Here is a 964,722-nt window from a genome sequence, read left to right as displayed (position 1 = left end):
CTTTATGGCAGGCAGCTCACCTTAGTTCCAGTCCTTGCTTCCTAGCAGAGCTAGTAATAAAAATAATGGCTCACATTTCCAGCACTAGAGAGGACAGAATGGATCTAATTCACATTATTTTATGAGTCTCAAGGTTCTTTAGTAAAGCAGTGCAAAAGAATTTTCCTCATCAGGTCTCTAAGTTTGTCCAGCCACAAGTCCCTCCCAGGATAAAAGACAATAAAAATGTCTTTGAGCGGGTTATAATTTTTTTCTGTGTGATTTCAAAGGAAGCTGCATAGAGCAGCATAAATCGATGCTGGCATGGCACACATGTGGCAGAAATGTGTGCTAATAGTGTGACGGTCTTAGGAGGATGGAGCAAAGCTTTTGAAGGCTGTTGAAGCTTGGTGGGCATTAACACGGTGCTGTCGTGGCATTGGTATGATGGGATGAGGTAGAGATGGCAGGGTAGTGCAGAGAGCATCCAGGGTCTTTGTCAATGGAGACCAATGTGTGCTAGCCTGGATTGCTTTTGAGTCCTTTACAGAAGAAACTTGTACAGCCATTTGGTTTTCTCTTACCATATTCCTCACTGTGAAGAGTGGTACTAAAGAGGCTACACTAACTTTCATGGTTGACACCCTGGGAATCCCAAATTCGGCAGACCCATCTCATACCTGTGTCACAATCATGCGCAGAGGGACGTCCTCCTGTCTTCCTTCCTCTAAAGGGGCTTCCTACTCCTTTTTCCTTTCAAGGTTGACATCAGAAGCAGAGATTTATTTTCCTTGCTTTTCTCCCATTTTAGAACCTCAGTTATAGGAAACAGTGACTATAATGTGTTATGGCTTATTTTAAAAGATAATATTTATCAACTTAAACCTAACAACTAAGATCTACCTATGCTCATTTTACGCTCCACTAGCAAAGGAGTTGAAAAGCACATAAGCATTTCATATGCCAGAAGCATAGTACTAGTGATAAAACTTTCACATTTCTGAGAAATAGGTATAGTTATTATTATTTGTTTGTTTAGTGTGTGTGTGTGTGTGTGTGTGTGTGTGTGTGTGTAAGTGCTTGTGTAGGCCAGGAGAGGGCATTGGATCCTCTGGGAATGGAGTTACAGGAAGTTTTGAGCCTCCCAGTGTAGGTGCTGGTCTACCATCTCAGATCCTCTGTGAGAGCAGTATGGGCTTTAAATGTTAAAAATTCTCTTAAACATAAGAGAAAAGTCATACACAGGCATTGTTATTACTTCTTTCCTAGTGTGGCATAAAAGAACGCTACAAACCTATATTTTGTTTCCAATGTACGTTTTCTCCTGGGTCTCTTTTAGTGGGTGAATGGTGTTACTCTGGTTGAGTGAAATGAGAGACAAAGTGGGGAGAGAGAAGAGATGTCTCTAGCTCAGGAGTGTCTTTCCTTGACACACAGAGGGCCACAGAGCGCTGGAGATCATTTCCTGAGCTGACCCGATAGCATCCCCGACATAGTGAGCCTGGGTTCATTGGATCAGGCAGAAGGTAGCAAAGGTTTAGGGAAGGGTTTACCAAGAGACTATTCTACCCCATGGATGATAAGTGGTGTGCAGTGTTTCCATGAGCTGACATGGTCTCTTCTTCCTTTAGCACTGTTCCCTGGATTAATCATGCTTCAAGTTTGGGGATTTCAGAGATTTGTTGCTCTCATTACAGGGCAGCTAAGGACATCTTGCCTGATTACACCTAAGGACATTTATATCATAAAATAGTACATATAATTGAGAGATAAGTCAAACTTTACAAATACCATGTACAGTTTTGAAGTTGCAGCCAGCCTTAATACATCCACACAGATACTTCTAAAAACACCTACGCTTAATAAAAGTTGGCAGTTTTACTCAAGAAAAGATTGAGATAGCGTATTAAAGCAACTGGAGTGAGAAAAGAAATCTGTCACTTCTATCTACCAAACTTCAAATAATTTAAATTCAGCCATGGACAGGTATCCTTCACTTTCTTTTACTTTGCTTTTAAGCATTACATTAGTATATTTGACAATTGATGTATTTAATCCATTTAAATAATTTCCATAGTTTCTCAATTTATTTAATTTCAAATGGTGATCTAGTAGCACTTGTGATTTATATTATTTGAGAGTTAAGGTAAAATTTAAGGCTATAATCATTATATAGAACTTTTTAAAAGATGGTTAGACTTCATTAAAATAACAAAATAAGCAGACTTATATAAGGTTATATATTGTAAAAAGAAAGAGTGAAGGTCCTTTTCAAAAGCTAGTTTGTCATTAAGCATGCCTTTTATGAACAAAAGAAATGTAACAGCAGCCATTTCAAAATCATCTCAAATGGTATCTTTAATTCTTCAGTATGCATTTGGATTCACAGGATCAAATGAATATCATGCCTATGTTTCAAATTTTATTAGTGATCATAATAGAATAGAGTGACCAACAAACAAATAGAGAATGTATTTTTAAAAAGGGATCTCATTGGCTTTGTTAATGTGACTCTGGATTATTCCATTGACCCCACCTCTTCAGAGAAGTATTCACAGAGCTGAGTAGTAAACAACGCATCCTCAAGAAGAGCTAGAGCGATGGCTCGCTGACTAACAGCACCTACTGTTCTTGAGGAGGAGGCCTGGGTTAGGCTCTCAGCACCCACAAAGTAGCTCACAGTCACCTGCAGCTCTGATTCAAGGAACCTGTTGCCTTCTTCTAACCTCTGCATGCACAAGGCACTGAGATATATGTGTAGGCAAGACACTCATATACATAAAATAAAAAATACAAATAATTTTTAAAAACACAAAGAGGGAAGGTTGTGAGAGACAGACTTGTGAATGACATACTCATGAAAGGGAAATGTTTTGGTCGTGATTAGCTGCTGCAAAGGAAAGCTATGACTGTATTAAGGATGTTGGAGTGATATTGCTTTATCTAGAGAGGCTTACAATTTCTCACAGCACAAGACAAGATAAATATATGACTTTCAATTAGTATGTCGAGTGCCAATAATAATGTTCACTTCTAGAGTAGAGAATAAGCAATTTTCAGCATGAGGAATATTGCCTTCTCTCTATTTCACCTCTATTCCTTTACAATAGAATTTTAGTTCCACTCCCTGAAGAATAGCTTCCCCACATCTTTTTGTCACCTGGCTGGTCTTAACTACTGTTAACCTACAAAGCATGTCAATAAAAAAAATAAATAAAATCCTTAAGCAAAACATGCTATTTACTAGTTCCTTCTAAATTGTACCTAATATTTTCATAGATAAGGCACTTCTAATCTAGTTTAAAAGAATATTTTTGTAGGTGGAGTTTTTCTGTGTCCTGGCAGCCCCTCAGAGTCTTATTATTAATTATAAATGCTTGGTTGATAGCTCAGGCTTATTATTAGCTAACTCTTACATTTTAAATGTACCTATATTTCTTATCTACCCTCTGCCCCGTGATGGTACCTGCTTTTAACACAGTCTGTTAGTATTGCTTCTTTCTCCCAAGACTCTGCCCTCCTTCTTCCCAGCTTCCTCTTGCTGTCTGGTTTATACCTCCTGCCTTTTTTTAAGACAAAGTTTCATTTTGTAGCTCAGGCTTGTTGGAGTACCCTGCGCTTAAGGTTGCACTTCACCATGTCTGGAGAGTTCTCTGAGTTCGGTGTACTATGAAGGACTCCTTTTGCCACAGCTTCCCTCTCTATCTTGTTTGGATGGTGTCTTGAGGCTGGATGTCTGACCTTATTAAGAGGATGGCATTGCACAAAAGTTCGCTGCAAACCCTGTCTGTTTCAGCACACCAGCCCCCTCCTTTTCCCTGCACTCTAGTATTTGAACTGGTCATTATTAACGCTCACCTGTCCTCAAGCAGGTTTGCCTATGTAAATTAGGTGCTTGACCTCCCTTGTTTGTTCATCATCCCTTTCCCCCTGCCTTGGATGATATAAATCAGGCTCAGGGCTTCAATACACTGAGCTGTCTCACCGAAGCTGCTTTTGAAGGTTCTGGCTGTTGTTTGTACTCACAGCTGTCTGAATACCGCTTGCTGTCTCTGCTTTCCCTTCCCTCTAGGACCAGTGGCCAAGGACCCCAGAGGAAGAAAGAGACCCGCAAGACTGACCTGGGGCTTAGAAGTCTCCCCGAGTCTCCTGAGAGCTGGAATTGAAGGTGCGCACTACAATGCCAGGCTTACCCTAAAATGTTATCGAGTTAAATGGATTTCTATCCATTACATGCTGATGTTTAGAAAAATTTTAACTCATAAGCAACAGAGTTTCTATTCAACTTCTGTAAACTTTTAAGAACAATGACAGCCTTTAGAAAGTCTCCTGGAACACAGCACGCAACCTGGAAAATCCATCGTCTAACTGCATTTTCTCAGGTAAAAAGCATCGTCTGCAGCAGCAATCAATAATAACGCTACGCGACTAAAGAGCAGGTCCAGACAGAGGACAATCTCGACTCATTCCAGGCGATTAGCACCACAATAACAGACTAAAAATAAAGTTACAAACTTTCCCATAATGGATGATATCTGTTTTGTTCAAAATAGCACTTCTAAAATATCAAAATATGTGTGTCCAAGCCTTTGTCCTTCAGGAAAGAAAGTAAAGTTGTGAAACACAGTAAGCCTTCCTAGATCAAAAGACTTTAGACTTAAATGTCTTCATCGTCTCCAGTTACGCTGTGTGTCTAAACAAATAGGCAAAAGAATTCGTGAAGGGCTGGATAATGAGCATTTGAAGCTTTGTTGGCCTTCCATTCCCTCTTACATTACCCTCTGCCGCTGGCTCTCAGAGTTAATATATAAGTTAATGGCTGTGTCTGGTATAATAAAGCTTTATCCAAACAAACAGCTGGTTCATAGATTTACCTGCTTCAGGTGTTGGCTTTCATTTCCCTACTTATTCTACTGTAGATTATGTCCAGCACACACATAAGCTATGGTGTGTGAGCCACAACGAGAGTGGCACTGAGTTACCAGGCCTTCAGAAACTCGGAAACCTATGCAGTCCAAAAGGTGTTTTATATTCTCAAGGTAAGCCATGGGTCCCTAAACGTATCATAGCGGAAGCCAAGGACAGCAGTGTGCTAAGTGAAGGGCATCCTAAAGTGGAGTTCTGAGTCTTCTGGAATTGGAGAACATTCTCAGTCCTCACTTTTCACATCTGCTCTGGGAATGTTCCCGGTCTTTCCTCTCTCTCCTCCTAACTCCACTCCCTGCTTCCCTCCCTCCCCTCCTCTTTTCTTCCCCTCTGTCTGCTCTTATAACACAGCGTCAAGGACTTTCTCCATCCTGTGTTTGGCCGGTGTCTATTCACCTGTTTGTGTGGCTGTGTGTGCCACTGTAAAGTAGGCTGGCATCAACCACCATGCTGTACCCGAAAGCTCTTGTGTATGTAGCTCATGCAATTGCTTTGTTCCCAACCATATTGTCTGCATTCGTTTTTGTTTTTGCTTTTATAATTTTTGGAATAAACAACTTTATACCGCAGGAAAGTACCAGATATCACAAAACCATTTTTTAATTGCTATTAATTATTGGAGAGATGGCTCAGTGGTTAAAAGAATTTGCTCTTAGGTTTTGCAAAGGACCAGAATTAAATCCTGACATCTAATGTCTGGCTGCTCACAACCAGTACTCTAGTTCCAAGCATGAGATGCCCTCCTCTGACTTTTGGGGCACCCACACTACAGTGTACATACTTAGAGACACACGGACAGACACAATTTAAAATTAGAACAAATAATAAAACATTTTTAACAGCTGGGTATGATGATGCAAGCCTTTAATTCTGGCATCTGGAGAAGCAGCCAGCTCTCTTGCTGCAGTGTTCAATAAGGGGCCAGCTTCCAGTGGATCTCTGCAAGTCTGAGGTCAGCCTGACCTACAGAAGACATTCTACGCCAGCTGGGACTACATTGTAAGACTCTAGGATAAAACAAACTTATAAATAGATAATATAAGTCTAGTGCTGGATCTCTGTTGTAGTTCCTCTTCAAAGAAGTTTACAGAAGCATAAATAATCCATTCTCTGGAGTTTCAGGCAATCAGGCTTTCCATTGGATGAGAAACAAATGGAACTGACCAGTTGCACTGTCAGGGTAAACAGCTCTAGACAAGTCTACTTAGTAAGCTAAACGCTGCTTTAGAATATTCACGAAACTAAATATGATAAAGATTCATTAAATAGATACACAATCAATATGGTCTTGTGGTTTTTTTTAAGGTGAGTATAATGAAAAAAATGAGCTTATAAATAACTCCAGAAAGCAAAATGAAATGTCTCAGAGTGATCTCCCAAGGTCATTCGACATCCTGACATGGATTCTTCTTTTCTTCTATCTAGGGACAAAACTAACTCAAGATCATAAAGCTGTTCATGCAGCAAGATCTCAACATGAACACTTAGAGTTTAGTGTATGACCTATATGTGTGTGTGTACCCACACACGCCTGCATGCGCGCGCGCGCGCGCACACACACACACACACACACACACAGCAGGGATACGGTGTGTTACAAATTCACTAAAACTCAGCCAGGGAACCAAAGAATCATCCAAATGATTAGTTCTTGCGGAACTAATAGAGGTTTCTTTGAGGAGTCTAATATTTGAAGAAAGGCTCCTAACACACAGAATTTATCTACCTCTGAGTGCTAGAATTTTCTCCATTTCTGAAGAACTTTTCTTCCTGAAATTTTTAGCCTTGGTTGCCACTAGGGATAAATGAATGCTTAGCTAATAATAACATCTCTGGAGACCAGTATTGAAAAGATCATAAATGCTAATAGATTGATGCTCACTACACCGTCTTCTCCCTGTCTAAAGATGAACAATAATTGTATGAGACAAATAAAACACTAGAGAAACCTGAAAACATTATTTCCAGATGATATGACCATCATTCATAATCATAAAAAGCACACATTTCTTTAAAAATAGAATATTTTCATAAGCGGTATTTATTCTAAGTACTTAAAATTGATAGTTTTAAGAATTTCTCCTCAATCATTTTCTACTGGGTTGTTATTGCAGACTGAATGGTTTTGCATACTTAACCCTCTGGTCTTTTGACTATAAAAGGTTTCTAAAATCCCTGTTGCCCAGTCTCGCCCAACCCTCAAGCCAAGGGAAGATGGGGAGAGAAAAGTGTGAAGGGGAGAATGGGGGGAGCTCGGAGGAATGGGGTGCTTGGGATATAGGAAGGGTGGATATGGGAGCAGGGAAGCATATATCTTAATTTAAGGAGCCACCTGAGGGTTGTCAAGAGACTTGACCCTAGAGGGGTTCCCAGGTTTCCAGGGAGACGCCCCCAGTTAGTTCCTTGGGCAGCTGAGGAGAGGGAGCCTGAAAAGGCCAGTTCCTATAGCCATACTGATGAATTTCTTGCATATCACCATAGAACCTCCACCTGACGATAGATGAAGAAAATGACTGAGCCCCACATTGGAGCACCGGACTGAGCACCCAAGGTCCTGATGAGGAGCAGAAGGAGAGAGAACATGAGAAAGAAAGTCAGGACCGTGAGGGAACCTCCATCTGGCGATAGATGGGGAAAATGACTGAGCCCCACATTGGAGCACTGGACTGAGCTCCCAAGGTCCTGATCAGGAGCAGAAGGAGAGAGAACATGAGGGAGAAAGTCAGGAACGTGAGGGGTGTGTTCACTCATGGAGACGGTGGGACAGAACTAAAGGGAGATCGCCAACTCCAGTTGGAATGGGACTGATGGATCATGCGACCAAACCCGTCTCTCTGAATGTGGCCAACAGTGGGGGCTGACTGAGAAGCAAAGAACAATGGCGATGGGCTCTGATTCTTCTGCATGGACGGGCTCTGTGGGAGCCTTCTCAGCTTGGTCGATCACCTTCCTGGACCTGGGGGGAGTTGGGAGGACCTTGGTCTTAGCATAGAGTAGGGAACCCTGATGGCTCCTTGGCCTTGAGAGGGAGGGAGGGGAGGTATGGGTGGAGGGGAGGGGAGGGAAGGGGGAGAAGGAGGGGAGGGAAGGGGGAGGAGGAGGGGAGGAAGGGGGGAGGAGGAGAGAAGGAGATGGAAATTTTTAAATATAAAAAAATAAACCATGAGAAAAAAAAAAGAAAAAAAAAGAAAATCCCTGTTGCGAGGTGAAGGCGTTCATTCAGATGTGTCAACAGAAACGAGCATGCTGCACTCACTGCTCACACATGGTAGATGGCTACACCACCACGGAGATTTCTCTCCATCTCTTATCTGTATTGTTCTTCTCATGAGTAGAGAACAACCCCGATCCCTACTTCGAAAGCATTCTTGATAAAATTTAAGCTGTATTCAAATTTAATAATTACCTAGGTAGGAACACATAAGTATAAATCAACATTGTTTTGTCAGTGTTTTATCAAAGGTCTGTACCAGGGATGTAATGTGCAATAACATGAGATGAAAGATGAGGCAGTTACCATCTGATAGTCTAGTTATACTGATGCTCAGTATTCTTTTCTTATCTGGAGTAATAGCCATTGCAAATATAAAAGGGAAAGACAGTAGCTGCACCATCATTATGAATGTTAAGGTAAAATGATCAGTATTTGTATATTATTTTTTACTTTGCCTATCGAATGAAAAATCTTTGAATATTAGCAATTCAAACACTACACATATGAATTTTGGGTTCTATGTTAACAATGAAAAATGCTGAGGTGATGTAAAAGAAAAAAGTCTATACTGAACAATATAAAATGTGAAATAAATAGTCTACAAGACAAAAATTTTTAATTCTATATAAGTCATTTAAAAATACTTAAGTGGAAAATGATACCTTTTTGTTAGAAAGAAATAAGTATTACTAATGTATCAATTTTTCCTTTCTTCCTCTATGCATTTAACACTATCATCTGTAAAATGACCAAAATCCTGAGACAATTGTGTCTTGACATTTCTATCACAAGTATTACATAAGAAATAAATGTAAGAAAATGTATAGGAAATATAAGAGAAAAGAGTAAAGATTAGACTACCAAATATTAAAACCAAATAATGCTATGGCTCATTTATAAACAAGGAAAGCTCATTTTTAGGGTGTTTCCTAGGCTGTCAGATGAGTCAAGAGGAAACTGAACATCTCCTTTCTGGACACCAACTGTCAGGAAATCATCCAAGTGGAAGATAAACAAAGCTTCATATGTTCTATGAGAAACACAAGGCCACAGAAGTAGCTGCTGATACTCTGTGGGTGAAGAGTAGGAAGGGTTGTATGGTCCAGTCAGTGGTGGGAATGAAAAATGAAATTTTCCCATAGAGAAGAGCATCTTTTATTATTATTATTATTATTATTATTATTGTTGTTATTACTATTATTAAAAATTTCAGCCTCCCTGCCTCCTCCCCACCTCCCATTTCCCTCCCTTTCCCTCCACTCACCTCCCCTCCCTCTCCAGTCCAAAGAGCAGTAAGGGTTCCCTGCCCTGTGGGAAGTATACGGTCGTCCCACCTCCATCCAGGTTTAGGAAGGTGAGCATTCAAACAGGCTAGGCCCCTCCAAAGCCAGTACATGCGGTAGGATCAAAACCCAGTGCCATTGTCCTTGGCTTCTCAGCAGCCCTCATTATCCGCATGTTCAGGGAGTCCGGTTTTATCCCATGCTTTTTCAGTCCCAGTCCAACTGGCCTTGGTGAGCTCCCTTTAGATCAGCCCCACCATCTCAGTGGGTGGGTGCACCCCTCGCAATCCTGACATCCTTGCTCATGTTCTCCCTCCTTCTGCTCCTCATTTGGACCTTGGGAGCTCAGTCCAGTGCTCCAATGTGGGGCTCTGTCTCTATCTCCATCCATCACTAGATGAAGGTTCTATGATGATATGCAAGATATTCATCAGTATGGCTATAATATCTGGCCATTTCTGGCTCCCTCTCATCAGCAGTCCAAGGAACTAGCTGGGGACATGTCCCTGGATACCTGGGAACCCCTCTAGAGTCAAGTCTTTTGCCAACCCTAAAATGGATCCCTTAATTAAGATATATATATTTCCCTGCTCACATATCCACCCTTCCTTTATACCAACCATCCCATTCCCCCAAGCTCTCCCCATCCTCCCCTTCACACTTTTCTCTCCCCATCTCCCCTTACCCCCATCCCATCCCACCCCCAAGTTCCCAATTTTTGCCCAGCAATCTTGTCTCCTTCCAATATCCAGGAGCATAACTATATGTTTTCCTTTGGATTCACCTTCTTATTTAGCTTCTCTAGGATCACGTCCTTTATTTATGGCTAGAAACCAATTATGAGTGAGTACATCCCATGTTCATCTTTTTGTGTCTGGGTTGTCTCACTCAGGATAGTGTTTTCTATTTCCATCCATTTGCATGCAAAATTCAAAATGTCATTGTTTTTTATTGCTGAGTAGTACTCTAATATGTATATATTCCTGATGTGGGACAGTGTTCTGTTTGTGTTGATTTCATTAGCTAATAAAGAAACTGCCTTGGCCAGCCCTTAGATGGGTGGAGTAGACAGAACAGGAAGAAGGAAGTGAGGTAGATGGCTCAGTCAGATGCCCCGCCTCTCCTAAGTTAGGCAGACTGCCGTGCCTCTCCTCAGAGAGAGAGACAGATGCGATGAAGCTAGCCACCAGGTCAGATGTGCTGAATCTTTTCCGGTAAGACACCATTTGTGGTGTTACACAGGTTATTAGATATGGGTTAGTCAAGATGTGAGAAAGAGGCTGGAATTAATGGGCCAGGCAGTGTTTAAAAGAATACAATTTGTGTGTTGTTATTTTGGGGCATAAGCTAGCCGATGGCCGGGAGCAGGGCGGCAGGAAACTGGCCCACAGCCTCCTCAGTACATATTCCACACTTTCTTCATCCATTCTTCCACTGAAGGGCATCTAGGTTGTTTCTAGGTTCTGGCTATTACAAATAATGCTGCTATAAACATAGTTGAACAAATGCTTTTGTAGTATGATAGGGCATCTCTTGGGTATATTCCCAAGAGTGGTATTGCTGGATCCTGAGGTAGGTTGATCCCGAATTTCCTAAGAAACTGCCACACTGCTTTCCAAGTGGTTGTACAAGTTTGCATTCCCACTAACAATGGATGAGTCTACCCCTTACTCCACAACCTCTCCAGCAAAGGCTATCATTAGTGTTTTTGATTTTAGCCATTCTGACAGGTGTAAGATGGTATCTCAAAGTTGTTTTGATTTGCATTTCCCTGATAGCTTAGGAGGTTGAACATGACCTTAAGTGTCTTTTGGCCATTTGAACTTCTGTTGAGAATTCTCTCTTCAGTTTAGCGCCCCATTTTTTAATTGAGTTAATTAGCATTTTAAAGTCTAGTTTCTTGAGTTTTTATATATTTTGGAGAATTCTACCAGAACTTCCAAGAAGACCTAATACCTATACTCCTTAATGTATTTCACAATATAGAAACAGAAAAGTCATTACCAAATGCCTTCTATGAAGCTACAGTTACCCTGACACCAAAACCACACAAAGACTCAAGAAAGAGAAAATTCAAGAAAGAGAATTACAGGCCAATCTTACTCATGAACATCAACGCAAAAAATCTCAATAAAATACTGGCAAACCGAATCCAAGAACACATTAGAAAAATTATCCATTACAATCAAGTAGGCTTCATCCCAGAGATGCAGAGCTGGTTCAACATACGAAAATCTATCAATGTAATCCATCATATAAATAAACTGAAAGAAAAAAAAACATATGATCGTTTCATTAGATGCTGAAAAAGCATTTAACAAAATTCAACACCCTTTTATGATAAAGGTCTTTGAGAGATTAGGGATACAAGGGTCATTCCTAAATGTAATAAAGGCTATTTACAGCAAGCTGACAGCTAACCTCAAATTAAACGGAGAGAAACTCAAAGCCATCCCACTAAATTCAGGAACACGACAATGCTGTCCACTCTCTCCATATCTCTTCAATATAGTGCTTGAAGTTCTAGCAATAACAATAAGACAACATAAGGGGATCAAGGGAATTTGAATTGGAAAGAAGTTAAACTTTCGTTATTTGCATATGATATGATAGTGTATATAAGCGACCCCAAAAACTCCACCAAAGAACTCCTACAGCTAATAAGCACCTTTAGTAACATGGAAGTATACAAGATCAACTCCAAAAAAATTAGTTGCCCTACTATACACAAAGGATAAGGAAGCAGAGAGGGAAATCAGAGAAGCATCACCTTTCACAGTAGTCACAAATAGCTAAAATATCTTGGGGTAACTCTAACCAAGGAAGTGAAAGATCTTTTTGACAAGAACTTTAAGTCTTTGAAGAAAGAATTTGAGGAGGATACCAGAAAATGGAAGGATCTCCCTTGCTCTTGGATTGGGAGGATCAACATAGTAAAAATGGCAATACTACCAAAGACAATCTATAGATTCAATGCAATCCCCATCAAGATCTCATCAAAATTCTTCACAGATCTTGGGACGACAATAATCAACTTTATATGAAAGAACAAGAAACCCAGGATAGCCAAAACAATCTTATACAATAAAGGAACTTCTGGAGGCATTACCATCTCTGACTTCAAACTCTATTAGAGAGCTACAGTATTGAAACCAGCTTGGTATTGGCATAAAAACAGAGAAGTCGACCAATGGAATCAAATAGAAGACCCGGATTTTAACCCACAAACCTATGAACACCTGATTTTTGATAAAGGAGCTAAAAGTACACAATGGAAGAAAGAGGGCATCTTCAACAAATGGTGCTGGCATAACTGGATGTCAACCTGTAGAAGAATGAAAATAGATCCATATCTATCACCATATACAAAACTCAAGTCCAAATGGATTAAAGACTTCAATATCAATCTGAACATACTGAACCTGATAGAAGAGAAAGTGGGAAGTACTCTACAACATATGGGCACAGGAGACTGCTTCCTACATATAACCCCAGCAGCACAGACATTAAGGGCAACGTTGAATAAATGGGACCTCCTGAAGCTGAGAAGCTTCTGTAAAGCAAAGGACACTGTCACTAAGACAAAAAGGCAATCTACTGACTGGGAGAAGATCTTCACCAATCCCACAACAGAGCAAGGCATATTGATGCATGGTAGAGTTGCTTGTTGTTGGGTAAGGGGTGCTCTTGCTGTAGACCAAGGAGAACTGGGGAGAGGAAGCGCAAGTCTGTTCAGGATGCACTGTGGATGCTAATCTGAATGTTTTCAACTTGGTTATTATTTTTAAAAAGTTGGCCAGTTATAATGGCACATGTTTTTAATCCCAGCACTCTAAAGACAGATGCAGTGGACCTTGTGAATCTGAGGACAGCGTGGTCTACAGAGTGAGTTTCAGGAAAGCCAGGCATACAAAGTGAAACTCTATTTTAAAAAAAAAAAAACAAGGATATTCCTGAACTTACAGATACATACTACTGCCTCAGAAGTTGGGGTTCAAAAGAGACTTCAGAATAGGAAAGATTTTCAGTCTCTCTAAAGAAGATGATATTCAACAATATGATGCCAGAAAGCCCTGAAACAAAGAAGATGAAAAGCCCAGGACCAAAGCTCTCAAGATTCTGCCTCTTGTTACTCCACTTGTCCTGCCATACAAATGTTTTCACAGATTACTCTGAAGAAACAGGTCACTGAGAAAAATAGTATACAGAATATGATAAACTTTTGGAGAAAAGAGTTAAGGACACCAAAGAAAACCACCAAGAGAAGATTGTCATGAGACATAGGCTGTTCTCTCAGGGAGCTTCTATATCTAAGCCTATTCAACACTAAGTCTTTAACTAATGAGAGAGAGAGAGAGAGAGAGAGAGAGAGAGAGAGAGAGAGAGAGAGCAGTTAACTAAAATTATATGAGAGAATATATTGCCTGAGAAGGACAGAATGTAGGAAAACTGTTAATAAAGCCTCTCTGACACCTTCCTCACTCTATAAACCAGAATTATATATGTGAATAATGGATAAAACTAAAATATGCTTAAGAATTACAAATTGTCAGTTGGGGATAATGGCACATGCCTTTAATCCCAGCACTCGGGAGGCAGAGGCAAGCCGATCTCTGTGAGTTCAAGGCCAGCCTGGTCTACAAGAGCTAGCTCCAGGACAGGCTCCAAAGCTACAGAGAAACCCCGTCTTGAAAAACTAACTAACTAACTAAATGAATGAATAAATAAAAATTACAATTGTCCTGTTCTTCACTTCTAACCTCCTTTTACCCATCGAATAGTTTGTGTATTTAGTGAGACGGTATCACTTAAGTCGCCTGTTAGTTATAAGAATTCATTAGAAGAATATAACTGCAGCCAGAGAGAAGAAGTACCAGATCTTGATATAGAAATACTCTACACATGTGTGGATAAAGCTCTGGCTGCTGTTTGCTGAGCAAAATGTATGTGAGCTGGTGAGAGTAGCTCTAGCTATGAATAAACTCACAAAAGTTAACAGGCGGGTGCTTATGACATTGTTTCCTCTTCGTGGGAAGATGAACACAGTAATTGTTCATCTTCCCAAATAAAATAATAAATAAACCTGAAAATATTGTTTCTAGAAAATGGAGTCATGATGATCATTTTTAGAGCAGCATCTCACTAGTATTTAATTTGTTTTGTCCATTTCCAGCATTCACATTTTGCCACAGTAATCATTACCTTTTCCATCTCTCACACAGTTCAAATAGAGAACAAAAATGGGTTTTCTTTTGGGAACTGCTGCCTACCCCCCCCCCAAAAAAAGTTGGTTTTGTATGAAACAATTTTACATGCATGGACTCCCCAGGGTGGGTCAGAGAAATTTATTTGCTTTCCCTTCTCCTCCCTTATTATTTTACTTTCATTTGGAAAGAAAAAAATAACACTCAAGGAACATGTGATTCACATCAGGTGAAGTAGCGGCTTGCTTTTCTTTCTTCCTTTTTTTCTTATTTTTCTTTCTCTCTTTTTTAAACAGAAACATGAAGAGATGGTGCAGGGCAAATTAATGATTCCAACCTTACTTGAGAAGGTTGTTATTAGCTTAGGGAGGAGAGCAACAAAATTCAATCCAGGATGTTCTATTCCGATGTGGAAAGATGCCACGCCATCTGTGGAGGAAGATCATTTCTGTGGTCATAACCCAATTAACTGATATTCAGAAAAAGCCAGATGAGTTTGAGAAATGTGTGTTCTTTCTGCTTAGTGTTTTAGTAATGTGTTGTTGTTGTTTAATTTTCCAGTTATTATCTTTGGTTTATTCTATATTCATGTTTTGATTTCTGATCCTTACCATACAGAGCGTGCTCCTAGGTTTGGAGATTGTTCTTCTCAGATTCAGCAATAGCTCTGCTTGTGAACACTCACTAAACAGGTATGGACAGCATTCATTTCCTATCTAAACCTGCCAATCCCGATTACCTTCCTTAAGTAAGGAAAATTGCCTCGGCATTGAATCACCCCACAGTCAAATGTGGGTGACAGAGGTATCCCTACATCTCATAGCTATGAAGGCAAATAGCTATTCAATACTAACCTGCCTCAGCCTTTTTTCCCTCCCCACTTATCATTTCCTGTAGAAACAAAAACACTGGGCTTTCATGCCTTCTTCATGCCTCATGCCTCCTGGTCACCCTGGACTTTCTCAGCTGGTTCTGCATGGTGCTATCTTTTAAGAACTGCAAGTGATAAACTCATCATTCAAAGCAGTTGTTTCCATGTCTTTTGCTTTGCTGTTCCTGAGTCAATGAATTTTAGGCACACTTGAGCATATGCATTGATTCCTTGATGTTTGATGTATGCTTTATGTAAGGATGCCAAAAGGGGGAGACTACTACTTGAATTCTCTCCATTGCCTTCCTTGACAGCTGCTCTGAAGCTGTAATTTCTTGGTTTGGGTTGTATATTTAAATGAAAACAGCAGGCAATGAACAATTACCTTCACTGAAACACACGGAAATCCATTTTGGAAAATATCACAAACCGTCGTCTCTGTCCCTGAATTTAGGACCTGTGCTTTCATTTCATTTGCTTTCTGTTAGTTAAAAATAATGGCATATCCCAGGGGAAATATTTAAGCCATAAAGTTCAGGACTATTTATTTTTGTCAAGAACATAGATTCTACCAGTCAGGGGCTCCATTTAATTATTATTAAATTCTAACAAGTTCAATTGATTGCTAGGAAATAATTCTTGCCAATTCATTATACATCCCTGCTATCTGACCTTTTAGATTGTTCTAATCCATAGCAAATCAATACAGTTTAGCTCTGCCATGCAATAATATTCACAATATTATGAGACTAAAAATAAAACCAGATGAATAATCTCCCAAATTTTAATTTTTTTATTCAATAAGGTTTAGTGTAAGACTCACATAGTTAAGGGTGTGTGTCTGTGAGTGTGTTTACATGCATATTTCCTTTATGGGGTTATTTCACCTCAAAACGGAAGAGTCATGTTTTGTTAATACAGATAAACAAATGTCAATAGAGCAACCAACCACTTTCTGATTGGATTTAAGTCTTGCTCCACAAGTTAAAATGTTGGAGGAGGCTGCTTGTTGGTTTCCGGCTGCCCAGCCCCAAAATAATCAGACAGAAACTGTATTAATTATACCACTGCTTGGCTCATTAGCTCTAGATTCTTATTGGCTAACCAATTTTAATATTAAATTAATTTAATTTAATATTAATTTAACTGATTTCTATTAATCTGTGTATCACCATGAGACTGTGGCTTACCTGGAAAAGTTCTGACCGGCTCTGGTGGGGATACATGGCTCTGCCTCCTTTCTCCCAGCATTCGGTTTAGTTTTCCCCGCCTACCTAAGTTCTGCCCTGCTATAGGTTCAAAGCAGTTTCTTTATTCATTAGTGGTAATCACAGCATACAGAGGGAAATTCCACATCAATAAAATCCATTACTGGCACTATTATTGGGCCAAGAACCTGTGGTTAGAGGGAAACCTACTATTACTCTCTTAAACAGCATGGCATTAAACCTACTCTTAATGGTTTATCCTTATACCCATAGACTAATGCATCCTTCAAGCCCATTTGAGCAGCTTCTATTTGCAGTAGATGGTGGTTAGTAGAGACTGGTTAGAGAGTAGAGGAAAGGGATTGTAGAAATCTCAGTCCCAAATAGAACATGTGTACTGTGCTGTCTCCTCCCATGGTCCGGAGATCATTGTAGAAGGAGCTGAAGGGGTCTAAGGGTTAGCCTATTGGATGACTACAGGGAAGTGCATCTTTTGGATGCAGCAGGGTTGCTGCATGTCAGGATTCAAGAGGGCTGTGATTGCATGCTTGAGACCTGTGCAGTCTCAAGCCAGCCAGAGTCTCAGCATAGATTCTCCAGAGAGGTGGGTAATGAAGTCTTCCCCATAACTGAGGAAGGAAGGGTGAATCTATTCCAGTTTTCTTCTTTTATACTTAAAACAATCTTATTTTTATACCAATACCAGTTCCCTCTTCCCCCTTCCTCCCATTCCCCCACCTTCTCCTCATCTACCCCACATCCACTCCTCAGAGAAGGTAAGGCTGCCCACAAGGAGTTATCAAAGTCTATCACATCACTTGAGGCAGGACCAAGAAACCCCCACCGCACCCCCGTATCTAGGCTGAGCAAAGCATCCCTCCAAAGGGAATGGACTCCAAAGAGTCAGTTCATGAACTAGGGATAAATACTGATTCCACTTGCTAGTGACCCCACAAACTGCCCAAACTACACAACCATCACCCACATTCTGAGGACCTAGTTCAGTCTTATTCAGGTTCCCCAGCTGTCAGTCCAGAGTCAGTGAACTTCCACTTGCTCAGGTCAGCTGTTTCAGTGGGTTACCCAATCATGTTCTTTGCCCTTTCGCTCATATTATCACTCATCCCTCTCTATGACTGGACTCCAGGAGCTTGGCCCAGTGCTTATCTGTGGATCTCTGCATCTGCTTCCATCAGTTACTGGATGAAGTTTCTATGATGACAATTAAGGCAATCATCAATCTGATTACAGGGTAAGGGCAGTTAAGGTACACTCTCCACTATTACTTAGAATCTTAGGATGGCTCAACCTTGTAGATTCCTGGGAATTTCCCTAGTGCCTGATTTCTTGCTAACCCCATTATGTCTGTCTTTCAATGCATCTCTTTTCTTGCTCTCCCTCACCCAGCTTGACCTTCCCCAGCCTTCATGTTCTCCTCCCTGCTCCCTTTCTGCCCTCCTCATTCCCCTTCCACCTTCACCCCTACCCCACACTGACAATTTACTAAGGAGATCTTGTCTATGTCCCCTTCCATGGGGGGTGGGGAACATATGTATGTGTTCTCTTAAGGGTATCCTTGTTTTCTGTCTTCTCTGGGGTTGTGAACTGTAGGCTAGTTTTTCTTTGCTTTATGTCTAATATTCACTTATGAGTGAGTACATACTGTTTTTGTCTTTCTGTGTCTGGGTTACCTCACTCAGTATGTTTTTTTCCTAATTCCATCCATTTGCTTGCAGATTTCAAGATGTTATTGTTTACCTCTTAGTAATACTGCATTGTGTAAATGTACCACATTTTCTTTATCCATTCTTTGGTTGAGGGGCATTTAGGCTGTTTCCAATAAGAATAATGTTTCTATGAACATAGTTGAACAAATGTCCTTGTAATATGAGTGTACATGCTTTGGGTATATTCCAAAGAGTGGTATTGCTGGGTCTTGAGGTAGATTGATTCATAATTTTCTGAGAAACTGCCATACTGATTTCTGAAGTTGCTGTACAAGTTTGTACTCCCACCAGCAGTGGAGGAGTGTTCACCTTACTCTACAACTTCTCCAACATAAGCTTTCATTGGTGTTTTTGATCTTAGTCATTCTGACAGGTGTAAGATGGTATCTCAGAGGTGATATGATTTGCATTACCCTGATGGTTAAGGATGTTGAGCAGTTCATTAAGTGCCTTTCTGTCATTTGAGATTCTTCTGTGGGAATTCCTGTTTAGGTCTGTACCCTTTTTGAAAATTGGATTATTTTGATATCTAGTTTCTTGACTTCTTTGTATATTTTGGAATCAGTCCAATATCAAATGTGGGATTGGTGAAGAATTTTTACCATTCAGTACGCTGTCATTTTGTCTTATTGACTGAGTCCTTTGCCTTATAAAATCTTCTCAGTTTCAGGAGGTCCCATTTATAAATTGTGGATCTCAGTGTCTGTGCTACTGGCCATATATTCAGAAAGTAGTCGCCTGTGAATTCAAAGCTACTTCCCACTTTCTCTTCTATGAGGTTCATTGTGGCTGGATTTATATTGAGATTTTTTTTGATCCATTTGGACTTGAGTTTTGTGCGTGTGGATAGATATGGATCTATTTGCATTCTTCTACATATTGACATCCAGTTATGCCAGTACGATTTGTTGAAGATGCTTTTTTTTCCATTGTAGAATTTCGCTTCTTTGTCAAAAATCAGGTATTCATAGGTATGTGAATTAATGTTAGGGTTTTTGGTTTGATCCAATTGGTCCACCTTTTTGTTTCTTGTGCCAATACCAAGCTGTTTTCATTGCTGTAGCTCTATAGTAGAGCTTGAAGTCAGGGATGGTGATGCCTCCGGAGTTCCTTTATTGCACAGGATTGTTTTGGCTATCCTGGGTGTTTTGTTTTTCCATATGAAGTTGAGTATTTTTCTTTCAAGGTCTGTAAAGAATTGTGCTGGGATTTTTTGGGGGGTGGGATTGCATTGAATCTGTAGATCGCTTTGGTAAGATTGCCACTTTTACAATGTTAATCCTACCTATCTGTGAACATGAGGGATCTTTCCATTGTCTGATATCTTCTTTAATTTCTCTTTTTAAAGACTTAAAGTTCTTGTCATATAGGTCTCCTACTTGTTTGGCTAGTGTATCTCCAAGATATTTTATGCTGTTTGTGACTCTTGAAAAGGGTAATGCTTCTCCAATTTCTTTCTCAGCCTATTTAATATCTATATATAAGAGGGTTACTGATTTTTTTTTTAGTTAACCTTGTATCCTGCCACATTATTGAATGTGTTTATCAGCTGTAGGAGTTTCCTAGTATAATTTTTTCGGTCACTTATGTAAACTATCATATCATCTGCAAAGAGCGAAAGTTTGACTTCTTCCTTTTCAATTTGTATCCTCTTGATCTTTTGTTGTCTTATTTCTCTAGCTAGAACTTTGAGTACTATATTAAAGATCTGAAAAGAGTGGGCAGCCTTCTTTCGTTGATGATTTTAGTGGAATCGCTTTGAGCTTCTTTCTGTTTGATTTGATGTTGGCTGCTGGCTTGCTGTTTATTGCCTTTATTATGTTTGGGAACTTTCCTTATATCCTTGATCTCTCCAAGACCTTTATCATGAAAGGATGTTAGATTTTGTCAAAGGCATTTTCTGCATCTAATGAGATAATCATGTGGACTTTTTCCTTTTCAGTTTGTTTATATGGTGGATTACACTGACAGATTTTTGTATGTTGAACCATCCCTGCATATAAGGGATGAAACCTACTTGATCATGGTAGATGATTTTTCTGATGTGTTCTTGGATCAGTTTGCCAGTATTTTATTCTTGCATCAATGTTCATGAGGGAGATTAGTCTGTAATTCTCTCTCTCTCTCTCTCTCTCTCTCTCTCTCTCTCTCTCTCTCTCTCTCTCTCTCTCTCTCTCTCTCTGTGTGTGTGTGTGTGTGTGTGTGTGTGTGGTTTTTTTGAACAGGGCTTCTCTGTAGCTTTAGAGCCTGTCCTGGAATTAGCTCTTGTAGATCAGGTTGGCCTCAAACTCACAGAGATTCGCCTGCCTCTGCCTCCTGAGTGCTGGGATTAAAGTTGTGTGCAGCCACCGCCCTGCTATAATTCTCTTAGTTGCAATTGTGTGGTTTGTTTACCAGGATAACTGTCACCTCGTGAAAAGAGTTTGACAATGTCCCTTCTCCTCATATTGTGTGAAACAATTTGATAAGTATTGGTATTAGCTCTTCTTTGAAATTCTGTTACAATTCTATGCTGAACCATCTAGCCCTGGGCTTTTTTGTTTGGAAGACTTTTGATGACTCCTTCTATTTCCTTATGGGTATTAATTCTTTTTAAATTGTCTCTCTGTTCTTGATTTAATTTTGGTTTGTAGTACCTTCCAGAAAAGTGTCCGTTTACTTTAATTTTCCTATTTTGTGGAGTATAGTTTTTTTAAGTATGATCTAATGGTTCTCTGGATTTCCTCAATGTCTGTTATGTCCCCTTTTTATTTCTGCTTTTATTAATTTGCATATTCTCTTTGCCTTTTGGTTAGTTTGGATAAAGGTTTGACTATTGTGTTGATTTTCTCAAAAAACTAACTCTTTATCTCATTGATTCTTTGTATTGCTTTCTTTGTTTCTATTTCATTAATTTCAGTCCACATTTGATTATTTCCTAGTGTCTACTCCTCCTGGATAAGTTTGCTTCTTTTTGTTCTAGAGTTTTCAGGTGTACTGTTAAGTCATTAGTGTGAGATTTCTTTACTTTCTTTATGTAGGCACTTAGTGCTATGAACTTTCCTCTTAGCACTGATTTCAAAGTGTTCTGTAAGCTTGGGTATGTTGTATATTCATTTTCATTTGGTTCTAAGAAGTCTTCAACTTCTTTCTTTATTTCATTCTTCACCCAGGAGTGATTTAGGTGAGCATTGTTCAATTTCTATTGGTTTGTGGGGTTTCTATTAATTAGTTTTTATTTATTAATTATGTTGAATTCTATCTTTAAGCTGTGGTGATCAAATAAGATACAATGGGGTATTCCAATTATATCTATTGAAGTTTGCTTTGTTACTGAGTTTTTGAGATGGTTCCATGAGGTGCTGAAAAGAAGGTGTATTTGGGTGGAGTGTTCTATAGATGTCTATTAAACCTATTTAAGTCATAATTTCTGTTAGTTCCTTTATTTCTCTCTTAAGTTTCTGTCTGGTGGTCCTCTCCAGTGGTGAGGGTAGGGTTTTGAAGTCTCTCACTATTAATGTATGGGATTTGATGTGTGATTTAAGCTTTAGTAATGTTTCTTTTACAAATGTGGGTACCCTTGTATTTGACTCATAGATGTTCAGAATTGAGACTTCATCTTGATGGATTTTTGCTGTGATGAATATGAACTGTTGTTCTTCATCTCTTTTGATTAATTTTAGTTTTAAGTCTCTTTTATTAGATTTAAAATAGATATACCAACTTGTTTCATAGGTCCATTTGATTGGAAAATCTTTCCCCAACCCTTTACTATGAGATAATGTCTTTGAAGTTATGATGTGTTTCTTGTATGCAGCAGAAGGATGGATTGTGTTTTCATATCCATTCTGTTTGCCTGTGTCTTTTTATAGGTGATTTGAGCTCATTGATATTAAGAGATATTAATTTGTATCTGAAGAACATATCCAGGACCTGTTGGCTTTCAGAGTTTCCCTTGAGAAGTCAGATGTAATTCTGAGAGGTATGCCTTTATATGTTAGTTGGTCTTTTCCCTACACAGCTCTTAATATTCTTTCTTTTTTCTGTATGTTTACTGTTTTGATTATTATGTGGTGAGGGGACTTTTTTGTCCATTCTATTTGATGTTCTCTAATCTTGTATTTTCATAGTCATTTCCTTCTTTAGTTTGAGAAAGTTCTCTTCTATGACTTTGTTGAATATATTTTCTGTGTCTTTGAGCTGGACTTCTTCTTTTATCTCTATTATTCTTAGACTTCATCTTTTCATGATGTCCCAGATTTCCTGGATATTTTGTGTTAAGAATTTGTTGGATTTAACATTTTCTTTAACCAATGAATCTATTTTCTCTATCTTTTTTTTTTTTTTTGGTTTGTCGAGACAGGGTTTCTCTGCAGCTTTTTTTTTTTAGAGCCTGTCCTGGACCTAGCTCTTGTAGACCAGGCTGGCCTCGAACTCACAGAGATCCGCCTGCCTCTGCCTCCCGAGTGCTGGGATTAAAGGCATGCGCCACCACCGCCCGGCTCTATTTTCTCTATCTTATCTTCATCACCTGATACTCTCTCTTCCATCTCTTGTGTTCTATTGGTTATGCTTGCTTCTGTAGTTCCTGATTATTTATCCAGATTCTCCATTTCCAGATTTCTCTTGGTTTGTGTTTTCTTTGTTACCTCTATTTCAGCTTTCAAGTGTTGAACCTTTTCCTTCAGCTGTTTGATTGTTTTTTCTTTGCTTTCTTTGTGGGATTTTTTGATTTCTTCCAACTTTTTCTTGTCTTTTTCTATATTTCTTTAAGGAAATTATTCATTTCCTCTATAAGGGCCTCTATCATCTTCATAAAGTTATTTTAGGGCAGTTTTCTTCTGCTTCATCTACGTTTGGATGCTCAGTTCTTGCTGATGTAGAACCACCAGTTTCTGATGGTGCCATATTGCTCTGTGTATCGTTGAATGTGTTCTTGCACTGCTGTGTTCTCATCTCTTCTTCCAGTGGGTGCAGATAGAACCTGTGCTTCAGGGGGTCCCTCTTTCTCCAATTGGTGAAGTGGAGCCTCTGCCTTCGGTTGTCACTCTTCCTCCAGGTATAGGTGATTCTGTGTTTCTGGTGGATGCTGATAAGTCTCTGAAGTTCCTCCAGGTGTAGGCAGAGCCAAGGTTCTGGTGGTCATCACAGATACTGTGGGGGATAGCTGGGAGTGTGGGGAGGCTGCTCCCAGGTCTCTGGCTTTGCTGGGTGAGGGTAGAGCATGGGATGGGCTTCTGGGAGCTAGGGCCTAAAGAGTAGAGTCCCCCCTTCAGTGACTCAGACATTCATCAGATGTTTTCAGGGCCAAGGCTCTGGTGGTCACAGATTTCATGGGGGATGGTCAGGGTGTGTGGAGGTTGCTCTTTGGTCTCTGGGGCTTTGCAGGGTGACAGTGCAGCACAGGATGTACACCTTGGGTCTAGGGTCTAGAGGGTAGGGCCCTCCAGTGGGGAACCCAGACACTCACCTCTCCATGTGTAGGTGAGGTCAAGACTCTGGTGGTCTCAGATGCTGTAGGGGCTGGTTGGGAGTGTGAGGAAGCTGCTATCAGGTATCTGGGACTTTGCTGGGTGGGGATGAGGTACAGAATGTTCTCCATGGGTTAGGGCCCAGAAAAATCTCTATTTTTGTTTTAATTTTTAAGGGTTTTAGATCTGAAATAGCCTGCTAACATATTCTGCTCACCTTGGTACTTGGTATCTGATTTTAAGTAATTCACTTAAAGGATCCTGAGAGAACTCTATAGGTCCTCTTTCTTGAATGGTTCAGGGTTGGAATTTTTCATTTCTAGAAAAACTGTTTGCTATACTAGCCAACAAAGTACAAGTCAAAGTTCTACTGGTTTAGTAAGGTTTGAATGGTTTAATAAGGTTTGAATTTTGTTATTGCTTCTCTCCCTTTTTAGACAGACAGGCAGACAGACAGACAGACAGACAGACAGACAGACAGACAGACAGACAGAGATATTTCTGGTCATCATTTCTTCTTTATTTTCACCTGATACCAAATATTATCTGCTTGAAGTATTTTTTATTCTTGTAGTGTAAGTCTGTTGTTGAATTTGTTTAATCTCCCTGTGTCTTCAAAGCTTTCCACTTCATTTTTGAAAAATAGTTTATCCTAACTAATAAATTTTAAACTGACAGCTTAATGTTGTATTTTATATTTCATCACTTTAAAGATATTCTACATGAAGATTTGTTCCCAATTTAAAAACATCATTCTTTTGTACACAGTGCATATTTTGAATATTTTTCCCTCAGGTTTTTTGTGACAGTCATGGCTAAATAAGCATTTTTAGATCTGTGAGTTAATAATTTTTTATAAATTTGGACCATTGTTCAAATAATTTGACTTTGTTTAGCCCATTTCAAATTGCAATTAAAATATATTTTGTTACCTGAAGTTTTCCCATACTTTGGAGATTGTGTGTGTGTGTGTGTGTGTGTGTGTGCCTTTTCTCTGTGCTTCATTGTCAGTACTAATGACTGTCTTCAACTCTATTAACCTTTTCTTCTGCATAGTCTAATTTATTTATACTTCCTTCTAATAGACTTTTGGCTTCAGAAATTATCATTTTTCATACATAGAATTTTCACTTGGACTTTTTAATGAAGTCCATCATCTTTACTGCTTTTCATGTAGTTTCTTGAAAATATAATAGCTACTTTAAATTTTTTTTGTCTGCTGCATTCATCATTTACATCATTTGGATCATCATATTGCTTAACTAATTTTTCTTCTTAGAAATTGTATCCTCCTGCTTGTTTTGAGTCCTGGGTAAGTTTTGATTGGATTTCAGATACTGTATATGTTCCCTGTGAGACACTGGGTGCTTTTATAGTCTCAAACAGGTTCTTCAGCTTTGTCTTGAGAATCTCTTGGTAACCACTTAATTCTTCTGTGTTTCGTCTCTAAGTCGCCTGGTCAGGATGTAAACTGGACTGCGTCTTCCCCACCACTAATAATCCTAAATTACTAGGCTGGCAGTCCCACCTGTGTGAACTTCAGGACTGATTTTCATAGTGCTCTGCTGTAGTGTTTTTTCTGGCCAGCTGGCTTCTTCACACAAACGTGCAGGTAATTTCTCAAATACTTATTCCACGAGCTCTCTGCACATCTCTGAGCATCTCCATGAGCAGTGTTCTCTCCTCCACTGCAGGGCCCCTGCACACTCTGGATTACTCAGCTTCTCTACCCTCTAGCTCTATCTCTTTAACACAGGGACAGCGTGGACTCCCTTGCTTCTGCTGTGGTTAGCAATCAAATCAGAAAAGGGAGATTATTTGATCCTCAACTCTCAGAGACTGCCACCTCCCAGCATCAGATAGTCAACACAAAAGGGATATGAGTCTATATATTTTCTCCTTCTTAGAGAATATGCTTTATACATATGTAACCCCTGCTCACTCTTTAGACCAAAGCAGGAACTTTCAGACTATTCACCTGGACCAATTTTCTTCAGTGCTATCAATGCCCTTGAAATTTCTAGGAACAGAAACCAGATTTGGGCTCTGTGTGTCCCAGTTCTTATACTCCTCTGGAAACTTAAAACAAGATGAGGAAGTACAAAGCAGAGAAATGGGATTCAATGGAAGAGGAAGTAAACATTGTCTCAAACCTAAGGGCAGGCTGGCCAAGATAGGAACAGCCCTGGGTGCTGCCATGAAATTCTCTACATTCCCTTTTGGGGGACCTCCACTGCGGTCTTCCCATCACTCATCATGAATGGTGTCACTGATGCCTTTGAGTTATGTAATGCTCTTTCCATTGGACAAGCACTTAAATGAAACCTATGGGAGATGAGTTACAAATTAATCTTCATTACAATGTTGAACAATACCTATAGTTTCCCAGAAGCCTTTGTATCTCCATTGCTTATCCACCTACTGCTTACTCTATTGTTGTATTCTGTGGTATTTGCAGTTCTGAAGATGTCCTTAAGTTAATATTTCATTACAAGGCTATTCGTATGGACTGGTACCTATTGTGTTTACAACTAATTGATCACAACCAGTTACAGATTTCTTGCCGGGCAGTGGTGGCGCATGCCTTTAATCCCAGCACTCGGGAGGCAGAGGCAGGCGGATATCTGAGTTCGAGGCCAGCCTGGTCTACAAGAGCTAGTTCCAGGACAGGCTCTAGAAACTACAGGGAAACCCTGTCTCGAAAAAAAAAATTCCACACCAGATGCTGCTCTGACATCCAATCCAGTGTTTGGGGGTCTGCATTTGTACACACACTATCCTTCTTAATTTTTTCTTTCTTAGTTTTAAACCTTTGGCCATATGCCACTGAGCCATTCTATTCTCTCTGACAGCAAAGCCAGTTTTCAAAAACTTCATCACTTCTTGATGCTGCTTGGGGACAGTTTTATATACACAGTCAAAGATCTTAAATCCATTGTCATTAAAACAAAACTGCCTAAATAATCAAATGTGTATTCAAGGTTTGGTTCCAATGTATGTGGTAAGCAGAGGTGGGCTTTGGGGAAGTGGTTTTATCTTGACTGTTCTGAATTTCTAAACAGATTAAACTATTGATGAACTTATAAATCCTGATGATATTATTGAGAAGTGATGGATGGGTTAGAAGATAGAAGCAGACTGGGAAAAAAGACGTGAACGAGACATGCCATTAAAGGCTAGGTATGTCCTGCCCACTGCTCTTTCACCCCCTTTTCCTTGCTATGCTTCTTGGCTGCCATGGGGTTTATACTCCCCCTGATGGAGGAGTGTCTATGTGTTACTTTCATTGATTAATAAAAAAACTGCCTTGGCCCTTTAAGAGGACAGAAAATTAGGTAGGCAGAGTAGACAGAACAGAATTGTAGGAGAAAGGAAGCAGAGTTGGGGAGACTCTTCAGGCAGTCGCCATAGTGAGTTGCCATGCCTCTCCTCTCCGAGATGGACGCAGGTTAAGATCTCTCCTGGTAAGCCACCCCTCGTGGTGCTATATAGATTACTAAATATGGGTTAGTCAAAATGTGAGAGTTAGCCAATAAGAGGCTGAAACTAATGGGTCCTACAGTATTTAAAAGAATACAGTTTCCGTGTAATTATTTTGGGTAAAGCTAGCTGGGTGGCGGGACGCAGCCCCGCTGTTCCTTCTACAGATCCCGCTGTTCCTTCTACACTCCCCCACCCCTGGTGCCTTTCCCCTGAGATGTCTTTGCCTCACCACAGCCCAGAAACCAACAAATAGACACTTCAGAAATCATAAGCCAAAACAGTTGTTTCTTCCTTATTTTTCTCAGGTATTTATCATAGCAATAAGAACATAGTTAATGCTGTCCCCTATCTAAAATGATTCTGATACATTTTCTAATGAAAGAAATAGATAAATATGATATATAATTTGAGGGGTAGTGATGTGGTTCAGTGACTAAAGACACTCACTGGAAAACCTGCTGCCCTGAGCTCAATCCACTGGACAACACACAGAGTGGAAAACTCATTCCCCAAAGGAGAACCAATTCTCAAAACTTGTCCTCTGATCTCCACACATGGTCTGTCTTACATGCATACATACACATGATGTATTAAAGAAACAAATGTAATAAAAAATACAGTTTTGGTGTAAATTTTTGATTCAGTTAATCCTGAAGTCTGGCCACTAGAATTACTTTCCCAAGGAGGGTGTTAAGCAGTTTGTTAAAGCTGCTGTTTAAAAGCAAATAAGCAAACAAAACCAAAAGCAATACAAAGCCAAGCCCATTAGATTCTTACCTAACATTTTCCCAGATTATAACTTCCTTACTTTCAGTGAAAATACCTTAAATCTTTCTTACAATAAAAGGGAAACAAGAGTATATTGTTCTAAGCAACTTAAAATTTTCATCAAAAATTCATGTGCAGCTTTAAAATAATGTTTCATGTGTTAACAATTTTAAAATTATTTAGAAAACTAGATTCATGCATGCTGGGAAGAAATAGCCAAAGGACTTTGTGATTCTTATTTGGATACTTTCCATTGTAGGAAACAATGGTACTTAATTTTACTGCTTTTGTCAAAAGTATTTTTGTATAAGTGCTATTAAAGAACTACTGATCATTTATAATAAAAGTAAAGAAATTAAATCACAGAACTATTTAGCATATGTAACATGATAAAAATTTTATATCACTCAGAATCCTCTAGAAAAATACTCATTAATTAAGAATTTCAGAGATAGTTTTCAAATATTTTTATTTATTTAGTGTGTGTGTGCATGCACATGTGTGTGTATATGTGTGCGTGTGTGTGCATGTGTGTGTGTATGTGTGTGTGTGTGTGTGTGTGTGCACCTGTGAGCACATTGCCCACAGATGGCAGAAGAGGGAGTCAGATCCCTGGAAGCTGGAGTAACAAGTTGTGAGTCACCCAATTGATGTAGAATTCCCTGTGAATATGTTTTATTACCATTGGTTAATAAAGAAGCTACTTTGGCCTATGGCTACACAGAATATAGCAAGGTGGAAATCCAAGCAGAGATAAAGGAGAAAAGAAGGTGGAGTCAGGCAGATGCCATGTAGCTGCTAAAGGAGAAAGATGCTGGTGGTAAGCCACAGCCTCTTGGCTAGAGAGTAGATTCATAGAAATTGGTTAAATTAAGATTCAAGCGTTAGTTAATAAGAAGCCTGAGCCAAAGCCTCAGAATGGTTATTTTATAAGTGGCTGCAGGAGCTAGTGAGTGGGACCAGGTGGGTGGAGAAAAAGTGGTCCAGGGAGACTAACAGAATGGAGACTGCTTGTAGCTACACTCAGGGGGACCAATAGAATGGAGACAGTTTGTGCTACAGTCAGAGGGACCAGTGGAATGGAGACTGCTTGTAGCTACACTCAGAGGGACCAGTGGAATGGAGACTGCTTGTAGCAACACTCAGAGGGACCAGTGGAATGGAGACTGCTTGTAGCTACACTTAGAGGGACCAGCAGAATGGACACTGTTTGTGCTACACAAAGTGTGGAAACTAGGAAACAAAGTGAAAACCTCTGGAAGAATGGAAATTGCTTTTATTATTATTATTATTAATTTTTTTATTAAAAATTTCCACCTCATCCCCACCTCCCATTTCCCTCCCTCCCACCAACTCCCTTCCTTCTCCCTCTCCAGTCTGAAGAGCAGTAAGGGTTCCCTGCCCTGTGGGAAGTCCAAGGTCCTCCCCCCTCATTCCAGGTCTAGGAAGGTGAGCATCCAAACAGGCTAGGCCCCACCCAAAGCCAGTACATGCAGTAGGATCAAAATCCAGTGCCATTATCCTTGGCTTCTCAGCAGCCCTCATTATCCGCCATGTTCAGGAAGTCTGGTTTTATCCCATTCTCTTTGAGTCCCAGTCCAGCTGGCCTTGGTGAGTTCCCATTAGATCAGCAAAACCTTTTCAGTGGGTGCATGCACCCCTCTCTGTCCTGACATCCTTGCTCATGTTCTCTCTCCTTCAGCTCTTCATTTGGACCTTGGGAGCTCAGTCCAGTGCTCCAATGTAGGGCTCTGTCTCTATCTCCATCCATCGCCAGATGAAGGTTCTATGGTGATATGCAAGATATTCATCAGTATGGCTATAGGATTGGGCCATTTCAGGCTCCCTCTCCTTAGCTGCCCAAGGAACTAGCTAGGGACATGTCCCTGGATACCTGGGAACCCCTCTAGAGTCAAGTCTCTTGCCAACCCTAAAATGGCTCCCTTAATTAAGATATATATTTCCCTGCTCACATATCCACCCTTCCTTTATACCAACCATCCCATTCCCCCAAGCTTTCCCCATCCTCCCCTTCACACTTTTCTCTCCCCATATCCCCTTACCCCCTTCCCACCCCACCCCCAAGTTCCCAATTTTTGCCCAGCAATCTTGTCTCCTTCCAATATCCAGGAGCATAACTATATGTTTTCCTTTGGGTTCACCTTCTTATTTAGCTTCTCTAGGATCACGTCCTTTATTTATGGCTAGAATCCACTTATGAGTGAGTACATCCCATGTTCATCTTTTTGGGTCTGGGTTGTCTCACTCAGGATAGTGTTTTCTATTTCCATTCATTTGCATGCAAGAATTCAAGATGTCATTGTTTTTTTTTTTATCGCTGAGTAGTACTCTAATATGTATATATTCCACACTTTCTTCATCCATTCTTCCACTGAAGGGCATCTAAGTTGTTTTCAGGTTCTGGCTATTACAAATAATGCTGCTATAAACATAGTTGAACAAATGCTTTTGTAATATGATAGGGCATCTCTTGGGTATATTCCCAAGAGTGGTATGGCTGGGTCTTGGGGTAGGTTGATCCCGAATTTCCTGAGAAACCACCACACTGCTTTCCAAAGTGGCTGCACAAGTTTGCATTCCCACCAGCAATGGATGAGTGTACCCCTTACTCCACAACCTCTCCAGCAATGACTATCTTTGGTATTTTGATTTTAGCCATTCTGACAGGTGTAAGATGGTATCTCAAAGTTGTTTTGATTTGCATTTCCCTGATAGCTAAGGATGTTGAGCATGCCCTTAAGTGTCTTTTGGCCATTCGAACTTCTTCTGTTGAGAATTCTCTGTTCAGTTCAGTGCCCCATTTTTAATTAGGTTAAATAGCATTTTAAAGTCTAGTTTCAAGAGTTCTTTATATATTTTGGAGATCAGACCTTTGTCTGTTGCGGGGTTCGTGAAGATCTTCTCCCAATCAGTAGGTTGCCTTTTTGCCTTAGTGACAGTGTCCTTTGCTTTACAAAATCTTCTCAGTTTCAGGAGGTCCCATTTATTCAATGTTGCCATCAAAGTCTGTGCTGCTGGGGTTATATGTAGGAAGCAGTCTCCTGTGCTCATATGTTGTAGAGTACTTCCCACTTTCTCTTCTATCAGGTTCAGTGTGTTCAGATTGATATTGAAGTCTTTAATCCATTTGGACTTGAGTTTTGTGCATGGTGATAGATATGGATCTATTTTCATTCTTCTACAGGTTGATATCCAGTTATGCCAGCAACATTTGTTGAAGATGCTTGAAGATGCTTTCTGTCTTCCATTGTGTACTTTTAGCTCCTTTATCGAAAATCAGGTGTTCATAGGTTTGTGGGTTAAAATCCGGGTCTTCTATTTGATTCCATTGGTCGACGTCTCTGTTTTTATGCCAATACCAAGCTATTTTCAATACTGTAGCTCTGTAATAGAGTTTAAAGTCAGAGATGGTAATGCCTCCAGAAGTTCCTTTATTGTATAAAATTGTTTTGGCTATCCTGGGTTGTTTTTACCATATAAAGTTGGTTATTGTCCTTTCAATATCTGTGAAGAATTTTGATGAGATCTTGATGGGGATTGCATTGAATCTATAGATTGCCTTTGGTAGAACTGCCATTTTTACTATGTTGATCCTCCCAATCCAAGAGCAAGGGAGATCCTTGCATTTTCTGGTATCCTATTCAATTTCTTTATTCAAAGACTTAAAGTTATTGTCAAATAGATCTTTCACTTCCTTGGTTAGAGTTACCCCAAGATATTTTATGCTATTTGTGGCTATTGTGAAAGGTGATGCTTCTCTGATTTCCCTCTCTGCTTCCTTATCCTTTGTGTATAGGAGGGCAACTGATTTTTTGGTGTTAATTTTGTATCCTGCCACATTACTAAAGGTATTTATAAGCTGTAGGAGTTCTTTGGTGGAGTTTTTGGGGTCGCATATGTACACTATCATACCATCTGCAAATAATTAAAGTTTAACTTCTTCCTTTTCAATTCAAATTCCCATGATCTCCGTATGTTGTCTTATTGCTATTGCTAGAACTTCAAGCACTATATTGAAGAGATTTGGAGAGAGTGGACAGCATTGTCGTGTTCCTGAATTTAGTGGGATGGCTTTGAGTTTTTCTCCATTTAATTTGATGTTAGCTGTCAGCTTGCTGTAAATAGCTTTTATATATTTAGGTATGACCCTTGTATCCCTAATCTCTCCAAGACCTTTATCATAAAAGGGTGTTGAATCTTGTCAAATGCTTTTTCAGCATCTAATGAGATGATCATATGGTTTTTTTCCTTCAGTTTATTTATATGATGGATTACATTGATAGATTTTCGTATGTTGAACCAGCCCTGCATCTCTGGGATGAAGTCTACTTGATCGTAATGGATAATTTTTCTAATGTGTTCTTGGATACGGTTTGCCAATATTTTATTGAGAATTTTTGCGTTGATGTTCATGAGTGAGACTGGCCTGTAATTCTCTTTCTTGGTTGAGTCTTTGTGTGGTTTAGGTATCAGGGTAACTGTGGCTTTATAAAAGGAATTTGGCAATGACTGTTCTGTTTCTATATTGTGAAATACATTAAGAAGTATAGGTATTAGGTCTTCTTGGAAGTTCTGGTAGAATTCTGCATTGAAACCATCTGGTCCTGGGCTTTTTTTGGTAGGGAGGTTTCTGATAACAGTTTCTAATTCTTTGCGAATAACAGGTCTATTTAGATTGTTCACCTGGTCCTGGTTTAACTTTGGTATATGGTACTTATCTAAAAAAATGTCCATTTCTTTTACATTTTCCAATTTTGTGGCATACAGGCTTTTGTAGTAAGATCTAATGATTCTCTGAATTTCCTTTGTGTCTGTGGTTATGTCCCCCTTTCCATTTCTGATCTTATTAATTTGCGTGTTCTCTCTCTGCCGTTTGATTAGTTTGGATAGGGGTTTGTCAATCTTGTTGATTTTCTCCAAGAACCAGCTTTTTGTTTCATTGACTCTTTGGATTGTTTTCTGTGATTCTATTTTGTTGATTTCTACCCTCAGTTTGATTATTTCCAGTATTCTACCCCTCCTAGATGATTCTGCTTCTTTTTTTTTCTAGAGCTTTCAGGTATGCTATTAAGTCTCCAATGTGTGCTTTCTTCGTTTTCTTTAAATGGGCACTTAGTGCTATGAACTTTCCTTTTAGCACTTCTTTCATAGTGTCCCAAAGGTTTGAGTATGTTGTGCCTTTATTTTCATTACATTCAAGGAAGACTTTAATTTCTTTTTTTTTTATTTCTTCCTTGACCCAGGTGTGGTTCAGTAGTTGACTGTTCAGTTTCCAAGAGTTTGTAGGCTTTCTGGGGGTAGCATTGTTGTTGAATTCTAACTTTAATCCATGGTGATCTGATAAGACACAGGTGGTTACTAATATTTTTTTGTAACTGTGGAAGTTTGCTTTGTTACTGAGTATGTGGTCAATTTTTGAGAAGGTTCCATGAGTTGCAGAGAAGAGGTATATTCTTTCCTATTTGGGTGGAATGTTCTATAGATGTCTGGTAAGTCCATTTGATTCATTACCTCCATTAATTCTCTTATTTCTCTGTTAGGTTTCTGTCTGATTGACCTGTCCATTTGGTGAGAGAGGAGTATTAAAGTCTCCTATTAGTGTGTCTGGTTTGATGTCTGTCTTGAGTTCTAGTAATGTTTCTTTTACATATGTGGGTGCTTTTATATTAGGGGTATAGATATTCAGGACTGAGACTTCATCCTGATGAATTGTTCCTGTTATGAGTATAAAATGTCCCTCTCCATTTCATCTGATTGATTTTAGTTTGAAGTCATCTTTGTTAGAAATCAGTATGGCCACACCCGCTTATTTCTTAGGTCCATTTGCTTGATAAACTTTTTCCCAACCCTTTAGTGTGAGTATATGTCTGTCTTTGTGGTTGAGGTGTGTTTCTTGTAAACAGTAGAATGTTGGATCCTGTTTTCGTATCTAATCTCTTAGCCTCTGCCTTTTTATAGGTGAGTTGAGTCCCTTGATATTAAGTGATATTAATTGCAAGTGGTTATTAACTCCGGTCATTTTTTTGGTAGTAGAGTTTGTGTGTTTCCTTTCTTCGAGTTGTGCTGGTGAAGGGTCGCTAGATGTCTGAGTTATTGTGGGTATTGTTGGACTCCTTGGTTTGTGATTTTCCTTCTATTACTTTCTGCAAGGCTGGATTTGTGGCTACGTATTGTTTAAATTTGTTTTTGTCCTGGAATATCTTGTTTTCTCCATCGATGGTGAATGCAAGCTTTGCTGGGTATAGTAGTCAGGGCTTGCATCCATGTTCTCTTAGTGTCTGTAGCACATCTATCCAAGACCTTCTGACTTTCATGGTTTCCAGTGAGAAGTCAGGTGTAATTCTGATAGGTTTCCCTTTTTATGTTACTTGACCTTTTTCCTTTGCAGCTCTTAATATCTGTTCTTTATTCTGTATGTTTTGTGTTTTGGTTATTATATGGTGCAAAGATGTTTTCTTTTGATCCAGTCTATTTGGTGTTCTGTAGGCTTCTTGTACCTTCATAGGGATATCCTTCTTTAGGTTGGGGAAGTTTTCTTCTATAATTTTGTCGAATATATTTTCTGGGCCTTTGAGCTATAATTCTTCTCCTTCTTCTACCCCAATTATTCTTAGGTTTAGTTTTTTCATGGTGTCCCAGATTTCCTGGATGTTTTGTGTTAAGAATTTGTTGGATTTGTTTTGTTCTTTAATCAGTGAGTTTATTTCCTGTATAGTATCTTCAGAATCTGAGATTCTTTGTTCTATCTCTTGTATTCTGTTGGTAATACTTGTCTCTGTAGTTTCCGTTCATTTACCCAGAATTTCCATTTCCAGCCTTCCCTCGGATTGTGTTTTCTTCATTACCTCCATTTTTCATTTTTCAGGTCTTGAACTGTTTCCCTTACCTGTTTGATTGCTTTTTCTTGTTTTTCTTCTTTTCCCTGTTTTTCTTGGGTATCTTTGAGAGATTTACTCATTTCGCCTACCTTTTTGTTTGTCATCTCCATTTCTTTATGGCAGTTTTTCACTTCCTGTTTAAGGTCCTCTATTATTTTCATAAAGTACTGTTTAAAGTCAATTTCTTTTATTTCTTCTGGAGTAGGGTTTTCAATTCTTGTTGTTTCGGGATCCCTGGATTCTGGTGATGTCATGTTGCCTTTCAGGTTGTTGGAGGAATTCTTGCATTGGCACCTGCCCATCTCTTCCTTCAAATGGAGCCAGGAGAGACTTGGTGTCTTGGTCCAATCTTTGCTGTGACTGACTCTGGGTGGATCTCCTCAGTGCAGGAACAGGAACTTTTTCTGACTGGATGGAACTCCTCAGAATTGAAACAGGGATGCCTGGTAGAACAAGGACACCACGGACAAAGAGGCAAAAGTGGGGGCAGAGCAGGGTCGAGTAGAACACAGCAGACCCTGCAGCACAACCTGAAGGTGCCTGCACTCCCTTGCAGGGATCTTCAGGCCTGCCTGGCAGGCAGCCTCTTACCCCTCTGGGTGCATGGCCTTGGAGCAGGAGCTGGAAACTGTTCCTGAGGTAAGGACCTTGCAGACACTACGGCAGGCTTGGGGGAGGCAGGGACATGTGTAACAGAGACACCACTGCAGCAGGAGCTGGGGGAGGGGAGCTGTGCTCTTCTGGACAGGCTGCCCCAGGATAGCACACACTCACCCTTCCAGATGGAACTCCTCACCACTGAATCAGGGATGCCTGGTAGGCCAAGGACACTGTGGACAAAAAAAGAAAAAATCAGCTGGAAATTGCTTTTAACTGCCTAACTCTAGACCCTGAGGGAATCTTTTAAAAATTGCTTGTATGGGTTGTCTTACACGTTTATCAGCCATTATTTCAACTACTGAACTGCAGAATGGTTTGACAGGTAACTTTGTCATTGAACACAATTTATTTACTACCTGTGGCTACACAAGAACAATATCAGATAACACAGCTGTTAGGTAAACTATCAGTCTCAGATCATCACAAACCCACTTGACTGTAGCAGGCAGCTGATTAATGATGCAGAAGAACTCAGATGAGCCTCTGGAAATGGTCCTTCTTAAAATGGTCACTTAGGAAAGAAGAACATCATGTGAAAATTAACACATTTCCAGCAAGCAACTGGAGGGACTCTTACTGGTTTGTAACCGGCGTTTCTGTCTTCCATTTGAGGCAGGTTAGACGACACAAGACAGTGAGCCTGACCACAGGTGCGGGCTCCCTGCCTGCCTCAGTTTCTACTCCTCACTCCAGTCCAGCCACCTGCCTTCCTTGTTAGCCAGGCTTTCCAAGGAGAGTTCCTTTCTGCTTTGGCGTTTCTTCTCCCAGACACCCTCCTATCACCTTCCTTTCCAGTTCTTAGGGTCTCAGTTCACAGACCAGCCTTTCACTTCACCCCAAGCCAGGGGCATCTGTCATTAGCAGTTTCATCATTCCCATCCCTCCCTGACCTGCTTCCCAGCATGCCTCCAGCAACACACTCACCTCACCATCCTGTTCATGAGCATCTCCCGGTCAGCACCCCTCTTTAATTACTCTATTCATTAGCATCCCTCCACACTCCCAAGTACCCTTTAGCCTGTACCTGATTTCTTCTTTTTGGGATTAACCATTAACATATGTCAAATTAGTTTATCTATTCATTGCTGTTTTCTCTCATTAGAATTCAAGCTTCAATGGAGCAAATATTTATCCTGTTTCCTGTTAAAACCCAGTGTTCTGATGCAGTCCTTGGCTCTCATTAGCCAATTATTCCATAATTTTTACACAAACATGCATAAATGATTTAATGGACAAATAAGTGAATGAATAATGATTTACAGCTTAATTTTTTGAAATCAGGTGTAGATTCCTCTTACTCATGATAAAAATTTTTTGAGCAAAAAAATCTTTTATTTTTCTATTTTTGAAGCATGGCTAATAATTCTTTAAAGTCTTACTATATAGGAAGCAAAAGTCCAATCAATTGCCACAAAAACAGCAAAATACACATTGACTCCTTATCTGCTTGCTCCAAAACCATGTTAAAGTGAAACATAGAAGGGAAATAGGCGAAGCTACAATGATGACCAACCATGAGCTAAACACACACTTATACTATTGACACTGGCACTGCTTAGGTTTCTCATAGAGATACTTTCATCTGGAGACGGTTTCAAGGTGTCATAGTGACTTCATGGTGCACATGAGTAAACTAATGTTCCTAAGAACGTATTCTCTAACTTTGAATCAATAGATGATGTCACCACACCCATGCATCACTTTTTCTCTGTCTTGTAAATTGATCCCTTCCTCTGAATCAGTTTTTGAGTCTTTCTCTCTTTTCTCTAATTTAAAAAGTGCTTGTCTGAATTCAGTACTCAGTTATGTTTTAGAGATTTGTTTTTAGTGTGTGTGTGTGTGTGTGTGTGTGTGTGTGTGCATGTGTGTGTGTATGTGTGTGTGTGTGTGTGTGTGTGTGTGTGTACATCAGTGCAGAAGCCACAAGAGGGCATCAGACCTCCTAGAGCTGGAGTCACAGGTAGTTTTGAGCCTCTGATGTAGATGCTGAACCACATTCTCCACTGAGTCAGCTCTCCAGATCTTTGTCTCATGGTTTAAATTTTTATCACTTTTCAAATGTAATAATTCTAAAACATAAGGATAAATTAGCTGATATTTCTTTAATAATTTCCTTATGATTTTGATAAAAAGGCCTAGCTGTATTTTCTGCCCATACTTGATATTAATAATAACTTTATGAACTAAATCTCACTATCCTATTTTATTGTGTATTGGCTAATGGTAACAGATATTTTGTTGAGTTTACTATATTAAAATAAACAATATGAGAAGCACGAGGTAAATAAACTAAAACAAACTATAAACCTTTGCAAACACATTTTAAAAGGAATTACACTATCCAAACAATTCCTTTTTGCATGAATTCTAACTTATTACTCTTATTTTTATGTCATTATTAAAACATAGTGTTCCAAAATGTTAATTAGATAAACATTTATTCTGCTAATGTCTTAATTACTATCATGATAAAAAATTGCAAAAAGAGTAGAGCAGGGTAATTAAGATAATTAACAGTATTATGACATTTGACAATGAAAAAAGTGAACACAGGTCCAGGGGGGGTCACGCAAAGATGGGGACAGATCACCAAAGTCTAATACAAGAATAAAATAAAAAATACACACAAAGCTTATCAGCCAGCTGAGACCACAGCCAGAGTTTTTTTTCAGGCTGTGGCAGTGGCCGGTTTCTGAACCCATCTTTTATAGTAGGGGCACCAAGCATTAGGTCTGAACAAAGGGATTTTTACAATCTCAAGGTAAAGCTCAGATACAGATTGCCTTACTTTACAATCTCCATTAACAGAGTTTTTCAGTTAAACTAGTGCTTGTAGTTAATCTAGTGTCTTTTTTGGTACTTTCACGTTGTGTTTTCTGAAGCCCTGTGATCTCATCTTTGATGCTGCCAGTTTCACATAGCAGGGAGAATGCATAACCCAGAGGTCACATATCTATTTCCTAAAAGTTGACTCAACTCATATCCATAGGCTAGCTCTCAGTTTGCAGAGAGATGTTTTGGCCTTGTAAATAGAGCTATGGGTTGTAAAGCAAAATAATCCACTGTTAATAGTTAATTCTTAAGCTACTGAGAAAGCTTCTGACAGTCTGTTCTCATTCTCCTAGACTTATAACTTTATTTATTTCTACATTCTTAGTTTTGGAATATACATTTTTATATTCTTATTCTCGGACCCTTCAAACACAGGTCACTGGGTAGCTTAAATGTTCCTATATTATTGTACCTCTTTGTACCTCTCTATGTCATCTTTATCAGGGTCCTTGAGTACCAGTCTCAGTACCCCCTCGGGGCTCAGAAAGGATGTCTATGCCAGGCAAAGATCTGAGGGTAAAAAAAATTAACTCAAGCACATTACCTCTGCATCTTCTTTATTTTTTATGCAAGGGGCAAAAGTGGTGTGAAAGGACACGGAGAAGAAGGGAAAGAAATAGAAGAAGAAGTAGCAGGCAGGAGGAGGAGGAGGAGAAGGAGAAGAAATGATCTCCATGAGGTTTTTAGCTTTTACAGACGTAGTTGGAAAATTCCATAGGTGAAGACAATGATAATATGCATATCAAAATCACAAAAAGGGCAGGTAGAACTTGACAAAGCAGTACTCTGGAACAGGTGACACCACCCAGGAAAGAACCAGCATTCAAGGGGAAATACCTGACATTCTAAACCATTAGATAAAATTGCTAAGCATCCCTGAATCCTGGATTCACCCATTCTTCTCATCTAATCTCTTTTGCAATAACCAGCAAAAGGAGGGCATGCTGCCTTCCTGCTCAGTGCCTGTCCAACGTATAGGAATAACGGGAGAGCCCCGAGCTCAGTTAGAATTGGGTTTTTATAGCAGTAAATGTGGGGGTGAGGGGTTTCTGAGGTTCATGACCCCTTATTGGCTGACATTTGTCTAGGGGTGTCTTGGTGAGTGAGTGCTAGCAGGTGGTCCTGTCTCCAGCAATTGGCATGCTAGGGTTTCCTGGGGCTAGGTAATCTCAGTGTGTGGTTCTTCCTGCAACCAGGTATTGCCTCAGCGTAAAAAACTGAGACTCAGGCCTCTCATTAACTTTACTGATGGCTGAGTTCTACTCTGGCAAGTGATAATGGTTGAAAGTAAAGAACTTTCTTTAGGTGACCTGCCCATACTTAGCTTTTCATGGCTGGCCCACACATGTACCAAGTGCCTCAAAACTGACCACATCTAATATCTAAGACAACACAAGGGCTCCATTTATCTGTTTTTAATTTAGAACTAGATTGTTCACTTACAGGGAAAAGAAAATCAGTAAGTGGCAAGACTGTATCAAAACACACGGGGGCTGGAGGGAGTATCAAAACACACGGGGCGGGGGGGGGGGGGGGGGGGCTGGAGGGAAGCAGCTTCAGAGTACCTGCTGCTCTTCCAGGGATCAGATTTGGTTCCCAGCATCCATGTCAGACCAATCACAGCCTCCCATATCTGCAGCTCCAGGACACCTGACAGGCTCTCCTGCAGTCCAGCACCATCCACAAACATACCCAGAGGCAGGCAGGCAGGCAGGCAGGCAGGCAGGCAGACAGACAGACAGACAGACAGACAGACAGACAGACAGACAAATATTTTAAAGAAAGCTAGGAAACAGAAAAATTTCAGATCTGGGGAGTCTAGAAGATCAAATGGGAACATGAAGGAAGAGTGGGCATATGTAAATCACTGAGGTTCACTTCAGAATGGATAAGCAGACATTAGTTAACTTGTGAAGCAAGAGGAAAAACAAACAGGGCTTTGAAGACACAAATTTAACTTGAAAGCAAGACAGAACTGGAAAGCCCACTTTGCACTCTGTTGATTAATCCCTGCCAAAACTTGTTCATCAAAGGAGCTTATCTCGGTTTGCTCAGTCACCTGAACCGGTTTCGGATGGTTTAGGAAGCTTATTGAGGACGATGACTTACGTTGTTAGATTAAACAAAAAAAAAATGTAAGTAACATGATTCTCAGATTTCTTTGTAAGTATGATTATTGGAATACAAGGAAAGAATAACAAATAACAAACTATTAGTCATTGCCAAAGGAACTAAAACAAAAATTTAAAACTGAGTTGTTGTTGATATATACCTCTATCTGCCACTAAAATATTTAGGACAAACAATAATCTTACCAACAAAAAGGCGCTTTTTAAAAATAATGTATTTATAAACTATTCAATTTCAGAAGAACTGCAGGTTAAATAGGAAGAAAATGATGTCTTGTTTTAGTACTTTATTCCAACTCCTTAGTTCTGCCCTTTAAAGGCAACTAAAGAAGCCTCCTGGCCTGTTATTTATTGTATCTATACACTGTGCATGTGCAATGAAGTAGACTGTCCCTTGAAGATATTTGTGTCATTCCCTTCAGAGATGTGGGTACCTCACTGAAGCAAGAAGAGGTCCTGTGAAGAAAAAAATGCATTCTGCATGCTTACTAATTTCTAGCTTTTACTCTTTTTTAAAAATGCAGGTGGTTAAAATTATTTTTCATGTTCTTATTATCCTATCTGTGGCAGGTTTATGCTGTGGATATTGGTGGGATAAAAGCACACAAAATATGGAAAAATTAAAAGACTTTAGCATTTACTTGATAATTGAATGATCCTGAGCAAATGGGAGGTGGGTAGAGGGGCACTGTAGAGCTCACACAGAGAAAGATTATTGGGAAAGAGAGGCAATGTATACATGGAACACTTGTCTCAGACAGGTGAGACACTTCTGCACTGTCTAATGGGAGACAGAAGAAAATGGGTACTGATGGTAATGATGAAACTCAGTCTAGCAAATGACGTAATAAATGAGGCACTATAGAAAACATTTTAAGAAATAAGTAGAAGAATCGATATAGAGGTATAAAGTGTCATAGAAGAATGTTTTGCTACAACAATGAAATGTTATAGAAAATGACATGCTAAAAACATAAAACAAGAGAATGATAGGTGGTGGCTGGTGTGGGTTTGGATAGGGACAGGTTCTGAGGAGACAAAGCATGGAAGAGGGAAACGAGAGGCGGGGAAAATCGAGGGCTCATTGGAGCTTAGGCCAAAGTTAAGCTCAATGCTGGATGCTATTATCTCTTCTCTGTGTGTGCATTTTTATACATATGGTAGGATGAATAGGATGCATGAATATTTTAATGACAAAGCAGAGGGAACTGAGCTTCAAGAAGCAGATTTTATTTTTAAATATAGAAAGAATGGGGAAATGTATTGAACAGGAAGATGTTGATCTTGCAACCTCATTCTAAGTTACACAGACAAGGAAGGAAAAAAAATGCAGCCTCTGCTTTAAAAGGATGCATTTCAAACACTGCGAGCCTAGTTAAGGCCAGAAGGCAGAGTGTATATCATAAGAGGAGTAATTTAGCAAGCGTTAAGAGTTTTCCAAGAATGAAGTAGGAATTTTGGAGGACCTGTTTAGAGAGAGAAGGGAAAGAGATTTTGTCACAAGAATAAGTCAAAAACTTGAGACTGTCACTGCCACCCACATCATGTTTTGCAGAAGGAGAATGCCTGTCTTAATTGCATCCAAGTAAAATGGCTTGGTTTTCTGCTATAGAGATCAGCAAACTGCAAACTAACTCTCCTAAAGATAAGTAGATCATTGGAGTGCGGGTTCACAAATGTTTAAATACATTCCCAGCATTGCATCTTTACCAGCAAATGAGTTTATTCTTCGCTTGTAACAAATCCTTTGCTATCGCTCTGGAAGGGCATCTAAAAAGAATCATGCCTGGCCTGAACAGTAGTCCAGGTGACCGTAATCATGCCTTGTGCTCCAGATGTTTTGATTAGAGTGCAGTAAGGCTGCTTTTAGCCAACAATAGACGTGAAGGGAGTCAAGGATAACCCAGTAGTAAAATTACTGAAAACATTTATGAGAATTCTGCATAATTCTTTGTAACTTGATTCTGCGTTTCTCAACATGAACTTTGTAGATGACAACACTCTGCTGCCCAGTACTATGCCGTTGACTACTTAAGAAACCTCATGGTCATGCTTGAAAGGGGGAAGTAACTTGCCTAAGAGCAATATGCAGAAAATGACGCAGTTTGAACCAAAAGGTTGTCTGATGCCACCTCTTGACATACATGGGTCCCTGATATGAATCTTGATTTTACAATTATTATAAAACTCAAAAGGTATAAATGGATTATTGGGCTTAGGTGGAAAACCAATAGGAATCAGTAATATTGGCCTATTACAAGTTATTGACTATGGAAAGTATATACAAGGATATACTAAACAAACCATGAAAATGACTTCTCTCTGGCTAAAGGGGAGGTTTTTTATTGTGTATAAGAGAGAGAAAATATTCAGAGTTATCAGGAATCATCTAGAAGAGAGAAAAAGAGTCAGAATGGACATGGCCCAAGCTAGGGAAGTAGAAAAATCATGTGTGTTTTATGGAGGATGAATAGCTCTGGGGAGCAGGCCTTGGAGTTTAGTGTAGAGGAGGAGATGAGAAGGGCCAGTATTTCAGGGACCTTGGGATGTAAAATGGAAACTGGGGGAGACTGGAGGCCAGCATGGGCTTTGATGTGGAACCAGGGGTATATGTCAATAGAGAGCCACATGTGCCTTCTTCCAGAAGCAAGGGAAATGCTTCCATTCCAAGGTCAATATCACTGATTCCTAGTTGTTTTCACCGAAGTCCAATAATCCATTTATACCTTTTGAGTTTTATCATAATTATACAACCAAGATCCATATCAGGGACACTTGTATGTCAAGAGGTGGCATCAGACTGCCTACCGTCAGGTCCAAGCTGTGTCATTTCCTGTATATTGATTTTAGGCAGGCTATTTCCCCTTGCTTCTGGAAGAAGAAACTCATTTTGCAAGTTTCTGAGGAATGCTGGCTTTTTTTCTAACACCAGAAATTCTTTTATCATACAGCCTAAAGTGGGACTAGACTCAGTTTTGGACTAAGCCAAGTGGGTCTGCTCTTTTGGGAGGAAATTGGGTACCCTTTGGAACTGATGGAGGGAGCCGATAGTAGCAATCAAACAGCATCCACATTACTGACTGCCTTGTCATTTAATGATATAATGTTTGTTGCATTATTTTTGAAACCTATTTGTGTACTAGGCTTATTAATTTCAAGTAGCTAATGAATAAATTGGTCTGAATTTTAACCTTACTGTGAGAACTACTGGAGTAATTCCTAATATCAAAGCAGTTGAATGACAGCAGTTCCTACTGTGAATACCTCCTATAAGAATGGGAGAAAGGTGCATGGGACTTCACATACTGCAGGCAAGTACACTAAAATCCTTTTCTCTCAGGGTCTGAAACACTAACATTTTTCATTTCAAATTTGGCACAATTTGAAATTTCCAAAAAAGAAGGGCTCAACAGTCCAACAAGCTCATTTCTTAGGGAGGAGGAACCCACTGGAGAGTTTCCATGGTAGAACAGTGTCATCTAGTGAGAACTCTAGGTGAGACCGTCTCTAAGCCAAATAAAAAATGCCTGAAGTGTTTCACTAGCAGAATTCAAATTCCAAAGCTTTTGAAACAAAAGCCGTCAGCATTAGCGCTCAGCGATGACAGGAGAGTAGATGTTGGGGGAGAATTCAGCAGAATCAGAGGACACAGGGCTCCTGCTGAGTTCAGACCCATCTCACTTACAACCGCGCAGCTGAAGACTGATTCCCTATACTTGGGGATTGCAGGACTCTGTATTGCTGTTATTACTGCTTTGCCACTAATTTTCTCTCTAAGATGCAAATGCTGACTCCAGGGGAAGAGAAATGATGAATCTGTTTTTAATTTCCTGTCACTTACTCCTTTAATTTGCACTATTGGGATGGACAATGTTCATTTAGTTGTGGGCAGATGTGTGGTCCATTTTGGAAGGGGCAGCAAACTCACAGATGGATTCTCCAAAAGCAATCATAACTTGGGCTTACCTTTCTAAGTAGATCTTGTACAAGGAGGCCACCTCCATCCCAGAAAGCACTTGTGACTTTAATTTTATAGTATTTTCTGAGATTCCTTTTCCCTGCCTCAAGAATGTTAATGTATTTTTCCCAAAATACCTTAAATTAAAATGAGTTAGAGAACTTCTTATAATTTTTAAATTGTTTATAAGGTAATTATTGTACAGCATCTGAGACATGCTAATGGCTTGTGCAGGCAAACGGCTCACAGGCACTAAGCAAGGATGCTCCCTAAAGGAACAGACAGCCTTCCTTTTGTGTAGGTATCATTTTTCTCCCATGAGCCAACCATCACATGACCTCCACTTTGTGTCCACTTCAAAAACTTACCCTGCAATGCACTCCTTTGAGATAGCTAACCTTTTTCATTGAGGTAAAGAGGCTTAGTTCACAATGTTAGTAATATTCATAGTGTAGGCTAGAATCCCAAACACTCCTGAAACAGGGCATGTTGTAACTAAATAAATGAGTCAAAGTTTTAAAATAAAACTTTTATTCTAAAAATTAGCATCAAAGCTCACAGTACTCAATCACTTAGTGAAGAATTCAGTTGCACTCATTAGTGAAGCCACTTAGTAGCCTGATGTTTTGACTTGACACTTGCCAGTTTTAAGTGGGTTTAGAAGTTTATATTAAAGATGTATTTATGTTTACTGGACTCCTGATTTAGCTAAAATTGAAGGTAGTAAATCTAAGTTCTTTGTTGAAATGCTGAACGTAGTTACAATTTCTAATGAAAATTGAACACTTCATTCTCCAATTTATAATTTATTAACAACATTGGTTATTGGTATTTGTATAGTTTGTATTTCGATGTAATAAAATTCTTTCCTAGCATTGACATTTTTCATTCGCCATAACAAGTTAGTTTTGTGTGGACATGGTGTATGTGCATGTACTGGTATGTACATGGTCACATGAGGAACCAGAGGTTGATGTCTGCCATGGTCCTCAGTTGCTCTCCACCCTATTGTTTGAGAGGGAGTCTCTCACTGAACTAATTTAGTTCATCTGACTGGCTCAGGATCATGGGGATTTTCCCCTCCCTCTCTCTCCAGCACTGGGATTACAGGGGCACACAACCATGTTCAATTTTTGAAGTGAATGCTGGGACTCTAAACTCAGGCTTCAGTGTTCACACAGCCAACACTTGATCTACTGTGCCAACTCCCCAAACCCCCAAGTTAATGTTTTACAGAAAAATGTTAAAATAGACTCCACACAGCAAGTATTATCATTAAAATTTCTACAGATACGAACACTATGCCGATTGTGTGTATCCAGCTCATGGCAAGTCCTGAGACCTGGACCCTCTTTGAAGTTCTGCACACTGCTCGTCATCCACCCCAGTCCCATTTCACAGCTCTGGTGTCTTTCACTATACATGCTAGAACTCGAGTTCTCCATCCGCATCCCTCTACTGCTTTTCTCTTGGCTTAGCATGTTTCTAGAAGTCAGCACACCATCAACCTGGAGGTGTGGTAGGTCTCTAGATTCACTTTTATGCTTTCATCCTGTTTTCCACTTCCTCCTGTAACTATTCTAGGCTCTGATACCCAAATCTTTGCTGCCATAATCCTTAAGGTTTTCCATCTCCACAAAATGATGCAGTGCATTTGTTTTTAAATTCTTCTCCCTCAATGTTCATTACCTTCTCACTAGCTCGGTCACCCTCACCTGTGTTCATGCATAAAGCATTACCAATAGTGCAATCTTTAAGTCATGTGCTCTCTATCCACCAAGCTTCCCTTATTTCTCCAAGTTAAACACTCTGTTACCCAAACTATTGCTATTACTCTAACTAAATGTCCAAGTCATGGATGCTACTAAAATAGTGTATCCCTGTATCCTCACATCTTCATCTTCTCTTATTATTGAAATACATACTGCTGGGTCATCCTGACTCCATCTTCAGATTAAATTACACGTTCAAATAAACTCATTCCTGTTTTCTGTAAAACTTGGGTTTGAGCATGTCTTGACCTTTTTTCTGGAATTTGACATATCCCACGCCCTATACTCTGACCTCCCTCTGATATGCTGCTTTGTCAAATAATTTGGAAATGTTCAGCCAAATTTCTATGTAACAACAAACCTCCAACTTTCAGAAACCTCTTAATCTTACAGTTTGTTGATATACATGCATATATATATATATATAGTGTGTGTGTGTGTGTGTGTGTGTGTATCCTGTGTCTTCTGCTACTTTCTCAAACCCTGCTTTAGAGACATAGTCCTGTCTAACAGAAAATAAAGCTTGCTTCCACTAACAGAATTTGGGTAATGGTCTTTACTCTCGTTTGGTGGAATTAACACTGCTACTAGCTGTAACACTGTACCACTTGATTTCAATCAAAGCATAGTACTCTAGGTATTTGTAACATTAACTTAGATTTCTAGCTTTTATTTGAATCCAAACTTCTTCCAGGGTTAAGCCTTGCAAGCATTGTTCCCGCACTTTATTACCAAATGAAAACTTCATTCATTTTCTTTCTGAGAAGCATCCAATATTAGGTCGTGATTCAGCTGTTTATCTTGCCCATTTCCCTCATAAAATTAATTAACTCAGTAGAGGACATCTGCAGGCTCTAAGCTCCAAACCTGAGCACACACTGCCTCTCCTTCCCTCTTTGTTCCGTATCCTAATAAAACCCAGTGCTCTTTTTATTCAAGATCATCAATTTAATAAGTTCCTGCCAAATCATTCTATTTGGCATAAAATTATTATGTAATACATCTACTGAAAACAAAAAACAAAGAAAGGAAACTACTCTGTTCAATCATTCTATTTTCTTGTTTCCTTTTTCTGAAAACTTCATAATGAGGTTGCCTGTGCTCACTTGTCAGTGTAAAACCCCTGTTAGCCTTCAAATCTCTCCTGGTTTCCATCAGTGCTTGCTAGCCAATGCAGCTTCTAATTGACTGTTTCAGGAAGGCACTCACCATTCTGACATATAATATCATATCAGATTGCCATTAATGAAGGATTATTGTTATGACTTTACTGTTGGTCTAATCAGCCCATGCATTTACTCTACAGGGTGTACTTTGATGTCTTATTCACTACTCATACAGAAAACACTATGAAATCTATTCGGTTAGATTACTCACTTTTGTTTTTTTTCTTCCAAATTCAAAATTTAAGTTCAAGCATCTTAGACCAACAGTAAAGTCATAATTAAAATCCTCCAGTAATTGCAATCTGATATGATATTACTATATATCGGAATGGTGAGCATCTTTCTGAAACAGTCCGTTAGAAGCTGCGCTGGCTAGCAACCACTGATGCTTCATTTGAGTCCACAGACTAAGCAGGATAAAAGCCCTACGTCTCTATGCTCCTGGCGTACCTGTCTGTCTTCTTTATTTTTGCCAAAGGAATAGAAGTTTAATTTGCTGTCATCAACCTATCCTCTTGAGTCACCTTGGGTTCAATAGACAGAGACTTAGAGAACAGAACTCAGCCTGCAACATACTTACGTGTGACAGCAAGGCAGCGGGCTACAGCAGAAATAATCACCTCCTGAGACCCAGGTGAAGAGGACAGCTATCAGGCCTTCTCGGGACCATTTTCCAGAACTAGAACTGAGACAATGAACAACTAGATCACATTTTGGCCAGAACTGTTAATTATGTTTACTCCTGATGCTTTACCCCATCCTGCCTCTATTTATCCCTAGATATCATGTCAGTACCCAGAAGACAAATTTGGATTCAATAAACAAAACCTTCTCTCTTATCATTATTTTTCTCTTAATTATAAGGGTGTCACTAAGACAAGTTTGGGAAGTTTCAAGAACCTAGACTTCTGGTTACATTATTACATATTTCTTGAATATTGGGTATGTATAATGTATAACATCCTTCAAACTATGCATAAAAGCATTTCCATCAATTTAACAAGTCATAAAAAATACAAATAAGCTCCAATAATGTAGAGCCCTTTAAGAGGGCACATACACATAAAACCTGTAAGACAGAAGGGTCTTCACACAAGCCATATCTCTTACCTCAAGTAGAATAAGAATGCCCATGATGCATGAACATGTATTTGGGCTGCTACATGCCACAACTAACATGTCCAATATGGAAGCAATTGTTTTATAGTTACAAAAGAAAGTCATATATGAAGGGATCTACCAAATATATTGGTAGAAACCAACAGGTAGGCAAGGTTATAGCACAGTGAGGGAAATTCTGCTAATAGTTTTCAGATGTCATCTCATGACATCCTTAGCATAGGGCTGGTGGAAGCTAGTCGTTGCTAAGAATACATTCTAAAACTTTTACCTGATAGTCAAGAAGATGCTGGGTTAGATATAGAAGGCTGGTATTAGCTAGCTGTTGAGGGAACTAAAAAGAATTCAGGATAATTTTGCTCTAGATCTGAATACAACATATCAGCTCCCCATAATCATGAAGTTCTCAGCCTTGTAGAATCTTTAGCACAGACATATCTTTTCATAGAAATTTCAGTTCACAAAGAGAATAGACATAAATGTGTCGTGTGGAAATAGAGTATATTCACTAGAAAAAAATGATTCAGAATGAAACATAAGACAGAAACATAAAGAAGAAATTGCAGTAGATTTGATCACTATGGAAGAGGAAAGGAAGTAGGGAGAGTTGGGAGGAGGTAGTGATGGGTAAGTGTGATCAAAATACATTGTATAAATATATGGTGCTTCCAAAGAATAAAAAATACTATTTTAAAAAATCATGAATCAAAAGATATAACTTTAACTTAACTGTGAACTAGGCTATCAGAGTTCTTCTTCTGTGGGGGTAAGGGGTCTGGGCCCTATGCCGCCTCTGTTCTCTGATGTAGATGCAGTTTTCCCTCAAATATGGGAGGAAAAAGAAAATGAGTTCTTAGTGGTAGCTCGTTTTCTGAAAGAGAAAAGAAAACAGGAAACAAGATCCCCACCCATTCTGAGCCCTGCAAAGAATCATGGAGTTGGCCTAGCCTACCTGTCTTGAGATACATGTGTCGTGGGTTTTTCAGGTCCATGGGTCCTGGGGCATGATGTGTCTTCCAGTTCCTGAGAGAGCAATGCACTCCTTCAGGCAGCGAAGTGGTCAGGCCACTTTGTGTTTCTCTGTATGTTCCCTTAGCAGTCAAAGAATCATGGAGGCTTGACAGGACAAATGGTCTCAGCCATTAATCTTGTGTGCCCTGTATAGCTTGTACACTTCATTGTATCCTGGCAAACACAGCTGCATCGATCCTGGCAATTGCCATTATATTCTAGTTCTGATAAAGTTACAACAATTCTGAATGCTCTCAATAACATTGTCACAGCCTCAGTTGTGCTGTGGCCCCTCCACCTTGCTTGATTGAATTCCTCAAGGCCATATCAGATGACCTTGGTCAAGTAAGTAAGGGCAGACATTTACAGAGTCTGGTAGATATTTTGTCTGTACATCCATCACTTTGGTAGGTAAGGACAGGAAACCTTTTATCTTTTTTCCTTCCATGTTTGGTAAAGAAAAGGCTTAAGTAGCTACCTGTATCAATGTATTTACTGAGTCTGTTGTCCATGCAAAACCAGCCTTATCACAAAGGGGATAAGAGCTAACTTATTTTGGACTCAAATATGACTGACGCTGGCCCAGGAACACAGGTTTAGGTGAAAATTCCATGTGCCAGCATGGTAACAAGTTCATGAAGTTCATATAATAACAGAAAAAAAAGCTATACATTAAATACTTTTAAAATACGTTGGTGGAATCTTCAGGCCCAGAGCAGCAAGAAAAACTCTTTCTTAGCTTTTGGTTAATGGAAGCTTGTGTTCTTTTCATGGATTCAAGAGGATTTACCTGGTAGTCACAAAGATCTTAGGCCCTACACAGAGACAGGCAATAAAAGGCTATTAAGGAGGCCTCAACGTGGCCAAGATAATTGGCTCTAGACGCCCAACATACCAACATCTCCCCAATGTTGAGGTTCCAATGAGTTAATCAGCCTTATATGAATAAAAACATAAGATGAAATTCTTTCCAAGAACTTTTGTTCACTGTGTGCCTGTGGGATGAGGGACATGTGTGCTATGGTGCACATGTGGAGGTCCGAAGGTCAACTGTTTTCATCTCCCCCTCACCTTAGGACTGCTGGGATTACTGATGCACATCACAGCGTCTGGCTTCTTATGTGGGTTTCAAGGATCTGGCAGGTCATCAGGCTTGTTTTCCACTCTCTGAGTCATCTTCCCAGCCATTACTTTTAATTCTTGCTTTGTATAGTCATCGTACACGGTGCAGTGGTTACATAGACTATTTTCACAAAAACATGTATTGTGTTAGGAATGTATGTTAGGAATGTATGTTCTCCCATAACTCTCTACTCTTCCCTTTCTTCCCGCTTCTCTTTCCCTGTAATCCACTGTTTCCTTAGAAAGTTCCACTTCTACTTAAATGTCACATGTACATATATGAATATATATATATATATATATATATATATATATTCCAGAAATGTGAAAAATCCATGTCTTTCTAAGGCTAGTTTAAGTTTCTTAACATGATTATATCCAGGAACATCCATCCATTTTCCTTCAAATGATAAAGGCTCACTCCTTTTTTTAGAGTGAAAAGAATCCATACATATTTAATATATATCGCATATATATATATAAAATAATAGATTTGTATATTTCTTTTGTTTATTCCTCTGCCAGACACAGGCTGGCTCTACCACTTGGTTATTATGAATAGAACAGCAACAAATACTGATACGCAAGTGTCTCTGTGATGTGTTGACTCGGAGTCTTTTGTTTAGGTTACCAGGGGTGACAGAGCTTGACTACAGGTAGAACTGTTTTGAGTTTTCTAAGAGGCTTCCATCTGACTTCCCCAGTAGAGAGAGTAGCTTGCATTCCCACCAGGAGTATACAGCATTAGCTGTTGTTTTCCTAATGACTGCCAATCTGGCCAGGGTGAAATGGAATCTAAATGTAGTTTTCATTTGCATTTTCCTATAGCTGGTGATGCTATAGTACTTTATCATCTTTCCTTTGGAATTCTGCTGCTTTTGAACTCCCGCATCCTTGACAAGCACATTTTTGCAAGCGAAAAAAAGACAGTGTGCTAACTGTGGGAAAGGATGCTAGCATCCTTCTTCAGCCCCTCGCCTCTCTGACAACTTCAACATAGAACTGGTTCAAATCAGGCAAATACTCCTCGTGGGATATTGTATCTGACTTGATCTTGGCGTCTACAACAAATGTCTACTTGGTCTAAATTATTTTGTTTAGCAGTCTGAGTGAAGAAAGAAAATTAGTACTTAAAATATATGATCCTATTCAAAGTACAAAAAGCAAATATTCCTGTAGAAAAACAGTGTAAATGGCACGAGAAAGCTTTCCATGAGAGACATCATCACTTCAAGTGAGGATAAACAGAAATCCAAGAACATAGGCACTCCTGCATGAACGAATGTTCTACACAGCCTGGTTAGAAATCCCCTGACAGTGGAGGATTGAAATGTTGCAGATCCAGGCCCCTAATTACAAAGAATTAATACCATGTCTAATATACTTAACTGAAAAAATTAAAACTTGAATCTAATAAATGTAACCACTAAAATTAAATTAGCATTAATTAGTGAAATAAATTAAAATATTTAATAACTAAAAGGGCTAGTGGCAATGTGAAACAATACTTTATTCATATTGGTAAAGACACGGATCTCAACTGGAGGGTGGACACCCACTGAGGTTTTCAGGTTCTTGTTCCCCAGGGCAAGAATTACATCAGGGACACATGGTTATTAAAAGTAGACATACTGATGGTTTATTAAGAAAGAAAAATGACTGTGGGATAGTGATCTGGAGAAAGCCCTACACTCCGAAGTACTGGGCATGGCCTTTTATAGGTCATTCACATAGAACCGCCTCTCTCCTGTGATCTCAGTGATTGTATTTATCTCAGACTTTTCTCTCACACGCTTTCTTCATTGCACATAGCCCAGGTGGGGATGGGGTTTCGCTCTTTATTGTCAACTGCCTTCTATATGTTAATCTTGAGAACACGCTTTAGTCTCTACTCTCCTGCCACAACATGGTTAGTGAAAATATACATTAACAGAAATAAGTTGGAAAAGAGTTTAGCCTTAACTATCAAAGTGAAGTTCTGTCTGTTTTTCAGTTTCATTTCTCACAAATATTCTGACAAAAAGCAACTTCAAGAACAAAGCTTTATTTGGCTCCTAATCCTAGGTTATAGTCTATTATTGTGAGGAAACCAAGGCAGGATCTCAAAGCATCACATCAACAGGCAAGACCATAAGGGAATAAACATAGGATCATTGCCTGCTTGTTGCTCACTGGTTTTCTCTATTATTACACAGTCAGGGCTCAGTTTGGAGAATGGTGCCACCCACAGCGGGCTGGGTTTTCCTACCACAACTAATAATCAAGACATCCCTCCACATACATGCTCACAGGCTAATCAGATCTAGGTAATTCCTAATTAAGATTCTCCTCTCAGGAGATTCTAGTTAAAATTTTGATAGTTAAAATTAGCACATAAAATTAAAAAGGTTCCACTTTATAAATTTATCAAAGTAAATTGAAACCATCTAAGCACATGAATCTATTAAAACCTTATCAGTAATACCAGGCCCGTCAAACATACCAGACCAAAGAAAGAGTGACCATGGTTGTCACCTAGACCCCACAAAGAGGTCACGATCTCACTAATATGTCACCTGACCACTAGACCTAGGATGAATAGACAGAGTACTTTCAACTATTCCAGGAGCTTTAGTTGGCAGGGTCCAATTGACTTACCATCCATCTGCTTATCTGCTCCTCTAGTCCTGACTCTTCACTTTGCATCTACAGCTCCCATATGCTACACCGCATTGAATCAGCTCAACTCCCCCCAGCTCAACTCTGGCCCTGGAAGTTGACTAGAGCTGCTGCGTTTAGCAAACTTCTAACTGTGTAGCTGTTTCCTTTGTATTTCTATTAGTCTATCTCTCAGAACGCCTTCAATTGAGCTGCAGCCTCTTTGACTACACCTAGCCATTTGCAGCATATATGTTCTGTTACACGTAAACACACGTGTTTACGTAACACGCAATATGTCATCTAAAAGTTGATGTTAGTAGTTAAGATTTTAGAATAAAAGAACCTGTGTTTTCCTCGGCTAACTATCAGTCAGTACTATATGGCAAATTTCTGCCTATGAAACTGACTGGGCTTATAAATTTACTGCTATCCAATAAATTACATATTGGAAACCGATGCAAACATTTCCCACTTCTGACACAGCACACATAATATCGTCCATATCTCCCATAAAACCCGTATGTGCCTTAACTAAACATTTTTGCCATACAGCCATGTCACTCATTTCATGTCAAAGGCTCCTTTTGCCCCACAGTGTAAGAGCTGCGTAGGTGAGGCAGAGACAATAAGGATCGCAATCTTGAAACAGTCTCTGTGCACCCCTTTATATAAAGTTTGTTGTTCTTGCTTTGTAAAAATATGTCCATTTGTACTCCAGAGGTGTGAACTAAAATGTTATAGGCAGCATGAATCTATAAACACAAACTTGGAAAAGTCTAACACAAGGATAAAATGAATATGCAGCTTATTTCTAGCACACACACATGCACTCACGTGTGCGCAGGCACACACGCAATAAAGACACTCACCTGCCTCTTCATCATGACTCAGAAACACCATAGATTTACAATCGGCTCCACTTATGGAAAGTTTAAAAACTGTCAATTATTCAGTACTATGTAGTCATTCAGGAAATCATATGCATAACAAGTAGCTTTGCAAGGACTGAGCAAGTTGTATTTATATATTTAATAATATATAAACATATGTGGCAACAATTAAAAAGAGGCTGGAAGCCATGACTCTGGAAGAGGTCAAGGAGGCACAGGTAAGAAAGACTGGAGAGATGAAAGGAAAAATGGGAAAATTCTGTAATTGTATTCTTTCTGAATACCCGTGTCATTGGTCTTTAAAGAGTATAGCTAATACACAATGGCAGACATTTCTTTCTTAAAGTCACAGCTAATAACCCCAGTAAAGGCAGAATGAGCACTACCCAGACAGGGAAGCACCTTAGAAACACACAGAAATACTTCCTCCTTATTGGTGACTTGTGGCACCCTTCACTGCTCTGGACCTACACACTCATGTTTCCAATTGGTGACATGGGCATCTTTCACCAGTCTGGGCATGTGCAGGCAATTCCTTTGCTAGTAGGCTTGCTTTAAGACTAAAGGGCTGGGAAGCAATCCATGCAAATTCCCATTTTGGGGCCATAGTCTGTGTTATAGATAATTATAACTAATTATATAATCCCTAGTCATAACTAATTTAGGGATAGTATAACTCTTTAATATATTTATAACATTATTTATTCATTTATTATTCTATAATATTCTATATTATGTCTGAATAAAATATAATTCAAATCTAATCACCAAAGTCCTTGATCAACAGTAATTCATTACTATTCTTTGCTTATTTAGATCTTAAGAGAGTTAGTTGGTTGTTAAAATCTTTTTAAAATAAATCTTTCTTTATAACCCGGAAAGACAGCTCATTTGGGCCCAAGCACTTACTGTTCTTTCAGGGGATAGTAGTTCAATTTCTAGCACCTACCACAGATGGCCTTTAATTCCAGCTCTCCAGGACCTGACACCTTGCTGTGACTTCCAAAGGTGCTGCATACACATGACATTATGAGGAGAGAGAAGATACAGGGACAAAGAGAGACAGAGACAGAGAGACAGACATATAGACATAGATATAGGTAGATCTAGGGTAGATACAGATAAATGTATGGAGAGGGGGGCTCAAAATAAGTTTGTCTTAGCTCACCTACTCTTCTAAGCATATTAAAATTGAGTTTATATTGACTATAGCTGGGGAAGCAAGCAGAATAATTGCACATCATCACTTCTCCCTCAGCTCCTCCAAAATCAATACTTGAGTTTTCTCCCCAGCTCTTCAGCAGACCGCCTGATGTGGCCTCCCCTTCCTCCCAGTCCCTCATTGCCACTGATTATACAGATCTTTGCCTCCAAACTTTCCTCCCCCTTCTCATTGCTTTATCCCCAGTCCCAAACCCAGCAGGAACTCCCTGGAAACCTCAGCCAGCTAAGCAGACAGACCTCCATTCCTCCAAGGACAATCTCCCCATCTTATCCTCAGCTCTGTATTAGACCTAAGCTTCAGTTTCTCCTCATTGCCTGCCCCTCTTCCCAGTTGACTGAGCAGATTCTTGTGGAAGACCCTGCTTTCCTAATTCCTGTGGATGCCTTCAGCCTACGCTTCCTAGCCCAACCTTGTTCCTAAATGTCAGCTCCCAATACCTAGCAACACATTTTACCTTGAACCTCTGGTGGTCACAACAACCAGGATCCAGGGAAAAATTCCCAACCCAGCCACACACAACCAGTGCTTTCCTAAGAACCAGAGGGGGCAATAGAAACAAAGGAACAAAACACTCCTACAACAAAGATAAGACCAGTCATTGATACCTAAAATTACAATCTTTTCAAACTCAGATGTCTTTATGGCAGTATTAAAACACAATAATTAACTTCCAGGACAATATGTCTTAACTAAAGACCAGCACCCATACCATAACAGACCCTGTGTATTGCAACATAGTTGAGGCACAAGAAAAAGACCTCAAAAGAGTCTTTCAGGATATGATAGACATCCTTAAAGACAAAAACAGAAGGAACATTGTCCAGTTCATTTTACAATGATTCAGTTACACAAACTACATAAAGACTCAGCCAAGAAAGAAAATTACAGAACAATTTCCCTTATGAACTTAGATGCAAAAATACTCAATAAAATACTTGTAAACCAAATCCTAGAACATATCAAAAAGATAATCCACCATGATCAAGAAAGCTTCCTCTAAGAGATGCAGGGGTGGTTCAACATACATAAACAGATAAATGTAATTCCCCATATAAACAAACTAAAGGACAAAGATCACATGATCATCCCTTTAGATACAGAAATACTTTGACAAAATCCAATACCCCTTCATTATAAAAGTCATGGAGAAACTGGGAATACAATGAATCATACCTCAACATAATAAAGGCAGCTTATAGCAAGCCTATAGCTAAATGGAGAGAAATTCAAAGCAGTTCTACCATAACCAGGAATAAGACAAGGTTGTCTAACCTCTCCATACCTATTCCATAAAGTAGTTAAAGGTCATAGCTGTAGCTATAAGATAATTAAAGGAGATCAAAGTATACAAATTAGAAAGAAAGAGGTCAAAGTACTTTTATTTGCAGATGATAGGCTGGTATGTATAACTATCCTTAAAAATTCTACCACGAAACTCCTCTAGGTTATAAACAGTTTCAGCAAAGTAGGTAGATACAAAATTAGCTCACAAAAATGAGTAGCCCTCATATATACAAATGACAAATTGAAAAAGAAATCAGGGAAACACCTTTTTACATTAGCCTCAAATAATGTAAAATGTCTCAGGGTAACTAACTCTAAGCAAGCAAGAGAAAGATTTGTATAATAAAAAATTAAGACATTGAATAAAGAAATTGAAGAAGATATCAGAAGATGGAAAGGTCTTCCCAAGTTCATGGATCAGTGGGAATATATAGTAAAAAATAACCATCCTACCAATAGCTATCTACAAATTCAATGCAATCCCCATCAAAATTCCAACAAAATTCTTCACAGATCTTGAAATAACAATTTTCAGCTTCATGTGGCAACACACACACACACACACACACACAGAGAGAGAGAGAGAGAGAGAGAGAGAGAGAGAGAGAGAGAGAGAGAGAAGCAGGATAGCTAAAACAAACTTGAATAATAAAAGAACTGCCAGAAGTATCACTGTCCCAGATTTCAAGTTGTACTGTAGAGTTATAATAATGAAAGCAACATGGAATTGGCACAAAAGCAGAAATATTAATCTGTGGAATCAAATTGAATAACTAGGCATAAATTCATACACCTTTGAACACCTGACTTTTGATAAATAAGCCAGAAATCACCAAACAATATCTTATATGACTTAAGGCCCACTATAATATACAACCAATATCCAACACTTCTTGGGTAACCAAGAACCTGAGACTAGACAGCTCCAGAACCTAGGGTAAAGCCAAATGCTACTATTCAAAAACAAAACAACAGCAACAGCAAAACAATAACAAAGGAATAATAACAACAAAAAAACCAGGTAGTAATAAAATGACTCCTAGTGGCATTCTGCTGTACTCCTAGATCAGTTCCTTGAGTAGACATCATCATAGAAGCTGATGGGAACAAATGCAGAGACTGACACCCAACATTATGCAAAGAGTGAGAAACCTTGAACCACTCAGTACTAAAAAGGATGTCTCCATCAAATCCCTCCCATCAGGGCTCAGGGAACCCCATAGAAGAAGAGGCAGAAAGAGTATAAGAGCCAGAGGAGATAGAGGACACCAAGAAAACAAGGCCCTATAAGTCAATATGGTCAACATACATAAAAACTCACAGAGACTGAGGCAGCAAGCACAGGGTCTGCATGGATCTGCACCATGTATGACATTGGAACTGGAAAGAGAAGTAGACACATGTTCCCATCCCTAACCCAGAAGCTATCTCTAATGGATAACCATTTGCAAATGAATATTTTGTTTCCTTCAAGAAAGTCTCACTAGTAAAATAAACTACTCTTATGGGTAGGCTGCATGCCCAACCATAGATGGCCAACAGAAAATGAATTCAACAGTATCGTTACAGGTTCCTTTTCTCACAGCATCCTGTCAGGGTTTTTCTTTTTCCTTCCTTCTTTCTTTTTTTAAATTTTATCATATTATTCTTTATTATTTTTATTTTAATTTATATTTTTCCTTCTCTTCTTTTTACCCTAAATATATTGTGATTTCCAGTTTAATGTTTTTATGGGATTCCTGAGTGTACAAATGAGTGGGTCTGTTTCTTGTGTCTTCTTTTGTGTTCTTTTCCACTTATTTGTTTTGTGCAATTCTGGTGTGTAGTAGGAGGCTGCTTGTTTGTTCCCAGCTGCCCAGACTCAAAATGACCACACAGAAACTGTATTAATTAAATCATGGCTTGGCCAATCACTTAGTGTATGGCTCACTAGCTCTTACATCTTAGTTTAACCTATTTTCTATTAATTTGTGCATTGCCACATGACTCTGGCTTGCCATCAAGGTCCTGTCCAGCATCTGTCTCTGGTAGGGCTACATGGCTTCTCTCTGACTCTTCCTTCTTTCTCCCAGCATTCAGTTTAGTTTTCCTTGCCTACCTATATTCTGCCCTAAACAGGCCCAAGACAATTTCTTTATTAACCAATGGTATTCACAACATACAGAGAGGAATCCCATATCAACGCCCCTTTTCTGTCTAAATAAAAAGGAGGGTTTTAACCTTAACATAGTAAAATTGCCTATAACAAAATAAGTATCAAGCAAGAATTACACTTACAATATTTTTATCTACTTTATCTTTCATCATAACTAAGGAAAACTATAATTAAACCATCAATTTTTCAACTCCATCAAAGATTCCAGAAGGATATAATATTACCTAAGTAAACAGGAAGTGGCTTCTAAGCAACTTCTAAAACTCTAGCATTGACAGAGACATCTCACTAACTGGACAGTCACCCAAAGTTCTTCTTTATCATTGGAGCATCCATCTTCAGTCTACAGGTCCATAGTATCTGGCAGACTTTTCCATGAAGCAGGAAATTTCAAAGACAGTTCCACATATATTGGCAGTTTGTCAGTCACTTTCTTCTGTGTCTTGCAAAATGTCTGGCAGACTCTTTCATGAAGCAGGAACTCCAAAGGATTGTCTCACCTTTAGGCAAGTTTAGCAGTCATTTCTCTGTGGGTCCTACATGTCCATTTCATACAGCATACCATCAAGCAGTCCAGGCCAGAGCAGTTTCTTATCCAAATGGCTAACAAATTCTATAGGGAGCCTCTTTGAAGTTATCATCATCCTCTTGAAGTTATGGTGCTGCCAGGAAAGTTATGTCTCATTGTCATGAAACGTCCTAAGTTCTTAAACATTTTAACTGCTATATTCTATGGTCTTTGAAAGGTTTGAAGAATAATTATCCATCTGAAATATATCTTTGTATGTCTAGAAAATCTTTCAGGACTATAAGCTTGACTACTATAGATGACTATTAACCTGTATTTCTTTAATTATACATTACATTTTCAGATGAGCTACACAAATACAATATCTTAATCAAGAGTAGAAATATACATATAACAAAATTGACCTTAAATTTGTATTAATAAACCAAGATCCATACCAAAGCAAATCTCTATAGTGTATCCCCCTTTAAATGTAAACAAACATTTATAAACAATATCTGGGAATTTGGGCATAGTTCTCTCCAAACTGATTCCTGTTTTTTGTTGGGCAAAGTAAATTTTGGGGGTGTTCACAGCAACCTTTCGGGGGATCTTGGTCCATCAAACCACATTAGTCTGAAAGGATTCCACAGGTTCTCATCTTCTGTGGAAACAAAAAGAGACCCTTTTTCCAAAGCAACAAATCTTTATACTTAAATTTTGAAGTCAAGATATCTTTAAAACATATATGCTGGTTTATTTTAGCAGGCTGTACAATGAAATGTCTCTCTGTGTTTAGCTCATTTACAGCCAAAAAAATCAAAGAAAACACAATAATATACATAATCCAGACTCTCTGTGTATTTTTCATCTTTATGTGTCTCAATTTTCTTACTTTATTACTTTTTCTACAAGTTTAATGTTTATTCTACTATCTTTACTCTAACCTATGTACTGTTTTATAACTGTCTATACTCTTCTCTCTCTCTCTCTGTCTTTCTAGCCTACATACATTTATCCAACACTGTGAAAGTTTTAGGAGGTCTTTTTCATCTGAATCTGTCTTTATTGTGTATCTGTAATCTTTTTCTGTACAAGAGTGCTTCTTTAAATGGTAAGCGATATTACTAGGGCTAAAGCTGCTTTGCCTTTTGGCTCCGTCCAGTCCAACATGGTGGAGAGGTCTGTTCACTGCCTCTGAGAGCCATTCTTTCTGCCCCAGATCCAGGGTCAGGTCGCAGCAGGTCTGTGTTGCCATTAAGCAAGTTGTAGCACTCTGTTCACAAACCCCTTTTTAAGCTTTTTCAGTTTTTACAAATTGGCATGCCAATTTGTAGTAGAAGGCCACTTATTTGTTCCCAGCTGCCCAGACTCAAAATAACTACACAGGAACTGTATTCATCAAATCACTGCTTGGTCAATCATTTAGGCATACTGCTATTTAGCTCTTACATCTAGACTTAACTCATTTTTATTATTTATATTTTACCACAAGGGTCATGGCCTACCAGCAAGATTCCAGCTGGTAGCTCATGTCTTTCCCCTCTGGTGGTTACAAAGCATCTCGTGACTCCACCTTCTTTCTCTTTATATATCTCTTTCAGCCTGGCTATATCATGTTAAGCCATTGGCCAAAGCCAGCTTCTTTATTAGCCAATAAAAGCAACACATATACACACATATACAGAGGGACTTCCTACACGGGTGCGTTAGATGTTTTGTTTCTGATATTATATATATATATATATATATTTCAATATTACACATATATATTGATATATTATATAACAAACCCTTAGAAGCCTGTCTGTTTTCCTTCTTGTTTTTTAATATTATTATTATTTTGCATCCTGACCCAGTTTTCCCTCCCTCTTCTCCTCCCAGTCCCTCGTCCTCCTCACCTTGCTTCTGCCCCACCCCCACCTTCACTCATCCTCCTTTCTGTTCAGCAAAGGGCAGGCCTCTGATGGATATTAACAAAACTTGGCATATCAAGGTGCAGTAAAAGTAGTCACCTCACTTTATATTGAGGGTGGAAAAGCAGCCCAGTATAAGGAAAAGGGTTCCAAAAACTAGAAAAAGAGTCAGAGTCATCCCTTGCTTCCACTGTTAGGAGTCCCACAAAAGCATCAATTTATACAACTCTCACATTTATGCAGAGGACCTAGGTCAGATCCACACAGGCTCCCTGATTATTGCTTCAGTCTCTGTGATCCCCTCCAAGGCCAGGTTAGTTGATTTCTTGTGGTGTCCTTGATGTTTTTATCTCCTACAATCCTTCCTCCTCCTCTTCTGCAGGACTCCCTGAGCTCTATGTAATATTTGACTGTGAGTCTGCATCTTACAGTCAATGACCATCTATGAGTAGGCAGACCACAATCTATGAGTATAGCAGAATATCATTAGGCATTGTTACATTGACTTTCTTTATTATTGCCAATTGTGTTTGGTTCTATTCTAGGTCTCCGGGCTATTCAGCCTCTAGGTCCTGGCCCTCTGGGCAGTGTCAGACATAAGCTCCATACCGAGCTATGGGCCCCAGACTGGACCCATCATTGTTGGCCACTCCCAAAGTTTCTGTCCTACCTTTATTCTAGCATGCCTGGTAGGCAGGATAAATTGCAGGTCAAAGGTTATGTGTCTGCTTAGCATCCCAATCCCTTCACTGGAAGTCTTGCCTAGTTACAGGAGATGGTCAGCTCAGGCTACTTGCCCATTTGTTTTCTAATAAGAACAGAAAGGGAGTAAATCTGGATGAAAAGGAGGTTGGAAGGGACTGGGAGGAATAGAGGGAGGGTAAATCATAATAATCAGTAATCACCCAAGCTCATACCAGACAAAATACTTGCCCTGAGCAGGGGAAGTGGACACAAAATCCCACCCCTAACCAAGAAGCTATTTGTAATTAAGAACTGCTAGGAAAGAGAAAGTCAGTTTTCATCAGTGAAGTGTCACAGGGTACAGCAACCACACTCCAACACATGCCCCATGCTCAGGAAAGAGCTGACCAACACAAAATGGGTCTACGAGGTTTGCTTTTAAACCCTTCGGGGAAGAATTTTAGGACAAACCAATAAGGTTTCAAATAGTTTCCTCCCAGAGACTCAGCCTGTCATCAATATGGTCTCCCGTCTCAGTCACCATTTTTTCACTGGCTCTCTCGCTACCGCAGAATGCACGCAGTCTGCTGTGTTAGCATCAGCTCTTCTACGTCTCACTCCTCCAATACCAAGAGGAAGTGACTGTACGTGTTATGCACCTGTCTTCCGTTGCTGCCTGGATTGGAAGCGTAGCTTGGGACAACTGTGAGGTCAGAAGGCTCTGTGTTCCCTGTCACTAGTTCTCTTACTTTTGATTCCACTTACTGGTGGTGGCTTTGCTTGAAAGCATTACCTTGAGAGTTTCCTGTGCAGGAGAGATGAAATAGACAAGCAATCACTAGTTTAGTTCTTTTGGTGAAACTAAAGACAGAAAGGGAAGGTTCGATTTTATATGACAGTGTGTCTTCCAGTAATCACCTTCAACTGTCTTGTTTTATTTTATAGCTTGCTGAGATCTCTGTGGTTCGTTTTGTGTGCCATAATTAACTTACAACCACATTAGTGGCCTTGCATCACACTGTGATGTGCAGAACCCTGGGGTTTTGTTAGATAAAGATCTGTGTTTTTTCCATTACTTTTCTATCACATGAAACAGTGCAATAAATACTCTTGTGACCATACTGTTTTCCCCTGTGAATGTGTAAAAAAGAAAATGCTAAATCAAAAGACGTAAGCTTAGTGAATTCTGAGGCACTGAAAAATTAGCAGACAGGGTTTACAATGTTCTCTTCCACAATCAACCCATAAGCACGCATGTTGTTCTCTATGCTTGCAAACAGTGTGCACTCTGCAATGGGCTGGTCTGTTTTGAGCTTAATTTTCAAATATTTAATAATGAAGATTGCTGAGCATCTTTTCCAGATATGTGAGTTTTCTGTGCTACAAGGCTGATTGTAATTCTACTTGTTTTCTTAGCTTCCTTTCTCTTTCTTACTCCCGTCTTCATTCTTTGTTTTCCTAAATCAATCTTAAGGGTCCTTTATTAAGAACGTGTGCTATGGGGGGGACAGGGCACGTTGCTGCTAGGGAAATGGCTCAGCCTGTAATCCTAGAATTTCTTAAGGAATGAAAGTGGATTTCCATAGTTCCTTGGCCAGCTGACCTTGCCTAATCAATTAACAAGAGATCCGGTCTTAAAGCAACACATGGCATTCTGATCTTGCCTCTTCCTGCCAAAGCTCACAGGATTATCTCATGGGAGTTTGGTAAGTGCATCACTTCTGACTCGATTTTTGTGTAGAGTTTATCAGTGCTTACTTTAACTAATATTGTCTGCTAATTTTCAAAAGCACAAGTTTGTATTTACCAGCACAGAACCGTTCTGTTTCATTTTTATTTGTGATTTTTTTTTCATTTAGAGATGCCCGGGTAGACACAATATGCTGCATACTTCAGTAAGAATATAATAATTTTATGTTTCATGGATATTTATCTGGGATGAGTGGTAGCAATGAAAATTTATTTTCTAAGTGGGATAAACTTTAAAACGCATAGTAAAGTAACGAGCAGTAAAAAATACATCACATTATTAGCCAAATATTTCCTGCAGAGCAGTACCCGGGTCTTTGAGATAATACTCAGTCTAGAATGAACAAAGAAAGATGTCTGGTAATGGACTCTTTTATTTTCTTCACCCACTTAATATGGCAATAAAATAGTACCATGTTTTTGAATGTCTGAGGTTAAGTTTTCTGATTTCAGATACATTTACATCCTAAAGATTTTTTAATAAAGACCTTGTTTTTTATTTTATGCGTGTGTGTTTGCTTGTGTGAATGTATATACACCATGTGTGTGTGGTGCTTATGGAGGCTGGAAGACAGAGTCAGATCTCCTGAAACTAGAGTGGTGGGTGTTTATGAGCTGCCACGTAAATGCTAGGAATGGAACCTAGGCCTCCTGCTAGAGCAACAAGTGCCCTTGACCACTGAGCCACTTCTCCAGCCACAACATTTACAACTAATGTGAAGAATAAGTCATTTAATCCCAGTCCCCACTCTAGAGGCTATCTGGTTACACTCAGATAATGCATGCGCACTTGGGTAAGAAGCTGGTCTGGCTGATCAGAAAACCATGGGACTCTGTTTGCCTTGCCAGCACTGGGACGGCCCGCATCTGCCACTGTGTCCAGATTTTTACATTGTTGCTGGGGACCCAAGCCCTGTTCCTGATGCTTGTATAGCAAGCATTTTACTGACTGAGCCATCTTCCCAGTCCCCATCTCACCTTTTAAAATTATTGTATAATATTCAATTGGATGATTTCTCATTTTATTGATCACACCCATGTTGTTAGACTTTTAGTTTATTTTGAAGTTTTACTGAATAAAAATGTGATAAAGTGTTGAATAGATTTCTTTTCCATTTAATTTTCCTGCATATGTTACATCCCAACTGCCATTTTCCCTTCTACCTCTTCTCCCAATCCCTCCCCCCACCTCCCCTCTACCCCAGATCTACTCCTCTTGTTTCCTTTCAAAAAAGAGCAGGCCTCCCAGAAATATCAAGTTGCAATAAGACTAGGCACCGCCCCTTGTAAAAGCTGGGCGAAGCACCCAGTAGGAAGAAAGGGGTCCCACAAGCAGAGTCAGAGCCCCCACTCCCACTGCTAGGAATCTCCAAGAACAAGATTCACAACCATACCATATAGGTAAAGGACCTAAGCCAGAGCCAGGCAGACTCCATGATTGTCCCTTCAGTCTCTGTGAGTTCCTATGAGTCTGGCTTAGTTGATTCTCTGGATTTTGACCCCCCTGGTTCCTACAATCCTTCCTCCCCTTCTTCTGCAGAATTCCTTGGGCTGTGCTGATCACACAAGAGTGTCTCCTCAGTGAAGGAGATACAAATAAAATACCTGCCTTCCATCCAGAGAGCTGAGAGTCGAGGTTCTTAACAAACCTGTGACCTCTTTGTTATCTGAAGGGACAGATAACCATTCTCCAAAATGAGTATTCCAGACTCCTCTGTAGTAGGAACAGCGGGCCACTTCCTGCTACCTGGCTCCCAGCCACCGGCTAGCTTTACCCAAAATAATTACACGGAAAATATATTCATTTAAACACTGCCTGGCCCATTAGTTTCAGCCTCTTATTGGCTAACTCTCACATCTTGATTAACCCATTTTTATTAATGTGTGTAGCACCACAAGGTGGTGGCTTACCCCAAAGGATCTTGGCCTGTGTCAATCTCGGAGAGGAGAGCTATGGCATCTGCCTGAGGCATCTGCCTGAGGCATCTGCCTGACTCTGCTTTCTTTCTCCCACAATTCTGTTCTGTCTACTCTGCCTACCTAATTTTCTGTCCTATTAAAGGGTCAAGGCAGTTTCTATATTAACCAATGAAAGTAACACATAGACAGATGACCCTCCTCCATCACTCTTCCCTCCCTAGACCATCACACATCCTTAGGGAAGAAGTCACCTGTACTTTCTGGCTTGCTGACCTCTGTGATGTCAGTTGGAGATCACAGTTCTAGACCCTTTAGATAGAGGACCCACCCTCATGGTCGCATATATGTTTTAGAAGAGTTTTTGTGTAGGCACATTTTAAACATTCCTGTATACTTGGAACTGGGCAGATGGGGTTGATTTTTGTCTGGAAACTTTTGCCCAAATTACAGTGTGTTTTAACTATGCTGAGAATACTGCCTGGTATTAGACTCCACAAAGTCTGATCCAGGTTAATGAAAACATTCTGCACCAGGTTTTCTTTTTTTTTTTTCTCATGGTTTATTTTTTTTTATATTTAAAAATTTCCATCTCCTTCCCTCCTCCTCCCCCCTCCCTCCGCTCCTCCTCCCCCTTCCCTCCCCTCCTTCTCCCCTTTCCCTCCCCTTCCCTCCACCCATACCTCCCCTCCCTCCCTCTCAAGGCCAAGGAGCCATCAGGGCTCCCCACTCCATGCTAAGTCCAAGGTCCTCCCAACTCCCCCCAGGTCCAGGAAGGTGATCGACCAAGCTGAGAAGGCTCCCACAGAGCCCGTCCATGCAGAAGAATCAGAGCCCAGCGCCATTGTCCTTTGCTTCTCAGTCAGCCCCCGCTGTTGGCCACATTCAGAGAGACGGGCTTGGTCGCATGATCCATCAGTCCCATTCCAACTGGAGTTGGCGATCTCCCTTTAGTTCTGTCCCACCGTCTCCATGAGTGAACGCACCCCTCACGTTCCTGACTTTCTCCCTCATGTTCTCACTCCTTCTGCTCCTCATCAGGACCCCGGGGAGCTCAGTCCAGTGCTCCAATGTGGGGCTCAGTCACCTTCCCCATCTGTCGCCAGCTGGAGGTTCCCTCACAGTCCTGACTTTCTTTCTCATGTTCTCTCTCCTTCTGCTCCTCATCAGGACCTTGGGAGCTCAGTCCGGTTCTGCACCAGGTTTTCTTTCTTACCTTGTCTCACTGCTTTGGTGTATGACACCTGAAGGGACCTCCTCAACAGCTACACAGATTTTCCAAGTGGTTTTACATAGTTGCACTCCCACCAGCAGTGGAGGAGTGATCCACTTGCCCACATCCTCTCCAGTATGAGCTGTCACTTGTGATTTTGATCTTAGCCATTCTGACAGGTGTAAGATGGAATCTCAGAGTCATTGTGATTTGCATTTCACTGATGGTTAAGGATGATGAGCATTTCTTTAAGTGTTTCTCTGCTGTTTGAGACTCTTTTGTTGAGAATTCCCTGGTTTTTTCTTTTTTAAAATTTATTAATTTTTAATTAAAAATTTCCACCTCCTCCCATTTCCTTCCCCCACCTCCATCCCCCTCTCCCTCTCTCTCCACTCCAAAGAGCAGTCAAGGTTCCCTGCCCTGTGGGAAGTCCAAGGTCCTCCCCCCTACATCCAGGTCTAAGAAGATGAACATCCAAACAGACTAGGCTCCCACAAAGCCAGTACATACAGTATGATCAAAACTCAGTGCCATTGTCCTTGGCTTCACAGTCAGCCCTCCTTGTCAGCCACGTTCAGAGAGTCTGGATTGATCACATGCTATATCAGTCCCAGTTTAGCTGGCCTTGGTGAGCTCTCAGTAGATCAGCCCCACCGTCTCAGTGGGTGGGCGCACCCCTCGCTGTCCTGACTTCCTTGCTCATGTTCTTCCTTCTTCTGCTCCTCATTTGGACCTTGGGAGCTCAGTCCAGTGCTCCCATGTGGGTCTCTGTCTCTAGCTTCATCCATCCCCAGATGAAGTTTCTATGGTGACATGCAAGATATTCATCAGTGTGGCTATAAGATAGGGCAGTATCAGGCTTCCTCTCCTCAGCTGCCCAAGTATCTAGCTGGGGACATCTCCATGGACACCTGGGAACACCTCTAGAGTCAAGACTCTTGCCAACCCTAAAATGGCTCCCTTAATTAAGATATATACTTCCATGTTCCCATATCCACCCTTCCTTCATACCAACTGTCCCATTTCCCCAAGCTCTCCCCATCCTCCTCTTCTCACCTTTCTTTCCCCATCTCCCCTTACCCCCATCCCACCCCACCCCCAAGTTTCCAATTTTTGCCTGGCAATCTTGTCTCCTTCCAATATCCAGGAGGAAAACTATATGTTTTCTTTGGGTTCACCTTCTTATTTAGCTTCTCTAGGGTCACGAATTATAGGCTCGATGTCCTTTATGGCTAGAATCCACTTATGAGTGAGTACATCCCATATTCATCTTTTTGGGTCTGGGTTGTCTCACTCAGGATAGTGTTTTCTATTTCCATCCATTTGCATGCAAAATTCAAGATATCATTGTTTTTTACTGCTGAGTAGTACTCTAATGCAAACTTGTGCAACCACTTTGGAAATCAGTGTGGCGGTTTCTCAGGAATTTCGGGATCAACCTACCCCAGGATCCAGCAATACCACTCTTGGGAATATACCCAAGAGATGCTCTATCATACTACAAAAGCATTTGTTTAACTATGTTCATAGCAGCATTATTTGTAATAGCCAGAACCTGGAAATAACCTAGATGCCCCTTAATGGAAGAATGGATAAAGAGAATTTCCTGTTTAGATCTGTTTTCCATTTTCTTAAATGGATTATTTGGTTTGTTGATATCTAATTTGTTGAGTTCTTTATATATTTTGGATACTAGCACTCTGTCAGATGTGGAGTTGGTAAAAATCTTTTCCCATTTTGTAGGTTGATGCTTTATTCTATTGACTGTGTCTTTTGCCTTACAGAAGCTTTCCAATTTCATGAGCTTCCATTTACTAACTTTATCTTAGTGCTTGTCCTATTGGTGCTCTTTTCAGGACATTGTCTCTTTATGCACACGTGATCAAGGCTATTCCCCCACCTTCTCTTCTATCAGGTTCAGCGTATCTGGTTTTATATTGAGATCTTTAATCCACTTGGACTTGAATCTTGTGCAGGGTGATAGATATGGATCTATTTGCATTCTCCTACATGCCAACATCCATCTAGAACAACACCATTTTTGAAGATGCTTTCTTTTATCCTTGTTATAGTTCTTGCTTCTTTATCAAATACCAGGATTCCATAGATGTGTGGATTTATGTCTGAGTCTTTGATTTGATCTTATTGATCAACATTCCTGTTCTATGCCAATACCATGCCATTTTTATTACTGTAGCTCTGTAGTACAGCTTGAAATCATGGATGGTGCTACCTCTGGAAGTCCCTTTTATTGTACAGGATTGCTTTTGCTATCCTGGGTTTTTTGTTTTTCCATTTGAAGGTGGCTATTGTCATTTCAATATCTGGAAAGGATTGTTCTAGAATTTTGATGGGGATTGCATGAATCTGTATAATGTGAGATGATAATTTTTACTATATTAATCCCACCAATATTTGAGCATGGGAGATCTTTCTATCTTCTGATACTTTTAAATATTTTCTTTCTTCAAAGACTTGAATTTACTGTTATACAAGTCTTTTACTCACTTAGTTAGAGTTACTCCCAGGATATTTTATATTATTTGTGCTTATTGTGAATGGTGTTATTTTCCTGTTTGTTTCTGCTCATTTGACATTTGTATATAGGAAGACTACTAATTTTTCTTTTTTTCTTTCTTTTTATTTCTTTTTGTTAAGCTGTCTGGCCACTTCACTGAAGGTGTTTATCAGCTGTAAGAGTTCCCTTGTAGGGGCTGGAGAGATGGCTCAGTGGTTAAGAGCACTGACTGCTCTTTCAGAGGACCTGAGTTCAGTTCCCAGAACCCACATGGCAGCTTACAACTGTCTGAAGATCCAGTTGCAGGGGATTTGACACCTTCACACCAATGCACATAAAATAAAAAAGTTAAATAAACCATAAAAATATTTTTAAAAAAGAGTTTCCTTGTAGTACTTTTTGGGTTGCTGACATATACTATCATATCATGTACAAAGAGGGATACTTTGGCTTCTTCCATTCTAATTCGAATCCCATTGATCTCCTTTCATTGTCATACTGCTCTAGCTAGGACTTCAAGTACTCTATTGAATAGATATGTAGAGAGTGGACAGCCTTGTCTTGTTCCTGAGTCTTATTCCTGTTTCTTTCATTTACATTTTGCCTCAGGGCTTTTTTCTTTTTCATTCTGTATACCTTACCTTCACTACTTCTTGTGGCTGCCTGCCCTGCTTCTAGTCCTGGGAGTGTTCCTCTCTTTCTCACTCATTCACTCCTCTCTCTTTTCCTTCTTCTCCTTTTTATTCCCTCTGCCCACCAGCCCCAATGTTCCTTTCTCTGTGGAGCTATTGGTTGTTCAGCTCTTTATTAAGACCAATCAGTTACCTTAGGCAGGCAAGGTGAAACAGCAACACATCTTTTCATAATTATACAAAAATAGCATAAAAATGTAACACATCTTTACATCATTAAAAAGGCAGCAGAAACAAATGTAATACATGTTCACATAATTAAAGAAATATTCCACAGCATAAACAAATGTAATACATCTTTGCCCAGTTAAAATAGAATTCCACAACAAAGGGATGTTAGAGTTTTGTCAAAGAATTTTTAAGCATCCAAGAAGATAATCATGGGTTTTTTATGTGGTGGATTGCATTGACTGTTTTTTATGTGTTGAACCATCTGTGCCTCTCTGGGATGAAGCCTACTGTGTCATAGGGATGATCTTTTTGATCTGTTCTTGAATTTCATTTGCAAGTATTTTATTGAGTATTTTTGCATCTATGTTCATGTTGGAAATTGGTCTTTAATTTTTTTTCTTGAATCTTGGTGTGGTTTGGTTTTATAAGACAGTGGTCTTATAAAATGAATTTGGCAATAGTCCTTCTGTTTCTATTTTGTGGAATAATTTGAGAAGCATTGGTATTGGGTCTTCTTTGAAAGTCTGGTAGAATTCTGCACTAAAACAGTCTGACCTTGGGCTTGCATTTATTTATTTATTTATTTATTTATTTGGTTGGGAGGCTTTTAATGAGTTCTTTTATTTCCTTGGGGGTTATAGGTATATTTAAATTGTTTTTCTGACAGTGGTTCAGTCTTAATAAGTAGTGTCTATCGAGAAAATTGTCCATTTCTATTGAATTTTCCAATTTTGTGGAGTACAGGCTTTTGAAGTATGACCTAATGGTACTTTGTATTCTTTTAGTTGTTATGTCTCCCCTTTTATTTCTGCTTTTGATAATTTGGATATTCTCTCTTTGTCTTTGTGTTAGTTCTGATAACAGTTTGTCTACTTTGTTTTCTCAAAGAACCAATTCTTGTTTCATTGATTTTTTTATTTTGTTCTCTTCATTTCTACTTTATCAATTTCAGTACTCAGTTTTATTATTTCCTACCATCTACCCCTCTTGGGTGGGTTTACTTATTTTTGTTCTTGAGATTTTGGGAGTGCTGTTAATTTTCTATTATATCCCTCCAGTTTCTTTATAAAGGCATTTAGTGCTATGAACTTTCCTCTTAGCACTGCTTCATTATGTCCCATAAGTATGGATATGTTGTGTAATCATTTTCTTTGAATTCTGTGAAGTCTTTAATTTCTTTCTTTATTTCTTCCTTGACCCAGTAGTCATTTAATAGAGAGTTATTCAGTTTTTATGAGTTTGCAGACTTTCCATTGTTTCTATTGTTGTTGAAATACATCTTTAACCCATGGAGATCTGATAGGATGCATGGAGTTATTTCAATTTTTGTATCTTCTAAGGCTTGCTTCATGACTGAGTATGTGGTCAGTTTTGAAGAAAGTTCAGGATCTGTAAGATGCTGAGAAGAAGGTATATTCTTTTGTGTATGGGTAAAATGTTCTGTCGATATCTCTTACATTCATTTGATTCATAACATCATTAGTTTCATTATTTCTCTGTTTTAGTTTTTGGTTAGATAATCCATTCATTACTGAGAGTTGGGTATTGAAGTTTCCTACTAATAATATGTGAGGTCCTGTGTGCGATTTAAGCTTTAGTAATTTTTTTACAAGTGTTGGTGACCTTGTGTTTGGGATAGATATTAATAATTGAGAAACCGTCTTGGTGGATTTTTACTTTGATGAGTATGAAATGTTCTTCACATCTCTTTTGCTTAATTTTGGTTGGAAGTCTATTTTTTAGCAATTAGCATGACTATACCAGCTTGTTTCTTGAGTCCATTAGCTTGGGAACCCTTTATCTTTTCCCAACCCTTTATTCTGAGGTAATATCTATATTTTGTATTGAGGTGTGTTTCTTGTATGCAGTAGAGGATGGATCCTGCTCTTTCATCCATTCTGTTAGCCTGTGTCTTTTTGTTGGCCAACTGAGTGAATTGTTATGGAGAGATATTCATGAACAGTGATTTTTAACTCCTGTTATTTTGGTGGTGGTAGTTGTGGTGGCTGTGATGCAGATAGACAAAGTGTTGTTAAAGCTGGGTGTCTGGCATTGGGGTGAGAGAGAATGATGGGTGAGTTGGTGAGAGGAGAGTTAGCTTTGGAAGAATTTGAGTGAGATAGTGTCAGATTGGTTATCAGAGGGGAAAGGACAGTAAAGGAGGAGATTATTTGTGTACTGAAGGAGGCAGGAGGAAAAGGGGGGAGGTAGGGCAGGTCTGTAGTGACTGCCAGGCTCAAAAGGTGAGGACAGTCTCTGAATCCCTGAGGAAGGACAGTCCAGGTCAGTTGTCTGAATTGTTATGTATCAGGATCCATCTATGTGAAGGCAGAAAGACCTCAGAAGTGTACATCCAAAAGAATGTTGTCACAGATAATGGAAGTGATACTCAAAGGGTTAGAGACATAAGGGTATACATGGACAAGAGTTAATGGAGCAGAGGTCCTGTATCACAACACAATTACAGCAGATGATAGCTGATATTTATAAGGCTGACCTACCAGAAAATTAACTAATCTGATGGAGGAAATGCATAGACAAGGCTTATGAAAATTTTGCCTATAAATACTGACTCCTCCTGTCTATAAATTCACATGTGCATATTTCCCCAATATTTACACTGTAATGTGTAATCTCATGTGATATGTATATGTAATCTCATGATTACATCTCAATCTTATGGCACATTTATCTGTGGGTGATGAGGAAGATGAATTCTCATTAATCTGTATAATTTTGATATATAGAAAATATAGTAGTATATGATTTGTAACCAGATCTATTATGTCAGGAGGGCTGTAAGACACATAGGCCCTGTTTTTTTTTATCACTATCTTAGACTGCCATAAATAAATGAACAGTTTCTTTGCAGTTCTAAGACAAGTCACATAAAATTAATTAATTCATAACCTTGAGAGAAAATTCAAACTAAACAGAATGTCTCTGTGAATGGATCATTGCTGTGGGACAATGGTTTGTACCCTGTCAATTGTATTTTAAATAAATGCTGATTGGCCAGTAGCAAGGCAGGAAGTATAGGCAGGAAGTAGAGGTGGGACAATGAAACTGCTGGGAAAAGTGAAGCACTTTCTAAGGTCATGACCCATCCACCAAAGAAGCAAGATGTGACCGCCTAGCCATATAAGGTACCGAGCCATGTGGTTAACATAGACAAGAATAATGGGCTAAAATAAGTTGTAAGAGTTAATAAGAAGTCTGAGTTACTAGGCCAATAAGTTTTTAAATGTAGACCTCTGTGTGTTTTCTTTGGGACTTAATGACTGCAGTAACTAGGCAGGAGAGAAACCTCAGACTACAGATCATAAGTTAAAAACTTTGCTGAGATGCACAAGGATAGAATTGCAGGCGTCTAACCAAGGTTGTTAGCACAAAGCAACCTACAACTGTTATGCCAGCTTCTCTAGCCAGGCCTGGCTGATCACAGAGACCAGTAGCCACTCCCTACTTATTTCATTAGCAATTAATATTCTGCAAAACTTCTAACCTCAATTTGTGATACAAAATTTAAGGCTCAGCTAATTAACCATTTATTTTTAAGTCCTAAAATTTGTATGGATGACAGGAATAATAATTAACCAGTTAACCAAGTCCAGAGAGAAGCAGCTTTAAGTAGAAAATGTTTTGCAGATAGACAGGGCTACAGAAGATGGTCTGGCCTCACAGCCTTGAATAATAAAGTTGCAAACTTCTCTCCTTGTACTCTGGGGCTACATCCAAGATAAGAAAATGTATCCTTAGGCGTGGAACACTTTTCAATGTGAGCCTCTGCCAAGGAATGCTGAAACACCCAGCACTCTTTGTCCCTGCCGCCTATGCATCGCCATAAAAAATGGCTCTGTTCCTTATCATTTCCTCATAGAAGGCATTACAGCCCTGAGAAACAATTGTGTACCTTTTTACCACCTAAAGTTTGTTATTAAATGTGTATATAAGATGTGTGACTGGAGAGTTAGGAAGAATAGAACTGGAATGCAAAAATTGGAACTAAAGACTAGAGAGAGTTAGAACAAGAGAATTGGAACTAGAGAATTTGAATTGGAAAAGGAGAGCAGGAAATAAAACGAGCATGACCCTCGGATTACATATGTCTTTTTCCTTTAGATAGATAAGAAAATTTCCCCAAGTCCTCGCTGATTTGAGGCATTTTTTTCACTGCCCTGAATGCAGCCTTGAGGGTTGGACTCACGGGCTGCAACCGTCCTAGCCTGTAAGGTTTCATTAGGTTTTGTTTTGTTTTTCGTTTGTTTGACTGTTAATATGGGAGTGCTGTGAGATGAGACGTGGGTTGATGCCTAGGCAGAGGCTAGTTAAGGGAAGGGAGTCTTGCGGTTGGCGCTGTAGAGAGAAGAGACTTTGAGTATGATAAGGAGGGGTCTATGATTTGTAGCAAGGGAATGGGAGGTGGTATCCCACACAATGATGTTAACTAAAGAATTGGGCAGAGGGACAAAGAAGTTTGTGGATATTGGGGAGTAGAAGAGTGTACAAGTGAAAGGCGAGGAAAGAAAGAGGAGGGATGCAGAAGTGTTCTGGGAGCTGTGGTTGGAGTGTGAACCTATAGGTGTATTTAAGGGTTATTTGGTCCTCAAACTCCTTAGAGATTTGCTGAGTGTGGCATTCAAAATGTTCAGCAAAAAACTTCCCACGATAAACATAGACCATCCCCTCAAAATAATTTAAGGTCTCCAAAGAAGACAGATGGAACACCACACTGAGGACCCCACCGGTACTGTGGTAATTCTAACCACTGGGCAAAATTTCCCCATGCCTCACCTGCCTCTAGAAACTTGCATAAGCTATGGCCACATTTGTATTGACTGATGTACTCTGTCCCATCAAAGTAAGGTCAATGTTTGGCTTAATATTGTAAATACACACAGGATATTAAATAAGGCTCATTTCTAAAAACCATAATTGCAGCAAATTTTTGCCAGAACAGAATATTACAGTTTGTTGTATGATTCAGTTTAAGCCATAGGCAACATCAGGACAGGAAAAGGTTAATAAGTTGGGAAAGTAGCCAGAGCCTTGGCTGAGGGAGTTGTGAGAGAAGGGCTATAAAGTAATTAAAAATGGAGCTGACACAGAGCAAGTGTGGCCTGGAGAATTTGGTTTTAGGAGGAGGGGAGCAATAGCCAGCTAAAAAAGGGAGACATTCTGAAAGACAGCAACAAACAAGGAGGAAGATTGTTGGAGATAGTTTAAGGAGGAGGGAAGGGAGAAAAAAATAAAATTTTGTTGAAGGGAAATTTTAGACGTGTAGGGCAGAGTTAAGATGGGGTCCTGTGCTTGTATAAGCTACAAAAGGAGTTTCAGGACAAGAAAGGGTTAAACTGAGAAAGTGGCAGGAGGGAGGTATGACTGGCCTTGACAGAGGAGACTGACTGACCTGGGAGTCATTGATCAGGAACTGTGTACGGGCTGGGCAGGGACAGTTGTAATCTTAGTGGCCAGTAAATCTGAGGGAGGAATTGTCAATCAAACCCTGGCACCACTGTGACAAAGTTTTTAATGGATTTCTTAATGGGTCATGGTCATCTTTAAATAGTGTGTACTGACAATATTGATAATTTCCCCCAAATCTTGTCAACTAGTTAAAGTTTATTTTCCCGACAGAAGAAAGAATATTTCTTATAATTAATTTAATTGGTGTTTCTATTTCTAGAGACACAAAACACATTTCCAAATTTCCCCTAGAAATGTGTATTTCCATGTCTAGTGACTTTTTGTGCACTGGGCATTCCTCTTCCATCTTATTTTGCCTTACTGGTCTGTTGTATTTTCCACATTAACATTTTCACGAAAAACCCTTTGTTGCAATACCATGAAAATGTGTTTTTCAGTTAATATCTTGAATTTAAAAGAAATTTAATACTATGTTTTCACCAAAAAGCATCTAGGTTATAACATGTTTCTGTTTAGATAACAGGAATTATTTCTATTTAAAAGCCAATTCTCCTCTTTTAACTGAGTTTTATGATTTTCCCTTTTATTAAACAGGTGTTAACTCCTGTGGAACGTGGAGAATGATGGGAGAAGAGTTCCAGTGTTGTGACCAGTGGACCCAGGACCGGTTGTTGTGTGATTATTTTTAATCTCTTTGTTGGTCAGCTCTGCCCGTTACATGTTTATCAAAAATTTGCAGAACTGAAGAGTCAAGCCAGATCCGTGGTTAAGAGCACTGACTGCTCCTTCAGGGAACTGTGATTCATTTTCAGGCCCCGGAACCCACATGGCTAATCCCAACCAGCAGCTCCAGTCCCAGAAGTTTCAGTGCCTTCTTCCGGCCTTCACAGGTACTGCATGCATGTGGTACGCACTCATACATGGAGGCAAAGACACATACACTTACAACAAATAAATAAGTCCCACTTTGCTTCTTTTCCATTTATCCCTGTTATAACTGATTGACAATACTAACAACTACTGCATTTTCCCTGTGCCAATAGCTAGTAATACAATTGTATCCACTTCTAGTTAAAAACAAAATGTACTGGGCATGTGGATGACTTGTACAGTAATTTCTGTTGTATTTCTTAAGATTATCTATGAGGTTATGAACTACATCATAAAAGAAAGTTCAAAAACAGGGAAAATGATGTCCTAAATCAAATAGAATTGAGCTCGCTACATGTGTCACTCTAAGATGGCTCTTGATTTTCTTATGAAGGATATAGACATTCGATCAATGTTTAGTCAGTTTGACACATTTAAAAATCTTAGCTGCTTGCCAAAATTGATTTTATTAGAATTGTACAATATGGCATAAATTTCTTACTCAGGATATCTATCATAAAATTTCCTGTAGAGCAGGGATAATTAATAAAGAAAACATAATGCAAGATATACATATAATTTAGAATTCACTAGAATTCAGATCTTTTAAATTTAGGGCAAAATGTACAATTGGCTTACATTTATATAACAGTAAACCAAAGTAAAACATTTACCAATATAGGTGGTAAATTTTTACTGATCCTAAGCTTTTAAAATCTACTGTGAAGTTCTTTGTATGCTTATATAATTTGTTTATGACAAGATATTCTCTGTGTAGCCCAGGTTGGCATCTAACTTGGTGCTGACAGACTCCAAGTACAAGAACTGCAGACATGAGCCATGCCCAACTCTTATGCTGAATTTTAAAAACCCATTGAGGTTTGAATTAATATTATCTTAAGTTCTCAATAGTCATGAGTATCTAGATTCTAATACATTGAAAAGACAAGGTGTGGAAGCTCAAAAATGTGAACCTATTTCCACCTTGACCAAAACTGTAGCCATAGAAGTATGTGTAGCACATTATTAGTATCTGATTGCTCATGATTATTTAGTTTTTGATAAATTCTCTTGACAAATTGTTGGCTCAAAGACACAGAGCTCAGAGGTGCTTTCTCTCTTAGCCCTTTGCTTACAAAGGTCAGCTCTCAGAGATGGGTATGATCCTTACCTTCTACCCCAGGTGCCTAAGACAAGGGCATGCATGATTGGAATGCGTGTACCGAAGATGGGTAAGTTTTGAAAATGGGAAAGTGTTCACCTAAGGCAGACACAATCATCTGTCCTGTTGTGGAAGCACAGGCTTTATTAAAATTAATAAAAAGGGAGGAATTGTGGAGGCCCAAAAATGTGAGCCTGTTTCTACCTTGACTACAATCTCTATTCCTTCAAGGTTATTGTCTGGTTTTACCTCAAGCAAAGGTCCCACTGAGATCAGAGAGTTCTGTTCTCTCAAGGTTATTGTCAACAGGTATGGCTAATACCCAGAGCTTGTACTTCAGGAATAGAGAAGTAGATATGTTTTTACCCCAAACAAAAGTTTAAGAATCCTACTAAGTTCCAGTTCCCTTAGGGAGATAACATTGAATTCCACCCAGGGAGTGGTTTACCTACAGAATGTTTTGGTCTAGGGTGTAAGTGTGACTTGTTTTGTTCTAGCAACAGAATGTTTAACTATGAATGTAGTCTGCAATCTTCAACTAGTCTGTTCATTTCCTTATATCACGTTAAAGTAGTCTTTTGTATTCTTCCCCCTGTTGTATTGGGGTATAAAAGCAATTAGAAATTAAATGTGGGCAACATCAGTATTCACTGGAGCTCCCTCCCAATATGATTCTATATTATGCTTTATTATTTTCACTCGCATCTTTGTTCTCTTTACTATTTTTTCTAAACCCCATAACCCTACCCTGAGTAAGTAGTATTTTTGTCAAAGCTGGCCTCCGACACAATTGTAGAATTTTAGCATAACATTCTTTATGCCACTTAACTAATATATAATCTGACCTGCTGATCAGAGTTTGCAGTCTACCATGGCCTGACAGATCTCTTCAAGTTCAGTAACATGAGGAACTCTCTCTCCAGTGAGACTTCCTGCTCTTTACCTGCCCATATCTGGAGAAGGTCTCTAGTCCTGAAGGACTGAACCTATATGAAAGCTGTCTCTAAACCCAGATGTCTGATTTGTCTCTAGAACGACTCTTGGCACAGTTCCCTGCTAGAAGCTTCCCACCTGTTGCCCATATGGTAACTAGACTTGTGCTAGGAGCTCTGCTATAGGGCCTACTGCCAAGTACTAAGCCTTATGATAGGAGTGTGCTGTTTAATGAATCTTAGAGTTTGTCCTTAAGCTCCCTAATCCTGTATAGTTATTCTACTTTAGAATAAAGTTGAGTTGTCATCTCCTGGAGGGCTCCATTGTATCCACAGTTGTTAGAATCCTGTTGCCCGCTTCAGCTCCCTCCCCTGTCATGAACCAACAATGCCTGAGGAAGAAGAACATTAATGAAATATTTATATTGCTGTCAAGTCTATCACACATAAGAATCACAATTACACTTGTCAGTTAATGGATATTTTTAAGATTGGCCAAATATGTCCAGTAATTCAATTGATTTAAGTGTGTATATTTTGACAATATATAATAATGTAAGTGATTCTAGAAATCATGAGTTAGTATCTGCTTTTTGTCTCAGTAGCCAGATCCTAGTGTAGATTTAAGGTGATCTGGATGTACATGAAATGGGTTCCAAAGGATTATCTCTAAGATCCTTCATTTAATTTCTGTTATTTCTGACATAGTCCAAATTCCTTTTACCAATTATTACTATGCTCAGATTTTCCTTACATCAGCATATTTCTTTAGGTATTTTCAAAATATTCTGTAAAATAAAACTGTCATGCATTATCACTTCATTTACTTTTTATTTATTTTATGCATCAGGAAGTGAAATGCGTACACTGGGTGCTGAGGGTAGAGCTCAGACTATCAAGCTCACAGGAAAAGGGTCTTTACCCACTGAACCATCTTACCAGATATTTGCATTTCAGATACTTGTTTTAGTTACAAAGAAAAAAATTATTGTCAAAGAACCTAAATGCTCATCAAAGTTTATTTGGATAAACAAACTGTCAAACATTTGTAGAATAAAATATCACATAGCAATTAATAAAAACATAAAATGCTGATGAGTTTAACAAACAAATAAAGAAATGTTACCATACAAAGACCAAGGAATTTAAGATAATAAGAATCAGTCAATTTCTCCAAAAGGGCTGAGTTTTCTTTCGTGGAAACATGAAAACCTGCTCTGGGATGATAAAAATATTCTGCATTGTAAGCAGTGTGTTGATTGTGAGGTTTCATTCAAAACTCTCTGAATCAAACCTTTCAAATATACATATTTTATTGTCAAAAAGTCATTAGTAAAATGTTCCTTGTTTGATAAACTATGCCACATAGACATACTTCACCTAGCATACTGTTTCTTATACGGTAGGAAGACCAAAGAAAAATCTAGTGCAGGCAACTAGAGAGATGGCTTGCGGATTAGTTTATATTGTTCTTATAGAGCAATGGTTCTCAGCTCGTCATTTGTGACCCTTTGGAGGGGTTGCATATCAGATATCCTGCTATTCAGACATTTACATTTCAATTCATGACAGTAGAAAAATTAGTTATAAAGTACCAACAAAATAACCAAGAGTCTCTCTCAATCTTGGCAGACTGGCTTTGTGTTGGAGCAAACCCTGTATGCCTATCCAGGTCGTTTTCAATTCGGTGTTTGCCTTCACTTTCTGTTCATGCTCACACCAGGCAGAGAAGCTTGAACCATCAGGATGTTTTTCTGAACTTGCACCATTCCCTGAGAATGCATGGGACATTATCTCTGTAGCATCTGGCAGAACTACCCCACCAAATGCTGCAAACCAGTAACTCACCCCTCACTTGTTTTCATTCTAAACCTCAGCCCATCTGCGCAGTTCTTTATCTCAATTGTTGCTTTTCCAAAATAATTTCCCATTTATATTTTATGACTTCTTTGCCTGCTTCCTGCTCCAATATCCTCCTTATCTCTTCATAGATAATGAAAATTGAAAATACTCATCATAAATTATTGTTTATTACATCTTTTTAATTCAGCCTTATCTGCTCTGGTTTCTCTTTCTCTTCCAGCTGCAGCACACCAAATATTTGCTTTATTTTCCTGTGAGTTTTTATGCTTTTTGCAGGTACAGTCACAACAGCAGGTTGTGTTTGAGGAGGACCAAGGAGAGCATAGAAGCAGATGTTCATATGTGCCCTGCTTGTTGAGCATGAGGTATGAATAGATAGGATCCTGGAACAGAGCCTAGAGCAGCACAGCCATTCCATTGTGCACGTCCCTTTGTTCTCAGGATGCAAGAGAACAGGTCCCTGCTCTGGACTAGGGAGGTTTGCTCAGGTTAATCTCTGCTATCCTCATGAATAATTTATGTGTCTTGGAACCAATGGATTGGCTAAGGGCATCCTTGGCACTATAAAAAAAAGGAAAAGAAAACACACACACACATATCCACACGGGGATACACACACTCCTTTTTGTACCCAGACCCCTTTTAGTAGGCTGATGTGCATGCGGTTGTTTCTGTTTTGTTCGGGAGTTCTTACTGAAACAGGGCTCTCTCCCATGATAAACATCTTTATTCTCAGGTCACAAAATTGTCCTTTAGTTTCTCAACTTGCCCTTTAACATCAGCTGGACTAGCAAGAATGGAGCAGTGCAATACTACATGTGATGTTTTCCCTCTTAGATACCTGCAGAACAGAAAAATAAGAGTACTAAATCACTCACTATTTGGGGATAAAAGCATGTAGGTTAGTAAATACAGCTTCAAGACAAGGAATTAACTGTCTCTGCTTCCTAGAACGTGACTCAAAAGAAACCCTGTGAAGCTGTTTGCTTCCTTGTCATTTAAGCTCCATGTCACACTTTCTTCTCCCCCAGCTTGTCCCTCACGACACAAGGTTGTCATTGCAGCTGTTGACCTCTAGCAACTCATTTCTCCGCTTCCCTCCATCCACCTTCCATCATGTATACGAGGTTGCCCTCTCCCTCTTTGGGGCCGTGACCTTCGTCTACTTCACTGCCAGTTCTCTCTATTGAAGGCTTAATGTTTCTAATTCAACTAATTTATGTTATGCATAACATAGCACTGCTGAGTTTTCAGACTTATTTAAGATAAAGAAATCTGAAGTGTTTATGGGATGGAGAGATGGCTCAGAGTTTAAAGAATGCTTGCTGCTCTTCTGGAGGACATGAGTTCAATTCCTAGATCCCTCAACATGTAGATTCTAACCAACTATAACTCTAGCTTCAAGAGTGCCCTCTTCTGGCCACTGTAGGCATCTGCACATTAGTGCTCATACACAGACCCCAGACCCCCTCGCCTCCTCTCTCTCTCTCTCTCCCTACACACACACACACACACACACACACACACACACACCACACACACACAAAGTGCATAAGTTAAATTCAAAATAAAGTAAAAATATTTTAAATTGAGAATTTTTTTATTTAATCACTATATTACCTGTGTATTGCAATACCACACCTCTATCCCATATGTGTGTATAAGTTTTAATCTGAAATGCTACAAATGTTTAAGTAAATGAACATGCTAACTGCCTTGAATTGATAATTATGCACATTGGACATGTATTGCATATGTATAAAATTATCACATAGCACCTCATTACGTTTGTATAATTAAACAAAAATTTAAAAACAAACAAGTATTCTATATAAGATAAAAAGTAATTTATAGTTTTCTAATGTTTCAGGAAACTCAAGGATGATTGTTATAAAAGGCATAAAGATTTAATATTACAATTGGGTGGAGAAGTTGAGGTGAAAATTTGGAAGCAAAATTGTTAATCAAAAACAAAATAAACTAAAAGTCTCAGTCCAGGTGCATAATATTGATATATGCATATACACATGATTGTATATTATGATTCTAAATTTGACTTGAATAATTCATATGCAATAAATCATTTTTTCTTTTCATACCTGCTATCAGCATACTATCAATAAATTGTCTTCAGTACAAAATGTGCCGTTTTCATAGTATGATGCCGCAAAACAGCTATTTAATTTCAGGACCATACACATTTAACTTGATAGTACATTCTAAATTAAACAGATCACAAATATTTTCTTCCTTGTTTTCAATATAAAAAGAGGCCAAAGGATTTGCATATGAAATATATTATCTGTCATGAAATACTTATCTTTGAAGCCAGTTTCAGCAGGCAACATTTATTCAATCATGCTGTCAGAATGTGAAAGGAAATTTAGGGACAATTTTATTTAAGAACATTGTCATCCTGGTTCTGGACAAACAATTCGGACACTATTTCTGCCAAGGAGACGGAGGAAGCCCAGAGTCAGTTAGCTACGCAGGTTCGTTCCAACAGCAGCCTGGACTCAGATGGACTCAGACGTCATTCAAGGACACACGTGTAATGACTTTCTTCTACTGTGACCATTTTTGTAATTGCGCATTTAAAAGAAAAAGTTATATTTTTCAACCCATTTAACACCAGGAAGAAGATAATGAGACTCTGGGTGGCTGTTTTGATGATAGCAGTAAAATTGTTAAAGATTTTGATGAAGAAATGCCATTTTCCCCATGGTGAGCGTTATTTTTCTGGTAGTTTCCTTTCTCATTCAATTGTCTTGGTTAGCGGTAATGATGTGCAATACTAGGAATATATTATGATTATGTGGCAGAAGTTCTGCAAGCTTTGGGTTTATAAACACCAAATAAATAATGTTAACTTAGTTCTTAGCTCTGTGGATAATAGATGCAGGATGTACATAGGGGGATGTAAAGATTTAAAGATGTTCTTCATCACTTTTAATAAAGCAGAAATACCTAAAAGCAGAAATATCCTAAAAGAACAATATTTTTGCCCTATTTTATCATTGCTTCAACAATACTTTGCTCCTTTTAATCTAACAAACCAAAATGAAAAGAAGTAAACAAACAATAAATTTACATTTTTACCCGGTTTTTATCCTAATTTCCATGAAAGGACTGTGTGTCCACGTGCACTCTGTCTAAGCCAGAAGCACACATGCTTGCTGCCCTAGTCTGTGAAAGGGTTTGAATCCTTTGTTTTGGATCCTTGTCTTGAATTGAGAGGTAGGACAACAGGAATGCCGGTCTTGTAAATACTTATAGAAGTAAAGTAAAATAAGTGAATTGGATAAACAAATTGTTACAGTTTCCAATGTCTGTTCTTTTGTCATCAATGTGATAAAAGTTATATATGAAACCATTTGTACAACTAAATTTCTAAGTGATATTTAAGAAACCTCATCCAGTTGTCTATTGGGTAGACTGCCCAGGATTTTCTTACAGAAAGCTCTTTGGTTGACAGAGGATGAATGTATCACTTAGAAAGGACGTAGACAACCATTGAATTATCTCCGACATAATCAGATGATATTCTGAAAGTCTTTAAAATTATCCTTACTAATTATTGTCTTAGATTGGGTTTTTGTTGCTGTGAAGAGACAGCATGACATGGCATCTCTTATAAAGAAAAACATTTACTTGAGGGTGCTTGCTTTCAATTTCAGAGGTTCAGTCCATTATCTTCATAATGAGGAGTATGGCAGCATGCAGGCAGACACGGTACTGGAGGAGCTGAAAGTCTCACATCTTTCAGGCAACAGGAAGTTGACTGACTGTCATACTGAGTGAAGCTTGAGGAATGAGACCTCAAAACCTGTCCCCACAGTGACACACTTCCTCTAATGAGGCCACACATCCTAAGAGTGACACTCCCTTTGGGGATCATTTTCTTTCAAATCACCACAATTACTGACTCTTCAGTATAAGGAGAAACCAGAACTGAGAGTCACAGGGTGGTGTAGACTTCCTGGCCACCCTACTCTAACTTGAACATTTTTGGAAACACCACAAAAGATTAACTATGAAACTCTGTTAAATAAAAAGAAGACAGTGGAAAGAGGTCTAACGTAGGTGTGGGAGGGAGAGAATGATGAAAAGGAAGGTACATGAAAATGGGTACCAAGTGAATAAACACTAGCAAAGCATATGGAAATGTCATGATGTAGCCTCCGTCAGGGCTCCGTGGAAGCTCTTTAGAGATATTATTTATCTGGCTTGAGTAAAGACCTAATATTCCAAACCACACAAACGTAAAAGAATTGAGGCCCACCAGCTAGCTAGGGGACCATTCCTTAGGCTGGTGGGCTCACTACAAGCCATGCTAAAGAGGGAAGAGGAACCACCCCAGCCATGAACTGTGAGTCTGCCTGTTTTCCCAAAATAGCCAAACAAACATAATTGCTTCTTTTCTATCCCTTTCATATGCATGCTTTCCCTAGCTCTTTAGACATTCCTACTAGATGACTTCCTCCCCAGCTTGAGGCTGCTTGTCGACCATGTGACTAACTACAGGTCATGCTGCCTTAACTGAGTGCACGTTTTTTTCTTCTCTCTGTCTCCATCTTCCTCTGCTGGAGAGTAGCGGAAGTTTCGGCCTTGCCTTCCCCAGAGTTTTTCTTCTAAATTCAGACAAAATTGTCCTGCATCCTTCTGGAGCCATTCTTAAATTCTTTTATTAATGAGACAAAGAGTCCCAGCAAGGAACCTTGACATCCCTGGTAACATGATAATTCTGACAGAACTTCCCAAAATTTCCTGAATCAATGACAAAAGTACATACATTATACTACTAATATATGTAAATCTATGCATCAAAAATAAAGTGTAATGCTAATGTTCCTTTCACTGACATGAATAAATATATTGATTGTTGGACATGAATACATGGTGGTGTCTTGTTTTGAGAAGCTGTCATTCTGTGGTTTTGCTTCCCTTGTATTTTCTGCTGCTTGTTTTTTAGCCTGAACCTTTCTTTGCACCCCTAGGTTGGCTAGCCTCAGATGTGTGGCTATCCTGCCTCCTCAGGGTTGACTGTTAGGAGCCTCCATGCCCAGCTTAGACTATATCACTTTTACTATATCCTGCTTTCTGGATAGAATATTTATATTTACTAATATTTAGTCAGATTTATGTAACTGTCATTTAGGTGCTAATCCTATATGTTTCATCAAATTAAAAATATGCTTAGCAAATTATTTAAAAATGTGATTCTATTTACTATTCTATTTACTATTTCTGGTTAAACTTAACATTTATTTCCTCACTGAATTTCTGACACTACAGAAGATTAATGGGCAATAGCCCTTATACATCATTTTAAACAGAAAGACGAGAGCCTATATTACTGATTTTAGGAACGTTTTCTAAATGTGTGTGTGTGGTGCACCTGCCCATGTGTGTATGTATGTGTTTACACACCTGAGCACATCTCTTCTGGGTAAGAGGAGAGTGTCAGGTGCCCTCCTCTATCCTTTCTTACCTTATCCTTTGAGGCAAAATCATCTCTCCCTAACCCTAACCCTGTAATTCATCTTTTTGTTTCTATGCTGGCTGCCAGCAATCCCAAATGCTCCCCCTGTCTCTGCCACCCACAGCCCTTGGATTACAGATGCATAAAGTCCATACCCAGTTTGCTACATGACTGTGAGAATCTGCACTCATGTCCTCATGGCTGCACAGCAAGTGCCCCTAACCAGAGAGTCATCTCTCCATCAAGACCATAGATGAACTGAGATTCACTTTTTAGTGCTTATAATCATGACCTTTTCAGCACTCACCGGAGGTGAATAATGCTGAACTGTAACAGGAAGTTTGGGACAACTTGCCATATTTTTTTCAATGATGCTCATATTCTCAAATTATTCATGTAAACTGTAACAAAATAGCAAATTAAATATAAATATATCCCTTTAATAAGGAATTTGAGAGTAAATCATAAAGCAGGTCTTGATCTCAAAATATGCATGGAAGTATACATTAGATATGATACCAACATCGGGACAATTACACTTCTTCAAGAAGCCAACAGCCTAAAATTAAACCTTAAAGACGTTATATGCATGTAACCACACACTGGATATGAGAAACAGAGGCCAAACATCACTGTTTCAAAATCCCATCAGCCTAAAGACAGAAAACAACCGGAAAGGAGCTAGGGACCAGAGAGATGACTGTGGTCAAGAGTACTCGCTGCTTTTCCAGAGGGTCTGAGTTTGGTTCCCAGCTCCCACACGAGGCCGCTCACTGCTGCCTGTCACTCCAACTGTAGGGGATTTGATACTTACATATGTGGCATATACTCACACCGATACACACACATACACATAAGTAAAGGCAAAAGTCATGTTTTTATCTCATTTGCAGATGTTGGCCTTGGTTCTTCAAATATGTGTTTCATTTGGAATATGCAGACGGAAATGAGGAAAGGACCATTGGGGCTAATCAGGACATAGGTCCAAGGGGAGAACTTACTCTGCTAAACCACCACAGTGTTAACCAGTGCCCAATGGCATCATCATACCATGGGTTAATGCATCTCTCTGCCCTCATTTTTCTCAGCTTCTTTCTTCAGGAGATGACAATCAGGGACTGGAGAGATGGCTCAGAGGCTCAGAAGTTAAGAGCAGAGGCTGTTGTTCCAGAAGACCCAGGTTCAATTCCCAGCACCCACATGGAGGCTCACAACTATCTGTAACTCCAGTTCCAGGGGATCTGGCACCTTCACACAGACATGCACGTGGGCAAAACACCAGTATACATAAAATAAAAATAAGTAACTTGAGTAAAAAAGAGAGATGATATCTGAAGCAGAGTCCCACAGCTGGACATGGGTCAGGGAGTAAGAGACCGTAGAATTCTCAGACTTAAAGGGGACACCTATGTCCCACCTCCTCCTCTTCACAGCTCAGGCAGGGATCATTGCAGAAGAGGGGGTGGAAGGATTGCAGGAGCCGCTGGAGGTAGAAGGCTGCAGGGCAACTGCTCTCGTGACACAGCAGGGCAGCTGCGCGTGTGAACTCATGAAACACAATGTGTGTGCAAATTCAAGGCAGACCAAATCCCAGCACAGAAACCTCACCCCTAAGGAAGGAGCCACTGGCAACCGGTTGCTGCTAGAGAGTGAGAGTAGGGTCTCTTTAACCATGTGGTCCCTGTAGGTCAACCACACTCCAGGGAATATTGAACTTCATTTTTCAAAAAAGAAGACCTAAAATTGAGTGGGTAAAGCAATGGCTCTAGTAGGAGTTGGGGGAGTGGATGTGACCAAAATACATTGGATAACACTCCCAAAGAACTAATAAAAAACTGTAAAAATACAAATGCCAAGAAAATTTATGGGATTAAAAGAAAGGAAAAGATGCTAAAAAAAATTTAAAAACCAGCAACCCTAGGTTTGGATACTATATTTGTGGGAAATTAAATGGAAGACTTCATGTATGTAAACATGAGTTTTAATGGTCGGGAGATCTGTGGGTGTGGGGGATGAGACAGACTGTTAATGAGAAAGCATTTTTTTCTTAATTCTTTTTTAAAGTAAACTATAATTAATTATGTCATGTTTCCCTCCCCCCTTTTTTTCCCTAACTCCAACCCTTTCCATGTATCCAACCCCAACCCGCTGCTTCCTCTCAAATTCATGATCTCAGGCTCTTTTCTAAAATGATATAGTCCTAAGTATATAGACTCAATCTGCTCAGTCCACCTACTGTTACTTGTATATACGTGATTTCATTTTAAAGGACTTTATACATTGGACCTAATGTTGTATCTAGCCTTGAAGAATGGGTTCGTTTTCATCTTGTAGAGATGATGAGGATGCTTAAAGCCTTGAAAATGGATAAGCATAAGCAGAGGAAAGGATCCTTCAGCACATGACAGAAAATATCTGAAAATGGGGGCAAACAGACACCTTGTGGACAGGTTAAAGAGCTTGAGTATAACAAGGGGACTTGACATCCTGTAAGCTGAGAAGAACCTATGTTCATTTTATGTTCATTTTAGTTGGGTGCTAAGGAAAATGGCATATGCTTTAGTAGCTTCCCCCTGGAGTTCAGCGACAGAACGGAGCAATGCATCGAGAGAACATGCACACTCCTGAAGCCCAGAAGCTGTTGTGGCATTTCGGGAACAAGGAAGGGTGCCTGAGCCCAGTGACATCAGTGCTCCAAGTGGAAGGCAGACACATTTCAACAGAGTAAGTACTAAGTTACTCGCCCACAGTGCCTGCATTTTCTCAATTTTCTTTAGAAGTTTACATTTATTCTTGCTAGCGAAAAGAAAGGAATACTAACTCCGGCCATATGGTAAGCCACTTTAACTATGTGTATAATCCTTTAAAGCTGTACTTAATCACAGGCGGTTTACAGCTGAAGGAGTGGAGGACCAGAGGTGTTGAGTCATCTCACTTGAGCTCAAGCTTCGCTTCTAGCAGAGAAGCCCACAGTTTCATAAACTGCTGTCAATTTCACCAAAGAAGACACTTTAATCCTGAGTGTTCAGGGTCACCTGGCCACAGACGTGTTTTGCAGAGAGTTCCCAGTTCATTACCTTCCAGTTTACAGGAGAAACAGTGTGGAATGGATCACTTAGAGGTATGCCTTCCTTTATATCCCCAAGAGATTCCCAGAAGCCACCGGGAACCACTACAAAGAAAGACTTCATTAGGAAGGTATCCGTTTGGTAAAGTATTTAATTAACAAGGAAAACAGTTCAGTATGCCATTTTTCAGGAGCAGACTTTGATCCATTGTTCCAAATACTCCCTAGAAACTGCTTTCTTGGGGCTCACATGCAGAATGCCAGAACTGATTCAAATATCACGACAATTAAGTTTTAGCAAGTTTGGGAAAGTGCCTAATTAACTAGAAGAAGTGGGAGAAACAGTGCAAATGCTATCTTTACAAAACCCACTCTAATTGATGTCTTTAGACATCGCCATGTGCCGCCTCTAAAGGGCCTGTATACACCACGCTAAGAAAACAGTGAAAAGCAAGATGAAAAAGGAATCCACTAGAGAGTTCAATATTCAGTGCGGTTTGTATCTCCGGGAAACAAAGGCAATGTACTAGTGGCTATGGCGGTGAGGAATATGACTTCTTCTCCAGTAACTATTAACTGTGTGCAGCTTCTGGGGCAGAGGAGGGGGGCCATGAGCCCCTCCCTCATCTTGAGGGAATGCTGATGGAGCATGTCCTGTGGAGGTCTGGGGCTAGGTACAGACATGCAACAGCGACTCCATGCCCAGAGGAAAGCCTTCCATAGCAGCACACACTTCCCAACATGTATACCCTGAGCTCAGCATCCTTGGTTGCCTGTAGTTCTGGGCTTGAGGCCTCGTAAGGCTTCTCCTTTCCGTATTAGTGTATCTGCTGGAGTTTCTGTGCCACAGGTCATGCTGGAGAGACTTCATGGGCAAAGCTTGTCTCACTCTTCAAGGAGACACAGTCTCACAGCGAACGTGCTCTTCTCCTGGCTCTTACAATCCTCCGACCTCTCTTCCACACTGATCTGAGCCTTAGGTGCAACAATTGCATTGTAGATTTAACAGCTGGGATTTGAATCCAAGTCCCCTTTGGGTGAATTATAGTTTTCTGTAATGGTCTTTGTCACCAAGAGAAGTTCCTTGATGAAGGGTGAAAACTACACTTATCTGTGGATATATGGATAAATAGTTAGAATATAGTTAAGGATTATGTTGGTTTAGTAAACCAGCAGTTGTATGTTCTCCTACAAGGTCCATGACTTAAGTAACCATGGGAGGAATGGGAAGAGGGGGAAAGATGTAATTATACTATAATCTCAAAAATAAAATCGTTAAAAAAATTCTAAACATGGTGGTACAGTTCTTCAATTCCAGGAGGCAGAGGCCAACTTGGTCTACATGTCAAGTTCCAGGACAGCCAAGATAGCAAAACCTTGTCTCAAAAACAAACAACAGCCTATGGATCCTGCAGAAGCTATATTCAGAGAACCTCAGGACACCTGCTTCCAAATGTGATTCTTCAGCGGGGCATTCTGGAGTGTTTTCACAAAGCAAGCCCTTGGCCAAGGCGGGAACTTGCTACATGTGCCCCATTCCATGGTGCTTTCTCAGGACTCATGAGCACTTCCATCAGCTTCTTGGGGGTTTTGTGTATGTAGCTTTTGGAAACCTGAAGCCTGGCAGGCTTCCCTGCATCTCCAGTGAATAGAACATGCCACCCTGGACATGGCCTCACAGTGCTTTCTGAGCAGTACCTGTAGGTCTGGAAGCTGAAGCAGAAAAGAAGCTCTCAGAAATAAGCATCAGAACCGTGTGTGTGTGTGTGTGTGTGTGTGTGTGTGTGTGTGTGTGTGTGTGTAATGCATGTAAGGCTCAGAGGCAACCTCAGGTGTCGCCGTCCTTGAAACAGAAAGGCTGTGTGCTGGCTTTGAGGAAACATTTCACCTCAATGACGCTGGTTTTTCTTAGTCACTGCCAATTTCTTAGCTCCAGCTAACCAGCATTTGTATCCCTGTAACACAAAGGTTTCACATCAGCGGTGCTGGTTTCTTGTTAATCATGGCTGACTCCTCAACCCCAACTGGCCAAAAAGAGGGAATCTTAATTCAAAATAGCAAATGGCCCTGAAACTCTACAGGCCAGGCCTCTATTGTCTCCATGGCCCTCAACGTTCTGGGTTACTATTGCTGTGATGAAATACCATGACCAAAAGCAAATTGGGGAGGAAAAAGTTTATTTGGCTTACAGGTCAAAGAAAGTCAGGACAGGAACACAAACAGGGCAGGGACCACCACCCCAGGGACAGCACCATCCACAATGGGCTGGGCCCTCCCCCATCAAATACTAATTAAGAAAATGTCTTAGAGGCTTGAATACAGCTTGACTTTATGTAGGAATTTTCGTAATTGATGTCCCTCTTCTCAGATGACCTTAGCTTAATGTCAAGTTGACATAAAACTTCCAGTACACCACTAAGTAGAAGATCCAAGTCTCTAGTTAAGTATATGTCTTTTCTTTTAAGCCAAGATGTGGGACCCAGACAAAACTCGGGTCTCTTTTGAAGACTTAAATTTATTATAACTGAACTTATACTGACACCTTGTGGCTATTCTGAACTTTACAACTAGACATTAATGGGACAAAGCATTGGCTTTTGTGACCACTTTTGACGTTTTTGTGGAAATGTGGACAATCTCAACTTGCAACATATTTCATTTCAGGTCAGAGGTCTAGAACAGACAGTCTCAGCCTCTCTCCCTCTGCCATCTAATCCTGGGATGAACAAGAGAGTGACTCCTGCCGTGACTGGTGACAATCTCTTGAGAATAGTCATTAAAACATCAGGTCACGGCCAGAACCACAGTCATCTTAATCCTAGCCAACAGAATAATTTTCAGAAGTATACTGTGCAGCTCCATCTAAAACTTAGACCAGCGACCTCTTCTGAAACTGCACCCAACATTAGAGCCCCTTCGCTTCCTCCTAGTGGAAATTTATGGCACGTGCCCCCCCAACCCAAGATTTCAAATTGCATTCTCCAAAATAGAGATTTTTAATCCCTAAATTAGTTTATTTGCATGCAAAATTGGAAAAGACTAGCTTTAGACCCAAACAAGGACAGGCTGCTGTTTGTTTGTTTGTTTGTTCACCCATTCATTTGCTTCCAACGGTTCTGAGAAACTCCTAAAGATGGCTAGGAAAAGACTGTTTCCTTCCAGGCAATAGCGAGACACGAGCAGAGATTTTCTGTTCATGCCCCTGAGCAGGTGTTTCATGTGACAGCCCCTAAACTGCCCCACTGCCATCAAGGACTTTCTAACAAACACCTGTCCAACCATAATAACCATTCTGACATAAGACTCTTTTCAGTACGAGGAACCCCAAATCGTATGCACTGCTTGGATGAATGTGGAATTGAGAGCCACCATTAAGGAACTCTCTGACACGGTCACCAACCCCACAGCACCCGCAGAGCAGGGTGAGACAGGACCTAACACTGCTGGCTGCAGCAGCCAGAGGAGGTCTCTTCTGAGACCCCTCCTCTGCGAAGCTGAGATCAGCACTGCAGAAAGAACTTCAGGGTCGGTGAGCTTGGAGCGAAGCTGGGCTTTACTAAGGTAAGCACAGCATTCGCAGCCCCATTTGGGGTCTTTAACCACAGTCATCCTTGGGATTTTTGTGTCTTTTGAAGTTGCATTCTTCAAAGGACTTAAAATATTAAGTTAAAATGTTTGAGTATACTGCTTATTTGAGGAGTTTCTCTTTGGCAAATGAGATGAGAAGATAGTATGTGAAGTACATTACACAGGTACACACACAAGGAAGGAGTGGCAGCAAAATAGAAGCCATGGATGCTGAGTGTCAAAGGGATCCTCACGACACATAGACAAAAGAAAATCCAGGCATGTGCTGCACTGTAAACACGGCTCAGAGTCTGCAGGGAGTCTTCTCAGGAAAGGTCTCAACACGAAAATGGAGCAAGGTCAAATTCAAAGGCCCTGCCAATTGTAACCTTAAACACAGACTGTTTCTATTTTAATATTCTTCTTTGAAATGTCTCTTAAAAACCAAAGGGTACTGTGTCTCTGTGGATGATTTTGACAGTGAGGTTTTTTTAAATTTGTTTTGTTTGCTTACGTCATCATTTTTGGCCTTCCGGCAGTGGAGAAACTCACATCAGATCCCAGAGGTGAAAGGTCTCCTTGCACTTCCTGTGTATCCTAAACTTTCTCTGCCTTTCCATCTGCCCTAGAGACATTTTTCCTAAGGAATCTGTTTATTGGAGCTGACCAGCCAGGCTACCCTGATGCTCCCAGCTTGTAGACAGGCTCGCTAGTGGAGAAGCTACAATATGTCTTAGTAACGTCAGCTGTGGGTGATGAAGAAACCACCGAATGGCACAAGAACTAATTCAAGTCCTTCATCAGGCGACCCCTGTGGTCTTTCCTAAAGTTTTTGAATAGAGACAGATTCTGAAAGGTACCCTAAATCCACACAATGCCATTTTTTGATTATTTTTAAAGGTCTAAAAATGCTTTTAAAGAATGGGCAGTACTGGAAGATAGTGCATTTTAAAATACCCCAAATGGCTCAGGTTTAGCTGCAAAAGTATGCCTTCCTTGCATTTAGGTAGGCTGCCTAAAATTCTTTCTGGAAGGCATTGATGCCTAAAAAGAAAACCCCACCTCACCTCATGAGAATTCTTGGTGACTCATTCAGGACACTGAATGACTAAATGAACTCTTCCTGAGAACACGTGATCTTTCCCCATAACCCCCGAATGTTCCTTCTCCTACCTTCTGCCTGTTTTAAAATTACGTCTCACAATCCTCTTCTCCAGAGACAGAACCCAAAATGTCACATCCTGTGACCACAGGGCCAGTATTTAAAAGACCTCAGGATGTCCACCCCTTGTTTGCTCCTTTGATAGAAAATGGACACGGGGCAGGAAAGGAACATTAGTTTCTCCAAGGTCATCCACTGCAAACAAGACTTCATGCCCCAGCTAGACAGTCTGTGAATATGACTTGGTCCAAAACCATGGCAACCACTTGGCAACTCTATCTCCAGGGTTAATATGTACTTTTAACACACACATGTACACACATACCACACACATGCACATGTGCATGCACACACACCATATACACACACCATACACACACACCACACCCATACACCAAACACATACACCACACGCACATATCACATACAACACACACACACCATACACACATGCACATATACATGCATACACCACACATACCACACATGCTACACATGCACACATATACATGCATACACCACACATACCACACATGCTACACATGCACACATATACACACATACACACCATACAAACACATACCACATGTGCACACATGCACACACACATACCACACATACATGCATGCACACATACACACCCCCACCACATACACACCACACACACTTTTTTGTTGAATATTTGGGGTTTTATTTGGGCACTGCCTTAGCTCCACACTGTCCACCTGCTCCTCAGCCTCCCTTAAAGAAAGAGGAGTTCTCAAATTTTTCCTTTAATTCCTTTCTCAGGCTTTTTCTCAGGTAAGCAGAGATGGGTAGTACCTGCGATGTGTCATGTACACTCTTTTCATGTCCTTATTCCATTCGTCTCTGACTCACTGACATGGACCCAGGGAAGAATGGGGATCAATAGTCATCCTCCAGCCCCCTTACACCCATCTCCGAGGTACATCAGTGTCCCGGTCTAGGGCAGCAGGATATCCATGTTATAATCAGAGGTGTGTGGCCTGCCCGTGCTTTCTTTCCATAGCTCTACATTTGTGAGAAACTCTCACTCCATCATGGTGGCAAAAGAACCAGGGCTGGGTGCTTGGCTTCACAACCCCTTTTGCCCCAGACCCAGGCTCTTCTCCAGTCTTCCCTTCTGTGAAGATGACAGAGACAGAGAGCCCCAGAGTGCACACACAGGTGTGCACACAGCTGGTTCCTGTCCTTTGTCGTTGACCTTCTGTGCAGCATAGGTGCTGTGGGATAGTCCTTCTCTATGCTGTGAATGTGTATTACTCTCAGTTAATAATAGAGCTGAACTGGCCTATATCTGTCAGAGACCTGCTCTGACAAGGTTACCACTTACCCGGGCAGGCGCATGGGGCTCAGAACAATAAGGAAAGAGAATGAAGACGCAAGTGAAAATGATAAGACAGAAACATAAAGTAGCACCGGGAGGGAGTTCCAGTGAATACTGAAATTGCCCATGTTTAATTTTCCATATACTTTCATACATCAACACAAAAGGGGGGAAAGGCAAAAGACTGCTTTAATAAGATAAAAGGGACAACTAGAACAGTTACTTACTTCAATATTTTGAGATATCAAGCCATAAACCCATGAGGAAGTCATTCTGTTGTTTAGGCAGTGAGCCCATCATAGACCAAGTATTTTGTAGGCAGTCATTCCCTAGGTCAAACCTCCTAATTCAAAAGAAAGAGCAGAAGTGTGCTTGAATTCTCTGATCTTCAGTCAGGGTGGAGAGGATCTACCTGTATGGTCCATCTTAATGTCCAAAACACCAAGTAACCTGTAACTCTCTAACCAGCAGGCAAGGTGGAAATAGGCTCACATTTTGGGGGCCTCCACAAGTCCTCCCTTTTTATTAATTTTAATAAAGCCCATGCTTCTGCAACAGGACAGATGGTAGCATCTGCTTTAAGTGAACACTTTCCGGTTTTTCCAGGCTTATCCACCTTCGGATCTTGTATTCTAACAAAACATGTCCATGTATTAGGGTCCTGGGAGGAAAAAAAGATCAAACCCATCTCTGACTACCAACATCTGTAAGCAAGGGGTTAAGGGAGAAAATATCTCTGGGCTCTGTGTCTCTGAGCCAATATTTCATCAAGAGAGTTCATCTGCAATTAGATAATGTTTTGTGAATAATCATGCTCCTAATGGCTACAGTCCTCTCAGGGTTGGGCATGCCCTTTTTAATTAGTCTAGAGTGTTTCTTCAAATTTTTTAGCTGTATAAAAATCTAAATTTCTTATCAAAGATGTCAAATCCAAGCACTCATAGGGAGTATCAAACTTTTCTTAACATCTTATGGTGAACTAAAGCAATTACAAACTTTAGCTGGTCAATTCCATAATTCTAGACTGAAAATTAACAATAAACCCACAATTTGTCACATCAAAATTCTCTTAAATACATTCTAATCAAACAGGAAAAGGTTTCTCTGATGGGTAAGAGTCCAACAACATTGCTGCTTTTAAGTAATTGTCCAGTCTCTGAGCAGCAACAAAAAACTCTTGGGTTAACCTCCTCATATTTGAAGAGGGGGTTCAGTCATTTTTCCCCTGAGGGGAAAATTGAGGTCTCAATTCTCAGGTCCAATATTTTAACAGCAGATTGAATACCATACTGGCAAAATGAGTTGTATATCCCAAAGACTAGAGCAGTCAAATGTTTAGTCTGTATTTTTTGGTCCAGCTCCAAGGTAAACAGGACTCACTAGTTCTAGAAGTCTGCATGGCAGTCCTTCAAGAGGCTGAGAATCACCAGTCATCACCACCATCTTCCTTCCCTTGTCCAATTGTAGCAAGTTGTTGTCAGTCAGGATCATTGGTTCAGGAACCTCTTTCTGCTTCTCCTATGAAGTCATCAGCAGCTGCAATGTCATCAGCGTTGGTACTCCTCTGCTGTAATGCCATCATCTCATCCAGCTTTATTTTCTTCCTCTGAAAAAAGCACAAACATATCCTTACCCCAAATTAATAGAGAGTTAGGTCTTTTCCATAATCTAGTGTAAAGGTTTTGTTTGTTTGTTTTGTTTTGTTTTTTTGTTTTGTTTTCTTTTTCTTTTTTTTAACCTTGTCTTAGTGCCATATTATGTCAAAATTTGTCTGTGGCAGATTGTTGATGGGCATAAAAGGTGTATGACTTCAGGCATTATGTAGCAATTTTTAAGTTTTTGTTTTTATTTTTTTAAGTTGTTTTTAAGGAGCCTTGGGCATACTCTACTTTTTTTTAACTATGAACAACATGTGTAGCTCTTCCAGTGGAAGAACCATTTGTAAAATTTAGCATCCTTTAAGGGATTTTTTTTGCTACAACTTTAGGAAAAATTAAGGAAAATAGTTGTGTGAATTGCAGCTCAGAAAAGATTATTAATCTGGCCTTTAAATTGAGCAATTTAAATGCAATTGCCCAAGAATCATTATTTTTAAATAACCAATCAATTTGTTGCTTAGTATAAGGAATGTTGATCATAGCTGGTTTTGTCGAAATATAGTTTAGATTTTATCCTTCTCTTTTGTGCTAAGCAAGCTACTGCTTTAAAATAAGGGTTTAATACCTTAACAGGCAAAACAAGAAGATGCAGCCATAAAAGCAGACCATTTTGGCTGTAGGAGTAAGTTTTGTAGGTAATTACATGCTGACCAGGCTGATCATAATTAATACAATGTACTTGCTGTTTCTGTTTAGCATATTCTACCTGGGTGAGTCCCTATCTGACAGCTTATGTCTGCTGGAATTTGGATCAATGCTCCCTTTACCAATTTTATTTAATGGCTCAAGGTCTCCCATAGGACATTTTAAATAAGGTTTCAGCTATTGGATGTCTTATTAAAAGTTTGTAAACTATCTTTTTAATAGAACTTGCAACTTAAACTGTCTGCTTAGCTAACAGGAAAATGGAAAAAAGAAATCATATTTAACAAATGCTGTTGGCATAACTGGATGTCAACATATAGAAGAAAATAGATCTATACCTATTGCCTTGCATAAAACTCAAGTCCAAATGGATCAAAGACCTCAAAATAAAACTAACCACATTGAACCTCATAGAAAAGAAAGTAGGAAGTACGCTTGAACACATTGGCACAGGAGACCACCTTCTAAATATAACTCCAGTAGCACAGACATTGAGAGAAACAATTGATAAATAGGATTTCCTGAAACTGAGAAACTTCTGAAGAGCAAAGAACATGATCAACAAGACAAAATGGAAGCCTACAGAATGGAGAAAAATCTTCACCAACCCTACATTAGACAGAGGGCTGATCTTCAAAATAAACAAAGAACTCAAGAAATTGGTCATCAAAAGAACAAATAATTCAATAAAAAATGGGTACAGACCTAAACAGAGAACTCTAAACAGAGGAATCTAAAGTGGCTGAAAAACATTCAAGGAAATGTTCAACATCCTTAGCCATCAGAGAAATGCAAATCAAAACAACTCTGAAATTCCATCTTACAACTGTAAGAATGGTCAAGATCAAAAACACTGATGACAGCTTATGTTGGAGAGGATGTGGGATAAAGGGAACACTCCTGCATTGCTGGTGGGAGTGCAAATTGGTACAGGCACTTTGGAAATCAGTATGACGATTCTCAGAAAATTAGGAAACAACCTATCTAAAGACCCAGCAATATACTTTGGGTATATAACCAAAGAATGCTCAATCATACTGCAAGGACATGTGCTCAACTGTTTATAGCAGCATTGTTTGTCATAGCCAGAACCTGGAAACAACTTAAATGGCCCCTCAGCTGAAAAATGGATAAGGAACATGTGGTACATTTACACACTGGAGTACTACACAGCAGAAAAAAAAAAATAATGGCCTCTTGAAGTTTACTGGCAAATGGACGGAGCTAGAAAATATCATATTGAGTGAGTTAACCCAGACCCAGAAAGACAAGCATAATATGTACTCACTCACAAGTGGCATTTAGGCATAAAGCAAAGAAAATCAGCCTACAGTTCACAGCCCCAGAAAACCTAGACAACAAAGAGGACCCCAAAAGAGACATACATGGATCTAATCTACATGGGAAAAAGAAAAAGGCAAGGTCTCCTGAGTAAATTGGGAGCATGGGGACCATACTAGAGGGCAGAAGGGGAGGGAGAAAAACAGGAGGGGAGCAGAGAAAAATATATAGCTCAATAAAAATAATAAAAAAGAAAAGTAAAAAAATAAAGTGTTAAAAAAAGAATTAAAGTTACAATATCCGATCCATTTGTATTTGGCAAATTAGAGAAAATACTCTATCTTATCTTGCTGTGCCTAAAGTTTTATATCTAAATTACCTTTTTATCATGACTAAGAAAAACTATATCTATCTAGTCTTCAACTCCATCAACTTTCTGAGAAGGAAATAATGCTATCTGAGTAAGTAATAATTACAGGCAAATGACTTCCAAACTTGTGAGAAATAACAGAAACAGCTGGCTGCCTGGTCAGTCACCCAAGGTTCCTTTGCAATATTGTGGCATCTGTTTTTGCTCTACAGGTCTAGCACATTTGATAGACATTTCTGTGAAGCAGGTAATTTGAAGGACTGTCCTACCTTGTCTTGGCAAAGGTCAGCAGTTACCTTTCTTGTGTTCTGTTGGTCCAGTTTGAACAGTAACTGTCGGCACTTGAGGCACGGGTAATTTCTTTGCCCACATTGATAACTTTACAATAAAGAAAACAAGCTCCTTATGAAGTTTTTTTTTTTATGCCCATCGTCTTTTCTGGAATACATTGGCACTGTCAGGAGTAGATGTGTCTCACTTTCATGAAAAGTCTAAGTTATTAAAACATTTTAAATGCCATATTCTGTAGGTTTTTGAAGTGCTTGAAGAAGATTATATATCTAACTGAAATGTACCTTTGTATACCTAGAAAATTTTAGTAACATGACTATAAGTTTGACTATTATAGATGACTAACTGTAGTTTTGAAATTTTGTGTTCTTTAATTATACCTTATATTTTAATTGAGCTGTATAAACAAAATACCTTAAACAAGAGTAAAAGTATACACTATATATACAGTATAGAAAAGTTAACCTTAAACTTATATCAATGAACTAAAACCCATAGCAGTGTAAATATTTTGAGATTAACAGCTATTTTTCCCTTTGGATTAAAGTGAATTCAATAATCTCCTTTCCCCCCACCATGTCTATATCATATTCTCCTTTCTTCTCTTAGAAAGAGGTTGACTATGACCAATAGCAATTTGTAACTAACCCCCCTTAAATGGAAACAAACATTTATAACCTTATATAGGAGGTCCTTCTATATTTGTGTTGCTTTCATTAGTTGAATAAAAAAAAAAACTGCCTTGGCCTTTTGATAGGGCAGAAACTTAGGTAGGTGGGGAAGACAGAACTGGATGCTGGGAAGAAGGGCAGAGTCAGAGAGAGCCACCCACCATGAAGCTGCCAGGTCAGACATGCTGAATCATTCCTGGTAAGCCATGACCTCGTGGTGACATATAGTTTATTAGAAATAGGTTGAATCAAGATGTGAGATTAGTCAAGAAGAGGCTAGATATAATGGGCCAGATAGTGTTTTAAATGAATACAGTTTTTGTGTAATTATTTCAGATGTAAGCTAGCTAGGCGTGACAGAACAAAGGGGCCCCACACTCTTCTACAATAATAACCAATATTTTGAGAATGTGGGTGTAGTTTTCTTGACTGTTTCCTGTTGATTGGTGTGCACTGGTGATCTTTGAGGGACCCTGAGGAAATCAGGATAATTGTTAAATCTTAACTGAAGTACTCTATGAGGCTGGATCATCTCAATCAGCAGCCTTGAGGCTTTTCTTGATGTAGAACTCAGAGGAAACTGTAACAGAGATGCTCTGAAATGTTGGATCATCTGGGACCTCCTTTCCCATTGGAAATATTTCAGAGGGTTTTCCTCAATCAAACCTGGTTTTCCTTTAGCCAGAATGAATCCAGAGCCTCTCATTTCTGGTAGAAAGAAAAACATAATGTCTCTTTCCCAAAGTAATATTTTAAAAAGATAAGGGCTTGTTTAATTCAGTAGGTTTCACAATCAAATGTCTTTCTGCAGTTAGCTCATTTAACAGTAAAAAAATCCAAAAAATACAATAATATACATAATTCAGACTCTGTGTATGTTCCATCTTTACATGCCTTATTATATATTTTATTACTCTATTTCCTTTTTAATGATTTTATTATTTTTCAATCATTTTTTAAATCTATTACTGTTTCTATCTTTCTCTTTTCTCTCTCAAACTTATGCATGTTATTTCAAACACACTGTAACCCATGTAGAGACTTTTTGTTCCTGAATCTGTCTCTATTATTATGTATCTCTAATGTTTTCTGTCTGTATAAACAAACCTCCTAAACTTGCCATGCAGCACATGGCTGTGCTCTCAAGCACCCAGGCAACAGCCAGCTGGGAGAAACCTCTTTGTTCCACAACAGATTCTGCCACTCTGTAACTCAACCCTGCCATGACCAGGGGAGATACTTCTGTACCATGACCTGCATGTGAGACATAAACTATGAAGCTACACTTAGCTTCATTTTTGTGTGTCTAGAACACCCCCCTTTTTAAAAAAACTTTTAGGCTTTATGTAGATATGTGTGTGCCATATTGGAGTGCCATATGTAAACAGAGGTAGAGCTTTTCTTTTGTCTTGACTGCCTGGTCCCAATGAACACATTGAAGCTTATATTAAGTACAGAATGTTCGGCCTATAGCTCAGGCTTACTGTTACCTAGCTCATACAACTTAAACTAACCCATTTTTATTCATCTACATTTTGCCATGTGACTTCATTGTCATGGACCAGCCTTGACAAAAATATCTCTGCCAGGGTAGTGGCATGGGAATTTAGAAATATTAGTAAAGAATATGAAGACATATGAAAAATAATAACAGAAACCATTGAAAACATCTGAGGGTATTTCAGTGAATAATAAAATCATCTGCATTTAATTTTTTAATTTTATATCTAATGTAAATGGAGGGGGTAACAAAAGACTTTATTAACATAATACATAGAACAACTTGGACAATCACTCTAACACTCTGAGACATAAAATCATTAGCATTCTGTTGTTTAAGTAGTGAGACTGCTCTAGGTTCTTCTTTTGATGACCAATTTCTTGAGTTCTTTGTATATTTTGGAGATTAATACTCTGTCCAATGTGGGATTGGTGAAGAGATTTTCCCATTCTTTAGGCTGCTGTTTTGTCGTGTTTTATAGCAAGATCATGTCATTTGCTTTACAGAAGCTTCTCAGTTTCAGGAGGTCCCATTTATTAATCGTTTCTTTCAGTGTCTATGCTACTGGGGTTATAGTTAGGAAGTGATCTCCTGTGCAAATGTGTTCAAGTGTACTTCCCACTTTCTCTTCTATGAGGTTAGGTGTGGTTAGCTTTATGTTGAGGTCTTTGATCCATTTGGACTTGAGTTTTATGCATGGTAATAGATATGGATCTATTTTCATTGTTCTACATGTTAATATCCAGTTATACCAGCACCATTTGTTTAATATGCTTTCTTTTTCCTTTTTTATTTTTTGCTTCTTTGTCAAAAATCAGGAGTGTGGATTGATATCCAGGTCTTCAATTTTGTTCCATTGGTCCTCCTGTCTGTTTTTATGCCAATACCAGGCTGTTTTCAGTGCTGTAGCTTTTTAGTAGAGTTTGAAGTCAGGGACGGTAAGGCTTCCAGAAGTTCCTTTATTATACAGGATTGTTTTGGCTATCCTAAGTTTTTTGCTTTTTTATAGGAAGTTGAATATTGTTCTCTCTAGGACTGTGAGGAATTTTGCTGGTATTTTGATGGACATTACACTAAATCTGTAGATTTTTTTGTAAGATTGCCATTTTTACTATGTAAATTTCTACCTACCCAAGAACATGGGAGATCTTTCCATTTTCTGGTGTCTTCTTCAATTTCTTTATTCAAAGATTTAAAGTTCTTGTTATACAGGTCTTCCACTTGTTCAGTTAGAGTTACTCCAAAATATTTTTTGTTATTTGTGAACATAATATTCACCCTATTGTGAAGGGTAATGTTTCTCTGATTTCTTTCTCAGCCCAATTATTCAGATGAATAAAGGAAGGCTACTGTTTTTTTTTTCTGATTAATCTTGTATCCTGCTACATTACTGAAGGTTTTGTGAGTGGTATAAAGTACTTGGTAGAATTTTTGGCATCACTTAGGTAAACTGTCATCGCAAATAGTGAGAGTTTTACTTCTTCTTTTCTGATTTGTATCCCCTTGATTTCCTTTTGTTGTCTTATTGCTCTAGCTAGGACTTTAAGAACTATATTGAATAGCTATGGAGAGAGTGGACAGCCTTGTCTTGTTCCTGATTTTAGTGGAATCACTGTGAGTTTCTCTCCATTTAGTTTGATGTTGGCTTTTGGCTTTCTGTATATTGTCTTTATTATATTTAGGTATGTGTCTTGTATCCCTACTCTCTCCAAGACTTTTATCATGAATGGATATTACCTTTTGTCTAAGGCTTTTCCAGTATCTAATGAGATGATCATGTGTTTTCTTTTCAATTTGTTTATATAGTGGATTAAGTTGACAGATTTTTGTATGTGAAACCATCCCTGCATCTCTGGGATGAAGCCTACTTGGTCATGATAGATGATTTTTTATATGTTCTTGGATTCAGTTTGCCAGCATTTTATTGAGTATTTTTGCATCAATGTTCATGAGTAAGATTGGTCTGTAATTCTCTTTCATTGGTTTGGGTATCAGGGTAATTGTAACATTATATATGCTTTTGTGTGTTTATTTGGGACCAGGCAGTTAGATCAAAAGAAAAGATCCTCCTCCCTTTAGACATAGATCTGAATTAAATTTTGAGTTTGCTGTATGGATGGAATCAAGGGCACAGAGCTACAACATAATGCAGGGGATGTGTCACTAGCACTGTTGCCTGATACCTCATTTCCTCCTGGGTTGTGTCCTGGAAGTTCAGACCCTCCCTCTGTACCTGGGCATGACAAAAAATGAAACCAAAGCCACCAGGTTCATCAAGACCCAGTGGTTGGCAACAGGACCCCATGGTGTGGTCTGGTAACGAATACCAGAAATTGTACTTCTCTGTTTTTTCCTTGTTCATCTCACCTTTTTCTAGACAGGAAAAGGCAAGGCTTGTGAGAGCCAGGACCACACATTCTCCAAAACAACAACAACAACACACACACACACACACACACACACAAAACAAATGAGAGAGTTTTCAATACATTAGCCACCAGTTACAAATGAGGAGGAAATTCTACAAGCTCTCAGGTTCTAGACTCTGGGAAGGTTCATAAACCAGGAGATCCCACAAATGTTCTGAACATGGCAGGCATCAATCCAGTCTTAGGCACTGATAGGTTACTGAAATGGACAGCAGGTAGCTGGCTGAGAAGGGATGTCTCCTCTTCAGGGACCCAGACGTGCTTGGGATTTTCAGGGCACCAAGCCCTGTCCATATTTTCTTTTCCAGGACACAGAGTATCTTAATTCAGTCTCTATTAACACCCCTCTTGGCTCTGTTCCCAAATACTAGAAACACCTATGGATGGAAACCCGAAAGGAAAAACATTGATTTTTTTTTTTCTTTCCAGTGTAGCCAATACTCATTACAGTCTACTTAGACAATGACTAAATAGACGAGTTCTGGACACTAGATGAAAATTTAAGCTTCCGTTCCATCCTCCAGCTAGATGCATTTTGTAGAAGACAAGAAAGAGGTCAGCATGTCCAGGCTATAGCAACTTTAAGAGAAAAGCTCAAACTGTATCAGGAATTTGCAGTCAGAAAGTATCTAACCTTACAGCCTGTGCGGGCAAAAGTTTCCCCCTCTGTAGCCAAAACTTGGCACCCAATACCAGAAGTGACCTTGAGGGATGGAGACCCAACATGGCCCCCGCCTTAACCACAAGTTCATCTCATTTTAATTGGGACTGCACTTCCACCACCTCCTCATCTCCAGCCTCCGTCCTTTACCGTTGGGTCCGGCAGGTGGCAGCAGAAGGACAGAGGACCCTGAGAATCTGTGTCTCCTTCGCAATGCGAGGTTTAAAGCTTCGTTAGAGGATTCTGGGGAATTCTTCTCCAGGGTATTGGATGAATTCTACAGAAATTCCAATATACCTTCAACCTATCTGGTGTCTGGAAGGATTTTCCGGCGCTCCTTTCTCTCTATTCAACAGCATAAGAAAAGCTCCTCACTTGGAGTGCCGCCCAACAGCGTTGACAAACTGCATGCAGTAAATGCAGCCTCCCACCAGAGGGCACTTGCAGTACCAACCGAGGGTATCCATGGGAACAATCAAGGAAGATGTGAGAGAACCTTGGACTTAACATAGTGAAGGGAACCCTGATGGCTCTTTGACCTGGAGAGGGAAGGAGTGGGGGTATGGGTGGAAGGGAGGGGAGGGAAGGGGGAGGAGGAGGGGAGGAGATGGAAATCTTTAATAAAAAAAATGAGAAAAAAATCATTAAAATTATCTACTAAGCAAAAAAAAAAAGAACTGCTATTACAGTGTTATAAAGTTTGATAGAAGGAACGAGATGTACGAACAAACTGGGAAATTGGGAAGAGTCAAAGAGATGACTCGGGGGCCTAATCAAGGCTTATCCCTCTTCAAAACGAGCCCATTGAGACCCTTAAAACATACCCAAATGGAAACCCCAGGATTGCTAAAGGGCAAGTTCGCTTCATCCCTCAGCTGGCTCCTGGTGTCCACATAGCTCTCGGCCCACAGGCACCGCCTAGTCAACTCATGGAGGTGCCCTTCTTTGTTAATCCCGTAGCCAGGCTGAAGAGGTGAGACAGAGACATGGTGGAACATGTCAGGCTTTTGGTCGCTGGAAAAACACACGACCTCAAAACATCCAGGAAGGCTTGCTTCCCGAAAGACAACTTGCTTGCCTTCTTTGCAAGGAAGGACGCTGGAGTAGGAAGGAATACTACCTACTCGAAGGTGGCTACTGCCCACAATGCCATTGCTATGTGGTGTTATGTGGATATGAGATGTTCTATTAATAAGTAAAGGGAGCATAACTGCTCCCAATTCCCCAAAAGGGAGCCAGGATCAATCACTAACAGGCACGTGCTGGCCATGCCTGACTGAAACTCTTGAGGGCATTCTACTGCCCCCTCATAAAAATTATCTACCCGGGAAGAGGGGACTGGGTGATGTGGAGAGATGCCATGTTCCTCCCAGGTCTGAAGCTTGAGCTCAGCTATAGCCTATTACCGCGGTAACGTCTCCAAATCTTGCATGGTTGTCAGGGTCAATGGAAAGTCTCAGCTGAAATGATTCACCTTGTACCTGTCTTGTATTTGAGGAAATCAGTTAATAACTTAGCAATTTCTAGTCATTCTGAAGTTCTTAACTGTTCTTTGAAAGAGGATTTCCTCAGACATTACCTCTGGAGGCCCCTGACCAGGTTGACTACTGCTATTCAATGTGCAAAAACAAAAGATTGCAATAAATATGCAAATATATGTAGACCAAAATTACAGAGACAGACCCAGCGTTTAAGGCAATTCAAAGTGTTTAAGGCAGTTCAAGTCCTTGGGGAGCAGAGATAATCAAATAAAACCAGTACAAATAGAGTTAACTCCAGGACATCTCACTACCATCACCAGAAAACTGAATCTAGACTAGAATGAAAGCCTGTAAGAGATACAGGATGTGTTAAGATATGGTCTAATTAAAGCTTTCCAGGCTTCTTCCAATATTGCTATTCCTTCTGTCAAAGTTACACTGAGAATAGTAGATAGTTCATCAGCTGAGTCAGTGTACTGTTGTGGTCAAAGCAAGGGTTTTGCTGTTTCAGACCTGTTTGTGTTTGAATGGATGGATTCAGTTTCTTGTATTACTCAGCAATACATCTGAACAGTCCTTCTACCAAGATTTAGAGGTAGCTCCTACCTGTAAAACTATGCTGTGATTAGGAACTTAGAGAGCTTCAAGTCAGTGAAGGTGCTCTATCTCACATGTAAATTATACTGCAATATGTAGACAGTCTCCTCAGAAAAAGCACTGTGCAGGTTCTCTGAGTTTAGGCAGATGGAGGGTGTTAGAGATCATCCAACAAGACTCAAATTACCTAGCTAAAAGCCCACTACCTGTAGTACATACTCATGCCAGGAAACAGCACTTCAGGAAGAAGAAAGGACACACTGAACACCTCTCCCTTCCGAATGAGCAGTGACCGCAAAGCCTGTATGCCAGACCTTGAAAGGAAACATTCAGGTACCCATAGGTCTAGAGCCACAGCACCGGGCCTTTACCAGATAAGAGATGGCTCTGCTACAGAGCAGCTTTGGAGCCATTTTTAGTATTTCTGTAGCTTGGTGGCCTGCTTCTATAAAATATCCGAGACTGTGGTTCAGAGACAAGCTAGACATCTCTGAGTTGTGGCAGCCATTGCACCCTTAGGTCAGAAAGCTAACAGTGTTCAGGTCAAACTCTAGAAGACCACACTCAAGTTCAGGCAGGTTAGGGGCAAAGGGATATCAGTGGAAGCCAGGAGAAGGATTCACCAGGTTTCAGGATTTACTGGGAGGGATACTGAGTAAGAAGGCTTAATGTACTGCCCTTTACTGCTGCTCAAGGAACCTCCCTTTCCGTTTGTGCACAAAAAATCCACAGGGCAGATATATCTTAATGGGCTTCATCTTCGAGATCAGCTCCAAACAACTCCATTCCCTTGTGGCTTACTAAAAGAAATGCTTTTATTGTAGATGGCAAAAGAAGAATAGACTGTGTCATCATTGGATTCAAGCAGGGTAATAGATGAGTACCACCTGGCAGTCCATCGCACATGACTGATAAGGGAAGAGCAACCATCATGTTACCATTGCTTTTCTAGTGCAACACGCTCATGCTTCAATCTGGAAGGAAAGAAGGCTTCTCACCACAAAAATACTGCTGAGTTGAATATGTCCACAAATAATCTATTCTACTCATAAGGGCTGGATCTTGTTCACCATTGATGACAATAAAAGAAAGAATCTTGTCTTGTTATAAACATATATTTGTGAACAAGGAGGCCAAGGCTGCATGCAGTCTTCCTGTCAGATCCTTAGGCATTGGCCCCATGGTCTTCAGAACTGTGATTGTTAATACTGAGTGTCAACTTGAAAAGGCTCTAGACGCTCATCCTCTGGGCATGTGTTAATCAAGGAGGGAAGAGTCACCTAAATATGGACAATGCTATTAAATGGGCTAGGATCTCAGACTGAATAAAAAGAAGAAAAACAGCTAACTAGCAGCATTCTCTTTGTGCCTTCTGGCTGTAGACAAAATCCAACCAGATGCCTCAAACTCTTGCCACCATGCCTTCCATCATGGGCTAGCCCCTCTGTGAGTCAAAATCAATCTCTGTAGGTAAATTCTAATTGATCTTTTTAATAAAAACCCCAAGTTGAAATATCAGAGAAGCAGAATAGCCAGCCACTAGTTCTATCTCTACCAAATCCTCACACTGAAGGCCCAGACTGAGCATGGTGAGTTCCTGTCTCCTCCCACCTTATTTTCCTCTCTCCACCCAGTCATACCCCTTCCTGTCTCCACCTTCTAGTACTGGGATTAAAGGTGTGAGCTATCACTGTATGGCTCTGTCTCTCTTTTAGACTGGATCAATCTCTTGTAGCCCAAGGTGACCTTGAACTCACAGAGATCCATCTGCTTCCGCCTCTGCCTCTGGAATTAAAGGTGCTGGGATTAAAGGTGTGTACCACCATTGCCTGTTCTCTATGGATACCTAGTGACTAGCTCTGTACTCTGATCTTCAGGCAAGCTTTATTTGTTAGATCATAAACAAAATATCACTACAAAACCCTCCCTGCTTAAGTCACATTTGTCAGGTACACTGTCATAAAAATAAAAAAGCAGTTTTCTATAAAATCCATATAAATGAGGCAGGAGGAGATACAGACTGCCCCAGTAAGATTAAGTCAAAATTAAGTCAAAAAAGGAAGAAGTGTTTATATTACCTCTGTCTATCCAGAGGAAGATCATTAGAGGGATTGGTGAGTCTTGCCAGCTAGGGAGAGATGCTATCAATTGTTATAAAGAATGCCCATGGGATGAGGAAGTTATAGAGATATAGAGAGTAATTCAGACTTGCTCACTTATCAGCATCAGAAGGGTACAAATCAGGGCATCTCTTCTGCTATTGTCAGTGTGACCGAGGTGAACACACCCAGAAGAGAACTGGTAAGCAGACCTTACCCACGGCCCTCCTTTTCAAGGATTCTAACATCTGCTAGTGTTAACTGACCTTTAAGGTATGGTTGGAGCCCTCCACACTATCATAGAAAAGGCCAGTAGCAGGCTAAAATCCTCTATCCTATAGAAGTTATTCTGAGAGTAAGGTTGACTTGAACTCTTATTACTCTATAACAGTAGGCTGGCCCTCATCTCTAAAGAAACACATTTGGTTCTCTGCACTGAGAATTGCCTACTATTTACACTCAGCCTAAAGGACACAACCATCAGGAAAAGTAGACGGACTGAATTAATTCTAAGGGAACCTCAGTTAAACTCTGCCAAGAGACCTCAGAACTATGGCTCACTTGTTACCAGTAGCTTTACTAAGGTATGGACAGTTGGGTAGTTCCTAACTCTGAGCTACAACTAAATTCTTATGAAATGATGTCTGGGAGGTCATTTACAATATATGCATGTATTTATTTTATGTATAAGATGGTTTTGTCTGCATGTGTATATGCACATGCTTGGTGCCTGCCAAGGGTGTAAGATCCCCTGGAACTGGAATTATAGATTGTTGTGAACCACCACATCAGTGATGGAACTCAGCACCCAGTCTCAATGAAAGAGCCATCAGTGCTCTTAGCTTCCAAGCCATCTCTCCAGCCTGGGTGACCATTTTTAAGCTCTAGTTTACCTGATTCTAAAACTCAGGCTCCAATGTGCCACACAATCTAAGACAAGGCCAACTAACCTTGAACAAGTCAATCAAGTCTCAAAACCAGAGTTATCATAACCCAGTCAAGTTAGGAAACCTGGTGGTCCAGAAGACCTACAGATAATCGAGAGACCAGAGTTATCATGACCCAGTCCAGTTAGGAAACCTGGTAGTCAAAAAAATCTGCAGACAACCAAGATGATCAATGTCGCATCATTTGGAAGCATGCTAGCTAGTTTTAACTGACAAGCTAGCACAACCTCCCCTTTGTTTCAGAAGAGGGTCTTAACTAGGAATTATCTGGACCAGTCTGACCTGAGGCATGTCTTGAGTTTTATTTGATATAGAAGACCCAGCCCACTGTGAGTGTCAGAATTATCTAGGCAGGCTGTCCTAAAGAGTGTAAGAGATGAGCAAGCTAGCTAAGACAAAGCAAGTGTGAATGCGCAGTCTCTTTGCTCTTGCGTGTGGCTGTGGTGGGACTCGCTGCTTGAGTGCCTGAGTAGACTTCCATGAAATGATGGACAGTAACCTGAAATCACAGGCCAAATAAAAGCTTATGTTGCTTTTTGTCATGGGTGTCTGCCATGTCAACAGAAATAAAAGTAGGACAAGAGGTGGCTTTATTAGGTTTTGATGAGCATTCCAATGGCACTCAAAGTTCAGAGAGTAGTATCTGGGTTTCCCTGTACTCAATAAAACCCTAGTTTCCACAAACAGCATAAGTGAGATCTAAGACAACCCCATTTGGAACTGTGCGCCAATCGAGAGCTTCTTGTGTCTCTTCAGAAGGGGTACCAAAGGCCAAACTTCAGCTAAGGAAATCTGAAGCCCCTCAAACTTTCACTGGTAGCTTTAGAATTGTCGCCCTGTAGAGGGAGTGCTCAGATGATGCTAATTCTGTCTTTCCCCTGTTAGCTGTCTCTCTTCCAAAAAGTCCTTTCCTGAATCCCCTGAGGTCTCTTTAAGATGTTCTTCTCACCTGCCAGGTCTCATCTGTCTGCTCTGAGGAAATGGGGATCTAATTCTATTAATACTGCTATATTGCTTTTGGGTCTGCCACTCTTTTTTTCCTCATTTTTTAATTAAAAATTTCCATCTCCTCCCCTCTTCCTTCCCCTTCCCTCCCCTCCCTTCCACGCATACCCCCACTCCCTTCCTCTCCAGGCCAAAGAGCCATCAGGGTTCCCTTCACTATGGTAAGTCCAAGGTCCTCCCAACTCCCCCCAGGTCCAGGAAGGTGAGCAACCAAACTGACAAGGCTCACACAGAGCCCATCCATGCAGAAGAATCAAAGCCCAAAGCCATTGTCCTTGGTTTCTCAGTCAGCTTCCACCGTCAGCCACATTCAGAGAGTCCGGTTTCGTCGCATGTTCCATCAGTCCCATTCCAACTGGACTTGGTGATCTCCTGTTAGTTCTGTCCCACCATCTCAGTGGGTGAACGCACCCCTCATGGTCCTGACTTTCTTTCTCATGTTCTCCCTCCTTCTGCTCCTCATCAGGACCTTGAGAGCTCAGTCCGGTGCTCCAATGTGGGGCTCTGTCTCTATCTCCATCCATCGCCAGGTGGAGGTTCTATGGTGATATGCAAGAAATTCATCAGTATGGCTATAGGAACTGGCCTTTTCCAGCTCCCTCTCCTCAGCTGCCCAAGGAACTAGCTGGGGGCATCTCCCTGGATACCTGGGAACCACTCTTATTCTTAGACTCAATCTACACAGTCTCTACTTCACACCAGTCTCCAAAGCATAGCCTTTAACTTCTGTGTATTATTTTGTAACTAACTGATCCCTATTTCTAGTGATGCCTTAAAAGTGACTCCTGTAGCCAGGCATATTGGCACATGCCTATAAAGCCAGCACCAAGAAGGTGTGGCACTAGGAATCATTCAAGTTTGACACCAGTCTGGTCTGTACAGTGAGTTCCAGACCAGCCAGAATAGTCTTAAGAGTCCCCAAACAAAGTAACTTCCAGCCTTTGTATTTCAGTGTTCTCATTCTGTAGTTCATGTATACCAAATCCAACTTATATTGAACTTTACTCCTCTGAAACTGTGTGTGTTTGTATGTGTATACATATGTATATGTATGTATATATGTATTATGTATATTGTGCATTTCTGTACATGTGTATATGTATGTGTGTATGCATGAATGTATATGTGCATGTATGCATGCATGTGTGTTTATGTATATGTCTGTATATATGTATTTATGTATATATGTGTATATGTGTACATGTGTATGGTATATGTATATTTGTGTTATTTATGTATGTATATATATATGTGTGTGTGTATGTGAATTTATGTGTGTCAGTGTGTTTGTATATGCATGTGTATATGTATATGTGTACATGTATGCACATGTGTGTTTATATATGTATATGTGTGTCTTGTACGTATGCGTGTGTATTTATGTGTGTGTGTGCATGTGTGTGTGTGTAGCCGGAGGTTAATATCTAGTATCTTCTTCTGTCGTGCTTTACATTGTTTTTTGAGTCAGGATCTCTCCCTGACTCTGGATCTCCCTGAATCATCAGGAATTGGAGTAGTTGATCAATGAGGTTGAAGCTTCAGTATTTAGAGATGAAAAATATGCAGAGATGACCTTGCTAATGAACTGCATAACAACGTGAATGCATTCAGTGCCAACGAACTCTATAACAAAAATGGATCAAACAGATGCAAGATGGCTGCAGAGTGTCAGAGTGTGAAGGACCTTGTCACAGTAACAACTGAGGGCGCTTTGGGCAGTGGCTGGCTACAGCTGAAAACTGCTGAGACAAGTGGCCACAGTTGTACTTGGATCTACCTAACTCGGGAGTGAGGCCCAAGCCACGAAGTTAGGAGAGAGGTCTGTTTGCCCCAGCCAATGTGACCTCTGAGAAGGATGTACAAGCAGCTTTGACTTCAGCAAAGGAAGTCTGGTCTTGTAGATGTGGCTGTCTACTGTGCAGGTATTTCAGCAGCCATTAAGGTGCACAGCTGAAATAAGAGCTGGTTCACACCTTGAATGACTTCTAGGGGGTTCTCAATGTAAAGTTCATAGGCACTTTCAATGTGATCTGTCTGGTGGCTGGTGAGATGGGCCAGGATGAACCAGACCAGGGGAGCCAACCTGGAGATATCATTAAGATTGCCAATGTGTTTACCTTTGATGGCCTCCCCATCCACTCCTCCTCTTCAGATACAGATGGTCCTCCCATGGATATCAGCCAGCCAATGTATATCAAGTTGAAGTGAGACTAGGCTCTTCCTCTTCTATTGAGGCTTCATGATGCAATCTGGTAAGAAGAAAGGGTCCCAGAAGCAGGCAACAGAATCAGAAATAGCTCCTGTTTTCACTGTTGGGAGTCCCACAAGACCAAGGTACAGCACGGTAACTTCTATGCTGAGCTCAGTCTTAGGCAGGCTTCCTGGCTGTAAGTTCAGTCTCTATGAGCCCCCGTGACCCCAGGTTAGTTACTCTGGATTTTCTCGTGGCTCCCACAATCCTTCATCCTCCTCTTCTTCCTCCTCCATAGGATTCTCCTAGCTTGGCCTAATGTTTGACTGTGGGTCTCTGTATCTGTTTCCATCAGTTGCTCAGTGAAGCCTCTCTGATGGACGTTGGGCTATGCAGCAATCTATGACAATAGGAGAATATCATTATGAATCATTTCATTGACTTTTTTTCTTTTTGTCAGTCATGTTTAAGAGACCCATTCTTGAATGGTGGGGTCAGCTGGTTGGTTGGGGTCATTGGCACATTGGCATGCAGCCTTAAAAGGCAAAAGTGGAAAAAAATCACCAGATATTCTTCATTTTGAAGGAAACCTAACAGCTATTTTGTGACTCTGCTCCAGTCACTCTCTGTGCCTGATAAAGTCTCAAAGAAAAAGAGTGGATACCATATCACTTTTGTTATGGACATTTTACCACCATTAGAAGTGCATATGAAGCATGGTTAAAGGTATAAAATTCACTCCAGGGCAAGAGACAGGCAGTAGGGGTAGAGAGATGGGGACTCTGTATTTAGAGAGCTGAAGTCCTCTGCATAAGAACAAGAAACCAAAGTCCTTCCCATGATTAGCTATTAGCATTATCAGTGCTTCTGCAACCTAAGGATGGCTCACTCACACTGATGCATGGTGCCATAATGAATCAGCACTGGGTGGCAGGAGGGTATTTGGGTCATGGTGGTTCCTCCTTGACCATGAGCCTGGCTAGGCGATCACAGGAGTGATTTGCCGTAAAGAGAGTTTGGTGCCCCCCCTCATCTTCATACACACCTCCTCTCCCACATGTACTACCCACCTTCTGATGTTCTGTCATGAGTTGGTGCAGGGCAAAGCTCACAACAGAAGAGGAGAAGGCGCTGGAACTCAATCATGAACTTCCCGACACCTATAGCTAAGAGTCGAGATAAATCCATTTTCATTCCTAAATTCCCAATCTCACCATTGCAACAGATAATGGACTAAGACATTGACATTTTTAAGTCTTAGTTTTCTCAACAACAACAACAATAAAGTCAGAAAGGACCGTATTTTTCTTCATATTTATGTCTTTCTTTACCCCTGAAATGATCACAATACTCGCCGTGATTTGGGGAGATAAAAATAGTGCTGTTACCTCAAGTAGGAAACCTCAGCCGTGTCTGGCTAGTTTCATACAACACACGCGCACACACACACACACACACACACACACACATACACAATACACATACAACACACACACACAATTAATGAATGCTATATGACAATACTCTTCTGTTTCTTTCTTTTATGCTTTCCTATCTACCCACCCACGAGTGCATACATCACACCAGACCACATGCACACTTTGTGAATTTGCTCTCCTCCCACACTAAGAGCCACCAGATTTATTTTATTGGCCAATTTTCTTCCTAGCATTTTTTTTTTGGAAGTTGTCTAAGGAGAAGGAAGTATGCATTTGTTGCCAGGCAACAAGCATCTCCAGAATGTGCATTGCTTTTCTTAGATGGGAGAAAGAGCATTTAATTATCGCAACTGAGATTTGATTTCAGCCTTTGAAAGGTCACCCAGATAATTCAGAGTAATGTCTTCTCTGTGTACACTATAAACCCAGGTTTTCCTTCCACCAGAATTATGACCAGGAACTTTTAGCCAAATTATTGACCTTCTGTCTACAAAGAGCAATATACCTAGTGGATTTTTACAGAAGACATAGACTTTAATATGTCTGAGATTCGGGGTAAGGAGATAGAATGAGATTATTTGCATAACATATGTATCGAGAAAATGTATGATACTAAATCAAAGCAAACATGTATGTTTGGTGGAGAGGAAGGGTTTTGAGGTGATTGCTTCAATAATCAGATGCAGTGATGTTGTCCCATGCTATCGATTTTACCTCATTTTATTTAGTCACAAGTCATAGAAGGTCACATTTAAACCAAGACGACCTTTATCATTTTTTTCTTTTAAAATTTTTTTCCAGTCAAAAATGGTGACCCAATCCCAGAGTTCAGGAGGCTAAGGCATAAGAATCATCATGGTTTGAGGCCAGCTTGGGCTATCTAGTGAGCTTGGGGCCTGCCTAATCTACAGTTGAGACCTGTCTTGAAACAAACAAACCAGAAGGAGAACAAAGATCCAATAAAAAATTGTTTTCTTCATCTAACTTTATAAAAGAGCTTGGTAGAAAGTTCAAGCCAATAAAGGAAGGTACCAGGCATGCATATGATACACATACATACTTGTGGGCAGAACACCTAGACATATGGAAAAAATATGTATTCTGGTCCTTTAAATAGTAAAATGTAGCTGTCATCTAGAGATGTTGCCTAGCAACACTTCTGTACACCTGGCTCTGTTGGCATTGGGATTTTTGCATTTTTCCGGAAACCCACTCTGCTAGTCTTTCTTTCTGCAAGGTTTTTGTCAGGTCGAGTAGAGTAATTGAATTCTCAGGAAGGAGAAAGAGCAAAGCCAGAGCCCCCACAGACCTCAAGGTCTGCATGCATACCCCAGAAACATCCAGACCCTTCTTCACCTGCCTTTGAGAGCTATTTTAAAGCAGTCAGCATCTCCTGGCAGCCTGCAAACCCGGTGCAAAAGGAAGGCGACTGAACCACAGTAATAGTGAAGTGTATGCCTTTTTTTATTTCTCTGTTTTTCTTTTTTATACTTCTCTTTCTATTGACTTAACATTACCACCCATAAGTAACAAAAGTTAATGGAAAGATTACATGAGAGACCACTAATAAAAGCCCCCTTTAGTCAAAGAATAAAAAAGCAAAATGGAGTAGCGCTGACTCAGGGCACACAGCCTCAAGAGACCACTGTTAATAAGACCTCACACACATCTTCAAATAAATTATTGGAGGAGGCCTGGATGCTTGTTGACCTTTGGACTAGACTGGACTCCAATTCACTTGTTATTGTTTAGGGTTCTTAGTCTTATGGACGAATAAATACACTCGCAGATCCTGGACCTTATCCCCTCCCTCCATCTCATGCAAACCACTCGACCCAACAGTAGATGTCAGCAGAGGTAGACAGAAAAAGTGTTTCATCTTAGCAAACCAGGGAAGAAATCCCCATGTACGTCACAGGTTATTTCTGTTAATCTCTTGACACTTTCGAGTGGCAATGAATCTTTTTTAACTCTTCATATAACTTTGGAACTTGTGACCTCTAACAGGACTTTAAAGGATGGTTTATGAAGTACCCCAGATGATTATTTTTTGAGAAAATGGTTTAAGACTAAGTATTTGGGTCCTGAAAATGTCTGTCTCGTGTTTCATCATGAATCATAATTATTCTTGCTTGTCTCTTTCCTTTAAATATATATATAATTATCCATTTATATAGCCTTTGAGTTACCACATAAAGGACCCAGCTACTTGATATGGTGAAGCACAGGCTTGTGAATCAAGAGGTAAGTTAAAAATATTCTACATGACTCACAACCTTTCATTTTCAGGGCTTCAGTTTTTATAAATGTAAAATTATGGAGGGAGATTATATCACAATACACTGGTCTTAGCATATTGTGTATCATTTGGTATGTGTATCTGTACCAGTATGGAGGGAGGCTTTATCACAATACATTGGTACGAGAGAGCTCAGGAACAGTTCATCACAGACATGCAATTTCTTCCAAGAAGATCAGGAATTTACTGAGACTAAACTAAAGGCCACGGTCAGATTCTACTGGCTTTTGTTTGTTTAAGTTTGGTTTTGTTTTGTTTTGCCTTTTGGAGGTTGAAGTCAAGAGTTCCTATAGGCTAAACAGGAAGCATGCTACCACTTAGCTACATGATCAGCCACTTTCTTTTGGTTTTCTTGATTCTGAGGCAGTTCTGCCTCTACATTACTTGACTGGCCTTGAATTCACAGACCCCAGACTGGCCCTGAACTAACTGATCTCCTGTCTCAGCTGAGATTACAGGGCTATGCCACTAAGATCAGCTTGTTTGAGTCTTGTGTCGAGAGCATTTGTTTTTTCAGTATAGGGCCATCAAAAGCTAAACACTATACCCTGATGTAAAACCAAGAGAGTCATATTTCCCTGCTATCTGTGACCCTGCTCTAAGAAGTATTCACCCAGGGTTATGTGGACAGGCAGATAAGGATAAAACAACCATAAAAAGATTGGCAAAAGCCAGACCTAGAGGTGCATATCTGTAATCCAGCACTTAAGAAGACAGCAGGGTGATAGAGTGGCCTTGGGTAAGTAATAAGTCTGAGGCCAGTATGGACTACATGAGACTGTCAGAAAACCACAATCAACCATTCACACACAGTTATCTTTGAACAAGCTACTAAGCAACAGGGATGCTTGACTGATAGCACAGCTTCTTACAGAAGAAAAATGAGCACTTCAAAATAACAAGTGCTCACTCTGTTAACTCCGTACTACTGTTTGCTTGCTTTCTTCTTCTTTTTTGTTTTATTTTTTGTTTTTTTCCAAGAAAAAAGAATGATGAGGTACACTGTAGCTTAATTCTTTTTTTTTTTTGTAGCTTGATTCTTTAGTGTAGGCATCAAAATGTAACTGCATTTCATTTTTCCAGATTCCTGCTAGAAAAACTCAAGATCTTTAAGCAATCCCTAGGAAGAAGGCAGAGTTAAGAGAAGTATGTGGTTGGATAGGCTTCATGCCCATCTGTGGAGGGACAACATGGACAGGGGCTCCAGGGCTACAGTAGCCTGCTCCGAATTCCTCCTGTCCAAGCTCCAGTGACTGCTGTGCATTCACCCTGTCCATTGCTGCAGTGACTCTGCTCTGCATTCACCTTGTCCAGTGCTGCAGTGACTCTGCTCTGCATTCACCCTGTCCAGTGATCCAGTGACTGTCATGCATTCACCCTGTCCACTGCTGCAGTGACTCTGCTCTGCATTCACCTTGTCCAGTGCTGCAGTGACTCTGCTCTGCATTCAGCCTATCCAGTGCTGCAGTGAGTCTGCTCTGCATTCATTCTGTTGCTCTCTCACTAAAAATGTGATCATGGATTGAAATAAAATGAGATGCTCTGGGGAACTCAGAATGGTGAGACTGCCCGGTGACATTTTAATAGCAGCCAGGTTTCTTATATGATTCTCTTATTTAAACACAGAAACCGTTCATTGTGGCAGGACTATGGAAACCGAGCCGCAAAGGCCAGTCCTTTGACTTGTTGACATGTAGAAAATTCCGCATATTTTTAGACCCTCTAATCTTTTGGGACTTCTCTCCAAACCCCAAGCACAGAAAAAGATTCTTTTTGGAACTCCCTTACGCACATAAAGACCAGACCCTTAAAAAAACCACAGTTGCCTTCTATCTCTTCCCTAAATTTTTAATACTTACAGCAGAGTACAGGATGGAGAACTACAACCACACCTGGTCAGACTTAGTTGCATAATGATGCTCATCCTTTTGGGCTCATTTAAATTCCCGAAAGAGTGAGCAAGCTAGTTTCTGTCATTGGAGAACTATTCATTCTCCATTTATGGTCCTGCAAACCTGTCTTCCTTCCCATTTTCATATTGGGCTGCTTGGTAAATTTTAAATGTTAAATCAACAGGAAGACTTGGTAACAAAATGTGGACATAAAATGAAATGTCTAGCAAGAGTCACATCAGAGACTTGGTTCAAGTCACTCACTGGACATTCGATTCTACTAATAGTGGAGTGGGGCCCTCGGTCACACTATAAAGCACTGGCTTGCTACACTCTCTAAAGGAAGACAGCCTGTCTCTTGTCTCTTCTCTGGAGTCTGAATCATTAACACAGTAAACCAGCTGATCCTAGGTCTCTGGTCCATATCGTCAAGGTGCAATGTGTGTTCTGCCTCCAGCCTCCACTGTAATGAAGATGCCTCCCATCTTCATGGAATACACTCCAGGTGGGAAGTTTGTGTGGATACTGGGAGGGCCAACTAAGTTGCAATGTCTTTACTAAAGTTGAATTGAGAATTTGGAGGTAAAGATAAGCATAAGATGGGTTATTATTTTGCTTCCTAATAAATATGGCTCTGTATTATTTCAATACTCACACTTCTTGAAAAATAAACCCTGGAGGAAAGTCACTGCTCTTCAGTAAGATTTATCTCTATCTTTATTTATCGTCTAAAGCTTTGGATCAATATTCCAACAGCTTTATTCAATATGTTTTTATTCTTTTCATTTAAAAAAATTTTAAGAGGAAGAGTGAGAAATCGGGGGTAGCTTATGGTTCTGGGATAATAAGAAAGGAAAAATCTATGCCAAGTCCACTTGAATGATATTCAAGAACACACTAATTTAGATGTCTGAGTGAAGCTCAGTGTTTAGAACTTCCCCCTCTCTTCTGTGGAATGTAGCCTCCATGTGTGCACATGCTTGGAATGCTGATGGTGTGAGCCATAGTCCTAATTTCTGTCTCTACTTTCAGTGACCTTCTAGGAGAGACAAACTCAAATGTGCTTGAGATTCTAGTCATGAACATCTTGAGGAGAACTCACAAATGGGATCCTAGGAGCAGAGATGATCTCTCGTAAGCAGTCCCTTGAATGCCTCCCTAATGATTCCCTAATTTATTATTCTAATTATGGAAGCATCATATGGTTTAATTACACACTGCCCTTTCCCTTCTGAGTCCCTTATAGAGACTCAATCCCATGGAACTTGGGATAACTAATATACTGTTAGTGCCAGGACCGAGAAAGATCACAGTTCTTGAAGGAAGAGGAGAATGTAGTGACAGAATAAAAACACATAGACAGACTTGGCGGAGGGGGGGGTTTCAGAACAATGCCCATGCTCTGCTTGTTGCTGTGGGTGGTGTGGTCATAGTGAGGGCCAAACGCAGGGCTTTGCACCTGCTGTGCAAGAGCTCTTCTGCATAGCGACACCCTCAGCTTCCTTAGCAACACCTTCCATTTCCTGAACTATATCATTGTGACCTAACACTGTGCCAGAGGACCCTGTGGTTCCTGGCAGGGGTACTTATTTGTATCCATCCATTTTGTAAGGCTCCCTAACTCAAATAGAGATGAAGCATTTGCTTTGATATTGACTACATGAAAGATGGAACAGAAATTCCAAGAAATATGTTTAAGTGAGAGATGCCTGGTGCAAGTAAATCAATGTTACAGCACGCCGAAACTGGGGCCTGGTGGCCCGGGATCCTGGGGCAATGGCAAGATCCACAGTCAGTGGTAGGAGCTGTCACGGTTATGTCCACATTCCCTGCAGCATCACCATACCTAGCGCAGCGAGTACAAACACAGACGAGATGCTGCAGCAGAAAGGCTTTGCTCAGAGGTCTAACAAGGCAGACATCAGAGCAGAGAATTACTATTACTCCTGCAGTACCTACAGAGCCCAACCCGTGCCCAGCACCACCCTAGTCATCTGTGATGTGAACTCTATATTTTCATTACTCCTTATGGTTGTTTAAGTGAGAATGCCCCCTCCCATAGGCTCATATGTTTGGATACTGCAATGGATGGAACTGTTTGCAAATGATTAGGGTAGGGTCTTGTTGACAAATATGTGTCATCTGGGGGTGGGTTTCAAAAGCCTGTGCCACTCCCAGTTAGGTTGTGCTAGCTCTCTCTCTCCTCTCTCTCTCTCTCTCTCTCTCTCTCTCTCTCTCTCTCTTTCTCTCACACACACACACACACACACACACACACATCAGGATGCAAGCTCTCAGCTATTATTCTAGCACCATGCCTGCCTATCTGACATGATGTTTCCAGCTGTGATGATCATGGACTCTAACCCTTTGGAACCATGAGTCCAATAATGTTTTCTAAGCTGCCTTGGTCATGGTGTCTCTTCACAGCAATAGAAAAATAACTAGGACAGACCTGTCTCCAAAAATGGGTAACAATTATAAAGGAATCTGACATTCTATGTCCAATCGCTGCCTTTCACATGGGTAAGGTCAGGCAAGGATATTGACTTTCACATGCACATGCGTGCACACACACATACACACACACACACACACAGAGAGAGAGAGAGAGAGAGAGAGAGAGAGAGAGAGAGAGAGAGAGAGAGAAACTATGTGCAGTGACTTTAAAATCTTATAAACTGGACCGTGGGAGGAGGCCAGTGGTCAAGTTCTTGTTTAGCCTGAGTGGGGCTTAGATACCATGCCCAGCACCAAAATGATGTAGGTGGGTCTTCTATCTATCTGTTGCTTTTATTGGTTAATTAATAAAGAAAACTGCTTGGCCTGATAGGTCAGAACATAGGTAGGCAGGGAAGACAGAACAGAATGCTGGGAGGAAGAAGGCCATGAAGCCAGCCACCAGGTCAGACATACTGAATCTTTCCCGGTAAGCCACCACCTTGTGGTGCTACACAGATTATTAGAAATGGGTTAAGCAAGATGTGAGAGTTAGCCAATAAGAGGCTAAAACTAATAAGCCAGGCAGTGTTTAAAAGAATACAGTATCTGTGTAATTATTTTGGATGTAAAGCTAGCTGTGTGGGATCTGGGCAGGATGAAAAGCAGGCCTGCTCATCTCATCACTACAGAATGGTGTTCACATGGATAACTGAATCCACAGAAAGCCTGACAAAGCTTGGGAAAGAATAAAGCATGGCTTCTTCAGGGCAGCAATTTCTCGGGTCTGCTCTGCTTGCTAGAGGTAAGCAAACACTCTCATTTAAGAGAGGCTTCCTGACTCAGCTTTAGCTGCAAAACCCTGCAGCTCTTTTAAGAGGTCCTGCCATGAAACACATAGTGTTGATTAAAAGCCGACAGCATGCTTTTCGGTTTTCAGCTGTATCAGGAAAAAAGTTGCACTGTTTTAAAATGTCAGCTTTCTGGGCTGTCCTGCCAGGGCAAACTCTGACTCTTTCAGGCAGGCAGTCCAACTGAGTGTGGTCTGTAAGCAGAATGCTGCAGCTTTCTTGCCAGCAAGGACCTTCAAAACACTGTAGAGTTGTGGTGATAAACATGGCTACAGCCAGTACCCCCTCCATGAGATGGGAATCGCAGAAAGCTAAGAAATGGGCTATATCCAGCTGCCAAAGCCACAGCTTTAGTCCTACCAATATTGCTTGGTAAATTAAAGACTCATGTGGTCAGAAAAAGAGAGATACAGTAAAGAGAGATTCAAAAACAAAGAAAACCTCTAAATGATTTACAGTGTGTTAAAAATATATGTAGGCTAAAGGTTAAAGTTCTTAAAGTTAAAAAAAGAAAGTAGTTGGGTGTGGTAGTACACACCTTTAATCCCAACACTTGGGAGGCAGAGGTAGATTGACCTCTGTGACTTCAAGGGGCAGAAGTAGATTGACCTCTGTGATCTCAAGGTGTGGCAATACACACCTTTAATCCCAATGCCTGGGAGGGAGAGACAGAGGGATCTCTGTGTTCAAGGACAGCCTGGTCTACTGAGTTATTCCAGGACAAAGATGTACAGAGAACCTGTCTCAAAAAGTAAAAGTAAAAGTAAAAAATAGAGGTTAAGTAAAGCAGCATAAAATGATAAATAAACAGAGAATCTTGATACTATATGTTATTATGCTCTCTTTAAATTGTTTGAATGCTGAGAAAGAAGCAACAGCTGATAAAAGATATTTGTTTATAAATGCTGCTAAACTAATCCAAGATATATATTTTAAAAATACCTTGACTTTAAAATTTGGATCTAAGATTATGTTACTTTGGAAAAGTTCTTCTTTTGTTTTCACAGAGGATGAGACCCTGTGGATTGCTTCTATCCCAATATGGTATGATAGACCACGCCCTCCTGAAGGTTGCTGTGAACACCCTCAATAAATTACTTCACTCAACTGCTGACTGAGATGAACCTAGCAGACAGGTTATACCATTAAAGACCTAAATAACAGCTCCCCCACTCAGCACGAAGCAGTTTGGAGAGAAAAGACTGTGTCCATATTCCCAAATACTGTTTATAAATGTTCTTTTACATTTAAAGGGGGAGATAATATAGATATAAATTGTTGGGGAAGCCAAACAATCCCTTGTCTGAGGGGCATGACCCCTCTGGGGCACAAAATACCTTTAAAAGATCCGTGTTTGTTGTTTTGGTCTCTTTGCTTTCCTGGGCTCCTCGCTGGAACCTTGGCTTTTGTAAGTTCCCTTTTTCTCTCCTTTATTAAAGCTGAATATTATATATTAAAGCTAGTCTGGTTAATCATAATTACCGATCGACCATGCCCCTACAATAAATAATTTGGATTGATATGAATCTTGGTTTACTGATACTAATTTAAGATCAATCTTGTATTTCTGATATTGATTAAGGTATTGTGATTGTGTAGTTCATTTAAAAATGTAATATATAATCAGGAAATATAGGTTGTTAATGGATAATCGTCGATAATAGTCAAGCTTTTAGTCATGTTAGTGAGATTTTCTAGATATATAGAGATATATTTCAGTTAGATAGGCATTCTTCATATCTTCCAAAGACTACAGAATATGGCATTTTAAATGTTCTAAAAACTTAGGGCTTTACATGACAATAAGACACGTCTGCTCCTGGCAGCACCATCTACTTCAAGAGGAAGATGGGCATCGAAGAGGCTCCTTATGGAGTTGGATAGCCATTTGGGCAAGAAACTGCTCTTGCCTGGACTGATGCATTAACTGGACACAAAGAACCCGCAGAGAGAGGACTGCTAAACTTGCCTAAACATGAGATGATCCTTTGGGGTTCCTGACTCATGAAAGAGTCTGTGAGACATTCTGCAGGACACAGCAGATAGTGATTGAACTGTCTTTGGAATTCTTGCTTCATGGAAATGTCTGCTGGATACAATGGGCCTGTAGGCCGAAGATGGATGACCCAACGGTACAGAGGAACTTTGGGTGACTATCCAGGTAGTGAGATGTCTCAGTCATTTCTAGAGTTTTAGAAGTTGCTTACTTCTTGTTCACCTAAGTAATATTGTGTTCTTCTGGAGTCTTTGATGGAGTTGAAAAATAAATAGATAGTTATAGTTTTCCTTAGTTATGATAAAAGATAAAGTAGATATAAATATTGTAACTGTAATTCTTGCTTGATAACTGTTTTGTTATATGTAATTGTACTATGTTAAAGTGAAAGCCTTTCTTTTTTGTTTAAACAGAAAACGGGGAAATGATGTAGGTGGGTCTTCTATCTATCTGTTGCTTTTATTGGTTAATTAATGAAGAAAACTGCTTGGCCTGATAGGTCAGAACATAGGTAGGCAGGGAAGACAGAACAGAATGCTGGGAGGAAGAAGGCAGTGAGTCAGTTGCCATGAAGCCAGCCACCAGGTCAGATATGCTGAATCTTTCCCGGTAAGCCACCATCTTCTGGTGCAACACAGATTATTAGAAATGGGTTAAGCAAGATGTGAGAGTTAGCCAATAAGAGGCTAAAATTAATGAGCCAGGCAGTGTTTAAAAGAATACAGTTTCTGTGTAATTATTTTGGGTGTAAAGCTAGTCATGTGGGATCCGGGCTGGATGTAAAGCAGGCCTGCTCGTCTCATCACTACACCAAAATAAACTAGAAATCGCAATTTAAGTACCAGCTACTCAGTAACTTAAGTTTGCAGTACCTATTAATGGCAGTTTTAATAGGAGCTCTCTTTTGTTCCCCTACTTTTATCCCAAAGACAGCTGCTTGTGAGTCTGACTGCAGAGGCCACAGAGATACTCCTCCCTCCCCCTTGTACTGTTGTCCAAAAGCAGTTCTGAACCAATCAGAACTGGGGGAGTCAGTTTACACACCCATGCATTTTACACTCCGCATTTGGGACAGGATTAGGTAATCTGTAAGGGTTAAGTATGTTAGCAATAGGTGTCACTAGAATGGCCAACTCTAAGAAGCCCCTTAGTCTTAGATAAGCTGAAATGGTTACATGCCCTATTCCAATTATCTTGACTTTTTAAAGCTAGATAGGCAATCTCCAGGTCTTGTGACAACTCCAGACAAGAGATTCAAGGACCTAATATTAAGGGAGGGCTTAGAAACAGGGGCACTACTCCATACCATCTTCCAGCAGAATTCGGAGTTTTAGGTCACTCAAAGTTTGAAGCGTATGTGGGTGATTCAGTTACAATGTGAATTGACTCAATCTATATAGATGGATCTCAAGATTTAGTGCCTCTGATCCACAGACCACATACACAGACACAAAACTGTAGTTCACGTGTGGTTCAGGGTCAAGCAGGGGTAACTGGAAGAGCCCTGAAAAATAGAAATAAATGTGATAGAAAGCCCAGTGTCCCTCAACACAGTATTGACTCAACAGATTTATTGTGGTAAGAGTTTTATGTGCTTGGTAGTGATTGCCTGTGCAGAATCACCAGAGCAGACCCGCAACAGCCCCATGCTGCCCACCTGAGCTCAGAAGAAACACAGGGGAGGTGAGCTCACTGACTGTGTTCCACAGAAGCAGCACAGCTCACTGACTGTGTTCCAAGATAAGTCAGCTCCAGAAGGGACATCAAATGCCATTCACATCAACCCAATATGATCATTTCTGGAAACCTGGCTCTTCAGCTATCACCCCTGTCTAGTTCTGAATTATAAATAAATGGAGATTTAAAATATAAATCCCTCTGGCCACCGCACCACCTACCAGAGAACAAATGGAAACACTTCCTGTTCCATAATTCATTAAGAACCAAGGCTCCAGGTTGTGTTCTCTGATTTTGGCTGAAATAGCCCCATTTTTTTTTCAAAACAACACCCCCACTGTGCTTAGTCATATTTCCTTGTTCAAAACCAAGTAATTCATGTGTTCTAGATAAAATTGTGCTCCTTTCTGACTTACTATTTTTCTCCCCACAGGAATCTTCATTACCATCTCACCTTGTGTCTATCTGACCAATAGACTAGTGTTCCTGGTCTAGAGCTGAGGTATTGACAATGTCTAAGAAGATTCAAGAAAGTTTCGCCATAGAAGTGACTACTTTCATTTCCAAACACCTCTAAGCTATACTGCCTATACGGCATATCATGAGATGTACATTTTAGGGATTGCATTATTTTATGTTTGTATATTATATTTCTACCTAGACTTAACACTAAGAGCAAGAATTAGAGTATATATGTGTGCATGTATATAATTGTATAGTGCGGTAACTGTTCATCCAAGATCATCATGGAAAAGTGTTATTGTTCTCTATTAAATTATGTAGTCCATGTACAGAGAGACTTAGAGAATATGTTCTCCAAGATTCTTGGCACTTCCTCTAGTGTAGCTATAATTCCAGTTGCCTGTAACATACCTCCATGTTCTTTACTGAATTTTGGATCATCCTTTAAGCCTTGTTTTGTTTCTCATCCACGCAGTGGTTTCCCAGCCATCAGAGTTCCCAATTTCTCACCTTTTCCGAGGCTCACTGTCTACATCACATCTGCAGGACCTGCAGGTCCATCTAACTCTCCCTTCACACTGCCACATCTTATGAGCATCACTAAGACCCATTGTGACATCCACAGTATGAAAGATACTGTGCACAGCTACCCCCAAAGTGCTCTTGGAGAGGAAATATCTGGCTGGTAATTTTGATACTAGATGTAATATTAGAGAGAAAGCAGGAGGTAATGATACTCTTGGTTCAACTAATCATTTTTTTGATTTTTATTTGATGAGAGCAGGTGTTTTACATGCATGTACGTCTGTGTACCACATAAAGTCCTGCTCCCCATGGAAGCCAGAGGAGGACATTTTATCCCCTGGAACAGGAATCACAGATGGTTGTAAGCTACCCTGTGGGAGCTGGCAGTTGAACCTAGGCCTTTTGGAAGAGAAGCCGGTTCTCTTAATGGCTGAGCCATCTCTCTATTCTCCCCACCCTGAAAAAAATCTTTTATTGTTATAAAGCTTAGTTCTTAAAACAAGGATGGAAAATGCAAGCTAGGTTCTTTTGACCAGTCAGGGAAGGGAAGACAGGGAGCAACACTGGCTACCCCAATCCTGCCACACTAGGCCTGCATCTCAGTTTGCCTGGGTCAGCTTCTCCACTTCTACATGGCAGCACACAGCATCTCAATTTATACCCAGGAGAAGAAGAATTTCCTCTCAGCAAATGATATTTTCAATTGTAAGAGAAAGGGATGCGGTTTACAGCTTTTCCTTAAATTAAGAGCACATTTTGGACAGAGAGCTGTTTTGAGGCTGGAGAGATGGTTCAGTCTGTAACATTCTTGATGTCTAAGTGTGAGGACCTGAACTCAGATCTGCAGCATCCATCTCAGAAACCTAGCATGGTTGTGCACACCTGCACGAAGCTGGAAGTGTTGACGGAAAGATGCTCAAGCCTACAGGCCAGCTAGGCCTGCCAAGTCCATGCTCTCCAGACTCAGCGAGACCCCTTGTCTCAAGAAATGAGATGAATAGCAATGGAGGAAAAAACCCAGTATCATCCACTGACCTCTAGCACATCGGCATGCATCCATGCACCCATGTGCACACACATATACATACGTAAAATAAAGAGACGCGGAGGGAGGGAGATAAACACAAAGATACAAAGAGACAAATGCACAGAGAGTGAGAGAGACAAAGAGGGACAGGGGAGATTGCAAGCTTTTACGTGGAGGTGAGAAAGCAGCTGGGTAAAGAGTCTTTTAATATTCTTTCAATGATCTCTGGCACTCTAGTAAAAAATGTTTTTGTTTATTTCCCAAAGTTTAAGTGCTGGATATACCTACTATATTTACTTTACTGAATAGAAAATCTATAAAAGTGCTGTGTGTCACCTCAACACCTCAGGGTTAAATGATGAAAATCTCTCTCTCTCTCTCTCTCTCTCTCTCTCTCTCTCTCTCTCTCTCTCTCTCTCCTTCTCTCTCTCTCCTCCTCCTCCTCCTCCTCCTCCTTCTTCTTCTTGCTAACTCATTTTAATGAAACTTTCTGCCATGTGGTAAAATTACCCATGACTTACTCACATGACAGTGACCTAAGGGAAGCCACCAGTCGAAGGAAGCATAGGAGGGAACTGAGATCCCCATTCTGATATCTTAAAAGGAAGTCAGTCCTGTCAAAGCACACACAAGTCTGGGAGTACATGCCCTGTGAAGCTGTCTGGGGCTGCAGTTATGCCATGGTTCCACAGGGTGTCTCAGACTCTACAAAACTGCTAACAGCAGAAGAGGGTGTAGGTGTGGGTGGGTGTAGGAGGGATGGGTGTAGGTGTGGATGGGTGTAAGTGGGGATGGGTGTAGGTGTGAGTGGGTGTAGGTGTATGTGGGTATAAGCGAGGGTGGGTGTAGGTGTGGGTGGGTGTAGGTGTGGGTGGGTGTAGGTGTGTGTGGGTGTGGGTACAGGTGGGTGTAGTTGGGGATGGGTGTAGGTATAGGTGAGTGAGGTGGAGATGGATGTAAGTGGGGATGGGTGTAGGTGGGGGTGTAGATGTGGGTGGGTATAGGCAGGGATGGGTGTAGGTTGGGATGGGTGTAGTTGGGGATGGGTGTAAGCGGGGATGGGTGTAAGCGGGGATGGGTGTAGGTGAGGATGGGTGTAAGTGTGGGTGGGTGTAGGCAGGTATGGCCATGACACAAACACGGAAGACAGATAACAACTTGTAGACTGGGGTTTCTCCTACCATGTGGGTCCCAGGGATCCAATCACACAGTCATGATTGGAGGCAAGTGCCTTAACTCAGTCACTGCTGGCCTCATCCGTATCATTTCCAATCTAAAGAAACTTAAGATTATACAAAATAAACCAGCTGGTAAATGTATATCAAAAAAATTGATAGATGAACAAAAAGAAGAAACTAGTACAGAGAGAGCTTATCCATTTACGTAGATGTCCCTCAGACCAGCCATCCTGCATCCTCTCAGCAATGCTTTCATCTGTGAGTCAGTCAGTCTTGTTCTTCCGCCCAGAAACATCCCGACTAGTATTTGGATCTACCCACACACTTTTCGCATATTTCTTGGAGGATTCAAATCTTCGTTAAGGCACACAGGCATTACACTTAAATCCTGATTAAAATGCATGTAGGCACAGTGAGCTGAGTTGAATATTCAAAATTCAAACCTAAGACAGGCTTCCAGTGCTAATGGATTGTGGTGAAGTAGCATGATATTGGAAGTGGATATCTGATAAACATAGACTTTTACAAATCAATCAATAGTACAAAATGGACATGATGATTTCCTATGTTTTAATTTTAAGTAATTATGTTTATTATAGAAAAAGGTAAACAAACAAAACCATAAAATAAATGTAGTCCTTAATTCATCTTACTATCTACTGAAAACCATGGTCAGTACACGGACCAGCATTTTCACAAGCATTATGATACAATTTATACCATTTAATACTCTCAATTTATTTAAAAGCTTTTTAAAGGATTGTTATGAACAAGGAACATTTAAGTCCTTTCCCAGCTTTTACTTCTCTCTTCTGCAAAAGTCCAAAGAAGTCGACCCCCTCTCCAAACCACCTCCCCCCCCCAACCCCGACTCTATCTGTCACTGGGGGATTGACACTAGGTCTTTCCTGTGATTAGCAAGTACTTTACCACTGAGATATAACTCCAATCCCCAAATACAAAAGGTTTATATTGATAGCTGGACAAGGATCAGTATTACAATAGTTTCATAGCCTTTCGGCCAATGTTGACTTAAAACATGTAACTTAGGCTCAAGGGTTAATAGAAACATCCTTCTCCAAAAAAATTTCTCCCTCCTTTCATTCTTCCACTCTCTGTCTACTGATTGAAGAATTAAGTCAGTTTGTAATAAGATGGTTACCAATGCATAAGGATTATAGCTGCTGTGTTAATTGTTCTTCATTTACCTTTCTAGTTCCTTTGTCCATTTGTCCCATTGTGGTGACATAATTTACCTCCTGCTTTTCTCTTAATTTTAAATTTTTGTGTTTAAATAGTTCATTTCTGTTATAGGAAATGTCCTAAATGTTTCTCTATATGATTATTACAGGGTTTATGAAGTCTGCTATGGTTTGCTTATTTGAATTAATAATTGATTGAAAGTTCATGTGAAGGTCCCTGTAACCCATACGAAATCTCCTGTGTCTTTGAACGACTGCTCGCTCCATACATATGTTGCATTTCACATCTTCTCTATGCAGTCCTGCCAGGGAGGGAGGGAAAGAAGGGATAATGGTGTCTGTATTTGTGTCAAATAAAACAGACTTCAAGAAAAAGGCTATATAATGAGATTAAGGTCATTATTTATTGGCAAAACTATCCATTTATAAAAAGGATACTGCATGTACATCTTGATCCCTAGCAGAAAAGCACTCTGTTATAATAACGCAAATATCCGAACTGAAAGAAGAAACAGATAGTGAAATTCAAAGCAGTAAGGGGCTTTAATATCCTAATTTCCATGATGGGCAAATAAATCATGAAGAGAAAAAACCAAAAACAAAGGAAAAAGTAGGCAGACAGAATACCATAGACCAAATGGACCTAACAGACACCTCCAGAAAAACCAGCACACACCTTTTTAAACACACATTCCCCAGAACAGGTCAATGCACAATGCAAGTCTTAACCAGTTTAAGCAGATTAAAATTTGTCAAGAGTGGTTTCTGATCACAGTGGTATAAAACTGTAAGTAAGAAGAGATGTGTGTCTGTGCGTGCACACACATGTGGTTTTAACAAAGGAGGTCTGGATAATTGCAGCAAAATGATAAACCTAAAGGACATTGTGCTAAGTGAAATAAGCCAGCCAGACACAGGACACATGATTTTGTTTATAGGTGGAATCTAAAAACTTCAAGGTCATAGAAACACAGAGTAGTGGTTTTCAGGTTTTAGGGGATGGAGGCATGTTGCTCAAACTATACAAAGATTTCAACAGATGGGTGAATAATTTCTACAAATCTTTTGTACTTTTTGTTAACTATAGTCCATAAATAGGTATTATATACTTGAAAAATGCCAGAAGAATAAATCATAAAGTTTCTCAACTCAAAAAAGCAATGAACATGAGATAAAAGATGCATTTATCATGTTGATTTAATAATTCACATTGTTTACATGCACTAACATCCATTACGCGGCATACCATGGGTGCCTATGATCTTTATTTGTTAGTTACATTCTAATGAAGCTGGAGACAGGGAGCAGAAACCTAATTTTCTACTCAAAGAATAACATAAAATATCATCTTTTCAAGTCTTCAGAGAACTTATCCATGAACGGATGTTGAGCTAGCCCTTGCCAAAGGCTTGACTAAGACAGCTGATATTTGAGAGAGGCAGTTAGCAGAGCTGGTAACCTCTCATTCCTAAATGCTTGCCTTTGCTTTGTTGTCAAGAGAGCGGTAATACTCCAGGCTACATTTGTTCAACACTTTGCCAAAATTTAAGATGTTTAAGCTTAATATTTTCACTTATTCTTGACCCTTTTCCTTATACAAGGCTACCTGGCACAGATATTCTAAAGAATCTAACTTTGTTTTCTTTGTCTTTAGAGCTCAATTTTTTCAAGACAATTAATCCTAGGCTTCAGCATGGCCTGAAATTGGAGCTGAGAATACTGACATTTAGCTCAGAGTCCATCATTGGTGGACAGTCTCTGTAGCTTCGTCTCTACATTCTATTTCAAAACCATTATCTGCAAATGAAATGGTTTCTCTTCAAAAGATGAAAACTGTAACTCATTGCAACTTAATATTTGTCATTCCTATCAGGGTGTGGGCTGAAATCCAGTGGATGTATTTAGAGTGTGATGTGTTTCTCAGCATGTTCAAGAACAATAGATTGGCATCTCTTGAAAAATCCAAGGCATCCATGCAGGGTGAATCCTCCACACTGCCTGGCAGCCACCTGTCTTCCTTCTGAATCCTCTCTTGCCTTGCTATGACATTAAATCACCCTGCTTAGTCTGCCTGCTTTGCCTTCACCTCCTGCTCACATCTTCACAGTATCAGCTCTCTAAAGCTTGTCCTGCCCTCTCCACTCATAACGTGATGTCTCTCCATTCCCTTATAATGACAACAGAAAAAGGACTCTTCTTGGTTTTGGCTATTCTATTACCAATATTGCTGAAAAAAAAATACATACTCTTTGGATATTTAGTAAATGCCAGCCTGTGCACACATTTTATTTTTTTTTTTATTTTAATTGATGCATATGTGTCTCTGTGTGAATTTGTGCTCATGTATACAAATGCTCACGAAATCCAGATGAGGGCATCAGATCCCCTAGGAAATGGAGTTCCAGGTGCTTATGAGCTGCCAGAGGTGGATGCTGGGAGCTGAACTCTGGTCCTCTGAGAAGCATCACATGTGCTTAACCACTGAGCAATCTTTCTAGCCACCTGAACACATTTTATGAGAACATTTTAGATTTGTTGATGCTCTGTCTATGACTCAAGTCCTGCACTGCATTTTTTCCTTCTTTCCACTCCTCTAAAAATGTTTTTCAATGTCCAATAAACCTCTGTCTTAAAAAAAAAAAATCAGTGGTTGTATCTTCAAACCTTGTTGCACTTGATTTTTAGGGCATTTGACTTTTCTATTCACTCAACTTGGCATTCTCTCCTTCCTTGTCTTCCATGCCCCAGCAGGAGCCAAGCACCTGCTAGGCATTCTGCTATTCCTCCAAGCCTCTCTCCATCCTCTCTTCCCACCTCTTGACCCCCAGTGGGCCATTGGCAATGTACCCTACTAACTGACATCCTTGGTCTATGGCTTCTTGAGCCAATGAGAATCCTGGAAAGGAACTAGAAAAAGAGAGGCAATTAAGATAATATTTATTTCAATTTGTTCTTTTAAAAGTTAAAATGAGAAGCTACATTTTCTTTGTTTAAATTTAAAAAAAAATTTCTTCTTGTTTCTAAGAACTTTTACTTCACAAACTTTAAAATCACATTCCTGTTTCTTGTCTTTAAAATGTGTGCAAATCTTTTTAGAAGCTAAGCAAGCCTCTTGCTTGCTGGCTTTAGGAGCCAGTAGTAAGTCTTTCACATGAATTTAGGACCTATTACCTTGGAATACAGCAAGCAGCAACAAACAAACAAACAAACAAACAAACAAATAAATAAATAAAACCCCTTCCTCCCAATTTCTATGGAAAAGAAGGAATCTAACTTCAGTAGGATTTTTCCCTTCAAGTTTCAAAAATAACTTTTCTCATAAAAATATGAGAACATTGCTATTCCTGTGGATAAAACCAATTAGCTAACACAGATGGTCACCTAAACTGCCAGGTGAATCTATAATTAACTACATATAAAAGGCAGTCCCCTCACAGGTGGCTGGTTATATGCTGATAGCTAACAAGACTGAAATGTACATATCCAGCCATGAAATACGTATTTCAGGACATTTCCACAGAGGCACAGGTGAGATGGATACAAGCATGTTCATGAGCTACATAATTTTCAAAAGAATTTTTAGATGAAAGAAAATCTCTAATTAATACAAACATGTAGCCAGTTCTTAAAGTGGTAGGTATTGTTAATATCACCTGCTACTTTATATATTCTGTATTATGCAATACAGATTTAGGTTATATATGTTACAGGCATCAAAGTCACAGTTCTACAGGGTATGACATCACATTTTATGGTACTTAATCCTCTTTGTGGCATCCTACCAGCTGAGAAGCTGAGTGCGTGAGCTTCAGATTCACCATCCAACACTGCTCTCTACTTCAGCACTATGAACTATTTATGTGGGTCTTCACTGCTCTGGGCCTCATGATTGCACAACCCAATTCTAACCAGGAGCAGATGGGGAAACTGGGGCTCAGAAGGAATAAGTTCCGAATCTAAAACTGAGGAGCTACTTTCACACATGTGCACACACTAAGGAAATAAATGTTTTAAGGAAGACTGTCAAAGAATGTGACTTAAATACTAGGTTGTCTGTCCAGGGTATGCAAGACCCTGGGTTTATTCCTCAGCATTAGTGAGAGAAATACAAATAATTAAATCAATCAAGCAATCAATCAAAAGAGACAAAATCAGAAAAATGTATCCAAGAAATAATAGCAAAATAGTTCCAGGTCTGGAGAAGAGAATCTAAATCTGCTCCGAGGACACTCAACAGACGCCCAGAAGGACACCAAGATGCACTGCGGGAAAGGTCCAGTAATAGAGAAAACAGAGATCTTTAACAGAAGAACAGCTTGTTACAGGCAAGGGAACCCTTATAAACTTATAAACTATAAGTGGAGATTTCCTTCACCAGACACTCTACAGGTAAAAACTAACCAGAGGAGCACGTTCAAAGAAAGAAGAACACTATAAAGAGCTACTCAGTAGTGTGAAAACTTATGTCCTCTCAGCCAAACACAAGCTGAGGGCATGTGCCAGCCCCAGACTTACCTTATCAGAAATGTCATTTCTGCAAACTGAAGGAAAAGCTCATTAAATTAAAAGCTCATTATATTTTCAATCTGAAAATGGAATAAAATATAAAACAATAGCAAAAGTAAGTTTATGATGAAATTGAGATCATGATATTGAAACAGTACTGTGAAATAAGTTCTATTTCTAGAAAGGAGGAAAGCACAAAACTTTCAACAACTGGTGCTACAGTGGATGGTTAAAAAATCTGATTTACTAAGATGTAAAGCGTGCCATCAAAAACAAGTTCAGTTTTGACAGTGTGGAGTTAATGCAAAGGATCAAAGCCAAGTTGCCATTAGCTTAACAAAGCCAGTAAATTAGTATGTCTTGGGGCATTTGATTGAATCACAAAACAAAATCAGTGGTAGACACAGTTGATAGATTTGAATAGATTCAAAGCATATCACATATTCAGAAACTTATCAAAACATAAAGATATCAATAAAGGAGAAAATTGATAGTGTTCATACTAACCAACAGTTATTAAAAAGCTAGTGTCAAGACCTGTAATAATAATTACCTTGGAGAAATGGATTATTCCCAAGGCAAAGGCATGAAATGGGCTTAGGAATATAGCTCCATGATAAAGTGCTCATAGCATGAACAAGAGCCTAGCATGAATTCCGGCATGATGAATAAAAAGACATCAAGTAGTGGAAAAGAATTTGAAAACAACTCAAATACAGTCCATGCTGCCTATGAAGAGACTAGCTTCACTTTTTTGTTTGTTTGTTTTTCAAGACGGGGTTTCCAGTGTTTCTTTGGTGCCTGTACTCAAACTCACAGAGATCTGCCTGTCTCTGCTTCCCAAGAGCTGGGATTATAGGTGTCTGTGACCACCACCCTACTGAGATTAGCTTCACATCTAATGATATATTTCAAATAAAGGGATGGGAATATATTGCTCATGTCATTGAACTAAAAGAGGGCGGGGGTGATTACTTTAAATCACCACATCACATAAAATAATGTTAAATGAAAGGCAGTGAAAGGGGCAAGGAAGGTTGTTATGTGATAAAGCTGCTAGTTCAACAAAAGTATATGACAATTATAAACGTATGTTCGTTCACCCAGTGTCACAGCCCCTAAACTCATAAAGCTGAGTACTCTTAAAACTATAAAAATGGAAAAATGACATTATAAAATGATACATGGGATAGGCCTATCAGGAAATCACAACAATTAAAAATATGTGATATCCACTATTGAAACACCTAAACACCAATTCAACCAAATGGCAAAAGTTCCGAAGTTAACAAATAATTTAGAAAACAATGTTATAGAGCTTCACACACTGTACATGGATCAGGTCATGTACATAGAAAGCCAATAAACAAGCTACATTTAGGCTACATTGGCTACCAGACACTATAGAAGGCATAACCGAACCAATAGCAACAGAGGGCAAATTCCACCAGGTGCGCTATTTGCTTTATGAGCTTAGGGGCTGTGACACTGGGTGAACGAACGTACATTTATAATTGTCATATAAGTTTTGTTGAACTAGCAGCTTTATCACATAACAACCTTCCTTGCCCCTTTCATTGCCTTTCATTTAACATTATTTTATGTGATGTAAGGATGGCTAACCTTGCTTCATTGTGGGCACCAGTAGAGTGGCTTCCTCCATTGCTTCACTTTCTCTGTCTGTAGAGGTGAAGTGAGAGTCACATAAGCAGCACACGGGGTCAGGCCATTCTATCTAGCCAGGCACAACATGCTATATAACAGAAGCATTGAATCCGTTTATTTTCAGGGTACTTAGGGAAGGTTGGACTACTGCTATCTTGTTTCCTGTTTTCAGCTTCTAATATGGCTGCCTCCTTTCTCTTCCTGTGCACAGTCTCCTCTGTGCTTAGATTTTCTTTAGCAGTCTATTTTACTCCTGCATTGTTTTAATATTCCCATTATAAACTTGGGCCCTTTTGTTACAGGAGGTTTTTTTTTTTTTAAACAAGGATTTTAGTAATGATTGACATTGGTTGTAAAGATTGCAACTGAAACCAAAAATAAAGTACTGACAGAAAAATCCTACACTTGTGATCCACCCCTCACCGCGTTTTCAATGTTTTTGAGATTATACTAGAATTGCATCATTTCTCCCTTCCCCCTTCCCTTTCTTCCCTCTAAACCCTCCTTCCCTCCTCGTTCTCATTCAAATGCCTGGCCTGTTTTACACACACACACACACACACACACACACACACACACACACGAACACACAAACACAACCTGTAACTAAATATGACCCATTCAATCTATATAATGTTACTTGTATGTACATTTTCAAGTTTGATCATTCAGCATTGGATAAACTATTGGTGTGCTCCTCTCTGGAGAAGACTTTTTTATTTTTTTTAATTTATTATGTATACAACATTCTGTCTGTGTATATGCCTGCAGGCCAGAAGAGGACACCAGACCTCATTACAGATCGTTGTGAGCCACCATGTGGTTGCTGGTAATTGAACTCAGGACCTTTGGAAGAGCAGGCAATGCTCTTAACCGCTGAGCCATCTCTCCAGCCCCCGAGAAGACTATTTTCCCCCTCTCAGCATTCCTTTCCTGCCTGTGTTTCAAAGTTCCTGTAGGTCTTTGTGCAGGGTTTAGACTTTCTGGGCTTTCCCTTTCCTCTTCTTGCCATGTCTGTTGATGCTGTCCTTGTTCAGATCTTGGTTAGGCAGTTATGTTGGTGTGATTTCCTGGGTGAAGCTTCTGACATTCCTACCATACAATCTCACAGCGAACTCCCCGATCCTCTGGCTCTTAAAACCTTTTGACCCCTTCTTCCATATGTTCCCTGAGTCATAGATGCGGGAGTGTTTTGTAGATATATTCACTGGGACCGGGCTCAAGGTAGCATTGCTGTTGGTTGTAGATTTCTGCAATGGTCTCTGTCTACCGCATTGAGAAGCTTCCATGATGAGGGGTAAATTCTTCAATTAAAATTGTTTTATGTTGTGTGTGGGGGGGTGCAGTGTTAGTGTGGATCAGAAGAGGTGCCAACCAGTGCACTTCAGTGCTGAACTGCATCTCCAGTGCCACATTTGGAATTTTTGAAGCCCTGCTTTACATCTCTCTACATTACCTATCTCTTAAGGTATTATTATACTCATTTTAGTGGTTTTGTTTTTAATCTTCATATACATTTACATATGTTTATAGCACACTGTGGTTAAAATATTAAAACATTCAAATCTGTATGTTCTTTCTGAGGAATGTAGGCCTCTGACAACTTTTTCTTATTCATTATTCTCTCTTATTTCAGTTTGAAGAATTTTACCAATTTTTTCTAAGATCCTTTGGTAGTTTCAAGTCTCATAGCTATTATGTGTCTGGAGTGCATTTATCTTCTTCATTCTGAAAGCAAAGCTTTAGTTGATAACTGTGTTTTTGCTTCAGAGTTTATTCTCCTCAGTTCTCTGACCTGCCAGGAAGACTTCTGTTGACAGCCGTACACAGAGAACTGAGACATATTTACGTGTATTTCTTCATTCCGTCTAAGATACTTCGCTTTAGCTATTTTTTTGAGTTTTATTATACTGTATATTGGAGTGAATTTAGTGTTTTGAATCACCTTTTTCCTCTTCTATAGTCATGAGCCTGTATTCAGGTTTTGCATAATTCTGCCTGGCCTTGGGACTCACCCTGGAAGGAAATTCTTCAGGATCTCATGCAAGGAGACACCTCCCTTTCCCCTAGGTAGACAGCAACTTTCTATATGTGCTGAGTCACTGGGGGCAAAGAAAGAATGGGATGGGCATGCTTATAATTACTACCATTGTGATGATGGGCCACTCCCAGAGCACACAGCCTGCTGAGGTTAGTGCAACAAAGGAGCAGGACCAAGGTGCACATTATCATGGGCTGCCAACTTGGGCTGCACACTCATGGACAGTTAAAGCTACAGTCAGCCACAATGATGCCATTTGAAATAGTATTATGATTGACAAAGACTTTGACTTGCCCCTGGACCAGCATGAGTCTGAAGAATTTGTTTCTGAGCTCTGTCCTGGGGGTGACTATTCAGACCTGTCCAGTGTTAGGCTTTAACTCATGAGTGAATGCTAAGTCACACCCTGTGCCTTTTTTTTTTCCCGCACTAATCCTCACTAGGAAGAATTTTATTTTTGATGTGATGCCAAGGGAAGGGACAATAGACTAAGTCTCTTGGCTATCCAGGGTGACAGTCATTCAGCTACATCATATCTGAGTTCCCTTGACCTGTATTCTTTCTTCTGACAAGGTTTCTATCCGTGAAACTGGGGATCACATATAACTCTACTTGGTTTTAGAATTCTCTGTTTTATATTTGCTGTCTGTCTTGGAGTAGATTTGATAGAGTTCAATTTTGTACCTGAATATGTTTTATCATTTCTATTTTTTTTTAAAGTTGTTAGCGCTATTTCTTTGGATACTATTCCTACCTCTTTGCACTCACAAGGATCTCTTGAACTCCAATTATCTGATTATTTGCTCTTGTAATCCCAGCCTCAAGTTCCTGGGAGCTTTCTTTACTCTCAGTTTACCTTCCTTCCTTCCTTCCTTCCTTCCTTCCTTCCTTCCTTCCTTCCTTCCTTCCTTCCCTCCCTCCCTCCTTCCCTCCCTCCCTCCTTTCTTTTCTCCCTCTCTCACCTTCTCTTCCTCCTTTCTTTCTTTCTCTCTTTCTTTCTTTCTCTTTCTTTCTTTCTTTCTTTCTTTCTTTCTTTCTTTCTTTCTTTCTTCTTCCTTCCTCTGGTTCATTGTAAATAACCTACCTTTGAGATCACTGATTCTTTGGAAATTTTATTGATGGTTTCTAGCAAATATTTTGTTTATTGTACTTTTCAGCTATAGTATTTTTGTTTGATTTTTAAAAACAATTTTTCTCATCATTAGTTTATCTGATTAGTTAATGAGTTATTTCTCTGTGTTTTCCTGAAATTCTTTGAGTGTCACTAAAAGCAACTACTTTGCATTATCTAACCAAGACAGCACACATAATCATTGATTTTGTGGTTGGTTTCTGGTACCTTATTTTGTCTGGTAAGTGATGTCATAATTCCTTGAAAATTCTTAATGTTTCTTGACATATGTGACACCTCAGGCCTAGAAGAATCCCCAGACTTGCGTAATAAAGATTTGGCCCTTTATCCTGTGTTGTTAGCAAGAGATGATTAAGTATTAAAAGTAGATTTAATAGTCTGTTGTAGTGACAGAGATGGATAACCACAGATATTTAGTACCAAGAAGTAGCACCTTGCTAGCTAAGGTTATGAGTTTCTTTCTGGCTCTACTGCAAGGCAGAAGACATGCCCCTTATACATTATTTCTGGGTAGGGACTCTAGGATATGCCCAACACTAACCTAATGCTGAATTCCAATTTGAAAGTAGTTCATTACTAACTCACCTAAGGCAGAGACCTCTTGCTTCAAGTGCTATTGATTGCTTACAGCTGAAGATGCACACCCTCAGAAAACAATTTGCAACATGCAACTTATTTTGATATTGATTTAAAGAAGCACTGGTGGAGAAGGAGACACAGAGACCAGGGCAGTATCACTAACCCTACAGAGGGTGCATTGTTGGAGGTCATCTGTTGACCTTGAGGCAAAAATCACTCTGAACAACAGCAAAAGAAGGTGCTGTGCAAGTCTTAGAATGTCCCCAAGTGAACAGAAAAATAATGCCGATGTGCATCCTATAGCTCATTTCATTCTCGGGTGTGGTTCTGCACCAGGAGCGTGCGTGTACATGCGCGTGTGTGTGTGTGTCTGCGTGCGCACGCACTACACCTAACCAGGCAAGAGAGTTCCAGGTTATTCACCAGGAAAGATAAGAATGCCCAGGACATTTGATGCCAGGAACATCAACACAACACTTATCCACTGCTGGTGGAAACAGAAACAAGTGCCACCACCACAGAAATGAGTATGCAGGGTCCTCAAAAGGCTAAAGAGAGTGATGTCACATGACCAGCTTTACCAGGTTTGAGCATATCCATAAAGAACTCTATATCTTACCACAGAGATATTTGCACATATTATTTATTAATTCTGTATTCACAATAGCAAGGAAATAGAATTAGGCTGGATGTCCATCAACAGAGGCACAGATAATGAAATGTGGCATATATACACAATGGAATTATACAAAGAAAATAGAATTATGAATCATTTGCAGAGAAATAAGTACAAATAGAAAGTATTGCATTAAGTGAGGTAATTCAGTCTCAGAAAGAGAAAAATTCCAAGCTCTCTTTCATAGGCAGATCCTAACTTTTAACGACTATATGTATTTAAATTAGGAGATGTAACGGTGGGTATAGATTATGAAATTATATAGGAGACTATGAGAAGGGGACAAGATGTTGAGAAGGGAGGAAAGGAGGGGAGAGATGCTCTGGTATCTGAAGATGGAAAGGAAGCTACTGAGTGTGGGAGGCACAAGGAAGGAGAGGAAGAGGGGAAAGAAGAGTGAAGAGAAGCAATAAAAGCAAATTTTGTTTAAGAAATGCCCTAGTTAAACTAATTTTCAGTATGCTAATATAAATTATCTATAAATACAGTGTAGGTATAGATTGCATTTACACCTTATAGAGATATAATATGTATATTGCATATTTAGGATACATAAATTTATATATTTAAAACAGACCATTCCATCTATGTTATATAAGAAGCATCAAGAATTGTAGACTAATGCCTTTACTATAATTTGAAAACACAAACGGAGCGAAGTAGCACTGACGTCACACCCATAGATATATGTCTGACATTGCCTGGTGCCTTTGGGTAGAGATGTAAATGGGAGTGAGTTTGGGAAGAAAAGATGAAAACTGGAAAAATAAGACTATCGTAGCTGGTAGTGGGAATAAAATACATCAGCGTCTCCTGCCTCTCTAGGTCCTGGATCTGTTTTGCCGGGACCCTCCCTATGCACTGACCTTCCATCAGAATAGTCTGATCTCAGGCTCGCAGCTGGCCGGAACAATGTGAAGGGCCAAGAGCCCTCACAATCTGAGGCAAGCCATGCACACTCTCAGAATAGGAAACCCAGGAGGCCGTGAACTACAGTTCCCAGAGAGCCTTGGGGGCAGGGCAGCTGGACAGCCAATGAGCCCTCCCTCTCTAGGCGTGGACAGACGCCACTGCTTCCTAGTGACAGGCCCGGTGTACCCCGTGAGCTGAGCTGCCCGCTGCCTGACCACCTGCAGAGCACTTTAGAAGTCTGGCATCACGTGTTTCATAGGAAAACCAGGAGGCCGAAGTCTACCCAGGCCCGAAAGGCAAGTTCTAAAGTTGTTGTAATTATTCACAGAGCATGGGTGGTACTCATATGGGTCGAGACCCCTTTGGGTCGCGTATCGGATATTTGCATGACGACTCATAATAGTAGCAAAATTACAGTTATGAAGTAGCATCGAAAATAATTTTACTGTTGGGGGTCACCACAGCATGAGGAACTTAGAGAGTTGGAGCATTACGAAGGGTGAGCACCGCTTGTACGAGGGATGCTTGGCTCAAATCATCTGGGTGACAGTCACCATCAGGATACATTCTATCAGTGAAAATTTAAGTAACTCTTTTAGATTGTCTAAAACTCTTATTTCCTAACAGTAAAATGAGGGTGCTTGCTTAAAAGGTTGATAGTCAGGGGTAAGTAGGTATCTTCACAGAGAGCTGTTACAATTGTATTTCCCTCAGGGGAACCAGTCCTCTGTCCCCAACAGGGAAAGTCCCAAAGGGCGCAGTTAAAGGTGCAGGGAGTGACTCAGTCTGCTGTAGCTCAGGAAAACTCTTCCAGTGGCCCAAATGTCCAGCCTCGTTAGGTTGTGCATCTGTGTTGTCCAGCGGAGTTCTAGCATGCTGGAAAGAACAGGGGAAAGGGCCTCCAGAAGCCATCAAGGACAAACTATCAACTTCATTTTCAGTCAGACTATGAAGCCAGCCCTGAACAGAGTCCAGAATTCTATAGTGGCAAGGAGTCTTCCACAGCACAGAGCCCCAAAAAGAAGGGGCCCGTGCCCTCTGCTCTGAACTGCTTCTGCCTCATGGGTCAGGTGACTACCAGAACAAGCCTTCTGGGTCTCTCCTGAGCTGCTGTTTTTTTTTCTAAGTTCCTCCCCACTCCACCCCCTATCAGTCCAAAGAACGACTCCACCCTGAATTCTGCCCGATCTCCGGTGCCTTCAGAGCTTGGGTTCCACCGCTTGATTGCTTAATGTCTGTGCCCGTCCTGGAGGCAGGGAGGCCGTCAGTTCTGAGTGGTTTCATGTGAGTTGGGCTGTATGCTTTCTAAGTATTTTGTGATTGCTTTGGGCAAGGAGTGTACTCGCCAGCTTCTTAACAGCTCCATCCCTCCCTGTTTCATTATAGCTAATCACTCTTTAACCTGGGCTGCAGCTTTTAATCAGGTAAGTTCTGTCCTGCGACTTTTGAGAAGCCACTGGAGTGCATGCTTCCAGTCGGAAGCCTTGGAGTCTCTGGACCATCTTCTTTAGTTAATCCAGTGTATTTCCTATGCATTTTTTGTCTTTTCTAGAACTGCCTGGGATCTAATGCTTCTGGCTTGATTTCTCCATTGCTATCGGCTCAAATGAGCTATTTCATTTGAATATTCCTACATTGATCTTTTGATAGTTCCAGTGTGACAGTACCAGACCAGATTTTTCTAGTTCTGGTCTTTTGTAGTCTTCAGGTATCATTTTTTATTTTGTTTGCTTGCTTGCTTGTTTGTTTTGATGTGGGTTTCACAGGTACCAGGTTGGCCTCGTACTCCCTGGCTCTGAACTTGTATTTCTCATCCTCTTACCTCTACTTTATGAGTGGAGGCATCACAGGCATAGACGACACCTCGTTTCTGCCATGCTGGGGATGCAACCAAGAGCTTCGTGCATTCTAGGCAAGCACACAACCAGCTGTGCTATACTGCTAGCCCATCATTTTTCTTTTATTTTCTGCAGATGGGTGTTTTTACTGCATGCATATTTGTGCACCATGTACATGCCTGGTACCTGCTAAGGCCAGAAGAGGGTATCAGATACCCTAGGACTGGAATTGGGGATGATTATGCATGGCTAAGTGGGTGCTGGGAACTGCACCTGGATCCTCTGGAGGCACAGTCAGTGTACTTTACCATTTAGCCACCTCTCCTGCCCCAATATTTTACCTCTCTGTTCCCTAAAAGACAACGAGGCTTGCCAGCAGGCACAGTGACCACCCCTTCACAACAGGCCTTTGCTGTGCTCCCTGCTATGGAGAGGAAGGACGTCAATGGGATTGTTTATAGTTACTGCTCTTCTCACTTCTGTAAGGTTTGAGATCTTTGCACACCTGTCCCCACCCCTTCACAAAGTCCTCACAGTGCAGTGTGTGAGGACAGTAGCTTCCCTCACTACGTTGGAGATGGAGTTTTCATTACTTCCCCTCCAAACACGCCTGAGGAACATTCTGGTGCCGGACAGAGAACTCCCTTCTTATGAAGTGCTCTCTGTCTTTGCTGTGGGCTCAGGCCGGTCTCTTTCCTTTTGCATTTCACGAATGCAATGGCAATGTGTTGCGGTACCACACGTTCCCAGAGTTGTGTCCTTCTTGTTTATCACAGCACAGCTTCTTCCCTTTTCTCTTCCATTCCCAACATGCCTGTGTTTCTCCTCACATACACTTTCTGCCCCACTTTCCCTTTCTCCTCCTCCGTGGTGTGAAGGGGCTTGTCTTCTCTCTTCTGCTTCTCTTCTGCTCTGGTACCAAGTTGTCTTTTATCGGCCTTCAGTGTGACTATAAAGCATCTCTTAGACATGAGATGCTATGGTCTTAAAGATGCATGTGCTAAATCTATGGTTCGAAGCCTGCTTTGCCCCTGGGAGATGGTAGAGCCTTGCAGGCAACTTCACAGTCAGTTTAGAAGTGTGGGACACACCCTTGAGCAAGATCTGAAACCTCCACCTTCCTCTTTCTCTGACTTCCTTCTTTAATAATGCTTGTTCCTCCAAACGCTGCTTTCAATGAAGTGTTGTCTCATGTCAGGCCCAAACACAGTGGGCATAAGGGACCATCGGCTCAAAACTAGGATTATAAATTAAAGCATCCTTCAGTTTTAATTGCTTACCTTAGGTATTTTGTTGCAGGAGATGAAACTGACTAAGAGCAAATGAATTTGAGGGTTGAGGATTCGCTGCCAGTACTGTTATCAGTGTGTTTCAGAGGCCTTGGGATTTGCCTCATGGGTTTCAGGGAGATAGGAGATGTCTTCTAGACAATGCCAAGAAATCACCACACAGATCTTAACATGTGACCATTGTGGTCTTAGAAGAGCCAAATACAAATGGAATGTGGGCAGTGATGTGCTCCCGGGGCTTGAGAGAGGAAGGAAGGATCTACTGGGAATTAAACTAGCCACCCATGTCACGCCATGTCAGATGATCCCCGAGACTGTGTGTCAGGGTGAGTTTGGAGCTGACAGGATTACTCACTAGATGGAAGAGATTGAAGGCAACCCAACAGGAAGTGGCAGAGATGTCATGAGTGATCGCAGCCAGACAGTGGGCCTGAGCTCAGTGAGAAGCAACTGCAAGGTGTGGAAAACTTGTAATTTGGCCATGACAGGTGCACATATATGAAGTTTTATGAATAAGAGGAACAGTCCTGGGGGGGTCTCATAAAAAGTTCACTGGGACAATAGGAAAGATACCTTGGAGGCATATATGGAAAGAGATAGATCACTAACCCTTCAATCTCAAAGTTGTAAGGATGAAAAATTGCCTCTAATATTTTCTAGGGCAGAATCTTTGATAAGAAAGAACGTCTCGGGAAGTCTTTCTGTCTTTGTGTTTCTCTGGAACCTTCTTAGATTACCTCATGATTTTTTTAAACTGCTGCCAATGAAAGCTCAGTCTCCCCATGGGTCTAATGGGCACCAGTGGCAGATCTTAGTGTCTTGCAGGAGATTCTGGTCTTTCACATCAAAACGTAAGAGTGTTGGCTAGCAAGATCACTGAGTGGGTGGCCTGGAGTGCCTGCCCCCAAGTCTAATGATCTAAGTTCCATGCCCAGAAACCATGTGGTATAAGGAAAGAACCAGTTCCCTCAGGTTGTCCTGACTTCCACAGGCTCACGTGCGCGCGCGCGCGCGCGCGCGCGCACACACACACACACACACACACACACACACACACACACACGTTTAAAAACAAAAGTAGCAGAGACACAGGCATAAAGATTTCGACTCAGATTTCCAAGGAAGTCCTGAGAGGTTGGCAGTGTGTGGAAGGGGAGGACCAGTGTAAGCAGAGCCTGGCAGACTTCCTCTTAGGTCTGCTGGAAGGAAGCTTGTCTGCACTGGGCACCCAGGAACTTAGAGAAGCTGCACTGTAAAATCCCCATGAGAGGAAGCTGCCGTCCGCAGCAGCGCTGCTGCTGAAGAAGCAGGCGTGGGCCAGAAGCTAAGATTGTGGGTGTGGGGTTCCTCAAGCCCGAGGAGCCCGCATGCTGGACATGGAGATGTGCTGGGAGGGAAAGTTAGCACTGCCTTAGGGCACTTTGTTTGAAATCGGCTCTACTCTGTAAAACTGTCTCGTTTTCCTATTCTCTGCACAATATTGTAACTTTGCAAAGAATGACTAAAATATTAATGGACAGAATCAACTATTCCAGTAAAAGGAGACCAGGAGGCAGGAAGACTGCTCTAGATGTCTTGACTAATCATATTTCTTTAGTTTTTTAAAACCTGTGGAAACATCTGGTCCTAATAACACCTGCGAATCGATGCTGCTCTAGATTTGGAAGAAGAATGTCTGACTTGCATGAAAATAATATTTGCCGGGCTGGAGAGATGGCTCAGAGGTTAAGAGCACTGCCTGCTCTTCCAAAGGTCCTGAGTTCAATTCCCAGCAACCACATGGTGGCTCACAACCATCTGTAATGAGGTCTGGTGCCCTCTTCTGGCCTGTAGGCATACACACAGACAGAATATTGTATACATAATAAATAAATAAATGTTTTTTTAAAAAAAGAAAATAATATTTGCCAAGAATATTACAGGAAAGATTATAGGTCAAGACCCAGGAGACGAGGGTCATCTGTAACCAAAGGGTTAGATCAGCTGAAGAAAAAAAATCCCCGAATAGCCAAAATGACCATCAAGTAGCTATGCATGACTATGTGGCTTTTCTGTTGAAATAACTTAGAAAATGAATCACATCAACTACTGCAGGGAAACTGGACAAGGGTGCAAACGCTGGTCACAGTACCTCAATCTGTGGTGTTTACTTAGTTTTCAAACCCTCTGGTGGGTCTTGTGGTCTTTGCATAGCATTGGTGGGGAAACCATTGTGCTCCCAGAATGTGCTCTTTCTGTCCTCTAATCAAAAGACAGCACACTGTTTAAGATTCAGGAAAGCAAATGCTTATCTAAAGGATAGCCTGTCTTAAAAACCAGATTTTCTGCCCAGGAGTCAGCTGTCGACACTTGTGATTGACGCTCACAGAGGGCTTACTCTCTGCTCTACGGGAATGTTCGTCTCCTTTGGTTTCATAGTTCCTTAGTATTGCCCTATATCCTTCCTTTGGAAAGAGAACACTAACTCCGGGTCATTGTTTATCAACATGTAACTCATTTAAGATTTCACAGTGGCTCCCAGCTCAGCAGCCTGGAGTCTCGGGAGAGAATTCTGACTTGGATACTGAGTGATACTGGACAGTTAAGCTTTAGGGGTCTTGGGCATGGAGTAGATAAATTTTGCATTTTAAGAGGAGCTGAGGGAAGAACACTGTGGTGTGAATAAGGACTGTGGGTGCATTGCTATGGTTTTATGGCAGCTCCTGCTCTGATTTGAAGGTCACAGACCTTTCAAGCCATGGAGGATACACTCTTGAGGATTATCAGAGGTTGCTCCTTTCCTGTCTCTCTCTTTGCTTCCCAGAGTGAACAAATTAAGCAACTTTGTGCACCACACGATCTTGCTATGTTGCATTTTGCCACCACAGATTCAAAGCAATAGGGCCATGGGTGAAGTCCAAACTGCTAAAGAAAGTTATCTCACCCTCTTGCTTAAGTATGCGTTCATTTGGCATGCATTCATGGTGTGCTTGCAGAGACCAGAGACTGACCTCAGATGTCTTCTTCAGCCACTATCGACCTCTGTTTTAGAGACAGGGTCTCTCACTAGACCTGGAGCTCGCTGATTAGTTAGGGTGACTGGCCAATGAACACCAGAAATCCATTTATCCCCAGGCTCTACCCCACCCTGCCCCATAAATGGGGTTACAGATCCATCCTCGGTTCTATGGATTTGCACTTGTGATGGAAGAGGGTCTCTTTCTATGTGTTGCTTTCATTGGTTAATTAATAAAGAAACTGCTTGGCCTGATAGGTCAGAACATAGTTGGGTGGAGTAGACAGAACAGAATGCTGGGAAGAAGGGAAGTGAGGCAGTCACCATGCTTCTCCGACCTGAGACGGATGTAGGCTAGAACCTTTCCTGGTAAGCCACCACCTTGTGGTGCTAAAAACAGATTATTAGAAATGGGTTAATCAAGATGTGAAAGTTAGCCAGTAAGAGGCTGAGACTAACGGGCCAGGCAGTGTTTAAAAGAATACAATTTGTGTGTTTCTATTTTGGGTGTAAAGCTAGCCAGGCAGGAGCCGGGCGGGAACGTAGCCCACAGCTCCTTCTACACACTCGGGTCCGTGCTTATGCTTCTGATGCCAGCACTTTACAGACTAAACCATCTCTTAGCCCCAAACATATTATTTTATTGGGTTATGTTTAACTTTTGGTTATTAAGATTCTGTACTGTCAAATACCTGTAAGGATGTTCTTTCTATTGTTCCATTTCTTCTTCTAATGGTTCCAATGCTTGTTTTTCTAGGTTTAAAACTTTCTTTGCATGTCTGTCTTGTCTTCCTCCCCCAATAGCAAAGTGTCTTTTCATCTGTTTGTCATTATGGTCATATATGTGTAATTCTGCTCTATGTGTACTTCTCAAGCCTGCTGAGGCTAGTGTGATATCTGACGGTTGCTAGGCTTGGACTCCTCAGTCTTGCCAGAGGAAGGGAAAGACAATCAAGTGGACAAGAGCCTTTTTTGTGGAGATTCTCTGTGTAAGTGGTTACTTTTATATTCTCTACCTCTATGAATATATTACTTTGTTTTCCTGCTCCAGTATTTCCAGAAATAATCATCTCCTGCAGGAAGGTCAGGTGCTGTGGCTGCTTGCTGGTGTTGGCGTATCCTTGCTGTCCCATGGCAACTGGGTATCTTGTTGGCCGGTAGATGACTCATGACTTCTCGACCTCACAACTTAGAGCCTGTCATGGTGCTCCCAGCTCCCGTAATAATCCTTTGGATGAATGCCCTTGTGTATATCATATGCCCACTTCACTATATTGCCCACTCCCTCTGTTCAAAATATTTAGGGATTTTTTTTTCAGAACTTGTGTTCCATATTAAACTATCATTTTGTTTTTAAGGAGAACTTTGTTGGGGCTGGAGAAATGGCTCAACAATTAATAACAGTATTCTTACAGAGACCCTGGGTTCAGTTCCCAGCACCCACATCAGGTGGCTCACAACCGGGAGATTTGGTGCCCTCTTTTTGTCTCTGTAGCTGCCTGTGGGCATGTGGGGCACATAAACTCAAGAAGGCACACACAGACACATAGAGGTAAAAAGGTAGTGTTTTTAAAAGAAAAACCATTATATATATATATATATATATATATATATATATATGTGTGTGTGTGTGTGTGTGTGTGTGTGTGTATGTATATATATATATATATATATATGAAGCTATTTTTAATTATTTCTACAGTTTTCACAAGAAGAAGAAACATCCTACCACGCCTGAGCTAAACCTGACAATCAGCCCCCATTAAGCTTACCAGGACAGGTGTGAAGAGCCTGATAACTCTCAGCAGGCTTCCCTTACTGTGTTCCTTCCACCCGCTTTTAGTCTTCTCACGTTAATGATGAAGTGGAAAGGAGGGAGTCGGCCGCTTCACAGAGATGCCGCAAGTCATCATGTGGATTCAGCCGTGTTTCCCTTATGAGTTTCTTGGCAACTAGTTTATAAGTGTTTTCAGCATTTCATTTTAAACCTCAGGTTCAATAATAGGTAATTGAAATACGCTTAGGCACAGGCTACCCAAAATATGGATTGATTACAAGATGTCACTAGTATCAAGGTCTCTAGCAAATTTCATTCTGATGGAGCTTCAATCAATACAGTTTGGTATTTTATCTTATTAATGTCATAGAAGATGTATGGGGAAAGAGGGGAGTGGGAAAGAAGGGATAGACAGGGATGGGTGATGCGAGAGATTTGAAATAACCAAAAAATAGTCCTTTTGGAATAAATCAGTTTTAATAAAAGGAGAAAGAGGGACACTTACAAAACCAAGGCTCCAGCGAAGCAGAGGTTGATGCGGCGGGGTGTGTGGGGGGGGAAGAACCACCCGGTTCTTTTATAAAGGTACCCCTCTGCCCTGGGGCAGCCGCGCCCCTGAACACAGGGATTGGGCCAGCTGCCCCAACATCTCCCCCTTTTGTCTAAATAAGGCAGATTCAGAAACCAAATATAACTATATACAATGGGAATAGATCATAAAATTACAAGAAGCAAACAATATTAGGCGAGGAACATATAACAAAAAAATTTTTACTAAACATTCTACTTCAGGAAGTCTAAATAATGTAGAAGGTAGCTACAATTATCTAATCTTCAACCCCATCAAAGATCTGAGAAGGGAAGTAATATTACTAAAGCAACCAGGAAGCACAAACGAGAAACTTCCAAAATGTGTAACAGAAGACAGAGACAATTGACTGCCTGGGCAACCACACGAAATCTTGTTAGCAATGTTGAGGCAACCAACTTTGGCTGAGGTCTGATATAACCTGACATACCATTATACAACGGCAAGGAACCTTTAGTAGAACTATCCTATCCTGTCTTGGCAAGATAAGACAATTCTGTTTTATCCACTTATGGATATTTTGTAGCTTAGTCAGTAGTGGAGGTATGGGCTTTTCTTTGCCCAAAGGCCAGTTCCGCCAAGAAGAAGACAAACTCCCAGTGGAGTGTCTTTGGTGCTCAACGTTCTCTCGTGAGTAGAGCATTGTTGCCAGGAGTAATTGTGTCTCATAAGTACAAAACTCTAGATTAGATTAAAGGCCATATTCTACAGCTCTTCAAAGAGGTCGAAGATTATGCTATCTAAACTAAATATAATCTCTATGTGTCTAAAAAAACCTGATTATCCTAAATATAAATATGACAAACATATAGTTCTCAACACTTATCTAACTGTATGACTAATAGAATAGACGACTGTGCAAATAAATGAAGACAATGATTTCCAAATGTAAACAGGGTCATTACATAAATAATATCCGAGGTAGAAATGTACATTGTAATATAGTAAACAATGTCATTACATAAATAATATCAGAGGCAGAGATGTACATTGCAATATGGTATACAATGTCAATATAACAATTGTTTCAAACAGAGATAGGATCATACTCTCATACAATGTATAATATATCAATATACAAAAATCAACACCCATATAGTTTTCAAAAAACAATAACTCACAAAAATCAATTATTCCTTCAGACCACCAGTTAATCCCCCCCCCTTTTACAAAGGGGGGAGATGTTGGGGCAGCTCAAAGAAAAGGAAAAAGAAAAACTGCCACGGACAACCCTGCTTTCCTCTGCGTTGGTGGCTACAGGGAAGCACGAAGCCGAGGGAAGGGGGGTTGCAGGTCCCTGGAGAAAGGGCGGGGGGGCCCACGTTGGAATGCCAAAATGATGCGAGAGATTTGAAATAACCAAAAATAGTCCTTTTGGAATAAATCAGTTTTAATAAAAGGAGAAAGAGGGACACTTACAAAACCAAGGCTCCAGCAAAGCAGAGGTTGATGCGGCGGGGTGGGGGGGGGTGGTGGGGTGGGGGAACCACCCGGTTCTTTTATAAAGGTACCCCTCTGCCCTGGGGCAGCCACGCCCCTGAACACAGGGATTGGGCCAGCTGCCCCAACAGATGGGGATGATGAAAGCCTTAAATATAAAGATCGCACTTATAAACAAATATATTTTCCTAGTAGAAAGCATGCTGGCTAACTACGCTTTCCCATTTGGTTCAACCTTCCTCTCTCTTCCTAACATACTTAGTGCAGATTCTGGGATAGGGGCCAGGGAGAGTTTAGGATGTTCTGACAAATACCACTTGTTCTTTCTAGGCCTGAATAATAGACTTTAGAGGTTGTCCAAATGCCAAAACGAGGGAGAGAAGGTGTGAACCTGAGAGTGTGGGAAGGGTAGCTGCATGGCAAAGGGAAATGCTATGACCACGTGACAGATAAAGGCTTCGGTGAGCACCACTGACCCAGGGACAGGCCCTGTGTACCGTGTCCTTCCCGAGGGCACTACTCTGCAAAGCGTTTCACTCAGGACCTGTGTTGTTCGCTGCTATTCAGAGTCTCATCAAAGTAAGGCTCTTGGGTAGCAGGTTCCCAACCCTTTCTGTACAGACTGATGGAAGTGGGTGAGTGAGGAGCTTGGGTAGCAGGTTCCCAACCCTTTCTGTACAGACTGATGGAAGTGGGTGAGTGAGGAGCTTGGGTAGCAGGTTCCCAACCCTTTCTGTACAGACTGATGGAAGTGGGTGAGTGAGGAGCTTGGGTAGCAGGTTCCCAACCCTTTCTGTACAGACTGATGGAAGTGGGTGAGTGAGGAGTCCGCGTCACCTGACAGCTGATAGCATTATCACTTACTTCTTCATTTCCCTTCCACGGTCTCTGTTGCTGTTGCTTTCCCCCATCATTTCAGTAGATTTTGCCCTGCTACAGAACATAAGTCTCTCACTAACATCTCACTGATGCATTTGATGCGCATGTCGTGAGTCAGACACTGGTACTTGAGTGTTATTGTTTTGAATTAGCACTACCGACTGCTAATTTTGGTTCAGAAAACTGATTTTGAGCGCATCCAGTATTGTCACGGTGTAACACTCCTCTAAGACTTCTGTCACTCATACTCTCTCATCTCATTTTCAACAGAGCTCACCGGGTCCCCACTAGCCATAAAGTCATTGATAAGAGCAAGAGCTCATCTCGGTACACTCTTCTCACGCATCTGCCACAGTCAACCTGGCTTTCTAGAACATTCACCGAAGACTCTCTATTCCTTCTGCTAGGAACCACCCTCTGCACACATATGCACAGTCTTTTTGCGTAGCACCCTTCACGTGTGAGTGAGGCTTGCTTTGTCCACATTATTTCAGAGCAAAGCTTTCCCTGTACCACTTTCTTATTTTAGTTATTCTGTGGACAGTTACCACATTGTTTTATAAAAGTAAATTTACTCAGCCTGGTGGTGGTGGTGCACTCCTTTAATCCCAGCACTCAGGATGCAGAGGCAGGCGGAACTCTGTGAGTTCGAGGCCAGCCTGGTCTACAAGAGCTAGTTCCAGGACAGGCTTGAAAACTACAGAGAAACCCTGTCTCAAAAAAAAAAAAAAACCAAAACAAAAAAAATTACTCAGTTCATTTTATGTATATTATTTTAATACCCACTAAAATGCAAAGTTTTAGAGGGCAAGGAAACAGTAGGTCAATAGTGGGCAGCTCAAGGGAGTATTCAGTAAATCATTTGTTGAATGAAGGAGTAAGTCGGTCCATCAGTGCAAATCTTTGAGTAGGTAGCTTTATGCATAACATTCTGTTAAATGGAGTGGTGGAGTGGATCACTCTGCATGGCCACTGTGTTTGTTCTCTGCTGCACAATTCTCCATTTTCATGAATGTCCTAGTCAGGCTTTTTATTGCTATGAAGAGACACCATGACCATAGCAACTCTTACAAAGAAAACGTTTCATTGAGATGGTATCTTACACTTCCAGAGGTTCAGTCCATTGTCATCATGATAGGGAGCATGGCAGCATGCAGGCAGATGTGGTGCTGGCTACATCTTGACCCAGAAGGCGGCAAGAAGTCAACTGACTGTTACACAGAAGGAAGCTAGGGAAATAGATCTCAAAGCCTGCCCCCACCGTGACGTACTTCCACCGACAAGGCCACACTTCTTGATATTGCCACTCCATGTGCGGGTAATTTTCTTTCAAACCACCACAGTGAATAACTGTTTAGAAGTTTATTTTACAGGGTGCCAGTGGCAATGTCTACCATACCACCAAGGAGACCACATCTAAGCTGTTAGTCTTTTGACTGCTCATTTAATCTGACTTTCTAACTTCAAAATCTTGAAAACACAATAAATAGCAAAGCTCTCCTTCAAGGGTCACTGGGACTATTTAATGACCTGCAGATAAAAGCCAGCCCCAGTAGAAACAATATGATCATTGAAGAGACATGTACCGGCATTGTTCATACATGCATATTAAGAGTACATTCTAGCTCCGGTTAGCTGACTCCAGGATCTCCCGGAACTGTTGTAATGTTTGTTTGGTTTCATGTTGTTTGCCCTAGGGGACCATGGACATCGCAGCATATTTTGAAAGGATTGGTTATAAGAACTCAGCTACTAAACTGGACTTGGACACTCTAACTGAAGTTCTTCAGCACCAGATGCGAACAGTTCCTTTTGAGAATCTTAACATGCATTGTGGAGAAGCCATGAATTTGGACCTAGAGACCACATTTGACCACATAGTGAGGAAGAAGCGGGGCGGGTGGTGTCTCCAGGTTAATCATCTCCTGTACTGGGCTCTGACTGAAATGGGCTTTGAAACTACAATGTTGGGAGGCTACGTTTACATAGTTCCAGTCAATAAATACAGCAGAGAAATGATTCACCTCCTAGTCCAGGTGACCATCAGTGACAGGAACTACATTGTTGATGCGGCCTTTGGAGGCTCCTGCCAGATGTGGGAGCCTCTGGAATTAGCATCAGGGAAGGATCAGCCTCAGGTGCCTGCCATCTTTCGTTTGACAGAAGAGAATGGAACCTGGTACATGGACCAAATCAGAAGAGAGCAGTGTGTCGCAAACCAAGAATTTGTTAACTCTGACCTCCTTGAGAAGAGCAAACATCGGAAAGTCTACTCTTTCACTCTGGAACCACGTACTATTGAGGACTTTGAACATGTAAATACCTACCTCCAGACGTCATCAACATCTGTATTTGTACACACTTCATTTTGTTGTTTGCAGACCCCAGAAGGTGTTTGTTGTTTAATAGGCTCTACCTTTGCAAGTAGGAAATTCAGCTATAAGGACAATGTGGATCTGGTGGAGTTTAAGAATGTAAATGAGGAAGAAATAGAAGGTGTACTCAAAGCTGCCTTTGGTGTTTCTTTGGAGAGAAAGCTTGTACCCAAAAATGGTGACCTGTCTTTTACTATTTAGGGTGAGAAGCAAAATTGGTTTTCATTACTATTTCATGTTCATCAACATTTGTAACGTATGCAGATGTATCCAAAACAGTCCTTATAAGATCATCACTGAACTTGATATTGACCAACTAATGATTTGTGTCTTTTATTTCCTACATTTTATAAAAAGAAATCCTAGCAGTCCTGTCATTTTACCATGAAAAATATAATGTTATAATTAAATAAAATTTTAATGAATATAATCACAATCCTTTTCAAGATTAATCGTACAAAAAATTCTTAATGAAGATGTGGTTATCTTGGGAGCCATATTCACTTGCAAGAGAAAACCTTGTTATTGTTGAACTCACATAAAACTTGTACTAGTAGTTCAGTATGAATAAACTGAACTGAAGCCATTAAATTCAGCGAGAATAAATCTGATGACCAAGGTTTACAAGGAGCCACCTTCACAACTTAAGATCAGAATAAAGCAAGCAAGAATGAGTCATCAGTTCAGTTCCAGGCAACTTCCTAGTCCCACGACAAAACTCAAGCCAATACGTGGGGCTCTGTGAGTGACTGCCAAGATAATGACATGGCTTGGAATTTCTCCCAAAGATAATTGTGTGGCACATGTCTGTTTTTATTTGATAGTTTTTTTTAAAGCTATGGGAACACTGATATTTGGAATTAGGTGATTTATAAAATATATGTTACTGGAAACATTGTTTATGAAGTATATTGATTACTAACTATATTAAAGTAGTGTTGGCTAAGATAATCTGAGTCAAAGGTTTCTTGGAAATACTGGGATATGATAATGGATATGCCATCTGTAGGGTGTGTATTCCTTTCATCCTTGTCTGATATCTCTACTCCATGCTCCACTTTAGCTCAAGAGAAGCAAGCAAACACACACGGCTCTTATAGTGGACCTCAGAGTTCAGTCCCTGAGCACATTCCTGAGTAGAACTGTGGATCTGATTCAAGAAATAAAACTGAGTTTGAGGCATATATATTCCGTCCCGGACCAAAAAGACACAGATGTGGGGCTAGGATTAGACTACCGGCCCAGTACACTAGCAGCCGAGAATTTGGTTTACAGCACTACCACACAAAGTTATTTTGCTCTGGGATTTGGCAATTACTTCTAAGTCTTTCCCTCTTTCTTTTCTTCACTCCCGTTAAAATTTTGTTCATATCGTGAGCTGCCTACGGCGTGCTTTATGAGAACAGACGCCAGAGACGTACAGGTATGGCTTGTGCCCCCGAATCTGAACCTTTAACTTCTCTGTACCATGCTTTCTGGCTGGATTCTCTAAGAGTGTCGTGTTGGAATCCAGCCTCTATCCAGGCCACAGCGCTTGCAGCAACCTTCACTCCATAGCGACGGGTACTGATTGACAGGTTCCTTACCCTCTGTGAGCCTGAGCTAACAGGCGGTCCCAGCGCCAGTTAACATCAATGGAAGCATTGGCTTTGGCACTACAGGTGTTACACATCCTCCTCCCCATACCCTTCCTAGACTCATGCTTGGGAATCAGAGATCCTGGCTGCAGGCTCTTGCTGAGAACTTCCCCCATCTTCTACCACATGGATTCTTGTTCTCTTCAGAGACCCCGCCATGCTGCCTGACTCTGGAGCTGAGGCCTGAACTCTCCTTGGAGCCCTACTGCTGCTCTTTGGTCTATATACCCATGATGCTAATAACTCTTCCAATAAACCCATTACTCCCTAGTAATCCAGCCCAGGCTACTCTTAAATACCCCTCTCCATGCGGATTCCACTGTCAGGGCTCTGGCTAACACGGGAGAGTCCAGTATGCTTCAGTCTTCAACTGGTCATATCATATTAAGGTTAACAGAGAAGCAGGGGCCAGGATATTACCAAATGTACAGGTTATATTGCCACAAGGATGGATTTGTTTTGTTTTGTTTTGTTTTGTCTTTGGTGAATGGCCCAAGCTGGCCTTGAACTTGTTACGTAACTCAGGACGGCCTTGAGTTTTTGATTGTCCTACCTTCTCTTCCCAAGTGCCAGGACTACAGGCAGCGGCCACAGCACAGCAATTTTTCTGTTGTTTTTGTTTTGGTTGGTTGCTTGTAGCAATATAATAGTTGGGAAGTGCTAGCGCGGGAATAAAACAAGCTGTTTGCTAACAAATGGTTGTCATCAACAAAGGAAAAAAGTCCTGCGGAAGCACACTGAGAGGCATTGCATGCCTCAGAGTGACCCGACTGAGCAGACAGAAAGTGGGGATATGGGTTCTGTAACTCACCCCTCCTCCTGAAGACCCACCCCCAGAAGCTTAAATTTAAGAATCTATCTGTTTACCCAGAATATATGAATAGTATGAGCCAAAGGGATAACACAGAGGATTGATTCTGAAGGGTCTTTAAAATACAGTGGACAGGGGAAACAGCTAAGAAGCAGCAAGCATTATCTGCCTTTATCGTTATAAATCAAAGACCGCTGAAATACAACCATACGACAGGTGTCCTGTGCTCAGCACAGGTACGGACACACGTCATACACATTCCAGAGTGCCTTTACGAGAGAAGTAGAGGAACCTGAACGTGAAAGGTGAAAGAAAAAAAAAGGAAACCATATCGACAGAAGGCTATTCCTTTTCTGGGAGTGTGAATGAGATGTGGCCATCGCTTCCTCCTCTTCGCCCTGGATCTGCTTTGCCTGCGCCCTTCTCAAGCTTTGACCTCCCACAGTCTCCGACTGAGCGTGAACTCTGCGAAATACAAAGACCCTTCACAAGATATCTGCATCCTTTACAAAGAAAGGACTTGAGAGTTTGCCAGAGGGAAGTGAGGCCCTACAACTACATTTCCCAGAGACCCTTGGGCTGGCTTTCGCCAGGCATAGGGGACGGATCAACTTGGACAGCCAATAAAAGCACTTCCTCTGCATACCTCTCAGCCTGCTTCCTGGTCTTCCTGGCCGCGGTCCTAGGAGCTGGGTAAGTAAGTAGGTTCTCCCAAATAGACCCGGAGATCGGGGTTCCCTCCTGTCCTAAGAGGAAGACCAGGAGATAACAGCATAACTCAGCCGTGAGTTTCCAATCCTCAGGTTGTTGAGAAAGTTTGGGTGGTACAGACTTGGAACCCATGCTATAAATACTTTGTAGCACACAGGTGATTCTAACAATGTTTTGTTCAAGTGGGTGACAGCCACAGCAAGTTCTATTAGAGAGACTTCAAGAGCCGTTTAGTACTATTTGCTTACTAGTCACGAACACACGAGTAGTGCTACTCAAAAAGTTTGTGAGAGATAAAGAGGTGTGTCAGCCGCTTAGGAACTCTTTACTTGAATCCCTTTGGATGCTTTGAACGATGCTGACCACTGCACGTCTAGGGGGTTTATGGAGGAATTTTTGTCATGCTTGAAGAAGGGTTCATCTGGAGGGTCTTTTAGGAGCTGTCAATAACGCCAGAAATTAACTACTTCCTGTGAACCCAGACTGAATTGTTACCTCTGAACAAGACTGTAAAATTACACAGCAGCGAGGCGCCAGCATATGCAAAGGTCCAGGAGCCAGCAGCCCATTGGCCTCTTGCTGTGAACTCTGTTCTGTACTCTGGCACAATGTCAACAACGTTGTTTGACTCTTTTCTGATAAGGGCTCTTCCCTCTCTCTAGCCCCTTCTTTGACTGCCTCAGACTCAGTCAACTGACTCCACCCTGTCTTTCAAAAAGACAGAAAAAAGAAAAAAATATGCCAACTATTTTTTTAAAAGCTACCCACCACAGACTAACTATGTGGTTATGCCATGTTCACCTCTGACCCTATTTCTCTTTCCCTTCAGTTTTGTTTTCCTGGAGGCTCTCCTACCTTTGCCTAGCTGCTGGTGTCCTTTACTGGAAGCCGTGGGTGCCATGTAGGTTTTCTATAACCTAAGGGCAGGTAGCTGGTGCTCTTTGCTTATGTGCAGGTCAACAAGTGTAGTCTCTTCCATCCATTTAATCACAGATTTTTTTTTCTTGTGGTTGTCAATAGAGTTGGATGTTGGATGTTGTGGACTTCGTAGCAGAAATGAAAGAGAAAAAGGATTTGGAGGGGGTGGCCTACACATCCAAAATTGCAATCAATTCATTAGTTTTCATCATAGCTCTTCATTGAGTATTGCTGGTAATCCATGCAGTGAGTATAGCGCCCCCTCAACAATGTCTCCTTCCAGCATGACAGTATGCCACTCACATCTTCTATGGATTAATCTCTAGCTTCTCATTGTTGGCCTCTTGCTCACAAGTCCATTGTGGGGAGAATAAGGAGTTCTCTTACTAAAACAATTGGAAATCACTCCTTTACAAGAAAGATGCAGAGCTAAAGCAACAAGAGTTCTGTACACCAACTTATTCTCTGGCAGGGGGTCGGGGGCAGGGTGTCTAAAAAGGACAACTTGTGAGTGGTGTGCTGTGTCATTTAGGGACAAATGACAGCAGCTGGGATAACAATCACATATGGATCCTTTGACTAAATAAATATCCCTGTGATCTGCAGTCCTGTGGCATGCAGACCCACTAGAAGTTCCTTACCGTGTGTATGCTAACCTTCTTATACATAGTTCCATGGAACAAACTTGAAGATGACCAAATGTAAATTCCCTCAAACCAGATGCTGGGGCCAAGTTACACATACGAGGGAACTAAGGAAATGCTGAGAATATTAGGAAAGCTTTCACCAGCCACAGCCCCTGGAACACTGAACTGGTTGAGGTCTGTGCTGTCTAACATAGGAGTTGTCAACTCACATTAGCTATTGCAAAATCAGATATTCCTAGGTTGACTTTGTAATGGTTCATCAGGTCTTCCTAGGTCTGGTCAGTTCTACATTGAGCTTAATGATTGACTTACATCTATTTCTCTATCAGACAAAGTGGCTTGATCGCGAACCGCAATGTGTTCCCTACACTTCCTTGTATGAAAGGAGCCGATGATTACAGCACCCCAGCTTGCTGCCCTCTCTGTTTCTTATTTCCTTTTCACTTACCCTCCACTGGCTGGGAAGGAGGAAGCACTTTACCAGGATAGTTCACAGTTGTTTCTCAAGTTCTTTCCCGTTTGAGATTGTCTTTGAATTCCTGGAGACTTTCTCATTCAGTGGAATGTGAAGAGAATACCAAGCACGACTTGCGTGCCCCTTCAGTATTTTGTAGACATGGTTCTATTATTTTACCTTTGTGTGCTTCTGTGGAACATTCTGTTGCCAAGCTGATGTCTTCCTGATGAGGAACTATTTATTTCTCTGACAGATGCTTGAATAGCTCTTCATAATTTTAGATTTAAAACATTTAAATAGATATAGTCACATGTCATGTACATAGAATTCAATTTTTCCTGGAATGGTATCTCACTTGTCTATCTGATATGATTTCTGCAGTATTTTCATACGCACACATCTTACGTCATATATTTTTTCTATTCTAATTTTGCACTTTCCATTTCAGAAACTTTGGTTGGTTTTTATATCTATGAACACTTAACTTTATTGTTCCATTAGTCTTGACCATCAAGCTATCTTTCTACATACTTGGTGTGTTACTATGTTCTATCTATAGAGGACTTTTTATCATAATTAATGTAATATCTTGCTTTATGTCTTTAATAAGTCTAAGTTTGAAGTGTTTCTTTGCATAAACCACATTGTTCGGTCACTGTATATCTGTCACCTCTGTGAAGAACGTCCAGTCCTTTTTCCCATTAGTTCTTTCTGATGTGCACGTCATATCTCTTCTGCTAGTGCCAGCCTCTTGGTATATTTTCATTTGTTGTTTCACTTATTTAATCATTCATGTGTAACTTTGCATTTGTAACTCTTAATTTCTTCCTTGAGTCCAGTTTGACTGGTGAAGTCTCTATCCAGAGTCAGGTTTGGACTTCATATCCGAAGAGGAGATTCCTTGGTGACATGTCTTCCACAAGGAAGCTGTCCCTCTGTAGCACGAATTCTAATTGGTCTTAATAATAAAAACCTGGAGTCAGATATCAGGGGGTGCAACCTGAAAGATCAGAGAAGCAGAGCAGCCAGCCGCTAGAGCTCTTACCTCTCCAAAATCCTCAGTATTAAAAGAGACAGAGCTCCCTTCTCCTCCGCCTTATATTCCTTTATATGCCCAGCCATATCACTTCCTGTCTGTCTGTACAGACCTCCAGAGCTCTATGGTTAACTAGTGGCTAGCTCCACCTTCTGATCTTCAGACAACTTTGTTGGTATACAAACAGGTTATCACCATATCCTTCTCCTTCTCCGATGGCAGCCACATTAAGACTGCCACTGTCTTTTCCTGCCCTTAGTCCCCTGCTGTAGCTGTCACCTCAAGGAAGGCCACTGTACAAAGTGTAATCAGGGACATCAAACATGCTTCATCTCTCTTTGCTGTTCCTATGCCAACTAATGATTGCAATGCTGGTTCTGAACCCTGAACTTAGGAGAACATCCAGGTACTTCTGGAAGTCCCAGGCTGAGAACCTATCATGGCACTACCATCTCTCGGCATCATACTTTCTACAGGTTTCCCTGTAGTGCAGAGGTTCATACTCTATGTTTGTAACATAATTTATGCTACAAACAACTACTTTCTTTAAGGAAAAGTAATACCAATTTAGCATTTACAATTACTTGGGGGTTGTATACCATGATGTATGGTGCTGAAAATTTGTGGGAGCTGGCTTTCTCTATCCATCTTCCAAGTTATAAGGATCAAATCCAGGTTTTCAAGCTTGGAGTCGGGTGCTCTTCTCTCCCTAAGCCGTCCTCCCAGCCCATGTTATATTTCATTTTTAAACTTTCCTTTCTAGAGTTTGTACCAGGAAGAAGAAACATTCTGATACTGTTTGAATTAAAGCCAACAGCCTACTTTGAACTGATACATATAAAAAAGCATTTTCTAAGAAATCTCAAAGGATCTAAGTATGTTCTCCAGCCTTATCTAAGTCCTCTCTACATTGATGATCAGGCTGAAGTGAGGGTCTGTCCTTCCACAGGGACCCTGCTAGCCTGCGTGTGAAACTAATCACATTTTTCACGCATCTCCTTCACTACCAACTCCTCTCCAGGAACTCACAAGATTTTAGCTTGTGCCCAGCTTCATCAATATACAATTGAATATATTTAGTCACAATATACCCAGGTATGATTTGTTTACAGCATATAGCTAGTATTGAGCTCCTAGCAAAAGTGGCTTAATTATAACGAACCTACAATTACTAAATCTGAATTCTAACTCAAAACTTAGTCTTCAAACAAAACACAAAATCTGGCTGTTGCTTATTCCACTGTTTCTGTTATTTCCCTGTGGTGCCTATAATGGTTTCCACGTGTTTGCTCCAGTCCCATCCTCTGTGCATTATCGTCTCACCCTTCTTCCCAAGCCCTGGGGAAGCAACAGTCAGCTGCCCAGTCATCAGCCACCACCCAGTCTGCTCGCTTCCCCCATAGATTCCATACAAATCCAAATCCTAGCAAGGAGGCAAACAGGTGCTGGGGACATCTAACTAAATTCTGTTTGTTCTTTCTGGGTGTTAGATGTTTAATGCTTACGTAAGTGGTGCCATGACAACTGTGCCATGGTGCACAGTTCTGATTCCATAGGCAACTCTTCAGAAGCCTATTTTAATGGATTCTGAGTGGAATCTTTTTGTTACTTACCCTCATCTGGCTCTTTTTACTTGGCGCCTGTACTGAGCATATACAGGAAAGGCTGTATATAGCCTTGGTATATGGTAAGAGCGCCCTACATCTAAGCACTTTATTGTCTGACTCAACACTTAACCTGTATTTCAAGGAAATGAGAAAACATTCATCCTGTGACATGGAGCATATTCAACGCTTGTGTAGGTGTTATGAACATTGATTGTATGTCAGTTCATATAATAGGAGCAAAATAAACAGATAGTTGTAAGCATTGTCTGTGTTTATAAAGTGAAAATGAGTTTTGACTGTACTTATTCCACTTTAGCAGTAATATTTGTTTTGGATTGTTTGCCTTGCCTTAGGGGACCATGGACATTAAAGAATACTTTGAACGAATTGGTTATCAGAACTCCAGAAACAAACTGGACTTGCAAACAGTAACTGAAATCCTTCAGCACCAGATACAAGCTGTTCCCTTTGAGAACTTGAACATCCATTGTGGAGAACCCATGGAGCTGGGCTTAGAGGCCATCTTTGATCAAATTGTGAGGAAGAAGAGGGGAGGGTGGTGTCTCCAGGTTAATCATCTCCTGTACTGGGCTCTGACTAAAATGGGCTTTGAAACCACTATGTTGGGAGGCTACGTCTTTAACGCTCCAGCTAATAAGTACAGCACTGGTATGATCCACCTTCTGGTCCAGGTGACCATCAGTGACAGGAACTACATTGTTGATGCTGGGTTTGGACGTTCCTACCAGATGTGGGAACCTCTGGAACTAGCATCAGGGAAGGATCAGCCTCAGGTGCCTGCCATCTTCCGTTTGACGGAAGAGAATGGAACCTGGTACTTGGACCAAATCAGAAGAGAGCAGTATGTCCCAAACCAAGAATTTGTTAACTCAGACCTCCTTGAGAAGAACGAATATCGGAAAATCTACTCTTTCACTCTGGAGCCGCGCACTATTGAGGACTTCGAGTCCATGAATACCTACCTCCAGACATCTCCAGCATCTGTGTTTACAAGCAAGTCATTTTGTTCCTTGCAGACCCCAGAGGGGGTTCACTGTTTGGTGGGCTCCACCCTCACCTATAGGAGATTCAGTTATAAGGACAACGTAGATCTTGTAGAATTTAAGAGTCTGAAGGAGGAAGAAATAGAAGACGTACTGAAAACTATATTTGGCGTTTCTTTAGAGAAAAAACTTGTGCCCAAGCATGGTGATAGATTTTTTACCATTTAGAATAAGCAGCAGTAAAAGTTTCTAGTGTCACTCTGTGTACTTGAACATTTTATGATACATTTTAAGCAGATATACAGTATATGTAGCCACTCGAGTCTTTCTGCATCCTTCCCCCAGCTTCTCAGTTATCGGTAACTAACAATCCGTTGTACCCTCTCTACTTCTGTGTTTTAATTAGCAACAATTGTGCCTTAGATAAACCTCATTGCCTGCCACTGTGCAAGGCTCTACTCCTATATCCCTAATGGAAGAAAACCCTAGACATGTTGTCCATAAAACATCAGCACTTCTGGCTGCATGACTTTTGAATGAAACACATCTAGAAATCAGCCATTCAAAGAGCACGTTACTGATGACGTGGACATACTGGTGACCATGCTGATGTGTGCTAGAGAATTCTCGACATTGCTTATTGCTAATTCACATGGAATTTGTGCTAATAGCTGAATAAAAGAATAGTGAGAAAAGCGTTGCCGCTAACTTCGAACAGCATGTATCCAATATCTAATTTTTATGAGATATTACCTTATAATTTTGGATTTGGATGCAGCAAAGAAGGATGGGTGCTAATGTTGGTTCCAGATATACTGAAGACTATATATACTTCCACCAACACCTAAAGAGATGTGATTGGGACCCAAGAGAACCAGTCACACAGCTAATGATTTCTTTCTGTGTTGTTTTTGTATCCAGTCCTTTTTATATGATTTTTCTTACTGTGGGAACAAACAATATTTAGAAACTTGAGCTTCTATATTTTTGAAATGTATGACCAAAATAATTAATATAAACGATGATATCTAAAACATTTGCAAAGAGATCTTTGAAAACACGTTACTAATGTGGTGTGAATGGAGGGCTCGTGTGGAGGAGCCGGGATACAATGGAGATTGGTGTCTTCTCCAGGGGAGTCTTCTCTTTACTCTCTTCCTCAACCATGCTGATATTCTTTACTGCTGGTTTGACTCGATTTGTGATCACATAGAGGAATTCTAGGCTCTCCTGTGAGTATTTTTAGAAACATGTAACTGAAGAGGAAAGACTCAGCTGATGAAGGATTGTGGGTGGCTCCATGCTCTTGTTTAGGTCCCTGACTGGATAAAATGGGAAAGAATTCTGAGAAAGTGAGCTGAGCAATGTTTATTCAATTGTTCTCTGACTATGGCACAGTGTGTCTAGCTATCCTGTGTTCTCACCTCTACAGCTATCGCTGAGCCTCAAACTATCAGCTCAAGTTTATATGGGTGGTATTCATTTTATCTGTGACATGTCAGCCACAGATTTACGCACATGGGGGGAGTTTTATACCTACAGTAAAGACTAAATTATTAATAATTATCTGTTATATGGATGCCTGATGCCTGACTAATATCTTCATTTTGATGGTAGAGAAACTTTCTTTTTTGGTTTTTCGAGACAGGGTTTCTCTGTAGCTTTGAAGACTGTCCTGGAACTAGCTCTTGTAGCCAAGACTGGCCTCGAACTCACAGAGATCCACCTGCCTCTGCCTCCTGAATGCTGGGATTAAAGGCATACGCCATCACTGCCCGGCAAAAGAACTTTTTAACACGATTCTTTTTTGATTCTTTGGGAATTTCACATCATGCACCCCAATCCTGATCTCCTAGTCCTTCCATATTGCCCCTCTCCCCTGCAGTATGTCACCTCAAAAGAATCCCCTCTCAAAAGTAATTCAAAACAAATCAGCATCAAAAAGCCCACCTCACTCCTCTGTCTCTCCAATACCTCTTCAAACATCCTAGTGGCATCGGGAGCTGTGGTGCATCAAGCAGTGTACCCTTTTGTCCAATCAGCTCCACCCACAAAATGCCCATTGCAATGATTCTGGTCTGGTTCAAGGCCTCTGGTACACCGTCATCACTGGACCCTCAGTGAAGCTCCTCTTGACCAGTCCCTTTACTCACTCAAGCAGGTCATAGATGGGCTAGATAGATGGGTAGGGTGGGTCAACCCAAGACGCATGCATGGTGTGGGTCTGGGTGGTAGTCAAGTTGATCAGTCCAACCTCTGGGGTGGCCCTGCTCAATTGAGGTACAGAGCCAGCTCTCCTAGGCCCATGCCTTTGGGGCCAGTTCTCTCATGCCTGTGGTGAGGGGTGGGACCCTCTCTCCTGAGTGCTGAGGCCCAATTCTCCCCATGGGGAGTGGGGACAGGTCTCTTGATGCAGGGTCCAGTAAGGGGTAGGACTGGCTATCCCAGAGCCAGTGAGAAGCAGGGCTGGCTCAACACAGCACTAGGATTTCAGCACACATGGTTCCTATAAAGCCCTGTGGTAACATGTGCCGTGGACTTCAAGCCAGATCCTAGCTGCTGCCGGGAACAGACCTGGACATGGTCCACAGCACAATATGGGTCCAGACAACACCATGACCATGTGGGGTAGTACAGGACACCCAGATCAGCAGTGGGCATGGCCCTTGAACACTAACATGGACACAGGATGTAACCTAGAACCCAGGTATCCATGTGGCCTTTGTTGGCACCACTGGCTGAGTGGAACCATGCACCCAGACATAGCCCCTGGCAACAGCCTGTTGCCCCAGGTGGCTACACGGTACACTCAGATCAGCATGGCCCTCCTGGCAGAGTGGCCCTCGGACACTAACATGGCCCCAGGTGGTGGTGCAGATCCCTGGCATCTGCCTGGCCGTCTATGTCTAACTTTTTTATTCTTTGTGTCTTTTACATCATGCACCTAGATCGCATTTATCTTCCTGTCCTTTTGTATCCACCCTATGCCCTTGCATCCTCTGCCCTCAATAAAATAAAATTTAAAGGTGTGTGTGTGTGTGAGAGAGAGAGAGAGAGAGAGAGAGAGAGAGAGAGAGAGAGAGAGAGAGAGAGAGAGAGAGAATCTTGCCATGGAAGCTGTAGTGTGACACAGCATACCCTTTAGTCCATATATCATTACCTGCAAGTGTTCATTGCAATGAGTCATTGGTCTGGCTTGAGGACTCTGGTATCTGCCACACCATTGATACTGGGCCCTCTTGGGGTCTCCTCTTGGATATCCTGTTGTTGCCCTGTGCCATGGAGATCCTGCAGCTTTGGACCTGCCTCTTCGTGTTCTCCAGCAGATCAAAGATGGGGTAGAACAATTCATAACCCTGGTTCTGGACCTGGGTAATTGCAGGGTCCATCAATCTCCAGGTCCTCCCCCATCCTCACCACCAGGGTGAGCTCTCCAGAGTTGCCCCAGCTACTTCACCTTATGGAACAAGAAGCAAGGGGTGGGACCAGTTCTGCTTTCACATCCTCTGGGCTGGCTTGCCCACACCTACACCATCAGGGCCAGCTCTGCTGTGTCTCCCACATGAGACACAGGGGCAGCTCTCCTGCTGTTATGACCTGAAGGCCAGCTCTCCCAAAGGCCACAGGTAACAAGGGGCAAGGGGGAGCTTCTCTCCCTCACCCCCACCACTATACGTGGGCCAGATCTCCTACACTCATTTTCTCCAGCCGTCTCACCCAAGCTCCCATCCACAGGATCAGCTCTACTCTGTTGCCAAGGCAAACAGCAGGGCCCACTCTTCCTAGTGCTGCAGCTGGTAGCGGGGAGAATCCCTTATATGCTGCAGGAGGCAAGAGGTGAAGGGCAAGGGACATCTCTCCATTGCCCATGCTGCTGCATGACAGATGAACAGCTAGCCCACACTCATGCCCTTGGGATCAGCTCTCCCATGCCTGTGCCATCTCTACTATGGTGCCCAGGCAAGGTATAGTGCCTGCTCTTTCAAGTAGTATAGTCGGTGAGGGGCAGGGCCAGTTTTCCCTAGAGTTGCAGCCAGGAAAGTGCGAGACCAACTCTGTGCATCCTCTCAGCCTCCAGTGGTATCAAGAACCATGGACCTCAACATAGATCATGTCGGCAACAGGTCATGGATCTAGACATGGGCCCTGGCAGCAGCCCAGGCCTGAACATCACCATGGCCCCAGGTAGCAAGCAAGCCACCTCAGCCTACTCGTCAACCCTTGCCTTCTTCAGATCCGCCTCTCTCCACAGGAATTGAACCGTTCTGTCTCTTCTTTCAAACTACACCACACATTTGCTCACCACAATAGTGCTCGACCATCCAGCGCCGCGAGGTGCCAGGCAGGTCCATATTTTCTACCCAGCGCCTGAGGCAGGCTGCCCTATTAACACCGCCATATTTCTTTATCACAGGCAATTTCCAACTCTCGGGACATATCAATGTGTCAGGACATGCTTGGGAATATTTTTTGAGACTTCTGTATTTTGAATTTCTTAAAATGTGTGTGCATATCTCTCTGTGTGTATGTGTGTGCATGTGTATATGTCTGTGTGTGTGTGTGTCTGTGTGTGTCTGTGTGTATGTCTCTGTGTGTGTATGTCTCTGTGTGTGTGTGTGTGTGTGTGTGTGTGTGTGTGTCTGTGTCTCTGTGTGTGTGTTTGGGGAGTTTATAATGAAGGTTCTTCCGTCTTGCTTTATTGTACTCTGCAAATGTCCCATCTTCTGTCCCACATGATTTCTCTCTAGTCTGAAATCTTGTCCCACTGTCACCCACGGCTTTATCCCTGGTGGAACATTAATATCAGATCCTGATACTGATGAGTGTGCCTAGCACCTCAAACTTGGAAAGTTGACTTTTCTATAGTTCACATTCCCTATTTTGTTTTCCAGTATCAGGGATAGAATGTAAAATCCATTCTTCTTCTGAGACTAGTTTTCTCTCTTCTACTATGATGATCAAGAAAATGTAAAGTCAGAGCAATATTAGCATAGAGGAAAATTCTTTAAGCGAGCAGGTTTCCACATGGATGTTTTATGTAGTGACAGAGACATACAGGAAGGACACATGTCCTAGGCAGAGGTTGACAAGAAGCCTGAGCTAAGTAAAAATGAATGATAAAATAATGCTTCAGTTAATGATGCTTTCCCGCCTCCCTTCCTTAGCTGTGTTTGCCTCCACTGTTCTCTTTGCCAGTGCCAAGCCTTTCTTGTTCTTCTGAACAGAAAAGAATTTCACACATTGGTCAAGACCATGCCACTAGCACAACACAGTGAGCCAATCAAAATGCGGCCATTGAGAACAATGAGGTTTTAGAACACTCTCAGTGAAGTTATTTAAACTCCCCAACCCCAGTCCAGTTGCTTTTCCTTAAAGCTTTCTACTATATGGGTAAAACAAAAACATATAAGAAGATACAAATAGCTATAATATTTAGCAATCAGGACTTGAGTGCAGGCTTCACAGTGTTAGTTTCTACCAAATAAAGTTTAAATAAAGAAAAAAAGGAGAATATCAACAAAATGTATAACCAGAGATTTTAAGATAGCCCTCCATTCTTCGTGGTTACCCAAACTGTTGTCTGTCCTTCTGCCAACACCATAGAGATTAGGATACGCTGTCTTCTGCCAAAGCTTCTGGACTAATAAGGTAGAAGAAGCCTGATCCCAGGGATATGTCTGGAACAGTTCGCAATAATGAATGTGTACATCAGTTCCTTCTGTCTTTAAGATAGAGCCAAGTGAAGCTCATGTCCTGCTCTACACTATGCAGGTAGAAGAACTGTGACAAACACCAGTGTCCCTTTAGTCCTCTTAAGGTTTCACCTTTTAATTCTGGAGAGGAAACCACAGGAAGAAGGTTACGGCATAGCTACACTTGCATTTTCAATGGTGTAGGACCACAGAGGATGAAAAGTCCTGGCACAGCCAAAGCAGCTCTATAAGTGATATTCATAGTAATGTGTCTACATTGAAAGAGAAGAAAATATCAACTAAATAATCTAACACTATATTCTCAGGTGCTGGAAAAGCAAGAGCTATCTAACTTCAATGTTATAGAAGGGGGATATAAAATGAGAGCAGACAATCAATACACAATAACAGAGCAATAGAAAAGATCAGCCACAGACTTTGGAAAAGTTAAATGTACCGAGAAACTTTTAACTAGACTACATAGGAATTAAGAAACTGCTAAAACCTGATGGAGGGTGGGCAGACCTTAAACTAATATCAACTACAAAGGTTTCGAAGAGATTATCATGAACAATGAATGAGTCAACAAATTAGATGACTAAGGAAAAGATGAGTTTGTAGAAACATATAATGTACCAAGACTGAACCAGAAAGAAATAGAATATTTGAATACACCAATAATAAGAAAGGACATTGAAACATTCATTAGACATCTCTAATTGAAGAAAAATCCAGAACCATATGGCTTGATAGCTAAATAATTTGAAGACTATTAACAGTCCTTCTCAATTTCTTCCTGCAAACTGAAGAAGGAAGGAGAAGGAAGGAGGCACATTTCTAACCCTGTGTCACCTGACCAAAGCAGTGATGTCCCCAGAAAGGAAACAGTAGTCCAGTATTTCTAGAGACACAGATATAAACCCTGAAGGATACTGTGTCCAATAACACAGCAAAGCCTCACTAACGTGTTATGTAGGGTTTATCTTCTAGGTGCAAGAATGGCTCAACACATACAAATCAGTTAATGTAATTTGCCATGCTAACAATATAAATGTTATATAATCACTTTAAGAGATGTTGAAAGAACTTTTGTCAAAATTCAACTTATTTTTTTTTTTATAAAACCTCTCAATGACTTGGCACAGAAAGAATGCTCCTCAAAAGAAGAAAAATCACACATGACAAACTCATAGCTAATATCATAACCTAAGGTAAAAAGTTTATAGTTTTCCTTTTCAGTCAGCAATGAGACAAGGATGCTCACTCCCAGCATTCTGCTCAGCCTAGTGTGGGGCATGCTAGTCCCAGGGGTCGGGGAGGGAGCTTCAAATGAGAATGCAAGAAGTGAAAGCCTTGTCTTTGCTAACCATGATCATACCCTACGGTCTCCACCAAAAAGACGTCTTTCTTCCCCTCCTCTCCCTCTCTCTCTCTCTCTCTCTCTCTCTCTCTCTCTCTCTCTCTCTCTCTCTCTCTCAACACACCACACCACACACACACACACACACACACACACACACACACACACACACACACCTGTTTTTTGTTTTGTTTTGAGAAAAGTTCTCACTGTAGCCCTGGCTGATCTGGGATTGATTTGTAGACCGGGCTGACTTTCAACTCAGAGATCTGTCTTCTGCCTCTGAAGAACTGGGATTAAAGCTGTGTGCCATCATGCTCAGCTAACAATCTTAGAAATTAACAAACTCAGTAAATTTGTGTGGTATTAGAGTGATCTTTAAAAATCAATGATCAATAGCATCTCCGGTGCTTATTCAGCCATCGTTACAGAATGTTCCCTCTGCAGCAGATGGAAGGAAATACAGAGATCCGCATTCAGACAACAGAGAGAGAGAGAGAGAGAGAGAGAGAGAGAGAGAGAGAGAGAGAGAGAGAGAGAGAGAGAGAGAGAGAGAGAGAGAGAGAGAGAGAGAGAGAGAGAGAGCTTGGAACATACAGCTCTAAATGTGGTATTGCCATTAAATCCCTCCCCTCAGAACTCAGGGAAACCCACAGAAGAGACAGACAGAGTGTAAGAGCCAGTGTTGGAGGGCTCTCTAAATCCACTAAGCAAAACTTATACAAACCCACAGAGATTGAAGCAACAAGCAGCAAGCACAGGGCCTGCACGGGTCTTGCACTAGGTCCTTGGTATACATATTGTAGTTTTCAGTCTAGTATTTTTATGGGACTCCTGAACGCATGAACGAGTGGTTTTCCTGTTCTTGTACCTTCTCTTGGGGCTCTTTTACATCTGTCAATTTGCCTTGTCTAAATTCGATGTGATGGTTTTTGTTTTAGCTTACTATATTTTGTTATGTTTTGTTATTACCTCCTAGGAGGCTGCTCTTTCCTAATGAGAGACAGATAGGGAGAAAGTAGATCTGGATGGAAGGGCAGGTGGAGAGGAACTGGGAGGAGTAGATGGAGAGGAAACTGTAATCAGAATACAATGTATGAGGAAAGAATCTATTTTTAATAAAATGTGAAAAAATAAATTCCAAAACATCACCCCAATTTTGCAGTTGGGTATATAAAATACCTATTAAGTGAGCCCCATTTAGAAATGACAGTGCTTACTGTAATCAGATTTGACACGTAACGTGACAGCGCTGTGACAAATGAGGAAAGGTGGCATCCAAATGTCTATAAATTTGAATATATTAGGCAATTCTTAAAAGAGAAAAAAATGATAAAACACTATTTTCTCTTTAGATTCAAGAAACTTAATAGTATCTCTATAAGCTAATGTTTGACTTTTGGAAACAAAAGTTAGAAAGCCGTCTCTTTTACAATAGCATCCAATCTAAATAAGTAGGCTGAGGAGGTGGCTCAGGGGGAAATCTTCACTTAGCATGCGTGAGCCCTTGGGTTTAGTCCCCAGAAGAACAAAACAAATAACAGAAAATCAAATCAGCTGTATATAAAGAAAGATTTACTATATTGCTTATAAATGTGTGTGTATATAAATTTAAACAAGGGAACAAAATATCTGTAGATAGAAAATGATAAATGCTTTATGGAAAAACTATTCATGCTTCTTAGAAATTGAAAGGAATAAAAAACTAACATATAGCCAAAAATACCCCCAGTCCACTCTTTTCTCCTAAAATAGAATACTTGATATTGATAGCTTATAAACCATTGTAGACTTATTTCTGAGAGTTCTGTAGGCTACAACTGAAGAGTTCAGGGTGGTCATTAGGATGAGGGTCTTCCCACTGCATGGCATTTGGCAGTGGGTATACCATGGGCTGGAAGTGGAAGTGTGCCAGATAGAGTATCTCTTCTTCATATAAAACCAATACTCCCATCATAAACTTCATCCTCATGACTATAACTAGTATTAATTACCTCCTGATAACTTTATCCCTAAACATGTTAGCGTATGAATTGAGGCATTAATCTCCAAACAAATTTTAAAGGATTTATTCAAACTATAGCTGAAATCATTTTAAGCAAGGGGACAAAATGAGTGGTATCATTACCGGATCTCAAAAAAGACTAGAGTTATGGTGATAAAAAATTAGCATGCTATTGGCATTAAAAGATGGCATCTGAACTAAAAGACCAGAACAGGCAGCCCAGAAATAAACCTTGTAATTTATGGTCAAGTTATTTACAAAAGCACCAGGAAAGTTACAATGAGAAAAGGAAAGTCTCTTCAGTGACTAGTGTTGAAAACATTGAATATCTATATGTAGAATTATGAAGACAGTTATCTTACCCCTTACCCCAAAATAGCCTCAATATGGACTGATGACTTGAACTATGAATGTACTGAATAAAATCATAACAGGAAAGCTTGATAACATTGATCTATGCATTGATAGCTTAGGTAGACCCCCAAATCACAAACATAAAACTAAATAGGAAAATAGACAATTGGGATTGCATGAAACCAAAAGGCTTCTTCACGGGGCAGAAAGTAACCAGCAAAGTAAAGGGACAACACATACAGTGGAATAAAGGATGTGCTAATCACATATCATATAATGGACTAGTACCCAACATATATTGTAGTAAAGAGGAACGGCAGGCTGTGTTCCGCCGCCTGGCTAGCTTAGCCCCGAAATAATTACACAAAAACCATATTAATTAAATTACTTCCTGGCCCATAATTTCTAGCCTCTTATTGGCTAACTCTCACATCTTGATTAATATATTTCTAATAATCTGTATGTCACCATGAGGTTGTGGCTTACCAGCATAAGTCTAACCAGTGTCAGTCTCGGGAAGGGGAATCATGGCATCTGCCACACTTCCCTCTTCCCAGCATTCTATTCTGTCTACTCCGCCCACCTAAAGGCTGCCCTATCAAAAGGCCAAGGCAGTTTTCTTTATTCAACTAATGAAAGCAACACATCCAACAATATATAAAGAAAACAAACTATTCAATAACAGGAACAACAATAACCTTATTAAAAATCAGCAAATGACTTGGGCAGACTCTAAGGAGCCATTGGAGAAATACAAATTAAAATGAAAATGAAAGGCCAATAGCCACTTGACAGGTTGATCATTATCCAAAAGATTTTTTAATAAGTTCACAGGCATATAAACATAAAAGAACTGTAGATGCCTATTGGCAATATGATAAAGTAGTATAAACACTTCAAAAAACAGCATTAAAGTAAGTCAAAAACCTGAGCATAGAATTATTCTAGGATTCAGTAATACTGTTTCTGCATGCACACCCAAAGGAATTGAAATTGGTGTGCTGTAAAGATGTCTACACTCTCATGTTCATTATAGTGTTATTCACAATAGTCAATAAATGAACAACCAAGTGCCCATTCATTGGCAAATAAACTTTTAGAATGTAGTATTCATACACAAATACTATCCAGTTTTTACAGAAAAGAAAATTCTATCACTTTCTACAATATGGATGAATCTTAAAGATACTAAGGGAAATAAGCCAGGAACAGAGAAACAACATTTATCATCTCACTTAACATGTAGAATCTAAGAAAGTCAAGGCTATCATAATGGCACACATTTGTATTCCTAGCACTCTGGATGTTGAGGCAGGAACATTGGAGGCCAGCCTGAGCTACATGGCAAGTTGGAGTTAACCTGAGCAATATAGTAAGATTCTATCTTCACAAACTGAAATTAAGTAAATATATAAAATAGTCAAATGCATAGAGATAGAATAGAATGACAATTATCAGATGTTAAGAGTCAGGGTAGATGTGGGAATGAACAACAGTGATCAAAGTTTCAGAAAGGTAAGAAAAATAGACTCTGATGATGGGGAACTCCTATAGAATATTTTTGTATACTGTGAATATGTATTGTTCCCATTGGTTAATAATAAAAGCTGTACGTGGAACAACCAAACTGAGAACTCAGATAAGGAGAGGCAGAGTGGAAGTAGACGTCAGCCACTCAGTGGAGGAGCAAGATGTAATGGAACACAGGTAAAGCCACAAGACGTGTGGCAAAATATAGATTCATAGGAATGGGTTAGTTTAAAGGTAAAAGCTAGTTAGTAATAAGCCTGAACTATTCAAGCAAGCATTTTATAATTAATATTAAGCTTCTGAGTGATTATTTAGAAGCAGCTACTGAATGGAGCAGAACAGAAGAACCTCCACTTATATATGGTGCTCAAATGTAGCACACATACATCCACATAAAGCCTGAGAAAGTCTAATAAAAGGGCTTCTAGACACACAAAAAAATGGAGTCAAATATGGTTTCATGGTAACTACATTTTCTGGGGCAGGCTCTGTTTGCTGGTGGTGAGCAGATGCACACACAACTCCTTTAAGTGAGAGCTTTCTGGCTTGGTGCTGAAAGTATGGGCGGTTCTTTTGGGAGGTCCTGCTATGGAACACTTGATTGGGGTTTGTGGGTGATAATCTGCATGCTACTTAGTGGCAGTATAGACCCACTGCCTCCCAGAGTTGAAGAAGTAAGTGTGACTCTCTCTGGTACCTCTGCCATGAGATTAGATGCTCAGAGAACTGAGGGAAAGAAGCCAATCACCATGCCTTACTGCCATTCACTAAGCTGAGTCTACAGACAGCAAACAGCAATTTTAAAATTCATCTCATACAATCAAAAACCAATGAGATAGATTAGAATAAAGACAGATTCAGACAAAAAACAAAAATCATAAAAACATAAAAGACCTCCAAACAGGTCACAGTTTGTTTCAAATGTTTGTTGTCTTGAGAGAGAAAGGATAGAGATTGTAACAGACTAAAAAAAAATAATTTAAAAATACTAAAGTCACTAAGGGAATAGAAATATTAATATATAATAAGCCACATTAAGATGGGAAATACACAGAGTCTGAATTATATATATTACTATATTTATTTTGGATTTTTTGATGGTTAATAAGCAAACAGCTAAGAGACATTTGAATATGGGAGCTACTAAGTTAATCTAGCCTATGTATTTTAAAAATATCTTGGCTTTGAAATTTAAGACTAAGGATATGTTGCTTTGTAAATGGGGTTCTACTTTTGTTTTCACAGAAGATGAGAAGTTGCAGATTCCTTCTAGGCTAATATGGTTTGATCAAGGAAGACCTCTGAGAGGGTTCTGATGGGAGTGATGGCACAGGTGACCCAACATTCAGAAAAGCTTCAATGCAGCCTCACAGACAGACCTCTACAGCCAAGATTTAACCATGACTCTGAATTTTCTCAGGATCCCTCAAAGATTACCAGCATCCACCAATCCACAGGAAGTAGTCTAGGGAACTATACCCAAATTCCCAAAATATTTTAATGAATGTTTGTTTTCATTTAAGGGGGTTGGTTACAAATTTTTATTTGTCATAGTCAATCTCTTCCTAAAGAATAAAGGGAGATATGATATAGAAATGAAGAAGAAAAAAGGGTAGATTATTGAATCAACTTTAATTCGAAGACCAGCCATTAATCTCAAATATTTTACATTGGCATGGATTTTAGTTTATTGACATAAATTTAAGGTTAATTTTATTATACTATGTATATGTATATATATATATTATTGTTTAAGGTATTGTGTTTATATAGCTCAATTAAAATGTAAAGTATAATTAAAATTAAAAACTTAAAATATGCAGTTAGTTATCTATAATAGTCAAACTTAAAGTCATGTTAGTAAGGTTTTTTAAATATACAGAAATATATTTCAGATAGATAGGTATCTTTGAACATTTCAAAGACCTATAGAATAATGCTTTTAAAATGTTTTAATAACTTAGACTTTTCACGGCAATGAGACTTATTTGTTCTTGGCAGCACACTGATGTACTCCAGAAAACAAAAAAACCCAAAAAACTCCATATGGAGTTTGTTTTCTTTAAGGCAAAAACTATCCATGTGATCCAAGAAACTGCCCTCCCTCCCTCAGTTGCTGACAGTTAGTGCCCAAACTCAACCAGCAGGATACAAGAAAGACAATCACTGAGCTTTGCCAAGACAAGTTAGGACTGTCCTTCAAAATTCCTTGCTTCACAGGAAAATCTGTCAAATGCGATGGCCTTTAGACCAAAGTTGGATGTGCCAATGTTGCAGAGGAATCTTGGGTGACTGTCCAGGTAGCCAGATATTTCTGTCATTTCTTATATTTTTGGAAGTCACTTGCTTGCACTTCCTGCTTACTCAGGTAATATTATTTCTTTCTCAGGTTTTGATGTAGGTGAAGACTAGATAATTATAGCTGTAGTTTTTAATTATGATAAAGGATAAATTGCATATAAAACTTTAAACTCACCAAGAAAGAATAAATAAGTAATTAATATTTTTTTCTAATTTTGTTGGATACAAACAGACTAGCTATTGTAACTGTAACTCTTACTTGATAACTCTTTTGTTCTATGTAATTTTATTATATTAAAGTAAAACCTTCATTTTTGATTAGACAGAAAGGGGGAAATGCTATGGGATGCTTCTGTACACTGTGAATATGTATTGTTCCCATTGGTTAATATTAAAAGCTGTTTGACCAATAGCCAGGCAGAATAGGGTTAGGTGGAACAATCAAACTGAGGATTCAAATGAGGAGGGGCAGAGTCAAGAGAGATATGAACAGCTGTCCAAGGAACAACATGCCAGCAGACCGGTAAATGTCACGGACATGTGGCAATACATAGCCGAATAGAAATGGGTTAATTGAAAGGGTTCTGGCAGATGGGAGATGGATCCCATACCCCAGAAACAGACAGGTGGGGAAGCCGACTGTTGATTGGCAGCACTTATCTGTAGTACATTTTGACCTGTGAGGTGGATCCAAGTCGATTTCCTGAGGCCTATGAGAACTCCCGACACTCCTTTTTCACTGGGAGAGAGGTACTTGACAACTGAATCACTGTAAAAGCAAGTTCTTTTAAATAAAGGAATAGCTAAAATGTTACTTTGAAACCTGTTTGGCAAGTCTAATTTTTTTTTAATTTGGAATCGTTTTTAGAGAGTAAAATCCTTAAGAAAGTGAAGTCTGTGGCCTGATTTTTACATAGGAAGAGAACTGCGAGAATATTGGGGCAATTCTTTTCATTATGGAAAGTTTAAATATGTTTAATGCCAGTAGGCTAGGTAAGAAATTAATTACATTATTACTTAGCATAACTATAAATACAGATCTAAACATATTAAAGAATTTGATGATTTACTAATCGTTAACTTGTATTTTTAAATTATCCGTAACAGCTTGCAGTCTGTTGGTAACTTCGGGGTTAAATGAGAATTGGAGAAGACAGGCAGCTCTTGGGGAGGGATGTACAGAAGTTACAGGAGGGAGCTAAGAGATGCGATGGAAGCAGAGAGGGTAAGTGTACTGGTAACAAGAATTTCAATTGGGCCCATCTTCAAACAGACTGAAAGACCCATGAGATGGAAATGTCCCCAAATCGCATAGGAGAGGCGCCAGTCTCCACGTGATGGGGGTCCTGGTAGGACTAAAGGAAGCTTCCAGACACACATGTGGTTTTTTAAACAGGGAACTCCATGATGGCTCTTAACCAGTGAGAGGGGAGAGACAAACACCCAGAGCAGGAACCAAAGGAAACAGCTAGAGAGGTGAATAAAGAGAATTAGCCTGAAGGCTGTGATTAACGTAAGGGTGGGGTAACTACCTTTTAGAACCTCCAGTTTGGTGTCAGAAGCTGGCATAGCACTCAGACCCTGTCAGAAAGGCTTATTTTGTTAGTTTCAGTTGAGCAGCCTTCAAGGTGTTTTCCACACCCATAAGTATTTGTAAGTAAACTCTTTCTTTTCTTTCCTTAATGATTCACCTTCCTGGTGGCCTGACTATGGCAGCAGCAAATCCCACAGTGATTGCATTCAGACATTGCAGGGGAGGCCAAGCAGGATTACAGTACTGTGCTGCAGCTTTCTTAGATCCTCAATAAGATAACAATGCAGAAGTTTCCTCATGAGGAGGGGGAGCAAAGGGCTTTGGAGCAAACGTGGGCTCCTTATCACCTGGCTAATGCCTGGCCAAGCACTCTCCAACTAGACAATGCTGTAGGAGGCGTGTCCTTTTTTCCATTCAATGTATCCTTTTTTAAAAAAATATCTCTCTCTGTTGTATTTTGCATCCATATTTCTGCATCTGAAATTCCCAAGTCTGGAAGCCAGAGGCTGACTGTTTGCATAAATTGTAGAAATTTCATAACCTGACTAGAGCTTTTTCTTTTCTTTTAAATCTCTTGTCTCTTTAAGGAAATGTTTGATAATGTCTCCAGATCCAGTCCTTTAATTCAGTTTGTTCTATTTTTCTTACTAGCTTCTCAAAAGTTCTTGGATTTTCTATTCATCCTTAGCTGGACTCACCCCCAGGAGATCTGCAGGTTCTTGCGGTAGAAGCTGTTTTTCTTTTTTTTTTCTTTCCTTTCTTTCTTCCACCCTCTCTCTTTCTCTCTCTCTCTTTCCTTCCTTCCTTCCTTCCTTCCTTCCTTCCTATCTTTCTTTCTCTCAGACTGCAAGCATCCAGTGATTTACTATTCTATCAGGCCTGTTCTGGGCGCCACCTGTTGGGGAGCCTAACTCCTTATTCCCAAGGGGTCCAATGACCTGGGACAGATGTGTGAAGTTCCTGTGACGATGAAACTCTGACCAGCTATTTCAAACAAGTGGCCCCAGAGAGCCTGAGCCATTTTTATTTGTACAGTTTCAATAGTTTACATGAACAGTTTTATAATCTAATTTGTTTCCTTAAGTTTCCAATAATAATAGAATAATTGCCAGTTTGCCATCCCCTTACCCCATTCTCCTTGTGTCCCCCAGGTTTTCCCACTGATAACCATTGCCTGCTTGGCTCATAGTTTAATGTTAAAAGCATAACAGTACTGCAAACAGCAAAGGAAACATTCTAACTAGGCACACCTAGTGGGCAGCATTTGCGGCCACAGCGTCTTGCAAAGTGAAGAAGAGTTTTGCCTTTAATGGTTAATGTTCACCTCTGGTGAAGTCTGAGTTCTCACAATCAGCTTATCAACCAAGACAGAATCAATTCATCCTTCATTCTACAGCACTCTACCACCAATGGGGATGTATCTGGTGTTTTCCTATCATCCTGTAAACTTCATAACCTAAAAGCTTACTCTCAATAGTTGGCACTATTTATTCCTCCTTCTCACATCCCCCTCCTCTCAGCTTCCTATAGCTATTGGAAATGAGGATACTGTGGCTTTCTGTGATTCTGCTTCATTGCCCATTCCTAGACTGTTACCATTAACTCCTGATATCATCTACTATTGGCATTTCTCCTAGACCCTTGTGCTTAAAATCATTCTCTCCAAATCAGTTATGCAGATTTGTAATGTCATAAATTACTGTGACTCCTTTGCACTGGTCACAAGGTGCACTGGAAAAGAACCAACCTGTTCTTGAGAAGCCTGAATTCATGGTCACACCTGAACCATCAAAGGCTTTAGGAGCTAAACCAGACCCACTGTATACTTTTAGTAATATCCCCTCTGGCTCACCCAGAGGCGAGTCATCAGAGGAAAGTTTTCCTAATGCAATAGCCATTTCATGCACAGCTCTAAGAGAGTGAAACCAGAGGCAGCCAGCAATACGACTGGCATAAGGAAAACAAGGGGAACATGAAGTAATTACACTCCTGGGGTCATGTCCAGAATTATACAGCGAACTACCCATCAACCTTGCCCAAATGGGTTAAATTCCCACAGGCTTTGCCAACAGGAGAACTTGCTCATGTTGTTCTCAGGCCTTGTCCCCTGAAGAAGTCACATGGCTCCTGGCAGCAGTTTGGACACCATTTTACACTAGCTTCAAAATCACAAGGTATCTTCCCTGCCACATTTTCATTGGGTTTACAGCCATAAACTTTTCAGATACAAGGACAGAGCTAGTCATCATTCTTAGTGCGTAAGTAAAAGGTTCTAGACTCTACAGTTTTCAGACCATCTTTGGGATAACCTGCCATGATCATCTATTCAGAAAATTTTTTTTACATTCCTTTAATATACAAAATACTTTTTGTTCGCTGTCCTCTGTCTGGCTGTCTCTCTCCCTCTCCGTTCCCCTTCCCGCCCCCCTTCTCCCTTTGCCCTACATAACCCCCTGAATAAATATTCAACATGTTGTAAAAAAATACTTTTTGTTCATTTCAAACTCTAAAATATCTCTCCTCTTGCATTATGGCTTGAGACTCAGGCTGGAAGGCCGAGGTCTTGTCACCATGTCCAAAGTTGAAGAAGACTTCTCTGATGTGGTAATGTAAGTCCAAACCTTAAGTACCATTGTTCTTGACCTCAGACCTTCTCACCTATCAACACAAATAACTTTCCCTCCAAACACCCAAAATACAATAATGGAACAGACATAAGACAGCCCACCATTCATGCAAGAGCTAACATAGGAGCAGCTGCTAGGCGCCAGCCCATAGTAGTTCTGAAGTCCAGTTGGGTACATGTGGCAATTCCTTGATTAGAACTGAACCTTAACATGGGAGCTGTTTCCATGGCTGGCTCTCCAATGCTCTGGGCTTCAGGAGTCACCGCATGCAACCTGTCACTTTCCTTTTTGTGGCAAAGTTAATGCAAGAACTATTTTCTGATTACAGGTTCCAATTTGATAGAAACTGATAGGGTGAGTGACTTGGCAAATGATACCCAGTAGGGTGAGGGCATTTCCACCCACAAACCAAGGAGGTACCAAGTCACAAAAATGGGGCTCATCACAAATAGGATGGCAAGAGGTTCTGCAAGGAAGCAGGCGTAGAGGCAGAGTAAGGCACTACAGCATGAAGCATTCCAAAGCCCAGACCTCTGACCCGCATGTAAAGTGGGGACATTGTGGGGACTTGACAGAAAGGCAAGGAAAGGAGATGTGGGGATGGAGGCAAGGACCACCCAAGGCACCCCCGGGTAAAGAAGCAGCCAAGTTTAGAAGCTCCATTCAGGCTTAGGGGGTTGGGAGTTTAACCTTTTGGTGTGTGTATGTGAGTGTGTGTGTTCAGATGGTTTTGGTGTGGTTTGTACTGGGTTTGAATGCAAATGAGGAGCCAGTGTGATGTAGGTGTGTCTTCTATCTATCTGATGATTTCATTGGTTAATAAAGAAACTGCTTGGCCTAATAGGTTAGAACATAGGTGGGTGGAGTAGACAGAACAGGAAGAAGGAAGTGAGGTAGATGGCTCAGGCAGACTGCCATGCCTCTCCTCAGGGAGACAGATGCAACGAAGTTCCAGCCCAAGATGGACATATGCTAGAATCTTTCCCAGTAAGACACCACTTTGTGGTGTTACACAGATTATTCGATATGGGTTAGTCAGGATGTGAGTAAGAGGCTGAAACTAATGGGCCAGACAGTGTTTAAAAAATACAATTTGTGTGTTGTTATTTCAGGTTTTAAGCTAGCTGTGGGGGAGCCAGGAGGCCGGGAGCAGGGCGGCGGGAATGCAGCCCGCCGCTCCTCATTACAGAATGGCGCCCAGACATGGATAAGTGAATCCACAGAAATCTTGAGCCTAGGAAAGAATAGAGTAAAGCATGTTTTCTTGATAGCAGCTATTTCTGGGGTCTGCTCTGCTTGCTAGAGGCCTAGCAAATGCTCTCATTTAAGAGAGGCTTCCTGACTCAGCTTTAGCTGCAAAACATTGCAGCTCTTTTAAGAGGTCCTGCCATGAAACACTTTAACGGTGTTGATGAAAAGCTTTCAGTTTTCAGCCATAGTAGGAAAAAAGCTGTACCGTTTTAAAATGCCAGCTTTCTGGGCCGTCCTGCCAGGGCAAACTCTGACTCTTTCAAGCAGGTGGTCCTGACTACAGAGCTTTTGAGTGTTGTTTAACACTGTTGCAGCTTGCTTGCTGGCAGGGACCTTGAAACACTGTAGAGTTGTGGCGATAAACTAGGCTCTGGCCGGTATCTCAGCCACAAGGCTGTAATCACAGAAAGCTAAGGAATGGGCTGGATCCAGCTGCTAAAGTCACGGCTTTAGTCCTATTGATACTGCTCAGTAAATTAAAGACTCATGTGTGATGGAGGAAAGTTATCTGTCTATGTTACTTTCATTGGATAACTAATAAAGAAACTGCCTTGGCCCTTTAAGAAAACAGAAAATTAGGGAGGCAGAGTAGACAGAACAAAATTGTGGAAAAAAGGAAGCAGAGTTGGGGAGACGCTTCAGGCAGTCGCCATAAGCAGTTGCCATGCTTCTCTCTGAGATGGACGCAGGTTAAGATATCTCCTGGTAAGTGATCCACCTCGTGGCGCTATATAAATTACTAAATATGGGTTAAAACAAGATATGAGAATCAACCAATAAAAAGCTACAGATAATGGGCCAGGGGCCAGGCAGTATTTAAAAGAATACAGTTTCTGTGTAATTATTTTGGGTAAAGCTAGCCAGGTGGCGGGACACAGCCCTGCTGCTCCTTCTACACATGTGGTCAGAAAAAGAGAGATATACAGTAAAAGAAAGATTCAAAGTCAAAGAAAACGTCTAAATGTTTTACAATGTGTTGAAAATATATGTAGGCTAAAGGTTAAAGTTCTTAAAAGTAAAAAAGAAAAAGAGTAATTTGGTAGTGATGGTACACACCTTTAATCCCAACACTTGGGAGGCAGAAGTAGATTGACCTCTATGACTTCAAGGTGTGGTAGCACACGCATTTAATCCCAATGCCTGGGAGGCAGAGACAGACAGATCTCTGTGAGTTCAAGGTGTTGTAGCACACACCTTTAATCCCTGCACTGGGGAGGCAGAGGCAGATGGATCTCTGAGAGTTCAAGGACAGCTTGGTCTACAGAGTTATTCTAGGTCAAAGATATACAGAGAACCTGTCTCAAAAAGCAAAAAGTTAAAAGTAAAAATAAACGAAATAGAGGTTAAAATAAAGTCATATAAGATGGAAAATACACAGAGAATCTTGATACTGTATGCTATTATGCTCTCTTTGAATTGTTTGAATGCTGAGGAAGAAGCAACAGCTGCTAAAAGATACTTGTTTATAAATGCTGCTGAACTAATCCAAGATAGATATCTTGAAAATACCTTGACTTCAGAATTTGGATCTAAGAATATGATACTTTGGAAAAGAGATTCTTCTTTTATTTTTACAGAAAATGAGGCCTGTTGGATTGCTTCTATCCCAATATGGTATGATAGACCACACCCTCCTGAAAGGTTGCCGTGAACACCTTCAGAAAATTACTTCACCCAACTGATGACTGAGATGAACCTAGCATACAGGTTACATCATGAAAGATCTGATTAACAGCATCCTCATTCAGCAGGAAGCAGTTTGGAGAGAAACAACTGCGCCCATGTTCCCAAATATTGTTTACAAATGTTATTTTACATTTAAAGGGGGAAATGATATAGATATGAATAATTTACATTGGTATAAATTTTACTCTATTGATATAAATTTAAGGTCAATTTTGTTATATGTATATGTATTTCTGATCTTGATTAAGGTATTGTGATTGTGTAGTTCTTTTAAGAATGTAATGTATAATTAAGAAATATAGGTTGTTAATGGATAATCATCAATAATAGTAAAGCTTATAGTCATGTTAGATTTTCTAGCTATATAGAGATATATTTCAGTTAGATAGGCATTCTTCATATCTTTCAAAGACTACAGAATATGGCAATTTAAATGTTTTAATAACTTAGAACTTTTCATGACTATGAGACACATCTGCTCCTGGCAGCACCAATCAACTTCAAAAGGAAGATGGGCATCGAAGAGGCTCCTTATGGAGTTTGATAACAATTTGGGCAAGAAACTGCTCTTGCCTGGACTGTTGCAGAAACTGGACACAAAGAACCCACAGACAGAGGACTGCTGAACTTGCCTAAATGTGAGATAATTCTTTGGGGTTCCTGACTCATGAAAGAGTCTGCGAGACATTCTGCAGGACACAGCAGATACTGACTGAACTGCCTTTGAAATTTCCTGCTTCATGGAAACGTCTGTTGGAAACTATGGGCCTGTAGGCCAAAGATGGATGCCCCAATGGTACAAAAGAACTTTAGGTGACTGTCCAGGCAGCGAGATGTCTCAGTCATTTCTAGAGTTTTGGAAATAGCTTACTTCTTGTTCACCTAGGTAATATTGTGTTCTTCTGGAGTCTTTGATGGAGTTGAAGAATAGATAGATAGTTATAGTTTTCCTTAGTTATGATAAAAGATAAAATAGATATAAATATTGTAACTGTAATTCTTACTTGATAACTATTTTGTTATATGTAATTTTACTATGTTGAAGTGAAAGCCTTTCTTTTTTGTTTAAACAGAAAAAGGGGAAATGATGTAGGTGTGTCTTCTATCTATCTGATGATTTCATTGGTTAATAAAGAAACTGCTTGGCCTAATAGGTTAGAACATAGGTGGGTGGAGTAGACAGAACAGGAAGAAGGAAGTGAGGTAGATGGCTCAGGCAGACTGCCATGCCTCTCCTCAGGGAGACAGATGCAACAAAGTTCTAGCCCAAGATGGACGTATGCTAGAATCTTTCCCGGTAAGACACCACTTTGTGGTGTTACACAGATTATTCGATATGGGTTAGTCAAGATGTGAGTAAGAGGCTGAAACTAATGGGCCAGACAGTGTTTAAAAGAATACGGTTTCCGTGTAATTATTTTGGGTAAAGCTAGCTGGGTGGCGGGACATAGCCCACAGCTCCTTCTACACCAGTGTACAAAGGACCAGCACAGCAAAAAGGTGGCTGCTTTCCCAATGCTGGAAACACGCTTTCTAACAGCAGCCTGGAAAATGTCTGTCTTTAATTCTTCAAGAAGCCAGAATCCACTCATTTTCTGGGAACCCGGTAACACCCAGGGGCTCTGCCTGTCCGTCACTCAGCTGCTGCACTCCTGGGTGTTTTCAGACTGGCTCATGGTTACAGTTGAGTCATTAGCATTCCATTGTCACTGTACTGCTGTCTAAATTATCTAGTGCTTTTCATGCTTTGAACTTGTCCTGAAAATAGTTTGCAAAAAAATCAACAGCCTAGAGCTACACTGTGGAGCGAATCCCTAAATGAGGCATTGAATTGGTCTCTTTATTCTTCCATAGGATCTAACTTTGTAGCTTAGTCTCGCTGTAACACTAATGGGACACTAGCCCAAACCTCTGAGCAACAGGGAAGATTCTGAATGACTATCTAAACTGCAAAAATTCATGGAGATGACAAAATGCCTCCATACAAGCTTTAAAACAAGGGGCATTGGAAGAGCAGGATTGCATTGCCTGCCGAGCATGTGCAATCTTCAAGGGACTTCATGAGTGTGTGAAGTTTGCTTATGACTGAAGTACAGGAAAGACTCCAAGCATGGGAAGAACTTTTCTTCTCGAGGGAGGCACCAACTAGGCTCACATCAAGCAGGGACTCTGCCTTATTCATCCTTGAGCTCACAGTTGTTAAACAAATATTTGTTAAATAAATGGATGACCACATCCAGTTCTGATGAGCAGAGCTTGACAAATAGCAGTGTTCAAGACACACTTGCTGAATGATGCATGAGAAAGAAATAATGCATGCTTTGCTGGTGGAAGGGAACCTGCACTTAACTGGACCAAGCTTTCCCCATTCCACATCCTCAGTGGGCTTTAACACTATGGTGTCTGGTGCTCTATGCATGTCTGAGGTCTCCATCTAGTCCAACAGATGGGGAGGGGAGTGCCCCATAGGGGTGGCTGGCAAGACCAAAGCTCTCCACTCTCAATAATAAGAAAAGGCAAAATATTGTTGCGTACACAGAAGTGTTTGTTGTTATTGCTGCTGTTGGGGGATCTTTGTTGTTTGTTTGTTTGTAGTGCTGGGGGTTGGCCCTAGGGTTTCATGAATACTAGGGAAGCCCTCTATGACAGAACCACATCTCCAGGTCCTTCCTTGTATTTATTTTTGTCTACCATGACAAAACAAGCAAACAAATCAACCAAAACCAGAAACAAACAAAGCTGAAAACCGAGAAATCGTCCCCAAGGCAGGGACAGGTTACATGGCAGAAGCAGTGATACTAAAACTAAGAAAATGACCGGGCAGGTGGCCAGTGTGGCTGCCTTGGTTTATGCTATAAGTTAGGGAAGGAGCAAATCTTTTAGGAAAAAATAAAACCTAGGGACTTAATAAATGCAGTCTGTTGATTAATAGTTTGGCCACAGATGCATGAATGAAATTTTAATTCTGAGCATATAAATTTTTCTTTGCAGTTCACTATGTGAGCAAGCTCTCAGCCTCCAGAATCTGTCATTCTGGTCAGATGTGAATTTCAATTGCCTCTTAGCTTATCGTCTGACACTTTCTGAGAGGAAAAGTATATCGTGAAGATGAAATAGGCACCAGGAGAAATGCGTCCCCTAGCCAATACCATTGTATTCCAATGCTCCAGTTTCCTTTACAAGTGAAGTCGACCCTCAGCATTCCTTTTGTACAAGGACTTTGAATATATTGACAAAAATCTCCTTTCTAAAAAAAAAAAATCAAGTTGTCATTTTGTCTCTCAGTCAGGCAGGATTTTGGACACACACAGATGTAGGTGCCCATTGCTACTGTTGTGACATTTGACTCTGCCAATCTGCTATCCTCGTGGAAGCATCTCAGCATGCAGCAAGGAAGCTGCTTGTGCAAGTGGGCATTCCAGTTTTTTAATTTCTTCCTTCTCAACAATGCATAGACATAGGGTTGTCATAGTCACCTTCCACTCCAAAGTGACCAGATGTATGTCTTTCCCATGTCCCCACTGACCAGAGAAGACAATCTGTATCCATTATCCTGAAGACAGAGCATGGCTGCTGGATCTCCAACCACCAGATTTGCAGTGAGTTTTAGAAGAGAAAGGACACAGTATGGAAAGAAAGAGATTCTAATGAACACAGTGGTTTTTATGTGGTCGGCAAAATAAAAATGAGATTTCCAGTATCAGCTAGTCACAAAGGAATTCAAAAAAGGGTCTAGAAAGAGGCTGTGGCAGTAAATATCCTGTAGGCTGAAGAAGGCGAGGGCAAAGAAGCAGGCAAAGATGCCCATGTTCTCAGTGCATCATTAGGCCATTACAGCACCCAAGGGAGCAGGGGATGGTTTGGCACAGAAAGGTAAGGAACACTTGCCAGGAAAGGGAGCTCTTTTCATTTTGGTCAAAGAGTGAAACAGATTACACAGGTACCATTGGTAGCATCGACTCGAGAGTAACTGAAGCTCAAGACATTTCCCAAATCATTAAAAGTCGACTTGCTTGCTGACCAATGTCAGGAGACTGTCCTGGCACACAGATTCCCAGACAGCTGGGAAAACAAAGCAATTCAGAAGATAAACCCTCTGAAAGGCCATTAGCACAATCAGCTGTCATCATTGCAACAGGTAGTTCTGAAATGTGTGCATCCATCACCGACCTGTCTGGCCACACCTTCGCCGTACCACAGCCTCAGCAATGTGCACCTCTACCCCTTGCACCGCATCCTGACTCGTGAGATGTGCATAATTAGGGAGAAATTAGCACGCGCATGGATAAGTTGGCAATGGAGGCACCACTTATAAAGCAGGGTCTTGCCTGAAACCAGCCTCTCAACCATCAAGAGCGTTTGTATCTGCAGACAGTGCTGCCCAGGAAGTTCGTGCTGATTAGTTCTTTATTGCTGCACCACAGTTTCTCCTTGTTGTATCATAGAATAGCAGCAAATGATAAAGAAGGATGTTTTCTAGGCATAAATGGTCCTTAACCCCAAGTTTGTAAATTAATAAACAAGACTTGTTCAGAGATGGCCAGGTTATTACTTTACCCCAATGGGGTTGGATGTTATCACTTTTCCTGCCCAGACCAGGGATAGGAAGAGGATTCTGTCCCTGAGCAGGTAGAGGATGAAATGAAACCTAGGCTGTGTCACCTTGATCACGCCACCATAAAGGACATGGCTGGCACACCCTCGGCTCCCCACCATGCTCCATATGATAGCCCTGATGGGAAGGGGAGACCTAAGCTGGGGGAGAAAAGTGAAGGACACTGGCTAGTGCTTCCTGGAGGAGGGCCTCCCTGGGCCATGTGGTAAACAACATCAACCTTTCCTGAGAGTTCTCACTGGAAGAAAAAGACTCCAGGTGCCTAACGGTGGTGAACTCCAAATATTGAAGTAAAGGACTTGGAAGACACTGTGTAACAGGCTTTTAGGCCAAAGACTGAAGATTATACTGTATACAAATATTGTAGAGGCAAGAATAGGGCAAAGAGACACTGAGTAGCTCTGCTTTTGCCTCTTGTCACAGAACCCAGACATGGAAGGAGAGCGCCAGATGGACAGCTAGGCTGTCACACAGTGGGAGAATACATAGCTGGCAAATCTAAGGAATGCACAGAGATTGCCTCTCTCAGTACAGTGTTCCTTCTTATCTGTCATTTCAACAACCCATGCTGGTAGCTTCCTGTGTTGGGTTCTGTGAGGGAACATGTCCAATTTCTCCAGAGAGAACACCAGCTCAGTTGCCTGACAGTTTGCTGCTTATTGTACATACACCTCGTTCCTTCTCAGGAAGGATTAATTCTCACTGGCACCAGAGAGCTTGCTCAACAGTAATGTGACATCTGAGCCCCAAGGATTACTATGGTCTGAGCTGTCTGACTGAAATCAACTCTGGCCCTGATCCACGTTTGTGTCCTGGTTTATAACCTCCCAGAATGCCACCTCCATACCGCAACCCCTCCATCCATCTCTACTCCTCCCAACTCACTTCTCAACCTAGATTCTAATGTGTTTCTCTAAGGTCACAGGGAAGATAAAACAGGCACAGAAAAACACAAACAAATTCAAAGTCTTTTTCCTATTTATACAAAAATGTAAATTTTCTGCGGAAACCCTTTCCAGGTCTCCCAGGCAGAAACAGCCCAAACCTAAAACCCTTCAATTCCCCTGCTAGGTAGCACCAAAACAGACTAGTTTTATAGGCCAATAATTGGAGAGCTTGCTGTAACTAACAAAGTGAAGACTCAAAAATGCCAGAAAGGGTCAAAACTTGGATCCCAACCAAGGCCACACGGCTTTTCCAGCCATATCAGCTTCTAGCACTTTCCCTCTGGAAAGCTGCTGGTAAGGTCTTCATCCACGTGAATCCTTGTTTGAACAGTGACTAAGCTCATTGCTCAGTTTCCAACCCTTGAATTTTGTCTTTCCTCAGAGAAAAGACTTTAAAATGATATGTTTTCATTAATCGGGGTTTAGAGCTGGGACTCATTTAAATCTTTTAAATTAGGCCATAAGGTATCAATAATGTAGTGAGCAGATGTCTGACAGCATCAATATCAAGGTGTTGGCATGTTTACTGATGGAAGGAACAGCTGCCATTTCTAAAGCAAACTCTGACTTTGTTCTTTCTTCTGTACCCAACTTCTCTGTATGTTGAGATTTCAGGATACAATGCTAATGGGCTGATATTATGAAAAGTTGGATATTAAACAGTATCTTAGGACCCATATGGTCATGTGAGGTCCAATATTCAGAATAAACTGTACATTATTCTGATAAATAAGATCTGGTGGCTATTTAAAATGGTAGCTTGCTATTATATGTGTGGGATGGTTTGAAAGAAAATGGCCCCCAAAGGGAGCGGCATTAATGGGAGGTGTGGCCTTGATGGTGTATGTGTGGTCTTGTTGGAAGAAATGTGTCACTGTGGAGGTGGACTTTGAGGTCTCATATACACTCAAGTCATGTCCGGTGTCTGAGGTCACTTCCTTTTGCCCAGGCAAGATGTAAAACTCTCAGCTACCTGTCCAGCACATTGTCTGCCTGCACAAAGCCATCTCCCACCACGATCACAATGGACTGAACCTCTGAACTGTAAGTAAGCCCCCTCAATGTAATGTCTTCCTTGTAAGTGTAGCCATGGTCATGATGTTTCTTCACAGCAATAGAAACTCTAACTAACTACGACAGAAGTTGGTACCAGGACCTGGGGTACTGTTGTGATAACCCTGACCATGTTTTTGTTTGAAAGAATATGGACCTTGGGATTGTGGATTAAGAGAGCAGTGGAATGCTTTAAATGCTGTTTAATGGGCCACACTAGTGGAAGCATGGAACACAGTGGTGAAAGTGTTATTTGAACTATGGGAGGCTTGCTCAAGATCTTTCAGAGAATAACGCCGGTCTGTTGCCTAGAGATTGTTCTTGTGTTATTTTGGTGAAGAATATGGCTGGTTTCTCTTTTTCTGAAAAGTTTGCCTGAGGTTAAAGTGACAAACTTGGGATTAATTCCATTGACAGGAAACCTCAAAGCATCCTAGTAAAGACTGTTGTATGGTTTAAAGTGGTAACTCTAATGAAGATTTATAATGAAAAGGAGCAAACTGAGCAAAGAAAAATATTTGAGGAAAAAAGGAGCACCAGAAAGTGGAATAGAGCTAAATCCTATGTTCAAGAAGATAAACAGATTAAGAAATGGAATTAAGGGAGTGGCAACCTCAGGGCAAGATCCCACCCAGCTATATTTCCAATTTGTGAAAAGGAATTAAAGACAAGCTTAAAGGAATTAAAGAAAATGCCTGTGGTAGTGCATACCTTTAATCCCAGCACCCTAGAAGCAGAGGCTGGTAATTCTCTGAGTTTGAGGTCAATCTTATCTACAGAGCAAGTTCTGGAGCAGCCAAGTTTGGGCAGTGAAAGAAACTATGGAACCCAGAAAGCTGGTGAAGATGCAATTGAGCAAAGAGGCCATGTTACAGACCCAGGAAGCAGCAGAACTTGGCAGCTTTAGCCATGTGGTTCTGGCTTTAGAGTCAAGAAGCAACTAAGGAAAGCCACTGAGGGCAGGCATGTGTCAAGGGTATCCCTAAATGGAGGCCTAAAGAGGACATTGCATGAAGCTGTGAAGTTGAACTCTGGATTACCTTGGAAACCCCAAGATGTTGGAGATACCAGAGTTGTGAAATACCTGGCAAGGAAAGCTGCTAACAGGGAGTAGAACCACCACCCCAAGAGACAGAAGTGTGTTTTAGTCAACAAAGCTGAAAGGAGTTAGAGATCTGAGGAGCACTTTGATATCAGACATGGAGATACAGAATTTGGAGTTTGCCCAGCTGCTTTTCAGTCTTGCTTTGGTCCAGTATTTCCTCACTATGCTCCCTTCCCTATATTTTGAAATAATAATATTTATGCTATGCTGTTATATTGTGGAAGTATGTGATCTGGTTTTTTTTTTTTTTATTTTGATCTTACAGGGGAATTACAGTTAAGAGATGGAATCTCATTAGAGATTTTGAACTTTAGACTTCTAAGTTTGAGACTATTATAGACTATGGGGACTTTTGAAGTTGGACTAAATGCATTTTTGCATTTTAATACAGCTACAAGTTATTGGGGACTAGGGGTAAAATGTGGTGGTTTGAAAGAAAAAAATGACCCCTAAAGTGAGTAGCATTAATGAGAGGTGTGGCCTTGTTGGAGTAGATGTGCTTTTGTTGGCAGAACTATGTCACTGTGGGAATGGGCTTTGAGGTTTCATGTGTGCTCAGGCCACACTCAGTGTCTCAGACCACTTTTTGTTGCCGGGGCAAGATGGAGAACTCTCAGCTACCTTTCCAGCACCGTGTCTGCCTCCACGTAACCATTGCCCACCATGAAGATAACTGAACTATAAGCAAGACACCCCAGTTAAATATTTTCCTTATAAGAGTTGCTGTGGTCTGTGGTCATGGTGTCTCTTTACAACAATAGAAACCCCAAGACAATGTGCTTGTATTTACTTTAGAGGGTTAAATAGTACACATACATTTGTCAGTTAAAATATTGACATTGTTCTAAATGATAGAAATCCAGATCTGGGCATTGGCAGGCTTGATCTCCTGAGTTTTCCTTCCTTGGCTTTTACTATGCTATACTTACTGCCCTCACATCATCCTGCCGGTCTAGATGTGCTCTACACCCCAATCCCTTCTTCTAAGGACACAAATGGCATTGGACTACAGTCCAGCATGTTGCCTTCTTCTGCCTTAGTTTTCTCTTTAAAGACCTAACTCAACGGACATCTGGTTCTGAGGTGGCTGGATTAGATTACACACATATATTTGAGCATGGTCATAACTACACACATAGTATTTTGCCCTCTGGTGCCCCCAAATTAATGACCTTCTTGTTTATAAAATCTATTTACCATATTCTAACATTCACAGAATTCTCAACACATGCCAAAATCAAAGCTAAGTCCAACATACCATGTGACTATCCTCTAAAATGTGGTAGCATTGAGGTATGATTCCACCTGACACCGAATTCCACGTCAGTTGTAAACCTGTGAAATCAGACAGATTGCCTGCTTGCTACGCAGAGGGGGAAAATGGAGACACTCCCATTTTTAAAAGGATCATCAGAAAGAACAAAGATGCCTTAAACAAATTCACTGAATTTTAGGCTTCAAAAATGATGTCTCTTTTTTTATCTATTCTCTGTCCTCTAGCATCAGTAATGGTCACACCACTAACCTGTAGGTCACCAAAACAATGGTCTCATTCTTGCCTCCAGAGGCAATCACTGGGACCACTGATGCTAAGAAAGTGGTGCTGAGACATTCGTTTGTATCTGTGAGTCATATCGTTTCTTTAAATCATGGTTGTCTGACTACATCCTTTGTGTTCTCTCCTGATCACACTTCCTCGTCATTTTCAGTGTGAATAGGTAAAGAATTTCCAAATCTTCCCATTCTGTTTCCTTTTCACCTCACAGTCACTTCTTCAAGTTATCTCTGTCCTCCCTGTGTTACTTAGCACAAAGGAGAAGAATTAACTTCATCCTCATCTTAGCTTCAGATATCCTCCAAGAATTTGCCAAGTTCACCACCCAGAGTTCTTCCTTCATGAGGTGTGTTCCCCATGTCACAGTGAGAAGAGACAAGTAAGCATGTCAAGAAGTCCTCTCCAGGCCCACGCAGGGGGAGCTAAGGTCAGTCATTATGTCTCCACTCAGTACAAAATTGTCTACAAATGCACAAGCATCTCAAGAAGGGTTGAGTAGTTTTGAGCCACATTTCTGTATGATGGTGTGCCATCATATTGTGCCAATGCCTCCCCACACACAGATCAAGATGGGTAGTGTCCCCTAGTTCTCTGCAACCAGCATGGCTCTTCTTGCTTTACCTCCCCCACTGTATTCCTAATCAAACACTCCCAGAGGCGTCAGTGCTTTGGCCATGTGGTTCCCCTCTGCTCCTTCCTGCACAGAGATTGGAAGTAACCCACAAGTGCTGTAGGGCAATCATCTTTTATCCTGTCCCTTGTATTATTTTTAATAAAACACTGATTGGCCAGTAGCCAGGAAGGAAGTAGAGATGGGGCAACGAGAATTCTGGGAAGAGGGAAGTTTTGGTCTGCAGTCGTGACCCAGATTCAGAGGAAGCAAGATGTGACTGACTCGCTGAATAAGGTACCAAACCACGAGGCTAACATAGATAAGAATAATGGGCTAATATAAGTTATGAGTTAATAAGAAGCCTGAGCTAATGGGCTAATCAATTTTATAATTAATTTAGACCTCTGTGTGTTTCTTTGAGACTGAATGACTGAAGGACCAGGTGGGACAGAAACCTCTGTCAACACCCAGGGGTATTTATCAGTAAGGCAGCCATTCCTTAATGGGGGAAAATAGTCGCTGGTGGGACATTTGACAGTGTATACAAATGCTTTTAGTTGGTATAGTGGAGGAGGAAAAGACAGTGTTACCGGCACTTGGAAGACAGGGGTTGGGGATAGTAAAAATTGGCCCTTGATTTACAAGTTAGCCTCTCACAACGTTTAATACAGCCTCAAAGGTCAATAATGTCAATATTTGGAAACTTCTGGAAAGGAGGGCATGCCCTGAGCTCTGAGTTGATTGTCAGAGAACAGGTGATGGGGAGGAGGAAGAGGGAAGGTGTCCTCGACTGCACATTTTTCTACTTCTCAGAGCTCTGCAGATGACCGTAGACATGTGTAAAGTCACGCCTGCCCAAGGGGAAGAGGCTGCTTTGTTTCTTTGTGTGCACTACTTTGCTTTTCTTCTAAGTTAGTAGTATTTTGGAAAAGGTCCATCAGAGATTTTACAGAATCCAAATTTCAGGGATTATATGGGATTTCCTTCTTTATGTGTAAGGGTAGAATGTTTGTTATCTCTGAAAATATCACTGGACACTGTAATTACTACTGTACCCATTGTCTTGAGAAACGGCATCTAACTTAGTAAAGTAAAAATGTAGAGTCTGCTGATGCTGATGCTCCAGATGCTATTATTCCTTTTAATATCATTGTAGACCAAGGAAAATAAATTTGTTCATTTTAATGTCCACAGCAGGACCAACAGATCTGTTGTGACCTCAGTTTCAGGCTGTTGGGTCAAGCACCCAGAAACCACATTAGATAGTTGTTTATGGAAATCCTTTTTCTCACCTCCTGACCTGGGATTGCACCAGGTCACTGTCTGCCACAAATAAAGGCTTAGGGTGAAGTAAACTCAAATGTATGTCCCAAGCATTAGTCTAACTCCTACCTTGTGACCTGTAACTTACAAACGTCAATCACACATACAAACATGAATATCCAGTCATATCATGTCTAAAAGCTAGCACTTCATCAGCTCGCCCAAGGTGGCTTCTCCTCTCCATGGCCCTGTCCCAAGGTCTGCATCTTCCCACAGTCACCCACAGGCAGACATGCCACAGGTGTCCTGAATCTCCTCCTCACCTCCTTTCCAAATCAGAGTCGGTGTCCTAACGATTCAACAAGTCAACAACAACCACTGTACCATGCTTCTGGTCTTCCTTGCCTCCTGCTGACCTTGATTCTGCTTTCTGTTCACCTGGGCAGTGCACTAAGTCACTGCCTCTCTGTCTCTTAGCTGCAATTTTCCCAGAAGGAAGAGTAGGGGAGGCAGGGGCTGACATTTGAACAAAGTAGAGGCAGTCACGGGGATCTTTTACCTGGGAAGCCATGTGTGTGTGACAAGACCACGTCTGCTTGTTGTCCACTCTATTCTCTACCTGAGGGCGCCTTCTCTAGAGGCTCAAGTTTCAAAACCTTTAAACCTTTAAACTCAGCTACAGTGCCGCTCTTTTGCTGTAGTCCTCCCACGGAGAGGGCTTGGGATGCATTTGCAGTTGGTCCTTTTGTCATTTTACCTAAGCTTGTAAAACCGCAGATTTAAAACTTCCCTCATCCTCATGTTCCTTCTTTTAAATCCTCTGACTTATTTTGATATTGTGTCATAAGAGGGAAATGAGATGTTTTTGTGTATGTCTCAGGCCAAATGCTGGGGCTACCGGGTCTTATGGGGAAAGTCTGTGGCTTGATTCCTCAGGAGATGGAAACTCTGTCGTTTGTTCTATGGATGAATGAATGATGTCAGGTGGTGCTTTGGGTAACAGATGAGCAGCTCATGGCAACTTTCTCCCATCATGTTTTATTTCCCCTGAGCCTAAAATTCTAGTTCCACTCTCAGTTTCTTGTTTCACCCTTGACTGGATTTTGATAACATATGAAATGCCTACGACCTAAGAGCATGGCTTCAGCTCCACAAACTGCATCTCGGCTTACCTATAACCCAGGCTTTCTCTCTGTGGGGGTCAGTATCCAAGCTACAGGCTAAAATGCCGGCTTGTAATTGGCTAGCACCGCTCCCCAACCGCTGAACAGCATAAAGAAAAAAAAAATAAAAGCAGATACTAGAATAATGAAATACTCCTCAGAAAATGGGGAATGCTGCCAGTGTGGGTACTGGAATGTTTACATAATGTTTGGGAGCACTGGTGTGTGGGTGGGGCTCCTAGGGAGAAGCAACTATGTATAACACCTGATCTGAGTAGAAAAAAACTAAAGGATTAAACATAGTTTCAGGATATGCAAAGGGTGCATGATTGGCAGGTTACCTGTGAACAAAAGAAGCAAAATAAGTCTGAACAAAGCTGGCAGACAAGGCTGGGCCATGCCTTGAGCTGCCCAAGTAGAGCAGGTAAAACATCTCATCAATGGTTGCAGTACTGTTTCACGGGGCAGAATTCTGAGGCTTCTCCAGCCTGTTCAATCATGTGGCAATACAGACCTTCACCTAGAGCAGTGATTCTCAACCTGTGGGTTCTGACCCAATTGGCAAATGTCTCTCTCCAAAGTTATTTACACTATGATCCATGAGAGTAGCACAATTACAGTTATGAAGTAGCAACAAAAATAATGTAATGGTTGGGGGTCACCGCAACATGAAGAACTGTATTAAAGGGCTGCAGCATTAAGAAGGTTGAGAACCACTACCATAGAAATCCAGGTTACACAGCAGAGAGAGATGTACTAGATGTAGGTGCCAGAGAGTTAACACAAGCCATCTGCTGCATCACAAAGAAAAGCTTTAAAACTGAGTGTAGAGCCGGGCGGTGGTGGCGCACGCCTTTAATCCCAGCACTCGGGAGGCAGAGGCAGGCGGATCTCTGTGAGTTCGAGACCAGCCTGGTCTACAAGAGCTAGTTCCAGGACAGGCTCCAAAGCTACAGAGAAACCCTGTCTCGAAAAACCAAAAAAAAAAAAAAAAAAACAAAACAAAACAAAACAAAAAAAAAAACCAAAACTGAGTGTAGAGGGAAACATCTGTGGAGCATCAAGAGCAGCATCACTAAAGTTGACCAAAGCCACAGGCTGAGCAGAATGGTCCAGCACGTTCCTTCCACATCCATGCACCCATTTCAATCATTACCAATTACCTTGGGTGGAGAGGCAAACAGAATGAGGATGAGGGGAAAATTCAGTATGTGCTGTGAATCCATCTGGGTTTATTCTCTTCTCTTTCTCATACTCAGAGCCTGGCTGTCACCCTGCAGTCCTATGAGCTTTTAAAAAATATTGTTATTGTTATTATTATTGTTGTTGTTATTATTATTATTATTATTATTATTATTATTAGCTGATTGTGGGAGCCAGTAGCCCCACAAGCCTGGCTAAAAGGGAGAACGCTCTGTTAAGGACAAGTATAGGATTCCTGGGGTGGAGAGGACCACATTCTCACACTCAAGTTCCTAGGGAAATGCTGCTTCCCTTATATAGCCTATCTTCATGCTATACCCAACACTTCTCAAGAGAAATGGAAAGGGGGACTGAGATGTTGGTCTCCTTCTTCCTCAGCTCTCTCATCCTCAGTCAAGGTCAGTCTCTTTTTCTCAGCATCCATCTATCTCTCTGGCTATTTAATCTTCTTTTCAGTCTTCCAAACTTGAGTCTGGCAACAAAGAAAACAATGAAAAGGGAGATTAGTAATAATCACCCCATCATAGAGTTGCCATAAGCTGGGAGTGTGCTCCACAGCCTGTATCCTCTTCTTGTGCCTCCCCTAGGATGCTGGATCTGCCCAGACAGACACAGGAAGTATGACATCAAGCTCTAACTCAGTGACATACAAACCACACAAATCTACAGCCTGCCACATGAGAACTATCAGGTCGTGTAAAGTCATCTTTCCAGTGAAATATCTGAGGAGAAATCAGGCTCGGAAGCTCCCTTCTGCAGAAAGCTGAGGACTGTTTCTAATTAGAGTCCATGGGAAGGTGACCCCACAGATAGAGCTCTGCTGCAGACTGAAAGCCAGGGCAGCCCTTGCCCTGCCTTCTGGATGTAGAAGTTCCCTGATTGGCTCACACCGCACTTTACATGGTGGTTTCTTCCTGCCTTAGAAAAGAATAGGTAAGTTGTATTCCCTGAACTTCAGACTCACTTGCTCAAAATGTTTGAGTGCCTCATGCTTTGCAACCTCTGGTCTAAATAATTGGCTGTGCACCAGTGAATCAGACAGACTTTTCTCAAACTGCCCAGTGGTAGTAACAGCCACAGCAATTCTATCCATCTACAAAAGCTTGTGCAAGTCTCTCAGCTCCTCTAAACTCCCTGTTCATCTGGAAAATGAGTCATTGATGGAGTTGGCTTGACAGACTTGCCATGAGGAATTGTTAAGTGTATTTGTGGGCAGCTATGCTTATGGAAATGCTAAAATGAACTTCTGTCCTGGGTATTTTTTTTAATTCTTTCTTTTATTTATTTTTTTTGAGATATCATGAATTAAATGATTTCCTTCTTCGGTTTCTTTCCTCTAACCCCTATATCCCTCAATTGCTCTTTCAAATTTTTTCTTTTTTCATCTTTTCTTTCTTTCTTCATATTTTTTTCTTTTTTCTATTTTCTTTATTCTTCTCTTATATCTTACATCCCGACCAGTAGCTTCCTGTCTCTTCTCTCCTCCCAGCCTTTTCTCACCCATCCTTCTCCCCCTCATCCACTCCTTCTTTCCCTTCAGAAAAGGGCAGGCCATCAGGGATATAACAAAATGTGTCATGACAAGGTACAGTAAGACTAGGCACACCCCTAATATCAAGGCTGGATGAGGCAACACAGGAGGAGAAAAGGGTTCAAAAAGAAAGGAGTTGGAGATAGCCCCTGCCCCACAGCTGGGAGTTCCACAAGAACACTAAGCTACACAACCATAACATATATTTAGAGGACCTAGGTCAGGTCCATACAGGCTGTGTGATTGATGCTTCAGTCTCTGTGAGCCCTGGCTAGCTGATTCTGTGGGGCATGTTCTTGTGGTGGCCTCCATTCCTTTAGCTCCTTTAATCCTTCTTCCTTCCTCTACTGTGGGGTTTCCTGGCTCTGCCTAGTGTTTGGCTGTGGGTCTCTGTGTCTACTCCCATCAGTTGATGGATGAAGCGTCTCTGATGACAATTATGCTAGACTCCTGTCTAAGAGGGCAATAGAATATCATTAGGAACCATGAATCTTTTCACTTTTTAAATTTTTTAATTAATTAATTTGTTTGTTTGTTTTGCCCGTCATGTTTGGATCTATCCTAGGTCTCTGGGATATTCAGCGTCTGGTTCCTGGTCACCCAGGCAATGTCAGGCCTAGGATCCCTCTCATGCTGTGGGTCTAAAGATGGACCAGTCATTGGTTGGTCACTCCCAAAAATTCTGAGCCACCTTTATCCCAGCACAACTTGCAAGCAACAAAAATTGCAGGTAGAAGGTTTTGTGGCTGAGTTGGTGTCCCAGTCTGTCCATAAGAAATGACCAGTTCAGGATCTGTATCCTCCATACTGGGGGTCTTCACTAGGCTCACCCTCTTAGATTCCAGGGAGTTTCCATTGCACTAGGTTTCTACCTAGCTCCCAACAGCCCCCAATTCCAGGCATCTCTCCCAGCTCTCTATGGCTCCATAGCCCCAACCAGATCCCTCTCGTTCCCATCCCCACCTGCCCCCAGTCTACCCTAGAAATCTATTCTATTTGTACTTCCCAGGGAGAGCTATATGTCCTCACTTGAACCTTCCTTATTACTTAGCCTCTTGGGTCTGTGGATTGTAGCATGATTATGCCTTATGTTACAGATTATATCCACTTATAATTCATGTTTGAATGTCTGGATCTGGTTTACCTCAAGGCAGGATGATGTTTTCCTAGTCCCGTACATTTGCCTGAAAATTTCATGATTTTTTTAATAGTTGAATAATGCTCTATTGTGTAAATGTGCCTTGTTTTTCTTTATCAGTTCTTTGATTGAGGGACATATAGGTTGTGTCCTATAGCTTGAATTCTAATTGGTCTTAAAAATAAAAACCTGGAGTCAGATATCGAGGTAAATGCTGAAAGATCAGAGAAGCAAAGGAACCAGCCATTAGAGAGACTTTTCACTTCTACTGAATCTTCAGACCAAAGGGAGCAAGATCCTATCTCCATGAATTCTTAGACTAAATGCCATGAGCTCCTGTCTCTTCCCATCTTATTTTCCTCTCTCTGCCAAGACATATTCCTTCCTGTCTTGTAGTGTGAAGCGGCGGGGCTGCGTCCCGCCGCCCAGTTCCCAGCAACCGGCTAACTTTATCTGAAATAATTACACGGAAACTGTATTCTTTTAAAACACTGCCTGGCCCATAGTTTCAGCCTCTTATTGGTTAATTCTCACATCTTCCTTTAACCCATATTTAGTAATCTGGGTAGCACCACGAGGTGTGGCTTACCAGGAGAGATCTTAACCTGCGTCCATCTCGGAGAGGAGCAGCATGGAGACTCCTATGGCGAATGCCTGAAGCGTCTCCCCAACTCTACTTCCTTGTTCCCACAATTCTGTTCTGTCTACTCCACCTACCTAATTTTCTCTTAAAGGGCCAAGGCAGTTTTCTTTATTAATAATGAAAGTAACACATAAACACTCCTCCATCATTTCCCCTTTTTCTGTTTAAACAAAAAAGAAAGGCTTTAACTTTAACATAGTAAAATTACATGTAACAAAACAGTTATCAAGCAAGAATTACAGTTACAATATTTAAATCTATTTTATCTTTTATCATAACTAAGGAAAACTATAACTATTGAACCATTCTTCAACTCCATCAAAGACTCCAGAAGGATATAAGACTACCTAAGTAAACAAGAAATATGCAGCTTTCAAACTCTAGAAATGAGAGACAACTTGCTGCCTGGACAGTCACCCAAAGTTCCTCTGTACCGTTGGGGCATCCATCTTCAGCCTTCAGGCCCATGGTGTCCAGCAGACATTTCCATGATGCAGGAAATTCCAAAGACAGTTCAGTCACTTTCAGCTGTGTCCTGCAGAATGTCTCGCAGACTCTTTCATGAATCAGGAACCCAGAAGGAACATCTCACCTTTAGGCAAGTTCAGCAGTCCTCTCTCTGCGGGTTCTTTATGTCCAGTTTATGCAACAGTCCAGGCAAGAGCAGTTTCTTGCCCAAATGGCTAACAAACTCCATAAGTAGCCTCTTCGATGCCCATCTTCCTCTTGAAGTAGATTGGTGCTGCCAGGAGCAGACGTGTCTCATTGTCATGAAAAACCCTAAGTTATTAAAACATTAAATGCCATATTCTGCAGTCTTTGAAAGATATGAAGAATGTTTATCTAACTGAAATATATCTCTACATATCTTGAAAATCTAATAACTTGACTACAAGCTTAACTATTATCAATGATTATCCATTAACAACCTATATTTCCTAATTATACATTACAGTTTTTAAAATGAACTACAATCACAATAGCTTAATCAAGATCAGAAATACATATACATATAACAAAATTGACCTTAAAATCTATACCAATGCAAATTCATATCTATATCATCTCCCCCTTTAAATGTAAAAGAACATTTATAAGCAATATTTGGGAAAATGGGCGCAGTTTTTTCTCTCCAAACTGCTTCCTGCTGAATGGGGGCGCTGTTATTTAGGTCTTTCATGGTGTAACCTGTGTGCTAGGTTCCTCTCAGTTGGCAGTTGAGTGAAGTAATTTTTTGAAGATGTTCACAGCAACCTTTCAGGAGGGCGTGGTCTATCATACCATATTGGGATAGAAGCAATCCACAGAGTCTCGTCCTCTGTGAAAACAAAAGAAGAAACTCTTTTCCAAAGCATCATGTTCTTAGATCCAAATCCTGAAGTCATACCATTAAAATGTCCATTTTGGTCTAGACTGGCAGCCCATATAATGAAATGTCTCTCTGTATTTAGCTCCTTTACAGTCAAAAAAATCAAAGAAAACACAATAAAATACATAATCCAGACTCTCTGTGAATTTTCCATTTTTACGTGGCTTATTTTCACTCTATCACTTTACTTTATTCTGTCTCTTTAAAGACTTTACCCCTTTTTTCAAGCATTAACTTTATTTTTTATATTTTCTTCTCTCTCTCTCAAGCCTACATACATTCATCCAACACTGTGACTCATTTAAAAGTCTTTTATGTCTGAATCTGTCCTGTTGTGAATCTGCAATTTTTTAATATCCAGGAGCACTTCTTAAAAGGTTAACCACTTCTTAAAAACTTAAGTTGCGCCAGGTAGGGGTAATACGGTACCGCCTGTTTACAGCCAAGTCCAAACCTTAACTGCGCTGTTATCATGGTAACTACGATAGACCTGCCTGAGGTCAGCACAGTTTAGCATGGCGGAGCAGAGCCAGAGCTGCTACTGCCTCAGTCATTTGGTGTCCCTGAGCTGCACACAGTTACAGGTACACAGCAGTCCACATTGGAGCTGCACTCAGCAGTTTAATTTTGATACTGAGCGCGCAGCACAGAAACTCTTTTAATCCAAGTCACAGCCGAATCTGACGCGCAGAGCACCGCGCAGTCTGAAAACACCTCTCTCTCTATGGCGGCAGGAATCCGCAAATGCTGTCCTGCTCGCCTAAGCCTGATTCCGCCATCTGCCCAGGTGCAGGCAGGGAGCAGTGAGCCATTGGCATGGTCTCAGAGTACTTTTTTTTCCCCGATCCCAAGCGGGCACACAAACATCCAGTCCATAAAAGCCACTGAAATGGTTTATAGCCAGAATTTGCACTGGCAGCACAGCACCAGGAAGCCGCGTTTTAAAATGACTCAGCTTTTTCTCTGCCGCTATTGCAGAAACAGAAAATCTCTCTATGGCACGTGCTAGCAAATAGCAAAAAGCTGTGTTAAACTCTCTCTCTCCTTTATCTAAAGCCCTCTCGGGTTTTTAAGTGGATTTAGTCACCACGTTGGAGCGCCAAACACTCCTCCATCACTGTCTCCACCTCTCTAGTTCTGGGATTAAAGGCACGTGACTCCCAAGTATTGAGGTTAACAGTGTGAGCTACAACCTCCTGGCTCTGTTTTTCTTTTAGACTGGATCACTCTCATGTGTAGTCCAGGGTGGCCTTGAGCTCACAGAGATCCATCTGCCTCTGGAATTAAAGGTACTGGGATTAAAGGTGTGTAGCACCAGTGCCTGGCCCCTATGACTAACTGGTGGCTAGCTCTACACTCTGATCTTCAGGCAAGCTTTTTTTGTTAGATCACAAACAAAATATCACCACAGTTTCCAGTTTCTGACTATTATGAATAAAGTTACTATGAAAATAGTTTAGCAAGTGTCCTTTTGGTATGATTGAGCATCCTTTGAGTGCATGCCCAAAAGTAGTATAGCTGGGTCATGAAATAGATCAATTCCCCACTTTTTGAGAAATCGCCATATTGATTTCCAAAGTGGCTGTACAGGTTCTCACTCCCAGCAGCAATGGAGGAGTGTTCCCCTTACTCCACATCCTCACCAGCATGAGCTGCCATGTATGTTTTTGATTTTAGGCATTCTGACAGGTGTAAGTGGTTTCTCAGAGTTGTTTTGATTTGCATTTCCCTGGTAGCTAAGGATGTTGTACATTTATTTAAGTGTTTCTCAGCCATTTGAGATTATTACGTTGAAAATACAGTTTAGATTTGTACCTCATTTTTTAATTGGCTTATTTGATTTGTTGTTGTCTTGTTTCTTGAGTACTTTAGAAATATTGGATATTAGTCCTCTGTCAGATGTGAATAAAGATCTTTTCCTGTTCTGTAGGCTGCTGTGTTATCTATTGACAATATCCTTTGTCCTACAGAAGAAGCTTTTCAGTTTCTTGAGGACCTATTTATTTATTGTCATTTTTAGTTCTTTTGCTGGGTTCTGTTCAGAAAGTTGTCTCCTGTACCAGTGCGTGCAAGGCTATTTCCCAGTTTCTCTTTCTATCAGGTTCAGTGTATCTGGTTTTATATTGAGTTCTTTGATGTCTTGGACTTGAGTTTTGTACACAGTGATACATACAGATCTATTTACATCCTCCTACATGCTGATGTCCAGTTACCCCAGCACTATTTGTTGAAGATGTTTCCTTTATTCCCTTGCAAATTTCTGGCTTCTTTATCAAAAATCAGGTGTCCATTGGTGTGTGGATTTATGTCTGGGTCTTGATTCAATTCCATTGATTCACCTGTCTGTTTTTATGCCACAAACATGCTGTTTTTATTACTGAAACTCTGTAGTACAGCTTGAAGTCAGGGATGGTGAATCCTCCAGAAGTTTTTTTTTTTTATTGTACAGGATAGTTTCAGCTATCCTAAGTTGTTTGTTTATTTGTTTTTCTATATGAAGTGGTGTAGGAGGCCCTTCTGTATCTGTCTTGCTTTCATTGGTTATTAAAGAAACTGCCTTGGTCTAGTTGATAGGGCGGAACTCAGGTAGGTAGGGAAGACAGAACAGAATTCTTGGAGGAAGAAAGCAGGTCAAGCCAAGCCGCCATGGAGCCAGCCGCCAAGTCAGACATGCTGAATCTTTCCCAGTAAGGCATGATCTCATGATGAAATACAGAATATTAGAAATGGGTTAAGCTAATATGTGAGAGTTAGCCAATAAGAGGCTAGAGATAATGGGCCAGGCAGTGTTTAAATGAATACAATTTCTATGTGGTTATTTTGGGGGGTTAAGCTAGCCGGGTGGCAGGATGCAGCCCACTTCTCCTTACAACAATGAAGTTTAGTGTTGTTCTTTCTAGGTCTGTAAAGAATTGTGTTGGAATTTTGATGGGGATTGCATTGAATCTGTAGATTGCTCTTGGAAATATGACCATTTTTACATTAATCCTACTGACCCAAGAGCAAGGGTGATCTTTCAGATTCTGATATATTTCTTAATTTATTTCTTCACAGACTTGATGTTTTTGTTCTTTAGGTCTTTCACTTTCTTGGTTAGAGTTACCCCAAGATAATTTATATTATTTAGTTTCTATTTTAAATGGTATTGTTTCTATAATTTATTTCTCAAACCATTTGTCATTTGTATATAGGAGGGATACTGTTTTTGTTGTTGTTGTTTTGTTAATTTTGTATCCAGCACTTTGCTGAAGATATTTATCCTCTGTAGAAATTCCCTGGTAGTTTGGGATCACTTACCCATACCACCATGTCATCTGAGACTAGAGGTACTTTGACATCTTTACCAATTTGTATCCTTTTGATCTCCTTTAGTTGTCTTATTTCTCTAGCTAGAACTTCAAGTACTTTATGGAATAGATATGGAGAGAGTGGGGAGCCTTGTCTGTTTCCCAATTTTTGTGGTGTTGCTTTGAGTTTGTTTCCATTTAATTTGATGTGGGTTATAGACTTGCTTAAATTACCTTTATTATGCCTAGGTATGTCTCTTGTATTCCTGATCTCTCCAAGGCTTTTATAATGAAGAGGTGCTAGATTTTGTCATTGATAGATTTTTTTTGCATGTTGAACCTGCATCTCTGGAATAAAGCGTACTTGTTCATGGTGTATTAGTATGTTCTGGGACTCAGTTTGCAAGTGTTTTATTGAATACTTTTGTGTTAATGTTCATGAGGGAAATTGGTCTGTAATTCTTTTTCTTGTTGAATCTTTGTGTGATTTGGGTATCAGATTGACTGTGACCTCATAAAATGATTTTGGAAATGTTCCTTCTGTTTGTATGTTGCAAAATAATTTGAAGAACATTGGTATTAACTCTTCTTTGGAATTCTAGTAAAATTCTATGCTAAAACTGTCTATCCCTGGACTTTTTTTGGTTAGGGGAGTTTTAATAAAACTGCTTCTAGTTCACTAGGGGTTACAGGTCTATTTGAATTGTCTATCTGATCTTGATTGAACTTTAGTAAGTAGAATCTATCAAGAAAATTGTCCATTTCTTTTAGATTTTCCACTTTTATGAAGTACAGGTTTTTGAAGTATGACCTAATGATCCTTTGTATTTCCTTGGTCTCTGTTGTTATGTTCCCCTTTTCATTTCTGATCTTATTAATTTGGATATTCTCTCTCTGCTTTTTAGCTAACTTGGATAAGGTTGTTTATCTAGTTTATTTTTTAAAAGAACCAGCTCTTTGTTTCATCCGTTCTTTGTATTTTTCTCTTTGTTTCTATTTTATTCATTTCAGCCCTCAACTTGATCACTCCTTCATCTACTCCTTTGGGTGTATCTGATTCTTTTTGTTTTAGAGCTTTTAGGTATAATGTTAAGTCTCTAGTAGGAGATCTCTACAATTTCTTTTTGAAGTGCAATTAATTTTCCTCTTAACACTGCTTTAATTGTGCTCCATAAGTTTGGGTATGTTGTGGATTCATTTTCATTGAATTCTAGGACATGTTTAATTGCTTTCCTTATTTATGCCTTGACCCAGCAGTCATTCGCTAAAGACCTGTTCAGTTTCCATGAGTTTGTAGGCTTCCTGTTGTTTCTGTTGTTGCTGAAATTTAACTTTAATCTGTGGTGGTTTAATAGGTACAAAGGGTTATTTCAGATTTTTAGTGTTGGTTGAGATTTACTTTGTGAGTGAGTATGTGGTCATTTTAGGAGTAACTTCCATGAGGAGCTGAGAGGAAGGTGTATTCTTTTGTATCCGGGTGGAAGGTTCTGTAGATGTCTGTTTGATCCATTTGGTTCATAGCATCTGTTAGCTCCATTCTTCTTCTGTTTCATTTTTGTCTGAATAACTTATCCATTGTGAGAGTGGGGTATTGAAGTCTTCCACCATTAATGTGTAAGGTTTGATGTGTGATTTAAGCTTTAGGAATGTTTCTTTTATAAATGTGAGTGCCCTTGTGTTTGGGAGCATAGATGTTAAGAATTGAGCTGTTATCTTGGTAGATTTTTCCTTTGATGAGTATAAAGTGTATTTCCCCATTTCTTTTGATTAATTTTGTTTGGAAACCTATTTTGTTAGGTATTAGAATAGCTACAGCAGTATGTTTCTTAGGTCCCTTTGCTTGGAAAATATTTTTGAAAATCTTTACTGTGAAATAATGTCTATCTTATTAGACATTATTATGCCAAGATATGTTTCTTGTAGGCAGCAGAAGGATGAATCTTGTTTTGCATCCATTCAGTTAGCTTTTTTATTGCAGAATTGAGTCCATTGGTGTTGAGAGATATTAATTACCAATGATTGCTAATTGCAGTGTGTGTGTGTGTATGTGTGTGTGTGTGTGTGTGTGTGTGTGTGTGGTTTTGTTGGTATGAGATTATTTATTTCCTGGCTTCTCAAGGTTGCAGTTAATGTCCTTGAGTTGGAGTTTTCCTTCTAGTACCTTCTGTCGGGCTTTCTTGGATTTTGTAATAAAAATTGTTTAAATTTGACTTTGTCATGGAATATTTTGTTTTTTCCATCTATAGTGATTGAAAGTTTTTCTGCTATAATAATCTGGGTTGACATCTGTGGTCCCTTAGAGCCCATACACTTCTGACTTTTAGAGTCTCTATGGAGAAGTTGGGTGTAAGTCTAATATATCTTCCTTCATATGTTACTCGGCCCTTTTCTTTGCTGTTTTTAATATTATTTCTTTGCTCTGTATGTTTAGTGCTTTGATTATTATGAGGTGGGGGAACTTTCTTTTCTGGTTAAATATACTTGTTGTTCTGTATCTTGCTAAGGTTAGAAAATTTTTCTTCTACAATTTTGTTAAAAATACTTTCTCCTTCTATTCCTATTATTCTTAGGTTTAGTCTTTTCATACAATCCCAGATTTCCTGGATATTTTGTGTCAGAAATTTTTTAAATTTAATATTTCCTTTGACCAATGTACCAATTTCTTCTATCATTTCTTCTACACTTGAGATTTACTCTTCCATCTCTTGTATTCTGTTGGTGATGTTTTCATCTCTTAATTCCTGTTTGATTAGCTAGATTTTATATCTCCAGGATTCCCTCAGTTTGTGTTCTCTTTATTGCTTCTGTTTCCATTTTTAGGTCTTAAACATTTTTATTCATTGACTTCACCTGTTTGTTTTTTCTTGTCTTTCTTTAAAGGATTTATTTATTTCCTCTTATTGTTTGTGTTTTCCTGGATTTCCTTAAGGGATTTATTCATTTCTTTCAATTGTTTCTTTGTGTTTTCCTTGATTTTTTTTTAAAAGGGATTTATTCATTTCCTTTTTAAGGACCTCTATCATCTTCATAAAGTTGGTCAGAAGGTTGTTTGCTCATGCTTCAGCTGTATTGAAATATTCATGGCTTGCTATAGTAGGACATTTGAGCTCTTGTACAATATTGCCCTGGCTGTTGTCTGTTTTGTTCTTATACTGGCAGGAAGGTTTATTTGATGGATTCTAAATTCTAAAGGGGGTTCATACATAATACCACATTTCTACGCGTGCTTTGGTTAACTAGGGGTTAGTGATAGATAAATATAAAGGGAAAAGCAGGTAGGTATAGAAGGTTAATAGCTTTTCTTTAGGGTTAGAACTAAGAGTCAGCTGAGGTTAGCACTTTCCCAAGTGAGCTATGGGAGAATTAGGGTACTCAATCTCAAATGAGCTTGGACATCTCTTTATCTTTGATAGTCCCAAATGTTATCTATATAAAAGACTCCTTTCCTGACTGCAGAACTTCCCATGTTATGCCAAATGGAAGATAGTTATAGGGAGTTTAGCTCCTAATGTATCTCAAAGAACAGAGCAGAGATTAGGCTGTGGGAGCCAAAGTTTTTGGCTACATGACTAAATTCTCTCACTGAAGGTCTCATAGGTTGGGAGAAGCTATCCAGTAAGTGGAAGAACAAGGCAGGCTTTTAAAAGTCCACAGTCCTTGTGGAACAAGTAGATCCAGTTATGAATGATGACCCAGTATATATTCTATGTATCAAGACTATATAGCTAAATGAAAAGTCATGTATCTGACCACCCATAAATATGTGTGCCCATAAGACTGAGATGCAATTATGAGGTTACATGCATACATCACATGAGATTACACACTACAGTGCAGGTATTGGGGAGACATCAAACTACTTCTGCAAAAGTGAGCGACAGCTTTCAGAGTTGATGGACCTGCAGACCTTGTCTGGACAGGATTAATCCTCTACCAGATAATCATGCCTCAGATGGGTTGACATGTGAACACTAGTTGCCACCTGCTGAAACTTTCATGACTCCTGACAGAATAATATACATGTATAATATGTGAATAAATATGTCATAGAGACAGAGACAGAAAGATTACTGTTACCCAAGAAAGATGAAAATATCCTGAATGCTGAAATTATGTACATTAACCTACTTTTATAAAGAACATTAAAAATAGAAATTTGTGGTTAATGTGGCAGCTCAGAGGGACAATCCAGACAGCTGGCTTCAAATAAACACTGGCCAATCAGCAGTGGACAGGCATGAATGTGCAGAAAAAGCAGTATGCTTTTTGAGGGTGCCTACATCCCTTTGGAAGCGACCTCAGTGTGTTTGCCTTGACTTTCTTTCAGGCAGTTCTTCAAAAGCACAACGAAGGTAGCTTAAGTTAGTCACTCCCAAATGAGACACAGGCCATGCATTCACACACTAGTGAGTTAAACTCTCTGGGGAAAATCTGTGTCTGCATATATATCATAATTCAAAAGTCTGTCCAGACTATAGGTAAAGTAACTTTGCCTTTAAGACCGTGTGTAAGTCACTGGCCCAAAGCTTTCCAGAGAACGCTGATGAATGACCCTCTATTTCCCAGGAAAAGAGAGCAAGGGAGCTATAGAAGCCCCCCGAGAGTTCTTGGGGCACATAGGCTTTAGATAAAAGATCATAAGCAAGACATAGACTCATGAAATCATGAGGAGAATCCATAGATCTATGTGACTTACAGATAGTACCCCTGCATCCCTACATGCTGTTCCCTGGCCTGAGTCCTCTTCAACCCTCTGTCCATACCTAATAAACTGCTGTCTGTATTAAGCTTTTCATGGTTTGGATGACTCAACTTTAGCTCTGGAAGGTCCAACCCTGACCATATTAGTCAGGTCTTCTCTGGTTTATCTCAGGCTTCAGATTTCTGGGTTCATTTTCTAAGCTCTACTTATGCAGAAGACAAATGCTTGCTCAGTTTCCATAGCACGCACCCCTTCTTTTGAACCTTTGACGTGTGTGGAAAGAGTCGAGGCTCACAGCAGTCTGGCACTGTGGCTAGTTCTTTCTTGGTTTTCCTTTTGATTTATTTTCTTACTTGCAAATGAAAAGGAAAACATCATCAGGAAAGGTCAGATTTGCCACATTTTTTCAAGTACGCTTGTGTTTAAGGTTGTCATTGTGTGCATGTCGCCTTCTGGATTCAGTGAAACACTGGCAGAATATAACTCCAGGGTGTCACTTTCTTTCAGTACATTAGAGACATGCTTCCCTCAGTTCACCTTCGGAGCTTTCTGCAGAATATTTTGTTGCCAGATGGATATTTTCTTCGTACAAAGTAACTTTTTTTCCTTCTGCCAGATGCTTAAATAACTCTTTTAATTTTGGATTTCTATAATTTGACTAGAATATATTCCAATGTCAAACACATAGACTCAAACTTGCCCGGAATCTTGTCTCTCTCATTTAGCAGCTTTGGCTTCTGCCTTGGCTCCCTGATCTCACACTCCTTCTCTCCCGTGTGTGAACGCTGCTCTTCAAAGGTTTTGTGAGGCTGGCCTCCGGTGCCATCTGGGCTGACGCGCCTGTGGCAAGTTTTGCAGCGGCACGCCTGCCTCGTTAGTTTTCCCATGAACATCAAGCTTGCCCTTTTTATTTGTTGTTAAGATTCTATTTTAATTGCAACATTCTCCCTCTCTTCCTTCCCTCCAAACCCTTCCATAACCCTTCCCCCTACTCTCTTTCAAATGCATAGCCTCTCTTTTGTTGATCAATTGTTGCTACATGCATATATGTATTTGTATATGCATAAGCATATATTTAAATATAACATGTTGAGTCCATATAATGTTACTTGGATTTACATTTCCAGGGTTGACAATTTGACAGTGGACAGCTGTGTGGTGTGCTATTCCTTCGAGAGGGCCACGTCTTCTCCAAACCTTGCTCGGTTGCCTGCAGCTCTCTGAGTAAGGCTGAGGCCTCCTGGGCTCTCCTCCTTGCTGATTGGCAGGCTTATTGGTGTCCTTCTTGTTCAGCTCACATTTGGGCTGCCATGCTGCTGAGCCTTTACTGCTGTAGCTACTGGTGTCGCTTTACTGGTGTAGGAGACACAATCTCACAGCAAAGTCCCTGATCCTCTGGCTCCCACAATCTTTCCACGCCCTCTTCTGCAATGTTCCCTGAGTCTTAGGTGTGGGTGTAAGCTTGTCTTCCATGTGAACTGATGTGATAATGTGCTCTGTCAGGAGAGATCTTTATCATTGATTCTGTACCTGCTGTGTTGATGTCCTTACCTCATTTTAAATTCCTATAAATCTCACAATTTCATCAATCTCATTTTAAGTCCCTTATAAATTGAGCCCATTTTACATTTTCTGCCACAAAGTGTCTGTAAAGACCTAGTGCTGTATCTTGCTTTTCTCCTTGCATTGGTTGTCTCTTTTGACATGTTATTTTTGTATGTTAGAGCTCACCTTTGAATCCCAATCTTGCAATGGCCTCTCTCTCTCTCTCTCTCTCTCTCTCTCTCTCTCTCTCTCTTTCATCATATTCGTATATGTGTAGTTCTGTTTTTCTATAACTGTTCACTTTCTTAAATCTACTGTAACTGGTAAGACATCAAGCTACTCTTTTTCTGGGGCGCCCCAATCTCCTTGATCATGATGGTCTGAACACAGTAGTGGCTCTTTCTCTCTGTTGACATGCTCTACATTCAGTTTTCTGCCTCAGTATCTCCAAATAAAATTGTAATTTAAAAAGGGACAGGTAGGTTTTAAAAAAATGCTCAGTGGTTAAGAACACTCACTGCTCTGGCAGAGGACCAGATTTCAATTCCAAGCACCCATGTTGGACAGCTCACAACCACCTATAATAGAATTGCAGTTCCAGGGAGTCTTAGGCCCTTTTCTAGGCTCTGTGTGAGTGCACACACACACACACACACACACACACACACACACACACACTAAAAACTGAGATAAATCTTGTTATTTTTTTTTATTAAAAAAGACTGGATATCTATGGTTAATTTTCCTTGTTGACTTCATTGGCTTGAGAATTACCTAGGAAACATCTCTGGGTGTGTCTGTCAGGGTTTTTCTGAAAAGTTTCAAGTAGGAGAAAAGGAATCAGTTTGAATGTGGGTAGTGCTATCCCACGGGCAGGGGTCCTGTCGCACATAAGAAGGAGGAAGTGAACTGAGTACCAGAACCTCTCTGCCTATATCTCCTGACTGCAGATACATTGTGGCCAGCTTCCTCAGGCTCCAGATGGGTGTCTTCCCTGCCATGATGGACTGGATCCTTTCAAATTGTAAGGGGAAATCAACTCTTAAGTTTATTTTTGTTGGGTATTTGGCCACTATCACAAGGAAAGTAACTAACAAAAGGTTCGACTACTACACAGCGATTGTTGATATGTTTGGATTCTATCTTAATCCTAATAGAGACAGTAGAATGTAGTTCACTATTTCTTGATAGAAACATGGGATTAATCATCTGGCTGATTATTTTGTATCTACTCCTGGTGGCTCCCAGACCTCTAGGCATAGAGTTCCTGATATTCTATCCTTTCCTGTCATTATCTTCTTTATATATTCCCCTGTGAAGCCCATTACAGCCGTTTACATCTGGGTAGAGCTGTGTCGTCTGTCTCACAAAGCCAAGGCATCCTTCATAACTTATAATCCAAAAATACCTGTAAAGATAAATAAGCAAAAGTCATGTCATCTCCTAAAATTGTCTTTCTTATCATTCCTAGCATATTTATAGAAGATCCTAGGACTTTTGAACCAAAACCAAAAACCAGCCTCTGTTCAGTTAAGACAGTTGCGTAAGGAGAGTTTCTGGGAGCCCTAAGTGGGCTTCATAGCTGTGCCAATTTAGGGCTTCTCTCTGTTGACCGTGAGCTGAAAAGAAGCTGCCAATCACTCAACAAGATGTTGCCAATCAACGTAGAACTGACAGTGTTTTCACTGGGCACTTTTCCTTGGCAATATTCCAAGAGCTTTTAACATTTTATTTTGAGTCCAGGCTTTATGAATACAGAATTGAAATATTGAAATACTTAGTTCTAAAATACCAAATAGAATTTGGTTACAATGTGTTGCTAGTCACAAGGCCCCTAGCTGGCTTTATTATAATGAGCATGCAGTTGTGAATTCCAATGGTGATTATGCCAATCTCTGATTAACCTTTGGGACTACTCTTCCTTTTACTTAACAGACAACAGCACACTAATCATTTGTAGGAAGTGAGCCCTGAAAACCTACATTTGAGTAACACTGACTAAATCAGTTATGTTTGGGAATATATATGTCTATACAAATATATATATACATACATATATATATATATGTGTGTGTGTATATATATATACATATATATGCATGTAATAACAATTGATACAAAAAGAAAGGCTATGAGTTTGAAGGTGACCAGAGGGCATATATGGAAGCAGTCAGAGGGGAGAAGTGAATATAATCTCACACAACAAAATAAAGAAGTAATAATAAGTTTAGAGTACTTGTGGGGAAAAAGAAAACACATTTTTGTAGCCATGTGATTTTGTGGGTCTATCGTGTAGAAAGCCCAGATGTCAAACAGGCTTATGCCACTCCATTCGAGCTTCCACGCCTTAGTGGGAGCTGGCCATGCTTCTGCTGAGGTGGTTGATTTGTATCCGCGTTACACTTGTCATTTCTTTATCCCTGTCATTGTTCAGACACACACCTCTTCTCTAGAGAAGACATGTTCTCATCATTTCCAAGATGGGCAGGCTGAGGACTTTCTAAATGTTCATGCTTTGGCTTCATTTCATCGAACAGTTCCTTTCTCACTTAACCTCGTCCTCCCAAGTTGCGCTAAAAAAGGGAAGCACTGGTCTCCCTTTCAACACTTCGCTTGGGAGCTTATCACCTACAGTCTCTCCTCTCCACGAATTACTAGAGCAGACTTCAGCAAAGTCCCTTCCCACTTTGTGTAAGGATTGCTTGCCCGCCATTATCCCCAGCTGTTAGCAGAAGCAGTGTGCTGTCCATATTTCTGCCAAGAGTCTTCATGGCAGTGGGCCCTTTTACTTCTTCGCACCCCAAACTCCTGTAAACCCTACCCATCATCCACTTCTAAAAACACATCTGCCTTACTAGATTTTGGCCTGACTGTATAAACATGAGTTAGGGAAGAAAGAAATCATCCATTGCACAGCATAGTGCCGAATTATAGGGATTCCAGGTACGTGACCTTGTGCAATGCACAAACCAGTTTTTAGTCTCAATATTTTTGTAGTTTTCTTATATATATTAACGACTAGCCCTCACACAAGAAAGAAACCATAGAAAAATAAGGAAGGTTTGGGAGTCCTGTCCCACAGAATAGTAAATTAAAAAAAAAAAAAACTCTATGCAGTAACTGCTACTGTCCCCTATGACATGCTCCAAACTAGGAATAGCAGCGCTGTGAATGCAGGCACCTTGTTAAAGTCACGCGAGGAGCAGGATTGGGATGGGCTAACCATGACCTAAATTCAGCGTCTACCACCTCTTCTCTTCCTTTCTGCAGTTCATGAAGAATTCCTCTCATGCTGTGTGGACAGGCCATCCAAATGAGCCAGGAAATCCCCCCCAGTCCACCCACAAGAAGCTGAGATTCTACACAGGAAACCCAGAATATCCACACACAGAAGACAGCATAATCTACACATATGCCAAAGGACACACCCACCCAAGCTAAGATGCATCTCTGGAGAATCAGTAATGGTCCAACATGGAATACTTTCTTGGCAAAATATATGGTGATCATTTTGTCCTCCCCAGCCAACTGGGGTCTTTCTTGACTTCACCTTGCCAGTAAGATGCTTTTTTGTCATCTTCCTTGGAGATGCCAGTATCCACTGTTCAGCCCTCTCCATGATATTAGCCAATGCCATGCCCCTGGTCCTTCCTTCAGAGTCTGTAGCAGCTCACAATACTTGGCATCTTTCAGGCAAATGCTCTCAAGTGAAGTCAATTTACTCTGCAAAAGGATATTAGCAATGTATTCAGAGATTCTCATTTATTACAATTCATAGGGAGGAGGGAGTGCAGCTGACATCCAGAGTGTCAGTATCAGGGATAATGCAGAACATCCCATAATGGTTTGGAAGCACAGTTTGTCCTTCCACCATGAATTACTCAGGATGAGATGTTGATATCATGAAGGTTTGAGACTACTTGACAGAAAGGATATTTAAAACTGCACACAGTCGGATGCCAGCAACCCAATCGTGAAGAATAAGGTTGGGGAACACCCTTCAATATACATATTTTTACTTTTCTCTAGTGCTTTGCAGAAGACCATGATCATGTATAAAACCGTGCTTGACTGAACAATGAGCTATGGCTTCTGTCTGGATAAATATCTTGATTCATTTTTCATCCCAGTAAGTAATGTTTTGGAGAAGATCCATCTAAATTTTTATAGACTCCAAATTTCCAACCTTAAGTTTTCTACCTATTTGCATTGGAAATATTTTTATGTCTAAAAATGCCACTGAACTCTAAAATTACTAAGGTTAATATCATCTTGTGGGAACATTATGTAACTATTCCTTGTTATTTGATGCAAAATTATGCATGTAGGCCTAGTGATATTATTTTTAATATTATTGTGAGCAACAAGAATAAGTAATCTAGTTCATTTTACTGTCAGCAGTGACCCTGACAATGATTGATGTTAGTTTCATACTGGTCAGTCAAACCCTCACAAAAACTCCAGATGCCCCTGGATGGAAACCCCTTTTCTCACTCACTCACCTCTAGTCCCCTGCACACTATCAACAGCGGCTTCAAGGCAGGTGTATTTCAAAATGAATGCCCCAGGTTCTGACTTGTCTCTTGTTATTTTGTGTGTCACTCTTCAGATCAGAGACCCGTACCTTGCATATCTAGCCAGAACTTGTCCAAATTCCGGAGCTTCATTAACCTGCCCCAAGACAACTCTTCCTCATGAACTTTCTGGGTAGCAGGATCTCCTCATGGTCTCCTGCAGTCAGCAATGTTCTAGATGTTCTTAAACTCCATCTTTGTGCTTGACCCCCTGCCACACCAACCCCAGTAGATTCTGTGTGACAAGTTCCACAGACTGAGGTGCTAAACTCCAGAGGGATGAGGTCCCCTGGAACAGGTTGCGGAACCCTCTAGCCGGAGAAAAATATTGAGCCATAGTTCTCACAGGAGTTTGTCTGCTTTATCTTCTTCTATTCCTTTTCTATATTCACGAGATGTTCCTGATAGCCTGAGTTGAGATTTTAAGTGAGAAAATTGGGTAAGAAGCCACCCCTTGAAATGGGGTCACTGGCCATGACCTCTTCTCTGAGAGATTCAACGCTTTGCTTCATAATCATTTACATATTACAAAATAATATTTTGATAGAATATCCTCCTACAATATATGAATTTGTATGGCTGTATGTATACAGATGAGGTTGGCTCTGACATTGGGGTATAGAAAACATTGTTTAAGTATAGTTTTAAATTGAACTTTGAGGATTTTCTAACAAGACAGAAACTAGATGTTAGATAAGGATTACTCATGGAAATTTATTAACTTGATCAAGACCTAGGGGTCATAACCAAGTGCCCTTGGAGACTTTTTGAGCTTGCTCCTGAAAGTTTGCCATTAAGTATAAGTGATTTTTTGTATTTTGTTCTGTTTAGTGATCATGATGTTATCTGTTCCATTCGTAATTGATTCTTTGAACTCACTGTTATGAAATGTAATACCCGATTGATTTTGTGGGGTTTTTGTGTTTCAGATGATTATGATAATTATTCTTTGTGACTGCTTCACTGGACACATCGTTTAGAATTGTAATACAAGCCGGGCAGTGGTGGCGCACGCCTTTAATCCCAGCACTCGGGAGGCAGAGGCAGGCGGATCTCTGTGAGTTCAAGGCCAGCCTGGTCTACAAGAGCTAGTTCCAGGACAGGCTCTAAAAAAGCTGCAGAGAAACCCTGTCTCAAAAAAGAAAAAAAAAAAAGAAAAAAAAAAGAAAAAAAAAGAAAAAAAGAAAAAAAAAGAATTGTAATACATGTTTTTTTCTTTGTATAAAAACCTCTGCTTGAGAACTGCAAAATACACTCAGATTCAAACTGCCTCTGTGTTTGTTTCTGTTCGTCACCGCTGAATCCTTACCCACCTAGTCTTTAAAGAGCCGCATCCCAGAAAAGACCACACCAGGCTGGGGTGGTCAGTGGCAACCTCCTTACTGGATCCAAATGCCTTATCTGAGTTGTGAGGATGTGGATTTGGATTCAGTAAGGAGGTTGCCACTGACCACTCCAGCCTGGTATGCTTAGCTTTCCTCCTTCAGAATCACATTGCTTTTGGAAATAGTTCCCCCAGGGTCAAGTCATGAAAGCTGGTAAAAGTGTGGCCCAAGGGGGCCAGGCTCCACCCAAAAATACCAGGAGAACTTGATAACATTCTCCACATAATGTTGGGTTTACAAATATGAATGATGCAAGACTGGGGGTGATACTCATTTTAATGGGATTTCTGTGTGTGCGTATGTGTCTTTCTCTATATGAATTATTATGCTCTTTCTTTGCCCTTTTTTCTTGTTTGTTTTTGTCCTATTCTTATTTGTTTGTTTTTGTTTTATCTTATTGGAGTTTATTATTATTCTTTAAAATTTTGTTTATAAGGAGAGAGAGAATGTTGAACTGCATGGGAGGGGGTGAGAAGGACTGGGCAGAGTGGGAAACCATAATAAGAATATATCATGTAAAAAAATCTATTTTCAATAAAAGAAAATAAATACTCAAGAAGGCCACTAAGGCAAGGCAATATATAGCAGAATTAGATTCTCAAAAGGAAAATCAAGAGTCTCTTGCATGAAGCTCTGAGGTAAAGCAAAAGTTGCAGGGTGCTAGAGATGCCAGGGTGCTAGAGATGCCAGGGTTGGAGAATGTCTGCCGAGAAGAACTGCAAGCATGGGGGTAAAGCAAAGACCCAAAGAGCTGTGTGTGCTACAGACAGCAGAGCCAGAGGAGTGGAGATGCTCAAACCCTTGGGAGACCAGACGATTCTATCATGAGTTCTGGAGGCCAGGCATGGAGCTCTGGGATTTGATGATTTCCTTGTTGTGCTTTGGTCTTTTTTAGTCTGATCATTCTTTACTATGCCCAAATTCCTCTCTTTTGGAGCAATAGTGTTGGAGAATGTATAACTGTATGTTGCAAGTATATAGAGCTTTTAAAAATAGCTTTGTCATAATGACAAGAATGTTTTGAGCCTCTAAACAGACTTATGTTTTGGATTTTGAAAGATGTTGAGACTGTTATCATTTATGGGGACTTTTAGAGATAAACTAAATGTATTTTGAGGTGGAAATAAGGCCTAGGAGGCAGAGGTGGAATGTTACAATTTAAAGTAATGTGTTGGCTATAAATTTGACAAGGGGTGGAGTTGTTCATCTTGATTGTCAAGTTTTGTGGGAGTTAGGATCAACATGGTAACATTTATCTCTGGGCAAATCAGTAAGAGATTTTCTAGATTACATTCGCAAGTTGGAAAGATCCACCTTAAATGTGGGTGGCACCATTCCGTGGACCTTGAACTACATAAGGAGGACGAAGAGAGCTGAGCCCAGGCATTCATCCCTCTCTGTTTCCTGGCTGTGGATGCAACTGGTGACCTCTGCTTGAACTGTAAGTCAAAACAAGCCCTTCCGTAAGGGGCTTCGCTCGGTGTTTTCATCATGGCAATGAAGCAAGTGACTGTTAATACTACAACGACTATGGGAAGTGTAAAGGGTGGTCATGGAAAGGGATGGAAAAGATGCTAAAAATTATTGTATGAAATCCTCAAAAACCAATAAGATACTGCAAAAAATAATAATAATATAAAGCTTAAGCCAAGCCTTCTAAACTCTGCAGAAGACCAGCTACATAGCTTCTTTTTTATGCTAACTTTCACATGCTATAAGCATGTAAGTCATCATGTCATTTTAACTTTATTGCCCTTATAATTCATAAGCTAAAATTATGAAAATTGAAGCTTCTGTATAGGCTTCTTATTCACCTCCCAGTTTTACTGTGAACTTCCCTGCACACTTTGCCACAATGGAAAAAAAAAGGAAATTCTCTGTGTACATCTCAGTTCCAGCTTTGCAGCAGCCAGGTGCTGATGGTGTCAATCTGCATGTCTACTTCCTCAGAAGTGTGGCCTATTTAGCCACACAAGCTTCCGAAGTCTGTTTCTTTCATGGATGAACAATGTCAGCAAGGGTTCTGGGAGTAAATGAGTATCTGATGGAAGGAAACTCTCTATTTTGCTTTATATTCCTCAAGCTTCAAATCCTGGGTCTACTCTCACCTATTGTTGCATCCTTGATAATATTTTGATATCAAATGCCATGATCGAGGAGCATGGCCTATATTTCAGAGTCCGAATGAACCTTTGCTGTGAACAACTCAAATGTTCTGTCTGTTCCGAATATAGAAGTATTATTAGGTAATACTCCCTCTCCAGCCAGTGGTCATCAGAAAAGGCAGGGAAAAAAAAGGCAAGGATGAAATGGAAAAGAAGAAAATAGGTCACATTTCAAAATGGGTGTTTGATGTAGTAGTATCGCAGCTGGGACATGCTGGTGAAAGAGGACGGCTTAGCAAGAGGGCAAACTGCCACCTGGACTGGTGGAAAGGATACACTAAGGTTATAAAGGCAGAATTAACAAAAGGTTCCTGATGGGCAGCTTGGACCACGTGGGAGGCAGTACTGGGTATGCCTCCAGCAAACCCTCTAGGTCAGGCAGAACACAAAGCCTCCAGCTCGGGTCATCTTTGACTGATATGCCAGCACAGGGACCTTAATTCTGTTTATTCACACCATCTAAGACCATGCCATTGGGAACCTGCAGGGACAATCTCAGACTATGCATTGGGAAAGCAAAGGAGATGCCAAAGCGCAGTAGATGCCAAAGGGCTGGCACCAGAGATCAAGTGTCCTGAGGATACATTTTAAAATACCATGTATAGGAAGACATCTAAAAGTCAGAGCAATTTCATCAGTGTTAATAAAATACTAGCTGAACAAAACCATATGAGATACAGCATGCTTCTATTGATACAAGAGAAACTGGGATTTTCTTTTGTAGCTTCTTAGTTTCATTAATAACGGAATTTAAAAATTCACTCAGAAACAAACTCAAAGACCATAATATTAGAGTTTGAGAGAAAACTACCAACACCAACTAGGGGAAAATCTTGACAGCTGCTGGAAGGAAAAAGGAAGATGGAGGGGAAAACCATGCTCTTTAAGTTAGACTTGGAGGTTGGCAAGTGACTCCAGAAAGGGAAGTAGAGGCTTCGGAGAAACCATGGGGAGGTCTATAGTACTCAGGGCAACATGCTGGCTTCTGAGTGTCTGGGGAGAGCATGCTGGATCTTGAGTGTCTGGGGAGTGGGGTTCTGAGTGTCTGGGGAGCATGCTGGGGTTCTGAGAGTCTGGGGAGCATGCTGGCTTCTGAGTGTCTGGGGAACATGCTGGCTTCTGAGTGTCTGGGTAGCATGCTTGGGTTCTGAGTGTCTGGGGAGCATGTTGGGGCTCTGGCTGGAATGTGAGAAAGAGGCAGAAAGGAGGAGGACAATCTCTTCTTCAGTGGGAGGCATGAATCTACTATCTTTTGAAGGAGTCTCTGCCCAGGACATTTCCAGAGGTTTCCTGATAAACTCCCTGTTCCTAAAACTGCCTGACCAGTCTCCACCCATTGCTCTCGTTATTATCTTCGGTCCCCACAGTCATCGTTCAAGCCTGACAGTCAACAAGACCAGGGAGCCTGCATTCTTTCCTGACATAACTACAGCCATCTCCTAAATGATTTGGGGATCTCAGTTCTTGAAAATGAGAGGTTATGGGGTTAGAGGCCATTCAGCTGTCAGACTGGTACTTATTTAGGAGGGGAGATAAGAGGCACCAGGAACCCAGCCTGCCCTTCTGGATTTCCTGGCCTCTGGAAAGACAAGGGTCAAACTGTTCACTTTCCAGGTCCCTATCTGTTCTCCACAGAAGAAGGCTTAGTGGGGGGCTATCCAGGAACTGCCAATGATGTGCTAGTGTGGTCTCATTTGTCATTTATCAGCTGCTTTGCCCCAGAACACAGAGCACAGAGTTCTCCAAGAGCCATGCTCCAACTAAGAGAGGTCCAAGGTCCAGGACCTTCTGCCTCAGGGAAGAGTGTCAACAGTATCCCCGCATCTCTCAGGAATTACTGTTTCCATTCTCTAAGACCCCCTTCCACTTCTTCACCAGCAAAACTATTGCTTCTACCCTGTCTCCCAAAGAGAACTTTTAAACTATCATCTCTTCAACCACTCTCTGCCAGGGATTTATTTTCCTTTGGCCTTCATCCATTTCCAGCTATGAACACTATATCCCTTTAGCTTGGTTTTTGGGCTTCCTGGAAGTACCCCATTCCTGCTCCTTGGCCACAGGAGACTGTCATTAGAGGCATTTCTGGATTGCAGGTCTCCCGAACACTGGTAACTGTGGGGAAATTGTCTTTGAGTGTGGCCAACCAAGCCAGACCTTTTCTGTCTGGATAGGTAAAGCTGACTTGTCTGGGTTCTGGAGTATTGTGTTAATGTACAGTGACTCCATGCCCTTCAGTGTGGATGAGAACAAAGCAATCAGAAAAGAAGAGGTAGAAATCAGGAAGTGCACACGCAAATAGAGTAAAGCAAGTCATCGGCTCTTTGCGATTCTCTTCACTCACAGCAGGAATCCCTGAAGGATGCAAAGACTCCAGCTGAATCTCTGATAATTGGACTTGTACTGCTGTAGTTTTCAAGAATGTCAATGTAACCAGCCTGGCTGGCAGAAACAGGAATATACTAATGGGGCACATATGTCCATCCCTTGGCTATCAGACTGATAAAGTAATGGGCCTCAAGGATTTAGAGTTCCATCAGGAGACTCCTTCCTCCTGGGGAAAGAAAGACTGCTTGCCCTAGGGGAAAGGGGGGTCTGAAGCTGGTGGAACATCTTTAGTACTTGTAAAGAGAAGATTTGTAGCCTGTCAGAAGATGATGCAAGAAAAACTAACCTTCCAGGGAAGGAAGTCTGGGCTGAGACGGTGAAGGGTGCCCCACCTTGGCCATGCAACTTAATTATGCATAGATCTTGTCTATAGTGAGGCCTTATGTCAGTGCCGTGCAAACAGACTTGAGGGGTAGTTGAATCTCTTCATTCTTCCAAGTGTTGAATAAATCTCCCTTTTCTGCTTCTCACTGTTAATTCATCTCTTTTAATGTGCTTCTTGAGGACCACTGGCCAAAATTGATGTGTTGAGTCATAGTTGCCTTCATGGATAACCAAATAGCACAGGCAGTCAACCTCTGAACCAAACTACTTCTAAGTCTTCTCTGTTGAATTCCAGTTCAGAATATCACATGTGGGGGTCAAAGAGAGGGAGGGGATCCTTAGCTAAAACAAAATACATGACAGTGCATGCTGCACAAAGATGCACAAAGACCCTCCTGCATGCTCTTATTCACAATCGGATAGTCACCTGACTACTGTGTTGTGGTTATTAGAGATCTTCTATAACTTAGTCCTCAAAACAATCATTTTGTTTTCAAGAAAAGTTGTGTTTGTTTTGTAATGCATTTTTTATTGATTTTATTGAGCTATATATTTTTCTCTGCTTCCCTACCTCATCTCCCCTTGCCTTCAATTGTCTCCCATTGTCCCCATGCTCCCAATTTACTCAGGAGATCTTGGCTTTTTCTACTTCCCATGTATGTCTTAGGGTCTTCACTGTTGTCTAGGTTCTCTGGGATTGTGATTTGCAGGCTGGTTTTCTTTGCTTTATGTTTAAAAATCACTTATGAGTGAGTACATATGAATATTGTCTTTCTGGGTCTGGGTTAACTCACTCAATATGATGTTTTCTTGATCCATCCATTTGCCTGCAAATTACAAGATGTCATTATTTTTTATGCATTGTGTAAATGTACCACATTTTCCTTTTCCATTTTTCGGTCGAGGGGCATTTAGATTGTTTCCAGGTTCTGACTATGACAAACAATGCTGCTATGAACATAGTTGAGCACATGTCCTTGTGGTATGATTGAGCATCCTTTGGGTATATATCCCAAAGTGGTATTGCTGGATCTCAAGAAAGGTTGTTTCCTAATTTTCTGAGAAATTTCCATACTGATATCCAAAGGAGCTGTACCAGTTTGCACACCCACCAGCAATAGAGGAGTGTTCCCTTTACCCCACATCCTATCCAGCATAAATTGTCATCAGTGTTTTTGATCTTGGCCATTCTTACAGGTTTAAGATCAAAACAACTCTGAAAAGTTATGTTTTAATTAGCCCATCAGTTGTCCTCAGAAAAAGAAGAGGCATTTGAAGATTCCTGAATTCAAGTTGTGTCAGGCTAACTAGAGCAGGATGCTTTCTGAACAATGGCAGTGGGCTCCCTGCATGTGCTCACCCTGACTCCGCTGAGTCTTCTGGGCTAGCAGTAAAGGTGAAGGGAAAAGTCTACACCTGAAATAGGGTCCGCAAGCTAGCCTGGGGTGTCAACACCACTTCCGTTCAGCTCTTTTGTTGGAAATCACTTTCTGAGTACAGTCAGCATTTTACCTCGAGACCCAGCTTGACTAACACAGAGTTTAAACATTTAGTCCCAGAATATCTAATATTGATTATGTTATACCACAATCTTTGGGTACCAATTCTCCTCACATACACACAAAACACAGCTTTATTCCATAGATTAGTATTTTAAATGCCACAGCTAACCAAATCTTAACAGAGATTTAAAAATCAATCGGTAAATAGGACATCAGACCAACATAATGGTGAGAGGAAAACAAACGGAGTGATTAAAAGAAGTATTACAGGGGCATAAACATTTTAAACACTCACTTCAAAAGAAATATAAAGTGATTCTGAATGGGAAACTCCAGCATCTAGATAACTGCAGAAACCCTGTGTACCAGCTTGCCCCTCTCCATTCCACATGCAGTTTACGGGTATCAGGAAGGCTTTGGAACATGCAGAGTAACACCTGCTTTATTCTCACGGGTCTGAACGTTGAAGATGGAGCACTTATGCTGATGTTGAGGAAGAGAACAGTTAACACACCGGGCAAGGGGAAACACAGCAGGCTCCTTAAGGGGTTTAAGAGAAACTGTACTGACATCCACAGCAGAAAAGCAGGAAACGGGCAATAAATAGAAAGTGAAAAGAGCTTTAAAATTGAGAATGGATAAGCAAGAGGAAATAGAGATACTTAACAGCCACTGTGTCAGTGGATCCCTTAGAGACACGTTATCACAGGCTGTGCCACAGCACAGAGCCCGAACATTTAGGTCAGTGCACAATCGTTACCCGCAAAGTCTGGATAGTATGGCTCTTAGATAGCAATTCATAAAGTCTTCTTTTCAAAAGTAAGAAAACCTTTATTCTATTTTTTTGTTATTGTATTGTTTGGGTAGGGTGAGATGTTGTTAAAGATAGTGTTGGACTCCATCCAGGTCTTTCCATCATTAGAGGGTTTCATTCCAGGATAACACCAATAGATTTGAATTAATGTTCCATGGAATTATCCATGTCCCTCAATAAGGTCTCACTGCCCTACCTGGGCCATGTGTCAGGGGCAGTCATGCCAGCCCTGGGTAGTCACTGGTCCCAGATTCAAATTGCTTGCAAATAGGGCTTTCCTACTTCGCGTGATCCAGTGTGTGCAGCCTGTTCGACCTAGAGGCGCATGAAGGTGACTTGGATGATGTTCAGTATTTATCCTGTTACAACTCTCCTTTTGTCCCCCTAGAGTTTTCATTCATTTACAGCAAATCAAAAATGTTAACTTTGCTATATAGACACTGTCTTGTGTGTGTTCTAATCACAATCCACTCTTCCCAATCTGCTGCAACTGTCCATGTTTCCTAGATATCCCTTGAGTACTCCAGGAAGCTCACAGCATGGAGCTTTTCCCCATTTGCTTCTCACCTGTCTCCACAGGCTCAGTGTCCATCACTGTTAGTTCTAAGGAGTGTTTCTCTGGTTACTCTATTTTATAAGCTCTCCCTATCTCCCTGTCTGCTTGCTTGCTTGATTCTTTGATTTTTTTTTCAGGTCTCTTGATTAGGGTTTCTATTGCTCTGAAGAGACACCATGACCACAGCAACTCTTATAAAAGAAAACAATTATTTGGGTGGCTTACAGTTCAGAGGTTCAATCCATTACCATCATGGATGGCATTGGAGGTGTTGACCAAGGTTTCTGTCCCACCCGGTCCCACAGCCTTTCAGTTGCAAAGAAAAACACAGAGGTCTGCATTAATTATAAACTGGTTGGTCTACTAGCTCAGGCTTCTTATAACTCTTATAACTTATATTAGCCTATAATTTTTGTCTGTGTTAGCCTTGTAGCTTGGTACCTTTCATCAGCAAGGCATTCTTATCTTGCTTCCTCTGTATCTGGGTTACGACTGCAGACTGACTCTTCCGCTTCCCAGAATTCTCCTGTTCTTGTTGCCCTGCCTCTACTTCCTTCCTGGTCACCCTGCCTATATTTCTTGCCTGGCTACTTGCCAATCAGTATTTTTTTAAAATAATACAAGTGACAGGATCAAAGACCATTGTCCCACAGTACAGAGGCATGCAGGCAGACATGGTGCTGGAGAGGTAGCTGAGAGTCCTACATCTTGCACAGCCAACAGGAAGTGATCTATCTCACTGGGTATGAGCATATATGAGACCTCAAAGCCCACCTCCACCGTGACATACTCCAACAAGACCACTCCTATTCTAACAGGGACACACCTCCTGTAAGTACCACTCCCTTTGGGCTCCATTTTTTTACAGATCATCACAGCAGCTTACTTAAAACAATCTTCTAGATAAGTGCTATTTATTTACTCAGTTCCCTGTCTCTGTCATTCTGATACCACATAGTTGTGATAGTTTGAGTGAGATGTCCCCCATAGTCTCAGGCATGTGAATACTTGGTCCTCAGTTGTTGGCACTGTTTGGGGGAAGCGTGACAGGTATATCCTAGCTGGAGGAAGTATATCATAGGTGGATGCTTTGAGAGTCAATAGGCTCATGTCATTTCTAGTTTCTTCCCTCTGCTTTGTGCTTATACTTGAAGATGTGAGCCATCAGCTTCTGCTCCAGCCTACATGGTTGCCTGCCAAGCAAGCTGCTTGTAGATTCTCATTCTTATGGAGATGTAGGTCCAAATAAACTATGCAAAGTGTCCTGGCCATGCTGTTGTATCACAGAAATATCCTGCAACACATATGAAGTCATTACAGCCCTGTGTCAGTGGCAAATGCTTGGCAAATATTCGGTAAATTGTTTCTTGAGTGTAACAATCAATGTGAATGCATATCCAATTTTTTAATAGGGTACATTGCACAAGGTTAGATACAACTAAAGGGAAAAGAGAATGGTCAATATTCTTGCTTCATGTGTGTTGGTATGCTAAAGAAATTATAATGGAACGTTAGGGAAGATAAGGGATTATGGATTATAGCTTATACATTACAGTCCATTACTGTGACAAGTTAGGACAAGACCAGAAAGAACCGTAGACAGTTCCCCCAAAGACATGCCCTCAGGCCAATATGACCTAGGCAGTTCTGCACTGCAGGTTTTCCTCTCCCATGACTCTAGGCTGTAGGAATTAAAAGTCCAGTGTTCTTTTGTTAACTACTCCTGTTTCTTTCAGGCACTGTTTAGAGACCTGTTTAGTGGGCACCAATTGGGAACCTCCAATTCATTCATGACATAACAGCACCTTTAAACCTTCACCTTACCATTCACTGTATCATCTAACCTAGATTTTTAACTTCTGATACTTGAAAGAGAAAGACATGGCCTAAGTGTCCCTCCAGGTTCACTGACACTGTTAAGTGAAATACACATGTGAACACAGCTTCAAGAAATTGTTACAGATATGTAAGCTAATTTTGTATTTGTGTGTTTATGCTTTCTTTTAAATAACTTTAATAGATAACTAACTTATAAAGAGAACTCTAAGTACAGACAGTAATATTTGATTATTTTGTTTTCCTTGCCTTAGGGGACCATGGACATTAAAAAATACTTTGAAAGAATCGGTTATCAGAATTCCAGGAACAAACCAGACTTGCAAACATTAACTGAAATCCTTCAGCACCAGATACGAGCTGTTCCCTTTGAGAACTTGAATATCCATTGCGGGAAACCCATGGAGTTGAGCTTAGAGGCCGTCTTCGATCATGTCGTGAGGAAGAAGCGGGGTGGCTGGTGCCTCCAGTTGAATCAGCTTTTCTACTGGGCTCTGACCACAATAGGATTTGAGGCCATAATATTGGGAGGAAAAATTTATAACTTCCAAGCCTGCAGATATAGCAATACCATGATTCATCCCATGCTGATGGTGACCCTCAGTGGCAAAAAGTATATTGTGGATGCTGCATTCCCATTTTCCTACCAGCCATGGGAGCCTCTGGAATTAATTTCTGGGAAGGATCAGCCTCAGATGCCTGCCATCTTTCACTTGACAGAAGAGAATGGAACTTGGTACCTGGACCAAACTAAAAGGCAGCATTATGTTCCAAACCAAGAATTCATTGATTCTAAGCTTCTTGAGAAGAATAACCACCGAAAAATATTCTCTTTTACTCTTGAACCTCGAACAATTGAAGATTTCAAGTCCGTGAGTGAATGTGCCCAACAATCTCCAACTTCAGTAATGGTCAATACATCACTTTGCTCCCTGCAGACCCAAGAAGGGGTTCATAGTTTACTGGGCACCATTCTTGTCTACAAAAAGTTTAATTATAAAGACAATGTTGATCTGGTAGAGTTTAAGACTCTGAAAGAAGAAGAAATAGAAGAAGTACTAAAGCATATATTTGGTATTAATTTGGAGACAAAGCTTGTGCCCAAATACGGTGATCCTTTTTTTACTATTTAAGGGGAAAGGTCTACAATGTTTCTATATGTACTTATTCTTTCATGATAAAACAATCAAATTATGCAAATTAGGTGACAGAATAATAAGTATTGAATCATCCTCGCAAAGTTCATCAAGGACTGACTTGTGACAGTATCTGTCTGACTGCTATCAACATCTGTCCCCTGTATTATGTTAGAAAAATCCTAGACATCAAACTGCTTTTCCTATAAAATTACCCACTCCTAAAGCTAAATGACTTTTAGACAAACATACCATTTAAAATTTAATTGCAATAAAAATATTTTAGTGATGATATCGTTGTCTTGATTTATGCTATGAAACCGCCCATGCTGACTCACCCCTGAAGTCTCATGAAGCTTTCAGTGGTAATTAAGTAAAGTGTACAGTGCAGACACTATATCCACCTCGCAGAAATTCGGATTAATTTTCACAAAATGATTTTAAATGACTTGAGTGAGAAAGAGGGGAGAATGAGGTACAGTGTTAGTTACAGGAATTCTGGGAGCAAGAATGACACCAGGAGAAAGTACTGAGGGAGGAAAAGCCAGGAGAATGGCACTGTGGGCCATTTCTCCAACAAAGGCAGCCATAATTCTGAATTTATGATGTCTCTGAATTTGTTAAGATTCATATTTAAAATATTTTATTCCATTAAATAGTTTGTATATAAAGTAACAATTACAAATTATAAATCACATATCAGATGGAAAACAGCAAAAAGAATATTGTTTATTATTACAATAAGGATCAGAGCTCTTAAAGGAGTGACTTTGTCTTGAGCCTAGGGTCATTTTCTGTGGTTGTGTGTTCTTCCTGAGCTCTGTCTTATCTGCAGACCATATTCTCCTGGTTCCTTCCACTCCGTGTTATAAGAAATAAACATGTCAATTCCTTTTAATGTAGCTGAGTTCATATATGATTGACCTTGAAGAAGTGATTTGAAAGCTTTTGGCTAGGATTCCCTATAAGGAAAATGAAGTAACACTTTTATAAGCCAAAGCCAAATTTAAAATGACTGCCCAATAAATTCTACTTAAGTGACTGATCAATGGCACTCAACTACGGTAGTAGATGAGGATTTAGTATACTGTGTATCCACTCTACTCTGTGTGCTTAAAATCATGGCCCCATTGTCACTTCCTGCTACCACATTTAATTAAATGTTGATATCGACATCCAAGATCAAACAACATCCCTAACAGACTATTTAGCTTGTGGCTTCATTGTCTGAGCTGCAGTTTAAAAATGAAGATTTATTTTTCCTTTGTAGTCAACTAAGGAAGGTGACAGGAATGTTAGAACTGGGATAAATGGCATTCATTAAGAGACTAAGCCAGGTATCCACATGAATATTTTATATAGTGAAGCATTCATCCAGGGTCCTGTCCTGAGTGGGAAGGCAGGATGTCAGTGTCACTCCAGCTCCATGGTTCTCTCTGTCAATGTCAAGTCAATCTGGTACTTTTGAGCTTAAGCCGTTTACCCATATTCTGACCAAGACCATTCCAATGACAAAAACATTGAGCCAGTCCAGAAAATTAGGTCACAGAAAATGTTGTAGTTACATGAAAATGTACCAGTAGGGCTTGGACAAAGTGGCCCTTCCTAGTGTAATCAGCTTTTCTTTACTATTTCAGACACTCTGAGCAGGGATGGGTGTTGACAGAGGTTTCTGTCCTGCCAGGTCCTGCAACCGTTCAGTCCCAAAGAAACACACAGGGGTCTACATTAATCATAAAATGGCTGGTCTATTAGCTTAGGCTTCCTATTAACTAATTTTTACATCTTATATTAGCCCATAATTCTTTTCTGTGTTAGCCATGTGGCTTGGTACCTTTATCAGTAGGCATTCTCAACTTGCATCTTCTGTGTCTGGGAGATGATTGCAGACTGACCTTTTCTCTTCCCAGAATTCTGTTCTGGTTGCCATGCCTATACTTCCTGCCTGGCTACCAGCCAAGCAGCATTTTATTAAATTAAATTAAATTATATTAAAAAAATACAACTGACAAGTCTTTAAAGGTTATAAGATCATTGTCTCACAGCACTTCCCCCGTTTTTTTTTTCCAAAAGAAAAATTCTGAATCTAATCTCCTTTGTTTAACTTTCTCCCTGACCATTATCCATAACAAATTGTAGCCAATACTCTAAACAAAGAAAAACATCCATAATCCATTTTTGGGGAATGTGGGTGTAGTTTTCCAGGCTACTTCCTGCTGATTGGGGGCACTGATAATCTTATGGGGACCTAAAGAAAATTTAGAATTATGATCAAGTCCTGAATGGAGTTGAAGCTGTTCTAGATGTAGAACTCATTTGAGATTTCTCAGGGGGTCTTCCTTGATCAAAGCTGATTTTTTTTTTTAAACCAGTATGATCCATATGCTCTCATTTCCTTTGGAAACAAAAGCAAAACCTCTTCTTCAAAATAATTTATATTTTGACTTCAGTTTTGAAGTCAAGGCATTTTCAAAATACCTATCTTGGATTAATCCACCAACATTTATAATCAAATGTCTTTTAGCAGCCATTGCTCCTTCCTCAGCTATCAAACAATTCAAAGGTAACACAATAATATACAGTATCCAGACTGTCTGTGTAGTTTCCATCTTTACATGACTTTATTTTAAACTCTATTCTTTTCTTTTTATTTTTAATATATGGTTTTTGGAGACCAGGTTTCTCTGTGTATCTTTGGTTGTCCTGGCACTCACTCTGTAGACCAGGTTGTGCTTGAACTCACAGAGATCTGCCTGCCTCTTCCTCTCAAGTGCTGGGGTTAAAGGTGTGTGCCACTACACCTTGAACTCACAGAGATGAGCCTGCCTCTGCCTCCCAAGTGTTGGGATTGAAGGTGTTTGCCACCATACCCAAATATTCTCTTTCTTTTTCATTTTAAGGACGTTATTCTTTTTCTTTTTTCTCCCAAGCCTACATATATTTTTAAACACATTGTCAACCATTTACAAGTTTTCTAAATCTGAATATATCTTTACTAAATATCTCTCTTTTTCTGACTACATTTATTGTTGCTAAGCGATATGGCTGGGATTAAAGCTGTGGATCTAGCCCATTCCTTAGCTTTCTGAGATTCTAGCCTCATAGCGAGGTACTGGCTGGAGCCATGTTTATTGCCACAATTCTATGGAGTCTTAAGGTTGGTGCTGCCACCAACAAGCATGCTGTTGGCTATTCATAAGCACCATTTAAGTGTTTTGTGGTGGGGCCTCTTAAAAAAACTGTAAGGTTTTTACTTCTAACACGGAGTCAGGAAGCCTCTCTTAAATAAGGTGTACTTGCTTTTAGCAAACAGAGCTCACCTGAGAAAATGCTACCAAGAAGCTATACTTAACTCTGTTCTTTTTTTTGTCTAGAATTATTTCCCAGGTATCTCAGGTTTTAAGGGGATTTAGCTTTCCATGTTGGTGCCACTTGTTGTCTGTGATTTCTGTCCCACCCAGTCAGGCAGCCATTCAGTCCCAAAGAAACACACAGAGGTCAGTGCCCTATGCACCAAATGGCTGGCAGACTGATCCCAAAAAGTATGGACTGGGCCCCACATTGGGTACCAGGTGGGGAGTAAGACTTGCTGAAATTAGATATCAGTCTTAGCTGAAAGACTACAGGCTCGAACATGACTATAGATCTTAGCTTAAAGACTACAGAGCTGAAAGTTACTATAGATCTTAGCTTAAAGACTACAGAGTTGAAAATGACTATAGATCTTAGCTTAAAGACTACAGAGTTGAAAATGACTATAGATCTTAGCTTAAAGACTACAGAGGTGAAAATGACTATAGATCTTAGCTTAAAGACCACAGAGGTGAAGATGACTATAGATCTTAGCTTAAAGACCACAGAGATGAAGATGACTGCACTGTCAGCAGTTACTATGTGAGATCTAAATGACTAAAGGAGAATATCAACAACATGTCTGGATAAAACTTTTCAGATTTCCCTTGTATCATTATGAAGAGATGACTGTCCTTCTTGTGGTTTCCCATAGATTAGGAAGTATCATATCCTGTCAGGACTTCAAGACTATGACTAGAGGGCAGAACCCCTGCTGTCTGGGAAAGTTGGGATAATGGTTTTCATGGTGAAGCCAAGGTTGTGAATTTATGCCCTACTCTACACATAGTAGGCCAGGGTGAGGGCCTGTGGCACCCCCAGATCCTGGGAAGAGAGTTAGAAAAGGAGGATCATTGTGAAATTATTTCTTGATCTCCCTGGAGTCCCAGAATAAGTTATTCAAGAAACAATCTTTTAGTGGGCATTGTATAAATAATAGTACGTATTGATGCTAGCCATGCATCTAGAGCTCTGTTTGACAAGAGAAAGCACAGGAACGCAATTTTTAAATAAATACACTATAAAATGTGTTCTATTTATACAACTGTTATGTCACTGGTTAAGAGAAATAGCAAACCCTGGATATTCCATAGATGAACTAGAAAACATGCTAAGTAAAAGGAACTAAACACTAAATTAAGCTGTGGTGACCATTTGTATAATGATATAATCAATTCTATAACTATCAAATTATACACTTAAAACAGACAATACGTACATGTGGAACAACTACAAATATTTCAAATAGTTGGTCCTGATCATGGGACACTGATAAATAGCTATCAATTCTACCTCCAACTGAAAACAGCCAAGCCTTTCCATCCACTGCTAGGCCAGCACCCTAGTGGAGCAAATTAAAGATTCCTTCCTTAACAGTAAACAGAGAACTTGGCTTAACTAACAAAATGAAAATTCATGCAATTACTAGGCCTCAGTCAGGCTGAAAAGATCAAAAACCTGATTCACAGCCAATACCATACTCCTATACCCCTCATAAAATTTCCTCAATATTTTCCCTCAGAAGAACTACTCACTAATTTATCATATAAAATTACTGATATCAATAAAATTATCATATCCATATAAAATTACTGATCTGGACAAGATCTAACATTGCTTGCTTGTCTAAAAAGTTTAGGACTTTTGCCTTTGTGTGTGTGTGTGTGTGTGTGTCTTTTATTATGTATATATGTGATACACATACATACACACACACATCAATATATGCCAGTGCACATGCCCATGTGTGTACAGGTGAGAACCAAAAAAGAACATTTGATATCTGAGCTATCACTATATACATTCTATGAAGATAGGGTGCATCACTGAAACTGGAATTCAGTGTTTTGGCTACATGGATGGCCACTGAGCTACCAGGATTCTCCTGTCTTCACTCTTATTAGTGCTGGAGTTCCATGTATGTATATGGCCACACCTAGTTTTAAAAATACTTATTCTTTGGTAATTTCATGCATGTATACAATGTATCTTGATCATATGTAACCCCCATTTTTCTCTCTCACTCCCACTGCACTACATCCAACACATCCCCCTCCAACTTTGATATCCTCCTTGTTATTTTATACTTCTTTAATATTTTTTAAATAACCTATTGAGTCTCAGTGGTGTGGTCAGTATGTACATGGATATGGTCATCTACTGGAACACAAGGTTCAGCCTTTAACTTGGATACTGGGGTCCAGTTTTCATGCTTGTACAGAAAGTCCTCTGACCCACTGAACCCATAGAGTCATTGCTCTGATATTTGTTTTTTGTTGTAGAAAATTAAGACTCTAACATCAGACCATGAGGCACCCATTTGTAGTGACCTAATCCTCTGCCAAACTTGAATGTCAGAGTGGACATATCTATCAGTGGAAGTAACAAACAGCTCTGAGTTGTCTTGATCTCCACCCTATCATGTCCCCAGAAACTGAAACTTTAGTGGTGTGAGAGGTCCTTCTGTCTATGTGTTGCTTGTATTGGTTAATGAATAAAGAAACTGCATTGGCCTATTGATAGGACAGAACTTAGGTAGGCAGGGAAAACTGGACTAAATGGGGGAAGGAAGAAGGCAGAGTCAGGTGATGCCACGGATCCACCGCTGAAAATAGATGTGCTAAAACTTTGCTGGTAGGCCACAACCTTGTGGTGATACGTAGATTAATAGAAATGGGTTAAATTAAGATGTAAGAATTAGTCAATAAGAAGTTAGAGCTAATGGGCCAAGCAGTGACTTTTTCTAAAAAAGTATCTTGATTCCAAAATTTGAGTCTAAGGATATACTGCTTTGGGAAAGTTCTTCTCTTGTTTCTACAGAAGATGAAAGCCTGTGGATTGCTTCCAGAACAAAATGGTTTCTTGGAACAAGACCCTTGAAAGGTTGCTGTAAATGCCCCTCAAAAGTACACCCCCACAAAGAAAATACTTAGCCCAATAAACAGCGGGAATAAGTTTGGACAGAACTGTGCCCTTATTCCCAAATATTGTTTATAAATGTTTGTTTATGTTTAAAGGGGGATATGCTATAGAGATTTGCATTGGTATGGATCTTGGTTTATTAATACAAATTTAAGGTTAATTATGTTGTATGTATATTTATGCCCTTAATTAATATATTGTGATTGTGTAGTTCATTTAAAAATATAAAATATAATTAAGAAATATAATTTAATAATAATTTATAATAGCCAAGTTTGTAGTCATGTTAGATTTTCTAAATGTGTAGAGTTATATTTCAGTTAGATAGGTATTCTTCAAATCTTTCAGAGACCTTCAGGATATAGCATTTAAAATGTTTTAATAACTTAGGACTTTTCATGACAATGAGACACATCTGCTCCTGGCAGTACCAAGCTACTTCAAGAGGAAGATGGGCATCGAAGAGGCTATTTATGGAGTTTGTTAGCCATTTGGGCAAGGATCTGCTCTTGCCTGGACTGCTTCACTGGATATGAAGGACCCACAGAGAAATGACTGCTAAACTTGCCTAAAGGTGAGATGATCCTTCGGGGTTCCTGCTTCATGAAAGAGTCTGAGAAACATTCTGCATGATCCAAAAGAAAGTAACTCAACTGTCTTTAAAACTTCCTGCTTCATGGAAAAATCTGCTGGATACTATGGGCCTATAGGCTAAAGATGGGTGCCCCAACAGTATAGCAAAACTTTGGGTGACTATCCAGGCAGCGAGATATCTCTGTCAATTCTAGAGTTTTGGAAGTTGCTTACAATTGTACTTCCTGTTTACTTAGGTAATATTATATCCTTCTGGAGTCTTTGATGGAGTTAAAAAATTTATAGTTATAGTTTTCCTTAGTTATGATAAAAGATAAAGTAGATATAAATATTGTAATTGTAATTCTTGATAGAATTTTACTATGTTAAAGCCTTCTTTTTTGTTTAAACAGAAAAGGCAAAATGGTGTGGGAGGTCCTTCTGTATGTGTGTTACTTGTATTGGTTAATGAATAAAAAAACTACCTTGGCCTGCTGATAGGGCAAAACTTAGGTAGGTAGGGAAGATGGAACTGAATGCTAGGAGGAAGAAGGGCAGAGTCAGGTGAAACCATGGATCCACCACTGGTGATAGATGTGCTGACACTTTTCTGGTAGGCCACAACCTTGTGGTGATACACAGATTTATAGAAATGGGTTAAATTAAGATGTAAGAATTAGCCAATAAGAAGTTAGAGTTAATGGGCCAAGCAATAATTTAATTAATACAATTTCTGTGTGGTTATTTTGGTTCTGGGTGGCCAGGATTAAAAAGCAGTTCTTTGCAACACTTTAGCACTCTCCCAAAGAAGTTTTATTCTTTGATTAAGAAACATTCTCATCAGGCCTTGTAATTTCAGAATAAGAAGCAAAGCTGCCTCCCAAATACAACAGATTTTTGTAACACAGTCATTTATCAAATAAACAACACCAGAACAACTTGAGGAGACAATGTAGAGGTGAAACGCCTTTGGAAACGCTTTGTTCTTCTCTTGGGACAGAACCTCAGACCAAAAACTGACAATCTGTTTTCATGAAGAATGTGGAAATCAACAGTAGCTTCAAGGCCCAACTAACAATGGGAAACCCCATGTTCAGACAAAACTCATTCTTTCTTCCCAATAATAAAATTCTGGTAGTACAAGCTAGTAGCTGCTTTAAGTAGTAGCTTCCTTTTATCTTTTCCCATTGGTTGTGATTACTGGCTAAGGCTAGACAGTGCACATTGAGTCTGACAACAGTGATTAATTTCCACACAGTTCTAGAGATTAGAAGTATAAGCTCTATGTGTTGACAGGCTCCATCTCTCCTGAGTCCCTCTCCCTGAATTTCAGATGACCTCATTGTGTTTTATGTCTTTGCTCTCAATCTGTGGTGCTTTATCTTCATCAATTCTTTTAAGGACACAGCTACAGTAGATTATAGCCCAGAAATATGACTTCATTTTATCTTATATCTCTTTAAAGGTCCCATATCCAAAAACGGACACATTCCAGGGTAAAATGGATTAGTAGTTATATGGACTTGAGGAAACACAATGTAACCCATAGAATGCTGCTTTCTGGTCCCCATAATCCATGTGTTCGCATTACATGCAAAATCTTAACACATCCTAGCATCTAATATAAGCCCTGTCATAGTACTGTTCTATTGCTGTGAATAAACACTATGACCAAGGCAACTATTAATTAAAAAGTGCATTTAATTGTGGGTTTGCTTATAGATTTGGCACTTCAGTCCATTACATCATGGGGTACATGGTGGCATGCATGGTATTGGAGCAGTAGCTGAAAGCTATATCCTGATTCACAGACTAAGAGAGACCCTGAGCCTGGCATGATTTTAAAACCTCAGAGCCCACCCCCCGAGACACACTTCCTCTTAATCCTTCCAGTCCCATCAAAGAGTTCCATCCCCTGATGATTAAATATTCAGATATATGATCCTATGGGGGGTTATTCTTATTAAAACCATGACAAGCCACAAATCGCACATATTATACCTTCAAAATCAGTTATGGGTTTTATTGGCAGTGTCATTAATCCTGAGCCATGAGTCCTCTAATTATAGTTACTTAAATTAGACAGCTTTTCCTTTTCCAATATGTAGTCATGGGACAGAAATAGATGATACAGTGCATTCCCTAAGGGAAACATAGAAAGAAGAAAGTAGTCCTATGCTTGTCCAAATTCAACATGGATGCCACTAGCTAAAGAGTGTCATCTGTGCTTGGCCGAGGGATGTCTGTCGCTGTTCTGTCGCTATGAAGAAACAGCATGACTATTGCAGCTCTTATAAAAGAAAACATTTTACTGGGGCTTGCTTACAGCACCAGAGAATTCATTCATCATCACCACAGTGGGGAACATGATGCCACACAGGTAGACATGGTGCTGGAGAAGTTTGCTGAGAGTTGACAATCAGATCCACAGGCAGCAGGAAGAGACACAAGGCCTGGCTTATGCTTTGGAAACCTCAAAAATCTACCCCTAGTGACATACTTCCTCTAACAAGGCCATACCCATGCCAACAAAACCACACCTCCTAATCATTCTCAAGTAGCACTACTCCCTGATGAATAAGCATTCAAATGAGTTTATGGGGGAAATTCTTTTTATAACAATCTTATTTTGCATACCAATCCCAGTTCCTAGTTTCCTCTGCCTCCCATCCTCCCATCTTCTCCTACCCATCCCCACAACCACTCCTCAGAGACAGTGAAGGTTCCCATAGGGCGTCAAAAAATCTGTGACATCACTTGAGGCAGGGCCAAGGCCCTCTCAATGGGGAATTTCTTACTCAAACCACTGCATATGATTTTCAATCCTTGCAACTTCTAATGCAGTGGTCTCAGTTCTTCAGTATGAAAGTCTCCCAGGAAGTAACTCTGGGACAAACAGGGAATGTAGCACACAGTCAGGGTGCAGTATTGTGGGTGACCTTCAGTTTTGCTGATATCCTGCTGCCCATAACTTGAAAGGCTCCCCCAGAGCAATGCTGGGAACCCCACCATAACTGTTTTGAAACTCGTGTGTATAGACCTGACCAGAATCTCAAATGTCTTGTATCTGAGTCACCCTAGCAATCCAAGGGATTAAAAGTTGTCTTCTTTAGGGAAAAGGGGAAACCAAACCAGAAATAGCCCCAGGTCAATGATGGGGCTGACAAAACTGGTTCACTACAGGCAAATCCCCTGCATCTTGCTTCTTCCTCTCTCTCCAAGGTACCCTTGTTTCTCTAACAGCCCAAGTAAACAACTGAAATTTTTCTAGACATTAAGAATTAATGTTGAACCCAAGAAAATTTTCACACACCTATCATAGAAATATTAACTCCAAAAAAGGAGTAAGTCTCTAATGGGATATTTCTAAGTCTACAGCAGTGCCCAGGGCTATGAGACAATGGTCTTGTACCCTGTCACTTGTATTGCTTTTAATAAAACACTGATTGGCCAGTAGCCAGGCAAGAAGTGTAAGTGGGGTGACTATTCAGGAAGTAGAGGTGGGGCAACGAGAACAGGAGAATTCTGGGAAGAGGAAAGACTCAGTTTGCAGTCATCACCCAGATGCAGAGGAAACAGGTTGAGAAAAGATACCAAGCCATGTTGCTGACACAAACAAGAATTATGGGTTAATGTAGGATGTAATAGAATGTAAGAGTTAATAAGAAGCCTGAGCTAATAGGCTAACTAGTTTATGATTAATGGAGACCTCTGTGTGTTTCTTTAGGACTGAATGACTGCAGGACCAGGTGGAATAAAAACCTCTGTCAATACCCCAGGAATAAAAGTTTGAATGGAATGGCATTAGTTACCAAAGTACACCAAGGTGTAGCCCCTAAATTAAATTTTAGGAAGGCTTGCCATCTCTACTACTGTTTTTACAGGTCTTTTATAACTTTTTTGAAATAACAGGATTCTTCCATCTTTCTTGTACTTTTAGAAGACAATCACACCATAGTAGAAATCAGAACATGTCTTTTTCTTAGGAAAATGTTTTGTGTGATATGTAGAGTCAAGATCGATTCAGCTAAGGTAAATGAATCCTCAGATCTCCTCTTGTGTTCAGGCATCATTCCCTTCATACCAGAATGCTAGGAAGCAGATAATTAGAAGCAGAGTGAGGGGAGGTCCTTTTAGACTGGACATCTTTGTACTTCAGAGTTTTGAGGATATGTGCACCACTTTGCTTTTCTTCTAAGTAAGTAGTGTTCGGGGGAGGACCCATCAGACATTTTACAGAATGCAAATTTTGGATTAAATAAGTTTTCTTTCTTTAGGTTTGAGAGGAGACTATTTGCTATCTCTAAATATATCACCGAACACTATAATTACTTCTGTAATTGTCGTCTAGAGAAACAGCATCTAACTTTGCATGGTTATTTGGTACAAAGTAAAAATGTGGAGTTGGTGACATGCCTGATGCTATTATTCTTTTTGACAGCATTGTAGACCAAGGAAAATACACTTGTTTGTTTTAATGTCCACATTGACTCCAGCAGATGGTATGATCTCAGTTCCATGCTGTTGAGTCCAGCACTCACAAGAACACCCACTAGGTGACTACAGAGCCCCCTTCCCTCCACTGTTCTGGACTTACCCTCATGCCACCTTGCTCTCTCCCACAGCTCAAGCAGTTGCTTTGAAACAAGGAAGATAAAATGTATAGCCTAAACTTGAAACATGCAGCTAGTATCTGAGGTGCCACATACAGCTGCTCCAGAAACCCACTCCAAGACTTATCCAAAACTCTTCCCAAGGCAGCCCTACCTCCTAAAGCATCTTCTTAGTCTTCGGCATCGAGGAATGCAGCAAGTGCCTTCACACTCAGCCTCCCTCTGCTGCTCTTCTCCTTATCAAACCCTTGTCCAAATTGTGACCACTCAACTGCTACTGTATTTCTGGCATTGTTTCCCTTCTTCTTGTTACTACTGTCCCCACATTGGTTAAGGTCTCCTGGACTGTAGCAGATGCATTCCCATTAAACTACACTCCCGTACCTCCTTGTTGCCCTGTGAATCTTCCTAGATCTGATTGTTTCATTCATTTACCAAAAACCTTTGTTCTCAACTACTGTTAAGTGCTTCACTTTAGCTCACAGGAATGGGCAAATTAAAATGTTAAAATTTCCTCTGAAAATAAAAAAAAAACTAGTAACAAACAAATGAAAACACTGAGGGAATTGGAAATTTTGTCTTTACATTTGTATGTGTGTGCACATGTTCACAAGTGTATGAAATCTTTAGTATGTAAGGGGTACATGTGCACATATGACCAAAATCTGACACAAAGTGCCTTCTTTGATTGCTCATCACTTTCTTCATCAATTCCTGCTAGTCTGTCTATTTGGCTTGCTCCAGGGATCCGCTGTCTATGAGCTCTGGGATCACACATGGCTGTCAAGCCTTCTTGGCTTTTACATGATTGCTGTGAATCTGGTTTGTACGGCAAGCCCATCTTCACAGCTTCCATGGCAATCCAAACAAATCTTTGGAGATACAGGACTTGAGCCAATGGCTTTCTTGGCTAACTTCTGGCAACTCAAGTTCCTTCTGCAAGTCCTAGGTGTAGATGGAGGGTCTATCTGAATCAACTGGCTGGTTAAGAGAGAGGACGAAAAAGGAGAGAGGCAAGCTGAAGCCTGCATCGCAACTTCTTCAGTCATGACCTGTGTGAGAGTGTTCATTTACTAGAGCTAATGTACTCCACTTGAAGACTCTCCATAGTTGTGCCTCTCCAAAAGGCAATGCTATGCTGTGAGTCCTTGTTCTGGCATCACTCACAGGACTGCCCCAGAATTCAGTTACCGTGTGGGTTAGGCAGTGGAGCCTGCTAAGGCTGAGATGCTGTTACTCAATGCCGCATTGTTTAAATGGACCTTAAAATCAGGATATAGAAATGAAATATTTTTAGAGCTAAATTATGTACAAACAATTGTAGATATCATTTCAAAACATCACAGTCAGTGTGCTTAGCCTTCCCCATGCTTTACTGGGAGCTGAATCATAAATAAAGAAATCAGTGTGTCATCTTCTCTCTATCTGCTGATCCCTTCTCCTTGAGCTAGAAAATGGGAGCATTAAAAGGAGATGAATAGCTGAGGCAAAGATTAGGCACCACCCCTACGTATCAGGGAGGTGAGAAGGAAAGAGATCTGGAAGGAAATACTTCTAGAAAATGAGAGGTGACAGGGGAAGACAGAAAGGAAAACGATTCCAGCTTCTGCCCATTTGATGTCCACTGGTGCCCGTCTGTGCCTCACACTGACGATGCTAAGTAGGAAACCAACTATCAAGGAACTGGGGGCTACATTCTACACATTTCCATGTCAGAAAAAAAGAGCAAATGTTTATGTGGGATTGAAAGACAACAAATGGATAACCAGCATCCTTCACCAAAAGGCCTCAGAAAAGAAATCTTTACGGTCCTCAGTACTTCTACCTCAATAGATTTTCACAGCCACAGGGCAGGGCTCAATAAAACCTTCCCTTACACACAGCTAGTGTTACTATCCCAGAGGAAATCTGTGCAGTATTAATCATCCTTCACCCTCCTGTTTATCATATTTGAATTATCAATGCATCCTACATGCAACAGAAGCATTTTATGGATCATAAAGGACATCGTTTTATTATCAGTGTGGTAGAAATCCTAGCAGGAGGGAAAAATAATAACTTAAGAAAATAAGGATTTCTTCTGACTCATGAATCCAGGGATAGAGCCCACTGTAGAGGGAAAGGCATAACGGCAAAGGGACTAAAGACCGTGGCCCGGGAGCATGGGGTAGCTGCTTACATTATGCTGTCTGTCAGTCAAGGACGGATCCCAAGGTAGCGCTGCAACTGGGCCATAATCCATAAAGCCCACACCAGTAATCCCCTTCCTCTATTCAAACGCTGCATCCCAAAGTTTCTACAGTCTCCTAAAACAGAACCAACCTCTAGGAGCCAAGTATCCAAAGAAGCTCTAACCTTCCACCCTTGACCCTGTGACTCATGTCCACCTCCTAATGCAGAATTATTTAACCAACTTCAAAAGGCCCCATGGTCTGTTCCATGTAAACCTATTCAAAAGCTCGAAGTGTTATGTTTTTCTGAGAGTCCTAACCATCTTTTAACTGTGGAACTCTGTAAAACAAAGTGCATGGGCTCCAAAAAGTTCATGCACCCTGGATAAGTCCTGGACCCCTGCCGCCAACTGCCCCCAACAGATCAAGCCACATACTGTCACTCACTTTCAGAGGGCCTAGTTCCTTCACATGCCCGTTCCTCAGCTGTCAGTCCAGAGTCCATGAGCTCCCACTAGCTCCGGTCAGCTGTCTCCACGGTTTTCTCCAAGATGACCTTGACCCTGTGTTGCTCATGTGTCCCCTCCTTCCTCTCTTCAACTGGACTCCTAGAGCTCAGCCCAGTGCTTGGCTGTGGACCACTGCACCTGCTTCCATCACTTACTGGATGTAGGTTCGATGATGACCATTAGGGTAGTCACCTCTCTGATTATGGTGGAAGGGTCACTCAGGCACCCTCTGGGGTTATCTTTATAGATTCCTGGGAATTTCCCTAGTACCAAGTTTCTTCCTAACCCCATAATGGCTCCCTCAATCAAGGCATCTCTTTCATTCTTCTTCCCCCTTCATCCCTCCTCCAACTCAGCTTTCAATATCCCTCAAGTTCCCTTCCCCATTCCCTCCCTTCTATTCTCCTCCCAGTTTACCAGGAGATCTTAGCTATTTCCCCTTCCTGGGGCCTTCCACATGCCTCTTAGGGTCTCCCTTTTTACCTAGCTTCTCTAGGGTTGTGAATTGTAACCTGGTTATCCTTTGCTTTATGTCTAATGTCCACTCGTGAGTGAGAACATACTGTTTATCTTTCTTGGTCTGGGTTATCTCACTCGGGATTGTTTTTTCTAATTCCATCCGTTTGCCAGAAAATTTCACGATGCCATTGTTATGTCGCTTTTTTTGGTTTTGTTTTCTCTTGATTTTTTTAAAAATTTGTTTTATTTTATTGTTTTAAAAAGAAAACAAACTATCCTTTTTCATTTTACATACCAATCCCAGTTCCCACTCCCTCCCTTCCTCTCATTTCCTCCACCTATCCACCCATTCTTGCAAAAAATAAACACAGGACATCGCAATGACGTCAGAGATTGGGCACACAGTGGCCTTGGAACCGATGACCATAGTCCCTTAATAAGGCAGGAGCTGGGTGCTCAGAATCTAAAAAAAATCTAAAGCTGTAGTCCCCAAGGTCCCCAGGCTGTTAATGGTTCCTCCAAGCATATTCCTGGTTTTAGGGAAGACACTATATTCATTTTCCATACATCAGGCCTCCAGGAAAGATCTAGCCCTAAACACATTCCCATTCTAGTGACTGATGTGGGATTGCCCTCTGTATGCTGTGAATGTGTTTTATTACCATTGGTTAATAAAGAACCTGCTTTGGGCCTACAGCAGGGCACAATATAGCCAGGTGGGAAATCTAATATATATATAGAGAATAGGTGGAGTCAGAGAGACGCCATGTAGCCACCACGGGAGACAGATGCTGGACAAAACCTTGCTGGTAGACCAAAACCATGTGGCGATGCACAGATTAATAGAAATGGGTTATTTTAAGATATAAGAGCTAGCTAGCAATACGCCTAAGTGATTGGACAAGCAGTGCTTTAATCAATACAGTTTCTGTGTGATTATTTCAGGTCTGGGAAGCTGGGAACAAACAAGCAGTCTCTGTATAGAAGTAACAAATTTCACTAGGTAGGCCCTACACTTGAAAGATTCCAAAACCTCTCAAAATGATGCTATTAACCAGGAACCAACTATTCCAACAGGGAAGCCTATGGAGTCTCACCTTCAAACAATTTCATATTCAAAGCATATCATGAGTACATAAGACTGGAAGCCCTTTCTGTATCAAAAGATGGGCATACCTACATCTCTTTATGATTTTTCATTGTTATAAAGTTCACACACACTCAAAGAAGGGCATACAATAATGGGGTAACTAGGACAATCTGTAAATAATTCTGATTTAATTTTAAACCACAAGACTTGTCCTCTTTTATTTCTGGATTCTGACAATAAAAAAAAACATTGAGCAAGGCACATATCTGAGAACACATCCTTTAAGGTGTCAGATCCTGATATTTTTCTCCCAAAGCCATTCCCAAAAATATCTGTTCACAAACTACATATAAAACCTTCCCTCTCTGTAATCTGGACAAGCATGACTGTTTTCTGAAGAGAGAAACCAGCCACGGCTCATATACTTTTGGGAGTTCATGATGATACCTTCCTTAGAGCAGAGACTGCCTTATTCGCCCTGTGTGTTGGTTGACTAGGAGAATACCTGGCACACCAGTGATCGGTAAATAGAGTTTGAATGAATGACTTTGCTTTCCCTGGTGACCACAAGGCATACCTGACACAAATACTAGCAAATACCTCTACAATAGCCCTTTTCTCCTTTGTCCTTCCCTTAACCATCTCATCCAAATTCCAAAACAAGAGCTGGGTTCATTAATGGATTCCAGTAATGTTTGTCAACTATCTAGCCACCACTTTTATTTAGAGTGGGCATCTGACTGATGATATGGGATTCCCCTCTTTATGCTGTGAATATCATTGGTTAATAAAGAAGCTGTTTTGAGCCTGTGACAGGGTATAGCAGAGCTGGGGGTGGGGGATGAATGCTGGGAGAAAGAAGGCGGAGTCAGAGAGAAGCTGGGGAGCTGCTGCCAGAGACAGACATGGTGAAACATTACAGATAGGCCATGAGCCTCATGGTAAACTATGAAATAATTGATATGGGTTAATTCTAGATGGGAGAGCGAGCTAGCAATATGCTTAAGTAATTGGTCAGTTAGCGATCTAATTAATACAGTTTCTGTATGATTATTTTTGGAGTTTGGGCAGCCAGGAAACAAACAAGCGGCCTCTTACTACAGACTGAGGTGGAGAAGTCTTTCCTACCAGTTTGGACCCTTTCTTCTTAGCTGTGAATGAGTAAGCATATGATGTCACTACCTTTCTTCTTGGCTGTGAATGAGTAAGCATATGATGTCACTACCTTTCTTCTTGGCTGTGAATGAGTAAGCATATGATGTCACTACCTTTCTTCTTGGCTGTGAATGAGTAAGCATATGATGTCACTACCTTTCTTCTTGGCTGTGAATGAGTAAGCATATGATCTCACTACCTTTCTTCTTGGCTGTGAATGAGTAAGCATATGATGTCACTACCTTTCTTCTTGGCTGTGAATGAGTAAGCATATGATGTCACTACCTTTCTTCTTGGCTGTGAATGAGTAAGCATATGATGTCACTACCTATAGCATCACTGTAGAACCATGAGACTCACCAGTACTAAAATAAATTTTGTGCTTTGGATACAAGATCGGAAAACAGCAAAATCAATGTTTGCCTTTGAATCTGTGATTCACTGGTCTTGGGAACTTTGCCATGTCAAACCTTCCCATTTTATGAAACAAAAAATTTTACTTGTCTAATGAACTGGAATTTTCTAATACAACAAAGAGTCCATTAAATGGTTCACTTAATTATCATCCTCTAACATTTCCTCAATAGCACTTCATATTTCTATAAGTATTTTTCTACATCTGCTATTTCAAAAAAATTGAAATCATGAAAAATAAGACATTTTATCTTACTTAGTGTTTGGAAATCTCTCCTGTAATATGGTAAACGGAAGTGAGGTAGGAAAAGCAGGGCTTTCAGGCACAAAGGACAATTGATCAGAGAATGTTGCTTATACGTAAGGAAATAAGAGACCATGAAGAAAGATGTTCATTAACATGACACTTTGTAAGGAATACTCTAGATTATTGCCAGACTCCATCTTGCCTAGAATGTTAGGAATGCTAACATTTCCAAACTGCTGAGCTGAAGTCAGGGCAGGTCCCACAGAGTCCACAGCTGAGTAAAGTCAGCACGATGATGGATGATGGACAGTGGATGCATGCACAGCATTTGTTTAATTAAACAGCCACTTGGAGCCAGTAAAGTAGCTGGAGAAGAGTTTCACCTCGATAGACTCCACCTTTGAGTCAGGCTGTCCTTCTCTGTTGTAAGAGAAACTTCCATGGCATGAAATTCTCTTATTTCACGTCCTCTCTGGCTGATTTTGATGTCCTACCATGGCTTCAACTTTATTTTTCCCTGCCCATGATATTCTATTTCTACAGCACAAGAAAACATTCTTATAGATGTGACTTTCTCTGAGAGATTTAGCTTGATCATGTAAGACCTTTCCATTCCTCGTTTTGAGTAAAGGCCACAGAAGGTGAGAAGGCTCCCGGAGATCTTTAATACAGCAGCATTTCTTATATATAGCATATCACCTACACCACTCACTAATCAACATTCCATCCCCTAACACTCTTGACATTTTCCTTTCAGAAAGCAATTATTCTAGAACTAAGAAAGGGAAAAGATAAAGAAATAAGAAATGAATACATTAAAAATATGTTGTTTGACTCCAAAACCCTCTGAAACTTCAGAAGGCAAAATGAATGGCTGGATAATAGAATATAATTCATATCAAAGGCCATGTTGTTCCTCATCACAGCATTTCAGTAAGTAGGTAACCAAAGCATGTCCCCCTTAAAGAAAAGTCTCAGTGGCCCTGATTCTCAACAATTTCACAATGCATTTATGCTGTTTGCCTCTGATTATAGTGGATATGTTATAATGACTTGTAGGCCATAATTGCTTTTATAATTTAACAATCCAAAATATTTGCAAACCATGTAAAACCAAATGTGTTAGCATGCACCTGTAATCATGGAGCTCTTACGGGAGCAAAGAGACAACACCCAGAAAGTCTCAGGGTCTGGTCTAAGTAGCACCAAACAAGAGATACTGTCTTGAACTAAGTGGAAGGCTATAAGACTCAAAGATAACTTTTAAAACCTATGTTGTGGTGTGTGTGTACCTGTAAACACGCACACACATATATTATAGGGTGTGTGTACATATGTATATTTATATATACAGGATATGTATTCTGCCTCTATAAATGATGGAACATATCTGGCATTGTATTTACCTTCACATTTTAATCAACTAGAAACTGAACAAATATCTATATACAATCTCTCTTTCTTTCTCAGTTTAAAGGAAAACAATATAATTGGATGGTCAGGCCAATGAGATGATTCAGCATGTAAGGCCACTTGCCACCAAGCCTAATGACCTGAGTTCAGTCTCCAGAACCCAAATGATAGGAAAGAACCCACTTCCACAGGGTCCTATGACCTCCACACGTGTGCTTCAGCACTGACACTTATGTATGTGCGTGCACACGCACACACACACACACACACACACACACACAGACACCAAAATAAGTAAATGTAAATAAATAGCAAAATAAATAAATGTAAATAAATAGAGGGAGGTAGAAGAAGCTGATGGTCAACCACATAAGTTTTATAATGTCCTTTTAAAATCTACTAACCAGGCTAAGAAGAGGAAAAATGACTCCACAACACTAGAGATGTGGGAGTAACCACACACTGCTATTACACAGGCTATTATTAGTCACTTCCTTTCTGCAGCAGGGGGGCGCCTGGGTTAAAAGACAAATGCATACAGTCTGTCATAGAGGCTAAGCCATTCTGTACCCCCCAACAGCATTGTGCAGAAAAACCTGCTTCCCCATGGCTTTGCCAGCAGAGTGAGAATGTTTGCCTGTCTGAGGAAGTGAGGAGTGACAGACAGCTCATCTTCCCATCTATGTGTCGAGAGTCTGGAGTCTGACCTATCAATCCGGAGGTACTTCTTCACCTTCCTTGGGGTACAGTCCCAGCTAAAGCTTGATTTTTCTCTTGTCTTCTTCTGCCGAGTGTTTATTTCATTGGTGCTGGGTATGTGTTACTCTGTGAAAGTTCTCGAGTGTCATCAGTAGGGCACAACGAGGCCAAAGATGTAGCTATTCTGGTTTACACTTTGGTTATAATTTGTTGCCAATCCACCTATTGCTTGGTTTATAGATATTTTGAGTATATACTATGTATCAGAGAAACACATAAAGGCAGGAACTGTGTGATATATATCTACAATCTCAGCAACTAGGAAGTAGAGGTAAGAGGGTCAGGAATTCAATGCTGTCTCTTAATATGTAGCAAGACGAAGGCCATTCTGGGCTACATGAGTCCCTGTCTCCTAAAATTAAAACAAAACATAAAAAAGAGACAGATCTCTTTTTCCCTGGGAGGGAATAGGAAGGGCAGATGAAATGCAGTCAATAACTGGGGAATTAATGCTTGCAGAAGAACTTGGGTAAGGTGGACCCAGAGACACTTGTAAGGACACACATTCCAAGGAAGGAAACTGAAGATGGGATGCACTGTTAGACTGAAGTCTTGAAAACCCACAAGCTTCCACCAAGTACAGCGATCGGAAGAAGGGGCCCTGCATTGCTGTAGAGCTGGCCCGGGTGATATAAATGCTAGCAAGCCTGATCCCAGGGTATGAGAGAAGGAGGGTTGGCCTGGCTCCTTACTGCCTGCTGCACTGGGTAGGCTGGCTTGAGTGGTGACGATGAGGGAAAGCTGGTGGGCTGACCAACCCAGCTAACACTCAAGCCCAGGCACCCTATCTCCCACCTCATTTATGAACTGCTGGAGCATGTGAAGGGGCTCAAGCTGTAGATCCAAAGCTACAGGACCTCCACTACACAAGGCAACAATAGGATATCCAAGAGGAGGTTCAGTGTGGACCCAGTAACAATAGTGTAGCAGAAGCCTCCAACCAGACCAATGACTCATTACAATGAACTCTTGCAATGTGCATTCTTTATGATATATAGACCAAAGGGTATTCTGTGTGACTCATTGGGCCACACTACAGCTTCTACACTGAGATAATTTTTATGGTTTTACTTTTATGTTTTGTTTTGGGGTGGAGGTTGCAAGGAAAGAGGGCAGAAGCGAGGAGATGGGTGAGATCGGGATGCATGATGTGAAAACCACAAAGAATCAATTAAAATTTTTTTATACAAAATACTATACCATTAAAGATAATTCCACTTTATAGTAAAGTTGTGCCTGTTGGCATTAAGTTATTAATGTGTTTTTGAATAAAGCAACTTGCTTTACTGAATAAAGAAAATAAAGTTGACATCTTTTTTAAAAAATCTGGATTCAAGCTCCACCCCAATTAAAAGACCACAAAGAGAAACAGCATAGGCGTAAAGCAAGGAGAAGCTGTCATAGTGTATTTGGTCGGGTATCTCCAGTAGTTACTATGTGCAAACTGTGGTGTAGTCAAACACCACAATCACGCAAGCATGTAGAAATTTTGCCTGAAATTTACAATTGTTTCTCACAATCTTACCACTCTACATTCACCCAACCATTAAATTAATTGATCACGTTGACTATATCCAGTCCATCTGTTTGTCTTATTCAGCTTAAAAAGGGCATTTTCAGAACACAGTTCAGCAATGATTAAGAACCTACTGAAGTCTTGCATGCTGGTTATCCACCTTTCCCCTCTTCTATTCAGCTGCCACACTGTGAAAAAGGAGAAAGTGGTTGGAGAAGATGCACCACCCTGCAGGCCTGCTCTGGTATAAGCAGAGGCATCGGAAAGCACTTTCTGCAGGATTAAGCAACTTTCTTTTAAGACCTAGCACATTAGGCACTGGGCTAAAAACTTCATAGGCAGCAATTTATTGACTCTTGAGGACCGTTTTGCAGGTACTAGTCTGTCCTCTGCAAAGAAGAGAAGCCTGAGGGTAGAGGAACTTGACGATGCCCAGCTGGTGACAGAACTGAATGACAGTCCCATTCCTTCCCGAGTATTGATGAAGCCCTGCCAGGAAAAAAAAGCAAATCCCAAATTCACTACAGCATCTTCCCAAAGAGGTAAATTGCTCCCCAACATAAAATAAATGAGAATATAAACAAGCAACAGCATGCTTTTCCTATACGGGAACGAAGTTAATGGCTGAACACACGACTGGGGTGACGGCATAATTCATCACCATTTTAAGCAAAGCAGTTTGAGGAGGGAAAAAAGGCACAGAGCTCACTGGTGATGGATGGCCCTCTGCAGCTTCCCTGAGGTCTCAAGGGCCTCATAAATCTTTACTCAAAATGAATTTCTTGTTGTATTTTTAGTTTCGGCAATTTGTGATCTTGTTCATCCATTTTTCTAACAAACACAAAGCCCTGGGGAAGTGCGTGATTTTTAAGATTTAAAATTGTCCCCAGATTCCAAAAATAAAGCCTGAATTTAAAAAGCATATTTTGCCAAATAGGTGTTTCTTCCACAGAGGAAGAACTTTCAAAATTCAAAGTATTCTAGGCTTTAGACTATAGTCATCTAAATCCAAATTTCAGGTAGAGATATTAAAGTGGAAATTGTACAAAAATTTATGCTTTGGTGACTTGTTTTGTGAAATGAAATAGATTTCTAGAAACAGTCAGGCACTGGGATGTGAAGTTATTGTTTAAATTTGAGATTAAAAAGACGCCTACTTTCGAAAGGAAGAGAACTATGAAAAACCTTGCATCTTGAAAGATGAATATGAATCAGAGGAATGAGACAATCTCACCCTTGAGGGGGTGGAAAGGGCTTTTCCTCTCACAGCTGCGGATAAAACATTTAAAAATAAGATTTCAGGGCTCCAACCCTCTTGCAGGGCTTTGTGACTCAGAATTGAATTTATTAGCCTGACAAATTGGTTTTTATAGATGACTTGATTTGAAAACCAAATATACTGTTTAGTTGATAACCTCAGAGAGGGCACACACAGAGAGTGTGACTTCCACTGTGTGTTTATGCAGATGGTGAAGGATAAGGGGGCTGCTTCTGCAGTGGTGCAGTCCCGCCCACACAGAATCTGATCTGTGTCAATCAGGAAAGAGGTAGACAGTCTCTACTACTCTGTGCTGAGGATTTCCATCCAAGAGCAAGTACAAAAGAACATGGCAGCAGACCTGGCAGAGTGGGGGTGGGAGCAGAAGCCAAAACTGGAAGTCAGAGCTCACAGGATGGATTCATGGACCTGTAAGTCTGGATCTATAACTTCAATGCTTCATGTTCCCAGGAAGCTGAAAACTGAGTGGTCAGGCATTGAAGGTCAAACAGATTTGAATTCTATTTGTGTTATGGATTGCCAATGGGTCCTCTCTGAGTATCTATTTCATCATCTGTGACATAGGGCTAACAAGGCACCTCAGTTAAGAGTCTCCAGAATAATAAAACCAATCAGATAGATAGATAGATAGATGACAGATGATAGATAGATAGATAGATGATAGATAGATAGATAGATAGATAGATGATAGATAGATACACACATACATATATACATACATACATATATACATACATACATACATGATGGCTAGAGAGATAGATGATAGATAGATAGATAGATAGATAGATAGATGACAGATGATAGATAGATAGATAGATAGATAGATAGATGATAGATAGATAGATAGATAGATACACACATACATATATACATACATACATATATACATACATACATACATACTTACATACATGATGGATAGAGAGATAGATGATAGATAGATAGATAGATAGATAGATGATAGATAGATAGATAGATAGATGATAGACAGACATAGAGATGATAGAGATAATAGATAGATGATAGATAGATAGATAGATAGATAGATAGATAGATAGATAGATAGAAACAGATAAAGACATCTATCTATTGTGAGAACTTTTCTAACATTCTTATAAAGGCTTACAAGCCTGAAATCTGTGCATCTCAGAGAGTCCATCTTACAGTCTGCATTCCCAAGGCAGACTTCTGTAAACCCAGGGAGAGAAAATGAGCCAAGCAAAATCTTAAGACACTTTTAGGAAATCTCTTGCTAAGATGTGGCAAGTTAATTTTGTCTATTCAGGCTTGATTGTAAGAGAACACTACACATATCACTGAGGGTAATCTGCTTGACTTAACTTCATGCATTTAAAACATTATATAAACACTCAGAGCATCGTTTGGCCAAGTATCCAGGCAGTCAAGTTGGCATGTACAATTACCCATCACACCCATAAAATATTCACACACAGCATTACATTGTACTATTTGTATAGCACACCTCCCTGGGCAAGGGGCTCATGCCACAAACAGCTGTCACTATGATTCCTTCATGTGTCAATGGATGAGAAAGTCAGGGGTCATTTTGAGTCCATCTGCTTTCGAGATAATTCCAAATTAATCTCTTATCCTCAGAGTCACCTCCAAAGATATTCCTTCACTAGTGAGACAAGGTAAACAAGCTGAGTTTAGTCAACCAAGTGGAATGACATCACATCTGCATTTCACTTTCTGACACTCCCACCATGGTGTCACTTCCAAACTCCACAGACAGAATCAGAAAATCTCCTGCTTTTCCCCACCCCACCCGAGGGTCTTTCCACTTAAAATATTTTTTCTTTTATATAATCTAATGAAAGTATGCTTTGTGTTTCCAAGACTGAGGGGAGAACAGAGGAGGGGAAAGAAGAGGAGAGAAGAGGGGAGGAGAGTAGAGTAGAGAAGAGGAAAGGAGAGAAGAGGAGAAGAGGGGAGGGGAGGGCAGGACAGAGGAAGGGAGAAGAGGAGAGGTGAGAAGGGGAAAGGAGGAGAGGAAAGGTGAGAAGGGGAAGGAAGGGGAGAGGGGAGGAAAGAAGAGAAGAGAAGAGGCAAGACGAGAAGACAAGACAAGAAGCAAAGGGTGGACACAATAGAAGGAGGGGATTAAGTTTGAAAACAAACAGCTATTCTTGTTTCCCCCTCTGTATGCTGTGAATAAAGAAACTGTCTTGAGCCTGTTATAGGGTAGAGCAGAGCTAGGCAGGGAAAACTAAACTGAATACTGGGAAAAGGAAGGTGGAGTCAGAGAGAAGCCATGGGGCCGCTACTGGAGATAGACATGCTGAAACTTTGCTGGTAGACCACAACCTCATGGTGATGCACAGATTAATGGAAATTGGTCAAGTTAAGATATAAGAGTTAGCAAATAAGAAGCTAGATCTAATGGACCAGGCAGTGATTTAAATAATATGGTTTCTGTGTGATTATTTGGGGAGTCTAGGCAGCTGGAAAACAAATACACATCCTCCTTGCAACATTTCTCCTTGTTAAGCTTAAAACCCACCAGGGGTTCCGAGTCCTGGGTAATATTTGTAAGAGTCCATGTTATACAGCCTTGTGATATGACTCGCCTGAAGGAGCAGCTACATGGATATCTGTATACATCAGAAGATCCATCAGAAGGTTGGTAACAAGGGCCCTCTGTTCACCGTGGGAACTGGGCCAGCCTCATCTTCTACATCACTGCAGCTTTTGTACTTCTCCCAGAGTGGATATGATGACTCAGCATTTGTAGAGTCACTAGAGCTGCCTTGTTCCCAAGAATGATGTCATCTGACCCGAACATGTGACTATGGCCATACCTCTATAGACTTACTCACCTTCATAAGAATTTCCATCCTCAATTAAAAATACTTATAATCCAGTTTCACCTTTCATTTTTTTGTATGTAGAAAACCCTACTGCCAATTCCCACACATCTTTCCTGCCGGACTCAGGAAAAGCTCAAGATCTCTTCTAGATAGTGGCTTGATCCGTTGGTCCCTGTTAAGAAACTACCTCTACTTGTCTCTCACCTCCACCTTCTGGAATCTTCTAGGCCTAATGGTACCAGTGAGAGTCAGAGTCTCATAATCTCATAATGAGAGGGGAAGGAGGATTAATCACTAGGTCTCAACACTGAAGAAAGAAATAAACTAACTAGATCCTTGGCTAGTCCATAGATTATTGATTAAAATGATAATAAGTCTTTGAAAGCATAGATACATAAAATTACTTTGAGAATATAATTTAATTTTAAGTAAAAACACAAGTTGGGTACAAGTCTTACTGATACAGAGCACCAGAGGTCTTGATGGTCTAGAGCACCAGAGGTCTCACTGGTCTAGAGCACCAGAGGTCTCACTGGTCTAGAGCACCAGAGGTCTCACTGGTACCAGAGACTCTGGGTTCTCTCCCTAGAATGTGCTGCTGGGGATAGACATCTGTAATCTTAGACACTCCAGAGGTGGGAGGAGCTGGAGGATCAGAACTTGAGCTCATGCTGACCTGGGCTATATTAGATCCTGTCTTAAAACATAAAGAAAAGATGAATACTCTGCTTTCCTTCAAGTTGAATCACAGGTTAAGAGCTTGCTGCTCTAGCACAGGACCCACATTCAGTTTCCGATGCCCACCTCAGGAGGCCACACAACCACTCTTAACTCCAGCTCCAGGGGAGTCAGTACCTTCTGGCTTCCAAGGACATCTGTGCACTTGCAGCATAGACACAAGAGACACTAAACATATGTATGTGTAAATGTATGTGAATGTATGTACATACGTGTAGTATAACAAAATGTATATTTTTATGGATTTAAAATGGGGTTGATCTAATTGACCCATACATTGATATTTATGAATAAATGTCTAATAAAACCTCAATACATCAAATTTTGGTATCATGTCTAAAAATCATGTTGATTTTTTTTAAAAAAAAAAAACACAGACCAGTCAGAATAATGTGGGAGAATTCTCTCTTTGAGAAATAATTATAAATATAGATACCTAAGGTGTAGGAATCTTAAAATGAAAAATTCTAATGAAAGACTTATGGGTAGAATCCAGATAATTTCTCCACATGAATAATGGACTGCCATTAAGAACTCTAGATTGCCTACTCTATTATGATTCATTGCAAAATTGAATCTATCAAGTTTTAACTTTAACTCTGAATTAGGAATTATTTAAAAGAAATTAAACAGTTAGTCCATATAGATGTATCTGAACTTCAGACATTTAATGGCATTAAGGAATAGCGCTAAAATGTGAGTGTGTGTGTGTGTGTGTGTGTGTGTGTGAATATGAGGAGTGATGCATTCCCATGTAAAGAAACCACAAATGTCAGAGGAGGACATCAGGCATCCTGCTCTCCCACTCTCAACTTTAATTCCTTGAGACAACCTGGAGCTGGGCTGTCGACCCAGCAAGCCCCAGATACCCCTGCAATCTTCTCCAGCTGCACTGGGGTTATGAGCATGCGCACCCACGCCCAGCTCTTCAGAAAGGAGCTAGGAATTTGAGGTGAGGTTCTCATGTTTGCGCAGCAATCTCTCCTTCTCACTGAACCATCCCCCCAAAAGAATAACATGACTTCTTATTACATAAACTGGAGACATTTGATCAAGTCACAGGTGAAATCAGCTGGAAACAGTCATGAAGCCAAGTTGTAGGAGAAAGGGAGGAAGGAGTCGTAGGAAACACACCACCACATCGGCCAAAAAGCTGTGTCTAATGACCCTGAATCATCGGTTGAACCCATCATGAATTATGAGAGTTACTGCACAACCAAGTGAGGGGAAAAGCCCTCGTGACCAGCCTCATTTGCACATTGGCAGACACATGTTCTCTCTCTCTCTCTCTCTCTCTCTCTCTCTCTCTCTCTCTCTCTCTCTCTCTCTCTCTCACACACACACACACACACACACACACACATACACACACACACACACACCATGCAGCAGCCTTTACTCTTAGGATTTCACACTGTAAATGCTCTACACGTTAAAATACAAATGCCAGTTTTTCCATGCTTTTGCCAGAAAATTAAAATGCTACTGTCTGGCCCTTTTTCATTACAGCAAATGTTAGGAGACTTTAAACAAACACCGAGAGTCTTGGAGAGGGATCATTAAAGATTTTGGGGAGCAGGAGAAGGTGTGCTCCAGGGAACTTAAACTTGAGTCTTCATTCAGAAAATATTTTAGATTTGTTTCCATCCAGTGTAAAAATCATTCCACATTGACATTTTCAGCTACTGCCTACCCTAAAGGCCAAGTTTAAAGAGTAAAAGAAATAACTTGGATGGATTTCAACTAAAATAAAGCTGAAGGGATCACTTAAAAAAACTCAAATGGAACTGGAGGGATAGCTCAGGTGTTAAGAGCACTGGCTGTCTTTGCAGAAGACCCAGGTTCAAGTCCCAGCACCCACATGGCAGGTCAAAGGCCTTTGCAGCTTCGGTTCCAGAGGCTGTGATTACTGGCCTCAGCAGGCACCAGGCACACGTGCAGTGCACAGATATACATGGAGGCAATACACATACACAGATATACACAGATATACCATACATATAAAACAACGTTTAAAAAGAAATAATTCTGTGGAAGCCATAGTACTTCATTTGTGACCTGTCACTATCCTTAATGAAGGAGCTGAGCTTCCTTCATTCCCTTCATTCCCTTTGTTCACTAATTTCATTTGCTTTCTTGAGGGTCTTTTTTCTTTGTTTTGTTTTGTTTGAGACGGGGTTTCTCTGTGTAGCTTTAGAGCCTGTCCTGGAACTAGCTCTGTAGACCAGGCTGACCTCAAACTCACAGAGACCCACCTACCTCTGCCTCCAGAGTGCTGGGATTAAAGGTGTGTGCCACCTCCACCCGGTTCCTTGAGTTTTTTTAAGCTATCAACTGGATACTTTTGACATCCATTTACTATACACACTGTGTGAGAATTCCATTCAAGTCATTTCTCCTCTGACGTAGAAATGCCTGGACTTACGTCCTTTAGTTCTTACTCCTAGGTAGTTGGATTACCCACGTTTCAGGAGCACTCGGGCTTTATCAGATGCTTTACTGCTGCTCACCGTTGCATACAGTTTCAGAGAACACATCCCAGGACATCAAACTCTTTTGTTTCCATTGTACCACAGGCAATTAAGAGGCTATTTGCCCCTAATGCCAGTGAGTCCTCTCCTATCGCTCATTGGCCCTCTTTGAAGGTCTCAGGGTCCAGTATTCTCAAGCACTCTGATAGACTGACTCTATCTTCAACATACGTGACTCACGTCTATATTATAAATGCTAATCATTTTCTAGTTTAGATTGAAAAATAAACTTTCTCTGCTGTCTATAGTATAAATAATCAAATTCAAACTCTTTACTTTGATCAGTCAGATACATAACTTTCACACGTTAACTTGCATTTGGGTTTTTTTAAGTCTTATTCTTTGTGTATTTATGTGTTTGTGTGTGTGTATGTGTGTGTTTCTGTATGTGTGCCTGTGTGTGTATTTGTGTGTATATGTGTGTGTGTGCATGAATGGAGGTTTATGTATATGTGTGCTTGCATGCATGGAAGTGTGTGTGTGTGTGTGTGTGATAACTAGTTTTACCATTTCCGTTTTCTATTTGTTGCATTGACTGTTTTCATTTCTATCCTAGTATCAAACCTATTTTCATTATTATGGTTTCCTGACATTTCTCTAACACAGTACAAATTTTGGTTTGGCTTCCAAAGCCAAATTATATGTATACTTTCAATATATCTTTTAATATGAATGAATGAGCTAGAATTTTGGTTGGGATTACATTGATTTATGGATTAAATTGGGAAGTACAGATGGTTTTATCATTTTTTAACTCTAGTCTCTTACTTTGTGTTGGGTTAAGAGTAGGCTTGGTGTAAATCAATAGTCCATAGTGCACACAGTCCCCAGTACACACACACACAAATAAATGTATAAGATAATAAGGTCTTAAATTTGGTTCATGCATTATTTGTTAAGAATCAATTCTATGTTTGAACGCGTAGAATTTAATTTCTCCTTGATTATTGCTGACTCCAGCTGTTAGTGTGTTATTAACACACACAGGAACCCTTACCTACTCTTCTCAGTTTCCCCGCAGAATGAACTAGCTCTCCCCGACATGCTCACATCTGACTCGAACGGTAGAGGAGCCTTTTCCTTGCTGATATTGCTAATGTATGTCCTCGCCCTCACACGTAGCCTGACAGAGGTTTGTAATGTCTATTGACATTTCAGAGAACCAGCATCTACTGTCATTATCTTTTTCTCTTTATTTGCTTAACATTTTTTTTATTTTTAATTCTATGTTTTCCTCTATTAGCTGTATTTAATTTTCTTTGTTTTCCTGATTTCCTAGGGTGGAATTGCATATGAGTCTGGGTATTCTTCTTTTCTAATGCATTCATTCCATGCTATAAATGTCCCTTTAAACAATGCTTTGGCTGTGTCCCCCAAATTTTGATGAGCTCTGTTTTCATTTAGTTCCAAATACCTTTCAGTTTCTATTTGATTTTGTTTCTTGATCCTGGTATAAAGTATGTTGAGGTATTTGAGGATTTTTTTCCCAAGTATCCACCACCGAATTCTAATTTGATTCAATTTTGATCTAAGAACAATTTATTTTTCTATTCTAAAAATATTTAAGGTATGTTTATTTTTTATTTTTAATTTTTATAAATATAAATATATAAATATTTTTTTATTTTTTATATTTTTATTATGTGTAATTTTTAAGTTGCAATTCTAAAGGCAAAATCCATAAAAAATATGGACTTCATTAAAATTATTGTTTTCTGCTCTGTGAAAGACCCTTTAAAGAGAATGAGAACTCAAGTGACACGCTGGGACAGGTATTTGTAAAAGACATGTTCTAAAGGACATGTGCTAAAGGACATGTGCTAAAGGACGGTTATCTAAAAGGTACAAAGAACTGATGCCGGGGCAGAGCACAGTTGATAAAGAGTTTGCCTAGCACACAAGAACCCTTGGGTTTGACACCCGTCATCCACAGCAGGCATGGTGGCTGATTCTCTCTTGAGAGGAAGGGAACAGGAGGATCTGAAGTTCAAGGTCATCCTTAGCTACCTGCAATTTCAAGGCTGGACTGGGCTACATAGAGGCTAGTTTCTTTCCTCTGGTCAAAATAACTAATCAGAGAATGGGGTTTACTTTTATAGGTTGATTTATGGTCTATGATTTAAGGTCAAGACAGGAACTCAACAAAATCTTGAAGCAGAATCTGTGAGGGAACCCTGATGGCTAGTTCATCCATAGATTTATGCTTTGCTAGATTTCTGGTCCAGGTATGGTGCTCTGCACAGTGATCTGGACCCTCCTGCATCAATTAACAATCAAATCAGCCCCTGCAGACACACCACAGACCTAGACAAACCCTTGGCTGAGACTCCTTTTTCATATGACTCTAAGTTGTGTCAAATTAAACTAAACAGTTAAAGCTAATTTGGACACATATGTATGTGTGTGTGTGTGTGTATGCATACATATATGCACGCAAAGAACTCTTAACACCGAGCAATAAGAACATAAATGACCTAATTTTCAATTTTATAGAAATTGATCATCCACCAAAGAAGATAAATAGGTGGAAATTAAACCTATGAAAAGGCGACTGACATTGTAAATCATTGATTAGGAAAGAACAAATGCAAACAGCAATATGCTATCACTATGTGACTTGAAAGGTCACCACTCACATGCTGACAACACCACATATTGACGAGACTGTGAAGCAACAGGAATGCTCATTCAGCGATGACATCAGAGAAAAGTGATGAAGTCACTTCTGAAGACAATGTGGCAATATAACATAAAACTAAATGTGCTCTTATATTGGAATTCAAAAATTGTATTTCTTAGTACTTATTAATTTAAATGTAGCTCCCACATAAAGTCTACCCACTGATACTGTATTAGTTTATTTATAATTGTCAAGACATGAGAGTGGCCAAGATATCCTCCAGTAGCAGAAAGAACCACTATGGTACAATAGCAGGGATTACTGTTCAATGCTAAGAGGAACGGTAACAGGCTCTGAAAAGACATGGAGGAGGATTACTGACTGGTACTCGGAGAATGAAGCCAGGATGGATGCTGTAGTTGTGACTACACGACCTTCATCCAGGATGGATGCTGTGCAGTTGTGAATACACGACCTTCAGCCAGGACGGATGTTGTGCAGTTGTGAGTACACAACCTACAGGAAAAGGAGTTAAGGAAACAGTCAGTGACTGACAAGGGTCAGAGGGAAGAGGCAAGCAGTCACGGCACAGAGGACCTTCTGAAGCAGCAGTCACACTACATGAGACCATAATGTGGGGTGCACATTAGTGACAATCTGTACAAACCCACAAAGTATACTATGGCACTGGAAGCAAGCCCTCTGCGAACTCTGGGATGGACCGTGTTGATCTGCTGATACAGGTTCGTCAACGGAAGAGCATGTGTCATGCTGGCTGGGCACTTACACCAGGACAGGCTCAGCTCGTGCTGGGGAAGATGGAGCATATCTGGACTTTGCACCGGCTTTACCTGTCAATCTAAATTTTCTCTAAAATGCATAGTCTATTTTGAAGGCCAAATTGTAGTGGTAGTTTCAAAGGCTGTAAAATTTTACTAAAACATCCCTTTCTGCTCCAGTGTAGTTACAGAAATGGCTTATCAACAAAACTGATTGACCCAGAAGATGAGATTTTTTTTTCCTTTAAATGAAGCACACAATTTATTTGAAATAGCTTTGGAAGCAGCGTCTGCCACTTCCATCTTGTTCTGCATCTGGAACTCAGCACATAAGTCCATTCTTAGAAGACATGAGTCCTTCACACCATGGCTGCCCTGCTAGGCTCGTCTGCTATCTTGGTTCTCCTTAGATGTAGAAGAGAAATCAAATCCAGAGTTCTTTCAGAACCCTTATATTGGAATTTTCTGTTACTTGAAGCTAAACCAGAACCTAATTTAAAAGTCTATTCTGCCAATTTTATTAGTATTAGTCATTCTGTAATTTATTTTCCATCATTAAAATAAATGGGTACCACTTTAAAATACTTTTAAATAGGAAAATAATCAAATCATCCTAGGTTTCATAACTCTAGCATTCCAGAAAATACAGAAGGGTTATATTGTATAATCACTTTATAACCTACTTCAAAGTTTGACATGTCATACAGTTTCATGTTTCTGTAAATTTGGGGAAAATATTTTGCCTACTGTTCATGTGAGTGACCTGTAACTTACTTGATGGTCCAGTTGTTTCTGCCAGAACATCCACCTTGAAAATGAAGCCCTTGTGACAGGAAGCATTACTCAGTGATAGAGTATTTGGGTCCTTATAACCTTGTTTAAGCCTTAAAATCAGCCATCTGTCAGCCTTTCCATTATGAGCCATAACAAATATCGGTCTTTCTCTTATTCAGTCCATTTAGGTTGGGTTATTATGATTTCTGTCAGTGGACAAAGAAAATGTATTAGACAAATAGTGCCTCATGGTTTCACCTTAGTAGGACGTTTTGTAACCTTAATGTGTTTGCTCACAATTATTCTTAGCAATATTAACGTACTTCCTAAAACATTGTTTATATTTGATATATGCTTAAGCATTAGCTATTATTTATGTGATGAATATTGATTCATCCAAAAATATGTACTGGACGGCTAATATAAACTGCTTTGCAAAGTACTGAGCATGGATGCATCAACACAATAGGCACATTCCCTTTTCTCCAGTGCTGATGGAAGAGCAGGTTTGGGAAGTGCTGAGCCAACACTGGTCAAGAGCAACTGTATGTTAAGGAAGGCCTAGGTCTTCTGAAAACGTGGAGGATGGACGCTTGAGGGAGACTCTGTAAGGTGGAGAGAGACTTCAGAGAAAATGATGTCTAGACAGACTCTGGGAGTAGATTTTATTTCTTTATTAGACATGAATATACCTCATGCTATATGGTCAGAATTCTAATCATGTCACAGATGGAAGTTAACTTAATCTTTACAATAGTCCTTTGAGATTTTGTTCACTTTGGCTTCTGGATTTATAAATTTCAATCTGTCTTTTTTAGGTCACTAAAAAGTCTTTCTAGGTAACTAGGTCTTCTTTTTGGAGCTTGATACAAGATGGAGCATTACAGTGGGACCTGTGGCAGAGCACGGTGACTTACCTTGTGGCTCCTGGGACCTACAAGGGAGAAAGGAAAAGGCCAAGGTACTCACTTTAAGAACATACCCTGGTGACCCAATTTTCTTTCACTAGGTTCTACACGCTTAAAGTTCCTCCACCTCCCCAAAGCATCACAGGCTGGTGACCAAGTCTTCAGTGTATCATGTTTATGGGAACTTGAGGCTACAAACTCTAATAGCAAACCAAGTTGACTCAGATCAAAGAAGTCGGAACTCCAGAGTACATGCTTTTAATAGCTTCCCATGTTGCCATCCTGATGAGACTGGGCGTATTTAATCATGAGCAGTGGGCTGCAGAGAAGCAGTAGGCACAAAAGCAGAGGGAGACTTTCAAGAAGGTGCAAAGATGACCTATGGGAGGGAGAAGGCAGTGAGAAGCATAGGTGAGTGTTTATGTCTTTATACATAATATTCAACAGTGAGGGCTTTAGCCTTGAGTCAAGTGCCAACCAAAAGTTTCACAGAGTGGCTGCCATGATCCCATTTGTATTTAAGGTCACCCAGGATCACGTGAAATAAATTTTCAGAGACTAGCCTCAACAAAAACACCTCTTACCAGGGTAGGGGCATGGGGATTTAGAAATATAAGTAAGGAATACAAAGACACATGAAAAATAATCAAACAGAAACCATAGAATAGTACTGGGAGGGAGTTCCAGTGAATACTAAAATGCCCACATTTAATTTTCCATACACTTTTATACGCCAGTACAAAAGGGGGAAGAAGGCAACCAAAGACAGCTTTAACATGATACTAAGGACAACTTGAACAGTTAATTGCTTTAACACTTTTGAGGCATCAAGTCATTAGCATTCTGTTGTTTAGACAGTGAAGCTACCCTAGACCAAGTATCCTGAAGGCAGCCACTCACCAGGTAACCTCATATTACAAAAGGAGCAGAAGTTCGCTTGCACATCCTGATGATCTGTCAGGTTGGAATGGACCTACTGTGTATGAGCCATCTTAATGTCAAAAGAACCAAGTAAACACATCCTGAGTTGGGACGTGTAGCTACACTTGTCAACCATTTTGAGCAACCTCCAACCAAAGATTTCCCTCCCACCCCACCTCCCACCTCCTCACCTCTTCCCCAGTCCATCCTCCATCTATTTCCCCCAACAGGTAAGGGATTCCATAGGGAGTCAACAGTCTGACACAGTAAGCTGGGTCAGGACCAACTGTATTCAGGCTCACCATGGCATCCCATCATAGGGAATGGGCTCCAGTAAGTTAGCTCATGCACCAGGGCTTTTCTCATAAGGGTACTAATCCCATCCCAAGGACCCCACCCTTATGGCTTCATTTAATTCCAATTACTTTCCAATCTTTCCATCTTAAAATATCATCATGTAGGTGGTTATGGCTTTAACACATGAATGTTCAGGGTGCAAAAACAGCCTGTGAAACCAGTTAAGAAATTCTGGTTGCCTGGATGAGTTTCAATGTGAAAGATGTGTAGGGAATAAATTTGACAGGTCATAGGGACATTTTCATGTGTCCTTAAGAGATAAAAAAAATTATGACACATCAATTAGCTTGGCAATGTGCACTAACTTAAGGGATAGAAAAAGATGAGCAGCTGACTTTACTATTTTTGACCCGTTTGATGCTGATATTTTGAGGTTTATTAAGAAGGAATGTGTGACTCAGGAGGTTAGGAACGACTTAGCTGAGAATAATGGTGTAAAACTCACAAGTCAATGGAAATTTGTCACAGTGACACAGTGACATAAATGAGTAAGAGGTGGTCGAAAAAGGATACACAAAAAAGCCTGAATTCCCAGGGCAGAGACAGACAAAGCATCCTTGAAGGTAGAAAATCTATTTCCTCTTTTTTCCCCCTGACTTCTTAGAGTTGCATTTTGTAGCTTACAGGTCAAGTCCTTTTGAGAAACTAAATGAATTTAAGGTTGAGAATTGGTGATCGATTTAGCAGCGAGAAGCTCGCTGATGAGCTCAGCAATTTTAGTAGCCAATTCAATCCACATTACATTAATCTGAAAAGTGACTGGGGGTGGGGGAATGGAAACAATTAGGCTTTGTTCTTCATATAAATTTGCTTTGAAATAAAAAACATGGTAGCTGAAAGCAGACTTGAGTTTGAAGGAATCTGTTTTGGAAAAAAAATGTGTCAGATTTTTTAATGTTAATAGGAAGAATCCAATGAAAGTATAAAGTCTGCATTCCTAAGAGGAAAAGGAAGCAGTCCCTTGGGGAGATCCAGAAGAAAAGGCAAGATGAGACTCCGGGAAGAAGGAGACAAATTAATTTAAGTAGTCACTTGAGATGTCTTCCCTTGTAAGAGGAGGAAAGACCAGCCTATGAGGGAAGGAAATGAAACTGTGGTTTGGAAGACAAGAGGAAATGGCATCTGATGGCTGTGTGTGTGCCTCTGTGTGTGTGTTGTGTGTATGCAAATGAAGGCAAATCTTTCACTAAATACAGCGCTGCAGGAATTCAAGGCATGGAAAAGCTTTCTTAGAAGACTCAAACAGAGAAGTTGAGGACTTCTCTGAGGGCCAGTTGTGTTTGGGTTCATGGTTGTCAAGAAACAAAACTTTAAGCTTTCTCCATCTGCTCTCACCAGCCTTGGTTCAAGAGTGGAGAAATTAATTAAAGCATGCTTGACTGCTTCCTCTAGAGGCTCCTACACCATGTTCAACACAATCATTCGTATGTTTTGAAAAACTTTATGGTTCATTTTAGTGAGACATTAAATAATTGTTTACATTATTTTATTACTTTATGCATATGAATGTTTTACTTGAAGAGTATGTAAGTGCAACACACGTGTTTCTGGTGCCCAAGAAAGTCAGAAGAGGGCATAAGAGCCCCTGGGACTGTGGATCCTCTGGGACCAAAGTTACAGACCGTTGTGAACCACCATGTGGATTCTGGGAATTAAACCTGTGTCCTCTCTAAGAACAACAAATACTCTTTTTTTAAATTTTATTTTCTATTAAATTTCCATCGCCTCCCCTCTCCTCCCCCTTCCCTCCCCTCCCCTCCACCCATACCCCCCTCCCTCCCTCTCCAGGCCAAGGAGCCATCAGGGTTCCCTACTCTATGTTAAGACCAAGGTACTCCCAACTCCCCCCAGGTCCAGGAAGGTGATGAACCAAGCTGAGAAGGCTCCCACAGAGCCCGTCCATGCCGAAGAATCAAAGCCCAGCGCCTTTGTCCTTGGCTTCTCAGTCAGCCTCCACCGTCAGCCACATACAGGGAGTCCAGTTTGGTTTCATGTTCCATCAGTCCCATTCCAACTGGAGTTGGTGATCTCCCGTTAGTTCTGTCCCACCGTCTCCATGGGTGAATGCACCCCTCACGGTCCTGACTTTCTTTCTCATGTTCTCTCTCCTTCTGCTCCTCATCAGGACCTTGGGAGCTCAGTCCGGTGCTCCAATGTGGAGCTCAGTCATTTTCTTCATCTATCGCCAGGTGGAGGTTCTATGGTGATATGCAAGAAATTCATCAGTATGGCTATAGGAACTGGCCTTCACTCATAATCGGTTTCTAGCCATAATTAAAGGACATCGAGCCTATAATTCGGGATCCTTGAGAAGATAATAAGAAGGTGAACCCAAAGAAAAACATATAGTAATCCTCCTGGATATCGGAAGTAGACATGATCGCCGGGCAAAAATTGGGAACTTGAGGGTGGGGCGAGACGGGGCCAAGGGAAGATGGGGAGAGAAAAGCGTGAAGGGGAGAATGGGGGGAGCTTGGAGGAATGGGATGTTTGGGATACAGGAAGGGTGGATATGGGAGCAGGAAAGCATATATCTTAATTTAGGGAGCCATCTGAGGGTTGTCAAGAGACTTGTCTCTAGAGGGGTTCCCGGGTTTCCAGGGAGACACCCCCAGCTAGTTCCTTGGGCAGCTGAGGAGAGGGAGCCTGAAAAGGCCAGTTCCTATAACAAATACTCTTAATCACTGAGCCAGCTCTCCAGTCCTCATTTCAGTTAGATTTTAAAGAATTAATTTAGCATCAACACTCTATAGCCATTCTTTTTTTTTTTTCCCTCATGGTTTATTTTTTTTTATATTTAAAAATTTCCATCTCCTTCCCTCCTCCTCCCCCCTCCCTCCCCTCCTTCTCCCCTTTCTCTCCCCTCCTTCTCCCCCTTCCCTCCCCTCCCCTCCACCCATACCTCCCCTCCCTCCCTCTCAAGGCCAAGGAGCCATCAGGGTTCCCCACTCTATGCTAAGACCAAGGTCCTCCCAACTCCCCCCAGGTCCAGGAAGGTGATCGACCAAGCTGAGAAGGCTCCCACAGAGCCCGTCCATGAAGAAGAATCAGAGCCCAGAGCCATTGTCCTTTGCTTCTCAGTCAGCCCCCGCTGTTGGCCACACTCAGAGAGACGGGTTTGGTCGCATGATCCATCAGTCCCATTCCAACTGGAGTTGGTGATCTCCCATTAGTTCTGTCCCACCGTCTCCATGAGTGAACGCACCCCTCTCGTTCCTGACTTTCTCCCTCCTGTTCTCGCTCCTTCTGCTCCTCATCGGGACCTTGGGAGCTCAGTCCAGTGCTCCAATGTGGGGCTCAGTCACCTTCCCCATCTGTCGGCAGCTGGAGGTTCCCTCACGGTCCTGACTTTCTTTCTCATGTTCTCTCTCCTTCTGCTCCTCATCAGGACCTTGGGAGCTCAGTCCGGTGCTCCAAGGTGGGGCTCTGTCATTTTCTTCATCTATCGTCAGGTGGAGGTTCTATGGTGATATGCAAGAAATTCATCAGTATGGCTATAGGAACTGGCCTTTTCAGGCTCCCTCTCCTCAGCTGCCCAAGGAACTAACTGGGGGCGTCTCCCTGGAAACCTGGGAACCCCTCTAGGGTCAAGTCTCTTGACAACCCTCAGGTAGCTCCTTAAATTCAGATATATGCTTCCCTGCTCTCATATCCACCCTTCCTATATCCCAAGCACCCCATTCCTCCGAGCTCCCCCCGCTCTCCCCTTCACACTTTTCTCTCCCCATCTTCCCTTGGCCCAGTCTTGCCCAACCCTCAAGTTCCCAATTTTGCCTGGCGATCGTGTCTACTTCCAATATCCAGGAGGATTACTATATCTTTTTTGGGAGTTCACCTTCTTATTATCTTCTCAAGGATCCCAAACTTATAGGCTCGATGTCCTATAATCATGGCTAGAAACCGAATATGAGTGAGTACATCCCATGTTCATCTTTATGGGTCTGGGTTACCTCACTCAGAATAGTGTTTTCTATTTCCATCCATTTGCCTGCAAAATTCAAGCTGTCATTGTTTTTTACCGCTGAGTAGTATTCTAGCATGTATATATTCCACAGTTTCTTCATCCATTCTTCCACTGAAGGGCATCTAGGCTGTCTCCAGGATCTGGCTATTACAAATAATGCTGCTATGAACATAGATGAGCATATGCTTTTGTTGTATGATTGGGCATCTCTTGGGTAGATTCCCAGTAGTGGAATTGCTGGGTCCTGGGGTAGGTTGATCCCGAATTTCCTGAGAAACCGCCACACTGCTTTCCAAAGTGGTTGCACAAGTTTGCATTCCCACCAGCAATGGATGAGTGTGCCCCTTACCCCACAACCTCTCCAGCAAAGGTTATTATTGGTGTTTTGGATTTTAGCCAATCTGACAGGTGTGAGATGATATCTCAAAGTTGTTTTGATTTGCATTTCCCTGATAGCTAGGGAGGTTGAGCATGACCTTAAGTGTCTTTTGGCCATTCGAACTTCTTCTGTTGAGAATTCTCTGTTCAGTTCATCGCCCCATTTTTTAATTGGGTTAATTGGCATTTTACCGTCTAGTCTCTTGAGTTCCTTATATATTTTAGAGATCAGACCTTTGTCAGTTGCAGGGTTGGTGAAGATCTTTTCCCAGTCAGTAGGCTGCCTTTGTGTCTTAGTGACAATGTCCTTTGCTTTACAGAAGCTGCTCAACTTCAGGAGGTCCCATTTATTCAATGTTGCCCTTAAAGTCTGTGCAGCTGGGGTTATGCATAAGAAACGGTTCCCTGTGCCCATTTGTTGTAGAGTACTTCCCACTTTCTCCTCTATCAATCTCAATGTGTTCAAATTAATATTGAGGTCTTTAATCCATTTGGACTTGAGTTTTGTGCATGGTGATAGATATGGATCTACTTTCATTCTTCTACAGGTTGACATCCAGTTATGCCAGCACCATTTGTTGAAGATGCCCTCTTTTTTCCATTGTGTACTTTTGGCTCCTTTATCAAAAATCAGGTGTTCATAGGTTTGTGGTTTAAGATCCGGGTCTTCTATACGATTCCATTGGTCAACTTCTCTGTTCTTATGCCAATACCAAGCCGTTTTCAATACTGTAGCTCTGTAATAGAGTTTGAAGTCAGGGATGGTAATGCCTCCAGAAGTACCTTTATTGTATAAGATTTTTTTGGCTATCCTGGGTTTCTTGTTTTTCCATATAAAGTTGATTATTGTCTTCTCAATCTCTGTGAAGAATTTTAATGGGACCTTGATTGGGATTGCATTGAATCTATAGATTGCTTTTGGTAGAATTGCCATTTTTACTATGTTGATCCTCCCAATCCACGAGCAGGGGAGATCCTTCCATTTTCTGGTATCCTCTTCAATTTCTTTCTTCAAAGACTTAAAGTTCTTGTCATATAAATCCTTCACTTCCTTGGTTAGCGATACTCCCAGATATCTTATGCTATTTGTGGCTATTGTGAAAGGTGATACTTCTCTGATTTCCCTCTCTGCTTCCTTATCCTTTGTGTATAGGAGGGCGACTGATTTTTTGGAGTTGATCTTGTATCCTGCCACGTTACTGAAGGAGTTTATCAGCTGTAGGAGTTCTTTGGTGGAGTTTTTGGGGTCGCTTATGTATACTATCATATCATCTGCAAATAATGAAAGTTTAACTTCTTCCTTTCCAAATTGGATCCCCTTGATTCCCTTATGTTGTCTTATTGCTATTGCTAGAACTTCAAGCACTATATTGAAGAGATAAGGAGAGAGTGGACAGCCTTGTCGTGTTCCTGAATTTAGTGGGATAGCCTTGAGTTTCTCTCCGTTTAATTTGATGTTAGCTGTCGGTTTGCTGTAAATAGCTTTTATTATATTTAGGAATGACCCTTGTATCCCTAATCTCTCCAAGACCTTTATCATAAAAGGGTGCTGAATTTTGTCAAATGCTTTTTCAGCATCTAATGAGATGACCATATGGTTTTTTTTCCTTCAGTTTGTTTATATGATGGATTACATTAATAGATTTTCGTATGTTGAACCAGCCCTGCATCTCTGGGATGAAGCCTACTTGATCGTAATGGATAATTTTTCTAATGTGTTCTTGGATTCGGTTTGCCAGTATTTTATTGAGAATTTTTGCGTCCATGTTCATGAGTGAGATTGGCCTGTAATTCTCTTTCTTGGTTGAGTCTTTGTGTGGTTTAGGTATCAGGGTAACTGTAGCTTCATAGAAGGAATTTGGCAGTGACTCTTGTGTTTCTATATTATGAAATACCTTAAGGAGTATAGGTATTAGGTCTTCTTGGAAGTTCTGGTAGAATTCCGCATTGAAACCATCTGGTCCTGGGCTCTTTTTGGTAGGGAGGTTTCTGATAACAGTTTCTAATTCTTCGCGACTAACAGGACGATTTAGAGCATTTACCTGGTCCTGGTTTAACTTTGGTATATGGTATTTATCTAAAAAACTGTCCATTTCTTTTACATTTTCCAATTTTGTGGCATACAGGCTTTTGTAGTAAGATCTAATGATTTTCTGAATTTCCTCTGTGTCTGTGGTTATGTCCCCCTTTTCATTTCTGATCTTGTTAATTTGCGTGTTCTCCCTCTGCCGTTTGATTAGTTTGGCTAAGGGTTTGTCAATCTTGTTGATTTTCTCCAAGAACCAGCTTCTTGTTTCATTGATTCTTTGGATTGTTTTCTGTGTTTCTATTTTGTTGATTTCTGCCCTCAGTTTGATTATTTCCAGTCTTCTACTTCTCCTAGGTGAGTCTGCTTCTTTTTTTTCCAGAGCTTTCAGGTGTGCTGTTAAGTCACCAATGAGTGCTTTCTCCGTTTTCTTTAAGTGGGCACTTAGTGCTATGAACTTTCCTCTTAGCACTGCTTTCATTGTGTCCCATAGGTTTGAGTATGTTGTGTCTTTGTTTTCATTAAATTCAAGAAAGACTTTAATTTCTTTCTTTATTTCTTCCTTGACCCAGGTGTGGGTCAGTAGTTGACTGTTCAGTTTCCATGAGTTTGTGGGCCTTCTGGGGGTAGCATTGTTGTTGAATTCTAATTTTAATCCATGGTGATCCGATAAGACACAGGTGGTTACTAATATTTTTTTGTAACTGTGGAAGTTTGCTTTGTTACCAAGTATATGGTCAATTTTCGAAAAGGTTCCATGAGCCGCAGAGAAGAAGGTATATTCTTTCCTATTTGGGTGGAATGTTCTATAGATGTCTGTTAAGTCCATTTGGTTCATTACCTCCATTAAGTCTTTCAATTCTCTGTTAGGTTTCTGTCTGATTGACCTGTCCATTGGTGAGAGAGGAGTGTTGAAGTCTCCAACTATTAGTGTGTGTGGTTTGATGGCTGCCTTGAGTTCTAGAAGTGTTTCTTTTACATAAGTGGGAGCTTTTATATTAGGGGCATAGATATTCAGGATTGAGACTTCATTCTGAAGGATTTTTCCTGTTATGAGTATAAAGTGTCCCTTTCCATCTCTTCTGATTGATTTTAGTTTGAAGTCAACTTTGTTGGAAATTAGTATGGCCACACCCGCTTGTTTCTTAGGGCCATTTGCTTGATAAACCTTTTCCCAACCCTTTACTCTGAGTAGGTGCCTGTCTTTGTGGTTGAGGTGTGTTTCTTGTAAACAGCAAAATGTTGGATTCTGTTTTCGTATCCAGTCTCTTAGCCTGTGCCTTTTTATAGGTGAATTGAGTCCATTGATATTAAGTGATATTAATGACCAGTGGTTATTAACTTCAGTCATTTTTAGTAGTAGAGTTTGTGTGTTTCCCTTCTTCTAGTTGTGCTGGTGAAGGGTCGCTAGATGCCTGAGTTATTGTCGGCGTTGTTGGACTCCTTGGTTTGTGATTTTCCTTCTATTACTTTCTGCAAGGCTGGATTTGTGGCTGCGTATTGTTTAAATCTGTTTTTGTCCTGGAATATCTTGTTTTCTCCATCAATGGTGAATGCAAGCTTTGCTGGATATAATAGTCTAGGCTTGCATCCATGTTCCCTAAGTGTCTGTAGCACATCTATCCAAGCTCTTCTGGCTTTCATGGTTTCCATTGAGAAATCAGGTGTAATTCTGATAGGTTTCCCTTTATATGTTACTTGACCTTTTTCCTTTGCAGCTCTTAATATCTGTTCTTTATTCTGTATGTTTTGTGTTTTGATTATTATATGGCGTGGGGATGCTTTCTTTTGATCCAGTCTATTTGGTGTTCTGTAGGCTTCTTGTACCTTCATAGGAACATCCTTCTTTAGGTTGGGGAAGTTTTCTTCTATAATTTTGTTGAATATGTTTTCTGGGCCTTTGAGTTGTAATTCTTCTCCTTCTTCTACCCCAATTATTCTTAGGTTTGGTCTTTTCATGGTGTCCCAGATTTCCTGAATGTTTTGTGTTAAGAATTTGTTAGATTTGTTTAGTTCTTTAATCTGTGAGTTTATTTCTTCTATAGTATCTTCAGAGTCCGAGATTCTTTCTTCCATCTCTTGTATTCGGTTGGAAATACTTGTCTCTGAAGTTTCTGTTCGTTTACTCAGAGTTTCCATTTCCAGTCGTCCCTCAGATTGTGTTTTCTTCAATACCTCCATTTCATTTATCAGATCTTGTACTGTTTCCCTTACCTGTTTGATTGCTTTTTCTTGTTTTTCTTGTTTTTCTTGGGTATCTTTGAGAGATTTATTTATTTCGTCTACCTTTTTGTTTGTCATCTCCATTTCTTTATGGCAGTTTTTTACCTCCTGTTTAAGGTCCTCTATTATTTTTATAAAGTACTGTTTAATGTCGGTTTCTTCTATATCTTCTGGGGTAGGGTGTTCAATTCTTGTTGTTTCGGGATGTCTGGCTTGTGGTGATGTCATGTTGCCTTTCATGTTGTTGGAGGAGCTCCTGCATTGGCGCCTGCCCATCTCTTCCTTCAAAAGGAGCGCGGAGGTGTTTGGTGTCCCCAAAGAATGATGGATCCTCCCCAAAGAATGATGGATCCTCCTGCAGACTGTCAGGTCCCCTTGCAGGCCAAGCAGCTCTCAGACAAAGGCCTACCTTGCTCCGGGCAGTCAAATGCAGGAGGGGACCTCCCACCGGCCTGGGTGCACTCAATTCCAGGTCCCCAGAGCCCAAACAGGCTGAGCTGTGGGATTTTGTGGCCCCAAAGACGGGAGGATGAGGCAGGGGGAGGGGGGGAGGATTCTGGGTGCAAGCTGGGAAGGGACAGGAAGAGAGAGGCAGTATCCGGGGAGAATAACCCCTGCAGGAAGAGCAGGAAGTGTGCTGGTAGCAGGGGGAGTTGTGGAGAGTCGGTGGTCCCTCACCGGGCAGCTGCCGCGGTTCGGGCACTCACTCCTCACTCACCCCAAAGAACGATGGATCCTTCTGCAGACTGTGAGGTCCCCTTGCAGGCCAAGCAGCTCTCAGACAAAGGCCTACCTTGCTCCGGGCAGTCAAATGAAGGAGGGGACCTCCCACCGGCCTGGGAGCACTCAATTCCAGGTCCCCAGAGCCCAAACAGGCTGAGCTGTGGGATTTTGTGGCCCCAAAGACGGGAGGATGAGGAAGGGGGAGGGGGGGAGGATTCTGGGTGCAAGCTGGGAAGGGACAGGGAGAGAGAGGCGGTATCCGGGGAGAATAACCCCTGCAGGAAGAGCAGGAAGTGTGCTGGTGGCAGGGGGAGTTGTGGAGAGTCGGTGGTCCCTCACCGGGCAGCTGCCGAGGTTCGGGCACTCACTCCTCACTCGCCCCAAAGAACGATGGATCCTCCTGCAGACTTTCAGGTCCCCTTGCAGGCCAAGCAGCTCTCAGACAAAGGCCTACCTTGCTCTGGGCAGTCAAATGAAGGAGGGGACCTCCCACCGGCCTGGGTGCACTCAATTCCAGGTCCCCAGAGCCCAAACAGGCTGAGCTGTGGGATTTTGTGGCCCCAAAGACGGGAGGATGAGGAAGGGGGAGGGGGGGAGGATTCTGGGTGCAAGCTGGGAAGGGACAGGGAGAGAGAGGCGGTATCCGGGGAGAATATCCCCTGCAGGAAGAGCAGGAAGTGTGCTGGTGGCAGGGGGAGTTGTGGAGAGTCGGTGGTCCCTCACCGGGCAGCTGCCGAGGTTCGGGCACTCACTCCTCACTCGCCCCAAAGAACGATGGATCCTCCTGCAGACTTTCAGGTCCCCTTGCAGGCCAAGCAGCTCTCAGACAAAGGCCTACCTTGCTCTGGGCAGTCAAATGAAGGAGGGGACCTCCCACCGGCCTGGGTGCACTCAATTCCAGGTCCCCAGAGCCCAAACAGGCTGAGCTGTGGGATTTTGTGGCCCCAAAGACGGGAGGGTGAGGAAGGGGGAGGGGGGGAGGATTCTGGGTGCAAGCTGGGCTATAGCCATTCTTTAAGGATGTAAAATGTTGCCCTTTGCAGTATTTCTGTTGTCTTTCTTTGGTTTTCCTTGACTAACTTTCCCAATAATTTGGGTGTCTTATGGATTGCCTTCTTATGGGCACTAAAGCAAATTAACGTAAGTTCAGAGTCATAAATCAGCATACATCTGCACTCATGTAATTTTGAAGACCAGAAATCTGAAATGACCTTCACCAGTCCCAATCACAGTGCCCGTGTATTGTGGGATATTTGTACACTGTGTGAAGATGTATTGCTATGATTTGGTGTAATAAAAAGTTGAATGGCCAATAGCTAGACAGGAGGTATAGGCGAAGTTTCCAGGGAGCAAAAGAAAGAGGAGGAGGAAACTAGGCAAGCAGGAGACATGGAGAGGAGACAGGGGGTACAAAATAAAAAAGAGGTAATACCACATGACAGAATGTAGATTAATAGAAATGGGTTAATTTAAGTTATAAAGCTAGTTAGGTACAAGCCTAAGCTTTCATAATTAGTAAGTCTCCTTGTCATTATTCATGAGCTGGTGGCTGACGAAAAAGCTAGCAACACCAGTGGATTGCCACTCATCCCAGAGTCCCTGGGGAAGAATCTATTTTTTTGCTGGCTTTAGAGAGATGCATTTATTATTGCATGATCCTTTCATCCCTCATCTAAGCTTTTGCTGGAGCATTTACCCAATTTAACCCTCTAACCAAATCTCCCTCTGCTAGCCTTCCATACGAACATTTATCTGTTTTCTAAAGTCACACACACACACACACACACACACGTCAGAGGACATGAAGATGTTGCTTCTCTCCTTTCACCATGTGTTTTCCCAGGATCAGGCTTGGCAGCAAGCATCTTTACACCCTGAGTCATCAAACGACTCCTCTTTTTATTTTTAAAGAAAGGTTGGAGATTACCAAGAAAATATTTTAGCATAGATTTAAACACAGGTATTAGAGGAAGAGGAAGACGAAGAAGAGGAGAGACTTAGGACAAAGGCAGCACACACAGAAGACATGGTGTGGGCTTACCAAGGAGGAAAATGGCCTCTGGAACAGCTGTTCTCAACCTTGCTAATGTTGTAACCTTTTAGGGCAGTTTTTCACACTGGGATGATCCCCAACTATGAAATTATTTTCATTGATACTTCATAACTGTAATTTTGCCTGTTATGAGTCATAATGTAAATATCTGTGTTTTCTGATGGTCTTAGGTGACCCATGTCAAAGGGTCATTTGACGTTAAAGGAGTCGCCACCTGCAGGTTGAGCACCACTGCTGCAAAAGAACGTTCTGATTGTGTTTAAGGCCCCCGCTAATTTCCCAGTGTGGTCCTACCCACCTCAGTATCTGTAACTTGGTCACATCTCCAGACCCTTGTATGACAGACAGTAAGAATTGAAAGCCCCAGAGGTTAGGACCTGACTTTGAGGAGGGTTATCAGCTGAGCAAATCCTGTCTTTTCTGGAACTTACTTTACCTCCTTTGAAACCCACAGCGCTGAAAGTCAAAGCATAGGAAACAGCTATGTTTCTATGACTGAAGACCATGTGTGAGCATGGGACATATGAGTCACATTAGAATAGAGCAGCTAAGGAAGCAAATCAGTCAAAAGGTTGACTACTGTAATCTAATTAGGTGTGTGTGTGTGTGTGTGTGTGTGTGTGTACTTGTGCATGTGCACCTGTGAGGAGAGGTTCTCATGAGGCAGGTACCAAGATGGGCTAGGATGGGGATCTGATTTGCTCGTGCTAGGTAGAGGTTGTACATCTCCTGATGTGGCGCTAAGATCCTAGCTCACGTCCTATGTAAGAGTAGCGTCCACGTCTTAGACACTGACCCACCTCTCCAATTAGGTTGCTAACTGGAAATTTTAGAAATCTTTTCAAGAGCAAGGGAAATTACATTTCCCTGGTGCTAGTTAGGATCACAGTCCAACCTGGAGAAAGAGAGATTTGATCGTGTTGAGTCCGTCTGTTTTCGAGCGCTTAGGAACTGAATCAAGGGCCTTGAGAAACCCATGAGCACTCTACCGTGGATCTTCATTCCCCACTGCTAAGCAGACTTCAGAATGCGCTCTCAGGAGTGTAACTGTATTTGCGTTGTTAAAACAGAAGGGGTTGGACCTTACAGCATGGGTCAGGAGCAATTACCCTGAACTGTCTAACAAAGGAGTCAGTGCGCCTCCAGTCTGTTCCATTTTGGTCAGGTATGCCGCAAAGGTGGCGTTCTATGTTTCAGCTTTCAGTGGTTTGGCTGTGTCCAATGGTCAACTCTTCTGGGAGGTCTGCTGGGAGCAGTTGGGACACATATGTAGCCCCTTATAAAAGTGCAGCCACAGAGGTGATGTTGGACTTCTACTTCCATCTTAGGAGCCTGTAGCAATGTGATGCCACTTTAAATTTTTCCCTTGGTATGGCCAGCAAAAAATAAAATCATAATTTGTCAGGTAGGAGAGTAGGCTTGAGAGGCGAGGAAACCAAAAGAAAAGAGATTGTATTATCCACACCCAATAAGGCAAACTGCACCCCAAGCGCCTCTACACACAGCCAGGCTGGTTCTTTGCTGCCCCAGACATTTCTACATCTGAACAAATACGATGCTTGTCCTTCTAAATTTCTTTCCCTGTGACTTTCCCTCTCAGAACTCTGCAATTTTCTGGGACAAAGAGGTCCTTGACTGGCAATAGCACTGCGCCTCTAAGCCAGTTACCGTCCCTCTTTCGTGTCACGATGCCCCGATGCCCCTCAAGTCACTCAGCCCAGGTCTGCCCCCGCACTCAGAAGGTTGCTGCGATGGTGCAGAGCGAACAAGGGCGTCGCAGGCGAGCATCGCAGGCACATCGCTGCAGACATTAGAGAGGCCAGCCATGAGAAACCCTTTCATTTTAGAAATGAAATCTTACTTCCAAAGTATCCGCTTGCATTTTTGGTTTTCAGAGCAGAAAAGGCTGGGAAGTTTCCAGACAAAAATCTCTTCCCATTGAGTACTATTCCTAGACTATGGGTTGAGGATCCAAATATTTAGATGGAATAATATCTGAATGTAATAGTCTAGAAAGGAGCCTTCATAGTTCAACAGCTTTCTTAACACTATTAATAACACATGCTTACTTTTATATAAGCAAACATGCATAAATATGTATATCTACCTAAGGGGTCAGGAGACCTGGGTTCTAGCCCTGATCTTAGCATCTATGGGTGACAGCCTGGCCTCCCCTCTAGGACCTGACTTTCTTGACTATGAAATGGTGAGCTGCACATGATGAGTCCATGGCTTATCTTGAAAAGCCACTCTTCATTTTATTCACATAAGACATCAAAATTTATTTAAGGGCTTGTAATTTTCCATTGTAATTATCGTAGAAAATGTAGCTAACAGTCATACACCTTTATATAGACTCTGTCTCTCTCTGTCTCTCTCTGTCTCTCTCTGTGTCTCTCTCTCTCTCTCTCTCTCTCTCTCTCTCTCTGTGTGTGTGTGTGTGTGTGTGTGTGTGTGTGTGTGTGTGTGTGTGTTTATCTTTATGGTGTATGCAAAATGGAATTTTTCCCTTCCAAGAAGTTTGGCCTGTTTCCGTTCTCTGATAAGCATGAAAGCCCCAGACCCCTCTCTCGGGAGCACGTTCTCTTGTGTTGTCAAGCTATTCTGAGTCCGTCCTCTTTTTCCTAGGGTTGTCAATTGACAACCAGGTTAACCATGTTGTGCATGGAGGCTGAGAACCTGCTGTGGAGAACGTGTGGCATTCACGTATCAGAGAAACAAACCAATTACTAACAGGTTGTCTACCTGGGGAGATCAGACGCTGTTGAAAACACTCAAATGCCTGAAGTGTAAAGCTGCCTAGTTTACTAAATGCTGCTTCTCTAAGGAGAATTTCATCTTTTCTCGGTTGTAGCAGTTAGCTTGAGGGCAATGATGAAAGACTATACTTAATATATTCAGGCTTGAAAAAATATCGTAGGGGATTTCACACCAAGAACTATTTAAATGTTTGGATTATGATCATCTTTGCAAGGTTTGTCAACGATGAGGAGACAGCTATAATCAGGAGCCAGCAACTGGAGGTCAGATCTGCCTGCAGCTATTTTAGTTTGACCGACACAGAATCTTTAAAATTCAAAAATTTTAGTTTAATCCCCCCCCCATCAACTCTGAATCTGGACACATTTGGGGAAATAGGCTGATTAGGTCAGGCTTGGGCTGGTAGAAGGAGAAACAGCAGGAGACACTGGCATGGGCTATGATAGTGTGAACTGTTATATATTTGGGTTTCCTCCCACTTTCCTGGCATTTCCTGAGTGATGGGTGTCTTTTTTGTATTCCGCTGGATTCCCAGATGGCTGGTTTGAAGGCTAATCTTTCCTGTCAGCTTGACTATATTTAAAACCACCTTGGAGACAGACAACTAGGTGTGTTTGTGAGGGTATTTCCAGAGTCTCACTGAGGAGGGGGAAATCCATCCTGGGTGTGGGCACATTGCATCCTGGGCAGGGCTGTGGACCATGCCACTCCCACTGCCTTGCTTTGACGCATGGGATTCCTTTAGATCACAAGTCAAGATGAACCATTTCCTCTTAAGTTTCCTTTGGTCAGGTCCCAACAATGAGGAAAAGAACCAATATCGCTGGGACCTCGCCAGCAGTACCAGGGTAGAAAACAGTCACAGGAGGGTGCAAGGCTAAGATCAGAAGATGGAATTTCAACCCTACCCACCTACCCAGAAGCCAGAGATTAAGCTGGTCAGGGATATGGGTAGCCATACCTAGGTGATGAAGCCTCCAGAAAGGAACTGCTTCAGAATCCCAACGCATTTAGCACATGCAAGCTACTATGCTACAGAGAGCATAGAAGCTCTACCACCCCCACCTCAATAACGCAAAGCTGGGGACAATGTCTTTAATACTGAGCCTGTGAAGAGATTTCAGAGGTTGCCAACTACCACAGTAGGTTCTTCACAGTGCAAGCTGTGCTGAAATCCACTCTGGGCACAGCTTCTGAAGAACAAGGGAGCCTGTGAGAGTCTAATGGTTATTCTGCTGTGTCCTTGACCTCCTGGGTCTTCTCCACTGCTAGCTTAAGGGCAGCCCCATGCCCAGCAGCAGATGGCCACCACAAAAAGAACTCAGTGGTTTGTGTAGACTTTCTGTCTCATTTTGCTTTGTTTGGGCGGTTGTTTTTTGGGTTTTTTTGGTCCTACTGGCTTTTTATTTATACATTATACTTTCCTATTTTGTGTTTTTACAGGCTCTGTTTGAGTGTATGTGTTTCTGTGCCCTTCCTTCCTTCCTTCCTTCCTTCCTTCCTTCCTTCCTTCCTTCCTTCCTTCCTTTTAACTGCTTAGTTAGCTTGTTGGGTTTTTTTTGTTTGCCTGTTTGTTTTGTGAAGAGAAAGAAAGAAAGGGTGTGGAGCTGGGTAGGTGGGGAGGTGAGACGTACCTGGAAGAGTTTGGAGGAGAGGAGAATGTAATCAGAGTATATTATATTTTTAAAAAAATGTAGTTAAATACAAGCAACTTCAGGCCCATTTCCAGTCCTTGGTGAGACTTTGGCTTCCATCTTAACTGGAAATGGGGGGAGAGTAAAGGCAGTGTGTGGAGGTAAACCGGAAAGTTTCTGGAAGCAGACACAGGAAGGAATGGTAAAAGATTAAGTTGCCAGAAGCCCTAAACCTGAGAGCTAAATTCAGTCGCTGGGATTAGCTCAGCACTTTCACCTGCCAGTATATTTTTCTTTCATTGGGTCACATGCTCCTGTCTGTCCTGGTGACAAATGTCCTCCCAGACATGGCCACAGGACCTGGTGCAGTATATTAGTCCCTGAATGCTTGTCGGCTGAGCCCCAAAATTGTAAAGCTAAAAAGGACCAGAAACAAGACCCCCCAAATCTTCACTCCGCTTCAGCACACTTATCACTGAGCCTATTGGAATCCTGCCTAGTGAAGCCGACTCACAGGTGAAGTGTGGGCTCCCTGGAGACTCCACAGAGCTCATTGGTTATTCCACAAGCACTGTCTTATTAGCTTTCCAGGGAAGCAAAGCAAAGGAGTGATGGCTGAGCGGGCACATGCTACAGAGATGATTTCCTTCTCTTCATCAGTGATTCTGTGCAAGGAACCTAAGAATTCATCCAAGGGGATGAAATGAAAGGCTGCCCAGAGATGGAGAATTAAGAAAAAGCTTCAAAAATCATCTAAAAGAAATAACACCATTGTGAAACTATTCCCTTTAAACCAATACAAAAAACAAAATACCCAACACCAACAAAAAATATGTGAGTTACATTGGTTTAAAACATTCAAATACAGATCTGATTTAATGAACAAAAACTAGAATTTAACTTTTTTTTATCCACTGGAATCCTTAGCAAATGGAAACCCTGCATTGCATTATGGTTCACATCTCTAGAAGGGACTCTCTACACAAGAGGTCAGGACACCCATTTCAAAGGAAGAAACCTCCCTCAAGAAATACACGAAATCTCCTGCTAACTTCCTGGTGTCCTCAGGAAGGACAGCAGAAAGTGTCTTAAGCTGTGTCTTCAGTTATGAGCTGACAGTCTCTAGGAAAGAAGGGTGAATGTGTGCCTAACTTCAGAAGCTGTGTGAGCAGTAGTCGAGGGAACACTTCCAGGAAGGAAAGGGTCTCTGAGCTGGTCTTGTAAATAAAGAAGGCTGCTACTACTGCCATCTCGTCAGTGGTACTTGACCTGTCATCCCAAACACACACACATGTAGAAGGAATGGCGGGCTGCATCCCGCTGCCCAGCTCCCGGCCTCCGAGCTTTACCCAAAATAATTACACGGAAACTGTATTCATTTAAACACTGCTTGGCCCATTAGCTCTAGCCTCTTACTGGCTAACTCTCACATCTTGATTAACCCATTTCTATTAATCTGTGTAGCACCACGAGGTGGTGGCTTACCAAGAAAGATTCTAGCCTACATCTGTCTTGGGTCAAAGAATCATGGAGTCTGACTCGCTGCCTTCTTCCTCCCAGCATTCTGTTCTGTCTTCCCCGCCTACCTATGTTCTGACCTATCAGGCCAAGCAGTTTTCTTTATTAATTAACCAATGAAAGCAACAGATAGATAGAAGACCCACCTACATCACACACACACACACAAACACACACACCACATTTAAAAAAACAAACCATGACTCTGGATGGAGCTATGCACCAGGATTAGCTGTGCACTTAGAGGGATGAGGCTTCAACCATGTGGTATTAACCTTGCCTTGAGTTGTTTGCTACATAGGCAAAAAATGAAAAAGAAGGAATGTTTCAGATGGAAACCATATAAGGAACCAACCAATAATCACCAGTCCACCATGACTACTTACGGCAATGATGCATTACTCAACTAGGCAGCCATGTGGGAATGAGAATTAGAAATAACATAGACTGACCATGGAAAAGCTGCATGGTAAGTCACTGCAATTGATACAGTTTCATCTTCATGAAAATATATGTCCATTGTTCAAATTAATCATCTAATTCTTACTATCATAAGAAAATCACTATTAACAAGTTAGTCTCTTAATAGTCTTTTCCTAAACATGTGTGTGTACATATGTGGATGTGTGAATGCATGTTTGTGCATTTGTGTCCATGTGTGTATGTCTGTGTGTGCATGTGTATGCATATCTGTATATGTATACAAGTGTGATGTGTACATGTGTGTGTTTGAACCCAGCTGTAGTTAAGGCTCTAATATGCTTTCTATTTTCCCATGCATTTATTCATTTAAAAACATAAATTATTTTTAACAACTGATTAAGTCAATTTATTAAAACAGTTGACTTGGGCATCTGCTCTCATGACTTCACCTTCCACTCCTGGCTCAATTCTGATGGAAGTATTTTTTGTTTAATGATTTTGGAAGGACTGTGTAAGTCAATGAGTCGCTTGTGGATTCTCACTTGGAAATGATCCCACGTCTTGGAACCTTCACTACAAGGTGTTTTTCTTGTGGTGAGTCTCAGTGTCTTGGTAGGCATGTACACCAGCCCTTTCATTTTCAGATTCTTCTCCCTCGTGCACCTGATCACATCAGGACACACCTTCTCAGGAGGCTTCACATTGCATCTTATGAGTGTGATTCTAATTCGGTTAATCGCCACCTTGGATTGCACCTTTCTGGCATCTTTAAAAGGCATGGCTGCGGGCAGCTTCCGACCAACTTGTTCCTCAGCAGGAACAAACGGTGGTGAGTCAGCATGGGTACAGACTGAGCAGAGCTCCACTGAGCGTGCCACCATGTCTCAGAGAGCAACAATCAGTTTTTGAAACACAAACCATACAAGAGTGAGAAATAGTTCTCAACACTTCCATCCTGAAGGCAGAAATTTATTGTCAATACTCCAGGCTGGTTATGCAAGTTTAAATTTTAAATATGTCAGATCATAATATCTATCCAGTCTGATGTGACTATAGCCATCTTTATTACAGATGTGGTTTTATCTGCCAGGTGACCTCAGCACATACCCTACCCCTTACAGGACAAATAACATCATTAATACTATCAGCCAGACTTTCTTGCCATCAACTATTGTTGCTGACGCTTGACATGTTGATTGGAGGAATCCAGGGCATCTAGGCTGGTCCCTGCCCACTCATGTATAGTTTAGCATGTAAACCCTTCTCCTGCCATTAGGTGTGATGATCTTCCTGTCTTGCTCTCAGCAAGGTAAGGCTCTCTCTATAAATTTTTAGTAAATTATACTCTGGACTCCTGAATTTGCCCCCAGCCTTTGAGTCTAGGTCTTCAGTTGCAAGAGTTTCTGAAACAATACCATACAATTTTATTGGTGTAATAAATCTCAGAGATGCTCGGCTATAGGCTTTTATAAAACTACTCCCCAAACAGACCCAAATGCGTTCACTTGAAACAGTATTCTACGACATCCCACAATTGCACAGCAGATTATAGCATATTACTTGGATCTTGCTAAAGAGCGGGCCCAGCTCTCAAGACTTAGACGTACTTCAGCTGTGTGGTCAGAGCTCCTGCGGCATTACCCTTGGTTTCCCCTCTGTGAAGTCTACTTCCATGAAGGAGAGCCCAGTCATTGCCCTCACTAACTATTCCAAGTCAATAACCTGGGCTAAGTTGTTTCTCTTCTATAGCTTATCTCAAACTCTATCTCAATGAGCCTTATCAGAAGACATCCCAAGATGCCAACACTGCTTCCAAGAGGTGGCACCACCAGGAATCCCCATGATCATGCCTCAGATGAGGATCAACACACACTTCTTAGCACCCTATCCTTACCCTCCCACCCCCACTTCTGCCCTTAACCACACCAGGCTCTTCCTCAACAGTCTTTTTCGTGAGTGTGTGTGTTGAGGGAGGGGAAGAGACATATACTTGTAATCCCAGCTCTCCGGAGAACAAAACAAGATGATTTATGTGAGTCCGGATTCAACCTGGGACATACACACCCCATTGGAAGCCTAAAACCTGAACATGATTTTTTAAATTGTTATTTAAATCTTTTTTAACATAAATTTTTCATTGATTTTTTTGGGGGAATTTCACATTCACCTCCCAGTCTCCCATATTCTCCCCCACCCCTACAGCACTTCCCAAAACAGTTTTTAAAATCATACCAAAACAAAACAAAGAAAGCAATTAAAATTATGAACAAAATAAAACCCCAAACAACCCTCGTTGTTTCTCCATTTTTCCCACCTCTTCATTAGTCTTGGTGGCACTGGGAGTGGTATGTCATACAGTACACCCTTTTGTCCAATCAGCTTTAGTAGCAAATGTTCATTGCAGTGGCTCACTGGTCTGCTTCAAGGCCTCTGGTTTCTGGTACACCATCATCTCCAGATCTTCACCACAACTCTTCTGGAATATCCTGTGGTGACTACAAGTTATGGAGATCCTGCAGATGTCATTCGGCAAGAGCGGTCCCTGTACAGTCCCAGCTGGTTCTAGATGGGTAGATATTAGGGGAGGTCAACACAAGGTCCGGCTGTGGATCTAGGTGGTCCGTTGGGGCCATTGGGGTTGCCAATGAAGAAGGGGGTGGAGCCAGCTCTGCTAGGCCCATATCATCAGGGTAAGTTCCCTCTCAGCTGTGGTGAGGGGTGGGGTCATCCCTCCTAAGCGCAGAGAGGGGCAGCTCTCCCATGAGGGTTAGAGCCAGTTCTCTTGCTGCAGTGTTCCAGGGCCAGCAAAGGGCAGGGCCGGCTCAGCATGGCCCTCTGATTTCATCACACATGGTTCCTATGCCCCCCTGAGGTGACACAGGCCACAGACATCAACAGAGATGCCTACTGCAGCAGGACCATGGACCCAAACATGGCTATAAACCCAGATCTTGGAAATCTGCATGGTCTTTGATGGGAACAGGAGACTCAGACATCAACAGAGACTCTGGTTCCAGTAGGGCCGAGGACCCAGACATGGCCTTCGGCTGCAAGTCCTTTCCCTGGCACTACTTTGGTGTCAGCTAGGAGCACAGGCCTCCCTGATCTGTACGCCACCAACATGGACACAGGTATCTGATCTGACCCTGGGCATCCAGACGACACATGATCTGACCCTAGGCATCCAGACGACACTCGGTGACAACAGGAACCGAGGATTTCAACCCAGACCCTTGTTGCTATGGGGTCACAGACCCAGACATAATCAGCAGCAGCAGCCTGGGCCTGGATGACACCAGGTCACCCGGATCTTATGGCCCCAGCTGTAGCATGGCCCCACACTCCAACAGGGCCACGGATTGCAGCCCAGACCCCTGACTTCCGCATGGACCCTAGCGGCACAATGAGCCATGGACTTCAACACAGACTCCGGCTACGGTAGGACCACAGACATAGACATGGTCCTCAGCAGCAGCCTGGGTCAGGATGTCACCATGGCCCCAGGTGGCAGTGAAGGCCACCAACATCAGCATGACCCCAGCAGCAGCACAGCTCTCAGAAGCAAACATGGCCCCAGCTGGTGGCCCAGCTGGAGAATCAGCATGTCCTTCAATGGCAACAAGAGCCATATCAACACAGACTCTGGCTGCAGTAGGGCCACGGACACAGACTTGGCCTGGCCCAGACGTCACCATGGCACTGAGTAGGAGTGTATGTCACTTGGATATGGATGGCCACAGCTGCAGCATGGCCCTTGGGCATGAACATGGTCCCAGGTGACTGATCAGACCCCAGGCAACCATACAGACTTTGGTTACAACAGGAGATATCCGACTCAGATCCTGGCTGCTGTAGGGCCACAGACCCAGACATAGCTCTAGGCAGCAGCCAAGACCTGAACAACACCAGGCCATCCAAATCAGCTTGGCTCCAGAATGAACATGACCCTTGGACACCAACAAGGTCACAGGTAGCAGCCTAGACTCTGGGCTTCCATGTGCCCTTTGGTGGCAACATGGACGGTAACATAGACCCTGTCTGTAGGGCTGTGGGGACCTAGACCCAGACATGGCCCTTGACCGCAACCAAGGTGGTTATCAGGCCTCCCACATCAGCCTGCCCCTCGCCGCCTTCATCCTTTCTGTTTCGTTCCATAGCACATGAACCATTCCGCTTCTCTTTCTCTCCCATTTCTCCACCACAAATGTGGTCGTGATAATAGGATAGACTTAGCTGGGGCTGCAAGGTGCTGGTGAGCCCGTGGATGTCTTCCTGCCATCCCACCAACCCGGGCCTTGTGGGTCCAGGCTGACCTGCCTCCGCAGTCTTGACGGTACAGTACACACCACAGAAGCACTGCTGGGACTCTTAGACTTCTGTCCTTGCTGGTGTTGGCCATAATGACACAAACTCCTTTCCTGATTCACCACCGCTGGTCCCTCTGCTGCTCAGATCATTTGTGGACAAGTGGCCAGGCCTGGTCTGTTGGGCTCTCTGATACAGAACGGTGAGAATGAGTGGGATCCAGCCCACTGCGTATTCAAGTGGAAATGGCGAGTATGCAGCCAGCTGCCCTCTGTCTTCTGCCCTGGGCAACTTGAAACTTCGGGATGCTCTGTCTCCTCCTTGGACTTGTATCGTTTGCTGCTCACCTGTCCCCCTTTCAGTTTTTCCTTTCTCTAGGTAAAATTTGGTTACACAAACAGGCCTAAGAAGTTAGGTACACATATACAGAAGAGGAACTTAACAAATAGATAAAGTTAGCATTGTAAATTGTAAAATGAAAAGAGTTGAGTCCAGTGAAAATAATTTGGCCAAATCATGAATTCAAAATTGAAAATTTCATAGTAACTATGATGCCTATAAACTGGCCTGTGTGTTTTAAATTGTTAAATGGAGTGTAACTCAGGGGATATTTACTGACTAGTACGTATCAATACCATTCACTATTAAATATTAAATTCTTGTGCTCAACACAATCTTGAAGCTAAAAAGTGAAGTCAGCTGGGAAAATACTTAGGACCCAAGTTTTGATCCCCAGCACCCACGTAACAATGAGGTACTGTGCTGCCCACCTGAAAGGACTGTATGGGGGGGGGGGGCAGAGACGGGAGGATCCTTGGGATTTTCTGGCCAGCCTATTCTAATTGGTGACTCCAGGGCCAGCGGTGAACCTTGTGTGTGTGTGTGTGTGTGTGTGTGTGTGTGTGTGTGTGTGTGTGAGAGAGAGAGAGAGAGAGAGAGAGAGTGAGAGAGAGAGAGAGAGAGAGAGAGAGAGAGAGAGAGAGAGAGAGCGAGCACCTGAGAAAGACTTCTAAGGTTGACTCCTGGCCTCTCTATGCACCGTAGACAGCCATTCACATAATACGGACATACACACTCATGCGCAACATGCACAGGAAGTGAGGCAGAAGCAGTCAGGGGAAGACTGGCAAAAATGACAGGAGTTTTAATAGGAAACTGAACAGCCACAGACAAGGTTAAAACAAATACAGCAGACTATATCTGAGGCCACCAAAGGTGGGACACAGCTAGAAATCCCATACAGCTGTGGACAGGAACATAAAACAACTCAACTACTTAGAAGCCGTCTAGAAGCTGTTTGAAAACTGAAGCATAACCCCATTGTGCCAGTAATTGTGCAACTCCCAAGTATTTACTAAAAAGTAGCGAAAGGATGGAACCACACAAAGACTGCTGAGTGATATTCCATACTACCTTTTCGATAGTAGCTCCAAACTGGAAGCAATAGCAGCGTCTATCAGGAAGTGAACTGCAAAGCAAACTTTGGTATGTCTATGTCCTGGAATACTATTTAACTGCAGAAATGAGCAAACTATCATATTCAGCCTCACTGATGGGTTTCAAAATAACTTCACTGAATGAAAGGCGCAGACAATAAAGAAACAAACACAGTTGTCTCCATCCCAACAAAGCTATAGGAAATTTAAACTAACGTAAGTGGTGGAGGAAAGCAAGTTGGGGCTCAGCTATGAAGAGAAGCAGGCGTGGGAAACTGAGAGCAAGGGACTTATGGGCCATGGAAACTTTGGAGGTGATCACAGTATTTGAAATATTAATTTCAGATTGTTCAATTCAGTGTGAACGTTTTTATTTATGCCAATTATATAATAAGTATAATAAAACATGCAAAATAAGTTATTTAACATTTAATTGCATAAGGTATTCTTTTGGGAAAAGTAGGACATTACAACCCTGGACTACATCCTTTAAAAAGTCTCCCGTAATTCAGCAGTAGCACTTTTGAACAGTTTGACATATTCACACGTGCTGTGAACATTTTCATTTATGCACTGTTGATATTTTTATGACATTTTGCAAACGGAATCATTTTATTCCACTTTGCACATTTCAGAAATTACCCTGAGTCTAGAGAAGTGGTTCTGTGGTCAACAACATGCAGTGCTCTTGCAGAGCACCTGAGCTTGGTTCACAGCACCAGCTGGCTCACAACCCTCCAGCTCCAGGGGATCCAGTGCCTACTTCTGTGGGCTCTGCACTCATAGACATATACCCCCCGCCACACACACACACACACACACACACACACACACACACACACACAGGCAATTTAAAATAAAAACAAAATCTTAAAAAAAAAAACAGAACCAGGCATGGTAGCACATGCCTTTAATCCCAGCACTCCCGTGGCACAGGCAGGAAGAGTTTGTGAGTTTGAGGTCAGCCTGGTCTACACAGCAAGGTTCTTCTTTTAAATATTAAGGATTTAATCTTTGGAAAAATTAACAAAATGAAAACACCTTGAGCAACAAGGCTTGTTTTAATAAGATTTGGAAACCAGGGACCAGAATAGCAGCACTAGTCAGTAGGACAGAACGGCAAGAGAAACAGAAGCAAAGCCACTAGTCAGTTTGAAAATAAAGCAGATTCTAAAATGTCAGCCTTAATAGCAATGAGAATATAAAGTACCTAGAAAAAAAGGAGGCACAAATACACAGCATCACTGTGGAGAAAACTGTAAAAGTTAAAGGTCAAACGAAGAAAAAGGAAATGTAAGTAAATGTGAACGGGGTTGTTTTGCGGAGAGGAAGATGGATAGTATAGAGTTCATTTTCTATAAATTATTCTACAAATTTGATAGATAAATCCAGATCACTATGGAGTTTTTCAAAGAGCTTCTCAAGCTATAAAGTTCATTGTTGAGAATAGGCAAAATGGAATTTTAAAAGAGGAAAGGAAGTGGGGTTTGCTCTATCTGTTATCCTGTCCTGCTGTAAAGATTTAACAATAAAACAATGGTGGTGGTCCTGGGACCCTGCAGAACAATGGCATGGAACAGACTCCAGGAAAGGAGCTGTGTTTACAAACATTAAGTTTACAACAGAAACTGAATCTCCTAGCAATTGAGAATATCATTCATTTGTGTGACACTTGTTACTGTGAAGTGATGGGTTTGATCTCCAGAACCCCGTTAACCAGGTGTCATGGTGCACACCTGTAATCCCAAGCTAAGAAGCCCATAAAATAGATGATGCTGCCCACATTCAGGGCTGGTATCCCCACGTTAATTAAGCCCCCTCCTGACAAAAAAAAAAACCCATCAGCAATTGTTATGATAATGTGGAGAAGGGAAACTTCACAAGGTCTCATTCCTGACTCTAACCACAGGCAACTAATGAGAGTGAGATAACCAGTCACCCCAGGTGAGCACCCTTAGTGGTTATCCATACCAGATGGTCAGCCCTGAAAACATGTACATTTAAGCCACACCAAATGGGCTCAGAAGGTTCTATTTACATATTTACATGTATGTTTACATGTAAGATAATAATTAAAGAAAAAAGAACAATAGAGATAATGAATGGAAGAACGGGGGCTTGGAGACAAAGGAAGGGGACGAGTGATAGGGTGGAACAGGAGAGGATAATGTCTGATTTTAAATGATCAAAGCATGTTATACACACCTGTGGAATTAAATAATGAAGCCCATTAGCTTGTACAATTAATAAATCTTAATAAAAATGAAAAGAAATCACCCACAGGCATGCCCACAAGCCAACATAATCTTGACAATTTTTCACTGAAACATCTCTCCTAGAAGAGTCTGCATTGTATCTGGGTGATGTCACTGGACCTGGCTCTCATTACTTTGTGCTACACTGCTGACCAGCAATCCCCAGAGAGCCTCATGTGTCCTCCTTGCCTTCCTTCAATCCCAGGGCTGGGATTCCAGGCATAGGCAGCCATACCTGCTTTACATGGGTGTTGGGGATTTGAACTCAGTTCCTCCTGCTTGCACAGCACACACTGTTACCCATGAGCCATCTCCCATACCCATATTTTCTTGTTTTTGTTAACCTTTGATTGTTTTGGGAGTTGTGGATTCACTTCTTTAATAAACAGTTTTGGTTTTTAGCTGAAAGAATAAATATGCAGAAAACTATTAGCCTGAGGCCACCTGCCTACTTTGAGTTATATGGAAGGAAAGGAAATCTATGTTAGTACATAAATAAACTAAGACCTTGCTTAGGGATATATTTCCTGTAACTAATAGCCACATTTCAGTCAATAACGAGCAGCTAAGCCCATCAATTACTTGTAGCTCACTGATGAGATCTTGCCCAAATAGTGACAGCTGTAGGCAGTCAGGTGACTTTTTTATTCTGCTCCCAGATCTATAATATCTTGCTGCTATTTGTGTCCTTCTTGTGAGTTTGTCCTTTTCTTTCCTGTTCTGGACATTTTATCTTGCTAACACTGCCCTGTTTGTTATCTTTGAAAAATAGTTCTTTCTTATTCTCAGCCCACATTGCTCTAACTTTTGTGTCTTTTACTTTGTCATTGTCTCTATGTGTGTCCTTCATTTCACTGATACCAATTTCCTAGGTCAGTTCTTCAGTCTCATCTTAGGATTTCAATTCTGGAAAAGCTTTTTTTTTCCTCATTTTTTTTATTAAAAATTTCCATCTCCTCCCCTCCTTCTCCCCCTTCCCTCCCCTCCCTTCCACCCATACCTCCACTCCACCCCTCTCCAAGACAAAGAGCCATCCGGGTTCCCTTCACTATGTTAAGTCCAAGGTCCTCCCAGCTCCCCCTAAGTCCAGGAAGGTGAGCAACCAAACTGACAAGGCTCACAGTGAGCCCATCCATGCTGTAGAGTTCATGCTCATTGCCGTTGTCCTTTAGTATTTTAAGACTTACCCTCCTTGGGAAAGCGCTTCCTATGAGGTCCCAGTGACAAACCAAAGTAGGATTCCTCAGAAGTTCACCCTGGGAACCTGTCTTAGTTATTTTCCTTTTCTTTTTTGTTTTGTTTCTGTTTTGTTTTGTTTTTCGAGACAGGATTTCTCTGTGGCCTTGGAGCTTGTCCTGGAACTAGCTCTTGTAGACCAGGCTGGCCTCAAACTCACAGAGATCCACCTGCCTCTGCCTCCCAAGTGCTGGCATTAAAGGCATGTGCCACTACTGCCCGGCAAGAGCTCACTTCTTATCTAAGAGGAAGAGACAAAGAGAGCTAATTGAGAATGGCATGGACTTTTGAAGCTTCAAAGCCTACTCCCACTGATACACATTCAAGAAGGCCACACATCCTAATCCTTACCAAACAGTTTCACCAACTGGGAATCAAGTATTCAAATACATGTGCCTATGGGGGCCTTTCTTATTCAACTCAAAATAGAATCAGTGTGTTTATTTGGGTCTGTATAGAGCTCAGGTAAGGAGGTCACTTCCAGAAGCATGGATAACCCCACAGGAGCAACACTGGAAAGTCTGTATTCACCATGGAGGATGATGGACCTATAGTCACATAGATGAGGCCCTTCTCCCTGTTTCCTCCCCAGCCTAAATACTTTTCACTTCCCAGACCATTATAATTAAGGTTGAATCACATAGAGATGACTAGGAGGCACACAAGGAGGGTCCAGGGATCTTCCACAGCCCTTCCTCCATGAAGAAATGTCAATACCTGTCTTATGATGGTCTCTTGTAAGCAGGCACAGTAGATCTAATGAAGATGGTAATTGTTCTGCTTGGATGACAGCACTGTTAAACATCCAGACAACTGATGGACCAACCTGCCTCTATCTTAGGTTTAAAAGCCATTTTATAATAAAGACAAACTAGATTCATTCCTGTTTATGGATTGAACTAGGCCCCACCTGTAGCCTTAACTGCAAATGCTTCTGTTCTCCCTGTTCCAGGAAATGCAACTATGTTTTTGCCTCAAAAAGTTTCTATAACCAGCTTACAATCCTACCTTTGTTTCAAAAGATTGTTATGACTACATATTGTTATGACTACCTGTTTTTATGACTTCCTTATGACTACCTTGCAATTATGTCTTTGTTTGAGAAGGTTGTTTGACTAACTTGTTTTACTTCTGTTCTGCTCCTGTAACCCCACCTATTTTGCTCACCAAATCCTCCTTTTGGAAACTCCCTACCCCTAGGCTATAAAAACCTTGTCTCCCTCATGTCCAGTGCTGAGTTCTTTAACCTCTCCCTAGGAAGAGGAAGCCAATGTACACGAATAAAAGAGCTTGCTTTAATTAATTGCTTGCTTTAATTAATTTGTCCATGGTGATTTGGATTGGTGGTCTTTCTCCTCACCAATTTTATGTCTTATCATGATAGTCTCTTTATCTCAGCGTAATGTCTGTTCCATAGAAGTTATATATTCCTATACTCTATGCTGAGCAGCATCTTAGGCCTTACATTAACCACTCAAAAAGACTCGCTGTCAATGTCAAGACAATTTTCCTTTTTATTCATCTATCTTCTCTCAGATTGCATTTTTATTCCTCTGTCTTATCTTTATCCTTGAACAGGACTTGCTTATTGCTGTTGCCATTAGGAAAAATGTAAATATTCCAGAGATACAAAAGAGCCATAGGCAAGACTAACCACAAGAAAGTTTCGAGAGTTATTAGTGAGAAGACCTTGACTGGCAGTCTTAAGATTATGACCTCAAGGCAATGTAGTTGAGGAGGTGAGTGTGTAAAATATCTTAGGTGCTTAGATGTAAAGAGATTTCCACCATGTAAAAGATAACTAACTTTGTATGAGACACTGCAAATGAGGGAAGCTTTGTATTTGACTTCACTGTGTGTTCACCACATCCTCTGCGTAGAAACTACCATTAAACTCTGATGAATAAGGAAACAGGCCTAAGGACGCTTTGCAATTTGTTCAAAACCAAATTGCAAAGTTTGGGGGCTGGGAAGATAGATCCCTCAGCACAATGTTTGTCACACACTCGAGGACCAGTGCTCAGGCCCCAGTATCCATGGGGGAAACACCAAGTATGTTGACACAAATCCTAGTCCTGGGGAGGATTGCAAGACAAGAGCATCTCTTGGGTTGTCTCACCATTAGACTAGAGAGGAGAGCCTTGGATCCCAGTGAGAGGAGAGGCCTCTCTCACCAAAGAAGGTTGATGGCTCCTGGGTTGACATTTGCTTCCATGTGTATGTAAACACACACACACACACACACACACGCACACACACACACACACACTGAAATTACAGTGTTTTGTAACAGATTGTAAGGCTCATCCTGAGGTCTCAGGGCTGGAAACGTCTCTTTTCTCAAAACAGAACTGTTAGTTCATGTGTGGGATTTCAACATCCTGTAATTTTTATAAAGGTGCTTTAGTTTTTAAAATCATAACTGGTTTGTTCTGGTCACAAACCCAATAGTCAAGGCATCTCTGGTGATAGCTAACTGAGCCACACTCCCTGTGGGCCTCCTGAAGAGTAGCCCTGCTGATTGAGCAGAGAGAGGCAGGCTTCTGTCAGCAAAACCAACCTCTTCAACATATCACGGTTAGGCAGTCACCATTACCTTGGAAGTATGGAGTCATAAAACATGCCCCCCCATCCCCACAGTTTCCAGAAACACCTGATAAAGAAGGACCTAGTTAACAAATAATTTCATAATCTTGGAGAACGTTTGTCAGAGATGGTGAGCAAACAGGAAAATGAGGCCACAGTATACAGTCCTTGAAGGTTCTCCCAGAATCTTCCCCTGTGGCCTGTCTTCTAGCCTGTGGACCATCTACACATCCCAGAAGCAGACAAAGCAATCCTCAGAGGGGAGACATGCCAGCTCACTCCACCTGGGGGCAGTTCCTCCCTGGTTTTGCTCCTCTGTGTCTGTCACCACGGCTTCAATCATTTCCCCTTCTCTGATTTGTGAAAAGACAATGGGATTGATTTCACAAGATAGCAGTTTACATTTTCAGAGAAATCACAGCCATTGTCTCATCTTCAGACCTTTGGGCAATATTGAAAACCAGCCAACAACCTAAAATTGCATCTTTAGAGAGAATGCCATGACAGACAGTGGTTAAACATTTTTAGCAACAAACAAAAGACAGCTAATTGTCAATAACAGACCTGTACGCCGGTCTCCCCGTACCCTCCTGAAAGGTCTGCTTCACTTGTGATAAAAACAAACTGGAAAAGAATGAGATGATACTTGTTTCTGTTTGGTTTCTGTTGCTGTGAAGAAGAAAAAAAAAAACAGTTCAAAACCAGCTGGGGGAGGAACAGGTTCGTTACATCTTCCAGCTGAGTCTGTCATCAAGGAACGTCAGGACAGGAGCCGATGCCAGAAGCCTGGAGTCAGAAACTGGAGCTGTGAAGGGAGGCTATGGGTTGGCTGATTTCTTTTGCTGTACTCACCTACTTTTTTTATACAAACATGGACCTAGGTATGGCACCGTCCACAGTGGGCCTGCTCTTCCCACATCAGTTAGTAATCAACAGAAGGCTCCAGGGACCACAAACCTGCCCACAGGCCAGTCTCACGGAGGTGATGACTCATCAGGTGAGTGTCCCTTTCTCCAGGTGTCTCTTGATTTTGTCAAGTTGGCAAAGACAAAGGAGCACAGTATCTATTTGAGATTTTTCCCAAGGCAGGCATGGTAATAGATTGTTATCAGCACCATCAGCCCAGTGCTTTGGAGGCAGAACCAGGATAAGGCAGTTTAATGCCACTCTGGGCCATGGGAAGGAGAGCCTGTCTCAAACAACAACAACAACAACAACAACAACAACAAACCAGGAGCAAAACAAAACAAAATGTCTTGCAATACAAAGCTTAGACAATAGAAAGCCTAATTTATTCCCAAGTTTTTACTTATTTCATTCTTGAAGTGCAACATGTACTTGTTGAATAAATATGTAACATTTTGCTCAATACAAATTGAATACATTTTAGGTATAAAGTAATTTTTTTAAAAATGACCAATCCCTATTTTAATTATGTGTCTGTGTGTTTTTTCTGCATCACACCAGTACATGTATCTACAGAGGCCAAAAGAGGGTGTCAAGATCTCTTGTAGCTAACATTACAGACAGGCAGGCAGTGCCTGGAACTGAACTCCGGCCCTCTGAAAAAGCAGCCAGTGCTCCTAACCGCTTCGCCATCTCTCCAGCCTTATGAAGTCATTTCTTAAATAGAACTATAAACTCAGAAAACCTCATGTTAAAGAAAAATCTGTAAACTAATGTCTAAAGTGATGCTTCTCTTCACGTCGGATACAAATTTCTCTTTTCTATATACAATTGGGAGGTCAAAATGATCAGAGGTCAGTTCTAATATCCTGCCCAGAGCACCAGATTGTCTAAGGCATGACATCACCACGACACACAGTAGAGATTCTAAGATGAAGAAAATTCCACATACCCTATGCTTCAAACAGCATATGCTGCCAAGTTCTAAGTCCCTGATTATTTTTCTTGAAACTCGCATTCATTTGAGCCCTAATCTCTCCTACCATTTATACACGAGAAGCAGCTGATGGGACCACATTGAGCTATTTGTGGCTGCCCATGTGTTCGAGAAGGTAGCATGTGAAAACAGGATCTTTGTTCCAGGTGGTGAGTTCCACCAATAGAATTCCAAGATATAAATGGTTGGGCTTTGACATCATGGTAGAGGTTTTTTTGTTTCTAGGCAACAGAAAGTGGCTGCGATATTGTCTCGCAGTGGCAGCAGTGGCTGGGTGAGCCCTGGGAGTCTGACTGATAGTGGCCAAGACTGACAGGCAACTCATAAGGGGCATTGTGCATAGATACGTAGTTAGACAAACTGGTACCCACACTGGGAGCTGGTTGCCATGCTCACTCGGCACAGTGTCAGACAGCAATGCCAGAACTCCTCGCTCTGCCCCATTCTCGTTGCCACACACTGATGTCTGGCTTCTCTGGTCCTCTGCTTTGCCCCTGGAGCCTTTGGGGATTTTCCTGGAGGGAAGCAGTAGCTGTGGGTGCAGGCTAGGCCCTCGTCTTTGTAGGTGGACATAGGGAAACACAAATAGGGCCTACTCCTGTGTTTCTACAGGTGTGTCTTCACTGGCTACAGGGATCTCCAAAGGCTTTTCCCTTGAAAATACTTTATGAGGAGGGAAAATTAGGAGTGAGTGCTACGTGCAGAAGTGAGAATCTGAAGTGGCAAGATGAAGAGCTGGGTGTATACAGATGTGTCATTTCGCGGCAGGGATTTGTTCTGAGCAACGTGCTGATAGGTGATTTCAACAGTGTGGACTTCTGGCTGCTTACACACATCTGCATGGGAGAGTCTGCCACACCTGGCTGTGTGGACTCAGCCAGGAAATGTCATTCTATGGAGCACAGTTGCAGGGGAAAACAAGATGACATGAGTCCCAGGGAACAGAGAAGCTGTAGCTCGGGAGGGACTTGGCCAGGTGTCGCATGGCTGTCACCAGAGATGAGAGCCCTGCACAGAGAAGCCTCTCATCTTTGTGGTCACCTTGCTAATGCTGACATTCACGGGGATGTTGCTGTGGTCCGGGCTGTGTGCTGGCCTCTCCCATCATGTCCTCAGCCTTCTGCACAACTGCCACAGGCACCAAGATCCCTTGGGAGGATGCACCAAGGACTGAGCAGAGCATCTTATTCCTCTGCTGGCCGTGCTCAGTCTCCTGGACCCTAAGGGAGTGCCCATCCCTCAGCTCCAGGTGAAAGCCAGCACTAGCCCAGGCCTCTGAACACTCTTAGGATACACATGCCACTTGCCAGAGCAGGGACTTCCTACTCTGCATCCCCATTAATGAGAATGGTCAGGGAGCCTGCAGGCAATGAGTGAGCACAATCCAACAGGAAGGAGTTAACCAGAGCTTGGGACATGGCCAGGCCTAGGGAAGAGCAGCAGAGAACACAGTGGAGGATTCAGAAGTGGAAGCAAGGCTATGCACGTGAGCAAATGGATACATTCAGTGATTTGAAAGCTGCATCACACAGGCTTGGCTGGGTCAGAAAATTCTTTTAGGATCCGAACCTTGATTGGTCTTCTGTTATTTTCTAAATAGATTTTCATCCCATAGTTATAAGCTGACAGTCAACCATGCTTGTGTAATGTTATGAATGCAACGTGGAATATCCAGTATTTTTACTATTTTTCCTTGTAAATTGGTGTATATAGTAGATTGGGGGAATGCACATGTCAGAGTCTCCTCTCTTTTTACCACATGGACTCTAAGGACAGAACAGACTTTGCTAGGCTTAGCAGCAAGCTCTCTTACCACTGGGCCAGCTCGTCTGCTCTATCCTATCCTGGAGAATATGTAAACCAGCCTAAGTAGCTGACCCTTGCGCTTCGCAGTCAGACCATGGAAGGTTGCGTCTGCCTGTTTACTGCTGTCTCCCGGCAAATTTCAAAACTTACTTCAGATGATTGTGAATTGCCCAATTCTGAAAGCTTGGTTAGTAATAAGACTAATTTTAAATCAGCCCAGCTGTTTGTGATTCTCTAGTGTCCTGAGAGGAGAAAATCCACGCTGTGCCTGGGCATGCCAGTGGTGCCCCAGGGCATGCTCTTGGGATTCTCTTGATTCTCTAACACCCCTGCTGAAATGCTCATGACATCAGGACAGTCATTGCTTCCGAGAGTGTTGAGGACTCTGTGAGGCACCTGGCTGAAGAAATGGAATGGCAGCCACTATGGAAAACGGTATGAAGTGTTTCCCAAATCCCAAACCAGAACTGCCCTACAACCCAGAAATTCCACTTCAGGCCAAATCCCAAACCAGAACTACCCTACAACCCAGCAACTCCACTTCAGCCACTTTAGCCTGCAAAACCAAAAGAATTGAAACCTGAATCTCAAAACGATATCAGTACCCAAGTTGCTTATTATAGTATTGTTCACAAGAAATAAAAATAAATCAAATGTCAGTCAATGGTGAATGAACGAAAGAAATGTGATGTGTGATATATGTATATCACATACGTACATTAACAAATACAGTCTAAACACATTTATTATATATACATATATTCACATATTATCCATATACAATCACACAGCATATACACACGCACATGCACACTTATACACACGCATGCATGCCCAATGGAATGTTATTCAACTTTAATGCATACATTATTTAGAGGTAGATTTGTTTGTTTGTTTGGAGATAGCACCTCTCTATGTAGCCTGTGCTGGACTCGAACTTGGCTATGTAGCCCAGGCTGACCTTCAACTCGTCTTTCTGTCTCACCCTTCTGAGTGTGGGGCTCTCAGGCACGTGCATTTACACAGAAGAAAGCCTGCTCTGTGCAACACCGTGCTGGACCTGAAAGACTGCTCCAGCAAAACAAGGGGACACGGGAGAACAGACGATGCACAGTCCCATCAAGAGGGGGCATCTGAAACATCCCGATTCACAGCAGAGAAGACAGTGGGGGCTGCAGGCACCGGAGAAGAGGAACTGAGGAACCGTTTTCCATGCATATAAAGTTTCTGTTATTCGTGGCTTGTATATTCTAATGATCCACTTACAGCCTGGGGCCCAACAGTTAGCCATGTGGTACTGTGTGCTCTTTCAAATATAGTAAGAGGGCAGATCGTAGATCTCTTCTTAATCATTATTAACACACACACACACACACACACACACACACACACACAAACCCATACCAAACACACACCAAATATGCTGGGAGATGATGGTATGTGGAACCTTGTTGGGGACCCTTCCCCAACCTCCTCAGTGATGGATGACCCTGGGTAGTGCCGCAGAAATCAGGACACAGGGGATGCAGAATAGGAGATACAACTGCATACTTTATTATAAAGCCAGTGCTCTTTTATAATACTCAAATCACGATTCAAACTAGGTTCCCATAATACATGAAAATTGTTTCATAGACTAGTCACTTGGTTGCAACTAATTTCAAGAGCTTTGTGCCCTAGCCAATCTAAACAAAAAGCTCGGTGTTATGGGAACAACTCTTGTTGTAATATAATATGTAAAAACACCTCATCATGAGACAAACCACAACCTAATCAGAGCCTCTGAACGACAGTGCAATTCTGTGTTCTCGAGGACTGACTATTGGCAAGGCACTCTACTGATGGGAGAGGTTTGCCTCCTCCTGACTTGGTTTGCCAAGCCTGTAAGTGAGAATGTTACCTCTAGTCACCCCTGCACAGAGTTTCTATGCAGTTCAAATTCGGCCCTCTACAGAACCTATGTTATAGTGTTGGAAACACAGGTTTGTGGATGTATCTAATCGTATCAATGTGTGTGTGCAGTTCTTATTATAATTATTAAGCCTCAATAAAGCTAATTTTAAAAATGAGACATAATTGGGTGGATTATTTAAACACTCTGGGTTCCACTATGCATCATTTACAATGAAAGACGATGATGGTGCCTCTATGTGAAGCTGTTAGAGTAACTAAATGTCATATGTAAAAGCACACGGCATGATGCTTTTATAGGAGACCTGCAATTAACACTGTTATTGGGACCTTTTTTTCACACTGCCCTTTGGGACTCTGGCTGGAAGGACTCTAGAGCACCCTATAAAAGCAGTTTGGAGAATAAGCAAGAGACTGCAGACCTCTAAAGGGCTCCAGGAAGAATTCACTCTGTTTTTTGTCTTGGTATCCAAGACAAAGACTGTCACTTTAGAATGAGGATGCCATTAGCGTGTGTGAAGACTTAACCGGAGGGAAACACTAAAAATTCAGGTATTGCCTGAGCCCAGAAAGAAATTCTATGAATCAGAAAATAGGAAGTTTCCCAAAGGGCGAGCACTGTGGCATAAATTGATGTCCTTTGGGAAGGGGAAAGAAGCAGGATAAACCATCCCCTCTGTGTCTGGGGCATTGCTGTGGGGTGTGCTCATCTCTCCTCTATAGAGAAGGTGACTCTTATGGAGGAACCAAAAGAAAATTCCATCCCGTGACAAAGAACACTAACACTTTTGTTTTGAAAATATAGCTTCAAATATTGTGAAGAAATGTTATTCACAGAAATGGATGCTGCTCAAATCTTAAACAGGAAGGAGGATTGTATCGTCCTTCCATATGGTAGTTTAAAACTACAATCCTCTTTTCTGTTTAGCATATGACCCAACACCTCTATTATGAATAATTATATTTATCTTAGTGAAACAAAAACCTAAGCTCACACGACAACCTGTGCGCAAATATTTATAGTACTTCTTTCCACAGTTGATTCAAACAGCAAAACACTCACCCGTTCGCTGGTGAAGAGAAAAAATGCATTGTATCCGCAGTCAGGTGTCAGCTGGTCAGCAGGAAGACACAGAATGTCCTGACACCCAAGGGCATCTAGAGCCAAGACAGCAGCCTCAAAAGGCTGTCCAATACAGTTCATTCCTATAGCATTCTGGGAAAAGCAAAATAAACAACAAACAAACACAAATGTCAAAGTCGGCAGCAGCCTGTGTGTCAGAGCCAGCGAGACCTTCTGTACTGTTTGTGGTGCATCATTATACAACTGGCTACACTGTTCAAAACTCTTTCATGTGAAGAAGAACGAATTCCAATAAAACCAAATGTTTATTTCTCATATGTGCTAGGGAGATGGCTCAGCAAGGAAGGTGTCATCTGTGCAAGCAGGAGACCTGTGTTTGGACCCCTAGAGCCCACATTAAGTTGAACATGGGAGCTTGGGCAGCTTGTATCTGTAATGCTGGTGCCCCTGTGCTCCAATGTCTGAGAGACAGGAGAATCCCTAGAAAACGTGGGCCCACTATCCTGGCACATGCAGCAGGAACCAACAAAGACATGTCTCCAAGAAGAAGAAGACAGGCAAGGAGCAACACAGGAGAACTCTGGAGGCTGTCCTGTTATCTCTACACATGTGTAGAAGGAACGGCGGGGCTGTGTCCTGCCACCCGGCTAGCTTTACCCAAAATAATTACACGGAAACTGTATTCTTTTAAAACACTGCCTGGCCCATAGTTTCAGCCTCTTATTGGCTAATTCTCACATCTTCCTTTAACCCATATTTAGTAATCTGTGTAGCACCACGAGGTGTGGCTTACCAGGAGAGATCTTAACCTGCATCCATCTCGGAGAGGAGAAGCATGGAGACTCACTATGGCGACTGAAGCGTCTCCCCAACTCTGCTTCCTTGTTCCCACAATTCTGTTCTGTCTACTCCACCTACCTAATTTTCTGTCTCTTAAAGGGCCAAGGCAGTTCTTTATTAATAATGAAAGTAACACATAGACACTCCTCCATCACACATGTGCTGTGATGGGCTCGCATCTGTGCTCACAGACACACATACAGAAACAAACATACACACAGGCACCACACACACACACACACACACACACACACACACACACACGTGTGCACACCAAGAATTTTTTAAAATTATGTGGGGTGTTAACAAGCCTTTTATTGTATTTGGAGGCTGCTCGTTCATTTCATGGCCACCCAGACCCAAAATAATCACTCAGAAACTATATTAATTACAGCACTGCTTGGCCTATTAGCTTATGCATATTTCTAGCTAACTCTTACATCTTAAATCAACCCATCTCTATTCATCTGTGCATCACTATGAAGTTGTGGCCTACCAGCAAGGCTCCAACATCTGTCTCCTCCAGGCAACTATATGACGTCTCACTGACTCCGCCTTCCTTCTCCAAGCATTAAGTTTAGTTTTCCTGCCTAGCTCTATTCTGCCCTGTCATAGGCCCAAGAAGCTTTTTTTTTATTAATCAGTGGCATTCACAGCATACAGAGGAGAATCCCACATCATTTTATCCTGGCACTGAGGAGGCAGAGGCATGTAGATCTCTGTGAATCTGAGGATTGTTTGCTCTATGTAGGGAAGTCCAGGCCAGGTGCAGCTGTACAATGAGACCCTGTCTCAAAAACAACAAGAACAATAACCTTTGGAAGGCAACCATGGCAGTCTGTGTCTGTAATTATAGCACTTCATAGAAGTGGGCAGGAGGATTGTGTGTTTGAGGACAGCCTGGGCTACATAGTGAGTTCCAGGCCATCCCAAGTCACATAAGGAAACTGTTTCCAGAGTCAGGGGTACAGGGGTAGCTCGGTGGTTTCTCAACATTTGCTTTTTATGTGCACATGAAATCAAGTCCCAACCCAAACTGAAAAGACAGAAAATACATAGAACATGTGGCCCTCGAGAATGGCCTTGAATAAACCAGAGAATTTCATCTCCCTCTGCTCCCACCCCCAAAGGCACTGATGTCCCTTTTGGGCATTTTGGATTTTGTGGTCTTAGCTCCACAAAGGGCTTCTGCCCTGCAGCTCTCTCACCCCGGAGCTATACCGTCCCAGGTGGAGGAGGCTAGGAAGCCCTGGTGACTGAGACTCCCAGGGCGCATGTTCCTTACCCTCTGCCTTTCCCACCTCCTTATCCCTGTGCACATAAACTCCAGAGGGCCCCGAGAATGATCTCCGTAAAACCTCCAGTCCAGTTGGCCTAAAAGAGCCTTCATTTGCCCCATGGGTTGATTGAATAATTGATTTAATACTGATCAAGCTTCTGTGTCCCTTCATCCCTTCTTCAACAAGCCTTTGTCATCCTCATAGAAAAACTAAAATGTTAAAGAAATAGAAAATCACAAGAACTGCTGAAGATTTCCTAGCCTTGAGAAGGAAGGGCCGGGGGTGTGAAGAGCTTCCTGGAGCCACCAAGCTTCAGTTACAGCCGTGGTATATCTAAGGTGACATGCACATAATGGGTGCCAAGGAATCAGACAGGAGCCATCCCTGGAGCTCCAAACAGTCCTGTCAGTGGCAGGGACTGGAGATGCCGTGTGTGACAGTGGCTTAAGCTGAGGTGGTTTAAGGTGGTGACATGGACTCTTCCCACACACTCATACCCTCTGCTAGTTACCCTCATGGGATGCAAATAACAACCATCCTCTGTGGACAGTCACAAGAAAAAGTCACCAATCGCCACCAGCGTTAGGAAACACCAACCATGCCACACTTTCAAACACAGTGCCTCTGGCCCTGAGCAGCAAGGGCCCCGCTGACTATAACAGTTTCCACATTGCTGCTTGTCCATGACTCTCAGAGAAGGTGTCAGTAGGATCAAGTTCAAAAGTTCTAGAAGCTAGAGAGTTTTAATATAACTTTTTATTACGTGTGTGTGTGTGTGTGTGTGTGTGTGTGTGTGTGTGTGTGCATGCACATGGGAGGTTAAAGAACACGGGAACTGGTTCTCTTCTTCCACAGTGTGGGTCCTCCCATGATAGAACTCTGGTAGCCTGGTAGCCAGGTTGACAGCATTTAGTTATCTTTACCCACGGAGGCATATTACTGACCCAGACATTTTTTGGAAAGAATTTTCTAATTTATTTTATTATTTTGTGTATATGGGTTTTTTGCCTGCATGTATGTCTGTGTGCCACATTTTTTAGATACTTATTTGTTTTTGAGACAGGATCTTACTATGTAGCCCAAACTGGTCTAAAGCATGCAGTTCTCCTGGCTCGGTTGTCCCAAAGCTAAGAGTCTAGGTGTGACCATCCCCACACCTCACCCACTCTGAACCTTCAATATGAGGCCCTGGAGGTGCCTTTGCCTTGTGAGCAAAATTTCACATTTTCCTTTTCCAGTCATTAATAGCAACTTGATCCTAGGAGTCTGGAATACCAATAGACTTCTAGACCCTTCTAAACTGTCTTAGACTGCTCTCCAAAGATGTTATGCATCACATAAAGAGTTCCAGGAGAGTAAGATCCTGTTCTCCTTGCTGTTCACCTCTGGCCTAGGCCATTCTTGTTCTTACCACAATCCGGAAGAAAGACATGTGAGTTCTGAGTCCTGTAGTCCTTATGCAGCCCAGGGGGAGATGGGAGTCCAAGTGAGCAAAGTGTAATCACTTTCGGAGTTTACTGACACACTGGGAACAGAGGCCTAAGCCGCCTGTAGTCTAGAGGCACGGAAACAGCAATGCTATCGATGAGAATGTTGCTGGCCATGTTGTTTGGAAGACTTCCCCCAAGGATCGGAGAGATTTTCATTAGCCGCCATGTCCAGGCTTTGGGGAATGCCATAGACAACCAAGGCAGAGCTGCAGCCTGGAACTGCACAGACCAGGTAAGAGTTAGGATCCACGGAATCTGAGCAGGGAAATTGTGAGGTAAGTAGGGGCTGTGGATAAGATCCAAACACCGGCTTTATGGCATTGGAGACTCAGAGAGGTGTGTGAGAAGACCCAAAGCAGACAGTGGGCTGGGGAGAGCAATGGATACTCGGGTTCAAAGTTTTCTCAGAGTGAAGGTAATAAGGGGAGAAAATGGAGATGGGGACCAACAGGAAGCTCCTGGAAGAGCCTTGGAGAGAAGTGCTGTGGGCAGTATCGCAGAAAAAGTGAGTGTGTGGGAGAGGAGGGAATCACAGGACTTAGGTTGTGGTAGGCGAGGAACTTGGGCATAACCTGAGCCTGGAGAGATGGCTTCGTGGATAAAGCACTTGTCCTGCAGGGGTCTTGGAAGCAGAGTTTGGATCCCAGAAGCCGAGTGAAGGCTGGGCAGGCCTGGTAGTCGACTGGAATCCCGATTCTATGACAGCTGAGACAGGGATCCCTGTGGCAAGCCGGCTAGCTAGAGGAGCCTAATTGGTGGGCTCAGGTTCAGCTTCAGGGAGCCCTTGCCTCAATAAATAAAGTGGAGTGGGATTGAGGAAAACACATGAGACCGACCTCAGGCTTCTATGCACACACACACACGTACACATGCTCACACACACCTGACACACATGTATAATCCCCTGCATGTAAAGATGCACACATAAGGGAAAAATTAACACTACTAAATTTTCTGTCTTAGATGGCAAATTATTTGTCAATAAAAAGAAATAATACATTGAAGCTCTGGGCTCCATCACTATCACATAGTCAAATACAGACAGACACATACTCCCTTAAGGGACAAGAGGAGCAAGGAAAGTAACTAAGCTCAGATGTTCTTCTGACAATTAGATTCAAATTTAAGACAGTACTCTGAAATAGAGGTTATATATAAGATGGGGAGGGAGGACCCCAGGCCCTTCCTCTACCCCAGCTCTGCCTGGGACGAGAGCCACCCAGTTAATCCTGCAGAGGAAGAAGGGAGCAAGCCAAGGTCAGAGCTGGGACTGTTCTTGGGGTCAAGTGACTCTTAAGAACATAAAAGACAAGCAAATCAGCTGTGGGCTAACTAAGTCCTGCAGAATGGAAAGGGAGCTGGAGTGGGGGATAGCCTGGAGGTCTCTAGAGGTGTCTGGATGGTTTCCAGGAAGGAAAGATTGTCACTTGTCTAGTCCTTTCCCAGAGAACCTGAAAATAAGTGCACAAGACATGGCTGGTGGTGAACAAGCAGAAGCTGCAGCCCTTAGGGCTGATGAAGTCCCCTTAGTGCAGAGGGGCTTGCATTGTGGAACCAGAATGAAGTCTTCTGTAATTCTGAGGTTCAGGCCTTCAGTCAGTCACAAGTTCCTAGTGGACGCTTACTGTGTCGACTGTGCCCCCACACTGTATTCCCCCATATCGGGTGCGGTGAGCTCCCACTAGCTCCTGTCCCTGAAGCTCACAGGTGGTGGGAAGTTGGGGTCAGGCTGGTTAGGGAGTAAGGTAGGAGAGAGGGCCCCTCAGTGAGTAAGGGAAAGACACAGCCCTCATCACTGTCTTCCCAGTGCGTTCTGGTCCAAGGACTGTTGTTGCGTTCCTGTTGAATAGAACATAGAAAACGCCTTATCCCACTCAAGTCGTTATGTGAAAACAGACGTCACCAGGAGGTCAGCAGCACAAAATGAGTCATAGAGAGGGCTGCCGTGTCCCTTGCTGAGGACACATGGTAGGAGCAGCAAGCTCTTTGTGTGGACACTGACACAGATAACAAACTCAGGATCAAAGTCCCCCGGAAAGATAAAGGTGCTTAAAGCAAGTAGCAGAGCAGAAGGAACGGATGGGTAATGTCTTCTCGTGGGACGGACATTTCACCTGATACTTGCAAGATGAGTAACTTGATCAGGAGAGGGGAGATTTCATAGTGTAAGCAAGAGCCCAGGGTAGGGAGACCATTTAGAAAATAGCAGCTACAAATAAACGTACAAAGAACATTAGAAACTACAAGACTGGATAGTTGAGCAAAGGGTGCTGAGCTGAATCAATGATTTGGGTCATCAATTCAAGAATAACAAGAAACCATAGAAAATAAACTATCAATATATTTGAGTCATATGAATGTGTCTCCTTTTTAATTTGCATGCGTTTTATGTGTATGTACATGTTTGGGGGGTATGTGTGTAAATAATGTGCATGTATACACAGACATATGCATGGCAGTAGGCAGAGGTCAACCTCAGTTGTCATCCTCAAGGGCTGTCTACCTTGTATTTTTGAGACAAGGTTTCTCACTTGGCCTGGGACCCACTTATGTGGCCAGTTCTGTTGGCCAATGAGTCCCAGGAGCCTGTCTCCACCTGAAATTACAAGCATATACCACCATGTCTGGATGTATTTTAAATGTGGGATTTGGGTCAGAATTCAGGCCTCAAAAGTACTTTACCAACTGAACTATTTCCCCAGCCCTGAAATTTCCATTTTCTATTCAGCATGAGACATCATCATTGGTTAGTTTCTATGGCTCAACCTATCTTCGTCAGCGGGATCGCCAGCCTGACCCCGCCAAGGTCAACTCTTTGCTATGAATCTTTCCCTTCCCACACAATTTCCTCATTTCCTTGCCAGCAATCCCAGATTCAGCGCCAAGAGAGCAAAGAGTGAGAGCTGTCTGGCCTGAGGTGACAGGGGTCATCCTCCCACACACGTCAGTGAAGGGCTAGTAGCATCCCACGACGCTTGCCTTTCATCACAGCCTGAAGGTCTCTGTGGGTTCACCAGGGGAGACTGCTACCTCAGACAGCTGCTCTCTGACCTCCTGACTGCTCAGGCGATATTGGAATCTGTGAGTTCCCAGCAGAGGTGATAGCTAGCGTCCTAAGGTTTCAAGAGGATGTTCTCAGGTAATAAATACAACCCTCTGAAGTGCAGCCAGTTAGGTGGCCTCATGGTCTCAATTGTCAGATGCTTCTCTCTGTGTGACCAGAATCTAGGTCACACCTCAACTGGACGTCACTGCACCAAGATTTCTCATTTTTCATTTCACCAGCTCATACTGAACTGGCATAGGAATGCAAGGAAGATCACACAAGGCGATTCATGTGAGGTAAGGACCACATTCCACAGCATCCTTCATCAATTCAGCATCCTTCCTTCATCAAGAGTCATCCAGAAGCATCAGAGAGAACCCCTGACAAACTCCACAAGAGAACCAGAGAATTCTGACTTTTCCCTATGTTAGAGAGGCCCCAGGAAATCAGAGGTGATTTTCTCCCTGGTCATGGTGTGAAAAGCTGTTTTAAACATACGGGGATAAATTGTTTATTGGCTAGGGTTACTTACAAGAGCAAAGCCAATAGAATGTGTATATATTAAAAGGAGACATCAGATTGCTTTACAGGATACAGTGATGGGGGAACAGAGGTCCTTGCATTCACAGAGAATCACTAAGAGCCCCAGGAATGGTAATCACACAGGGAGGCCTCCTCCATGGAAGAGATAAAATCAAATACCTACATTCCATCCAGAAAGCTGAGAATGGAGCTTGCTAAAAGATCTTTTTGCTACCTGAAGGGACAAGACTGCATCCCTTTGGTGAAGAGTTGAGGGAGACTGGATACAGTGGGGGGGTAGAATATTCACTCAGTACTCACTCTGTGCAGTTAATTTCTTATTAGGGGAGAAAGTAAAAAAAATCCCCACTCTACATTATTAATATTAGCCTATGGAAAGCATAGCCAGGGAGACAGAACACCAATGTCTGCATCGATGAGAAACAGAATCCCATTGTAAAAACAGAAGCAAACAGCCTTTATGCAGAAGTTCTTCAAGGTTCAGGGTGACTCTGAGAATGGACTCTCAGTAATAGAAGGAAATGAAGTTATCGGGAGAGCTTCAGAGTGTCAGTGGCAGAGATTCCGTGGCTGCTCAAATTCAATAGTTCAATAGAAGGAAAATAGAAATTCCTGACTGAGAGAAAAGGCCAAAGGACAAGCAGGCTTGAAACCAGCACCAGGGAAGAGGGGGTGTGGAGGTGGGTGTCCCAGCGTTCAGAAAGATACTCTGTTATGAAGAATATGTTCAGAGAAGTAGACCTGCTCTTTGTCACTGGGGACCTGTGTGGAGTTTATGCCTTCAGACAAGCGATCAAGCCTACCGAGAATCAGAGGGAGACAGATGTCAGGAAGCTAGCTTTCCAACCTCCCAGTGCAGACCTTGTTAGGGGCCCAGGTCTGGCTTTTTCTCCCAGCTCCCGCTGGATGATGGGCAGTTCATGCTCAGAAGTTCGGTACTGATGGTGAAGAACCCTGCTCTGAGCATCACCACCATAGGTTAGCCTTTTGGTTAAGGGTCTAGGGAGCAGGTTAAAAGCGATTACATTTCTGGACAAGCCACACATTTTGACAATCTGTAGAGTCAGGGAAAAAATGTGTTATTCTCTGAATGTACACACCAGCTGAAGGTTCTGCTCCAGGAGTTCCTGCCTTCAATAAAGAAGAAAGAAGGGGCTAGGATTTTACAAAGCATGAAGGGGAAAATAAACATTTTTTATTTGGAAAGTGAGTTGACAGGCCCATAGCCAGATCTTATGGAGGTTCCCTCCTCTCTGATGACTCTACCATGTATCATGGCTGACAGAAAACTAGCCAGCACAGCCAGGAAAGGGATTCGGGGACAGGAGCTGACGCTCTTCCCAGAGTTGCACAGAAACAAAACACCTGAATGAGCATCATGCTCCAGAGTGCTCTGTAAAATAGAAGGGGAGAAGTTGGCAAAGGAGGAGGAGGAGGTTCACTGGGGCTTGATCATGGTCTGCCTGGCCAAGGGAAACAACCCGTGCTTCATTCCCTCAAAGGAGCCTGATGGAGTTTTTGCTCAGTGGTGACCTCACAAAGAAATAATTACTTCAGTGAAGAGCTCCCAAGAGCTCCATGGTGGAGTCACCAAGGGGACCTCTTGCTTCTGACTCTGTGTCTTTCTCATGGCAGGGAACTTGTCTGGGGATGTCTGACTAGAAACTTACTGATCATCAAAAGACAAACTGACAGAAAGGTAGAATAAAACGTTTGTAATTGTCTCAGTATAAGAAAAGGATTCACCGGGGCTAGAGAAATGGCTGAATGGTTAAGGCACTTTATGAGCAATTGTGAGGACCAGAGCTATGGACCCAGCACTCACTTAACAAGCAGGGCATCAGATGAGAGATTTTCACTCCAACTCTATGGTTAAGTGGGGGCAATAGGCTTGCTGGCTTATAGCCTAGCTGAGTAAGCATGAGGCCCGGGCTTATGGAGGGAGTTTGCTGAATGAGAAAAAGAAAAGAAAAGGACATGGGGGATCCTAGGTATGGTGAAGGAGAAAGTTTATGGTAGATAGAGAGAGGGGCCAGAAGAGTGGACATGACCCTGAGCAGTGTGAGGAGAATAGGGAAGCCAGAGAGGAGAAGAGCTGCTGACTAGAGCGGTAGCCTGGTCCAAGAGACAGGCCATGAGAGTAGACGAGAGGAACCAGGTAATAAAATGTCTGTGTAGGGAAGAGCCTCTGGGGAAGGGCAGCCCAGCCCCTTGGGCTGGAGAGTTTAGGGTAACCAGCCATGCCCTGTAACAGGTAGGGATTCTACTAGCGTGCCCAGGTTGGAAGTCCCTTAATCACCAGAGACTGGATAAGCCAAGGTCTCTGCATCAGAACATCTGGTGATTCCTTAGACCATGCAGGGCACTGAGGCATGGGCTTCTGATACCTAACCCTCTTAATCAGCCAGCAGACAAAACAGAGTCAAAACTTTGGCCACTCTGCTATATACACATCAGAATGATCCCAGCCGAAAGACAGAAAGCCACCACTAAGGAACTGCATAGGAAGAAAACATCTCCTGAGAAAACTACTGGGTGTTATCTTCCAAACAGCCTAGCAATTGTGTGTCTAGGTGTGGTTTAAGCAGAGTCTGTAAACACACATATAAGGTTTCTCTTCACCAAAAATATGTGTGAGGGACTGGAGAGATGGCTCAGTGGGCAGAGCATAATCATGAGGGTCTGAGTTTAGTCATGAAGTCAGTGTACAAGTGATCCTGACACACAGACAGAGTGAGGGAGAGAGGGAGAGAGGAGGAGGCGTGCATGCAGTCTTATAGAAGACTACACGAGCTTACACTGGTGACACTCATATCGCCTTGCATGAGTGCATTGGGTGTGTTTCCGCAAAGGGATGTCATCAGATACAGCAGAAAGAATCAACAGTCTATGTTACACACAGCTGCATGGCGGTGAGCAAAGAAGAGATGTCTATAATTCCGTGTGGTCAGGTTCTAGAAGAGCCCATAGGATTCTACAGTATAGCATAGACCCAATTGTAATCATCTTCGAAGGTGAAGGAACAGAGGACAGGAAGAAAATCCTGGATGAGGAAAGGGTTTGCAGGCAGGTGTGACTGTTGTCCTTTCTTTTGGTTTCTTGCCTGAGTGTGCTCAGCACCTAACATTGTGCAGAGATGCACAGGTACTGAGCCACACTCTCACGGGCACACCCACACCCACTGCACTACCTACTTTGTGTGTGTGCACCTTCTGGGTAGACATTATTTGCATACCAAGTGCGAAAGTTAGCTTGAGGAATGCTGGCATAATCCTGCTTCTTCTCCTACGTAAGAAGGGCAAAGACAGAGTCAGCCATCGATGGCAGGCACAGCACTGGGGGCATTAGGACACACTTAGCTGGAGGGCAGCTGAGAGAAGAGGAGTGCCTTCCGTGCTGAAGAGTGTGGATTGTACTGCCTTGGCAGGAGCGGGGGTGTTCTAAGGTACCCTGGACTCTTCTTCCTGGCCATCGATATTTATTAAAACAGTTGTTCCCCAGGATCAGAATTTCCCCAGGAATCTCTCCCAGGGAACAGGAAAAGGGTGGAGGCTGCAGCCAGCTGGAAGAGGAACTTGTCTCTTGAAAAAGAGATTTTGCTACGGTTCTTCTCACAACGTGTCCCACCCCCTTGCAGGGGAGGCTGGAGCAGAGACGGTGATGACAGGAGGTGAGGCCCTTGACTAGCACCGCTTAGTGAGGTATAGCCGTGTCAGCTTAAAGCTAGACCCCAGGGTGAGACCCCAGAGACAGATGGGAGGGGCCTCACTGGACCCATTTGCTCCTCCTCCCAATATGGCCACATTGACTAAATCTCTGTTTTTCACTGTTGCTGTTCTTGTTCTCTGGTCTGTCGATGGTTAATAGCTGAAGCTGGCTAACTCCTTAGGGCCGCCAGGGCCCAATCTTTGCCTTCATGCACTTAATTCATTTGAAAGCGGACACCAGACATTTGTGAATAAAGACATCTTCTTGGCTCCATGGCATCTGCAAGGTTGCTAGCTGCCTTCTCAGTCACTCTCACCTGATCTGCTGTTCTACCTGTTTTCCTCAGACATCGCCTTCCAGGGCAAAATGGGAGGACAGCTCTGGTGGGCTGACGGCTGCTCCATCTCGGAGGAACAAGCTTGAGGCTGGACATGCAGCTTCCTAGAGAAAGTCTAAGATGTGCAGAGGATTCTAGACCCCATCAAGGAGGAAACGGAGTGTTATCTAAAGATTGGAACCGGGCACGTGAAGATGGAAGCCATGAATCTAATGAATTACTTAGAAGTGAAGGTTCTCGACAAAAGCAGAGAAATCATCCACAGGTTCCCCTGCTGAGGTGTCCTTTGAAAGCCACCTCACACATGTTAGGATTTCTAGATTTCTAAAAATGTCTGCAAACACCCCAGTTTATGACTTCAAACCATCATACAAAGGTTCTAAAACTGGTGGAGAAATTATGTTTCAAAAATGCTGCATTATTTGAAAGGGGAAAAAGAGCTTTTTATAAACCAACCTACAAAATCAGGCTTTGAAATAAACTTTTGGACACTTGATAAGACCAGGAAAGGAGGCCAGAGCCCCTACAATTGAGGTCAACAGAAAACAAGGACGGGAGTTCTAAGCCACAGAGGTGACCTTTGTACATTAACACCTGCATGAGATGCCTCAGGCAGAAATTTTAGCCACTGTCTGCAGAGCTTATGAATATGTTGTTCACAGAAACCACACTCCTCTTTCTGAACCTCTGGAACCGTGCTGAGCTAAACACACACACACACAGTTCTTCACATACTTAATATTGGTTTGAATTCTGATTTCTAGTCTATTTTCTGCAAGGTGTCTTAAAAGTAACATAAAATTTATTTGGAGGCAATCCAAAGTGGTTCAGGAGCTGTGGCTCCTGGCACCAAGGTATTCACAACAATCCAGGTTTCAGATATAAAAATGACCACATTTCCCTGTAGTGACTTCCTTTCCAATGGTTTCTTCGCTAAATAGTGAGCTCTTGGTCTGGCAAGATGGCTCAGTAGATAAAAGCATTTGCTAAGCAAGCCCAATGACTTGAGTCTGATCCTCAGAATCCACATAATGGTGACAGAGGAAAACCAAATCCATATCTGTACACACACACACACAGACACACACACACACACACACACACACACACACACACGGAAAGATAAAAGTCAAGAATAGTTTCTGTTCAAAAGTAGGAAACTGGGCTAGAATCCTCCAATAATTGTTCCTTATATGGTATATGACATTACATGAGCAAATGTAAAAACCAACCCTGGCCCCACCAATATGTTACAGCCTGGGAAGTCTGTATCGGAGACAATGGAACTGAGGGCAGATAGGACAAGAAGGGGAACTAGAATTGCAGGACATATGCTGAAGTTAGCGCCATCTGGAAGGGGGACATACTAAATAGGAGCTAACGTTACAGATGACACACTGTAGGATGGGCCCCAGGGTGGAAGGGCAGATGGGAACAACGATGGGCGGCAGCACTCATACAAGGGAAAGAGCAGGAAGAAGAAGGGAAAGGCAAAGCAGAGGAAAGCAGCATCTTGGTCTGAAAAGTGACTTCCGTGACATACCAAAGGGCGCGGCGGCCATATGCAGGCAGCCCAGGCAGAGTGAGAGGTGGAGCCACTGTTAGAGCCCTCTGGCTGGGACCCACCAGGCATGTTTAGCCAGCACCACTCCATCTGCTTCTGTGATTAATTGCTTTTGAGGAAGGCTTTACTCCCAGTGGGAAAATATTAGAATATGGAAAATAAAAGATTTTTAGAAATGAAAAATATGAACTGCTTGTCAAACTTGAATAGGGAACTAAAACAGAGCTGGCATGTGTTACTAAGAGAGAGTCTGCAAATCAAGCTAAGATTCTTACCCCATGACAGCATTTGATCTAGGAGAGATCTATCACGTCAACCAGAATGACAACCGTACCTAAGATCACCAGGCAGTTGGTGCGCACTGGGGTTTCCATTTTCCATTTGATCCTGAAAGTAACAGGTCACAGAAGCACTGCACAGTCTTGCCCCGAGGGACAAGATGTGAATGGGGAGGAGAAACTTTCATCCTCAGAGAATAAAAGTGGCTTCCTGGGCTGTAATCCATCCATTGCCATAGTGGCTCAATGCAATGGTGTCAGAGTTGTGCCATTTTCTTCCCTACCGGCAAAATTAGCTCTAAAACTTTATCTGCACCTAAGTAGGAGAAGAGACAACTGGATAAACCAAAAGGTCTAGAGTGAATGGAAACGCAAAGCATCAGAGAAAAAACACAGAGGAAAGAGAGGAACGAGTGTTCGCTTTGCTAACAAGGAATGTGGCATATTCACTTGTTCTTGAAAGATTTATTTTTATTCCCGATTGTTCTCCTTGAATGTACATATGCCTACCATGTGTGTGCCTGGTGCTGCTGGAGGCCAGAAGGAGTCAGAACTCCTGCAACCGGCAAAAGGTTTTGAGCTGCCATGTGGGTACTGAACACTGAACCCAGGTCCTCTGCAAGAGCAATAAGTGCTCCTAACCTCTAATCCACTTCTCTAGCAGCACAAAGAATATTATTATTTCTCTCTTAAGGTTATAATATAATTAATTGTAAGTAACATTTTCCTCTTCCCATTAACCCTCCTATTTGCCCCTTCCTGCCATCCTTCAAAATCATGGCATTTTTTTCATTAATTGCCATTGCATGAATATTTATAAAGATATACATGTGTATATTCCTAAACATAACCTTCTCAATCCATATAAAGTACTTGTATGTGTGTATTTAGGGGTGTATGTATGTATTTGTGTATTTAGGGGTGACCATTTGACACTGGACAGCCATTGGTGTGCTCTTCCTTGGGAGCACCACCTCTCCCGCTCCCAGCTTTCCTTAGTTGCCTAATAGTTCCTCGTGTAGGGTTGAGGCCCCATCCATATTGGCCTGTCCATTGGTGTGGTCTTTGTTCAACTTATGTGTGAGCAGTGTTGGTGAGACCTTCTGCGTACAGCTTATTATATTATTAGGAGGCAAATCTCACTGGGACCTCCCTGATTCTCTGGCTCTTACAATCTTTCCACTTGAGCATGCACAGAGCACAGCATGCATCTCCTAGACAATTAAGTAGGCCGAATAATGGTCACCTCAAAGGTATGCAGGTCTTAATTCTTAAGTGTTACCTCCTATGGCTAATGTCTCTCTGCATCCAGTTAAGGACCTTGTTATGGCAGGACCACCCTGGTCTAAGGAGCCCCGTTTTGACGGAAGACCCAGTGGCACGCAGGACTGGCTAAAGTGTGGATGGCAGGGAAGGGCCTGAACTATGGAGAAAGTGAGGTGTCAGTCTTGTGAAAATGTAACTTTCAGGAAGTGAGGTTGTGACCGCCCAGCAGGAGACTTGTCTGTGAAGGGAAAGGAGGGAGCAGATGGTAAAAACTGAGGGTCCTAGAAACACAAAAGGAAGCCACACATTTGCTTAACACAACCTCCACCGCTGAGTATTAGAGAAGGGGGCCTACCACACCAAGAGAAGAGGGAGTAGGACATAAAGAAACCTGAAAGCCATGTGAACTCACTGCAGTCTGTAAAGCATCACCTGATGCTATTGTCCTGGAAAGTTAACACAGTGCACTTCAATAGACAGAAGGCGGGAGTTGGCATACGCAATGCTATGGTTTGGATAAGAAATGTCCCTCACAGGTTATTGGATTTGAACACTTGGCCCCTGATGTGGAATAAAGATGTGCTACATTTGTTTATGCTGCAGATTATTACTGTGTAAATCTGTGTTACTTTTGTTTATGTTGCATTTGATCAATTATGTAAAAATGTGTTGCGTTTGGTTTACCTTGCCTGTCTTATGCACCTGATTGGTCTAATAAAGAACTGAACAGTGAACAGCTGGGATAGGCATGGCAGACAGGCATAGAGAAATCTAGAATAAAAAAAAAAGAATGGGAGGAATGAGAGAAAAAGGAGAAGAGAACAAGAGAGATGCCTGGAGCAAGAAGCCAGGCAGATGCTAGCCAGCCAGACACAGAGAAGAAGTAAACGTAAGATATACAGAAGTAAGAAAGGAAATAAGCCTGAGGGAAGAGGTAGATAAACAGGTTAATTTAAGTTAAAAGAGCTAGCCAGAAATGTGCCTACACTAGGTCGAGCATTCAAAACTAATAATAAGTCTCTATGTTATGATTTGAGAGCTGGTTGGTGCTCCAAAAGTAAAAGCCTTGTACAGTTCCCTGCTGGTGATGCTGTTCAGGGAGGTTTTGGAAACTTTATGGGGTAGATGGAGGAAGTGGGTTATGTGGGGACAGGCCAGGTGGCTAGCCTGGCATGGTTCCACAGTGAGCTCTCTGCATATGGAATGCTGGCATGATGCAATCAACTGTCTTGTCCTCCCTATGCTGCAGCCAGGAGCTGTTCTCCATGCCAACTTCAGTCTCCATGGTGACAAAGGTATCAAGGGTGACGTAGCAAACAACCCAAAATTTCAGGAGAGGGGGAGAGAAAGATCTGTACTGATATAACCCAAGTGATGTACATTTTTAAATTTCAACTTCTTATTTTTAATTGTGTGTCTGTGTAGAGATATGTGCACATGAGTAAGGTATCATCAGAAACCAGAGGTGTTGAATTCTCTAACTCTGGAGTTACAAGTGGTTGTGAGTTCTCAACTGAACTCTGGTCCCTGGCAAGAGCAGTCTGCACTCAACCTCTGAACCATTACTGCAGCCCCCCCCCCCAATTAACATGGGAGTAAAAGGACTAATGATATGTTTTGAAAGGACTAACTGTGCACCTGGAAACACCAACCCCAAATAGCCAACCATGAGACACATTTTAGTAAATCAGTCAGATTTTCAGGACAAAAGAAAAAGAATTCTTTTGGTCCCAAGCTTAAAGCTCAGCTGTGATAATAGAGAGGAAATAAATTCACCAACATGCTTCTTAATTCAAGAAAATGTGAAACAAGAATTTTTATATTTAAAGTGTTCTTCAAATGTCAAAGGTACAAAAATGGTTTTAAAATGCAGGTGCTCCACATATATAATATGTAATGTATAACATAAGCTATATAACATAAGATGTTCCCTTGAACACAAGTTTTATCCAACCAAGTTACAACTAGAAAGAAAACCAAGCAAACCTGACAAAAGCTATCCTGGTGGGCACCAAATTTATTTGATCATGCTTCAGTGAGTGTGAAGGGTCTGTATAGTTGGCTCAGCTGTTGGTTCTCTTGCAGAGTAACCAGATTCAGTTCCCATATCCACTTTGGATTTCCTCTTTCACATCTGCCTGTATGTCCAGTTTTGGGGGAAAACACTGCCCTCTATTGGTCTCTCTGGGCACTGCAAGCATGCAGTACACATACAGACCAGCAAGCACACACTGGTACACATAAGTAATGATAAGGGGCCGGGCGGTGGTGGCGCACGCCTTTAATCCCAGCACTCGGGAGGCAGAGGCAGGCGGATCTCTGTGAGTTCGAGGCCAGCCTGGTCTACAAGAGCTAGTTCCAGGACAGGTACTAAAAAAGCTGCAGAGAAACCCTGTCTCGAAAAAACCAAAAAAAAATCCATCATTCTTTGGGGTGAGTGAGGAGTGAGTGCCCGAACCGCAGCAGCTGCCCTGAGAGGGACCACCGACATTCCCCAACTCCTCCCGCCACCCGCACACTTCCTGCTCTTCCTGCAGGGGTTATTCTCCCCGGATACTGCCTCTCTCTTCCTGTCCCTTCCCAGCTTGCATCCAGAATCTCCCTCTCCCCCCCCCCCCCCCCCCCCCCCCGCCTCATCCTCCCGTCTTTGGGGCCACAAAATCCCACAGCTCAGCCTGTTCGGGCGCCAGGGACCTGGAATTGAGTGCACCCAGGCCGGTGGGAGGTCCTCTCCTTCATTAGCCTGCCTGCTGCAAGGTAGGCCCTTTGTCAGAGAGCTGCTTGGCCTTCAAGGGGACCTGACAGTCTGCCAGAAGATCCATCATTCTTTGGGGTGAGTGAGGAGTGAGTGCCCGAGGCAGCTGCCCTGAGAGGGACCACCGACATTCCCCAACTCCTCCCGCCACCCTCACACTTCCTGCTCTTCCTGCAGGGGTTATTCTCCCTGGATACTGCCTCTCTCTTCCTGTCCCTTCCCAGCTTGCACCCAGAATCCCCCTCCCCCACCCGCCTCATCTTCCTGTCTTTGGGGCCACAAAATCCCACAGCTCAGCCTGTTTGGGCGCCCTTTGTCAGTGAGCTGCTTGGCCTGCAAGGAGACCTGACTGTCTGCCAGAAGATCCATCATTCATTGGGGTGAGTGAATTTAATTCATTGGGGTGAATTGAACTTCTAAAAGAAGACCCAAAGGGGATTATTCAGAGGAAGAAATGGGCAGGCGCTTCCTACGTATAGCACCAGCAGCACAGACATTAAGGGCAACATTGAATAAATGGGACCTCCTGAAGCTGAGCAGCTTCTGTAAAGCAAAGGACACTGTCACTAAGACAAAAAGGCAGCCTACTGATTGGGAAAAGATCTTCACCAACCCCGCAACAGACAAAGGTCTGATCTCCAAAATATATAAGGAACTCAAGAGACTAGACTTTAAAATGCTAATGAACCCAATTAAAAAATGGGGCACTGAACTGAACAGAGAATTCTCAACAGAAGAAGTTCGAATGGCCAAAAGACACTTAAGGGCATGCTCAACCGCCTTAGCAATCAGGGAAATGCAAATCAAAACAACGTTGAGATACCATCTTACACCTGTCAGAATGGCTAAAATCAAAAACACCAATGATAGCCTTTGCTGGAGAGGATGTGGAGTAAGGGGTACACTCATCCATTGCTGGTGGGAATGCACACTTGTGCAACCGCTTTGGAAAGCAGTGTGGAGGTTTCTCAGGAAATTTGGGATCCACCTACCCCAGGACCCAGCAATCCCACTCTTGGGAATTTACCCAAGAGATACCCAATCATATTACAAAAGCATCTGTTCAACTATGTTTATAGCAGCATTATTTGTAATAGCCAGATCCTGGAAACAACCTAGATGCCCTTCAGTGGAAGAATGGATGAAGAAAGTGTGGAATATATACATATTAGAGTACTACTCAGCGGTAAAAAACAATGACACTTGAATTTTGCATGCAAATGGAGGGAAATAGAAAACACCGTCCTGAGTGAGGTAACCCAGGCCCAAAAAGATGAACATGGGATGTACTCACTCATAATTGGGTTCTAGCCATAAATAAAGGACATCGAGCCTATAATTCGTAAAAAATCCTAGAGAAGCTATATAAGAAGGTGAACCCAAAGAAAAACATATAGTTATCCTCCTGGATACTGGAAGTAGACAAGATTGCCGGACAAAAAATGGGAACATAGGGTTGGGATGGGATGGGAGGAAGGGGGATGGGGCGAGAAAAATGTGAAGTGGAGGATGGGAAGAGTTTGGGGGAATAGGATGGTTGGGATATAGGAAGGGTGGATATGGGAACAAGGAATTATATATCTTACTTAAGGGAGCCATTCTAGGGTTGGCAGAGACTTGACTCTAGAGGGGTTCCCAGGTGTCCAGGAAGACGCCCCCAGCTAGGTCCTTGGGAAGCTGAGGAGAGGGTGCCAGAAATGTCCAGATCCTATTGCCATACTCATGAATATCTTGCATATCACCATAGAACCTTCACCTGGCACTGGATGGAGAAAATGACAGAGCCCCACATTGGAGCACCGGACTGAGCTCCCAAGGTCCCGATGAGGAGCAAAAGGAGGGAGATCATGAGCAAGGAAGTCAGGACCGTGAGGAGTGGGTTTACCGATTGAGACGGTGGGACAGATCTAACGGGAGACCACCAAGTCCAGTTGGAATGGGACTGATGGAACAGGGGACCAAACCGGGCTCTCTGAATGTGGCTGACGGTGGAGGAGGACTGAGAAACCAAGGACAACGGCAATGAATGTGAACTCTACAGCATGGACGGGCTCACTGTGAGCCTTGTCAGTTTGGTTGCTCACCTTCCTGGACTTAGGGGGAGCTGGGAGGACCTTGGACTAAACATAGTGAAGGGAACCCTGATGGCTCTTTGTCTTGGAGAGGGGTGGAGTGGGGGTATGGGTGGAAGGGAGGGGAGGGAAGGGGGAGGAGGAGGGAAGGAGATGGAAATCTTTAATAAAAAATGAGGAAAAAAAAAGAAAAAGAAAGGCTGTAAAAATAAACCTTTAAACGATGAATAAATTAATTCAAAAGCTTAAAAAAAAGAAAAGGAAAAAGTAAAGATAAGGGAAAGTTTAAGAAAAATTTAGAACTACAAAAGTGAGGACAAGGATGAGAAATAATATAAAACTAATATAATATAAAACTAATATAATATAAAGCTAATGCAATCCAATAAAAGTTGAAACAATGTGAAGCAGAGAGATCACAAAACACAAACCAAGTTTCATCATGGACAAGGGAGAAATTGAGCACAGAGATGATAAAACTGGCAAACCAAATAGAGTATACTAGGATAAGAAAAAGAGGGGAAAGGAAACTTTTTTAAAAAAAAAAAATAAAGGTCAGCTTTAAATAAAGACAAAGCTAAAAAAACAAATACCAAAACAAGTATTATCCAGAGAATAAAGAAGACAGCCTACGAAAGTGAAAGAATGTTTACCTTCTTTGAACTTTATTATTTATTTTTTCAGCTCTATGTGTTTGTGTGTCACACAAGTGTAGTACCCCGAGAGACCAGAGGGGGTGTCAGTTCCCTGGAGCTGGAGTTAGAGGCGCTTGTGAACTACTGGCTTAGGTGCTGGGAAGAGGAGGAAGCACCCCTAACCACTGAGCCATGTCACAGCCCTAAGAATCTTTATGTGCCTATGTTTTTGCTAATTAAATATCTTGTATAGGTTTAATGTCCAGAATTCATAAAGAATTCAGACATCATCACAACAAAAAATGAGCAGAAAATTCTCCAGAGAAGAACTAATAATGGCCAACAGGCACCTGAGCAGATTCTCAACACCATCATTTCTTAAAGGAAAGGAAAATCACAGAAAGCCAATCTCTCATGTATTATAATGGCTACAATGAAAACCAGAGAAAAGTATCATGTGGTCCCGGAGGTGGAAGTTAGGCGGCCAGACACATAGCAGCTAGACGTCCCTCACTGTGCACTTAGGTGAGTAGTAACTACTGCTAGGGAAGGCTCCGGGTGGGGCAGGGGCATTCCTTCCAGCAGGGTAGGCATGGCGTGGTAGAGGGCTTTGAGGAGGTAGGAACTTCTGGCCGGGATTGTGGGATAGGGCTAGGAATTGCCGGGTCTGTCCTCCTATTGTCTCAGGTATCCTGTCCATCTCAGTAGCACTGTCTGGGTTACAGGTCATTACGCAGTGGTGATGGCTTGGCCCCCTCCATCACTGCAACCTTTAACAAGTGACAGCATACTGGAGAGCTGTCAGCTCAGTGGTAGGAAAGGCCCAGTTGCTCTTCATGAGCCGGGGGTGTCTGTAGACATTTGCTGCTCATGAGTGCTGGAACTCGGCGTTCATGGGCATCAGCGCTATACCAAGGATTTGAAAGCATAGGTGGCTGGGTTCCACATCCGGAATTCTGGATTCAGAAATGGAATCTACATTGCATTTGTAATGAGTCCTTAGTGGCTGGGGCTGCTGCTGCTGCTGCTGCTTCAGGTACAGCACAGGAAATCACACTGGAAAGACAGCTTTGATGTATATGAGCACCTGTAATTTTAGGACAGAGCAGACTCTAATTTCCAGAGTCCGAGAAGGGGCTTAAAAGCCTGCTCTTCCCACAAGCTTCTAGGAAATGTGACCAGAGGACATTGTGCCAGCTCGATGAATGTGCTTTCGAAGCCCAGCAGCACCGTGGAATCATACAGGGAGGCTGTTAAAAGATTTCTGCACTTGGGCCCCCTCAAGATCAAGCAATTCTATCAGGATTTCTTGGTAGAGCCCTGGCATTAAAGAGCTTTCTGTGTTTCCAGCAGGTAGTGAAAAGGGTGTTTCTGCTGTCAGCTGCTCCCAAGTGAAAAACAATCATGCCTTTTCTCTAGTCCTTTATGGAGTTTCAAACTGGGGGTGGGGGGGCGAGAGGGACAGAGAGAGAAGAGCAGGGGAGAGAGAAGGGGAGAGACAGAGAAGAGGAGGGGGAGAGAGAGAAGAGGGAGAGGAGAAGGAGGGAGAGAGAGGGGAGTTCTGTGTTTAGGCAGCTGCATGGCAGCCCTTGTGTAAAGGTATGCGGTTTTTACTTTTCTATTGCTGTGGAGACACCATACAAAGCATTTCTAGAAGTTGTTTATTGAGAGCCTGCTATAACCTTCAGAGGTGAATCCAAGTCCATGACTGCCATTGCCTGGTCCTGGAGAAGTAGCTCAGAGCTAGCATGTTGAGGCAACAGCTACAAGGCAGAGGGAGGAAGACCCCCCCACCCCCGGGAATGGCATTGCTTTTGAACGCCCCAGCCTGCTCTCAGTGAACCCCTGCTCACCAAGGCCACACCTCCCATTCCTTCCCAAAACAGTTCGCCAACTGGAGACAAAACGTTCAGGCACAGGGTCCTATGGGAGCCATTCCCATTCAAACAGGAGGCAGTCCTTGCCCCTCCCATCCTGTCAACGGTCTGTCTCACTGTGTTCCCTGGGCTGGCTGGCCTAGGCTCTCCCGGGGCTTTTCCTATCTCTGCCTCCTTCTCTTGCTGAAGGAGCACAGAATTGCAGACACATCCAGATTCACGTGCATTCTGGGACTCCATGCGCAGAACGTCACATTTGCCCAGCAAGCATTTTACCCATCATGCCGTCTTCCCAGCCCCACAGTTGATTGCTGTGAATATTCTCTGCTCTTCACATCTCAGAGAAGGAAAACGTCAGTGCTCAGAGCTGGCACCTCTGCAGATCAAAGCAGAAGCATATGCCTTTAATCCCAGCACTCAGGGGACAGATCTGTGAGTTCAGCAAGTTCAGGCCAGTTAGTGCTATGGATACAAAAAGCGACCCTATCTCAACAAAATATAGCAACAGAAACAAACAAACAAACAAAAAATCCCACAACAATCTCAAACTCACACAAACACATGAAATATTAACCAATTAAAGAAACAAACAACAGTTATTAAAAAAAAAAAAAACCCAACCAAGAAAGCAAAAGTAAGCCGCTAGGCAAGAAAATGCCCCTGCCTTGACTCCTGGCTTATTAGACAAGCAGGACACAAAATATCCTGCTTCACAGAAAAAACTGTTGAATATGCCTGACCTGACAGCTGAAGATGGATGCCCCAACGTTGCAGAGGAACTTTGGGCAACTGTCCAGGCAGCCAGCTGTTTCTGTCATTTCTCACATTTTTTTGGAAGTTGCTTGCCTGCACTTCCTGCTTACTCAGTTAATATTTCCTTCTTGGGTCTCTCAGGGGGGTGAAGACTAGATTGTAGTTATAGTTATAGTTTACCAGACACACAAAGAAAATTATAATAGAAAGTAAATTAGGTACAAGACTTTGAACTCACCAAGAATCCAAAGAAGAGATATAGAGTATTTTCTCTGAATTTAATTTGTCAAATGCAAATGGAGAGGATTATAAAATGGGAGGAAACAGCTCTCAGACACAGTCTCCTGAGATTTCTGGAGGCAGGATCGCCATTTCAGACTGAGGTAGAGATAAGAGCCAGTGACTGGCTGTTTTGCTTTTTGGATCTTCAGGTTGAACCCCAATTTCTGACCCTGAGTTTTTATTAATCATGCTTCAGAAACATCTCTAGGGTATATGCCCAAGTGTGGTATAGCTGAATCTTGAAGGGGATGGATTCCCATCTTCCTGAGGAACTGCCACACTGATTTCCATAATGGCTCTACAAGTTTACAGTCCCACCGTCAAAGAATGAGTGTTCCCCTGCTGCCAGTCCTCTGCAGCATACGCTGTTGCTTCTTTTTTATTGAGAGTAGACATTCTAACTGGTGTAAAATAAAATCCCAAAGTAGTTTTTATTTGCATTTCTCTAAGGATGTTTGCCGTATTTAGGGTTTCTATTATTGTGAAGAAACACCATGACCATAACAACTCTTGAAAAGGAAAATATTTAATTGATGCTGATTTACATTTTCAGAGGATTGGTCCATTTTCATCATGGTGGGGAACATGGTGGCATGCAGACAGACACAGTGTAGGAGCAGGAGCTGAGAGATAATACATCCTGACTTGCAGGCAATAGGAAGTGATTTGAGACACTGATTTTTCTTTGCTTTATGTCTAAAAGCCACTTATGAGTGAATACTTATTATATTTGTCTTTCTGGGTTTGTGCTACCTCACTCAGTATTGTGTTTTCTAGATCCATCCATTTGCCTGCAAAATTTAAGATGTCATTATTTTTTCTGCTGTATAGTACTCCATTGTGCAAATGTACCACATTTTTCTTATGCATTCTTTGGTTGCGGGGTATTTAGGCTGTTTTCAGGTACTGGCTATGACAAACAATGCTGATATGAACATAGTTGAGCACATATCCTTGTGGCACGATTGAGCATCCTTTGGATAGATACCCAAAAGTGGTATTGCTGGGTCTTGAGGAAGGTTGTTTCCTAATTTTCTGAAAAATCACCACACTGACATCCAAAGGGGTTGTACCAGCTTGCATTCCCACCAGCAATGCAGGAGTGTTCCCTTTACCCGACAGCCTCTCCAGCATAAGTTGTCATCAGTGGTTTTGATCTTGGCCATTCTTACAGGTGTAAGATGGAATCTCAGAGTTGTTTTGGATTCTCATTTCTTTGATGACTAAGGATGTTGAACATTTCCTTAAGTGTCTTTCAGCCATTTTAGATTTCTCTGTTGAGAGTTTTCTGTGTAGGTCTGTACTCTATTTTTTTATTGGATTATTTGTTCTTTTGATGACCAATTTCTTGAGTTTTTTGTATATTTTGGAGATCAGACTTCTGTCTGATGTGGGGTTAGTGAAGATCTTTTCCCATTCTGTAGGCTGTCGTTTTGTCTTGTTGACCGTGTCCTTTGCTTTACAGAAGCTTTTCAGTTTCTGGAGGTCCCATTTATTAATTGGTTTGTGTGTGTGTGTGTGTGTGTGCGTGTGTGTGCTGGGGTTATATTTAGGAAGTGGTCTCCTGTGCCAATGTGTTCAAGTGTACTTCCCACTTTCTCTTCTATGAGTTTCAGTGTGGCTGGCTTTATGTTGAGGACTTTGATCCATTTGGACTTGAGTTTTGTGCATGGCGATAGATATGGGTCTATTTTCATTCTTTTTTACATGTTGATATCCAGCTTTGCCAGCACCATTTGTTATATGTGCTTTCCTTTTTCATTTGATATTTTTTGCTTCTTTGTCAAAAACCAAGTGTGGATTAATATCTGGGTCTTTAATTCAGTTCCATTGGTCCTCCTGTCTGTTTTTATGCCAATACCAGGCTGTTTTCAGTACTGTAGCTCTGTAGTAAAGTTTGAAGTCAGGGATTGTGATGCCTCCAGAAGTTCTTTTATTGTACAGGATTGTTTTGGCTATCTTGGGTTTTTTGCTTTTCCATATGAAGTTGAGTACCATTCTTTTGAGGTCTGTGAAGAATTTTGCTGGGCATTGCATTGAATCTGTAGATTACTTTTAGTAAGATTGCCATTCTTACTATGTTAATTATGCCTACCCAAGCATGGGAGATCTTTCCACTTTCTGGTGTCTTCTTCAATTTCTTTCTTCAAATATTTAAAGTTTTTGTCATACAAATCTTCCACTTGTTTGGTTAGAGTTACTCTGAGATATTTTATGCTATTTGTGGCTATTGTGAAGGGTGTTGTTTCTCTGATTTCTTTCTCAGCCCCTTTGTCATCTGTGTACAGGAGGGCTACTGATTTTTTTGAGTTAATCTTGCATCCTGCTACATTACTGAAAGTGTTTATGACTTGTGGAAGTTCAGACTTCAAGTTTTATATTGAATAGGAATGGAAAGAGTGGACAACCTTGCTTGGTTCATGATGTTAGTAGAATTGCTTTGAGTTTTTCTCCATTTAAGTTGTTGTTTGTGTGCTTGCTGTAAAATATCTTTATTCTGTTGAGGTATGTCCCTTGCATCCCTAATTTCTCCAGGGCTTTTATCATAAAGGGGGGGGGTTGACTTTTTTTCAGAATCGTTTTCTGCATCTAATGAAATGATCATGTGGTTTTTATATTTCAGTTTGTTTAGATGATGGATTGCATTATCAATTTACATATATGGAACCATCCCCACATCTCTGGGATGAAGTCTACTTGATCATGGTGCGTGATCTTTTTGATATATCTTTGAATTCTGTTTGCAAGTATTTTATTGTTTAATGTTATATTTGTCTCTTTAGGGAGAGTTGGCCTACAATTCTCTTCTTTGTTGAGTCTTTATGTGGTTTAGGTATCAGGATAAATGTGACCTCGTAAAACAAATTGAGCAATGTTTTTTCTGTTTCTGTTTTATGGAATAACTTGAGGAATATTGACATTAATTCATCTTTGAAACTTGGGCAGAGTTCTTTCCTAAAACCATCTAGCCTAGGGCTTTAATTTTTTTGGTTGGGAGATTTTAAATTAGTTTCTATTTTACTAGATGTCATATATCTGTTTAAATTGCTTATCTGATCTTGATTTAACTTTGTTAACTATTTCATGTGTTGAGAAAATTATTGATTTCTTTTAGACTTTCCAGTTTGGTGAGGAACAGGTTTTTAAAGTATGTCCTTATGAATCTCTAGATTTCATAGAGGCCATTGTTATGCCCTGCCGCCATTTCTAATTTTGTTAATTTGGATATTCTCTCTTTACCCTTTAATTAATTTAGTTAAGAGTTTGTTAATGTTATTGATTTTGTCAAAGAACCAACTCTTCATTACATTCACTGTATTGTTTATTTGTTTGTTTTTATATTAAGGCTTTCAGCCCCAAGTTTATTTCTTGCCATCTACTCCTTTTGGGTGTGATTTTTTTCTCACTTTGTTCTGGAGAGTTCCGGTATATTTTGAAGTTACTAGTATCCTCGAAATATTTCTATGTGTGCACTTAGTACTATGAACGTGCAACTTAGAACTGCTTACATTGTGTCTGTAAATTTGAGTGTGCTGTGGATTCATTTCTTTCAATTTTAGAAAGTTGTTCATTTAGTCTTAACTCATCTTTCACCTAGTGGAGAGGTTTCAGTTTCTATGAGTTTATAAACTAGTATTTCTGTGGTTGCTCATATAGGATGCAGAGTGTCACATCAATTTTAGAGAATATGTTGAGACTTGCTTTGTGTCTGAGCCTGTGGTCAACTCTGGTGAGAGTTCCATGAGCTGGTGAGAAGTAGGCTTGTTGTTCTGTGTTTGTGTGAAATGTGCTGTAAGTATCTGCTATTTTTTAATATATTTTTTAATATTTTTAATTTCAGTTAGCTCCCCCATTTATCCTTCTATTTTTCTTTTTTAAAAAATTATTTATTTAAAAAACAAAGTATCTTTTTTATTATACATAACAATCCAAGTTCCCATTCTCTCCTGTCCTCCCATTCCCTCCATCTACCCTCACACCCCACCACCATCCAGTACTCGGAGAGAGTAAGGCACATTGCTTTGGGGAAGGTCCAAGGCCCTCCCTACTATATCTAGGCTGAGCAAGGTATCATCCAAAGAGAATAGGTTTCCAAAAAGCCAGTACAAGCAGTAGGGATAAATCTGGTCCCACTACAAGTGGCCCCTCAGTCTGCCCCAGCCATGCAACTGTCAACCACATTCAGAGGAACTAGTTTGGTCCTATGCTTGTTCCTGCCCAGTATGGCTGGAGTTGGTGAGCTCCCATTAGATCAGGTAAGCTGTTTCAGTGGGTGAACTCTTCATGGTCTTGATCTCTTTGCTCATATTCTCATTCCTCCCACTCTTCAACTGGACTTTGGGAGCTCAGTCCAGTGCTCTTATGCAGGTCTTTGCCTCTGTTTCCATCAGTTGCTGGATGAAGGTTCTATGGTGATATTTAAGATATTCATCTGTCTGAATACAGGGTAAGTCAAGATCAGCCCCCCCACCTCTATTGCTTAAGGTCTTAGTTGTGGTCATTATTGTGGATTCCTTTGAATTTCTCTAGAGCCAGGTTTCTTGCTAACCTTATAATGGCTCCCTCAATCAAGATATCTCTTTCCTTGCTCTCATCTCTGTCCTTCCTCCTTCTTGACTATCCCATTTCCTTAAGTTCTCCTCCCCCCTCTCCTTCTCCTTCCTCTTCCTCTTTCACTCTCTCTTCTACCCCCACACGAATGTTCCCAATTTTGTCAGATGATTTTGCCTGTTTCTACTTTCCTGGTAGATCTATATATGTTTTCTTTGGGGTTCACCTTATTATTTAGCTTCTCTAGAATCATGAACTATAGGCTCAGTATCCTTTGTTTATAGCTAGTATCCACTTATACTAGTTTTTATGTGGATGGCCTGTCTATTGGCAAAAGTAAGTATGGAAGTCTCCCACTGTCTGTGTGTGGAGTTAATATGTGATTTAAGTGTAGTAGTGTTTCTTTTACAAACTTGGGTATCCTTGTGTTTGGGGAATAGATAGTAAGAATCGCAATGTGCTCTTGGTGGATTTTTCCTTTGACAAGTATGTAGAGTCCCTTCCTATCTCTTCTGATTAGTTTTGGTTTGACGACTATTTTGTTAGATGTTAAAATGGTTACACCAGCTTCCTTCTTAGGTTCATTTCCTTAGACTATCTCTTTCCATCCTTTTAACTCTAAAATGATGTCTATCTTTGATGTTAAGGTGTGATTTTTTTGGATTCAGCAATAGCATGGATCTTGTTTTCACATACTGTTGGTCTATGCTATTTTATTGTGGAAATGAGACCTTTGATGTTGAAAGATGTCAATGAGCAGTGTTTGTTAATTCCTGCTATTTTGTGGTTGTGGTTGAATGGGTGGGTACCTGTGCCTGTGTGTATGTGTGTGTGCATGTGTGGGTGTTTTTCTCCTCTTTTGGTTGGCTGTGGTGAGACTATTTGGTTTTGGGAATTAGTTAACCTCTAGGTTGGATTTTTCTTTCTAGCACCTTCTGGAGGGCTGGGTTTGTAGACACAGACATTTGGTTTTATCTTAGAATGTCTTATTTTCTTCATCTATGGTGATTGAAAATTTTGCTGGTATAGAGGTCTGGGCTGGCAGTTGTGGTCGTTTAGAGTCTATAGAGCATCTGTCTACGCCCTTCTGGCTTCTAGAATCTCCATTGAGAAGTGGGTGTTATTCTTATAGGTCTGCCTTTATATGTTACTTGGTCTTTCTCCCTTGCAGTTTTTTTTAATAGACTTTGTTCTGTATGTTACTGTTTTCTTTTGTTCTAAGGGAACTTTCTTTTCTGGTCTAGTCTATTTGATGTTCCACATTTTTCTTGTACTTTGACAGGCATCACCTTCTTTATGTTAGGGAAATTTTCTTCTATGATTTTGTAGAAAATATTTTCCGTGCCTTTGACTTAGATTTCTCTTCCTTCATCCAGTCCTATTATTCTTTGATTTGGCATTTTTAAAATGTCCAAGATTTCTTGGATGTTTCATGCCAGAACAATTTGAGACTTAACACTTTGATTGGGGTAATGATTTCTTCTATCTTTTCATCAATGCCTGAGATTTTCTCCCATTTTTCTTGTATTCTGTTGCCTTTGTGTTTCCTCTTTAAGTTTCTAAATGTTTCACTTTCCAATTCCCCTCAATTTCAGTTTTCTACATTGTTTCTTTTTCTACTTTTAGGTCTTGTTTATTTCAGGAACTCTTTTATTCATGTCCTTCTACAGTTTGTTTTCTTAGATGTGTTTAATGCATTCATTCATTGATTTCCTCTATATGTACCCATATCATATTCACAAAGGCTATTTTAAGGTCTCTGTCTTGTGCTTTATATATGTTGTAATACTTAAGGCCTGCTGTGGTAGGGTGCTGGGCTCTAGCAGAGAAATTGTCCTGGATATGACTGATTGTGTTTTTCATGTTGAAGGTTAGGCACGTGGGTTTGGAAAGATTGTCATTCTAAGTGATGATATCTGGTCTTGGTTTTGTTTTTGTTGGGTGGATGTTGTGTCCCTTGGTTCTGTTGTCTTCTCGGTGTGGTGGTTGTGTTTTGCCTGCTAGGAAATTCTTCTTAGATTCTGATAGATGTGCACGCTGGGGCTTCCAGGTAAAATGTGTTTTTAGGTTTTGGGAACTGGCACTTAGGACTGGGAATGGGCTAGGAGAACGAGGTTGAGGGGGGACAAAGGAGGGGGACTCTATTTAGTCTCCTGAGTGAGCCAAGGCTGAAGCAGGAAGTCTGCCACAGAGCTGGGGAGGAGGCTGGGGATTGAGCCTGGAGGGATGCAAGGAGAACTGGAGATCCTCAGATAGCCTAAATGCTTCCTGGCCTAACTGGCCTGAGGGTCCCCAGGGAATGGATGCTGGCTTTGGGGTTTAGGATAAAGCAGTAAGTGGGGGTGGGAAAATTCGTAGGGGAAGTTCTGTGTGATTTACTGAAGGGAACAGAAAAGGAGACAACCACAGCAAGTGTTCTGCTCACAGCTGGGGGAGGGGACTTGGATTGGGTTTGAGGGAGTGGAAGGAGATTGGAAGAAGTGTAGTTAGCCCCCCTGCCTCCCTGGCTGGGGTGGCCCGATGGTTCCAAGCACATTTCAGCACTTCAACCAGCCTTCTCTCACCGTCATGGCCGGTCCGTCCCCCATTCATACCCTTCCCTTGTTCCTCGTCTCAGGGTTCACAGATCTTGATGCCTAGCTACTACTTAGGCATACTCTGCCATGTGAATGTGCCAGTTTGTAGACCACTTTCCCATCTGGTCTTGCTGGTGTCAACAGCATGAGACTCACCTCCTCTGCTTTAGAAACCAAACTCAGAAATGTAGCCTAGATGTTTCTGATGGCAGCATCGTTGGGCTTCCACTGAGTTTTCTGCAGCCGGAAACTGGAGACTTTCTACCCTGTGCAGTCATAATCCATGCAGCTCAAAAGGCCTACCTTGCCCTTGTGCACCTGTGTTTCTAAACCAAACGGAAGTCACTTCCAGTTCTTCCATATCACATGGCTAATCTGCCCCATTGCTTAACCTGATGAGATCTTTTTTTGAATCCTGATTCTGTCATTTAGGATAACCATTCTGTCCCAGCTTTATGACATACCAATTTTTCATAAACTTGCCTCTGTAGCTTCTGCCAAGTTATTAATTAAAATGTTGAACAGATGGGGCCAAAGGCAAGCTTTGCAGCAGGACACTGGAGATGCATCTCCAGGTTGTTGCGGATCCTTTAATTAGTGCTATTTAAGTGCACGCCCACCCACATGGTGAGTGTATGGATTGTACTTCTCACTTTACCAGGGCATATTTCATTAAAGATCATGTTAACTCACTTTAAGCCCCAATATTTTATTTACTACCCATGTCTAATGTACTAGCCTTACAGAATAGAAAATCGAGTCTAATATAATTTCTTCTTGGAAGCCTGTTCTGACTTCAAATAATTTCTGCTTACTCTGTCTAAAGATATGCCCAGGGTGAAGTTCAAGTTTACTGGTCTACAACATAGAATAGTTTTCTTTACGTGTGGCTTCATCTACGTGCGTATACATCTGTTTTCCTGTGTGTGGGTGCATATGAAGGATGGGTGATTACCTTTAGAATCATCTTCAGGAACACTGTCAACTTGCCCGATATTTGTCTTTTATTGTCCTGGAGCACAGGAATTAGTTTACACGGCTGTCAAGCGAGCTGGATCTTATGCTGGATTTGTTACTTTCTGATTGCTGCGGTAAAACACCATGACCAGAAGTGAATTACAAATGTATTTTGTCTATGGCTCCACAGGCATAAGAGTCTATCATATCAGGGAGGTATGACAGCAACCCAGGCATGGCGGCAGGAGCAGAAAACTCAGATTTCACACTTTAACCAAAATCACAAAGCAGTGAGGGCAAACTGGAAGCAGGGGAGGCCATACACTCGCAAAGCCCTCCCCTCCCCAGTAATGCATCTCCCAATGAAGTTGCACCTCTTAAACCCCTGATATGTCATCAGGAACTGAGGGCCATGTGCTCCAATGCCTATCCTACAAAGGATGTCCCAGTCCAAACCGCCCCACCTAGATCTGCATGTTTGGGAGTCAGCTTGCCTGACAGAGTCACTACCCAAATGTACTCCTCTACATTTGTCTCTTGTGTTTCTTCTTGCTTATCACTGTCAAGGAAGAAAATAAAAGTAGGATAGCATTAGAGCAAGGAACTAAGAGTTGGGAAGCCATGTTAATCCAATCACAGAAGCGGGTACCCCTTTGAACGTGGTTTCAGACATGTCCATTCCCACACGTAAGCTGGCATCCTTCCCCACACGTCCTAAAGACTAAAGCCTATCTAATACTTTAGCTTACACTACAGATTAACTTTTGCCAGCATTGCCCAAAACTTCCAGGCCCCTTGTGTTTAAAACTACAAATACAACCACTATCTTATAAAACCTGGAAGCCAAATTCAAGGTTGCTTGAATTTGTGTTTTCCTAGATTTCAGTCCCAATTGGTTCCAAATAAATGTTTTCTTTGTTCTTGAGTAGGTTTTTTTCTTGGTTGACAAAACTTTTCCATATGATTTGACAGTGATTCACCTGTCCCTCTGGGTATCTCTTCCAGTGCCATTTCAAAAAATTAATCTGGGGATGCAACAGATTCTACTCGCTCCTTCCAGCATCTTAATTAGACCTGGGTTTTAGTTTCCTCTTAGGAATGTTCTTAAAATGTTCTCCGCAGTCCCTATGGTTTTTATAATATTAGTTGTGCCACACAGAGAATATGGGAAGACACCCACAACTGCCACAGGAGGACAGGCTGCCAGGCAACGAGACTCATGCCTGAGCGTCACACTCCAAAGAAGGACTTGAAACAGAAGCTAGGGGACAGAGAGGCTTGGGCCCTCCTCACTCCCCACAGTTTTACTTCTTGAGATGGACAACATAGACGTCTTGGCCTCTCCCAGTGACTCACCTAGAACAACTCCCTACTAAAGAAGCTCCACTGCAGCAGGGACCCTAGGCAGATGCACCAGTGTCCCACATTTATACCATGTCTATGTCCTTACTATTTGCTATATGTTACCATAGAGCAAAACGTGCTTTTATTTTAACGGGATGCAACCTGTCCTGCCATTCAGTACCTTAGCATTGTTTCTGATACTCAGATGTTGAGATAGAACTTTGTTTTCTAAATCAATAAACCTCAATTACACTAGGCTTTCTTTTTTTTTTTTTTCGAGACAGGGTTTCCCTGTAGTTTCTAGAGCCTGTCCTGGAACTAGCTCTTGTAGACCAGGCTGGCCTCGAACTCAGAGATCCGCCTGCCTCTGCCTCCCGAGTGCTGGGATTAAAGGCGTGCGCCACCACCGCCCGGCCATACACTAGGCTTTCTTAAGGAGCAGAAAGGTGCATGCTAGCCACAATGGAGCATGCTATGGAGATGAGCATTTGCATTTCAGACAGATTAGCTATATTGTACACTTGAGTTGAGTAAGACATCACTGGGAGGGATTCAAGAAGTTACTTTTCTTCCCTTGCTATAATCTTGAACATATCTAAGGTCTTTGTGTTGACACCAATCTTCACAGACATTCCTGAAGGCTAGTTAGTATCAACTACCAGAGGGGATACCCCCTCATTCAACTCTGAAGGTCAGATCTTTCCATCTTAGAGTGCTCTCATCTTGTATGTCTCTTACTATTTTGGCTTTATTACTATTTACTTGATGTGTGTGTGTTGTGCAGATGCATGTGGAGGTCACGGGGTACGTGTGTCATCCTCAAGGGCTTCCACTGTAGTTTTGGGAAAGGCTCTCACCAGTTTGGCTAGACTAGCCAGCTTAATGAACTCTGCAGATCTGCCTATCTCTGCCCTCTCAGTGTTGGGGTTACAGATGTGTGCTGCCATGCCTGGACATGTGTGTGTGTGTGTGTGTGTGTGTGTGTGTGTGTGTGTGTGTGTGTATGTGCAGATACATGTGCCTTTGTCCGTACATAGTTGTCAGAGGACGATGTCAAATATTCTGCTTGCTTTCTCTCTTCCTCATTCCTTAGAGACAGAGTCTGTCTCACTGAACCCAGCTCAAGGCTGGTAGGCAGCACCTACTAGGGATGATGAGCTTGTCTCAGTCCACTTAGCACTAGGGTATGAGCACATGCACGGCCATATCGAGCATTTTCTGTGAGCACTACGACCCACCCTCAAGGCTCGCATGCTTACACAACAGGTATTCTCACCCACTGACCCACGTCCCCAGTCCCCGCGCTTGTCCTTTTAAGGAAGGGTGGAGTGTAGTACTACTTACTATTCAAAGTATTATTCAACTTGAATAAATAAGCAAATAAAAACATTCTCCCAGAATGACTGAAATTTGTTGTATTTATTTCTTTCTAAAGTTTGTACATTTACATATACCATATTGTAATCCTTCACTGTTGGCATGATTCCGATGACATAAAAATCATTTTAAATGCAATAAATTTTGTTGTTATAAAACAACAAAATACCCTCAACTTATAAAACAACAGGGACAGTTCTTGTCATGGCCATCCACACACAAGAGAAATGTACTGTCTACATCACAGCTTCTACACAGTTGACCCGCCTGTCTAGGAGGGCTAGGTTTACTTTAATAACAGTGACATAGGGCAATATTTATATACAGTCATTTCAATAAAAATAAAGCAATTGTAAAATGTAAACTCAATTTTCAAAATATTCTTTAAACACTTTAACAATATCCACATAAATTACTGTTCCATTCAAAAGACTACCACCATGAATGCCACAAGCTGGAAGTGGCATTTCTGAGTCTGGTGTGTGATAAGGAACAGGTTCTCGGTACATGGTGTGGTACCACTAGCTTTCCCAGGTCTGCTAACGCTGACTTCTTGGCCACTGAAAAGGGGAGGCTAAGATTTTGTCACTAATTACTTTTGCAATCTGCAGGGACACAGAAACAACTGGTGGAGAAAACTTTGAAGGTAGAGGAATGTTACGCATTGTCAATCACTGGAGCCACAACAAACAGAAGCCAGGTACAAGGCCACAAAAGCCCAGCCCCTGTCTTATCTTAAAAGCTAGAAACAGCCACCCTTACATGCGTCCCACAAGCCAAGGCTAACAACATGGGCTCTTCGTTGTGTTAATGTCTCTTCCAGAAGCGAATTCCAAACACTTGAGGTAGAAGAGAGTGCAGGGAGGCATGTCGGCCTTTGCTCAACAACTTCCACGTGAACAGAGCACTGTTGAGCAATTTTATGTTCCTTGACCCTTCCCACAGAAATGAACTCGTGTCCATTTCTGGAAATCTGGGAGCAAAGGGAAAGATATCAGCTGACAGTGAACAGAACTCAACGTGCCCATCTGTTTCTCGAAAAGACAGAATGCCATCTTAGCTTCAAGCTGAGCATCCTTTACATGGTGTCATTCTCTACAACTGAGTCACTCTCAGAGTTGATATCTTGCCTATACAGGGTCAAGCCACTGGGATGGCTGGATTCCTAATAGTCCAGGACCCAGTTATACCTGCTGTTGAGCAGAAGCCCGAGCAGAGTAAAAGGCCAAGGAGAAGCTCCGGAGTGGGAAGATCACCCTGCTCCCCATTGCCCACGGTAAGGGCTCAGCATAGTGCCTCAGACCTGCTATAGGATCCTTCATGGAGCCTGTGGCTGGGGCTTACCGGTGTGTTCAAAGGCTATGTAGACTGACGGGGAAAACACAAAGCGAACCTCCAAAGTTTTCTCCATCCACCAGTGATTTCAGAATTGAAGACAGGGAGCTTATTTTCATGTTACTGCTAGTGAGAGCTGAACTCTCCCCTGCAAAAGTACATTATATTTGAGTTCCTGCCTATATTCATCCTGAAGACCCCGGCCTAAGGATAAGTGCTCAGCTGTTCGGCACACTGCAGTGCAAGCTCTCTCACCTACAGCTGAGAAGCCAGGGCAGGCCATCCACACTTGGGGCTCTGAAGGTAATAAGGCTTCTCCATTTACACTGCCCTCTTAAATGAATGGTCTGCAGAGTGCTAGCGGGGGGTGCTGGAGAGCCACTGTCTGGAAGTCACAAGAAAGACTTCAAATTAGTGGGTCCACCAGGAAGGACATGGCATGTGTCCCCAGCCCCATGTCTCAAAAATGTGATGCCTCTCAGTCAAACAGCAGGACTCTATCAGTCTTCCCTGGTTTTGGGGACACATCTGTGATACAGTTTACACCGCTTCTATTCACTATTTCTTTTCTTCTTTTTTTTTTATTTCTTTAGAATACTCTGGCCCTCAGCGTCTTAAGGTCATACATTTGTATAACTTAAAACTCTCTCTCTCCTCTCTCTCCTCTCTCTCTCTCTCTCTCTCTCTCCCCCCCCCCCCCCCACAGATGAGGTCCTTAGCATATCAATTTTTCTCCTTAAACACCCAAGAGGACAGTTAATCAGTGAATCTCTTCGAAGATTTAACACATACATGGCGACCCCAAGTGGAAAACAGCCAGCTTACCCTTCCACTTCAATTTGGTCTAATTACTCTTATTCCTAAAGTTTAAAAAAAGTACTCTAATGACAGAAAAATTCAATATGGATATATACTCTCTAGAGTAAATATTATTATCCATGTCAATGGTTACTTGGCTTTACAACTTCCATGGCTTTATATTAAAATCCAAACATTTCAAGTAACTATGGCCTAAAATATACTTTATTTCCACTACTCATTTTCTGTGTGATTTCTGAATCAAATGGCTGTTTTCTGCAAATCACAAGTAATCCTTAGCAGGAAATATTCTCACAGAATCCCTGCTGATCAGCCACAGAGCCAGTGCACCACACATAAAGAACAAATTGAGAAATATATATTTGTAAAAATAGTTTGAGAATGAAGAGTTAATAAAAACAAAACTCAAGTGTAACTGCCCATATGGGTCTGCAGCCTGGAGCTGGTGGTCTCAGACCCTGCAGTTCCAATTCTCCGACTCAGACATGAAGACACGAGGCAGTGTGCTCAAACAAAAGACATTGCAGCCAACCGCTCACTCAAACACACCCAGTCGCTGCTTTAAATATAGCAAACATGCTGGTTAATAGGACTGTAGTCTGTAGTTACTATTTACACTCTATACTATAAGCAATAACGTCAAACAATAAGGCCAGTGGCTCTTCTTTGGGGAGAGTCAGGAAAAAGAGACTGAAGTATAAAAATATTAAATAAGGTTTTAACTTGTTCCTAAAGTCCTTTTACCTGTGACACTAGCTGTTAATTGTGCAATTGCGAACCTGGAATACAGTACCCGATCTTAGGATGCCCTGATAGACTTCAGTATCATCTGCGATATTCCTTTATAACAAAGGGGGTAAGGATGTGGCACCAGGAGAGTGATTGATCTACTCTAAAGTATACACTGGTACATAAAAGATACACTGGGTACTTATGTAGTTCTTCGGAAAGCTATGTATTTTTCTGGACTAATTACAACAATAAAGAACGTGAGCTAAAAGCATCACATTTTGTAATAAGCCCAAAGTTATCAGCTCAACTTTATATTTAAGTGCTCTTAATACTAAGGATACTAAGACTGCCCAGGCTGGCTTTCCCCACACTTCTGGAGTTCCCAAATTATAGTAAGTTCTCATTGTATTGCACACTGTACACCTCAATAGATTCACAAGTTTACTTCAAAGTCATTTTTGCCCTGGTAATTCAAAGCTTAAAGATGGAACCTTCTATTGTAAAGTCTTATTAAAAAATTTAATCAAAATATCATTTGAATTTAATAAAACAATACCACTATATGAACTCTCAACAACTGTACTATATAATCATTCCTATGAGGTTTTTAAACGTTCTTTTCATATTATAATGGTTGTTATTGACAAAAATAATTTCAACATACATATACCATATACTGATTCACAATCTACACATTTATGCACATACATACAACTATAAATACCCACAAATACAACATTAGCGGGCGACAGAAAGCATTTCCTTTGACATGTGACATACTATCTATACAAACATTTCTCCAAATATTCACTATAACAGATATACATATAAATTATAAAGGATGTGCCCACAAGACCTAAGGAAACCTACTGTATGTACAAGTAACTTGCTTTATTCCTTGCTCTTGCATACAATCAGCAAACTGCCATGCAGATTCAAGTATTTATTGACATTCTTTCCACATGCAATGAGTTGATGGTTCTAAGATGCCCACTCCACAGATGCAGAATGTGAATGACGTCAGATGTCAGTCTTGTTACGTGTGAAGCATGGAGGAGGAGTCTGGAAGAGTATGCAGTGACAAAGGACCTCAGCAATAGATCAGGGATTATTTTATATGGATTGATAACATCCTCTGGATGGCAAGATGGCAGCAGATGTCAAAAGGGAGTGGGGGCATTTCTGCTGCTCTAGAAGTCCTGGAGCAAGGGAGATGCTCTGCCTACAAAGTTGACTGTTCTGTTTCTGTCTGAGTGGCACAAAGCTTGGACACAAAAACGGATGTGACTCAGACCCCAAGCAGCATCACTGTTCTTGAAGCAGAGTGCAGGTTTCACTGATGCTACAGTTCTACATGGGGTCGAGTGTGAGCTCTCCACAGGAAGCACACACTGTCATCTGAACTTGCAAAGGAATTATTCTCGGATCAAACCAGGAAGGAAGCTACTGACCTGATAAACTCTTGCATTCATAAAAGCTAAGCCAAATGTTCAAAACTAAGAAACTTAATGTCAAGGGAGGCTTAACTGATGCTGACTAGAAAAAAAATACCAAAGAATTAAAATTCCATCTACAGTTGGCTGCGTCAAAGCCTCTCTTGCTTGGGAAGACAAAGGAGATATGACTGACTTCTAATCAATAAGGCAGACGAGGTGTGCATTTCAGGACGGTCCTTCCTTATTTCAGATCATGGCCCTTTTTCCTTTCTCTCTACATGATGAAGGGCAGAAGGCGAAGGAGTGTGACTTCCTGCACTCAGCTTCCCAAGTAGACTATAACACAAATCTAGCCGGGCCTTTAAAAACAAGTGAGATTTTCTCTTCCAGAACCCCTCACACTACATTTTCCTGGAAAACAGTCCTCACCTTCAGCATGAGGGAAATAAACGGAGGGACACCGAGTGCCTTACAAACTTCACAAGATAGTTGCATGAGAAAATGGCTCCATCTTATTTACCTAAGAGCAATTTTAAAAAGCTACACATAATCTATAAACTATTTTGACCAGAGTACTTCCCCACATACTGGTTTCACTATGATTAATTGAAATGTATCTAAGTAACACTTGGCTTAATTAGACCTTACTCAGAGTTAGGTAAGTGATATATTTTTTAAAAAGTACATTTCAGTAATGACAATGATATATCAATAAAACAAGGACTCTGAATGGGATTGAATAGATTTTAATCTCTAAAATTGAGTTCCTGGCAACCCTTTTTAGAAGTCAGGTATGAGGTAGGGTGAACCTCACAGTATACACACTTTATACAGGGTCAGTTTACAAGAAGACTTTCATCATCATCTTTGGATGACTTGAGACCCTCTACACTGAAAATCATTATTAAAGGTTTTAAGGTAAAGCAGATAATATTTATCATATGGAGAGGAACTCCAAGGCTCCAGGGCACTGAGGTAGGGATGAATGTAGGTACAGGTGGGGTAGGATGAAGTACCATGGAAAGGAGGGGGAGGAGAGCTCCCTGTACCGTGCACTGGGCAACAGGCTTAGAGTAGCTGTACTAAGGACCACCTTTCATTTCTTATGACTAAATACTGTGTGGAAAGGGGTTAGCTATGGACCAGAATCCCATCGGATCAGAGGTGTTTCCTACCATAGGCTAAACAGACTGCTGTGCATTCTTAGCATGCAGCATCCTTCCAGAAGCCTCAGGGAAGACACATTTTAAGCCTATCTCCCTAAGGCTTACACTGTATTACACTGGGGCAGGCCGAGATTCTACCTCACAGAAGAATGCTATAGTTATTTTTCAAGATAAATCATGCAGACATGATTATCTATAAGCACGACCTTAAGTTCTGGAGTCAACACCTGTGAGTCCTGTAGCAGGGACAATGGCAGTGCTGATGCTATGGTATTACCAGACTGTTCTCCATGCCAGAAACTCTGCAGCAAGGTACCATTCAATGTATACTAGATATTCTAGGTAAGCACGCACAAACATTCTATACACATATAGCACATATAGACACACACTCTGGACAAACACTCAAACATGTTCACTGTTCTTCAGCTACTGATGCTCAAAGATGATGCTCAAGACTCGAAGGTCTTGGTACCTCTTTCCCTTCAGGGACTTACAAATACTTAGGCAAAAAGCAGAAACTGATAATTCATCAAAAGAAAGGCAACTTGCTCAGGAAATGTTGGATTCAGTAGGAAGCTATGAAGTAGTTCAGGGACATGAACCACAATGGCAACTCCCCATGTCAGCTTCATGGTTCTGAAATATAAATGAAGTCAACTGCCTTTACCTAAACAAGATAGAAGTTAAACGAAGTCTTTCAATAGTGCGGCAAAATGCCGTGAAACAAGCAGCTAGTTTAGAGAGGAGTTCCTGTTCCTGGACACAGGCAGGAGAGACATGTACAGAGTGGAACAAGGTGCAGGTTAATACCTAATCCTGTGACTAAATGCTAGGATATTCTAACGAGATGTCTCTAGAAACTACCGCGATTCTCTAACTTACTGGAATCATGCTATTCATGCAAGAGCAGCTGATTCTCTGGTCATAGTACCTTCAACTAACCAATCAGAAACAGGGAAAATGTGTAAGGACAATAAGAATATTCAGAAGTCATCCTGTTAGTTTTGAAGATATGTGGTAGGGAAGATAGTTTTGGAGAATCCAGTTCCAAAGCTGGAAAACTGAGAGTTTTGAGCCATAGAGGAAACTCACCTTTTCTGTTCCTTTCTCTTCCTCTACAGGCACTACTCTACTTCAGACCTGGGACTTTAAAGGGGCTTTTGACTGTACAGGGAAACCACAGCAATCGCAATAATGACCGAGTGAGATGGCTACAGAGACGGAGATGAGAATAAGCTAAGGAAGGGCACACAAATCATCAGATTTCCCCCGTCTTCAGTCACTACGGTCAGATTGACTGAGGAAGAACTGCCATTGTGTTTGCTCCTTATTTGTCCTGAAGGAGCAAAGAAAAAAAGGGGGGGGGGCATCCATTTTCCCATTATTTTGTTTCAACCAGGACATGATCAGTGCCTGCACATCTATGCAAAAATGAATCTATTCCTGGCTGGAAGGGTATCAATGACAGAGATGATTCTGATTCCTAGTTTAGACCCCATGGGAGTGAGGTAACACATTTCTATAGAAGAACACACACCATACATCGGCAGCTCGCAGCTCCCAAAGGGCTGATTACTGCCATCATCCTTCAGAAAACAGAAGTAGCTTGGTATCAATCGCCCTCAGCCTCCCTTTAGGCAAGATGACTCCACATCTGCTTTCCCGTGTGTGGCTGGAAAGGAATCCACACCTGAGGCAGACTCCTGTGTCTCCTAAAGTCTCCCTCCAGTCCTGTCATCTTCATGGTCCCTTTTTCCTGTGTCCAGCACTGAACAACAGGGGCCAGGATGAATTAAGTGCACCACCCTGGGACACCTGGACTCCCAGCACTGCCAAGCTGATGAAAGCATCTATGAGCATTCAACGTCACCCCCGTGACTGGGCAGGATTTCACACGGAAAGTCTAGGATTTACTAAAGCACAATGCTTGTCCAGTTATGTATTTCACAATGGAGTAAAAATTTAAACCTAAAAAAAGTACAACAGTTGACTGGAAATACATAAAATAACTGTGCAGAAGTGCAAATAAGAGAAAGCAGAAGGAGAAAGGATCTGTAATCCTCTGCCCCTCACAAAAGGTGCATTAGTTATAAAGTTGCCCAAATCCTCAAAGCAAGAAACTCAAGAGCAAAGACATCTGTACAGAAACTAACAAAAATATACAATATAAAAGGTCACTAATGCACCGTTCAGTCACAGACTATTTGTTTAAATATATTCACGGATTACCAGAAAGATCTTGAAAACCTCTTTTTGTTCCATGACCAGCACTTCCTGGCCGTGGACAGATTCTAAGTAACTTTTTGCTTAATGCCCGGTGTTTCAGGTCGGTGGTCCTTTCTCTCTGACACGTTGCGCTTGACCTTGGCAGTGACCGGAGATGCATCTGGGTTCAGGGAAGGACTTGAATGTGACTTCTTTAGTCCCACTGCTTCGTTTCCTTCTGTACCCAGGAGCTCCTTGCCTCCTTCTTTCAGAATGTTGACATAAATTTCATAACGGGTTTTCTGAAGGCAAAAATCAGAAAAAAAAAAAAGTTAGGTCAGTACCATTCCCAAATGCATGTGTGTGCACACCTGGCATGTTATTACACATAACATGAGAAGTTTTTGATCACTTGACTTTATCTCAAGTTGACAAATTACTTGGGTACTCATACTTGCAGGATGAGGACTCATCTATTAAGGTAAGAAATTAAGCTAGAATTTCTATTAGCATTTCTTCTAGGTTCTGAAAAGTGCCAATACACTGGGTAGAGTAGACATGCGTCTGGAATGCACACAGCAAAAGGTGGAGTGTTTTCTGGGCCAGAGGAGCTGTAACCTCTGGTTCACATGAGACTCTCGCATGTGACCTGGTCTTCATATGTACTTGGCTTGAACACATTCATCTGCTTGCTGTAACTCTGGAAGTGTCAAATGGATCGCCCTCCCATGCTGACTCCACCTGCAAGTCCCCTGTAAGTCAGCAATCCATTCTAGAAGCCATTCTGAATTTCTATTGCTTTTTGTTTTTAGGATCAGCCAGTTCTCACTCTCACGCTATGAAGAGTGGTTACTAGGAAACAAGATGAGGCCTGCAGAACATGGAATTGCTTTCTGATGCTTTTCTCATTCTACCTTTCTTTTGTGACTGGCAGTTTCCGGAATGCCATCTATGTTTCAGATAGCGCCTTTCTTCCCTCCCCCACCATCTCTTGTGCTATGATGGTTTCCTAATGGCTGGAAACACTGCAGAGGCATCTTTTGGATCCTAGTCCTAACGGCCTTGTTTCTGTCTGAGTCATTTATCTAGAACTGTTGCACAGACATACTGAAATTTACACATTCCTGATTTGATACATTCTAGACAAAGTAAGCTTTTCAGCATGCTCCTTCCACACATGAAGACTTTGGAGAAACCTTACAGTATTTCATTTCTAAACGAGAGTGTGTCCGTTATAAAGCTGTTCAAACAAAGGAAGGCAGAAGCTGTTAAGACTATATCTTTCAGGGATTTTTTTATAGTTAGAGGTTTGTAGACATCGGCTTCAAGTGCTACATTTCCAAGTTATTTTGCTCAAAGTAAGAGGCCTGCTTGCCATTCCATTTGTTCTGAATCCAAGAATGGCACTGAACTGTGGTGACAACATTCACTGAGTGTCCTCATGCTAATCTGAAGTTATTTACACAAGTCATAGAATGTCTGTAATATTTCTATTCCTTTTTACTCACACGGAAACAAAGGCAGGGAAGTCCAAAGTCAGGATGCACAGGAAGGAACTTGGATTTGAATCCAAGCAAGGGGACAGTGGGATCCACTTTGCAAACGTTTTCTTTGACCATATAGACGAATGTATATTCTAGATTCTAAGAAGAACTTTGACAGACACAATCAAAAGCTATCCTCAATTTCGCCTCTGAGCCCTGCCACTCTTAAGACAGACACAAAGCACACAGCAGCTTCCCTAGTCCCTCTAACAACTAGGATGGGCCATGTGATACTCCAGAAAGGACCAGACAGAGGAATGCTGCGAGCTCCTGGCAAAGAGTTTGCTTTCCGATGGGACAGCTGGGCTTTGGAGGAGAAGCCACCAGTTTTATAATCTCACTCTTCTTTTTAAAAAAAGATTTATTTTAATTATGTATATATGTGTACCTATATGCCTGAGTGCAGTGCCTGCAGAGGCCAGAGAAATGAGAGTCCTAGAGTTACAGGCAATGATAAGCGATCCTTCATGAGTACTGGGAGTTGAACCAGAGAAATGAGAGTCCTAGAGTTACAGGCATGATAAGCTATCCTTCATGAGTACTGGGAGTTGAACTGGATCCTCCTTGAGCACTGACTCATCTCTCTAGCCCCATAGCCTTAGTCCTCCTCCCCATTTGATAAGATTCCTAAAGCTGTTATCATATGATTTAGGACAGGAGATATGGATACAAAAGAAAAGCATGCTAGGTCTGAGGGAAAATGGAAAGACAGACACACACACACACACACACACACAGAGAGAGAGAGAGAGAGAGAGAGAGAGAGAGAGAGAGAGAGAGAGAGAGAATACCTGATATTTTGACTCAATGATCTGGACCCAACCCTAAGAATCCCCATATCCTCAGATTCATAAAGATGAACCACAAATTTCTGTATATAAGAAGCACTAGTAACAGTCCTTATTTACAGGTAAAAGAATTACTAATTGATGAATATTCCAATTTTCACAAATAAGGAAACAGAAAACCCAGGAACGTGCTAAGCATTACCTTATAAGACTACGTGAGAGCTTAGTCAGAGCATTCACTAATCAAAAGGTCACCAGCATCACATATTGCTACATATGTCCCGAAATCAGAAGACTGAGCTGGATGAAATCCAAAGGGCATACTGGCTCCAAAACCTTACCTATTCTAAGAATTTATTACGCTGCATTCAAACTTCCTTGGTGGCAAAATTAAAATTCTGAAAAGACTGTTTTCAATGACCACATGATTCTGTATAAGTGACATCAGGAAGCCAGGGAGAGACACACTAGTCCACAGAGTGAAGCATTCATGCAGTGAGGAGCTAGGAAGGGCAGCGTTATCTAAGACATAAAAGGGGCACAGGAGAAGTGACAGGGCTAGTTTCTATTGCTGGGAAGAAGCAGGTGCCACTGAGGATTGTGCCTGGAAAAGGCATGAGGAAACCATTTCATTCATACATCCCATAGCTCCACTATGGCACAAGTCAGTCACATGACTTTGCTAATAACAGCACAGAGGCATGGCCGTGTAGGAGTCATATGCTCATAAGACGAGACGAAGTAGAGGGAAAGGTGAAGGAGGGCCAGGGAAAGGATATCCTACTGCTAGAGAAAGCACACAAGGAAATGTGGGCAGGCTTATGAACCACCAATGGCTAGACTCCTTTCTGAGGACAGAAAACCAACTCAGCATGAAGACCCTTATTCAATTTCTCAGGGTATTCTCTTTGAGGCATAGGAAGGCTGTACTTCTAATTAACTATGGGCCTCATCTTTGAAGGGTGATTTTCTTTCTTCCTTTCTTAGAAGACATGACTCTCATAGATTTTCCCAAGATAAACCGAGAAATGTAAGTTTGAAGCTAAAGCTGACACACAAGGAAGAACAACCCGACAGAAATAGTAATTGTAGTCATTCCCTTTTTTCTAGTTTATTGTTTAATTGAAATCAAATCATGTCACTTTATTGAGACCATCATAGAAACCACATCTGGATACAGTGCAGAGACCAGCAGATTGTAGGGAGCCCAGCTCCAATGGCTATGCACCTACAGCACAACTCCTGCATCTAGGGCAAAGGGAACATCAAGGAGGAAGAGGCAGAAAGACCATCCTCACTATTCAAAATTATTTTATTGCTAAGTTACTCATATTGACTGTACATACAGGGGGTACAGTGTGACGTTACAACACATGTACAAAATGTGTATGATCAGATCACAGCAGCTGGCATAAGTATCATCCCAGACACAGCACTGAGAACAATCAGTCAAAACCTTTCTACTCTTGTCAAACACTTAGTGTCAATTGAGTAATGCTGTTACCAAGGAACATGAGACCATGAGTGCTGTCCCTCCTGTCCAACTGCATCCCCGTAGCTGTCTTTTAGTCCCTTCCCCGAGCGCCTTTCCAGGCTGTGGTTACCACAATTCTCCTCTCTCCTTCTTTAAGATCCACTAAGAGAGAACATGTGGTTTGTTTTCTTTCCAAGTCTGACTCATGTAACAATGATGGTGCCCAGCTCCATGTATGTTGCTACAAACACCAGATCCATAGCTTATGGCTGAATAAGACATGTAAGCACATGTGACTATACTATATAACAATACACATCTTCTTTATTTATTTCTCCATCCATTGATGGGTATTTAGGTTGAGATTCCTTATCTGGGCTATTATGAACAGTTAAATAAACCCATGGATACAAATACCTCTCACATACTGATTTCCACATCATATCCAGGAGAGTGGAATTGTTGGATCATATAGTAATCTGTAGGTTTTGAGGAACTTGCATACAGCATGCCACAATGACTGTAAAAGTTGGCATCACCAACAGTATTTGAGTCTTCACCCTTCCTCTGTATCATTACCATATTTCTAAGATTTTATTTTGTCTTTTTCATAAGAATTATTTTATCTCATTTTTGCTTTGTTTTTTATTTTCTCAATAAGTAATATTGAATATTTTTCATAATTGTTGGTCATTTGCATATTCTCTCTTGAAAAGTGTCCATTCAGGTAATCTGCCATCACCTATCCCCTTGCTGTGTTCTGGAACCCCACCTTCATACCCACTTCTATTGTGCATAATTTTCAATTAAAATTTTCCTTATTTCCTTGTTGTTGTTTGAGCTCCATACACATTCTGGATATTACCCATCAGAAGAATCATTTGCAAATATTTTCTCTCATTTAGCAAGTTGCTTCTTTATATTGTTGATTATTCCCTTTGTTGTCCAGACATTGCCAACTAAATGAACCCTCATTGTTATGTTTTCCTGACAGTTTCTTCCTCCTCCTCCCCTCTCTCTCTCTCTCTCTCTCTCTCTCTCTCTCTCTCTCTCTCTCTTTCTCTCTCTCTTCCCCCCTCTGCGTGTGTGTACCAATTTGCCTAGACTGACTGGCCAGCAGCTCCTAGGAATCCTTGTCTTCCTCCTGAGCACTGGAATTCTAGGTCTGTTCCTCAGTGCCTGTCTTTCGTCTCAGCTGGGAACTGAACTCAGGTCCTCACGATAGCATTCTGTAGACTAAGCCCTCTCCACCAGCCCTCCCCCACATTTTTTTCTTTTAAAAATTTCTTTTTAAAAGCCTGATGCATCAGACTAAAAAAGCAGCCAGTATTCAAATAGCCAACCTTGCCTGAAGAACCTGGCAGATGACATTTAGAAAAGGACTGCTGCTTCCCTAACAGCCTGTTCCTCCTCACAAATGGAGTTGAATTTTATCTTATGTTTTTAATTAAAAATATTCATGTGACTAGCCTGAGGAGAGGAAACAAAGTGGAAAAGGAAGCAGTAATTCCCAGCACTCCTTCAGTCTCCTGTTCTGCCATGCGCTCTGGTCTTAGCCCTGACACACATGCAGCGGTCTGCTAGGGCATGTTCGAGAAAGCAGTGACGCTATTCTAATGACAAGGTCCAGCCCAATGCTTGAAACTCAGGCAGCCACTGTGAAATCATGAAATAAGCACAAAAACCAAAGGCCATTATGGCCATAAAACATATTAGAAATTTAGAAAGCCTATACATCCACCATGACAGCGTTTAGCACACAGGAACCACCCACTTACATTTGCTTTTAAGTTAGATGTAAGAATATTTACTCCATTTAAACATCTGGTCAGTTTTCTACCATTTGTAGCCAAAAGTATACAAGCATTAAAAACATCCCTACTGAGGAGCAATGAAACTCTGGTCTCAATTTTATTTATGAAAAAAATTACTTGACTAATGAATTGTGATATGGTATAACTTTGTTTTTTTTCTGAATAGTCAATGGTTTATTGATAGACATTATTATTCACCACAATGTGGTTACATAATGAACATTAAGTCAGTGACTATTAAGTCCATTGTTAGTATTATGTCACTTACTTGTTCTCTGTAGCTTAATAGGATTCTCTTAGTCTTTTCCTGTATGTTTGCTATGTATATAATATCTTATAGTTTCTAAGAGATTCTAAGATGGTATATATAATTGTAAGGTTCCAAAATCTGATTAAAATACCAGATCAGAGACCAAACTAGAACGTTTTATATCACAAAGACAATTTGATAATAATAAATATTTCTCTCCTTGACTCTACTTTCTCTATATCCTAAATTCATTCTTGGAGTAAGCCCCATCCCTTCATCTTCGCAATATATTCAGAAATCTGCGCTTTCTCATGGCTTCTACCACATCTGAAGCAAGCACAGTCCTCTCATGCCTAGACAATTAAGAGATGCTTCCTGCTTGGCCTCTTTGCTCCCTTCTTTGGCATCCATGCACACTCCCCTCAACAGTCAGTGATGTGAGACACAGCAGGCTACCACTGCTCAGAGTGCTACGTGTCTTGGATCCTTATAAGATGCTTCTCAACCTCAAATCCTTCAAGTGGCCCAGATATCTCTAATCTTTGTTGATTGCCACTCCTTGTGCCACCAACACCACTGGTTTACTCTTAAAGTAAGTCTCTGGGCTACTGAGTAGCAGAGGGCCTGCCTCCTGGCTGCCCCTATGTGTGAGACACATTCCCCCAGGACCTCTTGCACTTTCTATTTTCTTTCCCCCCATTGCTCTTTACCCACAAATCATGGAGACCACGCCCTACTGTCCTTCATCACATTCAGGCTTCATAATGTCATTGCCACAGCAAGGCCTTCCAATTCTAAACCACCACCCCTCTTCTCATGCCGTCACTAATTTTTCCTGATCAGTTTTCTCCATCCAACAGCCTTGTATTTCTAATTTTTAGAAAACCTTGTTTATTTCTTCCTTTTCCCCTAGGTTCTGTCACATGAAGGAAAACAATTGCTTTTGTTTCCTAAGAGTAAATAAAACACCCATTAAATATATGAATGGAAAAAATATATGCAAAAGAAAATAAATTCACCCAAGACTGGCTGCAAATATATTTTATACAAACTAATCTGTTTGTATTTTTATATAAATAAAAACAACAGGGGATATAGACATGGTTAATAGATGCCTGGTAAGTTATGACCTCCAGTACCTCTAAGAATACGACATTATTTTAGGTATTCCACCATTGTGGATTCCATCATTGTCTTCCACGAGTCACTAACGTCTGACTTGTCATTCCAAGGCTTATTCCTTCTCTCTCCATACCCTCTTGAGTTTGGCAGTTGAGATATTATCTGTGACAAATCCTAATCAGGCACCAAATAGAAGCAGCCTGGCTGAAACCGAGTCCCTCTCTAGAGACAGACAAGTATTTCAGAGGACCCTAAAGTACAGATTTATTTTACACAATCTCTTATGGAGCAGGAAGAGAAGAACTGACTTTATCATGCATTGTAAGCTTAGAGATAAATCGAGAAATTGGACTACAATGCCCGGACTCTGGTGCTTGCTCATGTGGATAGTGACTTGATCTTGTGCCGACTGGCATAGAACCTCTAAGTTCACAACGCAAGTGCACAATAAAGAGATGAGTAGTTTTCCAAGGGTTATTTATATCTAGATTATGCCTACATGGTCATCTTCACATGTCATTTACATATAATGTGTCAGGATTACATTAAGGGCTTGATGTAAACTTTTTTTTTTTTTTTTGGTTTTTTGAGACAGGGTTTCCCTGTAGTTTCTGGCGCCTGTCCTGGAACTAGCTCTTGTAGACCAGGCTGGCCTCGAACTCAGAGATCTGCCTGCCTCTGCCTCCCGAGTGCTGGGATTAAAGGCATGCACCACCACTTGATGTAGACTTGGAAGCTAAACTAAGATTGGTCAGACCCCTGGGCCATAGAATAGTGGTTTCTTGCCTTACTAATTAGGATGAATCAGCATTACACAGACAATAACAATATTAAAAGATTATACTTCACTGACAATATTATGATAGGATGATCCATAATGGAACATGTAGAAAAGAGGTGAAATATCAAGAGAGGTATTTTAAATTAATTTACTATTACACCACAAACCCATCACTCTATTGGAAAGTAACACAGTTTCTAATCTAGATCATTGAAAATAAGATGGGATGTCTAAAAGTGAGTCCATAAAAAGACAGTGGCAGCAAGAAAACAGTCTTACAGGAGATGCCTACGGATGGCAATGTCATTAAACTAGTGAATACGGGTCTTACTACATTCTAGATCATGGTTCTGTTATCACTATTCAACCTCATCAGGTATGGGTCTTTCATTACAAAGGACAAAAAAAAAGTTTAAGAAAATAAGGGGTTCCTCAAGGATATATTGTTACTTGTACAGATATTATTAATGATATCTTAGTCCACAATCACATGCTCATATCACTTCTGTATTTCTGAGCTAGCTGTAAGCTTACCTTCCTTCCTCAATGCTGCCCCAATAGTGTAAATAGATTTCTAGCAGTCTAGACTGCATGACCTCACCCACTACTTGATAACAACCCCAGATGGGATTTCTACCACATCCAAGAGCTGGAGCTACTTAGGTGCCCAAAGGCAAGTTTGTTTGTTTTTGAAATAGACAAGCAAGTTTTCTCTGCTAATTTCTTTCTTCGGATGAGCTGTTTTCATGAGCTCCTGTGGACAACAAGCACAACGGCTTTTAAAAAGCTCTGATACTTTCTTCAATGCGTAACCTCTTTACGTTTCCCTACTTTCATTATGCTTGTTCTTGACTCCCTGCAAACAAATCTGTCTCCAATTTGTAGGAGAAAGTTATTTTTCATTGGTAGCAAGGCCTATGAGTGCCGACAAAAAAAATACTATGCCTAAGGACATGCCTAAGATGCTACATGGATTAAATGTTAATTGCTCTTTAGAAGGAAAACCTAGCGAGTGATATTCTTTGAAGCCAGTTGCATCACACCCACACATAAAACTCACCTGCATCTGATGGTGTCCCTTCTCCTGAGCTCTGTTCACCATCTCTTGTCTCACTTAATACAAGTGTCTCTCCTCTCTGTTCTCTGAGAGAGGAGAGCAACAGTCACCCCTCAATGAAAGCCATGCTGTCTGTGTGCCCACTGTGTCCCCATCTGTAGTTATAGCCCATGCCCCAGAACCAGGCCCTTAGCATCTCCTCCCAGTATCTTGTTTCTCACATAGGTGGAGGAAAAGGCCGTCTTTAGGCAGAAAAAGCCGTAAGTAACATACACGTCAAAGCACGTGTTGCTTCTAGAGCTCTATGCTGGAAAATCAAGAAATAAACTCCAAACCAAATCAAAGGAAACAGAGCAAGGGGCCTGTAAACTGGCTACTTATTTACACACAGTCTGGTCATTTTCAGTCTGCACTCCTAGAGGTCATGGCAGAACTGATGTGCAATTTACTTTCTTATTGATCAATTAGCTTACTCACCTCTCAGACGGCAACAATAGACAGAAGAGACTCCTAACATATAGGCTGTGCTGGGGCTGGGTTTTTTTTTTTTTACCCTATTCTCCCACACCAGGCATCAACATGCACTAGGAAGCCACTATCTAAAAATAACATTATCAGTGTGTACAGCCTGCACTCTGGAAAAACTGAAAGATGTCTGCACTCTGTTCTTTCGATTCAGTTTTGATTTCTGCATTCATGTTCTCTAAACGAGCTTAGTGACTATAGTTTCTAAAATAATTTAAAAAATGAAAACCTTTTATATAATAATATAAAGAGAAGTCAAAAGCTTGTAATAACACAAACGAAGGGGACCGTGCTTACACAGAGTGTTTTGGGAGTGTCACCTGTCACCATTCTCTAGTCCCTGCCTTGCTATCATACTCCTATGGAATCTAGTCTGTGGAAGAAATTAGCAAGTCAAATCAGATTGGCGCACCTCCACAATTCTACAGCCATAGCACATCGAGATCATGCTTCTCTCCCATCCATCTCAAAGAACTGCATTGCACACAAATGATTATCTTACACCTAGAATATATTAAAACCCAACCAGACCCAAACCTGTAATTCACCTTCTGGAGATAACGGCTTCTAGGGTCTCAGGCTTGCTAGGCAAGTACTTTACAGTTACCGATATTTCCACCCCTCCTTTTACCTTTTATTTTAAGGACAAGGTTTCACTAAGTTGCCTAGGCTACCTTGAACTCACTCTACAGTGCAGGCTTGTTTTGAACCATTGGATTACTGGAGTTCAAGAGCTTGCTTTTCAGCGAAGTGAAACAAGTTGTCTCTTGAACTACAGGTATATAAAATTAAGCTTCTACTTGCCCAAGTTATAAAGTATCTGAGCTACAGAAATACTACTATCTCTGTAAATTTTCCCTTTACCTACCTAAGACAAAATTTTAGCTTTTAAAAAAATTTTTAGACAGTCATGTTCATTATCTTTTCATTTGTATTTTGATTTTGCTTCTGAGCCATAAGAATTAGTTGAAGTTATATAGTGTATTCTCGAAAACTTGTACTTTTCAGTGTGTGTGTGTGTGTTTGTGTGTGTGTGTGTGTGTGAGTGCACGCGCGCACGCGCACATGCATACATGTTCATGCAGTGGGCATGTGAATGTGGCTGCACATGTGTATAAGCCAGAGGCTGACTTGGGTTTCTCCCTCAGTATTGTCAATCTGAGTTTTAGAGACAGGGTCTCTAACTGAACCAAGAGCTCACTGATTTAACTAGACTTGGCAATCTGCCAGGAAAGCAGGTCCAGATACAGTCCTCTGCTGTAAACCATAGCCATGAGCCGAAATAAATCTCTTTTCTTATTATCAGCCTCAGAAACTAAGAGACGTAAGCACATCATGCAGTATTTGTAACTGTATGCTCTGTGTGAGCTGCTGGATCTCCATGGTCAACTTGACGGGTACTGGAATCAAATCAGACTCTGTAAGTCTGTAATAGGCATTTTCTGGAGGGATTACCATGAACAGGAAGGTATCAAGACATAGGAGGCTGGAGGGCAGTGCTGCTGTGACGTGGCCACTTGCCCTTGCCTCCTGGTGGGGAATGTATCTATCCTCTTGCCGCTGCCACTCTTGTTTCCATCAAACCCCAGCCTGACTGGATACTAGTAGATCTGAAGAAATTCCTCAGGTTTGCAGCACTAGAATGGGACTTCTGCGGCTTTCAGCCTTGTGGACAAGAAGTTACTGGGTTCTCTCTATCTTGCAGCAATTGTTGGACCCACATCACATAAGCCAATCTAACAAATCCCTACTTATTACATACTCATTCTATTGGTTCTGAGAATCACTCTGGAGTGGCGATTCTCAACCTGTGGGTTGTGACCCCTTTGGGGGTTGCCAAACCATCCTCTCCCACAGGTTGCCTAGACCATCCCAAAACACAGATGTTTACCTTATGATTCAAAACAGTAGCCACATTACAGTTACGAAGTAGCAAGGGAAATAATTCTATGGTTGGGGGCACCACAACAGGAGGAACTGTATTAAAGGGTTGCAGCATTAGGAAGGTGAGAGCCACTGCTCTAGAGGACCCTGATAATCAGCTGTGGCACATTTCACTGAACGCGATGCCTTCCAGGTCCAGCCATGTTACAGATGGCAGACTTTTTTCCCTTCTGTAAGGGAGAATAACAGGACAAAACAGGGCAAAGGTTCTCCTAGCTTGTCTTAGCTGGAGATATCTTTGATTTAACTTAAAACTGACCCACTTTTTCTATTCCATCCCCCACCCCCACCCCAATGGAAAGTCCCATGGGAAAGTACCCAATCTTATGTAGAAACTTGGGGTTGAGGCTGAGAGGTGGTGGTGCATGCCTTTAATTCTAGCACTCAGGAAGCAGATCTCTGAGTTCAAGGCTAGCCTAGTCTACAGAGAAAGTTCTAGGACATACTCCAAAAGCTACAGAGAAACCCTGTCGAAGACGGAGGAGGAGGAGGAGGAGGAGGAGGAGGAGGAGGAGGAGGAGGAGGAGGAAAAAGAGAAAGAGGAGGAGGAAGAGGAAGAGGAAGAGGAAGAAGAAGAAGAAGAAGAAGAAGAAGAAGAAGAAGAAGAAGAAGAAGAAGAAGAAGAAGAAGAAGAAGAAACAACCCTGAGGTTGAAAGGCCCCAGCTAATGCATGCTTTTGGCTTCTTTTAAACTTCCAGCTTGCTTTACTTCTCCCTGCAACTGCAAACCAGTTTTTCTGTGCTCCCTGTAAAATGCATTTGAGGTTGTGAAAACTTCTTCTCTCCAGGCAGTCACTGCCTTAATAGACTCTAATTCAGACTTTTATTGTGAGTGGTCTTTGGGTCTCTACCCCTCAACAAAAATAAGATATTTTACTCATACATGGTTGCAACACAATATCCTTTTCACCTGTCAGTTGATAGACACAGGTTGTTTCTGTATCTTTGCAACTATAAGCAATGCTGAAATCAAACAGGAAAGCAGTTGTGTCTCAGAGATACAGTAACTCCTCCTCCTGACACATATTCAGATCAAGTAGTGATTCTATTTATAATTTCCTAGCAATGATATCAATTTACATTCAATGGATAAGAGAGCTCCGTTTATTTCCTTCTCTTCAATAAAACATGTGACCTTTTGCCCTGCTCATAACAGCCACCCTAAACTTCATTTCCCAATGGTTAGTAGTGATGGGCTCTGCTTCATGGACTGGGGTCAACTACGTGGACTCTCTCAGGCAATGTCTACTTACATCCTTTCTGGAAGGCTATTTTTTGTTTGTTTGTTTTATTTAGTTGTATGATGAACCTGTATAGTTTTTCTGCCAGCCCCTTACTGTAAACATGCTCTCCAGATAGCCTTTTCTCTTTATTGTTCTTGTTTTGTATTGTGCCTTTGATGAGCAGAAACCTTTAGCTCGACACATTCCTATTTACTGTTTTTGCTTTTGTTGTCTGTGGATTTAGTGACACATTGAGGGCTGGTATTTGGGGCTTTTAGCTATGCTTTGTTCTCTGAGCTTCACTTTCTGACCAAATCTTATTATTACTTGATGTTTTGAGACAGAGTTTTACTCAATAGCTCTTCCTGGCCTTAAACTCATTATATAGAATAGGCTGGCATCAAATTTATAGAGATCTGTCTGTCTCTACCTCCCTAGTACTGATTGTAATTATTAGCCACCCATAAGGCTGTACTTCTGGGTCCTAAAGGCAGGCACATGTGGGCAGACCCTTGAGAACAAAGGGCCTGCTTGACCCAGACGTGGGCATGCATGGTTACCTCCACGTGCGACTCGACTAAAACCCTTGTGAGCGTGCGTGTGTTGCCTGTCATCTGCGTCATCAGCTTGTGACGCACTCATGCAAACCCCCTGTGGGCATGTGCAAGGCGTGGGTCTACCATCCTCAGTGTGTGACACAGGCACATCTTCCCCCGTGCGCATGTGCTAGGTAGCCTTTCAAAGCTGGACGTGCCATCTTTGCCCTCTCTCTCTCTGTACACCGTTTCCTCAGGCCTGCGAGAACCTTCCTCCTCTAATAAACTTCTAAGTGGGTTTGTTCAGCGTCTTGTGTGCGTCGGACACTTCACTGATATTAAAGGTACATACCATCATTATTTTTGCATATAACATAGACTAAGAATTCTATTGCAGTTTTCATGTACCTGGATCTCTAGTTTTCAAAGCAGCATTTATTGAAGAGACTATCCTTTTCCTACTATGTATTCCTGGCAATTTTGTTGAAGATTTTTTAATATTATTATATTAATTAGGGTTCTCTAGAGGAAGAGAACACACACACACACACACACACACACACACATATATATATACATGTGTGTATCTCTATATATACATATGCATGTATGAATTTAAAGAGGATTTATTAGAATGGCTTATAGGTTGTGGTCTTGCTACTCCACCAATGGCTGCCTACCAAAGGACAATCCGAGAATCCAGTAGTTGTTCAGTCCATGAGGCTGTTCTCCAGCACATGCCAGAACCCTGAAGACACAGGCTCTGATACCAGCGAAGGAATGGACTTGCCAGGGAGAGTGAGAACGCAGACAGGAGTGAGAAACTAAAGCTTCCTTCCCCCATGTCCTTTATACAGGTGTGGGCCAGGTTCAAGGTGGATCTTCCCACCTCAAAAGATCCGGATTAAAAGTGGATCTTCCTACTTCAAATGATTTAATTAAGAAAAAAAAATCCCTCACAGGCATGCCCAGTTGCTGCTCAGATTTTAGTTCACTCCAGATGCAGCCAAGCTGACAAACAAGAATAGCTGTCACACTTATATTCAAGAATTCATTTCTGGGATCTTTTTTGGTTCACTGACCCAGTCCGCACAACTGATTTTCAATACACAACATCAGTGTCACATTATGTGTTTGTTTATATTCATGTGCTGGGGATGAAACCCAAGACCCTAAGCACACCAGGTAAGCACTCGTCCACTGAGCTATATCCCCTAGCCCAGAACAACACCGTTTTGATCAGTATAGAAATTTTGTTTTGTGATCAAGGGTTTTGCTACAGTGCCTATGCAGGTCTTGATTCTCTGGCTCACATCATTCTCCAGAGGATTCATAACTGTAGGTAGATGACTCCCAGTTTGTGCTAATTGTCCCCCCACCTTTTCAGTCTCTGAGAACGTTTACCCTTTTTCTTTGGATACCATGTTAAGCAAACAGGCTATGACTGTCATCAAAGAAGACACAAGGCACATATTCGCAGCTGATAAAGGAAGGACTTCAGGTGTGAGTCATTTCAAGTAAAAGACTAGCTGCTTAGTATACCTTCTCAAGGCAAGGAACTAGCTCCTTATATGAAGCTCAAAGAATTTGCTGCTAGGCTTTTCTTCCCTTTACAGGCAACTGTAATCATTTAAAGGTTAATCTGCAGGGCTTCTTAGTCGGCTTTTATTGTGTAATATGAGCTCCCAAAAGACAACACTGTTTCTATTCCTACCTGAAATGAGCATCCAGACAACTGCCGACCTTTGGTCTCTGTCTTTGGACATCATTTAAGACGTAATTTCATTAAAAAGAAAAATTTTAAATTTCCAGGAATTCTACTGACTTGTACTATTTTTGTTCTTCAAATTCAAACATATGACACCATGTCTCTGAGGCTGTCTGCAAAGGAGGTGGCATTCGGTTCCAGGCTAGAGCCAGTTACTGAGACAGACTAGGGACACCAACTATCTTTAAGTAATGATACTTATCTTTAGTTACCACTGGGGAGATAAAGGGAAAGAACTCCTGTCTTTGTACTTCCATGAACAAGAACTTAGTATCTAGAGAACGTATTTCAGAAGCTGGGCTGCTTTGTGGCACCCAGCAGAGTGCTCAGATTGTCCTTCCATTGCCCTTAGGAATGGTGAGATAGTTACAAAGCTCCCAATGTAGAAATGATTAATACGGTGATGGGAAATGAAAAATGGGCAATCTGAGGAAATAAACAGAATTTGATCAAAAGGAAATATATCAGACTAACTACCCAATAACAACTATAAAACAAAATGCCTACAGTTTAGTGGTAGCTTAGAAAATTCTAGTAATACTCTGTGGCCTTTAGACACTAGTTATTTTGGGTTCCCCTAATGACAATAGGCAATGTATCCTTGTTCTTAAATATACCAGTATGAGAAGGAATAGTCATTTTGATTGATAAGAAAAATAAAATTTCAGAAAAGAATGCATCTACAAGATTACCCCAGATTTTTCAGATTTAAAATATTCCCTCCTGAAATATTGTCATGTCTTGTTATAGTAGCCATTTGTTGTTTCTAAAATTCACTTCTGCAGGCATGCGGCCTGTGTGGGTCCTCCCTGTGCTAAGCCACAAGCATATGCTACTCTGGGTCACAATTCGGGAATGGGGACTCAGCTGAACTACAGCCTACTAAGTCAGCAGAGTTTCTAACTGCCTGTTTATAGTTATGGGGGAATCTTACACTCTTTTCTGATGAATAATAATGAGAGGACTCATACACCTGCAAGAATTCTACTTCAAAGCACAAGGGAACATGTTTGAATAAGTGTGTGTCACTATAAGAGAATGTCCAAGAGTGAGGAACTGTAATAGACACAAATGTTCGACTCATTGCTCTGGAGGTTGAGACGTCTAAGAGCGTTTGCCTTAGTGCTTGGCAGGGGCCTTTGGCTGCTGTCATCTGATGGCAGAAGGAGGAGAACAAGAGACAGCAAAATAGAACAAGTAAGGGACAGGCTAATTTTTTTTTAAAAAAAATTGTTTTTATTGAGCTCTTCTCTGCTTCCCTCTCTTTCTTCCCCTCCCATTTAACCTTCTCCCATGATCTCCTTGCTCCCGATTTACTCAGGAGATCTTGTCTTTTTCTACTTCCCATGTAGATTAGATCCATGTATGTCTCTCTTAGGGTCCTCTTTGTTGTCTAGGTACTCTGGGGTTGTGAATTGTAGGCTGATTTTTCTTTGCTTTATGTCTAAAAGCAACTTATGAGTGAGTACATAATATATTTGTCTTTCTGGGTCTGGGTTACCTCATTCAGTATGGTGTTTTCTAGAACCATCCATTTGGGGACAGGCTTAGTTTTCTAACAAAGCCCTTCTTATGGAACTAACCTAGCTGAGGACAGTGATATCAATCCACCTGTAAGGGGGAGCTCTCATGAGCCAATGAGCTCTTTTTACTAATAATGCGTGGATTGAGGGACTTTCTAGTGACAGCATTCCATTTCTAGCCTTAGCTTCCAAAATTCACATTCTTTTCACACTGCAAAATACAGTCTACCCCACTTTGCATGCCACTTACATGGGCTGTGTTCTGACAAGTCCACCAAATTTAAAGTAAGTAAATGTGTATTCGATACATCTAACCTACCATATACCACAGCTTATCAACACACGTCTCATTTAAATTAGATATGGGTGGGGTTGAGAAACTCCACATGAAGTTTACTTTCTTTGTGGCAAAAGTAAGCCACTGGGCAAGAGAATGCCCCTGCCTGGACTGCTGACATTATGCTAAGTACAAAGCCATCAAGGGGATTTGACGATGCTGCTTCTTCAAGCACAAAATACTTCCCAGCATAGCTCAGTCCACTGTGCCTTGACTGGCTGTTCCTTTATGAGGTTTTATGTTATCTACAAACCATCTGTCTTCCTTCTAATGCTTTATGTATTTCTTAATGTACCCAGAGCTTTGACATCAATGAAAATACTTTATAATAAAATGGGAACTAAATAAAGTGGAAATAAGTAATTGTGTGAGGATGTGTGGCCAGTGTAGATACTTCCCACAACTGGGAAACACCTTAGCTTGCTTGCTTGTGATCTTACGATGCTCAATAACCTTATTTCAGAGCATACTCTTTCCCAAAGCAAGCTTTCCATGAAAATTCTCCCAAGAAAAAGGCCATGGCTTCAGGTACTAATTGAGTCAAAAACAAAACTGTTCATTCCCCACAAAATATTAGAGCAAAAAGTACAGGTTTGGTTAGTTACAGTCCATTCTCAGTGAAATTTTCTGCTTTAGGTAAAAATGAGCCTTTCCCTACAAGGCTAACATAAAAATTTCTTTGTTTTCCATAGATTTCTTTGTTTAAGTCCTAAACCTGCACATTTACTGGAATTTCTAATTATTTACTGAGACTGAGAGCTTTCAGATATTCTTAGCTCTACAGAGAGGTATGCATTTGGCTTGCCATAAAGAATTATTTGTCCTCAAAGCAACCTGGGACATAACTGAGATGCATAAACATAGGAACTCTCCTGGTGGTGTCACCAGCAATTCAATATCCTGCCAAAACAAAAGTGCTTTCTTCCTGAGGCTTGTGAAAATGACAAGCAGCGCTGACACCTGGGGAGGCTGCGAAATAATGAACCGCGCGGAGCAAGTGAGACCCAGTCCTCAGGAGCAGGGACTGCACGGAGCAAGTGAGACCCAGTCCTCAGGAGCAGGGAGAGCCTATCCTGTGATTCATCCCGAGTGAGAATGTAGCTGGGCCGGCACCGTCCTCCTGTGCCTGACCAGGAGGGCTCTGCAGACCTGCAGACAGGATGCTTCTTCTCATCTGCTAGGGGATTCACTGTCACAGATCATCCGTCCCTCTGCAGAGGATTAAGGCTAAGCCTTCTGAACGCACTCATTTTCTCTCATGTTATCTTTATACACGATGATAAAGTTCTACTTGGTCACGCAGCTGAGTATCAAGAACCTGGTAACTATTCTAGGTTCTGGGGTAGAGCTGTAAGCAAAATACACAAACTGGCCTACATTCTATTCAGGAAAGTTCCCTACATTTTCCTGAGGAAAGAGGGGAGCTATTTGAAGAACGCTGCTCAAAGCAGAAGATGCCGGGCAACGGCCCCTGTAAGCACCCACAGGAGATCAACTCTGTGACTCAACTCAGCACAGTAGATTGTCTATGATCCATTACTTCAATTTTCATCTGAGTTAGTGAAAAACAGTGACTCACTTTCCCAAGAGTATTTATTCATCTCGCAGAAAGCCCCTCTGATGACATTCACATAGGAAGGGCCCCTTGGACCTTCCTCATTGACACAGGTTAATGCAGCTCGACAGACAATTCGACACACTTGGCACCTTAGCCTGAGTCTGACTTTAATGAGTGAAGTCTTGGAATACAATCTTCAAGTTCCTTGAGGAGGCAATGAGGACAACACCTAACTTCCTTAAAGCTGGTCTAATTTCAGCATTCAGAAAATAAAACAGCTGCTTCTTGCTGGGCTCCAGTTTCAGAAACAGGGCCCCACAGAAGATCCACACATTAGTCTCTTTTGTGCTAGTCCTGGCTACCTTCCTGTGGCCTTGCAAGGGCTCCACCTCCTGGGGAAAGGCTCTCCTCCCAGAGTCAAGGGCTCAAAGGAAGGTGCTGAGTGCTGGAAGCAGGGGAGAGAGGTGTCGGGGAATTTAATTAGAAAGTGTGAAACAAAACTGAGTCCATCGTTCCGAGTTACTCCAGAAGTGTGAAGAATAATGATTGCTTTTTGAGAACTCACATTTCCCAAGGATGAAAAAGCCTGGCCAAAGCTGAGTTACTCATTTTTTCTTTTCATTGATTTTCCAAGTCTTTTGCTGGTCGGGCTTCAGTAGTTTTTGTTAACAAACTTTCAAGCTCTACTAGAAAGTTTTTCTGTCTGGAGTAAGGCCTCCTTTCCCATGGAGAAGAGTGGTGTGTGGCTCTGCTGTCTGTCTTAAATATAATGCCACAACTCAGGAAACGATCAACAAGCAAGTACAGGGCCTCGCCAGGCTGCACTGGGGCCTGCGGAACCTGCTTCAGACACAGAGACAGACTAATAGAAGTTCAATGCAGAGCCAACTGAGGCTGAGTTCCAGCACAGATTGGCTTTTTATGGAAGACTAGAGAGGGATTTCTTTAGAAAAGATTTGTGCCTTACTTTGAAAGAAAGTAAGTAGAAAGAAGAAAACTACATGAAGGACATTGGAGGCAGAAGTAGCTGAATTCAGAAGGAGTGCATCCATGATGGGGGAAAGGAAGGCAGAAATGTCACTATTGCATGTGGACAGAGTAATGGGCCAGAGAGGAGAAAAAGACAAATCCTCTCAGATTTATGTGTAGGACTTTTTGGAGCCCTACAAACGGAGCAGAGTTTGGGTATAAGAGCTGGGACAGCTGTGAAACAGGTGACACTGTCAATCAGGTTGACCAAAAAGCGAAGCACTTGGATGAATTGAAGGCAGGAGACAGCCGGGGACAACCACTAGTTCACATGAGAGATAAAGAAGCCAGGACAGGCACAGCGGAGGCACCAGGCAGTGGCTCTGACAGAGGCTACAGGGTGGAGCACTGCAAAGACAGGATCAGGAGCCGAGTGCTTGGATGCCCCCCATTTCAATATCGAGGAGGAAATGGCACGTCACAGGGGAACAAGGAAGAATGGGGGACACACAAAGGGACTGGAGGTGCGAAGATATCAGCAGACCCGACAGAAGAGCCCATGCGAAACGCAAACCTCGCAGCACACACAGCTCTTCCTTCTCTTTTCTTTCTGTCTTGATTTTTAGAAAATGATACTTTAAGAATCTGGAGGTGGTGGTCAAGAGGGAGAGCTGGAGGGGACCGGCTCTGACTGGAGAGAAACCGTACACAAAGCGCACACCGGGGAAGATGCGTTCAGCTTGGTTTGGAATCTGCTGTGTTTCTCATCATCACACCGGCAACACCAGATGAAAGTGAATGAGCCAAGACTCAGGGCATCAATCCCCTTCTGAAAGCAGGGCGGGGAGGGTGGAGAAGAGGGTACTGATGTCACAGCAGCAAGGGTGTGCGGGATGAGCAGATGCTTCCCATCACCCTGCAGCTCACTTCCTCCTCAACTCTGTTGGAAGAAACTCAGGGTCACGGAAAGCAGCTGTCCCCCTGGCATGCTTCCTCCGCTGCTGTTCTTTTCTAACCTTATCGCAGGGACACACTATTCCTATAGGATGTGGTTTGTTTGACGTACACTTTGATATTTATTTGGTGCTTCAGTAAAATCCCAAGTGTGAGGAGCTACAGAAACCCCTGTCATATCAGCACATGCTCAGTTGGAGCCAGGACAAGGCCAGCTCACTACCACAACTGCTAGGAGGTGTTTGCTTCGGTGGCAGAAAATAAAACAAGAACTTAGTGACATCTAGGCTCACTGTACCTCAAACTCCAGATAGTGATCTTTGAGCTTGTACTCATCGACATCCTTGGCTTTGACCTTCTTGTCTGGGGGATAGGAGCGGTGCTCAGCCAGCTCAGTCGTGATCTGCTTCAGCTTGCTTTCATGGGATTTCAGCTGTTCCTCCTGCAGGAAAGTATGAAGTCATTCAGTGCTCAGAAAATAATCAAAGACAAGCACAAGATGCCCGTAAAATCCTTTCTGTTTAATGACTTCAATTTATCAAAATAGTCCACTGAGCCTTTGGTCCTAAGTCCTTCCAACTGTTTTAGGCCCATGTTGCTATTCCTTTTTAGGATGGTACAGGAACTAGCATGACTGGCCAGTCTCTTATCACAAAGCCAGGCCATTTCTGAGCTCTTTACCAGCTATGCCCGTCACCAAGTGGGGACCAGGCCTCTTCAAAGAAATCCTGTTAAACAAGTTACAAAGCTGAACAACTAAATGCCTTCCCTGAGAGTCACGTGACTTGGCTTCTCCTTTCATGCCCACTCAGTAATGCTCTTAGCTTCTCCCTGTTTATCTTAATGAATATTAATTTGCATAATATTTTCCTCTTGGGGAGAAATTGTGCTACGCAGAAATGCTTCTATGAAATGTATTTGCAGATGAAATCCTTCCCTAGAGCAGCAGAGGTTCTCACTTGCTTCAAGTTCACTGACTCAAAGTTAAACACTGAGTGATTCCAGCATGCAAGCATTAGTCCACACACTATGTACTGGCATAATACTATCAATCCTGTGCATAAGGATGTTCATTCCTGGATACCATTTACAGCAACTTAGTAATACACTACAGAAAAAGACTGCTGTCCAGCTCTCTCGGAACATATTGAAAATATTCATTCTTCTTTCTATTTTTCTTTTGAGACTCACTGAGTAGAATAAGCTGGCCTTGAAGCTTATTCATTACCCTCCTGCCTCCACCTCCACATCCAGCAGCTCTAAACACACTCGAAACAAAGACATTCTAACTCTCTGGCACCCCTACAATTGTGTAACTACTTAGCATTCTGCTTTTCCAAGAAAATTGTTCAAAATCTTGGACAATTTTACATGTGCAGTATAAAATAGTTGGGTGGCAGATAAAAAGGAATTAAAAAGAACAATAAATATATTTTATATAAGAGAACCATAATTCTATATTATAAAATTTGTACAGCAGAATAAAGATGGATTTTAAAGCTATCAAAAAATTAATAACCACAAATACTAAAGACTATGTAATAATTTAAGTAAAAAGTTACCCAGAAAGCATGAGTCAAATACAGTATTTTATAGTCTTCTGAATTAGTGAGATCCCTAGCGCCCAAAGAAAATAACCTTGATGTTTAAGGTCATAAACTAGAAAATAAATAATGAAAAGTAAACTAAATAAGTGCACAAAGGAGCATGAAGTGAAGGATGAAAAAGGACCCGATTCATTTGAAGTACCAGGCATAACAAAGCACCAAAGTAGTCCTAGCAAAAATTGGAGAGAGATATACCTAAGATTCTGGAAAACTCATCAGCTATGCACTGATAATGACAAAAGCCAATAAACATTCTCCAGGGAGATTAGTTTATAATTTTTCATTCATCTATTAAGCTCTGCCAAGGAGTATACAGACCATGTTGCAGATGGATAAGCCCTCATGCACCTATACGAGAAGATGGAAGGTCACCAAGGCCCAGAGTCATTAGGAGACACTGGAAAGCGTGACCTCTCTGCATGCATGTTTCACACCAGGGAAGGCTAGGAGGACAGCAATCCTCTGCCACCCAACGGGAAGTACTTCAGACTCTGGTCTTGCTGGCGCCCTACCCTTAGGTCCCTGAGGCTTCAGAACACACTAGTTCTGGAAAACTGAATGGAAGGTCCAGAATTACTAGATAATCCATCCATCCCAATTCTGGGTAAACAGAAAAGGAATGAAATGATGTAAATAAGATGCATGCATTCTTATGATCATAGGAGCATTACTCATAATGTCCATGATACAGACATAAACTACGTGTGCACCAACAGAGACTGACTAATCAAAATGTGACATATATATTCAGCCTTTAAAAAACAAATTCTGGTCACAAACTCCAGTATGAATACATGGGAAACACTGTATGAGCTCACTTACATGGGAAAGCCAAAAAAGTCAAACCCATGCTACTAGATGGTGGAACAGTGGCTATGTAGCCTGGGGATTGTGGGAACTGGGAGATGTTGGACAAAGATCAAAATGTCAGTCAGAAAGAACAAATTCAAGAATTCTATAGTAAACCAAGATAGCTATAATTAATAACAGTGTGAGACATATTTCAAAATTTCCAAAAGAGACGTCAAATATTCTCACCACAAAACACATATATTAATCACCTGAATTAATCACTGCATAATATGCATACTATAAGAACATACTGTACCTATAAATATAGACAAATCATATTTGTCAACTAAAATTTAAAATGAGATTTCACTTTCTTTTACCTCATAGTATTTTCATTTTGAAGATCATTTCATATTTTGTCTTTTAAATGTAATTAATTGATACACTGCCGAGTCTGGCATTGAAGCAGTTCTTCTGAGTCACCGTTGCAAGTAGCTGAATTATAGATGTGTTCATTGCACCTGGATTTATTTAACTCTTGCTACTTGTATTAACCATACTCATTAGTGAGGCTAATTGTGATATTTTAACACATATATACAGTAGACCATGACATCACAGACTGTAGACATGTGTGTGGGGCGAGATGTATAGTTCTGACCAGTGAGGAAGGCAACCACAAGAAGCCTCTTCTGCCATAACACATATTCCCAGTGTCTTCTCAGTGGGTCTTTATTACACCTACCCTTGGTCACACCACAGGATAAAGTGAGAGAATATTTGGGTTGTATCTCAGTAGCAGAGTGCTTTGTGTTCAATACCTACAATCTGGTAAGAGGTAGATACCTGCATATCTGTCTCAGCCTGGATCTTAGCCATCACAAAGGGCTGCAGACTGGGCCTGTGGTCCAAGTTTCAGATCATTCTGTGCTTACCAAGCTTGAAGGCGACTGCTTTGGTGGGTATAAGAGGAGGTCCTCAACAGACTGTAAGGTGTGTGTCGTGGGGCATGGTATTCTGTTTGGAAGCTACAGCAGAAGGAGGGGGAAACTTTCAAGTATTTCTCCACCCCCAGCAGAAGAGAAATGTACTCTGGCAGCACTGCGAGGAAAACAGCAGAGAAGGTGGCTCCTACACAGCAGAGCTGTTCAGGAAGAGCTGTGCCGCACTGGCAGCAATCAGTCTTAATAATTCAGGCTAATGTTTGCAGGAAAGACAAGAACAAATTAGAGAAAAGCTCACAAGTGACAGGCGTATGAACAAATATGTCTTAAAGTACCAAACCCTTTCAATGGAACTTTTAATTTTCCTCGTACTGTTTACTTTCCCAGGAGAGCGCTCACCTTGTTGCTATCTATGTTAGGAACTCAAATTACGAAAGAGCCCCAGTACAGAGAATGATCACACCGCCTTACCTGGGATAATTTTGTTGTGGTAGCTGGCAGAAGTGGGCGGCTAAATTTCTTCTGCGAGCCAATGGCTGCTGGGAATGGTGGAGCAGAAAATACAGCTGCGACACAGTTAATTTTGCTTATCCAGCCTTGCATTTCCTCTGGACTCCTAGGAGGGGAAGATGTGAATGTTTTAAGTTACTGCTGTTTCTAGAATACACTTTGTCTTTTTCTTATCACTGATTTAAAATGGCACATTAGGATAATTTGTTCTCAATGTAAACATTAACTGGTTCATGGGAGGTTACCATTCTCAACAGGGCTCACTATAGGAATGAAAGGTTATATAGGAACGATCATCACAACATTACAAGGTTGTGACTCTGTAAGATACATAGAGAAAATGGCATATATGCTTCATAGTCTACTTTTTCTTGGAAGCTAGTTAGTCTAGGCCAATATTAACATTAACTCATCTCTTTTAATCACACATTTTTTAAAATTGAGCCCAGTAAAATGCAGTAGAAGGAAATATAAGAAGACATGCCTGACCACTGTAGAAAAGAACTGGATAGTTTCCTCAAATACTATATACACACTTACAACACAACCCAATAACTCTACTCTTAGGTAGGGGCAAAAGAGAGATGAAACACTGATACACAAACATTTTTAGGCCAATGTTTACGACACTGTTCTTTAAAAATATTATCATTGTGTATGTATGAAGTGTGTGCATATGTGTGTGCGCGCGCATGTGTGTGCATGAGGACAGAGGTTGGAGCTGGTCCTCTCCTTCCCTGTACATGGAGAGTGGCAGGAAGAGAAGGAGAAGGACAAGGAGAAGGAGAAGGAGAAGGAGAAGGAGAAGGAGAAGGAGAAGGAGAAGGAGAAGGAGAAGGAGAAGGACTACCAGGAAGAAGAGACTAAGACCAAACAAGAACAAATCCAACAAACATACTGGGTTTGGAAAAGCAAGACCCTCCAGTCGGCAGTCTTGAGTTTAAACACGTTAGGCTTCTTCTCGTAGTCAGTTGCCTTGGATGCTAGGGCGTGGTGCACACTCACGGCGTTTTTCAAGTCTTCTTCTGACAAAGCCTTCTCTGGTTTATATTCATCCTGCAGATGGATACGAAGAAAACAAGCACAAGAGTATGACAACTGTTCAAGTTTTCTGAATTTCAAATTAAAGGAAAACATTTTAGAAAATCCATGGGAAAAGTGAAATGTGGAGCACAAACTCTTGATAACTTTGTAAATGTCACTATTACATTTTTGAACAATGTGAAATGAGGCAATGAATGTACACAGAGGCATTTTGATGAAGCCAATATGTATGTATATATACATATATGTATATATATATACACACACACACACATACACACACACATACATATATTAATTGCAACAGCCTGCTGAGGAAGGCCAGACACACATCCACATTATGGGAGCCTGCAACATGGCCAGGTCCACCAGGTAGTATAAGCTGGTTCAGAGAGAAAAGGACACATGCAGAGACTTGCAGCTACCATCAACAGAGCTGCATGGATGGGGGACACTTATCTCTCAATCCTTATCTGAACACACTATGTTTTCCTGAGGTAGCTTTTGAGGTGGTTAATATTATTATTAGAAAAATGAACAATGGGATAAAATAATTTGCCTAGGTCTTCTGATGAGGAAAAAATAAGGAAGATCAACTTAAGATAAATCTTAGTTCTATTTTTCTAAACAGGTATAAAATACATAGGAAGGTCTCATGCATATACAGTTTTATTTTTTGACAGGAACTACATAATTCAGAGTTTTAAAGGATTCCTTTGTATTTCCTTTGTATGGCTACCCACCAAACATGACAACCAAAACACAAACTTCACTAGCAGAATAATAATCAGAATTGAAAATAGGTTTGCCAATTATTTCTCTTAGTTGCTGTGTTCACTGGAATAAAAAAAAGGTTCAAACCAATGTAAAAAACTACCTATCTGCTGCGTACTGGACAAGCTGTGACAGCACATATTTCTGGATGGTTAATAAGCTTATGTTTCTCCTATAAAGAAACACACACACACACACACATACACACACAGACGCACACACACACACACATACACACACACACACACACACACACACACACACACACACTCACTTTCTAACCCATAGTGAACATATGAAAGAGAAGATTTAGTATTCTCATTACAGGCTGTTTTTTTTTTAACCCAAATTTTTAGAAAAGCAATTAGTATTTTATCCCATATTGCCCTGATTTTCACCCAATACCATTCAAAATGCTAATAATTCAAATATATTAATGCCTGGAACTTATTCAAAATGAATTTAAAAAAAGACAAGCTGAATGTTTAATGATCCATATCAGTATCAAGCTGAGAGGCAAAGGTTTTTCCTTTAATCATGAAGCAAGTGCCAGTAGTAATACAAAGCGTTCCCACACTCACAGTCTTAAATGCCAGTTTCCAGAATGGGATTGCAACAAGTCTTGGCTTATTAAAGCTCAGGGATAACGATTTGTTGCTGACAGAGTCTTGTGGCAAGGTAAGATGAACAAAAGGTAACGAAAAGAATAATAATAAAGTAATAAATAATAAAATAATAAAAGTTAATAAAGTAAACCCAACACATTAAAATGTATGTCCTGGTATAAGTCCATCAGCACGCACAACTATAATGTAGCTATGCTGGGAGGTGTCTTTTGGACTTTTGGAAAGGCATTTCTCAATGGCTCAGCACTCTAAAATCCATGACTCTCTTCATGTATTCCTGAGTAGGGGTTTCAAGTTCAGGTAGCCCCAGTACCAAATCCCCTCTGGCCTCAGGATCATGCTCTAACATCAGATAGCCTGAGTACCAAATCCCCTCTGGCCTCAGGATCATGCTGTAACAGGATCCTGCATACATGGACCCTTTCCCAACATAGCCTCTTTGTTTCTAGACAGGAAACTGAGATAAAGAGAAGCAACAGGAAGGAGAGAAATGATCAACACTGGAATTAGCCCTGGGAATTACCCCTGCCTCCATTCCCATGCATGTCTTCCCTCCACACCTGCACTGGACAGCTGAGATGTTAGTCCAGGACTTAGAGGAACCTCTGCTTCTGGGCTCCTTTACTCTCAATTCTTCTGAGTTTCTTCTTTTTTATATGTTTTTAAAAAAGATAATTACTACTTTTATCATTCATCTTTTCTTTTTGTGGTCTTTTGAGATGATGTCTAGCTCTGTCTAGTTTATAACTCACAAAAAAGATAGTCTAGTTTTAATCTTACACTAATTCCCCAGCCTCTGCCTCCTCAACACTGAGGTTAGAGTTGTGTCTTACTACAGCCAGCCATATTTTTCTTTAAATAAGGAAGACTTTAAAACTATAACTTCTTCTCAAGTAAGAATTACACAGTATAATACAGTCTGGAAAACTGTGTCTTTCACTGACGTCTAGGTAGTTTATGGTTTTAATTTTGCATATGTTATTTGATCTTAGTAACAGAACGTGCCTAAAGCTTTAGTTACTTATCATTATATATATTTTTTAATATTGCTGGCTTATGTGGTCCATAAAGTCTATTTTTCATTCAAAGTTCTTAAGGGTATTCATGTAGCCAGCTACATCTTGACTTTTGCTTACGCTTCTCCTTGAAAAGACCCATTATTTATAAAACATGTAAGCTTTTATAATTAAGCACATGGATTGGTCTCTTTCTTTCTTTACATGTTTTTCACTGTCTGTCCCCTTCGGAGAACATACCAGCCTTTCCCACGTACTGAGAGGCAATGGAAGTTTTCCCTCCTTCCGTTTCCAATAGCTCTTGTTTTTACAAGTTAGTCTCTTCACAGCTTAGTGCATTTAGGTTTCAAGTATTCGTCTTAAAACGATGTGCTACTTTTTATTTCAAGTCCTCTTTCTATCACTTCTGTGTTTAGTCATGTAAGGTGGGGTTTCAGAAGGTGTCTCCCACATGACATTTGTACATTTTTTACTCTTTACACATATCAACAAGACTTTTTAAGATCTTAATTCTTTATATACAATGACATCTCAACTGTAGGTTTCCCCACCTCCATTCCTCCCAGTCCCATATCTCCCCATAACTTCCTCACCCTTTTTCCTCCTCCTCCATTTTTCTGAAAAAAAAAAAAAAAGAGAAAAGAAGGGCTTCCCAGGGATATCAACTGAACATGGCATAACAAATTACAAAAAGACTAGGAACAAACTCTCATATCAAGGCTGGATGAGGTGACCTAGAAGAAGGAAAAGGCTCCCAAGCAGACGAGTCAGAGACACCCCCACTCCTGCTGCTGCTGGTTCCACAAGAACACCAAGTTATGCATAGTATCAGTGCTTACCCCAATAGTCATCTGAGAGGCACTGTCTAGCAACTGATAGGAGCAGATGCAGAGACCCACAGCCAACACTAGGTGAAGCCGGGGGAAGCCTTCAGTAGAGGGGGAGGAAGGACGGAGGACACCACAAGAACACAGTCCACAGAATCAACTACACAGAGCTCACAGCGGCTCACAGAGACTGAAGTGACAACCGTGGGCCCTGCATGTGTCTGAGCTGGGTCAACAGGACTTTTCAATCATTTCGTCTAACCTTTCTTGTTCTCACGAATTCTAAATTTGGCTTGAATACTTTCGTATGCTTTATTTTAAAATCTCATTAAACTATACTTATTATGATTTTTGTTTCACGAAGCCGTATTTGACCTTACACATTACTGCTGTCTCTCCTTGTTCTGGATTCGGCTGTGTCCATGGCTCACTGTTTACTCGCTTCCTTTCTTTGTTCTGTCTTGGTATCTCTACTCTTAGCCCTTTGACCTTTCAAACATTTTCTTAATGTGAGTCACATACTCTAACTCTTCTCAAATATCCTTCAGGGTATTTTTGACAGGTCTGGAACTGGATATAAAATCTGACAGTTACATCCTTCCTGGTCTTTTTCTTTACAGTCTGCAGGTGCTATCCTCTTTTCATCCTGTTCCTAAGATAAGAGAGTCCAATGACATTCTGATTCTGCATGTTGTGTATAGTACATGTGTGTGTGTGTGTGTGCGCGTGCGTGTGTGTACACGAGGCTCAGGTGTAAAGGCCAGACGTCAAGGTTGGTGTCTTTCTCAATCACTCTCTACCTTATTTTTTGAAGGAAGAGACTCATACTAAAGTTTACCAATTAAGCTAGACTTGGACAGTCAGCCCCAAGGACCCCTAAGGCTTTGCACTGAGTTACAGGCACATGGTGCCATGCCTGGCTTTGTTTGTTGTTCTTATTATTTGTCTTGTTTCCTGGGGATCTGAACTTGGGTCTTCATGCTTGCATAACAAGCACTCGACCCCCTGAGCCATCTCCCTGCTCTTCTCTTCTCATTTAAACTTTGTTTCTTATATTTTCTATTAGAAATCTCATAGACTATTCTCTTTATTCATGGCATTCAATAACATTTGCTTGGCTGCACTTTAATTTTTCATCTACCTAGTCTAAAAAAGTAAAATCTCACTGATACTCCTTTACATAGTCCTTGAAATAGCCCGGGAACAAACAACACAACTGCATACAGTGGTTGCACCAGCGACATAAGGTCTCCAGATCTGGATGTACTCAGTGCTAACTGACAATTCTTGTACATTTCCATGGTAATCTCTTGATCCAATCCTGCCAAATGGACACAACACCTTTAGCTAACTGTGGTTCAGAACATGGGTATCTGAATTTAGAGCTTTTTGTGTTCAAACACCTGGTTCTGGTATTTAATATGCTCATGACCTTAGGTGGGCTAAACTCATTAACTCTTAGTTTTTTCCTCTTATGAATTAGTCACAATACCTCTGCTAATAGGTGACACCTTCAGCTTGCTGTTTAAAGGACCATCCTGCCACTAGCCCATTCGCTGACTCTCTAACGTGCCTCTTGAGATGTCACTATTAGTCTTCTACCAGCGCTCACCTATATCATGATGCCTAACAGACTGTGAATTAGTCCTAAGCAAAGCTTGCTGCTCATTATTAATACTCAATGACTTCGCCACTTGAAGCCACTATAATTACTCTTGGTGCGTATTCTCTCTGCTAACATTTCCATTCAGAATTGGGTGTAAATTAGGGCATTCTTAGACAGCTGTAAAACTGCCACGGCTGTGAAGAGGCAACACTTAGCATGGACCATACAAGTAAAAGCCAACAGTACTTGTCCGCTTTCTGTTCTCCTCCAATACAGAGGGTCCCCAATCTAATGCAAATGTTTAATTCTTAAAGTCTTATGACGGTGCTATTAAAAATGTATCCCAACTACAGCATTTAGATGTTGAGCCTTAGGAAGTGACAGATTAGGTGACCGGGGTGGAGTCCTAGAACATCTAAGAGGGAGAGAATCATAGAGAAACACCTGTTCCTACCATGGTATTGCTGGAGTTTAGAGGGCCCTTGTCAGAGCATATACCTCTAGAACTATGAGCCCAGACAAACCTCCTTTCTTTGCAAATAAGCCCACCTTAAATAGTTACAATGATACCCAAAAGCTGGCTAACTAGCTTTTAGAGAACGCTGCTTTGGAAGAAACTGTATGTCAAGGCAGGCTGAGGCACTCCAAGGCACACACCAGTTCATACTGGGAAGAAAGTTCTCCGCATGCAGACATGGAAGCTGGGGTCTGTTTATGAGGACTAAACTGAAGTTAGGGGTTTTATGTCTATTGGCTTCTACTTTCCTAGTTAATAGTGAAACAAGGTTATTGTTATCTTAAATGCAAAATATTAACAAGAAGGTACATTTGGGTAACTCAAATTACTACAAGGAAAATGAAGCACCGAACTCTCCCCCCTCAACACGCCCATCCTCAGTGACAGCAACTGTGGGTAGGGCAGCCATACCTAAGGTGACTATGATAGCAACTGTGGGTAGGGCAGCCATACCTAAGGTGACAAAGACAGCAACTCTGGGTAGGACAGCCATACCTAAGGTGACAACGACAGTAACTCTGGGTAGGGCAGCCATACCTAAGGTGACGGTTTGAATGAAAAAGTGACTTTACTCTACAGAATCTATCCTGGGAGCCTCAGCGCTTACTGCTTAAGCTGGGAGATGGTACTCAAACGAGAGGCTGGGAAGGAAGGAATAAGGCACAAATTATTGTAATCAAACCATTTCACACCTAAGACTGTTTGCTGTAGAAACGAAATGTAAAACAGAGAGAATGATAAATTCAACCAAGACATGTTCTATACGGAAAGAGAATGCTCCACGACATCTAATTACAACCCATTTTCTCCAACATACGAAGGGGAAAATGATGCCCCCAGACATGCTGCTCTCCCCTGTGTGCCCTGCAATCTGGTATGACTCACTACAGTCCTCTGCCACCCTAATGAGCAGTGAGAGTGTGATTGCACAAAGTGTTTACCTTCCAGTCACTTAAGGCATGAAATAAAGAGCTCTTTTCCTTACAGTGTTTGATAATTAAAGCCAAATCACAAACTATTGCATCAAGTTTGAAATGATTCTATTCTCAGGTACTATAAAGTAGAATCTGGAAAGCAACAAAACTCATCAATATCAATGAAAAGTATGCTCAGATTCTCTTTTTATTGAAGTGTTATTTAAATAATACCTTATTAAATGGCTACAATGGATATATGCGATTTAAAAAAACTGGCAAGTGGAAATACTCTGATGCTCACTGAGAATAACGGAAGGAGAGTTGAGAACTCCGCCCTGTTTAATGTTATGAGGTTGTAAACAGAAATATTAGTAGCCATGTAGGTATGATTACAACATGACTGGAGGGTTTGTTGCGATTCCATCCTCAGAGTGCTTGACACATTACCATCTTGGGTCAGCTCTGTGCTACAGTAAGAGAGATGATCGATTTCAAAATTAACAAAGATACTAGCAGCTCATGCACAATGGGTCTTAAGTTGTCTATTAAGGCTTGATTCTCACAAGGTAATAACTATTTTCCACAATTCCAAAGTTATCTTTTAAAAATTCTAGCACTTTCAGTTATTTTTCTAAAATTATCCAGCTTCCCTCTCTTTAGTGTTGACACAGCCCAGAGAGAGTACGACGGTCTACGAATCTGGACAGGAGGAAGAGCAGCAAGTGAACTGAAAACATGCTCTGACCCACCACTAAACTAAGCAGATGTGTGAAAGTCACTTAAGGAAAGCCTAAGGGAGACTCAGTCTCATTGAACCTGATTTTCCATACACAAACAATGTCACAGTAGGAAAACACCCATACTTCAGTGGAGAGGAATCGAGAGACTGAGCCAAGGACAGCGAAAACACACAACGTTTCCCATGTGTCCTTTAGCCGGGTACATACAGCGTCTGTTTTCTACATGACAACAACGTGGTGATCCTGGCCTCAGAAAGATGCCATTATGTGTTGGCACTGGCAGGGGCGCGAGCACTGTGGGACTTGTGTGCTAGCTTTCAGTGTGGCCTTGGGCTGCAGTGAGGCACAGGAGAATTTCCAGGATAAAATTTGACAAGAGAGACAGGTTTAATGAGTGTGAAGTTATTTGGAAAGAGACTTAGAATAACTGCCTTTGGGAAAAGATTATAGGGTTTTCCAACAAACATCTGGGGAGTAGGGTAAACCAAAAGAAAAACACTAAGAAGTCTTAAACAATTTTTTAAGCGAAACTAAAATTTTTACTTTTCTAATCAGTACAAGGTCAGGATGGTGGAAGACTGGCTCTGCTTTTACTCAGTGCCAGACTTAACAAGCTGTTAAAGGCATGCTTGAGCAGAGAGGGGAGGGGAGGGAGAAAGGGAGGGAGGGAGGGAGGGAGGGAGGGAGGGAGGAGGGGGAGGTGAAGGGGTGTGGGGAAGAGAACTCTAGAGCAAGCAAGCACACACTGAAGTGCTCAGGGTTGGAAAAGGCTGCTGCTGTCAAGGCTGCCAAATCTGAGCATGAGCCCCTCGACAGCCTTGACAGTGGCAGCCTTTTCCAACCCTGAGCACTTCAGTGTGTGGTTGGAGGACAAGTTGCGGGAGTCCAGTTCTGCTCTCTTTTTCAACCCCCACATGTGTGCTACGGTGTGAGCACATGCACACGGTGTGCGTGTGTACATGCGTGTGTCTGTTTAAGCGTCTACTTGTATTATTACTTCACTGTGGCTAGGTCTGATCCTCACTCACAGCTGTTTCTTTGAGTACAAATCCCAGGAGGGCAAGCCAATAGGTAATGCGTGTGTTCCCCTCCATAACTTCCACCCGGTTGGTAAAGGTGCAGTAATAGTTACTGAAAGTAAAGGAAGGGACAGAGGACATGAGGTAGGGAAAGAAAGGTAAATGGAGGAAGAGGAAGGAAAGGGGAAAGGAAGAAGGGAGATGGGCGTGGCTGAAGGGGGGGTGAGTGAAACTAGCACAAAGGAATAAGCGAGCCTACAATGACCTGGGCTGCCGTCTACTTCTCCGGGGGCAGGGCCACAGCCACTGCATGAAACAAGCTAGCTTCTGCTGCCTGGGTATCTAACTGGAACTGGGTTTTCAGCAGAATCCTCTAGAGCACAGCCTATAAATGCTCACAACCCCAAAGCCCAGGAGTGCTGCCAGCTGCAGTATCTTATTAAGAATGTATAGGCTTTAAAAACTGTGATTAGACTCTGTGTCACTCACACAGTAGACACATTTATCTACGGGACTGGGTCATTAATCTAAATTAGGATGCATGAAAACTCGGGTGTGAACATAGTTCTCAGGGAACGAGCACTAGGCTTCAAAGCCCACCTCCCTGCTTCTTTAAAAAGTATTAACCAGCATAGACTGAATGTTGAAGGTGGGTGTGTAACCTTTTCAAAGCATGAAAGGTCACAGACTCAGCACTTTCACGGACTGAATGCACAGGATTAGTGAAGAGCCACGGGAGCCTGGCTGGGGTCAGCCTGTCCTGGCACTGAGGGCTTTAGGACATGCGTTCCGAGTTCTGGGCATCTTCTGAGAGGTTTGGTCTCTTTAGTGTTTTCTTCCTGGCCGGCCGTGATCACTTCTGATTCTAACTATACTTTAAATATAAAAACAACCGTTTCCACATGGACTTTTATAAAACCCTAGACATAGCTGCAACAGAATTCTCTTCAAGTATCACAAAGAAGGAAGAAAGATTTGGCACATAGCACAGAGGACTCCCAGTGTGGCAATACTACCAGACCATGACTGGTTCCCAGACTCCAAAATGGTTGAAGTGTGAAGTATCTGTAAGAGCCCCAGTTCTGGTGTTGTATCTTACAGGTTTTCCCCTTGAGAATTCCAGAAATTTGTAAACCTGTATCTGTTATCCACCCAACTACATTCCATAAAGCAGCATCCCTGAGCTAGCACCACAGTCCTTATCTCATGTGTATCACATCAAGAGATGTCAGACACGGGAATTAGACCATGAATTCAGTATCCAGAAAATTATTTCTAAAAAAAAGTGTTGGTAGAGTGATGGGTGGTAGATGCCAGGTTAGAGAAAAGTTGAGGGCACGGATAGGGAGTATATTGGCGACTTCATATACCCTCTTCTGGTGTCCTGTGACTTTTGCAATGTCTGTCTCATTTCTTCTGAATCTCTGCATCTTTCCTGTCTCTGGTTTCTCTCCAGAGTAAATAAGTCCTGATCTCTCATTTTCCTTTGACAGAGGTCTCGTTGAAGTTTTCCACCCTGTACACAGTTTTCTCTGCACCATTAGGTTTTCTTCTCTCTGGTCCCTCCCCCCACCCATGGCCTCTGACTCTCACGCAACAGCTTAATCTACAAAGTATCCAAATAATGATGTGAGAATCTTTCCAAAATGTTATATTGAAGTCTAGGTAGAAATGAACAAAGTGTTTTCTCCTAGCTGAGCCTGAATTGATGGTGGAGATGAAAAGACCCATCTTAGGCAGTGAGCGGCTGGTGAATTCTAAAATTCATCTTATGAAAAAAAACATGAGCTTTCTTGGTTCTCAGGCCCCTTCATTCAGGTTCCTTTATGACTTTGCCTCTGAGACACATGGTGTGTCTGTGTATCCCCAGTTCCTTTCTTCTCAATCTATAAAACTGGAATGACATCATCCATTCCTATGCTTTGGATTGTCAATAATCTGTTGATGACTCTGTAGATCATATTTCTAGGCATCCTCCTCAGTTTCAGATCTGAATATGCAGAATTCCTATTGGACACAGTCACTTACTATTCCATAGAATTTTGAATTCATACCTTCGTTGGAACTCACCCACTAGACCCTTTCCTATTAACACACCCTAGTTCTAACCAGTCTGATGTATGCATGAATCTGCTTCTAGGTCAGTTTCCACACTGCAGCCAGGCTGATCTTTCCAAACTCTAAGAATTCTGTCACTGTCCATTCCAAACAGTCCATTCGGACCGTCTCAGTTCTTTAACTTGGCTTTCCTGAACACTCATCTTGAAGCTCCCCAGATGTGCTCTGCTTTCCCATCTCAGCACCCACATGGGATGACCCTTGCCAGAGCCCCAGAGACGCCAATGTTCCACTCCTCATTTAATATCACTTCCCTTGAACTGCTTCCATGACCCGCCCGTCTCTTCTCAGCACTTAGTTCCACGTACTTCTACGTGTTTTTCAGCCCATCCCCTTCCTTGGTACCTTTATAGAGAATTAGTGGCTAGCTATTATGTCCTTTTAGAAGATACATTTGATTCACAGAATCAAGTAAACACAAGCCTTGCTTCCTTCTGTCTCTAGCAACACTCTCCAGTACACCGAGAGCCATCTCAAGCTGGGATGCGGTGAATAATGCCTGACCACACAGGCACTCAGGAGGGAAGACTCTTTGGACAAACATCAAGGAACCTGGATGATAAATTTAGGTTGAGAAAGGGGAATGGATGCAGTATCTAAGCAGACTAGTGACGTCCAGGACAGAATCCTAAGTTCTTTGCATCACACCTACCACAGGCCCATCCACACAGTAGCTGATTTGGTACTAAGATGGATTAAACTGAATTTGGTTTAGTGATGGTGGCCTTTTCCTCAATACTCTACATCCAAAAATAGGGCCTTCTGATGGAATTTTATCATAATCAACATTGTATGTGGAAAATATGAGTCACAGATACCCCTAATCCACTTGAGCTACCAACCACCAAATCCCACAGTTTAGCACACAATACACCTGAGCACCAGTTCACCCTCCTGCCGATCACTGAGGCTGCAGCAGGAACTGATAGGTTTGTGCTGGAAGATCATGGACTCCATCATTCGAAAGTGAAAATTTCGGAAAAAGGCAAGAGAACCTCTTCTAGGTCAGGACCAAATATAGAAGACAAGTAGCTGAAAGGACTGACGGGTGTGCTACATTTTCTAAGGCACACTTTAACTTTCAGGGTATAATACTGTCATCCCAAGAGCAAGAGGGCGGAGTAATGTGCACTTTCTGAACCCAACAGAAGGCTTGTGGGAAGAGCTGCCTAGCAGGGAAGACAATGTCACCTAAATCTTTTGAGTACTTGGGTGCTGGTGGGGATGCTATTCTCAGCTTGAAATTCCTTCAGGATGAAAGCAGCTTCTGTGTACACAAGATAGACCCAGACAGTGGTGACACTGCCTCTTTAGGCTTCACGTACAGCTGCTATTTGAAACATTTTCATCATCATTCTATGGCTTGCTATCCCCCATTCATCCTATAGTACAAATATGGAAGTATTACTGACCATTATTGAACACAAGTCATTCTCTCAAATTGTTACTTTCCCCTCTGGCTAAAATGCTCTGTGCTATATTGTGAGCTTTGTGTTCAATATATTCTTGGATCTTTGAAAATGTTCTTGGGTGGCCCTCTTACAGTGAAAACTTTTCCAATGCCTATATTACTTTGTTCTACTGTTTTGGTGAATGCTCACTTTACTTGATATTCCCCTATTTTCTGGTCTTTATGTAAGTAGGACTATGTCTTAGCAACCTTTTGGAAGCCTGGAAATTTTCATAGCATCGGACCTGTGACAGTCTCTCCACAGTTCTGAGAGGATATAAAACAAAAAGTATATGAAGTCCAAACCACATTGTCACCACACAATTTACCTTTTGTCTAGCATCTGCTACTGTGTTCTGGTGTACCAGGCAGCCAGGAGGACTAGGGGTTATCAGCAGTGGACACTCATAGCCCTCTGTATGGAACCTCAATTCCAAGGCTGTCTGTTTACTCTCCTTTATGTGGGCAGCTCAGTATCCAAAAAAAAAAAAAAAACATTCTGAAGCATAATCAGGCAAAGATACCCATAAACAATCTAATAATAAACCTAATAAGATTCCAATGACTGATGCTCTAGTCTCTAGGATTTATGTGAGGTTACTATGAAAGGGTATCGTTCATTACTAGTTGAGGTTTCAAACATTCAACGTTTTTAGACTTTTTTATTTTTAAAGGAATGCTAACAATAATAAAACAAAATAGAAGTTGATTATAAAAGACAGCTGCTTTCTCTTTCCTTCCTCCAAACCCTTGAACATAAACCTCTCTGCTCTCCTTCAAACTCACGTCCCCTTTGTTTACCAGTTGCTTTCACATGTATATATGTACATACGTGTATATTCCTAAATGTCACCTGTATGGGCTGTATAATGTCACCTTTATGCTTTCAGGGATGATTATTTGGCAGTGGACAACCAATAGGTATGCTCTAGGGAGAAATATAATAAAATTTAAAACTCAAAATTAAAAAAAAAATAGAAACTGAGCATTGGTGGCTTTAATCCTAGCACTTGAGAGGCAGAGGCAGGCAGATCTCTGTGAGCTTGAGATCACCCTGGTCTACAGAGCTAGTTCTGGGACAGTTAGGCCTTCCAGGGAAACCCCATCTTAAAAAAGCAAAAGACAAAAGGAAGAATACAGTTCATTACCCTTGGATAGCTAATTCTCACTGTAAGTAGATGCTTTAGCAAGGCCGGCGTTTTTATTGATTTAAGCACTCACACACCTCACACACATACATACACACATATACGTGTACACACACAGACATAAACACACATTCATATATGCACACATATGTTTGTTTACATACACAACATGTACATACATATAAATACATGTTTGGTGTTAGTTCTCCCCCCCCCTCTCTCTCTCTGAGCAGGGTTTCTTTGTGTAACAGCCCTAGCTATCCTTCGTTTTTTCTCTTTATTGAAGAAATTTTACACAATTCTATCCTAATGCTGTTGCATTCTATAATTCAGGAGAAGCAATTCAAAGGAGAGGGTTAGTCAAAGATAAAGATGTTAGAGAAAACAAAAAAGTGAGCCAGGAGATGGGATTTATGCCGTAGAAACAGCTGTGAAGTGTGGAATTTAATTTCAAAGCCTTGCTCCCTATAGAGACAAAATCATCTGAAAGAACCAGTATGGCCTCAGCATGCACATATGCTAATTTATTAAGGCCACAAAAGACAGCGTATAAATCAGAGGCTGTAACAACTGCATAGGGAAATAAAGGACAATACAAAATAATTGGCCAAGTAAGAGCATGGTTAATCTGAATATCAACAATGATCTTCATGTATCTGGGTTTACAAAGGAAGGCTAGATTCATAGAAGAGTAATTCTTTTAATCTTATAGATATATACTATAGCAATTGTTTAAAATACCAATGAATCAAATATTTTCATATATTCATATCTTCCTTCTGGAGTGTATCATTTCTAGACACTGAGTACATATGCCATCACACAGATCTGATTCAGTTCTGCAGATTATGGGTCCAAGGGAAGGCCATTTCCCTGAGAAACTCAAGTGTGTAAACCATTTAAGTTTGTACGTCAACAACGATCAAGGTCCCTTCCTCACAATAAGCATAAAACCGCAAGAACGGGCTGGGAAAGGGCTGCTGAGAGACAGTAACAAAACTGTTAGAGACAGTAACAAAACTGTTAGAGACAGTAAAAGCTGGCGCAACCTGTACACGGACAGTTTTCAAATGTCTCAAAATACAATTGCTAATGGCTTCTACTCTGTGGTTCATGACACTCCCAGCAATTGTATATATGTTGGCTAGTTTTATGTCATCTGAGAGGAGGGAGTGTCAATTGAGAAAATTGAGATCAGGTTGTAGGCATGTCTCTAGCACATTTTCTTTCTTTTCTTTATTTGTCTTTCATGTATTACATCCTAACTGTAGTTTTCTCTTCTCTACTACTCTTATTCCCCCCAGAATATTTCTCTCCTCTCCCCCATTTCCCTTCAGAAAAGAGCAGGCCTCTCAGGGACATCAACTAAACACAGCATAAGAAGTTACAGTAAGCGCAAACCCTCATATCAAGACTGGATGAGGTGACCAAGTAGGAAAAGAGTCTCAAAAGCAGGAAAAAGAGTCAGAGACACCTCCACTCCCACTGTTAGGAGTCCCACAAAAATACCAAATCAACAACCATAACATACATGCAGAGGACCTAGCTCACACCAGGTACAGGCTCTGTGAGACCCTTTGTGCCCTATTGAGATGATTTTGTGGACTCTGTTCTTGTAGCACATCGCCTTAATTAGCGATTGATATGAGGAGTCAGTTCACTGTAGTTGGTGTCCCCCGTGGACTGGTTGGTGGTCATATCTGCTATAACAGACTGCGCAAGCCATGGAAAGAAAGCCAGTAAGCAACACTCCAGGCGCCAGCACTCCTTGAGTTCCTGCCCCTAGTTTCCTCTGTGATTGACTGTTACCTGGTTTGTTTATAAACCCTTTCTTTCCCAAGTTGCTTTTGGTCAATGGTGTTTTGTCACAGCAATAGAAACCCTAACTAAGATAGCACCATTATTTGTAACTATGAAAAAAAAATAAAAAGGCATGTCTGAAAAACTGGAAAAGGAACATTATTTGACCAAAAATATTGCAAGTGTACTAAAATAAACTCTTTCATAAACCCTAAATGGGAAGGAAGAGTTGCAATGGCATCCTATGACAGTCACTAGATTAAAAAAAATTAATTCCACTTCTGAAAGAACTTAATGAGAAAGTGTTTATGCTAACATGTAGAGTGAGAAGGTCAAGATGCCAAAACTATTCTTACACAAATCCAAATAGATTTTAAAGACTTTCCTTGAGAGTGGTGCTATCAAAACAGGAGGATAGGGAGTCCCAGCTCACGCCCTTACAGAAACACTGATTTCACAGTGGCATACTGTCTTTCTTAGTCAGGGTTTCTATTGCTGCCATTAAACACCATCGCCAAAGCTACTTGGGTTTATTCAGTTTGTGCTTCTACATCATAGAAGGTCAGGACAGGAACCTGGAGCAGGGCAGGAACCTGGAGGTAGGAGTTAATTCAGAAGTCATGGAAGGGTGTTGTTTACTAGTTTGCTCAACAAGGATTGCTCAGCCTGCTTCCTTGTAGAACTCAGGACCAGAAGCCCAGAGAAAGCATAATTGGCTGGGCTCTCCCTCCACAAATCACTAGTTAAGAAAATGCCTACAGGCTTGCCTACAGCCCCATCTTACTGAGACATTTTCTCAGTTGAGATTCTCTCCTATCTGATGACTCTAGCTTGTAGCAAGTTGACATAAAACCAGCCAGGACACATGTAGACCCAAGCATTTATTAACAGAATGCTGGAATTTAGCTACGAGCATGCCATATCCTCAGGAAAGCACAGAACTGAGAAATCCACGTTGTGACAGGTAAGAAGAATGATTTCACGTTGCCCACACCAGCCCCTCCTTCAAGATAGTGCAGAAGGGAATATTCTGACCCAAGAAGTCTCTTCCCAGCTCTGTTTCTTTCTCCTCCCCTCTGTATAGAGCATACATTCGGCATTCTAGCTTTTTAGAAGACTAATCAAGTAATGAGTTTCTCTTGGCTCCCTACAAGCAGGATGGAACTGGCATGCTTTGGATGCCTGGGGACTGCTTAGAACAAAAGGAAAGTGGTGGGTGGCTTGCTGTAGCCAGCACAGCTTGGAACAGTCAGGAGAAAGGCACTCAGCCTTAAAGTTTCTCTCTAGGGAGGGAAAAGGGAGGAGAGCATGTGGCCATTATTCTGGACTTTCCAAGGACAACCTGGGAATTCAACCTTTACCTTGGCTCACTCCCAGCATTAGTGGAATTGATAGCTCAGGAGCCTGGGGGCTGCAGAGAACAAGAAGAAAGGCATGACCTTGGTGCATAGAACATCTCTGTTCGGGGACAATTCTACAGCTCCAGATTTCTCTCTTGGGAGAGATGTGGAGGAAAAGAGTATACATCCAGTGTTCTGGCTCTCCTTAGGACTTCAGAGAAAATGGCATCTGACTGCTGAATTGGCACGAATTGAATGTGCAATGGCTTCTCAGAAAAAGGAAAAGCTGGTGCCTTGCCTCTGTAGAGCCAGTTAATTTGGAGGGATGAAGACAGATGTCAGAGGGTGGAAGGAAAGGCAATAGGTTTCTGTAAAAGAACTAGCAATCCTCTAAAACTGAGAAATTGCATGCACAGGTACAAAGAAATAATGTGCTCTTCCCCGCAGCCCATCCCCCGCCACAGGGTTTCTCTTTAGTTTTGGAGCCTGTCCTGGCACTAGCTCTTGCAGGCCAGGCTAGCCTTGAACTTGAGAGATCTGCCTGCCTCTGTCTATCTCCCTGGATTAAAGGTGTGGCCACTACCACACAGAAATTACACGTCTTCAAGCCGATCTCTAACCAGGTCTTGAGTGGTAACATTTTTGTATCAAGCACTTCCTAAACTATCAGAGGTGGTTGTTTCTTTAGTTGGTAAGATTATAAACAGAACCTGGAAGAGATACAATGAAACAATGAGTTTGGTTTAAGGAAGAAAAATAAATCACTAGAAATCAACTGTAAGGAAAAGAAAGTATACAGTATAGGAACTGCATTAGATAAAATGTAAAATAATCACCATAAATAGTTTCAATATGCCCAAGAAAATGCAGAAATACCTAAAAGGACGGGGGAGGAAATTTTAAGCTCAAGAATGCAGCACCTAGAATGCAACACTTAGCAGAGGCTCAGCAATGGGCTGGCTCAGGCAGAAAAGCATTGAACTGATCCACTAGGGGATTAAAAAGAGACCAAGAGTGAAAATCAACGGGAAAGCATAAGTGGCTATGGGGACACCAACATATGCATTATGGAAGTTTAAGAAGATGAACAGAGAGAGGGAGCAGGGAGATTCTTCAAAGAAACAATAACAGAAACTTCCCAAATATGGGGAAGGGAATGGACAGATGCAGCTCCACATGATGGATGCAAAGAAATCACACCAAGACTCACAATGTTATAAAAAGTCAAAGAAAATACTGTAGAGAAAAATGACTTGTCATATACCACAGGATGCCCATAAGACTACCAGTAGATTTCTCTGCAGAAACAATTCTGAGAGGCTGTGAGATTTTGTATACTGAGAGTATATTTTTTTTTTTTAAAAAGCAAAAGTAAAAACAAACCAACCAACAAAAAACTCCACAGAAGAATTGTTTTTGGCAAAAGCATCCTTAAAAAATGAAGGGTATTTTCACAACATCTGTGGTCTATTACAGCAATAATCTACAGATTATTATATCTAATTAAAAGAAAGGGAAATGGTTAAATGGACTTAACAAACAAAGAAAACAAAAAGTACAACTAAATGCTATCAGTACGAACCTTTCTTTAGATTTAGAAGCAGACAGTCATAGAGTAAAATCATGGAAAAGACAATTCATGTAAACAGTAGCCAGAAGTGACTCCATTTACACCAGGAAAAATACACTTCAAATAAAAATTGCCAAAAGAGACAATGTGGAACCATAATGTAATAATAATAAGGTCAGTTCACTAGGAAGATAAATAAATTCCTCTCTCCTTATCCCTTCTCTTTCCCTCCAACATTAGGTCTCCCAAACTTTAAGGATCAAACATTGACAGAAGTGAAGAAAACAATCTAACCATAGATTTCCACATTCCACTTCAATAGCAGATAGAAGAGCGGCAGGTGGAAAAATGAGAGGGACTAAAAGCATGCTATTGGTGAAATATTTAGACATGTCCAGAACAGCAGACACGTTATTCTTCTTAGGTACACACATAGCATTCTCTCCATCATAGCACACATTATTTTATAATCATCACAGACTTAAGAGAGCCAAAATAATTTCACTCGCAGTTTACAACTACAGTGCTATAAAATCAGCAGAAGAAAATATGAAGAAACTGTCCCTACTCTTGCAACTCTTTGAACCAATGTTTGAAGAAATGAAAATTATCTTGATACAAATGAAAATAGACAAAACTTAATGAAATCAAAAGTTTGGGAATGAATCAAAAGTAGCTCCAGTAAGAATTTGTGGCAATATTCATCTACAGTAAAAAGGAAGGCAGCAATAAATTTCTGAACTTTATGCTTAAACAAACTTTAAAAGGAAGGAAAGAACTAGAATTCAAGAAGATATAGATTAGAAAGTAAATGGAAAGAAATGGTGGACTCAAAGAAGTATTTTTCCCCAAACAAAATTGGTCAATATTTAGTTAAAATAATAAAGGAAGAAAGCACTCAAATAAAATCAGAGGTGAAATAACTGCACTTGATGACACTGAAATTAAGAAGTCTCTAAGAAAATATTATGATCAATTGTGTAGCAACATATTGGACAATCTAAAAAGAAATGGACGAACCACTAGAAACATAATTATCAAAGTTTAATCATGAAAAAACAGAACCTACTAACATATTTATAATCAGTAAGAAGATAAACTCAATAATGGAAAAAACAAAACAAAACCCAAAAGCCTTGCAACAAAGAAGAGCCTGGACCAAATGACTCCAGCAGGGAACTAATCCCACCAAGCAGCTGAAGAATTAATGCCACTACTTCTTAGACACTTCCAAAGCACCAAAGACAGACTTATCCAGACTCATCTTAGTGGTCAGTATAACTGTGATATTAAATATATATATTGAGAAAAAATTACTATCCAACATTCCTGATGAACATAGATGCAAAATCCTACCTGTAATCATAGCACACTGAATTCAATGGTATAGTAAAATAATCAAGACCCAAACCAGAAATATTTATCAGTAAGGATAAACATAATCTAGCAATGGAAAATCAACCAAAACATAAAAACCTCATACAGAGATTCACACTTATATTTATATACCTTAACAAATTCTTGAAAAGTACTTAATAAAATTCAGTATATTTTATCAATATCATGATGAAATTATTTGAAGACTATGCTCACTTTGATATGCTTATATGTGTAAAGAATCTAAAACCCACTAAAACCCCATTAGAATAGATAAAATCAGCAATATTGCATAATACAAACTAACACACAAAATCAGCTGCATTCCTATAGATTAACAGAAAACAACTTGAAAAGGAATTTCTCATCCCATTTAGAAATATGTCAATAAACACAAATACATTAGGAATAATAAACCCTAACAGAAGAGCCACATGGGGCTGCAAGACTTAATGCTGTTCAAATGTTTGTTTTATTCAATTGAAACTACATATTTAGTGGAATCAATATCTTATTGACATTTTTACAGAAATTAAAAATAAATTTTATAATCACAAAGAATCTCAAGTGTCCAAGACAATCTAGAGAATGAAGAATGAATGTGGGAGGAATCACAATATTGATTTCAAATCCTGTAATGAAGCTCCAGCCCAGCATGGTCTGAAGGCAGAACAATACATAGAAGAATAAATCCATGAAAGTCCAAATAATACAGGACCAAGTCTTTACCAGAGGCCAGTGATAAACCATGAGGAACAGAATGGTGCTGGGAAATCTTTCCATCCATAGCCATCTTAGAGGGAAAAAAACAAACAAACAAAAACAAAACATAAAAACAAAAAACCCATTAACTAGATGGATTACATACTGAATATTTAAGACCCTAAACCACAGACATCTCAGGAAAAAACAAACAGGAAATTCTTGGTGATGATTTTTAGATAGGCCACGACAAGCACAAACAAGTAGGACTACATTGCACTGAACAACTAAACACTGAATAACTATACCCTTAGAAAATGGGAGAACTACCTGGTGCTCAATACTCCAAATAACAAGAGACATCTACGACTCACTCACAAAACAAGCAAAAACAGACGTTAAAGAACAAGCAAAATGCTGTTTGAAGAAGCAAAATTCTTTTTTTTTTTTTGTTTTGTTTTTCGAGACAGGGTTTCTCTGCAGCTTTTTTAGAGCCTGTCCTGGACCTAGCTCTTGTAGACCAGGCTGGCCTCGAACTCACAGAGATCCGCCTGCCTCTGCCTCCCGAGTGCTGGGATTAAAGGCGTGTGCCACCACTGCCCGGCAGAAGCAAAATTCTTGAATAGGATTTCTCTAAAGATATACAAATGATCACTAGGTATTTAAAAGGTACTCAACAGAACTATAATAAAAGTTTTAGAAATATAAAATAAAGACCATATACACACATACATATGGATTTCCTATACATCACACACACACACACACACACACACACACATACACACACACGCACACACACAATTTTTCTATTCATTTCTTGGTATACTTTCCTTGGACTTGCCATGTTGCCAGGAATGTCTTTTGTGCTGGAAGAGGGCCCAGCAGTAAGTACTGCTCCTCCAGAGGACAGATGCTCAGTTCCCAACACCCACATGGATGGGTCACCACTCTCTGCAACTCTAGCTCCAGTGCATTTGACACCCTCTTCTCGATTCCACGGGCAACTGCACACAGATGCACATGCAAACACACGCACACACACACACACACACACACACACACACACAGATCATCAAAATGTACATATTTTAAAATATTTTTGACATTTCAGAGGGTACATAGAATATTGTTTTTCTTTTCATGTTCCCCTCCATAAACTCATCAGGTAACACGGATATCAGTGCTTTTCTTCTTCTCAACCCTAATTCATTCGTGTGTCTTCATAGTACAGTGCGTGTAAAACCCCGCTGGCCTTTACTAAGTGGTGAACAGCTTCCAGTTAAGTGTATAGTTATCACTTAACTTTCCTGTCTCCATCCACACAAAGTTAGGAGCTAGAAGCTATGGAGAATACTTTTCATGGAGATAGGAACCATAAACTGAACCATGAACAGATCTATAGGTTTGGAACTGGAAGAAAAGAATGACAGAAAATGTACCCAGGAAACTGGAATACATCTGAACTTTCAAGTGGAAAAGTTTCAGGACATAAAAGCTTGTGCATGTACATGTGTCACTGGAAGTAAGTAGTTAAATAATATACTAAAGGGCTAGTTAAATACTAATAGAACTATTTATGAAATTAAACCTTGCTACCAGTCTCTATTTAGGGTCAGCTTACTATATTGCCTACGGAACAATTAGAACAGAGCCTATCCATTTCCTATCCATTTTCCTGATCATGTGTTTATTGTATCCATAGAACTTTGGCTTTCAACACACACACACACAAACACACACACACACACACACACACACACACACACAAAACCACATACCCACACATGCACATAAATGTACCCAGAGACAGAGAGACAGCAATAGAGAGACAGAGAGGTTCTAAGCATCAATTTACGGTCCTATGGTGTTTGATGTGTTTTTTTTTTTGTATACCTTAGCATAACATGATACATGTTCCAGTCAGTGCTTTCATACAGCCTCTGTTGGGCATGAACAGGCTAGCCCTATTTAAGCTGCTGACAAGCTTTAAGAATCTCCATACTAACTGGAACAAAAACTTTCGTGCGAAGCTGAGGCCGAGTGACTTGGCGCTACACAGCAGCAGTTTACTGCCTGGATTCTGAGTGAAAATGCTAAGAATGACTCTACATCTTATTTGTGATTGCCAAGGGCCCTTATCAAGTAATGTCCAGGGTTGTCTGGTGAGTAGCAGGCAAAGTAATTAGCACAGCTCACGGACGTCAATAATCTGTCACTGCAGGAAGACGCCTGCCATCCATGTTTCGACACAGGTGTCTTCAGAGCAGTAAAGTTTGGTTACCCACTGATCTTTACCTTTTGTAAGTACAGAACGGTTCCCTTCAGGACAGCATAGAAGGTTTTCCATCCCCGCTTTCCTCTGGGAGCTAAGAAGGGAAAATGTAAAAGTTTAGTTGACAAAAGCCAGCATTTTACAAGAACAGTTTAAACTTCAACATGATGATAGTTTTTTTTCAATGTTCTGGTTGTTAGCTATCAATGGGATGATAACTAAAAATTCCTTTAAAGCTATTTGTTCTAAAACACTTTCCATGAATTGTTGTATTTCATCCTCCCAGTAATCCTGCTGAGCGGGCATTATGACTTTCCTCTTTATTAAAATGAACACAGAGAAGCATCTGCACATGGTCCTATAAGAGGAAGGAAGCTGGAAGAGAGCCCTGGTAACACAGCTCTACCTCTGTCCTCCAGGACATAAGCCTCTCAGAAAGACAAAAGCAAAACCCCCAGGAAAACAAAAACAGGTAGATGAGAGGATACATATGAATTCAAGAGACGGTGTTAAAGCGGAGATTTAAAAGCACTGTTCCCTTTGCATTTCTCCGATGCTTCAGCCAAAGCACAGGCCTGTGGTCACTTCTTGTGGCAGTCGTGCAGAACGCTGATGCTGATACTGCCCCCAGTGCCATGTCTCTTCTTCCCTAGACTTGAACAATTTGAGAACAGACATCCTGAATCCTTAGCATTCACAGATCCTGTAGTATAAGCAGATTGGTAGGACTACCTCAACATTCCTAAGTCAGTTCATTCATAAGTCTTACTATTCCTTTTGTTTTTTCTAGATGATAAAGCAGTACTTTCTCTACGCACTTAACTCAAGTCAGTCAAAGCACAAACACATGATCAGACAAAAGTTTACCACTTATTCTAATATAAAACTGTGTGGTCTAGAAAATTTAATCACTTGCATGCTGTTTTCGTGAACTTGTTAGCGCAAACACAGGGGGAGGGGCATATTCATCCGTTGAGTATACATTTGGCTTTTTAAATTTGGCACATGATCAATTTTGGGAATACTATATACAAATATCTTTTAGCTGAATTATAAGGACTCTCAGCTTGGGATTCAGGTAAACCATCCACCTACAGAGTCCAAGTGATCTTGCCAGCAGGCACACTGAGATAGCCACCTGGCAAGAAAGACCTCAACATCCGCTCTGCAGGTTTCTAGAGGAAATAGAAAATACCATCCCTTCTGTTTCTACTAGGTACAATTTAAAGGTATATGCTGAAAAATATTTGTTAAAAAAGAAAAGGTACATTATAATTTCCTTTGTAAAAAAAAAGAAAAAGGTGGATTAACGCGAGGGAGAATTTAGCAGGTAGTCATGGCACTTTAGCAGACGATAAATTCTGATCCTGCCCACATGATAATCAAGCATATAGGAGTGACCATGGGCTATGCACCGCTTCGAAGTAGACTCTGAAGTAGCATGGTACAATCTAAAATTCACATTATTTCAGAATTGATCCCTCCCTGGAATTTCATGCAATTTCTGAGGACTTTAGCCCATATATAATATATGTGGACAATTTGCATAACTTTGTATAAGCAAAAACACTGGCTAAACGCTGGTCAGAAACAAAGAAAAGCCTGTTTCCTATAAGATGTTTATATTATATATATATATAATATATATATATATATATATATATAATGTGTGTGTGGTGTGTGTGTGTGTGTGTGTGTGTGTGTGTGTGTGCGATATATATATATATTATATTATATAACCATATATGTTAGAGGATGAGACAGAGACAGAGAGAGACACAGAGAGAGACACACAACACACACACACCACACAGACCCGGTCCTAGTGTTGCGTTCGTGATGGCTATAAGGACTATTGTATGAGATCTTGACGATAGCTTCAATGCAACGATCTATAGATCTCTTTTCTAACATAAAGTAAGAAACATGTCTCTTGAAGCCAGGCATAGCTTCTTTAGCATCACCAGAGCAATCATATTAGAAACAGATTCTGAAGAGCAGATCACTGTGACAAGCGCACCATAACACCTGCCCCCCGAGACCAATTGCCAATCACCTTTACTGCTACTTGTGACTTTTCCATTTTCCACAGATGTGTAAGATGTAATCTGGTCTTTTTTTATAATTATAATTACAGTCTTTTATAGTTATGACTGGCATAGTCTGGTCAATTATAACTGAGTTAAGACTTAAGTAAAGCAATTTGTAACACCCCTAACAAGCAAGTGTTCGTTACTACAGTCACTTTGCAGTAAAGCTTCTCACCACAATGCTCAGAATAAAGAACTATTATCACCTCCATTGACTCAGGGAACTGTGGGTGTAAATAAGTGAACTGGAAAAAGGAGGACCGCTGTGCACAGGGGTAGGCTGAGAGGCTCTCTGATTTCCGCCCCTACCATCTCCATAGAGTTGCTATTGAGACTGCACGAAGCGAGGCTCATCTTGCCAAATGCAATGGTTTGGACACCAGGAATGAAGAACAACTGTGGGACGCATGGAGACTGACTACACATTCATGTGCTATTGAGTACATACAGCTGGGTGCAGTTCTGAAAAGTTACGAAAGCTACCTGGTAAGCTGTTCACTTGGAGATTCCAAAGCTGCTTTTATGAAGCAGTTCTCATGGATAAACATGTTACAGATATCAGAGGAAGGAGGAGCTGGGAAGGAGGTAGTGAGACTGGAGGGGAGGGGATTCAGGTCCTTTCTTTAGTCTCTCTGAAATCTGGGGCCTTCAAATGCATCCCTACTATGATCCTAGAATAGAGGCATATCCCTGTCTGCTCTTTCGAACATTTCTAGAGGATAATAATGTAAACAACATTAGCATAATAGGATAAACATTATGGTCATAGTAATAAGAGCAGCAGCTAATGTTTACTGTGAACATACTGTGTAGGGACCATTCACATATTCCACAGGTACAAGCTAAAACACGTGTTGGTTGCAATCCCCATTTAGAGGGTGTTAATCCCGAGACCCCACAGAACGCAAAGCACATGCTTGTCCCCATCACTGGGCACTTTTGCTCAGCTGTGTGCTTAGGCCACAGCAGGTTAAACTGGACCAGGGACAAAGTGTCTTGGATTGCTATGAGACAGAAGGGTGGCCAGAGGTCTACCAGCTAATCTCTCAGGAAAAACGCTGCCTCGAATGCATTGCAGACATTTACACTGAATGGGCTATATAACTGCATCAGTACATACCTTGACTATCAGCCCAGGCACGGGCACTATTTCTTGCCCTCTGTGGGTTAAAATAAAAATTTAAGGAGACCAACAAGACTCTGTGGTTTTTCTTCTATAACTTTAATACACATACATATTTTTCTGCAAAATAAAAGCTGGCAGTGGCTCTAGAGATGGTCAATAGTGAAAGTATCACCAACTCTTCAATATCCTGAGCCAATCATTAGTCTTACCTCTGTTCCACACTGAGGGACCTTAATTTGAGCTGTCACATGAAAAATTCCTAACACAAAACTCATACTATTTCCTGATAGAATGTTTCTTTTCAAGATTGCATAATTGATGTAGGTGTGTCTTCTATCTATCTGATGATTTCATTGGTTAATTAATAAAGAAACTGCTTGGCCTGATAGGTTAGAACATAGGTGGGTGGAGTGGACAGAACAGAATGCTGGGAAGAGGGAAGTGAGGCAGATGTCTCTGGGCAGTCGCCATGACTCTCCTCTCCAAGATGGATGCAGGCTAGAATCTTCCCGGTAAGCCACCCCTCGTGGTGCTACACACATTACTAAATATGGATTAAAGCAAAATGTGAGAATTAGCTAATACGAGGCTGAAACTAATGGGCCAGGCAGTGTTTAAATGAATACAGTTTCCGTGTAATTATTTCTGGGGCAAAGCTAGCCGTGCTGGAGCCAGGTGGTGGGACGCAGCCTGCCGCTCCCCACTACACATAATGACTTTCCCCTTAACTTCAATTAGGTCTCTGCTCAAGTGTTATCTCATCCAGGAGCCTTCTCCTCACTTCTGAACCATCGTACATACCCCCTTCATTCTCCAAGCTCAACATTCTTTCTCCTTCCAGAAACACAACATGCTTTCAAACATAACAAACTTTCTCCTTACTCTTTCTCCCTTTCTCCTGTCTCCTGGAATTCAACCTCCAGCATCAGGCATGTGAGACAAATGTTCTATCCTTGAGCTACATCTCTTTTCTAGCATCAATTTCCCTTGGATTATTTAATACTTGCATAAATTTATCACAAGTATTACACAGCACTCTCCTCAAACTAGAATGGAACCCCCCAATGTATGCTGGGTTGTTGGTATCTACAGAAGATAAATGCTTCATTCCCAACTAAAAATGTCAAAATGTCCTAAATAGGCAGATAGATAACATATGGCCCAGCAGATATTAATATTATGGAGAAGACTGTGTATAGTGGTTTTGCTATCAATTGGATAGTTAGGATGCATCAAGGGGAAAGGACATGGTAGTTTATGACCATAACCCCAGCAAGTAAGCACTCAGGAAGGTGAGACACAAGGACTGCCATGAGTTTCAGGCTAGCCCAAATGGAGCTACCAAGTTCAGGCTATCACAAGCTATAGTGTAAGACTCAAGTTTCAGAACACCAACTTAAAAAAAAGTCACTTAAGAAAAACATTAATTGTTACATTAAGATGATGTTGGATATGTAATAAAATATCAGAAAATAACCAGGCTTGACAAATTATGAGGATATTTGGTTAAGGAGGGTTGATTAAAGAATGAACAGCAGGGACAATTGACTTTAAGACTCTAAGAAACTTAAGATTCTAAGAGTTTCGGGAATTCTTATAAAGTGGATCTGGTTGAGGGAAGATGCTGGAACACTTGTCTTAGTAAACTTTAAAAAGTTGAGCATTGAAAACTCTTACTGTAGTAAGGACAGTAACTTCACTTAAGTGAATGCTATACACACTGAGATAAGAAGAGCAAGCATACTAATGAGTTATCATCATGCCCTGGGCTCTTTATAAAACTTACCAAGAGGTCAGTGCTTAGATTCTTACAGTCTATCTCTGAAGTTGCAGGTCACTGATAATCAGGGGAGGAGGGTTATTGGTGACCATCACGTCTTTTAAAGTCCAGAAGCACCTTGTGACCCATGGGATGACACAGCCAGAGGCAATGCTGAGCAGCAACTCTACAAATAGCAGCTCAAGTCAAGTGCTGTACCTGTGAAACACCCAAGGCTCACCAGCACTTTAAAATGCCTCTAGGCAAGAGTTGTTTCAGGTCAATAAAAATAATTCACAGTGGCAAGGAAGAGCAGCCCCAGAGAAGATTTGTTCTTTAACAAAAGGGACACAGCATGACTGGTTCTCTCAAACTTGGGAGCTCTATTAAGACTTCAGCAGCTTCTGAAAGGTAACCCTCAACCCTGAATACTGCCCACTGCCCACTGCCATAGATTTTATCCCAAGTGATGCCTCCATATGTTTTCTGCTTAGGTTTTCATAACTGTGGCCAAGTGTCTTGCATTTATCTGACTTCCTAGGCTTTCAAGTGTCTCCTACCTTACCATAAAAGGGTGACCAGCGTGTATCTCCCAAGAGCAGCAAGTCACTGAAGTGATGCTAAAACACTGTCAGCTAACCAATCATCCTATACCACTCATCTGTTTGCTATGAATGGCTCAGCCAGCCCTTTGTTTTCTGGGTTCCCTACCTGTGCTTCAACCAACTATAGATACTGATCTTCCCACTTCACCACCACCACTGCCCCACTCCCTGCCCCCCAAAAAGTGCCACAAAGGAAAACTTGAGTTTGTTGTTTGCCAAGCTGTATGCTGAATTCCCAAGAGTGAATTCCCAAGAATGATGTAGTCTCCTGCTATTTCTCAGCTTCTCAGACTCTAGCCATTCCTTCCTTGAACATCCTTCACCTGGAGTCTACCTTATGTACCTGTAGTTAGGCCTGCCTCTAGTTAGGGCTGCATTGCACTGAACATAGAGAATTTTTATTTTTCAATTCCTAAACAACAAAGTAGAACACCTATAGTGTTTGGCATTCCCAGTAATGGAGAAATGAGTTAAGTACATGGGGGATGCTCACAGGTTATGTGCAAAATATCCCATCAGAACACAGCAGTGCTGGAACCAGAGCTCTGCAGATAGAAAGGCTGTGCAACAGACTTAAATCACAGAGGAAATACCTACAATCAACTTAATCATTACTGGTTTTGAATGATAATCACGTGCTAATAAATGTTACATTTTTCTATATTTGTCATTGTTTCCCAAGCATTTTTATATTTATTAGTTACATTTGACTATGACTTAAAAATACTCCATTGCATTAATATATATCTAACTAGCAAATGTCCTAGGATACATACAAATATTTATGTAGAATCAGTAGCAAAAATAAAACACACAAATATAGTAACAATACACTACATAAAATTATAGATTAGCAGTCTAGGGACAACTGTTATTACCAACATGATGATGTATTAATTGTAACACTGTAATAATAAACTTGTTGTTTTAAAAAAGGATAATGATATATCATGTCATTCAACAAATATTTGCAAATGATAACACTGTACAGCTATGTCCTATCATACTTAATGCATTGTTACTGGCCAGAACCCTCTTAGGATAATGATATTTTATAGCTGAAATAACAGCTTAGTTCTGTCTATGAGCCAAGCACTGTGCTAAATACAAAAAGCCTGTTTGATTATTTCTAGTTTAAGGATTCTGTGCTCTATTTGTTCTCTGTTGGAATAGTCTTATCCATAATCTCTACCACAAAAGACTTCACTGTCTTCCTTTTGCAATTTAGCGCTTCTGCTCAGTTAAATGACACCTACTCAGATATAATTGACTCTTCCTACCTTCCCTCCAAGAGTATTACTGGCACAAAAACTGATGCTCAGAAAATTTAAAAATGTATCAATGACCTATCTCATTTCAAAGATCAAATTCTTAATTTGGTGCTGTGTAAAGCCCCAAATTTCCTACATAAAATTTTAGTACCATGATTAATTTTTCTTTTAGGGAACTAGTTCAACCTTTCTCTGTAGCTTTGCTTCTGTGGTCTCAGTTACCCAATAGAGTATATTAAGCTGAGAATTTTAGAAGTTAGAAATTCATGCTCTAAATTGCATGCTGTTCTAAGTAGTACGATGCAATCTCAAACCATTGTGATCAAGCCAGCCCAGGGTCTTTTTATCATCCATGGGTCCAAATTAGCCTTACTGTTTACAAAGTTAGATCCTCAGTAACCATCTTGGAGCCACCCCCTTGGTTTTGCAACTGTAGTGACCTTGGCAGTTTGAATATACAAAGGAGAAAGTGCAAAGTGTTTCCTTTAAGAGGAAAGAAAGAAATAAAGAATCTTCTGTTGAGTTTGTTAGGACTTATGTTAAGAATGGATCTTCTATCCACTAAGTTAAAAAGAAGGAAAAAGAAATCTGTGCTGATTTACTGCAGCACTTCAGAAATGCAGAAGTTCTAACAACATGCACGATGACTGCTTAGTGACTAGGGAAATGGCCTTTGCTTACAGTGTTCATTCCTGTCTACAGTTTCAGGCGGGGAGCAGGGATCTGGAAATGTATGTTCTGAGGAAACCGGAACCACTCTGCTGTTGCTTATGTTGTTACTGGTCGTGCTTGGCACAGGGACCAGCACTTCCTGTATACCGAGCCTATGAACTCCACTGTGCGTTTCCCACACAATATTTTTAATTTCAATTTTAATTAATTAAGAATTCAATAATGCATTAAATTAACATAACAGAGACACAGAACTTACTTTCTTCCTTCTCTTAAATGTTAACTAAACCTAAAGGGTAAACAGTAAAAATAGAAGAACTTCTAAAAATTAGATGCAGTGAAAACTGCATTTCTCTTCCAGCAAGAAATACGTCAGAGACTCTGTACCCAGACTTTTTTGGTCCTGAAAGATTGGCAGTTTATGTTCCACTGTTCCCTGTCAAAAGTGCTGCTTCTGGGGAGAATGGTGGGTGGCCTCCTTTCACCAACTTCGTTGCCGAAAAGGGTAGATTTAAATTAAAGACACAGCCATCAACATGGAGCTTCATCTAAAGCATTCATTTTAGGTTTAAATGTAGGATGTAAAGGGGCACTCTTGAAATTCCATCAAATCCAACTGTCACATGACAAAGGACTATTTGGCTCTGTTCATTGTGCAGCTCTCGGCCTTGTGTGGATAGCTGACACTTCTTAACTACCCAGTTTCCACAGAATAGCAAAGTCAAAAGGGGAGGGAGACCTTAGCCTTCTTTTAAAGTAATTGCTTTTTTTGGTCTTTTCTTACATGAGTCTCTCTCTTACAAGAGACAACTGTCTTATGGAAAAAAACCCTTTTATTATCTCTTAATTATAGTGTCGCTGTTCCCAATGTTATACAATAGCAACAAATTCTGCCTGCATTGCCATTATAACTCTGTTTTCAGTATGGGTGACTCAGGATAACTGATTCTCTCACATTTTCAGAACTTATGATGACAGACAATTGTGCAAACCCCTCTAGACTGAGTGGAAGCCCCTTATTTTCTGGGCATCCTAGCCAGTCTCCTGCACGTCCAATGAAGAAGACCGAAAATACATCCCATCACAAGTTCTCTTAGCTTTACAAACTCGGCAATAGGAAAATACTTCAAAAATAAGATATCTAGGATTAGTAATATCAGTGCAGAATCAACAATGAAAATGCCATCATTAAACATTTAATAATTACTGAAGTGATGAACTTCTTTGATTCATCCCTTCTAGTCCCTTTGCTGAAAAGAATCTACTTCTCATTATTTGAACTATTTCTCCTGGTAGTTAGCCAATATGATACTCTGAAACATGTGTTTCTTTGCTATTTTTCAACAGATTATAAACCTTTCTTGGCTACTTGTTGGGATAGATGAGGCTTTAGCAAGTGAATCATTACTTCATCTTATGTATTTTTATTTATATGTCTATTATCCTCTGTGGCTTAAAGGAACATCATGACAACACTGTTGCATTAGTGAAGTTTTTTTTCCCCTTAGCAAGGCATTGTGGTACATAGCTTTCTTCTAGAACTTAGAGACAGGCAGATGCCATGGAGCAACAGACAAACCTGATCTACATACCAAGTTCCAGACCAGCTAGAACTAACACAGTGAGATCCTGTCTCACCACACCCATTTTTTTCTAGTTTAATCACAGTTTTGTAGACATGGACTCATATAGCTGAGGCTAGCCTGGGCTCACTATCTTAAGAACATCCTTGAACTTTTGATGCTACTACACAACCGCACCTGAATTATATGGTATTGAGAATAGAAATAAGGGATTTGGGCATGGCTGGCTAGATTCTACCAACTGAACTATATCTACAACAATGCCTTAATACTAACAAACAGAAACTTTACTAAGGATCATTTGATATTTAATACTTATATACATTGTGAATCACCACACTCCAGCTAATTAGCACAACTTTTACTTCACATACTTTTAGTTTTCCTATTCATTTTTCAATTATATATAACTGATGTCACTGTTTACTGTGTAGGCAGTATCTTTCATCCTCCTCTTTAGAAGAACATATTTTTTTCCTGATTTCCTGCCCCCCCTACTTTTATTTCATAATTCCTTTTATTGGAGACTGTACAGTCAATCTAGACAGCATAAAAAATTTATTATATGTGGTAGTGTTGCCAATCTAATAGGATCTAGTCTTTGCATGCCTGTGAAGGACTGGCTTGTGTTAACTGATACGTGAAGCCTCACTCTGACTGGAGAGGTGGTTGGTCCTTTGACAGGAGATCCTAAACTGTACAAAATGGAGGAAAAGCCAAGCACTAGGAAGCATTCCTTGTTCTGTTTCTTATGACTGTAATGTGAAAAGCTTCGAGTTCCTGCTGCTTTGACTTCCTATCGTGATCTACTACTTTAAACTGTGATACAGAATAAATAAAAACCTTTAAATAATCTGAATAATTTCTTCCTTGTGAGATTGGCTTGTCCTAACTTTAGCACACTGAAAAACAGGATTAGACTCATGATGTGAAATTCACAAAGAATCAATAAAGTTAAAAAAACAGGATCTTTTATTTATTTATGTGATTCTTTGTTTATTTTTGGTTTTTTTAAGACAGAACTTCTCTGTGTAGTTTTGGAGTCTGTCCTGGAACTTGCTCTGTAGACCAAGCTGGCCTTGAACTCACAGAAATCTGCCTTCCTCTGCCTCCTGACTGCCAGGATTAAAGGCACATGCCAACACCACTCAGCTAAAAACAGGACCATTTATTTTCCTTACTTATTTAAGACTGTGCCTAGATTAATTAGATGCTATAGATCTAAATTTCCGATAACACTATATATATATATATATCTTCTTTTCAATCTATCCTTTAACATTTAAATTTTAAAACTTAAATCACAATATTATGAGAAAATCAGAATATAAAGAATCATTTGGTTAAATGTATAGTTCTGTGAAAAGTTAAGTGCTTAGCATTCAAGATACCTGGTTTCAATCCTAAGAACAGAGGAAAAAAAATCTATCCATTATCCATCCATCCATCCATCCATCCATCCATCCATCCATCCATCCATCATCTATCTATATACTTATATATCTATATATTTATAGATGGATCATTGTTTTTTCTATTGTTTGTGATTTTCTAAGTTTTAAGACATCCTCTACCCAAGGGTTATAAAGTACTGTTCCATACTTTCAAAAACCTTAAAATTATGTTTCTGGAATGCATACCTTTATCTATAAGAAAATGATTTTCACGTTAGAACTGAGGTACAGATGCATTGCATACTCACACACATAAAGAGCACACATGAATATACACATACACAGGGCATATGCATGTAGTACATACACGCACATACACATATACAAGTCTCAGGACCGTTTACAGAAGTATTTTGAGTTTTTCTTCTTTTTTTTTTTTCTTTTGTAACAGCCATAGCTGTCCTGGAACTAGCTCTTGTACTAGGCTGACCTTGAAGTCACAGGATCTGCTTACCTCTGTCTCTCAAGTGCTGGGATTGAAGGCGTGTACCACCACTGCCTGGTGAATTTTGCTTTTTTATTGCATAAATGACTTCTATAAAACAAAAGCCTTCCAGAAGTACCAGAGAGCTCTGCTTTTGTCTTCCCTCTTCCACTCTATTGGGTTGCTTACGTCTAATTACGTGGGAAAGTCAGGCTGCCCACAGTACTCTTCCTCCCCTCAACTTTTAGTATTTTATGACATAATTCAGTTAACACTGTAATCAGCAACATCTTTATACTCACTAATTACAAACTGTGATTCCTTTCTAAACAGTACATATGTAAGTGCTTTGTGTCTTTTATGTAATTAGCTTGTGTCTAATGAATCTTAATCTATAATATATAATCTTATAATAGTCTTAGGTTCTGGAGGAGGGCTTAATTACCTGTACCCTATCTAACATGGACTTCGAAATAAAATTATTTAAGTACTTCATTAGTCCACATTTTTACCAAAAGATAGAAATGTGTTATGATATATGACTTTACCTTATTTATACACCATGTCAGTGAACTGAGGGCATCATGATAACAAATGGTTAGGGACAGAAAGGCAGCAATTACTGTGAGGAGGCCTGGCACAAGGCTATAAGTTCCTGCAGAAACCATGGTCAATAGGAAATGGTTGCCTAGATTCATGCACTTTAGTATTTAAAAAGTGAAGATCACACTGTTGCTACCTACAGCCTTTAGTCATTTAGATGCATATCATATAGGACAGACTGCCCCCACCAGAAGACATGCAGAACTCAATTGTTTTCCTGGGATATTTCTCATACAAATTCCTTTTAACAATAAGCTACAGTTAGCTAGAATCAGATTTTTGTCTGCTATGCTATCACTGTACTAGATAAGGCTTGGGCTAAGTTGGGTCAGATGACTTCATTTATCTGCAAGTGGATGATAGCATTTGCTTCATATATGAAGTGGTTGGGAGAAAGTTTGGGTATTGAGCAAATTTTATTACTGTTAAATTATTACTGACTTTGATCATGTGGAATCTATTTTGTGGATGTAATCGCTTTCTTGGTTTCCATAAGTAACAACAAACTGATAAAAACAAGAGTTCATATTCTTTTTAAAATTCTTTCTGACAAAATAACAAATTCCAATTTGACTTTCCAAAGCTTTCCCTTAATGTCAGATTTAATGGTTCTGGAGAACACATGCACTTCTATGGGAGATACAAACACTTGACTCAAATCATTAGTTGTCTCCTAGAAGTACAAATTCTGAAAATGAAATAAAATCTTCGAGGTTTAAAATGTTTATATAAAAAATTATACATATAATCTAAAAAGCTTGAGTCCATAAAACAAAAACTAAAAGATATCAAATATTGAATGAACAGGTGATCTTTTCAAGAAAAGGTAATGTTTTAGAGAAAATAATCTCTCAGTAGAAATTTGGCATAAGTCTTTTCTTATTAAGGACATACAACATTGTTGTCTTCAAAGACCAAGGTGGTACTCTCATACATGAGTTCTCTCAGATGTAATGTAAGTCAGTAAGTAATGTAGTCTGGTCATGAACATATAGCAATGCTGTCTTCAGAGAACTAGGTGGTGCTGGCACACATACATACTCATAGATGTAGCATAACTCCCTATGTGGTCTGGCTTGTCCATGAACTAACTCACTACGCAGCTGGGCAGGTCTTAAACTCATGCTCCTCTGGCCTCCGCCTCCTAAATGCTGGGGTTGTAGCATGTGCCAACACCTTGGATTTTAAAATAGTTTCTTGAACAGGCATTCTAAAAGGGACTTACTCTGCATCTCTTTGTTTATAAATCTCCATTAACTCTATTACCAGATGTGTCTCTATATTTAGCTCATGAACTGAAACTACATAAAAATCTGACTGGAAGAAACAGTTTTATCTATACCCTGTACCTTGAAGATGAAAACTGTATGGTAATTTGCAGAGAAAATGGTGTATCTGTTGCTGTAAATGGAAATTAAACCATCTTTGGCTAACTAACAGGTTATTCCTATTTGGTGCATTCCAAGGGATGCACATACAGGCTAAAATGAAGGCATGACTGTCTACTGATGACTGTCTACCGATGACTGTTTAAGGATGACTTCTAAAGATGACTGTCTATGGATGACTTCTACAGATGAATGTCTACTGACGACTTCTACTGATGACTGTCTACAGATGACTCTACTGATGACTGTCTACTGCTGACTGTCTACTGATGACTGTCTACAGATGACTGTCTACTGATATCTGTCTACAGATGACTGTCTACTGATGACTGTCTACTGATGTCTGTCTACAGATGACTCTGCCTACAGGTGACTGCCTACAGGTGACTTCTACTGATGACTTCTACCGATGACTGTCTACTGATGACTGTCTATGGATGACTATCTACGGATGACTGTCTACAGATGACTTCTACTGATGACTGTCTACTAACTTCTATTGATGACTGTCTATTGATGACTTCTATTGATGACTGTCTATTGATGACTGAATACTGATGACTGTCTACTGATGACTGTCTACAGATGACTGTCTATGATGACTGTACTGATGAATGTCGACTGATAACTGCCAACAACTCCTTTTCTGAGACCTGCACCATACTCTTTCCTAAGGGATCTTTCTTTTTCTACTGCCAGTCACAGTGTTTCTTTTCTTCAGGTAAAAACATTCCTACACTATAACATACTAAATTAAAAGTAAGAAATATTTAGAAAGCTCTTTACTGTCAATATTGATTTATATGCAGCTGGAAGAGTCATGTATCCAGCCGCATAACAAGATAATTTGAAACACTACAGCTAACACATACAAAGTTACCCAGGGGTATAAATGAAAAGTGTGCACTGGTAGGAATCTTTCTTCTTCAGGCTTGTCTTTTTCACAAGCTAGTTTTAATCATTGTCGCTTGGAATTAAACGGACCAAACAATGTTGTCAAAGGAATTAAGCCTGTCTGGTTAGTGTATGAAGTCTACAGGAAATGCGGAAGAGGTACTCCTGGATCACTGAATCATTAAGAAATCCATTTAGCAATATAAGATAGTGTCAAAGCCACTGCCCACGGGGCTTTTCCTGACTGCAATGTAACTGGATATGGTAATACTGTGAGAAAAGTGTCCAGTCACAAACACAAAGCTGCCCACTCCTTCACTCCATGTTTGTGTCTGTAGGAAGGCAGAGACACCCAGGAGGTAAAGTCTACTAATTTTGAGCATGCATAAATCTTGCCTTAGCCTGTTAGCTACAACAAACTGTTTATTCACTCCATCCAAAGATTATTTTTAACTATGTGAACACATATTATTATTCCAAATTCCAAACAGCACATCTACCTAACAGTCACACTTTGTGATACAAAGAAATTAGAAGCCACCAATATGACTCTTTCCGTGTCCCAATACTAATCACATGAATCTCCCTTGCTTTTCCCCTTCTCATCTTATCATAGGCCACTGAATAGTCTATGTGCTACAAATTCAACCTTTCCCCAACCACAAGCAATGTAGATCCATAAGGACAGGGTCTGTGCCCATCACACTCAATGCTACATAGTGTTGAAGCCATGGATACATGAATAAATGAGAGCCAGGGAAATGAATAGTCTGTGAGTGGTTTTCCATTTCTACAGTTCTGAAATGACTTTGAAAAGATCCGGTACAAAAGTGAATCTTTGATTTAAGACTGGATGCCTAACATAAAGAATACTTCTTCACATAAACATAATTTTCTTTATCCTTGATTTTAATTCACATAAATTCACTTCAAAATGTGAGCCTAAAGATGAAATAAACAAAACAGTAAATAATAATCAGCAATGCTTACTCTTCTTTCCATCCATATCTGCATGGATTTTGCGAGCCAAAAATCCACTTTTGTATACAGCAGCATTTGGGTCATGAGGAATGTCCAGAAATGGGTTAGTTGTACTCCCAATACGACTGATAGTCTTTGGGTGTGTTCCATTAGCCTTCTCATCAGTACCTTCTGAGGGAGATTTCTTTTTCTCTTCATCATCTCTGTAAGGAAGAAAAGACAAAGTTTAAAATAAGGACTTATCATAACTTTCAAAAAACCAAGTTAGTCAGTCATCAACTCTGTTTGCTAGTAGCTGATTAGTGTTCATAGGAACTACTTTGAAAATAATGAGCACTATGAAAAGACCAGATGAAAGAGTAATAGTAATAAAGAAAGGAGAAGAAACTGGTCAAAGATACAGAAAATATTTTCAACAAAACAACAACAAAATCACATAATAAAATGTTCCTAACTTAAAGAAGATGCCTATCAAGTACAAAAAGAACTAAAAGGAACATCACATAGAGTGGATCAGAAAAGAAAGTTCCCCCGCATGTGATAATCAAAATAGTACATGTACACAACAAAGATAGAATATTAAAACCTGCACGGGAAAAAGCCCAGGTAACTTATAAAGGGAGATGATGTGAGATTCTCCTATGTGCGCTATAATATGTTCTATTGCCATTGGCTAATAGAGAAGTCACTTTGCACTATGGCAGGGCAGAATAGAGCTAGGTGAGAAAACTAAATTGAATACATGGAGAAAGAAGGTGGAGTCAGGCAGATGCTATGTAGCTGCCAAAGGAAAAAGATGCTGGAACCCTACCAGTAAGGCACAGCCTCATGGTGATACACAGATTAATAGAAAAGGGTTAATTTAAGATATAAGAGCTAGCTAGAAATATGGCTGGATCATTGGCCAAATAGTCTTCTAATTAATATAGTTTCTGTGTGATTATTTGGGTCTGGAGGTCCAGGAAACTTAAGTGCAGTTATTTTCTAGAAATGGCACCCACTATCTAGGGCTTCTAGATTTACAAAAACATGAGCCAAGCGCAGCTTCTTGGTAGCCACGTTTTTTTTTTTTTGTTTTTGTTTTTGTTTTTTTTTAGATAGGCTCTGATTGCAGAAATGGCTTCCTGGTTCCTACCGATAGCATAAATAGCTCTGGCTCTTTCAGGAGGTCCTTCTACAGAACGCTTAGGGTTTGTGAGCACAATGCTACAAGCTGCTAAATGGCAACATAGAACTACTATGTTCCTGGAGCTGCTGTGGTGAGTAGGGCTCACAGAGGTTGTGAACATACCTCTACTATGTTGGATGGGGCAAAGCTAACAGGCAAAGTCACAGGGTTAGTCCTAGCCATGCCCATTTAGCACTTTTTAAAAAAGTGCTCCTAGTCAGAAAATATTTACAGATACACAATAAAGACAGATTCAGACAAAAATAAACTTCTGAATGGGTCACAGAGTGTTTAAGAAATGTATATAGGCTTAAGAAAAAATGGGTATAGGCAGTTATAGAGTTTTAAAAAATAAAACAAAACCTTAGAAGAGACAGTAAAAGTAATATAAAAGAGTATAGACAGTCATATATTAAAAGAGTAAAGATAATAAAATAAATATTAAAAAGTAAGAGTAAAAATAAACCATGAATATATGGAATATACACAGAGAGTCTGGATTATGTATATTATTGTGTTTTCTTTAATTTTTTTGACTGCAGAGAGACATTTCATTCAGAAGGCTGCTAAGCTAAATCCATATAAATATTTTAAAGGTATCTTGACTTCAAAATTTGAGTATAAGGATATCTTACTTTGAAAAAGAGGTTCTACTTTTGTTTCCCTAGAAGATGAGAACTTGTGGATTCCTTCCAGGCTAATGTTGTTTGATGAAACAAGAACCCTGAAAAGTCTCCTAAAATTACTTTACCCAACAAAAGAAGAAAGCAGTTTGGAGAAAAAAATGCCCAAATTCCAAAAATGATTGTTTATAAATGTTTATTTTCTTTTAAAAGGGCTGTTGTAAATGGTTAATGGAAATAAGGGGGCTATGATACAGAGATGAATGCTTTGCACTGGTATGGAGTTTGGTTTATTGATACAAATTTAAGGTCAATTTTGTTATATATATATTTCTATTCTTTTTAAAGGTATGTTTATATAGATAACTTAAAAAGTACTATATAATTAAAAATTATAGATTAATAAATAGTCATTTATAATAGTCAAAACTTATAGCCAGGTTGGTTAGGTTTTCTAGCTATATATATATTTCAATTAGATAATCTTCAACACTTCAAAGACCTACAGAATATGGCATTTAAAATGTTTTAAGAACTTAGATTTTTCTCAACAGTGAGACATGTTTGCTTCTGGCAGTACTAATTACTTCAGAGAGGTTGATGGCATCAAAGAAACTCTTTATGGAATTTGCCTTCAATGTGACAAGACTAGCCATTTGGACAAGAAACTATTCTTGTCTGGACTGCTTTGATGGTATGCTGTATGAACTAGACATGCAGGACCCACAGAAAAAATGACTGCTGAAGTTGCCAAAAGGTGAGACAGTCCTTCAGGGTTCCTGCTTTATAAAAGAGTCTATCAGACATTCTGCAGGACACAGAAGAAAATGACTGACAATCTGCCAATATAAGCAGAACTATCTTTAAAATATCCTGCTTCATGAAAAAGTTTGTCAGATACTATGTGCCTGTAGGTTGAAGATGGAAGCTCCAACACTACAAAAGAATTTTGGGTGACTGACCAGGCAGCAAGATGTCTGTCAATTCTAGAATTTTGGAAGTTGCTTACAATGTACTTCCTGTTTACGTAGGCAATATTATATCATTCTGGGGTCTTTGATGGAGTTGAAGACAGATAGCTATAGTTATAGTTTTCTTTAGTTATAATAAAAGATTAATTATATATGAAACTTTAGACTCACAAAGAAATATTGTAACTGTAATTCTTGCTTGATACCTATTTTGTTATATGTGATTTTACTATGTTAAAGTTAAAATTCTCCTTTTTATTTAGATAGAAATGAGAAGGTGATGTGGGATTCCCCTCTGTGTGCTGTGGATATGTTTTATAACCATTTGTTAATAAAGAAGTCTCTTTGGACTATGGCAGGGCAGAAAATTCAAGGTGGGAAAACTGAACTGAATGCATGGAGAAAGAAGGCAGAGTCAGACAGATGCTATCTGTGTAGCTGCTGAAGGAGAAAAATGTTGGAACCAAGATGCTGGAACCTTACCAGTAGAACACAACCTTGTGGTGATACACAGATTATTAGAAATGGGTTGATTTAAGATGTAAGAGCTAGCTAAAAATAGGCTTAGACCGTTGGCCAAACAGTCTTGTAATTAATATAGTTTCTTTGTGATTATTCAGGTCTGGGCAGAAGGGAAGTTTAAGTGCAGTTTCTTTCTATAGGGACTAGTAGAATAAGTCCTGATAACTCAACAGAGATTCTCAAAGGCAGAAGAGTCTGGGAAGAAGTTCTACAAACTCTCAGAGACGTCAGATGCCACTCTAGACTATTATATTCAGCAAAAAGTTCCATTACAATAGATGGAAATAATATAGCATTTCATAATAAAACCAAATTTGAGTACTATATATATCCAGTCCTGAAGAAAGTGCTAGAAGGAAAACTACAACCTATAGAGGTTAACTATACTCAAGAAAACACAAGGAATAAATAATCCTAGACCAACAAATTAAAATAGGTGAAGTACATACAAACACACACACACACAAAAATACCATACTACTACCACCACCAAAACCACCACCACCATCACAGCATCAATCAACATACAGTGCTCATTGATATTTCTCAACATTAAGAGTCTCATTAACCAAAAAAGACACAAACAATACAGATATGAAACCAGGATCCATCCATCTGATTCATACAAAGAGCATGCCTTAACATCAAAGACAGATATCACATCAGAGTAAAAAGAAGAGGAAAAGATATCTCAAAGAAATAGACCTAAGAAAGCAAGTTGGTGTAGCTATTTTAATATTTAACAAAATAAACTTCAAACTAAACTAATCAAAACATACAGGGAAGAATACTATATACTTATAAAAGAAAAGCCTACCAAGAGGACATTGCAATTCTTACTATTTTCCCCCAAATACAAGGGCACCGTTTGTAAAAGAAACACTACTACTGCTTAAATCATATACTGACCCTTATGCACTGAGAGTGGGAGACTTAAATACCCAACCCTCACCAATAGATAGGCTATCTACAGAAAAACTAAACAGACAATTTTTGGAACTAAGTGATGTTATAAACCAAATAGACTTAACACATATTCATAAGACATTTTGCCCAAACACAAAAGAATATACCTTCTTCTCAGCATTTTATGGCACTTTCTCCAAAACTGACCATGTACTTGCACAAAGCAAATCTCAAAAAGTGTAATAAAATTGAAATAACAGCCTGCATCTTATCTGACCTCCACAAATTAAAGCTAGATATCAGCTACAACAGAAGCAATAGAAAGCTTACAGACTCATGAAAATTAAACTGCTAAGACAGACATTAAAAAGGAAATCAAAGAATTTCTAGAACTGAATGAAAATGAATTATAACATACCCAAAGTTATGGGAAACAATGAAGGCAGTTCTAAGTTGGTTTCTTAACATTAAGTGCCTACATGAAATAACTGGATCACTCTAATTATTTGTATGCTATATAATTGGATCACTCCACTTATTTGTATAGTATACTAACAACTGAACATACTAACAACTTAACATTAACAGCACACCTGAAAGTTTCAGAACAAAAAGAAGAAATTATACCCAAAATGAGTAGATACTAAGAAATATTCTAACTCAGGGCTAACATCAGTAAAATAGAAACAGACATCAACAAAAACAATACGAAGAATTAATGAGACCAAGAGATGGTTCTTAAGAAAATCAGCAAGATAGACAAACCCTTATCGAAGTTAACTTAAAAAACAGAAAGAGAATAATAAACTTAGAAATGGGGTGGACCTTAAATCACAAACAAACAAAATACAAAGAATCATAAAGACATATTAAAAAAATTTGTACTCCTCCAAATTGGAAATTCTAAAAGAAATCAATACTTTTCTCAATACAGAACACTTAACAAACTTAAATAAAGATCAGCTCATAGGTGGTATTTAAACATAAAGCAAAGAAAGGCAGCCTACAAACCACAATCCCAGAGAACTTAGATAACAATATGGACACTAAGAGAGACTTATGTAGACCTAATCTACATGGGAAGTAGAAAGTATAAAAAGACAAGATCTCCTGAGTAAATTGGGAGCATAGAGACCTTGGGGAGGATTGAAGTGGGGGAGGGGAGAGGCAGGGGAGGGGAGCAGAGAAAAATATAGAGCTCAATAAATATCATGAAAAAAATAAATAAAGGGGATATGATAAAAATTAAGATCAGCTAAGCAATTTAAACAGATCTATAACCACTAGTGAAATAGAGGCAGTAATTAAAAGTCCCCTGACCAAAAAAAACCCCACCTAGGGTTAGACTTTAAAGGAAGAATTAATGCTAATGATCCTCAAATTATTCCCCAAAATAGACACAGAAGAGCACTGCCCCCAACTCATACTATGAATCCAGAGTTATCCTGATAAACAAACCATATAAAGATCTAACAAAGAGTAGTACAATTCTACTAACATCAGGGACAAGACAAGGTTGTCATCTCTCTCCATTACTACTCAGTAAAGTACTTAAAATCTTAGTTAGCTAGAGCACTGAGACAACTGAAGGAGATTTAGGGGATAGAAATTGGAAAGAAAAATGTCAAAGTATCTTTATTTTCAGATATCATCCTGAGTGAAATAACCCAGACCCAGAAAGACAAATGTGGCATGTATTCATTTATATGTGGATACTAGCTGTCAAATCAATGATAACTAAACTACACTCCATAGAACCACAGAGGCTAGGTATATGGTAAAGGAGTGTGTGTGTGTGTGTGTGTGTGTGTGTGTGTTGCGAGTGGTGGTGTCACAGACTGAGCCCCCTAAAAAAGGGAAACATATTAGATAGTTATGGACGGAAGCATAAGGGACTGGAATGGGAAGATCAAATAGAGGTGAGTAGAGGTGACGAGGGCGGGGGAGAAGAAACTATAGAGGAAAACAGCTAAAATTAAGGGGTATTTGAGGGGTAGTTTGAAAACCTAATATAGTAGTAGCTTCCTAAAATATATAATTTATGAATGCAATCTAAATGAAATCACCAAACAATGGGGGAAACAGAGCCCCACTAGCCATCTCTTGTCATCAAATGAAGCTTCCAGTACCAGGACTGGGTTATATCTAATTGAATTGGTGGCTAACAGGGTCCTATGGGACTCTCCAAACAAGGTAGGCTATTGTCAAGACTATAGCTTGCTCTAACCTAAAGCAAGACCACATTGCTTGGAACAATGCATACACAACTCAATGAAGACAGAGTAGAGTTGTTGCTGACAACTATGTGAGCCTTCACTCTTCCATGCCAGCATCTTTGGTACAGGGAACTCTGGAGACTACCACAGGAGAGCTGTACACACCAACCAAGTCACAAACCCTTTGGCCTACAATGTTGGAGTTCTGTCTGCAAGGTATGCTGGTACATTGGTAGCATAAAGCTTGTAGGAATAATCAACCAGAATCTGATTTGACTGAAGGTACATTCCCTGAGATGGGACCCATACCTGACCATGTTTGTGTGACCAAGAATTTGGGACTACATAGCCCAGGGAACTAGGGTAAAATCAAATGCTGCTGCTCTTTTAAAAAGTAGCAACAAAATGACTCCTAATGATATTTTGCTATATTCATAGATTAGTACCTTGTTCAGCCATCATCACAGAAGCTGATGGGAACAAATACAGAGACCCACAGTCAGACATCATGCAAAGAGTGAGAGACCTTGGAACACTTAGTCCTAAAAGGGACATCTCCATCAAATCCCTCCCCCCAGGGCTGGGGGAACCCTGTGGAAGAGGAAGTAGAAAGAGAGTAATAGTCAGAGGAGATAGAGGACATTCGTGAAACAAGCCCCCTAATATCAATAGGTTAGATGGGATCAGGCACTCACAGAGACTGAGGCAGCATGCAGGGGTTCTGCACAGGTCTGCCCCAGATGGGTCCTAGAGTTGAAAAGAGAAATAGGCATATGCCCCCATCTCTAACCCAGAAGCTGTCTCCAACTGATAACCACATGCAAGTGAAAATTTAATTTCTTCCAAGGGAGTCTCATTGGGGAAACAAATTCTTCTGGGGGGTAGGCTATATGCCTAGCCATAGAAGACCAACAGAAAATGAACTCAACAGAGTCTCTGGAGGGTCCTTGTTCATACTGATGTTTCAGGGCTTTTACTATTATTTTATTTTTATTTTAATTTTTATTTTATCTAATTATATATTTTCTATTCTCTCTTTTTACCCTATAAGTTTCTTTGTGTATAAGTTATGGCTTCTAGTTAGTGTTTTATGGGATTCCTGAGTACATAAATGAGTGGTCTCTGTTTCTTGTGCATTCTCTTGGGATCTTTTCCTTCTGTTTATTTTGTTCAATTCTCATGTGTTAGTTTGTTTTTAGCTTATTTATTTTATCTTATTTTATTATTAACCCTTAGTTAGATTAAACCTGTTCATTTTCTAATTAGAGGAAGAAAGAGAATGTATTTGGATAGGAGGGGAAGTAGGGAGGAGCCTGAGGAGTAATGGGAGGGGAAACTACATTCAGGATATATCATATGAGAAAAAACTTTTCAATAAAGGACAAAATTCAAAGTTAATAAAATGTATTATTCAGATTTTTACTTGAATAAAATAAGCACTGTAGTAGTAGCCAGCAACTATTGACAGTCTCCTATGTGCCAAGTATTAATGATCACAATAATTATGTAAGACCAATATTAGAACTTTAAATTGCAGATAAGGGAAAAGACTCAGTGAATCCAAATAAATACTCAAAGCTACAGATTTAGTAATTAAGAGATAACGAAGGAGACAGAATGTTGTATACATAATAAATAAATAAATCTTTAAAAAAAAAAGAGATAACGAAGGAATGACTGGGAATCTTCACAGCTCTGTTTTCTCTTGCCATTATGGTTTTGTTGGTTATTTTCTTTCAAAAAGTGGGGGGTACTGGGAGGGGCTGTAAACTGTACCTTTACACTGGCCCTGGCAGAACAACAGGTGTATGAAGGACAACAGATAACTATAGACGGAGCCTCGGGAACAGTACTCAGCTTTGTCTACCTTGCAAACAGGCTCACTATTAGCATCCCAACTCCAAATAAAGCTGCAAGTGCATGGGGAGGGCAGTGTCTCCACAGGGCTTTGGTGTCTCAAGAGGTACGACATTTCCAACCACCACCAGCTACTGTGAAATTCATATCAGCCTTGCCTTGTTTTCTACATCTCTTTACCCTCAAGCACAGGAACTTTAAATCTGAGATCACCACACACGCTAACTATGAAAAGACCAATAGATCAGATGGTCAATATTCAGTCAATGAAGAAGTGAAAAAGGCGGAAGAAAGTTACTCACAGGATCTTATAAATACCTGGAAAACTGAACAGCATAGCAAGTCTGTCTTACTCCGTTTTACTTTCTGTCATCTAACTTGTCTCTTCATTAAATTCTAAGCACTGACTCTTTTACTAAACTTTTATCCAAACTTTAGCAGCACAAAATATTTTAAAAATATAAATCAAAATTTCTTTTAAAAGTAGTTTATGAGAAAGATGGAGAAAAGCAGCCTTTGTTTCTCTAAGGGTATCTTGAAAGTAACTGAAAGATAAATGAGGTTAAAATTGGAACTCTTACACATTCATATTTACATTTATTTTGAAATAATTTTAGACTTGCAAAGACAGTACATCGAGTTTCCATATGTCCAGCTTCTCCTGCTAGCATCTTATATAACCACAGTGACATTTTCTAAACTAAAAAATTAAGATCAGTAAAGTATTATGGATTAAAGAGACATGTTTTTTCAGGTCTCACCAGCTTTTTTCATTAATCTGCTTTTGTTCCAGGATCATATCCCAGATCGCAAAATAGACTTAGCCATCATCGTCACTGTCAGGTCTCCTTATTCTTTTCTGGTATGTAACAGTTCTGTAGTCTTTCCTGCTCCTTCACGACTTTCACAATTTGAAGAATCCTGGTCAGTTTTCCCAATAATTATTTTCCTTTTGGATTTATCTGGTGTTATTCCAGAACACTGAGGTTGGAGTTCAGGGTGGGGAGAATACAGTTTAGGTCATGTACCCTTTTTCAATTCATCAGACCCACAGGTAGATGTTTTATTGGTCATGATATTAACTAACCATAATGACTACAGTACTGTCTCTCAGGGATCTATATAAAGCTACTATATTTTATAAGTATTTTTCTAGAGATAGTTTCTTAACTAATATCCTGCTTCATGCTTGCCTTTGCCTTACATTAACATTCATAAATGGCTCTTGCAATGACAATTATTATTGTGGTGAATTGTTTCTCTTGTTTTACATGTTTCTTTCAATGTGGTCATATGAATATTTACAGCCCTGTTTAGAACTGTGTCCAATCCCTGCCAACTGATCTATCTTTTTGCCTATAATTTTGCCTTTTGCAGAATAATTTATAATTGCCTTTTTTTTTACATTTGGAAAATGCATTTAACATCCTCCATGCTCCATGTCAACCACCAGCTTTGCCTTTATTATTATGAGGGCAGTGTTAGACTGTATGGATATATACAGCTTATTTGTTCACATATGAAAGGCATTATCTGGCTTCTATGTTTCTACTTTTATACTAAAAATGTGTTTTAAATAATATCATGAATCCACTATTGAGAACATACTATAATTTTTCATAAATTAGAAGGGCAATTTCTAGCTTCCAGACAGATCACTTAGCCCAAAGCAAATGATATAATCAGAGGTGCAAAGATGAAAATCTTCAGGTAAGATCAAGAACAAGATGCCAACATGCACCACTTCAACACATGGTGCTAGGAAGTCCTAGCTGGGGCAACTACGCTAATGAAATAAAACACATTCACGCAGAGAAAAAAAAGGTAGTACAGTTGTGTCTTTTTGCTGATAGTGTGGTTTTATAAAAGGGAATTCTAAGAACATCAAACCACAAAAATAAAACAAATTAAAAAAGTAACAAAATAAGCCCAATTTAGAACTTTCAAATTCAGTGGAGTTGTACCTTGTAATGTAAACATACAACATAATTAAGTGTTCCTATGAAATACACACAAAAATTGGTAAATAATCTCATTTACAAAGAATCCCACCTTCCTTCCAAATGAAAATAACAGGAGTATTTCTAACAGGAAAGTAAAAGATGCATGCACTGAAAATTACAAAACACTGATGAAAGAGATGAAAGGATATACAAATAAATGATAATGATTCCATGTTCATGGGCTGGGAAGGTTAATGATTAAAATGATCATGTTACCTAAAGAAAGCTACAGAGCCAATTCAGTTTCCTATAAATATTCCAGTGATAGTTCAGATAGCAAGAAGCCTAAAGCACTCTGAAATATAAGAAATGCAGAACAAAAAGAAGAAACAGTAGGTATCACATAACCTCACGTGATAGACAGTGCTCTCCTAGTTAGTATCTGTGAAAAACTTGATTCACGATTTCTCATGGGTACTCAAGGCCTTTATATAAAAGGAGGTTGTAATTGCCACAAACATCCACTTATATAATGCACATTCTGTGTAAACAGTTAGTACTTTAAAGTAATATTTAGTTAACAATGACAAATATATAAGTACATACTTAATACACAGTTCCTTAAAATATTTCAATATATGGCGTGTCAAATTCATGAATATGGATATAGTCCAACTATAAATTATAAAGGTATTTAATAAAATAGATGTTATTAGTAATAAAATCAGACAGATATATCAACCAATGGAGTAGGATAGAAAGCTAAAAATAAATCCTAGTATCTGTAGCCAGTTGATTTTGATAAAATCTCTAATAACGCAAGCTAAAAGATAGTCTTCTTTAAAACAATGATGTTGGAAAACTTGAGTAATAACTTGCAAAGGATGAAACTAGACCCTTATCAGAAGAAAAACGAGCACTCAGTTTACTCAAGTGGATGAAGAGCCTAAGCACAATAAAATCTGACACAAGGCAAGTGTCACATCAGTCCGGCCAGTGATTTCTTAGGTAGGGCTCAAAGGCAGCACAATAAGATCTGACACAAGACAAGCGTCACATCAGTCCGGCCAGTGATTTCTTAGGCAGGACACACAAGGCATGGGTAGCAAGACCAAAACCAGGTAAATATGATTCAATCAAACCTGGAGCAAGGGACTACCAGGGTGAATAAACAGCTCCTGGAATAAATGTCATCAATATTTTCAGATCACCTAAGAGGGTCCAATGTCCTAGGGACTCCTATTTCTCAAGAGACACGAATAGTCCTTTCTCTGAGGTTACAGTTACCTGTGACCAACTGTGAGGTGAACCACAGATCACATCATTACAAGAAAAGGAGAGGATAAAATATTTTGAGAGGAAAAAAGAGTAAGAGAGCATTAAATAAATTTTATTACAATGCAATTTATGAACGTAATTTTGGTATAATTGTGCTTTAATGATGTTATCCAGTTTGCTGGTTGTAACACTTGGGGAATGTGAGAATGTGTATTGGCTCCTGTTTACTTCTATATGCTTGGAGAGATTATAAAGAAGCAGGAAAATTTGCTCCATAAATATTTGGCAGGATTTACCAGTAACACCATTTAGGTGTAATACTGGTTAAGAAGGGGTAATACATTACTTTTTCAACTGTTTTAATATACATTGTTTAATGAGTTTTGACTGACACTTTCTTTAAAGAATTTGTTCCCATCAAATCTGTGGGCATAGAGCTGTCTATAACATCTCTTTGCAATCCTTTAAATGTCATAGGATTAAAAATTATATTTCTTCTTTCATATCTAAAATTAGTAATGTTAATTTAAGCCCTAAATTTTTCTTAGTTAATACTAGTTAGACCTTATTCATTTTATCCATCTTTTCAAAGAATTAGCTTTTAGTTAACTCTCTAATTACTGTTCTCAATTTCACTAATTTCTACACTAACTACTTCGTTGTCTTTTTTTTTTTATCTACTTTTGGTTTTTAACTGATCTTTCCCCCTCCTGGCTGCAGACTTACATAGAAAGTTAAATCTCTGATTTGAAACCCCTTTCTTTCTCTAACTATACACAAGCTGGTAGGTAAGGAAGTAAATCTTTACCACAGCACACAAATATGAAAAGATGCATTATTTTTTTCCCCTTTAGATTAAAACCATTTAAATTTTTCTTCAGAGTTATTGCCCTCATGGACTATTTAAGAAACATGCTGCTTAGCCTTTACATTTTTATTGGAATTTATAATTTAGTTGTTGATTTTTCACTTAAGTCCATTCTAGTCTGAGGGCAATGTAAACTTTCCACATAAAAAATGTTAGTTAAGGTATATTTTACTGTGGCTGGGGATGTGACTAACTTTGGTTAACATTCCACAAGTCTTTGAGAATGTGAATTCTGCTGTTTCTATAGGAATTAACCAACAGATATCAATTATATCCAGTCTATTGATGGTGCAGGAGAAATGCACAGTGCTGGACTCTGACTTTTAGCCTGCTGGATCAGCCAGTTCATGTGTAAGGTTCTAGAATCTATCAGCTCACCCATGGTGACATTTGTTAGATGCACACACTGAGGTCTATTATGACTTTTGGGAGAACAGACTCCTCTATTAATTGTCATCATCAAACACGTCTTCATTCCTGAAAGTTTTCTTGCTCTTCAATCTTCTCAGCTGAGCTGATACGGCTACGCTTGTCCTTTTCCTCGGTACCAGTTACCACAGTTTGTTTCAGTCCCTCCTGCCTGCTCCAGCTCATATGTGTATTTACATTTAAAATGGGTTTCCTTGAGCTAACAGTAGGTTTACTTTGTAGTTTGAAATGAAATGCCAAAATGTAAGGTTCTCTCCTCATTCCCTAAATTTACTTTCCCTCATATTTTCTGAGCTATCTGGATCTGCAGCTTGCTGTTTGACATTGCTGGGAATTCTCAGTCATTACTGGTTCATTATCTCTTTCCCCTTCTCTCTTGTTTCTTTCCCACATGCTGTCAGAATGCTACATCCTCAGTAGCTGTTGAGTTCTCAGATTTCTAAATTTGTCTGTTTTCTAAATCTTAGACCCTACCCTCTTTTCTACGCTCAGAAATTCCTACTGATATATGCTCAAGTTTAGAATTTTTTTCTCACACATGTCTATACTATTAATGGGCCCAAACACTTTACCATGTCTTTTAATATATAGTTTCATTTTTTCCTTAGAACTCCCATCTCTTTGCTAATATCTCCCATCTGTTCACACATGCTGCTTACTTTATCCATTGCAGTACTTAGCATCTTAAGCAGCATTAAGTCCTGGCTCTGACAAATCCAACTTTCTTACATTAGCTGACCCTGACTCTGATGCTGCCTCTACCTCTTCAAATTGTGTTTTCTGATTTTAGTATGCTCTTTATTTTAGAAATGTGTTATGTATTATAAAATAAGTATATTAAATAATATGTAACATATTAAATAATAATAAAATTACAGGCCAGAGTAATGCCTTGATAAGTGTGTATGTTGAGAGTGTTGTAGAATTTCAGAATTTGATGTCAGGCTGTCAATGACTCTGTGCTTATGAAGTGCCAGGTTCTTGTGTGCCTTCAATTTTTACAAATTATCCCTACAGGTTGGGCAGGGAGTCACCTTGGTATTAAAGTGCACATTTTCATTCCCTCTATCAGGTTAGCTTTGAGCAAACTCAATAGCTGCAACTCTTTGCTCTGTGTATATTTTCTCTAGCAGAAACAAAGAAAGGAATGAGGTAACAAACCCCACTCTAAGTCCCAAGTCACAGCTGTGATCACCATAATTTATGATCTTCATCTCAGAATCGCTCTGCAAGCTAGATGTCATCATCTCACTGAAAATCACGATCCAGACAAGAGAAGGCAGAAGTTACAGGAAGAGAGCTCACGGGAATACAAGAGGATGTCCCTAACTGTGGCATCATTTCACCTACACGAATGCATGTGGAACACAGCAGGTAGCAGGCAGCCTAACATCCATTCTCCTCCATGGAGGAAGCATCTGGATATGTTCCTTGTGGCATACTCAGTGCCAGCCTGATAGATGCCAGAATCAAATCAGGCACTAAAGTTGCTAGGAAGCCAACAAACTGATGAAAATACCTAGGGGAATGAATGAGACACAATGAGGAGCATCTCTTCAATGAAATAAGGCAATATATGGTCCAGCAGAGTTGTGTACAGAGCACTGTCTAGTCACAAGAAGAGAGAAGAGTGCACATAAAACAGACGGATTCTCCAGCATGACGACTCTTCTGGGGTAGGAGAAATTGGGTAATGGATTGTGGTAAATTGTCAGATCTTATAGTTTAAAAGAAAACTCTGGAATTATACTTAAATGAGTTTCTAAAATAATCAATCCAACACTTCAATACAACAGGTGAATGTGGTTTGATACAAGAGTAAATCACTAAGTTAGATACTGAGATGTGTGAAGCCAGATGATAGCTAGCAGACAAACTGAAGCAGTGATGACTTATCATGGGTTCTCTGCTGTTCTACATTTTATGCCATAAGGCAGGAGGAGTTTAAAATGGATCTGCCCTCATCGCTTACCAAAAATAAAAAACAAAGCATGTAGACAAACTTCAAAACATTACTGCAAGTATGAAACACATTGCATTTTATTTTCTAAAAATAGCAGGTTTGGGCATAGACCTTTAAATTGTGAAAGCATGGTTTGTGCTTTATCTAAAAGTGTTAAGCTCTGTGGGGCGCCCTTTAATATCAGTAAGAATGCTGCCAGATGTGAAGAAGATGGGGGCTCATAGCTCACATTCTAAATAAAAATCTATTTTTAACAATTGTAGTGCTTTGTTTTTTAAACTAAGAACATTATAATGGGAGGCCTTCATATGTGTTTTTAAAGAAAAAGGCTTTGGAAATACATTGAAGTCAAACCTGGCAAGAGGCTTCCAAAAAACATTTAATTTTTAATAGGCAAGTAATTTCCTTTAGCATTACTGATATGGTAAATTTTTCCGATTTTTTGAAAAGACATCACATGTGTATATTAAGATGTAGAGAGGTAAAACAATAAAACCCAAACAAATACTGTCCAACACTTTCGTTGCCTAGAGCTAGTCACTGTAATCACACAATGGGTCATTTAGAAATCAAGTTCATTGTATTTCTTTTCACATTATTCTTTTCTAAAAACCAAAAGCTTAACAAATGCTATAAATGTTGTAGAATCCTAAAGGACCAGAATATTAGAAAAACATTTCTTCACAATGCAGCCCCCAGAATCTCTCTTGCCTCAGTGACTCCGAAAATGCTTTAGCACAAGTAGGGTAGCAACATTAAAGTCGCACTCCATCTGGTCAGCAGCCAGATGATGTCGCATATTCCCCCTGAAAGTGTGAAGTAATGACAGCTTCTCTATCAAGGCCTGCTGTTTCTGTGCTACAACTGTCTTCCACATGAAAACCCTGACACTCCAAGGATCCATCTCAATCCAATCACTCAGAGACCACATTTATACAGGAAATACATAATGCTTCTTTTTCCCTTTCCCTTCTGAATTACCATTTGAAAAAAGAAGAATTTGGTGACAAATTATTCCAGTTTGCTATATGCTTGAATTATAAACATTTGAAAAAGACACCAGCCGGGCAGTGGTGGCACACGCCTTTAATCCCAGCACTCGGGAGGCAGAGGCAGGCGGATCTCTGTGAGTTCGAGGCCAGCCTGGTCTACAAGAGCTAGTTCCAGGACAGGCTCTAAAAAAGCTTCAGAGAAACCCTGTCTCGAAAAACCAAAAAAAAAAAAAAAAAAAAAAAAAAAAAAAAAAAAAAAAAAAAAAGAAAAAAAAAGAAAAAGACACCATTTTCACTGAGAGAAAGTGGGAACAAAAACACTTCGAGAGGAAATGTTAAGTGTGGGCTATGATCTAGGATAATAAGATGACATTTTATAGAGTTGTCTGAGGAATTCTCTAATTATCTGCCCTGAAGCTTCGCTTACTTCAAACTCTAAAGACCAATTGAAGCTCAGAATCAATTTTTGGATAGCAAATTTCCAGATGATATGTTTTCTTCAGCCCCAAATCTTAAGTTAAATGCCAATTTTTAATCATTATGCCATCTGTTATTTAATATTCAACTAATCTTCTCTTAAGTGTACAAAATAATGTGGTTTAATGTGATTAATCATGACATTTTCACACATGTATATCCCCGTGCTTTGCTCATGCTCCTCCCTAGCAGTAATATCCTGTATGTCAGCACCATGTACATCCTCTAAAGCTGCCGTGGTGACACTGATGATACCAAGAGTGACGCATGAGGCAGGACCTACCCCACTAGGAACATGAACAGACGCCCCAAAAACAATGACACAAAGAGGACTACTGTGATTTATCTTTGTACATGGGAACAACTTGTATCTCGGGGTAAAAATATTCCAAGAGAGGGATGGAGAATTGTTTAACTGGTGGAGGGTTTTTTGCCTAGCATGCATGAGGCCCTGGATTTGATCTGCAGCACCCTATGAAACTGGGTGTGTAAAGCAAGCCTATAATTCTGGCACTCCGGATTCAGAGTGGGATCGGCAGGACTTCAAGGCTACACTCAGCTACAAAAGCAGGAAAGGCCCAGCTGGGCTACAGATTCTGGTTGTTGTTATTAATATAATTAGCTGATTCTAACTGATTTTTGATGATGCTAAGCACACTTTAGAACACTACTTTTCAAAATTATTTATTGATCTTTATTTTTATGTGTATTGTTGTTTTACCTGCAAAAATGCATGGGTGAGGGTGTCAGATTTTGGAGTTACAGACATTTGTGAGCTGCCACGTGGGTGGTGGGAACTGAACCTGAGTCCTCTAAAAGAACAGTCAGTGCTCTTAACCTCTAAACCATCTCTCCAGCTCTAGAACACTACCTTAAACCCAAAGGCAGAAAAGGGGCATTCAGTTATTATTATTAGATGATTCTGATATGTGGAAGTGAGGAAGCCCAGGGGGGAGGATTTCATGGAAAAATTATTAAAAGAAAACCTTAAATGAGAGGAACTCATCTTCATAAGTAAAGATGACACATCTAAGTCAGTCTGAAGTATAAAAGAAAGGTGTCTTGGGCAAACCAGAATGGTTTGTTCTTAGAGGATAGCTATTTCCCACAGAGCAACAGAAATTACATTTTAATTATTTTGCATTACTACTGAAAATTAGAATCAACACCCAGTTAAGTAAAATATTTCAAGGAAATTAAAAAAAGAATAAAGGAGCTCTGCGGACTCATTTCTCGGAAAAAGACTTCAAAAGACACAGAAAAATGGAAGCAATAATCAATTTCAGGCCAGACCCTTGGGTGAGACACAGAAATAAAGCGCTCAGCCACAGGACAGGGAGCAAGCTGCTGCACGTCCTCTCCATCCCTCAAGCTTCCTCTCAGAAAAGAGTTATAGACAATGCAGGCGATACCCCTCCCCTGAGCATGTGAGTGCATGGTATAGACATACCACACATACACACCACACATGCACTATCTCAAACACACATGTACACAGGCACTCACACTCACATACTCATTCATACCACACACACATACACACACACACACATTCACTCATACCATACACACACACTTAAAGCACACTCATACCACAAACATACACCCACAAGAGACATATAACACACTCATAACACAATACGCTTACACCATACACAGACTCACAAATATTTATATCACATGATCATACAAACTCACACCACACACATACTCATACCACACACCCCATAAAAACATACACATACTCATACCATAAACACATATCACACATACACACACACTCACACCACATACTACATCCATATCCACACACACACAATTGACATATAGCATACATATACAAAATCATATAACACACCATTCTCTCTCTCTCTCTCTCTCCCTTTCACACACACACACACACACACACACACACACACACACACACACACACACGTTAGACATAGCAGTAAAGAAATAGGAAGAATTTGTGAAAATTTTTCCATTTTCTGGTGTCAGCAAATTAGTCTCTGAGCAACAATGGTATCAGAAAGAACAGCCACATTTAAAGTTCACAATAAAGTGGAAGTTTAATGGTTGCTCTTTGAAGCATGCAGGGGTAGTCTAATAGATGAAGAGGGACAGAAAAAGCTCAGTGTCCCACTACACCACAGAACGATTTGAGGGCACACAAGAAATGGTTTGGTTTAGAAGAAAAGATAGCAAAAGGTTTTGAATGGTCTCATCATGAATGGTAGGGTAGGGTAGGGTAATATGAAGCAGCAAAGATTATGTCATGATGCAGTTAAAAATGTGTATTCAGACTCAAAATGAGGAGCAGGAGCAAAGTACCGAGAAGAGAGTATAACCCAGCAGCTCTGTATTGAAAATGGGCTATATTGTGACTTCATTAAAGTGAGACCAGGTCCATGCATCAGGTACAAACATTTTAAGGAAGACTCCTTGACATTCTTAAATACAGATGTCATATAGCTATAACAAAAATCATACAGGGCGGGACCCAAAGCAGGCCTGCTCATCACATCACTACACAGGTTAAGGCATTAAATTCATGATTTTTTCTGCTGAGTACTATTTTTTAACTTTGTCACATTGTTAGCTGTATACTCTGAAGATCCCCCTGTAAGTATAGTTTTTTAAAAGTCTAGAATTAGTTATAAAGGTTGTCTTATCTCTTTCCTACTTTCTACTTTGATTTTTGTAAACTTGAACTCTGAATTGCTTTAAAGCTAAGGAAATGTCACGGTGGTGTATAGACTTTTGTTCTTTCTGAATTCCCAGCATCCTTCATAGGACAAAGCAGTTCAACAAATAAGCACTTTATGAATAACGAGCAACTGAGCAAAGGGATGGAGACAGAGATACAGTATTTTTTTCTGTGTATGGTGGCTGAGTTCTTTCCAGCAGCCAGACAACTCTGTGCCTACTTCACTACAATTTTTACATTCTCATTCTTGCAGCGGCCTCTCCTCCTTTCACACTTTGTCCTTATGAGGAGCAGACCTAGGCCACAGTCACATCTGTCTTTTGTACTCTACACTTGGCCGGGCCCAGAAGGATTTACAGAATGAAACAGTGAGTGGTTGATCCCACAGCTAGCTTCCTGGCAATACCTGCAATTCTACAAGCATCTGATGGGACTCATATACCAATGTAAAGCTCGCTGACACAAAAACATTCAGACATGACTTCATAAGACTACATACCTATGGGGAAGCCAGGCTTGGCATCAGAGGAAACAAAGCCTGGCTTTGCCATAGTACTACCTTTGTGTCTTTGGACCTATGAGTAAATGTTTCTTGATTTCTGGTTTCCTCACACAGAGAAAGAAAGTTCCATGCTAGAGCAACGCACTCCCTCAACCTTGTACATACATTTTCAAAAGAAAAACTATTTAGTAAAACTTCAGTCACATTTTAAAAAATATCATAACGGGAGTACTGTTTGTTACTTGATTGCCACGTCCTTTTTCTGTCACTCACATTCCCAAGGAGAGGGGTCCCTCAGATATTTCCTTGTATGTAACAGCTGAGACCCCTTTAGCTAGTATAGCAGCCCATAATTCTACATGTCTGTCTCCTCTAAGGCTCTGACATCAACATCACAGGAATAACCACTCAAGTGTGCATTACCTTACAAATTCCACAGCAGTAGCATCCTTTGTTTATGTTCTGAACATGCATATACACAATCAACCTTTCCGATAGCCTTTTATGGAATCTGCACTACACACAGGCATTACGGTAGGCAAAGCAGGAAATATAGGGAGAAATCAGACATGTTTAATTTCCTCAAGGAACCTGGAATCTAATGAAATTTTATTCGAAGTAGCTATAATGGAGCATATAAACTGATAGTGCTATCAGATAAAGTAAAATGGAGGTCATTTCTGGTTGGTAAGACCAGGAAAGATGTAATGGAATGGGTGTCTTATAATCTGAGCTTTGGGGGTAAGGTTCCATGCAGAGAAAGGAGAGAAAGTGAAAAGGCCATGGGCCAAGTACTAGTAACTGTGTTTAGTTGACAGGAGGACTATGTGAAGAAATACTGTAATAAAATAGGTAACAGACAGAAAGTATGGGGCCTACTTGAAGTTTTACAGCATTAGGATGCTTTGATCAGGTTAATGTAGAAGAAACAAGAGATGGGCATACACACACTTGCTTAGGAGACACAGAGGATGCATGTTTTAATAAGTATGAGTGGCAGCAGCATGATTGAAGGGAAGGGCATTACTGAAAGCCAGGTCTAGAGAAGCTGTGGGGGCAGTCAAAGGTGATGTAGAAGTCAAAACCCAGGTAAGCAGGAAGTTACTGTTGTCTATAACAGTAATGAATATACTATAAGAGCCAGAAAGAGAGGGTGCATGCAAGTGCTGGCCCAAAGCCCTGCAGCACAATGTAAAGGTAACTGAGACTCAGAGAAGCAGGCAGAACTCCATTTGTTGAGGGATCATTTGTACAGGGTTGGAAGATAAAGTTTAAGGGGTGAAGGAGAACAATGATCTTAAGAGATAATTGTAGTGTTGAACTTAGGGAGGTAAAGACTGACACACATGATAAGAAGTGGAAAATGAGTCAGAGAGAGGTATAAAGAGAGCCAGAAGGGCACTGTGGTGCAACTCTACATGTGGAACAACACATTCATTAAGGAAAAACAGCATGCTCTAGTGGATCCCATAAGGCTGAGGTCCAGAACTGCTTTCTGAAGTGCGTTCTACCAACACTGGTTTTAACATATGTTCAGCAATACTGTAAACTGCAACCTAAGACAAACCTTCCCGTCACAAGCTGCTTGTACTTGTGGTGTTTATCACAGCAGCAGAAAGCAAACTACGACAGTTATCTATACAGGTAACTGCTTCACACTGCTTCATCCATCCCCATTACCTTCCCTTCTTTATATTCACTCTATACAACAACAATGTTCTTACACAGGAAATTGGCCTAGGAGATGTTCATATAAAGTAAAATTCAAAAACAGGATACCAGAACTGGAAAGATACCTGCGATGATTCTATCCAACTTCTTTGTTTTGTAGAAGGTTAAAAAATTAACAGCCACAATGCCTTACTTTTCTTCTTTATGAAACACAAACCAGTAGTATACATCCAAGCATTTGGAGTAGGGATACAAAGCAGAAAAGGAGAGAAAATAAGTAGAACCTGAGCCTTTCCAACTACAGCATTAAGTGTGAACTGGTTAGTTATGGTTGCAGAATACTTCTGGGTCCTCAGTTAAATCACCTGAGATGCGATCACAGACATTAACTTGGTCTACTGAAGAGGAAACTCATACTCAGATCTGACTCCACAATGTGGAATCCTACATAGGATGCCTTGTGCCCCTGGAGGTCAGAAGAGGGTGTAGGGTCTTCTGGAATAGGAGCTATGGTTGTGAATACCATCAGTGCTGGGAACTGAACTCTCTTCTCTGTAGGAACAGCAAGTGCTCTCTACCATGATTGTTGAGAATGTTACAGGAATTCCTTGAAATGACACATTGCTTTTAAGTGAGCTTTATCATGTATAAATACAGAATACAAGCGATTACACTTGCAAATATTAAATTCCTAAGTGGAGTCACCTACAACAGGAATATATAGCCTGGAATTAGTGGAATAATTCAAATGATACTGAAAACTCACTATGCATATGTATGTGGGGATAACAGGGAGAAGGTTTATGGGCACCAGCTTGTCATGATACATGTGGAGTTCAGAGGACAAGTTTTAGAATAATAACAAGTTCTCTCTCACCAGTTAAGCCATCTCAACAGCAAACCTAACAATTGTTTTTTAAAAAATTCAATTGTATATTAGTGAAAATTTAACAAGAAAGTATTATTTGCTTATATAAAGTTAAGTAGTATTTATCTAAACAAAATTTTCTAAAGCACATGCCCTGAAACTATTTTTTTACTGTCAAGCAGATTCAAATTTTTTTTTCTTTTAGAGACTGTTAGTAATATGCAATACCTTGAGAGATTATTAATAATATGTAATGTTCTAAACTTGAAGTTTAAAACAAATGGGTGGCTTAGCTTAATCATTTCTCAAGTTCATCTACCCATGGAATCTTTTTCCTCTTTTCATTAATACTGACTCATGTCACAGTAGACTAGTGGATAATAAACAAGATTGGCCTCACTTGATATTTGATGATAGCAAGAGGAAAACTCAAATAAGTAGATGATACACATACCATGTATTTTAGGTTTTGGTATAAACACAATTTTCAAAGATTAATTATAAGGTAACTAACTGCTTATAGGTCAGAGCAAAAGAAGAATGCTAACTAACAAACACTACCACCACCAAGAGTAACAGAGTTCTCAGGGTTTACTCAGGTTTCATATAAAGCAGATAAGACAACTGAAATAAAATAAGAACTAGCTATACATACTCTCTAAAATCACCTCCAAGGCATAAAGAAAGGTAGTGTGATGTGGGATTCCTGTCTGTATGATGTTAATATGTTTCATTACCACTGGTTAATAAAGAAGCCTTTTTGGTCTATGACAGGGCATAAATATAGCAAGGGGAGATATCTAAGCAGAGATAGAGGAGAAGCAAGAGATAACAAATCACTAGTCTCATGGTAAAATGTAAAATTATAGAAATGGGTTAATTTAAGATGTAAGAGCTAGCTAGAAATACGCCTAAGTCATCAGTCAAGCAGTGTTGTAATTTTCTGTGTGATTATTTGGGTCTGAGCAGTCCGTAAACAAAAGTGTAATATTCATTTACAAATGGGGACCAAATGTTTGGCAAGAATATCCACATAATGCCTAAGTAAGCTTTAAAAAAAGGGCTTCTTGACCTATAAAAATGGGAGTCAAATGGAGATTCTTGGTAGCTGTGTATTTTCAGGTAGGCTCTTTTTGCTGACAGTGAGCAGAGGCACAGCTGCTTTAAGAGAAGGCTTCCTGACTCAGCTTTAGCAGCAAAAACTGTGTGGCTCCTTTAAGAGGAAGTTTCCTGGTTCATGTTGGTGGCTCAAATGCCCTGGTTCTTTTGGGAGGTCCTGTTATAGAACACTTAAATGGAATTTGTGAGCAGCCTGCTGCAAGTTACTAAGTGGCTGCACGGGCTAACTGCTTCCCAGAGTTGGGTGGTAAACATGGAGGAAAATGGACCTCTGCTATATTGAAAAGCTGAGCATGGTAGAACAAACAGACAAAGTGGGTGCTCTGGTCCTTATCATGTCTGCTTATCAGTTTAAATCAGTGATCAAAAAAAGATTACAGATATACAATAAAGAAGACAGATTCACAAAAATAAACCTCTACATGGGCCATAAAGTGTTTTAAAAATGTACTTAGGCTAAAGAACAAAAGAAAAAAAGTATAGACAGTTATAGAAAAAATAGTTTTAAAAAATAAAACAAAAGTATTTAAAGAGACAGTAAAGTAATATAAAGGAGTACAGACAATCGAAGATTAAAGGAATAAGGATAATAAAATATTAAAAAGTAATATAGTTAAAAATAAGCTATGTAAAGATGGAAAATACACAGAGAGTCTGGATTATGTGTATTATTGTATTTTATTCATGTTTTGACTGTTAATGAGTTAACTGATGAAAAACATTTGATTCTGGGGGCTGCTAAGCTAAACGAACATATATATTTTAAAGTTATCTTGACTTCAAAATTTGAGTCTAAGGATCTGTCATGTTGGAAAAGAGGTTCTGCTTTTGTTTCCAGAAAGGATGGGAACCTGTGGATTCCTTCCAGGCTGATGTAGTTTGATGGAACAAAACTCCCCAAAAGTTTTCCATGAGCCCTAAAAATACTTTGCACAACAAAAAGCAGGAAGCAGTTTGGGAGAAAACTATGCCCAAATTCCCAAAATGATTGTTTATAAATGTTTGTTTACCCAATGGTACAGAAGAACTTTGAGTTACTGTCCAGGCAGCAAGATGTCTCTGTCAATTCTAGAGTTTTAGAAGTTGCTTACAATGCACTTCCTGTTTTATTAGGTAATATATTCTTCTTGGGGTCTTTGAAGGAGTTGAAGACGGTTATAGCTTTCCTTAGTATGATAAAAGATAAATTAGATATGAAACTTTAGATTCACAAAGAAATATTGTAACTGTAATTCTTGCTTGGTATCTTTTGTTTTTTTGTAATTTTACTATGTTAAAGTTAAACCCTCCTTTTTATTTAGACAGAAAAGGGGAAATGATATGGGATTCCCCTCTTTATGCTGTGAATATGTTTCATTACCATTGGTTAATAAAGAAGCTTCTTTGGCCTATGGCAGGGAAGAATATAGCAAGGTGGGGATATCTAAGCAGAGATAGAGGAGGAAAAATGGTGGAATCAGGCAGACGCCATGTAGCTGCCCAAGAAGTAAGAGGTTAAAAAAAAAAAAACACAAGCTTCATGATAAAATATAAAATAATGGAAATGCAGGAATCCCTGATCCTGTGCAGGGGAGTTCCATCTGGACTGGTGAGTGAGTGCGACCCTGGGGCAACCTGCCCTGGAAGAGAGCACAGACCCACTCCCCCAGCTCCTGCTGCAGGCTTGTCTTTGTTTTTCACTTCCCTGCCTCTCCCAAGCCTTCCCTAGTGTATTCAGGTGTCCTGCTCCTATACTAAGGCCATCCACCCAAAGGGGTCAGACTCTGGCCTCCAGGCAGGTCTGAGTATTCCTGCAAGGGAGTGCGGGCTTCTTCAGATTGTGCAGCAAGGAACAGTTCCTGCTCTGGCACTGAGGAGATCCAACCAGATTCAGTCACAGCAAAGATTGGTCTAAGACACCAAGAACCTCCCGGCTCCATTTGAAGGAAGAGATGGGGAGGCGCCAAAGCAAGAACTCCTCCAAAAACATGAAAGGCAACATGACATCACCAGAATCCAGACATCCCGAAACAACAAGAATTGAACACCCTACTCCAGAAGATATAGAAGAAAACGACCTTAAACAGTACTTTATGAAAATAATAGAGGACCGTAAACAGGAGGTAAAAAACTGCCATAAAGAAATGGAGATAACAAACAAAAAGGTAGATGAAATAAATAAATCTCTCAAAGATACCCAAGAAAAACAAGAAAAAGCAATCAAATAGGTAAGGGAAACAGTACAAGACCTGATAAATGAAATGGAGGTAATGAAGAAAACACAATCTGAGGGAAGACTGGAAATGGAAATTCTGAGTAAATGAACATAAACTTCAGAGACAAGTATTTCCAACCGAATACAAGAGATGGAAGAAAGAATCTCATACTCTGAAGATACTATAAAGGAAATAAATTTACAGATAAAAGAACAAAATAAATCTAACAAATTCTTAACACAAAACATCCAGGAAATCTGGGACACCATGAAAAGACCAAACCTAAGAATAATTGGGGTAGAAGAAGGAGAAGAATTACAACTCAAAGGCCCAGAAAACATATTCAACAAAATTATAGAAGAAAACTTCCCCAACCTAAAGAAGGATGTTCCTATGAAGGTACAAGAAGCCTACAGAACACCAAATAGACTGGATCAAAAGAAAGCATCCCCACGCCATATAATAATCAAAACACAAAACATACAGAATAAAGAAAAGATATTAAGAGCTGCAAAGGAAAAAGGTCAAGTAACATATAAAGGGAAACCTATCAGAATTACATCTGATTTCTCAATGGAAACCATGAAAGCCAGAAGAGCTTGGATAGATGTGCTACAGACACTAAGGGAACATGGATGCAAACCTAGATACTATACCCAGCAAAGCTTGCATTCACCATCGATGGAGAAAACAAGATATTCCAAGACAAAAACAGATTTAAACAATATGTAGCCACAAATCCAGCCTTGAAGAAAGTAATAGAAGGAAAATCACAAACCAAGGAGTCGAACAACGCCCACAATAACTCAGGCATCTAGCGACCCTTTACCAGCACAACTAGAAGAAGGAAAACACACAAACTCTACTACAAAAAAAATGACCGGAGTTAACAACCACTGGTCATTAATATCATTTAATATCAATGGACTCAATTCACCTATAAAAAGGCACAGGCTAAGAGATTGGATACAAAAACAGGATCCAACATTCTGCTGTTTACAAGAAACACACCTCAACCACAAAGACAGACACCTACTCAAAGTAAAGGGTTGGGAAAAGGTTTATCAAGCAAATGGCCCTAAGAAACAAGCCGGTGTGGCCATACTAATTTCTAACAAAGTTGACTTCAAACTAAAATCAATCAGAAGAGATGGTAAGGGACACTTTATACTCATAACAGGAAAAATCCTTCAGAATGAAGTCTCAATCCTGAATATCTATGCCCCTAATATAAAAGCTCCCACTTATGTAAAAGAAACACTTCTAGAACTCAAGGTTGCCATCAAACCACACCCTAATAGTAGGAGACTTTAACACTCCTCTCTCAGCAATGGACAGGTCAATCAGACAGAAACCTAACAGAGAATTGAAAGACTTAATGGAGGTAATGAACCAAATGGACTTAACAGACATCTATAGAACATTCCTCCCAAATAGGAAAGAATATACCTTCTTCTCTGCGGCTCATAGAAACTTTTCGAAAATTGACCATATACTTGGTAACAAAGCAAACTTCCACAGTTACAAAAAATATTAGTAACCACCTGTGTCTTATCAGACCACCATGGATTAAAATTAGAAATCAACAACAATGCTACCCCCAGAAAGCCCACAAACTCATGGAAACTGAACAGTCAACTACTGACCCACACCTGGGTCAAGGAAGAAATAAAGAAAGAAATTAAAGTCTTTCTTGAATTTAATGAAAACAAAGACACAACATACTCAAACCTATGGGACACAAAGCAGTGCTAAGAGGAAAGTTCATAGCTCTAAGTGCCCACTTAAAGAAAACGGAGAAAGCACTCATTGGTGACTTAACAGCACACCTGAAAGCTCTGGAAAAAAAAAGAAGCAGACTCACCTAGGAAGAGTAGAAGACTGGAAATAATCAAACTGAGGGCGGAAATCAACAAAATAGAAACACAGAAAACAATCCAAAGAATCAATGAAACAAAAAGCTGGTTCTTGGAGAAAATCAACAAGATTGACAAACCCTTAGCCAAACTAATCAAACGGCAGAGAGAGAACATGCAAATTAATAAGATCAGAAATGATAAGGGGGAAATAACCACAGACACAGAGGAAATTCAGAGAATCATTAGATCTTACTACAAAAGCCTGTATGCCACAAAATTGGAAAATGTAAAAGAAATGGACAGTTTTTTAGATAAATACTATATACCAAAGTTAAACCAGGACCAGGTAAATGCTCTAAATAGTCCTGTTAGTCGCGAAGAATTAGAAACTGTTATCAAAAACCTCCCTACCACAAAGAGCCCAGGACCAGATGGTTTCAATGCGGAATTCTACCAGAACTTCCAAGAAGACCGAATACCTATACTCCTTAAGGTATTTATTTCATAATATAGAAACACAAGAGTCACTGTCAAATTCCTTTTATGAAGATACAGATATCCTGATACCTAAACCACACAAAGACTCAACCAAGAAAGAGAATTACAGGCCAATCTCACTCATGAACACTGATGCAAAAATTCTCAATAAAATACTGGCAAACCGAATCCAAGAACACATTAGAAAAATTATCCACTACGATCAAGTAGGCTTCATCCCAGAGATGCAGGGCTGGTTCAACTTACGAAAATCTATCAATGTAATCCATCATATAAATAAACTGAAGGAAAAAAAAACATATGGTCATCTCATTAGATGCTGAAAAAGCATTTGACAAAATTCAACACCCCTTTATGATAAAGGTCTTGGAGAGATTAGGGATAAAAGGGTCATTCCTAAATATAATAAAGGCTATTTACAGCAAGCCGACAGCTAACATCAAATTAAACGGAGAGAAACTCAAGGCTATCCCACTAAATTCAGGAACACGACAAGGCTGTCCACTCTCTCCTTATCTCTTCAATATAGTGCTTGAAGTTCTAGCAATAGCAATAAGACAACATAAGGGAATCAAGGGGATTCAATTTGGAAAGGAAGAAGTTAAACTTTCATTATTTGCAGATAATATGATAGTATACATAAGCGACCCCAAAAACTCCACCAAAGAACTCCTACAGCTGATAAACTCCTTCAGTAACGTGGCAGGTTACAAGATCAACTCCAAAAAATCAGTTGCCCTCCTATACACAAAGGATAAGGAAGCAGAGAGGGAAATCAGAGAAGTATCACCTTTCACAATAGCCACAAATAGCATAAGATATCTGGGAGTAACTCTAACCAAGGAAGTGAAGGATTTCTTTGACAAGAACTTTAAGTCTTTGAAGAAAGAAATTGAAGAGGATACCAGAAAATGGAAGGATCTCCCTTGCTTGTGGATTGGGAGGATCAACATAGTAAAAATGGCAATTCTACCAAAAGCAATCTATAGATTCAATGCAATCCCCATCAAGGTCCCATCAAAATTCTTCACAGATATTGAGAGGACAATAATCAACTTTATATGGAAAAACAAGAAACCTAGGGTAGCCAAAACAATCTTATACAATAAAGGTACTTCTGGAGGCATTACCATCCCTGACTTCAAACTCTATTACAGAGCTACAGTATTGAAAACAGCTTGGTATTGGCATAAAAACAGAGAAGTCGACTAATGGAATCGTATAGAAGACCTGGATCTTAAACCACAAACCTATGAACACCTGATTTTTGATAAAGGAGCCAAAAGTACACAATGGAAGAAAGAGGGCATCTTCAACAAATGGTGCTGGCATAACTGGATGTCAACCTGTAGAAGAATGAAAGTAGATCCATATCTATCACCATGCACAAAACTCAAATCCAAATGGATTAAAGACCTCAATATTAATCTGAACACACTGAGCTTGATAGAGGAGAAATTGGAAAGTACTCTACAACAAATGGGCACAGGAGACCGTTTCCTACGTATAACCCCAGCTGCACAGACATTAAGGGCAACATTGAATAAATGGGACCTCCTGAAGCTGAGCAACTTCTGTAAAGCAAAAGGCACTGTCACTAAGACACAAAGGCAGCCTACTGACTGGGAAAAGATCTTCACCAACCCTGCAACTGACAAAAGTCTGATCTCTAAAATATATAAGGAACTCAAGAGACTAGACTTTAAAATGCTAATGAACCCAATTAAAAAATGGGGCGCTGAACTGAACAGAGAATTCTCAACAGAAGAAGTTCAAATGGCCAAAAGACAAGGTCATGCTCAACCTCCTTAGCTATCAGGGAAATGCAAATCAAAACAACTTTGAGATACCATTTTACACCTGTCAGATTGGCTAAACAAAAACACCAATGATAACCTTTGCTGGAGAGGTTGTGTGGTAAGGGGTACACTCATTCATTGCTGGTAGGAATGCACACTTGTGCAACCACTTTGGAAAGCAGTGTGGCGGTTTCTCAGGAAATGTTGGATCAACCTACCCCAGCACCCAGTAATTCCACTCTTGACAATTTACCCAAGAGATGCCCAATCATACTACAAAAGCATTTGCTCAACTATGTTCATAGCAGCATTATTTGTAATAGCCAGATCCTGGAAACAACCTAGATGCCCTTCAGTGGAAGAATGGATGAAGAAACTGTGGAATATATACATGTTAGAATACTACTCAGTAGAACTGGGCAGTGGTGGCGCACGCCTTTAATCCCAGCACTCGGGAGGCTGAGGCAGGCGGATCTCTGAGCTCGAGGCCAGCCTGGTCTACAAGAGCTAGTTCCAGGACAGGCTCTAGAAACTACAGGGAAACCCTGTCTCGAAAAACCAAAAAAAAAAAAAAAAAAAAAGAATACTAATCAGTGGTAAAAAACAATGACATCTTGAATTTTGCATGCAAATGGATGGAAACAGAAAACACTATTCTGAGTTAGGTAACCCAGACCCAAAAAGATGAACATGGAATGTACTCACTCATAATCGGTTTCTAGCCATAATTAAAGGACATCGAGCCTATAATTCGGGATCCTTGAGAAGACAATAAGAACGTGAACCCAAAGAAAAACATATAGTAATCCTCCTGGATATTGGAAGTAGACACGATTGCCGGGCAAAAATTGGGAAGTTAAGGGTGGGGCGAGAAGGGGCCAAGGGAAGATGGGGAGAGAAAAGCGTGAAAGGGAGAATGGGGGGAGCTCGGAGGAATAGGATGCTTGTGATACAGGAAGGGTGGATATGGGAGCAGAGAAGCATATATCTTAATTTAGGGAGCCATCTGAGGGTTGTCAAGAGACTTGACTCTAGAGGGGTTCCCGGGTTTCCAGGAAGACGCCCCAGCTAGTTCCTTGGGCAGCTGAGGAGAGGGAGCCTGAAAAGGCCAGTTCCTATAGCCATACTGATGAATTTCTTGCTTATCACCATAGAACCTCCACCTGGCAATAGATGAAGAAAATGACTGAGCCCCACATTGGAGCACCGGACTGAGCTCCCAAGGTCTTGATGAGGAGCAGAAGGAGGGAGAACATGAGAAAGAAAGTCAGGACCATGAGGGGTGAGTTCACCAATGGAGATGGTGGGACAGAACTAACGGGAGACCACCAACTCCAGTTGGAATGGGACTGATGGAACATGCGACCAAACCGGACTCTCTGAATGTGGCCGACGGTGGAGGCTGACTGAGAAGCCAAGGACAAGGGCACTGGGCTTTGATTCTTCTGCATGGACGGGCTCTGTGGGAGCCTTCTCAGCTTGGTTGATCACCTTCCTGGACCTGGGGAGAGTTGGGAGGACCTTGGTCTTAACATAGAGTAGGGAACCCCGATGGCTCCTTGGCCTGGAGAGGGAGGGAAGGGGGGTTATGGGTGGAGGGGAGAGGAGGGAAGGGGGAGGATGAGAGGAGGACATGGAAATTTTTAAATATAAAAAAAAAATAAGCCATATAAAAATAATGGAAATGGATTAATTTAAGATGTAAGAGCTAGGTAAAAATACGCCAAGGCATTGGTCAAGCAGTGTTGTAATTAATATAGTTTGTGTGTGATTATTTGGCTCTGTGTCACCCAGAAATAAAAACACAGTCTTCATTTACAGTAGTGTGCAAAACCACATTATTAAAAAGCTGATATCAAGCGTACTCACACTGCCCATTCAAGCTTCTCATTCTTGATTGAATTGTACAAGGCCTGTAAATAGAGGAAATAAGATCAAATTAGTATTTTTAATTCTGTTCCATATGCTGAATTCAGTAAAGGAGTAAAGTCAAAGGCTTCAGTAAATTTTGTGCAACTTTCTCATGCCTTCACAATCAGAATATCTTAACTGATTTGTCTCTAGAAACTTAGGAATTCACAGGGGAGAAAAATGAGCATTTTGTGAAACAGAGAAACATTCACTAAGCAAAAACTATCTTTTATAAATAACATGCAGTATTGTACATTGTTTCTTGGTATGCTAGAATTAGGCTATGGTTGAACTCAAGCAGCACATTCTATTTCATTCATTTAAAAGCCAACTCCATACATATGGACTTTAAGGGTTGTCACACTCTTCAATAATGGAAGAAATATGATTGCTCTTATATTACCTGAATAGACACATGGAAGAGGGCATTAAGTCGGATATGGAAATACATCCTCGGATAGTTTTAAGAGTTTCTACACCACTGACTCAAGTGGATTTTTTTATTCTAAGGTCATTATTTTCCCTATGGTTCAGTGAGTGCTACCTCCGTATCTATGTATGGTAATGATGAAGGAGACAGAAAGCTTCCCAAGGGCTTGGTAAGACAAACATAGCCTTCCTGGCCCTCCCAAAATCAGTATTCCAAATAAAGCCCTTGTGATCAATTTGCTCATCTACAGCATCTACCTAGGAAAAAGCTTTAATTAAGAATAAGACAAAATAAAGGTAAGACAAATGCATTTCTAAGATGCAAAGGCATGGCAGAAAATAATACAGAAAAACAGTAAACCTATGATGCTAGAACTTTTTCTCAATAAAATCTCGGATCTGTTAGAGCTTGAATGTTCAGCAAAAGCTATCTACTCTGAGACAGGAGAGGAGGATGAGCTGCCACTTGACCACTCGTCGGATGAGGGAAGGCAGGCTTCAGAAGGTTGAGTGTCATATGTCAGCAAAAAGACTATTTCCATAGCAAATTATCTTATAAATGCTCATCCAAATTTAGCAGAAATACACTAAAACTACAGATTTTTGTCAAAGTGACAAGGAAAGTAACCAGTGCAACTCTTTAATCAAAAAACAAAAAAACACCCTTCACCCCCCAAAAAACCAACCAAACAAACCAACCACAAGAGCTTCAAATAAGAAGATCTTAAAACCCTAACACAATGCCACAAACAGAAAAGTCTACACCATGAATCTTAGTTTTAGACCGGGAGAGGTGTTGTACACCTATAACATAGCACAAGGGAGGCTGGAAAAGGTTAACCATAAGTTTCAGATAAGCCTCAACTAATAAAAATTTCAGGGTCATCCTGAGCTATATAGTGAGGCTTTTGCTTAAAATCAGTAAACAAAAAATTATGAACAAAATTATTATAAGTCCTCTGAAATCTTGCCTTCAGACAGTGCATAATGTCTACCAGAAAAAAATTAATTTCCTACTCATATTTGGATTCCTTCCTAAGATCATATGTAAGACATGCAAACATTGAATATTTTATATGCAAATGCTCCAATACATGAAAAAAGTCTGAAACATTTTTGGACCAAGCATTTTAGACAAGGGTTGCCCAATCTATACTATCACCTTTACTCTTTTATTGTCTTTCTGTTGCACAGGAAGAGAGACACCAGGTGACTCTCTGCCAATCCACACTAACATGACAGGTAAGAACTAAGATTTCCTTTGCTTTTTTGAGGCAGGTCTCATATAGCTCAAGTTGTTCTCCAACTCACTTCATAGCTGAGAATGATCTTGAACTTCTCTACCTCCCATGTACTGGGAAAAGAGGCATGTAATCTAATCTTAAAAGATAAGCTTCACAGAAGAGTCACTGTTGCTAGGATACATGCTTCAAGGACCTGTGTCAGTGAGGAAACACTTGCTAAGATGGCCTGTATTCTCAGTCCACTTATAATCAAATGTATTGGCCATGTGCGTGGCTAAAACTGGAGGTACAGGCTACAGCTCAACAAAATAACCCTTGAGCCTGGGAAGATGGCTCAGTTAATAAAGTTCACACCATCTAAGCAGAGGGGACTTCAATTAGTAACCTTAGCACCTACATTTAAAAAAATGTCATGTATGGAACATGCATCTGTAACTCCAGTAAGTATGAGAAAGATTCCTGTCTAGCTGAATCAGTGAGCTCCAGATTCAGTAAATAAAATGGAGAATGCCTGAGTAAGAAGACACACAGCATTGACCTTTGGATGATTTTCTCTCTCTCCCTCCAGCCCAATACACACATGGTGTGGGTTGTTAACCCCTCACATAGCTAGACAGAATTATCTAGCAGAGTGAAGACATGAGGGTTTGTGGATTAACACTGTCCTGGCAGGCTGTCCACCTCCCCTTGGATTGACAGCGAGGGTAAAGTGGGAGAAAAGTACCACAGGACCCACCCATATGGATACACACAGCGAGGTGATGCTTGCTGTGGAGGCTGAATAGCATACCACACAAAGATGCCTATGTCCTAATTCTTAAAAAAAATCTCTATTTCCTTATATGGCAAAAAAATCTTTAGATCAAATTTAAAGAGTTTGTGATGGGGAAAGTCTGTGGGTGGGCTCTAAATGTAATCACAAGTATCTTTACAAAAAGAAGGCTGAAGGCCCTCCAGCCCAATACACACATGGTGTGGGTTGTTAACCCCTCACATAGCTAGACAGAATTATCTAGCAGAGTGAAGACATGAGGGTTTGTGGATTAACACTGTCCTGGCAGGCTGTCCACCTCCCCTTGGATTGACAGCGAGGGTAAAGTGGGAGAAAAGTACCACAGGACCCACCCATATGGATACACACAGCGAGGTGATGCTTGCTGTGGAGGCTGAATAGCATACCACACAAAGATGCCTATGTCCTAATTCTTAAAAAAAAAATCTCTATTTCCTTATATGGCAAAAAAATCTTTAGATCAAATTTAAAGAGTTTGTGATGGGGAAAGTCTGTGGGTGGGCTCTAAATGTAATCACAAGTATCTTTACAAAAAGAAGGCTGAGGGCAATTTAAAGAAGCAGAAGAGAAGGCAGAAGGAAAAGGTACAAGGACGGTGAAGTGACGCCGTCACTAGCTAGGATTCCCTGCAACCCAGAAGCTAGGAACAGATTCTCCGTTGACCTTTCAGAGGAAGTGCAGCCCTCTCTTCACATGAATCTCACAGTTCCAGTCTCCAAAACTGTGAGGGGATATATTTATGCACTTTTCAAATATACAATGTGTTTGTGGTCACTTGTTACAGCATCCACAGAAAACCAATGCACTAGGGTATAAATGGAAGGCAGATAACTTAATAACAGCAATTTTCAGAAATATTTACATGCTAGCCCTACATTATCTTTTACTTTATAGATATCATCTGAAAGTATGAGCGTATATACCAAAATCTGTCAAGTAAGTTTTACAAATCAAGGGAATTTAAAATTTTGGACCCTAGCCCAGATCTCTAGAGCTCTCCTGGAGGATTCTGCATGAATTATCAGCAAATATTTCAAATGCCTCTCAGACATTATGTGAAAAGTCACTGTTCTCTGAGTCTAAAAATTCGGTTTCTAACCAACATTCCTGCACCTTACCCCAGGAACTATTGAATGACCCTCCTACTGAAACTGAACAGGACACGTGCTGCTTCTAATATGAAGATGATTAATCTAAAGCAGAGAAAGCAAAATAAATACTTAAATTACAGAAATATGGGAATTTGGCCTAAATTTTCTCTTAAGTCTTTGTTCCTCACTTCTGATTGCTTCTCAAAGATGATAAAGTGCCATTTTATTCAAAGCTTAGCACCTCACTGGCAGCCCACACAGGCTCTGCAATCTCTTCCCATTACCACATTGTATAATCAGAAGTCTCGCTGTTTCTCCAGAAGCACACTTTGTGTAGTTGATGGAACACATGCACTTTAGCTAAAACATCTCTAAATTCCAATGGTGGTTTTTCCTCAGTGGATCCTGAATAATTATGAAAAGCATGGGAGATGTTACCCAGCTTCCATTTTTGGCAGAACTGATAGTGATCACAATGGAATTTATACCACTGAAGTTATGTTACCATCGCCAAGGCCGTGGATCCATTTCCCAAATGCAATGGTAACTCATGCATGCATTTTGAGTAAAGCTGATTTTTATGTACAGAATTAAATATGCCAACTTTGACAGTGATATCAGAGAAAAGCATATTTGAAAAAGACATGCTTGCTGGACCTGTAATCCCGGCACTCAGAAGGCCAAAGAGGGAGTGTTGTCCCAAGTTAGAGGCCATCCTACCTGAGGACTGAAATCCTTATGAGGTGAGGAAAAAAAGTAAAGGAGAAAGGAGGAGGACTTAGCTTAAATTTATAGTTTAACTATAGGTGTCAGACAAATGTCAAACATCATGGAAAAAAATCTCAAAATATATTAAGGTCAATGGTCCACACATGTTCTCTGATCTTCTATGCCTTTATACTGAAGAGCAGCATTATCCCTTGCCAAACTAGCATTTGGAATTGATTCCTTTTTTGCACCTTCAACCCTATAGTCTTCTTACATCTCTGAAATGTACAAAATGCAGTGACTGATGAGAATTTTGCCTTTTGTTTCTTTAGGTGGCTGAAGGCAACCATCAGGTAGAGGTGAAAATGGAGAAGAAATTGAAACCTAATGAGACCTTCCCCATGGATCCATTTACAGAGAATATTCTTCAGTGTGCAGTGAAAATGAGATTCTGGTTCTGTATAAATACCCATATCCCTGAGTCCACTGGAATGCACCCAAGTCTAAAGGGCATGCCACTTTAAAGAAGATAAAAATTACAAGCTGTCTAGTGGCCATATCTCTCTTTGGCTCACATTCAAAGTAACAAATGCATGCCTAAATCTGGCTTGTGTTTTTCCACATTAACAATCAGATTTAATTTTTTTTACCAACTCATCAGGTAAACAGAGCCAAAATCTATGTCCTGTGGGAAAAAAAATCTACGTCCTGTTCAATTAACTGAACTTTGTGCTATGATGCATGTACAAACCAAAATAGCAGCCACTAGGATGGCTAACCACAAATGGACATAACATCACCGATACATAACGTTTAGTAAAATGTCAAAGCCCTTACCTTAACGGGAATTAATATGAGGTAGAGTAATAAACAATTCATCATGCAATAAGCATTTTGAGCAGTTCGTAAAGACTATGAAGGCATCATGCCAGGTACAGATGAATCTCCCCTTATTCTGCCTTCATTGTTCTCTTACATAAGGAATACAAAATCGCTGCTAACCCTGGCTGACTTTACCTAGCTGAGAATTAGTCACCTGACAGGCTCTATTAACTTACTTCTTCCCACATACAATATACAAGACACTTTCACACATTGGGTTTAATAAATGACTTTGTTTTATTTATGCAAAGAAAAATCCATTGAAAAGAGATCCAGAGAAAAGCAGCTAAGAACATGAGAGGTAGAGGTGGGACACCTGCTTTTAAACTGTCTATTGAAAATAGATTATTTGATCTATCTGATGGTTAATCTTGATTGCCAATACATTTCTGACTGTGTCCGAAACAGTTTTTCCAGAGACAACTAAGATTATAAGAGCTCTGATCTAATAACTGGGTTGCCTGCCCTTCGTGTGTGTGTGTATGTGTGTGTGTGTGTGTGTGTGTGTGTGTACATGTGTGCCTATCCATGTGGGTGCTCATGGAATCCAGGGGTCAACACCCAATGTCTTTTCCCATTTTTCTCCACTATCTTTGGAAACATCGTCTCTCACTGAACTTGGGGTTCATCAGCTAAAGTAGGTTTACTGGCCAGTGATTTCCAAGGATCCATCCACTTCCATGCCACCGGAAAACACTGATAATTACAGATGTGTACCACCATATTCAGTTTTCATGTGGGCTTGCATGAGGACCAACTGGGACATTTCCTCAGCCTTTGGATTCATCTCTTGGTGGAATCATGATATGTTGACATAAATGGAGGTGGTGAAAAGTAGGAGATGGAGATTAGTCGCAGGAAAGAGATAACTTGAGGCAACTGTTAGGGGGATCACACCTTGTTCTGACATCTTCCTATAGTTTTTTTCTTTTTTCCTACATGTCATGAGGTGAAGAAGACACGCAACTACCATAATGTTCTGCACAGGGAAATGGGGACAAGTTCCATGGACTGAACCCTATGGAACTATGAGCCAAAGAGACTTTTGTTCTTTACATGGTTTTCTTAGGTATTTTGGTCACAGTGACATTGGAAAGCTAACAAACTGGCATGCTTTCTACATGTGCAGTCTGAGAGGCTCGTATACAGTTAGCTTCCTTGGCTCCCTGCAGCTCTCTCAGTCTATGACTTTACTTGGAACACACACAGAAATCAGCTCTTTTCCTTGTTCTTTCACACATCCCCTTCCTTGCATTCTCCATTAATTTTTTTTGTCTTCATAAACTGGTAGCATATCTAATCCCAAATACCAAGTCTATATCTCAGAGATTAATGTATAGAATCTATTTTATTATAGTTTAAAACTTTTACCACTATGGAGTAGATTCCTATGAGTAAAACACCCTTGTTTCTCCTGTAATTTTACTACAGAATTTTCAGTGTTTATAAATTGAGGGAATTATATATTGTAACACATATACCCCTCAATTGCACTTACAACGAATTTATGTTATTTGTCTTATCACCTAATTATGATCTATGCACTCATCTTGCCATTTTATCATTCCATCTCATTTCTCAGTGTATTTAAAAGTACACAGTGTCCAGGCATGGTAGGGAAAATTCCTGCAATCCTAATGTGTGGGACAGGAAATCAGGAGGATCACGAGTTCAAGGCCTGCCAGGTTACATAGCAAGCACAAGTCCAGCATGGGAAACATACAACCCTGTTTCAAAGTAACAACAATAAAAAAGCATGTGGTGGATATCAGCATACTTCACTTCACTTCGACATATACCAGAATTATTTTAACTTTTCAATGTCTGCTTACAGTCTTTTCAGATGTAACTGATACAAAGTAAACTTAATACATCTTAAATGTTCCTTTAAATACATTCTGACAAGTGCATTAATATTCCAATTAAGTTACAGAGCATAAGCATCAACTCCAAAAACTACTCTCATATCCCTTCCTAATCAACTCTCTTTCTAAAACTGTAGACACAAACTCCTGCCAGTTCAGCACTCAGCTGCTGAGGAGCCACACCAGGTAGAGGGAAAAGCTGTGGCAGAACAGTAGTTAGTCCGCAGACATTGCCTGATCTTAGCTTTGTAGGAAGGCAGCATCATTACTCTGGGTTCTGGCTTTTATTCATAGGTAGAACAAAAGAAAATTATTCAAAACTGGCACATGTTCAACAGTAGATAAACACATAAGAAAGGGCACAAAGCCTTTTATGGCACACACAAATCTATACAACATATAACCTTTGGAACTCTGATTTTTAAACTTATTTATTAGTGTGCCTGTTTGTGCATGTGCGTGCTTTCACCCATGTACACATGGAGACCATGGGTCGACACAGGACACCTTCCCCAATCACTCTGTACCTTATTTTTTTTTTTTTTTTTTTTTTTTGGTTTTCTGAGACAGGATTTCTCTGTGGCTTTGGAGCCTGTCCTGGAAATAGCTCTTGTAGACCAGGCTGGTCTCGAACTCACAGCGATCCGCCTGCCTCTGCCTCCTGAGTGCTGGGATTAAAGGCATGCGCCACCACCGCCCAGCTGCACCTTATTTCTTAAGACATGACCTCTCACAAACCTGAGCTGAGCTGATATGCTTGAAATGGCCTGGCTGATAGTGCAACAAGCTGAGGAAACCCCTAGTCTCCTGGCTTTTTAAACAGCTGCTTGGGATCTGAACTCAGACCCTCATGCTTGAACAGCGAGCACTCTACCGGCTGAGCCATCTTCCCAGGTCTAGTTTTGAAGTTTAGTAGACAGGGTTGATTAGAAAACAGTAAAGAGTAAACAGTAAGAATTAAATAGATACTGTGACATTCCTGATTAATGATGATTTAGATTCAAACTTCTGAGCAGCTGTTTTACTTGCCATTTCTTGATGGGCTACCCATTTTACAATAGGTGCTATCCCACACACACCATGACTGTCAAGGAAACTTTTTACACATGTTACTTTCACTTAGTCTGACTGGACACACAATTGCATGAGAAGGAATGTAGCCAATGTCTACATACATAAAGTAATCTGCCACACAATGGTAACAGCAGATACTACAACAGAGACTAATAAATGTAAGGGAAATAGCTGAGTAACTACTACTGACTGAACAGAATAACTTTATGGTACAGTATAAGACACATTTTCACAGTCTAGAAGATAGTATACTACATATATTGAAACAGGAAAGATGAGATTTTGTAGCTACTAGAAGACTCTGGTTTGTGTTTGTAATATGATTACCAGTGTGTGACACTTGTAGAGTTTTGGTTTTGTTTTCTCTACTGGGATTAAACATAGGGCTACACACAGGCTAGTCAGAGACTCTTCCACTGAGTCATACCCTTGCCTTTACACTCCCTTTCTTATTTTAAGACAAGGTCCCACTATGCTACCGAAGCTATTCTTGAACTCTCTTCTGTTGCCTAGTAGACCCTGTCTCCCAGTCCTTTTCACCTCTGTCCACTAAAAGTTTGAAAACTGAAGCTGGGGAAACGACTCAGCAAGTAAAGTGCTTGGCATTCAAGCACAAGGAGTTGAGTTCAGATCCCTAGCGCCCATTTTAAAAGTCAGGTGCAACATGATCATGTTTCAGTAGTGGGTAGCAAGAGACAGGAGGATCCCTTCTTGCACATCCATTGTGGCCAAATCAACCAAGCTTCAGGTTCAATGAGAGATCTTGTCTCAAAAAATAAGGTGGACAATGTGATCCCAAGGAGGTGGGATTACAAGTTTATGCCAACACACCCAATATTCTTCTAATAGTATACATTAATCTTTTCTTAAAGACATGCATTTATTTACAGATTCAGTTAACAAATACTATGTCCAGAGGTTCAAACAAAATATTTAGATTTCACTGAGGTTGAAAAAAATTTAAAAAGGTAAGAATAATTTTGGTAACTCTAGTGGTTTATCAGTTAATTATTAAAAGATGATTAAAATAATTCAGATAACTCAAAGGATCAGTTTTAGATTAGATGGTCAGAGAACGTCATTCTGCAAGGAAAATAAAACACAATCCACATGCAGTACAAAATCTGGAAGAAAGGATGAGCTTCTGTAGGAAAAATTGAGTGAGAAAAGCAAAAAAAAAAAAAAAAAAAAAAAAACAGACACAAAGGAGATGTGGTTGGATGCAGTGGTCCTTGGGTATGGAAACCTTTTTTCTGGAGGACAGCAGACAATTGGGGCCCATAGGGTTTTTAACTAGAAACAATTAGATGTTTCTTCTGCACAAGCTGGGCAAGCAGTGGGTTATCCCAAACAGAGAGTGGCCTGCTGTAAGTCATGATTTTAAGATTGTCCCGGCTTGTGCTGCAGAGGGGTGGCAGAAGGCGCGAGAGAGTCGTGAGATTGATAGTGTTCAGGTAGGAGATGTAACTGGGGCTGGGTGACAGCAGTGGCAGAATGGGGTTGTGTCATGCTACCTTCTTAAATTATGAGAGAAGGGCAGCTCATTTCTGCACAATTTAAGCATTAATGTTTGAGTGAGTAAAAAAATTGTTTCAATAGCAACACAGCAATACAATCTTTCCCACCAATATTTATTTAAATACAGTTTTAGGAAATATACCAGAATATGTTGTCAAAATAAACAGTAAAGCAAAGTCTATGGGCTGTTTCCATTTAATGGAAAACTGTGGATCCACAGAGACACAAACAAAACAATGACAACAAACCACTGCAGTGTTACTACTGAGTTTCCTTGGTGAGGGCAACTTGGGGATGGGAGGGCAAAAAACCGTTTTTATATATAGTCTTCTGTGCTGTTAAATATCTAACATACCACATATACATCACTTAACTAAAATACAGATGACATTAGATTTAAACTCTGTAGATGTCATCTCCGGTATCATTTTAGTCCTGACAATACTTCATAAATTATCTTGAACTCAGTGCTTTTTTAAAATCCTTGCTCAATATCACAAGTATGACTATACAGACTTACTGGTATAGAAATCAGCAAAGTTGTAAATAACAAAGTTAGTGTGATTATTCGACTTCACTAATCTGGAAGCTGGAGAGCTGATACTTGCTACATGGTGTTGAATGCCTGACCAAAAGCAGGATGTCTGACTAAATTTTAGCTTGAATAAGTCTTTTCAGTGTAAACATGCCCCCAAATTTCATGTTAGACATAGGAAAAACTGTTATCTGAAATAACCTAATTTATGTGGCTGATTTGTACTCATACTGGTTAACTTTGGTGACCTTTGGGTATTAGGAACTTGAGTACAGGAGTCAGACCCCAGGCTCCTTTTTAGGTATTTTACATTCTCTTTATACTAGTCTCCCAAATGGTGGTGCCATGACGATATTAACACATTCTCCAGAAGAAGGTATGCAGCCAAGAGAGAGGCATTCTCTTCCAGTTGACTGAAATAGAGACAGAATGACAGGAACATATAAAAGTACGTGTATCTTTCCTCAGCTCGTTATAGATGTTAGACACAAGCGTCTTCAAACCTTATGTGAATGTGATTTATGCAGAAAACTTTATACAGTCTGAAAGACTGAAATAAAACTGTATGCACTTACAGACTTAGGGAGTTGAAGGCCGACTTTGAAAATGTTCTTTAGCAAATGCAGCACTTCATAAGCCCCAAGTTCACTGTGATCATAGACATTTCTTGATTTCATTTCTAACGCTTACCCCCTGATCCTCTGGAGTGCTATTTATCAAAATGGTTCTCTAAATTTGGACAGCTAATACTTGCTTGAAAAATATAACCATAGCCTACGTTTTCAGAGAGGATTCTAGGCAACACTTGCTATGATCTGCTATTAGATCTTTGTTTGATAATCCTTGTTGTTGAGAGGTAGCAGACAGAAGTCATAAGAAAGAATCCTTTTATAATCTGAAATATAAGAGACACATAAATTTTAAAAGATCTTGTAATTACATGCAATATTTTTAAATACATAAGAAAAAATGATCAATTATATTTAATGATTATGGAGATGATCATAAAATTAATGTGCACTGTTATTAAAGAAAGCATTATTTCTGGGAAACAAGCTGATCCCATTTTAATAAGTGGCTTCTAAAAAAACAACCCCAGAGGACAGTTCATTTAGAAGGAACACCAAGCCTGGCATCTGCTCCTTGTCATTTACATACATTAGAAAAAGCAATGAAGACAAATGTAAATGGAAAAAGATTTTATTCAAACTATCAATACAGCTGAATTAAACAATTAAATTTAGTGAATACCAGGCACTTAGATTTCGTAAACAAGAGAATTTTCAAAAGAAATTTCAGGAAGTACACAGAATTGTTGGTTTTTTTCTTTTGTTAAGATAATAGTATATTTTTTAAAAAAATAAAAGAACACGACACTTATTATTAACATTCCATCAAAACATATTATATGTGTGTTTGTGTGTATTCTGTGTGCCATATATATATACATGTATATATATATATGTGCCATGTATATATGTACACACATAGATATATGCCATATATGTTATGTTTACAAATATTTCTCTGCTTCCCTAATGGATTAGAATTATAACGCCTCATAATCTGGAGAGTCTTCAATTGTCAGTGTCTATGTTACAATGATAGTACTGATAGAAATCATATTTAAGCAATGTGGTACAGTATAGCCCTTTTAAAAAGTAGGGGTTTTATTGTTTTATTTTGTTTTTTGTTTACCATAGAATTAATAAAACCTCATTTTGCTGGTCGCATTAAATGCGTTTTTTAGAAACCCATCTCTAATTCACCTCAGCTATCTCCCATCAAATTTCCAGTGTCCATCTCTGCAGAGCTTCATGATTTTCTGTCAGAGCTAGGGCTAGAATCTTCCACTTCCTGTCTTAGATGCTGTTTCCATCTCCTTCACAGACGTGGTCCAGGGCTTTCCTCTATTAGAGTTTCCTCTATTAGAGTTTCTAACTCCTGAGCCTTTAGCAGGGGGAGTCTGTAGCCAGGGCCTACATCCCTGGGGACCAGCTGTATTTGCTCACTCTCCTGGTTCCTGTGCTTCAGCTCTTTCCTGGGGACTAAAAGGTAAGAAGATCTGCTTTTCAGCTTCCAAATGTTTTTCCCCTTTAGGGCATCCTCTCATCTGCCCTCTCCTTGAAGATCTATGGTTTCCTCCCTCAAGATTTCAGTTGAGTTTTTGAAGGCACAAAAATAAAAAAGGCATTGTTCTCTTAAACTAATTAGCATAGTTAAGTTTTGGCTGGATAAAGAGATAATTTATTTGTTCCTAAAAGAACATAGCATGGGTTTAGCGAAACACACAGAAAGCCCTTCAAAACACTCATCAACCATGTTAAGAGTGAAGAACGGTGACATAAGCCAACATAAATACTTTGGCATTTTATTTGCCTTTATCCCTCTTGTGTCAGTAAACACTGCTTTCTTGAAGGACATGGTGACACACACACACCTATAATCTTATGACTCAAGACACTAAGACAGAAGGATCAAGAGTTTGAAGCCAGACAGGGCTATACAGTACCGTTCTCAATAACATGAAAATTGAAGCTTCATTTCCTAAAGCAGCCAGTTTGGAAAGCCAATGTATCTGGTTTTCTTATACTGGAGATCTTAGTAGGTAACCGTGAGGAAGCATACAGCTGGGACTGACTCCTTCGTCAAGAGCCGCAGGCCTGGAGGATTGGGGGTCTTAGTGCTTCTGTGGACACAGAGGTCTAGTAAATTACCCCAGAATCAGCAAGTTGAGACTCTCTGGACGACTACATAGCATTATTTGACTTCTAACAGCCGAGTCTGGCAAGGGGCATACTGATATGTGCGCACCACTGTGAGTAGCACTCCACTTTCAGAGACTAAACTGGAAGTGACAAGCAGCAAGAGATCATGAAAAGAACTGGAGTAAGAAACAAAGGGCCCCACTCAGTGATTTTCATAAAATTTTGACATGAAGCCTACCAAGGAATCGACTGCCAAGACCAAATTCAACCTAAATCAGAAAATCACGCATTTGAAGAGGTGTCCATTTGAATGTGGTAAACTGGGTTTTTAAAAAGTAACGAAAAACTGACCTATTGGAATTCAAAATAACAATTAGTGATAGCAGAATAACTTTGATGGTAAATTGAAGAGAAAGCTTTCTTAGTCAGCTACTCAATTTCAGTAGTGAATAAATAAGTTTTTTTTTTTTTTTTAAATAGCCTCTAACAGAACTAGAGGCGCATATAGTTCTTGAATGCTGAGCCAGCCAGCCAGGCCCCACCTAGCAGGCTGCTCTGAAGGAACATGAGTCCTCTAACGTTTCCCTTCTCACTGCCCTGATTTCAACAACGACCAACTAGGAAAAGCATCTCCTTCTCCTCTCTTCACTCTATCACTGTGTTCCTTTCCCTCCTTGATTCGACGTGAGCAGGAGCAGGAGCTTGACAAGTAGAGCCACACAGACTGGCAATCCTTTTCCAGTGTCCAAATGGCACATGGAGGTGAGCACACATCGACTCATAGGAACAGCGGGACAGGAGCACAGGTTGGCAGTGAGAGAGACGCTGGTGATAGCACAGCACCACATGCCCCTTTCTCATAGGAAAGTGGATCAAGCTGGGATGGCGGACAATCTGCTTGTGATCATGCTTAAGAGTCAGCAGTTGTCACCCAATCAGTAGCACGGTTTGTTCAACACTTACTCTTACGTAGTCATTTGCACGTCCTGGGAAAAGGTGCTAACTCGCATCAAAGCACTGCAGGGTCTACAAAATTCAGAGCACCAAGCTGGGGAGTAGGGGACTAAAACCCCAGCCACTCCGTTAGCTTTGGAAACTCAGAAATACCACCAAAGGCAGACACGTTTTTACTTTTTTAGCAAGTCTGACTCAAGTCACGAGGCAGATATATAGCTACTGATAAGGACACAGCCTGTAGGACAAGCTGAGGGAGCTAGGTCTCTTCATAATGTCTCCCTTAGGTACAAAACAAAAACTAATATATCTGGATTAATATATTAATGAGAGTCTGGCAGAATCACACCTATAACAAAAATGTAACTTCCTAGAACATAGGAAGTATAGTGTAAAGATGATAGAGCCAACCTTTATAAAAAGAGCTTAGGAAAACTATTGTCTTAATCTTTGCACTCTTCCCAGATTCTTGTGCCAAGGTTTCAACTAACACCTAGGATGTTCTTAATACCGGGGCATATTCATTGGTATCTTATCTGTCCAAAAGGTTTCAATTAACAGGGATTGAAAGATGTTCTGCCTCAACTTCAGAGTTTAAATATATAATATTTTGTTTAATATATACACAAACACATATATGTGTAAAGACAGTTTCAGTTGAGGATGTATTTCCTTCATATCATATACATTTTTAAACAGGCAAATGGGAATGACCTACTTGATCAGAATCTCCTTCCCAGATTTAGCCTTCTGTCTAAAGAAAAATGATCTAGGGAAAAAACGTGACAACAGTCTGCAAAGCTCCCACTGAAATCTGAGGTTGCAGAGGGGCACTGTAAAGACTGTTTCAGGTTCCTTTGTATATAGAGCTCTGACTCACAGGCAGAGAAGTGATTGGCATTTACCTAACACTGCACACTGTGAGCAAAAAGGCAATCAGAGCCTTTGCAGAATGAAGAGAATAGAGTTGATGGTGCCTTTCAGCATGACTGCAACATGTTTTACAAAGCAATGAATTAGGCATTCCCAAAGCAGTGCTTTGGGGCAAAGCACTTCCATTTCTCTCTCACACATTTACAGTTAACGTTTCCTAGAGCTGAGATTTATCTAAAATGCTATAAAACTCAACTTCTTGGAAGCTAGCTCAGTCTGTAGGTCTGTGGGTTTTGTTTTTGTTTTTTCTTTTCCTTTTCCTTTTTTTTTTTTTTTTTTTTTTTTTTTTTACAGAAAAGGTGTAAGTCTGTCACAATCACAAAACTTAACCTTGCTTAGAAGGATATTTCAACTCCTGCCATTTACTCAGAGAAAAGACTTGGGAAGATGAACAATTATAATTAGTGAGTGACTTCGCACTATGCCTGGGCAGCATCTTGGCCACAAAGCAGATGGTACGTGTTTTCACTGTGTACCACCCAAAATACTGTGACTTTTATGTGACGTTTCTCAACTTCCTTTGCGATTTTATCAAAAACGTCTTTAAACAGTTCATTTTCAGTTACACACTCATCAGGGAGAGAATTCTTAGTGCGTTGCTCTATTATTCCCCTATGCATATTATTTTCATCCTCTGCAGCATCATAAAGCATGACGTTGTCAAGCTGGAAGTTTGCCCAGGTAAGTATATGGTAGTTTGGTAAGAGACGGGCACAGAGAAACACATGAAGGCATGGAACCAGCTTTCACAGTCTTAATCTAAGCAAGTTGAAAACTAAAAATACTCAGGTGATTTATATCTAACCAGATGAAGAGGGAGGAATGTGGAAATGTTTGGTGGAAGTGAAGTTTAAATTAGCATGCTCTGGGATGGTCATGCAGATCATGGTAGGATAGTTGCCAAGCAGGTGTAAAACCTGGAGTACATTCAATACACAGAACCATGACAAATACATAAATGGACGAGATAAATAACCAGCCAAGTAAATAAAAGTTAAGAATCAACGTTCCAAATTGATCCAAATTGTTATTTTTGTTTAAGGCACAGCAGCCAGTTAGCCTTGGTAGCAAGAAGGTCTGTAGTGCCACCTACTGGCCAGGAGGCTTAATGGTAACCCTCCAGTATCAGATAAAATACAAATGGTTGAATCCAAAGTCAGGGTTAAGAGAGACATTTTGACAATGAATGCCAGTCTCCACAAATGTATAAAAAAATCTTAAAAAAAAAGTAAGAATCTTCTACATTTTATCTGCTCCAGAATTTGATATAAACATTATCCAGCAAAAGGGCAAAGTCATATTCTTTAGAAGAGGAGGACTGAATCACTTTTTAAGCGGGTAGGGGAGGCCCACGAAGAGCAGCGTTCTACAGAAAACAAATAGAAAATGTTTGGGGAGGTGAAATCATTTACCTCAGACAATGACAACATGATGCACAAAGAGTAGAAAATTCAATTTTCTTCACTTAAAATGTTTAGTTAAATCTTTAATGATATTTAATCAAATGTAAGGCAATAATTAACCCTTCCGGAAATCTTTTAACACTTTCTTCATATAAAGAACAAATTGCATAATCAGATGAAAAGTGAGGCCTGCAGATGAACTGATTTCCTAGTAATGTAAACAAATGAATTTTATGGCCAAAAAAGAGAAGTTAAGAGACATCAAAGATGACAGTTTTCAAAAATTATAAAACATATAATTAAACTCTTTGAAAGGATGAAAACTATTCTCCTTATCTAGAATGGGCTAGGCAGAGGTTTTGAGAGAGAATTCAACCCTAGAAGTGATCCTGAGTTAATATTATCTTACTATTGTCTCGAATGGAGGAAAGAGTGGTACGATGGGGTAGAGGGAATAGACTTTCTTATCATCAGATTAAACAAACTTTCATTCTTTGTTGAACAATCTGATAACAAAAGAGAAAAAAGCAAAACAACTACTTACCTGATTAACAGGAGAAAAACACTGATTTGCTTTTAACTACTAGAATTTTACTACTAGATACAAGTCAAGTGAATAAGCCTTTTAATTATTAACACTTGAATAAAATGTATAGTAAAGAACATAGGATACCATGTAGTGACACATGTCCATAATGAAATTCAGTGCATCAGTTTAGGGTGCAAACACTTAGGATATTCAGTTAACTTCATTTAGTGAACAAAAAATTGCCAATGAATGATAATGTTTAATCTATTTAATCTAATTCTAATGGAATAAATATACAAGTCAGAGAGGCAGGGGTGGAGGTACAGGGAGATGGAGTCTGGGATCTAGGAGTTTAGATATATTCTTGAACAAACAACTTTGAATTTGGGAGACCATATAATGTTCCAACATTTTTTTTAATAGACTATAATTGTCAAAGTCTTGTGATTGCCTCTTGACTTTAATTCTATCAGGGACTTATATATAATACTCTTGACTAAAATATTCACCAAACTGCTTATATTCCTACCAAATAGAAGTGGCTGGGATTGTTGACAAACAGAGAAGACATTAGAGAAATCTGCTCATTTGGTATCTGTTAGCTTCCAGTATCACACCATACAACCTAATTCTGAGCAAACCAATAGTACAGAATTATTGAATTTTTATCAGGATGTGAGTTTGGACTACAGAAGCATTCATAATGATGACCTCTTACTTCTCAGGGAATCTGACTACAGGTTATAGATATAATGCACATTAAGAAATGTAAAAAAAAAAATCCAGAGACACTAAATTAGTGTTCTTTGCAAAAAAAAAAATATTACCATGCTGACCATCACATACATCTACTTAATACTGTAATAAGCCCTGGAGGTCTACATCACCAGGGGACAGTAGTCATCATACCATGGGAGGTCACATAAAGTTGCAGTAAAAATCAAGACATGCTCATTCAGGTCACATTAAAAGACTGTCAAAAATGCATGCTCCTTTCCAAAACTATAATTTAAAAATCTCTAAAGAAAAAAAAAACAACTGTGAAAAACTTATCAGAGCCAAAATAATCTGCTAATGATTGATGGGGTTAGATTCTTCTGTATCACAATATAAGGTAATAGATAGAGAATCAGCATATTTCTTAAAGTTACCATCCATTGCCTATCATATTCTGAGTGACACTTGTTAAGACAAAGTCTTTCAATATTGTAATAAGGCAGGAGGAAGAGCTGGAAAGGAGCAGTAGAGGAGGGCAGTGGCACCATGAGAAAGGGTGTAGGCTTGATGTCAGTTTCAGTGGGTCTGGACAGAACCCATATGAAGGCTGAAATGATAGAGATCCACCTCCCAAAGCTTTTCCTACACATCTTCAAGCCTATGAATCTTGTTATAATCATCCACATCCCCAGCTCCAAAGTTCTGTGATCCTATGATTCCATCGTTCCATTTTTAAACCTGTGGAGTGGGAGTGTTTCTGAGTACCCAGGCTCACACAGATGGCGGTGGGAAGAATCTCAAGAATATGTTGCATGTAGTAAATGCCCACTTCACTACGTAATCACTCTTTCCCATTCCACAGGAACCAACATTATGCTATCTCAGAGTCACAGAAACACCGGCGCCTTATTAATGGCAGCATGGCAGCAGCACATGCATACGTAAGGGACACAAAAGAAGGAATTTCTCCCAGTTACACACACCTGGAAATGAACATAGCAAGAATACAACACACAGAACACAGTCACTTTTGTACACTAGCTCCACAGACAGGGGAAGGGGGACATACTGGAAGAGGAAAGAAAAAATGAACTCAATGAAAGATAAAAATTACACAAGATATTTCTAAATTCCTGATGTTCTAAAAATACGCCACACTGAAAAGCCACTTGTCTAGGAAACCATTCTGAGATTAAAACATGACCACTGTGCCAACCACCAGTTTTCATAATCATTGCTGTTTGAACGCTGTTCCAACCCTTCTCTTCCACAAGCTGGCTCTGTGCAAAACTGCTGCACAGCACAGCGGTTCTCCCATCTGGAGTTCAGGTATCATTGCTCACCCCAATCTCACCGATTATCTTAGAGCCATTTTATGCTTCCTGTTACTTTCTCAGCCTGTCACTGCATATCACATGCTGGCAGACTGCATAGCATCCTGAGATCCCACCATACAACTGTCAAAAATATTTAACATGGCATTTCTTTACCTTGGTCTCCTTAGCAGAAAACTCTGAGGAGTTGGAAATTTTCATAGACTTTGACCGGTGGGACTGCCGCCGGATAGAATCCTCCCGGGAGTACTTCACAGAACCTGAGGTCCTCACCCGTACCTTGCTGGCACTCTGAACACTATTCACGCCAATCATTTTGAAGGTCCACTAGGGAATAGGTTTAGCGAAATAAGAAGGCACTTTCTACCCGTTGCCAGGCTCTGATGCTGAAAGAACTCTGCAGGTTGTACTCCAGCAGCTCCAAGCAGCTCCCAAGCAGCTCTGAGATCGCCTTAGCTTAGGAAGCACCAAGCTGCCTCCCCCAGCATCTTCAACTACCCTGTTTGCAGCGAGTCTGATTGTTCCAGGCACGGCTCACGTCACTGGCTGCAAAGAGGAAAAAAATGCAATCCCACCCCTGCTACTCGGCTCTTTTACACACACGCACGACCGAGCGCAGGCACGCGCGCTCACGTACACACACACACACACACACACACACACACACACACACACACACACACCATATTCACATAGTGGAACAAATGGCAATCGGCTAAGCAAGCAATTCATTAACATTCCAAACAGCAACACCACTTCTCTTGTGATATTGTGCAGTAATCTCATTAACGTCAACAACAAAAGAGATACCACAAATAAAAGTCGCAAGTAATCTGCAAGGCACCATGTGGGATAAGAATGGATGGAGCTACGTTTCTAAAAGGGGAAAAGAAATGCGGATGGGTGTCAGGGTGTTAATAGGCTCAATCAATTACAGGTTTGTGACAGAAGGTTAGCCACAAAGGCATCTTGGTGATCAATAATTTTCCTTCCTTTCCTATTTCAAACTGTGATGCTCGTCAGAAGAATTAAATGTTTCCTATGACTTTAGAATATGACAGCCTGGTATTAAGACAGGACTGCTGACTTATTTGGTAAATGCAGAAGAATGTTATTTAACTCCTTGTCATACTGAAAGCTACAAAAACCATGAGGGTGTTAAACATGCCTTAGATCAATAAAGTCAATCCAGATCAATAAGGAAAATTTTCAAAGCCACAAATGCCATAAATGGGAACATACTGCTTTCTGAGCAAGAATTACAAGCTCGACATTGTTAGAGAACAAGATATATTTTGTTATGATACACTAAGTTACTTTGGGACGTAATGTTCACAGTTGTACCACCTGACTTGTCCAGCATCTCAGAGGCAGCAGGTTAGCTGCAGAGAAATGACTTGGTTTGGGTATTAACATAAATACTAGCAAATAAATATTAGCAAAATGTAAATGTAAAAACAGTTCTGCAAAAGATGCTGCCTCGATTCCCTAGAACCCTCAAATCTGACTTCCTTTTGGATTCTTGAAAATTCTGTATATCACACAACCAGGTCCTTGGACATTAAGATATTCAGCTGTTGAATCCCTCGTCAACCAGCCCAGGGAAAGGGAACCCTTGAGTCTTTGATTTTTCACCTCATGACAGAATGTGTCCCACTTCCCTTCACTCTCCCCATCTTGTCTTTGAAGCTTTGGGGTTTCAACAGTTTTATAAGCACAGTGACAAATTAAAATGGAATTCAAATTATACTTAGAAGATCTTAGGGCTCTACTGCCCTTAGGGATGCATGGAGTTCAGAGTCTATGATATCACTTTGTCTTCTATGAGGTATACCTTTCTCACCTCGAGTAATTGATTAGGAATTGTAATGGCTTTGTATTTTATGGGGCATGTACCGTGACAGTGTAATAAAGCTAATTATTTACAATATGTACAACTATAGCCAGAGCATATGATAAGTAAGTATATTTAACCAATGTAACACCCAAGGTGGAACCACAAGGGTACTGCATCACAGCAAATTCCAAGCAGAATGGGCAAAACAGAAAGCACTTATCATTAGAGCCTTGGGATACCTGCCAGTCTCCAGAGGCTGATTCAGAATGTCTCCTGGGGCCCTTTCTGTTTCTCTACCAAACTGGTTATTAAAAAAGTAAAAAAGGAAACTATACCTTAAAACATGATATCCAGCTCCATTTCTGGGAGGTATGGAAGAAATGGATTATTATTTTTGCCCTGTTGTGCCCAACTGGCATCAGACATAGACTGTAATTAATAACTACTTGCAACTGTTCAACACTTACAATTTCAGAGAAGTAACTGCAATAACCGCATCACCATCCACCTGTACAGGGGAGATGATCAGCTTAGGATGCTGTAAAACAAGCAGATCCAAGCCCTTATGTTATGCTATACGATTGGATACCGTCTCCCGATACTGCAGATATGGTGAGGCTTTCTGAAGCTAGAGAGAAAAGCCTTCCTCCTTCCCCTGCCTTGTATTCTATGTTCCACAACACATACAAGTTCCACTGCAATGACACTCACAGTCCAAGGACTAAGAGCAGATGATGCCTCTAACCTTCTAGGCATGCTCCTAGCAACTGAGAAACACTCAAGTTCCTAGTTCTCCGGGTTCTTGGTATTCTAACCTCAACTGACCTGAACTTAGTCCCCATTACTGTCCTGCTCAACCAAATCGATTGTCATCTCCTCACGGTAGGTTAATGTACTGGATGAAAGCCTCCACACATCTGAATGGAACATGGGCTTGCTTCCTTTTTGGACTTTTATCAGTGATTATCATTTGCTGTTCTTCCATGAGCTGTGTTGCCTTGCCCCTCAGTCTCCTGGATCTACATTGTGGGCTTCTAAGAGTCAGTCCAAGAGCTATCTTGCAAAGGGATTTCCACTAGCTACCCTTCCTACACCAATCCTTATTTTCCATCCTAGTCATTCTCCATCATGAGCCCTACAACCCTCATCCCCAGGACATTCATTTGGTCTAAAGTCATAACTGTCTCAAACCCACATCAGCAGCTGCTGGAGAACAACTTAGTGACTATTTATAGAATAATCAAAATGTTTAAATACAAGGCAAGTTTGCTTATCAGGTTTCATTTCACTGACATTACTTTTAAAGAAATTTAACTTCTTTTGAAAAATAAATATAGTAAACAACCATGAACTTGGGGTTTTATTTGCTTAGAAGAGAGCATGCAATTGAAATTTCTTCCCCATTCTGGTTGCTTAATCTTTCTACTTTCTCCAAGAATATTTGGTATGCATCCCTCCAGAATGAATCAACCCATACATACTATATGTATATATCTGTTTCCTTATTATGGGCAATACATGAAAACATAGACACTCTTGCTGTTTATTTAATCACATATGAAGCTATCTCATTCATTAATAATAATTGTCTAATATTGCATTATATGGGTATATTATGTTTCAATAGTCTCTCTCTCTCCCTTTCCCTCTCCCCCCCCCCTCTAGGTTTTTCAAGACAAGATTTCCCAGTGGCTATGGAGAGTCAGTTCTGGAACTATCTCTGTAGACCAGGCTGGCCTCAAACTCACAGAGATCTGCCTGCCTCTGCATCCATATGCTGGGATTAAGGCATGTGCCACCACTGCTCAGTGAATTTACTATCTTGTGCTACAATAAGTAATGACTCAGAAAATGTAGATGCAATATATCATATTTAAACAATATGACCTTCCAAGCAAATTGTATTTTTGTTCTCCTACACTTTCTTTCTACTACCTACTGCCTTGATATGGCTACATACAGTTTACAACTAGATGCAATATGAAAGCATCAATTCAAAGACATATCACATGGCTCTATTCTGCACTAGCCTACTCTGAGGCCTTGCCTGTTCTTCACATTAGCTGGCCTATGCAGACAGATTGCTTCCATTAAAATAAAGGCAGGCCTCCTAGAGAGCAGCAGCTGCTTAGCAGCAAAAAATAACTTTCCATGAAAGCTTCAGTAGAAAACAAAGGTGACTTCATTAACAGAACGAAATGGTAGGAAAAACTATCAAGGCAAATCTCTTAGCCAGAGGGCTGTGAGCTGGCACTTCACATTACGATGCTTTCTGGGAATGAGGACACTATTTAGGGTAAAAGTCCCCAAAGCCTTCCTAAGAAGGTTTTAGCTAATAATAATAGTAGTAGTAATAAATAAAATGCTCACAGAGTCCCAGAGAAATGAACTCCACTTAAAATAACCATGCCCCTAACTTTGTACTATTCAGTTATGACAGCGCACTGGCAATAGTGAATTCCACTGGAGCAGCAACAAACTTAAAGGTTCGGAGACCTCACGTGAGATAACTGCAAGAACAATAAAGACATCTAGGCAGAAGCTTCCCTCTTTTCTAAAATACTCTTATAGAGCATTAACCAACCAACCAAAACTAAAACAGACCACCAAGTCTAATCATGAACTAAATAAATGAAAGTGAAATATTTAGTTACTAACGGAGGAGTGAAGACAACATGGAAATGAATTTTAAGTATCAATCATCTAGAGGTTTACAGGGTTCAGGAGGTGGGTGGGACGTGAGGGGTCAAAGGAGGCAATTTTTCCTTACTCTCAGAAGAGAATGGTGGTTTTATCAATTCCCCAATTCAAAGGCTCCCAGGCCTTTTTTCCTCTGTGCTCCCCAGATTGCGCTGCGGGGACTGAGACGGCTAAGGTGACAAGATGCTGATCTGACAGTCAGAGGGCAGGTGCTGCCATGACTGTCACATGACCAGCATCTTCAAGATGCTGCTGCTCTTTAAAGGAGCTAATTAATAATCCTTTCAGCTAGTCCTTTGGACTCAAAGTCACTGTCAGACTTGGACTTAAAATATTAGCCTCCGACCTCCTCATTTTCTTTCTTTTTTCTTTTTTAATTGATTTTTATTGAAATCTACATTTTCCAACCTCTTCATTTTCAAAATGAATAAGCATGAAGTGACTTATTCAGGACCTAACTATGGCTGGGTTTCTTACTTCCCAACACCAGAGGGATTATTTAGGGGTACAGGAGGTTGACATGCTGCCTCCGACACTATTTGTCTTTTGAAAACTATAGACCACAAACACACATCTTTCTAGATGTAACAAAGCTGGAAATGATTGTCCCGAAATAGAAGCAGATTTGGGGAAACACATTTCAGACACGAAATGAAGATGACCACTCATAAAATAGTTATAGAAGGAAGATATAAAAAAAATTAACTATCTGTAGTAGCTTACAAACCAAGTCAAACATGTGGCGTTCTCTGTTTATTGCTGTAGCAGGGGAAGGCAGGCACCCTTCCGTGCACTGTGTAGATTTCCTTTCCAGACATCATGTGACACAAATCTCAACATCCTTTCACAGAACGGTATTTACCACCACCAGTGACAATGCATGTACCAGTGAACACTGTGACATTTAAAAACTCTCCTGTCTTCCTCCAGTGTATCCATGCTGATAGACTGCTACCACAGAACCCACTGTGAACATAAGGTGATGTGGCAGCTTACTCTAATAGAACTCTATGACCCACAACAAAACCTTCATTCTCAGATGGTCTAGTTACATGAGGCTCCACTGGACTTAACATTCATATCAGAGCCTGTGCTGAGTGAATCTTATTGCCAGATGACACCTGTCCACCAATTGACCCTAACCTCTTTTTCTGAATTAGGACTCTGGAGATTTCTCACAAAACGGCGTCTTGACCTACACTGCCTATCTAACTTTGTTCTCTGCTTCAGAAGGCTGCTGAGCAAGCTGCATATATATACTTTTGCTGATCTCAAAAACAGAAGTACAAAGGTTTGCCCTGCAGGGTGGCTATATATTTCCCAATTCAGAAACAATTAGGATGCAAACTAAAAAATGAAACTAAGTCATCTTTAAAGATTAATTAATATGCACAGTAACATAGTTGGATGTCAGAGAACCTCTGGTCTGTTTTACCTACGAGAACACATTATTTAGCAGGGCTCAATCTTGCCTGTAGCATCACACGCTTTTAATTCCATCTGTTCTTCAAACATACAAAGCAACTAGATGGGGTAAATCCTTCTTGCCTTTAAAATTAAATGACATGAACATGCTGGGAGGAAGATAAGCATGAAGGAGTCCCAAACTTAAGAAAATATTTTTCCTCTTGAACCAAGACATACATGTCAAGTCACTTAGTTCACACGTTAGTCACACACTAGTTTTGGTAACTGGGAGTGAAGGGAAATGCACCTGGAAGCCTTCACCCAGCACACAGCTCTGGGAAACTGCACTTTCTTCTCAAACTATTACCTGGTGAAAAATACAGAACCCTGCCTTAGAATAATAGGCTTTTTCAAGATAGGTGGGTAAACCAACCTATTCTATACCCTGTAAATATTATAAATTTTTGTTATAAGAAAATAATCTGTACTTTGTTGCAGAATAGTTGCAAGTAGCAAACATAAAAATTGGATTTCCAAGCTCAAAGCTGTTTTCCAAGGTGAGTAGGCTAATAATTGTATATGGGGTAGCGAATGCTGAGAAAATGTTCTGTTCCAGAATCTAATCCAATAAACCCACCCATAATTACCTCTTTACACAATCCAGTGTGATAATAAACATTACCAAGTGCCTAATACGTGCCAGGCACAGTGTCTATGAGGAAATGAAAAGATTAGAGACCTTGCCCGCATGGTGCTTCATAGCAGAGATAAATTATACTTCTATGCAAGAAAGTGTCAATCACAGTAAATAACTCCACTTGCCTGTTTCCTAAGCCATTCTTCAGAGAGCAGAGCATTTTCTTCTATCTCACTTCTGTTATCAGAACGTCCTTCAACACCACCATCCTTCACCATGAAATTCTCTATTAGTTTGGTCAGTAGTTTGGATCATTCTAGTTTTCAATCAATCAATTATTTTAAGCAGTAGTAGTTTATTTTCTCTTTCTGATGATTAAAAATTACTGGCTAAATAATTAATGGAGGAAACATTTCTTTTGGTTCATGGTTAGGGAATAGTGTTCCTTATAGCAGGGGAGGCACTGCAGCCGAAACAGCTTACAGCTGTGGTGATGTGAGCTCGTTCACATCTAGGCAGATCAAGTATGAAAAGATATGGGAGTCCTTGGCTTTATTTCCCTTTTTATTCAGTTCTCAAGTCAGGCCCAGGGGATGATGTGACCCTCATCATGCAGGGAAAGTCTTTTTCAGCAAATCGTTCTGGGAACGCCCTCACATACATATCTACAGGCTCATTAAACCTGCATTTCTAATCCAACCATGCTAACAATGTAAATTAGCCATCAGACAGCACCCTCAATACATACAATGTTTCCCACTTGGTGCCATGTAAGAGTAAAGAGTAACTGAAATTTCTATAGTGCAAATGACAAAACATGTTAATTCTGCTCAACATTTTGATTTCTCTCATTTACTATTCCAGGCATTAGTAACAGATTATTATGCAAAACCAGGCAGAATCCCTTCCCACAGAGACAGACAATCAAATAATCATTGATTAAATAATCAATCCCTTGAACAAAGATACATCAGCAACACTGGCAATATCATAATGAAGAAACATGCAGAATTCTGAAAGGCTTTCAACCTTCCTGGCCTTGGGAAGGATTTCCCAGAGGAGACTAGGAACTGATGGCTGAGACAGGACTGGAGAATAAACTGGAAAGGGAGACTGAGCAGGTCCTGTCAGAAGTGTGAACCCGGGTGAGAGGAGACTGAAGGAGGAAGGGCTGAGGGACAGCAGCTAGACTACAGCTGACGAGACACTCTCACACGGACTTTCAGAAACAGTGATGGAATGTTCTTTCTTCCCAGTATCTACGTGGATTCCTGGGCCGTACCAACAGATATTCCTCAATGTGCCATAACCTTCATGTTTGCCCCAGGGTTTGCTCAAGGGTGTCAAGGTGCCAGTGACCTACACTAATATGGCACTAGTTTGATTGCTGCCTATGGCTGTAAAGGTGCTAGGACACTTAATTCACAGCAACACTGCTATTTATTAGTAACTGTGAGATGATACCCGTGGCAAGAATTAGTAATCACAAAGACCCATAAAAATTGTTACTTTAGGGAAAGCACAATAAGAAAATTGCCTAAGTAGCATACATGTTACCCTAACATCTCAATCAGTAAGGTCTCTCAATCTCAATTTTGTTTTTTTGTTTTGTTTTTTGTGATGGAGGACTTTCATTGGTTAATTAACAAAGAAACTGCTTGTCCAATAGATCAGAACATAGGTGGGTGGAGTAGACAGAACAGGATGCTGGGAGTGAGGCAGATACTTCAGGCAGTTGCCATAGGCAGTTGCCATGCTTCTTCTCTCCAAGACAGACACAGGTTAAGATCTCTCCTGGTAAGCGACCACCTCGTGGTGCTACACAGATTATTAAATATGGGTTAAAACAAGATGTGAGAATTAGCCAATAAGAGGCTGAAACTAATGGGCCAGGCAGTGTTTAAAAGAATACAGTTTCCATGTAATTATTTTGGGTAAAGCTAGCAGGGTGGCAGGACACAGCCCGCCGTTCCATCTACATGTTTGTTTTAAATCATATAGGAAGGTGAAGAGAATATTACTTTTAAGGCTTAAAGCTGTACTCTAGGGTTATTGCAGTCCATTTCCAGGAAACCGAAGTCTAGGTGGGAGTTTAGACCAATACTACCTTACCCTCAGGTATATTACTGAAGAATTTAGAGAAACCACGAGGCGGATTCAGAAGAAATCTAGTTCATTTTCCTAAATAGGTAAAGGCCAGGTACTACATACAGAAAAACAACGCAGGCTGGGCCCGTCTTCTGAGGCGTGAGGGACCCAGGACTGTTTTCAAGGCTTTTTCGCTGCTCTACTGGTGATGCTGCTGCGGCCTCCTCCTCACCCTTTCAGCCCTTACAGTATCTGTGGGGGGCCAATGTCACTAAATCAGTCAGAAATGTGAAACCACCAAAGAAATTAAAAACTAAAACTAAAGCACCAAAGAAACCAAACCATCAGATGTACAGTTTAACTCTCCCTGCCTCATCCAAGTTTCAGTTTGGCAAGACCATAACTATGGCTCGCACGGCTTTCGAGTACGCATGGTGGCAGTAAAGCACAATGCTTATGCTCCAACCACACCTGTGCTGACATCTTGGCTTGATCATTGATTTAGGGAGAATTTCTTAAATTTTCTAAACTTCACACAAAAGAAAACAAAGCAAGCAAACAAACAGAATAAAAACAAAACTCAAACAAAACAGGAGAAACATGCCATGCTGGGCAGTCACAGATTTCAGGCTACTCAATGATATAATATCTTCCCACTTTAGAAGAACCCAGCCATAGGTAGTAGACAGTCCCTGTCCTTGTATGTTAGTAGCAAATGTATAAGCCAGGAGACACAGACAGCTATTACTTGATGTTTTCAAAGGAGAACACCTTCTGGCTATTGTGCTGGCAAGGGACAAGATATCAGCAATGTAGAATTAAAATTTCCCAATCCCAGATGCCTGGAAGCCTGTATAAAAACATATTAAGTAATGGCCTGGATATAATGTCTACACTAGAAACTAGCAACCCTAACACAACAAGCCCTGTGTGTTTTGCAACATAGCTGAAACACAAGACAAGACCTTAAGATAGCCTTTATGAATATGATAAATTTGCTTAAAGAGGAAACTAATGAATGCCTTAAAAGTCTACAAAAATAAGCAGCGGAAGGAAAATAAATAGTTTGAGATCTGCAAGTAGAAATAAAAGAAAGAAACACAGCTGAGGGAATTCTGGAAACAAAAATTTAGGAACTTGAAGAGAAAGCACAGAGACAAGACCCATCAATAGAAAACAAGAGATGGAAGAGAATCTCAGACATTGAAAACAAGAGAGAAGAAATGGATACCCTGGTCAAAGAAACTGTTAAATCGTGGTATAAAACATTTCTCAGGAAATCTGGGACACTATGAAAAGACCAAACCTAAGAGTAACAGAAATAAAAGGAAGGAGAAAAACCCAGGTCAAAGACCTAGAAAATATTTTAAACAAAAATCTTAGAAGAAAATTTCCCTAACCTTAAAAAGATATACCTATAAAGGTACAAGAAGCATACCGAACACTAAATGACAGGACTCAAAAAAGAAAGTACCCTTGGTACATAATAGTCAAAACACTAAACAGAGAACAAATATAGAATGTTAAAAGCTGCAAAGAAAAAAGACCAATAACACATGAAGAAAAATCTATGAATAGAAAGAAAACCTCAACCTAAAATGGTTAATACACACAAGAAAACACAAGCAATAAATATATAATCCCAAAACAGAAGATCAAGAGGAAACACATACAACAGCAGCAACAAATAAAATAAGAGGAATCAACAAACATTGCTCACTGATATCTCTCAATATCAGTGATCTGAATTCCACAATAAAACAATATTCCAAACAGACATAAGAAAGAAGCTGGTGTAGTCATTTTAATATATGACAAAACAGACTTCAAACCAAAACTAATCAGAAGAGATGGGAAAGGACACTATATCCCCATCAAAATCTAACAAGAGGACATGACAACTTAATATCAATGAACCAAACAAAAGGGCATCTGTGGGATCTTATGTTGACAGTAAATTCCTGACAGGGGTAAGTGACACCCCCTATGGTGTAGATTAAAATTATCACATGCATTCATTTTCATCCTGCTGTCTGTGCTGATACATTTGAAAGCAAACTTTAAAGATCACACTACAGGGATAGAAAATTATATATTTTCGGCAATTTTTTTTTTACTCCTGAGTGCTGTTCAATTCTAGAAAGAATTACAGAGTCTGTGCTCCTTCTTCATAAAAAAAATAAAAATAAAAAAAAAAAAAAAAAGAACAGTACAACAGTTTAAATCACATATTGATCCTCACACACTGATCTCGGGAGACTTCAATACCCCACTTTCACCAACAGACAGGTCAGTCACACAGAAACTAAATAGAAATGCCAGAGCTAACTGACATCATAAACCAAGAGGGCATAACAGATATTTACAGAACATCTTACCCAAACACAAAAGAATATACCCTCTCAGAACCTCACACAACTTTCTCCAAAACTGACCATACACTTAGACAAAAAGCAAGTCTCAACAGACACAAGGAAACTGAAATAACACTCTGCACTCTATCTGACTGTCATGGATTAAAGCTGGACATCAACAACAGAAACAACAGAAAGCTTAAAGACTCATGGAACTGAACAACTCTCCACCGAACAAAAAATGGATTAAGGCAGAAATTTAAAAAAAAAAAAAGGAAAGACTTTCTAAGGGTTGAATGAAATGAATACACAACATAAACAAACTTATGGGACACAGAGGCAAGTTCATAGTACTAAGTGCCTGCATTAAAATGTTGTAGAGATCTCATACTAATCACTTAATAGCACACTTAAAAGCTAAAAACAAGAAATATACCCAAAGCAAATACAGTAAAAATAAGCATAGGGCTGAAATAATAAAACAGAAACAAACAAACAAATGAACAAATCAATAAAACAGAGTTGGTTTTGTGAGAAAACCAACAAGCTAGACACACTCTCATTCAGAGTAATTAAAAGACAGAAAGAGATTATACAAATTAATAAAATTGGAGACCAAAGGGTATATAACAACAGGAAATCCAGAGATTCATAAAGACAGACTTTAAAAACTGTACTTCATAGAATTTTGAAATCTAAAAGCAACTGTTTATTTTCTTGATGCATAACACTTTAAAAGTTAAATCAAGATCAGGTAAGCAATCTAAACAGACCTATAAACTGCCAGTAAAGATGCAGTAACTAAAAGTCTCCCAACCAAAAAACACCCAGAGACGGTGTTAGCATAGAATTCTATCAGGCTTTCAAAGAAGAATTAATGCCAATACGAATCAAATTATTCCATAAAATACAAACAGAAGGAACACTGTCCAATTTATTTTATCAGATCAATTATCCTGATATTCACACCATATAAAGACCCAACAAAGAAAGAGAATTACAGACCAATTTCCCTTAAGGACTTAGGTAAAAAAAAATTTTTTCACTAAAATGTTTCCAAACAGAATCCAAGAGCACATCAGAAAGATCATACACCATGATTAATTAGGCTTCAACTCAGTCATGCAGGAATGGTTCAATATAAGTAAACTGATAAATGCAATTCATCATATAAACAAACTGAAAGTCAAAAACCACATGATCCTCTCATTAGATGCAAAAACTGCCTTTGGGAAAAAATTAACACTCTTTTATGATAAAGCTCTGGGATTTATATGAGAAAAGAATTTAAAAATGAACATAGAAAAAAATAAAATGTTAAACCAGAAAAAATATCCTGGGATGAAGGGACATACCTCAACATACCAAAACATAAGGGTCGTTTGCAGCAAGTGCACAGACAGCAACTTAAATGGCAAGAAACTCAAAGCAATTCTACTGACATCAGGAACAAGGCCAGGTTGTCCACTCTCTCCATACCTACTCAATATAGTATTTGGAGTCTCAGCTAGAACGTTAAGACAACTGAAGGAGATCCACAGGATATAAAGAAATAACATTTTTATTTATAGTTGACATGATAGTATACATAAGTGACATATAATATTCTACAGGGAAACTACTACAGTGGATAAACAATTCAGCAAAGTATCTGGATACAAAATTAACTCACAAAAATCAGTAGCTTCCTATATACAAATGATAAGCTGACTGGGAAAGAAATCAGGGGAAAACACCTTTCATGATAGCCTCAAATAATATAAAATATGTTGGGGCAAATCTGTCCAAGCAAGTGAAAGATGTGTAATGACAAAAACTTCAAGTCTTTGAAGAAAGAAACTGAAGAAGATATCAAAACATGGAAAGATCGCCCATGCTCATGGGTCAGTAGGATTAACATAATAAAAATCACTATCCTACCAGAAGCAATCTACAGATTTAATGCAATCCACACCTAAATTCCAACACAATCCATCACAGATCTAGAAAGGTCAATTTCCAGCTTCAAATGGAAACACACACACACACACACACACACACACACACACACACACACACACACAAACAGGATAGCTAAAATGATACTGAATAATAAAAGAACTACTGCAGGCATCACCATCCCCTATCTTAAATTCTACTAACTGTACTAAACGTCAAAGTATTGGCACAAAAACAGACATGTTGATCAATGGAATTTAATTGGAGAACAAGACATAAATGCACGCACACATCTATGGATACCTGCTTTTTGGTAAAAAAGATAAATATACACTGGACAAAAAAAGTATCTTTAACCAATGGTGCTGGTCAAACGGGATAGTTTCATATAGAATACATGAACGGATCCATACCTATCATCCTGCATAAAACTCAAGTCCTCCAAAATGGGTCAAACATCAAGATAAAACCAGATACATCAAGCCTGATAGCAGGAAAAGTGTGGGCTAGCCTTAAACTCATTAGCACAGGAAAATACTTTCGGTCCAGAATACTGTTGATACAGTCACTAAGATTAATAAATAGGACCTCATGAAACTGAGAAGCTGCCACATAGCAAAGAACACTGTCCTTTGAACAAAGAGGCAGCCTACAGCACAAGTAAAGATTTTTACCAATTAACTACAATCCAATAGAGGGCTAATATCCACAATACATAAATATCTCAAAAAACTGTATATCATGAAAATAAAATAACACAATTAAAAAATGGGATACAGATCTGAACAAAGAATTCTCAAATGAATAAACCCTAACACTTAAACATTAAAGGAATATTCAACATCCTTAGCTATAAGGGAAATACAAATCAAAACTACACCTGTCAGAATGACTAAGATTGGTAAAATAAATGACAGCTTATGCTGGAATGATGGAGGACTCTCATTGGTTAATAAAGAAACTGCCTAGGCTTTTTAATAGGGTAGGATTTAGATAGGTGGAGTAGACAGAACAGAATGCTGGGAAGAAGGTAAGTTAGTCAGACGCCATAGCTCTCCTCTCCGAGATGGACGCAGGCTAATATCCTTCCCAGTAAGACACCATCTCGTGTTGCTACACAGATATTAAATATGGGTAAAAGCAAGATATAAGAAGTAGCCAATAAGAGGCTGAAACTAATGGGCCAGGCAGTGTTTAAAAGAGTACAGTTTCCGTGTAATTATTTCAGGACATAAGCTAGCCAGGCGGCTGGGAGCTGGGTGGCAGGAAGACAGCCGGCTGCTCCCTCACTACAAATCATCACTACACTGGTAAGACTGTGGAGAAAGGGAAACACTCATCCATTGCTGTTAGGAATGCAAACTTGTCCACCCACTATGGAAACCAGTTTGGTGGTTCCCCATGAAGATAGGAATCCATCTACCTCAAGATAAAACTCACTCTGCACATATACACAAAGACCCAACCACAGAGACACTTAATCATGTTCATTACTGCTCTATTCAAAATAGCCAGGACTGGAAACAATCTAGATGCTCCTCAACAGAAGAATAGGCAAGGAAAACATGGTATATTTATACAGTAGATTATTACTCAGCTGTAAAAAAAAATGAAATTCACAGGTAAATGTATGGAAGAAAATCATTGGGTGAGGCAACCCAAACCCAGAAAGACAAATATAGTATATATTCACTTCCAAACAACTCCATGGGATCATAGAAGTTAGGGGCTGGGAGAGGCAGATAGACATCCCCCCAAAAGGCAAACAGTTCAGCTATGGGTCTATACTGGGTTCTGGAATAGGAGAATCAAGTGGAGAAGGATAGGGCAGAGGGGGATGATGGAGGAAATAGTTAAAATTAAGGACCATTTGAAGAGTAGTATGGTAATCTAATACAGCTTCCTAAAACATATACATATATGAAGGTGATATAAATGAAATTGCCAAATAAAGGGGGGAAATAAAGACCCAACTGGCCATCTCTTGTCACTTCCAATACCGGAACTGAGTTACATCTAATTGAGTTGTTGGTTAAAGGTGTCCCATGGGAATTTCCAAACAACCCATACTGTTGCCAAAACTATAGATTGCTCTACACAAACTGACAGCAAAATCCTATTAGTGAAGAAAACACCTACACAACTCATTGAACATGAACAAGCTGAATTGGTATCTATGTAGTGCCTTCACTTCTACCTGATAGCATCTCTGGTACAGGAAGGCATTCTGCAGGCTACCAAAGCAGAAAGGCAAACATCATCAGAGTCACAAACCCTTTGATTGACAGTGTTTTCCTGCCTGCAACATATACTAGGGTAATGATGGCAAAAAAAGCTTGTGGTAATAACCAACCAATATCTGAGCCCACTCTACAAGATCACACCCATACCCAATGCTGCTTGGGTAACAAAGAATCTGAGATTTACAGCCCCAGGACCTACTCTGAAATCAAATACTTTCTTTTTTAAAAAAGGGTAGCAATGCAATGACTTCTAATGGCTTTCTGCTATACTCAAAGATCAGTGCTTTGTTCAGCCATCATCAGAGAAGCCTCTTCCTGCAGCAGATGGGAACAAATACAGAGACCCAAAGCCAGACACTATGCAGAGACTGAGAGACCTTGGAATACTTACCTAAGTTCTAAACAGGATCTCTCTTTCAAATCCCTCCCCTCAGGACTCAGTGAACCCTCCTGAAGTGGAGGCAGAAAGAGCACGCATTATGTATATATTACGACTTCCAGTTTAGTATATTTATGGAATTCCTGAGTGTGCAAATGAATGGGTTTCTGTTTCCTGTACCTTCTCTTGGGCTCTTTTCCTTCTGTTTGTTCCATTTATCTAATGTTAGTTTTTGTCTTATCTTATATTTTATATTCCTATATTAAATTTTATTATCAGCCCTTAGAAGCCTGTCCTGTTCATTTTCGAAGGAGGGACAGAAAAGAGGGGTACCCAGATGGGAAGGGAGTTGGGGAGGAACTGGGAGAGTAGAGGGAGGGAAAACTGTAACTGGGATGTATTAAGTGAGAAAAAAATCTATTTCCAATAAAAGAAAAAAACAATGAAAGGAAACAAAGAGACTTGAACACCTATATACTTTAAACGAAGCTCTATAAAAGAAATAAGATTCTCTTCTACCTTTATACTAAAATCCCCACAAGTTCCCAAAGCTCTGCCTCTGACAAACATCTTCCAGTTTCTAGGAAAATGTCTCTCCAAAGCACTTGGCTTTAGCTCTGTAGAACACAAGTGCTGGACAAGATAACCTTCACGGTCGCTCCAAACCCAGCATGGTATGACATGGCAGGGATTATCTGATGAGCGCATTTATTTTCCTGAACAGCAACTACAGGCCCATTTGATTGCTCTACTTCTCTCTGGGAAATTATCTGCCCATCTCTAACATACTGTAGTAGTTAAACAGCTACCTCCCCAAGACACCTATGTCCTAATCACAGATTAGGAGGTTTTTTATGTTACTCTATGGATATGCTAACTATCAAGGCAGAGAGAACTTTGAACAAATGATTAACTCCATGTCCTCCAGGCTAGGCAGTTATTTCAGGCTATTTCTGATGGAACAATGGAATTCCAGGTCTCCTATAAGATAAGAGGTAGGCAGGGGATTCGGAGTCACAAGAGGCGACATGAAAGAAGCAGAGGTCAGCATGGGTGTGATGTGACTGTACTCGTGATTCTAAAGACAGAAATGGGGCCATGATGCAAAGAATAGACAGTGGGTGGTAGAAACAAAACACCGCTGCTCTAGAAGCTAGAAGAGAAGCACAGTTCCGTCAACCTAGTCAGGAACTGGACCCTCAGCACTATAGCTAGTAATAGTGCTAATACAATAGAGCAGCAACTGGAAGCAGATACATCTGCGTATCATACAAGTAGCATCCAAGCTTTTATGTCTGATTTGGCTAATGTTAACAGGCACATTGACTTCAAACTACTCTTCCTATTTGTTAGATCAGACAAGTTCTATCCTAGTCCTTATATACAAGACAGGGCATGAGTTGAGTTCAATTTAGGAAAAGCAATAGCTGTTTTGGAAAAGATCCAGAAATACTGGCATTTGAAATTACTATTGATAAAGAATAGTAAATCAGTGTGGCAGTGGAGGCGCACGCCTTTAATCCCAGCACTCAGGAAGAATATATAGGCAGATCTCTGTGGGTTAGAGGCCAGCCTGTTTTACAAGAACTAGTTCCAGGACAGGCTCCAAAGCTACAGAGAAACCCTGTCTCAGAAACAAACAAACAAAACAAAACAAAATAAATAGTAAGCCTATGTTAATATTAATGAATCAGAGAATATCTGAAGCCTGAGGAAACCCTGCTTCTCAAAGGAACAATGAAAAGGTTGCCTAGAATGGCAGAAGTTTACTCTTTTATCAACCAAATTATTTTCCTTTCCATGCTGTGGTTGCTTCTGGAAATTTCTGTTTCTCAGTGCCCCTTGCAGCTAGATCCCTGTTAATTAAATATGAGCAGAATAAACATGGACTATTTCTAAGGCAAGGAGTTTAAGAACCAGTGTTCCCTCTCCACACTCTCCTTTCATATGTCTAAGAAGAAAGAAGTCTCTAGGGCTGCAGAAAGAGACTGCTCGTCATTTTTTTCCACAAAATGACCACCTTGTCAGGAACATCTACTACAGACACCACTGTAGGCAAGAACTAAACCTCTACTGTGTTCCATCCATCACACAATGAGATAATCGTAAAGACTGTAGGTTTATACTTAATGAGATCTTGATCACCTATCTACTCAGCTTAATATCTGTCTGAAGAATTTCCTCAGAAAAGATTTTTTTTGGGATATTATAGTCCTGTTACAGACTTTAGGTAGCACAGGAAATAACTGAATAATATACCATAATAACAAAATATTACATTTTTAGCTATTTAAAAGCGAAGTTCACAGTAAGTTTGGACAAGCATGGTAGGATAAAGAAACATATGACTGGTAAGCCTAGAGAATAAAATGATATGTAGAGAGCTCTAACCATTTCCATCACTTAAAGCAAAGGTCTTTAGATTCTTCTCGGTTATAAAAATTATATAAATTATATAATAAGGCCTATCAGAACAACCACACCATGTTCTCTTTTGTTCCTTTCTTACCTAAGCCTATCTTTTGGCAAATGGTTATAACTAGTTGAAATTATACAAAGTATACATTTCCCCTTTAGAGAGCTGACTGGTGATAAAATTTCTGGAAATTTTTGATAGTTGTGAGGCTTCTTTTTCTGCAAAGGTCTTAATAGAATTTTTCTTCCAGTCAAATACTGTATCATTTCCCTAGACTAATGCAGAAAACTGTGACATAAAATTAGCAACCAATTTTGAGTACTCTCCTAATAATCTTAAAAAAAAACAGAAAGTAATATAGCAGAGTTCCCCATTTCTCTGTCAGAATAGATTTCTCAATCAATTAATTAGATAACATTTTAAAGGTACATAATGTACAATAATTTATTAAGAAGACAGCTAGGAACATAAATTTTATAGACTCTCACGAATGAGTCATCATACATATTTTTGTGAATGCTGTATTTTCTAGAGCACAATTTTTCTTTCCGGGATCAAGATGTTACTGACATAACACACTACATCTTATGAATTTTAGTTAGAGACTGTATCCAATGTTTGTCATTGTATACATTTATGTTAAAAAGTCTTGTTGGATGAAATAGTTTTGGGGAATAAGAATGAGCAGAGATGTAACATGATCACTGAGCAAGACTTCTGCAGGGTGCCAGATGGAGAGAAAGTTTGTAAGTATATGTTCAGGGGTACAGAATTCTATTTATTTATTGTATTTATTACAATTTTACCATTGGTCATCTAATTAGAAAGTATATTTAGTCTAGCAAATAAATACTTAAAGACATTTCCATCCTTATCAAAACACAAAAGAAAAAGGCAGGTTAACTATGTCAAATAGTATGGGGGACTGTTTTCATTTACAATGCAAATGAGTCCAAAGTGTTAAGTAATTTATTAAAAGTTTCAAAATATGAGCAAAGCACAAGTACTTATATATCTAGACTCTGTGACATCACAAATGTATGTCACAGTGAGGGCCCATGCAAGGAATGCTGGACCCTCCCCTCCTTTGGTGTTTGCCTATCTTTTTACTTTTTATGCGTCTACCTTTGAGGAAAGAGTACAACAGAACAGGTGCTTGGCTGAGGACCTAAGGAGATGGTTTGTTATGCAAGCAGGAGAACCTAAATTCATTCCTTTGTATGTAAACTGAGGCATTCACCTACAGTTCCAGAAGGCTCCTTGGGGCTCACTGGCAATGCAGCCAAGGAGAAATGGTTGATTAGTTTCAGGCTGTGTGAGACAAAATATAAAGTAGTTGTTAATATGTCCAACATTGATCTCTGGCCTTCACACATGCACCCATATACAGACACACAGACAAAGGGATGAAGGAGAGAGGGAGGGAGAGTGTGTGTGATAGGGTGTATGAGTGCATGAGCTTGAGCATGAACATAAACTCTGTACTGAGATTCAGATATCTATGGAAAGCTGAATCAATGCCACCATCCTACAGCATAGCCGGGAAAGGGCCACTTCATATTTTCAGGTGCAATTAGCTTGTCTATTTAAAGTCTTTCAAAATGTAAAGTTCTATGGTTTCATGAAAGATAGTATTATGTTACATATCTTAATTAAAATTTTTATTTTGGCTACAGCAAATTATTTTATATATATATATATATATTCAAGTTAGTACTAATAATTTCAATGACAATAAGTTCTAGTTTCATTTAATCTTCACATGTTTCAAATCCATGCATAGGAATCCATTTTAACAAGCTAATTCATGAATAATGCACAACTTAAAAATTATATATCAAGAAAGCTCCTACACAATATAAAACAAAAGCACAACAGTCAATAGATTATAATTTGATCCACTATATTATAATTCAGTTAACTAGAATAAGTATGTGATAATCTCATTATGTAAGAGAACTTCTCATTTAGAAGAAAACAAAACATTGCTTCCTAGTAGTACAACAAGTAATGCCAAAGGAAGCTGTTTCCCAAGGTAGTTTTGGGAATCTGACTTTAGATGAATGTTTAAAATCGAAATATTTATTGGGTAAAAACTGAAATTGCACAGCCAACATCTCTCCCATGGGTATAAACACAAAGCAGAGATTTATGAAAAATATTTCATTCTGGTCTTCTCAGCCCAGCAATAAAACTCATGAAAATGCCACTGGTGTAAAATCCTGCATTCACAGAACCATCCATGGCTCTTGGGATGTTGGGTCTAAGAGTTATGTTAAAATTAAGTGCTCTTATGTGTAAGAATTGAAAACAAAATAAAATCCCTTAAGATTCCATATGATTAAATGTTCCACTTCTTAAGGAAAAACGTTTCCCACAAGCAGTAGGATGACTTCAAATGCTCTGAGTGACAGTTCCTGCTGCTAGGGAGTATGCTGATACCTAGTTGGTCTTGGAGAATGGGTGAAGTGATCTTTTTGTAACCAACAGTTCTTTCTATGTGTTACGATCATCTTGATACAGAACTGTTTGTAGATTTATCTCTCAGATTCACATTTTCCATGATAATGTCACAACAGGGTCTGATTAGTTAAATACAACTTTGAAGAAATTCAGATCAGTCTTTGAGAATAAACAAAACTACTGAATGACTAAGCTACCCAGGTCTAAGCACATATCTGAAAGGTTCTAAGTCAACATTCTACATAGATACTTGAACATCCAGGTTTACTGCAGACCTTCTTACAACAAGTAAACTATGGAATCAACCTATGTGTCCATCAATAGGTGATTGGATGAAGACAATATAGCATATATGCACAAGAGTTTTACTCAGCTATAAAGAATGAGATCTGGAAACTGCCTTATGTGAGATAACAGACAGATAAATCCTCTATGCTTTCCCTCATTTGTGAGTCCTCATTGTGCATACATACCTAACGTCATTTATATACATATGACATGAAAGTAGATGACGGATGGGGAGAAAGCAAATGGAGTAAGAGAATAGTTGGAAGATAGGAATCTGTGGCGAGAGTGAGGACAGACAGGTACACAACAGACATGAATGAAAATGTCTTTGGAAAGCACATCACTTTGGACAATAATTGGTGAATAAAATATTAAAATAATGAAGATTATGTGAAAACGTACCATTTACTATCTGGGGAACTTTAGATGATTCATTTTTGCTAAGCTTCATTTTTCATTTCTATAAGACAGATATATATATATATATATATATATATATATATATATATATAATGTGAAGATCTCTTTATATATTCAGCCCACCTTATGAGTTGTTCTGAAAATTCTAAGTTGAAAATCACATAAAATGTTGCTTTATGTGAAAAACTATTTTAAATTACTTTCTTTACAAGAGCTGTTCTATATTTAATTTGCATTTTAATCAATAAAACTTGCCTGAAGATAAGAGAGTAAAACAGCAGCCCTAGTCAGCCTTATAGACCAGGCAGTGGTGACACATCTTTAATCCCAGTAGCAACACTAGTTTGTCATAGAAACCAGGTGGCAGGGGTGCATACCTTTAATCCCAGCACTAGAGAGGAATATAAAACAGGAGATAGCTCTAACACATAGTCTCATTCTGAGATTCCTGGAGGTAGGATCTCCATTTCAGACTGAGTTAGAGGTAAAAGCCAGTGGGTCTTTGGCTTTTCTGACCTTCAGTTTGAACTCCAATTCCTGTCTCTGGGTTTTTATTCTATGTTACAGTTTGAGTTGGTGATCTTCACGTGGAGAGTGTGGAAGAAGTAACAAAGAAACTGCTGATATGACCTGTAGTGGCATTTCAATTGTATTTTAATAAATAAAGACTGCCCGAAGATCTGAAAGTAAAGCAGTCCCACTGGTCAGCCTTACAGACCAGGTTATGGTAGCACACACCTTTAATCCCAGTAGCCGCACTAGTTGCCATCGAAACTGGGCAGTGCATGCCTTTAATCCCAGCCCTCGTGAGTATTATAAAATGGGAGGAAACAGTTCTCAACACACGGTCTTATTCTGAGATTCCTAGAGTCAGTATCACCATTTCAGATTGAGGTTTAGGTGAGAGCCAGTGGCTGACTGTTTTGCTTTTCGGATCTTCAGGTTGAGCCCCAATTCTTTCTCTGAGTTTTTATTAATCATGCCTCAATGATACATTTGAAAATTCCTCTCCATTGAAACTAGCTGTTTAACTGCTTCAGGTGAATGAAAATGAACAGATAATTCTTCTAACCCTCTTTGTCCTGAGCTTTATCCTCTAGGCAACCTTTGGAAAACTATCTGACATTTTAGTAGTTTTATCTGTTGAAAAAGAATGTGCTAGTTCAATCAACACAGACGTAACTGATTTACTTGGCATTTGTATTTCAGTTTTAGAGAGAAGGAAAGAAGGGAAGGATATACAAAGATTGTTGACTATTAAGTGGTTATTCAGAAATTCGGGATCTTTCCATAGTTCCTACCCTATAATCCTTCTTAGGATCTGTTTTCCTCTCCACATTCAATTTCCCTCTCTAAGGATCCTTCAGTCCCTTCACTCCCACACAAATACACATCTTACATCTGTCTTCTCATTTTATTGCATCTTTCCCAGATTCTTCTCTATCCAAATGCTACTTATCCTTCAAGTACTCCAGAGCTCAAGCTTCCCCATTGTTCCAGAAAACCTGCCTCTCAGCTCACAACCCTTGCCCCATCTATTTATACTGCTCTGCTCATGTTATCAGAACACGAGACTTTCCTCCACTGACTGGGAACCCCTGGACACTAGGTAAGCTATGGATCATGGAATAAAAACCACGTGGGATTAAGTTCTGACAAATGAATCTGGCAATGTCCAAGCAGGTTTATCCTGCTTGTTTTGGCAGTCAGGAGTGTGGGCTTTCTGGTTGGCTGCCACACAACAAACAGGCTAACTACTGCCAGGCAGAATTCTGAGCACTTGATAATGAATTAGGTCATAAAAACCAAAGACCAGACTAAGAGATAGATATTATCATGTCTCCCATGTTCCATGTGAGACAGCAAAGCTCAAGTGATTGATGATATTGCTGAGTTCTCAAGGGGCACAGCTAGAATCAAACCTTATGTTCCTTGTCTCCTGCTCATTAAAGTATCTTTATATTAACGATGTACGTCTCACAAGAAATGTAACCAATAAGGTAAAAGTTGTAACATTTCGCTCTAAAAGAATATAGCATTAGATTTGATTGAGTTTAGAGTAGGGAATAAGAGCCTACAAAAGACATGCCTTAATAAAGACAGATACATACTGACCTGTCTATTGTGGAGGCAGGCTATAGTGACAATATTTGGTGTCATGTAGTTCTCGAGCCAGAGTGGAACTTCTCTGACAACTGAGGAGAGGTTGGACATCATCACCTAGCCACCTTCTCTAATCTTGCCCCAAAGAACAAGCAACCGTGCTTCTAACAATATAGGGGTCAGATAAGTAAAGAATATTTACTTACAATCTTGGCTGGGGTGACCTGTCTGAGACCCTTAGAGATGGAAGCAAAGTAGAGACAGAAGAGTTCTGTATAACTTAGTGTTAATGGGGCTCATTTTAATACATGCGCGTACTGTTTCTTCCTCTTTTATATAAATGGCAGAGAAGAGAAAAACAATAATGACAGGAGATCTTTTTCTCCTTGTAATTTAGAGATAACAGCAATTCCTTTACACTGTACTGAGAGGTCTAAATAAGATTGTTGTCAAGCATGTACCAATTTCAGTGCAGGGTGATGCACTGCTCATCCTTACGCCCCACCTGTATGAGTACAGGGCATGACATGCCAGCTCTAAATCCAGGGTTCTGATAGATAATAATAAGGTAAATCTTTCCACAGGCAAATTTCTAACTTTGAGTCTTAGCAGTTCCTCTGGGCAAAGCCATCACCAATGAGCTACAGATCTCACTACTGACTTGGTGTTGTCTGACCTTTTACTAAAGGTGAGGAGGAAGTCTTACCTTGGCCTACCACATACAAGATGAAACTTTCAGAGAACCTTGCTTACCTTCCTATAAAGAATAGCTACTTATCATTCTATTTGAAAGACATTAGATTGATTCAATGTCCTACCTACTAGTATAGCCACAATTTGTGAGCTAAAAAGCACTGGCTCATCATGCTTTAGTAATATATTCATATATTGGTTTACTGCTCTTTTTAAAGTTAGAACACTCTAAGGGAAGATATACTAGCCTTGTAATTATCCTAATTCCACATGCTCCAGAAAGGGAAACACTTCGGGTGCGGCTAGCAGTGCAGAGACACTGTCACAGGAAGACCCTGAGCTCAGCCTGGTTTCAAGGGTTGACTGCTTTCCCCAAATAAAGAGGTGAGGAAGCGATGGTGAGCGCTCTACAAAATCCAAACCACCAAGCTTTTTTCTTTTTCTTTTTTTCTTTCTTTTTTTTTTTTTTTTGAAACATGAGGGTCATGTAAAAGTGTTTCCCAGCAGAGTTGCTAGTACTTGCCTCTGCTGGAACAGCCTACAGAAGATGACTTTCACAGGGCTCAAGCCGCTGTAGAGCCTCTGAGGAACAGCCCTCCCTAACAGCAGCGCCCCTCTGCGCAGACCCAGGGCACACTTCCCTTTCTTCCTATCTTAGCCCTCCAGGACACCCGAGTTGGCATTTATGCTCATTCAGGAAGGAAACTAAACCCTTAACACTTGTCAGACATTACTCTAGGTGGGGACAGGCACAGTACCGAAATGCAAATGTGATCCTGGAACACAGATTATAATGAGCAAATCAAGTTAAGTGTTCCATGTTGTTCCAAGTGTTACAAAGAACATAAAACAAGATCATGGGACAGAGTACAATGGCTCAGGTGGCTGAGTTTCTTCTCTAAAATACAGTTAAATCCAACATGTGAGTGTAATAAAATCATCATAGTAAATTAATTCTTTTAATTTTTTTTTAGATAGCAAGCATTTGTTTTTCACACGCTATTCACAGTGAGCAAAGTCATTTAAATGAAATGTCAACTTTAAAAGTGGTCCAAAATGGGAGCTGGGAGAACTCACCATAAGTACATGCCTCATTTAGTAATTACCAAGCTTCTGCCAAGAGCAGCCATTACTGGTTTGAGGTCACCCATTATAACTGCTCTGAATGTGATAATTTGCTATTCTCTTTACAATGATGTTTTAAGCTTTTAAGCCCAAACATGCTCAAATTTTAAAAGGGAATAAAGATAACCAGCTTCAAACACATTTGCTGTAGTCCATACGTAGATATTTCACATATCCGTATATTAAATGTATTTTTTTTACATCCTCCAAAGCAACCATGAAATGGAATTTAATAAAGGGTCACACTAGAGGACCAGAGTCAGACCATGCCATTTTGACCAACTCGGAAAGACTTTTTTTTATCAACAAAACATTATTTCCTGTTTCCTCTCTTGATAGCATGCTTTGTACTTGTTTTTCACATGTAAATCCAAATCAATCATTCTCTTTTTACAAATTCCCAACTGTTTTGCTCCCCTAAAATGAGTTAAATTAGATAAATAAAGTGAGACTGAGTAGAAAAATAATACCTAAGAGATTATTTATTAATATTTATTATTAAATAGTAATTTTCTTTTTTTGAAACACAAAGGTGATTTCAAAGTGTTTCCCAGCAGAGGCTAACTCTTGCCTTGGCTGGAACAGCCTATAGAAGATGGCATCTTAAGATGGCACCTCGGGAGCTTGGTCTCTGGGAGAGTCAGGCTTGTGTGTTCCTTTCACACTCTGATCTACACGGTTCATACAATTTCAAGTACATTCCATAGAAAGGGCACTGAGGGAGCATGCTGGGGGACAACTCTGTCAGCCAAGTGCTTGATGTGCAAAATTGATGACCTGAGTTGAATCCCCACTACACATAAGTCAGGCACATGTAGTACGTACTAATAATTCTAGTACTGGAGAGGTAGATAGGTAGCTACCTGGCCTGCCAGCCTAGCCAACTGAGCTCCAAGACAAATGAGACTCTCAACATCCAACTAAATGGAGGCACCTGAGAAATAAGACCCAAGGTCCATAAACACACACACACACACACACACACACACACACACAGGGTGTTGTCTCACATATGCTGCAGTGAGCTCCTGATACATATAGTCTATGGAAAGGTAGCTGTGACTTATATCAGCTCCTGTCTCTGCAGCCACTAGAGGCCTACCCATTTTCTTAAGCAACAATCCTAGTACCACAAATGCATAAGGAAATAAGCTCAGTCTTGCCCTTTATTCGGTCTGCTACTGATCTACATGAACTCATTTATGGTTACAGTGAAATGCTTACATAGTCACCATACACTACATGTTAAGATGAACACATTCCCCTATAAAGAGTTATAAGAGATTACTAAATTTAGCATATGTGTGTGTGTGTGTGTGTGTGTGTGTATGTGTGTGTATTCATGATGGGAACTAGGCAATAAAAAGGACGAAAATGCTAGGTCATATGACTTTATACATTAAGAGAACTGGAAAAGAATATTAAAAGAACCACCTGTGAGCAATAAGAATACTAATGTGTTTTTAGTATTCTAAAGGTTTTTCTAGAAGAATTGTTTAATACATTTAATAAGAAAATATTAAGGTAAATATTAGTATTGTATTCAATGCAGCAGCTGTGCCTTTGAGCGTAAGCTCTTCTAAGACAGAAAATGCCACAGAGAACCCTTGGGAGACGGCATACAGAATGAGAAAAAAGGAGACAATGAGAGAAGAAAATGGCACATGAGGGAAATTTTCTGATACTAGGATAAAATGAGTTCGAGTAGCTAAAGAGACGGCTCAGCAGTTAAGAGCAGGCACTGCCCTTGCCGAGGGCCAGAGTTTGGTTCCTAGCACTTATGCCAGGAGGCTCACAGCTGCTTTTCAGTCCAGACCCAGGAGATTCTCCACCCTCTTCTGATTTTTGCAGACACCTGCATTCACATGCACATTACCCCACCCCCAGACATATACACATAACTAAAAATAATAAAAAAATACATTCGAACAAATTGAGTTTAGAAACAAAGACCTCTGATTTAAAAAAAAAAAAAAAGGAAGAAGAATCACGGCACAAAAACCTAGACAATAACACCTAGAAACCCACTGGTCAGCTGATGCAGAGGTCCTTCCAGAGCAAAGGACTAAAGGATGGATGTGATAGCTGACATATCTGAGCTAAGGAATCGGCCAAGATAGAGACTGCGGAGGTGGCTAGGGTTTCTGACAGCCCAGAAGTTAGACTCACAAGTATCAGGCTCTCTGTTCTGCCTGATAAACAGATACAAGGTACCTTAGGTGAAAGAATGGGCTCCACTTATATCCAAGTAAAATGTTTGATGCACAGCATATATCAAATTCCTCGTAGTTATACTGGAATTTGACTAACTATTGTATAAGACTTATTTTTATAAACCTGAAATTGAGTCTGGCTTGAATAAAACCACTAAATGTATACCTCATTTCGTATTTTAGAGAACTCTAGGGCAAAAGAAAAATTCAAACCACACTAGAAATATTGTTGGCAGAGGCTGTAGGACATGCTGACTGCAATCTTTCCATTATATACAACAGTTCCCTTGCTTTAAAGTAATGCTCCATTTAAGTAAATCTATCAAAATGGACTACAGACTCATCTGGAGAAGACTCAAAAGCCCACTGGCCTAAGAGGCTTTTAGCCGAGACCCTTGTATAACATTCACACTTGCCTCTCTGTCCATAACTGCAACGTTAAGGAGCCCATTACTACAAGGTAGCCCCTCCGTCCATAACTGCAGGGTAAGCAGTTCATTACTACAAGGTAACACATCTCTGAAGCCCAACCTGAAGGAAGCCAGACTTGATTGCTTTGCATGTCTTTGCTTTCAACACAATCATTACTCATGATTATTATTTTATGCATACTGAAAAATTTTATATTTTTCTTTGTCAAAGCTTTTAAGATACTATGAGATATTTTATAAGTTGCAGAGTAACAAGGATTAAATAACAGAAATACTCTCTTATGCTTGTAAAAATTATTAAATTTTTATATAAAAATAGAGATATATCAAAATTATAAAATAGACAGCTATAAGCATTTGTGATAGTCCCATTCTAAACCATAACATTAAAGGGTAATTAGTAATTAAGGGATAATATCTAATATATAGACAAATCAGATGTGTACTGGGGACTAGTAATACTCTGTACAAAAAAAAAGAAAGAAATCGGTTAGAAAGTTCCAAAACAAACTTAAAGCACCTACTTTAGGCAGAAAACCCAGCTTTTGTAGAATTGTGCTTAAATGACACAGGCGCATTCCAATCATCCCTATCAGCCTGTTACATGCTACTCTGGATTATTAACCATCGTATGATTAGATTTCGTGTGCTTCTGAAGACAACACTTGATTGACAGCCAGGTGATATCAGGGCCAGAGAAAGGCCCAGTCTTTTGATATTTTTTACCCCAGGAATCACTGAATACACAGATAATCATCCTGGAATATGAGCCCTATCTTTGTCGATATTGAGAGGGAGACATTTAATTAACAGAGTAACTTTGTACTAAATAGTTTCCCAGACAAAAAACAAATCACACTTCTTCACCCAATGGCATTCAGTCATAGAGAATCACAGTGTTGACTTATGCTGACGCTCCACATAATGTTACAATTAAAAGACAGCTTTACAGAAGTCTGCAAGTCAACCAACGGCTGCACGCACATTGTTCCTAATGAAGAGACAACTACTATAAGGAGGTCATTAATAGTAACGCTATGTAATTTAAAGTGTGATGACTAACAACACATTTAAAAATGGAAGCCAAATTATTATTATAATTTCAAACCTAGTTCAGAGACAGAGACTGATGTTTGAGGTTTTATTTTTAAAAAAATAAAACAGTATAAATTGTATTTCAACTACCCTTTTTCCAGATACAGTATTGAGCTTAAACGTCTATGAGATCAGTGGGTGGGAGATCAAAGAACATTTTTAAAACCTTCACTTTACTACCCACAAGGGTGTGGGAGTAATATGTCACAGGGACTAAAATGTATGTGACAGAGCCTTAGAGATTCCCCAGCTCCACAAGAGCAGAGTGTTCCTGAGCAGCAACCCTCATCCTGCCTCTGCTTGGTCTGCAGTGCAGGACTGATAAATTAATAAGTGAATTACATGAGAACCTAGAAGTGCATGTGCTCTTGTATGTCCTCTTTCCAGCCAAATCAAAGCAACTCTAATCACAGCCGATACTTGCTGAGACTCAGAAATTTCTCTTAGCTGTACGGTCTGTGAAGGTTTCTTATTAATTGGCTAGGGATAAACTTGGCTTTTTAAACAATGGATAAACATGAATTCTCTCTCTAATATACCTAAATTTAATGCATAAAAATAGATGTCAATTTCATTTTCAAAGGTGTCAAGTCAAGGGGGAGGAGGAAGCCGTTACAGAGGGGTGAATGAAAAAGACAAAGTGGCCTAAATCAGCTTCTGGGGCAGTCTTCCCCTGCCTCTGACCAATCACTTTATCTTTTCAGGAACTGCCATAACTGTGCTGAGCCCACTCGGCCATATTCACTGTCATTCTCCACTAAAGCCATGTTCCCAGCCTACTTCCCAAATCCCACTGTCATCTAGCCCTTACGGGCACCTTTCCACTGTCTGCGTTGTGACTATCATCTGCCTCTAAAGCCCATCCAAGTTCTACCACTCTCTTGGGATTTTCTTGCATAGAACACATTTACCAAATGTTCAGGATCTGAAGAGTATTTATTGTACAAGTTCATAATAGCTACCAATCACAGAAGAAACTAATCATAGAATGTCCATGTCGTTGCTAGTTGCTTCATACATATTACCAGTACTGTTTTTCCATTTCAAAAAAGATTGAGGGCATTCACCCAAACTCATACTTTCAAAATATTTGCTGTCCTAGTAATATGCAAAAGACAAATAGGTGCTTGGTGGGAAAATATATTGCAGTGAATTAACACAGTGGCACCCATACATCTCAAGAGTGACCTATAATATTTCTATCGTGGCTACTCATCAGTCCAGAAGCAAGAGAAAGATACATGGCATGAGTGCCACCAGATATAATATGGATATTGCCACTGTTGGTATTCATGCTCATAGAAAGTGAAGTGCCATAAGTAATACTTAGGCATAACTGTCATGAAGATTCACCAAATGCCTTTGTACATATATGGATATAATCTTTTCTGCATTTTTGGATTTCATTATCTAGCGCACTTTCTCATTTTACAGCAAGTATTTAAAAGATCCTCAGTAGCTATTTTAGTGTAATCTAAATTAGTTACATAGGCATTTCTCTACTAAAAATTGATTAAATCATCTGTACCAAGCAGCACTGAAATGCACACAGACATAGGTGGGACACAGTTCTTCTGTTTCAAGAAGAACAAAATGGTACCCTCTGCGCAATTTGGTCTCTTCTATAGATGCAATACAGTAACCACTCTAGAGTTCCTGGGGGCATTATATTGCTGAGAGCATAATAAAACATTTAAGTATAACTATAGCAAATATAGGAACCCTTTATAATCACATGAAATCTAGTCCCATAAAAACACATTGAAATAGTTTAAGAACATGGTTTTGCTTCTGCCTTGATTATCTAGAGAGAAGACTTTATTCCCACACAGAAACACACACACACTCTCACACAAGAACCATTGTATTGATTTCAAACCTTCTCTCATGTTTCCTGAGGCAGCAGATACTTTGATGGGCTAGTTTTGCATCTATTCTGGAAAGAACACATATGGAGGCTTCCTTTATAAATAAGAGACCTGTAATCTTACACAGAAATACCATACTTAAAATAATAGAGGCACAGAAAGATTATAAATACAGAATAGAAAAAAACCTATGAACATAAAGTTTGGGTATTATAGATGCAGTGGAGGGTAGCAGAATGGTATGTAGTGGAGAACCTATCAGGAGAGTGAATGTAAAGAGTTATGTGTGTTACCAAGCCTAGAAACAGAAGGGAAATCAAGCCAAAGCATGGTGGGTAAATCTACAAATCAAACAACATATTTATGTCTAGTTGGGAGTTAATTCACACAAGAAAGTGTTAATGGGAAAACTAAATATTGCTGAGCAAAATTATCCTATAAATGAACTTAGGACTGGAGGAATGAATAAACAGATCCATGAACAAAACAGGAATAGTGAGAAAACTGACTTAACTAATTATTCACAAGGACAAAGAACAACCCTCAAAACCCACCAGGACTACTGGGATGTTACCAGTTCAGGAAAAAAGAGAAAGAAAAAAATTCAACCCTAGCATATGACATGCCTGCAATCTTAACACTGTTAACTGAAACAGGAAAATTATAAATTTAAAGCCAGTTTAGACTGCATAATGAGTTCAAGGCTAGTGTAAGCTTCACAGCAAAATGAGAAAGTTAGGACAAGGGGTAGGGAGGAAGGAAGGAAGGAAAGGAAGGAAGAAGGAAGGAAGGAAGGAAGGAAGGAAGGAAGGAAGGAAGGAAGGAAGGAAGGAAGGACAGAAAAAGAACAGATGGAGTGCAAGAGAGTGAACTGGATTCTCCTATGTGGGATGGCATTGAACAAATATAATTTACTAATTCTTTTCTTCCAAAGTAACCTGTTCAGTGTTGAGTACAACAGTGGTGCTCTATGCACTAAAGTTCCAGGGCACAGTATAACCTTTTGTAATCCATGATTACAAAGTGACAGCACAGGTATTTAATCCCAGCACTCTGGAGGCAGAGGCAAGAGCATCTCTGTGAGTCAAGGCCAGCCTGGTCTACAGAAGGAGTTCCACGACAGCCAGGGCTGGTACTGAGAAATCATGTCTCTAAAACAAAACAACAGCAAAAACAAAACACATACACACACATACACAAATCATGCCCAACCAATGTGATATTGCTACCCACCCTGTCATATCTAACTTACTACAGTCCCCAGGAGTGTAAAGGAGATGGATGATAGATTACTATTATATTATGGGTTTCCTTGGTTGGAGTTAGGAAAAGAAGAAAAATCCTCATTCTGGAAAATGGGCTAATTTCTGCTTCCTAGAATTACTGGAGGCAATAAGCATAGGATTATTTACCACGTTTCTCCTTCATTATGATCCATTTCCTCCACTTTTGAGGGTGTGGGGCATTTAGAGTGTATAATCCTTTATTTTTGCCCCAGAGTACAAGATAGCCAGGGAGAAGATGTAGGAGGAAAAACAACCCACTGAGAGGAAATGAACATTAATCATGTAAGACAGAATGAATAACACCACCCAGGTGGGTCCATCGCAAAGAAAGTCTAATACTGAAACAGCGAACAGCTCCCTAGGAAACAAGTTATGAAAGTGTTGGGGTGGGGAGCGGAATAAGTGGCACCAACACCAGTGATGCAAAGAGAAAAGAAAGAAATGCCCAGCAGCAGCCAGGCAATGTGATCTAAAACCATGGCTTCATGTCCCGCCCACTTCTGCACCCACTGAGAATGCTGTTCCAGGGACTGAGAAAAGAAAAGAAAAGAAAAAAAAAGAAAAAAAAAAAAAAAAAAAAAAAAAACAGCTTGAGGATCAATGCAAACCCATGCTTATCTCAAAGCCAAAACACTAACCACACAGCTCATAGCCATGCCAGACAGGTAGACAACAGATAGAAAAGCCAGGGCTATGCAGAGTCCCTTACATCCACCACTTCCCAGAGCACAGGAAAGCAACCTCTGCCAAATCTGCTTAAAATCCTATGAATCGCTGGCTCCGTTTCTTTCAGGCATTTGTTGGAGACCAGCCTACGCTGACATGGATGGGCTAGTGAGATACTGCCAAGCAATAAACAAACAGACATTCAGTTATCGAACTTGCATAAAACAAAAAAACAACAGCATAGCATCTGAAGCCTAAGAAACGCCTAGTTTTTAACTTCCTCATATAGACAAGAACAAGTGATTAAAAGATCCACTAAATTTTTTTTTACTTTCTTTTATCTCAGTTTTGGTATTTACTACCATATAACTAACTACTATCCTTACAACAGTCTATCCAGATATAGATAAAATATTGAAATAAATATTACCTAGACCTAGGCCCAAACCTCTGCTCATGTCTCAATACACAAGTCAAAAGATTCCCAAACACTGTTAGACTGTCCCCTTCTGTCACCAAGGATTAGTGCTAAAACCTAAAGAGTGTGACAGCAGAGGCCTCATCTGTTCTGTTGCACCATTCTGCCCTGAAAACCGGTGTAATGAGCATTCATCAAAGGAAACCAAAGTCTTACACTCACCTTGTGGGACTATGTTTAAACCAAGTAAATAAAACACTACTGCCTCTATGCTTCTTGAAGTGTCATCATGTTCTGGGCTCTATCAAGTTATAGTTCTAAATAGTCTACTATCACCTAGCTAATGTCTAAATAAGATATGCTACAGAGTGCAGGAGGGCTAAGATGGCACGGTCATCAAACAGTTGCCCAGGAAGCTGATGGTGACTAGAGTTCAGGTTCCCTGAAAGCATGTAAGAAGATTACATCATGGTTGTACAAGCTTTCGGGAATCTCCGCATGAGTAAGAGAGGGGAGGCAGAGACCCGTTAGACAGAGGAGGCTACAAGGCAGTATGCAGCACCTTTGGATGTTCTCTGACCTCTGCATATGTGTCCATGACACATTTGTAACTGTGTGCATATGTGTATGAGTAAGAGAGCATATGCGCACACACGCGCGCGCGCACACACACACACACACACACACACGATGAAGAGGAGGAAGGAAGGAAGGAAGGAAGGAAGGAAGGAAGGAAGGAAGGAAGGAAGGGTATATGGGAATTGGTGAGGAGAGAGAGAAGAGAGTGAAGGAGAGGGAGGAAGGAATATGTACACATTTCATAATTTTTTGTCTTATTTGGCTTTCTCCCTCTCCCACCAACATATGCCAAGCTGGCTCTTATCACCCCTCTTTTGACAGTCTTACCTAGCTGGCCTTTTACTTTCACTGTCTACACACTTAGTTCTGGCTAAGAGTCTGCTCCGCCTGTGAGTGCTTTGTCCTTCTGAATGTCCGGCCCCTTTCCACAGTAAAATTATGCTCCTAAGGGAACTGCTACAGCTGACTCTACGAGGCATCCCACCCATGAATCTGGCCTCCAATTGCCCTTCCACCCACCAATCTAATTTCCATATTTATATTTAGCACATTTTATCCAACTCCATCCATTATAAAATAAATTCTATGAGGACAGGGATTTTATAATGTTCCATCTTCAGCACCTACAAAGATACCAGGAGTGAAGCATTCATTTTTGTATGAACAAGCAATTCTAAGTAAACAAGAAAGCTACAAGGAAGTTAGGACAGGGTTTGGTAAATATCTGTCATAAAGGCGCTTACCATTCAATATTAAAGGTTCAGAGTGTGAGCCCACTCACACTAATTACTTCTTGGATTTTTCTACGGCATTTCTGAACCATACATTTTAGCACTTACTCATTCCACAAATGCAAAAAATAGCTAGGAGCATTATGTGTGCCAAGATCTGCATTAACCCCCAGTGATACACAAATGTACTCCCTGCCTCATTCTAAACTACTTCAAGATGCAGAGAGCTATGTCTGGACTCCATGCGGTACTTTTGAGAGCATGATACCAGATTAAAGAAGTGGACAGAAAAATAAAAGGGGATAGAAAAAAAGAGATGCATATTTCTAAACAAGTTTTAGATGTTCACAGCAGTTTTGAGCAACTATACATTAGGAGTTATTATCATAAACAGTAACTCCAAATATGCCCTTTTTCTAAACACCTTGCACCCACTCTGGGCCATGAATGACAGTCACCATGAAACGCTGTAAGTGTCATTGTCAGGGAAAGCACTCCACACTCCTGTGTCTACCGTACTACAAAGGAGAGGGAAATAAACACCAAACTTGAACTTTCCTGTTGAGGAAGTAAATAATTCCATTTTCTTCTCAGGAATACTACTCCAGTACATAAACAATGTTTCAAATCAGTAACGCTTCGATTATTAATTGAATCTATTTTCTCCTTCACAAAAATAGTAGAGTTCAAAAGCAAGCACCACAGAGTAAATGCCTCCCCATTGGTAAACAAGGCCATCACACAGATTTTTAGTGTCTGATTTCTAAAAGCAAAAAATTCATTAACTAAATTATTGTGTTCTCCTAGTTACAAATACTATGGGTTTCCCCAATGCAATACTTCTTTTATACCTAATATTATTATGGAAAAATCTATAGGGTTGTACATTCTACAACCACACAGCAAAGATGAAGGGTCATATGGTAGATGAAGGAAGGCATCATGGCATGATCATCAACAAAGACATCAATGCTCATGGGTTAAATAAATGTCTTTTTCTCCAGCTACTAAATTGCAAATACTTTCTAGTATAAATGAAATATCTAGCTTTGATCTCTGCTACTGCACAGAGTGTAAAGATCCTTTGTGTACCAATACTTACATGACAATAATATGCTATATTTGATCACATAATATGATCTTTAACAAAGCTGAATCTTTCCATTTGATATCATTGCTACATGACTGATGTTTCACACATCTATCCAAGAAGCCCTTGCTGGTCATCTTCTTTCTGTGAGCCAGACACTATGCATACAGAGAAACCAGCAGCTCTGGCTTTTACTCATTAAAACATAAACAGCGGCTATCTGAACTGGTATTATCAATCAACTACATTTCCAAACATTGAGACATGTCCCATGGAGATCAATGCCTTGGGTTAAATATTTAGCCATCAATCTTCAGAAACCTAAAATTCTGAAGACATACAAGAAATATATTTAAAATTTTAACAAATACATAAATAGCCTGAGTTCTATGGTTGTTAAAATAGCAACCGAAAAGCAACTCATATGTACCTAGGTAAAGATGAGAACATCTTTCCTCCCAAATACCATCATTCTCTGTTCACATTAGAAAATCTGCCCCTAAGAATAACCAACCACTATCTGACTGGAACTAAGGCCCACTCCACAAGATGGAACCCATGCCTAACCCTGCCCAGGTCAACAAGAACCTAAGACTACATAGGCCATGGACCTAGAGGAAAACCCAATATGACTGTTCTGCTAAGGGACATAGCAATGAAATGACATGTTGCTCTACTCATAGGTCAATGTCTTCTTCAGCCACCATCACAGAAGCTTCTTCCTGTTCCTGTAGATGGGAACAAAGACAGGGACCCACAACTCAACAATGTGCAGAAAGACTTTGGAATGTTCATTCCTAAATGGGATGACACTAAATCCTTCCCCTCAAGGTTCAGGGAACTCTGTAGAAAAGAAAGTGGAAAGAGTGTAAGATCAGTTGGGGGTGGAGGACACCAAGAGAACGAGGCATGTAGCGCACATGAATTCATTGACACTGTGGCAGCATTCTCTGTTCCTGCACATGGTAAGCAATGTTGTCCCAGTGATGATAGAAGTAGACACAAGCTACTGTCTCTCACCCAGAACTGGCTGTAACCACTCACAAAGAAAGAATTCGTTTTTCACCAATGGAATCTCCCTGGGGCTACAATCCACACTGAAGGGCAAGTAGCAGACAACCAACACAAAAATGCACACAGTGGTGTTTTGAGACTTTTCTTGAGCCTTGCAGATCCTTTGCTTACAAAGTATGGTCTGATTTTGTTTTAATGGGTTTCATCACCTGTGAATGTGTGTGTCTGTGTCTATATGTGTTTCTATATGTGTTTCTTCACACATTTTCTTCAGCTCTTTTTTTTTTGCTTGTTTGTTTTATCCTATTCTGGTTTATTTATCTTATTTTGTATTATTTTATTATTAGATGCCTGCTTGTTTTCTAATGAGAGGAAGAAAGGGCTGGATTTGGGGGGTGGGGAAGTGAGGCTCTGTAAGGAGTTAGGGGAATAGAAGCCACACCATCAGATTATACTGTATGAAAAAGAAAAACTTCTCAATTAAAAAAAATCACATAGTGAGTACCATACAAGTGTTGTAAATTAAAATATAGATGGTCCAAACACTGATCTAAAACAAAGTTTAATTTAGTCTTACTTAATGGGCCTGAGAGACAGCCAGCATACACCGGTATTAAGAGCATGCACAGTAGATAGTTCCTAAAAGCCAGAGTGGGTCTATCAGAGGGCCTTGATTGACAACAGCAGCCCAGTTTGAAGAGCAATGACATGGTCCTACAGACAGTGAATACATCACTTCAGCAGATGCCAGCTCAGTGAATCACCACCCCTGGGTAGGGTGGGGTATATAAGGCTTACCCCCTTCCTGAAATAAACTGAGCTTGTTATTCCAACCTGTTCCCGATGCCTGTATCATTGCTTCAGCGCCTACATCCCCTTGCCCCCAAGGGACACCCGCAGGGACACTGCTACACTTGTATAAGTCAGAGTTGGGGGGAAAATCTGGTGCTTAAAAAAAAAAAAAAAGAAGAAGAGGAGGAGGAGGTGATGATGATGATGACTTATCCCTGAAATACACCATCTCTTTTACTAACACCTCAAAACCATTCTCTTTCTAATATAGCAGACCATTTATTTCAACTACAGACTTAAGTTAATAGTCAGCCTTTGCCAATAATTACTGGAAGGTGTGGAACGGCCATCAGGTGTGTGTGATAAGATCCCCTGTGTCAATCTGAAAAGCAACTCTGATTCTCTGAACTCTTCAGTCTTATCGGGTACTTTATAGCAAACATAATAAAAATACATGTTTTTTTTTCCTTTTTAAAAATTGTTTATGCTGAGTTATACATTTTTCTCTACTCCCTTCCCTTCCTCCCCTCTCCCTTCTACCTCTTTTAAATCAACTATTCTGGACAAATTGAAGACAGGAGTTGCAAGGCAGCAAGAAATTAGAAAAATCAATAAATCTTTAAGTATAAAGACAGTGACAACAAAATGAGCAAAGCACTACCCTGCGCTTTCACAGGAAACTGTTGTAGAAGCTGATGTAAGGACCTTAAAACAAGCATTCACTGTACTCAGGAAATGAAAAGCTGTACTTTTAAAATGTTCTGGATCCTTCCAGAAAGTTTAAAATAAAACTAAATAACTACCTTCTTAGTTGCCCTGGGAACACTTATAATTTGAACAGAGATATACACTGCAAACTCTCCCTGAAGTGTCTTAGCCTTTGCCTTAAAATTTTATTTTTACACAAGCCCAACTTGTCCACTAAAAAAAAATAGGATGTAAATTTACTCTTGGAGATGGAGAGGCAAGTGTAGATGTGACAGGAGGAGCTCCTTATGAATAAGTCTTTTTCTTTTCTTTCTTTTATTTTATTTTTGGTTTTTGGAGACATGGTTTCTCTTCATAGCCTTAACTCTCCTAGAACTCACTCTATAGACCAGGCTGGCCTCAAACTCAGAGATCTGCCTGCCTCTGCATCCAGAGTGCTGGGATTAAATGTGTGCACTACCACTGCCCTGTGCCTGTGAATAGGTCTTTTTCTAATCAATGTGTTATGGAGATGGAAGAATCATTTTTCTCTCCCACATACAACTACATGAAACAGGTGCTTCTGTGTCCTCTAGCGGAGTGCTCACCATGAGGCATCGCAGCAGACACGTCTGCTCTGAGTGGTGGAAGGCACAGCTCACCAGGGTCAGTCCCTGTCTATCCACCAAAGACTCACAGTTCTCAGAGAGCTCCAATAATTTGTGGGACCACACCTCTTTATTTAGAAGGCAGTTTGATGCTATGTCCATTTAGCAAAGAAGCAGTAGCAGGCTTAGTCTAGATCCCATGAGCTACCCTGTCACAGGTTTTGTCAGCCAGATGTACAGTGCCAGGCATGAGCTTCCTCCTGTGAAGCAGAGGAAAATGGTGGGAAACTCCATAAAACTCACGCCATGCTCATTACTGGACAAAGCAGAGAACAAGTATCTTTAGAGTGTGCAGCTATAAAGAATAGATTACACCCCTTCCCCAGAACGCTCGCATAGCAGAGAGACTTCGGAACATGACAAGGCCTTTGCACTCAGGAATTCATGGCAGCTGTAGCTGTGGTTAAAATCAAACCAATCAATATTCCAGGATGAACTGGGAGGGCCTCATAAGCCCCCACTCCGACCTAAGGAGCTACTGATAGTTGATAGTTCCTAGAGGAAGAAGAGTCAGTTTTCTTTAGGAGTGGGGTTGGTCCCTGGAAGGCTGATCATCAAGTGAATGGCCCCACACATATGCTTATGAAAAGCGCTAAAGGGACTGACTCAGTAGGTTCTAAAAAAAAAAAAAAAAAAAAGGTTAAATAGGAGCTGAAGTACATGGGGTTGGTAGCTCTGTAAAGTGCTGGAGTAGGTAAAAAAAAAAAAAGAGGGTGAATATCATTAAAAAAAAGTACTACAGGTATGGATGAGTTACTCAAAGGACAAATTAAAATAGTCTTAAAAATTAAGCAAAAAAAAAAAGAGTATCACTAACTACAAAACAACTACCCCCAAAATACTCAGCAAATCTGTAGTACATTGAGCACAATACCCACAGACTTCACAGCAACACAGAATGGAATGACTTGTGAAAGCAGTAAACAGATATTATAAGAAATATAATGGTTTACAGGATATAAGTCCTGTTACAACAGGCACTACAATCTCTACAATGAGCCACCCTAATGTCAGTGGCTTAAAACACTGAAAAGTTTACTTGTTCTGTGCATGTATAGTTGTGGGCAGAACTCAACAGGATCAAGACACCCAGTTTTATACCTAGGTGTAGTCCAAGCTGCAAGCCCTTACATATGGTTCTCTCTCCAGCAGTGTGGCTCAGACCTCACTCCATTCCTGGTGATGCCCTCTGAAGATCTACGATCACTGCAGAGTCACTTCTCTTCCCTTCTATCACACAAGGGATCTCAGAGATCAGGGCAGCAGAAAGATTGCTCCCCTATGATGAGTGTGTACAGCACAGTAAAGACAATGGTATCTCCATATAAAAAATTCACAACTCACACAAAAGGAAACCGGAATAATATATAAAAGAAATGAAAAGGAAAAACAGTAAAAAGATAAAGCATGGAGGGTCAAGTGTCATTCCGTGATAATATATCACATCTCATGTCCACAGAAAATAAAGATGAAGGTATCTGACGACCAGGTGCACCCAGGATTGCAATATCTAATCAGGATTCTTATACTGGATGAGGAGAGTAAGTGACGAGGACTAACAGTCATCCCTGACTATCCTACCATTTCTAAACACACAGTAAAAATATTCTAAGAATTTATTCCCAAGTAAATTCATAGGGAAGAATGTAAATTTCTTAAAGTTGCAAAGCTCTGCTTTTTAAGAGGTCAACGTTTCTATCATAACTTTTTAGAATAAATACATATTAGACTCGGAACATCGACAGTTGAAAAATAAAACAGATGAATGGTATATTACTTCAAATCCTAGGACAGGCAGTTTCCTCTCTCCTGCACCAAGGTACAGTGAATGGTGTCTACTCAGTCTTCAAATCCCTATGCTCTGGAAAGAGAAAATAGTGACATTTCTCATGCTTGACTTTTGCAGAAGAATGGTTAACAGCTGGATGCAAGCCATGGACGTGTGATGAGATGATTCTAAGCTCCTACGAAATCAACTCTGTTGAGCCTAAACAAAACTTTCTCTGGAAAAGGCACAGCCTAGCCCACAAAATGTAGGTGACTGTCCCATGTCACAGTGACTTCCACACAGTTCTTGTCTGTTGCTCCCCCCGCCCCAGTCTAACATAGTCAAAAAGGCAGTCGCCACTTATCCTCAGTTCATCTCAGCAGGATTTCTAACACAGTGGACAAGCTTTAGAGTCTGCAAGTCATTTAGGACAAAACAAGGAGCTCCAAGTCCAATAACTGAGAATAAGAGACAAAAAGAAAAGAAAAAGAAAAAGATTTCTAACAAAGCAAGAGGCCAAAGAGAAACTGCACAGGATCCAAAACCAAAAATGATAGGAAAAGGAACAGGGAAATACTCCCACCCCAACCACACCACATGCACGCACGCACACATGCACAGCATTTTGGTCTGCCTTTAAATCCAGATCCCTAAGGTTAAAGTTAACTTTTAACATACCTATAGGTATGAAGGTAGGTAATGTATGAAAGTTCTGAAAAAAATAATTACTGTTATTTAATTTTTCTACTGGCAAAAGTAGAAAGAGCACTCACTAACCCTGAAGGCAAAGAATCTAGAGTGAATATTAGTTCTGATCTATGTAGCCCTTGATAAATTACTGAGTCCTTTAAAGTTGAAAATTTTCTCTATAAAAATATGGATAGTTTATTTTTGAACACTTGTATTAATAAACCACATATGATTTTAATATTTATACACATTAAGACTGTACTTTTATCACAGAAAAGGCATATTTCTATAGTCAGAAGATAGTGTTTTTAGGTCATATTTTGCATGGACTGACAAGACAATCACAGGTAAGTTTGTCTTTTCTAAGATAATTAGTATCATTCATTTATTCAGCAAACCTAATTTGAGTGCATCGGGAGTACTAACAGTTAACACAATAATCTGACCAGTCCCTCATCTCATGGAGCCTACTATGTCATAAAAAGAGCAATTGCATAGTTTCGGGTGGCAGCCTTATAAAAATGAAGTGATTGAGTTAGAATGCCTTCAAAGTTCTCTCTAGATTTTAGTCTCTGTCTGTGGTTATAAATGTCAACAAAAAAGAGGCTCATGATTTCTCATTCTGATGCTTTTGAGGGTGCTAAATCATTCTAAAATTGAAATCAAAAGCTTCCAAAACTAGCAACAACGCTACAAAGGCTTTCAATATCACAAAAGCAAAAGTCCTCACCAAAGAGGAAAACTTAAAATTTACTGTTAAAGGGAAAGCTGTGCTGTTAAAGGGAAAATTGGCCTCCCAGAGGCTGTTCTCTATTCTCCTGAATCCAGCCTTTTAGAAAGTGATACAGAAACAGCACAGGACCACACAAACTCAGCATACAGCCAAAAATGATGGCTGAGATGCTCACAGGACATATTCAGATGAATGGTCACAATGGAACACTAGAGATAATGTGAACAGAAGCATCTTATTCTTAGCCTCTCTATATCAGTCCTACAAACACCAAAGCTAAGGAAACGACACAGAGGGTCTACAACTCTTTTCCCCACAGTTCTGCTTCTGCTGGTAACTTTAACTGTGTGAGCCTTCCTCAAAGTGTCTGAGCTTTCAGAATGAATAAGAGAGACTGAGAACTACAGACATGAAGAGATATAATCAAGACAAATCTCTCAGGCGGCTCTGTGAGTTCATGACAATAAGTGGATACCAAGAAGCCTTCTTTAAAGGGTTTGTCCTGTGATGGATAGCCAGAAAAATCATATTTGGGTTAATCAAGAAACATTCATTTGAATACTGAAAATGTGATTTAGAAATTCATTTGGTAAATTTAACAAAGATTATTTACTAAAATCCATTTAAAATATAATCTAAATAACAGATGATTTATAATTAACATCAATTGTACGATGGAAAACAGCTTTAGAAATTTGTAAAGATGGAAATCAAGTCTAACAATATTAAGACTTCTGAAAAGATAAACTTTATACTCTTTTTAACTTTCAGGACTCTCCAGCTTCTGTAGATCTACTTAAATCATAGCTTTCAGGAAGATAAAGCTTTTAAAACCCTATGAAATTCTATAAGGCTTAATTCATATTCTTTCTCAAAGTTTTAAGATGTATAATCTACATTTCTCTATTATTGATTTTTAACTTAGAATAAAAATAACAAAATTAACAAAAATTAGTTTTATGTGCAAATTCAGGCAATATTATTTGTATTTAGGATATGATAAATAAAAACCTTTTAGCTCCATTTCTTTAGGAACAGATATGAGAATGGTTTTGATTATATGTTGCTAAATTTATTGGTATAAACAAAACTTTATTAATGTACTCACAAACTTTCCATGAAAATGTTAAATGGCACCGGGCTCTGTAACAAAATGCTCCTTGTGGTACCAATCTTTGCCAACTTGAGGAGATTTGCAATCACAAAGGAGACCCTCCTCTGGACATGCATATAGGGGCATTTCCAGAGAGACTTGGCGGAGGTGAGAAGAGTCACCCTGAATGAGGCCCATCCCATGTCGTAGGCTGGGGTCCTGGGTTATATGACAAAGCAAAGGCAAGCAGAGCACTAGTTTACTTGCGCTTTCTGACAGGGGACACAACTGGAGCACCTGCCTATGATCCTGCTGCCAGGCCCACAAACATGGCTGTCTGTCACATAAGTGTCACTGCTACAGGGACCTAGTGTACCCTGTACCACCAGCCAATACCCTACCCTAGCTAGTCATAACTCAGAGACACCTGCTCTGCTCCTTTGGGTTTTCTTTTAAATCTAAATACTAGAAGGTTAAATAAGGTTAAATAATATAAATCAAACATGTTAAGATATTTTAAGCTTATGCTACTTGGTAAAAATTGAAGAATAATGAGAATGGCACAACTTACTGAATGTGTTTATCAGCAGATTAAGTGGAACCCTGTTGGCAATATCTGAAAAATGGACACGCATCAAACTCTGTTGCTCCCTCCTCCATTATTAAAGGGCTCTACCCATCTCTTGTGAACAACTTCACAAAAGCAGGTAGTGTTCCAGAACACAGCAAACAAGATGTTGAGATTTGGAAATAAAGTCACATGAGCAAAAGATAACATCCTAAGAGAAGGAGGCATTGGGGTGGGAAAACATGATCAAAATGTATTGTTCATATAAAATCTTTTCAATAAAGAAGGTAGGAAAAAGAAATATGTAGAGTCAGAAATCCGGCCCATGTCTGGAATTTCAGCACTTCAGAGCCCAAGGCAGAAAGATCACCAGTTCTAGACCAGCTTTCGCTACACTGTTAGTCCTTCCTATAGCTTGTTTTGTGACGCTGTCACAAAAAAGTCAGAAGAAGTAACTTTGTGGAGTCCTGCAAGTAATCTTCAATATTTAAATGCCATCAGATAAGTAAGAATTGAAGTTTTAGGTTTCTGGAAAGGCAAATCTGGTTATTGTGAAAACAGACTGTTTCATCAAGGTGATAGGTGAACATTCAGCATGGATGATGATAGAGATACTAGACAATCCCTTTAAAACACACAGAGCACCAAGCTGGATTACTATGCCACAAGAAACCACAGAATGGATAATTATGAGACCTTGAAAAGATCTGAAAACCTTCTTAGATGCTGTTTGCCCATTAGAATCATGGGAGTCTTAAAAACTACCACCATGGATTACTTAAAATGAGGATTTTTCCAGGGATGGAGGAAGTGTTTTGTTCCATTTGTCTGTTTAATTCTGTCACATGGGTCTAGCACACAGCTACAGCTGAGAAGCACTTCAGTAGCTCACAAATGAGGTAATTAGGAAAGAGTTGAACTGTAATTTGAACCCAGGTATTTTATTCTGCTTTCCTTTTTCAGTGCTGGGGATGGAACTCAGGGTCTTACACACAATTAGCAAATATTCAATCAATTATACCTCTTGCCTGCCTGTTATTTTCAATCCAGTAAATCACATATAAAGTATACAATTTCATGATATGCATGACTCTCCAAATCTTACAGGTACAAATTTAGGGGAGAAAAGTATGTACTTTATTCTTTTCCCTCATAGTACAGATTCTCTTTGCTTTATTTCTTATTTTCTAATTTTATAGAATTTTCAAAGAAAAGACACACAAAGCTAATCACTTGGGCTACGCTTTCGATGTTGGCAAATGATTTCCTGTTGTTTAAGCAATTGTTCCCCTGCATATATCCTTGTCAAGCAGGTACAGGATCCCTCTTCCATCTGTGACCAAGAGGAACTGCTTGTAATTGTCTCTTTCACTTACAGATGGGGATGGCTACAAGCTATTTTTTTTTTTTGCTTGATTAAAAAAAAAATGTTCATCAATGTTAGACCAAGAAAAGGGTAATGGATTGAGAATAAGGAAATGCAAATTCCTGAAATGGGATCACAGGGAAAAAACAAACAAAACCATGAGCAAAGGTTAATTGTAGAGCTCAGCATCATATGACAAATGCTTTCCAGTAACTAGTAGTGGATGTCACTGCAGGGTTAATTTATTCTGAAGAGGGACTCCCAAAGAATGGGAATGAGACACAGAGATTCTGTTCATGGTGCTGGGAATTAAAATGAGAGCCTTTCATATGCTAGGAAGCTCTCTACCACTAAGCTGTTGCTTAGCCCATTAAGGGGGATTTGAATAAGACACTTCTCTCTGAAACCCATTTTTCCCTACTTACCAAATTATATAGTTCAATATGATCATAATTTTCATAAGTTTCCTAAATATAACTGTCAACTCTTGTTGGTTAATATCCTAGTTGAGAGACGGACTTCTGTTTATTTTATTTTTTTAAATATTTTTTACTGTATATAGTGCTTTATTGAGATATCTACAACTATATGATACATATTCAAAACCAGAAAGTAACTATAAGCAAGGTCTGCCTTATATGTACTATTTTAAAATGATCTGAAATGTGAAGGCCATCATAGGATATACCACACAATGAAAAGTAATAAGTGCCCAAAGTAGCATCTTACTCCCCGAATCATCAGTACTCATATAATGCCCAATGAAACAACAGTACCCCTGAGAGATGTAAGTGCCAGACAAGTCAAGGGGCTGCTAAAGATTCCATCAGCACTATTTTTGGCTGTCTTGTATTATGAAAGAATTCCAAGCAGAAGTAAGCTATACTGAAAACAGAAAGTCCCCCCACTCTCCCCACCCCAAATAAATCACATTCCATACAAAACTCCAATATTTTTTTATCAAAAATTTCTTTTTGTAATATTTTTCAAAGATAGAGCTACTTAAAGAAGAGGTTTTGAGATTTTTCTACTTTAAGACAGGCATTAAGCACTGATGTATCATGAAGTGCTTGGATCTTGGACCAGTGGCTGATTTCTCCTAGTGATTTATTTCATATTTGTGTTTATTCATATTTGTGTGTTCATATTATATTTATTCATATTTGTGGCTCAGTAACCATTTCAAATGGTACACTTGGAAAACTGGGAAAATTCAGTTGGATGAAAATTTAATGATGAATATCTTTAAGAAAGAACATTAAGTAATTAAAGAATTAATTCAAATTAGAAATCCTGCTTAGCTAAAATTGGATGCAAAACCACATGATTCTCTCAGAAGATTTAAAAACTTTAGATAAACAAATCTTTGTAAAATAAAGAAGAATATATATACAAAGAAAAATGGGTGTTCCTGTGCTTAATTATTAGTTCTAGTTGACTAGTTGAAATACCATGAGTATTTAAAGAAACACAGCGCTGGGCAAACTTGGAAAAGTTCAAATGTAAATACAGTGCATTCTTTATGCTACAATAGACCAGAAATTGTCCTTCAAACATCTGCGTCTTATTATAGGTCTGGAAATGAAAGAATGGATTATATGCTTTGAAATTTTATTTTTAATTTAATCTTTATGTGTCTACTGGCCTATAGATAAAAAGGCCCATGTGTATCTTTTATTACTAATAAGCAGAACTCTAGAATTCTAGCCTACTTTGAGTGGTAGACTATAAAGCAATTCTAACTTACAAATCAATTTAAATTATGCAAGTATGGTTATGTGGAAATAAAGCCATGTCATAGCATATAACAATGAAATTGAGCTAATTAAATATACTTCCATGGTAAGAACATTTTTAAATTTATTCAACCTTTTGGTTAAAGGCAAGTTTCGTATCTGTTATTCACTTGAAGAAAGTAGGTTTGAAGAATAAAAGAAATTAAATGAAAATGGCACTACAAGCTGTCTTTAGGAAATTAGTGGTTCTTTTTAGAAGGTGAAATCACAACGAATATGAAATAAACTTGGAATACTGATGCCTAGTAATGCCTGTGTTTGTGAACAAGCTCAGAGACAGGAGCATGCAGACCTGCTGCAAGATATGGTTGTCAAGCAAACTAGAGGGAGGTCCTTAGCCCACAGCAGGAGCCGCTATACAGGAGCATGTATCCCTGGGCCAGTGCCTTCTCCACAGAACATGGCTTCTCCCACCCCCTGCTGCCAGCTTTCATTTCTAAAAGCCTACAGAACTGGCACTGAATTGGCACCATACTGACATCCCTAAGGTGTCAACCCAGCCTGCATCTCCACCACAGTGCTTTCACTAGCTCAGATCTGTGACGATTCCCTCCCTCTCTCCTCAGACTTCAGCTCTACCCCCTTGTTTTCCACATCAGCTCTCGTCAATCTGACAGCTTGCAGTGACCTTCTCTAGCCACAGATGTGAAAACATCTTGGTGTTGCATATGTAAACTCCTCGAGTGGACTGTCTCATACGCCCGGTCTTCATTTCCCTGGGCCTTTCCTTCACCTCCCTCTCATGACAACAAAGACGCGTCTGAGTGCTCTGAAAACGTCTCAACTCCTTTTTGAGCCTACCCCTGATAACTCCTCCTCATTCTTATCTAAAAACCTAGTCTTTCTCTACACTTCTAACAAAATAGATCTTACATTCCTACCATCAACAAAATGGCCCCAGGAAGGCAACTCCCCCAAGAAACATCCAGAAATCTTCCATCACTATCATACCCAGTTGCCCTCTCCTTATAAATTACAACCTATTCATCTGAGCTTCACTGAAAATCTCTTCTAAGAAGCAAACTTAGCCCTCCCATACCTCCCATATAATCCAGGCTCAATGTGGCATGAAGGCTCTTCTGAGATCCCCTGGAGGTCCTCCAAGTGTTCATTTACTTGGATGCCTCCTGAAAATGGAATGCTTCATCTCCAGAAAGATGCCTAGAGCTAAGAAGAAATGAAGCAAGGAAGGAAATGTAAAATTTCCACATCCACATAAAGAATCATATGACACTGTTTGTTGTTTGTTAAATCTTAAAAAATAAAACATGAAGCACGTATATATTAGCATGAGTGGGGTCAGGGGAAATAGGACACTAATTGTGAGTGGACACTAATTATGAGATGTATTAATTGTAAGTCTAGAGGATTTGTTAACATTTGACATAACTAAACCTCCCTTAGAACATGCAACAATATTTATTATTATCACATCAAGTCAAAACAAGAAATACTTTTCAAAAAGAAACCAAGTAGAGCCCAAACTAAAAAGCTGCTGAGTCGTCGGCTTGCCTCATAGATTTCTGTAAACTTGTAGTGGTAATCAGAGTGGTCAGGGAAGGTGCGCTAGCACTTAAGATATCAGAACAAGATAGATACTGACAACATAGAGAAAGAATGATCAAACTTACAAAGCCATTAAAAAGCACATTTTACTTATCTACAAATATATTTCTATATACAGTCTGCCTGTAGTATATAGAAATAAAGAGGCCCCTGTGATGATCCTACTAAATTCTGGCTCTTGTTGTCATTCACATTAGATTGTCCTCAAGGTTCATACACATAAAATTCTAACAGAAGTGACATTATTCTGTATTTAATGCTGTTTAAGAGCTTTCCTTATATTTATTCCTTTAAAATAACAGCATGCTGATGTTTTAATAAAACCATTACTTGTCATCATTTAAGGGGCTTTGTTATAAGCTGTCATTGATAATGGTCAGGAAAAAGCCAAGGAGATTAGATTGATGAATCTCTCTCCTTCTGAACTATAATAATCAAACTTATATTCATGCTAGGAATACTTTCAAGGTCAAACAGTCATATATTTTGAATAGATAGATGATCTTCAAACACTTCAAAGACCTACAGAATATGGCATTGAAAATATTTTCCTAACATAAGGCTTTTCATGACAGTGAGACATGTCAGTCCATAAGCCAAAAACGGATGCCTCAACGTGACAGAAGAACCCTGGGTGACGGTCCAGGCAGACAGCTGTTTCTGTCATTTTTCACCATTTTTTTTTGGAAATCACTTGCTCATACTTCCTCCTCACTCAGTTAATATTATTTCCTTCTTGAGTTTCTGAGGGAATTGAAGAATAAATATAGTTTACCAAACACAGAAAGCAAGTTATGATAAAAAGTAAATCAGGTACAAGACTTTGGACATGCACAAAACTCAAGTCCAAATGGATTAAATACCTCAATATCAATTTGAACACACTGAACCTGATAGAAGAGAAAGTGGGAAGTACTCTACAACATATGGGCGCAGGAGACCACTTCCTATGTATAACCCCAGCAGCACAGACATTAAGGGCAACATTGAATAAATGGGACCTCCTGAAGTTGAGCAGCTTCTGTAAAGCAAAGGACACTGTCACTAAGACAAAAAGGGAACCTACTGACTGGGAGAAGATCTTCACCAACCCCACAACAGACAAAGGTCTGATCTCCAAAATATATAAAGAACTCAAGAAACTAGACTTTAAAATGCTAATTAACCCAATTAAAAAATAGGGCACTGAACTGAACAGAGAATTCTCAACAGAAGAAGTTCAAATGGCCAAAAGCCACATAAGGTCATGCTCAACCTCCTTAGCGATCAGGGAAATGCAAATCAAAACAACGTTGAGATACCATCTTACACCTGTCAGAATAGCTAAAATCAAAAACACCAATGATAGCCTTTGCTGGAGAGGTTGTGGATAAGGGGTACACTCATCTATTGCTGGTAGGAATGCAAACTAGTGCAACCACTTTGGAGGTCAATGTGGTGGTTTCTCAGGAAATTCAGGATCAACCTACCCCAGGACCCAGCAATACCACTCTTGGCAATATATCCAAGAGATGCCCTATCATATTACAAAAGCATTTGTTCAACTATGTTTATAGCAGCATTATTTGTAATACCCAGAACCTGGAAACAACCTAGATGCCGTTCAATAGAAGAATGAATGAAAAAAGTGTGGAATATATACGTATTAGAGTGCTACTCAGCGGTAAAAAACAAAGACATCTTGAATTTTGCATGCAAATGGATGGAAATAGAAAACACTATCCTGAGTGAGGTAACCCAGACCCAAAAAGATGAATTTGGTATGTACTCACTCATAATTGGTTTCTAGCCGTAAATAAAGGACATTGAGCTTATAATTCATGATCCTAGAGAAGCTAAATAAGAAGGTGAACTCAAAGAAAAACATATAGTTATCCTCCTGGATATTGAAAGTAGACAAGATTGCCGGGCAAAAATTGGGAACTTGGGGGTGGGGTGGGTTGGGGGTAAGGGGAGATGGGGAGAGAAAAGTGTGAAGTGGAGGATGGGGAGAGCTTGTGTGAATGGGATGGTTGGGATAAAGGAAGGGTGGATATGGGAGCAGGGAAGTATATATCTTAATTAAGGGAGCCATTTTAGGGTTGGCAAGAGACTTGACTCTAGAGGGGTTCCCAGGTATCCAGGGAGATGTCCCCAGCTAGTTCCTTGGGCCGCTGAGGAGAGGGATCCTGAAATGGCCCGATCCTATAGCCATAATGATGAATATCTTGCATATCACCATAGAACCTTCATCTGGCGATGGATGGAGATATAGACAGAGCCCCACATTGGAGCACCAGACTGAGCTCCCAAGGTCCAAATGAGAAGCAGAAGGAGGGAGAACATGAGCAAGGAAGACAGGACCGCGAGGGGTGTACCCACACACTGAGATGATGGGGCTGATCTAATGGGAGCTTACCAAGGCCAGTTGGAGTGGGACTGAAAAAGCATGGGATAAAACCAGACTCCCTGAACATGACGGACAATGAGGGCTGCTGAGAAGCTAAGGACAATGGCATTGGGTTTTGATCCTATTGCATGTACTGGCTTTGGGGGAGCCTAGCCTGTTTGGATGCTCACCTTCCTAGACCTGGATGGAGGGGGAAGGACCTTGGACTTCCCACAGGGCAGGGAACCCTTACTGCTCTTTGGACTGGAGAGGGAAGGGGAGGGAAGTGGGGGAAGGGGGAGGGAAATGGGAGGTGGGAAGGAGGCGGGAATATTTAATAAAAAAATAAATTAATTAAATAAAAAAGACTTTGGACTCACCAAAATAGGATAGATATGGCATATTTTCTCTGAATTTGTCAAATGCAAATGAACTGGACATTGTTGATGTATCTATTGCCTGTATATATTGTATATAGTCATCATAATTACTGTATATAGCTTTTCTTATATTAGTTAAAGCCTTCTTTTTATTTTAGACTAAAAGGGATATATAGTAATATTTTATTTATGTTTTAATAAATAAAGCTTGCCTGAATATCAGCAGGGCAAAGCTAGGCCCCTAGAAGTCAGGTAGTAGTGGCACAGACCTTTAATTCCAGTACTAGAGGGAATATAACATGCGAGGAGAGAGACGCTCTAGTTGCTCCGTCTGCTTAGTCTGCGGTCGCCCAGCCTTGTTAGACCTAAAACTTCTCTACTGGCTTAGCTGCTTTGCTTTCCTGGTTTTCAGCTTGAACCCCAATATCTGTCTCTGGATTTTGATTATTAATACTACAATTATTATTTGTTAAGTATACACTGAGTGTCTCACATAGATTTTGAGACTTAATCATCATAAATATCATCTTAAATATCATCAATTCCTCGTGAGTAAATAAGTGAATGGACGAACAAAGAGAAATCATTTGCCCGAGGCCACAGACTAGTTTTAAGTATGAGTGATGTGGTTATAATACAGGCACTGAATAGCAGGTAAACAAAATTAAGCCTGCATCTTTACTATGACATGTGCGTGTGAGGGCATGCAAGTTCATGCATATCAGTACAAATGACACTATATAAACTTTCTGACAGCTGTATTATTTATTTGGCTATCTGAATAAAATATAACATGCTCAAAATTTCATCAACGGGCATTTCTGCTACTCCTATTTTATTTTGCTATAATAGTTAATGCTGTGATACATGTCCTTGTATACAATTTTTGCACATTTTACCACCAAGCATATTTTCGTATAATTTCTGATCTTCAAAATGCTGTTTCCAAAGAGTTCTTATACATCTTTCACCCAAACTTCCCCTACTGCTAAAGTTTTACATAACCAGCTATAATTAATTATCAAACATTGACACTGGCATATTAATTAAGCTATAAGCTTTATTTAAATCACTCCAGCCTTTCTATCACTGCCCTTTCCTTCTCTAGGCTGATGACGTTTCTAAAAAGGAAGAGTGATTTTCCTGCAATGAATCACTCATTCACGATTAGCTAACGGTTTCTCATATACACAAAGAAGTCTAACATCTGGGGAAGAGTACTGGGACACGATGTCTTTCCTACTGCTTCAGAGATGTCATGGTGACCATAAGTCTTATAGTAGTAATGTAAACTTTCATTGACCCACTAAGATGGTACCCACTAAGTGTTTATACCATCAAGCTAGTATTTCCCCTTTGAAGCTTTATTAATATCCTAAGAGAAATACTTCGACTAAGCAAATATTGCTTCTCCAACTTCTACCTATTACTTTTGGGACCCTTCAGTGGGTCTATGCACAACAATTACTGTGGTGTCTAGTAGCAGTTTCTTCATATATTTATTAGCAATTCTTTCTGTAATAAATTGCATCACTTATTTTTTCATGAGTATTTACTTTGTTCTGTGGGTATAGTATAGACTAAAATTTTCTTCCTTAAATTGTTTCAGAATGGGTATTTAGGTGCTCATCTGGATTGGACTGATCTCCTGGCAGTCCTTCTGCCGTTTTGCACACTTCTTTACTTTCTGGCAATACAAGAGGTCTTCAAATTGTGTTTCCTCTGCTCCAGAACAAAATCTGTCAACTACTCCACGATGCCCGAGTTCCTTTCTAATGAATGGTATTTAAAGCTGAGGACGGGATTTTACCTTGTTCACTGCTACCAAGGGTAAGGGATTGATTCTCGGTGTTCTTAGAAGGCAGGGCAAAGAAACATGTAACCCAAAGAAGCCTATGCCTATAGAGCCATCTACATACATGCATCTATGCATCAAAATTACAAATTTACAGATAATAACCCAACTGCAATATGGTGCCACAGGGTCCACTTTACTCTTCCATTAGGACAGAAAGCTAGCTCTTATCACAAATATATCTGCTTATTGTTCAATCCCTATGTGTGCATACCATAATAGTTTCTGAATGCTAGTTCTCACCTGTTAGAAGAAGGAACTTACAACTGATGTTTGGTGATTTTATGTTGACATCTGTTTTCACCTGAATAGCATTCATTAAAACATTGTCTTTTTCAAAACAGCAAATGATTCTTCACTTAAACATTTTCTTCACTGTAATTAGAAATAATCTTATCTAAATATAAGATTGGTCTATAGTTACTGTTCCTATTTTCATTTGACTAATCTGTATAGTATAAGATGATTGGATTAATTTGCTAATCTATAACATAGTGGGGCCAGTCAAAGAGATACCAATTTATTATCTAGAAATGAATCAGAAGAACACACTCTAGGAGGGACCAAAAAGTAAGTTCAATGTGGGCACAGATACTAATCACTGCTTGTGTCCATCTAGGCACATGTATCATCAAGTTGTTTAGTGTGTGTGTGTGTGTGTGTGTGTGTGTGTGTGTGTGTGTGTGTGGCACACAGGCACATGCTTTAGTTTTTTTTAAAGGTGGTATCTCCTCTTTCAAAGAAAATGACATGATTACAAAAATAAAATATTCTCTAAAATTGATTTTCAAGACTGAATGGTTTCTCAAATATAAATACTGCCCCAAATTTGTTTATTTGTTTTTTATTCTCTCTCTCTCTCTCTCTCTCTCTCCCTCCCTCCCTCCCTCCATTTGGGTACTCACAAGAGTATTATCAACACTTCCTAGACTATAGCAAGGAGGATCCTTAAAGCAAGCTTAAAGTGTTATGAACAAAGGAGGAGAAGAATAAAACAACATGGAGAAATTCTTAAAATAACCTCTATTCTTTGGTTTTATTTTTTAAAACCAATTTTTCAAGAAAATATAACAGTGGACAAACAAGGACATATATTCTGAAAATAAGAACAGCTGTACAAATGAAAGCATACAATATATAAAGGGCATATTAAGAACTTCATAAAATATATCTTAACACTATAAGCAGGAAATAAGTAGATAAAGAGTTATAAACAGCTCCTGGATCACTGAATTGCAACGCGTATAAGCCTCAAATGCAAGGGCACCAACATTTGTACAAGAAACATTAGTAAAGCTTAAATCATAAATCATAAATCAAACTCTAGCTGGGCGGTGGTGGCGCACGCCTTTAATCACAGCACTTGGGAGGCAGAGGCAGGCGGATTTCTGTGAGTTTGCGGCCAGCCTGGTTTACAAGAGCTAGTTCCAGGACAGGCTCCAAAGCTACAGAGAAACCCTGTCTCAAAAAAAAAAACCATAAATCAAACTCCACATGTTAATACTATGAGACGTCAACACCCCACTCTTACCAATGGACATCATCCAGACAGAAACAACACAGAGAAATAATTTAACAGATGTTATGACTCAAATGGACCTAACAGATATGTATAAAACATTCTATCCAAACACAAAAGAATATACCTTTTTCTCAACACCTCATGGAACGTTCTCTGAAACTGATTACATACTCAGTAATAAGCAAGTCTCACTAGATACAAGAAAAATGAAATAACCCTCTGTATTCTAACATACCACCATGGATTAAAATTGGATTTCAATAACAATAACAGAAACAATAGAAACCCTGTTGAAAACTAAACAACTCTCTACTGAATTACTGGGTAAAGGGAAAAATAAAGAAAGAAAATAAAGACTTCCTGAAATTCAATGAAAATGAATGCACAAACCTACCCAAACTTAGGGGACACATTGAAAGCAGTGCTAAAAGGAAAGTTCACAGCACTAAGGACCTGCATAAAGAAATTAGAAAATTCTTATACCTGAAAGCTTTAAAACAAAATGAGGCAGAAACACCCAAAAGGAGTAGAGGGCAAGAAATAATCTAACTCAGGGCTGAAATGGAAACAAAACATAATACAAAGAATTAATGAAACAAAGAGTTGGTTCTTTGAGAAAATCAATAAGACCAGCAAGCCCTTATCCAAACTAAGCGGCAGAGAGAGAATATACAAATTAATAAAATCAGAAATGAAAGGGGGCATAACAACAGATACTGAGGAGAATCAAAGAATGGCTAAATCAAACTTCAAAAGTGTACTCAATAAAATTGGAAAATCTAAAAGAAATGGATAATTTTTTCAATAGATACCATTTATCAAAGTTAAATCAAGATCTGACTTTTTAAGAAGACACATAACTCCCAAGGAAATATAAGCAGTCATTGAAAGTCTCCCAATCAAATAAAATGGGGTATAGATCTAAATAGGAATTCTCAACAGAAGACTCTCAAATGGCCAAAAGGCACTTAAGGAACTGCTCAACATTCTTAGCCATCAGGCAAATCAAAACAACTCTGAGATACCATTTTACACCTGTCAGAATGACTAAGATCAAAAACACTGATGAAAGCTTATGCTGGAGAGAATATAGAGTAAGGGAAACACTCCTTTATTGCTAGTAGGAGTGCAAACGTGTAGAGCTTCTTTAAAAATCAATATGGTAGTTTCTTAGAAAATTGGTAATCAATCTTCCTCAAGACTCAGCTACAGCACTCTTGGGCTTTTACCCAAAGGATATTCAATTATACCACAAGGACATTTGCTCATTTATTCATAGCATAATTTATTTATAATTTATTTATTCATAATAGCCAGAACCTGTAAATAAGCTAATGTCCATCAATTGAAGACTGGATAAAGAAAACATGGTACATCTATCCAATGGAGTATTACTCAGTTGTTAATAACAATGGCATCATGAAATTTGAAGGCAAATGGATAGAACTAGAAAAATAATCCTCAGTGAGGTATCACAGATCCAGAAAGACAAACATGGTATATATTCACTTTTAAGTGGATATAAGCTGTAAAGTAAAGGATAATGATACAATAATCTACAGAATCATAGAAAATGGATAACAAGGAAGCCTCAAAGGGGACACTTGAATCTCACTGGGAATGCGAAATAGAAGAGATTTCATGAATGGCCTGGGGGTTGGTGGGGATGGGGACATGAGGAATCAGGTGGAGGTAGAGTGGAGGGGAGATTACTGAAAGAGCCAACTGGAAATGTGGTCATTTGAGGGTCAGCTAGAAACCTGGTGCAAGGGAAACTCCTGGGAATCTACAAGGATGATCCCAGCTAAGACTCCTAGCAATAGGCTATATGTAGAACTATCCATCTCCTGTGACCAGGCAAGACTACCAGTGGAGGGTTTGGGACACCAACCCAGTCACATAACCTTCGAACTAAAGTCTGTCCTTACTATGGGATGTGCTGGGGGTAAGAGTGGTACAGAGATTGTGGGGATGGCCAATCAATGACTGGTCCAACTCGAGACAGACACTGCCTGGAGTGCCTGATCCAGAGGCTGAATGGCCCAGAGACCTAGAATAGAACCAAACACAACTGGAGGAAAAAAAAAAGTCAATGGACTGATGCCTAATGATATTCTGCTATACTCCATAGGCTGGTGCCTAGCTAAACAGTCATCAGAGATCCTTCATCCAGCAACTGGTGGAAACAGACTAACAGTCAAATTTTATGCTGAGTTCAAAAAACACTGCTGAAGAGGAGGAGGAAGGATTGTAGAAACCAGAGTCAAGGACATCCCAAGAAAACACACAGAATCAACTAATCTGGGCTCTAGGAGCTCACAGGGACTGAACCAAAAAGCAGGGAGCATCCATGGGACTGACCTAAGCCCTTTGTATATATGTGACAGTTGTATACCTTGGTCTTATTGTGGGACTCCTTACAGTGGGAGAAGAGCTGTCTTTGCTGTCTCTGACTCTTTTGCTGGCTTTTGGAACCCTAGTCCTCATGCTGGGTTCCCTTGTCCAGCCTTCATACAAGGCGAGGAGCTTAATCTTACAGCAACTTTATATGCCATGTTTTGCTGACATCCATGGGAAGCCTGCCCATTTCTGCATAGAAAAGGAGGGGAGTGGGAAGGGAAAGCTGGGAGTTGAGGAAGGAGGGGAAACTATAATCAAGATATAGAATAAATAATATATATTTTTAAATGCAATGCTTAAATCAAGATGTTCATAGAGATGAAGGCCGGATGGTTACCAGAGATGTCACACACAATGAAGAATAGAGCTTCCTTTGTAGGAGTTGGAAGATTTGAATTAAATCAGGTTGGAGAGATTTAGCACTAACACTGACTCAGAAAGCAACACCATAAACTATCCCTCTTTTCAAAGTTATGAAAAGCCAGAGAGGCAGTGAGTTTCCCTCATGGGCCTGTGATCACATGGCCAACATCATTCCAGATTTGGGTGGAAAGTGGGAAGAGAAGGAAGGAAAACAAACACTGGTGAGAGGCATAAAGAAAACCTTGGAAAGACTATGAGTAAAATGTCCACCATCAAAGAAAAGAGAAATTTACATTGCCCAGTGAAAGACCCCTTGGCTTTCTGCCACAAAGTCTCCCTTTTCTCTCTAGGTCTCATATCCAGCTTCTGAAATGTGCCAGTTAGTTATGCTGCTTTCAGTCTTTTAGATCTTACATAGACACATTTAGAAGGTTTAATAAAAACCTGCCCAAAAATCATGCTTTATTTTTAAAGGGTGGGCAGAAGTATTCTACAACTTTTTATGCAGATATATATCTTTCAAAATAATATATATATACATATATATGTATATTTTTTAAAAACTGGATAAAAGTAAGATTAAGCCCAACACAGCGCCCACAGAAAGAATTCTTCTTTTATAGAGGGTCTATGAAACACTCAGTTATGCATAGCTGTGACATTTGTGAGTGCAGTTGAGCTCCCGAGATCCATTTGCTGTGGTCAAAGAGAGATGACTTGCAGGACAATACTGTGAGAGTTTCAGAGTTTCACGAAATGTCACATTCCTTGGATTATAGATGTGGAGTTTTCAGAAATGTAAAAATACGGAAATAGATTTTTATACTTTCTTGTGTAATTCTACAAAGTTCTAACAGTCAGTGTGAAGGTGGTACAAAAAATAATCTCTGCATATAGCCACCCTAGTCTTTTTAAAAATAGTATTTCTCTGCCCAATAAATGTTCACAAACTTTTTGATATTTCTATTTTTCAACTTTGATCTAAAATAAAAACCTGACTTCATGCTGCACTGACCTGAATGAATGCATTGTAAATAATAATTAACAGAGAAAGCCTTCATGTGGAGGGTCTGTTTGAATGTATCACACACTGCTACCCACTGGTATTTTGAGATATCAAAAATATCTCGTGTTCTAGCTCCACAGAATCCATCAGAATTTTCTTTCAAAAGACAACTCAATTCTGCACATAAAACGTGGTTTCCCAGATTGCTTCTCTTTGTTCCAAAAGCCCTCAGCATTTTATATGTAACTAACACACACACACACACACACACACACACAGAGAGAGAGAGAGAGAGAGAGACACACACACACACAAATATACACTATATTATATATTATATTGTCTATAACATATTACAGATACTATATATACACACGCATACACTTCTTGTGCTTAGTTAATCCAATACTTCTCTAGATGCTGCTGATAAAGGTCTTGGGAGATGGAATTCGGGTTGCTAAGAAGCTGACCTCTCTTAGTACAGGAAATTTACCCTGAATTATCAAAGTAGAACCACTGAAATCATGTAAGTCCTTCGCAATGTAACTGACAACAGTCACTCAATATGAAACCAGAGGAAGGATGAGGCAGAAAGCGGTGGGAAGGGAGGTCACCAGACAGTTATGAAAAGTGGGATGATGTGTCTCATCACTGCTGGCTTTTAAGATAGAGGGAGAAAGAATGGTCAACTCTGCAAACTAAGAAGACTCCTGGCAAAGCACCAGAAAGGTCTACAACCACATGAGCCACATGAGGCTCAATTATGCAAACTGTTTGGATGAATTTGGAAATGAATCGGCTTTAGTGCTTCTACAAAGAAACACTGTCCTGCTTAAAACTTGGTTTGTGACAGCTGTTGTTTGCTTTTCGCCATCATGAACTGGTTTCGGCAACTCACGAACTTCAAATAACAAAGTCAGCACGCAGAGCCCTGATCTCTGCACCGGTAGGTAGTCCGTTCTTTTTCACTTCCGTCTTCTGGAGGACTACCACACTTCATCTGCTGACAGCATCTGAATGCTTTCTACGGGAACTGCTGTTAACAAAGTTGCTTCAAGGAGTCTTGGTACTTTTTTGAAGCAAAGTTACTGTGCAGGCTTTGTTTACATTGGGATCCAATCACCAGACTTTTCTCCAATGTTCACTGCTTTATACATTGCCATTGGAATAAGAATATTTTTCGCTGCTCTCTTTTCTTCCCTTATCCCCAGTGATTTTAATGGATGGTCAGATCTGAAAAGTACTATAAATGATTATAATTCCTCAGTGCACAACTAATGTCTGACCCAATACATTTAATACAGCTTTTAGCTAAAAAGAGCTTGCAAATCCTATTAAATTTCACCAGACTTTAGAAAATCATGGCAAGTCTAGTAATTATACTTTATGCACATACATACATAGATTCCATTTCAGCATTCTGTTAAGTAGCATTGGTATCCAAAGGGATAACATGTTTCATTCTTCTAGGAAGCCTTGAAGATGTGGAAATCCTTGTGACTAAGAGATAGTGGAGAGCAACAGAAGGAATGTGTCAGCTTGACAAATTGGACACTGAAGCGGAAGGCTCGCCTTAAGAGACTTCCTTCACAGTTTTCCCTGAGAACTAGCTTTCGAGGTCCTGAGAGCTATCAAGAAAGGGTATGAAAACAATATTCCTACCCAACTATGACACCCATGAACTCAGAGCCCAGCATGACAAGGTAACCAGAAGGGTGCAATAGTGGCGCACATACCTGGGTGGTAACCAACAACTCTAACTGAATCCAAGGCCTGCTCAACAAGAGGGAGTCTATGCCTGATACTGGAAACCTAGCCAACTATCCAGGTCTAGTGAAGTCATGGAATTTGGAGGTAAATCTACAACTGCCATTTTACTAAACCAGCATAATCTCTAACTACATTCTAAATATTTATCTTTAAATGCACAGATAAGTGTAGTTCTCACCCCTCATCGAGTAAACATCTCATTCCAAAAGAATGAGCCCACTACAGAAAACTACAACCAACTGAAAAGCGTAGAACAAGAGGCAGAATGGTGCCCATTCTCAACTGGCATATCTACAACACAATTCCTACACCAAAAACTCAGGATATTATTGCAGAAGAGTATGTAGGATTGTCAGCCAGAGAACCAAGAAGTTGGCTGTCAGATTATGTCTCCTAGAAATGTCAGAAATCTCATCAGCACAGCTGCCTAAACAAGATGAGCAATGGTGAAACCAATGAAAATATGAAGATGTTGAGGGGAAAAACTATAAAGACCTCTAACAACAGGCAGATGGGTAATGCTGAGGAGGAATGTTCTTCCCAGAGAAGGGCCCTCCACTTGGTTAGCCCTGTCCTATACATACAGGGAACATTATATGAACTCTCTGAGAAGGCTGTATTTATAATTGAGCAATACACACACACACACCACCACCACCACCACCACCACCAACAACAACAACAACAACAACACAATAAAAACAAGTAAAGAAAAAAACCATGAATGAGAGAGAAGAAGCATATAAGGGAAGGTTTAGAGGGGTGAAAGAGAGGGGATAAGGACTGTAATTACATCATAATTAAAAATACTTCCTTGAAAAGTATGCACGAATATGGCTTTTTATGTTTCTGAGAAAGCAACAGTTTAAGGAAAGGGGGATGGGAAGGAAGAAATGATCTACCTATGGAAAGTCCGACGGAAGAGTGAAAACTTAAAATCAGCAGAAACAGTCAATCCTTGACATCTGTATGGTGTTGGTTCCAAGAACCCACCCCACCCACAGATTCAGACAATGTGACAATCAAGCACCATATGTACAACACTGCAGCATTTCTCCATGACCATCACATATCCTCTTGCATATTTCAAACTCTCTTGATTCCTAATAATAATGAATGTAATACAAATGATATAGAAATAATTGTTATACTATGTAGAGAATAGTAAGAATAAAGTCTGTATATGTTCAGGGCAAATTCAATTTCCTACCAAATACTGTTAATCTAATGCTGGTTTAATGTGCAAGGCTGGCTATAACTACCTACATGAATCCAGCACGGACAGAGAATGAACGTTGCAGGATGATTTCAGGTAAAGAAATGATTTATTCTGTGTTAGCTGATTTTCTGATTGAAGCTGATTTCTTTAAATGCTATAAATCCTTATAAAGTAGTTGGACAGTTTTTCCAAATCCGTTTCACACTCCAATCTTCTAATGAAACTAAACAAACATGGCAGAACATTTCTGATGATTCATTAAGTACACCCATTACTTTGGAGTGCTAGAATATACCCACTCTCTGATAGGCTACTCAAAACCCAAAGGTTCCATTTAGAGACCTACTATGCTCAAGGGTTCCACTTTCATTTTACATAGTTATCAAATTACTTCTTGCTAACAACACATAACTGACACACATGCTTACTTTAACTTAATTTTTCTAATTCATTTCTAATATTCTCTAAAAGTAATTGATCTTCATGGCTTGGTGGTATAACTGTAATCTCAGCTCTTGAGTTACACAGTATTTCTAAATTTGAGTTTTACCTAGGCTACACAGAGCTTAAGGCCAGAGTAGCCTATTTCAAAGTGAGACCCTGCCTCAAAAAAAATTCTATTTTTAAAAAATAATTTCAACTTAAAAGTTAAGAACCTAAATGATTTCATTTGTTTTGTCTTTAAAGATGTGATTGGAGTGGCTAGTATTTTGTCAATGAGACTCTGGCTCCATGATGTGCTTAGGCTAGTTTCTAGTGTCAAGCACTTGCATATACCTGCATTTAAACACTGAGAAGACAAGGACAGTGGTGCTGGGCTCTGACTCTTCTGCATGAACGGGCTCTGTGGGAGCCTTCTCAGCTTGGTTGATCACCTTCCTGGACCTGGGGGGAGTTGGGAGGACCTTGGTCTTAACATAGAGTAGGGAACCCTGATGGTTCCTTGGCCTGGAGAGGGAGGGAGGGGGGTATGGGTGGAAGAGAGGGGAGGGAAGGGGGAGGAGGGGGGGAGGAGATGGAAATTTTTAAATATAAAAAAAATAAACCATGGAAAAAATAAACAGCAGTGTTTATGAAGCCAATGAAAGGGAACAGGCCAGGGCTGGAGATGCAGCTCAAGGAGTAGAGTGATTGCCTGGCATCAAGGGGAGGGATGGAGAGAGGAGTAGAGAGAAAGAGGGAGAAAGGGAGAGAGGTAGAGGGAGAGAGAGAGGGAGAAAGAGGGAAGGAAGAAGGAAGAAATAAGGGAGGAAGGAAGCAAGGCAGGAAAGACAGAGGGAGGGAGAGATGATTAAAAGGATTAACTTTGTTGCTTGTTCTCATATTTTTGAGTCTGTTTCATACAACTGATCTGTACACAGTAAAGTTATTACTAAAACCATTAAACAAAGTGTTTTCCTTTGTGAGCTATTTTTATTGTAGCTACAAATTCCTCTAAATGAAAATGTGTTCCACTGTTCCTTCGTGAATAAGCATGATATCACACTATTTTGCTGTGATAGCTCTATAATCATGTCCCTCTTAGAGGCCTCCCAGGCTCCTTTGAGTAAATCATAAGCAAAAAGGTTGAAAATTACAGCGAGACTGACTTCGAGTCGAGTCTCTATGCTAAGTTAGAGGGTAATGCTGCAAAATTTTAAGAATGCTCAAACACCACCATTCAAAATTTTGTGGAGTCAATGGAGTATGAAGTCAGGTAATGCTTCTTTGTGGTCAAATCAAATATTGAATCTGCCTGGAAATCGTTAATATTCCATTACAATACCTTTAATGATTACTACCACCCCCACTGTAAATTTCTTTTTGCTTAACTCTGTGTGCCCTTTAAACAGCACCTGTCTGTCATACCCTTCTACTGAACTTCTTTTGGGGAGGGCTTTGCTGTTGTTTCCATTTACTACAAGCACTATGTGAAGATTCCAGTCACTTTAAAGGATCATCCTCACCAGCACTGTTCTTCACTCGCGATCTGATCCATACAAAAGGCAACGCCATTATCTTGACTTCCAGACTTCCATGGAGAAGGTAGGAACAGAAACACACTTTTCATCTCACAACTCAGCTTGATTTGTCACACTGAAAAAAGGCAGCAAGAGCCTGTATTTTGAGCCACAGCCTTTAATGCTTTTCTCTTTAGAAGCTCACTAACATAGCTTTTCTTTTCAAAGGCTCTCTTCCTTATACTAGGATAAGCATCTAAGCCTTTTCCTCCATAGATACTGTTGCTACCAGGTTTACATGACCTTCTCTTTGAGAGCTCACCTACTCCAGGCAACAGTGGATGCTCTTTTTATAGCTGCACTTAAATACCACCCATAAGTTCCTATTTCCAACTACATACTCCGAATATAACTCGGATCAAGTATTTTTGAGAATTCGCTTCTGGCTTTTCATTTATAAAAAGTTTAGACCTGTTCCAGACTGAGGCCCCTTCTTCCTCTCCTCCAGTCTTCAGGGCACAATCTTTTGAGAATGCTGCTATAAAAAGAACATCTTTCTTAGATTTAGATCTGAACATTTGCTGGCTCCATTATTTGTGCATGCTTCTTTGTCTAACCAGTAGCCCAAGAGGAAAACAAACATTAGGAGATATGATTTGAGTTTACAAAGACAACAGTGTAAAGAACACCCCAGCACTGCACTGAATGGATCCTTAAAGGACACCTACCATGTTCCAATTCCTTTTATGCCAAGCCATATTTTGCTTCAAACATATCACATGGTCAAGTTTGAGCACATCAGAAACTGAGAACACACTTGTGGTGCAGGAGGGGAAGGACAAGGAAGAGGCTGGGCAGTAGGTATTGCATGGTTCATGAGTCCCCCCAAAAAATATAGCAACTACAGGCACAGGGCAGATGCTTTATTTTACAACTATAGAGATTAAGATGAAAAGAAGTAAAATGAGCATTAGCCCCCCACCCCAAGATGCTATCACTAGTGACATCACTCACAATACTCAGACACACTTTCACAGCTGTACCAGGAAGCTTTATGCATGACAAATGGCCCACATGATATCTTAACCCCCCTGTTCACTCTAAGAGGCAGATACCATTGGAAGCTGAGCAGTTATATGACCCGCACCATCTTGCTGTCTGGATTCTTCTACACTATTTATCTCAAACTCTGCCATGAAGCATTCTGGTGCATTCAGTTTTGTAAATCAGATTATTGAGAAGACAGATTTTTTGCTTGTTTGTTTGTTTGTGTTTTGTTCTGTTTTTCAAGACGGGGTTTCTCTGTGTAGCCCAGGCTGACCTGGAACTCACTTTGTAGACCAGTCTGGCCTTGAACTCCTAGAGGTTCACCTATCTCTGCCTGCCAAGTGCTAGGATTAAAGGTGTGCTCCACCACACCCAGTGAGAATTTCGTTTTAATTACTTGTTTCTCTTCAACACCATTTGGTTAGAACACAGTAAGAAAGGCATGGGGGATCTGAGAAAACAATCCAGCAACAGAAGATCCAACAAGAGGCCCCAGTAATACAACATACATGTCCCTCACCACCGTAATACCACATATGTGTCCCTCACCACTGTAATACCACATACGTGTCCCTCACCACTGTTGACACTGGTATCCAGTAATACCACATACGCGTCCCTCACCACCATTGACACTAGTATCCAGCCAGCACTTTTCTCTGGATAGCAGGTTTTGTGCCGCCTTTTTCCCCTGTGCTCCCTCCCAGCAGCATCCTCTAGAAGAATAAAAGGTTCATGTTGCTCTTCAGCTTTCAATTCTTCAAAATAATCCCCAATGTATTTTTGTTCTAAACACCGAATTTACTTCTATATAAATCACAAATACCTAACGACACATTTAAAACCATTTAAATACACATTTAAATATACACTTAAATCCATTTAAGAAGGAAAATCAGAAAAGCAGGATCTACTAAACCTCTATTGTATTTCTGTTAAGTTAATACAGTTTGTTATAAGTCAATGACTTTCTATTTTTTAAAATTGATAGTTATACCTGAGCTATGTTACATGATATTCAATACTCTGAAAGAAGGGTAAAGAACAGCAACTTTTCATTAAAGCCAATTTTAATATGATGCCTAATCTGATTGAATATAGAGAACAGACCCCCTCTTTTCTTTTAGTAAACCTGCTCATTATTTTTGATTAAAACTTCAGTTTTTGAGATAGTTGTAGAAAAGCTTGGAGTCATAAGAAATAATAGATTCCTTGTACCTTTTTATGATCCCATTCAATGTAAAATTTGTAAGTGAATAATAAAACAATACAAGTAATAAGATTAAGAAAATCTGGCCTCATTCATAGTTCCCCAATTATACTTGCATTTACTGCTAATCACAGAATCAAATACAAAGGGGGAGGTGAGGAAAAGCGAAGGGCTCAGTGCTGCCTGAGGTCAACTTTTCGGTAGGAAATAGCAGAGAACAGGGCAACTTGTCAGTGTCATGTTTGTGGTCTTCTCCCCTGCAGAATGAATCAAACTAAAGGCCAGATGGAGCTGAGGAAGTAAGGTAGGCTTGCTTGCTCTTGCTTTTCTAGAAGAATCCTTAGAGTTATTATTGTCAACAATGTGTAAACAGGCCTTTTGTGGAGTTTGAACTCATAAAATATTCTATCTCTAACTTTCCAGACTATATTTGAGTTGTTTTAGTTTACCCTTACAGAGAGCCATAACTGAATAAGAAGCTTATGGTTATGAACCTGCATTGTATAACTTTTTATTCTCTAATTGTATTTCCCTCTTGCCCAAGAAAATGCATTAATCTTTACCTAAAATTCATCTCTTTGCTGAGCCTTGAATGTACTTAAGGTTTATTACTTTCTAACCACATTTTCTACTGAATTTAGAAGGTACATTCCCTTAAGAATACCAAATGAAAAATTCCATCAAAAACAAAGTATATATCTATAAAGTATCCAACCAACTAAGGAGTGGACACATTAAGTCTACAGAGTTTTAGAAACTTCTTTTAAAAAAATTTGTCTAAACTCTGTTCTTAGACAAAGCAAGAAAAAGCAAATGTATTTAATTAGGAAATTTAGTGAGAGTCTGCTCAGATAAATCTATAATAATTTAAATTCGAGTGTTATTTACCTTCTCTTAATAAAGCATTTGAACCTACCCTAAAGCAAATATATTGAGACTGTTTATAGGAAGTAAGACATGAAACAGATTAATAGCTTGAATAAAAAATAAGGCTTCTAACTGAGCATCAAAATCATTACCTCCTTTGAAGAAGTTAAAAGATCTTCTACTATTGGCAGTCTTTCTGCATCTAACTTTCTTCACTTCGATTACAGATGTCTATAACTTTTACTCCAAACAACTTATGAGGAAAATTAAACACTTAAATTCCTTGCAGTTTTATATTCCACAGTTTCTTCATCCATTCTTCCACTGAAGGGCATCTAGGTTGTTTCCAGGTTCTGGCTATTACAAATAATGCTGCTATGAACATAGTTGAACAAATGTCTTTGTAGTATGATTGGGTAGACAAGTTTGCCGGGCAAAAATTGGGAACTTGGGGGTGGGGTGGGTTGGGGGCAAGGGGAGATGGGGAGAGAAAAGCGTGAAGGGGAGGATAGGGAGAGCTTGGGGGAATGGGATGCTTGGGATATAGGAAGGGTGGATATGGGAACAGGGAAACATATATCCTAATTAAGGGAGCCATCTTAGGATTATTAAGAGACTTGACTCTAGAGGGGTTCCCAGGTATCCAGGGAGATGCCCCCAGCTAGTTCCATGGGCAGCTGAGGAGAGGGAGTCGGAAAAGGCCAGATCCTATAGCCATACTGATGATTATCTTGCATATCACCATAGAACCTTCATCTGATGATGGATGGAGATAGAGACAGAGCCCCACATTGGAGCACTGGACTGAGCTCAAGGTCCTGACGAGGAGCAGAAGGAGGGAGAACATGAGAAAGAAAGTCAGGACCGTGAGGGAACCTTCATCTGGCGATGGATGGAGATAGAGACAGAGCCACACATTGGAGCACTGGACTGAGCTCCCAAGGTCCAAATGAGGAGCAGAAGGAGGGAGAACATGAGCAAAGAAGTCTGGACTGCAAGGGTGCTCCCATCCACTGAGATGGTGGGGCTGATCTATTCGGAGTTCACCAAGCCCAGCTGGACTGGGACTGAAAAAGCATGAGATAAAACAGGTCTCCCTGAACATGGCAGACGATGAGGGCTGCTGAGAAGCCAAGGACAATGACACTCGATTTGGATCCTACTAAGCATACTGGCTTTGCGGAGGGACGGGCTGGCCTGTTTGGATGCTCACCTTCCTGGACCTGGATGGAGGGGGGAGGAACTTGGACTTCCCACAGGGCAGGGAACCCTTACTGCTCTCTGGACAGGAGAGGGAGGGGGAGTGGAGGGGGAAGGTGGTAAATGGGAGACGGGGAGGAGGCGGAAATTTTTAATAAAAATATAAAAAAAATTCCTTGCAGTTTAAGAAACAGCAGGAACTGCAATGACAACTATAGAAAGGGCTCAACTTGTCATCTTGTCAGCAGGAGGTGGAGGAAGATGCTATACATTCTCTGAATTGAAGAGCAGAGATGTGTTTCTCATCCCTATACAGAAATATTATGGTATGGCTTTCTTAGCCAAGCCTGCTCAGATAAGGCAGGGCAGACAGAGCACTTTCATTCTAATACTGAAGAGTTGCTCAAACTCAATGAGTCCTCCTTGTTTCTGAGCAGTTTGTGGTTGCTGAGGACATATAAATTCCTTCTGGAATCTTTTCCAAGCCCTACACCATCAGGTGAACACATGCTAAACCTGTTTTCTTTTTTGATGTTAGGACATAATTCTTTGATATTTAAAGCAGACATTAAGGTCTTCAAATTGTTCAACCAAATGAAATAGAAGAAATAGTAACAAATTCTTTTTGTAAGAACACATTAACCTTGATATCCAAACCACACAAAAATTCAATAAAGAAGCTTTCCAAATCTCTTTCATAAAACACTTACTCCATGACATGTTTTTTGTTTAGATAATGTAAGTGTGGTTTAATAAGTTTTAAAACAACTGCAAATGCTGAATATACCCAGTGTAAAAATACCAATGTATCCATTTAAAGCGAGATCTCTACAACACATAGCAACAACAGAATAGACAAGAAGAGTCACCGTTAGTGCTTAGCATCCATAGTGTTTTAGAAACCAAGGACTTTTTTTATTTAATATTTTAAAAATTTCCATCTCCTCCCCTCCTCTTCCTCCTTCCCTCCCCTCCCTTCCAACCATACCCCCACTCCCTCCCTCTCCAGGGCAAAGAGCCATCAGGGTTCCCTTCACTATGTTAAGTCCAAGGTCTTCCCAACTCCCCCCAGGTCCAGGAAGGTGAGCATCCAAACTGACAAGGCTCATACAGAGCCCGTCCATGTCGTAGAGTCCAAGCCCATCACCATTGTCCTTGGTTTCTCAGTCATGCGACCAAACCGGACTCTCTGAATGTGGCTGGCGGTGGAGGCTGGATAAACCTGTTTTTAAAATGCCTCATACTATGCAACCAGACATAATCAGATATTAGTACAAATGTTACTTCTGGCCCAAAGAAATTTAAAGAAATATAAATCATATAACTTCCGACCCATAGAAATTTAAAAGCAATATGAAAAATCAAAATACCAAGTTCAGTAGAGTAAAGCATTTCTGATTATTTTATAAGAAATATATTCAGTGTTCTATTTTCACTTTGACCATACTTTCTTCTTAAATCTCAGAATGCCATGAATGCCTGCCATTTCACAGGTTAGAAATAAGGTGGAGGGAGAGAAAAAAAGAGTTACTCAGAAATCTGAGGGATGGTAACATACGTTTTTGGGTTTGTTGGTATAGCATAAATATAATTGGATTTTCTTCCAAATTAAAAGATATTTCAAAAAAATCAGAAAGAAAACAGACTATCAAAGAATTTAAAAGAATTGAAATAGAGGGGAAGAGGAGGAGAAGCAAGTAGGGAAAACTTGAGTATTCAACAGTGAAATAAGGCCACGCTGCTTTCAGGAAACCTCTCCCTACCTGATGACAACAAACACCACTCCTAACAGACTAACACAAAAGCGCTGTTTAGAAGGTGAGCGGCACACTACAAGGAAACCCGTATTCCACATGACAGTCGCCACACCAAATGCCACTATTATTTCCAATCACTGGACTCCTCCACAGGAAAGAAGAAATGCCACATAGGAGTCCCTCCCATGAGGTTCACGACCATGATTATAGTTGCAGGACTTCACAGAGCATCAGGCCAGTTCTTGTCAGAGTAAATCAAGAACAGTACATTATCTATGCTTGGTTCTAAACGACTCCATCAAAAATGTTATAATCTACCCAATAATATACCTGTAGCCAGAGGCATCCATATGCTTACTATTAATATCTAAATCCCTTTAATTAATATTTAAATATCTAGATATCTTCCTGTCAATTTCCCTTTCTCATGTAGTTAAAAAAACACCTCACAGACTCTTCCTTGGTAAGATTTCATCATTTTCCTCTCCAATACCACCACACACACACACACACACACACACACACAAAACAAACACAAAAACAAAAAGTCTTGTTAACAGTGCAGCTTTAGTAGAGTGTGCACGACACATTCAACATGTCACAGTTCTGCCATCTCTATTTCCCATCGTCATTTGAAATTATGCCCTTAGAAATGGCAGCGTTAACTCAATAAGGAAACAACCTTATAAAATACCATGTTGGACTTCTTTAGGTATGCTAACACGGTAAGGAGAAATCTCACAGGACGGCATCCATAGAGAAAGAACTACAGATAACTAAAGCATGGCTGAGAGTGGGATAAATCGTCTTCCCCAGGGAATGAGCCCTAACTGGCTAACCACTAACAAGTGGTCACCCCAAAAACATCCAAACCCCAAACATACAAGTAACACTAATTGAAATGAGCAGGTTGCATTTCATATAACAATAACAATTAAAGAAAAAGAGGCCTTGCTTTTGAGGGACAGTAAGAGGAGAAAGTACTTGGAAGAGACTGGAGGGAAGGGTGGAAAGAATGCAATCATTTTGTAACATTAAAACATCTTGTTAAGCCGGGCGGTGGTGGCGCACGCCTTTAATCCCAGCACTCGGGAGGCAGAGGCAGGCGGATCTCTGTGAGTTCGAGACCAGCCTGGTCTACAAGAGCTAGTTCCAGGACAGGCTCCAAAGCTACAGAGAAACCCTGTCTCGAAAAAAAAAAAAAATAAAAAAAAAAATAAAAAAATCTTGTTATATAGAAAATCAAAAACTACAAGAAGTAGCATTTTTAACCACCCAACTTTTTATCAGTAGCGTTAAAACCATTACATTCTGCAGTCTGATAGCACTGTATTTAATACCTTCTTTAATTTTCCACATGTCTCTTCAAATCTGGCAGAACTCCACCCTTTCTTGATGTGTTACACAGGATTGGCGGTGTGGCTTGGCAGTACAGCCCTAGCTAAGCACGCACCTTATAAACAGACTAAAAGTTACATAAACTATAATGAAGGACACCTGTCTACAAGCACACTTCCATCCTACGGCATGATTCAAATGTGTCACCATTCTTAGACAATTTCCTAAAGAAAGCTATGTGCACCAAGTATGAAAGACCAGGAACAAACAGGGATCTGTAAAACTCACATTGTCAACATACATATCTTATACCCTACTTCTAAAATATTCATACTCCACAGCAATTATTATTTTACATTTTATCAAATACTTCTTATTTATAATTCTGAAAAATCTATGAATGCCAACGTTGATTTTGTCTCCTTGAAAACAATTTGATGAAAACAAGATGAATGTAACAATAAAAATGCCAACTGCAAATAATTCACTCACTTCACAGTCACTTGGGATTTAATCTATTTCAAGAGGCAGATGAGTGGCACTGTGACTGAGAATGAACACTGTCATACATGTCTACAGAAGTCTGCAAATGTTTGTTTCTGAAATAACTATACCCTTGTAGCACAAAACCCACTCGCTGGCCACTAGTCCACACCCCTTTGTTTTTTCCGCATTACTTACTGCGGGACACATCCTTAGGAAGTACTGCCTTAGGAAACTTGGTAATCTGAGCAGCAAACTCAAAGCTCAATAGACATACCACCAAGAAAATCCTAAATAAAAAAGCTTAAACACTCAAGCAATTATGAGCCTAAGTTCACAGTAAACATAAACACAAGTCTGTTTGAAAATCAGCAGTCCTAGGCTTACTTTCAGAAGATCCTTGGAGAAATCCACACCTTCATTTACTCCTTGGAGATTTGTAATGAACTCCTGGCAGGTCATCTTCTTTCCAATATTCTAGAAAAAAGAAAAATATATCATAATTTATAATAATAAAGAATTAAGACTAATTCTTTAAAATGTGGGTAAGCAGAGTTAGTAAGTGATCTTGTTTTGAACATATATGTGTGTGAGAGATAATAAAACTTTAACATAAAAAAACACACGGCTTATTATCTTTTTAAAATTGTCATACTGTATAAATCATAAAGTTATGTTAAACCTTAATTTTAACCCAAACAAAAATCTGCAAAATGATGCTGCATTTATACAGGTAATATATAATATGGTTTAAACTTAAAACATGGATTAAATGGCATTTCTGAACTGAATTAATAGGTTTGTATTTCCTTGCATTTAAGTACACTGAAAGTCCTCAGATTCATTCACTTTGAAGCTAATGGATTATCTTATCAGCAGAGGAAATGACTCTCAAGTAAGATAAGCAGGAATTCATGCTTACAATAATAATAGGAAGAGCCAGAATGTTAACACTATCTGAATTGCTGGAGCTGCAGCTCACACAAACTGAACAGGGGCAAATGACACTTGTACAATGTAGTAGGCTGTTTTTTGTGGTGAGCCTCTAAGCCTAAGGAAAGGGGATCTCTGATAATGCACAAAGAGTATCTTCCTCTTCCATCCAGAGAGAGGCATCACACCCATCTTCCAATGCAGTAAGCAAAACCTCAGTAGGGCTCCAAAGTCACTGTCTTCCAAAGCTCCTCACTTGAGAAATAAATGTTGAAAAGACACAGAAGAACCAAAAGTGCTCTGGTACATGCAGGGGAAGGATGCAGACCACAGAGAGGCAAGCAGCGTCTCTGGCAGTATGCAAGGCAGGTGAACAAAAGGTGCAGCAACATTCATGGCTGTATACAACAGCTTTACAGGGATGCTTCCCAAAGCTACCGCATTGCCCCATAGATAGCAGCGGTGTGATCGGAACCACAGCCATCAAAGTGACTCAGCACATGCTCCAGAGACAAAGAGTACAGGTACTCACTAATAGTTTGGCAGCAGCATGTACATACACAGAACCCCAGCTTCAGGGACACACCCTTTCCTTCACAGTAACTGCCTCACCTTCCCAGCATTCACTCTAGAAGCTCACCCACCCAGGCTATCTAAATATTTAGATTGGAAGCACTAAAACTGTTTTGTCAAAACCCTTGCCTCTTCCATCAGCAAGTAGGCATGAATTTCACAGGAAAGACTGGATGAACAGCTTGACACTAAGAACAAGCCTTGCCAATCAACTTATTCAGTAGTTATTGCCAATGAATTAAGTCTTCATTTCTTAAGTTTTGATGATTTCTTTTCTTATTTAAAGCACAGGAAGGAACTTTAATTTTAAAATATGCTTTGAAATGGTGCACCAAAAATGACAAATTTTAATTTTCATACTCAACCAACGTATCTCAAGGTATGAGCAAATCATTTCAGCATGAGTTAACAAGGACTTTTTACGCTCCAAGAACATAAGAAACAGCAATGAATAATCATGAAGCAATTACTTCTTTTAAAAGTCTTTGCTTTTAACAAAAAAATCTAAAGACTCAATATAATCACTAATCACACAAAAATATTTTAATGTCTGAGAAATTCAAATTCTTTTTAAATCTGCACATTATTTTGCTTATAATAAACTGTTAATTACCAACTATAAATCATTCTAAAATATACTTAACATGTGTTAACATATTTCATTTCAATTTGTAATCTTTATTGCAAATAAAATTTATGATCAAGAAAAATTCTAAGTATAATAACCTAACACAAGTAAACTTTTATAGAAAATTACACTTAAACTATAAATTCAAGGAGACATACAAAATAAAACAGTGTTTCATTGGTGGATTTGGGCAAAGGAATGTGGGAACTTTCTGGAAAGCGTTGACCACTAAGACAATTGATAATTCATAGTTTTTAAGGAGATCTCAAAGTTACTATGAGTTTGGAAGAAGTTTGTTGAAGCTTTCATGAAGATGCTGAGGAGTTTAAGAGTTCAATGAAGTGGTAAGAATAACAACAGAAGTAAAATTAGAATGAGCACAAAAGACAGAGCTGATTTGTTATAATCAGGACAAAATCACAGGAACAAGTGCTGTGGGAACTCCTTCAGCCAATACTCTTTAAGACACTGGCCCACGTTGGGTGCCACTCTGTTGTTGATTATAATAAAATAGTCCCACACTAGCCCAGAATGGTATATAATAAAGGTTTCTTTATTTAGGGATAGACTCACAGATCAGCAGTACTCTGCATGAGCAAGGAACAGGAACTAAGTCCAGCAGCCAAAGGACCACATATGCTTTTACATCTGTATATATAGTACACGTGACCATGCTTGCTTCTTTCTTGGCAAAACTGGCCTTTGGGCAAAGAACTGCCCATGCCCCGACCACTGACAAAACGCACAGTGTCCAGACTAAACAAGCAGGATACAACAAAAAAGACTGCCAAACTTTGCCAAGACAGGTTAAGACGATTTTGAAAATTTTCCTGCCTCTGAAAATGGTTGGTCAGTTACTCAAGGTCTTGGGCAAAGTTGGTTGCTCCAATGTTGTAAATGAGACTTTGGGTGACTGCCCAGGTAGCCAGTTGTCTCTGTCATTTATTGTACATATTGGAAGTTGCTTGATTGAGCTTCGTGTTTACTCAAGTAATATTATTTCCCTTCTCAGGTCTTTGATGAGGTTGAAGACTAGATAGTCATGGTTACTTTCCTCTCATGACTTAGCCAAGCCATTTCTAATACAAGACTAAGATTCCTTGGAAGATTCCTAAATTAAATTAGGATAATTTAACTAGTGAAACATTTTGCATATGTTTTTTGCTTGATATTGTTTATGCTGGCTATAATTCTAATTTTTATACTTGATATTTGTTCTTACAATAATATATATACAATAAGTTTTGTATTAGGCTTAGAACTCTTTCATTTTGACAAAATAGAGAGGTTATTTGCTTTGGTTATATTAATATATACTATTCATAAAGAATATTAATATTCTTGTGATATCTCTCCATTTTGATATCTGGTTAATCCTGTTCCCACAGGGAGCCTGAGAAGTGTCCCTCTCCCATTTTCTTTACATCTGTGATATGCTTCACAACTTCACCCAAGAAATGAGCGCTTTTCACCGTAGAGAGAGCTTTGTTTACTAACAACTTACTAAAAGTCTATTCAGAGTTTATACTTCGGTGTCTCAGTAGTTTATTGCTTTGTTGTTGTTATTCATTTCACCTAAATTACCTATATTCTGTTGACATACAACTATTGACAGTATTTCTACAAAGTCCATCAATACTCCTCCTTACTGCATTAAATAATATGCATCTTCTTTTTTATGGATTGAAATGTCACTGATAGCGGGCTGGAGAAATGGCTCAGCAGTAAGTAACAGTGACTATTCTTCCAAAGGACCTTGATCCAATTCCCAGCATCCACATGGTAGCACACAGCTAAGTCCAGTCCCATGGGATGTGATACGCTCACATATGAAGACCAAATGCCAATGCACATAAAATGAAAACAAATCATTTCTTTTTAAAGAGGGAAAATGTCACTGATATTATAGAAGAGTAAACCTATGAGTCCACTAAATTTTATTGTTCTTCTACTCTGTAACTCTGCTGTATATTTCCTTTAATCTGACTGATTTACATGGCTTTTTAAAATCTGTTTCTAAATGGTTGATTTGTACTCATGCTTCCTTGCCAAATGACCTTTATAACAAATTCAACATATAGCACTGATAACGCTGTATTCTAAAAGAGGTTTAAATTTATAGCACTGATAACGCTGTATTCTAAAAGAGGTTTAAATTTCTTTTTATCCAAAATCACTTCTCTATTTCCTTTTTTTTTTGACAAATCCACTTTTAGTTATTTACTTTTCATTGGTTTAAATCCGGGATGGGTACAGCATCACACGGATTCTGTGTCCAATGGCTTTTGCAGGAAGGTTGCTTCGGAATTTGGCGCGGACCATGCCACTGTTTCCATGGGCCCGAGTGACTTTCCCCCAGATCACTCTGGTTTTGTTTGGTTTGCCTCCAGGTGTCACTGTGTTGTTCTTGGCTTTATACACATAGCGCATCTCTTGCCCAAGTAGAATTCAGTTTCATCTCGGGCATAAATGCCTTCAATTTTAAGGAGAGCCATGTGCTCTCTCTTGTTCCGGAGACCTCGCTTATAGCCAGCAATCGTGGCCTTGCACCACAGCCTTCCAGACATATTGTCTTTTAGAAGTCCTGTTCCCAGCAGGCCTCCACAGGTGCCAAGATGGCTGAAAGAGGTCTATATCCTTTTTGAGTTTCTTCTTTGACGTACTGTTTACTTAGGAGTTTATTATTCAATGTCCAATTTCCTTCAGTCCCTTTTAATTTCATTCCATTATATAGAGAATATAATTAGTATAGTTTCAATCTTTTTGCATTTATTGACTTGGCTTTTTGCCCTGCTCTTTATAAAATTCAATAACATATCAACATTTGCCCCTTATTTTAAAAGCATGGCACATAGAAACATTCTGGTAAGAAATATATAAGGCTGGTCTAAAAAGCTGTCAAGCACAGAGGCTTGTCTTTTGTGGGACTTAGATATTCATCTACTTGGCACGCGTGCATGCGTGTGTGTGTGTGTGTGTGTGTGTGTGTGTGTGTGTGTGTGTGTGTGTGTAGAGTAAAGTAGATTCATTAAGTGAGGAAGAAGTCCAGGAATGGGAAAGGAGGAATATCCCTTTGTGACTTCTATAGCGGTTGTATTACAGTTTGACTATTAAAACACTGCCACTAGAGGCAACTCAATCTTCAGTCTTATTCTCTCCTACGCCCAGGGTAGGTATATATAGGATAGAGGATGAAAATCCTAGCCTCCTAATCCAAATCAAAGGCCTGTTCTCTTGGAAGCCACCCCACCTCCATTCTGTGTCTACCTGAATACACTAGGAGTTACCTCTGAATAAAAATCATTATCAGTCAGAAAATCCTAAGGGATTAAGGGCTCCTTATGAGAATCTCCTCTCACTTACAAAATCACAAAAGTTTGGAAGGTCTGTATTAAGAGCTAAAAGTTAAAGACCAAAAAAACAAAAAGTTCTCCTAGATCTTTTCTAACACTGCCTACAAAGGTTCTATTACACTTGCCAGGGGCAAACAAAACAAAACAAAACAAATACTATTTATTTTATTACAACATCCCAGGTGCCTATATTGATTCAAAATGTTACAACTTCTTACTAGATTCTTTTATGGTTATATTAAAGTGCCCTACTTTGTCACTAGTAAAAGGATACTATCTTCAAGTCTACTTTGCTGTCAGAAGTAGATGCCTCAATCAATCTCTTACTGTTTGGGAAGTGGGGAGGAAAACAGGGAATACTCTCTTGTTGTGTATGACACATACTATTTCATTGTCAGTCCTATATCATTTGCTTAAAGCTAAAGATTTAAAACTGTTTGGCAATCCTCCAAGACCTTCCATTTCTCTTGTACTTCCTATCATTGATTTGTTTAGTAGTTTTTCCTCAATGAATTTCTGATATTTAAGGATAGCTCAGTCCAGTCATTAGCTGGCCACTGAGCCAAATGAGCAGTGACTCAGAAGCCACATGAACAAAGACAGACTTTGCAATGGCTTGATGGAGGAGAGTCATCTGTCTATGTGTTACTTTCATTGGTTAATAAAGAAACTGCCTTGGCCCTTTAATAGGACAGAAAATTAGATAGGCAGAGTAGACAAAACAGAATTCTGGGAGAGAGAGGGCAGATGCTTCAGGCAGTCGCCATAATCAGTCGCCATGCTTCTCCTCTCCAAGACAGATGCAGGTTAAGATCTCTCCTGGTAAGCGACTACCTTGTGGTGCTACACAGATTACTAAATATGGGTTAAGCAAGATATGAGAATTAGCCAATAAGAGGCTAATACTAATGGGCCAGGCAGTGTTTAAATGAATACAGTTTCCGTGTAATTATTTGGGTAAAGCTAGCCAGGTGGCGGGACACAGCCTACCGTTCCATCTACAATGGCTCCAGGACATGCTGAGACATGCTTTCAATGCTCCAGCAGGCATCCCATGTTCCCCTGGACGTCCTACCTTTGCAGCATCTTAAGGCCAGGCAGAAGCTGCAAACCTATATACTTCTCAAGTCTTTCTTTCTTGGGTATTCATATATGGTTTCCTAAATGACCAAAAACATGTCAGAACTTACCAAAGCTCTATTTGTGTACCACATTCCCTAAGTTTCCCTTCTACATATTTTGAGATGGTGTTTGTCATCACTTGTCACCATCAATTGAGGCAACAATATTCAACAGCTGCCATAGGCAATTTGTACCGAGTAAGTGCAGAGCCAGGGCAAAGAAAGACAAATCCCAGGAGTGAGCAGCTAGACAATTCATTGACAATCCTCTGGAAATGAGGCTCTGGATGACTGCACATTCGGGCACCAGTGGATATTCATCTTCCGGTTTCTCAAGCACTGTGATTTGCAAGGTGGTTGGTATTGAAGGCTGGTTCTCACAGAGCTAAACACAAGGGATGTAACATGATGAGAAATAACGCTGCACAATGGTTGTTTGCACAGTCGTGTTTTCATTCTTTTTCCCTTAAATACACTGCAGACTGCTACAAGCAGTTCATTTCTAAAGTCCTAAAAATGGTGACTATCTCTCTCATTGTCACTAAGGTTATAGTGAAGAAGAGCTCCCGGGGTCCTCACTCCGCCATTCTGGAGGTACTATGCAGTGTGGAGCTGTGGGCCGGCTTCCCACCACCCGGCTTCCAGCTACCGGCTAGCTTATGCCCCAAAATAACAACATACCAATTGTATTCTTTTAAACACTGCCTGGCCCTTAGTTTTAGCCTCTTACTCACATCTTGACTAACCCATATCGAATAATCTGTGTAACACCACGAGTGGTGTCTTACCGGGAAAGATTCAGCACGTCTGACCTGGTAGCTGGCTTCATCGCATCTGGCTCCCTGAGGAGAGGCACGGCAGTCTGCCTAACTTAGGAGAGGCGTGACATCTAACTGAGCCATCTACCTCACTTCCTTCTTCCTGTTCTGTCTACTCCACCCACCTAAGGGCTGGCCAAGGCAGTTTCTTTATTAAAACAGAAGGTCCCCCCACATCAGTACTATAATGTAAGCATTCTCTTAGGAGACCCATGAATAAAATCTTTAAAGACTGCTGGTAAACATGGCAATGTAAGCTTGCAATCCCAGCATGTGGGATGAGGAGTAGACAAGAGGATCTGTAGTTCAAGGTCATCCTCAGCCATATTGGTAGTTCTTGGCTACGCTGGGCCACAGGAATCCCTGCCTCAAGTAACAACAAAGGAAATGACTACATCAAGAATGCTTTCTGGGTACACTGCATTTCCACTGTAGTGGAACTGGCTACCTGGGGCCACAGGATACCCTGCCTCATGTAACAACAAAGGAAATGACTACATCAAGAATGCTTTCTTGGTACACTGCATTTCCACTGTAGTGGAACCACCACCATTTTAGGAAACTCCGATATAATACTTCAAAACAGCAGTAAAGTCTGTGGAGTCTTTTTGGTTTAAAAAAAAACTTCATTCTAAATCCATATTTATTTAGATTGTTCATTTAGTTGCACCCCTGGTATACTTTAGTGATGACACATCATTTCCACCATGGTAATAAAGATACCCCTTGACATGCCTATGGACTTTGAATCATGCAGTTGGGAATGACTGGCACACACCTTCAAGTTCATATATATTCGTCATCAGAATCAACTAAACTTCAATGGAAAAAGCATTTGGGGGAAGTACATTAAATATTATAATCCATCAAAAGGCAATTTGAGTCATAAGGGAATATATGTTTAGAAAAATGAAAATGCTATTATTTCTATAAGGGATTAGAGCATCAAGATGCTACAATCAATCCTCTGCTGGTGTGGAGGGGTGGCCATGCCTTGGATCACACAGTACAGAAGCACAGTGTAATCACAAGTACATTGTGTGTCAATTTCTCTTGCCAACAGAGAAAAAAGATAAGAAAAACACATGGCTTTCTCTGTGTCAAAGATGCCCAACCACCTCTTGAATATCTGATTAACTGAAGCTTGTTATCATTGCCCTTTGTTGTCTTTCTCTGGCTTACTGGCAATTCTTCTAAGAAAGGGTTGGAGGGTAAGGTAAAGGCTCAAGCCAGTCCATTATAATTCTGACTGGCACATATTTAGACATTCTCCCTTCAACGGAGTTTCATAAATTTTTTAATGGAAAGTAAAGATAAAGTACCCTTCATCAAGAAACCTTCCTTCTGGTTCCCATATTTTCTTTACCTTGTTATATAAAGTCACATGAATTTTTAAGTATCATTCAAGCAAATACTGTCCGCTAGGTAAAACTACCTCTAGTTACTGATTTTGTAGCTTAAGAACTCTTTGTATAGCAAAGATGCTCATACATTATGATATTCCATTCATTCTTTTCCCAAGTTGATTAAAGAAGGATAGGGCTCTCTAAAACAAGTTCCTTTTTTACCTAAGTTCCTTTTCATGAGGTAAGTAAAGAAAATGAAATTGAAAAGGCATCCTGACTCATTATAGAGATAGATTTCTTCTCAAATCTGCAATGCTAACACAGATGACACCCTTGGAGACAAGAAAGACTTTAATCCAAACCTAGAAAGTTAAAGTACACAAACAGGAAATACAACAGAAATTATGAATTCTGTTTGAAACTTTCAAGATATTATACAGGTCAAAATCCTAAATGTTTAGGTGATCAAGGTGCTATCTTTCAGAAAAGGAGCATTAAAGAAGAAAAATCAGACTTCCTTATTAAAGGCTTACCAAACAAATCAAAGATTATCTTCTACACTGATTATATGGCTGCTTAAAATATTTTTAAAGATTTTATTTATTGGTTTGTTTGTTTGTTTTGATTTTTTTGTTTTGTTTTGTTTGTTTGTTTTTCAGACACGGTTTCTCTGTGTAACAGTCCTAGATGACCTGGAACCAGCTCTGTAGACCAGGCTAACCTCGAACTCACACAGATCCCCCTACCTCTGCCTCCCAAGTTCTGGGATTAAAGGTGCGTGCCACCACCACTCAGCAAAAGGTTTTATTTGTGTGTGTGTGTGTGTGTGTGTGTGTGTGTGTGTGTGTGTGTCTTTGCCTATGTGTGTCTTTGTCTGTGTGTCTGTGTCTCTGTGTGATTTTATGTCATGGATGTCCAGGCATCAGGGAGACCAGAAGATGGCATTGGATCCCTGGAGCTAGAGTGTCTTAGGGTTTCAACCTTTGTGATGAAACACAATGACCAAGGGCAAGTTTGGGAGCAAAGGGTTTATTCAGCTTACACTTTCACATCATTGTTAATCACGGAAACAAGTTGGAGTCGCTTACTGGTTAGCTCTTCATGGCTTGCTCATCCTGCTTTCTTGCAGACCCCAGGTCATAGGGATGGCACCACCCACCACAGGCTGGACCCTCCCCCATCAATCACTTATTAAGGAAATGCCCTACTGCCTTGGCTACTGCCTCATCTTATGGAGGCATTTTCTTTATTGAGGTTTCCTCCTCTCAGATGACTTTAGCTTGTGGCAGCTGATAGCAAACTAGCCCGTACATGGAGCTGTAGGTGGTTATGAGCTGGCTCATGTGCATCTGGAATCTGAACTTAGGCCCTCTAGAAGCACAGGAAGGAAGCCCTCTTACCAGTTGATCCATTGCTCCTGCCCCTAAAATAGATTTCTTTTAATAGAAAAGAGTCTTTTCTCTAGGTATCTTTTAAAGACACAGTGAATGTCTTTTTGAGGGGAATTCTTTCTTTTCCAAATAAATAATTTTAAATATTTTAGGACAGTCCTAGTTTAAACTTTCAGAGAACATTCTAAACCTCACCTAATTGTGTGGAGGGAGGAGAAATCCAAACTGAAGTAGTTTGAATGTAAACTTTTAACAAAGATTTATTCATGTGTGTGTGAGAAAAAGAATTTTTTTGTGTGTGGGGGTACTACATGCCATGGACATAGAGTTACAGATGGTTGCCAGCTGCCATATAGGAACTGGGACTTTGACCTCCAGTCTTCTGTAAGAATATCATGTGTTCTTAAACTGAGACATCTCTTCAGCCCTTAATGAAGTCTTAAACAGACAAATCCTGTAAATTTCTGTAAAGGATCAGATAGTTAATATTCAGGCTTTGCAGACCATAAGGCCTCTGTAACAACTGCTCAACAATGTCACCACTCTATAAAAATGTTTACAAGTAGGCATGGATATATTCCACGTTATTCACACACACACACACATACACACACACACACATACACACACACACACACACACACACACACACACATACACACACACACAAAACAAAACAGAAACCAGATAGATTTCTGCCTGTAATTGATATTTTGTCCATCTGTATGGACTGGTTTTCTGTCAACTTGACACAAGCCAGGGTTATCAGAGGCAGGAGCCTCAGTTGAGGAAATGCTTCCATGAGATCCAGCTGTAAGGCATTGTCTCATGCTTTGGGAGAAACTAACGATTCTCACTGTCTGTGAATAAAATCCAGCTTCAGAAGGCTTAAGATATCAGCGCTCAGCTGGTATTTACCCAGCCACGACAATTCCACCAGTTACAGAAAGTGATCAAACAGTATACCACTGATTTGGTACCAACCTCAGACCTCAGTTAAGCAGCACGGCTAACCTTGGGTTTGCTTTTGTTTTGTTTGCCTCTACCAAGAAAGTCTAATTGTGTTATGCTGCCCTCAGGTGTCCATCTTTTCAAATGCACCATTGGTGGGCTAAGCGGAATCCTTTGTAAATTTTCAAATCAGTCTCTTCAACAACCCTGGCCAACAACTCAAGAGAGGGCTTCTCGGGTCTGGTGTTTGGGTTTTCCTTAGGTAGTTTCTGACTTTTAAGAGCGAGTTCTGTCAGCCCAGGTGAAAAAATTTCATTAAAAAATACACACACACACACACACACACACACACACACACACGTTTAGATATTGAATTATGTGCACTTTTTAAAGATAATAGTTAATAGTAAGATTCCTTGTGCCTTTTCCAGCCATTGTTATTGTTATTTTACTCCCTCTATCCTCCTGTATTTACCCTTCTCTCCCTTCCCTAAGGGGTACCCCTTTCTGGTTTCCCCATTTAGATCACTTGTATCCTGCTTTTCTCCTTTACCTCTTCTCACATCCTTCTGTATTTACCTCCCCCACCTTGATAGAGCCCCCTTCCCATTTCCCCTATCAGATCAGTAGTAGGCAAGTAATATTACATTGATTCAACAGGTTATATTTGTATATACAAATATATATGCATACAATAACAATTAAGTTAAAAAGAGGCTACAGATTTGAAAGAATGGGAGGAGAAGAAAGCGAAGGAAGGAAAGTGAGAGAAAAAACGTAATTACAATCTCAAAAGCAAACAAGAAGAATGTTTAAAAGCGGGACTCACAATAAATTCCAGTCACAGATTTAAGAGGTTGACAATCCAACATTAAGGATAGCTAAAATCTTGGGGAGTTTTATCCACCTGTCCTGGAATATATTGCCGCTAAAGATAGTAAGAAGACATTATGCACTGTATGAAAGAGTTTTCAGTTCTAGGGTCCTCTTCCAGGTTTCCAAAAGCTCAAATCTGTTCTATACTAATACTAAAAGCATTTACTTTGCCAGGCAGTGCGTGGTGGCACACACCTTTAATACCAACATTCCAAACGTTGGAGGCATAGGCAGGCAGATCTCTGTAAATTCAAGGGCAGCCTGGTCTACAAAGTGAATTCCAGATTGCAGGACTGTGATACAAGAAACCCTGTCTCAGAATACAAAAGGAGGAGGAGGAGGAGGAGGACGAGGAGGAGGAGGAGGAGGAGAGAGAGAGAGAGAGAGAGAGAGAGAGAGAGAGAGAAAGAAAAGCAGCCACTTTTTCACTTGCATTCTCTTACAAGTATTCACTGAAGAATTCTATGACTTGTCCTCTATTAGTCCAAATAGTAAAAGGACTCACAAAATGTAAATGCTACTGTAGCCACTGTTTTTTCTTATATCATAAAGTATAATTCATGATTAAAAAGTGCACTGCTCATTTAGTGTGCTTTAATGATTGAGTAATGACTCTAAAGTTTCATTAGATTCAGCTCATAATGCTGTACATATTAAAATACACGCAAAAAAATCACCTCTGTTTGGGTCTTCAAACATTTTTAGAGTATAAATATATTCTAGGGCAAAGGTGGAAAAGTGTCCTAAGAATAGATTCAGCCAGTACTTAATTAGAACACTTTTTTCTTAATTTTGAGAAAATAAAACACATTGAACTCTGTCAAAACACAAAGATTTAATTTTACTTCTAACTTGGCTGTTGTAGAGGAAATGAGTTAAGTTATAGAGGTCTAGTGAGCTTTCAGTCACTTTCTTCATTCTTATTCTTTTTCTCTCCACAGAAGGGAAGGAGGGAGGACAAAACTGAGTTAAAGCTCATTCCACATGCCTTATTATACACATGTGAAAACTCACAGAGAAGAGCAACGGATAAAGAACCTGTTGGCCCCACCCAAGGCCACTGACTGAGCCCACAGACTCAGGAGGTGAGCAGTCTGACAGCTTTTCTCCATGGGAACCTGTTCTCAAACAGGCCAGGTTAAAAATATATAAAATAGAAGTCAAAGAGCAGATAGAGGAATGGAAAAGTTTTCATTTTCAGAGGCCACAGAATTAGATGAAATTGACTAGTGCATAATTAAACTTTTACATACTTAAATATGGACTCATTCCTAATAAAATCTACACGATGGCCAACATGATTGTAAGTGGCACTGCATTCTAAAGGCCATTTTAAAATTAAAAAAAATCAAACCATGACATTTTTCTGTAAAAGCATTCCACAGCTGAAAGCTATTTTCTAAGTCTAGTCCATATACACTCCTTTTGGTAACAGACCATATTTTAAAAACATAATAATTGTTAAACAACTCAGGTGAAATCCTGCTCATTTCTAAACTCAAGCTTACTTCTGCTTCTGTGGACTTTCAATAGTGATGAGGAGTTCTACAAGATGAAAGTCTAGTAGGGAACTTGGACCAAGAGAAAAGACAAAATACCATAAGGCAACAGTGGGGGTCATATATCAGATATTATATTAGAATTCATAACAGTAGCAGAATTATAGTTATAAAGCACAACAAAATAATTGTATGGTTGGGGGTCACCACAACATGCGAACTGTATTTAGGAGTCACAGCATTAAGAAGGTTGAGAACTACTGCCATAAGGAAAAAGAGATCACATCAGATGGGCGGAAATTACATTCACAGCTCCAGTCCTTTATTAGTCTTATAACTGGGGATACGCTCCATAGCAGAGGACACCAAGGATACAGGCAGCAAGGACAGGAAGACAATGGGAAGCCAGGAGAAAGGGAGGTAAGCAAAAGACTAGTTACAATAGTAACTACAGATACAGAAACTCCCAAGGAGATCAATTTCATCATGGAGGGTTTTTAAGCCTTTACATATAGAACTGCTGGGGAGAGGGAAATCTCTGAAGGTTTTCCCATGTTCTGGTGCGTGATCCACACGCCATGTACATATGGGCAGCATTAATTGGACTTGGGTTTCCAACAACAACAAACAAAGATAACATAAGGTTGGGAGGGGGATATGTTGGAGAGGATACAGGAGAAGTTGGAGGTGGGAAATTGGGTATGGATATGATTATATTTTATTATATACATGTATTAATTTTCAAGACTGAAAGAAAAACAACAAAAGAAAATAAAAAAGTGTTGTCTTAAAGAAAAACTTTAGCGTTATCTTCCGGTACTCAAAGTAAACCAAATACTTATCTACCATTTAAATTCCCACAGAGCCAACCCAAGAATTCATTTTACTAGCTGCAAAAGAAATTCATTGTTGTGAAGGCACTCTTACTATATTTTAAGATTAATCTGTTACAAATGCATACTTAATTCTCTTTTCCCTACAAATCTGGCATATTTACCAGGTTCTGTCTTGTGTTTAATTCTTTAATCTTAACATCAAACACAAGTAAGGTCATGCTTCCTGTTAGACTCAGACCACGTGGATAACACTCTGCCCCAAGGACAAGGAATCTGTACGGGAACCAATGAAGGCAGCAGAAACTCCCCTTATGAACCTTACTGTCCTTCTTCTACCTGCAGCATCTGGTGTGTGGATTCTCTCAGTGCTGAAGAGCACAGAGCAATGTTGGGAAAGCTGCTATTGAAAATCTCAAAAAACAATGTTAAACAGTAAATTCTATCATAAATTTGTCTAACACTAACTTCTGAGCCACAGACTCTTAATCATGTTTTGAGTTTAAACAGATATCTGAGGTGTAAATTTCTTGAGATTTCCTAGCTATGGATTTGTGGATTTGGTCAACACTCAGCTCACTCTTCATTGGAAGCCAGCTCCTGTCTCCCCAGCCCCCACCATTATCACAAGAATACCAGTCCAACAATTCTCCTGCCCCTCCCCCCAAGTTTTTTTAGATCAGGTAATAATCTTGCTGGGAGAGGGGAGATGAATCCTTAGTATGTACCAAATCTATGAGAGCTAGTTAGTTTTAGCCAGTAGATTTCGTCTGAAGCTTAGTCCAAACAGAAATGATCAAATTTATTGTCATATGTTATATCTTTATAGTATTTCCCATAAAACAAAATGTCAATCATACTTCCATATTCCAAGCAATTTTCGCATGCTATTACTTAACACTGTAATTTAAAAGTTTATATTTATAGGAATTTAATTACATATACATTTTGTAGATAATGAAACACTGGAAAAAAAAAAATAAAAGGGATTACTGAGCAAGTCAGTGATGTGCTCAAAACTACAAAGTACTTAATCTACAAGGATACTCAGAAACAAGTATAAATAAGATGCTGGTAGTAAGAGAACGATGAACCATTCCTCTATACTTTAAAGTAGGTAGTAAAGGGTGACAATGAATTTGTCTGGAAAGAACCAGCATATACTTCATTTTTTCACTGGCTTATTTAATGGGATTTAACAAGAATGCAATGTGAATTTTCAAAGCCTTCATATTTTCTACAACAACTTCTCAGGTACCTGCTCAATATGCCTTCAGCTAAATCTGAGCAATGGTAACCAGCCTAGTCATCAACAATATAGCAGTTTTGGCTGGTTAAGCACATGCATGCCCAAGCAGAAAGACCTTGAAAAAGTACAGAGACACTACTGGTGTAGGACCCAGCCATGATAAGCTCAGCAGAGGCCTGAGTCTCAGTAGTTTACCCTGAGACTACCCAGGTAAATTCCTAATGTTCTAACCATTGTAGACAGGATCACCTGCCAGCACACTCACCAGGACACCCTAGACAAATGTCAGCCAATCAGGGGTCCTGAACCTTAGAAATCCCTCACCCCCACTATAAAAACACAACCCCAACTGAGTTCAGGGCTCTCCAATCATTCCAATATGATGGACACACAGAGGGACCAAGTTTGCAGGTTTGTATAATAATAAAGGCTCTTTGCTTTTACATACAGGACTCAGACCTAGTTGGTTCGTTTTGTGTCTTTCTGTTTGGATATCCTTCTGTGAGTGGACCCAGAATCTGTGAGAGCCTGTAGATAGTCTATGTGGAAGTGTGGAAAGATAACAGGAGGGATACCTGGGGAGACGTCCCCAGTGCCCTTCTGTATTTGGGTCCCAGAACCCTTCTGTATGAACGTGGATCTCTCTGGTTTCTGTAGAAAGACACAGAGGATGTTCGTGCAAAACAGCTGGAGGCTACCTTCGGTCTGGTTTTGCTTCCAGGCATCAGGAGGACTCTGTATTGTTTTTTGTGTTGTTTTATTTTTGTCTTTTGTGCATCTTCTTTCTGACTTAAGAGGCTGATGTGATGGGACAGACTCAAATCACGACTTCTTTGACTTTGATATTGGATCACTTACAGGATTTTAGAGATAGGGCCATAAGCATAGGGCTGTATTTTCCTAAAAGAGATGAGACGAACAATCTCTACCCACCTTAAACATTTCATGGAGAGGAATCGGCCTTGGCCTGTAGTGCGGGGGCAACACTGGCAGGTTTGTTATACATGCACAAAGCTGCGGGGCAGCACGAGTGTATGGATGGGTGGCTGGGTTATACAGCCTTGTTCTTACAATGTAGTGAGACTGCCTGCCCGCCACAATTGTAGGGTGCGGATGTGCCCCAATAAGATTTCAAACACTGAACAGAAAATCTGGGGTTAACTGCTATGGCTGGAGATGTTAACAATCTTTTTGCCCCATGCTGCATGCCACCCTGCCCCCTCCCATGCTGGTGGATGGGTTCCCTACGCCTGCCCTGGGAGCTGTGTGCCTCGACTTCTGGTCAAACCTGACCAAGGTTTGACTCTGTGGGCCACGGGCACTGGCTATAGGTGTTAAGCTCAGTGGCAGTAACCATGTTGTGACACTATAGCCAGACTTCCCTCTACCAGAGCAGCTTTGGACATTCAGATCCAATGGGTTACAAATACCTGTCACGATTTAGAGGGGCTGGTTACAAGTTACTATTGGTTAGCATATGGAAAAAAAAACTACTGTTTGTCTCAGATGTTTCACACTGGTACAGGATTTTGTGTGATGTGAATTTAAAGTTATGTTTGTTATAGTATATGAATGTTTTTGTTCATGTTTAAAATATTGTAGCCATACAATATATACTACTGAGGGAAATCATAAGAAGGACTTTGGAAGAGTTTTTATGTTGTCTGAGAAGTGAGAAAGACTCTGGTATGTTGTCTGAAAAGTAAGGGAGAAAGCAGGAGGTTGAAAAAATAAAGAGAGATAAATGGATTAAAGGTTTATAAAAAGTTACAAAAAGTCAGAAGGGGATGTGAACTGTTTGCTGTGGTTTCACACACCTGCAAATACTGAATGTGCTTGTTTTATTGAAAAGTTTGTCTCTGTAGGTTTTCTTGCAAGCATGGAGCTGAGACAGAAATGGTTTGGATATTTTTGCTGCTTCTGCCACCCACCTGAGCTCTGATTACTGGATTTGGGTTAGCAGAAATTCAGGTGACTTTTTGATGTAGATAATGTTAAAACTGCTTTATGCTGTTCTTTATTGAAAAGCTGGCTCTAGAGTTAGTTTATGACTCTTCCTTCACTAGACCCATGCTTATTTAAAAGTTTCTCCTGTCACTCTGTCAGTCTGAGCCCCTGACACAATGACAAGGAGAAGAAAACAAAGCAGAAGAGTCAAATATTTGGACTTGGTTTATGTGAACATTCTTTAGCTTCAGATTTAAGTTTATTTTGTTAGATATGCTCAAAAATCTGTTAAAATAAAAATGAAACTAATTATAAGTTAATTAGTAACACTGGGAAATGATAACTTAAAATTTATGCATGGGTAATTTTAAAGAAACCATAAGGCATGATTCTATTTTAGATTTTGGGTTACCATTTTGCTGGAAAAAAATAATAATGGGTGCCACATGATTTTATCATCATCTTGATTAAAGGTGACCATGTGGAGTGGGCCTAACTAGGAGGTTCGGAACAACAGATCTCCAAGACAGGTTGGATTGGGTTTAAAACAATATATATCAGATTTAAAGTATTAAAGCTGCACCTCAATGTTTTTATACTCAAAAATGTACCTTGCTCTGCCAGCTAAACTTTGTTAATTTAAGAGTCACCCAGGTGATGATAATGGTTATAAAGACATAAAGGGATCATAGGAAACAGCTGAGGTTTACAAATGTATGTCAGGACTAGAGTCCCAAAGAATGTGCAGTTGCAAGAATGGACCTTAAAATGGTTTTAGAAATGCCAGTGCCAGGTGATAGTCACAAGTACCGCCAACTACAGTGAAATAGAGCAAGCTGAGATCTAAAAGACAGGCTATGTATATACCAGCGATGGTGAGGCCAAAGAGAACCTCTATTTTTGATATTGCAAGAAGACATTTAAGAGATGTTTAATTTTTTAAAAAATATGAAGACTATGGGACATTTGTGCTTATCAAATGTTTTTTTACTTATCAAATGTTTTATATATTGTTAATGTTTGGACTTAAAATAAAAAGTTAAAAATTAGGGTCACAGCCATAAGCATAAAATGCTAACCAGAAACTGGGTGTTCATTGCTTGTGATGCAGAAGACAATGACCTAGGCAGTTTGATAGAGGGCTTGGAACAGCATCCAAGTCTATGGGTCTCAATCCTTAGTACAGAAGTAGCATAGGACCACCTGTATGTCAGATGTTTAAATTGAGATTTACAACATATGCAAAACTGCAATTGTAAAACAATTTTGTAAAGTGGGGATCACCACAACATGGGAAACTATATCAAAAAGTGAAAGCATTAAAAATATTAACTGATGGTTTTAAAATGTATTTCCTTGTTCAAGGTCTATTCAGGCTTAAAAATGTATGTTTAGCCTCCTTATCTTTGCTAATTTTGTTGGGTTTAAGCTATCTGGATAAACTGATAGAATTTTGTATTGATACTAAGAGGAACTTCAACTGAAAAATTATTTTCTAAGGCTCACACTTAACAGAGAGTCCACAAAGTCCTTTTCCCAAAGTCAGGCATCCCCCTCAGGTTGCTTGGAGAAAGTAGTTACTTCCTAAAAAGGGTGCTTCCCTCCTTATCTCTGGCAAAAGACCTTGTGGTCCTTTCCTAAGGCAGGGCTGCAGTGCCTTAGAACGCGTCAAGGGCAATGCTAGCTCCTAGGCTCCCTCCTGATCCCATTTCACCCTGGGCCTTTTCCTTGCCTTCACAGGAGGCAGCATTAATAGCTGGACACAAACTCGTTCTATTTTTACCCTTGCAATGACTCTATTAGCTTCCATTCAAAATCATTATTTTTTTAAAACTAACCTTGACAGATTTTGTAAAGTTCTAGTCTTAAAAGGCTGCTAACTTATTATAGACTTTTAGGAAATACAAGTTAGTCAGTCATCCTTAAAGTAATGATATAATTAATTACAGGGATAAGTCTTATTTAGTCCCCTGTTTAGGTTTTCAAAGTCAAACTTAAAACAAGTAACTAGAAACAAAGTTTGTCTAATCAGATAAACCTAGGCAGCCCTCATACTTCAGAGATCTGCAGAATATGGCATTTAGAATAATGATTAAAAAGCTTATTATATTAAACAGAGACTCTGAGATCCTAGCAGTGACCCATAGTCCCCGAAAAAGATCATGGGACACCACGATGTCTCCACCTGGATTATGTCTCCACTTGGATTATGACGATGTTAACCACTGGGTGACATGTCCCAGTGCAACACTTGCTGCCAGGACCCAGTCCAGACTGTGGACAGAGAGGAGGACATTGGAGAATTGACTGCACCACTTATGCCTAGCCAAAATAAGGTCAGTCTTTTCTATGTCCCTCTTCCACACGAAAAAAAATCACCTTATGGGCCTGGCTAAGACTGTAAGACTGCTGTTCTGGATACTTCTGCCCCCAATGCTGTGGAGACCTGGGTATGGCTAGCTGTATATGGACTCTGGTCCCTGTCATTTTTAATGGATTTAGAAACTACTCGGTCTGTACTCAGGTATACTTTGTCTATCCTTCTGGGATCTCTGCTAGTACTGGTGGCTAAGCCAGCTCTAATGGTGTCAGTTTAGCAGCGGCAGGAATCCAGACCCTTGCACAAAGCTACAGCCAGCTTGTTAGCTCATTATATAGAGAGAAATCAACCCTTGCTTTCTCTAAAGCTATTAGGTCTCTCGATTAAAAAAATGCTTTATGATATATAAAAGTCTGAGGATATAAAAGCTCATAAGCTTTGAGGGTTTAAAATGACTTAAAATGTAAATACAAGTTGAGATATAGAAAATATTTCTGATTTCTTTCCCCTTCTATGGATAGTTCTGGTAAGCTAATAGAGCAATGACTACTTACTATTTGGGTCACAAGCTCAAGATTTTAGATTCAGTTTGGTTCTCATCTAAATATGAACTTAAATGTGTTTCTCATCAGGCCAAAGACATCTCTGTCCAATTCATACTTGGGTCTCTGGACAGCAGAAAAAATATACATGCTTCTAACCAAAATCTGTAGTTTTTGCTGGGACTCAAAGGTATGAGAGTCTTACCTGTTATATACAGATACCCATTATCTGCCTTTATGATATGGATTTCAATATAGGCTTGTGTAATGATTGTTCTGTCTCTTTAAGAGACAATCCACACTCACTCCTTCCCCCATCTGCTGAGACAGGCTGACCTTCAACTTCCAGCCTGAGTTTTCTTTTTCTTCTCCCTCTGGGAGAGGCAGCTGCTGTCTCCCCCCCCCCCCTTCTCCTTCTCCCCCTTCCCTCCTATACTTCCATAACCTACTAATAAATATCCACCCTCACTCTGCATGGTGTGCCTATCCATGTTTCTGTCTCTTGCCCGCCACTGTGTGTCTCCCTGCCCTGGACCAACCACTGCTTGGGGACCTGCAGCTGTCCCAACCTGGGACTGGCTGCTCTCAAGGCCTGCTGCCTGACGCCACATGGGCTGCTATCACCACTTGGGGACCTGCAGTGTTTGTGCTGCCTACCACTACCTGGGATCTTGTAGCATTTTTAATAACCCATTTCATTGCTGCCAAAAGACTCAGGAGGCTCTCCTACCCTGAGTCCCTCTCCTGGGGTCAGGATCCTGAACCAGATATTTTTTTTCATAACAACCATGTGTTCCATATGCCTGAGCATGAGTTCTACTCACAGCACTGGCTTCAATTGGTGAGCTTCCCCTATTCTGGTCAGCTTAACCGTTTCTCTGAACCTGAGGAATTGACCGTTGAGCTCCAGCAATCCTCTGGTGTTCCTAGAAATGGGGGGACTGCCCCCAACCATGGTCTTCAAGGCTACAGTTGTGCCCTTCACTGGCATTCATCTCTGTATTGCTTCCCTTAGCTGAAATTGTGTTTGGAACAGCCCGAGGCCAATCCACCCACAACTGCGGGACCAGGGTCCCTCAGATTCTTCTTTCTCTTTTTTTTTTCCATTTCTTTTCTTTTTTTTTCCCTCACTGTAAAAGGTCACTCGGAGCGGCCTCTGGCCTCTCTGGCTTCCAAGTCACCCTGACTGGATTCAGTCAGGCTGTAGCACCCCACCTGGGGATCAGGGGATGCCTGGCTGGTCCTGTGGTGTTGGTGCCAATTTGCACCCAACCTATAGGAAGAGATGTCCTGTTTTAGGCTTTGTGGTGTCGCATCTCACGGGTTTTCCCAATTTCTGCTGTGAGTAGCAAGCCATCCATGTCCATCTCCCCCTGGGAAGGAAGCCTTTTAGAGGCCCAAATACCCCAGGCCTTAATGTCCTACTTCTACAGCCCTTACCCTCACTCTGCCAGTGTCCCACCGGCTCCACTTTTATGGGAGCTTTCTGACTGCTGTCAGCGGGAACGTTCTAACTATTGTCAGTGCACAAGCAAATACACCCTGCCATGGCTACTGGTGCCAACAAAATTGGTCGGATCCACGAGGCGGCTTTTTTCAATTCTAGGCTTTTGCTCCCCTCTGCAGCTTGTGGCATGGCAGCTCAGCCACAGGGCAGATCATGCCTCTAGGTCTCTCTTATAAAGCTTAAAAACCCTGCAGCTCAAAAATTGTGGCTTTTCCATACAACATGTGACCTCTGCCATTTTGACTGGGGTCAGGTGATTTCGCAGCCATCTTTACTGAAGTATACCTTGTCTTATCCCCTGGTTTGCTTAAGTTTTGGTCTCTAAATTTTTCTTGCTGACTCTGTTACATGTGTGTTTTGTGCAGTGGCATGCCTTTGGTAGGGCCCACTAAGAGCATCCACTTTGCCCAATTCCTGTTCACTCTCTGTGTGTGTTCATAAATGTAACTTAAATGCACCTATGCTTAGTGTTATAATTGTTCATTGCATCTCATTTCAGGTGACAAAAACACTAAGTGTAAGTCTCTTACAAGAATGCTTTATATTTAATCCAACCCTCATTTAAAATATATTAAGCTGTTCTCTGCTCTTGTCAGTTCTGCCATTAACCTTCTATTGCAAACAGTTTTTTCTCCTTTCTGTCTTTTTACGCGTGTAGATCTTACCTGTTAAGAGCCAGTACAATCAAGCTCAGACCCAGCTCTCCAAGCAGATTCTAAACTGCAGTTTTGCCTGATAAACAGCCCTCAACTGCCTAGAGATCTGGAGAATATGGCATTTAAATACTTGATTATTAAAAAACTTTTTATTATAAAAAGAGACAGTTTGGCTCCTAGCAGCACTCTACTTCCTCCAAAAAAGACAGAAGACAAATGAAAATTTCAAGTTTATTATTTTCCTTTAAGTACATAAAGTTTAACTTCTGTTCCTAGTTTAAACTTATCTCAATAGGTTTCCACTTGGCTGGCAGATACATCTAAGCATCAGTTGCTGACTATAACCTGCTCCAAATGACTGCAAGCCTTGGACTTGCTGAAAGCTGATGTGGATCAGTTCAGCTGATGTGAATGTTCCCTGTCTCTTTAACAGAGACTGTGAACCAGATGCTTCTGATCAGTGTCCCATTGCCTGAACTCTCTCCTTTTCTTTGGTTTGCCTTTCTTGGGCCCTGACAACAACACCTCAACGTCAGCGTCAGCTCAAAGTAGTTACAGAAAAGAACATATCTTCCCATGCTCCCTGCCCAGAATAGGTTGAAGTGCTGAGACAAGGGGGAACTCTTGCCTACCTATAGTACCCTTTGATATACCAGTAAAGTGGGCCCAAAGTCGTCAATTAATGGATTTATTAACTAAAATGGTCCTACAGTAAAAAGACACTTTGGTTCTTTAGGCAGAACCACAAAACCAAAGAGGACATTCAGGAGTATAATTACAATTTGGTTGTACTCAAAAGATCAGAGCTACAGGGCCTGATAGCAGAGGATGACCACTGTCCTAAAACAATCTGTTAGCTAATGGTTCTTGGGTCCCAATACTATCCCTACCATAATAAGCTCAAGGGAGGCTTGAGTCTCAGTAGTTTACCCAGAGGCAATCAAGAAAGACCACAAACTGAGACCACCCAGGAACAGACCATCCAAAGGAAATTCCTAACGTTCCAACCACTGTAGATAGGATCATCTGCCAGCACACATTTACCAGGACACCCCCAGACAAATGTCAGCAAATCAGGGGTCCTCACCTTAGAAATCCTTCACTCTCACCTTTACTGCTATAAAAACCCAACTTAACTAAGTTCGGAGCTCTCCAAACTTGTCTAATACGTTGGACACACAGAGAGTCCAAGTTTGCAAACTTGTATAAGAATAAAGGCTCTTTGCTTTTACATACAGGACTCGGTCTCCTAGTTGGTTTTGGGGAGACTCCGTGTTCTGGGCATAACACTGGTATCTGGTGAGTGAGCAGATACATCAGACAAAGATAGAAAAACAGAACATGTGGAGCTGCCTTCTAGAGGTTATCGTGTTAGTGTTCATTCCATCATCTTATTAGTGACAATAGACGGATAAACAAAGGTCCATACCAATGCATTTACAGAGCCTCATTACATAAAGGAGAATCACAGAACAAAACAAAACAAAAAAACAGGCCAAATCAATTAATCCCCCAAGTTAGCCCCTCCCCTTCCCCGTAGAAAGCATGAGGACAAGCCGGCTTAGCACTTCTTAGAAAGTCATGCTGCTGTGCTGCTGTCATAGCCAATGGTACGGAGAAGGGAAATGGCGGATTAGTTTATAACAATAGGTTATTCGGGCACTGGGTCTGGTAGTAGATGGTGATGGCCTATGCAGTAGGAAAGAAGGCAAAGGGAAGAAGCAAACACTAGAAAGAATTCACGCATCTTCTGAATGATGTCAGCCTCAGGACGGTCATGCTAACCAGTCTCACAGAGACTAGAATATATCAGGCAATTATGATGCAAGAGAATCTACATTCAGAATTATGGACAAACACTTACCACCTAGAAGGAAAGTTTATTTTTAAAATGAATCCAGAGGGAAAGATGAGAAAAACACATTTTCATATGGTTAGCGCTTATCATAGCAACTATACATCCCACAGATTTATAACAGTATGCATTGTATAACAAAGAAATTATACAAAACATAAACACTAGACAACCCTAAGTATACAGTATATACTTTTATACACTCAACCAAGGCTGAGAACTAATTACCACCAAAAATACAACCCAGATGATCCAGAGAGATTTACTGTCATTACAATTTCCCCCTTTATATCACTAACATGATACTTTAGGCAACTGCTAATTATCTACGTTCAGCACAACTAAAGGCAACATTAGAATATTCTTGCATCCTGGTATCAAAGGAAAGGCAGATTTGAGTGTTTGCTCACTTCTTTGTTTAGCATGGCACCTCTATGGAGCGCTGGGCAGCCTCAAAGTCCCAATACTACCACCTTGGTTTCCCAACTTCCGGAATTCCAGTAGTGTGCCACATGCCCAATGCATGATGCTTTATTGGATCCCCTCAGGAGATCTGAGGCTGGGATCAGGACAGATGGCCCTACCCTTGTGATTCTGCAGCTGTGGTTCCAGGCACCAGGAGGTCCACAGTGCATCTACATTCAACCACAGCAGGTTATCCGAATAAAAATCAGTCATCATATCCATACTTGCTGCTTTATTTAAAATTATTATGAGCAGCAAGATTTATGCTAACTTCAAAGTATTATTAAAGCATTATGATCTTTTTAAAAAAGCAATCCAAATGCAAAAGAAATGTCTCCCAAATCTAAGAACTTTTATAGACATTTTATGAGAACCTCAACATCTTCCAACAAAAATAAAATATTAGCACATTTTTTCCATTAGAAGATATTTCTTATCAAAATGATACACAATTATTTTATGTTTCTGGAACTTCAAAAACATCCAATGTAAAGAGGCTCCTTCATGCTGAATAGGATCAATTTAAAGGTCCTACAGAGCCCCACACTAACTCTTTACAAAGGAGCTCTATAGTATCAAGATAATGGAATATTTGGGATAATGGAACAGCTGCTAAATAGTAATTTTCAAATAGTTTCTAAAATTACTAAGTAAAAAATATTAAGTCAAGGGCTAATATATTTAATTACATAGAAACTTGAAATTTTCCTTCGAAATACATGAACCTAGAACTTTGTCCTAAATAAATATAGATTAGTTTATATTTACTTAAAATACTCTCATTTTCCAAATGTGAAGTGGATAACTAAAATAAAATGAAATGTTTCATTTCTCATACAGGTTCATAAATGTATAATGTACATCTTTTAAACAGAAGATGAGATAGTTTGGTTTTGTGTTAGGTTTTATTTTGATATTTTAGCTAGATAAGAGGTGAGTTGAAGAATTCAGAAAAGACTGAATTGTTATACCTAGTAACACTTAAAAATGGCAATTTCAGTTCTAACTTCTATTATCTTTCCAACAATGTACATCAGCCACTAACCTGTCTAACCAGAAGACAACAAAACAAAATCCAAAACAAGTAGCCTCTGCCTGCCATCTGGTGGAGAAAGGTGATATGGAATCTACACACTGAAACTATACCAGGTACCTACAAAATATATTGTATTTAAAATTACTCTCTGTGCTAGCATGTGGAAAGAAAAGGATATTTCTTTCTTGGAAAAATTTATATTTATCCACACGTTACTGAAATGCTCTAGAGAAAAAGGCAAGGAGGGGCAGAGAAAAATCTGTATGAACACAAACTCAAAGACAAGCTTGCAACGTTGCAGATCCTATGAGACAACATCACAAACCTACACTTACATGGCCATGCAGATCTGTGTTGAGCAGCATCATAGCACAGGTGAGGCAATGGACTCCATCTGCAAAAACAGGGTCTACTGTTAACACTGCATATGCACAGCTGCAGCACACACAACTTTGTTTGGAGGGTAATAAAATGGATGAGATAAGTAGCAAGAACTTCCAAAGAGTTGGACCCTTCTAATGACAAGTAAATTGGTACCTCCTCTGTGAAGGGCAATTTGGTATTACATGTGCAAAGCCATGAAGCAGAGTCATTTAACACAGCGACTCTTCTGTGGCTTTACACTAAGGAAACAACTAAGGATCTACATAAATACAAGAATACAGAGTCAGACATTGCTCACAATGAGAGACAAATATAACTCTACAGAAACAAAAGTTTGTAATGTTAAGAACATTACAATTATTGTATAGAAATATAGGCTAAGTGAAAAGATACTTGATAATCAGTCATATGACAAACATGTGCAGTATAATCCTATTGAATGTAAATATTTCTAGAATATATCAAAATACAAAGCTATCTCTGGATCATGACACATATTTCTGTTTTATTTGTATTTTCTCCATTTTCTGTAGCACATGGTATCAATGTGAGAAGGAATCATTTAATACTCAAGATGTATAATTAATAACAGACATATTTTGCAACATTCTTTAAAGATCACATTTAGATTGTATTGTCTTTCTAGGATGTTTAGATAAAGCCAAAAGTAAAACACTGAAATAATCTAGGAGGATTAAAAAAGTAAATATTCAGGAAAATGTGGTGCAAAGCCTGAAATAACATTTCCAACTTAAATGGGATTATCACTTTCATCTTCTTACTTTATATGCAGAGTTAAACATCTTACCTTCAAATATCAGTTAGTGTTTCTCTTTCCTAATTCTTAACCCAAGTATAGCAGAGGATAATAGTTTTAGAGGAAGTGAAAAACCTTATTAATTTATGCCAAATGCATAGGAAAGCGAGTCTGTTTTCGAAAGCACATGCTTCAGTTTAGTGGGTGGTCTCTCTAGTCACTCATGCCCCACAGCATATTTATTCCATCCCATTTGCTTATCACACGTTCAGAAGCAGATCCTGGAGTTATTGTAAGACAGCAGCCAACACCCAACCCTCCTCAAGAGCACGTCCATGCACTCCCACATGCCCTGCTCTATCCAGGCATGCTAACTTCCCCTTGACTTGCAGGTGTAATGGAAACAAGGCTCCTCCACTTTTTCAGTTCTCTAGTTGATGCTGACCCAATGACAGAACTGACAATCAGTCCACAAAGTATCAGTTTGCACATAAAAATGTGATATTGATGATCAAATGCTGAACTGACTAGCTACAGCCTGGAGGGTTGGAGTGAGGAAGGACTTTGGTTACTATCAATCTCTAGTCTGAGATAATTACTATTCCTTGTCCACATCAATTTATTCCACAATTAATAAATTTGTAATTCCATTTAAAAGGGAATATACCTGACTTAAAACTTGAAGTTGTGCATTGCTACTGTATTTTAAATGGAAAAAGTATCTCCTTCTGGGTAGGTCAATAGTTGTTAAATATTATATTACTCTGTAAAAACAGTACCACCAACAAACTTATAGTTCACTAAAGTCATAAATGAAAGGCAGCTTTAAAGATTTTAATTAATATCAAACAAAAGTACCTGAGATTCAGGAAAGTCTCCATAGAGATACATAAATACGCAAAAGGAAAATCTGAGCTAAACACACTGATTTCAAGAAGTATAATGACTGGATTGCTATGGAATAATCCTTCTGTACACTGTAAATATGTACTACTCTCATTGGTTAATAAAGAGCTGACTGGCCAGTAGCCAGGCAAGAATTAAAGGCAGGACAACCAAACTAGGAGAATGATGGGCAGAAGAAGGGCGGAGTCAGAGGATATGCCAGCCACCAAGGAAGCAGGCCATGTAGAAAATGAGGTAACAAGCCATGAGCCACGTGAAAAACAATAGATAAGAAATATGGGCTAGAGTGTAAGAGTTAGCTAGTAACAAGCCTGAGCTATTGGCCAAGTATTTATAATTTATATTAAGTCTCTGAGTCAGTTATTTGGGAAGTGGCTGCCAGTTATTTGGGAGCAGGCTGTCAGGACAGGGAAACTCCACTGACATAGGACATATAAGAAGTAAGAAAACCAATAATGTATCACAAACTACTTTGCACATAAAATCCCAGCGTTCAAAGCTGAACATAGGAAGACAATATAAATAAAGAATACCACCATACTATGAATTTTTAAAAAGAATAAATTAAGAGAACAAAATATGTTATTAAATATTCCTTAAGAAGATGATGCCATAAAAAACTAAAATGAAGGGGAAAGAATGAGAAAAGAAACTAATGATTCCAGTTTGGGTTTAAATAATTAGGAGAAGGCAAATTAAATATAACTTCTTACATTTTTACAATAAAATATAACTTTTATAATAAGAAAATAATCATAGTCATAAAATTGCAAGCTTTCCATTAGATTACCTTGTGAGGTGATAGTGTCTGGATTACAATAAAAATATCTATTGGAGAAATGTATTAATACTCTTTCACGTTCCTGGGTTTCTCCCACAAGAGAGAATGCTTTAAAGAAATACCTGAGAAAGAATAATAAGGAAGAGAAATGTTTAAGCAGTTTTCATCTTTTGTATTTAACAGTTAACTTAGATAAATGTAAGGGAATAATTATAAAAAAGCATCCTCTAGTCCTTTTTCTCTACTTCCTAAAATATTCACTAGATGGTACTCAATATAAACAAATAGAAATTTAAATTCTATAAAATGTGGGCTGGACAAATGACTCAGCAGGTAAAAGCTTGCCACACAAGCCTGAGGATGTGAATCCGTATTTTATGTGAAAAGTGAGATTTGGTAGCATGCACCTATAATCTTAGAATTAGTTGAGGACATGAGAACTGCCCAGAAATTCACAGGCCAGTTAACCTAGAGAACTCCATGTAGCAGCAGAAACAAAAAGAGAAGCCTCCTCAAAAACAAAATGGAAGGCTAAAACTGAGTGTCCTCTAATTTCCACGTTGGTTCTACCACATGCAGGTGTGCACTCCCCTAAACATTTTCTATATTATACCTATATGTACATGCACAAAAAGAAAAAGAAAGGAAGGAAGGAAGGAAGGAAGGGAGGGAGGGAGGGAGGGAGGAGAGAGGGGGAAGGAGGGAGAAGAGAGGGAGGGAGGGGGGAAGGAGGGAGAAAAATAAGCCTCTATAAAATGTCACAGGAAGAACAGATACACCAACACACAAAGAAAGCCTGAAAAGGCAGGCAATTTATATTGTGATTGTCAAGTGCTATTTTTTAAAAGATCAATTATATTAAAAAGAAAAAGACAGACATTTATGACTCATTTGTACAATCATACTAGCTATGTGTTAAAACCCACACATCAGGGTTCAATAGTGATGTAACCTCCACCTGTCTGCTTTGCACACAGCAGATCTGGGTTAATTTATTTTGCTGTTTTCACATCATCATAGACTCATGAGGAAGAAAACTGGAAAATATAATCTTAAGTTGCTCCTTATATCAAGTAATATGCTACTTATAAAAAAATCATTTAAATTTTTCTAAGACTCTTACTATCATAAAGTACATATAATAAACTTGATTTTCATGAGAATATTTTTACTCTTACTAGAATTTGTACTTTATTATCCTAACCCACACTGATCACTATTTCTTTACAACTTTTGGTATAAACATAAAACAGCAGAAAGCCAAGGTCTAACTCATCCCTTTACTCTTAGACGTTTTCATTAAATAACAACAGCCTGCAAGCAGCAGGAGAGCAGGAACTACTCTAGTATAACAAACCTCACTTCACTGCCCAGGCTTCTGCTGTCTGACTTGCAAAATTAAGGGATTATACTAGATGATCAGAACTCACTGAGGTTCACATGTTTTAAAAGTAGTTCAAAAGATTAAATGCTCACTAGATTTTATGTTTAGTAGCTCAAATGTGAAAAATGAGTATTGGTGGGCCTTCATTTGAAAAACTTATCAGATAGTAGATATTATATTTCACAGATACATTCTGTAGATTATATTGGTTGAGCTATTTTTATTCCATTCAAGAATTAATAACAAAATATAATCTGAAAAGATTTTGCACTTGCTATTTTAAGTAAATACTTAAGGGACAAAGACCTCTAATTTTATAGTCAGTATTCTTTTTAACTGTCAAACTCCAAACTTCTTATTCAACAGAATTGAACGGAGGGTCTCAAGGAGACATGTATGCCTGTTTATTGCAGAAGTAGTCACAATAGATAAACTGTGGATGGAATTCAAGCAAGCATTGATCGATGAGTAGGTAGGAAAACAGTGCTATGTCTGTACAGTGGAGTATTACTCAGTTTAAGAAGGCAAGGAAATCCTGTGATGAATTAAAACATATATAAACCTTGAGGCTAATATACCTAATAAGTAAAACAAAACAAAACAAAAAAACCTCCAAATATTGCCTGAGGCCAGGTACATAAAGTAGTCAGCACAGTCAAAAGAGTGGCTTCTAAGGAAACGGGGAGGTGTTTACCAGGTACAGTTTTAGCTCCCAGAGAAGCAGAGTAAAAGAAATTAGTGACTGACAGTTGCTCAGCTCGATCAATGTATTACTGCCAGTGACAGGGCCCTTAAAATGGTTAAGATAAGAAATTTAGTTGCATATTTTTACTGTAATAGAAAAATTAAAAAGAAACTCTCATAAGAGATTTTTTTTCCCTCAGATTTGATTTCAGGTCATACTCTCCTATGTTCTACAGACTCTAGTTTACTATTCCATGCAGAATATCGGTTCATGTTTATTTCTCTCTTATTCTCTGCGTAGGCCCCAGTCTCATCTAAACTCACAAAGCAAATGGAATTGGGACGACAAAAGGAGTCCGACTGCAAGCAGAGCTCAGGACTTCCTCTGCTGAGAAGGTGTGACTCGGAAACGAGGCAGAACAGAAGTGAGGTTTCATCATACCTGAGAGACTGATCCAGCGTCATCCCTGTGAAATCGAAAAATTTCAAATACTCTTCTGCAACTAGTTTGCTAAATTCATTACTGCAAGGAAACAGAGGAGAGTTGTTTATTGAAATGACAACTGTTCAAAAAAAAAAAAGAAACAAAAAAAAATTTCAGACCCATACCAGTCTTAAGAACATACTTTTTGCCTAGATGTTTTGCAACGTCTGATCTTTTGAATCTGTCTAGATGATATAAGCGTCTGGCCAATCGTTTAGCTGCTTCCACGTTGCTGTTAGTACCATTACTGAGACTTTCTGTGGTCTCTTTCTCCAGAATTTCCGTGCTCCCCATTTCAGAATGAGCATCTGGCTGTGTTTTCACCTCAGCATGGCTATGGCCACCACTTAAAAAAAAAAGAAAGAAAAAGAAAGAAAATAGAATTTTTTTTCATGTATAGCAAAACAGAAATAATAGATGAAGTTATTGAAGCATTGTAAAATAAACTATATACAATCATTTAAATAAGATTGTGTTTTATTTAAATATTTCATAAAAAATATTCAGGCACTAGATTTCTAAAGACTATAAAAATAATTGCCTAAGGCAGTGGTTCTCAACCTTCCTAATCTGTGACCTTTAATACAGTTTTTCATGCTGTGGTAACCCCAACCATAAAATTATTTTTGTTACTAATCCGTAACTGTAACTTTGCTATTATTAAAAGTTGTAATGTAAATATTTGTGTTCTCCAACGGTCTTAAGTGATCCTTCTAAAAGGGTCACGTGACACCTCCAAAGGCTCTCCACTTACAGACTGGAAATCACTGGTCTAAATCCTAAATCAAAGGGTTTCCATCTTAGGACTTATTTTATTATTTATTATTTTTAAGTATTGAGAACTCCATTAAGTTTCTGTTTAGTGTCAATTTTATCTATTAATATGTACCATAAAATGTAGAGCCCTTAATATGTTCAGTATATTACTTTGCATATATATATTTTTTTGCTAAAAACCATATTCTCTAATAATATAAAATTAGGTGATTTATACTTTTTTACAGATTGCTGGCTAGCTTTTAGAGGACAGCAAGACCCTCAAAAATACCTATTGATTAAACCTCTTAATTTATTGTTTTGACTGAAGTATTTTGAAAAAAATCTGACTTCACACAGATAAGTAAAAAATGTATATTTTAGCATCCCATTTAAATGACTGTGGATATATTTCATATATATATATGTATATGTATATATATAACATGAGAATAAGAAAAATATAACTTCTTAAATGTCAGTTGTAATATAAAGCGTATTCCAATATGCTTTTGTACTCATACAGTAAATTCAATCCTGAACTTGTCTTTTCTATCCTATACCTCTAAGTGGATCTTTTATACATGTCTGATTTTCAACTGCTATCTTTTTTTTTTTTTTTTTTTTTTTTTTGGTTTTTCCAGACAGGGTTTCTCTGCAGCTTTTTTAGAGCCTGTCCTGGACCTAGCTCTTGTAGACCAGGCTGGCCTCGAACTCACAGAGATCCGCCTGCCTCTGCCTCCCAAGTGCTGGGATTAAAGGCGTGCGCCACCACCGCCCGGCTATCTTTTGTTTTTTTATAAAGTATTTACAAACATGTCTCATCCCACAATATTGCAAAAATCCCTGTATTAAAGTTGCTGCATTCCTCAGAATTGTAGTCAAGTACCAGGAAATTGCTAAAATTCCAGTGGGAGATGGCTTTCCAAAATTGTTTCAGTATTTCATTTTTAACATTTTATTTATTTACTCATTTAATTTTGAGTCATGCTTTTATTATGTAGTCATGGCTGACCAGGAACATACTATAGGAGACTGGACTCCAACTCATAAAGACCCTCCTGTCTCTGTATCCCAAGTGCTGGGGTTAAAGTAAAGGCATGTGCCACCAACCCTGGATAGATTTTGATTACCAAAATGTTAGTTATTAATAAAAATTTTAATTTAACAACTGTCAGACATTTGATGACTGTTTCCCTTAAATAGCAACTCCTCCTCAGCACTCGCTCTGCAGGAATCTGAAGCTGCTCTAAGAGAAGCAGAGAGTAGAGAGCAGGGGCTATGATGTCCCATTGCCTTTCACATCCACCTACGTGAAAACTCGGTTCCCTGCGCATGTCAGCTTCCTTGTTCCCAGCAGAGACCACAGGGCAAGTTCAGAGCACAGAATGGAGGAGGACCAAACCCACAGTAACTATTTTCACCTTCAAGTCCAAATAGAAAGCACTGTCAGCAGCAAACAATGAGCTAGACAAAAATGGACCTATGGAAACAAGGGTTTATGGTAGAGCCACCTTCACTTTCCAACAGAAAATACCTGCCAACAACAACAAATTGCTTCCTTATGATAACCTTATCATGAAAATGAATATAATGTTTCAATGATTTCATTCCAAACCTATGTAGAAAGTTAAAACTGCCAATCATTGTGTGAAAATTTTATATTTTATTAACATCACACATCTATATAAATAATTTCATATTAAGGGAAATTCAGTTTTCACCACATCAGTAATAGAATGTAAAATATCCCAAAAATGTTGGTTACAACCAAATAAGTTACATATAAATATACCACAACATACATATATACATACATCTATGTATACATATATACATGTATACACATGCATACACACATACACAAGCACATGCACTTACACTTCCTTCCTGGAGTTGTGTTCCCACAAGTCTTCCTGTCTTTCTCTACATCAGAGCTATAATGTAGTACAAACTAATGCCAAAGAAAGACTTTCCTTCACCGGCACACCACTGATTACTGTTAATTCCTCACACGCTCATGACTTTCTTATTAATCACTTCATGCAAGCACTGGAGTCTAATAAGTTGATATGATCAACTGATTTTATTCAAATGTAATTATAAATTTGAAAAAACACTGCTAACAAAAATCCTAGTTATTTTCCTCACAGTCCTCATGCCACACATCTGCTTCTTCCTTCTAGCTTCATGCCCAACCTAGCTGACTCACACCATCTTTCTGAGGCCGGACGGAGGTGGGGGAAGACACAAGAAAGATGTGATTGTAAAATCTATGTACATCAGTCTTTTCTGGGTCTTCTTTCAAAACGACAAATAACTCTCAGCAAAAGGAGAAGATGGGGAAACGCAAGGATAAACACCTTCATTCTGAGACATCTTCAATCTGTCCTTTCCCCACAGTTTATGAGATTACTTGAACCACACGGAACTGTTCCTTTTAAATCAGAAGTCATGACAATTTGATGACAGGACTGCTCACCAGCAATAACGCATGCATGACGTAATGCCCTTGACAGCTAAGCCCATACTCCGAAGATGTTAGGGCCATACTTCTTACTGAAGCTCCTCCTCCTTCCCTTCTCCACCTAACTCCAGTTCTGCCCAACTACCTAGCCTTTCAAGAATTTGGCCCCTGTGACATCATGTTACTATGACCTCATGTTACTATGACCTCACATTCCAGCCCTGTTTACTGTTGGGGTTTCTGTAATGCTTTTACAGCCCCAATAAAAACAAGAGCCAGAACACAGGGGCCACTGTGCATGAAGAGAATAAAGAATGAAGCAGCCCTGCCTTGTTCATACATGATAAAGCAGACTGGATGAGCCCTCAAGAGAGACAACACCCTATTCTTTTCCCCTAAATACACCAGCCAGCACCCCTCCAGTACAGTGACTGTTAGACACGCCCAGGGGTAAGATGTCTGTCTCCCTCTTGTCTATTTCAGCTCCATTCCCTACTTGTCTTGACAATCTCTTAAAACTAAGATCTCTGCCAATTCATCAGTGTCCCTACCCCTGTAGTCTAGGAAATGCTATGTGGAGTCTTTAGTTCCCACAGCCAAGTAACCATGGCAACTCTCAACAATCCAGATCAGATAATGGAGTCCAATCACTATGCCTTCCCAGAACCTTTTCATCCTAACAGGCTAACTTTCAGATAATTACAAAATAGTGTTTTATGTGTTTTATGTACACATCTTTAACAAATATTGGAAGAATATATTTAACTATTTTTTTTTTTAAAAAATCACTTTATCTTAAACTCGAGATTAACCAGGCATTCTATATTATGTCTGGAAATCTTATTTTTTTAAAAAAAAAAAAGTTTGTTCAAAATTTAAAGAGTTGTACTAGTGGTGTTCCTACCTTTGGTTTCACAATGATGCCTTTTGAATATGTTTTGACTTCCTTCGTGACTTATTTCACATTTCTGGATTTTTCTGTAGTTTGATCAAGACTGACAGCTGCTGATAATGAACAGAGTCTTCTCTAATGCCCTCTGAATGCAAATGGAAAACTTTCCCATGTGTTTTCATTGTCTCTCCTAGCCATCCTACCACTAGAAATGTAACAATGTGTGTACTTGACAAAACTCTTACTCAAGACAAAAATTCTTATCCCAGGGGATGATATACAAGGCCCAACACAAGCAGACAATAACTTCTCTTTTCGAGTTATAATCTATCTTATTTGGGAACCTTGACTCAATCTATGGAGTATTCCCTCAAGCCTCATGTTTATTCCTTACTTGTATTTTGTTTACTGAAATATTCTAAGTACCTGAACCATTACATATCCATCATCAGGAACTTGATAAACATTTGTTAAATCAGTGAGGACATGTATATTATAAGATGGCTAGCCATAGCAACTGATTAACATACAACATGAAGAACTGGGTTCTAGAATCCCGTTGCCTATGCCCAGCTCCTCCCCCAAGCTTTCCTTTCTGCCTGTTTTCTAAGACTCTTAGATGAAAAGCCTACAGGCTACACTTAGCTGAGTGGCTGGCAAACAGTGAATGCTGAGGCAGTATTAGATGATATCAGGTGACTATTATTTCTAGAGGTGAGTGTGACTATTGGAGGTGCATGGCAGTTCTGAGTGATTTGTTGTTTATATTTCTTTGAGAACTATATTCTGTACTGTCTCTGTATGTACTGTCAAATGCCATAACCAACCATGGGCCAACAGGATACCACTTTCTTTCTCAGAGGCATATTTGCATATACTTCACAATACCTTTAAAATTCATGTTGACTAACTTTACTTCCTACCAAGAAGATTGCTTTTGAGTCTTGGTTTCAGGATTCTGTGTCAGTCTAGTCTGTGGACCTGAAGATGTCAAAGGGGTCCTATTACAGCTGAAGTCATAGCTAGCCAATGTTTAAGAGTTCTTTAGAGTTGTCTTTCCTAGACAATGTATCTAAGGCAATGTGTCTGTCACCTTCTGCTGATGTCATTTTTTTCAATTAGTCATAATGGATTAGAAAGTGTAAGCCACATGCCAGTGTTGGTAACAAACTTTAGCGATAATGGAGGAAACTATAAGGTGGATTGCCCCAGACATTACACCCTTCTATTGAGTCATGTCAACCGAGTCTTGTGATGTGAATACAAAGTGGAGCTGACAGCAGTAGTTAGTGAGAGAGTCAGGAGTTGTGGAAAGCATCACCAAAGAGTCACATCCCAAGTAGGAGAAGGATGCAGCAAGTGGAAAGACAGCAGTAGCCTTCTTAGAAAGCTCTTACTTCTCCGGGGCTCTGTGGGATGACAGAGAGTGGAAAGAGCTTGGCAAGGGGCTGTGGGCATGAAGAGAGTGCAAAGGGAACAATGTAGAAAGGGTATTTATGTATGGTGCCTAGAATATTTCAGTAAACAAAGCACAACTAAAGAATAAACGCAGGCAAATAAATCATATATACTTGAAGACAATATTTGCTCTAGTAATAAAAGAACCAAAAGATAACAGGAATTCAAATTTGGATTATAGGTATATAGATTTATTCATATAGAAAGTGGTCACTGGAAGCCTATTTGAAAGGGTGACATTTGCGCTTTACCAAAAATGAAAAGCATTCTAGACAGAAAAAAAATTTAAAGTCTAGAGCATGGAGCATGTGCGAGAATATGCTAGACCAGTGTAGCTCCATCAGAATGAATGAAGGAGAAGGTTAAGGAACCAGTAAGGCTTAAGGGAGTACTCCATAGATGCAAATTTTTCAGTTCATAAAACCTCAATATATAACCTTTTTGTTACACTCTAAGCTCAAAATAAGAAAAAAATCTTAACAGTATTTTCAGAAAAATAGTGTACTAACAGTGAAATTAATTTATAGCTATCTGAAAAGTACATTTAACTTGAAATATATTTATTACTAATTGTGTATACCTGTTGACAACTATATAACATCTCAAAACTTGGGTGAAAGGGAATATAGTTAGATGTTTTCTCAGAAGTAAGAATCTACCACATCAGCTGGAGAAAATACAGCCATCAAGCTATGCCACCAAAAGAAACACAGCACAATCTACCAGGGAAGCCAGGAGCTGCAGTTCTTGCCGTTCAACAACACTAATTGACACTAATTGACGCGATGACCCGAGACGCTTGAGAGCTCTTAGATGATGGTGTATTACATACGGCTAGGTATACAGTGAGCATACCACCTTGGTTACGCTAAGGACATACTATGGTATTCATAAAACAGAATCTCCTGACAATGCATTCTCAGAATGGGCCATGCATGGCTAAGCTTTTAACTAGCAGCAGTGGCATGATATTTGTCTACCTTAGGGACTGTCTCCTTTTCAGTGTTGATAACCTGCAAAAGCATTCCATGTTCCCAGAAAAGTCCTACCATATCTTCAGTGGCCACTGAATGGTTGAAGCTGCTGTGGAACAGCAAGGATATGCTGTTGCTGGAAAAGTGGATACAAGCAGATTTTGGGGGCTTACTGGTCAGCCATTTTAGCCTGATTAATGACCCGAGGCCAGAGAGAGACCTGTCTCAAGAAACAAAGTGTCTTCTGGCCTCCACACATGCACACCTGTGTACACATACATCAGCATACAAAAGACAGACCAGAAAGTTAATTCCCAATTTGTATTGTTAAAGATGCAAGCCTTTCATTGTACAGTGGAGTGTACGAGACCATGGTAAGAGACCAAAAAAATTCCAGGGAAGATACTGCTGCAGGGGTTGCCACGGCATACTTCAGAGGGAGCACAGAATGATTTGCCAACGTGGTGACTAAATCCACTTAAAAACCTGAGAGGGCTTTAAATAAAGGAGAGAGAGAGTTTAACACAGCTTTTTGCTGTTTGCTAGGACATGCTGTAGAGAGATTTCCTGTTTCGGCAATAGCGACAGAGAAAAAGCTGAGTCATTTTAAAACGCGGCTTCCTGGTGCTGTGCCGCCAGTGCAAACTCTGGCTATAAAGCATTTCATTGGCTTTTATGGACTGGATGTTTGTGTGCCCGCTCGGGATCGAAAAGAAAGTACTCTGAGACCATGCCCATGGCTCCCTGCTCCCTGTCTGCACCTGGGCAGATGGCGGAATCAGGCTTAGGCGAGCGGGAGAACATGGCAGATTTCTGCTGCCATACAGAGAGACGTTTTCAGACTGCACAGTGCTCTGCGTGTCAGATTTGATTGTAACTTGGATGAAAAGAGTTTCTGTGCCGCATGCTCAATCTCAGAGTTAAAATGCTGAGTGCGGCTCCAATGTGGACTGCTGTGTGCCTGGAACTGTGTGCGGCTCAGGGGCACCAAATGACTGAGACAGGAGCGGCTCTGGCTCTGCTCCGCCATGCTGAACTATGCTGACCTCAGGCAGGAACTATCTATTGTAATTACCATGATAACAGCGCAGTTAAGGTTTAGACTTGGCTGGAAACAGGCGTGACCGTATTACCTCTACGTGGCGCAACTTAAGTTTTTAAGAAATGCTTAACCTTTTAAGAAGTGCTCCTGGATATTAAAAAATTACAGATTCACAATAGGACAGATTCAGACATATAAATGTACATAGGCTTGAGAGAAGAAAAAAAAATATAAAAAATAAAGTTAATGCCTTAAAACAAAAGGTTAAAGTCTTTAAAGAGACAGAGTACAGATAGTTATAGATTAAAAGAAGTAAAGTGATAGAGTAAAAATAAGCCACGTAAAAATGGAAAATTCACAGAGAGTCTGGATTATGTATTTTGTTGTGTTTTCTTTGATTTTTTTGACTGTAAAGGAGCTAAGTACAGAGAGACATTTCATTATATGGGCTGCCAGGCTAGACCAGAATGGACATCTTAACGGTATGACTTCAGAATTTGGATCTAAGAACATGATGCTTTGGAAAAGAGTTTCTTCTTTTGTTTTCACAGAGGATGAGACTCTGTGGATTGCTTCTATTCCAATATGGTATGATAGACCACGCCCTCCTGAAAGGTTGCTGTGAACACCCTCAAAAAAATTACTTCACTCAACTGCCGACTGAGATGAACCTGGCAGACAGGTTATACCATGAAAGACCTAAATAACAACGCTCCCATTCAGCAGGAAGCAGTTTGGAGAGAAAAACTGCGCCCATTTTCCCAAATATTGTTTATAAATGTTCTTTTACATTTAAAGGGGGAGATGATATAGATATGAATAATTTGCATTGGTATGGATTTTAAGGTCAGTTTGTTATATGTATATGTATTTCTGATCTTGATTAAGGTATTGTGATTGTGTAGTTCATTTAAAAATGTAATGTATAATTAGGAAATATAGGTTGTTAATGGATAATCATTGATAATAGTTAAGCTTGTAGTCATGTTATTAGATTTTCTAGATATGTAGAGATATATTTCAGTTAGATAGACATTCTTCATATCTTTCAAAGACTGCAGAATATGGCATTTAATGTTTTAATAACTTAGGGTTTTTCATGACAATGAGACACGTCTGCTCCTGGCAGCACCAATCTACTTCAAGAGGAAGATGGGCATCGAAGAGGCTACTTATGGAGTTTGTTAGCCATTTGGGCAAGAAACTGCTCTTGCCTGGACTGTTGCATAAACTGGACACAAGGAACCCACAGAAAGAGGACTGCTGAACTTGCCTAAAGGTGAGATGGTCTTTTGGGGTTCCTGATTCATTAAAGAGTCTGCGAGACGTTCTGCAGGACACAGCAGAAAGTGACTGAACTGTCTTTGGAATTTCCTGCTTCATGGAAATGTCTGCTGGATACTTATGGGCCTGTAGGCTGAAGATGGATGCCCCAACAGTACAGAGGAACTTTGGGTGACTGTCCAGGCAGCGAATTGTCTCTGTCATTTCTAGAGTTTGAAAGTTGCATATTTCTTGTTTACTTAGGTAATATTATATCCTTCTGGAGTCTTTGATGGAGTTGAAGAATAGATAGTTACAGCTTTCCTTAGTTATGATAAAAGATAAAATAGATTTAAATATTGTAACTGTAATTCTTGCTTCATAACTGTTTTGTTATATGTAATTTTACTATGTTAAAGTTAAAGCCTTTCTTTTTTGTTTAAACAGAAAAAGGGGAAATGATGGAGGAATATCTATGTGTTACTTTCATTATTAATAAAGATACTGCCTTGGCCCTTTAATAGGACAGAAAATTAGGTAGGCGGAGTAGACAGAACAGAATTGTGGGAAAGAGAGGAGAGACGCTTCAGGCAGTCGCCATAGTGAGTCTCCATGCTGCTCCTCTCCAAGATGGACGCAGGTTAAGATCTATCCTGGTAAGCCACACCTCGTGGTGCTACCCAGATAACTAAATATGGGTTAAAGCAAGATATGAGAATTAGCCAATAAGAGGCTGAAACTATGGGCCAGGCAGTGTTTTAAAAGAATACAGTTTCCGTGTAATTATTTTGGGTAAAGATAGCCGGTTGCTGGGAACTGGGTGGCGGGAACGCAGCCTGCCGCTTCCTTCTACAGTGAACCATTCAGGCCAGCACAACTTGAAGGACAGACGTGTCACTAGCCAAGACCCAAAGATCAGGGAGAGAAAAAGCTGTCTGTCTCAAATGTATTTTAGCCTTGAGATGTCCAAGGAAGCATGTGGGCCAGGGTCTCCCTCCAGGAAGTTCTTGGCTGCGTACAGGCCTAAGGAAGGCCTTGGCATTTCCCTTTTATTACCCAAAATGACTCTGAGATGATTCTGGGTCACCACTCAGACCCATATGAGGCCATACTGACCTAGCTTGTTTCACATTTCAGAGTGCTCCAGCCTCAGGGCCTTTGTGCTGGTTCGTCTCTGCCCACAATGCCTTTCATGTCCTGAAAAAAGCATAACTGACATCTCTTTCAAGCTTTGCTCAAATGCTACCTTTTCAATAAGGCGTTCTCTGACCACTTCTATATATGTTATCCATATAACCCCAAAATGGGATTCCTGATCTCTCTTGGTTCTTTGATTACACAGAAAATATTGCTGTCAAGGAGTTAGAGAAACATCTCAGCAGTTAAGAACACTCTTGCAGAGGACACGGGTTTGATTCCTAGCACCCACATTGTGGCTAACAACTGATTACAATTCCTGTTCAGAGGGATCCAATGCCCTTCTGACTTCTGTGCTCCTGCACAAATGTGATGCACATACAAACACACATACACTGAGACACACACATACATGCATAAATTAATGAATAATTTTTTAAAAAGTGCTTTCATGCTTATGTGTTTTGTTTGGAGTTTTGGTAGGATCCCTCTAACTTGCATTCCAAAGGTAGGTGTTGGGGACTGAGGACCACCAGACCCAGAATTTCCTATAAACAACTTGTTTTCCTCTGCTCTGAGCAGCTTGTAGCTGCTCTGAGCACGAGACCCTAATGGCAAAGGAGTGGGTTTTGATGGATCTGCAGCTGAAAGATCCTGAGAGCTGGGGCGTGGCCAGAGCACTATATAAGCTGCCCCTGAACACAATAAAGGGGCATTCTTGTTTCGAGGATGACCCGTGTCACTGTCTCACTGTCTGTATGCGTATGTTTAAAATCTCCAGGCCCTTGCCTGAGACTCGCAAACCATCTCATAGGGCAGGCGTAGTGCCGTAGTACGTGTAATACAGGCAGATGGTACAGAGAGTAAAACCACATAGGAGGTCAACACATGAAAATCCGAACTGAGAGTTTGCACAAAAAATCCTGCTCTGAAATGTTGAGAAGGTAAAATGAGGTAGACAATGAGCAGTAAAGTGTATGGGGCGATTCTGAGAGAGGGAAAAAGACCGATTTTTACTCAAAATAAATATGAGGTCACTAACAAAAACAGTGAGTTCACAAAAGGAATCAGAGGGCCCATGTAAAGTTCATACCTACAAAGAAACAAGACAGAAAGAGGAAAGAGGCTCCAAGAATTGGTTAGCATTCACACCTGTGGAGACTCAGCAGCGTCCCAGCAGACACCCAGTGTCGGAGGACACAATAATCTGGAGAAAGCTGTAGCATTCAGGATGACAAGGATGCCCGAAATGTGCCAACACGGTACAGCCGGCAATGCTGCCGTCTGAACAAAGTTCTATTACAGCAGAAGGACCGCCTCCTACCTCCTTCTCTTCGTTCTTATGAATATTCTTAATGATCAGTTGGCCAGAAATGTAACAATTACTAATCCAGAAGGTGCTTTTGAAAACAAATACCTACCAAAGAACAGTCACATAGTGAAAATTATCCACTGACAACCACGGTGGGATTACTGGCAATGATGTCCACTGTCTTACGCTGTCCCATTATGAAATGGAAACAACCACCAACTTCACGGGGCGTTGTAAAGATTAAGTGAAAAGATCCGTGCAGCAGCGTCTGGTCAGCTCCCAGCATCACATCCGTCGTCATCACGACTACCTGCCCCACCACTTTCAACACCAAGGTTACTGTGTGTTTATTTTGATGATAGTATTTTACATCAGACACTATGGAAACATTGGTTGGCATCCAGTAGGAATTAGCGATTAACTTTATAAAGACAATTGCCCCAAAATATCACATTTTTTACATCTATAAAGTATACATTTTCCTAAGAGAGGCCCCATGATTTAAAACATGAGAGAACACCCTAATTAGTGAAGGTCCTGGCAGAGACTTCTCTGTGCAGTACAGAAGCAAAAGGTCTGTCTTTAGCATGATGCTTTCAATTACTGTCTCCCCTCTCCGGGAGTCCCTAGAAACCATATTTTAGCAGGTCCTACACTCAGAATTCCACAAGAGGGCACCAGCACGTGCATCAGTGAGCCTCAGACTGATTTGTAACAATGGAAAACTTTACCCTGAGAGGCACTGATGCTTCTTTATGAAAAAACCCAGTGATTCAGGTTTTCACTTTTCCACATTTGGACTTTTGAGTTTGTTGTTGTTCATTTTGAGACAGAGTTCCTGAACTCTTGATCCTCTGTCTCTACCTCCCAGGCACAGAGAGTACCAGCATGCATAATATACCACAGCAACTTGAAATGAATAATTTTAAAGAAATCATATGTCTCACAATCAAATATAAAAACATTGTATGGTCATTATTTGCACAGGAGTTTCTTTGTACAAGTTGAAATCAGTGAACCCCCAAATCCAACGGGCAAGGAAAGAAGCATAACATGTGGAGTAGGACTCATCTTTCTAGAATACTCATAAAATATCACTGGACAGCCTTTTGTCCATGTTAAGTTCAGATGAATAAGTCAATATTGTGTACTGGTCTCAAGAGGCTTTATAGCAGACGGGATAAGGAGGGTGCTTGAGGGGATCTAGGATTGGCCAGTGAAGAAGCATAAAAATTTTGCTACAAAATTGGCAGTTGATACTACAAAAAGTAGACAATCTTTAAATTGTAATGGCTACAATTTAAAAGTTACATATTACTTATTAAACAATGTTCCTCTCATAGAGTTGGCATAGAATTGGTATATAAGACATTCTGAAAACTACAATGGAAACAGATGGCCCAGATGACCCAATGTTTCAAAGCACTTCTTTGTACTTTCCTCTGAGTTCTACATCCAGATCAGCCTCAAGACTGCTGCTGAGATGACCCAGCCTCACAGAATACTCCAGTCAGGACTTGCCCATAAACAAATTTTCTTTGGGTTCCTATAAGATTATCAGCACTCCCAATCAGCAGGAAGTAGCCTAGAAAACTATGCCCAAATTCCCAAGAAATGGATTATGGATGCTTGTCATTGTTTAGTGTATTGGTTACAAGTTGTTATGGATAATGGTAAGGAAAAAAGTTAAACAAAGGAGAACAGATCCAGGGTCTTGTTTTGAAAAGAAAAAAGGGGGGAACTGCTGTGGGATAATGCTTCTTAATACTGTAAAGTTTTGTCACTTGTACCGCTTTAATAAAACAGTGATTGGCCAGTAGCCAGGCAGAAAGTAGAAGCAGGGTGACCAGACTAAGAGAATTCTGAGAAGAGAAAAAGCGGAGACACAGTCACCAGCCAGACACAGAGGAAGCAAGATGCAAATGCCTCATTGATAAAAGGTACCAGGCCACATGGCTAAAGGTAGACAAGAATTATGGGTCAATTTAAATTGTAAGAGCTAGGTAATAATAAGCCTGAACAAATACAACAAACAGTTTTTAATTAATATAAGCCTCTGTGTGTTCCTTTGAGACTGAACAGCTGCAGAACTGGGCAGGATAGAAACTTATGTCTACAACTGTCTATATTTATTTTAGACAGGATCTCTCAATGACCTAGAATTCCTCAAGTAAACTAGGTTAGCTGGATAGTGAGTCTCAGGGATGGATGCATCTGTCTTTACATCCCCACCACTGAGATTATAAGAGCACCTGGGTCAATAGATCTTTAAAATCCCACACAAAGAAAGAACAATGCCATCCCTATCTGTCTATTGTAGCGCTATCCAGAGCAGAAGTGACAAGGTCAGAATCTAACGACAAAATCAGCCTTCCCAAGAGGTAGGCGCGCTGTGAACAAACTCATTAGCATTTTAGTTTTCAAGAAACTTAAATAAGACATGGAAAATACGATCAGGATAAAAGGGAGAAAATTCAAAAGCCCAGGAAACTAGTAAAGAAGATGTGCTGAAAGCTGTGCAAACCAGTTTGCACCCCAGTGTCTCCCCCAGAGCCAGTTCTCAAGCTTTCCTGTAAAGGGAGGAGACTGGCCAGGAGAACCAAAGATGCTACCACATGTAGAAAAAAAAAAGCAAAATATTCCCCTGACCTTTCTCCCATGCAACCTTGTGGAGAATTTAGGCAAAAGAAGTTCCTGCTTCCAGCACTCCTTGCTATACATATTTCATCAACTCCTGTACATAGTCTGTCTTATCACGCTCCAGTCTTTGACTTTAGAATGGTTTCTTATGCAGCATGCAGTACAAAACCTGTCAGAAAAGTGACCAACAGATGTTTACTCCTGTGTCAAAGGGAAATTACACTGCTGTTTTTTCTTGATCTAATTGATATTTATGTCTTTAAAATAATCAAGCTAAGAGTTGGTAGTAAGACAAAAGTATTAAATATGCCAAAAGCATCAAACCCAAACAACTAAAGTAATTATTATTTGCATGTAAAAATACCTCAGGCTATGAAATACTAATAGAATTTTCAAATCTCACAAAGCATTTTACCATAGTTAGCTAGTAACATATCTCTGTCCAGTGGAACTGATATATCTCCCAGTCAGTAGCAGAAACATTGTATATTTTTAGAATGCTCTGCCTATTTTTTTAACTAATATACAGTGTCCTTAAAAAGACTGTGTTGTTTCTATTTATTTATAAGTCATAATAATCAAATAATGATGGTATAAGGTTTTTTGCTGTCAGTTCTATTTGGGGCAGTATATGCTATTTTGGTCTTTATTTTTTTATATGTAATTCTAGAGGTTTGTATAAGTCTCAAAGAACACCATTCAAAGTGTTAGAAAAATTCACCAAAATCTGTCAGTACCTTTTCAAGTCTTCCTTTCCAGCAGAGTGAAGTGAGGGTGTTTTGAGCACTGCTATCATCTTTAGAACACACTAGAGATAACTAGTATTAAAATCTGACTCATCCATTTTTCTCTAAAGGACGGGCATACGAAATTTGTAAGTGGGAAACTACTGACTATTTCTGTTTTCCCTCCTAAGTGCCTCAAGGTGTGGTAGACATGAGCCATTCTGAAATTCCTATCTGCTACAGGAAGCTGAAAACCAGAGATAAACCTAGCACCAGCACACATTTGGTGACTTTCAGAGAACACACATTTCAGCACACAATACATTTAACCCTATTTACCTTAACTTTTGCCAAAAATGAAAAAAATGTATCAGATGATCAACTTCAGGTTACGTCAGCTCTGTAAGCCCAGAAACATCTATCCCCTTGACCTTCCTTCCCTGGGTCCTGGCACTACTTATCCTAGCAAATCTGTGCACTTGACAGGGACCTCTAGTTATTCAAATCCATGGAAAGTTTTTTTTAAACTATATTTATAATACATGTAAGAAAAATCACTCTAGGGATATTATAAGGCTTATTATAAAGACATTATAAAGAAAGAAAGAAACAAAGGGAGAACAAAAGAGAGCAAAAACTATTTCAACAGACAGAAAAACACCCAAGAGGCAAGGTACACTTACCATCTGGGTTTTGCACTTGGAGGACACAATCCTTCCCTCTGGGCTGGAAGCAAATACTACTCACTGCTGTGTAATTCTTAAAATTCATTTTTAAATATCTCCTTCAACATGGACAGTTCGTGGAGACTGTCTGGGTTTGACATTCTAAGCTGCTATAGCAGGAAGGAGGACTGTGAAAATAACCCTCAGAATCCTATAAATCAGGTCTCACAAGCCCTACAAAAGCAACTTTACCACAGCCACCAAAAAAAGTACAGGTCAGGTGGCAATAATAGCCAAGGTGTGAGTTCTCTGCTCTAATATCCCCAAAGGTGTCAGAAGTCCTGTCCTACTAGGAATCAGGCTGGCGCAGGAGATCCTAAATTCCACAGTGGGCTACAATGTCATGTCACCAGCCCCAAGTCACCCAAAGGATGACGCCTTGGCACCTTGTCACAATGCTGTCACATGCTAGTCACTTCATAACAACCAAAATCCTTCCAGAAGTAGCCCCCAATAAAATGTTGCCAAAGTTTGGGAGAAAGCTCATTACTGCAAATGAGGCACCTGCTCTGTGTTCACCTCAGTTACTCATCTTTTATATTAAGCACATATAATATCACACAAACACACAGAGAGAGAGAGAGCCATGTTTATAAATGTTTACTGAAAACCTTTCTAAAGTACTACAAATGTAATGAAAGAAAACAATAAAGCAGACCCTGAGTAGTTAAGTGCTTTCTCCAAAACACCGAGCTCCTGAGGCGCAGAGCTGGAACTGACTCAAAGCTGTCTAGATCCTAGAGCACTGTGCACAGTCAACAATCCATTATACAACTCTATATAAAACAAAAAAAGACAAAGTGTGTGGACAAGACGAAAAATTATGGATTGACAGACATACAAATTGTAACTCCATTTTCGGCTTCCGTTTCCTCATATGAAAATAAGAGAATTCAATCTGTCTTAAATGGTTAACAGGAGAATTAAAGATGTTTGCCCCAGAGAGTCACTCTTGCGAAAGTATTTTTAAACATTTTAATGGCTTCTGCTTCTTAGAGTTCTTAATCTTTACAAACTAGAAATAAGGATAAAAGTTCTCCACAACTCCCCTAAGTAGAGTCAAAGGCCAGCAATCAACTTAAGGAACATATTTCACTCCCTATAGTAAATGCTACAAATAAATGTTGTGTTTGGAGTAGCAATTGAAAATTCTAGAAACCAAGATGGCTTGTTTAATGTGGGACTACGACACAGAGATCTAAAAGAACAGAGACTAAACCCCTGATAAGAGCATCAGCACCACACAGCATTGAAGCCCAGTGTCAGGAAACACACAGCCCACAAGTACACATTAGTCAAGTCTCTAGACAAGAAAACTATGATAATATTCAGACATACAAACACACCTTTAACTCAGCAGTAACTCAAACACTGGCTTATGGATCCCCTTAGTGACATCTACTCACCTTGTTCCTTACTGCAATGTTTTTTGTTGTGGATGACAAACTCCCTCTGGCATTAGAATTACTTGGGGATTGTTATGCAGTCAACCTACCCAGCCCCATCCTAGACCCAAAGGTCGAAAGTCAATGAGTTATTGACATTTCAAAGCACACAGTATGTTCGGAAATGCAAGTTGGCCTCAGTATTGAGTTCTACATGGCTCTTAACTTTTATTGTATGTGAGAGTTCTCTGGGACACTGGCCAAGGAAATGCAGATTATGGGCATCATCTGTAAATAGTAAAGAGTCACAAGTGCAACCTAGGTTGTGATCCATAATGGAGAAGGAGTAACTCATGGAGGGATTCCCTCTGTATGCTGTGATTACCATTAACAAAAAAAGAAAACTGGCTTGGCCTGATAGGGTAGAACAGAGCTAGGTGGGAAAAACTAAACTGAATGCTGGGAGAAAGAGGGAGGAGTCAGGGAGAAGCCATGGAGCCGCCAGAAACAGACATGCTGAAACCTTGCCAGTAGGCCACAAGCTTTGTGGTAAAATATAAAATATTGTAGATGGGTTAATTCTAGATGTAAGAGCTAGCTAGCAATACACTTAAATAATTGACTAGGCAGTGATTTAAATAATATAGTTCTGTGTGATTATTTCAGGTTTGAGCAGCTGTAACGAACAAACAGCCTCTTTACAACAGGTAACTGAAAAGTCCATGTCTACTGATGCAGGCATCCACATTCTAAACACATTGCCTCTTTTTGTTTTATTTTGTTTTGGTTTTTCTGGGTTTTATTTGTTTGTTTGTTATACAGTTTTCTTGTTTTGTTTTTTGAGAGAGGGTTTCTCTGTGTAGCCTTGGCTGTCCTAGAATTAGCTCTGTAGATCAGGCTGGCCTCAAACTCACAAAGATCTGCCTGCCTCTACCTCCCAAAGTGTTGGGATTAAAGTTGTATACTACCTTGTCTCTTGTTACAGGACAAAACTTTAACAGTCAGGGAAGGATATAGGAAGTTAGGAAAGTAAATCCTGTACAACAGTAAATACTAACTCAGGCGGCCCTTGGAAATTATTAATTTATACTTTGAACATTATTACTTTAAAATATAATTTTTGACAGAAAGACTGAGAAGCATCTGTGAAGTCCTGTTTCTTTCCCTAGTCTCCATGAGCAGCTGATTTCTGACTCTAAAAATACTAGAGAAATCAGGGCATCCAACACGACCTTGCATCAGGTGACTGAGAAACACGTCATTGGGTCAGATGCTCAAGTCTCTTTGTATTTCCTCTCCGCATGGCAACAGGCACTCAGCTGTCTAGTTTTCTGCTTGACCACAGGACACCTGGATACATGGGCACTACTTCTGTTAGTGTATCTATAAAGGGCATCCAGAAGAGACTAGCATTTGATTTGGAGAACATGTACCCTGTCCATGTAGATGAGCATCATTCAAACTCTGTGGGCCTAAATGGAACAAAAATGCTGAAGAAAGGGTAATTCAAAGTCTATCTGGTCACGTGAACTGCAGAACTCCACCTTCCTCTTTTCTTGAAAAGGAACACCCACCTGCTCACAAATGGAACTTGAATGAAGTCTACCCTACCAGCTCCCTGCTCTCCAGCTTTCAAAAAACTCTTTCCTAGGTCTATAACTTGCAGGTGATTGATCAAGGAACTTTTCAGTCTCCATAATCATAAAAACAATTATAACAAATCCCATGCTTGCGTACTGGTTGGATGTGCACACAGACAAAAGATGACAAACAGAAAATCTCTCATTGGTGGGGTTTCTCTGTCATATGCAGATATGCTATACTCTTCACATGAATTGGGCCAGTTCTTAGGTCTAAATGGAATTATATCAGCAGCAATTTCTCTTCTAACTTTCAAAGTCCAATTTTTTATATTGTTCTTAAAATGTCAGAATGTAATGTTAGCATATATTCTCTTAAATGTAAAGGAACTACCTCCTAAAGATCCTTAGAAACTTTCTGTTAGAAGAATAAATAGATATATCTATTAGATATACCACTAATGAGAGAATGTCATATCACATACAGTGATTTCAGCAACATATGTAACACAGTATTTTTGAAGGTTGAAGAATACATGACAATTTTGATAACTATGGTGATAAGTTTTTCTGAAAATCTCTTGACCCTAAAGTCTGGGCTCTGACCAGATCTTATAGCCAAATTAAGATGTCTTAAAACACTTAAGACTGTGTATTTAACCTGCTTGTGTACTCAGCCCATTTAAGTTAAGCCTGTCTGCAAGAGAACAATGGAACCAAATGTACCATGCCTTGGATTTCCCATGCAATCAGCCTTACAGCATCAGCTAAGCGCATAACTGACATCATTCCTACTCTTCTTTGCCTCTGATACAATGTATGTGCATATACTTATGCTGTCATAATCACTTCCTGAAACCAGACAGCCTGTTGAAGGCAACTTAAATAAAATAAATATGTAATAAATGTTTGAAGCAGTATGTGTAGCTAGGTTGATGACATGAGATTTTGAAAGCTGTTCTGAGCCAGTTAAGGCTTTTTCCTTTAAAACTCTTAACAATTTCTATAAACAAATCCCTTGCTCCTTTACCACACCATTTTTTCTTTGCTGTTTAATTAATACAAAAAGAAGCCCTTTATTAGGCACAGGCACTGACACAGCTAGATCACAGAGGCATCAGCGGCAGATCAGGCGTGCATATGTATGAATACACACACACATCAGATAGAATACAGACAGGCCAGTATCCACAAACTACAGACAGAAACACAGGGACAGAAGTAGAGAATTCAGATTTGGGCTTGATCTTTGTCAAACTGATCCAATGGGAACTTTCGGTCTTTATGGCACAATGTAGCATGGATGCATTTTTCATGCCCACTCTGAGGTTATCTTTAATGCATTAACAGATGCACATAACCCTAGCAAAGGCCATCTGGAAAGTTTTTGAAGGTTTTTATTAATGTTTAAACAACTAATTATAGACATACACACTCAGGATTAACTTCCATCTTGTACTTGGAACGCTGAGACACAGTTATAGCCAGAGGCAGTGTGCTATCTTTCAAATGTACTCTAAGTTCTGAGTTTTCGGGTGTTGCAATGTGATTATCAGTTCATATCAAAGTGGTGTGAATAGTAACATGGTTTTAGCATGGTGCTGTCAACGTTTAATGTCACAGTTAAGACAAGAGGCTGGAGAGGAAGATCTGGCTGCCCAGGAAACCACAAAGCTCCCCTCTGACATCAGCTGCTGAGCATTCACAGCTCATGCTAGACATGACATGAATAAAGAGCAAAACATAGCTCCTAGCATCACGGATTCCATTTTCTAAGGCTCTGAGACACGCTAAGACAGTAGTGAAGTCAGTGCCTCAGCTGAAGAGGCTATGCTATCCACAGGCCTGAGCCTAAAGTGGGGTTTACCAAGTGGACAGAAATGAGAGATTCCCTGAGCAGAGACTAGCACAGTCACATGACTTGTACTGGGTTACAGAGTACAGAAAAGTCAGTAAAGCATAGGGGGTGGAATGCTCAGAAAGGAGAATTGGGGAAAAATACTCTTAAGTAAATAAGAAAGATGATCAGCTCTAAGGGAGAGCTAAGTGGCTCATAGAAAATGCTAGAATTAAATGAGTCATAATAATTTATCAAGTGCTTTCAACAGTATTTAGCAGCCAAGTTCCATGAAAATGTCTGTTAAGAAGGTGGGACTAAGATGGGGATCCACGTTTGAGCAGACGATGCCAGCATCCAGGTAACAGTGACAGGCAAACAGACTCCATACAAGGCAATACGTACAGAACTAAGAGAAAAGAAGTAAAGCTGGTAGGATTTCATAGAAAGCTATGTGTGGAAAAACCTAAGAAAAGGGAGAAACAGAGTTGGCCTTCAAGGCGTCTGATAGGGACAACTGAGTGAGTCAATCAGGACTCTTATCTGGCCCTGAACCAAGGTAAATATAAGCCAGCCTGTTGAGGAAGGAAGCAGACAATGCACTGACTTTATGATACGAAAATCTAGTGTTCCACATACTTAAATCACTCGGTTCTCATAAACCCCTTATAAAAGTTATAATCATTTTACAAAAACAGACTCAGAGGAGTTAATGAGATATTCCCTGGATTGCATGATTAAAAGTTGCAAGCAACAAAATGACAGGTCAAGTCCTCTGACTCCAAGGTACAGGCTCTCATTTCCTCTTACCAGACTTGCCAGAGGGCACATACCAATGTCATCTGGCCTTCTGCTTTTTACCAGTCTTACTGTAGAAAACAGCCCAAAATCTCTAACTTTGCTGGTCAGACAGTTTCCAGGTAATTTTTTTTTCTGTTGAAGGATTCGTGACATCTCTTATTAGTAACAAGAAATTCCCTCAAATATTTAACATTAAAAGTATACTCCATTTATAAGTTACAGCAATAATGAAGAAGCTATATTTGAGCTTTGATAGTGGATGTCACCTTGAATTTATGATTTAAAAATTGTTACCTTGAAACGTAGTTTTACTATAAAAGGCAAAGCACCTAAACATTAAACTAACAGATCTCCTATACTACAGAAAAACTAAAAATTCATTCAAAATACAAAAATAATTAAGATTCGAGGTTAAAATGCACACCAAGAATCTTCAGACATTAAAACAAGGCTTTCTTCTTTTTTTCTATAATGCTACTCTCCTTCCTGAGCTCCACGGATACAACGGATAACCTTTCTTTTCTTTAAAAATACGAACTTCCCAGTGTCACAGTTCCTATCCCACTGCCTCAGACTTGGTGCCCTTGGATTTGCTCATCCAGCTGGTCCAATCCCGACCTTCAAGCCCATTCCACCTTTCCTTTTTTTCGATGCAGTCCTAGCTCATGCTATGGTTTCTGTATCCTCCAGGGTCCTGCCTCCTTCTACCAAGCAAATATCTGGTTCAAATCGAATGCCAGTGTCAAGTCACTCAACGTTCTGCTAGCTTTTCTTTACAACCCTATAGCACCTCTGTTTTGCCTCTAATAGGGCACCTCTTTATCATGTGCTGAAATAATTACATATGTAATATGGATTAAAAGATTCTTCAAAACCTAGGAGAAACTTTTATTAAAATCTTGTAAACACAATGTTTAAAGACTACGTTGTCACAGAGCCCAATGTAGAAAAATTGCAACTATTTCCTCCCTCCTGAGAGAGTTGTGAAAACTCCAAATCTATTGAATGAATGCACTGCTAGATTCCACAGGCTTCTCAGGCTCCAGGGACCTTGTTGTTTTAGATTGTGTTAAGTGCTAATGCTTAGGTTTTTGTTGGTACTCCTATTATTAACTCTCAGTGGTCCATATCAAAATCAGATCCACTGTGGGTGAACTGTGCCTTGCACAAGCTTTATACATTAAAGCTCCTGCTATTTCCCTGAATGAAAAAGAACAGATTATAATGGAAACAGTTTAAAGGGTTGACAGAAGGAATAATCATCTGTTATCTGAAGCAGGGAAGTAAATATGTAGTATCATGATACATCTTGGCATTATATGATCAATCTGTTTCATTTGTTGACTTTCAGGTCAACTTTTTCCTAGAAAGACCTAAGAGAAACTGTTTAACAGACCAGAGTCTCAGTCTGGTCACCTGTCAAACTGGGCAAGAGAAGTCCTAACCGCCTGTGTCTACAGCAGTGCAGCTGCCTGGCTCTAAAGCCACCAGCTGTGTGATCTCAGTGTGGCCACTTAACAGCTTGCCTTCCTCATTCAGAAGTGAAAGGACGAAAACCGGAGTCCTGGGGAAGCCTTGGCTCTCTCTGCACCATCAGCAGCCTCAGCCCTGCTAACTTACTGCTCACACAGGAAATCCACAAAAAGTTGCCCCAATCACCATGCGTTTGCTTTTAATTCCCCAAGCTAAATTCAATAATATGGAAAATATCAGGTTTCCTCAAAGACATAGTACAAATAAATGAAATACAGAAAATAACCAAAACTTGAATTACTCTTCCTAGTCTTATCCATCTCTGAATTCATAGTTTATAAAACAACAAACATATACTGTAAAAACAAATATATAAAGGTAAGTTCAGCAAGACTTTGGGATTTTATAGTGTTTATTTCTGCAAAGATATTAAAAAACCTGCTACTATTCAGGCTCACAAAAGCAAACTTTCCTGCCCCATGCCAACAAAGTAACACCGAGTGCTGCAGTAGATATTCCTGGGTTGTTTTCTCTGGCTGCCTTTCCCCCACAGGCTTTTTAACTATTCTCTTTATTATAGGTGGGGTTCTTGAGCTTTGCAGGCCAGCCTGCCACTTTAGAAGCTGTAAAAGCTCAGTGGATCCATTACTGCAACCCTGAGGAGCAAGGAAATTAAAGGATAGAGACATAAAGTATAGGGTTATATTTTCTTCATGCCCAAGGTTACAGAGTTCATCTATGTATGAAACTGCATATCAAAATCCTCAAAATTATATTCAACTGCAGTAAACACAGAACACAGAAGCTAGCTGTCCCTTCAGGTCTATGCTGGTTCAGATCTGGGAAAGACCAGAAGACTTTAGGTGCTGACATACGCTGTCCCTTCTAACTCATTCAGCTTTTCCTCCTGCTTCTGCTAAACAAATGACCCTCTGCGGTCATTCAAGTTGGTTAACATGTCAGGCACTATTCCCATTCCCTTCTTAAGCATTTTTTAGGAAATATGTACTGAGCGGCTATTTAGCTACCAGATGCAATAGTCGAGGCAGACACACCTTCTGTCATTGTAGTTTGAGGTTATATAATTCTTCAGTAATAAGATGCCACTGTGTATAGGTATGTGTGCACTTACGTATTTTTGCAGATGAAAATGTATGGGTGTTTATCTGTGCATGTGCATGTAGATGCCAGAGATCCCTGAGTGTTCTTCCGCACATGTCAATCATTGTTTTTTTGAGACATCATCTTTCTCAGTAACCCGGAACTCAACACACAAGCTAGCTTAGCCGATCAGTGATCCACTTGTCTCCTGACTTCTAAGTTCTGGGATTGCAAGTTCATCCTACCATGTCCTGCTCTACAAACAAAAAACATTTAAAGAAGAAAAAGAAAGAGAGAGAGAGAGAGAGAGAGAGAGAGAGAGAGAGAGAGAGAGAGGAAAGAAAGAAAGAAAGAAAGAAAGAAAGAAAGAAAGAAAGAAAGAAAGAAAGAAAGAAAGAAAGAGAAAGAAAGACAGTTCTGGGACTTGAACCATGGTCCTAGTGCTCAAAAGAGCTTTACCATCCAAGGTCCAAGGTATTTCTACAGTCCCAAGGGAAGTGATTCTAAAGAGCTTTACTGTTTTCTTTTTCTCGAAACACAGGAAACCCTACACTCAGGCAGGCTTGGAACTCAGAATGTAGCGCAGTTTTCTCACCGCCTCAGAGCACTCCTCTCCCTGTGGCTTGTCAGTGCTTGCCTTACAGTCATCAGCCCTTTAACAATTACAATAATGCCAGTCTGAAGAAAATAAAGGAGGCATTGGGACCACGAAGTAAGACACATAAATTGTTGTAAGCAAACTGGCTTTCCTAAAAAAAAAAAAAAAAAAAAAAAAAAAGTGCCACTAAAGTTGACATTGAAAACCAAGATGCTAAATAACTAGGCGAAAGAATAAGAAGTATCTGAAAGAGCAAAAATTCACTCCACCTAAAGATTATGGAAGGGAGGTGACAATGCTCCGGCTGGGGGTTGGGAGAAGACACTGACAACAGAGTTAAGCAGCTGCAGCATTACAAAGGCTCCTGCTGAGGTCACCATCACAATACTTCTCTATCCACTAGACTGCTTCTATCTCTTGACTATTGTAAACAGTGCAGCAGGGAGCACAGATGAACAAGTATGTGATGACCTACACCCATACCCATGCACATACTAGAAGCACTGAACTTCTAGATTTGAAAACAGAAAACTCAAAGCTGGAAGAGAATTGGGTGTGGGCAACTTAGAGGGGAGGGAGAGAAGTTGACGAACACACACACACACACACACACTATAAACAAACAGGCAGATGATAAAGGAAGATATAAGAAATTCTCAAATAAAAAAACTAAATTACCATGAAGCCAAAAATACTTTCTATTCCATTTCTCAATTTACCTTAACAATAAGCCAGTATTAGTTATCAGAGAAAAAAAAAAAAGATACCATGCTGCATTAGCCTTAGGGGAGGAATAGCAGGAACATTTTAGGGATGATGATTTGACTGGAAAATGTTACTGACAAGCGAAGTGTGCAAGTTTCTAGACAAGCTCAAACTGTTTCAGTTAGAGGTGTCTCCAAAGTTGAATATACCTGTATTTTCTTCCACGCTATCAAAGCACTGTGCTCACTCAGACAAACTAATTATACCAACAAAACACATCAACATGAGACATGGGCTACACGCCACAAAAATTATTTTTCTCATTCCAAAAGACACAGCATAGTAAATTCCGGGGGGGGGGGGGGTGAATAGCAAACAAAATGAGAAGTATTTGCAGACACTACAGCTGTTTAGACATCCATCTCAGAAGAGAGTCTGTTGCCAAAGACAGGTGGAAAGATGGAAGAGGCTGAGCTACTGGATGGCTACAAGAAAACATTGTCTTCTGGGCACAGCAGGGCAGCTGCACATACGAACTTACAGTGGTGTGAGAGCATGCTGAAAACCTGTGCAAGCCCAAGCCAACAATACAGCAAGGAGAGAGGAGCTGGCAACACAGTCATCCCACCCCAAGCCATGGAGCTGTTAGCAATTGTTAGCCACTGGGAGAGGGAGAGACAGTTTCCTACAAATTGTACACCTAGTAACTCCACCAGTCTCCAGGAGAAGCCCACACAGCCAAAAATATTTAGGCAACACACATTGTTCTTGAAGGATTAAAAAAAAATGCCTAGTTGTGTAGGCGAATTTAGAGAGAGTTGAGGGTGGGGTGAGAGTGGTCCAAACACATCCCATGATGCTTTCAAAGAAAAGTCACATAAAATTCTTAGACTAATTTAAAAAGCATTATATGAAATTTTCAAAGAAGCAATGACAAATACATATTTCTAAATGTGAAACTGGTCATGGTCAGTAATAAAATGAAAATTAAAAGCACGTTAACAAACTATGAAGTACAAATCAGAGAAAAATGATTGAAAAAAAAAGCTCACCAAGAATAAAGTTGTCAAAATATCTGGGAACAGAAACACTACAGAATTAAAATAAGGAAGGCGATCTGATGTTGCAGATAGGCATAAACTATAAATATATAAACAAATACTGTGATAGTTCATTTTGGCTCTCAACTTGAATCACTTGACTTTAAAAGTTGAATGATTTAAAACTGATGATATGAAAATTGAATCAACTGAGGGATGCCTTGAAAACTGGAGAAGTGAAGAACGCTTTGTGTCCTGCATCGTTTCCAGAACAGACTGGAACGTGGGGAGGGGAGCCTCAGATGGAAGGAAGCGGGAGGCATGGCCTCACAGGCATACTTGACTCCCCTACAACAGGATGTGGGCTTTGCTTTGCTTGACTCTCACTGCTACTGTGGTCACTTGTAGAGATCAGACTCCAGATTGTTCCAGGTTGAGCCTGGTGCTCCCCAGCAGCTCTCGGGGGTTTCAAGCCTTCAGTTTCAAGCTGAGGCTACAGTCCTGGTCTCTTCATGTTTAAGCTTCCAGTTTCTTTCTTTTTTTTCCTTTTTTTTTAAAGAAGCTGTGGGTTTCTATTTCAGTCTACTCATGAATTCTTTGTTCTTTTTTTTCTTTTCTCATTTTACATACCAATGCCAGTCCCCCCCCCCCCCTCCCAGTCCTCCCATCTTCCACCCATCCCACTCTGCATCCACTCCTCAGAGAGGGGTAAGGCTTCCCACGGGGAGTCAACAAAATCTGGTGCATCACTTTGAGGCAGAACCAAGACCCCCCCCCCCCATATCTAGGCAGAGCATGGTATCTCACCATAGAGACTGGGCTCCAACATGCCAGTTCAAGAACTAGTGATAAATCATGGTCCCTCTGCCAGGGGCCACACAGAATGTCCCAGGCACACAACTGTCACCCACATTCAGAGGGCCTATTTTGAACCTATGCAGGTTTCCCCGCTGGCAGTCTGGAGTCAGTAAGCTCCCACTGGCTCAGGTAAACAGTTTCAGAGGGTTTCTGCATCATGGTCTTGACCCCTTTGCTCATATTATTCCTACTCCCCCTCTTCGAAATACTGGGCTCTGGGAGCTCGGCCCCAATACTTAGCTGTGGATCTCTGTATCTGCTTCTATCAGTTGCTGGATGAAGGTTCTATGATGACAATTAAGGTAGTCATCAATCTGATTGCAGGGAAAAGCCAGTTCAGGCACCTTCTCCACTATTGCTTAGGGTTTTAGGTGAGGTCATTCTTGTGGATTCCTGCTTCCAGTTTCTTAAGAAAGGCTATTCCCCTGACTCTTCAATTCCCAGATTGCCTTTTTGATTTTTGTGTCTATCAAATGTATGTTATATGTCTATCAAATGTATGTATGTCTGATGATATATGTTAGTCTAATGATGTATGTATGTATATAATGATGCATGAATGCTTCAAATATGTATGTTTTGTGTCTATCAAATGTATGTATGTCTATCTGATGTATGTTAGTCTAATAAATAACCCTGTATAATTACAAACACATACGGAAAAACATACACATACACACATGGGGAGGTAAAGAAGGAAGAAGAGGGGAAGGATAGAGAGGAGGGGATTATTTATAGTAGTGATTCCTATTGCTTTGACGAATTCTACCTAATGTAAACACTATGCTTTTAGAATAAATATTTGATTCTGCCCTATGTCTCTCTAAAATATAATACAATTCAAGGGGAATAAACCTAGAGAGCCAGAAAGATAGCTTCAGAACTGTTTGCTAGCAAGCCTGAGAACTTGACCTTTATCCCTGGGACCCATATGATGGAAGAAGAGAAACCGCCACGGCATCCTCTGACCATGACATAAGTGCTGTAACACACGTCCTCACAGACACACACAGATGCACACAAAACAAAACAAACAAATGTTTTAAAGAAGATAACCATGAATGAATATAAGAAAATACAGTGAATGTTTAAATTTCTTCACAGAGATGTTTCTGATTTTATACTCACAGAAATATTGATTTAATTATATAAGCAATATCATCAAGAAAAGTTAAGGTGATAAATGGAAAAAAACCCACACAACAAGACAACTTTCATATAAAAAATAAACAAAATAAATAAATGTACAAGAAACTGTCCTGCATATTCTAATCTCTGTGTCTTGGCTAAAGAAATTGCTTTAGCCCTAGGTTCCCATAACGATTTGAGCTGTTCAGAAAGGAGTCCAGAAGCTGATAAAAGCAATCAAGTAGATCGTTCTCACTCCTACACATCTGGGACACAGATATCCATGACACTTAGAATATGACAATACCATACTAACAGATCGTGTGAACTAGAACAGACAAATGTCAGGTGGAATAAGTCGCATGAGAGCAAAGACGCAGTGAGAAAAGGGAGGAACACAGCAAGCAATGAGAAGCAGAGAACAAACCTTCTAGTTGAGTCGGCAGGAGGCCCGACCATCTTGCCCAATCTCTCCAAGGATATAAACCTGGTATCCATAATATTCAAAAAGTAAAACACTATAGTACAAGTACATTTCAGCCCACTGCAAATAAATGTACACAAGCAATAAAAAAACAGATAAGAACTAGACATGTGAAAAATCATCCGTATTAAATAAATGCAAGCTAAGCACTCATAAAGCTTTTCCCCGAGAACTGGCAAATATTAGACAGATAGCTAAGACACTGTGAAGCACAAGAAGAAATATAGGGATTCCTAGACAGTGGGACCGTAAAGGCAGAAATGCACACATTGGTCTTTTTTATAACTTTAAAATGTGCTTACTCTAAGAACCTGCAACAACACTTACAAGCCCTTCACGAAACCAATATAAGCAAGATGGATCAGAAGTGAAGGTGCTTCCCGCCACGCTGAGACCTGAGTTTCATGCCTAGTAACTATATGGTGGAAAGAAAAACCTTGACTCCTGTTAGTTGTCCTCTGATCTCAACACACATACCTCTCCCTCTCTCCCTTTTTCTCCTCTCTCTCTCCCTTTTCCTCCTCTCTCTCTCTCTCTCTCTCTCTCTCTTTCTCTCTTTCTCTCTTTCTCACACACACACACACACACACACAAAGAAAAAATAACTAATGTGAAACATCATAAATATAATCTATAAAAATTACATAAGGATATCTATTGCAGTGCTTCACCTGCAAAACAAAATTAAAAATTATCTATCAATGATTCTCAAACACCATCACTTTTACAAATTTATTTACACTGTAGCCAACTGACTGACTTTCTAAAAACATTACGTCAGCTCCTGGTTTTGTTTAGCTTACTTTTCTAATGACGACTGACTAAGCTCTAATACGTACTAGGAACTGCTCTAGGTGCTGGAGATTCAGCAGAGATTAAAACAACCAAAACGTTTACCTTCATTGTGCTCACATTTCACAAAATAGACAGGTGATAAATAAACATGTTTCATGTTAGTGGAACAGGTAAGAATTTCTTTAAAAAGCTAGTGGGGAGAATGTGAGGGTTTGGGGTGGTGGAGAAATCTTTAAAAAAATAAGACCAGGGGAACAGGCCATGGGATATCTGAGGAGGATATCCCAGACCAGGGGAACAGGCCATGGGATATCTGAGGAGGATATCCCCGACCAGGGGAACAGGCCATGGGATATCTGAGGAGGATATCCCCGAAAGAGAGCACCCCTGGGTCACAGACATGAGGCAGAAGCACTCTAAACGTGTTGATATAGGAGAGGCCAATGCAGCCAGAGCAAAGAGAACAAGAGTGGGAAGACTGGCGTGAGCTCAGAAGCACACTGGTCATGAAGAAACTTGAGGTCATGGCAAATGCTCTAGGTTTTGCTCCAAGTGAGAGGTGAGCAAGTAAATTAAGAAAAGATTGAACAGAGTATAAACCATTCCATAATAAACCATGGTGACTTGGATCACTGCAACACTGAATAGTGAATTATGAGTTATTGTCATGTATGTTGAAGTAAAGTTGATCAGATTTGTGTAGTTGAGAACTGGAGGCATGGTGAAATTACCTAATGAGTGAGAGGTTGGAGACTCCTGATATGTAAAGTATTCCAAAGGAAGGGTAACCATGACATAAGGTTTGATGAGCTAGTCATAGTTTTACGACACACACTAGAACATGTAACTGCTAAAATCAAATACACTCCTCTACATACTCTCTATAATTAACTCACATACCACAAGGTACCTGACCTATACTTTGAAAAGCACTTACTTCAAATGAATGTAATACATGTATATTGCAGGAGACCAGACAGGCATTAATTATCCAATGTAGGTTTTACCTAACTACACACAGGTACCCCATAGTCACATACAGTGACCAGTCTAATGTAAGGAGTAGCAACGCTAGTTTTGAAGGCTAGCTGATTTTTCTTCTTTGTATTAGGACGTCTTCACTATTATCTAATTTGTTTAGAGTGTGCTTCACCAACTGTCTTCAATAAACACAATTCATTCCCATAAATCAAAAACCTTTCAACTTGTTTTAATATATATACATATCTTGTTCAAATTAAATTTTAATTTCTAGCTTATCTATATAGGGCTTTAACTATATATAAAAAAGACCAAAAGGAAAGCAGGGATCTGAAATGAAACAATTCATAGGAAATGGTAATACATTAAAGAAAACTAGGCTCTGAACTTCAAACAGTAGTGACACTGGGAATACATACAATCTTGAAAATTCAATCAATAGCAATAACAAATTAAAACCAAATCCTCAAAAGTAAATATACAAGCTGTGATGGTTTGTATAAGAAATGTCCCTCATAGGCTCATGTATCTGAGCACTTGGTCAACAGTTGGGGGTCCTGTTGAGAGAGCTTGTGGAACCTTCAGGAGGTTGAGCTGAGACTTTCTGGAGGAAGTAGTCACTGTGGGCAGACTTTGAGAGCTTATAGCCACGCCTCACTTCCAGTTCACTCTGGGTTTTGTGTTTGAGGTTGAAGATGTGACTTCCCAGCTTGCTGCTCCAGTGGCCTGCCGCCATTCCCCCATATTATTATGGGCTCAGGCTCTGGAACCAAAAGCCAAAATAAACTTTCTTCCATAAGTCGCTTTTGGTTATGGTGTTTTATTTGAGCAACCAAGAGTAATATATATATAAAATTTCAGACACTAAGGAACCAGCCATAACAAAGTTATTTTCACTTAATGGCCCAGGATCTGCCTTTCATTGTGATTTCAGTGCTTTGCGACAAGCAAGTCTTTTCTGACATATGTGATGTCATGACACCATGTCTTACTAAGCTACTCAATGTTTTCACATGAATGGATTTAAAATGTCACCTGAGTAAAGTAAACATGTATATATGCACATGCAGATCAGAAGGGGATGTGAGTGGATGCTCACTGACGATCAGTGTAAGCTCTAAAAGGAGGTGGTTATGATGGCCTCTCTGCTCTAATGTGCAATGTTCACAGATGAACTGAAATAAGCACAAATACACAAAGTGAATGAAATGAGAAATTAAGAGCTAGAAGCGCTCTGGTCCCCTCCCAAGGTTTTCAAGCAATTTTCCACTTTGACTAAGAACAAAGATGTCTTTGCATTGGTTTATCTATGAAACAACACACTGTAAATCAGGGGGATTGTTCCTAAGGAGAGAGTCAGTCTAGGGAAGAAACGATAAGAGAACTCTTCTAAACACCTGCCAAGTGCAGACACTGCTCTTGGGCTCTCTGGTAAAATGCATGATCATAGAGTGATCTTGCGGCATGTCATCTATACAATGAGTCATGTGACTTAACTATCATATATGATGCCCTTGACAATTCACACTAGAATTTACCTTACCATCTCAAGCAGGGCTCCTCCTATCTAAAACAAACTCCCTTGAATAATACTAGAAGTTAAGGCTTAGGTTTGTGGAGAGCCAAGAATTCATGGTGTGGCCAAGAAGCATTAAGAATAAAAAACTACCCTGAAGGCCAGCATTGCCTTAGCACTTTTTCGGAACAAGGAGCATAGATTTCCTTGAAAGGAAATGTACTGATTCTCCCTTCTTGGTTCTTCTGCTTCCCAAGAGCCTTTCTGTAATTAGCAAACCCACATAATTCCATCCTGTCCTTTCTTAAAAAGCACAGAGTTGAGAAGATATGGTTAAGTATATGAAAGCCAAAGTTAAACATTTTAAAAAATGACAATACCTCATAAAATAGAAACTTCGGTTAGCTGCATTTCAAAAAACTTTTAAAACTAGGCCTTGCTCATTTTTTTGACTTGTTCAGCAGTCTCAGTCTCTGTGAATGCTACAAACAAACAAGCCCAGCTAACTTGACAAAGTCAACAGGGCATGGCATCTGAATGAGAAGATGCATCTCATAACACTAGTTCCAGAGTCTGCCTCCCTCCCAACAGCTAGGGAACTGCAGAATATTGCAGCCTCACTTGAGAGAATGCAGGCCATCTGAAGTGTTCTGTTCACCAGTTTCTGGCATCCTTAATTCACCACAGCTGGTGTAGAAAAATATTCCCAGTCCAAAAATGTATTTCCTGCACGAAGCAAGCACACACCTAATCATTTCAATCCTTTTAAAGGAAAACATTTTCTTAGGCATGAAACAAGAGAAAGAATAGCACAAGTAAAACAAGTTTATTTGTTTTGTTTTGTTTTTTCTTAAAAGGTTCACTGTCAAAGGTCAGTTTCCCTCTCTGGCTTCTTCCACACCAAAGCACCTCCTACCACAAGTCCTGTGGCCTTTGAAAGGATAGTCAGCTACATGCAGAGATGAGGAGTGACTGGCCCCAGGAAGCCACAGAGGAAGCCTGCATTCAGAAGCCACACTTCTGCAGATGGAAGGAGGAAAGAAGGAGGCTTACTCACCCAAGGAAAGGAAAGCCACTCCTCAGTTGATTCCACAGGTCCTTTCGGGAACACAGTCCTCACCTCTGCCACTAGCCACTGTAAGCCTTCTCAGCGCTGAGCTCAAGTACAAACTTGCTTATTCCACAAGTGCCTCACGCATCACACAAGTGAGATTTGAGCTTGGCAGCAGTTCTCCCAAGACACAGTGACGACACAAACCTGCCTGCAACTGTGCCTTCCCTGCCTCCCGCACAGCCACTGCAGTGGACTAACTGACATGGTAGGTACTGAGCAAGAGTTGATGGTTATCTCTCCCGCGTCATTCACAGAGGCAGACTATGCAATACTTTGACTCCATAAAACTCCCCACTCCTCCCACCAGCTGCAACTCCACATAGCAATTTCCATTATTACATGGAGGAGCAAGATACTGGCTCGTGCTCAGCAGAAGCAGCTATTCCACAAGTGCTTTAGGGATCATATTAGTAATCCTTTTGTACTTTAGTCTTTAACAGAATTACTAGGCCATGTTTCAAAGCAATATGACAGCCAAGAAAATAAGCATGAAGAGCCTAATAGGAATGTCAGCCCTCACTAAGATGGGTGCACCACATTACTGTTCACACCTAATGTCCTCACTAGGATGGGTGCACATCACTGTTCACACCTAATGTCCTCACTAGGATGGGTGCACATCACTGTTCACACCTAATGTCCTCACTAGGATGGGTGCACATCACTGTTAGCACCTAATGTCCTCACTAGGATGGGTGCACCACATCACTGTTCACACCTAATGTTCTCACTAGGATGCACCAGATCACTGTTCACACCTAATGTCCTCACTAGGATGGGTGCACATCACTGTTAGCACCTAATGTCCTCACTAGGATGGGTGCACCACATCACTGTTCACACCTAATGTTCTCAGTCACTCTCAGCAGTAGGTTTGCAGGGGAAGGGGCTAAGTGGTGATGATCACATGGTTTCCCCAGAGATAACAGGTGAGTGTGTGTGTGTTGGCGGGTGTATGAAAGAGAGAGAGAAAGGGAGGGGGAGAGAGATTTATAATTTAAGTGAGGTCTAATTGCTCTCTCTGGCTGGGGTAAACCTTCAGTGGGATTGCTAACAGACTCTACCCACTACTTTACTGCACTCCACTCAGAGCGCTCAGACAAATGTAACAGATAACACGTATTATGTACCCTCATCTTTCCAGGCACTGTCCTGAGACGTTTGTCACCTTTAATCTTCACAAGAGCTCCATGTCAATTTGACAAACAAGAAAAATGAGACACATTCTAATAATACTTGGCAGAGCCGGGATGTGTTTCCAGGGACTCTTACTTTAGGGACTTTGTGGTACGCCTAAGGTACCTTCCAGCAGATTCGCAGAGGGGTCAAATGGAAACTACACAGTGATGACCCAGAACAGCAGGATACAGGGAAGCATTTAAACGTTTCATGAATAACTGCGTGACTTTGGCAACTGTCCTTATTTCCTTTGTTTCAGAACTTCTAACATATAATCCTGCATGTCTGTTGAGAGTGAGGAGTTTACAAGAATGGGTGGATATCCTAACTCCAAAATTCTACTGTAATTTATACCAACAAAGTTGATTAGAATACGATGTGCTATCTTAGTGTTCATAAAGAACTTAGTATAATCCAAAACAAACAAAGAACAACAACGAACCATGATTTCTGCTGGATGAAAATAAGAGTTTACAACCACAATTACCTGACAAGCCCATGGCCAGCAGTAACAACTCTGCCTAAGGCAGGGAGGTTGCGTCCACACTAGTCGGCTGCCTGAGAAATTAGATGAGTGTGTCTATGACAGTTGCTAATGTGCATATCACATGCTTGTGTGCTCAGCACAGCATGACCATCAGTGGGAGATAAGTCATACACCCTGGTGAGGACAAAAGACAGCTCTTGAGAGTAGGCGGGAGTCCCCAGAGTAGTGCTCTGCAAACCTACTCTTCAAGCTTCTTAGCCCGCTGGTAAAACTGGGAGTTCCTCCTTACTTTAACACACACACACACACACACACACACATACACAATACACACACACACGTGCGCGTGCGCACGCCGGGAATAATTTAACATCCACTAACTGAGAAACATGCTCAGAGGAAAGGGCTGGGATGCTTTCTGGAACTGTAAACAAGAAGTTCAGGCACTGAGAAGTGGACAGGAGAAGGCTGCAGGATGGAGGTGAGCTTTCCTGGGGTTCTTCTGAGTTACACCCAACCACTATCACTGAGTCATGGTAGGACGAGTCCTGATGAGATAAAGAATTCTCTGAGACTGTTGACAGACCCCCACTCCTTACTAATCAGAATGCAGTGTCTCAGGGTGTTTCAGAAAAAGAGGTAGAGAAAGTCTCCTATCCCAAGGAGAGAGACCTAGGAGAGAAACCCTGACTGCCTGAGCATATGAGGGTAAGAAAGTGAACTAGATGCATGAACCAACCAGAGTCCCTGGTCCCTTTCTTTGGTTAATTAAAAACTCTATCTCTAAAATGAATACTCCAGGCTAACAAAAATGTAGGGGAGGGAAAGCTAACTGAGAAGCTCTGTCCACCAGTCACAGCAGGAGGCCATGAAAAGGCCGCTCTGCAGTTTCCAAGGCAACAGCCCTGTAAGACTTCACCATTCTCTCAGAGTCACTAATATTTCAAGAGAACTAGAATACCAGCAGGAAAGAGTTCCCACAGGCTACTGCTGGACACAGGAATTCAAGGGACTGTGCACTGCGGATCATACCAGTTCACTAATATCGTGGCCCAGGCGAGGAACCCACAACAGCGGCTGGGACCAGAACCACGAGTGTGCCTTGCAGCATCACTATGTGATCTGCACAACTACAGCTCACACACCATTTTATAACCTGCATGTGATGTAGAGATGACTAAGAAACACAGACAGTTTGGCATAAAAAATGCAATCATCGGGGACTTGCATGGAAAAAATAGCCCTTTCTCAAAGAATTCTGGATTTCACACAGTAGAAGGAGAAAAATGACTCCCTCATATTATCCTCCGACCTCCATACATGCACACATGAACAAAGTCTCTCTCTCTCTCTCTCTCTCTCTCTCTCTCTCTCCTCTTCAAATAAACACAATGTAATTTTTTTCAGAGTATACAGTTTTAGCCAGATGTGGTGAAACATGCCTATGATCTCAGAACTGGGGAGACTGAGGCAAGAGATAGATTTCTGAATTAAGGTCAGCCTGAGATATTAACCGCAAGACTCCAGCTTAAAAAGAAGTTCTACTTTTCAACATTCAGCCAAAAAGAGCTCTTTGGGAAATATTTTAGACATAGATAGGTATTAAGGAAGAAGAAACCAGGTGTGGTGTCACAAAACTATAATCTCAACCATATGGAAGACCAGAAGAAATGCCTCAACCCTTGAGTTTCTGCCAGTTTGGACAACACAGTGAAAATATGTCTTTAAGGTAAATAAAACTGACAATTAGTGACCAAGAAATGAGTTTACCATCTAGAGAATGTTTCTTGAAATGCTGAGCTGTGGATGCCTTCCTCTAGTGAACTCTGGGGTACAGATCTATAAAATTTCCTATTATTCTACTTTTCATAAGGAGATACTCAGCTTCCATGCCCATTTTCCCATGGTGACTGAAGACTGGCTCTTTGCTGTAACTATTAATAAAGTCATCAGAGGGTTACAGGAGTTCATTATGAAAAGTCACCGATCTACAGAGACATCACACCACCACGCCAACAACCACAGCCCGATGATCAACACTGAGCCTCTCATTTTATGCCCATCCGCTTTCACATACTATGGTAATGTGGGGGAGTTAAGAGAACCTGTCCTTACACTGCACAAAACTCTACATTCTGTGGTGCGCTCAGCTTTTCTCAAACACTTTTAAAGTATACTTCAGTCTGCACCTAGCACCTCTGACCAAACACCGAAAACGGCATAAAATATAAAAGGAACAAATATTAGTGAGTATGCTGCTCTGTGCTTTGCTCCTAATCTGCTTTGTGATTCTGAGCACAGAGACGAAGACCACAACAGCACACAGGAATACACAGAGATGGCAGATGGCTGGCACAGACTGTGCACACACCAGCTCCAGGCACCGCTCTAGGCACTTGGTAAATAGAATCTAGGCTGATCCTCTGCTCTAGGCACTTGGTAAATAGAATCTAGGCTGATCCTCTGCTCTGGGTACTTGGTAAATAGTATCTACACTGATCCTCTTAACAGCTCCAAGGAGTTATTACTATAACTATTTCACAGAGAACCAGAGGGATTTTTACCTAAGGCAATATTCTCAGGAAATATCCACCTTGGGCTGTGATGGAAAATACTTTACAAAAAACTGAAGACCTAAACTCTACACAAGATTCTGTTGTTTGCATCGAGTTTGGTCCTAGAAGATGTCCAGAAACTAGCTCGATAAAATTTCAACAGTGGTAAGACTTCAATTAATGTCATTTAACTCATAAAATTATAATATCTAAATAATTTATCTTCCCAAAGGAAAGACCACAAACACTCTCTTAATTCTTTTTCTAATATGATGATGCGACAGAAAGGAATGAAGGAGGAAGTCCCTCCTCTTCTGGGCCCCCTGAGGGCTCCAGAGAGGAAAACTGTCTGCCAGTTCATCTGTGCACTACTTACTCCTGCTATACTAATGGCTCGAAGTGTCACACATACCTTCTAGCTAAGTGTAAACTTCTATACCAGTGGGAACTCTTCCATATATTTACCTTGGCAACTTATCCTCCTCCCATCTGACATATTTTTAGGACTTATTTTTCTGTACCCTTGGACTCAAACCACACGGAGATTGAATCACTTCCACTGAAAACATTACAAAGCAGAAAATGAAAACACTATTTGTCGGTGCTTAACCACACCTCTACTCTACCTTAAATAGAATGGACTCCTTTCACTGGAAAAAATAAGATTACCAGGAAAGTCTTTAGTATATAAGCAATAACTTAATTGGGAGACTAACCACATGAGCATCAGGAACTTTCTATAGAAGAGAAAATATGTGTAGCCAAATTCTGGGGTGAGCTAGTGAGCAGAGCATTTACTATGGGTATAAAGAAAATAATGAGGCTACAGGGTTGGGATCTGGGACAACTGTTCCATACAAAGCTGGTTGCAATGACCAGTTCATTCAGTAACACAGAAACTAGAAGGCTCTGTGCTCAAATCTTGGAATGTACTGGCATAAGTCCACAATCTGGCCTAAGTTTTCTAAAATCTTATTTAAATAAAGCTTTACTTTAAGGGTAGGTATATTCTAAAAAGAAAAAAATCACGAGGCAAGACTACGGTGACTACACTCTGCAAAACTCCAACTATGGAGAGCCTGCTTCACTATGACCATTCTGATTTGAGACTAACCCTCTTAGAAGATGGCAGCATCTGCACAGATTAGAGATACTGTGTCTTAAAGTGGGGGTGGGGCGACAGGAACATCAGCAGTGAACAGCAGCATCAGCAATGGTGGCCTATACTGGCCGGGAGAAGCGGGTGTCCCCTGAGAATTTACACCCCACTGGCCTGTCCCATTTGTCTTTCCAGACTTACTGACATAAGCATGGCAGCCATGTTCTCCTCAGTCACCACACCCAGGCTACAGCATGAGGTTTCTACACTGAGGACCCCGGAAACACCCTATCAACAACTTGCTAATTGCATCACTCATTCGGGAGGGAGTCAACGGTATCCTTGGACTTCCTTCTCCTCTAGGTTGCCATCAAGTGAAGATTCCTGAGTTTCATGACCAGAACTAAGAAACACGAATGAACTGCCCACCTAGTATAAAAACCAGACTGGAAAATATAATGAAACTGTTGTTTTGAAGAGAATAAACAAATGCTAAATCCTGCTGGGGACTTAGCTCCATGGTAAGAGAACTTTCCTAGCACATGCAAAGCCCTGAGTTCAGTCCCCAGAACCACTCCGAAGCTCTGTTAACTAGTAGAAATGACCAAGTACAGTTATAATAACCTTCACTACTAAGTCACTGGCATGAGCCAAAAGAGAAGTGCCGGCAGGGCTGGGGAGAACAGCATCCTCCAATGGAAACAAGATCTATTTTAAACAAGACAATTAGTCAATTCCCAAATGTCCTTGTAAAACAGTAAGAGAAGCTAATGGGGGTGTCAGATTGCCTCAAATCCAGAAAATACACTCTATAAGCAATGTTAGAGTTTTATCTGGTTCTGCCATTATTAAGAAGACAAATCATTGCAAATAGCAAACGATTCCCTGGAGAAGGGTCGATTCCCTCTCAGTGCTGAAGCAGGCCCTGAACCTGAAGGCCTGAAGACACATCAATACAGGCCATGTAACAGCAAGTGTCCTTGAGGCTTCTGCTGAATAAGAAACATACAAAAGGGGGAAGAGTTTCCCAATAAAAAACCATATTCATCATAACGGTACAAATAGCTCAAAAATTCTACTGTCCAGGCAGGGAAGTTGGGCAGGCAACCACAAATGTTTATGGGAGACTCTAGTCCAAGCAGAGAGCTACCAACTGCTGACATCTTGATAAATACATCCCAAAATTAATGCACTGATCAAAAAAGGATTAATCAATGTTAAAACATTTTTGTGGTGGCCTCAACCTAAGGCTGTCCAAAAACTAAAAGATGGCCTCTACCTCACATAGGTTACAGGCTGCACAGGAAACACAAGCAAACCCCAGCTAATTCTAACTCCTGTTGCTTTACTGCCTCTCCTCCCTCACAGTATTACTAGGAAAAAAAGAAATCATAAGCTCATGACTATTGCCTGGCTACGCTGTCTCATTTTTAAGGTAAGATCTGAGAAAGGGTGGCATGCTCCAAATCCTAGAGCTAATATGAAATACAAGAAATTCTACTGCTTTGATGTGCCAATCCCAGGCTGTGCTTTCAGTTATAAGAAGAGAGATTTTTTTTTTCCCTAAACATAGGATCTACAGTATCTACACCTGACATAGCCATAGAATTACAGTCAAAGAAATAAAGGAACATGTACCTTATGTGGCTTCATATCACTGCCTCCATGTAAAAACAAGAACCCTCTGAACAAGGCTTAAAGAGCCACAACCAATGGTCAGGCAAAAAAAAAGACAGAGATAGAGAGAAAGAGAGAATGAAAGAAAGAAAAAGAGAAAGGAAGGAAGGAAGGAAGGAAAGAAGGAAGGAAGGAAGGAAGGAAGGAAGGAAGGAAGGAAGGAAGGAAGGAAGGAAGAGAAAGGAAGAAAAAAAGAAGTAAGGAGGGGATTATACTCTTCTTTGACCATTGTATTTTTCCTTACAAAACTAAATATAACTAGGACTTTAAAATGAGTATGTCAAGGCACTCAACTCAAATTGAAGAAAAATAACCAATATATATATTTCTTCCACAAAAGAACACTACAAAAACCATCCAGTTTAGACATCCCAAACATTACTGACAAAGAAAGGGAAATATATATGTCTCCTTTCATGGACTCTCCATTCTAAAGACCCAATAGTCTATGATCATTACTGCTAACTACTTGTTATATTCCATTGATCCAAGTCCATAGCCTCCTCAATTGTTGAATTTGCTCCACAGATTAGACTCTAATTGGTCACAAACAGTTAATGTAAGGAGTAAAATATGATTTCATGGAGTCAACTAATAAAATTTTGTAGTTAGGCTATGAATTATTGAGTCATCCCAGACAAGTAAATGAAAGCTTCAGAGAAAAAAAAAAGAGAGAAAGAATTAAGAACTTAAATACTGGCACAGCCAGGGCCCAAGTTGGCTTGGACCCCTTTAGACTCTTTCCAGAGTTATGAGGTCCTGAGACATCCCCAGGAAGACCTGCATGCCATTGGCAGAACCTGCTGACTTAGCACATGGTCAGGCAACCAAGCCAGGCTTGGAGTTAAGAAACAGCATGAAACTCCTGACATAACTAGATGTCATGACTGGAGTCGGTGGATGCTTCTAATTAAGAATCAAGCCTCTCTGTCTCTGTCTGTCCTCTCTCTGCCAGACAATTATGGAAGTGGCCTATTCAGGTTCAACTTATATTTCCCAATTCAGTGTTTTGCTATTAAAATTTGTTTTCTCTTTACCAAAAAAGAGTTATGTTTGTAAGATCAGAGTGTAAAACTCAGACTACTTAACAGCTGAGGCAAGAATAGCCACTAATCTTATCCTTAGGGGCAATGGAAATGCAAGCAATTTACTGCTGTACAACAATGTACAGACTGGCAATTCTTAGCTGTGCTTTACATGGATACCTTGTGGCTCCTTCACTTCTAAGATTTAGAAAATGCTCAGCTGTGTAATCTATACAGCAAAGTCAGTTAAGGTCAAACCCAAAGTCATGACCTAAAACACCAGCTTCCCAATGTCAATATGTCAGAAAACGCAGAGCAATATCAAACTTCCATCAACTCCTTCCTTAAGTTAATCCACTACTTTCCAACCCTTTTTCTCATGAACATGTGAGATGGCTCAAAGGGTAAAGCTAAGGACAACGGATGGCTACTAGGGGAGGAAGAGTCCATTTTCCTTATAGATGTGGTTCTTAGGTGGCAGGCCACCATGCTCTAGTGGATGGGCTCACACCTAGGAATAAACTGACGATATAACTGGGGTCAGCTGGCGCTTCTAAAAACTGAAAATTAAAAGAGGACAAGAAATTCAGGGGTAGGGAGGTAAGAGTGGATTTTAGAGTAGTTGGGGAAAGAGATTGAGGTGAATGTGATCAAATACTTTATATAAGAGTCACAAAGAATTAATATTTCTTATTTAGTAGTTTTCCTAGATTATTTAAACTGGTGATCATATATTGTCCTCTAAAATTACGACAGCAAGGCAGAGCTGGGAAGATAGCCCCAGATCCTCCCCACACGAAAGAGTCTTTAGTTCACCCTCTGCTTTTGAAGCTGTGGAGCTGGGAGATAAAGAGTAACTTCCAGTCTTGACAGTCAGTACAGAATGGGGTCAACCTAGGTTCTCAGAGCTCCCCCTACCTATACCACAACCGAAACAAAAAGGTAACTTATTGGAGAACACTCTAGGCATAAAACTACTCTGCTGTCCTCTACCTTCTGAATGCAAATTCTTAAGCATCTCACTAGCATTCATGCACAGATAGGCCAAAAATCTCCTCAAAAACATGAGACTAAGTCTAACGACACCAGATAATTACACCAAACTTTCTCTCCCCTTCCCCAGATCACAAGTGTTCAGATCCTAAGCCAAATCCGAATTAACCAAGTCTTATAAACAACCCACTAAGATTTAACAAGACGACACCATCACACACATGATTTTATTCTACAATTGTTCCATTCCGGAAGAAGCTGAGAGCCAGAGTCATCTTGGCCAAGGTCATATGGTAAACAGTAAGGCTGGAAGATGCACACATTCCTGCAGTTCCATGTTCAGTTTAACAGTTTCTACATTCTCCCCACCCAGTGTTGCTAATGACTCAAAGCCAAACCCAACAGCAGACCAAAGAACTGACTGAACCCCACCCTCAAACCAACTAAGCAATGACTAAAATCCTTGCTGGAACACAAACCTCTAAGATTGGGGTTTTCAGGGCATTTTAATCCCTGACTGTCCTCCAATAACTCAGGGCTGGTCAGATGACCCAAAGCCGTATGAGCAGAGCAGGACCTGTCAAGTCCACTGGGCTCTGCGTGACATGACCCAGCTGTGCAGGCAGCTCCCTGCAAGGGCACTCCCAAACATTCCAAACTCTGGGGAACTAGAAGGAGGGACTGAACTGTGCAGGGACCTGGCAAACCTAACAGAACTTTCCAGACCACATTTGTACTTTTATACCAGGAAGATAATTTCAAACTAAAATCCCCCCAAAACTTCAAATGCTCTGTCTTCTAAAGATACACTGGGAACTTCCAATGGGAGCTCCTCTGGAGTAAAGCAAGGATTTCAATTTGGTTTTTATTAACGCACTGTAGTTTTCTTTATATATACAATGTTTTTGAAAACTAAAAGTTGAATTTAACAGCTGCAAGGATTATAAACTACACAAGTTTTACTAGTATCAGAAAGGCTGACATAATGACAATAATGACATAAATAGTAGCACAAGTCTACTATTGTGGCCACTATAGACATAAGGTCTCATGCACTCCAGGCTGACTTCAAAACTCTTATGTACCCAAGGCTGGCCTAGAATTCCTGATTCTCCTGCCGAGAATTCCCAAGTCTGAGATGACTGGTGGACATCCCATCTCAGCTCAAGAAAAGTATTATACTCAAAAGTTTAAGAACCACACTCTATATACATGGTGCCTTTACAATACACTACAGGATAAAGAGACTTATTTACAAATTATAATTAAACTTTCATTGACTATAAGCCAAGAAATAGAGAGTTTAGGAGAGAAGTAAAAATATGTTTAGTGCTTACTCTGTGCTAGGCATTTCCACAAATCTTGTTTGGTCTCAACAATTAAAAGTATATTATCCACAACAACAGACCAGGAAATAAGAAGCCATGCATAGGAGTCGCCAGTCCTTGAAGTAATGAGAGGCAAAGGGCAAAGCTAGAGCTCCAGATAGCCTATAAACAGTCACTTCTGGGCTGCAGAGGTGACTAGGGAGAGCGCACACACTCCAGCAGCCCTTCCTACCTAATACTTGGCATGTATCACATGTCACCCCCGAGGTATCTAAGCGTACAGTTTTGTTCCCCACATTCGAAGATGCTAAAGCTGTCATGCCATCACAGGCCAGAAGTCAGACGTCTTCATAGGTGTTGACAGATTCACACTTGACTCTCCTCCTCTCCCTTAACCGTGCGTGGGAGGCTGAATCAGGGAAATTGCGGACTGGAGGGTGCAGAACAGAAGTGCTACCTGGAGCCTGACCACAAAGCCCCATCTATGTTGACAATATAAGCTCTCCTACATTGTTCCCTAACAAAGTCTTCTTGAGTACCTGACATAAGGAAACACAAATGAACCTTAGTAATAGCAGCCAAAGTTAACATCCATTGAGTTTTCTCCAGGTAGACTAAACTATGGCCAATGCTCTCGCAGACTGTACTTTAGATAGTCTTTACAGTAACCATCCCTTAGGATAAGTACCATTTTCATCCTTGCTTAAATATGGAGAAACTGTGCTTCGGGGTGCTTAAGTAAATTATGAGAAGCCAACCCCTAAGAACTAGAGGGCAGTGTTAAACTATGGGCCTGTGACTGCTAACCACTGCACTATGCCTCCCACAAACATGCCTAGTGTATTTTCTGTTATTACCTTATTATGAGGAAAGTGAAACAGAACATTCATACACAAGAGGTCAGAACTTGATACAGATTGGCCAATAAAACAAAGGATATTGTAAATTACTACAAATAAGAACTAAAAAAAATCTTTCATCAAGTCAAAGCCAACTTGACTAATAACATACACAGAAACATGCCTGTTATATAATTGGTTAATTACCCCGAGAATTCAGGGCTGGTACTCTCAGTTTTTGGTGGATGAGGACGGGCGGAATTATCAATGGGCCACACTCACTCATGCCCTGTTCTTCAATGTCACTGTGGTCCCTTATCCTCTGTACAGGTCTGTGTCTGTGGACCATGACAGCAGACAGAGACCTTTATAGAGATAAACATGTAGAGCTGAAATATACTTTTTCCTTAGATAACTGGGTAGCCTTTCAAATAGCAAACCTATCCCTGCATTCCAACACGAATCCTTTTCTCCCTATTAACCTCAAAGTCAGCTTTCCTTTCAGAGCAGTGACAGAATCAACTAAGAGTGGCAGCCTTGTGAAACAGAACGGACCACGCTCAAGCTGATGGCCCTCTGCCTGCGAGGAGTGTAAGGGTACAATCACATCCGACAACAACGTGGCTCCAGTAAGAAACCTCTTCCCATGCCCAAACACTGCCCTGCGCAAAGTACCATCCTCATTTCTGTCAGCCTCACTGAAACAATAAAAAGGGCATTTTAAGTATTTTGCCAGGACTGTCCTATAATATGCGAAATTAAATATTTTCAAGCCCATGTAATTTTCTGTAACTACATCTGTGCATAATGCAGACTGTCTCAGACCAGAGACCACACAAAGACAATCAACCCAAATTCATGTTACCTCTGTCAGCAAACAGTCTGAATCTGTCAGGAAAGAAAGGGGGAAACCGCTTCTGCCCCATCTGCTCGGCAAAGTTTCATCCTCCCAGGGCTCTTTTAGCGGACCTCTGAAGTGGCTTCTGTGTGAGTACACACTGCTACACACTGACTCCACAGTGACATTCTCCCAGAAGGCCACTGGATCCCCTGGGGGCTGCCTGTGGGACAAGAACTTGAAAGCAGTTTACAGAGTCCGGCCCCTCTTCCCAGCCCTTCCTTTGACCAGGCAGCTTCCCTCCAACAGACCTGCTTCAAAAGTCCAGACCCAGTGAAGTCACACATGACCTCACAAACCTCCCACTTAACTCTTTAAAAGCCAGAGGAGAGCTAGTAACAGTGAGAAACAGTAGAGTTTTGGGGCTTTTTTTTAGCGTAATTCAGGTGGTTGCTGTTAATGGGTGTGTGTGTGTGTGTGTGTGTGTGTGTGTGTGTTCAGTCAACACCATTCTAAAATAAGGTACTTGAGCACCGTCTTTTATAAAAGTACCAAGGTTTTAGAAGTACCATGTTAAATGACAGACTTTCTAACAGCTCACACATTCAGACTGAACTAGTCTACAAAACAGATTTAGTTCATTTATTTGAGAACTAGTTAAACCATGAGATACACTTTGGCGGCTGGTGTTTCTTCTATTTTCAATCTAGCTTTGTTTCTGTTTTCCTGCAATCATATTGTGAAAATATTTATTGCCCTTCTGCTCAAATTCCTCTTTAGTCAGCCAGAAGTGGACAAGTCACAGTCACAGTTGTCAGACAGGGACAACAACTGCCACAAAAGCATCTGCAGGAGAACAGGGACAGGAGTAATTGAGCAATCTGATCCAGACACAGCCTCCAGACTCAACTAATGGATACCAGAGTCTCTATCAGAGCTCCTAAAGGGAAAGGGGACTAAGGTGGCTACAATATTTTCTTTGCCTATTTTTCCTTTCACCTAGGCTATTTTGTTAAGGTGGGAAGAGGAGGAAGAATTTTATGTCTACATAAAATTACATACACACAAAGAAAATCTAGTATGTACTTTCAAGAGTGATTCACCAAAAAAGTTCTATTTTCCATACATCCATTTTTATTTCTAAGTAAGCACCCAGGCCTAGAGAAACATTCCCATGTTTACACAGGAAGCTGTGTATTATGTAAGAATAAGTGCACATTACCATGCTAACAGAGATAACAAAAAATATTTCTATAAGAAAATAGAAACAGAATTATAATGCATTCTTAGAATGACTACTTCATATAAATTAATTAGTATGTTAGGGCTTTAAAGTAAATAAATGCATTACAAATGTTGAGGAAAAACAGTGATATCACAGGAAACAGATGTTATCCATATACAGTCTAAGCTCATGTGAAAAGACACACGACTTACTGTTGATAGACACGTAGACAATAGGAATGATAAACACACCAGTTACCCTGCCTGGAGAGGAAATGAGGTAAGAGATGGTCCTGAGTCTGAGCTCCAGGCATGATGCTTTCTCTCCTAAACCGAAGGGTGACGCCATAGGCTTATTATTTTCTTACTTCTTATTTTCTGCCCTGGTGGGCATGTCTACAAAATATTACCTAACTTGGAGAAGATCACCTGTGTTGATGGCTTTATTTTTTAAGAGAAGCAGCACCTGTTCAGGATGGAGATTAACAAATAGGAAGAGAAGTTTCATTCTCGACTCCCCGTTGCAAAAATCTAAGCAATGGCTGATTCTACCAGTCTCCATGTCTGTCGCTCTGTCTCCCTTTACCCCTTTCTATCTTTCCCACCCTGTCTCATACACCAACAACCAGTCACACATACCCTCTGGCAAAGCCGACCTCAAAAACCAGCACTCCCAGGACACTGTGGCACCACAAGGCAACCACCCTGGCCGGGGCCTCAGCCTCGCCGCCGAAGCCCAGCACTAGAGCTACTTGTGAAGCAGTTGAGAACGGTGGCTCCTTCGGTTCTTCACTCAGTGAAAACCAGTGTCCAGTGCATTCCACCACCTCACCAGAGGTTCTCCGGGGCCCCAAATGAGACCTGAGAAGTCAGTGTACCGCCTAGCAGTGAGATGGAAACCCTAACATACCTAAGTGACTGCCAAGTGAAATGCACTTCTAAGACTTTGTTGCACGATGTAATTCGTTCATTCAATATCTCTCCTCCTCCCTAGCCTAAAGACTAGAATATTAATCTTGGCAATAAAATGTTTGTGTTAAGCTGAGGTTATTAGAGTATTTAAAAGATAATGAACACTGCTATTATTTACCTCCAAGACTTAGAATTATTATTACACATATACACTGTAGCTCCATCTTAGCACAGTCCATTCACCTGCGGTGACTTTGAGAACAATGGTGAAGATATGCAAATACTATTATTACTGACAATATAAACTCTGAAGACTTACAACATTTCAGTATATTGTTAACTCATGCTGTATTGTTAATATGTCATTTCAAATAAAAAAAAGTTAGAATAAAAAAATCAACTTAAACCCACACACTTCACTATTAAACATATTAGTCAGCTTTCCACCACTGTGAAAAAAAATGCCCTGGACACGGTGGCCACTAAGTGTTTTGGGTGCTTAACATGAAGGCTCTGCTGAGAACTAGTGCCAAATCAATAACGACTCTTAATTTCTGTCTGCAGAAAACTTATGACATCCAAAGGAAAAAAGAAAATAGTGTGGGGGGAGTGAGGGGTTGGGTAAAATGCTAAATATATGCCCATTTGAAGTCAGGTTTACATTTAGTCTAAAATAAAATAAAAATAATTCTCAAATTAGTTCATTTTTTATTGTATTGTGTGTGTGTGTGTTATATGTAATATGTATGAGGTCACATAGGCGATGACCCATATATGTAAGTCAGAGGACAGTTTTTTAGAGGGGGTTCCCTCCTTCCATCTTCCCATGGATTCCAGGGGTGGAAGTCAGATTGCCAGCTCTACACAGCAAGCATTTTTACCCACTGAGTCAGCTCACCAGGCCCCAGAGAACTATTTCTTCAAAGACACTCCATATCTTCTCCCCTCCCACAACCAAGCATCAGTGCGGAATATCTAGTGTTGTAGATATGGCATTAAAGGAGCTGCGACGAAAAAATCTCATTGCTTCCTCTGACAGTTAAATACTGCACTGGTGGGCAAGTGCCCTGCTCAGTCATCATCAGAGAAGCCTTCTCCTGCAGACGATGGGAACAAATACAGAGACCCACAGCTGAGACACTACTGTCTTCACCAAATCTCTCCCCTCGGGCCTCAGGAAACACCGAGGAAGAGGAAAAGAGTGCTTTGCTCTCAGAAGACTGCAAAATGTGAAGTTATCTTCTTTCCTGAAAGAGAAGAATTCCTATTCTGCCTTTTTAAGCACCTCCGCCCCAAAGGGTTCCTTTGTCAGTACCAGCATATACTTAAACCATATGCGGAGATGGCAGAGCTAATCTATGAGGATCTTGTGAGTGTTCAGAAGCATCTTTGAATCAAGGAAAATATAAATTACCTTTTGAGTCTTTAAAGTCACAGCTGCTGGTGTTGCTACCCTTCAGCTAGAAGGCTTTATCATGGATTCCATCAAGCATCATGGGAATGTCTGAGACCATTGCTACTGTCTGGGAGAAATGGCTTAGGATTATTAAGTCATCTGTTGGTACTGTTCCTTAGCTCGTGTGCCTCTGTGTCAGCATAAGGGATAGATAGATTGCTCTTTTCAGCAATTGTAAATTGCTGAAATTCTGAAGGCAATTGTAAAAGGCCTGTTTCAAGCTGAAGAATGCAAACACCAAAGTGCTTTTCTCTAAATTTGCCTAGTATTCTCATACAGAAATCCCTGACAGAATCTGTACAAAGCAGAAAGTTACAAGTTCATGTTTTTTCTAGAAAGATGCACCAACATTCTCAGTTTTCCACTTTTTTAAAAAAAAAAAAAAAACTGCTTTTGGTTTTTTGAGGAAGTATCTCATGTAGGCTAGGATAGGTTAGCCTTGAACTCACTATGTAGTTGAGACTGGTCTTAAACTCCTCTTGCATACTGGGATCCAGACATGTACCATCTCTATGTATTTTGCTTGGGAAGCTAATTAATTCTGGATTTGAATAGTAACATCTATTAGATTAGTTTAGAAAGTAAAAATCTCCATCAGCAAACAACAACAACAAAAAATATTGTCCTGAGGTGTGGATAAAGAATTGTTATAGCATCTCAACCCAGTGAAATGTTAAACATTAAAGTTTTTCATTTAAAGCCACAACTCTTTGTCAGAACTTCTACCTCCACATCTTTATCATCTGAAGTTGTATTTCATAAAAGACATCCAAGGAGCCAGCATCTCAACTCACAAACCAAAATCTGCAAAGCCCTTGTAAATCCATTTTGTATAAAGAACTAAGAATACACAATGTTCTACTATGTGAAGGTTCTACTATGTGAAGCCTTCCTCACTCATCCCTTTCCCTTTGAAAACTGCAAATCACGGGATGGGTGATTCCAACATCTCTCCAGGGACTTTTCAATCCTACATGCCACCAGGCCTTCATTAATGGCTAATCATTGCACTTCTCAAATGCAACATGTTTGGAGCTGAACTTGGGCAGACGACTCCTACAAATACTGATTCTGTCCTTAACTAGACACGGTAATTTCTCAGTTCAGGGAGTTATCCATGCTTGAAATCTAAGGTCACTTTGACCAACCCCACCTGCTCCATACTTAAACGCTGTTCCCATCTTTGTGCATTTTTTCTTTACCAAGAATTTTTCTTATCTATTTTCCTATGATTCTTCAGACAATTACTCAGACCATTGTATAAGCCATGAACAGACTAAAACTAGCACTCGGCAAATTCATACACCAAAACTAAATAGGTGGTGAGGATAGTTCTACTCTACCAACAGGAATCAGGTTCAACAAACAAAGAGCTGCCCAAGATTAAACAGCCATAAGCCCCGAGTTTATGGCCCACCCTCCTGCCCCACCCTACTTAGTGAGTCATCCTTAGTACAGGACAGTGATGTCCAGGAAGCCTCTGAAAGCTTAGGGCTGGGAAGTCCTGCTGACAGCTCTGAGGCTGAAGGCAGCTAGAGGCCATTGAGGAGCAGTCTGTGACTCTTCAGGCCTACTCTTCCAGCCGTGACCTAAGCATCCGACACTATTAGCCGCTTGACTGTCCTTTCTTGGTTCCCGTCTCCTTCCTATCATTTGTTACCTCTTCCGTTACAATAGTTAACTATCAATTTCATTTCCCACTTTGGGGAGATTCCTAGACCCTTATAAACAATACATATTCACATCTACTAAATAACTAACAATATATACACCCCTGCTAAATGACTAAGAGTCTAAATTGGCTTGACTGACTGAACTCTCCCGGACTCTCAAGCTGTAAACTATGTAACTTCACCACTACAACCACTGAGAAGGTTAGGTAGAGAAAAAAGGAGAAGGTCCTTTTCTGCAGAAAAAGCTTTAGACCATTAAAACTGTAGGAAGTTACTAGAGGCACATCCACCTACCACTAAACCAGGAAGCAGCTGCCTGTCCTATCCCTAATCACAGATGAGAAGGCCAGAGTCCCAGGAGCCTCCTGAGACACTAAATAAAACTAAAATTGTACTCTATCACCAGATAAACAAACACCGCATTATTTCATTCTCTTACTTTAATAATTATGCACATTAAGATTCATTTCAGCTTTTAATTAAATTGGGATGCTAATTTTTTAATTAGACTTTAACCAATTTCTTTATCACTGCTATTTCAAGTTGTATCTTCCCAAGCAGAAAGGCACTAAGGAAACAAAAAAGGTTACTGAAGAGATAGTGTAGCAAGGAGGATGAGGAGCAAGAAGAAGGGAAAAAAGAAGAAACCCACAAAAATCCACTTCAGGATACTGAACAAGGAAGCACTTCCCTCAGGCATATCAGCTGCTCACAGATGCAATTCACCTCCTCTGCCGAACTCCTATCCTGAGAGAAAAATCTAAGAAGCTGAGATGTAAACCATATTTTCCATATAACAAAGCATATTTTAAAGGCAGTTTCTTATAGTTGAGAGTATCAGAAAAGAAGTTGCTGACAGATTCCTGTATTTGCTATCTCTTTGCCTCTGTCCAAACGAGCTCAACAGAAAAGGACATTATTCACCATGGCTCTCCGTGACAATGACATTTGTGTTTTGGGGTCTTTAGGTCAGACAGAACTTACTGGTTAGAGTTGTGGTCATCGGCTGATAGGCCAGCGAGAGAGAAACACCCAGACACAAAGGAACCCATGGGGACATGTGTGACTTTAAGTCTCTAATTATCCTTTCTAATTCTGGAGCCACATGACTGGACTTCACAGAGCACGGCGGGAACCCTGGGGGCCTGAGGCTCCCCAGCTGGACCACTAAGGGAGGGGATGCTACTCTTTTGCATTAAAAATATTGCATTACATAGCAGGGCGAGGTGAGCTATTTCCTGCTGACAGGCAGCTCCCTAGTCAGCAGACAGTCAGAGCATCCTTGGTGAATTTAACTATTCCTGTGCAAACTGGATCCAGGATCTCAGCAGACTTATTTTTATATAATACTTTTAAATACATATAGTCTCAAACAATGAATCTTCCCAGCTAAATATTGGAATATGAGAGATCTAAGGAATGCTATTCTTTTGACATATGTGGTAGAGTAGCAGCAAATGCCATCTCCTGCTACCAAAACTGAAAAAGGAAAGGGAACTTTTTACAGTGACCACTGCCAAACAATTTCCCTAATACACACACACACACACACACACACACACACACACACACCCCTCTTTTAGAGATGATACAAAGGATCTTTCTATGCTCAAATCACTGTCAAATATTGCCACCGAAATGAGCTTTAATGAGAAAGTAAAGACACATATCGAAACCAGAGAGAATTTAAAAATATATCTAGGCAATACCAAAAACAAATAGATTTTTACTTGGTTCAAAATACTCGATACTGTTCTAGTATCTAGTATCTAGAAGCTACCATGAAATCGTTATCAAGGATGCTATGATTTAAGGATCAGTTTGGCGGAACTCAGTAAAGCACAGACTCCGGAGCACCAACACTTTGGACAGTGTGCAGTGCGCCACCTGACACAGGTGACCTTGATCAAGTTACTTAACAGCTCTGTGCCTCAGTTTCTTTGTCTGATAAAAGACATTGTTAGCTCCTTTCCTTCTCCCACTTTATCAGAATTAAGCATCATATCTTTATTAAATAAATAATAGCTTGGTCTACATGTAATATAAAAGCATATTATGAGACTGGCTATAATACACTTGAAATGTTTTCTGCTAGCTGACCACTAATACTTTATGAAAAAAGAAAAAGTCAAGAGGAATGGGCCTGTTTCCTCAACTAGTCTATCAAATATCAAAGAAACAAGTTCAGTAGAAAACTCAGCTGTTATGTCCCTTCTTTTGTGACTTTTCGGAGTTCACTTTAGCCAGTGTAGTCAGACCTCCAGCTTGTGAGCAAGAAAGAGAAAGGGAAGCTAACGCAGATAAAATGCCAGGCCTGTGTTTATGTTTTCTATATCTTCTTCTGTAAATATCAAATTTATTAATCAAGTTGGAGAAGGTTCCTTTCCTTGAATTCTACCCTTTGGCCCTCATGCTTGGTTCAAAGGAGTCACTTACATTAACTGGAGTTCTGTAGTATAGTAGGCTCAATACCTATCTACTTCCATACTCTGTAGGGGGTTGTTCTAATGAAGAAGCAAATTTGACAGGCTGCTCATTGGCCACTTCAAAATTTCACAGAAATGCATTTATTAAGGACTTGGTTAATATCTCCTCAAATTATGACCATTTGTAATAACCATACACACACACACACACACACACACACCACACCACACAAACAACACTAACAACAAAAACAGTAATAACCAGTTTAGTATAAGTTCTTGAAAACGGACCAATTCAGACATCTGTCTGTACAGAAAGACAAGAGAACAAAAAGGAAATAATCATTATATGAAAGTAATAATTATATAAAAGGCCTGAAAGTACAGGACAGAGAAAACCCTCATCTACGAGTTGAGCATCTTGAAACCAGGCTCAGGATCAGGCACTGCCAAGTCACGTGGCTTTGGGTAATTTCCCAGCCAAACCAGGACGCCGATTTGCTGTTATTGTTGTTGTAACGAATGTTCAATATGGTCCTTTCAAGTTGTAAAACTTTATCATTACCTTGAGCCCACTCAAAGAACACTGAGCAAACTGTTCTCAGATACTTCTTTTCTGCACTAGGATTTGTTCTTTTTGCCCTAGGCAGGTGACCCAGCTGAAATTTTACCTCTGCCCAACAGATGGCATTATGTAATCTGACATGGTGGTAAACAAGGAACTAGTCCAGTATTCTTTTACTCAATTCTGCCCAGACTAAGGATTGGGGCATGGGCTTGACAATTTTGTCTATTTCACACAAGCTAGAGTTCTCTGGAAGGAGGGAACCTCAGGTGAGGAATGGCCTCCATAAGATCTGGCAGTAGGGTGTTTTCTTAATTAGTGATTGGTGGGAGAGGGCCTAGCCCATGGTGGGTGGTGCCATCCCTATTGGTGGTCCTGGAAACAAGCCAGTAAGTACCCTCCCCAGCCTCTACATCAGCTCCTGCCTCGGGGTTCCTGCCCTACCTTTGCCTTTGATGATGAACTGTTACAAGGAACTATAAATGAAACAAACCCTTTCCTCTCCAAGTTGCTTTTAGTCATTGTGTTTCAGCACAGCCATAGTCACCCTAATTAAGACAGCCCTATGCTGCCAAGTGATTATTATCTCTTCCATGTGTGGGCACAGAGGCTACAAACGAAGTAGCCTTTCATTCTCATCTTCTGGGCTGCCCACTGGCTCTAACCTGCTACCTTCACTGACACCTTTCCTGTGGCTTCTGTGGCAGAGGTCACAGACTGAACCAGCTTGGCTCTTCACCTGATTTTATCTGCAATATAAACAACTCTATATGCCCCAAGAAGTTGGGCTGGAGATACAGTGAACTTTTTGACACACGTGTTCTACAGCATGGTACTTCTGAGATCCCGTGTGCTTTTCATCATCTTCCCATGACTCTAGTCATCCCCACCTATTTCACAGGAGAACACAACTACAGTATTGAAAGGTGCTGCTTCTGAATTTGTCCCTCCAAAGAACCACGAAACCATGCTTCCAACACGAAGCAGACTGTTGGGAAAGATGGCTTTCCTGGAAACCTGCAGTGTGAACAGACTTTTAAAGAGAACAGCATTGACATTTCTCATATACCTTTAAAATGCTTGTCCTCATTTAACCTTCCCAACACCACCATCTCCAGATACATATACAGAAAACACATTTCACAACGAAATTCATAAAACTTAGAAGGTTTACCTTTCCCTTCCTCTGACAGAGATGCTAAATGCCAGACAGAGGAACTGATGAGGCAGGCAAAAACAGGAGAAATAATAGATATCTGTAAGTAGACATAAATAATGCCAGATGACGCTATAGAGCATGGACCCTACCAAAGTTGTCATTTTATGTCAAGATGGACGTCAGCGTTCACAGAGAGAGCAAATCCTTGCCATTGTGAGACAAAGGCTCTGTCCACAGCACCAGCTCTGCCTGCAGTGAGCAGTGCCAGAGCAAACACCAACAGTACCCATTCACATGCAGAAAGCCAGGAAAGGCCCCAGCTTGCCAATCTGACAAACCCTAGGGTGTAACTGTCATTCTCTTCAATCGCAAACTTCCATTTACTCGCGTCATTTGCTTACATCGACAGAAACTGACCAAATTCATTTAAAATAATTTCTCGAAGAGAGACTACTTCTAAAAACAAAAACAAACAAACACTAAAAAGCAAAAAAAGAAACCCATGAAATTAAGGAGAATGGCACTGCTACCTTCCCCAGAAGGCAATCTCTTGTGGGCCTTTCGTGTAGACAGAGTTGGCAGAGTCATGCAGTCCGTTGGTGATCCCCGGAGAGTAGCCCATCACTATCCCACCATCTGCTGACACACTCAGGACATCCTGACGTCCTCCCACAGAGGTCCTCTCCAAGAACTGGCCGCCTTCCTTAATGCGCTGCTGGATCATGGGAGTCAGCGGCATTTCAAAGCTGAAATAGCTGTCAGGCTCTGAGTACAGCGTCTCCAGTGATTCTGCGCTGTAGTATAAGGAGGTGCTGTCCAGAATGGTCTCAAACTGGCTGCTGTACACATCAGTGGAGTCCTCCATATACCCGGGCCCAAGGATATCCTCATCTCCTCCTCCCCTAAGGTGCTCCTCTTGTTCGAGAAACCTGGAAAATTAGTAAAAGTGAAAATTTTCAATATTAAGTTAGGTTTTTTTTTTTTCCTCTTCGATTTCTTGCCTTCAACCAACCATGTTAAAAAGACAGTGTTGTTTAAATGTAACTGTTATATCCATTAAACTTACGGCTTAATAACATATTTGGGGAAAAGGATATGAAACCTACTCAGGTTAAAATACTTTCTCTTGATTATTTTATGTGTATGATGTATGTATGTGCCACATGCATTTCTGGAGCCCACAAAAGTTAGAAGAGGGCATCAGATCCCCTGAACCTGGAGTTGTGGATGGCTGTGGACCTCTACGTGAGTACTGGGAATTGAACCCAGGTCCTCTGTAAGAACAAGTGCTCTTAACTACTAAGCTAAATCTCCAACCCAAGGTTAAAATATTAATACACATATCACTAATCTGTAAATAATTTAATAAAGTTTCAAACTAGTTTTCTACATCTTCTAATAGTGCATATTTGAAAAAATAGTAATTTTCTTTTCAACCAGCCATGTCCAGATCATACAACTATCATCATTAATTATAAGAAAAGTATGTAAGTATCAAGTAAACTTGATACAGTAAAAGATCAGTAAAAATGCACTGAACTCTCCCTTCTACTTCCTGGTTTGAGACCAGACACTCTGGGGAAGGAAGCTGTCCAAATCCAGCTGCTGCCCTCTGCTGACCTAAAGCAGAACTGCAGAGACTTCAGGTTCACAGCGGGAAGTAAACTTCTAAAGAGCTAACAATAGTTGTGCTCTTCCCTGGGTGCTTTGGGGAGGGTTAAGGTCTCCTGGTCTTCTCCACCCCTGCTCCTGCCCACATTAACATGGCTATTGTTGCCCTTGTTCACCTCATGCTTAATACGGTCAGGTTCATGAGATTTTCTGGGTGTACCTTGACATTCCTACTGATGAGTTATCCAGTACCATATGAGGTCAACAATGATATATACATACATGTAACATTATGTAGATTGAGCAGTCGTATTTATGTATTTAGAAATATCCATGTATATTCCATATATGCAACATATATGCATCTAAGAACAATTAATTTTTTAAAAAGAGACTGGATCTCAAAGAGAGCAAGGAAGGGTACATAGGAGGGTTTGGAGAGGGGAAAGGGAAGAGAAAGCTGTCTTCTTAGGAAGTCTGGAATGTGAGGAGTGCTCCCACCCACTGAGATGGTGGGGCTGATCTATTTGGAGCTTACCAAGCCCAGCTGGACTGGGACTGAAAAAGCATGAGATAAAACCAGTCTCCCTGAACATGGTGGACAATGAGGGCTGCTGAGAAGCCAAGGACAATGACATGGGATTTGGACCCTACTACACATACTGGCTTTGGGGGGGCCTGGCCTGTTTGGATGCTCACCTTCCTAGACCTGGATGGAAGGGGGAGGAACTTGGACTTCCCATAGGGCAGGGAACCCTTACTGCTCTCTGGACAGGAGAGGGAGGGAGAGTGGAGGAGGGAGGGGGGTAAATGGGAGGCAGGGAGGAGGCAGAAATTTTTACTAAATAAAAAAAATAAAATAAATAAATAAAATTTTTTTAAAAAGGTGATAAAGATGGCATTTGTAAAGACAACCACAATAATAAAATGCTAGATACAACTTGCACATGAATATGAAGGAGTGTGGAACCAATGCTGGAATACAGATGTGAAGAATTAATACCCAGGATGGCCTTCAAATATTAAGATGAACATTCAGACCACTTAGAAAAGTCAGTGGTCAGAGCAGCAAGTCAACAGTTAGAAAACACGGAACTGATTTATAGCAGCGTTGCCTACTTGCTATGCAAGTTTAGGTGACTTTACTTGACCTCTCTGCACCTCTGGTTCCTATAAACATGAAATAAAGCAGAAATAAGAAGTATCTATTAAATGCCTCATAAATGTTTCCTAGGTGTTACCAGAATCCGCACTCAACGGTATGACGGTCTTCTGTTGATATTAACTTACTGTAATTCCACTGTGTACCAAATAATTTTCCTGGCTTATACCTCTTAAGCTTTTTCATTGGTCTTTAAATAAAACAAAGATTCTGTACAGACCTCCTTGCCCACTTTCTGTCTGGCCAACTGCCTCAGGTCTCAAGTCTCACTTAATTAGCGTGTTTACAGAAAGATCTTATCCGAGCTGCCACCTGAACCAGTCTCTTTCTTTCCATTCAAGTTTATCTCTCCAGTAGATCTCTGTTCTTTTCCTTCACAGTACCTAGAGAGTGCTTATGTGGTCAATTTGTATATTTAGCACTAAAGTCCACAGACCAGGCGTCTCATGTACTTTCCCCACTCTTTTATGTGCAGCGTCTAACAGGGTCAGGGACCCAACAAGCAACTTGAAAACATTTCTAGTCAAAAAAGAAAGGGAAGGAAAGGGTGTGGGAGCAATGGATGGCTAGTCCAAACAGCATTGAAAGTGCATATTTCACAGCCATGTAAAGATAGCAGTCATTTAGCAAGGCTACCTTTCATAGAAGTCGGGTTTTGTGATCCTGATGGTCACCCAAAAGGAACATTATCTTAAACGGGAAAGACACACACAAAACACACACATACACACACACACACACACACACACACACACACACACTCCTTTAGCATATTTTTAGCATATAAACCAGTGGTTCTCAACCTTCCTAAAGCTGCAGCCCTTTGGTACAGTTCCTCATGCTGTGGTGACCTCCAACCATAAAACTATTTTCATAACTACTTCATAACTGCAATTTTGCTACTGTTATGAATCATAATGTAAATGTCTGGCTTTTCCAATGGCCTTGGGTGGCCCCTGTGAAAGGGTCATTCAACCCCCAAAGGGGTCATGCCCCACAGGTTGAGAACCACTGAGATAAACTATAACATGCTTTATGAGGACTGACAGAAGAAAAGAAGGCTCACATCAAATTACATTAGCACAGGACACAACAAACAAGTTGTTAAAACAATGATCAGGCATGATCAAAGTCACTGAAGAGTGACAGCCGTGCCTTCCATATAGCCAAGCTCTAAGGTGCCGTAGATGACAGAAACAGAGAAGGTCAGAAAATACCAGGACATGTAAAGTTTACGTAGCCAGGCTACACATCAGATTGCACACCATTTGTGAAAAGAAGGAATTCGTCTGTGCTATCATGGCACAGGTGAATTGGAGTCTAGTCTACCTCTGACTTGAGATGGCCCCTCAAGCCCACGCCTCTCTGTGCACACAGGAGAGCGGCCTGCACTGTAGGCTGCATGCATGCTGCACTGCACACTCTCTGCAGTACACTTCCTCTTCCTCAGAGGAAGGCCACAGATGGGCTGTCGACCCCACAGGACATGTCAGTAGGTTTTAGTCTTTAGTGTCAAAAGCACATCTGTAAGGTTTAGTGTTCCTGCTCTCTTCAGCACTGCTCCCCGGGTCATTGTCTAACAGACAGCTTTATTACAAGCTGACTTCTCTGTCTTAGAAACGCCTACATCAAATCCTTTCTCTTCCATTCTGTGACAACAAGGGCAAGAAGTATGGCAGCCCTTCCATTTTTGCATAGGGATACATTGACACTGGTATGAAACCAAAGACTGTAACATTTCCTAAGTATGTCATTCTGATACATGCATACCTACGATAAAGTTACTGCGTATTAGCCATAGTAACAGATTTAATAATCATAATAAATGGAACAACCGTAACAATACACTGTAATAAAAGCTATATAAAACATGAATTATTGGTTTCTAGAAATCTCCATTTAATATTTTTGAACGTCACAGTGGACTCCAGGTAGCACAATGGCTGTTAGGGTAAGTGGCCTATGCGGTAAGCTCCCGCATCGAGCCAGGACAGTGATTTTCTGAGGCATGGTCCAGGCATCACAAAGCACGACAACACTATCGCTCACCTTTCCTTATCTCCCTGAATATCAAGGTTCTTCTCAAGGTGTTCTTTGCTTTCCCTCAGGAAGACTTCATCCTCTCCACTCTCACCAAGAGGTACAGGGGACAATGTCCCTAAGCTCGTGCCAGGCCTTGCTGAAGGAACTTTCCAGGTTTCATCCCAGACATTCCCAACCAAATTAACAGAATTGCTGCACAAACCAGCTGAGCTGTTACGGCTTGGCCCTTTGGCAAGCTCCTTGCTCACAGGAGAAGCTGTCCTTTCTGGTGATGTCTCAGTGCCTACAGGATGCTGGGTCTCCGCCTTCTCTCCTGTAAACAAAATCTCTACTCCTTGAAACTCTACATGTTTGATCCGGCCTTGACGTCCCATGAAGCCACCGGAATCACATCCTCTAGGGTGCTCCCTTAGGAGATCAGACCTCTGATCTTTCAGAACATCAACTCTGTCCACAGGGTTATGGCTCCCTCTTGAGCTCCGCAAGGAGGACACAGGACATACTGGCTCCTGTACACAGAGTGGCCCTTGTCTCCTGTAATTAGTTATCTGCGACAGTTCTGCCTGAGCTTCATCAGGTAAGAGTGCAGTGAGATCCTCCTGGATGTTCAACGAAAAATTTCCCTCTGTTGGTACTTCCACTGAAAGAGGTAATTCCGGTGATTTTCCTGGGCCAGCAGGGAATGTTCTATGGGCTCTCTGTGGCTTACGACTAGCAGTACTCAGCTCTTTATCCACCTGCTGAACTGAAAAATTAGCATCTTTGTCCAGTACCTTTGTAGCCTGAAATGTTCCTGAAGCTATTCTGGCTTCTGTAGCTTTCAGAGCAGAAATTAAAGAGTCAATGGGTTGTAAACTTTGTTCCTGAGGGTGACACTGATAGGCATCATTTGGTCCTTCTGTAACACTGTTGAGCACAGAGTCTTGTCCAGCAAGAAGGTGGACTGTCTGCTGCTCTGGCGAGCGGCATGGCAGAGACTTTGAATCAAGGTCTAGAGAGGCTCTAAGGCCTTCTCCTCCTTCTTCCATGGTCCCATATTCCGGAAATTCGTTTGTGACAGCCGGTGGCAGTAAAGTGCTCCCTCCATGATCACCTAAGAATGGAGCAGAATGGAAACATGACGTCAGGGTCTACTGCATATTCACAAAGACAATACATGCAAGGTTCTTAATTGTTTACTATTTCCTTCCACTCATCCTTGTAACACACACTTATCATAACCTGCAGCAGCCCCTTCTATTCAGCCTACATAAACATCACAGAAGTTTCTACGTAGGAGGAGGCAGTCTAATGACTTCCACCATATTAATCCTACTTCTCAGGAAATCCCAGAGATGAGACTGTAGTAACTCAGTTCCTTCATATCTACAAATATTAAAATTATGGCAAGTATCACTATCCAAATACCACTGGTGAAATAATAAATATTGATGTGGGGAAGCCTTACAAATAAGCCATGACACCCGAGAGTGGACCTCAGAAAAGGCAGCATTTACTTCAACTCTGAATATTTTCCAGCTAGTCTGTTCCTCCCTGTCACTGTCTAAGGACAGAGACATCTGTAAACTTCCCTAAAGAGTGACAGTGAAGTCAGAACGTAAGAGGAAACACACGTTGATAAGGGTTTTTAGGGTTTCGACTGTGTGTAATTATTTTGCTTTTTTTTTGGATTTTTCAAGATAGGGTCTCTCTGTGTAATAGCCTTCCTTGACTGTCCTAGAACTCATTCTGTAGACCATGCTGGCCTTGAACTCACAGAGATCCACCTACCTCTGCTTCCCAAATGCAAGGATTAAAGGCACATGCTACCACGCCTTTATTTATTTTCTTAATTGATAAATAAAAGTTACATAAATTTTTCAATATAATTTGACATCTATATCATTGTGGAATAACTAAATTAACCTTGCATACTGGATATATATATATACATATATATGTATATCTAGATATATATATGTATCTATATATACATATATATGTATATATGTATATATATATTGCTAAAAATACTTAAAATCTACTCTTTCAGTAATTTCAAGTACTCATTAACTGTAGTCACTATATTGTAAAAGAAATTTCTTGGATTTATTTCAAACTGAACTTGTGTATTCACTGAGGGACACCTTCATAATCCCCACCATTGTCCCCAGCCTGATGACCACCATTCTACCTTTTGTTCCATGAGTGCAACATTTTGAGAGTCCACATATAAGGCTACCAACTGCATAAAATTTAATTGTATCATATGATAAATTCCAGTATATAGAGCAAGGGGAAATGTGTAACTAGAATATTTATTACAATCAATAAAATTTATATTTGGGGCCTCCATTTTGTCGGTAAAGCAGGAGGCTGGTAGAAGGCGAACTGTGATCTGTGAGTCGCTCGTGGGCAGTGTTTGATCCGTGAATCATTTCTCCCTGTTAAGGGAGGGAGGTTTGGAGGTCGAGGGAGTCGCCGCCACCACCCGAACTCGAAGTCGCTAGGACTTCTCTCAAACTTGTGTGCTGAGGAGACTCGATGTTGGCCTCAGCTCCTAAGCTGAAATCAGCAGATTGGCTCATGAAAACTTATGTATTGAGACAAAGGAAAGGATCTAGCAGAAAGCAACATCTCTTATCCTGGGCTTGGCAGCAAGGAAGAGGACAAGTAGTGGAGATCCTGCATTCTGAGAAGCAGACTGAAAGGTGACAAAGAAGCTCAAGATGGGTGGTGGAGGGAGGTATAACATGCCAGCCCCTTAATCTAGAAATGTTAGTAAGAGCCAACAACAGCACAACAGACAGAAGACCAAGGATCAGAATTCCTAGATGAAGATCGTTCATAAGAAAAAAGAAAGAGGACATGGGTACAGTCCATCGGCAGCTGCATGGCAGGCCATGCAGAATGGGGGAAAGAACAAGAGTCTTTCTAACGACCGAAATTGGAATGGTAGCTTAATAAGTCCAAGCTTGCTTTTTAAGTCTCAGGCTAACCAGAAATACACTGGAGCCAAATTTAGTGAACCACCATCACCAAGTGTTCTCCCCAAGCCACCAAGCCACTGGGTTCCTGTTTCATTGAACCCTTCAGATAAGGAAATAATGACATTTCAACTTAAAACCCTACTTAAAGTACAGGTTTAAATCTAAGTATTAATTTTAAATTTTGTGATGTTCATATGTAGTCATCAGTTGGTTTGACTTTAGATAATTTTTATAAAACTAATTCACAACTATAAGCAGACATCTGATTTATGTCCTATGTACACTATATTATAATAGTGTCATAATTTAAGTAGCTATTTCCACTTGGTAGTTTTGCTAACCAAATTCAAGCTTAGATTTGGAGAACAGTAACCAGCTTTTTATTGTCTAGTAGGAAAACAAAAAGGAAATCAGACAGTAAGCATTTAGCTAAGATATAAAGGCTGCAAACAAGGCGCACAGTTCAATTACATGTTCTAGAAGCACCCAAACCCTAACACCACAGGCATCTTTTCAAATAGCTGCCTCTTATTGGAATGAGGTGAAGTAGATAGTATAGTGGTCATTTCTTATGCATCATATACCAAATCTTTTACATTTTTATTCAGTAGCATCCTACAAAGCTTGCTTATAGCAGGGAGTTGTGTATTTTGAAAATTAAATACCTAGGGAAGAAAAGAGCCATGTGAATACATGTAATAAGCTTGTAACATATATAAAGTTTTCCTGGCCTTTATTCTGCAAAAAAACAACTTATTTTTAATGTGAATTTGCTGGTGAATATAAGACTATGAACTGTTTTTATACTATGGCCTAATTTTAAAGGTCTCCAGTTTTCAAAAGATTGCCCTTGTGCTTAAGTGCCAGTGTATTGATGTAATTGGTGTGATTGTAACTCATACAAAGTGAATCTGTTGTATTGTTTTTATATTGAAAGGCTTTAAGCTGCAAAGACATTTCCTTTTTTTAAGAAGAGATGTAAGATGCAGCAAGATTCTCTTCCTGATCTTTTTAAACCCAAAGATTCATTTTGTCTTTATCAAATCATAAAAGTGATGATTTAAGTGTGACCCAGGATTATTTATGCAAAGTAATCTCTAGCACATTAGCCCAAACAGCAAGTTACTTTTCAGTGCTTATAAGCAAAATAACCAATTTGTATTTCCTCAATTAAGTTCAGACCAGATATTGCCCAAATCACAGTACTTAGTACACTAAAGGACAAGCTCATAAGATTATGATCTAATTTTGAAGTATGAAATTCAAATAAATAAAACTTTTCCTCCCCAGTAAAAAAAAATAAAATTTATATTTCCCTATTAAAATGAGATCCAATATCAGTCAGTGAGACCTGAGGACAGGAAAATTCCGATACATGAAACCTTTAAAATCAAAGTTTTTACAGGTAATAACTTAGGTCAGAATCCGACCTCCCTCTGAACTTGGTTTTTGTTACAGGATTAGGAAAATCCTCATCTATGGTATACTAACTTCTACTTTATTTGGTTTTTTTTGTTTGTTTGTTTTTTGTTTTTTGTTTTGTTTTGTTTTTGTTTTTTCGAGACAGGGTTTCTCTGCGGCTTTAGAGCCTGTCCTGGAGCTAGCTCTTGTAGACCAGGCTGGTCTCGAACTCACAGAGATCCGCCTGCCTCTGCCTCCCGAGTGCTGGGATTAAAGGCGTGCGCCACCACCGCCCTAACTTCTAGTTTATGAAAGAGAACTTTTGCTGTTTACCAGCCGCTGCAGAGCTACAAGCTTCCTCTTTAGAAAACGGTTAATGAATGTCTGACTATCCACACATGAGTAGCATGAAAGACCTGGCTGGGGCATCAACAAAATGGAGTGACTTGAGCATGTGTGAATGCATACTAAAATTTGGCAAACAGTAATGATGAGCATATATGTTGTTCTGTATTCCACCTTGAGCAATCTGAAATATATTTGCAACATTAAGTTTGAATCAAATAGTCTATAATCTCGGGCACATCCTTGAAGTACTTACAGATTCTTGTGATAAAACTAGCAAGACATACATACTTTCCTAAACCTGAAAGGAAGCAACTTTCCAAACCTTGGTTTTGGAAAGGAAGACAGCTAAAAAATTTGGATTGACATTTTAATTTTTTTTCAATAAAGAATACAGATGTCGCCTTTGAGTGTTTATATTTATATGCAAAGTATAATGCTACTCTCTGACCTAATCAAGAGAACCCTGTCTGCAGAGAACAGGGGTGAATGCAGAGATACATGGCTGCCCAGGTGGGGAGAAGTGACAGTTGACTGCTTAGCCCTAAAGAGGACATTTATACTACCCCCTCTAAGGTTCAGGAATCATTGCAGAAGAGAGGCAACAATAGACAGGGAAAGGGATAAGAACTGCTGCCATCTGGCCACATCATAATATCACAGTAGCTGTGCCCCTCTGCAATAGGTTTACACAAGACTGGGCCTATCAACAGTCAATCATGGATAAGGGAACAGGACTTCTTGGCCTAACCTGCCTGATCAGTTATTGGCTACTGATGGATTCTGGGATGGGCAGTCACTGTCTTCGGTTGTAGACCCAATGAGAAGCCCACCAGGCTCAACAGACAGTTCCAAACCGCTGGCCACACAAATGATCCCGGTTAAACTCAAAGCAACAGCAAAACAAAAACAACAAAGTAAGCCCTGAATATGGAAAAGGAAGGTTAGGGAGGAATAATGGGGTGGGAGACTGATGAGAAGGTAGGGCTACAATAATCAGAACACACCTTATGCATGTATGAAATTGTCAGAGAAAAAATTCCATAAACATTATAAATTTTAGCTGGGCATGCTAGCAAAGCCTTTAATCCCAGAACCCAGGCGGCAAAAGTAGAAGAATCACAGTGAGTTCAAGGCCAGGCTGGTCTTCATTGCAAGTTCCAGGCCAGTCGGGAAAAGATAGTAGAACCTGTCTTTAAAAAACAAATAACAACCCAAAAAATGCTATATTTTTAAAAATAATGTAGTCGGACTTTGATTTTTTTCCCTTTTAATATTATGTAGTTTTAAATATAGTCATAAAATTATGCAATGATTGCTACTTTATCATCCTCTACAAAATAAATCCCATATCCATTAGCAATTAGTTCTCACTGTGGTCTCTTCACTGTCCCTACTAAGAGCCAGCCTTTTCTCTATGGACATAAGTATTCTGAGCACTGCATATGAGCACATTCATATAATATTGGCATTTTCTTCTCACTTATGCCACAACAACACTGTGTTCAGGAAGATTCAAGATGTAATATGAGCCAGAATTCTATGATACTGTTTCATCAAATTTTATTTAATTACATAGAACAACACATTTTCTTTATTCACTCATTAACAAATATTTGGGGGTTGTATCCCTTTTGGCTATTATATATAACAATTTTATATATAAGTTTCTATATCAACATATATTTTAAGTTCTCATGGTTAAGAGTGGAATTTGTGGTCAGCTGCTGAATGTATTTCTCGCGTTTTAAGAAACTGTGGAATGGCTTTCCAGAGAAATTGTACGTGTTGTTTTGCTGCCAGTGTGTCCGGGGTTCTACCGGTGTCTGTGTTTGAGCATGAATAGCTCCCTAAAGTGTCAAGTGGCATTTCACAGTGCTTCTGATAGCTCTGCTGACTACTGATATGGAACATCTTGTCATGTGTTTGTCATCTGGACAGCTTTTTTAAAGACCTGTCTGTCCAGATCTTTTATCCATTTTACAACTGTTACGTCTTTTTATTATTTAATTAGAAAAATTCTTCTAAACATCTTACGAGTTGTCTTTTTACTTGACTGGTAGCATCTTTTGAGTTACAAAAGTTTATAATTTTAATGAAGGTCTAACTTAGCTGTTTTTCTTTGGTTACTTATCTTTTCGTTAGATGTAACAAGTCACTATTTTATCCAAGGTTAAAAAGATAAACTTCCAACTTATTTTAATAGCTTTTCTAAGGTTAGCTATTTTAGGTTAATCTTTGTGTAAAGTTTGATTCAAGTTCACTCTGCCGCACATGGACATCTAGCTGTCCTGGTGCTGCGTGCTGGCAATGATGATCCTCCCTGTTCATTTCATTGCCTTGATGTCTTTGTGAACACACAGCCGACCAGCACTGTAAGGCTGTATTGCAACTCTGCACCCTATCTCACTGAGCTGGATCTTCATGCTAGCACACCTTTGTCTTGACCACTGCTGCTCTGCAACAGATAAAGTGTAGAACTGGGGGAGTCCCCCAGCTCTGTTCTCCCTTTTCTAGACTGCTCTGGTCACTCTGGGTCCCTTATATTTCCTATATAAATTTTAGGATTAACCTACCAGACAGTTGGGATTTTGAACAAGAATGGCAATTAATTTATAGTGCACTGTATTCTTAGCCACATTACTATTACATGGGCTGTCCTCCCTTTATTTCATCAGCAATAGTTTTATGAATAAGTTTAATTATCTTATTACTTTTATTTTATTCTTACTGACGATACTGAGTGGATTTCTAAAAACTACATTTCTGAACTGTGCATTCCTACTGAAGTACACTGGGGTGCTATTACTACTCTCTTAGTCAACTACCTTGCTAACCTTGTGGTTCAGATCTCATAGTATTTTATACATTTCTTGGGGTTTTCTACATGAATTACCTTGTTATCTGTGATTAGAGAGGTTTGCATCTTTCCAGTCCCAACCTATCTTTTCTTTATAGTCTCTCAGCTCCCCTTCCAATGGTAGCTCATTGCTTCTAAGCTGAAGTATGGTGTCAGACACCATACCTTGAAAAGGTTTAATTCTTGTATATACTGGAAGTAAAGTGAACCACTTGCCATTCTGAACTTTATGCACTGTCCTTTGCCTTTGTTCAATGTCTTTTTACTTGACACACTTCTCATCTCAAACGATCATGTTAATTTTACCCTTCCAGATCTAACTCCAATTCACTACCTTTAATTAAACCTTTCTTTGATAACCAACTCTTGAAAGAAAGAAAGCATTTTCCCTCACTGGAAATGCCAACAAAACTTCAACTGTTCACATACATGAGACCAGAAGCATAGTCTTAACTCACATTTTAGGGTTCAAACAGCTACGACTTTTAAAGATGCATTATTTTATTTGTGTATATATGCATGAGTATCTGCTATATCTGTGTGAGTGCCCCCATCCCCTGGAAGCTGCAGAGGCAGTTGTGAGTCCCCCAACATTGCTGTTGAGATCCAAACAGTTCGCTAGAGGGGAAGAGGGGTTTTTAAACAATGAGCCATTTCTCTATCCTCTAAACAGCTACAATTTTTAATCTACTATGAAGTATTTTAAGAAACTCTACCATAGGGACACCAAAGCCATAAACATACTAGATCCACTACAGTGAAATTCATTCAGAAGAACAAAGAAGTGTTAACTGACATTTTCTGGAAGCCTACTTTGTCCTAACAGCTTAGCTTTCCATCTATAACAAGCATGCAAATAAGCACTGGCCCAGGGAAATAACCAAGAGAAATAGAGAAATGGGCTCTCAAAAAATATGGTAAGTCCTTCGCTGCAATTGCAGGAGATTTATCAGCATGTCACTCAGAAAGAAAAAGGAAATACATCAAGTGTAGGAAAGGCATGTGATTCTCGACACAACTTGGCAATTAGTCCAAGGAAATGAGAAAGTAGAAAGAGGGATCCTACAGGACTCCTAGCAGGCTTTACTACCCCAAAGCTCTCCTGGTCTAAGTTTACTTTATAGAAAGACCTGGTTTAATAAGTTTCATTTACCTTTTAGTGAGTAAAGACTAGCACAGAGAGTCAAGGGCAAATAATAGTCTAGGGGGCTAAGGAGCTAATGGAGATGTGCAAACAGTCCAAACAGAGCCCTCTAACCAGAGACAAGACTGGACGAAGCTGAGTCTTCAGCTTCACCGACAAAAATTTGTGGGGAAGATTCAAATGCCACTAAGTAGTGAGGTCACTGTTTTTAATAGCAGTAAAGTCAACAAAAATAGTAAAACAAACATTCTTCTATCTGCAGTAGTTTCTACAGACAAACCATTTCCATGGGCATCACACAAAGCCCTTCAGAGGACAGTCACTGGACTTAGCAGGTCTTCCCAGGCAAAGGAAGGAGCCTTTGCTGTCACACTGCAAGAGCTGCTACCTTTTGTTGTTGGTATTTCTCGTCACCAGTGCCTTTAACAACAAACAAAACTCTGCAAATTATTAATCCTGACCTTTACCATGGAATCTTGTATTTATCCCATGGAAGTAATTCCTGTGGAAATCATTACACTACTATGATTATTTCTTAAAAGTAAAGAAAGAAAATAAGCAAATTTTTATTTTATTTTAAGGATTTGCTTTGTTTTTCTGTTTCTTTTCGAAATATTGCCACCGTTTCCGGTACTCGTTCGTTCATTCAGCAAACCTTTCTATCTATAACCTGCTATGTGACAAACAGGGAATCCAAAAGCAAGCTGTCGGACATGATATTTGTATTTGACATGGCAAAAAGAGACGTGAGTGGCAAGTGAAAGATGCCGAAGGGGAGAAAGAATAGCCATAAACAGACTCCGGATAATCAAAGGCTTGAGCAAAAGCAGAGGTGAGGGCAGGAGGCAGAACACATGCAGAAGGGACTGGGTTGAAACAAGACACTAGAGCTGCTACCCATCAGCGTGTTTTACTGAGGCACCATCTATATCTACCTTCGTCTCCCTTCCTCTCCATCTAACTAGTTTCTACATATCCCACCAAAGCCACTGCTGCCCTCATCTACCTGCTATGGACTGTCTCTCCCAAATTAAACTGCATCCACCCCCAGTCTGATACTCACATCAGACCCCAATCAACATTGCTTTCGGCAGAAAGCCTTGTTGAATTAGTTCTGCCCAAATCTGACACAGGGATTGGCTAACTATTAAGAAGAACTCTAGCGCTTACCTGAATATAAACCACATACTCACAGAACTGAAGTAGCAAGTTCATGGTTTAACTGCCCTTCCTTTTCCCTCTTAAAAGAATGTAAATGTAGTCTAAAATATATGTAGGAGAGAAGTGAATGGAAGAAGAGTTTCACTCACTGAAAAACTATAGTAGGAGGAAATTTCATTTCATTCAAAGTTTTCTATCTGAAATCCTACCTACTACCTTTATATTTGGCAGAGCTTCCAATAAATTATGTTTCATAGTAGTTGGTAAAGTTACTTTCCTGTGATCTGTAAGCCCACTGGCTTTAAATTTAATTTAATACACTGAGAAAGAAATAGGGTGATTTTAATGTTAACAAGATCATTTTAGCACTGCTTCACACTCTGTATTAAGTATCCATCTGTTTCTGCAAGCCAAGGAAAGGACTGCCATAAAATGCTGGAACAGAAGCGCAGTGTGTTTCAGTGGCGAGGAAACGAGCCTGTCTCACAGACTAGCTGCGGACAGACTACGCCTTCCTAGCATGCTCTGTGAGAACCAGAGTATCAAATATGCTCTTCTACTCTGGCTAGCAAACTCGAGAGAAAACGGATCCAAGAACACCAACCCACGGTCCATTTGGCACATGTACCAAACACTTGGTCACTGAAACTTGAAAAAAGAAAAGCAGCTTTTTTGAGTGATTGTGAGCAGCAAGACCTGAGCTTTCCCAGGTAACATGACAGCCACATCCAGCCGAGATCTTTTGGGGATACACAATTATGAATTCTACACACTTGTCTGAGCCCAGTAGATTTTAGGAAGAGGACCTAGCTTTTCTTTGTCACCATTAGAATATAAAGTCCACAGGGCACTTGGTCTGTTCTTTGCTATTATATCCCTTATAACACTAGAGCCTAGCAAAATGGACATTTTGTTGTCTAAGTGAAATAAAGAATGTCATAGAGTCAACCAGATGTCATTTAGGAGAACTCAAGGCAATTTTTTTAAATGCCTCCTTAAACACAGGTAAAACATGACACATACTCCTAATAACCGAAGGCCAGCCTGAACAGGGAATGCCGGAAATTCAGAGAGCTGGCCTAACTTAGAGTGGGCTCATCTTTTCACCGTCTCATCCAGGTTCTCTTGTGTACTAAGTACGAGTTAAACATGGGGAGAAGAGCAACATAGAAGATCAGAGAACTCCTCCCATCAAGGGCTCATGAGCCACTGATTCCTTCTGGACATAAAGCCTGCAGACAGAGTTTACTGGGTGGTAAAAATCAACTAAGACAACTTGATGGAGGAGTGTCTATATGTTACTTTCATTATTAATAAAGAAACTGCCTTGGCCCTTTAAAAGACAGAAAATAATTACAGTTTCCGTGTAATTATTTGGGGTAAAGCTAGCCGGCGGCTGCGTGGTGGCGGGACACAGCCCGCCGTTCTGTTTTGTTACATGTAATTTTACTATGTTAAAGTTAAAGCCTTTCTTTTTTGTTTAAACAGAAAAAGGGGAAATGATTTAGGAGTGTCTATGTGTTACTTTCATTATTAATAAAGAAACTGCCTTGGCCCTTTAAGAGACAGAAAATTAGGTAGGCGGAGTAGACAGAACAAAACTGTGGGAGAAAGGAAGCAGAGTTGTGGAGATGCTTCAGGCAGTCGCCATAGTGAGTCGCCATGCCTCTCCTCTCTGAGATGGCCGCAGGTTAAGATCTCTCCTGGTAAGCGATCCACCTCGTGGTGCTACACGGATTACTAAACATGGGTTAAAACAAGATATAAAAATTAGATAATAAGAGGCTAAAACTAATGAGCCAGGCAATGTTTAAAAGAATACAGTTTCCGTGGAATTATTTTGGGTAAAGGTAGCCAGGTGGCGGGATGCAGCCCCGCCGTTCCTTTCTACAACAACTTTAGCTGCATTTCTAGAATTTAGTATGATGCTAGCCAGGCTGTTCATATTAAGCAGAAATTTTACAACTGACCACCCAGTAAAGCCTGCACTGTTCAATGTAATAGCCATATATGCATTTGACCACTTAAACTAACTGTATTAAATGAGATGGCTCAGCAGGTAAGAGCACTTGCTACTCTTTCTAGAGGACCTGGGTTCAATCCCTAGCACCCACATAGTGGCTTACAGCCTTCTGTAACTCCAGTTTCAGGGGATTCAATGCTATCCTCTGGCCTGTATAGACAAGCATGCACATGGTGCACAGACATACATGCAGGTACAATACCTATACCCACAAAATAAAAGTAAATAAACCTAGAAACTATTAAGTTTCAGTCAGTGTCCCATATACATCACTAACAGCTCTCCAACTACTCTGTATAGACAGATCATTTCAATCATCACAGAAAGTCTGATTTGAAAGTGCTGTCCGAAAGCTTTGTATTCAGTATGACCCTGAGACAGCAACATACACATGACACAGAAGGACGGCACACAAGCACTTCTCAGACTTTGCAAAGCAGAATCTTGAGGGTTTCAAATAAGAAAATTAATAAGGGGCTGTGGAGATGGTCCAGGAAGCAAAAGTGCTCACAGTGCAGGCACAAGGACCTGAGTTTCCTGACACTCACATCAAAAGCAAGGCATGGGGGTGGTAACAGTGGTAACAGCACTCGCTGGTCTTGCAGAGGACCTGGGGTCAATTCCCAGCACACACATGGCAGTTCACAATTGTTCGAAACTCTCATTCCAGGGAACCCTAATGTTCTCTACTGGCTTATTCAGGCATTGCATGAATATGGCACACACACATACATGTAGGTAAAGCATTCACACACATAAAACTAAATACATCTTTAAAAAAAATCAGGCTTGGCTTGGTTACACATGCCAATAACACCCACACTAGGGAAACAACATATGTGTATTTTAAAATTCTTTTACATGTATTTATTTATTTGTTTGACATGCTTCTAGAGCTCATAGGACAACCTGCATAAAGTGTTTCGCCTCTGCTACCATGTGGTTGGGTTCTGGGGATGGAACTAAAGCCATTAGTCTTGGCAGCATGTGCCCTCGCCCACCGAGTCACTTCCCTGTCCAAACAGGAAGATTCTGAGAACTTAGCATCCAGGCAGGCTACCTAAAAACGGCAGACTTCCAGTTCAGATACCCCATTTCAAGGCATGATAAGGCCAGAGACTCATAGACACAGTGAAGCATGAGCAGTTCCGCTTCAGAAACTACACCGCCCTCTAGAAATCATTCTGACAATATTAAATTAAGTGACTTTTTGCTCTTTAAAAAAAAATTACAAGTTTCTACCTCCTAGCTGGAAGTTCCAATAGTTCAGTCAATAGATTAGACAACCAACCAAAATTTCCAGAGGTCAAAAAGTCTCCACTCCTAGCTTCATCATTCTGATGTGGGTTTGCCCTTATGCCAAGTGATCTGGGGTACTTTTCAAAGAGCAAAAGGTTTAGGTCCTTTGCTGGAATACTGCCCTCCCTGAGTGTAGAGCTCATTGTGAGTGTTGCTCACATAGCTAGTGACGACACTTACATAAAATTGCAAAAATGATCTTGACCACAAAAAATGTAAACATTGCTATTTAACAGTCCTTAAATAAATTATATGGGAGTTTAAAAGATAAAGGTTGAGAGAAAGTAAGGTTTTGCGTTACATAAAAATGGAGTTCTTTTTTCCCCCAGAGTTTCCTATTCATGTTCTTCTGTATTACTTGTTTAAAAACATGAGCAAATTCACTTTGCTGGGGCACTGGTGAGCTTGCAATAACAGTCTATAATCTCTTTTCTGAGAATAGTACAGATCATCACATTCTCAATCCTGTATAAATCACAGGTCAGCTAGCCAGCAAAACCTGTGCCCCCTCTTCTCATGTGTGTTGCTTCAAACTGCAATAACATATAAGAAAACTACAAATTCTTGAATTATTTTAATAGTGAAAGTTTTGCAGAAATAAGCTAAAGGCAAAACCTTTGACTTGCTCAGAAGCAATTCATCCCCAGTGATGGGGAAAAGTGCCAAATTTGACCATTCAGTCTGTAATTTTGTTAATCAAAGACTGTGAAACAAATACCTCATTTGCAAAACAAATACAAAAATCAAGCCTTTAAAAGACCTCAAGCACATTTTGCCTATAAGTAGCTATAAATCTTATCTATGAAAAACAGTGATCAATAACCTCTCTAGAAACAGATACACAGCTTACACCCTTGATGCAATGGAAAGGGCTGCACCAAAACAAAGCAGGGGATAATCTAATCCCCTTGCCAAGCAGTAGAAAAATGTATCTGGTATGATAAAAAATATCAGAAAATGAGTGTGAGTAATGCAAACTGTCAAATGAGTAATTCAACTGCATTATATTTGGGGACACACTCTTCAGCCAAATAAAAGTCACATTTTGGAGAAGACTATTATATACAGTGGACAATACTCACTATTTTATGGACACTGATAGCTCTCTAAATGCATGCATATTTAAGGTTTATGTGCTTCAAAGGGCAGGAAAGACCTGCCAAGCCTTATTCAAGCTTTTAGCGTGTGCATATAAATACAGAATGTTCCATTAATTGGACATTCTTCCCCTGGTGATTAATAGTTACAGCTGTGCTTACCACAAACTAAATCCCACATGCTAATGATTCAGAACCTAATTTTTCTCATTCAGTCCTAATCCCTACAGGAGTGATAGTAGCTTACCATGCCAGTCAGTCTCGGCAGAAGCTTTGTAAATTATACAGAGCAGCAGACAGCATTTGGAAGGTCAGGGGGATGAGACTAGAAGCAAGGCATTAATGCACGGAGTACTGATGCCCTACAGAAACCTTTTCGCAGTTTATCTAAAATCATCCCTTTTTTAAAACTGGACTCCTTTATTCAGCCTGAATAATTCCCAGCTTTATCTGCCTCCAACTACTTTTTAGGCCCACACTTCAAATTTCTTCCTTTAGCCTTACCTCTTCTCTCTCCTGTATTTTATTCATTCTGTTCTCTTTATAAACTTCTTCCTATTTGTAAATCTGTGCTTCTAATATCCGGCTTTAAAATTCCTTCCTATGTCTTTAGTTCTTATTATGTTTCTTAAAGGAGAATAAAAGTTCACACTGAACTCCTAACTCCATACCATCATCAGAGCAGGCTTTCTTTTGCTGAAGTTAGCACAGAGGTGGTAACATCAGAAGAAACTTGTCCTGTGCATTTTCATGAAGCAATTTAACAGTGAAGAAATTTAAGCTGATGTCCAAAATACTATACAATTCTTTTAAAAATCATCGCGAGTGGCACGTAGTAGTGTTATCAGCAGGGATAACCAGCCGCAGCTGTGAGCTCCTTAACTGCCCTGAGAGGCAGATGTCATCATGAACAAGCAGCCTCACCGAGCAGAGACTGGAACCAAACCTCAGCTCACCTGAGGCAGATGTCAGCATGAACAAGCAGCCTCACCGAGCAGAGACTCGGACCAAACCTCAGCTGACCTCCAAAGGCGTCCATGCTCAGCAGTAACCTTAGGGCTTAAAGTCAGGATTCGTCCCACAAACTGTTACAAACAATTTTAAGTAAATCTACCACTGAAAGACGAACAGAACGTTGAAATTCAGCTTTTCTAGAGAGGAATAAATCTTTAAAATACTATAAAATGTTTCTGACAGAGAGGAAAGAAGCACAGAGGAATCACAGAGAGTTCTTCCAGGGGACACTAGACCTCAGTGTCAACTTCAGTGGGAACATTTGGGGCCACTTCTGAAGGCCTCCTCAGCCCCTCTGGGCTACTTGGCCTCCTAGCTGTGCTTCAGACATGCAAATGAAAAGGAGCTGGGGTTCTTTAAGAGAAACTCCTCCCCTATCCCATCCAACACCAGCTCTCTAAAGTAAGAAGTAGCCTCTATCCTCCTTCTGCCTGTATAATGCATCACAAAAAGAGAGCTTATTTCTCCAGGGTGATAAAAAGCCCTGTTCCTAGGAAAACTGCTTGGGACAGAGGGATGAAAGGAAATAAAATTATAGGTAAGCACGATGTTCTACTCTCTACTTAAAAAATAAAATTTGGAAAATTCAACATCAGATACTAAAATCAATATTCCAAGCTAACCAAGAGAGGTACTGGGCAAAGCATTTGGAGGCCCCATGGTATCTTTCTGTTTTCTGGGGGAATTAAAGACTGGTTGGCAGGGACACCCCAGAATGAATGCAGTCTGCTCTTCTAGATAGCCAGCAGGATTCAGCAGAACTTGGGCTCACCCCCAGAAGTCTCCTACTGGGATGGCCGGAAAGACAACAGCAGTAAGCAAAAGCAGTCAATAATACAGATGGAAAAGTCACAGCAGCATTTCACAGAGATAGATAAATAAACGCTATTTGCCTGCATAGACCTACAAAGAGAGGTTACTCACAGAGATTACTGTAGCTCCAGCAGTTACCCATTGATCATAGAAAATGCCCAGTTCATCAGTTTAACGCTTGAGAAAAGTTAATCAGAAAAGAAACGAGCTAATGCAAAATGTGCTGTTCTAATCAACTGGAAGCAAATTAGTTTCAAATTTCCTGGAGGCCCCTCTTGCCCTGCACTGCACACGGTGATGTCAATGGAAGCACTTTGAGCACTTGGAAGCAGAGCTGAGCCGAGCCCAGGAACTGCAGCCTCAGCCTCTCACAAAAGCAGAAGAGCCTGCTCTCCTGCTGTGCTCAGCCTCAGGCGCTCTCTACCTTGGGAGCTTACCGAAACAGCCACTGTAGGGCTTTGCTACAATTGTGAAAACTACTTCCAAGGAGGTAACTGGGATGCCTGGAGTTAGCTTTAATGTAACCATTCCCCTAGTGCAGCAGCAGGAAGCCGGCAGAGGCTCAGAGAGGATCGTACCATCCTAGCTGACATCAGAGGTGGGGCTGTCATCCTAGTATTATGCAGCATTTTCTCGGATGCTGAAATGACACACATGAACCGAGATGGGCCGGTTCCCTTTAAAAGCATTTAATTCTCACGTTGTTCCAACGGAAGAGGCAAATGCAAAAAACGCTGCCCAGAAGCTGCTCCCATGACATCAATCCTGGGCTGGCAGTCCTTATCTCACTGGTAAGTGCTGCTGTCACCCAGGCATCTCGCTAATGATTACATTACTGTTCCTCTGATAAATTATCAGTTTAATGGGTAATTGATAGTGCTTGAAAAAATGTGACATGAAAAGATTGAAAGTCACGAAGATCCAGTTTTAAAAGCAATGGCATAAACTTTTACATCACTAACAGTACTTTGGATGTGTACCATACTTTTCGAGCAATCTCAGTAAAAGCACTCATTTTATAAATAATAACACGAAACTAACTCATGGTGAATGACATAATACTGACCCCTGGACTTGGTGTAAATACTAAACATAATCTCATCTTGGGTTGAGAGTGTTCCTCCATGCTAGAGCACTTACCGATCCCTGGGTTTGAGCCCCAGCACTGAAAAAATAGAATCTTCAGTATCATTAATATTCTAATCAGCATGAGAAGCAAAGGCACTTCAAGGCTATTTTTTTCCGTATTCTATACACTCAGTGAGCAGCATAACCAGGTGACAGAAAATGTGTTAGTTTTAATTTAGAATGTCCATCTTTATAAAAAATATATTAGATTAGAAACTGTTTAGTAATGTGCTATATACCATGCTAAGCCATTTCATTTTGCAAATTCATCTATTCCTTCCAGAAACCTCTGGAATAGCTACTATTATTAACCCATTTTACAGATGAGACCACTAGAATATAAAAGAGGTGTGAGTCATCTCAGATCAGGGAAGTAAAACTCAAACACAGCCACTGTGGCTCTAAAGTTCACCCTCTATCCCACTAAGCTACCCTCCTTCCTAGAAGCCTGCATGCCAAAGAAAGAATTCTGAAATAAGACTATTGTTTCCAGAGTTTCAATCAATAGGAAACCAAACAAGCCCATCTCTTAAGAAAAATAATTGATAAATAGAAGGACAAAGATAGATTGGATGGTGTAAGGAACAGCAGACTGGTAACAGAAATAAAGCCAAGAAGCCGGGCGGTGATGGCGCACGCCTTTAATCCCAGCACTCGGGAGGCAGAGGCAAGCGGATCTCTGAGTTCGAGGCCAGCCTGGTCTACAAGAGCTAGATCCAGGACAGGCTCTAGAAACTACAGGGAAACCCTGTCTCGAAAAAACAAAAAAAACAAAAAAACAACAACAAAAAAGAAATAAAGCCAAGACATTCCACTTCACAGCTGACAGCTTGTCCTATCTCAGGAAAACGGCTTACAATCTCCCAGCTTTTGTTTCTTGACCTCTAAGCTCTGACTGCTTGGCTTATTGACTGGTATAACACTGTGGTAAAAGCACATCATCTAGACTTATAACCTAAACTTCATTACTTTACAATTGTGTCACTTTAAGTAGTCCTCAGCTTCTTCATTCAAAACCACAGAAATAACTGAAGTATGCAGACAAACTACTCAGATGGGCAACTGTATCTAGTAAAAGCTCAACAGTAATTATTATAACTATTACTACCAGTAACTTCCATTTCTTGGGGTAGGGGCAGGATCTAACTAAATAATTCAGGATGGCCAAATTCCTGATCTTCCTGCCTCAGTATCCTGAGTGTATAGGCATGTGACATCATGACTAGCTTATTTTTAACCACTGCCCAATTCTTCCCTTTCCAAAACTCTGAGAAAATCTGCTGGAATTATTGGGGGGGGGGGGGGAGGTTGACTGGAAAGGCCGAAAGCACAACTTCTGTTGGCCACATCCAGATATTAACCAACCCACAAATCACCGGCTCCCAATGGGATGCACTCTGAAGCTGGCAGCAGCTTCTGAGATGCCTTACAAAGGGAGAGGGGCAGACACCCTCTGCTCTCCCTTTCCCTTCCGTGTGGGTAAGAAAAGAGGGGGCTAGAATTGAAGCGTTATCCTGGCTAGGGAAACAAAAACAGGACCCCACCAAATACCCACCAAAGAATCTTGCAGCCCTAGGATCTGTTGTAAGAGACAGAATAAACGCTTACGTTATTTCGCTTCAGTTTTCTACTACATGCAGTGTACACAGTCTTAGCTGACCCACAATCAGAGGCTCAGTGACTGAGGTCGGGGTTACAGACAAGTACTTTCCTTCTGTTAAAATCTCTCAGTATACAGCTTTTCTTGAGCAAGTCTAGGTGCAACCACAAGACAGATGAAAATGTAGTTTAGAGAACTTTAGGTCCACTCAGTAGGATTGCTATTATATCTGAATATTTAAGCACTCTGATAGTCATCTTCAGTTACCTTGCTCTCTCTCCCCGTTATATAGTCAGAGTCCGACTCCAGACCTCAAATGGCTGGCCTAGCAGTAGTTTACTGGTACATCTGAATTGACCAATGACTGACAGCTTTCCTTTTCCTACGCCATAGTCTCATTAGACCCAGTCTTCCCACTCAACAGAAGGGTGAAGTAGACTGAAGCTTAGGAGGTCTGGTCTGGACATCTAAGGCCACCAGTGTGGAGTTATAATTATGGCTAGTGGTTTTGGTGTAGAGACTTACCAGAATATCATTTCATGATTGCAACATACAGTTTCATGGAATATCTGTCAGTTTTCATCTCGAATCAACTTTATGAGGCAAACGTCTAACCCCACAATTACTAATGATAATTTTTTTAAATTAACTGAAAAAGTAATTGTAAAATTTTATTTCAAGCCTGGTGTAATTCCAGAACTCTGGAGACTAGGAGAAAGAACACTATGTGTTTGAGGACAGCATGGGCAATGGAGTGAATTCAGGAGAAGATTGAGATATGTAACAAGACCATGGCAAAAAAAAAGAAGAAAGGAAGGAAGGAAGGAAGGAAGGAAGGAAGGAAGGAAGGAAGAAAGAAAGAAAGAAAGAAAGAAAGAAAGAAAGAAAGAAAGAAAACTTTCAGTGAATACAAAGAACTGGAAAAACAAGACATAATGACTTTCCCAAATCATATCAGCACAGTAATAGAGCAAAGGCCACCTTGAGACAATTCTAAGACAGTGAGGAAAATATAAAGTAAAGCATGACTAGAAGCAGGCTTGCAGAGTCCAGACAGTCTACATAACATGGATGTCTGAAGGGCATCCAGACGAAACCTGCACCTCTGTGATAAATGGAAAGATCTGCATTCTGCATGAGGGCTTAGTGTGTGCTACGTCTTCAGGAGACTGTCATCTGACCACTGAGCCTCATGCTCTCCCACAGCCAAGTCTCAGACTTGCAGTCTTTCATCAGTCCAACCCACTTAGGTCTTCTTCTACAGGGGCCACCAGAAGAAGGAAGCCTGGCTTGGGAGAAGGAGTCTCACTCCCCATGGTCTGGAAAGGGCCCTGAATAAGTAGGGCAGCTCCTACTCTCCCTGGAAAGCAGACCCTGCCCCAGAGGCAGAGGCAGTTCCTGACCACCTTTCGTGTGTTCCATGTCACACATCCAACATGTCAAAACCATAATGATTGCCTTCTATGAAAACCTAGCTCCTGACAAAGAATTCCTATTTCGGATGCATCATGAACACCTCCTGTCACTTTCCTGCCATACTTCATGTCTCCCTGTGTCTCATCACCATGACTATAGTTATTTTTCTCGAAGTTTCATCCATCCATGCACTTATACTTTTCTAGAGCACAGAGTATTCCTTAGAAATTAACTTCTGCTCTCAACTACAAACCTGATGATTGATATCCTCCACTGTACTTAGTTTCCCTACACCTTGAAGCTGGTGTAGTGACACACGCCTTTTTATTTTATTAATCTATTTTATTAATTATTTTATTAATTCTATTTTATTAATCCCAGCACTTGGTAGGCAGAGACAGAGGATGTCTGTGGGTTTGAGGCCAGCCTGGTTATCAGTGAGTTCCATGAAAGCCAGAGCTACATAGTGAGATCCTATCTTGAAAAAAACAAAACAACAAAAAGAAAGAGAGAAGAAAGGAAAAGGGGGAGGAAAAGAAGGGGGAAGGAAAGAAAAAAGAATAATGAAGAATCATGCTAATAATCCCACATTTTTTAATCATTCATTTTATGTGTGCTTGCATGTTGTGTATTGAGCTCCATACTTCTGATGTCAGTGCTGTAAACACTGTCCAATCATGGGCCTCCCTTCTCCAAAGCACAACTAAACAGTAACTGGAAACATATTTCCAACACACTTATGTTAAATCTGTAATTCTTTAACTCAGGGATCAGCTATTTCTCCTTAAAAGATCAGATCAGTGTCAGGCATACTGGCCCAGGCCTATCAGTCAAGCTCTTGGAAAGCAGAAGGAAGCCTGCCAGGCATTCTAGGCCAGTCTGGACGGCAGGGACCAACAAGGGCTACATAGCACAACCCTATCTCAAAAACAAATTAATAGTTTAAGCTTTGTGATCTCCATAGTAATATGTCTGCCAATGCCATAAACAATAACAAATTGACACAAGACTACACTCCAATAAAACATTACCTCCAAAGGCCACAGAAACTTGCCCAAGAGCTGGACATAGTCTGGATTATTACATTAAAAAAAATAGCACAGTATTTTACAGCCAGTACTAGAAGCCAGAATGCCCCAGGACAAAGAGTTCACTCTGTTAAAAAGAATGCTGCCTCTCCATTGATCAAGTGTAAATAGCATAGTAACTTTCAGATCTTCACTCAAAGTTATTTCCTTACATCCAACTATGCTCTACTCTTCCCACGCCCAGATCAAATCCCTCCTCTCACCGAGCCCTAATAAATGTGCCCTGCCCTTTTACGTGAGGCCCTTACATTTTCATGCTTTTATACTGTCTTGCTTAGTGACACTTATCTCCCTGGCCTAGGCTGTCTATGGAACATACTAGATAACTACCAGAGCATCTTAACATACACAGCCACCCATGGATAGACGGGCATGGAACAGTTTTAACCCTCCTCATATTTATAAAGATTAAAGTACGTGGTCTCTTTGTGGTAACTATACCATTTTGCAAAAGAAAAAACAAGTATAGGCCAATCCTTTAGATTTTCCCAGCATGAGGACTTCTACAAACAACTGGAATATCGTATCTTCATAGGAACTACTCAGAAAGGGCTATTTTGCAGTTTTATAGCAAACATCCCATAGGAATGATTGTTTTGGGGTAACTTGTGAATGGATTTCTAGGACTAGGAAAATAGAATCTTTAAACTGTTTTCTGCTACCTAGATCTAAGAGAAGTCTCAGTGAGAACCCTTTAAATCTTCCTCCTACAGAAAATACATGCAAAAAATTTACAAATGTTGCAGAAAAAGTCTAGGGACCTATTTTTAAAAAGATAAGAAAATGCCTCAGAGGGTCTCATATTATCTACTTATAACTTGAATTACTTAAATGTCCATTTTAATATAATGCATTTAAAGAAATTTCATTGTATTAAAAGAACGTGGCAGTACTATTATATCTTAGTATCAAAAAATATTAATAGGACTGTAGAGATGGCTCAGTGGTTAAGCACGGACTGCTCTTGCAGAAGAACAAGATTTTGAATCCTAGTACCCACATGGCAGCTAATAACAGTCTGTAACTCCAGTTCCAGGAGATATGACAGCCTTTTCTGGAACACAACGACAGAGCACACACATCGTGCACAGACATAAATGCAGAAAAAACATAAAATAAAAAACATGTTTAAATTATAATCAATGGAAAAGGAGAAGTGCATAGTGAAGAGCAAAGACATGGAAGGAGAGGAAGGGCGTCACCAGTCTGCAGGTGTCTCCTTCCTTCAGCGCTTCCTGTGATCCTTCGTGAAGGCTCAGCATAGGTTTTCTGTGGATCTCACATATTATCTTATGCTAAGCCTCAAGGATCACTGGTTTCAAATCCCAAACAACAACCCAGACTAAGAAAAAAAAAAAAAACAGGAGTGGCTAACCCTAAATTCTTAACTTTGAGGTTAAAAAGCTAGGACCAATACCCAAGCTTGTCCTCTGACCTCCACATATGTGCAGTGGCACATTTGTGATGGAGGAGGGTCATCTGTCTATGTGTTATTTTCATTGGTTAATAAAGAAATTGCCTTGGCTTTTTGATAGGGCAGGACTTAGGTAGGTGGAGTAGACTGAACAGAATGCTGTGAGAAAGAAGCTGAGTCAGTCAGACGCTATGCTTCTCTGACCCGAGACGGGCATAGGCTAGAATCTTTCCTGGTAAGCCACTACCTTGTGGTGCTACACAGATTATTAGAAATGGGTTAATCAAGATGGGAAAGTTAGCCAGTAAGAGGCTAGATATAATGGGCCAGGCAGTATTTAAATGAATACAATTTGAGTGTTGTTATTTCGGGTGTAAAGCTAACCATGCGGGAGCCAGGTGGAACAAAAAGCAGGCCTGCTCGCTCCCATCACTACACATGTGCACTTGCATTGACACATTACACACATACACACACACATGCACAAAGACACACACAAACTCAAGTTTTGAGACACAAATAACCTTCAAAAATAAATGCCAACAGTATTAACATATCCTCAGATACAATTCAAAGTAATTAGTAACAATATCTGTGATATTTTCATTAAATTTTAGTTTCCTTCATTCAACTTTTATAAATAAAAGTCTGATTTATTAAATGTTTTGCCAAATAGTATTTATTTGTTTTGAATTTTCCACAAAAGAATGAGAATGAGTACAATATAACATAAAAACAAAAATTTTAAAGCCAGGTGCCATGCCTTTAATTCCAACAATCAGGAGGCCAAGACTCCTGGATCTCTGAGTTCAAGGCCAGCCTTGTCTACAGAGTAAGATCCCTGGACAACCAGGGCTACTACACAAAAAAAAAAAAAACCCTGCCTCAGCAAAATTAAAAAAAGAAAACACCAAAAGTTTAAGTATCCATCATGAATTGGTCAGAAGTCAAACCACTGACAGAATATAACAAGTAAACTGATGGACTGGGTAAAATGGTGGATCTATATTTAATAATAAACAGTGGATGCAAAGACAGACAAGCAGGTGTAATCTTCAACTCAGCAGTGAGAGAAATACCTCGAAATTAGTGCCTTCTGGACAACTGGCTCAGCAACAAGGGCGAGGTTGAAGACAAAGCAGCAGCCTCCAAAAGGAGCAGTCAGTGAGACTGAGAGGGATCAAGGAAGGCTCCCCAAGAGTATCCAACCTGGATCACCACTGTTTGCTTGACTTCATACTTTGGTTCCTCAATGATCAATTCTCGACTCGCTCACCTGTCTAGCTGCATCAGCATTCTACTGTCCCCCACAAAATCCTATACTCACTCTCACCTGCTCCCAGAATAGCACCTTCCTCCCATTTTGGCCTCCACTTGATACCTATCCTTCCAAGCAAAGAACAAAAAGCACACTGTCTGCACTCCACTCTTCCTCTACACAACTGCTGACCACATATCCCCAGGTTTCCTGTTGACCTCCATCTCTAATACTTGCAATTGTATTGAGGATTTGTAATGCTGTTGGCATTTATTTTCTGTCACCTTGCAGAAGATCCTGTCTGCTTTTATGCAGGATCTTGGCACAGAATTAATTGCCCTTTCATGAGATTTTTATCAATCGTTTGACAATAAATTATGTATCATATCCTATTAAATGATTCCTAGTATGAATGTTGCCTTGCCTGTTAATTCATTAGCTCTTTATGAGTCAAGATTAGCAATGCAGGATAAATATTTGAAGAAATTAGCTGAATGTGTTGAAGATGCCTTTCTTTTTGTATATAAGGATGTATTGCTGTGGTAGTTTGAATGTAATTACCACCATAATCTTACAGTGACAGATACTGTTAGGAGGTGTGGCCTTGTGAGAGGAAAGTGTCACTGTGAAGATGGGCTTTGAGGTTTCCTATGCTCAGGGTATCACCCAGGGTCTTGGTCAATTTCCTGGTCCTGCAAGATGTAGGACTCCCAGGTACTACTGCAGCACCATGTCTGCCTGCATGCCGTCATGATCCCTGTAATGATAATGGGTTGAACCTCTGAAACCCCAACTAAATGTTTCCTTATAAACTCTTATAAAGTTGCTGTGGTCAAGAAGTTTCTTCATAACAATAGAAATCCTAAGAAAATTAGTCATACATAACAGTGGAAGACATCTTCATATACATTAAACATATTTGATCACACTCATCCCCTACTACCCTCTCTTAGTCCCCCCCTCATCTCACTGACTCCCTTTCTCTTCCCAACTAGTCCCCTTCTACATTTATGTCTTTTTCTTTTGTGACCCAATGACTTTAAGAGCAGGTCTCTATATAAGAACCAAGAGAACTTACCTTGGATACACCACTAAAGAAAATCTCTCTCTCTTTCTCTCCTTAGCAACCATTAACTGCCTGAAGATATTATACAGGTAATCACAGCTACTGAGAGTTCAAAAGTTCAACAGCTGTGCCATGCCCAGAAGACAAAGCCCATGCTATTTCTAACCTTCTTCTGCCTATAACATTCTTTTTGCCTCTTCTGTGATATCCCCTGAGCCTTGAAGGGGATGATGAAGACATCCCAGTTAAGGCTGAGCATTCACGGCTATTTGTTCTCAGTTTTGAGTCTCTGCTGAACCTGCCACCCACTACAGGAGACGTTTTAGTGAGCAAAGCTTACAGCATCACTAATCTATGGACTTAAATTAAATATTTAGTAAGGTGGTGTGACAACACGTCCACTTAGCAAAACAACAGTAGTATGTTCACTCTTTGGGCCTATGGCCTCCCCAGCCACGGGTTATTATAGCACTAGGTGTGACATCGTCCACCCAATTAGGACAGTTATGTCATGTTTGTAACACTGGGAATACCTTGTCCGGCAAGCTGACAGTGTGGCAGTCAAGGGTCCACAGCTGAGGATGAGTATTGATGACAATTCTCCCTCAAAACCCTGACTAGCACCTTCCTTCTGGTTCTATGAAATCTAGACAGCAGAGAGAAAGCTTCCAGCTCTATCCCAGTTTGATTTCAAACCAAAGTTTGTGATGTCTTCAGCAATAGTATCCTATCATCTAGTTCCTGTGGGCAACCAACAGTAGTAGCAACAACATGTATCATTTTAGGGGTGTTGGGAGTCTCCCTGACCAATACTCATAGGAAGATAGCCCATGCCAGGCACTGGGGTTTTTATTTAATAATCTACTTGTCCTTCTTATCTTTTTAAACTATCTATATATAAGAATCTAAACTATGCATCTCAGTTCCCAACAAACTGTGGAAAACATGTTACCACATAAAAGAGTTTCTAGCTATTTTCCTTTACAAATTTAAAATAGGCCTCTGTGTTTGTTTCCTTTGACCACGATTAACTCAAATTCACCATAGAAGTTCTTTCAAGGACAACTAAAAGATCCAAATTTGAAATATTTAGCCACCAACCATCAAAAAAGTAAACATTAAACTGATTTTTCTACTTACAGGTGTGTAATGCCAGTGCTTGGGAACGTAAGTGAACTCAAGGCCAGCCTGGGTTCTATGGCAAGGCTGAGTCTTTCAAAGGATAAGCAGTTTGTTTTGATTTGCATTATGCTACCTCTATTATAGCTCGACTCCATTTTAAACATTTATGAGTAATATACTGTCAAGTTCCTTATGTAGTAAAATTAAGCTTATCTGTACCTTAATGGCTCTGATCTCATTAATACCAGCAGTTTAATAAATAATCTTTGGGCTCCAATAGCCTAATACTCTAACAGGAGTAACATGGACAAAGATTATTTAGTAGTGGGTAAATGGGTGGCTGATGCTTCATGTTATTTTGTATTTGTTTTCAGAAAATTTCTATTTGACAGCATTGCAAGTTTAAGTCGTAACTTGTACATCAAGGTCAACATTTTGCATATTTTTGACTTTCCTCTTCTGACATTACAATGTCCGGCTGGGATGTCTATCATTGAGTCCTGAATGTTATGCAATAAAATGTGGCAGGGTAGGTGCTCCAAGGTATAAGGAACAAAAAATGCACACGTCCTGGCCTCTTCAGTTAGAGAAGAACACTCCATGAGGACTTTGTTTTCCCCCTCAAGAGCCCTGTTATCAGCTTTGGAATGCTAATAACTGAAAGCAATCAATACTAAGTAATCTGATATCTTCGACTATAAACACATGCTTTCCCTTCCATAAGAAAAATAAGAAGAGCTACTGTAAGCATTGCTGTATGACAATATTCAAAAAGGTTTTCGATTTTATCCTAGCAGAAAAAAAAAATATGTTCCTTTAAATGATATTGAGTACAGAAGCTCAGTAAATAAAGCAGAAGTTAAGGAACAGTTTTAGTTCACTGGAGTGGAAGCAAGGATTCAAACTCTCTCATTCCTTAACTCTCAGGGAGACACAAGAGACTTAAAGAATTGTTTTATGAGGTGCTTCTCTGCAAGGCTGCATGACTTGCAGAGAAAACCGAGCTTCTGAATTCACATTTGAATTGGGATGACAGCAACAATAAATGTATAGATATGTAAATACAAATATACATAAATATGGATATAGACATACAGGTCAGGATTTAATTGGGGGAGAGAAAGCAGGCTGAACCCCCAAATTACACACACACACACACACACACACCAAAAATTATCAGTTAACAAGCAGCCAACTTAAAAACTTCCACATGAACCTCTCTGTTTCTGAATGTTCAATTGTAAGTATTTCTTCAGAAGTTTTCAGAAAGAATTACAGTTGAGAAGACAAGTACCCCCAGCCCGTTTCATGCACTGTCTTAGATCACCCGGCATACCAAAATGTCTACCTGGAAGCAAACTTCATTGATGTCTCTTATCTTTTAGAGCTGACAATTTTTAAAGTATGAACATTCTAAACCTTTATTTCATGATGTCCTGATGGTACTAAGGGAAAACTGGAATTTTACTAAGCCTCCAGATTTCTTTAAGTGGAAAAGGAAGACACAAAGACACTAACTCTCTCCCTTTCTCTTGCCCTCCCTCCTTCCTCCTCCCTCTTCTCTGATCTCAGAACAGCTGTGGGTGGGAGCTGCTGGCAGCTGGAGAAGTGCTACTAAAAAACACCACAGACACTGCCCACCAGGGGGAAGTGTTGTCTAACTATTAAGAGAACTTCATCACATGAACGAAAATAAAACTATCACCTGAAAATTTCTAAGCATCTTAGGAAAAAGAGTTCTCAAATTTGAAGTCTATTTTTTCTCTATTTTATATTTCTTTTAATCAAATAACAATGGCATCATAACTTCACCATCCACAGATCACAATCTCTTGGGCCTCTAGATCAAAGATAACTCCTAGAAGGAATAGAACACTCCTAATGCAGCTTTATGCTCTGCCCAGGACTGCTTCAATCCCCACTCTCCTTACAATCTGCTGCAAAGCTCAAAGAAAGTGGTGATCGGTGACAGCCAGGACCCAACTGCCCCACCAACTTCCAAGTTACGATGACCCCTACATTGCATAAAAACACTGTATGCTCCAGGGATATTGGTGCATGCCTTGAATCTAAGAACAGTCAGGTAGATCTCTGTGAGTTCTAGGCCAGTCAGTCCAGACTACATAGCCCAGTTCCAGTAAGCTGGGGCTACATAGTAAGACCCTGTGTGGGAAAACAAACAAACAAACAAACAAAACATTACAAATTTACAGTAAATATACTCAAATTTTTATCTTGAAAGAGGTAGTGATTGTCCTGCCACAGTGACAAAGGTCCCAAGTGGCAGTGGTTAGAGTAAAGTAATTTATACTCCCAATCCTTTAAGAAGACAGTAAACATCTTTTATGACTAATTTAACACTCTATCATCATTTTTGTTCAACCAAAACATTTTGGTTCAACCCAAACAAATAAATTAATGTCTTAAATATTTTTTGTCTTAAATATTTAACTGAAACTATAAAACAACTAGATGAAAGCACACACAAAAAATAGCTTCTTGACACTGGTATAGGTTATTTTATTTTATTTTTGGTATGAGACACCAAAAGTATAGACCAAAAAAAAAAAGGGCTGCTAAGAAATGAGATGAGGAGAGCTCTTCTGCACGCGCATGCGCGCGTGCGCGCGCGCATGCGCGCGCGCACACACACATACATACACACACACACACACAAAACACACAAACACACACCTCACAGGGGAATCAAATGGACTCAGCATGTTGTATATACATAAAAGGGGAAGGGGAAGGGATGAAATTAAATACAGCAGTCATATGCAAAATTCTCAAAAAAATTATTTCAATTTTTTTTTAAAAAGTAGGATTCCATGAATCTGAAAATGTCTGTACAGCAAATTCAAATGCTGTGCAGCAAAGAAATCAGTTAACAGAATAAAGCAACAACTTACAGAATGGAAGAAAATACTTGCCAAACAAACATCTGATAAGAAGTAAATATAATGTATTTTAAATAGCTCAGTATTAAGAAAACAAATAACTTGGCTTTTTTAATGTACAGAAAATATGAAGAGACGTGTCCCTAAAGCTCACAAAAGGACAAACATGATGAGCAAGTACATACAACTTTGTTCAGTATCACTGATTGTGGTGTGAAGGAGAATGGCTCTGTTTCTATACTTTCTCCCCAGTTGATAGAACTGTTTGGGAAAGGTTAGGACAGTGCCCTTGTTGGAGGTGGTGTGTCACTGCAGACTTGGAGGTTTCAAAAGTTCACAACATTTCCAATGTGTCTTTCTCTGCCTTTTACCTCTTTATCAAAGTATAAGCCCTCAGGTACAGCAACATGCCTATCTCTCTGCTGCTGTGCTCCCTGCCATGGTGATCATGGACGCTAACTCTCTGAAATTGTAAGCAAGCACCCAATAAAGTCTTCTATGTGTTTCCTTGGCTATGATGTCTCTTTACAGCAATAGTAAAGTAACTAAGACACTAATAACTTTGGGGAAAGGTTAAACACTAGATATCACCTCATACCTGCTAGAAAGGTTATTGCCAAAAAGACAAAGATGTGTTGAAGAGGAATTGAGAAGAAAAAAAAAGGTTCTCTGTACACTGTTGCTAGGAATACAAGTAAGAAACGACATTGTTAAAAACAGAATAGAGATTTCCACAATCATAGAAATAGAATGAACATGAAATCCAGCAATCTTGTTTCTAAGTATACAGAAAAAGGGCAGAACGCCTGTGGGTTTTTGTATTGTTGTTCAAAATACCCAAGATACTGATATAACCTAAACATTTCTAAAGGATTAAATGGAGGGGGATGAAGATGAGATAAATATCTAGTGAAATACTGTTCATCTAAAAGAATTCCTGTTATTTGTAACAACATGAATAAATATAAAGAATTTTTTTCTAAGTAGAGTAATGTTGTAGGTAGATTGTTCCCAGCTGCTCAACCCCGAAATAACCACAAAGAAACGGTATTAATTAAATCACTGCTTGGCCTATTAGCTCTAGCTTCTTATTGGCTATCTCTTACATTTAGTTTAGCCAATTTCTATTGATCTGTGTATTGCCACATGGCTGTGGCTTACTGGGCGAAGCTCTGGCGTTTGTCTCCGGAAGGGGCTCCATGGCTTCTCATTGACTCCACCTTCTTTCTCACCGCATTCAGTTTAGTTTTTGCCACCTAGCTCTACTCTACCCTATCACAGGCTCAAGACAGTTTCTTTATTAACCAATGGTATTCACAGCATACAGGGCAATCCCACATCAGAGTAAGATAGGCATAGAGAAACAATATTCTATGATCTCACACGCAGAATGTTTTACAAATCAAGGGCCAGCAAGATGGCATATGGGGTAAATGCACGTGCACACAAGCCTGATGACCTAAATTCAATTCTCAGAACCCGCATAAAAGTGGGAAAAAAGAACAAACTCCACAAAGTTGTCCTCTGAACTCCACTCACCTACTATGGTGTATACATGCCCCACATGCACACATTGTATGCATCTGCAACACAAAAGCACACACACACACACACACACACACACACACACACACACACACTGGCCTAAGTAAAACGTTTTCAGTGAAAATTAGACACATGATTCAGAACTTGAATGGTCCTGGCTACTTTGAGCCTGTTGAACTGCCATCTGTTTGAGAATTTCCCACCTACAGGTGTGCTTGCTTGAGCTCTTGAATATTTTTGAAAGTAGAAAAGAGAAAGAGGGCATAAGGCAGGGCAAACTGGCATATCTTAGACATACCTGAAAAGTATTTTTGGATGAGCAGCCCCAGAACACTTCTAGTTATAGCTTCTTGATATCTGTTACTATAAAACATTTGGAAACACTTTCCCCAAACTTATCTTTCTCAGCTTATCTCACATTGACCTCCTACCTGTCTCCTAAATGCACAATGTAAAGAAACAACCTATTATTTTTAATCAATAAGAACACATGTTAGCACGTTTTAACATAATATAAATCTGGTCTCTGCATGCCCAAGTCTTTATCATTTATTCTCTGAAGACACTGTTCCTTCGATCTATGTTTGCAGAGTATCACAGCTTCTGCCACTGTCAAAATAGCTTTCTTCCCAACACCCCTGCCAACACATCCTCAGAAACTTGGCCCAGAGAGTCTTCTCACCGAGGATGCTTTCCCTTCAGTCTAAGTAGGAGCCTTCAATAGACTACCACATACCCCTGCCTTTATTCAGCAGGAACCACATGTGTTAGAACCATCTGTTACTCCAACCAGATGGTATACTCATTTTTCTCCTGCTTAGCAGCTATAGGTAATGATTCACTGTATGCTGACTAAGAAAATGCCCTCAAAAAGGTCTTTACTTGATGTCTTAGTTAGAGTTTCCGGTGCTGTGATGAAACTCCATGACTAAAATCAAGTTGGGGAGGAAAGGGATTATTTGGCATATACTTGAATCACTGAAGGAAGCCAGGACAGGAACTCAAACAGGGCAAGAACCTGGAGGCAGGAACTGATGCAGAGGCCACAGAGGTGGTGCTGCTCACTAGCTTGCTTCCTCTGGCTCACTCAGCCTGCTTTATTATAGAAACTTGGACCACAAGACTAGAATGGTACCACCCACCATGGGCTGAACCCCTCTCCTAAGGACCACTAACTGACAAATGCCTTACAGTCGATCTCGTGGAGGCATTTCCTCAACTGAGGCTCCTTCCTCTCTGTAACTCTAGCTTGTGTCAAGTGGATACAAGTGTACCAGCTAATACACTTGTCCAGGGGGACATTTAGGGAATCTGATACCTGCCACTAATGAAAAGCAGGCCTCCTGATTATTTGTCCAAGCTCTATTTTCCACATACCAGCATTTCCCCCAACACACTAGAGCTAGGGGATGTTCATCATGTTCATCATGCTCATATGTGGGCTTGCAGCAACACCACAGGCTTCCAGTTTTACCAGCCTGTCAACTCCTCCAGCCTCAAAATCCCACAGCCATGTGGGCTTCTCTGAGCTAGAAGATAATTCACATTGGCCTGGGCCCTTTTCTGGTCCCCACTATTAACCCTTGAGACCTCAGTCCCAACTCTCCCAGTACTTTTTATTAATCTGCTAATAAGAATCTGAAGATAACCCTGAAACTAACCAGTTGCTATAATTTCCGTAATCCTCCTCTCCAAAAATAGGCTTGCTACCCCCCCTTTTTTAATAGCAGCTTTCTTTTTGTAAATAATCCTACAATAAATCTGTAACTTATCTCCAAATGTACCCAGCTTTTTAGGTCACAGTGCTCAGAGCTGAACTGATGTAACAGGAGCCAGGTGATCTCTTCTTGATCTTCTAGTGGTATGTGATACACCATCTCCAACATGGCGATTAGACTCAGAAATTTCAACCAAGCAGGAGTTATCATGACTCTGCTTTATCTCAGAAACCGTTACCTCTCATGCCCTTAGAAAGGGGCCTCGCCCCTCCCCGGTCACAGTGAGACTAAGTAGAGCAACACATCTACGGAGTTCATCACAGTAGTGTGCAGAATTGGAGCTAGTGGAGAGAATTAGAAGAACCTGAGTTTTTCACAAGCGTACAAAGCATCCAAGATGTCTACAGTACTTCTGCTTGAAAGTGGAACACAGCAAGGCTGGGGTTGTGCACTACTTCCTAAAACGGAAGCAGCCGCCTTTTTCCGCTGCTTCCAATGTACCGAGATATGAAGAATAGCACTTTCTAAGTGTTCTGGGAAGAGTAAAAAGTCCCCATGGTTCCCTAAATAATTGCTGAACTAGTACTCCTTAGGAGGCCACAGTGATCATTTTCACAACTTCCACAGTCCAATTCAATATGTTCTCATTTTTAAGAACCTTTTAAGAACTGTGATGTCTAAAAAGAAAGTTTCAAGTCTTTAAAAGAACAAACGGATTACAATACTTTATCCTGAAACAAAACTCATAAACAATATAACAATATAAGGTAAAACTCAAAATAATCATTATAACCTTTTAAATAAAATGCAAAGGAAAAAACAATAGTTAGCTGACATTAATTATATGACTATTCAAGTTAGTGAGACACTAATTGTCCCTAAAGGGAAAATCAACCTGCAAACAAGACAGGAGTCAAGAGAGATGCAAGTGCATTGAACCATGACTCAGTAACCTTAGCACTGCCTTCTAAAGGATGATATTTCAACATCGTGATCATCTTTTAGTAAATCTCCAAAATCAAAACAAAAGTCCAGTCTTCCATTAATGTATAAGTAGTGATTATCTTAGAAAACCTATATTAAATATTATTCAGAAGTGTTTAGATAATATATCCTAAGTACAAATAATTAGAAACATATTGTCCCCACACCAAGAAAATGTTCACCACCTTAAAGTCACAGAACTTTTGAAACAACCATTTCCAGTATTGTTACATCCCACCCACTACAGAGGTTTAGAAGTCTTGACCTCCACAGAATAATGGTTGGCCAGGGCAGATCCACATATGTGGTCCTAACTCAAATACACCTTAGGGAAAAGGTTGTCTTTAGGAGAAAGGAAAATAGTATGGTATGTTCCTTAGAGCCTTGGAAGCTTCATGCATTCATTAGATTCAAGAAAATCTATCCTGGAATGCAACTTTGAATGGCCAAGTGTGATTTCCTTGAAATCACATCCCACAAACCTGGGAACCTGGTGTAGGAGGTCCTTCTTTCTTTATGTTGCTTTCATTGGTAAATAAAGACACTGCTTTGGGCCTGTTACTAGGGCAGAACTTAGGTAGGTGGGGAAAATTAAATGGAATGCTGAGAGAAAGGAAGCAGAGTCAGAGGAACGCCATGGAACTGCCAGAGACAGACGCTGGGAATTTTACCTGGTAAGCTACTGCCATGAGCCAATATACAGATTAATAGAAATGGGCTAAATTAATATGTAAGAGTTAGCCAATAAGAAGCTAGAGCTAATGGGCCAAGCAGTGTTTTAACTAATACAGTTTTTGTGTGGTTATTTTGGGGCTAACTTAACGGGGTGGCCAGGACAAACAAGCAGCCTGGCTCTCCTCCTACAGGAACCAGTGCTAAGATTTTAATGCTGGGGCCATAAGGCCAAATGCCTACTGGAACAGAGGCAGAGGGAGACCACACTGAGGACTGGTGATTGGGGACCAGATTTCTACAGGCATCAATGCACTGATGACACAGCTTAGTACCCGCACAGTTTTGTCCTCATCACCAGAAGCTTCAGAACTTTAGTTTTACATGAAATTTCCAAAGTTTTAAAGGTTCGGTTTGTTTTCACCAAAGTTGATCAAATAAAGCACAATTGAAATATGTAATATGTAATCTCTACTTTGCAAAACAGAAGTGAAAAGATACGTAAAAAAATAAAAGGAAATCTGAGATTAGACAGCTCATCAAGGAACAACTCAGGGAACCCCTGCTAAACACCTTTGTGAAACAGATCAAGCACCAACAATAGTTAGCTGTAATCCTATGTAATCCTATGGATTCTATATCTCAAGTCTGTACTCTAAAACATCCCAACAGCATCCAAAGAGCTGTACAAGTCAGCAAGAGACTATCTCTTCAATATAAAACATAGATTGTTAGTAAGCACATGAAAAAAGTTTGGTGTTAATTGTATTTGATACAACAAATTTCTGAGGATAAAAATATCCTGGTCCTAACTAACATATGATATCCCAATTTTTTTTCAAGGTTGATCTAGTTCTGCCCTCAAGAGAAATTTAAATACATCTTATCAAATTATGTGTGTCTACGTGTATGTTCTTATGTTACCCAAACAGATTTGAATTATTGGTATCAAATGATTACTAACCCTGAGTAACCAGGTTATAAACTCAAGTAATCATCATCCCAGGCTCCTCAGATTTCCTATTTAGGAAATGACATGACAAAAAACTGGGGGGTGGGGGGAGGAGAACGGACAAAGCAGAGCTTGGTGTGTTGTACCACACTGTAACCCTGATACTTACTGCTTAAAGCAGGAGTTTTGTGAGTTCAGAGATCACCTGGACTACAGTGAGACAGTATCAAAAGAAGAGAAGTGATGGAGGGAATGAGAGTGATGGGCCCAGCTACGGAGTTGAATCTTAACGATTGCTTATCTAGCATGCGCTAGACCCTCCATCCATAGCAGCACCACACAAATAAAAATTAAGAAAGCAATACAATAATGAGCAGTAATCTAAAAATTGGGAAAACTATTACACTGGAAAGTGGGAACAAGATGCAGCTTTCAGCACGCCCTCCAGATTGTTTCTGCAGCACAGCACCAAGAATTTCCAATCAGACAGCTGAGGCTGCTGCGGAACAGCTCATTCTGCAGATATGTGGATCAGTGTTGGGTGAGACAGGCTCATTTCATAAACAACCCCACCCAAGCAGAAAGTTTACCATCAGTCTCCAGCTCACTTGGCCAAACCAAAACCAGATGAAACCAGGGTCTGTAGAACAGCAGGGTCTGTGGCCCATATAAAGTAATGGAGACCATCTGATTATTCAGTAAGGGCCAAGTAATACTGAGCGCATTCATCATATAACTGTATAAAATACTGCAAAGACATTTTTCTGCTGTCCATATGGATAGAAAGAAGTCTGGGTAGGGGAAAGAACAAGCTATATGAAATGTTCCAAAGGCAGTCTTACTAAAAGACTTGCCATAAAATTATAAACTGACTTAAAAATATGTGGTGGAGACAAGAAAACAAATCAAATTAAAACCTTATAATTAGCGTATTTTTCATTCATTCCTTTGCATGTCCATGGTTTCTATGCCAATTCATGTTTTTTTTAAAGTATTGATTCATAGCTTTTATAGATCCTACAGCTACATGCAAAAATTAGAATAAGGACTAAAAGAAATTTGTGCCCTAAAGTGTGACAAGGTTATGTTTGGCTGCTGCTGTTCTTGTTATGTTTCTGTTTTACCTTTCGTTTTGTGTATACAGAGTAGTGTCCACCCACTTGGTAACGTGCTAACTAATGTGTTCTTTCATCAAGAAGTACTGACCTATACATCTTTATACCACAAACAAACCAAAACATAAACCGCAAAAATGGCCTGGTAAGATAGTTCAGTATCTTAAGGTATTGCCACAGTATCTGAGTTTAATCACTGGGACCCACATGGTAGAAGGAAAAAGCCTACTTCTCTGCATATTGTCCTATGGTCTACACACACACACACACACACACACACACACACACACACCATCACCACCACTGCCACCACCATCAGTACGAAATGTTTTTGCTTTTTAATTCCTTGTAGATCACAGACCAAGAGAATTACAAAACTTGGAAGAAAACACTGGCAAAAATCTACTTAACCTTGAAGTAAGCAAACAGGTATTACATTGAAAGCATAAATAAAACTTGGCTTTATTTCATTTTGGTTAAATATTTTCATGCTACAAATGATATTATCAAGAAAAGAACAGAAGAAGAGAACAACCTTCAAATCAATACCTGATAAGGAACTTGTATACAGAATGCAGAAAGAGCTTTTACAACTTAATAGTAAAAGACTGACAAGCCATGGTAAAAGCAGGAAAAGGATCCGAGCGGACACCTCTCTAAAGGAGACAGCAAATAGTAAGCTGGCAGGCACATTAAAAGACGTCTAACATCACTAATGGGATTAAATCTACTGGAGAACAAAGCCAGTCACAAGGGACTCTATAGGAAATATCTAGCGTACATAAGCCTATGGGAGACAGGAAGTAATGTGGGGGTTGTCTGGAGAATTGCTGCTAGTACACTCATTTCTTTTTGAGAGAACAGTAGCAAAAAATGCCCTAATATAACTACAGTCATCAACATACCCTATGGATTCTATGAAAAGGTTAACAATGAAGTTTAAATTTTAAGTAGGCAACTTGTATTGTGTACTAATTTTATCTCAATAAAACAAGGCAATTCTACATTCCCTACAAAGATACTTATTGGGCTGGAGAGATAGCTCAGAGGTTAAGAGCATTGCCTGCTCTTCCAAAGGTCCCGAGTTCAATTCCCAGCAATCACATGGTGGCTCACAACCATCTGTAATGAGGTCTGGTGCCCTCTTCTGGGCTGCAGGCAGACACACAGACAGAATATTGTATACATAATAAATAAATAAATAAATTTTTGGGGGGTTTTTCGAGACAGGGTTTCCTTGTAGTTTCTAGAGCCTGTCCTGGAACTAGCTCTTGTAGACCAGGCTGGCCTCGAACTCAGAGATCCACCTGCCTCTGCCTCCCGAGTGCTGGGATTAAAGGCGTGCGCCACCACCGCCCGGCTAAATAAATAAATTTTTTTAAAAAAAAGATACTTATTCTGTCTTCTGGATCACTATGGCACATAGGGACAGAGGTTTGCCTTTCTTTCCTCTAAGGCAATGGTTCTCAACCTGTGGGCCATGTTCCCTTCAGGGTCTTGAACGACCCATTCACAGGGGTAGAATATCAGACATCCTGTATATCAGATATTTACATTACGATTCATAAGAGTAGCAAAATACAGCTATGAAGTAACAATGAAATAATGTTGTGGTTGGGGTCATCACAACATGAAGTGTAGATGGAACGTTGGCACACAGACAGATGACCCTCCTACATCAATGAAGAGCTGTACTAGAGGGTCACAGTGTCACAAAGATTGAGAAGCGCTACTCTAAGGTGAATTTGAGAGGCAACCCATGCCCAAACACAGGCTCCTTACAGTCCCTAATGAGACGCATCAAAAGTCACAACCCCAAATAAACCAGCAGGCACACTTATCCTAAAGAGAGGAACACAGGGAAGCTGAAAACCCCACGCCAGCATTATCTCCATCTGTCACGGGGCATGGAACATCTGCCATCCCTGATTAACTGGAGAGTAACCCACATATCAGCTGCCTTTGATGGCCCCACTCCTGCCCTGTTCTGTGCTCAGAGGCTTGCCTGCATATGACACTCCACATGCGTGTGTCTGAAGTTACCCCGTGACAGTCTACATGTTCTATCATGCCTCACGCAGATTCATCCCATTCCTTCAACTCTGTAGAAAGGACATTCCACACATTTAGGAAAACCTCACCTAAGGACAAACCTTAATTCATACGCATCAGTGTAGAAACAGACTGTAATAACATCCGAGGTAAAACAGAGACTTCCAAAGAGAAGTCCCAAATTCAATGAAATAGAATTGACCTGGGAGAAAGCATAAATTAAGGAAATTTAGGGTAATCTTAGACAATAAAATCTGATCAATTGTTTAGAAATTCAAAATGATGTGTCTATGAAAGAAAAGACTGCAATGAAGATTAATAGAAAAGTGACTAAAATTATAAATACAAGTATCAAAACAGAAAAGTTTTAGGAAGAATGTCAAGTGATAATTTAAAATAAAAATGAAAACCTAAGAGACAAAGAAGATAAACGCAATCAACCTATTATCTGTGTAGTAAGAACCTTAGAAGTAAAAGTGAGTTTTAAAATGAGTAGAGTGGAAATAAATGAAAAGTAACAGAAGACATATCTCCAGAGGTAATAGAAGACATATCTCCAGAGGTAATAGAAGACATATCTCCAGAGGTAATAGAAGACATATCTCCAGAGGTAATAGAAGACATATCTCCAGAGGTAATAGAAGACATATATATCTCCAGAGGTAATAGAAGACATATATATCTCCAGAGGTAATAGAAGACATATATATCTCCAGAGGTAATAGAAGACATATATATCTCCAGAGGTAATAGAAGACATATATATCTCCAGAGGTAATAGAAGACATATATATCTCCAGAGGTAATAGAAGACATATATATCTCCAGAGGTAATAGAAGACATATCTCCAGAGGTAAAATAAGTTACAACAGAAAGGGCTCCCCGCTTGTCAGCCAGAACAAGACTCATCCTCATGACGTATAGGCCAGAGCAAAGATGCCCGGACGATGATCAGCAAGAATGAGCAGACAATAAATGAGGAGCAAATATCAGTCCTTTCAGTACCAGGGGACCAAGGAGTTTGAAGCCAGGGTTACAGAGGTCCAAAGGGAAAGGGTAAGCTAGGACCAGTTACTGGGGGAAAGCAATGAAGCATAGGTATAAGATGCCCAGACACGTATGCACGCACGCACACACACACACACACACACACACACACACACACACAAGAATGAGGAAGGAGACCCAAGAAGCACACCTAATCAGGATTATGTTTAAGTCTTCAGAGAAGAGCTGTATAACGGCCTAGAAAATTTTTAGTACAAATTAAAAAATCAGAAGATCAGAACGATAATCATACATTCCAGAGAAAAACATATTCCTTCTACAAATAACATAGTAAAGATATGAAAAAGTAATACCTAATCAGTCCATCTAACAAAATGCTGTTCCACTCCCTAGATTCCTTCCAGGGCTCTGATGCGCTCTCCCACTAGTGCCAGCAGAGGGCGCACACATAGGCTCTACTTCTCTTCCGCTTCAGGTGTAAAGGCACATACTATGTGGATTTGGCAGTTCTTAAGTACAAGAGCCATGTTCAAATATTTAGAGTCAGTCTGTATTAAAAGCACAAAAGTCTCTCTATTTTTACAATATAAAATGTAGATACCACAAGTCTGGTAAGAGCAAAGACAGATCCCAGAGGAAAGGAATCTGGAGAAGCAGAGACCACATGTCCTTATCTCATGACGTCATGTAGCAGACTTCTCGATCACCTTGAAAAGTGAAGTTTTACGCGCTAATACTTAGAAATCCAAGCAAAAGAACTCTCTCTCTCTCATCATATACATCTGCTTCAGAAAAACTGATGTGGGATTCCCTTCTGTATGCTATGATTATGTTTTATTACCATTGGTTATTAAAGAAGCTGCTTCAGCCAATGCCTTAGTAAATAAAGCCAGGCAGAAAATTCAAACAGAGATAGAGAAACTAGGTGGAGTCAGGGAGACGCCCTGTGGCTGCAAGCGCCAGCTGCCAGTCAGAACCTTACCAGAAAACTACAGCCTCGCGGTGATACACAGATTGATAGAAATGGGTTAGTTTAAGATATAAAAGTTAGCTAGAAATATGCCTAAGCTATTGGCCAAATAGGATTGTAATTAACATAATTTCTGTGTTACTAATGGGGTCTGGGTGGCTGGGAAATGAAAGGGCAGTCTCCCACTACAAAAGACTATATAAGATTTTTTTATTATTATTTTTACATTAGAGAATTAGTAAGTATTATCTGTGGGCCAACTGTCAGCAATGTTCATGAAATCAAACAAACACAGAGAAGGACAAACTGATGAGTCAATGGCCCGAACTCAGTGCCAGGGATGGAGCCTTGGCTGAGGGTGAAGGGAAAGGGCTCAGAGAATGTGTGAGAAAAAGGCTAAGGACCACTGTGTTAGCAGTGGAGCCCAAGTAATGGGGAGGGGCAGGAGCTGACCCTCCTGATTTTTGTGTGTTGTGTAATTTAGTCAATACTCCACTTGTTAGACAGACATACACATTGTTTTAAAAATAAAAATCAAAAATTCACATTATAGTTAAGATAACTAATTATTTATAAATAAAAATCTCTACATCTAACAGACTAAAAGTAAATAAACCCATTTCCCTGATTAAATTTGGCAATGAGAATACAAACCAGAAAAGTATTTCTGTTAGGCAGTTTGATAAATGGGGATTTTCATTTAGTTAAGATCTAAAGCTATTTTACTAGATATGCTAGAACAGCCTGGAATTCAAAAGCTAGGGAGGATGAGGCAGGAGGACAGCACGTTCCTGGGATAAGTTATAAGAGTTTGCCCAGGCACCCTACACACACACACGGTCAATTAAAAAAACACATAAAAGAAGAAACCCTATCACTAAGGCCTGGAACAACACGTGGTGCAGAGTACTGAGCAGTCACCTGTTAACTGAAAACTAAACACACAGGCACACATTCCGACGTGGAACATGAAAATATAGATGATACAAGAGGAAAACTACCAACGTGAGAAACTTGTGTGGAATTAGGAATGTTCTTTCTTCTTCCTTTCTCCCCCATTCACTTTCCTATGGCAGCACAGGGGCAATGGGAGATCCTGGAACCTGATCATCGGGCTCCGGTTCACAAACCAAACACAACCCTGTCTCTGTTTCGTGGCTGCTGCTGCGCCAAAAATACACTGACAAAAGGCAACACACAGAGAGGGGGTTATTGCCTTTCAACTAGTTCTAGATTCTATGCAGTTCATCATTGCAGGAACCTGAAGCAGCTGCTTACATCTACATTCAAGAGCACAAAGAAATGAACGCATGCATGCACGCTTGCTGCTCAATTCCCTTTCCATTCATACAGTTCAAGGCCCAACCCTAAGATGGCGCCGCTCACATTCAGGCTGAGTCTTTCCACCTCAGCAGATCAAAACTAGAAAAATCCACCTCAGCGGATCAAAACTAGAAAAACCTCTCACAGGCATACCCACATGCCAACCCAACCTAGACAATAATACACCGAGCCTCTCTTTCTAAGTGTGTCAATTTAACAATGAAACTAACCACAAACCAAATAAACTTGTACCTAATACCCCATTTTTTTCCTGTCACTATCTGAATCTTTTGCAAACTTTCAAAAATTATTTATTTATTTTTATATCATATGCATTGGTGTTTTGTCTGATTGTATGTCTGTACAAGGGCATCGGATATCCTGGAACAGGAGTTAGAGACAGTTGTGAGCTGTCATTGTGGATGCTGGAAATTGAACCCGAGTCCCCTGTAAGAGCAGTCAGTGCTCTTAACTTCTGAGCCATCTCTTCAGCCCCACTATCTGTATTTTTAAATTCAAAGAGAGACAAAGACTGTTTCCTAAGCATGTGCATGTCTTCTTGATATGCAGCTGCTTTATCTTAATGGTTTTCCCTTTTTATATTTGCAGAAAATTATTTTAGAGTTTCACAATATTCCATTGCTCTCACTCTTTGGGTCATGATAGCTGTGTTGTAAATGATGATTCTCCTTCCCATAAAGGTTCCTTGCTTTGTACAGATGATACTAATTGTGAACTTGTAATTTTGGGGGCTATTTGTTATTGTAGGGCTTTACATGTCCACAATTACCAAAGGGATCCACAATTTTGTATTAAATTCAACAACAGTTTGTAACATTTCACCATCCTAAACCCAGTTTTATGTCACTGTCTGAACTACTTTTGGTGCTCTCTCCCAACTTTGGGCTTCCATTACACAAGAAATGATGTTGGCCTCTACATTCAGAACTCTGGGAAAACTGGTATGTCACAGCCCCATACAACAGCTTCTAGGAAATGCACAATTTTTCTAGTCATAACTTCCATGAACAGTGTCCAGTTTTGCATAAACTTCATGCTAGTTTCTTGTCTTGAAACTAATGGGCACATGGATTGTTCTTATCAGAGAGAAAAAAAATAACCCTTTCCTAGGTCCCCTGCTTTCCTCTGAGTTTGGCTTCTTCTTTGTCCAGCACAGGGGATTCCTTCCTTTCAAACTGTCCTGTCTACTCAGGGTCTGCTGTTTTCTTCTATTCTGCATCAACTCAATCCAGTGTGCTGCAGGAGGTCTCTGACTATATTCCATACTTTAGAAGGTGTCATATTAACAGGAACCACTATATATTTCTTTTAAGTTTGGATACTCCATACCATTGATTCAACTCTATAACCCTAAGAAAATTACAAATTTGGGTACAATTACCATGCATGTAAGATGTTGACAACAGGAGGGACAAGGTGAAGGACCAGGGACATTAAAAATATTGTTTAACAAGTCTTAGTAGTAAAGAGATCTTTGTATTTTAACATTGTAATGAAAAATATTTCTAAAGTTCTATTATTTCTACATTTATCTATAATATAATATTTAGGGCTGGAGAGAGGGCTCAGCTGCAAAAGGCTAAGCCTATAACTAAAAATATAATACAATATTTATAGGACTACATTTTAAATTATGATAATGACTTCAAAGGACTTATAAAACATTATCTTGAACTGGTATAGTCTTAAGACTATAAAATTACACATTTCTCTTCTCTCTTTCATCTTCTTCTTTGGTTCCACAGTTTGGACTTAAATTTTCAATCATGTTCTCACATGCCTTAACATTAATGATATGGAATAAGGTAGGAAGGAAGGAAGGAAGGAAGGAAGGAAGGAAGGAAGGAAGGAAGGTTGAAGCACGCTGCTGACCTAGGAACTTGTGTATGATTCTTTTCAAATGCTTGTCTCATAGTTTCCAAATTCAAATTCCAAGGGCCTATAGAAGAGCCTCCAGCACACACAATATAGTAAATCAAAGCCAATTAGCATTAAAGATGAAATGCGAAGTTTTGAAAAGTACCACACAGAGTCTATCTACTATGTGTGTATTTATCTCATTTCAATCATTTCTTACTTCTAAAAAGCACACTCTAATGTGCTTGATTTCCCAGACAGCAAGATAAAAGGGCAGGTGGCAAATATTCCTGTAAAATTGAGTATAAATTTGAATTTCTCTTGGAAAAATTCTGAAGAATAAAATTGCCAGGTGATATAAAACGTATCTTTAACCCAACTGCCTTTTAATTATTTTACACAATTGTATGTAAGAGACCTCAGCAGATTCACATTCTTGCCAATAGCTATATTCACTTTTTTTGAGAGAGAGGAGGTTTCTCTGTAGCTTTGGAAACCATCCTGGAACTAGTTCTTGGGCTGGACTCAAACACACAGAGATCCACCTGCCTCTGCTTCTGTCTCCCGAGTGTTGGGATTAAAGGCATGCACCAACACCACCCAGCTATATTCGCTTTTGAAACAGAAAATATTGCACATTGTTTACATACTTAAATAAAAATTATGCTTCATCATAGTAAAAATATGAAGAAAGCACAAAACCTTACTGTGGCATCCAAAGTTAAACCACACTGTGGCATTCAAAGCTAAACCACACTGTGGCATTCAAAGTTAAAAGTAGCCAAAGAGTTTCAGACTGTATTAAGGTGTTAAAATAATTAAGGTGTTATTGTTTATAAACAATAATGATGTTTTAAATTATTTCACTGTGTTGTATTGTATCTAAATGTTTATAAATATTAAAATATTAATTAATATTCACTTTAAGACTGAAATAATAAAGTAATATGCATGCATTGTCATCTTAGGAATCTTGAAATGTTGTTATATAACCCCACCAACACACGGATCTAAAAGACAGTTACTTGTTTTTAAGCAAACACCAACCACATTAGGTCAAATTCCTTAAACATCTAAAACAGATAGCAAGGGTTAGATAATGATATAGGTGCAAACAGTAATGACTGTCAGTCTAAACGTCGCTGTTGAAGACCAGGGATATGGACATGAGGACATGCTACTCATCCTCATCAACACAACAAACAAAACCAGAAGCACTTGCTATCTACCGAGCATGATTCTGAGATCTTTGCCTACACATTCTATATCCTCAAAATAACTGAGATATGTCACTGTAATCTCTTTTTTAAGATTAGAAAACTGGAGTTGGATAATTTACACAAAGACCCAAAGGTGAGTTACAAAGGTGAGTTACAACTCAGTAAGTCTAACTCCAAACACAAGCTCTCAGCCCTTTCTGAGGGTAGCCCTTCCAAAAGGCCTACCTCTTCCTTCACCAACAGTCTTCCACAGATATAGATAAGTGTTCTGAAACTCTACAAGCGTGTGTATTTTATGCCGTCTTATAGGAAGATGTATTCGTAAGTGTACTGTTTTAACTGACTAGGATCAGACAATAGGGAGTAAAGTCCTAGACCTGTTGAGAACAATTGTAATCAGAAGCATACCGTATTCAAAGTGCAGAGTACAGTGCTGACATGGAATAATCGAGTAAGTTAGTAAGATTACTAATATTAGTACTGACATTAGTTCTATCTGTTCTCAGCAGTGTTGAAGAGAGCTGCTTCTAATATTAGAATGTGACAGTTAGATTGGAAAAATAGGTTTGCAAAAGAAAGCTCTCCTGAGGTTACATTGTCTGAAAAAATTGTGGCATTGACTCTCCATAATATACAATGGTAGTAAAACCTAAAGTGTAGGTATATAGAACAACAGCAAATGCAGACAAGAAAAGCTTAATGAGAATTAGTTAATTCTTGATATTTGAAGTATTATAAGCAGAAAAGTCATCAAAGAAGATGACTTGAAATTCCTGAGAGCCAGCTTTAGGAACTACATCCAATTCCAGTCTTGGAAGGCTGCTCTAGAGAACAGTTGGACCGCACAGGCTTCACAGAGGGTGGCAGGAAGTGATATAGGTAAATACAGTACTCAGAAATCGCTGGGGCCACATTATCCTTTACCTGCAGGACAATGTTAGCAAGCACTTACTAGTATCTGGAGATTTCTCTTCTGACTTCCCAAATAGAAATTCGTACTTCGCCTTGGCAACACTCTGGGAATGTGCTGATGCAGTGTTACCCCAAACAAACGTTTCTGCCTGCAGAGTGAGAACCAAACAAAGGCGTCATTACAATACAACGGAACAAATAATAATTACCCAAGAAGAAAATGATCAAACCCTCATGATGCATAATCACTCAAAATGAAACAAGAAAAATCAGAATACCATTGGGATACACGATTTCAGCAGTGAGCCCCACACAAGCACAGTATCCACATGACGTGCACGGGGAAGTCAAGAACAGGTGAGAAGATGGCCGTGACCATGGAGCAAGGCCATGATAAACTGTTCTAAAACCTTTATGTGGCTGGGGAGAGCTCAGTTCGTGATATGCTTGCCATATACACATAGAGACCAGAGTCCAATATCTCGAATTTAGGTTTAAAAAAAAGCAGGTGTTAGAGACATGAGTTTGTAGCCCCAGCCCTGGGAAGCCTGGTGGGCCAGCCTGGACTACTCAGTGAACTGTAGAGCAATGAGACCCTGTTTCAAAGTGATTGGCCCCTGAGGAATGACATCAGCGGTTGACCACTGGCTTTCGCATTCAAACTCACAAACATGCATCCACTTGAACAGGCTTCACATGCATACATAAACAGAAAGTTTATGTTACTTTTTAGCTATTAAAAACTATTTTACAAGCCGGACTTGATGGCATAAAGACCCCAGTACTCAGGGTTATATGAACAACCAAGAAGCTAGCTATTTGAGATTATCTTAGAACTTCTATAACAGCCTTTGAAGCAGAAATGACTGGTAAGGCTAGAAGCCCAGTTACAATGCCATCACCCCACTACAGACCAGTTCAGCATGTGGTATCACCCATCAGTGTCCCCCATCACCTTGATCTTCTATATCATCATCAAAAAGTTAGCTTGCAGAATTTTGAGACAGAATTCCTAAAAAATACCCCTGTAATCATTTAATGTTCAGATTGCAAAATTCATCTCTGGAAATTCTTCTTCGCGTAATGTGCTTAACAAGTATAGGTTAATTATCCTTTTCCCCAACAGAGAGAAAATAATCATAATCTGTGTATAGAGAGCTTCTGCTAATAAAAGAGGAGCTCCCCCAGGGATTCCCAACAGAAAGTGACCTAATTTGGAAGATGCTTATGGAAGGCTCTCTGAGGAAGTGATGCCTGCAGAAATGATAAGGTTAAGAAGCTGGGTAAGGAGAGCAACATATACTACACAGAGTGGGGGGGCATCTTAAAATGACTAGCCTATAGTATACTGAGAGAAGGCCAAAAAGCACAGAACAGGTAAGGGGGCCAGCTCAAAGACCCACAGACAAAGCAGCATGGATCAGAAGCAGTGATTAAACAAGCATGGAACACTTGGGGAAGGAAGTCTCATCTTAATCAGGTGACTTTTGGCTGTCTCACATTGACATTAAAACAATAACCAGGGCAGTGAGTATATGGAGTCATAATTTAAAGTATGCTTCTCCATGAGTTTTAAACACGCTGATGGGGAGAAGACCCCACCACCACTATCAATGCTGGAGGCAGCAGGAAGAGCTGACCCTGTGGTCATAAGTGTGGGAGAGCCATCCCCGACATCCACCAGCTGCAGAATTGAGCCAACACTGTTAGCTCAGGTGTGGGTAAGCCAGCCCCGAAATGGTGACCATAGGAAAATTGTCCCCATTACCCACCTGCCTTATGGTGGCATGGGCAGAGGATTGCGACCTCCCCCTCCCCGCCGCCCATCAATGCCCGAGATGTGTGGGATAGATGGCCCTGTGGTCATAAGAATGGCAGAGCCATCCCTGACCCCTATCAGCTGAGCAGTCCCTCCACCTCGCCAACATGGTTAGCACAGATGAGTCAGCCACGAAACTGTGGCCATGGGAGAGCTGTCCCATTTCCCATTTGGCAGCCTGACCCTAAAGATGCGCAGGCTCAGACCCAGGGTTATGACTTAGCCTGCCCCAACATCCACTCCAGCTATGATCTGCTGGAGCACATGAAGTGAGCTGACCCACAGACCCGAAGCTGCAGGGTTTCCACAACACAGGACACGAGCGAGATGTTCAGGAAGGGGCGCAGCATTGAATGTGTAGTGGACCAGACCAACGTCTCTGCGAAGAACACCTGCAGGGAGAGATGTATGGACCAAGGGGTATACAGCGTGACCTGTTGGGTCGTACTGTAGCTTCCATGATGAGATTTTTAATTTCTTCCCTTTTCTTTCTTTTTTTTCTCTTATGTTATTTTCTCCATTTTTCTTTTTTGTTTTTTGAATTTTTTTAATTTTTTTGAATATTGTTATATTCAGTGGGGTTGGGGAGAATTTGCCGGGGCAGAGGGAGGATGTAAAGGGACAGGGAATGAATGGAATCAAGATACCTGATATGAAAAACACATAGAATAAATAAATTTTATTTAAAAAAATACTGATACAAGGACGTTCTCAAATATTAGCACAAATGAACATAATCCAAAACCCATATCACTTATTAAAACACACGTCTGTGGTGCAATCAAGAGCTTCAGAATCAGGTAGTACAGAGACTAAAAATGTGCACCTTCTAGCATCCAGGTGATGCTGATGATTCTGAATTCATTGCCTACACCACGGCTCCAGGTTGGTGTTCTTTTCGTAGTTTATGGTATGTAATAATCAACCGGCGGTCTTACTATTGGCTGTGCAGGTCTGGTATTGGGCAGACCACATTTGATTATCTACACTTGCAGGCCCTCTCTAAGCTGGAGAGTGAAGCAGTCACCATTAAAAGCATACTCAGATTCTCAGATTTTTAAGGGCTGATCTAGGAGTAACACAAATGAAAGTGTCTCAATTTGACAAAATGCTCCATTATTTTGGCAACTGTGGGGACCCCTACATCTAGGCTCAAATCAAAGCATTACTATCCCTCCACTCACTAAGTGAAGTAAAACTCATTCTCCCCACATCAGTTATCTTACGACTGTGAGGCCTGCTGATGCTGCTCTTCCCATGATAATACTTTTAGGATTTCACCTCTCTCCAGAATAATTTGTATAGATATTTGAAATAATCAGCTTGAATAAAGACACGCATGATTCAGTAATATGTTTTTCAGTCTATATTACTACTTGAATAAAACATATTCCCTTTGCTTTATCACAATTACTTTAGGAGCATAAATCTCTTCAATAAGCATTCAGAATAGGGACTGGGGATGAGCTCAGCAGTAGGAGTACATGTTTAGCATACATGACAACCTAGATCCCAATCCTGACACCTAAAATACAAATTAAATGGTTGTACAAAACTTATATCTCAAGTTAAACAATGAGGACTAAAGTCTAGCTCAGCAGGTACCAGCTTCTCCTTAATACTCCATACATTCCACACTTGAGAATCCCTGCTGTGTAAGAGTATTATAGAAACTGTATAGTTGACATGTGCTGATACATAATTGTGATCTTGGCATTCAGAAGGCTAAGGCAGGAAGGTTGGCAACTCAAGGTCAAACTGATCTACATAGGGAGACACTACATACAGCTGCTTTGGAAATCAGTATGGTGATTTCTCAGAAAATTAGGAAATAATCTACCTCAAGACCTAGCAATACCACTCTTGGGCATATACCCAAAGGATGCTCCATCCTGCCACAAGGGCATGTGCTCAACTATGTTCACAACAGCTTTATTCACAATAGCCAGAACCTGGAAACAACTTAGATGCCCTTCAACCAAAGAATGGATAAAGAAAATGTAGTATGATTACACAATGAAGTACTACACAGAGGTAAAAAACAATGGCATCTTAAAATTTACAGGCAAATGGATGAATCTAGGAAAAACCATATCGAGTGAGGTAACCCAGACAAAGAAAGACAGATATCATATGTACTCACTCATAAGTGGCTTTTAGATATAAAGCAAATAAAAACTAGCCTACAGTCCACAACCCAGAGAACCAAGACAACAAAGAGGACCCTAAGAGAGAGACATACATGGATCTACATAGGAAGGAGAAAAGGACAAGACCTCCTGAGTAAATTGCAAGTGGGGGGCACAAGAGAGGGTAGAAGGAGAGGGGGAGGAAAGGAGGGGAGTGGAGACATATGTGTAGCTCAATAAAAATAATAAATAAATAATAAAATATATAAGCATTAAATTATTCTTTAAAAAAAGAAAGGAAGGAAGGACAAAAGGACAAAAGAGCAAAAGTCCAGTATTACAATGAATGCCTTTAATCTGGATCTAAAACATTTTAGGCACTGACAAAACACCACAAAAAGAAAATCCCACATTCAACCTCATGTTGCAGGACAAAGTGAAAACGAAGGCACAGTAAAAATGTTAAGTGAAATTTCTTGCAGACCATGGATATATGGTGTATAGCAAATGTAAGGCATCTCATTATATATATACAAATATTTCCATACTAAAACTTTCATCAAAGTCTAACTACTCCTAATCCCATCCATTCTCAATGAGAGACATGAAATTTGTAGTTCAATTTTTTTGAGAGTCCCTCTAATTCTTAAGCATAATAACTCTTCATATTTCTGAACCACGTTCACAGACTTCATTACAGAGTAATTAGCAATTTTTCTTTGTGGTAAGATTACAGTGGTGAGATCACCAATGTATAACATATATGCTGTGCAGACAAGCACAAGAACGTCAGTAAAGGATAGCACAAGTAAAATCTCAGCCTCAGAGAGCGACTTCTGTGGGAGCAGGCCTGAGTCATCAACCTCCGCAGGCCCCAGTGAGCAACCTCCTTGGGACCAAGTCCAAGCAAGAAAACTTGGGACCAGGCCAAGCCAGTGTGCTCTCAGCCAGTACAGGCCCAAGTGAGCACTTTCCACGGGAGCAGGCCCTAGCCAGCAACCTCCTCAAGAGCAGGTACAAGCCAGTGACCTCCAAGATAGTAGGCCCAATCCAGCAACCTCTGCAGGAACAGGCCCGGGCCATCAACATCCACAGGAGAAACCCCAGCCAGTGACATCTTGGGGAGCAGGCACAAGCAAGTGACCTCCATGGGAGCAGGCATGAACAACCTCAAAAACTGCAGAGCAACTTCCAGGAGCACCAAGGGACCTTTGGGAATGCCGCCAAGAGACCTCCAGGGTGACTGAAACCATGGCCCCGACTCCACCACAAGGAGCAACAATCTGAGCCTTGGATCTACTGGCACCTGGATGAATGATCACCAGAGACATGACCTCAACGACACCAATCAGAGGAAAAAATGGGTAGACAAGGTAAGAACACACTCAACATCACAAAGAGCAACACAGCACCACCAAAAAACTAGTGGCTCTCCGACAGCAAGATTTGAACACACCAGCAGAAGAAAATGACCTAAAATTAACTTTAGGAGAATGTTTGAGGCCCTAAACAGAAAATGAAAAACTCTCTCAAAGAAATGGAAGAAAAAGCCGGGTGGTGGTGGTGCACGCCTTTAATCCCAGCACTCGGGAGGCAGAGGCAGGCAGATCTCTGTGAGTTCGAGACCAGCCTGGTCTACAAGAGCTAGTTCCAGGACAGGCTCCAAAGCCGCAGAGAAACCCTGTCTCGAAAAACCAAAAAAAAAAAAAAAAAAAAAAAAAAAAAAAAAGAAATGGAAGAAAAGACAAACAAAAATTAGAAGGAAGCAAAACTCTCTTAAAGAAAATCAAGAAAAAGCAATCAAACAGATGAAAGAAATGATTCAAGACTTGAAAACAGAAATAGATAAAATAAAGAAAACACAAATTGAGGGAATTCTGGAAACAGAAAATATGGGAAAACAATCAGGAACCACAAGTGTAAGCATTAACAACAGACTACAAGAGACGGAAGAGAAAATCTCAAGCATTGAATATACAATAGAGGAAATATACTCACAGATCAAAGAAAACATTAAATCTAACAAAAGCTTAACACAAAATACCCAGAAGATATAGATCAAAGAAAAGACCAAACCTAAAACTGATAGGAATAAAAGAAGAAGAAGCCCAACTCAAAGCTCAGAAAATATATTCAACAAAATCACAGAAGCTAATTTTCCCAACCTAGAGAAAGATATGGAGATGAAGATATAAGAAGCTTACAGAACACCAAATAGACTGGACCAAACAACAACAAAAGTCTCCTTTATACATAATAATCAAACAGTAAACATACAGAATAAAGAAACAATATTAAGAGCTGCAAAGGAAAATGGCCAAGTAACATATAAAGGCAGACCTATCAGAATTATACCTGACTTCTCAATGGAAACCATGAAAGCTAGACAGTCCTTGTCAAGCATTATGCAGACATTAAGAGACCTCGGATGCCAGGCCAGACTACAATACCCACAGAACCAGATTTAACTAATACCTAGCCACAAACCCAACCATACACAAAGTACCAGAAGAAAAACTACAGCCCACAAAACACAGACATTAGATGATCTCACAACAGCAAAACCCAAAAAAGGGAAAAACACGCACACAATAACATCAAGAAAAACAAAAACTAAAATTATAGGAACTAGCAATTACTGGTCATTAATAACCCTTAATGTAAATGGACTCAACTCACCTATAAAAAGGCACAGGCTAACAGAATAGATACAAAAACAGAATCCATCCTTCTGCTGCATTAAAAAAAAACACACCTTAACCTCAAAGACAGACATTACCTCAGAGTAGAATTGGGAAAAATTTCCCAATAAATGGACCTAAGAAACAAGCTGGTGTAGCTATCCTAACATGTAACAAAATAGACTTCAAACTAAATCGACGAAAAGAAACAAAGAAGGACATTTCATATTTGTCACAGAAAAAAATCCATCAGGAGTAAACCTCAATACTGAACATCTATGCTCCAAATACAAGGGCACTCTCATATGTAAAAGAACCACTACTAAAGCTTAAGTCACATATTAAACCCCATACACTAATAGTGGGAGACTTTTAACACCCTACAGTCACCACTCGACAGGTCTGCCAGACAGAAATTTAACAGAGAAATAAGAGAACTAACAGCTAGCCGGGCGGTGGTGGCGCACGCCTTTAATCCCAGCACTCTGGAGGCAGAGGCATGCGAATCTCTGTGAGTTCGAGGCCAACCTGGGCTACAAGAGCTAGTTCCGGGACAGTCTCCAAAAGCTACAGAAGAAACCCTATCTTGAAAAACCAAAAAAAAAAAAAAAAAAAAAAAAGAGAGAGAACTAACAGCTGTTAGGACTCAAACTTAACATATAAAACATCTATAGAACATTCGATCTAAACATAAAAGAATATACATTCTTCTCAGCACCTCATAGAACCTTCTCAAAAACTGACCACATACTAGATAACAAAGCAAACCTTAAAGATACAAAACAATTAGAATAACCCCATGTATCTTATCAGATCACCATGACTTAAAATTAGAATTCAACAGCAAAACTAATTTCAGAAAGCCCACAAACACATGGAAATTACACAATGCTCACCCGAATCACCAATGAGTCAAGAAAGAAATAAAGGAAGAAATTAGACTTCCTAAAATTCAACAAAAGGACCATACAACATACCCAAATTTATGGGACACAAAGAAAACAGTGTTAAGAGAAAAGTTCACAGCACTAAAAATGCCTATATAAACAAGCTGGGAAAATCCCACACTAGTAAGTTAACATAACACTCAAAAGTTCTAGAACAAAAGAAGCAAACTCACTCAGGAAGACTATAGGGCAAAAAATAATCAAATTGAGACCTGAAATCAACAAAATAGAAACAAAAAACATAATACAAAAAAAATCAATAATCTCCTTTTGGTGTCTTATTGTTTTAGCTAGGACCTCAAGAACTATGTTAAATAGATATGAAGAGAGTGGACAACCTTGTCTTGTGCCTGATTTCAGTGGAATCGCTGGGAGTTTCTCTCCATTTAGTTTGATGTTGGCTCTTGGCTTGCTGTATATTGTCATTATTATGTTTAAGTATGTTCCTTGTATCCATGCTCTCTCTAAGACCTTTATCATGAAGGGGTGTTGTATTTTGTTGAAAGCTTTTTCAGCATCTAATGAGATGATCATGTGTTTTTTATTTTTCAGTTTGTTTATATGGTGGATTACATTGACAGATTTTTGTATGTTGAACCAAAGTCAGTCAGTTGAGTATTACAGATTGCTTTGGCCCAGAAAACATTAAGAGCTGAACTGAACAATCACTATAAAAGTAATATTTCACGACTCACTTAACGACAACAATCAATTCCAACATTCCACATTTGATCTTGTTTAATCCCATCTGTCCTCATTATCCAGCAAAAGGCAAGTCCACTGAAAGCATGGTACTGTGTACACACCAACCAAACCAGGCAGGGACCTGAAGCTCAGGGCTGATATATTTCAGAAGCATGGTTAGGTGTTCCTGGCTGTTGCATTTTGAGTAATTCATGTTGAAGCTCTAATCCCATACTCCAAACACGAGTGCATTTTGAAATCATTACAAGATCATGGGAACAGGTCCTAATCTGGGGTAGTTGATGACCTTCTAAGAAAACAAGATTAGGGACACAGAGAGATAGACAAAGCAACAACCACATGAAGACAAAGCAAGAAGTGACCACCTGAAGTCAAGGAAAGGGGCCTCAGTAGTGACAACACAAGGTCATAGATGGCTGGTCTCTAAAATGAGACAATTTATTTCTGCTGCATAAGGCACTCAGTCTGTGATATGTTAATGGCCCAGCAAACCTAAAATAACTAAAGGCAAAAAAAGAAGTTGTCTATGGTGGACACATGGGAAATCTTGGTCATCTTTCAGGGTTCTTAATCTCATTAGTAAAAAAATTTAAGAATAGAGTCAAAAGGAAGCTCAAGGACAATTTTATTAGTTTGAATGAAAAGCCCCAAGGCAAACCTGTTGTAAACTGCAGATACAGCCGAGAGGAAGATAGAGGAGAGGGCTGAAATAGTCATTTAAGCTGGCACAGCGCTCAGACCCATGATCAAGATGCAATCCAATGGTGGGGAGAGGGGATTTAGAGAAAGAATAAGAAAGTTTAAGATGCTGGGGAGGGAGTCCAACATCTAAAGGAAAGCATGTTTGGAAAGGATAAAAAGAAAAAGAAAAGTTATGTTTTCCTGAATAACTCATACCAAGGTGGATTTACTGCACCAGGGAAGGAAAAATTAGGAAGGACAAAGAAATGGTCTAATTATTCCACCCATTTCTTTAGCATGGCTTAAGCTGACCTCATCCTCCTAGAGGTGGTCCCTGGCCAAAGTCAAGGACCAGGCCTCCAGGGAAATGTTAGGTCAACACCCAGGCCAGAGCTTCTGCTCTCTTGAGCAGGAGAATTTCCTGCTTTAACAAGGTGACAGAACTTGAGTCCCGCTGTTTCATTTCAACTAGGAAGGGAATAAGGATGAGAGAGTGTACCCTTCTATCAATTCACAGAGAGCACTGGGGGTGTGAGGAGATGGGAAGTTGGATAACAGGGTGAATCGTTCAAGCCCACATGCAACTCAGAGAAAACAAAAGTAAAGGATTCTTATTCATACAAGCTCTTAGCACCTACCCAGCCATATTCACTGATTTCTGTTTATACAGTCAGGTTTTGAGGGCTTATTAGGGGCAGAGGAGTCCAGCATAAAACATGAACAAAAATGGGGGCGATGGTAGGAGCAGGGAGAAAAAGAGATCACTTGATGATTTGGAGTAAGACAGCAAAATAAACAGACACATCTATGTTTGTCTTCCAAAATCATTAAAAGTACAAAAAGTGGCTGGGTAGTGGTGGTGCACGCCTTTAATCCCAGCACTGGAAGGCAGAGGACTGTGGATCTCCGTGAGCTCAAGGCCAGCCTGGTCTACAAAGTGAGTTCTGGGACAATTAGGGTTAAATAAACAGTGAAACCCTGTCAAAAAAAGTACAAAAAGGAGTGTTTGTTTATACATTAGATAAATAGAGAGAGATAAATTAATTAAAAACCCATAAGTATAAAAAGGGGATCATAAAATTTTTTAAGCAAATAATCTAAGGGTTAGAGTTAGAATTAGCAAAAGTCTGAAGAAGCAAAGATCAAATTCGGGCCATACTCAGACCAGAGAAAGGGAAGTAGCGGCAGGGGCGCATATGGTAAAGTCATGAAAAAGTAAAGTCATAATTAAATTAAATTCCAGGACTCTCCAGTATTATTCAAGTGGGCCTTAAATGCAATCGCAGGTGTTCTGAGGAAGCGAAGGGAGATACCAAACAGAAACTGTGACAAAGAACAGCAAAACAGACTCACAGAACAGATGCTAATGCCCTTGGCTCTGAAGTGGAGGGAGGGGTCCAGGGCAACAGAATGCATCTGGAATGCAAGGAAACATTATCTTCTGGAGTCCCCAGAGGAAGCACTGTCAAGCTGGGACTGAGAGCCGAACCCTCCTTGTAGCCTTTAGAGCACTAAGAAAATAAACTCGTATTGTTTTAAACTAAGGTCCTTAAAACAGTCACAAACAACTAAAGCTGAAACAGAAACATGCACACAACAGCACATGTCCATGTCTACATTCATGTGTGCTTTGACTTTGTAAACAAAAGTCATGTTTATGATTTATTTTCTGGAAAGACCTGTGTGCTGACTCTAAGAACTAATGAGTTGTTAATGAAATCATCACAAGACTAACATTGAATGTGCTGTCCTCTACTGTCCTCGTTAGTACAGTGCATCCAAATATAATGTGGTGCTCTTCCACTATAATTAAAACTATTGCTGCCATTAAAAAATGTCTATTACCTAGAAGCATCCACAATCATCCATTCTTTCAGTTGTCCTGAAATAGATGGGGAGAGTCAATACTAACATGCACATTTTCCCTAAAATATAACTGACTTGTGCCTCCAGGTAAACAAGACAAACAAAACACCGGTGCTTGAGAAGACAGGGCAGCCCGCTACTCCCACTATTCCCTGTTCCCTGACAGGTTAATTGCATCGTCCAGAAGTCAATAAACAGCATCAAGTGGGCACAGAGTTTCTCGAGAGTAGAGAAGCGCATCCAGCAGAAAAGCAGAGTAAGTGAAAGGCTAGATCTTTCATTTCTAAAAATTAGAAACCCTTTACGTCAGTAAAGGATGGTTCGGGAAAGGGCCACAGGTCAGAATACAATGGCAAGTAGCGGCAGTCACTTCCCTGACCCAGTCCTTTGCTAGCTTGGCTGCCAGTCTGGTTTGAACAGTGTGAGGAAAAGACACAAAACTGAATCCACGCCCTTTGTAAAGCCCCTGGAGGTTCGTTCTCATTTTCCTACCAGCTGCTGTCTAATCACTATGCCCATTTCCTGAGAGCAGCTCCCCTGGGACAACAGCAAAAGGACATTCAGCTGCTCCCTGGGGGAGGCGAAAGTTAAGAGTCAGGGTCCAATGGGGGCAGAAACTAGGAGCTCCACAGCTCCACCCAGCATTACACCACTTCCCATCAATATGAAAGCAAGCCTGTCACGGACCTACACACATCCTCCACTGGCAACCTCAGCTTGGACCCAACTAAGTGATAAGATCACATTCCTCCTGCAAGGATCTGAGCCCACCCTAGATACGACTCTACTAACTCGTAAGCCATCAGAGCTTTGCAAACAGTTACTCCAGCTTTATTTATTTAATTGTTTGTTTATTTACTGGAAGTGCGGTGTAGAATGTTGGAAAATAAGATGCTAAACATTCATCTATAAAAAAGCCTTCTATCAAGCAAATTCAAGTTTTCCTCATAGCTCCTTCACTAAGATAGCAGTTATCCAGAGAGCTAGGGAGCTTCAAAGAAACAGTTTAAAAGAAAATTAACAACCAAATACTGTTAGCTCACAATATCCCCTCCTCCGCCTTTCCCACCCTTTCACAATTAGTCATGACAGATGGGTGGGCCCTTTGACAGCTAATGAGCAGGCCCAGAGAATCAAGTTCACCTTTGGTTGGTTGGTTGGTAGTTTTTTGTTGTTGTTGTTGTTTGTTTGTTTGTTTTTGCCTTCCAAACTGACATTTTTGCCTTTCTCAGGCTCTGGGTTTGTGTACTTCTGATACTTTAAAATTCATAATTGAAGCAAATGAAATGAGGAGTTCCCCCCCCCCTTTTTTTTTTCCAAGACAGGTTTTCTTTGTAGCTTTGGAGCCTGTCCTGGAACTAGCTCTTGTAGACCAGGCTGGCCTCGAACTCACAGAGATCCACCTGCCCTGCCTCCCCAGTGCTCAGATTAAAGTCATGCGCCACCACCGCCCAGCGAGGAGTCACATTTTTAAAAAATAAAAACAAAACAGTCTAAGAGTCTGAAATTGCTTGCTGGACTCTAGGTCAGCAATCAGCCATCCACACCACATACAGGGGATATTCCTGAACCTATGCTAGGAAGGCCAGGAAACTACCAAAGTCAACACGACATAATCAGAAACCCTATGAAAACTCAAGTTGACTATAAATAAATGTTGTTCATAAATGCACCTCTGAGTATTCTCTTATAAACAAAAATGGTCAGGTACTGAGAACAAGCCATGTGCACAGAATGTAGCAAGACTCCAGAACACAGCGTCCATATAGCCGAGGCAAACACGGACACCAAAAGGAACATTATGTCCAGAAAACAGAAATGACTCAAAAAATTAGATCAATTATCAGGTAAACATTAATTATTTGTGGTACAAATGATTTGTTTACCACATTGTTATTGAAGAGGATAAAGATGGTAAAATATATGGAGTTGGTGCCCCTGCTAATTCTAAAAGTTATGTTAGTGCTTTGCCAGTAAAATCATTTCTTCAAACCTCACTGGTAAGTTTATACTGTTTTAGATTACTGTGCCAAACACCATAACCAAAAGCAATTTACAGTTTATTTCATCTTGCAGCTTACAGTTCATCACGCAGGGAAGTCAGGGCAAGATCTCAAGGCAGGAATCTAGAAGCAGGAACTATGGTTCTGATCACGTAAGAATTCTGCTTAGTGGCTTGCTCCTCATCAACTGTTCAGATTGCTTTTTTACTTAATTTAAGACCACATACAAGCCCAGAGTGGCATCACCCACAATGGGCTGGTCCTCCCACATCAATCATTAATCAAGAAAAAGCTCTCAGACTTATCTCCAAGCCAATCTGTATTCACTGCCTCTTGCCTAGTTTGTGTCATGTTGAAAAAAAAAAAAAAAACAGCAGCAGGATGTATTAACTGACCTGTTTTCTTTTTCCTTTTTAAAATTTATGTGCACTGGTGTTTTGCTTGCAGGTTTGCCTGTGTAAGGGTCCCAGATGCCTTGGAACTGAAGTTACAGACTGTTGAGAGCTGCCATGTGGGTGCTGGGAATTGAACCCAGGTCTTCTGAAGAGCAACCACTGCTCTTAACTTCTAAGCCATCTCTCCAGCTCCTGCCCAGTTTTCAGTAGCAAACTCTTAACATACAAGCTTCAAGTCAAGTCCTAATGGTCAGTCAACAGTTTAAAAAAAAACAAATAAGACAAAATGATGTGAATCTCGATTTCCAAAGCTCTTCACCATTTAAAGGGTTATGGGACACTAACTCTACCTACAAGATCCAACAGTTCCCTGTTTGTACGGCTTTTGTTGTACAAAGACACAAAATCCCACCTGTAACAAATGCCCAGATAGAAGCTATTCACTAAAAGCTACAAGGATTTCTAAGAAACAAAACATTTGTTAAAAGCAAATACTTCCTGAAATATGTTTTTAAAATTTAATATTTTGTTAATTCTTTGAGATTTTTTCAATATATTTTAAAGATAAGCACTGCCCATATCCACCTCCTCCTATAATCACTTTCTCAACTTTACCAATCCTTCCCACAAAACTGAGATGTCTTCCTTAAGAACAAGCAAAAAGTCGTAAGGAACAGCAGAACAGCTGCTGACCAAGAGCAAAGTCCACCCTTTCAAGTCTCATCCACCTCCACCATACAAGCTACAACCACAAAGCATAGATAAATTAGCATTTCTTACTTATTCCGAGTATGTTAAAGTTGTTCATTGCTGTTTTCAATGGCCTTTAATATATGTTGCTCAGTAAGAACAACAGGCAGACATAAAATTGCTTTGAGACCATCCAATGCAAAGACATGACGACACTGGAGAAGCAACCCTTGCTTTCCATGAACGAAGGAACAAAATGCAAATGCAGATGCAGACTGCCTCTGCTCGTAAACACTAGAGAGGAAGTGATGCACCACCTTCATAAAGTGTATGGCCAACTCCACCTCACCCTACCCCACCATCTTTACTCTGCACAGCTGGGGATTCGGTTTATTCTTTTTACCTGTGCATCTACCAAAGGAACACAGACACACACACAAGATACTTCCCAGGCTTAGATTTAAAGAATACTTCATGTTTTACTGAAGTTGTGCTGGATAGTTTTAAGTCAACTCGACACAAGCTAAAGTCATTTGTGAGAAAGGAACCTCAATTTTAAAAAAGCCTCCATAAGATCAAGCTGTGTGCAAGCCTGCAGGGCATTTCTTAATTAGTGACTGATGGAGGAGGGTAGCCTGGTGGTCCTGGAATCTACAAGAGTAGGTTGAGCAAGCCATGGGAAGCAAGCCAGTAAGCAGCACTCCTCCATGGTCTCTGCATCAGCTACAGGTTCCTACACTGTTTGAGTTCTTGTCCTGACTTCTTCAATGGTGAACAGTGATATGGAAGTGTAAGCCAAATAAACCTTTTTTTCCCCAACTTAGTTTGTGGTCATGGTGTTTCATCATAGTAATAATAACCCTAAGATAGATGTGGCTCAAGAATATAATGTTTTACCCCATCTTCTTGAGAGTTACCTGATGGAAACCAGAAACCTGTCTTGTGTCAGAGAAAATAAAAGCAGAGCTCCAAATAATTAGATTATAAGAAAACTTGGAAATCCACACATAAAGTGCAAAAACTGCCTACAAATTGTATTGATAGCCATGATAATAAAATGTGGCTAATGAAATTGATAGCTTCTATTAATTTATGAACAAAGATTCCTGATATGAGTCTGATTACAAACCCTTAATTGTGCTTTAGGAAGATGAGAACAAAATTAGTTTATGACAAGGGCAAAATAATTAGAAGTGTAAGGAGGTGTGACATTATTGGGGTATAATTCTATTATATGGAGCACAATAACCAGCCAACACAATCACAATTCAGAAGGCAGATTTTTTTTGCAGAATCACCAAAGTAGACATTACTAAAAAAAAAAAAAAAAAAAAAAAATCTTCACTATTATAACCTTATTCCGATCTCAGAAGAGCCCCAGGAGCTCTCACATGTGAGCGATTTTGAAAGATTTGTTACTTCCTAACTATGCATGTGTGAACACAGAGAGGCTCTGACTAAGGCTATAGCTCAATAAGGGGCGGGAGGGAAGAGGAGGAAGAAAAAGAAACTGTACGGTTTAAAAAATCCTAAAGTTGATAGTAAGGGACCAAGATTCAGGGAGGAGTAGAAGAAAAACTTGACTTTATCAGTAACGTGTTGAATTTTCAGTATGTGCACGTGCTACTTCAATAAGTAAACTTGAAGCTCTAAGAGCAAAACCTCAATAACAGAGAATAGGGAGAACTGGCTCTTTATACCTGCAGACTGCCTTACACAGTCCTTCAATCAAATACAGCTAAAATTCCCTCAAACAAGATGGGGCACGTATGTATCCACCCAGCCACAATCCATCTATCCATCCACCCATCTTCCCATACCATAAAAGTTGTCTGGTCTAGGAAAAAAGGCAAGCAAAAGCATTTGTTTTATACCAATCAGTGTGGGCTGATAAAATCCTGATAGGTAATTTTGAGTATAGTCATCCCAAAACTTAAAGGCATCCCTCCAGTGGGAATCAAGAAAATGACTTCTAGAAAATTCCATAATAATTCTGATAAAGCTGTCTCAAGGATCACACAGTGAGAAGTCACTGCTCTAATACAAGCGAATTAACATTTCCACACATCCCAAATTAAATGAACCTGATCAACCTTGCAAATGGCATCCGGTTATATTGTACAGATGACAAAATAATGAACAACACAGGTCCTCACGGAGTACGCAGATAATGGTGGAGTCAGGTGGAGGACGGCTGTTTCGGTCAGCTGCCACAGATCTGGCTGCAGCAGTTAATAATTAGCCTTCAAAAGCTAGTGCCTTTCAATGAATGCTCATTTGTTGCTCAGATACTGAGGCTGCCAGGGGACAATTGTGGCTTTGCTCCAGGTCCAAGAAGGAGACGAATCAGCTCAGTCTACCCTCATCCTGGAACACAGGCTACAGAGGAATCAGCTCAGTCTACCCTCCTTCTGGAACACAGGCTACAGAGGCAGAGCCTGCCTATAATGTCACAGGAAGAGTTCTGGAGCCAAAGAACACAATTTATACCCATCACTTCCGCTCATATTCTAGGATGAGAGAGCTGAACTACAGAAAGAAACTAATTCTGAAGCCCAAACCATTCCACTTCTCATTGGGAACACTAGTAGGTGTCCTGGCAGAGAGACCACTGTAAAAATCTAATTGCATACCAAGCAGGATGGGGGGGGGGGATAACACAAAGCTTTATCATGCCATTCAAAATAGCATATGATTTGAACTTATGAATGCTTTATACCTAGAATTTTCCATTTACTATTTCCATACTCAGGTTAACTATCGGTTACTAAGGCCATGGAGCATGAAACTTCTAAGGGAGGCTATGTACACTCCTCATTTCACTATGGGATACAAACAATCACACACACACAAGCAAGCCAAAGTCTAGAAGTCACCACAGACACCTCTTCTCTCTCACTTTCACTTCTAATCGGTCTTCTACAATGTCAGTTTTATCCCCCATGGTACCTCTCTAACACCATCTTCTCATTCAGGTACAATCATATTCCTCTTTATGCTGTCCTCATACAGACTAGGACCTGGCAACAGTCACAGCGATGAGGATTGTTGTGCGCTGACTTGTGACCTCACCATTGCAGACCTGACCACTGAGGTCAAGGTGAGCTGATCCTTTTCCAGGTTTCGTCCCATACTTGAGAATTTCAAAACTAGGCTCTTCCACATTAAAAATTTCCAACTGTTTCTATGCTCAGGACGAAATCCTCAAATCACTGGCACAGAATGCATCCACTTCTGACCCCTCCTCATCTCCGAAACGTCATACCCTACTTCGCTCCTTACTTTCCCAGATGCCCAGAACCTCTCCTTTCTCACCTCGTGTGCCATTTTACAGATAATCTGGAATGCTCATCCTCACTGTCCCATCACATGGGAAACAAAGAATCGCTGCAAATTTTGTGTATGCACTGTCTTAATGTGCCACTACATCATAATTTAAACCTTTGAGCTCTGTGACCTGGCATAAGTACTTACCCTCTGTGTGCTTAAATTTCTTCATCTACAAGTAATCACAACCTGACTTTACACTTTTTTATGGATAAGGAAACATATACACAGAGCAGAGCCTGGACTTTGGTAAATACCCAACTATTTGCTGCTGTTATTATTATTGCTATATTTCTATTTTGAAGTTACTTAGGTTATATACATTTATATCAATAACTTAAACAATTATTTCCTTGAAATAAAGGCACCATGTGTTGTAATAACATTGCAATAGGGAATATTTTTAATTTTGACATATTTTTATTTCATTATTACATGCACATATTCTTTTTTCTTTTTTTTTTCCTTTGGGCTTTTTTAGGGGGGTTGTGAGACAGGGTTTCTATTCTGATTATTAGTTTAGGAAAATCTCCTCGAAGAGGAAAGATAGAATCAAAAAAACATACATGTAAGACTTAAGTCTTTATAAGTTTCCAAACTGTCCTCCAGAGTGTCTGACCAGTAGTGACCATTAACTATGTTCATACATGTTTGAATCTCAAGCCAGACCACAATTCTTAGCACATTTTAGGCATCTAATGAACTAAGGTAAAGGCGTAGGAGAAGGAAAGTGCTAAGGAAGCTAAAGAGAGAAGGGCATTTCTGGGGAGACAGTGCCATCCCAGGAACGGAGGGCTACTGTGGACGTACAGAACAGCTTCAGAGAGAACAACCAGGCTAGTTCAGGACGAGCATGGAGAGGGGTCGGAAACAATAAGAAGATCACAGTGTTTCAATATGCTTGGGGATCGTGCTGAAATTCCAGGTCTGATTCAGCAGGTCTGAGGAGTAGTTAAGGCTGCATTTTCACAAACTTGTTAGCAATACTGATGCTGCTGGTCCATGAAACATATTTCAAATAATAAGTTAGATGGTTATACTAAAAAAACAGGTATCACTAATAAGCTTTAGATTACGGTAGTCAACTGAATGAAAGGAGTACATGGGACGTTTCTAGGCAACAGAGACCTAACCACATAGAAAAAAACAAGGTAAGAAAAATATTTATCATATTATCAATCATTTTAATATTTTCTTTCATATAATTTTCTCTGTTTCAATTAATATTATGTACAATCCCGAGATTATTTTGGCAAGGTTTTCATGTCTCATATACATACATATATATACATATATAGTGTTGTTAATAATGGTAATAATAGAACTGATAATTAGCAGATATAAATGAATGGATTAAGAGTTCTATACTTCCTACCTTTTATCTTCTCTGGCACACTCACCTGAAACCATAGCTCAAAGCTCTTGAATTCTGTTTATCATTGTTTCATGGCAACAAAAGGCCTAGTTATGGATCTTGTCATCAAAATGACATAGGGGTAACCAAGTGTTATACCCCCTAACTCATTGAGCCTAGCTCATTCAAAGTCAGTGAGCAATGACTATCAGTTCTTAGAGCATATATCATCTGAACACACTTCAGATAGAGAATAAATACTCATACAGGAAAAAAATGGTGTTTTATTCAAAATGTGGGGGACTAACTCAACTCAGAGAAATACAAAGGGAAAAACAGCCTAGGCAAATCACCAAAGCTAATTCTACATCAGATATCACTTTCTGTCCCTTCCAGTCACCATCAGTGTTGGAATACTGATTGCTGGAAATCTTTCACTCATTACATTATGACCTGGAATGGGAGACACAATTAGAAATAAAAAGACAGGAATAACTTAGGCTAGACTAAGCTCAATTCCTGATCTCGGGTATTTTGCCAGTGTCTTTCCTCCCAACTGCTCCTGAACACAACAGCTCCCAAGGTTCTCAGAAGGTTCTCTAGCAGGACGTCACTGCTTCCAAAGCTTATGAGATCACCATGCTCATGACCGACTTCTATGGGGACCGAAGAAGAGTGCAGACAGCATCACAGAAAATCCAAGAGTCCTGTACTGTGAAAAATGAATCTTTGCCAAGACACTTTCAATGTCTTGAGGAATAAATAGGCATAGTCTATTAGAACCTAACTTTAAAGAGTTTCTATCAAAATTTTTTCACTGCAATTGTCTTGAAATTTTATCACAATTTCAGTTATATATAGTCTGACTTAAATTTGTTATATTTTGTTTGTTTGTTTTCAATGCCAAGATCAATCAATCCCAGAGCCTCAGCCAAGCTAGGCAAACACTCCAGCACTGGATCTCTCTCCCAGTCCTCTCCATTTATACAGGATACACTATATAAAGCCAAAATAAGGGGCATGGTAATCTAAGGTCAATTCCCAGCACCCCACTTACCCCCAGAAAAAGTTGAGCATAATACCATACACTTGTAATCCCAGTACAGGGAGAACCCACTCATCACCTCCCGTAACTCCAGCTCCCTTAGGATCTGTTACTCCAGGCCTCTGCAGGCAATTGCAATTCGTGTCCAAAGACACGCACACATACACATGACTAAAAATAAAATGACTATTTTCCTTTAAGAATGAATCATACATATTATTTGTAGTTATGAGTGTTCTCATATGGAGGTCTTTAAAAATATCATTCAGGCATTGTATTTGTCCTTAGCAAATGGCATAATAAATCATATATAATGTCCGACAGAAAGAGTCCCAAGTAATAGTTGGCAGTGTACACTCCCTCTACCACACAGCATGCATTCCATTCAGCCAGCTCTGACACCACTAATGACTGGCTCATGTTCCTGATAATGCCATATTAAATCTGTGACAATGACATTCACTTTATAAACAATGTATATTTAAAATGAACACAGGTCAACTGTGATTCTTAAAATCTTGTCATGAATATCAAGGACTCCTTTTAAACTTTTTCCCAACACTAAAAATGTTAGGGTCCCTAATATGGCTCAGTGCTTCTAACTGTGAAGACTTGAGGCCAGTTTTGGGCCCCCCTTGATAGAAGAACTGACTCTTACAAGTTGTCATCTGATCTCCAAATATGCACTGTGCACAGACAAATAAATAAATAAATTTAATAATGACAGAGTTTGGGGGTTCCTTCATGGTGGGAATATACAATAGTACAAACACATAGTAAGGGTTTTGCTTTTTCTTTCAGAGTTGTTACTGCACCTCTACTGACATGTCTGTCTTCTCTGAGTGGCTAACAACACATTCAGAAGACTTTCGAGTTATTCCACGTAGCTACCAACCTAATATTCTATCCTTTCTGCTGCCTGAAGTACCTCCACTTGCTTAAAAACTATGTCCTAACCATTCTTTTTAGCTTTAAAAAATGGTTTTTTTAGAAATTATGCATGATTATATACCGTAAGTTAGGAACTATGCTGAGAACTTCACCTTCTGTTCTAGTTTGCTCTGTGTTGCTGGGAAAACCACCATGACCAAAAGTAACTTGGGGAGGATTACTGTACCTTGCAGGCCCACCATCATAGGAAACCAGTGCATGAACTCAAGGCAAGAGCATGAAGCAGAAACCACAGAGAAACAAGCTTCTTATCGCTTGTTCCGTCATCTGCCTCTCTTATAGTTAGGATGGTACTTTCCACAGTGGGTGGGGCCCTTACATCAATTAGCAGTCAAGAACATGTCCCACAGATATACCCACATGTCAATTTTAGGGAGGCAATACCTCAAACGGGGTTTCCTTCTCCCAGATGACTCTAGTTTATGTCAAGTTGACAGCTGAAGTTAACTATGACATCTTCTTACATTTTAAACTTTTAACTACCTGAAAAATCTATTATCATTTTTCTATTTTCTATTATCGTAACTATCTTGCTGGCAAAGAAATATATGAAGGTTAAAAGTCATATCAGACTAATTATGGAATCACAATATGCCATGATCACTGGAAGAGACAGGCTTGGACACCATATGTAGTCTGGTCTGCTACCATAGAACACTTTCTCTCTTGATTTCAGCTTTGAAAAACTAAAATTTCCCTTAAGACTTGTCTCATGTACATGCCAGAATCTCACAGGGCTCACTCTACTACGGATTCTCATTTACTAACCTTAGCGGGGTCTGTTCTATATGCCTGAGGAACAATAGCTAAAATAACAAGCATCCACATCACAAATCTAGTCTATCTCAAATTTACTCCAAAGGAAGGTAGAGTCCATCAAAACACTCAGAAACTAGAACCACTTATTAGTTCCTTACTTACATCCTATCCTGCACAAGAATTTCTATTATAAACCCTAGCTGGGAGAAAACAAGAGACGAGAAATGGAGCAAATGAATGGTCAGGTGGTTTCTAGTATAAAGAATGAATTAACAGCATTAAACAAAGTTCAACATGGCATTAAGATTTTTCTCTTTTCCTTGCATGTGTGTGTGGTATATGTATGTGAAAATGCATGTCCACATGTGTACATGGCAGATGTGTAAGGGGGGGTGCACATGTACTTGTTTGCATGTGCACATGGAAGCCCTAACTTGATATTATGGTTCTTCACTGATTGCTCTCTATACTGTTATTTACTAGGCAAGGTCTCTCACTGAACCTGGAGCTCACTGATTCTAGTTTGTCTACCTAGCCAGCTTGCCCTGGGGATCCCTGGTCTCTGCCTCCCAAGGACCAGGACTACAGGTGGCCACGATACCTGCCCAGCTTTTAGGAAGTTTCTGGGGCAAGCACTTTTACCATCGAGTCATCTCCCTGCCAAACTTAGAGCTGAAGATATACAGCATACAGTATTGCGACATCAGGGGCCACAGGAAGAGAAAGACACTGCCTGCCCTCAAATGTGCTGCGCCTGTGGAGCATTCTCACCACTGTGCCCCCTGCTTGCTACCACTCTGTGGCAGATGGCATCTGGTTTGGGTAAATTATTTCCCAAATAATGTATTTCCTATAGCAACAACTTCCTCAAGCTCGGAGAAAAGAAGTATCTTAGGCAGGCACAACAAACATTTCTACATATTTAGACAAAACAGATTGATTAAAGTAGTCCCTAATTCAAGTTAATTATTTTTTTATTTGTCCACAAAATTCCTTACAATCCAGAACCTTTATTAGTTTTTTGTTGTTGTTGTTTTGAGGGGCTTTTGTAGCTGTTTTAATTTCAAGATTCAGCTGCCTCAGAATCAGTTCTCAGAACAGGCAATAATGACTTCCTAAAAGGGTTACCTCCTCCGGCTATTGACTTCCCTAGGCAAGGCCTCCCTTGATCTCCAATGCTGCTGTTATAAACATGCTGAGAGGCTCAGAATTACTTTTCTGCAAAGAGGCACAAAAGATTCCTGCATCCACATGAATTCTCAACTCATTCCAAGTCAGTGGTTTGTCTTTTATAACCCCCTTTACTTATTTTAAAACTCAAAGAACGCATAACACTATAAACAAGAAAACCAGGATTGCTTCACAGGGCACACACCTTATCCAGATTTTGAACCGTTTTGTGCTTTTAGGTCACACTTTTTATTTTTCTTTCATAAATCTCAAATACTTGTTAAAAATCCAGTGTTTAAAATAGACTACTAAACTACAATTTTTATGACTACTTTATTCTTCATCGAAGCTCAGTTCATACAAAGGCTCATTCATGCATAATTGCTATTTTTAAATGTGTCTAACTCCCCAACTCATTGCTTAGAATATATTAACAATTAGGCATTCTCTTTCTCTGGAAGAAAAAGAAAAGTTCAGAATTATTTTTTCCATCTAATTTCCTCCACCCCACCCCAACTGCCATCCTGAATATCAACATTATTTTAAACTTTGCTGTTACCTATTACAATAGCTTCATTCATGGGTCATTCATAAATATCTCTCTGAATACTTAGGCTTGTGACTTTTAAACTTAGGGCCAGCGCTACAATGCAGAGGCTGTATGCCCCCCAGCAGTCCCATGATACACAGGCTTGGGCCCTACTGGGAAGTGATAAGATATTTAGGAAACAGTCCATGTGGAGAGAGGGTTCCTGTAGTTATGAGGCTATATCCTTACACAGGGTTGTGAATTTGAACCTTTCTCCAAGTCTTCACTTGCCCACCTGAATACTGGGGCTCAGACCATAAGAATTACAACTGGTAACCATCCAATTACAGATCTTGGTTGCAATCATGCATTCACTTTTTAAAAATATTTATTTAGTATGTATATAGTGTTCTGCTTGCATGCATGCCTGAACACCAAAAGAGAGCCCCAGATCTCATTGTAGATGGTTGTGAGCTCCAAGTGGTTGCTGGGAATTGAACTCGGGACCTCTAGAAGAACAGCCAGTACTCCTAACCTCTGAGCCATCTCTCCAGCCCCTCACTTTTTGATAGCTACTCTTGTAACATTACTACTAGACACATCTATCTTACATGTTCTAGCACTTGTCAATCTGCCACAGACTCCCCAGGGTCAGAAGCATGTGGCGGTCATTCCACCATGACTCTGAGAGTGACTCTGACCCCAGCACTGATATGTTCACAAGTCTTTGTACCATAACTACAGCAGTACTGATCAGATGTGCCCAGCTGTCACTCCTCACCCTTTGTATCCATCAAACGCCAGACTTACCACTTTCTTTTACAACCTGGGGCTTGTCATGTTTTCAAGTATGAGCAGTGACCAAGCAAATAAACCAATGTGACAAACGAACTGGTTTCCTTAATAGCATTTCCTGAGAACTGGTCAGGCCCAGGGAGAACCTTTCCTGTCAATTCTCTGGTATTTTCCCCAAGTATGCAAGTCTCCATCAAAATATTCTACCTATTTTATCATAAAATAGGAATTCTTTTTCTGCCTGATTTTGAGACATTTGTAGATTTCTTGGAATGGAGTGGTTTTTTATTGTAATTAATGTTCATTCTGAATAAAATTTTTTCTATCCAAACAAAAAAGTTGGGTGGGCTCAGTGGAGAAATGATCCTTTCTCTCGTTTCAGTTCAAGATGTGACCATTTTGCTAGTACATCTGTTCCCACCATGATGCGCCACTGTATGCTGCTCCCATCAAACTTGAAAACTATCAAGCCGGGAAGCCTCTCTCTCCTCTTCGTAAGTTGTAACATGGAGCTGAGTAATACATTCAGTTATGCAGCCAGTTTATACTACCTGAAAATATATGAGCACATTACGCTTATGGTGAAAGAAGCATCTCCAAATGGAATCAGGGAGGCTCTACCTATGGGCAGAGGGCTGTGTCCTTCAGGAACCAGCAGCCCCAGGGGACCCTTTACAAAGGGGCCCACAAACTTGCCAGCATGACCTTTTCCTCTCAGTCCTAACACATCAGTGCATATGACAGCAGGTGAGAACACACACACATTACGTGACCAACATGACAATTTACTTATCAATTTAAAGCAAGCTCTAATCACTTACAGATTATTACAGGAAGACCCTGTGAAACACAGAAAATGTGTCCAGGCCCACTTTCACCATTCAAGCTTATGTGATTTTTGCAATAGATGGAAGTTCAAACACATGAATAGGCTCACTCCTCCATTCTGACACGTGAATATTATCACTCCCACTATATGGGCCTCAAGCTTAATATAGCTCTTTGCTTTATTGTCCAAAGCAACGTGTGAACAAAATAAATGGAAGCTTAATAGCATAGTAAAAGCCAAGCGTGAGTTACAGAGTTCCACAATGCCTAGGGGTCCCCGTACCTACTCCTTCCTGACTTTAAGGCACTTTACTAGCATGATCTCATCAATCCTCACAACGCCCAGTGAAAGAGGTGGGCAGCGGGCATTTTAATCCCCTGTATATTGGAAAAGGGGCTGCACAACTTCCCCCACGATTAACTGCCAGCACTCAAGCATATAGTTAGGGAAGCAGTTGACAAGCATCCCAGCACAGTATGAATGCACTAGACCACTGTAAAGGAAATGCCTCTTGGAGGGATGGATTTCTCAGGAAAGCAGCTGCACACTATATTGCCATTCCATTTCCCAGTCTTCACACTCGATGGCAGGTTGTCAAAAGTTTTTAAAATGTGTACTTCCTATGATGGCTAATCTTGACTGTCAGCCTGAGCTAGATTGACAGACACCTCAGAGATTAGTCAGGCACACTCTTCCATGTGTCTGTAAGAGTGTCTTCAGAAACAACTGACATGTGGGCCCATAACTGAGGGAGAAAATAAAAAAGACGAGGAAGCTAGCTACTAAATACAGTGTGTGTGTCTGTGTGTGTGTGTTTCCCAGAGGTCATGAGGTGAACAGTTTCCTCTGCCACATCATTCTACTGTGAGTTTGTGCATTGCCAAAGACCCAGAAATATGGAGTCAGCCTGCCATGGACTAAACTCCATAAGCTATGAGCCAAACTAAAGCTTCCCTCCTTGTAACTTGTTTCCCTCAGGTATTTATCACAATAATAGGAGACTCCGAACCTCCCTAGACTTCATAAAGCCACTGAAGCCTGCAACTGTGCTTCTAAAACATAAGTCTCTTGGAGTTCTCAGTATTACTAGGCAGGGCGCCAAAGAGGGACCCGTTGGTCTTGACCAATGGGAAGATTTTCTTGGCACTCAGTTTGAACAGATGGTCATTTAAAGTCTGATTTGAGGAGCTAGGAGAGAAATGGCTTAGTTAACAAATTGTTTGCCATACAAGCATGAGGACCTGAGCTCAGGTTCCAGAAGCCATGTATATCAAAGCCTCTCACACATCTGTAATCGTAACTCTAGGGATAAACAGACAGGCAGATCCCTGGAGCTCAGAGGCCAGCCTGTCTAACCAAATCCATGAGCCCCAGTTCAATAAGAAACCATGTCTCAAAAGTTCATGTGGAAAAAAATCAAGGAAGATGTCCAACACCGATTGACCTCTAGCCTACACACACACACACACACACACACACACAAATCTGACTTTATATTAAAAATGTATTTTTAGCTGGCTGGAGAGATGGCTCAGTGGTTAAGAGCACTGACTGCTCTTCCATATGGAACTGGGTTCAATTCCCAGCACCCACATGGCAGCTCACACCTGTCTGTAATTCCAGTTCCAGGGAATCTGACACCTTCACACCAATGCACATAAAAAAATGTATTTTTAAATGAAGTGCCAAATTGACATGAACTTCTTTTTAAAATCAGCCATAAAGAAATGATCAATCAAGTTAGTTACAGAGTTAGAAGTGCATAAAGGAAATACGCAGATTATGGGGAAATCAGCTGAAGAAACAAACGAAAGGCTTTTTCTAAGACTTATTTGTTCAAGCTCAGAATTAGGATGAAGTATGGAATGCACATACAAATAAATCCTCCAAAATAGAAGAATAATTACTTCCAACAACAAAAATTTTTGACAAGAGGCTAGAGAAAGATCTAAATCTAAAGCACCAAAAATCAGAGGCAAAAAAAAAAAGTGTAACAAGTTTGGGTTCAGCCCGGTCTAAGAGCGAGTTTTTTTGTTTTTTTTTTTTTTTATAAAAAAAAAAGAGTCAGGAGGTGGTGGCATAGGCCTCCCAGTACTCAGGAGAGAGAGACAGGTGGATCTCTGTTAGTTTCAGGCCAGCCCGGTCTACAGAGCAAGTTCTGGGACAGGCACCAAAGCTACACATAGAATCCCTGTCTCGAAAAACTGAACAACAACAACAAAAAAATATGTCGGGAAATTAGGAATAAATCAGAAATCTATGTCCATGTTCCTACTGTTCCCAAAACTGTCACAGAAAGACCTCCCTGTTCTCAATTGTTTGGGGATCTTATGTCCCCAGTAAGAAGGAACAAATCCACTGTACCCTTTGAGACGTAAGAAGGAGCTTATTTCTACATAGCCATAGAAAACTCCACACTGCTTGTAGGTTCTGGAGAGCCACTGACCTCAGTGACAGTCACCTCCTAGTTCACCCAATAAGATTTCCAGCTCAGAAAATTGTTTCCAAATCAATTATGACTAAGCAAAATTGTCTGGGACTGAGAATATTTTTACTAGACAATTAAACACTGTATGGAAACTGTAAACATTGTTTTGAAAGCAGACTATAAATATCTAAATGCAACATTCCTATCCAAACAGTCACTACCCCAGGCTAGTCATCTAGAACCCCTGTTTCAAAATAACCTACAATTGATTATTTATTAGCAATATGGCCTTTTGAAGTGAGAATTGTACAGTAGGTAGCAAAGGAAAACAAAAACAACCTCGGTTTCCCCAACCAATAACTACCAAACCACTGGTAAACCAACCAAACCACTGGCAAACCAACCTTTCTTGTGACATCTGCAAATGAACTGTGTACAAACTGCAGGATTCCTAATGGGACCTTTAAAACATTTCCTGTGTCCTCAGCCAGCACTGCAGCATGCCCCCCCCCCCCCACCTGCCTTCTCCTAACAGTCAGGCCCTTCTTTGGAGGGGGAAAGATTCTTCCCTAGAGTAGTGCTTTGAAAGCTAAACAGTTAAGGATGAGAAAAGATCGTTTCCAAGTAAAAGGAGGACATTCCTTAACAAGAACATGCAAACCTCACATGTGTTTAGGCGGAGATTAATAAACACCAGTGTGCTGCTGGATGACTTGAAACTTGTCAAATAGAGTTGTACCTCTTAGGTTCCTGGTCAAAAGCAAGAAACTGGCCCAGTTTTCTGCTGCTGAAACTTAAGGTAGCTCACAGTCTACAGAAAGCCAGAAGCCCAGACTCTGGCTGGGACTAAACAGCACAGCACAGCACAGCTGAGGTGCCACCACTCAATGGTATTTCACTACAGCGGACAGTCGCCTCCAAGCTCCTTACTCTGAACTCTAAAACCACCATCTAGATACTGGTCCATCACTGATGGCCCTGGGAACCAAGCACCTGAGAAAATGACAGAGCTGACCAGATTGGCTCTGCTCAGCTGCCATGCCCAATTTGATGTACTGAGGACACAAGGAAGTCACAACCACTGGCTTCAGTTCAGGGAGGCTAAGCCTGCTTCCCGTCCTATGTTAGAGAAGATGGGCTCTAATAAAGGTCAGGAGTCTGATACAAAAACAGAAAAAAAATGATAAACTTTCTGACAATACAGATTTGGAAGATGTGATTTATATGAAGGATCTCTTCTAGTCTGTATAGTTAAGATAAATATGCAATAGGATAACATTTATATAAAAGGCTGTATCTTACTAAACAGAAAAGGAAGATATGGATCTTACTGGCACAAATATAAAATATGCATAGTCTATTCCTCAATATATTTCAATTTTAAAAATGATTTAAAATTTTTTAAATCAGAATGATAAGATATTCATGGAAAAGAACAAAAAGAAATTTTACTCTGTTAATTAGGCTCCTACTTTATTTATGTTCTTACAGATTGATTTATCTTTCCAGTTTGGGCTTTTAAAAAACCAAGTGGTATTAACTTTCCTAATAATAGTAAATAAAACAGTATTTTAATGTTGAAAACAACAGGGAAGAGAAGGATATCAGAAAACTGTCATATTCAGTAATAGCATTCTGTTACTCAAAAGAACACAGATGTGATCAATGAGTAGAAATTAAACAGATTTTAAATCAATAGACATAAGTCCTCTGAAGATTTTGAGTGAATCCAATAATACAACAAGATACAAAATAAAATATGGGGATCCCTGCCATTGAAAATATAGGAGAAGGCATGGCTAAGAACACAACTCAAGGGACTAAATATTTAGGTTGCCTAAAATTCTTACAATGAAATCCTAACTCCAGTGTGACGATCCTCGATGAGATGAGGCCTTTGCAAGGTACCTGTAGTAGGAGGCATTTCCCCACAATTCTCAGGTTGCAAGTCCAAGATCAAGGGGGCCTCCGGGACTGGTTTCGAATGATGGCATTCTTGACTTGCAGATAGCAGTCCTCTGACTGGGACCCGCCATGACCGCTGTGCTCTCACATCACCTCTTCCCATGCACTCACACTGTACGCACCATGCACTGGTGCCCCTTTCTTGCAATTTCATGTAAGCTCAAGTGCAGTCATCTGATAGTACGGTGCTTCTCCACCTTCCCAATGCTGCAACCCTTTTGGTGGCTCCCAACCATAAAATTATTTTTCTTTCTACTTCATAACTGTACTTTTGCTGCTGTTAAGACACATAATGTAAATATTTTTGTTTTCCAATGGTCTTAGACGACCCCTGCAAAAGGGTTGTTCAACAATCCCCAAAAGAGTTGCGACCCACAGATTCGGAACTGCTGACATGGTGGGTTATGATTTCAATATAACAAATTTTAGCTGGGCGGTGGTGGCGCACGCCTTTAATCCCAGCACTCGGGAGGCAGAGGCAGGCGGATCTCTGAGTTCGAGGCCAGCCTGGTCTACAAGAGCTAGCTCCAGGACAGGCTCTAGAAACTACAGGGAAACCCTGTCTCGAAAAACCAATATATATATATATATATATATATATATATATATATATATATATATATATATATAAAACAAGTTTTAGAGAGAGGTAATTGAGTTTATCATAGAACCTAATCTTGATTATATGAAAGGCTGCATCTAAAAATAAAGCTGATATTTCTCTGTTTTTCTATAAGGCAGGAATAGTCACAGCAACAGAGGAGGACAGTAGAGCTAGAGAAAGCAACTGTCTCATAGCCATCCACACCAGCTCCTATTATATTCAACAGTCTGCAACATAACTGAGAAAATAACTCCATTTACCAATGGGAAACCGGAAGAAAAATAAAACACTAACAATCATAGTCACACCGTTGGTTCTTTCTAGCTATCCATTGCTTCTCTATGCTATCAGAGTTAATCTGCATGGAAATCCAAGGAGGTAGGTGGTATAAAAGAAGAAACAGGCTCCAAAGGCCATCTTTAAAGTCACAGGGACGAGAAACACTGAGGAAACAAGATTCAGACTGCTGTCAAGTGATTTCAAATGGGAAATCCTCAGTTCTATCGTGTGAACTATAACCTACTCCTACTGAGCTCTTACTTGGCCTAGGGCCTGGAACCTGATGGACTTCAACATGTCCTGGAAGAGAGCAGACTTCCAAGAGAAGGCTAAATGTAATCTATGTCTTTCTTTCAAGAGGGGAAGCGATTCAAGGAGAGGAAGTCCTACAAAACAAATCAAAATTTCTATCACTAAGCTCTGTGGCCGTTTGACAAGTACTTATCGTCAAGGGAACACAAACAGTAATGGGCAAAAAGGGAACCCCACTCATGGAGACACTACATTCTAGATAGAGAACAATCAAACTCCAAATACAGCGAAATATAGAACATGTCAAGTAAAGAAAGAAAAAGAAGGGGCAGAAGATGGAACGGGTTCTACTGGAGAAAAGAGTGGACTAGGGACCGTTTGGTTTAAACGAGGGCAAAAGAGCAGGAGGCCTCATGGTTATGACACCAGCAGGTCCTGCAGTTCTGAGTACAGACCAGTACTTCCTTGTTTATTACTGGAGGAAAGGGTGGATCACAGTGCTAATTGCAAACAAAAGCCTTCAGAGAAAGGAAAGTAAGAAGTCTTTTTCCCTGACTGCAAGGAGAGCAGTTACCATGGCCTGTTGCCACGGTGTTAGGCAACTAGAGACAGCCGTCTTCCAAGCTCCAGGGTATGAAGAGAAAGCTACTAGTGAGGAGAAGACAATAGGCCAGCAGAAAGTTCTCTCCCTGAGGTGCCGAGGCCTGCAGGGGACTGGCAGCAAGCAAAGCTTTCAGATGAAGGGTACAGTGGAAGTGTGAGGAAGGGGAGGGCTCACTGCTATTCTCAAAGGGGTCTTTGCCTACACACTACCCATTTTTATTGTCCCTGGTGCATCAAGACACCTACCGGAATAAGTAGAAAAATAAAATAAAAATAAAAGAACAGCAAATTTCTCAAGCACTTCACATCACAATACACTTTCTGAAAATTTCATAACTTTTGTCAAAATACAGCTTCCATTCCAACCTAGTAGCAAATGGTAATGAATAATTTTTTTCTTTTTAGTGTTTTGAGGCAGGGTTTTTCTGTGTAGCCATGGATGGCTGTCTTAGAACTCACTCTGTAGACCAGGCTGGCTTCCAACTTAGAGATCCGACTGCCTCTGCCTCCTGAGTGCTGAGATTAAATGTGTTCGCCATCACCACAGGGCATGAATGAATCATCATAAACAAAGAGTAAAAGACTATGTAGCAGAAGGGAAGAAAGATATGGTAAAGGATTAATCAGAAAGTTTATTGGCTACTACTCATATGCAAAACTACTAATAGGTCGTATGACCTATTCTAGACTCTTGTATGTTATCTCTAATATTGAACTAAAGATTAAACCAGGTAAGAAGCATTAAGCTAATATCAAAGCAATCAAATAAACATTCGTCGCTTTCCATAAACATTCCAACATCTTTTAATATAATATAATTAGTAATAGGAAACTAAGTGTGTTCCTTCTATTAAATTATTGTATACAGAATTTTATAAATTATAAAGTCAAAATCCCCCTTAAAGTACATATACAAATAAACATCTAAAAGATTTCAGTCTTAATGCACACTCAAAGAAATATATATACATTGGTCAAGATTTTCTAAATAATGAATAATATGACTTATTGGGAAATGAGTATTAGATCACACCCTAAGGATTAAAGTTCTTATAATCCACTAATCAGAGGCATAAAATGCATATTTATTTCCCCCTATTATTTATTTGTTCCAGAAAGTTTCTTAAGACAACAACTGGAATTACTGAATATTGTAATATAAAGCTGGAAGTAAAAGCCCCACTATTAATGTAATGGAAAATCTACAATCATTAATAATGTTTATGCTGGAAAAATACTTGCAATGCATGTGAACAATTTTCTTTAAAGAGTTCATAAAAATCATTTAAAAGGGCTAAAGAGACAGTTCAGTGGTAAGAGCACTTGCTGCTCTTACAAAGTACCCAGCTTCAGTTTCCAGCACTCACACTAGGCAATTTACAACTACATGTCATTTAGTTCCAATGCTTGGACACCGTCTTCTGGTCTCTGCAGACATAAGGACACATGAGGTACACATGCATACAGACAGACAGTCACACATATACATAAAAATGAATGCTTCTATTTTTAAATCAGTTCTTAAACAAACTATACAAAAATGAATAAAAGTGTAGCTATGGTTTGTATTTGTCTCCTTTAAAATTCAGGCTGAAATTCAACTGTCATGTGACAATATCAAGAGGAAGAGCCTTTAACTGGTGGTTAGGTCATGAGGGTTATGTTTCATATATGGGTTGGTGCAGATATGGCAAGGGTCACTAGGTAAAGGTAAGAGTTCAGTGTGATATCTGTCTTATGCATGCTTGTTTTCCTTCTGCCACGTTATAACTCAGCATGAAGGCCTTGTGCCATGTACAGGCTTCTCAGCCTCCAAAGCCAGGTGCCAAACTTCTGTTGTTTACAAATTACCTAGTCTGTGGACTTGTTATGCCACAGAAATGACTGAGGGGATTTACAGAAAAAGTAACACAAATGAGCAGTAAACTCACATTACTCAACCATAATCATCATTCAATGTTCAAATTAACACAGCACAGTATTGTTTAACTTCTTAATGGTTTACCTTGAAAGAGGCACTTTTACAGTCTCACAGCGCACGCCTATACAGCCATGAGAACTGTCAGGACTGCCTCAGTCTTCAGTTCTGGGACAAGAGCTACTTGTTCCCGTGACCTGTGATGTCTGCCACATAAATAGGAGCAGTCTAGAGCAAATCCCCAGGATGGTTTCTGGCAAACCTTTGCCTTCACATACTATATGACAAAAGGAGAACTGCTGGATCTCTACAGGTTTTATTTTGTTCACGCTACCAGAAACATGAATAGACCATTGCTCATAAGGATACTTTAAGGACTAAATAAATATCTAGTATGGTCCACTCTCAAGAAATGACTAATTTTACTATGTTGTAGTTAAATTTAGCATTCAATACAAACTAGTACTACAGGTGCTTATCCACTAAAAAACTTGTACACAATAAAACTGTCTGCCAATAGTGAATTTGAAAATTAAACCAAAGTGCATAATCACTATTTATATGGTTATTATTGTGAGGTAGCTCTATGTATATTGATAAAGATCTCCTACATTTCTTATGCTGTGCGTATGTCTGTTAGAGTTGCTAGGTATTTAACTAAATTTATTTTTTGAAGATTTAGGAAACTGTGTATGATCCCTTTTGTTTTAGAAGAGATGAATAGATAATGTATTCTAAAACTGTCATTGTGGTTGACTGGTTTTCATGTTAAAACCCTAAAAGTTTGATATGTATCTTAAAAGCTAATGGTCTTAGGAGCCAAGAGTCTGAATCCTAGTCTGGGTTCATGTGTTACTATCTGTGTTTGGGGGAATATTTAAACACCTAGCCCCAGTAAAGCAGGGTTAATGCTAACACCTACCTCTTACAGCTTCTCCAGGAAGTAAAGAAGGCGATGGGAAAAGGGGACGTTAGTACACACTATGCAATCAGTTAGCTACTTGGTTGATTGCTAATCATTTTAATATGTCAACCTGAATAGGAAGATAATAGGCCCTTTAAAAAATGTTATTTATACTTAGATTTGAAAAGTCTGAAACACAGAGATTTATCTTTCCAAAGAGCAAAATTTTATTTTATATGACAGATGTATAAATTGTATCAAGTGAGAAACACTAATTCAAAGCACCATATACATTATGGACTCGTTCTTTATAAAAGTAATTTAACACTACATGAGTAAACATGTAAAAAGTTCAGATATGCACAAAATGTTATTTAGTCATCTCTCTGGCAGATAGATTATAGATAACTTATATTGTTTTCCTTATCCTTATTTTCTGATTTTTCTAGAATATGTATTGTTTATCTCCTAAAATTTTAGCTATGAGTTTCCTTCCAACCATGGAAGTCATAAAGAAAGGGACCAAATAGAAAGGTTTCCAATGGACAGTCCAGAGATGGGCTTCAGAGAAAACACAGGTAAACAGCCTTTCCTAAGAGAAGTTAAGCTGGAGTCTCTGACACTACCAAGGACAACAGCTAATGCTAATCGGTAGCCAAGCCTACCATGTCCCTTAGGTCAGGTCCCACTTGACACAGGGAAGGGTGCTAGGGTTTACAAATCAGAATGTAGACCGGGTAAGTGTTTGAGGAGTAAAAACTGGGAACATGACTTGGGGCTGAAGCTTGCAACAAGTCTAGAGGGCACTGTGAGCAAGGTTGCAGAAGCAGCCATGGCCACATGCTGCTGGGTTCCAACAAATTTCACAACAACAAATCAATAAAAGACTGAGTGAACTGGCAAGGGATAACTTATGCATTTGATCTGCTTCAGGACAGTGAATTTCTAGTATAACCTCTCTTAAAAATGTCGTGTTGAATAAGCAGAGGGATCTAGAATGTGCGGGAGATATAAAAGTAGAAAGGAAATGGGAAGGTTCTATTGTTAAGATTTGAAAAATATGAAACTTGACAGTCAACCACACATAGTATCTTAGCTTGCCTCTTCTCTCCCTGGCATGACATGAGACAGCTACATGTACTGGTTAGAACACAACAGTCCACAAACTTAGACACAGAAACAGCAACCTCAAGACAGGTTAGAACAGAGCAGGCAGCAGCAAGGATGGGGTGTCCCTTGTCTCCTCCGTGTCCAGGCCTAACTGATGCACCAGAAACTGTTCAGATCACCGCTTTACTGGGACCATTTTCTAGAAGCAAAGCAGGCCAGCATTTGACTTTACCAGCCTCTCTGTGTTCTCTCTTACTGTCTGTCTCTTCCCTTTTTCTTTCCCTCCCTCACTTTCCTCTTCCCACCATTAACACTATACAAAGGAGCAAGAGATCACAGCCACAGAAGGACTATGCAGTAACAAGTAACTCTTCCAAGGAGAGCTGTAACAATTGCAATGTCTACATCCTTCTGTCTGCAGTGCCTGCCTAACCACAGGGCCTTTTATTATCTGCAAGGTAAGTGGGTAAAGAGATTCTCAGACCTTTTTTCTGCTTTAAAATTCTGTACTTCTACAAAGTCCAAATGAAATCATTACTATGAACCACTAGGACATTGTAGGAAGGCAGCATAAAGCTATTTTTAATTTCTCACTTAATGCTTAAGTGAGAAATCATAAATCTATAGCCAAGAAGTATATCCATCTGTGCTCAGGTTTCAATTATCATGCAGTATAACTGAACACAGAGTATCTTGTCTATAACTGAATTGTACAGCATCCTCTACTCACAATGAGTATTTCTTCTATGAAATCAGGTGAATTTTAGCTTAGGCAATCTCATTCCTATTTAACAAGGAAATGTTTGCCATTTGGATCAACAGCATCAATAGTTTCTTTCACACACACAAGAAGAGATGTAGCTTTGATATAGTTAATCACAAACTTCTCATGAAGAGAAAAAGTTTTAATATTTTGCTGTCACTTTCATTACAGCTTTATATGAGTGAAACATGCATTCTGGTATTAAATAGTTCATGCTCTCACACATCAGTCATTCATCCAGGCAATACCTCCACAGACTTGCCTACAGGTCAATCTTTGGAGATTTTCTCAATTAAGAGTCCTCTTCCCCACATTCTCATATCACCAAGGTTTGACTCAAGTTGCCAGAAAACAAACACCACAGTAGTATACTTTTAATTCCCTTGTGACACCCAATTTAAAAAAAAAAAACAAGAAAAATATCTAAGGGAACCATTTGATCATTTGAAGGGACAATTTCAGTTTCTTAAATGAAGTAACAATTCCATATTATCAAAAGCATTACCCTAATAAAATTTATTATTCTTCTATAAAACAGTCAAAAATAAGTTTTGAAGTTTTTTTCTCCCCAAATATTAATGTATTATGACAACATAGTTCATTTTACCAGACCCAATCAACTACTTCTTAAACAGTATCATATGAATGAATACTTCCTGACTATAAATTAGTATCACTATTAAAATTACACTATTAAGCTTTGCTATCAACAGCCCACTTCATTTTACCACCAAATGTTCTATTTAAAAATAGAGTCAATTCAGCACTTTGCCATATTCCTGTATTTCCAGTGTTTTAGGGAGCTAGAGTAGAAAGCTAGCTTGAGTCTAGAAATTTAAGGTCAACTAAAAAACATAACATGGCCCTATATCAAAATAAATACATACAAACTAAGAGTTAAGTTTTTCTAAAGTCTCTAAACCATAAAATACATGATAGCATAGCAATGGACCTAAAATACTCACTGCATAATGATAAAGTTCATTTCTTTGGATAAATTGTCGTGGGCTTATATTGAATCCAAGAGGTTTGTTTTTAAAAGAAACTAGTATGATATTTTCACACAGAACGTAACTAAAATTAGGTTAACATTATAGGTCTTGGAAAAACTGCATTAATGGCTAGGGAAAACTTTAATTTTAAAGTGTCCAAAGGCACCTGAAATGAACCCCACACTTGGGTGCTTAGTAATTTGTTCCTATCTATTTTATTTCATTTCTACTGTGAAATACTGAGAACTTGATTTGGATAACACTGTGTTTATGATAATTAGCTCATTTACTCACCAAAACAATCCCACAGTGGTTGACACTGCTATCTTTGGTTTTTTATTAGAAAATATTAATACGGTAATCAGAAACTCCATCAGAAATGTCTACATGATTCTCTGCCTTACTGCACATTCTTATCAATCCTCCTGAGGTCAGCATGGCTACACTGGAACAAAACATCCAATGTCTGCCAAAAATCTGACAAGCATTTAAATGTGCTACATTTCATTTGCCTAGTTAGCCGCTCTGTTGAATGACCCTGACTTCGAAAAAGTGGATACTTCATACAGGGCTGAATGCCCTAAAGAATTGGCGCTAGTCATCCCGATCCATCCATTTGCTATGTAAGAATCAAATAAAAATAAACAAACAAATGACCGAACAAAAAAACAAACAAAGTAACCTTTAGTGAAAACTCAAATGTGGTAGACTGAACAAAGACATGAGTAAGGAAGGGAATGGGGAAGGAAATGATCTCATTTCGGAACCCCACACTATTGTGCTCACCATAATAACGCTGCCACAAGTACACCATAATGTCTGTGCTGTCTAGTGGAGCTTAAGGTGACTTAAGGATGTACCGAGTGTGAACAAAAATACTCTGTCAATTATGCTTAGCACCACAGTATCATTTGGTAAAACATTTTTATTCTAGTCTTATTTTTAAAAATCTATAGCACTTCTGGTGTTATTGTCATACTTTAGAAGCAACTCTTTCACAAGGTTTGGCTCTCCCTTCCCAGCTGCTCTCACCTGTCAATAGGTTCTTAGTTAGGGATGGGACTTGGTCCCCACCTTCTGTCTATGATGGGATTCTTGAGTCTGTGCAGGTCTTATACAAGATGTCAGGCCGCTGAGAGTTCATATGTGTAACTACACAGTTCTGTTTGGAAACACTGACTTGCGATTCTTGTTTAACTCAACCATGCTCCAGTGTAGGTCTCACAGACATTATGGTGTACTTTTGGCAGCATTATTCAATAGTGCAGGACTCAGAAACGAGCTCATCCCCTTCCTCATTCCCTTCCTCACTCATGTCTTTGTTCACTCTGCCACATTTGAGTTTTCTCTAAAGATTACTTCTTCTTCTTCTTCTTCTTCTTCTTCTTCTTCTTCTTCTTCTTCTTCTTCTCCTTCTCCTTCTCCTTCTCCTCCTTCTCCTTCTTCTCCTTCTCCTTCTCCTCCTTCTCCTTCTTCTTCTCCTTCTCCTCCTTTATTTGATACTTATTCTACTATGGCTAGATCTGGATGACACAAAATAAACTCACTGGGTTTAAAAAAAATAAACACAAAGTTGAGTGAGTAGAGGCATGAGCATGTCTGGAAGGAGACGGGAGAGGGCATTCAAAATACAGTGTAAGCAATTCTCAAAGAATCGAAAAACTATTATTTAAAATTTGTAAACTGCCAGGAAAAATGAGATTTGGCTTACAGAAGTTCACTCTTTAAAAAAAGAGTTGCCCTCCAGAATGAGCAGTAATTGTAATAGTTCAATAAGAGTGTACGTACAAAATACAAAACAAGGGTCTAACCAGTGACTTATTCTTTCAGCACATGCGTATGCAGTAACCTACCAGTGCTGCATCAGGCTAGAGCTGTAGAAATGAAACTGCTAGATTAGCTTTCAGTCCTTTGCATCTGATAGTGCCTGATGCACAGTAAGTGCCAAGAAATGAGAAAGACAAACATGAACAATTTAGTAGTATAGAAATGGCCAGAAAAGAATGTCACTAGCAAAGGTGCTTCTGAACTAGCCACAAAAACCACTGAGATTCTTTGCAAAGACTGAAGGTGCCCTGTTTCCAGGTGCTCCACTAAGCTGGTGTAATGAAACAGAGGAGGAAGGTCGTATCCCAAAACAAGAGGCATGCCTGCCTCTCAGCTATCAAATAAACAGACGAAAACAGGTAAATAAATCTCTACTTTGAAAAAGAAATAAATCCCCACATGTGAAAGCTGCTTTTCATCAATCAGATAAACTAGGAAAAGAGGTGTTTCTAGGCCATCACCCAGGGGTCCACCATAGCACTTACACGAAGGCTTCCGAATTAGATTCATCATCGCTTCCGTTCCACACGGTTGTGGCTAATTATTCAACTCAAAAATGTTCGCCCTGCCTCCATGCCAAGCCCCTCCAGAGATCTCCTTCCAGACATGCAACTGAAAGTCAGTTTTCCAGAAGAGAGTGTGTCAAAACAAGTGTTGATTTATTGGGGAGGGGCTTGAAAAGATGGCAAAGTTTTGGGACAGTTGCTTAGAAACCTAAGAAACAGAAATAAGTGTTCTGATATTCCTTCAGAGACATACATAAAAACTTGGATTTCTAAAATTCTCTTAATCATCACTTTTAAATAACTAACTACAGAAAAATGGTGCCCACAAGAATGTTTGTGAACCCAGATACTGTCAGCTTGTTAGAAGGGAGTTTGCCATTTTCACAGGGGTCGGGCTTTCAACCTGAGAACCAACCAGGACTGGGCAAACCACAGGAGTGTCACATAAACAGAGGCCTGCTGAATTTGCCTAAAGGTGAGGCAGTCCTTTGGGGTTCCTGCTACATGAAAGAGTCTGCCAGACATTCTGCAGGACACAGAAGAAAGTGACTGGCAAACTGCCAATATAGGCGGAACTGTCTTTGAAATTTCCTGCTTCATGGGAAAGTCTGCTGGATACTTTGAGTCTATGGGCTGAAGATGGATGCCCCAACATTACAAAAGAACTTTGGGTGACTGTCCAGGCAGCAAGATATCTCTGTCAATTCTAGAGTTTTGGAAGTTGTTTACAATGTGCTTCTGGTTAACATAGGTAATATTATATCCTTCTGGAATCTTTGATGGAGTTGAAGAATATATATAATTATAGTTTTCCTTAGTTATGATAAAAATAAAGTAGATATAAATATTGTAACTGCAATTCTTGCTTGATACCTGTTTGTTATATGTAAATTTTTTGTGTGTTAATGTTAAAACCTTCCTTTTTATTTAAACAGAAAAGGAGAGGGGATGTGGGATTCCCCTCTGTACGCTGTGAATACCATAGGTTAATAAACTGTATTAGGCCTGAACAGGGCAGAATAGAGGTAGGCAGGGAAAACTTAACTGAATGCTAGGAGAAAAAAGGCAGAGTTTAAAGATGCCATGAGCCACCAGAGGAGAAAGATGCCAGATGCCAGCTGGAATCTTGTTGGTAGGCCATGAGCCTCATGGTAAAATATAAAATAATGGAAATGGATTAAATTAAGATGTACGACGTAGCCAATAAGAAACTAGAGCTAATAAGCCAAGCAGTGATTTTAATTAACACAGTTTCTGTGTGATTATTTCAGGAGTCTGAGCAGATAGGAAATGAACAAGTGGGCACCCCACAACAGAGGCCTACACAAGAGAAGCCAAGGTAACTGTCACATTGCTTCTTTGGACATTCTCTTTAGGTCTGCCTCTCTCCAGTTCCTCCTGTATTAAAAAAATTCATCCTGACGAACATCCTAATGAAGACGACTTTTGCTCCTTTAAACTTCCTCTCAGGGTGTAAGCCTTAGAATCATGTACCCACCTAATTTATGACTAACCAAGTCATAAGCCTACTATATGCCTTAATGAGCACATCAAGAATCAGTGATGGATATGAATGTGGCTAAAGTTTATCCTAATCTTATAATCTATAAGGTATAAGAAATGTAGTGCAATTGCACAGAACAATATCCAAAAACAAATAAAACAGATGGCTATGATTTGGCACACTGTAGGGTCTTAGGAGGCAAGACCCATCTGACCAAAGAAGATGAGCAGGGGCAGGCCTTTGGTACTTAAACTCATCTCCAATGCCCACTGCTCTCTCTGCTCCTGTTTTACCCCCACGTGAACCAGACTCAAGGGCACTCTCCAGATGCTATAAACCGAGCTCTTCTGCTCTGCCTTCCCTGCCATAACGGGTTGTGACCCTCGGACACTGGGTCACAAAATGAACCATTTTCTACCTTAAGCTGTTGCTCCCTAGTATTTGGGTCATAGCACCACAAAAATAGCTAACACAAGTGCTAAGTCTCAATAAATGGCAGCCCCGTGAGGTCTGTGAACCAAGCCAGGTATCTGCTGTTCTGCTCATAGCAGCCCATCTGACCATCAAGTTCTTTTGATCTACATCATTTGTCTTTCTACTTGGCTGCATCTCAACTACTGTGACTTTGAGAGTTCACACCATCCCTCACCTACAGGCTCCTAATAGATCTGCTTGGTTCCTTCCGTGACTTCTCCAAAACCCTCCATACTGCTAAAAAGCTAAACTGCTAAAATTGTGCCAATAACTATCCATTTTCACTGGATAAAATTTAAGCACCTAAGTAAAATCCTGTGTGATCTAATCTCACTTTCCCAAGGTCATTCTCCACTTTTACATCTCCTGGTACCTACTCAGGCCACACCTTCTTCCAGCCGTTCAGATGCTACCCTCTTCCCTCCACATGCCCTTTGTCTCTAAGAAGCATATGCTTCTTCTGGCCAGCCCCATCTCATCTGCCACAGACATCTGTTGTTACTGTCCACCAAGCATCTTTCCTCTGGCCTGTTCTTAGAACTCATTTCTCCCTCAATCTCACTGTACATGGTTTGACTTAAACAGCCAGCGTCTGAGCATCCCATTCCAGGGCAATGAATGTGAACACTGGCACAGACTTAGTCAAGGTACCCTATCCACAAGTCACCAATCCATAACTCAAACCAGACTTAACCAGAATTAACCTGAAGGACATATCTGGAAACCCGGGAACAGGGACACTGTCAGCCAGATGATGAGTATGGCACAGTTACACTGAGCAGTGGGCACACTGTGGCAAATGATGGGATGGGGGAATGTTAGGCCATAGGCTTTGTCACTTTTGATTCAAAACTGGCCAAGTACTACTGTGTCTGTAAGTGAGGATCAGAATGCAGAAAACGTGGGACAAGAAGTCAAGTCTCTAATCCTGGTTCTGCAAATTACTATCTATAAGATCCCAAGTAAGTCAATTAGCTTTTATAGCTCTGTTCTCTCATTTGGGGAATATAAAGTAGGACTACATGTTTTCTAAGGACCAATGGCACCTATGATCTCACCACCTCCTTAGAAAGATCAAGACTTTCAGTGGCTATACAAGAGCCAGGCCTTTGGAGCATCATGTTAAAGTCAGGTATCGTGATGATGACAGTAGCACTCGTGGGATCCTTACAAGTTCAAGCTCAGCCTGGCTGATGTAGGGAGACCCTATAAAGAAATAAAAAACAAAGAAAAGAGTAAAGCTACAAAAGCTTCTTCCCATCTGATACTGTGTTGTGTAGGGATTTAAACTGACACTACCTTTACAAAAGGGGTCAGCCCTTTGATTCTCCCTCTACTTCAAGACAGAAGATAGGGCAACAGTCAGAGATGCAGGCGAAAGCTTAGATGATACTCAGTAAGCACCACACAACAGTGTTTTACCTGAAATATTCTAAACAATAATGAATGACTAAATAAATTATGGTAAAGCCTAAAGATTAAATACTACTAATTTAAAAACTTGTGCAAATAGTTTTAATGACATGGGGAAATGTTCATAATATAATGGTAAGCACAGTAAAACATGTTATAAAATAATGTATACTCTATGATACACATACTCAGAAAAAAACAAAAAATGGAAATGTCTCAAAAAGATTATCAGTTTTAACTCCAGAAAGGACAACTAACTTTTCTTCTTCTTCCGCATATATATCTGGATAGCTCAAGTTATCTACTATTACAAAGGCATTTTTATAAACAGGAAAATGTATTGTTTATTGATTTATTAAGTTACCTATTTTGAGGCAGAGTCTCACTATATATACCAGGATGGCCTCAAAAATTAAAGGCATGCACCACCACAGCCAGCATTATTTTTTTTCACTTGAAAATAGAATTTTTAAAATTCCATTACACAGCCAAAGAAAAGGTCATACATGCTTGTGAATCATAATGTCTCCATGCTTCTACCTTATCTGCAATCTACAATCCCCACGACGATCATCACACAAAGGGATCAACTAAGATGAAGGCTGGAATGTGACATTGGCAGAGACACAGTGATCTCAGCACTTGCTACAGTGCTTTTAAGTAACTGATGGGGGCACAAAATATTGACACAATAGTCCTCTAACCCTCCATCAACTCAGATGAATTTATAAGCTCAGTTCACTGATGCCTAAGCTCCAGGAAAATGAACTGCAGAATTGAGGCCAAGGAAGCAGACAACCAGAGCCTGGAAGGAACAGGGAGCCAATTGGAGTCGTAGGAGCCAACAGGACTGAGTTTAGCATAAGTAGTTCAGTTTTACAGTAGTCTCCTCCTGGCTACATGGAGATTAGCAAGTCAAATTTACAATGCTGGGGATCAGACACTGTGACAAGTACAATACTGAACTTGAAGTTAGATTGTATTTACTACCAGAGACATCAGGAAAACAAGAATATTATGGAATTCACCTACAACTTAAGGGGCTATGTTTGCTCTCTGGAAAGAGAAAAATCTTGAGTACCAGAGTATACACACAAACACTCACATACACACACAGTATTCAGAGAGGCCTTACAGCACACCAGTTCCTTGGGTGTCCTCTAGCTACTGGTCAATTGTGACCTTACAGCAGGACTTATGCTTCTCTGACCTCTAGAACTGATCCAAAATTGATAATTGTGGAATGAGGAGGAGACTTTTAGAATATACAATGTACTGATATTATAAAAAGAGCTAATGACATTTAAAGAATTCACACACATGCAAAACAGCCAGTGTGAAGATAGAAGTGTTATTGTAAGCATTGTTTCAATGTCAAGACTATTAAAAAAAAAACAAAAACCTTGGGGCATTTGTAAAAACTCTAAACATAAATCATAAAATTATCTAAAATTAAATTCTAAATTATCCTCCCAGTTTATTGTTTGTATCCATTGTTAAAATCTTCTTGGCTAGACTATCGTAGTATGTCTTATGAAATATTTACAGTACGCCAGATATTTCAAAAGTACCATATTCTTTTTAGCCATTTAAAATTCAAAGAGCCCATTAATCAAGTGGTTTTACCAATGAAGAAGCTGAGGCCCAGAAAAGTGAATAGATCCAGGTATAGTGGTTCACACCTGAGACCCCAATACTTGTCAACCTGAGGCCAACCCTAGGCAATATAGAGAGTTCCATACCAGCTTGGACTACAGTATGATATTCTATCAAAAAGAGAAGAAAAGAAAGAGGGAGGGAGGGGGAGAAGGAGAGGATGACGGAATAAAATATTGAAAGAATGAAAAAAATGAACATATTTACTCAAAATTCTGATCATCAGTAAAATGTGAGATCAAACCTAGATCCAGCAAATATATTCATGAAGTCATGATGCTGCTATTTTTCAGTATATTAGTATATTGTGAATATACTTAGCTAATGTCAAGATTAAATTTCAACTATCAACTGCTTGCTGTCTGAATAGTTCACCAAATCAAAGCATACTGGACTATAGCTTGATGAAATTTACAGGGAATGATTTTAAATTATTAGTGATATTTTAAAATTAATAAATAAAGACAAAGAAAAAAACAGATATCCAGATCTACTGATCTACTATGAGAATAATGGTTTCTCATCTCAAAGTAAATATCACTCACAGTGCAATCTTGAAAAAGCATGTAGCACAAAGGGGGTTCTCAAGGTAGGTGTGTGGGTGTGAGTGTGTATGCACATGTGCATGTGTGTATGTAGCTATAATAACTAAAGAAGGAAAGGTCATAAATTTGAGAGTAGGTGGTGGAGTTGGAGGACTTATAGAGGAAGAGGTTTAAGTAGAGACAGTACGAAGAAAATGAAGTATATACAATACTCGTGTATGAAATTGTCAAAGAAAATTAATAAAATGTATTTAAAAAGAAAAAAGAGCTGGGCAGTGGTAGTGCACACCTTTAATCCCAGCACTCAGTAGTCTCTGTGAGTTTGGGGCCAGTCTGGTCTACAGAGCAAGTTCCAGGGCTGTCTCAATTACTACTGAGAAACCTTGTCTCAGAAACAAAAGATGAAAAACAAAAAGAAAAGAAAAAAGAAATGAATAACTAAAAATAGATTATTTAAAAAAATACGTATTGACAGAACAAATAAATTCTCAGAGGCACTTCATCCTTCTTTCTGTTTTTTATCGCAAAGATTCAGGTTTTCCATGAAATGAAGCATAGGGACATTAAGTAAAGTTGAAGAAACATTTCCTTAGGAAAATCACTGGGTTTCGAGTTTAGATAAGATAGTCAAAAGAACTCAAGTGTGTCCTAATAGAACAAACCAAATGGCCTTCAGGTCACTCATTCTGTTAGTAAAAAGGAAAGACTGAGAAGAACTTTTAATCTGTTTAAATGTGTTTCAGTATGTTTCATATATACATTGGAAATTGTTTTAAAAACATAGTTAATATACTTGAATTCAATTCCTGAGCTCTATTCCAAGTGTACCATTAATTAATTCATTTTCTCTAACTTTCTCTGTTCTCTCATTTGCAAGTCTTTAGTACTTGTTTCTAGGGTCTTTTTGAGCTCTGACACTCTAGTACTAAATCACAATCAGTATTTCTTGCAAAGCAAGCCCATAATTAGAAAGGGAATTTTACTTTTTAACAGAATTTACTACAAAATCACAACTTAAAGGTTCTTTCACACTTGAACAATTCCTTCAGCTATGGCCTATGTCCTTTTATATCTAAACTTGCCAATGTAAGCATTTAATCTAGAATATCCAGGCAGTGACCTAGTCTTTGTTCAAAGGAATCAAGACAGAAAGTTGATTCAGTTTTTCAGTCAACTCCATTAGAAAAGTTGTGGTGGTTTGAAAGAAAATGGTACCCAAAAGGAGTGGCACTATTAAGGGGTGTGGCCTTGTTGGAGGAAGTGTGTCACTGTGAGGGTGGGCTTTGACTTCTCCTATGCTCAGGATACTCCCAGTGACAGAGACTCCTATTTCAACTCCTGTTGAAAGTCCTTCTCCAACCCCTTCTCCAGCACCACGTCTGCCTGCACATCACAATGTCCCACCATGATAATAGATAATAGAGCCTCTGAAACTGTAAGAGAGGCCCAATGAAAGGTTTTCCTTTATAAGAGTTGATGCGGTCATGGTGTTTCTTCACAGCAACTGAAACCCTAACTAAGACAAAACTCTTACATGTTCTGTTTTCTTTTCTTTTCAGGTCATATCTTTGTTCTAAATGCTGAAAGACAACTTTTTTTGCCCTTAGGTTTAAGATCACCATTTCCACAAGATCTTTTTCTTACCACTCACCTACCCTTTCACTGTTAACTGTATTCTGAAAACAAACATCCTGCCAGGTTCGGTAGTACACATCTGTAACCCTGCAGTTGGGAGGATGAGGCAGGAAGATCACCACGAGTTCAAGGCCAACCTGGGCGGCAGAGTCTTTAAAAAATAGGGGAAATTTAGACACAAGAATCTTATAATATGATAATTATTAGAGTCTAACCATTTCCAACTATAGTGATACTGCCACTGATAACTAATTATTAATAAAGATAAAATTAATCTTAGAGCCCTGCTCTAATGATTAAATGAGTATAAAGGATTAGCACACGGGTAGCTGGTTACATAGTAAAAACTTAATAAATGTGATTTTTATGATTACTACCAACAATGATATAATATTTATAACTATACAATCGAGCTGTAAACTAGCTTTCTATAACAATAAAAATTATTGTGTATATTATTAGCCATTTATTACCAAAGGATAAGTGTTGTGGGATAATCTTTTAGTACATGGTGAAGATGTATCTCTGCCTAAGGAGCCTTCTGATTGGTTTAATAAAGAACCAAATGACCAATAGCTAGAAAGAAAAGAATAGGTGGTACTTCTGGGGAGAGAGAGAAACTCAGGAAGAAGCTGAGGAGTGTGGGATTTGCCAGGCAGACACTAGGGGAAGTCAGATGTACAGAGTTGAAGAGAGGTAAAGAAGTACATGACAGATTATAGATTAATATATATTAGTTAATTTAGGTCTTAAGAACTATTTAGGAACAAGTCTAAACTAAGGTCAAACATTCATAATTTTTTAAATTGTATATATTGAGCTATATATTTTTCTCTGCTCCCCTCCCTCCCTTCCTCTCCCCTCTTCTTCTGCCCTCTCCCCTCCTCTTCTGCCCTCTCCCATGGTCCCCATGCTCCCAATTTGCTCAGGAGATGTTGTCTTTTTCTACTTCCCATGTAGATTAGATCCATGTATGTCTCTCTTAGGGTCATCATTATTGTCTAGTTTCTCTGTGATTGTAATTTGTAGGCTGGTTTTCTTTGCTTTATGTCTAAAAGCCACTTATGAGTGAGAACATATGATATTTGTCTTTCTGGGTCTGGGTTACCTCACTCAATGTGATGTATTCTAGATCCATTCATTTGCCCACAAATTTCAAGATGTCATTTTTTTCTGCATCCATTGTGTAAATGTACCACATTTTCCTTATGCATTCTTAAGTAGAGGTGCATTTAGGTTGTTTCCAGGTTCTGGCTATGACAAATAATGCTGCTATGAACATAGTTGAGCATATGACCTTGTAGTATGATTGAGCATCCTTTGGGTATAAACCCCAAAACAACTAAAATATCTTGGAAAAATAAGTGGAAGACCTGTATGACCACAGATTTCAATCTTTGAAGAAAGAAACTGAAGAAGACACCAGAAAATGGAAAGCCCTCCCATGATCTTGGGTAGGTAGAATTAACATAGTAAAATTAACATAGTAAAATTAAAATAGAATTAACATAGTAAAATCTTGCTTTAACCCATATTTAGTATTCTGTGTAGCACCACGAGGTGGTGTCTTACCAGGAAAGATTCAGCATGTCTGACCTGGTGGCTGGCTCCATGACATCTGTCTCAGAGAGGAGAGGCATGGCGACTGTCTCAGAGAGGAGAGGCATAGCATCTGACTAACTTCCCTTCTTCCCAGCATTCTGTTCTGTCTACTCCACCTATCTAAATCCTGCCCTATAAAAAAGCCAAGGCAGTTTCTTTATTAACCAATGAGAGTCCTCCATCAAAGAAGTCTCCTGTAGTGAGGAGCAGATGGGCTGCGTTCCTGCCGCCCTGGCTGCCGGCCACCGGCTAGCTTATGCCCCAAAATAACAACATACAAACTATATTCATTTAAACACTGCCTGGCCTATTAGTTTCAGCCTCTTACTCTCATCTTGACTAACCCATATCGAATAATCTGTGTAACACCACAAAGTGGTGTCTTACTGGGAAAGATTCAGCATGTCTGACCTGGTGGCTGGCTTCATGGCATCTCTCTCCCTGAGGAGAGGCACGATGGTCTGGCTCAGAGAGCAGAGGCATGGCGATTTATTAACTTCCCTTCCCAGCATTCTGTTCTGTCTACTCCACCTACCTAAGGGCTGGCCAATCAAATGGGCCAGGCAGTTTCTTCATTAACCAATGAAATCAACTCAAACAGAAGACCCTCCCACATCAGTCTCCATGTAATTTTTTTGGGGGGGGAACTGGTGGTTCAAATAATGTGTGACTACAGATTAGGCAGATTATTACAGTGTTACAATTATATTAATTAAAATTTAAATAGAAGATCAATCAAAATTCTAAACTCTTGAAACTAAAACTGAAATTAATGATAAACAGGATGTAGTTATATAAAGAACTTACAGCAAAGTTTCCAGTGTGAGTAGATTATATCAGTTAGATAATCTCACTTTTTACAACTAAGTACTTAGGCTCCTCGTATATAATTTAAAGATGAAATAAGTACATGCATTGCCTGGCATCGTGCCTGCAGAATCTAAGGAAGTTCCAGTATTGAACTGTCTGGAGTTCAAATCTTTCTCTGTGACCTAGGAAAACTCACTTATCCTTTCTGCTCTTAGGCTCCCCACTGTAAAATGTATGTCAATACATCACCTCTCTGCCTTCTAAGAGATGAAGGAATCAAGGATATTGGGTGCAATGTCTGTTTGGCATGGGTTCCTTGCCTTTTAAACACTCAGTGATGTCACTGTGACATTACTCAGATGTTACCTGAACAAGCAAATCATCATAAATAATGTTATTAAAACTTGCTGTCTAAAAGCATTAACCATTTTAAATGTATAGAGGCTGTATTAGTCACGCTCTCAAGAATCACAGAACTTAGAATGAATCTCTATATTCTCTCTCTCTCTCTCTCTCTCTCTCTCTCTCTCTCTCTCTCTCTCTGTGTGTGTGTGTGGGGGGGGGTGGTATGTGTAATTTATTGGAATGATTGACAGGTTACAGCCCAGCTAATCCAACAACAGTTAGCTGCGAATGGGAAGTCCAAGAATCTAACAGCTGCCCAGCCCCACAAACCTAGGTGTCTTGTGTATATACTGGAATCTTCTGTATTTACTACTCTTCTGTATATGCCGGAATTTCAACTAAGTAGGTTCCAATGCCAATGAAGGAATGGATGTGCCAGCAAGGCAACAGCAAGCAAGAAAAGAGCAAGAACTTCCTTCTTCCGTGGCCTTATATAGGCTTCCTGCAGAAGGTGTGGCCCAGCCTCAAGATCAAGATTAAAGGTATGTCTTCCTACATCAAAGCTCCCAACTAGAAATGGATTCACCTATTTCAAACCAAGCAAAAATGTGCCCTCCATTTCTGGACTGTAGTTCATTCCAGACATTGTCAAGCTGATAACCAAGAAGAGCCATTACAGAGGTCCTCACCTCTGAGAGCTGACTAGTACTAAAGTCAACTAGTGGTTTAATATTTCATATATTCTAATAAACACATTGAGAACAGACTTTAATACTAATGCTTAAAATTCCATCTTGTTATTAACTTCGTGGGTCTACATGTAATCAGTTAGCACATCATATGCTGATAGTTATGGAGAATGACAAAATAAAAGAAGAAAGAAAACTGTGCTTCTCATGCCTACCATTGCTCTACTAAACTGTGCTGTTCAATATGGCAGCCACTTGGGGCATTAGCACCTGAAATAGGGCAGATGTGCTGTGGATGATGAATATAGAGCAATCTTTATGACTTAATATAGAAAATACATAAATTACCTCGATATACCACTCATGTAATAAAATTGCAATACTTCTGGCATACTAGGTTACATAAAATACATTAAATTAATTTATCTCATCCCTTTTACTTTTTTAATATAGCTACTATTGAAGACTTCAAATTATATGTATAATATATTCCTGTTATGCAGTACAATCTTTAAAATATGCCCCTTAAAAATTAAAAAAGGTATATATATGATTTTTTTTACTAAATACAAAATTTACATAAATTTTCAGTTTATACAGAATCAATTTCAAGTCTCACTGTGACTGAATACCCTATTATTCTATTGTATTGCTATCTTAGAAGGTTACATAACTCTTAATTGATTCTTTGGGACTTTTACATCATGCACCTCAATCCCACTCACCTCCCAGTCCCTCCATATCTGCCCGTCACCCCTGCAGCATGACCCCCAAAAGAACCCCCAAAATTAATTAAAAACAAAACAAACACAAACCACCTAGCTTCACTATCTCTCCAATACCTCTTCAATCATCCTAGTGGCATCGGGAGCTGTGGTATGTCAAGCAGTGTACCGTTTTGTCCAATCAGCCCCACCCACAAAATGCCCATTGCAATGTCATTGGTCTGGTTCAAGGCCTCTGGCACACCGTCATCACTGGACCCTCAGTGAACTCCTCTTGGACATCCTGCATTACCATTTCACATGAGAATTCCCTTTACACACTCCAGCAGGACACAGAGGGGCAGATGTTAGGGTGGGCCAACCCAAGACCCAGCTATGTGTCTGGGTGGTAGCTGAGCTGGTCAGTCAAAGCCAGTGGGTTCGCCCTCTTCAGGCGAGGGCAGAGTCAGCTCTCCTAGGTCCATGCCATCTGGGCCAGGGCTCTCCCACACACCTGTGGTGAGGTAGGGTAAGGTCATAACTCTGGAGTGCTGGGGGAGGGAGGGAAATCAGCTCTCTCACAGAGGGCAGGGTCAGCTGCCCTGCTGCAGTGTCCAGTAAGGAGCAGAGTCAGCTAGCCCAGGGCCAGTGGTGAGCAGGGCTCGCTCAGTTTAGCCCTCAGATGTCAACATGCATGGTTCCTTTGACCTCCTGTGGTAACATGGGCCATGGACATCATCACAGCTCCCAGCTGCAGCAGGAATACAGACTCAGACAGGGCTCTCCACAGCACCTTGGGCCTGGCTATGGCCATGATCCCAGAGGTAGCACAGACCACTGAGACCAGTATGGTCCCTGTGGCAGCAAGGCCTTTGGCCACCAACATGATCTTAGGTGGCTGTCCAGACACTAAACATTATTATATTTTAAAACCATAAAAATAAACACTTTTATTATACTACACATATGTACATACATATGTATACATTTATACATATATATGTTTAGTGTCTCCCTGTGTCTATGCTGCAAGTACACAGATGTCCTTGGAAGCCAGAAGGTATTGGCTCCTCTGGAGCTGGAGTTAAGAGTGGTTGTGTGGCCTCCTGAGGTGGGTATCGGGAACTGAATGTGGGTCCTGTGCTAGAGCAGCAAGCTCTTAACCTGTGAGCCATCTCTCCAGTATTCAACTTGAAGGAAAGCAGAGTATTCACCTTTTCTTAAGTTTTAAGACAGGATCTAATATAGCCCAGGTCAACATGAGCTCAAGTTCTGATCCTCCAGCTCCCACCTCTGGAGTGTGTAAGATTACTGATGTCTATCCCCAGCAGCACATTCTAGGGAGAGAACCCAGAGTCTCTAATACCAGCAAGACCTCTGGTGCTCTAGACCAGCAAGACCTCTGGTGCTCTAGACCAGCAAGACCTCTGGTGCTCTAGACCAGCAAGACCTCTGGTGCTCTAGACCAGCGAGACCTCTGGTGCTCTAGACCAGCGAGACCTCTGGTCCTCTAGACCAGTGAGACCTCTGGTGCTCTAGACCAGTGAGACCTCTGGTGCTCTAGACTAGTAAGACCTCTGGTGCTCTAGACCAGTGAGACCTCTGGTACCTTAGACCAGTAAGACCTCTGGTACCTTAGACCAGTAAGACCTCTGGTACCTTAGACCAGTGAGACATCTGGTACTCCAGAACAGTAAGACCTCTGATGCTCTAGACCAGCAAGGCCTCTGGTGCTCTAGACCACTAAGACTTCTGGTACCTTAGACCAGTAAGACATCTGGTACTCCAGACCAGTAAGATACATACTCAGCTGATGTTTTTACTTAAAATTAAATTATGTTTTCAAAGTAATTTTATGTATCTGTGCTTCCAAAGGCTTGTTACCATCTTAATCACAAACTTATAGAATACACAAGGACCTAATTTGCTATATTTCTGGATAGGTGAATCTCTAGACCCCAGCATCTGCACAGCCCCAGTGGCAACAGAAAGAACAGACAAGAACCCAGACCCTTACTGATGCTGGGCCATGGACCCAGACAAAACCTATAGCAGCAGCCTAGGCCCAGACAACACCATGACCCCATGCGACAGTGCAGGCCACACAGATTGGCATGGTTCCAACAACAGCACAGTCCTCAAATAACAGCAAGACCACAGGTTGGTGGCTTAGAACCCAGGCATGGGCCTTGGACATCAACACAGAATCCAGATGTGGTAGGACCACTGTATCAGTAGCAGCCTGGGCTAGGATGTCGCCATGGCCCCAGGTGGCAGCACAAGCCACTCAAACTGGAATGCCCTTGGACACCAACATGGACCCAGGTGGCAGCCCAAACCCCTGGCCTCAGCATGGCCTTCAATGGTATCAGAAGCCATGGACATCAACACAGGCCCAAGCTATTGTAGGACCTCGGAACAAGGCATGGTTCAAGGCAGCATCCTAGGCCGGGATGTCATCCTGGTCCCAAGTGAAAGGCAGGCTGCCAACATCAGTCAATTCCTCACTGACTTCAAAGTTGTTGTTTTTTTAAATACAATATATTTTGATCATATTGTCCCTCTTCCAACTCTTCTAAAACTCCTACCCACCCAACCCCATGTTCTTTCTCTGGAAAAAGAAAGGAAAGAAAAAAGGAAAGAAAAGTAAAGAAAAGAAAAGAAAAGAAAAGAAAAGAAAAGAAAGAAAAATCAAATTCAAAAACAAAACAGAAAAATATCAAAATGAAACTAAAAGCCCACCAAAATAAAGAGTGGCACAAATGTTACAGGATGCTACTTTTTTATTGAATCTACGGAGATGGAAGACACACTTGGCCCTGCTGAAGTGATGAAGGATGAGAAAAGGTTTGTACTAGCATGTGTAAAAGATTTGCTCTAACTTCCACAAACTGACTGAATTTACTTAGATAATAAAACCAAAAGAACGGACCTCTAACAAAGGAGCCATCTACTGAAGTGATTTAGCTGTGACAGGCAGGTGTCTAAAGCACTACAATGGGAACAACACCTACACTGGCAAAACAGCACTAAGGCAGGACTCTGCCAATGTTCAGAAAGCAAGGTTCATGAGGCAGGAAAAATAGCCTTGCCAATTAAATTAGACCCTGAGTCTGGCCTTCTGCATATGCAAATGAACTTGCTCAGTGTCTCCTCAGCTAGCTGATAATTATGCAAAAAGCACAGATGCCCACAGGCCTATGTCAGAGACCAAAAACAGGCAAAGAGAGGAAGGCAGAGATACTGAAATGCTGCGTTTTCCTAAGCCTCTAAGGTCCTGTAGAAGAGGACTAGTAGAGAAGTATTCTGCGGAATAAAAGTGCAAGAACAAAAGCCAGCCAGGGAAGAAGGACTCAGAAGTTCTGCTCACTGATCTCTTTTTACTCAAAAGGAAGTGCTCGGTGCTCGGGCACTCCCCGCTTTTTGTGGGAGCTTGCTAGGAAAACAGTTCAGTCCCCATCCCAGACTAGAAGAATCAGGATCTTCACTTCAACCACGTCCTCGCGTGATTCCTTCAGTCAGCTGTTCACCTGCACAAGATCGAGAATCATCTGTACTGCTCAGAGTTTGTTACTGTGTTACCTAATAAGTTCATAGAAAATCAGATTATAAGCATGCTGAAAAACTGATGGAAAATTTGTGTTCCAAATAACTGGATGGATGGATAGATAGGTGGGTGGGTGGATGGATGGATGGGTGGGTGGATGGATGGATGGGTGGGTGGATGGATGGATGGATGGGTGGGTGGATGGATGGATGGGTGGGTGGATGGATGGATGGATGGATGGATGGGTGGGTAGATGGATGGATAAACAAATACATCAATCAATCAAGCAAGCAAGCATCGTTTTAGAGCTGCTGATATGTGCCGGTCCATAAAGTGCCTTCGGTATAAGCATGGGGATCTGAGTAAAAATACAGTAGAGGACAGTGACTGAATTCAGTGGATAAAAGCACAGCCTGACTGCATGAATGTGATCCTAGAACTCACATGGTAGGAATAGGAAACAGACTGGCAAACTATCTTCTGACCAGCCAATGGCACACCAGGACAGCTGCATTCATGCATTCATGCATGAAACACACCCAGCACACAACACACGTACTAAATAAACAGCAAACATATTTTTTTATTTATAAAGAAGGTAGAAAGGAATTGAGGGCGACAGCTCATATCCAACTCTGTTCTCCACATGCCACGTGCAGCTGCACACCACAACACAGGCACTAGCGTGTGCACAGTACACATGTCCTTGATGCACTAACAAGAATTAGTGTTTGAGAAACAAGCCGGATGAGTCCAGCTGTTTCTGCTCTACTGCACTAGGGCATCATCTGCCTTTTCCTCGTCGCTCTCATCCCAGCCAACAGTCAGGCTGTTATTTCCCATTTTAAACCTCCTTCCCCTGCTTCCTGCTGCATCCCCCACTCTCCCTTCACAGTAGGAAAACCCTTGAAATCTTGGTCAACAGACACAGAATGTTTCTTTCTCTACTCCCCTACTTGCGTCCACCTTCACTGGTCAGTTTTTCTTCACCATTGCTCCACCAAAATGACTATTAAGAAGCTCATTCATGATCTCTCCGTTGATATGCTTCCAGTCAATTTGTACCTGACCCTCATTTTACTTGACCTTTTAAGAAGTACCTGACACATCCTTAAAGTGTCTTCACTTGATGCCTCTTGTGACACCAAATAAATATGGAAGGATTTCTTTCTCCTTTATTTAGAAAATACCTCCAGTGAGCCAGCAGGACTAAGCCTCTTTTCTTTCTCACCGACAATTACTTCCTTGTGGATTTCCTTTAGTAAAGCATCTGACAACTCCGCAGTATTTATCTCTGGGCTGGACCTCTCTTTAGAAAGCATGCAAGCAATCTGCAAAACTGAGTTCCTTGCCAGGTGTGGGGGCTCATGCCTATAAACCCAGAACGTCTGAAACAAAATCAGTCACAAGATCGAGGAGAGCCTAGGCCATAGAGTGATACCCTATCTCAGAAAAGGAGGAGGGATTAAGGGGAAAAATCAAAACCAGATCTCTTTCATCCATTCAGGCCAGTGTTGCTCAAAGAACTGCCTCTTAACAGGTCTGTCTATTTCCCCGCTTCCCCCTGCCTACTACAGTCTATTCTCCTGAGGCACAGCTGCTATAAGACACAGGCCACATCATATCATGTCCTTACTTGACACTCTTTCAACAGCGTTCCTACTCGTGCTAGACGCAAGCCAAAACTCTTACAATCCTACAAGGCTCCTCGGGGAACTGCTGATCCTGTCTGCTTTCCTCTCTGCTCATGACTTCCTAGTTCCTGGAAGGCTGAGAGCACGACCCTGCCCTAGACTTTGCATCTGCTGTTCCCTATTTCAGGCCATTCACCATCTTCAAGCAACCATACTTTTCAGAATTCCTATTCTCTTAACCTTCTACTATCCTCCTGTCCTTTATTTTGTCCTGGAAGACTTTGTACCACAATATTCTCTCATTCTCTCTCTCTCTCTCTCTTTCTCTCTCTCTCTCTCTCTCTCTCTCTCTCTCTCTCTCTCTCTCTCTCTCTCTCCATCTGTCACACCTTAAAGAAATAAGAGCACACTCTCTTTCTCCCTCTCCCTTTCTCTCTCACATACACACACATCTGTTTTAGTCTGTTTTATCAAACACTGAAAACCCAGCACCTAAAACAATGCCTAGAACCGAGAAGTTCAGTATCCGTTGAATGAAGTGTAAAAATAAAGGTAAGGTGACAGTCTTACAGAGCCACACATAATCTATTATAGTATTATGGGTAACATTTTAAAGTGACGTTTTTAAGTAGATCACTTTGTATGCACATACATATTCAGTTAGTTGATCATTAAATTAGCCCCACAAACTCTGGCCCACTGTAAAGCGGTTCTCCACACAGCATGCCATGCTTCCTCAGAACTCTAAATCCTGCTTCAGCAGCACACATCCCTCCTGCAGGCAGGCTGAGGAGCCAGGCCAAGGTAATGGACTTTGATTTCTTCAGGTGAAAGGGAAATTATGCTGCGTGGTGCAAGCACCTTATGTTTTATGATGTATAAAGTCTGGGTGTTCCCCACTTTCAGTGAACTTCTGGACTCAAATGCAAAACAGAAAAAAAACTGCTATTCTTCAGCACATACACAGTAAATGAACATGGTAGATCACATTTTTATAAACCGTCACTTTGGGGAAGTTAAAAGAGTCTTCTAGATAAAAGAAAAGGAAACTAGCTTCAGCACCTGTTTGTGTGTAGAACTGAATAATTCCACAAAGGAGTATCTCTGCATACAACAGAAATGGTGAAAGTCAGAGGAAAGTGACTTTCAAACAAAATCTTAAAAAGTGCTAATTCCTCTGCCTTAATATGAATATAATAATCATACTAATTTGCATTTAATAAGCTTGCTTTTGTTTCTGGAATTATGAACATAGTAGAAGTTCCCACTAACCACCTCAAAGGTGAATATGCACCTCCTTAGACATTCCAGCTGATGCCCACCACCACTAATAATCAGAGAAAGTCATCACGCAGAAGACAAACTTGGGAAATTCTGCTCACGGGAAGATTACCAAGAAGCATATGTGGTTTCTGCAAGATTTTGATGGCTGTACTTACTACTAAAATTTGGTACTCTTCAAAAACATTCCCCAAAACAATAAAACAGAGGCATGGTAAGAGCGATTTCAGCATAAATGCCAAACAGAATGCTTTAAAAGCCACGAAGCATTTCTCCATGATTTCTAATTCAGTTCCTGCCCTGACTTCTCTCAATAATGGACTGTGTCCTTGAAGTATAAGCTAAAATAACCACTCACCTACCCCCAAAAGAAGACATCATGCTAGGCACAGTGACACATGCATATAATCTCACCACAAAGGAGGTTAAGGCAGGAGGATTCCCAGGAGTTTTAAGATAGCTGGGCTACATCGTAAGGCCAAAAATATTAAGTTAGCCTTAGATAATTTTATTGTGTTTTAAATTGCCATTATTAAAAGGAGACAAAATAAAACATTATTTGTAAAATATAAAAACTCATGATACAAATATGCCTATATACACTAATTAGGCTGAAAAGAGAGAACTATCGTTATATGTATAACTCCCTTGATTATTTTATTGATATATGATTTTATAACTAAATCACACTTCAATGACTTAAGTAAGTATATACTTGTAGATACTAGCCTAATGGTTTAAAAACTGGATTTAGCTTCCCTAAGACTATCAAGGTCTTTTACATCTATAAGCTTCGTATCTTTACTTGAGCTCCAGTTTTAGAGTATCCTACTATGTCTTACTACAGTGCTCCTCATGGCCCAAAACAGGACTCAACAATACTAGAGACAGTCAACTGATATAAAGACTCATCAGGATGCAGGAAGAAATGTGTCAAGAATAAAAGATGGGACTGGGGATGTAACTTGGTTCATAAAGACTTGTCCAGCATGCACGAAGTCCTGGGTTTGATCCCTAGCACCATGTAACTGCGTGTAGCAGTGCATGCCTAGAATACCAGCACAGGAGGAGCAAAAACAGTAAGGTCATTCTCAGCTACATGGAACCCTGTCTCAACATAAAGGTGGGAAGGAGAAGAAAGAAAAAGGATAAGATAAAAATAAAAACAATGAATGGAAGCAAGGGATTTCTAAGACCGTTTTATCACACCAGGCAAGCATGGCTCCTAGTCTTTATCTTCCATCAGAAGATTCTCCCAGGAGGCAAAGGACAGGTGAGGACTTTCACAGCCCCGTTACCCTTATCTTTTGTGTTCTAGGTTGTTATTTGCAAGAAGGACTTATAATTCAAGTCACACACCTGAAACTTGCAACTCATAAACGCTGACTAAAAAGTGGGAGAATTCCACTGCCACAAACAGAGATGCAACAAAAGCCCACAGTGAAGCAACAGCAGAAGTTAGTAAGACACAAAACAGTTATGACCTGTCAATTCTACTCCACGGTCAGCCAAGGCAGAACATCCAAGCACTTCCACTGCCCATCTCTTCCTGGGAGGTTTCTTGTACTAACCTATTTAATTGTCTATGATATTTAAAAAAGTCATCGAACATTTATTAAATGACTACTATGAGCCAAAGCACCACACAAAGCTCTAAGTTTTTTTTCTTCTGACTTCTATATAGCACTTTTACAGGTAATCACAGACAGTTGCCAGAATGGCCAGTATACTACTTAATAGATATGTGACCTTAAGAAAGGCAATATTTCTATGCCTACATAAGTATAATTTCCACCCAAAGGTCACATTCTCAGCCCACTTACTTCTTTTTCCATGTAGTCCTAAGCTTTTCCCAACCAGTAAATGTTAGTTAGGTATTCAATGATGTCTTGAGGCCGTAGGTCACAGGGATGTCAAAATAATTTGCCTAGGGTGATACACCTCTGTGACAGATTTCAGATGCAAATGAGACTAAAGAAGGTCTGCATGGTAACCACTGAATATCACTCCCTCCTGCTGAGGCAGAATCTCCTGTGTGAGGAAACGGTCTCCTCTTGGGGCTATACAATTAGCAAATTCTTCAGGAGACTCCAACCAGCCACGTAAAGCAATCAAAGTAGAAAATATGTAAAATGATGTCTGTGTTGCTTTCCATAGCTGCCTTTTCTCCCACTAGACTCATGGAGCCACGTGCCTACAGGAGGCCGCCAGAAATTCAGCAATGGCAAGATCTAAACACATTTCTGGGCACAGCGGCAGAAGCAAGCATGGCTAGATCAACATCTTGTGAACTCCCATAGGGAAGGCTGTTTGTCACCTAGAGAAGACACCAACTAAAGAGAACCAACTAAATTTTACAGGCTACCACTAGAGAGTCATTGTCACCAAGTTAGATCTGAGATTCCAGCATCCTGTTCTTCAGAATTATACGAAAGGCTCATAGAACATAGATGGGCTTTCATAGTACTTCGAAACCAGAATCTTCAGGTATCCCTAGAGTTCAAAAGCTGGGAGATTGTTGTGACAGAAAGGTATAGAAGACATTATTAAGGTGGTGAAATAATAGCATCTATAAAGACCAAGCAGGTTTGACTAGGTTGAGTTCCTTCTTTCAAAAGGTGGGTTTCTGCCCTAAGAAAGCACTGTGTTAGATACAAAAGATCTAGAGAAATTGTTTCAGATTTTCCTTTCAGTAAACGTATTGATCTCAAAGTCTTCAGAGTTCTTCCCAAGAAGAATAGCCCAAAGCTAAATCCTTCCTTCCTTCTTTCCTTCCTTCATTTTTCTTTTTATTTCTTTCTTTCTTCCTTTCTTTTTTCTTCTTTCTTTCTTTCTTTCTTTCTTTCTTTCTTTCTTTTTTTTTTGAATGAACTCTTCTATATAGACTAGGTTGCAGTTCCAAATCACACAGATCACCTGCCTCTGCCTCCAGAGTGCCACCACACCCTGATGTGGATATCCTTCTATATATATGTTGCTTTTATTGGTTGATGAATAAAGCTGTTTGGGCCAATGGCTTAGTAGAGTAAAGCTAGGTAGGAAGTTCAAACAAAGAGAAAAGGCAGAGTCGGGGAAATACTATGTAACCACTGGGGAAGCAAGCTATGAGTTAACGAGCCACAGGCAACATGGTAAAGTATAAACTAAAAGAAATGGGTCAATCTATAGTTGGAGCTAGCCAATAAGAAGACTAAGCCATTGGCCAAACAACTGTAACTGATAATAAACCTCAGAGTGTTAATTGGAAACTGGCAGGTGGGACAGAAAACCTCCATTTACAATGCCCAGCTCTGCCCTTTTTTCTACCAGAAAGAAGTATTAAAATATTAGTTACACAATAATTTTTCTTAATTTGTCTACTCATTTCAGCAACTATATAAGCATAGTTAATGATTCTTTGCTTAAGATAAAGAACATTTATTGCAATTCAGAAAATGGTAGAAGATGCTTGAAAAGCACGTATCACGTAGGAGATAGGAGTCCAGAAACTACCTGAACAATTATTTCCCCAAAGAAGATGAACACGTAGACTACATACATAAGAGATGTAACAATATTAGACATTAGAGAAATGCAAATCAAAACCATAATGAAGGGTGGCTCACACCTGTAATTCCAGCACTTATGAGAGAAAAAGAAGATCAAAGACAGCCTGAACATAGAGAGAGTTCATTGCCTCTGACCACCGCTGAGAATTTTCTCATCGTGACACACATACTGCACACAAAATCAGTTCGGTATGCATAACTATGGAACAACCCTGGAGCCTGTAATGTAGCTGTTTATTTCCTAGATCTGTCACACAGAGTAGCTGAGGGTTTCTCCGTCCTGGTCTTACGAGCACACTGTATCTCTAACTTTCACTTCTCTATCCGTATAACAATATGTGTGTCATCCGGGCACTTTCCCTGTTGTTGTCATGTTCTTTGAGGACCTACCGGTTCTCCAAGACAGTTCTGTATGCATTCCAAGAAAAGACCTTCACTGATTGGACACCCACCACTGTCCAACTGGATCGTCATGCCTATGCTATCCAGATTCACAAGAACCTGAAGCGAGCATCAGACACTCCTACAGAAAAGACAGAAGACAACTGTAATGTTGCCATCACTTCCTTAAGCTCTCCAAACACTGTCATCCATTCTTTAATGAAGCTAAAGCAATAGACAACTCTCAGCCAGACCAGACTCAAGTTTTCCCATTTATGTTAATTCTAGTTAAAAAAATAATAATCTGTTCCTGTTTTCTTCCTAATAGCTCCTACTGGTAATTATGGTTTTTTTCCTCATTATTTTAAATGAATGTATTTACGTTCACTAAAATCTCACTTCCCACCCCTGTATACTTTCCCCACACTTGTGCTTATCAGACATGATGTGGTAAGAACAATTTTCAATTTATCAAAGTCCAGTTAGTAAAAACGGGAGTAGCCAAAGGGTCAAGAGGATATGTCAGCTCAGGTCAAACAATGACACCTTGACGGGAATACCTTGCTGTGAAGCAAAATAGCCATTATCTGCCTAAGGCTGTATAAATTTATTGAAACTAAATAAAATGTAGAATTCAATTCTTGAGAACAGCCATATTAAGTACTCACTAGCCACATATACACTCTGGCTACTGGACAAGAAAGATACAGGACATTATGAACAGAACAGAAAGTTCTGCGAAGGCATGCTTAAGAAAAGCTTGACTGAGTCCACCAGCTCCCAAGAGCTGAATTCTTAGATACAGCAATTTCAGTAGTTACCAACTGTAGAGCCTGACTCTCCAAAGAACAACTCGAAGACTCTGTATGTTCTTTGCAGGTTCTCTTAGGTCAGCTTAGGTCAGTAGACAAACCTGTTTAGAGACTCCGTGAATACATGAATGGATGAAGGAATAGTATGGACTGATGTCTGCCCTAATTTACTTATGTTAGTGCCCAGAAATAAATGATCTGGTTTTTTGTTGTTGTTGTTGTGTTGCTGTTTTGTTTTGTTTTTTTTAAGTCTGCTTTGTTCTGTTTTCTCATGGAGATTTTAAGAGAAAAAAATGAGTGTCAGCAGACCAGCTCATGGACCCTTTGGAGTCACCAGAAATACATCTGTAAAACAAAGATACCTGGAGCCAGGCAGTGGTGGTGCACACCTTTAATCCCAGCACTCAGGAGGCAGAGGCAAGTGGATCTCTGTGAGTTTGACACCAGTCTGATCTACAAGAGCTAGTTCCAAGACAGCTAGGACTGTTACACAGATAAACAAAGAGAGCTGTTCAAAGGGAGCATGCAGAAAGCTCCAGACCCAAGAAAGCATCCTCCTTCTTCATGCGTGCACCACTGGATGCTTTCGTACACCCAAAGGGGAAGTCACAGGAGATGCCCTGAAAGATCATACAGCTTACCTCCAATTTCATGGTATGTTCAACTGTAAATTTGCTAGAAAGTAATATAACCACAAAGACAGCAAGCATGTAATGGCACTACAACCTGCAGTCTCCTTCTTTAGTGTCCTGTGACCCAATCGACCTCACCCAGCAGATTCTCGGAAAATAGAGTTTTCAAAACCCTAAATTCCAAAAACGCTAGCAGAATTTTACATACAGAAAAGCAATCCCATTAGCGCTTCCCCAACGATGTTCTGACAGCCAAACAAAGGAAGCTACAGCCACGTTTTACCATGTTCTATTTCCTATGTGTACTGACCAGCAGTCACAGGAAGGCCAAGCTGCTTTATTTCTCCAAGTCACTTTTCCTTAGCAATGGTCAGAGAAGAAAAGGGACAGCAAGGGAGCAGGGAGCAGCCGCGGCCTGATCTTCCCAATGCCCTCTGCTGCTTTCCCAGCCCCCTGTATTGTCCCATATGCCTTCTCAACACGCTCTGAGCTCCAGGGACGGGAAGACATAACAAGGAAAAGCAGTCTTCTCTATGTCAACACCACTGTGGCAGGCACAGCTAGATACTTCTCTGAGGTGTTATAATTAGAAACTGAAATAAGCGGGGCTTACACTCAACTTGATGTTGTTAATATGATTCACTTTTTATTTTAATTATTTATGACTATAGGAGACTCTTTCATATGCTCTGGATAAGAAATGATACAATTTTTTTGTATCTCTTGAGCCACGTAACACTCGTGCTGCTGTTTAAGCCAATAAATCTGTCAAATGATGCTGATGATGGACTTGTCACCTTTTAGATCTGAAACCTCAATTTCTGCAGCACACAGTACTAGCTCCGAGGACACAGGAAAGGGGGATTGACAAATGAGATGACTTGAGTTTGAATATTGCAACTTTATTAGCTGTGGGATCCTGAGCAACTAAATTTCTCAGGACATCAAAGACGAAGATGATGACAGTCGTGACTTCATGGCTACCCCAGGGACAGGAGATATGCATGGCAGAACTCAAATAATATTAGGGGTGACTATAGCACTTCATTGTCCTTCACTGTAAAGACTGCGTTTTCTAAAAGCTAGGGCCTGCTGTCTAAAAGGCACGGCTTCTTCTCAGGGTGCCCCACATGAAAATAGTGCAATATATTCAGTGAATAAGTGAAAATAGTTAGCACTATAAAACACTTTGCAAACACAAGGGACTTGAATTTGCACCCTAAAACCCACTTGAGAAAGCCAGATGCAGGGGCACACATATGTAATCCCAGCACTGGGGAAGAGTAGAGAAGAATCCCACTAAGCAGCTGACCAAGATAACAAACTCCTAACCAATAAGAGACTGTATCAGAAGTGGATCGCTCCTAAGGAACAGCACCTGATGTCCTCTGGTCTCCACATGTACATACATATACATGCATGAATATACATAAACTCACAGCACACATAAATACAACATGTGCATATACATGTATTTACGTGTGCATATACACAAACTCACAGCACACGTAAATACGTGTGCATATACACAAACTCACAGCAGTCATAAATACAATATATGCGCATACAAAAACTCACAGCACATGTAAATACGTGTGCATATACACAAACTCACAGCACACGTGAATACGTGTGGAAATACACAAACTCACAGCACACGTTAATATAACATATGCACATACACAAACTCACAGCACATGTTAATACAACATCTGCACATACACAAACTCACAGCACAGCCACATGAATAAGCATACAAAAAGAAAAGTGCCCCAGCCTCAGGTAGAGATGGGATGCTTCCAGTCACTCCAGATCCTGAACTCCAAAAACAACCACTTAAGAGAGCTCATAAGCAAGGACATTTGATGTAGCTCACTGGTCCAGGATCAAAAGTGGGGAGTATTTCACACAAGATCACTGTTTGCCATAATTAAATAAAGGGGGGAAAAGGCAACTCTGGTCCCAGTGTGACTCTGACATGGGAGAAGAGAAGAGCTGAGGCTTCCTTATATCACAGGTGTTGTCAAAAGAGAATTATCCACCACCACTCCTGTGCCCTGGAGCTCCAAGAAAGTCCTTGTCCATTTGGCAACACCAACTGGATTCCAGTTTGTTGACCTTCTGGGCACAGAAAAAATTTGTTCTTTTGGTAGGGCAAACAAGTATTGCAAGGACATGTGCTGTTTTTGTATAAATAAGATAGCATAAGCAAAGACTCATTATTAATGTTCGGAGTTACACCTCATTTCCCAACAAGGCATGGCAATTTGGACTTTAGAATAACTTGTCAGCTAAACACTTCAAATTAGCCTCTTCTCCCCTATAAACTTGAACAGTCACTACAAAGGGAGCTTTAGAAGATAACTCAGAAACACAGAACAGTACCAAGGGAAACAGCACCATTTCATTTCTGAACATACATACAATATCACAGATAAAAGCCTGTCGAGACCGGGAACTAATGTTCTAGAGAACGTCATCAGTGTCCTGTATGAAATCCATCAGCGTCCTACTATGACATCTAGAGAATTTCATTAATACTCTCCTAAATAAACCAAGGTTGATTTAACTTAAGAGAACTCAGGAGGTGTGGAGGGAAAGAGCTAAGCACAGGCTTGGCATACATTAACCTCTGAGTTCCATACTTAGCACTATTTAAGAAAAAAATCTACAACCCAGGAAGAAAGCCGTTCAAGGTCCTGGAAGAAGATGGTGGAGAACCCTTGCAGCAAATGTGATCCGGGTTAGACTTGACCCCTCCCCAACCTTTTATAATCATATTTCCACACTAAAGCACGGGCTTTGGTTACAGTTTCCTTTTCTGCCAGCCTAAAGCTCAATCAAGTCTGAATATATAGCAGACAAAACAGAAAGATCAGCATGTACTACTCACCTTTTAATCCAACCCAAACCCCCAAACACCATCTTTTCATAATTGCCAAATGACATTGTCCCCTTAATCCTCAAAGAAGGCGGAGCATACACATCTTGATGTTCAGCTCTGCACCTCTTAACCAAGACCCAGATTAACCCATTGTAACACTGGTGACTTGGTCTATGAATAACAGATGACAAACGACTTCAGAACTTCTACAGGGAATGTGGAAATACTCTGAGCAAGGCTGCAAAAGCATCCATTTACTGGGAGAGGGCAGAAAGTGTATTCACTCTCTCAGCAGGAACATCTCCCTACACCTTAACAAAAGCCAACCAACCCCAGGCCTTTAAGGGCCAGGGCTCCTTCTGGGACTTCCAGATCTGTACGGCAGACAGACAGACTCACTTTCTCTGGATCCTGCGCAGAACGCACTTGTCTCTCCGGACAGAAAGCTGGCTCCTAGAGAGCACAATTCTTATTCATGGCCATTGGGCTTGGCAACGTCCTCTGTGCATACTCGACTGCAGATAATGAATTGCACTATGTATTGCCAAAATCCCACTTACAGTGATTTCTCCAGACCTCCCTCCTCCCTCTACCTGCACCTGAACCCACTCAAGAAAATCTCTGCGGCGGAAATCCTGGATCCCACCATCGGGAGGGTCCGAGTCTGGAAGATGCAACCCTAACGCCCATTATATCTCCTACCTGGTGATGTTTAACATCCTACTACATCCAGAATAGTGGCAAAAGTAAACACTTAGTTCTGAGGGGGACAGCATAGTAAACTCTACCTCCTAATCTGTGCTAGCCTGTTTTTTTTTTTTTAAACGATTTTTTTTCATCATATCAGTTGCGAGGACATCTATGGTGAGAGTGAAAAGCATGTAAAAGAGAGTCACTCAAATGTCTTTAAAAAGCTAGTGGGGATGTTCCACGGAATAATCTCCCCGTCTGTTTGCTCTCTCCGTGCAAGGGTTTTCTCTTTTCTTCCTGACAGAGAAACATGATAGTCACTCAATCTGGGAGCTGACCTGGCAGACTAACAGGAGCACCTTAGGTGCTCTGTAATGCCTCCCTCTTGAGATCATTACCTAGAAGGTGCGTCCAGCTTTCTTCTCCCCAGATGAGCTTTACAAGGCAGAGAGGGCTGAATTAAAAACCACGAAACCTTAACAACAAAAAGTTGGCCCTCTTGGGTTCCCCAACAAACACAAAGAAAGAAAACGGAGGGGGCGGGGAGGGGGAGGAGAAGAGAAATAGTTATCAGAGCACAAAGTGAAGTGGCCCAGGGATCCTGATGGGGCAGAGCAAACGACAAGGCAAAAGCAAGCCCGGGTCAGGTACGGACACGGTGACAGACTCCACACACCCTTCCCCTAGCCCGGCTCAGACGGCGGGCGAGCTCACCGCAGCGTTTCTTCCTTCCATCTTCCATCGCCCGCGCGTGGGGCTCGGGGCCGCGGGGCTGCGGACGACCCGGGCTGCGGCGGGCGAGCGGGCGGGCAGGCGCGCGAGTGCGGCGACCTCTTTGTTGCGCGCCCCGGGACGGCCGGCGGCGGCCGCGCGCACCCGGCCTGAGCGGCGGAGCCCGAGGCGGCCGGGCACCCGGGCCGGCCCCCAGCAACGTCAAGGCGGAGGCGGCGGAGGCGACGCCGGGCGGCGGGGCGGCGTCCTGCAGCCCTCTGCTGCCTGTTGCTTTGTCTCCTTCCGCAACACTTTTCCCAGCCTGAGGAAAGTGAGCGGCGCGTTCGCGGGCGTTTCCTCTCCCAGGGCGCCGGGGGAGGCGAGGCGCGCGCCGGCCGTCCCACCTGGGCCCGAGCGCGAGAGCGCGCGCGCGCGCCCGCGTCTTCCCGGGGTCGCCGCGCTGGCTGTGGGGAGCTCCGCGACCAGAGTCTTCAGTCCGTGGCCTGTGAGGGCGTTCAGGGCCACCTGCCCCATCCGGAGACGCTAGTCCCTGGGACCAACTGTCAAGGCCCATTTCTCCTGGAAATCGCTCACCCTGCGAGAGGCTCTCTGTTCCACACTGCAAGCATGCCACTGGGACTATCCCACAATGAAATGTCACTTCACTGAGTTTGTCAGAAGTGCCTCGTCTAGTGGGTACTTCTGCCCCACTCCTGCCCTATTTGATCCTTGCAGCAGAAATAAGGCTGGAAAAGCTCCCTCACTGGAGATGAAGACCTTAAATCTGCCCCTTTGATGACTTTTCCCTCTGTGTTATGAATATATATAGGAGCTGGTCTCTAATTTTCCAGGTAAAAGCTATGAGGCCACGTCCCAACTAACAACTTTATTTTGTGCTAAATATTCTTATTCTGGTTCTCTGTTAACACAATTGTCAAACAGAGAGGTCAAGAAGGGAGGACTAGCATATCCGGTCTAAGGAAGGTCTAGTCTGTGTAAACTGGGATCTACACACCTGAAGGCCCTGTAGAGTGGTCTTGTAATTCTCTTGCAGCTCTATTGCCTTATTCATGTGACCAGTAGAAGATGACTAACATGGCAAGTTTAAGAAGGAGGTAGGCATCACATTTCCTGTGGCCAATAGATCCAGGTCAGTCTGGGCCACCTCTAAGCTTGACTGCTATCTGGACGCTGGAGAAGCAAGAAAGCTGTGTGAATCACCTACTTTTCTTGACTGACCCATCTCTGGCTACCAAAGTCAACTATGGTACCCACCAACGAAACCAAAATGAGAAAGTATACCGGGAAATAAATTCATTCCAACTTCTGAAAGCCAGCTGCTGTCCAGGTTTTCTCTTGCCATACCAGCAGTGTGGGCAAGTTTATGGGGTTGTGAAGAACCCCAGTTAATGGGCTATTTCTTGTCTGTGGATCTGCCCTTACATAAAAAAGCCTCATAGATATAGTATGTGTCCATGTTCTATGTTTCTACCTTCTTGATTCTCCCAGTCCAACAACTGTGTTGACAAGAATCATGAGTAAGAATTGAGGCAAAATGCAGTTGCTACCCTAGGGCATGGCCACTGACCTTGTGGCCTTTACCTGGAAAAATAACCCATGACCCATAATTTATGACAGAACTTTTTAAAAAATATTTTATATAGGCTGAAAGGTGGACCTCAATTTATATAAGCTTATCAATTAAGGAACCTAGGACTAGTCCCCCAGAGAACCCAGGAACCCAGTTCAAAGGATTACAGTTCAATGCCTAAGAATTCACCTCTGTAAACACAGGAAGAAGGGCTAGTTAGAGTATTCTCAGCTATTTACTTAATACAGAGAATGCCCTGGCTCCAGTCTACAGCATCCCTGTGCATCACCCCAAAAGAAGAACCAGTTAAACAGCAGTGACCCCCAAAAGCATGGATTAGTGTATGATTACTCAATAAAGCATATGTCCATTAACTTGGACTATGAGCCCTGGTATGTGTGGAAGGAAAAAGAAAAGATTGCAAGGAAGACATACAGTACCAGAAATCAAAAGAAGACATGGAAAGGGTAAAATTATGTCATGTAATATTAGTGCATTATTATCTAATCCGGACTACATGTTCTTGATACAGAAGTAATTGTTTAGATTGAAAAATATCAATATAAATTTCCAAAAATCGACAAATTCCACAAGGCTACTAAATCCAGAAAAGTCACATAATATTTTTATCAACTACCTCTATTAACGAACTTTCTAAAATACTTCAATAATATATTTTCCCGTAAGTTTCGGCATACATTTTTGGAACCATTTTGTTTTTCGGGTTTTTTGTTTGTTTGTTTGTTTTTTTGAGATAGGGCCTCTCTGTCTAGTTCTAACTGTCCTGGAACTCACTATGTAGACCAGGCCTCAAACTCATAAAATCCCCCTGCCTCTGCCCCTTGAATGCTATGAATAAAAGGTATGTGCTCCTGCACCCAGGTGACTGCATGCTCTCGGTTTCCACTTTAGAATAATTTTTAATAGCTTCATTGAGACCTAATTTATACGCCACAAAACTGACCCATTTAAAATTCGCAGTGCGGTAATTTTTAGTTTTTTAGCAGAAAAGTGCAAGCGTCACCATGGCTAATTTTAGAATGTTTTATTATCCCCAAAGGAATCCTACTACCTACACCTACATTATTATCATTTATCTGACTTTTAGGAAAATTCTATCTTCGTGTCAATTATTTAGAATCATATGTATACTTATGATAACAGATGTTGGAAAAACTATCAAATTTCTTTCATGGGATTTCCAAGTTTTCATATGCAGTGATTAATGTTCGTCTCTAATGAGGAATGAAGGGAACTGTCTAGGAGTATGCAAATATCCTACTCAGGTGATGTCATAGTAATCAAAATACCACATTTAATCCTTAAGAGATGTTCACTGCTCTGTATATGACTTTAACCTCAAACGAAAAATATATAAAATTGGAATCAAGTGACGTATTCAGATTAGAATTAGAGGGTGTTAACCTAAGACAAAACACTCTGAAAGCAAGTTAGTCTGAAACCTTAGCACATGAATAGCCAAGTCCATCAATATTTTCTCTCTCCAGGAGTCACAAGACAAGTGCCTTATCCCTGGAGAAAGCTGAGATAACTAACCCGGCCTATTTAGGAACAGAAAGGAATGCGCAGCAGAAACCAAGTGGGAAATGTCGCTGCAACATTTGAACTCCAGGGTTTAGGCACAACTCATTGGCTTATTCTAATTTTCTCTGTTACAAGTTTTGATATTTCATAATTGTGAATTAAATGTTTGCTCGCTGTGATCTATGTTTCAGTCTTCTTTATTTTATTTGTTTATTTATTTTGGATTATTCAACAACCCAACTTTTAGAAAATAGATTTAACAAAAGAGGAGTTTGTTGCTAACTGCATACAACATTGGTCTCCAGAATCGAAAGGCCTCCTGCACACGCTTCAGCACATGGATGGAATACTTCACAATCACACACCAACCTCATATGAACAGTTCACAGAGAGTGTCCGTGGCTGTCCTGCTTCTACCTCCTGATCCTGTACCTGCCCATATGGTGCTTCAACAAGCAGTTGTTGACAGGAAGCTTTTCACCACCCACAGGGGAACGATTCAACACTGCCTGAAATTGTCTTGTGCTTGATTTCATGAGTTCAAAATTATCATGAGCAAGGAAGTCAGGACCGCGAGGAGTGTGCCCACCCACTGAGACTGCGGGGCTGGTCTAATGGGAGCTCACCAAGGACAGCTTGACGGGGACTGAAAAAGCATGGGATCAAACCGGATTCTCTAAACATGGAGGACAATGAAGGCTGACTGAGAAGCCAAGAACAATGGCACTGGGTTTTGATCCTACCGCATGTACTGGCTTTTGGGGAGCCTAGTCTGTTTAGATGCGCACCTTCCCAGACCTAGATGGAGTGGGTTGGACCTTGGACTTCCCGCAGGGCAGGGAACCCTGACTGCTCCTTGGACTGGCAAGGGAGGGGGAAGGGAGTTAAAGGAGGAGGAGGGAAATGGGAGGTGGGCAGAAGGCAGAAATTTTTAATAATAATAATAATAAAGGGTCCAAAATGATACCAAAAGGACATGTCCAAGCCAAATTCACCTCAAATATACTGAATGTGGACGGAATGCTGGATGGATAAGAGCAGTGAGAAATGAGAAAGAAAGTCCGAAAATGTGGTTAGTGTGCTCAGGTGAATGAAGGAACGGGAACAGTGAGGGGAGGGGAGAGATTGCCTGCCTTCTGGAATCTGGAAATTTTAGATCTGTGGGTGGTCTGAAATGACAAGCAGACTCAACTCAACCTTCCCCTATGACCCAAATAACTTAGCCTCCGTGTGGTAAGAAAAGCAGTAATAATATGCATGCTTTGTTTAAGGCATGGTCTTGCTACATATTCAGTTGTCTCAAACTTGTGATTCTCTTGCTTCACATGGTAATTGTAAGGTAACAGGCATGCACTAACATTTTATTATCCTTTATAGGGATCGTTACTCTTTCACCCATTCATGCGACATTTATTGAACATGTATTATGTGCTAGGTACACTTACCTAACTAGAGCAGTACACAAAATATCTCTTCCCTCAAGGAGCTTACAGCCTAGGAGATTGAGGGAACAGAAAATAAGTAAGGTAGGTAAGCATGTGAGAAGCTACATAACGCTGCCTTTGGGAGAAAATTACACACATACAAAACGTAAGGAGTTTGGGGTTAGTCTGGGACAGTGAGTATGCTGTAGGAACTCCTTCAGTCAACGGCCTTTGGGATGCTAGCCCACTTTGGTCATGGTCTCACTTAATATAAATGCAGATGTAGGGGTGTACACCAGCCCCTTGGCTGCTGGATTCAGTTCTGGTTCCCAGCGCAGGCAGAGGACTGTGAGTTTACCCCCTTATAAATAAACCTTTATTATATTCTATTCTGAGCTAGTATGGAAATATTTCATATTGCAATCTGAGTAGGTAGGTGCAAGGAGTTTCCAGGGAAGATTTGATTGGGCAGATGAAATTTGAATAAAAACCTAAAGCAGGAACAGTATGAAAGCCATGCAAATGTGTGAATAACTAAATGCTGGATTCTAAGGTCTCTCCTGGTGTGTGCACAGCACAGCAAACCTCTCAGCATGCCTAGTGCTAAGCAAGGCGTAAGGAGTAGGGATGACAGGAGGGATCTTATCTGCTGTTGTACCAGTCTAGGATCCAGATTTCATGCAAAGGAACAGTGCGACCTGACTGTTTTTCCCCTACGATCCCCCTGTGGAGTGCGCTGGAAGCAGTGAGGTGAATGAGTATGCTATTGAAGCAATCCAAGTGGGAGGTAGTCCTGACTTAAGTCAGAGTGGGAACAAGAATCCATTTAAAAAATGTTTAAATTGTGGTCCTATGTTTAAAGCTGATGGTTCTGAAAGACTGGTTCTCAGCAACCGTATCTCACTGAGAAAAAAATAACCATACCTCTGCATTTGGCCCAATCTATCACACCCACATTGTGAGTACTGGGCATTCATTTCCCCTACTCAACTCACCTGTGATGTCCAATTCAATAGCTACAATGTGGTCATTTACATTTCAATGAATAAGAAGAAAATTAAGTTTAAAAATTTAGTTTTTCTGTCTCTAAAGCATATTTCCCACGTGTTACAGCCACGGGTAGTTAATGGCTATGCTATTTAGACAGAGTAGACAAGGACCATTTCCATCAGTTCAGTCCATTAGACACTTTGCCTCACAGAGCATGGCCCAGAGAAAGGCAATAAATAAATGACAGGTAAAAGTTTGGTCTTAACATTGCATAAGATCACACTCACATTGTGTATTGTCCTAAACTGTAAAACTGTTTAGTACACTATGGTCTCCAACTGGAGGTCGGGGGACAGGAGTTTGAGGCCAGCCATAGCTATAGGAGAATGTCTCAAAACAAACAAAGAAGATATTAAATGACACCTACACTGTACTGAGTTACTTAGCGGTTTGGTAGGCATGGTGTAGTAATGTATTTTTACATTACTTAACATTTTGTTGTTATTGTTAAAACAGAGTCTCACTATTATCTGGGCTGATCTCTAATTGGTGGACAGAAGTGATCCTCCTGCCTCAGCCACTCCAGTACCCGGGACTACAGGCACACGCCACCACACATAGCTGAGTTTGGATAGTCTCAAGTTGGAACTGACCTATTTGGAGGTAACCCCATATTACATTAGGCCTATCTGTACTACGTATCAGCCTTAACAACAAGATGCAAATGTTAGTACTGGTGCATAATTACAGTTACTTTTTTCTTCTTTCACCTGTATCCTTCCACTCTGCCAGAAAATGTTTCACCATCAAACAGTTCCTGAAAACATCTGAGAAAAAAGTCCCTGTTTCCCTCCAGCCATGGCCCACTTTTCCAGAGCTATTCCAAGAATGAAGAACACTGGTTTCAAAAGTAATACTGGTATGCAAGGGGGATTCCATAGAAAAACATATTTTTACTGAGATCAATGTTTTACTTCAATATTTTCTGCAAGGTAGAAATGAACTATGGGAATTATTTATTCCGGTGGATATTAAATTATAAAATCTCTTGGAATGTTTCCAAGAAGTTGGCACGGTGAAGGCTGCATCAGGGAACACATGTTCTAGCCATCATAAGATACATATGGCCTATGTCCGGGCTCCTGGTATTATAAGGCTCGTGAAACCTGGGGGAATTTCTGAGTGAAAGGGGTAGGTGCCTTGTTATTCTCAAAGGAGCCACTTTAATTCCACCTAAGCTAATGCTGATGACCGGCATTAAACTGGGTCCCTCAGACAAATTCAGGCTGAGAATGGTCCCCTAGTAGACCTCCTGATTAAAGGGTTGGAACCTTCAGCTCAAACCACCTACTGACCTTGAGGGAAAGGAGAAAGGACTAGAAATTAGTCTCAGAAAAAAACTCTTAAAATAGTGGCAGTCGAGATAGATCAGGTGACCAAGGTGGTGCAAGGTGAGAACCAATTCCTGAAAGTTCTCTAACTTCCATGGCAACACACACACACACACACACACACACACACAGTAGGAGAAGACAGAGAGAGACAGAGACAGAAAGGTGGCAGGAGGAAGAGAGAGAGGCATACACAAATAAAAATTTTTAACTAAAGAAAAGGGACGCTGGAAGATGACTCAGCATTAAGAGTGCTCCCTGCACTCAAGAAGACCTAGGCTCAATTTCCAGTCCCCACATGATAGCTCACAGCCATCTGCATCCAGCTCCAGGGGATCTAACACCCTCTCTTGGCCTCGAAGCCTATGTGAATATATATACATGCAGGCAAAACATCCATAAATAAATCATTTCTTTATTCTCTCTTTCTCAATTAATCCTAAGAAACAAAATTTAGGAAGGCAGAGATTTGATGCATCTGAAGTTTGAACATACTGTGTATTCTGAGAATGTGGGCAGCCTGAGTATGGACCATGCCACACATCACATCACCTGAACATATTGTGTGCTGTGAGGTGTGGATAGCCTGAGTACCATGCCACACATCACTGATTTACTTTTTTCAAAAGTCTCTAGCATTGACCATTTTACCTAGAATATAGAACATGGGAGATATTCAACAAAAGTCTGTAAACAATGAATGAATTCTCTCCCCTTATTTTGGATAATAGTATAATATTTGTTTAAGAATTCCTTTGGTTTCAGTAGCTCTAAAGAGATAACATTTGGCGAATACTATCCACAAACTATGTATATGTTTAGACATGTGTATATTTAGGTATGTATATGTGTGTATACATTTTTTTTAAAGAAAATGAATTTCTGATTAAAAATACTTGTAAGAAAACCACATGCCTGGATAGCATTACAGGTAATAATAATACTAATTCTAACGCAAGTGGAAAAATATTTCCCAATTTATTTTGTAAGGTCAGCACTTCTTTGATACCCAACCAGATAAATAAATTAAAAGAAAAGAACTATAGACCAATATCTATTACAAAATGTGATGTAGTGAAAATAATTGCAAATTCCCCAACATATAAAATGGATAATTATCATGGATGTTCCTGTAGCCTCTTAGGAAAAAAAAAACCCTACTTGTTGAAATTTAAGTCAACATGAGTAAAGTTGAAAATAGGGCCTTGAAGGGGCTGATTAAGATTAAATAAACCAGGTATGGCAAGGAGATGAATGCCTTCAATTCCAGCATTCAGTAAGCAGAGGCAGGAATATCTCTCTGAGTATGAGGTCAGCCTGGTCTACAGAGTGACTTCCAGGACAGCCGGGGCTATTACACAAAGAAACCCTGACTTAGAAAAAAACAAACTAACAAAAAAAGAGACTAAGTAAGTTATGAAGGTGGGTCCCCAATCCAATAGCACTTATGTTCATAAAGTGAGTAAGACCCACTTTGATCTTAGACATTTAGCATCCAGATTATAAACAAATAAATTAATTTAACTTTTTAAACCACTTAATCTGTGCTATTTTGTTATAGCTGACAAACAAATCAATATTATATCATGATTGAATGGAGTTCATCGCATTAATGTAAATTGATCTAGAACTTAAAAATCAGTTAATGTAATTCACCAAATTACTATTTGTAAAATGTACAAAATTAAGTATTGGACCAACACAAAGAGCCTCTTAAAAATAGGTAAGCATTTTTGATAGGCTTGTCATAATATTCACACATGTGTCTTCTTGAGTTGCTCATTCTGTTTACACTCTCTACATTGCTGAGACAAAGTATTTTATGGTATTTACCTGTTACTGTTTTCATGTCTTCATGACTTGTGATATTGATACTGACAATTTGTGTTTTCTTTTTTCATCAGTTTGGCCAAAGGCACATCAATTTATTGATCCTTCAAAGAGTCAATATTTTATTTCCTTGATCTTTCTTTTTTGTTTTAAAATATTTATCTTTACTCATATGTGTATGCATATGTGCCTATGTATGTATGTATCTCATACATGTAGGTCCTCACAAGGGCTATAAAAGGCTCAGAAAGGGTATCAGATCCCCTGGAGCTGAAGTCACAGTTAGTTGTGAACCATTAGATATGGGTACTGGGATTTGAACTCAGGTTCCCTCAAAGAGCAGTAAGGGTTCTTAACTACTGAGCCATCTTTCCAGCCCCTCCTTTGATTCTTCTATATTATTTTTCTGTTTCTTACCTTATTGATTTCTAGCTCAATACTTTCCATCGTACTTTAGATTTAATTTGCTTTTCTTTTTCTGTCTTTTAAGGTTGTATCTTAGAAAGTTTAATCTTAAATTCAATGGTGGAAGTAATCAAGTAAACTGCAAAGCAGTTCAAACTTAATAAGACAGAAAGTGAGCACCCAGGAATCACTATGAAGCCAATAGTCAAGACTGTCTCCAGATTTTAAAACCATCTTCTAGTGATCCCCATAGTACAGAAGAGTCTATCATTCCCCTCTCTGCATTATCTTCTCCCTCTGTAGCTCCTTAGTTTCTATCTGGTGCCATGCCTTCATTTCTCAATTGCTTCAATTAGAAAGAACTTAGCTTGGTAACTGTCAAAGCCTTCAGGGAATGCTCTGATTTGAGCTTTGAAAAATGCAGATAGACAATTTTCCTTGTAGGCCCCTTTTCTTCATCTTGTTGAAAATGGACTCATTGGTAGAGAGAATCAAGGCTGAAGCAATCTGATGTGTTTGCCAAACCAAGTCAGTTTCCTCCTAGGCACAGAAGAAGACTGTATTTCCTAGCATTAGTATATCCAGGTGCGGCTCCATTACTGGTTCTGGTTAATAGACAGTCAACAAAAGCAATACACACCTGGAACACAATCTCCATGACATCCTCCATGTTCCCTGTCTAAGGAGGGAGTTGTCAAGGCCAGAGCAAGCAGAACATGTGTCAACACATTCCAGGAAGTAAAAAAAAAATTCTCTTTATTATCGTGTTGCTGCTGAAATGAAAGATTTCTACTATAGCAGAAATACTACTACTCTTAATTAATAACTAGACACAACTATACACAAACAAGTGAAAATAGCTATGATTTGAAAGAATTCTGTTAGCCAAAAAGAAATGGGTCGGCTATGCTGAAACAGTCTCATCATGTTTATTATACTACATTTTGGAGAAAAATCACAGCATGAGCGATTAATATTATTAATTATATATCTAATGATATAATGAATTCCAGGAACTCTATTATCTCTTCTGCCGAGGTGACTCTTGTGAGTTTACTTTAGTGAAGTGAGCACTCTGAAGAGTGTTAAATAAATATGCAACTGAACTCGTGTCTCAGGAAAGAGACTAGAAGATCTCCAATAAGGATAACTGGAGTCGAATTCCACATTCACTGTGGTGGACTCCACAGAGTGTAATGGACATTTCTCCCTAAGCTTCTTCCACAATTCCTCTATTCACTGGCCTCTTTCATCCTGACAATTACCTTCTCAGGGTAGATGAATGCCCAGAGCCATCACAACAGATAATCTACCACTATAATTATAATCTATAATTATAATTATAATTATAGTAATTATAATTTATCAAATTTTCATTTTCAACTATCAGATTCACTAAACAAATTTTTATGAGTAGCAAACATAACTATTATTATTATAAATATTTAGTCACAGGTGTATCCATGTGTGGAAGGATGCTTAAAAGAAATCCCACACAAGCTTAGAATTGAGAAATAGATGGTTATTTACTTTAGGTGTAGATTCACAAATCAGAATCCTTGGCTGAAATGGAGATCAGAAACTGAATCCTGCAGCCGGAAAATAGAGGCTAGACACATGCTCTACATCAGTATGTATAGTATAAGATGCCACACCCCAGTGGGAGGGTAATCACTGGCTGTAAGACTTCCCACAGCACCTCCCACTTTTGTTTAAATAAGAGAGTTCTAAGCCTAATGCAAAATTATATACAATAAGAACAAATATATTCAATAATTATCCTATCCTAACCATTTTAAGTCTTGTATAATAAATAACTTGGCCAAGCCATGAGAGGAAAGTAACAACAACTATCTAGTCTTCAACCCCATCAAAAATCCAAGAAGGGAAATATTACTTGAGTAAGCAGGACGTGCAATCAAGCAATTTCTAAAATGTGCAACAAATGACAGAGACAACTGGCTATCTGGGCAATCACCCAAAATCTCATTTGCAATGTTGAAGGAACCAACTTTGGCTAAGGCCTAGAAAAACTGACAGATCATTTTCAGAGGCGGGAAATTTTTCAAAACTGTCTTACCCTGTCTTGGCAAGATTTAACAATCCTGCTTATCCATTTCCAGATACGATGTACCTTGTCAGTGGTTGGGGCATGGGCATTTCTTTGCCCAAAGGCCAATTTTGCCAAGAATTTCTTCTTGGCAAACTCCAAGTGGCATGTCTTCGGTGCTCAGCATTCTCTCAGGAATAGATTGGTGCTACCAGGAGCAATCATGTCTCACTTCAACAGAACTCTAAGTTATTTAAATGCCATATTCTACAGCTGTTTGAAGTGGTTGAAGATTACAAATCTATGCAGAATATAATCTCTATGTAGCTAAAGAACCTGATTAGTCTAACAATAAGTATGACAAACATAGATGACTATTGATCTATAATTCTTACTACCTATATAACTTAAAGACTAAGACTTCATATTAGACTATTATACAATAAACAACTCTGCAACAAGTGAGGACAATGATCTCAAAATGTAAACAATGTATAAGTATCTTGATCAGAGGTAGAAATGTACATTGCAATATGATAAATATACAACAATATATAAAAAAGTTTTAAGCACAGGTAGAAGCATGCATGCATATAATATTCAGCATAATTTAACTTTGTATCAATATAAAAGAATATTTACCAATGTAATTGCCTATAAATAATAACTTACAAGTATTCACTCTATTACTCACTATTATTATTAATGTGAGTATGCTCATGCTAATCTATTATCCCATCCGATTTTCCCCCTTTTTCAAAGAGATCCCTGAGCCTATAAAATTTCCTCCCAACCCCCAACTCTATACCAATTATAATCAACCCCTAAATGATGTCCCTAATCCTGAGGACAAACTTTGTTGGGACAGGGGACGTGGTCTTCTAGAATTACTTCCAGCTGTCATGGGGGCAATGTTCTTTCTATGAGATCCTGTGAAAGTAAAGTGATGGTTAAGTTCCAAGATGACTGTCTGGTATAATTGCAAGTAGTCTCTGAGTATTTGGTTGGGTTTTTCTGAGCTTCCTATTTGGAGATCTGGCCAGAACGTTGTAAAAAGTGCACCATTTAAGCTAACCAAGTTGGAGCCATCTTGAGCAGCTGGTACCCAAAACATCCATGTATATTTGCACATCTTTTTATTACTAACACAGACACATCATTCTAACCACCATGTTGCACTGCATAATAATGGCTTACTCCCTAACATGAATTGTGTTTCAAGAGCTAAGAATAAATTTGATAAATGTAGACATTTCTCTGTATCTCCATTTACTACCATGGCAACCAATTAAAATAGATGTGCTTAATTAATTGTTGATAAAGTACTGTTACTACTATTAATAGATACCCAGTGTTAAAAATTGCTTCTAATGTAGCTATCATAAGTGGTGACCTGTTTATTGCCAGAATAGACAAATTTACTTGATATTACTGGTAATAATCTCATTTTTGCATTAGGAAATATTTTGTTGTTGTTATTGTTACCTTTACTTGTGTTAGTTTTCTGTTTCAGTGATAAAAATACCATGACTAAAAGTAGCTTAAAGAACTCATTTTATCTTAGACTTCCAGAAGGGTACAGTGCATTTTGGAGGAGAATGTTGCTGGCAGAAACAGGGAGATAGCTGGTTCTATTAGCACACAAGAATCAGGGCAAGGCTGTGCACTCTCAATGCCAGCCCCCAATGACATACTTCCTCCACCAAGACAGTACCTCCTAAAGGTTACATGGCCGTGCCACCAACTGGAACACAAATGTTCAAATACAAGACTGGTAGGACATTTAAACAACAATAACTGTCTTCTAAAAAATTTAATAACTTGGTGGTGATATGTGCTTATAGCCCTAGATATTTGGCAGGCTGAGAGGTAGATCCTTTGTGTCCAGAGATTCAAGGCCAACATGGGTAACAAAGAGAGACCCTACAAACAAATACTCAATCATCTAGTCTATTCCTTGACCAAATCTTAGCAAACATTACATAGCCAAACAAAAAGGAAAACTAATATAGTGATAATCGATGTTTCCTATGACACTTCAGCAGGATTAGGGATAGACTTTACACATACTAGACAAGAGTTGTAGTACTGAGCTAGATTTCCAGTACTATTTCCAGTATCATTTCCCTTTTTATTTTTAAATAGTGTCTCACTAAGTTGCACAGACTGGCCTGGAACTTTTGGTCATTCTTTGGTCATCCTACCTCAGCCTCCCAAGTAGCTAAGACTACTTTAGGGCTTTTATCACAAGACTTACACACACACACACACACACACACACACACACACACACACTCTAATGGTCATTATAATGTTCAAATACTAGTGATGTAATCTTTAGTTTTATAATGCTGAAAGAAAGTTCTAGAGATTGTTGGGGGTATAGAACTAGAGGAATAAATTACACTATCCTCCTGGAACTTTTTCCAGAAATTACACAAGAGATTTTCTGTGTGTTATAGATCACCTTCAAAATATTGTCAACCTCCCAAGGTCTGTTTAATGTTTATTGATTAGAACTAAAAACAACCCCTCACTTCAGGACAGCCAGAAAAGGTTACATAGAGAAGCCCTGTCTTGAAAAAAGAAAAAAAAAGAAAAGAGAAAAAAACACTCACCATGCAGATGGGGCACTATGACAAGCTGCCAGCCTCTCCTCTGCATGGATTGTCCCCAAGCCTGTCCTAGGTGCACATTTGCAGCCACCACTGTTTCTTTTCTACTTATTGCTCACCCATGACTTCTTGTGTCTCCAAGAGTGTTGAAGCTCAGCTGATGTCATGTAACCCAAAGTGGGAAATCCTCCAGAAAAACTTCTAGTCCCTAAATTTTAACACAGATGTATTTGTAAGTGAAAAAAAGTGCAGTGTATTTAACCACACTCAGGGTTCTGGGGTTTGATTGACTGGAACCAGACTCCATCCAGATTGTGTGGGATTATTTGGCTGGAATCTAGAAGTCTTACACACTGGTAAACTGTGATGCTCTTGGTTATCTGTAAACAATATCATGAACCTTTGGCCTATGTATTTATTTAGAAACAGAATCCCTTCTTGGATTCCAGCTGACCTGGAGCTCACTATGTAGCACAAGTTGGCCTCAAACTCAAGGCAAGATACTGCTTCAGCCATGGAAGAACTGGGATTACAGTTGTGAGCCGACACATTTATCATGGATAGGTCTTTTTAAATGGGTGTTGACTATTTAAGTCCAGTAAAGGAAGTGATTTCTAGTAGTGAATAAATGGTCAGACCTAGGCTTGTTTTTGAAGTGTGTGTGTGTGTGGGGGGGGGTGACACGTGTAGTGAGGAGGTGCACAGGCCTGCTTTTCGTCCTGCCCAGCTCCCACTCGGCTAGCTTTACACCCGAAATAACAACACATAAACTGTATTCATTTAAACACTGCCTGGCCCATTAGTTTCAGCCTCTTTCTGGCTAACTCTCTCTTGCTTTAACCCATATTTAGTAATCTGTGTAGCACCACAAGGTGGTAGCTTACTGGGAAAGATTGAGCATGTCTGACCTGGTGGCTGGCTTCATGGCATTTGTCTCAGAGAGGAGAGGCATGGTGACTGCCCGAGGCATCTGCCTCACTCCCAGCATCCTGTTCTGTCTACTCCACCCACCTAAATCCTGCCCTATCAAAAAGCCAAGGTGGTTCTTTATTAACCAATGAGAGTCCTCCATCAGACACCCACTTCACCTAGTCCTCACCTAGAGCCAGATGAAGCCAAAGATGTAAAGGGAGATAAATTTGACTTCAGCATTTCTCTTCTCAGAATAAATTGTGTCTTCAAAAGCCACGTCTTCTTCTCTTTAGCACCCTCTGTGCTCAGTCCCTCCTCCTCTACATAATTTACCTGTACTTAAAATCATCCTAAACAACCAAGGGGTTCTTACAGTCCTTATTGGTATCTCCATTCCTTGTTTTAAAATATCTTTTAATCCCTGAGCCTTTAAAGACCTTAATGATGAGTGAAGGAAGTGAAATCTTAAGGGCCACAGAATGTTAGCGGTAGAACTTTCTATGCTGGTGAATCAGATCTGAGGAAGCAAGAGTTAGTTTGTGAGACCCCAAGTATCATCAAATGGGATGCTGTGATCTGTAGAGAAGGATGAAGTAGTCAGGGTTTGTGGGTGACCAAATGGGGGATGGGACTGATCTTACTTGAACGTGGCCTTAAAAGAAGAGAACATGTGAGAGGGATACAAGGGAACAGCCTGTCAACCAGAGGGAGTTTGTATAAAGGTTGTGTTATAGAAATGGCCCAGTATGCTAGAAGGACAAGAAGAGCCATGTGATTAGAAGAGAGTTAGACATCCAACCCTTTTAGAGTATGTGTGTAATAGAATATACCTCAGAAGATTCTAACTCGGCTTTATCTCATTGTTAGAAGATGGTTTGTGCTCTGGTTTCTCTTTAGATCCCACAAATCTACCATTTTAAGAAGATCGTGTGCTGCAGTATGGAGAATATATCTCTGGTGCTGTAGAAAAGAAGAACTAGCAAGAACACCTGTTAAGATTCATAATGAACTGGATTCAACCTGCTAAGAGGCGATGGGGGTATGGACCAGAATATTATTGATAATATAAGTAATGAACTTGCTTCATAAGCTAATTTGTGAAGTAATATATCCTCTATCTGGTGGTATTCCAGAAAAGGGAGCAAAATCAGGAATGAGGCCTATGAGTTATTCTTGGGCTACCTAGGATTTTTATTGTCATAGGCTGAGAGACATTGTGAGGGTTGATCTTTTTATGTAAAAATTACCTTCTCTAATCCCTATTTGGCTTACTATGTCTTCTAACTCTGAAGCAAAGTGGGAAATACGAGGTCTCAGGAATAGACAAAGTGGAACAGAGCATCAAGTGAATTTACTGTGGGTATTTGTGTATATGTTCTGAATGTGATAAGATGTGCTACTGTATAAAAGGTGTCTATCACGTGACATTTATGTCAGTTGTCTACTCAGGATCAGATTTTGTTGAGTCTTCATCATAAATAAAAGAGATACAAATCCTTGAAGATGGAGAGAGAGCCTATGTGGGGACAAGCATGAAGAAATATGTGTATAAGGAAATCCAAGCAGAACCGCACATAAAAGTCAGTTCAGAATGTGCACTGTTATGTTTTCTTCTCTGCTGTCTCACTTTGAAAAGCTGGCTGCTGAAAAAGCTAATACTTTGGGGGAATGTTACACCTTCTGCACTAACCTGGATCATTCATATAGACTGTTTAAAGGCCGTACGGTTTAAAAAAGCTTAGGGGCCTATGTCCAGACAGCTTTTCAATGGGTAAGACTAGAGTAAGGGTCCACCCCAACACTCTAAACCAGAATATCTGGATATTGTCAGCAGGAGCTTTCTGATGGATTATCTTTTCTTGTTAAAAAGAACCCCCAACTCTGGAAGCTATTCCTGTTTCAAGACTGATTTTTTTTTCTTATGTGGCTTCACAAGGAGGATCAAAAGAACGAGGGACGTACTTGAAGGGAAATAGTGACACAAAGGGACAATCAGAGCTGCATTTTGTTTTAAATTCTAGTGAGAACTCTAACTTGTATTTATTTTGTAAATTCGGGGTTTTCTGTGAATCTCATCATCAAAGAAACTTCAAGAGAAAACAGAATTTCTCCTCATTAGACTGCTTAGTTTTGTGTGTGCGTGTGTGTATTTAAATGGAACAAAACAAACGAATGAGAAACAGATGAAGGAACATGTGGCTTGACTAACATGCACACAGAAGAGAAGAAAAGCGTTTTAGATCCCGACGTTGCATATATGACATTTACCCCATTGCCTCTGCCTGCTCCCATCGCGGTTTCAAATTCCAAAGTGATTTCCCAGCTGCCCTATCTTCTAGGGTTACATCCTGCAGAGAGATAGTTTCCTTCCAGATGCTCAGTGAAACGGGTGTTATAGAGTCCATCTGAATGGACGCCCCAAGCAAATCTACACACGGCACTCATGTGTACACACACATGATCCCTCCCCGCCAATTTTTTGTGCATTGTGATATCTGGCCACAAGAGCTTCTTAATAGCCCCTCATATCAGTGTTTTTGTGGAACTGGGGTGCTGTTTGTCTATACAGTTGCCAATATCCCTGATACACTTGATGGATTTGTCTGGTAAAGAAACCAACAGGTTAGGGTCCTGCCTTTTATTTCTGTAGGTTCCTCTTAGATGCATAATTATGGGTGGAAATACTGTGGTCACACATTGTATTATATATTTATTTCAAACAGATGTTAACCACATATGATTTCACTATAAGACCTGAATCTTTTGGTTTTTTGTTCAACATGCTTCTGGGTCATAGGTCCAATGACAAAACCAGAGCTACTATGTTGTTGAGGAAATCCTGTCTCAGGACTGTGCCCTACTCTTAATGAGTAGGTCTCAGAGCCATTAGCCAACCCTGATTCAAACACATCCAGAAGCTAGCACGCCCTGGGCTGTATGGATGGTGTCTATGAATCTGTTTTCAGTTGCGTTCCTCTCCCATCTGCACCTCCTAGTCAATGCCCATTACATTTTATTGATTTTCTGTTTATTATTCCCACCTTGCCCTCATCACTTCACAGCAGAATCATTGCACAATCTTCTAGCTGCTTCTCCTTATCTTTCTTAAGTTCATGGTACTCACTAACGACAACCTATATCTTCAGTTGTATCATTTGATTTCTCTGGAGCTGCTGGGATTGATGCTGAGAGCCTGGTATCTGGATATCACAGAGAATGCAGAGGTAAGGTCAGCCTTAATGAGTCTAAAGGAGTCATTCTACCCTGAAACGCACTTACTAGCCTGTAAATGTGTTAATCGTGACTTAGTTGTTGAATATCTTACATAAGATTATATAGGTTATATTCTAGAATGTTTCTAATACAGTCCCTTATCTGCAGCATTATTTGTTTAAGATTTATTTATTTTGTATGTATGAATGTTTTGCTTGAATGTATGTATGGGGGCCATATTTGTATAAGAACTCACAGAAGCTAAAAGTGGACTTTGGATCCACTGGAGGTGGAGTTACAAATGATTGTGAGCCACTATGTAGGTGCTGGGCACCGAACCCAGGTCCTCTGGAAGAGCACTACATGATCTTAACCATCAAACCATGTCTCCAGCCCCAATGTATCAGTTAAGCGAATATAAATTACCTTCTGTTCTGTTCTATTTTTGTTTTGTTTTGTTTGCTTGTTTGTTTTTCAAGACAGGGTTTCTCTGTGTAGCCCAGACTGTCCTGAAACTTACTCTGTAGACCAGGCTGGCATTGAACTCAGATCCACCTACCTCTGCCTCCCGAGTACTGGGATTAAAAGCATGTACCACCACTGCCTGTCATTTCTGTTCTTCATTAACTTATTCTATAGTCTTTAATCTAGTCAAGCAAAACCTTAGTGTCCGGGTCTCAGTCTCTAGGACAATAGTTCTCAACCTTCCTAATGCTGTGACCCTTTAACACAGTTGCCCAAGTTGTGATAACCCCCCACCCAAAAAATTATTTTTATTGCTACTTCATAACTGTAATTTTGCTACTGTTATGAATAAATATTTTTTTGGAGAGAGAAGTCTGCAAAAGGGGCCATGAGACCCACTCACAAGGGTTGAGAACCACCGCTGGGACTTTCTTTCTGTCTACTGAAGCCAAAGAAATGAAGATAAAATGAGAAAATGGCTGTACTAGTGAAAGACCCACAAAGGCACTGTTAGAACTTCGCTCTGTGGTACTGGAAACCTTCACAGACAAGGCTCTTCAGGGATAAATAGGATTTGGATGGAGAGATCAGGCAGGTCACATAATAGACATGTATATTCCAAAGAAAAAGGGTCCAAATTGTAAACAGCTTAAAATGTCATTGTGAAGAACTGACTTTATTTCTTACAGGTGACAGGGAGAAAATTTTAAGGAGCTGATAAATAAAATTAAGATTCACAGCAGAATGGGGCTTGACAGGAATGACTCAGTAGGTAAAAGTACCCCTGAGTTTGGATACCCAGCAGTCAGGTAAGAACCTGGGCGTGGCCACATGTGACTTTCACCCCCGTGTTGGGGATAGGGATAGCGATGGAAACACGGGCTTTTGTGACCAAGAACTAAAACAACAAAAACAAAAACAAGTAAAATAAAAAACAGTGATCTCGGCCTCAATGAGAAAGCCTTGTCTCAAGGAATAAGGTAGAGCAGTAGAGGAAGACACCTGACATCTTACTCTGGCCTCTGCATGCACGAGTGCACATATGTGCATACACTTGTATATGCCATGTACAAACACATGCACAATGGAAATTTTTGACTAACGATCCTGGGTATCCCTATATCCCTCTTAAATCTTACTTTCCATTCATCAGGAGTCTTGACACAGTTGAGAAAAGACAGTAGCCGAAGTCACTTGAATTCAGCCAAGGTTCTTTCCAGGACAAACAAAAGCTGTTTCCAAGCAACAGCACAGAGCTCTTGAAAGCAGCGGTTCTAAGTAGTTGTTTTCTAGGACTGACAAAGATCACATCTCTGTACAGAACAAGAGAAAGGCAATACTTCACGCCTCAATAATACTTTTCTCCAATAAAAGTGGAAGAAAATCCTAGAAATAGAGATATCAAGCAAAAACAGCTACTGATCCACCAAAAGTTAACCAGTTCTGGGGTCTGGGAAGGGGTGTGAAGCTTAGCTAGACCCCTTCTAGATGTCAACACTATGTGTGATGCTGGGTACATGCCATAGCATTACATCCTCACCTTATCTGCCAGGCAGATCATGCTATTCTCATTTGAATTCAAGGCTTGCTAGGTTTAACTTTTTGTTTGTTTCTTTTGCAAAGAGAGAGCAAGAGAGAGAGAGAAAGAGAGAGAGAGGAGATTGATTCTGTGTGCCTTCATTAAGTTATGTGCACCAAGAGCATCAGATCCCCTGGAACTGGGGTAACAGGGGGCTCTGAGCCACCTTATATGGGTGCGGGACACCAAATACAACTTCTTTGCAAAAACAATAAATACTTTTAACCACTAGGCTTCTTTCCAGCAAGCCTGCCTTAGTTTAACCAGTACTAGAGTCTGAATATTTTCCTTTAAACCATAGGCATCATTGCTTTTGCCATGTCTGTAATAGATGCTTACAGTTGAAATGAGTTTGAAGTTTGATTCATTAAGTAAACTCTGATTGTAATGACCTCATAGAAGATAAGAAAAATGCATTGTATAGGGATGAGAAAACTTGATGTTATTGGCTTAGGTTTGATGAAGATTCTCATTTATCCACTATTTTAGCATTGAGTAATTTCCTTTCTTGGACTTTCTCTTATTCACTGAACAAATACATTATGTTCTCAGAACCATGCCTCTGGCTGAGGTCAGACTCGACAAAGGGCTCTGCATACTCTTACTCAATCTTGGCATTGCGCACTTCGTCCTTTTGTTCTGCCTGTTGAAATGCCCGAGTACAGTATAACCTTGCCTTGCATTTTCAAGGCAAGCCAAACTGTCTTTTCTTCCAAGTTTGATGCAATGCTGGATTACTGCATAAAGCTTCCCATGCTAACTCCTCAGTAAGAGTTGATGAGGTTTTGTTGAGGCTAACAAAAGAAGTTTCAAAGAAAACCCGTCAATGTGGATGAACAGTATTGAATACCAGCACTCACTGTCTTTCAAGTCTGAGCAAGGGAAATGGGTGGCTACTCCTGCAACAAGAGCAAAGACTTTAAAGTGGGTAATAATGACAGACACACAGTCCTCTTTTACAGGACTATGGTGAACATTTGTCTTAGATCAAGAGAGGTCTCCGCCATATAATACCTGGATAATTAAGGGTTAAATTTTATGGCTGACAGCCCTGGGGCAAACAGCTGCCAGCAATTACATTTTTTTCAGTGATTCTCTGCAAACCCCACTGCCTTTCTGGGGCTGACTGCCAGCAGGACTTTTATTCCTATGGATATGGGGTCATAAATCTCTGCAGGAAGCAGAAACTAAGCTAGGTGCTTGAGTAGACAAGGTACTTAAGAACCTAAGCAGAGAGAGAAACTCAGTGGCGGTCAGCTTCTGCTTAGCTAATGGCAAACTTCACTGCTGATTTGCAAGCCTTGAGACTGAACTCTGGAGAAGTCTCGCAGGCCCTCCATAGTATAGCAGAGCTGGTTCAGAGCACAGACATCATCACACACAGGGACTGGGCATCCCTGAAGTGGAGAATCCACTAAAGGCAAATATCAATATTATTTACATGATAAAACTCCCTACTGGGGATTCCTGGCCTGGGTTAAGCATCACCTCTCTTCCTGAAGCCTTTGCAGGATATGAGCCCTGGGAGGTAGGAGTGTGCAGGGAGCAAATAAATGGACAAAAATATAAAGGTAAGAGAGTGAAAAGTCTAAGCAGTGGGGCGGAGACAAAACAGCTTTTGCTCCTTCTGAGTTACACCGTTGAGCCCTCAGGGCGGAGCCCAAGCTGTCACGTCATTGCTCTTCTCCAGGACCTTGCATAACTCCTGGCACAAGGACGTTCTCAGGAGCGATATGTTGAGTAACATGAATTAACCATCAAGATCTGTCCCTCTCCTCCTTACGAACAAGTATATGTTAGCAAGAGAATTCTGAGATCCTTGCGCTCTGGGCGGAAGCTGGCATAGCACCCTGTCTTAGGACTGATGCCTTCAGTTGGTAGGCATCCTGCTGGCAGATAATGTCTATTCACAGTCAAGTTTGGCCACTAATTGTTTTTTTTAATTAGACTGTTGAAAAATGAAGCACTATGCAAATCTGCTTTCTGTCTTTGGTTATGCAGTAGCCCTGGCTTGCCCACATTTAAAAACAAGTAGTACACACATTCAAAGACTTCAACAACCCAGGGCAGACAGCTTCAGATTCATTCTGCAGAAGTCTCTGCCAGAAGTGGCAGCCAAGGTGAGACCAATGGGCTTGTTGGCATCCCTGTGGAACTTAAATAAAACTGAAAGCCAGGGAAGCCAGTGGGACAATGGAGCCAGCCTCTAGGGCTCTTTAAAGAGATGCGGCCTCACACTCTTCCAGGGCATATAGCCCTGGCAGATCTATTACCTGGAACAGAAGAGCACCTGGAGACACTTTTATAGGATCTTTTTATGAGAGCAGAGTGCACTTTGTCTCCCCATGTACAGCCCATACGTTTGCAAGTAAGATTTCTGAAGAAATGGTTGCAGCCTTGAGCATGTAGCTTGCAAAGACAGACGGATAGAGGAGGGAAAAGCACTGAAGCTGCAGATTGAATAGTTTAAGTTCTCTGAGAAGTCTAAAACTGCCAATGTGCTAGCTTATGAAGAGAGAATGAGGCTCCAAATCCGCAAGCGGCCAATAAGCATAGAGCTGTAAAATGTGGAGCTGAAAGCCAGAGGGATATAATTTGATTATGAATCTCTGAGTAGATTCATTCACAAAATAAAGAAAGCCATCATTGGAAGCACACTCAGGTCTCATTTCACATAAATTTGGGACTGCTACGTGAGATCCTGTGTTTTCCTCAGGTTGCTAAAGGGGAAAACCACAGAGAGGGACGCTTAGCAAGAGTAATTCCTGTTCTCATGGCTCTGCAGGCTGCAAGCATCAGCAGGCTTGGTTTCTTGGGACATCTTTACTTGGCTTGCCAATGGATGTGCCCTTGTGTCACATCAGGGTCACATTTGCTGGCCTGGAACCTACCTATGTAGCCCAGGTTACCCTCTGACTCCTGATCATTCTGCCATAGCATCCTGAGTGTTGAACTGCCTGTAACTTCAGACACTCTGTGTTAGTGTTCTCCCAGGGGACGTTATACTTCCCTTACCTCTTAACACACCTCACCTTCAAATACTTTATATTTTGTGGTATTAGCTGGGTAGTATCATGAATTGGCAGGGGCACAATTTACTCTCTAAAAGTTCTAAAATGGGGTGATCTTTTCCCAGGAGAGGGGAAACTCTCTCCCACCGCTGTAGTCTTACACACGGACAAGAGGGCAGCCATTTTCAACCTGTGAGTCATGACCTCTTTTGAGGGTTGAACGACCCTTTTGTGGAGATTCCATATCAGACATCCTGCATATAAGAAAGATATCTACATTACGTTTCATAATAGTAGCAAAATTACTGTTATGAAGTAGCACTGAAAATAATTTTATGGATGGGGTCCCCACAACATGAGAACTACTGCTCTAAAGGAAAGCACCCTGCCTTTGAACCCCATCTCTGACATGTATCAGCTTAACCTGTTAATTGACTATTTACCATTAATAGTACTTAAAAAAAAAAACCTATTACAAGGGAAGGAATGTAGCCATTAAAATTCCAGTTGCAGCCAGTACCTACCAGGAAGGTGAACATCTGGAATGAGCCAGGACTTTCAAACAATACTTTGTCCCGACATGCCAATCTACTCTTGATGGAGCCTGCACTAGCTTTTAGCTTCGGGAGCTCATTACTACTAGGACTCCAAGTCAGCTCTGTTGAATTAGTGTTGGAAGACAGTAATTTTCGAAAGAGATGAAATAAAAGGCTCAACATTAGGTGACACAGCCACTTCTAAGCCTTTGAAGTATGCCCAAGTAGCTTCTCCGCGAAGAAAAAAATGTGATAGGCTCCATAATCTACACGTGTCACTGACAAGGCCACCTACTTATAAATGATAGGGGGTTAGAAACAAAAGAAAATTGGATGATACTTCTGTGGACCATGATTTGTTTGTCATAAATAATCTTTCAAATGTCTTGATGTCCTGAAAAGGATACCAAGGCTTGGAACATTGTTCAAGATCTTTGGGTTCCTAAGACTTGAAGTTATAATTCCCGACTGGTGATTCTGAGGGCAGGGCTCTTTCAGCCTCACCACAGCTGCCGCAGAGCCTTCTACAGCATTCCTCACACTGCTGCTAGAGGGTCTTCTACCCCAACATCTCTCTCGCAGACCTCTGAGCAGATCTTCTGTGTCTCCATGGGTCTATAGATCGAAGCATCTTCTTAAGCCATCTTGAGATCATTTTGTCTGGGATAGCTCTGCTTAATGTGCATGTGCCTGGCCTCCTATCCCACTGGCTCCCCTTGCAGGCCTGCTGCCAGGCTCATGTCCTTATCTGGCTCCTTCCTCTATAAAGTTCCACACAGACCAGGCTTCCTATGGGGGTGTATTTCCTCTAGGTTATTTTTCCCTTCCTATTTTTGCATTGGTAGGCAACACCCACCCTTCAGTTCTTAGTTTTACTGTCCCATGTAGAGAAGGTGTCCCTGCTTGTGGAACGAGTGCACATATCTTACTGTGCTCTCGCATGGCCCATCACTGCTTCACGATGGCACATGATACAACTCACACTTATCTGTATGATAAACGCTTGTCAGTTCAGTTATCCATGAACCTAGTGATCGCCTGGCTTTGCCCTTCAGCTATCCACCATCCAACATAGTGCTGCGACACACTTGGCACACATGCAGTCTTTCCTGTATGGGTGATCAGATTAAGAAGATGAGAGAACTTGCATAAATTTCATCCCTTTTTATTTATTTTGCTGCTGGAATGGAAAAACTGGCGTAGGAACAGCAGAGGAAATGAATCTCCAATCAGGTAATTGCTCCTTCTGGTGAGGGCCTGCAGAACTATTTGTTATGTCATGTTGATTTACAGCACAATCATGTCAGTACCGCACTACCATCTTCCCCTGCATAAGATCTGTATTTTATTTATTCATCATTATATCCAAAGCACTCACATAGTGCGGGTATGTACACATTTACTAAAAGGTAAAGACACAGAACACTCACCTAAAATAATAGTTTAAAGGACTTCCTAGCTCAAATGCAAAGAAATATAGATCACCGGTAAATGGGTTAACTCTAGGAACAACCAGGAAAACTTCATCTAGTGCTACAGCATAACAAGAAAAACAGAGGTAATAATAAGAATAGATAAAGATGACAAGAAATGAAAAGAGAAATGTTTGTACTGGGTACTCACAAGATGCCAACAATCAGTTCTTCCTCAGAAAGGTCCTAAAGTAGGGGATACTATAGAAGAGAGAATGAAACGGAATTTGTTGCCATCCCAGGATAAATACTGAATTTGAGGAACAACCTGGGCCACAAAATGAGACCCTGTCTCAAATAAATAAATTTATCTTGAAGAAAGAAAAGATGGTCTAGAAAGGCCACTTTTGTAAGAATGCCAGAATGTTCATTAGAAATACACAGGAAGTCATAAAAGCAAGTGCCAAGAGCTGAGAATTGACCTGACATAAATATATTTACTGGAATTCCTCCAAGAGTGCTTTCCTACTTAAATCCAGAGCTTGAAGAATGGGCAGAGGCTGGTTTCAGTACACCTAAATAAGGAGCCCAGGATTGTGGAGGAGTTCAGGGGTACTGACTGTCTGGGCAAAGGGGGAGACTCCAGTTGCTAGGACCTTGCTGATGGAAGAGAGTGGACATGATCCCAGAAAGCTCTATGTGAGTATATTAAGTACTCTGGGACTCAAACCCAGTCCTACTGGGGAAGAGCATGTGCCTGAGCACAGACTTGAATGCCATCCGATAATGGAGCAGCCAGACTGTACCCGCTTCCTGGTAAATGCCTTGCTTGTGTCAGTTCTCAGTGGAAATTACATGCTCACTTCTTGTATCAGATGAAGGACATATAGGAGATGACCAACCTGGAGCCAGGGTTCCAACCACAGAAGCAAATTTAGGGGTAATCTCCACAGGGGTCACTGTCTTGAAGTAATTAGACGATGGACAGACTTTGAACATGGGAGCTATTGCTAGAATTCAAGAAGATTGAAATCAGAAGCCAAGTGTTCATGTCACGTTAGGAAGGCCCAAGCGGGTGATATAAGCATGGGAAATGGCCGAATAGCACATTTGAATGGTTGAATAGGTATCATGAGCAAGCAAAGATGAATGATGTTTCTGGAACTCAGACTAAGAAGACAGAATTAGCCCTCCCAACCCCACCACACACACCTATACACACAAACATACATGTTCACAGACAAACACATCTATCCACAAACAAACACACACAGTGCAATGTATAGACATAAACATCCAAGTCCTTTTTCTTTTGTAAAACGGAATAGGAAAAACTAAGATCCAATGAGAAAATCACCAGAACATTGGTTTCAAGGCCAGTTGTGTTATAAAATGAAGAGACAAAAAATGAGGAGGGAAAAAGATTTGTAATAAAATAGACAACACCCACAGCACAGAGCAGAGAAAATATGGCCTCTGAAGACACTGTTCTGCTCAGAGGCACCTTGAACCAAAGCTCATCTTGGCTTTGAGTACTTATTTGCAGCATGCAGCTGGGAAATTCACAGGGGATACAAATTTACCTCCTTTCTTTTAACTATTATTGTTCAGTTCAAGGAGAAAGTTTGGCTCTCCAGTGTACACAATCATATGCTAGAGATCAGACACTCAAATATGTACAATTAGAAATGTTTTTCCAATACAAGAATCAGCCTGTTGGTTCAAGATGACTCAGAGGGCTTGACATCTGCCCTAACAAAGGATAAATATTCCAAGAAGAACAACCCAGTTCTATAAAGTTCCAGTACATGCATTGCCCCTGAAAAGTCTCAAAAGTGCAAGTGTTTTAGATTCTCTTGAACCTAATACAATTAATAACTCCTTTCATATCAGAAGAGGTGGTGGAGGGTCCAATGAGCTGAATTCCAGATGACAAAGGCAACAACAGTCTGCTAGGAGACAATCTTCAGACACCAGCAGGCAAGGTGAACTCCATGAACATGTCCTTGCTTCCTACTGCCTTCCTGGTCTCTAACACTCTGCTCCTCCCTCCTTCCCACTATCACCCTTTCCAAACCGCTTTACATGCTTCACCAATGGGAAAAGAAGGGAAAAGGCCTCCTCTAGTCCTAACTGGTAGCCAAAGGATTTAGTTAGCGTCTGTATAGGATGTGTGCTGGGGATAGGATGGAATGAGATAGAGCTAGTAAGAAGTGATTTCAGCTAAAGAAGGAACCAAAACCACTTCAAATGTAAAAACAAAATAGAGTATGATGCATTAAACTCCTGAATACATGCATCTAGTTTTATTTTCAAACTTCTCTGAGAAATCACACTTCTTTATGATCCGAGCCACGTTCTCTACACGTCCCCCACTCATTTCTCTCTATTGCTTTCTTCTGGAGAAAAAGAATCTCAATGTATATGCATTTTCCCATGCAAATAAGTGTGTGTGTGTGTGTGTGTGTGTACATGTGTGTATGCATGTGTGTGTGCTCATGCATGAGGGAAGGTTGTCTGTGTTTGTGGTGTGTACATATTTAAGTATGCAGGCCCATGCATGCCCACGTGAAGACCAACGGAGCTTGTGAAATGCCCTGTTCTGTCACTCTTTGCTTTATTGTTCTGTTGACCCAGGCTGTCATATAACCTGGGGCTGGGCTGGCAGCCAGAAAACCCCTGTGATTTTCCTGCTCCCTTCCCTCCCAGCACCAAGCTAACAGGCACAAGTGGCCATGACTGACTTTTTACGTGGGTGCTGCAGATCAGAACTCAGGTCCTCAAGATTATTTAGCAAAGACACTGATTCACTGAACCATCTTCCTAGTTGCCCCTCCCTGCAGTGCATTAAAACTTTTTGATATATATTTGCATTCATAAATAATGCATTGTATTATTTTTCAGATGTATTTAAATGTAGCCCAAATCTAGAAATAGCTTTTGTTCCATACAACATCATGTTTTTGACATTTTTCTCTTTATGATGATGATGATATTTTAAATAAATGATCTTGCTATGTAGCTCTGGCTGATCTTGAACTTGCTAGGAATCTTAGACTAGCCTTAAACTCATGATCATCCTGCCTCTGCCTTCTGAATGATAGAATTACTAGCATATGCAACTTTACACAGACATGAGATTTATTCATTTTGATACTAGTAGCTTATTTTTTCAGTTTATCTGCAATAAATGATTAATGAATAAATACATAATATATGCCTATCTTTTACTATAGATGAGCATTGCTTCCAATTAGTCCTTTAATAAACATTATCTGCAACATTGTATAACATTATGCATATATGCAATATTTTCTTAAGGGCACAGACCTGAAAGTTCGTTGGTAACATTAACCTACAAAAGACATTTAAAACCTAATCATTAATTCTACAATGATGGGAGTTTGTTTTTTTTTTCTATCATAGTATCATTAATTCCTGGGGACACTGTCTGGAAGAAATGGCTCTCAGTATTATTTGTTGAGCAAAATCTTGGTTTCTGATTTTCTAAACCAGAAGAGAATTCCTCTAGTTTGCGTCTGTCTGGCCCATCAAGTCTCTTCTACTCTGGTCTTAGCCTGAGTCTGGATGTGAGAATGACATATAACGCTGCTAGGCCAGGCTGTGAACATCGCCACAGATGGCTCCAAGAACTTTTCTCCTTGGCTGATTTGCTGTAGATAAGCACTTTGGAAACTACAGGTTTAATTCTTGGAGCTACACAAATGAGGGATCCTGGCCCTTAAATCACAGAGACAATATCTTTCCACTACCTGAAAATAGACATTTTGGACTGTCAGGACTTATCAGCAAATGTTTGTGCTAAGCTGCTAAGAATTCGGGTTTGTCTGCCATAGCATGCCCTAATACAGCAACAAAGACTACATTGTTTATGAAAGTCCCCTTGGTGTTTGGCAGTTTGTGGCATATATTAAAGTTGAATAACCGGTGCTAAGGAGAAAAATAGGAGAAGAGGAAACAGGAAGGAGAAGGAGAAATGATACTGCCAAGCTCTGAAATCTTCTTGCCATGGATCTAACTTCTTTGCCTAAACCATCTTCATTTTGTTGCCCACATCTCCCCTGCTCTGTGAATGCTATTATGTAACAAAGAATCTTTACTCGGATTTCTATGAAGGGTATAGTTCAGGGAATTCTTAGTTTTGGTAGTCCTACTTTTAATAATTACATGATCAATTTGTTTTATAAAAATGGGACTTAAAACAATTCTGAAGTAAAATCGTGTTGATGAATTTGACCCTTAATAACAGCGTCATGTTCAGTCCTGTTATATAAATCTATAATTCTGAGTTTGCTGACATTTTTAACTGAGTCGTTTAGAAAATAGGGATATGGTATACATTGTACACATGCATAATATTATATATATTGAAAACAGAAAGTAATTTTTTAGAAACTCCTGGTCTATACCATATCCTCTTTACTTCTTGGATCCATAGAAGACTCCAGGTTCAGGCCCGTATAGGTAGAGAGCAAGTGTGTAGTTCTGGTTAGCAGAAGTGAAACAGATACATGTCATTTCTTGACAGAGGTAGTTCAAATGCTCTCCATGGCTCTCAAGATTGATCACTCTCCCCTTTATTTGTATGAAGAAGACATAGAGCTTTGCTAAACTAATCCACTGGGATTCAAGGCATGATAAATTATCAAGGATTAATTCAGCCTTCTCTAACCGAGGAGTTGCAGAAGAAGCAATCCATGCATAATGAGACCATCTTCTTCCTAGGTACTCTGATGACTTTCCAATTCTTTGACATTATAGTCCTGTGGTAAAAAAAAATATATAGTATGTTTTTCAATCACAAAGTATGAAGAAAATCCACAAGGTGTAGAAAGGGCAAGTGTATAAAGGGCATTGACAATGCCAGGTTACATAATTTAACCAGTACATTGAAATCCCAAACCCAGTGGAATCCGCACCTCAGTCTGTGACCTGTGACCACAGAGATTTAATCTTCACAGTGGTTCCTGTTCCTGTATTCAACTTACACTCAGATGAAATAGAAAGCTGGTCCACCAAACAAAGGGAGACACAGGACACAACGTAAGTCAGCATTTAGCTGTGCAAACGCATGCAAGAGACAGTCTCCAAGTTATGTGCTTGTAAATATGTTACTGCATGCCATATTAAGAATATATTGTTCCATAAGGTCATTCTATTATCCTGAAAACCTGTACATTTTAGTCTAATATATTTTCTTCCTTCATGGTATTGATTGTTGTGCCCTATGTTGCTATTTGTTGAGTGAAACCTCATTTAAAAGGGATCGCCTACAGCAACTCCTTAGGATAATTCTCTTCCCTTACACCTTTTATTTAACTAAAGGTAGTTAAAAAAATCATTTCAGTGTGAAAATATAATACTCAGGAGTCTCAAAGGCAACCTGTCACAGACTCTGGAAAATCTGTTGTGTTACAGCTTTGCAAATGAATCCTAGCTTCTTATATCCTAATGGACCCAGGCAGCCTGAATCTGGACACCTGAAAATCTAGATTCAACTGAAAATATGTCTAGAAACTGCTTCCCTTAGTGGGAGAGAAGTCACAGTTTGGGCCAGTTATGGAATTACAAGGCAAAGAGCAGGCTCCAGATGGAAGGAACAGAAAATTCTATGTGGAAATTATAACAAGTATGGAGAAATGTAAGGGCAACCCGAGTGATGTCGAAACAGAAGCCACATCTGCAAAGCAGTGCTATTTCTCTCCAGGTTCAGCAGCTCATTCGGGTTCCAGAGTACATTCCGCGTCTGTACGCCTTCTCGTCGTCAGGCCGTCTCCCTCAGCTGCCGTTCCTGGGCTTGTCTGCTTCCCATGTTCTGACGCTAAGTAAACACTAAAAATCCCCATGGTACAAATATGCCTGAATAATCCTTGATAACCTCTCCCTTAGCTACTTGGATTCAAAATAAATGAACAAAGATAAAAAGAAAAGCAAAAAAGAAAAAAATTAAGGGATTAAATGGATAAAACTCTACAAAGCAAGATTAAGTAGAAGCTTGTTGTGACTTGGCCATGACCTTGGCTTCCACTTAAGAAACGAGGATGTCCCAGAAGGCTGTGACCTTACATTCTACTGGTTTGTGCCAGCCTCCTGCTGAACCCACCTCTCTAGAGAGCTCTGAAGAGCTCTTAATGATACTTTATAGTGTTCCCTTTAAAACTGTGTCTCTTGGATATTTTCTGGTCTCTGTATCTTTAATACTTTCTTCTGTTCCTATTGACCTACAAGAATGTTTTACTTCCTCTAAACACCCTCTACCTATAGTTCCCTACCACTAAGTATAGCCAAGTTTCTCCCATTGCCTCACTGAACAGCATTAGACACAAACTGTCAAGAATCTGTAAAAAGTTAAAAACAAAACCAATAAAAAACACACCTCTGCCTACAACTGCAGAAACTCTGGTGACATCTCTGTATTCCTCTCACAGGATTAGGGACTGCTAGCTCTCAGGCAGTCCAGAGATCCTGAAATGAACTCAGTGTGCACAGCAGAAGGATTTCTAGTGGTTAGATAAAAATCAGCATTGCCCAGGAATGTGTGAAGTAGGTTCTTGCCCACCTTCCAGAGGAGTTATTTCACTTGCCTCTGGCAGAAGGAACTTTCCGTTGACCTATATTTGAGGCGCCTATCAGAATATCAAAGTCCATGCTAGCTTCCAGGCTCCCTCAGTCCCTACTCACAAGTACCCACTATAGATTTCAAAGGCCCATGCTAGTGTCCTGTCCTTCTGTCCCCCTTCTGTCCCCACTCCCAGACCAGTTCTACCGCACAGACTTCCCTTTTCACAGCCACCCATGTTCCTTATAACTTCCACCATTTTCCCACCCCACACAGTCTCATTTTTCTCACAGAGAGCCCTGGGATTGTCTAATCTGTTTCTATTTCTCTCTGCTCTGGAAATATCAGATGACTTTGGGTATTTCCTCCTCTTACCTACAATAAAAACCTTTCCTCCAAAGGAGTGGCTATTTTAGCAGTTTCTTTACTGCAACCTCTTATATAAAGGGACTGATCCTCACTCAACTGACCTGTACCAGTTGCTATAATACACTCATTCATTGCTCAGTTATGGGGAATCACTCTGAGAAATGCATCACTAGCTGATTCCTCTACTGTGAGAACAACATAGAGTGTGCAATACAAACCTAATGGTGGAGGCCAATCACTTGACATGGTCTCTTAATGCAGACACACATGAAATAGATGAGGTTGCTGCATGTGTTCTATGATAAAATATTTTATATTGAGGTTTTCTGTACAGGTTCATGGAATACCATTTATAAGAATGATAGTATGTTTGCATGGCAATAGCAACAATCTGCTATCATTATCAAGTATTGGGTGCCATGTTAGTGGCATGTGGTAAACCTTCAGTCATGGACAGTACAGGGGGTGTGTTCACAGCACTATGAACGCTTATGTAATGGCTAAAGCACAGCTATGGCTGTCTCCCAGAGCACAGCTGGATGGTCACATTTCATGCTACACCAACAGCCACTGTTCCACGCCACCACTGTTCTAGCCTTCCTACTGTCTTTGCCCCTCGTCCAACCCTGCTAAACATTAGTTTCAATCACCAAGTGGAAGGAATAATAACTGTCTTACTCATAGTGGGGGTGCCATGGTGCATGCCCTGATTAGCCAACGTCTGTGTCTCACCTTTGTGAACTCAGATTTTCCTGCCGCCGAGAGACATATTTACTAGATGCCTTACATCTACATGTGTTTTATCCTGAACTTGTATACTATTCTTTCTACACTCTCCCCCTGAAAAAAAAAATGATGCTTATTTCTAGGGATTTAAATAGCGTTAATATGCTAATAATTTCTTTTTGTGTATATTTCTTTTTTAATTAATTAAAATTTTTCAGTTATTTTACATCTCAATCATATTTCCCCTCCCTCCTCTCCTCAATGTTCCCTCCCCCAGGTCCCCTCTATCCCCCATCCACTTCTCCTCCACCTCCATTCAGAAAGGGGAAGGCCTCCCATGGGTGTCAACAAAGCAAGACTCATCAAATTGAGGCACAACCAAGCTTCTTCCCCTTCATCAAGGCTGCTCAAGGCAACTCAGTAAAGGGAATAGGTTCCCAAAAGTCATATGCTAGTAATTTCTAAACTTTTATTTCTATACTAATCTTTTTTTAGAGTTCAAGACTCTAGAATAGTCCCATCTGATATATAGGTGCAGATCTCTAAAGCCTTAGAGGATGCTGGAAATCATGGATAACAATAGTTTTATATACTATTTGTTCTGCACATAGTATATAACTATAGCCAAGTTTGATTAATAAATCGATAGTAAGAGCAACGATCAACACAGCAGAACAATGGCAGCAACAAACTGTAATACGTTATTAAAATTTGTTTCTTTCTAGAATTTTCCATTTGAGTGTGTGTGTGTGTATGTGTGTGTGTGTGTGTGTGTGTGTGTGTGGTTATTTTATCAATTAATTTCCCTAAATTTTCTCTCCGATGCTTTGCAGATATCTCAGACTACCCATCTTGACTGATCTCTCACATAAGCCTTGGTTCCTCTACTGCAGCATTCACTAGTCTCTCTGTAGTCTTTCCTGCATGCAGCCCAGCTACTTGAGTTCTCCTTTGTCTGGACTGAATTCACACTCCCTTTCCACATTCTCTCAGTTCTATCTCCACAGACCTTTTACTCCACGCTCTTGTCTTCTCCTTCCTGAACTAACAGCCCCCTGAAATGTTTCCGGTTCCATCCTTGCCCATACCCACTCTTATCTGCACAGAGATTAGAGAAATCTAAAAATATCATCCCATGACAGCATCCAACTGTCCAAACTGTTCCATGACTTCCCATGGCCCTCGAAATAAACTACATGCATAAATAAGACTATGCGTGCTACTTCCTGTTTTTGTTCTGGGATTCTCATCACATTGGCTTTGTTTTATTCCTGAATTCATTAAGCTTTTTCCAACTTCAGAAACTGTACCTCAAAGATAGTCTTTTATAAGTTTATTGTCATTCCTCTGGTCTTAGCACAAGACCTTAGAGAGGTCTTTTCTGGTACTCAGTGCAAATTAGATCATCCACTCACTTTCTCCATTATAGCTTTTTACTTTTGTTTATTTTGTGCATGCACATGCACATGCACATGTGTGTGTGTATGTGTGTGCACACATGTGCCATGACACTCATGTGAAGGTCAAAAGGACAATGTGTGTGGAAGTTGATTCTCAGCTTCCTCAAGCTTGGTGGTGAGATAGCCTTTCTGCAGGCCCCTCTCCAATATTTCACAGTACTTTCCTCAGTTTATAATTTTGTTTGTTTTATGGTTTATCTACCTCAGCAAAACCTCTCCTCCTGCAGCCCAACCCAGGCTAAGCTGTAATGTTCTTGGCTCCCCAGTAGTCAGAAGATAAAGGATACACTCTGTTCTCTACCTTCTCCAGGAGAAGGGAAGATGAACTCCAGTATTCAGACTGCCCAGCCTCTCTCAACTGAGCCCCACTGGCATCATGGGAGAGTGACAGGAAGTCTTTTTCAAATAGTGACTGAATGGTTTAGGGGCTAGTCATCAGGTGTGCAGACTCAGGTCGGGTACAACACAGAAAAGGAAGAGTTTGGTGATGTCCCCGGAGACTGGTGGGTGGGACCTGAAGGTGTTATAGGCCTCAATGCCATGAAGACTGTGCATACAGCACACATATAGTTCAGTAGGTACAGCTGGAGACTAACAGTTTAATTTCATTTACATTTAAAACTATTTCAGTGGAGAAACAAGATTGAACTATATTGGTATTTTAGAAGTTTGAACTAATTAAAGCATAATGTTAGCGGTGAATCTAAATTGTGGATTGTGGTAATGGGAGTTTCAACTTCAGGTGGATAGGGAATTCTCCATTACTTCCCAGGTATCTTAGGAAACTGAGAATGAGAGCCGTGCCCATGACTTAGAAGATTAATAATAGTCAAGGCTAGCTGAGCGCACAGATTAGTCTGGCAGAAGATAAAGAATTTCTTGTGTGACTTTCCCTTTGTGTATCATGGAGAGCAATAGGGGGAAGCATAGTAGGGGTGTTCCTCTAGCCTTTTGCACAGGGATCTTTTATGGAAGATTCAAGAAGCAAATGTGACAAGTGACAGTTCATACTGGTGAGGACGTGGAGCAAGGGGGACCATAGCTGGTGGGATAGCAAATTAGTACAATCACTACGGAAATCAATATGGCCAGTCCTCAGAAAACTGGAAATTGATCTACCTCAAGACCCAGCTATACCCATACACGTGGGCATTAACCCAAAGGATGTGCCATCCTACCACAAGGATACTTGCTCAGCCATGTCCATTGCAGCTTTATTAATAATATCCAGAAATTAGAAACAACCTAGATGTCCCTCAACTGAAGAATGGATAGAGAAAATGTTGTACATTTACACAATGGAGTACTATTCAGCTGTTAAAAACAATGACATTATGAAATTTGCAGGCAAATGAATGGAACTAGAAAAGATCATCTCGAGTGAGGTAACCCAGCCTCAGAAAGACGAACATGGTAGGTACTCACTTGTAAGTGGACATTAGCTTCTAAGTAAAGGATAATAATGCTACAAACCACAGGCCCAGAGAGATTAAGTAACAAGAAGGGCTGGCAGGAGTGTGGGGGGGCAACACATGAATCTCCCCTCTGGGATAGATTTTGCGGGTGGACTGAAGGGATGGGGATGGAAACAGGAAGTATCAGAAGTGGGTGGGACAGAGCGAAAGAGTATTGGGAGAGATGCCTGGAATTGGTGGTTGATGTAGAAACCTAATGCAGTGGAAAGTCCCTGGAATCTTTAAGAGCAAATCTAGCAGTCTCCTAGAAATAGTTGATACAGAGTCTGAACTGGTCATCTTTTATAACCAGATAAGGCTCTCAGAGTAGGACTGGGACATCAGCCCAGTCACAGAACCTTCCACTTACAATCTGTTAGTATTCAGGCATCACTGGTCTGTGCTTGGGGTCCTGAAAGGATGCATCCTCAGCTGTAGCCACGAAGAGCTCCTCTATGCACCTCTCTGCACCTCTATGCACATTTGCTATGTTCGTTTATAAAGGGTGTGGCTTGACCACATCCCATCTCTCTCTCCCTCCCTCTCCTTCCCCCACTCTCTTTCACCACACTTATCTCAAAGACCAGTCTCTGCTCCCTTTACTGTGCCCCCTCTCTATCCCCTCTGCCCCTTCTCTCTCCTCTTCCAATAACTCTCCTTTGTGAGCCTTGTTGCATGGTGTGACTTCTCTTATAGTGTTTTTAGATAAATTACATTCGTTCCCTTACTCGGAAAGGCTCTCCTGGCACTTTCTCCTTCCCAACAGCAGTCTGAGGCTTGCCGGGACGCTGGAACCTGGTCTACATATGACAGCCTTGCTTCTCCAACTAATGAATCACTGAACCCCTCCATCTAACACTAGCATGACTGGTGAGCCCCCTCTTCTCCACCTCCGACCATTTTCCACGAGTGAGAAGTCAACTCTTAAGCATGGTTTCTTACCTTTTGGCAAGAAGGTACCAGGCAACCATGGTTAGGATTCCGGCACTAAGTTTGCCTGCCCTGTCACCTGGCAGGGTGAACCCAGGCAGTACCCTTGTCAGCGCAGGGGCTCCTATGGCTGCTACATCACTATGCAGGTGCAAAGGTCCCCTTAAGAGACAAGCCCACTCACTCCCGATCTCTCTTCCCCACTTTTCTTCTGAGGAATCAAGCCTCTCTCTCCCTCTCTCTCTCTCTCCCTTCCCTCCCATTAACCCTCCTCTCAATAAACTCTGCACTCAAACTCTGTCTGTATGGGGTATTTGCACCTCACCTGCTACAATTTGGATCCATCTGCCATGGGACCCACCCAGGTCTCTCTCTCACCATATTTATAACAACCATGGCTCTCTCGGGCTCGGAGCCTTTGACTCCTGCTCTGTGTTTGGTGAATCACTGAGCAACCTGTGTTTTCCTGAAATCAACTCTCTCTCTGAATTTCTGGGACACTAGCAATTAAAGACCCTTGGGTCTTACTTATGTGCCTCACTCATGGGAAGTTTGGCATTGACTACACCTCCAACTTCTGTACTCAGCACCCAATTTAAGGGCTTCTCTAAGTGGGAAGAGTGTTTTTAGCATTGAATTCTGAGGTCTTCAATGTCTTAGAACTGAATGATATTCACATTTTTTTCGAAACTCTTCAGAGAAATAAGAAATCCATCTAACAATGTAAACTCATATTTAAAGGAAGTTTCAAAGAAATTACAGCTTATTTTTATGAAAAAAGTAGCAATAACGAAAGAAACTTAAAGTTTCTAATGTTTAACTTTCAGGTAAGTTTTGTTGTATTTTAATGAACTTGTGTGTTTGTATAAACTTGACATTCTGTTCAATTTATATTTTGCTGGTTTTTATATGCAAGCTCTTAAAATTTTTATCTATTCTTTTACAGAGAGCTGCATTTGTATTTTAAATACCTAAATAGGCCACATCTTACAAGTGCTAGATCACAGAGGTTGCCCCTGTAGAAGGGACCAGTCACACCTAAGTCCTATCTAGTACCTTCTGTAAAGTGCTAAACTCCTAGCATGTAGCAGCCCTCAGAAAAGGTGGGACAATAGTATTAACTTCCTAAATCACTGCCCTATATTTTATCTATACCATCAATGATCTGCTAAACTAAGAGACCCTCCCCTTCTAAGCTCAGAGATTTCCTTCACTCTGAAGTCTGTCCATGTAAGGAATTCCTTTATTCTGTGAACTGTTGTTGGAGCTCCTATTTCAGTTTCCCCTGCCTTTGGAGGCCAGCATTATCAAAGGACCCGATGAGCTGAAATCTGTCTTAATGCACCTTTCTTCCCAACCTGGAAGGAGTCTTTGCTATTAAAATAGCATGTTACATAATTCAAACTTTGTAACTACTGTAAAGAAAGGCACTACCCCATTTCACAGAAGATACTGGGGGAGATACTGGAGAGCCAGCTGTTCTCTTATCCTATGAAACGATGTCAATGTCTCCATTTACAACATGTGTCAAAAACAAAACAGAAGATATGGGAAAATGTGGTCAGGTAAAGAGTTTTCAGAATCTGTGCGTCTAGATACGATGCAGTAGGCCTGTGTGCTCATGTGTGTAGCAAGGAGAGGGCCCACTTGTTTGTCCTGGCTGCCCAGCTAGCTTAGCCCCCAAATAACCACACAGAAACTGTATTAAATAAATCACTGCTTGGCCATTAGCTCTAGTTTCTTATTGACTAATTCTTACATCTTAATTTAACCCATTTCTATTAATCTGTATATTGCCATGTGGCTGTGGCTTACCAGGTAAAATTCCCAGCATCTGTATCAGGCGGATCCCTGGCATCTCTCTGACTCCACCCTTTCTTCTCCCAGCATTTAGTCCAGTTCCTCTGCCTACCTAAGTTCTTCTTTATCAACAGGCCAAGGCACTTTCTTTATTCATTAATGTTAACCACAGCACACAGAGGGGACTCCCACATCACATGTGGTCTCACCGAACAAAACTATGTAACAGAACGAAACCAGGGCAGCTACAGGGCATGGGTGCCTGAGACATTTGAAGATCTGGAAAAGGGAATATGCACTGGCAGGTAGATTAGTGTAGTGTGTCCCAATTTTCCTTCATTTCCCCTAAATTGAGCTTGAGAACCTGAGGTGGAGAGAGGGAGGAAGGGAAGGAGGAAGAGTGAGAGGAAAGGAGAAGAAGGAAAAGAAAGAGAGGGAGCGAGGGTGGGAAGGAGAGAGAGGGGACTACACTGTAGCTGAAAAGTAGTGAGAAAATCTTGTAATTAAAAAGGTAGATAGCATCCCTTTATTTCCTATTATCTCCAGTATCCCAGGTCCGAGGCTACAGTTAATCCTGTAGCTATAGTGATAGGAGTAGCCATAGCAACCTCTTGGAGTCAAATCCAAACTCAGCAGAGAAAAGGTTTCCCCTATTTCGTGAAGTTCTAGCTGTAAGTGCGGGCCAGATGCTGCTGCTCTTCTCTCTCTTCCCCACCGTGCTTCAGTCGAGTCCCCAGAATAGTTTGTGTAATTCAGCCTTAATTGGCATGCTTTGTAAAGTTTTAATTTCCCCCCTCAACTTTTAAGGGACAAAACTATGATATGAGGAACATATCAGAGATCTCTGAGGATTGTGAGGGTAGGCACGTAAGTTTTGTAACTACGCAGTTTTCTGACTGCTTTGGTGATTACCCGGATTCCCAGTGTGGGCTCCCATCTTCCAGTTGACCTCACTTGGGTAACAGAAGCATCTAGCCTGTGTGATCTCTCTGCACAATGGAGTTTCCCAGTTCAAAGAGAAACAACATATTCTGCTGTCTTGAGTTACAGAGGAGCTTACCCCAGGAGTGTTTAGGGATGATTAGTAGTGTTAAGGCTGAACTCTGATAATGAAACTTCTACATGCTACATATTCTGAAATCTTCATTCCATTTCTTTCACTGTGACAAAACACGCTTGAGATCTAGCACTTAAAAGAGATTTCCTTTTGTTTTGGTTTATAGTTTCAGAGGTTTGAACCTGTGGAGGCACAGTCTGTCATGGTAGGAAGTAAAGAGAGAATGGGGAGAGAGATAGAGAAAGAAAAAGAGAGAGGTAGGCTAGAGGAAGAATGGGGGAGGAAATGGGTGGAAGGGAGACAGAGAGGAAAGGGGAGAGAAAAGGATGGGAGAAGGCTCCCTTCAAAGAGTACCTACCAATGATGCAATTCCTTCCTCTAGACACTAACTCTGAAAGGTTTCTGTTAAGAGCGTCAGAGGCAGTAACTGAACCTAATACATGTACCCTTGGGAGACACTCCGAATAGAATCTGCAGCAACCATGGAAAACAGAGCTACTCTGGTCTAATGTCTGGGCTACTTCTCATGCCTAACTATTATCTCTTTGCTGTAGAGTAAAATTACACCATCGTGCCAGGAAGCAGTCACAGGATGGTGCCCTCGTGAGGACCAGCAGAAGAGTAAACACCATGGCTTCTTAATCCTCGTGACTGCTTTTACCCACGTGGATGGATGGATGGCCCCTGCCCACCAATTCTGTTGTTACCTTGCTGATGGTGTGACCAAAAGGTGTGGGTGGGGAGGACAGAGCAAGTGAAGGTCCAGGAAAGCAGAGCACAGAAAGCTCTTTTTAAATTTGTTTTGTTTGGTTTTGTTTGCTTGCTTGTTTTTCAACACAGGGTTTCCCTGTGTTGCCTTGACTTTCCTGGACTCACCCTGTAGAATAGGCTGGCCTCAAACTCAGAGATCTGCCTGCCTCTGCCTCCCATACTGGGATTAAAGGCATGTTCTACCTCCTCCTGGTTAGCACACCAACCTCTTTAACACACTCTATCCAACAGCAGTAGCGGATGCTTGGGGAAAAAGAACAAGCCTGAACAGGAGGGTAGATGCTTGCAGCGTTTAGCCAAGTCTAAGATTTACATCAGGATCAGATGAGACTGGGTGAGATTAGCTTCTGCTTCCTATCCCGCTAGGCTTGGGAAGATGAGGAAAGGATGGAAGTCAAGTTTGTTACCAGCTATTCAATAAACAAAAGGGGATCCTGTTTTTACAGTGCTGACCGAGTTGAAAATTTTAATTACTCCCAAAACAGAAGCAAAGGAAAATTAAGAAATGAGTTATGTAGATGATAAGAGAATAGGAAAGAAACAGAAATGCAGGCTGTTCCTTATCTGGACCCTTTTCCTCCAGCCTTCCAGAGTCCTGTTGGCTCTCACTAGCCAGCCCTGTTGCCGAGGCAACTGGTTGACTTCTGTCTCCTATAGTCACTGGAACTCCTGGCTTTGTTCCATATCCAGGGATGCATTCCAGGTGATGTAGCAGGACCTGAGAACCATGGGTGCACAAATCTTCCCATTCTACCTTCAGATCTGAGTTTCAGATGAAAGCATGTGACCCAAGAAAACCTCCCAAATGACACCTAATTTAGGTTGCACTATGGTATTTATTTCTAAGTTTTTGTTGAGATGGCTTTTTTTCTTATTTGTGAATAACATCAGCTTAAAAAGTATTTGGAATTTAATGAGTATGTACTTTCAGGGGACTGAAGGAAAAGTTTTAAAAAAGTACTGTGAATCAGAATTAAAATTTCAGAAGTAGTTCTTGGAATAAATAGGGGTTTTGAAGAGAGGTTTTGCTTTCAATATCAACTATATGTCAATATGTGGTAATCCACAGTTCTATACATGGGGCTACTGTTTTCTTATATCTGTAATCCAGTATCCTATGTAGGTTGACACTAATGTATCAATAGAACTTGGTAGTATGACACGTGTTTTCAAAACAAAGGGCAATCAATATTTCTTATGTCACTATGCTTGTTGTTAGTTGGTAGGGCTGAATTCTTCTGTATGAGATTCTCAGCTAGAAAGGTAGTTGAGAAAAGAAGGGAATGAAAGATGATACTCGGAAGCAACCAGTCTTTCAAGGGCATCAGGTTTAGGATGGAAGTTACTCAGAAGGTCCCGGTTATCTAGATAACTCTTTTGGCAAGTCAACAACAGCCCTCTTGTTCAAGGCTCCTGGCTTCTACCTACTCTGACTAGTCCTTTCTTTGGCTACTTTCAGTCATCCACAACTACGGTGGGGCACATTCATTGGCCATGGTGTTCTGCACAGTCTTGGCAAGTTCCTCAGGCATCACTCAGGTGCCAGCCCCTACCAGGGGCATCTGATCATGCTTCATTTATCCTCACCTCTTCCCCTGTCTCTACAACAAGATGGAGTTTCTTTTTTTATATAGTTGTTTGTTGTAACTTTATTCACATACAAAATCCCAGAGATTATCTCTATGGAACACTTTTTGGCAACAAAAGAATGAGCTCTTGATACTCAGCAACTGAGAAGATTCTCCTAAGACTCCCACCAAGTAAAAAAGAAAAAAACCTTCAAAGACCACAAACCTGTGTTATTTATCTAATAGTACTTTTAGCTTTATCATTATTACTACTATTATTATTGGGCTCTACATTTTTCTCTGCTCCCCTCCCTGCCTCTCCTCTCCCCCCTTCAGTCCTCCCCCAAGGTCCCCATGCTCCCAATTAACTCAGGAGATCTTATCTTTTTCTGCTTCCCATATAGATTAGATCTATGTAAGGCCCTCTTAGTGTCCTCATTGTTGTCTAAATTCTCTGGGATTTTGGTTTGTAGGCTGGTTTTCTTTGCTTTATGTTTAAAAAACACCTATGAGTGAGTACATGTGATAATTGTCTTTCTGTATCTGGGTTACCTCACTCAAAATGATGTTTTCTAGCTTTATTCATTTGCCTGCAAAATTCAAGCTGTCATTATTGTTGTCTGCTGTGTAGTACTCTACTGTGTAAACATACCACATTTTCCTTATCCATTCTTCAGTCAAAGGGCATTTAGGTTGTTTCCAGTTTCTGGCAATGACAAGCAATGCTGCTATGAACATAGTTGAGCACATGTTTTTGTGGCACGATTGAGCACAAGATGGAGTCTCTTAAAGGAGCATGCAAGCTCACAGTTGACAATGCCTTCAAGTCATAGACACAACAATACCACTCTTACAAAAGCAGCTAAATAAATCAAATTATCTAATTGGTCAAGATTCCTAGACTGGGGAGTATTTAGGGAAAGAAAAATGAGCCGAGTTTAATCATGGGTAAGAAGAAAATTCACACATTAGCCAAATGACTCAACTGGCAGGTATGTCAGGTTGCAAATCTTGCGAATGAACCAGGAGCAGGCAGGTATTACTATTTTTACACATTAGAAAAAAAATCCCAGATTTTAAAAGCATGACTAACCCATCTAGAATGCTCTCACTTTTGTACCATTTATTTTAGTTTATTTCCCTCTTGATGATGCTTTGGTTTCCACCCAAATTTCCTGACTACTATCCCCCTCCCATCCCGGGTGAAACTGACCCCATCCAATTACATTGAATTAGCCACCTGCCTAACTAGCCCACCCTACCATCTCCCACAGGGAAATGCCCACTCTTAAAGACACTTCCCTGTTTCCTATGCTTCTCTCAGTTCCTTAACTGCTCCATCCATCATGGCTTATTTATACTCAATTAACTGCTTGAGCATCCAAGCTTGCAATCAATCAGAAAGAAAGACAAAACCAACTCATTATCCAGACTCCTAGGGCTCCTCAATGCAGGAGCTCAAAGGGTCTTGGCTGACTGAGTTTGCACAGTCATAATGGACCTCAATAGTGGTTCTTCTCGATTTAGCCTTCTCTATGTTTAGTGGGTGAGGTACGAAGAGGAGGAAAATGCTGTCTATGACCTCAGGATGCTTACAGATAATGCTTACGGAACAAACTTTGCAGATAAGGAGCTCATGGAGACTAGTACAGCTGGCACAGGATGGAAACCAGTCCACTCAAGCCAGCATGATAATGAAGTCCTGTCTGTATAAACCTAGTAAGGAAAATGACTTGGTCATACCTGATCTCCATTAGTCTTCTTCCTCCACCACTTTTCTGCAGCTAGACTGGTTGCTCTGCTCAGTGCCTTTCTAAATTTTTTGATGGGTTGGTGCTTGATTCATGAATCTCTTATTCTTTAAGGAAATTTCATCAGTCAGGCACTGGTGGCACAAGCCTTTAGTCCCAGCACTCGGGAGGCAGAGACAAGTGGATCTCTGTGAGTTCGAAGCCAACCTGGTCTACAAAGCAGATTTCAGGGCAGTCAGGGCGGTTACACAGAGAAATCCTGTCTTAAAAAAACTAAAAAAATTTTAAAAAATTAAAAAGTTTTAAAAATTAATCAAAGCTTTATAACCCTGGCTGTATATAAAGAATTTAGCCTCCCTCAATTGTAACCGAGCAAGCTGCACATTCTTGCTCTGTGGAGGCACTGAACTCTAAATAAGCAGAAGGCACTAAGGAAACCTTCCTCCCAGGTCACACAGTCAACACTTCTTTATGGGGCTTAATTATGGCCCATTGAGACTCACAAACTCTGACCTAGTCTTTGTCCCTAATCTCACTCACTGTCCTTCCTGTGCCACAATCACAGAGAGCTGGTGTGCAGCTTGCTTAAGCTGGGGTCAGGTACCACCTCAATCTAGCTGTGAGCCTCCAGCCTACCATATTCCACCTCTCCGACCTTGATTTCTTTCATCTATGAAATAAAGCCAGTTAACGGGCTCTGCGGATGGGGTTCTGTGCTGACGGAGTAACAAATATCTTATGATTGTTCATAACGAATGCTCAGCAATGGAAGCCCCTATGACTCGCCTGGATAGCTGCTCCTACCAGGCTTCATCCTTGCAGCTCACCAGGCTGGGTGCCTCCAATGGTCATTTCCATAACTGCTGACTTCCCTTGTGACATTCATCATTCTTCTAATTATTTAAATTATTGCCTTCTCAGCTAGATTATAAACATCTCAAGGACATGTCTTTTAAAAATTATGACCCTTCATAAACCTATTGTCTGGTGCAAAGCCTGGAAATTATTATTCGTTAAATGAGCTCTCAACTATAAGATACACGAGTTCTTTGGATAGATACTCCATGGTGTTTAAGAAGCGGTCAGATTTTTATTAATACTGTGAAGAAACAGTATTTTTCTGTGGCTTTACAAGATAATGCAGAAGAGTCAATATGGTTGTTGTTTATGTTGCCATCAGTATCATCATCGTCATCGTCATCGTCCCCATCATCATCACCATCCTCATCATCGTACCCTCAAAGCCTCCTATTATCCCAGCTCAGACTCATCGAATTTGAATTGTGAACAACTCCAGAATCATCTGCTCATCACAACAAGAATCACAGCATTAAAAAAGTCTTTCACAGAATGAGCATGCCCAGAGCCATTAGATGCTGACCACATGTTTGTTCAATTCAGAAGCCTGACTGCTGACACCTCTGGGTATCATGCAAACAGGTGGTGAAAGGGTTGAAACTCCTATGTGAAATATGGAGCTGGAACTGGAAGGAAGAACCACAATTTGATAGTCCAGATGCAGAGTGTTCTGCAGGGTGTCCAGAGATAGCAGCAAGAGTTGTCACACAGGCCTGAATGGGATCCATTGCTGAGGAACCTAAGTAACTCATAGTAACAGGTGAAATGGGCCAGAACTGGTCACTAAGATCCCAGATCCATTGTCTCTCATTTTTCCCTTTGAGCTAATTGGGTAACTCCTGGAATTATCAGACTACACCCTCTGGACATATTTTTGGCAGGCTTGGAAAAGCATTCCTGATATCTGTCTACAAACTGTTTTTTCTGCAGACGGCAGGTATTTCCCTTTTAGATTGCTAGCATGGAGCACCCGAGGGGCTGAAGGAAAACCCCACAATCAATTAGGCATATGGGAAACACTGTCTGATAATGATGTAGAAGGAAACCATTTCCCACTCATCCAAAAGGTCAACCCAGTTCATTAGTTCACGGTTTGCACCCAGGTGCCAGGAATACAGTGGTGACCACACAGTGCCCTGATGCTGGCTGCTCTACAATTGATGGCCTCTCAAAATATCTGAGCAACCCAGTGACATACAAAGTAGTCATTGAGTTGTAAATAAAGTTGGTCTCAGATGGTCATGTATTCTCATACTGGCCTTGCTCTTGCTGATAAAGTTGGGAATTCACTGGACTAGTGGCTGTGTTCAGGCAGTTTACAGTGGGCCTTGCAGTGACTGTGACCAATGATGGTGTTGTTCTCTGCTGGCCACTTCATCTTACTCTCAAGGGATGGCCTGGGAAGACCAGTGACCCAGCAAGTTCTTCCCACTGTCCCTTGTCAGCTTTTCCCAAAATCCTTGTTATGCTTCATAACTTCATAGAAAAATCTAAGTGTTGCAATCAGCAGATAGTTCTGATGGAAGCTATTCCTACACCCTGGTTAATGTCAAACTCACATAGGGCAAGTTATTTTCAACTGTGGACAACTCAGCAAAAGGAAAATCATCCAATGCCATAACTACTTTCACCAGCTTGAATGCAAATATCCTTAAATCTTTAGAGCAATCCGGTTCAATGCCAGTCATTCCCATCTGTAGTTTCAAAGAATTATACAGGCGAGCCTTCAGATTCATCTTCTGCACATTGTGGGATCTTTGGCCTATAAAAACTAAGAGAAGCAGTTTCTGTACACTACATAACATAAGAACAAGACATCATGTTTCCAATGGGAGAAGGGAAAGAAATGGAACAGGAGACCCAGAAGAAGTATCTGAGCTAAAAAGCCAGGAAACTAGACTCTACAGAAGTGCTAGGGCAAGAGCTGCATTTTTGGGCAAACTATGCACTACAAAAATACACCTTCTAGTCCAGAAGGTGATATTTGTTACCATCGTGATAAGACGAGCATTTTGAGAGGACTTTACCATATACTAAGTGTTTTGCATTTGCTACCAAAAGTTGTTCACAACAGCTGAAGGGAGAGAAAAGGAGACTCGGAGAAGTTAGTAATTTTTTTCAAAAAAAATATTTATTTTATGTGTTTATTCTGCCTGCTTGTATATATGCCTATAATTTACATGCTCGGTTTCTCTAGGGATCAGAAGAGTATAACAGATCACCTAGGATTGGAGTTACAGACAGTCATGAGCTGCCATGTTGGTGCAGGGTACTGAACCCAAGTTCTATGCCAAGAAAATCAAATTTTCTGAACCACTGAACCATTTCTTCAGTCCTAGAAGGAATTCATCCAGGATCACTCAACTGGTTTAACTTTACTGTAAGAACTGACTCCACTAAGGTTGTCTGTGAGATATAAAGCACTAGTTGAATCTGAATTTCAGATAGCTGATGATTTTTATAACATAAATAAAGCCTTAATATGGATATATACATTTGTTAAATCAGACAACTCTATATCTCACCATAATAAGCTATTCTTCAGTATTACAGGAAATCCAGACTTGAAAATATTCCTACAATTTAGGAGTATCATAGACCAGGCTCGTGGTTCTAGGTGCTCCAGCTCCTTTGCAGATGAGCTGCTATGGTACCGCAGGCACAAAACTTGGGAAGAACTGTCATGTCAATAGTACTCAGTGTGATAAGCCTGAGTGATATATAAACCTCTGTACCCTGGAACCCTATTAGCAAAAGCCCTGGAGTACACATGACTAATATGTATGCATAGATAGACTTGGAATGTAGCTCAGTGGTAGAATATTGCCTGGCATTCCAAAATAACACTTCCCTTGCATTGCAAAATAGTAAGAAGGAAAAATAGACAGGCAGACAGCCAGGAAAGAAAAAGAGCGACGATAAAAGACAAGACCTGACTCAATAAGTAGATGGCTATGAGGTAAGCCTGGAAAGTGTGGATTTATCCTGAGAGCAGTGCCTTCTGATGGACAGGTTCTTAGATGTGAGAAAACCAAGGAAACGGGGGTGGTTTCTTGTCAGCTGTGTCTCCCGATTTTCAGACTGTTCCCTGATGGCTATATATCCTAGAAACTACAGTTAGACTCTTCCCTTAATGTCAAAAGCTGAAGTGTGAGCACCTGTCCAGTTGCCACATGTGTTCAAATGAAGACTCGCATAATTATACCGTCATTTGCCTCAGCCATCTCTTGCAGGATTTTCTAAAAGATTATCAAAAAGAAATACTCTATTTTAAGAAAATGTTGCATGTGTATATGTGGTGTGTGTGTGTGTGTGACAGAGAGAGAGAGAGAGAGAGAGAGAGAGAGAGAACGCACATGACAGCTTGTGTCAGTGATCTCCTTCTACTATATGAGGCTCTGGGAACCAAACTCATGCCATTGGATTTGGGAGCAAGTGCCTTTACTGAGCCACCATTTCACTGGTCCCATGCAAAGAAAATACACTAAAGGAGAAAACCCATCCACCATGATTTGAGAAAGGAAACCGGGCTACCTTTCCTCATGAATATGCCAAATACTTCATAAATCTTGATTTAAAAAAACATCCTCAGAATCCACAGCTAAACAATTCGTGTCTCTTGGCTGAATTCTTTCCTTCAAGGAGACCAGAATAAGACCAGGTATGGTGGCTCATGCCTTTAATCCCAGCACTTGAGAGGTAGAGTCAGGTGGATCTCTATGAAATCCAGGCCAGCCTGATCAACAGAATGAGTTCCAGGACAGCCGGAGCTGCCTAATAGAGGCCTTGTATCAAAACAAACAAATAAAACCAAAACAAAAAAACCCACAAACAAAACCAAAAAAAGAAAACAGACAAAGATAAAAACAGAGAAAATTTATATGTACACACGACTGTAATGTGAATATCATCATAATAATACATCAAGCATATGGTAGTTTACTTTCATAAAGACTTTTTTGTGTGTTGAACCTATTGCCCAAATGAGGACCCATTTTACCACTAACCCATACCATGGTTCTTTCACAAACATTTTAAAGACAAAAACAAAACTAGAGAGATGAGGTATATAAATGCAGATAGATGGGCTACCATTTCCCCATCCTCGAGATACCGTCTCGTCACGCCTGTCTTCAGCTCTCCTTGGCTATCAGCCCTCAGACTGAGTCTTTGCCATTGGAACTCACAACTAAACAAACCAAAGTGAATATAGGAGACGCCTGATAGTTTAAAATACATTGCTGGAGACTGAAAAGGGGTAGAAAAATCATTGGGTGAAGTCCAGAGGCAGTTCACAGTGCCCAGGGTGGGCTGTGGGCAGGGGCCTGGTGTAAATCCAGCAAGAACAGGTGCATTTAGAATTGATTTCCACAGTCAGTGCTGTCTGTAGAGGCTTTAGTATTTCTGCTCCCAACTTTTGAACCTCATCAAAGAGGCATGTGTGACACCATTTTTTTAAACTACAGAGCATTCATTTGTTTTTCTGATTAATCGTAAGCCTCAATGCTGTTCTCAAGATATTTTTAGCTCTGAATTATAGCAAATATCAAATTCCTGAAGAATTAAGATATTGTTCACATGAGACATAATTTAAGATTAAACAAAATAAATTATAATATTTAACTTTATTGTTAACATCATAATGGCGTGGTAAATAGAAAAATAGTATTGGCAGTAGCTGCATATTCATTCCTGACTGCTCAGACCCAAAATTACACAGAGACTATACTATTTAAAGCACTGCTTGACCAGTAGCTTAAGTGTATTGCTAGCTAGCTCTTAATTAATCTTAAATTAACACATTTCCATTATTTTATATTTTTACCATGTGGTAAAGTTCTCAGACGTCTGTCTTCTTCAGTAGCAGCTACATGTCATCTCCCTGACTCCGCCTATTCTTTCCCAGAATTCAGTTGTTTCCTGCCTAGCTCTATTCTTCCCTATCGTGGGCCAAAGCAGCTTCTTTATTCATTAACCAATAAAAGCAACACATATACAGAAGGACTTCCCACATCAGTTCAGACTTATGGAAAGGAGAAGGAACCCAGATTCCGTGTTTCAAACTCTCAAACCCAGCTAGGATGGGAAGCACAGCCACAGGAGAGAAACAGTCAGGTGGGAAGCAGCTCAGTCCTAATTAGGGTGGATGGAAGACTAGCAACTAAAGGCTTCCCAAAGTCAGCATTCTCTGTGCCAGATTGGTGCCAAAGCCTTCATAGGTGATATCCTATCAGCTCAGGAGCCCTCTAATCCGATGATCCTCCTTTAACATAGGAGGAAATAAACATACAGAAGGGTTAAGTGATTTGCCCATGATTCCCCAGCTAGAAGGGGCAGAGCAAGAGCCTGTCTATAGAGTCTATACCCTTCCTCTTTATGCTTGGCTGACCTGGATGCTGGTACCATAGCCAGGCCATTTCTCTAACTTTCGCAGTCTACAAACCTTCAGAGTACATGAGCATACAGGATATGGAACCATATTTAAACATGATGTTATTAAAATAATCAAATGGTTCTTTCTGTGAGCTGACAGATTTTTATATCTTCTGTACTCATTGTCTATGAATAACTCATTTTGATTTTTCTTGCTGACGACCTAATGTTTCTCATAAGAGAAAATCAGCTTCATCTGTGGTGGAGGCCAGGTAGTAGTGCAAAAGGAGAAAAATTAACTCCATAAATCTTTTGTTGTACTTTTTTGTGCTCGGTGTGAGTGTGTGTATGTGTGTGTGTGCACATGTGCACGCATACACGCACGTGTGTTTGTGTGACATTCACAATGAAGACAGGCCTTAATTACCTTGCCTTAGAGGGGAAGAGGCAGACAAGCAAATCTGTAGTTATCACCATCGTGAGCTGGCGTATTGTTATAGATGTCACATATCTAAACATCATTTATTGCCAATGGTTATATGATTCCTCCACAGGGGAGCACCTGTGTTGATTTATTGCTCATACACCAGAATTGCAGTCCTTGCCCAAGGAGCCTCATTAAAATTGTTCCAAGCCCAATTCAGATGCTCACAAGTCTGTGCTTTCACTTTGAAATAGCATCAGGTTCTGGCTTGGGCCAAATTCACAGTGCCCATTTCTGTGTTTTGTCTGTCTCTTAGCAATATCTTGCAGGCTAGTCTTATTCTTTTGCCTTTCTTGCTACCTGGGAAACGGAATTTTTCAAAACAAGGGAGAACATTCCAGGTCCAGTGTACACATGAGGATCTAGGCCTTGTGTACAAACAAAGATCCAGGTCCATGGTACACACAAAGATCCAGGTCCAGAGTACACATGAAGATCCAGGTCCAGAGTACACACAAAGATCCAGGTCCAGTGTACACACAAAGATCCAGGTCCATGGTACACACAAAGATCCAGGTCCAGAGTATACATGAAGATCCAGGTCCAGTGTACACGGGAAGATACAGGTACAGTGTACACGGGAAGATCTAGGTCCAGAGTACACACGAAGATCCAGGTCCAGAGTATACATGAAGATCCAGGTCCAGAGTACACATGAAGATCTAGGTCTAGTGTACAAACAAAGATCCAGGTCCATGGTACACATAAAGATCCAGGTCCAGAGTATACACAAAGATCCAGGTCCAGAGTACACACAAAGATCCAGGTCCAGAGTATACACAAAGATCCAGGTCCAGTGTACACATGAAGATCTAGGTCTAGTGTACAAAGATCCAAGTCCAGAGTACACATGAAGATCCTGGTCCAGAGTACACATGAAGATCCAGGTCCAGTGTACACATGAAGATCCAGGTCCAGGATACACACAAAGATTCAGGCCCAGGGTACCCATAAATATCTATAACCAAACTTTCTGCTCCTAATTTGAAATTCTTCAATGCTTCATTAGAGGAAGCATACTTAATGATTTTTTAAATTTTTAAATCTATATGTATTGGAATTGCACATATGTCTGTGCAACACTTGCACAAGCCAGAGAGGGTATTGAATCTCTTGGAACTAGAGTTACAAATGGTAATAGCTGGGAATCAAATCCTGATCTTACCCACTGAGTCATCTTGCCACCCAAGAAGGTGCATATTTTAATGTTAAAACATATACTTCTTTTTGAGACTAGCCTGGTCTACAAGAGCTAGTTCCAGGACAGGCTCCAAAGCTACAGAGAGAGAAACCCTTTCTCAAAAAACATATATATTTTTCTTTTCATAACATTTTATTGTTTCACATATGTATTATTTACTATTTATACTTTCTCATAACTTTGGATAAAAAGAAAAACTTTTAAGTAAGAAAATTTAATTTCCAGACTAAAAATAAAATTTTCTGGATTCATGTAGTCACATCACTTCATAATGGATTCTGAAATTCATGCATGAACTTGAGCGAAGCCCCAAACTTAAATGCTCCTCCTCCGTTCTTTCAGGCCAGCCAGCTTTCTCTTCACTTACTCACCATCATTTACTTCAGTCCATCTCTGCTGAAAAGTCTCCCTGAATAAAGATGTTAGTTTTCCTCTCAAGCCAGAGTGTGTAAACAGGGATACACAGTTCTTCTGTTTAGCCACTGTTCCTATGTCTGCGTCCACTGATCATGGTCTTTGTCCTGCTGCTGTTTCATGTGTCTATGTCTTTGATATCCTTTTGCATAAATATTCATCTACCCTAAACATGAAAGCTTAGAGACCAGGGAAGGAGTCTTCAGTCTCTGGTGCTTTGTGATGAACTTAAACACTTAAAAAATCAGTTCAATAATATATAAATTAACTAACACAATATAATTCCTAGATTTATTTTGATAACAGCTAATTTGTGCATCATTTTCACATACGAGTTTCAGAGACTCTGTGCAAAGTACTGCCATGTATTGTGATTTAACATTTATTAAAGAAAAAACCCGTGGACAAATACTAAAGATAAAAACCTGAGATATCACATGCAACAGCAAAACCACTCACTTCCTGGCTTGAAAAGGCCCAACCACCTCTAGCCTCACTTCTTCTCCCAAGGGCCCTCTTTCTTGTCCAGAGTCCACCAAGGACTCTATGATTCATTCCAGCCAGCTGAATGTGAACCCTGCCTCTCGAACCAAAGGCTCTATTCAATTGGACATTGGACCACAACATAATCAAAATCCCCATTAACAGTCATGTTACAAAAGTCAGACAGTCACCAGCAGTCCATACAATAGCATGAAAAGATGGTGGGAGGACAGCTTGTAGCGGCCACAGGAGAGAGTTCATCTACGGAAAAAGATTGGAAGTAGGAAAGGTAGCCATAGCCAGGCCTAGTAGCCCAGGACTTGAATCTCAAGAACTTGGAAAGTTGATGCAGGGGGATGCAAGTCCAAAGATGCCTGGGCTGCAGAGTGAGTTTGAGGCCAGCCTGCAGAAATGACCCAAACACAAAGGAGGAAATGGGAACGTAGCTCAGTGCTGGAGTGCCTTCCCAAATCGATAAGCTCGTTGATAGGAAAGGTGAAAACTTTCCGTTAGCTTTCTAAAACATCACAGAAAGTGGGAACAACTTATTTCAGTTTAATATATTTATATTGTATGTTGTTTAAAGCAAGAGTGAAGCAGATTCTTTAGAACAGATCCAGCTGTTGAGGACACATTTTTCCCAATGATTATTCACAAACTAGATTTAGAAAACTAGGTCAAAAAGCTCAGCCAAAGAGAAATATTACTGTAACTTCCTGGCCACAGGCCCTCTCAAGAATTTCTGAAGCATAAGCCTAAACCATGAGAAAAATGTTTGCAAAAACATCACTGTGCTTGATTTGTGAGCCCAGAGATAGCTCGGAGAGTTGCTCAACTTTATGGTAGATTTAAAGACACCCATATATACACATAGACACACACACTGTCATTGTTCAGAAGTGATGTCCCCCACCCCTTTTTAAAAATAAATTCATCCATTGGCCTGAACTTGCCCAGTAGGCTAGACTAGCTGGCTAGCCCTAGGGATCTACCTGTCTCTGTTTCCTTGGCACTGAGATTCTGTATAACTCCAGATCTGGCTTTTTAAATGTCACTTCTAGGGATCCAACTTATAAGGGTCCCAACTTCACCAACCGGGCTCTACCATGAGCCCTTATGGAAATAATTAATTAACTAATGCATAATGTAGCTCACAGAGGAAAACGAAAGGACTGAGGTACCACCCACCCCTTCTAATGACCTGGGGACCTCCCAGTTGTCCCCACCTCTCACTTGCTCCCACGTTTTAAGGGTTCCACTACCTCCCAGTAGCACCAAGCTGGGGAGACCAGGCCTTTAATATATGAACTTCTAGAGGACACAAAATCTGGTTAGAAATCCATATACATGTTGTAGCATTTTGTTTAGTGATTTTACTCACGGAGACTCATAGTACCAAAGAGCAAAAGCATCATCTTGAATCAGATAAAATCCTACAAAATGTTTATATGAAAATTTAAGAGGCTGCCTGGGGAGATGTGTCAGTGGGTAAAGGCTTTCTATGCTAGCATGAAGACATGATTTCAAATCCCTAGAACCCACCTAAAGCTGGGCACAGCAGCAAGCACCTGTAACCTTGGCACTCCTGCTGTGAGAGAGAAGGTAGAGACTGGAGAGTCCCCAGAAACTTGTGGGATAGCTGGTCTGGCATATGTAGCAAACAAGAGAACCCTGTCTCAAAAAAGGTGGGAGGGGAGAACTGAAGACACCAGATGTTTCCCTTTGACCTCCACACTTGTGCTATGGCATTCGGTTGCACACACATGGACACGTACACATACACAAGCATGTAAAGATAAAGAAAACATAAGCCACAAATCCCTGAGCTCCCTGGTGTGAAGTATGTCACTCAGCTCCTCACATGGTCTTTTCACTGTCTCTTTAGGTAACTAGTAAGTTTTCTTTACAATTTAAACCAATCTGTTGTTTAGATTCCTGGGCTACAATAGAGTGTAAAAAAGTATATTAGCGTCATACTAATAACAGAGAGAAGAGATGCCCAATATGGAGAAAAGTAATTACCAAAAAGACAAAATGATCTCTGAAGGCAGAGGGAGAGAGAGAGAGAGAGAGAGAGAGAGAGAGAGAGAGAGAGAGAGAGAGAGAGAGAGAGAGAGAGAGAGAGAGACTTTGGAACACACAGCACTAAATGGGGCATCTCCATCAAACCCTACACCTTAGAGCACCCTTCATAAGAGGGGGTGGAAAGAATGTAAGGGTCAGAAGGCCTGGAGGACCCAGGAGAACAAGGCCCTCTAGATCAGCTGAGCAGCTCATAGGAACTCGCAGAGATGGAAGCAGCAAGCTCAGGGCTGTACAAGTCCTCTGCATATGTGTAGCTTTCAGTGCAGCATGTTTGTGGCACTCCTGTGTGAACAAGAGCGTCTCTGATTCTTGTGCCTTTCCTTGGGGCTCTTTGCTTTTTGTTAATTTGTCTTGTCCAACTTTGAGGTGATAGATTTTATTTTAGACGATTATATTTTACTTTGTTCTGTTTTGTTGTTATGTCTTAAAAATCCTCTTCCTCTTCCTTCTTCTTCTTTCCTGAGACACAGTCTTACTATGTAGCTCTGGCTGTCCTGGAACTCACATGTAGGCCAGTCTGTTTCTGACCTCCAAGAGATCCACCTGTCTCTGCTTCCCAAGTGCGGAGACTAAAGGATTAGACCACCAACCAGGCTCAAAACCTATTCTTTTCTAATGAAAGACAGAAGGGAGTGGATCTGGATGGGAGGGCAGGTGTAGAGGAAGGGGAAACTGGGAGGAGCAGAGGAAAAGGAACTGTAATCAGGAAATCTTATATGAGAAAATAATCTACTTTTAGTAAAATTGGAATCAGTTTGGATGCTCACCTTCCTGGACCTGGGGGGAATTGGGAGGACCTTGGACTTCCCATAGTGTAGGGAACCCTGACTGCTCTTTGGCCTGGAGAGGGAGGGAGTGGGGATGTGGATGGAGGGGAGGGGAGGGAAGTGGGAGGAGAGGAGGAGATGGAAATTTTTAATAATAATAATAATAATAATAATAATAATAATAAGAAGAAGAAGAAGAAGAAGAAGAAGAAGAAGAAGAAAAGAAAAAGGAATATTGTGATCCAAAATATATTTGATTTAATTATTCATTTTACATTGATATGGTTATGTGGTATGTGTATGTGTGTGGTATGTATGTGTGGTGTGTATGTGGTATGTGTATGTTATTTGTGGTGATTGTGTGTGTGTTATATGTGGTGTGTGTATGTGGTATATGTGTATTATATGTGGTGAGTGTGTGTGGTTTGTGGGTGGTATGTGTGTTACATGTGGTGAGTGTGTGTGTGTGCGCATGTGTGTGTATGGTATGTGGTGTGTGTGTTTGGTGTATATGTGTGGTGTATGTGTGGTATGTGTGTGTCATATGTGGCGTGTCTGTGTGTGTGTGTGTGTGTGTGCTCACAGCACATGTATGGAGGTCAGTGGACATTTGCAGGAGTTGGCTTTTTCCAATCGCATGCAGGTTGTCAGGCTTACAGAACAAGTGCCCTTTATTGCTGAGCCATTTCACCAGTCCTTTCAAAGGCAAGCAAATTTTTATTTCTAGTAGAATTAATTTCTATTAACATGTTAAAAAGACCTCCACTCCTTTCTTCTCCTTTCTCGCTCACAATGAGACCTATGATGCTAAGTGTGTTTCTTTTAGCTTGAGCCAGGAGAAAGCTCAGTGTCTGACTTCACACACGTTAGCCCCATGGCCCTTTATAGCATGTGGCTTTCTTCCTACATACACTGTGACCTTTTTTGATCTTGACTTTTATTACTTTTCCTACACGTCACAATTTTGTTACTACTTATCTTTCACTGTTATTTTCATTTATTATTTGTGATTTGTGCCATTGTTTGGGGCACTGGATCTTCATGGCAAAAGACTGAATATATGTAACTGAATTCTCCTAAGACCGTTCTGCTATGACTTGAGACAAATGGGCTGGTTTCGCAAAGGTCACTGCACCATACAATTAAGTTGAGGACTCACTGAAGAATAACCAAGCCTCTTGCAGCTAAAATGGCATTTCTAAATGATAAAAAATGCTAAGTCCTGAAATAGAATGCCTTGGGACTTTATCTCCTAATCTGCTGGATCTGGCGACTGAAAGGTTAATGCAAGCTATACATCCTGAAAATTGAAAGTTAAATTCCAAAAATATTGAATATAATCCCAGGAAATGCACAGCACAAAGGACAGATAAAAAGGAGCACAGCTGCCAGTGACTTTAAAATGAGGGTGGCTGACTGTCCTAAAGCCACGCCCTCTGCAAGCCAACACCACACACAAACTATCCTCCTTTTGCTGTTTTGTGTTCGGCTTACACTGATACGGTTCAGTTTAAGGAACTGGTATAAGTTACCACAAGGAATACAGCTTTTCTTCACTTTGTTCTGGCTTTGGAAACAGGGTGTCAAGTATCCCAGTGAATTGATATAAAATTGAAGAGCCCATATGCAGAACCCATGATGGTAATCTGCCAGCTGTGCAACTCTTTCACGTAAGTACTATGTATGAACAAATATTGTAGTAGCCTATATTTTCAAACGCGCACGCACGCACACACAGAGCACACCTTTAAAACAGAAAAAAATTACCATATCATAATTGTTAGGTCTTAAACCAGGGTTAACAGAGGTACCTATTTAATATTTCAAAGCAGATGTGGCTGCCAGGTTCTCCCAGCATCCCCCAGTCCCTACTGTTATAGGGTCTGGCTGGCACACCACTCTACCCTAAGTTACTCCACCCCGGGGGCTGGGCTGCCCTTCCCCCAGCAATCCTTTCCTTCCCTATATAATCCAGGCATTGTGGTTACCTGGCCCCTTGTTCATCTGCCCTTTACCCTCCTTGCTTTCCCTCCCCGCCTCTCTTCTCGTGGCCCTGTTCGGGATCACGTGCACTCTGAACTCTCCCAGTTATCCCTGCCTCAGGCTATCCCTTTTATCTACAATAAGCCTCCCCCTCTACCATACCTAGGAACAGACATGTACTTCCTTTTATTTTTTTCTTTTATTCAATAATTAGTGCCCAACCGAGGGGAAAAAAATCTATTTATGTCACAACAGTATAACAGGAAATGATTTGAAGCTAACCCTTTTTATTCTTGATACTATTGTTATGTACCAGAGGCTGGCCTTCACACTGAAGCATCCTTCCAGCCTCAGCCTGTGGACAGCTGGGATGACAAGTGGAAGCATCGACATCCAACTTCCGAAGCTAATCCTTTCTTTTCTTGATGCTGTTGTTATGTAGCCGAGGCTGGCCTTGACATTGCGGCATCCTGCCAGCCTCAGCCTGTGGACTGCTGGGATGAAAAGTGTAAGCATCCACAGCTGACGCTAACATATTACTTAATTCAAGGACGTGCTTTTAAACTAATCTTCCTGGAGGCCTTGAAATCTGAGAGGCTCAGACAATATATTTGTACAAATTATATTGTCATTTTGCAATACTCTTAAAGAGACTGGGGACATTTATCGAACTAGCTGCCCATATATGCTTTTTATTCCTGCTATAGCCTGGAGAGACATCTAATTATACAAACAAAGGAAACTTCTCACACAGAGAGGCTTCTCGATATATAGATTTTTGGAGATATGCCACCCAGACCACAGCTCTAGTGGCCACCCCATAAACATAAACAGGCCCAATTGAATTGACAGGAGCTGTCCTAGATCAGCAGACTTGGCAGGGAAGAAACCAGACCAGACAGCCTAATCCTTCCATATAACGAACATGGGTTTCAGAGCCGGAATGAAGACATTTGCCTTCCCTTTGCTACCTTTAATCAGAAAGAAAGCTAGAACCCCCAGGTCTCAGCTCCTAGTCTGGTTGCTTTTCTCCACATCATAGGGATACACAGCTATAAGGTGGTCCATGTATTTTGCCCTTTTCTTCCCATAGGCGGATTGAAGCATGGAGGTTTGTGTAATTACTCGACAGACGGCAGCCATGTACAGCCATGCACAGGACTTTGTGTGAATGTCAAAGGAAGGGAGGAAGAGAGTGTGTTGTCATGGAGATATGGAAGCAAATTACGAGATGAGAGAAAGTTGAAACCCATTCTACTATCTCAACTGTTATTTATTCTAGTAATAAATCAAGACATCCTTGTCAAAAGCAATGTAGCATGAAATGGACTAAAAATAAACCTCACAATCCAATCAACACTGTCTTCTAAACGTCAGAATCTTCTAAATGGGATGCTCCATTGCGCATTCAGTTCTGCCACTGCTAAAATTTCTATATGAGCATTTGTGCGTGCCTTCTCTTTGTTCAAATTCCGTCTTAACATTCAGCATTAATCACCAAGGTAGATTAAAATAGAGACAGCGTTATCTAGGATACCATTTCATGAGTAGAATAGTCTCTAAACTCATGACAGGCCAGAAAAGTGAAACGAGTTTGAGGAAGGAAGGAATCGTTCCCAGAGAAGGGAAATGACAGCTTCCCGGGGCATTAAAGAGTCCTGGGGCGGTCTTCAAAGGGAATGTCATTCAAGCCAGGATCTGGCCAGAAAAAGAAATAGCTATCTAAAATCCTATAGCTGGCAACACAGATCCAAATGTTCTGTGACAGGAATTGGTGACAGACTTTAAACTCTTAGTTCCACACTGGAGCGCCAGTGTTCCCCAAGAAAGGCATGACCCCTTTGTAGGGAACTTTGCACAGTGGAGTTAAGCAACAAGATAATGCATTTTTAGAAACATATGAGCTGTAACAGATGAAGTGGAACTGTGCTGGTCTTCTATCTCATCAAACAGTTCGCTCCTTTCCAGACTCATAGATTCAGCTAGCACAGAATAGGAAAGCCCTCAGAGAGCGCAGGAGATAAGCTAGCTTTGCTCAAGGACTCATGAGTGGTCTCAGGGCCAGTTTGATAGCAGAACCAAAGCTTTTAAATTTGAGGTTTTCTTCTTCTTTTATTAATTTCCTGGATCCCAGCACTGATAACCTTTTCTCCAAACAATAACTTTCCACCAAAAATCTAATGTGCTTTAGAGATTTATAGTTGGAACACTGGTTTTGTTTCGAGGAATAATGATACAAAACAGAGTTAAAACTTTCGCTGTAGGATGGGGTCCGACTACAGAAAATGCCCTGCCTTCTGTTTCCGTCATTGGAATGTACTGTTAGACCTCTTTTGTGCCCATGTCTGTCTTGCTCATGCACGTCCTGTTTCCTAAATCATGAACACTCCTAGAAGCTGGTGAAAACTCAGAAAGCAGATTGGAATTGAGTTCCTATCATGAGAGATGGAGGGAAGAAAAACAAACAAACAAACAAACAAACAAATGTTTTTAAAAACAAAACAATGCAGAAAACCAACCCCAGAATGTTTGGAGTTTTGAGAAATTTGAACTATGAATATTTTGTGAGGCTTGTAAATGGAATTTTGGGTACAGAAATTTGAAATAAATTTACTACTAATTTTCAAATATACTTACATATAAAGAGTCAATGCTATTTAAAACATACAGTATGTAAGACCTGAAGACTTATTTTTTTTATATCTGTATATTCCAGAAACTATTACTGAGTTGTTGGCTTCCCCACCCCTTCTTTGGTTGTTACCCTCCTTTGGGTATATTTAGTCCCAAACTGGGGGGTAATGTGAACAGTTCCTTGTGCTCCCACAAAGGGGCAGCATAACATGGAGTAGGAGGCAAAGGTGAGGGCCAGGTTCTGGGCCAGACTCTGGAATTTTTCTGATTTACTCTGACAGACTAGCCATGGGAAGGTGAAGGACCTTTGCTAGCATCACCATGAGCCGAAGCCCCGCCTCCTCCTGACCCAGAAAGCTGGTGGTGCTGAGAGACAAGACTCGGTTAGCTCACAGTCCTCAGTCTCTCACCTGCTCTCTCATCCATGGGTATCAGTTAGGCTCAGTTAGCTCTGATGATAGTCCCCAGTCTCTCATCGCCTCTCCCCACCATGGGTATTAGTACAACGTCAGCCAAAGGCTCCAGGACACATCAGGTTACCTTCCAAGGGAGTCTCCCCAGCTGTGGAGATCATGAAAGAAGGTTGAGAAAGGCCGGGATCTGGGTAGATGATTTGACAGTCAGTCCTAAGGTACCATGTCCTAGCTGTGAGTCCCAGCAAGTTGCAGACCATCTTTACACAACTTCTCTCATCGGGGATTTGGGAATGATGCCACATATATCCTCACAGAAGGGAAGCTAGCACTTGGGAACTTTCCAGGTCACAGAGTAAATGAGAGAACTAGAGCTAAGTTCTTTTTACTAAGGCCTAGTCATTCTGCAAAGGAAGAACCGGGAGGTTTGATTCATTGCACTTATTCCTTACCTACTTACTCACATCCTTATATCTGCCTTAGATGGCACATCCTTCTTACATTGTTACTTAGGCCCTTACATCCTCCTTATATCCTTACATTGTTCCCTCCTCCCTGCATCTTTACAGAGGATGCCTGCCAATGAGTTTCACTCTGGAGCCTGGGGCTTAAACACCAAGAAAATACATTTGGCCATTTGTACTGCTACAAAGAATGTTTATTGTTGACATTCACTTTTGTTTTCTGGAAAACTTTCTACAAAGACCTCAACACTACAACATGCACTTAGGAATGAGAAGACTTTACCACAGTCAGCATTTCACTTTAAATAGAATTGACCACACTTTTCTTTAGTACATCAATTGTAAGATCCCACTGTGAGTCATCAAGAATCTCACCTTTTACAGCTGATTGAACAAGAAAATGTTTTAATCAATCTTTTCGTGTTCATGTCGGCAAATTCTCAAACATGAAAATACTGGGTAGTTTTCAGAATCTTTTATATTGGGGGTGGGGAAGGATACTTCAAGCTATCCAGGATGAACAGAAGAAAAACGATTTTTGTTGATATTTCTCAAAACAACAACAACAACAACAAAAAACAAACAAAAAAACCATGGCACAAGGGTGAATCATCTGACTTGACCCTTGTAAAGCTGTTAAAAGATTTGTAAATGCAAAGGAATGGGTTCCGCAACTCCTGTCTCCCCATGGCAAAGGAGTTACCTCTGGGCAGCATGGTTAAGGGTCAGCTTCTGTAGCCATATTCTCTGACTAGATTCTGGAATCCCCCTGCTGCACCTCAGACCCTGCGGCTTCTCTGGCCCTCCTTAACGTCACATTGGTCTTGATTCTCTTCTCTCCCTCAAGGCAGATGTAGGGACATAACTGTTAGGGCCACAACTCAGTGATACAGTGCTTGTCCAGCATGTGCAGGGGCTTTGGTTCAATCCTCAGGACCATAAGGTTTTAAAAAAGAAGACAGAGGTACTGAGGGTCCCTCTCAACTACTACCTGGGAACACAGATGTCCATGTACAGCAACTGCAAAGCAAGGGATACTGTTGTTTTTAAGAAGACTCAGAGACTCAGTTCTGGTGGCTTGTTTACAGATAGGACTTAACCTTGGGACATCCATTTCCCTCTAGGAATTCTGTATCCTTTAATTTTAGCAGAACAGATATGGGGGAGGGGGGATCCATTCACTTAGGAAGCCAAGATAAAGCTTCTACTGCTGATATCCGCATTCTTGAGCCAGCTCCCAAAGCGCTTCTCCCAGAGAATAGGCACGGGTCTGAGGCTTGAGCCTATGTTCCAAATACTAGAGGAAGAAGCTCAGAGGTGACTAGCATCAAAGTCCATAGATAACTACTGTGTGACCTACATCCAGATACTTGGGCTCAGATGCACAAATGTCATGCCTCCTACATCTCTGCAGGAAGAGAGATACAGAAACCAGATGGAATGTGAACTATTCCGTAAGGAAGTATGCTCACACTGCGTCACCCTGGAGAGAACTTGGACTTGGCCTGGATTGTGGCTCTGCAAGCCCTCTGTGTAAAAGAGCAAAGAGGAGGAAGGGTGGTGTACAGGAGTATGCAAGAGACAGGCACGGATCTGGATGAAGCAGATCGCCACCGAGCCCTCAGAAGGCTTCTAAGAATTTCACCTAATTCTCCTGCAGCTTCTCTATAGTTCCTTTCGTGCTGGCCTTCTACATACATCACACCTTTCTTCTAGCTCATTCTACTAATCCTTACATGTAGACTCAGTTTTACCCAACCCTTCTTGCCCAAATGTACAGAATAACTACATATCCAAGCTACTGGGAAAGGGAAAATGAAAAAGGACTATTTTAAATTTTGTTCACCCATCTTGAGAGTGGTACACCTTAACTGGGCGGAGACGGTAGATTCAGGAGCTGGCATATTAGAAAGAGTGGTCCAGAGATGCAGAGAACAGGATGCTAATATACCACAGCATACCTATGACCAGAAGAAGAGTTTGGAAAAGCCCAAAGGAACTCTGGATATCACACGGGGCCACCTCCCCCTTCTTGATAGAGTCAGAGGCTCATATCCAGGTCTGCTCCTCCACTTGGTGCCCAGTGCAGTTGGCAGGCAAATGTGGCCTCTAAATGTCACGTGTTCAAGGAGATCAAGTGTTCCAAGGCTGTACTTCAGTTATGAAAAATGCCACTCCCCACTGAAGCCCTCCCTCCCTATTTTCCTCAGCACGGTCCTTGAAAACAGGCTTTACTTTATTCTTATTTTTTTTAAAGGAGGGAGAGCATTTTGGCTTAAGTGCACCTTGGTTATCTTTTCCGAAACTGGAGATACAAGCCTCAACTTTTCAGAACGGTCATGAGAGTGAACACCTAGTATAACGGCTGTCCGCTGCCTCATCCCATGTCTGTAGATGTCCTGTGCTCCTCTCTGGCCATCTCTTATAATGTAGGCTCTTCCTTACCCACCTTCTCCTTGACAGAAATCCTGAGAATCAGAAACTCACTGTCTCCTTGAGGACAGGAGGTTATGGTGGAGAGAAGGCAGCAGAGTATGGGAAAGAGCCTAAGAAATACTGCAGCTGGTGGGCACCTCTGCTGCTAAGGTATGGCTGACCTAAGGAGAGGGTGACCCTGGGTCCGAACTCACACATCTGTGCCTGTCTCCATTCCCTCTGCTGTGCATTGGCTGCAGTCTAGAGGACTGCGGTATATTCAGCTCCTTACCTTGAGAGGCACAGCAGCAGGTGGGGCCGGGCAGCTCTGGCTGATCTGAACGGTCGGGCAGTATCTGAAGAGGTGGGCTCTTGTTGCCAAGACTGTGGTACCTATTCCTTCTCCACAGTTCTTCTCAAGTACCTCTTGGGTAGCAGTCTCCCTCCTCTGGATTGCCCATTTGCCCCTGGCAGCACCAGAGGACTGGCTACTTTGTGGAACCGAGAGTTCAGTGACCTTCCTGGCTTGTGGGTCCATACCCCACAGGTCTTCATGGGCAGAAATGACTGGCCAGTGCTTCCAGCCCATAGAAGGACTGCTGCTTCCATCATTCATTGTAGGAGCTGGGCTAGCAAGCCTGCATGGCAATTGTTGTGGTTGGCCAAGTTTCCTAGAGGCAGGGGCCAGGCAACGCCTACTGTGCGGGGATCCGCAGATACCACCCGTCCTTATATCCAGATTCTGGAGTTGTTCTCTTTCTCCCTTCTTTTCCTTCAGTGAATAGCAATTGAAAACAGCTGGTCTCTGTGTTCCAGGGCTTTCCGCTGGCAGCAGGCTCAAAGGAGAAGTAGCTAAATCCTGTGCACATCTGAGGTCCCAGCAAGCCAAGAAGCCCGTCCTGGGACTTGGGAAAATGTGTCCCTCCTCCAGGCCCCCTGGGGCTGCTGTTGAGGCTGCAGTGGCTGGTGAAGGGGCGGGGAGAGTTAGGGTAGCCCGGGTAGGGGGGGCCTGCAGCTGGATGAAGAGGAAGGAAGTTTTCATCTGCTGTTGCTGAGGCTGCTCGGCCATTTCCTCCAAGGGAGCGGGGCTGGTCCTCGCCAGGGTTTTCGACCTCAGTGTCTCAGCAGCTGCAGGCAGACATGAGTCAGCTCCATGGTTTCACCAGCAGCCTGTGGAAGGAAATAACACACCTTTAGCACCCAGGGGGAGTCTCCAACGAGTTGGGGGCCAGAGAACTGTGTTTGCTGGAGAACTGGACTCTGCTCAGAGTCACAAAACAAACAGATTGGTGGTAGAAAATAGTCTACAAGCGACAGATGTGTGTTTGTGGGGCAGGGGCCTGCCTGTGTCCAAACAGAATCACTTACCTCACTTTTTACTGTTCATTCATTGTTTAATCCTAGATTCTCTTAACTATATCTGTGATTTGGAGTCTGATCTGAGACGCTATGTGGTTTACAATGAAACCTCCTGTGAACTTTGAAATGGACTTGCAATCTCCTTTGTCTGTATGTGTAAGGCAGTTGCAAACAATCTAAACCTTTTTCTGAAGCTCTTCTTTGAAGACAATGATGCCGTAGGGGTTCTCATGGTCTCATGATCCGGGCCAACGCATTCAGTACTATAGTTTGAATGTGCTGCTTCCAAAATTGATGTGTTGCTGAAGTGACTGAGAGGAGGACCTTCTGGGAGGTAACTAGATTCTGTGACCCACCACCCTGGGCTTGGACCACAAGGAAGCTCCCTGCTAATGACTGCCCTGGTGCCCACCATGGTGGGGAAGCAGTATAGGTTCTGGCTGGTGTACTAGAGCCTTTGGAAATTCTCAGCATGGCTGGTTGGGATTCTAATGTGGATTTTCCTATCATTTCAGAGGGTTTGTTTGTTAGTTTGTCTGTTTTCTATTAAGGTTTAAGGATGGGCAAAGTATGCAGGGTTCATAGTATCCTACAAAAGAACTTTCTTTGATATTGTAATCATTCAGTAGTTTGGAAAGAGGTGAGCTGCCCGTAATAGGAGGAGCTGTCCCTCCAATAAGGTGGAGGATTTAAGTGAGAAGGATGCACTATTATGTATTAGCTTCCCAAGGTGCCAGCCACTGCACCCAGTGCTTTACAGACCATTGTAACATGCAACATAACACAAACCTGTAAAGTAGAGGACTCTGTAGTTAGGGGACAGGTGGCTCCTAGACATGATGACTTTGTACTGCACAAGTAGGCAAGGCTGGAAAGATACTATGTGAGAAATTTCACAACTCCTTCATCTCTTCATAGTTAGAAGTCCAAATGTCCAGCATTCTAGTTAAAGGAAGGATTGAGGAAACCCAGATAGTGGCAGTGGTGGGCCCAGGACCTTCCTCTCTGCTTTTTACTTGTGGACTTCTTATAGGGTGACAGATACTGTAGTCCTAAGCTGTGTCACCTGGGATACAAGACGTGCAGGAAAACGGATGGTACGTGGGAGCTGGTGGTAGGGCTGGCCTCAAAGGTACATGGAGGAGACCTCCATGAGAAACCATTAAATATTAGGGGGCTACTAAAGGAGCTTTTCTTCTGGGTAAGAAGTACGGGGAAGGTACCGAGAAACAATGGTTATTACTAGATATAAATGGTATTGTGATTGAAAACATGCATTTCAATCACACAACAGACAAGCATTCCTCAGAGTCTTCCTTCTACTGGGTGGCTGTGTGACCCTGGGAAAGGTAATTTTTCTTTGTGAAGATCAATTTTCTCTAAGATTAGCTAATAATGCCTAGTATACACGTTTGCTATTTATGTAGGGATTAAATGACACATTGCACACAAACCCTCAATAACTATTAGCTTCTCTTGGAATGTCTCCAAATATTGAAGTCTTGAAGAAATTTGTTTGAGCAGCAAAACAATAAAAAGATCATATACATGGGTATATACATCTCCCATACATGTATGCACACATATGCATTGTTTTTGCCTACAGTTCGTGGCTGTTTGCATGTTTTTATGTTTCCAGTCTGACAAGCCTCTAGGAGCAGAGGAAGTACTTGGCATGTGAGAGTCAGGAGTGGATTTGGGGTTAGGAGACACAGGCTTGAGTTTTGGAGTAACCATCCATTAAGTGTGACTCATAGAAAATCACTGAACCTCGGTGGACTTATTTATAACACAGCAAAATGAATGTCTATCCTTCCCACTTGACAGAACTCTTTTACAGGTCAAATGGGATAATCTGTGGGAAAGTCATTTGTAAGCACAGAATTCTTAAAGTTGTGATGTGTTGTTACAGTAGTATGTAGTCACAGATATAGGTACACACACCTCTCTCTCTCATTCTCTCTCTCTCTCTCTCTCTCTCACACACACACACACACAAACACACACACACACACACACACACACACACACACACACACATACCTCTGTGTCTACATGAGGGTTATTTTTGAGAGAAGATCTCCAATAGCCTAAGATAGCCCTGAGCGTAGGATGACCTTAAACTCTTGATCTTCCTGTTTCTACCCCACAAGTGCTGGAATTAACAGGCATGCACCATCTATAATAATATAGTAATATTACTAATACTTCCAAGCTAAATCACTCTCTGTAGTTTCTATGAAGTCCATGGTTTCACTGCTTTGGAAAAAATTCTAAGCTAGCTTCCTATTTTCCTGCCACCATGTCAAGATTCATGCAATGCAGACAGAAATGACATATAATTTAAATGACACCATGTCTTAGCTAACGGTGATAGTTTCTTCTCCACAGTTCTAGAAAGAAAAAAAAGAGTTCTAGAATCTTCTCAAGGATAGAGAAGGAGGACGCAGTGTGTGAGAATATCAGTGTACACTCTATTCCTCCTCTTCAACCTGTCGCGACTCTCTGAAGGGCAACACGGCCCTGCTATTGGGAATACAAAGGATGAGCAGGGGATATGGAGTCATCTGCTCTAAGTCACACCATTAGTGAGGGCAGAAACTGATCTTTCCACCCAGGTGCAGCTCTTTCTGCCCCTCTTTGAGGGGAAGACGTCATCAACACAGTGTATTCAGCCATCTTCCTATCTCCAGGGGCAGCATCCACTGCTCACCTCACACTCTCTAGGTTTGTTTCCTAAGTACTTCTAGAAACATTCCACTCAGTTTCAGCTCAATGGTATGATATTGTGCCCACCCGGTTCTCATCTGTTTCCTCAGAAGGTGGCACCCCCTGTTGGTGTTCATAGCAGTTACATTGGAGCCCTCTGGAGTCCCTGAGTCCAGTTTGGTTTACCTTGTCCCATACGTACAGCTTGGTAGGACCAAAAGGATGCAGTATCTGGGGAGCTCCTCATCAATGGGGATAGAAGGGTTATATTTGTAAAATGTTTGCAATTCCTGATTGATTGATTGATTGATTGATTGATTGATGGAGAGATAAAGCTGAGTTGGGGTCCAGTAAAAGACTGTAAAGAAGTGAAGGAATAGGATGCAAGGGCATGGGATATGGAAATAGAATAAAAGATACAACCCAGGGGATCAGAAACACAAGAATAAGCACTGAGCACTGACTCACACCTCAGCAAGCGGGCTTCAGAATCCTCCAGAATATCCCATCTACTGGACACCCATCCTCTTTCAGGACTATAGTTTAGCTTCTTTCCCATTATGAGGAACATAGTGAGTTTGATGTGGTGTTGATGCAACCTGATAGTGATGGCGATTGTAGCTACTGTCTTTGGACTTTGTGATGGTTTAAAAGAAAATGGCCCCCAAAGGGCACGGCATTGTTAGGATGTGCGGCCTTGTTAAAATAGGGTGGCCTTGTTGAAGAGAGTGTGTCACCGAGGAGGAAGGCTTTAAGGTCTATTTTGCTCCAGCGTCACTCAGTGTGACACGGAGTTTCCTTCCTGTTGTCTGCAAAATGTAGTAACCTCAGCTACCTATCCAACACCATGTCTGCCTGCATGCCACATGCTTCCAGTCATGATGATAATGGACTGAACCTCTAAAACTGTAAGCCATCACCCCAATTAAATGTTTTCCTTTATAAGATTTGCTGTGGTCATGGTGTCTATTCACAGCAATAGAAATCCTAAGACAATCTTCTATAACAGCATGCCATACATTGGCCGACATAGAAATCCTAACTAAGACAGTCTTGTATACAACATGCCATAGATTGGCTGATGTAGAAATCCTAACTAAGACAGTCTTCTATAACAACATGCCATAGATTGGGTGACGTAGAAATCCTAACTAAGACAGTCTTCTATAACAGCATGCCATAGATTGGCTAACTTATAAACAAAAAGTTACTTCTCATGATTCTGGGGATGGAAAAGTCCAAGACCAACCTGGAAGATTCTCGACAGGCGTCTTTCACTTTAACCTCACACGATAGAGAGGGCACGGGCTCTCTCCTGGGCCTCTTTTCCGCCACTCATGACACAACACCTCCCAATGGCCCACTTCCCATTTCCATCTCCTCTTGTCCCCAGAATGTGGCACATATTACATTCTGTGTCTCAGAGTCACCGGCGCTGCAGTCTGCAGACCTGGCACAGAAATTACACAAATGCAGGAGCAGGCCCAGGCCTATCAGGATCTGACAGCCGCTCCTGCCATACCGTCTCATTCCACATCAGTGTGTCTAGGAGCCACTTTATCTGCCATGGATAAGGGATCAGGAGAGGCTTTTCAAAAATCAAGTTTCCCACGTCCCTGTGACTCCTCAACCTCCCACTCTGTCCACTCTGGCCGGAGTGACGATTTTCTTGCCTCTTTTCAAAGGTCAAGACCAACTCATGTCATCAGAGATGACACCATGTCTGGGACCCCTCTTGCAATGATTCGTTATGGAAGAACCAGATGGCAAGTCTTGGAAAATATTTTAATTAGGAAGTCTTTCCTTTCCATCCTGTTTCTATTTCCTCTCCTACCCCTGCCCCACCCCATGCAGACACTGGCATGTTCTTAGTGATTCTTTGTGCCTTAAATTGATATATGCCTCCACTGGCATCTGATCAAACAGGCCCATTGCTTTTGAAGTAAGTGGGAAAAAATGTTGAACCAGACAGAACCCTGGACCAGAAGGAGATTGAGCACTCTGTTGTGTGTCCTGCACAGATGTCCACACGCCCCGTCCTCTGGAGGCCTTAACATGAAGGGGGCACTGGGTGTTAGCAACCAAGATTCCGCAGCTGGGTAGAGGTGAGCAAGGCTTTTCTACAAAGACAGACTGGGGCTGCGGGGCTGAGAGTGTGGTTGAAGGACTAAGGCGGCTGCACTCTGTGCCAACCAGACTCTACCTCCTTCACCTCCCTTCTAATAACTGCAGGTTGTCGCCTGTGAGTCACTTCACACAGCTGTGAGTTCCCTGGAAAGAGCAGTCACAACAGACAGACAAACAGAAGCTGCTTTTACAAACACACCTTCTAACTATTTGGGGGAAAGTGGGGCACCTTCCATGGAACTTGGCTATGACTGCATTTTATTGTGTGCTCTCCCCCAGCCAGGTAAACTCTCATGCAGCTGGAGGCTTCAGGGAAGCAAGGCCCAGAGATGAAGGACGTTGGCTAGGCTAACCAGGGACAAAGGCAGCACTGTGACCTCTTGTGTCTGGACTCCAGAGACCCTGTCAGACCCTTGTCTGGGTCTCACCAGCCTCTGCCGCGATCCCTTTGCTCCATTCCTCACTGAAGCCCATTCCAATCAATTCTATATCTGCTTTTATGTCAGCTTAGGAAGACTCAAAGTGGGCCATTTTTACTCTCTGTGGGCACCATAGCCCAGAATTGGCTTGAATCTTCCCTGTTTTCTTCACTGTTTTTCTGCATAGAGACAGGACAGTTCCTCAGGTCCACTATTCAAATCCTGTGTGTCCATCATCGCTCTGACCTCTCCCTTTTCCTCCCTCCGACTGCCTCCTGCATCTTGGAAGAGCCTAGCACCCGGGAGACCATCACCAGCCACTGGCTCTCATTAGCCCCCTCTTTTCTAGAACTTTCTTTCAGCCATCATTTTGATGCCAGTTTTGTTGTGATGAAGAGAAGAGGGAAAGAGAGAGGAGAAGCAGAAACAGAGCTAGAGCTGTCAACATTTCCTTTTTACTTATCCTGAGTTATACTTAAAACTCATCCAAAGGATTTTAACATTGCAAATGTCTCTCATAAGCAAAATATTTGGCTCAATTATAAACTCAGAATTGAACTGCATGTTGGCAATTTTTTATATGTATTACAGATAACACAATTCACTGAAACACTATCAAACTGGTGTATTTAACTGTATGAGTATAAATTCGCATACAAGATACAAACACGTGCGATAGAGTAGTGTTTAAAGATATGTGAAACGGGTTTTCTATTTGTGTGTCTTCCTGCTTGTGGAATCCAAAGGGCAGAATTAGGATTCTTTCTTGACCACTTTCTGCCTTATTTCTTGAGACATGAGATGTCTCTCTAAACATGGAGCTTGCAAATTGACTAGGCTGATTGACTGGGCTGACTAGCCAATAAACTCTTGTCTATGCCTCCTGGCACTAAGATTTTAAGCACACATCGTCATATCCAGACTTATGAGTGGGCTGGGGATCAGGTCCTTATGCCTGCACATCAAATGAAGAACTATTACAAAGAATAAGTGGTTTGAGCAGTTTCTTGTACCCGGTACCCTCATGATTAGGATGTAAAGAGAGACTCTGAAGCTAACTTGTCCCCGCAGCAGACACAGTAACAGGGAAGGCACAGGCCAGATGTCCACACTACCATCTGCCACCATCTGCTTCCCAGCAACACAGAGCGTCTTGGTTTCTGGGAGAAGAAGAGGTTGCATGGAACACTCAGGCATGGTGGGGTGAGTCACGCTAAGCAGCACATAAGATAGAAGCATGAGGCTCCCATTTGCCTCTGTCTGGCACCTTAAGAAAGTTCGACACCCTCAAAGGGATACAGATAGGCTATGAGCATGTGTGCTCATCACAGATGCTCTGCCTTCTCTGGAAACCTGGAAATAGAAGAAAGGCCTTTTTATCTTCAAAGAGTAGGGACAGAGGACAGAAAGCAATACTTGGAAGTAGGACTTGACCACAGTGATCTCCACTAGGCTATTTAAATGACGTAAAATGGCTCTTTGGTCCATTTAACACACACATATACATTAGACTTCTTTCTTTAAGATCTTTGCTTGTCCCCTAGGGTCAAATGGATTTAGAAACTGGAGGCTAATAGACTCTCCCATAGGATGAAATGTTAAAAGTGCCAGGAAGGCCCCCTGGGCCTTCAGTTCTATGATCTACTAAGGGGCCAAAGAACCAAAAGTTCTACCCCTGTAACTTCATTTGTCTAGAGTGCATATTGTTCTAGGTTAAGCAGCAGATTCTGCTTTAAAATCCTACTTCCTCAGTGGTGATCTTTAGGCCAAGACTGGCCCACAAATGCCTAGACCACAGGAAGTGATGAACTGGCGGGAAGTCTTCTGGTCATTAAAAGCATGCTGTCGGATAGGATGGAGAGGTCCTGTCTCTTCCTCTTCTTCTCATGTCCCGGCCATGATGTGAGTAGTTATTTTCTACCTTGCTGCTGTGCTGTCAAAAGCAGAAGGGCCAGTCAGTTGTGGATGGAAACCTCTAAAACCATGAACCAGAATTACCGCTTTCCCATATATTGATTGTGTTTCAAGTATGTGTTGCAGTAATGGAAAGGAAGGAAGAGAAAGCCCCAATACCTTTCTTATTCGGGTGCAAGTGAATTTCCCAGGTTACTCCTGTATCCGGGTTGTTTAACCATTGACATTGTGATGTGTTGTCATCTACCTAGCTGCTACCTGAGACCTGTGAATAACATATTAAGCAAATGTAAAAATGTGTGGCCAGTCACATCCATAGCTATTCTGAATCCCATGTGGACCAGAGCCTTGGGTCTAATACTTTAGTTGATTGACCAGATCCAACTATTCCTATGATGGGGTGGTAGCAATGGGAGAATGGGGCACACATGCCAGGTGTAAGCCTTAACAGCACCCAATATCTTAGGTTTACTGAAGTCAGGAAGGTGGGCAGCAAAACTCAGCAGTGTTAGTCTATAGGACTCGGGGTTTATAATGACAGCTGGGGCAGGGAAGTAGACTTCCTTTAGCTTTTTTTTCTTCAACTTTTAAAATACAGTCAATGATTTTAAAACACAAAGAAAAAAAGGAAATAAAGGAAGAGAGGCTCTGTTTCATTCTTTCAAGCTCCTTTAGTTACGAATAATTGCATGTAAAAGAAATACCCGTGTGTGTGTGTGTGTGTGTGTGTGTGTGTGTGTGTGTGTGTGTACGTTACCTGGGTGCAATTGCTTTTTGTTGGTTTTGCATTTAAGGTAGAAAACAATAATCTTAAAAAAATCCAACCAAGTCAAAAACCATGAGGAGCAAGACCTGAGGTGACAATGTGTACATTCTGGTCTCTGGTCACAGAGGTCCATCTGAGGGGCCAGCAAGGATAGTGTTGGGGAAAGATGGAGAGGGAAGCAGCCATCACACTTGGTTTGGGAGGCTTTCATTCCTAAGGAGCAACTGGACCAGTTGCTGTTCCCTGCCTGGGTAATCTTAAGCAACTTAGATTTTCTGACCTTCTCATCTATGAATTATGACTGTAACATTATCTGTTTTTTTTTCTTTTTCTTTTTTTTTTTTTTTTGGTTTTTCGAGACAGGGTTTCTCTGCAGCTTTTTTAGAGCCTGTCCTGGAACTAGCTCTTGTAGACCAGGCTGGCCTCGAACTCACAGAGATCCGCCTGCCTCTGCCTCCCGAGTGCTGGGATTAAAGGCGTGCGCCACCACCACCCGGCTAACATTATCTGTTTTACAGAGTTGCAGCAAACACTCATACTTAAGAAAGCAGTTTATAAAATAGATATCATGGATAAAGTGAGTTATTTTTCTTAATAATCGGCTTCACTCAAAGTTACAAAACATCTTGCGCAGATGGAGTCTCTAAAGAGACTCTGAGTAACTCAAAGCTTAGAAAATAAATAGTAATTACATGGTGAAGGAAGATGAGAGATTATTTATGCCTTCTGAGGCAATACACACACACACAAAGAGACCTTGTGGCCTATGATTTCCAGGGCAGGCTGGGGCCTGCAGACCCACAGGGAGGCAGGACTGTGAAGAGGGGAGCCCAGGTGCTTTGACTTGGGGCAGGCAGTGACAAAACCCCATCTGGGAGGCGTTGCACACCTTGTTAGGGAGCTTACGATTTACACCCAGAAACAATATTTTCACTACTGTTATAAACCTGATTACTATTATATATAAATGCATATTTAATCTATTTAATAAGCTTACCTTTTAAAAGAGTTTCTTCACTTGTTCAGTTTCTGAGGGTGGTGACTTTCACTGGTAAGCCTGATTCTTTACATAGGATTTCAATTTCAATGGGCTTTGTTTACTGAGACAGTCTTGCAATAGATCTCAAGTTGACCTTGAACTCATGATCCTCCTGCCTCCTGGATTTTACAGCCATGTACCATCCATGCCCAACTTTCAGAATCTATAGTATGCTACTCTGTTTCATGAATTTTCAAGAGCAGAATGTAATCTGCCATGTGTCCTTAAGATCTTTGACCATGGCTGTTTTTCCTGAGTCCCACTCTCCCTTTTCCAGCGCTCAAGGATTTTCATTTCCTCAATGAACAGTAGGAAATGCTGAGGAACCGTTGTTCAGCTCACTGTCTGTCCTTGCTTGTAAATCTCCCCATGGCTTTATCAGCATTTCCTCACCCCTCCTATGCTGGGCAAAGACAGCCTCCACTAAGACTTCTCTTTGCAGGAGAAGCTGCTTCTTCTCCTCCATGGATGAACTTGACATCAATAATGCAGCCCAAGCTAGAGGCAGGCCTTCTACACCACTCCTGCATGCCTGTCCTTGCAGCCCCTCCTTGAACCAAATGGCACTAGTCTACCAAATCAAGGGAGTCTACTGGACCAAGAGTGGAGAGTTACTAAGGGCAGAGCACCAAATGTCCCAGTGCCCAGCTGGGGACCCAGGTCACACTGCTATATAGTGCATCTCCGTCTATAATCTCATTCCAGAAGCATTAGTTACATGCTAAGGGGACATCCTTAATGTATTTTTATAGTTATATAATAACACATTAGGAATGTCCATTGGCATCCGTCTGTGAAGTTTACTAAGATTTACTTCCTTTCTTAATGCTAGATGCCAGACTACATGGGAATTAATATAATGCTGTGTCCTCTTAATTAAAATAGAAACAAACTTATTCAGCTGCCTTTCACAGTAGTTCAGTTTGCCCTCCTCTCTATTCTCCGTATTTCTCTGGGTTCTCCTGTGCCAAAGATAATCCAACGGGTGAAAATGGAGGAGGCAGAAGCCCGAAGAGCCCAGGGAAGGGAAAAGAGCAGAGGCGGATGCTTTTAGCAGGCTCTGGACCCTGCCTCCATCACAGGATCTCCTCCCATCCAGTGCTCACTTTGCTGAAAACTTTTGGATAATAAAACTGCTTCTGAACAAAGTGTCCATTGAAGCCTGTGAGAGGTGGACCCTGGCATGAACTCAGTTCAAGCCTTGTAAGCCTTCCCCACCCCACCCCCTTGCTTATCTCTCCTGGTGTTCCAAGAAGAGCTGTCCCCCAAGTACCTTGGGTAGAATTAGCTTTTCTTTGTTACGAAGCACATCTTTTTTTTTTTTAAATTGGCTATTTTTGAAAATTTTAAGAGTCATATTGACTTTAATCACTTTTTCCAGACACTATTTCAGTCCAGAGAGTTGGAAGGATCTGGGCCTCTGAACCCCAGGGCTGGCACACACATGTCTGAGTAAGAGGACTTGCTCTCCCAGTTTAAAGCAATCTGATTTGGGAGGAGTGGGAGGATGTGAGTGTCTAAAAATAGCCAGATGAATATGGGAATCTTTTTCCAGTTAGTGTAGAAAGAGTCTTTCAGCCTGATTAGCCCCTAAACCACAAACTATAAATGTTTTGCAGCTTGTTACTACAAATATATTCTGAAATAACCTAGGACGGTCATTCAAACGTGGTAATTTGAACATGGTAAACATGAGGCTGAACTGTTGTATCAAGTCAAATATCAAATCTTAGTAACAAAATAATTATTGTATATAGACTATGTATTTATATGGTCCTTTTCTTTCTAAAAAGATATGCCTATCTGCTAAATTATTTTATATCAACATCATCCTTGCCTACCATTTCTTTCTAATTCAACCCATCCTGTGTACCATGTTAGGAATATTTGCCTATAAAATGGATACAAATAATTTTGGGATGATTTTTGCTCAAAATATTCTACATTTTCTATCGAGTCTGAGAACAGCAGCAGGATCTCCCTGTGTCCCGCACTCAGGGTTTGCCTATGTGCCTGTAGTAACATGCAACCAGGACCCTCACCTGCCTCCCTCACTCTCGGTTATGAACTCATGGTGAGTATTTGAGGAGTATCTGAGCTCTGCTAACTCCTGAGCCAATGGTGGTGGGCATCTTAGTTACGATCCAACTGCTAGGACACAGCACCATTACCAAGGCGTCGTAGAGAAGAAAGCGTTTATCTGGGGTTTTCATTTCAGAGCATTAGTCCATCACCAGGGTAGGGAGCAGGGCAGCAGGCAAGCAAACATGGCCCAGGAGTTGCAGCTGAGAGTTCACATCTTACAGGTGGTAGGGAGAGAAGGAGGGTTGACTAGAAATGGCATGGGATTCTGAAGGTTCAAAGCTCACCCCCAGTGACACACCTCTTCCACCAAGGCCAAACCTACTCATCCTTCCCAGACAGTACCACCAACTGGGGACCAAGCATCCAAACATATAAAACTATGGGGGCTTTTCACATTCAAATCCCCACAGTTAGTGAGAGTTATGGTCTCAGGTCTTGTGGAAACTTCAGTCCAGGGAAACAACAGCATGATTAAAAAAATAAATTGGCTCATTTATAGAAGTTGTGAAATGCACTGGGCAATGGTGGCGCACACCTTTAATCCCAGAACTTGGGAGGCAGAGGCAGCCAGATCTCTGTAAGTTCCGGGCCAGCCTGGCCTACAAAGTAAGTTCCAGGACAGTCTCCAATGCTAGACAGAGAAACCCTGCCTCAAAAAACCAAACCAACCAAACAACCAAAAATAACAGGAACAATGACAAGGAATAAAGGCACCAGAAATTTCCTCTCTAACATTGCTGGTGTTTAGAATCTCCAGGACCTTGAGGCAGAGGAAGCAGCAAATGTGAGGTGCCTAAAATGGACCCATTTATAAGGTGGCCACAGAAAGTAATATGTTCCCTGGTCCAAAGGGTACAATGTGATTGTCTGTGTGGGATTGTTACTCAGGCGGCCTCACAAAATGGTGCTAACAACCTGAGACAAATGCATGCAGGGCCTTCTAAAGTAACCTTGGGGAACTCTAAGTATGGTTGGCGGAGCTAATCAGTTCTAAGTCGTCAATCAAGAAACAGTTACCTGGGGTGCACGTTGATTGGATGGGGCTAGCAATAGTTTTCCCCATTGCGGGCCTTTCAGTCACATATGGTTAGTGACAGCCATATCCTGTAACTTTGGGTCCCCCTAGCCTTATAAGGCCAGGTTTGAAACTGTTTACCTTGACTGGGGAACGTTATAGACTCAGATTTAGGTCATTATTTACAATGAAGATGCTCTGTGTCTAAGATGGAGTCACACATCCTTCAGTATAGAATGAGGGAGATGTCTGAATTCGTTCATGGAGGTAAGGTAGATAAAAGAAGTCATTGTATTTACCAAAAGTGATCAGAATAATGGCATGTAAAAATATAAGCAGGAAATGATGCTTTCTCAATTGTAGTATGAATAGTGAGCTATTGGGAAGATCACTGAAGTGGAGTCCAGGGTGAGGCTGAAGAACTTTCAAAGCAGGGGTAGTTGAACTCAAAAGCCAGAAAGACACAGGTTGTCTCAAGTGTTTGACATTGCCAGCTGGCACGTTAGAGGATCCAGGACAGCACAACTATTGAACTGAATAGCCAGAGTAGATGGAAATAAAAATCCTTTGAGATAAGTACTTATCTCCAGTGGTAAATAGATTGAGATGTCAGGAATTGAAATTGTATTTTACAGTATACACTACAATATACACTTTACTTAATGTGTGTGTGTGAGTGTGTGTGTGTGTGTGTGAGTGTGTACATACACAAACCATGGCCCATTTGCGAAGGCTCAGGTGGTCAGGCTTGGCAGGAAGTGCTTTTGTTAGCTGATCTGTCTTACTATCCTGAGACACCTACTTTCTAGGATTACTGAAATTTCTGAGGGCCAACAAAAATTGGGATGATGCAAAGACTGAGAACAAGGAACTGAGGTCTCACTAAATGAAGAAGGGGGATGGAGAGATAGAAGTCATGAAGATGAAGATATAGCCATGCTGTATGTACTTCAGAAGACAATACCTCTGAAGAAAAGGAATAGTTGATTGAAGGTAAGAGAGGGGACACAAAGGTACCTTCTCTCTGGGCCAATGATATTCAGAACTGTGAAGAAAAATATACATTCTGATGGCCTAAACTTTAGACTCTAAAGAGAAATATCTTCAGTAATCCACCATGTTCCAGAATGAAGGCAGGGAGAATGTTACAGAGGGATATTGGGATGCCCAGAAGTTTTATGTTACGTCAGGTGTACAAGAACTATGTCAATGAATGGCTGGATGACAGTAGACAAGGAAGATGCTGGGGACAAAAGATGTATGCTGGGTAAGGCCTTTTGGCATCTTGGAGAAGCACTGATTCTGGCATTCAAGGCCTGGTCTTTCTCCCGTTATCAATGGTGGCAATTCTCTCTTGAAGTCTTCCAATATCTTTTACTTTCTGTCACTTCTGACTTCTGTCTTTCCATGAAATACTTCGACTTTCTATACTTATTCTAATTCTATCTGACTTTATCATTCGTACTAAAGGCCACATTTTCTGCAAAATCCTGTCTGCTCCTTCTAATCAGAAATGATTGGTGTAGGAGGTCCTCTGTATTTGTGTTGCTTTCACTGGTTAATAAAGAAACTGCTTTGGGCCTGCTGATAGGGCAGAACTTTGGCAGGCAGAGAAGACAGAACTGAATTCTGGGAGGAAGAAAGCAGAGAGAGAGAGAGCTGCCATGGAGACGCCAGGTCAGACATGCTAAATATTTTCCAGTAAGCCACGACCTCGTGGTGATGTACAGATTATTAGAAATGGGTTGAATCAAAATGTGAGAGTTAGCCAATAAGAGGCTAGAGCTAATGGCCAAGCAGTGTTTTAATTAATACAGTTTCTGTGTGATTATTTTGGGTGTAAGCTAGCTGGGCGGCTGGGACCAAAAGCAGGCCCTTTCTCCTTCAACAATTGACTAGACTATTTCTGCTTCTGAAATTATGTTTGAAGAATTGTACACTATTACCTTTTCAGGAAAAAAAAAGCTTTCTTTTGTGCATTGTTGATGGAAAACAATAAAGACTGAATGGAGCTTCCTGTATTTCTTGGTCCTCCTCACTTCCCTTCCAGGAAGGGAAAATACAGTTGTTGCTAAAGGCTGGGACTCCAAGTCAATAGACAATGGACCTCTGCTTTGGTCAGAAGCCAATAACAAGAGGTTGGTGAAGAGGAGCTGAAGAGAGAAAGAGTGGAACTAGGGAGGGGATTGAGATGGACAAGGAGGACCTGAGCGTAGAATTCAGAGAGATGACTCCTGTCATCTGGGAACCATAGATGGCTGCTTTCCTGAAGCCTGACTTTAGTCCTCTTCTGAGACGGCACATCAGCCCACCTGTACCAGAGTCTTTGGGTGCCGGGGAGATGTACCTTCAGTAACTGGAGATGCTAGCTCCACTGGCTTCCACAGTCTCCAGCAACAGACACTTCAGGTATACAGTATTTCTTAGAATAGGTGACCAAGTTGATGAAACACCCTGTAAGGTATGTAGGACAGGTGTTGCCTCTGTAGTTTACACCTAGAGATTCTCAAGGTGACCCTTGTAATCTCACCTCCCCTGCTGAAGAGGGAACCTAAAGTCTACCTTCTACCTTATACTATGTAAATATGTACTCTACCCCTGAGCACATCTCCAGTAGGTGATTTCTTTGTTTACATAATGTTAATAGATGGAGGAGGCAATGATGCAGGCATGCAGTACCAGCGTCGTTTATTTTAGCTCAGCTCTGTGGCTCCCCTGAATGAGCAGCCAGAGCTTGTTGCTAAGGTGACATGTTAGCAGAAGGCAATGGGAGATGTTATGCGTCTGTATCAGAAGCATCCATCTGCAGAGGTTAGATAAGCGATAAACCAGAGGTGCACAAAATATTTCCCTGATATGATCATCACAGCAGTATTACAAAGGTTGGATTCAGTGTGTGGACACACGTGATGATTAGTATATAAAACCTAAAGTACAGTATTTCTCTAGTGGGGTTGGAACTATGAGTAATCTGCCCCAGTGTTCCAGCAATAATTAATTTACTATTTTTGAGTTACTTCTACAATATCAAAGCTTAGCAAAATTCCAACTCTATAATAACACACCTAGTAATAGCATACATCTAATCTTTGTTAAAAAGAAGTATATATTTTAAATAAATCACTTGTATTTTCCCTGGTGAGGAGGAAGGGTATTCTTTAGGACAGATGGCATTAGTGACCATCCCTTCACTGTGTCTATTCTACTTTGAGGACAAAAGGTCATGTCAACACCCAAAAGTTGAATGTCACAGTTGAAGGTACCTTTTTTGAGTCCTTTGTTAAATGTCATTGAGTAGGAAGCCGGGAAATGACTAAGGAGTTGAACTGGGGAAACAAGAGGGAGGTGAGCTGCATGTGTTACCTTCATATTATCCCAGTCCCACTGCCAGCCTCTGCCTGCTCAGCTCTCATCCATTGCTGTTCTGATACCTCCACCTGGTAGTTCTTAGGTAAACTGTGATTACTTCAGTGATGCCTAAGGGAACTTGGATACATCCACCGTCTAGACTTGAATGAGATTGTCATAGGCTGTCAGGTTTGGAGGATCTGAGACATCCTTACATCCTCCAAGTCAATGCCTTCTCCCAAATTCTACAAGTCGGAGAATCTTAATACATGTTAATATTGGCTTAATTAATTTCTTCTCTTGGAAGTCAGGTTAGGGTTTCCATTAGGATGGCCGGTTGTACCTAGAATCGAGTAAGCACTTCTTTCAAGCTGAGTGTAAACTGCTTGTTGTGTTAGTGAACATTCATAATCTTTACATTCAACAAGCTTATATTTTATATTATAATTCAATAAAAAAAACCAAAGGAAGGAAGAGAGATGGTAAAGGAAGAGAAGACAGAAAAGCCTGGCCATAAAGCAAGCCTGAGAAGCTTGAGTTTGATGCTGTAGGCAGCTGTAGGTCACTCTGAGTTATGTACTGAGGTGTGGCACTGCCCTAAGTATGCTTAAAGGGTGGTCAGTTTGGCATTGGGAAACAGTTTTAATAGATTAAGACAAAAAGTAGAAAATTGCCTAAATCTTGGATGACAAGGGCTCAGAATATATTGGGTTGATGGTGGTGACATTTAAAAAGTTAACAGGAGCCGTTCACTGCATAAGGAATCAGCTTTAAGAAAAATTAAAGAACACCCAGCATATGTTATGGGATGATTTGCATATGCTAATGTTTAATATCACACTATACTCCACTTTGACTCCTATTGTGATGAAATCTCTCACTGTCGTCAGTTGGGGAAGGCACAAGACAATCTACTTAGACTGGCTCAGCTTTTTGGGAGAGCACCAGCTTTGGGCTAATTCCTGTTCTCAGAGATAAAGTCTACTAATGTTTACATATTCAAGAAACTAGCAGTGCGAGCCCTGCTCATGTGTTTTTCTTTGTTTTTCAATGCATCCTGATAATGATATCAAAAATTCTTACCTTGCCAGGTAAACACTACTGACTGTTTTAGGAGCAGTTCAAATCACCAATTTAATGGCTGAATATTTGATACTGAAGAGACTATTGCTTTCTCTGGCATAAAAATACAGATTTTAAGGATTAGATTGAACAGATTGATGTTTATACTTCTGAAAAATAATATGAAAAATAGCTTGGCCTGGGGCCCTTAGTATAATTTATATTCATGTATAACTTCCACAATCCAAATTGAACAAACTCAGAATGACACCAATTTGCTGAAATTTAATGAAACCAAGCATGTCCATACTTCTTCTTCTGATTCAACAGAATGATGGTCTTTAAATTCTTGTTAGGCACCTCATTTCATTTCTGCATGATGATCCAATAAGGATGAATAGAGGAGCCACGGACACGCTGTCTTTTTCCAACCCCCAGGTGGAAAACAAAAGCTTGCGATCTGAGATGAGGAAGGAGTTAATCCCAACCCATAGCTTGCGCTGATCTGTAATAATGTGCACAAGTAATTTGCACGAACTGGAATAATTATATCATCATTATGTAGCTATGCCTTCATGCCAGTCACTGACGCGCTTTCTAATTTTATTAAGTTCCTCGGCCCCGGAGAATCTTATGAAAAGCTAGCTATCTTCTCATTAGCAGTTTAGCTGTGATCTTATAGTTTGTTTTCTTGGACTTTGCTTTGGCCTCCTGCCCTCAAGTTAACATGGTTTTGTTTCATAATCTATACTGTCACTGTGCCCTCTTGACCCAGAAGAGATGCAGATGAATGGGAGTATTGATGCCAGTTTTACAGCTTCTGCAATAGGCAGTGTGCCGTAATTCCTATCACTTGATTCTGGTTTCTTTGGGAATAAGGGAGAGAAGAAAAGATCAAGAATAAAATAGTTATTCCAGGACTTCAAAGGGCTACCATTTAGTACTGTCCTATGTAATATAACCAAATTGTCCATGACATAGAGAGTCCCATGTGGATAGTCGGTGTCTCCTGGCATTTTTGAGGACCCCTATGCAATCTTGTCATCTTTGTAAAGGCTTTGACTGTAGCTCAATTCTAATTCCCTATCTCTACTTTCTACTCTATTCAAGAAGAACAGTATGAGAGAGAGAGAATGATTAGCTAGACTGGTGGTGTGTGGAATGAAAAAAGAGAAAAAGAGAAGGGTTCAGCCTGCAGAGACAAAACACAGCACTCATAAGCTTCAACTCCAAGATGAACAAGGGCACAGCCCACACCTAGACACAGTCCAATGAGAAATAGATGCTAAAGCTCAATGACCAACAGGTTAAGAAATAAATTTTTATTTTACACAGAAATAATCCTATAAAACTCACACTTGCACAAATTGTGCAAGAATTGAAATATACACAGTTTAATTGTGTTCATCTGTAAAGGAAAATGAAATAATCATGTCTGCAGAAAAATGGATGGCTCTAGAGGTCATTTTGTTATATAAAATAAATGACTCAGGAAAAAAATATCATATTTTCTGTGGATTCGTTATCTATAACTATCTGTCTGTATAGATTATAAACCTAGATGTTATGTGTGTGTATATATATATACATATATATATATATATTGTATATATAAAACAAATGACTATAACTTTATGATTAGTTAAGAAACATGGATATGAATTCTGATCCAGTGTCTCCTAACTGTGTGATCTTGGGTGAACTGTTCTGTTTTTTTTGTTGTTGTTGTTTTTGTTTCAAGTTCTTAAACTTGGAATAAAATAGTGATATCACATGACCATTGTTAAATAGTAAACAGATCAGTGGTGTCAGAGTATGCCTGAAATACACCCTGTTATTAGTATGTGCATCCTGTTGTTATTTTCATTTTCTATTAGTGAAAATTCTACATGTTGGTTTCTTAACTAAACACTACTATAAAAAAAGACACTAAAGACTCTAATTTCAATGGGGAAGAAATCTAGACTCCTAAACAAGTTTGAACTGCATATTAGAGCCATTTCAATATTCACTTACTTTCTTCTTTCTTTATACTCTGTACTTTTCTTAGATGAGTTTAAATGTCTACAGCAGAATTTCAGGGTTAATGTCAACAGGATATCTGGAGTTCCACAAATGTCTTTACAGAAACATGGGGTGTATCTTTCTGACTGTATAGTTTTCTCAATTTTAGGTTCAAGTAGTAACCTCTAGTAGCCGAGGGACAGCACCATTCTCAATGTGGACTCAGTAAACTTCTATGACTGGGTGTAGTGGAAAGAACTTGTCCTCGTCAGCTGATGGTCTCTATTTTTTTAAATTATAGACATAATAGGTAGCAGAGCCAATACAGAAATGAAGTAGAAATAAGCAGGGACCACTCTTTTCCCAGAATAATAAACTCCTGAGAAATTAGGCCCCATTCTGCTTCTAAAAGTCTATATTTCCTAATCTGTTCAGCACAACAGTCAATACTTATGTGTACCACATAAACCTTGAGATGTACCTACATATAAGATTCTGGAGACTTTGTATAGAGATGAAGGTAAGATATATTTTATTTATTTATTTTTGACATATTGATTAGGATATTAATGTTTTGTATATATTGGTTTAAATAAATTACATCATTAGAATAATATCATCTTTCTTTTTTACTTTGAGGTGATAAATGTGGTTTACCTATTTCTGTTGGATGCACTAGTACGACATAGCCCTCAATCCTTCAGGTGAAAACCAGCCATCTTTTTTCTCATTGTGTGGAGACGGGAACCAAGAAAAATGGTTCAAAGCAAAGCCTTTGTCTAGAGCCACAATGTTGACCTTACTTTACTTTGACAATATTTGCTATGTGTGCTGTCTTCTTATTCTTTATATTTTTATTATTACTTAACTTGAAATTGCGTGAGAGGACTGGGGTGGGGGAAGCAGAAGGGCAGAGTGTAGAGATAACCCACCCATTTTAGTTCTCTGGGGAACATCATGCTGTTTATATCGGATACCTAAGGTGTCGAGACAGGCGGTGCACACAATTTAGACCAAAGCAAATTATAAGTGGAAAGATTATTTAACATAACCACTTGGATACTTACATATTTTCTATGATTCACCAAAGCCCACCAGTAATTATAAAACTCTCCTGGGTGTCTTTCTAGCAAGGATCTGTCTATTTGGATGTCAAGGACACATCTTTTTGTGTTTGTTTGTTTGTTTGTTTTTCGAGACAGGGTTTCCCTGTAGTTTCTAGAGCCTGTCCTGGAACTAGCTCTTGTAGACCAGGCTGGCCTCGAACTCAGAGATCCGCCTGCCTCTGCCTCCTGAGTGCTGGGATTAAAGGCGTGCACCACCACCGCTCAGCAAGGACACATCTTATAAGGTCCACTGTTGGGTGGTGGCTTCTTGTTCGGTACTGATGATTTTTGTTCAAATTCTGTTGTGTAAGGCCAAAAGGAAGCAAACGGTGGAGGACCCACTGTAGAGGAGTTGCCACCAGTAGCTCAGAATGGGATTTTCTTTTAAGCAAGCAAAAGAGGTAGTGTCTTAAGGTGAACAACTGAAGTGCAAGCTACAAACTCTCTGACTCTTCATATGTTGTGTGTCTATTTTTATCTATCTATCTATCTATCTATCTATCTATCTATCTATCTATCTATCTCAAAATGAACAACTGAACTGCAAGCCACAAACTCTCTCTGTCTCTTTCTCCATATATATATATATGTGTGTGTGTGTGTGTGTCTATTTTCCTATATCTATCTATCTATCTATCTATCTATCTATCTATCTATCTATCTATCTATATCTCCAAAACTGTTCCAGAACCTATTTGAGGACAATAACTTGTTCTGTACTGATAAAATCCTATTTTTAGACTCTTTCTCATTTAGTGTGATGATCACAGGATAAAACCACAGGCAAGCTGATGCGCTTGGTTCTGAGCTGTTGATCCTGACCCTTACACAGTATCACAGTGTACTGAACACCTCTGAAATGGGTTTCTTTCCTCAAGACCAAAACACTCAGTGTTTTGAAATATTTCTGACCCTGTGATTTCAGACAAGAGATTGTGAGCCAGCCTGTGGGATACCACAGCTCAGAAACTAGACAAGTAGCAACCAAGCTCCCTATCTCCTCAGTCACTTCCCTGACTCAGCCACTTTTCCCAGATTATTCTTGCCTTCTTGTTTTAGTACCCACCCATACAATTCCACACAAACTTGAAGGTAACTCTGTGCAGCCTGGGATAGTTACTAGTTGTGTTTGAGATACAAACAGCCACAAACTGGGCACAATACACCTCATTTCTCTCTGATGTTCCCAGGCTTCAGGAGCCTGCACAAACAGTAGCAGTTACCTTTGTCTGCATTCAGCCCCTGAGAACAGATCAAAGGTATACAGTATCTTTGCAGTACAATTACAGAGAGGAAACCAAATCTCCTGAGCTCTGAGCCAAGAGTAAGGGATCTTCTCTGACTATAGGTATAATTAATTTGAAAAAACTATGTGCTTGAAAGCTCTTAAATTCCTTCTAAAAAATTTCAGTTCATTTCTATGAAAATAAGGATTATGATAGAAATTGACAGCAAAAGGTATAATTGTATCTGAATTAGCTTACTCAAGTAATTACAAAATAGTTTGTTTCTTTAACTCATGGGTTTAGCTGGCTTTGGAGAGAGAGTTTCTCTTCACTTCTGGAAGCTTCTCCTCAGTGCTATTCCTACCCCTGCTCCAGATGGAGAGCACACCTTCACTGCTGTGTCCTGCCCTTTGGATTGGGACTTCACTTTCCTTGGTGACAGAATAGGTATCAGCTAATCAAAAGGGTGTATTCTTTTCTTGTCCCTTAAAAGAGACTTTTCATTTCTCCCTGAGGGCGTGCAGCGAAACATGTAACTCTTTAGGTTATATTGATTTATATAGATTACAAGATACATTTATTTCATTCAAGTATCTGAGTGCTGCTTGTTTGCATTTGAGTCTTATTGCTTTAGTATTCATTTGGAACTCCGGCATCATGTGTCTTTCCGAACCTGTGCAGCACATAGCATTTCATTTATACCTATCAAGTTGATTGGGAACTTTCTTTCTTTTTTTCTTTCTTTCTTCCTTCCTTCCTTCCTTCCTTCCTTTCTTTCTTTCTTTCCTTTTCTGTATAGGACTGTCAGAGCCATGTGTTGAAAATCCAGAAAAGTTTATGGTGTCATAAGTTTCATCTCAAGTGCCCCAAAGAAGGGACACCTACAACTACTGTTCCCAGTACAGCAGGCTGGGTATGCCCTCTTGATGCCCTCTGCTTAAAGTTCATCTGTATTGTGATAGAGTTTTCTCATTTACTTCTGGGCCACCCCTGAGGCCTGAGTTTCTCACTATCTTCCTGTATCACTGGATTTCCTTCAACTACAGGTCTGAGAGTGACTCCAAGCAAAACTTCACCAGACATTTCCTCCCAAGCAATAGGCCACTGCAGTGTGCTTCTTAGGAATGAACTTACCACAGGGCCATTAAAAACACAACAGCGTGGCCCGTTTTTACCATGATCCCCTTTCTTTGCATTTTTTAGGGATGAATGCAGATTCATTCACTCATAACTGGGTTGCCTGCGTTAACCAACAGACTACCAACGAAAGGACATTCTATGTGTTCATCCATGAGTTTCTTGCATGAGGCAGTAGTTTTGGCTGGAATTTTGTTTGAGGTTTTTTTTCTATCAGTTTTACTCTACCTAAATCTTTAAAGGGTAAGCAAAATTTCTTCTTTAACCCAAGTATGTCTCCAGCTGGCTCATATGCATGTCCAGTGAGTTTTCATATGCTCCGTCAGAACTGTGTTCGCTCAGCTCGAATGACTGCATATTTAAGCTCTGAGTGTGTGAGCCACTGCCCAGCAAGAGCAGTGACCCCCAAAACACAGCTTTGCTTCTCTGGGAGGCTGACTCAGAGTGGAATGAAAATTCACCACACATTCCTTCTCAACAAAAATCGACAGCAAGCTCTCCTTTACTCATTTGTTTGTTTTATGCATAACACAGTCTGCTGCTCCAAGTGTTGGTTTCTGTAGGCTGTATTTCCCTTTTTGTTTCTGCAATGTTTCAATGGAATTTAATTCTCATACAACATTTCCCATTTTAAAGTCTTTCTAGCATACCACAGAGTTGCACTATCAATACACTAAGTAATTCCAGAACATTGCATCGTATCACATTGGTCATTTGCCTTTCTCCTCTCTTATCTCCCTCTGGAAACCAAGGGCCGAATTTCTGTCTATATGGATTTGTTAGTCCAGGCATTTCATATGAATAAAACCATAGTATCCTTTTGTGTTTGCATTCATGATTTCCCTTCCTTCCTTCCTTCCTTCCTTCCTTCCTTCCTTCCTTCCTTCCTTCCTTCCTTCCTTCCTTCCTCCCTCCTATTCTTTCTCCTTCCCTCCTTTTCTTCCTCCATCTTTTCTCGCTCCCTTCCCCCCTTATCTTTCTTACAGCTTCTCTATGTGTCTCCCCAGCTTCCCTAGAATTAAGTGATCCTTAGTTCTCAGATAATACGATCTTCCTCTTTCAGCATCCCAAATTTTGGGATATAGGTACATGTTACCTTATCCAGCTTGCTTATTTTTTCAGTTAGGATAATGGAGGCTAGGGATATGGCTCAGCAGTCAAGACCACTTGCTGCTCTTTTGGGGGACCTTAGTTTAGTTTCCAACATCCACATGGCAGTTCACAACCACCAATAATTCTAATTTCATGGAACCTGATGCCTTTGTCTGCCTTCTTGGTTCCTGCACATAAGTGGTACACATAAACACATATATTTACACACACACACACACACACACACACACACACAACATACACAGTGAGAGAGAGAGAGAGAGAGAGAGAGAGAGAGAGAAGGAAAATAGATCTAATCTGGCTGTTGAGATAACTCAGCATGGGAAGATTCTTAACATGATTTAGCACAACATCTACAAGATGAATCAGTGTTACACCATAAACAATGGCATGCTTGTGTTCAATGTATGGCTAAAACACTTTTCAGTAAAGAGATATTGAAGTTGCATCCACTTTGTTGGCTATTTTGAATTAATGTTACTATGAACATTTGGATGCAGTTCTTTTGTGGAAACCTAAGTTTTCATTTCTGTTGTGTTTAGAGTGGAGTTAAATTTTATAACTATATGTTTAATTTTGGGGCAAATGGAAAGTGAGGATTCCAACTTTTTTACAATCTTGTGCTAGTTATCTTTTTCTGAAACTACTATAGGTATCCTAATGAGTGCATCATGACTAACAATCATGCAGAGTTTTTATATAAAGTTCCTTAGTGACTAATGACATTATGCATCTTGTTATGTCATTGTAATTTGCATGTCTTTTGAGAACTATCTATTGAAAATCTTTTCTATTTTTTAACTATGCTACTCAGCTTCTTAAACTGGCTTTAATAGTTCTTCTATATTTGGAGTACTAGACCTCTATGGGATATACGGTATGAAGACAGTTCTCTCCACTCTGAGCTCTAGGGATATATGGTATGAAGATGGGTCTCTCCACTCTGAGCCCTATGGGATATATGGTATGAAGATGGGTCTCTCCACTGTGAGCTCTAGGGATTTATGGTTTGAAGATGGGTCTCTCCACTGTGAGCTCTAGGGATATATGGTTTGAAGATGGGTCTCTCCACTCTGAGCCCTATGGGATATATGGTATGAAGATGGGTCTCTCCACTGTGAGCTCTAGGGATTTATGGTTTGAAGATGGGTCTCTCCATTCTGATCATCTCTACTGAAATTCAGATGGGATCTTATACTTCTGGTCATATCAGCAAGTGCTCTGCCATACTAGGTCTCCGTGGCACCTTCTGAAACTAGGGAGCTTTCAGGGCCGATTTCTAAATGAAACATGACCTGCCAACATATGAACCCAATGAAGGTGTGAAAGAATTTGTAAGCTTAAATGGACTGAGATCACAGAGAATCAGAGCAGGGGCATTAGAGACTAGCTTAACCAGTGCCATCTCCTGTCACTGGGTTGAAAAGAATGGTTTCAAGTGCCGTTTCCTGGGAGCTACTGTCAGTCCTTGAGACTCAAGGAAGCCTTTAGAGTTCAGATTGTCACAGTTATTTTAGGGTTTTGCATGCTTTGTTTACACTCACTCTCTCACACTGCACATCTTCCATGGCGTCAGCACTTAACAAATAATGGGGAAAGTGCTTTATATTCTTATGTTATATAATTTTCTCAGATTTATAGCATATCTATATAAATAAGCATTTGCATCTTACATACCTATCACCTTATTAATACACAAAAGTGGATAGCTCCTAGTGACACTTGATTTTTGAGAATATAAAGGTGTCCAGAGAACAAAATGTTTGAGTGTTCATTTTGAGATCAAATAACATAATTGTCTCTGTTTTCTGAAGCATATTTTCTTTCCAGAACTCTGGAAAGAAAACAAAGCTTTTAAAAAGTTTGTAGTACACAGCTGACACTTGATTAAAACCCACTAACACGCACAAATCATTTCAAACTTTGTCTTTAAAAACACCTGTGGTGAGGCAGGGAATAGAGCAGAAACACCTCTTCAGAAATCCCAGATAACTCCCCAGGTCAATATTTTTATAAACTAATGGGTGCTTTTACAAAATTAGATTTTGTTGCTCTATTGAGTATTTCATTCCTAGAAAAATTTTACCTTAGAAATTTCTCTTTCCCCAAGAAAGAAAAAGGAGAAATTGTTTCAAGAATGATGAGAGAGTTCTCAAAATATGAAGTTCTCCATCAGTACAGATATAAAATTAAACTAATTTCTATTTAGACAGATGGATGTAGGAACATGTATAGAATGGACAAAAAATCCCCACCAGGAATCAGATGCTGTGGAAAAGTGTATTTTTGGGATTTGCCAGCTTGTTCTATCCTTCTGAAACCCAGTCCTCCTTGGACTGTGTGACACAGATGGAGAGACTTAGAAGCTTCATATGAATGTGGTTCTGGTACAGAGAAATGTGGACTACATGGGCTACAGGCTCTTCCTAAGCCTTCTGACTGATTTGAGACCTCTAAGACTTAGTGTGTGTGTGTGTTGTGTGTGTGTGTGTGAGAGACAGAGACAGAGACAGAGAGACAGAGACAGAGAGACAGAGAGAGGCAGAGACACAGAGAGAAGGGGGAGAGAGACAGAGACAGAGAGATAGAGAGAGAATTGGGAGGAATAAGCATACTGTACACAATGCCAGGTCCATGTGTCCGTCTCCATCTCTAGCCACCACACAATTTGGGGGTGATGTCCAGTGGAAGTATTTACAAAAAGGGAGACCTGCATTGCAGGCCAGCATCAGAGAGAGCCACATGGAGAGCATGGAGAGTGTGCTTATTCCTCTTCTTGGCTTGCTGGTACTGCAAGGAAAAGTGGGGATGTAGCACTTGAGAGCCAAGGAGCAATGTCTTCCAACCTAGCTTCACCTCTAGCTGACAGATTGCGAACTTCCACATGCTGTCTTCACACCTGACTGTATCCTGTCTGTTTCAGACCAACATCTCTACCTTGCATGCTCAGCAACTTCCCTTGGAACTCTTAAACATCTCGAATTCAACATCTTGAATACTCATTTATAACTTCTCCCCCACTGCCATTTGTTAGGAGATCATACCTGAGATCAGTAAGAGTGATGTCTCCCCTGGAAGTTTGACAGGCATCTCAGACTTAACAAGGACAAAGAAGCTCAGACTTTGATGAGTGAAAGCAGCCAAGAGGTCGGAAGTAGCCTTATACAACAAACATCTGCCAAAAATGCAGCAAGCAATGTGGAGACAGGCTGCTGGTGTCTCTGCAGAATTGTTTGCTTTTCTGGATGCTTCAGAGTGAATAAAGTTCCTTCTCTTGTAAAACTCTTAAAGATTTCTGAGTGTATTTGTTATTGCTTTCCCATACCAATACTGAATGTGCTGTTCAATAAATACAGAGAAAAGCCCTTTGTGGGGACAGACCCAGCAACAGACACGGAAATAGGTGCAACCCACAGAACTCAGGCACACACACACATGTGCACACACACATGTGCACATACACACACACACACAGAGAGAGAGAGAGAGAGAGAGAGAGAGAGAGAGAGAGAGAGAGAGAGAGAGACTCATTGCAGATAGACTAGCAACTGTAAAGTACAGATGGATAGGCACAGGGAGAGAAATACAGAACTTAACTTGGCTCACTCTCAGTTAAAATAATGTAAGGGAAAGTGACTGTGTTTTCTTTCCTTAATGCAACATGGATGCATTTTGGTGCCCTTGAGGTTAATGTGTTACCAGATGCAAACAATGACCTTGTAAACATCTCGAGTCTTCTGGTACAGGAATAATCTACTTTTAATGATAAGCAGAAGAGAATTTTGAATTCAGATTGTCCCAGAAGCATCCTCTGATATATAGAATGCAATCAAAACTCCTCCTCTGGTCCACAGATCTCCGTAACTGGTCCTTGAAGTAGGTCATAGTTCACTCGTCACCCACCCATCGTGCAGGGCCAGACGTCCTCTCTGATCCTAGAGATGACAAACAGCTTAGAGGACTCCTAGGGAAATCAACAGACTTTGTAGCTGAATAATATCACATTGTCTACCTGCTGTGCCATCTCACTAGCTGCTATGAAGTATTTATCCAGCCATTGATCGGTACCTAAGCTGATTCTATATCTTAGCTATTACAAAGTGTTGTCATAAGTAGGCCATGCAGTTATCTCTTTGTTATGCTAGCTGCATTTCCTTTGGTTGGATATGTAATTTAATATAATTAAAACTAGAAGTGGGATTGCTGGGTCATGTATCTATTTGTAGCTTTCCTGAGGAACTTTCATCCTTTTCTTTACAAGAGCCACGTATGAGAATACCCTTTCCTTCATTTCTCTGCCAGCATTTGAGAAATCCTGTTATTTTCAGCAAGTGGATAAGATAGGAGAATACTATGTTAAGTAAAATAAGCAAGGCACAGAAAGACATGAACCATATGTTCTTTTTCATATGTGGAAGCTAAATAAAGCTGACCCAAATTTAGAATGCTGATTACTCAAGGCAGGGCGGTATGGGGAGAGAGAGTATAAAAAGGAAGGCTAGATTTGACGATAGGTATACTGGATACACTTGCTAAAATATCACAAAGAAAACTATTAGTAACATAAGACATGTAAATGAAAGTATAACAAATACCACGCGTTTAGTAGTCTGATGATCACAGACATTTTACAAGAACATTGAGCAGAAAGTAGTTTCCACATCCTGCCCACAACTTTTCCTACTGCTCACATCTTACACTCATATTGCACATGCGTTAGGCTGATGAACCAATACTGATGGATTGTTAACTAAAATCCAGAATTCACACTAGGTTCACACTTCATGTTCATTTCTGAGTTTAGACAAATGTATCATAACTGTGCCTTTTGCCCGTTTCTTCTCTTTCTTTGGAGATAAGAGCACCATACAGAGCAATCCACTACTCTCAAATCCCTTCTAGTCTCTTGATTCAACTTCGTACCGAATCAACCTTGATAGTCACCGCTCATTTTACCATGTCCATAATTTTGCCTTTTCAAGGATTCTTTTCTGTTGGATGTATCTTTTCTAGATCTATATTTTTTTTTACTTACCAAATACATTTAAGGCTCTCTAATCTCATTGGTGGCCCGATTGATCTAGTTCTTATCCACTGTGTCTGTTCATCCATTGAAGGGCATCAGTTTGCTTCCATAGTTTGGCTGTTATGAATAAAGCTACTATGGACATAAATGTCAGCTCATTTGGAAAAGTAACAGCAAACATGTACCATATGCTAAGACTATTTTTAGTTTTAAAAAAAACTTTCAAAATGTCTTTCAAATTAGTTGTACTAGTTTGCGTTTCTACCAGCAATGAATGAGAGCTTCTGTTAGCCTGTGTCCTTGATAGCACCTGGAGTTATCCGTGCCTTGGGTTGTAACTCTCCTAGTAGTTGTACGGTCTCTTTTAATTAGTAGTTCCCTGATGACATATATTGAGAATTTCCCCATATCTTATTTGTAATTTGTGCATTGTTCTTGATGAATACAGATCTTTTCCCTGTTTTGTTTTTTAATTTTTTTTCATTTGAAGTTATCTGTAAGAATTCTTTATATAATTTGGCTACAAGTTCCATATTTCTGTATGTGCGTGGCATGTCTTTTAACTATCTTAACACTTTGACAAAAGTTTTTAATTTTTATCAACACATGCAGGATCACTTGGTTTTTCTCGTTTTGAGAAAAATATACTTTCATAGTTTATATTTGGATTTGAATCTAAATTATTCAACTTAATTTATAACATGTATAAATCTATGTCTAGATTTCTTTGCATGTGAATGTTCGATAGTTTAAGCACCGTCCATTGAAAAATGGCACTCTTTGTTCTTTGCTCCTTTGTTGATCAGTTTATCTTATTTTTATGGGCCAATTTCTGAATTCTCTGTTCCATTTTTTCTCTAGTATTTTGTCAAAACTTCACAGTCTTCATCTACCATCAACCTTCAAACCTCATTCTCTTCTAATATCATAGTGTTATGCAGAGTCTGTCACCTCTCGGCATAAGCTTTAGAATTATTTTATTAATATTTACAAAATATTTTCTGGGATTTTGATAAATTTATACTGACTCCACAGAACACATTGAAGAGAAATGACACATAACAATATTGACTCCTTCTACCCAGGAGCCTGGTGTCTCTCTAGCTGAGCGTCTTTGATCCCTTTCATTAGAAAGATATTCCTTGCTTACTTGTGTGCACATGGATAAGCATCGGACTGCAGTTAGTAATCATGCAGACAACTGGCAGTGGGGGGGGGTCCTCTTTTCTCTTCCTACTGTCAGGTAAGCGCAGCCCCCAGCCCTCGTCATGGAAGTGCCTCCCTGGAGCAGATGGAGGTGATTTCAGAAATACACACCTGGTCCGAATGCAGAGAACAAGAGATGGTGGAACTTCCACCCCCCACATGATGCATCTACACCGTGATCCTTACACAAAGGCTCAGGAAATACTGCAGAAGAAGGGGCAGAAAGACTGTAAGAGGCGGAGAGCCAGACATCGGCCGTGAGATGGTGTCTTCTATATATGACAGGAAAGCAGCAGTCATGGAATCTTAACAAAATGGTCACCTAAAGAAAACCTACATAATTACAGCACCAGCTAACATGCCAACAAAAATGCGGAAATTCTCAGAAGGCCCTACCCCTCCATGACCTACAGGCAATTAATGACTGCTGAGAGACAGATAAGCCATAAATTTGCATTGAATATATACAATAGTCTGAGTGCTTTCGTAGATTCAGGGGGCACAACAGAGAAGAAACCACACAAACCCCTGCCATCCTGGAGCTCATATTACGAGGATGGGTGGTAGGTATCAGCTAACAAACCAAACCGTGTGTTAAACATGTTCTGTGTTTGACAGTGACGCAGGAGAGGAGAAAAAGATGAGTAGAAACAGGGCTTAACTGGGGCGATCACTATTTCATGGAGTAGGGTAAGGAAAAGGACAGGTGAATCAAAACTAGAGGCTGAAGGAGGCATGTCCAGCATATTTGGTAGAGGCTGGAGGAGAAGTGAGCCAGGCTGGGTGCAGAGGTGGGAGTGAGAAGTGGCGGAAAGTGGGTGGAGGGCAGGATGTGTGAGCAGAAGTGCCAGGGCATGCAGTATAAACGAGCGCTCTCTGCCTAGAGGAGAGGGAACCCCGAAAGCTGCTGAGACGGGCGAGGATGCAGAGAGCTCTATTTAGCAATGCCAGGAGTATTGACTAAAAATATATTTAAATGAATACCAATTAGCCCTTGTAGTATAATAAAAATACTTTAGTTTTCTAGACCAAAGATGGAGAAATGGTCTCCCTAGTACAACATGGAAGAAACATTTGTTCCATATCAATAGTGGCTTGAGGGGTTAGCGAGATGGTTCAGAGGTAAATTTGTGATTTGCAATCATGAAGAGTTGAGTTCAGATCACTGGAAATCACATAAAAAGTCAGGTGTGGCCATGTATGCCTGTAACCCAGCACTGGAGATGGAACAAAGAAGATACGAACGTAGTGGGCTTGCTATCTAGCCAGGCTAGCCAATGCACAGCTCTGGGTCTGGCAGAGGCCCTGCCTCAAAAGATTAACTTAGAGAATGAAAGAGAAGACTCAGTTATACTCCTCCAGCCTCCCCATTTGTACACGTCGGAGTGTGAACACACACATACACATGTAAATACATGCATGTGACATGCATACACACACACACACACACACTCACGCACACACTATCTAGGCATTCATTTGGCCTAAGGAAAGGAGGAAATAGTTATCTAGAACTAAAGAAAAAATCAAGGATCCTGGAGCCCATAGGGAATAGGGTGGAAGAGCAAGACACCCAAACTGGAACATGGTGTGTATTAAGCTCTAATGCTTAGATTCCAAATGAAGTCGTAGAGCAGGATAGTCAGTTTGAAGTCTGCATCCTTACAAACAAGAACAGCAGCGACACTCGCCCTTCACTAAACCTCACATCCTTCCTTAGATATGTGCTGTTTCATATGCGTACTCTAGGACTTCTTCTTTTGTTTAAATACCTTTTTTTCTCGAATATAGTACAGTAGCTTACCACTTTGGGCCCTGCTTTGTAATTATGACCTTCTTTATTCTTTCAGCATATTGTCTTCTTGCTAATTCTCAACACTACCCAATACAAAACAAGACAAAAGAAAGAAAGAAAAAGAAAAGAAGGGAAGAAAAAAAGAAAATTTGTCAAGTAATTGAAACTCTTAGGGACCCAGCATCTCCTGCACTCAGATGTAAGTTCTGGATACTTATTGCTACTTCTCATCTTCCACTAAAAGACTGCCTGGCACATGCTGTTTTAATCAATGTGAATTACGTTCTATTTTTATGGATGTGCTTTTTCACATTCCTCTGGGCACGCAATTTATCAAGCATGAGTCATATCTGGCATACGGTGTCTCTAATGGCTTCCTTTTATGATTAGATCAATGAGTGTCTGAATTAGTAAAGGAAGTCTCTGGAACAAGAATGCCTCCAAACTCCTTGAAAATGGTGCTAAGGAGAAAGCATGACCATCTGAAACATTAACAATGAAATTGCCTCAGGTCACTTGAATCCTTGCTCATGGAAAGTTGGAAGCATTTTCTAGGTGCTTCAGCAACCAGTGATGCGGTGACTGACTTGATCTCTGAATACTGAGTGGATTTGTGCATTTTTCTTTAGAGCTTAACTTATTTTAAGGGCCACATTAAGCAGAAAAGCTAACTTTAACAAACAGACTCTTTTACCACTCCTTCTCCACAAGCACATGAGTCCCTCTGCAGTAGCCAATGTAGCTGTAGCTATTTCCCCCAACGTTCCAAACACTGGGTGTGGAGGTCAGAGAACAACTTGCAGACATTTGTTCTAGCCTTTTATCAAACCTTTGTATTAAACCCTGGTCACCATGGTTGGTGGCAGGTACCTTTATTCACTGAGCCATCTTGCCAGCCCGTGTTCTTTTTCACACAAAAGTGCCTGTTTTAGTTAGTTTTCTATTACTGTGTTTAAATACTATGACCAAGGAAATTTACAAAAGAAAGAATTTAATTAGGTTTAATATTGCAACGGGTTAGAATTCATATGGTGAAGCAAAGGAACATATGAGTGCTCATATTTTGATCCACAGTCATGAGGCAGAGAGATTTAGATAGACAGACAGACAAACAGACAGACAGATAGATGGATGGATGGAATGACATGCGGACAGACAGACAGACAGATAGATGATTTATAGACAGACAGGGACTGACATGAGCTTCTTGAAACCTCAAAGTGACACACCTCCTCCAACAAGGTCACACCTTCTAATCCTTCCCAAAGAGTTTCACCAACTTGGGAGCTACTTACAAATATATGTGCCTATGAGGGCCCTTCTCATTTAGAGCAACAAAGTATCCAACTATATACTCATTGTAGCATATTGTTTTCTTTCATTCATTCATTTCTATTTATTTTTCATTAATTTTCTATCTATCTATCTATCCATCCATCCATCCATCCATCCATCCATCCATCTATCTATCTATACATTTTTATTTGTTTAGAGTTCCATAACATCTCATTATACAGATAGAGTATAATCTAATTAAATAATATCCAACAACTGGCCATTTATTGCCGGACACTTATTATTTAAAAAATACTCTGTAAGAGTCTGTGGTATTGATTAAATTTGGTTTTGTCGTGGAACATCTTGTTTTCTCTGTTCATTTTGATTGAAAGCTTTGGTGGATATAGTACTCTGGGTTGGCATCCATGGTCACTTAGTGTCTGCATGACACCTGGTCAGGACCTTTTGGTTTTCATTATTTCCATTGAGAAGTCAGGTATAATTCTGATAGACCTGCCTTTATGTATTACTTGACCTTTTTCCTTTGTCACTCTTCATATTTTTCTTTATTCAGTATGTTTTGTATTTTGATTATTATGTGGTGACATATTTTTTGGTCCAGTCTACTTGGTGTTTTGTAAGCTTCTTGTGCCTGCATAGGGATATCCTTCTTCAGGTTGGGAAAGTTTTCATCTATGATTTTGTTGAATGTAATTTCTGTGCCTTTGAGCTGGACTTCCTCAATTCCTACTATTCTTAGGTTCAGTTTTTTCATGGTGTCCAGATTTCCTGGATATTTTATGTTAAGAATTTGTTGGATTTAACATTTTCTTTGACCGATGAACCTATTTCCTCTATCGAATCTTCAATGCCTGAGATTGCTTCTTCCATCTCTTGTATTCTATTGTTTAGGTTTGCTTCTGTAGTTCCTGATCATTTACCCAGATTTTCCATTTTCATATTTACCGCTTTTTGGGTTTTTTATTGCCTCCCTTTCAGTTTTCAAGTTTTTTAACTGTTTCTTTTACCTGTTTGATTGTTTTTTCTTGGTTTACTTTAAGGTATTTGTTGATTTCTTCCAATTTTTGTCTTTGCCTCCACTTCTTTAAGGGAATTTTTCATTTCCTCTTTAAGGGCCTCAATCATCTTTATAAAGTTATTTTTAAGGTAATTTTCTTCTGTTTCATCTAAGTTGGGATGCTCAGGTTTTACTATTGTAGAACCACTAGTTTCTAGTGGCGCTGTATTGTTTTTTTATGTTGTTGAATGTATTCTGACCTTGTTGTCTACCCATCTCTTCCTCCAATCACAACAGGTGGGGCCTGTGTTTTGGGGGGTCCCTTTTCCTCCAGTTGGTGTAGTTTGGGACTATGGCTCTGTTGATTACTCTTTCAGGTGTAAGCAGGGCACAGCCTTCGGTTTTTGTTCCTCCAGGTGCCTGTGGGCCCAAGTCTCAGATGCTCTCTCCTCCAGGTGTAGGCTTGGCTACGCCTCTGAAGATCACTCCTCTGGGTGCAGGTGGGATGAGGCTGAGATAATTCCTGGATTTCAGGTAGTTTCTGGATGCCATTGCTGTGGCACACCGTGCCGCTGAGGCTTCTCTCAGCAGCCTGGCCTGCTCACTGCGCCGCCGAGCCTTCTTTCTTGTGGCTAGGCCCACCTGCCATGCTGCCCAGGTTTCTTCCTGGCAGCCTATGGCTAGATACTTAAACAGAGAGAGTTCTCTACCAATGCTCAGGCCAAAGGGATAATCCTGTCTTCAGATTGCATATGTCTCCACCAAACTTCAGAATTACACCTGTGTTTTCAATGGAAACAATAACAGCCATAAGGTCCTGGTCAGGCGTCATGCAGACTCTAAGAGATGCCTTAGGTGAATGCCAGCCCAGACTATTATTATATCCAGCAAAGCTTTCAGTCAACATAGATGGAGAAAAAAAGACACTCCATGACAAAACCAGATTTGGTCAATACCTTTCCGAAACAAATCCAGCCTTACAGAAAGTACTACAAGGAAAACTCCAACCAAAGGAAGTTAACGACACCAACAAAAACACAGGTAATAGACAATCCCACACCAGAAGAGAAATGGACACACAATACCACAGCCTCCACCAACAAAACAAAAATAACAAAAACTAACAATCACTGGTCATTAATATCCCTTAATATCAATGGACCCAATTAGTCTATAAAAAGACACAGACTAAAAGATAGGATAGAAAAAACAAATCCATTCTTCTGCTGCATACAAGAAACACACTTCAACTACAAAGATAGATATTACCTCAGAGTAAAGTGTTGGAAAAAGATTTTCCAAACAAATGGACTTAAGAGATAGGCTGGTATAGTTATTCTAATATCTAACAAAATAGACTTCAAGCTAATATTAATCAAAAGAGATAAAGAAGGTCATTTCATATTCATCACAGAAAAAATTTATCAAGGTGAAGTCTCAAAACTGAATATCTATGTCCCAAATACAAGGGCACCCTCATTTGTAAAAGAAACATTACTAAAGCTTAAATCACACATCAGCCCAACACACTAAAAGTGGGAGACTTCAACATTCCACTCTTAGCACTGGACAGCTCTTCTAGACAGAAACTTAACACAGAAATAAGGGAACTAAGCCGGGCGGTGGTGGCGCGCGCCTTTAATCCCAGCACTCGGGAGGCAGAGGCAGGCGGATCTCTGTGAGTTCGAGACCAGCCTGGTCTACAAGAGCTAGTTCCAGGACAGGCTCCAAAGCCACAGAGAAACCCTGTCTCGAAAAACCAAAAAAAAAAAAAAAAAAAAAAAAAAAAAAGAAATAAGGGAACTAACAGATGTCATAACTCAAATGGGCTTAACAGACATCTATAGGACATTCTATCTAAACATAAAAGAAAATTCTTTCTTCTCAGCACCTCATGGAACCTTCTCAAAAATTGACCACATACAAGGTAACAAAGAAAACCTCAACAGATACAAAAAAATTAGAATAACCTCATGTATCTTTTTGGATCACCATGACTTACAATTAGAATTCAGCAGCAACACTAATTTCAGAAAGCCCACAAACACATGGAAATTAAACAGTGCTCACCTAAATCACCAATGGGTCAAGAAAGCAATAAAGGAAGAAATTAAAGACTTCCTAAAATTCAATGAAAATGACCACACAATGTACCCAAATTTATGGGACACAATGAAAACAGTGTTAAGAGGAAAGTCCATACCACTAAATGTCTATATAAACAATCTGGAAAAAAATCCCACACTAGTGAGTTAACAGAACACTTGAAAGTTCTAGAACAAAAGGAGCAAACTCACCCAGGAGGACTATAGGGCAAGAAATAATCAAATTGAGAGCTGAGATCAACAAATAGAAACAAAGAAAACAATAAAAAGAATCAGTGAGACAAAGGGTTGGTTCTTCAAGAAAATCAACAAAATAGACAAACCTTTATCCAAACTAACCAAAAGGCAAAAAGAGTGAATATCCAAATTAACAAAATCACAAATGAAAAGGGGGACATAATAACAGACACAGAGAAAATTCAGAGAATCATCAGGTCATACTTCAAAAACCTGTACTACACAAAATTGGTAAACTTAAAGGAAATGGACAATTTTCTGGATAAATATCACTTACCAAAATTAAATCAAGAATAGATGAGCAAATTAAATAGGCCTGTAACTGCTAAAGAAATAGAAACAGTCATCAAAAGTCTCCAAAAAAAAAAGTCCAGGACTAGATGGTTTCAGTGTAGAATTCTACAAGATTTTCAAAGAATTAATACCAGTACTCCTCAAATTATTTTATTCCATACAATAGAAACAGAAAAAACATTGCCAAACTCTTTTTATGAGGCTACAATTACCCTGCTACCCAAACAACACAAAGACATTACTAAGAAAGAGAATTACAAACCAATCTAACTCATGAGCATTGATGCAAAAATACTCAATAAAACACTGGTAAACAGAATCCAAGAACACATTAGAAAAATAATCTGCTATGACCAAGTAGAGTTTATCCAAGAAATGCAGGGATGATTCAACATAAAAAAATATCTGTCAATGTAACCCACCATATAAACAAACTGAAAGAAAAAAATCACATGATCATTTCATTATATGCTAAAAAAGCCTTCAACAAAATCCAACACCCCTTCATGACAAAAGTCTTGGAGAAAGCAGGGACACAAAGAACATACCTAAACATAATAAATACAAATACAGCAAGCCAACAGCCAACATCAAATTAAATGGAGAGAAACTCAAAATGATCCCACTGTAATCAGGAACAAGAAAAGGGTGTCCACCCTCTCCATATCTATTCAATATAGAACTTGAAGTTCTAGTTAGAGCAATAAGACAGCAAAAGGAGATCAGGGAATACAAATTGGAAAAGAAGAAGTCAAACTCTAACTATTTGCTGATGATATAATAGCATATATATCTGACTCCCAAAATTCTACCAGTGAACTCCTACAACTAATAAACACCTTCAGTAATGTACAGGATACAAGATTAACTCAAAAAAATCAGTATCTCTCTTATATAGAGATGATAATCAGCCTGAGAAAGAAATTGGAGAAATACAATAGCCACAAATCACATAAAGTTCTTGGGGTAACTCTAACCAAACAAATGAAGGACTTGTATGACAAGAACTTTAAATCTTTGAAGACAGAACTCAAGACATCAGAAAATGGAAAGATCTCCCATGATCTTGGATAAGTAGGATTAACAGAGTAAAAATGCCAATCTTACGAAAAGCAATCCTCAGATTCAATGCAATATGCATCAAAATTCCATTCAACTTCTTCACAGATCTCAAAAGAACAATACTCAAGTTTATATGGAAAAAACAAAAACCCAGGATAGCCAAAACAAACCTGCACGATAAAGAAACTTTTGGAGGCATCACCATCCCTGACTTCATACTCCACTATAGAGCTACAGTAATGAAAACATCTTGGTATTGGCATAAAAACAGACAGGAGGCCCAATGGAATCAAATCAAGGACAATCAATCCACACACCTATGAACACCTGATTTTTGACAAAGAAGCTAAAATTATAAAATGGAAAAAACAAAGCATCTTCAACAAATGGTACTGGCAGAACTGGATGTCAACATGTAGAAGAAGGCAAATATATCCATATCTATCACCATGTATAAAACTCAAATCCAAACGGTCCAAAGACCTCAACATAAAACCAACCACACTGAACCTCATAGGAGAGAAAGTGGGAAGTACCATTAACATAGTGGCACAGTAGATCACTTTCTAAATATAATCAGTAGCACAGACATTGAGATCAAAAATTAACTAATGGGAGCTCCTGAAACTGAGAAGCAAAGGACACAGTCAACAAAACAAAAAGGCAGCCTACAATGGGGAAAGGTCTTCACCAACCCTACATTTGACAGAGGACTGATATCCAGAACATACAAAGAACTCAAGAAATTGGTCATCAAAAGAACAAATAATACAATAAAAAATGTGGTACAGAGAACTCTCAACAGAGGCATCTCAAATGGCTAAAAGACACTTAAGGAAATGCTCAACATTTTTAGTCATCAGAGAAATGCAAATCAAAACAACTCTGAGATTCCATTTTACAGCTGTCAGAATGGCCAAGATCAAAAGCACTGATGACAGCATATGTTGGACAGGATGTGGAGTAAAGGGAACACTTCTGCATTGCTGGTGGTAGTGCAAAGATGTACAGCTTCTTTGGAAATTAGTATGGTGGTTTCTCAGAAAACTGGGAATCAATCTACCGCAAGTTCCAGAGATGTCACTCTTGGGCATATATCCAAAGGATGCAGACTCATAATACAAGGACATTTGCTTAATTGTGTACATAACAGCACTATTTGCAATAGCCAGAACCTGAAAACAACCTAGATGCCCCTCAACCAAAGAATGGATAAAGAAAATGTGGTATATTCACACATTGGTATACTATTCAGCAGTAAAAAACAATGACATAATCACATTTGCAGGCAAATGGATGGAACTAGAATAAAACATACTGAGTGAGGTAACCCAGACACAGAAAGAAAAATATAACATGTACTTACTCATAACTGAATATTAGACATAAAGCAAAGGAAAACCAGCCTACAGTCCACAATCCCAGAGAACCTAGACAACAAAGAGGACCCCAAGAGAGGCATACATCCTATCATTCCTATCCTCTTAGGAAGGAGAAACCAATAAGATTTCCTGAGTAAATTGGGAACATGGGGGCTTGGGGGAGGGTGGAAGGGGAGAGGGGAGGAAATAAAAGGAGTGGGGGAAATGTAAAACTCAATAAAAACAATAAAAATAGACTGTAGTGAAAAGTTTTGTGTATATAAACATACAATGTGTATAGATTTATGTGGACATATTATGACTAACTATAAGATGCTTTTAAAAAGGATATTTGCTGTTATAATTTTTTAATGTAATTGCTACATTGGAGAATCCCTGTAAGATACACTGGTGTCCACAAGTGTTTGCTAAACAAAATTTAATCAGAACCCAGCTTTGTATTACCAGAGCCTATAAACAAAGCCTTTCACACTCATTTTCAAGGTTTCTGGCTATCCAAAAAGCAAGTATCAGATGTTAACCTTGCAATAATAAATCTAATAGAACCCAATTGAACGCAGATGTAACCACTACTTTACCGCCACTGGGTGGCCCCCATCACTGGCTGTAATGGTGATGTCACAGTGTGGGTCAGTGCTCCGGAATGACTCACACCTGTGTTCTGAAAGGCTCCACTGTGGCTTCACTCCTGGGTGGAGTGGGCTCTGACTCACTCTCCGACTCAAGCCGTCAACACCCGGGGTTTGCTTCTGGAACGACCATTGGACAGAAGATCATTAAAGAGTAATTTGACAGGCATGATGGTGGCTGTAAAACAGCGAGCAAAACAGCGAGCGAATACTTCAGGTAAATTCCTGTGCCCAGTGAGGGATATCTAATATATCTGTAAATAAACCATTGAAAAGTGAGCATGATTTGAGACCCTCCCCCCTTCAGTAGGAATGTGGTAGCTTCACAGCCCATTTCAGTTGGGCTCTTTTTATTTTTTCCCCAATGGGGTTTTGCTATATTGTTCAGGTTAGTCTGAAATCCTGAGTCTATTTGACCCTCCCCTCTTGCCTTAGCCTCTCTGGTGACTGGGAGGGGACACTGGTGTGTGGCAGTCAACTCTTCATCTGCTGTGGATTTGTTCCTTTGTTTCTTTATCTCAAAAGACACTACTGCTCCCACCAAATCTTACCTATTTTCTTGTTTCCTGTGTGGTTCCAACACCTTCATTAAATCAACATCTCTTACATCTATCTGTTCAGGCTTTTTTCTTTCAAGGACTCACAGCGATCTGCCTGCCTCTATTTCCCAAGTGCTATGATTAAAGGCCCGCACCACTGCTGCCTGGCTTTGTTCAGGCTTTTTAATATCAACATAAGTGGTGTGTGTGGTGTGTGTGTGTGTGTGTGTGTGTCTGTGTATGTGTGTGTGACTAGCACCTTTTGTGAGAGAAGAGATTGTTTCTATTCAGGAAACTTCATCAGTGGGTCAAGAACAATCAGCCATCATTAAGATCACCCTACCTGTCAACACACACACGCACACACACACACACACACACACACACACACCTCAAGTGAACTGCAATGCTCATTACTATCACCATATTTTTAAAAATCCACCTGAGAAAGGCAAGGAAGGTGATTTTAGCGTCCTCTCTCTTCAGCTGCATCCTGCTCGCTGGGGTGCTGAGCTGAGGGTCCGGATGTGAGCAGATGGGAGCAATGAAGCAGACATGGCTGAGCAGACGTGGTAAAGCAGAGTGGCCAGTGCCGCGCACTTATCCGTGAGCTGGGGAGAGTGGCGCCAGAGGTGAGGCTGTGTGGGAAGCCAGGCTCCGTTTCCTCCAGGTGCTGCTTATTTGTTCTCAAGCCACAGTGTTTTGGTTTTAGCCGTCTCTCTCCCAGTTCCTCACTGGCCAGTTAAAAACACCACATACCATTTGCAGGAGTCATTTCTTATTCTATCCCACTCATTGGTTTGGAAACGCACTGGCCAAGGGGAACCGACTTCTACACGTTCTAACCCTGAACACACACCGACTTGACTCTTGTTCTCATGTAAAGCTCCATTTGGGAGAAAGTGATGGTAATAGAAGATTGGTCAGGGTCTGGCTTCACTCTGTGTAACAAACAGCAGTTGTGTGGCCTAGAGCAGACCCTTTAATCTCTCGTTCCCTTTGTGCGTTATTGTCCAACTATCTGAAGACCAAGCAGTTAGTTTAGCTAATTTGTTATTGCCTTGGTTCTGCGGGAGAAGCAAAGGAAGTTCAAAGGACCGGCTGCACGTGCTCCTTGAGTCAGGAAGACATTACTGCGAACGCGGCTGCCATCCAGATGATGCAGGGCAGAACACGTGGCCATCGACGCCCTCAGCTCCTCTGGGACATTGCTAAATATGCAAACAGGGGCAGAGCAGAGGGGAATGAGGTCATATAAAATGTGTTCTGCACTGTTCCCAGAGCACAGGAAGGCACCAAGAATGAGTACTTCTAATAAAATAACCACGGTCTTGTCGTTACCTTGCTATAGGAAATACTAAAATGCTGACAGGTTTCAAGTCAACAGATATATATGTTTTTATGAAATACTTCTTACATCCCCTTTAAATACACTTCATTTTGACTCATTATTATGGCTCGGTTAGAAATTTAAGCACACATTTACTTAGGAGGCAGGGTGGTTTGTGAAGAAGAATATTGACCTGTATCACAGAGTTAGAGATGCCGCTGCTGTTGAAGCAGGGCACTTGCTGCCGTTCTGAGGTGCTGTTGGCATAGAAGCTTCAGTTCATCGTTCCTTGACCCCGGCACATCGGCCTGTGGAATGCACAATCAAGTTCCAGCTGCAGTGAGATTCCGTCTTTCTTCTCGTCAAGGCTTGCTTTATAGTAATGTTGAAGACCTAGTTCAAGCCGCATCCACACCCAAAGGTACAGCATATTGATTTGATTCTTAACCATCAAAAGTAAGATTCTTCCCACCCAATTGTCATTACTGGTGAGTCTCAGTGCTACGTAGCTATCCTGTCTTCTAGAATGCTTGCAGACTTTGGTCTCATACTGGTGAGGATTTGCCCATGGCACTAGGGCTTGCCGAAGGTTTGCATTGTGGGCTTTGCACCATGGCATGCAGGGGCCCTGAATCCAAAGCACTAGGGTTTGTATGAAACCACAGTAACCCTGCTCATTCTCCATCGGGAAGATCTGTTTCACCCTGTTGGAGAGTTTTTCTTCAGTCAACTGAGACCTTCACAGAATCAGTCATGCCTGTTACTCGCTCCTCCATAGTTAGATGCTGTTTCTGTAACGGCTCCTTCCCCTTCACTGTCTCTCTCTACTCTCAACGGCTGGTCCATGAACCAACCTGCTCAGACTTCCTACATCTTATTGTTTCCTGATTCTGACAGCCATAGCTTTTTCAATGTCCCAAAGGCTCCTCAAAGTGGACCCATTTCTAAACTAAAACCTTGCACTAGTAATCTGCCCTGCCTGGTGGAGGTCTGTGTGAGCTGACGCTAGCCACCTGTGTGCTTCCCAGCTCTCTACTCTCATCTGCCACACTCAGGTAACCTGCCCCTTTCCTGTGTCCAACTGGGACCTGGCTTTTCGTCATTTCTGAGCCTTTTGCTTAATGTTCTTTTGCTGCTTAGCTTTTGTGGCCTGTTTCTTATTAAGATCTCAGCTTCCATCTGTGTTCACTAGGGCTATCATAAAATAATGCCATATAAACGTATGAACTACAGGGATTTATTCTTCACAGTTCTGAAGCCTGGGAATTCAAAGTCAGGATATTTGACCCAAGTTGAGGATCCAGTTTGTCATGGACGGTTTTGTCCCACTGAGCCAACACACAGTTTGGGAGGCTAGACTGCTCTCTGCTCCCTTTCATAACTGCCACCAATCCCATCCTGAGGGCTCTACCCTCACGGACTGACAACCCTTCAAATACCCAGTCACTAGTATTCTCACATTGGGGGTTAATATTTCAACATGAATTTATAAAGAGACAGCTGAGTGTTATTGTTTGCGACGTTTTCACAAAGAACTTTAATGACAACAATGGCTTATATGTTCATTAAAACCTTTTCCTTTCATTCACCACCGCTGGGTGCAGCCATTTGCTTGTCAATTACCGCGAGTCTCTTTGTTACTTGCTCTGTATGTCCTCTTATCCTCTGGCATCTTAATTTAGATTCCATAAAAGCAGGGCCTCACTTGTCTCAGAATCTGCCACATCTCAGCAACTAGAGGGTCCTGGCAAGACAATAGTGATATCTGCTTGATACAGAAATTCAACTTCCCCCTGGGTGGGAGGAGGGGAGGAGCCTGGAACCCGCTAATTCTGCCACCTTTCTCACCTCAGCTCATTTCCTCTTTCCAGTGCTACATTCCAATCATCTGCAGGTTCGGGTTGCTGAGTAAAAAGCTAACCTCCAGGAAAAGCTGCTTTTTAAGCTAAGCTTCACTTGTGTGAATAAAATAACGAGTTCTCTATTTTTGTTAAAAGAGGCATTTCTTGGGTGCATTATTAAAATTCTAATGAAGTTAAAGTCATACCCTAGACCGTCCTACACTTTCCTCCTCACACCCCTGTCTTTTGCTTCTTGGTGAAGTCTGAGGACTCCTCATGGAGGGTGGAGTTGCTCGGGTGAGGTGCTGATGTGTTGAGCTCACTGGGCACAGCCGTATAATCCTGCCCAGCTAACCTCATCAGATGGTGACTGTGTGGTTAGACAGGATGCAAAATCGCAGGAGGTGAAGAAAGATTCGGTGCTGACAGGATGAACATGACCTGTGCTCCTCTGAGAGAGTGACAGAAAGAAACTCTGAAGCACAAGCTAAACTGATTGACTTTCCCTAGAACTGCTTGACACTGGGCTGGAAAGCCAGCCTCTTGTGTTGCCATGAGGAACGGAACAGCTCAAAGTAAACACAAGTCTCAGAAGAGCCTTGACTCACATAACTGTGGTTGGGCACATGCTTGCTAGTCCAACCACACCCACACACGTGTCTGTGTGCACATGTGCATGCTCACGCACACACACACACACACACACACATGAGAGAGAGAGAGACAGAGAGACAGAGAGAGACAGAAACAGAGACGGTGACAGACAGAGAGAGAGAGAAGTGATTACAGAAGACAAGCTTAAGTTGCATCTGGTTATCTAGTGATGTCTGCATGTGCTTTTGAAACACTGTTGTATTTCCAGTTCCTAACAATGACATGAACTTTGCATTTTTTAGTGCTTTCTTTAGGTTACTTTGCTTAATCTTTAGAACAATCTCTAATTAGGCATCACAAATAATATCACACAGACAGGAGAGAACACTAAAGTTCATTGATCAAAAGAACTCCTCCAAGGTCAGATCAATTCTCTGAATCTCCCATAGCTGCAGTTGGACCTAAGAAGCAGTTTCTTCTAAGTTTTAATTTTAAGTGAGTTCCATTCGTGTAAAGAACTTCCCACAATCCCAAGAGTTTTAATAAGTCAATATATATTATAAATGTATCTATTTTTAATAAAACCAATGGATAGGATTTCATATTTCCAAAAGAAAGCAGGATAGGTGCTAATTATTTATAAAGGAAAACTGAATTTACAGAAATGTGATATAATTTAAATACAACTCCTATACAATACTCTGATAAAGCTTTATTTAGGCATATGTTAAGTGATCAAATTTATTGTATAAATATGCAAATCCAGACTATATATTTTTGTTTCTGACAGCCAAGACTCTCACTAACCATTCATTCATCATTATAAATCAACAACAATAAAAAGACAAACTGAGGAAAAGAAAAATATGTGATCAGTTGTCCAAAGAGGAAACCCAAAATTCAGCAAAGCCAGGCTTGTGAAAGAAGCCAGTGAATGTCGTTTGTCCAGCTTGCCTTCTGGACGCAGTGCCCAGCCTACTGTGGTACCTCCCGTCCTCATCTCAGGGATGAGCCAAAGCTTCCAGGGGAAGGCTCCTGCCAATGATGTGCCAATGGAAGAGATTAATGCAATTTCTGCCATATTAAACTACAAGAAAGTCACTTTCCCTGATTTCTCCATATTTTAATATAAAAATGTATTTTAAAAAATCTTACACTTCAGAAGAAAAAAGTTGCTGCTGTTTTGTTATGTGTATACACTGCATAATATGTTATCAGAACACATACTTCTGTCTCCTTCAATCATTAGCATTTCATTCTGATGGACTGTAGAAGGAACGGCGGGGCTGTGTCCCGCCACCCGGCTAGCTTTACCCAAAATAATTACACGGAAACTGTATTCTTTTAAAACACTGCCTGGCCCATAGTTTCAGCCTCTTATTGGCTAATTCTCACATCTTCCTTTAACCCATATTAGTAATCTGTGTAGCACCACGAGGTGTGGCTTACCAGGAGAGATCTTAACCTGCGTCCATCTCGGAGAGGAGAAGCATGGCAACTGCATATGGCGACTGTCTGAAGCGTCTCCCCAACTCTTTCCCAGAATTCTGTTCTGTCTACTCCACCTACCTAATTTTCTGTCTCTTAAAGGGCCAAGGCAGTTTTCTTTATTAATTAACCAATGAAAGTAACATAGACAGATAACTCTCCTCCATCAATGGACAATTTCAAAATCCTTTTCTCTTTGAGATATATAGTAGTCAATTACTGTCTGCAGTCGCTCTCAGATAAGAGAACACACGGGAGCGTTTGTGGATTAGTAAGCATTGGTCAGATTTCCACCAAGCCTGCACCTTTCCTCTCCCAGCCTACCATGGCCCCCATCCAACTGTCAGCCTTACAAGATGAACGTCTTCAGATTTTCCAAGGACGTGGTTCACACAGCACTTGTATGTCTACGTTTGACACACTTCACGCTGTAGGGTGATTTCTATTTCCATCTGTCTTTCTGAAGATGGCAGGGCCTCCTTCCCTTTATGGCTGGTTAGTACCTTATTGGGTCTCTGCACTGCCTTCTCTGCACCCATTCGTCAGGCGATATGCACGGGTTGTTTCCATCTCCTGCTTGTTATGAACTGAGTAAGCCTGAGCATGGGGCACAGCTGTTTCTTTGACATATTGATTTCATTTCCTTTGTCTATCTATATACCGCTGTGGGATTACTAAATCATGTGCTGCTTCTAGTTTTACTGTTTTGAGGAATCGCCATCTGTCTCCATAATGACTGGGCTAATTTTCATTCTAACCAATAGACCAGGGTTCCCTTTTTGCCACAAGCTGAACAGTGCTTTGTTATCTTTAGTCTTTTGGATAACAACCATTATTCATTTAAATAAAAAGGTGTGGCATTTTCATTTTGATCTGTATTTCACCAGTGAATGGTTATGCTCAACATTTTTTATGAACCTATTCACTATTTGTAAGCTTTCCTTCAGGAATCACCTATTCAGATTACTACTCATTTTAAAATTAAGTAATCTGAGTTTGTGCTATTGAATTCTTAATATGAAATTTAAATTTCCAGGAGCTGGAGAGATGGTTCAGCAGGTAAAATATTGTTTTGTTTTTTCAGAGGAGCTGAGTTTGGCTCCAAGCTTTCACAGGGTTCCTCAAGTCCTCTCTAACTCTACTTCCAGAGAATCCAACGCCTCCTTCTGGCCTCTGTAGGAACTGCATGCACATGGTGTGCAGACACACATGCAGTCAAAACACACGTGCACATAAAAACAACAAATACCAAATTTAAAAAGTCAAAGAATAATTATTCATTGTATTAAATACATGTACATGTGGGCAGTGGTGGTGCATACCTTTAATCTCAGCACTCAGGAGGTAGAGGCAGGTGGATCTCTGTTAGTTTGAGGCCAGCCTGGACTAAAAAGTAAGTTTCAGGACAGCCAGGGCTACACAGAGGGACCCTGTTTTGAAACACTCTCCCCTGACCAAATAATAATAATAATAACAATAATAATAATAATTCACGTTTCTAATATACAGAAACATAACTTGAAAGAAAACATGACTGATTATTGATAGTAGTTGTTTCTTGGGGAACAAGGTAAGGAATTGTTGGGGAGAAAAATAAAAAGAGCTTCAATGTTATCCATAAGACTCAGTTTTCATAAATAAATACACAAAATCTGAACTTGCTATTATTTATATATATGGGCACCGGGTACAAACAGAAATATGGTAGACATGGATCATATGTGGGAAGGCTAATGTATATGTCTTTTTCCAAACTCATCCTTCAATGATTTTAAGATAGTACCTTAAAGCCAGCCATAGTAGAAATCAGGACGATTGGTACAAATTCTCATTTTTCCTCTAGAGAGCTGGCTGATAACATGGCCCAGGCACATCACCAGAAATAAAGCATCTATTAAGTTCATCTTGGTTGCTTTAAAGTAATCTTTAAGATTTTAAAAGCAGGAAAACTTCCTACTTTGTGTAAATCTTTCAAGGATTATACTTCTGTATAAGTCATCCTTTTAGCATGTCTTACATGGAGTAAAACCAATTTAGGCATCTCTCTTTCAAAAATACCTAACCTCAGCAGTTAGGAAAACTATTGCTTTTGCAGAGGGCCCGAGTTCAGTGGCTCCCAACCAACGGTAACCCCAGCACCAGTGGATCCAATGTCCTCTTCTGGACCCAAGAAAACTGCCTGAACATGGTGCATACCCATGCATGCGTTGGTCTTGATAGGTTTAAAGGAAAAGATGGGACATCCGTTTGGGTGGGTAGAGAAAGGGGTGGGTCTAGCAGTAGTTGGTGGTGGGCAAATATGATCAAAACATGTTGTATAAAAATCTTAACTAATACGATTGAAAGATGAGATTCTGGGCTTTGGCCTGATCTAATTAGAGTACAAGACACAATCATGACTGACTCCTCATTAAGCAGAGTGCTTGACTAACTGAAATTGTTGCTATGATTGTTTTAAAGCAGCTTTCTGCTTTTGTTCTTAGGATATGATACGTAGGCTAGACATGACAACTGTATCTGTGGTCCCAGCACTTGGAAGTTCTAAATCAGCCTGGTCTACAACGGGAACTCCAAGCTAATCATGGCCACAAAAAAGACCTTGTCCCTCATAATTAGAACTACAGCAAAATAAGATAGTAAAGTGTAACCCATAATAATCAAAAAGCACTCATTAGAAAAAGAAAACCGATTATTCATAATTTCACAGACCAGAGATAATTATTAACAAGTTAATAACCTCTTAGCTTTTTTGCATCTACATATTTTTCAAAAAATACTATTTGTTTGCCTGGTTCTTTCCATTTATTATTACCCTTCCCTTCTCATTGTAGAAATCATTTTTGACAAGGGTGGTTCTGTTTTATATCAAGCGTTGTATCATGCAATTGGAACCGAGTTTATTTCCTCATCTTCACATTGTTTTGCAGATTGTCTGCAAATCCCCCTACAGATAGGTAACAAGATTCTTATCCCAGAAAGTCTGCATGTATCTCTTTTTCTTACTTTGGAATAAATTTTAATAAATTTATTTCCTGAGTCAAAATTTATGGAAACTCTTCAAGCATATTTTTCTGATTATCTATATGGAAACCAAGTATTCATATGGAAAATTTGATGCTGTACATAAAATACATTTCAATGATATTAAATGTTTCCATAGAAATAGTAAAACTTTGGAAATTTATAGTAAAACTTATAAAAATATCTTTCAAGAAACAGGGGGAATTTTATTTATGTGTATGAGTGTTTGCCTGAATGTGTATCTGTACAGTATTTTTCCAAGAAGACCCAGCATTCTGGATGCTAACCTCTATCCTCATACCTGCTTCCTGGAGAAGCTGGACAACATTAGGAGAGGCGTGAGCAGCCATACGAAATTTTAGAGTTGATAGTTACAAGCTTGGTACAAATAAAGTAATGGACAGAATCACTCCAAAAAATTATACCTGCTTCAACTTCATCATATTATCTTGTTTGAAAATGGGCTGTTTCTGTCAGTTCTTGAGATAAAACAGCCTGAATTAAGGTTGGGCCTGAAGTTCGATGATTGGTATCTTTGTAGGAGCAGACGACAGACAGGCAATAAACACAGGGAATAGAACCTGGGAAAGATGGAGGTAGGGGACAGGGTTTTACAGTCACAATAGAAGGGATGCTTGAAGTCACTGAAAGTAGAAAGTGGGAAACAGTCTCTTTTGTAGTCCGCAGGCAGAGAATAGCCTTGCCCACACTTCAATTTCAGATGCTTGTCTGCACTCAGAGCAAGGACTTCCTATTGTTTTAGCTATATAGCCTGGGGCCATTTGTTGGAGATATGCTGAGAAATGAGCACTACCCGGTTGTTTAAACTTTCCCCAGTGCTGATGCAATTGGGAATGGTATCCTAGCGTGAGGAAGGATAGTTTGCTGGTACCTACCTGGTGCTTTCAAAGTTTGCAAAACTTGGTTGCTATAATGACAATGGAGTTGAAAGGCTGTTGCCTCAGGTAGATTGACATTTTGGAAAAAAAGAGGGAAGAAATTTACGGGAAAACAGAAGAGCAAATCAAAACAAAATGTGGAAGCCAAAGGTTCTGCTCCCGTCTGCAGTAAAAGGAACGAACGGTGGGCTGTGTTCTGTCACCCGAAAGGAGCGCAGGCCCTTTGTTCCGTCCAGTCCGGCTAGCTTTACCTGAAATAATTACATGGAAACCGTATTCATTTAAACACTACCTGGCCCATTATATCTAGCTTCTTCTTGGCTAGCTCTCACATCTTGCTTTAACCCATATCTAGTAATCTATGTATCACCACAAGGTTGTGGCTTACTGGGAAGATTCTCACCTACGTCCATCTCGGGCCAGAGCTTCATGGTATCTGCCTGTCTCTGCTTTCTTCCTCCCACAATTCTGTTCTGTCTTCTCCGCCTATCTAAACTGCTGTTCTATCAAAAAGCCAAAGCAGTCTCTTTATTTAACCAATGAAAGTAACACATAGACAGAAGACACTTCTATATCACCCATCTCCCAGAAAAGGGTAGAGAAATTGCTCAGGAGCCTCAGGGCCTGGTTGTCAGAGGCCAGGGCTCTTAAACAGTTAGTTAGGTCTGCTTTGCAAACTCAAGGCCCCACTGTGAATGACTTAATCTCAACACTTCCTAACACCAACCTTGAAACACCTAAGTCCACCATAGCAGCTGGTAGAGGGGTTAGACTCTTGGGGAAGCATGCAGGCTGGAGCAAACACACTCTGTTCCCTGAATTGCAGGGCAGCAGTAGGAGGTGGAGGTGCTGTGTGCTGGGTGGGGTGGACAGTGCACTCCTCATGTTCCATTTTACAACCAAGATGCACACTCCCCTAGTAGCCAGAGTGGTAGCTCCAAGTTAACACAATAGTCTTGTTGCTTAGCTATTGGCTTGCCCAGGGCTAAGCCCCAACCCTGGGGACAGCCAATATCCTGTGGTTGATCACGTTTGGTACAGAGCTAGGTTTTCTTATCTTACTCTGGATAACCATGAAACCTTTCCAGCTCCATACTCCTTCCTGTGACAAACATTCACAGATTTATCTTCCATTGTCCCTGCACCTCTTATTCTTGCAGGCGTGACTCCTGAAGCAAGAACCACCAACTTGTCTCAGCGCCTGTTCCCAGAAATCTACCTAAGATGAGTATTGCTATCAGCCCATGGAGTCTGGCTGTTGCTTGCACTCTCGAAAGCATCTAAACAAGAGTGTGTAGATCTCTTGTGCAGACCGTACCCCTGAGTGCCGATTAGCTTCTCCTAAGTTCTCTGCTCTGAGTCATTGTAGCAATGAATCGAAGAACATCTGGCGGTTAGGAGCGCCATACTTATATTTGATACAAACTCCTGAAACTGAGTTCAGGCTTTTTATACCAAATCCTCTTACATGTTGGGAACTGAAGAGTCCACGAATAAGAATATAGAAATGTAGAGTCCAAAAATAAGAATGTACAAAATAAATAGATATAAAGTTGTAAGCCTAGGAGAACAAGAGCAGGCTGCCTGCAGCTTTCTCAGCAGCTTAAGGATTAAGTATTAACAGTGGGCTACTTCACTTGTCAACCCGTAGCTCCATCTGCAAGGCTGAAGCGGCCCTCTGCAAACTGAGGGTCAGCTTTTAGATAACCAACAATTAATGTGAGCTGAGTTAACTTTTAAATGATGGGGTGTACCTGACTTTTTGGTTGTGCATTTTCCCATACCCCTCCCTGGCATACAAAACTGGCAGAACCAGAGGAGTGTGGAGCATTGGTAAACACCATCAGAAAGTGCCTGAAGAAAACAATGGGCCAAATAAAAACACTAGTTTAACTGAAAAAAAAAAAAACAATCTGTTAACGGAAATTGCAAAGATAGGCAATTTGTATCTGAGTTTTTTCTCGAGATTGTAAAAATTCTTTTGTTCATGCCTAATGCTTGTTGCTTCTTGCTATAAACGGGGCATTCAGAAAACATCCTTTACCACAGCCTTTCAAGTTCATCTCTGGCTGTGGTCTCAGCTAGCTGATAAGTTTTTTTGTGCCCCATGGAGATTTTTTTTTTAATTTTTAATTTTTTTCCTGGAATAAAGTCTTCTTCCGGCATGACAGACGTTGGTGGTCTGTCCCCCTCTTTACATGAACCCCGTGAACCCAACAGGAACAAAGGGCTCTTAAAAGAGTTCAGGTTTACAAAGGCACAATTATGTTTGGAGACTGACGGGATTAGCATTTTCAGTCAGCTCACTTTGTGTCTTTAGGTTTTAGATCCTGGGACTGAGAGCAGGCAGGTCATGGAACATTAGCTGGAAACAGTGAGGTGCTCTTGAGTATCTCTGAAACTACTCCAAGGCAGACAGACGCTGATTTAAAGTCCACGTAACACGCAATGTGCCTGCCAACCTCGTCTAATTAGATTATCTGGGGGTAAATGTGAAGAGTTAAATAATTCCTTCCCAGCACACAAAGGAGCTCCTCACAGTTGGTGACAAGCAGAAGAGAACCAGCAGGCATGCTTCGTCTTTTATCTGAAAAGCTTCGGCATCCTGACTCCAGCTGAGGTAGAAATGGCTCTGTGCCAGGGAGAGCAGACGATGACCCATTGGCTGCTACTCAAGCCACAGCCGGGTTGGCTCATGTCATGTGACTAGTGCTGTGTGGTTGGTGTACAAACAGAAAGCTTGATTGTTACACTTTGTGGAGGGAGAGTCACAACCAGGGTTCACTTAACTCATTTCAAGCTGACAGACTGAACAGATAAGTTGATTTGGGAACAGATCTTGGGCTGGGAGGTTAGCTTTCTTTACTTCTTTGCTTCAGCAACCGAGTCCAGCTGAAGTCACAAAGGTTGTGAGCTTAAGAGCCTGTGCAAAATAACTTCATTCTGTGATACCATCAAGAAGAAAAGTCAGCCCACAGCAAGTATTTATAACTAACTAATCTGATCACAGATTGGCGTCGAAACAGAATAAACAAGGCTTTGGATAGAAATTTCTGAAAAGAACCTATTCAAGCGACCAATGAGTCCACAAAAGATGTTAACAGGGGCCTTTAAGGAATTGCAAATTAAATTCACAATGAGTTACGACTAGGATGTGCGGATTCAAGCAGGCAGGGAATCATACATCCATGCACTGGATACATTATGTGCATTATGTGTTGCTTATGATGGAGCCTCTGCTTTAGAAAATGACTTGGCTGTCCTTTAAAAGGCTTAGACATAAATATATCATGAAACCAAACAATCCAATACTACTTTGAACTTAGGAGAAGTGAAGGTGTGTGTCCACACAAAATCTTAAACACAATTGCTCATAACAGCATTATTTGTGAAATCACCTATTATAGGACAATTCTGTATTTTGTCAATTATGTTTTAAATAAACGCTGATTGGCCAGTAGCCAGGCAGGAAGAATAGACAGGACAACTAGACAGGAAGTAAAGGTGGGGCAATGAGAACAGGAGAATTCTGGGAAGGAGGAAGCCCATTCCTCTGCAGTCCTGCCCAGACACAGATGAAGATGTGGCCTGCCGCACTGAAAATGGTACCGAGCCATGTGGCTAACATATACTAGAATAATGGGCTAATATAAGTTGTAAGAATTAATAAGAAGCTGGAGCTAATGGGCCAATCAGTTTATAGTTAATGTAGACCTTTGTGTGATTTCTTTGGGACTTAATGACTGTGGGAGCCAGGCAGGACAGAAACCTGGGACAACAATCACCCAAGGTGAAAACAACTCAAATACCTATCAACTGGTAAATAAGTAAGATGCATTCATACAATGCATTATTGCTTAACTATAAAGCTTTAAAGTGTTAGTGCATGCTACAATATGGATGAGTCTTTTATTTGTTTATTTTTATTTTTATTCTTTTTTGGTTTTTTGAGACAGGGTTTCTCTGGGTAATGTTTTGAAACATTAGTTGAAGATGAAGTTTGTTTATGTTGTGGAATATTTGTCTAATGATAAAGAGATTTATTGCATTATCTTATGCTACTTTTTTTTTATTCTGTGAAACTTTGCCTGCCTAAAACACCTGATAGGTCTAATAAAGAGCTAAACAGCCAATAGTGAGGCAGGAGAAAGAATAGGCAGGGCTAGCAGGCAGAGAGGATAAACAGGAGGAGAAATCTGAGAAGAGAGGATAGGGGATCTAAAAGAGAAGGAGTGGAGGATTCCAGGGGCCAGCCCCCCAGCTAAATAGCAAACCACAGAGTGAGAAATAAAAAAAAAAGGTATATAGGATAGTAAAAGACCAGAGGCAAATGATAGATGAAATAATTTAAGTAAAGAAAAGCTGGCTAGAAACAAGTCAAGTTAAGACTGGGCATTCATAAGAAAGAAGAAGCCTCCATGTAGTTATTTGGGAATTTGGTGGCAGGCCCTCAAAGAGTAAAGAGTTAAAAAACTGACAGTGTAAAAAAAAAATTCTGGCCCCCGCCTCATCCTCCCATCTTTGGGGCCACAAAATCCCACAGCTCAGCCTGTTTGGGCGCTGGGGACCTGGAATTGAGTGCACCCAGGCCGGTGAGAGGTCCCCTCTTACATTAGCCTGCCTGCGGCAAGGTAGGCCTTTGTCAGAGAGCTGCTTGGCCTGCAAGGGGACCTGACAGTCTGCCAGAGGATCCATCATTCTTTGGGGTGAGTGAGGAGTGAGTGGCCGAACCGTGGCAGCTGCCCGGAGAGGGACCACCGACATTCCACAACTCCCCCCACCACCCACACATTTCCTGCTCTTCCTGCAGGGGTTATTCTCCCCGATACTGCCTCTCTCTTCCTGTCCCCTCCCAGCTTGCACCCAGAATCCCCCCCCATCCTCCCGTCTTTGGGGCCACAAAATCCCACAGCTCAGCCTGTTTGGGCGCTGGGGACCTGGAATTGAGTGCACCCAGGCCGGTGGGAGGTCCCCCTCCTTCATTAGACTGCCTGCGGCAAGGTAGGCCCTTTGTCAGTGAGCTGTTTGGCCTGTAAGGAGACCTGACAGTCTGCCAGAGAATCCATCATTCATTGGGGTGAGTGAATTTCATTCATTGGGGTGAATTGAACTTCTAAAAGAAGACCCAAAGGGGATTATTCAGAGGAACAAATGGGCAGGCGCCAATGCAAGAATTCCTCCAACAATTTGAAAAACAACATGAAAGCACCAGAACCCTGCGAATTTATAACAGGAGGACTTGAACACACTAATCAAGAAGAAGTAGAAAAAATTGACTTTATGAAAGTAATAGAGTCCCTTAAACAGGAGGTGAAAAACTCCCTTAAGGAAATGGACGAGAAGAATAACAAAAAGTTTGAAGAATTGAGTAAATCCGTAAATGATATCCTAGGAAACCAAGAAAAAACAATCAAACAGATAATGGAAACAGTGCAAGACTTGAAAACTGAAATGGAGGCAAGGAAGAAAACACAACCCAAGGGCCAGCTGGATATGGAAAATCTATGTAAACGAACAGAGACTACAGAAACAAGCATAACCAACAGAATACAAGAGATAGAAGAAAGAATCTCAGATTCTGAAGATACCATAGAGAAAATAAATGCACTGATCAAAGAAAACAGCAAATCCAACAAATCCTCATCACAAAACATTCAGGAAATCTGGGACACAATAAAAAGACCAAACCTAAGAATAATAGGCGTAGAAGAAGGAGAAGAAATACAGCTCAATGGTTCAGAAAATATATTTAATAAAATTATAGAAGACAACTTCCCAAACCTAAAAAAAGATATTCCTATTAAGGTTCAAGAAGCTTACAGAACACCAAATAGACTGGATCAAAAAAAAACATCCCCTCGCCATATTATAATCAAAACACAAAACATACAGAATAAAGAAAGAATATTAAGAGCTGCAAAGGAAAAAGGTCAAGTAACATATAAAGGTAAACCTATCAGACTGACACCTGACTTCTCTATGGAAACCATGAAAGCCAGAAGGTCCTGGATAGATGTTTTGCAGAAACTAAGAGACCATGGATGCAAGCCCAGATTACTATACCCAGCCAAGCTTTCATTCACTGTAAATGGAGAAAACAAAATATTCCAGGATAAAAACAAATTTAAACAATACATAGCCACAAATCCAGCCTTACAGAAAGTAATAGAAGGAAATTCACAAACAAAGGAGTCTAGCATTGCCCAAAATAACTCAGACATCTAGTGACCCTTCACCAGCACATCGCAAAGAAAGGAAACACACAATCTCTACTACCAAATAAAAAATGACAACTGGAGTTAACATCCACTGGTCATTAATATCACTTAATATCAATGGACTCAATTCACCTATAAAAAGGCACAGGCTAAGAGATTGGATACGAAAACAGGATCCAACATTCTGCTGTTTACAAGAAACACACCTCAACCACAAAGACAGACATCTACTCAGAGTAAAGGGTTGGGAAAAGGTTTATCAAGCAAATGGACCTAAGAAACAAGCCGGTGTGGCCATACTAATTTCTAACAAAGTTGACTTCAAACTAAAATCAATCAGAAGAGATGGAAAGGGACACTTTATACTCATTACAGGAAAAATCTATCAGAATGAAGTCTCAATCCTGAATATCTATGCCCCTAATACAAAAGCACCCACTTATGTAAAAGAAACATTACTAGAACTCAAGACAGCCATCAAACCAAACACACTGATAGTGGGAGACTTCAACACTCCTCTTTCACCAATGGACAGGTCAATTCAACAGAAACCTAACAGAGAATTAAGAGACTTAATAGAGGTAATGAACCAAATGGACTTAACAGACATCTATAGAACATTCCACCCAAACAGGAAAGAATATACCTTCTTCTCTGTGGCTCATGGAACCTTTTCGAAAATTGACCACATACTCGGTAACAAAGCAAACTTCCACAGTTACAAAAACATATTAGTAACCACCTGCATCTTATCGGATCACCATGAATTAAAATTAGAATTCAACAACAATGCTACCCCCAGAAAGCCTACAAACTCATGGAAGCTGAACAGTCAACTACTGAACCACAGCTGGGTCAAGGAAGAAATAAAGAAAGAAATTAAAGTCTTTCTTGAATTTAATGAAAATAAAGACACAACATACTCAAACTTATGGGACACTATGAAAGCAGTGCTAAGAGGAAAATTCATAGCACTAAGTGCCCACTTAAAAAAAAAAACGGAGAAAGCACACATTGGAGACTTAACAGCACACCTGAAAGCTTTAGAAAAGAAAGAAGCAGACTCACCTAGGAGGAGTAGAAGACTGGAAATTATCAAACTGAGGGCAGAAATCAACAAAATAGAAACACAGAAAACAATCCAAAGAATCAATGAAACAAAAAGCTGGTTCTTGGAGAAAATCAACAAGATTAACAAACCCCTAGCCAAACTAATCAAACGGCAGAGAGAGAACACACAAATTAATAAGATCAGAAATGAAAAAGGGGACATAACCACAGACACAGAGGAAATCCAAAGAATCATTAGATCTTACTACAAAAGCCTGTGTGCCACAAAATTGGAAAATGTAAAAGAAATGGACACTTTTTTAGATGTACCAAAAGTTAAACTTTAGATGTACCAAAGTTAAACTAGGACCAGGTAAATGCTCTAAATAGTCCTGTTAGTCGCGAAGAATTGGAAACTGTTATCAGAAAACTCCCTACCAAAAAGAGCCCAGGACCTGATGGGTTCAATGCAGAATTCTACCAGAACTTCCAAGAAGATCTAATACCTATACTCCTTAAGGTATTTCATAATATAGAAACAGAACAGTCATTGCCAAATTCCTTTTATGAAGCTGCAATTACCCTGATACCTAAACCACACAAAGACTTAACCAAGAAAGAGAATTACAGGCCAATCTCACTCATGAACATCGATGCAAAAATTCTCAATAAAATACTGGCAAACAGAATCCAAGAACACATTAGAAAAATTATCCACTATGATCAAGTAGGCTTCATCCCAGAGATGCAGGGCTGGTTCAACATACGAAAATCTATCAATGTAATCCATCATATAAATAAACTGAAGGATAAAAACCATATGATCATCTCATTAGATGCAGAAAAAGCATTTGACAAAATTCAGCATCCCTTTATGATAAAGGTCTTGGAGAGATTAGGGATACAGGGGTCATTCCTAAATATAATAAAGGCTATTTACAGCAAGCCGACAGCTAACATCAAATTAAATGGAGAGAAACTCAAGGCCATCCCACTAAATTCAGGAATGCGACAAGGCTGTCCACTCTCTCCTTATCTCTTCAATATAGTACTTGAAGTTCTAGCAATAGCAATAAGACAAAACAAGGGAATCAAGGGGATTCGAATTGGAAAGGAAGAAGTTAAACTTTCATTATTTGCAGATGATATGATAGTGTACATAAGCGACCCGAAAAACTCCACCAAAGAATTCCTACAGCTGATAAACTCCTTTAGTATCGTGGCAGGTTACAAGATCAACTCCAAAAAATCAGTCGCCCTCCTATATACAAAGGATAAGGAAGCAGAGAAAGAAATCAGAGAAGCTTCACCTTTCACGATAGCCACAAATAGCATAAAATATCTTGGGGTAACTCTAACCAAGGAAGTGAAAGACCTATTTGACAAGAACTTTAAGTCTTTGAAGAAAGCAATTGAAGAGGATACCAGAAAATGGAAGGATCTCCCTTGCTCTTGGATTGGGAGGATCAACATAGTAAAAATGGCAATACTACCAAAGGCAATCTATAGATTTAATGCAATCCCCTTAAAGATCCCATCAAAATTCTTCACAGATCTTGAGAGGACAATAATCAACTTTATATGGAAGAACAAGAAACCCAGGATAGCCAAAACAATCTTTTTTTTTTGTTTGTTTTTTGTTTGTTTTTCGAGACAGGGTTTCTCTGCAGCTTTTTCAGAGCCTATCCTGGAACTAGCTCTTGTAGACCAGGCTGGCCTCGAACTCACAGAGATCCGCCTGCCTCTGCCTCCCGAGTGCTGGGATTAAAGGCGTGCGCCACCACCGCCCGGCTCCAAAACAATCTTATACAATAAAGGAACTTCTGGAGGCATTACCATCCCTGACTTCAAACTCTATTACAGAGCTACAGTATTGAAAACAGCTTGGTATTGGCATAAAAATAGAGAAGTCAACCAATGGAATCAAATAGAAGACCCAGATCTTAACCCACAAACCTATGAACACCTGATTTTTGATAAAGGAGCTAAAAGCACACAATGGAAGAAAGAAAGCATCTTCAACAAATGGTGCTGGCATAACTGGATGTCAACCTGTAGAAGAATGAAAGTAGATCCGTGTCTATCACCATGCACACAACTCAAGTCCAAATGGATTAAAGACCTCAATATCAATCTGAACACAATGAACCTGTTAGAGGAGAAAGTGGGAAGTACTCTACAACATTTGGGCACAGGAGACCGCTTCCTACGTATAGCCCCAGCAGCACAGACATTAAGGGCAACGTTGAATAAATGGGACCTCCTGAAGCTGAGCAGCTTCTGTAAAGCAAAGGACACTGTCACTAAGACAAAAAGGCAGCCTACTGACTGGGAAAAGATCTTCACCAACCCCACAACAGACAAAGGTCTGATCTCCAAAATATATAAGGAACTCAAGAGACTAGACTTTAAAATGCTAATGAACCCAATTAAAAAATGGGGCACTGAACTGAACAGAGAATTCTCAACAGAAGAAGCTTGAATGGCCAAAAGACACTTAAGGGCATGCTCAACCTCCTTAGCAATCAGGGAAATGCAAATCAAAACAACGTTAAGATACCATCTTACACCTGTCAGAATGGCTAAAATCAAAAACACCAATGATAGCCTTTGCTGGAGAGGATGTGGAGTAAGGGGTACACTCATCCATTGCTGGTGGGAATGCAAACTTGTGCAACCGCTTTGGAAAGCAGTGTGGAGGTTTCTCAGGAAATTTGGGATCCACCTATCCCAGGACCCAGCAATCCCACTCTTGGGAATTTACCCAAGAGATGCCCAATCATATTACAAAAGCATCTGTTCAACTATCTTTATAGCAGCATTATTTGTAATAGCCAGAACCTGGAAACAACCTAGATGCCCTTCAGTGGAAGAATGGTTGAAGAAAGTGTGGAATATATACATATTAGAGTACTACTCGGCGGTAAAAAACAATGACATCTTGAATTTTGCCTGCAAATGGAGGGAAATAGAAAACACCATCCTGAGTGAGGTAACCCAGGCCCAAAAAGATGAACATGGGATGTACTCACTCATAATTGGGTTCTAGCCATAAATAAAGGACATCGAGCCTATAATTCGTAAAAATCCTAGAGAAGCTATATAAGAAGGTGAACCCAAAGAAAAACATATAGTTATCCTCCTGGATACTGGAAGTAGACAAGATTGCCGGACAAAAAATGGGAACATAGGGGTGGGGTGGGATGGGGGGAAGGGGGATGGGGCGAGAAAAGTGTGAAGTGGAGGATGGGAAGAGCTTGGGGGAATAGGATGGTTGGGATATAGGAAGGGTGGATATGGGAACAAGGAATTATATATCTTAGTTAAGGGAGCCATTCTAGGGTTGGCAGAGGCTTGACTCTAGAGGGGTTCCCAGGTGTCCAGGAAGACGCCCCCATCTAGGTCCTTGGGCAGCTGAGGAGATGGTGCCAGAAATATCCAGATCCTTTTGCCATACTCATGAATATCTTGCATATCGCCATAGAACCTTCACCTGGCATTGGATGGAGAAAATGACAGAGCCCCACATAGGAGCACCGGACTGAGCTCCCAAGGTCCCGATGAGGAGCAAAAGGAGGGAGATCATGAGCAAGGAAGTCAGGACCGTGAGGAGTGCGTTTACCCATTGAGACGGTGGGACAGATCTAACGGGAGACCACCAAGTCCAGTTGGAATGGAACTGATGGAACAGGGGACCAAACCGGGCTCTCTGAATGTGGCTGACGGTGGAGGAGGACTGAGAAACCAAGGACAACGGCAATGAATGTGAACTCTACAGCATGGACGGGCTCACTGTGAGCCCTAACCTTCACCTGGCGATGGATGGAGATAGAGACAGAGCCCCACATTGGAGCACCGGACTGAGCTCCCAAAGTTCTGATGAGGAGCAGAAGGAGAGAGATCATGAGAAAGAAAGTCAGAACCATGAGGGATGCGTTCACCCACTGAGACGGCAGGACAGAACTAATGGGAGACCACCAAGTCCACTTGGAATGGGACTGATGGAACATGCGACCAAATCGGACTCTCTGAAAGTGGCTGATGGTGGAGGCTGACTGAGGAGCCAAGGACAATGGCGATGGGCTTGGTCTCTACGACATGGACGGGCTCTGTGTGAGCCTTGTCAGTTTGGTTGCTCACCTTCCTGGACCTGGAGGGAGTTGGGAGGACCTTGGACTCAACATAGTGTAGAGAACCCTGATGGCTCTTTGGCCTGGAGAGGGAGAGAGTGGGGGTATGGGTGGAGGGGAGGGGAGGGAAGGGGGAGGAAGAGGGGAGGAGATGGCAATTTTTAATAAAAAATAAATAAACTGGAAATAAAAAAAAATTCTGGCTGTCCTGAAACTTGCTTTGTAGACCAGGTTGACTTTCAACTCGCAGATTTCTACCTTCATCTGCCTCCTGAGTGATAGAATTAAAGGTGTGTAACATCATCACCCAGTTATTTTTATTAATTATTAAGATAACATACAAAGTAATGGATTTCATGGCTGTGGGGGTCATTATACTTTGTTCTGTTTGCTCTTCTCCCCACTGTTCTCTCCTGTTCTCACTGAATCTTCAATATATATAGTAGATAGAAGGAAGAAGTTGTAAATGGTCATATGTTTTATATTTTTATTTCTATGCAGTGTCAAAAGTAGTCTAATCTACAGAGACATAAAGTAGATCCAGAACTCCTTATCCCTGAGGTATGGTAAATACAAGATGCAATGAAAGAACACGATTGATTTTTAAAAGTTATGAAAATATTCTCAAATTATTCTAAAATTAGATTGTATTGATAATTGCACAAATCAGTGAAGACATTAAATCCTCCAAATCACACTTTTAATGAGTGAATTTGGCATGTAATTTACACTTCAACAATAACATTATTTTTTAAGAAATAGCTTCCTTATTGCTCCCTCTGCCCTTCTGATCTGGAATGGAGATATCCATTTTAAACATCTAGGGGACAGCCTGAACCTATACACATCTTATTTTACTCCACTGGCATATGTTTCTTATGTAACTTGGGACTATATGTCTGACATCTCCTCAAGCAGAAAAAATTTTAAGGTTGGAAAACAGCATAAAGGCTCTTTGATGGTGCTGACTTAGCTCAGCTGGTACTTTAGCTATGGTTGCTATGGCATCAAAACTCCCTGTGCATCTGCTTCTGTCCATCCACAGTTCTCAGATTTTTTTTTCTGCCATATACCTGTGAACCTGTCCTACCTCAGCCCAGGAAGAATATAGTGCCCCTTGAAGTTGGGTTTGGCTGGGTGACCGGTCTTCGTTCAAGGAGGCAGTAATGGGTTAACTGGACTCCTACAGTTTCCCATCAACCTTGATGCATCCATGATGGGAGGGTGAGCTCTACACAGCAGTGTCTCCTCTAGTTAATTCCCGACTGTAGACTATGGAACAGAGCCACCACAGGGTGCCCAGAATCCAGGAGGAAAGTCACATTGGTGGTACAGCCACTGAATTACTCTTTTAAGCAGCTTGGAAGCTTACTTATTAAGACGCCACTGTCCCAACCACACAGAAACTAGATTTTGAGCATCCTCAAATGCTGTGGCTAAAATACGATTTAATGTCTTCTGTTTTCAGAACCTTATTATCTATAAGGTAATAAAGAAAAGGACAGGAATGACCAAAGACTGCATTACATGTTGAGTGATGTGAACTGTAAGGTACCATAGGAGGCTGAAGGCAGAAAGAGGTCATTTCTGCCTCAGATCTCACAGACTTCTCAGAAAGGTGTGTGTGCATGTGTGTGATCATGTGTGTGCATGTGTGTGGTCATGTGTGTGAGTGTGTGTGTGTGTGTGTGTGCGTGCGTGCGTGCGTGCACATGTTTTCTGGCAGGATACAGAAGAGTGCATTAGATCCCTGGAACTGAACCATCGAATATGGGTGCTAGGAACCAAACTCAGATCCTCTGGAAGATCAGCTAGCATTCTTAATAGCTGTGCCCTGTGTTCAGCCCCATCTTATCTTCATTGATAAAAGATGGGTGACATATATCAGCAGTAGTTGTTGGGGTGACAGTGAGGTCACTTCACCCAGAACACAGAGGTATTTCATGACATGTGGATTCATCAGATTCAATTGCAAGGAGTCCGAGAAGAGATGACTGCCTCATGAAATTTCAGCCTCGGAAGATTCCTTCACACACCCTACTCCATCCCATAATCGTCCTCCACACAACCGACTCTATCTCATAATTGTCCCTCACACACACTACCATAATCATCCTTCACACTCCATACTCCATCCCATAATCATCCTTCACACTCCATACCCCATCCCACAATCATCCCTCACACTCCATATTCCATCCCATAATCATCCCTCACACGCCCTACTCCATCCCATAATTGGATGAATGAAGAACAGGGCTCAGATAAACTGAGGGTCAAGTTATACAGTCTTTTGGTGTCAATCTCGGGCTTGAGAAGGCATTCCGATTTTCACGATGTTCTTAGCTTTATTTCGGATAACTATAATATTAACTACATTTCACCACCTTCTGACCTTGAAGTAAGTTCAGTTGACAAACTGAATGGTTAACTCAGTAACTGGGGGGGCCCATTCTATGTATCTACAGAGTTGGGTTGTTTAATAGGCCAAGACTAGACAGCTTGGGGCTGTACTTGGTAGAAGGCAGAGACACAGGCATTGGACCCATGGTGGTCTGGGCTTAGAATGCTTTTAGGATTGGATGGCACTGAGGCGAGATTACTGGGATGGGTATACCTAAGTTTAGGACAGAGATATGGAATGTGCACGTAAAGGAAAAAACGGTAGTCTGGTTTGGGCACATAAACTTCTATGTGTGGAACTCATGACTGTCTAACAGAAGATGAAGAGGAATTTTCCTAGTAGGTGCCAGACAGGCCCAAGCTCAAGACCCTGGTGGGGTCGTCCCTGACTGTCTTGTCAGCACAGAAAACAACTGGAGAACCCACACTTTCCCCAGACAAGAGCCCTACCCTGACTTGGATGATAAACGGCTTCTGAGATTTATATCATCTTTCTGAAGGCGATGAAGGGGGGCAGAGACAATGTTAAGTGACTGGAAAACCTTTAAAGTGAAAATGAATAGACTTTCCATCTTTAGAAAGGATGGCGGTTTAGGGTAGCCTTGGATTTCACTTACTGGAAAATGTGGGTAGTCAGGTTTCTGTCTTCCTGTGCCCGTGCCAATAAGATTCATACTACATATACACGAGGCTTCCATGTGGCTTAGAAATCCAGGACCATGGCTTTCTGAATGGATGTTTTGTTTCCTTAGATAATTGTTCTATTTAATTCCATTTGCTAAAATACAGTTGAGTGAATTCTCCACAGACAGTTCAATGTCTAAGAGCTAAGCAGAAGCATTCAGGCTACAAAGGAAAAATAGAATGCTTGTTTTAGTCTATGTTGAAGACACACATGGGGGTGTGGACTTCCTTATCAAATGCTTATATGAAAATATCTACCTAAAAACTTCTCATTTTACAAATATACAAATCATATTTGATGAAAATCTGGCTTTTCATTAGAGTTGGGCTGACGCTACTCCCAAGCTCTCAGTGAAGATTGGCCAAATCCCCATCAGCTTCTAGACCTCGATTCTTCATTCCTAAAATGCTGGAATTCCACCGTAATCTCCATGCCTACAACGATCATATACAACTATCATTTGACTTTCTTTTTCTTCCACTAATGTGATAGTTAATATTGCCAACTTAACAGGACCTAGAATCACCAAGGAGCTAGGCCTCTGCACATGTCTGTGAGGGATTTTCTAGATTAGTGAATCAGAGTGGGAAAATCAATCCTAATTGTGGATAGCACTGTACAGTGGGCTGGGAGCTAGGCCTGCATAAAAAGCAGAAGTTCAGCTGAGTCATATGTTTTCTCTATGTTCTGTGACCATGGATACTCTGTGTTCTGTGGTTGTGGATACTCTGTGTTCTGTGATGGCGGATACTCTGTATTCTGTCACCATGGATACTCTGTGTTCTGTGATGGTGGATACTCTGTGTTCCATGATGGTGGATACTCTGTGTTCTGTGATGGCGGATACTCTGTGCTCTGCGATGGTAGATACTCTGTGTTTTGTGATGGTGGATACTCTCTGTTCTGTGATGGCAGGTACTCTTGTTCTGTGCTGGTGGGTGCAATGTGACCAGCTATCTCAAACTCCTATCTCCATTACTTCCTTACCACGCTGCACCAGACCCTTAAACTGTGAGCCAAAATTAATACCTGAGTTGCTTTTGTTGGGGGATTTTGTCAAAGTATGAGGAAAACTAATACACTAATGAAGTGTTTTCTTATTTTAGTTTTTCCTCTCATATTAGCATACACTCTGACCAAAGTCTATCAGGTATAATTACTCATCTTCCTGAAGGTTTACTCAGAATTGTATCTTTCTAAGAACAAAGGGCAGGGACAATAATGCCTCCAGACCTGCATCAGCCTTTTAGTTCAAATCAAGAAACTCTACTTTGTTGGCCACAAGGAACTGTTGATCACTCCTGAGGAAAAGAATTGTGGGGTGTAAGGAAAGTGGGTGGGGCTTTCCACAGGTGAGAGACCCTGGCATAGTCTCGCAGACACAGCTCACTACAATGTATCGTCTGATCTCCTTATCCCACCTTTGCTGGCAGCCTCACGAAGGGAGCGCCGCATTGCTCGGAAGTTCGCAGTATTTGCAATTTGCTTTTGAGCACAAGTTTGCTAAATGGAGAGCTTAGAAAATAGTGTGAAAAGTGACATTCTGTAAAAAAGCATAACATCCTGGGAAGGAGTGCACAATAGTGAAGAAGACTACAGAAAGATAAACAAGGTGCTTTGAAGTGATACTAGAAATGAAATCCAGTTAGCAACTGAATATGACATAAAATAAATAGAAAATATCAAGGAATGGATTTGGGAGACTGGAGTTAAACCATAGAAAATTAAATTTACTGAGTTAATAATTTGTGTCAAGGGCCAGGGATGGCTTAGAAGGTAGAGGTGCTTACATGCAGGCTTGATCACCTGTGTCTGACCCTCAGGTCTCACAGAGTGCAGGAGAGAGTCAGCTTCCAAGAGCTGTCCTCTGACCTCTGTGCTCCAGAGTGCCTGCACTCATACATATATGCATAAATATACATACGTATATACACACATATAAGATGACTAGAATAAATAGTTGAAAATCATGTTCCCCAAAATAAGACAAAAATTCATAAATGTCAACTTCCTTTTCATTAGCATTGTTGGCTTTTAATTATATTCTTTTCTGAATTCTTAAGCTGGGGTTTGCTTAATTTAGGACTATGTTGTTACAAGAGTTAGATAATTAACTATATTCTCTTTTTGTTTTGTTTTGTTTTTCAAGATAGGGTTTCTCTGTGTTTCAGCTCTGGCTGTCCTGGAGCTCACTTTGTAGACCATGCTGGACTTGAGCTCACAGACTTCTGCCTGCCTCTGCCTCCGGAGCGCTGGGCTTAAAGCGTGAACCACCACCACCTGGCAATAATGGACTGTATCTATTCTTAAGTAGCAGACAGTCATTCCAAAATACAGCCTTAGTGTCTTAGTGTTTTTCTGCTGCTATAATAGAATACTACAGACTGAGTAATTTATCACTTCATGATTCTGGAAGCTGAAAGACCCAAGATCAAGGGTTTAGCATCTGTACTGTCCTGCCCTTGGGGACCTGACAGGGTATGTCCTCACCTGCAGCCACTAAGGGCATCTTCTGTGCATGATCACTATGTTCCCTTTTATAATGTGGGCCTTACCCACCTCCTCTCTCTCTCTGTCTCTGTCTGTCTCTCTGTCTCTGTCTCTGTCTCTCTCTCTCTCTTTCTCTCTCTCTCTCTCTCTCTCTCTCTCTCTCTCTCCCTGTCTCTCTGTCTCTATCTCTGCCTCTCTCTACCTGTGTCTTCTCTTCTGCTGCTCCTGTCCGCAGAGGCCAGTCTCTCCTCTTCCCCTCCTTTTCCATTCCCGTTCCCCCTCTATGTGAGCTCTGTCACATGATGTCTTTCTCTCTCGCTCCACTTTTGAAATAAATTACAATCAAGCTTGTATTAAGGCTGTATTAAGTGGAGGTTTTCTTGCTGGTGGAGACTGTATAGAGCCTTAAGGCAATTCAGGGAATCATATGAAGGGCAGAGGGGAACTCTCACTATTGTAACAAGGTCCTTCTTGATGTAACCCATGATCTACTAATCCATTAATCCAAGAATGAATTAATCCATTCATAAGAGCAGAGCCCTCGGGACCCCATCACGTCTTAGTGATTCTCCCTAGCAATGCCTTGCAGTAGGGCTACATTTCAGCAGAAGTGTCAGTGGAGAGTGTCCCTATTGACATTGTCATCATAGTGAGTAAATAAGAAAGAGAAGTGAATGGAATATTTAGAGATTTGGTGGGGACTGTAATCTATGACTCTGAAGATAAACAGAAGAATTGTTATTAGTTCAAGACTAGCTTGGCCTATATGGCGAGACCTTGTCCAAAAAAATGAGATAAATAAAATAATAAAGGAAAATGATTTGGTAGTTAATAAGGGATGCTTAAACTTTTGGAGCTACTAATTTATTTATATAGAATTTTATATTTAAATATATCAATGTCTTCAAATAAAATAGTATCTCAGAGGAAGCTCTCCAAAGTGTATGCATTAAGATTGTTTTTCCTTACATGGAGCCCATTAGAAGTAAGACACCTGGAATCCCAGGGTTCTGGGGTGGAAGTAACTCAGAGCTTCCATTCATGAGGTGCTGACCCAAACTAAAGGGCCAGATCACTGTGCAGCAGTGAAAGTCTAGGTCATGATGCTACATGTTCTTCCTTCAGAGATCTAGGGAATACGGTTGCTTCTGAGCTTTGTAGCCACTTCTGCACCACCATTCAGAGGTGGAATGATGTGTGCAGAGACACTGGGTTGCGGAGTCAGAAGGGAACCCTGGTTTGCCGATTTTTAGAGCCTTCACACCAACAATTCCTCCCCTAACCTTCATGAGCAGTCATGATATTTTTTTTATGTATCATAGAGTAAAGTTTCCTCTCATTTCACTTTGGATTTTTGCACTTAAAGTCAAACCTGATTGCCTGGCAGAAATTTTTTTCTAGTTCGGTGTTTGAACCAGTCCTTGCCTCTGGTGGGCATCAGAGCCTCTAATGGTAGTGAGGCTTTTGGTTATCATATTCACCCATGTCAAACCCCAGACTTGACCAAATGCTTGGGCTTGGCCCAGCATCCCTGTAGGGAGATTACATCTGACAGGTGCTGAGAAACAGAGAGCATCTCAACAGGATTAAGAACACGTAGCTTGCTGGTCTTCAGAAATGGAAAACGGCCACCATTGAGGCAAGCCGATTCTTAGACCACCGCAACCCTGGGCAAGAACAGTAACTGCTGGATTCTTTTCAGAGCATAACTTAGTTTTTATTTAGCTTGATTAGTAACAGCTGGACAGTCAGAAAGCTCAAGAATCTTTTCCAGTGATGCAGAGGGAAAGAATGTTTGCAGTGACCTAACCAGCAGTCACTATCCAGGCTGGCTTCACTGGGGAAATCATTTGCGAGGAAGCCGCAGGCTGCTGTTGTGCACGGTGACCGTCGTTATGTATATTCGGATAACATTGCCCCCTACCATTGACTAGATTAACATCATCAGCATTCATTTTACAGTTCCAATGAGTTTTTATAACTGAACACATTTTGAATCTGAAAAGTCAAAAATGCACCACAATATAAAGTTTGTTAAGTCACAAGTAGACAATTTCACTTCTGATCTTACAGGACAGATCGTAGTCAAAATGAAGCACACTAAAACTATTGTACAAACTGCCTTGAGGCAATATGTATATGGTTTGTATGAAGCATACATGAATTTCATACTTATCCTTGGGCCCCATCACTAAGATATCTCACTCCATATATTCAGCTTCCCTAACAGTGTGAAATTTGGAACTCTGTGGCAAGTTCCAAGAATGTCAGAAAGGGGACTTTTAATCTGTGATCATATTATAGTAATATATTTTTAATAATCAGAAATGCTCTTTTTATTACATCATGGACTCATGAAAAAGCATTTCTTTAAAGAGATAGAGAAGTTAGAGGCAGACTCAACCCTGCAAATATAAAATATGTGTTTTCTTAGACAGGTCCTGCTCTGCTCCTTCCCAGTCTCCAGGGTGGCATTGACAGTATCTATGCTTCTTCCCCACATGATCGGGCGTCACCCCAGCCATGGGTTACTTCTTCCTGTTTTGCCTGGGTGCTTGATCACAGTCTGCCTTGCGTCCTTGACTATGTCTAATTAGTTTTACAGATAAATCAAGAGAAGTCTGATTCTTTGCTAGTAGCCATGGAGTGTGCAAGCAATAAATCAAACCTCCACTGCTTTATCCAGTCCTCTTGAAAACCATATGTAATGGATATTATTAAAATCTTTAGCTAAAACCTGAAGAGAACAGGGCTGAGAATGGTTAGAGTTGCCCAGGTTGGCACGACTGAAAACTGGCAGTGCTAATATGTGAACCCAGGCTTCTCAGCAGTGGCACCTTGGTATTGGTGACTTGAGAGACACACACATATTGTGGGTCATTATCACACCAATGTGAGAATCCCCACCTTTAAAAGTCCCGCCTCAGAGTCACCCCCTCATAAAGACGATGGAACCCCCCCCATAAAGACGATGGAACCACCCCCCCCATAAAGATGATGGAACCTCCCCGCCCCCCAGAGCAGCTGCTTTCCACGACAGACACACTGGCCGTTTCTAGTTGACCAGCCTGGAGACGGTATGTCCCATTTTCAGCCTAAAGCTCTTATTGATGCCTCACAGTCCTTGAAGCTCTGTTATCCTCAGAATGAGATCCCACCTACTTCTGCTATTATTCCCTAGTATTTTATCTCTCTCCTTCTGTTTCTTCAAAGTAAATTTGGGGGCAATACTAGGTCTACTGATGGGGTGTTTGTGAGAATTACATGGGGCAGTGTGAACTGTACACAGAGTAGGAGTCCTGCATTGTTAATGTTCAACAAATGTGGGCACCGATTATAAGTTATTAGCACTGTAGCAGGATCTTCTGTGACTTCCAAGCTGCTGTTAAACCTAATGTCTCTGCAGCACATGAGGGACTGGGTAGTACTCAAGGTGCCTTAGGATCGAAACCCAAGCCAGTCTCTGCTGTGCTGTTAATACATGAGAGGTCAGAGCAAGCAACTGACCTCTCAAGGTTCCTGCCTGTCTCTCAGCAGCTCCGATATGATGTGCCAGTGAGCACTACCTTAAGGGCCACACTAATGCTTCCATACTTTATTATTTAAATCAGATAAATGAGAGAGATCAACGGATGCAAGGGTTTGGTCACGTGCAAAACAAACCAGGTTAAAATGTATTTAATCTTTGTGGTCTTCTGAGGAGAATAAGCTGTGTTCAGATAATGAAGGCTGTGTGGGAAGTGGATAAGTATTTGAGTAATAATTAATAAATACATGAAAATGTTCAGAAACTGGAAGTGTTAGGAGGAGACAGTCAGCTTGTCATTACACAAACGTGGCTCATTCCAACATGCCTCGCTCCTTGTGGATTTAGTCTCCACTCCTTTAGAACAACACTTAAATCTAAACTCTAACCATGAACAGTCAAGGGACACAGGAACTGTGCTGATTCAAATAGAGCTTGGAATTACTGAACAGTCTGCGAGGCTTCATTTGTGTGACATATTTCGAGGAACCAGGGAATAACAATATCTACAAAGCTCCGTATGCAGCTGGTCGGGGGGTAATGTTGCTTTCCCAGGCCACTCCTGACTGTGACACGGTGACAAGATCTACATGTGGGAATAAGTTTTTGCATTTGATTCCTGGGATCCCAGAGACAAACTTTGTGCCACTGTTTTAGGGGTTCAAGACACAATACAGGAGGCTTTGAGGCAATGTAGGGCCACCCAACTGTAGTGACACACCAACTGCCCAACTAACTGAGTTGCCCTGGTGTCACCTACAGATGACACCTGATCTGTAGCTGGCTCAGGAGTTCACATCTATACAAGGTGTCAAGGGGGCCCTGACACATAATACACATAAATTAAAGATAAATAAGTTATTTTAAAAAATTTAAATAATAAATAAAAATCCATACATTTAAGTTAGAGATATTTAAAGATATTGAAATTTATATGTTCACAATTAAAATATTCAAATATATTTTACTGATTAAAAAAACATTTAAGATGAATTTCATTGCTTTTTTCTCTTCTTTAAAAATATTTACTTATTTTTATTGCATGCATATGGGTATTTTTCCTGCATGTGTCTGTGCATCGCATACAATATCAGCAGAGGTCAGAAGGGGGTGTCAGCTCTCATGAAGTTACAAACAATTATGGGCTGCCACATGGGTGCTGGGGATTGAACCTGGATCCTCTATGAGAGAATACAATGCTCTTAACCAGTGGAGCCATCTCTCCAGGACCCCATCCTACCCCTGCTCCTTTCTCTGTGTTTGAATGTAGTAAATTCTATTGTGGTTTATGCAGTATTCCTAAAGCAAGAGCCAATTCTAAACAAGCGTGCTAACTGATGCGGATCTGCCTCCCAGTCCTGAGGAGGCAGATTTTTCTTGGAAGAGACCAGGGAATGCGATGACTCACCGCCTGGAAGAGTGCTGTGGCTTTTCTGTTCCCCTTTCGAAGTGGATTCTGTTGTCCTATCTTTGCATTTATTTGATAGAGTCACAGACAAGTGAGTTTTCCACTATCAAAAGCTAAAAAAAATCACGAGCAGGGGTTGCATTTGTAAAGTGAAGGCCCAGCAACCAGCACCTGAGGAGTATCTGCTGTACCCTTTGTAGACTTGTGCAAAAACTGTAGAAATTTGAGAAATCTCTATGGAAGACCACAATATTTATCGGTGACTACATCAACCTAAAGCTGCTGGCGGGTTTTGTGTAGTATTCATGTAAGATGTCTTTGGGGGCTACTGCGTTTGCTTCCCAGTGCTCACCTGAATGCCCACAGCAACCACAACTCCAGTTCCTGCATGAATGTGGTACACATAAACTCATGTAGGCACATGTACATACATGTAAACAAAGAAAACTTTAAAAATGTTTTTACTATTATTTTCATGTTTTTTCTTTTTCTCTCCTGCTTTGTGTCTTGGTTTCTTGCTTTTTGTAGCTTTTTTAAATTTCTCCTGTGCATTCTCTTCATATATCTCTCATATTTCTATAGTGATATGTAGGAAAGCTTTTTGTGACATCTTCCGATCTTCTTTTATTCAGTTAATAGTTTGGAAATCTTGTAGGCTACTTCTTGAGTATCACATTTGGAATTTTAATATAAACAGTAAACATGGATCCAAATAACTCAAAATTAAGCTGCACGTAGGAACAATTCAAATGCATTCCTTGGGCCGGAGAGCTAGCTTAGCAGTTAAGAGCACCTGCTGCTCTTGCACGGAACCTGAACTCTGTTCCCAATACCCACATGGTAGCTTATAATCACCCACGACTCCAGTTCCAGGGGACCCGAGAATGCCCACTCTGACCTCTGTGGGCACCAGGTACATACATGGTACACATACATCCATGCAGGCAAAACACTCATGCACATAAAATAACTAAGTCAGACACATTTCTAATGTAGTTATGATACCATTTAGCTGTACTAAACTGTGTGAGCATTTAGTCAAATTTTGCTTCTGCTATACAAATTATGAGTTAATGACTAATTAGTTGACCAATTCAAGGATTTTATCCCTAGATCATCATTGTCAATGGCTGTTTCTCAAGTTGCTTCCTCTGGAGCCAGCAGACAATATACAGGAGACTGATAGAATAAGCAGTATCAAGATAGCCCAGGACTCGTGAGGCTACAAAGCTGCACCAAGTGCATTCATTTGCACATAGTCAGAGCCTCTAGCTTTGGGGTAGGTTTGTGTTGACTGTCACACACAAAGTCTGACCATTTTTCCTCCCATTCCTATCGGTAAAGATGTGCAGTGCCTCTATTACTTTAAAGGTGGGATTTGTTTGATTTATTCTCTTTGTGTGTCTTTGAGTATATGCATTTGTGAGGGTGTGATAAATGTTGGTGTGGTATATGTGCTTGTGTACGTTCCTTCATGCTTGCCTGCACGCGTGCTCAGAGCCCAGAGCAACCTTTGTTTCCTCCTCTGTCACTCTCTGCCTTATTCCTTTGGAGGCAAGGGCCCTGCTGAACCTGGAGTTTGTGTTTTGCTACTCGGCTGGCAGCCAGCAGGTCCCAGCAATCCTCCTAGCTCCACTCTCCTCAGGGCTGGGTTGTAGGCATGCATGGGATGCTGTGTCTGAACTCTGGTCCTTAGGCTTGAGCAGTGAGCACCTCTTCAGTCTGTTCTCATCGAACTTCTTTCTTGAGCAGGATGGGTAGGTGGGGTGGTGGCAGTGCCTATAATCAAATGCAGGGCCTGGTGCGAGAGGCAAATATTTCTCCACTGAATGACCTCCTGAGTTCAACACTTCCATCTTGAGCAGGTGAATTAATATATAGAGCTATCTATCATTTTGCATGTTAGATCACAGCAAGAATTTCTCACTGAGGAGTTTCTGCCTCTACGTGATGAATGCTAGTTTTTTCTGTATCATCCAGCCATACCAGTGCTGCCCTGCAGAACATGACCTTATCACAGTGTTGAGCTCCGGACTCTATGCCTACCCATCACAGCAAGAAGAGCGGGGAACAGAACAAGGGGATTGGGGGATTTATGTGCACATTGGGAGAGCAACAAATTAACTCTATACATAAATGGCTATGAACGTCTTCATTAACCCACTCAACCCACACATGTTCTCCCTGACTCTGCTTCCCTTGTGTGGAGGCAGGGAGCTCTCATCACAATCTGAATGTACTTGCCCAAGAGAGAGAAGAGGGACAGGGAAGGAAGGGACTAGAGACAGAGGTCTCAAACAAAAGTCCTTAGAATTTTGTAAATATTTTTCAGCATATTTTACAAGAACATCTGACTGTGTAAACACATTGCCGAGAGTGTCCCCAGGGTCTTGGAAGGGTTCCGTCAGTGTGAAGAGCCAGTTTTATGAGCCCCGCAGTCAATCCTCTCCTTATGTTAACCCTAAACCAACATTCCAGGCTCTGTCCCACATATCTCAGCCCCCCTTCCATGCCAAGGTGTTCTATGTATACCTTGGGTGTACCGTGTGCGGGCATGTTTAGATTCCCCATGTTCAAGAATATCTTTCAGAGTGGAAGAGGCATGTTACCATGACCTTTGAAGATCTTGTTTTCCACCAGGGGTCTGCTGCGTTATAATGAAGACTGAACTTCCCCTGTCTTCTTCTGACATCCCTGTCTTCCTCAATTGTGTGCCTATTGTGTGGGTGGCTTGAGTGTGAAATGTCTCTGACAGGCTCACGCTTGTGGTTGAACCCTTGGCCTCCAGATGTGGGTGCTGGTGTCTTATTTGGGGAGACTGTGGAATCTCTGGTACCCCGGTATGTACCTAGCAGAAGTGGATTAATGGGTAGGCGTTAAAGGTGGTATTCACTTCTGGTTCCCACCTGAACTATCTGCTTCCTGATCTGCCAAGAATTAAAAAAAAAAATCTCACTATAAGCTCCCACCAGCATAAGCTCCCTTAGTCACAATGCCTGTCCTGCCATGATGGAAGGGCTCACCTGACACCAGGAGCCAAAGTACCTCTCTCCTTCCTCAACTTGCTTGTTCTGGCTATTCGACCACAGCATTGAGAGATGTACTAAGATTGCTCTAAATGTTTCGTCTTCTCTGCTCCTCACCATGATTGATGAAAGGAACCATTTTTAATTGGGAAAATATGAAATATGATTTTTAAAATTGTCAAAGAAAGGGAGTCAAGAAGCAACCCGGACCCCGTATGATCACATCAACAGAGGAATGTCAACCAGGACATGAGGATGTCATGCATAGGCACATTTGTCACAGTGTAGATGATTCGGAAATGATTCCAGAAAGTGAGAAAGGTCATGAGGGATGATGCAATACCATCCCAGAAGCGCTTGCAGTGCAGCTGGGATGCACACATTCAGAAGAATTCCTAGTCCTCATCAGGAAGGAGGTTACAGCTGCCTTCCCATAACTGCAGCACTCATTTTCCAGGGAAAGGGTTAATAACTTAGACTGTTGCAAAGCAATATAAACAAAAGTGAATGAAGTAAATGAAGTCAACACACTTAGTGCCAACTGCCAGGGAACTCTGTTCGGCTATGAAAATCTCCCAAAGGAGGAATAAATAACAGCATTGCTCAGAGCTGAAAAAACAGTATTATCACAAAGTCATGACTAGTTGCTCTGTGTGTTGCAAGGATTAAGGAGAGGACCAGTCACGTGCTGACTGTCTTCTCCAAGTAATATGGTCATGTGGTAAATGCATTACTGCTTACCCAGTGCTAAACTAGGACAACATACTTCCTCATTAATATAATAACACAAACACCACAACCCAAATAATTTAATTATTTAAAGTCCCTAATCAAAATACAGTCATTTCCAATAAGAGCTGAATTTCTCACTGAAAACCAGGTCATTTTCATACTATACAATGAAGAATATTGAGTTGCAAAGAAAGAGATGAGGTTAGGGGTATTAAATTGAATCTAGTAAACCTACTCTTGGTTTGGAATTGGTTTTTCAAGACAGGGTTTCTCTTTTTAACTACAGTAGGCTGGTCCCCAACTTCCATCTGCCTGCCTCTGCCTTAGAGAGCTGAGATTAAAGGTGTGTGCCACCACTGTCTGGCTAAGCCTACTCTTATGTATTAGTTGCATTGTGTCATGTAGAGACTCTAAGTAGAAAGGGATTTTGAGGAATATAATATCCTGCTTTATTAGTGTGTGCCATGATATTAGATAAGCAAATCACTTCCTGCCTATCATAGCCCTGACTGAATCCCAGATGCCCAACCGTGTGGACAATGCTCTGATGTCCTGAAGGTGATGCTCTCTGCTCTGTGCTTGAAGGACACCAGCATCAGTATAGACTTGGAACCCATAGTGACACAGCATTAGGATCTGGGAATTGAGACTGTACAATTGATCCATACCTCTGGTTTTAGGGATGGTCAGCAAAGTCATTTTTCACAATGATATCACTTTAACCTTGAGAAAGCTGGGGCTAGAGGAGTTATTTTACCTGCCAATGGCCATAAGACAATTTTAAGGCAGACTTGGACCTAGAACTTAGCTCTACCTGTCTCCCAGATGTGCAATCTGGAACTCTATGGGGATTCAAGATTCCTTTCTTGCTGCTTATCTGTTGCACTGGTCCCTGACCCTGGTAGCCATAGAGCTTGGTAACAAAGCCGTATAGAGGTCTGGCCATTGCTGACCTGTTGGCCATTTACATTGGTAGGTTCTGTTTTCTGTCTCCATTGGGTGTTGGGAGATCAAGCCATCTCTAGTTTCTTGGAGTTCAGTGCTTCATTGGGTTCTTTAATTGGAGAAACACAAGAATGGTGAACCCTGAAGGACCCCATCAAAGCTCAGATTAGAATACATCTATACATCTATTAGAATACATCATCACATAGGCCACAAAAGTGGAAATGCTTCACTTTTGTCTAGAGAGCCATCACCCAGTTTAAACATGCATCTCTAGCCAGCCAGTGGCAAGAGACAACCCAGGAGAAGACGTGGAGTGGATTCTACAGCCCACTCCTCCCACTGACCTTGACCTGATTCCACCTAATACAGGCCCAGGGATGGGAGATGCTTCCTAGCTTGCTGTGATCATTGTGAGTTTTTCATTTTGTATCACTTGTGCTTTTATTTGCCCCTCCCATGACAGTCCTGGATTTGTGACAACATGAAGACAGGTCTCTTTAATGTCCCCAAAAGCTCAGCATGATACAGAAAATAGAATTTCCTACCAGCAGAAAGCTGAGTGTCTCCGACTCCTCCCAGGTCAGATTCGTGTTCTGTCTGTGACCTCCTGAGTTTACCTCTGTGTTTAACTTCCTTCCCAGGTCTGGCCCTGGGGAAGGGCAGTGGAAAATTTAGAGTAGGCTGTTGGAAGAGCCTGACAGAACTGGGCTTTTCTCCTTGTAAGAAGACGGAAGCAATGTTTACTGCAGGAGTCAGGGAGTTGGTGTCTTTGTCCATGGATGGCTTTGGCTTGACCACAAGGCCAGTGTTGCTCTCACAACAACTGGGATTGTATGGAATGTGTGCAATTCATTGTGGCAGGCCAGAGCACTTAATCCCTAGAGCCCCACTTGAGCAGCTGCTAGCCATGCCTACATCCGTTGGATATGCATTTGGATTCCTTGGTGTAAATCAGTGCATATCACTGCACTTTTATCTAATATTTATGAAGAAAATACCCAGAGCAATATATTTATTATAGTGCCTAGCATGCAAATATTTCATATAGCTATTAATTCAATTACTATAATTTTATTAAATAAATCTTCATACTATGTGCAGTACAATAGATCTTAATCTAAATATAAGCTGGTGCTATTATGGAAACTTTATTAAGTGATTTTCAGGCATATTTTCATTTGAACCTGTTCAAAATCCACCTTCTACATAAAAAAGAATTCAAAATCCACCTTCTACATAAAAATTTCTCCATCAGCTCTGGTCTTTCCATTCTGAATGCCCCACACTTAACCCTCTTCCATTTCTCCCTTTCCTTGGCAGTCATAGCACTGAGCTAATCCCGATCAGCTCTGCTCTGAGACCAGAATGTGAATATCATCAATTGCCTGCTGGCTGTGTGTGGATAGCAGGCATCTGAGACCAGAGTGAGTGGAGTCAGGCTTCTTCTCCAGAGAAACGCAATCAATAAAAAGAACTTATTGCAATTGGAGCAAGTGAGTATGGAGCTCAACAGGGAGAACGTGCCAGTCTGAGACCCAGAACATTGGATGATGCTCCCGACCAGTGACAGCCTGCTTCAAAGGAAATGGCTGGTGTTCCTGAGTACGACACCTCTGGCTGGGCTCTGGCCTTTGCACATGCACACACACGAGAACATGCACACACACACACACACACACACACACACACACACAGAGAGAGAGAGAGAGAGAGAGAGAGAGAGAGAGAGAGAGAGAAAGACACACAGAGACACACAGACATAATATGCATACACATAAACACATGCGCGCGCACGTACCCATGATAGGTTCTATTGATAAGGATGTGGCATATTTTTGGGGAGCCATCATTCAAACTTTTGGAAATATTAACTAAAGACAAGATTACATGTCCTAGTCACATTTTTGAAAGCATAGGATTTATCTAATTTTCAAAGATTCCATGAGCTGCTTATTCTTGACCTAATTGCACTTCGTATGTCCCCAGTAAAAATGGAAGCCATTCCGGCCTGGCTTCCCTGGCCTCTGCTCTCAGAACTATGTTTCTGTCACCTCCTCCCAGACCACTTCTCTTTCCCCACCAGTCTCACGCGCTCAGAGAGCACGTTAGTGGAACCAAGGTAAGGCTAATGGGAGCCCCACAACTATAGCTACTAAGATAAATAACAGTCATTTCAGAGGGGTTCCATCACCTTAAACATGACATTTATCAAAGTGAGACTTCCCACACGTGGTGAAATTTTGTGGTGGTCCCCGAAGGTCTCAGGCAAGAAGAAGGCCTCTCTTGTCTACATATTTTGTGACTTTCTGGCAAACACCAGGTATCTCATCTTACGCTTGTGACATTCTCGATAACCAGTACATTGAAACAAAATCTACCCTCCGTATTTCTACCATAATCTGTATCATTGATAAATAGAAGTAGCATGCAAGTCTAAAGATTCAGCATTTCCCAATTAACCTAGTCCCTTCTCTGAACCCTCACCAACAGGCTGTCTCCTTGTTTTTGCCTTCCTCAAAGTCTAAAGGAAAAACAAAAATCTATGTCTATTCTTCTGAAGGAATCATCAAGCCAATGAACACAGACGAGCCTGTGGATAAAAAGGTACATTTAAATCAATCAGTATGTAGTTCAGTGACTTTGTGTTCTTCTTCCCAGACAGAAAAACAGGCTCAGTATCTCACATGCCTCTCATTTATTTTTCTATTGGAAATCATGGCTTGATGTATCCCCACCATTCTGTCTCATTCTGACACACTGTGCTTAACGTGAGGAAGTGGGAAGGCACTATGGATAAAGATTGCTACAACAGGTATCCCTCAAGCAGGCCAGCAAGATGCCAGGGTCTGGATCCCAACGGCCCCAGTGCTTGGGTCCTCACCTGACATGGCTTCTCTGTAACATCTCCTTAAAGCCAGTGATGAGTTCTACTGGGTCCTCTGTTACCACCCAGAATGCCAGGTTCTGTGGGATCTTTGCCAAAGACTCTACTCCGCAACTCCATGTGTAAACTAGAGACCCTTTCCTGCCAGGGTGTGAAGGATGCCATCACACCACATCCCACGAGTGGGAGCCGCCGAGGAGTGCTTCACGGAGCATGTGCTATGCGGAATCTCTAGAAATGTGTCACACACACCCCCAGTGTTCACTCAGGGTCATTTACAGAGCAGGACAGAACTGCATGCCTGTTCAGCCTCCTGAGTCATGACATCTCAGACTCACTGTTAGACATGACATCAACCCAGGACAAGAACCCAGGAAGTCAAGACGAGCTGGGTTCTTTAGGGGATATTTATAGGCCTTCAAATATGCAGTCTTAAGAAACAATGATAATTCTTTACCTTGCATTTTCTACATCAAGCTTATAATATTACCTACTCACTAATAGCTTGTTAATAATTCATATCTATTCTGTTTTCTATTTGTTTTGCTACCCAGTTTTCAGTCTTTCAGTCTATATACTTTCAAAGGATGTTTACACCACACACACACACACACACACACACACACATACACTTTAAAATGTTTATGCTGGGCAGTGGTGGCACACACCTTTAATTCCAGCACTTGTAAGGCAAAGACAGGTAGATCTTTGTGAGTTCTAAGCCAGCCTGGTCTACGAGAGTTAGTAGTTCCAGGACAAGCTCCAAAGCAACACAGAAATCCTGTCTCAAAAAAAAAAATATATATATATATATTTATATATATATTTATATATATACATATATGTTTACCAGCTTATAAGAAAAAACAATTTACCATTTTGCCATTTTGTCAGGCACAGTTAATTCTGTTTTTAATAAATATACATAATAATCCATCAGATTGAGGACAAGTGTGAAAATGTATTGTCAGTTTTTATGATATTAAATTGGTAGGAGAAGGGACCATTAATAATTTAGTGTCTACTAAAATATGATGCAAAATTCTGCATCATCTATTATCCTGGAGAGTCTTTATTCATAGTCCAAAAAATGGAAATATTGTTTAAAATCATATTTTCTTATTGATTTTGCATGTAGTGTTGGTAGATCATTTATCTTTTACAGTATTTCTTAGAGGACAGTAGGAAAAGTTACATTTGAGCATCAATAGTTGAGTAAACCCTTTTCCCATCAAAAGACGGAAAAGGGAACGAGATGGGGATCATTTCGTGCTTGTTGTATAAAACACCCTGAGGAGAGAGGGATTTATTTTACCCACAACTCCAAGTGACAGCCATCATTCTCGGGAAGTCAAGGCAGTAACTTTAAATGCTGGTGCATTGTCCACAGTTAACAGCAGAGAGAAATGAATGAGTACGTGCTCCGAATATGTGCTCACAGGCTGTGTGCGCAGCTTAACTTGTTCATGCATACAGTTCGAGATTATCTGACCTGGGAATGGCTGCCCACAATGAGCTGCGCTTTCCCATATCAATTAAATCAGTTAGGATGAACCTGACAAGCATGACCATAGGTCAACCTAATGTCATCAATAACTCAGTGAGGCTCTTTAGGTGGATCTAGGCAGGGTCAAGCTGACATTTAAAGCAAACTATAAGAGAGGGGGAAGAGGGATATATGAATAGGTAGAAGGAAAGAGGAAGGGAGGGAAAGAGGGAGGGAAGGAGGGAGGGACGGAGAGAGGGAGGGAGGGAAGGCGGTGAACAAACACAGAGACTGAATAACCTAAAAAACCTAACTGAGAACAGTGCTATTCTAGTCAAGTTATGAAGACAGCAAGGTTCCTCAGATGGTATATGTGTGTGTGTGTGTGTGTGCGCGCGCGTGTGTGTGTGTGTGTGTGTGTGTGTGTGTGTGTGTTGGTTTAAAAAAAAAAGATAAAAATGAAGAAAGAAGGTAATGTTAAAAAGATTCTCCAGTGCTCCCTACCTCCTTCCCAATGGCAATATCTGTCTTTGTGCTGCATCCCCACTTGAAAACCCAAGAGACAGAACCCAGACAAGGTAGCCAAGAAAGAAAAGGACTGATAACCAGAACCACACAGAACATGGTTCGTTTCTTTCACCAAGTTTTCCTTTCCTGGTTTGTTTTCCTGGCCAGTTTGTTCACCTAAAACTTGGGCTAAGCAATGGTGATCATGCAACCTTTGGATTTGTGTCATGCTGCATCATGATACCGGAGGTTTGGAAGGCAAAAATAATATGTAGGCACTTCTGCTGCTGTGCGCTTAATGCTCAAACTAGTCCCACTGTTCTTCATGAGCTCTGCACAGCAATAACCCAGACTAACCCCACTGTTCTTCATGAGCTGTGCACAGCACATGACACAGACTGGTCCCACTGTTCTTCATCAGCTCTGCATAGCACGGGCCAAAGACAGTGTCTGAAGTTCCTCTTCCCTATGTGAGTGTGACTCGTCTTCCTTCTGCTTCACACTCTGAGTCTCCGTTGGGCTGGCCTCCATAGTCTCACCCACTGGTCCAAGCACAGTGATTCTGCAGCAGTCTCTTTCTGCCTCTGTCTCTATCTCTGTCTTCCATGTGCATGTTTATGTGTCTGTATTTGTGTGTGAGTGTCAGTGTGGTTTTGGTTGACTAAGGATAGCCTTGGGTGTTGTCCTAGTCTTCTTCCTTGTTTGAGACAGTGTTTCCTGCTTGCCACTAGATGCCTCAGGATGGTTAGCCTTTGAGCTCGTGTGATTCTCCTTCCTCCTCCCACCTTGCTGTAGAAACACTATGATTATAGATACAACACCGTGTCCAGTCTCATAAGGGCTCTAGGGATCCAAGACCAGGGACTCACACTTGTATGCCAATGCTCTACCCACAGAACCATCGCCTTAGCCCTTGTTTATTTCTGTAGGATCTGAACTTGTGCTTGCGACAGCTCCTTGATCCCTTATCTGTATTCATACGAAAAAAAATTAAAAGAAAAGGTGAACATCTTAAGGATGCTTCAAACCCGTAAAGACCTAACAGATAAAGGGAGAAAAGTCAAGCTAAGTCATGAAAAGCATGTTCTAGAGATTAGCAATTCGGGGAATACTGGTGGATGTTCTATTCTAGAGGCAGAACTTTCAAAGGAGGATGCTGCCTGTCTTGTGGTTCGGCTGACGAAGGACACAGAGCATCAACTTTGAGATGTGTGAACAACAGCTTTTTAGACACAGACTGATAAGCAGACCATTCCAATGGACCTTACAACAGGCTTGCAGATTCAACAGGTTTTATATGTAACGTATCCAGCCTGAAGAACAGCCTAACTCACACACTGAGTTGTCTGTCCATCAGCAAAAGAAACGCTGGCTGGAGATCACCTTCAAGCAACCCAGGCTCGGCTGTTTTGCACGTGCTAATCTTTGAAGCTAAGATATTAGGTTTCTTAAAAATAACGTCTTTCTCGATATGTGTTCTTCATCAAAACTGCAAATCCCAGAGTAATCTTTCTGTTTCTCTTGCACAATGAAGAGTAAAATTAGAAGCTGATTTGAAGCACCGTGTGTGCTCATTGCAGTGCAGGGCTGTAATTAGAACAGTCATTCCTCAAAGCACTGTCTACACCAGCAGCAGCACCTGGCAGCTTGTGAAATGCAAATCTCTGGGCTTTCCTGGATCAAACTGTGTCAGAAACCGGAAGGAAGGCCCAGCAATATGCTCCACCGCAACACATCTTCCAGGCAATTCTGACAAAATGTGAAGTTCCAGGAACATGCTTGTTATTTACTACTGATTATGGTAAGAGCAGGATAAATTAAGGAAAACAGAAACCACTGTGGGTTATATATTTTTGTGTGTGCTCTCTGGTCTCCTATTCAGTCACATGGAACATGTTGGGACTACTTAGCCATCAGTGCTGAAAAAATAAATCTTGAGTTCAGTTCATTACTGTTTGCCTTTAACTCCTAGAGAAACGTTAGATCCTGCACAGAAGACACCACATCTACACTGTTGACATTGTAGATTATTCCTGAGGACGCGTGTCCATTGTTTCAGATGCTGGAGTCATCTGATCAGCTGGGCTAAGGTGACTTTTCACAATAACCAGTGAGTACTTTACTTCAAAAAACAGATGAGAAACAAAACCAAACACAAAGGAATAAACAACAAATATTTGTTTGGTTGTAAGTGATAGAAATATTTGGGAGACTGAAGGAAAGAGTAAACAATACAGAGTACCACGAACACAGCCAACCTTTCCCAAGCAAGGCACTTCCATTTTAAATCAGTTCAGGCCAGTGCTAACCTTTGCAACACTCTAGAAACTTGTGAGGAAACAGCCACTTCTTCGGAGACTACTAGATATGTCCCCACTTCTCTACAAGTTGAATCTACTAAAAGGAAAAGCAAGGGCCGTTTAGAGCTGATGTAACCGGTATGTTTACTTCCTCTAAAAAATGCTCAGTTTGCTGGGAGTAAACTTTTTTACCGAGGAATGTAATCAGTGAAAAATGAAAGAAAACATAAAAAGCTCAACTCTTTAGCTAGGGTTTGAGATTCCTTTTCTTTTAGACCGCAGGGACTGTGATGACTTCTGGGGTTTCTGGAGCTTTCTGGACTCCCCCTCAGGCTCTTGTCATGTCTTATATCTTATTTTTTAAGTTAAGTTTCTCTTTCCCCTGTTCAGTAGTTGCATGAGTGTCTTTTTTTTCATTTGGAAGAAAGCAAAAAGCGCACTTTGAAGAGGTTACTAGCAGTTCCCAGGAAAGCAGTTCCATAAGCAGGGAGGAAAGGGAAGAGAAGAAGAGGAAGAAGGATTGCTGACAGATGAGAAAAGTAGCTAAGCAACTGCTGTCTGCACACGGAGACAGGACAGCGAGTTGTCTAGCTTGAGACATTTGTGAGGGAACACACCCAGCTGGTGCACAAGCTTTTCCAGGGTGACACCGTGGGCTTTGCTCAAAGATGTGACAAGGAGGGATTATGGGGTATCTTGTAGTAAGTATAAAATTTATACCTCAAAATGCTTTCCTCAATGACTTATCGGAGCAGAATGGGCCACCCCTCCTCTAGGGAGAAGCTGGGCGGTGGAGACTCACAGACTTTGTATAGCTCAGTGGGGTCTAATTTGCAATATGAATTCATTTAAAGGACCAATAAATAGAAATTGCCCCAAGGTTTCCGAGGCCCTCCTAAGAAGCCCTCTTGTGTTCTGACTCATTTTTAAAGAATATGGCAGACTTTATTGAGGACTTCACCACAAACAGCCTCGTTTCTGTTTTACTAAGACAACATGTCTGCGGGGGACACTGATTGACACAAATGCCAGACAAGGCGGAAAATCAGATAAAAAAAATCAGAAAGCTAATAAAAACTTGACTTAGGAAAAAATAGTCCCTAAGACAAGAATAAGCAAAGGATGAGTACGTATATAGAAAAGAGGGAGATGGAGGAGAAAGAAAACATAGTTTTCATACCGCTTACCTGTTATGACAATGTCTGACAAGGCACAGCTTAAGGGAAGGAAGGGTTATTTGGGTTTAAAGTCCCAGCAGATACAATCTGCATGGTGGGGAAGGCATGAAGCAGTAGCTCCATGGTGACATGAGTGTGCGGGACACCCTGTCACACTGATTCCAAAGTCAGAAAGCCAGCAGTGCCTAGAAAGTCAAATCAGGTTAAAGCTTAAGGCGCATCAGCATGAGCCTATTCCTCCAGTGAGACTCCACCCCCTGAAGGTTCCAACTTCCAACACAGTACTGGCAACTACCGTCCGAGTGTTCAAACACAGAAACGAAAAGGGAACATTTCACATGGAGACCACAACTGCCTCCTTCTGAGAACCCTGGGAAGCCACACTTCCTGTCAGATGCTAGAAGAGAAGGGAATGGAAGACCACCGGAGCACAGGGATTACAGTTTACAGGAGAAATGTGAGCCTCCATTGATTTAATCAACTTCCTCTAATCACTGCACCTCTGACCAAATAGCCCTTTAACCTGAGAAGACAAGAGGCGCTCAGACAGAAGCTACATTTATTGGCCTGGTCAATTACGTCTGAAAGAGAAACCACATCGGCTCATGACCTTAGCTCTGAACATAAAATATGGTTGCATTAATTGCTCTCTTAGGGGCCAAAAGTAGCCTTGACTGAAGGAAAGTAATGATTACCTTCAGTGTGGGACTCTCCGCCAGAGCTGCTGAGATTCCCTGTCATAACCCCACCTATTGTGCCACTGGGGTGCCTGACTGGGCTGCTGGGACAGCCCTCTGGAGGCTCTAGTTCCTCCAAGAGAAGAGGAAAACCATCCCAAGTTCACAGGAAATCAAGTCTTTGGGGGACACCAGGTCATATATTCATCGTTTTCTGACTGCTTCCAACACAGTCCAAGAAACACTCAGTGCTAAGAAACGCGAGTTTCGCTGGAAACGAGGAAATAGCTTACGTGTCAATATTGACCTAACAAGGGCAAAAGTCCTTAGACTGTGCTCTGTCTTTTAAAGGGTTGTCGCCAGGAAAGTTTCTGTCTACAGATGTGTAAAATATTGGCTGTGTTTCCAATAGCAAAGCTGCCACCAGGTCAAGGGCAATGCTACAAAGCTTGACTATAAATTTAATCACAGTTCAGCCTATTATTAATTTTCAAATCTATGTGACAGACAGTGTACGCTTTATCTCTTGCATAACCAACCTAGTGCGGTACTGAGCAAGACATGGTAGCACTCAACTGCCCGGGCCCATTTACTACTTTATGAACTAGGGTTCAAGTTTATTGCTGTAATGCTTCTGAGATATTTCTTAAGATTACATATTACCTAAGAGTTCATATTTTATATACAGAACAGTCTGGCTTGGCCAGAAAGTTTATTTCTTTTCCTATAAAAACTTTAGCTACCCTCTTACTCTGACTATTTATCATTTATGGTTAATTTAACACATTTTATCGGTGCTTTAATCTGGGTTTCTTTCGGTCTACTTGGATACAGTAAGATGTGAAGTTTGAGTTATGTAGCAAGCACTTATTTAATTGGTGAGATGGGTTTAAAGAAGAATCAAGACAATATAAATGAAAACATTTAGTAAGACTACAATATCATAATTATGATTTTAATGTGCTCCACCAAAGTTCAAGTGTTCTCAAGCTTCCCCACCAGTGTAGTATGCTGGGCTGTGGGGCTGTGGCAGGGCATCTGGATTTATGGGCTATTATGGTAGGGTCTTTGCTCTAACGGTCAGCTCTCACCGCCTTCCACCTCACAACCCTCTCGCATGTCTTGGCACGGGAAGAAGCCCTGAGAAGGCCCTCCCTAGATGCTGACAATATGGTACTGAAATTACAAGAAACGAATTAACACTTTTCATTGATTTCCACATCACCGGCCTTCAGTCGCAGCAACAGAAAGGGTCAGGCATGGTGGCTCGCCCGTGTCTACACAGCCCAGCACTTGGAAAGACAAGGCAGGGTGCGGTTATGATTTCTAGGCGGGCCTGGACTACATATTGAGACACTGTTTCCAAAAACAAACACAAACAAAAAGGAACGAAAATGAAAAACAGACAGGAAAAGACTAAGATGATCATCAAGACAAACAACTTTTAAGCAGGAGATCGGAAGCAGTGTCTCAGACCTTCATGGGGCTCTTTAAGCCTTGCTCTGAAAGGAAATACCAGATAAGGCGGTGGATAGAAATTCCACACATCAAAATTAATCGAATCTATTTTAAAATGTCTTTCATTTTCCAAAATGTTTTAATGTAAATGAGGATATTATCTTACTTTTACTAACTACATATGGAAAGGATTTGCAGGAACTAATTAAACATCAATTTCTAAGTATTTAGACTCTTTCTAGGAAGTGCCCTTTAAGCTTATTAAACCAATCACATTTATTAAAGAAAATTGGGCTTCGAGGAAATTTCAGAGACTCTATTATTTGATGTGTGCAGTGTCAGGAACTGTCACTTAATAAACTGTTTGAGCATAACCTTTGATCCTAGCTTTGGGAAGACAGAGCCTGGAAACTCCTGGGGCTTGTTGGCCAGGGCAGTCTAACCAAATCAGTGAGCTCCGGGTTCAGTGAGAAACCCTGTCTCAATAAACGAGGTGGAGTCTTATTAAGGAAAATACCTGATTTCAATCGCAGGGACCCAGCGGGCACCCATATAGATCCATATACCATGAGGAACACGCATGCTCACACTTATTCAATATTGGGTTCATTATGTAGATGATTAGGTTTTCCTATGAAATCTGTGGTATCTCAGTCCGTCTTAGCAGGTTTGATAGGCATTTCTTCATTCTCTATAGTAGGTTTTTAATTTTTATTTTTGTTTTAACTGGCTATCAAAGGCTGAAAAATAATAGATCCCAGATACTATCAAAATCCAAAGCCCAACAAGGTATATGATTCAAAGCTGAGCCTTCCCACCTCCCTCACCCTGGGAAAGGAGGGAGATGCTTCCCTCACCACAAGGTTAGTATGAGAACAGCTCTAGCAGGCCCGATGAAGCACTTGCCACAGGCTTAACATGCTAGTCTGTACCACGGAGTAAGCAAGACAGAGCAGGATGAGACCAGAGGCTCCTTGCCTTCTGTCATTGGCCGGGTACAGATGAAAACCCCTCGCTTGAGTCCGTGAATGGCCCATAAATAAGAACAGAAAGGCTTATTTGTAAAACCTTTACAAATGTTTCCTTAAGTCTGATTCCAGGGCCCCTGTTTTATTTGGGTAGAAAGAATCCAGAATAGGCCGTAGTCAAAGGCGTGGAGGGGAAAGAAGATATTGAAGATGACCACAAGGAAAATCTACACCCACCTTAATGAAGCTGGAGGTACCCAAAGGAATGTTTTTGAAACCATGTTAAAGTCTTCCCAGTCCCCAAAAGAATCCGCTGTCAGGATCTGCCACACTCAGAGAAGCCCAACAGCAGACTGTAACCTGCCTACCTGGAAGAAATGGACGTTCTAAAGGCACTGGCTGTCTGGACTGTTGGAACAGGGCTCCCTAGTTGATGGAAACTTCTCCCCTGAATTTCTGCTGGAGAAGGAAAAGACTGACAACTGAACAAGCCTGAAACTTGTCTCCAGGAAAGGGATTTTACAGGATAGCAACGAATTATCGAACCACCTTGTGGGAAAAACGGAAGCCCTAATTTAAGGACCCGAGAAATGGATGGACAGATGGATATGGGTCTCAGGGGTGTGTCGATATGGTGCCTGTCTCTGAATCCTTTTGCCCCCTTTCCCAGTGCACCTACATCTAATTAACCTCCTTCATCTGCTTTTCTCTATTAATTTGGCTCTTTCAATTAGCCTATCTGAGATGTGTGGCCAAACCTAGGTTATTATAGCTGCTGGGAGCTATAGAGATTTGCGTTGGTATGGATCTTGATTTATTGATGAAAAATTTGTCATATGTATATTTCTTCTCTTGATTAAGGTATTTTGTCTGTTCAGTTCATTTAAAAATGCAATGTATAATTTAAAAATATAAGTTAAGAGATAGTCATCTATAATAGTCAAGCTTATAGTCATGTTAATTAGACTTTCTAAATATATAGAGATATATTTCAGTTAGGTATTCTTCAAATATTTCAGAGACCTTCAGGATATGGCATTTAAATGTTTTAATAAATTAGGACTTTTCATGTCAGAGACATGTCTGCTCCTGGCAGCACCAGTTACTTCAAAAAGAAGATGGGCATTAAAGAGGCTCCTTATGGAGTTTGCTAGCCATTTGGCTCTTGCCTGCTCTTGCCTGGACTGCTTAATTGGTCATGTAGGACCTGCAGAAAAATGACTGCTAAACTTGCCTAAAGGTGAGAGATGGCCTTTTAAGATTCTTGCTTCATAAAAGAGTCTGCAAGACATTCTGCAGGACACAGAAAAAAAAGGACTGACAAACTGTCAATATAGGCAGAACTATCTTTGAAATTTCCTGCTTTATAAAAAAGTCTACCAAATACTGGGCCTGTAGGCTAAAAATAGATGCCCCAATGGTAGAAAAAACTTTGGGTGACTGTCCAGGTTGGAAAATGTCTCTGTCAATTCTAGAGTTTTGGAAGTTGCTTACAATGCACTTCCTGTTTACTTAGATAATATTATATCCTTCTAGAGTCTTTAATGGAGTTAAAAATAGATAGTAATAATATAGTTTTCCTTAATTATAATAAAAGATAAAGTAGATATAAATATTGTAACCTAATTCTTGCTTAATACCTATTTTGTTATATGTAATTTTACTATGTTAAAGTTAAAACCTTCCTTTTTATTTAAACAGAAAAGGGAAGGTGATGTGGGAATTCCTTCTGTGTGCTGTGATTACCATTATAAATAAAGGAACTGCTTTGGGCCTATAACAGAGCTATAAGGGAACAGAGCTAGGTGAGAAAAACTAAGCTGGATGCTGGAAGAAAAGAGGTGGAGTCAGAGAGAAGCCATGGAGAAACCAGAGATAGGTGCTGGGAACTTTACCAGTATGCCACAGCCCCATGACAATATATAGATTAATAAAAATGGATTAAATTAATATAAAAGTTAACCAACAAGAAGCTAGAGCTAATAGGCCAATTTAATTAATACAGTTTCTATGTGATTATTTCAGGTCTAAACTAGCCGGGCGACCGAAAACCAACAAGCAGCTTTCTCCAACAGCTGGGGACACAGGTTCTGATTCTACCACAGGTAACATGACAAACTTGAGGATGAACATCTGGTATCTTCGTGTGGCTCCTTCCTCTTCTAGTTGGGGTGGGGTTGTTTGGCTTACATTTCCAAGTTATAGAGAAATCAGTCCAGGGAGACCATAGTAGGGATTCAAGCATCTAGCCTAACCACATCCATAGTCAAGATCAAAGAGATAATTTGTATCCTTATTGTTCTCAAGTATTTGTTTATCTCTTACAGATTGGAATCTTCTGCCTTGGGGTTAGTGTTGCCCACAATGGGCTGATCTCTATATATCAGTTAACATTTAAGACAATTCCCCTGTACACATCCACACAGGCCAACCTGTTCTACAGAATTCCTCATTAGGACTCTTACTAAGTGATTCTAGGTTGTATCCAACTGACCATTTAAAGCTATCAGTGCAATACTGAATGGGCATCTAGGATCAAGGCACAGAACCCACATGTATTCAAAGTCAGAAGGCATACAAGATAAACCCTGTATGTTCTGTGTCTCTAATTGTTTGAGCATTCCTTTGTATTACCTTCCAGGCACCATGACCATGCTTGTCCACCCAGAATACAGACACACACTCTGTGAGCAGAATCTGTTCAGACCGTCATCCTAAGTCCTTCCTGTCTCCCTGTTTCTGGCTCTCTCGGTGCCTGCTTCACTTCTCTGGCTGCCAACCTCCGTTTTTCTTTCCTCTTTAGTTCTTTATCACACACCTCTTTTCTTTCCCATAATCCATTGCACCTAGATTCTTAACCTCCACTTGCGTCTTCATTTTGCCAACTCACAGTTACCCCGACAAACCTCCATTCCTCTCATGGCCACAATACTCAGTCACCAAGACTACCCCGATTGCAGTGTTTTTGAGTCTCACAGGTTGCCCCACATCTGGTTACAAAGAGGAAGAAGCCTATGCCCTTTTCCATGGCTGCACAGACACCCTCTGGAAAGCCACCATGAGCATTCAGAGATCTGGGGCACAGGTTGGACAGAAGCCCTGGCTTAAGAGGCAGTTTAAGTGTGGTAGCCTCTCTCTTCCACTTATGCAAATCCCATTCGACTGATATTTGCAAAGTTTTTAAACTAAAAATTCAACACAAAATTACATGAAAATCTCATATTTCCTTAGGCCCCTTCAAGCATGGACCCTTTAGAATCCCAAAGGCCTCCCCTAGGGTTGCTCTGGCTTCCTTAGGATTCCACACTGCAAGTTTTAGTTCCTTCTTTTTGGGGACAAAGGGTTCCCTGAAGAAGTCAAGGAAGCTCCCTCCCTTCCCTATCTCAGGGAAATGAAAACTTCCAGATGGAGAAGGGCAGAAATAATATTCCTTGATGCTGTAAAAATTCTTCCTAAGACTTTAGAACTATCACAGCCACAGAAGTATACCATGCACTCTGAACCCTGCCAGCCTGCGTGTGTTCCCCTTTCCTGTCTTGTTCACTTACCTCACTGTGGCTAAGGTAGTAGGCTGGCATTTTGTCTACATTCCAGAACATTCCCGGCCTTTGCTACTTATTGCATGAATTTAGTCTCCTTAGGAACAAGCATGGCATAATACAAGATTACATGGTTTCAAAGTATTTTTTCCTAATTATTTATAAACATACGTTGTTTTGTGTGGTTACTCATCTTGCAAGAGAATAGTGACATTTATTGTTGTTAGCAACTGATCCACATAGAGACTGGATACTTGATATGTCTAATAACAAGTTTCCTTCTGGTATCTATAAACTGCAGCAATTTCACATTTAGATATTTCTCCATTGATAGGACGAGGGCAAAGGACATGAAAAAGCCAACTTGGTGAGTCTGACTATAAAACTCTAAAGAGAGTTAAAGATAAGGAAAAGGTTCTTTGCAGTTTGCTGTCACTTGTAATTCTGGTTTTTGACGTTTAGATACCCAGCTTCAAAATACATATGGTGCCTTAGTCTAATATTTCTATCACTTATAATTATTTTTATAATTGACTTGTCACCAACTCAACACATTTCAGATGATTTTATCTCTTTAACACTAGCACTATTATCAAACAAAGGGCATAAAAGGAAAATTTCTACTCTATCTAGTTTATTAGTGTGTCTAAATTTCTTCACAAAAGGATAGACTTAAATTTCAAATAAAAAATGTCATTCCCCAAGGCTGAAGAGATAGTTCAGTCCATTGAATGCTTGCTTTACAGGCTTGTGGACCTGAGTTTGATCCCCAAGACCCATATAAGAAAGCCAAGTGTGGTGCTGTCCGCTAGCCCTGGGGAGGTAGAGACAGACAGAGAGAGCCCTGGGGCTTGCTGGCCAACCTACCTAGTCTACTGTGCAAGTTCCTTTCTCCAAAAAAAAACAAAACTAAGATGGACAGCTCCTGAGGAGTTACATATGAGGTTGTCTTCTGACCTCCACACATGTGTGCATGTACTTCCACATACACAGACACACATGAACACATGTACAAGGCTGTCCCTCAGCATGAAAATTCTATGTACCAAGAGTCAATATCTAGGAACATACTGAAAGAAAGGCATAATTTGCACATTATTAACCTTCTTCATCTTGCCACACCACTGACAACTTGGTTTTTGTGCCAGCGTAGGGATGAGGTTGGTAAAAATTGATATTTTTCTGATTCTTTGAAGAAAAACGTGCACCAAAACAGTTTTGTTATAAGGTCCCCACACTCCTCTCCCACCATGGGAGAATTCTTAGTTCTGTAAAACCTTGGATAGGGAGAAAACAGAATTTCTCAGGACTCAAACATCCCCTCTAAACTGCATCCTTGCTAGTGGCTTGCCACAGAGAGTGCCAGTCTGAAGCAGTGACTTACCAAGCTGGAGTCTGCTAGCTCCTCACAGAAGTTCCTCTCTGGGTTTCAGCTTGTGCCTGTAATTTAAAATGCAAAATGTTCGTGAATGGCTGTTTATCCCAGCAGACTCCACAACACAGTGAAAGCCCAGTCCATTCTGGCTCCGAAATCTTCACGTTCTTTTCTTCGCCATCTTCCTCCTCTTCTGCACACCTAGTCATGGATGAGAAAACACAGTCCTGGTGCGCTTGTCAAGCAAACCGTATGAAACATACATGTAATCAAGCAAACAGAAAACACCATCCACGGAAGGATTCAGAACTTCTTTTCTTTCTTTCTCCAGATAGAAGGAGCTGACTCTATTTGCTCTCTGCTCATTTAAATTTATCATTAGAGTAAGCTTTTCAAGCCAGAAGTATTAAGCACAGAAAGAGACATCTCTGCAGAAAGAGAAAGAGGATTCCCAAGCTAGCCAGAGGGTAATTGGACCCTTTGGCTCCGACAGCTAAAGCACACTACAGGAAGCGCTCGGGTTAGCTGAAGTTAGACAAACAGTGGCCTCTTATGGAGGTCCCGATGTCACACTGATTGCGAACGGTGTGGTAAATTGCAGTTTATTTTGACAGTCATTCTAGTAAAATGCACGGTGTGAGAACTGCAGTCGAAAAAACCCACTTTAAGTTTAATTATTTCATTTCTACAAATAAGGTCAAGTGATCCTCCCAGCTCTGATCCCCCTCCTCCTCTTTGATACTTTGAAGATGCAAGCATGGTCTAAGGTTCATCTATTAAGACTTTACAACCAGCGTGGGTGGTTTTGTTTTCCAAATGCTGTTCACTTCCTGTGTGGAGAGATAAGCAGGTAATGTCACTGTGTTTGTCTTGACAGTCCCAGTGGGGGGGGGGGGGGACAATATCTCCTGACTGGGGGAAATCCTTCTTCTCTATATAGAGCAGTTGTGCTTATTCAGTACCTGAGAGATCCGGCAGGAGTCATGAACGCTGGCTAGCAAGGCATTTGGGCACTGCCTCCGACAGGAGTCATGAACGCTGGCTAGCAAGGCATTTGGGCACTGCCTCCGACAGGAGTCATGAATGCTGGCTAGCAAGGCATTTGGGCACTGCCTCCGACAGGAGTCATGAACGCTGGCTAGCAAGGCATTTGGGCACTGTCTCCGTCACCTGTGCTCATGATTTCCTTTCAAACATGAACATGGCCAGGGAGACAGGAATTGTGAGGCATAGAGAAGGTCTCCTAACAAGCAGTCCCCCAAAGAAAAGCAAAGAGCCGCATCTTCACCATGTCTAGACTTGGTTATTTTAGGGGGTTCCTGGAGGTGCGCTGCGCTGGGAAGGAGGGCACTGAAAATGGAGAGCAAGGTTAATCTGGGTGGGAGAAAAATAGAAATTTGAGAAAAATCTCCTGAAGTTTGAGCAGCTCAAAAATAAGTGAAAGGAAAGCTGCATGGAAGAAAGGCTCCACTGGTCGGGAACTCATCTGTCAGGGACAGTTACCGTGGTGTGTGCTTCACACAAGGTCACACGAGTCCAGCTCCGCAGTCCCTCAGATGAGAGCTGGCTTTGTTCTCTGTTAGTGGCTTACCCACTGGGAAAATAAGCATTGTCATGAATGAATATCAATATTCTAAGCTAGTCATGATTTTGACCTTCAACTACTATTTTTCCCAAAGCACACATGTGAATTTATTTCTTAAAAACATTATATTTCATTAAATATAAACTCACTAAATTCATTTTCCAGAGATATTTTGTAGTGGCCCTGGATGGATGATTTTGGTTTTATTCAGTAATGCATCTGCCTTAGAGTGTTTTGCAGTCCTGAAGGCAATGAGAGGAATTCTAGCAGAGTTCTCCCAGAGGTTAGCACCCCCCTTGAAGTATTTTGTGAGGTATTGTTTGCAACTAGGACATAACTGACTTCTTATCTGCTTCCGGAGTTGATTCTGTGTTTATCTAAGCTGTAAACAGCTCCCGAAGGTCAGCCTGCCTCTGACTAGGACTCTGGTCCTGGGCTGATTAGGGCTGTGGCTCTCTCTGCTATGGCTGCAATTGTCTTCTGTAGCTGTGTTCCCATCTCCTATGAAGGCCTCCTCTCCTCTGCCATTTCTCAGAAACCAGTCCATCCTACATCTGCTTTCTTATGCCAGTGCACACTCTTTGCTTGTCACGCATGTTAGCTTTGATACATTGCACGCCTAAAAACTTAGAATACCAACAGTTGCTCCTAAATATTTTCTCGTTACAAAAGACTCATCATGATTGGAGGATTCTTAAATGTACAAAATAATGTAAACTAGTCATATAAAGCTCCTTCTAACCAGATTTTGCTTCATTCACATAACTATTATGAATAGTTATTTATTTTTATTAGTTCTTTAAGAACTTCATACAATACTTTGATCATATTTACATCTTCCTCAACCCTTCCCAGATCCATCCCAATTTCCTGCTTACCTGACTTTATGTCATTAAAAAACAAACAAAAAGCCATGGAGGTCAATTTGGGCTGCTTATATACTCTTGGATGTTTGGTTTACTACTGGAGCATGGTAGACTTCCCCAAGGACACACCCTTAAAGAAAACTGGTCCTTCCTTTTCCTGTAGCTACCGGATGCTAATAGTGCCTCACCAGGAGGAGGGACTTGATGCCCACTCTGTCTCCATGATATTAGGTAGTGTTTCATAGGTTTTCTTCCCACCCAGCATTATACTGTAAGCATTTACACCTTATGGTTTTCAAACACAGTTTTTAGTTCAATCTAATATTCCTAATTTGTTAAACTCTTCCCCCATTGTACAGTATTCAGATAATCCCAATTTCTGGCAAGTATAGATAATGTTATTGAAATCATCATCTTTCTTGCCATTCTAAAATTGCTTTTTTCATCATGAGAGATGGGTTTATGCGACAGTCCTGTGCATGCACCAGGTTTCTATACCCTCTGCATGGGGGTGGTCTCCTCTCCACAGTCTTCTTCCTGAGAGACCCGGAAAGAGTACATGACTTACCTGCATCCACCTACTTATTAAAAAGGTGGAATTCTTTCATTTCCCACTTCTTTCACCCCTTCTTCTCAAACACTACTCTGCCTTCTTAAATGTTCCCTAAGTCGCTTAATTTCAGTTTTATACTAAATTCTACTACTACATTCCAGACTCTTCCTTGATGTCACACCTGAAAGTCACCCAGCTGGCCTTTAGGACTTGCTTTCTAGTCTTCCCTGATCGCGGCTACAGATCCATTTTGGATTGGCTCACTATCTGCTTCAAAACACTGGTAACTTCTCTGTGCGGCTTTCCATGAAGCATCATCGCCTGTGCTGGCACTGAGAGCGCCACATCTCCCAGTGTCTCTAATTGGTGTCTCTGCTGTCCATCTGCCCGTACTCCCATCCGAGATTTCTGCCTTGCTCTTATCCCCTTCGCATTCCAAAGTGATTTTCTTGCTTGATCTTCTAAGCTTTGCTGGATCCCTTAGGGCACAGTTCACACCTTATCTATTCTGTGAAACAAAAGGAGCTTCTGTGACATTTAAAATTGTGTAACTTGAGTGCCGATCTCTACCATTCTTGCTGAGGGATTGGGGGTAAAGAAGAAGTTCCATCAAGCTTACTTCTGCATATGCAAATACTAATGCCCTATGCACGTTCCTAAGAGCCTGCGAATAGCTAAATGGATGTTACAACATTTTGATAAGTTTCTAATGTTATGGAGATGAGACAAGATATTGTCTACTGCATCCATTAATATCTGTAACTCTGAGTCATTTCAATATCCAGGTCTATGTCACACACCGTAAAGAGCATTGGTGTTCTCGTGATCTTCACACTATGAATTTTGTCTGTCTCATCATATTCTCTGATGTCATGTGTGTGTTCATCATTTTTCTTGCTCAGCATGGCTGAGTTTCTAGGTGCAGTACAGCGTGGTACCTTATTTTATGCTTATAAATTCCAGAGCCCCATGCCATACATCACCCTAGTGATCACCAGACTAATCTAGATATGTTCTAGCTGGCAAGATCTAGGTGGGGTCACATTGGGATTTAAAATATAAATAGAGAAGCTTGTGACCCCAGCTCTCTGGAAAGCTCAAGGAATAGAAAACCCTTGACCTTTGGGGAGTTTTTAAAGATTAGCTTCCACGTTGTGAAAGTTACATATGAAAGCATTTTCTCCACTGAAATCTATCTCTTAGAAATATTCCCTAAAATTTTATAGCAATTCTTCCTAGACTACACTTACTGAATCCAGGGGGAAGAATCAAGTGTGTCCTGTAGATATTTAGGAATAAAACTATACCCTTGGTTGTCTCCATCAGAAACAACAGGAGTGATATATTGATAAAGACTGTGTTGTGAAAACCTGTCTTGAAGTTATTTATTTAATCTTAAAGTCAACTTTTAGTTTTATCTAGTTAGTGGAGTCCCGAAGAACATTCTTACCTATCAGGTTAATTCCCAAAATGTCAGTTATAGGGTTAAAGTTAGATTTAGTGAACAACCACAGGGCTAAGACTAGACTTAGGCTTCATGCTCCTAGGTTCAAAGTAGGACTATGCTTAGATTTGTCATTAGTGTTGGGTGTCAGAATTCACTTTAGGATGAAAGTGAATTTTAGTATTAGGTTCAAAGCTAGGATTTGTGATAGTGTTGCCATTGATTTTATGGCTAGGTTTATGCTAAGGCTGAGTTAGGCTATCTTTATATTCTCAAACACAAAGGATTCTCTCACTAAAAGATATCCTGGAAATTTTCATTATCCTGTATGGTAAAAGATTTATATTTTCCTCCATATTTTTTAGAGCGACTGGTCGAAGCATTACTGGAGGAGCAGCTTCCTTATGTAGTGTTCCTCAGATTCGCTCTCTCACAGTGAAAGACAAGCAATGCTTTCGTGTGGCATTCGCAGTCTAAAGGTCGGCTGCTGGGTCATGTTCAGTCTGTGCTGCTCCCCGCTAACATCTCCAGCACCCAACATAGAATCTGACGCCATGAGAATGCTGTGATCTGGAGCGCACCAACCTTGTAAAACACTTCCAAAACACAAAATATGTCCGTCATTGAAGCCCTAGTTAGCCATGAAGTTCCATAGAGGAAAAAATATTTCCAAGTTTGCAGATGTTCCACTTTTGTGTATTTCTAGTCCATACTTCTTTCTCAAACTGTGAACTACAATGTCCAGCGGCTGAATGATGTCCTTGCCCGATCTAGATGGCCCCGAATAATGTACTCACAGTTTAGGAGGCACATAAACATCAACAGTCCCCTACTGACCCCCTGACATCCCCTAACACACTGCTTCTCTTTTCCGTTCTACTTGAAGACAGCACCATCCCCGAGAATTCTAAGCCAGCACCCTGATTCAGTTCCTGTTTCACTGCCTACTGTGATGTCTCTTAATGAAAATCCCTCAGGTCTCCCATCCATTTCCTCCCTTTTGCTCTCAAGTTGCCCTTTAGGGCCTCTTGCCTAAACCATTTGCAAGAAACTCTTAGAATAGCTCTCAAGCCATTGTCCTACCCTCCAGCTCTTTCTTGCCTACTCCACGGTCACCAAACCAAGACGTTTTATTATGATAAACCCTAGCTGAAAGTCTCTCTCAGTTTCCCTTTTAGAGGTTTCTATGGTACTCACCTTTCTATTTCTCTAGAGTTTTCCAGTTCTCTTGGTTCCCAGTGGACACTCAATGTCAAGATTGTACTTACCACATATTAGGACCTTCATTGCCCTGGCGTGCATGGTTATGTGCTCGAAGTTGAGGAGAGTTCATTCATCCATGCACCACCACTTCACTGGCCAGCACTTGGGTGTGCCCCTGAGTGATCACAAAACTTATACTGAAAGCCCGTGAAGAACTCTGAAACTCTCAGAGATCCTCTTTGTGTATTAGTGTGTCCGGTCCCAAAATAAAACTTGTGCTGTGTAAGGTTTCTTTAAAAAGCACACCCTGCATCTCAGCAGGAAGTCACAGATTAATAAACAGCTGACAGAAGAAACTAAGTGAATCACCAGGGTGCCATCACTTACTCTTCACCAAACTGGAGGGATGGAGGATGAGGCTAGAAGGCTCATCTCTCATTGACAGATTTGCAAAAGATGTTCCAAAACTTGGGGGTATCAGGACACCACTAACTTCCCACATCATGGTGCAACAGAACCACAAAAAAAGAAACAACTATAACAAAAGTGACTCTGGGAGGATGTGCGAATACAGAAGGACCATTTCATCCTTTGTGGCCCCCATGTGTGATGCAGCATCTTACATGTGGTACAGACTGTTTCACGAGAGCAAATGATGACGAGTAGACCATGTACAGTCTCATTCCTTCCTAACTTCCTTCGCCCTTCCCACCCTTCCTCCCTGCCCCCTTTCTATCAACAAGATCTCATGTAGCTCACATTGTTTTAGCTCCTGACACCGCTGAAGACTTCCTTGATCTTCTGAACCTCTTGTTTTTCTACCTCTGGAGTGCTAAGATTACAGGCACAAACCCTCAAGTCAGTGTCTGTGGTGTTGAGGATCAAACTCAGGATTTTGTGTGTGATAGACAACACTCTACTAACTGAGCTACCTCCCCTCCCTATCCACATGTGTGTGGGTCCATAGCCACTGGGTGTCTACCCTGGTAGACCTCAGACCAGGAATGAGGGAGACTTAGAGTAGAGCTCTGTCCTCACCACGTGAAAACCAAAGAGCTCAGCTACCCTCAGCACAAGACTGAAGGCCTTGGGTTCAGGTTACCTGCAGCAAATGCCAGCTCCTTGGAGCATCTCTCTCAAAATCACCTTCAATCCCAGGATCTGGAAGGTCTAAGACACCCACAAGTTATCTCCTGGAAAATGATATAGGCTCAGAATATAGATGTGATGAATGATTGTGGAGATTTGATAGTCAAAGGGATGATACTAGCCATTCATAAAAATAAGACCAGGTTTGAGACTTCTTCATCAATGGGATCAAAAAAAGGATTAAATTTTGCTCATTAAAGATAGGCTTCCCTCATGTTTGTCTCTCCCATACTGCTTACTTGGGGTCAAAATACCCAGTGATATCACCCTTAGGCATATACCTGAAGGATACTCAATCATACCACAAGGACCCTTGCTTAACAATATTCATAGCAGCTTTATTCATAATAGCCAGAGCCTGGAAACAACCTAGATGCCCCTCAACTGAAGAATGGGTAAAGAAAATGTGGTATGATTACATAATAGAGTATTGCTACACTATAAAGAACAATGACATTATGAAATTTGTGGGCAAATGAAAGGAACTTAGAAAAAATCCTAAATAAGGTAACCCAGACTCAGAAAGACAAACACAGTACATACTCACTCATAAGTGGATAGAAGACATAAAGCAAAGCACAGGGTAGCAAGACTATAATCCACAGCTTCAGAGAAGCTAGAGCCTTCTTCCTGTAATAGATAGAACCAGATAGAAAGATCCACAACCAAGTACCAGGCCAAACTCCAGGAAGCCAGTCGATGAGAGAGAGGAGGGAATATATGAACAAGGGAGGTCAAGATCATGATGGAGCAATTTACAGAGAGACCTGAAGCAAGTTCTTGGAAACTCATGAAGTCTGGATGGGCAGCTGTGGAGCCTCCGTGGATCTGAACCAGGCTTTCTGTATGAGGGAGTCAGTTGTGAAAATTGGTCTAACTGAGAGGCCTCAGGAAGTAGGACCAGGACCTATCCCTGTTGCAGGAGCTAGCTTGTTAGAGCCCATTGCCAATGAGGGGATGCCATACTCAGACTTAATGCAGAGGGAAGGGTCTTCATCCTGCCCTAAATTAATGTGCCAAACTGTGTCGACTCTCCATGGGAGCCCTTACTTGCTGGGAGGAGTGGATGGAGGTTGGTCTGGAGCAGAGAAGAGATGAAGGGGGCAGGAGGAGAGGTGGGTGATTGGTATCTAAAATGAATTAATAAATAAAAAATATTTTAAAAAAGAAAAGAAAACCCTTCCCCCCAAATAAGAAAACAAATACAGTTTCTGTCTTAGCTGGGGTTTTTATTGCTGTGAAGAGACACCATGACATGACAACTCCTATAAAGAAAACATTTAATTAGGGTGGCTCACTTACAGTTTCAGAAGTTCAGTCCATTATGATCATGAAGGGGAACATGGCAGTGTGCAGACAGATGTGGTGCTGGCTACCTCTTTCACCAGAGGGCAGCAGGAAATCAACTGGCTGTCACAATGAGGGAAACTTGAGGAAAAGGGACCCCCAAAGCCCACTTGCACAGTGACCCACCTCCTCCAACAAATTCACACCTCCTAATAGTGCCCTTCCCTTTGGGGATCATTTTCTTTGAAACCACCCCAGTTTCCAAGGCAGTCCCTGTGGGATGCTGGCCTTCAGATCTTCCCTTCTCCTCCATGGAGTTTCCTCACCCTGCCTTCCTGTGAGCCTCAGTGGCAAGGGATGAATTTTGATTCTTGCCATAGTAAGCTCTGAAGGAATAGATTTTGCTTGCTCTCATGTGTGTTATCTTGGTACGTGCTATCCATGGATGTTTTGAAGTGTCTCAGAGTCTGCCTACCCATAAGGGAAGAAGTCTAAGGCCAGGAGTAGTAGAACAATCTGGGTACCAGAATGGAGACTGTTATGGGCAGAGACTTTCAAGTTCAGTGGGAGAAGTGCAAATACAGGTACAGAGCCCAGGATTACTCAGTTCATGGACTGGAATCCCTGCAGGAAGAGGGAAGGACGCATGGGCTATGCAGCGATACAGTGGTGTTGAACATAGAGAACATAGAGAACTGGAGAAATTTTGCCACATAAGCCGCCTGTTTGTTTCTGTCTGCTTTGCCTTGCCTCCCTCTGGTGGCTTCACCAGGTACTGCAGTGAGAGTAGTGCTGGTAGCAATCTTGAGAGAAGCTGGTTGCCTGGAAAAGAGTTCTCATTTTGACAGCAGCAGACCTGCCCACGCCAGGGTTCCAGAGAGACCTGCAAGAACCCGAGTACAGAGGCACACGGTAGGGACATAGCAGAACTTTCATGGTCCTTGTGTGCACACTGACACACTGGTCCTCGTGTCTGTGATGTGGCTGCCTCAGCTCACTGGTCCAGTTCTTTCTACCGTAAACCCGAGGATAGCCTCATGAGCCTGAGATGTCCTGAGCCTGGAAGAAGAAGAACTGACACCCTAGTTGGAGATGTCATCCTGTTAGGACCATGGCACATGTCATGTAGCAGGCAGCATCAACGTGTGGAGCTCTGCAGTGAAGAGATATGTATCCATGGGGAGCAAAGGGCACAGTGGCAGAGCTGGCGGGTGGGGGGAGGGGGGCGGTGACCACTCCAGGCATCTCATGGCTGACAGTGATAAGGACCACATCAGCTTTTGTAACTCCCATCCATGAAGAAGATGATGATCCAGGCAACATCTTCAAATGGCCAGAGCATCCTCACCTGACAGTGGTGAACTTTAGGTTGTCAGTATCTTGCCATCTGGAGAGCAGAGGAAGGAAGGCCCTGGGAGATGCTGATAACTCCCTTTAGCTTTAACTTCTGTGCAACCTCATTGTGTCTTTGCTTCTTCCTGGAACAGAAAACAGAGAGGGTTTAAAGAAAACAGATTTCAAAGGAATGATAAGAATAACACAGCCCATGAAGAGTGTGCATAATGCCAAAGGCTGCCAGTTCAAACCACACGAACACCAGGCGGCCGGTTCCACAGACAACTTACTGTTATCTTGTTGGTTGGCAAGGCAAGCATGCTTGGCTGGTGGCTATCCTCATTTACTCTCTTTGATGACAAACTCTGTAGTAGGGATTTCCAGGAAAAAGACCACAAATGAGCCATAGATTACAGTGCATTCTGTGCAGAACATGTTGTTCAGTTTTTTGTTACTGGACTGACTCTTGGTGTAGCTGAGCCAGAAAGCATCCATTAGCTCCCCTTCCTCTGCTGACTCTGTAAAAAACGTGCTGGAAGAAAGCAATTCAGTGAGTGAGCTATGTGGAAACCTGGGAAGCTTTTGCTCAGATGAAATAGGAATAAGATGTGCCAATAGCCCAGGGCTGTATTGATGTGATGTCGTGGAACCGCTCCTCCATCTGAGTCTGTTCTCAGCTCATTTTGGCTTTTTTTTTTTTTTTTTTTTTTTTTGGTTTTTCGAGACAGAGTTTCTCTGTGGCTTTGGAGCCTGTCCTGGAACTAGCTCTTGTAGACCAGGCTGGCCTCGAACTCACAGAGATCCGTCTGCCTCTGCCTCCCGAGTGCTGGGATTAAAGGCATGCGCCACCACCGTCCGGCTCCTCAGCTCATTTTGGAATGCCTTCCTGACAGGTAGGTTGTTTTGACTGTCATTCTTTTTTTTTTCCGAGACAGGATTTCTCTGTAGCTTTGCAGCCTGTCCTGGAAACAACTCTTGTAGATCAGGCTGGCCTTGAACTCACAGAGATCTGCTTGCCTCTGCCTCCTGAGTGTTGGCATTAAAGGGGTGCACCACCACCGCCAAGCATGACTGTCCTTATGATTCTGACATGAATTCTGAGGATGGTGAAGATCCGCCGCAACGTAGTGACAAGGAGACACATGTACCTGTCCCACAGCAGAGTAACAAGAAGACACACAATGTACCTGTCCTACTTAGCACTGTCAACCTGACAGAGCTCAGAGTCCTCTGAGAGGAAAGCATCTTCTGTCCTAGATTAGATGGTCCAGTGGGCATGTCTGTGGGGGACCAGCATACTGGGGGCGTCACCGTATCTAGGCAGGTGCTGCTGGGCTGTTTAAGAAAGCTGGGTAATCATGAGGTGAGAGTAAGCAGGAGAACAGGCCAGCAAACAGTCAAGGTGCCCGCCTCCACGTTCCTGCCTCATGTTCCCACCCTGACCTTTCTGTGACAGGTTGGGAAAACACCCCCCCTCCACCCAGGTCATAGTATTTCATCACAGAAATAGAAAAAAACTCAAATAGTACCTCAGTGCGATTTCTTCTGCCATTGGAAATACCCTAATGGGAGCTGCAGAGATGCACCAGGAGTTGATCACTTGCTTGCTCTGGTAGGGAACGTGGCTTTGATTCCTAGCACCCTGATGGTGGGCCACTGCCTGGAACTCCAGTTTGGGGGCATCCAACACTCTTGTCTCCTCGGTCGCTGCATATGTGAGTAGCCACATAGACAAACACATAAAAGTAGAAAAACAAAACAAAAAAAAACACATTTTGGTTGGACATAATGTTTTGTATCTGTAATTCCAGCACCTTGGAGGCAGAGGCAGGAGGATTGCTACAACTTGAGGCAGGTCCAATCTGTATAGCAAGATCCAGGCCAGACAGTGCTAAATTTAAAGAAATATTTCTTGAGTGATTTATATTTAGGAATATATATTTATGGATCAGGATATATATTTTTAGGTATGTGTATATATATGTAGGGATAGAAGATAGATAGATAGATAGATGATAGATAGATAGATAGATAGATAGATAGGTAGATAGATAGATAGATAGATAGATAGATAGATAGATAGATAGATAGATGTGTGTGTGTGTATGTATGTATGTATGAAAAACATAGCTAATCTTCCTGGGCCTTGTCAAAGGAACATCTCAGGACAACAGGCTTAACAGTGTGATGATCTCAAGTAATCCCATACACACTGATTTTAACATGCCAGCATATGTAAATTGCAAATATGTTTGTGTGTGTGTGTGTGTGTGTGTGTGTGTGTATGTTGGAGACCCTGTCTGGCCAGCGAAGAGGATATTATTAAAGACATTGACATTCAATTCACTGACAATCCTGTGAGATATGATATACTAGATTCTTGCTGCTTCTAAACAAAATACGGTCTTACAATAGCTTAAACTAAAGGAATTTTCTTCTCTCATCATTCTGGTGCTGAGAGGCCCGGGATGAAGGAATCAGCAGGCATGGTGACTCTGAATGCTCTAGGTAGTAAAGCTACCTTGCTTCTTGTGTGTCTCCTAGTGTCTGTAGGTTACTGGCAAGGCATGCCCGGGCATTCTTTGGCTTGAAGTCCTATCATTCTACTCTCTGTCCCCTTCTATCTTTTGTTTGATTGTTCAAAGTTGCCTCTTTTTTAAAAAGACACTAACTCCTTGGATGAGGGCTAGTTTAGTAAAACATCATTTTGATGGTATCTGCAGACATCCTATTCCCAAAAAGGTGACACTCGGATATTACAGAAGTTATGACTTACATAGGATAACTTTTTAGAGACATAATTCAACCCACAAGATCTGGGACACCAAATGCAATTTGCAAATGCTGACGTGTTAGATTCAGTGCATGTGTGATCACTTGAGATCACTTCATTGTAAAGTCTCTTGCCTAAGATGTTCCATTGACCAGACCAGGAAGACATCTACACGTCCTAAATATGCAATTGAAGAAGCAAATGCAAAATAATTAAATAAAGAAACCAAAAAAAAAACCGACTCCTAAATAGAATTTGGTCAAAATTTCATGTCCTTACTCTTATACTTAATTTTATAGGTCAGTTGAATGGAAGTGAGAGGTGATACAGCTTTTTTTAGACATGTCTGATAAAACTCTGGCCGAATTTGAACTCACTACATAGTCGAGAATGATTTTGAATTTTTGATCCTCCTACTTCATATCTCAAGGGCTGGAATTTGCTGGGATAGACCACCAAGCCCAGTTCCATGATCAAACCCAGTGTTTTGTCTATGCTGGGCAAGCACGCTACAAATTCAGCTACATCTTATGAGTCTATGTAAAACTCTAGGAGGAGAATCCTGAGCAGCCTAATTATGTGGAATCCATTAAAATCTCACTGAGCAAAAAGAGTGAGTTTACTAAAGATGTGCGAGAGTTGGAATTAAAGGTGAAGACCCTGGGTGCCACAGCCAGGTACAAGGGGAGATCTAGACAGAATGATGGTAGCATGGGAATTCTCTCACCCAATGACTTTCTTTAACACCTTGCCTAGTTGAAGAGAAGTCATTCTGTGGTAGTTTGAATAAGAATGGCCCCCAAATCAACCTACCTCAGGATCTAGCAATACCAGTCTTGGTCATATACCCAAAAAAATTTCAATCATACTATGAAAGCATTTGTTCAACTATGTTCATAGCAGCATTATTTGTCATAGCCAAAATCTAGAAACAACCTGGATGCCCCTCATCCGAAGAATGGATTAAAAATATATATGTGGCACATTTACACATTAGAGTACTACTCAGCAGAAAAAAAAAACAATGACATCTTGAATTTTGCATGCAAATGGGTGGAATTAGAAAACACTATCCTGAGTGAAGTAACCCATACCCAAAAAGATGAATATGCTATGTACTCACTCCTAAGTGGATATTAGCTATAAATAAAGGATACTGAGCTTTTAGTTCATGATCCTAGAGAAGCTAAGTAATAAGGTGAACGCCAAAAAAACATATATAGACCTATCTGGAAATTGGAAACAGACAGGATCGCTTGACAAAATTGGGAGCATGGAGGTTGGAGGAGAAGGGAGGGTGAAAGGGAAAAGAAGGAGAGAAGGGGAGAACTTGAGAGAATGGGATAACAAGCATAGGACCAAACTAGTCCCTCTGAATGTGGTTGACAGTTGCATGGCTGGGGCACACTGTGGGGCCACTGGCAGTGGCACCAGGATTTATCCCTACTTCATGTACTGGCTTTTTGGGAACCTATTCTCTTTGGATGATACCTGCTCAGCCTAGATATATATTAGGGAGGGCCTTGGACCTTCCACAAAGCAATGTGCCTTACCCTCTCTGAGGATTAGATGGGGGTGGGGTGGGAGTATGTGGAGGGAATGGGAGGTGGGAAGGGAGTGGGAACTTGGATTGGTATTTTAAAAAAAAAAATCTAATAATTAAAAAAAGAATGACCCCCATAGACTCAAAGATTTGAATGTTTGGTCAACAACTCATAGTACTATACACACTCAAAACCTTCCTGCTGTACAAATCCAAACCCAAGTTAAAAACAAATCTTCATTTTATCATTTTCCTCAGTTTTAAATTTTGTTTTTATTACAAATATGTTATTTGAATTATCTTTATGTCACCTTTTAAGGGTGTTCTTTACATAGGAAGAAGGTATGCAGAGTTATGAATAAGAAAAACAGTCTAATGATAGCATTTTCTTTACTATTTTTAAAGTAGAGATCCACAAAATAGATCATCAACTTAATGTTACTATATTAATTCATGATGTTAATAAAAGTCAGTTATTTATATTATATAAGCCAAAGAAGTGTTTTGAAGGCCAAGTACCTATCTTTGAAACTGCATCAATTTCTTGTTCTATTTGGCATCAAAATAACACATGCTATTACAGAAGCACAGGCACGAAGAGTTTGTGCTGAAACATGAACAGCCATGGTTCATGTCATGGGCCTTTGGATCAGTCTATTCTTGAGGTGTGGTTACCCTTTGTGGTTCTTAAAAGGGAGAGGGAAGCTCAAAGCCAGCAGCATCATTTCTATTTAACATCTGACTCATGTTTCTGCCCAGTACATCAAGAAAATGAAACCACAAGTCTGAAAGGAAGACTAGGAAAGCAAAAGGTGAGCAAGGACTTTCTTCTGGCGTGGTGAGTGTAATTACTGAATCGAGTTTGATTTCTTACTCTGGGTGCCTTTGCCTGAGTTGGATTCAAAACTGGGTTTCCTGACATGATTCTGGTTGATCACCATGCCTCTCACTCTTTGCTCTTGACTGTCTACTACTGAGAAGCAATGAAATCTCACTTACTTCTTTTTCTGTGCTTTTGCTAACAATGTCCCATGTAGCTCAGGCTGGAGTCAAATACTCTATGCTGAACGGCTGATACTGGCCTTGAATTCTTGATTCTCCTGCTGCCATCCACCTCCAAAGTACTGGGATGACCTATGTGTGCTACTGCTGGGCTCAATCTCATTTCTACTTGGTTGTTCTGCAGACCATGTTTGTAGTGATATCAGAAATTAGAACAGGCAGTGTGTATACAGGGAGTCAAAACTTGGGCTCAGTAGAACATGTTTCTCTTCATCTTTATAATTGTTATAATTAAGGAGGCACCTCCTGAGACATCAGTACAAACAGCACTGATCCAGTTATCTTGCAGTGTTATCCTTATCCTTGGGACATGTCCTGAAAAGAAAACTTACACACACACAAAAAGTGGACTTACATTGAGAGGTTAGTATATGTAGAACATGCTAATTTCTGCATCTGTTACTGATTTCATAGGCATCAAAGAACCCTGTGGGGTCTATCTGAACCAGAGGAGAAACAGCTTTGTTTCTCCTTTTCTAGATTAGCTTTATTTTGCAAGTCACAACCAAACTCAGAATTTTATTAACAGGTATCCTAAAAAGGATAGAATTTTTTCATTGCAATAGTTATCTCTCTCTCTCTCTCTCTCTCTCTCTCTCTCTCTCTGTCTGTCTCTGTCTCTGTCTCTCTCTCTCTCTCTCTCTCTCTCTCTCTCTCTCTCACACACACACACACACATATATATAAATCAGAGACTATTTGTGATTATACCAGACAGTAATCTTGAAACTTAACCATTATTTTAGTTTTACAGGATCCCATAGAAAGAACATCACCTCTATGATAGCTGGAAGTAATTCTAGTAGACATCAGCCCTTCTCCCAACAAAGTTTGTCCTCAGGGTTAGGGACATCAATTAGGGGTAGAGTATAAATGGTATAGGGCCAGGTAGGTGTTTTGGTGGAAATTTTGTAGGCCTGGGGATGTCACAAAAAAAGGAAACTGAATGGGATAATAGATTAGTGTGAGCTTACTCACACTAATAATAGTGATAATAATAATAGTGAGTAATAGAATAAATACTTGTGAGTTATTATTTATAGACAATTTACATTGGTATAGACTCTTGTATATTGATACAAATTCAAACTATATTTGTTGAATTAAATATGCTCCTATCTCTGTTTATAATATTTGTATACCTATGCAATGTTATTTTTTCAGATGCTTGTTTCTGCCCCTGTTTAAGGTATTTCGTATATTGATACAATTTTAATATATATTTATCATATTGCATTATACATTTCTACCTCTGATAAAGATACTTATACATTGTTTACATTTTGAGGTCATTGTTTTCATTGCTACAAAGTTGTTTAAAGATTGTTTAATATTCTAATATAAAGTATTAGTCCTTAAGTTATACAAGTATTTTAAGTAGTACAGGTCAATAGTAATCCATGTTTGTTATACTTATAGTTAGATAAATCAGGTTCTTTAGATGCATAGAGATTCTACATAGATAGGTAATTTTCAACCACTCCAAAGAACTGTAGAATATGGTATTAAATAACTTAGGGTTCTGTTGATGTGAGACACAATTGCTCCTGGAAACACTGATTTATTCCTGAGAAAATGTGGAGCACTGAAGACACTCCACTTGAAGCTTATTTTCTTCTTGGCAAAACTTGCCTTTGGGCAAAGAACGGCTTATGCCTCGACCACTGACAAAATGCATAGTGTCCAGACTAGACAAGCAGGATACAAGAAAAAAAGACTGCCAAACCTTGCCAAGCAGAGTAAGAAGGTTTTAAAAGTTTTCCTGCCTCTGAAAATGGTCTGTCAGTTACTCTAGGCCTTAGCCAAAGTTGGTTGCTTCTATGTTGTAAATGAGACTTCGGGTGATTTCCCAGGTAACCAGTTGTCTCTGTCATCTACTAAATATTTTGGAAGTTGCTTGATTGCACTTCCTGCCTATTCAAGTAATATTATCTCTCTTCTCAGCCTTAAATGGGGTTGAAAACTAGATAGTCTTATTTACTTTCCCTTATAACTTAGCCAAGCCATTTCTAATACAAGACTTAGACTCCTTATGATAGAATAACTATTGAAACATTTTGCATATATTTCTTGCTTAATATTGTTTATGCTGGTTGTAATTCTTTTTTATTTTTTTTATTTTTTCTTTTCTTTCTTTTTTTTTTTTTTTTTTTTTTTTTTTTGGTTTTTCGAGACAGCGTTTCTCTGTAGATTTTGGAGCCTGTCCTGGAACTAGCTCTGGTAGACCTGGTTGGCCTCAAACTCACAGAGATTACTCTGCATCTGTCAGCTGAGTGCTGGGATTAAAGGTGTGCACTACCACACTCATCTAGTTTTTAATTACATTCCTATTTAGCATGTGTCTGTGTGTATGGACATGTCTGTGCCATGGAGAGGTGAGAGGACAATTTGCAGGAGTCAGTTCTTACTGTCCAGGGTGTAAAGTCTGGCAATAGATCCAGGCTGGCCACAGGTGTCTCAACACTGAACCTCACACCAACCCCTGTTATGTTTTTATTTATAGTTCAATCTGTGCAACCTTAGAGATAGAGACAGAGCGAGAGCTGTCTTTGATGTGCCATAGGGGAAATTCTAGATCCCTGGAGAATGTTGGGCTATAGGCCTCATCTAACGTGACCAGCTGTGGGCTAAAGGCGTTCTAGGTTCTTGCATCTCTAGCAATTGATAATTATTATCTTATCAACTATAATCCTCCAAAGTGCCCTCAGGAACCACCCTGTGACCTATTAAGTCCTTAGCACTTCTCTAGAAATAACAGCTCCATTGCCCATCCAAATCCTATAATGTCCTTTGTGAGACAATGAAGTGTCCCATTGGACTTGGGGTGGGCTGGGTGCTCCTTGAGTTCTGAGGCGAGGCCATCTCTCCATTGGGCATGAGTGCATAGTGGACTGTGCACACTAATGGCTCTGGGCAAGGAGGAACCGCAGGAAGGGCCTACTGGATTACAAAAAGATAGCACTGCCAACCCTGCCAGGCAGGCAGGCGCAAATTCTGCTTAAAAGCAAAATTCTACATAGGCCTGCACCTGAGTTAGGCGTGGGACTGGTTGTTGGTCTCATTCAGGACTTTCCAACCAATCAGGGCCTCAATCAGAAGTTCTGATGGGAGTAGGAGGCGGGTTCTTGCCAGTTGCCCTGCTGAGGGCGTCAGGGATGCTGAAGGCCAAATTGGGTCACCTCTGCCCCTTGCTGTGCGGCCAGCTTGGCAGCTTCTCCTGGGTGAGCGTGGGACCGCAGTTCCCAGACAGCGGGGAGCAATGGGAGCCTGTGTGCTGGGTCCTTCCCGCGCTGGGGGAGGGGTGGCACCGGAGTCCTGGAAACTTCAGCTTTGTGTGAAGATGAGTTAAAGAGCAAAGTCCCAAGCACCGGGCAGGTGATGGAGGGCAGGCAGCTGGCAGGAGAGCTGCACTGAGCAGGTGACTGGAGGGCCGCATGCTGGGGAACCGAGAATGCCAGTCCGGGCGGGGTCGCTGACACCTTGAGGACGTCTGCGGACACCACTCCCCGCGTGGACTGTTGACAGCTTTCATCTTATGTCCCCAATTGCTGCACTGCATGCAGGCAGCGGCTGTTCTAGGAGAGGGGCTGCCCTGGATGGAGCCAAGGTCGAAAAAGAAGAGAAACAGAGAAACCTGCAGCCACAGTCAAGGGTCGGCAGAGTGGAGGATCCCTGCGGTGAGACAGGAGTGAGGTCATGGGACAACTTGGTGAAATGACTGCTCTCCTTCCGTGGTTCACGGGCAGACCTCAGGTTGTCTGGTTTGTGTTGCAAGGGCTCCTATGTACCAGCTGAACCATGTCGCAGTTAGTAAGCTTTCTTTTTCTTCGCCAGCTTCTTCTTCTCCCCTTTCTTTTTCTTCTTTTTAAAATAATCCCCCCCCACCCCCACGCCAAGCTAGACATTGAATGCAGGAGCTTGAGCATGCTGGACAAATGTGCACTCCTTAGGCCCATCTGCAGCTCTATCTTACCCTAATGATAATTGCTTTAAAGTTAGTTATTGAACTGTGAACCATGACTCTCTTTAGTCTGCTTTGCTCTGTCCCACGGCTGTTCCTATATTATAACTTCTTTGCAGTTCCATTGATTTCTGAAGCAGTTTTCAAATCTGATAAGGTTGGTCACTGGGGTTCCTTAAATATGATCTTGAGTGTATAGATCATGTAAATTTATTATTGGATTACTAATAGGTTTGTAACCCATTGACAAGAGGTGATTTTTATTTTTCTTAGAACTCTAGGTTTTTGTTCTGCAAGATACCTCAGTTGGTGGGGGTGCTTTCTGCCAGTCATGGAGACCTAGATGTGAGCCCTTGAAATCCAGGTGGTGGAAGGACAGAAACGAGCTTCATGAGTTGTCTTTTGTTCTCCTGTCTTTTGATTGCTATTCATGACCATGGCACTGGTATGGACACATAGATATACAAACAGAAATAATAAAAAATAGATAGATAGATAGATAGATAGATAGATAGATAGATAGATAGATAGATGATAGATAGATAGATGATAGATAGATAGATAGATAGATAGATAGATAGATAGATAGATAGACAGACAGATAGATGATAGATAGATAGATAGATAGATAGATAGATAGATAGATAGATAATCAGGCTCTATTAAACAAGCTTTTGTTGTTTTCAGCTATAACTTACCCTATTTTGTTTAATTTAGTTTCATGTATTTATTTTTGGGAGATAAATGGATTTGTTTTCTTAACTGCATTTTCAAGTATTATATTGTCAGTGTATAGAAGTGTAATTGAGTTTTGTACATTTTGTTTTTCAATATTGGTGAGCACATCCTTGTCCTGGTTGCCTTGATGTTACACATGATGCTGGCATTAACTTCCTACCATCTGTGCTCATGTGATGCATTTTCAGTTCCTTTCCTTCAAATCACCATTTGGAATTATTTGGGGTCGAGGATGCATGAGAAAGAAAAGAGGCAGACATTTTCGAGTACCTCACAGGAGCTTCTGTGGGTACCAGTGACACATGGAAGTGGGCCTTGCAGCTTGATTGCACTTGAAGTTGTGCTGTATTTGATTTTATAAAGGAAAGTGACTTTTATTCTATGGGAAGGTTTTCAGGTAGACCCGGTCTCCTGGATTAATACAAGGAGATGAGCCCAAAGGCTGAGGTGGGCTTTGGCCTGGCAGTCAGCGACGCACTTGATGGTCTGCCCCAGTGGTACAGCATCGAGTGACACAGTTGATGGTCTGCCCCAGTGGTACAGTATTGAATGATGCACTTGACGGTCTGCCCCAGTGGTACAGCATCGAGTGATGCACTTGATGGTCTGCCCCAGTGGTACATCATTGAGTGATGCACTTGATGGTCTGGCCCAGTGGTACAGCATCGAGAGCACGGAATGAGCCTTTGAATCTCACAAGAGGTGTGCACAGAGCAAGGATACATCTCAGAGGACTGAACAAGGTTGATACAAGTTATAATTTTGTGAGTGATATGGGATTGGCGTTTTTTTACAAAATGAAATATAAGATAAAACAAAACCCATCAGATCAAGGTCAATCAAGGCAATGTTGTGTAGGATTTTCCATGTTAGGTTTTGGCAGAAAGGTGGCAGGCAAGATTTAAAATTTGAAAAGTTTTTGTTTTAAATTTATTTGTTTCGAATTCCTTTTTTTTAATTTGTTTTTTTTATGTTGACAAGAAGGAATAAAATCCTCTTTATTGAGAGATTATATGTAGAAAATGAAACTATCATCAAAAACTATTCTAAACTAATAAATGATTATAAGCAAGACTGCAGGACAAAAGTTAATACTTTAAGAGTAAGTCTCTTCCCTATACACTGGCACTTAAAAAATAGAACTCGTAATTGAAAAATGCATATTACTATTAGTATTAGCCGCCACTAAAAATGAAATATTTGAATATAATTCTACTATATACATGCCAATATATACATATGTATATGCACAGATATGACAAGAATATTATACTTATTCAAACATATCAGTGGAAAGGTGCACCATGATCATGGATAGAAAACTTGGATTTACAAGTAATCCAGTTCTTACCATTGTCATTGATTAGTTCAGCTCTTTTCTAACCCAAATCCTCTCAAGATATCTTTTTTTTCTGTTGATGTCTGTACTTTTATCTTTTTTTTAAAATTGATTTTTATTGAGCTCTACATTTTTCTCTGCTCCCCTTTGTGCCTCTCCCCTTTCCCCTTCAAGACTCACCCAAGGTCCCCATGCTCCCAATTTACTCAGGAGATAATTGTCTTTTTCAACTTCCCATATAGATTAGATCTATGTAAATCTCTTTTAGTGTCCTCATGATTGTCAAAGTTCTCTGGGATTGTGGGTTTTAGGCTGGTTTTCTCTGCTTTATGTTTTAAAATCACCTATGAGTGAGTACATGTGATAATTGTCTTTCTGTGTCTGAATTACCTCACTCAGAATAATGTTGTCTAGCTCCATCTATTTCCCTGAAAAATTCAAGATGTAGTTATTTTTTCTGCTGTGTAGTACTCCATTGCATAAATGTAACACATTTTCCTTATCCATTCTTCGGTTGATGGACATTTAAGTTGTTTAAAGGTTCTGGCTATGACAAACAAAGCTGCTATGAACATAGCTGAGCACATGTCCTTGTGGCATGATTGAGCATCCTTTGGATATATACCCAGAAGTGGTATTACTGGGTCTTGAAGAAGGTTGCTTCCTAATTTTCTGAGAAGTCACCACACTGACATCCAAAGGGGTTGTACCAGCTTGCATTCCCACCAGCAATGCAGAAGTGTTCCCTTTACCCCACAACCTCTCCAGCATAAGTTGTCATCAGTGATTTTGATCTTGGCCATTCTTACAGGTGTAAGTGTTGTTTTAATTTGCATCTCTCTGATGAACATTTCCTTACCTGTCTTTCAGCCATTTTAGATCCCTCTGTTGAGAGTTCCCTGTTTAGGTCTGTACTCCATTTTTTTATTGGATTATGTTTTCTTTTGATGACCAATTTCTTGAGTTCTTTGTATATTTTGGAGATCAGACCTCTGTCTGATATGGGATATGAAGACCTTTTCTCATTCTGTAGGCTGTCGTTTTGTCTTGTTGATCATGTCCTTTGCTTTAAAGAAGCTTTTAAGTTTTAGGAGGTCCCACATATTAATTGTTTCTCTCAGTGTCTGTGCTGCTGAGGTTATATTTAGGAATTTTCCGGTGCCAATGTGTTCAAGTGTACTTCCCACTTTCTCTTCTATAAGGTTCAGTGTGGCTGGACTATGTTGAGGTCTTTGATTTATTTGGACTTGAGTTGTGTGTATGGTGATATATATAGGTCTATTTTCATTCTTCTACATGTTGATATCCAGTCATGCCAGCACCATTTATTATTTTTTGCTTCTTTGTCAAAATAAGATATTTGAAAGAGTGTGAATTCATATCTGTGTCTTCTATTCAGTTCTATTGGTCCTCCTGTCTGTTCTTATGTCTGTTCAATACCAGGCTGTTTTCAGTACTGTAGTTCTGTAATAGAGTTTGAAGTCAGGGATTGTGATGCTTCCAGAAGTTCTTTTATTAGACAGAATTGCTTAGGCTATCCTGGATTTTATGCTTTTCCATGTGAAGTTGAGTACCATTCTTTTGAGTTCTGTGAGAATTTTGCTGGGATTTTGCTGGGCATTGAAATGAATATGTAGATGCTTTTGGTAAGATTGCCATTTTTACTATGTTAATTCTACCTACCCAAAAGCATGGGAGATCTTTCCACTTTCTGGTGTCTTCTTCAATTTCTTTCTTCAAAGATTTAAAATTCTTGTCATACAAATCTTCCATTTGTTTTGTTAGAGTTACTCCAACATATTTTATGCTGTTTGTGGCTATTGTGAAGGGTGATGTTTCTCTGATTTCTTTCCCAGACATGTTATCATCTGTGTAAGGAAGACTACTGATTTTTTTGAGTTAATCCCATATCCTGATGCATTACTGAAAGTGTCTGAGTTGTAGAAGTTCCTTGGTAGAATTTTTTTAGAATCTCTTATGTCAACTATTATATTATCAGCAAACAGTGAGAGTTTGACTTCTTCTTTTCTGATTTGTATCCTTTTGATCTCCATTTGTGTCTTATTGCTCTAGCTAGGACCTCAAGAACTATATTGAATAGATATGGAGAGAGTGGACAACCTTGTCTTGTACCTGTGGAATCACTGGGAGTTTCTCTCAATTTTGTTTGATGTTGGCTGTAGGCTTGCTGTGTATTGCCTTTATTATGTTTAGGTATGTTCCTTGTATCCCTGCTCTCTCCAAGACCTTTACCATGAAGGGATGCTGTATTTTGTCAAAAGCTTTTTCCACATCTAATGAGAAGATCATGTGGTTTTTATTTTTTATTTTTTATATGGTAGATTACGTTGACAGATTTTCATATGTTGTAACATCCCTGCATCTCTGAGACAACGCCAACTTGATTATGGTGGATGATGGTTCTGATGTATATTTGTATTTGATTTACCAGTATTTTATTCAGTATTTTGCATCAATGTTCATGAGTGAGACTGGTTTGTAATTCTCTTCCTTAGTAATGTTGGTTGGGTATCAGGGTAGTTTGGCAATGTTCCTTCTGTTTCTGTTGTGTGGAACAATTTGAAGAGTGTTGGTATTAGTTCTTTTTTGAGAATCTCTTAGAATTCTGGGCTGAAACCATCTGGTCCTTGGCTCATTTCGGTTGGGAGACTTTTGATGACCGTTTATATTTCTTCAGCAGTTATAGGTCTGTTTAATTTATTTATCAGGTCTTGATTTAATTTTGGTAAGTGATATTTATCCAGAAAGTTGTTCATTTCCTTTAAGTTTTCCAATTTTGTGGAGTACAGACTTTCAAAATATGACCTGATGATTCTGTGTATTTCCTCCATGTCTGTTGTTAACTCCCCCTTTTCATTTCTGATTTTGTTAATTTGGATATTCTCTCTCTGCCTTTTGATTAGTTTGGATAAAGATCTGTCTATTTTGTTGGTTTTTCTCAAAGAACCAACTCTTTGTCTCATTGATTCTTTGTATTGTTTTCTTTGTTACTATTTTGTTGATTTCAGCTCTCAATTTGATTATTTCCTGCCATCTAGTTCTCTTAGGTGAGTTTGCTTCATTTTGTTCTATAGTTTTCAAATGTTCTGTTAATTCACTAGTGTGGGATTTTTCCACACTATAAGCATTTAGTGCTATAAACTTCCCTCTTAACACCATTTTCATTGTGTCCCATAAATTTAGGTATGTTGCGTGGTCATTTTCATTGAAATTTAGGCAATCTTTAATTTCTCCCTTTATTTCTCCCTTGACCCATTGATGATTCAGGTGAGCATTGTTTAATTTCCATGTGTTTGTGGGTTTTCTGGAATTACTATTGCTGTTGACTTCTAGTTTTAAACCATGATCATCCAATAAGGTACATTGGGTTATTTCAATTTTTTTTGTATTTGTTTTGTTTTATTTTGTTACCGAGTATGTAGTCATTTTTGAGAAGGTTCTTTGAGGTGGTAAGAAGAAGGTATATTATTTTGTGTTTGAATGGAATATTTTATAGATGTCTGTTAAATCCATTAGAGTCATAACATCTGTTAGTTCTCTTATTTCTCTGTTCATGTTTTGTCTGACTGACGTGTCCAGTGGTGAGAGGGGAGTGTTGAAGTCTCCCACTATTAGTGTGTGTGGTTTGATATATGATTTAAGCTTCAGAAGTGTTTCTTTTATATATGTGGGTGCCTTTATATTTGGGGCATAGATGTCCAGTAATGAGACTGTGTCTTGATCAATTTTTCCTGTGATTAATATGAAATGACCTTCTTTGTCTTTTATATTGATTTTAGCTTGAAGTATATTTTGTTAGATATTAGGATAGCTACACCCACTTGTTTCTTAGGTCCATTTGATTGGTATATTTTTTCCCAACCCTCTACTCTGAGACGATATCTGTCTTTGAGTTTGAGATGTGTTTCTTATATGCAGAAGTAGGATGGATTCTGTTTTCGTATCCAATCTGTTAGCCTATGCCTTTTTATATGTGAGTTGAGGCCATTTACATTAAGGAATATTAATGACCAGTGATTGCTACCTCCTGTTAATTTAGTTTTCATTATTGGTGATGCTAATTTGTGCATTTTTCCCTACTTTCTTTGGGATTTGCTGCTATGAAACCATCAACTGTCTGTGTTTTTGTTGGCATAGCCAACTTCCTTGGGTTGAAGTTTTCCTTCTAGTTTTTTGTGTAGGACTGCATTTCTGGCTAGGTGAATTATAGTTTTGTCATGGAATATTTTGTTTGTCCTTCTATGGTGATTGAAAGTTTTGCTAGGTATAGTAGTCTGGGCTGGCATTCCTGGTCTCTTAATGTCTGCATAACTCTTGACCAGACCTTCTGTCATTCATTGTCTCCAATAAGAAGTCAAGCGTAATTCTCATAGGTTTACCTTTATATGTTACTTGGCCTTTTTCCTTTGGAGCTCTTAAAATTCTTTCTTTACTCTGTATGTTTAGTATTTTGATTATTATGTGGTGAAAAACATTTTTTTAATCCAATCTATTTGGTGTTCTGTAAGCTTCTTGAATCTTCATGGGCATGTCTTTCTTTAGGTTGGGAAAATTCTATTTTCTGTGCTTTTGAGTTGAACTTCTTCTCTTTCTTTTATATTTATTATTCTTAGATTTGGCCTTTTTATGATGTCCCATATTTTCTGAATAGTTTGGGTTAAACTTTCATTAGATTTAATGTTTTCTTTACCTGATGAGTCTATTTCCTCTATTATATCTTCAACACTTGAGATTCTCTCTTCCATCTCTTGTATTCTGTTATTCATGCTTGCATTTGTGGTTCCTGATTGTGATTTCTCATGATTTCTGTTTCTCTAATTCCCTGGGCTTGTGTTTTCTTTATTGTGTCTATTTCAGTTTTCAAGTCTTGAATGGTTTTTTTCATATGTTTGATATCTTTTTCTTGGTTTTCTTTAAGGAATTTGCTGATGTATTTCATTTTTTATTTGTCTTCTCCTCCATTTCTTTAAGGGAATTTCTCATTTCCTCTTTAAGAATTTCAAACCTTCTCTTAAAGTTATCTTTTAGGTCATTTTCTTCTGCTTCATCTATATTTGGTTGTTCAGGTCTTGCTGTTGTAGGATCTTCAGGTTTTAATGGTCTTATATTGCTCTTTGTGGTGTTGCATGTGATCTTACCTTTTCTACTCATCTTTTCCTCTAATAGGTTTGGTATAGGTCTGAGATTCTGTTGATTAATCTTCTAGGTGCCAGTGAATCCAAAGCTCAGATGGTTGTTCCTCATGGTACAGTCAATGCCATTGTTCTAGTTACCCAGTTGGTGACTCCATGTTCCTGGAGATAGCTCTGGGTTCCTGTGCTGTGCTCTGCTCTAGTGGAGATTGTGACTCTGGCCTACTTTGGCCTGGGTTACTGACTTTGACCTGTTTCTGTAAATCCTGGTCTTGATCTCCTCCTGGAGAAGTCCCTGGCTAGGAATTTGTCCTGCAAAGCTTTGTGGCTCTGGTCTACTGCCTAGGAGTTCCCAGACATAGGTGCACCCAGAACTGCAGAGGACCTGGCTCAGGCTTACTCCCTCAGAGATCCCAGACTTATGCTCAGACATGCAGAAGTTCTACATTCCTGCCTATTCCCTTTGATAACCCAGACCAATGCCTGGAACCACAGAGGTCCTGGCTATGCCTATTCTCTCTGAGGTCCCAGACTCATGCCTGGCCCAGCAGAGATCTCTGGCTCCTGCTTATTGCCTCAGAGGTCCCAGATTCATGCCCAGACTGGCAGAGGTCCTGGCTCAGGCCTAGTACCTGGGAGGTCCTAGACTCATGACCAGACCCATAGGGGTCTACTCTCTTGAAGGTCTCAGATTTACATCTGGACCCTCAGGACCCTCAGTGGTCTCTGGCTCTGGCTAACTTCCTTAGCAGTTTCTCCCCTGTACCTGTTCCGGTGGAGTTCGCTGTTTCTGTACCAGGTGGCTGGTCTGTCCTCTAATTTGGGTTTTTTGGACAGGGTTTCTGTGTGTAATAATCATAGCTGTCCTGGAACTTGGTCTTGTAGACCAAGCTGATGTTGAACTCACAGAGATCCACCTGCTCTGCCACCGGAAACATTGTATATGTGTCACTTTTCAAATCCCTGAGGAAGTAATATAGTTCTACACTTGCCAGTGTACAACAGGTTCAGAACTTCTGAAGTAGTGGGGTTTTCATACACAGCCCTTGCCCGTTAATAAACTTACATAGAGGGGGCGGTTGGAATTGGAATTTAAAAGTTTCAAGAGGCTTTTGAGCAGAGAAAATCAGAAAAGGGTAGGACAGGATATTCAGGTGTTGTTCTTCTAGCTAAAATCTCCAGACATTCATAGGGATATAGCTACAAACTTAGGGTGGAAGTAAAAAATGGTCAGGGTAAAATCTGTTAGGACTGGGAGAAGGACACAGTGTCATGTAGGTGCTTGTTCCTAATTCATCATTTTCTCATAGAGGAATGAGGGTGCTATAACACTTAAAAGGTGAACTTAGAAGACTCAGGCATCTCTTGAGACAACGTTCACAACACCCTTTCCCAATGTTAGTTCAACACCAACAAATGCTGAAGAGACTGACACTGGCCTCCAAGACATCTGCTACTCATCCAGGAACCTTGGTGGATGGAGCTTTCATAAGCCACCCCCCCCCCCCCGAGGTAAATTTTGCAGTAATACAACTTCCCTTTGTTGGCCATGATCTAGAAGCAAGTCTTCAGCCATACTGCTTTAAGGAATGTTAACTAAGTTCTGTATAGCATATACTAAGACAGATAGATGGGCAAAAGAAATGCACTGTAGCAAGAGGACTGGGAAGAGCTGCAGCACATCCGGGGCCCTGTGCGCACTGAGAAGAATGCTGCAGGGCTGCTCCCTTCCTCATCCCTCACTGCTTGCATTACAATTTTCATGTCATGAAAGAGTGGATCCCACAGTGTCGAGTGAACCTTTTGTCAGTCAAGTATATGCAATGTTTAGGCCTCAGTGAGCTTTGAGGACGTGGCTGTGCACTTCACCCAGGAAGAGTGGGCTTTGCTGGATCCTTCCCAGAGGAGTCTGTACAGAGATGTGATGCTGGAGACCTGCAGGAACCTCACTGCCATGGTGAGGATATCATCTTACCTTCTCTTGGAAAATTAAGGAAAAGGCTTTCCCTTGTCATCCGTGCTCTGTTGTGATACAGAATCTCAAAAGGAAAGAATATGTTTAATAAATCAGGCAAGTTTCTATGTACCCTAATGCTAGAAGTTTTTCAATAATTTCTAATAATTTTTCATAAATTTTATGGAGCTATGTTTTAGAACACAGATGGGAAGAGCAGACTATGGAATATTGTCTGGAAGTCAGTTCCTCTGGAAGACCAGTATAAACATAAATATAAATATAAATCTTGAAGGAAATCTCAAGTAAATGGCATGTAAAAATAAAATCAATGGTACTTTGAAGGAATTTTAATGTCCCAAGAAAATTCAAGAAAAAGCAGACAAAAACCCAAAACAAAAGGTACAACTTTATTTTATTTTACTATTTTAATATTTTTACCCAAAATATTCAGCATGAGGACACTGGTCAGTACAGAGCTTTATGCCTGCAAATAGTACCAGAATTCGGACTAACAAACATTATATTTCTCATTATGATCAGGTCTTCTGTGGGAGGTATAAAACCATCTGATTTCAAACTTGTCAGATATGGTAGAGAGCATGCACTTAGCAGATTTTGAACACCATATACTGTATAAGCAGTCACTAGTAAAGCAACTATTACTAATACATCTGGTGGTTTCTTGTTTGTTCATGTTTGTTTGTTTTTACAGAAGTTACATGTTAGAGGCACTGTATGAGAACAAAGGAAGTGGTCAGGATTCACCAAGTCTCCATATAAGCATGAATATTTCTACTGTAGTAACAACATGTGAATTCAATGTATATAGAAATGTTTATATGTATCATTCATCCCTTAATAACCATAGCTATCCTTTAATAGCTATATCACATCTCATTTGAAATATACATTATATGAAGATGAAGGCTGTGGAAGCAAGCAATATAACTATAATTCTCTCACAAGCTGTCAAAGCTATATGGGAACCCACATTGTGACTGGACCTTGTGAATGTGATGTCTGTTTAAAATCTTTGAATTTTCCAAATTTTTGTGAATACACAAAGAAATTCACAGTGCAAAAGAAACATTAGCTGGGCGGTGGTGGCGCACGCCTTTAATCCAAGCACTCGGGAGGCAGAGGCAGGCGGATCTCTGTGAGTTCGAGACCAGCCTGGTCTACAAGAGCTAGTTCCAGGACAGGCTCCAAAGCCACAGAGAAACCCTATCTCGAAAAACCAAAAAAAAAAAAAAAAAAAAAGAAACATTATCAGTGCATCAGTGCATGGAATATGGAAGGGCCTCCATTTGTACAGGCTCACATCACACTGTTGGACAAACTTGCACTATAGAAAAACATTATCAATGTAACCAATGTGGTAAATCTCTGAGTTCCTACACTTCCCTTCTGTAGGTGAAGGCAGCTTGTTCATTCCCAGCCACCCAGACCAAAAATAATCACACAGAAACTATATTAATTACAACATTGCTTGATCAATTAGCTCATGCATATTTACAGCTAGCTCTTAAATCTTAAATCACCCAATTTCTGTTATTCTGTGTATTACCATGAGACTTGTGGTTTGCCAGCAATGTTCTGGGTTATCTGTCTCCTTCAATGGCTACATGGCAACCTTCTGATTCTGCCTTCTTTCCTCCTCTATCTGCTTGGAATTCCAGCCTTGCTCTATTCTGCTAAGCCACTGGCCTAAACATCTTCTTTATTAACCAAAGGCAATAAAACATATTCACAGCATACAAAGGGTTATCCCACATCAGAGGGGGCCTTCACCATATAGTGCCTGGGAAGCAATGAGAAGAGGAGGATAAGATCCAAAGTTCCATTTAAAAGACACACCCCTAATGACCTAACTTCCTTACATTAAGCCCTCCTAAGTATGTCACTCCTTCCCAAAAGGATGTTACTCAAACCTTTAACACATGGACCTTTGGAGAAAATTAACCAAACCAATACATCCTACAAAGAGAAGCATGGAAAGCCAAGGGGGGAGATATAGCCAGCAACAATTAGTACCTGGTGAGGAGATTAGCGTTGAAACTGAAGACTACTTTGCTTAAAGGAAAATAGGTTTTTAATGTGGACATATGTTATATGATAGACCTTTTCCTGAAAGATGCAATACACTCAACTACTCAACCCTGATAAAGAACCAACAACTGACCAAAAATATAGATACCAATCCAGCTTCATGAACCCCTGAGTATTATTGGGGTTACTTATAGAAATATGAGTATGTGTTATTAATACTCATATGAGTATGTGTTATTAATGACTCCAAGTCAGATGCATAACTAAAGCCTACCCCTACATGGGTGACATCTAAAAAAGCTGGTAACTTGTGGCACACTGCACAGCCTGTAGGTGGCACAACAGGTTAGGGAGTATCATTTCCAGGTGCCTCAGTTGTTCTCAACCTCTCGGAGGCAGCTCAGCTGGTTTCTGCTTCTTCCAGGCCAATGGTCTAGTCTCAGACTTCTTTGCAGTGTTGCTTCTTTGAAAGTTTTCTTTGCATTTTGGCTCTCCTCTTCTGAGGAGAACTTACTCAAGAAGGGAGTGGCCTAGTGAATTTTGTCAGTTTCAGGGACTTCCTAAAGTACTTTTGAGTTGTTCAACATCCTGTTTAAGGAGCTCCCTGCAAGAGGGAATGCTCCAATCTCAGAGGAATCTATTCATTACACAAAAGCATGTTGTACCCCACTTCTACAGTAGTGTAGGAAGATGAAGAAGGGATGTGAAATCATTTTTGCTCATGAGCTGACAAGAAAACAAAAATTATTTTATGTCTAGAAAAAAGTTTCATTCTCCAATGCTCTTGTCCATCCAGAATGTCTTTATGTTTGTAATATCAAACTCAATAGAGAGATGGAGACAGAATATTGAAATCTAGCAACTACTTTTATGTCATATTTCAGATGATGATAATTGATATCTGTAGGATATAATAAATCTGGATCATGTTTTATTAACTAGATGGCAGTGAATAAATGTTGATATTAGAGACCCCAAGCAACAGTCATATAAAGCACGCAGTCAGAGACTTCACAATCCCAACATAATCCCACACAATTTCACAATTTTCTTTCTCATGTAACACTAAATAGACAACTAAATGCCCTTTTTAAATCTTTCAGAGTCAAACCTTTCATTCATCCTTATATGTTTATTCCATTTATTACATAATCTTTTAGGTTTATCTTTCTAGAATACCTCTTTTTTTAAATATAAGCTTATAATAATGGTCATCACTGAGGGAGGCCAGGGAAGAAGCTCAATCAGAAACTAGAAGGTTCTAATTTCAATACATCCTCTCATCCCCAAGCTGGCTTAGTCATTATTTTTTATCACAGCTACAGAAAATCAAACGAGGACAAGGTAGATATTTAATTTTTACATATTCTGTTATTTTTAACTTTATAATTCTCTCACAACTCTAATAATTGGATCTCCTTTCTCAGCTGTGAAGAGTACTGGCTAATTTTTCAAATAACTGAGGTTGATTCTCAGCACCCAAACAGCAGCTCACAACCATCTGTGCCTGAAATTCTGTGAGATCCAATGCCATTTTCTTGCCTCCACAGAATCTAGAAATGTACATGACTGCCTGTGTGGATGCTCATCTTCCTAGACCTGGATGGATGGGGGAGGACTGTGGACTTCCCGCAGGGCAGGGAACCCTTACTGCTCTTTGGGCTGGAGAGGGAGGGGGAGGGGAGTGGGGGTAGAGGGAGGAAAATGGGAGGCGGGGAGGAGGCAGAAATTTTTAATATAAATAAATAAATAAATAAATAAATAAATAAATAAATAAATAAAAGAAATGTACATGACTAATAAATGCACGTGTACATGAAAGACCCATACACATAAATTTAATTTAAAAAAGTTGAAAGGGTAAACAACTACTAAATGGTAATTTTCAGGGTTTTGTTCTTGACCTCTGATCAAAAATCCCAATTATTGAAAGGTACCATATTGCCTCCCTTTTTCTAGATAATAAAAAAAAAGATGTATGTGAGCTGTTCCACTTTCTGTCCTTACATGATCCAGTTCTGGTCTGTGTATTAATCACTATTTCCTGTTACCAGTGCAGTCCATCTCCAGGTAGTTTTGTCTACTGTTATTAGTAGTTCATAAAAGGGGCATATGCTGTCTATCCATTATTCCTTGTTTCCCCAGGTCATCCATGTATCCCCTATGCCCTTTAAGGGTATGCTGTTGTTATCAAGGTATTTGATCACAGAGGCAGTTGGCATACTAGAAACCGTGTGTGTTTAGGGCTTCACCCATCTTGAAGCTGGCTGATGGAATGAGGTAAGAATCACTGTTATTGTTATTGCTAACATTATCCTCATCACCATGTTGTTTGTTGTAGTTTCAGAGGTTCAGTCTATTACCCTCATGGTGGGGAGCCTGGCGGTGTGAAGGCAGACATGATGCTGAAGAGTGTCAGTATTTAAGTAGGCAAGAGCATGCAGAACCAGAGTGGGACACTTCGGTGCTGCATGCATCTCTCTGCTGTACCTTTCCACCACGCGGCTGCAGCCATGACACTGGTAACCAGAAAACATTATTGTACCTACACCAATTCAATGCAATTGCCTAAGGATGGTATGTGAATTAATAAATTTTGAAAGTTATATGATGGCTGACAATATTGCCATTCAGGGATTTAATAACCATTTGGCTTACACTATGGATAGCATTCTACAAGGCTTATGTGATTTTCTTTATACATCCATTTACTTGATTTAGGGAATTAACTTTGTCTTTCAAATTATATCCTTAAGAAAATGGTTTGATAACAGAGCCAAGAATGGGGCACTTTTAGAAATGGTACAGGCTTTATAGCCTAATAATGAACAGTTAGCTGAAAAATTAATACCATTGAAAGGGATAACATTAACTTGACAGAAAAATTCAATCAACGCTAAAGGGTACTGAGAAATTATCTGAAAGAATTCATACTGTTGAATTTAAAATCAGAATCTGTTAAAAAGTTATGATAGGTTAATGGATAGGGTATCTCTCCAGGAAGGTAATATGCGCACCATCTAAATAATGCCAAAGGATGAAAAGTTATCTTTACTGGACAAATTTTATACCTTGGAATCATATGTGCAGAATAAGGACCAGCAGCTAAGTGAATCAAAGAGAGCGCTAGCACACTACATGGAACAGGAGATTCAGACTTTACAAAAAGCAATGGTAAAAAGATTTGAAACAATTGAGGAAATTATCAGAACTGATGAGCAATGAGAGAAGGTACAAGAACAGGATTTTGCCTCACCAGTATATGACAGAGTTTAGGATGTCTTACCTGGAGTTTTAGTTTCCTATCCGGTAATATCCTCTGAGAAGCCATATGGTACTAAATACCCTAAAGTATTCATAAATGTAAATGCAAACCTATAGGTATGAGCTATCTAAAGGAAACTGAGCAAGCAATAGTATCTTATGGCTTGCATTTACCATTTGTTAGGGAAATGGTGAAAGCATGGGATTTAAGGAATAAGGCCATTCCACACAACTGGCTTCAGTTAGTTTAACAAGTCCTTAAAGATGGACCACAATTGCTATGGAAATGCTACTAGCTAGAAGAGGCAAAAATTTTAGAACAACATGGAAAAATAAAAGTACTTGAAACTACTCAGGATCAAACTATTTGAGATCAAACTATTGTTGGTATATTCCACATACCAACAGGACCAGGCACTCTATGATGTACACACTGTGTCCCTATTCCACACAGCAACCTTAAATGTTTGGAGCAAGTTTCGAGAACTAGGAAAAAGAATTGAATCATATGACAGAGTTAAACAGGGCCAGAGAGAACCCTTGAGTGACTTTTTACAAAGATTAACTAAGGCTGTACATATAGGGGTAACAGACCCAGAAGCTAGATAAGTACTTATTGAATCTCTGGCTTTTGAAAAATGCCAACATAGAATGCTAAAAAATACTTGGACCTTTAAAGGTCAGATCAGCACCAATGGATGAATGGATCCTGAACACAATGAATGCTGAGACATTTGAATATAATACTGAGACTTGGGTAGGAGAAGCAATTTTAATGGTATTAGAAGACACCAAAGTGCCAAATGTTTTAATTATGGTAGAATAAGACATCTGAGAAGGGACTGTAGGCAAGGAATTCCTGGAAATAATATCTCCTCTGGGAATGGCAAAAATAGACAATCTCAATCTTCTGGAAAATATAGGAGACATGGCAAAGGCCGGCACTGGACCAATGAATGTAGATCAACAAAAGATATACAAGACAACCTGATACCATCAGGAACTCCTTGGCAGGGCCTCACACGGGCTGCCATGTCAAGCATGATCCTGTCATTCCCAGTCACTGTAGAGAACATGTCTCACCAGGAAAATTAAAAAATCAAGTGCCTAATGTAAAAAAAAAAAATACTGTTCTCTATGATGGAAGATGAATCATAAACTCCAGTAGAAAATAGGGAATGTATATTTTGGCAGACTTCTATAAATGATTAAACACCAAAGTTAAGAGTGTGAATAAATAACATTGTCATTGAGAGATTACTGGACACAAGTGCTGATATGACTATCATGACTCCAGAATCTGCACATGGAATTGGCCTCCTCATGAGGTAGATGTTCAATTCCTAGGAATTGGAACCCTATCTCAAGTGAAACAAAGCATGAGATGGGTTGAATGCACAAGGCCAGAAGTACAGAAAGGAAGGCTGTGGCCATATGTAGCTAATATTTCTGTGAATTTATGGGGTCATGACTTATTGTAGCAATGGGATATACATATTAGCATTCTTGAAGTACCAAAAACTCATGTTTCTGGGAAGGTTATTATAAGGTACTATATAAACAAAAGTCACCAGCCATTCAGATTGTACTACAGCATAAAGCAACTAGCAAACCTTCAGAGGTACTAATGGCCCTACCTTTAAAATGGTTAACTGAGAAACCAATATGGGTTAAACAATGGCCTTTAACAAAAGTCATCCTGCAAGTTTGAGAATAGCTGGTACAGAAGCAACTAGATGCTCACCATACTGAAGAATCAACCAGCCCTTGGGACTCTCCTGTATTTGTTGTTAAAAAGAAATCTGAAGAAATAGAGAATAGTGACACTTCAAAGAGCTGTCAACAAGGAAATTCAACCTATATGCCCTCTACAATTTAGAATTCCTTGCCTTTCTCTATTACCAAAATGATGACTTCTTATAATTATTGATTTAAAAGATTGTTTCTTCACTATACCTTTACAAGAAAGGGACAGAAAACAATTGTCTTCACAGTGCCTACTTATAATAATTCTCAGCCTCTGAGGCCATCCCAATGGACCATCCTTCCATAGGAATGTTCAATAGCCTCACCCTGCCTCAATACTTTCTAAATCAGCTATTAGAAATGATAGGTAAAATATTTCCTAAATCTATAATTTACCATTATATGGATGACATTTTGCTATCTAATTCAAATGTAGATACTCTATAAAGAATGTTTGGAGAAGTAAAGAAAGCTTTGCCAAAATGGGGATTACAAATTGCTCCTGAAAAAATACAGAGAAGAGATTCTGTTATTTACTCAGGTTATAAAATAGGCTTATAAAAATGAGAACAGAAAAGACAAAATAGAAGACTGATTGTGGACTCTTAATGACTTTCAAAGATTGTTAGGCAACATTTTCAGTCTATAACTGGCTTTTAGGATCTGTTTTAATAATTTATTTAAACAAAACCTGAAATGATGACACAGACTTAAATAGTTCCAGGAAATTAACAGATGAAGCTGAGAAGCAAATAACTGTTGTTGAAGAGAAATTACAGGAGACACATATGGATAGGGGGGATCAAATCTTAATTGCATTCTAGTCATATTGTCTTCCAGAATTTCTCCTACAGCAATTTTAAAGCAGAAGGAATATATCGTAGAATGGATCTTTTACTACATAAATCAAATAAAAAATCAAAACCAAAGTGGAAAAGTCTCTGAATTAATTATAAAAGGAAAATCGAGACTTTTTAACTAGCAGGAATAGCCCCAGCAGATATTATTGTCCCTATTTTTTATTTTATTGAGCTACACTTTTTTCTGCTCCTCTCGCTTCCTATCCCCTCCCCTTAAACTCTCTCCCATGGTCTCCATGTTCCCAATTTACTTGGGAGTGAGATCATAGTGCTTCTTACTACTGAGGAAATTAAAAAAATATGGGAAGACAATGAACCCTGGCAAAGAGCTTGTGCTAATTTAATTACCCCAAAAGCAATAAATTTAACCTTATAAAGAGAACTACTTAGATTCTTGCCCTGAATTGCATATAACACCAATAACTGGAGCCTGTATATTTTACACTGATGCAAATAAATCAGGAAAGGCAGGTTACAAATCAGAAGATTTAACTAAGGTAGAACAAAGCCATTATAATTCTGTTCAAAAGTCAGAGTTATATGCTATTTTCATGGTACTAAGTGATTTTTAAAGAGCCTCTCAATATACTTACTGATTCACAATATGCAGAAAGAGTTGTCTTGCATATTAAAACCTCTGAATTTTTACAAGATGATACAAAATTGACTTCTTTTTTCATTCAGGTTCAAGATATAATCAGGAATAGTCATTACCCCATATACTTAACACATATTCATTCCCATATGGGTTTGCCAGGTTCTCTAGCATAAGGTAATGCAGAAATTGATTGAATATTGATTGGAACTCTGCTGAAGGACACAGAATTTCATTTAAAACTCATGTTTGTAGCAAAAGTTTAAAGAAAGTTTTCTATTACATGGCAACATGCTAAGGAGATTATATAGGCATATCCTACTTGATCTTTCTATAACCAAATACCATTACCTGCAGAGAGTAACCCAAAGGGCACTCAGAGGAATGAAATCTAGCAGATGGATGTGTTCCACTTTTCAGAATTTGGAAAATTAAAATATGTCCACAACACCACTTGACACTTATCCAGGTTCCAATAAGCAACTACTTGAGCTCAAAAAAGACTGTAATAGTCATGCATTTATTAAAAGTTATGGCCATCACATGTTTGCCTGCATAAATAAAGACAGATAATGGCCCCACATATGTCTCTAAGAAAATGAAACAGTTTTTTGCTTATTATAATTGTTGTAAGGAGAGCTGCTTGTTTGTACTAGCTGCCCAGAACCAAAATAACCACACAAAAACTGTATTAATTAAATCATGGCTTGGCCAATTAGTTCTAACTTCTTATTGGTTAGCTTTTACATCTTAATTTAAGCCTTTCCATTAATCTGTGTATCCCCACATGGTTGTGACTTACCAGCAAGGTTTGGTCTCTGTCTCTGGTGGTGCTTTGATAGCTTCTCCCTGACTCTGCCTTTCTTCTCCCAGCATTCAGTTTAGATTTCCCTACCTAGCTCTGTTCTGCCCTAGCAAGCCAAGCCAGTTTCTTTATTAACCAATGGTATCCACAGCACACAGAGAGGAATCCCACATCACCTCCCCTTTTCTGTTTGAATAAAAACAGAAGGTTTTAACTTTACTACAGTAAAATTACATATAACAAGCAGGTATTAAGCAAGAATTACAGTTACAATATTTATATCTACTTTATCTTTTAAAATAACTAAGGAAACCTATAACTACAAATTCTTCAACTCCATAAAGGACTCTAAAAGGATATAATACTACCTAAGTCAACTAGTAGTCCATTGTAAGCAACTTCCAAAACTCTAGAAATAGCAGGAACATCTGGTTGCCTGGACAGTCACCCAAAGTTCTTCTGTACTGCTGGGGCATCCAATCTTCAGCCCACAGTCCCATAGTATCCAGCAGACTTTTTTTCATGAAGCAGAAAATGTCAAAGAAGACAATTCTGCCTGTTTTAGCTGTTTGTCAGTTATTTTCTTCTGTGTCCTGCAGACTCTTTCATGAAACATGAACCCCAAAGGATTGTCTCACCTTTAGGCAAGTTCAGTAGTCATTTCTCTGTGGGTCCTGCATATCCAGTTCATCAAACAGTCCAGGCAAGAACAGTTTATTACCCAAATAGTTATCAAACTACATGAGGACCCTCTTTGATGCCCATTTACCTCTTGGAAATAATCGGCACTGCCAGGAGTAGATGTGTCTCATTGTCATGAAAAGTCTTAAGTTCTTAAACATTTTAAATGTCATATTCTGAAGGTCTCTGAAAGAGTTGAAGAATAACTTATCTAACTGAAATATATGTGTGTGTGTGTGTGTGTGTGTGATAATAACTATTGCAATCAAAAAATGTATACACACACACACACACACACACATACAGGACAGTGATGGCAAAAATCACTGAAGCAAATTCCATAATCTGATCATCTAAGACCATGAGGTCATCAGAAATGTAAACTGTTGGAAGAATGGAAGCGATTTCTTTGGAAATTTGAATGCCTCCAGTTGGATAGTAGATTTAAAACAAAACAAACATTTTCTGCTTTTCATGATGATTACTTATCTTAGTCAGTGGTTTAAAAATACTGAAAGTTGTATTAGAGTCTGAAGTTAGCACTTTGAGTTGTTAACTCTCAGACACCATGTAATGAAATATATTTTATTATGTGACAATGTTAAATGACTTTCTGATAATGTTTACTAATTTTTTTAGCAAGCTTTGGATAACAGGTCTGCTGTTCTAGCGAAGAAAATCGGCACCTCCCCTAGGCATTACAGTGGAGCTGACCCTGTTGGTGGGGGTGCCATTCAACAAGCTCTGAGAACACAAGTGTGGGAGAACTGGCCTTACTACCTGTCTGTCACGCTGTGGCATGGATGGGGGAGAGATGTCCCCTTGCTCCTAACCACCTGCAGCAGATGGGAGACCTGACTTGAGGGCATGAGAGTGGGAGAGATGGTCCTGTCCCTCCCTGGCTGTGACACTTTGAAGAACAGGCCCTGCACCTTGCCAGGGAAGCACAGTAGAGCTGGCCATGATGGTGTGTGGGGATGGAGGTGAGCCAGTCCTGAAGGCATGAATGCAGAACTAGCCTTGTTCCTCGCTGACTGTGGCATTGGGTGAGCTAGTTTGGATGAGCCCTGGTGGTGAGAAAGAAGGAGAGCTAGTGGATTGACCAATCCAGTTACCACTCAGGCCCAGAACCAGGTATATGAGTTGGCTCACCCCAACATCCACCCAATCAGTGAACTGCTGGGACATATGTAGGGGCTGTTTCTGCAGATACAAAGCTGTGGGATATTCATGGCACAGGCACCAACAGGCTATCCAAGAGGAGTCCCAATGAGGGCTAGTATTGATAATGTATCAGAAACCAGAGGCCTTGAGCCAGACCAAAGACTCATTGCAATGAACACTTGCAAGTAAAGATGCATGGACTAAATGGGTACACTGTGTGACTCACTGGGTCACACTGCTGCTTCTATGATGAGATATTTTCCTTTTAAATTTTATTTTATTTTATTTGTGGGGGAGGTTCCAAGGGCAGAGATCTAATATGAAGGAATGGGGAGATAAACGGGAGAGGGAAGCATGATGTGAAATCCACAAAGAATCAATGAAAAGTTAAGGAAAGAAAAGAAAATTGACACTGCCAATAATAATGAACTTTAATTTTCCTCCTTCCGTCCCTCCAGTTGTTTCTCTTTGACAGTCAGATTGTCCTTCCTTTCTCTGGAGAGTTGAGGGTCTGTGGTGAGAACTCTGTGGAGCTGGGATGTTGGCCTGTTGAGCCCATGGCCCTCTGTCCCATCTGTCAGTGCCATTTCCTAATCTCTAAACAGCAAGATTCCTGCTCCCAGGTTTGGCAATAATGCACAGGGCAGAGAAGCTTGTGCTAGAGGAGCGGTCATTTTACATCTGTGTGATAGCAAACCCACAGTCACAAGGAGCAAGGGTCTGTCTTCTTCATGTGACAGCAAACCCATAATCACAAGCAGCCAGGGTCTTCTTCTCTCAAAGGAGGGTCCAGTTCATAGCCTCATGACTTCAAACCCATTGTCACATGGACCAAGGGCCTGTCTTACACCTTCCAGGACTTCTTTTCTCCTTCAAGTCTAGCCAAGACGAGAATCTTTACTCTAGTTTTGAGAATTACTTTTAGAAGATAGTGTGGTGGCCCCCATAGGCACATATGTTTAAATGCTTGGTCTCCAGTTGGTGGAACTGTTTGGAAAGGATTAGAATGTGTAGCCTTGCTGGAGGTGGTGTGTTGCTGGGAGTGAGCTTTGAGGTTTCAAAAGCCCATACCATTCCCAGTTCTAATCTCCATCTCCATCTCTGCCTTGGGCTTGAGGATCAGACATAAGCTCTTAGCTATTGCTAAAGCACTATGTTTGCCTGTCTGTTGTAGTGTTCTCTGCCATGAAGGTGATGGACTCTAACCATGGAGACCTGTGACCTACCAAATTAAATACTTTCTTTTATAAATTGACTTGGTCATGGTGTTTTGTCAGAGAAATAAAATAGTAGCTAAGGAAGACCGGAAGTATTTATTTTAAGTCATCTGAATCCACAAGTAAAACAAGCTATGTGTTTTATCACTCCACATGTGTATGCATGTGCACACATGTGTATGCATGTGCACACATGTGTATGCATGTGCATGCATCGTATACATGTGCATGCATTGTATGCATGTGTATGTGTGTGTTTCCTTGAAGCAAATGACTCCAGAACTGAGTGTCCTAAAACATCATATACTTATAATGATCTTATACTTCAGGTGCCTCAGACTTGGGGTCTCTTAAAAGATATTATCAAAGTTTGGAGCTCTATTGGAAGATATCTGTGGTCAGGTTCTCTTGGCTTTGGAAGGACTCAGAAATCCTTTCCTATTTTCAATCATGAAGTTTGAATTCTCAGTGACTGTTGACCAGAGTTGTCTGTTTCTTGCCTCTGGGCCTCTTCACAGAAGCACAGTGTTTCTACCAGAAGCTGGGCTATAAAAGCATTAAGAGATGGGTGAGAAACAGCAGGATGGAAGCCATGGCTCCCTTATCTAATCTCAGAAGTGACATTCAATCACTTTGCCATGCTTTATTTAAAAGAGGTGAATTAAAAGATCCAGCACACATCCAAGGAGAAGAGATTGCACAAGGGTCTGAAAACCAGAGACAGAGAAGTGTGTGTGTGTGTGTGTGTGTGTGTGTGTTTGTGTGTGTGCGATCACATGCATGTGTGCACACACACATGCATGCACTCACACCTCCTTATTTTACTGAAGAGGAACAATGTATCAATTCTTTTATAGAATCTTGCATACTGAATGGTCTCTTTAGTTTAGAAAAATCTCTTACTGCTGTTTTTATATATTTTTTACATTTCTTGGAAGTTAACTGACTCGTGTAGGCTTTCAAGTTCATTAAAATATAGTTATTCATCACCTTAAAATTTACAATGTTGTGTCTGTATTATTCTCCCCTTTCAGTATATATCAGTATATTTGTGCCATTTCTATATTCTGGGTACCCCTCTCCCTAACATTTATCTGAACTATCTGGTGATTTTGTTGATCTTCCTTGGCAGTTTCCTCTTTTCTATCTCATGAATTCCCTTTTTTTTCTTTCATGGGGCTTCTTTGAGTTTCTTTAGTTGTTATTTTTCCATAGTCTTGATCTGATTATTTGAGAGATAAAATTACACACACACACACACACACACACAGAGAGAGAGAGAGAGAGAGAGAGAGAGAGAGAGAGAGAGAGAGAGAGAGAGAGAGAGAGAGATGTGTTCTTTTTTGGTTTTATTTATGACTGCGAAATTGGTTCAGCTTAAAAATGGGGACACTCAGAATGTCCCTCGGTTTTCCCCACACCAAGCCCATCTGGGCAGGTCATATTTCTACGTGGACAAAAGGCAGTGATGAGGAGAAAGGAAGAGAGCCACGAAGAGGCCGAGTGGATATAGCACACATCTGTCTTAACCGTAGTTGACTGCTGAGACTCGGCCTCTCGTTATCTGGGTCAGTTTGTCCCCACCTGCCGCTATCTGTGCTTTCTTCTCTACAGACTAATCTTTGGATAAAAACTGACAACTTATAATTTATGATGTTTTAAAATTTCCTGGCAGACACATTTAAGGCTATTCTATTTTCCACCATTTCTCCTTTTGCGATCCACGTTTGACAGGCAGTGTTTTCATTATTCCCTAATTATGAGCATTGATTGATTTACTCTAGTTCTTCCTAAAACTAAGACTCATTTATAAAGGTTACAATTGCCACACTCTCTTTAGACCCACAGACTGAGTGTACACAGATAGTGTAGCTCTCTCCCCTCATCAAAGAGGCTTCTTTTCACAGCAGAGACCATTCCCCAAATCTACAGTTAAAATGCCCGGAACAACTGTCTCTGGGGTGCCAAGCCCCAATTGGCATATCTATAGCACAACTCTTACACTCAATGCTTGGGAAGATCACAGAACAGGGGTGGACACATTGTAAGAGTGAGACAACCAGGAAGTCTGCAGAAAGATGGTACCTTCTAGACCTGACCAGAAGCTGCACTCGCAAAATCTCAGCAATATGGCTGCCTAAGGAAGACCTGAACAATGACAATACCAATTCATGTGCCCACATAGATGAGGGAAATCACAGGAAGCCCCACCATTAGATGAAGAGCTACAGACAACTAAAAAGTGCTGAGAGAGGGAGAACTATCCCCCTCTAGAGATAAGTGCCTAAATGCTTATCCAATCTACGTGGTCATCCTAAAACAATATAACATACAAGAAACAGTCATTGGACTCAGCTGGTTGCATTTATATATTTATTCTCTTACAGGCATGTATGTAACAATAATAATTAAAGAGTAAGAGGCCATGAATTTGAAAATCAGTGGAAGACACATGGGAAGGGTTGGAGGGAGAGAGGAAATGTAATTATATTTTAATCAAATATAAACGATATGAGGAAAACGTTGGAAGTAGGAAAAAATTAAGCTAATCTAGGGCTGCATGTTGATAGAGACAGAACATTCCAGCCGTAACAATGGGCATAAAAAGAAACGATGTCTTCTCTATGGCAGTTGATTCAGTCCCTAGTGTCCCTAGGTGGGTGGTAGTCACCCTGAGCAGTGTGGTCTTTCCCCAGCCAACTGTTTTCCCAAGTCCACGCAGGCTGTGTGTCTCTGGTTGCCATGACAGAGCTCCCAGCTTTATTCCATGTGGCATCCACAACACTGACAAGTACTCCAGGTTCCTGTAAGCCTTGTTTCTTTGTCAACCCATGAAGGGATCAAGGTGACACTGAGATGTACTATTAGTAAGCTTAGCTCTTCTGACGCCTTTTCAACAGTTTCTGTGCTTGTTTCAGAAAGTAGACCCTGGTCACTTACGTACAACTTCCCTGAAGCTGAAAAGGAGAGAGAATAGAGGACTTACTATGTGCCTGCTGTCCCTTCATGTTCATCTTTATGGGCAGTTCTAATAACCAGACAGGTAGCCTAAGCCCATCTCTATGCCAGTGTCACCCATGAGCGCTTATTAAATGTGCATATTTGGGGGCTAGGGAGATAGCTCAGTTGGTAAGGGCCTCCTGTACAAACATGAGGACCCGAGTTGGGATGTTCACATAAGAATCATGGCACAGAGTAGGCACTGGCGGAGATAGGAAAATCCATGGAGCTTGGCCAGACAGTCCAGCCAATTAGTGAGCTCTAGACTCAGTGAGAGACTGCCTGAAAAGTCATGTGGAGAAGGATTGAAAATAATAACAAATATCAACCTCTGGCCTCCTATGAATGTGTACCTGTTTATATACTTACAAATGTACATGCACACATGGGTACACACACACACACACATACACAGAGAGAGAGACAGAGAGAGAGAGAGAGAGAGAGAGAGAGAGAGAGAGAGAGAGAGAGCGCAGGTTCATGTGAAAACTGCAGTGCATTGATTTTATGAAAACAGCCATTGAGAATTCAGATGGGTTGCCAGCTGGGTACTAGGCTAAGCTCTGATACCAGGAAATGTGGCTTCTAGGGCTGAACAGCGGCATTCATTATGCCACTATAGAGTATTTCACATGTAGATCTGTAGATCATGAGAACTTTTCTCTCTCTGAAAGGGTATGGAGGATGTCAGGTAGGAGCAGTGAGGGCAGAAGGGCAGAGGAGATCCCAGGAGCTAGTGGTTACGGTGTCACTGAGGATGGGCAACTGTGTTTTCATACATGTCATAGAGGGTGTCTTGAGAACACTGGTGCAGGCTGTTGGAAGTTTTTATTTTGATCTCCTCCCTTAATATAAATAAACTCAGTCACTAATGTTCATGTACTACTTTCCTTCCACAGTGAACAGATTTAAATATTTAATCCTTTGTAGTGTCTCTGATACCCAAATGATTAAACTATTAGTGACTCGAGTAAGTACTATTCTTAGTACTTACTGCCATACTCTCTCTGAGTTAGGGTTTCTGTTGCTGTGAAGAGACATCATATCCATGGAAACTCTTATAAAGGAAAACATTCAATCTGGGTGGGCTTACAGTTTCAGAGGTGTAATCCATTATCTTCATTATCTTCATGGTGGCATGCAGGTAGACTTGGTGCTGGAGAAGGAGCTGCAACATAGAATTTCCCTCTGTATGCTGTGATTACCACTGATAAATAGAGGAACTGCTTTCGGCCTATAGCAGAGCTGTAGGGGAACAGAGTTAGGTGGGGAAAACTAAACTGAATGCTGGGAAAAAGGTAGAGTCAGAGAGAAGCCATGTAGCCCTGCCAGAGACAGACACGGGACGAAACTTTAGCCGGTAAGCCACAGCCACGTGGTGATACACAGATTAATAGAAATGGGTTAAATTAATAAGTAACAGTTAGCCAATAAGAAGCTAGAGCTAATGGGCCAAGCAGTGATTTAATTAATACAGTTTCTGTGTGGTTATTGGGGCTAAGCTGCCGGGAACTAACTAGCGGCCTCTGTACTACAGAGTTGATAAATCTACATCTTGATCCACAGACAGCAGAAATAACTGTGTCCCACACAGGGTATAGCTTGAGCATAGAAGACCTCAAAGCCCACCTCCACAGTGACAAATTGCCTTCAATAAGATCACATCTATTCCAACAAGGACACACCTCCTAATAGTGCCACTCCTTATGAGCCAAGCATTCAGTTTGGTTTATGAGTGCATAACTATTCACACCACCAGAGACTCATTTGCTACTTCTTAAAATATAAAATGGAAAAGAATCAGTTCCTAATACAGATAAGCCTTAGGGAGAGGACCAAGTCAGCCATGTTAAGGACATCACTCTATTATAACTGGTTAATGAGGAAGGCAAGGGTCTTGATGGTAGTGACGGCTCTCCATGCAACATAGCTACACTGCTCTTGTGGTGAAAAGATGTTTGGAGGCAGGGAATGTGAACATCAAGTCAGGATGAAATGTGGACTCTCCAGCTGGACCCATTGAGAAGATGAGCATAATGCTGCAGGAATGGGATAGATACCCCATATCCATATGACACACCCCTGCTGTGGGAAATCCTTCAGCCAATAGCCTTTGAGATACCAGAGCACTTGGGCGTTCTCTCTCATACTCTAAGTACAGCTGTGAAGTGTGTGGTGCTTGCTTTCTTGCTTCCAGTTCTCGCTTCCAGCTTCCAGCTGCTAGATTTGGTTCCTGTTCCCCGTTCATACAGAGGACTGTGATCTAGGATAGTGATCTGTGAGTCTCCCCTAAATAAATAAACCTTTATTTGTAGTGAGGGGCTGTGGGCCTGCTTGTTTGGGTTTCTGTCCCTCCCGGTATCCCACAGCCGGCAAGCCACAAAGAAATAACACAGAGATCTCTATAAGTTATAAAGCTGATTGGCCCATTAGCTCTTGCTTCTCACTGGCTAACTCTCACATCTCGATTAATCCATTTTTCTGATCTATGTTAGCCATGTGGCTCAGTACCTTTTTTCAATGGGGCAGATCACATCCTGCTGCTTCGGTGATCTGGGCAGGAGTGGTAGGAATCAACTTCCTCCTTCTCAGAGTTCTCCTGTTCTCATTACATCATTTATCCTTCCTGTCTGGTTTTCCCACCTATATTTCCTGCCTGGCCAATCAGCGTTTATTTAAAACATGATTGACAAAATACAGACAATTCTCCCGCATCATTTATTATATGTAATTCTGAACTAGTGTGGGATTATTTTGTTACTTCTGTCATTATCTGGCACCCAACATGAGCCCAATCCACACTTTTTTGGATCAGTTCGCCAGCCTCATGGCACATTGGGTACTGACTCTCCTGCCTGTGGCTCTAGCTGGCACTCAGACTAGGCAGTCAGAGCCTCTCCCTCCTCCCAGTTTGTATTCCATCTAGTACTAGGATTAAACATGTGAGCAACCACCACCTGGATTTGTTTATATATTGATCCTGTGTAACCCAGGGTGGTCTTGAACTCACAAAGATCCATCTGCCTCTCTCTCCCAAATCCTGAGATTAAAGGTATGTGCCACCACTGCCTCCCAAGTGTTGGGATTAAAGGTGAGCAACCACCACCTGGATACTTATGTTTAGTGAAGCAAAAATCTATATAGATATGGAGTATTTGAGAATGTGACTAAAAGGAGAAAAATAAGAGGGGAAAACTAAATGGGATAATAGGTAGATTAGTGTGAATGTACTCACACCAATAATAATAATAATAATAATAATAATAATAATAATAATAATAATAAGTAAGAGAGTGAATACTTGTGAGCTATTTATGAACAATTTACATTGGTACAGTTTCTTGCATATTGATACAAGTTCAAATTATATTTCTTATTTCTGTTTACAATATTTGTACACCTATGCAAAGTTATTTTGTCAGATTATATGCATGCATGTTTCTACCTCTGTTTAAGACATTTTACATATTGATACAATTTTTAGGCTGTATTTATCATATTACATTATATATTCCTACCTCTGATCAAGTTACTTATACATTGTTTACATTTTGAAGTCATGGTCCTCCTTTACTGCATAGTTGTTTAAAGATTATTTAATATATTGATATGAAGTCTTAATCTTTAAGTTATATAGGTATTAAGTATTGTTGGTCAATAGTCATTCATGTTTTTTTATACTTTTAGTCAGACTAATTAGGTTCTTTAGATACATAGAAAGGTAGCCTTCAACTACTTCAAGGATCTGTAGAGCATGGCATTTAAATAACTTAGCATTCTGTTGACATGAGACACAATTGCTCCTGGCAGCACTGATCTATTCCCGAGACAATGTTGAGCATCAAAGACACTCCACTTGGAGTTTGTTTTCTTCTTGGCATGACTGGTCTTTGGGAAAGAAACTACCCATGCCTCGACCACTAACAAAGTGCACAATGTCCAGACTGGATAAGCAGGATACAATAAAAAAGACTGCAAACCTTGCCAAGACAAGGTAAGACAGTTCTGAAAATTTTCCTGCCTCTGAAAATGGTCTGTCAGTTATGCTAGGCCTTAGCCAAAGTTGGTTACTTCAACATTGCAAATGAGACTTTGGGTGATTGCTCAGGCAGCTAGTTGTCTCTGTCATCTACTGAACATTTTGGAAGCTGCTTGATTTCACTTCCTGCCTACTCAAGTAATATTATTTCCCTTCTCAGGCCTTCAAATAGGTTGAAGATTAGACATTCGTTGTTATTGTCCTCTTATGTTCTAGCCAAGCCATTTCCAATATAAGACTTAGACTCCTTAGGATAGAATGTTTATTAAAACATTTAGAATATGTTCCTTGCTTAATATGGTTTATGCTGGTTGTAATTCTAATCTTATACTTCATATCTGTTCCTAGTGTACATAGTTTTATATTGGGTATGGAACTCTCTTATTTAAACAAAAGAGGTTGGTACTGTGGGAGTTCCTTCAGCCAATAGCCTTTAAGATACCAGAGTACTTGGGTGTGGTCTCTTATACTATAAATGCAGCTGTAAAGCATGAGCTCTCTGTCTCTTGCTTCTGATTCTCACTTCCAGTTCCTGGATTTGGTTCCTGTTCCCCGTTCATGTAGAGGACTGTGATCTAGGACAGTGAGCTATGAGTCTCCCCTAAATAAATAATTCTTTATTATAATTCTGAACTAGTGTGGGATGATTTTATAACTTCTGTCATCACACTCCTTCTATCAAATCACAGAAATTAGAGGACAAAGAGCAATTAGAAGAACCCAGTGGCAAGGTGTCAGATACTAGGAGCATCCAATAGAATCCTCCATGGAAATTAAGAAGCCAACTGCCAGAGTCTCCCCAGATTTACCCAATCAGAATGTTCCAAAGTGGAATCAAGAGTTTGTTCTCCTAATACAAGCTCTCAGGGCGATTCTGATCAATGCTTTGCATAGCAAAACCAACCCCAAATCACTGTGTTATCCTAAATTCTATTTGTGTTTAAATTGAGTGGTTTACTCTCCCGTCCCAGCTGAGCCCTGTGTCTATTAACACAGCATATCATGCAAACGCTTAGCTGTGTCTCCAAGATTGTCCTGCTCAAACAATGTCTTCAGTGTCCTGATCATCAGTTGATAATCTTGTCTGTGGAAAGGCTCAGAGGGCTAGTGCTGGACTCTGGGGTAAAGTCTAGGTATCCAGCTCTGTCCCTGCCTGGGCACAGCAAGGAAGTTACTTTCAGATCTTAGCAGTACAGTTAAGCAAAGACTTGTCCTTTCAGCCAGTGCCTGCAGAAGTCTACAGCGCCGCCTGCTGGAAGAAAATTTTATTTCATAATACTTGCAAACAAAAAAAAAAGAAAAAGAAAGAAAAAGAAAGAAAGAAAGAAAGAAAGAAAGAAAGAAAGAAAGACCATCTGCTTCTTGATTTGTTCCAATATACTGTCGATAAGTAGAGGCCGGTCTTCTGAGTTATTCGAAAGGGGGGTATGGAATGCAGAATGGAAATAAAGAAGTAGAAACAAAGAAAAAAGAGATTGGCATCTGGTAATCACAATTGTATCCTGGATGTACTGTCTCTAAAGCCAGAGAATAGCCAGGTTGTTGTAAGAACTCCATGAAATAGGAGCACCAATATTATATATAAAAACATATGTTCATGGCGCACGCCTTTAATCCCAGCACTCAGGAGGCAGAGGCAGGCAGATCTCTGTGAGTTCGAGACCAGCCTGGTCTACAAGAGGACCAGGACAGGCTCTAAAGCTGCAGAGAAACCCTGTCTCAAAAAACAAAAACAAAAACAAAAACAAAAACAAAATATGTTCATTAGGCAAAAACAGCAAAGGTAAAATATCAGAGCCTATGGTCTTGGCCCACAAGGAATAAACACTGTATTATGAACCAACACCTGGCTGGAAACCAATGGAAACAGCTCTCAACTCAGTAATCCTTGCTTAAAATAACTACCAGGAAATTATTTATGCCCACAAACAACTCCATCTGCAGGCAAAATGGAAGGGCTGTGACAGGTTTAGTGAGGCAAAGGCGGCTTCAAGGTGGGGAGACCGCAGGTGTTTTCCAGTGGGAGAATCTGAATCTCGAGACACAAATCATAAACAGAGATCCTAAGAGTTTTAGTCTTCAGATTCCGGGTTCTGAAACCTCTGGCCACTAGAGACCAGCATCAGCACAGCAGTGAGGATTTTATATTGATGATCCTATGTGTAGGTGTAGACATGGGAGTGTTCACCTGGAAGCACCTTCCCAGTCCCTATCTCCTCTATTTCACTTTCAGATGCAAAATAAATAAATAAATAAATAAACAAAAACAAAAAAACTCAAGCACTCTAAGTGGTTAACTGGAGAACTATGAAATCGAAGGACTTTTTATGTTTATAATCTCTGTGTTAGCTTCATTTCAAGTTACTTAACTAACTCATTTAATTTATAGATATTCTCACTATATAGTCCAGGCTGGGCTAGAATCCACTCAGGAAACTCAACTCTGTAGTCCGTGCTTCCTTACTGGGCTAGAACTCACTTTGTAGCATCCTTTTGTCTCAGCCTCCTTATGGCTAGGGTCACAGCTGTGTGCCGTCTTGCCCAGTTCAAATCCATTGCTTAAGTCCAGATTCAAATGTTTATTGCTACCAACGTTGAAAACATTAAAAACCTGTGCCTTCAGTATATGGAAGCCACACTAAGCAAATCACACATTTACTTCCTGAGCAGGGGCATAGAGATATGCCCTCATGGTTAAGGGTCAGGGATGTCAGGGAAAACCCAGATACTAGTTAACTTTTAATTTCAAGTAAATAATATTTTTTAAAAACATGTTTCAACTAGGTAGATGCCCCTCAACCAAAGAATGGATAAAGAAAATGTAATACATTTACACAATGGAATACTACTCAGCAGTAAAAAAAAAAAAACATAAAATGATACCTTGAAATTTGCTTGCAGATGGATAGAACTAGAAAAAAATCATCCTGAGAGAGGTAACCCAGATCCAGAAGGATAAACACATTTTGTACTCACTTATAAGTGGACATTATATATGAAGCAAAGACTAATGAGACTATATCCTGCAACCCCAGAGAAGCTAGGTAACAAGGAGAACCCAAAGAAAGACAGACATGGATGCCCCTGGGAAGGGGGTAGACAAGATCTCCCGATAAAATTGGGAGCATAGAGGGAGGAAGAAATGGAGTTCAAAAGAGGAAGGGGAGGGGAGAAGGATAAGAAAAGAGAACCTCATCTGGACAGACAGGATGGTCGAGATGTGGAAGGACAGAGAGGGAGAGCAAGGAAAGAAATACCTTGAGTGTGAGAGCCATTATGGGGCTAGTGTAAAACCTGGCACCAGGAAAATTCCCAGGGATCTGCAAGGATGACCCCAGCTAAGACCATAAGCAACAGTGGAGAGGGTGCCTGAACTGGCCTTCCCCATTAATCAGATTGATGACCATGTTAACTGTCATTATAGAACCTTCATCCAGCAACTGATGGAAGCAGATGCAGAGATCCACAGCTAAGCACTGGGATAAGCGTCCAGAGACCAGTCGAAGAGAGGGAAGAGCTATCATATGAGCAAAGGGGTCAAGACCCTCCCTGATGGTCTTGACAACCATTAAAATGCTTGGGTTAAATTCAGTATATTAACAAAATACACTGCGATTTCTAAAGCACTTTCTCAGGTCTGTCATTTAATGTGATCCTTGCATCGGCTCTCTGAATAGACCAGTGTAGAAAGTGCTCTGTAAATAAGCATCCCTTGTGACAGGCTCACTCAAAGCCTAGGGTCTCCAAAGGGCGGAGCTGGATCCAGCCACCCTGCCCCATATTCCTGAACCTCAAGCCCTTTTGCTCTGGATCCCTTCGTTTCCATGATGGTTCTGTAGCAGTGTAACCTGGATCCTTTTACTGTGATTTTCTTGGCTATTGTGTCATAGCTATGCAAAAGCTAAGGAATGGACTGGCTGAATTTGCCATGTGCCCGTGCTAGGCCCTGGTGCAGTCGCTCTGTCGTTCATTCATTCATGCAGTGGCGCATACTTTATCTCCCGACTCTTGCCACGGTTGAGACCAGCTTGAGCTACGTAATGAGATTCTGCCTAAACATGTTTAAAAGGTGAGTTCTGGGGGAGGGAGAGGTGGCTCAGTTGTTTTTTTGTTTTGTTTTTGGGTTTTTTGTTTTGTTTTGATGAACAAACACACATTTAATTTCTCAGGGAGACAGTGCTTCAGAGAAAACGCAGCCTGAGCCAGAGAGCAAGGAACGGGATGGTTCCTCTAGTACAAGAGACGACACTGAAGCACCGCTGTGAAGGGACCCAAGAATGATGCTCAAAGGCCCCATGATCCCCTACCTTTCAAAAAGGAGCAGAAATGTCTTAAATGCAGCTGCATCACCAATTCTCCCTCAGCATGGCTGACAGTTCTTGAACACAGGAAAGCCAGAACATACTCTACAACAGGCAGACAGTTTAACGAGTTACAGGGGGTCCTTTCTGGGTAGCTCGGTTGGTCTGCGTCTCTTCCAAGCAGGTCTCTGATTTCTTCAAGCTGCTTGTTTTTGCTTCTTCCAGGCGGTCTGATTGACCTCTTGTTTCTTCTGGACATCTTGGCTGGTCTCTACTTCATAGGGGCTGTTTGGTTCATCTGAGCCCCATCTGGGCAGCTCAGCTTCACTGAGGGTCTGTTTCGTTTTTTGTTCGTTTTTGTCACAAGACACCATTATGAATTCTTATGAGAACTGAAATGTTCATCACATCTTTTGCCTTAGTAATGGATGAGCAATCTTAGGTCTTGCAAGAGCGGGGTCATCCAGAAATATATAGGGATCCAGGTCTCCTGCTCCCCACAGCAGTGAACGGTTAACTTTCTCAGAATAAACACAGCACTGAAGGCAACAGGCCCTCCCGTGGCTCAGTTTTTAAGAGCACCTGCTGCCTCTCCGAAGACTTGGGTTCAACTCTCGGCACCCGCATGGCAGCTCACATCTGTCTGTAATTCCAGTTCCTGGCACTCCAACACCCTTTCTGGTCTCTGTGGGTACCAGGCATGCACACAGTACACAGAGATACACGTAGACAAAACGTGTAAAATAAAATACCCAGACAGATAAAAAAGATGCCCACAGTCTCCATCATGAACTATGGGACTAGGAATCTACAGTGCTGTCCATGTACTTCCAGGGTGGTATGTGCTCATCAGTAGTCTGGGAGCAAGTGAGTCAGGACTGGATGCCGGAAAGTAGGAGGCAGCAAAGTAGGAAAGGGCAGCATTGAAGCATCATGAGCTCCTTCCTCATTTGGCCCTGGAGTAGCAAAGTGCCATCCTCTAAACTTTCCGAAGCATGCCCGTAGGAGCAGAGTGCAGCTGAAGAGCCAGCCTCATGCAGATATCACTTTTGCAGACACTCAGTAATACCCTTCTCAACTTCCTCATGTCAAGTGCAGTAGGGCAACCCTGAAATCCCGCTGCCTGGGATGCTGAGGCAGGAGAACTGAATATTTGAAGCCATCTTGAGCTACACAATGAGATCTGATTTAAAAAAAAAATTAAGGAAAATTCCACAATTGGAATAAGAGTCTACCGTATTGTCCATCTACTTCTGAGGTGGCATGAGCCAACCAGCACACAGGGGACTCCAGTTACTGGCCTCTCCCATCGAGCATTCGTCTTGTTTCAAGAACCTGTAAACCTCTGTCAGTCAACAACTGTGTTTGGGCTGCGAAGTGCTCAGATGCTCTGTGCATGAACTGTGGCTTGTATGGGGTTTTGGGAAGACAGAAGAACATGAAAGAGAACAGAGAAGTACCTCCTTGCTGTCTACATCTATGCATTATTTGTGTGTGTGTGTGTGTGTGTGTGTGTGTGTGTGTGTGTCAGAGTCTGATCCATATAACTCAAAATAGCAGCAGCAACAACAACTGGATATGTTTCTTAACTGCAACTCTGAGTAAAAATACCTTTCTTGAAGTCTTTAATCCTAGCCCTTGGGAGGCAGAAGACAGATGCATCTATGAGTTTGTGACCAGGCTGATCCACAGAGTGAGTTCCAGTACACCCATGGCTACACAGAGAAACCTTGTCTCAAAAAAAAAAAACCTTTGTTATTTTGCAGACTTAATACATCTAGGAGTTTGCAGGGATGCTAGGTAGCATGCTTTGTTAATCAGTATGACTTTCTGGCAAGAAAGTTGGTGACAGGGGCTGGAGAGATGGCTCAGTGGTTAAGAGTGCTGCCTGCTCTTCCAAAGGTCCTGAGTTCAATTCCCAGCAACCACATGGTGGCTCACAACCATCTGTAATGGGGTCTGGTGCCCTCTTCTGGCCTGTAGGCACAAGCACAGGCAGAATATTGTATACATAATAAAAAAATAAATATTTAAAAAAAAGAAAGTTGGTGACATGCACAAACAATCATAGAAATATTAAAGCCATTTGACCTGTAATTGTAGCTCTGGGAATTTACCCCAAAGAAATAACTGAAAATATAAGAAAGACTCTGTGCTCATAGTTTCTCACTGCAGTGCACACTGAGCCAAGAGCTGGACAGAAACAATTTAAATGCTAACTAATAGAGAATGGTTATGGAAATTATAGAAGAAATATTATACAGATATTAAAATTACCACATAGAAAATGATGGTAGAATAATGTTGGGGAGTAAAGTACATGAGTTCTATTGTTACAACTATTAAAGTGCTTAGAAGCAAATGTTTTAAAATTCTACTTTATGAACTAGGATAATGGATGACTCTCTCCCCCCTCCCGCACCTTCTTGATAGTCTGCAATTCTCAGGTTAGAAAAGAAGAAAGAAAAAGGCCATAACTGAGCTGGATTTCACTGTTGAACTGGTAGCTCCTTTTCTTAATGATAGACATGGAGCAAAGAAGGATTCTAGGTTCATTTTAGAAATCAATCATGATGTGACAGTAAACATTGCCTCTCACAACAGCCACTATTGAGCAGGGCAGGTCACACTGCCCCATGTGTGAAGTCAAGCCACCTGCCTACACTCCAGTCCCTGGGTTGTATCATTGGAGGACAGGATCCTGAGTGTTCATGATATCACAGGACTAGACTGCCTGATAAGGGATAATGAAGGAGAAGAAATGAAATGAAGACAGCATTTTCAATCATTAATACAGCATCTCTGATGGGAGAGGGTTAGTCTTCCTAGAAGCTCTCTTAGCTCCCTTTTGGAAAAAGATTTTACCTCCATAAAGAAAACACATTTTACACCAACAATAGGAATCTACCCTATGTCTTGCACTGTGAAAGGCTTTCTTGGACAGGAATGTTGGTTCAAAATCAAACATGGTGCTCTCTTGGGATCAAATAAATATCAGGGAGATTTGAGGAGAATGGGGATAAGACAGCAGTATTATGAAGAGCATTGGTGCTAAACTCACCTCAAATGGAAGAAAATGTAGTTTACTCTGAGTCAAATGCCAGTGACTATGGTCGGACATGAGTTCAAGTAGCCTCTAATAGCCACTGTACACGTGGATACATAAGATTTTATTAGTTACAGAGCAAGGGAAGCCATGAATGAAAGCATTTGTTGAGTACGCTGTTGAGACCCCAGGTCAGAGGGTCACAGCAAAGCGCAGAAGCTACTGGTGTCATTTTCAAATATTGCCTGACGTCTTCCTAGGAAGCAGCTGGAAACAGTCCAAGACAATCTGACACTGCCTGCACAACAGTCCACCTCACTACAATCTCTAAGGCTTTTGCTGTTGTTTTGTTTCTCAAGACAGGGTTTCTCCATGTTTCCCTAACTGTCCTGGAACTAGCTCTTGTAGACCAGGCTGGCCTCGAACTTATAGAGATCCTCCTGCTTCTGCCTTCCGAGTGCTGGGATTAAAGGTGTGCACCACCACCACCCACAATCACTAAATTTTAATCAGTCCTTCAGCCTGGAACAAGTCTTAATGCAGACACAGCTTGTTTTCCTGGGAAATAAAACAAGAGAAATCAGAGATTTCAACTAAGAAATGAAGCAAACACAGGAGAAGAAATGGTGAGAAGGGAGAAGGAGCTGCCAGGCTGGGAGGGACACCAAACTACAAAACAGCCATCTAAAGAAGGCTGGCTGCTTCACAGCAGAACAGCAACCTGAAGACGACGGGCTGCCTCAAAACAACAGAAGTCCAAACCACAGCACTGTAGAAATGAGTTTGATTTCCCTGCATATTCCCTCTTTCTCTTTGGGGTACAGGAAACCCCATTTTCAATATGTGCGCACACCTGTCTTGTGCATTCTGATTTGTTTGAGAAATTTCAATAAACTCTCTTTGCATAGCCCAGTCCTCGGGTTGTCATTTCTTTGGAAGACTATATGAGTGTGGCTGTCTCACTGTCTTCTGATGCTGAACTCTGCAGCTGCCCCACCCACTATGCGACACCAACCTCTGCTCAGGCCGCTGTGCACAGCTTTATTGTGAGGTAGCTGAATCTGGCTTAGGTCCCAATGGTTTACAAGATGCTAGGATGGGGACATTGCTGAATTTCTGTGTGGGATATTGCTGACTTTTTGGTAGAACATGTTGGAGACCACGTGGGAATTTCTAAATCAATAATAAACAGTTATTCATGATCAAATGAATGTGAGCCATTTCCTAGATAATACAAATTAAAATGATGCATGATGGAATTTCTGCTGTCAACATGCGGAGAATGAGCATCTCGGGGATCGACCAGACCACTTTCGTAAGAACCAGCTTTAAATAACCAGCAGATGCCGTGAACTTCAGGCTGAGTAATCCAAGCCATCGTGTGTAAATGTTTGCAAGTCTTACCTGACCCCATCCTGCTCCCACGGACTGCTCTCTGGTCTCTGCTCCAGTCTTCCCTCTCTTCCATCCACCCTGGTCACCTCCATGAAATGTTCTATATTGTAAGGCATGTCTCCATCTACAGAATTCCGCAGTCTGAATTCTTCCTCCCCATCCACATGGTTTACTCCCTCGCTTCCTTTAGGCTCTACCCTGCCATGTCATGTCCCTCTACCCACCCATCTCTATTTCTGACTTGCTTCCAAAGGCTACTCTTTGCTTAATTTTTGCATACAATATAGACTCATTTCTAGCAAGATTTACCAACCTGCATTTCTTATCGCTGTGCCCACGTCCACTAGGATATAGGCTCTATGAGGGCAGGACATCGTGTCTGGTTTACCACCATCACATCCCGAAAGCCTAGGGCAATGCCTGGCCCATGACAGATGTTCTAGTTTGCTTTGCTCTTGCCGTGAGAAAACATGGAGCAAAATCAACTTTGAGGAGGAAGGATTTACTTGACTTAGTGGCCACTGCTCACCACTAAGGGAAGCCAAGGCAGGGACTCAAAACAGGAGTCTGGTGGCAGGAGCTGAAGAAGGAACCATAAAGGAACACTACTTTCATTCTCTTGATTTTCCGACTGTTCAGTTCCTTTTCTTCTGCAGCCCAGGCCCACCTGCCGAGGGATTGTAGCACACACAGTAGAATAGACCCTCCCACATCCATTAGCAACCAAGGAAATGCTCCACAGATGTACCCACAGGGCCAATCTGATGGAAGCAGTTCCTCAACTGAGATCCTGTCTTCCCAGGTATGTCTAGGTTTTGTCAAGTCGATAAACACTAATTAGTGCAACAGGCCTTTTCAACGGTGTCAAGAGATGAACAAATGGTCTCCCATATTCCCTGCACTGTCCTAGATGTTTTAAGGAAATTATGGCAATGAAGAATGCATGCTACTATTTCCTCAGAATTGTAACGTTCACTCTGGGAGAAGGAGGAAAGCTCAAGAGACTTGGGAAGACACTGCTGGAAAAACCCAGAAAGTTGCAAGACTCACAAAGCCCCTGCCCTGACGGGGTCGATGGGTAGAAAAGCAGAGGACAGGGTCGGCTGCGGAGACTCTTCATCAGAGCGGACTACAAGTGAGGCAGGGGGCTCAGGGAGGCAGCTTTGGTTTCGTCACCGCGGTGGGGTGGGCTTCTCCGTGCTGCTGCCGCCTTTGAGTCACCCATGTTCCTGTAACTAATCGGGTAGACTCAGCTTCACCAATCTAGACTTGGGTGGAACCGTTTCTCTGGTCTGTCATTGGCGCCCTATCTGGGGTGTGTAAATATTTGGTCACACCTCTCTGGGAACAGTCATACAATAAACAGTCACAGGTCCACGAGGCAGATAGAAGTGAAAACTGTTTGCTCCCAAGTCCATGACTATGTTTCCGAATCCTCATTAGGGTAAGACCAATTAGATGCACTCTAAGGCTTTCTTGGGAAATTGCCCTACATCAAGAGTTATGGCTTTTGGTCTTGCAAGTTCAGAACTTCTTTGGGAAATTGCCAATTTATTGATTTACATGACAGAGTAAAATACTCCATGAAGAAATAAGCCTAGCAGATGCTGAGTGTGTCGTGTGTGTGTGTGTGTGTGTGTGTGTGTAAGCTGACACACCTGAGAAGTCAAACCCTGGACAGGAGCCTTAGACACCTATATTTGCATCAGCTCTGTCTTACTGAAAGCTCACACAACACTTGACCAGTCGGATCTTCCTCTGCCCTAGACGCCAGTTGGAGCGATAAAGCTGATTCTTTGTCTTTGCCCATCTTTCCTTTCTCCAGCCTGGTCTTACCTGCTCATACCCCAGAGCATTGTTTATAGCCCACATGCCAGTTCCACTGCAGCTGACCAGTGTTTTAGCCGAAGACTTTCTGGACAGTGTGGTGGTTCGAATGAGAATTATTATTACATTCCTTTATGCTGTGGATTATTATTACATTCCTTTATGCTGTGGATTATTATTATATTCCTTTATGCTGTGGATTATTATTACATTCATTTATGCTGTGGATTATTATTACATTCCTTTATGCTGTGGATTATTATTACATTCCTTTATGCTGTGGATTATTATTACATTCCTTTATGCTATGGATTATTATTACATTCCTTTATGCTGTGGAGTTCTTTTAATGATGCAAATATATGTTGCATTCTTTTATGTTACATTTGTTTAATGCTGTAAAGCTGTGTTACTTTGCCTAAAACATCAGATTGATCTACTAAAGAACTGAATGGCCAATAGCTAGGCAGGAGAGGAAAATAGAGGGGGTTGGGGGGGCAGAGAGAATAAATAAGGAGAAATCTGGGGAAGAGGGAGAAGAGGGGGAGAGGAGGACACCAGGGGCCAGCCATGGAGTAAGAAGGTAAGAAAGATATACAAGAAAGGTAAAAAGCCCAGAGGCAAAATGTGACTCAAGAGAAACAGGATAATTTAAGTTAGAAAGCTACCACATGATTTTGCCCCGCCTCTTCCTATCAGCTACTTGCTGACTCAGCCACCTGATCCCAGGTTAAGTTTCTTTAATCAAACGAATGTAGCACATTTTTGCATTGTTAACAAAGGCAGCAGGAAAAAAAAAATCTAACACACCTGTACACAGTTAAAATATATTCCACAATAAGAATGTCCCCCATAGGTTCATATATTTGAATATTTGGTTCCTATTTTATGGAACTGCTTAGAAAGAATTAAGAAATGGGGCCATCTGGAGGAGGCATGTCACTGGGGAGGGCAGAGAGGTTTCAGACCATTCCTGCTTTTCTCCACACTCTCTCTCTCTGACCTTGTGGATGTGGATCAAGATAGGAACTCTGTTTCTTCACTCCACCATCTTGAACTCTAAGCTTCTGAGACCCTTAAGTCAAATCAGATGCTTCTTTTTATATGGTCATGGTGTTTCATCACAGCAATAGAAAAGTAACTAAAGCAGATAAGAATGTCTGGCTGTTTCTCCAAGCCTCCTCCCTCGGGGCCCTCAGTTTGCCAGTGGCTAGTTTTCTCTGCAGACCACCTCTTGTCGGCTCCCACTTTGTGTGTCCTTACTCTATAGCTAGGCTTCCCACAGTGTGAGATCCTGGAAGCTTCATCGCAGCCTGCCTATTTTCTTAGCCCTGTAGCATCTTTGGAAACAGTCTCTGCTAAGCTCTTTTTAGTTATGTGTGCCATCTGATTTCTACTAAGATGCAAACTAATATAAACATCACAGTCAAAGTTTGCCTTGAGGGCTCTCTTCTCTCTGTGTGTAATGACACAGCCAAGTCATCTAGCCATTAGGGTGCAACCACTGCTATCCAGGCAGCCTTTCATAGTGATGGAAAGGTCTTGGATTTCCAGTCCAGTAGCCGTTAGTTCCATTGTGCTAGTAAGCTCACGAAATATGATTAGAAAGATGGAAATTAAATTTTAGTTTATTTCAATTAACTAAAGTTTAAATAGTTACATGTAGCCATCACATTGAATGACACACATCCAGCCACTTAAGTATTTTGGGTTTGGTAGTTACGGCTCACTTCAGAATACATGTCTGGGTCTTATCTCTTATGAGCAAAATATCTCTAACTTTCAAAGTGTACCCATGACAGAAACAAGGAAGGAAACTGTGGACTTCCGGGAGTCATAGAAAAGCTTGAGAGTGTTATACGAGAGATCCCCCCCCCCTCCGGGATTCCCATTTCTGTTTTTTTTTTTTTTTTTGCGGGGGGGGGGGATTCCCTCTTCGTCCCTCTCCTCGGGCTGCCTCACAAGTCTACATCTATGACAAATATCTCACCTCTTGTCCAGCTTACCCCAATGCTCTTTAATCTCTAAATTAAATTTGCTGGGCTATCTGTGCAAAATAGTTGTGCTTTCTCAAATAGGACTTCCTAGCTTTGAACTTCTTATTTTAATTACTTTTTTTGCAAACAAAGTGTTTTGATCATGCTTCTCTTCTCCCAGTGTCTCCCAGATCCTCCCACTTCCCTACCCTTTTAACATTTATTCATGTTCTTCCTCCCATCTGGAACCAGTGTGCCTTGCACTCCAAGCCCTTAAATCTCCATTCAATATTTCTTGCCTGTAAGAACCCTTTCTCTCAAAGTCACTCAGCTTTAATTGTAGCATTAAAAATATCAATTTTACCTGCTTACATAAACATTCTTGTGAATGGCACTATTTTAAGTAAAATTTGATGTAAAATTGAAGTTTTCTGGCATGGCACCCAGCCCTCTGCTGTTTGCCTTCTTTGGAACCCACCGCATTTTGGCTCCACTTACACTCACAGCCCGAGCAAGCACAGCAGGGTTGTAAGACCCAACTTACAAGGTCACAGGGACTCCTGTGGGTGTGAGTCTTGCCCTAACCTTATAAATGTCCCCATCCCACTTCTGACTTTTCACTTTCTTTTTGGAAGCCACAACCCTCCAGCTTCCTTCTAGTGCATTCCTCCTTTTTAACCGCTAGCTAATGTTGGTCTCAGTGGCTGGTTTTCAAATGAAGACATACTCCAAGCTGTTCATGTCAAGCTAAGAGGTCCCCAGCTGGTGTGCTCAGAGTAGTTTTCTTTAGGCAGTTGGTGGCATGTCGGTTCTTTCCCCCCACTCACAATATCTGTGTTTCTCTCCTTACCTGTGTTTTTCTCCACATATCCTGTGTTTATGTTCTGTGGAGAATGCTATCCTCATCGGGAAACTGCTCTGCATGTCCCCTTGTCTTCAGGGTCTCTCTTCCGCTCTGCATGTCCATCCCACCCTTTGTTTTCATTGCTTTTGCATCATTCTCTCCCAATTGCTTGACATGAAAAATTTAGGGTAAAAGAATTATATTGGCTTACTGTTTCAGAGGGTTCAGCCCATGATTGGTTGGCTCTGTGCATTTTGGGAGACCATTATGAAGGTGGGGTGAGCTGCCGAGGCCCCAACTGTTTGGGAAGCGGGAAAAGATGAATGCTGATGCACAACCAGCTTTCTCTACAGTCCACTTTCATCCTGTCTGCGCCCCAGTCCACAGGAGGGTACCACCAGCATTTAGGGTGAGTCTTCCTCCCATAATTAACCTTCTCTGAAAATGGCTGACCCTTGATCGGGAGACTCATAATGTGCTTCACCATTTGCCTTGATGATTCTAAATCTAGCTAAGTTGACAAAAAAGGTGAGCCATCTTCTTGGCTGTTCTGAAAGTTTTATAGAGTCCATGTTGCCCTAGGACTTTTGATCTTGTTCTCTTCTCAGCTGCCCATCCCTGGTCTTTCAGTGCTAACTGCTGTTGTCTGTACGAGTTTTACCATACACAAGCTGAAGGAGTGAAACTTATGTGCTGCTTCAACACTGGAAAGTGATCTGTGGAGCTTCTGAAAGACCTGGATAAAACCAGGTCTCCCCAAAGAAAGCCCTGGATAAATCCAGGTTTCCCCCCACCCCCAGCAGGAAGAAAATAGCCAAAAATCTAAGCAGGGAGAGAAAAATTAGGAATCTAGGATTAGCCGATTCAGTGACTGTGTTTCAGGAACTACCTGAAGATAGTTAGATTGTAATCTTGAGAATAATCTTGAGAAAGGAACTAGCTGATTATGACTTTGGGAATGGTCTTGAGAGGCAGGGAGTTGCCCCCTTGTGATCATCACTGGTATTCTCGGAATTTTCTACACCCTTCCTGCCCCTTTCGGATCACTGGGCAATGGTTTCTTCCCTTAAAAGCCCCTTCTCCAGGTCACTGGGGGTTGAACTCTTCCCTGCGTGGGTTTTGAGTCTCAGCCCCAGTGCACTGGTTCCCCTCTCATCTCATCATTAAACCTCGTGTGACTGCAGCAAGGACAGTGTCTTGTGAGTTACTGGGGGGGTCATGTTATCCCGAGACTTGAGTGAGAGTCTCCCCACACTGGGGGTCTTTCACTTCCAGGTGAAAGATTTAGATTTTATTTGTATTTCCCTTCCTTCTTTAGTTCCTTCCTTTCTATAGGCTTCCTTCCTTCCCCCCTTCCTTCCTTCTTTCCTTCTTTCTGTTTCTTTAAGTTTTGAGACCTTACTTTTTTATTGAAGATGTAAAAGATCCAGTTTTACATTATTACAAACATTTTACAACAAAAAATTTTATTTTGTTAAAAAAATACTAGATTTATCACTGTATAGTTGAAACAAAGGCTTACAATATATAACTAAAAAGACCATTCTCTGAGTATTTAAACAGAATATGGACAGAATTGCTTCATTTTCTTTTGTGAATTCTGAAGATCAGTCCCAGGGCTTTATAAGTGCTGAAAAGTTCCCTAACATGAAGCTATTCCTTGGTCACCAGTAACATTTTTCATAAACACTGTGTAACTTCTAAATAATGAAATAACATACAGGAAGGTAGTCTCCAAGACAGGCTGCCAAAATTAATCAGATTCTTCTTATAGTCTTAGCTTGCATGAAATTTTATGAACATCAGCAAAAGAATTATATAAGTAAAATAAGTATACATACTTGAAAATGCAGAACACAGTGTAAATAAAATTATTATCAGTTTTATGAGTAATATGAGACCACACATATTACCATTTAAAATATGTTGTGTTATATTCTCCTTGAAAATCACACGTGGAAGGAAATGAAGCCTCATTTCCAGGATCGTCTTAAATTAGGCTTAACATATGAACATTTCATCCTTACAGCTCAACTACCAGCATAATGCACAGTGCCTAGCTAAAGCAGCATGTGCACAGTGGCCTAGCGTATTCTCAGCTGTTCTACTTGGTGAGAGTCACCTGATGTCCCGTCGACGGGAACTGAATTTCTGAGGGAAGAAAACAATGCAATCCCATTATATGAACTTATTGTATCTCTTGGAAAGTTGCTGTAAACATGGAAGGCTAATTTTCAGCAGTGCTTTAGTGAAGTATTTATTTTTATTTTTTTTAAGGTTTATTTATATATGTTGTTTACAGTGTTCTGTCTGCATGTGTGCCTGTAGGCCAGAAGAGAACACCAGATTTCATTACAGATGGTTGTGAGCCACCATGTGGTTGCTGGGAATTGAACTCAGGACCTCTGGAAGAACAAGCAGTGCTTTTAACCTCTGAGCCATCTCTCCAGCCCCCTTTAGTGAAGTATTTAATAGCAATGTCAGCTTATGCTTCAAATATGAAAATCTGAGGATCAATAATTTCTTCTAGAAGCTTTGAGTCAGCGTTGCCTAATTTTAAAAGATTCTTACTTTTTAATCAGGGTCTCATACTACTGGGCTGGAGCCTGCATAGACCCCAGACTGCTCTTGAACTCAAGTAGATCCTTTAGCCCAGGCTATCCTTGAATCTACATATTTCCTCCAGTTTCAGCTTCTCAAGTACTGGGATAATAGATGTGCACAGTTTCATTACTTTATAAGGCTATGGACAGGAACAAGGCTGTGTTTAAATCTTCAAATCCACCCCAGAAGCCAAACCAAGCTAAACCGAGGTGGAAGCTCATTAATATTCTCTTTCTGGGGCGGTGAGGGAGGGAGGGGGTAAGCAGTCACATCTGCAACTCTGTCACCAGCTTGGAATTCACACCTCTTCCCAGGCGATCTACATAATAACAAAAGAGAAGGAGCAGTCCATCTGGAGCCTTTTGTTAGGTAGCCAACCACGGCCCAAGATCTTGGCTGTCTGTCACACTACGTAGGAAATATAGGCCTACAGAGTACAAGGTAGATTGGAATAGAAACTACCTTCCCTGTAAGAATAATAAATGCATAAAAATATATAATGATGGTTAGCATTCATTGTTGACCTACAGCCGGCTGGGGTGAGAATATCAGTGAAGAACTGTCTACATTGGGTAGACATGAGCGTGTAATTGTCTTGACTGTTAACTGATGTTAGAAAACCCAGCCTAGCCGGCGGTGGTGGCGCACGCCTTTAATCCCAGCACTCGGGAGGCAGAGGCAGGTGGATCTCTGAGTTCGAGGCCAGCCTGGTCTACAAGAACTAGTTCCAGGACAGGCTCTAGAAACTACAGGGAAACCCTGTCTCGAAAAAAACAAAAAAACAAAAAAACAAAAAAAAAAAAAAAAAGAAAACCCAGCCTACCGTGGGTGGCACCATTTCATGGGCTGAGCCCTGAATGGTATAAACACAGAGAAAGTCAGCTGAGTAGCAAACAAAAAAAGAATCTATGCATCTCTTTCTTCTTGACTGTGGATATGAGTTCCTGCCTCAACTTCCCCATAATGATGGGCTATAACCTGAAATTTTAGCCATGGAAGCCGGTTTCCCCTAAGTTGATTTCGATGAGAGTATTTCATCACAGCAACAGGACTGAAGCTAGCACAAATACAAACCTTGAGTATTCATTTTAATTCCTACTGTGAGAAAAGTTGGGACGTTGGTCATGGGGTTTTCGACCTTTTGGAAACCATGTTATTTAGGGTTTGATGCAGTTTTCAGACAACCTTGAAAAGTAAGAACTCCATTGTAATCACAAAGATTTAATTTAATGTAATTTTACCTTATAAACAGAAACTTTCCTTTCCTAGGAGAATAGGGTTTTCTTTTTCATTCAAAGTTATGAAGATTTTTCACCACCTCACACCTGGATTTTAGCATCCAGTGAGAATTTACTGTCTGTACAGTTTTCATCCGCTTTAGCAAGCATATTTATTGGGCTTTGCTGTGCATATGTCTTTAAGTATCTTAAAATACTGATGTCCACATAAGATTTAAACATGTAAAGTAGGCCTGGAGAGATGGCTCAGAGGTTAAGAGCATTGCCTGCTCTTCCAAAGGTCCTGAGTTCAATTCCCAGCAACTACATGGTGGCTCACAACCATCTGTAATGGGGTCTGGTGCCTTCTTCTGGCCTGGAGGCATACACAAAGACAGACTATTGTATATATATAATACATAAATAAATTAAAAAAAAAACATGTAAAGTAAATTATTTACCTTTCTGTGGCTGTGTTAAAACACCATAACCAAGGCAACTTCTAGAAAGCAGAGTTTACTTTGGTTGTGGCTGTATTCAGAGTCCATGATGGAAGAAAGGCATGGCAAAGGCATGGCAGCAAGGGGCAGGCATAATGGCCGGAGCAGGAAGCTGAGAGATCACATTGTCAGCCAAAACCACGAAGCAGAACAAACTGGTAAAACAGCAGGGCTGTGAACTCTCAAAGTCAGCTCCCCTGACGCACCTCCTCCAGCAAGCGTAGGTCACCTCCCTAAACAGTACAACCCACTGGAAACCAAGAGTTCAGAGACCTGAGCCTATGAGGGACATTCTCGTGCAAATTTCCCCACGAAGCAATCAAACAACCGATCAAAGCAGAATAGATTTCCATCAAGAAGGTCAAGAGGTCGGAGGTTATCCTAAAGATATGTTTATGATGTTCTGAGAATGGGCTCCTCGCATAAGCTCTAAACTGACTGTATTCACAAACAGGGATTACAAAGTACTCTTAATGTAAGCAACACCGCATTCAGCGTTTTTTTTTTTTTTTAAAAAAAAAAATTAACATGCTTCAGGCTGTAGAGATGGCTCAGTGGTTAAGAGCATTGCCTGCTCTTCCAAAGGTCCTGAGTTCAATTCCCAGCAACCACATGGTGGCTCACAACCATCTGTAATGAGGTCTGGTGCTCCCTTCTGGCCTTCAGGCAGAATATTGTATACATAATAAAATAATAAATATTTTTTAAAAATTAACATGCTTCATTAATTAGATATCTAGGTATTTAAATAAAAGTATATTTATCGGGAAGCATTTCATAAGCTCTAGAATAACAGCTTTGTTAAAGCAGTTACAAAAAGTCAAGGACACCCAAAACCTTCATTCCTGTTTGATGGAAGTGGAAAAGCCAGTTAGACAGCTTGCCTTCCAGACCTGCACCCTGGCTGAGAAGGAGTCAGCTACAGCCAGATTTTCAAGCCAGGAGTGATTCATTGCTCAGGGAGAGACAAGCCAGCAGTGCAGATGGGAGATTCTGTGGATGCCAAGCATACCTCAGCTCTGTAACTAGCTTGATACAAATTCTAGGGAATGTGGCCAAGATGGCTTCCAATCAATTTTCACACCAATAAGGCAGAACGTGAAAGGCGCAAACTTGTGGCTCCAATGACTTGTATTGGTGGTGTCTGTGTGATCTCGAGCAAAGACTTCCCGGCCGGCCTGTTTCCTTATCCAAAATACAAATATGGCAAAAGGTTATATGATTTTTAAGTCAGTTTAAGTTCCTAAGACCCTAAGACTCTGTCTGGTACATAGAAAAGAATCATTGTAAGCTGATTTCTCAAACAACTCTTAGAATTGTTTACTTTTTTTAAGAGCTGAGGACCAAACTTAGGGCCTGTGCTCGTTAGACATGAGCTCTACCCCTGAGCTACCACAAGTCCTCAAACCCTTGAATTATTTCTTAAAGGATATACAGGTCTACACAAAGCAGTGGTCTTCGGAAGAACATACCCAGTTGTCTCAATGAGCCAGAGAAAAGAATGGCCAAGGAATGACACAGAGTAGCACACCCACTGTGTGATTATTTCAGCCTGCATGTAAACCTATGTTCTTCTGTCTGTCTGTGTTCGGCTAAGCAGAATCAACCAAGTCTCAGCGTAAACAAACTCCAGGAGAGAAGCGATCAACTGTGGTCAACAGTCCTTGTTCGCAATTTTAAAGTTTACAGTGGCCAGAGAGAAAAAAACCCAGAGACACGCTTCCCGAAGATGAGGAGAGAAACTGGCCGCCAAACAGTCTCATGGCTCATGGATCCTTTGACCTCCTGTGCATTCCCAATCACATCTGGGGCAGTCGGTGTGGAGGATTGTCTTTTGAACTTTGGCTGAGTGTTTTTCCTAAATCACCCTGTGCTACAACCCTGTGACAAAAAGCACTAAAAATCTTTGCTGGGTCATACGGGGAAATCTACTTCTTGGGTAAAACGAGAGAGCACAACCTTACAAGCTGCAGCTTTTTCCCTACTCTCTGCTGAGCACTGTGTTAAGGGAATAGCGCCTAGCTGGTTTTACACTGCAGAGATAGATTATGAGAACCGTCACTGGGATATTCCCACAGCTCAGCTCCACATGGGGCCCGTGCATCTCTCCCACCTACAGCAGTGCTGGGGGACAGGCTGCAAGTGCACCGTGAATTTGGGAAGACCCTCCAGATGTTGGCATCCCATCTGCAAAGCCTCCTATGTCCCCGAAGATTCACGGATCAACGCTGTATAATGGAAGTGTGGCTGACCTCAATTGATTTGCCCTTCAGCAGAGGGCAGAGTAGTTTCACAGTTCACCAAGAGAAACACCAGTGGCCCCTTAGGCTTAATTGAGGTGCCTACAAAACATGCCATTACCGCGTCTTAGTCTATTTCATGTTAATTTATGAAAATAACATGAAAGCCGAAAAGATGATTCAGAAACTGACTGCCATAAAAGCTTGAGGAACTGGGTTCAATTCACAGAACCCAGGTTAAAAATAACAAAAAAAACCCAAAAAAAACAAACAAGAACAACAAGAACAACAACAAAAAATAAAAATAAAAACAGGTGTAGTTGCTTGCACACGTAATCCCAGCGCTTGGGAGATGAGGTAAGCAAATTCCAGGAGCTCACCAGTCAGCCAGCCTACCTTAATCAGGGAGCATCAGGTCAATACAAAAACAAGGTAAATGGAACCGGAAGAACAAAATCTGAGGCTAGGCTGCTGAGACATTCTGTGGGTAAAGGCACTTGCTGCCAAGCCTGGTGAGCTGAATTTGATTCCAGGACCCGAATGGTGGAAAGAATGGATTCTACCAAGTTGTCCTCTAACTTCAACACATGCTTTGTAGCGTGAGCACACACAAACACGCACGCACACACACACACACACACACACACACACGATACATACATAATAAATAAATAAATGGATAAAATATAACATCTAAGGATGGCCTTTTGCCTACACACACACACACACACACACACACACACATGTTCTGACAGGCACTCACACATAGGCTGGGTACCCTGTGAAGTAAAGAAGTTTATTTGGCTCACTCCTCTGGTAGCCCGAAGATCCTAGAAGTTGGCATTGGCTCCTGGTGATACAATGGCTGTGATCCAGGGCTGTGTCTCAACATGGCAGAGGAACAGAAAGGGAAGTGGGTACACGCAGAGAGGGCTCAGTGCATAGAATGGCTTCCCTCTGTTAACAGTTCAGTTTCAAGAGAACCTCTTCAGAGAGGCCGGAGCCATCAAAGACAGCTTCAGCCCATCACGGAGGGCGGAGCCCTCATGACCTAGTTGCCTCTTGCTCTACTTCTTAAAGCTGCAGGTGCCTCAGTATTGCTGCACTGGGAACGCAGCCTCCATCACACAGAATTGTAGGGCAGCTAAGGACATCTAAACTGTAGCAATGGCTAAATACGACTGGCCTGATTTGTGATTTCAGGTTAACTTTAAGGAAGGAAAAACAAAAAGTTAAATGATAATAGAAACACACCCCTAGCCCTACTGATACAACCAGAATTTCAAGTCTTACTCCTTCCACACTAAAATGTTAAGCTGCGAGGTGCCTGAAAAAGACAGACTGACTCTTGAAAAAATCTGTTACAGACTAGGAGAACTAGTTTGTTGGCATTTTGAGGTTCTCCCAGTTTACTATAAGCATAAACAGACTGTTGAAATTTAGGAAATTATTTGCATGTTTTTCTATTTTTCAAGCTTTGAGGAACTGTAGAATTTGGGACTTTTGGATCATTTCCTTACAAGTCTTTCATTGTATAAATAAGGAAACTCGGGTAGAAATGGGTTGGTCCTGTGCAAGACGAACTGATGACTCTCTATAGAGCCATGACCACATCCCTAGCTTTACAACCGAGGGAATCCTTGGGTGTCTTTCCAGTGTACTGACATCCTGACATGTTTGGGGTGTGGATTGTGTCTTTGAAACACTTGATCCCCAGAAGAGTTGCTATTCTGGAAGGTTGTGAAGATTTCAGGAAGTGAGGTCTCACTGAAGGAAATGAGTTCCTGTCTGTAAGGATTTCACGAAGTCTCCAGGTAGCCTCACTCTTTCTTCTGTCTAAATAATAAATTATGGATAAATAATTTAGCCTGGCAAGAACTAAACAAACAAATAAATAAATAGTTAATTAATTAATTTTGGCTTACTACTGCATATTAGTTTTTCCTAATCATATATGACTCAAATGATTAGTTCTGGGGACATTCCTAATCTACTCAAAGAGTTCTTGACATGGCACCAGCACTAACACTTCCTATTAACTCCATGAAACGGGTTCTTTTTCTCGATAGAGGACTCATTTCTCATTTACCACTCTCTCAATAATCTAAAACCAATATACAAAAGGAGAAACAATATGTCAAAATATATTGTGTGGAAAAATTACTGAATTTAAAAATGGACTATCATGCTCTCTTTTAAAAATCTCCAGAGTCCACTCTGTGCCTGTATGTTCATGGGTGTGGGACCAGGGCACACCCCTGAAGAAAATTTTCTCTCTCTCCTCCGAGCAGCTGTCGGTCGTCAACAGCTTCTCAGCTAAGAGGGAGACCTTGTAACCACTGGCCCCATCACAGCCGAGATACTTGTGACTGACTTGATTTTCTGTTGGTCCGGTGCAAGCAGTCCCAGCCTTGTCTTTTAGCCTTTATTTTGCCCCAAGCTGTTACCATATTGTTCAATCGTTCAACTGTGAGACATCTCTCAAAAAACTGCTTACATGATCCCATTTCCCAAACCATATGTGTATGGTAGCTAATGACTTACTTGTTTCTTCCAGAAGTGGAATTGTAAAAAGTTCTTTTGTACTCTAGTGGGAAAAGAATTCCAGTCCGGATGCTGGAAAGGGGCTGACTGTTTCTGTGATAGCTGTCATCACACAGATGCTGGAAAGGGGCTGACTGTTTCTGTGATAGCTGTCATCACACAGATGCTGGAAAGGGGCTGACTGTTTCTGTGTAGCTGTCATCACACAGATGCACTCTTGGGGGAGGAGAGGGGCTCCCTAGCTGAGGTGAGTGCAGCATTGCAGTACTTGGCAATAGGGAGGTGCATTCTGGCAGTGTAAACAGGACAGCATTAAGCTCAGATAGCCGCAGCCACGTCTCAGCCACATCTCAGGCAAGGAAGGACCAAAGTTCTGCAGGCTTCTAATCAGTTTAACAAAAGAGCAGGAACTGGAGTTACATTGTGACATGGGATGTTTGTATTAGTTAACTTTTCTTATTGCTAAGATATGAAATGGGACAGAAACACATTAAGAAGGAAGGATTTGCTTTGGCTCACACTTTAAGGAAATACAATCTATCACTGCGGGAAAGGCATAACAGTAAGAACAGCTCTTGGCAGAATAAGAGGTAGCAGGTGACAGCCCAGCTATGTTCAGGAAGCAGAGGGTGAAGCAGGGCCAGCATCCAGAAAGACTACTCCCCTACCCAGTGAGCCACTTCTCCAATGAGGCTCTACCCCATAAAGGTTCTACAGGTCCCAATACAGCATCACCTACTGGGAACTAAGTGTTTAAAACATGAGAGTCCATGGGGAAACATTTCACATCCAAACCATTATAATGCAGTAGGAGAGAACCAGCCTTTCTCCCAGTTAGGACTGATAGATACAGGTATGACTCTTACTGAGAGTGTTCATGCTTAGTGATACAGCTCATAGACTGAAAAAGAACCTGCCGATCCTTCATGTCTCAATAACGGCCAGTTTCATGCATGTAATTTATAGCTAGAATTTATATCCAAAAGATTTCTCTTTCTGCATTATAACACATTCTTTATCTATATTATGCTGCTGTTTCCAAAGCCACCCAGACTCCTTGAAATGGCATTAATTTGCCCTTGCAAGCCAAGAAACCATTTTTGGCATCTTTGTAACATTCTTTACACTTGTGATATTTTCTTCTGATTTCACCTTTAAAACAAACAAAAAACAAACAAACAAACAAAACAACAAAAGCAAACAACTCCATTTAAAAACAACACAAACAAAACAAAAACAAGTCTTTGTACCTGATGACATTTGCTCTGAGAATTCAGATTCCGTGGATGAAAGCATTTGCCCCTGGACCCATGTGTTTGTCTAAGCAGAGAGTTAAAAGGTCAGCATTAATTAATTAAGCAAATAACTTTCTGTAATTTCTGGCCCGATGTTCAGGAATCCTGTTGGTATTTTGTTTAGTGGTAGAGAGGAATGGACCATGAGTGTCCTTGAGACTCTCACTTGGTCAACTGACTTCTGGTGACTTAGGTGGTGGCCTTTAGCTTGGCTTGGTGACTGCTTTGAAGATCATAAAATAGTCCCTCAACTAAGCATTAGACTATGCAAAGACAGAACATGCAGGACTCCGCTCCCTTATCTTTTTAAGGTGTCCATTTGGGGTTGCAGGCAGTGGAGAGTATGGCTTTTCACACCCAAGCAAAACACACTTTCTAGGCAGTATTGTCAGCCCCATTTCCCCTTCCCACCGACAGGCCCCTGAACAACTGATACTTGCGCCACCTGGCAGCTCCAATTTCAAAGATTGCAACATGTTGGATATTTGCCTTCCCCTTGGCAGCCCTTTCTTCTTTTGCTTTTCAACCTTGGACTTGTTCTGATTACACAGTGAAGCCCCTGGGCTTTGTTAAAGTTGCTTTCTAGTTGTAGTCAAAAGGTAGTCTTTCTTTTCTCTAAAGGCTTCTGATGCTGACAGCAAAGCTCTGTAAACAGCTTTCGTGCCAGAAGAAATGGGTTCTGGGGGTCTTACAAATCTGAGAGAGGAGGACAATGAGGTCAGCATCTGACCTGATTCCAGGCTTGGAAATGACGAGCTGCTGCTTTATTGGTCAGTCAGATATTAACAATGTGTCTTCTGTTAGATACATCACCAGACAGGAAGTCCTTCAAAGCCTACACAAGAACAAAATACTACTTTATAGGAAGGAGAAAAAGACCAAGAAAGGATTTTGTTTTTTGTTTTTGTTTTGTTTTCAAGCCTGAATTAAGTAATTAAGTATCAAAGGGGGTGTTAGCTAGTGTTATTTACTTATTGTTTTGTTAAGTTGTGTGTGGGGGTGGGGGTGGGTAACAATACAGAAAAGAAAAAGGAAAGACCATTCTAGACCATTCTCTTATACAAGAGAATATAAGAGTATAAGAGAATATACTCTCTTATAAGAGAGTGTATAAGAGAAGCAAAACTATCACAGAAGTACAAAAATCAAATCAAGTTAGTGTTTTTGAGCCAAAACTGTGCATGTGAATGGTGTAGGAGCTAGGGAATAAAAGGGGCAGTAGCTTCTCTTGGGAATATAGGCTTTATTCAGTTTCTGAGTGATGGACTTGGGACATACACACACATACACGCACACACACACACACACACACACACACACACACACACACACGGTTTGATTATTCTCAGACAGAATCTCATTACTTACCCCAAACTAGTCTCCAGTTTTGAAACCTCTTGTCTTGATTTCCTGGGTGTTAGGATTACAGATGTGTACTTGGCCACGATGGGTTCCGAGATGCCATGATACTGTTGACTTAACATTACTAATGTACCTATTTGTATGAAAGAAGAAGATGAAATTGACAGAGCAAAGAGAAGAGAGAGCAGTTAGGAGACAAAAGAATAAAAATTCAAAATGTGGTACTGAGACCCTGAACCAATGCATCAAAGTTGAATGAAGAATTAAAAAAATACTGAAGCTATTAGCTAAAATAGACACAAGCTGAGTGGACAAAGACTCCTTAGAATCGGCATGGATGAGAGGGATTACAGAACAGGAAACAGTGAAAATAACACAGGGATGAGCTGTTGTAAACAACCACAGGGATAGAAGATAAAAAGACAACAGACTGCATTGCCCTTGTTATCAGGTGGAAGGTCCTCTTAGCAGGTCCCTCAGGCTTTTCTATAGTCAAGTCTGAAAATTCAAAGAGTGTTATTGTAATGATCTGTCCTGGCCCTTTAAGGGACAAGCCATGCCCACTCCCTCCCCCATATGCCAATGCAAGCTGATCTTCAGTTTCCAACCAGAGTCTTCCCTTTTCCATCTCCCTCTCGAAGAGGCAGCTTCTGTCTTCCCTCCCTCCCTCCCTCTCCCCCCCCCTCTTCTCCCCTTCCCTTCCATAACCCACTAAATAAATATTCAGCCTCACTCTGCATGGCGTGCCTATCCATGCCACTCTTTCTTGCCTGCCGCATGGCTCCCTGCCTGGGACCAGCTGCCTTCAGAGACCTGCAGCATGGTCTCATGGCCTGCTGCCCGCTGCAGCCACTCGGGAACCTGCAGCTTTTTTATTTAATCCATTACAGACAACCTAGGCTAAGGGTAATGAGATAGAGAGGGCAATGGTAAGAATCCTTGTTGGTCTTTATTTGGTGGAAGGTAATTACCACAGCAGACTTGATCTTGAATCTCTGATGCCCTTACTTTGACTAGGGTATTTCTAGAACTAAAAGTACAGCTCTGAGCCGGGCAGTGGTGGCGCACGCCTTTAATCCCAGCACTCGGGAGGCAGAGGCAGGCGGATCTCTGTGAGTTCGAGACCAGCCTGGTCTACAAGAGCTAGCTCCAGGACAGGCTCTAAAGCTGCAGAGAAACCCTGTCTCGAAAAACCAAAAAAAAAAAAAAAAAAAAAGTACAGCTCTGGGAGACTCCTGCAGATTGCAAACAGTGATTTGTTCAATTTACTTCACTTAATTGTCTTCCTATGATCAATATTGTTATGGTTTAAGTAAAAATGCTGCAGATCCCAAAGTGGCTGCAGTGGGTCTCCAGTCATGAGAAGACAATGCTGGTCCCTGAGCAGCGGCAGGCAGCCAGTCCCAGGTGGGGATGGCACAGTTCCTGGAGTGGCTACAACAGGTCACGAGTCCCAGGCAGGGAGGTGCATGGTGGGTGAGAGCCAATCTGGGAGAGACAGACAGATGTGCATGCTACGAGACTATGCTACAGGTCTCTGAAGGCTGCTGGTCCTGGGCAGGGAGACACATAGCAGGCAAGAAACAGAGACATAGATAGGCATGCCACGAAGAGTGAGGTTGTATGTTTATTTAGTGGGTTATGGAGGGAAAGGGAAAAGGGGAGAAGAACAGAGGGGGGGGGATGGGAGGAGAGGAGCTACAGCAGCAGCTACCTCTCTGGAAGAGAGACAGAAAAAGCAGGGACTCAGACTGGAAGCTGAAGATCAGCTTGCCTCTGTGGAAGGGGGGAGGGAGCAGGCGTGGCTTGTCTCTTAAAGGGACAGGACAGATCATTACAAATATCATCTTAAAGCATGCCCTCAATATAAAATGCAAGGGCTAAAGACAAACAAAGCAGAGGAAAATAAGGTGGAATATCTTCCTTATATTCTGAATTGTTTTAGATGAGATTGTTGACTCTCTTTATAAGCTCCTCCTTTCTCTGCATCTCCTTACTATGTACTTGTCCACAGATAAAAATGTGGGTTGTGATGACAAGGACAATAGCATGGACAGTGATGATGATGGTGACTGTGGTGATTTGAATGAAAATGTCCCCATCGACCCACAGGGAGTGGCACTACAAGACACGTGTCTTGTTAGAGAAGTGTGTCAATGGTGGTGGCTTTGAGTGTCAGATGCTCAAGCCATGCCCAGTGTCACCTTTCTTGCATCTGCCTGACCATCCGAAGTAGAACTCTCAACTACCTCACCAGTACCATGTCTGCCTGTAGGCCACCATGCTTCTTGCCATGATGATAAAGGACTAAACCTCTGAACTGTAAGCCAGCTCCTATGAAATGTTTTCCTTTGTAAGAGTTGTTGTGGTCATGGTGTCTCTTCGAAATAGTAGAAACTCTAAGACAGTGGTGAAACTCAGAGCAAACTCTAGGTCACAAATGTCTGGCTTTCTTGAGTTACAGAGTAAATAGGTAAGAAATCTCCTTGAGTTTTATTTCAATTGTTAGCCCAGCCTGAACCTTATAAACAAAACAGAGACTTAGTGACCTATTATCCTAATGCCCAAACTACTTCCTTGTTTAAGTCAGATGGCCCAGGCTAAGAATGTTAATGTGGATTTCAGAGATGCCTAAGTTATTTGCACATGAGGGCTAGCATGCCAGGAGATTCTGAATCACTGAAAACAACAACACTCAATATCCTGGAATTCTGCATTCTATTAGTTATTAAATTATGCCATTAGGCTTAATGAGAATTAAAATCTCTTTAAAATAAAGATATTTTGAGGAGGCTGGGGAGTTAGATCAGACTGTAAAGTGCTTGCCATGAAAGCATAAGGAACTAAGTACACCCACGTAAAAGCCAGACATGGTGCTGTGTGTCTGTAACCCCAATTACCAGGAAGAGGAAGAAGTGAAGATCGGTGGAGCTTATTGGCCAGAGTCTCACCAATTAGTGAGCACCATGTTCAATGACAAATCTTGTGTCAAAACATAAGGTGGCGAGTAATGAGGAAGACATGCAGCACCAGCTCTGTAAAAACACAATGTAAGTGCACAAGCACGCATGTGCACTACACCACACTTACACAACCAGAAGAATTACACATCTGATGTTTAATTGTAGATGTTGGGGATCAAACTCAAGTCCTCATGCTTGTACAGCAAAGATGGTTCCCCATCGAGCTCCCTCCTCAGCCCTGAAAAACCAAATTTTCTAAAACCCTAGAGCCTTAAAATATAATGTCTTCAGCATCACAGACAACAGTAGACACCTCCATCACAGACAACACCAGACACCTCTGTCACAGACAGCACCAGACACCTCTGTCACAGACAACACTAGACACCTCCGTCACAGACAACACCAGACACCTCTGTGACTCGGCTTCATAATAAGTTCCAACTATTCTTTGGCCAATAAGATGTAGGTCAAAGGGAATTTAAAGGATATAAAAATTATAAAGTAACTGCATTAACCACTGAGATTTACCTTATATAATAAACGTAACAAACATTTATTGGTGTTCAGGGAAGATTTCCTGTCAGAACACACTCTGTTGGGAGGCTAGTGAGCAGGGTGGGTTATTCCTAGACTCTAAGGTCAATCATATAGCCAAACTGAAAGCCAAGAATTGCTGAGTCTGGAATGTTCGCTGTTGGTCTCCCAGCATAACAGCTTCTGCAAGGTTTGAGTACTCTGAAACATCTGAGCCTGGGATTTTCTCGGATTTACAAGGCTGCTTCATGATTGGGCTGTTGGGATGACTGAGCAAGATGACAATGGAGTCCATATTGATTCACGAACTCAGCAGCAGATCTGAGCCAGGTCATCTAGCTTGGCATGAATCTGTGGAAGGAAATGATTTTACAAACCAACGAAGTCAGAACTTCATGCAGTGAAGAGGAGAAACTCTCACAGCTGGTCACTGGCCACTTCCTGCATTGTGCCTTCAATGGCTCCCTGGAGGCCCAGTGGTTGGCCTAAGGTAGTTGTAGAATGCTGTTCTAATGTGTTAACTCAGAACACGAGCTGAAAGCAAACAAACTAACTAACTAAAAAGAGCAGTCTTTTTGCCTTACTTCCTATTTCTGCCCCAATCAGTCACATTCTTTCTCAAGAACAATCTGAAATATTCCCTGTAATACACATAGCTTTGACACCACAGCCTATGCAGCATTCACACGTCCTGCTTCTTATTAAAAATCATTGTCTGCATTCTTTTTCCTACCAGCTCTCTTCCCAATTTGTAACTCTCATTGAAGCCCACACTTTCATGCATCTTCCACATGTGTGTTTGCCTCTCCATTCCTGCTGTCTTAATTCACACTCACATCGCTACTGACTGCCTTCAGCTTCACTCTGTGCCCATACACTGGCATATTGACTGTGCCAAAACTCAGCACTCTCTGCTTACCGTCACAAAGGTTGATTACAAAAGCACAACACAACAAAACAAAATCTTATCTTGGGTCTTCCATTCTTGGCTCACGGCAGTCTAGTCCCAAAGTCTCCACATCTGCCCTAACCCTATTGCACTTGCACATAAATTCTCCAGAGAGCTGTCTTTCTTACTTCAAGCCTGTGTTTAGAATCTTTTTGTTGCCGGGAAGTGGTGGTGCATGCCTCTAATCTCAGCACTTGGGAGGAGGAGGCAGGAAGATCTCTGTGAGTTCGAGGCCTTCCTGGTTTACCAAGTGAGTGGACAGCCAGAGCTACACAGAGAAACCCTGTCTCAGAAAACAAACTAACTAACTAAAAAGAACAGTTTTTTGCCTTCGTTCCTATTTCTGCCCCAATTAGTCACATTCTTTCTCAAGAACAATCTGAAATATTCCCTATAATACACATAGCTTTGACACCATAGCCTATGTAGCATTCACACGTCCTGCTTCTTATTAAAAATCATTGTAATGATTTTCACTTGTGACATGTCCTCCTTTTGAGTCGTCTAGCCATGGTCATCATGGACTGACTCACTATTCCCACCCAGAGATAAATGCAGGCACTATGTTCATTTCCCTTTTACTTTATCAACGGAAGCTGCACACCCATAGGTTGTATGTTAAGAAGGAGGAGAAAACTGGAAATAGCAATCTCAGTTTTGTCTGTTTCCTTTATCCTGCTAGTAAAGGCGTGTTAGTCAAAAGGAAAGAACTGTATCTCTTAAGAAGAAGTAGGAGGCATTAGATAAAACAGAACTGCAATCAGTACTGCTAAGGTGGATCACGGGAGAGTAAGGGACGTTCTCAGCATTAGACTCACACTGGGAGCGGCTGCCTTCTCTGCTGAATTTAACGCTGGAACTCACCTTCTCTCCATGTGCCCTCCCATGGTCATGAGAAGGGTAGAAAAACAAACACAATGCACAAAGGGTGTAATTTACAATCAGCTGGGGATCCCTGAACAGTAAAACTGTTGAATAACAGCTTAGGAGGATATATAATTAAAATCATAACACTAACCATAGAAATGATAACTGTTCCATGTTGGTGTTCTACAAAGGCTGTATTTCAAAACAGTATTTTTACTTAAAATTGTGTCACTCACATCACGCAGATTTTTGTCGTGCTTGGGATGAATGGCGATTTGAAAAGTTGTGAAATGTCCAAATACATGAAGCGCTCTACACCAAAATTAACCAGACTCAAAGACTCTGCAGCTTCATGAACTCATACGCAGTTAGACTTGACAGTCAATGAATACATTTATTTTATTTATTTACAATTTTTATAATAAATATAATTTAAAAACCAGCAGAGGGTAAAATTGGAAGTGTGAAACTGTGGTGGGCTGCTGGTCTGCTTTTCAGGGGGTCCCTCGCTATTCCCACACAATGCACCCCATTTCAGCACATTAAAGCTGCAGAAACATTTTGTCGTGTAAGAGAATTCCACAAAGAATATTGCTAATCTTTACAGGTTCGAGGATTTAATTTTTAAAAGTTGAGCCTGCCTAGACCATTCCAGGAGGCAGTGTTTCTCTAGGACTGGGCCAAGTTAGATAAATTAATTAAATCAACAAACACGACCAACAGCTTTGCAAGTGACTTGCTTGAAGTTAGACCAACCCCTGCCCCTGTCTGTGTGTTTGTATTGCTGCGGCCTGAACACAGGGCCTTGTGTTCACTAGGCAAACACTCTGCTGCTGAACTATGTACCCAGCCAACATTGCTTTGAGGCAGGCACTCACTGTGTAGCCCAGGCTGGCCTCCAGATGCACCATCTTGTTTCCACCACCGCAGCGCTTAAACTGCAGGTGTGCATGTCCTGTCTCGTATCCCCAACCCCCCTTCTTGGGACAGTTTCCTCGGAAGGAATGAGGGAGTTCTGTGGACAGTGTTGGGCATGGGAACGAGCCTGAACAGGTGTTAGAAGTCTTGAGACTTGTCATGGTCCGAATTATTGTGCTAAGCCAGGCAAACTCTTGAGTTCCTCTGTACCCACATGTTCTCTTATCAATTAAAAGCAAAAGTCCAAACTTCAAAGTACTTTGAAATCTCCTCCACCCTCTTTCACCTTCCGATGTTGGTTCTTCTGTTTCTTATCGTCTTCTCCCCTCTTCTGCTTTCCTCATAGTTCTTCTCTTGTTTAGAGCTGGCCTTGGGAAACGCTTGAGATTGATAGGTTGCTTTGCTTGTTGATCATACTGAGAAGCCATTGCCAGGGCCTTGTCTTTTTCCAGAAGGAGCTCCAAAGCTTGGTGTCTAACCCGCAGGTCTGCATCTGGGGGCCTAGATAGAGTTCAGCCTACACACCGTTAGCTATCCCTGAAGCTCAGGACATGATCCCCAATGGTCCTATCAAGAGATGAGGGCATGGTGGTACATGCCTTTAATATCATAGCACTCTGAGAATAAGGCAAGAAGACGATGACTTTGAGGGCACCCTAGGCTACACTGGGCCATTCTGTCTCAAAGGGGGTGGAGGAAGGAAAAGGGGGACACAGCATGAGCAGGGATGCTCTGTGTGGGAGTGAGATGGGAGGGTGGTAGTCTTCACTCTGCCCCTGAGTTTAATGAGGGAATGAAGAGCCTAAAGAGCGACACCTGTGTTAAGGCCGTGTACTAGGCAGCCCCAATTCTGCCATTTATGTATAGGCCACCAACCAACTTCATGGCATTTAATCTCCGTTTTCCTTTGTATTCATTTCCACCTGTAAAAGACGTCTAGACAATGTCTAGATTCTTCCTAGCCCTGAAGCTTTTAAAACATCTCCTCTTTGAATATCTCGGAAAGGTATGGGAGGTGTTTTTCCTTATTTAGGGTTGAGAAGTTTGGCTGCATAAATTCTACATGGGGATAGATTCCTTTCTCCCAAGGACTCAAGGGTCTATATTTCTCCCTTTCTGGAGCACGATCTGACATTTATCAGTGAGGTCCTCTTACCAGAAGCCTATGTGTGTGGTGTGAACGTGCCCTTGTCATTGAAACACCAACATGCCAGTAAAACTCAACTCTGGCTCAGCTTTAACTAAACAATGACTCTTGCCACAGAGGCCATAGACGACGGCTCTCTCTACGTGAACACACATTCGAAGTCAGGGATAAATTGTCTTTGCTCACAGGCAGAGTTTGCAGGTAGAAATGAGAACAAATGAATATCACTTAAAGAAATGGTTGGTTGGGAGCCCCTGGTGTCCTGGAAGACAGATTGTCAGATACCTTAAGGAGGGACAGGAAGTAAGTGAGGACATGGGTGTGTGGCTTCAGGAAATGCTGTCCTCAGTGACAGAATCAGAGGGAACATTGAAGCTTCATCACCAGAACAGCAAAAGAAGATCAGCAGGTACACAAGCGGTGTCTGTGAAGAGCCAGACACTGAATTCAGGAGTCATTTGATTCCCACCTTTCTCTATGTTAGGCAGGATGGAGGGGCATCTATTCCAGATGGAGCTGGGCAAAGTATCTAAAGGCCAGAACCAAGAAGATGACCAAGATAGAGAAGGTTGTTACTACCTCTTCAAAATTCTCTTTCAATAGCTTTAATTTAAAATACTTAAAACTCTGTTTGTGTGCATATGTGTTTATATGATTGGGTGCCCTTGAGGCACAGTGTGCCTGTGGGGGTCAGAAGACAGCATTGTAGAGCCAGTTCTCTGGATTTGGGGATCAGTCTCAGGACTCCATGCTTGTGTGGTAAGTGCCTTTACTCACAGAGCCATCTTCTGGTTCTGAATTTTACTGGTTCTCAGCCTTGGCCAGACTGGGGTTTTCATGGATAAGATGAGAAAAATCTTGATGTCTGTGTTCGAACCAAATAAATGGGGTGCAGGGTAATGGGGTGCAAAGAGATAAGTTTTAAGAAAGATATCACGAGTTGTTTAAAACATTGCTTAAGAATCACTTTTAAGTATTCATTTGCATAAATCCCAGCACAAAACTAGTAGAAATTCACGTGATTTTTGCAAAGACTGCATGTCAGGGATTGGTTATACTATGGCAAACTGTTTCTGACTCTGGGAGATGATTGACGTTCAACTCAGCGGGATCTGGAAAGTCTCAGGGGTAAGGCAGGAGACTAGGGATGACTTGCTTCTGCCGTCCCTTGCGGGGGTGACCAGAGGTTATTAGAGGAAGCTTCTGCCCCACGTGAATTATCGTCTAACTCCAGGCCATAGCCTCAGCTCAGCAGTTCTGGGTCCTAGGCCATTTCCATGGCATTACAGAAACCCAAGTCACCATGTGCGGATCCTGACGAATGAGACCGGGTGTTTGAGCGTGAGAAGGAAGCTCACAGCAAAGGAAGCAAACAACTGACTTCATAAATGGATGAAAAGCCAACAGCTGATCTTGCTCTTTATGACCGTGTGGGAAAGCCCCGCCCTTAGTTATGAGGGACCTAAAATAAATCAACATGACATCTAACTGCAGGCAGAAAGCTAGGAACTGGTTTATAATATTGTTATTTCAGACCGATGCACTGATTATGGTTTAGTTTAAGATTTGATCAGTTTTCAGCAAACTTAAAATGTTTGGTATTTCTCTTTCCTGTCTAACTCACATTCAGTGTAAGACAAATAGATCTCATTTCTTAAAGAGTTCATGGAAGTTGTCTAGGTTTCTAGTGCTGGGAACACACTATGACAGGGAAATATTATTGGTACTTACTATATTGTGTTTTATATAGAAAGGATAACTTTCATTTTCTGGGCAACTTAAACATAAATTGTTTAATTTAGAAAAATGACTAAGTGATTTTTTTTTTATCTTTTTGGATACAACAGGGTTTCCAGTTTGCATGACTCCAGGGGTTGCCTTACATATCCTAATCTCTGTGCCTGGCCTCCATACAGTTATACCCACGCTGTACTCTGTGCTGTCCTCGGCAGTCCTGAGCCACCGGTGAGATCCTCAACCAAATGCAAGTGCCGGAGGGAAGAGACAGTAACAAGCAGGAAAGAGGCTCAAGCATAAAGAGGGACAATGGTTCTGCCTTGAGTAAGTCGTTACCATATCTGTGTTCAGTCTATGTTCATTTGGCTTGGCACTCACTCACCTCCCAGGTTTTGGATACCCGTGCTTACCCTAGGTATTAGCCCTGGCCATCAGGGCATCGATGACATTCAAGGTTTCAAAGGAGATCTGAAGTCTGTATGTGGCCCTGTATGTGGCAGTGCCATGGTATCAGGGACCCGAGCCAGGGACTCTGAAGTCTCTCAGCTGTCACCACACTGCCCAACCCCTACCCGGTGTCCATGAACTGTCTCCCAGGTGTGTTAGTTGCTAAATTTGATATTATAAGTGCAATAAGGACTGTTTCTGAGTGGGAGGAAGAGGGGAAAGCGAAGGAATGCCAGAAAGGTTGACACTTCAGGGAAGGCGAGATGTCCCTAAGCTGTGTGCTAGATAGTGGACCCAGTGTGCAGCTGCGAGTCGTGGCTTAAGGCTCGCAACAAAGCAGATCACACAAAGGCAGGGTATCCAGCAGCAAGGCCATCAGGCTGAAGAGCTCAGTGTTGGGCTGGCCCGGATGTACAAGGTGGCCAACAGTTTGCCCTTAATCTCTGAGCAGGAGAGAGGACAGGCATTGAAAGTGCTTCAGCAACTGAATGGTGGGTCAGAGCTGGATCAATTATTTATTGTAAAGAAGTAACTTGGCAGCTCCACTCTCGGCCTGGATGACCTGGAGCACAGGTCTGAGGCCTTGCCTTGGGCTGGATCACCTGAGGTACTTATTTGACGCGCAGATGCCAGGGCCCTGCAATGTTCTATTTCATAGGTCTGGGCTGAGGTGTGGGCTCAGTGTATAAATGAACAATCCAGGGCATTTCTGTACACAAATGCTTATTAAATATGGGTTAGAAAGAAGTCCAGCGAGAGGGTTCACTGGTTATTCACTTCTGTGTAAAGAACTACTTTCAAATTACTGACTTACTACAATACAATACAATGACCTCTCTTGACGTATATACAGATCAAGAGTTTGAGAGTGGCTTAAGTAAGCCATACCCCGACTTTTCAGTGAAGCTACAGGCCCATATTGTCGCTGCTGAAACCATG

General features: G+C 40.7%; 6 protein-coding genes, 1 long non-coding RNA gene and 4 pseudogenes across 17 annotated transcripts; 7 read left to right on the top strand and 4 right to left on the bottom strand.

Moving 5' to 3' along the window:
• The first annotated feature begins 8,409 nt into the window (after window positions 1-8,409).
• Window positions 8,410-13,732, top strand: LOC119811585 (annotated as a pseudogene).
• A 98,781-nt stretch (window positions 13,733-112,513) lies between these two features.
• On the top strand, window positions 112,514-113,067 carry LOC121677163 (annotated as a pseudogene).
• A 28,641-nt stretch (window positions 113,068-141,708) lies between these two features.
• On the top strand, window positions 141,709-155,681 carry LOC119812563 (arylamine N-acetyltransferase 1). Of its 5 annotated transcripts, none has more exons than XM_038327308.1 (3): window positions 141,730-141,844; window positions 142,935-142,972; window positions 154,053-155,681. In XM_038327308.1, exon 3 carries the CDS (start codon window positions 154,059-154,061, stop codon window positions 154,929-154,931), a length of 873 nt encoding a protein of 290 aa, XP_038183236.1. In that variant the 5' UTR covers window positions 141,730-141,844; window positions 142,935-142,972; window positions 154,053-154,058; the 3' UTR covers window positions 154,932-155,681. The 5 variants fall into 5 exon arrangements, with proteins under 5 accessions (XP_038183235.1, XP_038183236.1, XP_038183238.1 ...); XM_038327309.1 differs by lacking the exon at window positions 141,730-141,844 and adding an exon at window positions 142,718-142,832; XM_038327307.2 differs by lacking the exon at window positions 142,935-142,972 and having other exon boundaries at window positions 141,709-141,844.
• Window positions 155,682-157,830: 2,149 nt separating this feature from the next.
• LOC119813102 (arylamine N-acetyltransferase 2) lies at window positions 157,831-165,131 on the top strand. 2 transcript variants are annotated; one of them, XM_038328224.1, is made up of 2 exons: window positions 157,831-157,871; window positions 162,908-165,131. In XM_038328224.1, the coding sequence occupies exon 2, from the start codon at window positions 162,914-162,916 to the stop codon at window positions 163,784-163,786; it is 873 nt and encodes a 290-aa protein (XP_038184152.1). In that variant the 5' UTR covers window positions 157,831-157,871; window positions 162,908-162,913; the 3' UTR covers window positions 163,787-165,131. The 2 variants fall into 2 exon arrangements, with proteins under 2 accessions (XP_038184152.1, XP_038184153.1); XM_038328225.1 differs by having other exon boundaries at window positions 157,843-157,962.
• Window positions 165,132-214,912: 49,781 nt separating this feature from the next.
• Window positions 214,913-217,273, top strand: LOC119813674. The gene is made up of 3 exons (XR_005285206.1): window positions 214,913-215,133; window positions 215,661-215,760; window positions 217,135-217,273. It is a non-coding gene; the product is annotated as an uncharacterized LOC119813674 (long non-coding RNA).
• A 10,158-nt stretch (window positions 217,274-227,431) lies between these two features.
• Window positions 227,432-228,517, top strand: LOC119813085 (arylamine N-acetyltransferase 3-like). Its single transcript, XM_038328202.1, has one exon. It carries the CDS (start codon window positions 227,433-227,435, stop codon window positions 228,303-228,305), a length of 873 nt encoding a protein of 290 aa, XP_038184130.1. The 5' UTR covers window position 227,432; the 3' UTR covers window positions 228,306-228,517.
• Window positions 228,518-281,380: 52,863 nt separating this feature from the next.
• Window positions 281,381-281,722, bottom strand: LOC119813269 (40S ribosomal protein S20-like). The gene has a single exon (XM_038328486.1). It carries the CDS (start codon window positions 281,720-281,722, stop codon window positions 281,381-281,383), a length of 342 nt encoding a protein of 113 aa, XP_038184414.1.
• A 51,297-nt stretch (window positions 281,723-333,019) lies between these two features.
• Psd3 (pleckstrin and Sec7 domain containing 3) lies at window positions 333,020-881,754 on the bottom strand. Of its 3 annotated transcripts, XM_038324926.1 has the most exons (17): window positions 881,709-881,754; window positions 788,831-789,708; window positions 659,247-659,355; window positions 613,745-614,831; window positions 609,453-609,851; window positions 554,843-555,046; window positions 554,659-554,739; window positions 552,158-552,270; window positions 549,656-549,714; window positions 523,809-523,898; window positions 433,729-433,772; window positions 402,438-402,631; window positions 387,602-387,672; window positions 365,611-365,768; window positions 364,674-364,818; window positions 361,158-361,301; window positions 333,020-340,994 (listed from the first exon to the last, which is right to left on the bottom strand). In XM_038324926.1, exons 2-17 carry the CDS (start codon window positions 789,605-789,607, stop codon window positions 340,779-340,781), a joined length of 3,891 nt encoding a protein of 1,296 aa, XP_038180854.1. In that variant the 5' UTR covers window positions 789,608-789,708; window positions 881,709-881,754; the 3' UTR covers window positions 333,020-340,778. The 3 variants fall into 3 exon arrangements, with proteins under 3 accessions (XP_038180854.1, XP_038180857.1, XP_038180855.1); XM_038324929.2 differs by lacking the exons at window positions 788,831-789,708; window positions 881,709-881,754 and adding an exon at window positions 725,533-725,640; XM_038324927.2 differs by lacking the exons at window positions 788,831-789,708; window positions 881,709-881,754 and adding an exon at window positions 719,810-719,942.
• Window positions 527,759-528,122, bottom strand: LOC119811226 (annotated as a pseudogene).
• Window positions 616,447-617,263, top strand: LOC119811225 (annotated as a pseudogene).
• An 8,018-nt stretch (window positions 881,755-889,772) lies between the features above and the next one.
• LOC119813640 lies at window positions 889,773-939,031 on the bottom strand. 4 transcript variants are annotated; one of them, XR_006020818.1, is made up of 5 exons: window positions 933,375-934,513; window positions 892,651-892,828; window positions 891,412-891,653; window positions 891,135-891,264; window positions 889,773-890,939 (listed from the first exon to the last, which is right to left on the bottom strand). XR_006020818.1 is itself a non-coding variant. In XM_038329030.1 (4 exons), the coding sequence occupies exons 1-3, from the start codon at window positions 933,625-933,627 to the stop codon at window positions 891,461-891,463; spliced, it is 624 nt and encodes a 207-aa protein (XP_038184958.1). In that variant the 5' UTR covers window positions 933,628-934,513; the 3' UTR covers window positions 889,773-891,264; window positions 891,412-891,460. The 4 variants fall into 4 exon arrangements, 3 of the variants coding, with proteins under 3 accessions (XP_038184958.1, XP_038184960.1, XP_038184959.1); XM_038329030.1 differs by having other exon boundaries at window positions 889,773-891,264; XM_038329032.1 differs by lacking the exons at window positions 889,773-890,939; window positions 891,135-891,264; window positions 891,412-891,653; window positions 933,375-934,513 and adding exons at window positions 891,933-892,269; window positions 938,860-939,031 and having other exon boundaries at window positions 892,683-892,828.
• Window positions 939,032-964,722: the final 25,691 nt, after the last annotated feature.

This window comes from Arvicola amphibius, chromosome 4, assembly GCF_903992535.2.
Source record: "Arvicola amphibius chromosome 4, mArvAmp1.2, whole genome shotgun sequence".
NCBI lineage: Eukaryota > Metazoa > Chordata > Mammalia > Rodentia > Cricetidae > Arvicola > Arvicola amphibius.
The sequence above is the reverse complement of the archived record's forward strand: the minus strand, read 5'-3'. Positions and strand labels throughout refer to the sequence as shown.

What these genes read in the sequence shown, in the direction of transcription:
- LOC119813085 (XM_038328202.1), top strand. Translation starts at nt 227,433, where the DNA reads ATGGACATTAAAAAATACTTTGAAAGAATCGGTTATCAGAATTCCAGG.
- LOC119813269 (XM_038328486.1), bottom strand. Translation starts at nt 281,722, where the DNA reads ATGCCTTTTAAAGATGCCAGAAAGGTGCAATCCAAGGTGGCGATTAAC.
- LOC119812563 (XM_038327307.2), top strand. Translation starts at nt 154,059, where the DNA reads ATGGACATCGCAGCATATTTTGAAAGGATTGGTTATAAGAACTCAGCT.
- Psd3 (XM_038324926.1), bottom strand. Translation starts at nt 789,607, where the DNA reads ATGGCCGAGCAGCCTCAGCAACAGCAGATGAAAACTTCCTTCCTCTTC. An exon ending in ACGCTGGATCAGTCTCTCAG is followed by an intron (nt 552,271 to 554,658) that starts GTATGATGAAAC and finishes ATTCTTTCTCAG; the next exon opens with GTATTTCTTTAAAGCATTCT. An exon ending in GAGAAGCTTGAATGGGCAGT is followed by an intron (nt 402,632 to 433,728) that starts GTGAGTACGCTT and finishes TCTTCCTTACAG; the next exon opens with AGATGATGAAGAGAAAAAGA.
- LOC119813640 (XM_038329030.1), bottom strand. Translation starts at nt 933,627, where the DNA reads ATGTCCAGAAGAAACAAGAGGTCAATCAGACCGCCTGGAAGAAGCAAA. An exon ending in TTTCTGCTCCTTTTTGAAAG is followed by an intron (nt 892,829 to 933,374) that starts GTAGGGGATCAT and finishes TCACATATGCAG; the next exon opens with CGACCGAGGAGACAAGAGTG. An exon ending in GCAGAAGAAATCGCACTGAG is followed by an intron (nt 891,654 to 892,650) that starts GTACTATTTGAG and finishes GCTTTCTTCCAG; the next exon opens with CACGTTTTTTACAGAGTCAG.
- LOC119813102 (XM_038328224.1), top strand. Translation starts at nt 162,914, where the DNA reads ATGGACATTAAAGAATACTTTGAACGAATTGGTTATCAGAACTCCAGA.